Genomic DNA, 1,153,433 nt, shown 5'->3' on the forward strand with positions numbered 1-1,153,433 from the left:
CTGAGCTTTGAAGTTATAATTCAGTAATAGCATGATTATTTAAATATTGAACTAATGATACATCAAAACTGTAGTTAACTAAATTTGTAGTCTTGATTGCTTAGCTGTCACCTTGCTGTATGTCATTATTTACCTCAGAAATCTTGCATGACAACCGCCATTGTCATATTTATCGTGGGAGGAGAAAAACTCAAAAAGACCGTGCAAATATTTTGGGTAGACTATTCATAAAATTCGTTACATCAGAAAAATGTTGCAAGTGACAGTTCATTTAGCAGTTTCCCTTTTGCATTTACAACTATAGGATTTATGTAGTAATCATTATCATAGTGGCAATATGGTATTATATAAAAAGCAACAGTCAGTTTCTGTTCAAAGTTGAACTAACCTGCAAATGTGGTATAATCACAAAAAGGGCTAAAACAGATATAGCAATAAAATTATAGTGCTATAGATAGAATTATACCATAGCTGTTAAGTTACATCCAACTGATCTAGTTGGTCAAAGCATCAGTCACTGTAGTGTTAAGATGCCAGATCATGAGACAAAATAGCAAACTCTAATATTTTCAACTGTTATGGAACTTGTAATGGTGTAGTTCAGTGTCAGGTGTACAGAAAATGCCATATTATGGGATCAGTGGTCACAGGCTTGTGCTGTGATTCATCACAAAGTGAAATCTTTATCTTGAGCACAGAAAATGATATTTCTTGAGAATATTCTGCAAATGTTATGTTTCATGGAATTTACTTTTGTATTTGTATTTTATTTAGTGTAGATTGTTCAAGCCATGAATAATTTTGCATTTCAGTAAATGTCACAATCAACAAAAATATTAGTTGAATTATGTCAAAGAATCACAAGCTACTGGAAATGCTGAGCAGGTCAGGCAGCATCTGTGGAAAGAGAATCAAAGTTAACATTTCAGGTTGATGACTTTTCATCAGAACTGGAAAATGTTAGGGGTGTAACAGGCTTTGAGTAAGGGGTAGGTGGGACAAGGACAAATGAAGGTCAATTAGAAGTTGAAAAGTTGAATGCAGATGAATTCATCTTATAGGACCAAAGGGAATTGCGATGGGACAAGAAAACAACCAAAGAAACAAAATATATGCCTAGAGTAGTATGCTGCTGTCTGAAAGCAAAACGAGGAGAAAAACTGAAACATGCAAAGAAAGGAAATAAAATGAGTAGACAGAGTTTATGGTCTGAAATTGTTGAACTCACCATTGAGTTCAAAGGCTATGGCTGCGATTCTCCCATCCTGCTGGACTGGCTTTTTAGCGCAGCAAGCCTAGAGATTTAGGCGGTACCTAATCCACGAGACCCATGCTGCGTGTCCAGCCCCGAGCCCGTCTCCCAGTGCTAGATTTCTCGTGCGGAGTGTACAATTTATGCAGATGCTACTCTCAATATTATTTAAATGGCATTAGAGGGCAGCTAGCCTCCCATCCAACCCCATCCAACCCCACCCCACCCCACCCCTGCCACTAGGAGTATTTCAATCAAGCAGGGTTTACAGTAGCTCCTCACTTATGGGGAGCTGGTGGCACAATCCCGCTAGAGTGAAGGGGGGGGTCAATCGAGGCCCCCCATCCCGCCCACCCCCCGGAGGGTCGGGTGTTGAGTGGGTACTCTCAGCAGTGCCAACCCAAGGCAAAGTGCCAATGTCTGGGGAAGCTTGGCAATGCCAAGGGGGCAGGGCCTAATGGGGGCAGAGCCTAATAGGGGTCTAATGGGGGGCAGGGCTTAATAGGGGACAGGGCCTCTGAGAGGTAAAGTGGGGTTGGGCGGTCCCAATGTGAGATCAGTGGGGGAGGGATGGAGGCCAGCGTTTGGGCCTGCCCATTGCCCCAACATTGGGCCAGCCTGCCAGGGTTGGGTCAGAGCTGCAGGAGTGGAGCTGGCATTGTGGGGGGGATGGGAGATGGGCTGCAGTGGCAGGGTGTGTTGGCGATGTGATGGGGGGAGGGGTTGGGCTGCAGGTGGAAGGGAGATTGGCAGGATGCGGGGGTATGGCTGTTGAAGTTTGGGGTATCCAGGAGGTAGGGGGGTCAAGACTGGAACTGGACATGTCCAGGAGACCATCGATCAAGTCATGAGGGTATGAGAGGGCCAGCTGCGATTGAGCTGGCCAGCAATCAGGAGGCTGGCAGACAAGGACAATTGCGCAAGCACTGATCTTGGCACTGACTGTTTGGCACATGCGCATTGGCTCACTCAGCGCTATGCTGCCAGCCTCTCCCCTAATAGGCTCCGCCCTCCTGATTTTTTACGTGATTTACAATGGTGCACTCAGCAGTGCACAGAGTGTGGGAGGTTCTTCTCTGAACTCCCACTGAAAAAACTGGAGTGGTTTACTCCAGTTTTTACGCAAATTCAACACAATATTTTTTGGAAAAATTGTCCCTTGTAAAGTGCCTAATCAAAAGATGTTCCCCCAGCTTATACTGAGCTTCACTTGAACATTGCAGCAGACCAAGGTCAGAAATGTCAGTGTGAGGGCAAGATGGGGAACTAAAATGACAAACCACTGGAAGCTCAGGGTCACACTTGTGGACTGAAAGGAGAGTTTCTGTAAAGTGGTCACCTAATCTGCATTTGGTCTCCCAAAGAGGATACTATATGCTCGAAAGAGAAGATAGAAGATAGAATACTAAACTGAAATAGGTGCATTTATATCACTCTTCAACTAAGGGAGACTTTGGGGTCATGGATGGTGGAAAGAGGAGGTAAAAGGGCAGGTTTTACATCTTCTGCATTTGCATGGAAAGGTGGCAAGGGAGGGGAACAGGATGTTGGGAATGATTGAGGCGTGGAATTGTTTTCATCATCCTGACTAAGTAATTTAACTCAATCTGTAAAATAACTTCTTCAATGTATCGAACAGGCTGTGGATTAATATTTTATCCTACTTCTAATATAAAAGAATCACAAGGACATCAGGGTAACCTTTCATCTTCACTGCCTGGGAACTAAGCTGGTAACGTAGGTCACCTGCATATTGAATTAACTGGAACAAGCATCAGGCGGGTTAATGTAAAGCATACTCAAGGTTATCATGCCGATTTAAAAGATGAAAATCTATCCCATTATCTTGAACTCTTCACATAGTTAAAAGGGAGCATGATCATTTTATAGACTTAATATGTAAAAATCAATTAACTTTCACACTTGCGATACAAAGTACATTTTGGATCTAATTACCGAATTCCTATGTTCCCTTCACCTCCACTTTGTCCAAATTCTAATCCAAGTGCAGTTCTCATTCAATGGAAAAATAATTATAATGAAGTGCTACAGGGCCTACCTCAAATGTTAGAGCTGTTGGTGCATGTTTATTGCTAAGGCAACTTCTTCCAGTGCTGTATGCTGTATACATATATATATATATGACTAAAATAAAACCTGCCAGAACTGAATTCTAGCATTATATATAGGTATCTAAGCAGGATTAAAATAACCAAATACAAAGGAAGAAGAAAACAGCCTCTTTCAAGCAATGTAAAGAATCAAAGATGAAACAGCAAACATGGAGGCAAAGACAGATATCAGTGATGCCATTAACAAATTTTGGAATACATGATACTACTACACATCGTGACCAAAGGCAGTTTTGCCCAATATGAACTTACTGCAGATTTAGAAAGGATTTATTGTAACATTATCTACATATATTATTAAAGTCAGTATGTTTTGTCATCTTTTCATTGAAAAGTCCCATGATAACACCATGTGAGGTTTTCAGTGCCAGTTGTGTTCACATTAGTGACATGACTGTCACAGTTTAATGGAATTTAGTATTAATGTGAGCCCCATGGGATTAAAGGGGCAGAGGTAGCATGGATACAAAATTGGTTCAGAGATGGAAAGCAGAGATTAGTGGTGTATGATGGTTTTAGGCTTTAGGGGTGGGGGAGGGGGTGACGAATGTATACAATGAGCTCGCTGTGAGTCAGCATTAGGACCACTTCTCTTTTTGATACATATTAATGCTCTGGACTTGGGTATACAGAGCATAATTTCAAAGACTGCAGATGACACAGAACGCATGTAGTTAAGTGTGAGAAGGACAAGGACTGGTGAAATTATTTAATTTTGATTTGATTTATTATTGTCACATATATTAATATACAGTGAAAAGTATTGTTTCTTGCACGCTATACAGACAAAGCATACCGTACATAGAGAAGAAAAAGAGAGCTTGCAGAATGTAGTGTTACAGTCATGGCTAGGGTGTAGCGAAAGATCAACTTAGTATGAGGTAGGTCCATTTAAAAGTCTGATGCCAGTACGGAAGCTGTTCTTGATATGGTTGGTATGTGACGTCAGATTTTTGTATCTTTTTCCGACAGAAGAAAGTGGAGGAGAAAATGCCCGAGGCACGTGGCTGCTTTTTATACTGGCTGCTTTTCTGAGGTGGCGGGAAGTGTAGACAGAGTCAATGGATGGGAGGCTAGTTTGCGTAATGGATTGGGCTACATTGATTGACTCCAAGCCATATAAGATGGTATTATAGAAGTGAAACAAATATTTGGTTGAAGTGATAGTTTTAGGTGAGTACCTTAAAGGAAGAAAAGGAAACAAGAAGATAAAAGGTTTAATCAGAAGAAATGCATCAAAATGCAAAATTTCTTAATTTCTTCATTTGTGAGATCGGTGAGCAAATGTTATGATATCATTAAGTAAATGTCCTCCACAAAAGGCCTGACTTTTAGACCTCACTGGGACCAAGATCCAAGGTAGCCCTTCAGTCTCACTGAGGCCACTTAAGGCCAATTAAAGGGGAGCACTAGGATTTTTATACAACAAAAACTGAAAATACTGCAAAATCTCAGCAGGTTTGACAGCATCTGTGAAAAGCAAATAGGATGAACATTTTCAGGTCTGAAAATGTTCAGGTCTGACTGTTCTTCAGTCAGTTGGTACATGTCGTCAGATTTGTGTATCTCTTTCCTGATGGAAGAAGGTGGAAAAGAGTATGTATGGGGTACATGGAGTCCTTAATTATGCTGGCTGCTTTTCCAAGGTAGTGGGAAGTGTAGAGTCAATGGGTGAAAGGCTGATTTGAGTGATGGACTGGGCTTCACTCATGACCCCTTGTAGTTTCTTGTGGTCTTGGACAGAGCATGAGCCATACCAAGTTGTGGTACAACCAGAAAGAATGCTTTCGATGGTGCTGCTGCAAAACTTGCTGAGAGTTGCATTTCCTTAGTCATCTGAGAAATTAGAGGGCTTTCTTAACTATAGTGTCATCATAAAGGGACAAGGACAGGTTGTTAGTGCTTTGGACTCCTTAAAACCTGAAGCTCTCGACCATTTCTGTTTTGTCCCCATGTCCTCCACAATGCTTCCTGAAGTCAATGACTATTTCTTTTGCTTTGTTGACATTGAGGGAGAGATGATTGTTATCACATCAGTTTATCAGATTCTCTATCTCTTTCCTGTACTCCGTGTTGTCATTGTTTGAGATCTGACCCGCTAAGTGGTGTCATCAGCAAAATTAAAAATCATGTTGGAGGAGAAGTTGCCCATAGGAAATAAAGAGTTCAGTCAGGGGCTGAGGACAAAGCCTCGTGGGGCACCAGTGTTGAGGATGATTGTGGAGGAGATGTTGTTGCCTATCCTTACTGATTGCAGTCTGTGGGTTAGGAAGTTCAGGATCCAGTCACAGAGGGAGGAGCCGAGCCCCAGGCCTTAGAGTTTGGAGGTGAGCTTATAGGAATAACGGTGTTGAAGGCTGAGGAATAGTCGATAAATAGGTGCCTGATAAAAGTATCTGTGTTATCTAGGTGTTCAAGGGTTGAGTGTCTGGCCAGGGAGATGGTGTCAGAGAACAAAGAACAAAGAACAATACAGCACAGGAACAGGCCCTTCGGCCCACCAAGCCTGCTTCGCTCATGAGCCCAACTAGAGCATTCATTTGTATCCCTCTATTCCCAGTCTGTTCATGTGGCTATCTAGATAAATCTTAAACGATCCCAGCATGTCTACCTCAACCACCTTGCTTGGCAGTGCATTCCAGGCCCCCACCACCCTCTGTGTAAAATACATTCCCCTGACATCTGTGTTGAACCTTGCCCCCCTCACCTTGAACTTGTGACACCTTGTGTTCGTCACCCCCGACTTGGGAAAAAGCTTCCCACTGTTCACTCTATCTATGCCCTTCATAATTTTATATACCTCTATTACGTCACTCCTCATCCTCCTTCTTTCCAGGGGGAACAACCCCAGTTTACCCAATCTCTCCTCATAGCTAAGACCCTCCATACCAGGCAACATCCTGGTAAACCTTGTCTGTACTCTCTCCAAAGCCTCCATGTCCTTCTGGTAGTATGGCGACCAGAACTGAACGCAGTATTCCAAATGTGGCCTAACCAATGTTCTGTATCGCTGCAACATCATACGCCAACTTTTATGCTCTATGCGCCGTCCAATAAAGGCAAGCATGCCATATGCCTTCTTTACCACCCTCTCCACCTGTGCTGCCACCTTTAAGGATCTATGGACTTGCACCCCCAGGTCCCTCTGTGTGTCTATACTCCTGATGGTTCTGCCATTTATTGTATAGCTCCCCCTACATTAGATCTACCGAAATGCATCACTTCCGATTTATCTGGATTAAGTTCCATCTGCCATTTCTCCGCCCAATTTTCCAGCCTATCTATATCCTGCTGTATTCTCTGACAATGTTCATCACTATCTGCAACTCCAGCAATCTTTGTGTCATCCACAAAGTTACTGATCACACCAGCTACATCTTCTTCCAAATTATTTATATATATCACAAACAGCAGAGGTCCCAGTACAGAGCCTTGTGGAACACCACTAGTCACAGACCTCCAACCGGAAAAAGACCCCTCCACTGCTACCCTCTGTCTTCTATGGCCAAGCCAGTTCTCCACACATCTAGCTAGCTTTGTCAAAGCTTTGACAAAGGGTCATCTGGACTCTCAAAATTAGCTCTTTTCTCTCCTTACAGATGCTGCCTGACCTGCTGAGATTTTCCAGCATTTTCCCTTTTGGTTTCAGATTCCAGCATCCGCAGTAATTTGCTTTCATCCAGTGTTTAATTCACAGCCACTTCTCTTCAGCTTTGACAAAGGGTCATCTGGACTCGAAACATCAGCTCTTTTCTCTCCTTATAGACACTGCCAGACTTGCTGAGATTTTCCAGCATTTTCTCTTTTGGTTTCAGATTCCAACATCCGGAGTAATTTGCTTTTAACTAGTGTCTTTTTCTCATTGTTCTAGATTCTTTACAATACTGAATCCTACAGAAGTAGAGGATAATTCTCCAGAAAATGCATATGGTAAAACACTGAGCCCAGATCAGTGGAAGTGATGAGCTCCAGTTCCACTGAGCGGTAGTGGTGCTATAGGAGCTTTACATATTGTCCTCTGTCAGGCTGTTCCACATGTCTCTTCAACTAATATTCTATCAGAGAATTAGCCAGATGCTCTGGTAGCAGCCAGAAGGAAAAAACATAATAACTATGTATCTCCCTAACAGTACAGAAATGGCCATACATGGCACCTTAAAACTCCCTGTGAAAGTCAGCAACACCAGACTTCCAGCAGCTATTCAAAAGCCATTAAGGGAACATATCATAGGATGAGAATTAGAATATTTAAATATAATATGTTGGCAATTTTCCTGGAAATCTATACAGCACAACAGCACACTGATCCTTAATACCTATAGCTGAGTGACTTCAAATACTATGTCCAGTAGCTTTGATAGAACAATTGCGTGAGGTTTACTTGCCCGTTGGGATTTCCATGATTTTAACTTAAAGCCATGCTGGAGTCTGAAAAACGCCATTGGACCCTGATTTGAATTTATTCATGAGACCCTAACTCTGGCAGATGAATTGCAAATGAAGGAACGAGCTATACTGTGTTATGGATACTCAGTATCCAATCTGGGCCTGAAGTTCTGGAACAGAAAGAGGTGAAGCTTACAAAGGAAAATTAGGGTCTGATGTGAGGGTAGATTGATGAAAGATCATGTATGTATGTAATTGCTTGTATGTGTCTGTGGGTTTACCTGACAAAATGAATAAATCTTTCCAGTATTTTTTACTATTTCCAGAACCCAACGTTAGGCCGCTATTTCTTGCTATATCTTAGTCTGCAAGCCTACATCACTACAGTCCCTGAATGAAACTCAGACTTACAGCTTAGCTGTACTGAAGATAAAAGGTCATAAGATTCAAGGAGTGTAGTGGGGCTGTTTACATTAGATACAATTCAATTTATTACAGTTATACTCAAAGGCAGATGACCAAGATTATAGCTCTTTTAAAAGTACATTAATGATCAATTTTTGCAATTCCTAAATAACTGTACTTAAATAATCTTCATGTTCATGATTAAACAGATTTTTTTGGACATGAACAAGTAGATTTAATTTCAGGTTATAACGATATGAGAAATGATTATTAAAAGTATGCATAATTTGTAAGTTTGTCTTGCCATGTGGCTACCGATACACTGTCATTTTTCAGCAAATTTGTTCTCATCCTCAGATCATAGAGTAGGGACTTGTCATGGTTTGACCCTTCAGCAAAACTTAAGTGATTCAGTTCTGATTCACCTTCTGTGAGTTAATCAATCATTTCATGTTTGAGATAAACAAGGTCTAACTCAGTACTCAAATCAAATTTGCTCGCAAACCTTTTTCTTGCAATGAAGAGCCACCGTCAATTCTCTAACAGCTTGGGTACAAACTCAAACAGATTTTCACTCTTGTGTTTGATGTCGGGCTAAATTAATGATGCGGTGAATTCATTGCACACCTGTTCACACCAGCTGCCGAGGTAAATAAGTGGCAGGGCTCTGCTGCAGAATGAGCTCAGCACCCAATCTGTGCTCGGATGACAGAATAGAAATGGTAAAGAACCCTGGGACAGAAAGGGGTGGGGTTTACAAAGGAAAACCAGGGACACAGATGTGAGGGCAGCATGATAAAAGAAGACAACATCTGAGGGAATAAGTGCAAACAAAAAGCAAATGTCATCTCATTATTTTACATAAAATCGCAGCATTGGAAATATTTTACAATCATTGAACACAGAAATGAACTTTGGATTATAAGACTTGAAATTGGTTTCTGCTTATTTTACAAAAAGGTCAATAAGTTGGGCTTATTTATTGATAGTTTAAATTTTCATCAAGACTGAATCACATGGTGCTTTTCCCCCTCGCCTTCCATTTTTTCTGTTTTCTGTTACATCTCAATCAATGCAAGCCAATAAACAGGCAATGTTCTTCCATGTTTCAGTCCACACTATTCCACGGCCAGTTACTAAACGGTATTAAACAGCTGTTTAACAGGACATTCTCTATTTCTCTCTTTCACTGACATTTTGCAAAACATTTCACCTGAGATTAAGAGCTGTGTTTTTTCATCCTTTATACATCATAGTGGTAAAGCCAAGTGCTTTGTTAAGATTCATGCAATAGGTGCTGCTTCATTGTTTAAATTTAAAATTACCAACAATGTTCTTGCAAGAAAAACAGATGTTTTGTCTATTTCAAAGGCCAAATGGACCAACCATTCAATTCAGGATCAGGAGTCGTTTCCAAAAACTATTCGGCATTCATTAAGTGATGTCAGCTTTAACTGAATTTGTTCAATCAGCTTTTAAATTGGTGCAAACCGTTAAATTGCAAATGGCTGTGGACTGTTCTGAATATAGAATGTATTATTTCATTACATTGCTTTGCAATGTCTTTGTGATTGTTGGCTTTGCTTCTTTAAAAAAACTAAACCAGTAAAAGCCAGAAATACTCAACAGATAGCATCTGTGGATAGCAACAGTTAATAGGTAGAATTTAATGCCCTACTCCCAAGGCATGTTTGAAGAAGGAGGATATGTGGAGGGGGCATTTAATCGGGTAGAAGGGTGGAGAGTCCACTACCTTCCCGTCGCTTAATTAAGTTTATAGTGGGACGAGCTCATGGAAGGGCTTTCAAACATGCCACAAACTGAGGCCCATAATTGGCAGTTAATGTCCCCTTAAAGACCTCAACCTACCATTGCTGGCATTCATCCAGTTGCAGATGGGGAAATAGCAATAAGAATTTGTTTGTGAGCTTCCAGTACAGCCCCTAATTCAAAACTACTCTCTGCTTGATCAAGGGACCCAGTATCAGGAAATATGGTGGAGGTGGGGGAAGGCACTGAGAACCATCCTTTTTGTCCTTGTATCCAACACCCTCTCTATTCTTCCTCTGTGACCCACCTGTTATATCACCAGCTTTCTTTGAGCATGATCTTAACTAATGTTCATGTCACACTCTTGCTGCAGTGAGGTCAGAGAATTTGGCAGCCAGTCAAATCTCCATTCACTGCAGCGGGATGGGGAAATCCCGCCAGTGTGAACAGTGATGTTTCAAAATATTTTTCATATTTGTATTTCACTATATCAAACTGCACAGTATCGCATTTAAAGCCTCAATATTTTTCTTGTAGTGTGAAATTCAATACTACACATTGTATCACTCTAACAGAAGACTTAATAAAGTTCATGTACATTTATATTTATATATGTGTTCCTTTTATATTCTGTACCTTGAGATCAAATCTAGAATTCGGTTAGACTTTTTACAACGTTATCAACCTGGAATGAAGATTAATGTCCTGTACACTTGTACTCCTAAGTTCCTCTGGTCTTCCATAGCTCCAAGATTTTCAAATCTTGCTTGATTCTACAAGGATATCTAGCCCAGAGAGCTTGTTTGTGTGCTCAGTCTGCATTTCATGTGAAACTCTCTACCTGAATTATACAACTCAAGATGATTCTGTTCACCAAAGGTCGTGGGAAGTTTGAACTGAAGCACTCACTGTGTAGTTCTCAGGACTTTGAGTGTTTTATTCAAATAAAATGCTCTAATTACTGAAAACCAATGAACTCTATTATAAATCAATTTGCCCTCCAGAATAAAAAGAAAGAGCATCCATTAGGGCATTTGGAAATGTTCAAAGTATGCCTTCAGAAACATTGAAGCACAGTCCCTACTATTCTATAGGCAAGCCATATTTTGCAGAGCAAGTTCCCACAAATAGGATTCAACTATCTTTTAATAGTGCTAGCTAAAAGAAATTGTGCAAAAGGATCTTTAATTCCAATAATGGACTAGCAGGGTTTTTGTTAAATATCTTATTTGAAGCACATCAGATGAGATTTTCCCGCCTCATTCGCCCCAAAATCATAAAATCCTGCCTGAGGTCAATGGACCTTTCCAAGGTCCACCCCTCGCCTGCTCAGATTCCTGCGATGGGAGGGATGGTATAATTCACCCATCCCCTTCAATTGAAGCACATAATTTTGCAGAATTGCCTGGAATAAACCTAACAAATGTAAATAAGATTGTATTACCTTGTTACCATATAATTTACATCCCTATACAAAAGGATGATTTTTGCATTTTGAATACATTACCAAAATTTACTATGATCTGTTGGGAATGTTACAACATGCCATGTCATTTGATTTCTATTTCCATTGGATCAAAGATAGCGATATTGGACTGTATAATTGCATTCTGAGTAGGTCATGGGGGAAATAGCAGAATATTAGGAATCAAAATAACTGATATAAAAAAGGAGATTTCTAATAGAATCTGGTAGTACTTTGCAGTCATTCTCCATTTTGTCATCTCTATTATCTGAAGTGATTCACAGTCCATTATGTGAGCTCTTCGTATTAATAGACTGTCTATCTCTTGTAATACAGACACTTCATTTCTTTAACTGTGTTCTACAGTCTAGGGAAAATCTGTCATTCTGAATTTCAGCCAGAATCAATTTCTGGTTCTCCATGGGCTGTAATTTTTTCCTCGCAGTGCCTAAAATTACTGTAGATAATCTAGAGAGTTTTAAGACTCTGTCTGCACATCACTGTGTTTGGCTGTCCTGCTCAGGAGCAAAGCCCAGGCTGATGAGTGGATAATGGGTTTCACTTTTAGTTGTTGAATAAAGTCAGCATTTTTTATTATAAGAATGTTGGGAGATTTGTGATTATATATAGGATATCGTACTGGCAATGGTGCGTTACGGGAATCCTTTCATGAGTAAAAAAGACGCATAATTCACAAGCATTGCAGCTACTTGTAAGTTATGATGATCTTTCACACACAGATTAAAGAGGTTTTGTAATGCACTGTCAACAGTGTGCTATTCCATTTATGCCACATGTAAACTATATTTCCTTTCAAATATACTCTGCAAAATCTTGTAGTGATAACGGCTAAATGACAATCCTTGCAATTTAATTTTACTTCATTATTCTACGATTCTGATAATATGCAAAATGCTGAAAAAGCCAATCACAAAATAACATTGTATACAAATGATATCCTATTTTGTCATGATGTTATTGAATGATAGAGCAGGTTCAAAGGGCTGAACGGCCTATGCCTGCTCCTCCTTCTTTGTTCTTATGAGTTGCATTTATTATCTAAATATAGATATAAATGTAAATATAAATGCATTTATTATCTAACCTGCAAAGAAAGAATAGCAAGCCCAATGCATCATCGTAATTACTTCTAATCTGAAATAATGCAATTAAAATCATTTACTGCATTTCTTCCATTATCAGGGATATGAACAAATTAATAAATAACTCTATAATGATCTTGGCATGATTTTAATTATGCTTTGTGAAATGAAATACATATTTAAACAAGTCTTGTGAATGTTAAAATTATGACCTCTAAAAGATTGTTGTATTTTGGGACTGTGCCCCTTTAATTAGGATAAAAGGAAGGGGATCAAATGACCTGTGCTGTGTCTGACAGTAAGACTGGTTGACAAGGCTGTTAAACATTAATGAATGATCCAGATTGTTTACTGGGAAGAAGATGTAAGGTATCCATACTAGGAGACAATCGGGGGAATTCTCCCATTTCTTTGCGCAAACTTTTTAGATTGGGGCTGTGTGGGGGGGGGGGGCTGCTGGTGGTGGTGAGCCTGCGATCACACTGGCCAGCAATCAGGAGGTCGGCAGTGTGGACCCACGATGCACGCACCAATCCCAGTGCTGACAGATCAGCTCATATGCAGTGGCCCACTCAGCGCTGCATTGCCGGCTTCCCGGGCAGGGCTGGGCCCATTGAATTTCAACGTGATTCTTGCTAGTGCTTTCTGCGGTGCACAGAGTGTGAGAGATTCATTTCGAAACTCCCAATGAAAAAAGAACAGCATGATTTACTCCAGATTTCATGCAAATTCAACACTTAGGGGTGATTCTTCCATTCCAACCCACTAATTTTTTGGTGGGTTGGGTTGGGATACATGCACATGCACCGATTCATGTTATTCGCACATGCGTTACCATTGCATGCATGTCCCCCACCACTGGAGACCAGGCACGTTTGGGACCATACTGGAAACTGGTGGGAAGACCAATTAAGTGATTTTCATCTATTTTGAATGTAACTTAAATGTCATTATCGAACTCATACCTGAATTCTCTGGGTCTGATAGCGTCTCCCATCCCAGCAGGAGTATTTCACTCCGGCAGGGTTTAGTGTAGCTCCCCACTTTTGGGGAACTAGTGGGAAACCCCACTGGAGTGAAAGGGGGCAATTGGGGCCCCCCAGGGGTCAGGCAGCAGGGGTTGGTATCCCATAGCACCGCCCAAGAGGCAAAGTGCCCATACCCAGGAGGACCTTGGCATTACCATTGGACATGGTGCAGCACCAAGGGGGTGGGGCCTAGGGAGCAGTGCCAAGGGGCAGGGCCTCCTGGGATGGGATCTAAGAGATGACCGATGGGGTGGGGTCACACTGCCAATCTGCATGGACCAGCAGTCCATGGAGGGAGGGAGACCAGCAGTTGGGATGGGTGGTCTGGTGGGGGAGGGGGGGGGGTCTACCTCCCATGGAGGGGTTCTGCTGTGGTGGGAGGGATCGTCACTGCTGGGAGGATGCTGAAGATTGGGGCGCTCCAGGATGGGGAGGAGTCAGGGCTGGTTGGGAATGCTTCTGGGGGCCGCGATCAGGGCGTGGGAGAGCTAGTGGGGGGCATAATGTGAGCATCCTGGCTGGCCAGTGATCGAGCTGGCCAGCAAACTGGAGGCTGACAGATTGGTTCCACAGCCTTTGACATGAATAGACCCCACCCCCTGAGATCTTAATGATATTCAGGATTGTGACCTCTGAAGTGCACAGAGTGTGGGAGATTCAAGTCTGAACTCCAACTGAAAAGACAATTGTGAATTACACCATTTTTCCCACCAATTCAGCACTGAGAAATTTTTTGGGAGAATCGCCCCCTTGGAATTTTTTGGGATGAAATTCCACCCACTGTTAGTGATCAGATTTGAGTCTTCAAAGTCCCAGAAAGCCTCGAGGGGCAGCACAGTGGCATAGTGGTTAGCACTGCTGCCTCACAGTGCCATGGACCCAGGTTCAGTTCCAGGCTTGGATCATTGTCTGTATGGAATTTGCATGTTCTCCCCGTGTCTGAGTGCAAGTGCCATAAACAGAGTCCCATAGTTCCAACCTTTCTTTTTCTACCTTCCCTTCATGGCCCATCCACACTTCCCTGCTGGCCAAGAGCTAAATAGAACTTTGTGAGGCACTGATCACAATTCCTCCATCCTGTTTCAGCTGAGAAGACTATGCAAGCCATTAGTAAGGCCTCAGCAACACTTGGTTGCCTTGCCATGTACAAGGTGCTTTCCATGGGGGTAGACATCAGCACAAAGGCCAGAGAAATGGCACTCATGCTAGAGATGGACTCCCTTCACAATCTCTACAGTCGTATGCAATGCCTCTAGAAATGCTGCCAGCTGAACTGCCCCCTCTTCAAACTCTGTGAGAGGCCTCTGATGTGGGCACTACAACTCTTCCCTCCACACCCTCTTCCAATCTTCTACCGTTTTCGTTGGTTGTGCTTCATCTTTTCCAACTCAAAGGCAACAGAAAAGATGGATTTGAGAGGAATTATGTGTTGCATCCATTTGTCCATTGCAATTTGATATTCTATTCTCATTCTTTCAGTCTTAATGTGGTAATGTGTGGTAGGCCATAATTGCGCTTTGAATTGTTTAGAAGGATTGTGAGCCAGCTCCCTCCAGAATGCTGAGCCCGTCCACATGCAAAGAAAAGGCTCGGAAAGGTATCTGATTTGCAGACGTTCCTGTGTGCCTAAGCCTGTTAACCATATACCGTGATCGCTGTATGTGGAAGGGTGAACAAGGCACAGTTGTCACTTCATTACAGAGTAGTCGCTTTGCCACAGAGTGAATACACTGCAGTGTGGCCCTGAGGCCCACGTATCCTGACCTATTGGTTTTGTTGTGGTGAGTGTGAGCAGTTTAAACTTTACTTACCTTGGCTGGATGAATGATGTAATTCATCCCTTTGTGGCATGGTATTGCTGACCTGCTCTGGACAGTTACAATATTGGCCACCTGCACCTGTGCAGGGTTGGTTTTCTTCCTGGCCTCCTCCTCCCATTAGTAGGGTACAGTATGTTCCTTCAGAACTCGACATGATCCAGCACGAGGCACAGGGAGGCGTCACTAAACTTCAGTGCTGGATCTTTACCTCCTTTCCCAGACACCACCGTAGTTTGTATTGACAGTGAGAATGTCTGGACATCTGTTAAAAATGGCACCCAGATATGCTGACAGGACACTTGCCATCCAGCCTACTCCACCCACATGATGTCAGGAACCACCCAAATGCAGCATGAATGACATTCAGGCTTCTGAATACCACTAGATTTCCCACTGGTCTCCACGCTGGGAAATACTCCCGGCTCCCCATCCCGGATAGGAGAATTCTGCCCAAAGTCTTCCCTCCATGAATGATTAAAACCATCACAATGTCAAAGAAGTGCTCAGTAAAATGTGAGCTTTAATTATACTTGAGGCACCACATCCACTTCATTAGATATATGTTAAGCTGTTTGTTTTACCAGTTCTTCTGGGAAAAGAGAATGTGAAAGAAGCAGATCATATCTTCCCTTAAAAAATGTTGCAGGCCAGGAGGTGCATTTCTGGCCAAAAATACTGGGTGAGTAACACTGACAGTTGCTCACCTAGAGCAACCCAAAGTCACAGAGGGTATTAAAACATGCTCCAAAACCTCAATAGCAAACGCAAGATGAAACTATGTTTGTTGTTATTGTTGTGGATATTTGAAAATTGTGCATGGTCAAAAATGGCATCTGCTGTTTCCAAGGTATCATTTGGAGCGCAAAGCATACGTGTGAGAAATTGGTCATTTTTATCTTTCAACCGGAAAATTGGAGTAACTGGATAATCAATTTCAGTTTCTTTATTTAACCTTGCAGCAACTTATTTCTTTGCCAGTATAGAGTGAAATTACAGTGTGCAATTGTGAAGGCATGATTATTTGACTTTAACAAAGAGGTGAGTTGTTTATCGTGGCGAGGAAATGGAATTCAAAAGTGTGATTAATTTAGTGATTAGTTACACCAGAATGTTATATCAGCTTTATCCATAAGAATAACAGAATGAAGGAAGAAAAATGAATTTGCTGTAAAGTAGAACACCATACAAAACCTTTCTGCTATATTAACATTCCTGTTCAAATCCTTTATACAATATTAATGAATTATAGCTTAAACTACCTAAGCACCTTAACCATGTGGATAATAACCCTCATTGTCTTATGTAATTTATAATTAATTTTTTTAAAATTACTTGACTGCTTATGTAAAATGATTATACTTATTGCAAGATTTAATATATAATAAAAAATAAACAATAGCACAGGCCTTTATTTAAAACCAGAATTCTTGAAGGGTATTTTTTGTCTGGAATAATAAATCAGGCAACTTCAATCAGGAAACAATCAGGTCCAGTGTAAAACAAACTGTCAATTTACCATCATCTTACATTATTCACCTAACAATATGAGCTAAAATTACCTCTCTTTAGTGTTACATCAACACCATCTGCTGGTGCATTGTGGCACAACCTTTTTCTCATGTACTCACCATAACTAAAAGTGGCCTAGTTTATCTATGCATTAAAGCCACATTGACAAGAAACCAATAGTGTTACTACTGATGTAACACCAAATACTGAATGTTCTGCTTTAGTTACAGTAATAATGCTACTGGCATAAGTCAAGCCATTTATTTAAATCAAGCAAATGAATCTTCTTAAAAATCTAGAAATGAGTCAGTTAATCTTTCATGGTAAGTGGCCCCTTTTACTATTGACAGAAATGGCTCAAAAATGGCACGATGCAAAGCAACTGGCAAAGAATGCTTCAAGAAGATTGAAATAGAGGTATTCATTAAGGATGTATTGAAAAGGCAGTAAACTGTCTTTGGTCTGCAGAAACAGTACCCACATCTGTGGAACATTGTGCGGCATTTGAGAAAAACAAGACCATAATGTAAATGCAATCTTGCAAACTGTGATAGATTAAAATACCGCTGCCAGTATCTCAACAGCATTTAAAAAGATGAAGCACCTCTACAACAGGAAAGCAGAATGACTGACATAAATGAATCTTTCACCATTAAAAGTTACTTTTCAGCAGAAGAAGGAGCCTAACTCAATCTCTTTATCATGGAGAGAGAATAGCCAACTCTAATGAGCTCATGGGTTTTGTTAGGCTTATCACTTTGAGGCAAAGCCCAGGTTTAACACACACAGGCATCTCATTTAAGAATGGTTTGGTAAACGGAAACACAGACAAACTATCATATCCACTGTCAGACTCCAGCACTTGACATGAAAACTTCATAACAGTGATAATAGATATAAGCAGATCAATCCATACAATTCCAATTCTAAATTAGCAAGGGTAATTTGCTTTTGGAGCCTGGCTTTAGCCCAAAAAGTTGTCAATGTTTTTGGATGCTTTTTTACCATTCTGCAAAATGAATGCTGTGATGATCAAAGTAGGAAGTTACAAAGGGACATGGGCCAACTCAGTGAATGGGAAAAAAACAGGGCAGGTGGTGTTCAAAGGAAGAATGAAGTCTTCCACTAAGAAAGACAACTTGTTCTTATTAGTGAGAAACCAGTAACTGTGGAGCAGTAAAGGGATTTAGCAGTCCATTTCCTACACAAAGCATGTCTTTTAAATGTGGAAAAACATTGCATGGCATTTCACTGAGGTGAAATCAGATAGATGTGGAAGTTGAACCAAAGGAGATACTGGCAGGTGCATTTCAATTGGAGACATTGATGGACCAGGGGCCAAACACAGAAGTAATGGATATGAGACATCAGTGCAGGAAAGAATAGTTTTCAATAAGTTGAAATTAATGCAATGTGAAGGACATCCAGGACAGTATTGCTATAGTCTCGTCTATGTCCAGGTCACTATCTGGAATTGATGGTGAGATGGGCTTAGAGTCAACAGCCAACATGACAGGACAGGAAGAGAAGCTGTAACTGGAGATGCCTGGACTAGAATTGTAGAGATAAATGCAGAACAAAGTGAGATTAATTCCACAGTTGTGCAGTACAGGAGAGGAAACACAGGAGGATAGCACATTCAATAACATCAAAAGCAGCAGAGAGGACAAGAATAAGGGGAGGAGGATGTACTCTGCAGTCATGGCTGATGTTATCCGTGAGCTTCTTCAAGGTAGTTGTAGTGCTGTAGCAAATACAGAAACCTGACAGAAGAAGTGTTGGAATTGGAATGTTGGCCTTTATCGCAAGGGGGATAGAATATAAAAGCAGGGAGGTCTTGCTGCAACTGTACAGGATACTGGTGAGGCCACAACTGGTGTACTGTGTGCAGTTTTGGTCCCCTTATTTGCATAAGGATATATTGGCCTTGGAGGGAGTACAGAGAAGGTTCACCAGGCTGATGGCGGAGATGAGGGGGTTAGCTTATGAGGAGAGATTAAATAGACTGGGCCTGTACTCGTTGGAGCTTAGAAGGCTGAGGGGGGATCTTATAGAGACTTATAAGATAGTGAAGGGGCTAGATAGGGTAGAGGTAGAGAGATTCTTTCCACTTAGAAAGGAAAACAGAACCAGAGGGCACAGCCTCAAAATAAGGCGGGGGGGGGAGTTTAGAACGGAGTTGAGGAGGAACTTCTTCACTCAAAGGGTGGTGAATCTCTGAATTCTCTGCCCATTGAAGAGGTGGAGGCTACCTCATTGAATATATTTAAGTCACGGGTAGATAGATTTCTGATAGACAAGGGAATTAAGGGTTATGGGGAGAAAGCAGGAAAGTGGAACTGATCTACTTCAGATCAGCCATGATGTTGAATGGCGGGGCAGGCTCGAAGGGCTAGATGGCCTACTCCTGCTCCTATTTCTTATGTTCTTAAGAAGCTCAGATATGAAACTGGATTCCCTCAGAGTTGCTTCTACTTCAATGCCATAACTTCACTGCAAGTATGAGAGAGCTCCCATTTACATACATTAGCAAATTTCCTTCTGCACTTCCAGCAAAGTTATGGTAGCAAACTGAGAACAGCTTTAATAAGATTCCAGGCTTTGGAGTTGTGTTCAAGATGAGCACACAGATTTGACAGACAAGAGCAAGTGGAAGAACTTTAAGGGGAGTGATAGGTTGTAGATAGGGAAGTAATCTTCAAGGATTGAGGAGTGAAGGATGTTTTTTATTAGGAGAGAGTTGATGAGTTAATAGCATGAGTACACGGTGGGCACTGGTCAAATGATTTAGAACTGATTAAGCTAACTGACAATTGAGAAGCCAGGCGGTGAAAGGGGTGTTTTAACTTCATTGCTAGAAAAAAAAATTGATTGGACAGAGTTGTTTTCCCATAAAACATTATTAATCCTACGAGAATGTGGGAAACTATTTCACAATATTTCCTAACCTTTACTCGTTAACATAAGCAACATGTTTTCTTTTTTGGTCATAGGGCAAGCCTCCTTAATTATACTCGGATGTGTGGGCTACTCATTCTGTCAAACCTATTATTAAAGTTATTTCCTCTTATAAATGATTTACATTTGTTTTGCAACAGGTGTGGGAAGCCTATTGGCACAACTGGTAGGAGGATTACCTGTAAATTCCAGGACCACCTATCGATCCTTCCCATCTGCCACTGTCAGAAACAACTTTCATCTGTTTTTAGCTAAAGGCATCTCGTAAAAAGGCCTTGGTGTGCTGGTCCTTTGTGTTTTCATAAAACTACAGGCATAGATCACATTTACTTCTGCTTGATAGAAGATAGAATGGTACAGATGGTTCATGGAGAGATTTGAGTCCAACCTCCCTGGTTCAAATACTGGCTTACACAGAAAAAGAAATAAGAAATCAGAAATTAAAACAGCAGGGATCTCTTATTTTAAACAAATACAATAAATTACTTTTGGCGATATTATTATCACAAGAACACCAAATACGTTTGTACTAAATTCCTGTTAATGTTCCAGTAGTCATGTATTTTTTAGTGGATGAATGTGTTTCTATCAAAAAAGAGTGATTTGTTAAGAATGCATACATCATATCACCACCAACATTTAAATCTACATATGGTCCTTTGCACCATGCCATTGCGGAAGAAACTGAACACAGCCTGACACAATCTTCATTTGATTGCCACTAGAATGCTGAAGGATTATGAAGTCTTACTTTGATTACCTTATATTAGACTCAAAATGTGTTTAATGGTAGAGAAAACAGTTCAAATTCAGTAGTGTTTGCTTTGAATTGTATAAGCATGAAACAGAGTCCAAGGAAGGATGCAGCTGAGATCCAAAGGGCTTGGAATGTCATCACATGAAGAAGCCAATATAAAATAGAGCAAAGGGGTAACAGACAAGAAAGACCAGAAACAGAATAGAAATTTCCATGAAGGAAAGGGGACATAGCATTTGATCAGCAGAGACTTGCACTGAAAAAAAGTCATAACCATGATGTTTATAGCATGCTGAAGAGAAAATTGGATCAAATGTTACTGACAACAACAGATGCTGTCTTCATCTGCAACTAAAAATGATCACTGATTCAGTCTTGTGAAAGTCAAATATTGTATGATCTGAAAAATGTTAAATGCACACAAGAATGAGCTTAAAATCCAGAAAAAAACATTGAATGTCCGTAAACCACAAGATAATATTATACATGATAATACACGTTATGTAGGAGATTTTAAGCTTTTATGTCACCTAAAGGGTTTCCCAGTAATGGATATATTGAATTTTATTACGTTGTCTTCTTTAACAGTGCAAAGTATATTTTATTTTAAGAATATTTTTCAGTGCTAATAAAATCAAATGAATGAAAACAGTACCAACGTTTTAAGTTTTGAATAAGTTAAGACACCATGAATATTTGCATTTCTGCCTTGCGGCTACTTTGGTTGAACTCTACTTTAGTGGCATGATGCTTAATGTAATTTTGGAAATGTTGATAAAGATAAAAGCAAATGATTGGTATGGAAGACAAAGAACAAACACATAGTACTATATAATTTTCCTGTTTCCAAGTGCAAAGAACTTCCATAGAAGAGCACCATTTTATGTCAAAATGTAGTCTTAAAGTCTAGACCAAAATATTCTCATGATAATTTATACTCTGAATGTAACCTTATAATCTGTGATCAATTACTTTTATCTAGCATTATCTGGCATGACTTTCTTCCCTGTGGTTACAGCCTTTGGTAGATGCAGGTCCATTATCTTCCTGTAACAAAGTCCAGCTCTTGTCCCTCCAGGCGCAATCCTACTACTAGGAGGTTAGTACATCTGACTTGCATCGCTTATCTATATTTGCACTTTGCAATTATGTGACCGCACTGTAAAACGTACATATTATGATAGACTCCCGTATCAGACACAGAGCCCAAATGTCATTGATATTGAATCTCAGCATAAATTTCATTATCAAATCTTTTGAGTCAATTGTAACATAAATCCCACAATTTGTACCGTTTCTATAACAAAGAACACCATATTGAAAGAAATCACTATTGTTTCAGCACATGATAAAAGGTAATACACTCTTGTGCTCATTCCAAGTAACACATGATAGAGTCGAGGAAATGTTATTAAGTTGCTCACAATTTGACTTTCAGTTTGTAGTGTAATTTCAAAACCTTTGTTGCATTACTACCATAGAACACATTTCAAATTTGACTCACCCTATACCACCTATTAAAAAAAGTATTGGTAGCACATTTATCAAACATTTATCTTTTTCAAGAAGTGTTATGATTATAACACATACTTGTTGAACCCTTTCAACATCTATGAGAATCTTTTAATATTATCTCTTTTAGTAGTGAAACAAACATGTCGTTGAAGCACAAGACATTCAAATTATAAATCACTTGTTTTCAGCAAGTAAAGCAATGCGTATATATAAAGCTCAAAGGTCACTTTTAAGCAATTTCCTTGCGAGCTAGTATTGACATAACTGACACCTTAGAAACATTTGATTATTCAGCTAATAGGACAAAATATATTCAGAAATGGAACAATTATTTCAAGCTTAGCGTCTGTTTCAAGATTTATGATCAACAGAAATTGCCAATTTTGGTAAGTCCTGTGATTTAGACCCTGACGCTGTGAGGTGGTAGTGCTAACCACTGTGCCACCAAAATTAACAGGTAAATTGGCAATTTCTGTTGCCAATTTTGGTAAATCCTGTGATTGAGACCCTGACGCTGTGAGGTGGTAGTGCTAACCACTGTGCCACCAAAATTAACAGGTAAATTGGCAATTTCTGTTGATGCACCAGAGAGTCATTAAATAAAATTTAAATACTTCTTCACAGGCGTAAGAACAGTGATTTGTAAATAAATATTACATTATTTCTATGTACCAAAACATTCCCTGAATTAAATTATAAGTAACTTATTGCAAAGGAAAGCTCAGTCAGTGTGAATACAAAAACTGAAAGAAGCAATGTTGGTCTAACTTTGAACACTTGTTGAAGTTCTCAGTCTAAAATAATCTTGTGCAATTGATCCCATTAGTAAGATGCAACTCCAACAGACGGATTTGAAAAGCAATTACCTGCCAGACTACTATCAATGCTCTGATCTTAGATTTGTTTCTTCGATTAACTTTCTTCTGATTTATTATAATTCCGCACTGACAAGCATAACATCAACCCCCTGAGATTAGTACTCTGTTCAATGTGAAGGTTGAAACAAAGTGTGGATTTGTCACAGGTTGTGGCGTCAGGTCGACTGCACATTACACTCGGATCCATTTGATTTCAGCCTGCAAGTGATGAAATCCAGAGACATTAAGACAAGACAAAATACAAGGCTGGCAGGCTAAATCATCAGTTAAAACTGGTCACAAGGCCAGAGGATCTATCTATCGCTTACCTGTGCTCTATGCAAAAGGGAAGTTGGAGAGTGCTGAAAATTCAGGTGAAATGCAAAACCAACAGTTGCATAATCAACTACTGTAAACAAATAACTGCAGATGATCCAAGAGTTTTAAATTCTTATAGTTACAATTTTCCAGTAGTTGCTTAAGACTAGTAATTATACTAGAAATAACAACATAATATTTGCCCTTTTTTGTACAGAAAAAAATGTCACCTTCTGATAAATACATGCATTAGATAACTACGGGGCAATCACGACAATACTTTCTGTTGGTGTGCTTCACTGTTTTTTGAGGAATAAATCACAAATAGTCTTCACAACAATTTAAAGGTATCTGGATAAGCACTTGGCACATCATAACATTCAGGGCTATCAGCCAAGGGCTGGCAGATGGGATTAGGTGGGAGTTCAGGTATTTCTAATGTGTCAGCTTGGACTCAATGGGCCAAAGGTCTCTTCTGTGCTGTATGATTCTATGAGAGTTGTGCAGTGTCAGCCTCACTCTCTCTTCCTAATTCCCATCTGGATCCAGTGGCAAGACAAGAGTCAAGACGGCTGGAGACGGGGCTAGGCGCAGTGGATGACCAGGGCGTCTTCTGTATCTTGTCCTGCTCTTCGCATTCCATGATGCTTGCAGGACCGTTGGACCTTCCATTGATGGGAGAATTGGTGAGAGGTGGAGGTTAATGTAAAGTGATGTATGGGGGGAAAAAGATGAAGGACAAGGGAAGGCCCTGGGATTTCCTCTGGGGCACCCAGGAGCCTAACATTTTTGGACAAACAAAAAGTTGTTTAACATAATTGTTAAGTTTTACAATGCTTTTGGGAGAAGCTTGTTTGTAAGTGTTTTTAAACCTGCTGAACTTGCCAGGCTGAGAAGAAAGCAAACGCTAGCAAGAGGAGCCATGTAGCTAATATATGCCAGAGATACCAAAGGTACTAGAGCTTTGGTTTAAGAATCATAAAATGGTTACAACACAAAAGGAGGCCATTTGGCCCCTTGTGTCTGTGTTAGCTCTCTGCAGGAGCAATTTACCTAGTACCGCTGCCTAACCTGGACTTTTTTCTTGCCAGGCAAAAAAATTCTTCTGTTCAAATAATAATCCAATTCTCTTTCAAAACCAAGATTGAAGCTACCTCCACAACACTCTCAGGCAGTGCAGTCCAGATCCTAACCACTCGAACAATTTATCCTCATATTGCCATTGCTGCTTAGGTCAATCGCCTTAAATCGGTGTCCTTTATTCTTGATCCTTCCACCAAAACGAACTGATTTGATTTGATTTCTTATTGTCACATGTATTAGTATACAATGAAAAGTATTGTTTCTTGCACGCTATACAAACAAAGCATAGCGTTCATAGACAAGGAAAAGAGAGAATGCAGAATGTAGTGTTACAGTCATAGCGAGGGTGTAGAGAAAGATCAACTTAGTATGAGGTAGGTCTATTCCCTGAGGGCAGCAGGGAAGAAGCTGTTCTTGAGGCGGTTGGTACATAACCTCAGATTTTTGTATCTTTTTCCCCATGGAAGAAGGTGAAAGAGAGAATGTCCGGGGTGCATGGGGTGCTTAATTATGCTGGCTGCTTTCCTGAGGCAGCGGGAAGTGTAGAACAAGTCAATGGATGGGAGGCTGGTTTGCGTGATGGATTGGGCTACATTCATCACCTTTTGTAGTTTCTTGTGATCTTGGGCAGAACAGGAGCCATACCAAGCTGTGCTACAACAAGAAAGAATGTTTTCTATGGTACATCTGGAGACGTTGGTGAGAGTTGTAGCTGACATGCCAAATTTACTTAGTCTTCTGAGAAAGTAGAGGCATTAGTGGGCTTTCTTAACCATAGTGTCAGCATGGAAGGACCAAAATAGGTTGTTAGTGATTTGGACACCCAAAACCTTGAAGCTCTTGAACAATTCCTCACTCTCCACTTAGCCCAGATTCTTCATGATCTTGAACTTCTCTTTTAAATCTCTTCTTTGCCTCCTTTTCTCCAAGGAGAATGACCCCAGCTTCTCTAATATATCCACATAACTTAAATTCCTTAGCCTTGAAACCACTCTGGTGATATTTTCTGCACACTTTTGAATGCATTTACATATCCCATGATGTCAGAACTGGATGCAGTCCTCCAGTTGAGGCAAAATTAGTGTTTTATTTAGGCTCTTCATAGTTTCCTTTCTTTTGTACTCAATGTCTATATTTATAAAGACTAGAATTCTGTATGCATTATTAACAGTGCTCTCATTCTGTCCGGCCACCTTCAATTCTTTGCAAACCTACATCCCCAGGCTCCTCTGCTCCTGCAACCCTTTGTGGCTATCAGCATGTGCACCACATCAACTTTATTTACCACACTCTGTGCATTCATTTACATGTCCTGTAAACTTTACTACATTCCATCTTACCTTGACCGCACCTATTTCCTAGTCTAGTTCTAAATGTCTTTCCCAATTCTCTGTGCACCTTGATTTTTTTCTATAATATTACCTGCTTATTCCAACACCCCCAAGTAGTATTAACAAATCACCTCTCAAGGAAATTGGGCCCAAGTCTGTTCAGGTGCAATTCACATCTCTTTAACCTATTCTTAATGCTATCTTCACTTACATTGTCTGCACCTTTAAGACTTGATTAGGTGTAAAGACTCACAATCTAATCAGTATTCTGTAAACTGTGTGTGCCTTTATATGCCCTGTTTGTGATCAGAACTCCCCGCTCACCTGATGAAGGAGCAGCGCTCCGAAAGCTAGTGGCGTTTACTACGAAATAAACCTGCTGGACTTTAACCTGGTATTGTGAGACTTCTTACTGTGTTTACCCCAGTCCAACACCAGCATGTCCACATCAGGTGCAATTTATCCAGCCTGTTTAGGCCCATTCTCTCCAACAGACATAGGAGCTTAAAACAATCACAATCACTAAGGAAAAGAGACTGGGGGAACGATTAAAACTAGGAACTTCGATCCCAAGGATCTGATGGCTTGCAGCCTAGAGTTGTAAAAGTGAAGTGGCTACAGAGATTGTAGATGCATTGGTTTTGATTTTCCAGAGTTCCCCAGGTCTTGGAAAGGTTCCAGCGGATTGGAAAATTGCAAATGTAACTCCTCTATTCACCAAATGAAAGAGCCAGTAAACAGAAAATTGTAGGTCAGATAGGGGAAAAATTCTGGAATCTGTTATTAAAGGGGTAACAGCAATGCATTTAGAAAATCATAATACAATCTGGTCCATATGGTTTTATTAACGGGAAATCATGTTTAACTAATTTGTTAAAGTTCTTTGTAGAGTAACAAGCAAAATGGATAAAGTAGAACCTGCAGGTGTGGTGTACTTGGATCTCTAAAAGGTTTTCAAGAAGATGGTACATCAAAGGTTGCTGTATAAAATAAGAGCTCATGGCATGTTGTGTTAACATATTATTATGGACAGAGGATTCATTACCTAACAGGAAACAAACAGCAGATATAAATGGGTCATTTTCCGGTTGGCAAGCTGTAACTAATGGAATACAACAAGGGTCAACTCTTCACAATAGAATCATAGAATCCCTACAGTACAGAAGCAGGCCATTCAGCTCAGTGAGCCTCCCAGGCTCTATTCCTGAAACCCCACACATTTACCCTGCTAATCCCGTTGACACTAGGGTCAGTTTAGCACGGTCAATCAACATAACTCGCACATCTTTGGACTATGGGCAGAAACCGGAGCACTTGGAGGAAACCCACGCAGACACGTGGAGAACATGCAAACGCCACACAGACAGTGACCTGAGGCCAGAATTTACATCAATGCCTTGGATAAAGGGACTGAATGTCTAGTAGCTAAATTTTCAGCTGGGGAAACAGCCTGTCAGCGTCTATCATGTCAAATTTTCGAAGAATCTTATATATATTTAATTTGGATTAACTCCCATTCTTCTCAATCATATCTCATATTTAATTGTAGGTAGGATTTTCCATGCCCTTCACGGCGTGTTTCACTGCGGCAGAGGTGGCCCGCCATTGGCCAGGGGCCGGATATCTGGTTCTGCCACTGTCACTTGGGTTTACCCTTTATGCATCCACCGCCACCAGGAACCCCGCAGCAAGGGTTCACTGTCAGCAGGACTAGAAGATCCCACCAACAGGAATGGCCAGAAGATTCCTGCCATGGTCAGTGATATTTCCGATGTTGCATTCTATTAAACTGTTTTGTATCCTGCATATCTATGCAGTAAGAGGGGAAAGAAATCATCTGTAATTGGAACCAATTGGAAGAGCACAAACATAAAAATAATTAAAGGGAAGTATATGTTCAGTGTATATCTTGTAGAAATGGTTCTCGTATTAGTTTCATTGGACCTTATGCCAGTTTGTTCAATCTTTCCTCATAGGCATAACCTTTCAACTCGTCTTGTTACATTATAAATTTTTTTTTCATATTCTTCATGCCTCTATATCATCTTTGTAATGAAAAGTGTTTTACAAGCTTAACATTAATTCTCCGTTTTGGAATTTCATCCTTCTAGAAATGTACCTTTTTTTTACAACTTTAACTTGTATTGCTGCTTCTAGTGATTTGTGTATCTGTACCCCATGCCCTCCTTTTTGCTTCACCTCATTTAGATCCTTATTGAACTCTCAATTGCTCAGTGATAATAATTACATTTAACATGGTCTGTCCTTTCCATTGGTAATCTGTAAAAAAAAAACATGGAAAACACATTTTGGTAAATTTGTACTCTGACAAACAGCTAAATGATACAGATAGTACTTGAATTCAGTGACCTCTAGTGGCCACAGAAAGGAACAACTTTAGCATATACTTTGGCCCAAGTGATCCAAAGGAATATTCTACTCTTCATTGGAGAAACAAAACATGGACTGGGTGGCTGTTTTGCTAAACACCTTCAGTCCGTCCGCAAGCAGGATCCAGACCTTCCTGTTGCTTGCCACTACAATACACTAACCTGCTCTCCTGTCCACATGTCTATCCTTGGCCTTTTGTAATGTTCTAGTCAAACCCAACACAAACTGGAGGAACAGCATCTCATCTTCCACGTGTGGGCACTTCCAGACTGAACTCCACCTTCATCCCATTTCCATTTATTTTACTCTCATTTTGTTTCATCTCATTCATCCATTTTATCATTCTCCTTGCTCACTTCCATTTTCAACTTCTCCATTCCAGGTTTCCTACTTGTCTCCCACTCTCTCCCCCACCTTCCCTCCACCTCCACCCCTTTCAGGACAACTGCCATAATTCCCAGGCAGTCCCTTAACCATCTGTACTCTTTCTATCATTCACATATTCTGATCACTTAATGGACACTTCTATCACCTTTCTCAGCCTTCTGTACCCTCATTTACATTCCCTTTGTCCCGATCCATTCCCCCGCACACCCCCACGTCCCACCATGGGTGACATGGTGACACAGTGGTTAGCACTGTTGCCTCGCAGTGCCAGGGACTCGGGTTCAATTCTGGCCACGGGTCACTCTCTGTGTGGAGCTTACACATTCTCCCCACGTATGCAGGGGTTTCTTCCAGATACTCCAGTTTCCTTCCACAGTCCAAAGATGTGGGTTAGGTTGATTGACCATGCTAAATTGACCCTTAGTGCCAGGGACCAGGTTCAATTCCCGACTTGGGTCACTGTCTGTGCGGACTTTACACATCCTTCCTGTGTCTGCATGGGTTTCCTCTGGGTGCTCCAATTTCCTCCCACAGTCCAAAGATGTGCAGGTTAGGTGGATTCACCATGCCAAATTGCCCTTTAGTCTCAGCAGGATTAAGCAGAGTAAATGCCTGGGGTTATGGGGATAGGGCCTGGGTGGGATTGTGGTCAGTGCAGTCTCGATGGGCTGAATGGCCTCCTTCTGCACTGTAGGATTCTATAGACACTGCCACCCTAATATTGTCTTCTCAATCAAAAGCTCATTTAAAGAAGATCTTAATGAAGGAAAGGGACATGTAGAACCAAGAAAAAGGTTTAGAGTGCTGCTACCAACATTAGGGCAAAGAGATCAGAGACAGAAAAATGGAGAAATAAAGGCAACTGCAAAAGTGTGAAGCCAGAATTGGCTAAAGTAGACTGGGAAAGTGGCCAGGAAGTAGATAGGCAGTGGCAGACATTTGAGGAGGTATTTCATAATTCATTTCAAATATGAAACTAAACTGGCAAAAAATATAAAATTTGACAGCAAGATTTTTCACAAGTATATAAAATGAAATGAATTGCTCAAGTAAATATTGGTGGCCTACAGGATGAGATTACAGAATTAATAATAGGAAACAAAAAAATCACAGACTTCAAAAAAGTATTTTATGACTGTTTTCACAGCTGGAAAGGCGCTAAAAGCATCTTTACAATAGTAGAACATCAAGGGACAAAGGGGGAGGAACTTGAAACCATCATGGTCACTAAAGAAGACGTACCAGGGAAATTATTGGGACTAAAGGCTTGGACCTGATGGTCTGCATTCTATGGTCATACATATAGTGCCTGCAGAGACTGTAGAAGCATAAGTGGTAATCTTCCAAAATTCCTTAGATTCTGTAAATCACCAAGTGGATTAAAAAACAAAAAATGTAACACCCCTATTCAAGAAAGGAAGGAATCAGCATATCAGGTAGACAATATTGGCTGAGTTGCAAGAGTATGTACCATGTACCTGGTGGATGGTGTTCTCATGTGAGATGGTGGCATCCATGTCGTGGTCCCTGTTCTCCTGAAGGCTGGGTAGTTTGCTGCGGACAATGGTCTGTTTGAGGTTGTGCGGTTGTTTGAAGACAAGAAGTGGGGTGTGGGGATGGTCTTGGCGAGATTTTAGTCTTCACCATTGACATGTTGAAGGCTCCAGAGAAAATGTAGTAGCTTCTCCACTCCAGGGAAGTATTGAACTTCATTGTTCAATACTCTGGTCATACTCTGGGTACTCTGCCCACCATGTCCTGTGTTTGTCTTTTGAGGAGGTCAGTGCGGTTTCTCGCTGTGGCGCGTTGGAACTATCAATTGATGAATCAAACGCCATATCCTGTTCTTATGAGGGCATCTTTCAATGTCTGGAGGTATCTGTTGCAATCTTCTCATCTGAGCAGATCCTGTATATACGAAAGGCTTGTCCGTAGGGGATGGCTTTTTTAACGTATTTAGGGTGGAAACTGGAGAAATGGAGCGTCGTGTTATCCGTGGGCTTGCAGTACAGTGAAGTGCTGAGGTGACCATCCTTAATGGAGATGCATGTCTCCAAGAATGCAACCGATTCCAGAGAGTAGTCCATGGTGAGTCTGATGGTGGGATGAAACTTGTTGATGTCATCAAATAGTTGTTTCAGTGATTGTTCACCATGAGTCCAAAGGAAGAAAATGTTATCAATGTATCTAGAGTATAGCATCGGTTGAAGGTCCTGTTCGAACCTATGCATGAAGATGTCGGCATATTGAGGTGTGAATTTGGTCCCCCTGGCTGTTCCATGTGTCTGGATGAAGAACTGGTTGTTGAAGGTGAAGACGTTGTGGTCCAGGATGAAGTGGATGAGTTGTAAAATTGCATCTGGAAACTGGCAGTTGTTGGCGTTAAGTACTGAGGCAGTTGCTGGTGTAGAGTGCTGAATATTCCATTGTGACGAGGAATGCTCCTGGTTCAACTGCTCCATGTGTGCTGAGTTTCTGGAGGAAATCCATATTGTTGCAACAAAAGCTTTGTACAATCAGTTCTGCTCAGATGAGGAGGATCGCAACAGACACCTCCAGATGCTGAAAGATGCCCTCATAAGAACAGGATATGGCTCTCGACTCAGCGATCGACAGTTCCAATGTGCCACCTCCTCAGAAGACAAACACATGGTGGGCAGGGTACCAGAATTTAATCCAGATAAATGCGAAGTGATGCATTTCGGTGGATCTAATGTAGGGGGTAGCTATACAATAAATGGCAGAACCATCAGGAGTATAAACACACAAAGGGACCTGGGTGTGCAAATCCACAGATCCTTAAAGGCGGCAGCACAGGCAGAGAGGGTGGTGAAGAAGGCATATGGCATGCTTGCCTTTACTGGACAGGGCATAGAGTATAAAAGTTGGCATATGATGTTGCAGCTGTATAGAACATTGGTTAGGCCACATTTGGAATACTGCGTCCAGTTCTGGTCACCACACTACCAGAAGACTTTGGAGAGAGTACAGAACAGGTTTACCAGGATGTTGCCTGGTATGGAGGGTCTTAGCTATGAGAAGAGATTGGGTAAACTGTGGTTGTTTCCCCTGGAAAGACAGAGGATGAGGGGGCGACCTAATAGAGGTGTATAAAATTATGAAGGGCATAGATAGGGTGAACAGTGGGAAGCTTTTTCCCAGGTCGGAGGTGACGAACACAAGGGGTCGCAAATTCAAGGCAAGGGGGGCAAGGTTCAACACAGATGTCAGGGGGACGTATTTTACACAGAGAGTAGTGGGGGCTTGGAATGCTCTGCCAAGCAAGGTGGTTGAGGCGGACAGGCTGGGATTGTTTAAGACTTTTCTAGATAGCCACATGAACAGGATAGAGGGATACAAACGAATGGTCTAGTTGGGCGCATGAGCGGTGCAGGTTTGGAGGGCCAAAGGCCCTGTTCCTGTGCTGTACTGTTTTTTGTTCTTTGTACCCTTCGTCACCCAATACTTCCCCGAAGCAGAAAAGCTACGACATCTTCTCCGGAGCCTTCAATATGTCATTAATGAAGAGGAACATCTCGCCAAAGCCATCCCCACACCTCCACTTCTTGCCTTCAAACAACTGCACAGCCTCAAACAGACCATTGCCTGCAGCAAACTACCCAGCCTTCAGGAGAACAGTGACCACAACACCACACAACCCTGCCACAGCAACCTTTGCAAGACGTGCCGGATCGTTGACATGGATGCCACCATCTCACATGAGAACACCATCCATCAGGTACACGGTAATACTCTTGCAACTCTGCCAATGTTGTCTACCTGACGTGCTGCAGGGAAGGATGTCCCGAGGCATGGTACATTGGAGAGACCATGCAGACACTGCAACAATGGATGAATGAACACCTCTCGACAATCACCAGGCAAGAGTGTTCTCTTTCTCTTGTAGAACACTTCGGGGGCAGCAGGCCTCAAATCTTCGGATAAGCATTCTCCAAGGCAGCCTTCATGATACACGACAGCACAGAGTCGCTGAGCAGAGACTGATAGCCAAGTTTCGCACACATGAGGACGGCCTCAACCGGGATCTTGGGTTCATGTCACGCTATTTGTGACCCCCCCCACAACTTGCCTGGACTTGCAAAATCTCACTAACTGTCCTGTCTGGAGACAATACACATCTCTTTAACCCGTGCTTAACGCTCTCTCCACTCTCATGGTCTGTACCTTTAAGGCTTGATTACCTGTAAAGACTCGCATTCCAATTATTATTTTGTAAATTGAGTTTGTGTCTTTATATGGCCTGTTTGTGAATAGAACTCCCACTCACTTGACAAAGGGGCAGTGCTCCAAAATTTAGCGGCTTTTGCTACCAAATAAACCTGTTGGACTTTAACCTGGTGTTGTGAAACTTCTACTGTGCTATGTATGGGACATGGCAAATGAACTAAGCATCATGGCATTGTTCAAAAGTAATTTCACTAGATGTTCCAGCCATGTGATCAGTTTCTGGTGACACAGTTAGCTGGATGACAGAGAATCTTCTGGAGGCAAGTGGAGAATTATGGATAAAAGACATGAGTCTTTTGTTTTGGCAGCAATAACTCCAACAGAACAACCATCGCAACAAAGCTTATACTCTGAAGAATACTTCCAAGAGAAGAAGGTGGATTCTATACTTTGGATATTTCTTGGCCAAGGTTTTTCTAAACTCGGTACTATCTATTTTTCAGTTAAATAGTTAAAATTGATGTTCAGTTAGAGTTAAAGTGTAGTTGAAGAGTTAAAGTTCAGGTAAAGTTGATGTTCAGTTAATGTTGAAGTTTAGTAAAGAGTTAATGAGTTGCAGCTGTTTATGTTTGAGCTGGTACTCGAAATGTTAAATAAAGAAATAATTGAATGACTGTCCTTGTTTGTCTCATTAAACTGGAATGCATGGAAGGTGTTTAAATTGAAGCTGTATAACATCTCCAAATTAACTTCCCCTTCAGTAAGAACTTAGAATGATCAGTTTTATGATTAAGTCATGTACACCTGGCAAGATTCGCTTCAGCCATAACTTTGAGGTCAGTAGATGCTGCTTTCGCCTTCTTAGGGACGACGGAAAAGTTCATTCAAATCGAGTGCCCATAGCAAGGGCTGAGCAAAGGATGCATGGAATGGGTGAAAGAAGGATAAGGATGGAGCAGAGGCTGGTCAAGGAGGGCAGGAAAAGTGGTGAAGGTGGGGAGAGTGTGCCTCAGAAGGCAAGGTTGGCAGTGTCAACTGTGTGGTCTGGGGGGGTGGGGGTAAACTCAGGGTACTGGTGATAGAAAAGAACATCATATTCAGAGGGGGGAGTGTGATACAGTAGGGTGGTAAGTTCAAGGTGATAGATTGGCAGACAATCAGCCAAATATAATATTTTGCTGAACATTCCATATGATGGCTAGGAATTTTTAAGCTTCTGCTCCAAAATAATTCATGCTCTTTCTGCTTCCTTCCTTTTAAAGATGTGCAGGTTAAGTTGATTGGCCATGATCAATTGCCCCTTAGAGTAAGGAGCATTAGGAGGGTAAATATGCAGGGTTACAGGGATAGGGCCTGAGTAGGATTGTTGTCAATGGGCCAAATGGCCTCCCTCTGCACTGTAGATCCTATGTATCACTGTTTATACACATCTGTAGGAAGTTTCATCTGGTGTTGTTCAGAAAGAATTGAACAACATGCAACATTCATTGAAAGAGCAGATACAACTCATTCTTTGGGTGTCTTTACCCCAGTAGCAGCTGTTTCTATGAACACTAAATATCCTGCACAGGTTTGTCATATGCCTTTGCCTGTCAAATGACAATTTTATTGACAAGAAAACAAAACGTTCGCAAATATCAGCTGGAAGAGTTGCAGTGAAATCATTGAACTGCATAGGTTTATCAGTCAGAATGCTGCAACTAAACAAACAGGTATGTTTGCCTCTTATAGGGTTTTCTCTTATGTAGGACTCAAAAGATTAAGATTTGTTGGAAACTTACTCAACAATTTTAGATTTTAGACATTGATAACATAAAGCTGCATTGACATGTCCACTACGACTCTCACCAACTTTTGCAGATGCAGCAAAGGAAGCATTCTTCCTTGTTGTATCACAGGTTGGTACAGCTCCTGCTCTGTCCAAGACTGCAAGAAACAACGAAGACTCCTGAACAAAGCCCAGTCCATTATGCAAACCAGCCTCCCATCCATTGATTCTGTCTACACTTCCCGCTGCATTGGAAAAGCAGGCAGCATAATCAAGAACTCCATTCACCCCAGACATTCTCTCTTCCATCTTCTTCCATCAGGAAAAGGATACGAAAGTCTGAGGTCACATAAGAACCAACTCAAGAACAGCTTCTTCCTTGCTGCTATCAGACTTTTGAATGGACCTACCTCGTATTCAGTTAATCTTTCTCTACACCCTAGCTGTGACTATAGCACTACATCCTGCACCCTCTCCTTTCTTTCTCTATGTACATTATGCTTTGGCTGTATTACGCGCAAGAAACAATACTTTTCACTGTATACTAATACATGAGACAATAATAAATCAAATCAAATCAAGAAAAGATTTCTTTATCCAACTCATAGTTGCTAGGTGAACCATAACACTATGTTTGTACTGTTTAAAGAATTTTGTGTAAATCACACAGTGATGAGATTTTTCGAGCAACAATGCACCTGTGATGAGCATAATTTAAAGTGAATGTTCAATATCTTAGATTCAAACACAGGGGAAATGAAGGATTTTGAGCTTTGAAGGTGGAACAGAGAATGTCCGGGGTGAATGGAGTTCTTAATTATGCTGCCTGCTTTTCCAATACAGCGGGAAGTGTAGACAGAGCCTATGGATGGGAGGCTGGTTTGCAAGATGGTCAGAAACTCCTCAGTGTTTTATGAAGCCTACCTGGATGATAGGTTTTGCACCTTGAATTTGGCTAGGATAAGCATGATATGGTATGATTCAAATGATCTACTAGGGAGCTTTAATCAAACGAAGTTAATTTAAGAATATAGTTAACATGTACAGTAAGAAAATTAGCAATAACTGTTATCAATTACAAATTAAACAAAACAACCACAGTAATGTATAACCCTTAACAAATATATCAAAGATGTTCCAATCAAGCAAATCCCATAAACAAAGCCCTTCTACAGGTTTAACACAATGAAGACTAATGCTCATGTGATACTGAAACTCAGTCCTTTGGATGAATGTTGCAGTTCTTCTGATACACTCAGGACAGTTAGAAGTCAGAACAGCTTCCCAGAACACCAGTGAGAGACCCTGGTCAAGCCACCAACAGCAGATTGTGGGAAAGAAGAAGATTTGCTTTCAGCTAACCAGCAGAGCTTCTAACACCTAGGGAAGGAAAGAGAGAGAGAGAGAGAAAGAGACACTGCTTTCAGTCTGATGTCCACTCCCTTCAAAACTAAAACACTACTGCCAGCCAAAAACAGAAAATGAAACCTTGAATTCCCTAGGAAAGAAAGAAAACTGCCCAGAACCCATGACCTTCCTCCTAACAATGTAAGGCCATAAAATAACTCAGAGTAAAACAAACTCCATTTAAACCACTAAAGGAGCAATAAAAGGACTCCTATAGAGAACTCAGCAGCAATGAGAGCTGAGAGCTACAGAGAACATGATTTAAAGAAAAACTCTTAAAGATACACTAGCATCACATGAACAACTAGATTAAAATATTTTTCCTAAGTTTATTCTTATTTAGAACACAATTCTCACTGAGGTTGCTCTTACCCTGTCAGATAACAATGACTAGTATCTCATGTTCTCTTAACAGTGGATAAGGTCTAATCTTCAACCTTTGTAACTTTCTACTGATCCATCTCACAGTGCAGTTTAAACAGCAAGTAATGACTATTAGCATGACAAGATGGCACACCTGAAGACCAAGAAATACTATAAATCTGAATTCTAAGTATATTCCTTCTATCAGAAGAGGGTAATCTAGCTTGTAGAGCAGTTAATTCAATCATCAGGCAGTTCAATGTATGTTGTGAGTTCCGTTAACTTAGTAAGCCATTGTGACATTTCGAAACGTCAACTCTTTTCTCTCCTTACAGATGTTGCCAAACCTGCTGAGATTTTCCAGCATTTTCTCTTTGGGTTTTATCCATGTTGTGGCCTTGTTTCATCTATAGTAAAGACTCACCAACATTGCTGTGGTTCAACACATAATCACCAAGGACCTGCCTTTGGGCAGAGAACAGAAGAAGACATGCATGGCATTGCTAAACAAAAACAGGTATTTATTTCTTTGTTGATGATATGCATACATCCAGACAGAGGAGCAGAATACGTACATTAAAATGAGGGATTTATGAGATCCTCGCTACATGGGATGATCATGGTTTCATCAATCAGCAAAAGGCAGATTCTGCCATTTGATGGGGTTTAAAGAAAAAATTCAGCATCAACTCCGGGCAGACTCTCTCAGCATAAGTCTCACTGTGGCTGCTGCCAAGTATTATCCTATGCATGACAGGTGACCATAACCATTTCCAATCATTATTTTGTCAACTTCAATGCTCAGAGGCAGCTATCTCAGACCAATATCCAGCTCATCCATCCTGGTTTTCATCACTTTGGACAGCCCAGAAATACGGAAGTAAACTCAAACTCAACACACATATCAGAGCTCGGTCACAAGACAATGATCAGCCTTTAGTACTATTCATTGCCCTTGAAAGTGGATGTTCTGGTTAAACCTGGGAATCATTGTTGCCACAGAATAAAAATAATATTTGTAAATTGGTTTGATGCCAAGTTTTGGAAATTACTTGCGTGATTTAATTGAAACTATATAAAGTGAAGCATTAATGACTGTAATTGTGGCATGATTGTTTTCCATTTACAACTCCCTATTTCAAGGACTCCTATGAAAGCACCCTCGCCAACTTTTTAATACTGACATAACCATGTTTTGTGCTAATAAGACAAGCATGAACAAAGGGCATATTATAGCCTCAATAGGCTATAAGATGATTAGAGGTTCAGATAGGGCGGACAGTGATAGCCTTTTTCCTCGGATGGAGAAAGCTAGCACGAGGGGGCATAGCTTTAAATTAAGGGGTGGCAGTTATAGGACGGATGTCAGGGGTAGGTTCTCTACCCAGAGGGTGGTGAGGGATTGGAATGCCCTGCCTGCTGCAGTTGTAAACGCGCCTAGTTTGGGGGTGTTTAAGAGATCCGTGGATAGGTTTATGGATGGAAAGGGTTTGGTTTAGGTTAGAGGGTCATTGTTTTTTAACTGGTCGGTGCAACATCATGGGCCGAAGGGCCTGTTCTGCGCTGTAGTGTTCTATGTTCTATGTTCAATAAGCAGTTTCTATTAGCACACTGATCATTTTTCATACAATTCACCTGTGCAGGAAGTATTTGCACAATATTTTCTTTTCTCGCCTGGTAGCACCTCATTTCTGATAGATCTGGGATAATTTCTCTGGACGTAGTAAGTAAGGAGAAGGTCACTAACAGTGTGGGGTGCATTTAACAAACAAGCAGGACAGATCGCTGTAACTGCCAGTACTGGGTTATTTTTGCATTACTTTGTCAACTAAGGCCCCTGCTCGCAATACTCACAATTACAGTATTTTGCGTGGTCATCAGTATAAACTGCAGAAATTTTGTTCATGTCTTGATATTTGCAATTTTTTCCCCACATAGAATTGTTGATACTTGGAATGCTTTGCCTGATTTTATTGTCAATGCTGAAAATGTAGTGACTTTTAGAAGACTTGTCAGTGTGATTCCTGTATAGTGATTTCTGTTGTTGTTGCTGTTCTTGTTTCTAAAACTGTGCTGATGTGCTTTGCACTGTATGGCAATAAAGATAATTAAGTATTATTTTTCATATAAGTTATGCCACTTGTTTTGCTCTTGCATGCTAGAATGGCAAACATCGATGTAATTTTCCTTTGGTGTTCAGTAAATGCCAGGTTCTGTTCTCTTTCCTTGCCTGGGGAATTGTCTGATACCCAGCATTCTCTGGTTAAGCCTCAGGTTTATGAAAAAAAGTTTCATTTTTCAATCCAAACATTAAAATAGGAAAACATTAGTGTCACACTGCAAGCTGGTTTCATCCATTGTCCTTCAATCATTGTTGAATTTTCTTTCCTTCAATTCACATTCTGACAAGTTGGAGCTCTGTGTAGTCTTGCTACCAAAGAGGAAAAACAAGCTTCAACATAAACCCGAGAAAATAATTATTGTCTTCAAAAATCAGAAAAATTTGAAACAATATATTATTGTCAGCTATTTCCAAATACTTTATTAAATGCTCTTGTTTCTCCATCATAAAATTTGTAAATGATGTGAAGCATAACATATTGTACACTAATTTACAATCTCTCCTATTCTGTATTCTACAATGAAGCAGTCTGTATTCATATGAAGGCTTATGTTGCTTCGTGAAAATTAACATGGTCGTTCCCTTGCACTTATGTGGTGTCAGTGTTAATTGTCACTCAGTAAGTATGAATTTGACCACTTCTCCTTGCTATTCAATAGCATTGCCATCAACAAAATGCCCCAGCATCAACATCCTGGGGGCCACCGTTGAACAGAACCTTAACTAAACCAGCTACATGAATACTGTTGCTGCAAAAGCAGATGAGAGTCTGGGTATTTTGTAATGAGTGACTCCACATCTAAAGCATTGTCTATCATCTACATGATCTCAGCCAGGAATGTGATGGAATAATCTCCACCTGCCTAGGTGAGTGCAGCCCAAATGTCACTCAAGAAGCTTGACAGCATCCAGGACAAAACAGTTCCCTTGACTGGCACCCCACCCACCATCTTAAACATTCACTCCTTCTACCAGCCTTCCATCCATTGACTCTGTCTATACTTCCCACTGCCTCGTCAAAGCAGCCAGCATAATTAAAGTCCCCACACACCCCAGACATTCTCTCTTCCACCTTCCCTCAGGAAAAAGGTACAAAAGTCTGAGGTCATGTATCAAACGGCTCAAGAACAGTTTCTTCCTTGCTGCCATCAGAGCTTTGAATAGACCTACCTTGCATTAAGTTGATCTTTCTCTATACCCTAACTATGACAGTAACACTACATTCTGCAATCTCTTGTTTCCTTCTCTATGAACAGTATGCTTTGTCTGATTAGCTCACAAGAAATTATATTTTTCACTGTATGTATGTTAATACATGTGACAATAATAAATCAAATCAAATCAAATCAACTCAAATCAAATCACTGGCATAACATTACCATTCATATGATGCACTGCAGCAACTTGCCATGATTTCCACAACAGTATTCCAAACCCGCAACCTCTACCATCTGGAAGGATAAAGGCAGTGGGCACATGGGAACTCCACCACTTGTGACCTGCCTTCCAAGTTGTACAATATCGCGACTTGGAAAAATATAACTATTCCTTCCTCATAGTTGGGTCAAAAAATGGAAAATCTCCGTAACTGCTCTGTGGGTGCACCTACAGTACAAGGGCAGGACCAGTTCAAGAAGGCGACTCACAATCACCTTCTCAAGACCCACTGGGGATAGGCAATAAATGCTGGCTCTTCTAGCCACACCTACATCATAAAGATAAATAAAAATAGATTAATGACTAACCATGATATTTCTTGGAGATGAATTACTGTTATTGCTAAGATAATCAGCAAAACTTCAGCTGCTAAGCTTTTCCATTTAATGGGGTGAAAGAAATGTAAAAAGAAAGTAAATAATTGTAGCAAAAATTAAAGTAATAGATAAAATAAATACGGTTTTGTAAATATTTTTATTTTTCATAATCAAGTTTATAAGGTAGTTCAAGGTTTATTATCAGATAAGGCCTTTTGTTGTTACGATAATGATATTGGAAGAGAAAACATTTTGTTGGAATTGCATAGTTTTGCCCTATTGTAATACCCAGATGGTCATGATAACTCCATAACAAATTGGATAATTTGTGCAAGCAGGTGAGAAAATTAATATTCAACAGCTGGCAAGGCAAGTTATTGTTTTAAATATCTTCTTTAAAATAAATAATAGGCAGTAGTACTAATAATCACAAAACAATATGACAAGCATTCCTTGAAAACATTTAATTTCAAAGGTTTCTGTAAACAAGAATGTCCATATGATACCTTAAACAAAGTATGCTAACAATAATTCACTGCACTCTTTGATCCATGCGTAACATTGCAATGAGAATATATCAGCATCTTAAATTATAAAATTAACAATGTGGAGTTTGCTGAATTTCCGGGGGATTTTCCTGTTCATATTCCAAAACTTTGTTTTTGTCATTTTTGCAGTGTTGGAGTTCTTCCATTAGATCTACAGAGGATGAACAGGAAAACACCACGTGGTCTGTCTTTTCCAATTATTGTCTGCATAATATACTATGCCTCATATGCATCAGCTGTGTGATTTGCATATATTTTTAAGAAGAACTGAATGCAGTCTCTATCCCTTATCGCTCAGCCTGTAAGATCCTCATAACTCTGCCCTCAAGCACTTTTCCTCTCCAGGGTTTCAAATTGTCTGACACTCATGACAAATAACAAAACCGATTTCTTTAGCAGCATTTTGTCTCAGTGGGAAAATGTCAATCACTGCTACCCTGTCTCTGACACTCTAGGCATGAATTTTAATAATCCAAGATATACAAGGCACATGGTTAAAAACCTGATGAGATCACATTATTAGGACAGGATGGAATTGTAATCAAAAGCAATTTCTGATGAGATCAGTTTTTTTCTCATTTTGCATCATATCTCCACAACAACTGAGGGTCTCTTTTAAAGTATAATGAACAGAAGGTACAGTTTTACTTACCCTTTCCTGAGAAACAAACTTGTGTTATAGAGTCCACTGGTATCTTTTGTGTTGAATATTTTGTGACATCCAAAGATTCCTTCAAAGATGGAGTTGATTGACATTTCAGTCCAGTGCCGGGGCATAGTCTTTGATCCTGCGGGAAGTGGTACTCCCCATGCTGATTGAAATTGCTACCCATTCAGCTGCAAGTTTCCATCAATCACTGCACAAAGTTAGCACACAAAAACCTTTTTAACTGTTTACAGAAAATATCTACAAAATTACCTGAGGCAAAAGATTTTTTAAAGATCGAACGCCACTGCAATAAAATAACTATATTGTAGAACTCATTACATGAAATTTTGAACTAACTCACACTAACTCTTTAAATGGGCAAACAGAATGTACTTAAAGTCCAGTTCTGTGTTGCCCCTCAAACATTGAAGGGTACACAAGCCTGTGGTATAAACTAATCAGTGCCTGATCAATATTGAGCAGAAGATCGCCTCAATGAGAATCTGACCACTTAAAATTTAAGGTTGGGTAAGCCTGGATCATCCACTTGGCCAGCTTTTCATTTCTAGTGACCCAAATGTACCACTGAAATTTCTTTCCAACATCAGACATTCTACAACAGTCAGACAATGAGCAGATCTCTGCACACGGTATAATATGCATATATGTAGTTCTGCTGTCCCAGCAGGCCTGGCCAGCTCTGGATTCTTCAGCAGCTGGCAACTAAAATCAAGTTTTTATTAATACATATTCCAAAACCCTTCATGTACACCCAGGAGGAGCAGGTGTGCTCCCTAACACCAGTCAGAGTAACTGCCTCTATCCCCCTCAAACCACATTGCCCACTCCAAACCACCTCCCAGTACATACTTTTGGGCCGCTGTTCAAATGCACAAGTTTGCTAAGGAGGCATGACAGGTTATCATATAATATGCTAATGAGGGTTGAGGCTCAATGTTAAGCACCACAATGCCGCATAAACAGCACGTGCTGTCTTTGCAGCATTAAATCTGGGTTTGAGATAGGGCATATCAAAGAGTTCTGGAGTGTGGTTGGTGGGCGAGCTGGGGGGAGGGCAGAGTATGCAGAACGTGGTGCCCTAGTGGTTTTCAGCGATGGAGTGGGACAAAATAACAGAGCAATATTTAGGCATGAGAATGAGAATTTTTAAATTTAGGCATAGGACCGCTAAAAGATAATGTAGGTCATTGATAAAAGGGGTAACAGTGGAGGGGGGCTTCCAAGATTGCCCCTTCTGTGGCCTTGTGGAGTCTGTGGACCATGTCTACATTCTATGCTTTAGGTTGAACTCCTTTTTTGTTTTCCTGAAGAACCTTTTCTTGACGTTCTATTTACGCTTCAGTCCCACGCTCCTGATTTACAGACACCCAGTGTGGAGTGGGGAGGGTCAGGATGGCGACCTCCTTGTGAACTCACTCCTGGGCCTGGCAAACGCACCATTAATAGGTCCAGGCAGCGGGTGATCGAGGGAGTCATCCATCCTGTCTGCCTGCCCCTCTTCCGCTGCTACGTTCATGGCCGGGTGTCCCTGGAGAGGGAGCATGCGGTGTCCATGGATGCAGATGATGCCTTCTGTCCCCGTTGGGCACCGCAGGGGCTGAGGTGCATTATATACCCCAATAATCACATTTTGATTTGATGCTTGAAGTTTCCTTTGCACTTTGTTTCTGTTCAGGCTGTTCCCCCTCCTTTTGGGGAGTTGCCCTTTTTCCTTTGTCCTTAAGTCCGTCTGAGTTGGTTTATTTGGTTTACCTTAAAGATTTACAGTGGAGAAGGAAAAGGGGTGCAGGCAGCAGAATTTTTGATCAGCTTTTAAAAGAACAAATATTTAAAATTACAGTGAACAACACTGGAATAATTGCGGCTACAACCTTGCTCATCAGCCAATAAAATTCAGAATTGCATTTATTGCTGTAATGTTGGGTATGTTGCTGCCATTTGCATACTGCAAGTTTGCAGAACACCAATAAATAATCAGTTAGTTCCCTTTAGTGATGTCTTTTGAGAGATTAAAACTGACACTAAAACAAAACAGCTGCTCTTCTTTAATATAGGGCATACATCCCGAGAAGTCAGATTGAACCTTGATTTAAAGCCCCACCCAAATCCCGGCACCTTCAGACCCTGCAGCACTCCCTCAGTTCTAGGCTGTTGTGTCTGAAGTGGGACTTAGACCTGCATTTTGCTGCTGTAGATGGTCTTAATAGTAGACGGACGATTGTTATCGAAGTGAGAGTCGGCATTTCGTGTAACAGAAGGGAAATGGAGTTGCAAGTTCAATGTGGGATTGAATACGATGACAAGTTGTGACAATTCCTGTTTAGTCTGAAAAAGTGGCCAGATAAAGTCAATAGCAAGGATATACAGCTTGTGTCAGGAGGAGTTCAGTCTTCTCATTGGGTAGAAAAATTGCAACTTCGAAACACTGCACTGGTCTGCCAAAAATAGTGGTGGGAGTCAAAAAAAGTGATGGAGAGATAATATTGGGTGTTGTCAACAAACAGTAAAAGGCCAAGAGCCTATAATTCTGATTTACCATGTGCAATGTCATGGGAGACCATCCAGCAATATATTAGCAATTTTACATCTTCACACAGTTGATTTATTCTACATGACTTTCTGGTTTTCATATTTTTGCCACTATATAAACTTCCGGGCCCACATTTATTATGAGTTTTAATCACGTAACATCACCACTTTGTTGGACTCTAGATTGTGAGATCCAGCTACAAAGCTTCTGTCAAAATACTTCCTGAGCATTTTTAACTGTCTTGGTGGTGAGAGAGAGCTCATTAAACCCAATTTCCAAAAAAAAGTTGCATTTTGCAAGGTCAATGGTTTATATCCTGCGAGAAAAAGTTCTAGTTCAGACATTCACAATGTCGTTTCTTTATTTATTCTGATTTGTTTTAAAGTGTTATTGTTGAAGGTAGGTGAGACAGTGCAGGATAACAGCTCTATCACGGACGCTGCGCGCGCAGTCCTCCGTCACCTCTTCCCCCCCCGCCCCGGGCCCCACAGCCGTGCATGCGTGCGCAGCCCTCACAACCCACAACTCAGCCGCACATGCGCACTCAGCCCTCAGAACGGCTACCCCCGTTGCGCATGCGTACTCAGCCCGCACAGATCTTCCGCCGCCGCGCATGTGCGCGCAGCCCTCTCTCTCAGCCCCCCCCGGGAGGGAGAAGAAGACGGGCGGAGGTTAAAGGTTCACGTGACCTTCACTATCCCACAGTGCAACACGGTTGAGGTGGTCACGTGATGTGACGGGGAGTCATGGCGGCGGCTTCGGTTTTCCATCGGCTCCGAACGGGTTCGAAATTGGGGCCGCAGTTTGACCAGGAGGGCAATGTCATCGAGGTAACAGAGTTCCCCCATTCCCTCCCCTCCCTCCGGCGGATAAATTCTCCTCTTCTTCAACCGGAGGCTCTCCAGGAATCGGCTACCTGTTTCGTTTTAACTGAGGTCTTCTCCACCCCCCCCCCCCCCCCGGACCATGTTGTTGTCTCTGGGCTGCTGGGGGAATTAGGAATAAATCAGCTCGAAAAGGAAGGGCTGAGGCTGCTGTTAATTTTCAGCTTGTAGCTGCACTCATAAACCCCACATAACCAGGAAGAAGTGATGGTGGTGGTGATTGTTGTTGTGTCTGATACTTCCCCCACCAGGTAGTCAGCTGGCTGAAGCAGGGTTCCTGCTTGAGTTAGTGTCACAGAGGACAATGTGATGTTCCTCTGCGTTGAGTCTGCGGATCGCTTTTGCTCACAAAGTGGAGGAACTGTATAAATTAAGGTGGCCTCAAAACTAACCTAAACGTAAAGGCAAAATACTGCAGATGCTGGGAATCGGAAACGCGCAGAAATTCAGGCAGCATGTGTGGAGAGACAATTTAGAGTTCATTTTAAGGTGCGGGGGTGGGGCAGGACTTTCATCACAACAGTTTCGATGCATAATCAAAACTAACCCCACTGCCTTTTTGTTTTGCTTCATATATTCATTGGCTCTGCCTTTATTACTCAAAACATCCCAGATGTCACTCTTGCGATATTTATGCTTCTCTGTTGCACTTAGTGAAATTTCTTAATCAATTGTGTCTTGTCATGACAGTGGAATGTTTATCAGAACCCTACATCATTTTTTTTTTTCTAATAGCTCAAGACTTGAGTTTAGTTTTTCCATCACTGAGTATCATCCTGTTCTAAATGTTGTCTTTGGCGTTTGCTACCAAATAAACCTGTTGGACTTTAATCTGGTGTTGTGAGACTTCTTACTGTGTTTATCCTGATCCAACGCTGGTATCATGACTAAATGTTGTCTGTCAGCTGGTGGCACTAATGTACTTAGCACTTTGCTGAAGTTGCTAAAATTACAGACTACTGTGATGGGTGGCTTTGATTTATTTTTTTGAAAATGCTTTTGCTAGTCCCACTTTTGAACTTTTCACCTGGTGGGAGAACAGGGATTGGCAGCCACCAAGTGATTACTCTTTCAAATGCAGAGGAAAGTAAGTTTATGGTATAGACTTCGTAGATTTCTGTGCCTGGTTATAAGATTTACTTGACATTTGACAAATGTTACACCTTCTTTCAAAAAAAAGTGCAAGGATAAGCCAGACTAGATAAACGAGAACCAGACGGCACAACTTCAGGCTAAAGGGACGATCCTTTAGAACAGAGATGGAGGAATTTCTTCTGCCAGAGAGTAGTGAATGTATGAAACTCTTTGCCACAGAAGGCTGTGGAGACCAGACCATTGAGTGTTTTTAAGACAGAGATAGGTTCTTGATTGATAAAGGGATCAGGGGTTATGAGGGGAAAAAGCAGGAGAATGGAGTTGAGGAAAATATCAGCCATGATTGAATGGCAGAGCAGACTCAGACCACATGGCCTAATTCTGTTCCTATGTCTTATGGTCTAAACCCAATAACTACAGGCTAGTCAGTTTAACTCAGTGATGGGAGAGGATTTGTTAAAATTACTTTCAAAAGGCATTTGTTAAAGTGCCATACAACACACTTATGTAATAAAAGAGGAATAGCAGTAACATGGGTACAGAATTGCCAGGTGAAAGGAGATGGGGAATTGTTATGGATGACTGTCTTTCATCAATAAAAAAAAATAATGAAGTTCCTAGGGATCAGTGTTAGGATCCCTTATTTAGTAAACCTGGACTTTTATGTACAGGGGACAATTTATTTCAAAATTTGCGAATGAGACAAAGCTTGGAAATATTAAGTAGTATAATGAATATTGTAGAACTACCAAAGGACAGACAGGTCAGTTGAATGTGCAGTTAAGTGGTGAATTAAATTTGATGTAGGAAGTGGGAGGTGATGCATTTTACTTAGGATAACATGGAGAAACTAAATTTAAATAGGGTTGCTGGAGCAGAGGGACTAGGATAACTTATTGAAGGTGGCAGTGATGATTGAGGAGTGTGGTTAATAAAGCATATGTGATTATCGATGTGGGTGGCAGAGTGGTACAGTAGTTAGCATTGCTGCTTCACCAGGGACTTGGGTTCAATTCCTGGCTTGGGTCACTGTCTGGGGAGTTTGCATGTTCTCCCTGTGTCTGCATGGGTTTCCATCATGTGCTGTAGTTTCCTCCCACATTCTGAAAGACATGCTGGTTAGGAGCATTGACCTGAACAGGTGCCGGATTTGCTTGTGACTAATAAATTAAGTTTAACTTTATAAATAGGGACTTGGAGAACAAAAGCGAGGAAGTTTATAATAAACCTGTCTGTAATACTGGTTTGACTTCAACTGGAATATTGTGTCCAATTATGGGCAGCTCACTTTAGGAAATTTACAAAGACTTAGAGTGCAACTTAACCTTGGAATCATTCTCGAATCTATATGGGTAGTGTGGCGAAACTTGCGGAAGAGAAGGTAGGGAGGAGATTCAATAGAGGTATTCAAAATTGAGGGGTCTGGACACAGTAGGTAGAGCTAAACTTACAATTACTTGACAGATTGAGAACCAGGTTCAAAGTGATTGGCAAAAGAAACAACTGCAACATGAAGAAAAATGTTTTTTTTGCACAGCAAGTGGTTAGACCCGAGAATATGACGGAGGCAAATTCCATCAGAGCTTTCAAGAGAGAATTGAATCATTATCTGAAGAGGAAATTTTGCAGGACTTTGAAAAGGCAGAGGAGTGGGGTTAGATGAATTACTCTTGCAGAGAATAAGCACAGACATAATGAGCCAAATGGCTCCCTATGCTGTCACAATTTTGAATCATGATATTTTAATAAAAACAGAAAATACTGGAAAAACCCAGCAGGCCTGGCTGCATCGGTGGAGAGCAAAAATAGTTAATGTTTCAAGTCCGTTTGACTTCAGAGCTCGCGAGAGAAATGTGATGGATTATGTACTGCAAGAAGAGGTGGAGCAAAGTAAAAGTTCAGTGATTGTTGCAGTCTTGAGCTCCCATCAAAGGAGACAGGAAGCTGTAATGGCAGAAGGTGCTATTTGTTTTAGATTACAGCATTTGGAATATTTTGCATTTACTATTTATGATTTTAAATTGGTTAGTAACGCAAGCTACAATTTCAATTGAAACATTAGATCAGTTGAGTAATTGATTTATTATACAGAAATGAGATGCCTTACAGCTAACTTGCTGAATGAATCGTGTGTTGACTGACAAAAATTGACAGATTACTGGACACTATGTACCATCATTGGAAAATCTCTTTAAAGGCCCAGACCAAGCCTGGCAAAGGATTTTTTAAATTCATTTCTGGAGTGTGAGTATCACTGGCAAGGCCAACAGTCCATTCTTAATTGCCTTTTGAAAAAGTGGTAGTGAACTGCCACCTTGAACTGCTGCAATCTATCTGGTGCAGGTTCGCCCACAACACTGTTTGGAAGGGAGTTCCTGGTTTTGTATTCCGCTGGAGTATAAATACTGGAGTAATGACGCTGTGGTTCCAAGTTAGAATGGTGTGTTGCTTGGAGGGGCCTTGCAGCAGCTGGTTTTCCCAGGTGTTTTCTGCCCTTGTCCTTCTAAGTGTTGGAGATTGTGGCTTTGGAAGATGCTTTGAAGGATTGGATGTCTGCTGATATTTGAGGCCTTCTGTAACCTGTGGGTGCCACAGAGATTGGATGTTTTAAGTTTCCTGTATGGCATCATTTTAGTTGGTTGTACACGACTACATTTTGAGATTGGCAACCTAGTGTTGTCTTATTTAGAGAACACATTGACAACACCTTTTGATGTGGAAATCATATCTTCAGTATTCTGGGAAGTCGTGTTTTTTTTGGTCAGGTAGTCAACTATTCACTTGCACTCTTAGAATAGATAATGCATCAACACAAAAATATGAGTTGCTGAATGCAGAACAAATATTTATATAGTGGCTTTAATGTAATGCAACACCTGAAGGCACTTCACAGAAGCATTATAAAAGAATGGCATTCAGCCACATAAGGAAATATTAAATAACTGAAAGCATGGTTGGAGAGGGAAATGTTAGGTCAGATAACCAAAACCTTGATGAGACAGGTATGGTTAAAGTCAGCTATCAGAAAGATTCTTAGATCTAAGAGACCAACTGTTAAGTCAGTTGAGTAGCTCTTCAGTTTGCCAATTGAAAACTTTGAGGCAAGACTTAATTTGTTTCCTTTTCTGCTCTAAGTGCCACTGTACCTTTTAACTGCTCAGCTTCATTCTGGGACTTTTTTTAAAAAATGCTGCCTTTGTGTTTTTAGTGAAACAATTTTTTAAATGACTTTTTTCCTGTAAGCTCTGCTCCCAATATTTGATTTGACTTTGTCTAGTACTCAGCTTGGCAATTTTTTTCTCCTAATTTAGCTTTAATATCCCATTCCTTTTTTCTACTTGTTACTCATGCTTTTTAATAGCACATACAGCCTTTCAAAAAAAAGTCTGCAACCCTGAGCTCCCATCTGCCTGACACAAACTATAGTCACATTGTCCTTTTGGGTCAACTCATTCCGCTACAAATTCCATATTTCTGGCTTTTTCTTAGTTGTTTGTCATGTATCTGGATTTTGTTCTTTTTTCTCGCTATACAAACCTCGAGTTTAAACACCAAGTTAAATAAAAATTGCAACAACACCATTAAACTTGTCTAGTTGAATTTTTAATAGCTTTTTAATGCTCTCGTTAAAATAATATTTGAATATCTGTTCTCGACAAAAGTCTGAACATTGACAATTTATTTGTTCAAACTGACGGTTGTATATGGTTAATGTGACCTGTGGGTGTGCGCAATGTGCTTGATTACATCAGTGCTGTTCAGTCAGAGGCTGATTGCAGTTTTTGGTTGAAAGCTAGAAGATCTTTAAATATTTAAATGAACACATTTGGTCAGCATAGATGGCTTCTGGTCAGTACACTGAATAAGCTAAAGTTGAGGGCTTTTGGCAGGGACAAATTGTAGTATTCCTTTGCTCTTATGGATGACCAAGGAGTTTACTCAGGAGGTTTCTGAAAGCTCCTTTGTAAAACACATTGGCTTAGCTGGAGCTAGTTGGAAAGGTAAGAGAAACTGGATAATCATGATGGGGAAAGTTCTTAATAAAATGACACTTCCTTCATTAAAAAAATTGGACAACGTACAATTTAGTCATCCTATGTATTAGACCACTATGATATCAGGTGTAAAATTTGTAATGGCCATCTAGAGCAAATCAAGTATTCTAGCACTGGACAAAAGATGAACTACAATGATCAGGGGTTGTAAATGATACTTCACCAAATTGCCTCACATTTTTAACTGCATATTAAATTGATTACCACTCATTTGCTTAATGAAAATTTATTGAGGCTTATATGGCCAATTGTAGTTAATTTTGGATGTGCATTACTTGTGACAACTAAACTTCTGAATGCCTGTTTCCTGCCTTAAAATTGCTGACAAAAGTGATTAGATTGTTTACCCTTCAATTTTTTTAACTTTTATTGATCACATTAGTGATGATTTAAGAAAATTCCACTTCAAAGCCCCTCATTGCCTGTAATATAGCTGGGATTCATTGGTGCAATTCCTTATGGAAAGGGGAAGTCAATTAATTTTTTTTAAGTTGAAACTTGTTTACCCTGTTGCTCATTTACATGACTAATTTACATACACTTTAGTTCGCAAGAATGTTATACAAGAGTTGGAATCCTGAAACTGTTCCATCCATTGGTATCTTTGCCGTTGACTATATCAAAGCAAGGAGGTTAATCTACAGCCTCAAAGTCATTGATTGTTCATGCTTTGTTTCTTGCATTTTCCCAGTGATAGTTGAATACACCGGTCTAAATAGCCAGTAAGGAAAACAATGTTTTTCTGAAGTATGGGAGCAAATATTCAAGAACTGCAGAATTTCTGCATCATTCTGTGTGAAATTAGAATACTTGGTACATTGTGGCTGTGGCAGATAGAGTATTCCATAGCTTCATTAAAGGAAAACTTCCACTTTGGTATAAATAGATTTCCTAACAGTGCCAGAAATTTGAAGAGCAACATCCATTCAACCTTTCAGTTTTCTAACATAGGATTACTTCCAGTGGCTACAGAATCTGCAGACATGTATGCCAATATTTATATATGGATACCAAGGATATCTGATGCTATGCAACTTATCTGAACAATTTGACCAAGAGGACCAAAGCTGTTGAGGCTCTCAGTTGAATTTCCCTCAGACTTGAGAAATTTCTCTGGGTTTCCACAAAATACTTAACCAGTAAAGCTTTTCTTCACTTAGACTAGCCTGGCTATATGTTACGTTACTTGTGTGGCAGCCATGTATTCGAAGGTTTAGTTCGATTTATGGTCTCAGAACAGGTTGAGGCTCCCTGATCCTTTCGGAATTCTGTACAGAGGCTAAGCATTGCAAATGATTGTGAGTAATGTAGAATGCAAAATTGCTTTTTTTTTCCAACCAAAGCCCAAGGATCTTTGCAAAGATCAGAAAAGTATCCCCAATTTTATATACAGGACAATTGAGATTCAGGGTAGGGCATTTACAGTTTTATTTGGTGTTCTCATTTTGACACCTCTTCTGACACTTGTTAGATGTATTTTCTTCTGTTTACTTGGATAATATGCTTGATACAAATTGGCCTGATCTATAGATCAAAGAACAATTCTAATATGATAGTTAACCATGGTAAGAACATACTTGACAGACTATTGCTAACACAGATGCTATTTCCTGGCTCTCCCTCGCTGCTGCCAAAATTAGTTTTCCTCACCAATTTCTCCCTTCTGGTATGGTTAATTGATCCATCTTGTGATAAAGTTTCATGATCTCTGTCAATGCTATACCAGTGGCACACTTTAAAAGAATAGAAAGGGAATGGAAGAGGGTGGGAACCAAGATTTTGTCTTTGTGGAATATTTGTATTTGCGTATGTTGTGGGACAAAAATCCCCTCCAAGTGATCAGACAAAGAATTTCAGTTTTAAAATTGACCTTTATTTGAGCTACAGCAAGGGATCTGAAATGCCAGCTGGTATATCAGAGCCCTGAATAGAGCGTTATACAGATTGTTATATTTTCAGGTTTGGCTGAATTAGCATATCTCAGAAATTATTGATATCCAATCAAAGCTAACAGGATTACATAAGGATACAATTGTCCAGTCACAACTTGTGCACATCTACCTATTATAATGTTACCAAGCAAGTATTTCTTTCTAATTATCTACCAACTTCCAGGCACAAGTGTGATCACTGTCTAACCATTGGAATGTCAAACTCCCTTGTTCTATTGTATATTGTTAGAATGGACACTGATAAGCTATGTGTTGTTCACTGGAGGCCTTGTGTCTATGCCTTGTGACTGGGGCCTCCCTTGTAGTAGGGTGATAGTCCATATCTCTTACCTGGGCCTACTTTAATCAAGACCTGTGGTTTCTCCCAGCTTCCCTGTGTGACTGGATTTAGCAGCTTATGATCTTTAAACTGATGTGGTGGCTAAGCCTTGCAGTTAGTATGATTTAGTCTGGCTACTAGCGCCTTTGGCATATTACAGGCATGGTCGCTGAACATTTATTCAGGATATAGACCCCTCTTTTCACTGTCCAACCATTTGTACTTTCTGCTTCTCCGGTGTAATTAGCTGACTTGGCACCGACTGAGAATTAAACCTGGTTATTTGTGGTACAGCCAGTAGCACAATTGTGCTGGTCCATCAGGAAAATTTGAGCTTTTTTGTTGGCCTTCTAATTGCACATGCTATTGCATGATAGTTTTATCAATATTGTAGAAAATGTTTTATCTATTCCTGTAATTGACAGTTTATAGAGATCAAAGGGTTCAGAGAGCTTGGACAATTTAAATCTTAAATGTTACCTGGTTTAGAAACTGGTTGAGTGACTATGCACAAATGACAGACTTAATGTCAGATATCCCAAGACCATTGTGACCTAATATTAAATATTTGGCAAATACATTAATCACATTTGTAATTGATATTCCACCTTAAATAAGGGAATTAAATGCAGTGTTTGTGATAATATTCTTCTATTTAAAGGTTGAAACACGTGAAGATGAGGAACAAAGTATTAAATTGTCAGAAATTTTGGAGTTACTAGTTGCTGCTGGATACTTCAGAGCAAGAATTAAGGGATTATCGCCATTTGATAAGGTGAGAACCGCAAATCCAATTATTTTATAACACTTCAGATTAATAATTTGGTTATAGCAAATATTTTGTCATTAATATATACTATTGCTACTAATTATTTAAAAATATAAAAATATTAGAATGATGAAAGAATTGAACTTGATGTTTGTCCCACACAAGCACTTCATGGTCAATTGCATCTGAAATTTAGAGACCATTTAATTAATGAAGTGACAGCTTGTATGGGAGAAAAGTTGGAACCACAATTTTTTTTAAAAAGTGGAAAATTAGGTATCTGGTCACCAATTTCTATTCAGAATTGTAGTCACTGTATATTTTTGCATGATTAACAGAAGAATAAAATTGTTTCACATTAAATGAATAATGCTTATTAAATCTTTTTAAAGCAATAGTTTGCTATTGTTCATTTTAAAATTTTGATAAGAGACTTTCATTTTCTTCACAGGTAGTTGGTGGCATGACATGGTGTATTACAACATGCAACTTTGATATTGATGTTGATTTACTTTTCCAAGAAAATTCTACAATTGGTCAGAAAATGTAAGTTCCTTTGAAACTGCTTGAAATATTTAGATCTTCATGCTTGAATGGAATATAGTAGTTGATGTTTAGAATGTTATGACAATCTCTTGCCTTACTGTATCATCTTTAAATGTAAAATACCCCAAGAAGCTTTGCTCAGATGAGAATGCACCAAGCAATACTAAGAGTCAACAGTTGACAAAATACACTTGCTAATAAGGCTTTGAAGGTTCTTTTAAAGATAATGTTATAATTCAGGTCAGAAACACCAAAGTGTTTATGAAGTCCATCTGGAGCATAAATTTTGCAATTTGAATTTGGCTAGGGTAAGCATGAGATGTTTCACTTTAGGTATGATTCAAATGACATACTAGGGAGCATTTATCAAACCAAGTTTATTTAAGAATACAGTTAAAACGTATAGAAAGTTAGCAATAACCTTTATCATAAACAAGAAAAAAACCAACACTGCTATTGTACAAAGCTTAAACTAAATACCTTTCCAATCAAACAAATCCTGTAGACAAAATTCTTGCCAGAAGAAAATGAGTACTCGTGTGATGCTGGAACCTGGTCCTTCAGTTGGATGCTGCAGTTCTCTTGATACACAACAGACAAGCTTGAAGTCAGAACAGCTTCCCAAAACACCAAGGAGAAAGACTGTTTCTAGCTAGCAAACCACCAACAGCAGAGTTTCACTCAAAAGGCCAGGAGACCTGCTTCCAGCTAGCCAGCAGAATTTAGAAAGAGCCTGCTTACCACCTGGCAATCAGGACAGCTTCTGACTAAATCAAAATTGAAAATGGATTCTTGGATTATTCTGGGAGGAACCACCTGATTTTATTTGTCAATGAATCTTCCTCCTCACAATAGGTAATTTTTTAAAAAATTCCCAGAAAGTACCTGAGGCCCAGAGTTTTAAAAAAAAACAAACGTAATTTAAATCATTGAAGCAGCAATGAAAGGACTTCAAGCCAACAATTCGGCACCAATGAAACCAAAATGCCTGCATTGCAACTGCAGAGAACGTGATTTTAAAAAAAAAGACTTAAAGGTACACTTGTGTCGCAGCAGGAAAAAGTAAAAGGGATAAGTTAAGGAATTGACTTAGAAGGTAGGATCTGTCAACTAGCAAGAAATGCTGGAACAGGGTTGGTAATTTTAGGGGCCTGTGGGTGAGAATATAGGGCTCAAGGTAACATTACATTTTGGAAAATTGAAAGACTGCATGAGATATTTTAACATGAGTGGCTGTAATTCCTTTATGGCTTTTAATTTTGAGCAGTGCAATCGCCCTATAGCATGTACTCAGTGGATTTTCACTCTTATAGGAAGGATTTTTAAAGTTTTTAATAGCACTCAATAAAATGTCTTACAATATTTACCACTTCTATTCATTAGAGCATTGACAGAGAAAATTGTGTCAGTTTTGCCAATTATGAAGTGCCCTCATCGCTTAGAACCACATCAAATTCAAGGTCTGGATTTCATACACATCTTCCCTGTTGTACAAGTAAGGATTTTATTTCTGAGCAACTGTCAAATTATTTTTATTGCTATTGTATATCTCATGGTCTTAAACCATACATCAATTTTCTATCTATCTCAGCACTCTTGTTGTTTATCAATGCTTCAGAAAATGTGGTTTGCTTATGTCACTTAAAATGTTGAAATGTAACTATTACTAGCATTTCCTATATTTTGATTTTGAAGATTTACAACCTTTTTGAGGGAAATTTCAAGTGACTCTACATTTGACTCATGTTTAACAAGCATCAGATGGATATAACGTGATTAGCTCAAGTAATCTCAGATTTAAAGCACTTTTATGTACTAATCTGAGTGCAAAAGCTATCAATCAGTTAGCAGCCAGCATATAATGGAACACATGCTTTTTCTTTTCCAGAGCAATCAGTCACGTTTGAATCACTCAATTTTGTTTCAGTCTACATCATTGATCATGTTGTCTTGAGTCTCTACTGATGTACATTTGAAAATTATATTTTATTAAAAGATAAATCTTGAAAGTAAATCCAATTTATCTCATTTATTCTAGTTAATTTTGAGATAGTTTTTGTATTTGAAGCGGCTAGGTATAGTGCTTGAGGCAAATGGGATTAAAGGTAATGGGGAGAAAGCAGGATTAGGCTGTTTAGTTGGACAATCAGCCATGATCGTGATAAAATGGAGCAGACTGGAAGGACCAAGTGGCACCTCTATTTCTATTATCAAATTGAAGGGCTTTTCACAACCATCTTTCGCTTGCCTTAATGAGTTATTTTCTCATCCGAATAGTGAAGCTATTTCATTCTTTAGCACATCATTATAAAGGTGCACTTTCTCTTACGTGGAAATCTGTAATTGAATTCAATAGTCATGGCAAAACATTATTTTCCCTTCTTAATAACAAGCATTGGGCTAGGTATTTTTCTACTTTTGCCCCAATTACCCCACCCCACTGTAACAGAATTATTTTGAAGCCAGTCTTTGTATTTGAAACCTTTCAGATTGTTCTAAGTTTTCTTTTGTGACTTTTTTAAAGTAGATTTTAGGACAAACCAGAAATATTGATGCTTGTTGCCAAGTAATATTTCATCTCCATTATTTCTGATTTTTAAGTGGTTGGTAAAACGTGCAATTGAGACCAGAGAAGAGATGGGAGATTACATTCGATCATTTTCAGTATCTCAATTTCAGAAAACCCATAGTCTGCTTGAGGTGAGTTTCCCAATGTATTTAAATTACAGAAATGTTACTAATGTACTTGTCTACACGCAATTTATGAAGTTTGCAATTTAGTTTGGTACTTCCAATTCTAATTTCCGATACTTGACTAGGAAATTGGAATAGTAGAAATTGTGGGCGATGGGTCAAACTAATTTGAATTTTGGGATACTAATCTTTTAATAAATGTATTGAATTTTCATCAATTTTTAATTCTAGTTACAAGATTAGATTGATTTGTCTTACCTGACTAAAGCTAATTCTGGAGATTTTGAGCTTGTTTCTCAGTATAACTTTTGTCTCCAATTACTTTGACCAAGAATTAAATAATGCTGAATGCAACTTAATAGTTTCCTTAGTTTTAGGGACCAAATCAGAAACCCCAAGGTATATTATGAAATTAGACTAGACCCCAATTATCCTTATTTATTGTAGCATTAGTGTGCGAATAAGGTGTTTCACTCTTGGTGTGATTCTATTGATATGCTAGGAAGCTTTTATCAAAACATACTTAATTTTAACAATACAATTTAAATATAATTAGCTGAATTTTTACCAGTTGTAATACTTAAACATAAGATACAATTCTTAGCTGCTAACTGATTTCTATTCTAATTTAAGCAATATTTCTCAATTAAACTCCTCTTCAAAAGCAGTTAGCAAACAACACAAGCTTACCTGCTTTTACTTGTTAACAGTCCTAGAGCCTTTGAATACCCCTGGTGAGAAATAGAGATACACCCGTCTTCTCACATCCCCAAAACAGCAACCTCCAAAGAGGAAAAACTGCTTGCTTCTCTCAAACCAAGCAGAAATTACTTGCTTTTCCCTATAAGCATAGTTCTTGCCTCTTGTCAATCAATCCTGAAACACCAGAGGGAAAACCAAGAATGCGTTAGCTCTGGTTAAAACAAATACTTTGTTCATCTAGGATTAATTATTCTCTGCACCCTCAGCATGGAAATGGCTGGTATGTATACAGACTGGCACCAGGTAAACCAGAGCTAAATTTTAAACATACCCTCAAGAAACATGATATAAATACATTTCTTAAAGGCACAATATCGTCACAGCCTAGATCTCCAAAATGTAATTATGGGGTCCCAGTCTACCACCTACATTTTGTCCATATTAGAGACCACGCTATGACTGGATCCTTGTGAAATGCTATGATCTCGCTAGAGACCTACAACTTTTAATAGATTCAAACTTCAGTTAGTTGAAAGAATGACACAATAGAATGTTAAAACTTTTACTGTAACAAATGACTCAACATTCTTGACTAAATACTGTTTGAGTATTTTGAAAATGATGTGCTGTTGAAGCTTTTCATCTTGCATGCAGGAAGACAGACACAAAAATACCAAATTCAAAGGGAACAACAACTTGCACTGCCAACTAATCAGCTTTTTCTTATGCAATATAAATTGTTCCCTTTGAAATTTGACATTCTTGTCTGTCACGGTGAGTGCAACTCAAAAAGCTTCAATTGTGTCTTTTTTAGCAGTTTAGTGAACTTAAGGGAAATACATTCCCACTTTGAACTTGGCACATACGTCACACTCCTTGTGGAATTACAGTTCACGGTTGCTCCTGGCTTCTAATGGGTTCCCATATTCCCATTTCATCATGTAGTACCTCTGAACATATGCTGACACTTTGCTCAGTATCCACCATCAGCAATAAAGCCAGTTTCACTGGCTCCTCTTCCTCCTGTCCATGCCAGTACAAATCTTCTGAAATTTGTATGTTGGCACAGGATCCATTTCATAAACCTGAGACCTTCACCTTCTCTCATCTGACTGTGGTAGTCCACAAGCCAAAACAGCTTACTTCTATTGACCCTACAGAGCTGCTGTCTCTGATATCCATTTATTTGTAGGAAGGCTTAACCTGATCTCAAAATGACGTTTAGAGAAATATTTACTGAGCTTTGATGTGCTTGTGTCAGAAATAACTGGTGTACTTTTTAAATTTTAGAACTAGAATTGCTGTACTTTATAAAAATTAAAAATGTGCTTTCGATTTTGATTTCTAATAGGATGATGATTTCAAGCAACGGAAAGACAAAGCCATGAAAGCAGTTGTAGAAGTTTCTGTGAGTAAAGTTTGATAAGTTATTTCAGTACTGTGGAAAAATTATGCAGCCGACATAGTTAACACATTTCTCTTTTTGACCTTCAAAATTGCTTCCTCTTTCTTAAATTATACATGATTTTCACCCAAGCATTTTTTGTTTAAAATGTGAGCAGAATATTGCCTAACTGTGCTAGTATAAAACAAAATAATTGTGTACACGTCTATCTTTTTCCAATCACTTTGTGTCTGTTTGTCTTTTGCATGACTTGCATTCATATTTTAAAGTGATTGGTTAATCACTTGAGTCATGCTGAATCATGAACGTTATTCAGATCAGACATGATTATTTTTATTCAATTTCTGCGGGGGGGAATGAGATCACTTGTTACAGATAGGGTCCCAGTCCACCACTTACATTTTGTTAAGATTGATTTTTTTCATGGAGGGGGAGTTGGGCAATTTAGTTGGATCCTTTGTTGTGGATCAGGGAGAAGACAAATGAGCTAAAGTAGCTGAGCATTGGGTGATTTGTTAATGGCCTGTAACTTACAGGCTTCCCAGCATCGAATTTGAGATTGGTGGGGATGGGGATTCCCTCAAGTGCTCAGATGAGCGTTTATATGGTAATTGACTAGAATGCTCACTTCCCCAGGACAACTGTGCTGGAAACCATCCAACAGTGATTTCAAATTGCTAATCTCAGATGCTTCTGCCAGTGTTATACTAATATTGACTCTGAAAAGGTTAGCACAAGTGCAGAAGATCAGAAGCATGGGATCACCACCACCTGGAACCTCCCTCCAAGCCATTTGCAATTCTGACCTGGAAATATACTGTTTCTTCCACTGCCACTGGATCAAATTCCTAGAACTCCCTCCCTAATAGCACTGTAGGTGTACCTACACCACGTGGATGTCAGCAGTTCAAGAAGGCAACACACCACTTTATTGAGGGTAGTTTGGGGTGGGCAATAAATTCTGGTCTGGCCGACAAAGCCCACACACCTTGAATGAATTTTTTAAAGTCAGAAACAATTCATTCTGAAATAACCCAAAAACAACTGCAAATATTCAACTCGAGCTTAGTTGCGTAAGATTTAGTTGGACAAAGAAGAGGTAGTTTGGATGGTAGAGGAAGGGGGGGATTGATAGCAAATGCAGAGGAGGAGTAGAGAGTTGAAGATAGAAATAGATGTTTTTCTCCAAGATGTTCTATTTCTGGAATACTCAGTTGTCTGAAGAAGTAATCACATTTAGAGAGTTAACCATAATATTGAGTTGGTAAAAACTATGCTCTTTGCCCCCTGCTGCATGCTCTTGTTTCCCAGCTGTCACCTCTGTCCCTCTTACTGCCAAATGCTTTGAGGCTAAACCAGACTGTGTTTGCAATCTTAGTGTTGTATCTGACTCCAAGATGAACCTTTTGAGGACATCCGCATCATCACTTAGATTGTCTCTTTCCGCCTATGTAATATTGCCTTACTGTACCCTTGCCTCAGCCCATCTGTTGAATCCACACTCATACTTTTGTTATCTCTGGATTTGACAATTTCATCGCACTCCCGGCCTACCTCCCATCTTCCTCCAAATTTAATATTGTCCACTTCTTTGCTCATATCCTTAGTTGCACCCAAGTTCCATTGACTCTCGTATGAACAATATCTCGATTTTTAAAATTTGCGTCCTTCAGATCCTGCATCCTTTGACCAAATCCACCCTAATATCTTATACCTCTGCCTCAATTTTTTTGATAACACTCCCATGACATGCCTTGAGACACTTGACTGTGTGTAAGATATAGAATGTTGTCTTAAGGATTGACTGCATGTTCACTACAATGTTGAACTATTTTGCTTTCAAAGGATGTTTATAAACCACAACGCAAATACAAACGGTTGGTTGCAGCAGGAAAGTTACTGGATGAAGAATCCCGAGTCCATTCTACTCTTTTGGAATTTGGCCGGTATGTTGAAGAACACAAAAATATTCTAACTTGAGTGTTCATGGCAGGTTTGTGCACTGTTTAATTTTAGACTGTTTGACAGTTAATTTCTGCCCTACATATAAAACAGTTGGAACACCAGGTTACCCAAATTACATTGAGGGCCCAAAATGATAACTAATGTAACAATTTACTTTAGGCTTTTTTCAGGAAACCTAAAATGGTGCGATCAAGTTCAATGCATTTTTTGTTTTTATTCCAATTCAATCCAATCAAGTCCAATTCAGAGTCTCAACAAATTGAGACATTCTCGATCCAAGCTGACAAGGCAGGGCTGTCACCTCCTGTCTTGGGCTTGGCCCACACGATCCAAGCTGATTGAAATAGGCATAGCTCCTCCTCCAAGGCTTGATCTTGCATCCTAGCCAAAAGGCCGAAATGCCGCTTTAAAAAATTGCTTCAAATGAAGTTAAAATGCAACCCAGTGACCTCAACCAAGCACAGCATGTCGACACCACACCTGATCCCAGCCAAAAGGCTGAGAAGCGATATGGACAAAATGATGGATGTACCTGAGCTGTAACCAAGGGCAAAGGGAGGCCTTTGGAGAGGAAGTATTACTATTTTTTTAATGGAATCCTGTATCACAGTTGGGTCAAAGCACTCATGTAAGTGTGCAAATATTAAGTCATTGCTCTGTTTTTAGGAGGAAACATATGACCAAAATCCTATTACCTGTAGCTTTTCAGATTTGCAGCAGAGAAAATAATGGGCATCTGCTTCAGCAATAAGATAGTAGTGAGGTCAGTCTGTTACCAAACCTAGAAAATGACTTTTTTAAAAAACAAATTTTCACTTGTGTCACAACCTTAATGTTTTCAAGCTCTTCACAGACTAACTATTTTTAATTAACTGCAGCTGCTACTGTTTCAAAATTATGTACAGCAACCAATTTGCAAGTGCAATTCCACATACTACAAATATGCCTCTCGTTCCCATACAAAGCTGCATTTTTCAGAGCGCATTAATGAGCGATAAATCCAGCCTTAGGAGAGCATTGGATAGCATCATTCACATGGACACAGAAAACTTTGCCACCTTATACTGAACACCTTACTTTATTGGTTGGCCTGCTTCTTTGAGAAGTTAACAGTTACTCAGTTACGTGAGATGAAAGCCAAGCAAAATTATGCTTGCCTTGCAGACCATATTTTTCAGTTATAGCTTGAGATCGTTGCCTTGAAGGAGAAATCTGTACATTTATTTGCAATGACTAATACTGCATCTGAAATTGGAACCATCTAGTTAATAAACCTGTCATTGAAAGTATGATTGATCCTTTGGTTCCTGCAAGGAATCCGCTAAAGAGCTTTTTACAAAAAAAGACATTTGTTGGTACCATCTTCAGTATATTCTGGTGAATCTCCTAATACCATCAACTTCTGGTTTAAACCTAATTCCGTGTGGTTAATATTTCAGTTTGTCTTAGTCCTTTTGCAGTTGGATTGCTCAATCATCACCAGCTGTTCCAACGTCTACAAGTTATTTGGAAGTGTGTCCACTTCTTGTGTGGTACCACTTGAGCTCTTAAGGTTAACTTGCTACTGAAAAACTGCTTGTAACATTTGAATCTCTGGGCATTTTTATGGATCAGGTGGTATTATATTTGATATGGATAGGCTTTGGGTCTGTCATGGGGCTTTCATACCAAATCTCTCTCCTTTGATTTGGGTCAAAAAAGAACTCATTGTTTACTGCTATTCAAATCCAAAGCGGAACATAGTCCTAATTACCTATTTTGGATAGAGAAATTTAGGATGTCAAACAAGCATCACACTTCCATATAGTGCAAAACCATGTGTGGCAGTGGACAGCACAGTAGGTATTTGAAGATTAGGAGCAATGACATAGTAGTTACTTTAATGGATTAATAATCTAATTCTAGATTGATAGCTAAATCGTGAGTTCCTGTCACCTGCAAGCTGGGGAATTCAGTTATCTTTTAATAAATCTGGCAAAACTGCCTGGTTTGGTCATGTGTTTTTATAGGAAGAAATCCATTACCCCTAACCAGTCTGGTCCATGTGTAATTGCATGCTATATAGCAATATAGTTACCTCTTAACTGGCTTCTGAAATAGCATAGCAAACCACTTGAGTTGTCAGGAAGGTCACTCACCATCACCTTGAGCAATTGTGGATGAATAACTAAATACTGGATTTGCCAGCAGTCCTCATCCCGTAATAAAGAAACCCAGGATAAATGGTCAGAAAATTTAAATCACAGGCCTTTTAGAGGCAGGGATCGTGGAAAGTTGGTCAGTGGTGTGCCAAGTATGCTTCTATTATTTTCCCAGAGGTGGGCTCCTGTGGCAGCAGTTGCCTGCCCATCCCTGACAGAGCCATTTAAGGTAGATGAAAGGGTAGCTTGATCTTAACTGTGACAGCAATGCAGTCTTGAAGAATGTACTCTAGGCATGAGGTGCTGGGGTTATTGTCTATGCCACTATCTCAGAGCCACAAGGCTGAAACAGATAAAGCTGCAGCTAAAGCAGTGTGGAAGAGCTCTGCTTCCACACTGGCCTTGATAGCTCAGGTTCTTTTTTAATAAACCCTCAAACTATTAAACAGTATTTCCAATTTGACATCCTTTATGATTTCCTCTCTGCATCAGTATTACCCCCGCTCTGAGAGGTTGCTAATTGGGCTTCCCTTGTCTGTGTAGTACTTGCCATTGGATGGTGAATGAAGAGGTGACCTCTTAATCTGCTGCCTTCCATGAGATCTTAATGCTATAGGTGGCAGTATAACCAAAATGTCAGAGCTGCCTGCAAGATGAATCATTTGAGGGATGCAAAGCTACTTTGGTGAGACTTCACTAATGCAAAACGTGTTGCATACACCTGGAGAGCATAAATAGGAAGATGTTTCTCTGAAGATATGGGAAGGATACGTTTATAAGCACCCTCTACAGTTTTCAACATCTGCTGTGCCTTTGAGCCAGTTTGTTTAGTTGGTATTGTGAACCCATCCCATTACGTTAGCTGGAGTCTGCAATATCTTTTAGTTGTGAACTTACAATAGTTGGAGATTGCTTTCATCCCATTTGTTATGGCTTGTGTTTATATGCATGTCCCAGAGACATAAGCCTTCTCAATATAGTTTACCATCCATCTAATTACTATAGTTTTACCTAATTGTCTCATTTGATCTGTATTTGTTTTACTGTGTAGTAATAACAATTTGCTCCAAACAGAAATGTTACTAAAACCTAAATAACATGCTGGAAATACTCAGGCCAGACTGCATACAAAATAGGAGCAGAAGCAGCCATTTGGCCCCTCCAAGCTTGCTCCACTATTTGTGGCTGACCTGTTTGCTTTAAATTTCACATTCCCATCTAGCTTTGATAATGTTTGATTCCCTTGCCTAACAGGAATTAATTTACCTCTATCTTTTTAAAAAAAAATTCAATCAACCCCACTCTGCCACTTTTTGAGGCAGCATTCCCAAGACCCACAGCCCTGAGGGAAAAATTACTTTCCTCATCTGTTCTTAAAAAGGTGACCTAATTTTAAAACAGGTGCCCTGTTTCTAGGTTCACATACAAAAACTCCTATGTCCATCTTGTTGAGACCATTTAAGATCTTTTATATTTCAATCAAATAAAATTCCAATGGAAGCAAGCCCAATCTGACCATCCTTTCCTCATGAGACCACTTGTCATTCCAGGTATCAATCTAGTAAATCTCATCTGAGCTACCTCCAATGCATTTACATCCTTGAATAAGGGGACCAAAACTGCACCCAGTTGAAATGTGATCTCATAAATGCCCTCAGTAACTGAGGCATAGCATCCATATTTTTACATTCAATTCTCTCACAATAAAGCATTCCATTAGCCACCTTAAGTACTTACTGTACCTGCATGTTAACTTCTTGTGACCGTACAGTAGAACACAATTCCTTCTGTATCTCAATCTGCAGTTGTTCTCCATTTAAATAATAGTCTGTTTTTTATTCACCCTGCCAAAGTGAGCAACTTAACATTTTTCAACATTCTATCCATTTGCCAGAGATTCACTCTCCATCTCCATCCTCTTCACAACATACTTTCCAATCTAACTTTGTCATTTGCAAACTAGTGTCATGCTTTTGCTTCCCTCATCTAAGTCATTGATATAAATTGTAAAACGTTGAAGCCCCAGTATAGACTCTTGTAGAACTCCACTCATTGCATCCTGCCTGTCTGACAAATACCCATTTATGCATACTTTGTTTTCTGCCAGCAAGCCAGATTCCTGATGCATGCTCTATTTTACTTCCTAAAACATGTGACTTTATTTTCGGCATCAATCTTTGATGTGTCACATTAATCAAATGCCTTTTGGAAATCCCAAGTATAATACATTCAGAGTCCCCTTTAGCAACAGCACATGGTGACTTTCCAATTACTTTGTATTTTTTTAACTGCCCGGTTATAAACTCCTTAATTGTCGCTGCCCACATGACAAATGTCAAGCTAATTGGCCTATAGTTTCCTGTTTCCTGCATTCTAGAGGGGTTATGTTGGCTACATTCTAGACTGATGGCACCTTTGCAGAAACTAGCAAACTGAAAAATTAACACCAATGCATCAACCTCATTAGCTACCTTTAGGATGAAGCCCATCAAGCCTGCAGCTTCTGTCAGTTTGCTTAGTACTGTTCCCTAGTAATTATCACTTCACCTAGCTCCTCTCCTTTTCCATCTCTTGATTTACTCCATCTTTCATAATGAAGACAAGCAAAATATTTGTTCATTCCATCCACCATTTCCTCTTTAATAATTTCTCAATCTTGAGGGCCAACACTCACTTTTTTAAATTGTTGTAGAAACTTTGATATCTGTTCTTACATTTGTGGTGATTATCCCTTTAAGGACAACAGAGCAGAAGTGGGTCACCTGGCTTGAAGAACCAATTAGGACGGAGAGTTGTTAACTACCCCAGGGGGTGGAGTTCTATCTTGGGCAGAAGGCATGTAGAAGATGTAAGGACTGGGGCAGCTGGTGGGCTACCAGCCTCTACAGTTTTCCTAATAAATATATTTTGTGTTCCTGAGGAAGTCTGTGTGCTTCAGTACAATTTCTAAGTAGCTTCTTCTCCTGTGCTTTATATTCTGATCAATTGTCTGACCTGCCACTCAATCTTTGCACAGTTATGCGCTTTTTCCTTAATTTATTGCTTTCCTGCTTTAATTAACCATTCATAGTAGGTTATCACCTTTAAAATCAGTATATAATCACAGCTATCCAGGAGCTGCTACATACTGCAACCATGATGCACTGCCTGCTCTACCTGCCTCTGTTTCAATTAACTAAATTATTTTTTAATCTTGCCACAAATTCCCATACTGCTGTAAACCTCAGGGATAGAATAGATTTAACTAGTCATGCGATACTTGCAAACAGCTAGCTAGCTTCCTCTGTAATTGAGCAAGAACCATTTTCTACAGGGTGAAAAGGTTAGAAAAAGCAAATGAGCACCTCTTTGCCCAATTCCTAGCACTCCATTGTGGTCATACTTGAATTTGTGTTCTGAAACAAAGAGATTAGCTATACCTAAACCAGTTCAAGCTTTTTCACTTAATCTACTGACTGCTTACTGTGTATAGCCTCTATCTCCTTACTTAGGCCCCTGGATGAAACTTAACTGCAAGCCATGTATAAGCTAAGTGTTAAATTTGGTACAAACTACATTAGTTTTTGTAAAATGGTTTAAGATTCCCTAAACTCCCAGCACTCCATTGCAGTTGCTCCCCACTCTGAGAACAAAGAAATGAATGCTTCAGGGATAGACTGTTTAGCAAAATTGTTTTCTTGTTTGGGATGTACTATACAATTATCGATGCAATATACTTTGCACATTAATCATTGCCTATCTAAGAGAAGTTGCCCCACACAAAACACCCACATGGCATTTGATTTTAATTTATAAGTTAGGCAAATCTGAGGTTAATATTTCAGGTGACTGAATTTTAACAATCTAAATACTTTTTATTAAATTGAAGTGCATGTGAATTAATATTTAGTAAATCATATTTTAAGGAGGTTAAACTGATTTCAGCTGGGAAGCACAGTTCTGTTCACAATCTGAACATACCAGGCTATTGGGAATACCGGGTGAATGGAATTGCCACTTCTGTACCTGTTGTAAACTTTGAAATTTCAAAGATTGATTTAGTAAATTTTGATTTACTAAAATTTGGGATTCCAATGACCTGCATTTTTGCTGCCTCTGCAGCTTAATCAAAACATAAGGAGTTTAGCAAATCAGCAGAATCTCTTTTTATAAAAGTGGGTTTTTTTGCAAAGTCTAAAATAGTACATGTGATTGCACTGCAACTCCTCAATAACTGAGCAGAGAGATGTGATCCCTTACCTGCACCTAAACTTGACTAAATTGTGATGTTGCATAGTTTTAAAATGGCTAAAATAAGTCATTGCTAAATCATCTATTTTGAATGATTGTACAATTTATTTTATATTGTAATTTATCTCCACACGTTTAGCAGGTATTTTCTTTCCTTGCCTCTGCTTCTTTTGTATTTCAATACTAATTTTATGGCTATCAAATCTTTCAATTGCTTACAGTTTATCTTCCTGCTTTCTGTTAAAACTCTTTTCTTTTCTCACTTATTTTGTTGTTTTCTTGCGTTCTTCATTTTCACTAGCTTTCCTGATTCCCTCATGTGAGTATTTAGTCTTAATTTTCATTTCAAAGCTATCTTTTCACACAATTTTAAAAGCAAGAATGTGTTAAAACTCTGCACTTCATTGATACCTAAATTTAGGATTGTTGATTTTAGTTATTAAATCTAAATAGCTAACATGTAACACCTTTAACTTGTGGGGGAAATGTCTAGAGAAGTGCTTCATAGGAGTATAATTGAACAAAAATGACATGAGCTGAAGGAAATTTTGGAAATAAATATGAAAACTTGGTCAGAGTTGGGTTTTAAAGAGTATTTTTTAAAAAAGAAGCTGGAAGGAAATTCCTTGATTTGGGTTCTGGATGGTGAAAGGTATAGCTTCTAGTGGTAGAGTGGAGGATGCACAAGTGATTACAGTTGGAGGAATAGTTCTTAAGTGTCGCAGGGTTGGAAGAATTTACAGCAACAGGGAAGAAAGGAAGCCTAAGATTGAGGGATGGTCAGAACTTGGTTAGTTTATGAAATTAGCAAGAGGGTTTACAATGAGCTCCAACTTCAGGGTGAATGATGGGAGACTGGCTCAGAAAATATTTGAATAATTAAACTTGGATGGGGGAACCAGCAGTGAATAGAGTTGGGTGGTAGGGGGTCTGTATGATAAATGAGATGAGGTCAAAAGCTCAATTTGAAGCCCATCAGATGCCAATGTTGTGAACAAGCTAGTTCAGCTCAAATGTGACCAGAGAGCAGAATGGAGCTGGTAGCAAGAGGAAAAAAGTGTGGCCGACGTTGAAGACATTGGCTTTCTTATTCCCAATGTTTAATTGGATGTGATTGTGGCTCATCCGGACGTCGGCAAGCAGACTTGATGAAATGAGAGTTAGGTGCTGTCCGTATACATGTGGAACCTGAAGCCATGAATTTGGATGATGTATTTGGATGATGTCTTTGAATGGCAGCAAGTAAATGAGAAATAGGAGAGAAAGCAATAGATTTTGAATTTGAGACAACAGGGCCAGAACAGAATCCATTGCAGGTGATTCCTTGGCTGCCACTGGAAGGCTGAATGGAATCGGGCAGGGAGTCCTATTCCACTGTCATGGAAGAAAGCATTGAAGGAGATTGGCATGGCCTATCATGTCAAAGACTGCAAAAGAGGTTGTGAAGGGACAGTGTACCACTGTCACAGCCATTGAAGATGTTTTTTGTAACTTTTAATCAGGACCGTGTTGGGGATGAAAAATCTTTTCAGTTTGGAAACTGATTCAAAACAATGCAGTCAGATCACCAGTTACAAAGAAACATTAAATTCCAAAATAAATATTGTTATTAAAAACAATCTTATGTCTTTTCCAACAATATTGTAGGCTTCAGTAGATTTGGAGGTGTCATCAGGGGATGTAGAGAACGTATTTAAAGCTGAAACTTGTCATCTTGTAATTGGAAAAATAGATTTCCAACTCTGACACCAGTTAAAAGTTTCTAATTGAAATAATTTTATAAGCTAGTCTCAGCTAGTACTGTGGTGCATAGTAATTGACCTGGGTTATATTTGAGTATCGAATACTGCACTGTTGTCAATGAACTGCACTGAGATGTTTTACTGTAGAGTTCAACTTGGTGGCTAGTTAAAATGTAGTGTTTGTAATACATTAAATGCACTGAAAATTTGAGTTCACTGACCACTAGAGAACTTATTAGCCTTGATTGCAGCGGATCATGTCAAACTATAGCTGTTGTAAACACGAGTCGATAGTTTTGACTCTGTTGCACACTTATTCCATTGCTCTGTATCTGAAGTTGCTTTGGAAAGTCAGTAACAATGGAATGAGCTGTGGTTAATTTGCTGCAAATATTACAAATCTATCCTATTTATTGCAGCTTGAAATTAATCAAGCTTAGTTGTTTTCAAACAATAGTAGCTAGGCACTGTGTATAATGGTTTGAATGTTGAATATGACCCATTTTGGTTCCAAAGCTGATATCTTTAAATGATGCATCAAATTAATGAAGATACTTATGATCATTTGAAGAATGTCCTTATTCAGTATTGATTTTTTTCTTCTCCCTCTTTCTCCAGTAAATATGGTTTTAGTAAACAGTCAAAAACTGAAAAGGTAAGAATTAAACTTGAATAATCTCATTTATTCAAAAAATTTAATTTCATCTTCAGTTTGAGATTTTTCTCTTCTGTTTGCATTGCTCAGCATACAGTTAATTTGAGCTTGCATTGATTAAAACGTTTAGTTCAATAAATCATTCCTATAGTCAGAGATATTTAAAATATATTTTTATTTGCTGTTTCCCATTGCCACAGAACTTTGGGGTGGTGGTCAGGAGGATAATAGGAATTAAGAATGGTGTGTTTGTACAAAGTCTCAGGTAATTTCTGTGGTTTTTAGCTTGTAAAGGTTATATTTGGTAGCAGGAAAGGAGGACGCTAGAGAATTGGATATAATCTGAAAGAAAACTGCTTTCAAAAATTCGATTTTTAAGGGGGTAAGACATGACAGGAGAGCTCCAAATTGATCTGCTCTGCATGTTCTGTGGAAGGCCAGGAATGCTTTCAGTGCCCAGAGCCAGCATCTGTGCAGGAAGTATCTCCAGCTGCAACTCCTGGAAGCCTGCATTTGGAGCTGGAGCGGCAGATGGGGACACTGGAGAATCCATGAGGCAGAGTATTGTGGATAGCACGTATACAGAGATGATCACTGTCAGCTCAGACTCCACAGGCAGGAAGGGAATGGGCGCCTGCTAGGCAGGTGCTGCAGTAATCTCCTGTAGCTGTTTCCCCTGCAAAACAATATACTGTTGAGAATAGCCTTTAAGGGGAAAACAAACGGCCAAATTTATTGCATCACGGTTGGTTCCACTGCAGAAGGGAGCAGTAAAAATTACGGGAATGCAATAGTTATAGGGGATTCAATTGTAAGGGGAATAGTTAGCATCTCTGGCTGCAAACGAGACCCCAGGATGATATGTTGCCTCCCTGGTGCTAGGGTCAAGGATCTCGGAGGGCAGCAGGACTGTCTGAAAGGGGAGAGTGAACAGCCAGTGGCCGTAGTGTACATTGGTACAAACAACAGATTTTAAAAAAGGGATGGAAGTCCTAAAAGTGGAATATAGGAAGCAAGCTGAAAAGGAGGATCTCGAGTAGTGATCTCAGGATTGAAGTTTGTTTATTAGTCACAAGTAATGCTTACATTAACACTGCAGTAAAGTTACTGTGAAATTTCCCTAGTCGCCACAGTTGGGCGCCTGCTCAGGCCAATGCACCTAGGTTACTACCTGTGCCACATACTTTTCAGAGTAGAAACAGGCTGCATAGGATGAATATGTGGGTGAAAGAATGATGTGAAGAGAGGGTTTCAGATTCCCAGGGCATTAGAATTGGTCCTGAGGGAAGTGTGACCTGTACAAACAGAACAGGTTACACCTGGGCAGAATTGGGACTGATGTCCTTGGTTGGGGCACTTGCTAGAGTGGTTGGGGAGGGATTGAAGTAATATGGCGGGCGATGGAACCTTTGCAAGGACTCGGAGCAGGGGGAATTCAGAACAAGAGGAAAAGACAGGAGAATAAGGGAAGCGATAGAGAAATCAAAGGCCAGAATTTGGTAAGGTGTGAGTACAAAAATAATAGGAAAGGGAAAAGAAATGTTAAGCGCACATCTGAAGGTTTTGTACTTGAATGCTCAGAGCATTCAAAACAAAATGGATGGACTGGTTGCACGGATAGATGTAAAGGGGTCTGATGTCTTTGGCATTACGGAGACGTGGTTCCAAGGATGGGAACTGAACATTGAGGGCTATTCAGTGTTTAGAAAGGAAAAGGTGGTGGAATTGCATTGTTGATTAAAGATATTGATACAGGAAAAATATTAGCATAGATGATGTGAAATCTGTATGGGGCGAGTTGATAAACAACGAGGGCCAAAAAACATGGGAAGTTATGGTAATAGACCGCCAAACTGTAATGGTAATGTTGGGAAAAGCATTAGACTGGAAATCAGATGCATGTATTTAAAGAACATCTGTGATTATGGGAGACTAATCTGTATATAGATTGGGAGAGTCAAATTAGTCACAGTACAATAGAGGAGAATTTTCTGGAGTGCATGCAGGATGGTTTTCTGAAACAATACGTTGAGAAACTAACAAGGGAGCAGGCAGTATTGGACTGGGTATTGTGCAATGAGAGAGGATTAGTTGTCAGTCTAGTTGTGAAAGAACTCTTGGGGACAAGTGACCATAATATGGTAGAATTCTGTCACGGTGGATAGTGAAGTAGTTGATTCTGAGACCAGGGCCCTGAATCTCAAAGGTAACTGTGATGATATGAGGCATGAATTGGCCATGGTGGACTGGGCAACTCTACTGAAAGGAAAGACAGTGGACAGGCATTTAAAGAATAAATAGGTGAATTCAGGAAGTTTTGTTCCTGTTTGGCGTAAGAGTGTTAAGGGAATTGTAGCCAAACCATGGCTTAGAAGGGAAATTAGCGAGAGTATCAGATTCGAGGAAGAAGCATACAGATTGGCAAGAAGAAGACAGTAGTGTGCCTGAGAATTGGGAGCAGTTTAAAATTCAGCAAAGGCAGACCAATGGATTGATTAAGAAGGGAAAAATAGAGTATGACAGTAAGCTGGGGAGGAACATAAAAACCGACTGTAAAAGTTTCTATAGATATGTAAAGAAAAAGATTGACCAAAACAAACGTGGGGCCTTTACAGTCAAACAAGAGAATTCATATGAGCAATTAAATTTGTACTTGAATTCAGTTGTCACAAAGGAAGACATGAACAATGTGCTAGAGTGCTGAGGGAAACGTGTTAGTGAGGAGCTGAAGGAAATCAGCATTAGAGAAATGGTTTTGGGGAAATTGAAGGTAGATAAATTTCCAGGTCCTGATAATCTTTATCCCAGAGTACTTAATGAAGTGGCCCTAGAAGTAAATCCATTGGTGATTATTTATCAAAATTCTTTGGACTTTAATAGTTCTACAGATTGGAGTGTAGCTTATGTAAGCCGGCTAGTCAAAAAATGAAAAAGTGAAAATGGGCAACTTTTGATGAGAGCCTAACGTTTGTACTGAGGAAGTTGCGAGAGCCTTATCAAGGATTTCAAAACTCAGCAGTTGGAAGACAGTGGTATAATCAGACAGAGTCAGCATAGATTTACAAGACGGAAATCATGCTTGACAAATCTATTGGAATTTTTTTGAGGATGTAACTAGTAGAGTTGACCAAGGCAAACCAGTGTAATGTGGTTTAGACTTTCAAAAGATTTTCAACAAGGTGTCTCATAACAGAGTACTATGTAAAGTTAAAGCATGTGAGATTGCAGGTTGCCTTGAGAGGGATAAAAAGCTGGTTAGCAGATAGGAAGCAAAGATGTTAGAGGTAAGTTTTTCAGTCAGGGTGGTGAGTGGAATCAGCTGCTGTCGATGGTGGTAGAGGCGAACTCGCTGGGGTCTTTTAAAAGACTTCTGGATGAATACAAGGGATTTAATGGGATTGGGAGTTACAGATAGTTCTATGGCCTGGTAGGTATGGATGTGATCGGTGCAACTTGTGGGCCGAAGGGCCTGTTTGTGCTGTAGTGTTCTATGTTCTATAAATGGGTCTCTTCCTGGCAGTCAGTGACTAATGGGGTTCCGCAGGGATCTGTGCTAAGACACCAACTGTTCACATTATATATTAACCTGGAAGAGGGAATTGAATGTGTTATCTCCAGTTATGTAGTTGGTACAAAGTTGGGTGGAAGGGTGAGCTGTGAGGGTGCAGAGATGCTTCAGTTTGATTTGGACAGGCTATGTGGGCATCTGCATAGTAGATGCAATATCATATGGATAAATGTGAGGTTATCCACTTTCCTAGGAAGAAAGATTATAATTGAATGGATGTAAATTGAGAGAATTGGATATTCAATCAGACCATGGAGTCCTCATGAATTCAGTTGCTGAAAGTAAGGCATGCAGGCAGTAAAGAAGGCAAATGGTATGTTTGCCTTCATAGTGAGAGGATTTGAGTATAGGGATGTTTTGCTGCAATTGTACAGGGCATTAGTGAGGCCACATCTGTAATATTGTGTGCAGTTTTGGTGTCCTTACCTGAGGAAGGATATCCTTGCTATAAAGGGGGTACAGCAAAGTTTACCAGGCTGATTCCTGGGGTGGTAGGTCTGCCATTTGAGAGACTAAGTGGCTAGGATTATATTCACTGGAGTTTAAGAGCACGAGAAGGGCTGTTGTAGAAACTTATAATTCTAACAGGGTACATTCAGAATGACTGTTCCCAATGATGGTGGAGTCCAGAACTAAAGTTAATAGTTTGAGGATGACGGGTAAACCTTTTTGAACTGAAGTCAGGAGAAATTTCTTCACCCAGAGGGTGGTGAATGACTGGAATTCAATAGCACAGAATGTAGTTGAGGCCAAAGTGGTGGTGTGTGATTTCAAGAAGAATTAGATATTGCCGTTAGGGGCTTTATGGGCGGCATGGTAGCACAATGGTTAGCTCTGCTGCTTCACAGCTCCAGGGTCCTGGGTTCAGTTCCCGGCTCAGGTCACTGTGTGGAGGTTGCACATACTCATGTCTGCATGGGTTTCCTCCAGGTACTCCCGGTTTCCTCCCACAGTCCAAAGATGTGCAGGTTAGGTTGATTAACCATGCTAAGAAATTACCCCTTAGTATCCAGGGATGTGTAGGTTAGAGGGATTAGTGGGTATAATATGTAGGGATATCGGGGTAGGGCCTGGGTGGCATTGTTTAGTGCAAACTTGATGGGCTGAAGGGTCTCTTTCTGCACTGTAGGGTTCTATGATCTAAAGGGATTTGGGAGGGGGGAATTTGATTATCAAAATCAATGGTGGAGCCAAATGGCCTATCCTGCTTTTTGTTTGTGATAATTCCTTGATAGTTTTTGAAGTGTAGTCTGTTTTTTGTAAGTTGCCAACTCTTTATATCCTTAATGGTTTTGTCTTTTTCAGACTGCAATCAAACTTGCCATATAAGGATATTATCTGTCTTTTACTGTTACGACCAGATTCTAATATTTTCCAATATTGTCACTTGGAGATGTTGCATCATTGATTTGCATAATTTTGTTTTGTTTTTACAGAATGAAGACAAAACAGGGACCCTGGGAACAGGACTGGCAACTGGGATGACTGACGTATCTGAGGAAGAAGACTTGCAGGCTGTTGAAGAGGTACATTATTATCACACAATCTTTGTAATAAGAAATATCTTTGTTTGCTTTAGTATCTTTTCCTCATGACTAATTCAGTTTATAATTACCAAATTAAAAGCAAGGGATCACAATTTAAATACTATGTTTTTAATTTGCATGAATTCCAAATTGTGAATACTAGGTTTTATTTTAGAAAAAGTCCTTTTCAAACCCCTGGAACCGTGAAAATCAAATAGAATAAACCAGGAATTAAATACAAGTTCATTAGATGAAGTTGTCTGGACTCTGAGAACCAAATTACCTTAGAAAATTAGAATTCTGTTAATATTTTCCAGCTGATTAAAGTCTATTTTAATACCAGCAAATGAATGAACAGTTTGCAATGGGTAAATTACATTTGAATGTAAATGCTATGAGGACAAGTAGTAGTACTGAGATATTGCATTTGTCATACACCAAATTGACCGCTAACTTCATGACAGCCTAATGTCAATACAAAATAAAAGGAAAGTCTGGAATATTACTTCTGATTCTTAACTTTAATATGAGTGGAAGAAAAATAACTTAATGTTCTGAAAATCCTCCAATATACCCACTGATTCCTTTGAGAAAGTCCATCCAAACAGCAGGGAATAAAAGTTCAATCCAGGTTGACAACCCTATGGCTGCCCAGACCCAGGAAAACACCTCAGCCTCCATTGTTCTCATTTGCCAACTTTTGTTTTATTTTAAAAGTTTTTGCACAATTTTTTTTTGTTTGCAACAGGAGGATCAGGGGCAAGACAGACATTATTTATCCCCAGTTTTTCAACTTTGGTATAGAGTGGTTAGCTAAGCTACTTCAGGAATCAAGCACATTGGTATGGGAGTGGAATAAGAACATAACATAAGAACATAAGAAATAGGAGCAGGAGTAGACCATCTAGCCCTTCGAGCCTGCCCCGCCATTCAATAAGATCATGGCTGATCTGTTGTGGCTCAGTTCCACCTTCCCGCCCTCTCCCCATAACCCTTAATCCCCTCTCTTGTCAAAAACCCATCAACCCGCTTCTTAAAAATATTTAGCGAGGCAGCCTCCACCACCTCAACGGGCAGAGAATTCCAGAGATTCACCACCCTTTGAGTGAAGAAGTTCCTCCTCAACTCCGTTCTAAACCGCCCCCCCTTTATCTTGAGGCTGTGCCCCCTAGTCCTACTGTCTTTTTTGAGCGGGAAGAGTCTCTCCACCTCTATCCTATCCATCCCATTCATCATCTTATACGTCTCAATGAGATCTCCCCTCATTCTTCTAAACTCCAACGAGTACAAGCCTAGTTTATTCAGCCTCTCCTCATAGCTCAACCCCCTCAACTCTGGTATCAGCCTAGTAAACCTCCTCTGCACTCCCTCCAAGGCCAAAATATCTTTGCGCAGGTGCGGCGCCCAAAACTGCACACAGTACTCCAGCTGCGGCCTCACCAATGCCCTATACAGCTGCAGCAAGACCTTCCTACTTTTATATTCAATCCCCCTCGCTATGAAGGCCAGCATCCCATTCGCCTTCCTGACCACCTGCTGCACCTGCAAGCTGGGTTTTTGCGACTCATGCACAAGGACCCCGAGGTCCCTCTGCACCGTCGCCTGCTGCAGTTTTTCGCCCCGTAAGTAATAGTCCTTCCTACCATTCTTCCTACCAAAGTGGACCACCTCACACTTGCCAACATTAAATTCCATTTGCCATTTCCTGGCCCATTCGCCCAGCCTATCTAGATCCTTCTGCAGACTCTCCACACCCTCCGCACAATTTGCCGTTCCCCCAATCTTGGTGTCATCAGCAAATTTCGACACCCTACACTCGGTTCCCTCCTCCAGATCATCTATATAAATGGTAAAAAGCTGAGGCCCCAGCACCGACCCCTGGGGCACTCCACTAGTCACCATCCGCCAATCCGAATAGCACCCGTTGACCCCCACTCTCTGCCTCCTATTTGACAACCAATCCTCTATCCACGCTAACACCCTACCCCCAACTCCATGTCCCTCGACCTTCTGCAATAACCTCTTGTGAGGTACTTTGTTCAACGCCTTCTGAAAATCCAGAAAGATCACATCCACCGGCTCTCCTCTATCCACCGCCCTAGACACATCCTCGTAGAACTCCAGTAAATTTGTCAGACACGACTTCCCTTCAATGAAACCATCCTGTGTCCGCTCTATCAAGCAATTGCCTTCAAGATGCCTCGCAATTTCCTCCTTAATGACGGATTCTAACATTTTACCTACCACAGACGTTAAACTAACCGGCCTATAATTCCCCGCCTTTTGCCTGGCACCCTTCTTAAACAACGGCGTAACATTAGCCGTTTTCCAGTCTTCCGGCACTTCCCCGGAACCCAGCGACGTCTGGAAAATAACCACCAATAATCATCTGGAATAACCAGATGAAGATGCTGGGTGAACGATTTGGGAATAGTCAACAAATTGAACGATGTTCAAATGGAACAAATCTTATTGTTCAGAATACTATCAAATGAGAATTTCCAAATGAATCATTTGCTTTTAACTTGAGGGTGGAGTAGTTTAAGCTCAATTCATTAACATAAATGGAAACCATAATTTTTTAATCTTTAATTATTTGATTGCAGCTTCGCATTAAAAAACTGATGACTGGAATGGCTGTGATGGCGTCTGAGGAGGTAATTTTAAATGCTGAAATATACGAATAATTAACGTGAGGCTAAGTTCTATTTTAATTGATTCTAGTCTATAAAACTCTGCAAGTTGTCAGGTGAATTTTGTTCATAAGCTGTAAGAAGGAAACTAATTCCGTAGTGCATGGTGGCTGTGATTAGTACTGCTGCCTCAGCTCCAGGGACCTGGGTTTGATTCCTGGCTTGGGTGACTCGGGAGTTCGCACAGTCTCCACATGTCTGCATGGGTCTCCTCTGGCTGCTCCAGTTTCCCCCCACAGTCCAAAGATGTGCAGGAGTTAGGTCATTGGCTATGCTAAATTTCCCCTTAGTGTCCCAGGATGTGTAGGTTAGAGGGATTAGCTGAGTAAATATATTGGGTTATGGGGATAGGGCCCGAGTGGGATTGTTGGTGCAGATTCGAAGGGCAAATGGCTGCCTTCTGCACTGTAATTGATTAGGCAGGATTCGGATGTTGTTTGGGAGAGGCTGTTTGAGAGTAAAGCCACATAAGACGTGGGTGTCTTTTAATGAGCAATTGATCAGAGTGCAGAAGAGGCATATGCTTGTGAAAAGGAAGTATAGGAAAGGCAGGATTTGGGAACTGTGAATGACCAGACAAATTGAGAGTCTTTTTGAAAAGAGAAAGAATGCATACAGAAGGTCTGAGCAACTAAAAACAGATGAAGCACTTGAAGGATATAGGCAAAGTAGAAAAGAACTGAAACAGGGATTGGGTCACTAAATGTCCTCAGGCAGGATTAACGAGAATCCCAAAGCATTTTGTATATTTTTGGGATTAAGAGGTAGCTAGAGAAAGAGTTGGTCCACTCAAGGATGAAGAGGGAAATTATGTGAAGAACCAAAGGAACTAGGTGAGATCCTTAATGAGTACTTTGCATGGTGCTCACAAAAGAGAGGGACATGTTGGTTGGTGGTGCCTCGGAGGCGTATATAAACCCTCTAGAGCAGGTCATCATTATGATGGAGAGTGCGTTAGTATTAAAAAGCACTAAGGTATACAAATTCCGAGGGCCAGATGGCATCTATCGCAGATACTGAGAGAGACAAGAAATGAAATTGCTGGGCCTCTAACAGAAATCTTTGTTTCCTTGTAGGCCATGGGAGAAGTGAAGTCCTAGAGGATAGCCAATGTTGTCCCGTTTTTTAAGAAAGGTAGCAAGGATAACCTGGGTAGTTATGGGTCAGTGAGCTGGACGTCAGTGATAGTGAAATTGTTGGAGAAGATTCTTAGGATCTATACACATTTGAAACTGATTTTATTAGTGAAGGACAGCATGGTCCTGTATGAGTGAGGTTATGTCCCTCTAATTTAGTTGAATATTTTGAGGTGACAAAAATGATTGACAGAAGGACTGTGAATGTTGTCTGCAAGGATATTTGACAAGGCCCCTCATGTCGGGCTGGTGCAAAAAGTTAAATCGCGAGGTCAAGGATGAACTAGCTGGATGGATTTGTAACTAGCTTTGCCTTAGAAGACACAGCGTAGTGATGGAAGGCAGTTTTTCTGAATGGAGGTCTAACTAGTTGTGTTCCACAGGGATCGGTGCTGGGACCTCTGTTTGTAGTATATATAAATGACTTTGGAAGAAAACATAGCTGGTCAGGTTAGCAAGTTTGCGGATTATACTAAGATTGCTAGAGTTGCAGATAGTGATGAAGATTGTCAGAATACAGCAGGATTAGATAAGATGGAGGAATGGCAGATGAATTTAATCCAAACAAATGCGAGGTGATGCATTTTGATAGATTCAATTCAAGTGGGAGCTATAAAATAAATGGTAGAATCATCAGGAGCATAGACACACCTGGGAATACAGGTCCACGTATCTTGGCAGCACAGGTGGAAAAGATGGTGAATGAAGCACATGGTACACTTGCCTTCATCAGCCAGGACATCAAGTATAAAAGTTGGCAAATTGTTAGTTATGTAAAATGTTGGTTAGGCCACATTTGGAATACAGTGTCCAATTCTGGTCGCCATACTACCAGAAGGACGTTGAGGAATTGGCGAATGTAGATTGGGGGCGCAGATTGGGAGGTAGGTCTGCTGAGGAATAGTGGAGGATCTCAAAGGAGATCTTTCTTGGTGTTCAGCAGAAATTTATTCTGATGGTAAAGAAGGATCGTAGGAGCAGATAATCAGCCATGGGTAACGAAGGAGATAAAGGAGAGTAAATTAAAAGCTGATGCGTTTAGAGTGGCTAAAAGTAGTGGGCGAGAAGAGGATTGGGAGAGGTTTAAATATCAACAAAGAATGAAGTTGTTGATAAAGAAAGGAAGGATAGACTATGAATCTAGGCTAGCGCTAAATATAAAAAAGGATAGTAAGAGTTTTTATAAATATATAAAAAGGAGGAGGCTGGCTAGGGTGAATGTTGGATCTTTAAAGGATGAGAGGGGGGATTTAGTGGTGGGGGATGAGGAAATGGCTGAGGCCTTGAATAACTTTTTTGCTTCGGTCTTCATGGAGGAGGATGCAAATAGTTTGCCGGGTGTTAACGATGGAAAGATGGTAGGAGTGGAGGGCCTGAATGAGATCATTGTTACTAGAGAAGCAGTGCTCGACAGGCTAGAGGGACTGATGGTGGACAAGTCCACAGGACCAGATGGAATGCAGCCAAGGGTTCTGAAGGAAATGGCGGAGGTGATAGTGGATGCCTTGGTGATTATTTTCCAAACCTCGCTGGATTCCGGGGAAGTGTCGGAAGATTGGAAAACGGCTAATGTTACGCCGCTGTTTAAAAAGAGTAGCAAGCAAAAGGCAGGGAATTATAGGCCAGTTAGTTTAACGTCTGTTGTAGGAAAAATACTTAAATTCGTAATCAAAGAGAAAATAGCGGGGCATCTTGAGAAGAATTGTTTAATAGAGCAGACGCAGCACAGATTCGTTAAGGGGAAGTCGTGTCTGACGAATTTATTGGAATTCTGAGGATGTGTCTAGTGCGGTGGATAGAGGGGAACCGGTGGATTTGGTGTTTCTCGATTTTCAGAAGGCGTTTGATAAGGTGCCACACAAAAGGTTGTTACAAAAGGTTAGGGGGCATGGAGTTGGGGGTAAGGTGTTAGCGTGGATAGGGGATTGGCTATCAAATAGGAGGCAGAGAGTGGGCGTCAATGGGTGCTATTCGGATTGGCGGTTGGTGACTAGTGGAGTGCCCCAGGGATCGGTGCTGGGGCCTCAGCTATTTACCATTTATATAGATGATCTGGAGGAGGGAGCCAACTGTAAGGTGTCGAAATTTGCCGATGACACAAAGGTAAGCGGAACGGCAAATTGTGCGGAGGGTGTGGAAAGTCTGCAGAGGGATCTAGATAGGCTGAGCGAGTGGGCAAGGACCTGGCAGATGGAATACAATGTTGGCAAGTGTGAGGTTATCCACTTTGATAGGAATAATAGTAGGAAGGACTACTACTTGCAGGGCGAAAAGCTGCAGCATGCTACGGTGCAGAGGGACCTGGGGGTCCTTGTGCATGAGTCGCAAAAACCCAGCCTACAGGTGCAGCAGGTGGTCAGGAAGGCAAATGGGATGCTGGCCTTCATAGCAAGGGGGATTGAATATAAAAGTAGGGAGGTCTTGCTGCAACTGTACAGGGCACTGGTGAGGCCGCAGCTGGAGTACTATGTGCAGTTTTGGTCGTCGCACTTGCGCAAGAATATTTTGGCCTTGGAGGGAGTGCAGAGGAGGTTTACTAGGCTGATACCGGAGTTGAGGGGGTTGAGCTATGAGGAGAGGCTGAATAGACGGGGCTTGTACTCGTTAGAGTTTAGAAGAATGAGGGGAGATCTCATTGAGACGTATAAGATGATGAATGGGATGGATAGGATAGAGGTGGAAAGACTCTTCCCGCTCAAAAAAGACAATAGGACTAGGGGGCACAGCCTCAAGATAAAAGGGGGGCGGTTTAAAACGGAGTTGAGGAGGAACTTCTTCACTCAAAGGGTGGTGAATCTCTGGAATTCTCTGCCCGTTGAAGTGGTGGAGGCTGCCTCGCTAAATATATTAAAGATGTGCGTAGATAGGTTTTTGGTAGGCAAGGGAATTAAGGGTTATGGGGAGAAAGCGGGAAAGTGGAACTGAGCCACTTCAGATCAGCCATGATCTTATTGAATGGTGGGGCAGGCTCAAAGGGCTAGATGGCCTACTCCTCCTATTTCTTATGTTGAGACTTTGGAGGGAGTACAGAAAAAGTTTGCCAGGATGTTGTCTCGTATGGAGAGTATTAGCTATGAGGAGAGATTAAATAAACTGGGATTGTTCTTCCTGGAAAGATGGAGGCTGAGGGGCGAGCTGATAGAAGTTTATAAAATTGAGGGGTATAAGAGAGGGTGAACAGTTGAAAGCCTTTTCCCAGGACAGAAATGATAATTAAAAGGGGACACAAGTTTAAGATATGGGAACAAAGGTTCAGTAGAAGTGTGCAGGGGAAGTTGTTTTCCCTGGGGGCCTGGAATGCGCCACCAAGTAAGGTGTTGAGGCAGACATGTTAGTGACATTTAAGATTTATCTGGATAGACACATGAACAAGTGGGGAATAGAGGGATACAGACAGTTGGTCTAGCTAGGACAACATTATTGATGCAGGCTTGGTGGGTGGAAGGGCCTGTCCCTGTGCTGTACTGTTCTTAGTTCTTTGTAATTATTGCATTTATAAGGCTTGCATTGTTTCATCAAATTTTCTTAAGATGTAAGAAGAAAAGTAATTGCTGTGTTTGAGGCTTGAGTCACATGCAAGCCAGAGGTTTAGGAACTAGATAAATTTCTGTAATATATGCAGAATTAACAAAATTTAGAATTGTCCATATCCTTCCTTGACAGGGTGGAAGCAAAGAGAATGTTTTCCCCATTTGGGAAAGATTAGAATTAGGGACACTTTAAAAATAAGGGGTCTCCCATTTAAGACAGCAATGAGGAGAATTCTTTCTGTAGGCCCTGAGCCTTTGGAACTCTCTTCGCCAGAGTAGTGGAGACAGCGTCCTTAAACATTTTTAAGGCAGTGGTCAATAGGTTCTTGATTAACATCAGGGTTAGTGGAATGTGGAGTTGAGGCCATTATCGACATTGTCAAATACTGAAGTTTGAACTGATGTTACTGATCTAACATTTGAATTTTTGCAGCCATGGTTAGTTACTTGACATTTATTTCATATCTTTGACTTTCAGGGAAAACTGACTGCTAGTACAGTGGGTCACATTGTAGGATTACAGTCAGAAAAAATTAAGCAGATTGCATCAGAGTATGCTGAAAAGGTAAGGCACTTTGCATCAGATTTGGGTTCCAATGCATTTCTTCTTGTATCACATGGGTGTTCCAATGCATTTCTTGGCTCTTCAGTTATTGTTCTTGTAGAGGAAATTTGTGCTCAGGTGGGGTGCTATATAGGACAAATTTGGATAAGTGGAGTCTTTTTGGTGGTGGCATTGTTGGGTCAGGATAGTGGCAGAATACTGCATGTTAAAATCTTGCGATATTTATGTCTGTATACAAGCACATGGGGAAGCCATGGAATATTTGAAAACGCGTAGGAATTTAAAAATTAAGGTGGTGCTTAACCAGGAGCCAATGTAGGTTGAGTATAAGGAAGAAGGATGAAAAGTACTTGGTGCTGGTTACCATATCATGAATTGAATTGGGCAAAGTGAATGCTCAATTTACAGATGAAGTGTGGGATGCTAGCCAGGAGTGGGTTGAAATGGTTGAGTCTGTGGTGACAAAGACATGGATGGGGGCCGTGGTAACCAATGAATTGAGGTGGGCAAGTCGGTCCATAACATGAAGATGGAAATTGGCTGTCTTAGTGATGGCATGGAATTATGGATGAAAGCTGATCTCAGGGTCAAGAAAGGCACCAAGATGCAAAGTCCTGTTGAGTCTCAGGTAGTTGCCAATGAGAGAGATGGAGTTGGCAACTAGGTGAAGGAATTTGTGGTGGGGACTTCAGAATTCCCACTATTTAATTGGAGGACACTTCTACACGTGCCGTATTAAATATTGGGAAAGCAGTGTTAGTGTAGAGACCTCTGGAGTAATTGAGATGTGGTAGAGCTGGATGTCGTCCACAGAAGTGTGGAAACTCTCTTTGGATGTTGTTGCTAAGGGACAGCATGTACCTGAAAATAAGAGGGGGGCTAAGAATGGATCCTTAGAGGAGTGCACCAAGAAGAATGGTGTAGAAGCAGAAAGAAAAGCTATTCAGGGGATTAGGGTGCCTACTTTTTAGCTGACACTTTACTGGCTGATTTGGGTATAGGATTCACCAGGAGCGTGCACGCAGCAAGAACTTATTCAAACGCTACACAAGATTGTACTCAAAAGCTTGAATGTCTAGCAGATGAGCTAATTGTATAGGCAAATTAATTACATCAAGTAAGATCTTGGATGTTAACTGGGTAGTTTTTCTTACAATTAGTCAGTCATGTCATTTGGTGATTATTTCAGCACATTTGCAGCTCCTTTTTGATTCAGCAGCAAACTGTCGCTGTAAGTATCAAAGAAAAGTGACAATTTTAATAATTGCAGCAATCTGAGTTTTCAGCTGAGGATCGCCCTGAAAGACTTGGAGCCGCTCAGCAATATCGAAGACAAGTTGCATCCCTGAACAAGCAAATCTCGCAAAAGACGAAGCAGTTGGAAGAGGTAGGTTTCTGGACTGAAACTTATTTCTTCTGTTCACAATGCAATAGCTTGCTGTCTGAGCAAAACTGAAACAAGAACTCTTGAAGCAGATTTGGGTCATAAGTGTTTTCCTTTAAACTAAGCAAAGGTACATGCTTTGACCAGAGGATCATGTTGATTTTGCATTTCTCTCCATAAAATTTCTTGCATTGGTGATTGTTTTTTAAACTGACGCGCAATGGCAGGATATCGTAAGATTCAGCAACTTTCTTTTATGTAGCACCTTTTTCAGTAAAATGGCTTTACAATACACTTGGCATCAGACTTGAGCAGGAATAGCATGAAAATTTAGGCAACTAGTAAGCTCTGTTGGAATAGGTGTGCAAGTTGGGGCGGGGGTGGTTGTTCATGGTGGATGATGCAGGATATTTTAAAATAGAGTTAGGGAGAGTGTTTCCAGTTACTCTGTAATCAATCTTGGAATGAAGGAGAGAAGGACATGAACAAGAATGTTCCAGAAAGGAGGAGCAGGGCTGAAGAGGGATTTAAAATTGGGGTGAGGAATTTGAAGTCCCTAAAGTATGGGAAGATATTAGAAGTTGGGAAGCTGAGATGAATTGTCTTGAATAGGTTTCAGGTGAAAGAGATCTGAATTTTTTGAATTTTAAAAAGATGCACCTTAGGCCATTGGAATAGTTCAATCTGAATACATGAAGGTTTCAAAAACCCAAGTAGAAATAGTGAAGGAGCCATATTTTGGAGATGGAAGAAAACATCCTCCGTAATAGTATTTGATTTTACCGATTTGAATGTAATCACCAATTGAGGGTGCACAACATAAGATTGAGTTTGTGTAGACATTCAGAATTAGACTAGTGAAACAGAGATCAAGTGATGAAGTTTTGGTGAGGACCAAAAAATAATTTTTCATTTGCGATTGTTGATCTGCAATAGTTCTGGCACATCCTAGACTTGGTTTGAAATGGGCAGTACATTAGACAGTAGAATCTGTTTTGAATGTTGATAACCACCTAGAATTTCAAAATCCCTACTACAGACGTGCTGCACAAAAGCAAGACTCAGATGATTTTTGGTTGAATGTAAATAGTGATAACTAATAATAGATGCTCAGCATGGGAAGATGTTGGGGATGCGGTCCCTGTCCTAGACTCACCATATCTGGTAGTCAACCGTCTGAACAAAGGCATTGGGAATCTATGTGGCAAGGTTGTGAATAACAAATGGTAACTGGGTTATGAGGACCTTGGATGCAGAGGTGGAATAAATTGCTGAGAGATCTGGGTAAATGCAGTGAAAGGAATTGGCCAGTATCTGACAGAAATCAATGGACAACTGTAGCATGGTGCATTTTTAAGGGTACAGTTCCAGGCACAGTTGTATGATCAAGGCTGTTGAGTAGGAATAGGTAATGGGATTGTAATGCACAGGTCATTGAAGTTTTATGACCAGTGCATTAAGGGTTTTGGGGTGTGTTGCCGGAATAACGGAGTCTTTAAAATTATGATTTTATTTGATTTACTATTGTTACGTGTATTAGTATACTGTGAAAAGTATTGTTTCTTGCACACAATGCAGACAAAGCATAGCGTTCATAGAGAAGGAAACAGAGTACAGAATGTAGTGCTACAGTCATAGCTAGGGTGTAGAGAAAGATCATAATGCAAGGTAGGTCTCTTCAAAAGTCTAGCAGCAGGGAAAAGCTGTTCTTGAGCTGGTTGGTACATGTCAAACTTTTGTATCTTTTTCTCGAAAGAAGTTGGAAGAGAGCATGTCCGGAGTGCTTAATTATGCTGGCTGCTTTGCTGAGGAAACAGGAAGTGTAGACAGAGTCAATGGATGGGAGGCTGGTTTGCGTGATGGATTGGGTTACATTCATGACCTTTTGTAGTTTCTTGTGGTCTTGGGCAGAGCAGGAGCCATACCAAGCTATGATACAACCAGAAAAAATGCTTTCTATGGTGCATCTGTAAAAGTTGGTGAGAGTTGTAGCTGACATGCCAAATTTCCTTATGCTTCTGTGAAAGTAGAAGCATTGGTGGCCTGTCTTAACTATAGTGTTGGCATGGAGGGGAGGAGAACAGGACAGTCCATATGTGTAGACTATTTGGGCTATGTTGATTAGGATAAACACGAACGTTACTATAAGTCACTGCGTTGGATGTTAGATTTACAAGGGCTTTTGAACTCTAGAATAAGTTGTATATTTAGTAACCACAATAACCATATATATGACCAAGTGGATGCAATGAAATTATCATGAACTTTTTCATTTTTTTTTTAATAGCTTCAAGTTAAATATAGTGGAATTCAGACTACATGTGAGGAAGCAAAGAAGAAACTGGTGGAGGTGAGATTTACTTTTTCAGGTAACCTGCAAATCTAGCATTTGTATATTGCTTAAATCATTCATAAAATCACAAGGTAGTACAGTATGTACAGTAGTATAATAGCCATTCCCGTCTCTGTCTCCTTCAAAGGACAATCCAGTTAGTCCCACTTACTTGCTCTTTCCCCCTTATCCCACTATTGTTTTTCTTCAGATATTTACACAATAGCCTTCAAAAGATACTGTTTCCACTTTCAGACAGTGCAACTCATACCCAGTGTTTGTTCACCCTCATGTTCTTTCTGATTCTTTTGCCTATCATCTCAAATCTGTCCTCTTTTTAAGTCATTGAAAACCATTTACTTTTACTTCCTAATTTTAAGCGTACCAAACCACTACCTGGCCACTTTCACTCGCAAGGAAAGCAGCCTCAATTTTCCCAGTCTATATGCAAAAACTAATCCCTCATCCCTGAAACCATTCAGCAATTTTCTGTATCCTCTCCAAAGCCTTCATTTTCTTCCTAAAAATATGCACCTTAGAATTGGATGCACTATTTCAGCTGGGATGAAGTACTGTTTTATATTAGTTTAGGCTAACTGACTTTGTACACTCGCTTCCTTTTATTCATAAAGTCTGTATGCTTTATTAACACTGTTATCCTGTCCTGCCACTTTGCCAGATTTACCTTTTAGGTCTCTGTTCTTGGAGACCTTCTAAAATTGTGCTGTTTGCTTATATTGTGTTGCTTCATTCTTCCTATCAACATGTATTGTCTCTTGTGTATACTTAGGTAAACTATAAAGGTAATACTTTTTGTTCTGGGAACAACTATAATTGTGAAAGTGAGGGTTACCAGTAGACAGTATTCTTGAGGGAACCTGGTTAGTGAAGAGAGAGAAAGATTATGACTGGGTAATATGTTCACTTTATTAATATTTTCTGTTGGGCAAATGGAACTGTCAGCTGATCTGACGATATTAGCAAATGAATGTCATGAAACTAAAACTTGTTTATAATTTGCATGTCAGGTTTTTGACATTATTGAGTTCTTTGAGAAAGTGACCAAAGAGGTGGATAGGGGTAAGGCAGTTGACGTGGTATATATGGATTTTAGTAAGGCGTTTGATAAGGTTCACCATGGTGGGCTTCTGCAGAAAATGCAGATGTATGGGATTGGGGGTAATCTAGGTACTTGGATCAGGAATTGGCTGGCAGATAGGAGACAGAGGGTGGTGGTTGATGGTGAATATTCGTCATGGAGTTCGGTTACGAGCGGTGTGCCTCAGGGATCTGTTTTGGGGCCACTGCTGTTTGTAATTTTTATTAATGATCTGGATGAGGGTATAGTTGGGTGGATTAGTAAGTTTGCTGATGACACCAAAGTCGGTGGTGTGGTAGATTGTGAGGAAGGGTGTCATAGTTTGCAGGGTGACTTAGATAGGTTGCAGAGCTGGGCCGCGAGGTGGCGGATGGAGTTTAATGTGGAGAAGTGTGAGGTAATTCATTTCGGTAGGAGTAACAGATGTGTTGAGTATAGGGCTAACAGGAGGACTTTGAATAGTGTGGAGGAGCAGAGGGATCTAGGTGTATGTGTACATAGATCCCTGAAGGTTGGGAATCAAGTAGATAAGGTAGTTAAGAAGGCATATGGTGTCTTGGCGTTTATTGGTAGGGGGATTGAATTTAGGAGTCGCAGTGTCATGTTGCAACTGTACACAACTGGTGCAGCTGCACTTGGAGTATTGTGTGCAGTTCTGGTCCCCACATTACAGGAAGGACGTTGAGGCTTTGGAGAGGGTGCAGAGGAGGTTTACCAGGATGTTGCCTGGTATGGAGGGGAGGTCATATGAGGAGAGACTGAGGGATTTGGGGTTGTTTTCGCTGGAAAGAAGGAGGCTAAGAGGGGATCTTATTGAAACATATAAGATGATTAGAGGTTTAGATAGGGTGGATAGTGATAGCCTTTTTCCTCGGATGGAGAATGCTAGCACGAGGGGGCATGGCTTTAAATTAAGGGGTGGTAGTTATAGGACGGATGTCAGGGGTAGGTTCTTTACCCAGAGGGTGGTGAGGGATTGGAATGCCCTGCCTGCTGCGGTTGTAAATGCGCCTAGTTTGGGGGCGTTTAAGAGATCTATGGATAGGTTTATGGACGAAAAGGGATTGGTTTAGATTTGTGGGTCAGTGTTTTTTTTTAAAAAAAGCTGGTCGGCGCAACATCGTGGGCCGAAGGGCCTGTTCTGCGCTGTTATGTTCTATGTTCTATTTCAGAAGAATGTTAAATTTGACAATGGCAAGGTTTATTTAGTACAAGTAAGAATAATGCTGGAAGCACTCATACAGCATCTGTGCAAAACAAGATTTCAAGTCAATGAAGTATCTTGTTTTTCTCTCGCTACGTTGCTGCTTGACCTGAGTGTTTTCATCCACAGTATTTAGCTTTGTATCACAGCATCATTTAAGACTTTTATTTATAGATTGTGAATTATGGGCAGAAATTGGACAAAGAGCTGGCTACTGTTGAAACTGCAGAATCGCAAGCTGATTCCAGGTAGGTGATGGTCACATATTTTAAACCCATGTAGATTTTGCAGAGAAGCAGTTAAACCTTGCAATCACAGTTTTGAGTTCATGCAGCATGATAGAAGTGTGATGGTGTCTGCAAGTACAAATTGTTTTCCATTTACTAAATTTAAATGTAACTTCCGGGACAATGGAATTGCTAGCTAAATATTTTGAAATGTCAATGAGAATTGTTAAAGGTAAGAAAAGTGACTTGTCGATTGCAAGAGAAATTCAAGCTTTTGAGGTTATGTATATGATGCAAAACGGATAAGGCTGAATATGGTGGTTGCAGACAAGTGGAATTGAAACATAGATGGATAGAAAAATAGGACTATTTACAAGTAATGGCTAAAACAAAATCTGTCTCCAGTATCATCTAGTGCAATACACATGAACTTCATATTTTGCATTAAAAGGAAATGAAAATGGATGGGGCTTCTGGAGCAGGATCAGAATTGTAGAAATGATGGAATCGGCGCGACTAGCAATTTTAGGATTTCTTGTGCAACCAAGTTGTGCCTGAAAGCTGGAGGATAATGTTTAAAAGTGCAAAATAATGATTGCAGTTTCTAACTACTGAACATGTACAATGTGCTCTATTTTGAATTCTTCCCATAACATTTAATCATAAAAGATGGAGCCAAAAAAGGAAAAGGCTTTTCCTTTTGATGAATTAATTGAATATATTCTCTGGCTTTCTGTGCCATGTTGTTTCTGTGACTGGTTGTTTTCCAAAGTTAAGTTGGACAATATATCACAGGGTATAGGTCCACGGTTGTAGCAGTTCAAGAACTATTTGGTTCTACAGATCATTCAATTATCTGAAAAGCAAAATTGCTGGAAATATGCAGCTGCTCTAGCACCATGGAGAGAGAAGAATAGTTAATATTTCTAGGTGATGACCTTTCATCGGGTACCATAATTAGCTGTCATATTCTGTTGTCTGTCCATGGACATAATCATGTTCCTTAGCAGGCATGCATCTGTTTTTAAAAAAGATGTTCATAATCTGTGCATCTTGGATCATTTTATTATGTTGAGGGTACATAAATGAATGTTGTTAATACAGCATTCTAATGTTCCATCACCATCTACTTCATATGTGCACTTCTATCTGAAAAATATAAATGACTTCTAATCTGTCATAACTAATACTTAATTTCCTATTCCTATCTAGTATTGAATTTCTATTGAGTAGAGCACCCGTAAAGTAATTTAATTTGAATGAAGACCTTGATTGTATCATCACTTTTTCCTTTTAACAAACTCAGTTCTCCAATTGAATGTCTTTGAAATCACTCATGCAGTCTTACAACACAAGTGGGACATCAACCTAACCAAACCATACTGGCATTTGCAGTTTACATGAGCAAATTGCTGCCCACACTATTTCTGTACTGTTGCAAGCTATTCAATTTAGCTTTGAATGTTGAGAACTTCTGCCTCTCTCTGCCTCAAATGAAATTCACAGCCGCAGAATTCTGTGAAGGCACTCCTGGGCACTTCCAAGCCTCATTCTTGCATCTGTGCAAGCAATCTACATGTATCTAGCCTATTTCATCCTCATTACTTAAAAGTAATTCTGTCACTCCAAATCAAATGCCAGTTTTCAAGTCTCTCTTCAGATTTGTATTTGCATACATCAGGCAATATCTGAGCCATTGGAAATTGGCATAGGGCAAATAAGGTTAGAGAAATGAATGCATGGCCCAAAGATGACTTTTCCAGGAATGTGGGCTCCACTTGTTCGGCTAACATTCATTGCCCATCCCTAATTGCGCTCAAAGGCAGTGGTGAGCTATCTTCTGGAACCACTGCCGTCCATGTGGAGTATGTGCACCCACCATTCTGTTGGGGAGTGAGTCTCAGGATGCAAGGACACAACCCTGAGGAATTGAGATGATTGACCTCCAAGCACCACACTTGCCTTCATTTATATCAAATATGACTGAAAACAGAGAAAGCTTTCCCATTGAGCTTTGTCTGGATCCTTGATGTCACACCCTTGATATCAAGGGCAGTCACTCTTTGGAATTCAGCTCTTTCTCTGTTTTTGCCATAGGATATGTACTGAAAGGCATGGGGTGTGGTAAGTTTGGGAGTACTTCAGTGCTATTGTGGCATATTGTCAGGGCCCCATAGCCTTTGCAGTATCTACTGCCTTCAGCTGTTCATGTAGAATGAATGGAATTGGCTGGATATGCTTGGGCACTGGTGATGCCAGTTCATTGAGGGTGAGGATGTTTGGGGACATCCTCCTCCAGCACTCATGACAGGATGTGGCAGCAGTGTAAAGATTAGATCTGATTTGTTAGTTATAAAAATGCTGAGCTTTGTCTATTATCTTCATGAGAAAAATGTGGTGGAAATAGAGCAGAAGTTATGCTGGGCCTGGGCTATGAGGTTACTGATTTGTAATGAAATACAATTGTGCTGCTACTGATGGCCCACAGTCTTATGAATGTCCAGTATAGAGTTACTAGATCTGTTTGCAATCTATCCCATTTAGCACAGTGATAGTGCTGCGGTGGATCCAAAAGTCCCCAGAGCATTACTCTAGATTACTAGTCCAGCATCAGTATCACTACACAGCTTGCCTGTACGGGTTACAGACCTGCAAAATTAGTTCTGGCTCTCTCTCCATAGCTACTGTCTGACCTGCTGAATATTTCCAACATTTTCTGTTTTCACTATAGTATTTTATATTAGTGCAAAAATAAAACTCTGTTTCTAATTAGTATACTGGAGAAGTTGCGAGCATTGGTCACAATGAATGAAGGCCTAAAGGACCAGGAACAGCAATTTAGGAATCATTGCAGGGTAAGTGTTTCACATCCTGTTCTGTATGAATGTATAGTGTTAAGTTAGCACGCTACTGAAGTAACAGAAGCCTTAAACTTGTTTAGCTGGATGATATACCTCGGATCTTTAAAGAATTTCACCTGTCTCTTGTCCTTATCAGTCAGTCACTGACTGAGCGTATAGTTCAAATGACTTTAATTAATCATATTTTCTTGTAATGTGAAAATTGCTTACTTTTTTCGGACTGTGCGCCTGGGTCACTTAGTCTTATATGCAGAATATGCTAGAATAGAATCCCTACGGTGCAGGATGTGGCCATTCAGCCCATCAAGTCTGCACCAACCATAATCCCACCCAGGCCACATTTTTCCCCCACCTTCAGACTGTGGGAGGAAACCAGAGCATCCTGAGAGAACCTCAGGCATTAATGTGTTGTACATTTCTATTACAATTTGTGATGCCAAAAAGTCTGTGATTCAACATGAACTAATATGACACAAAGTACAACTTAGTAAATGAGAGAACTTCCAACTTTATTTCTGGCAATTTTCTTTCTGTGACTTTTGAGCTGTTTATTTACAGGAAGAAATGACCCGATTGCAGCAGGTTATCAAAAATCTTAAGGATGTAGCAGGGACTGAAGAAGCTGAAGAAAAGGTATGTGACACTGTAAATGACATCTTGATGAATAGCTTATCTGTACTAATCTGCATGGTATTGTTGAGATGAACATCAAATGGAGATATCCAATTTGTTTTATTTTCCCTTCCTATCTGAAATGAGTGCTGAAGTCAAGATGGCCTGGAGAAAGTTGCTGCACCTTTATTTGTCCTTTTAATGAATAGTATCCAAAAATCAGTTACTTCTACAGATTTAAAGAATTGGCATCACAGAAAATGGCTTATGAAGCCATTTATTTTCTGTTGTCTGTGCCGATCAGCCAGTGCTGCTAATTCATTTGGAACTATCTAAGCTAATCCTATTCATTTCCTTGCCTTCTCATCATATTTTATCTTCATGCTAACCCCATATCGCAGAAGTAAATGTTTTAGCTTGAATGCTTGTTCAAATTTTTTCCAGTTTGTTCAGTCTCGTGGCATAACCGGTAGTCTCCCATACCCAAAGTGTTCTTAAATATCATGTTCGGTATTTCCTTGCAAATTCATTCCAAATATTTTGCACCCAGTTCTTGAAGATCCAAAAAAGACCAAAGAAGATAAAATGGCTTCATTATTGCTCTTTTCCTTATTGTCAGTCATTACTCTAAATATACTGTAAATCATGTAGTGCTAAAGTTCTCCTGTGGTGTTTTAATGCAAGGCTCGATTAAAAAGTAGCCATGCCTCCTTATTTGCAGAAAGGTTTTCCAGCTGATTGGCATAGACAACAGAAAATAAGTTATTGTTATAATAGGGCCTTTCATGACCTAGAGACATCCCAAGCTTTTCAGAGCCAATGAAGGACTGCTGTTACATAGCAGACAGTCCTGGTAAGAGTAATGAGAAATTATAAATGGCTTGATCTATTTTCATGATTTTTGGAAAAAATGTATTCAGGACTCTGACCACTCTCTCTCTCTCTCTCTCTCTCTCTCTCTCTCCCCCTCGCCCCCCCCCCCCCAACCAACCAACCAATTCTTTCTATAAAATATAGTCCCTAGAATTGACCATAATATTCCGGCTGGGGTCTAACCAATAGTTAATAAAGACACAGCATAAGTTATGCTTTGGTCAGTAATATTCAATGTCTCCAGATTGGTCAGACGATGCATTAACCATACATGGATTTGACAATCTGAATACTGGACCAGTCATTCTCCATTAAAACCTGTGGTAAATATGATAACTTTTGATCTCCCCAGTTGTATCATAGAACCCTACAGTAAAGAAAAACACAATCTCACTCAAGCCTTCTCCCCATAACCCATGCATTTACCCTAGCGAGTCTCCCTGAGACTAAGGGGCTATTTAGCATGGCCAGTCCACTTAACCTGCATGTCTTTGAACTATCTATTATGGTAGATTTAACAGTTGGGGGCCACAACTACTTTCCTTGCGTGCATTACACTCGCAATGTCAATACAACATTAGTGAAGATCAAGTTATACCATGTAAAATTTTATTCTGAAAAGCAAATTTTTACATGGTATAGATTTGTCCCCCAGACACTACTGTCCCACAAAAATATTCAATAAATAAGATCTTGCTAATTTACCATTTCAAAATTGTCTGTATCTCCTATTTGCAAGTTGCTTTGAATTCTGGACACCTCACAATTTCTGAGATTCTAGTGCTAGTCAAGTCTTCCCTCTTTCCCAGTTAAATAATATTTCCTCTACAGTCGTATACTGGTCACAAACATTTCACCTGGCAGACTTTTCAGTAGATTAGCAGATGGAGAGAAAAATTCTCCAGGAGGGTGGAATCCAATTCCCAAACAAGGGTTCCTTAGGATTAATTCTGCACATAGCAAATCAGGGTGATTTATGCATCCTGAAAATGTGTAAATGGTTGCTACAGTAATTATCTTCAGTTAATGACACCAGTAGTCTCTTTGCTTCCAATGGTTTAATATTTTGAATTGCAAAGAACTTTTAGAAGAATCTGCAAGTGTTATATCAGGATAATGTGTACTAAAGTTTGTTTTAAACAATCTGTTTTGATTTTTAACTAGGAACACAATGCATTAATAGAGCAACAGTATAAAGGAGACAAAGAAAAACTACAGAAAATTCGACTGTTGTTGGTAAGTAACATTCATGTCACACTAGTACCAAGCAATATCATCTTCAATAGGGAAGAATCAAACCACCAACCCTTGATGCACAAGGCATTACTGTCACTGAATCCACCGCTGAATCCTAGATGTCTCATCAATTTTTTGTCATCCCAGGGTATGTTGTTACACTATTATATTCCTATTAGCATTTGACAGGAAAACTAACAATCTCTTTAACAAAGCAATTTTTTGTTATCCACTAATAAGATTTAAAGGTTCACCGCATCACCTATATGATTGAAATCATCTTTCATTTCTCATGTACTAATTGCAAAACAAAACATACACTGAGGAAGTAAAACAAAATATGGATTTTGAGTTCTGTGCATCAGTGAGTCACTTTATAATGCAGTGACCAGGTTAGTAAACACAGCGCCTATTTTTACATATCCCAGAAAATGCAACAAGATGAATGGTGATGGTTGCAAAAGATTGCACAAAACAAGTTCCTTGTATAAAAGCAAATGCTGGAAGTACTGAATGGATCAGGCAGCATCTTTGTAGAAAGAAACATAGTTATGTTGAAAGGTCCTCACTTAAAATTTAACTCACTCGCTATCTCCACAGCTGCTGGAAGAGCTGCTGAGTATTTCCAGCATTTTTTGTTTTTAAATTTCTAGCAATATTTGCTTTTCTAATGCTAATAATAAACTTGAATATTTAGAAGTTTGACTTCCAAGTGGGGTGTCCAAATTATTGATATAGATCAAAGAATTCAGGATACAAATTTTAGGAATTCAATAAAATAGACTGGATTACTTTTTAATTTCATTGTTTGAAATTTATACTGGTCATTGCAGGAATGAAACTACTGATTTAAACTATATACTTGTTTGGACAGAAATATACTGACTTGCTACATACACTATCTAGTTTTGATGTTGTGTAGACCAAGGTTAATTTGCAAATACTTTTTTAGGCCCGTCGAAATAGAGAAATTGCTGTTTTGCAACGAAAAATTGATGAAGTACCAAGCAGGGCTGAATTGAATCAATATCAGAAACGATTTATTGAGCTCTACAATCAAGGTATGCATTTAATCTAAACTTTTTGAATGGTGTGTGCATCCTTTCCTAATGACCTCCTCCTTGAAGTCCAGTAATGGACATAACAAATGACTACTAACTTCTAAGTGCTGAGAAGTACTTAGTAGTTGGTTGTGTGACCATTTGAATTGGGAGTAGGTCATTTGGCCCTTGAGCATAATCTGCCATTCAATAACATCCTGGCTGATCTGATTATGGCCTTGATGCCACTATCCTGCCAACTCTCAATACTCAAGATAATCTGTCTACTTCCATCTTTAAAATATTCAATGCCATGCCTCAGAATTCTGTGGAAGAGTTCCACAAATGTAGGACCCTCAAAAAGAAACTTTTTTTTTCTGTTTATAAATGGGAGACACTATTCTGAAACTGGGTCATTTTAGTTGTGACCTGTAGCACAAGGTGAAATATCCTTTCCAGCATCCATTTTGTCAAGTTTCCTTAAGTCCTTTTATTTCAATGAGATCATCTCTTATTTTTCTAAACTCCAATGGCTACAGGCCCAACCTATCCAACATTTCCTCCCAAGATAATTCCCTCATGCCAAGAATTAATTGAGTTTTGAAAAATTAGTCTCAAAAGTTTTTTGTATATAAATGTTTGCAATTATCTAATGTTATAATGTGCAAAAAGATGTCTTGGAGGACTTTGCATCTTTTTGCATGAGTGCTTTAGAAACGCAAATGATCGTAAAACATTTTTTTCAAGTCCCACTTAGTAGTGATGGCTTCAAAAAACAATCTTCAAAACATTAACTTTGAAACCAACTGAGCTAAAGCTGGACAAAGCAGAGAGATGTGTAGCCGAGATGCAACAGATCAGAAACCTGCAAGATGGAGTCAAGATGAGAACACTGGGGTAAATCATGGGGGAATCTTTCATGGAGAGATTTTGGAGGAAGAGAGTGGAATAGGAAAGGAACGGTGCTTACAATGTTGGACTGTCGAGGATGTTCAAAAAGGATGGACCAATGTTTGAAAACTGCCGAAGATTCCAGGAAAATGTATTATTGCTGCAGTCATGGAAGGATATTGCTAAATTTTACTTGTGTGCTATTTGTGCTACACAAGGGCAAATAGTTGATTTGAAAGGCCTAAAATAAAAATGAAGATGGAGGCAACACTTTGCAAAACTTGAGAGAAAGAAAGGTTGAAGATTACATGGTAGTTGGAGGTGATAAGTTGAGGGGACCTTGGAAATTTAAGTTTTGAAAGCAGGGTGGGAAATTTGACTGTTGCGGAGGTGATTATGGAAGAGGTATCTGAGGCTGATCTAACTATGGTCAGAAGCTGAAATGTTGGGAGAGAGTGGGGTACAAAGGGGTTAAGGGAGTAGTAGGTTTCATGGAATAAGTTTTAGATGGAAAGAGCAAGACTGTAAGCTGTATAGTTTTTTTTAATCCTCGTTCTGAGGGGGGAAAACATAAAACCTAAATTACTTCTGAAATGTTTCAGCTGGTTTAGGCAAGATTTAAAAACTGAGTGAATCAATGTTGCTAATGATTTTGTACTTTTGTAGCACTGAGTTGTCCCCTAACTCATGCCTACATTGCGTTCATTTTTGTGTTGCTTTACTTATCAAACATGATGGAAAGCATTTCTGTAACATTTTAATTAAGCCTCACTTGTAGATTACAGTTTATAAGAAATCTTTAATGCATTTCCTAAGTGTAGGATTTTCTCAATTAGTCCTGAAAACTGCTACTTTTGTTCTATTGCAGTTGCAGCAACACACAAGGAAACAAAACAGTTCTTTACACTTTATAATACACTTGACGATAAAAAAGTGTACTTGGAAAAAGAGGTAAGGAAATTTGGGACAACTTTTTGCTTTGTCTTAGCTTACTGTTTAGTACTTGAAATAATTGTGGCAAATGGACTCATCCAAAGTTTCTACACTATCAATTTTTTTAAAACTGCACATGCTTGACATTGGCTGGTTTAAAAGCAAAGCAAAGATAGAACTGCACAGAAAATCGGTCAAAATCTGTAAAAGGACATCATCGAAGTTTGCGCCTTTCAGAACTGAAAACAAAAATAAAATCAGGCATTTTAGTTAGTTTGAAGAGAAAGCGAGTTGGGGGAGTTGGATTTGCATCCTTCTAATCAGCATTGAATTTCATTATCTTAAACATTCATTCCCTCCTTTCTTACACTTAGCAAAAATTCTGGCTGTTTATTAATATCCCTCTTTGATTCAGTGGTATTAAGCTCAGTTTAGCACTATACTGTTCTGATCCCTTTCCAAGAACTGGCAACAAGTCTTGAGACCTTTGCTCAGAAAAACATAGTAATGCATTTAACCACTAAGCCTCCTGAAACTTAAATTACGGTGTTTGAAGACTTGTTTTATTTCTCTCCCTCTCCCTCTCCCTCTGCCCCCCCCCCCCCCCCCCCCCCCCACCTGAAATGTAGCTATAGCAGAAGTGATGGATTTGACTGTTAGTTCAATGATCCAAGGTGGCGTTCATAACTGAGCTTGAATCAGTTTGATTTAAGCTTTAATGGATTTGTCTTCATCAGTATATATTCAAAATAATATGAGGTTGGGAAATATATAGGGAGCAAGAGGCTGTTTCACCCAAAGCTGTCAAGGGATAGCAAATTAGTTTTCCAGGAATCTTTGTATCTGGAAAAGAAAATTCCTTCAAAGGATACGTATAACTGCCAAAAAAGTTGTCTCTCAATAAGTGTTAAATATTTTTGAAGTCCATAAAACTATTTTAATAAGAAGAATCTGGTGATGTACCATTTGAACGTGCACAAAGATATTTTGAGAAACTATTTCTCAAAAAGCCAGTTATTAATGAAGTTCCTTTTGTTTTCATAGATTTTGAATCCCATATTTGCATCAATTAGTGAAGAGTTAATTGTGCTAAATTGATTAGATTTACTTAAAACACCAATAAAATCAAAATAGAACATTAATCACCTAGCCAACAGTGTGCCTGACATAATTCTGTTCATAGAGAACCAAAAATGTAGACAGTAAAAATTCTCTAATGAGGAAAAGCTAATTTCAATGATTTCAAGAGATTTTATGCAGGTAGATTAGAAAATGCAATCCCAAAAGATGGGAGTAATTAAGAAATTGAAGGAGGAGAGGGTTTAGTACAAATTAGGCATACCTTATTCAAAGGTAGAGCATCCAAAGCTACCATGCCCTGGATAATGCAGTAAAAGTAAATCAACAAAAAAGGGAGGCTTATGACAAATGTCAGGAGCAAGTTTCAGTTAATAACTGGGGGACCGTGGACCAGGAGGCAAAGAGAAACTGAAGATTAGTGGGGAGCTTTGTTTGTAAAATGTTTTCCAGTTCTGTTTAAAAGTGTAGGTGTCTAGCTAGGGGAATAATTTTGCCAATTGATGACAAAAGCGAACTTTCATGTACAGGCAACGGCCCTTTTGAGGGTTTTAGTAAGCCTTGGCTATGCCTATGTTTTGACTTGTGTAAGCATGTTTAGTTATTGCAAGATATAAAGTTCAGTGCTTTATGAAGAACTAAAACTTCGGCAAAATGAGCGCTAGAAAAATTTTATCAATGCTTGTCTAAAGAACTGATCCAACTTCTCTTTTGTCAGGTTAACTTGTTGAATTCAATTCATGATAACTTTCAACAGTAAGTACCATGCTAATTATATAAATGTATGCTGAGATGGGGCAGAGTTTGCCACACTATTTTGTACCTTCGCAGAGGTTATAAGAGTTCATTTGTTAAACATGCTCCATAATTGGGGAACATTTTTTGAGTCAACAGGTTTGCTTGCAGTGTGATTCCTAAATACACACTATCTTCCAGTTTTAAGGAAAGCCCTTTAAACTAGCAAATTGCCCATATTAGTTTCTGACTTTAGTGAAGTGTTATGGGTTCTTGGATATCTTGCAGTTGTTTATCCTCAGTTAATGTCCTCAATATGCATTTTGGTAATTAAATCCCATGAGATCATCAAAAAATGAAGTAATCAATGTATTATTAGTGCAAGTAAAGTATACTGTAACTTTTATGTTAGAACTTTTATCAATTTTGAATCAAAGGGATTTGGTTGGATTATCCAATTAATCATCAGGCTATTAAATCCCCTTTGGCTGAGTAATACTTTTTTTTTCATTTAATTACCCGTTTCTCAAAAGTGGATTAGGCATTTTTGCAAGAACTTAGACTTGCAAACCTAGTCGTGCCTGTACAATAATCTCCCTTAATTTCCCTACTGTTCAGATATTCCTAGTCCCTTTCTTTGGCCCAATACTGTCATTAGATTTGTTTGTATGGTGGAACGGATGGGAAGGAAGTACTGGCTGCATTCTTAAGCATCTGTTTTTTGCCTCCCCTTTCAAATCTAAAATTTGAAATAATATTGTGCCTTCGGAATATTTCTGATCTAAGTAAACATGAAATATACCAAAAGCTCAAATAGCAGTATACCATTTGACCCCTCAAGCCTGCTATGCTATCCAATAAGGCAATGACTTTTCTGATTTTGACCTCTCCAATTTCCTAACTGAACACGATCCCTACAGCACTCCTCGGCTATCAAAACTGTCTCAGAACCTTGAATATATTATACATTGAATGACTAAGCCGCTACTGCTCACAGGAGAAGAGAATTCCAAAGATCAATGATTGTCTGAGAAAATAAATTGCACCTCATCTGTGTCTTAAATAGTGAGACTGTTATTTTTAAGCTATGCCCCCTAGTTCCAGTTCTAGTTTGTTTCCATTTTGTGCAGTGTTTTCGTAAACTTCCATTCTGAAATATTTTTCAGGGCAATGGCTGCAACTACTGCTCGAGATCAGTTCCTGCGACAGATGGAACAGATTGTGGAAGGCATTAAACAGAATCGCATGAAGGTAATCCAGTTTGTTTCAGCTATTCTATTTGGCACTGATGATATGAAACTATTGAAAGGATAAAGAGGTCCCAACATTCATATTGTACAATCGAAAATAACTGTAAGAATGTTAAATGTAGGGATGAAGGAAACCAGACATAATTTGAGTGCAGAACATAGTGACAATACTTCTGTAAAAAACAAATCTAAGGTTTTTTTAAACAAAATATCTGGACCAAATAAGATGCATCTTTGAATTCTTAGTCACTGTCATTGGCCTCCTGCGCTGAAATAACAATCAGTTTAGTGAGTTCATGCCAGCTTTCTGTAAAGCAATCTAATCAGTCCCTTTCCTCTACTGTATATCTGTGCTCCAAGTTTATTTTGCTCAAGTGCCCAGTCAGTTTCCTTTAGATTTTATTCATTGCCCCTGCTACCACCATCTTCATTCAAAGTGGGTTCCAGATCATTACCACTGTCTGCATTTAAGAAAAAGTGCTTCCTCTTCCCACCCCCAAAGCAAAAATTTAAGTGTGTTCCCTTAATCCTTGTACCATCAGCTAACAGGGACAGCTTTTCTTTATCTACCTTATCTGAATCTGTAGTTTTGTACTGCTTCAAATTGCTCCTGAATCTCCTTTGTCCCAAGGGGAATAACCCCAGCTTCTCTGTATGTAGGGAAAAACGGAAGATTTTGGCAAACCCTTCTGCTATCTGCTCTAAGCATAACCAGCCTTTACAGAACGTTCAGCCTCTTGCTTTTCACACTATCTATTACGTCTGGCAATTTCAGCGTCCTCTTCCATAGTAACACAGATACAAGGTACTCTTAGAGTGCAGGGCAAAACTAGAATACTAAGCATATCCAACCCCTCTTTATCACTAGTAGACTCCATCCAATTCTTATTACCTATTTATTTTCATGCTCCCATTTGTGAACTGAGATTCCATTCTTATTCCCTCTTCCTCCTCTTGTCCCCTGTTGTAGTTGACCTGGTTCTCACTTGAAGTATTTGCCTGACATGCATCATGCATGCTCCCTTTGCTTTTGTTTCATAATTTCTTATCCTCCTCATCATCCAAAAGCCTTGGCTTTGGTTCCTGTTATCCTTTTGCTTTGTTGGAATGTGCATAGCCTGGACATGAAGCATCTCCTTTTAATGTTCATGCATTGTTAATTTGAGTCTCTTCTGTTAGTCTTTGATTCTGTTTTACTCTGGCTAGATCCCCTCTTCCAATTGAGAATGAGCCTTTTCTAATTTAGGAGTTGGATTCTTCTTGCCTTTCTAATCTAAACCTTATGATTTGATCACTCAAGTGTTTCCCCCACTTACACTTTGTTTACTTGGCCCACTTCATTCCCCAGCACCAGATCCAGCAATACCTCCTCCCTACTTGGACTGAGAAAATACTGGTCATGGAATTGCTTCAGAACACATTTCAGAAACCAGAGTATGTGAAACTAGATTTCTCCATTCTATAAATGACCTGTCTGTTTTTGAAAACCTTGAAGCTTGATAATGGCAAGGAACGATGCTAAAAGTTATATGTGCATTGTTATCATTGTTTCAAATTGCTTGGCTAACAATTATTTACTTGTGAAGTGTCATCACTGTTGCTTTGTAATTTAGTGAAGCAACCAGTTCGCATCTGGCAAGATCCCACAAAAAATAAATGAGATGAAAACTGTTTTTGGCGATATTGGTTGATGCAGAGGTGTTGGCCATGAACTCGCTGCTCTCTAAATAGTATGATACGATCTTTATCCACTGTGCACACGGCCAGTATTTCATTTTAACATTCTGCCCAAGATGCACCACCTCCAGCAATCAAGAGTATAAGTTCTTCATTTTTAGAAATCTATTTTTACGTGATATGGAGCATCACTAGCTAAGCCACCATTTTATTGCCCATGAGAAGGTCATGGTGAGATGCTATCTTGAACTACTGCAATTAGTGCGCTGTGGGTACGATCATAGTGCTGTAAAGGGGGGATATGCAGGAACTTAACCCAGTGACAGTGAAGGACAGCAATATATTTCCAAGTCAGTATGGTAAGTGACCTGGAGGGGATTTCCATGTGATGTTCCTATGCATCTGCTGTTCTTGTCCTTCTAGATGGTAATAGTCATGGGTTTGGAAGATGCTGCTTAAGGAGCCGTGGTGAGCTCCTGCAGTGCATCTTGTAGATGGTACACCCTGTTACCCATGTTTGCCAGTGATGAAGGGAGTGAATGTTTGTGTGAGAGGTGTCAAATTAAGAGGATTGTGTTGTCCTGGATGGTGTCAAACTTCTTGAGTGGTGTTGGAGTTACATTCATCCAAGCATATGACGAGTATTCCATCAAACTCCTGACCTGTATCTTGCAGATGGTGGACATGTTTTTTGGTAGGTGAGTTACTCATCACAGGATTCCGCACCTCTGACCTGCGCGTGTTGCCATGGTATTTGTATAGCTAGTCTAGTATCTGATCAATGTTAACTCCCCGGGATGTCGATTGTGGGATTCTGTGATATTAATGCTGTTGAATGTCATAGTGATGGCTAGATTCTCTTGTTGAAGGTGGTCACTGCCTGGTGCTTGTGTGGCACAAATATTACTTGCTACTTTGTCGGCTAAGCTTTGATATTGTCCACATTTTGATGCATTTGGACATGGAGCAGATCAGTATCTGAGGATTTCTGAATGGTGCTGAACATTATCAGCAAACACATCCATAGTGTCCATATTTAATTGATTCTCTTGCAGTTGTAAATATAGTCCTCATTACAAGTCGATTGCTGATAATTTTAAAATTATTTTCTGTTTAATTGTTTTCTTTTTCTTTGCTGAATTCCTACCCTCCCAACCTAAGTTGGAGAAGAAAAAGCAAGAAAACAAAATGAGACGTGATCAGTTGAATGATGAGTACCTTGAACTGCTGGAGAAACAGCGTCTGTATTTCAAAACTGTCAAAGAATTTAAAGAGGTAATGTATCTTATCACTTTGAAGCACTCAGTTGTATAATTTTGGCAAATGTCTAAGCAGATTGTTTCACTCAAGTGGGTGACTGGCCAAAGGAACAACAGGATTATAGTATGGAAAAGAAAAATAAATTGTCAAATTTTGAGAATGTTGTTGCCTAACTAATACAATTAGAGGGAATAATTTCAGTAATTACATGAAACCAGAAGAGTGCCTCAATTTAAAAGTGCTAAGACCTTCAATCATAGCATTCAACACAGTCTTTAGAAAAATGTCTATTGCTAGTCAATTTGCTTCTTCATTTTCTCAATTTTTTGCTTCTGTATTTTCATTTTCTATTCCTTGCTCTTTTTATTTATTTTTGTTTCATTAATCTACATCCTGTAGCTTTCTCTCTCTCTGACCTTTCTCCCCCATACCTCTTTTCTTGTCACTGGAAGTGAGCGAACTTCATTACCAGGCGTGGGTTTACTGTTAGCTGGCATAGTGAGCTGAGATGGCGAGCAGGCTCCACATCTGAAAGTTAAAGGCAGCAGCATGGGCTGAAACATGGGAACCTAGGGCTTTAATTCAGTTTAGCTTGCACAGGAGCAAGGGATTTGATCCATGGTAATTGGAGAGCATTAGTGATTGTACGTTTAGCACAGGCCAATTTGATGTGCAAGTCACAATGGTCAGTCAAATTAAGTTATTCAAATTTAAGTAAACTTTCCAATTAACCAAATTGCAGTTGAATAACTTAAACATCACATTACATGTGTCTTAAATATATTGTCACCAAGAACAAAGTGATTGCAGTAGAAAACAATGCAGACAATTTAAGAACATAAGAACTAGGAGCTGGAGTAGGCCATCTGGCCCCTCAAGCCTGCTTTGCCATTCAGTAAGATCATGGCTGATCTTTTCGTGGACTCAGTTCCACTTACCCGCTCACTCACCATAGCCCTTAATTCCTTTACTGTTTAAAAAAAATTTCTATCCTTATAAATACTCAGAGGTACCTCAACTGTTTCACTGGGCAGGGAATTCCACAGATTCACAACCCTTTGGGTGTAGAAGTTCTTCCTCAACTCAGTCCTAAATCTGCTGCCCTTATTTTGAGGCCATGCTCCCTAATTCTAGTTTCACTTGCCAATAGAAACAACTTCCTTGCTTCTATCTTATCTATTCTCTTCATAATCTTATGTTTCTTTAAGATCTCCCCTCATTCTTCTGAATTCCAGAGAGTAGAGCCCCAGTCTACTCGGTCTCTCCTCATAAGTACAGAAAGTACCATTGAAGTGGTGGAGGCTGCCTCGCTAAATATTTTTAAGACGCGGGTTGATGGGTTTTTGATAGGAGAGGGGATTAAGGGTCATGGGGAGAGGGCGGGAAAGTGGAACTGAGCAGCGACAGATCAGCCATGATCTTATTGAATGGCGGGGCAGGCTCGAAGGGCTGGATGGCCTACTCCTGCTCCTATTTCTTATGTTCTTATAAGCCAACCCTCTCAACTCCAGAATCAACTAGTGAATCTCCTCTGCACCCCCTCAGTATATCCTTTCTCAAGTAAGGAGACCAAAACCATACACAGTACTCCAGGTGTGGTCCCACCAGCACCTTATACAGCTGCAACGTAATCTCACTGTTTTTTAAATTCCATCCCTCCAGCCATGAAGGACAAAATTCCATTTGCTGCCTTAATTACCTGCTGCATCTGCAAACCAATTTTTTGTGATTCATGCACAAGGACACCCAGCTCCATCTGCACAGCAGCATGCTGCAGTTTTTTTACAATTTAAATAGTCCATTTTGCTGTTATTTCTACCAAAATGGATGACCTTACATTTACCAGCATTGTACTCCATCTGCCAGCCCCTTCTCCATTCACTTAGATTATCTATATCCCTGTGCAGACTTCCAGCATCCTCTGCACACTTTCCACTCATCTTAATGTCATCTGCAAATTTTGACACACTACACTTTGTCTCCAACTCCAAATCATCTATGTAAATAGTAAATGATGGCGGTCCCAACACTGATCCGTGAGGCACACCACTAGTCACTGCAGACCAGAAAAACACTCATTTACCCCTACTCTTTGCATTCTGTTAGCCAATCCTCTATCCATGTTAGTACATTACCCGTAACACCGTGCATCTTCATCTTATGCAACAGCCTTTGGTGTGGCATCTTGTTAAATGCTTTCTGGAAATACAGATACGCCACATCCACAGGTTCCCCATTGTCCACTATGTAATGTTCTCAAAGAATTCCACCATGTCCTTGAATGTCATTTAAAAACCCACCATCAGATTCAAGATGGAGAAGCTAACTGCACGAGTTGACTATTTCAGGGCAAATCCAGTAACTGGGAAGGAAGTAATGAGGAGCCGAGTGAAAGAAAATAAAGGCAGTGAGAAATGATTAAAAAGCTTTGATTAATATAGGACGAGGAGGTATTGGGGGTGAAGGAGAAATAAGTTAAACCTTTTTCACAAGCTATTCTGTGCTTTCACTACCACAGTATTCCAAATAATGTTAAAAGCACATCACGATAATAAGCCTTACAGTAGAATCTTAGTAATTAGTGTCCATCATGGTAGTTTCTGACTAAATCAATTTCAGATAATCACTTTTACAAGCTGTCAAATAATTCCTGTGCTTATAAATAAATGTATTCTCTGCAGTAGTGAGCCTCTTTTTAATGTTTAATTTGCTCTAATCTGCAGGAATGTCGTAAAAATGAAGTGTTATTGACCAAAATGAGATCCAAAGGGGCTTCTTGAATGAATTCACCAGGGATCTAAAGTGGACTTGCTGTGTTCCTCCAGTTGATGACCTGAGTTCATTATTTAATAAAAGCTAAGGAATAGGAGATGGAACTGAATGCATTCCATGGCTTATTTTTGTTTGTGTAATTTACTCAGTGGGAACTTAACACATTTGTATGTCAGTACTCAAGAAGCTGATCCGAGCAAACCAGTTGTATTACTGTTGCAAAATGATCTGTGTAATAAATTGATTGCAAAATATATTTTCTGAACTTGAGCAAATTACAACATTCTTTGCAACTAAAGCTGAATTGACATTTGCAAGTCACCAGTGCTAATGCAAAAGCTTATACTATAGGGGCATATGTTTTTTCTTTGATATTTTGGAAGCAAAATTCTTGGTGTTACCTTAGCACTGCAAATTCTAATTGGATGATTTATTTCAAAAATGATTTATTGTGGCTCTAGCATTTTCTGTCCTTGGAATTTTTCTGTACATTACCTTTATTATGCTTGACATTTGGAATTCGGTAACCTGGCATTTCTGAAATGTCATGGGTAGAAAATGCCTATATATAAAGTATGACTTTTGAGAACACCTTGAACAGAAGTTGCCATCTAGTATTGGCTGGTTATAATTTATCTAGCATTCTGGAACTTCTCTTCATAGGTATGAAAGGATCAGGATTTGTGAATTTACTTGCCCATTTCCTGACTTTGATTATCCAATCACTGATGACTTAGTGTACCAGCGCTTCTCCGTCATAGCTCAGTGCTTCTCAGTCAGAAGATATGTTTAGAGACTTGGACTGTGGAGCCATCACAGACAGAATTAGAAAATTTGAAGGGCAGCCAAAATCTATTGACTTTGGCTGGACTAGAAAACCCTGCCTGTGAGCACATTCCCGCCTAGCTCAGTTGGCTGGATGGCTGGCTAATGATGCAGAGCCATGCCAACGGTGCAGATTCAATTCCTGTAGAACTGACGATATTCATGAAGGCCCTGCCTTCTCATCCTTTGTTCCCTGACTCTGGTGTGGTGATCCCCATGTTGTATTGTCATCAATCAGCTCTTCGCATTCTATGGTTACCTGGGGGCTAAGGTGACTTTAATCTAAGCAGATGCTTCACTGCAGTACTGACAAAATGCTGCATTGTCTAAGATACTTTTACATTTTTTATTTGATTCCTTCTGCCCTCAAATGCACACAAAATATTCCTTGGTATACTTGAAGGGCAGAGTGTTTGGTATCCTGGCCAATGTTTACTGTCTGAGTTTGCAACATAAAACATTACCTGGTTATTGACATTATTTTGAGGACTGTGTGAAAATTGGCTGTTGTATATTCATTGTTTCTATTAAATACTTAACTGGCTGTGAAGCATTTTGCGACATGTATAAATGCTAGTTCACCGGCTGCCATTGTTCCTAGACCATCACTGGTCAAACAACAGACTAACGTTCTGACCAAGGAGTATAAATTCAAATGAAGTGTTTGAATTGTTTCAGCTGTGAGCAGCCCTTGCTAGCTTCCCAACCCCAGCATTGTTCCATAAATATTTGGTGAATTTGAATTGTTAATCTGCTATAATACTTGGAAATGCTCTCTGTAGAGAATTATTTGTCATCAGCTGTTTGGTTAAGATCCTACTGATCACTCTCTTTTTGTCCACTTATTTCTGATTTTATGGTCATATCCAATACTGAGAACACTTGCCACCAGTACAGCTAACTCTGGGACCTGATGTGCCGCCTTTTGAAACATCAGTTTACCCTAATGCCTAATCTGTTGGAATTGAAAATGAGCTGCTTCATTTTTCTCAGTGTAAATGTTTGTTGTTGTTTTGCTTCAGTTTTAATTACCTCACATGGGATCATCCCAATACTATTGAAATCTGCTGCATCTAACTAAATTCAAAGTAGGATTGTGGAAATAACAGAATGAAGTAGCTACAGTATTTTGAATATGGTCCATAAATCAGCCCTTTGTGACCTAAGACAGATGGTGACGAATGGGATCACCTCATCTCCCAACGAGGTGCCACCTTTCACAATCGGGTATCTAACTGCATTTTGAATAAACAATCCTCTGCCTGTCAAACAAGATGGTTATAAAAATATGAAGTAAGGTTTTTGTGATATTTCTCCAATTTGTTCATCTTTAAGTGTCATAATAGGCAGATTCTTAGCATCTGTGGGACATTTCTCATCTTGCACAGTGAGCAAATGGCTTGTGGCCTGTTGAGGTTGTTGATGAGGCCAATCTTGGTGCAGAACTGTAGGAATCCCAACTCACTGGGGGTAGGTGGTAATAGAGAACCTATTGATGGATTTCAAATAGTACATTGAGGAAGGATTTGACTGCTCCGTTTCATTCTGTAAATGTGAACCTAGAGATGCACGCTCGAACTTCCTTGTACACCTTAATGGACTTCATCTTGTGCTCAGATTCACCTTTGAAATGCACAGATTGACCTGATGCAACCTATTAGAGGTTGCCAAAGTCATTTACTCACTCAGCAAATTCAATGCTAAACTAGGGTGCAACAAAACCATTGTGTAAGATAATGGCTACCCTGATCATATAGTCATTTGTATATTGTGTGCCATGTTTGCTTCTGAAAAGTCCCTAGGTTTATCTAATTATGCTGGAAACATGTCAGATTTGAGCAGCAGCTGAAATTTGGCTATTGCATGCTGTTATGCAATAGCAACATGAGTGGTTTCTCCACAGAATGCCAACATCCTCTGCTATAGTAATATTCTACCTATCATACAAATAAGCAATATAGTATATGAATTTTGTTGTCAGGTGTGTATATATGTATACATTAGTGTATTGTAATGAATGACATTCTCAGACAGCACTTGCTGTCAGCTGTTCATAATAGGCAAAATATTGACCAAACCCAAACAAGTCTGTGCTTTCAAAACTCAAAGCATAGTGCTGAATATTAGATGTGATTATATGCAGGAACAGCAAGTAATTAGGAAAGCTAATTCAATAAATCTTAAGGGGAATTGAATGGAAAAATAGAGGTTATGCTGCACTTGTACAGGGCACTATGGTACCACACTTGGGAGTACTGTGTACAGTAATTGTCACCTTATTTAAGGAAAGATTTAAATACCTCTGAAGCAGTTCAGCAGATGTTTACCAGACAAATACCTGGCCATGATTGGGTTGTTTCATGAGGAAAGGCTTGGTTATCTATCACTTTTTGCTCATCTGGATTAGGCAGAATGCAGGTTTGAGGTTACTATTACCTCAGCCCTGATCGTATTAAATGACAGAGCAGACTTGCCATCTTCTGTTCTTGTTTGCATGAATCCACAACTGGACAATACCTGCTTTTACAAATGATCCTGATCGGAATTATACTGAAAATCAATTTAAAATTGTCAGTTGGTCTTGTTCACTTGTGTATGCTATTCACACACAAGGAACGTGCACAATTTGCACCTCTCTAAAGAAGAAAAGCTTGAACAGTCATTCCTTGGTCCATTTTCCTGGGCAGTGCCTTTACCAATCTGCCCAGTTTGAATTTGAAGAAAGCTGGGCAGCTGTTCCATGCTGCATTCTCAATGGCAATGCCTCTGCCAAATTCAGAGTCTACTTGCTAACTAATCAGCACTCTTATGTAATATAAATTGTTTCCCAGATTATAGTTTGATCATTTCTTGCCAGCTATCCTTACGAATGGAAGCAAAAAGCTTGTCTTTGGCAATATAGTATTAAAAATCTATTATTAGAATAATTACAACATTTTTACAGGATCTATGCAATAGCAACCATTTGCAGGTGTTAAATCAGAACACTCATCATTTCTGCCTTGGTTGCCTCAAAATACAATAATGACTATGTTAAGGGATGCCCCAAAGCTTGGGGTAGCAACTGCATATGCTCAGTGGGGAAAGGTTGCTGTCTAAGACCATGTAGCCATATATACTGAGATGCTGGGAATTGTATAGAACTATTGGGTGTATGACTCACATTAAATGGATACGATGAATATTTAATGTATCACAATTGTACTTAAACACCTCAGGGTGCAACATGATCTATATAGGCAATCTAAAGACCAATGCATTTTTTTGTAATCACCATTTTGAAATGTCTGATGTTCTGATTGTATTGATACACTGCAGGGTGTAACAAGATCTGTCTTTTTTTAAAAAAAACCCTGAATATTATTGTATTTTCTGTAGTGGCCATTTTGAAGTGTCTGTAATGTTCTGTCAGATATTTTCTGAATAAATATATTTTTGCAACAAAAAGAAGAAAGTCCAGTAGTGGCACGAGATTCTGGACATGATGTCCTCGAAGAGCAATTATGCCAAATGTAGAAGTTGTATAAAGGCTGCTAAGGTGACCTGGCCAATTAGTATAAATACTCAGTATTGGATTCCCCAAAAATGCACGTATGGTGAGCTGCAACTTGGCAAATTTCTTATTGGTTTGAAAAATCTAAAGATCAATAATAAAAAAAGACATCCCAGCTGCCACACAGGATCATGATGTTAATGGCAGGAAAAAGTGACAAAAGTGATTCACAATGCTATAACAACTCAGAAGGAAGATATTACCAGCTGATTGAATAAAGGAGCCTAAAGGAAATCAATGCAAGATCGGCCCTGATTAAACTGAAAATTTGTATCCTATGTGGAACATAACTAGATTTTACTGCTATATATGAATCAACAATATTAATTGATTGTTGATGATAACCAATTATTTTTTCAAAGTTTGATAAGTTGTCAATATTGAGCTTAATGTCTTAAAAAATAATTCCGAGAGGGATTGCAGGTAGATGTGTTTCATAAAGGTAGTCAAAATAAGAAAAACAGAAAAAAAAATCACAAGTAGTATTCAGAAACACTGTGTTGTCATCAGAGATGGCAAAGTTATGCTTTGCTGGAAAAATAATTGATGAACTCATTTATATACCTTCTGTATTATGTAACCTTTGGGTACAACAGAAATCATAAGATAAGCAAGTAGAATTCTGTCTCAATTGTACTTATGAAAATTAAAGTTTGTTCCAAAAAAAATTTAACATTTATGGAGGAGGAAGGACATTATGCACTCATTATATGTATTCTCAGTTCTTTTGTTGTAAGTAGGTATGATCAAAGGATATCAAGATACAGTGGCACTTTGGTAATGTTGTTAGTTTCTGATGTTGCCCTAAACAAAGAATATCTCTGTAGGGGGCTCAATTTCCCTCATTGTTGCATTAACCACCTGAGCCACATTTTCATCTGTGTAGAATGCCAGCATTAAATTAAAAGCAATTATACTGCACTCCTCTGCACACCAGTTCTAATGGTATTTTATAACATGCTAGTTGATTCCCTATGGTGAATGGGTGCCATGTCCACCAGTATTATTAAGGTCAGTGTCTTATCTGAAGTGAGGGTGGACTTAGAACCATTGAGCAAGAGATTTACATTCTGCCTATATTATGATGAAGTCTCAGGGCATTGGAGCACACAAAAAAGATTCTCCAATGTTCCAGGGAAGCAGTGGAGAAACAGAGTCTTGAGAAATCCTGTCTACATAAAGAAGTTTGCAGACAGTATTTAAGTAATGAAGTAGTCCGGGAATCAGGAAGAAATTGTGTCTTAATGTTTATTAATATTTGAGATGGGCCTTGGGATCTGAGTAGTGTGAGGTGGGGTTGAGTACTAGGGCTGGCTGGCATCTGACAGCCAGAGAGGAGCAGGCGAAAGGGACCAAAAATCCTATCGCCTTTCTTTTGATCCGTTAGTTCTCTGCCATATTTCTCCCCTGGCTTGTCTCTAATACCTTCAGCGTATTAGTTTCCCAGCACCACTTTATCCATCGACTAAGCCAAATTTATAGAGGGTCGAAGACCAGTCTAACAGTTTTACAGCGCAAAGAGAGGCCAATCCAAATCTCATTTTCCAGCACTTGTATGCTATAGCTTTTCAGGTGTTAATCCAAATGTTTTTTAAAAGTTCTGAAGGTTCCCACCCTTTCAGGCAGTGAATTCCAGATTCCCACCACCCTTTGGGTAGTTTTTTTTCTCTCAAATCTCTTTTGTACGTATACCCCCGGTTATTGAGCCCTCCTTTGAAGGATAAGAACATAAGGAGTAGGAGCAGGAGTAGGCCATCTAGCCCTTCGAGCCTGCCCCGCCATTCAATAAGATCATGGCTGATCTGAAATGGATCGGCTCCACTTTCCCGCTTTCTTCCCATAACCCTTAATTCCCTTGTCTATCAAAAACCTATCTACCCGTGACTTAAATATATTTAGCGAGGTAGTCTCCACCACTTCAACGGGCAGAGAATTCCAGAGATTCACCAAAGACATCAACGTCACTCTTGAGGTGTGTAAGCATTCTAGTCACTAAAAGATCAGCAGAATTCAATTGACAGAACTTATTGGAAAATATTAGAACATAGAACATTACAGCGCAGTACAGACCCTTCAGCCCTCGATGTGGCGCCGACTAGTGGAACCAATCTAATGACCCTCTAACCTAAACTATTCCAATGTTATCCATATGCCTATCCACTGACCATTTGAACGCCCTTAAAGTTGGCGAGTCCACAACTGCTGCAGGCAGGGCATTCCATGCCCTGTTAGTGCTTTATAAAATAAACCTCTTGTTATAATATTCCCAAATTATTTAGGAACTATATTATCATGTAGGTATAAATGTATGTGCATCCATAGTGACACTTCACTCACTACAATCAGTGTGTCCAAAGCAACAATATGTTACTACCTAGCGCATGATGAGATCTGGAAAATTAGGCTTGCTGAGCACTCCGTTTTGTGTTTAAAAATGCAACAATTTCAAACTCCTCAGACGCACAAGATGCGGCACTTCTCTCAGAGGGCAGCATATAAGAGGTGGAGCTGCTTCCGAATTGTCAATCCAGTGGTAACGAAGACATGAATAATGGTTACAGCAGTAAGTGAGCTGAGACAGGGATGGAGTCAACAAAAAAGGAAGTAAAAAGTGTTGGTGACGTTACTGTTGTGGAACTAGGCAGTCTTAGAGATAATGTCGATATGTGGCCTTCAGTCTAACTCAGGGTCACGTATGACAACAAGTTTGCAAGCAAATCTGGTCCAACCTCAGGCAGTCGCTGGGTGATGGACGGAATTGATGGTTCGGCAGTGGAATGCTCACAGTACTGTACACTGACCTATGGCTCGCACCATTTAAACAATAAACTGGGAAAGACATTGAGTGTCAGCGCAGAGAGGCTGAAAACGATCAGGCAACGGGCTTCTTTTTTGTAATCTGTCCAAGTGTGCGGGTGAGCAGCTGGAAGAGCCTCCCCAGACACGCAAGCAACAGACAAAAATCTGCCTTTAATGTTCGGGAAAGAAAGGTTCGTGCTCCACCAGGAATCACTTTTCAAAAATCTGCTCAAACTCTGAAAGATTCGATTGAAGGTTGAAAGAGTAAAAAGAGATTTTTTTATTGTTGAGAAAGTGTGTGATTAATATTCATTGTTCTGTTCAATCAAGTTACACAACAGACTTCAAATTTCTGACAACTCCAGAGGAAATGCGAAGAAATCTTCTGTTTGTTGATCTTGATTCATTATGAAGTTAATGAATGTTTCTTTGTGCCAACTCAACTTCTTTCACTTGACCTTGTTCAGATCTTGCCCCTTTCAGGTGAATCATGCAGTGCTGTGTTTACATCAGTGTTAACATTAAAACATTTTATCGGTCGGGAATCTGAACAACCTCCCTCTCATTGATGTGGTCAGTTCATTGTTTGATGACTGTATCAGCCAATGGGAGTTGGCTCTAAGGAGTAGCAAGACTCCAAATCCACAGTTTCTTCTTACCTACTAAACCTACAGTTTCTTCTTACCTTCTAAAGTTTCTTCTTACCTACTCTATCAATGTCCCTCATAATTTTGTACACCTCAGTCAGGTTTCCCAGCAGCCTTCTCTGCTGTAAGGAAAACAACTCCAGCCTAATCAGCCTCTCTTCATGGCTGAAATGCTCCAGCCCAGGCAACATTCTGGTGATTCTCCTCTGCACCTTTCCTTGTACAATCACATCCTTTCTATAGTGAGGCATTTTAATCTCTTGTATTTCTGTTTGTAAGTAAAATGTAATCACGTGGTATGGATCAGGATGTGGAGCTCACCCTTAGTAGGAATGTAAATAACTAAATAGAAGCAGGAATAGGCCAGTCCGCCCTTTAAACCTACTCCATTTTGATCATGGCTGATCATTAAATTCAATACCCTGATCCCGCCTTCCCCCTATATCCCTTTAGACCCAAGAGCTGTATCTAATTCCTTCTCAAAATCACACAATGTTTTGGCCTTGACTTTTTTTTTGTTAATGAATTTCACAGATTAGTCACTCTCTGACCATGGAAGGCAGAAGACATCCAGATGAAGGGAGAAGAGTTCTGACCAAAGACATAATTGTTGGGGCTCAGATTGGGTTTTATTTTAAAATAGAGACAGGCATATCAGGACATGTCAACAAAGAACAACACAGCACGGGAAACAGGCCCTTCGGCCCAACGAGCCCACGCTGCCATTTCAACATTGTGAGTCCCCTCTCCACCCATGACCCTTGTCTATGCTTATGGAACTCCACATTGGAAACCAGATTGAGGGGAGACTAATTTAGGGAAAATTTGTTACACCAATCAGCCTAAGAGCACATCTTTGGGGTGTGGGAGGAAACCAGAGCACCCGGAGAAAACCCATGCAAGCATGGGGAGAATGCGCAAACTCCCACAGACACTGGCCCAAATCCATGTATCTGCACAGCAAACAGTGATAGTCACTGAGCTGTCGTGTTGCCCAGCATCTGGCCCAGTTTAAGCGTACACTAACGACGTGAAGCACTAGGCTACTCTCAAAACATCCAAGAGCAGCCTTTGCATGACCCACCGTGTGTATGCCCCTTATTGGACAACAAGGTGGACCAAAGCACCTGTGGATTAAAAGAGAAAAACATCAATAAATGCACATCTTATGCAAACATTCAAGGGAATCCCCAGAAGCTCAAAAGTAAAACAAGTGAGCCAGAAAATATGTTGGAAGGTCCATAGGTCCATCACCTCACATTTATCAGGATTAAATTCCATCTGCCATTTATCTGCCCAATATACCAGCCTATCTATATCCTGTTGTATTGCCTGACACTGCTCCTCAGTGTCTGCCAGTCCAGCCATCTTAGTGTCATCTGCAAACTTGCTGATCAAACCATGTACTCCCTCTTCCAAGTCATTTATGTATATTACAAATAGAAGAGGTCCCAGTACTGAGCCCTGAGGCACACCACTAGTGACAGACCTCCAGCTAGAAAAAGACCCTTCCACTATTACTCTCTGTTTCTTATTAACAAGCCAGTTATCAATCCATCTAGATAGCTGTCCTTGTATTCCATGAGCCTTAACTTTTTCAATCAACCTACCATGAGGGACTTTGTCAAATGCCTTATTGAAATCCATATAGACAACATCAACGGCTATTAAACTGGTGGCCCTGACTAAATTGCACCACCAGCTATTCTGTCCAACAACAACTCACACAGACAGTAGCCTCTCTGGATATACATAAATAGCTTTCTTCCTGTCTTATTGAGATGCAAATATTACAGTTTTGTTTGTATTTAAGTCACAAGTAAGGCTTACATTAACACTGCAATGAAGTTACTGCAGAAATCTCCTAGTGGGTACGCTCCAGCACCTGTTCGGGTACAATGAGGGAGAATTTAGCATGGCCAATGCACCTAACCAGCACATCTTCCGGGCTGTGGAAGGAAACCAGAGCACCAGGAGGAAATCCACGTAGAAGCAGGGGGAATTACCGGTATGCAGCAACGCTCAAGAAGTTCCCCCCTCCCTCTTAGAACAGGAAATGGCCATGTACAGGTGGTCTTGCCTGGTCATGTTGAGATTGATGAGGCACTGGATTTCAGAGGAGCAGAATCAGGAAGGGATTTGAAACCACAACCCGCAGTCCAGTCAGGGAAGCTTAGTAACCCCAGCACTCTATCCAATTCTCCAAACAAGGCGATGTGACGAGAGGCGAGACACACCTACCCGTTCCCTCCGCTACTGTTTCCCTTCCCTTCCGGTTGTATTCTTTAAATTCGTTTGTATTTAATAGATCGAATTGAAATTAGTTTTTTTTTCCAAAGACGAATTGAATTGGAGAGCAATCACTGAGTCACACAGTTAACAATTAACATCTGCCTTGCAAATGTAAATAACTGGCAAATTATCCTTCCTGGCAGCACAACATAGATAATTGTTATATTCGCTCGTGTATTTGATCATTTATATTTGTACCCATTCTTACGTTTAAGTTCTTTCTTTCACGCTCATTTTCTCTCCCTTGATTCCTCTTTGATATCCTCCAGTACTTTGCCCAATATTCATGCATGAAACATTATGGTTGCTCTTAGCCCCTTCACACCCACCTGCTCCCATTTTCCTGCAGTAACCTTTACAATACCATTGTCACTGAATTTATTTGTCTTTGCCCCCCAACAGATTGCGTGTACATTTAGCAATCTGACCTGATTGAAGTGATAGATCCGAGCTGTGTAAAATAAATACTCAGAACTGCTGTCAGGTCTCGCTTCGAAACAGAGCTGGCGGTAACCCCAGCGTTAATGAGAGATGATTGGGCTCCATATAGGTTCCTGAAAGGTTTGCTATCGCTCCCTATCTGGGTCACACGTATAAAGAATAGAAGAGGACTGGAATAGAAGGGCTAGCTGTGAAGCAATCACAGGAGCTAATATCTTCAGAAAGGTGAGACATGGAAAGAAAGAATCTTGGGAATAGATTTTAACTCGGGCCCCCTGGGGACGCAGAGACCAAAAAATGCTTTATACCAATTGACCCAAACCCTCCCTCTTCCCTCAGCCGTCCTCACTTCCCTTCCAGGGCACCCATCTCTTTCAGGCCCTGGTGTATAGTCTGAATGATGGAAACCGATAACCCTCATCGGATGTTATGTGTATTCCTGGTCGCATCTCTGCCGTGAGGACTCCACCCAGTTTGTCCGACATGGCAGAAGAGGTTCTGAAGGAGGAGCAGTGCTGCTCCAAGTTCAAGAAGAGTAATGTGAGCCACTGCTCCCCGCTGGGGTACACCTTGTTCCATTACCCGAGATCCAGCTGCCATCTGGGTTAGTCTTCAGACCACTTGCACAGATGTGGCCTGTTTGGTTCACCGGCAGCCCAGACCCGAAAATGGACCGAAATTCCTCCCCGGCAGAATCAGAGAACCCGACAGTTAAAATTCCCACTCCTCCGTTCACAACAGCATCAACTTGATACATCAAGCTACACGTATTCCTTTGATGCTCTTGCTGCTGGAGAAATTGGACTGTCCGTTAATTCAAAATTATTTTGTTGGCCTTTGGGTTGGATGTGAGCCTCGCTCCTCCTCCTTGAATTCGATTGCTAGTGGGCATGAACTTCTTTCCCCACATCTTCCGTAACTTTTCTGTTCTTTTATTTTCAAATTTTACCTTCCATTCACTCCTTTCTGAAACAACTCATGCAATAGCATTGGCCTGAGGACAAATAGGCTCAATTGATGGGTTGGTGTTTTGATTCTGAACTGTTTTTATATTGTAATCCTATATTAGCTTCCTGCACGTGCGTTTCTCCTAAATAGTTGCAAAGGTTGTGATTTCATAACAATGTGAAATCTCAATTTCTATTTAAGTGGTGTAATTACATTCGCCTTGGAACCACATGATCTAAGCAATGTGCCGCACCAATCTCGTAAAACAAAGTGAAAATCTTACAATGGGTATTAACTTCATTCTTAGGCTTCACCTTAATAACAGATTTAAGTTGAAGAGTGAGTGCTCGACCACAAATCTTCATCTGTTTCAAGGCCTGCAATCAATTGTGAGCTGAGCACTAAAATGTAATCTTGTATTAATTGTAGTTCCGTGTGTTATATTTTAAAAAATCAGAATTAACAGTCACGAGGGATTTAAGCAAATTTGAAATGGGCCATTGTATTGTCACCTCATGATATCATGTGTTATTTGCAATTGCTTTTGCTGCCAGTTGGATGGGTTTGTTTTTTTTTCTCTGTGCCTGTTTGAGATTTAATGAGTATAATATCAAAGGAGCAATTTTACGGACTTCTGAATTAGGATAATTACAGAGAGCTCTTTCATTTCAATCCAGACTATAGGTGGTGCTATGCTAATATTGACTGATCTATTAACAGTAAAACCATCATCAACAAATCGCAGTGCTAAAAAACAGAGGTTTAGATTTATTTCAGAGACTTTCAAAATATACCAGAAATTACAACAAATATATTTAATTCTAAGTATAATCATTTGTTATTTAACAATTAGTTTTTCTAAAGTCTTTCTAAATAAGAGGTTTCAGAACAGCAGCAAGACAGCTTGGAAAGAAAAATGGTAATCAGATCCACTTTAGTTGCAGAAACAAAACATTCAACAATATATGTGTCCCTGTTACCTTTGAACTGGTTACTGCCCAGGCTGTTGTTGATCGGTTTCATAATATTTTTTAACAGAACTATAAGGGAGATTATGTTGTGCCATCTTGTGTGGCAGAATTCCTCACTAATTTCTAACCAAGGCTTTACGAAAGAACATGCGAGATTGCTGTCTCTTATTTCTTCCCCAAAGAAAAAATAATGACCCCGTTGAACATTTGCGAGCCTGGATGCTCCTCATACTTTGAATAGCCTGTCTGATTTAAATTGCCTAGACTCTCCGGTAAAGAATGGCAACAGCAGCTTTACTTTAAGTTTTATTTAGGTTATTTTCAAGAGGGGAATTTCTAAGATGGATTCTTTCAATAGAGGTATAATAAATTGTAGGGGAAGAAAGCAAGAGAAGGGAATTAGTTAGATGGTCGTGGACAAAAAGAATGCAGCTTTTGGCCCAAGGTCCTGCCCCACACAGAATCCTACAGTGCGGAAGAGACCATTCGGTCCATTGAATCTGCACCAACCACAATCCCACCCACACCCTACCCCTACACATTCACCCACTAATCCATACATCCTGGGACACTAAGGGTAATCAACCTAGCCTGCACATCTTTGGACTGTGGGAGGAAACTGGAACCCATGCAGACACAGAATGTGCAAACTCCACACAGACAGCGACCCGAGCCGGATTTTCGAACCCGCATCCCTAGAGCTATGAAGCAGTAGTGCTGACTACAGTGCTATTGTGCCGCCCGCGCACGCAAAATATTCAATGTGACTAATAGGGTGTTCCATTTAATATAATGCTTTATGAGTTATGGAGAGCGTTGTGACATCGAGACAGTGCAAACAACTAATCTAAAAAGAATAGAGCAAGTTGCAAAGTTTGATTTGCAGTTTGCTCCATTTAATTTTGGAGGGCAAAGATTTTTTTGAAAAACATTACTTTAAGAAAAAGTAAAGTTGCATTTGCCATGTCTCTGGAGAACATCGCAGGGTACTTCACATAGTTCCGCACCCCCTCCGCCCATTTTGAACTACGATGTTCTTCTTTATGTCAGTAACAGACCAGACCAGACTACTGGAACCACCAGAAAATGGACCAGATCAGGGTTTGACATATTTTCCGAAGGTAACAATATTAACTGGATAAAATCATGCAATAGCATTGACTTGTTGACAAACGGGTTCAATGGTTGGTGTTATGCTTCAGAGCTGTTTTTATATTGTATGCCTTCATTCGCTTGCTGCATATGCATTTCTCTTGGGTAATAACAAACATTTCATAACATAGCAAATGTCAGCTATCTCACTTATTTCAAATCCTTATTCACATCTGTGGAGATTGTGAGAAATGGACACTTTTCAAATGAAATAATTTATAACTCTCCATCACAAACAAGATATTGTGCATTTATTTATTCAATAAATGACTAACAGAAAGTACACATCTCTTTGAATGATTGTGCCATATCTCTGGTGGTAGATTATCAATGGATTTATGTCCTTTGTACACCCAACATTTATCCTCCAACACAGTCGGAGATAAATATAATCAGTTTAAAATGATCCATAATTAAAATTTGTTCTTGTATGGAACATGGTGAGGTAAACAATAAAGTTAGTTAGGTTAGAATTGGATGTAACAGATTGGAAATGTCAGTGTAATGGCTGAATTTTAGACATGGTACAAATCCTACAAATGAACGCACTAAAGTTACATTGTACTTGTTTTGATATGACCATATCAAACGATTTAAAATATAATTACCATCGTGATTATCACTCATTTGCAGCATTTTTATTTCAAGACAATTAGCTGAAGTGCAGCAAACAATACACATTTGATAAGAAGGATATTTTCGTGAATTATCCAAAATTAGAAGTAAGAAGAATCGAGATGTGTTAAACTACGAGCACACTGCTATTTGTGTTAGTGTGCCGTTTCAGAAAAGGATTTCATTGCATCTAGTTCTTTATATCCTGCGGCCCTCGCCTGGGTAAAGTGATAATTGGTCAATAGGAGATGTCTAATTTCCTTATTAGCCACAACGAAAAACAATGAACGCATACCAGGGACAACAGCACAACTGTTATAGCTCCACAGAACTTAACAGATGCGGCAGATTGAACTTTATCATAGTTAAATCTTTGCCAATCTGAAGTTGAAGTAAAGCGGGAATCCACTCAAAGCTCCCGGGAGGCATTCCCTCCTGATAACTCCGACCCCAAATTCCTAATAAGTTTGGTGTTCCTCGATTCCTGGATCTCTGCACATTTGCCTTAATAATATGGCACGAGAGTCCTTGGATACCTAGACTTTTCGGCCGCGGTCGCCCTGAAATCCTGGAAAATCCCAACCCAAGGTCAACGGACCTTTCCATGGTTCCCTCCCACACCCCACCGTCGCGACTCCCCACCCGCTTTCCTCCAACAGATTTCAATACAGGATCTAAACATACCCTCTACACAAATCATTGCGAAACATAATGCAGAAAGTGGAAGAGACATTCTCCCTCTAACCACCTGTATAGACGCATCAGATTTTCGGATGGATAATCCTGCTTCTTGCCATGTAACAATGTCTGTTTCGGTATGGCAGCCTAGCTTTCATCAAAAGAAAGTGAGATCAGTTGATTTAAATGATCTAGTGGTTTTTTTTGAGGATGAAACTGCTTTGCTTTTTCTTCCCGTTGAGCCGCACATATCCTGACCTAATCTCACTGTTAGAATTTTCCTAACCCACGCGGCACATCACTTTGAATGTCGCAAAGAATGAAATGACAAAGAAATAACATATTAAATAACCTCCCAGATAAAATCTCCCCCCAAAAAATGCGAGTGGACGACGATAACCAAAGGAGCAATCAACACATGAGGGGAAAGTGAATCATCCGATAAAAGACAGTTTCCTAAGGAGCAGCGACACAAAGCACAAAGAACAATAAATTTAAAAGGCTGGGGATAAATCCAATACAGAGGCAACGGCTGCAAAGCGTTTCCATTTCTTACACAAGCAGAAAGTAGTTGGAAGGCATGATGGAAAAGGCAATAGAAGTGTTGATAGCTACTGCATGGAGGAGATTTGTTCTCACCGTGCAGAATCATAGAATCCTTATAGTGCCATTTAGCCCAGGTGGATAAGCAAAAGGCTTATTAACCCCACAGAACAGCCCACAATACAACAGAAATTTGAAGACGAAAGTAAGTTTTAAAACCCCGGAAAACCAGAGTTGCGCTATATAAACCTTTCAAGACTTTCAATATATTATATGTGAGTAGTAATGCACCACTGGTATTAGAATAAATACACTTCCTGGCAACTCTATACCAAACAGGTTACCATCAATATTTTTATAATTTTCCAGGCTATTTTTGTACTGTTCAATGCGCAGAGCAAGATGCCAATATTAAATAAACTCTGAACCGCAGGCCAATTATAAATTAATAATTGGTGTGACACAATGCTTAGATTATGGAGTTCCAAGGTGAATGTAATTACACAATTTAAATGGAACTTGAGATTTTACAGACAGCATTCAAACATTCTGCATTTACAAAACCCAAATGAAAATGCCTACTGTTAGGTATGATTCTGTCAACAAAGAACAAAGATCAAAGAACAACCCGGCACAGGAAACAGGCCCTTTGGCCCAACGAGCCCGCGCCGCCATTTTAAAGCATTTTCCTACACCTACCTTGCCCCGTGTGTATGCGAATGGTACCCCTATTGTAGCCAGTCATTGGGCCTCACTTGCAGAACATCCTGAGTGTGCTATAACTACACTGACAACTGACTTACGATAATCAGCCAAGCTCGTAACATGACTCATTTATGCTTGCTAGAAATTATATACATTCATACTCAGAGACATGTTCTCTGCTAATAAAAGGGCCACATTCAAGCCTTGCACCTGTTTTGAATTATCCAGGAGTTTGAAGAATCTATAATATTGCTTGCTTTAAGACAATCAAAATCAATTTTCCGACCAATCAGCAGCCTTTTCTCCTGTCATATAAAGTGTTTTCATTGTTTGAAATTTGACATTCTTGCATTTGTCCTGGTCAGTACAAGAGAAAAAAAACTTTGGAAACATATCCCTCTTCCCTGGAAAATTTAAGTGGAAACTATATAAAGGAGAAAATCTAAAGGGAAATTACAACTATTTTGAAGTGGTGAAAAGACAGGACTTTAAGCATCCTAATATCGACTTGGATGGGAATAGTGTAAAGTGCAGAGAGAGGGAAGAGTTTCTGAGGTGTGTTCAGAGAAATTTTCTTGATCAGCATATTTCCAGCCCAAAGAGGAAGAGGACATTGCTGGATCTGGTTTTGCAGAATAAGGTGGGCCAAGTAGATCAAGGGACAGTAAGAGAACATTAAGGGAAGCAGTTCCACTTCATTTACTCTATCAAACCACTTGAACATAGCTATTACATTTTAATGATTGACATATCAAGTCACTGATGTTGAAAGAAATTTAGGGATCTGGGAACTAGATACAAAAATAATCAAAACCCCAATGGAATTCTGGCCTTTATATTGAGAGTGCTAGAATATAAGGGGACAAAAGCCATGCTTTAGCTCTGAATTACCTACACTGGAGCACATGGAGCAGTTGCGAATGCCACATTTTTGGAAGCATATATTGGACTTGGAGAGAGTGCAGCATGCAATTACCACAATGTACTTGGACTCAAAGGGTTAGGTTGTATGGAGTCTTTTCACAAATAAGATTAGAAATTTTCAAAGAATCCCTACAGTATGGAAGGAGGCCATTCACTCAATCGAGTCTGCACCAACTCTGTGGCAGAGCATCTTACCCAGACCCCAACCCCGTAACTCTACATATTTACTTGACTAATTCCCCTCAGCTATACATCTTGGGACATTAAGGGGCAATTTAGCATGGTCAATCCACTTAATCTGCACATCTTTGGACTGTGGGGAGAAACCAGAGCACCCAGAGGAAACCCACACAGAAACTGGGAGAATGTGCAAACTCCACACAGACAGTATTTAGTAGGTTAAGGGGCAATTTGATTGGAAAGTTTCAAGATATTAATGGGAACAGGTAAAACTAGATATAAACTATTTTCACAGGTTGGGGAGACTAGAAACAGGAGATAAAGTCTACTGGTGGGATTTTACTCTTGTTCGCTGGTGGCAGGATTCTTTGGTCCTGCTGACAGTGCACTCCCTATCCATGGGTTTCCCAGCAGCATGGGGTGGCTTCAGTGGGAAATCTTATTGACAGCAGTAGGGCCAGTAGAATCCACTACCAGCAAATGGTGTGCTGCCTCCCACTATCAAGAAACATGCAGCTGGGAAGCTGGAGAATCCCACCCTAAAAATTTGAATTAGACCGTTAACAATTAATTAAGAGACATTTCGAAACAAAAAAGGTGGTAGAAGTTCAGAACTCTCTTTCACAAAGGATAGTTGATGTACGTTTATCAACCATAGGAATTAAGTGATATGGGTTAAAGGTAGACATGTAGGTCACAAATCAACCATGATCTCATTGAATGATGGATCAAATTTGACAGGAAGTCTCTCTTAGAGCTTGAGTATAAAATTTTAAATTAACGTTGTAGCAAATGATTGAAGTAATCTCAATCAATTAAAATAAATAGTGTGGGGACTAAATAGAGTGGAGAATTAAAACATAGAAGATAGAAGCAGGAGTAGATCATTTGGCCCTTCGAGCCTGCTCCGCCATTCATACTGATCATGGCTAATCACTGAATTCAATATCCTGAACTCCCCTTGCCCCCATGTCCCTTGATCCCTTTAGCCCCAAGAGCTATAACTACTTTACTCTTGAAATCAGACAATCAACTACATTCTGTGGTAGTGAATTCCACATATTCACCACCCTATGGGTGAAGACATTTCTCCTCACCCCTTATCCTCAAACTATGACCCCTAATTCTGGACACCCCCTTGCCTTTGAACAAATAAAATAATGTTCTGAAATCTGGTCGTATTTATTTGGTTTATTTTATAGTTTACAATCTACAATTCTATATTTTAAGATGTATTTCTTAACAGAAAAAAATCTGAAATACCGGCAAAAGAATATTTACTATGGTCTGCAAAATTACTTGATGGAGCCACAGAATAGGCAGCATTAGTGCATATTTTTTGTATGCATAGAAACACTAGACAGAAAACTCCAAAGCTGGAAACTTAAAATAAAAACAGAAGCAAGTCAATCAGCCTTCAAACCAAAGAATTGCAGAGAGGGATTCATTGAATTGAATGATCTGATGGCCAGTTCTTCAGTAATTTTGGCAGGCTGATGCCAAGCCATGTTGATGCAGCATCTGGAACATTACATACTTACCAACGTCAACAGCCAATATAGTGAATCTTACCAACTTCAACAGCCAATATAGTGAGTATTATGCTAGTTAACACTGCAAAACAAGCAGAATGTAGGCAGCAGTTCAAAGCAAACACTGTGAAAAATGGAGAGATGCTTTCCACCTTCGGCTCAATAAGCCGTCATCAAATTTCTGAAGCAAACTTGAATTTTCAGTCATTTGAACATAACTCTAAAGCTTTATATAAAAAAATTAAGATCAATCTCCACCAATAATTGCACAAATATTAACCATGAATATTAAGAATATTATTAATAATGATCATTATAAACTATCACAATTTTAATAGCAATGGTACCATTATTGGATGTATTAAAAGGGTTATCATTTTTGAACCCATGGGACTTAAACTCTCACACTAAAAGGAACTGGATGTGTGATTGTGGATATGATAACACTCAGTTCTTAGCTCCACACCCTCTAAGCATGGAAAAGCTTATGGATTCTGTCAAGTCACAAGCATGAATGGTCAATTGGGATCAAATTTCAGAGAGAAGACAGAGCTGATATTTCAGAAAATAATCAACAACTTCAGGAGTTAAGAATTGGTTGTGGGGAGTGGTGAGGGTGGAAGCCAACAGTATAACTCTGCTGGACTGCTCACTGACTCAGAACTGAAGAAAAGTCATACAGATTTGAAATGCTAATTCTATTTAAGAACATAAGAAATAGGAGCAGGAGTAGGCCATCTAGCCGTTTGAGCCTGCCCCGCCATTCAATAAGATCATGGCTGATCTGTTGTGGCTCAGTTCCACTTTCCCGCCCTCTTCCCATAACCCTTAATCCCCTCTCTTATCAAAAACCCATCAACCCGCGTCTTAAAAATATTTAGCGAGGCAGCCTCCACCACCTCAACAGGCAGAGAATTCCAGAGATTCACCACCCTTTGAGTGAAGAAGTTCCTCCTCAACTCTGTTCTAAACCGCCCCCCCTTTATCTTGAGGCTGTGCCCTCTAGTCCTACTGTCCTTTCTGAGCGGGAAGAGTCTCTCCACCTCTATCCTATCCATCCCATTCATCATCTTATATGTCTCAATGAGATCTCCCCTCATTCTTCTAAACTCTAACGAGTACAAGCCTAGTTTATTCAGCCTCTCCTCATATCTCAACCCCCTCAACTCTGGCATCAGCCTAGTAAACCTCCTCTGCACTCCCTCCAAGGCCAAAATATCCTTGCGTAAGTGTGGCGACCAAAACTGCACACAGTACTCCAGCTGCAGCCTCACCAATGCCCTACACAGCTGCAGCAAGACCTCCCTACTTTTATATTCAATCCCCCTCGCTATGAAGGCCAGCATCCCATTAGCCTCCCTGACCACCTGCTGCACCTGCAGGCTGGGTTTTTGTGACTCATGCACAAGGACCCCGAGGTCCCTCTGCACCGTCACCTGCTGCAGTTTTTCACCACGTTTCTCTCACCACAGATGCTGCCAGACCTACGGAGCTTTTCCAACATCTTATGTTTTTATTACAGATTCAATACCACTTCAGAACGACAAATTTACCAAACTGGGACCATAAACCAATGATATTATGAATAAAAAATGTGAGGGTTAGGTTGATTGACTATGCTAAATTGCCCCTTAGTGTCAGGGAACCTAGTGGGGTAAATACACGGTGTTACAGGGACAGGGTCTGGGTGGGATTGTTGTCAGTGCAGACTCAATGGCCTCCTTTTGCACTGAACGGATTCTATGAAAATGCTACTTATCAGATTATTTTCTCAGGGTACAATTACGTTCCGGGAGTATGAAACAAAAGCTTCACACATCAATGCTCAAAAAGGATTTATTGTTCACTCAAACTACAATTTAAAACTGCAATTATCCTACCACTTGTTAAAATAACAAATTCTTTAAAATGTAAGCTTAATTATCACCAATACCCTATATGTAATAACGTATTAATGTGTTTCATTTGAGATTATATGTGTATGCAGAGTTAGTTCTCATGATAAAGTTATATAAAATCGATAATTCTGTTTCAGTGAGGAAATTCCTTTCACTTTTAATAAGCATGTTTTAAAATAATAATCAGAACAAATATTGCAACAGCATACAGTGAGAAAGCTGGTTGAAGTTGATTTTTTTAGAATTCATATTGGAGATCTTTCTATCCCTTATAAACAGATGTGCCATTTTAATATAATTATTATTCAATGTAATTGATACTTAAATTAAGCATAAAGTATTTTTTAACCAGTTATAGAAATGGAATGTTATTTTTATTCAGTAATTTCAGGACACCATGAAGGACAGATTCATCCATTTACATGTAATCTTTTATCGCTGCTTTATGAATAAATATCTGAAGGCGTTGTTGTAATTTTTGTTGAAAGCTGTGTAGATGAGAGGATTGAAGAAGGAATTGGAATAACCAAGCCAGACAAATATACTCTTCCAGATAGGGGGGATGCTGCAAGAGCACAGAGGGCTGATGAGTTCGGTGATGAAGAAAGGGATCCAGCACAGGACAAAGACTCCGATCAAGATTCCCACCATCACCGCTGCCTTCTTTTCTTTCTGTTGGCGCCAAGCTTCTCCATCTGCCTGGAAGGTCAGGGCTGCATGGCGGACTGCACACTCCATCTGGGGTTGGTGACTGGCTTCCTTCACCTACAATAATATTCATAGGTTAAAAACATATGACCATATAAAGGGAGAACAAAAAATGTAGCACTTCTTCCACATTGAATATTGAAATCCCACTTAATACTGTCCCGGAATATAATTCTAATTTAAGCCATGCACTGGTAACATTCATTCATTGACCATTTCAGTCTTTCATGTGAAGTAGGTAGTCACTAGATACCAATTAGAAATCCACTTGTCTCTTTGTGTTTATGTAAGAATAATTCTCTTGTCCTTTTGGGGTTGGGGGGAGAGGATGGTGGAGGAGTAATGCCACAGGACCTATAATCCATAGTCTCTGGTGACACGGGTTCCAATCCCACCATGGCAGTTGATGGAGTTTAAATTCAATTAATTAGTCTGGAATTTAAAGCCAGTCTCAGTAATGGTGACCATGAAACAAACTATCACTGACTGTTGTAAAACTTCTTGTGGTTCACTGATGTCCTTTAGAGAAGGAGACATGCTGATCATACCTGGTCTAGCCTACCTGTGACTTCAGATCCACCGCTGCCCTCTGAAGTGAGCTGATAAACCATTCAGTTCAAGGGCAATTAGAGATGGACAACAAAAAAAAGCACAGGAATGAGGCAACTTCTTGCAACCTGTCCCCAGCATACTTTGTAATTTCATCTTTTACTCCTGTTCTACGTTTCTAAAACTGAATCCTAAATCTTTGAAACTGTCTAATAACGATCTTTCTCTTCACCTTACCTGTTTTTCCGTCAGTGTACCCGAACAGGCACCAGAATGTGGCATCTAGGTGATTTTCACAGTGACTTCATTGCAGTGTTAATGTCAGCCTACTTGTGACTAATAAATAAACTTTGCTTTTTTGTATCTGTACACCCTATCCTTTTCCTTCTCTCCTACGTACTTTATAAACGGTATGTTTCACCAGTATAGCGTGCAAGAAACAATACTGTTCACTGTATCCCAGTACCTAATCACAATAATCAATCAAATCAAGTTAATACTGAATTTGCCAGTGATGCCCACATCCTATTATTTTAAAAATAAATCCGTACTTCCAGCGATCAGTGAAACGGATATGACTTGGGGTTGGCAATTACTAAAAATGACTGAGATACACATTTGTTGTTCGTCTGTCCCTACATTATCGAGGTACTACATTTCAGAGAAATTTAAATCAATAAACTACATCGGATACAATGTATGCTGTCATGTGCGACCTATTAGACTTGTTCTAGACCAGAATTCAAACTAAATACACAGCATCTGAATTGCCGCTGTAGTATTTAGTACTAACATGCTGCTGATGTAGCTGTGTTACACTCCTACCATAACATGTTTTCCGACGTTTCTCTTGTTGCTGGCACCTTTCTCTGTCTTCTCATCATCCGGCCAGATTGCTCACCCTGTGACCCTGCTTTGCTTTCCGGCATGGGTGCAGTAGGGCTTTATTTATCCGGTTTCCACATTACCCCTTTCTCTAATTCCCCATCCACTGCCACAACCTCTCCCGTGCAAACCAAAATGAAATTGGGAGCTGGACTTCATTTTAAAGTCGATACCTAACCTCTGCTTTTTATCCTTGCTAGAATCTCCACAGAATCTTAACAGATAATGTTTCTACAATCCAAAGATGTGCGGGTTAGTTGGATTGGAAATGCTAAATTGCCCCTTAGCGTCAGGGGGACTGGCTAGGGTAAATACATTGGGTTATGGGGATAGGGCCTGGGTGGGATTGTGGTCGGTGTAGACTCGATGGGCGGAATGGTCTCCTTCTGCACTGTAGGATTCTGATATAGCTATGATAATAATGCATTTTAAAATGTAATCCGAAAATTAAACTTTAGAAGATAGAAATAAGAGCATGAATCATAAATACGGGGACGTGGAAAGGGGCTAAATTTGGCAGGTTAGTAATCGGCATTTTTTTGGCATAACAATCTTTCAAAATTGTACAGACATCGCACTTTGCAAGTAACGTGCAGTTGGTTTTGATTTTGCCCTCAAGGCTTGGTTTAAAATTCAGTTGCTGCTGATTATTGAACGGACTGTCCCAGCACCTTTCCTCAGGGTTCAGGGAAGTTACAAAAAGCATCACAAGCAGAAACATTACCAGCAATTCCCCCCGGACTCGCTCCGACCTCCCTCGGCCATTTACTGTAACTTTCGTCTAGTGAAAAAAAGGGTTACAGTTTCGCACCAACAATTCCCTTCGATGGGTTTTACTGACATGAAGTAACTCGGAGATGTATATTTTTTCGCATTAGATGAAATAATTTATCTATATATCTAATTATCGTTCTAATAATCTAATCCACTGAACCGGGACTTAGCATTTTGTCAAAGGGTAAATTGTTGTGTTTATAATGAAATTTAGTGTCTGATAGACTCATGACGAAATTTAGTGTCTGATATAAGTGCATCTTAAAATGTATTTATGGTCATTGGATATAATAGACTAGCAATCCCTATATGACAAATGTCTTGAAGAGCCTGGAGCAGAGACTCTGTTACCTGCAGTATTTCAGGCATGGGTACCACAACATTCCTCCTGTGGCTCCCGATCCTAAATTTGGCAGCCTTATAGATCTTAAAGTAAACGAACAGAACCACACAAAGTGGCAGGTAGAAGGCACCGCAGGTTGAGAAGATGGTGTAGGAGGGTTCCTGGCTGACCTGACAGTTTTCCTGGTCAGGGGAGTAAGCCTCACCCCAGCCAAAGAGGGGAGAGAAGGCGATGACAGCAGAAAGAGCCCAGGTCAGGCCTATCATGATGTTGGAAATCCTTTTGCGGGTCTTTAAGGTGTACTCCAGGTGCCGGGTGATGGACCAGAACCTGTCCAGGGCGATGGCAGTCACGTTCCAGATGCTGGCCGTGCAGCAGAGCACATCGAAAGAAATCCAGATGTGGCAGAGGAGCCTGCCTAGCCTCCAGCGGCGGCCCAGCAGCTCATTGACCAAGCTGAGAGGCATCACCAAGGCAGCCACCATCACATCGGACACAGCCATGGAGGCCACCAGGTTGTGTGGGACCCGGTGAAAGGTCTTCACTCTCAGGATGGTTACCAAGACCAGCAAGTTCCACACGAAGGTGGCGATGATAAGGAGGCTCAACAGAGACACGACCAGGATGCTAAAGGCAGCAAAAGACCCCTCCTTCAGTCTGCTGTCCTCCGAGCTTCCATTTAGGAGCAAGGATCCGTTGATGTACATGATTCCCAGCGTTGTCTGGCTAAACAAGCTTATGTTTGTTCCATAAAATAGCCGATCATTCGGAAATAATGCGCAATTTCCCGACAATTCCACAACGAATCATGGCCCAATATCTTTCACTGTTTGGTCAATGACTTTTCTTTCAGTCGATGCGTCAATATTAACCAAACATGGGGGAGAGAGAGCCAGCTTTTAAACATTACCATTTCAAAGCTTCCCCAAGAAGGTTTACACCCAATAAGCGGTGGACCGCCGCTCTATGCAAATTCCGCTCAAGTACTGAGCAATTTGTGACACAAAACCTCCTCTGTCACCATCATGTTGATGAGCCACTTAGAGAGATGCAAGAAACGCATTTCCAGAGGGGAACTGTCTCGATCTATGGCTCTTTACACACTGGTATGGTTTCCTTCTGCTCTAAACACTGCCGAGTGTTGCTCTCTGATTTATTATATACACTGAAAGCACAAGAATCATTTTAACATTAGTATTTAGATTCGTTAAACCTGCGGCGAAAGGAAAATGCCCATTTTTGATTTATGCTAAGTTCGGAGCTGCTTTCTCCTAGCGGGCAGCTCTGAAATTATCACTTTCCTCTAACATGCACTGACTTCCCATCATGGTCCTCTACCATTCTGAAAGCATTATGTGGCAACCAAAATATTGAATTTACCTTCCTCATCTTAAGAATCTAAATATTAAATCTTTTTGTGACCCTAATAGAGATAAAGAGACTGACACGCAGGAGACAGACAAATTGGACCTTGACTTAAGTGATAAAATCTAGATACAGCCAAAACATTTGAACGTAGTTGAGGCCAAAACGTTGTCTGATTTCAAGAAAAAAAATTAGATGTAGTTCTTAGAGCTAAAGGGATGGGGGGGAGGGGCAGTTGTGGGGGGTGGGTGGAGAATAAAGAACAACACAGCGCAGGAAACAGGCCCTTCCACCCAACAAGTCTATGCTGCCATTTTAACATTCAGTGCCTCATTCCAATCCTTCTTCTACCTATGACTTTTGCGTATGCCTCTTGGACTCCACAGTAAAGGTGTACAAATTTGGAGAAGTATATGTGTGCCAGATTGAGGGAGGTCTAATTTAGGGACAATTTGTTAACACCAATCAGCCTAAAAGCACATTTTTGGAGTATGGGAGGAAACTGGAACACCTGGAGAAAACCCATGCAAGCATGGGGAGCATGTGCAAACTCCCAGACACTGACCCAAGTCAGAGATCCAACCCAGGTCCATGTATCTGCACATCAGTGATAGTCACTGAGCTGTCGTGTTGCCCTTCAGCTGGTCCAGTTTAAGTGTACACTAATGACGTGAAGCACTAGGCAACTCTCAAAGCAACATCCAAGAGCAGCCCTCGCACGACCCACTGCATGTATGCCCCTTGCTGGCCAACAAGGCAGACCGAATCACCTGTGGATGTAAAAAAAAGACATCAATAAACATACACAGCTTATACAGAGAATCAGGATATTGAGTTCAATGATCAGCCATGATCAAAATGAATGGCGGAGCAGACTCAAAGGGCCGAATGGCCTACTCCTGCTTCTAGGTTCTGTTTCAAGGTGAATGAAATTAAAGGAACAAAAGCAGGAATTTATTCTACAAGGCTAGGTTAAAAAAACCGAGAGAAAATGCTAGAAAATCTCAGCAGGTCTGGCAGCATCTGTAAGGAGAGAAAAGAGTTGATGCTTCAAGGTCAGGTAACCCTTTATTAAAGCTAAAAGGCACAGAAAGTAGAAGATATTTATACCATAGGGTGAAGAAATGAAAGATAAATCATAGCCATAGAAACCAGGGGAGAAGACTAATAGTTATCCACAGAGAGAATAAAGGATGTGAATGGCCAAACAGCAGAGAGGCTGTAACAGGTGAAGATTGTGGGGTGGGGGGTGGGGGAGAGATGGAGGATGTTGGTGGTGGGTGGAAATGGGATAGAAGTAGAATGTAGAAAAGGGGAAGCGGGGGAGAAAAGGTAAGGGAAGGGGATTAAGTGGGGGGGAAAACTGGGTGGGGGGGCAGTGGAGGAGAAAAATGAAGAAAGACAATAAAGAAAGAAGGTAAAGAGCAGTAAAAAATTAAATAAAATAGAATGAAAACAAAGGAGGCCAAGGTGGAGCAGAGCACATCATCTGAAATTGTTGAATTTCATGTTGAGACTGAAGGCTGTAAACTGCCTAACTGGAAGATGAGATGCTGTTTCTCCAGTCTGCGTTGCAAATCACCTTAAGGTGCTGAATTTGATGTTGAGACAAGTTCTTTACCTTTTATTGTCTTCATTTTTCTTTCCCTCCCACTCTTTCCCCCTACTTCATTCCCCTTTCTCCCATTTCCCCTTTTCTACACTCTACCTTTGTCCCATCTCCCCCACCCCTCTTGCCCCAACATCTTCATCTGTCACAGCTTACACTTCTTTATTTGGCCATTCACACCCTCTGTTCTCTCTGTGGACAGCTATTAGCTGTCTTTTCCCCTGGTTTCTATGGCTATGACTCATCTTTCATTCCCTCACCCTGCAGTATAAATATCTCCCACTTTCTATGCCTTTTAACTTTGACAAAGGGTCACCTGGACTCGAAACATCAGATCTTTTCTCTCCTTACAGATGCTGCCAGACCTGCTGAGATTTTCAAGCATTTTCTCTTTTGGTTTCAGATTTCAGCATCTGCAGTAATTTGCTTTTATCAAGAGAGACGTGGGGCCTTATAATTCAACAAGGAATGTATGTGAGGATCGAACTGATGGATGATTTCTGTCTGCAGGGATAAACTGGATGGTCCAAAAGGGGAAAGAAGAGTGGAGAGTGGGGGGAGGTGCTAGATCTGGTACTGGGCTGCCAAGTATCTCCACCCATTATCTTTATGTCCATTGCACTGTACATAATTCTGGTTTTATTATTAAGAAGGCAGCGAAACAAAAATAATTAAGAACTGTCCAAGAGATAACTTTCAGGAAAACAAGCCAAATGCAAAACAAACTGAATTTTTTTTCAACGAGGCTGGAAAGTCATTATTACAACCAATCCTCAAATAGAAATGGCTTGAGCTGGTTCTAGTATTTTTGTAGACACGGTCCCACAATGAGATGGTTCCAAAAAGGCAAAACATCATTGAAATTTGGGGGAAATCATTGCCTTACATCTGGGTACATTAGTATCTCCATGAATGAAGACTAGTATGGTGATGAAGGATGTGGTAATGATCGTGAATTTCCAGTTGTCACTACATCAACACAAAATTACTATACTAACGCCATTTATGATTTTTTGTCACAACTTTAGATTTAATTGTTGATAACTTAGCAAGGCAATTGAAGTCACCTTAAATGCAGTCACGGCAAAGCTTATTTCTTTGATTTAAAACAATCAAATTTGGCTGGAAAGAAAATATGGCACCAAAATGATAGCCCACAATATTGCATGGTGCCAATTTAAACAGCTCTCAAACGAAACCAGCATCTCCCAGTGCTTTTGACCCAAAGCCTATTTCCTAGCTTCTCCTCCACCCATAAATGTTACACACTCTCTAATGGTCAACTTTAATTCCTCACCTTTGACCCAGGTGCATCTTGTCTCCCTACCTTTCACGAAATGTAAAAAAAACAAATCTAGTAAATCAACTCTGAAAGAAACGAGTGCAAAGCTTAGCTGAGGTGACATCAAGACCATAATATTTACACAGAGAAAAAAATTGAGCAAGTTGGAGAAATGTACAAGAACAGTGACAGCATGAGGACGAAGACAGAAGTGATCCATATATATAAGTTTTTTAAAGTTTAAGTTCATTTACTGGTGTCACAAGTAGGCTTACATTAACACTGCAATGAAACTAAAATAAACTTTAACTTTATAACTCTTCCTAATTCAGCGCAAGTTATCACATGGTCCAAGAACATTGTTATATGAAGTTTATTAGTGTCGTAAGTAGGCTTACATTAACACTGCAATGAAGTTACAGTGAAAATCCCCTGGTCACCACACTCTGGCACCTGTTTGGGTACACTGAGGGAGAATTTAACATGGCCAATACACCTAACCAGCACACCTTTTGGACTGTGGAAGGAAACCGGAGCACCTGGAGGAAACCTACGCAGATGAATGGAGAACATGCAAACTTCACACAGACAGTGATCCAAGCCAGGAATCAAACCCAGGTCCCTGGCGCTGTGAGGCAGCAGTGCTAACCACTCTGTCACCATGCTGCCCAAGTGATGTATGTAATTTTACAGTTGGGATGAATTTATGAGATTGAGAGCTTTTTCTGCATCCAGTGGGGAGCTTCCCAAACAGTGGTTTGCAACCCCCAGCGGATTCCCAAGGCAGGATTTTAGGATGGCAAGTACCAAGGCAGCAATGGAGCTCTGAGTCAATGCTAAAAGCTGTTACACCTCTTAAAACCCTTGCTTTTCTTTCTAGTGGTGTGTGTGGTCTAATGGACAGGTCTCAGCGGCCCAATTGGTGTTGCAAAAAACCCCCTGCGAAAGTAGTTTATTTTTGAAAACCCCTGTAGTTTAAACAATTCCCACCACTTTGAAGTTCTCCCCATGCCCCCACTGCTCAGGAACTAACCCCCCCCAGCGCCCCTTCCCACCACTCAGCAGCTGAAGCTTCCAAATCCACTTGGGGTCGCATACGGTACGAAGTATTAAATGGGACCATACCAGCAAACAGATTAGGAAGCACTGTTTAGTATATCTAATGTTGACACCAAATATTTACATGAAGTCTACGGTATTTTTAAACTGAAATTAAATTAACAGAACTTACCAAAATAGTTGAGGAAATCAAATGATTTTAGAATATTTACTGTTGAGAAGACAAAGTAACAAAAGTACATATTGCTGTAAATTGTGGCAAAAATGGGACTGCTAAACAAGAACAAAGCTTTATAGTCTCCAGGTGCCTGAAGACCACCAAATGGCATCAAACTCTTCAAAGTATCCTAATAGTTTTTTGTTCCTTGGATGACACCGTAACAATTTTTACATGTGGATTAAACAAAGATGGAATGGTTTATTATAGTCAGAAAAACAGACAGTTTTATAAACACCCCTAGTTACTTATTCAAAAAGACACAAAGCTATCAATGTTTTCTTTGAACAGTACATCAGCTGAACAGGAAACACTTTGTTAAACCAGAGTACAAGGTCTGTCAATGAGCTGTATGAATATGTATTCCAAAGCTGTCACAATTTAAAGATTCATTATTAACAGGGCTTTCATGTTCAAATTAAACCAACTTAAATAGTAAATTGTAGAAGGAGTAAATGTGTAAAAATAATAGCTTTACATGTATAAAACTGTGACTACGAGTCAGTTACTGATCGCTTTATCAGTGTAGGTTTGAAGAAAGTTGCCTAAATTGGTTAACCTGAAAGCACTTAATTCAGAGGAAAATCCCATTCCTGGTTGCTTCAAAAAAAGAAAACTGTGGTAGAGCAATCTAATGGGAAAACTGTCTGTGGTCTGATTTATTCTTGCCAATTTGCTTGAAGATCTTCGCTTTACGAACATTTTTGTCCTTTTGATATCCAAATCCACCTCCACCACCTCTCTTCTTCAGTTTCATTCCTTTGCTGGAATTTATATCTAAAGTATTCTGGTTAAGAAAAACTACAAATAGGAATAAAGTTTAAATTATTGCAGGAATGATCAGAAAGAAATAATCTCTGGCATAATTCTCAAAGTAATGGAATATTAAAAGTATACAACCAAAGACAGAATGTAAATTAAAAGTTGAATATACTAATATCAAGTCAAACTGATAAGGTGGAGACATGTTGGCCGTAACATCTGGTGGAATGGTAACTAAACTGGATTACCACAGTGCTTGTAATTATTTACCTTCAAATCTAGATGCTTCTCTCATTCAAATCCCAACTCAAAGATATGTGTAATGCAGCAGGCTCTCAAGGCTCATGATCGAGAGAGTTTAAAAGTCCAGCTATTGAGAAGCCAGGGAGAAGTAAAGGTAAGTGGGCAGGAGGCCAGATTTGCTGGGGGAAGGGGGTATGATGGCAAGTTTCAGTGTTCAGTGAGCAGCTGTAGTCACGTGTCTTGTAGAGGGTTGGGGAGATGAGTAAAATAGTTATCCAGAAGCTAGAAGTGGTTTTAATTCTTCTAATATTTTCTGGGTAACTACTGCTGTTGTTAATCATAAATGTGCAATTTAAATTGCAATTCTGGATGGTTCCCAATGCAGGGCAATTGCCCAAGAAGTATGAACTTCTTGGATAATTGCCATGTGTCTTTGTGTATATATATATTTATCAGAAATGTTTAAGCCTTGATTTATAGGCTATACCAAATCAGCCAATTAAACTCGAGGAAAACAAGTGGAGAGTGTGCAAAAGGGAAGTTGCAGAGGTGATTTGACTAGCATTAATGTTCTGAGCTGGGGTGGCAACTACCTCCCATATTTCCCTGAAATACATGGCTAAACACTTCAATCCTTCCAGCCATCCAGGGAGCCCATCTAAAATGTGGATTCATCAGCTGCTCCACAAGGAGCAGCTGAGGTGAATAGTCCTGGAACCATTTAAGAGAAAGCCAGATAATCATGAGTGAGAACACACTCTGATTGCCACTCTACTGAAAGGATGTTGATACATTGGAAAGGGCACAGAAGAGATTTACCAGGATGTTGCCTGGTTTGGAGGATATGGACTTTGAAGAAAGGTTGAACAAATTGGACTGTTTTCATTGGAGCGTCGGAGGATTTGGGGGGGCGGGGGGAGCGGTGTCATAATTGACCCTTTGACCCCGGGAAATGTGGACCCTGATTATCCACATTTTAAACAGGTATAGGATGAAAGTGAGGAGGGAAAGCTTAAAAGAGATGTAAGGGGAGAAAATAATTTGAGAAAAGAACAGAAAGGTATGCCATTAAGGCCAGATGAAAAGGAACGGAAAGAAACCTAATAAGGAGCATAAATGACAGGCTAGTTGGGTTAAATGGTCTGCTTTGGTATTGTAGTCACTATATAATTCTGTGCTGTCGGTGTCAAGCAGCTTGGTTCAGTAGCGATTGCACAATATCCAAGACTGCCGAGCATCAATCTAGAAATAGCTATTGGGCAAATTGAGGGCAGGTGTGAAATGAAGACTGTCATTATGTAATATCAACAACTAAATTAGTGACACACACACACTAATACTATATTTATGGTCACAATGAACGTTGTAGCTCCTTTTCAATTGGAACTTTTGATTTAATCATTCCCCGAGTCAATATTGCAGCACAAAACATGCTCCACTGTTTAGCAGTTATCCATTTTGGAACAGTTTTCTTGCTTATTTTGCATTATTTGAAAATCAATAACATATCTAATTCTATTTTACAGCAAGTGGTGACTTTGGTTTCTTAACCAGTTCATTTCAAAGTTCATAAACATTTCAAAATGCCTTTCACTTTGTTAGATTCGTTTCAAATTTAATATCTTCATTTGAAATGGCTTCTACCCTCTTAGAAAATGTTGATTCATTCTGAGATTGTCAAAAAAAAGAGATAAGAGTGAAATCTTTTTTGAAGGAAGGTAATGCTGTTACAGTTCTTTCTTACGTCTAAAAATGCACGATTGAAAAAGTGAAAACATGACCACTGCAAAAGGATACTGAGATCAACATATGGTGGTACTTTAAAGCCAAATGACAGGGCTACTTTGGGCAAGTCCAGAGTGTGGACACTGTAGATTTCTTTGAGAGAATGAGAACCATAGGAACGGATGTAAGACCTGTAGGCATCTTGTGCAGATTTATGCAAGTAGTAATTTTTCTCAATTAGTTTTTCAAGCTGCAAAAAAAAAACGTGTTTAGATCGGAGCTGATGAAAAATGAAAGATAATCACAGGGAATTTGTAGCCAACTAAAAGTTTATTATTAGTCACAAGTAAGGCTTGCATTAACCCTGCAGTGAAGTTACTCTGAAATTCCCCTAGTCGCCTCACTCCAGCACCTGTTTGGGTCAGTGCACCTAACCAACACATCTTTCAGACTGTGGGAGGAAACCACAGCATTGGAGGAAACCCATGCAGACACACGGAGAACATGCAAACACCACACAGACAGTGCCCCAAGCCAGGAATCAAACCTGGGTCCCTGGCACTGTGAGGCAGCAGTGCTAATCACTGTGCCACCCTAGAGTAATATCTAACCTCTGATTCAGCCCCTGTCACCCACCCCCAGATTTCTGCTTGACTGAGAACCCAAATAATTGTGTCCACGTTCTAATGTGTACAGATGAACATGAACAATGGGCAAAATCAGAGTCACTTCCTTGAATTTAATAGAATGAACACAAAAGATAGATTCATCTGGAGTAACAAATTAGAATAAAAATATGCATAGGAAAGAAAGGAGCTACTCATGGGGTTTTATTCAAGTAAATATTGGGGACATGGAGGGGTTTTGAGACTCCTTCTGCGCTATATAGTTCTATGAGATATAAAATAATCTGACGAACAAAAAGGCGCTCATTATCAAAATTACACGATTATGAACAGCAAGGGCAATTTAACTTTGAGTTTGCCAGGCAATGTCACTATTATATATGAAACATTGTGATTTAGGCTGAATATGTTTGCAAGTCAACTGTGTCTCACCATAGATCACTTTATTCTCCTATTATACTCAGAATCAGGCCATTCTTCTCACGTGGAATCTCCACATCCAGATCGCACTAAATGGCACTGTGGAATTTTGTTGCAGCAGCTATATGACAACCATTCCTCTCCATGAGCATGAAAAAGCAGTGTAATGGATAACCATAAAGATCCTCAAGTTCTGTTGCATGTTATTGCAAGCCAGTGCTTCAATATTCACTGTTATAACACCATATATACCAGAAAGTCTCAGTAAACAAATTTTCAAAAGCACACAATATTAAATGTGCAAAATGCTAATTCACATCTAATCTTAATTCAGGAGCAGTTTGCTTATTTGTACTTGAGATTTACAGATATTTTATTGAATTGCAGAATTGTTCACCAGTACAATATGAATAATCCTTCTCCAAATTCAGTCTTATTCAAAGGGCTTTGTCTTTCTCATTAATTTTTCTGATTCACTCTTGGCTTTTCACTCGAGAGCAAATTTAGTTCCAGATCTAAAGGACTAATTTTATTACTGTACATGGTAGTTTCATGAATAGAATTGACAAATTCCATGAGAATGTCTCACTCTTGAATCCAAAGTTTTGTTAAAAAAAGTTCAAAATATCATTACTTACAACATGGTTAGATGGCAATGTAACTTTACCTGAACTTGTATGTTTGCGATCTTGCTCCAGGAAAACTCAAACTCATTCAAAGGTACCTATCAAAATAATATTTAGCATTGTGAAGGTGGCACTACATATTTGTCAGAAACTGAAATGATAATTCAAAGTATCCGTAAATTTCTGCTTACTATAATACATGCAACATTCCCTACACTTCCAACAATACTGCCTTAGTTGTGACATGCTTTGCTATGTCGAGATTAGATAAGGCTCTATATAGACTGAGTTTTTTTTGTCTATTACAAAGTCAATTTGTTTTAGACAAACTCCACATTACACCAATAGACAAAGCAAAGATACAAATATTTCCAAGTTTCTATCATCAAACCTTTTCCCATTCTTCCCTTTGTCACCATTAAACCAGGGATAGGAACCTGAAAGATGAAACTACAGATTACAGATTTAGGAAATTTGTATTCTGGAGCCATTAATTTCTTAATTTTCCCTCAAACAATATGTGTTACTGAATACTTCAATGGGACTTAAAATTTGTGCTGGCTCAAGGATTATCAGACTGATCCCCCCCCTTTTAACCATTCAACATGGGAGTTAACCACATTGCTGTGGATCTGGTGTCACATCGGCAAACCAGTCAAGGACCACAGATTTCCTTTTCTGAAGGACACTGTGAATCAGATAGGTTTGACAATGATTTCATGGTCATCATTAGATTTTTAATTCCAAATTTTTATTGAATTTGAATCCATCTGTCATGGTGGAATTTGAACCCTGGTCCCCAGAGCATTACTCTGGGACTATGGAGTACTAGTCTAGCAACAGTACCATTACGCCACTCCCTCCCCATAGTCAAGACCTAGTCTTGAAAGAACTTCAACGTTTTGCATAACCATACAGACAACACTTTGGTCATTACGTTCATTATAAAATATATTCAAAAACAGAAGCCAAATTAGGAATTAGTTAACTACATCAACATTTCAAAAAGCTAAATGAACCTTGAATTAAATCTCACTAATATCCTGTGGGCAAAGTAAAAAAAAGACAATTACCCTGGCCTGCTTGAGATAGCGAAGAAAACCTAGCTCTTCTGCTCTCAGAATAAGTAATGCATGTCCTTCCGCATTAATTCCTCGTGCAGTCCTACCCACACGGTGGATATATTCCTAGTAGGATAATAAAATGTCAGTACATAATGAATTTTCATTTAATTTGGGTATAAATACAGTTTAAATCTTTCCAGTAAGAGCGGCATAACCATTTTTATCTCCACGCAAGTAATCACAATAAAAGACGTGAAGCTGTCAACATTCAAAACTCATAAATATTTGACTCGATTTAAAACAGTATTCCTTCAACTTTCCTTTGCTGTGTCCAAAGCAGCTTTAAAGAATCATATATTAGCCTCGTAAGGAAATATTAGGCAGAGATCGAAAACCATGATCAACAGGTTTTAAGCAGCACCTTAAAGGAGATTGGAAAGTTTTAGGGGTGGTTTTATAAGGCTTAAACTCAAATGGTGTCCAGGAATGGTGAAGAGACTAAAATCTGGAACGCATGGAGGCCAGAATTGGAGAGGCCTGCAGTGGTTGCAGGTTTGGGGAAGGGAGGCACAAAGCCATAGAGGAATTTGAAAACAAAGTTCAGAACTTTAAAATTGAGGCATTGTTGGACTTCAAGTCAGCAAGCACAAGGGTGATGACAGAACAAGGCTTGTGACAATTCTTCATATGTTCTGCAAGCAATTTTAGATAAGCTCAGATTTACAGCATTATAATGCAAATTGCCAGTTTAAAAATTTGTCATCCTATCGTTGTTTCTACTTCTTGTAAAGTGTCAACCTTTACAAGCCTGAGAATGGATCTTCAGGTAGTTGTCAGTCAATGGTCTGCTTATTTACATTTACTTCTGAATGGTCATAAAATGATTAAGAACAAGAAAATATTATAGTGATTATGTTACTGATCCTGAGAACAGGATTTTGAAAATAGTAGTCAGAGAATTTGAACTCTGTTTAGAAAATAATATGAAGTACCTTATCATAAAGTTGTTCAATTGCCATAGGATGCAACTAGTTCATTAAAGTCCTTCAGGAAATGCATTGTCCTTACCTGGTTTACCCTAGATGGATTTCAATTCCACACCAACAGTTAACTCAGCTGTAGGCTAAGGATTCAATAAAATAGTCAAAACAGCAAGATACTTGTAGGATATGCTGTTTTGTGTAAAATTTGCTTTAAAATGTTTATTTAAACACAATTGGCTACATTCAAATACAATTTACATTTGGAACAAACTAATGGGTTTGAGACTCTGATATTATGAATAAACCTGATGAGAGAGAGAGAGCAGCTAATAAGCTTCAGAATTAGTAAACTGACTTTAATGTTCACCTTATAACAGAAATATTATACCTTTGGATCATCAGGTGGGTCATATTGTACAATCCAATCTACTTCGGGAATATCCAGCCCTCTGGCAGCGACATCCGTACACAGCAGTATTCCACTATCTGCATTACAGAACTGGAAAAAGGTGGATGTACGTTTTGTCTGCTTCTGCTTTCCCTAAAAACATTGAAGAAGAAAATTCAGAGAAACTATTAAGTGATTTACATTATATATTAGAAACATTCCGCAAACTGAATTATGGAATATTTTTAGTAACCATTAATTACACAGGCTTTAAGCCCAAAATCTAGAACTTGGTTGTTTATTGAGACAGTGCTGCAAAAAAGCAGGTACTGTATTTCAGATGAGAAATGAAACCAAGGTCCCATCTCCCTCTTCATATTGATGTTAAAAATATCCTTTGGTGCCAACTTTGCCATGATTAAGTAGTACAAGGGCATTTGCTCGGCTAACAGTTAGGACATTTCAAACACAGCAAAGCGCACTGAAAGGCATTTCATAAGAGTTTTTTTTCCCAGAAAAGGAATCTACAACCCCAACTTTGGCCTACATCTAATTCCAATCCCATGTAATGTCTTGATAAATTAAAACCCATTAACTCCTTATCAGGACCATGCCAGACAATAATAAAATGTCACCTGCCAGCATCATCCACACATCTTAATTCTTAAAAAAATTCAGATGAAGCAGCATAGACAAGTTCATTTCTGAACAAACGAAAATTTTGCAGTCAACTGTACAAAGGATCATGTAGAAATTTAATTGTTTTTAACCATATTTTATAGAATATTTGTCCCTATTATCTTAAATAATGAGCTAGCATTCAGTACTACCATAAAGGAGATTATAAACAATTCCATATATTCAATTTCTAATACATAGAATATGAATGCCACTGCATTTTGTAAGGTACCTAAAGCAGTCAGGGCAGAGAGATTCTATCTTCTGAGGTTCGACAGGGTTATTCACCAATTAACTAAATCACACGGAATAAGAGAGGCTGAAGATCAAGTTAGTTGATCTCAGTGGGATTACAAGAAGTACGACAAATAGCTTTAAATGCTGAAGGATGACAGAAGAGATAATACACTAGAGTTCCAACGCTTGGTCATGATAGAATTAAATTTATTGAAATTTCTCTCAGTTTTAAATAGTCTATGCAACACTCATCACCATAGCTCATCTGTAAATAATGGCCAGTTGGATGGGACACAACTGGTACCTTCAAAATCATACTTCAGCAACATCAGATATGAAGGGAAGAATATTGTTTTTTAACTCACATGAATTGCCATAACAGGAAGGTCAATGTAGTTCAAGAGTTCATAATGATACTTCACAGACATGCACGAAGAAAAGAAAACCATGAGCTTCTTGTTGCGGTTCTTCTTCAGGAAAGTGAAGAGCAAGAGGAATCTTTTCTCAGATGGACAAACCACATAACCCTAAAGATAAATTAGTCAGTATAGAATTAAATATAACACATGACAGGACATCTTTTTACAAATAAAATATACTGACGTTTTGTATCCAGGTTAAAAAGGTTGCCAATTTGATCTTTGGTTCCACATGGCAGACTGGTTAGGCAATTAACAGCTCATGGATCCAAGGCAATCCAAAATTGGCTCATTAATAAGGAGCTGAAAGCCCGTTCTCCAGTGGGGTGTCACAGGGCTCAGTAATGGGTCCCTTGCTGTTTGTAATAGACATCAATGATTTAGACTTAAAAATGTAGGGGGTACTTAAGAATTTTGTAGACGATATGAAAATTGGTCATGTGGTTGATGACAAAGAAAGCTGTAACCTGTAGGAAGCCATCAATGGACTTGTCTGACAGGCAGAAAAGTCATGTGGGTATGCCGGCGTTGGACTGGCGTAAACACAATAAAAAGTCTGACAACACCAGGTTTTAGTCCAACCGATTTATTTGATAATAGACTCGCAAGCTTTTGGGGTTAGCCCCTTCGTCAGGTGAATGGAGAGTTCTGGCCTCAGACAACGGATGAATGAACATCGCTCGACAATCACCAGGCAAGACTGTTCCCTTCCTGTTGGCCAACACTTCAGTGGTCACGGGCATTCAGCCTCTGACCTTCGGGTAAGCATTCTCCAAGGCGGCCTTCACGACACACGACAGCGCAGAGTCGCTGAACAGAGACTGATAGCCAAGTTCCGCACACATGAGGACGGTCTCAACAGGGATCTTGGGTTCATGTCGCACTATCTGTAACCCCCGTGACTTGCCTGGGTTTGCAAAACCTCACCTACTGTACTGTCTGGAGACAATACACATCTCTGTAACCTGTGATCAGTGCTCCTTCCACTCACATTGTCAGCCCCTTCAGGTCTTGAACAGCAGGTTAGGTGTAAGGATTCGCATTCTAATCAGTAATCTCTAAACTGTCTGTGCTTTATATGCTCTGCCTGAGGCCAGAACTCTCCATTCACCTGACGAAGGGGCTAACCCCGAACGCTTGTGAGTCTACTATCAAATAAATCGGTTGGATTAAAACCTGGTGTTGTCAGACTTTTTACTAGGCAGAAAAGTGGCAGAATTCCACCCAGCAAATTTGACTTAATGCATTTTTTGGGGGGTGGGGGGGAAACAAACAAGGGAAGGGAATACACAATAAATGGTAGGACTCTGGGAAGTTTAGAGGAAGAGGGGGACCTTGAATTTTGTGCCCACAGATCCCCGAAGGTATGACAGGCAACAGGCCTTTGAAATACTTTTCTTTATTGTTTGAGGCTGAGAGTTCAAGAGCAAGAAAATATGCTGAAACTGTATAGAATACTGGTTAGATTTGAGCGAGAGTACTGCACGTATTTCCAGTCACTATATTAGAAAGGATGTGATCTCACTTGAGCAAGGACAAAGAGATTTGTGGGAATGTTACCAGGAATAAAGAATTTTACTCATGAGGAGGCAAAGGGGAGATTTGGCTGAGACTTAAAAAAAAGTGCCAAGAAAAAGTGAATTAAAAGGACGTTTTTCCATGAGTACCGAGGTCAATAACCAGAAGTATAGATTAATGTATTTGTTAGAGGAATTAGAGGGAGTCAAGGAGTAAATGTTCCACCAAGGGGATGGTGTGGGTCTGAAAGTCACTGCCTAAAAAGGTGGTAGAGGCAGAAACTCTCATCATATTTAAAAATAACTTGGAAATGCACTTGAGAGTTTGAAACTACATGGTTATAGATCAAGAACTGGAAAGTGGGATTAGATTGGATAATGTTTTTTCAGTCAGTATGAATACAGTGGGCTAAATGACTCCTTATCTGTCAATTTTTTTAAATGATTCTATAATGAAATAAGGCAAAGACATTGCATTGGGAGTGGAATACTTGCAGTAGGACAACAGCATAGAATGATGAATGCACTCATCACCAAATTCTCCATCTTTCATGCAAAAACATAACTCTTCAAAAAAAGACAATTCTTAAAATCATAATAAGCATGTGAAGTTTAAATAGGCACAATATAATCCAAAACATCCCAAAATAACAAGTGCTCTGCATGTTAAACAAAAACTGTTTCCAAAAATTTAACATCAATTTTGTAGAACAAAGTTACACAATTTAGAAATTTCTGACTGACCAGAGTAAACTTTTCAACTGAATTTTTAAAATTTTAGCATCAGAATATGGAGATCATTAGATAATACCGAAGGCTGGATCACTGAGGCAATTGTGAATTTTAAGAACGGGTTGCAATTCCATTATAAGCCTGCTGATGGCATTATTGGGCTTGGTTTTACACACAGTAATGTTGAAGCTCTTGTGTAACGGGGAAATTATTGAGCTACTTCACATGGTTGGATAAAATTGAGAGGAGACAAAGAACAACAAAGGTTGCAAACAGGTACGTCATCACAAACCAGTTAAGTAACGAGTTTTAATCATCTGTGAACAATTTCATCCTTTTGAAAAATCTAGAAAATGATGAGAAATAGCTGGGTGATAAACTATAAAGAAATTGAAGTATGAACGAAAACTAGCAAGAAACATAAAACAGATAATAAAAACTTCTACAAATAAAGAGAGTAGCTAAAGTATATGCAAGGGTGAGACTAGAGAATTAACGACAAACAATGAAATGACAGAAACAAGTAGAAGACACAGAAAGCATTCCAAGAATGGTAGAAAATCGTGAGGTTAAAAGAAGGGAGAAACTCAAAACAATCTCCCGAGAAAAGATACTTGAAAACGAATGGGACTAAGGCTAACAAGTCCCCTGGAGACCTGATATTCTACTGCCTATGATCTTAAAGGAAGTCACTACACAGTGGATACATTGACTGTAACCTTCTGAAATTAGCAAGATTCTGGAAAGGACTCAGGTAAATTGAAAAACGCAGGCAAAACACAATTATTTAAGAAAGGAGGGAGAGAGAAAGCACGAAACCACAGGTCAGTTAGTCTAACGTTTGCCGTAGGGGAAATACTAGAATGCATGATTAAGAATCAGGAAAAGTCAACACGATTTTGTGGAAGGAAAATAATATTGCATAAATTTGTACAACAGTAGGATGGATAAAAGGGAATCAGTAGACATAAAGTAATCACATTTCCAAAAGGCATTTGATAAGGTGCCATATAAAAAGTTACTGCTGAAGGACTCGTGGTCTCTAGGGGGGGGTGGTGAATATTGGCATGGATAGAGGATAGTCCTCTAACCAATAAGAAATAGATCGTTAGGATAAAAACAAGTAATTTTCAATTTGGCAAAACATAACTAGTGGAGTGCTGTAGGGATTAGTGCTGGGGCCTTAAATATTTGTGATCTATATTAAAGGCTTGAAGGGACAGACTATACTGCAGTCAAATTTGTTGTTAATACAAAGATAAGTGGGCAAGCGAGTTATGAGCGGGATATGAAGAGTCTGCAAAGGGATACAGATAGGTAAGTGAGGGGCAAAAATTTGACAGATGGATTGTAATATGGGAAAATACAAGATTGCCCATTTCAGCAGGATGAAACGCAAAGCAGAATACTGTTCAAATGGAAAGCACGGAATGCTTTGGTATAGAGGGATCTGGACATCCTTATATACGAATCACAAAAAGTTAGCATGTAGGAACAGCCAGAGTTGAGAAGACAAATGGAATGCTGGTCTTTATTGTAAGGTGTGTGAAGTAGAAAAGTAGGGAAGTCTTGCCACAGTTGTACAGAGCACTAGTGAGAATGCATTTGGAGTACAGTGTACAGTCCTGGTTCCTTACTTAGGGAGGGATATACATGCATTGGAAGCAGTTCAGTGAAAGTTCACTAGGCTGATTCCTGGGATGAAGGGACCGTCTTACTAGGAACAGATCGGGGCTACATTCATTAGCATTTAGAAGAGTGACAGGTGATCTTATTAGAACATGAGATTCTTAGTGGCTCGACAGACTAGTTACTGGGCGTTTCCTTTAAAAGGAGAATCTAGAACTTGGAGTCAGTTTAAAATGAAAGATCTCTATTTAAGACAGGTGTGAAATGGAATTCCTTTTCAAGTGGTCGTTAGTTTTTGGAATTCTCTTTTGCAGACAACAGTGGAGGTTGCGTTATTGAATATATTGAGTTAAACAGGATCTTAATTGACAAGGGAATTGAGTGTAATGGGGGACAGGCAGGAGGGTGGGGGTCAAGGCCACATCAGCTCAGCCATGTTTTTAACAAATGGTGGAGCAGGCTTATGGGACGGGTGTTACACTCCTAGTTCTTATGATTTTCTAGCTCTGACTAATGGTCTGTGGACACACAAATGGACAACTGTTGCAATGACTTCACTTGCCTTGGAAAATGTGACGTGGTGGTTGAAGCATATCATGAAAGAAATCGACTTTTTAGACAGTTATAGAGGGCTTTCACAGGAAGGGAAAGAAGTAGCAAGGCAAAAGGTATTGAAGAGAAGTTCCAAAGAGCAAGTGCATAGTTGGTCTCTGAAGACAGAGTACACAACGAGATTATGGGCAATAATCAAAAGCAGAGAATTAGCTTCACAGAGATAAAGTGGGATCATACACAGTTTGTATGAACAATTTCCTAAACAGCTAATCAATCTCTTTTCAGAAGATCACAAAACTAAAATTGTATAGTGCTGTGGGATCACAGTCCCAAGTATTTTTCTGTGACAAAACTGCTCACCATTTTCAACCATTCTGACAAGAAAAAAAGGATCTTTGAAAAACAACGCATTTTGAACTATTTGTAATACGTTAAACGTAACCCCAGCAATTTCTGAATCACTTGTGTATTTATTTGATCGATAATGCAAATGCAAGCAAAAATCTGAATAACAGGCACTCATCTCACCTGCTCAAGGCCATCTACAGTTGCAGTTTCTTTATCATCATCAACTCCAACGTACAGAGGCTCTTTCTTCAGTGAGATTTTAGCTAAATCTTCCACTTTACGAGTTTGTGTAGCAGAGAAAAGCATTGTCTGCCGCCGCCCTGTAAAGGTTATATACAAGCTACTTAGGATTAACTTCCTTTGGTTTGAAATAGCTCCACTTTCTAGTGAATTATTTTTCTCAATTGCTAAAATTAGCAAAAATTGAGGCGTATTTTGCTGCCCGTCAACCAAGAGAACCAACTTTTCATACCCGAAAAACATTAATGAAGGCCAGAGTTAAAGAACTTTGAAAGACAGTTTATGAAGTGTATCCATAAATTAAGGGGAGGATTGGGGAAAAAAGTCCTGATACTAGTGTCTCTTTATCACTCCATTTCTTTTCCTCTGTAGTGTACTTCCAACCTCAGTTTGCCGTAACTCTTGTAGGCCATGAAAGCAAATAGCAGCAAATGGGAAACAAAACCTCTACAAACTTGGGAAGAGATGGAGATGAAACTTTGTTTCTTCTGGGGACTCCAGCTAGTAAATACATGTCGCAATGTCAGTTGAAAGTGGAGACAAACTTGGTTTGAATACAGCTTGTGCAGGCTGTTTGCATTCAGCATCAAGCGAATAGGAACAAGGCAATGAAGAAAATAGCAAATACAGTGAATATTCAGGCAAGATCCAATGAAACAGACCCTGACAGGAAAAAATCTACACAATTAACTTAAAAGCACAGGCACTAAAGCTCCAGGCTAAAGTATAACTCACCACCATTTTTAAGGAAGCAGCCAACTACCACACCAAATTTAAAGACTGCTAATTTGTGCAGCATATTCAAAAGGGAAAGCAGCTAAGTACATGGCTACATATTTCTTTTTTTTAAATATTCAATAATATAAACAAGTTAACTTATTTTTGCTTAAACAGATTAGGGATTTTCATAATGAACCAGCTTGATGCTAATGTGATGGTAAATCATTTTGATGTGATTGCAAATGATCTGAAGCTACACAAACAATCTGTCTAAAATTGCAAATGAAACTGTGAATGACCAACTTTTAATTTATCCTGAGTGGTGAAAATCAATTTGAAATGGAAAACATTTATTGCCTCGTGTTTCTGGGATCTTGGAAAAAAGTTACCATGCTGAAGATGACGATTTTAGTACATTGCACTCATCTTTCCTGTAAAGTAAGAATAAAATGACTGCATTAACACACTTGGTAGAAGTCTGATTATCTGTTTCAACTCCTCTTCAAATCCCACTTCTAGGATGCGGTCTGCTTCATCTATTACCAGACACTGCAGGTTCTTGAACATAAATCCTGGTGTGTTCTGCCAAGGGAAGATTAGCAAAATAAGATCATACACTTAGTTTCGAGATGTCCAAGTGATTTGCACACAATCCCAATTTTCCGAATAGCTTTTCCCATCCTTTATGAATTTTTAAAAAATACACATGATTAGGCACTTGTGCACATATACAAAAATTAGGCTGATTAAAAAAAAGGCAAACACTATTATGTATGATGTTCATTATGTATGGTGTGAGGTTGAGAAGAAACATTCCGCTCACCAAAAACGGAATTGTGATCTGAAAACATTTAGATAGTAAGATCCGGATCTAGGCAAATGTTCCCAACCCAGAGGAAACAGCCAAGTAAAACAATCACCAGAAAGGAGTTTTAGGGAATATAGGACTTAGGAGCAGGAATAGACCATGATACAAAAACACGCACAAGGACAATAAGTCTAAAGTATTGCAACCCCCCCCCGCCGAAACATGGGGATGAAATATCTGGGCGGGGTGCCTAAAAACACACGCAAAAGACAGATCTGGAACGCTCCCAGTTCCATGCCCACCCAACACTTAGATTAAAAATGGTACAATACTGCCTATTAAAAGCTCAAGCTTAGACCCTAAATTCTTATCTCAAGAACCCCTGCTAATTGCAATACTCTAAAAAGGGAGATCACAGTGATATGAATTTAACATGGTTCAAAATGGAGAGCGTACACTTTATTCCCAGATCAGCGTATTCCCCTCAGCATTTCAATCTCAACAAACCATGTCCATAAAAGGTACCACGCAGACCAATTTGATGCTCAACAAAAACCCACAAGTACTTGTTGGAAACACTCAAATGAGCAGTTTAAATAATCAACCTGCCATGTTATTAATACTTCACAAAATCATAACTGTGTACTATTGAATTGTAGGCCAAATCCAAAATCATGAGATTATTGGGTTCGAATAGCCTCAATATTTCTCAAGCCCAAAATAATTCCAATAGTGAGCCAACAACCTGCACTGCTACAGTGCCTTTAATACAGCAAAGGGTTGCATGGGTGGTATAAAACAAAATTTGACAATAAGTTACACAAGAAGGACAGATGACCACAGGAACAGGATATTTTTAATTCTTTGAGCCTGTCATTCAACGAGTTCACAGCCACTCTGCAACCCAACTTCACATACTTGTCTTTGCCCTTTTGACAACGTTTAGTAACAAATTTTACATTTAAAAGGTCCCCCATGCAAGACTTATTGAGAAAGAGGGCATAGGAACCAAGGGGCTGTTGCCTTGTGGATCCAGAACTGGCTTGCCTGCAGAAGGCAGAGAGTGGTTGTGGATGTGTCTTTTTCTGCATGGAGGTCAGTCACCAATGGAGTGCCCCAGGGATCTGTTCTGGGAGCCTTGCTGTTTGTAATTTTCATAAATGACCTGGATGAGGAAGTGGAGGGATGGGTTGGTAAGTTTGCCGACGACACAAAGGTTGATGGTGTTGTGGATAGCCTGGAGGGATGTCAGAAGTTGAAGCGTGACATAGACAGGACACAAGACTGGGCGAAGAAATGGCAGATGGACCTCAACCCAGATAAATGTGTAGCGGTCCATTTTGGCAGGTCCAATGGGATGAAGGAGTACAATATCAAGGGCAAGACTCTTAGCAGTGTAGAGGATCAGAAGGACCTTGGGGTCCGGGTCCGTAGGACTCTTAAATCGGCCTCGCAGGTGGAGGACGTGGTCAAAAAAGCGTATGGTGTACTAGCCTTCATTAATCGAGGGATTGAGTTTAGGAGTCGGGAGATAATGCTGCAGCTTTATAAGACCCTAGTCAGACCCTGCTTGTGTGTGCAGTTCTGATCGCCTCATTACAAGAAAGATGTGGAAGCTATTGAAAGGGTGCAGAGGAGATTTACAAGGATGTTGCCTGGATTGGGTGGCATGCCTTATGAGGATAGGTTGGGGGAGCAAGGTCTTTTCTCCCTGGAGAGATGAAGGATAAGAGGTGACCTGATAGAGGTTTAAGATGTTGAGGGGTATAGAACAGGTGGATTCTCAGAGGCTATTTCCCAGGGCTGAAATGGTCGCTACAAGAGGACACAGGTATAAGGTGCTGGGGAGTAGGTACAGAGGAGATGTCAGGGGTAAGCTTTTCACTCAAGAGGGTGGTAGGTGTGTGGAATCGGTTGCTGTCAGTGGTGGTGGAGGCAAATTTGTTGGGGGCTTTTAAGAGACTTCTGGATGAGTACATGGGATTTAGGGTTATAGATATGCCTAGTAAGTAGGGATATGATCAGCACAACTTGTGGGCCAAAGGGCCTGTTTGTGCTGTAGTTTTCTACGTTCTACTAAGTCACCTACCATCAATTGCTGTTTATGGAAAAGAATTCAAAACTTTCACCACCTTGTGTGAAAAGGTGGTTCACAAGTTCACTCTCAAAATATCTGGTTCAAATTTTTAAACTTAAAATATAGATTTCTCGACCAGCAGAAATAATTTCTATCTATCTTTTCTGTTCTTGTTAATTTCTTGAAAGCTTCCAACCAAATAACCTTAACCATTTAAATTCCAGGGTATACAAACTAAGGTTTTATAATCTACCCTCATAATTTAACTGTTGTTTCTCCACCATTTTATATTTAGACATCTGTGGAACTCTCATACATTAAGAGGCAATATCTCCAGCAGAAAAAAAAACTTGTGCATAAAAGCATATACGAGTATTTGGGTACAAAGCGTAGGTAAAATGTTGGACTGTACTTTTTAAGTACCAGTTTTAATCAGTGGTTTACACCCACATTTAATTTAGAAGGTTGCGGGTTCTAGCCCCATTCAAGGATCTTGAGCGCATAATCTAGACTGACATGTTGAAGCAGGGCTGAGAAAACGCTGTCCTGTTGGATGAAACATTAGATCATGGCCTTATCTTCTGCTTAGGTGGTCATAAAGATTTCATGACACAACTAAAGAGGAGGTGAGTGTCTTCACTAAGTTACCTGTCAACCAACATCAATAAAACAGATTTGCCGATTCCCACTACTGCACTTTATAGTGCAATAAAAATGTATATAATGACTGCAATGTGTTTTGTGAAGTCCTGAAGTTATGAAGGGTACTTATCTGAATGCAAATTATTGCTAATATATGTTATTGGAGGATTCAAGTGAGAAATGCACAATACCTGCAAATGATCCAGCAGTCTGCCTGGAGTTGCTACTAAGATATTGATTCCATTTGCCAATTTTTGGGCTTCCGCACTTCTGTTGCTGCCTCCCATAAGTAAGCCATAAGTATGAACATGGTGTGCCATTAGTTCTGTCAGAACACCAAAGGTTTGCATGGCTAATTCTCGAGTTGGTGAAAGAACAAGGACACCTGTTCCTGAAGGAACAAGTTTATTTTCAGTTACAGACCATAATAGCATGAACAATGTATTTATTTATTTCTGTTTCAGAAAGAAAAATTACTCTACACTCACAACTTCCCTGCTGACAATTCCGGCCACTGATAAGCGCTTCCAGCATTTTGTTTTTATTGACAGCATTATTTGCTATTATCTAAATGCATGATCATATTGTTCCAAAGAGCGTTCAATTTGAATAAAACTAAAATTATAAATAAAATGGAATGTGTCCAATAGTGAATGGACATCTATCCAGCCTCAATCAATTAAAACAGTTGCAACTTGAGCCATTTGTTTACCGTTTCTGGGCATGAACTTAAGTTTGTAGATCAGTTCAATGGCTGGAATGAGAAAGGCCAGGGTTTTCCCACTGCCTGTCTTAGCAGCCGCCAAAATATCCCTAAAAGATACAGAAAGGAGAATTTAATTTTATAGCTTTGGCTTCCATCACACTTTTATTACCACCTCCATTGAGTAATTACATTATATGCAGGAAAATATGTCTTACAAATTTAAATTCATTGACAGGGAATGATTTTTATGAACAAAATACAGTGAACAAAGATGGCAGCTCCAAAGAAAGGATATCATTTACATTAAAAATGTTTTTAAAAGTAATAACTCTCTCAAAAGTTTTCTTTTGCATTTGCAAAATGGGATTAGAAATCATAGAAACCCTACAGTGCAGAAAGAGGCCATTAGGCCCATCGAGTCTGCACTGACCACAATCCCACCCAGGCCCTACCCAATCCCTCACAACGCTAAGGGGCATTTTTAGCATGGCCAATCAACCTAACCCGCACATCTTTGGACTGTGAGATGAAACCAGAGCACCTGGAGGAAACCCATGCAGATACAGGGAGAACATGCAGACTCCACACAGACAGTGATCCAAGCCGGGAATTGAACCCAGGGCCCAGGAGCTGTGAAGCAGCAGTGCTAACCACTGTGCTACCGTGCCGCCCAGGATTGCAGGTAATGTCTTGAGATGGACAGAAAGCTGGTTAGCAGGTAGGAAGCAAAGAGTTGGCATAAATGGGTCTTTTTCGGATTGACAGTCAGTGACTAACAGGGTTCCACAGGGATCTGTGATAGAGCTGTGCAAGTAAGTGATTGGCTGGTGACTGGTAGGAAGCTTTTTTTGCCTCTTTGCATTTTAGTTGTTGTTGTACACTACAATAGGGTTTTGTGTAATTTCTGTGGTTTATAGTTTGTAATGGTTATATTCAGTAATAACGAGGAGCAGGAAAGAAGGGCCCTAGGAAATTGAATATAATCTGAAACAAAACATCTTTCAAAAGTTTACTTTAAAGGAATAAGACATGACAAGAGAGCTCCAAGCTGTGGTTTGCTCTTCTTGCTGCATGTGGCAGGCTGGGGACAGTTCCAGTCCCCTGGGTCAGTATATGTACAGGAAGTGTCTCCAGCTACAGCTCCTGGAAGCTCAAGTTTCAGAGTTGGAGTAGCGGCTGGAGACACTGTGGAGCATCAGTGAGTCAGAGAGTATCGTGGATAGCACGCATAGAGAGGTGCTCACACCACAGGCAGCAAGGGAATGGGTAACCACCAGACAGAGCAAGAGAGATAGGCAGTAGTGCAGGAATCTCCTGTGGCCAGATGTACCACTTTGGACACTGAGGGGAATGACCTCTCTGAGGAAAGCTGCAGCAGCTAAACTCGTACTACAGATGGTTCTGCTGCAGAGGAGAGGGGTAAAGGTGTGCCAGTGCAATAATTATAGGGGATTCAGTTGTAAAGGGAATAGACAGGTATTTCTCTGGCCACAAATGAGATTCCAGGATGATATGTTGCCTCCTTGGTGCGAGGGACAAGGTTGTCTCAGAGCGGGTACAGGACATTCTGAAGGGGGTGAACAGCCAGTGGTCATGGTACATATCAGTACAAGCGACATAGGTTTACAAAAAAAAAGGATGAGGTCCTAAAAGCAGAACAGAGTGAGGTGGGAAGAAAGTTAAGAAATCGAGTCTCAAAGTAGTGATTTCAGAGAAAAATGTTGGGAACAAGGCAAACAATGTTAAAAAGGCAAGCTTAAAGGCTCTGTGCCTTAATGCGCAGAGCATTTGCAATGAAGTGGATCAATTAATCAAGCAGATAGATGTAAATGGGTAAGATAATGGGTAAGGAGACATGGCTGCAGGGTGACCGAGGTAGGAATTGAACGTCCTAGGGTATTCAATATTTAGGAAGGGCAGGTATAAAGGAAAAGGTGGTGGAGTGGCACTGCTGGTTAAAGAGGAAATTAACACAATAGTGAGAAAGGATATTAGCTCTGACAACACGGATAGAGTTGAGAAATACCAAGGGGCAAAAAACATTAGTTTGACCCCCAAACTGCACTGGTAATGTTGGGAATGGCATTAAACATGAAATTAGAGATTCATGTGATAAAAGAATATCGGTGATCATGGGTGATCTTAATCTGCACACAGATTAATCAAATTAGCCACAATGCCATAAAGGAGGAATTCCTGGAGAATATACGGGATGTTTTTCTTGACCAATATGTGCAGGAACCAACTACAGAGCAGGCCATCTTAGACTAGGTACTGTGTAATGAGACGGGAATCATTGCCAATCTAACTGTACGAGATCCCTTGGAATGAGCAACCATAACATGATAGAATTTTTTATCAAGGTGGGGAATAAAGTGGTTGATTCGGAGATTAAGAACATAAGAAATAGGAGCAGGAGTAGGCCATCTGGCCCTTCGAGCCTGCCCCGCCATTCAATAAGATCATGGCTGATCTGTCGTGGCTCAGTTCCACTTTCCCGCCCTCTCCCCATAACCCTTAATCCGCTCTCTTATCAAAAACCCATCAACCCGCTTCTTGAAAATATTTAGCAAGGCAGCCTCCACCACTTCAATGGGTAGAGAATTCCAGAGATTCACCACCCTTTGAGTGAAGAAGTTCCTCCTCAACTCCGTTCTAAAACGCACCCCCCTTTATCTTGAGGCTGTGCCCCCTAGTCCTACTGTCTTTTTTGAGCGGGAAGAGTCTCTCCACCTCTATCCTATCCATCCCATTCATCATCTTATACGTCTCAATGAGATCTCCCCTCATTCTTCTAAACTCCAACGAGTACAAGCCTAGTTTATTCAGCCTCTCCTCATAGCTCAACCCCCTCAACTCCGGTATCAGCCTAGTAAACCTCCTCTGCACTCCCTCCAAGGCCAAAATATCTTTGCGCAGGTGCGGCGCCCAAAACTGCACACAGTACTCCAGCTGCGGCCTCACCAATGCCCTATACAGCTGCAGCAAGACCTCCCTACTTTTATATTCAATCCCCTTCGCTATGAAGGCCAGCATCCCATTCGCCTTCCTGACCACCTGCTGCACCTGCAGGCTGGGTTTTTGCGACTCATGCACAAGGACCCCGAGGTCCCTCTGCACCGTCGCCTGCTGCAGTTTTTCGCCCCGTAAGTAATAGTCCTTCCTACCATTCTTCCTACCAAAGTGGACCACTTCACACTTGCCAACATTAAATTCCATTTGCCAGCTCCTGGCCCATTCGCCCAGCCTATCTAGATCCTTCTGCAGACTCTCCACACCCTCCGCACAATTTGCCATTCCCCCAATCTTGGTGTCATCCGCAAATTTCGACACCCTACACTTGTTCCCTCCTCCAGATCATCTATATAAATGGTAAAAAGCTGAGGCCCCAGCACCGACCCCTGGGGCACTCCACTAGTCACCATCCGCCAATCCGAATAGCACCCGTTGACCCCCACTCTCTGCCTCCTATTTGACAACCAGTCCTCTATCCACGCTAACACCCTACCCCCAACTCCAAGTCCCCTGACCTTCTGCAATAACCTCTTATGAGGTACTTTGTCAAACGCCTTCTGAAAATCCAGAAAGACCACATCCACCGGCTCTCCTCTATCGACCGCCCTAGACACATCCTCATAGAACTCCAGTAAATTTGTCAGACACGACTTCCCTTTAATGAAACCGTGCTGTGTCTGCTCTATCAAGCAATTGCCTTCAAGGTGCCTCGCAATTTCCTCCTTAATGACAGATTCTAACATTTTACCTACCACAGACGTTAAACTAACCGGCCTATAATTCCCTGCCTTTTGCCTGGCACCCTTCTTAAACAACGGCGTAACATCAGCCGTTTTCCAATCTTCCGGCACTTCCCCGGAATCCAGCAACGTCTGGAAAGTAACCACCAATGCATCCACTATAACCTCCGCCATTTCTTTCAGAACCCTCGGATGCATCCCATCCGGTCCTGGGGACTTGTCCACAATCAGCCCCTCCAGTCTGTCGAGCACCGCCTCTCTAGTAACGGTAATGTCATTAAGACCCTCCAGTCCTACCACCTTTCCATCGCTAACACCCGGCAAATTATTCACGTCCTCCTCCGTGAAGACAGAAACAAAGAAGTTATTCAATACCTTAGCCATATCCCCATCCCCTACCACTAGGTCCCCTTTCTCATCCTCTAAAGGACCAACGTTCACCCTAGCCAGCCTCTTCCTTTTTATATATTTATAAAAACTCTTGCTATCCTTTTTTATATTAAGCGCTAGCCCAGCTTCATAGTTTCTCCAGGGTGCTGAATTTTAATAAAAGAAACAATGAGGATATGAGGCATGAGTTGGCCTTGATAGACTGGGGAGAGTTACTTAAAGGGTTGACAGTGGATAGGCAATGGCAAACATTCAAGGAACACATGAGGGGACTGCAGCAGCAGTTTATTCCAGTTCGGCTCAAAAGCAAAATGGGTGAGACGGCCAATCCATGGCTTACAAAGGAAATTGGAAGATCCTATCCAAGGAAGAAACACACAGATCAGCCAAGAAAAGTAATAGTTTGGAGGATTGGGAGCAGTTTAGAATTCAGCAAAGAAGGACCAAGGGACTAATTAACAAGGGGAAAATACAGTATGAAAGTAAGCTTGCAGGGAACGTAAAGACTAACACTAAGAGTTTCTATAGATGCGTGAAGAGAAATAAGTTGAAGACAAACGTAGGTCCCATACAGACAGAAATGGGGGAATGTATAATAGGGGAAAAAGAAATGGCCGAGCAACTGAATAAGTACTTTGGTTCTGTCTTCACAAAAGTGGACACAAATCAGATGCCACAAATGTTGGAGAATGCCAGATTTATTGAGAGGGAAGAACTGAGGGAGATCAATATTAGTAGAGAAATGGTGCTGGGAAAAGGTGGGACAATCCTCAGGACCTGATCATCTACATCCCACAGTACTTAAGGAAGTGCCTCTGGAAATAGTGGGTGGTCATCCTCCAGGATTCTATAGACTCTGCTACAGTCCCTGCAGGTTGGAGGGTAGCTAATGCTACTCTAATATTCAAAAAGGGAGGTAGAGGGATAAAGGAATTATAGATCAGTAAGCTTAAAATTGATAGTGTGGAAAATTCTCAAATCCATTATCAAGGACTTTATAACAGAGCATTTAAAAAGCATTGGCAGGATCACACAATCAGCATGTATTTATGAAAAGGAAATCATGCTTGACAAGTCTTTTGGAATTCTTTGAAGATTTAACTAGTAGAGTTGACAAGGGGGAGCCAGTCAATGTGGTATATTTGGACTTTCTGAAAGCATTTGACAAAGTCCCGCATAAGAGATTATCATACAAGATGAAAGCGAATGGGATTGGGGCAAGTGGATTAAGAAGGCTATAAAACTGGTTGGCAGAGAGGAAACAAAGAATAGGAATTAATGGATGCTTTTCAGATTGGCAGGCTGTAACTAGTGGGATGCCACAGGGATCGGTGCTGGGACCCCAGCTATTCACAGTACATATTAACGATGTGGATGAGGAAACAAAATGTAACATCTCAAAGTTTGCAAGTGATACCAAGTTGGGTGGGAGGGTGAACTGTGACAAGAATGCAGAGATCCTTCAAAATGATCTGGACAGGTTGGGTGAGTGGGCAAATCAATGGCAAGTGCAATACAATTTGGACAAACGCGAGGCTATTCACTTCCAAAACAAAAACAAGGCGGCAGATTATTATCTGAATGGCTGTAAACTGGGAGCGGGGAGAGTGCAGCAAGACCTGGGTGTCCTTGTGCACCAGCCACTGAAGGCAAGCATGCAGGTGCAGCAGGCAGCAAAGGTGGCAAATGGCATGTTGGCCTTCAATGTGGGAGGTTGAGTACACTGCAGCGATGCGTTATTGCAATTATACAGGGCCTTGGTGAGGCCACACCTAGAGTATTGTGTTCAGTCTCCTTTTCTGAGGAAGGATGTTTTTGCTCTTGAGGGACACAGCAAAGGTTTACCAGGCTGATTCCGGGGATGGCAGGACTGATGTATAAGGAGACTAAGTTAGGATTGTTTTCGCTGGAGTTCAGACGAATGACGGGGAATCTCATAGAGACTTATAAAATTCTAACAAGACCAGAAACAGTAGATGCAGAGAGGATATTCTCAATGGTGGGGAGTCCAGGCCCAGGGGTCACAGTCTGAGGATTCAGGGTAGACCATTTAGGACGGAAACGAGGAGACATTTCTTCATCCAAAGTGTGGTGAGTCTGTGGAATTCATTACCACAGAAAGTTGTCGATGCCAAAACATCGAATGTATTCAAGAGGCGGCAAGCACTTTGGGTGAATGGGGTCAAAGGTTATGGAGAAAAAAAACGGGATCAGGCTATTGAGTTGGATGATCAGCCATGATCATAATAAATGGCGGAACAGGCCCAAATGGCCTCCTCCTGCTCCTATCTTCTATGTTTCTATAACCCTAACTGTTCACATTACATATTAATGATTTGCAACAGGGAACTGAATGTATTATCTCCAAATTTGCAGATGACACAAAGTTGGGTGGGAGGGTGAGCTGTGACAAGGATGCAGAGATGCTTCAGTGCGATTTGGACATGCTAAGTGTGTGGGCATCTGCATGGCAGATGCAGTATAATGTGGATTATCGTGAGGTTATCTACTTTGGTAGCAACAATGGGAAGACAGATTATTACTTGAATGGCTGTAGATTGAAAGAGGTGGATACACAATGAGACCTTGGAATCCTTCAGAACTTCAGCATCAGTCACTGAAAGTAAGAATGTAGGTATAGCAGGCAGTGAAAAGGCAAATGGCCTTCATAGTGAGAAGATTTGAGTATAGGCATAAGGATGTTTTGCTGCAATTGTATAGGGTGTTGGTAAGGCCACACACCTGGTGCATTATGTGCAGATTTGGTGTCCTTATCTGAGGAAGGACGTCCTTGCCGTAGAGTGAGTACAATGAAGGTTTACCAAGCTGATTGCTGGGATGGCAGCTTTGTCATATGAGGACAGACTAAGTTGGTTAGGATTATATTCATTGGAGATTAAAATAGTGTGAAGATCTCATAGAAAGTTATAAAATTTGAACAGGATTGGACAGAATAGATTCAGAAAGGATGTTCCCAATGGTGGGGGAGTCCAGAATTAGGGGTCATACTTTGAGGATAAAGAGTCAATGTTTTAGAACAAAGGTGAGGAGAAATTTCTTCATCCAGAGAGTGGTGAATGAATGGAATTCGCTACCACAGAATATAGTTGAGGCTAAAACGTTGTCTAATTTCAAGAAGAAATCAGATATAGGTCGTGGGTTTAAGGGATTAAGGGATATGGGAGGAAGCAGGGGGGAAAATCAGGATATTGAATGCGAAGATCAGCCATGATCAATATGAATGGTGGTACAGGCTCGAAGGGCCAAATGGCCTTCTCCTGTTTCTAGTTTCTATTTATGGAGCACTTTTAATGCAAATTATGCCCCAAAATGCTTCACAGAACCAAAGAATAGACACTAAGCCAAAGGAGATTTGGACAAGGATGAGCAAAAGCTCAGTGGTGGTTTTAAAAAGACTCTTAAAATATGCGTAGGGAGGTCAAGAGGCTGAGGAGTTTGAAAAAAGTCCAGAATATTGGCCACCATTGGTTGGGGCAAAAAGGATGGCAAATACAATAGGTCAGTGGAACAGTTTTGCAGAAGGTGCTTAGGGTTACAGAGATTTCAGAGATAAGCCAATGAAGTGGCTTAAAAGTACAAATATGAGAATTTTAACACTGATGCACTGCAAGATTGGAAGCCAATGTAGTTCAGTGAATGTGGGGATGAGCAAGCAAATCTTTTTGTGAGATAAGTGTAGGCAGCCAAGTTTTGATAACTGAAGCTTAGAGGCAGTGGAAGGAAGGCAGGCCAGTAGCACATAATCAAGGCAGATGTGACAAACATATGGATGAAAGTTTTCAACAGAAGAGATGAAGCAGAGCAGAGAAGGGGAATATGTAGAAAGTGAAGGAGATAGTTTTTGTGATGGTGAGAATTGTGGGGTTGGAAACTTAATTCAGAATCAAACAGGTTGTTGAGATTTCAAGATTGATTCAGTCTGGGACAGGGGACAAGTCGCCAGGACCGGATGGAATGCATCCAAGGGTTCTGAAAGAAATGGCGGAGGTGATAGTGGATGCCTGGATGGTTATTTTCCAGACGTCGCTGGATTCCGGGGAAGTGCTGGAAGACTGGAAAACGGCTAATGTTATGCCGTTGTTTAAGAAGGGTGCCAGGCAAAAGGCAGGGAATTATAGGCCAGTTAGTTTAACGTCTGTTGTAGGTAAAATGTTAGAATCCGTCATCAAGGAGGAAATAGCGAGGCATCTTGAGGGGAATTGCTTGATAGAGCAGACGCAGCACGGTTTCGTTAAGGGGAAGTCGTGCCTGACAAATTTACTGGAGTTCTATGAGGACGTGTCGAGGGCGGTGGATAGAGGAGAGCCGGTGGATGTGGTCTTTCTTGATTTTCAGAAGGCGTTTGACAAGGTACCTCACAAGAGGTTATTGCAGAAGGTCAGGGGACATGGAGTTGGGGGTAGGGTGTTAGTGTGGATAGAGGACTGGTTGTCAAATAGGAGGCAGAGAGTGGGGGTCAATGGGTGCTATTCGGATTGGCGGTTGGTGACTAGTGGAGTGCCTCAGGGGTCGGTGCTGGGGCCTCAGCTATTTACCATTTATATAGATGATCTGGAGGAGGGAACCGAGTGTATGGTGTCGAAATTTGCTGATGACACCAAGATTGGTGGAATGGCAAATTGCGCAGAGGGTGTGGAGAGTCTGCAGAAGGATCTAGATAGGCTGGGTGAATGGGCCAGGAACTGGCAAATGGAATTTAATGTTGGCAAGTGCGAGGTGGTCCACTTTGGTAGGAATAATGGTAGGAAGGATTATTACTTACGTGGAGAAAAACTGCAGCGGGCGACAGTGCAGAGGGACCTCGGGGTCCTTGTGCATGAGTCACAAAAACCCAGCTTGCAGGTACAGCAGGTGGTCAGGAAGGCGAATGGGATGCTGGCCTTCATAGCGAGGGGGATTGAATATAAAAGTAGGGAGGTCTTGCTGCGGCTGTATAGGGCATTGGTGAGACCGCAGCTGGAGTACTGTGTGCAGTTTTGGTCGCCGTACTTACGCAAGGATATTTGGCCTTGGAGGGAGTGCAGAGGAGGTTTACTAGGCTGATGCCGGAGTTGAGGGGGTTGAGCTATGAGGAGAGGCTGAATAAACTAGGCTTGTACTCGTTAGAGTTTAGAAGAATGAGGGGAGATCTCATTGAGACGTATAAGATGATGAATGGGATGGATAGGATAGAGGTGGAGAGGCTCTTCCCGCTCAGAAAGGACAGTAGGACTAGGGGGCACAGCCTCAAGATAAAGGGGGGGCGGTTTAGAATGGAGTTGAGGAGGAACTTCTTCACTCAAAGGGTGGTGAATCTCTGGAATTCTCTGCCTGTTGAGGTGGTGGAGGCTGCCTCGCTAAGTATTTTTAAGACGCGGGTTGATGGGTTTTTGATAAGAGAGGGGATTAAGGGTTATGGGGAGAGGGTGGGAATGTGGAACTGAGCCACGACAGATCAGCCATGATCTTATTGAATGGCGGGGCAGGCTCGAAGGGCCAGATGGCCTACTCCTGCTCCTATTTCTGATGTTTCTTATGTTATGTTTCTTATGTAAAGGAAGAGGACAGAATTTCTGGCTATAGTATTGAAATTGCAGCAGGAATCAGATATATTGTCTTCACTTTTTCCAGATGTTTAGATTTAGGAAATTATAGCTGAAAGCCTGGACGTTGGACAAACAATCTGATAAAAAGCAGTGGAGGAGTTAAGCATAGGGGAAAGACAGGGCTCGGTGGTATCAATAAATGGTTGAAATCATAGCTGTGGGTGATATCACAAAGAGGCAACAGACGAAAAAGAGGGTGTCATGGATGGATCCTCAGGGTCCTTCGAGGCACTGGTGCAAAAGCACCAGTTTTACATTTCCATTTGCTATGAAGAAGTCAAAAAGAGGTCTATCCTATGCTTCCTCTGGTACATTACCAGATTATGTTATCCAATATCATGGTAAAACAGCATTGTGCTAAAAGAAAACCAATATATTTTATAAAAATCACAAATAATATTGAGCACTTTTTAAATTTATAATCAATTCAACCTACCTGCCCTCCAGTAAAGGTCGGATACTTTTCTGTTGAATTTCTGTCATTTTAGTAAAGTTCATGTCAGCAATCCCTCTTAAGGTACTTTCACTAACCAGGTCAGCCAAAGAAGAAAAAGAAGCGTCTTCAAAAGCCCCTGAACACAAAGAACACAAGGTTAGTTAAAAATATCACCCTGAAGGGCCACATACTCATAACAAACATTAGTGGTACAGATCATATCTTTAATCAAATTGTGTTGAGAAATTTTACAAAGCATAATGACTTCGATACAACAGGGGTGATTTGTCAAGCCCACTGTGCTGCTTGAGCAGGCAGGAAGACTCACGTGGAGGCTGTGTAGCAGGCTTCCTGCTGGGCACCACGGCCTCCATGCCTCTGGATTTCCGGCATCGTGAGCTCTGTGCCGGAAGTTGGCAGAGCTAAATAAAATTTACATCTTATTAGCGGGCAGTGATCAATGGGGTGGAGGTGGGGATCATACAGCCAGAGATGCGGGGTTGTGGGACTGGCCAGCGATTGGGAGGCCGGCAATGTAAGGCTACTGCGCATGTGCCGATCTCCATGTGCGCAGTGGCCCACTCAGCAATATGCTGCCGGCCTCTCCAGCCGGAATAGGTCCCGCCAACAGCTTTTCAGCGCGATTCACACTAGGGTACGCTGTGGTGCACAATGTGGGAGGTTCACTTTGAGAATCTCGCTGAAAAAGCCAACAGGATTCACCCCAGTTTTTACACAAATTCGGCACTTAGAATTTTTTTGGGAGAATCCTATCCAATAAAATTCAAAAATGCTGTCAAAGTTACAAATGCAGACTATTTGACCCAACAAATCCATGAGTATTTTCTTTAAGTTTATTAGTGTCACAAGTAGGCTTACATTAACAGTGCAATAACATTACTGTGAAATTCCCCTATTCCTCTTCAGTCAACCTCATCAAAACACCCCTCCATTCCCTTCTCCCTCATATTCTGATCCAACCTGTTCTTGAATGCATTTATATCATTCACCACAACAACAGCACGGACCACATTCCAATCACTCTCTGGATAAAGCTATCAGCTACATGGTATTAAAACTGCAGCTTCCTGAAAATATCCTCAGGATTAACTGTGATTGCCAACATGGTGAGCCACCATCACATAAAAAAAAATTCCTTTATTATCAGGCTCATCTGCTTTCATTCACAATTGTTTGTTTTTCCCCAAATTATACTTTCTAAATGTAATACAGATTTTTGAAAACCAAAACTGCTCAACACCAATTTCGTTTCCTTACTCCAGTGCGCATTGTCATTTTGAAGGGTTCCTTCATGTCCCTTTCAAAATTACTGCCATCAATAAATCTACACTGGTCTCTTAAGTCCTTACAATCTACGACCCCATCTCCAATTTCCCTTTATTGAGACGTTGAACAGGTTGCCAGCTCCTGAATTAATGCCCATCTTTTTCACAAGTCCACATTTGTACCTCTTCAAAATCAGGTTTCCAAATGGCCACAGCACTACAACAGTCTTAATAAGACACAAATGAGTTTGCACACTCTCCTCATGTCTGGGCGGCATGGTAGCACAGTGGTTAGCACTGCTGCTTCACAGCTCCAGGGAGCTGGGTTCGATTCCTGGCTCAGGTCGCTGTCTGTGTGGAGTTTGCACATTCTCCTCGTGTCTGTGTGAGTTTCCTCCAGGTACTCAGGTTTCCTCCCACAGTCCAAAGATGTGCAGGTTAGGTTGACTGACCATGGTAAAAAAAATTGCCCCTTAGTTTCCTGAGATGTGTAGGTTATAGGGATTAGTGGGTAAAATATGTAGGGATATGGGGGTAGGGCCTGGGTGGGATTGTGTTCAGTGCAGACTCAATGGACCAAAGGGCCTCTTTCTGCACTCTAGGGTTCTATGATGCTATGTACGTCACCATCAGTATATAATGGTGATGGACCCTTCTGACTTCCCCAAAGCCTTTGACGTGGCTGACCATGCATCTCTCCTCTCTTGTCCAGTCAAGAGCTACTAACCTCAATCTGTCCCACTTACACCCATGTAATTTTAAGTAGACAATTTCTAACAGGTTCTCTCTCAGCTGTACCCCTGGAATCCCTGACAATCCACCTTTGGTCCTTTATTGTTCCCTCATCAACATGCTGCCCAGTGGCATCAACAACAAATCAGACACAGTGTCAGAGATGAATTGTGGTAAAACAGCCAGCGCTGCCTCAGTATCACCATCACTCCTGGCTGATCCACTGACACATGCTGTTTGCCTGTTCATCCAACATTCTGTCCTAAAGAGCTGCAATTTGAACATACCAATGAAATGCTTGTGACGGATGTACTCTGCTGTGAGATTGTGGCTGACATTCTATCTTGTTTTCACATACAGCCACAATGCAACAGCATTCAAAGGATTAAACCTCAGAAACAGATTACCTGTCAATCCCAAAGGCAAAACTGGCTCATCATGTTCAGATTTCTCTTCATTTTCATCGTCCTTTTGATCCTGTTTCACTTCCAAGTCATCAGCTTTGCTCACTTCCAGCTCACCATTCTCCTCCACTTCAGCAATCTTTGGCTTTTTGATTTCTATAGCAAAAGAATAAAACTAGGTTAGATGATGTCAGGCACGTTACCTAATATTGCCAGCCTTAAAACTAATTCTCCATTTCAATGCTGTAAACATCTAAATGGGTCATTACTGTCTCCATAAAATTGTAGTATTGCCTTTTAATTCCATCAAAACTGTTTTGCCTGTGCATTGATGCAAATGTGCAAGTCACAGTAATTAGCACTTCACATTGCTTGGGACCTGGGTTCAATTCCATACTCCCTGCAGACTGTGTGGAGTTTGCACGTTGATCCTCGGGATGCTCTGGTTTCCTCCCACACTCCAAAGATGGGCGGGTTAGGTTGATCCGCCCTTTAGTATCAGGGAGGACTTAGCAGGACAAACACGCAGGGTTATTCGATAATTTCTGTCTGCCTCTGTCTAGACTGCGCATGATTTTGAACATCTCGATCAGATTTCCTCACAACTTTGAAAGCTATCACTATCTGTCTCTCAGCTTAAGGTACTTCCAAGTCTTATGCAATTTACAAAGTTGTAAGTATATCAAGTCTAACACTAATATATAGAAAAGATTATACTGCAAAGCAAACATGCACAATGAGAATAGAATAAAGGATTAACTGAATTAGCGATCAATATCCAAAATATCATGACAGTGGTTGAATGGTCTCTTTCTATGCTGTAATCACTTTACGATTTTGAGTCTTTAGGTGAAACTTTATTGAAGAAACTATGCAGCTGTAATTTTTCCAAAAAATACGCAACTTATATCAAAAAATAATTTATGCATGTCAGTCACATATAGAACAAGGAACGTTAATTTTTGAAGCTAAGACTCAAATATGTAAATCAAAAATTCAGAAAAATGTTCTATTCAATTACTGTATTGCGTTTTTCAGTTCAGCAATGATCTTCCATTTGATACCAATATATAATGCTGCCATTTCACATTGAGCAGTCCCAGTAAAACTGTCCCTAATGTAATAAGTAAATCAGCTAACCAATCATATTACAGAAGCAAAATAAACTAGGGAAAATCTTATCTAATCTTGACTATTCAATTTTTTTTATCTGAAAAAGCTATCCCAATGCAAATGACAAAAACACTTTTGAATTATTCAGGGTCAACTACTTAAATGTTAAATGTGCTTATTCCCAGAATGTTCCACAATTAAATGTTGCAGTACTGTGGTTTTGATTAGTTTGAAATTCAATTTCTTGTTCAGTCTGTCATTACAATAACAAATTATTGCTTTTATGCGTTACTGAAGTACTGAAAGCAAAATTAACTTACCAGTTTCCTGGATGTGAGTTGTAAGCTTTCTTTTCTTTTTCTTTTTCTTTTTGATTTCTGATACAGGTTTCTGTTCAGTCTCATCTTTTGTACTTTTTTGTCCTTCCTTCAACACCTCTGGAGCATTTTCCTGATCATTCACTGCCTCTTGAAGCATTTCATTTTGTTTAATCACTGTTGACATAAAGTTTAAGTTTGTTTACATAGAGTCCAAATCCACTGAAGGTTCAAGTATTAGATGTTCAAACGGTCTTAGACTTGGTTACATGTTAAACTGTTATATGGTGGTGGTAGACTATAAATAAATCAGCTCCAAGAGCAATACAAAAAAAACTCGCATAGAGTCTTCCATGATCTGATGTAATTTAAAGATCTGTGTGATCAACAAAGCACTTTTTGTTTTTTGAAGTGCAGTCACTGTTGTAAGGTAGGAAGTTTAAAGCAGGGTCCCACATAAAGCCAGAGAATCAGTCATGGCTCAGTTGGTGACATTCCTGCCTGACTCAGTAGGTTATGGGTTCATGTCATTTGTAGGTTATGAGCTCAAAAGTCTAAGCTGACTCTCCAGTAATAAGTAAGTACTGCTCTGTTGGAGACCCAATGCAAGGCTATCTTTGCCCTCTTCGGTGGATCCCGTGGCACGATTTGTCTAAGATTTGACCCACACACTGAAAAGGGCACTGTGATAGCAGACTGAACTTGCTGAGTTAGGTCTTGATAGGGAATCAATGTTGGTCAATGAATGGCGACAGGTGGATAGGACTTGTTTTTTTTTAAGCATGCCTTCACACACACACACAACACACACTTCTTCCCCCTTTGGGGAAGAATTCCCAAGCTGATTATCAGCCCATTGCATTGTGTTGTGAATGTGCCTTCCACGACCAGCAAGTCCTGGTGTTGGACTCGAACCCAGAGCTTCTGGTCCAGAGGCAAGTACTCTACCACTGTGCCACAAGACCTTTTTTTTTTGAACAGGAGTAGTGAAATTATCCTTGGTGTCCAAGATAATAGCCATCGCTTATCACATTGCTGCTTCTGGGAGTTTACAATGTGCAAAACGACAGCCACATTTCCTACATTACAACAGCAACTCCACTTCAAAAGTGCTTTATTTACTGTAAAAACTTGGACATCTGATCGTGAAAGACATTACTGAAATGCTAAGTTACTCTTCAGATAATGTGTTAGCTAAAATAAAAATATCAGCCAGGACACTGGGGAAGAACTCTCCTGCTCTTCTTCAAAGTAGTGCCATGAGATATTCTATATTCACCTGAGGGCAGACTGGGGTTAAGCTCAATACTTCATTCAAAAGCCTGCACCTTCAGTAGTGCAGCACTTCCACAGTACTGCAATGAGGTAGCAATGCTCTCAAATCTCTGAAGATTGCAGCCAAAATGTTCTTTACAAAGTTTAAACGCTGTAACATGATGAAGTATACCAAAGATGAGGTTAAACCTTCATTACTGCACTTCATTACAAAAATGAACCTTAGAAAAACATAACATGCTGAAATATTCAGGTCAATTAAGATCTGTGGTGTTAACACACAAGTTAGAATTTCAGCTTTAGACTTTTCAACCGAGCTGAAGTTTCTCCTCTCCATGAAAGATAATTGGATAGCTATTTTTTGTTTTGAGAGTAGGGAGTAATACTCATATGGAAGTGTGTGGGGGGGGGGGGGGGGGGCGGTGGTGGGGGAGACAGTGAATGGACAGGAAGCAGTTGGGATAAATGGGGTATTTTCTAGTTTGCAGGTGAGAATCAGTGATAGGGTTAACTATTTATGAAGAATATTCACAAAGATGCTGCGACAGTGATGTATCCACCTTTGCTGATGATGCAAAGCTTGGTGGGGATGTAAACTGTGAGAGTGACGCAGAGATATAACAGCAGGCTAAACAGGAGCAGCATGGTGGCTAGCACTGCTATCTTACAACGCTAAGGACCAGGTTCAATACCGAGAAGTTTGCATGTTCCCTCCACCTCTGCGTGGGATTCCTCCACTGTCCTCCTACAGCCCAAAGGTGTGCGGGTTAGGTGGACTGTCCACGGTAAATTGTGAGGTGGAGATACCAGCATTGGACTGAGGCAGGCACACTAAGTAGTCTCACAACACCAGATTAGAGTCCAAAGGTTTATTTGGAATCACGAGCTTTTGGAGCACTGCTCCTTCATCATCTGATGAAATGCTCCGTAAGCCTGTGATTCCAAATAAAACCTGTTGGGTTTTAACCTGGTGTTATGAAACTTTTTACGACAAATTTCCCCTAGGTTGGGGGAGGGGGTTAGAAGAGTAAATGGGTAAGGTTGGGAGGCGGGGGAACAGGACCTGGGTAAAATACACTCGGGGCAGTCTAGATGAGCCGAATGGCCTACATCTGCGCTACAGGGGTTCGATGAAGCAGCCCCCCCAAAAAAAAATGCAACGTGAGATTATTTCCCCCTTGATGTTCAGAATAGAGAAACAGAATAAAAAGAGAGGTTTGTAAATGTTCACAGAGAGGAGTTGGGTGAAGCCGCACAGGGCAGCGCGTTGCTCAGGAAGGCAGACAGCCGGTAATCCAGGGACCGGACCGCCGACTGTTGAGAGTCTCGGGCGCCGCTCGCCCGGAATCCCTTCCCCCCCCCGCTCCGCTCACCGCTCTCGGCCGCTACCGCCGCATTGATGTGTCTGATTTTGGCGTTTTTCTTCTCTAATTTCTTGCGGATGACTTTCATCTGAGTAAACGTCGCCATCTTAGCGCTGCACGTGAAGGCCCAGGACCCCGGAAGGAGGTGACCAGGGGAATGCCCGCAAACACCGATTTAATCAACCGCGTTCAAACCGCCCGCTTCAACATGAAATAAACTCACACACACATCCCTGCTAGAATTAAAACACAATCTCCCCCTCAAGTTATATCGCGATTCGACTTTCCGGGCGACAGATTTAAACAGCTATGGAATGCGCAGCCGCAGTAGCGGAGCAGTCAGCCTGGAGTCTGAGCTGAGTTTCGGAATGTCAGGGACCCCAATGCGTTGCACAGTTTCACTCACTATCCTGGCTGGAAGACAGTTCACATCTCTTTAACCCGCTCTTCACTCACATTGTCTGTACCTTTAAGACGTGATTACCTGTAAGGACTCGCATTCCAACCATTATCTTGCAAATTGAGTTTGTGTCTGTATATGCCCTGTTTGTGAATACAACTGGGTGGCACAGTGGCACATGGTGGATAACACTGCTGCTTCACAGCGCCAGGGATCTGGGTTGGATTCCGGGCTTGTGTCACTGTGTGTGGAGTTTGCACATTCTCCTTGTGTCTACGTGGGTTTCCTCTGGGTGCTCCGATTTCCTCCCATTGTCCAAAGATGTGTGGGTTAGGTTGATTGGCTATGCTAAAATTGTCTGTTAGTGTCCTGAGATGCATAACTTAGAGGGATTAGCGGGTAAATTTGTAGGGACATGGGGCAGGGCCTGGGTGGGATTGTGCTGGGTGCAGACTCGATGGGCCAAATGGCCTCTTTCTGCACTATAGTGTTTCTATGTTACAACTCCTCACTCACCTGAAGAAGGAGCGATACTCCGAAAGTTTGTGCTACCAAATTAACCTGTTGGACTTTAACCTGATGTAAGAGCAGGAGTAGGCCATCTAGCCCTTCGAGCCTGCTCCACTATTCAATATGATCATGGCTGATCTGAAGTGGATCAGTTCCACTTTTCCGTTTTCTCCCCATAACCCTTAATTCCCTTGTCTATCAAAAACCTATCTACATGTGACTTAAATATATTTAGCGAATGACACTTGTTTTATCTATTCTGCTCCTTTTGTCTTCTCAGTGAAATTTCATCTCAATTGGCCCATAATTTAAGAACATAAGAAACATTAGAACATAAGAAATAGGAGCAGGAGTAGACCATCTAGCCCTTTGAGCCTGCCCTGCCATTCAATAAGATCATGGCTGATCTGTCGTGGCTCAGTTCCACTTTCCCGCCTTCTCCCCATAACCCTTAATCCCCTTGCCTATCAAAAACCTATCTACCTGCGTCTTAAATATATTTAGCGAGGCAGCCTCCACCACTTCAACGGGCAGAGAATTCCAGAGATTCACCACCCTTTGAGTGAAGAAGTTCCTCCTCAACTCCGTTCTAAACCGTCCCCCCTTTATCTTGAGGCTGTGCCCCTTAGTCCTACTGTCCTTTCTGAGCGGGAAGAGTCTCTCCACCTCTATCCTATCCATCCCATTCATCATCTTATACGTCTCAATGAGATCTCCCCTCATTCTTCTAAACTCTAACGAGTACAAGCCTAGTTTATTCAGCCTCTCCTCATAGCTCAACCCCCTCAACCCCGGTATCAGCCTAGTAAACCTCCTCTGCACTCCCTCCAAGGCCAAAATATCCTTGTGTAAGTGCGGCGACCAAAACTGCACACAGTACTCCAGCTGCGGCCTCACCAGTGCCCTATACAGTTGCAGCAAGACCTTCCTACTTTTATATTCAATCCCCCTCGCTATGAAGGCCAGCATCCCATTCGCCTTCCTGACCACCTGCTGCACCTGCAAGCTGGGTTTTTGCGACTCATGCACAAGGACCCCGAGGTCCCTCTGCACCGTTGCATGCTGCAGTTTATCACCATGCAAGTAATAGTCCTTCCTACCATTATTCCTACCAAGGTGGACAACTTCACACTTGCCAACATTAAATTCCATTTGCCAGTTCCTGGCCCATTCGCCCAGCCTATCTAGATTCCTCTGCAGACTTTCCACACCCTCCGCACAATTTGCCGTTCCACCAATCTTGGTGTCATCAGCAAATTTCGACACTATACATTCGGTTCCCTCCTCCAGATCATCTGTATAAATGGTAAAAAGCTGAGGCCCCAGCACCGATCCCTGGGGCACTCCACTAGTCACCAACCGCCAATCCGAATAGCACCCATTGACCCCCACTCTGCCTCCTATTTGACAGGCAATCCCCTATCCACGCTAATTTCCTAGCATTGCTTTGGAGAGGGGGCTACAGCTGGGTGGGTGGGGTGGACTGGGTAGGGGTGGAGTGGAGTAAGGTCTGTCCCAATGTTGTGCTGGAGAATCCCTCTTGAAATTCACATGTATAGGTTGACTCAGCAATTGTCCAGAAGCGCTGACGTCCTCTGGACAATTGTGCTGGGCTGGGAACCATACACCAAAGCCACTTAAAGCACTAACTTCAAATGGTTCTGTCAGTTTTACCCTCATATCGATCAGACTTGTTATCTGACTGAAAGGTTCTGGGGAGGAATTTTCCCATCCCGCCCGCTACGATGACGGGCACTGGGAGGACCATACTAAGGCTCATTGACCTTGGTCAGGATTTTCCAGTTTTAGGGCAAGTGCAGCTGGAAAATCCCTCCTTCTAAATTTCCTCTCTTGCCTCCCCCCCCCTCCTCTTTTATTCAGGCAACTTTAATTAAGAAAAAGGAAGCTGTACCCTATTTTGTTCAGTACCACACTACCCAAAAAGGATGTGAGTCCAAACTGCCGAGAATTCTCTGAAAACCCATTTTAATTTCCTGAGTTCATTGCAAATCAAGTTGTGATAGCTCTGGAAAAGGAAGGATTAGATTTTCAACAAGTGTCAGTTTTTTCAGCTTATAATTTTGGGATACCTCACATCGCATATACAATATTTTCTGGATAGAACCCAAAGTCTTTCACAACTGGTCCGTAGAACCATAGAATCCCTACAATGTAGAAGAAGGCCGTTTGGCCCATTGAGTTGGCACTGACCACAATCCCACCTAGGCCCTATCCCCATAACCCTACATATTTACCCCGTTAATCCCCCGACACTAGGGTCAATTTAGCATGGGCAATCCATCTATTCTGCACATCTTTGGACCTCGACAGTTGCACTGGGCTGGGCTGTTTGGCACATATTGTCACATACTTTAGAGGTTTAACGTGTCATCCCATACATGCTATCACACAAACAAAAATTAAATACAGTTGAAGGAAATAATAACAAATTACCATCTTCCAATGTGGAATTATTCCAGTCTCTTTCATAACAGCCATGGAGTTGTTTGGATGAATTGATACTTCAGCTGGAGTGGAGGACTTGGAAAAGCAGAGGATTCTCAGTAAACAGTGAGGCTTCTCATAGTTGAATTGCCAAGTGGTCGGCTCTCGGATAAAATTGAAGTTGGAACAGGTTGGGGATAGAGTCTTCACATTTTTGAGGCATAGCTTTACCTTGTAGCTGATTTGATGGCCTAAATGATGTTTAAATGATGTTTCTGATCAGAATACATTCTGTTATTTTTCAGAAGAGCAGGTAACAAACATGGCCCTCTTAATCATGTGACCATCAAATCCAAAGTCCTAAAAAGGCGCTGGGTTGGGCTGAAACACATCCTTTACACTTTATTGGTTTTGAGAAAACCAATGTTTTTGTAATTGAATGACTCATTCATTTGAAATTCCCCTCTTGAATATCTTTGCTGCTATGGTCCAGGATGAAGTAGAAAGTTGAGCCGGCTGTTATGTTGCCAATTAATTCTTAACAAAGATGTAGTTTATGTGGATTACAGTAAAGCCTTTGACAAGGTCCCACATGGGAGACTTGCAAAGAAGGTAAATTCACATGGGATACAGGGTCATTTGATAAAGTGGATTCAGAATTGGCTCAGTTGTAGGAGACAGAGGGTGTGACAGAAGGCTGCTTTAGTGACTGCATGCCACTGTTCAGTGGCATACCATGAGGATCTGTGTTGGGCCCCCTGTTTTTTGTCATTTATACATTGTGATGACTATTTGAGGGATAGGATTAGTAAGTTTACAGATGACGCAAAGATTGGATGGGTGATTAACAGTGAGGCAGTGTGTCTTGGGCCAGAAGAAGATATAGACGGAATGGTCAAATGGGCAGATAAGTGGCAGATGGAATTCAACCCTGAAATATGTGAGGTGATATATTTTGGAAGGAGTAATTTGACAAGAAAGTACTCAATAAATGGTAGGACACTAGGAAGATCTGTGGAACAAAGGGATCTTGGAGTGTTTGCCCACAGATCTCTGAAAGTGGAAGGACATGTTAGTAGAGTGGTGAAAAAAGGCATTTGGGACCTTGCCTTTATCAATCGAAGAATAGATTACAAAAGCAGGGAAGTCAGAGAAGCTAGAGTTGTATAGATTTTGTTGAGGCCGCAGTTAACAGTACAGTGTACAGCAGAGGAGATTCACCAGGTTGCTGCCTCGGATGGAGCAGTTAAATTATGAAAAAAGATTGCATAGGCTTGGATTGCTTTTGTTGGAGCAGAGAAGACTGACAGGCGACCTGATCAAGGTGTACAAGATTATGAAAGACATGGACAGAGGGGATAAGGAGCAATTATTCCCCTTATTTGAAGGGTCAGTCACGAGGGGACATAGGTTCAAGGTAAGGGGCAGGAAGTCTACAGGAGATGTGAGGAAAATCTTAATAACCCAGAGGGAATGCACTACCTGGGAAGGTAGTGGAGATGGGTTGCCTCAGATCCTTTAACAAGTATCTGGTTAAACAGTTGGCATGTCGTAACATTCAGGGCTATGGGCCAAGTGTTGGCAGATGGGATAAGGTGTGAGTTCAGGTGTTTCTGATGTGTTGGTGCAGACTCTTTGGGCCAAAGGGCTTCTTTGGTACTGTATTATTCTATGATTCTATGAAAAGGACTTGTGAATTTCACAACTTTATTTTATTTATTGGTCACATGTAAGCTTACATTGACACTGCAATGAAGTTTCTTCAAAAATCCCCTAGTCACCACACTCTGGCACCTGTTCAGGTGCACTGAGAGACAATTTAGCACGGCCAATGCATCTAACCAGCATGTCTTTGAGATTGTGCGAGGAAACCGGAGCACCCAGAAGAAGCCCATACAGACCCGAGGAAAACACGCAGACTCTGCATAGACAGTGACCCAAGTCGGGAATCGATCCCAGGTTCTCATGCTCTGAAGCAGCAGTGGTAACTGTTGTATCACCATTGCCACCCTGTGGTTCTGATTACTCATATTTTAATTAGGTATTTGCAAATAACAATCCTATCTCCTCCAAGAACAAATCATCACAACACCAAAAATAACATAAAAACAATTAACAAAACAGGAAAGAGCCTGCAGGATTGCACATTATTCAGTTTTGGCTCTGAAAACAGGATTTGAACTTAAAAATGATTGTTTAATCTTTCAGTAATTTTAAGTAATTATGGTGAATAATTGTTAAAAATGGAAAGTGCAATTTAGTTTAATCTTAAATTCTTTACTTTTTGATCTTTGTGATACTGTGTGCATGAGCTACTTTCTTAAACTTTGAAATTAGTCCTAATATGTATTAACTTTGATCCAAACATTGTATTTAGTATCTCAAATCAGGAAGGAATTGTAACGAAATTTTAATGTTTAAACTTGTGTCTAATTTGAAAGAAACAGATTACATTTAAAATCCTTATCTTGCTTTCTGCAGGTCATTTTAAGTTTATTTATTAGTTTCACAAGTAGGCTTACATTAACATAATGGTAGGAATAATGGTAGGAAGGTCTATTACTTACGGGGCGAAAAATTGCAGCAGGCGACGGTGCAGAGGGACCTCGGGGTCCTTGTGCATGAGTCGCAAAAACCCAGCTTGCAGGTGCAGCAGGTGGTCAGGAAGGCGAATGGGGTGCTGGCCTTCATAGCGAGGGGGATTGAATATAAAAGTAGGGAGGTCTTGCTGCAGCTGTATAGGGCATTGGTGAGGCCGCAGCTGGAGTACTGTGTGCAGTTTTGGGCGCCGCACCTGCGCAAAGATATTTTGGCCTTGGAGGGAGTGCAGAGGAGGTTTACTAGGCTGATACCGGAGTTGAGGGGGTTGAGCTATGAGGAGAGGCTGAATAAACTAGGCTTGTACTCGTTAGAGTTTAGAAGAATGAGGGGAGATCTCATTGAGACGTATAAGATGATGAATGGGATGGATAGGATAGAGGTGGAGAGACTCTTCCCGCTCAAAAAAGACAGTAGGACTAGGGGGCACAGCCTCAAGATAAAGGGGGGGCGGTTTAGAACGGAGTTGAGGAGGAACTTCTTCACTCAAAGGGTGGTGAATCTCTGGAATTCTCTGCCCGTTGAAGTGGTGGAGGCTGCCTCGCTAAATATTTTTAAGACGCGGGTTGATGGGTTTTTGATAAGAGAGGGGATTAAGGGTTATGGGGAGAGGGCGGGAAGGTGGAACTGAGCCGTGACAGATCAGCCATGATCTTATTGAATGGCGGGGCAGGCTCGAAGGGCTAGATGGCCTACTCCTGCTCCTATTTCTTATGTTCTTATGTTCTTATGTAACACTGCAATCAAGTAACTGTGAAAATACTGTGAATGGGAGGTACAGTAGCACAGTGGTTAGCACTGCTGCTTCACAGTTCCAGGGACCTGGGTTCAATTCCTGGCTTGGGTCACTGTCTGTGTGGAGTTTGTATGTTCTCCTCGTGTCTGTGTGGGTTTCCTCTGGGTGCTCTAGTTTCCTCCCACAGTCCAAAGATGTGTGGGTTAAGTTGATTGGCCATGTTAAAAATTGCCTTTAGAGTTTGGAGATGCATAGGCTAGAGGGTAAATATGTAGCGATATGGGGGTAGGGCCTGGGTGGGATTGTGGTTGGTGCAGACTCGATGGGCCGAATGGCCTTTTTCTGTACTGAAGGGTTTCTATGATTTCTATGAAAATCCTCTGGTCGCCACATTCCCATGTCTGTTTGGGTACACTGAGGGAGAATTTAGCATGGCCAAAATGGTTAGCACTGCATCCTCACAGCGCCAGGGGCCCGGGTTCAATTCTAGCCTTGGGTGACTGCGTGAAGTTTGCACATTCTCTCCATGTCTGCATGGGTTTCCTCCGGGTGTTCCACTTTCCTCCCACACTTCAGAGATGTGCAAGTTAGATGGATTGGCCATGGTAAATTGCCCCCTAGTATCCCATGATGTGTAGGTTAGGGGGATTAGCAGGGTAAATACTTGGGATTACAGGGAACAGGTTTGGGTGTGATTGCCCCCTAATGACAGAGGGATTGTGTGGGGTTACAAGGATAGAGCTTGGGTGGGATTGTTGTCAGTGCAGACTCGATGGGCAGAATGGATTGCACTGTAGGGATTCTATGGGTTTCTATTCTAATACACCTAACCAGCAAACTGTGAGAGGAAACTGGAACACCTGAAGAAAATCAATGCAGACAAGGGGAGAATATGCAAACTCTGCACAGATAGTGACCCAAGTGCAGCAGCAGTGCTAACCACTGTGCCATCATGCTGCCCCATATTTTGTTTTAATATAGATTTTAGTTCTTGAGAAAATCCTTTTAAAAAAAAAGTGCTTTGTTCGCAGTTGTAACTGGTAGAGTTGTCCTGGTTTCAATGAAACCACCAATGTGAAAGATAATGTGCCAGAAACGTGAAATGAACAATGCACGATTTATTGGACAAGTGTTAACAATATGACTGAAAAACCTTTCTATAGCACCCTCTAGTGACCAATTAAAATAATTACAACAGTTGGAGGTGATTTTGTTTCTAAATTCCTTGTGCAACTTTAATAATCAAACCCACATCCCTGACGCTGTGAGGCTGCAGCGCTAACCCCTGTGCCACCGTTTATGTGTTTTGTAGATAACATAAATAGTGCATGAAAACAAAATTCATAAAGTTTGAACACAACATAATACAAATATCTCAGCGTCAACGCAACCACCATCTTTATTAATACATCATTCGATTACAATTTTCCAACAGTTCACCTTAGGATGGCATGGTGGCACAGTGCTTAGCACTACTGCCTCACTGCACGAGGGACCTTGGTTCAATTCTAGCTTGGGTCACTTTCTGTGCAGAGTCTGCACGCTCTCCCTGTGTCTGCATGGGTTTCTTCCGGGTGCTCTGATTTCCTCCCACAGTTTGAAAGACGTGCTTGTTAGGTGCACTGACCATGCTAAATTCCCCTGAAGTGTAGCTGAACAGGCACCGGAGTGTGGCAACTAGGGGATTTGCATGGTAACAACATTGCAGTGTTCATGTGAGCCTACCTGTGACACTAATAAATAAACTAAAACTATTTCAACTGTCATCATTTTCAATCACTTTCAGTGTCATTAATGTTAATGTTGTTACTAATACTGTGTTAAAAACATAAAACATGTTTTCATATGTCGTTTGCAGTTTGCTTGTGTCAATGTACATCCAAATTTTAATGTTGTTCAAGGATTTTATGGATTATTACCTTGTGTAACAATGGCTGCAATACACAAAATTACATACAGTGTGACTGGGGCAGATATGTGATACACGTCCTTTAATAAGTGACATTTTATCATCTAGAACACAAAGGAATTCGCATTCATGACTGATTTTTGGGGGATTTCAATATTGTAGACTAATATTCACCAGAATATAAGTATTAACTATTAGCAATCATCCATAATAACTTGTAATAGTGTTGTACAGAACATTCTTGGGAGGAGTGCCAAGTAAAAACACTCAATTTTTTTCCCGGAAATTGTGACAATTACGGATTGCGCCTTCATGCCTGTTGTCGAGAGTTGATTTTATCAGCCATACAAGCCATACATAGGGTGGCATGGTGGAAAAACACTTTGCACTGCTGCCTCACATTGCCAGGGATCTGGGTTCAATTCTGACCTTGGGTAGCTGTCTGTATGGAGTTTGTCATTCTCTCTGTGTCTGCGTGGGTTTCCTCCATTTACTCCGGTTTCCTCCCACAGTCCAAAGGTGTGCAAGTAAGATTTCTAAGGTAAGTGAATGCGATGTGGGGGTGAGGGTTTAGACATTGGCAGGGTAACATCTGGTCACAGGGGCAGGATCTGAATCCTGGAGGGTAATGGGGAGTCCAGACATTAGGTGGGGGTGAGGGCAGGTCCATCTGGTCGTTTAAAATAATTACTCTGAAATTGGAATTACTCTTTTGTTACTTCTATTTCAGAGCAACTATGAGTGTAAAACTAACAGGTCCTTTTGAAGTTAGCAATTTAGATCACTTTGTTGCATGGTTCCCAGCCCAGTGCAATTGTTCAAGGGAAGTTAGCCCTTCTGGACAATTGCTGGGACAATTCCCCTTACGTGGGAATGTCTCACAGGGATTCCCCAGCACATTACTGGAGTATCCACAAATGATGCCAGAGAGCCAGAAAGTTATGGCCTATTCTCAAAGCATAACGGCTGGAGTAAACCTGCAACATCAGAATGCTCTAGCAAGCAATAAATATCGAGTAAATATCTAGAGGAAGAAATGTCATTTACCACAGGGGCTTCTGTTGAAATATGCGACTACTAGGCATACCCATCAATTCTGATTACGTACCTTCGACAACATGTCAGACAACATTAATTGCACAGTACTAGATTCAGGATTATCGTTGGCAAAAAATGCTAAGCACAGTACTTAGTAACAAATGGAAAAAAAATCATTAGTTTTTAGCCTTGAGGTCAAATCTATAAACGAAAGAGTTACTTCCACATGGTGTGGTTTGGGAAATCAAATTAGCTTTCATTGGATATGAAACAATGTTGTAATCATTACATTTTGATACAAGTCAAAACTTTGAAGGCTGACTTTCCAGTCAATCTGTCATGTTAAAACAAAGAACAAAGATAATTACAGCACAGGAGCAGGCCCTTCAGCCCTCCAAGCCTGCACCAACTATGCTGCCCGTCTGAACTAAAACCCCATACCCTTCCGGGGACCATATCCCTCCATTCCCATCATATCCTGTATTTGTCAAGGCACCCCTTAAAAGTCACTAGCGTATCTGTTTCCACTACCTCCCTGGCAGCGAGTTCCAGGCACCCACCACCACCCTCTGTGTGACAAACTTGCCTCATACATCTCCTTTAAACCTTGCCCCTCACACCTTAAATCTATGCCCCCTGGTAATTGACTCTTCCAACCTGGGAAAAAAAGCTTCTGACTATCCACTCTGTCCACGCCCCTCATAATCTTGTAGACTTCCATCAAGTCACCCCTCAACCTCCATCGTTCCAGTGAAAACAAACCAAGCATCTCCAATCTCCCCTCATACCTAATGCCCTCCACACCAGGCAACGTCCTGGTAAATCTTTTCTGCACCCTCTCCAAACCTCCATATCTTTATGGTAGTGTGGTGACCAGAATAGAACAGTCCATTTGAAGTGCCGCCTAATTCAGGTCCTATAAAGCTGGAACGTAACTTGCCAATTTTTAAACTCAGTGCCCTGGCCGATGAAGGCAAGCATGCCTTATGCCTTCTTGACTACATTCTTCACCTGCTTTGCCTCTTTCAGTGACCTGTGAACTTGTACACTCAGATCCCTCTGCCTATTAATATTGTTAGGGGTTCAGCCATTTACTGTATATTTTCCATCTATATTAGACCTTCCAAAATGCATTACCTCACATTTGTCTGGATTAAACTCCATCTATCATCTCTCTGCCCAAGTCTCCAAACAATCTATATCCTGTATCCTCTGATGGTCTTCATCACTATCTGCAATTCCACCAACCTTTGTTGTCATCTGCAAACTTACTAATCAAACCAGTTGCATTTTCATCCAAGTCATTTACCAATATTACAATTAACAAAGTCCTAGCACTGAGGAAGGCCACTAGTCACAGCCCTTCATTCAGAAATGCACCCTTTCACTGTTACCCTCTGTCTTCTATGACCAAGCTAGTTCTGTATCCATCTTGCCAGTTCACCACTGATCCTGCGTGACTTCAGCTTCTGTAGCAGTTTGCCATGAGGGACCTTAACAAGTGTTCATTATATATATTAACATTGTCAATGCAGATGTATTTAACTATTACAGCAAAATTGTAAGTGTTTTAGTGTGATTCTGGAAACAGTTGATATGATTTTCCCTTTCCCAATAGGAATTTATCCAGTCCTTTTTAAAACGTGTTATGGCTTCATGTTCAGCGACACCCATTGGTATTCTATCCCACAAATTTATCGCCCTTTTACTAAAAACTTATTGCTTAAAATTTTTACTTAATTAGTCCATTGATTAGTCATGGATCCCTGTGTCCAATACAATAATTTCCTGGAACAAATATTCTATATCCATTGAAATATATTTTTATTAGAAGCATAAATTCCCTTCTCTTGACTGATCACAAATTCTGCTGTTGATGAACAAAGCTCTGCCCTTACTCATGCCCAATGTCATGTGAATGAATGGACAATGCAGATTTCCTATGTTATTTTTACAGGAGTGTAAATTTACATTCCAAATTTTAGGAGCACAGAGATCCATATTCACTGGACAGCACCTTCAGGAAATATTGGTTGTCAGTTTGACCTCTGTCTTCATGTATTTTTTCCAGATCTGGTTCCCCAAGCCAGATTTATCATTTGATAAGGTCTGATTGTGGGTCTCATCTCCACTTTCCTGTTCTCCCCTTCCCCCTCCATAATCCTTGACTCCCTTGTCCACCAAAAATTTTTCTAACTCAACCTTGGTCAACTCAGGTGGCACAGAGTTAGCACTGCTGTCTCACTGCCCTAGGGACCTGGATTCAGTTCCAGCCTTGGGTAACTGTGTGGAGTTTGCACATTCTCCCCATGTCTGCATGGTTTCCCCCAGGTGCTCTAGTTTCCTCCCACAGCCCAAAGATGTGCGGGTTAGATCTCTAAGGCAAATGAATAAGATGTGGAGGTGGGGATTTAGACATTGGCAGTGCCAAGATGGAGGGGCCTGGTGGGGGTGGGGCCTGATAGGGGCAGGGCCTAGAAGGGTGGGATTGGCCACTGCCACTGCACTTTGGGATTGAGCAGAGGGAGGGAGGCCAGCGATCAGGTCTGGGGGTTGTGGAACGGAGTGATGGGGTGGGGGGATGGTGAGATCCTGCTGGGGGGGTTGAGACTGCAGGGAGGATTAAGGACTTTGGGAGGAGGCTTTGGAAATGCTGGGGGTTGGGGGGATTGGGAGGGGTTATTGGGCGATTAGATCAGGGGGTCGGGGTGTCATGGCTTGGGGGGCCAGCAATTGGGCCATGGGAGCAGATGAAGAGAGATGTGGGGGTCGTGGCGCTGGTCACCGATTGAGCTGGTCAGCAATTGGGAGGTCAGCAGTGCCGATCTCGGCACTGATGGATTGGTGCATGTGCAGTGACCTGCTCAGTGCAGTGCTGCTGGTCTCTCCAGGAGGAATAGGCCCAACCCCCTCATTGCCATTTGAATCATGCTAATGCTCCCAGTAGTGCACAGAATCTGGGAGATTCATTTTTAAACTCCCACTGAAAAAAAACTAGCATGATTTGATGCGAATTCAGCACTTAGAATTTTTTTGAGAGAATCCTGGCCCTAATCTTCCTGGTCTGCCTAAACCAATGAAGTGCATTTTTACACTGTCATTGTGAAAGCTGACAGGCCTCTGATGAAGCATGGTAGAAGATGTACAACTGATCTTCTTTTGCAACAAAATAAAATCTACATAATTTTAAAACCTTGGATAAGTTCAGTGATATACTGACTGCATTCAAGTAAAAACAGGAACTTTTACCCTTGACTATCAGAAAGGATGCGGCAAATGTTGATCTATCATTTATTTGGATCGCACTTCAAGTTTAATCTCTCCTGGGAACAGACCTCAGGGATGATTAAATGAATTTCAAGGCAAAGGAATCCCCTGTGAGATTGTTCGTTGCCTCCATTTTGTCCCCATGGAGACAGTTTGACAGATTATACCTGTAAACTGCCACAATTAGTGCAGATCTGAACAATCATGTGGAGGTCTCCCAAAGTCAGCATGTTTTGAGGAATGGTTCTGTTGTCTATTTTGTCAAGAATAACATTCTCAAGGGCAATTAAGACTGGAGAATAAGTGCTGGACTGTCCAGTGAAGCCCACATCCCTTGAATGAATGAAAAAAATGGCCTAATTTTATAATACTTTAAAAATATCATTAATTCTGTAGTTGCTGGCTTCCTTTCCAGTTTATATGAACATTCTTCTTACTAATTTTCACAGTATTAAATAGAAAGGGAGAAAATCATCACAATCACGGTGCAAATTTTTAATATCCATTTCCTTTGCAACATGATGCAGTGTTCTTTTCTGTTCATTATTAGAATCATAGAATCTCTACAGTGTTGGAGGAGGCCATTTAGCCCATCGAGCCTGCACTGACTCTCCGACAGAGCACCTCATCCAGGCTCACTCCTCACCCTATCCCACACACTTACCCTGCTAATGCTCCTAACCTATGCATCTTTGCAGAGTAAGGGGCAATTTACCATGGCCAATCCACCTAAACTTCGCATCTTTGGACTGTCGGAGGAAACCAGAGTGTCCGGAGGAAGCCTGCACAAACAGGGGCAGAATGTGCAAACTCCACACAGAGTCATCCAAGGCTGGCATTGAACACTGGTCTGTGAGGTAGCAGTGCTAACCCCCGTGTCACCGTGCTGCCCCGATATGTTGGAGAGGAAGCATTTCAGCACTTTCATTCTTCTGTCTTTGTCATAAATGCCACTACATCATAAACAACCATTGGATTTTAAAACAGAAAAAGCTGGAACTACTCAGGCCGAGAAAGAAACAGATCTGTGACCTTGCATTATCAGTTCAGTTGAAAGGTCATAGACCTCAAACATTGGGATGAGGTGGCATAAAACACAGCACAGCAAATGCCATATTTAAAGAGCTGCCAGTCCTCAATAATACAGGAGCTGCCAGGACATGTTTAGAGAGGAGGAAAGTAACAGCAGAGAAAATGGAGGAAAGAAATCTTCAAATGGCCCTGAGCAATTCAATGGGTTTAGTGCTGCCTTCCTGCAGGCTTTCTTCTTGGCTGCCAGAGCAAGGGAGGTGGTCTTATTTCCAGGGATGGGAGGACGAGACCAGCCCGGCTGATCAAGCAAGTCAAGGTGGAAATTGTAGAAGAGTTTGGCAGCCATGGGGGTCACAACATCACATTCATGTCACTGACCTTATTTGTTCTGCCCAGATGAGTCCTCCGTACTGCTTTTCCAATTGGACCTCACGTGTGGCAATGTGAGAGACTGAGTTTGCAAGAGAGGGAGTGACGATCCAGTCATTGGCAATGGGGTCGAGCAGCAGCATATCCTGCTAGGGACATGGTTACATCTCGGTGAGAGGTGTCTGTTTATGATTGCTGATTCCAGCAAAGTCACTTGACAGTGGCTGCAAACCAGGGGCATTTGCGTCTTGTACTTGTCTTGGACGACTAACAGTGTTTGTCTTTGTTCTGGCAGGAGAAGCTGCCCATAACCCAAAGGAACAGGCCAAGACCAGTGGATGAGTTCAATTCCTGGCTATCCTAACCCCATGGAAGAGGACATGTTGGAACTGGTAGGGCAGAATGGTGGATGCTTCTTTGCTGATGATGAAACAGGAATGCAGACTCGAGAGCGAGTCAATGAGTGAAGAGGCTCACATGACACATAGCTCTCATGTGTCCACCACAAGACACATGGAGCTCGATACTAGGCATAGTTGGAAGGATACAATGGGAAACCCATAACCCTTCAATCTCTCATACATGTTCTCCCAAGTAAGTCAGGCAGAAGAACAAAGGACTACAATGATGGGGGAGCACAACCACATATTCCTAAGGAGGAGGGATCTTCAGAAAGTGCAGCATTGCATCATGTTCCTTCACCCTCTGCCAACGCAGATACTCTCACATTGATGTTCTCAGTTAGATTTGGAGTCATGATTTGGTGAGAATGGCACAGATTCCACAGTAGCTAATGGAAGCTGTGACAGCTCAACTTCTGACAGTTGGCAGACTGTTGGAGGTTGGGAGATGTTGAGTGTCAGGCTGATGGTGTGTCTCTGAATTCATTGACTCAGTGAATACCAGACTGCAGCCTGTGGTAGTGGAACATTTGGTGCTGCTTCTAGAGCCTATGCACACCTCTGTGCAGATGATTCAGGGATCCAACCAGCTCATGATAGCTGCAACATCTCTGGCATGTGCTCAGTTGGGTTATCCATCGAGAGATTAGCAATCCTAATTGAGAGCCAGTTGCAGCACATTTGTATGTCTGTACCCTGTTCATGGACCTTGCAGCAGGCACATGGCGAGAGGCTTGGGATCTCCATCAGGTTCTCACACATCCCAGGTCAGTAGGGCGGTTGAAGGGAGGAAGCCTGATCTTCTGCATCCAGATATTCCTCTCAGGGTGGCCTACTGTCAACAATGACTCCTCAGTTACATAAGAAATAGGAGCAGGAGGAGGCCAACGAGCCCCTCGAGCCTGCCCCGCCATTCAATAAGATCATGGCTGATCTGTCTTGGCTCAGTTCCACATTCCCGCCCTCTCCCCATAACCCTTAATCCCCTCTCTTATCAAAAACCCATCAACCCGTGTCTTAAAAATATTTAGCGAGGTAGCCTCCACCACTTCAACGGGCAGAGAATTCCAGAGATTCACCACCCTTTGAGTGAAGAAGTTCCTCCTCAACTCCGTTCTAAACCGCCTCCCCTTTATCTTGAGGCTGTGCCCCCTAGTCCTACTATCCTTTCTGAGCGGGAAGAGTCTCTCCACCTCTATCCTATCCATCCCATTCATCATCTTATATGTCTCAATGAGATCTCCCCTCATTCTTCTAAACTCTAACGAGTACAAGCCTAATTTATTCAGCCTCTCCTCATAGCTCAACCCCCTCAACTCCGGCATCAGCCTAGTAAACCTCCTCTGCACTCCCTCCAAGGCCAAAATATCCTTGCGTAAGTACGGCGCCCAAAACTGCACACAGTACTGTGCCCTATACAGCTGCAGCAAGACCTCCCTACTTTTATATTCAATCCCCCTCGCGATGAAGGCCAGCATCCCATTCGCCTTCCTGACCACCTGCTGCACCTGCAAGCTGGGTTTTGCGACTCATGCACAAGGACCCCGAGGTCCCTCTGCACCGTTGCCTGCTGCAGTTTTTCTCCACGTAAGTAATAATCCTTCCTACCATTATTCCTACCGAAGTGGACCACCTCGCACTTGCCAACATTAAATTCCATTTGCCATTTCCTGGCCCATTCGCCCAGCCTATCTAGATCCTTCTGTAGACTCTCCCCACCCTCCGCACAATTTGCCTTTCCACCAATTTTGGTGTCATCAGCAAATTTCGACACCCTACACTCGGTTCCCTCCTCCAGATCATCTATATAAATGGTAAATAGCTGAGGCCCCAGCACCGACCCCTGGGGCACTACACTAGTCACCATCCGCCAATCGGAATAGCACCCATTGACCCCCACTCTCTGCCTCCTATTTGACAACCAGTCCTCTATCCACGCTAACACCCTACCCCCAACTCCATGTCCCCTCACCTTCTGCAATAACCTCTTGTGAGGTACTTTGTCAAACGCCTTCTGAAAATCAAGAAAGACCACATCCACCGGCTCTCCTCTATCCATCGCCCTAGACACATCCTCATAGAACTCCAGTAAATTTGTCAGACATGACTTCCCTTTAACAAAACCGTGCTGCGTCTGCTCTATCAAGCAGTTCCCCTCAAGATGCCTCGCTATTTCCTCCTTGATGACTGATTCTAACATTTTACCTACAACAGACGTTAAACTAACAGGCCTATAATTCCCCGCCTTTTGCCTGGCACCCTTCTTAAACAACGGCGTAACATTAGCCGTTTTCCAATCTTCCGGCACTTCCCCGGAATCCAGCGACGTCTGGAAAACGTTCCTCTGCAGTTCCTCTGCTGGTGACACCATCTCCAGTAACATGAGGATCCTGTACTTGTGCAGTAGCCCACCAGCATTCTGGAGCCCTCCAGGCCTCAGGCTGCTAAAGGACAGCCACAAAAATCTTCCCAAGCAATGGGGCAGCATGATCGGCAGCCTGCCTTCACTGCAAGTATAGGGGGAACAAGACACAGGACAATGTGCAAGAGATTTAAGAGGAGCACCTAGCTGCAGTTGCATCAAAGGTGAAGAGAGCGTCGAACTGTGAAGGCTCATGATTCTTGTTGCATTTAATGAAGGATTAACATCGGCACTACATTGTCTTCCATGTCTTCAGGCCCAATGGCATTTCTTATATACCCTGGTTCTCCAAAGGACTGCGTGTGAAGATCCATGCCACATGCCTCAAAACTTTGCCCTTGCTGCTCTGCAATGTAAAGTTGGCTGCAGTACAATATCATGCTAAATGAGGAAGGCGACAGTAAGGCTGCAGAGCTGTTAAACTTTATGGGTGTTGATCCAGCAGGTTGTGAGGATCATATGAAATGTCTTTGTATTAGCACCTCCCAAGGCTCACTTTCATGCATCTCATCGTGCCTTGCCTGTGTTTGCTGGGGTCCCTAATGAGAAAGGCAGGAGAGAAGGGAAGAAGAGAAACGGGAGAGAAAATTCCAGGAAAAAGAGAGAAAATTCCAGAAGAAAGATAGAGATTCTTGGAAAAAGAGACAATGAATTGAAAAGGAAAAGTTTGAGAAGGAATTACAAACATAAAATGAACAAGATAGTTAATTGGCTAGGGAAAAATTGTTGTTATATAGTTGAGAAGCAGTTGATAATTCAGATGATTCAATTCAGAGACAAACTTTTATTTGTTAAAGTATTCTCAGTTACTACTCAAATTTGAAGACAATGACATTGAAACCTTCTCCATAACCTTTGAGAAGCTTGCATGTAAGTCAAAGTGGCCTGATAAAGCATGGACTTTCCTAATACAGGGTCAGCTTACAAGCAAAGCCTATGAGATTTATTCCATATTGCCTGCAGAGATCTCTTCAAACTACAAACAAATGAAAAATGCTATCCTGAATGCTTATGAGTTAGTGCCAGAGAGTTGGAGTGTATAAACAGCCCACTATTACACCTCAATAACTTTCTCAGTCTATCAATTTCTTAACTTGTAACTCTACAATAAGTAAATAAATATTTCCATATATTGTAAATAGTTACAGTATGATGGTGAGTGCCCTCCCCCTCCCCTTCCCTCCCCCTCCCCAAGACATCATTGTAATCAAGTTTCGTAAAACTACAATGTCCATTTTCAGGAGTCAAATGGCAGCCGCAGCAATGCCACTAAAGTCATCCCACTTCTGTTGCCACATCTGTGACTGCTAATTGGTTGCCAAACTCATCTCCCTGTTACGATTAACATGTTGCCTCTGTGAAACTCATTTCTGCTTCCTCCCTGGGGGCAGTTTTTTGGGACAGGGAAACAGCCTCAATTTCTTTTTCCTGCCCAGACACTGAAAATCCAGCCCTATGATTCTGACATAACCTCACATTCAAGTTGTGATCCTGATCCCAATTCATATTCATATTCTAGTCATAATGAGCAAACCGTGCTGACTGTTACTTTTAAATAGAGCAGTCATAGGTAAAATTCCTCCAGATTGTCTACTGCTACAGCTTATCCATTACGTTTATTAGAGTAATGCTTTAGCTTGTAACCTCATTCATGATCTGAGAAAGCGATCTACCATTTTTCAAAGTCTAAGCAATTCCAAGGAGGCAAAATATGGGAGTAAGAATTTCTGTTTTAGCTCCTGGGAATATCAGATCGTGTGCATGTTAGGCCAAACTTCATTTTATAGATAGTAAGGGCTCACATGTAGTTGTCCTTGATTCTGTACATGAGACAGGAATTTGAGTGAAACCCTGAAAGTGAAAACATGATGTACTAAAGCTTGTGTGATTTCATTAAAAAAACTCAATTGTTCTTTGGAGGAACTGAGATTTTCCATTGGATCTAATATTAAGTCTGAGATTTATGAATTGCTATTTATGACCTATAAAGTTATTTTTTCCGTTACTCGTGAATTTGATTGATCAAATCTTAAGTCTTAAATTGTGAAAATCCATAATGTTTCAAACATTCAAATTCAACTTCCTTTTTTAAGTCTACGCACTCATATAGATAAATAATCATAAACTGGAACTAGGTTTAACAATAAAGCAATTTCTGCAAAGTTAGATCTTTCAGACATCTATATTATTAACTTAATTAAGTGTAAATGGAATTAAAACATTTTCTTTGACATAAATGCAAATTTTATTCTGAATTTTATTAGGTAATCTAGAGAATGGGTTTACACTGAGAAGGATCTGTGTGGTTATTAAATCATAGAAATCATAGCATCCCCACAGTTTAGAAGGAGGTCATTCGGCCCATTAAGACTACACCGACCACAATCTAATCCAGGCCTTATTTCCTTAACCCCACATATTTACCCTGCTATGCTCGTTGGGCCGAAGGGCCTGTTTCCCGTGCTGTGTTGTTCTTTGTTCTATCCCCCTGACACTAGGGTCAATTTAGCATGGCCAATCAACCTAACTCTCACATCTTTGGATTGTGGGAAGAACACAGAGCACCCAGAGAAACCCACACAGACATAAGGAGAATGTGTAAACTCTTCACAGAGGGGGTGATTTTACCATTGCATTGCGCCCATTTCTGGGCACGAAAACATGGTAAAGTTGGGCATGAGGCGAATAGCATGACCCATGCCTATGTCCATGCAGATTCCCACTTTACAAAGGCCCGAAAATGGCCACGATCGGAACTGTGCCCGAAATGGGCGCAACATCAATTTAAATGCATTTTGCATTTAAATTGATTTAATGTGCTGGACGCCCAGTCTTAACTGCATTTCCCCCTTCACCATTGCATTCGCGCATCCATATTCAGCGCAAAACAGACATGCTCAGCAAAGGTCTGTTTCAGGCGCTCCAGCTTCTGTAGAGGTAAGTTCAGAGCTTCCAGCGGCTCTCTGACACAGATCGGTGATGGTGGGGTGGGGTGTGGGGGGCAGAGTGGGCAGAGAGGCAGGCCACATCATTCTCTCGTGGGGAGAAGGGAGGAGGAGGTGGGTCAGATGTATCTCTGGTGATGGGATAGGGAGGAGAGAGCTCCGATCATTCTCCAGTGGGGGCGGGGCAGGGAGGAGGAGGGTCAGATCGCTGTCTGGTGTGGGGAGGGAGCTAGTTGGGAGGGAGGGGGGGAGAGGAGGAGGGTGGCCCGATCACTCTCTGGTGGGGGTGGAGGGAGGCCAGATGGTCCTCTGGTTGGGGAGGGAGCAGGGGGTCCGCTGCCACTCTGCGGGCGATGGGTGGGGGGAAGGGAAGCAGAGGGTTGCAATTGGTCTGGGTAGTGGGATGATTAGATGGATAAAGGGGACAGTTATGTACAGTTAAGTTGTGGGGGCGGGGTGATATCTTTGGGGCAATTGCTCCTGGGCTGCTTTATCTGCTTTTTGCGGCCCAGGAGCAATGTGACAGGGGAGCATTTTATAATTTTTTTTTACTACGCATACGCAGTTGAAAGCTCTGATCGGAGCAGCAGCGTTTTAGGTGCGATATGCCCTGCCCACAGCCCGATTCAAACTCGCGATTTTTTTCCAGGCTAAGTGCGCATGGGGGCGTTGGAGAACAGGGTCGACAAGTCGGATCTGAATTGCGCCCGGATTCAGCACTTAGAATCAAAATGGTAAAATCGCCCCCAGAGAGTGGCCTGAGGTCTGTCCCCGGTGCTGTGAGGCAGCAGTGCTAACCGCTGTGCCACCATGCCACCCCTGTTATGTTGGAGTGCCATCCAACCGCTGTGCCACCCCTGATACGTTGGAGTTGAAGCATGAGGGATGACACTGCTGAGAATAAAATTTTGAACTACTTTACTCTGACTGAAAGGAGCAAGCAGCCCTAGATGAAAAGATATTGGGAGTGATTCTCCAGCCTCCCAGCTATGTATTTGCCACCAGCGGGATGTGGCGGTTTGCTTGGTCCTGCTGCTGTCAATGGGAATTCCCATTGATGTCATCCCATACCAGCCCTTGCCTTTTAATCAAACCTGTTTCCTCATTGCCACCGTGTATCTTTAAACAGAGAAGACTAACTTCCATATCTGCTCCACAATACAAAACACAAATAAAGCATGGTCACAGCTCAAATACATTGGAAACTTTGTAGTGAGCTTGTATACTCTGGTGAACTGTATTTACAAAATAGATGGAACACTTCATAATGTTCAAACGCAATATTAACTTTGAAGTGAATTTATATTCACCTCCCTTGTTAGAGAAGTGGTGCCCTTCATTTGAGAGTGCAAGATAAGTCATAGTTCAAATAGAAACATACATACATAGAACAGTACAGCACAGTACAGGCCCTTCAGCCCTCGATGTTGTGCCGAGCTATGTGTGAATCCAAGGTCAAGCTATCTCACTCCCTATCATTCTGGTGTGCTCCATGTGCCTACCCAATAACAGCTTGAAAATTCCTAAAGTGTCCGACTCCACTATCACAACAGGCAGAGCATTTCACACCCCAACCACTCTCTGAGCAAAGAATCTACCTCGGATATCCCTCCTATATCTCCCACCATGAACCCTGTATTTATGTCCCCTAGTAACAGCTACATCCACCCAAGGAAATAGTCTCCAAATGTCCAATCTGTCTATCCCCTTCATCATCCTATAAACTTCTATCAAGTCGCCTCTCATCCTCCCCTGCTCCAAAGAGAAAAGCCTCAGCTCCCTCAACCTTTCCGCATAAGACCTACCCTCCAAACCAGGCAGCATCCTGGTAAATCAGAATTTAAATTTGGCAGTGTATTATGTATTCTTCTAGCATATGCTTGTGGTAGAGATAGTATGCGATTTGCATCTTTCATATTTCATTACATTTTAAATTCTGTAGAAACTTTCACATACAGTTGGTCTGAAGCGCAGGCACAACAGAACAGATACTTGAGCATTTATAACTTCTGCTGAATCCAATGTGCATGTGGTACATTAAATTTAATAGTAAATTTAATAATTAGACTTTAATAGATGTAGCATTGACCTTTGTACATTTACATAATTGTTGGAGAATGACGTAGTCCATAGTTCTACTTAACCAAAGATGACAAGTAAATGTGATTTTCAGTAGGTTAAATAATTGACCTTTACCTTATTAATCAAATTGAAGACCTTGACAGACATCTAACTTCCAGCACAGCTTTTGAATGCAGTTCAGCTGGAGATCTGAGGCAACTTTTTTCAGCTACATTACCCATACAGATTGCATGACATTCACTGATATACTTTGTTCTCTTTCTTGCAGGACAAGTTTGGTGCATAACTGAAGACAGAATGAGCTAAGTAGAGGTGGATAAATGTGCCTGCATGTTCTAATTCCCTTGGGAATTAGAATTCAGGAAGACATTCCTGAAGCCATGGTCAGCAACAGGGTTGAAACCGTTGAAGATGTTATCCTCATCCCTAGTTCTCCTTCTCACATCCCAATTCTCCTTATTCCAACACCTACTTCTAATTTACAAGCTGCTGATGTACCTCTTAATTATCACCTCTCCCCTCCATCCCACCAATCCCCACATATGCACAACACAAAGTTAGCCTTGCGCCTCCATCCTTTGAGATACCCAAGAAGTGCAATCTGACCAGGCAGTGGGGGGACAGCAAGAAGTCACTAAGGATGAGGACGCTTTGTTACTCAATTCTACACCTGCAGCCATTAGCTTAGGTACCAATGCTGTGTGTAATTTAGAGGATAGCATAGAGAGATCTTCACATGATGAGAGACCAACTGTGATGACTGGTGTCAGCTTGCTGGATGAACACAAATTCTGCTGCAGAGGACTAAGAAAATTATTTTGATGGAGCAGCCTAAAGAAAGATGCTGATGGGTATGAACAATAAAATGCATTAGGACCATCAAAAAGTCTGTGCTCAATGTCAAGGAGCATGGAGCACTTTGATACCAACTGAGCACAGGAATGGCACAGAGCCTGCAACCTTTCATTTGCAGTGTGCAAATGGTTGCCAGATCTATTTGCATATTTATGGGCTCAATCATAATGCAGCTCAGCTGATGTCACAGCCAGGATTTCTAGGCTTCAAACTGCTCATGGTCATCTAGCAAGGTCACCTGCAGTCTCCTCCACTAAGATAGTAGTGTTCCATCAACTACGCTACCTACACTCATTGGGTTCGAGTAGCATAGGGGCACTCAGAAGGGCAAAGGTATCTTGAACACTAAAAGGGAATGGCGCTTGTGGAATTTCGTATGCAATGTCCATTGCATTTATGATTTTGTTTATAAATTTTGTTTGGAATGTTTTGAAGTAGTAGATTTTATTTTTATACTGTGCAAATTAACTGATGGCTAGTGATACAGAGAAGGTAAAAGAGTGAATGGGATATTGCGATAGGGTTACTCATATCACACTAAGATGAGTTCTTTATGTTGTGATGTGGGTATGCCGGCGTTGGACTGGCGTAAACACAGTAAAAAGTCTGACAACACCAGGTTTTAGTCCAACCTATTTATTTGATAATATACTTATGTTGACCATAGGCAGAAATAGGGGCTGGAATTCTCCCACCCTGCCCACCACTGGAATTCTTTTGGGTGGGGACGGCGGACCAAGTAAAGGTCCATTGAAGTCGGGCGGGAATCTCTGGTTTTCAGGCAAGTGCAGCCAGAGACTCCCACCTGGGCTATCTAGGTTGATACCTCCCTTTCTTTTCATCGTCCTTCTCCTGTTCTTTCACTGCCTGACTCACAGCCAGTGGCAAGAGAAGTTCCCTAATAAAGGTACAGTTGTGGAGTGCAAAGTAACCTTCCATGATTCTTCACTTCCAATTCACGTTTACTGATGGAGATCAACCTTTTTTGCTTCTAGTTGCAACGATGATTTTGAAATAGGGAGGAACCTCTCTGGTGTAAGTTTATTAATGACTTTTATTTGATCATTTCTGTCACTGTATAGTAATAACAGATATGGCAACCAAGGCCAAGGGGAGAAATCATGGACCCTGGTTTTTCTCTTCATATTTATACAATGGCTGGGCCAGCATGTATTGCCCATACCTAATTACTCTTGAACTATGAGCATCTAAGAGTCACATGTAGGCCAGGCCAGGTAAGGATGGCATGATTCCTTCCCTGGTTCATGAGTGAACCAGGCGAGTTTTTGTGACAATCAATAATGGTTTTATAGTCACCTTTAGACTTTCAATTCCAGGTGTTTTATTGAACTTAAATGCCACCACCTGCCCTGGTTGGATTCAAACCTGGGTCCCCAGAGCATTATACTGTGTCTACGGATTACTAGTCTAGTGACAATTCAAAAAGGAAGATCTGGAATTAAGAATCTACTGATGACCACAAAACCATTGTTGATTGCCAGAAAAACCCACCTGGGTCACTGATATCCTTTAGGGAAGGAAATCTACCATCCTTATCTGGTCTGGCCTATGTGTGACTCCAGACCCACAGCAATGTGGTTGACTCTCAACTGTCCTCTGAAATGGCCTAGCAAGGCATTCAATTCAAGGGCAATTAGGGGTGGGCAATAAATGCTGGCCCAGCCAGTGATGCCATGTCTCACGAATGAATTAAAAAAAAGACAATACCACTACACCACTGCCCCTGTTCTCCGGGGCCCTTAACCCTCCCTCCATCCCTGCCACCTGACTCCCTCCCTCCTTCCCTCCCTCTGTCCCCGCCACCTGCCTCATTCCCTCCTTCCCTCCGTCCCCGCCAGTTGTCTCACTCCCTCCCTCCTTCCGTCCCTGCTGCCTGCCTGCCTTCCTTCCTTCCAATTTACTCTCCCACTCAATCATGCATGTTTTCCTCCTTTCAGGATTCATCAATCAATTTTCCAGTCACAGAAAGGTACTAGTAAAATGATGATGCCCATTGTTGACATCTAGTTACAAATATCGTCCAGTATAAATGCAGCATATGTCATTAACGTTAAGAGCAGCAAAAATGCCATACATTTATATGTGTCCAAAAGTGATCCTGTTGCAACTATTAGACAAACCAGAAAGTACAATTTTTACTTTATCATGCAATACTTCTAATTTGACAGAGAAATATTGCATTAATAATTTATGGGATAAATGTCCAGGTGATAACATTGATTTTGGTGACTGCATTGTCTGCACATTGCACCATGTGAACACTGTGACAGTCTATTCATAATTGGAGGAAGGATTCAATACTTGCAACCCAGATAAACTGCACAAGAACTTTTCCATTCAGTGGAAGAATTAGAAACCTCTCTCTTGCCTGAGTGCATATTATTCAATATGCTTATTTCATAAAACAACGTAATTGGATTCTATTTTATCAGTAATCTCAAAGTGTAGAAAGATCAAATAGCACCTAAGCAACAAAGTAGAATGACTAAACAACATGGGTCTTCACTGCCAGTGAGAAGCATTGGTATCCTTAGGTGTCTCTGGGTGAGACAGCTTTTAAGAGGCCAGAGGACAAAGACTGAATCGTTCATAGTTGTATTTGTCTTTTCCTGGACAGTCTGAAGAATCCACTGATTGTTGCTTCTCAATGCAATATATTTTCAATATCGATTATGGAACACAACTTTATCATGATATTTCAATATTTCAAAAAGAGTGGAATAACACATAGGTAGACGAAAGTACACAATTGCAGTTAATGGAAAAGGATTTTAAGAATTATATACAGTGTAAAACATTACTGATTCATTATGAATGAATTGCACACTCCTGTTCTGGCATTTTCACCCACAAAGCCTGCTCACATCCCTTACTAACAAAATAAACAAACCCCACGATGATGTTACCCTCAGTTCATAAGATAATTATGGTATGGATGGCAACAGCTATCTAACCCAGGCGATAAGATCCATCCAGAAGACATACAAACGTTTACATTAGGAACAGAAGGAAGCCCATCAACCTCTCAATCCTGCTGTGCCATTTGATAACATTTCTTACATTATACTAGTGATCACACCTTAAAAGTATCTGATTATAAATTGGTTGTAAAGAAATTTGAGACATCAATGTATGTTTTGTCTTTCATTACATTGGCATGCAGCAGGCAGAATTACCGTAGCAATGGTGAAATTGGAGGCCCAGTGTTGATTCTATAAGAATAATTAATCACAAAGCAATCATGATATTAGAAAAATGGCTACAAAAATACATTACATTTACACAACAGGTGGGACTTTTAATAAAAATCGGAATCACTAACCTGCCAAATCAGAAGGAGCAGTGCAGCAACTAGTGAAATTAACCTGATGAACCAGATTTATAAAAAATCATAACTCAACCTGTATGGTTCCAATTTTTTTATAGCTAGCCTTTCAGGTCTGGAACACTGCCTCTGGTTGCTCAGGTTGGGGGAACAACAAAAAACTTAATTTTTGAACTCGTGTGCTCGGCAGCATCTGCATTCCCTTCTCCCAAGCCCAGTCAGAAACAATGGGAGCTTCACATTGTCATTAGTGTTAGGACCAATGCATTGTCCGCATATTCATTGTTAGACGTGTGTAGCCATTTTGGAAAGCTGCTGCTGCTAATAGCTACTCTTATCAGGATATCTGCCGGCATGGTACACTGGCATGCTCACCTGTCTTGTACACCCAAAATCGTTACTTTGCAACTACTCTATGATGTCAGTCATCCAACTACACCTTGGTCTCTTTCTGCTGACCTGCACTTTTTCCTCAAGAAGAGATTTCTGCAGCTTTCCATTGCTGATCTAATGGCCAAAATGCAGACCTTCACTAGAACTCTACCAGCTTGCCCAGCACAGAATCTGAGCAGGCGAGGGCCCAACAATGGAAATCTCCATTGACTTCAGGCAGGAATATCTGATCTTGCTGGAGCAAGTCGTATGCCACTTTTTAAGAGTTCTTTTTATTCCTGCTATTTCATACAATTCTTCATTTGTCTTAAGCAACAATTTAGCATCCGTGTTTCAAAGGCCTCTATTTTCTTCCACAGATCTGTATTTATCGCCCAGGGTTCTGAGATATGTGGATAGAAGACAGCATTTTATGAGTTTTTTCTTCTTACTAGCTTGAGTTTTCTAACACATTCTTCATCTTCACAAAATTACTTCGGCTATTTTATCCTTATTCTAATTTTGGCATTGCGTCTGCCATTTCCTGTCATCAGATTTCCTAAATAGACAAACTGAGCCATTTATTCCAGTGTGACACCATCCATTTCATTCTTCACTCTTGTTTATTCTAATATATTTGTTCTAACTACCATTGCTTTTGTCTTTTTGGTGTTCACTCAATCCATATTCTAAAATTCCAGATTTTATTTGACCTACGATATTTTGTACAGCCTCGTCTGATTCTGCAGTAGTGCTATGTTGCATACCATAAGTTTGTAATGTTTTTGCTTCCAATTTATAACCCTATAAGTTCATTTAATTTTCTGAGTATTTGTGCACAAATTTAACAATTTTGGCAATAGTGCACAGCTTTATTGTACTCCTTTCTTTTGCAACATGATGGAAGTCAAATATTGCTAATTTCATTTTTGACTAGTAGATGAAAAATGAGTAAAAGACACTGTGATCAGCATTGAATCTCAATAATCATATATGTGTGACATTTGCATTTGTGTATTTTAACTATTTTGTGTACTTACTGACAAAATATCAAAGCAAAAAAGAATAGTGCATAAATGCTTTTTGAATTGTTTTGTGGGCTTTGTTTCCTTGGTTATTGCTTATTGGTTTTCTGCTAAAACGGTGTGTACTGCAGGTGAGAGTGCCTAACTTCGGCACCATGGAAACATCAGCAATATTGTATGGAATGGGAAGCTGACAAGGTCAGCTTAATATGGATTTGCTTTAATTGAATTAACCATTATTTCTAATTGTTTCAAAAACAAAGGACCTCTTGTGATTTTTTTTAAGTTGTTTTACTGGATGACTTGAATCTTTCCAAGTTAAAGACACTCCAACTTAATGGGTTCGCCCTGTAGTTCATCCAGTCTGCTTTTACAGAAAGTCTTTGATCTGAAGTATTATTTTCTATTTAATATTAAGCAGAACTATTTTGCCCACAAAGGGAATTACCAGGAACGCTAACTAACACTAATTTGCATTAAATGTTAATTCAATGCAAATATTAGCCTCGTTTTGACTGTGTTTTTGTGCCATATTGTTGGTGAAGGATCATGTTGTAAAGTGAGTTATATCTGGGGGCTGGCAGATGGAAGAATATCATCTCAGTAACCTTCTCTTAACAATCCATGAGAACAATAACTGTATTTGCTATTCTATTGTTACCATTCATGCATCTCCCTATAAGTATCTTACCATTCAACCAATTGTACTGTAAGTGCCTTCATATAACTAAAAATAGAATAGTGTCTAAAATTTTTTATAACAAAGCCACAGTATCAACAAAAATCACACCAAGTCATGATAGTATTTTATTTTTATATTACTCAATAATAACGAGCAAGGTAGCCTACTGAAGTCTTTGTTCCTCCAAATTATTAGACCAGGTAACTCAGTCATCTAAAAATCTCCAACAGCTATGTGTAAACTTTGTGTAATCTTTAGAATTTCAATATATGACCATGTTTGGGAAGGGCAGTAGAAAGGGAATAATGTAACATTAGCAATTGATTTGCTCTTTTCATCTACTATATTTGATTTGTTAAGAACAGAAAATAAAACACCTTTTCTTAAAAGCTTTTGTACAAACCATTTATATTCTACATATTTACAAATGTAAAACTGGCATTAGCAAAGATGTAAAGAACAGGCTTTATCATTAGAACGGGAAGTTTTGTTGTGTATCCACTGAAAGTTTCAAATGTTCTGCAGGATTCAAATCTCAGCCTTTGGCCACATGATGGCATACTTGCATCTGTTTGGGAGATGGAATATGGATGTCTCTTTGTTATCGTTGATTCCTTTTGGGTAAGGTCTTATCTTTAACTTGTGGATATATGGCTAGAAAATTAGAATTACTCTGCAAGACTCAAATACAGCATAAGAAAGTTCCTTCAGGAATTATTTCCATCCAGCTTTATACCAGGACAGAAGAGAAAATGCTAGGAAATCTCAGCAGGTCTGACAGCATCTGATTCTCAGGCAGCATTCTCAGAGGTTGCCAGACCTGCTGAGATTTTCCAGCATTTTCTCTTTTGGTTTCAGATTCCAGCATCAGCAGTAATTTTCTTTTATACCAGGGCATTCTGGCAAGGCCAAACTCTATAGTGATGATAATAGTGTAGTTTTTTTTTGAAGATATGTTTTAATGGCATTGATCCTTGCTGATTGTGTGCAGTTCCACGAGTGTGGATCTAATTGTTGCCCGCAGAATGAATGTGGAATGTGCATCAAGAATGGAATTTAAACCAGATATTAACCACAAGTTATTGAAATGTTATGCATCTGAATGTTGTTTTCCCTTTGGGGGAATCAAACTGAAGGAGGCCGCGAATGTATTATGATTTATTATTTTTTGCATTGTAAAACAGGATGTGGTAAATGTAACCCTGATTTATAACAACCTTGTTGCAGAGAAGGGACTCACTTGAGCCCAAATGTTATTTGAGGTTGTGGCAATTTGCCAATAAAAGACTTGTTATGTCCGAGCTTTTATTGCCTGCTGATGAATGCCTGATCTCTCCTAAATTGCGAATCATTATATTGTCAGCTAAATTAAAAAGGAAATATTGTAAAAGCAAGATTCTCTTATGTGATGTGGGGGAGTCAGGCACATGAGTAATACATGATAAACTGTGATAGACAATACAACAGATGTTTTGCAAACACGTTCTACCTTTGAAAAGACTTGTAAAAATTCTGTTTATTTAATGAATGTAATATAATGGGATGTCAGAGAAGCTGGATGGTTTTAAATTTGCAAACCACAGTGTTGAATTTCTGACATAAAGGATGCACATCATAATATATATATATGCCATCTTCTTTGTGCAAGTGACAATACAAAATTAAAAAGAAAATAAATGTGTGCACTTTAAATGTCTGTCACTACCTCAACAAGTATTAACATATATAGCAGTGGAGCCAAACAAAATACACATGCATAAAGCTGTCAGTGACATATGCACAATTGGAATTCTGTTTTTTTTTAAGTGTACTAACAGGTCAACGTACTCCCAAACAGTTTACTGTTCCTTTGAAAATAATCTTGGACCTGGCACATGAATTTCAAGTCCTTTTTGCCAGTCATCAGATTCATAATCTCTAATGTGCTGTTCCTGTAGATTTCTCAAAGCTGCCCTGGTATGTCTGTACTTCCACAACAGTGGTATTTAATGCTGGGTTCTGAGAGTTCTGGAGTATTAGCTTTGTCTTTATCAAGATAAGTTTTGAGTTTTCTTTCTTCCTGTCTTGTTATTTTAAATGTTTTCAATTCTATTCATCCTCTTCTGGTTCTTTCTGTAATATAGGCATTTCTTGCTTGAGACATCCTCTGAAAAAGTTGAGGATAGCACTGTACATGTGACGCTTGCTCTTTTCAGCTGTAATAAAATGGCCTTCATCTGGGTAAATCTGGCTCATAAAGAAAATAAAAGGTTAGTAAGACATGTGATGAAATACCACTTTATGTATATGTTAGCCAACTTCAGCCATAACAATATATTTGAACTGAACCAACATTTATGGGTATTATAATTACTGGTACTTATTTAGACAATAGTGTGTGAATTTAACACATTTTTGATGCATCATAATTACATAAATGACCATCAATGGTAACAGCGGTTATGGCTTTGATTAGGCATTATCATCAGCTAGAATTGTATTGCCGTTTAGAAATAATTCAATAGATACCATTTTGTGCTCTAAGTAAAGTGAGAATTGGAAATGCTGCTCTTCCAAAAGCTGGCTTATGCTATCAAATAAACCCATTGGACTTTAACCTGATGTTGTGAGACTTCTTTCTGCAGTCCCACAGGGTGTATTTATTGTTCGGAAATTGGGTGCTTCCCCTGCCCCGCCCTAATGTGATGGATGTCGAATTGTCAACGCAATGTTCTTGAAGATGTCACATTTATTCAAAATGTTTCTCTCCACAGATGCTGTCAAACCGCTTAGTTTATATCGTATCTTTTGTTTTAATTCAGATTCCAGCATCTGCAGTATTTTGCTTTTGTGTGAGTCCATCGTTTTAACGTTGCCTGTGGAATTTTCAGGCGCTAGATCTAAAAATGTTGTATGGCAGCTAGACTGAGGTAGCACAAGCATGGCACACAAGGCCTGGCATTACGACTACAGTTAAATATTCTGCTGAGGAAGTTGGCAGTGTCCGTATGTATGACTCTTGATGACGTCTGTAAAAACATACGTTGTGCCTTGAAAATGATTAATAAATTCTCATTCTGAGAGCAGGAGCACTGATCTACAAATTGCAAGCTTGGAAGGGAGCAAAGGGAAAGATTTTTAGTCAAGAAACAAGTTCTATGTAGCTGTAATTGGCCAGTTTCCACTGAGTAGCTGCTAATTTCTACAACGCGCTTCATTTGGTTTGTATGAAGGGCAGGGCCAGATTCAGCAGACTTCACAGTTCCTGGTTAGGAGTTTACATCCCATCACAACATATAAGATTCACCTCATCATTTTATTAAAATAGTACATCAAATAGACATTTATGAGTTTGTGTAGAGGCAAAGCAGAATTTCTTTGGCATTTAGTTCAATCAAAAAACAGAAGAGTGCTCCCTTCTGGCCCAGTTTAGTATTTCAGGCTTTTTGTACACTGCTCTGTTAGCAGGAAATAATGCGAGAGACTTTGTGCTCTGGTTTCTAACCATTGGAAACTAGATACAGGCTGTCGGATTCATAGAATCCCTATAGTACAAAATGAGGCCATTCAGCCCATCAAGCCTGTACCAATGACAATCCCATCCAGGCCCATTCCCAATAACCCCACGTATTTATGCCGCTAATCCCCTTGACACTGAGGTTCAATTTGGCACGGTCAATCAACCTAACCAGCACATTTCCGGAGTGTGGGAGGAAACTGTACTCAGTTCTGGTCATCTCATTACAGAAAGGATATGGAAGCCATAGAAAGGGTGCAGAGGAGATTTGCAAGGATGGTGCCTGGATTGGGTGGCATGCCTTATGAGGATAGGTTGAGAGTCTCCAAGGCCTTTTTTCCTTGGAGAACGAAGGATGAGGGGTGACCTGATAGAAGTGTATACGATGATGACAGGTATTGGTCGAGTGGATTCGCAGAGGCTTTTTCCCAGGGCTGAAATGGTTGCCACAAGAGAACACAGGTTTAGGGTGCTGGGGAGTAGGTACAGAGGAGATGTCAGGGGTAAGTTTTTCACTCAGAGGGTGGTGGGTGAGTGGAATCGGCTGCGGGTGGTGGTGGTGGAGGCGGATTCGATAGGGTCATTTGAATAAGTACATGGAACTTAGTAAAATAGACTTTTGGATAAGTACATGGAACTTAGTAAAATAGAGGGTTATAGGTAAGCCTAGTAGGTAGGGACATGTTCAGTGCAACTTGTGGGCCGAAGGGCCTGTTTGTGCTGTAATTTTTCGATGTTTCTATGAAACCAGAGCATCAGGAGGAAAACAAAGCAGACACAGGGAGAATGTGCAAACTCCACACAGACAGTCACCCGAGGCTGGAATTGAACCCAGGTCCCTGGCACTTTGTGAGGCAGCAGCACTAACGATTATGCTGCCACTGTTAGCATTTGTCAGACTTCACCATCATCATTCAAATATCACCAGGGTACAGGTACTGACTTGTTATATAATGAAGTTACATAATTGCTTTCAAGACATTGGCACAGTCAGCTAATTCAGGGATTAGTTCCTCTTCCTTTTGATACATTTTCATCAAGGGCTTCAATTACCTCCCTCCTGCCGCTCATTCACCCAAGGCCATTGACACTTTCTGAACTTGGTTAGATCCATTAATTGCTGCCTGGCACACAGTCACATGTAGTTTAATCTACTGTAGTTAATATTGTTGATCTTAAAATACAGGTAATTTTGATCTTACTCCAGAACTGAAACAAAATGAGTTGACAATATCACCATGGCATGAATGGATATCCAGCAATGTTCCATAAAGTGGAATTTGGAAGCAATGCTCAAAAGCATTAACTCATTCAGTTACCTCAACCTCTAGATTTGTCACACTGGAAATCCAAATATGCATTACTTATAAATTAAATACCTGTAAAGTGTAGTTTCTTTCAGCTTTCACCAGGTGTTGTATCAGCTCAGCTGTGTGCTGAAAATGTACATTTGCTGCAAAAAAAAACAGTTAAGTTGTTGATAACTGAAAATAAAAACTAGCTTTTATTAGATGTTCATCAAGGCTGATTGCATCAAATCAAATCAAATCAAATAAAATGCTTTTAAATTGTTCTTAATTAACTCTACATCTAATTGTTTCAAATTTATCATTATCAAGGTCAATCTGAGTTAGAGATAATTCGACTGGGCATAGATCATTTTGAGTTTCTGATAATTGGAATTCTTTACAGGAAAGCTGTTGGTGAGAAGCAAAATGGTTTTATTGTTATAGAATCATGGAGTCACAGAGGTTTACAGCATGGAAACAGGCCCTTTGGCCGACTTTTCCATGCCGCCCTTTTTTAACCCCTAACCTAGTCCCAATTGTCCGCATTTGGCCTATATCCCTCTATACCCATCTTACCCATGTAACTATCTAAAAAGCAGCTAGTTCCAGACAGTCACCACCCTCTGCGTGAAAAAATTGCCCCTCTGGACTTTTCTGTATCTCTCCCCTTTCACCTTAAACCTATGCTCTCTAGTTTTAGACTCTCCTACCCTTCGGAAAAGATAATGACTATCTAGCTGACGTATGCCCCTCATTATTTTATAGACCTCCACAAGATTACCCCAAGCCTCCTATGCTCCAGAGTAAAAAGTCCCAATCTATCCAACCTCTCCTGACAACCCAAGCCATCAAGTCTCAGTAGCAATCTAGTAAATCTTTTCTGTACTCTTTCTAGTTTAATTATATCCTTTTTATAATAGGGTGACCAGAACTGTTAACAGTATTCCAAGTGTGACCTTACCAATGTCTTGTACAACTTCAACATGATGTCCCAACTCCTGTATTCAATGTTTTAACCAATGAAACCAAGCATGTTGAATGCCTTCTTCACCACGCTGTCCACCTGTGACTCCACTTTCAAGGAGCTATGAACATGCATCCCTGGATCTCTATGTTCTAACTCTCTCCAATGCCCTACCATCAACTGAGTAAGTTCTGCCCTGGCTCGATCTCCCAAAATACATCACCTCGCATTTATCTAAGTTAAACTCCATCTGCCATTGGTGAGCCCACTGGCCCAATTATTCAAGATCCCATTGCAATCCTAGATAAATTTCTTCACTGTCCACAATACCACCAACCTTGATGTCATCTGTGAACTTAGTAACCATGCCTCCTATATTCTCATCCAAATCATTAATAGAAATGACAAATAGCAGTGGGCCCAGCACCAGACACAGCCTCCAGTTTGAAAAATAATTCTCGACAACCACCCTCTGTCTTCTGTCATCAAGCCAATTTTGTGTTCATTTGGTTACCCTCACCCTGGATCCCGTGAGATTTAACTTATGCAACAACCTACCATATGGTACCTTGTCAAAGTCCATGTAGTCAACACCAACTAAGCTCCTTTGGGTCTTGAGCTGAAATTGTTATCTGTTGTCTTAATGGCCACAATACATTAGGTGTTTTTTAAAAATAGTTTGAACAAGTATCTAAAAGCAGTCTGAATTCAGGATTACCCTGGGCGCAATCTTACCGGCAATTCATGCCATGCTCCCGCTGCAGCGAGGTCAGAGATTTTGGTGCCCAGCCAAAATCTCCATTCGTTGTAGCAGGATAGGAAAATCCTGCTGGCTTGAACAGCCAAAACATTTCAGCTGCTATGTTTAAATCAACCATACATTACTTTAATTGATCTGTACCAGGGAGAACTCTTCATTTTCTGATATCTATGGGGCTTAGGTTAAAACATGTTAGCAATAGACTGTGATTTTACTGATGGCTTTTCTGTACCTGGGGAGATGAGTCATTTGTTTGTAATAAGAAGTAATCCATGGAACAGGGGGGAAAGGATGAATACGTGCCTTTACTCTATATGCCTCCAGTTACAGAAATGGGATGACACAAAATTATTTTCATCAAATAGAAGGGGTGAATTTGGATCATTTTCAAAAAAGGAAGGAGGAATGAGAAGTTGGGGATAAAGATTGAGAAACCATTGTCTTTGATGGCACAGTAGAACTATAGCTTCTGGGACATGACTCCTCTAGGTACAATTCGTCTTCACTTCAAGGACAAAGGAGAGAAAGATATTGGCTTCACTGGCAACACCAAAAGTTTTTAGAATGTCATAGAAGGAAAACTTCTATGTTGTCTTCACTGCTTCTTGTTAAGTATATGTAAGATCTTGCTTAATAAATTCTACTTGATTCATAAATACTAGTTATTCATATACCATAGGTATGAGCTGGGGTGTGGGAGGAAAAAGTGAGCTGGGAGTATGGCTTGGAGGATGAGTCAGGGGTGCAGGCAGAATTAGGAAGACACTCCTCCTGATTCAAAAGGCTACTCCTATTCTGGAGCCATTTCTGGAGGAATCAAAAGCTTGGGGTTCCAGCAAAAGTTTGGGGTTCCAGCATAAGTGGGCTCCAGCAGATTTCCGATTTTACTGTGGATCGCAATAACAGGGAACATCTCAGCATTCGCCACTATTGGAACTGGAGGATCTGGGCCATTACTGTGAGATACATTTAGTAAATTTCATCACTGCAGACTGAACCCCCAAATCACTACAGAACCTACTTTGCAGAGAAAGTAATATGAGCTTACGGTAAAAATGTACAATAGCCCCAACATGCTATCCATTCAGGAATGTTTATTTGTAGATCCTACTGCAACATTTAGTAGCATAAATTATTTAAGGGTTGGGGGGGGGGTAGTTAGGGCAAATGGGTTGGAAGGGTTCTCCATCCTCTCCTAAATACATTAACATAACGCAGAGTAAGCTCCCAGTAGGTCTTTACTAGTTGGACAATTCTGATGTATATTGTACTTTTAAGTAGCAAATTGAAGGCACTTGCTATCCACTTTACATTCTAGTGCCACAGAAAATGTGGCAATTTGGATATGTATGCAGATCACAATCTCACTTTCAAACAGCAATTGCTACCAATTATTTTTCATACCAAACTTGCATTCCTATTTTCTCTCACCAGGGGCTGGATTTTATGTTCTCTCACTGTCAGGTTTAAAGGTGAGTGTTAAATTTCTTAGTACTGAGATGTCTTCTCAAGAACTACTTCACAGCCAGGCATCAGGGAACACAGATCTTTCTACAGCCTACGAGCTTCACACTCCAAATGTTGACTGCCCTCTCAGTGCTGTTCCCGGCCAGCTCACCTTGGGCCGCATGATCTGTTCCCTTAAAGGGGCTATGCCCGAACATATATAATAGTGAGGCCCATGTAAAATTGAGTGGGCAGTCTGCTGCCATTTACTCATCTTGATCTGCCCCAACTGTAATTTTATCAGTAGCAGGGTTGCACCAGTTGAGGTCCTTACTTCCCACCTAAGGGCCTTGTACCACTGCCAGGAGTTAAGTAGTGGCAGGAGAGTCCCATTCCTAACATCCAGCCTGGTGGGTAAACCTGCATGGCTTTGTGCCAGGTGGCTAGGGAGTCTCTCCTTAACAGGCACCCTGGAGCCCATTGGAGTGAGGATGCTACAAAAGTATAACCTCTCCTAGGTTTCCTTCTACTCTGGCATTTCCTCTCCAACGCCTCTAGCTGGACCCTGCCATTTTGGCACCCAGGAGGACCCCTGACTCAAATGCTGGGCTGCATCCAGCACAACTCGCTTCTCTTAGCCTTGTCGTAGTAATGGCAGCGGTTACCACTCCAGGTTAACTGGAGACCCTCTGGCCTCTGATGAGCTGGCAGCTCTCTAAAGGTAGAGATCCTGTTCCTGAGGATTCAAAGTCCTGCCTCGCTTCTGTAAACTGGCACCCAGGAAGGGTGGTGACAGGGATTCCTGCACCCAGTAAAATTTAGACCCATGTTTTTGTCTCACAGGTTTGCCTCTTGCAAAACCAGAGACTCACATTTACCTTTATGATATTCTCCTGCTTTATGTTCCCTATTATACACTTTACTTTTTTAACATAATTTGTTTACTTCCTCACTGTCTGCTTCACCATTAGTGAAGTATTGTCCAACCTCTAAACCCTTTTTGTCTGGAATTGTCGACCCTGTTCCCTCTACTTTGCTTTATCGCTCTCTGCTTTCAAAATACTCTTCAAATGCTCTTCCCGTTCAACTGTCCTTCCAGTTACGACAACCAACCTCTCAATTCCCCTCCCCCTTCCTGAAGCTCTGTTTTTGTTTTATCGCTTTCTTTCTTATTTAAAACACACTGAGATGCCTTCCTGCTGGAGAAGGGTAATATAAGTGCAAAATTTCTGTTACACATTAGTTACCTTGTTTAAAATGCACACACTATCAGTTAATGGAGGAGAAACCCAAGAAATCGTTTTTATTTTCAAGAACACCAACTGCACGTAGTTGAAATGTATGTAGAATTTACATTAATGCTTTCAAATCTTCAAAGACAATTATATCTCCTGAAATTAAATTGTCACATGCTTGGATTTTATCCAGCATGATAAAATATAAAGTAGCAACCACCTAAGAGATTACCACATAAGAACAGCCAAGATGAACAGTCTAACGGCAGAAGACATAGACCAGAAGCTCAGAGGCTCTAATTCCACGATTACTTTGCCTGACCATCCCTCTTTTGGTTAAGCTTTGTTTTTAGCCAAAGTGGTAAAATATAATGTGCAGCAAAGCAAACTGTTCATTAGACAGTGAATATAGGTAGGCTTTTCAACCATTGGAAATATCATAGTCGAGATCAATTCTGTCCTGACTACATCTCAACAGAATTTTTGATGTGGCTTAATGGAAAGAAACAGTTTGAATTTCCCCTCGGAAGCGCATTGGAGAGCGCGCGCGTGTGTGTGTGTGTGTGTGTGTATGCATGAGACATGTGTGTGTGTTTGTGCGTGTGTTAGTGACTGTGTGTTAGTGAGTGATTTGTGTGTGAAAGAGTGACAGTGTGTGAGCGAGTGTGTTGTAAGAGGTTATGAGCAAGGGACAGAGACGGTGTATGTGTGCTGTAAGAGATTGTAAGTGTTTTGTGAGCAAGGGAAAGAGAGGATATGTGTATAAGAGTGAGAGACAGTCCGGCTCAATCTCAGCCTCAGGGTTCACATTCGCCTCACACCCACAACATTCACACCAACTCACACAGTGGGTGAAGTTGAGTGAAAGAGTACCTGAGATTGAACTGGAAAAACACAATATGATACAATCTCACACTTAATGATCATCTTTATTAATTACTCACAATTTTAAATTATTGATTTACTGCTTTGATATCACTTCAGTTCTGCTCAGCAAGTTTTTTTAATTCTTCATACTTCAATGTTTTATTTAATTTATATTTAATGAACCATAGGTCTTATCTTTTGAAATTTGTTCACCAGCACCTTGAGTGAGAAAAAAAATGAAATGTGGCCCCTCTCACGGCCACACCTCCTACGCCTGTAGTTAGGCAGGTTTCAAAACTAGTCACATCACCTGCTTCTTTTTAGCCTAAATTATACTCACTGTCCCAAAATGTAACAACATTATATAAACTTAATATAAATATAAACTTATTATAAACACATATTCCATCAGCCAAAAGGAGGATCTTTTCTTTGCCTGCCTTATTCAAATCTACTATAATATTGTGCACCTCTCTCAAATCTTCCCTCAACCTCCTTTTGTCCCCAGAACAATATCTGTAAATGTTACTATTTATGCTGTGACAGAGTGGTAGAAAGTGATTAACTTCTGCTCAATTTAAGTGGACTCCCTAAGATAGCCAACAAGGTGGGAGAGAATAACAGAGAGACAAGCAGAGTAACAGAGAGATTGTGAGAGATAGAAACAGAGAGAGCAAAGGAGGGATACTTGTATCCATTCTGGAATTCAGGTGGACATGCTATGGATTTTGTTTTGGTCACAACTTCAACTTTATGCAAAAACTTGGATACAAAAATGACTATCACTCTTAACATTTTGAAACCACTATCTAAAATATTTTAAAATATTTCAGGGAGATAGCTAACAGCTGGAATGATGAGGTAGGGAAAAATAAATTGTACCATCAGCAGTCCCATGTACGATCAGAAAACTCTCATCGTTAATTTCATGAACATTTTGTAGCACACTGGATTCCTAAAAGCAATCAGAGATTGAGTTACTAACATGAATTTTAAATACAATATTATTTATTGGTTAGTTATTTTAAAATATAATTAGCACGTCTAAATGCACACAGCATAAAATTGGGACTAGAAGGAAATTAGTTGTGAAAAGTAAGTGTTAAGGGAAGAGTCTTCAGCATGACAGGTCTGCTCCTCTGTATCCACCGCTGCTCTGATTTATTTTTCTTGATCGAGGCTCATTGCATAACTACAGTGAGCTCCTGGCAAGACTTTCACCATCAAGAGGAAACCTGCCTGTGTGAGTGAAGAAATCTTGATGTTGGTGCAGCAATGATACAGCAAAGAGACAGTGAGCATCTGGGGTAGAATATAATGCAAAGAGGCAAGTTAATACTCTTTGCTTCCATATCAGAAGCTCTGGGCCTTCATCACTGCTTCATGGAATCTATTAGCATCTTCTAAGTGGCAGCATTGAGAGAGAGTGGTAACTGTGACAGAGAAGAAAGGGCTCTGCTGAGCCTATACCTCATGGCCATTTGTGTGCATAGGTGAGGATGAATTGGCCAGACCAATCTGGTAGAGATGGGATAGGGACATCCTGCTCAGCGAGACCGTGGTAGATTTTTTAGACATTCTCATCTACGATCCCTTCTGATTTTGGATGGGAACATGCTGAGCATTTCCATCCGAAATGTTAAGTTATTGAATTGGTACTTAGGCTTCTTGTGTTTTATTTAAGAACTCACTTGATAAATGTTGTCTTCACGTGATGGTAATCCAAGGTATCGCTCTGTGAATGCTGAAGCTGTATGAAGAAAAATCAATTTAATCTACATTTGCACACTGCCTTCATCCCTGTGAATGAACTAACGCTAAACAAGCAACAATGACTGACCCAAACCCTCAGCCTTTTTCGTGAAACTGAACAACATATGAAGCCATCAATCTCTTAGGTGCGAATACCAACTTTTCTCCTTAATAATTAATTTATGGCTAACAATATCACCAAATACGAAACTGAGGAGTGGTGTTAGACGGTCATCTTTGCCAGTGTTTGTCAAGGCAACTTAAATACAATTTGGGACACTCTCATTCTAATAGGGCAACAAGGCGATGACAGTGTAATCAAGGTTGCACTGAAAGATTCAATTATTGCTATTCTTGCGAACCATTTTAACTGCAGTATTAAGTATGGTATAGAACTTCAATTTTACTTCCCATCATTAATATAAACAAATACTAAAACTTCCAGCAAAATTTGGAGTGGATCATCATAACTTAGCTTTAAAATTTTAAAGATGGCACTGACTTTCCATTTAAATTCAAAATCTAGGTAATCCACATCTTAAGGAATTACCAGTAAGCAAATCAAGGGTTACGGGGAAGTGGAGTTGAGGATTATCACATCAGATCAATCATGATCTCATTGAATTGCAGAGAAGACTCAATGGGCCGAATTGTCTTATGGTCTTAAGAAAGGTGACAAGCTAGCCAAGTCTGGGAGAGAGCTTCTAATGTATTTCCTTCCCAATTTTGCTAATGGGGGGGGTTAATTCTCCCAGCCCGCTGCACTGCCAGCTCCATGCCAGAAATTGGCATAGAGCTGATTAAAATATTTAAATTCTAATTTGAATCTGATTGGCGGGCCCAGGCCTGAAGGCTCTGGGCCTGCTAGTTTCCCCCTCTACTGGTCAGGATCACTCCAGCGGGTTTTACGACTGCTTGCCACGATCAGGCAGCTGGTGGCCTGACCCTGCGGAAGTGAAGGGAGGACATGGGGGTCACCCAGGAGGTCATGGGTAAGGGGGTGCCCTCTGGACATTGCCATCCTGGCAGTGCCAGCCTGCCCCTTGACACTGCCCAACAGGCAAAGTGGCAATGTCCAGGGAGCACTTTGGAACTGTCCACTGGGCATCAGGCGGTACGAAGGGAGCGGAGCCAGAGATGGGGTGGGGCCTATAGAGGAGGGGCATCTGAGGTGATCGATGGGGATGGGGATGTCCCACTGCAACTCTGCACTTTGGATCAGTCACGGAGGAAGGAAAGGGCTGATCGGGGTGGTGGGTGGTTAAGGTGGTGTGGGTGTGTGTTGGCCTGTCAGGGGTTTTGGGGCTGTGGGCAGCAGGGTGTTGAATCTGCTGCAGGGTGCGGGGGGGGATCAAGACAGGCTGTGGGACGGGGTCGTGTTCAGGCTGGCCTGGACATGTGAAGGCAGCGATTGAACATAAGAACATAAGAAATAGGAGAAGGAGGAGGTCATCTCGCCCTTCGAGCCTGCCCTGCCATTCAATAAGATCATGGCTGATCTGTCGTGGCTCAGTTCCACTTTCCCGCCCTCTCCCCGTAACCCTTAATCCCCTTGCTTATCAAAAACCCATCAACCCGCGTCTTAAGGGTGTCGAAGTTTGCAGGGTGACTTGGACAGGTTGCAGAGCTGGGCCGCGAGGTGGCGGATGGAGTTTAATGCGGAGAAGTGTGAGGTAATCCATTTCGGTAGGAATAACAGATGTGTTGAGTATAGGGCTAACGGGAGGACTTTGAATAGAGTGGAGGAGCAGAGGGATCTAGGTGTATGTGTACATAGATCCCTGAAAGTTGGGAATCAAGTAGATAAGGTTGTTAAGAAGGCGTACAGTGTCTTGGCGTTTATTGGTAGGGGGATTGAATTTAGGAGTCGCAGCGTCATGTTGCAACTGTACACAACTCTGGTGCGGCCGCACTTGGAGTACTGTGTGCAGTTCTGGTCCCCACATTACAGGAAGGATGTGGAGGCTTTGGAGAGGGTGCAGAGGAGGTTTACCAGGATGTTGCCTGGTATGCAGGGGAGGTCCTATGAGGAGAGACTGAGGGATTTGGGGTTGTTTTCACTGGAAAGAAGGCGGCTAAGAGGGGATCTTATAGAAACATATAAGATGATTAGAGGTTTAGATAGGGTGGATGGTGATAGCCTGTTTCCTCGGATGGAGAAAGCTAGCACGAGGGGGCATGGCTTTAAATTAAGGGGGGGGTAGTTATAGGACGGATGTCAGGGGCAGGTTCTTTACCCAGAGGGTGGTGAGGGACTGGAATGCCCTGCCTGCTGCAGTTGTAAATGCGCCTAGTTTGGGGGCGTTTAAGAGATTGGTGGATAGGTTTATGGACGAAAAGGGATTGGTTTAGATTAGTGGGTCAATGTTTTTTTTTTAAAATAAGACTGGTCGGCGCAACATTGTGGGCCGAAGGGCCTGTTCCGCGCTGTAATGTTCTATGTTCTATGTTCTATTAAGTATATTTAGCAAGGCAGCCTCCACCACTTCAACGGGCAGAGAATTCTAGAGATTCACCACCCTTTGAGTGAAGAAGTTCCTCCTCAACTCCGTTCTAAACCGCCCCCCCTTTATCTTGAGGCTGTACCCTCTAGTCCTACTGTCCTTTCTGAGTGGGAAGAGCCTCTCCACCTCTATCCTATCCATCCCATTCATCATCTTATATGTCTCAATGAGATCTCCCCTCATTCTTCTAAACTAACGAGTACAAGCCTAGTTTATTCAGCCTCTCCTCACAGTTCAACTCCGGTATCAGCCTAGTAAACCTCCTCTGCACTCCCTCCAAGGCAAAAATATCCTTGCGTAAGTGCGGCAACCAAAACTGCACACAATACTCCAGCTGTGGCCTCACCAGTGCCCTGTACAGTTGCAGCAAGACCTCCCTACTTTTATATTCAATTCCCCTCGCTATGAAGGCCAGCATCCCATTCGCCTTCCTGACCACCTGCTGCACCTTCAGGCTGAGTTTTTGCGACTCATGCATAAGGACCCCAAAGTCCCTCTGCACCGTTGTATGCTGCAGTTTTTTGCCATGTAAGTAATAGTCCTTCCTACCATTATTCCTACCAAAGTGGACAACTTCACACTTGCCAACATTAAATTCCATTTGCCAGTTCCTGGCTCATTCGCCCAGCCTATCTAGATCCTTCTGCAGACTTTCCACACCCTCTGCACAATTTGCCGTTCCACCAATCTTGGTGTCATCAGCAAATTTCGACACCATACACTCAGTTCCCTCCTCCAGATCATCTATATAAATGGTAAATAGCTGAGGCCCCAGCACCGACCCCTGGGGCACTCCACTAGTCACCAACCACCAATCCGAATAGCACCCATTGACACCCACTCTCTGCCTCCTATTTGACAGGCAATCCCCTATCCACGCTAACACCCTACCCCCAACTCCATGCCCCCTAACCTTCTGTAATAGCCTCTTGTGCGGCACCTTATCAAACGCCTTCTGAAAATCAAGAAACACCACATCCACCGGCTCTCCTCTATCCACCGCCCTAGACACATCCTCATAGAACTCCAATAAATTTGTCAGACGTGACTTCCCCTTAACGAAACCATGCTGCGTCTGCTCTATCAAACAATTCTCCCCAAGATGCCTTGCTATTTTCTCCTTGATCACGGATTCTAACATTTTACCTACAACAGATGTTAAACTAACCGGCCTATAATTCCCTGCCTTTTGCCTGCCACCCTTCTTAAACAATGGCGTAACATTATCTGTTTTCCAATCTTCCGGCACTTCCCCGGAATCCAGCGACGTTTGGAAAATAACCACCAAGGCATCCACTATCACCTCCGCCATTTCTTTCAGAACCCTTGGATGCATTCCATCCGGTCCTGGGGACTTGTCCACAATCAGTCCCTCCAGTCTGTCGCGCACTGCCTCTCTAGTAACAATAATGTCATTCAGGCCCTCCACTCCCACCATCTTTCCATCGCTAACACCCGGCAAACTATTCACGTCCTCCTCCGTGAAGACTGAAACAAAAAAGTTATTCAAGGCCTCAGCCATTTCCCCATCCCCTACCACTAAGTCCCCCGTCTCATCCTCTAAGGGTCCAATGTTCACCCTAGTCAGCCTCTTCCTTTTTATATATTTATAAAAACTCTTGCTATCCTTTTTTATATTAAGCTCGAGCCCAGCTTCATAGTTTATCCTACCCTTCTTTATCAACTTCTTCGTCATTCTTTGTTGATATTTAAACCTCTCCCAATCCTCTTTTCACCCACTACTCTTAGCTACTCTAAACGCATCCGCTTTTAATTTAATACTTTCCTTTACCTCCTTTGTTATCCACGGCTGACTATCTCTCCTCCTACGATCCTTTTTAACCATCAGAATAAATTTCTGCTGAGCACCAAGAAAGGTCTCCTTAAAGATCCTCCACTGTTCCTCAGAAGACCTACCTTCCAATGTGCTCCCCCAATCAACATTCGCCAATTCCTCTCTCATCCTACCGTATTCCCCTCTGTTCAAACAAAGGACACAGGTCCGGGAACCCACTTTCTCCTCCTCCATCTGCATCAGAAACTCCACCATACAATGATCACCCTTCCCAAGAGGATCCTTCACCACGAGGTCCCTAATTCTACCTGCCTCATTACATAACACCAGATCCAAGATAGCTCGCTCCCTCGTCGGCTCCAACACACACTGTTCAAGGAAACTATCCCGGCAGCATTCCAAGAACTCTTCCTCAAGCCCACCGCGTCCAACATGGGTCGACCAATCAATATGAATGATTGGGGGGGGGGGGAGGGGGGTGGTGGGTGTCACACGGCCAGTGATGTGGGTTTGCAGGGCTGGCCAGCGATCAGACTGGCCAGAGATTGTGAGGCTGACAGTGCAGGTCTATCCGCATGCGCCAAATGTGGCGCTGACAAATCAGAGCATGCGCAGTGGCCTGCTCAGTGTTGTGCTGCTGGCATCTCCAACAGGAATAGGCCCGGCCCCTTGATATTTAATGAGATTCACACTTGGGCACTCTGTGATGCACAGACTTTGGGAGATTCATTATGAAAATCCCACTGAAAAATCTGTGGGATTTACTCCAGTTTATATGTGAATTCCACACTTAGAATTTTTGGGGAAAGAATTCCACCCAGACGCTTTGTTCGGATCAATAGGTGAGGTTTTAACTCATTTAAAACCCATCCGCTTGCACAGGGTTAAATGTGGCCCCTCCTGAGAGGTGTGGCAGACAGCAGCAGAGCCCTAGTTAATGTGACAAGATTAGAGTGATGAGTGTCTGGTTGAGAAATTAGCTGGTCATCGCTTCAATAAATAACTTGTGATTGAATCGACAGAGAAATGGTAAGCATGTCATCAATTGTAATGGCAGCTCAACAACTATTGTTCAGAAAGGAAGGTGTTGAACAGTCAATAGGAGAAGATAAATGACATTCACTCAGAATTTCTCCCATGAATATGCACTCTTCCTTGGAAATAGAAGCTATTGTACAAGGACAGATATTTGTCATTGTTGAGAAAATATGTTATTAGTGGCCAGTATAGCTTTTACAATCTCAAACTTGTCCTTTAATCCTTTGAGGTCTGGCTTCTCAACTTTAATTTAGTTGATTATCTCAATCCTGAAGACAGAAACACTGACAAATCGAGGAGTTTGGTAATTCTATATAAGGTCAACACACTGTCTGATTTTACAAATTGCACCTCCATAAAATCTCTCCATATCCCTTAATTCATGGAATCATAGAATCCCTTCAGCACAGAAGGAGGCCATTCAGCCCATTAAGTCTGTACTGATCACAATCTCACCCCACACCTTATTCCCGTAACCTCAAGTATTTACCTTGTTAGTCCCCCTGACACTAGAGTCTATTTAGCATTGCCAACAACCGAATCCGCACATCTTTGGATTGTGGGAGGAAACTGGAGCACCCAGAGGAAACTCACGCAGACACAGGGAGAACATGCAAACTCCACATAGACTGTAATTCGAGGCCAGAATCAAACCTGGGTCCCTGGTGCTGAGAGGCAGAAGTGCTAATTGTGTTGCCCAAATGTCCATACTTGTTTCCTCTTTGAACACTTGTTAAGAGTTAACAAATAAAAAGAAAACTGCTGCATTAAGGTGCAAACATCTGTGACTTTTTTTAGCATTGACTTTATTTTTTTTACAACAAGAATCAAAAATGTGAATAATCAGAAAGCCAAACTAATGTCTCTGTTGTATCATTAGATAATGTGAGGGACTGTTATTGTGGGGAGGTGGTGGTACAGTGGTATTGTTCCTGGACGAGTAATGCCCTGGGTTCAAATCCCATCATGGCTGATGTGAATTTAATAGTAAAACCTGGAATTTAAAATGCAGATGACCATGTCACTAAAATCTGCCATCCTTGCCATCTGGCTAAAATGTGACTCCAGATCCACAGCAATGTGGGCGACTGATCAATGCCCTCCAAAATGGCCTAGCAAACAATGGGCCGTATGGGCAGATGCCATGAATGAGTAAAAAACATCTCTCATGTAGAACATTGGTGAGAAAGTTGAAGACCCATGCTTCGCCTCAATTTTTTTTGTTCATTTATGGGATATGAGCACTGCTGGTTAGGCCAGCATTTATTGCTCGCTGCTAATTGCCCTTGAGAATCTGGTAGTGAGCTGCCTTCTTGAACCACTGCAGTTCATGGGGTGTAGGAACACCCTTAGTGCTGCCAGGGAGGGAATTCCAGGATTTTGATCCAGTTGCAGCAAATATATTCTCAAGTCATGAAAGTGTATGGTTTAGCAGCAATGTTCTCATGTGTATGCTGCCCTTGTTCTTCTAAAATTTAGGTGGTAGCGGTCATGGATTTGGATTCTTTCTAGGGAAGCTTGGTGAGTTCCTGCAGTGGATCTTGTAGTTGATACTCACTGCAGTCACTATGTGTTGGTAGTGGAGGTAGTGAATATTTGTGGATGGATTGCCAATCAAGTGGGCTGCTTTGTCCTAATGGTGTCAAGCTTCTTGAGTGTTGTTGGAGCTACACCCATCCAGGCAAGTCGGGAGTAATCTATCACACTCCTTCCTGACTCGTGCCTCATAAATGGTGAACAGGCTTTGGAGAGTCAGGAGGTGAATTATTTGACAGACGATTCCTAGCCTCGGCCTGATCTCACATCCACAGTATTTATGTTTAGTTTATCGATTTATTTATTAGGGCCACAAGTAAGCTTACACCAACACTGCAATGAGGTTACTGTGAAAATCCCCTACTTGCTGCACTCCGGTGCCTGTTCAGGTACACTGAGGGAGAATTGAGCATGGCCAATGCACCAAATCAGGACATCCTTCAGACTGTGGGAGGAAACCAGAGCATCCAGACACTCCACACAGACAGCGACCCAAGCTGTGAATTAAACCCAGGTTCCTGGCGCTGTAAGGCATCAATGCTAACCACAGTGTCATCATGCAGCTCCTTATATGGTAGTTCAGTTAAGTTTCTGGTCAATGGTAACCCCCAGAATGTTGATAGTGAAGGATTCAGCAATAATAACTGCACTGAATATCAAGAGGCAATGGTTAGATTTTCTCTTGTTGGAGATGGCCATGACCTGGTACTTGTGTGATGTAAATATTACTTGCCACTTGCCAGCCCAAGCCTGGATATTGTCCAGGTCTTACAGCATTTGGACAAGGACTGTTTCAATATCTGGGAAGTCATGACTGGTGGTGAACATTGTGCAATCATTAGTGAACATCTCCACTTTAGACCTTATGATGGAAGGAAGCCCATTGATGAAACAGCTGAAGATGATTGGGCCTAGGACACTATCCTGAGGAACTCCTGCAAGAGGTGTTCTGAAACAGAGATGATTGTCCTTAAACAATCACAACTATCTTTCACTGACTCCAGCAGCGGAGAGTTTCCCCCTGATTCCCATTGATTCCAGCTTTGCTAGAGTTTATTGATGTCACGCTTGGTCAAATGCTGCTTTAATGTCAGGGGCAGTCACTCTCACCTCACCTCTGGAGTTCAGCTTTTTTGTCCATCTTTGTACTCAGGCTGTAATGAGATCAGGAGCTGAGTGACCCTGGCTAAACTAAAACTGAACATCAACGAGCAGGTTATTGCTAAGTAAGTGCCACAGGATAGCACTGTTGATGACCATTTCCATCACTTTACTGATGATTGAGAGTAGTCTAATGGAATCGTAGCTGGCGGGTTGCATTTATGCTTTTCAGTTAAAGAACATATTGCACCTATAAAGTGAATAAAGAGTTAACCAACAAGGCCAAGGACAACAGATGATCATTTCATCATTAGACACTCAAGAGGTTGACACCTCTGTGTCATTGCACACCAGTCTAGTTGAACAAAATAGACACATATTTTGAATGAGATTACTTGGAAAAGACTACCCTTGCTATCTTCAATCCCGGCATCTAAATAAATGGTCCTGAGGCCCATGTGACATTTAAATTATTCCAGTTCTGCCAGTGAACAAAATAGGCATCAGACAGCTCACTGTGCAGTCAAGATGATTCAAAGATTCAGCTACTGTGATGTCAGTAACAGTCCTCAGATAAGTGGATAAAATTGGAAGTTTGACAATTGGGAAGAGGGGAGACCGGGAGCAGGAAGAAGTGTGGCTGAGTTGGAAGGGGATGTAGTCATAGTGGGAGGAAGTTTGTGGATTGGAAGAGAGTTTAGTGATCGACGGTGAGTGAAGGATGAAGCCAGGATAAAGAGGGAGCACTCCTGTCTCATTCAGCTCCAGATTCAACTGCATTCTTTATGTACATAAGGCACATTTACCTTGGTAATAACCCCCTTAAGACCCATCTGCTGGGCCACCAGGCAAACTGATCTAACACAGGCAGCCTCAAATAGCTTTCAGGCTCATTATTTGCAAGTGCAATGGAATTTTAACTAAGAATAAATGTTCAGTACAAATGGGGTCGAAATGTATATTGGGAGGGAGCGCAAAATGGATGGGAGTGCATCTGCCACTTCTTATATACCAAGGACACTAAAGAATGGATGGGTGTGTGATAGGTAACCAATGCGATTCTGTCCCTTTTGCACAATTGTTAAGTTGTACCCTCATATATTGTCTGCAATAGTAAAGTGCAAATACTAACTAGTGATATCCCTATTTTTGACACAGACTAAAAGGAAAACATTTAAACTCGCAGCATTGAACATGACGTGGCTTATGATTTTTACTGTTTACTTACCATACAATTTCCAGTCAGTAATTGGTGCTACTGCGACTCCACATTTGAAGATTTTGTCAGTGGAACTAAGAATCATAGATGTGACATAGCCTCCATACGCCTGTCAAAGTAAGATAAAATCATAACACTTTTTAAAAGTTCAGTTTTTAAAATGTTTTAAGATTAAATAACTAATTTTCAAATAACTTCTTTTTACTTTATTACTATTAAAACCTCACTTTATTCAGATCTAAAGTGTAGATTTATTTTTAAGTAATTGAAAAAAATCAAAAATATTAAGTAAATTGGGGAAATTTTCAACGTTAACTTTACACATAATATACAGAAGCAGGAGTAGGCCATTCGGCCCTCCAAGCCTGCCCTGCCATTCAGTACAATCATGGCAGATCAATGCTGGTCTCAGCTCCTTTTCTGTGCCATTTCCCCATAGCCCTCTACAGTGACTTAATGTCTGACCAATCTAATACTGTCAGTTTTCTGCTCTCTTTAGAAGTGCCTCCATAATGTGCACAACTGAATGTTTATACACACATTTTTCTTAGCCATTCAGAGAATGGAATTCAATTGTCATAGTGGGGGGCTTGTCCATTGGCTTGTGAGCCACTGGCATCCCCGCTACAGCTATATCTGGGAGACCTATTCAGATTAAATTTCAATCCGGGTGCTGAGAGATTTCCTAATCTCTCATTTCTGGGGTTGACAGTTTACAATCAGCTTTCCTGATGTGGAGTGAAGAGGTGGGAGGTTGCAGGGAGGGGGGGGATGTGGTGGGGGGGGGGTGGATATCCCACTCCAGAGACCTATTGGCCAGAGGATAGCAGTAAGGCATGGACAATTTAATGTGCTTGGAGACAAGCATCCAGGAAGGGCATGGGAAAAGCAGAGCAAAATTGAAATGACCAGATGGAGGTATAGAGAGCCTACTGGAAGGGAAAAAAAGTCTCAGGCCAACACTATTTATTTGTGCTGCCTGCAGAAAAGACTTGTACCTATGGATTGGTCTCTAAAGGCAAAACAGCTGATGTTCAATGCAGAAGTGACAGGCACCCTGGCTGCTGTCCATCATCTCCTGAGATGGATGATGCCAAAGTAAAAAGAAAAGTTAAGCACGTGAGATCCAAAGATGTGTGAATTAAGTTGATTGGCCATGGTGAATCACCGCTTTGTATCAGGGGAATTAACACGGTAAATACTTGAGGTTACAAGGATAGGGCCTGGGTGGGATTGTGGTCAGTGCAGACTTGATGGGCTGAATGACCACATTCTGCTCTGTAGGGTTCAATGATTCTGTTGATTGCATCTGATTGATTTAGTACATGATGATCACAGGGAACTGAAGCAGAAGCTGCGCAAATGATGAAAATTAATAATTATTAATCACAAAATAATGCGGCTCAATTAGTCAGGTAACCAGAAAAAGGCCTTTTGCACTTTATCTTGAATAAAATTGATTCCCTGCTTTGAGTCAAATGAAGAAATGGCTTGCGAGATTGCAATATATTGTAAGAATAAAATACTTTGCAGAATTATCATGAAATTCCAGTGTGCCAGGATGAAACTGCATTCAAATAGATTTAAATTAATAATTATTCTTTGCAGAAATACTCTTTTGCTCTGCCAAACAAAATGGACCAAACAATGCTGTAAATCGTAGAGCATTGGCATTCTGTGAAATTCATCTCACTGTGTTAAAACTTTTACCTTCCCATAAACACCTATTCTGTTTGCATCAATAAATGGTAATTTCAACAATGATCTGAAATAAAAAAAAGAAAAAAATTAATTAAAATACTTAAGTTAAAAGATTCTCTGTCTTAAATTTATAAATATTTAAGTTATCACAAATGCACCAAAGGCTGGTCTGTGATTATGGACCCCATTAAATTAACTATACAGAATGAGATCTGAATGGAACTGAAAATCTCCAGTACACCAAAAGCTTGTATTATGCACAATGTAGATAATTTCAGGTTGGGGAGGATTTTTACATCAAAAAGGACATCAAGTTTGGTACATGTTCCATGTTCCACTGCAAGCTTATTTGCTATGACTGGTACCACAAAGATAGTCTTTTAGATATCTTGCTCGTTAGTTACCAATTAGATGCCCTTCTTGGTGGAAAATTGGTGAATCTGTGTAGTCTGAACAACTTTCAGTCCACAGTAAATTCATGCTCTATCAGAACTCACGTTGACCTCCCTCCTTACAATTCATTTCCCTCTTCTCTTTCTCTAACTCCCTTCTCCGCATTCCAAGATTCATGGATCACACCTCATCTTTAACATCTGCTGTGACCCTACTAATTTCATTGTCTCAATCACAGGTGAGGTAATCTCAATTCCCACATTCCTCGAAGCCAGCATTATACTTTTGCAGCTCCTGAGCACAATCTTTCCTCCAAATTAATTAAAACTGCATCTTCAAATAAGCAAGTCACTAGAATGTGGTTCTCCATTTACTGTAGTTCAGCTATTCATTGATTCTTAGACTTCACGTTGTCCATTAGAACTAGTTCCTGTTCTTGTGAACGCCACTTTTTACCGACCGCAAATATTTCCTTCTCGATTCTCATGTAAGATGACATCGTAAATCATTTCTTTTTCGCAGGTAATGCCCAGCTTCCACTCCCCACCGCCCCCCACCCCCACTAAAATCTTCATCAATTAACAAACTGCTCATAAAATCTATTGTATCTATGACACAAAGACAAGTGGAAGGGCAGGTTGTGATGAGGATATTGTGATTGTGAAATGGGATATAGGCAGATTGGGTGACTAGTGAAAGCTTGGCAAATGGAGTTTAATGTGGAGAAATGTGAGGTCATGCACTTTTGAATGGCACTTTTGAATAGGAAAGCAAATGACATTTTGGCCTTTATTGCCAAGGGGTTAGAGTTTAAAAATAGGGAGGTTTTGCTGCAATTGTACAGAATTTTGGTGAGATCTCATCTGGAATACTGTGTCCAGTTTTAGTCCCCTTACCTTAAAAAGGACAATGGAGGCAGTGCAAAGGAGATTCCTGGAATAAGAGGGTTGTCCTAGAGTGACTACATCTTTTGGTTCTGTATTCTTTGGAATTTAGAAGAGAGTGGAGTGATCTTATTCAAACATCTAAGATCCTGAGGGGGCTTGACAGGGGAGATGGTGAGATGTTTTCACCAGTGCATGAATCTTGAACAAGGGCACACAGCTACAAGATAAAGAGTGGATCATTCAAAACTAAAGTGCATAAAAATTTCTTCTTGCAGGTGGTGGTGAATGTCTGGAATTCTCTGCCCCAGTAGGTAGTGGAAGCTGAGTCATTAGAAATATTTAAAGTGGAGGTGGATGAATATTTGATAAATCAGTGAATAGAGGGCTCTGGAGAACTGGCACAGCAAAGGAGCTGAGGGTGGCACAGATCAGTCATGATCATATCGAACGGCGGGGCAGGCGCTTGAAGTGGCCTACTCTTGCTTTTTTTTTGGTCTTGAATGTTGTGTTCTGTCCTTGCAAGCTACCATATCATCCTCTTCAAAGTCAAGGAGCACATTTACATTATACAACTGTAAACACACAGCTCCATCATTTCATCTCGGCAATCATCTCTGCCACAGCACTCAAATGGCCCAATCAAAGCTACAAATTATGTTCTTTGTGTCTCTGACCATGATGTGCTATCCCTCCCCAACCTTTCAGCTTTTGACATGCCTACTTATCTGTAATACATCTCCTCCATTGCCTAACTTGCTGGGAATGCCATTGTTTAGTTCTGCTCTTACTTCCAATTGAATTGAGTTCATCTAACAAAGTCTCCTCAACAGATTCCCAAGGATCCTTCCTCTTGTTTAAGTATACACTGTCCTTAGTGATCCCTGATCACTGCCATCAAACTGTTTGCAACCTTAACAATTTACTTACTCCTAAGCTGAATTTTGGAGCCCACAACCTCTCCAATTGTAAGGCTGGCTAATTCCATCTCCATAATATCACTCATCTCTGTCAGTGCATCCGCCCATCTAATTCCAAAACTCTCACAAATATCATTAGGGTAACTGATTCAAAGGGTATAAAAGTGAATTGTTGTTGTGAAAGGTGGTCACATTTGCCTGGTATATTGTATAATTCCAACAGCCAAGAAAAATGATGGTCATGGCCCCATAGTCAAAGTTCATTCATAAGATTCCTGGCAGTCACACGGCACCAGCGTTAGTAACATCATTAGCAAGTTATGCAACTCGAAATAGGAGCTTAACTTTGGACGCGAGGGGTTCGGTTTTGTAAAGAACCTAATTCTGTCTTTTAAAAAAAGCAAAACTGAAATCAACTTTCAGTTTCAGTAACAGAATTTGTTTCTTCCTTTAAGTGTAATTAAAAGTGATGATGGATAGATTCCAACATAAAACTTGTTGTTTTCACCAGCCCAATAACAGATCTGGCCTATTTCTGAAGCATGTGATGTCAAAGTTATATTTAGCGTCCTTGAGGATAAGTGTTGTCAGTGTCATGTTAATTGTAAGACTGGCAGCAAGAGAAAATTCTCTGCTTTGAGACTTCCTGACTTCTTATTCATGTTGGGATAACAATATGGGCTGGAAAAGTCAAAAGAGATCTTAGATATCGAATAACTTGGTTTCAAAATTAATAGCTCAAATTGCACTTCACTCAACATTGATAATGTACATTTTTTATAGACTTAAGCAACTTTCTTTCTGATAAGAAATCACAACCAATTACTGCTATAGTGGAAGTCAGTCTTTTGAAGCAAAAAACATTTCTGACAATGCATCCTGGTTGAAAGGAGCACTCAATTTATGATGAAGTGTAAATGAAAAAGAAATGCAGGCAATGCAATGATACCAAGTCACACATTGTCCCTTTGCATCATCAGAAGATCAAACAACATTCACTCCTTTTAAGTTTAATTATTAGTGCCACAAGTAGGCTCACATTAACACTGCAATGAAGTTACTGTGAAAATCCCCTAATCATCACACTTCGGCACCTGTTTGGGTCAATGTACCTAACTGGCACATCATTCAGAATCCAGGAGGAAACTGGAGCACCTGGAGGATACCCATGCAGACACGGGGAGAACATGCAAACTCCACATAGACAGTGACCCAAGCCGGGAATCGAACCCAGGTCCCTGGCACTGTGAAGCAGCAGTGCTAACCACTGCTACCGTGCCACGCCTTACACCCATTTGTTTCAACAGATAATGTGTGGTTATGTTTTAAAAATTAAAGACAGTGAAGCTTGATTGAAAGGCAGAAAAATAATCCATCAGATGTTTGAATACATACTGCACTGCTGTAATTTGGTCTTTGACTTCCACTGTCCCCAGCCTTCGATGGATGTCCTGAAGAATTTTAAGCCCCTGAAAACCACTCCCTCGGCCATCAAAGCGAGCAAGGATGACATTATCGGAGCTGACGAGTACTGATTCCCAGTCAATCCAAAACTTATCAGTAACCAACTGGCTCCCTGGGGCTCCATCACTGTAAATAGCAATACAGGAATGGTAATTATTATCGACAATCCTTCACTGTATTCAGCTTGTTATATAAAGCATTAAGGTTTAAAACCCAGCAAAGCTGCCATAACGAAACTGTATTATTGCTTTCTTATAAGCAACTTATATCAGCATGTAATTTTGGTTGTACAAAGCGCTGTGGTGATATTTTGATAGCCCAGTCAAGAATATTTCTATCTATCTTAATCACAAATGGTTCAGCATATGTCTTGGTGGAATAAACTACTTTCTACCTGAGATCACTGTTGGGGTCAAACTCCAATCTGTTTACATTAAATTTTGATTTGCCTGCAATTTAGGCCTCTTCTATAAATGCACTACAAAAATGGAGGGAAGATGTCAACTTTTATTAGTGTCAGCTATCTCCACATCTACCAGCCAAGAGAAAGTATTCCTAAAAAGGTAGGTCGATTTTTCTGAGGCCCACAAGATTCTCTGGGCTCCACAAGAATAATTTGCCCCTGGTTCCTCTGGTCTCCTCATTATGCCATCAATCAATCTCCCTCCTGCTGTCTTGACAGTCACCCCCATCCTTGTCACCCGGGAGTACCTTTCTCTTTTTTAAGAACATAAGAACATAAGAAATAGGAGGAGTAGGCCATCTAGCCCTTCGAGCCTGCCCCGCCATTCAATAAGATCATGGCTGATCTGTCTTGGCTCAGTTCCACATTCCCGCCCTCTCCCCATAACCCTTAATCCCCTCGCTTATCAAAAACCCATCAACCCGCGTCTTAAAAATATTTAGCGAGGCAGCCTCCACCACTTCAACGGGCAGAGAATTCCAGAGATTCACCACCCTTTGAGTGAAGAAGTTCCTCCTCAACTCCGGTCTAAACCGCCCCCCCATTATCTTGAGGCTGTGCCCCCTAGTCCTACTATCCTTTCTGAGCGGGAAGAGTCTCTCCACCTCTATCCTATCCATCCCATTCATCATCTTATACGTCTCAATGAGATCTCCCCTCATTCTTCTAAACTCTAACGAGTACAAGCCTAATTTATTCAGCCTCTCCTCATAGCTCAACTCCCTCAACTCTGGCATCAGCCTAGTAAACCTCCTCTGCACTCCCTCCAAGGCCAAAATATCCTTGCATAAGTACGGCGCCCAAAACTGCACACAGTACTCCAGCTGCGGCCTCACCAATGCCCTATACAGCCACAGCAAGACCTCCCTACTTTTATATTCAATCCCCCTCGCTATGAAGGCCAGCATCCCATTCGCCTTCCTGACCACCTGCTGCACCTGCAAGCTGGGTTTTTGCTACTCATGCATAAGGACCCCGAGGTCCCTCTGCACCGTCGCCTGCTGCAGTTTTTCGCCATGTAAGTATAGTCCTTCCTACCATTATTCCTACCAAAGTGGACCACCTCGCACTTGCCAACATTAAATTCCATTTGCCATTTCCTGGCCCATTCACCCAGCCTATCTAGATCCTTCTGCAGACTCTCCACACCCTCTGCACAATTTGCCGTTCCACCAATCTTGGTGTCATCAGCAAATTTCGACACCCAACACTCGGTTCCCTCCTCCAGGTCATCTATATAAATGGTAAATAGCTGAGGCCCCAGCACCGACCCCTGGGGCACTCCACTAGTCACCATCCGCCAATCCGAATAGCACCCATTGACCCCCACTCTCTGCCTCCTATTTGACAACCAATCCTCTATCCATGCTAACACCCTACCCCCAACTCCATGTCCCCTGACCTTCTGCAATAACCTCTTGTGAGGTACCTTGTCAAACGCCTTCTGAAAATCAAGAAAGACCACATCCACCGGCTCTCCTCTATCCACCGCCCTAGACACATCCTCATAGAACTCCAGTAAATTTGTCAGACACGACTTCCCTTTAACGAAACTGTGCTGCGTCTGCTCTATCAAGCACTTTCTCTCAAGATGCCTCGCTATTTCCTCCTTGATGACGGATTCTAACATTTTATCTACAACCGACGTTAAACCAACCGGCCTATAATTCCCTGCTTTTTGCCTGGCACCCTTCTTAAACAACGGCGTAACAGTAGCCGTTTTCCAATCTTCTGGCACTTCCCCGGAATCCAGCGACGTCTGGAAAATAACCACCAAGGCATCCACTATCACCTCCGCCATTTCTTTCAGAACCCTCGGATGCATTCCATCCGGTCCTGGCGACTTGTCCACAATCAGCCCCTCCAGTCTGTCGAGCACCGCCTTTCTAGTAACAGTAATGTCATTAAGACCCTCCAGTCCTACCACCTTTCCATCTCTAACACCTGGCAAATTATTCACGTCCTCCTCCGTGAAGACAGAAACAAAAAAGTTATTTAAGACCTCAGCCATATCCCCATCCCCTACCACTAAGTCCCCCTTCTCATCCTCTAAGGGACCAACGTTCACCCTAGCCAGCCTCTTCCTTTTTATATATTTATAAAAACTCTTGCTATCCTTTTTTATATTAAGCGCTAGCCCAGCTTCATAGTTTCTCCTACCTTTCTTTATCAAATTCTTTGTCAATCTTTGTTCACATTTAAACCTCTCCCAATCCTCTTCTTGCCCACTACTCTTAGCTACTCTAAACGCCTCCGCTTTTAATTTAACACTTTCCTTCACCTCCTTCGTTATCCACAGCTTATTACCTCTCCTCCTACGGTCCTTTTTGACCATCGGAATAAATTTCTGCTGAGCACCAAGAAAGATCTCCTTAAAGTTTTAAAGTTTATATTTATTAGTCACAAGGAAGGCTTGCATGAACACTGCAATGAAGTTACTGTGAAATTCCCCAAGTCGCCACATTTAGACTCCTGTTCGGGTTAATGCACCTAGCCAGCATGTTTTTCAGACCATGTGAGGGAACCAGAGTACTTGGAGGAAACCCACACAGACCCAGGGAGAATGTCCGAACTCCACACAGTGACCCAAGCCAGGATTCAAACCTGGGTCCCTGGCGCTGTGAGGCAGCAGTACTAATCACTGTGCTATTATGCCATTGTCCTAATGCTGCGCAGGTCTGAAGCCTGTTTGGGGATATGCAGCTCGTCTGTGAAGTATTCAGATAGCTTGACCCTCAGGACGGACAAGGTCATTTGCTGGAGGGATGGGGGGTTGTTGGGGGTGGCCAGCTGCCCGATACTAAAAGCTTTTCATCCCGGATTCAATTTTTAACTTTCTCCAGCTGGAGGAAAACTCATGGGTAATTTCAGCTGCGTCTCAGTGTAAGCACTCTCCTCAGAGTCAGAGGGGTGTGGCTTCAAATTCTATTCCAGGCTCTTAGAACACATAATCTAGGCTGACACTCCAATGCAGTACTGAGGGAGTGCTACACGGTTGTAGGGCTGTTTCTGGCAACTTTTCTAAAAAGTATTTATAATATTCTATCATGAACAGGGCAAGTAATGCTGTGTCTCCTTACTAAATAGAACCTTGTCAGACCCCACTTGGAGTACTGTGCGCAGTTCTGGTCGCCTCACTACAAGAAGGATGTGGAAGCTATTGAAAGGGTGCAGAGGAGATTTACAAGGATGTTGCCTGGATTGGGTGGCATGCCTTATGAGGATAGGTTGAGGGAGCTCGATCTTTTCTCCCTGGAGAGACGAAGGATGAGAGGTGACCTGATAGAGGTTTATAAGATGTTGAGAGGTATAGTTGGGTGGATTCTCAGAGGCTGAAATGGTCGCTACGAGAGGACACAGGTTTAAGGTGCTGGGGAGTAGGTACAGAGGAGATGTCAGCTGTAAGTTTTTCACTCAGAGGGTGGTGAGTGAGTGGAATCGGCTGCCATCGGTGGTGGCGGAGGCGAACTCGCTGGGGTCTTTTAAGAGACTTCTGGATGACTACATGGGATTTAATGGGATTAAGGGTTATAGATTGGCCTGGTAGGTAGGGATATGATCGGTGCAACATTTGGGCCGAAGGGCCTGTTTGTGCTGTAGTGTTCTACATTCTATGTTCTATGTTAAATCAGATTAGGCCTGGATTACGCAGTGCTAATCATGCACTGTCAGGGTGTCAGGTGGGCACTGCCAGATGGGCACTGCCCAGCCCTGTCCCTGACCACCCAGGGGCTCAATTGTGGATGATTGCAGTCCAGAGTGTGCCTGATGCACCGGTGTGGATTGTTCTGGTATTCTTGCCGTTATCCCACTTAGGGCTTTTGCGGGAAAATTCCACCCCAAGGAAGATGAGAAAGTGATGCTGAAGAGAGCGATAGACACATGTCAAAATGCCAAGGTTGTGAAATGTCAGCTGGATCACACATAGTAGTAGAGTAAACCAGGAGATACATTACGCTGAGGGGTTGTGCAGGTCAAAAGATCTGAGCAATCACAATGGGCAGGAGGCAAATACCATAGAGTGCAGCATGCATGGGAAAAGAAGGATTGTCTGGCATGGAGAAAACAGTGTTTTAACTGCCAGAAGCTGAATCATTTCATCCACAAATGCTTGGCGAGAAAAACAAAACAGGCTAATACAGATGGCCACTGGGAAGATGTCAGCCAATGAGTCTGATGAAAAACTATACATGATAAAGCAGGTTGGGTCAGTTAAGTCTGTAGCTGAGAAATGGTTTGTGACTGCTACCATGATGATCGCAGATGGAAAGTATCAAGTAAACAAGAAGTATCAGATAGATATGTGTCATGCAACAGATCTGTGTGAAGTAACTCAACATGGCGATCTGAAAATGAAGCCATCAAAAGTTAGATTGAGGTTACATAATGGCATGATATTCATATCAAGAGGACAAATTAATCTAACAGCTCAGTGCAACGGGAGATATAGGAAGATATAGATCACAACAGATGAGAAGCGAGTCTAGAGCTTGGATTGGTAACCCTGATTCTGCCAACAGCATTTTCACAACTTGTCATGGCACATAAAACCATTTACTGTTGAACAGATCCTAGAGGAGAACAGAGGTCTGTTTACAGGTTTGGCACGTCTACCTGGAGAATATCATCTCTCGAAGTAGATGAGAGTGTAAGACCATTCAACATTTGCTGAGATGAGTTCCAGCTGCCCTTAAACCAAGTTTAAGTAACAAGTCAGAAGAGCGGCAAAAGATGCGAGCAATCAAGAAATCCTATGGACTTGTTTAGCAGTATGGCAGCAGTGAAACAATCTGGAAAACTAAGAGTATGCTTACACCCTAAGAATCTAATTAAAGCACTGAAGAGATCTCACTATCTCATGCCAACCATTGAAGGAACATTGTCTCAACTTGCCTAGGCAAGGTTAATCACCACCCTAGCTGCGAAGGATGGTTAATGGCAAATGAAACTATCTAACAAATGTTATGGGCACTGTTTGGGAAATACAGAAGACTGTGCATGCCTTTTGGCATTTCCACAGTTCCAGGACAGTATCATCGCAGACAACATGAGGCAGTCAGTTATCTTCCCAGAGTGGAAACCATAGTGGATGATTCACTCGCCAGATCAATCTAAAGCTGAACAAAGAAAACACTGCAACTGAAGATATCTGAAATTAATTGCATGGGCCATGTTTGATAGAAAATGGTCTTCACCTGGATTCTGATAAGCTGACAGCTGAAGATGTGAAAGCAATGCAACAAATAGTTGGATTGACAAACTATCGAGCTAAACCTTTGCCTACTTTGTCATTGAATTGCAAATCATTACTTAAGCTCATGGCTAAGGATGTGCTGTAGTATTGAGGAACAGATCAAAACATGGCATTCGTTCAACTCAAATAACTAGCGATGAAAATGCTGCTGCTCAAGTATTATGGCATCAATGATGACGTCACCTTGCAGCAAGATGGATTGGGGAGCAACTCTGATGCAACAAGAACACCAGTCACATTTGTATCTTGGTTATTAACTCAGATGGAATGACGCTTTGCCCAGATTGAGAAAGATTGTTTTTGCTTGTGTGAATTTTCATCAGCACCTGCATGGGAGAGACAAAGTAACTGTGGAGTCCTATCACAAGCCCCTTCATAGCACTTTTCACAAAGCACTACTATCTGCTCCAAAGTGACTGCAAAGAACGTTACTTCATTTACAAAGGTATCATCTGGATGTGACATATAAGCAAGAGAAATAAATGTACATGTTATTTGAGAGAAGCGCTCCCCACCAAGAAAGTTGAGGGGCTACAACAGAATGTGATACCTTCCAGATTCAATGTGCAGCTTTACATGATCTGGAAGCCATTAGCCCAGCAAAGACATTGAATCTGATAGACAAGTGACTTACTCAAATCAAACAAACTATCCAACAAGACCTAACTCTACACACACTACAAGAAGCAGGCGTGAAAGAGTGGTCTGAGAGCAACAAGGCCACACCTATGATTGCAAGAGCATATTGGGCATACCAGGAAGCGTTGACAGCCCAAGATGGATAAGTTAATAGAGTCACATCCCTAAAGCAATGAGAAGAGATATGCTGAAGGATATCCATGGAACTGAATTGACTTTGAGAAGAATAGGAAATTTGCCAAACATGAACAACAAAATTAAGACCAATGTTGGTCAGTGTGGTGTGTGCAATGAGTACCAATTTAAACAAACTGGAAAGCCGTTGATGATGTGAGACATCCCAGGCACACCTTGGATGAAACAAGGGGTAGATCTATTTGATTTGGCAGGAACTGGTTATCTAGTCACTGTTAACTGCTAGTCCGATTACTAGACGTTAGGCCAGCTGACTTCAATGATGATGAAGTTTATTTATTTGTCACAAGTACATTAACACTGCAATGAAGTTACTGTGAAAATCCCCTAGTCACCACACTATAGCACCCATTAGGGTATACTGAGGGAAAATTTAGCATAGCCAATGCACCTAGCCAGCACTGTTGAACTGTGGGAGGAAACCAGAGCACCCAAAGGAAACCCATGCAGACACGGGGTGAACATGCAGAGAGTGACCCAAGCCGGGAATTGAACCCAGGTCCCTGGTGCTGTGAGGCAGTAGTGCTAACCACTGTGCTGCCGTGATGAGGGAAATAGTAGGATACCTGAAAGATCATTTCAGTTGCTACAACATTCCAGACATTGTGCTGAGTGACAATAGCCCTCAGTTCACAAGCAAAGAATTCAGGCAATTCATAGAGGATTGGGAAATTCAGCATTATACATAATCACTGCATTATCCTCTGGCAATTTTCAGTGCCACTTCAGCCTTTCCATTTGACCAAGAACTCATCAAGATATGGAGCAAATCTAATGTATACAAAGCAAACCTTGAGTGGAGAAACACACTTACTTAAGGCATGGAAAGTAGTCCTGTCTAGAGGCAGGTGCTACACAGCATGTAAACTACTTTCCAATAGCAAAAAAGCTACTGAAACTGGAACTTGTAAGAGGCGCGTGGGAAAAGATCAAGATGAAATGACAGAAAGCCAAATTTCAGTTTGACAAGTCTGCCAAACCATTACCAGAGCTCAACGTTAGAGAGCCAATCAGGATGCAAATTCTCAATGCTCTCAACAGAAGTCAGCCCATGTAGAACTTGGCACACATACAGAGAAACTGTCAACTAGATTGTATGCAGTGGAAGTGAGCAACCAAATATACTAGTGCAATCACAGGCTTTTCTGAAAAACAAGTGAAGCTGTTTCTTTGTAACAATCAGCTGGTTACAGAGAAGGTATCTCACCACCTGCAGTAAGTACAGAACTATTATCAACTCCAGCGATGCATGACTCCCCAACAACTGTAATGGAACAACAGCAGTTACCAAGACAACTAGGGTCATGGGAACAATACTCTCTGGACAAAGAGCATCACCCAGAGATATAGAATGTGTTCCATGAAGAGAGCTGCATGGTTTAAAGATTGTATGTGCAATGCATGTGCAGAGACTGATTAGTAGGCCAAGTAGTTGTTAGTGCATGAGAACAGTGGCTATAGAGTGGGTAATGGGATCTTGCGTGCAAATCTTTTGTTCGCTAAGAAAAAGAAGATGTTTGTATCTTTAGTCCAATATGAAAGGGGAATTTTGGGCTTTGAAATGTAATTAGCCTAATTAACACTCATGCCATAAGTCTGCCTCTGGAGGCAGACATCTTAGGATCAGTTAAATAAAAGCCTCTCACAGAAACATACGAACGAAGTGCAGTAGTCCTTCTCCTTGCAATTGCGAGCATGCTGCTCATGATATTTTTCAGGTCATCTCATGGGCAATCTCACTTTGGAGAAATAAAATCCACACCATAGTATTTAAGAGTGAAATAAGCATTGTGTGTCTATAACTTAGTGATGTATTTGTCAGCAGGGATTTTGAATTTTAAATTACAAAATTACTTACACAAACAGCAGAACTGGATATTGATTGTTCTCATCAAAGCCCTCAGGATACAACAACTGCAGAGTGAGTTCTGAGAACAAAAGGTAAAAGCAGTGTTCAGAGTTATTGTCTCAAAGGAAATTGTACATAGACATTGCACTTATGTTTGACTAATATTCATGCAATCCGAAACAGGTTTCTTTACAATACACATAGCTTAACAACTGTATACAAATACAGACGATGCGATGGCAGGAATTGGCAATGAAATTGAACATTGAGAAACAGGAACAAGGATTTATTGTAGAGGGACTGTAAGTGTTTCACAATTTTCTCATTTTTCAATGCTTACCATGGTGAGTGAAAATTAAAGAAGAGCCATCTGTTGCTAAGGCTACAGTCATGGATATGCAATTATTGGGGAAAATTGAGATACTTTTCCCTGTTGGGTTCAGGAAAAGGAATGCCTTCTTCCTATTATCTAAGGAACAACTATTTGTCGGCAAATGTGAATGTGGCTTAGATCTCTGGCTAATGTTTTGCACGTACTGGAGTGCCTGTAACATAAGGTCCAATATTCCATTTGGCTAAATGTCAAGTGTTATTTATGTTAATACAGCTATTATTTCAGCTGTCATTAGTCATTTTGGAAGTCTTCACCCCCACTACCAACTTCTCCTGCCCCCACCAACTGAGTAGTGTCAGTATGATACATTTTGCGAAGAGGAATGATATTTTAGATTTGACTTGTTGGTGATCACCCAACTCTGCATCTAACATTCCCCTTTTACCAAATTAAAGCTACATTGAGAAGTCCAAGACGTACCATAAATTCATTTAACATGGCTCGAAGGGCCAGATGGCCTACTCCTGCTCCTATTTCTTATGTTCTTATGTTCTTATGTAATATGTTTGCATGAGAAAATACATGCCAAATGGCCATTGAGCCTGCTCTGCCATTCAATGCAATGATGGTAGATCGTGGGCATCAACTCCATATTCCCACCTGCTCCCCATGTCCCTTATTTCCCTGAGAGAACAAAAATCTCAGTCTTAAATATGTTCAATGATGGATCATCCACAACCCTTTGGAATAGAGGATTCCAAAGATTCACAATTCTTTGAGTGAAATAATTTCTCATCTTAGTCCTAAATGACTTTTTTTTCAGTGTTTTAGGTCCCCTGACCTGTGGAATTGGTCTCTCTGCATCTAACCTATCAAGCCATTTCAGAATTTTGTAGACTGTATTCAGATTATCCTTCATTCTTCTGTACTCCAGAGAATATAAACCCAGTTTACCTAGGACATTCCTCCCAGTGAACCTTCCTTGTACCATCTCCAATATAAGTAAATGCTTTGTTAAATGTGGAGGCCAAAACTACACACTATGTTCCAGATGTGGTCTCACCAAAAACCTGTACAATTATTCTTGTACTCTAATCCCCTTGCAATAAAGGCCAATGTGTCTTTCTAATTGCTTGTTGCACCTCCATGCTGACTTTCTTCATTCCATAGAAACCATAGTATCCCTGCAGTACAAAAAGAGGCCCATCGAATTTATGAAAGAACATCACACCCAGGTGTCCTATCCCCATAACCCTGCACATTTACCAAGGCTAATCTATCTAACCTACACATCTTTGGGCACTAAGGGGCAATTTAGCATGGTCAATCCATCTAACCTGCACATCTTTGGACTGTGGGAGGAAACTAGAGCATCCGAAGGAAACACATGTAGATAAAGGGAGAATGTGCAAACTCCACACAGAATAACCCAAGACCGGAATTGAACCCAAATCCCTGATGCTGTGAGGTAGCGGTGGTAACCACTACGCCACCATGCTGCCAACGAGCAAACCCAAGTGTTGAATATCAACACTTACAAGTTTTACATCTTTGAAAGATATTGTGTTTTCCTATTCTTATTACTAAAATGAGTAACTTCACACTTCCCCATACTATACTTGTCTTCTTGTTGCCCACTTACCTAATTTGTCTATATCACTGTGGCCTCCCTACAGCTTAACATCCTATCTAGTTTGATATCATCAGCAAATCTTGATGCATTATTCTGTCTCTTCATCTAAGTCATCAATATAGATTGTAAACAGCTAAGGCCCCAGAACTAATTGTTGCAGAACATCCCTATTCACTGCATGCCAATTTGAAAATGCATCATTTATGCCCACTTTCTATTTTCTATCCATATACCAGTTCTACCTTCATGCTAATATATTACTCTGAATTCCATGAGCCCTTATTTAGCCAATTAATCTTTTGTGTGGCATTTTATCGAATGTCTTTTGTAAATTAAAATATGCTACGTCTACTGGTTCCCCATTATATGCTCAGCAGTTACATCCTCAGCAAACTCTAACAAATTGTCAAACAGGACTTTTCTTGAGCAAAACCATGTTGACTTGTTCCAATATTGCTATGTTTTTCCAAGTGCATTTTTAAGACTTCCTTAATAATAGATTCCAGCATTTTCCCAACAATTGACATCAGGCTAATAGGCCTGATGTTCCATTTCTTTCTCTCTCCCCTCTTTCTTGAAAAGTGACATAGGAAGCGATTTTCCCAACCCACTGCGCTGCTTTAGAAGCGCAGTGGACTGGGAGACTCAAACAGAGGCCATGTAGTGGACTCCACACTGGTCGCCACGGCCTCTGTGGGTCTCCGACTGTTGGATTTCTGGCGCTGTCAGCTCTGTGTCAGGAATTGGCATGGAGCTGTATAAATGATTCAAATCAGGATCTCCCTATTATTAGTGGGCCCGGAGACTTCAGACCCAGGCCCACAAGAGGCCTCGGCCCTGCTAAGACTGTTTCACTCCCGCGGGATTTACAATCATGCTCTGGTTTCTTCCCACACTCCAAAGGTGTGCAGGTTGAGTGGATTATTCTTTCAAATTTGCCCCTTAATGTCCCAGGATGTGCAGGTTAGGTGGATTAGCCTAATGTGCGAAGTTATGGTGATAGGGCATAGGAGATGGCCTATGTAAGATACTCTTGTCAGAGAGTTGGGGCAGACCTGATGGGCTGAATGGCCCCTTTCTGTACTGTAGAGATTCCATGATTCAAAATTTTCTTGACCATGTGCTATTTCTTGGACTTTGTCTCTTCAACAATTCACTGCATAATGATACTTTAAGTCACACCCAGACATTCCTGGGATTCATTCACCCTTCATTGTTTTCAGATTCTTTTTATTTGCTTATTCAGCCTGATCTGCTCCAGGTGTCTTCATCCTCATTCTGTCTTTAAGACTTGATGCCTGTATCTGGGGTATTTTACTAGCTGGAAATCACTGAGCCATCTACTCTTTGTATCATTGCAGAATGTCTCAATGACTCCATGAAGTCTGAAGGAAATTGTTGTTCCTCCAGGAATATTTTAAGACAGCAGGTATTTATTCCAACAGAGTTTCATTCTCCGAGAACCGAACATCAGTTAGAACCAGGCGCCTGTCCATATGAACAATGCATTAATTTAAATGCTTGTATGATTCCAATAAAGTTCAACTGAACTTTGTCAACCTTTTAAACAATCAGTTCAAGTTCATGATATATTCTTCCATGGAATCTGTTTTCTGAAATCTATCAAATTCCATGCTTCAAAGGCATTTGACACATCATTTTTTCTTGTACCTTTCATCCAGAAGCTCAAATCAAAGATCCAGACCTTCGTCACTGTCTAACTACATGGCATCCATTTCACAAAATGCTTTCTCTCTCCCTTCATGTAATATTCTCATTGTCCAAAGATTGCTAATCCTGACTCAATGATGTTATGATATCACAATGAGTCAAGTGGAAGAGACAGGCCCAATAGTTCAATCTGTATCTTCATTAAGCATCACATTCTAACCAACTGAGCTATTTGGCCTTACTCTTAAAATGCTTTTGTTCTGATTTTACTTGTTGTAAAAATTGACAGTGCCAAGACCATAACTTGTTTTATCTTTGGTAGCATCCTAACTCACGTTCACATACTCACTTCATTCTTTCACTGTCCATATGATTCAAACTTCAAGAACATTGGAGGGTAATCATGCCCCGTCACTTCTAAGCTTGCTTTCCACCATTTTGCTCAATCGCAATTGGAAGTTCAGAATTTTATTTGACATTTTTTCTCTTAGTTTTCACTCTTCACTTTTAGACAAATATTCTCAGCTACCATGTTCTAACCTATGAAGCCAAGCGCTGAAGGATAGAACTGGAGCCTAGTCTTTGCCCATTTACAGAGTGTTTATTTATAGACATGTATACACCACAAACTTGCAACTCCTAAATAAAACACCACAAGTTCAGCCTGTTTCTTTTTATAGGAGCACAAGTGAATCCCCAGTTAATGTCCACCATCTCCATCCAGTTAAACGTGCAATTCATATACAATGATATTCAAATGAAATATCCATCTATTTGAGGTGGGCAGATCATTTGTCAATGGTGCTGCTCAACATGGAATGCATTACAGTGAAGTGGGCAATTACCTTCTGAACTATTTGAGGTAAAATCTCTGGTTTTGCATTTTTGTGAGAAAATTTGAGATTTTAATCGGGTAATAGAAATTCATGCTGAATGTACTTTATCATGGTAGCTCATGGTCAGAATTTTCCAGTCATTCATGTCCCGCTGCCGCTGCAAGCGAGGGCGCTCATCCAAATTTCGGTTCACTGCAGCAGGACTGAAGAATCCCACTGGTGTGAACGACTGGAACATTCCGGCCAATATATGTTTACTGTCTGTGCTCTACAATATTAAGTTGTGGGATTTCTCTGTTTACGTGGAACTTATTAAATCTTCCTTGGGCATGTCTTAGAAGCCATGGGACACAATGGCCACCCACCATTCAAGCTAGATTGTGTAACCCCCACATTGCTACATAATTAAAGAAGATAAAACAAACACAATGAACGCACCGTAATCAGCAATATGAACCGTCCTGTATTCTGGTCTGTGGATCCTTTTTTCTTTGATACATTTGTGTAGGACAGCATTATTTTCTAATATGTAAGAGTCTACATTACAAAAGAAATAAATACATTTGTTTACACATCATAAAAAGCATGACAGTTTTTATATCAACCTCAAAGGGTACCAAACGCTCTAACACCAATACTAAGTGCATCACTTTTATTATACCACTCGGTACAGCACTTTTATGAGTGACAGTAAAATATCACAATTGAAAATCACTTCATAGACCCATGCAACTATAACCACAAGGTTAATAAAATTATGAGAACAACAGAATTGAATCTTTTATATTTTTTATTTACTAATGCATTATTTAGTGATGTAAATAAGTTGGTTTCACCTTACATTAATCTCATTTTATGAGCCAATCTTATGCACATTATGCAGGACAATACATTTCATTTCAAAATGACAAGAAAACCAGCCCAAATCACTTTTATCTGAGTGACAGTAATACTGCGGTAAGGTTATTGATTCTGAATTTAAAGATAATCATGAAGAGGCGTGAAATTAACAATGTTTCATCTAAAAGATGGCACCTCCAACAGGACTGCAGTCCCTCAGTACTGCACAGGAGTGCCAACCTAAATTGTGCGCTCGCTTTCTTGGTCTGTTGCTTAAAACTCCCACAGCGTCTGACACAAAATCAAATGTCCTACCAATTGAGTCAAGACAGGTACTTAAATTAAAAATAAAGATTTTAGTTTGCATTTTTGATGGTCATTTAACTTAAATATATTCTGAGGCTGGCAATGGAAAGCTAATACCATCATAAAGAACACTTTCATTTGAGTTTCTTTCTCTTCTGTTTTCCTCATGGCTTGAGGTGAAAAACTGCAATTTTAAATTTTAAAACAGGGAAAGGCCACACCTTTTCTGCCAATTCTGCAGTTTCCAACTGGTTACCTTCTTGATATCTAAAGGGATTATCTTTAATGACAAGCTGTTTTGCAAATCTTTTTTTCCGTTTGTTCCAAACACAGACGCGAATGATACAGATCCAAGCAAAAGCACATCTTCTGATCAGCCATACTGACATTCAAAGTTGAGGGACAAAGGAGTTGGCCTGATAACTTTTATGATGTAGTGGCATTTCTTCACTGCATACCAATAAGAGTTAACCATAACAATACGTCCTTCATCTCTGTTTTTACTACATAATAATTGGGCTTCATTTGGGATCCAGTGGCTTTATTTGCACTCAGAAGTGGGTTTATAGTCAAATGAGTAATGCAATAAATGCCCATTAGCAAGGGACTCTTAAATAGTCTCAAGTAAATGAATTTTATAGGTCTGGAATTATATACTTACTGTTTGGATTGCTTGCACTGTGGACAGAGACCATTGGTATATTTGGACCTACATGAAACATAAAATACAGGAAAATATTATTCTAAATTGGATTAATTTATTTATTGGGTTCTCTGCTGTGTAACATGGAAGTGATACTTTCAATTTCGTCCTCACGAAACATTTTATTGCCTCCTGATTGAAATTAACACCAAGAAGGCAAGAAAAATCATATCTATATAACTTCTGGGAGTGCATTTCATTTTACAATATTAACAGGCATAACCATATTATTATTATCCTTATGTTAATTTATAAGAATCATACAATTACATCATAGCATTCTCCTGTATATTGGAAACAAAGATAGGAACACAACTACTTTCAAACTTTATCTTTTTGCAGTTGATACCCTGGGGCAGTGGGGGTAGTAGTAGTGATGGTAGCTGGTGGAGTTAGAATTTTAATTAATAAATCTGGAATATAAAGCTAGTCTTACTAATGATGACCAAAAAAATGATCAGTTATAAAAAAAACCATCTGGGTCACTGACATCTTTCAGGGGAGGGAAGCTGCTGTCCTTACTTGGTCTGGCCTACCTGTAACTCCAGACACACAACAAATGGTTGACTCATAATTGCAATGGACTTAGCAAGCCACTCAGTTCAAGGGCAATTAGGGTTGGGCAACAAATGCTGGCTTCATCAGTGATATCCGCATCTCAAGAAAGGTTAAAGAAAGAAACATGTTGGTTGAAATTGGAAAAAAAAGCTCAAAACTAGTTCCAACCTAAAATGGCATTTGGAGTCCTGTACACATCATCTTAAAAAGGCTTACCAACTGAAGTTGGCAGGCACAATGGACTTCTGACAGTAGGCCATGTCAAAATAGACGTGCCCACAGAGTCAGGATTCAGGGAAAGTAAGAACACCGACCCCCATTTTGAATCATTGTTGCCTTATCAATGTCAGTCAGAGCAAGTGAAAATCACAGTTAAAATGTCACTATGGTTATAAGATAATTGACATAAATATTTTCTTGCATCCAAAATTGGGAGGGCCCCTGAACCTGATGGGTAAGTCTGATTTGGAGCTCAGTTTCAACATTGCAGGCAGCTCACTAAGGCCTTGAAGATTGGGCCTCTATGTAGCCACATCAGCCCTTAAAGGGGCTAAAAGACCTGGGTAAGCAGGAAGGGATATGTTTGGTAAATTGGGTCAACTAGAAGTGAGGGAGATGGTTGTTTAGGACAGGGAGCAACTGGGAGATAGAACATACTAGCAGGGGAATGGCCAGGGGAGCGGGGATGTCCAGAGAAGTGTTTTGGGGAGAGGACAAATTGGAGGGAGGGTTAGGATTAGGGTTAACTAACATGCCAGATCCTACACATGAAGAGTTAACTAAAGAATCAGCCTTGATGGGAGGAATTTTCTCATCCCATCCAATATGGGAATCCTAGCAGGTGGGTTGGGGGAGGATAGGCGGTGTGGCTGGTGGTGGACCATGTAAAGGTCCGTTGACCTTAGGCAGGATTTTGGGGTGAGCATGGCTGGAAAGTCTCCCCCAACATGATTTTGCTTTCTCCTCATCAATGTTCACCTTATTATGAACTGTTAATAATGGCCGCGATTCTCCCAAAAGCACTGAATTGGTGGGAAAACTGTTCTAGATCCCGACTGTTTTGTCAGTTCAACTTCAACCCAAGTCTCCCCACTGTGTGCACTGCAGAGGTCCCCATCATGAACCTCATTAAAAACTCTGGGGGGGCAGGGCCTATTCACGTCCGAATCTGACAGTTCCAGAACCCCGCACATGCGCAGTGGCTCCAATCTGTCAGACTCCCCATTTACTGGCCAGCTCAATTGCTGGCCAGCCTGGGACCCCTGCAGTGCTGGTCTTCCAGCAACCCCCGTGGCCTGAACATGACCCCCACAACAATTCCCAGGCCAGCCCTGACACCGCCTCCCCCCCCCACCCACCTCTGAGCATCCCAATGATCAGCCCACCCCAACAGCAGAGGAAATCCCCACCCCCCCCTCACCCAGCATCTCCCCCCCCCCCCCACAACTGACTCCCTCAGGATCAGACCCCCCAGGGAGGCAGGCCCCCTCCAGCCCAGCCCTCCGCAATCGCTGCCCTCCCTCCACCACAGACCGATTGCCATGCAGAGCGGCAGCGGGACCCCAACGTCCACTGATTGCCCATAGGCCCTGCTCACAATAAGCCCCAACCGCTTGGCACTACCTGATGCCCGGTGGGCAATGCCAAGGTGCCCCTTGGGCACGGGCACTTTGCCCCTTGGGCAGTGCCAGGGCCATAGATTGGCACTGCCAGGGTGCCCATGCCCAGGAGGCAACACCCTCCCAAAGCTCGACTCCCTGCAGGACCCTAATTACCCTCCATTCATTCTGGTGGGCTGACCCGCTAGTTCTCTGAATGTGGGGAGCTACTCTAAACCCGGCGGGGTGGAAGATTCATTTGGGACTGGTAAGTTCCCGATGATGAAATATAAAAGACATTTAAAACATCCTTAAAAAGATTCAAATTACTTATCTGCCTTCCCGCTGGTTTCCAGTGTGGTCTGGCCGGTGACTGTTCGCCGGCTCTGGGAGACGTGCATGCATTCCTGGTGCATGCGCAAATCCCAGAACAAGATCGGCATTGCACATCTCCTACCCCGACCCACCAGAAAAGTTGCAGGTTGTGATGGGAGAATTGAGGCCAATATTTCAATGTAATTCATTGGCACTCTTGGAGATGGTGTAGACACGATAAGGTGCCATGCAAGAAGGCAAGTTTTTTTTATGATGGTTTTCTCATCATTTTCAGCATCTATGGGTAAGACGTACCAACCGACTCAAGATTAGCTTCTTCCCTGTTGCTGCCAGACTTTTGAATGTTCTTACTTTGCACTAAATTATCTTGCTCTGCACCCTAGCTATGACTGTAACATTACATTCACCAGTCTCTCGTTTCATTCTCTACGAACAGTATGTTTTGTCTGTATAGCGTGCAAGAATCAATACTTTTCACTGTATGTTAATATATGAGACAATAATAAATCAAATCAAATGGTGAGTTGCTGGTCACTACAAGTTGTACAAGGGCTGGCATTGGGATAGCTGTCCCTCCTTATGTGGAGAGTGTTTACATTCCGATGATTAGATGAGATTGGAAACTTGTGAGGCTTTATATGTACTAATCAATATCTCTCTGTTTTATTGTATACAAACACAATCCCTAGTGTATTGTGCCACCCTGATGCTCTTGCACTTGGTACAATTTCAGAACTACATCTCATTCCATGGTCATATGTTTTAAAAGATAGAACCATTGAGACGATATTATCATGGGGAAAGCTACAGGTTGGAAATAGTTATATCTCATATTTTACATGGACATTGCATAGAACATCCAATTAATCTTGTCATGAATTAAACTTTTGGGGAGCAGTTCAGTTATAGGCTTCAATGATTTTCTCTGGGTTCTTAGAATCATAGAATCCTTACAGTGCAGAAGGAGGCCATTTGGCCCATTGAATCTGCAATGACAGAACATAAGGACATAAGAACATAAGAAATAGGAGCAGGAGTAGGTGATCTAGCCCTTCGAGCCTGCCCTGCCATTCAATAAGATCATGGCTGATCTGTCGTGGCTCAGTTCCACATTCCCGCCCTCTCCCCATAACCCTTAATCCCCTTGCCTATCAAAAACCTATCAACCCGCGTCTTAAAAATATTGAGCGAGGCAGCCTCTACCGCTTCAACGGGCAGAGAATTCCAGAGATTCACCACCCTTTGAGTGAAGAAGTTCCTCCTCAACTCCATTCTAAACCGCCCCCCCTTTATCTTGAGGCTGTGCCCTCTAATCCTACTGTCCCTTCTGAGCGGGAAGAGCCTCTCCACCTCTATCCTATCCATCCCATTCAACATCTTATACGTCTCAATGAGATCTCCCCTCATTCTTCTAAACTCTAATGAGTACAAGCCTAGTTTATTCAGCCTCTCCTCATAGTTCAATCCCCTCAACTCCGGAATCAGCCTAGTAAACCTCCTCTGCACTCCCTCCAAGGCCAAAATATCCTTGCGTAAGTGCAGCGACCAGAACTGCACACAGTACTCCAGCTGCGGCCTCACCAGTGCGCTATACAGCAAGCCCATCCAGACCCAATTCCCACAATCCCATGCATTTATCCTGCTAATGTTCCTGACACTAAGGAACAAATTACCATGTTGCATTAGAGACTACCAGAAGTAAATCCACTGTTACAATTCAGAAAGATTGGTCTCATAAAAGATCTAACATGAAATGGTTCCTGCTTTAATGTGAGACTGGGTTACTTTTCCTTCAGTTATTCTGAGAAGCAAAAGCAGAAAGCATTCTTGAATGTCAGCTGAACAGCTCACTGTCGACTCGGGGCTCTTACACATCTGGCACATAGAATCATAAAATCATGACAGTGCATAAAGAGGCCATTTGGCCCATCGGGTCTGCACCACCCAGGCCCTATCCCCATAACCCCATGTATTTACCCTGTTAGTTCCCCTGATACTAAGGGTCAATTTACCCTGACACCATGGACCAATTTACCATGACCAATCCACTTAACCTGCACACCTTTGGACATTGGGAGCAATCTGGAGCACCCGGAGGAAACCCACGCAGACAGGAGGAGAATGTGTAAAATCCATACAGGCACCCGAGGCTGGAACTGAACCTGGGTTCCTAGTGCTGTGAGACAGCAGTGCTAGCTGCTGTGCTACCATGTCGACCAACACTTTCAGCTGGTGTGATTCACACGGGAGCATTTTTTTCAGTTTTAAAGAGGTTGATTCCCACCTCAGTAGCCTTGACAGCATCACGAGGAAAAGCACCGACTTTCCCACTGGTGGCAGCACTTGGATTCCAATCGAGAGAATCGCAGCCAATGTTGTGGAATATCAGTGAAGGTTGTGGAAGATCAGTGAAAATTGTTTTTATGACATGATCTCTTCCACAATTGGAATTAACTTAAAACAAATTGGTTTATGGCTTTCTAAACAAAGCGGACAAAGGGAATTTACAGAACAAGTAGACATGTTCATTAAGACCAACGCATGACATGATTTCAATCCCCGCATTTTTCCATTAGTTTATCTTTTGTCTGAGCTGTAATATTTAAATTGATCCATATAACTGCTGTAAGATAGCATAAAAGTCAATCAAGCTTGCATGTGACAAATTACAAAGCCCTATTATAAAGCATGGATTTTAGTCTCTTACTTTGCAGTTAATGTGTTCAAATACTTCCCACCCTATAAAATCACTGAGAGAATATTGTATAGTTGATTCAAAAAGAAGCAACTAAAAATCAGAAGATTTATCCACACAACAAACTAGCTGTGGTACCTGATTTTCAGTCCTTCCTTTTTCAACTCAGAGGATGTGCGTCTCGGGACAGGGATAGGGATGTTTTGCTGCAATTATATAGGCCATTGGTGAGGCCACACCTGGAGTATTATGTGCCATTTTGGTATCCTTACCTGAGGAAAGATGTCCTTGCTATAGCGGGAGGACAGCAAAAGTTTACCAGGCTGATTCCTGGGATGGCAGGTCTGTCATATGAGGAGACACTAAATTGGTTAGGGTTATGTTCACTGGAGTTTAGAAGAGTGGGAGAGGATCTCACAGAAACTTATAAAATTCTAACAGGTTTAGACATGGTAGACTCAGAAGGAATGTTTCCAATGGCGGGGGAATCCAGAATTAGGGGTCATAGTTTGACAATAAGGTGTAAACCTTTTAGAACTGAGATGAAGAGAAATTTCTTCACCCTGAGGGTGGTGAATGAGTGGAATTCACTATCACAAAATATAGTTGAGGCTAAAACATTGTCTGATTTCAAGAAGAAATTAGATATAGCTCTTGGGGCTAAAGGGATCAAGGGATATGGTTGGGGGGAGCGGTGGTCGGTAGGGATCAGGATACTGATTTTGATGATCAGCCGTGATCAAAATGAATGGCGGAACAGGCCCGAAGGGCCTAATGGCCTACTCCTGCTTCTAGTTTCCAAACAAAATCAAAACCTTTTCACTGTGACTTTGTGCTAGGACAAGCGGGAAGATGCTACACAAGACCAGAAACTACCTCAACAAGTTTGGATCCGTCACGACCCAGATCAACAGTTCTCCTGTTGGAATGGAGGTCCATTTCACTGCCAGCTAAAGTAACTATACGGAGATCAGTGACCTGCTTTATTTGAGGTCACTTATAGCCTATTGGTTCAAAGGTACAAAGTAATTGTTTCTTTGTGTTGTAAGTTAATAATTCAATTTTCATTCTTATTCAGAAAGCAGGAATGGAACATAACTTTCCAAGACATGCAGTCACTTCATTCATTGGAAATCATTTGAGCATCCACTTTCCTAGTGAATATATTCATTATATTTCAGAAACTGACCAGTTAATTGGATCATCCATTTTGTAAATGTCTCAATTGGTCACAAGGAGACAAGTTGGAGTGACCTCCAAATCTTTTCCATTTTCCTCCTGTTCCTTTGTTGAAGTACCTTTTGCCACCCTCTCACAACAATATAACAAGAAGCTGAGCAGAACAAGAGGTGGATTCCACATCCACCCCTCTCCCCAACTCCAAACAGGACTGAGGTGATACACAAAATACTGAGATGCACCATTTGTAAATTTGCACAATGAAAACAAACCTGCAAATATATGGGTAAATTCAATGAGATCACAATTCCAATGGAATATAAACAGAGCACGGGTTGGAGAATCAGCACGAAGTGTAACAGCCTCATCTGTGATCTTCATTCCCGTGTGGTGAAGCTGTGTGCTGGAGTGTGATCTGATGAATTTACCCTCAGGTGTACACAGGTTTTTCAAGCAAGTCAGTGACTGATGACCAAGGTCATAGATTCTCTTCTGCTGCTTTACCTGACATTGTATCTGAACCACTAATATACATTGAGTTATAGGTTAAATTTGCTGTGCATTGTAAGGTCACTCACTAAATCTACCCTATCAAGTGTTGAGTTGTGCAGACAAACAGACATTATGAAGTGACTCAGAACGCATAATGGAAAGCATTCTTTGAAGGACAAGAAAATCTATAAAATATTTTTTGAAGTGCTCTACCAATTTATAAAATTCTCTATGTGTATGTGTGTTTTTTAAGAAACATCTATCATTTTATCTGAAGATAGCTTTTACAGGTGCACTACAGAAAGTATTCTTTCTGGATATAACACAGCTTGGTATGGCTCCTGTTCTGTCCAAAACCACAATAAACTCTAAAGGGTCATGAATGAAGCTCAGTCCACCACACAAAGCAGCCCCCTATCCACTGACGCTACCTACACTTCCTGCTGCCTCAGAAAAGCACCCAGCATAATTAAGGACCTCATGTATCCTGGACATTCACTCTTCCACTTTCTTCCTTCAGGAAAAAGATTCAGAAGTCTGAGTACATGGAACAACCGACTCAAGAACAACTTCTGCCCTGCTGCTGTCAGACTTTTGAATGGCCCTACTTTGCATTAAGTTGATTTTTCTTTACACCCTAGCTTTGATTGTAACACTACATTCTGCAATCATTCATCTCCTTCTCTACGTACAGTATGCTTTGTCTGTGTAGTGTGCAAGAAACAATACTTTCCACTGTATAATAATACATGTGACAATAATAAACCAAATCAAACAAAAACAGCAGGCTTTTTTCACCTGTCCATTATTGGGCCGTGTTGTTTCATGACCATTGGATGGCATTTGCATTGAAAGACAGGGGGGCATGGTTTCAGACTGGCTTGAGAACTGAATCAGGTGCACTCAACCCTATAATAAAACAGTAGTTGTTCGCTATATATGTATATATCTTCATTAATTCTGTGTGACCAGCAGCTCCAAACTGCAATGAAATATGGAAGTATCCAACTTGTTTGGTTACAGCTTACACTTGATGGGAGCAGAGATCAGAAAATTGTTCTTTCGGCAACCAGGCACGCTGATTTTGTAGTCCAAGTTGTATTGCTATTCTTTTTTGTGTTGCTTTGTTTTGTTTTTAACTGAGTTGTAAAGGGGATGATTTTCAAAGCTACAAGATGGGAAACATAATGCAAATAATTTAACTCAGAAACGTTTACAGTTGACAGGGAAGAGGAAACATTCCAATCACCGTCATTATAAAAGACTAGCGTTCCTCATTTCATAAGCAATCTAAATTATTCTGTTTAACATGATAAAAGAGTAAAGCGTAATTAGTATCACACAATACTTCAGCACGTTCTAGGATTTTAATAAAGAATCATTAGATGATTTAAAAATCCAGAGAACTTCTTCAGAAAAATTCATTTATTTTCAGTCAGTGAACACATTTTTAATAATAACAGAGGAAAAAATAATAACACTAGGGTGAAAAGATTTGGAAAAACATAATTTCTCCCTAAACAAATCATCAACCTGTTTGTAAAGAGGGCTGATAAAGCACTCAGAGACAATCTTATATCATGGATTTAAGTTCCAGTGTAATTTAACTTTACCATTTGAAACCTAGACATTCTCATAATAATCTGATAAAGTAAAAACAAAGAACAAAGAAAGGTACAGCACAGGAATAGACTCTTCGGTCCTCCAAGCCTTTGTCAATCATGGTGTCCTAACTAAACTAAAGAAAAACCTACTGTCCTTATTCAGACCATATCCTTCTTTTCCATCCCTGTTCATATGCCCGTCCAGATGCCTTTTAAATGTTGCTTCCACTACCTCCTCTGGCAGCACCTTCCAGACACCCACCACTCTTTGCATAGATTGCCATATGGCTAATTTATGTCAGAAAGCTCAACACTATAACACAAAAGCTGCCTACATTGACAGTAGTAAGAAGTCTCACAACACCAGGTTAAAGTCCAACAGGTTTATTTGGTAGCAAACGCCACTAGCTTTCGGAGCACTGCTCCTTCGTCAGGTGAGTGGGGAGTTCTGATCACAGACAGGGCACATAAAGATACACACAGTTTACAAAATACTGATTAGAATGTGAGTCTTTACAGCTAATCAAGTCTTAAAGGTGCAGACAATGTGAGTGGCGATAGCATTAAGCATATGTTAAACATATTAACCATATTAAGACACACCCTCAGTTTACAGAATATGATTAGAATGCAAGTCTTTAACCATTGGTTTATCTCTTTGAACAGTGTTTCAAACCTTGCCGCCAAATCTCAATGACGTGATATTGCCAGACATTTACATGTGACTACTGTGCACATCGGGGTGGTACAGTGGCACAGTGGTTAGCATTGCTTCCTCATAGCACCAGGGACCCAGATTCGATTTCTGGCTTGGGTCACTGTCAGTGTGGAACAAACAAAGAACAAAGAACAACCCAGCACGGGAAACAGGCCCTTCGGCCCAACAAGCCCGCGCCGCTGCATCACCCTACACCTATTCTACCCTGCGTATCTACAAATAGAACCCCTGACTTAGCCAGATTCAGGGGAGAATAGTGTCAATTTGGTAAAACCAATCAGCCTAAGAGCACATCTTTGGGGTGTGGGAGGAAATCGGAGCGCCCGGAGGAAACCCACGCAACCACAGGGAGAATGCGCAAACTCCCACAGACACGGGCCCAAATCCATGTATCTGCACAGCTAGCAGTGCTAGTCACCGAGCTGTTGCGGCGCCCGTCTACCGGTCCAGGATCAAGCACACACACCGACACGAAGTACTAGGCCACTCCCGGAACCTCCAGGAGCAGCCCACGCACGACCCACCGTGTGCATGCCCCTCGTTTGACAACGAGGTGGACCTCCACCTGCAGAGTGAAAAGACAAAAACGTTAATCACAAGCCTGCCTTTCCGGTGTCTCCTGAGGTTCTAACCCTTATTCAATAACCCCTACCATAACCCTCCATCCTCGTTTCACTCATGTGCCTATCTAACTGAACCTTAAACGAGTCCAACGTTCCCGCCTCCACCACCCCACTCGGTAGCGCGTTCCATACCCCCACTACTCTCTGCGTAAAGAACCTTCCTCTCATATCCAAATTATACCTCTCCCCCCTCACCCTTAAATCATGTCCTCTTGTATTCGTAACCAATCTAGGGAGCAGTCTCTCACTATTGACCCTGTCTATTCCCTTCAGTATCTTATATACCTCTATCATGTCACCCCTCAATCTCCGTCTTTCCAAAGAGAACAGTCCCAGTTTCTCCAACCTTTCCTCGTAACCCAACCCCTCCATGCCAGGCAACATCCTGGTAAACCTCCTCTGCACCCTTTACAGAGCCTCCACGTCCTTCCGGTAGTAAGGTGACCACAACTGGACGCAGTACTCCAAGTGCGGTCTAACCAACGTTCTATACAACTGAAGCATTAGAACATAAGAACATAAGAAATAGGAGCAGGAGTAGGCCATCTGGCCCTTCGAGCCTGCCCCGCCATTCAATAAGATCATGGCTGATCTGTCATGGCTCAGTTCCACTTTCCCGCCCTCTCCCCATAACCCTTAATCCCCTCTCTCATCAAAAAACCCATCAACCCGCTTCTTGAAAATATTTAGCGAGGCAGCCTCCACCACTTCAACGGGTAGAGAATTCCAGAGATTCACCACCCTTTGAGTGAAGAAGTTCCTCCTCAACTCCGTTCTAAACCGCCCCCCCTTTATCTTGAGGCTGTGCCCCCTAGTCCTAGTGTCTTTTTTGAGCGGGAAGAGTCTCTCCACCTCTATCCTATCCATCCCATTCATCATCTTATATGTCTCAATGAGATCTCCCCTCATTCTTCTAAACTCTAACGAGTACAAGCCCAGTTTATTCAGCCTCTCCTCATAGCTCAACCCCCTCAACTCCGGTATCAGCCTAGTAAACCTCCTCTGCACTCCCTCCAAGGCCAAAATATCTTTGCGCAGGTGCGGCGCCCAAAACTGCACACAGTACTCCAGCTGCGGTCTCACCAATGCCCTATACAGCTGCAGCAAGACCTCCCTACTTTTATATTCAATCTCCTTCGCTATGAAGGCCAGCATCCCATTTGCCTTCCTGACCACCTGCTGCACCTGCAAGCTGGGTTTTTGCGACTCATGCACAAGGACCCCGAGGTCCCTCTGCACCGTCGCCTGCTGCAGTTTTTCGCCCCGTAAGTAATAGTCCTTCCTACCATTCTTCCTACCAAAGTGGACCATCTCACACTTGCCAACATTAAATTCCATTTGCCATTTCCTGGCCCATTCGCCCAGCCTATCTAGATCCTTCTGCAGACTCTCCGCACCCTCCGCACAATTTGCCGTTCCCCCAATCTTGGTGTCATCCGCAAATTTCGACACCCTACACTCGGTTCCCTCCTCCAGATCATCTATATAAATGGTAAAAAGCTGAGGCCCCAGCACCGACCCCTGGGGCACTCCACTAGTCACCATCCGCCAATCCGAATAGCACCCGTTGACCCCCACTCTCTGCCTCCTATTTGACAACCAATCCTCTATCCACGCTAACACCCTACCCCCAACTCCAAGTCCCCTGACCTTCTGCAATAACCTCTTGTGAGGTACTTTGTCAAACGCCTTCTGAAAATCCAGAAAGACCACATCCACCGGCTCTAAGACGGCAGCTTTTAAACTCTATACCTCTTCCTATAAAGGCTAGCATTCCATAAGCCTTCCTGACAACATTCTCCACTTGTGTCACAACCTTCATGGATTTGTGAACCTGCACTCCCAGGTCCCTCTGTGTTTCTATACACCTAATTTGTCTACCTTTAATCACATAGCTCCTCTCTACATTATTCCTTCCAAAATGCATCACCTCGCATTTGTCAGGATTAAATTCCATCTGCCACCTATCTGCCCAATGCACCAACCTATCTATATCCTGTTGTATCACCTGACAATCCACTTCAGTACCCGCCAACCCTGCCATCTTGGTGTCATCAGCAAACTTGCTGATCACACCACCTACGCTCTCTTCCAAGTCATTTATGTAGACTACAAAGAGGAGAGGTCCCAGTACCGAGCCCTGCGGCACACCACTGGTCACTGGCCTCCAGCTGGACAAAGTCCCCTCCACAACTACTCTCTGTCTCCTATTGCCCAGCCAGTTCTCAATCCACCTAGCTACCTGACCCCGTATCCCATGCGCCTTAACCTTTTCTACCAGCCTACCATGAGGGACTTTGTCAAACGCTTTACTGAAATCCATATAGATGACATCAACGGCTTGCCCATCGTCAACCGTTTTTGTCACCTCCTCAAAGAATTCCACCAGATTCGTAAGGCAAGACTTCCCTCTAACAAAGCCATGTTGCGTATCCCCAATCAGACCGCAACGCTCCAAATGCTCATACATCCTACCCCTAAGTACTTTTTCCATTAATTTCCCTACCACCGATGTCAAACTCACCGGCCTATAATTCCCAGGGTTATCCCTACTACCTTTTTTGAACAGCGGTACCACATTTGCCACCCTCCAGTCTTCTGGGACCTCACCTGTGTCCAAAGAAGAGACAAAGATTTGCGCCAGAGGCCCAGCAATTTCATCTTTCACCTCCCTAAGCAGCCTGGGATAAATACCATCAGGCCCCGGAGCTTTATCCGTCCTTACGCTACCTAAAAGCCCTAGCACTTCCTCCCTCGTAATAGATATTTCCTGCAGCTGATCCTCAGCTCCCTCTAACAGGCTGCACGATTCCGAACCCCTCTCCTTTGTGAATACCGACGCAAAGTACTCATTCAGGTGCTCCCCCATTCCCTCCGACTCAATACATAACTCCCCGCTTTTGTCCCTAAGAGGACCAATTTTCCCTCTAACTACTCTCTTGCTCCTAATATAGGAATAAAATGCCTTTGGATTCTCCTTAATCCTACCAGCCAAAGCCATTTCATGCCCTCTCTTCTCCCTTCTAATTCCCCTTTTTAGCTCCCTCCTACTCTCTCTATATTCCTCCAGCGCACTCTCCGTACCCAGTCGTTTCGACCTAACATACGCCTCCCTCTTCTTCCTGACCAAGTCTTCGATACCCCCTGTAATCCACGGCTCTCTAATCCTACCTTTCCCATCCTTCCTCTTAACCGGAACATACCTCCCCTGCAACCATTTCATTTTGCCTTTAAAAACCTCCCACTTGCCAACCGTGGACTTGCCAGCTAACAGTCCTTCCCAATCAGTGTCCTGCAGCTCTCTCCTAATCCGGCTATAGCTCGCCTTTCCCCAGTTCAGCACACTCCTGTTCGGCCGGCACTCGTCCCTTTCCATTTTTATCCTAAAGTAGACGGACTTGTGGTCACTATTAGCCACATGTTCGCCTACCTCTACCTCTCCCACCTGCCCCGGCTCATTGCCCAACACTAAATCCAGTATAGCCCCTCCCCTAGTCGGGCTGGTTACATACTGCTCTAGAGACCCTTCCAAAACACATTTCACAAACTCCTCTCCCTCCATACCCCCAGCTCTAGGCCCCCTCCAATTCACTCCAGGAAGATTAAAGTCACCCACTACAACCACCCTATTCTTCCTGCACCTATCCAAAATGCCCCTGCAAATACCTTCCTCCACTGACCTCGGGCTGTTGGGTGGCCTATAGTACACCCCTAGCAATGTAATCTCTCCCTTTTTATTCCTCAACTCCACCCACAGTGACTCAATCCCTATCTCTTCCATATTGTCCTCCCTCTGCACTACTGTGATGTTTTCCTTTACCAACAGTGCCACCCCTCCACCTCTCTTCAACCCTCTTCGTCACACCTAAAACACTTGTACCCAGGAACATTCAGCTGCCAGTCCTGCCCTTCCCTTAACCACGTCTCTGTTACAGCCACCACATCTAACTGCCTCACACACATCAAGGCCCTAAGCTCATCCGTTTTCCCTGTCACACTCCTAGCATTGAAACAGACACAGTTCAACCCACAAGTGGAGTTTGCACATTCTGCCCGTGTCTGCATGGGTTTCCTCCCACACTTCAAAGATATGCAGATTAGATTGATTTGGCCATGCTAAATTGCCCCTTAGTGTCGGGGGACTCGCTAGGGTAAATGCATGAGGTTACGGGGATAGGGCCTGGGTGGAATTATGATTGGTACAGACTCGATGGGCCAAGTGGCCTCCTTTTGCACTGTCGGATGCTATGCTATATCAGGATGTCACTGATGGACACTGAAATAATCAATTCTAAGGTAAAGATGGTTAACATATTGACATGCTGCAATTTCTAGCCATATATTTTAATAAATTGCAAGGTTTACATGCAAGCTGTAAAATCACAAAATATTTGAATCTGTATATAGCAAGGCTTCTGAAACATCCCAGTCAAGGCACTGTTTTAACCTCTCCAGGGCATTAATGTATCTCCAAAGAAACATTCTTATTATGTTGAAGGGTTTGATTGTCTTTGGACAATAAGTGCAAACGTACCAAAATAAATTAATAAAAATCTTATCATCCTCTATACGTATACTTTGTAATTTAAATAGTTATCTCATTGAACAAATACTTACGTTTTACCTTTTTGTTGTTTTTACTGGGAGAAGTGATGCTACTTCTTTTGCTTACACATTCATTTAATATTAGAAGTATTGCTTGAACACTATGGTGGCACAGTGGTTAGCACTGCTGCCTGATAGTGACAGGGGCCCCTGTTTGATTTCTGGCTTGGGTCACTGTCTGTGTGGAGTTTACACATTCTCCCAATGCCTGGGTTTATTCCAGTTTCTTCCCACATTCTGAAAGGCATGCTGGTTAGGTGCATTGGCTGTACTAAATTCTCCCTCAGTGTACCCAAAAAAGTGCCAGAGTGTGGTGACTGGACAATTTTCACAATAACTTCACTGCAGTGTTAATGTATGCCGACTTGTGACTAATAAATAAACAAACAAAATAAATAAATTTAAACAAAACCACATGAACAAATAATGATACTCTAGCCATAACAAAAGAAGAAATAGCAATTTTTTGGGAAGAAGTTGCCCAAAGCATTGAAACGCAATCCACGCCATGAAGTATCAGTCAGACTGCGACTTTTACACTATCTCATATGATGACACTCTTAACCTGAAACTTATCTTCTTTCATCAATTGATATATTGGTCATCATATTCAATTATCTGAATGAAAACACCAGCCAGCCACTGATACCTTAGACTGAAGTGAGATAGAGCATTAAATAGAGTACTGCACTGAAATGGTAATTCTTGCAGTAAACATGACCAGAATAAATGCAGGAACACAAGCAGACAAGCCAGTAGGTCTTTCCAAATTTTAACATGAATGAATATCAGAACTTTATAAAAATGTAATGATATACATGTTATATATCCTTGCGCAATATTACAACTGAACTTAGTATAGAGAATTGTTTAGGTTTCATAGTCATGCTCCACAAGAACACTTCTGAGAGTTAATTGTGTTTTTTGCCCTTCACATTTGCATTTGTAGCCATAATTAGATACTTACCATCATCTCTGATTTACCAATGTAAAACAAATCAGAGAAGTACACAGCCCTTGTAGCTTAGCCCCACACCAAAGATCAGTCGGGTGCCATGAAATGATGACAGACTTCTCAGGTTTAGTCCCAACCTTGAAAAAGCAAACCTTAGGGGCACAGGCAGAATGATCGGTGTCTGTGTGGAATTGCTAATCGCATCAACAGCGAGTGGACAATTGGCAACAATTTAATAGATGCATGAATAAACGTTAAATCAATACACGTGAGACCTTACATTTGATCTGCAGCAAGTAGACTTGCCCTGGATAAACCGCAACTGGCTTTCCCTACTTACAGCAGCAGAATGTTTTAATTATGGACAAACAGCTAATCAATTGTATTTATGGTATCTCTCAAGTGATTCAGAGCCTACCTTCACAGTGCAGTATGAAGTGTTTGTTACTGGGGCTGAAGTGGGCACTGAAATAAGTGCAGTTCTCTCGATGGAAAGTACAGGAGAGACACTGGCGGTGAAATGATCCTGCAGTGTGTACACTGTTAAACAGAACAAGCATAAGGAAGCAGGTCAGAACACTGAACAGGGAATTTTCTACCACAATGTGTTGCTATATGCCAACGCAATTAAAATGCATGTATTGCCCAAAGACTAAAGCCAAGACTGTCAATGCTAGAAATCTGAAATAACAACAGAAGCTACTGAAAATGCTCAAAGTCAGGAGGCATCAGAGGAGGGAGAGTTAAAGTTTCAGATCAATAACTTTTCACTGGAACAAAGAGGTGTTACAGGTCAACAGTTTATAAGGAGGTGCAAAGTTAAAAGAAAAAGAAGGGACAGGGAGAATGGTCTGTGATTAGGTAGAGGACAGGAGGTGATTAAATGACATGAGTGATAACAGTGTAACAAAAGGAGACAAATTAGAGAAGTATGCATTGAAATAACTTGTTAATGGCTATAGGCCAGGAATATTTGGTTCAAACGGTCTGGGAATGTGGTGGGGGAGAAAACGCTGGTGACTATTCAGCGTGAAGTCCACTCTGCTCCTGCCTGCAATGCACTGTTTGGATATCACTTTGTTTTTTTCTGGCTCTACTCCTCCATGTAAACTATCGATCCATAACAGCCCCATTTTTTTCTACCCTAACTTTAAGGAAACTCATTTCTGAACCGGTGGCTTTAATAACTCAGGAAAAAACTAAGACTCCAATAGACTGTAAAGGATAAATTGTAAATATCTGCTTTTTTTCATTTCAACTTCAAATTTGTGCTACACAACTGATAGCAATTTAAAAGAATTACCCAACTCCATTCCTGCTGTGTTGGAGATAGACATCTACTTATCTCTGATGTGGAGTTTTACAGTTACTGAGTTGTTGTGTTACCCAGCTCTTGGTCACAGCTGGAGTTCTGACAACAAACTTTGTGCTTCATTACTTGTGGGTGAAGTAAGTGGCAGCTTAATCTCCAGTTGATCTGACCTTTTATGTAAACCAAATTTTCACTCACAAGGCAAACTCCTAGTCAAATTCCTGCATTGGATTTTAAAAAACAAACTTGCAGTCCACAAATACAATTTTGCATCACACCACAGGATGCAACATTTTATTCAAGATATAAAATATTTGCTAAAATAGTATTAATTTATTTGATATTATTCATAGAAATATACAACACAATGCTATATTTTTCGTCTGGTTAATTTGTAACAAGCCCATGCAGAAAGGCATCTCTTCTCCCCAAATCAAAAGTCTCTTGGATATTGCAAATATTTTAATGCATTTGTAAGGTGAGGCTTTAGGTCAGTTGTTAATTAATCCAACTTTGCAACAATTCACTCAATACAGATTGCAGATGCTATTTTTATCTTGGGTCTGGCTGTTTGGCAAATATCACCAATGAGAAAGAACAATACATTTTCCTATCAAAATTACTTTTCAGTCTTTCATGCTAATTGTGAAAGAAAAATAATTAACTTAGAAAGATAGAATCCTACAGTGCAGAAGGACGCCATTCGGCTGCACCGACCACGATCCCACCCAGATCCTAGCCTCATGACCCCATGTATTTACACTAGCTAGTCCCCCTTACACTAAGTGGCAATTTAGCATGGCCAATCCACCTAACTCTCACATCTTTGGGGTGTGGGAGGAAACCGGACCACCCAGAGGAAACCCACACAGACACAGGGAGAGCGTGCAAACTCCACATAGACAGTGACCCAAGCCAGGAATTGAACCCAGGTCCCTGGCACTGTGAGGCAGCAGTGCTACGGTGCCACCCAGTTCTATTGGTGTTCTTGATGTTCACATTAACATGCAGTAAAATGCCATGGTCTTAATTCTGGTCAGTATTGCACAGATCATGTATCACAATAGCATGTCCTACTATAAGCATAAATGAAGCAAATCAGATAAGGACAACTGCACATTGATTAGAATTGAAGCCCAGGCAGAATTTGTATTTCATTGGAAAATTCAGTGAGTGTGATGCCTTTGTTCCAGTTAAAATTAATATCCCTTCATACCCAGTTAATCACAATTCTTATTTTTAAACACATATGTTTTAACCTGCTTCTGCTTACCTGTACAAGTGTCTTCCTCTTGGTGAATCTTCTGTACTCAAAAAATATCTAATAAATGAGATTACATTGGCAAACCATTAGGTGACATTCTCATATGAAATTATGTTAATGAACCTAAATTGTGAAGTTGTTATTTATAGAGAATAATGTAATAATATTTTGTGATAAAAAATTGCCTGTGGTCAGGCAAGTTAAAATTATTTTAATGAATATGTATTACTACAATACATATTTTTTCAAGTTATTTCATGGGAATTGGGCTTTGCTGGCTAGGCATTTACTGTCCACTCTTAACTGCCCTTGAAAGGGTGGTAGTGAGCTGACTTCTTGAGCTGCTGTGGTCCATGTGGTGTAGGTACACCCACAATGCTGTTAGGAAAGAGTGCCAGGATCTTGACCCAGCGACAGTGAAGGAACAGGGATAAAGTTCCAAGTCAGGATGATGTGTGACTTGAAGAGGAGCCTGTAAGTGATAGTGTTCTCATGCATCTTGTGCCCTTGTCCACAAGGTGGTAGTGATTGTGGGCTTGGAAGGTGATTATTTTAAGTCTGATAAAGTAGGAACATGAATTTATATTGTGGTTTCCATGACCTCACATCCCAAATCACAACAAATTAATTACTTTTGAAATGTGGTCACATTTGTGACAATGAGTATGGCAAGATCCCATAAGTAATAATATTTCAAGCAGGCTGCTGGGTGGACAACCTCAATCCCACGCTTTCTTCCTTTACTCTTGAAACATAAGCGCCCAGTCATAGCTTACTCAAAGGTGAGATCAGGTGTTCAGCACAATGGAGGATTTGAACTTGTGTCACTGCAGCTGGGCAGCCAGTCAGTTTTTTGCTATCTGTCTAGTGTCCACAGGTTTCAGTCCCCAGTGCAGTCGCCATCTTGATGAATTTTGGATTGATTAGTCGGTAGTTACATTTTTTTGCAATCAGAAGAGATGAGGCAAAACAGCATCACATTGAACACAATTTCCAGTGCAGCTTCTTGTGAACCTATCGTGTAATAGCAGTGAGGGAGATGAAGAAGCAATGTAGACAACTACAATATCCATTGACACTGTATTGAATTTCACCTAGCTGGTATTCAGTCTCCTTAATCAATCCCAACCTTGCTTGAAAATCCTACAAGCAAGTTTGGGATTGACTAAAGGGACTGAATACCCAGCTAGGTACCATTTTAACAGTCTTTGTGGGGGGGGTGTCTTATTCCTAACCACTTTGTTCAGAACTGAAGCAAAGAACGGATTCTCTATTGCTATAGGTAAGACTGTGATATTAAAATGTATTTCAAAATAATTATTTTCTATGAATCCAGGCTAAACATTTATAATTATTAATTAGAATTTAAACAATAGTGACCACATGACTATTCAATAGAAAGAAAATCTCAGTACTTATTTCTGAATATTGTATAAAAAACAGACACAGGACAATATAACTTTATTCTGAGTTAATAAAATTAAGGTAATAGAATTGACACATTGGTAACTGTGTTATTATAACTGGTGTCATCATTCAAAGAGATAGCTTGACAGTGTAGAATTGACTCACATCTTCTGATGGACTTCATCATATCCAAGGATTTTGGTGACTTCCCAATTTCCTGATGTTAGGTGACGCACACTGCTCAGTTCACTTTTAGGCTGCAAATTTCAAATGGAGACATTAATAATCCAAAGGCCATGATTATGGGTCCAAAACCACAAATACATCAGTATAGCAGTCTAATCTCTGCTATCTTAGATGCTGTAGAATTGAAAGTAACACAGGCTTTAATTGTGAAATCATTTATCAAATTAGATGACTGCTTTACAATATTCTGTCTTCTAATCATGATGAGTATAACATAAATACTTTTGCTCCTTTTGTTTTATATTTCTGCTTATTAACTGAGTTGCCACCTTTGTGAGAGAATTTGTTCCCCCTTTGAACCTCAATGGCATTAATGTATCAAGTTCAAGTCCATAATATCATTTTTCAAAGCCATCTCGGTCTTTTGGTCAGGATAAAGTGTTAGATCAAGCCTGAGAGCGGGTGTAATGCCTTATCTTGTCAGCTTGGATCTTGTTTGATCAAGTCCAAGATAGGATGTATATCCTTATCATGTCAGTTCGGATCCGGTTTGTCCCTCATGTGGGAACTCTGGTTGGATTTGATTGGCTTTTTTGATTAGGTACAAAGTACCAAAAGGAAAAAAAAAATCATATATAGGAGTAGAGCAGCTCTATATAATTCAGCACAATGGAAAACAAAAAGCAAGAATTTGGCCATTCGGCTCACTGAATCTGCTCCACCATTCGATGATAGCTGATATGTTTCTTAATCCCGTTCTCCTGCCTTTTCCCTGTAACCATTGATCCCCTTCCCAATCGAGAACTGCCACATAGAACATAGAACACGACAGCACAAACAGGCCCTTCGGCCCACGAGTTGCGCCGATCACATCAATACCTACCAATCCATAGACCTATCTATAACCCCCAATCCCATTAAATCCCATATACTCATCCAGAAGTCTTTTAAAAGACCCCAGCGAGTTCGCCTCCACCACCACTGACAGCAGCCGATTCCATTCACTCACCACCCTCTGAGTGAAAAACTTACCCCTAACATCACTTCTGTACTTGCCTCCCCGCACCTTAAATCTGTGTCCTCTTGTAGCGACCATTTCAACCCGGGGAAATAGCCTCTGAGAATCCACCCTATCTATTCCTCTCACATACCACAAGACAAGAACTTCTTTCCAATATGCTGATCATGTGTCTAAACTTCAGATTTAAACTCTTGTACCATACTACAGGAGTATGAAATTTCTGCATGGTAAAATGTTAATGGTTATGTTAATGAGATAATGCCGTCGAATATGTAAGCATGGCGTCAAGATTTAGATGACCAAGAGGCTCAAAAACAGCAAGAGGCAGAACCGTCAGTGCTCTGAAAACCACATACTCATCAAGTACTATATCCTGACTATCTCAAGTCTCTCATAAAATAAGCGAAACCTCATCAACACATGGTAACACACCAAAACATGGTGACAGATCAAAACATTTTCCACTTCTTATTTTGCTTGAAAAGTATATCTAAACAATATTGCCACTTGTGTTTCATTTGGAGGTAAATTTATGACATAAACCCAAGTTTGCCAAAGCTTTCAATCAAGCTTTGTCAGACATAATTGTACAAACTTTCATTCCATCAAGGCTGTGTTCAAGTTCAGTTTTGGGAAGAAGTGAAGATGATGTAGCTGCAACAGGTTCTAAGGACTTGAAATGACTTCTGTTAATATGCATGTACATGTATTAAACTTACATATCCACACGCGCGCATCCAGCTGGCTGAATGTAACACTTCCCGATGATGAATTTCATGGCAGAGGTTCACATTCAATCCAATGGGTGGCCTGCCTACTGCCTACCCACCAATTATACCAACAGTGGGAGTGAGGTCAGGTTGCTCACCTCTCAGTGGGCCAACTGAGCCCCTTAAGTGGCCAACTAATGGTACCTTAAGAATCTCAGCACACCATTGCAACAATTAGTTAGTTGCAGGAGAGGCCCACATCAAGTGGTCAGCCCAGCAGGTTTCGCTGAGGTGGTGCGTTCCCTCCATTACCGGCCTCCTGGAACCATCAGAAGACCTCCTGCTCCCCCTGCCCAACCCAAGTTACCCTCCTCCCAAGGTCTTTCAAAGCCCAGCTACCATCCATCTTACAACCATTTTTACTGATCCCCACCCACTTGCAAAGTACCACTCTATCACAGGTCACCTCCTCATTGCAAACTGCAGTACCAGCAGTGGCCAGCACTCCCATTGGTGCTGCCTTAATCAAGAGCTGCTAGCCTCCAATGGACTGTCAGCTATTTGTGGAACTCCTGTACCTGAGGGATAGAAATCCAGCTTCCAGCCTATTCACAGCCTTAACTGACTAGGTGGGCAGCTGTTCCTCCTCCCTGAACTTTTAGAAAGAGGTTGAGATTTTCCAGCATTTTCTCTTTTGGTTTCAGAAAGAGGGGTGGGGACCATGTCTCCCCATTTAATTCAGCACAATGAAAAAGGAAAATCAAGAAACATATAAGACAGATGGTTGATTCACTAGGGTAAATTATTTACCCAGTGATAAAAGTTTAAATTACTTCACTCACACACAATAAATGCACTGATGATTTTTTGTATTCACTACCTGAATGACAATTTGACAGAGCGAATTGCAGCTTTGTCCAGCAATCCTTTATTTCTTTCGATTGGCTCTGGGGCTTCAGCAGCTGTTGTCTTCTTTATCCAAACAGATGCTTCCTCTTTTTTCCCTCCCAAAACAAAGCAGCTTACCAGCTAACAAACACAGTTTTCCAATGCTATAAACCACCACGTGACTGTTTTGTAAACATCCCCCAGGATCAAGAGGCTTCCAGCGTCTTTCAAGTTGCTTAATTAAATTTTCTGGCAAAGCGTGTTTTCTTTTCAGGAATAGCAAAAACTAGAGACCTTGTATTACTCCTTTAAGGTTTAGTGCCTTCTTTTAAAAAAGCACAAATTCTTCCAGAATGTTCTTTATCCTAGAAGATGAACCACTTTCTGCGATTGAAGCATTTTTGACAAAGAAACATAGAAATTAGAAGCAAGAGTAGCCCATTTGGCCCTTTTAAGCCTGGTCTGCCGTTCATTATTATCATGGCTGACTACAAAATGACACCCTGGCCAACTGGCGCACATTCGAAGATGCTAAAAACCAGGGAGGAAATTTTCAGGGTATTGACTTCAGACGTGAAAGATGTCAATTTGCTTCCAAAATGGTGTCACCTGGTATGAGCTACTCTGAACCACATTTTGAGGAGGAGAGTCATGCAATTGTAACAAGAATCCATTGGAAGTAGGCAGAGTGAGCAGATTATGATGTTATTCAGCTTGGTTCTAACATCTGTGCTGCCATTTTGATTTGATTTATTATTGTGACATGTATTGGTATGCGGTGAAAAGTATTGTTCCTTGCGTGCTATACAGACAAAGCGTACCATTCATAGAGAAAGAAACGAGAGAGTGCAGAGTGCAGTGTTATGGTCAGAGCTAGGGTGTAGAGAAAGATCAACTTAATTCAAAAGCTTGATGGCAGCAGGGAAGAAGCTGTTCTTGAGTTGTTTTGTATGTGACCTCAGATTTTTGTATCATTTTCCCGATGGGAGAAAATAAGAATGTGTGTCCTTAATTATACTGGCTGCTTTTTTGAGGCAGTGGGAAGTGTAGGCAGAGTCGATGGATGCGAGATTTGAGTAATGGACTGGGCTTCGTTCATGACCCTTTTTAGTTTCTTGCTTTTGGAATTCTGATCAATAAGAGAGTTAAGGGTTATGGGGAGAAAGCGGATAACTGATCCACTTCAGATCAGCCATGATTTTATTGAATGGCGGGGCAGGCTCAAGGAGCTAGATGGCCTACTCCTGATCCTATTTCTTATGTTCTTATGAGTTCAATGCCCTCTTTTAAACTTACACAGCTGGATATGTGTTCAGGAACAAAAAAGAACCAATACAATTCCCATGGGGAAGCTATAAACCAAAATAACTAAATTTATTGAATGATCAGCAAATGAAGAAATTATCAACAAGATTCCAAATTTGTAGCTTTTACTTGAACATGAATCCAAACCAGTACAAATTATACATAAATTAATAGCAGATGATAAAAAGGTAAACTTCACGTTAAATAGTCGATTTAAAGGCATATCTTACATAACCACAAATACCTGTATCATTCTGTTGTGATAAAATTGACCACACTCGAGTCTAAGGACTCAGGAAAGCATAAAATGTATTTCAAGCATATGCCAGGGAGAAGGCACCTTGGTCACTCAAGCAACCTCTGTCAATGCTACAAGTGTTACAACATATAATTATCTTCTGATTTATTGGGGCAAATTTTCCCATCCTGCCTGCCATGGGAATTCTAGCAGGTAAGGGGTGGACCATGGAAAGGTCTGTTGACCTCAGGTGGGATTTTTCTGGTGTCAGAGGGAACGTGGCCGTAAAATCCCGCCCATCTTTATAATGCTTCTTGACAGTCATTCATTTCTTAACTAACAATACTATTCAATGATCTCAACCCTCTGCCTTGGATATGACCTTTGATTTCCCCTTTATCCCCTTCTTCTGTATTACAATGAAAAGCTTGTTTATACAGGCTGTTAAGCCAATAATTGCTCATTACTAAGCCAGCATCCCTATAGCCACCTATGGTCAAGTATCCCATCGTGCCTAGGAAAGGAACCTAAGGAAACTTCTTAACTGCAGCACTTAGATTAGTAAAAACTAGTAAAGAATTACAATATTTACATGAATACTATAAGCCCCCGATTCCTAATTCAGACTAAATTGGCATCATGTGCAATCACACAATTTCTAACTCAGTTCTAGTACATCAGATCTCTCATTTTCCCACACTTGAGTTGTCTGTGTTAGATGTCTTTGCTTCACTAAGAAGGCTCTCAATTCCACTGGCCCCTTGCTGCTGCCAGATTGCAGGCTCATAAGGATGGCATTGCCTGTGGCTGTGAATTTGGACTCCTTTTAGGCTAAAACAGGTGATATTTACAAGATCTCCCAGTTTGCTGCTGATTTTTGCATTAGGTAGGTCAGTGAGACATTGAAGTCCAAAGGAATGTAACACATTTTATTCTCCCTAGCCAGAGAGAAGCAGGCAGACTGAGTAAAGACAGCATGGTGGCACAGCGGTTAGCTCTGCTGCATCTCAGCCCTAGTGATCCGGGTTCAGTGCAGACTTGGTGAGCTAAATGATTTCCTTCTGCACTGTATGTATGCTATGGTTCTACGAGGCCTTGTGAGAATTACAGAAGTCCCCTTTGGCATTGTGCCATTGACTGCTTGTACATCTCACCTGATGTATGTCAACTCTGAGATGTACCTTGGCTGAAAGAAATTCCATTCCCTCAATGCAAGCCCAGGCTGTCACCATCATAACTGTAGACACCAGTTTTGAAATGGGCTTTCAGGGTGTTATAGCTGTATAGCAATCTGACCTCCAAGGCAGCTTCCTGGGAGAGTGTGCGCGATTCCATGATGCATATATCTGCTGTCCTCTCAGAATGGCTGCATTTATCCTCCCAATTGTCAGCCAACCTGCCCAGGATGCTGCCATCCGGGCTGAGATGTAAAGGTGGACCTTCTAGGACCAGAGCTGCACAAGATAATCCTGCAAGGCCATCTGCATTCTCAGCTTCCGGACAATACTGCAGGAGTTCATCAGGGCAGTGTCCTAGGCCCAACCATCTTCAGCCACTTCATCAATGACCGTCTTTCTATCATAAGGTCAGAGAGGCAGATGTTCACTGATTATTGCACAATGTTTAGCACCATTTGCGATCGTCTTCAGATAATGCAGCAAGGCCTGAACAACATCCAGGCTTGGGCTGACAAGTAACATTCACGGCACACAACCTGTACCAGGGAGTTTGTCATTTTTCATAAGAACATTGTTTAATGTTTCAGCATTTTTAATGACAGCAAAATTATGCAAAAATTGACACAATTTTTAATGGAATATTCATTCAAGAGTTCTTAAGTTCAAAAGATGTTGCCTGCATTATACATAAATCTGGCTATCACCTTAGGAGCTGTGTTTACATGTAACTTTTTAAATCTGAATGATTAAATAGTGTTCATACGAAAAATGACAAACTCTCTGGTATAGAATGTTTCTTGAATAATAAGCATGACTGTTGCTACCAAAATACTTGTAATGTAAATGAAGATCATGCCTACATTTGTGCACAGATAATGGTTAGAAACTTTATTGACTGACAGCTAACAGGCTGACTGACAATAATACCTTGGAGTTTGCAGTCAGTGATGAAGGGACAGTGCTTGGATCTGACCTCGAAAAAAGCTGTGGTGTGGATGTCACTTCTCACAAAGTGAATTTTATTCTGGTGTCAGTTCAAGGGGATATCCGGTATCCAGAACCAGCGATGTCAGCAAGCAGGTTAACCAGCCAATCATATGGATGAATTTTGGTAGACACCAAATAATAACCACGGACTATCTATCACTTTTAATTGTATTACACTCCTGGCATTGATTTGGAGAAATGGAGCATCGTGAGATTATTTGTGGGCTTGCAATACAGTGAGGTGCTGAGGTGACCGTCCTTAATGGAGATGCGTGTCCAAGAATGCAACTAATTCCGGAGAATAGTCCATGATGAATCTGGTAGTGGGATGGAACTTGTTGATGTCATCATGTAGTTGTTTCAGCGATTGTTCACCATGAGTCCAAAGGAAGAAAATGTCATCGACGTATCTAGTGTATAGCATTGATTGAAGGTCCTGTGCAGTGAAGAAGTCTTGTCCGAGCCTGTACATGAAGATGTTGGCATATTGAAGTGCAAATTTGGTCCCCGTGGCTGTTCCGTGTATCTGATGAAGAACTGGTTGTTGAAGGTGAGACTTCTTACTGTATTTACTCCAGTCCAACGCTAACATTTCCATATCATGGGCACCAATGTCCAATGGCACTGCCCAAGATGCAAAGTGCCCATGCCCAGGGGGCATGTTGGCATTGCTCACCAGGCAGAGGAGCAGTGCCAAGAGGGCATGGCCTATTGGGGTGGGGCCTATGTGACGGGGTCTAGGACTGATCTGTGGGGATCCTCTCTGCCATCTGCAAAGGGATCAATGGGGTCAGGAGAGAGGCCAACAATCAGGGTGGGCTGGGCTGGGGTCTGCCAGGAAGGGGTCTGCGGGGGGATGGGAGGTGGGGGGGGGTGGGAAAGGTCAGCCGGGGGAGTGTCTGCCTCCCATGGGGGATGCACTTTGCGGGGAGGGGATCAGGGTGGGCTGAGGGGGGTATATGCCTGCTGGGGGGTTGGCACTGCCGTGGCGGGGTGGGGTGGGGTGGGGACTGGGACAGTCTGGGATGGGCAGGGTTGGGGCTGGGCCCGGGAATGGTCTGGGGGTCATGATCTGTGCTTTGACGCGTTGGGGGGCAGCACCGCAGGGGGACCCAGGCTGGCCACAAGTAGGAGCTAACAGTCAGCCTTCCAGGTGGGAATAGGCCTCACCCCCTAAAATCTAATAATATTCACCCTGGTGGCCTCTGCATTGCACAGAGTGTGGGAGATTCGGTCTAAATTCCTCACAGACAGTGACTCAAGCCAGGAACGAACCCAGGTTTCTGGCACTGAGAGGCAGCAGTGTTAACCACTGTGCCATCGTGCTGCCCTAGGTGCTTAGTTAAGGGCAATTAGGTGTGGCAGCAATACCCATATCACCTCAGCTCATAAAAAAATAAAGGGACAACTGCTAAAGAAATGTCAAATGTACTCATATGCATAAACTTTATTAAATATGACTTTGTTCAAAAGAGGGACAGAAGAATAATATTTCTCAAGAAAGATTTAGCACAATCCACTGAATAAACTGTGGCCTATCTCAATTTCTTATTTTGATGAAGGAATGTTACTTTTATCAACAGGTGACAAAAGAGAAATTGAAAGCACATTGAAGCAGGGTGTAACAACAATTTTCCAACATTCAGTCTTGTCACTGATTAATTGTGGTGTTGTGGCATCTCTCAATATTGATCTTGTTGTGAAGTTGTCCTTGTATTGTGCTATTTCTGTTTTGGTAATTCTGCTAAAATTGTTATGAAGTACATCTGTCATGAATGTTTTTTAATTTACAGGTTATTCTCCAGAAAGAAATGCCCAAAATCAAAGATCAATTTGGTAACATGAATGGAAATATTAATTCCACACTGAATGAAATTTGTTTGTGATTCCTTTGCAGGCGATGCCATTGAAAGGGTCACCTCTTGAGATGGAATAAAATACTCTAGCAGGAATGTTCTGCCATAATTTACATGGCTTATCAACTGGCAGCTAAAACAAGAGTTTACTTGACAAGTTGTATATGTATCCTCTCCTGGGATTCTATAACTACAGGCTATTTATGTTAGTTCTAGTGCTTCAGCTGCTATGTTATGTTGTGAGTTTTGAGCTCCTATGCTTTTGCAATGACTGACAATGCCAATCTTCGAAGGCTGCCTTAATTGTATATTCAATAAAGGGAAATTTGGTAAGGCTGCAGATTTTTAAAGGATTTCTTTCTGCAAGAAGATAAGAAGTAGAAAATGAATGCATTTGCTGGAGACAGTGCAGCTTCTATAAAGAGTTCTTGCTCTCACTGATGCAGAAAAAACTTTTTTATATCATTTCTGGTGTTACTGGCTAGTTGCCATCTCAAGTTACCCTAAGTAAAGCTATTTTCTTACAACTGAATGCTATGTTGGCTACTTTTGTGGACAAATGAGATACAACCAATAGAAAGTGATTTGGATACTTAATAATGGAAATGCAATATAATATGGGAAAATGTAAAATTATCCATTTTGGCAGGGAGAATACAAAAATAAGCATGTTTTCTAAATGGTGAGAGATTGCAGAACACTGAGGTGCAGAGGGTTTTGGGCATCTTACTACATGAATCACAAAATGCTAGGATGTAGGTGCTGCAAGTAATTAGGAAAACTAGTAGAATTATGCCATTTATTGCAAGGAGAACTGAACAGAAAAGTAGCGAGGTTATTCTTCAGTTATACAGAGCACCTGTGAGACCACATTAGGAGTATTTTGTAAAGTATTTGTCACCTTATTTAAGGGAGGATGTAAATGCTTTGGAAGAAGTTCAGTGAAGGCTTATTAGACTAATACCTGGGCAGGTTATCTTATGAGGAAAGTTTGGACAGGCTAGTCTTGTAACTGCTGGAATTTAGACGAATAAGAGGTGGCTTAATTGAAATATATAAGATCCTGAGAAATTATGATTGGATGGATGTGGAGAGGATGTTTCCCCTTGTCTCGACCTAAAGATCACCTAGCTTGGTATAGCTCCTGTTCTTCTCAAGAATGCAAGAAACTACAAAAGGGTTGTGAACAAAGTCCAGTCCATCACCAAACCACCCTCCCATCCATTGACTCTTTCAACACTTCCCACTGCCTCGGAAAGACAGCCAGCATAAATAAGGACACCATGCACCCAGACATTCTCTCTTCCACCTTCTTTTGTCGGGAAAGAGATACAAAAGTCTGAAGTCATGTATCAACCCTGCTACCATCAGACATTTGAACGGACCTATGTTGCATTGAGTTGATCTTTCTCTACACCTAGCTGTGACTGTAACACTACATTCTGCACCCTCTCCTTTCCTTCTCTATGTATAGCATGCTTTGTCTATGTCACACGCAAGAAACAATACTTTTCATTGTAATAATACATGTGACAATAATAAATCAAACCCATTTAAAATGGAGACAAGGCAAAACCCTTTATTTCAGGAGGTCCTGAGTCTCTGGAATTTTCTTCTTGAAAAGGTGGTGAAAATATAGTTTTTGACTTTAAAGGCAGTAGTGGATAGATTCTTGATTAACAAGGAAGTGATAGGTTATCAGGAGCAGGTTGGATGCAGATTTGAGGTTACTATCAGGTCAGTCATGATCATATTAAATGGCGGAGCAGGCTCGAGTGGCTAAATAGCCTCCTATGCTCCTTGTTCCTATGTTCATAATCACACGTACATTCTTTTCATAACTATAGGCCTTCCTTTCAGATACCTGGAGATCAATAAGGTTGAGTATAGATTGAAGTTACAGGATTGCCAGAGGTTCTATGCTGTGCTAATTAACCACCTAACACCTAACAAGTGCACTCTAACATTGAGTAGCTGAATCCAGTCTCATTGATGCGCTTGGATTGATGCCCTGTAGACTCATAGTTTGGACAGCTCACCATAAGTCAAACATGGCTTCAATTATTCTATCTAGATGTTTAAACCGCTATTTTAAATTATTACATTAATATTTGTACTTTAATTTTAATGGGCCCCTGCTACACTTTGCATTACTGTGAACTCAAAAGATGAAAAATAAAGTAACTTTGTCTGATGCCAGGTAGTTTCTTCCAATCTTTTTGGAATGCTGCCATCTGGAAACAGCAAAAATGCCTTAAATCATATTGTTTCACTGGCTGCATTGCCAATATTCTGCATTGTATAAAATGGGTTAAAAGATGTCTTTTCAAGGCACTCAACCTTTCACAATATACACCATGAAAAGACAGCTGGGAAGAATAATTCAAAATAATTGACTCGCAGCAAAATGTATTTCTTGTGATCAATGCACGAAACAAACTAAAACAGAAGTTACCCTTTAGGGCAGCCTTTACATGCTCTGTTACAACTGAACACTCGTGTCATCATTTAATCTTGATTTCTCCAATGACAATGACAATATGCTCATTTCTGGAAATCTGTTACCGTAGCCGAGAGCTTTGAGTCCTCAAATCACTCTGAACTCTATGCGATAAGCAATGCCCTGTGGAGTTAAATTGCCCCAAATTGCAGACATCGGCTGGGAATTTGCAACTGCATTAATGGCCAGGCTGTCAGCGTTTGTCATTGTGAAGTGGCAAATCTAACACCAGCTCCTAACATTTGCGCATGCATTGCGAAATCCTGAAATCTTCCTACCTCTCCATAGGGCATCTTGTTGCAGTTCTCACTAATGGAATCAACGCAGAGACTGTGAAATTCTGCTCAAAAAAGGGCAGAAACATCATCCACATAACTAACCCAGGCATGTTGCTTCCAATGCAGGCAGTATGTAAGTGGACCATTTCACTTAATTTCAACAAATGACTTCCAACCTCTTAGTTTTAGCAAAGATCTGTGCAGTTTCCTCTTTAGAAATATGACTGGTTGAGTTTCTGTCTGTATCTTAACTCAGTAAGAAGCCTGACAACACTAGGTTTAAGTCCAACCAATTTATTTGATAGTAAACTCACAAGCTTTCGGGTTTTGCCCCTTCCAACAAGGGGCAAACCCTGAAAGCTTGTGAGTTAACTATTAAATAAATTGGTTGGACTTAAACTTGGTGTTGTCGGATTTCTTATTGTGTTTACCCCAATCCAACGCTGGCATCTCCACATCATGTATCTTAACTCCCACTGTTCACAGCATAAAAAGGATTTACGATTTCCAAATACAATTAATAAAAAATATTCTACTAATGTGGAGACAGTCCAATAAATTTATTTACTGTTCATAAGGAAAGAACATCAAGCTAACATGTGGATGGCTAATTTACATGATATGTATATGCAGGAAGCGCTAAAGAGGTGGTGAACTCCACTCACACCTTTGAATCCAACAAGCCCCTGGTCCTAGATGATCAAAGGCTGCCTTCTCCTTTGAAGTGTGGTGACTAACGGTGATTTAACAAGGCAAGAGGCAAGGTTGAAAAAGTGTTCCTTCATGAATAACCTCAGCCAATATTAGAATTGAACGTATGCTCTTGGTGTCACTCTGCATCACAAACCAGTCATCCAGCCAGCTGAGCTAACCGACCCAATTCAGCGTCTGATGGCCAAAGTGCCAGCTGGGCAATCTAAGTCCAGAGTTGCTTGGAGTTGTCCTCCTTGGCCATCTGCAATCTCCCCCACCAAGTCAGCAGTGTCCCACCAGCTGTGCAGCAGCCACTGACTGGGATAGCCATTGCATAAAACACAAACAAAACTGCATGGAAGTCAGGTACAAAGGGAATGCACAAGGGTGAATGGTTATATGCAATATGGAATGATTTGATTTATTATTGTCATGTGCATTAGTATGCAGTGAGAAGTATTGTTTCTTCTGCGCTATACCTACAAAGCATACTGTAAATAGAGAAGGAAAGGAGAGGTGCAGAATATAGTGTTACAGTCATAGCTAGGGTTCAGAGAAAGATCATCCAAATGTGGATTGGACTTTGTGGTGGCTTTATTTTTACACTTGGCCAAGAGGGAAGGAAAGGTATCGGACTGTTGGTGAATAGGGAATTGGGGTATCCTCCCACAGTCCAAAAGATGTGTTGATTAGGTACATCGGCTATGCTAAATTCTCAGTCTACCAAAACAGGCGCCAGAGTGTGGCGACTAGGGGATTTTCACAGTAACTTAAAACTTAGTTTCCTATGCTCAGTTGAAGGTACTGATTAGAGACAGCCTGTCCAGAAAGGGACTAAATTAGTTTTCTAATTTCTTTCTGTCTCTCCTCCTCCTCTTCCTCTCCCAGTGCAGAGTGCAGTTCAGGGACAAAATGATCCCTGCAAAAGCAGGTGTGCAGCTTCCAGAGCTGCTGGTTCAGTGAAATCTGTTAGAAGACAAGCTGCTCTTGTCAAAAAAAAAGTCCTTGGAATAAAATGGTTTTGTTGCTTTGGTTCATGTGAAGAATTCTGCTGCCCTTTATATTTACTGATGGTGACTCCATTAACTACTGTGCCCCTTACTTTTACAATATCAGCCAGTATGTATAAATAAGAATCTCTCACGTATTTGATGATATAACTGCTCCAAGTCACCAGCAGGAAGCCACTCAGAGGAATCTGCACCTGCCCCCCTTTCTTGTGCTTGTATTTTAGTTAATAACTTAAATCTGTCACAGAGATTTTCTTGAGGTAAGAGGTGTCAGTGGCTTTCTACGTGGTCTGAGGTTTTTTTCCAATGCCCTATATTTACTTGTATGCTAGCTTACCTGGGGTGAGTGAGGGAGGGAGTGTGATACTTGGATTAGCGTCCATTCTGAAGTAGATATTCAGGACTTTCACCAGCACACTCGCTCACCTCTCCAATCTTTACAACAGCAGGCTTAAAAACATTGGGTTAAATGAGCTCTGATAGCAATTGTCACAGTTCTTGCTGAGGTGAATGTAGTTAACAACGTTAGGATCACACCCAATTAGCTCAATCACTTGTTCTTACATAATCAAACAAATTGAAGAGCACACCTCTTTTCTCTGTGTCAGCTAGTTATTTTACTTGTCTTCAACAAATGTCTTTTGACTTCTTAGTCTTAATGAATTTCACTTCTCTGCACCTTTCTCTTTATAAAATTCACTGATTGTCTTTGTGTCTTAAATTACAACGTTCACAGCAAGAAAATATTTAAAACACAGTGTGAGGTATTTTACAATTGCTGAGACAATTTTACAATTGCTGAGACAATGTGAAAAACTTATAATTTACAGCTCATAGGGAAAGAACATGATATGAGCTCATTAGCGTTTTAACTACTTACCATTTTGCTGTTAGGATCATAGAATTCCTACAGTTCAGAAGGAGGCCATTCAGCCCATTGAGTCTGCACCAACTCTCTGAGAGAGCATTTTACCGACTGCACTGCACTCCACCCCCCCCCCCAATATAATCCACCTAATTTACACATCTTTGGACAATAAGGGGCAATTTTGTGCGGCCAATCCACCTAACTTGCACATCTTTAGACTGTGGAAGGAAACTGGAGCACCTGGAGAAAACCCATGCAGACATGGAGAGAGCAATCAAACTGTGTGAAGACACAATGCTTTTAGAGCCCTGACATTAAAGGTAACTTCACCCCCAAATTCTTCCTGTGAACAAATGTTCAAATAGTCTGAAATGTTACAAATCTTACTGGGCGGAATTTTGAGAATGACGAGTGTTGAACTTCCACTGCCATTTAACACTGTCTTGAGCATTGATTGGTAGTAGGCTGGACTTCTGTCTGCCCTTGGAAGGATGCCTCAAGTGTGAGAGCTTTTGGCAGACTCTTCAACCCTGCCAGGTGCAGCGCTGCAGTGGTCCAAAGCAGAGAAGCGATACTGCAGTGCTGTGTCTGGGACTAAGTCCCAGGACTTTGGAGAAAGTAAGTCCTGTGGGTCCTGGGGTGGGAGGGCAGGGGATGCCTGGACGGGGAGGGAAGGTGGTTGGGAGGGAGCAATCATGATGCTGAGGTTGGGTGGGGGGGTGGTGAGGTGATGTGCCAGGAGGAGGAGAGGGGTCCCAGGGCTCCAATATCCTGGGGGAGAGGCAGCCCCAAATCTGAGGAGTCCTTAGAGCGAGACACCCCCACCCTTTCTGGCTTGAGATGGGGAAAAATTTAAATGCCACTTTCCCATTTTATTAATGTTGACTAAAAAAATCAGTATCACAGTAATATCTGAAATAAAATGCTCACTGCAGCTTATAAAATCCAATTACGCAAAGTGATAACAACATTTTGCAAAAGTTTGATGAATTGGAAAATGAGATCAATTCTAAATATACTTCTCTTCTAATCAAATGACTGGGCTTAACTGTTTTGGATTTTTCCTGTGCTGACCAGCAAGTGTAATTTTTCATCTTCCATCACTTACCCAATACCAATCAAAACCTTGGAGCAGTTAACAGTAACAAGTGTGAAAACCATTGGTATTTCAAGGCTGTAATATTTCTTGAAGTTAATTAATGAAGGTGAAATTGATTTGACAGAGAAACAGCAATACAATCTGGAGCCTCCTGATCTCCATTATGTTCCACAGAGCAGGTTGTAAGTATAAAGCACAATCACCAGTGTCTCACCTGAAGCGTGAACATAGCAATATGATGGAATTCTCCTCGGCCACCCTGCTTGACAGGCACAGTCATAAAAAACTTGCTGCCATCCTTTGAGAACACTGGTTCCTCATTCTAAAAAAAAGAAAAGTGCCACAATATTACTGAAACATTACGAACAAAATCCGATTTTTTTTCCTTTCTAAAACCAGGGCAGAATTTTACAGCCCTTCCCGCTGAAGGGATTTTCCAGTCCTGCTGACGTCAATGGACTTTTGGATGGCTTGCCACATTTTCCAGCCTGGCTCCTGCCACGATAGGGCCACAGAATTCCTTACCCCAACCACCTCACTAAGATACAATTCAATTCCCTGGAGCCATCACCTTGTGTGCTTTCTGTTCTCAGAGATTGGATTAATATGTTCTCGGTGTTAAATTTCTCAATAAAACACATGAAAGTTACTCGTTTCATTCCTTGGAATTATGCAGCACTGAATGAAGCCATTTTGTTGTTTATGCCTATGCCATCCCTTTGAAAACACTGTTTAATTAGTCTTAAAGCCCTGCAATATTTTTCCTTTTCCAATATATCAAAGGTTACTACTGTTTCTGCTTCATCACATTTTCAGACGGTACATTCTAGTTTGTAAGAACTCATTGCACAAAACAATTCTTCTCATCTTGCCCTGGTTTTCATTTTGGTGGCACAGTGGTTAGCACTACTGCCTCACAGCTCCAGGGACCTGGGTTCGATTCTGGCCTTGGGTGACTGTCTGTGTGGAGTCTGCACGTTCTCCTTGTGTCTGTGTGCATTTCCTCCGGGTGCTTTGGTTTCCCCCCTCCTTCCAAAGATGTGCAGGTTAGGTGGATTTGTCATGGACAATGTGTGGGATTATGGGGATAGGGCGGGGGACAGGGCCTGGGTAAGATACTCTGCCAGAGAGTTGCTGCAGACTTGATGGGCTGATCGGTCTCTTCTGCACTGTAGGGATTCTGTTCTATGATTATCTTAAATCTTTATCTTCTGAGCTATGAGGAGAGGCTGAATGAACTAGGCTTGTACTCGTTGGAGTTTAGAAGAATGAGGGGAGATCTCATTGAGATGTATAAGATGATGAATGGGATGGATAGGATAGAGGTGGAGAGACTCTTCCCGCTCAAAAAAGACAGTAGGACTAGGGGGCACAGCCTCAAGATAAAGGGGGGGCGTTTTAGAACGGAATTGAGGAGGAACTTCTTCACTCAAAGGGTGGTGAATCTCTGGAATTCTCTACCTGTTGAAGTGGTGGAGGCTGCCTCGCTAAATATTTTCAAGAAGCGGGTTGATGGGTTTTTGATAAGAGAAGGGATTAAGGGTTATGGGGAGAGGGCCGGAAAGTGGAACTGAGCCACGACAGATCAGCCATGATCTTATTGAATGGCGGGGCAGGCTCGAAGGGCCAGATGGCCTACTCCTGCTCCTATTTCTTATGTTCTTATGTTCTCCTGTCAGTGGAAACAGTTTCTTTCTATTTACTCTTCATCATTTTGAACAACTCTATTATTTAATCTTCACTGTTTTTAAGGAGATGGATCGTACTTTCCCCTTGGTCTTGTACATAACTGAAAGCCCTCATCTCTGGCATCGTTCTACTAAATCTCTTTCCAAGTTCTTCCTAATGTGCACAGCCAGAATTGGATACTTTACGCAGCTGGGGCCTAACCTGTGATTTATAGAGAAGGCTTGCCGTGACCTCCTTGCTGTGGCTCTGTTTATAAAGGAAACAATCCCATTTATTTTTAACAGCCTTATCGACCTGACCTGCGAGCTTCAAGATTTGTGCCTGTGAACTCCCAGGTTGCTCTGTTCTTGCAAATTGGACCATTTAATTTATCCTCATTTCTACCACCAAATTGTAACACTTTGCAGCTTAAATTTGTTATGGGGAAATGCAATGTGTCTGCCCATTTCACCAGCCCGTCTGTGGCCTTCTGAAGTCTGCCACTCTCCTCTTTATAAGATATTTGAATATCCTCTTTCTCTTCCAACAGACTTCAGTATTAGGCCGGGAGACTCTAGTGGAGGCCATTTTGTGGGCCCCACAGCCTATGCACATCTCTGGCAGTCAGGTTTCCAATGCCGTTTGCTTCATGCTGGAAGTTGGTGTAGAGCTGCACAATTTAATTAAATGATAATTTTGACATATTTGAATATCTTTGGAGTGCCCGGAGGCTTCAGTCTCCAGCCTCTCCCCACCCTGCAGCAGGATTTCACTCCAGCAGGGTTTATTACAGGAGCTAGCAGCCTGACCCTGCTGGAGAGAAAGGGGGAAATCAAGGCTCCTCAGAGGGTCAGGTGCTGGGGGGGATGCCCCCTGGACATTGCCACCTTGGCTGTGCCAGCCTGGGGCACCTTGGCACTGCCCATTAGGCATTGGGCAGTGCCAAGTGGGTGGGGCCTAATGGGGGGGCTGATGGAGACAGGGTCTCTGGTTCATGATTGGTAGGGGTGGGGGGAGTCCTGCTGCCACTCTGCACTTTGGGCTGAATGACAAGAGGGAGGGAGGCCAGTGATTGGGACAGGCAATAGGGATGGGTGGGCATGGAGGATCGGAGAGTTGGGGCTGCAGGTGGGGCGGGCTGGATCGGGTCGGGAGGGATCAAGAGATCAGGGCTGCGGAGAGGGAGGGTATCGATACTGGCCCAGGCATGTTTGGGGAGCCAACGATCGGACAGTGGGAGGGCTGGCAATGCAGGGATCGCCGGGCTGGCCAGCGATTGAAATGGCCAGCAATCTGGAGGCTGGCAGACAAGGGCTAATGTGCATGTGCCGATCTTGGTGCTGACAGATTGGTGCATGTGTAGTAACCCACTCAGCGATCTGCTGCTGGCCTCCCCAGCTTTTTGAACTGATTCACGTGCGTGCACTCAGCAAGGAATAAAGTGTGGGAGATTCATTTTGAAACTCCAGCTGAAAGAAGCAGCAGGATTTACTCCAGTTTTTATGCAAATTTGCCACTTAGAATTTTTGTGGGAGAATCGTCTCCATGTTTCAATAAACTTGTTAAAGTTTATTTTAAAAAAATTAAAGTTGTGAGCATTGATCATTTTCTCTACTCAAACAGGTGCAGACTGAACCGTAGAATTTGAAGTAGAAGAGAGTCAATGTGAGTTCAACTACCTGCAATTTGTTTGTATTTAAATTCAAAGGTTTTGTGTCTTATTAAAACAGGACCCCTCCATAAAGACGCTCAACACCATGCTAAAGAAAACACTTAACTTCAACATGCAACTCAACACAAAGGTGCAGTTTGAAAACAAATCTGAACTGATTTTACACAAGTTGCTCACTGGATTACAACTTTAAAATTTTTTAATTATTCCAGTCCTACGAGAGCTATGATCAATAATACAATTTTGGTTTGCTCAAACCTTTCTCAAGTATCTTTTGGGCATTATAAATGGGGTACAAATAATCAGAACGTATTCCCATCATCCAGGATCCCAAACACTACATTCAGGTGAAAAAAAGTTACTTGTGCTTCTTTTATTTAGGACGCTGTATTTGCTGCTCCCAATGTAATGTCCCCTAAACTGAAGAATCCAAACACCAACTGGGCAATCACTTCACTGAATACCTCTTTTCAGCTCACGAGTCTAACTTTGTGCTTCCAATTGCTTGCCTTTGTAATTCGTCGTCTCACTCCCACTTTGACCTGGATCCTTGGCATTTGACATTATTACTTGGTCATAGAGTCATTTACAGCACAGAAGGAGGCCACTCAACCCACCACTCAATGACAGCTCCCCATGGAGCATGTCAGTTAGTCCCACACTGCCCCCCCCACTCTGTCCCAGTAGCCCTGCCAATTTATTTCCTTCAAGTGCCCATCCTATTTCCTTTTGATTATTTCTGCATCCACCTCTTCTAATGAAATTCTTTGCAACCTTGAGGAACAACATCTTTCAATTAATATTATTTATAGAATCGAAACACTGTTCCTATGTTTTTGGACAACAGATACTGCCAAAAGTTCTGCTGTTGCCTCCAGACCCATCTCTTATTTTTTTCTTTGTCTCGTTATCACCCCATTTTCCCTTGCACTATCATTCATTTTACCTTTTCACAGTAACTTCATTGCAGTGTCAATATAAGCCTACTGGTGACAATAAATAAACTTTAATAACTTTAAACTCCTCCTTCCCAACACATCACAGATCTTCCCTTTTCTCCTTTTCCATTCCACCCCTCCAGCTGCTATTTTTGTCCCTGCTCTTGCTTAAAACCTGTGATACCTCTAACCTTTCCCAGTTCTGAAAAACAAACACCAACCTGAAATGTTAAGTTTGTTTTTCTCTCTCCTTAAATGCTGTTTACTTCCACCATTTTCTGTTTTGATTTCAAACATCCAGCATTCCAATAATTTGCTTTTGTTTTATGGTTCTTGAATCTTTTGAGTCTAGATTATATAAGTCGCTATATAAGCATTGCAAAGCCAAAATAAAGGAAGGACTTCTTATTAATCTATGATATTTTGTTATGTAAACAAATGCTTTCAATAAAAATCCTTTCAAGTTCTTTCCAGGGGAGGAATTGAACATGGATACGGTTATATCTAGAGGGCCACTTGGCTTGGGTCCTCTGAGGAAATTAGATCAATTAGTTAATTATAAAGTGCTAAATGGAACGTTCCTTTGTGTAATATTCCCTCCAGTTCAACTGTCTGGACAGTACACAATGTTTGATGCTGCTGTACCATGTTAGATATCAGCAGACTTTTATTTGTGTTTAAATAGTTTGGCTGCTTTGATTGAGAGTTTTGGCTGATGGATAATATTTTCTAAGATGGCAAGACTATTAAATGTGCTTGATTTTACTTCACACAGGAATCAAATATATATAGACAGTAAAGATTTGGCTGCTAATTTCCAATTCCCACGGGCACGGTACAAGAGCTCTGTAAACGTTTAACCATTTTGAAGAAATGGAGACAAATCAGGATCTTGTCACTTTATCCGTACCTGGGACTATAGTTGAAAGCAGATTTTGAATATTTCACAGATTGTTAGCTTTCTTCCAAAATGTGTAAAGTTGGAAGGTTGAAAGGGATAAACTACAAACTGGGGTTAACTACAAACTGTTGTAGAGCGGCACGGTGGCACAGTGGTTAGCACTTCTGCCTCACAGCGCCAGGGACCTCGGTTTGATTCCTGGCTTGAGTCACTGTCTGTGTCAAATTTGCATCTTCTCCTCGTGTCTCTGAGTTTCTTCTGGTTTCTCTAATTTCCTCCCACAGTCCAAAGATAGGCAGGCTAGGTGGGTTGATCATGCTAAATTCCCCTTCAGTGTACCTGAACAGGTGCCAGAGTGTGGTGACAAGGCAATTTTTACCGAAGCTTCATTGCAGTGATAATGCAAGCCTACTTGTGACACTAATAATTAAACTTACTTACTTATTTAGCCAGAAAGAAGGGAAGGACCTGGTTAATTTTAACTTTTATCACCGATGGAAAAGGGTTAACCATTGGAAATATTGCTTGAATTTGCTTTGCATTTAGTACAAGGAGAAGAAAACCAGTCGACTGACAGCTGATTGCCATTGCATATTTTTGCCCAGGAAATAAAAGTGCAAATTATTCCACATGGACTGCAGGGTGTTAGGGACCCAGCCTAGAATCTCACGTCAGACTGATGGAAAAAACGGTGCTACAGAAAACTGAATTGTATGCAAATGTCACTTTAAAAATAACTTTGTGGTTAGCTGTTCCCAGTATAGCAACAGTGCATGAAGATGACGGGCATTATTCGTTTTGCTTGGGAGTGGAGGAAGGATCAACGTTTAATGCGTGTGTTTGTGTGTCCGAGGGGATGGTGGCGTGTTACCTTTTTGGTTCTTAAACTGTCTTTGGAGTCACCTTCAATCTCTGTCCTCTTTGGAAAGATACAAACCCAAATACTGGCAATGAATGGGATTTGAAATAGTCATAGAATGAATTGAAAACTGGGCTACCACAGGTGGGAGTGGTGCTCATGCAGGGAGGATCAGATGCCATGGTAAACACTGTGGATGAAACGTCATGAAGGAATTCACAGAGCAAGGAGAAGAGCAGAGACAAGTAAAGTCACACTTTCAATATGGAAAGAAATACCACCCTGATGCATGTTAGTTTAAATCAGCTACTTGTAGGTGATGAGATTCAGCTGCTAGATTCATTTGCATATCGGTCTGTGACCATTTGATTTTGTTGAACTCCTGTCTGCCTGCTAGGCCAGCAAACAGGTCGTCGATCATTGGTAATGAATATTGATCTACACAGAGAACTAGATTGATAGTTGGCTTGAAATCCATGCAAAATACATACAGTGCGGTCCTATTTCATTACAGCCACTATTAGGGTTGCCCAATTATTGATAGTAACGGGTTCTAAAACTCCTGTGTTTACAAATCTCTTCAATTCTGATTCTGCCTTTGGATGTATAGCATAAGTACCATTCTGACTTGAGATACTTCAGTTGACTGTTTGGTTTAATCTTGACTGACATTTGAACTCTCTTCATTGATTCCAGTATATCTTTGAATACAGTATTGTATTTCTCTAAGACGCTTTGTAAATTTGTCTTAGAATCCATTAATCTGTTCAGATTCAGCTTTATCTTCTCTAGCTAGGAACAACCAAAAAAAGATGGGAAGTTTCTTTGGACAACATGGAGTGGCAACTCTGCTGTTTGCCCATTTTCCTCTGCTTTGATGGTGATGTATCCTCTGAGATGCATTATTTCTTCAGTGTACATCCATAGGATAATATCTATTGGCTTTAAGGGTCAATGCTTCAGATGTTGTTTGGAGGTGATCTCATGAAACCTCCATACTGATTATTTTCCCTTCTTTGGTAAATCTAGGTTTTATTTCGAAGCACTCTTCTGCAAAAGTTGCATTATTCTAGCAAGTCCTGGCTGTGTGACCAATCTTGCCACAATTTTTGCATTTGCTGTTCTTGCTCCAGCACTCAGCCTGTGAATGGACTGCTTTTGCACAGCAATGACAAACCTGTTGTTGGATAGACTTCTTCTGGGTGGCACTCATGTAATGGATCTTCATGCCTGCTCCTTGCTGAGGAGTCTCTTTTGCAGCAAGCTCCATTGAAACGGCCATCTCCAAGGCTGTTTTTAACCCTAAGTTCTATTCCATTAATAATCTTTGCCATATATCTTTATTTCTAAGACCACAAGTAAATCTGTCTCGGAAAGCATCATCCAAAGAGTCACCAAATACACCATGTTCGCAAGGCGCTTCAGGGTAGTGATGAACTGCATAATATTTTTCCCATCTCATTGATTACTTCTATGTAAACAAGAACACTCCACCATGATCAACATTCTTGGGGCATAATGATGTTCTAAAATTTTGGTTAGTTCTTCAAGGATTTTATACCAAGTTTCTTGGGTTGAACCAAGTAAACTAAGTGCTTAGGAAAACAGGGACTACGATCTACTCAGGTATTTTATTGGCTAGGATATGAGACTTCCAATTCTCAGATTCTACCTTGAATAGTCCAATATTCCCAAAATTTCCTACCATTTTTCACTAGTGCTGTAAACTGTGTAATAGCACCTTTAATGGAAAATGGTCCAGATTCTGCAGCAGTCTGAACCAACTACAGTGTCCCTTTTTCACCAAAGACTTCCTGCAGTGCAAAAATCTTTTGTCTCCCACTCTACCACTGTGCCTATTCTAAGCGTGGTATGGCTCTGCAGCCTGAACTCTGCAAGGTTTAAGTTTAAGTAGCTAGGGACCTTCTTTTCTGCCCACAATCTTACTGGTCCAATGTCAGGTGCCATTGCCTAACCTTCTGTTGATTTTTGTCCGATGTTGGGACTCCCTGTTGCCCTTCGATGGTAAGTGCTATTTTGATTTTTCTGGTCTTTTTTTCATTGAAGAACTGAAATCCGCTCCTCATTGCCAGTTTTCTTTTGATTCAGTTAGATTTGTAGAATAGAAAGTGATAGCACGTGGGTTTTGGGTGTAACAACGTAACAGGTTAATTAGGTAGCCGTTTAATCCCACCGGAGTTAGATCTAAACTGAATAAAGCCTGTGAAATAACCGAAGATGTCACAGACTGACCATGTGACCAAATCATTAAATACACAATAACTCAAATATATAACTGTTACGATCAGTTGAGGAGAGGTTGAATAGCTCCTCTCTTTTCCTGCTTCTCATTTGACTGCACCAGGTTCTTTTTTCAAAAGGATGTACATGCTAATTCAGTGAATGTAAACTGTTCACATATTGTGATTACAGAAGACACAACTGGACAGGTTTCAGTCTTAAAAACAAAAGAAAATAGTATTTATTTGTAGTTAACTTAGTCGAACAAAAATAATATAAATGCTTTGAACTATGCGCACACACTCACGCACACAAACTTGAAGTTCATTCAAACATAAGTAGATTACAGAGTGGCAGAAAGCTTAAGTCATTAAAAGCCCAGTAAAGGTAAAATGATAGATGGTTCTTGAAGGTTTGTGGCTAAACTCAGTGATCATTCTGGGTTGGTGTGAGATGGTTTTAGGTGTATATGGACAATTTATCTGTTCTTCTGAAGAAAGCAGCTGTGGGGTTGAGTTCTTTGTTAAAATCCCTGTCTGCGGCACATGTCAAATAAAACAGACAAGGTTTGAAACTTGGAAGCTATCTGGAGAGAGAGAGAGAGAGGGACCCTACAGGAATCTTACTACTTTAACATCTCATGTAATTAAACACACACAGCGTTAGCTTGCTTGTCATATGACCCTTGCTGTTCAACTGCCCAGTGATTCAAATACGGTTATGGCTAGTGTATTCCAGTTGTAACTTGATGAAGTTATAGCTGGGAATTCCTCTTTTAGGCCTTTGCCTGAAAAGATTAAGGCTAATGGTGGTTTGTCTCCACTCCACCGAACACCCAGGAGTCCCGTGAATGTGGACAGGAAATGTGGTTCATTCACATTCCCCGAAGGTAGTTGTTTGTGATGGGTTCTTACAGACTGGCTCTTTTTTAAAATTCATTTATGGAATGTGGGCTTCACTGACTAGGCCAGCATTCATTTCCCATCCTTAATTGTCCTGGAGAAGGTGGTGATGAGCTGCCTTTTTGAACTACTGAAGTCCAATAATGACTTTGGAATGCAGAAGATCCAGTGATACAAACATGAAGCCATCTTTGATTGTGATTTTAAATTGCGGGAATGTGGCTTTAGTCTTTCCAAAAAAAAGTTAGTGGTTTCCAGCCAGGAAATTTATAAAGTCCTTTTTTTCATATAAAGCATGGTTTACAACCAATATAAAAATTAATTGTGTAAATGTCTATGTGATTGAGGTATACATTGGCAGGGTTCACAAACTGAAAGCATTTTCTGGGAAGTCAGTGTTTGTTGGAAATTACACAGGCAGACAGAAGCATTATAGGGATAAAAGGTTTGAATATTCGATCCAAGGGAAATCAAGTTTTGCAAATATATTGTTCATGGATCATGTTAGTATTTCAGAGGAAATGTTTAGTACTGAGAAGATTATTGTTGTAAAGGTAAAATAATTAAAATGCTGAGCATTAGTGATTTCTAGATCACCTAAAGAAATGGTAGCACAGAATGTTACCCTTGTTTGTTCAATAGTGTCACAATAGATGAGATGAAGTTACAAAACAATCAATGGGTTCAGTTGGGGAAATTGTAAATGAGGGATAATTAACTTGGAGGTCAGCTTGAGGATAACCTGGATCAGGTTACATCATCATGTGAATGGATGGAGCTTAGGAAGGCCCTCTGTTTTCAATTTACCTGTATGTGTCCAAGGAGAGGTTTTTAGTTGCAGTTTGGACCTTGTGTGGTTTGCGCTTACTGAGAAATGTTAGCCAAAATTAATGGCAGTTAGACATACTTGCACTGCAGGGAGAATTAAAAAAAAATCATAATTGACCATGTGGAAGACAGGTGAGGCTTAATTTAAGATTGAATCTTGGAGTAACAGGAACTGGGGGATTGCCTGTGTGTTTTTCTTGCCCCATTTTGTATCTGTTGTAGATTAATTGATAAATGCATTGCTATTATTGGTCAGCAATTCCATTATCATGATATCATATGACTACAGGATGGACCTATAGTCATATGATATAAACTTGATGGACCTTGGTCTTTTGTTGTCTTGCAATTCCTGTCTTATAATTCCTGTGCTCTGAAAAGCAAAATATAACTATGCAAACTGCAAGTGACCCTGAACTTTCAATTGCCTGCCACTTTCATTCTACCCACACCACTCCCATTCTCTCTTCTTGGCCTCCTACACTTTTCCAATGAAGCTTGAGGAATAGCACCTCATCTTACAATCAGGCCTTCTGAACTCAACAATGAGTTCAACGTATTCAAATCATAATCTCTGCCCCCATGTTTTTGGATGGCAGCTATTTTTAATGATTCTGCCATTTTCCATTTATTCTTTCTCCAATATTTTGTTTCTTTATTTGTCTCATTAGCATCTCTAATATCACACATTTTGTCGTTTAATCTTTTCAGACTTTCACCCAAGTCCAAATTTTTCCTTTTTCTCTTCCCCACCTCCCGTTTTACACTGCCTCTGTACTTCCCTAAACAAAATTGCATCTCAAACTTTTTCAGTTCTAACAAAAAGATCATTGATCTCTGCACCTCTCTTCACAAATCTTTATGACCTGTTGATTATTTCCGAATCCTCTGTTTTAATTACAGCGATGTTACTGTCTTGTACCATATTGCTGGGCACATCACATATATGTATATTATTAATGTTAATTTAATGAATTCAGTCACATGATGAATTTATTTTTGTCAATTTTTTCTTACCTGTTTAGAAAGCCAAAGTTCAGACACTGTTTCATGTTTCTAAAATGATCAGAATAAAGAAATAAAATGAAAACGCATGCAAAACACAAACAATCATCAATTGAAAAGAATTTCTTTCCATATCAGTCACTGAGCCTTGTAAAATATTTAATATAAAATGTGCATATGTTTACACCTTTCTTTTAAGCAGTGAAGAAGGAATATTTGCCACTTACAACACAAGTAACCACACATAATTTTACAAGGCTATTTTATATTAACAGTTTGGATCAGGCTTGTTCGCTGCATCAAACACTTCAACATTGTCACACAGGCTTCTCAAGCAATTTAATGCCAGTCCAGGTCATGAATCCATTTTTAATATGATTGATGGTTCATGAGAATGTGGCAAATAAAAATGGAACAGCAAATAAAAGAACTGTTTTATGTAAAGATTTCTTGATCTGAGTCATATTGAATGGCGATTGCTGTGGCTGGCAGCATTGTGAAGGGATGAGGAGCTGAGCTTACTACTTGGCAGGTGAACATAAGTAGCATTGGCAGAGGTTTATTAGCAATCTCCACCCTCGAAGCTGCAGATTCTAGTTCAGGCAGAGAAAGGAAATGAGATAAAAATGCAATGAAGTAATAAAAGTGTTTGGCAGGAGGCAAGAATTCCATTTTGGCAGTGCTGGAGGATACAATTATGGTTCAGCATATTTGACCAATTAATACATTTTGCTAAACCTTATCTATTTGTTTTAGTTTCAAGTTGATTTTTGCTTAAGGCATTTTCCTCCCCATCTAATTTGGACCAATTCCTTTTCTGAATGAGTCATATATCAAGCCTGAGAAAACCAGATTTCCTACAGACAGCATGTAGCAATAATGCATTTATAATCTTCCACTTGTTTTAGTTTTTTTAGTGGATCTGTCACTATCACAATGTTCTTCTTAAGGGTAAGCACAATATTCCATTCTGTTCTGGATTCTTAAAGAAAGTCAAGTTAGTTGACTTCTTAACCAGAGAGAAAGCTGAACGTCCTCATATCAGTAGAATGAATAAATTAGGACCTCAGACTTAGTAGAGAAGATTTCCCCATACATTCCACCTGTTTCCCCCACCACTAAAACCCAATGATCTTAATGAAAATGCTGCCACTGAACAGGAAAAGCACATCCAAAGTGACAATTTTCAGTACCAGTCCTTTAACAAGGCCCAGGGTGGTCCAAGGAGAGGACCAATCCCTGGAGATCACTAGACAAATGCCAAAAACCTCTGTCCTTGCTTGTGTCTGGGATGTTTTGGTGCTGCTGAAAGTAAATGGAGTTTTATCTGGAACATTAAATTCTCTGTTCTCATTTGCAGTGGGGTAGGCAGGTACGAGATTGGAGAATCCCTCCCACGAAGTGGGTCCAATTTTAACTCTGGGTAAATTAATGGGTTTTGAATCAGTTTTAAAGTCCAGCCTAAAGATTTGATTGCATGCAGACAATAAGCTGGGCTGGGAAGGGTTAGATTTTGGCTATTTTGCTCATCCTAGTATCTATGGCCTGCCCACCTGGATCCTGCCAACCTATTGAGGGCATAACTATCTGGGAACCTCTGTGCTAGAGTACTAGGTGAGTAACCACCCAGGAATAGGAGGGTGGAATGCAATGATTGTGCTTGAACACTGTACTTATGCCAAATTTGGTGCAGATACAGAAGTAGCAAGATGGCACAGTGGTTAGCATTGCTGCCTCACAGCACCAGGGGCCTGGATTTGATTCTGGCCTTGGTGACTATGTGAAGTTTGCACATTCTCCCCATGTCTGTGTGGGTTTCTACTGGGTCCGCCAGTTTCCTCCCACAGTCCAAAGATGTATAGGTTAGATGAGTTGACAATGGTAAAAGTATAGATCGTATTATGGGATTGGGGGTGAGGAGGGGGGTTTACGGGATGCCGGGAGGGAGGTAGGTGGGTGGGTGATGGTTGGATAAGATGCTATTTCAGAGAGTTGGTGCAGGCTAGATGGACCTAATGGCCTCCATCTGCACTGCAGGGATTCTGTGAGATTTATTCCTTCTTCTATTGACCCTATTGAGAAATCCCAGAAACCTGGCACAAAGTAAATGAGGCAAGAGAAGCAGCAAACATTTTGTGACAGAGAAATGGATGTCTCCGGGAGTGATGGGAAGCAAAATGAACCCTATTAGTCTGTGTTGAATGAAGAACATTTACTCTCTAGTCAGCTTACATAGCTCATCAAACAGCAGATAAGAGAAAGAAAGGGGTATGCCTCCATGTTTAAATAATCATGTTGGTTTAGAATTCTAACTGAGTTGGAAATGTCTGGCTGCAGCAGGTAGCCAATTCTGTAATATTTTGTCAGTTTAAAGAGAAAAGCTTGGTAAAGATAAGGTGGAACTCAATTGATCTGTAGGATTAGAAATCATTTGTTGGCAGGTATGATCAACTTCAATTAGTCACAAATTTATGAGTTGATCAGAAGTCTTCTGGCAAATGATCTCTGCATTTAGCAGCATTCAATAGCATCGCAGCTCATAAGAGCAGAATGTCTTACCTTAGAACAAGCTCCAGTTGTAATTTCGCATGTAGTAAGAATGGAGACATTTTGCGGTCTGTTCAGCCAGTTTACCACAGTCTTCGTGCTGCTGACCCACTTTACCATTGTGATATAATATTCCCTTGTTGAAAAGAAATTCAATCTCAGAATTGATAAAGAAAAGTCGTTACTAAAACTACACGTTACTGTTGTTAAATGTGGTCCTATAAAACGCATCGAATAAATTGGATTCTCAAGTAACAAATAGCTGGAATCAAGCACAAATCTGCAATTGTCCTTCATCAGAAATAAACAATCATGCTTTATTTTTAGGTGCATTTCCTTCATACTGTTTTAAAACATGCTAACTTTCTCATTGTGAACACTGCTGTACATTGCTTTTTGGGTATAACTAATCACTAAAAACAGACGTTCAATTGATTTTTGGCTCAGGCACTGCTGACAGCTTGTGGGTATAAACTGGGTCTAGGCGACAAACTAGATCATTTCTCAATCAATAGTGCTAAATAGTGTTGAAACTAGAAATAATATTGTAGAAAGAAACATTCACAGTAGTGCTCACCAGCCTAAGGTTTTATTAAAATGAATGGGAAAAGTTGTAGGCTGCTGAGTACAGAGCGGTAAACTTTGTCGAGGTCGACTTATGGATAAGACATTAAGGAGCCTGGCATCAGTGCCACTCTAATTGTGAGCCTTGACAGTGAGGCCAGATGCAACTCAGCCATCAAAGGAAATCCTGATTTTCCTTTCATCCCCTCACAGTTCACACACGCGGCTGTCTAGTTCCCTGAAGCTGAGAAGCAGATTAATCTTGGCAGCTAAAACTTCTAGTCTGGCCTCACGATTGACTGACAAGTATCATTATATCAACTATGCTGGATGCAGTGATGGAAAGGATCAGCTACTCCACTGTATCTATCACTTGTCAAGGCTTGCCAGTTGTAAAGGTGCAACTTGTGTTAAGTTGCAATGTATAGTTGGAACTTATCATGCTTGCAGAAGAAAAATTGATCTTTGTTAATTTTCCCATCAACCAGAATGATGGAAGTTGTGGTGATGGTGGCTGATATCTTCAAAAACCTCTCTCAGACATTGTAGCCTGTTAGTGTGACTGCAGACTGCTGTACTGGTCCATTGCGCCACATAGGGCCAGAGTTGTCCTGGAGATTCCTCTCCATTTGTTTCCGTTTATCCCAGCTCAGTTACCAGAAAGATATGAGCTTCACTGGTACCAGGTACTTCCTTGCATTGTTGGGGAAGGGACTTCATGCATTAGCTTCATTTAAATTATTTTTATGAGCTGCCTAATGGCCAATCTCCAGTCACAGTGACAGAAATGAATTCACCATCTTGAATGGGAAATATGACTAAGAACAATAGAAAGCTGTCTCATTTAATGGTAGGTTCTGGGTTGGAGCCTAAAATTATTCTTCAGTTGTAATCAAGATGCCATAATATCTCTACAACTACCAGAACTTATTATTTCCAAATTGATCAAATGAGGGTGACTGTCTACCCAATCTTACTTGGACTTGAAGCTCTCTGGTGGCATCAGTTCAAGGGTATGAGTTGGTCCATAAAGGTTCACCACAAACAGCTTCACTATTGGATTAACTTGTCCTGCCTGATAAGAAATAAAATGATTAGTGAAGTCTGCTGAATGACACGTGGTACATAATAGGCTGGATTTCCATCCGCAAAGCGTATTGTGGGAGTTGGGAAAATTCCTGATTTTATTTGCCTATAGGAGAAGGTGCCCGCAAGGATAAGATTTTTACTTTGGCAGGGAGCAGGTGTGGGTGGCAGGAAGAATGGGGTTTGGTGTGGGATGCAATTGGGCTTGTCAACCCAGGGCCCAGGGACGATGGGGCTTGGAGGCAGGCTGTTTGTTTATATGCTGGTTTCAATATTATAGGACTTCATCCCAACTGTAATTAAAAAGAAGAAAGATCCACCAGCCCTGGCATCTTACCTCCCACACACGCTCCCCATGCTCTTACGTCAAAGCCACCCCTTATGGTCCCTCATGTTCCCATGCCAAAGGATGGCCCCCAAATAATCACTATGTTCCCTCATGCCCAGGTATCCACCCCCCTCCCCAATCAGTCCTATTGCCCCTCATGCCCATATGCTTAGATATCCTGAACAATGCAAATGGCTTCTTATATTCCTCCATGCTATGGTATGCCTACACAATCCATATGGCCTCCCATTTCCTCCATGCCAAGGTATAACTCCCTTAAGTTCTTATGACCCCACAGGCACCATGTCAAGGTAAGCACCTACTCACCCCATGGTCCATCATGTCCCCATGTCAAATTAAGCTCCCAAACAACCTGATGACCCCCATGCAAAATTCATGATCTTCCATGCCCATTCACCCATTTTAAACTATATAGAAACAATGAAGCTTATGGTGACAATAGGATGCCTAAATAAAACCTTGAAAGAACATTGATGGCTTTCCAGTTTCTTCAACAAAATCTCATTTTTACTACAGACCAATGAAAATGATAATAACACAGACCCTTTAAAAACACCAATAGCAGAAACTACAGACACTTGACCCTTCTTTATCTTGCATAAATAAATATTATGATGTTAGCAGTATTGTCTAGGCAGATGGAGCTGCCAATCAATCAATGTTTTCCTGGGGCTCAGGTGTTTTAGTACCCTAATGGATGTCTGTGCTTCCAAACAAGAATGTGTATTAGATTTTTGAAACATCTGATACCACAAGAAAATATTGTGTCATTGAGGGCTCTTGCTCTCTGATCTATGCTGTTCATTGTCGAGAGTAAGACAGAAAGCTGATTAATCTAACATCTGGTATTATTTAGGAGATAGTAGCAAGACATTTAGAAAATCAAAACACAATCAGGGCAGAAACAACATAGTTTTTGAAATGAAAATTGTGATTGACAAATTTATTAAAGTTATTTGAGGAAGAAACAAACAGGGTGGATAAAGGGAAATATCCAAGTATAGTGTAGTTAGATTCCTGAAAGGCATTCAATATGTTGAAACATAAAATGTTACTACACAAGATAGCATTGCATGGTGCTGGTTTAGTACTTCAGCATGGGTATAGGATTGGTTAAAAGGGAACAGAGTCAGGATCATTTTCAGGTTGGCAAACTGTAATTAGTGGAGTGCTGCAAAGATTTGTTACTGGGGCCTCAACTCTATATGATAACGACTTGGATTGTAGCTAAATCTTCTAATTATACAAATATAGGTCGATAAGCAAGTTGTGAGGACATAGAGTTTGAAAAAATAGACTAAGTGAGTGGGCAAGAAATTAACAGTTGGAGAATAATGTGAGGTTGTCTACTTAGGCCCAAAAAGGAAAACAGAATATTAAGTGAGTGGAGAGAGACTGCAGAGTTTTAGATGAGTTTGCTTATGAATCACAAAAAGTTAGCATGCAGGTATTGCAAGTAATTAGGCAGGATAATACAGTGTTGGTCTATATTGAAAGAGTGATGGAGTATAAAAATAGTGAGGCCATGCTTCAGCTATACAAGGCATTGTTGAGGCCACATGTGAAGTATTGTATTCAACCCTCCTCATTTAAGCAAGGAAGTTCTTTCTTGCATTGGAATCACTTCAGAGAAGGTTCAATTCCTGGGACAAAAGAGGAAAGTTTGAGCAAGTCGGGCCTACACTTCTTGGAATAATATTTTTGAGGAAAATGAGAGGTCATTTGATTGAAAAATATAAAATTCTGAGGGGGCTTGACAGGATTGACACTGAATGTTTTCCTTCATGGGGAATTGGAATTAGGGATATTTGTTTCAGAACAAGGGCTTGCTAATTTAAGATAGAGATGAGGAGGAATTCTGTTCCCACAAAGGAATGGAGGTTGGGTCATTGAATATAATCAAGGCAGAGTTAGACATGATGTGGAGTTGCTGGCATTGGACTGGGGTAGGCACAGTAAGTAGTCTCACAACACCAGGTTAAAGTCCAATAGGTTTATTTGGTAGCATGAGCTTTTGGAGCACCACTCCTTCATCAGGCGAGTGCCTGAGAGTTAGACAGATTTTGGAATTATTAAATGGCTGAGCAGCCTTGATGAGTTGAATGGTCTATTCTTGTTTCTATTTCTTATGATCCTGTGCAACTTTTCCAGGGTTTTTATTGAGAAGCTAAATGTGTTATGTATTTACAATGCACTGATTGCTTCATGGTTGCACTCCAGGACTTATGGCTACAGCACACACTCTGAACCTCCTTGCTCCTTTATCCTACTTAGACCCTTATTTTCAAAGTTCACTGTGGCTTAACTACTCTTCCTAATAAAATCTACCAACTCACACTGATTTATATTGATATTAGTTTGCAAAATACACATGCCTTTATTAATACATTCTTGCATTTTGTTGCACTCCCCAATTTTGTGCTATCAAATTTTGCAATTGTATTATTCATTTCAAATCTCCAAATTATTTATGTAAATGAGGAAAAAATGGCATCAACACTGATGATGTATAATAGGGGCTTCCATGATTTTTAGTTTGTAGACGTTTTCATTACATTTTTAAGAAAGAAACTACTATCTTTTCTACAACTGATGTTAAACTAATTAGCCGAAAACTTTTAGACTTGTTGCACCATCGTTTTTAAACATAGGAATCACATTAGCTCTCCTCCATTTCTCTGGCACTTTTCTGGTGGATTTTGATATACAACTACCTCTTGCCTAACATCTTGTAAAATGGAAGGATGGAATCCAGCCAGACTAGCAGTTTGTCCTATCCAAGTTTGATTAGTTTATTAAGTATCTCGCAGCTTTCTAAACGTCTTTGCTTTCTTTTTGAGCATTATATCCATCATGTTAATCTTCCTGATAAATGTCGAAACAAAAAATTAGGTAATAGTTCTGCCATTTTGCTGACGTGTGAGTTTATTGTTTGTGTCAGTCGGTGGCCGAATCCATGGCCGGAGTTCTTCGGCCGTTCATTTGGGCATGATTCTCCAGCCCTGCTGGCAGCATACCCTTGCTGCTGGGAGGCTGAAGTATCCAGCCCCACATCTTATTTTTTCCTTCTGTTGCCTGTGAAATGCTTTATTATTCTTTTTTTTAACATTCCTTGGCAATTTAACTTTTAGTTAGTTCCTCTTTGCCTTGCTAATGGTGACTTTTGTACATTTTCCTAATCTTTACACATTTCCCTTTTGCTTTTAATTAATTTTCTATGCATTTCTGTTGACAGAAATAACTTACGAGATGTTCTGGTGTAAGAAATCGGGAAAGAGCTTGATTGCTGAAGAGTAATGAACAGTTAAAGGAAAGCAAGGAGCCTGTGCTTATATAGCGCCATTTACATCCTCACGTTGTACCAAAGGATTTCACACTCAATAAATTACATTAGAAGTGTAGTCACTAATATTATGCGAGCAAACGTGGCAGCCAATTTGATGCACAGTATGTTCCATGAGCAGCACATGAGATGAATAATACATTAACCTGATTTTTGATAGTCTTGGCTGAGGGAGGCATATAGCTTAGAACTTGAAGAACTAATGCTTTTCCATGAATAGTGTCTTTCAAATTTATGAATTGGATGAAGGAGCTGTAGTTTATCAACACACCCACTAAATGAAAGAGAAAAATAGATCTTACAACATTGCATCAATAAATGAAATAATTGATGAATGAAGAAAAATCTGTACATTATTCTCCAAGATCCAAAAATGCATACATTATTCACCTATCCTGCCAGCTTTAAAACAGTGTATATTCGTGTTCAAGCCAACAGAGAAAATAACTCTTCAAATTGAATCTTGTTAGCAACTACTAATAAAACTGAATTTCAGTCCAATGTTCCCTAATTGCATTATATCCCCTTAAGATAAAGAGCCAATAATAATGTGCTAATATTATCGATCCAACTCTCTGCAAACAGCAGTGACTTCAGGAAATCTTTAGAGCTGTGTGATTCTCATAATTGTAGGCTATTTTACAGTGTAGCTTATCACTTGGACTTAATCTAGTCAAAGTAGTCAAAGGTGCAGGGCAGATACATGCCATCAATACTCCAACAAACAGAATTGAATTGGAAAAGAAGTATTGTTTATGTGATCTTTCTGCTTATCTGCAGCTCTTTACAAATGATTTATGCCATTTTCTTCATGTTTATTCACTTGTATTTAACAACACTTGTTGTTGCCAGTTTAAACCCTCATTCACAGACGATGCATTCAGTGATATTCAGCTGCATGAATGCTGTCCAAAATGAGCTGACACTCCTCACATTCATCACGTAGCATGGTGGCACAGTGGTTAGCACTGCTGCCTCACAATGTCGGGGACCCAGGTTTGATTCCCAGCTTGAGTTTATGAGGAGTCTGCATGTTCTCTCTGTGTCTATGTGGGTTTCCTCCCACAGTCTGAAAGACGTGCTGGTTAGGTGCATTCACCATGCTAAGCTTTCCCTCAGTGTACCCGAACAGGTGCCTGAGTGTGGTGGTTAACTTCATTGCAATGTTAATGTAAGCCTACCTATGACTCAAATAAATAACTTAATTATCAAGTGAGCAGCCAATTCTTGACAGGTTATTTAAAGTTGAAAACAATCTGTATAAAACAATGGATTACAAAATTTAATCCAGGGAAGGAAGTTCTGATGATTTCCAAATCACTCATTGGGAGGTTTGTAAAAATGACTCAAATACATCTCAGGAGTACACTCCAAGATGTGGCCTACATGACAAATGAGGTGCAACTATAACTCACTGATTTTGACATATTTCTCTAGTTAACGGTTCTAATAGGTACTCATATCCGCATTGTGGTTAATTTTACCACTCCATGCCTCCTGAGAAAAACTTCATGGCCAGCACTGTGCACTAATTAAAGTATCATTTTTATTCCGGACAAAAGTAATTCCAAGCTTTATATCCGGAGCCTTCATTTTTTAAGTTATCCATTTTGTAGGGAAAGGGAATAAAAAATTACAATAAAGAGTGATTGATAGCTTGCAGTAAATGCAATAAGGTGAAGCTTTATCTGTTTGCGGTACATGGAAGATCCCGTGGCATTTTTGGAAAAGGAGTAGAAAGTTTTGCTAATCACTGAATCAATATTCATCCCTCCTCCAAGTTTAGGGTAATTTGGTATCATTTCATTATTGTTTCTTAATTCAAGTATTGCTGGCTCCAGAATTTCCCCTTAGAACAACCATCGCTGAACTTGAAAAATCTGTATTGTGACTGGGAAAAAGCTTTGACATAATATAGTTAGATGCCATAGAAATACAAAGCTTTCTTTTGCAAATCTCTGTCTAGTTTCAGGTCATTTCAGGCTAATTTAAGAATATAGACCTCTAAGTTACACAGTGAGTTTTGGATTGGAGTCAGCCTTTTGGTAATTTTGTGGGCAGATTCTGGGATGCGATCCATTTCCATCATCTTTCTGCTGTGTTACGCTGTGCTAATGTTCATGCCCGACCTGAGGCCTTCCACATGTGTGGCTGTAATGCTGCAGGGAACTCATTATCTTGAAAGATTGCATTTATGCAGAACTTCTCGTGATCTTGGGATCACTTCACAGCCAACAAATTTCTTTTTGAAATCTAGTCATTTGTAATATAAATAAACGCAGCAGCTTGTGTGAGGCAAGAATTCACAAACAGCAATGAGATAATGAGCAGATAATCTGTTTTAATGACGCTGAGGGATAAACTTGGCCCAAGCACCAGAAAGAAGCTCCCTGTTCATCATCAAAATAGTTCCACGGGATCCGCCTGATAGGAAAACAACAGAATTGGAGGTCCGTGAACTGCATTCCCACAGCAACAAACATAACTTAGAACAAAATTAAAGAGCCAACACTGGAAAAATGCTTTATTTTGGAGCATTTAGACCAAGGAAACTTTCAAAACAGATTACTGGAGTTACAGGAGAGATTTCAAAGCCTTTCTTTTCCCCCATGCGCCTTATTTGAGCTGCACATGCCTTTGAACAAGAGACAACAGTGAAACCTTTGCCCTGGTTGACATTAAGAGGCTCTAAGTAGTAGAAACAGGTGGTTAACAATGTGCGTGTGCAGCAGTGTACATAGACTAATTGAATCTTCATGGGCAGAGTGTGCCATGTGCTTTTACCTGCGTGGCCCATGTAGGATTTCTCACAGATATAATTCAAGAAACCTGCTGCTTCTGCAATCAACCTGCCCCCAGGAAATCAGTGTAGTTTGATGATATGAGTGAATGCTTAGCCCAGAGTTCCTGATAAACATTTCCTCAGATGCAATTATAATAGAGAACAGGAGAAGTGTGGGTTAGAGAAAACAGGAATGAAGCAACATGTGATAGAGACTTGGGGCTTACTAGCCCCTCCACTCCTGACCCATGTAGATTCTATGAAAACTATTTGGATAGCTCTGTTCAAAGTGGCATGCTTCACCATAGAAGGCAGCTATTCCAACTACTACACAGAGATGTTGTGGTCATGGTCATCTGCCTGATAAGCTTTGTCCTTGCCTCTTATACCACAGGCTCACTTTAAGCAGCCTTGGGAACACTGTGCATTATCAACCAGGGAACAATCCAGATCTGTGTTGATAAAGAAACTGTCACATTTTTCCGAGGAGCTTGGGAATATATTCAGTTCAGTGCGACAGCAAGGCAGAGTTATAATAGGGTCTCCAGTTTTATCATGTTACTGGCACCCTCAAAATGAAGGGTACGAGATGTCAGCCATGTACTATTCTCAAGTCCAACTGTTAACACTTCCAAATTCTGAAAAGACTGTGTGTAATCAGTTGCAAAGAGCCCTTCATATGTATATTAGATTTTCTGCTAGTTGCCATAATCCCTTCAGCCTCAGGAATTCAGCAAACACTGGACTCTTTAAGGAAGACAATCAAGTGGAGGGATGGCTTGTAGGTAACAAAAACGCACCCTTTCTTTCACAGATAAAGATCCCCTCAAAGGTGCACGCTTAGTAGCTAAGCAACATTCTATTGAAAAGCATTTCTCTGTTACAGCTGTCATTAACAGAATCACTAGGACCTCAAAGAAGTGCTTTTTGCCTTAGTGAAAGAAAACAAGCATCCATACAATGTTGCCATCTAAAAAGACCTGGATATAGAGGGTGCTGGGTATACTGACACTAGCAGAAGAGCATTAAGCAAAGCAACAGGAAGTCTGCCATTTGGGGCCAGATGCAAGGGCATCAGAATCCCACTTATCAAAATGTGCTAGTCTTTTTCTGACTCCCTAAACTTTGTCCACCATCTACAAGGCACAAGTCAGAAGTATGATGGAATACTCTCCACTTGCCTGGATGAGTGCAGCTCCAACAATACTCCAAAAACTTGATATCATCCAAGACAGAGCAACCCAATTGATTGTTATCCCTTCCAAAAACACTTAATCCCTCTATTACCAATGAACTGTGGCAGCTGTATGTACCACCTACAAGATGCACTGCAAGATTTCTCCAAGGCTCCTCAGGCAACACCTTCCAAATGTACGACTGCTACCATTTAGAAAGACAAGGGCAGTAGCTACCTGGGAACATCACCCCCCCAAGTCGTCCACTATCACGATTTGGAAATATGTCACTGTTCCTACACTGTCACTGGACCAAAGTCCTGTAACTCCCTCTATAACTAGTGCATGGTGGCACAGTGGTTAGCACTACTGCCTCAGCGTGCTAGGGACCTGAGTTAGATTCTTAGCTTGGGTCACTGTCTGTGCAGAGTTTGCATGTTCTCCTCATGTCTGTGTGGGTTTCCTCCGGGTGCTCCAGTTTCATAAGAACATAAGAAATAGGAGCATGAGTAGACCATCTAGCCCTTCGAGCCTGCCCCGCCATTCAATAAGATCATGGCCGATCTGAAGTGGACCAGTTCCACTTTCCCGCTTTCTCCCCATAACCCTCAATTCCCCTGTCTATCAGAAACCTATCTACCCATGACTTAAATATATTTAGTGAGGTAGCCTCCACTACTTCAATAGGCAGAGAATTCCAGAGATTCACCACCCTTTGAGTGAAGAAGTTCCTCCTCAACTCTGATCTAAACTGCCCCCCCCATCTTGAGGCTGTGTCCTCTAGTCCTGCTATCCTTTCTAAGCGGGAAGAATCTCTCTACCTCTACCCTATCCATCCCCACTACCTTATACGTCTCTATAAGATCCCCCCTCATCCTTCTAAACTTTAACGTGTACAGACCCAGTCTATTTAGTCTCTCTTCATTGGCCAACCCCCTCATCTCCGTTATCAGCCTAGTGAACCTCCTCTGCACTCCCTCCAAGGCCAATATTTCCTTCCGCAAGTGCGGCAACCAAAACCGCACACAGTACTCCAGCTGCGGCCTCACCAGTACCATGTCCAGTTGCAGCAAGACCTCCCCACTTTTATATTCTATCCCCCTCGCTATAAAGGCTGACATTCCATTCGCCTTCTTGATCACCTGCTGCACCTGCAGACTGGGTTTTTGCGACTCGTGCACAAGGACCCCCAGGTCCCCCTGCACTGTAGCGTGCTGCAGCTTTTCACCTTTTAAGTAATAATCGCTCCTCCCTGAAAGATGTGCTGGTTAGGTGCATTGACCTGAACAGGCGCCGGAATGTGGCGACTAGGGGAATTTCACAGTAACTTCATTGCAGTGTTATTGCCTTATTTGTGACTAATACATTAACTTTACTGTGAGTGTAACAGTTCAAGAAGGCAGCTCAGCACCACCTTCTCAAGGGCAATTAGAGATGGACAACAAAAACTGGCCAGCTCGCACGTGCTGGTGTTTATACTCCATATGAATCTCCTCTATTCTAATAACCTCTTCCCACCTTGTCTCCACATTCCTCTATTACCTTTTTCCTCATGTATCCATCAAACCTTTACTTAAATGTATGAACTATTTCTGCTTCAGCACAGCACTAAGGAACAAGCTCCATATTTTCACCACTGTGTTGATGGAGAGGCCATGAGGGAAGAGAGTGCCCACAGGATGAGGCTTGCTGGAGCTGGGGAGCCCAATATGGAAAGCAGGCCCTTCAGGGAAGTGCACCTCTCTTCTCACTTAAGGCCTGAGCCAGGTTGACCTGCCCCTGAACCCCTCCCGCCAGCCTCAAAATTGAGTCCAGGTGAGGATGGGTCACTTAATAGTCTCATGGGTGGGCAGACTGCCCAAGGCCTCACCTTCTCCTTGTAAAATCGCAGTCAGATTGGGGTGTGGATGTGAGGGCCGTCCTGCAGAAGTGGCCTGTAAAATAATGCCATTGGGAAAAGCTCCAGTTAAGTGCTGGCTGCCTTGGAATGGCCTGTCAAAAAAGGCAATGTCTTCAAGAGAAAAGGCAAGAAAATGGGATTACACCCATGACACACAATGAACCAGATGGAAAGAACATTAAGGTTAATTGACAAAAGAGTTTCTCCAATCGTCCACTGTAACAGTGATGGGAATGTTGCTTAAATGCTGGAAAAGTGGTGGGAGTTGTGATTATGCTGATTTTCCAGCTTGAACAAATTTTCTGTCATTTACTGTGAAAACGCAGGAGAACCCATTCAGAGGATCACCTCCATTGTGCCGAGTGTAAGAGCCCTGTTAAACTTTGGCTGCAACTTTCAACTAATAACGCTGATTGGGTTGAGATCCAGTGAGTGAGCTGTCAGCTCCTGCTTTGTGTATCGCCCTCATGCGATTCAGCCATTTGTTCTCATGCTTGTATGACAAATGAAACAATGCAAGTAAAGCAGAAAAGCACACTGGTCTCACACATCTGACCTGCACTGTGCTTTTGGGAGATTAAATAATTTATTTTTTCAAATGCATTATATAATTCCTGAGTTGACAGACTGCATCCATTACATACATGAAACAATATAGAGATTGATGGATTCTTGAGAGTGAGTACAAAGAATTAATCAAATTGAAGAACCCATGGGACACTGTAACCAATCCCAGGAGCATGACTGCAGCTTGTAATGATTGCCTGAACCCTAAGTTTACTGCCTTGAAACCTTGCCAAGGTATCTGCTTTCATTATAGTCTGACTGTGAAGGGGGTGGATTTATTCATATTTTGTTTCAGCTTAACGTGCCACTGTTTTGTCTTGATTTCCCCATGCCCTTAACACTAGCTGTTTACAATGAAATTTAATGACACTGATATCATCAGTGTCATTGAGTTACTCTATCAGTGATTTGCAGTCAATCTAATAGTTGATGAGTATGCAAAGAAATTGGTGAATGCACCTTGATGACACGGAAATGGATGAAGTAGTCACATATTTCAAAGACACCTTGCACTTTTGAATGCCTGGACTAGAAATTTTAATTAAAGTTTGGTATTATTGCTCCAAAATAGCTCAATTTACTTCATTCCTTCCCAGGTATTACGTAATCATCAAAGTTCACCACTAGATGGCGAACGATGAATGGTTCACACATTTGTTTGCTAGTGTCATCATTTACAGTTTACTGCAGTTTAAATCTCACGTGCTAAACTTGCATTGACCTGGTAGTTGATGTACAATAATGTAATTTTAATAACAAGATCCACCTTGTGTTCACGAATAATAGATTGATTTACAAATCTAACCAGTTCAGTTCCGTTAAATGCAGTACAATCTGCCACTTGCCATAATTGTCGTTTGACCGATACGTTCAAACTACATTTTATAGCCACTACTCATTCATTCTTTTGTCAGATTCAAGAAATGCAGCGTGAATCAAATCTCTCTTGGGACCTGGTTACTTTGAGACAAAGGCCACCATTATTGTGAAAAGGTGCTGGAATGCAAGAGCCTCACACACTCAAATCACCCTGGAAACACCAAAGTTTGAAAGGGCTCAGTAAAGACACCATGGGGATGGATGTTGTGAAGAATTAGTAAAGCTGCAGAAAGAATGGATTTTCATTCAAATTACTGGCTGCTTTAAAGTTAACATTTGAAACATCCTTTGAATTGAGAGTGGCATGGTGACACAGTGGTTAGCACTGCTACCCCACAGCACCAAGAACCCAGGCTCTATTCTGGCCTTGGGTGACTATCTGTATGGAGTTTGCACGTTCTCCCCGTGTCTGCATGGGTTTCCTCCGGGTGCTCCGGTTCCCTCCCACACTCCAAAGATAGGTAGGTTAGGTGGATTAGCCATGTGAAATTGCCCGTTAGTGTCCCAAGATGTGTAGGTTAGTGGGATAAATATGTGGGGTTATGGGGATAATGTCTGTGTCTACGGTCTATTGGAGAGTCGGTACAAACACAATGGACCGAATGGCTTCCTTCTGTACTGTACAGTTTCTATGATTCAGTGCCTTCCAGAGTTACAAAAATCTTTAAAGGAAATTCCCTCAAATTCTTATCTTTTCAAGAAGTTTACAGGCGTCCCTTTAACAATTCTCATTTAGACCTCAACATGGGATCAATGGGACTGCCATGCAGGCCAGAATTTTACCAGAACTCCCGTCCTGATTCTGGGGGTGGGTGAGGCTCGAAGAATGGCATTCTCCGTTGGCCTCGGGCGAGACTGTACGAACCTCGGGAGGGTTTGCCAGTAAAAGTCTGCCCACAGTGTGCATGGTTCTTCTGTTCTTCTGTGAAAGCTGTGAAACTGGAGGTTCTTCAGCAGAAGTAGGATCCCGACTTGCACATCTAAATAGTCGAGAGTGTGAGATGCCCATTTAAAGAGCTGCTTGGAAATTGACTCAGATGAGCAAATGGATGTACAAGTTTTCAATGGTTGTTTCCCAACCCTTACATCCTTCCCCTTTCTGGTGAGAAACACATAGCCAGCTGTTGGAAGTCTCTCCTCATGGGGTTTTCATGCAGTGAAAATGCTGCATTACATATTCTTGAGCACTCGAGCCCCAGCTGAAAAAAAAGACGGGAGAGCATATGGGGAATCTAGGCCATGTTGCACTAAACAGAGGGTGATTATTTTTAAATGCAGGAGATGGTCCCACAGCACTGGTGATGCAAGCAGAAAATTAAAAATAGTTCCTTCAACATGTTGCTAGGTGCCTGCTCTAACTGTTCAACTTTCCTTTCAGTCTTTCTCACTGCTGCATTGTGAGACATTCATTCCCCTCTATTTTCTGAGTTTTGGTTGGAAAGTCGGAGAACATTAAGGGTTAGCTATGCTCTTGCATGTACAGAAGGAAGCTCTTGAAAGGAAACTTTTATTCAAGACAATTTTCAATAATGATAGGAGTTGCTTTTAAAGTGTCCCAACCATGGGCTTGCATGCTTGATTTCCTGCAAAGTGCACAATCTCATGCCAGAGAGATCAGCCATCACCACGACTAATCTATTTGTGCCCGCTATTATGCTGCAATTGAATCTGCAGGCTCTGGCACACATACCTGATAATGGCTGAATACAACTGCTCCTGTCGTCACCAGATCAGCAGGAGATGGTTTCAGGGAAATAGTAGTTGCTGCAAGAACACTTGCTGACAATTTGAATCACTGCCAATGGCAATCAGTCTTGAATCCTCCCCTAAGTCTCCCCGTTCCCTTTTGGTTAATGGGTACATTATCCACAATATGAGCCATTTTGCTGCCTATAGACGCAACAACCAAATAACCTATTGTTATGGTTCAGGTTAGAAACTCCAAAGTTTGATTTGATTTGATTTTGTTTGATTTATTATTGTCACATGTATTAACATACAGTGAAAAGTATTGTTTCTTGCGCACTATCCAGACAAAGCATACCATTCACGGAGAAGGAAACGAGAGAGTGCAGAATGTAATGTTACAGTCATAGCTAGGGTGTAGAGAAAGATCAACTTAATGCAAGGTAAGTCCATTCAAAAGTTTGACACAGCAAGGAAAAAGCTGTTCTTCAGTCGGTTGGTACGTGACCCTCAGACTTTTGTATCTTTTTCCCGAAGGAAGAAGATGGGAAGAGAGAATGTTTGGGGTACGTGGAGTCCTTAATCATGCTGGCTGCTATGCCGAGGCAGCGGTAAGTATAGACAGAGTCAATGGATGGGAGGCCATCTTGCATGATGGACTGGGCTATATTCATGACTTTTTGTGGTTTCTTGTGGTCTTAGGCAGATAGGAGCCTTACCAAACTGTGATACAACCAGAAAGAGTGCTTTCTATGGTGCACCTGTAAAAGTTGGTGAGAGCGTACTACCAAGTTATGACTAACATGTCTCCTGTTTCACCAGAGGCCCAAACATCCTAGACAACTGCTACACAAATATCAAAGATGCCTACTGCTGTATTGCCCACCCACACTTCGGCAAATCAGACCACAAGGCTGTGCTCCTACTCTCAGCTTACAACTAAAAACTGAAGCGGGAGAATCCATCAAAAAGAGTCATGTTTTATGTTCATAAAGTGTTTTATGAAACCCGTCTATCTCATATTGTATTTTGAATTTGACTAGGATAAGCCATGAGATGTTTCACTTCAGGTGTGATTCAAAAGACCCATTAGAGAGCTTTTATCAAACAAAGTTTAATTAAGAATATAGTTAATATGTATGGTAAGAAAATTAGCAAGAACTTCTATCAATTACAAACAAGAAACAAAACAACCTATTATAATGCATAATGCTTAATGAATACATAATGAATATATGTATATCTGTCCTAATCAATGAAAAACTCCCACAGACAAAAAACCCTTTTCACAGGTTTAACACGGCACAGACTAATGTTCACGTGACTAATGGAAATTTGAGTCTATTGGTTGAAGTCTGCAGTTCTTTGGATTCACTCCAAATAATTTAAAGACAAGACAGCTTCCCAAAGCACAGAGAGACTCTGGTCCAGACCCCAAGAACAACAGATTTTCATCCTTCAGGAAACCAACAGAATTTTCAAAACAACAGGGAGGGAGGGAAAACATTTCTTCTCAGCTTGCTGTCCCTTCTAATATTCAACTCCAACCTGCAGCTCCAAACTGAAACTGAAAATGAAATCCTTGTCACCTGAACACAGATGGTCACCCTCCCAACAATGAAACCATCTAAGGATGTCAGCATGAATAAAAAAAAACTTTTAAAGGTACACTAACATCACACTATGCATTGTTCAATAGGGCTGGCACTTATAGTTCTTCTGACCAGCAACAATCAAAAGGATGTCCAATTACTGCACAGAAAGTAGCAACCAGAAATATCATCCTCGTTTCTCTATTCCTCTGCTTATCTTTACCTTCCCACTGGTGACAATGCCATCAGCGCCTGGGTTTCACTTTCTGAAATTCCTTTCTGAAACACTTCTGCTTCTCTGCCTTTAAAATCTTCTGAAAAACTCAGCTGTTGGCCTAGTTTTAGTCAACCTGCCAAGTCTTTATTTTACCTCACTTGGTTTTCCATATGTTCATATCTCAGGACATTTTCACGTTAAAGACTTTAGATAAGTACAGATTCTATTGGACACAGTTTATATACATTGAAAATAATTCCATGGCATTAACGTGACTGGTCAGTGATTAATAATATCAGATGCTGAAGGTCGATGTCTTTTTCTCAGATAATGCTCACAATGTTTTTGTTCTCAGAATGGCTCCTTAGAGATTAAGTTACTCTCTTCAGTCCTGACTAACAATATATTTGTGGCAGGCACAGACAGAAATCTAGTGCAGATATAGCCCCCATATAACTTTGAGGATAACTATATTGCATTTCGTCCCAGATGCTTTGACAGATTGGGAGCATCCTACAGTACAACCCAACAAGGTCATCAAGATCATAATGTCATGGTGCATCTTCTTTAATTTGTCCACAAATAATCCTAAATGAAGAGGACAAAGGGGCAGCACAGCACTCCACAATCAATTGAACTATGTGACAAAGGGACTATTGCTATATTAATGCCCAACTTAAAACTAACAATGCTTATGAAGAGACATTTAACTTTTCTAACCCAAAACACATCAAAACATCGTAACTTACATCAATTCAACAATTGACGTTCATGCTTTATTATGCTAATAGTATATTCTGCAAGGTTGCAAAGAAAAGCCCTGGATTCAGTTAGTATAAAGAGCAAACAGTTCATTCTTCATTTGTGATAAGTTTATTGGTGGAAATTTCCCATGGCTCTGCTGGGGGGCTCAATGGCAGGTGGGGTGGGTGGGCGGAATTCAGTAGGGTTCCAAAAACTGGTTTTATGTTGGGACCTTCCACTGGAGCCCACCATAGCAGATTGGCAAACTCACTGAAGGCGAATGTGAAACTGATCTGCTTCCGGTTAATGGGATGCAGATGAATGGCTGACCGGAATCTTCCTCTCATGCCCATTTTTCTCTGATGCTGTGGGAAAACACGCCAGCCCGGAACATGTGTAGAAGTCAGACTCGCCTCAACAATGTCTGAGGCTGCCTCCAGAGTTTGGGATGAAGGCTGCCAGCGACGCTGGGGCCTGGAATGTCGCAGCACTGGGTGGGAGGAATATCCACAGTAAAAAGTCCGACAACACCAGGTTTAAGTCCAACCGATTTATTTGATAGTAAACACACTAGCTTTCGAGGTTTCCCTCTTCTTCAGGTGAATGGAGAGTTCTGGCCTCAGACAGAGCATATAAAGCACAGGCAGTTTACAGATTACTGATTAGAATGCGAATCTTTACACCTAACCTGCTGTTCAAGTCCTAAAGTGGAATATCTACAGGTGGATCTTCCAGAATAAATGGGTGCAATTCTCCCAAAAAAATTCAAAGTGCTGTCCCCAGCAGGAAAACTGGTGAGATTCCAGATCATAATCCGCCTACAATTAAACATTTTTTTTGAGTTTGGGAAGATTCCCAGCAGCAAAGTAATATGCGATACATAAAGATACCTGCAAGGCCAGTTCCTCGGAGATTGGAGTACCTTTTTGAATCCTACAAATTCCCTCTTCCTACTCACTGACAAGGACCATCTCTCCAGCTAGCTGGCATCAGGCTTGCCCCACATTGCTGCTACCAGTGCCCTAAACAAGCCTTAACAAGTAGTTGGAACTCTGGCAATGTCTCAGGACCATCTCATTGTTAAATCTGTATTGTTGTACCCTTTCCTGCACAACATAGTTGAATATTGTTCCTTTTGGTTGGGTCCTAGTTATTCAGACACAAAGAAAACATTCAAGTGCTGGGAGTGTTGTGGGAGAGGGCCTTGAGGCAGTTTCACATTATTAAATCACTGAGTGATAAGAAAATGTTTGAAAAATCACTTTCACAAGGAGGAAAATGAGAGTGGACTTAATATAAAATCTTGTGTGGAACACAAAATGTTAACCTTCAGCATTGTTTCAAGTAAAACCAATACACAGGACAGGGGGATGTTAATTTTTGCTCTAAAAGGCAACATTTGGACTAATATCAGGACAGACTTAACACAAAAGAGTGACCAATGCTTGGAATAGTCTTCCAGTTTGAGTATTGCTCAAGTCACAATTAAATGCTGTAATAGGGAAATCAGAATTCTACAGAAGAATAAGCAAATGGACAGAATATATTTTCCGCAAGAATTGTCAGAGCCTTCAAATTTGCCATTCAACATGCATTAGAAACTAAATGCTTTAGAACCACAAAAATCATTGCACCTTGACTATTATGCATCACTTGTAATTTTCTTTGCATTGTCATGTGGAAATGCAGGCAGCACGGTGGCTAGCACTGCTGTCTCACAGTGCCAGGGATTCAGGTTCAATTCCCGGTTTGGGTCACTGTCTGTGTGGAATTTGCACATTCTCCTCGTGTATGTGCGTGTTTCCTCCAGGTATTCTGGTTGGCTGCAAAGACGTGCAAGTTAGGTGGATTGGCCATGCTAAATTGTCCCTTAGTGTCAGAGGGACTAGTAAGGGTAAATGGGGTTATGGGAATAGGGCCAGGGTGGCATTGTGATTAGTGTGGACTCGATGGGCTGAATGGCCTACTTCTCCACTGTTGGGATTTCTATGATTCATGCAGGAAAACATGTATGTCACACATCAACTGTGCTTCTCTAATATAAAACTATCCTTGATAGAATTTGATGCAGGCCATCAACCATGATAGGCCTGGCAGGATCTGGACTGCTTATTCGACAATTGCTGACAACATTTTCACTGGGCAACAGGAACCACAATATGTAGGGAGGTACAAAGCATACTCCAATCCAATGGCTACATTAATGGGCTTTTAAAATATATTTTCTGCAAGAATTGTTCGAGCCTTCAAATTTGCCATTCAATATGCATCAGAAACTAAATGCTTTAGAACCACAAAAATCATTGCACCTTGACTATTATGCATCTGCCCATTTAAAAAAAATACTTTTATGAGAACACATAGTTTCCAGCTCTCTCTGCATTTCTTGGACTATTTGAAACATTTTTTGTTCCAGCCTCACTCAGGGTCCTTCCCTACCTCTTTTTTCCATTACTCTAATAATCGTTACCTGGTCTTGTGCTGAACTAGAAAATTTGAAGAATTTTGCTTCAATTTTTCACCCTCACATCACCTTCAGGTCGTCTACCTCTGACTCTTCCCTTCCTTTACTTGACTTTTCTGTCTCCATTTGCAGGAATAGGCTATCAACAATTCATCACTTTAGACTCTCAAAGCAATCTTGACTACAATTCCGCCCACCGAATTTCCCAATGGCTCTATTTTATTCTCCTGATTGCTCCATCTCTGTCACATCAGTTTTTATGATGGCATCTTCCGTACTTCTTCCTTTTTCTTCAATTGAGGTTTCTTCCACATCATGGTTGATAGGTTTCCCAATCGTGCCTGCTCCATTCTTGCACTTACCTCTTCCCCACTCTCTCAGAGCCATGATAGGTTTCTCCTTGTCCTCACCTTCCACATCACTAGCCTCCAAAATGATCATTCCCCACCATTTCCATTACCAGCACAATGCCATCACCAAAGACATAAGAACATAAGAAATAGGAGCAGGAGTAGGCCATCTAGCCCTTCGAGCCTGCCCCGCCATTCAATAAGATCATGGCTGATCTGTCGTGGCTCAGTTCCACTTTCCCGCCCTCTCCCCATAACCCTTAATCCCCTCTCTTATCAAGAACCCATCAACCTGCTTCTTAAAAATATTTAGCGAGGCAGCCTCCACCACTTCAACGGGCAGAGAATTCCAGAGATTCACCACCCTTTGAGTGAAGAAGTTCCTCCTCAACTCCGTTCTAAACCGCCTCCCCTTTATCTTGAGGCTGTGCCCCCTAGTCCTACTGTCTTTTTTGAGCGGGAAGAGTCTCTCCACCTCTATCCTATCCATCCCATTCATCATCTTATACGTCTCAATGAGATCTCCCCTCATTCTTCTAAACTCTAACGAGTACAAGCCTAGTTTATTCAGCCTCTCCTCATAGCTCAATCCCCTCAACTCCGGCATCAGCCTAGTAAACCTCCTCTGCACTCCCTCCAGGGCCAAAATATCCTTGCGCAGGTGCGGCGCCCAAAACTGCACACAGTACTCCAGCTGCGGCCTCACCAATGCCCTATACAGCTGCAGCAAGACCTCCCTACTTTTATATTCAATCCCCCTCGCTATGAAGGCCAGCATCCCATTCGCCTTCCTGACCACCTGCTGCACCTGCAAGCTGGGTTTTTGCGACTCATGCACAAGGACCTCGAGGTCCCTCTGCACCGTCGCCTGCTGCAGTTTTTCGCCACGTAAGTAATAGTCCTTCCTACCATTCTTCCTACCAAAGTGGACCACCTCACACTTGCCAACATTAAATTCCATTTGCCATTTCCTGGCCCATTCGCCCAGCCTATCTAGATCCTTCTGCAGACTCTCCACACCCTCCGCACAATATGCCTTTCCCCCAATCTTGGTGTCATCAGCAAATTTCGACACCCTGCACTCGGTTCCCTCCTCCAGATCATCTATATAAATGGTAAATAGCTGAGGCCCCAGCACCGACCCCGGGGGCACCCCACTAGTCTTCAACTCCATTCTTCTTTCAGCAATCCAAAGATACTGGGGGTGATTCTCCCAGCTTGTGGTGCTGTTTTAGCAGTACAGTGGGCTGGGAGACTCAAGTAGAGGCCATTTAGCGGGCTTCCAATTCTGCTCCACTGTTTCCACTAGTCTCCAGCCGCTAGATTTCCGGCACCATCAGCTCTGGGCCAGAAACTGGTGCAGAGCTGTATAATTTATTTAAATTAGGATTTCCATCTCATTAATGAGTCTAGGGCTAAAATCTCCAGGCCCGCTAGCCTCTCCTCCTCCCTCCCCCGCCAGGAGTCTTTCACTCCAGTGAGGTTTACAATAGCTCCTCCCCAGCGGGAGCTGGTGGCCCTGCCCTGCTGGAGTGAAGGGGAGGGGCCACTGAGGCTCCACAGGATGTTGGGAATAAGGCGTGGTGCCCCCTGGGCATTGCCAGCTTGGCAGTGCCAACCTGGCTCCCTGGCACTGTCCAAGGGGGAATGTGGCAATGCGCACGGGGGCACCATGGCAATGTGCAAGGGGGCACCGTGGCAATGCCCAAGGGGGCACCTTGGCACTGCCCACTGGGCATCTGTCAGTGCTAAGGTAGCAGAGCCTAATGGGAGGCAGGGCCTATTGATGGCGGAGCCTCTGTGAGGGTGCGATTCAGGAATGCTAACTCATCCTTCAGTTAGACTCTTTACTGCCGCCCAGACTCAACATTGAGTTCATCATTTCCAATCATAATCTTTACTCCCATTCTTCTTTTCTCGGAACAGTAGCTCCTGTTTTTCCCACTTACAGCTTCTCTAGACCTATCTTTATTTACTTGTCCTCTAGCCATCATCTTTGCCTTGCATCACCTTCCCTTTCGTTATTTAATCTCTCCTGCCCTCCACTCTATCACATATCTTTCCTTTCGTTGTTTCTCCCTTACTGATGCATGCCCACAGGCTTTGTTAGGAACATAAAAGATATTTATTAACAAGGAAAAACTGTACAGAGGCGAGGAGAATCCCTGGCTGCCTAAGTCCCCACATGTCTTCAGATTGTCTTCTCTTGAGAGAGATCTCCATCCTCTGGGGTGATTAACCAGACTCAGTCCCATTTGGTCTCCCAAGCCAAGTGATCGTCTTCAGCTGTGCTTTCCTTAAATGAGAATCACCACACTTCCCTGCCTATGTACCTAGTTCTAATAAAGGGTGTGATGATACCATGCCTTTAACAAATCATGTCTCTTTGCAGGTTTTTCAAGCAGCTCCTAGCCTTTTATTTTGGTACCATTTTGTCTGCAATTGGTGTCCTCTAATTGTTACTGAAGCCATATAATTGTATGTTAAACATAATGTTTATTTTTAATCTGGCCTAAATCAGTGTTCTGGGGCTTTTTTGATTCTTTTGGCATTGTTGAGTGGAGCATGATTGACAGCTCAGGTGATGCCTAGACAATTTTTCCCATAGTAAAGCCTAAGGTTTTAATTTCATTTTTCTCAGATGCTATTGGACTTGAGACAAAAAGCAGTATCCCTTGATTTCCCCTCTCTCTGGAATTGGAAATTTTCCTGTCTATGAGCTGCTGTTAGAAGAGACTCTCTCTCTCCCCCCCTCTCTCTCTCTCTCTCTCCAGAGGCTTTTTGGAAAGTTCCATGACTGGGAAACCATAGAGTTTTAATCTAACGTTCAAAGGATCAATTCACAGCAGGTGTTAAAAAGCTGTAAAATCTAGCATCACTTGAGCATACTTGCTTTATGTGCCAAGTCTAGAAAGGGATGTATGCATATAGGGTGTTGTTGACTTGGAACATCATTGATCGCTAGCTGTTTAGGTTTATACAATATCACATTTGATTCTTGTAATTGATAAAAGTTATGCTAAATATTTCTATTATATTTTAACTGTGTTCTTAAATAGACTTTGATTGATAAAAGCTTCCTAGTCAAATCATAGCTGAAGTGAAACACCTTATGCTCACTCATGCCAAATTCAAGTGTACACACTTAGGGTCCAGGCTAACTTCATAAAACATCTTGGAGTTTTTGGTCTGGGTCTTAACAATGTTCACTGACCTAAAATGTAACTCTCCTCTCCTCAGATGCTACCTGTCCTACCGAGTATTTCTAACATTCTCAGTTTCTATTCTAGATTTCCAGCATCTGCCGTATTTTGCTTTTGCAAATAAAAGTGTTTAACTTCAGACTGAAAAATTCATCGTTGTTTCCTTCCATAATATGGTTTGATGGGTTAAGACAGCTCTAAGCTGTCTCTATGGGGTGCTTTAAATATACAGGCAAGTGAAAATTGATCATCTGTCACAGTCTGCTTTTCTTTCTGTATTAAAATAAGCACGTTGTCGCCTTTCATACATGGGCCTGTATCATATGGAATGCAGCACTGACTCCAGTAATGTAAAAGACAGGTTCTCTATAACAGCATGTAATTTACAATTAATGACCTATAAAATATATCTCACAAAGACCTGGTGGGAATATTTGCTTTCTTTCGAGAGCTAGCTTAGTGAGAGACTATTTGAAGACTCTGACCTAATTCACTCCACCTGCTTGTCAAACCCATAGAAATGTGCTGCTTCTGCCAGATGCGGATAGCTAAAATATGTGTAAACAGATTCAAAGGGCAAGGTACATTTTCAATGCATACTCAGTTCACCTTTGCTCCTTTGGCACAACTGCAATATTCATCGAATATTTCAAAATGTAAAAGAAAGCAGCCATTTTGAACCATTTCTCAGAAAACTAAAATAACACAATTTTTTTTTCATTTTCAAGGCATACACCTCAATGTAATCAGATCCCCCTGGACTAAATTGTGTTGTTTGAGTTATAAGGAGAGGCTGGATAGATTGGGACTTTTTCCCCTGGAGCGTAGGAAACTTAGTGTTGATCTTATAGAGGTCTTTGAAATAATGAGGGGCATAGTTAGTGAACATCTTTTCCCAAAGGTAGGGGAGTCTAAAACTAGAGGGCATAGGTTTAAGGTGAGAGGGGACAGATACAAAAGGGTTCAGAGGGGAATTTTTTTTCACACAGAGGGTGGTGAGTGTCTGGAACAAGCTGCCAAAGGCAGTAGTCGAGGTGGGTACAATTTTGTCTTTTAAAAAGCATTTAGATAGTTACATGGGTAAGATGGGTATAGAGGGATATGGGCCAAATGTGGCCAATTGGGATTACTTTAGTGGTTAAAAAAATGGAGTTACATGGACAACTTGGACCAAAGGGCCTGTTTCCATGCTGTAAACCTCTATGACTCTATAAATTGCTTATGCGGCATACAACAGCAATTCAGATTACATAACTATTCATTGCGCAATCGGCTTTTTTTAACAGAAGATTTGAGTTACTGCTTCTTACCTTAGGATATGGGTATTGCTTCCCTTTTGGGTACAGGTTCCCAGTAAAACGTGGAATCGCCATATTTGGTACCAGAGTATCATTTATCATCAGAAATGCCAGTCGTTCTCCATTTGGGGACCACCAATGAGTAACGTGGGAATGCATCAGCTCTTCTGCAACCAAAGCATTTTTGTCAAAGTCAGGCAATCAATAAAAACAATTAACCCATCGAATGTAAGAGGTTCTGAAGCAATTTGCAGCTGAGCAGAAACCCATGACTGTTGGAAGGTTTAAATACAAAATGAAATATTAAACACTCAAATATATTTTATACATTGCTTTTGAGAAAAATAATGAAACTGGATGTAAGACAATAACCTTACTGTAATTTCTAAGTGAAAGGTACACACCACCAGTCAGATTGATTTCTGATGCAGTTTTGTCCCTTGTGCATTATTAATTGGTTTTTATGTAAGCGACTAATTCTGATATCAGGTACAATTGAACCCAATCTTTTGACTGTTTTAAAGTACAAACTGTTTCTTTTTAACATGTTCCTGAATTAAAATTAAGGCCGGAATTTGCTGATCTTGCTTGCCCTGCCACTGCTCTCAATGAGAACAGAGATTTGGTGCTCAGCCAAAACACCATTCACTGCAGCGGGACTGGAGAATCCCAGCTGCGGATGAGGTCAGAGAATTCCAACCAAAGATGCTGGTATATGCAGTCAATTTATCCCTGATGAGCTCCCAATTTCATTGCATTTATCACCCCTTCCCAAACACCCTGAGAGCATTAAGGGTTGACCCAACAGTGTAGGATTAAAGTCACAATGCATAAGAGATAGGAACAGACCAGGCCATATGCCCCCTTAAACCTTGATGTGGGAATGCCGGCGTTGGACTGGCGTAAACACAGTAAAAAGTCTGACAACACCAGGTTTTAGTCCAACCGATTTATTTGATAATACTCACAAGCTTTCGAGGGGACTGCCTCTTCGTCAGGTGAATGGAGAGTTCTGGCCTCAGACAGAGCATATAAAGCACAGACAGTTTAGAGATTACTGATTAGAATGCGAATCCTTACACCTAACCTGCTGTTCAAGACCTGAAGTGGCTGACAATGTGAGTGGAAGGAGCACTGATCACAGTTTAAAGAGATGTGTATTGTCTCCAGACAGCACAGTAAGTGAGGTTTTGCAAACCCAGGCAAGTCACGGGGGTTATAGATAGTGCGACATGAACCCAAGATCCCTGTTGAGACCGTCCTTATGTGTGCGGAACTTGGCTATCAGTCTCTGTTCAGCGACTCTGCGCTGTTGTGTGTCGTGAAGGCCGCCTTGGAGAATGCTTACCCGAAGGTCAGAGGCTGAATGCCCGTGACCACTGAAGTGTTCGCCAACAGGAAGGGAACAGTCTTGCCTGGTGATTGTCGAGCGATGTTCATTCATCCGTTGTCGTAGCATCTGCATGGTCTCCCCAATGTACCATGCTTCGGGACATCCTTTCTTGCAACGTATCAGGTAGACAATGTTGGCTGAGTTGCAAGAGTATTTACCATGTACCTGGTGGACGGTATTCTCACGTGTGATGATGGTATCCATGTCGATGATCCGGCATGTCTTGCAGAGGTTGCTGTGGCAGGGTTGTGTGGAATTGTGGTCACTGTTCTCCTGAAGGCTGGGTAGTTTGCTGCGAACAATGGTCTGTTTGAGGTTGAGTGGTTGTCTGAAGGCAAGAAGTGGGGGTGTGGGGATAGCCCTGGCGAGATGTTCGTCTTCGTCAATGATATGTTGAAGACTCCGGAGAAGATGTCGTAGCTTCTCCGCTCCGGGTAAGTACTGGACGACAAAGGGTACTCTGCCCACTGTGTCCCGTGTTTGCCTTCTGAGGAGATCGGTGCGGTTTTTCGCTGTGGCGCATCGGAACTGTCGATCTATTAGTCGAGCACCATATCCTGTTCTTATGAGGGCATCTTTCAGGGTCTGGAGGTGTCTGTCACGATCCTCCTCATCTGAGCAAATCCTGTGTATACGGAGGGCTTGTCCATAGGGAATGGCTTCTTTAACATGTTTAGGGTGGAAACCGGAGAAGTGGAGCATTGTGAGATTGTCTGTGGGCTTGCGGTACAGTGAGGTGCTGAGGTGACCGTCCTTAATGGAGATGCATGTGTCCAAGAATGCAACTGATTCTGGGGAATAGTCCATGGTGAGTCTGATGGTGGGGTGGAATTTGTTGATATCATCATATAGTTGTTTCAGTGATTCTTCACCATGAGGCCAAAGGAAGAAAATGTCATCGATGTATCTAGTGTATAGCATCGGTTGAAGATTCTGTGCAGTGAAGAAGTCTTGTTCGAACCTGTGCATGAAGATATTGGCATATTGAGGTGCAAATTTGGTCCCCATGGCTGTTCCATGTGTCTGGATGAAAAACTGGTTGTTGAAGGTGAAGACATTGTGGTCCAGGATAAAGCGGATGAGTTGTAAAATTGCATCTGGAAACTGGCAGTTGTCAGCATTGAGTACTGAGGCAGTCGCAGGCATTCAGCCTCTGACCTTCGGGTAAACATTCTCCAAGGCGGCCTTCACGACACACAACAGCGCAGAGTCGCTGAACAGAGACTGATAGCCAAGTTCCGCACACATGAGGACGGTCTCAACAGGGATCTTGGGTTCATGTCGCACTATCTGTAACCCCCGTGACTTGCCTGGGTTTGCAAAACCTCACTTACTGTGCTGTCTGGAGACAATACACATCTCTGTAACCTGTGATCAGTGCTCCTTCCACTCACATTGTCAGCCACTTCAGGTCTTGAACAGCAGGTTAGGTGTAAGCATTCGCATTCTAATCAGTAATCTTTAAACTGTCTGTGCTTTATATGCTCTGTCTGAGGCCAGAACTCTCCATTCACCTGACGAAGAGGCAGTCCCCTCGAAAGCCCTTAAACCTTATCAGTCATTCCAGATAATCATAGCTCATCATCAGCCTCTACTTTCCCACCTTGATTCCAGGAGACCAAAAATACATTCAACAATGGGGCATCCACAATACTCTGGGAAAAAGAATTCCAAAGATTCACAATTCTTTGAGAAAGAAATGTCTCCTCATCTCATTGCTGAACAATTGGCCCCTTATCCTGAGACGGTATCCCTTTGTTCTAGATTTGCCAGCAAGATTGGCATGGTAGCATAGTGGTTAGCACTGCTGCTTCACAGCTCCAGGGACCTGGGTTTGATTCCCAGCTTGGGTCACTGTCTATGTGAAGTTTGCACATTCTCCTTGTGTCTGCGTGGGTTTCCTCCGGGTGCTCCGGTTTCCTACCACAGTCCAAAGATGCGTGGGTTAGGTTGATTGGCCATGTTAAAATTGCCCCTTAGTGTCCTGAGATGCATAGGTTAGAGAGATTAGCAGGTAAAGTATGTAGGGATATGGGGTAGAGCCTGGGTGGGATTGTGGTCGGTGCAGACTTGATGGGCTGAATGGCCTCTTTCTGCACTGTAGGGTTTCTAACAGGAATGTCTCAGTGTCTGTACAATGAAGAAAGGAAATTTTGTCATCGAGTTCCTAAGGGCCAATGTGGGGAATGTTTCTCTTTCCAATATTGGAACCAATGTGAACCGTGAGGAGAGTAATGCAGAACTTCAAAAATATACACAAATTAGTGGAGAAGCCACAATTGAAATTCAATGCAGAGAATTGTAAAGTAATTCACTTTGGTAGAAAGAACACAGAGAAACAATATAACATAAAAGATGTGCAGGAGCAGAGGGACCTGGATATATGCGAGCATAAGTCATTAAAGGTGGTCGGACAGGTTGAGAGAGCGGTTGATAAAACATTGGGTATCCTTTATATAATAGGAGCTTGGAGTATAAAAGCAATGGTGTGACAACAATAATCTCTCCCTCAATGTCAACAAAACAAAAGAGATTGTCACCGACTTCAGGAAGTGTAACGGAGAACATGCCCCAAGCTACATCAACTGGGATGAAGTAGAAATGGTTGAAAGCTTCAAGTTTTCAGGAGTCCAGATCACTAATAACCTGTCCTCGTCCCCCACATGCCAACACTAAAGTTAAGAAAGCCCACCAATGCCTCTACTTTCTCAGAAGACTAAGGAAATTTGGCATATCATCTATGACTCTTACAAACTTCTACAGATGCACATAGAAAGCATTCTTTTTGGTTTGTATCATAGCTCGGTACGGCTCTTGCTCTGCCCAAAACCGGAAGAAACTACAAAAGGTTGTGAACGTAACCCAATCCATCATGCAAACCAGCCTCCCATCCATTGACTCTGTCTACACTTCCTGCTGCCTCGGCAAAGCAACCAGCCTAATTAAGGACTCTACGTACTCAGGACATTCTCTCTTCCACCTTCTTCCATCAGGAAAAAGATACAGAAGTCTGTGGTCATGTGCTTATCGACTCAAGAACAGCTTCTTCCCTGTTGCCATCAGACTTCTGAATGGACCTCCCCTGCATTAAGTTGATCTTTCTGCACACCCTACCTATGACTGCACTCTTTCATTTCCTTTTCTATGAACAATGTGCTTTGTCTGTATAGCGCGCAAGAAACAATACTTTTCACTGTAAACTAGTACACGTGACAATAATAAATCAAATGAAATCAACAAAGTTATGTTTGGAGAATATTGGTTCAGCTTCAACTGGAGTATTGCGTCTAGTTCAGGGGTCACACTTTGGAAAGGATGCAAAGGCAATAGAGAGGGTGCAGAATGGCTCGGGGGGATGAGGAACTTCAGTTGCGCAGATAGATTGGAGAATTTGGGACTGTTTTCCTTGGGGAAGAGAAGGATAAGAGGAGATTTGATAAAGATATTCAAAATTATGATAGAGCAGACAGGAACAAGTTGTTCCCATTTGTGGTGGGGTGGAGATCCAGGGGGCACAGTTTTAAGGCAATTAGCAAAAAGAGCAATGGTGACCTGAGGAAAAAGTTTTTCAGGCAGTGGGTGGTCAGGATGTGAAAATGCACTGCCTGAAAATGTGGTGAAGGCAGATTCAATTGAGGCAGTTATGAGAAAATTAGTTTATTATCCAAAGAGAAAGATTGTGCACAGCTATGGGGAGAAGGCGAGGTAGTGGCACTCAGTAAGTTGCTCCTATCGAGAGCTGGCACAGATACAGTGAGCTGAATGACTTCCTTCCGCGCTATAATAATGCTGTGATTCTGTTTAGATGTTTGTGCTTACTTGTTGCAGCAAGATTAGTTTTGTTGGCAGGGTGATTGTAGTAGAGGCACAATAGTGAAAAATTGCCTGAATAACTAAATGTTTAGTGAGGAGGATTACAGCTCAAATCAGAAAAGGAAATTGGCCACCCTCAAGATGCTAGCTGAATTAACTAAAACAAATTAATTCACCATGTAGCTGCATCTGGTAAAATTGTCTAAAACTGTCACATCATCATATGCACGCATTTCATGTTTGGTATACCTAGACTTATTCACTATTATATGGCACCTTACATTAACATACAGCTCATGTTGTGAATTTCGTGAAACGTTGCAAAATCTAGGTCTCCTAATGTCTTCACCAACAATAATCTATAAACTTCAGATTGTATAAGCAGGTTAAATTCTTTCTCACAGTTTAGAAAGGGTAGACAACTTCCACTAGTGATTTATTTCCCTTGCTATTCGTCCACCCAAAGCAAATCCACATCTGGGAGGTGGTTGGGGTAGGCGGGTAGTTGCAATTCTCCCAGCCCACTGCTCTGCTCAAGTGGAAACCGGTTAGTGGGCTCCCCATTGGGTGCCATAGCCTCCGTGAGTCTCCAGGCACCAGATTTCCAGCACTGTCAGCTCCGCATTGAATTAACGGGCCCAGGACTGACATGGTCCAAGAGGCAAAGTGGCAATGTTCACGGGGAATCTTGGCACTGCCCACTGGGCATCAGACAGTGCCAAGGGGGCAGTGCAAGGGGGGGGGCAGGACCTATACAGGCACACATCCTCTGGAGGAAAATCAGTGGATGGGGTGGGGGTCCCGTTGCCCACTCCGCACTTGGCAGTGACAAAGGGAGGGCGGACAGTGATTGAGGCTGGCCATCGGTTGGTGGGTTGGTAATCCTGACTGTGGATGCCACAGAAGTTATGACCCCATCCTTACCAGGTTAAGTTATAGCTTTACGAGTAAGTCAATTGCAAATGGAAAACGTGTGCCTTCAGATTCACAACCGGTTAAAAGTGGCCTGAGGCAGATGAGGTAGTGTTCTTGCTGTGTATGGAGTTTGTAGGAGTCCCTTTCTTGTCTTTGTTGGATCAGGGGAGAAGAAGCTGAGCTTTTGCATTGAACACAGGAAGAACAGGGCAAAGGGGCCTTGGAACGGAGCTCGGGTCGTGATTTCCCTAAACGGGAGGGAACTGGGTGGCAGAAAATGGTCAATCTGTGCTGAAAGAAACCCAAATATGAGAGAGTGGAGATCAAAGATGATCAAGAACAGGTCAATGGTGGGGTTTGGAGAATCGAGTGTGTGTTAAGATCATAGAGCGAGGATTGATGATGGTGTTTTGCATGTTTACGGTGTTGTTGACAGTGATGGGGACAGGTTCAAGTGTTGTGGGGCAGCTTGATGGTGACTGGGTAAACTCTAGGTTGACAGACAGTTAGTTAAGAGTAATGGCGGGTGGCTTAAGGATTGCTAGGATGATGATGGGAGGATCAGAGGTGACGGAGGGAAGATCAATGTTAAATAAGGGAGCCTGCAGAGTGATGGTGTACAGTTCCAGGGATCCGAATGCAGCAGGTGGGAAAGGGGTTGCTGTAGTTCAAGTTCAAAATTCTCCTATCAGACAGACGGAATGCTTCATTGGCTTTCAGAGAGTGAATGCCTGTCCAGGTGCTGTTTAACCACTCGGATTTTCAATCACTGAGATAATGCTGGGGTTGGCGACTTCCTGCCTGCTCCTGCCACACAACTGGCCAGGCTCTTTAACTGTGCATCGTCAATTAGCTGGTTGCCATGTGATTGTGAATGGCCAGCTATCCTGCCTCTGAGTGGGAGTCCCACTCACTTCAGGCCTTGCTATTGGGATGCTCAAAATTACAAAAGAGATTCCATCCATGTTCTTCACTATTTTTCTGATGGAAGAATAGGTACATTCACACTATTTAAGAGCTCTTCTTCAGCTTTCACCACTTTACCAAATTGGTCTTGGCTGTGGAAAGTAGAAGCTCATAATGGGTGAGAAATATAAACAATGAAGGCAGCCCATCCAATTTGATGCCATTAAACAAGTTTGAAGAAATGACCTTGCAATTTGGCAAAAGGATGTCAGGCTCTTTCATGCCAGCATCCACTATTGATCCTATCTGATCTTCCACATAATCAAGGTGATTTTTCTACTCATGAGCTACATGCTAGGAAATCATGTTTTGTTTTATCAGGAATGTTTAAAGTTTATTTATTAGTATCACAAGTAGACTTACATGAACACGACAAAGAAATTACTGTAAAAATCCCCTGTAAATGTGTTGTCCATTGTAAGGTTTTGATAATTCTACTATTTTTTAGAATCTGTAATATAGTTGGAATTTATTCCTTAACCACTTTTTATTGGACAATTAACTGTCAAGGTAATTTGAGAACAGGAAGGAAACAGTTGTGAGAAAAACATGTTTTTTTTTAACCACTAAGTTCCTTTGAGTCTTGAGTTGGAACAGCTGCCTTAATGTCCCACTATGCAAGTAGGTGTTTTTTTAAAATCAATTTGAAAGAATGGTTAAAGCAGTTTGAATTTCAGGTGACTTTATGTTTAAATAAACTGTACATTGATTTAACTGATTAACTATATGTGTAGGGCAGGAATCTGTAATGGGTGGGCAAGTTTATTTTCTGATATTATGCTAGGAAGTATTCTTAATTTCTGATCTTAATAGCTTTAGTTTGGGGCCTGGGTTAAGTATGTTGACAAGGGAATGTAGTTTATATATGACTGTTCCATATCAAAAAAAATGCATTATTTGTTTGCAATGGCATGTAAACTCGGAGGGGCCCACAGGAAATGGGATGAATATTTGTCTTTCACCTATATGGTTCTGGTTATAGAGGTGGGGTGACAAAATTATTTGCACCCTGTAGCCCACAGAAAAGGTGAACTTGGACTATCTCCAAAAAAGGAAATAGGAATGAGACATTGTGGGATAAAAGTTAAAAAGTCATAATCCTTGCTGGCACAGTGATACCATGGTTTCTTGGTAATGAATCCTCTGGACTCAGTTCAATATCACTTCAAAGATAGGAGAGAAAAACATCAACTGTTCTGGCGAGAACACCGAGGATCTTGTTTTCATTGCTTCTTGTTAAATATATGTAAAATCTTGCTTAACAAATTCTTCATGATTCATAAATACTAGTTATTCATACCCTGTAGGTCAGGCACAACTGAGGATTTTCATGTTAAAAATGAAGAATTTGGACCTTAGAGTTATTGTTAATTAAAAACCCTTCAACACATCTGTCTGAAGATGTTCTATTATAAAGTTTACTTCTCTTCTGTTCCTATCAATGTTGGCAAGGACCCAGCAGTGTGCTTCCCCTAAAGATGCAGAACCTATCATCTCACAATACACAGTGTACTCAATTCAATTGTATGCAGTACCGATACTTGTTCAAGGAGAAACAGATTTGGTTTTGTGGAGACAGTAATAATTGAAACAAAGGACATGAGGATGAGCAAAGTGGCGCAGAAGGGGAATTTTGACCTGATTTGGCCAGCTCTCAGATATGACTTCCAAGGTTGAGTCCATTCAGCGACAACATAGAAAATGATTATACTTTCCCACCCCCTCATGACAGCGTGAAAAATGCCTCCTTGATATTTTCAGGCAGAGCGTGGAAAAATCTGGAGAGAAAACTGGCCTGTCTCTCTGGACGTGCTCATTTTCTCACCAGAAACAACACTCTGCTATCTTTTGGTGAGATTTGGCCCAAAGCATTGAAAATCTGCAATTCTAAAACAAGTTGAAAATGTACTGTGAAATTCTAGGCAAATCTGCTTTTATCTCCTGTAGCTAAAAATAGGCAAAAAGAGTATAAATATTTTTAAAATTTTTGATGAGTTCACGTTGAGTCACCGCTGAGTGTCTGTGGTGGTGGCAACAACATTGGCCCAAAGCCTATATTCAATTGGAGTCATCCTGGTGCAACTTCCCAAACCCATGAATGGCCTCCTTCAGCTTCCTCTGAAAGTATAATTCACAGGATCACCAGGTCTCCAGAAATTATATTTTATGTACTTTATTATAAAGAATGAACTGAGAAATATGGGGAAATGAAAGCTCAGGTGAATTAACTGTGAAACATGGGAAGATGAAAGATGCTCAGACATATTGGGGTGAATTTTTCCATTCCACTCGCCATAGATATCAGAGCGGGTGAGGGGCAGACCATGGAAAGGTCCAATGACCTGGGGTTAAATTTTCCAGTTTCAGGATGGGCGTGACCAGAAAATCCCGCCCAATTAATGAGAAACACAAGAAGATGAAAGATGCCCATGACTGGCATGTGGGGAATGAATTAGCCAACCTGAACAATGGACAAAAGTTCAAGGACAACACGTGACTGGAATCCAGCATAAATCATTAGCATATACCCAGAACCAAGGTATTATCAAATAGGATCAGCACCAAATGACATGACTGTGCAACAAAACAGCTGCCAAATCAAAACAATGGCACAACAAGAATTACCAAGTAATCCTATTGCCAACAGAACTCCAGATGGAGCACAAACATTGGAACCTTAACCAACATTTTGCAGCCATTCAATAAACTCTAGCCAACATAATCCATAGTCCTGCACATTTACCCTGCTAATCCCAATAACACTAAGGGTCAATTTAGCATGGCCAATCAACCTAACCCACACAGCTTTGGACTATGGGAGGAAACCCACACAGACACAGGAAGAAAGTACAAACTCCGTACAGACAGTGGCTGGAATTGAACCCAGGTCCCTGGTACTGTGAGGCAGTGATGCTAACTGCTATGCCCTAGTGGCATGGTGATATGATGAAACTATATGGGATAACTACTGTGAAGGCAATATTCCCACCATCGAGTAAAATTAGCTGAAATTGAAACAAGATTTAGTGATTTAATAGATATAATGGACTGTGCTTGTAAGAAGATATAGTGAAGATTTGTGCATCACTGCGATGAATGTGCTTCAGAATATGTTACTTGTTCTAAACAAAATGGGGATTTACTAGTTAAAACCCTAACACTCTACCTGTGATCCATAAAATTCAAAATCATTTTGCTTCAGAAAAATTCAATCTTTGTTGAAGCACATGGCTAACCTGTAATGACATTGAGAGCTATTTAATTAAGTAAGAGTATATTCTCTAAATACCCCTATCTGCAGCCTGGTTTATTGGATTTTAGCAATTTCAAATGCAGAGAGAATGGAATGAATGATTCCTGAGATTGATTATGAGTTTTGTACTTCACTGGCCCATAAAAAAAACCTGCCTCGCCACAAAATGGAAGGTTTGAATATCATGAATAATGGAGAAGCATCATCTGGATTACCAGAATGGTTTAGGCTCTGCAATCGCAGACTATTGTATAAAAGGAGAAAATATGTCAGAATGTTCTGTATACTTGACAATCAAAATGAAGCTGAAATTCTGTTCTGTTCAGGAGAAATCGTGATCAATCTGCATTCATGTACACTTTAAAGAGATTGGTTATATATTGCTTTGAGCGTCCAATTAAGTAAACAGAAGTCATTTAATGGTAAGCTGGAACATGGAATTTATTTGCGAGGTTAACCCATTGAAAGTACCTGGAAGTGATCTTACAATCATAGAATAATACAGCGCAGAAGTGGTCCTTCAGCCCATCGAGTCTGAACTCCGACCTAATCCTTTCTGCCAGCAGTTGGCCCATAGCCCTGAATGTGCTAAATGCTCATCCTGATACTTTTTAAAGGATGTGAGGCAACCCACCTCCATCAACGTCCCAGGCAGTGCATTCCACACCATCACCACCCTCTGGATAAAAATGTTTTTCTCCACATTCCCCTAACCTTCCTTCCCCTCACCGTGAACTTATTTCCCTTTGTGACTGACCCTTCAACTGAGGGTAAATAGTTGCTCCTTGCCCGCTCTGTTGATGTCTCAAAATCTTGTACACCTCAATCAGATCACCCCTCAGTCTTCTCTGCTCCAGCGAAAACAACCCAAGCCTATCCAACCTCTCTTCATGACTTAAATGTTCCACCTCAGGCAGCATCCTGGTAAATCTCCTCTGCACCTCCTGCAGCGCAATCACATCCCTCCGATAAAGTGGCAACCAAAACTGCACACAGTACTCTAGCTGTGGCCTCCCCAAAGTTCTATACAATTTCAACATGACTTCCCTGCTTTTGTAATCTATGCCTTGATTGTTAAAGGCAAGTGTCCCATGTGCCTTTTCCCACCACCCTACTAACATGCCCTTCCACTTCCAGAGATCTGTGGACAAACACACCAAGTTCCCTTTGCTCACGAAACTTCCTAATGTCCTACCATTCATTGAATATTTTCTTGTCAAATTACTCCTTCCAACGTGTATCACCTCACATTTTTCAGGGTTAATTCCATCTGCCATTTATCTGCCCATTTGACCAACCCGTCTGTATCTTGTAGCTCAAGACACACTGATTTTTAACCGCTAGCCAATCTTTGTGTCACCTGTAAACTTACTAATCTCAGCCCCATATAGTTATCAATGTCATTTACATAAATTACAGATAATAGAGAGCCCAACACAGATCCCTGTGGTATGCCACTGGACACTGGCTTCCAATCACTAAAGCACCTGCTGCCATCACCCTCTGTCTCCTACAACTGAGCCAATTTTGAATCCACTTTATCAAATTACCCTGTATCCCATGTGAATTTACCTTCTTTACAAGTCTCCCATGTGGAACATTGTCAAAGGCTTTGCTGAAATCCATATAAACTACAATGGCTGCACTATCCCCATGTATACACCTGGTCATCTCCTCAAAAAATTCAATCAAATTTGTTAGGCATGACCTCTTTCTGATGAAGCCATGCTGACTTTCCCTATTAACTTTGCCTCTCCAAGTGGAGATAGATGGTCTCCTTCAGAGATTTCGCTAATAGTTTCCCTACCACTAACACGAGACACACTGGTCTGTAGATCCTGGTTTAATTCTTCTTAAATAGTGGAACCACATTAGCTGTTCTCTAGCAGTGTGACACTTCTCCCATGGCCAGAGAGGAATTGAAAATTTGGGTCAGAGCCTCTGCGATTTCCTCCCTAGCCTCCCATAGCAGCCGAGGGCTCAACTTATCTGGACCTAGAGATTTATCCACTTTTAAAGCTGCCAATACTTCCAATACCTTGTCCTCTCCTATTGTCAATTTGCTCAAGAACTTCACAGTCTTGCTACCTGAATTCCGTAGCATCATCCTCATTCTCTTGAGTGAAGACAGATGTGACGTATTCATTCGATATTCTACCAAACATCCTTTGGCTTCACCCACAGATTGCCCCCTTCATCCCTAATGGCCCTACTCTTTCCCTGGTTATCTTCTTCCCATTGATAAATTTATGGAATATCTTGGGATTTTTCTTACTTTTACCAGCAAGAGTTTTCTCATATCTCCTCTTTATATTCCTAATTGCTTTGCTAAGTCTCGCCGTGCATGGTGCGTCAATCCCAGAAAATAATATGTAGGCCTAAAAACTTCGCATCGTTCTGCTCCCTTTCTAATGGTGCAAACTGGATCATGTCCTTTTTGTGCGTGAAGCCTATTAGCATATTTAAAGTAGAATTTAAATACGTATTTGAATATGCATAGCCCATTTGACACTAGATTCTCCCTGCTCCCAGGATCTTCCAACTTTCAGGTGTGGCACGGGACAGGCGAGAATCACTAGTCAAGACCAGGCGCAATGTCAGTGCCAGGAGGGCTTGGAAGCTATTGAAGCCCCCAGTAGTCAGAGACAATTCCCACCTGGCACATTGGCAGTGCCCATCTGGTCATGGCCAGTGTGTCAGGCGCTGTGCCAAAGGGGTGGGGCCTGATTGAGGGTGTGGCTTGAATGGGGGCTGTGATGGAGGAAGGCTATGCAGGAGGGGCTGTGCAAGGGTTGAGCATGAAGGAGAGTTGTGAAGGGGTGGAGCAATGTGGGGGGGGCGGCATATCGGCGACTATGAAGGGTAGGCATGTCAGGGGCCATGAATGCAGATGAATTGGGATGTGCCCAGTGCCGGGATGTTGGCAACCCACGTTGGGGAGGGAGTGGGGAAACATGCCGCTGATAAATGTGGTTGGTCCTTCAAAATGTGCTAGTCTACTTTGCAGCCAGGCTCACTGGCATGTTTAGGCCCAACCTCCCAGAACGGGCATATAACTCACCATTCACTCAAAAAATGACTGAGTGTGCGACGATTGCAGTCAGGATCATGGTGGTCTGTGGTTTTCTTGCCTTTTTTAAGGGGGAAGTCATGGCCAACTTTCCTCATAAGTGTTGCATGCCTATACAATCCTTGCTCTGAATTTATCTGCTTATAAAACATTTTAATAGTACAATGAACTATTTTAAATGAATGTAACTTTACTTCATCACTTGTGCACTCATATAATTGTGTCAGTGCTATTGTGTAAACATAAATGGGCAACAACAATTCATTAGTTAGATTTTCTTTTGCATTGACTTTATAATCAAATATGGTTTTCCAATAAAGGAAACCCATTCAAATTATAGACAGGTCGGTCAGTCAGTAAGAGAAAGAAAGATGATAGGGATGATTTTCTGGCCTCACCCACTGCAGGGATTCTAACGGGCGGGACAGAAAATTTGGTGGACCATTTAAGGGTCTGTTGAGTTTGGACGGGAATTTCCTGCCTTGGGGCACACGTGGTTGGAAGATCCCACCCAGATCAGATCCTAACACATATCCTTCAATGTAAAGCAATGTGTCTTTCTTTTTCATAACATTTTCTTTCCATCATCTGAGATGCAGACTTTATAGCAGAGCACCCACTGAATGAAGTTGCTGGCATATGTGCAGCGACTGTGAAAAATGGAGCAGTGCAGATGTGGGTTCCAATCTACAGCTATCCGCCTTGTCTCCATTCAGCCTGTTGGGGATCAGCTTGAGACAGCCATTTCATAAACCCAAAACTTCAAAATCCCATTACTGTGTAATGATTTCTGTTTATGTAAATAGGTAGTTGTGAGAGGTAATGTCTAACAGCAAGAAAATAACAGGAATTTTGAAGAACTAAGATTTCCCTCTCTTACATTACCTAAACATTCTTGTCATCCTATTTAATAATCACAATATTAAATAATTACAATGTTGTTCCTAATCATACAGACTCAACCATCTATGAGCTCACTTGCAATGATACCTGGAATTGCAGCAATATTGTCTGATCCAGATCAAGTCAGTGTTGGGCCTTTTCCATCCCGGAAAGGAAATGTTAACAGCCAAAAAACACCAATTCCTCGTGTTACGCTGGGGTGGGGTTGTGCAATACTAGCACCTGATTTGGAAGTAGAAAGCTCAGGCCATATGCTTTCTTCAAAAGTAAGTTCTAAAGAAAAGTACAAGATGTGTCTGCACCCTAAACTGTAAATGGCAATAAAGGTTGTCTAGGCTTGATTGTCCGTTTTCTTTGGTATGAGGAACTTTCAAATAGTTGGTGTTGTGGGTGGACAGGTGTTGGGGGAAGGGGGTGATGGTGGTGGTGACTATAGGGGAATGACAACACCAGGTTAAAATCCAACAGGTTTATTTGGCAGCTTGAGCTTTCGGAGCACTGCTCCTTCATCAGGTGAGTAGGTTTATTTCACAAACGGCATATAAAGACATAAACTCAATTACACGATAATGGTTGGAATGCGAGTCTTAACTGATAATCAAATCTTTACAGGAGCAGACAATGAGACTGGAGAGAGGGATAAGTACAGGTTAACCAGTTGTGAATTGTCTCAAGCCAGACAGTTAGTAAGATTTTGCAAGCCCAGGCAAGTCGCAGGGGTTACACGTAATGAGACATGAACCTAAGGTCCTGGTTGAGGCCGTCCTCACGTGTTCAGAACTTGGCTATCAAATTCTGCTCAGCGATTCTCTGTTTTCGTGTGTCATGAAGGCTGCCTTGGAGAACGCTTACCCGAAGATTCCAGGCTGAATGACCTTAACTGCTGAAGTGTTCCCCAACAGGAAGGGAACACTCCTGCCTGGTGATTGTCAAGTGGTGTCTATTCATCCATTGTTGTAGCGTCTGCATGGTCACGCCAATGTACCATGCCTCAAGACATCCTTTCCTGCAGCGTATCAGGTTGAAAACATTGGCTGAGTCACAAGTGTATGCACTGTGTACCTGTTGGATGGTGTTCTCACGTGAGATGATGGCATCTGTGTCGATGATCTGGCACGTCTTGCAGAGGTTGCAGTGGCAGGGTTGTGTGGTGTCGTGATCACTGTTCTCCGAAAGGCTGGGTAGTTTGTTGCATACAATGGTCTGTTTGACTCATTGATCAAGCGTTCTGATGCGCCACTGCGAAAAACTGCCCCGACCTCCTCAGAAGACAAACACAGGACACGGCAGACAGAGTACCCTTTGTCATCCAATACTTCCCCAGAGTGTCATTGATGAAGATGAACATCTCGCCAAGCCTATTCCCACACCTCCATTACTTGCCTTCAAACAAGTATGCAACCTCAAATAGACCAGAAAGCAAGTCCCGAGGTACGGTACGTTAGGGAAACCATGCTGAGGCTATGACAACGGATGAATGAACGCTGCTCATGAGGCAGGAGTGTTCTCTTCCTGTTGGGGAACACTTCAGCAGTTAAGGTCATTCAGCCTCTGAGCTTTGGGTAAGCTTTCTCCAAGGCGGCTTTCACATCACATGGCAACGCAGAATCACTAAGCAGAAACTGATATCCAAGTTCTGACATATGAGGATGGCCTCAACTGAGATCTTGGGTTCATGTCACACTATCTGTAACCCCCATGACTTGCCTGGGCTTGCAACATTTCATTAACTATCCTCATTAATCTGTTTAACCTGTACTTAACCTTCTCTCCACTCGTAATGTCTGTACCTGTAAAGACGTGATTACCTGTTAAGACTCACATTCCAACCATTATCTTACAATTGAATCGTTGTCTCTATGTGCCCTGTTTGTGAACCCAACTCCCACTCACCTGATGAAGGAGCAGCGCTCTGAAAGCTCGTGCTACTAAATAAATCTGTTGGCCTTTAACCTGGTATTGTGGGACTTCTTAGCGTGCCTACCCCAGTCCAACACTGGCATCTCCATATCATTGTGGAATGATGCAGCTTCATTTATATTGATATATAAGCGGCCCATTGAGATCATGGGGGCTTAATCATACAGGCCCAGAAAATAGGGACATGAATGGCAAAAGGCAATTTGTCTGCATCTATTGATTGCAATTCAGGCAGCATGTCACCTCTGTGCTGCCCATTCATTTCAATAATTTGAAAGTCCAGCCAGTGCTAATGGGCTGTTAATTAGCCAGGCAGATCAACAAGGGCCAATTACATGATTGATAGCAGAACATAAAGCAAGCATTGTTTAAAGATAAGTGTTATTAAAGATAGCATTGCTCAAAGAGGAGTTGCACTTTGGATGGACAGGATGAAGAAAGTGACTCTGATCTTGGAAACATTGAGGGATAGCACAGCATGGATACTGTGGACCCCAGGGTTTGTGGACGGTCTGCTGGAGGCCATTGGTAGAATGGAAAAGAGAAGAGTGGCCTGCATCTGCAAGTACCCAGGAGGCCCTCTGGACACATGTGTAGCAGGCAATGAGGGCAGATAAGTGAGATCAATGACACGGGTCAAGTCCTTGGGATTTGCATGCAGTATCACAAGGAGATCAATATTCAAACAAGTGATTAAGGTCAATGAATACATCAAATACTGTGTACGTCACCAATGCATCAGACACTGCTTAATTCACCACATTAATTCAGATATCATATTCTGAGCAGTTAGATGCATTCTAATGAGTTTGGATATGAAATCTTGAACTTTTACAGGAGCCACATCAATGGAAGATTGGCTGGCATTCTTCCTTTGATCTTCCCCCTTTGCCTCCAGATCTTAATGAGGGGGTATTCTTATATGTCTACCTTAACTGGAGTGAATAAAATCCAAGATAAGCTTCATCCAGGCAAACAGTCACAGATAAAGGATGCAGAATAGGTTTAAATACATTTTGGCAAGGTTCCAGAAAATTCCTGAAATTCCTTACAAAGACAGAATGTGTTGGAAAATCTCAGCAGGTCTGACAGCATCTGTGGAGAGAGAATACAAGCAACTCATCGTGTTTAGGATGACCCTTTGTCAGAGCTGTTTCTGATTCCAGCATCCGCAGTATTTTGCCTTTAGCTGAAATTCCTCAGTGTGTCAAGACCAAAGTGACTGCTACAGTTCACTGAGATTTTCAGAAAGTCTTTGACAAGAATTTGCATCGGGATTCTTAATAAATATAAAAATGGCCATCCTTATTTGATGCATCCTTGCAGCCAAACTTATTATTTTCTGTTATCTCTGCAACTTTTCCTTTGATGGTGTGACATAACCCTTTAAGATCTACCGGTTTTCTGTATTTTATATTTTCAAGGTGAAACACACTGCAGAGTAAGTTCTTTAGGCAAGCTTTTCATATTCCAGTAACCTACTCAATTATATAGGAGGGAGTTGTCCATTTAGCTGTAGGGCACAAAGCCTGAGCCCTGAACTCATTCAACTATTCTCAAGTGTTTGTTTTTTGCGTGAAGATAAATAAAAAGTGGCCCAGTGAATAATTGCACATGTAAACCTCATAGAGCATTGCAGGCAATAATTCTTCCTTTCCTGATGTGCAGTTGGAAGTCCTTTTGTGAAAGATGATCCTAAGAAGAGCTGTCCTCTTTGGAACTTTGTGTTTGTTTAAGCAAGGAATGCAGCCAAGAGTTTAGATCTCCTGGCAATACAAAGTTTATTTCACCAGTACTTTTCAGGAATCCTTCTGCAAAATATCATAGAATTCCTACAATGCAGAAGAAGGCCTTTCGGCCCATCGTGTGTCCATCAACTTTCTCTGACAGAGTACCTTACCCAGACCCTTTCCCTCATCCTATCCCTATAACCTCACATTTACCATGGCTAATCCATCTAACCTACACATCATTGGGCATTAAGGGGCAATTCAGCATGGCCAGTCCCTCTAACCCATTCATCTTTGTGGGACTATGAGAGGAAACCGGAGCATCCGGGGAAAACCCATGCAGACACAAGGGGAATACGCAAAATCCATGCAGACAATTACCCAAGGCCAGAATTGAACCTGGGTCCCTGGTTCTGTGAGGCTGCCATGCTAACCATTGCGCCACCATGCCTGTAAGACAGCAAACGCATAGGAGTTGAATTCATCTGTGTACTTCTTGGATTGTTTGCCATAACTTGGTGGAGGATCCCTGTGGACTTAGAGGAAGCATGAGGCTTCATGCCTTTTTTCTGAGTACAGCAGGTGATCAGGAGAACTAATTATGGAAATTGAATTCCAGACTTTATTTTCCTAACCTATTAGTTTTCTTTTTGTTCAGCTAAGTACAAGCTAACTATAGCCTTGTGGGTCTGCATGCCTTTTACTCAGTTTGCTGCACTTTGCTAATGCATTCTAAATTACCGGTTCCTGCGTTCAAGCTGAGCTTCAACTGTAATCTTCTCTTTGAAGAAATGTAATCATTTTGCAACTTGCCAAGATACAAATTGTTAGGTACCATTAAGACAAAAACAGATTGAGTTTGATGAAAGAAGAGATGGACGTTGAACATAGCGCATAATCAATTCATCTTTATGGAACATCCTGTGTTAATTTATGTGAATAACATGGCAATTCAAAAGAAGCTGTGCTTTTTCAGGCTAACATCTATTTTCTGCAGTATCACAGAATATTGGAGCATATGACAAGGCCATTTGGCTTATTGCCTCTCAGTTGGTTCTTTGAGAGAACCATCCAGTTAGCCATACTCCCCTGTTCTTTCCCCATATCTCTTCAATTTGTTCTGCATTGAGCACTTATCCAATTTCCTTTTGAAGATAACTACTTGATCCATATCACCACCCCATTGGGCAGTACATTCCAATTTCTAAGTGCTCCTGGCTACTAATGATTTTTTTTGCGTGTCATGTCCAATTCTTTGCCAATCACCTTCAGTTTATCCCTTCTGGTTATCGATCCGTCACCTAATGATGCATTTTCTCTTTATTTACACTGAATACATTGTTCATGATTTTAAACAATGCCATCAATTCTTCTTCAGTAAATCACTTTTGTACCCCACAGTGACACAATGGTTAGTTAGCATTGTTGCCTCACAGCATGAGGGACCTGGGTTCAGTTGCTGGCTTGGGTCACTGTGTAGATTTTGCACGTTCTTCCCATGTCTATGTGGGTTTCCTCCAGGTGGTCCAGTTTCCTCCCACAGTCCAAAAGATGTGCTGGTTGGGTGCATTGGCCATGCTAAATTCTCTCTTAGTGTGCCCAACACTATTCACAAGTTTCACGTCTTCCTAAATTTTAGTGTGTTGAATTGCACACCATACTTGAGGTGGGGCTGAACTCGTGTTTTATATTGGCTTAGTATACTCGGCTTTTGTCTTCAAAGCCTCTACTTTAAAAAGCCCAGGATCCCATTCCCCACAAGGCTACTCCTTGAACCTTCACTTAAACACATTTAAAACTCATTTCACATTTTAGCCTGAGGCCAAATAGATGTGTAATTCTTCATGGATTACAAAATAGTATTTCTTTGGAGTGGGAGCAACGGAGGAATGGAGCTGTTATTAAAGTGTACGATGGGGACGAAGGAAAATTTTGTTGCCAATTTGCCATGCAACAGTAAGTTATTAAACATAAATGTAACAATAACAATAGTTACCTACTGCAGAGGTTATACAAGGAATCACTTGGCAGTGTTTTTTCCACTGAGGGTCTTTCAGATTGGAGATTGGTTTGCAATGCTGTAACTGAATCTCCAATCCACTTCCCGGGAATGTGATGTTGGTGCTACAATCTCATATATCCCACAGTTTATGAAGAGAAAAAGTACCTTTAATCTGTCATTTTGTGAAAACAGCTACTCCTATCTTTTTCAACAGATCGAATATTCAGTGTGGGTCATGGGAATGCTGTGCAGCAAATGTTTTCACAGAACAAGAAAAACAATCCAGTGCAGAATTAGAAGAAATGAGGAAGGAGAGTGTGAAGCAGAAAAAGAATAGATAAATAACACTCCAGGAATGAGACAGGGCGGGGAGTAGTCCTGATAGCTCATTTGGTGCGGGTCCTCCATAGTGCAGAACTGAACTCTAATGATTCTAAGAATTCCCAGCTTTGGTTCCAAAAATGTGTTTATTAAACTGACCTTGCACAGCACTGCAATATTTATACTGTAATTGATGTTAATGCCTAGGGAGTATAAAATCATTCCAAGAGGCTCTACTGAAATGTGCTTCAATGGGGTATTAAATGAAGGCAGGATGATAGCTCTGTATCAAAGAACACTCATTCCATTCCAAGCCCTAAGAATTTCCACATATGTGTGAATTTCTGGTGACCCTTAGAAACTTTGAAATAGAAACAATGACCCCTACTCTTATTTGTTAAGAATTCTTAGGGGTGATCTTGGAGCGTGATGACTGTGTGTCTACAAATATACTTGCGACCATTGTTAGACCTTCTGTCACAACTTCCACCCCCACTCTCCCCTCTTAGATTGGCCTGATCTCACTTTTAATGGCAATTTTTTTAGCTTCGTAAAATGTTGTGTCGTTGAATTTCCCAGTCTTCCAAACACTCCCAGTCAGCAAATTTCTTATCAGTGTTCGATTAGCACTGGCTTCTCGCTGCATTCATTTGAATGAGACCCAAACATGAAAATTGCTTGATCCCTGATGAGTCTCATCAAATAGGCATTGGGGTTAGTATGCCTGCTACCCACTTGAATGCACACCCCTCATTAGGTTCTCGGCTCCCCTGGAAGGAAAAAGTTTGCAGACTTTTAAAGGGGATACATGGGTTTTAGGAGAAGGCTGTTGCAGATTTTCTGAATGAAGGTGGGCACAGAATCGGTGAGTCATGGTTTTCCCAGGGTATCACCCTAGCCCCATCAGAGAATCAGTGGGGCAAAATGCCTTTGAGTTTGATAGGAAGGTGACAATGGCAGGGAGAATGGGGACTCAGCGGTCATGCATTGAATGGGGGCATCATCCCTTCTTGGCATTGCAGAAGCAGAAGAGCATGGGGTAAGCCTGCCAAGAACAACTGGATGGCCGTCTACAGCTTGGCAATGGAGGCACGCCTGTTAGATCTTGGGACCAGTGGTGATGAGGGGCAGCACCATTTGCAAGAAGGGTGGAATCCCCAGCAATAGGAGGGCACATGAAAGAGAAGAGGTGCAGGAAAGCCATATCCTGGGCAAAGATGGAGCTACCTGGAGATACCACGACCCATGTGTACAGCTCTCTAGGCAGATGATCACAGTCATCTGTGACCTTGTTGCTGTAGATCTTGCACCTCACTGCACTGTTTGCCATGCCTGCTGGTGGCTGTCCAAGTTATTGTGGGCTTATCTCTTCACTTTTGCTTTCTTGCCAGAGTCAGCTGCACAGCTTGGTGGAATCTCAAACTGCTACAATATCACTGCATTTCCCCACTCACTGATGCCCTTTTTTACAATGCTGGACAGTACATTAATTTCATGATGGTCACAGCCCTGCAGGAACAGGGGCATTGTGCTTTGCCAGTATTGCTGGAATCCCCTAGTTGCAGGGCATCATTAATGGCACCTATGTGGCCATCAAAACATCCAGCCACTGTCCACTCAGATTCACCAAGCAATCAGCTTCCACTTCATCTATGTTCAGCTGGTGCAGAGGGACCTCGGGGTCCTTGTGCATGAGTCGCAAAAACCCAGCCTGCAGGTGCAGCAGGTGGTCAGGAAGGCGAATGGGATGCTGGCCTTCATAGCGAGGGGGATTGAATATAAAAGTAGGGAGGTCTTGCTGCAGCTGTATAGGGCATTGGTGAGGCCGCAGCTGGAGTACTGTGTGCAGTTTTGGTCGCCACACTTACGCAAGGATATTTTGGCCTTGGAGGGAGTGCAGAGGAGGTTTACTAGGCTGATACTGGAGTTGAGGGGGTTGAGCTATGAGGAGAGGCTGAATAAACTAGGCTTGTACTCGTTAGAGTTTAGAAGAATGAGGGGAGATCTCATTGAGACATATAAGATGATGAATGGGATGGATAGGATAGAGGTGGAGAGACTCTTCCCACTCAGAAAGGTCAGTAGGACTAGAGGGCACAGCCTCAAGATAAAGGGGGGGGCGGTTTAGAACGGAGTTGAGGAGGAACTTCTTCACTCAAAGGGTGGTGAATCTCTGGAATTCTCTGCCCGTTGAAGTGGTGGAGGCTGCCTCGCTAAATATTTTTAAGACGCGGGTTGATGGGTTTTTGATAAGCAAGGGGTTTAAGGGTTATGGGGAGAGGGCGGGAATGTGGAACTGACCACGACAGATCAGCCATGATCTTATTGAATGGTGGGGCAGGCTCGAAGGGCTAGATGGCCTACTCCTGCTCCTATTTCTTATGTTCTTATGGTCTACAACGACAATAAGGGCTTCCGCCATATGTGTGCTTGTTCTGGTATAGTTACTATGACTCCTTTATTTTCTGTAGTCCAGGCTACTGCCGATCTTCACTCCAAACGCTGCTATGTAATGAATGGATTCTAGGGAACAAGGGTTATCTCTTGAAGAGTTGGTCATATAGCCTCAATGGGAACCTTTGATAGAGGTGCAAAGGCAGTACAACTAAAGCTACCTGCTTTGATCAATCATTGAGTAGGCCATTGGACATAACAAGTTGTGACGCAGATGTCTGGACTGTTCAGGTGCATATCCCACTACTCTCCAGTAAAGGTTTCGGTCATAATGCTGATCTGCTGTGCTCTCCACAACATGGCTCAGCAGAGAGATATGGACTTTGGGAGTGGTAAGACCCTGGAATGAGACAATGCATTGGGGAAAGATTAGGAGCAGCAGCTGAGAGAAGAGGAGGAAGTTGAAGGGGAGAAGAATGAAACCAAACAAAAAAATGTCCGTGCTGCACAATGATTTGGTTTCCTCCTAGCATCGTCCAGAAAAAAGAGCCATACTGAATTCAAAGTGTTAGGTCTGTTTCTCTCTCCACAGATGCTGCCAGACTGACTGAATTTTTCAGAATTTTCTATTTCATTTCAGATTTCCAACATCCACAGTGTTTTGCTAATATTTTAGAATTAATATTATGTTGGGTCCACAAACATATGTTATTTAAAGGCACTTTTCTCAAATAGATAAGGTCATCAAAATCTTCACAACACTGCAAAAAAAAACACTGAAAAATTACCAGTTTATTTTGTAATCATAGGACTGTATTTTTGTTGCAGGTTCAGGAACATAACACCTGGATAAATTTAGATATTGTAGATATTTTTAAATGCAAATAGCTTTATTAGCCAGGTGGTGAGTATGGCTGACAATTAGAGATGCTGAACATCTCCAGAAGGTGGGAATTCTCTGTTTAATGTCAGTGGTAAAGGCCAGTGGCAGCCATTTTGGGGACTGTGGCTACCTTGCCGATTAGAGCAGATTGTTCAGCGGAAGACCAGGAGGTTTAAAGTGCCCATGAATGGCAAGGCCTGGTACAATGCCTATGCCAGTGCCAGTTGACTCCTCAGATTTCATCTCAAAACAACTGCAGAGAAAATTACCTGGGCCCCAGGGCGAACCAACAGCTGTTCACTGAAGTAGAGTATTCCGTTTGGGCTCCCCTCACCACCACACCACAAAATTTCAAACCCAAACAGATAATAAGCTCAAGGGACTGTTAATTTGTTGCAACTCTGCTTTTCGCTCCTTCTGCCCCTTCCATATTGCTAGTCCTTTAAAAATGCAAAACAGTCCAGGTGGTGTGAGGATTCCAAGAAAACATCCAGGACAGTAACTTTTAATTCTCATCTTCTCTGGATTTGGACCTTGTGGCCCTTTGAAATTCTGACCCATAGGCTCAGAGTCATTATGGCACCAAAGCAGATGATTTGGCCCATCATGTATATGCTAGCTGTCTGTAAAGCAATCTAAACAATCCCATTCCTAAGCTCGGTCCTCAAAACCATGCATGTTTATTGAGTCAAGTAAGTTTATTGTGTGATTTATCTTGAAAATATTTCTGACAAGAAGACAACATTCTTTTCTTACTTCTTGTATTTTCTACTTATGGACATGTTGTAGTCAGGTTAATATTATTTCAAATATAAGCAATACTTTTGGTATTTAATCTGATGGTGGTATTTTCAGAACATCAGCTACTGATATCCATGTACAAATTAAAAGTGCATTTTCCACTACATGGAATGGGAAATATATTAACATATCTTCATTTCCTTTGAGTTTAACTTCAGACATTTTCTTGCAATAAAGTTGATGTCTCCTACCTTCATATAACCAGTCTGCAATTCCATTGTAGATTATCCCCTCTTTCCCCGATGAGGTAAGGCGCAGAGCACTACTCTTTACTTCAGTCTGGTAATAGATGTTATTTTCAAAAATATAGACCTTGGATTTAAAACAAAAGAACATATGCTTATTGAATGCTTTGAAATTTCAGAATTTACAGCATAACGACTGATGTCATAGAGACAGTGTTGTAACTCTACCCACTAAGCTTGTACTTGTAGTGCCCATTTTCTAAACATAGTTAAGATTTGTTTCTCTTTATAAAAGTTTAAAAGTTTATGAGTGCCACAAATTGGCCTACGTTAACACTGCAATGAAGTTACTGAAAAAATCCCCTGGCCGCCACACTTCAGCCTGTTCGGGTCACGGAGGGAGAATTTATCATGGCCAATGTACCTATCCAGCCCATCTTTCAGACTGTGGGAGGAAACCAGAGGAAACCCACACAAACGCAAGGAGACTCTACACAGACAGTGATCCAAGTTGGGAATTGAACCTGGTTCTTGGCATGGTGAGGCAGCAGTACTAACTACTGTGCCACAAAATGCTTCTAGGGTCCAATTAATCCAAAAGAAATGACAATGTATTGTCTGATCTTGCGTTCCCTGGAAACATGGCTCTCACGATTTATAATAATTAAAACAAATATATATTTGATTATTTTACTGCACAAGGCTGTAATATGAATGCAATTACTAATTTGGCAGAAAGTAACAGAAAATTTAACTTGTGATTACAGAAAACTTGAGACCCTGTTTCTCTGGACACAATAACTTTCTATACCATTCAATGTATCATTAATTATTATTCATCATTACTTTATAATATTTTATGATTGTTCTATTACATTTAAAGAATGTTCCTTGTGACAAGCGGAGTAATTGTAACTTTTACAACTGAATCATCCAATAGATCAATTATTTTGTGTTCTGTGCCACCATGCATCCGAATGATTAAAAAATCCTTTAAGACAGTGTGAAACATGCCCGCTTAAGTTTTTTTTAGGCAGAGTGTCCTAAGATCTGGAGAGAAAACCAGCTATTTTTCTCGCTGGAAACAACACTCTGAGCTTTTTTTGGTAAGATTTCACCCTGTAATATAAATAGGGCCTAGTTTTAAGGCTGATAAAATTGGATATCCTAAATTAAAAGAATTGGGCATATTAAAAATCAAACACAGTCAAACCTCGGGCAGGCCAATTGTACAACACACAAACATATCTGGGCCTGATTCATCAATCTCCCATCAAAGGTCATTGCACCCTACTGATACTTAGCAGGAGATCATTGCACCCCATTGAAATGCACCGGCCTATTGTTAGAAGCCCAGATTGGGCCAGATTTTCTGTTACCGAGAGTTTCTGCTGTTACCATATCTGATAACAGGTTACATGTAAGCAACAGCGTGGAGATGGACACGTGGGGGTGGACCCTGGTGTCCTGTCAGGCAGACATCAAGAAACCTACTGGGTATTGGAACCCCCTCCTGGGACCTCATTGGTCGGAAGCCAGAGAAGTTTCAGGAAAGGCAAGCAAGCAGGAGATAAAGGGACACATTTGCAGACACCAGGAGCAAAGACTCGATGAAGGAGGTGACCCTTGACCATTCGGAAGACTGACCAGAGAAGGAAGGGAGGAAGAAGCTGCCATCAAGACTCACCTTCATGACGACGGACCAGAGGGACTCAGAGAATTGAGCCTGCAGTTTTAACCATCCCATCTTTGTAGGTAGTATACTTGAATCTGGGGTATCCTCTTGTTTTATGTGGATAATTTAAGGGTTGGTAGTGTTAATATTAATGAACTTGTCAAACGTTCACTTGTGTTTGTCCTTTGTCCATCTTGCAAATAAGGGCACTGGCGTAAACCATTGGAGTGAGCAAACTGGTCAAAGGTATCTGAGATTTAAAATCACAACAACCCTACACTTCAATGTTGAAGCGTAGCGATGATCCAAGAATAACAATTCACCTCTGTTCACTACCAATGGGTTTGACATATTTAGCGCTGTTCCAGATAATTATAACAATTGAGTCAACAGTGTATAATGATGGTTGGAGTACTTAGGTCATATATAATGCATTATGAATTAATGGTATATAAAAGTGAATTTGCCTGGAATGAAAAATGCATAATTGTAAAAGTAATAATTGCAGATATTCCAAGTTATTCAATTTTAGTGTTTCCTTCAATAAAGATTAATGACATGCAAGGCCCAGAATGAAGAAATAATGTGCTTAGGACTGGCTTACAATTTAATGGGTGAATTATTTTATTAGACATGGAATAAAATTAAATTTTGTACATTTCATAATGTAATCTGCCCGTTTAGTTTTTTTCACATAACTAACAATGTTTGAAGCCAAGAAGAGTAATTAATATCTCTTTATATATTTAATATATAAATTTGCCTAAAATTTATAATACTAGCTCAGTGATAAATGTAGTGTAATTAATAACTATTTTATATATAATACATACGCTTTTATCTCTCTAACTATATCTCTATCAATACAGTGACAAATAGGTGGATAAATACATATATATTCATGTCTAGACTAATCTAAATGATAGCGAATTAATTAAAATAAAATTAAATGTTCAATGTTTTTTAAAATCATTTTTGGGGTGTGGGCCTTGCTGACTAGGACAGCACCTATTCTCCAGCCCTAGTTGCCCATGAGAAGATGATGGTGAGCTGCCTTTTTGAATTGCTGCAGTACCTTAAGCATAGGTACACAGTGATGCTAGGGGGGAGTTTCAGGAGTTTGACACAGTGACAGTGGAGGAACGGTGATATATTTCCAAGTCAGCCTGGTGAGTGACTTGGAGAGGAACTTCCAGACGGTGGTGTTCCCAGACATGTACTACTCTTGTCCTTCGAGGTGGTAGCAGTTGTGGGTTTGGAAGATGCTGCCGAAAGGAGCCTTGGTGAGTTTCTGCAGTGTACCTTGTAAATGGTACACATGGCTGACATTGTTTGTTGGTGGTGGAGGGAGAAAATGTTTGTGGAAGAGGTACTTATCAAGTTGGCTGCTTTGCCCTGGATGGTGTCAAGCTTCTTGAATGATGTTGGAGCTGCACTCATCCAGGCAAACAGAACATATTCCATCACACTTATGCCTTGTAGGTTGAGGACAGACTTTGGAAGTCAGGAGATGAGTTACTAGCCAAAGGATTCTACACAGTTATGTTCTGAGAAAGCAAAGACTTTTTCAATAAATGTTGAATGCAGGCTTACCTGAATAGGATTCTTAACAATATTTACGAAATTAAGTCCTGATAACTCTCAGGTATGATTTGAGAAACATTGCAATAAAAAGCTCAAAATCTCATATTGTCCGTCATAATTAAATTATATAAATTTTGGTGGCCTCACCAAATCCGACCTACATAGGGCGGGGTTTTCCGGCTACACTCAGTCCAAAACCAGAAAATCCTGCCCAAGGTCAATGAACCTTTGCATGGTCCTGGTCCCCCGCCCAATATGATTCTGTGGTGCGTGGAATGGGAAAATTCTGGTCATAATTTGAAAAGAAGAATGTTAAAAGTGTATAAAAAGTTGTTATGGATAGCATAGTTCAGCAAATGTTCATCTCCATGTGTAACTATGGAATATACAGGAAATCAAACTCTTTATTGATGCACTGAATGTTCCTTGAATGTTCTGGATCACAATTATACAGAAATTGCCCGGAATCCTTTTGCCGATTTCTGCACCAAACTTATCAAAAGGAATTTCAGCCCAAATTACCTGTTACGTTCATTTGCCAGTACTGGAATGTTAAAAAACTAGCATAAAACAACTGCTGATACCATTAACAGAGGTCATAGCGTGTGGACTGTCATAATGAAAGGTGATTCACTCCCAAAGCTTCTTTCTCTGCTACTCCCTTTCCTCTCCATCATCATGCACAACTGTGATGGTCATTCCAGCTGCATATTTCCTCTAAGCAAGGATCCAAAACATTTTAGTTGAAATTAAATTGAAGGCACTTGGGTAAAGTATGGAACAGGTCTCGGTAAGAAAAACGCCAAAAACAAATGCAAAAAAATCGCTAGCAAAATCTCACTTACATTGATATCAGCTGCTGAAAACAACAACAAACACAATCATTAATAAGGGTAATAGTGAGTGAGCTTTTGCCATGGTGCACCTAGATTTTTGGGTATAAACCGGTGTAAATTGAATTCTGACATTTGTATAAAGGGATCACATAACCTAAACCACTGTCTGTGTGGAGTTTGCACATTCTCCCCCGTGTCTGCGTGGGTTTCCTTCGGGTGCTCCAGTTTCTTCCCACACTCCAAAGATGTGTGGGTTAGGTGAATTGACCAGGCTAAATTGCCCTTTAGTGTTAGGGGGACTAGCTGGGGTAAATGCATGGGGACAGGGCCTAGGTGGGATTGTGGTCAGTGCAGACTTGATGGGCCAAATGGCCTCCTTCTGCACTGTAGGGATTCTATTACTAAATTAAGCTTTCAGTGTGGCAGAGCAATTAGTGAGGAAATCTGCATGGATAAATGTTTGAGCTTAAAACTGTAAACTTCCTTGTGGAAAATTTATCTTGAAGCATTGCAACAATTGTCTCTCCTTAGTTTGCCTCTCCTATGATCTTGAGGTACTCTCTGGATCTTACAATGCTGTGTCAACTTGGCTTCCTATAGGTTTCCTACAACAGTGACTACATTTCAAAAGTAAAATGCTCTGAGAAGTCTGTTGGCCAGGATATAAATGCAAATGTTTCTTTATAATTTCTAATCACAGTCCACACACTATCACAGCATTACTATCATATACAAAAAGCTTAGGAAAGTCAATAACATAATCTTTTGGCTTGAACCTATGATTTTGACAAAAGGTATATTGTTTCCTGGACAGGTATATATTGCTGTCTCCCTGTGGGTAATAGGCATCTCTTTGGTGTTTAAGTAAACATTGTTTCTGGTTTTTCTTATTCATTCAGCATTTGCTCAGTGTGATCAGTGGGCAATGAATGTTGGGCAGCTGGATTTCTCCTGCTTTAACCTGGACTGTTTTCTACATTGCCCAATAGATGCCAGTGTTGCAACTGTACTGGAATAAATTAGCTAACAGTGTGGCAAGTTCTGGAGCACAGGTCTTCAGAATGTGGTCCTATAGCTTTTGCAATAGCCGGTGCCTTCAGCCATTTCTTGATATCATGTGGAGTGAATTGAATTGGCTGAGGACTGACATCTATGGTGCTAGGGACCTCTGGAGGGGGCCAAGATGCATCATCCACTCAGCTCTTCTGGCTGAAGATTGTTGCAAATGTGCTGGTCTCCTCCATCCTTGAGGATGGGGATATTAATGGAGCCTCCTCTTCCTGTGAGTTGTTTAATTGACTACCATCATTTACAGCTGAACGTGGCAGGATTGCAGAGCTTAGATCTGATCTGTTGGTTATGGGATTATTTAGCTCTGTCTCTCATATACTGCTTACACTATTTGGCGTGCAAGTAGTCCTGTGTTGCAGCTTCACCAGGTTAACAACTGATGTTGCTCCTAGCCCTCCTGAGCTCTTCACTGAAGAAGTCAGGGTTGATCCCCTGATGTGGTGGTAATGGTAGAGTGGGAAATATGATGGTCCATGAGGTTATTGGGTACAATTCTCCTGCTGCTGATGGCTTACAGCACATAGTTGGCCAGTCTTGATCTGATCAAAATGTATTCCATTTAGTACAGTGGTAGTGCCAAACAACAGGATGGAGTGTATCTTCAATGTGAAACAGTAACAACTGAGGTATCTTCAATTGTCAAACAGTAACATATATAGGACTTGCTGACCAACATGTGATACCAATACCCTTGCTTCTGTTGTTCTTTCACCATTTCTGATTTTAATTTGGAGGGAAGGTCTTTCATGAAGCAGCTGAAGATTGTTGGGCCTTGGACACTACACTGAAGAACTCCTGCGGCAATACCCTGGGCTTTGATGATTGGTTTCTAAAAATTACAATTGTTTTCCTTTATGCTGTGCTGTCTGCTATGGTTAAAACACTAAAATACTGATAAGTGCATCACTGCTAAATTTTCCATCACCATAATTTTAGCTGCACTGTGCTGTATAACATTCAAAGAACAAAGAACAAAGAACAACCCAGCATGGGAAACAGGCCCTTCGGCCCAACAAGCCCGCGCCGCCGCATCACCCTACACCTATTCTACCCTGCGTATCTACAAATAGAACCCCTGACTTAGCCAGATTCAGGGGAGAATAGTGTCAATTTGGTAAAACCAATCAGCCTAAGAGCACATCTTTGGGGTGTGCTCTTTCAATATTCTTTGATATTTAGCTTCACTTCAGCATATTCACTATTTGCATGGTAACATTCTTTCAAACATTAGGAGTGCTATTGCGCTGATTTGTTTTTCCAAATGCTCCATACATCTGTCACCCACAGCATATAATCATTCCTATAATGGGACACTAAAGGAGAAAAATGAATTATGAGTAAACAGCAAATCACCTGAATCAGACAACAAAAATTTCATGATTGTTGGTTTGAATTATCTTCACAATTAATATTTTTGGAATCCGTGTATTTACCAACATTTCAAAAAGTAAGATTAATGCTGGATTTTTTCTCCATGTGATTAGGCTAATATGATTCACCTTCATTTCACTGTTAGTCTGAGATGCACAACCTGTTAGAGAGCGTGAACATTCTCCAGAACACACAAACAAGCACAGATAACATTTCTACATGTCACCATTTAGTACTAACAGGCGGAATATAGCCTGATTAGGCAGATTTATGGTGCAGCTAGTTCCAAGTTTCATAATCTTCATTTTTCACTGATATTGGGCTGCATTTCTTCTGATAAACCACCTGCCTTACAGCAACACGCTTGATTTATTACAACATCCCCACTCTTAAATCAAGGCTTTCTCTATTTCCGTTTCACTGCTGCACCTTTCAAGCCATAAGACTATAAGGCATAGGGGCAGAATTAGGCCACTCGGCCCATTGAGTCTGCTCTGCCATTCAATCATGGTTGATATTTTTCTCATCCCCATTCTCCTGCCTTTTCCCCATAACCCCTGATCCCCTTATTAATCAAGAACCTATCTACCTCTGTCTTAAAGACAGTCAATGATCTGGCCTCCACAGTCTTTTGTGGCAAAGAGTTCCACAGATTCATCACTTGCTGGCTGAAGAAATTCCTCTTCATTTCTGTCTTAAAGGATCGTTCCTGAGGTTATGCCCACTGGTTCTAGTTTTTCCTACTAGTGGAATCATCCTCTCCAAGTCCACTCTATTCAGGCCTTGCAGTATCCTGTAAGTTTCAATAATATCCCCCCTCATCCTTCTACACTCCAATGAGGACAGACCCAAAGTCCTCAACAGTTCCTCATACGACAAGCACTTCACTCCAGGGATCATTCTTGTGAACCTCCTCCGGACCCTTTCCAAGGCCAGCACATCCTTCCTTAGATATGGGACCCAAAACTGTTCACAATACTCCAAATGGGGTCTGACCAGAGCCTTATACAGCCTCAGAAGTAGATCCCTGCTGTTGTATTCTAGCCCTCTTGGCATTCATGCTAACATTGCATTTACCTTCCTAACTGCCAACTGAACCTGCACGTTAAACAAAGTAGGAATTTGACTGTTTACCCCGTGATTACCTCACTGCAGTTAAATGACAGTAAGCAACTGGTATCTGTTTTCCAGTAACCCAATGCACCAGCAAAACAGGGATTGTGATTCTAAATCTGCAGCAGCAGTAGAACACCAATGTCAGAGATGGAATGAAAGTCTCTGAACATGGCTATCTCTGTCTCTCTTCTTAATGTTCCAGTAGATATGGCTGTATTTCATTTTGTTTTAAGTTTATACATTCATGGAACATGAGCATTGCCAGATAGGCCAGCATTTATTGCCAATCCCTAATGTCCTTGACAAAGTGTTGGTGAGATGCTTTCTTGAACTGCCGAAGTCCATGTGGTATACATAACTCAAGGTGCTCTTTAAAGGTTATTTATTAATGTCACAAAAAGGCTTATATTAACATTGCAATGAAGTTACTTGAAAACTCCCTAGTTGCCATGCTCTGGCACCTGTTTAGATAAACTGAGGGTGAATTTAGCATGGCCAATGCACCTAACCAGCACGTCTTTTAGACTGTGGAGAAACTGGAGCACTCGGAGGAAACCCACACAGAAATGGGAAGAATGTGCAAATTCCACACGGACAATGAACTAGGCCAGGAATTGAACTCGAGTCCCTGGCACTGTGAGGCAGCAGTGCTAACCACAGTGCCACCATGCCACTCTTGGGTCAGAGGTTCCAGGATTTTGACCTAGTGACAGTGAAGGAACTATTAGAATACTGGATCAAAACCCCAAGGTATATTTTAAGCCAGAATAGACTCCAACAATGTTTCTATTTTGGCATTATTGTGAGGTTAGGATTCTTCATTTCAGGAGTAATTCCACTGAAAGAGAGGTTATGAATCACGAGTCCTTAAAAACCTGATCCAAACTCCATGAAGGCTATAGAGGAGTGGTTCATGCTCATCTCCACAATTAAGCCAGCAAGACTGGGAGTGCCGGTGTGGCTTTTCACAGGAACCACCCTGCACCTTTAAAAGCATTTCTGAAAATTAGACAGCATGAGAACGGGATCAGGAATCCCACAATCTGGATTCCCACACTATTTTAAAGGACTGATGAGTCAAGACTTCCCAATGAAAATCCTGGCCAATATGCTAGTCAACTTGGACTTTGGCATTCATTAATGCATTCTCAGAATTGCATGACCTTGAGGTGAAAAAGATGTATCCCTTAAAGCTGAGCAGTAATGTTGTTGCTTTACATGTTGGTCTGAGTTATTCTTTTGCCATCTCTCCTCCCTCGAAGTCCTTTCTGTAAATAATTTACCTTATGAATAGTTGGTCATGTTCTAATTTATGTGACTGAAAATCTCTGCAGAACATTGTGAGTTTAATCGAGGGATAGGTGATTAAATTCAACCTTGCCAACCCATCAAAATTGGTGATGATGGATTGGTCGCCCATTGTGCGACACAATTTTTTGAACCCCTGACAACAGGTTTTTAGGTGAGAATCCTGTAAAATTCACCAGGTGACCTTTTCACGATCTACCTTCCAGTCCTTGTGTCAGGAATTTGATGGGGGTCAGGTGGGGAAGACTGAGCATGCCTTGCTCATCCCTGCCCAAACCCAGGCCCATAAGTGGTCAGTTAGTGTCGTCTTAAGGGCCACTTATGCCTGGAAACAATTCCAGCAGGGTCTGTTGCCCCCAGATAGTCCCCCCACCCCACCCAACCTTTGCAATACCACCTTTACCTCCCCAGTGCCTCCCTTCCGTCTCTGTTATGAGCCTTCTGCACTTACCTTTGTCCTGGGTTCTAGGCACTTGGACACAGGACTGGGTGTAACCCCAGCAGTGGCAACCACTCACAATGGTGTGGCTGGGACTGGAGGGCTGTTGATTGATCTGATTGGCTGGAAACTGTCTAAGGCGGGATCTCCTCTTGAACAAAGGGTACGAATTTTGCCAGCAGCCAGTTACTCCTTAGATGAGTGTTCAATGGCTGTGGAACAGCCAATTTGGCGGGGATGCATTCTCTGCTGACCTTTCTGCTGGTAGAGCAGCAATCCCCACCCTCTGGAAAATCCTGCTCATGAAGTCAACAGGGAGAAAATTCAGGCAGGATTCATAAACAAGCTGCCAATCCACTTCTGCCTTTGCTATCATGACATTGATTTTTTTGGATCGCAAATACTCAGAAATGATACTAACGTGTATGGCAGCTTGTGTATTGAATTTGCTAATGGGGATTTACAGCACTCATCTTCCCATGTCGTAAAGTAAAAATCAGCCTGAAGAAGGGCAAGGTTGCATCAATTGGGGAAGTATGATTGCTGACTTCTGCCTTCTCACCAAAGAGTATCTGCTGCTTCTGTCCATCATTAATACATAGAATATGAATCATCCACAGAAAAACTCCTTTCTGTGAACTATTTGTTCTGAACATGAGGAAGGACGTGATTGTACTGGAGGGAGTGCAGAGGAGATTCATCAGGGTGCTACCTGGGGTGAAGCATTTAAATTATGAAGAGTGGTTGGGTAGGCTTGGATTGTTTTCGTTCAAGCAGAGAAAACCGAGATGTACAAAATTATGAGGGGCATGTTCAGAGTGGATAGAGAGGAACAGTTCCCCTTCATTGAAGGATCAGTCACGAGGGGATATAAGTTCAAGTTGAGGGGCAGGAGGTTCGGGGGGAATATGAGGAAAAGCTTTTTTACTCAGAGGGTGGTGATGATCTGGAATGTATTGCCTAGGAGAGAGGTAGAGGTGGGTTGCCTCACATCTTTTAAAAAGGATGAGCACTTGGCACATCATAACATTCAAGGCTATGGGCCAAGTGCTGCTAAATGGGATTAGGTGGGAGTTCAGGTCTTTCCCGTGCGCTGGTGCAGATAGGGGCTCTTCTGCACTGAATGATGCTATGATTTTATGTAGATAAGATGTGCAAGTATCAAAACATTTTGTACCCTGAGGCTGGTGACACTTTGGTTGAGTACCGTGAATCTTTTAGAAGTGGTAAAGAAAATTGCTATCAAGAACAGCATATTTTTCCAGCAATATCAGATGGTTTCTTAATATTTTGGTTTTAAATCTACACCAGTGCATTACATTCAAGAAACTCCCATGAACTGACCTTTGGCATGTGGGATGGGAATAACAAGAGAGGGTACCAACAAAATTAACTGTGAATTGTCACAAGAAAGCAATGCAACAGTACTCTTACACCATAGTTATACTGAGAAAGAGCGAGAAAATTCCAAATCTTCACCAGAATGCAATTATAAACTATTCAATAACCAAAGGTTTAATATTAAAACAAGATATGGGAATAAAATTCCAATGTAGTCCAGTGATTGGAATTCTGAGTTGTGGTAAAATAATTTCCCTTACTTTTGTTAATTAGTCTTCCCATTACTTTTTGTTAACATATTAGACAGTACAATATTTTATTCCACCATTTCTACTTTATTTGCTGTCCTGGTTATAAATTCCAAAATAGCTGATAGCATGCTCCCAATGTCTTCTTTGATCTTTTGACGGTGTGTCCAATCTCCAGGATCATTATAACGTAGAAAATAGGATCTTGGAGATAGTGACATATATTATTGCTGGAAAGGAACTGAAATGGAACTTTGACTGACAATTCCTGCTTCAGGTTTCCTTAAAGATTGAAATAGCAGCAAGGAATAAAGAGTTTTGAGTTTGCATTACATTCGTGAACAGCATAGCTTCCAAAACAATCACAGATGGGCCACCAATCTCTGCTTAAAAGACTGATCGCTCAACACTCAAGTTGACAATTTGGGCGGCATGGTGGCACAGTGGTTGGCACTGCTGCCTCACAATGCCAGGGATCTGATCACGGTCTGTGTGGAGTTTGCACATTCTCCCCATGTCTGCATGAGTTTCCTCCGGGTCCTCTGGTTTCCTCCCATAGTCCAAAGGTATATGGGTTAGGTGGATTGGCCATGCCAAATTGATCCCAGTGTCAGGGGAATTAACAGGGTTAATATGTGGGGTTATGGGAATAAGGCCTGGTTGAGATTGTGGTCGGTTCTGACTTGATGGGCCAAATGGCCTCCTTCTGCACTGTAGGACTTCTATGACAACAGCCTTTAATCAATAGTTTTATGCTCAGTACAAAAAAAGAGAGGCAGTGAACATAGAAAACAGGAGAGAATTTCATTTTTGCTTATGGAATTCTTTCCCCAAACAGAGGACGATAGGACATAGATATTGTGTGATCTGATTGTGAATAATGGAATGAAATGCTTTGCGGGTAGTGACCACAATAGGGTAAAATTTAAGATTCAACTAAAAAGACAAAATGTCAATGCAAAAGACTTGTGCTTCAGAACATGCAGCACCCTTAGCCAAGCTGTTCCAGTCTAGCTACAAACATGCATCTACCTGGCAAGGTAGAAAATTGCCCAGGAATGTCCTGCACACAAGAAAGAAGACAAATGCAACCCCATCAGCCTATTTGCGATCATCAGTATGGAAACTGTCATCAATAATGCAATCAAGTGGCACTGAATTAGCAATAACCTGCTCACTGATGCTCAGTTTGAGTTCCGCCAGGGTCAGTAAGCTTGTGATCACATTAAAGCCTTAGTTCAAATATCTACAAAGGTGCTGAATGTCAGAGGTGAAGTGAGAATGATTGTCCTTGATGTCAAGCCAGCATTTGAGTGAGTATGGCATCAAGGAGCCCTAACAAAAGTCAATGGAAATCAGGAAGAAAACTCTCCACTGGTTGGAGTCACTCCTGGCACAAAGGAAGATGGCTGTGGTGGTTGGAGGTCTATCATCTCAGCTCCAAGATATCGCTGCAGGAGTTCCTCAGGGTCGTGTCTGAGGCCCAAACAACTTCAACTGCTTCATCAATGACCTCCCTTCCATCATAAGGTCAGAGGTGGGGATGCTCGCAGATGACTGCCTAATGTTCAGCACCATTTGCGATTCCTCAGATACTAAAGCAGTCCATGTCCAAATGCAGAAAGGCCTGGACGATATCTAGGCTTGGACTAACAAGTAGCAAGTAACATTTGTGGAGCATGAGTTCCAGGCAATGACCATTTCCAACAAGAGAGGATCTAATTATGCTTGACATACAATGGCATTAGCATCACTGAATCTCCTGATATTAACATTCTGGGACTTACCATTAGCCAGAAACTGAACTGAAATCACCTTATAAATACTGTGGCACCAGAGCTGGTCAAAGGCTAGGGATCCTGTGGAGAGTAGCTCACTTCCTGATCCCAGGGTGCTGGGGGGGGAGGTACTTGCACTGAGGTGGAGTGGTGGGTGGGGGAGGATCAAAACATCTTGGGGAGTGGTGGGAGGGGATTGTTCTCTGAATGATGAGCATCCCCATTCTTTCTGTCTTTTCATAAAAAAAGGCTGTTCCACTCTCGCTTGCCTGCCACAGCCCAACAAGAAGCTTGAGGACTAAGTATTAATGCCCTGCCCTTGACTTTAGCTAACGAACAACATAAAAATGTCAGCAAAAATTACAAGCACCCATCTGACCACTGCCATGTGCAATCTTTGGTGAACTTAAGTAGCAACAACAAGTTCTGATAAAAGCAAAATACTGCAAATGCTGGAATTTGAAACCAAAACAGAAAATCTCAGCAGGTCTGATAGCATCTGTAGAAAGAGAATAGAGCTAATATTTCAAGTCTAGAAGATCCTTCAGCAGAGCTGACAAAGGGTCATCCAGACTTGAAACATTAGCTCTATTCTCTCTCCACAGATGCTGTCACCTGCTGAGACTTTCCAGTATTTTCTGTTTTTGAATAAGTTCTGATGTCAATTTGACTGAGTTGGTGATTAATATCTAATTACTGCCTGTTAGAAATCAACTCGACAATCGCTCTCTTCGAAGAGAACCAAATTATCCATGATCCTCACAGTCCAGAACTGGTGTACAAAATTATAAAGAATGTTGGCACTTCCGATCTCATGAATAAATACCACTATTGGGTTTCCTATCTTGTTTGCTATTTGCCAATATTCCATACTTGCAACACTCATGTCTATTTGCAGCTTTATTAAAATGATTAAATACTTAACTTACTGAAATAATAGCAGTGTCATAAGCTCAGAGTAAAAATACTGAAAATAGGCAGAGATTAAAATATATATAACTGCAAATAAATTATCTGAGGTATTGCAGAAATAACTGTTGTATTGATCTGACACGAACAATCATATTGAAACAGTTAGCAGAATAGCTCCTGAAATTACATTAACCTTTTGCGGAAGAGAGCTATATTATCCATCTTTCCCAGAAAGTAAACTAAAGAAAATCTAATTAATTAAATAATTAATTAATTAAGCACCCAAAGGGACTGTAAACTCAATTGATATGCTGCATGTAACATAAAATTGGTGGGGGGGGGGGGGTTGCAATTTAACCCCTCAAAAACAGATGAGCTAAAATCTTAAAAGTCCGAAATAGAAACCCAATCTGCTTTGAACATGCTCACGCTCTGTTTAGTGAAAATTGGACATGGGACATGTGAACAATCTGACGGTTGGTTGACCATTTAGTATCTCATCGAGCCTGCATGCCTTAATTTTAGCAGTGAAGTTTTTTTTTAAGAAAGCACAGTCAGCCTGGCTTTGGGAAACCGAAAATATGAAAGGGGGTCAGAAGGCTGAATAAATCAGGCAAATGCTTTTAAAGCACCGCTTGGGGGCCAAGAACTGTAGAGGTCTTTACTCTAAACTCGGTCAGCCAATAACCATCCAATCCGTCTCCCCTATGTGGAACAACACTGTGACTACCATTGTTCCTCATGACCAACAAGTACAACTCTCCCACTTCACAATTTGATTCCCCTCCCTGCAATCAGATCTCCCTCCCTTAAATGGATGAAATCCCTCCACCCCCAGTTGCAGCAATCAAACCTCCCAACCCAATAATTGGATCCAGCCCCTCTCCCATTGCAAATGGACAACCTCATCTCTGAAATCGGTTTCCCACCAATGTGATACACCATGTTCAATGATCATTTACTATGCTTAGTGCCCAGATTTCTCCTAACTCCCATCCCCTCTGGATTGACCACCCAACTTGGCTGGGGCATTGTATTCAATGCTTTCCCATTCCAATTAGCAGCCAGGCTGTTCATCAGACTGGCTGCAGGCAGGATACCCATAGAGAAAGAGAATTAAAGTTATCTGGCAGTTACAAAATTCAGGATCCTCAGGAAACCCATATTCCTAGATTTTAATACTTTGAAGGAGCAGAAAATCTTAATCAAAAACATGGTCTAACAAACCTAGAAATCTAGACTTTAGCAAGGCCTTTGAGAAGGCCCCTCATGGCAGGCTGATACAGAAGGTGAAGTAACATGCGATCCAGGGTGAGCTGGAAAGATGGCTACAGAACGGGCTTTGTTCTTTCCCTGCTCCATTTCCTCTCATCTGTAATTAAAACTGTTCCTCTCCAATATCTTTCAATTCTGAAGAAAAGCATTGATCCAAATGGTAACTTTTGGTGTGCAATCTTACAGCAACCATTCCAAGTCCCCCCCTCTCTCTGGCAATGAGGCAATGCTAACTGGAAGTGGGCCCATCACCTCTGGAAATGGTGGGGCAGCTGCCCCAAGGGGTGTTCAGAAGGCTGGGACTTTGTCCCAGTTGTAAAAAAAAGCAATAAACACCAAAAAAGCCCTCAATCCCTAACTGTCACACTCCCTCATCTCCCACACACTCCCCATGCCCCATCAATGATAACATATACCAACCACTTCATGTTTCCCACCCAATCCCCCAAGTTCCTTCTTACATATCATGGCACATCATGACCTCAACCCATTCCCAGGGCAACTTAGTGCCAACTTATGCAAAGCCATGATCCTGATTCATCCCAAGGTCCCTTATAACCCCGGTGATAATTCATGACACCACTAATTCCCCTGGATGATGTCCTATGTCAATTTAGTCCCAACTTGTGCAACCCATCATCCTCACCAACCATCCTTTTCCAAAACATTCTCTCTGCCAATTCACCCACCAGAAGACCACCTCAGGAGCTATGGTGAGGTGAAATAAAATAAAGTTGTACATATATTATAAGCTTCACTATATTAAAAAAACTCCCATAGATAAAAGTCCATTCAATGTGTCTAAGTCCATTTAAATATTGAATGTTTTATAACAATAAATATTTGTATTCGTAAACCCAAAGCAAAGACAACTAATACCGTTATAACCACTTGCAGCTGTCAATTAAATTATGAACTTAAGAGGCCCTCCACTCTGATAATAATCATGGAAGCTGTCAAGCAGCACTAATCCAATAATGACAACCTGCAGGCTGACGTCAACAATCACGTCATGCAATTGTAATCACAATTTCTTTTCAATTGTGGGATGATACGTTCTTTGCAAAATTTAAAAGGTCTAGGGATTTAAATAACTTGATAGTTCCATGTAGATTAATCACTTTTTATGTACATTCATACCTTCTCTTAACAATTCCAGTATGGTACGTGACCTCTCCCAAAAGGTATTTGATCTCTCACAAAGAGTGCCTCAACTCTCCAAAACAGTACCTTAGCTTTCTAAAAGTTTGCCTTTCCAAAAAACTCCAGTAGTTTCAGACTCATGTCATTCTTCTGAAACTTCGATGACCACAATTGCTTCGATTTGAAGGCTGTACTGCTAACTGTACTGCTGCCTCTAAAATGCGAATATTTTGATTTTTTTGATTTGATCTTGATTTGATTTACTATTGTCACATGTATTGCTAAACAGTGAAAAGTATTGCTACTGGCATGCCACACATACAAACCATACCATTTATAGAGCACATAAGTTGAAGGGAAGGAGGAGGTACAAAATATTGTGTTACAGACATGGTTAGGTGCAGAGAAGGATCAACTTAATATAAAGTAGATCCATTCAAAAGTCTCATGGCAGCTGGGAAGAAACTGTTCTTGAGTTGGTTGGTTTGTGATCTCAGTCTTTTGTATCACTTTCCTGATGGAAGAAGGTGGAAGAAAGTATGTCTAGGGTGCGGGAGGTCTTTGATCATGCTGACTGTTTTTCCGAGGCAGCATGAAGTGTAGCCGGAGTCACTGGATGGGTTTACGTGATGGACTGGGATACGTTCACAACCCTTTGTAGTTTCCTGCGGTCTTGGTCAGAGCAGGAGCCATACCAAGCCATAGCATCTGGAAAGATTGCTTCCTATGGTGCATCTATAAAATTTGGCGAAAGTCATAGTGGACATGCTGAATTTCTTTAGCCTCCTGAGAAAATAGAGGTGGACTTTCTTAACTATAGCGTTGGTGTGGAGGGACCAGGACAGGTTGTTGATGATCTGAACATCTAGGAACCTGAAGCTTTTGACCATTTCCACTTCATCCGCGTTGATGTAGAAAGGTGATGACTTAATGTCAAAAACGCCTTTCCCTCACACCTGCAAAAATGACGGGGGCCAGGTTTGGAGCAGGACTTCCAGGATCAGACCTCTGATGCCATTTTGACTGAGGCAGAAAGCCCTTCTGACTTCATGAGAGTTCAGGCCTAAGCATTCAACCTACTATCTGCCATTGGGCTTTTTAACAGTTGTGCTGTGCTCACTGGCACTTTAAACAGATGCAGAATAAACTGATGAAAAGTCAAATTGCTATTGAGCTGTATGTTTCACTGACCCACTTAGGAAATCAGTACAAAACATAGAAAGGTCAGGAGTGGCGGTGTGGCTGATATAATCAAAATGTTAATGCAACTTGGAAGCTTTCATTCAAACCAGGAAAGTAGACACTTCACACAATTTTAAAATATTATACTTTACCTTGTTGTTAATTTTAAAACCATGAATTTGATTGCATACAAAAACCATCGGTCTATCGAGAAGTCAGCCTTTAAAATTCAAAACAGCTGATTGAAAATCAGGCAGTATGACTTTGTTGCTCTGCTTAATCTTTTACAGTTCCTTGTTTGCAAGAGCTGAATTAATGTCCTGAGTATTTAATTGACAAAGTTAGTGGCTACGAAATCTTTTGATATGCATGGGATGGATATTATTGCAGACCAGTTCTGACTGGTCAGTTTTTTTGCTAGTCAGGCTAACAAAATCACGAAGGATGAACTTAGCTAGCACAAAGCTGAAGTAATAAACTCGGTGACAATATATACTGCAAATCTGAAACAAAAACAGAAAAACTCAGTAGATCTGACAGCATCTGTGGGGAGAGAATAGAGCCAATGTTCCGAGTCACGATGACACTTTGTCAGAGCTCAGGGCTTCATCACGGCACTGACAATGGGTCATGCTCACTCAAAACGTTATCTCTATTTCTCTCCATGGATACTGTCAAGCCTGCTGAGATTTTCCAGCATTTTCTGTTTTTGTTAAACTTATTTCACTTGGTTTCTAAAAAATCATAAAATATTCCCCACAGACTGCCTTAAACATTGTCGCTTTATGAAGATTTAGGGTGGGATTTTCCGGCCATGCTTGCCGTGAAACTGGAAAATCATGTCCAAAGTCAATGGACCGTTCCATGGGCCGCCCCTCGCACACTCCGATTCCCATGGCAGACGGAACAGGGAAATCTGTCCCATATTGTCTGGCAAGGAACATGGTGATACCATTGCACTGTTATTGTAAGACTTTTGCAATGAGACAAAACCTTTTCAAGACCAAAGACACGCCAAAACACTTCACAGCTAATTAAGTATTCCAAAATATCGGATTGAATCTTCTGGACCTACCAGTAGCCAGAGTGTGTTGGGCAGGGTCAATTTGGTAGGAGGCAAAAAGTCTGTTTTTTGGTGGGATAAACTGTGTGAAATTTGTTCTCTGGCCTTCTGAGGCAGATTTGTGCCGGGTCGCAAAAAACAAGATTGGGAGGGTAGCACGGTGTCTGGCACTGCTGTCTCACAGCACCAGGGACCTGAGTTTGATTCCAGTCTCAGGTCACTGTCTGTGTGTAGTTTGCACATTCTCCCCATATCTGCATGCTTTTCCTCTGAGTGCTCCAGTTTCCTCCCACAGTCCAAAGATGTGTGCATTGGCCATGCTAAATTCTCCCTCAGTGTGCCCAAACAGGCGTGGAGTGTGGCGACCAGGGGATTTTCACAATAATTTCATTGCAGTGTAAATGTAAGCCTACTTCTGACACTAATAAATAAACGTCAACTTAAAACTTAAACTTAAATCCAATTTGTATACATTAATATCTCATGCATCCTATGAAGGGTATAGATAGGGTGAATAGTGGGAAGCTTTTTCCCAGGTCGGAGGTGACGATCATGAGGGGTCTCGGGCTCAAGGTGAGAGGGGCGAGGTATAACTCCGATATCAGAGGGACGTTTTTTATGCAGAGGGTGGTGGGGGCCTGGAATGCGCTGCCAAGTAGGTTGGTGGAGGCAGACACACTGGCATAATTTAAGAATTACCTGGATAGTCACTTGAGCAGCCTGGGAATGGAGGGATACAAATGAATGATCTAGTTGGACCAATGCGTGGCCCAGGCTTGGAGGGCCGAAGGGCCTGTTTACTGTGCTGTACTGTTCTTTGTTCATTAAAAGGCCGTCTCATTGAAATTAGATTTGTTGTCGAAATTATATTCCTCACCAGCGAGAATTTAGAACATTCAGTTTTACAAGCAGGTACAAGCTATGTGCATCTGCCGAGCCTCATCACTTCTACAATGTTGAGATCAGTAGATGCTGCTTTTCCCTGTCTGGGGACCTCACTTAACTGCGCACACATTGAGTGCTGCAAGCAAACACTGCACCAAGGCTAGACACAAGAGGTAGACGAAAGCTGGAGTGGGAAATTAGGATGGAGTGAAGGCTGGATAGAGGAGGCAAAAAAAAAATGGGATGGGAGTGGGGGGAGAGAGTGTCCAGTAAATATGAAGGTGGTGAAGATGATCCAGGGAAGGGAGGGAAGAGTGTTCGGGGAAAGATGGAGGGGGGGGGTAATGACTGGGGAATGGGTGGTTGGGTAAAGAATGTCAGGAGAAAGGTGGGAAGGTGAGACAGATGGGTGAGATGGAAAGAATGTATGAGGAAGGTTGGGATGTGGGGATCTTGGGAAAGGTGCAGGTATGTGGGGGCTGACAGGAAAAGGAGGGGGTGAGGGGGAGTGTCTTGAAAAGGGGCAAGAATGGGGTAAGTGGGTAAACAGCGTCTTAGAGGTCAGGATTGGTGTTATCAATGGTCGAGTATTGGGAAGTGAATTCAGAGTAATGGTGATGGAATTGGAACAGCGTCATTCAGAGGGAGGAGTTGGATGCAGAAGGTTGGCAAGTCCAGAGTGAGAGTCTTGTAAGTGAAGGTCCCTTTTGGTGAGACATGACAGATGGTTCAGGTCATGAGAGAGGGCAGGGTAGGGGTGGGCATGGAAATGGTTGTGGGTGGCAGCTCTGAGAGGAGGTATGGCATGTGGAGAGGGCTGGTGCTAGGGTCCAGGGTAACTGGCTGAGGTTCAAGAGTGACAGAGGGGAGCAGAATGGTGATATTGAATGGGTCAAGGGTGATGGGGGAAGTTGGTGGGTGACAGCAGGGAAGTTGTAGATTGAGTCTGGAAGGTGACATGGATCATTTTTCAAATCTAATCTTCAGCATGTGGTTAGACAGTCAGTGATATTCCTCGCAGAGGGAGGAGGGTCTTTTTGGGTGGGTGGAGTCTAAGGTCAGCACAAGCAGTCGACTAAAGAGACATCTGAGTATTTCTGAGGCAACTGGATGTCAGTCATGCTCAGTTGCATTTTCTTCTCTACACCGAAATCCACACGGAGGCAGGTTCCTGGCTCATGTGTGTCTTAATGTTAAGATCCCCAGCAAGATATGGAGCTGCCATTCGTTCTGTGTCATGGGCTCAGACAAAAGGCAGGAAAGGAGGGAAAGAAAGGGCTGGATGCCTCCAAGCAGTTAGACTGGTGGAAGGCAGCCAAACCCTGATTCCAACGCTCCATTCTCCCAAGTGAATGGCTGATATGGGCTCATTTAGTTCATATTTCTATGCTGCTAAGGCAATAGTCCCTCGAAAGAATTTTGAGGCTACTGGAGACAAGCAGAATAGTATCACAGGGAGGCTTCTTGCAAATGGCACTCATCTCTGAGGTCAAAGAACAATGTCTCCATGCACAGTCATGTATGGACAGGAGAAACATCCGATTCGGGTCTTTGAGGATGTCCTTCACCTGGAAGAGGTTGGGGGAGATGTTCATGTCTAAATGGAGGACAGGTTAAGGGCTTAGCACTGGCCTGCTAGCTTTGAGATGGAGGGAAACCTGTAAAGGACATGCTCATGTAATGTATCACTTCAATTCATTCACAGATCCACAGAGGGTTGGCACAGGACCATGAGGAGCAAGGGCCTGAGCAGCAAGTGGAGGTGAGGTCTCTAGAATGTCAAGATGCTGGAGAATATGGTCCACTGCAATGGCAAGCATTGGCCTGACCACGGGTGTACCACAAGCAATGCCCTTATCTAGAGATGAGTGAAAGCCCCACAAGGCTGTGTCCTCAGCCCCTTACTATACTCCTTATTTACCTCTGACTGTGGGGCCAGATTCCCCTCCACCTCGATTTTCAAGTTTGCTGATGACACCACTGTAGTGGGTCAGAGCTCAAACAATGATGAGAAAGTACAAGAAAGAGACACAGAATCTGGTGAACTGGTGCGACAACAATGCCAACAAAATGAAGGAGATTGTCATCAACTTCAGGAAGCACGGTGGAGAACATGTCCCTGTCTACATCAATGGGAACAAAGTAGAAATGGTCGAGAGCTTCAAGTTTTTAGCCATCCAGATCACCAACAACCTGTTCTGCCTCCCCCCCACCCCCAACTCCCCCCCCCTCCATATTTAAGAAAGCCTACCAACACCTCTACTTTCTCAGAAGACTAAGAAAATTCAGCATGTCCACTATGACTCTCACCAACTTTTACAGATGCACCATAGAAAGCATTCTTTCTAGTTGTATCACAGCTTGGTATGGCTGCTGCTCTGCCTAAGACCATAATGAACTCCAAAGGGTCATGAACGAAGTCCAGTCCATCACTCAAACCAAAATCCCGTCTATTGACTCTGTCTACACTTACCACTGCCTTGGAAAAACAGCCAGTATAATCAAGGGCCCCATGCACCCCGATAAACCCTCTTCCACTTTCTTCAATCCGGAAAAAGATACAAAAGTCTGAGGACACGTACCAACTGATTCAAGAACTGCTTCTGCCCTGCTGCCATCAGACTTTTGAATGGGCCTACCTCCCATTAAGTTGATCTTTCTCTACTCCCTAGCTATGACCGTAACATTATATTCTGTACCCTCTCCTTTCTTTCCCTATGAACAATATGCTTTGTCTGTACAGCGCACAAGAAACAATACTTTTTACTGTATACTTATAAATGTGACAATAAATTAAGTCAAATCAGTATTGCCAGAGGTGCCCTCACAAATTCTGGGATGTGGTTTATCACATTTGCGAGCTTCCTTTTCTAAATTCTTTTAAGCATTTACAGGGTGTGGGCATCACGGTTTCTTAAACTGTTGAAGTCCCTGTGGTCTGGGCATAGGCACAGTGCTGTTAGGGAGGGAGTTCCAGGATTTTTGACCCAGCAATAGTGAAGGAACGGTGATATATTTCCAAGTCAGGATAGTGATATTACAAACAGCAAAGGTCCCAGCACTGATCCCTGAGGAACGCCACTTGTCACAGCTCTCCATTCAGAAACACACCCTTCTACTGCTACCCTTTGTCCTCTTTGACCGAGCTAGTTTTGTATCCACCTCGCCAACTCACCTCTGATCCCATGCAACTTCATCTTCTGCACCAGTCTGCCATGAGGGACCTTGTCAAAGGCCTTACTGAAGCCCATGTAGACTTGCACTAGCCTACCCTCATCAATCATCTTCATCACTTCCTCGAAAAGCCCAATCAAGTTTGTGAGACACGACCTCCCCTTCACAAAACCATAAGAACATAAGAAATAGGAGCAGAAATAGGCCATCTAGCTCTTCGAGCCTGCCCCACCATTCAATAAGATCATGGCTGATCTGCAGTGGATCAGTTCCACTTTCCTGCTTTCTCCCCATAACCCTTAATTCCTTTGTTGCCTCTCACTAAAGTCCACTTATTTCCAAGTGGGAATAAATCCTGTCTTGAAGAATCCTCTCCAATAATTTCCCTACCACTGATGTAAACCTCACTGGCCTGTAATTACCTGGATTATTCTTGCTACCCTTCTTAAATAAAGGAACAACATTGGATATTCTCCAATCCTCTGAGACCTCCCTTGTACCCAGTGAGGATATAAAGATTTCTCTCAATGCCCCAGCAATTTCCTCCCTTGCCTCTATCAGTATTCTGGGGTACATCTCATCAGGTCCTGGGGACTTGTCTACATTAATGTTTTTCAAAAACCCCAATACCTCCTCCTTTTTGATCTCAACATGACTCAAACTATCTACACATCCTTTCCCAGACTCGTTATCCGCCAAGTCCTTCTCTTTGGTGAATACTGACGCAAAGTACTCATTTAATACCTCGCCCATTTTCTCTGGCTCCACGCATAGATTCCCTTACCCGTCCTTGAGTGGGCCAACCCTGTCCCTGGCTACCCTCTTGCTCTTTATACGTGTATAAAATGCTTTGGGATTTTCCTTAATCCTGCTGGTCAATGCTTTTTTGGGACCCCTTTTAGCCATCCTTACTCCTTGCTTAAATTTCTCTCTACTTTCCTTGTATTCCACAATTGCTTCATGTGTTCCGAGCCTCCTTGCTTTGACAAATAATTCTCATTATTCAAGGTTCCCAAAACTTGCCACACTTATCCTTCATCCTCACAGGAATGTGCCAATCCTGAATTCCTATCAGCTTACACTTGAAAGCCTCCCACATGCTGGATGTTGATTTGTTCTCAACCATCTGCCCCCAATCTACAGTATTTGGTTCCTACCTGATATTGTTATAATTAGCCTTCCTCCAGTTTAGCACCTCAACTTGAGGACTACACTATCTTCAGTAACCTTTAAGGTACTGATGGATAAAGATAGTGTAGTCCTCAAGTTGAGGTGCTAAACTGGAGAAGGGGCCATACTGGATCTGGTATTGGGGAATGAGCCCAGCCAGGTGGTCAATGTTTCAGTAGGGAAGCATTTCGGGAACAGTGACCACAATTCAGTAACCTTTAAGGTACTGATGGACGTGGGCACTGCTGGCTGGCCAGCATTTATTGCTCATCCCCAATTGCCCTTGAGAAGGTGGTGGTGAGCTGCCTTCTTGAATCACTGCAGTCCATGTTCTGTGGGTTGACTCACAATGCCATTAACGAGGGAATTCCAGGATTTTGACCCAGTGACTGCGAAGAATGGTGATATATTTCCAAGTCAGGATGGTGAATGGCTTGGAGAGGAAACTGCAGGTGATGGTGTTCCAATGTATCTGCTGCCCTTGTTCTTCTAGATGGAAGTGGTCTTGGGTTTAGAAGATGCTGTCTCAGACTCTTTGGTGAATTGCTGCAGTGCATCTTGTAGATGGTACACACTGCTGCTACTGAGCATCAGTGGTGGAAGGATTGAATGTTTGTAGATGAAGCAGAACTCCTTGCCTGCCTTGAGTGAATAGCTGAATGCGTGCCTTTTAAATTTGGAGAAGGGCCTTTGGCCTCATGAGGTAGCCATGGTGCTGACAACTTCCTGCACACTGCACCACAAGATTCGCTGAGCTCCTTATGGATGCATAACTAATAGGGCAAACAGCAGAAGATTGCAGGTGCTCAGCCATCCTGCTGCCCAGTGGGGATCATACTGACTTTCCTGCCCACCACCCGACTCCAGAACAGAAGATGCTACCAGCGGTGTCTGTAATAAGGTAGGAAATGGGACAGCTAATTTGCTCACAAAAACAGAAAAATGGCAATGACCAGAGAATCTCTTCCATGCTGTTTATTCAGGATTCAATATTGGTCTGGTCACTGGGAATCTGTATGAAACAGTAGATGGCGCCTCTGTTTAATGTCTCATCCGATAGATGGCATTGTATGGAACTGTAATATTTTTGACTAACCTAATTGTACTTTAAGTGAAATTTGTGGTTGAGGTTTGCAAAAGCAATTCAGTACAAGAGGAGCATTGATTGTTTCAATGGAATACAGAATGCTGTTTGCTGTAGGCAGGCATTCAGATACTGACGGAACCTTACCAGCATACATTCCAAAGAGCAAAAGACTTTGCAGATTAAAATAGCTGATTAAAAATCGCAGACTGTTTCTTTTTTTACGGACAGACAAATTCAACATTTTGGAGATTGGGGAATGTTTAGCACGGGCATAAAGTCTGGAATTTTACCATCCTGTCTGCCACAGGAATCGGAGCGGGCAAGGGGCTGACCATGGAAATGTCCATCGACCTTGGATGGGATTTTATGGTTTTGGGATGAGCGAGGCCATAAAATCCCACCCCAACAGTTTGAAACCAATAAACAAAGCTATGTTTCACTTTGATGCCACATTAGAACTTGGATGAAAATTTTTTGAGTTAGATTTTCATCCCCAAGGAGGGCCCAGGGAATTGGGAAAATTTCAAGGTCTTGAAACAGTTCATCTATATGCAGCAAGACCTTGGTAAACATTTATGCTTGGGCTGATAAGTGGCAAATTAATATTGCATCACAGGTGCCAGGCAGTGACCTTCTCCAGCAAGAGACTATCTTAACTAGTTAAGATAGTTTAACTATCTCCCTGTGATATTTCACAGCATTACCATTGCTTAAACACCAGTAGCAACATCATGGGAGTTACTATTTACCCGAATCTTAACTGGACTAGCCATATAAACACAATGGCTCCAAGAGCAGTCAGAGGCTAGAAATTTTGTGGTGAGTAACTCAACTTCCAGCTGCCCAAAGCCTGTCCCTCACCTCAAGGCACAAGTTTGGAGTGTGATGGAATTTTCTTCACTTGCCTGGATGAGTGCAGCTCCAACAATCTTCAAGAATATTGACACCATCCAGGAGCAAGTAGTCCACTTGATTGGCACTCCTTCCACAAACATTCACTCTCTGCACCACAAATGAACAATAGCCATGTACACCATCTATAAGATGCGCAGTAGGAACTCACCAATGTTCCTTAGGTAAAACCTTCCAAACTCACAACCACTACCATCCAGAAGGATAAGGGCAGCAGATTTCTGGGAACACCACCACCTCGAAGTTCCTCTCCAAGTCACTCACCATTCTGGCCTTGAAGTATATCACTGTTCCTTCAATGATACTGGGTCAAAATCCTGGAACTCCTTGCCTTATAGCAGTGTGGCTGTACCTACACCTCAGGGACTGTGGCAGTTCACAAAGGCATTACCTTCTCAAGGGTAATTAGATATGGGCAACAAATACTGGTCTAGCCAGCAACACCCACATCCCACAAAGGAATAAAAAATTCAGGTTGTTTTGAAAGCAGCACAATTTGACATTGAGTAATGATGTCAAGGTTTGTCTTCTTTTGAAATACAAAGTGATTCAGCTCTATGTGTTTTTCTGTGCTTCCTGGTATTTTTTTAATTCACCAAGCAACAACATGTAAGAAGGCAGTAATTTGAGGGACCCTAATTATCATGGAAATTGCTGATAACATAAAGACATCTGCAGCATTCAACTGTGATGGAATTACTGAAGGAAGTTTAAAACAGATATATGGTGGACTCTAATGTGTATTTTGAACAAAGAATGAAGTGCTTTATAGGACAAACACAGCTTAAGATGAATTATGAGAGGACAGGACAGAGCTGTCAACAAAATATTCTGCCCACCTTGGGAAGAAAGGTCAATAAATCATTGTAATGAGTGATTTGGCAATGCAGCCAAGCATTCTAGTCAGTGCCAAAGAATATGATCAGCAGCAAGTGGCCATTCAAAGTGTGAGGACATGCATAACTCCTTGCAATGTATTTGTGACTAACAGGCATATTGCTAATTGTACTGTTAACTGCCATTCCTTCCAAAGCTAGTAAAGACATTAATGTTTAAGTTGGAGCTTGGCTGTTGCTTCATTAATTCTCAAAATTATCATATCAGAACAGAAAAGTAACCTGCCAAGGGTAGAAGGTTATGTCCTACATTGTCAAAGTCACCAAAACATCCCCTTGGTCTTGCACTGGAGTGTCAACCTTGATTTTTATGCTCAGGTCCTTGGCATTTTCCTATTCTCCAACTTCAGCACAGTAAAGAGGAAAATTCCCTCAAACCATTGGTAATGGCAGATTTTCAGACTTTTGCGTCTTGATGGTTTACTCAAACGCTATGAGATCTAGTAGTAATGAATTGCGGAGGCACAGTGGTTAGCACTGCTGCCTCACAGTGCCAGGGACCTGGCTTCAATTCCAGTCTCAGGTCGCTGCCTGTGTGGAGTTTGCACATTCTCCCCATGTCTGCATGGGTTTCCTCTGCTTGCTCCTGTTTCTTCCCACAGTCCAAAGATGAGTGGGTTGATTGATTGGCTAAGCTAAATTGACCCTAGTGTCAGGGAATTCGCAGGGTAAATATGTGGAGTTATGGCGATGGAGCCCAGTGGGATTGTGGTTGGAGCGGACTCGATGGGCTGAATGGCCTCCTTCTGCACTGTAGGGATTCTAAGTGCTGGCTAGAGGACACTATCCAAAAGCTGATGTGATGGTATAAATAGTGTTAAGTGAGCTAAAGAAAGCATGTGAAAAATGGATGTGACACACTTCTAAGGGCAAGTCTAAATTCAGCTTCTACCACCTTTGATTCCAAAGGTTTTAAACAGTTACATACAATACATTGATGTACAGCAGTTATGACAAGTTACCACTCTTGTCAACTCACTTTTTAATAAATGGAACAAATCCACTCCAGAGACTTGTGAAACATAACATTCATCTCACAGTTCAGCCAACTATTGTCTGGCAGCTGCAGAATAAGGAATCATTATTCAGCTGACCAATGTAATGTATGTGCAATCAAAAGCATCTAATCTGATTTTGTCAGCTTGAATTTATTTGGGTAGCAAGGCTGGACAATTAAATAGAACATAGTGAGTTCTAAATGTCTTGCCAACTCAAGGATAACTGATTGTCTGAAGTGTATTATTAATATGCATGACAACGTTTCATGGGTTAAAAATACCACAGCCAGAATTTTATGTTGCTTGGGTACGACATTGAAGCGTGTGAAACTGTGGGAGAAAACTGAGGGGTGGCACAGTGGTTAGCACTGATGCCTCACAGCAGCAGGATCCCAGGTTCAATTCCAGCCTCAGGTGGCTGTATGGAGTTTGCATGTCCCTCCCGTGTCTATGTGGGTTTTCTCTGGCATCCTCCCACAGTCCAAAGATGTGCAGGTTAGATTGACTGGCCATGCTAAATTGCCCATTAGTGTCCCAAGATGTGTAGGTTAGGGAGATTAGTAGGGTAAAAATATGGTGTTAAGGGTATAGGGCCTGGGTAAGATAATCTGTCAGTGAGTTGCTACAGATTTGATGGACCGACTGGCCTCCTTCTGCACTGTAGAGATTCCATCAGGCGTGTGTCGCGACATCATCAAGCACTCGCACAATATTTCAGTGGGCAAGCATACACCAGAGTCAGAGGTGTGGCCCCCAATAATCAAACAGGAAATTAAATCTGCTAAGGCACCCATTGAATGCAATTTTATATGGACTGTCTGCTTTTACATGTATTGGCTGGGCTCATAGGCCAGGCAGCCTTTATGTTTTAGCTGCAACCTTAATCTAAGGTGGAATCTCAGGGCTGAACTAAAATTATAAAAAAGGTGTGTGGGGACTGAGGTTAATGTTTGAATGTTCTGCCTAGACACCCTTTGCTAGGTTTTTCCATTGTAGTTTATTGTTTTACAGGTCTGCAGCTCCCTGAGACAGCTTCGCAGTGGCTTTCCCCAGAAGGGGGCAAATGAGAAGCGTCAACGTGTATCATCCCCTTTCTCAGTGCCCTCATTCTTCCCGTCCTCCCTGGTATCATTGAGCCTTTCCCAGTCTCTGTTTCCTGCAGGCTGCCCATTCATTAGCCAGCCAAGTGGGGCTGATTGTGTCCAGGAATACGTTTTGCACCTGCTCCCGGGTCTTTCAAGTACACCCGCGCAACATACAAGAAATTCAGGCCCACAATTTCTTTTCATAATGTAACAGTTTTGAACATATAAAATACCCACTCCTGAATGACTGTACAAGTAAAAGATTAGTAAATGACAAACATGGAGATTGAGTTGATTTTTGAAGAACTGATTTTTTATTCACTTTTTGTAATATCTTTTCCTATTCTTGCCACTCAGGAAGCATTAGGCACCAACAAAGAGAGCATGGATCAGGTATAAACTAAAGACCTCAAGGTCATCTCAGCATTATAGTTTCATACAAACCTCACGAGTTTACCCATGTTGTAGCAATGGGACTTTTCAATTTCCACAATGTCTCAATGAATTAAATTGGCAGATTAGTTTACAAGAGCCAATTTATTATCTCTTTTGATGAGTTATGATGGGATGTGTTAAGTCTGCTCAAACTAATTTCACATAAGAGCTCGGTGAGTGAGAAAACATTGTCATTTAATCAGTCTGGCCTTACTTTAGAGCCAGATCTTATCGGGGAACAGCATTCTCACTCTCAGGGTTTGCATGGGTTTACTCACAGACTCCAATAATGCTGTTTTGAAGTTAAGCACAATTTGCCTGTGCTGTTTGTAAATGAGAAAAGTCAGATAACCTGCAGTCTTTACCTCCACACTCCTGAAAAAAGACACAACTACACGCAAATATTAAAGTCGCACTTACCAGCTGCTGTCCTGCGATGCCCCACGCTGCATATTGTAATACAGAATTCGCCACCTCTGGGGGATTCAGTTCCCTCACTTCCCTTAAGTAAACAGAAAATTGAAAAAAAAATTAGTGGATTTTGCACAGCTTTTAAGAAAATGGAGTTGAATCAAATTCTGCCACCATCAACTAAAAATGCTGTTTCTGACAGGAAACCAGGAACTCAATAAAATTTGCATTCATTGCAAAATAATAGCGCATCAGTAAAATGTTATGAGCGTTTATCCTTTGAGGATAGAAAACAATTGTGCTTAGTAAGAATTTTGAATTACCTTTGCATTCAGATATAATATGAATATTGTGGAATGCAAACTCCCTGAAAGGAAAGTTTTTTTTTGATTCACCCAAGTTTGGTCTTAATAAGACTTCATAAAAAAACTCCCTTCATTCCTCAATGTTGTTCTACCATTTTGACAGAAATGATATTTTTCTCTATGCCAGCTTGGCTGGAGTAAATGGACAAGGTTGTTGTCTCTCAGACTGATGTTGCATTCAACCCATCAAAAATCTTGTCAAATGTTAAGAAATGCATTAGGAAGCGAGAGGGACCAGGCACTCACCACTGAATCAGTGGTATAGCCATTTCAAGATCTAGCACGTGGAAACATAGAAAATAGAAGCAGGAGTAGGCTATTCAGCCCTTTGAGCCTGCTCCACCATTCACTATGATCATGGATGATCATCAAATTCAATTTCCTGATTCCACCTTTCCCCTATATCTCTTGATCCCTTTAGCTCAAAGATCTATATTTAATTTATTCTTGAAATCACACAATGTTTTGACCTTGACTATTTTTTGTGGTAATGAATTCCACAGACTCACTACTCCCTGGGTGAAGAAATTTCTTCTCATCTCAGTCCTAAAAGGTTTACCCTTTATCTTCAAATTATGACCCCTGGTTCTGGACTCCCCCACCATTGGGAACATTCCTTCTGAATCTACCCTGTCTAATCCTGTTAGAATTTTATAAGTTTCTATGTGAAGTGGAAAACCACCTCAATCACAAGAGGGTCACACAAGCATGCTGTGTCATTCATTCCTTCCTCTGGAGAAATACCCAAAAGGATCATTAAAATAGATTCTGAAAGAAACACGATTGTCCATACGGGGAAGCACAACAGTAAAAAACATCGACCACACAACAACTAACAAATGCTTGGGGAAATAAATTTTGTTTCAAATTCCAGTGAAGATTTTCTAAAAGTTTATGTGGAATAATGTGAATGCAGATGCAAGGATAAGCTTTAATTGTAACTTAATTAGTGCAGTGGACAATATAGGCTATTTGCTACAAAGCTAGTTCACATATTGGCAAGTCTTTTTGTGAGATAAGGGCAACTATACAGGTAAATATCTGGCTCAGTATCTTTTTTGAAGCAACGTCATAAACACAAAGAACACAGAACAGTACAGCACAGCACAGGGCCTTCGCCCTTTGATGTTGCATGGAGCTATGTCCGCACCCAAGATCAAGTTATCCCACTCCCTATCATTCTGGTGTGTTCCATGTGCCTGTACAATATCCACTTGAAAGTTCTTAAAGTGCCCGACTCCATTATCACAGCAGGCAGTACATTCCACACCCCAACAGCTCCCTGAGTAAAGGATCTACCTCGGACATCCCTCCTATATCTCACACCATGAACCTTATAGTTATACCTCCTAATAACAGCTACATTCACCTGAGGAAATAGTCTCTGAACGTCCACTCTATCTATCCCCCTCATCATCTTATAAACTTCTACTAAGTCGCCTCTAAGTCCTCCTCCACTCTAAAGAGAAAAGCCCCAGCTCCCTCAGCCTTTCTTCATAAGTCCTACCCTCCAAACCAGGCAGCATCCTGGTAAATCTCCTCTGCACTCTCTCCAATGCTTCCACATCCTTCTTATAGTGAGGTGCTTAACAGCAGTATGGTCTTACCATACATGTTAGAGTCAGGCATTTTCAAATGGCAAAGTTGTGAAGCACACAGCAGGTAATAATTATTTTTCTGTCCCTTGTGGAACAGTAGTGTAGGTGTCCCTGAATGCTGTTTGTAGATACTCGTAACCTGTTCTACAATTATCCATAAAAATGCATGGCACCATTGAACCTAATGGGTGGCACACTGGCTCAGTGATGAGCGCTGTTGCCTCACAGTGCCAGGGATCTGGATTCAATTCTGTCCTCGGGTGATTATCTGTGTGGAGTTTGCACATTCTCCAGGTGTCTGCCTGGGTTTCCTCCAGGCACTCCGGATTTCTCCACAATCCAAAAATGTGCAGATTAGGTTGATTGGCCATGATAAATTGCACCCTTCATGTTGGGAATTAGGAAGGTAATTATATGGGTTATGGGGATGGAACTTGGGTGGAATTGTTGTCAGTGCAGGCTTGATGGGCCAAATGGTCTCCTTCTGCACTGTAGATTCTATAATTCTATGATAATTTCAGTTTTGTTCCAGGATCCATGGAACAGTCCTTTTCTATCCTGCCAATGTCTTTGAAGTTTGCTTTCTCTTTCAAATAATCCATGCAAAGAGGGTTGCCTGAAAATAAATGATTTGTAACTGTTGTCTGTAAGTAGGCAGCAATTTGCACGTTGCTGATCTTGGATCACCTGGATATTAGTTTTGTGCGCGCTCTTGCGGTCGTATGTCTCAGAATCCAGAACACCATTCTCGCACCATCAATAATGCTTTGGACTTTTAAGAATTGCATTGTCTTGGTCAGTCTGCTGTAATTTTTCCCTAAAATATTTGCCCTGGTGGGTACAATATCAGTGAGGTGCTGCACTTGGAGAGATCAAATGGCAAGACCCTGAACAGCATTGATGTATCTTGGGGTTTCAAATCCATAGCTCCCTGAAAGTGGCCACACAAGCAGACAGGATGGTAAAAAAGACATATGACATGCTTGCCTTTATTTGCTGGGGCATTGGTTACAAGGCTGAAGAAGTCATTACAGCTTTATAAATCTTCGGTTAGCTCGCATTTAAAGTGTTGCGTTCAATTCTGGTCCCCACATTACAGGAAGGATGTGGAGGCTTTGGAGAGGGTGCAGAAGAAGTTTACCAGGATGCTGTCTGGATTAGATTGTATCTGCTATAAGGAGAGGCTGGATAAACTAGGGTTGATTTCTCTGGAGCGGCAGAGGCTGAGGGGAGACCTAATAGAAGTATATAAAATCATAGGCATAGTTAGGGTTGTCAGTCAGAATCTTTATCCCAGAGTTGAAATATCTAATACTAGCAGGCACACACTTAAGGTAAGAGGGCAAAAGTTCAAAGGAGATGTGAGGGGCAAGTTTTTCACACTGAGAGTGGTAGGTGTCTGGAATGCACTGCTAGGGGTGGTGATGAAGGCATTTATGGGGTGTTTAGATAAGCAAGGAAAATGCAAGGAATAGAAGGATATGGACCAAGAGCAGGCAGAAGGAGATAACTTTAATTTGACATCCATGTTCAACACAATATTATGGGCTGAAGGACTGTTCCTGTTCTGAGTTGTCTTGTGTTCTGTGTTCTACTTGCATAATAGGTCTTTGCACTACTGATTTATTGAATCTGTTGTCACAACCCAGGGGGACCAGGACTGAGGCCAGTTATGACCTTGATTGCCACTAAAGCTATAGTGCTGTGTCTGAGGGATATTTGTGCAGTAGCTTGTAGCAGATGGCCCAACTCTATCACTGTCTCCACGATAATCCATAGTCCTCTTCTAACATATCATTGCTGCTTTCTGATGTGCAGGTTTGAAAAAAGTTTTGTGCAACTCCCCACGATGTACAGGAAGGCAGAAACAAAGACGTCCTACTGTTGCCCAGTTGGTGGGAAATTAAATTGCTGGGGCAGTTTTCCCACCAGAAACCTTACAAAACCCTCATCTCTTACTCTGTACACTCCCAATCATGCTCCATTGGAGTAATTTCATTACCAAATATTACATTTCAGTAATTTTATGTATAATAAAGGGATTCCATAAGTTAAATAGAGGGAAATGACTTGTTAAGTACAGGTCATAGAAATAAGATCATCCATAATAATGAAGAAAGAATTTAGCAGAATGTTTTGTGATGCAGAGGAATGGTAGGACATGGAATGGCTGTTTCATCAGAAACATTAGTAGCTGCAGCATCCATAAATGATTCTAAAAGAGACGCCAATATATATTTGAAAAATAAAATTTATAGGGACAGGAGATGTGGATAGATTTGTCAGGGAGCCTGCATAGGCTTCTGTGATTCATGATTCTCATTACAAAAGTACCACAGATTAGCCAGGTGTCTCACCACTATAAATCTAGCCATTGCCTGCCTATTAGATCCCGAAATTGGATGAATAATTCACTATCTTAAGGCTAACTTCCAAGATTAACTGCTTCTGAATAAGACGCCTCTGGATAGAATGGGATCCTTGTGAAGCAAATTAAAAAATAGACTTGCCATGTTTGCTTGACACCTATTACAATGGTGGAGAAATGCATTTTCTGTTGCGCAGAGTGACATTTTTTATCCCTTCGTGCATGGAGGTGCATGTGTGTTCTTAAAGGGCCAATCTGACCGAGTTGGACCAAAATTTATGGGTAAAGAAGCTATAATTAGTTCAGTTGTATTCACTGTCATTCAAACAAAATTTCTATTAAAACAAGAAGATCTTTGATGAAAGTCAGTTTATTCTTTATGACTTAGTGCAATATTATATTCCAAAATCAAGGGTGCAAGCAAGGCGGTCTATTTGTTACATGCCCCTTTACAAAGCTTTTTCACTGGCTTGCAGCACAGATTGATTAATACTTCACTCACTGATACTTTATCTTCTGTTAGAAGTAATAATGTAGCACAGCGATTAGCACTGCTGCCTCACAGAGCCAGTGACCCAGGTTTGATCCCTGGCTTGGGTCACCGTCAGTGTAGAGTCTGCATGTTTTCCCAATGTCTGCGTGGATTACCTCTGGGTGTTCCAGTTTTCTTCCACTGTCCAAAAGACATGTTGGGTAGATGCATTGGCCATGCCAAATTCTCCCACCCAAACAGACACCAGAGTGTGGCTACTAGTTTTAAGTTTATTTATTAGTGTCACAAGTAGGCTTACATTAACACTGCAATAAAGTTCCTGTGAAAATCTCCTAGTTGCCACACTCGATTGCCTGTTCTGGTTCACTGAGGAAAAATTTAGCATGGTCAATGCGCCTAACCATCACGTCTTTTGGACTGTGGGAGGAAGCTAGAGCTCCCTGAGGAAACCTACGCAGAAGTAAGGAGAACATGTAGACTCTGCACAGATAGTGACCCAAGCTGGGAATCAAACTTGATTCCCTGGCACAGTGCCTGCCGCTGTGACTAGGAGATTTTCACAGTAACTTCATTGCAGGGTTAATGTAAGCCCAGTTGTGACACTGATAAATAATCTTAAAAAAATCTAATGGTTCTTAATCTTCTTCCCAACAATTCTTGATTGGTGGAGGACAGGGTGGCGAACAGCAACAATAGAATAATGAAAGGTGAAGGGCAAATGGTCAGAAGGTTTGAAAAAAAATTGATGCCATACAGGAAATCTTAAAAGCATTCAATCTGTATTACCATCACAAAATTGAATTTTTGCCTGCATTTAAAATCCTCAATATCTGATTCAATTTCTACAAACCAGAGAGAAAATTGAAACCTTTTGAAATAACTTCACAACAAGATAACTCACTGACCTGGTATGTATGTCGTAAACAGCATATGATGCAGTGTAAGAATGATGATAGACCTGTAAAAGATTGAACAAAATCATTGCATTATGCAAAGTAATGGCCTCATTGGCTTTGTGTGCTTAATCTATACAGAATTATGTCCTCCGGAGCATTTGTTTTTTGCTGAATTGAGTCACATGGCAAAAAAAAAGAGAAATGCAGTAGCTATTAATTTTCTAAATTATTTATCGGTGTTGGTATTATTATGAAATGGAACAACTGGCCAAAATGCAACATGTTTTTCACTTTAATTCTGATGCATGTTATTGACACATGTAATTTTCATAAGTGTTCATATCATAATTCATACTGACACAACTAGAATTTTAGATATTAACAAGAGCAAAAGTATTTCAACTGCGAACAACCTTGATCAATTTTAAATATTGGGACAGATTTTAACTTGCACCATTGGATGCAAAAGGAACTGCAAGAGCCTGAAAATAGCTTACTGCTTGTTTATGTCAGCATTTCAGATATTTCCACCCTCGAAGGGACCTTCCTCTAGATCACCTGCCTGCTTCAGTTAGTAGCTCCTTTTAGTACTTAGGACTCAGATTGTCATTTTGCCAGTCAGCCAGGCAGAACATCTGCTGTGTTCATTCAGCCCAGCTTTTCAGAGCAATGCTGTAAATAGGGGCACCAAAAAGATATATTTCCAAATCTTTGTTGGGCCAGGTCTGGCTTCCTGACAGAGCTATATTCCTGCCAGTGTGGAGACCTTCTGGGCCACCCAATCTGAAACTGGTGAGCTGCAGCAGGCATCCATTTGGCTCCTGAAGCTTGCTGGCAACATGCCAACCAGGCCTGATGCTCACAATGAACTTAGCCTCCTGCCTGCATGATGGGATGTTGTATACTGGTCAAAAGCCCAATTATTAAAACTGTTCTCATTGAGTCTTCTCCTATCGATGTCTGTTGGTCTTGACAAATCACTTGACGGTCTTGATGAATCATTCAATGTATTCAAATCTTAAATTTCAGGAAGTAATTTCTTCCACTCAATAATGGGAGTCTCCTGAGTAAAGTGAGTGAATATATTACAGCCTGCCCTCAGACAGTGTAATTAAGCTCAAAGAGTTAACTCTAATGGGAATTCTACAATCTTTAGAAATAATTTTCTTACTGCTGTTCCTATAAATATTTCAGTTTGCTAACACAGTGAGATAATAGATAGTACCCTCGAAGTGGTTACAGTTGCCTTATTGTAATCAGATACTGCACAAAACATAATGGGTGGGATTTTATGGTCTCTCTCTGGCAAGACCGTAAATTCCAGCCTGATGTCAATGGAGATTTCCGTTGTCAGACCCTCACACGTGCTTATTCCGTGGCGGGCAAAGTGGTGGAGTTCCAGCCAATGTTGCCAAAGATCGTGCAAAATTAGATTAGGGAGCATCACAAATTGCAAGTCAAATATCTAGGGAGGTTAAAGTGTTGAAAAACCTCAAATTGCTACATATTGTAAATGAAAGATGTGAACCCATGATTTTCCATGAGAAGCCTCAGAAGGGAAAATATATAAGTTACTCTGCAAAGAAGTAAAAGTTCGCAACATGGCAGGAAGCTTTCCAGTCCAACATGTCCATGCAAGCTTTCTGCTGGTAACAATGTAAATTTCATCCTCCTGCCCAGCTTTCTCCTGATGATAGATCTTCTACTTCACATGTTTAATTAGATTTCCTTAAAAGATGCAATGGTTTCTGCTTCACCCTAATTGCTATGTGCGGAAATTGATCATCATTTCTCTATCCATACAAACTGACAATTTTAAACTGGCGATTGCTTGTTATTGGCTTCGTACCATAGGGACCGATGAAACAATAACTTGTGTTTTCTCTTTACAAATGCTAACCAACTTGTTGTGCAATAACAATGGTTTGTGTTTTTTTCTATAATAATTCCATCACAACCCTTCAAAAACTTTATTAAAAACTCCTCTGAACCATGCCTTATATTTGCTGACTTTAATGTACCAGCAACTGCTGACACATTCTCCCTCCCTCCAGTTCTGACGGTGAGTCAAAAGATTTGAAACGTTAACTCTTTCTCTCTCCTAACAGATGTTAACAGATTTGCTGAGTTTTTCGGGCATCCTCTGCTGTTGTATTTACAGCACTTTTAAAACAGTAAAACATCCCAAGGTGTTTCCCAGGTATGTTAATGAAACAAAATTTGACACTAAATTGCATTAGATGATGTTAAGGTTGATATCCAAAAAAATTGGTCATAGATGTAGGGACACTTCTCCCAGCCTGTTGCGCTGCTAGAGCAGTGTAGCTGGCTGGGAGATATCAGTGGGGGCCATCTTGCGGGCTTCTTGCTGGATGGCTAGGCCTCTGTGTACCTCTCAGCCGAAGATTTCCAATGTAATCAGCTCAGCACCGGAAATTGGCGCGGAGCTGAATACAAAATGGAAATCACGATTTCTATGTCATTAGTGGACCTGCTAGTGTTTCCTTTCTGCCAGGGAAGAGGTGGCCAACCCCACTGGAGTGAAGAGAGGCAGCCCCATTGCAGCACCCCCAGGAGGTTGTGGGAAGAGGGGTGCCCCTTGGGCAGTGCCAGCTTGGCAGTGCCAACCTGGCCTCCTGGGAATGCCCAAGCAGCAAACTGGCAATGACCAAGTGGCACCTTGGCACTGTCCATCGGGCACTGGGCGGCCTCAAGGGAATGGGGCCAAAGGGAGCGGGGTGCGGAGGGAAATTATCAACTAGCTAAAAGACAGAATACATAAGGTTCTGACAGCATTACCAGCAAAGACTTGATTCTTGAAACAAAGTTAACAAGCTCATGAAACAAATAGTTCATACATATGTGGATGCAATAATAGAATTAAATAAGTAATTATGATTTTAAAACATATATGCTGTTATTTTAAATGCATTTTAAGTATTAAGTGAACCATTCATTTCAGCCAAAGGCAAGTTATTGCAAGTATAATGGTAAAAGCGAAGAGTATAGAGCCAAAGGCCTGGGAACCCTGGTAGTTAGCAGAATTCATATCAGAAAGTTCCTGGTAAGAACATAATAATAAGAATATAAGAAATAGGAGCAGGAGTAGGCCATCCAGCCCTTCGAGCCTGCCCCGCCATTCAATAAGATCATGGCTGATCTGTCGTGGCTCAGTTCCACATTCCCGCCCTCTCCCCATAACCCTTAATCCCCTCTCTTATCAAAAACCCATCAACCCGCGTCTTAAAAATATTTAGCGAGGTAGCCTCCACCACTTCAACGGGCAGAGAATTCCAGAGATTCACCACCCTTTGAGTGAAGAAGTTCTTCCTCAACTCCGTTCTAAACCGCCCCCCCTTTATCTTGAGGCTGTGCCCCCTAGTCGTACTGTCCTTTCTGAGCGGGAAGAGTCTCTCCACCTCTATCCTATCCATCCCATTCATCATCTTATACGTCTCAATGAGATCTCCCCTCATTCTTCTAAACTCTAACGAGTAGAAGCCTAGTTTAATCAGCCTGTCCTCATAGCTCAACCCCCTCAACTCCGGTATCAGCCTAGTAAACCTCCTCTGCACTCCCTCCAAGGCCAAACACATTTTGCAACTATATGAATTGGGATATTCATTGTCTAGACATAGAATTGATATCATGAGTCTATCATGTGTCTATTACATGTCTTTCCAATTTGGCAATGAGTGGGTGGGAACTTTGACCTCTATGACGAACATCTTTAGTTATATAGCAACAGGGAAGTGAGTTCAGCCAAGATGGGAGTTAGTGTCTGGATTAAATGGACAAATGAAATATCATTATGCTGGATGGTAAAATGCAATTGGCTGAGGTGACTGTCAAAGATTGTTATTGATATATGTTTACTGAATGTAATTGATTTTAAATTAATAGGAGGCAGGAAAGATCATAAAAAAATTTATAATTGATCTGTTTTTGATTGTACATGTTAGATTCATCAGAGAGGATCTGTTTGCCTATCTCAGATTTTGGTGATCTCTGAGCAGCTGCTTGTTTTTTTTTTGTTTTAAATAAATATCACGTCTTTATACAGAGATATCTTCTTCATGAGTTTTATATTGGCTGTAGTTAAAGGGGGTACCGGCCATCTCAATTCACCCCTATTGAGGGCAGGGCCTTTGGGGGGGGGTGAATGGTAGGAGTTGGAGGTTTCTGCTGTCACTCTGCATTCAGGATTGTAGGCAGAGGAAGGGAGATTGGCGATTGTGGCTGGCCATCCGGGTTGGGAGGAGGTGTGGGAGGGGAGAGGGGGGAGGCGGGGGAGGGGGCGAGGAGGCTGAGGGAGATCGGGGCTTGCTAGTTCAGGGGGAGGGGAGCATCAGGGCTTGCTTGCCTGGGGAGGTCCGGGAGATAGTTAGCGAGCAGTGGGGGGCTCTGCAAGGCCAGCGATTGGGAGTTGGGGTGTTGGAAGGCCAGTGATGGGGATTTGCAGGGCTGGCCAATGATTGAACTGAGCAGTGATCGGGGGACCAGCAATGAGGGGTTGACAGTTTGATGCACGCGCAGTAGCTCGATTAGCACTATGCTGCCAGCCCCTCGAGCAAGAATAGACCCTGCCCCCTGATTTTTAGACTGAATCATGCTGAGGCACTCTGTGATGCACAGATTGTTAGAAATTTGTCTGGAAATCACGCTGAAGAAACCAGTGGGAGTTACTCCCATTTTCATGTGAATTGAGGACTTAGAATTTTTGGGGGAGAATCCTGACTGTATGCTTTAGGGAGAGTCGAAAAAGGAGCAAAATGTAATAGAGAGGGGCAGATGCTGAGGCATAGAATTTCAGGACTTAGAGCTTTGGCATGCGAAGAAAGGCAGCTAATAGTGGAGTGACTAAAATCAAGCTTGCTAAAGATGCCAGCACTGGACGCTGCAGAAACCTCAGAGGATTGTAGGGATGAACTTAATCACAGAGGGACTTGGAAATAAGGATGAGACTTTTAAAATTGAGATGCTTCTTCATCACAAGCTAATGTCTATTGTGAATATAGGGTGATGAAAGACCAGGTCTTCATACGAGGAAGGATATGGCAGCAGAACTTTTCAATGTCCTCAAGTTTACAGAGGGTTGAGTGTGGAAGGTATGGCTAGGAGTGTGTTGGGACAGTCAAGCCTACTTTTAACAAAAGCATAAAGTAAAATAAAGCAAAGTTTATTTATTAGCCACAAGTTGGCGAATAGTAACACTCCAATGAAATTACTGTGAAAATCCTTCAGTCGCCATACTCCAGCTCCAGTTTAGGTACAGTGAGGGAGAATTTAGCGTGGATGAGTGCTTTGGTAGGGGATGTGTTGAATCAGGGTTGAAGTTGGGCATTATTGCGAAGGTAGAAACAAGTGACCTTAGTCATGGGATGGGTATGTGTTTTGGAAGCTCTTCTCAGTGTCAGGTAGGGTAAGAAGGCTGCAAACAGTTTGGTTCAGCTTCACAGTTGCCAGGGAGAGGGATGGAGTCAGCTGCTAGCCAACAGAGTTTGTGGCAAGGACTGTAAAATGCAATGGCCAGAATGTTACGGGCTGTTCACGCTGGCGGGGTTTTTACATCCCACTACAGTGAATGGAGATTTGGCTGGCCGCCAAATTCTCCAATTTTGTTGCAGAGGGGATAAGATCGTGCCTACTATATTTTTAAACTTAAAAAATTGCAATTAAAGCAAGTAGTCCAAATTTGACAACAGGTGAAGAAAATTGCACCCAATTTGTTGCACTGTACCTGATCTTGAACAGTAAACCGAGCAAACTTAATTCTGTTTAATTCCAAATGAATTGAACAAATGTCAGATCAATAAAAAGTAAATTCCCAGTTACCTGGGTAAACATGGGAACAGAAAAGAAACTATAACTTCAGTTGAGCTGGAAGTGGATTTGTGTTCCGTCTCAAATTTGAACAACTTTGATTGATGCAACAACTAATTAAGCAACTCCTCCATTCAATCTTAATTTGGGATCACAGCAGATTAAGAATGTCAAAGGAAACATACTCTAACTACTGCCAGAGAGTAAACACAGCAAGTTCATTAAGATAAGAAAACAATTCTAATCTATGGAGAAATATATCACAGGGTTTTAATTAGTGGGCACACAGCTTAACTAAAACCCTATTACAGGAAGCAAGTGGAATGAAAATAGATCAGGTTGATCAACATCTATTTGCTCCATTGTGCTTTAATACTCCATTTACACAGGGAGGTAGCATCTCTTAATCAGTATATTGATGTGGCTATCATTGCCTTATGCCTCCCAATACATCAAGTATGTCAACAATATAAATAGCATCTGCAACATATATAATGGACTGCAGCATAAGTAAACATATCTTGTGTTGGTTCAAGCATTCATACTGTGTCATTTCCTTGACACCATTTATTGTGATCTTGTAGAACAGCTACACCTTTATTGGAATTGTGGTTGAGTTACAAGGCCACTTACTACTGGGGTTAATTTTCATTTGATCTGAACAAAGCACTGGTGTTAACAGCTACAAATCCAGTCACTCCACATAGATTATTAATAATGCCATTAGCTTTGCTTCTTCAGAAATGATGATAGTAATGACATTTCCAACATTGCTAACATCTTATCCCGTTGGCTCAGGATTAATGAGCTAGTCTGGTTTGAAACATTTCATTTCATTTGACCTGAGTGGAGATGGGTGGGTCAGATTTATACTGGGCTTTACAGCATAAGAACACACCATAGAAACCCTACAGTGCAGGAGGAGTACATTTGGCCCATTGAGTCTGCACCGACTCTTCAAAAAAACACGCTACCTCGGCCACTTTTCTTGCGTTATCCTCGTAACCCCGCTCATTGATCATGGCTGATCTGTCTAACTTGCACACCTTTGGACTGTGGGAAGAAACCAGAGCACCCAGAGGAAATCCACACAGACCTGGTGAGAACACATAAACTCCACACAAGTCATCCAAGGTTGGAATTGAACACAGGTCCCTGGTGCTGTGAGGCAGCAGTGCTCATCATTGTGCCACTGTGCCACTCAGTCCAACAAGTTTATAGAATCCCTACATTGTAGAAAGAGGCCATTTGGCCCATCAAGCCTGCACTGGCTCTCTGACAGAGCATCTTATTCAGGCCCACCCAATCCCTGTAACCCCATGTATTACACCACTAATCCCCCTAACCTACACTAATGGGCAATTTAGCATGGCCAATCCCATGCACACCTTTGGCCTGTGAGAGGAAACTGCAGCACCCAGGGGAAACCCATGCAGATATGGGGAGACATGCAAACTCCACACAAACAGTAACCCAAAGCCAGAATTTAACCCGTGCCCCTGACGCTGTGAGGCATCAGCGCTAACCATTGTGCCACCCTTGTTTCTTGCCATCGAGCAAAAGGCGAAGACTAACCTCCACCCTCAATCTCACCATCACTTTCACACCCCCATGCAACACCCTCACCCGCACTCCACACCCTCACACCCCCCACCCTGCACCCTGAGTCTTGTTCTACAATAGCCTGTGAACATAAATTTCGATTCACATCTTCTGCTCAAACTGTGGCCCAAGTTAAAAGAACAAATAGTTTGACTGTGGCATTGACCTGTGCATTGTCCACTCTTCAGCAGCTAAACGTCCTGTTAAATCTTAAAGGGATAGGTAGAAAGGGCCGACTTATAATGAGCCATTACTGTACCATTGCTAAAGACTGAAAAATAAGCCTTTAATTCCTTTGCACATTTTAAGTAAGGTCCAAAGCCTTTTTGAGTTTCCCACAGCAAGTTTGGTTTGCCCTGAAGCAGCCAGTGCTGGCACTAGATGCATTCTTGTAAACAGGTTTATATGCAACTTAACTGGGTCCTACTGGGTCCGGAATCAGAGCCAAGCAAGCTCAAAAATAGCACCACTGTCTGGCGTGCCAGTTCCCTGGCTTCATTCTGTGCCTCCCAGCCACAAGACAGATTGGTCTGGGGTTGAAGGCAGAAGGGTTATCTGCCCTCGTGCAGTGGGTAGCTGGTCAAAGTAATTAAAAACTACATCAGGCCAGGTAAAGAAGGCTGACTAAGATTTTTCAGTGGGCCTCCAGGTTCTCGAAGGCGGAGGAGGCTAGATTAACTGCTTGGAGGTGGCCTCCTGGAGAACCAGTGCTCCAGGGTGCATGGCTCAAGGCCCTCCCTGCCTAGTTGAGTGCATCAGGATCCTTTAGCCAGCTTGTGGAGGAGCATTCCCCTCTCATGGTGGTGGTCTATCTGCAAAAGCCATTTATAATTTAAACTTTGAAAAAGTAGGGAAGAAAGCAGATCTATTTTGAATTGTCCTCTCCCTCACTTACCAGTAAGTGTGAACTATGGAACCTTACAAGCGGGAAGGCCTCTGACTGATGCTCCAGTTTCAAGAGTCCACGCACCATCTGTAATTGGATGACAAATCCATTCCCTGACCATTAATTGGCCACTCTAAAAATTGTGTGATTGAGTGGGCAGCACAATGGCACAAAGAACAAAGAAATTACAGCACAGGAACAGGCCCTTCGGCCTTCCAAGCCTGCACTGACCATGCTGCCTGACTGAACTAAAACCCCCGACCCTTCTGGGGGGCTCATCCCTCTATTCCCATCCTACTCATGTATTTCCATCTGAATCATGTATTTAAGCACAGTGGTTAGCACTGCTGCCTCACAGCTCCGGTGACCTGGGTTCGATTCCTGGCTTGGGTCACTGCCTGTGTGGAGTCTGCATCTTCTCCTTGTGTCTGCGTAGGTTTCCTCTGGGTACTTTGGCTTCCTCCCACAGTCCAAAGATGTGCGGGTTAGATTGACTGGCCATGCTAAATTGGTATTTAGTATCCCGGATGCATTTGTTAGAGCAATTAATGGGGTAAATATGTGGAGTTACGGGAATAAGGGCTGGGTGGCATTGTTTCCAGTGCAGACTTGATGGGTCGAATGGCCTCCTTCTGCCCCGTAGGGTTTCTATGACATGATGATTTCTACGATTTCTTCCCCACACAGCGTGAGCCCCATTTCAGCCTGATAACCTGGTTTCGAAGCTCCCGGGAAAAGTCCTGCCCCCATGTCTCATCAAGTGGTCACACGAGCCAGGCAAGTGTTAAAACAGCAGATACTCAGCTGGAAGGATTGTGTCTGCTGGTTGGACTGACTGGTCAACTCTTTTGTTGGAAAAAGTGCAATTCAACTCAAGCAAATAAACTGTGGGATAAAGCAACAAAGGGCAGCCCCTGAAAGGGATACTGTCCTAAAGTCACAAATTAAAGCCACAAATTAAACTTAAAATGTTAAACCATAAGGCGATTAGAAGGATCAACAAGACGTCTCAGTTCCTGAAGTACCCAATGGGAAAGGAAGGCTTTGATGGGGCTGTGGACACCACATGGTTCCTCCCCAGGGCCACCCAGACATGAATATGGAGGGGCAAACTGTCAGGGTGGATGAACCCCCCCCCCCTTGATCACCCACTGCCGAGACCTATTAGTACCAAGTCTGGCCAGTTCCCGAGGAGGTTCTCCTCCTTCCCCGCACACCCCCACCCTCCCCCTCACTGCACCAGCTGTAAACTGACTCTTCAAGCACAGGGAAGAACTGGTTCGGTTAAAACATTCCTCAATGATTTGCTGTCGTTATTTTTTGACAGCTGCCAGCATTAGAGACGCTTGCTGTTATCCTGCATGTTGTTGACTGTTACTGCATTGTTACTTCTTCACCCCTAAGTAACTCTCAGAGTTGCCTCCTTAGTGGGACAACATTACAGAGCAAGCAACAAATCTAGAGACTCTTGAGGTTATTAATGAAGGGCTGCCCCTGGCGTATCCAGGATACTTAAACTTTGTTCTGACGTGGCAATTTTCAGAGTTCTGGTTAAAGTGCGACCCCAATAGCTGTTGATCATCTTATTTATGGCCAGGTTCCTGGCAGTTGTGAGTCACATGCTTAAAGTAATGCCCTGAGCAACCAAATGTTTTGGATGGAAGGGGCTGGGATTGAGGACTAGCACATGATAAAAAAAACATGAAGCTCCTCAATAATGCTGCTCTGAAGTACTTTGGGATTATTTATTTTGTTAAAAGCACTATAGAGATATAAATTGTTGTTGATGGAAATTGGGCACAGACACGCATAAAGTGCTACATGTCATCTCTCACCAATTTAAGGTTGACCGAATTGAAGCCCTCGCATCAAGGCTGTGCGAGTGCTGCCAATTGCATTCCACACCTCAAGTAAAGCCCAAAGTCTTCCAGCCCTGAAACCAGCAGGCATCGTTGTGGGGGCAGGATGGGAAAATTTGGAGTGCCTCCCTGAGCTATCTGCACCACCACACACAACTTAATGATCTATGTACATAGAACCCTAAATCTCTATGGGGCAGCACGGGAGCAGTGGTTAGCACTGCTGCTTCACAGGTCCTGGGTTTGATTCTCGGCTCAGGTCACCGTCTGTCTGGAGTTTGCACATTCTCCTCGTGTCTGCCTGGGTTTCCTCCAGGTACTCCGGTTTCCTTCCACAGTCCAAAGATGTGCAGGTTAGGTTGATTGGCCATGCTAAGAAATTGCCCCTTAGTGTCCAGGGATGCATAGGTTAGAGGGATTAGTGGGTATAATATGTACGGATATGCGTGTAGGGACTGGGTGGGATTGTGTTCAGTGCTGACTCGATGGGCCAAAGGGCCTCTTTCTGCACTGTAGGGTTCTATGATTCTTTGTACTTTTGTTGTTTACAGCACTTCAGAAATCACAATGCAGCCCCCTTCCCAACTGCTGCTGCTGTGAGGATTTGTAGAATGAATGAATCCAAGATGATTGATGGAAGAGTCCTTAATCAGGTACAGGACCTTAAATTACATATATTTATTAGGCTTTCAATGTTTACAGGCAAAGCATCAGTTAAGTGAGATATATGGGGGACTCTAAATTGAATATCTTCCCCATGGCTTCTTAAATTTTAAACCATGCGCTTTCTCTATCTTTTATTTACCATTTTCTCTGCAATCGTGATGGTTCTATTTTCTGCTGTGACTTCCACTATTTTCTATGCCCACTCTTTCTCAATCCTAGTTCAGCATCGATCAGAAACACAAAAGATATTTATTTTCTTTTTCCAATTTTTTCTTTGGTTTGTTTCATTCAATTATTTTTTCTATTTCATTGTCTTCATCTTTCCATATATTTATGTTTGACATGTCTCCCTGGTGTTTAAACTTTTGTCTTTACCAGACACATTTCTTATACGATTTTTATTTTACCTGCAGTTTTTATATCTTTTTTTTCGTTTGTGCTCACATAAGTATAACAATATTAGGATGCAGTATGGTAAGATGCAGAGGCACAATATCTATGTTAATTAGCTTAGTGCTAATCCATCAAATGAGACTATAGGGAGTGGTATTGCACCTGCGCTGATGATGACATGTACAATGTTCAGGGGATGTGTTATTTATGTTAGAACATCATGGAGAATATGGGTAGAAATCAGTAGAAAAATTAATCACAGTTGAGTCTGAATGCACGGTACATGTAAAGGATTTCCAAGACCATTTTATTTAGATCTGGTAAACTTCTGGCTGCTTCCATCTGAGTGACAGTCATACATTTCAGAGCGGTGTTTAATCTTTCACAATTTAAAACAATTTAAGTTTAATTTCCAGATAGAGAATCTAATTTGGCAATTTTGCAATTTTTGGAGTGTATGTGAAGATGTGATTTAACTGTGCTGACAAATGTACTTCAGGCCGTGGTAATGACTGATTTGAGCTATTCAAAAAATGGCAACTCTAAAGTTAAACAATGTACAAAACATTTCAGGTAATGTTGTTATAAGAAGGTTAGAATCCAAAAAGACTGATAAGTTAGAAGTCACAGGTCATTTTCATGCCATCGTGGACTATGAACCTTGTATTAATTCTTTAGCTTCACACACAAAGCTCCTGGTCTCAGATCTCATTTAATGTGATGACGCCAGTGCTGTTATAAGGCAAACAAAGTGGAATGAAATATTGCTATTATCTAAAAAAAATTGCTATTGATTTTTACAAGGTGCCAGCCAAAGGATCAACTCATAACTATTGGTTGTTATCTTTACAGTCCCCCACTGTCATAATGATTGAAAGGATGAGAGGTCCCAGTTTTCAATTTGAACATCAGTCCCTGCAGAATTATTTTTAAAAAATGTTATCATTGCGGTCATATTAAAAGTGCAAAATTTAGAAAAAAAACTTTTTATAACTTCACATGGGGGTCAATGTATTTCAACAAGTTTCAGACTTTAGGGGACCAGCACTGAAGGGAAAAACTGCTGAATGTCCAGTGCTGCTGCAAGATACTAAAGAAGGGGGGGAAGAGTCCACTACTGACTTGGGTGGGGCTTGCACACATGGAGTGGAACCTTGCAACCTCTCCTGTGACAAGTACGGTGACAGAGATGCATCTATTTGGGCTGGAGGCTGGTGAATGGGGATCCTGCCACCTTCCTGCTACCACCCCAGTTAAGCCAGTGGCAGGAAAGGTTATGGACACCCGTTCTGCCCTGCTGCCAATTAAGGCTCACTTAAAGACAAGCAATACACACTTAAAGGCCTTATTCCGCAGCCACTTGTATTAACTTAGTGGCAGATGGGAGGCTTGCTGTGTGGGGAGCACATAAGCAAACCCACGTGAGATGGCACAGTGGTTGACACTGCTGCCTTGCAGCACCAGAGACCTGGATTTTTCCCAGGTCAGAAATGACAAACACAAGGGGTCACAAGTTCAAGGTAATGGGGAGGGGACACAGTTCAATACAGATATGCAGGGGATGTTTTTTACATAGAGGATAATGGGGACCTGGAATGCACAACCAAGCAAGGTGGTTGAAGCAGACACACTAGAATCATTTAAGACTTATCTAGATAGCCACGTGATCAGACTGGAAATAGAGGGACAGAAACGGATGGTCTAGTTAGGAACACGTGATCGGTGCAGGCTTGGAGGGCTGAAGGGCCTGTTCCTGTGCTGTACTGTTCTTTGTTCTTTGATTTGATTCCAGCCTTGTATGACTGTCTGTGTGGAGTTTGCACATTCTCCCCATGTCTGCACGGATTTGCTCCAGGTGCACTGGTTTCCTCCCACAGTCCAAATATGTGCAGGTTAGGTTGTTTAGCCATGATAAATATGCGGGGTTATTGGGATAGGGTGGGGCGTTGAAGGGGGTGGTGGACCTGGGTAAGACATTCTTCGGAGTTGGCGCAGACTCCTTCTACAATGTCGGGATTATATTGTTCTAACTTATACATGAGCATACTTAACCTGAACTAAAACTGTCAGACTTTAAAAATTTTATGGGCACAGCTCTCATATTTGCAGTCCAAGTGACATCCTGGCAGTGACAGTGTGTGCTGGTGACTTTTACTCCAAAGGGGGCAGGGAGACAAATGTTGTGCCCATGTACCCCTCTACCTCCAGGCTGCAGAGGGAGGAACCCCAAGGGACTGCATTGGTGGGCTCGGACTGGGGTGCAGAGGAAACTTCATTTTGGAATTATCCTCTAAGATGAGGGTTTAGTGCCTGTACTTACCTTTGTTAACCTGACAAAGGTGTTGTCAAATTTCAGGATGGTAAATTCAGAGAGCATTCTAGGGTAGGGTATTCATTATTGTCTCTGTCTTCTAAAACCTTTGAAGTGCCCTGATCACTTTGATATCCTTGGACATCTGGAAGCTTTTTAAATCACCACAGCTCTCCAATCCATTGTAGCAATTGGCCCAGGTGTTGAAAGTCCTCTTTAAAATACTCTTATAGAAATGACCTGTAAGGATTACCTGGGAGATGACTTTGCTTTCTCTCATAACCCATAGTGGTGGTTAGAAAAAAGCAAGTTAAATCTCATAACACAACCAACTTATCAATTAAAGGTTAAACGTTAATGAACATTGTTGGATATATTATGAGGTACAACTTCCTCTTTCCTAACCACAATGTTTACAATGTACTCAAGATGTATTCAACCAAAATCATGCATTTTTCAAGTTAAAATTCCCCTTGCGATGTCACTGATAGCACATTGTCATCAAGTTCAACTCCTGAGACTAGAGCGCATCATGTGGGCCAACACCAAAACGCAGCACTGAAAAGTCCAGAAATACTGAAGGTGCCATCTTACAGATAAAGTGTTCAACTGAGTCCTCCCTCTCAGGAGGATGTGGAAAATACCATGGTGCCGATCGATGAAGGCGAGGGTCTTTTTCCTTGTGTTTTGGAAAACATTTACACCCAATCAACACTCACAAGCAATTCATCTGTTCAGTGAATTCATAATTGTTTTGGGACCTTGTTATTTACAAAGGACTTTATTTCCTCCATTTCAAAGCAGCAACTACACTTCAAAAGTATGTGAAATTGGGTGTAAAGAATTTTGGGATGTCTTGCGATTGTGAAAATGTCACAAAAACATATCAGGAAAATGTAATATTGCAATATGTTCTAGTTGTATTTTGTTACTGTTACTAAGATAGTTAAGACAAGGGGCAGAGTGACTGTATACATCTAAATTGTGCATTTGATGAGTTAATGAGCCTGCTAAACTGCATACAGATGTTTACCTAAGGCAATTTATGAAGAATGGGCACAGAACAAGAACAGGTCTGAATGGATTGTTTAGTTGCAAAGGACAAGATAAGTATGGTGTGAAATAAAGGTGTCATAGGGAAGGTGGATAAAATAAATTTTCTTCTACGTAAGAACATAAGAACTAGGAGCCATTCAATAAGATCATGGGACTCAGCTCCACTTACCCGCCCACTCACCATAATCCTTAATTCCTTTACTGTTCAAAACTTTATCTTTCCTTGCTTTAGAAATATTGAATGAGGTAGCCTCAACTGCTTCACTGGGCAGGGAATTCCACAGATTCACAACCTCTGTGTGAAGAAGTTCATCCTCAATTCAATCCTAAATCTGCTTCCCCTTACTTTGAGACAATGTCACCTAGTTCTAGTTTCACCCACCAGTGGAAACAACTTCCTTGCTTCTATCTTATCTATTCCATTCATAATCTTATATGTTTCTGTAAGATTTCCCCTCATTCTCTTTTAAACTGTAAAAGCAAATATGGAGTTTAGATTTGATTTATTATTGTCACATGTTTTGGTATATAATGAAAAGCACTGTTCATAAAAGAACATAAGAACATAAGAAATAGGAGCAGGAGTAGGCCATCTAGCCCTTCGAGCCTGCCCCACCATTCAATAAGATCATGGCTGATCTGTCGTGGCTCAGTTCCACATTCCCGCTCTCTCCCCATAACCCTTAATCCCCTCGCTTATCAAAAACCCATCAACCCGCGTCTTAAAAATATTTAGCGAGGCAGCCTCCACCACTTCAACGGGCAGAGAATTCCAGAGATTCACCACCCTTTGAGTGAAGAAGTTCCTCCTCAACTCCGTTCTAAACTGCCCCCCCTTTATCTTGAGGCTGTGACCTCTAGTCCTACTGACCTTTCTGAGCGGGAAGAGTCTCTCCACCTCTATCCTATCCATCCCATTCATCATCTTATACGTCTCAATGAGATCTCCCCTCATTCTTCTAAACTCTAACAAGTACAAGCCTAGTTTATTCAGCCTCTCCTCATAGCTCAACCCCCTCAACTCCGGTATTTGCTTAGTAAACCTCCTCTGCACTCCCTCCAAGGCCAAAATATCCTTGCGTAAGTGTGGCGCCCAAAACTGCACACAGTACTCCAGCTGCGGCCTCACCAATGCCCTATACAGCCGCAGCAAGACCTCCCTACTTTTATATTCAATCCCCCTCGCTATGAAGGCCAGCATCCCATTAGCCTTCCTGACCACCTGCTGCACCTGCAGGTTGGGTTTTTGCGACTCATGCACAAGGACCCCGAGGTCCCTCTGCACCGTCGCCTGCTGCAGTTTTTCGCCACTTAAGTAATAGTCCTTCCTACCATTATTCCTACCAAAGTGGACCACCTCACACTTGCCAACATTAAATTCCATTTGCCAGTTCCTGGCCCATTCGCCCAGCCTATCTAGATCCTTCTGCAGACTCTCCACACCCTCCGCGCAATTTGCCGTTCCACCAATCTTGGTGTCATCAGCAAATTTCGACACCATACACTCGGTTCCCTCCTCCAGATCATCTATATAAATGGTAAATAGCTGAGGCCCCAGCACCGACCCCTGGGGCACTCCACTAGTCACCAACCGCCAATCTGAATAGCACCCATTAACACCCACTCTCTGCCTCCTATTTGACAACCAATCCTCTATCCATGCTAACACCCTACCCCCAACTCCAGGCCCCCTTACCTTCTGCAATAACCTCTTGTGAGGTACCTTGTCAAACACCTTCTGAAAATCAAGAAAGACCACATCCACCGGCTCTCCTCTATCCACCGCCCTAGACACATCCTCATAGAACTCCAGTAAATTTGTCAGACACGACTTCCCCTTAACGAAACCATGCTGTGTCTGCTCTATCAAGCAATTCCCCTCAAGATGCCTCGCTAGTTCCTCCTTGATGACGGATTCTAACATTTTACCTACAACAGACATTAAACTAACCGGCCTATAATTCCCTGCCTTTTGCCTGCCACTCTTCTTAAACAATGGCGTAACATTAGCCGTTTTCCAATCTTCCGGCACTTCCCCGGAATCCAGCGACGTTTGGAAAATAACCACCAAGGCATCCACTATCACTTCCGCCATTTCTTTCAGAACCCTCGGATGCATTCCATCTGGTCCTGGGGACTTGTCCACAATCAGTCCCTCTAGTCTGTCGAGCACCACCTCTCTCGTAACAATAATGTCATTGAGACCCTCCAGTCCTACCACCTTTCCATCGCTAACACCCGGCAAATTATTCACGTCCTCCTCCGTGAAGACCGAAACAAAAAAGTTATTCAAGACCTCAGCCATTTCCCCATCCCCTACCACTAAGTCCCCCCCTCTCATCCTCTAAGGGTCCAACGTTCACCCTAGCCAGCCTCTTCCTTTTTATATATTTATAAAAACTCTTGCTATCCTTTTTTATATTAAGCGCTAGGCCAGCTTCATAGTTTCTCCTACCCTTTATCAACTTCTTTGTCAATCTTTGTTGACATTTAAACCTCTCCCAATCCTCTTCTCGCCCACTACTCTTAGCTACTCTAAACGCCTCCGCTTTTAATTTAACACTTTCCTTCACCTCCTTTGTTATCCACGGCTTATTACCTCTCCTCCTACTGTCCTTTTTGACCATCGGAATAAATTTCTGCTGAGCACCAAGAAAGATCTCCTTAAAGATCCTCCACTGCTCCTCAGCAGACCTACCTTCCAACGCGCTCCCCCAGTCCACATTCGCCAATTCTTCTCTCATCCTACCATACTCCCCTCTGTTCAAACAAAGGACGCGTGTCCAGGAACCCACTTTCTCCTCCTCCATCTGCACCAGAAACTCCACCATACAATGATCACTCTCCCCAAGAGGATCCTTCACCACAAGGTCCCTAATTCTACCCTCCTCATTACATAGCACCAGATCCAAGATAGCTCGCTTCCTCGTCGGCTCCAACACACACTGTTCAAGGAAACTATCCCGGCAGCATTCCAAGAACTCCTCCTTGAGCCCACCACGTCCAACATGGGTCGACCAATCAATATGTAGATTGAAATCCCCCACAATTATCGCCGTTCCATTCCTGCATGCCGCACTTATTTGCGCGTTAACAGCCCGCCCCACCTCCAGATCATTATTTGGGGGCCTATAGATGACACCCACCAGCGTCTTCCTCCCTTTGCTGTTCCTAATCTCCACCCACAACGATTCCACTTTCTGCTCTTTGGTTCCTATATCATCCCTTGCTACCATCCTGATGCTATCCTTAATCAGCAGAGCTACGCCCCCCCCCCCCTTTTTCCTCCCGCCTATCCTTCCTAAACACTTGATACCCCTGGACATTCAGCTCCCAGTCCCTGTCACCTTGCAGCCACGTCTCTGTAATGGCCACCAGATCATATCCATTTGTGCTGATCTGCGCCACCAGCTCATCCACTTTATTCCGAATGCTTCGTGCATTCAGATAACGTGCCTTCATCCCAGGCAAGTTCCTTGCCTGCTATACAGACAAAGCATATAGTTCAGAGAGTAGATAGGGGAGAAGGAAAGGAGAGGGTGCAAAATGTATCATTGCAGTCATAGCTACGGTGTAGAGAAAGATCAACTTAATATGAGATTGGTCCATACAAAAGTTTGATAGCAGCAGGGAGGAGCTGAAGTTAATTAAGTAAGGGAGAGTTCAAAGGGGAAAGCATATTTAAGGGGATACTGAACCCCATGAAGAGAACAGCTTTAGATCTCAGCCAGCAGCAGGACTGGCTGTTCATCTTGCAGCAAACATTGTGTGAAGGAAGCCAGATTTGAAAGGCATACACTCAAATAAAAGGAAGACACTGTGGATGCTGGAAATCTGAAATGAAAACAGAAAGTGCTGGATAAACTCAGCAGGTCTGGCAGCATCTATGGAGAGAGAAACACAGTTAATGTTTGAAATCCATATGACCCTTCCACAGGTTGTTTTTATTCGAAAGGCGACTGGTTGGTTCACTTCAGAAGGAACCCCAACATATGTGAAAATACCGTGTGGCAAAAGTTACTGGATTTTTATAGATCTACAAGGTGTCATGGAACAGAGTGGGGAGAATTATTCCTGAAGCTAGTTAAGTTTGGAAGTGTTTAAAGTAGTGACGTAGTGCAAAGCCATTTTCTTAGCTAAGTATATTTCTAGTTTAGTTTATTGTTTTTTTTCGATTCTTAATAAAACATTTACTTTGTTAAAATCAACAAAGCCGGGGACATCTTTTCTGGATTTCAAACCTCTCCTCATACTATACAGATTGCAACACAGTATTGAGGGTGGTTGTTTCCGATTTCCCTTCTGGGGTTTGAACAACTTGGCATTTACCATCAGTCATGCCCTCAAAAAAGGGCACTGTATAGATACGTATTATTTTCAACTTGCTGTAATGCCAGGAGCTGTGCTGGAATCATTCCATTGCTTTGGCAACACTCTGTGCTCACACTTAATTATAGAACTTCTCAAATGTAATCAATGTCAAAAAAAAACTGTTGCACCATAATAGAAAGTTATCAGGAAGGTAAAATCTCTAAATGAATCAGTTCCAGAAATAAATTCGCCGTGTGATGTCTGGATAACTTTATATCACATTCAGTCAAAATTATAACACAAATCCTTTACATCTACATGTTCTATAAAAGCAATTATTGGGTAATTTTCAGGAGGAATTATGAAAAATTATCTCAAAACACTCTCCTCAGCCAAGTGTGATTATCCAACAAAATTCATTTTCACGTATACTTTGTTTCATGTTATCACAACAGAAGTGCCTTGGACCTGGTCATATGAAGACCGTAAATGGAAATGGAAATCTACAGTTTTAGATAAATAATTTATCTATAGTTTGATTGCAAATGGATAAAGATGTAAGAATGCCAATAGCATTTTGGTTTATAAACAGAGACCTTGAATAAAAGAATACCAGAATTGGTGATAAAGATGTATGTCGCATCAATTAGATAGAAAATTCATTTCTAATGTGGCAGCACGGTGGCACAGTGGTTAGCATTGTGCTAGGGTCCCAGGTTCAATTCTGGCCATGGGTTACTGTCTATGTGGAGTTTGCATGTTCTCCCTGTGTCTACATGGGTTTCCTCCGCATGCTCCGGTTTCCTCCCACAGTCCAAAGGCGTGCGGCTTAGGTGGATTGGCTGTGCTAAATTGACCCTGGCGTCATGGAGATTAGCAGAGTAAATGCGTGGGGTTATGGGAATAGGCTTGGGTGGGATTGTGGTCAGTATAAACTCGATGGGCTGAATGGCCTCCTTTGGTGTTGTAGGGATTCTATAATTTTAGTATTTGGTTCTTCCATTATAGAATATAAATGAAAGGTAGAGATTGTGCTAAGTATTAATTTACCAGGTTGATGCCAGGGCTGGGGAACCATAATTGTGAGGAAATAAGTGAAATTCTGGCACAATTACCACTGGGGAAGAGAAGCTCAAGGAAAATGAAATGCAAGATTTTAAAATTATGTGGTTTCAACTGGTTAGGGAATCAGTGAATAGGGATTATCAATTAAATTATGTGTTGCCAAAAATGCATGGGGAAGGGATGAGAGATTTTTATTTTATTTAGGGACTCTTGGAGCATGGATATTTGCCAAAGGCCAAGGCAGAGACCACTTTTAAATAACAAATGGATAACAAGTTGAGCCCGGGAAATATGGCTGGCTTAGTTTCACATTACTCTGATGCAGAACCAGAACGACATAATCAGCTAAAAGATTAGCACTGTACACTAAATCTCTAAGGTTTCTGATACCATATTTCATGATTCCTGCACATACATTACATATGAAAATTGGAAAGACTAGAGTCTGGTTCAAAATACCCGTCACATAATTAATATCCTTATCATGGGATTGGGCATTGTCGGCCCTGCCAACATTTACTGTTCATCCCTAATTGCCCTTGAGAATATGGTGCTGAGTTGCCTTCTTGAACCATTGCAATCCATGTGGTGTAGGTGCATCCATGATATGGTTAGAGAGGGAGTTATTGAATTTTGACCCAGTGACAATGAAGGAATGGTGATGTATTTCCAAGTTAGGATGCTTTGTGAATTAGAGGGGTACTTCCAGGTGGTGGGCATAGGCAATTGCTGCATTTGTCCTGCTTAGATGCTAGTGTCATGTGTTTGGAAGGTGCTGTCTAAGGAACCTTAGTAATTTCTTGCAGTGCACCTTGTGGATGGGTCAGACCCCTGTACCATCAGTGCTGTGCCTCAGTGGTGGAGGGAGTGAATGTTTAGTAATGGGGTGCCCATTAAGCATGTTGATTTGTCCTGGATGGTGTTGAGATTCTTGGGTGTTGTTTGAGGTGCACTCATCCCGGCAAGGGGAGAATATTCCATTAAATTCCTGACTTGTGCCTTATAGATGGTGGACAGGCTTTATGGAATAAGAAGATGATTTCGTTGTCACAGGATTCCTAACCTCTGACCTGTGCTTGCAGCTGCCGTATTTATGTGGCAAGTCCAACTCAGTTCCTGGTCAATGGTAACCCCTCTAGGAGATGGTAATGCCATAGAAAATCAAGGGGCAATATATAGATTATCTCTTGGTGGCGGTAGTCACTTGTGTGGCATGAATATAACTTGCCATTTATCAAACCAACCCCTGATATTTGTCCAGGTTTTGTTGCATTTGGACATGTTCTGCTTCAGTATCTGAGGAGTTGCGAATGGTGCTGAATATTGTGTAATCTTTAATAGACATCCCATGTCTGATCTTACGATGGAATGAAGGTCATTGATGAAGCAGCTGAAGATGGTTGGGCCTAATACACTACCGTGGAGAACTCCTGCAATGATGCCCTGGAAGTGAAATGACTGATCTCTAACAACCACAACCATCTTCCTTTGGGCTAGTTATGATTCCCTACCTTGACTGCAGTTTTGCTAGGACTTCTTGATGCCATGCTTGGTCAAATGTTGCCTTGATGTTAAGGGTAGTCGCTCTTACCTCACCTTTGGAGCTCACCTCTTTTGTTCTATTTTTAATTAAGGCTGAAATATTGGCAAAACCGGAAATCAATGTCTAGTCTCCAAAAAACCCTAGTTTTCTCTTAAATAATTGCAATGGATGAAGTATAATGTTGTCTGATTTCAAGATGAAATTAGATGTAGTTCTTAGGGCTAAAGGGATCAAGGGATATGGGAGGAAGGGTGGGGGGATCAGGATATTGACTTCGATGATCAGCCATGATCAAAATGGTGGAGCAGGTTTGAAGCGCCAAATGGCCTACTCCTGCTTCTGGTTTTTAAGTTTCCATATTCGTGGAGTATTAGTGGAATAAATACAGGGGATGTCCCAGAGGATTGGAGAATAGTCAATGTTGTTCCTTTGTTTAAGAAGGGTAGCAAGAATAATGAAGGTAATTACAGGCCAGAGAGCCTTACATCAGTGGTAGGGAAATTATTGGAGAGGATTCTTCCAGACAGGAGTTATTCCCACTTGGAAATAAATGGACGTATTAGTGAGAGGCAACATGGTTTTGTGAAGGGGAGGTCGTGTCTCAAGAACTTGATTGAGTTTTTCAAGGAAGTGACGAAGATGAATGGTGAAGGTAGACAGTGGATATTGTCTATGTGGACTTCAGTAAGGCCTTTGACAAGGTCCCTCATAGCAGACTGGTGCAGAAGGTGAAGTTGCTTGGGATCATAGGTGAGCTGGCAAGGTGGATACTAAACTGGCTCGATCAAAGAAGACAGAGTTTAGCAGTGGAAGGGTGCATTTCTGAATGGAGGGCTGTGACAAGTGGTGCTGCTCAGGGATCAGTGCTGGGACATTTGCTGTTTGTAATATATATAAATGATTTGAAGGAAAATGCAACTGGATTAATTAGTGAGTTTGTGGACAAGGCAAAGGTTGGTGGATTTGTGGATAGCGATGAGGACCATTAGAAGATACAGCAGGATATAGATCAGTTGGAGACTTGGGCAGAGAGATGGCAGATGGAGTTTAATCCAGACAAATGTGAGGTAATGCATTTTGGAAGATCTAATACAGATAGGAAGTATACAGTAAATGGCAGATCCCTTAAGAGTATTGATAGGCAAAGGGATCTAGGTGTACAGGTACGCAGGTCACTGAAAGTGGTAATGCAGCTGGACAGGTGGTCAAGAAGGCATACGGCATGCTTGCCTTCATCAGCCAGGATATTGAGTTTAAAAATTGGTAAATCATGTTGCAGCTTTATTGTACCTTAGGCCGCACTTGGAATATAGTGTTCAGTTCTGGTCACCACACTACCAGAAGGATGTGGAGACTTTGGAGAGGATACAGAAAAAATTTACCAGGACATTGCCTGGTATGGAGGGTACTAGCTATGAGGAGAAGTTAGAGAAACTTGATTTGTTTTCACTGGAGTGATGGAGGTTGAGGGGAGACCTGATAGAAGTCTAAAAGATTATGAGAGGCATGAACAGAGTGGATAGTCAAAAACTTTTTCCCAGGGTGGAAGAGTCAATTACTAGGGGACACAGGTTTAAGGTGCAAGGGGTAAGGCTTAAAGGACATGTATGAGGCAGATTTTTTATACAGAGAGTGGTGAGTGCCTGGAACTTGTTGCTGGGGGAGGTAGTGGAAACGGATATGGTAGTGACTTTAAAGGGACGTCTTGACAAGTACATGAATAGGATGAGAATGGATGGATATGGTTCCTGGAAGGATAGGGCAGCATGGTCAGTGCAGGCTTGTAGGGCTGAAGGGCCTGTTCCTGTTGCTGTAATTTTCTTTGTTCTGGATGAAAACTGCATTAGAACATAGAACATAGAACATTACAGCGCAGAACAGGCCCTTCGGCCCACGATGTTGCGCCGATGTTGCATTAAGATTATCTATAGCCAGAATTCTCTGGTCTCTCACTCCCCACTACCGCTCAGCCAAATCGCCGTTCACAGCAGAAATCCCAATCATGGGCAAGGTCAGATAATTCTGGCCTGTATCTTCCAAAACTGATTAACAAACGTTTGCAAATATGAGAAGTGAAGCAAATTTTAACTCTTGAATCTGTATGAAGACCATTATTTGCAATAGAACGCAAAGAAAGGACGATCTAAAGTATAGTGCTTGGTTCATGACTTACAACTGTTTTAACCTGAGGCAGTGAATTTTCAGTCAGTTACCCGGGTAAGTCTGAAGGGCAATGCAGGAGAAAACCTATTTCATCTGGGAAACTGTGTCACGGCACCTGTCCCTTGCAGACTTGCAGTTAACATTACTATTAGATGCAGATCTAGGTCAATAAATAGCCTGCTCTTCAAACTGTATTGTGTTCAATTTATAATATTGTACACAGTGCAGTGGGACTAGTAATTTTTGACATTTATCTTCTGTTGTGTCCGTCAACATTGGTTATTTATTGATAGTGAAAAAATCCCTCAGAAAAGCCTATATTGAAATAAGAAATTGCACTGAAAGTGTAGTGCCAGAGAGACTTGCAATTTAATCTATAGGTATCTCCAGCATTATTTCATTTGTCTGGAAGGAAAAGAAGTTAATGAAAGGCTGAAGGGGAATAGAGATTTTGAAGGCATAGGATTTATTTTATAAGCTCATACGTGATTTTTCTCAACTTCAGAATGTGGTAGGATGAAGATTCTGCAAAACCACTGGTCTGGGTGCTCCAAGTGTTGATCCCTTTGTCAAACATAGTTGGTTGTCATATATGCTGAAGATATGCTTCCGTTCTCACCATTCTTCAATATCTTGCCCAAGTGTCCAATTTTTATAGAGTAGGATAAATTTCCCATGAAACTAATGGTCTTAAAGGAAATGGCATTGGAGGTAGTGGATCCATTGAATACAATATTCCAAAATTCCCTGGCTGTGGGAATGGTTCTGGTGGATTGGGAAAATGGTAATGTAATGTCCTTATTCAAAAAGGGAGGGAGGCAACATGTAGGAAATTATAGGCCAATCAGTTTAACGCATGTTGTTGGGAAATTGTTAGAATCCATTACAAGGGAAGTAATAATTGGACATTTAGAAAGTCAAAGTACAATCCATCAGAGTCAGCATGGTTTTATGAAGGGGAAATCATGTTTGATCAACTTGCTTGAAGTCAAAGAACAAAGAATAACACAGCACGGGAAACAAGCCCTTTGGCCCAACGAGCCCGCGCCGCCACTTCAATTCTTCGAGGATGTAATAAGCAAGGTATATAATGATGATCCAGTAGATATGGTACACCTGGACTTCCAGAAGGCATTTGATAAGATGCCAAACAAAAGGTTAATGCACAAGGTTAGTTCACATGGGATTAGGGGTAATTTATTAGCTTGGATAGAGCTAATTAGCAAAAACCAGAGTTGGGATAAATGAGTCTTTCTTGGGTTCACAAGATGTAACTAGTGGGGGTCTCACAGGGTTCAGTTCTCGGGCCCCAACTATTTACAATTGATATTAGTGACTTGCATGCAAGGGTGGTAGATACTATAGCCAGATGTGTAGATTACACCAAAATATGTGTGATATTAAATTGCGATAATGAAATAAGAAATTTACAAATAGATATGGATAGGTTAAGTGAATGGGGCAAAATTTGACAGGAGGAGTGTAAAATGGATAAGTGTGAAGTTATCCACTTTAGTCTGAAAAATGCAAAGGCAAATTATTATCTAAATGGAAAGAAACTTTGTAGTAATTTGATGCAGTGGGATCTGGGTGTTCTTTTGCATGAATTGCAGAAAACTAGTGTGCAGGTAATAAGGAAGGCATGGGGGTTGACAAAGTAGACCACAGGTAGGATGTTTCTTCTTGTAAGGCCATCTAGAACAAGAGGTCATAGTTTTCGGATAAGGGGTATCAGATTTAAAATGGAGATGAGCAGAAATTACTTCTCCCAAAGGGTCATGAGTCTGTGAAATTCACCTACAGCACACGGTGGATGCCAGGAGTTTGAGTAAGTTTAAGAGAGAGGTGGACAGATTTTTCATTAGTAAGGATTTGTAGACCGATGGCAAATGGGCAGGTAAGTGGAGTTGATGCCCGGATGAGTTCAGCCATTATCGTATTAAATTGCGGAACAGGCTCAAGGCGCTGAATTGCTTACTCTGACTCTTCGTTCTTACGATTCTTATGATTCTGCTTATCTGCTGGTAGCTTTGGCAGAATAGCCAGAAAAATCCTAGGAGAATGACATAAACAAAATATTTATGATCCTTTGCTGAAGTTACAGCAGACAAGTGAGTGGGTAAAGTCTGACAGAGATTCACTTTGGGTAGGCCAGCAGGCTACTAGATCACGGGAAGGAGGCATGAAAGCATGGGCACTTGTAATTTGTCATGGGAATCTTTCAGCCACTTATTTTTCACTTCCTTAACTTGGAGGTTCATAGGCCAAATGAGGCTCTGACTATTGCACTAGCTAAGGTCAGCTAATCAGCACAGAGTTAGAACTTAGAGCTCCTCAGTGCCTGTGTGACTCAGTTGATACCAAGAACACATTCATTATCTGCACTGCACTTAGCATATTTCTTACATGTTGTGAAATAGGGAAGAGATATTTTACTTTTAATGTTATGGTGATAAGAGTGGAAGGGATTTTGCAGTTATATACGTGCTGGAGAATGCAATTTTCACAGAGGAACATCCATTTTTCTAGGTTAGCCTCACCTTTTTGGAAGAAGCAATTAGTTTTCTACACTGCTATTTGAGTCTAAACATTTTCCTTCTCATGTCATTCAAAGCCCCTAATCTCGCAAAGAATTCAAAAACAGACACTTTACAGAAGCCTATCTACAATGAAGCAGACAGCTCCTTCATGATGATAATCTTTGTGAAGCCTGCTTCACAAATCCCTGAGTCTCATCAAATCAATATTAGAAATCATGAGGTGCAACTTACTGTGGATTTTAGGCATGATATAAAGAGTGCTTCTTATGAATAGATGTATCTTATCTCTACTAAAATCCACTGATGCATCAACTTTAAAAAAAGTACAATTTGTAATTGAAAACAAGTTGTGTCAGCAGGTCCTTGCATCCATCCATCCTCTGTCGCTTGAAGGTAGTCAAACTCCTACCAGGATGCAAGAGTACTGGCTCACACAATGGATCGGATAGTGAGTCTCTAATAACACAATAATACCTCATTTTATGACTGGTGGTACAATGATTTAGATAATGTCCTTTCACCTCTGGGACCTGGATTTAAATTCAACCCAGACAGATAGGATAAGTCTCTCTTAGTTAAGGTTTTTGGCGCAATTATTTTTATTCAGTTCTCAGCAGGCCCCTAATCAGAATACAAAGCTGCCCATAATTTGTAACTAATTGGACAGATTGACTCAGAAAGATCATGACTTGTTTGATGCAAGGAGCAGAATAGTCACGATGGAGGTAAGAGGGGGGTAAAACACTTCTGAGGTTCGGCAGGCCTATCAAAGTCAGGCAATGGGATTAAAAAATGGCAAAGCTTACAAAGATTCAATGCAGGAATAGATTTAATGTGCAGAGACACCCAAAATGGTTGACATTATAAGTAAGTGAGACTTGCCAGGCATTGAACTATTTGTGTACTAATGAAGTTTTAAACCGTCTCGCTTGTAGCAATTTAAAGGGAATCCAGAGTCTATAATGATTCATTCCTTTCCTCTCCACATTTCTGAAAACAATATTGTTTTTACGTAGAAGTTACTATGCAGGAGTAAATGACCCAATTAGTTTATTGCAGTGTTCATTCTCTACCTGACCCACCCTACTTCATTGAACCCTATCGCCATATCTTTCTAAATTTCTATAGTTTGGGTGAGTTATTGGCTTATGGAGCAGCATAATGGCACAGTGGTTAGCACTACTGCCTCAAAGTGCCAGGGTTTGATTCTGGCCTCGGGTCACTGTTGTGTGGCGTTTGCACTTTCTCCCTGTGCCCGAATAGGTTTCCTCCGAGTGCTCCAGTTTCCTCCCACAGTCCAAAGGTGTGCAGGTTAGCTTGATTGGCCATGCTAAATTGCCCCTTAGCATCGTGGGGACTAGTAGAGTGGCATGGTGGTGCAGTGGTTAGAACTGCTGCCTCACAGCACAAAGACCCAGGTTCAGTTCCTGGTTTGGGTCACTGTCTGTGTGGAGTTTGCATGTTCTCCCTGTGTCTGTGTGGGTTTCCTCCAGGTGCTCTGGTTTCCTCCCACAGTCTGAAAGATGTACTGGTTAGGTACATTGACCCAAATAGGAGCTGGATTGTGGCAACTTGGGGAATTTCACTATAATTTAATTGCAGTGTTTATGTAAGTCTTAGTTGTCATTAATAATAAATAAACAAAAACTAAACAGGGTAAATATGTGGGCTTATGGAGAAAGAGCCTGGGTGGAAATGTTGTCAGTGCAGGCGTGATGGGCCAAAGTGACTTCCTTGTGCACCGTAGGGATTCTATGATAAAAAAAATTAAATGTCTTACTCCTGTTTGAATTACAGAGCCGAGAGGTTTGTTCTTCGTGCTGTTGTCTCATTGATGGATAGTTCAAAAATCGGAATACCAAGATCTCTCCATGCTTGTGGCATTATATGGAGATTTTTTTGAAGCAGGATGAAAAACATTGCAAAATCCCAAATGGAAGCTTTAGTCTAATTAAGATCAGCTTGTGGTGTGTGCTTATTTAAATTTGAATTTACAATACAAATACCTTTGGTACATTGTCTATGTCTAAGTACAGCTGTCTGTAAATGACCTGTGAGCTTAGCGACTCGCTTTAAGTACCTCTGTACTTCATAAGTATCCAAGCAGCTGGCTGCTAATTGAGAGATATAAATTCACCAAACAGATTCATTTTTGCTGCTACATTATCTCTGTATCTGTCTATACTTGTATTTTTCTATTAATATATTATTTCATTATTCTTTTTGCTAACCTTAAACTCTACTTCTATTTTCTAGGTGCACTAATAGAGTAATAAATTACTACTTTCATGGTAGAAAATACAGTCTCCATTTTAAACATGCAATTTCCATTAAAGATACTTCGGAGCTGTCATAAGATTAACTGCAATTTGTGAGGAAAAGATGATCTTGGGTACTATATGACCTTACCGTGAATTACCCATTGGAATGCATGAAGCTTTTAAACTGTGCCCAGCAGCCACATGCTATTCCTAGTACAGTGCTTAGACAAAAATATGCAGCTCATAAATGCCTGGAAATGCCAAATGACAAAGCTGTGAATTTTGCTTGGGAGCTAGGCATCAGTGTGTTATCCTGCTTATTACTTATTTATTCTCTGCCCTGACTCTTGCCTCATATAGGCACAGAAGGCTTATGGCTGTCTAACATCATAAGCTATGTTATAAAATCCTTGCACCGAGAATTAAGTGATCCATTTATCTTAATATATTATCTCTACTAATTAAAACAGAGTTGTTTGCTATACCATGGTCTAGAATGATGTATGCTTGTTCATGAAATACGAACTATTGGATTAAGTGCTGTAGGCAACTATTGAGAGTGACATTATCACTTGGTATAATTCCAGGCACAAATATATACTTTTCTTCCAAATAAAAGCTATCAATTTTATCCACTATGAATACTGCACAAAAATATATTTGAAGCTTCATAGTCAAAAATGTAAATGTTCATGCCATTACAAATTTTTGTAAATTGGTCAAAAATTCCAATATTTTTGTAAAGAGTAATATTTATGACAATTGCAAGCAGTTTATTGTATCCTTGACACTTCCCAAATCAACTAAAACATGCCCTTAAAATGATTGATTCTGCTCTTAAAGCTGTTACCTAATGTTCTTGATATATAAATAGAAGCTCAAGAAGTCAACAGTTGAATCATTTCTTTTCTATTACTGTCCTATATGAAAATATCTAAAATTTTGCAGTGGAGGTCAGTTTTCTAATGTGACGGTTTATGTAGTTACACGATTGACCTTTTTTCCTTGCTCCAGGCTCTTGTCAATCACAGAGCCATAAACAATGGCCACATGTACAGTAGCTAAACTAAACATGCAGTTCTGCCCTGAAAATGATTACCTCTGAGAAAAGCTGAACGTCTATGAATGTTGTAATTGTAAACTTTGCTACCAATGCCAAAGGGGAATGTTTTATAGTTATCTATTGCCTAGAAATCATTGTTGGTGTCCCATTCAAGATGGATTGAACAAGAATAACTGTGTAATGGATGCTAGGCTAGTAATGTGCAGGAGAAGTTTACCAGGATGCTGCCTGGCTTAGAAGGTATGAGCTATAAGGAGAGGCTGGACAAACTAGGGATGATTTCTCTGGAGTGGCAGAGGCTCACTGGAGACCTGATAGAAGCCTATAAGAGTTTCAGAGACATAGATAGGGTTGGCAGTCAAAATCTTTTTTCCCCAGAGTTGAAAGGTCTAATACTTTGGTGCATGCACTTAAGATGAGAAAGGAAAATTTTAAAGGAGAAGTGAGGAGTAAATTTTTTACACAGAGATTGGTAGCTGTCTGGAACACGCTGCAGAGTTGGTGGGGGAGAAAGATATAACACAGGCATTTAATGAGCTTATAGATAAGCACATGAATATGCAAGGAATAGAGGGATAAGATCAATGGCGGGCAGAAGGGATGTGTTTAATTTGGCTTCATGCTCATCAGGAGGTGTTTTATGATGTTAACTTAGGACCTCAGTTTTACATTTGATTTTAGCATTGATATGCATAAGGTGTTCCACTCCAGGATTGATTCAAATGTCCCATAAGAAAGTTTTTATTGAACAAAGTTTATTTAAGAACACAGTCAAAGTATAACAAATAATATAGCATAACTTTTACCAGACTTAAACATAACACAGTTTAACTCCAAACAGCTAGCTATCTCTGTTATTCCAAGTTAAATGCCAACCCACAGATATACACCCATGGGCGGCATGGTAGCATAGTGGTTAGCACTGCTGCTTCACAGTGCCAGGGTTTGATTCCTGGCATGGGTCACTGTCAGTGTGGATTTTGCACATTCTCCCTGTGTCTCTGTGGGTATTCTCCCACATTCTGAAAGATGTGCTGGTTAGGTGCATTGACCCAAACAGCTGCCAGACTGTGGCAACTGGGGGAATTTCACAGTAACTTCATTGCAGTGTTAATTTAAGTCTTACTTGTGACTAATAAATAAACATTGACTTCTTCAAACTTGGCACAAAAAGCAAGTATGCTCATGTGATGCTGGATTTTTAGGTTTGTGACATCTATGGACAGAAATCTAGGCCAGGTGTTTCAGGGAAGGATTATGGCATCAAAACAACCAATAAACTGAGGTAAATTTAATCTATGATGGCATCCTGTCTTCAGAATTTTGAGAGGGGGAGAAAAAAACTTTTTTTCACAGCTTCATGCAGTTTCTGGAAACGAAACTGAAAACTGGTATGCTCTGTGGCTGTCCCTAGCCACATGTCATGACCTGTCAGTCACCCCCAATCAAGCTCCGCTCAGCAATCCCAAGGGACCATTAAACCATAGAACACTGCATCAATTCAGATTAAGGTCAACATATCAATTATACTGCCTCACTAACAATACAGACAACAAGGTGCTGACAAAATATCCTGCAGAAAAACATGATTAACAGACATTTGTTAAAGGCACAGTATCATCACACTATCTTATGTATCAGCGATAGAAAATGTGGATGACGACAACACCATCAGTCAGCCAACATATCCCTGCTGACTTCCAGTCAAGGCTCTTGCAAAACACAGCCCAAGGCAGTCTAGGTGTCCCAGTGCCCCACGTCATTATTAAATCCTTCAATCAGTCAGTAGGGTTATTCATTCGAGAAGACAAATCACTCAAGAGTATGAGGTCATATGAGAAACTTATGGTTAGCACTGCTGCCTCAGTTGCAGAGACCCGGGTTTGATCCCCATCTTGGGTCACTGTCTATGTGCAGTTGGCACATTCTCCCTGTGTCCGCGTGGCTTTCCTCAGGATGGTCTGGTTTCCTCCCACAGTCCGAAAGGTGTGCTGATTAGGTGTATTGGCCATGCTAAATTCTCTCTCACTGTATCTGAACAGGCGCCAGAATGTGATGACTAGGGAATTTTCACAGTAACCTCATTGCAGTGTTGATGTAAGCCCATTTGTGACAATAATAAATAAAACTTAAAAAAAAGTACAAGCAGTAAATCTGCCATCAATTAATTCAGACCTGAGTTGATATTTCAAAATATTGATAATATTCTTGACTAACACCTTCACTGCTTCTTTCCTTTGCTTCTGTTCAATGCAGGATTGGTGCCTGAGTGTTATGAGCCAAGGTAGCCTTGATTTCAGAATTGGGCTGATTCATATCAAGTAACATTCACACCAGACAAGTGCCAGGCAATGATCATCTCGATTAAGAGGGAATCTAACGATCTCTCCTTGACATTCAATGGCATTGCCATTGCTAAATCCTCCACTATCAATATTTTTGGTGTTAACTTTGTCCAGAAATTGAATTGGACCAGCCATATAAATACTGTGTCTACAAGAACAGGTCAGAGGCTGGGATTTCTACAGTTAATAAATCATCTCCTGACTCTCCAAAGTCTGCCCACCATCTGCAAAATACAAGTCAGGAGTGTGATGGAATATTCTCCACTTGCCTTGATGAATGTGACTCCAACAACACTCAAGAAGTTTGACATCATGCAAGACAAAGCAATCATTTGATGATCATACAATCCACCGTGTTAAAAATTTACTTGCTCCATCTGTGAAGTGACACGCAACAGAAGCAGAGCAGATCTTCAAGCTGGAAATGCTAACATTATGATAGTACTCTGGATGTTTATCTGCGTGTAAGTAAACCATTACAGTATGTTATACTAACTGGCAGTCACCAATTCCACACTGATAACGAGGGAAATCATAGCGACTCAGTTTGCAGTAAGGAATTCAAAGAGAATGTGCTCTGCAACTCATCAAGGCTGCTTCAACAGCACCTTAAAACAGTAAAAAGTCTGACAACACCAGGTTTTTACAGTTTTTACAGAGATGCAAGATGTTGTCAGACTTTTTACTGTGTTTACGCCAGTCCAACGCCGGCATACCCACATCATGTCAACAGCACCTTCCAAACCTGCAACCTCTACCATCTAGGAAGATAACTGCAACAGATACATTAGAGCGTCATCACCTGCTAATTCTGCTGCAAGTCACACACCATCTGACTTGGAACCATATCACCACTTCTTCACTGTTGCTGAGTCAAAATACATAGAAAACCTGCACAGAAAATATTGGTAGGAGTGGGCCATTCAATTTGATCATGGCTGATCACCAAATTCGATAATGTGAACTTGTTATCCCCCCCATATTCCTTCATCCATTCACCCCCAAGAGTAATATATAATTTCTGCTTGAAATCACACAACGTTTTGGCCTCAATTACTTTCTGTGCTAGTGAATTCCACAGATTTGCTACTCACTGGGTGAAAAAATTTCTCCTCACCTCAGTCCTAAAAGGTTTATCCCTTATCCTCAACCTATGATTCCTGGTTCTGGACTCCCCCATAATCAGAAACATCCTTTTTGAATCTACCTTGTCTACTCCTGTTCAAATTTTATAAATTTCTATGAGATTCCCTCTCACTCTTCTAAACTACTCTGAATATAATTCTAACTGACTTAGTCTCTCTTCATATGACAGTCCTGCCATCCCAGGAATCAACCTGGTAAACCTTTGCTGCACTGCCTCCATAGAAAGAACATCCTTCCTCAGATAAGGATACCAAAAATGCACGCATTACTCCAGGCCTCACCAACGCCCTTTACAATTGCAATAAATCATCTCTATTCCTCTACTCAAGTCCTGTCCCTGTGAAGGCCAATTAACCTTTTGCCTGCTGTATCTGCACGTTTACCTTCAGTGGTTGATGCATGAAGACCCCAAGGGTTTTGCTGAGTATCCAGTTCTCTCAATTTACACCCATTCAAATAATAATCTGCCTTCCTATTATTACTACCGAAGTGCATAGATTCATATTTATCCACATTACATTGCATCTGCCATGCATATGCCCACTTATTCAGCCTCTCCAAATCACACTGAAGCATCTCTGCATCCTCTTCACAGCTCACCCTTCCACCCAACTCTGCAAATCTGGAGACAATACATTTAGTTCCCTTTTCCAAATCATTAATATATTAAATGAACAGGTGGGGTCCTAGCATAGACTCCTGCAGTACCCCACAAGCCACTATCTGCCGATTGGAAAAAATACACATTTGATCTAACTCTTTGTTTCCTGTCTGCCACCCAGTTTTCTAGCCATCTCTAGACACTACCCACAATCCCATGCTCTTTAACTTTACATAATAATCTATGATATGAGACCTTGTTGAAAGACTTCTGAAAGTCTAAATAAACCACATTCATTGGTTCTCCCTGGTCAACTCTACTAATCCTCAAATAATTTCAGTAGATTTGGCAGGCATGATTTCCTTTTCATAAATCCATACTGACTTTTTCTGGTTATGCCATTGCTTTCCAAATGCTATGAAATCCTTGATAATAGATTCTAGCAACTTCCCTACTACCAAAGTTAGATTCACTAGTCTATAGTTTCCTGCTTTGTCTCTATCTCCCTTTTTGAATAGTGGACATACATTAGTTACCCTCCAATTCCAGAGTCGATTGAATTTTGAAAAATGACAACAAATAGGTCTACTATTTCTAGGGAGACTTCCTAAAGTGCCCTGGCATGAAGATTATTAGCCTTGGAGATTTATCTGTCTTCAATCCCATTAAGTTCCCTGAAAAACTTTTCTCTACTAGTACTGATTTCCTTCAGCCCCTCATTAAAACTTATGTTTCTCAGAACTTCCCATACATTTTTCATATCATCCTTTGTGAAGAGAGAAGCAAAGCGCGAATTTAGTTCCTCAGCCATTACTTAGTTCCCAAAATCCTGAAATGCCCATCCTGACAGCACTGTGGGTGTAGCTACACCACAAGGATCACAATGATTCAAATAGGTGGCTCACCACCACCTTCTCAAGGGAAAATAGGGATGAGCAATAAATGCTGGCCTAGCCAGTGACATCCACATCTTCTGAATGAATAAACAGTAACATTTCCAGCATCCTTGTATTTTGTTTTTAAAGAAGCGCGTGATTGAGTTAAAATGAAAGTATTAGGAGGACTTGTAGCTTTGACCTACGTAATTCTGATCTGCTGATTGTGCATTCTGTTCATATTGAATTTTAATAAATTCCTTACAATCCAGGTAACCACCAGATTGCGTGCTGGAGCTTGAATGGTAACTTTGGATACAGGGAAACATCTTTTGAAATCGTGGAACCAGCTGTTCTATAGAATTGTGCTGCTCTCTTATGTTGCTGCCGTTGGTGAGTGATGAAAGTGGTGAAGTCATTGGCCTGTTGAATAATACATCTGTGAGCTCTTTGATAATACTTTGGACAGAAAACTGACTGACGCTGCAAAGGTCCCCAGTGCAGGGCCAGAAGGAACCTGATGCATAAAAATTGAGCACTTCTTTGACCTTGGGTACTAGCAATGAATATAGTTGCTCCTAGGTACAGGTGACCTTCAATGGAGTGTATCATCAAGTCGGGTATAAAATGGGTGTCTTAGCTGACCCCATCCTATTGCCATCTGGTAAATTCAAGTAAAATTGGATCACGAGGTTCTGAGACTCCACAGCTAATAGTGGAATTCATCTTCTTTATTAACTTTAACTTGCCTTTACGGAGTGCAACAACTTATTCCTTCAAAAAGCACACATCACTTGTTTCACTCAGGGCACAACCGTGTTCCCGAATATTAATGTATTAACAAATAGACAAATGGAACACACTTATAGTTCATGAAAAACAATTTTAAAGATTTTCACTTTATTTGCCTTCTCATTTTCCAATAGTCAGACACATGTGTGGAAAGCTTCTGGGTAACACTGGAGCACGGGCTGGTTGATATTCGGTATAAATCAGTTTAAAATATATTTAAGCCCACATATATTTCTGTTACAAATATTTTAATATTGGAAAATATGTCAGTTGAAATGAATATCTGAATGTATTCATAGTTTGATGTGGTAATGCACTTCATAAAAGTCTGAATGAGTTGAAATATTTATCGGCAGTGGCCAATTCATGAAAATTGCAATATTCGGGGATGATTAAAATTCGACAGTTGTGTGTGTGCAATACAGAGTAGTAGGTTCCTCCAGTTACTTGATATCTGGGGCACTGAACATTTTATTGGAGATTACTCAAGAAATTCACTGTAACTTAGTCTGTCCTTTCTAAAAAATATAGTTGTTTCAACTTAAAATATTAAAGTTTCTGGAGGGAGTCTTTCCAAAAAGTGGCAGTGCTGTATCTGATGAGAAAAATGCCCTGTTCTTCTCCAGAGCAACAGGTGGTTTTTTCCCCAGATCTTGGGCATGTTTCATACTGTGGGGGGTGGGGGGGCTACACTGAGATCAGTGCACCATCTTTAAAGGGTGTCCCAATCAGAACCTGAATAAACATCTCCACAGCCCACCACAGACACCTCAGGAGTCTTGTCCCTATTCCCGACAGGGATTGGCACTTCTCACCCCCCATCCCCTCCCTTCCTTCCCCGCAATTATTGGGACCCTCGGGAGCCCCTACCACCAACAGTAAACACCAGCTTCACCTGTCTGGCCCACAACCAAATCTGAATGAATGCCTGCCTGCCTTTCTCTCATGTGGCTTCATTTGGGGCCTGCTGCTTGGCACAGCTTGGCATGATTCCAACAAGGACGTGCCAACCTGTGTCAAGGGGCAATGCCAAAGGGCATTGTCAGGTCACTGCCTGGCCATGTCCCTCTCACATGGGGTCTATACTCCTTTACACCACTGCTTCCCCCCACCCCACCCACTTCCCCTCCCGGTAGACCCCCCTGACAGGTTCACATCTGGGTGAACCTATTGTAAATAAATATCTGGTGAGGGGGAAATCTCAGAGCGAGTGCTCATTAATGCCACGTTAATGTATTAAAATGAGCTTCCTGCCTCCTGTGTTTCACACTACCCCGCCAGCGAGGGAGCTGGAAGATCGGAACTCGGAAACTCAACGGTGCAAATTGCTTTCTGAGTCTCTCTGGATTTTGAGCGTATGCTGCCATTCCTGCAAAAGGAGAATGCAGCCTCAAAAGTCACTGTCTCTGGAACGGTCCTCCATCTTGAATCCAGGTTTCCCATGCTCCCTCTGTCTTTATGTCTGCTCTTCCTGACACTATCTTTCTGATTGTTTGTTTTTATGTGGGTTTCACAAAATTTGTGTCATTACATCCGTGTCCCTTTGCATCAGAATATTTTTCTTGTTTTTCTCTTTTCCCCTTTCTGTTAGTCTGAGATTTCATCTATCTTTTTTATGCATGTCGCCTTCCCTGCTTATACACCTCTAACATGTTTTCTGTTTCCTTCCCTGAACCTCCCCCATTTCCTCAACTGTTTCACTTATTTACTGGGTCAGAACTTAGTGCTCCGTCCTGATTTGGTTATTGAAACAATGTTGGGCATAATTCTCCATGCTCTGCCACTAGATTCAATGATGGATGGGAGTGAGAATTTGGCAACGTCCAAAAGCCCAGCATGAATTTCCTGTGCGATTTTCTGTGAGTGCCCACCTTGGCAGATTGGGAAGCCCACTTGTGGCTGACATGAAACAGATTTATATCTCACTAATGGAATGCAGATGGAATCCCAACCAGAATCACCACCACCCCCCCCTGCCTTTCTGCACCCCCACCCTCACCCTACCATGCTTCATTCCCTGTGACACCAGGAAGAAAAGCACATCAGTCCAGAACACGCCTGGAACAACATGGTGTACAGAAGTGGGGACTCATCTGAACAATACCTGAGGCTGCCTCTGGAATTTGGGATGGAGGTTACCAGTGACACTAGACCCCAGAACACCACAGCAATGGGTAGGGGAGCAACCATCAGATAGATCTTCCTGCCCCAATGTCATCGACGAGGTTCGTCTTCCAGCCTCAGAGTGTTCCTGGTCCAGGTCCCTTCATGCCGACACTATAGTTAAGAAAACCCACCAATGCCTCTACTTTCTAAGAAGACTAAGGAAATTTGGCATGCCAGCTTGACTCTCTCCAACTTTTACAAATGCACCATTGAAAGCATTCTTTCTGGTTGTATCACAGCTTGGTATGTTTCCTGCTGTGCCCAAAACAGCAAGAAACTACAAAAGGTCGTGAATGTAGCCCAACCCATCACACAAACCAGCCTCCCATCCACTGACTTCTATCTACACTTCCTGCTGCCTTGGCAAAGCAGCCAGCATAATGAAGGACTTCACACGCACCATGGGCATTCTCTCTTTCACCTTCGTTTGTCAGGAAAGAGATACAAAAGCCTGAGGTCACAACCCAACCAACTCAAGAACAGCTTCTTCCCTGCTGCTTTCAGATTTTTGAATGGACCTACCTTGCATTAAGTTGATCTTTCTCTACACCCTAGCTATGAGTGTAACACTATATTCTGCACCGTCTTCTTTCCTTCTCTATGAACGGTATGCTTTGTTTGAATAGCACGCAAGAAACAATACTTTTCATTGTATGCTAATACATGTGACAATAATAAATCAAAGTTCCTGGAGATGCATCTTCTTTTGCATAATGTCCATCTATTTTCTTTAACGGTAGGTTAGTGATGTTGGTTGCCTTTTCAATATGGCACCCAGGTAAGGCAACAGGACACATGCAATCATGCCTGCTTTGCCACAGAATATGGAATTAAACTCCTGGGTGCATAATTAATAAGCTCAGACCCAGAAAATATGGCATGATTTCCCTTCGGCCTCTGCAACATGAAGCATTCCCTATCCTCGTTGTGGAGTTTTGTCCCAGATAGAAGAATTCTGCTCAATGTCTTTTCCAGAGTATGAAAGATCAAGATTGGAGTTGAGGATTGTAGGTAAAGACCTAGACCTGGGAGGAAGGGAGACTGAGGGTAGGATGGTTCTGGGGTCCATCACTTGAAACAGACCAGGATTTAGGAGGAGAAGTGAGAGAAGCATTCAAGTGACAACTGAGGTGTGGTGAGGGTGGGAGGCTTAGACTTGGAGTGAAATAGATTGAATGTGAAACAGCAGAGAGGGTTAACAGAAATTGAATACATCTCCTCAAAACTTGATGATCTTGATGTCACTGACACATCTTGAAGTTGCTATTGGAGGAATAGAACAATCTGAGCTCCAGGCTAAATGAAGAATAGGTCCTATGCAACGTTGAAAGAAAAGATGAGCCCCCAGGGTTTGAGGGGATGCAGGAAATAAAGACCTGGGAGGATTGGTAACTGGAGAATGCAAAGTTTCTCAGGCTGGCGTTCACCATAGAAAGGTTCAGAAACATCTTGGGCAGCTTTTGATGTTTCTCGGCAGGGTGACAGAGGTGGAATGGAAAGTGAGTGATCTGCTTGCACTATCCCACCCCTCCTACTCTCCAGCCCCAAACCCTGCCGCTGTCCACACTGTTTCAGAGCGTTGAATCGAGTATCGGAGCCCAGTTAGTGGCCACCTCACGGGAAAGTGGCCAATTAGAGGTATACAGAGGGTTTCCAGGCTAGGCCAGGAAATCATGCGGTAGAAGGGCTACGCTGCTAAGCAATCATGGCTACAAGTTTAAAGGTCCTGGTTCTCAGAATCTGCCTTTCATTTTTATTGCAGGCTTAGAAAGTTAGTAAAGGAACACAAAAATAAAACAGACCCTGTCGCCATCATCAGTGGAATCTGCCTCTATATCCAGCCATGGTCGTGGGGACAGGCTGTTTCTTCCACACTTGTGCTACCTTGCCAATTCCTGCCTTAATGCACTTCCAAATCTTTTCCTGCCCAATGCCTGAAAAAGATACCAGGCAACCAAAAATTGCACCCAAGTGGCTGTTTAATAAGCGCAATAGTTTGTTACTTGGTAATTTGAGAATAGTTGCCTTCCACTGGAATAACAGAGACTGGTTTGATAACATTGTATTGACAGCTGGATGCTGCCACTCAATGTTCACATGGAGGAGCGGTTGTGTTGGCGGGAGGGGCATGGGCGAAGGCGGGGGGGGGGGAGGGGGAGGTGTGTGTGGGCAGCCCACCTGATTTGTGGCTGCAAAATCCAACCTTTATTCTTACCTGTCTCCTCTGCCTTCAGCTGACACAAGTTATCTTCTTATCCTACAATCAGCCTGCACTCGATTCAGCAGCAAACAAATTGGTGAGATGAGATTGCAAAGATACGTGGCAAGTTCACATCCAGTGCTTTCAGTTCACCTGCACACAGTGTTGTAACTGGAGCTCCTAAACCAATTATGGTTGATTATTGTCAATGTAACCCAATGTTTACTGTAGTCAGTACCTTAATTCAGTATCTAATTTCAACGATACATTGTTTGAATTCAACAGTCGCTTAAGGTCTGATTTTTTTAAAACTTTATTTATTAGTGTCACAAGTAGGCTTACATTAACACAGCGATGAAGTTACTGTGAAAATCCCCCAGTCGCCACATTCCGATGCCTGTTTTGGGTACACTGAGGGAGAATTTAGGATGGCCAATGTACCTAATCAGCACATCTTTTGGACTTCTGGAACTGGGCGATCCCAGTGAGAAGCAACACCCCATATAATTCAAGAAATTGTGAAATTTATCATGATTTCCAACCCAATACATTACAGCAAACCCCATTCCTCACTGGCAATGTGCAATTATCAAGTCAGGCCAGTCTCAATACTTGCCCTGCACATCCCGCAGTGTTGGTGTAGGTTTTTGGGAGCTTTGTCACGTGTAAATTCCTTCTTGTTCACGAAGGAGACAAATCAAGTTCTGTGACTGAAATTTCCTGCTAAAATCTTCCTAGGTCCTGACCACTGCTGGTATGCCATCTTACAAAATACTACAATGTATTTGTAGCAAAGAATCAGGCCACACATGCTGGATTGGATTTCTGTGAGGTACAAGGGTATTAGCTGTTTTAGCTGTTAATAATAAGGGATTTTAAAGGTACAACCTTTTAGAGTTGGCTTCTTTGTCCAATCTTTTAATTTGTATTGTTATAATAGAATCATAGAATCCCTACGGTGCAGAAGGAGGCCATCGGGCTCACCAAGCCTGTACCGCCAACAATCCCATCCAGACCCTATCTCTTGAACTCTAAATATTTACTTCGTTAATCCTCCTGGTACTAGAGGTCAATTTAACATGGCCAGTCAACCTAACCTGCACACCTTTGGAGTGTGGGAAGAAACCTGAGCACTTGGAGGAAACCCATGCAGGCACGGGGAGAACGTGCACAGTCACCAGAGGCCGGGATTGAATTCAGCTAACCACTGTGCTACCCTGACTCAGCAAAGCAAATGACATAGGAGAGTGAGCAGTTCCTGTTTATATTTAGTAACCTTTATTTATCTGCAATCTAGAAGAGCCCATGAAATTTTACACAGGTGCAGAGGGCTGAAAGATCAGCAGACCTGAAAAATGCAAAAGAACCTGACCATGGCTGTTGATCGGGCCAATCGTCTCATTCTAACTGTTCATTATAGTCCACTGCCTAGTTCTCAGCGGACTTTTAGATACTTGGTTAATCAGTTGCATACCCTGTTCACATAATATAAGCATTTTAAGTATTAGCTGTTTTTTAATAATGGATTTTTTTTATGTTGGAATCTTTGAGAGTCAAATCTGCATTCTCATTGGAATGCTGCACAGCACCAACCAGCATTTTAAACAATTGAGTCACTCAATTACACATTAAGTCACTAGAGAGTGGGGGTCCTGTTGTAAAACAATGAAAACAGATATACATGTTATATCTATGCAATTACAAGAAGCGGTTATCATTCCAATTGAAATATCTTTCCAAGCTGGAACAATGATGCAACGTCTCCATAATTTGCTGCTTGTATTTTCTTTCATTTCCATTTATAAAATAAATTTAATTACTCAAAGTATTTGTAAAAGTAAATAATAATCAAAATATAATTTAATCAGTGAAAAGTTTGCATTTAACGGATGTTGTAATCTCTGACTAAGCTGTCCTTTGAATATAGAATCTTACATTGCTTTCAAGTGTACCGGACCAAAAAGGTTCATTTATTGCCTAGTCTGATACATTAAAATAATTCCCATTGCTATTGCTACTTGTAAAGTCTGATAATTCAATCGGTGCTCGGCCGATCACAGAGTGAGGGTCACAATTCTCTGAGACTTCTGTGTTTCTCTGATTTGAGGCTCTAGTGCATCCCTGATTTCATTTGGTCCACTATTGGTGGCAGTGGCAAAGCTCTGGAATTCCCTCCCTACACCTTTTCTGCCATTCTTCCTCGCTTTCCACATTTAAATGACTCCTTGAACCTAACTCTTTAACTAAGCTTTTGGTCATCTGACCTAATACCTCCTTATGTGGCTCAACATCATTATTGTTTTATAATGCACCCATGGAATGCCTTGGGGCTTTTTATTTTGTTGGCGCTATTTGAAGGCACTATATAAATTATTATTATGTTGATGTGCCCTGTTAAACAAGTGACCAGCTGTTTAAAAAGTTAAAGTTAAAACATTTCAGTGAGGGAAGGCAGTAGCGTAGTGGTATTGTCACTGGACTAGTAGTTCCAAGACCCAAGACAAGATCTGGGGAACCAGGTACAAATCCCACCATAGTGATGATGAATTTCAGATGGTGAAATTTGAATTCAATAAAAGTCTGGAATTAAGAGTCTAATCATGACCGATTATTGCCGATTGTTGTAAAAAGCCATCTAGTTCATTAGTGTCCTTTAGAGAAGGAAATCTGCTGTCCTTACTTGGTCTGGCCTACATGTGACTCCAAACCCACAGCAACGTGGTTGACTTTTGAGTGCCCTTTGAAACGGAAGGCAGTTAGGGATGGGCAATAAACCCTGGCACAGGCAGCAATGCCCACAACCCATATGTGAATTTAAAAAAAAAGATGGGAGGAGAGAAAGAGAGACAAAAGAATTTTCACTGAAGGTAGCTTTGAGAAACACTTTTAAATTCTCCACAGAGCTCAGAGTAGAACAGCTGCCTTTACTGGAGGGGAAACAGCGAACAGAATGGATACTGAGATGTTCAGTAAAGTGACTTGCTTTTCCTTCTATCAAAATATCGGAACGTCTTGGAGCAGAGATGAATAGCAAATTCCATAACTTTGCAACTAAAGCTCAATATTAAAAAATGATCAGTAATGGCAGCTGACTACAATGTTGCTCAGTCGACAGAATTTAGTTGATTTTTTGAAATGCAGCTGGAGCTGCTCAATGGCAATATGAATAACAATAAGGACAGAGGAGGTCCCTGAACAACCTAAAGCAGATGCTTGATAATTACCTAATACACTATAATTTATAAAGAAGATTAAGGGCAAATTAAACTATGAGAATCAAAGCTACTATGTTTGGAAAGTCTTCTTGTATCATTCTGAAAAATGCTTCTGTGTGAAAATTTTCAAGCAGCTTCTAAACTCAGTTTTCAACACTATTATTCCCACAAAACTCATCTCCAAATTCCATGGCCTGCACCTTGGCATCTCCCTCTGTGACTGGATCTTGAATTTCCTAACTCACAGACCACAACCAGTAAGGACAGGCAACAATACCTCCTCCACAATCATCCTCAACATGGGTGCCCGACAAGGCTGTGTTCTCAGCCCCCTATTAGACTCCTTATAAACCTATGACTGGGTGACCAAATTCTCCTCCAATTCGATTTTCAAGTTTGCTGACGACGCCACCGTAATGGGTTGGATCTCAAACAATGACGAGACAGAGTACAGGAATGAGATAGAGAATCTGGTGAACTGGTGTGGCAACAATAATCTCTCCCTCAATGTCAACAAAACAAAGGAGATTGTCATCAATTTCAGGGAGCGTAAAGGAGAACATATCCCTGTCTACATCAATGGGGATGAAGTGGAAAGGATCGAGAGCTTCAGGTTTTTAGGTACCTAGATCACCAACAACCTGTCCTGGTTCCCCCATGCTGATACTATAGTTAAGAAAGCCCACCAATGCCTCTACTTTCTCAGAAGGCTAGGGAAATTTGGCATGTCAGCTATGACTCTCAGCAATGTATACAGATGCACCATAGAAAGCATTCTTTCTGGTTGTATCACAGCTTGGTATGGCTCCTGCACTGCCTAAAACCGCAAGGAACTACAAAAAGTTGTGAATGTAGCCCAATCCACCATGCAGACCAGCCTCCCATCCATTGATACTGTCTACGCTTCCCACTGCCTCAACAAAGCAGTCAGCATTATTAAGGACCCCATGATTCCCAGACGTTCTCTCTTGCACATTCTTCCTTCGGGTAAAAGATACAAAAGTCTGAGGTCACATACCAACCGACTCAATAACAGCCTCTTCCCTGCTGCTGTCAGACTTTTGAATGGACTTACCTTGCATTAAATTGATCTTTCTTTACACCCTAGCTATGACTGTAACACTACATTCTGCACTCTCCCTTTTCCTTTTCTATGAACGTTATGTGTGCAAGAAAAAATACTTCTCATTGTATGTTAATACATGTGACAATAATAAATCAAATCAAATCAAATAAACAGTTTGATAGCAATGTTGAATGTGTCAGAAACAATTTCTATATGAGGGGCATTTCCTACCCTGTGCGCTCATGTGCAGATTGTGTTGGGGTTGCGTGAGGTCAGAGAATCATGGGGGAGAGATGTAGTGTGTTCAGCATGTGTGAAAATTCCTTTTAGGGTTCTACCAAGCCCCATGGCCTGACATAATCCAGTTCCCATCCAGCAATATGCTTAGTCAGCTTGAAGCCATTTTCTTCCTGTTCCCAGGATTCTCCAACCCTTAGGCCAAGCGATAACCGTACACAAATCATTACTAGTCTTCAACAACAGAGACCAGTCATGATGGGCGTATGGCCCGGAGGCCATTGAAGCTTTTGGGTGGATGAGGATTTAGCTGGGAATTGTCCTGGTGCTCCCTCCTGGCACTGCCAGGGTACCAGGGGCAGGGTATGAAGGGGCCTGGGCATGAAGGGAGGCCCATTGCAAGGGCCCCAATGACCTGTTGCTGGCTGCTTGGGGGCTGGGGGAGATCAGGCTGGTTATTTATGTTGGGGAGTGGGACACATACCATCAATGAGTGGGGGGTGGGGAGCAGATCCGGTATCCGTGGGGGTTGAGGTGGTCTTCAATTCCACTTTGTGATAGGTGCCCTGATATCTGTGAAGCCAGACTTGCTGGCATGTTTAGGCTCCACCTCCTCCCAAAAATGACCAAGTGCAGGAAGATCACAACCAGATGCTCGGGCATTCTGACGCAAATCACATCAACTTTCTCACCCGAAATCTTGGGAAAATTCTGCCCATTGATTACAATTCTTGATATTCCGAGGAATCCTGACTTATTTGGAAACAAAACCAAACTAAAAATCGCTAAAAGCATGATAATTTTTTGTTAAGATATCAAAGTACAAAGTATTAAAAACATCAAAGTACTAATGTAACGAGCAAAGTACAAAATGTGGAGCATCTGATTATACGATGCTGTGCACTGGAACAGGCAGTACATCTTGACTAAAGAAAGATCATAATCATAGTCCAGACATTGCCACTTGTTTCCTTCAAGGCTGACATTCTGCTGTTTAAGAATACTTGCACTCCATTCATACTTAAGACTCTAGACATTATGCAAGAATGAACACCTAGCTCAATTCTCAAAGATTTTTCTTAGATTTGTTCTTTTTTATTCAGTTTTCATAGAATTATAAAATAATGCTGAATAGGAGGCCATTCTGTCCATTGTTCCTGTACTATCTCTTTGAAGGAACTATCCAATTTGTCCAATTCCCAAGTCCTTATATCAAATGCTATGTAATTTATTTTTCCTTTTCAAGTATATATCCAATTCATCACCCTTTAAGGTTGTGTATTTCTGTTTATAACAACTCATTGCATAAAAATAATCCTTCTTGTTTCCACTGATCCGTTTTGACAATTATTTTTAATCCACGTACTCTGATTAGGCAGATTCACTGGCTCCGTTTGCAACTGGTGGAAATCCCAACATTTCGCTGAATGGGGTATTGGGGTTAGAACAGGATTCCAGAAGTACATTAATCCTGTTGCCATTCACCCTACTGGACCCACCATCCCCAGTCAGTTTCTCACCAAGTTCAAGCAGAAAACTTGATTACTCCAAACAGCTCATTCTAACGTAATCAGTGGGCTTGAAGCCGGATTTAAAGGCCTCCCATCAGTCACCCACCTCCCCAGCAGGTTCTGCACCGGGCAGGCTTTGGTGTTGCTCATGAGGATCATGAACCTGGTGTGTTAGATCTCGAGGTGAGTCAAGGAGGTACATGCAGTGCCCATGTGCTCCTCTGCATTTGTCATGCTGCAGAGGGAGGATTCCCCATGGGTCTTGGGGATCGGGTGGGCTCAGGCTTGGTGAAGGGGTTGACCCCAGCACTCTTTCCCAGAGTGGAGGTGGGGGGGTGTGTCGATAGACTAGACTGCCCCTTCTAGCCCTGGGAAACTTGTACGTCACTCCTGGTATGGTAATTTCAAGCATATCACTGATCAAAATCTTCTTTCCTGTCTGTTAACTGTGAAAACTTTTAGGTGGCCTGGTCACTTTAATCACCTGGCAGGCTTGCAAATCTTAGCAGCACGCCATTCAGCAGAAGGGATGCCTGTTTTTTTCTCAAAGAAGCTGCAGGTGAGAGAAGACATCTTTCAAGTCCTCTGACTGAGAGGTGAAGTCACTTTCACTGGGGGGTGGGGAAGGTTCCCTTCTCCATTGCTGCTCACTCAGCTCCATTCTTTAAACACAGCATTTATTTCAAACTAAGAGCCTTCATAGAAAACGCAATTCCTTCTGTAATCACTTCAAATCCTTTGAAAAGCCTTTTTTTCCCATTCAGTTAGAGTCCTGTCCTTTCAACTCTCGTTTGACAACTTCATGGTAGCCAGCTTTGTCTGCTGATCTTTCCCTTCATGGATGAACACATCTCAAGGACCTACACAACATCACCAACCCCCCCCAAATTGTTTCTAACTGCAACAGAAGGGTCTGAGAACTTAGTTGCTTTGAAGTTGCCTGTGGGAGCTAATTGAAGGGAGCTGAGTGTGGGGGCTAAGGGGATAAGGAGGTGACTTGGGTCATCCCCGTACATGTAAAATGGGAGGAGGGGTGAGGACACATTGGTGCGGAAGAGGATGGCCCTCTTTCCTGAGGGATTGGTGGCTTTCTTCTCAAGAGTAGTGGGCTACCATTTTCATGATGGTTGGTGGGGGGGGGGCAGGGGTGCTCTCTCTGAATGTGGAGATTGGGGCCAGCGTGCCTCCTGTTAAGCATATTTTTACACGCTGAAGATGGTTGAATCCCACCTGGGAGGTGCTGCCAGTGCCAACGGACACTCTCAGATTTTCCCGCTGGCGGCAGCACTTTGCTTTTTTCCCTGGAGAATTGTAGGCAATGGCTCTTCTGCCAATGGAAATGCAGGGCACGATTCTCTGACCGTTCACAACAGTGGGAATTTCTGATCCCGCTGCAATGAAGAGAGATTTTGCTGAATTCTCCATTCTCTCTAGCAGCGGCAGAGGGGCACAAACAGCTGGAGAATTCTGCCCACAATCTTTCTAATTATTCTATCTAAATCCTTCAAAATTTAAAATTCTTCTGTGCTCCAATTTGGATTTAGAGCAAGTCAATCTCAATGAATGAAAATAAACTTTTTAATCTAATACTGTTTGATTTGACCTTGTAAAAATATTTTTTGATTTCTTTAACAAATATTTACATGGGATATTTTGTGAGGAAAATTGTTTTGTCATTGTTATGTAGTATACATAAACGACTTGGAAGAGAGCGTACGTGGTATGATCAGCAAGTTTGCGGATGACACCAAGATGGCAGGATTGGCGGATACTGAGGTGGAATGTAAGGTGATACAGCAGGATATAGATAGGTTGGTACATTGGGCAGATAGGTGGCAGATGGAATTTAATCCTGACAAATGCGAGGTGATGCATTTTGGAAGGAATAATGCAGAGAGGAGCTACGTGATAAAAGGTAGACCGATTAGGAGTATAGAAATACAGAGGGACCTGGGAGTGCAGGTTCACAAGTCTAAGAAGGTTGCGGCACAAGTGGAGAAGATTGTGAGGAAAGCTTATGGAATGCTAGCCTTTATAGGAAGGGGTATAGAGTACAGGAGCTGCCGTCTGATGCTTCAGTTGTACAGAACGTTGGTTAGACCGCATTTGGAGTACTGCGTTCAGTTCTGGTCACCTTACTACCGGAAGGATGTGGAGACTCTGGAGAGGGTGCAGAGGAGGTTTACCAGGATGTTGCCTGGCATGGAAGGACTGAGTTATGAGGAAAGGTTGGAGAAACTGGGACTTTTCTCCTTGGAAAGACGGAGATTAAGGGGAGACATGATAGAGGTATATAAGATACTGAAGGGAATAGATAGAGTCAATAGTGAGAGGCTGCTCCCTAGATTGGGTACAATTACGAGAGGTCATGATCTAAGGGTGAGGGGGGAGAAGTATAATTTGGATGTAAGAGGAAGGTTCTTCACGCAGAGGGTCGTGGGGGTATGGAACGCGCTACCGAGTAGGGTGGTGGAGGCAGGCACGTTGGACTTGTTTGAGGTTTACTTAGATAGACACATGAGCGAAACAAGGATGGAGGGTTATAGTAGGGGGTATTAAATAGGGTCAGAGCCTCGGGACGACACCGGAAATGCAGACTTATATGTTAATGTTTTTGTCTTTTTATTCCGCAGGTGGAGGTCCACCTTGTTGTCAAACAAGGGGCATGCACACAGTGGGTCGTGCGTGGGCTGCTCTTGGAGGTTCTGGGAGTGGCCCAGTACTTCGTGTCGGTGTGTGTGCTTGATCCTGGACCGGTAGACGGGCGCCGCAACAGCTCAGTGACTAGCACTGCTAGCTGTGCAGATACATGGATTTGGGCCTGTGTCTGTGGGAGTTTGCGCATTCTCCCTGTGGTTGTGTGGGTTTCCTCCGGGCGCTCCGGTTTCCTCCCACACCCCAAAGATGTGCTCTTAGGCTGATGGGTTTACCAAATAGACACTATTCTCCCCTGAATCTGGCTAGGTTAGGGGTTCCACTCGCATACACGCAGGGCAGGGTAGGTGTAGGAGGATGCGGTGGCGCGGGCTCATTGGGCCGAAGGGCCTGTTTCCCGTGCTGGGTTGTTCTTTGTTCTTTGTTCTTGTTCTTTATTTCCTTATTATGACTTGCATTTGAAAGGGCTTCAAATCTGGAAGTCAATGGGTTTGAAACAAAACAAAAATGAATGAAAGTGTTTGGGGTATCAGCAAGCGGCATGATGGCACAATGGTTAGCACGGTTGCCTCACAGCGCCAGGGGCCTGGGTTCGATTCCCGGCTTGGGTCACTGTCTGTGTGGAGTTTGCACTTTTTCACCGTGTCTGCGTGGTTGCTTCCAGGTGCTCTAGTTTCCTTCCTCAGCCCAAAGATATGCGGGTTAGGTGGATTGGCCATGCTAAATTGTCCCTTAATGTCAGGGGGATGAACTAGGGTAAATGCATGGACATATGGGGATTGGGTGGGTTTGTAGTTGAGGCAGACTCAATGGGGCAAATGGTCTCTTTCTGCACTGTAGGATTCTATGATTACATAAACACGAGATCTAGAGTGTGATGCATCTACCTACCAATAAGTAGAACAACTGTTTCATCTTTTTCCGGATCAGCAGGGCCTTGCCAGTAAAGATACAAGCAACTAAGTTGAGGTATAGTGCAGGGAGTGTTTGACAAGGTGGTTACTGCTATCCACTCTTGTGCCAGTGACTCATTCAGTGAACACTGCAATACAAGCTAACATGCTTCTGGCACATGGATTGAATTGGAGAATGGTCCATCCAGTGCTTACACCAGCATCATGCCTGATACAATGATACAGCTGCCCTATGTCATCACAATGGTATAAGTGTAAGGATGCATTGATGGTTGTCATATTCCCATCTTAAAAGTCCATCCTTGTGCACACCACTGTAGGAACAGACTCTGAAAATGTATTGCTTGTGTGGTTCATGAAAGCTGGAAAAGTCGGCAGGTGTGAACAGTAATTTTAAAAGAAGCTAGCAAAGTATTTTGTGCTTAGCAATCCTGGGTCATTTACACGGCATTATTGGGTTGCTTGAACCACATCCTGTAATATAAACTTGCTTCCATTGCACCAATGTCTATATCCCATTGCTATTTCAAAGATGGCATGGTGGCACAGTGGGGCAGCACAGTGCCACAATGGGGTAGCATGGTGCACAGTAGGGTGGCATGGTGGCACAGTGGTAGCACTGCTGCTTCACAGCACCAGGAACCCGTGTTCAATTCCAGCCTCAGGATGACTGTCAGTGTGGAGTTTTCACATTCTCCCTGTGTCTGCATGGGTTTCCTCTGGGTGCTCCGGTTTTCTCTCACAATCCAAAGATGTGTAGGTTAGGTGGATTGGCTATGCTAAATTGCTCCTTAGTGTCAGGGAGATTAGCAGCTTATATATGTGGGGTCATGGGGATAGGGCCTGAGTGAGATTGTTATCAGTGCAGACTTGATGGGTTTTCTTTTGCACTGTAGGGATTCTATGAGATCACTATGCCCTCCACCTCCAGCAGGGCAATGATTCAAGGATTCTCAGTTTTGTTTTCATGGCTAGTAGTTACTATCTTTTGAAAAGTGTTGTCATGTCACATTATGCAGCGATGCCTATTGTCAGCCATCAACATTAGGTTGGATGTAGTTCCACTCTACCACATGTCCATAGAATCCATTTTGTGCCTTAGTGCTGGTTTTGTTTTGCCTCATCTTTAGTCTATCAATTTTTTTATTCCCTTACAAACTTTGGAAAGGTTTTAAAACTATTTTCAGGCTTTCTAAAGACTGGAAGAAATTCTATTCCACTCCCACATCAAAAAAACAGCACTTAGTTTAAATTAACTTTAATAACATATGATGACACTGTTCTTATTGCTGACTCGAAAGAGAAACTGTAAAGATTTTAGATTGAGTAGTGTGTGAAAGTGAGAAGAAAGGACTGAGCAGAAATTGTAAGAAAACAAAATGACTAGCTGCATCCAAAAGGAAAGTCATACCGAAATATAAGATGACAATGAGGAATGAAAAGATTAAAAAGCAGGCAATTTTTACCAACTGAGCTTTTTAGCATTGGACAAAAAGCGCAACAAAGAATAAAACAAAGGATTAGAATGGCCAAAAGTGCATTTCAAAAAATGAAAAAGATTATGTTCAACTCAAAATTAGCCATGAAAACCAAACTGAGAATCGTTGTGGTTTTTAAAAGGAATATTGAAGATATCTTGGAAAAGTCACACTGTGAAGAGGTGCTGGTGAAATCTAAGATCAGAAGAACTCTGCTGATCAAGATCAGGAAGGAACAGTTGGGATATCTTGGGTATGTAATAAGAAGTTATGATTTTTAAAAGTCTGATGCTGATGGGAAAGGTCAATGATAGAAGAAATCAAGAAAACAATTATATTTTTAAACATTATTTAAAATATTATCACAGGCTGGAAGAATGTACCACCAGTGAAGATGATTCATGCCCCCAGAGCAAGATTAACACAAAGGTCCCATGGTCACCAATGCCCTCTGAAGTATTTGAAGAGAGGGAGAGTTTTGAATTGTGAGAGATGTTCTGATTCCTCCACCCATGCTTTCTGATCATTCAAATGACTTCACTCCATGCTTAGATGGGGTGAGGGGAGCACATTAATGGAATGTGTTGCATGAGAAGAGCAGCAACTTCAGCAGCGCACTGCAGGGTCAGTTCCCTCAGTGACACAAATATATGAGGTGAAAGAGCATAAGCAGGGAGTAAGTTACTCGTAAGCTCATTTGTACTGCCAATTCAAGTTTTTGGCTCCCTATTAATGAATCGAATTACAAAAGTCTAGTGCACTACATTGCCATTGAAATTAAACTCTGCTGCTTGATGTGTCTAAGGGGAAAATACACCATAAAAATAAAACTAAAAAAATTTTAAAAACCCAAAATTTTTGAATCACCAACTATATAAAGAAAGTCAGTTAAATATTTGATGTGTGTTGTCAGTTCTCAGGTAAAATAGTTATCCTAATTATTTCCTTATGTTAGGTTCCCACAAAACTTTTGTGCATTCCAGCAATTTGTGATTTTATTTTCTTACCTTTTGATTATCCTGAACTTTGAAAGCTATCGAGAAATACTTGGGCCTGCGCTCATCTGTTATCACATTGCCACGACTCTCAGGCTTCAATGTAAACTTTCCAGAGTTGGACAGTGGTCAAGAGGGTGGTAAAGAAATAATGGGGAGTGCAGCTCTGACATACTATGCCCACGCCTGCTGCCATTTTAATGAGAGTCGATATCAGAGTATCTAAGTGTACTGACAGACAGTGCATATAATTACCATATTTAAAATTGGCTCCCACGATTCACTGGTGCTATCCGTGTTTCCCAAGGTTGGGGATAACTGGCAGCAGCTGTTCTTTCCAGAGAGTCAGTGCCTTTCTCAGCATTTCATACAAGCCGGGAGGAGTGGAAGTGCTCCCCTGGCTGCTACAGAAAGGTTGATAGGAACCTCTGCTCCCTGCTGCCAATCACCAAACTGCTCCCATCCTCACCGCCCAGCCCTGATGCTTTCTTTTTTTTCCCATGCTGTGTTTACCTCTCTCCTAACCCCAACCAAATCCTTTCCTTTTCCCCATTGCAGAAGGCCATCACCAAGTCTCCCCCCAGTCAGGTCTCCTGCCAATAGGTATTCCCCCTAGCCTGGCTGTCAATTTGGCTGGCTGCTTAGCCAAGCAAATGCGAATGAATTCCTGCCATTAAGTTTGGCAGGACCCTTGCACACTTGGCCTATCCAAATCCTTCACCATTTCTGGTCTTTCACAAACCTTCCCCTTCAGTATTAGAGCTTTTTTAAAATTAGTCATTCACTAATTTTGCACTATTTTAATGCATAGAAATAAAATATAATTAAAATTGTAATGTGCACATTAAATGTTTTAATGAGTTAATTAAAATAGCAAAAAAATCAATAAGTTGTTGATAGAATGGCAAGCACTCTTATTGTTAACCAAGGATTTTCAACATTCTCAAGAAACTCTGGACCAATTTGCACAACTATGAACAACCGCACGAACAGATCTAATTTCACTACAAAAAGGCTGCCTAAAATAATAATTCTTAGAAAACAGAAGAAATATTTTACAAAGATCAACACAGATCTGAATTCAGATTGAATGGGCTACAAATGCCAATGGAAGGTAAGGAAAATAATTCAGCTCATTGTATCCAGAAACACAAAGAGACGACAGTTTCAAAATGTGTGAGCTGAGTTTATTAAATAGATGGAGCAACTGATGTCAATGGAGAGGTGTACACTGAAACTATTTGTGTGCAGCTGAACAATGCAATGATTTCAATAATAGGATCATAATTAAGTGCAAAAATTTGAGTGTTATTGTTTCCTTTCCAAAATTGGCTGATCTAAATTCATCCTTCTACCTCAATAGAACATCTGGCACTGCTCTTCTTTCTTTATTGTGAAGCCTATATTTTCACATAGAATAAAAATACATGTTCCTTGAGAGCTGTAGCATTTTTCATGCAATGGGTGGATTCATGTTGAGGAATCGCTTGTCTTGACTGCTGCCTGGTAAGTCAGGGACAGACCCATGGTGTCTCATTCCGGGAAAACTTGTCGCGCCACAAGCCAATCAGACAGAGGCCAGGCCTGTGTGGGCCTTCTCCTGGAATCAAGGTCCTGGAGCTGGACATTTTACCTACCAAGAACTGTTGGCTAATTAAAAAAATCAGAAGCTCTTGGGCTCAGCAATGCCACTGCAGAGACTGTGGCTTCTGCCAGAAGGATAGGTACCAGAGATCATGAAGTGACTCAGCCACAGGTAAGTAATGTGGGAAGAAAGATTTTACTCAGCGAGGGTTGCGGGAAGAAGGGTATAGGAATGTCAGTATCAAGAGCAGGGAGCTTGCCTCTTAGCAAGCCTCCACACCTTTTCCTGATATCCAGTTTCTTGTTAGGCACTGTGTGCTTTCTATGGAAGGATCTCACCCCTTTCACTAGAGCTGACAAGTAGCTGCACAGGTTTACCAATCATGCACACTACTTGGCAACAGCTGCGTTACCAGCAGCGGCAGAATGAGACCTTTAAGTGCTCGTTAATTAAGGGAGAAAGCTTGTAAATAGGCTTTCCCATCAGGAACCTAATTTGGATATTTAGCTGGAAGGTGGGAGGGTTCTAATATACAACCTTCCAGCCTCCAAACTCACCACCATTGAGAGAATAATGTTCTACTCAATGTCTTTTCTCACTTACACAAAATTTGTTAGAAGGACACATGTTTGAATATGACATTTGGTTTAAATGATAGAATCAATAGGTATTTATGGCACAAAAGGAGCCCATTTTGCCCAGGTTATCCAACCTAGTCTCACTTTGCACACCTTGGTCCTTTGCCTTGACCGCTATGATATTTCAGCTGTATTTATAAGTATTTTTTGAATGTAATGTGGATTTCCACTTTTCAGATGATGTGTTCCAGATCCCAACTATTACGGTCCAAAAAATGTCTTCACGACATCACGCTAATCCTTTTACAACTCACTTAAAATCCATGCTCTCCAATTAAGGACCTATCTATTAAGAACATAAGAAACAGGAGCAGGAATAAGCCGTTCAACCCATGAGTCTATTTTGCCTTTCAGTAAGATTGTAGCTGATCTGATTATCCACTTTCCTTGACTCCCTTGTGAATCTAAATCAGTCTACCTCAGCCTTGAATATATTCAATGTCCCAGCCTCCTCTGCTCTCTATGGAAGTGAATTCCAAAGATCAACAATCTTCTGAGAGAAGAAATTCCTCCTTATCTTCCTGCCTTATGTGGAGTCTGCATGTTCTCCCCACATCTGTGTGGATTTTCTCTAGGTGTTCCATTTTATTTCCCACATTCCAAAGAGGTGCAGGCTAGGTGGCCATGCTAAGTTGCTCCATAGTGTCCCAAGGTGTATAGATTACAGAGACTAGCGAGGTAAATGCGTTGAGTTACAGTGATAGGGTGGGGTGGGATGTGGAGGGTGTTGGACTTGAGTAAGGTACTCTGCTGGAGAGTTTGTCCAGGTTTCATGGGCTGAATGGCCTCCTTCAGCACGATAGGAATTTTATGATTCTATGGTACTATCTCCATCCTTACATAGGAGACTCCTTATTGTTAAGCTGTGCCCCCTAGTTTTAGATTCCCCTACATGAGGAAACACCCTCTCGGTGTCTACCCATCAATACTCCTCAGAATCTTATTTGTTTCAGTAAGATCACCTCGCATTCTTCTAACGAACATTGTATCTCAGCTTGGGTACTATATCCATTGCAATAAGCCAACAAAGTCAAAATACCATTTTGTATAACACTGAGATAAGAAGCTATTTTGTATTCTGTAATCACTCATACATATTAATTAAGGATTACTACATAATTAGGAACCAGTCAGAAATGAATGATGGGGCCAGTGTACCTCAATTAAGGTATAATTGAAGAAATTGTTATTAATCAAGTAGTTGTGCTACAGCTAGATTTAAAAGTTTATTCATCCAAGCAGTTCTGTAAGATTGTGCTTTGGCCGACTATCAATTGAGTGTGCTGTGCTCAGCTCAGCAAAACCATGACCAAATGGACAATAGACAATTGTGCAAAGTTAGACCACAAAAGACACTACAAAAAGAAATATTGTCCTTTCAGGGGCCAAAGTACATAGTCAAACTCCAATTAAAACAAACCAATAACTAAATTAACCAATGAGGTCTTGATAATTTAAGGGATGAAAGTAAAGGCTTTGGACATCATTGCTGGCTGGTCACATACTGGATGATCCTGAGGGTGAATTTGAAAGAATTGCTGCCTATTAAAAACAGGAGGACAACTTTAATCTTCAGTAAATTGATCACTCGTTTGAAGTTGTAACTCTTTTTTGTGTTGTCTAGTATATATTTTTTCCCTTTCTCTTTCAACTTACTACTCAAGGCTCCATCTTACCTGATGATTATGTCTTGTTCAGACTTAGACATTTAATTGAATTTATTGGGTCAATCTGAAGTCAGATAATTGCATAATGAAGGATTAAGATAAATTAAAATAATCTATAGATATAAGACCTAATATAGGCTCAATTGCTCAACCTTTGCTCATAAGACAAATCCCTCACTGCAAGAATCAACCTTCTCTGAGCTGCTTCCAGTTGGTTGCACAGTGGTTAGCATCGCAGCCTCACAGCACCAGGGACCCGGGTTTGATTCCTGGCTCTGGTCACTGTCTATGTGGAGTTTGCGTGTTCTCCCTGTCTCTGCAAGGGTTTCCCCCAGGTGCTCCAGTTTCCTCCCACAATCCAAAAGATGTGCATTGGATGCATTGGCCATTCTAAATTCTCTAGCAGTGTACCTGAACAGGCACTGGGCTGTGGTGTCTAACGGATTTTCACAATAACTTCATGTAAACCTACTTGTGACACTAATAAATAAACTTCAAGTATGTCCCTCCTTGAGTAAAGCGATCAAAACTGTACACAGTACGTTGGTATGGAACTAAAAGGTAATACGTTTTCACTCAATCCATGGCTCTCAGATTCAAAAATAATCACAGCAATCTATTAAATTGTCTAATCAGCAGTGTACTTGTAATGATTGTTGAATAAATAGCAAATTGTTCTTTGTAATTCAACAAGAAATAATTTTTAAAATTCATTCTCAGGGGCCTCACTGGCTATGCCAGTATTTACATCCGCATTGTTATTCAACCAGTTTTGATGTAACTGAATAAGTCTGTCACTTCAGAGGTCAGTTCAGGAGTCATCTTGTTGGTGTGGGACTTGAGTCATATATAAACCACACCAGGCAAACTCCCTTCCCAAAAGGGTTTGAATTTTAATAGTTTCAGACTCATTTTCTTTTCTTGGTATCAGCTTTATACTTCCAGTCTTTTTTTTGACTGAATGCAAATTCAGAAACCGCCAGAGTGGAATTTAAACTCACAATACCAGCCTTAGCATTGCTCGTCCAGTAACATAACCATTGCATTACCATAATCTCATTACTTCACAACACTCAATTCAAAAAAGGTTGAGCAGAATCATCAATATGGTGTTAACCTTTTGATGAAAGGAATCAGTTTATTTCAGCAGATAAACTCCATCTCCAGTAGTGTTTTGCTTGGATGTACTGTCACTCCACCGAACAGCGCATAACACCACATAACAGTCTTTACCAATAACAATAGGATGCTTATTTTGCATCCTTAGTAAAATCTCCTGATGTGGTGCACAGACGAACCATACCAAGCGGGAAGATTTCAAATTCAGTCTATAGTAATTTCTGAGTTATCTAGGATAGTGGTAAGGTGAAGAAGGTGGAGAGGTGTGAGATCATATTTTTATTACTGGACTAGCAATCCAGAGACCATGGTAGTGCTCTGGGACTTGGGTTTGAATCCCACCATGGCAGATGGTGAAATGTGAATTCAATAAAAATACCCAGAAATAAAAGTCTAATGATGACAATGAAACCATTGTTGATTGTTGTAAAAACCCATCTAGTTCAGTAATGTCCTTGGGGAAGGAAATCTGCGGTCCTTAGCTATTCTGGCTTACATGTGACTCCAGAGCTGCAGCAATATGGCTGACTCTTAAATGCCCTGGAGGGTGATTAGGGATGGGCAATAAATGCTGGCCCAGGCAGCAATGCTCATATCCCATAAAAAAATGGTGGGCAGGTGGGGCACAGTGATGCTCAATCCTTGTTTGCAGTGTGGGTGAAAACTCTCAGCTACTCCTGATCATTGGTCAACTCTCTCTGATATGTGTACATGAACTGATGCTGGACCTGAGCAATATTAGAGTCAACTCTGATGTTCCTTGCAGCCAACTGCCCTGGCACAATAACTGCCAGTGTTCATACTTGTGACAGGTGCAGGAGTTTGACTGGCTTCATTCCTACTGTACCACAGCATTGAATGAACAATTTTAGTTGAGCGATGAAAGGAAAAAGAGATGAATGATTATAAATAAAGATTAGGAAAAGTATTCCATTATGGAGGCAATTATCCAATTGTAAGCTGCTGGAGCAGCCCTTTGAGTGCAGTGTAAATGAAAATCACCATCATAAATTCAGCTGCAAATGTAACTATCCGAAAAGCTTCATCTGTAAAACTCTTCAAAATAATAAAAGCAAAGTCTATAGATAAGTTAGATGGATGCCTTTTTAAAATGAAGCCGAAAATTTGAATTCCAGTATAGATTTACCCCAGCACAGCAGGGCTGTTTGCCATGAATCTTTCTTATTCCCATTATGTTTAAGGTTTGTTTTTCCTCAAACTACGCAAAGTGTGCTTTTGTCTATCTATTCCAGAAAATTATCAGCAAAATTATTTGAGTGTAACAATAGGAATAATATATATAGGAGGTGATTTAGAGCCAGTACTCTTTGGGCACGGGATTGCCAGCCCGGGCACAAAATCCGGAGAGAATCATGTTTCCGATTTTCACCATCCCTTGCCGGCGACGTCACGAGTTTTATGTCCATAAAAGATGGGAACTTCAGTTAAATAGATTTTAATTAAATCTACTAAAATAGATTTTAATACATATGATTAACAGACCAGTCCCCCACCACATAACCCTCCCTCACTAAATGTTCATACCTCGCCGATGTGACCTGACATTGGCGAGGTTCACAGCAAGTTGGGCCAAAAGACAAACAGCTGAGGGGATCCTTCTGGAGACACAGAGGAAAGCATAGCACCACCCCAGGGGAGAAGGACTTGGCCGGTCACTGCCCTGGCATTTCTGCCTGGCACAGTTTTGGCGCAGCCAAGTTGCTGGAGATGATTGGGGAGGGGTTGTTGGGGGGGGAGCGAGAGAACCCTGATACCTCCGTGGTGGGGGTAGGGGGGGAATTAACTTCATGTTGTGATTGAGGCGCCCTTTAAAACCGGTGACCCACTCTCAGTGGAATGTGTCTTGCCAGTTCTGTGAGGCCCTCCTTGCCGGAGTGATGGCATAAAACATGCCCACTCATTTTGTTTGACAAAGAGGCTGGCTTGAGGAGCTGGACAGCTTTGTGCCAGTTTTCTGCCTGAGCCTGACACCGTGAGAAATTCTGGTCAGTTTCCACCCCTCACTGATGATGCCACAAGGTTCATGTTCACAAAATGAGAAGTCTCACAACACCAAATTAAAGTCCAACAGGTTTATTTAGTATCAAAACCTGTCAGACTTTAACCTGGTGTTGTGAGACTTCTTACTGTGCTCACCCCAGTCCGATGCTGGCATCTTCTCTTCACACATGTTCACAAAGGGTGGGAACCTCATTTGAATAGATTTTAAATATTAAGAGCCCCACCTCCATCCTGCTGCATGATCCCTTTCAGTAATTATTCATATTTTGCTAATGTGAGACATGTCAGCGAGGTTCATAACAGGTTTGACCAAAAGAGAAACAATTGAGGAGATTTCTCTGGGGACACAGAGGGGAGGCGGGGTCATGACCGGTCACTGCTCTGACACTGCCCCCTGGGAGTGTGGACACTGAGGGGGAATGGGAGTGCTGGTGATGTTTAGGGGTAGGATTTGGGGGGGGTGGGGATGCAAGCCATGATTGTGAAGTGGGGGGGTATGCTGTGGGGTGAACCCCTCAAATCTCCAAGGTGGGGGAGAGGGAGGGGAAGGGGGTTAACTTTTTGTTCTGATTGGGGTTCCCTTTGGAAATGGCTGCCTGATCTCAATGGAATGGGTCTTGCTGGTCTTGCCAGAGTGACGGTGTAAACCATGTCTGCTCTTTTTCATTTGGCTAAGAGGCTCCAAATCTGGAGAAAAAGCTGGCTTGAGGGGCTGGAGAGCTTGATGACAATTTTCTGTCTGCGCCTGGTACTGTGAAAAATTCTGGTCAGGTTCCCCCATTGAATATATGTTGTAATATTGACACTGAGAATTAATAATGGAATTAATCTTTCGTTAGTGTCTTAATCCTGATAAATTACCAACATATTCCAAACTTCATGATTCACCATTGGTGATCAGAAACGGGATTAACCTGTCGCAAAGAAACAACGATCAAGAGTTTTATATGGAAGAATCACTTGTGATGGAGTCTTTTGATGCCAAGCAGTGTCACATTGATGAGGGTGAGTGATAGGTGCTGCCCAAACGAATATTTATTAAATGCCAACATGTACACTTGAAGTAATGGGCAACAGTGAAGAAATTGCTATAGCATGTCTTTTTAAGGTGTGCCCATTTGTCTGCTCAATAAGACTTGTCAATTTGAGGTTAGATACAACAGAGAGAGCAGCAACAACCATCAGTCAGAAATAGCAAAAAGTCACCACTTTCATCAGCTCATTGACAATGGTTCAATAACACATAGATTTGCAAGTGAGTGTAGTCAATGGGCCCAATCTTCCACTGAATGGCAACTACAATCGGATTGCCACTCCGTTCCTGCTTTTCTCTGTCACATCAGGGGTCCGTATTTCTGGATGGGGCTCCAATTCTGACCTTTCTGGAAAAGCAGAGCACATCTGAAATGGAATTGCTTCTTTGTAGTGCTGATTTGTTCGAGGACAACAAGTCACCTCCCTCTTTTTTTTAACAGCACTAGCAGCCATATTCTGTTGTGTATTGCGGAAGAAGAGTTTAAGACTGGAATACTGGGGCCATTCATGCCAACGGGATTTTCCAATCCCGCTGCAGTGAGCAGAGATTTGGCTGGGCGCCAAAATCTCTGACCACGCTGCAGCAGGAACGTGGCTTGAATGGCTGGTAAGATTGCACACTGAATGTCCCAAAGGTTCTCTGAAAGGCTATGAGGAGGAGGTTAAGTGTATAAAGCCGTAGGTGGGTAAGGTAAGAGGGTAAGGGGCAGGGTGGCAGATAGTAAGTGAAAAGCTGACAAATAGGTGAGGTGATGGGTGAGTTGGTAGGGTGGCAGCTGGATATGAGTTGGGATTCGAGCGGGAGTGGGGGTGGTCAGTGCGAGTGATTGGGAAGTCACCCAGGAGTTAGCCTAGATGTTTTCAATCTACTGTTTCCTGGCTACTATCTAACAGAGTAAACTGTCCCAAGTCTCCACCACAAACTCAGTGTTGGAGAAGTTTTCAGAGGGACCCATGGCGCAGGGGAATGGCAACCAGAAGTTTCTGATGGTGCTATTGCATAGGAACTTGAGGTGTCCTGCAGTGCATTGTCCAGCATATATCTGGTCTCCCTGTCTGGTTCCACACATTAGCCAACAATGCCAAAATGCTGTAACTGAATTTAAAACATTCCGGATTTGTTAATAGAATTTAAATTCCATCAGCTGCCGTGATAAAATTTGAATCCACGTTCCGAGAACATGTGCCTCTGGTTAGCTCAGTGACGTTAGCACCATGATACCACCGCCTCCTACCCCGACACTATCTCCTCTGGTCATTTGGGGTATCTGTCCCACTACTATATTGGGTTTCTCTCCAGGTCTAGAAGCAGGAATTCCTGGCTGAAGAAGCACTCACTTGCAGCCATTATTTGCTTTGTAGACCAGATGGAAGATTGGCCACATACAAAGAAACTTTAAAGCTACCCAAAATGATGAGCACCTTGAGCAACTGGTTCTCTTTCCTTAATTTGGGGTTTCCACTGGTCTCCCACTCGGTTTGAGATGCCAATGGAACCCTCACAGAATTCCATCCTCTAATTCTGAATAAACATCCCTGTAGGCACATACATTTTTCGTCAAATAACAGTTTGCTTAGTATTTCAAATTGTAGGACAAAAAATTTTTAGGTTAAGTACATGTGGTGGACAAGAAAAAAATACTGAGGATATTATATTGGTTAGGCTCTCGGGAAGTTAAGTGGTAGTCGGAGATGTTGTTAAATTTCACCTATCATTTGAGGACAGTATTTTGTTTGAGGGACATGAATTTTGGAGCAGAAGAACGGATGACAAATCAAATAAGAAAAAGGCCAGAGATGCAACAAAAAGATTTGTCTTGCATTGCGAAGATGCACAAGATTAATAATTCAGCTGCTTCCTCAGTTCTGCAATTGCAAACGTGCTGATCTAATGCACAGCAAGTTTATTTAATATTTTAGATGCCGAAATGGAAATAGAAACAATGGATTAAGCAAATGTGAATACGGCACCGTTAAATCTATTTGGGCACTTGTCTGCTACCACTCACACATCTTTCTCAGAGCGTCTTGACCCTGCTACTCCTCTTCACATCCATTAGAATGCAAAACTGTGATATATGCATTGGAAATACCATTCAAGCTACTTCTGCACAGGAGTATGGAACTCCAAAGGTGTGTGTGGATTAGGTGAATTGGCCACACTAAATTGACCCTTAGGCCAGAATCTCATCACCATTCACACTGGCAGGATTTTCCCACCCTGCCGCAGTGAACGGAGAATTGTCTAGTCGCCAAATTCTCTGACTTTGCTGCAGCGGAAGCATGACATGAATGGCAGGTAGAATTGGACGCTTAGTGTCGGGGGATTAGCAGAGTAAATAGATGTGGATACAGGGATAGACCCTGGGTGGGATTGTTGTCAGTGTAGACTCGATGGACCAATTGGCTTCAGTAAGAATTGTATAATTCTACATACGTCCAAAATAATTTGGGTGCAATGAGACAGACATTGGTTAAGAGTGATACACTCCTCAGTGAGAAAAAAAATCAACAATATCATCAAATAAAAAGGACTATCAAGTTCCAGAAACATTCAGAATATCAATATGAGATGACTTTGGGTCATGCTACATCTAGATTCTTATGCACAAATTTCTGCCAGTGATACTTTCCAGGAATCCCAGAAACTCACAAGAGGCATTTTATATTGCATGGAGTGGAGGGTAGAGCCACCCGCAATGAGTGTTTCAGTGGATCAATCCCAGAAGGGGCACAAATAATTGTAGCAATTTGTGTGTCATAATATTTCTAACATAAAACAGGAATTAATCTGGTACATGAGAGTGCCTCAGAAAGATGGCAGAAGTCTGCTCTTAGACTATAGTTGTGCCAAACCTCTTCATGAAATTTCAGGCTTTCAATATTTTCCTGTGCTTTGTACAGTAATTACATCAGTTGTCATACTGACTCTGGCTTGTTGCTTTTCGTATGGAATTTATATTTTAACTAGGGAAATCACCATCTGAATAGAAGCTATGTGACAAGTTAATTTAAGTTTGCAGACAGGACAAGATATTCTTTAAACACAATGTTAATAGATTTCAGGAAGTACATAAATTACAATACCAAATGCCTTTCCACTTTCCATTACCTATTAGTTTTCTCTTGTTCAGTAATGACCCACATAGTTTTGTGCTCTTGGGCATTTTACAGTAATTTTTCTTTAAATATTTATTGTTTTTGTGAGGTGTCAATGCAACTTGACCCTTAGAGTTATCTATGGCTATATTTCCCAAGGGCAGTGCGAAAGCAAATCTGAAATATCTCAGTATTTGAATGCATTAGCATTGGGGATGCTAAACTGCTCACCGTGCTGTTGAATAAAGTTAATTTTAGCACCATGATGCATTAGATTAGATCTAGTGAGGTGTCAATCTGGCCTGGTGGCAACATTCTCAAAACTGAGTCAAAAAATTGGTTTGCAGCCCGTCTCCGAAGAGACCTCAACGCAAAGTCCAGGCTGACACTTCAGTTTAGATGTGGATATGCCGGCGTTGGACTGGGGTAAACACAGTAAAACGTCTGACAACACCAGGTTTCAGTCCAACCGATTTATTTGATAGTAAATTTGAATTTACTATCAAATAAATCAGTTGGACTGAAACCTGGTGTTGTCAGACTTTTTACTTCAGTTTAGAACAGAGGGAGAGCTGCACTGTTGCAGGTACTTCCCTCAAATGAGGTGTTAAGCCATCAGTTCTCTCAGATGGGTGCAGCAGATATCCTGATACCAACTGAGAATGAGTTGGCAGTCCAGGTGGTGGCCTGTCCAATATTTATCTCTCATTCAACGTCATTCATTTACTTTCTGTTCAGAGGACATGACTGTATTTCTTCACGTGAAGAACTTTCAGATGTCCTGAGATGGAAAGCTTCAAGTTTTTAAGTGCCTAGGTCACCAACAATCTGTTTTGGTTCCTTCACACTGATGTTTTAGATAAGAAATCCCACCAATGCCTCCACTTTTGCAGAAGGCTAAGGAAATTTGCCATGTCTGCTCATCAATTTTTACAGATGCAGCACAGAAAGCATCCTTTCTGGATGTATCACAGCTTGGTTTGGCTCTAAACCACAAAGGGTTGTAAACAAAGCTTGGTCCATCACGCAAACCAGCTTCCCATCCATTGATTTTGTCTACACTTCCCATTGCCTTAGAAAAGCAGCCAGCATAATCAAGGACCCTAATGTACTGTGGACATACTCTCTTTCTTGACTGACTCTGTGATTCATTTCGGTAGGACAAATTTGAATGCAGATTATAGGGTCAACAGCTTGGTTCTGAGGAATTGGGAGGAATAGAGAGATCTTGGTGTTTATATCCACAGTTCTCTGAAGGTTGCCACTCAAGTGGATGGAGCCGTGAAGAAGACCTATAGGGTGTTGGCATTTATTAACAGGAGTTTGAGTGTAAAAGCCGTGGGGTTATGCTGCAACTATACAGGACCTTGGTGAGACCACATTTGGAATATTGTGTGCAGTCTGGTCACCTCACTATAAGAAGGATGTGGAAGCGTTGGAGAGGGTGCAGAGGAGATTTATCAGGATGCTGCCAGCTTTGGAGGGTAGGTCTAATGTGGAAAAGTTGAGGAAGCTAGGGCTTTTCTCTTCAGAGAGGAGGAGGATGAGAGGCGACTTAATACAGGTTTATAAGATGATGAGACGGATAGATAGAGTAGACATTCAAAGATTATTTCCTCGGGTGGATGTAGCTGTTGCCAGGGGGCATAACTGTAACTCGTGATGGGAGACATAGGAGGGATGTCCGAGGTAAGTTCTTTACTCAGAGAGCGGTTGGGGTGTGGAACGGACTGCCTGCTGTGATAGTGGAGTCGGACACTTTAGGAACTTTCAAGTGGTTGTTGGATACGCACATGGAGCACACCAGAATGATAGGGAGAGGGATAGCTTGATCTTGGTTTCGGACAAAGCTCAGCACAACATCGAGGGCTGAAGGGCTGGTACTGTTCTATCTATGTCTATGTACTCTCTTGACTCAAAAACAATTTCTTCCCTTCTGCCATCAGATCTTTGAATGGACCAACCATATATTAAGCTGATCTTTCTCTACATCCTACCTGTAACTGCAATGCTATATTTTGCACCATCTCCCTTTCTTCTCTATGTAGTCTATGAACAGTATGCTTTGTCTGTAGAGCATGCAGGGAAACAATATTTTTCACTGTATCTCAATACATGTGACAGTAATAAATCAAATCAAATGAAATCTCAAATCAAGTCATGAAAGGTGCTCTATAGTGCAAGTTCTTTCTTTTTAACTTTACTTTTATTGAAGTTACAAAGAAAACAGAACATTTCAGCTGCAGTTATGAAATTTCCTTATAAAAGCAGCAAAAATTATACCTCTCTTCAACAAAGCTGGGGCCTGCCTGCTTATATCATGGGGACTGGAGACAGAGACATTCTGAAGAAAACTTCAAATGCCAAAGCAAAATTTCCAGGAAATATAAAAGGACGACCACTTCAAGAACTGCCTCAGCCAAGAACAGAAGCAAAGGATTAATAATCAGTGACCCTTTCATTTGATCAAAAGTGAACTTCGTCTAGCTTGTGTTACAAGGCGGAGATAGCTTTTCCCTTTGTTCGATTTTGGAACCACTCAAAGGATATACCTCACCATGTAATCTTGTACATGAGTGTGTGAGGGAATAGGAAGTTATGGTTTTGGTAAATTAAAGCAGGATCTGATACTTTCTATCATGAACAATAAACAGAACTTTATTTTTTAAACTGGTGCCAGCCTTATTTAAACAATTAACAAACTGAATAAAATCCCAACAGAATGCTGATTGAATACTACAAGACTCATTCAGGAATAGTACAATAAATTATTACAGAATTTAGTCACTCTCAAGTAAAATACAAATAGGTGTCTCAAGAAATATCACCTTTCTTCAATGTTAAGAATATCTGGAACACTTTCTAGGGTGGCATCTCTCTCTTCTAGGGTTGTTTCATGAAGACATACACAAAACTGATGGATTTACATGAAAACCTCGCCTATTTTCCTTCTAAAACAAAAGGTGACAAGCATACTCTGCCGGTTACCCCCTCTTGCCTGGGTTTATAAACTTAGAATTACCTCACAGTATTCCTGTGATCTGAGTGGCTTGAGGCAGTCAACAATCCTCACATTTGAATTCCATTGGCTCTGTTTCTCTGTGTGCTGGCTTTTAATTCAAAAGTCTGTTTTGGTTAGGTTGGAACACTGATTGCCAGGCTCTGATACAATTGCTGCAAAGCTTCTGCAGGTCTCATAAAGATACTTTTTTTTAAAAGATATAGTGCTATATAATTTCTTCTTTTGGTTTTAGCATTTCCTTTCACTATTTACGTTTGTCAAACCCCACATTATTAACCTTATAAAAGCATGGTACAGTTGCCTTTTAAATATTTTAAATATCTTTTCCTGGGTGGGTTCTCAGCAAAATAAAATCTAACCCCTTACATGTTCAAACTCAAGAAAGCTTGTCTGACTGAGTCCTTTGCAATCTGATGCAAACAGTCAAGTACAGGAAATGAATTGGCAATAGTCTTGCAGCACAGTGGTAGCGTCCCTGTCTTTGGACAAGAAGCTCTGGGTTCAAGTTCAATGGTTCAACAAGCTGATAACCAGCTCGGGAATCCTTCCACCATGTTTCCACTATTGCCCAAAGGTGAAAAAGTGTGTGTGTGAAGATACGCTAAAAAAAAATTGATTTATTCATCCTTATGAATTTAAGAAAGTCCTATTATGATCAACCAAGAAGTAGGAGGGGCCCTTGTGCTCTTCCTCTTCCTAGTCATAACCGTCAGTGTGGTAGAGGAATTTGAAATCATGAAGGCTATTGATTATGTAAATAAGGAGAGACTGTTTGTGGTAGTGGAATGGTCAATAACCAAAGGACACAGATTCATGGTAACTGGTAAAAGAACCAGTGGGTAGTAGATCTACAATTCTTTGGATGGGTAAGGGAAAAATATAGGAGCATAAACACTGCACTACCTACAGCAAGTCCTGGGATCTACGCGACTGAACGTGTACACAAGTAATCTTAGTGGCCTGTCTACAAGTCCTGCCACCTCAATGGATGGATCCTAGCAAATTGTACAGTTTAAACAATGGTGTGCATTCTCCAAGGTGACTGAAAAATCAGAAATCCCAAGACAACTATGGCTCTGTCGTGGCATTCTAGCCTCTGAATCAGATGGTACTGAATTCAGGTCCTGCACCAGGACTTGAGGATGGAAATCATGTCTGATGTTCTAGGCAGTGCTGAGGGGTTTGCTGCATGCTGGAGATGTCATCTTTCAGATGAAGTCTAGATTTGAATACATGATTCGATCAGAACATCAAAGAGTATTTTGTCAGTCATGCAGGGACCTGCCTGACATTTTTGCTCTACTGCAATTTTCTGGCTTCATTTTGAACTTCATCTAACCTTCTCTGGCTGCAATTCACTTTTCCCTTAACCCCTGTAATCATAAAACTTAAGAAGATGTTCCTCATAAACTGCTTAACAGGATAGTGTTTCAAGCAGACTGGAGGTCCAGAAAATGCAAGAAATGAACAGAAAAGTACAATGCAAAAAAATGTTTAAACTTTACTGAATGAATCCAAGTTTTCAAATATCTACAAGGTGGCACAAAAAATCCTTGCTTTATTTGGTTTTGCGTCCGAGCAAACATTTTTCCTGCTGAACTACAAAAAATCTCACTACAGATCCCAGTTAACATATTTCCACAACAAGGATGACACTAGACTTTGATGCATTGTAAAGAGAGTGACAAACTGCCATGTTCACATTTAGCCAAGAGGTTGCAGAAAAGTGGGAGTAGCATCTGATTTAAATTTAATGCCTTACTATGATGGCATAATCATTCTAATATTAAATGTTTATTTGTACCAAAATGTATCTTCATTTTAATTGGTGATTTTTGAACATTTATGGCTGCCAACACCTGCTCCCACAACAACTATGGAAGAGCTGCGCAAGTGTTTGTTCCTACAATGTCTCAAATTGTTGAGTTCCTAATCATTGCACTGCAGTGTACTTGTTAGGTGATGGCTAAGAGTGTCTTTGGCAGATGCCAGGTTATGGATTACTCTTATAGCTGCAGCTTGACCTAAGAAGAAAAAGTGAGGAAAAAATAATTCGAAAATTAGGGCTACAGCTTCGTAAAAGGAATAAAAAGGACTCCAGTAAATTATAGGTTACAAAAAGACACAAAATTTCCAAAAAAATAGACGTCTTCACAGGTGCTCCACACAGATTGCATTAGACAGAATACATCATACTGTGAAATAAGAATGGTGAACAACACTTTACAATGACAGAGTGGATTACAACACAAGGAAATGTTTGCAAGCTACTAACATCAGCAATGAAACATAAATGGCCAACAAAACCAGGAACAAAAACAAAAATTAAATTTTACATGCAAACATGCCGACGTGAGAATGATCATTAATGTCAAAAGGAAAGCTACAGAAAGAAACCAGAGAGAAATCTTCAATCTGGATTACTGGTACTTAAAATCTGGAGATAAAATTGCAGGTTTAGTGGTACATAGATTCAATTGGCAGACTTCATTTGTTCCACAGGCATTTAGTGCCAGACCTCGACAGTCAATTCAAAATAGAAATTGTATCACATGCCGCAATGACTCTGCATCCAGCTGTTGTATTTTATAGCAAGCAGATAGAAAATAGGTGGTGCAAATGTTAGCTGGGAAAAGTCTAAAGCGTGCTGTTGCATCCCCAATATCCAGGAAAATGTAGTGAGCCCAGAAATTAAACAGAGAATTACTATCTTTCTACTCTGATTTAATGGTTTTGCCATTTGCTCTCACATGGTTTCAAATATATAGAACATTAAATAGATAAATGGCCAACCTAAATGGAAACAGTGGGTGGAATTTAATGCTACCCTGGGGATGGGCTAGAAGCCAGGGCAGTGGTGCCGTGTAATGGAACAGGAAGGTGAGGGGGGTGTCGACCCCTTGCCTTCCTGAATCCTTCCCCCACCCACCAATTATATCCTGATTCATTCTCGTGTGGAAAGGGTTGAGGATAGTCTTCCCACCTCGAGGCCAATTCAGGTCACTTGAAGGCCACAACTTACTACTGCTGGTATTCTACTAGCAGCAGGCAGGGGCCATGCCATGTGGCTACCCTGCCAGGTAAGCCCTGGTGAGCATGCCTGCAGCCTGGTGGGATAGGTCCTTTTGCAGCCTGTTCCCAGTGGATAGATCCAATGGCAATGTGAACCCATCTCGGCTACCTTTCCTCCTGGACTAAGGTGGCAATCCTCCGCCTTTGGTCCCTGCAGTATTGGCAGTGGCCATTGTCCCAGTGGTGCTGCCAGAATGAGAGAGCTGCAAGCCTCTGATTGTTAGCCATATGTCCTGAAGACACTGAGGACCACGTCACCAACCAGCAAAGTGCATGGTTGGCATTTCATAGAACCCTACAGTGCAGAAAGAGGCCCTTCAGCCCATCGAGGCTGCAGTGAACACAATCCCACCCAGGCCCTACCCCCATATCCCTACATATTATATCCACTAATCCCTCTAACCTACACTACGTATCCCCAGACACTAAGGGGTAATTTCTTAGCATGGCCAATCAACCTAACCAGCACATCTTTGGTCTGTGGGAGGAAACCGTAGCACCAGGAGGAAACCCACGCAGACACGAGGAGAATGTGCAAACTCCACACAGACAGTGACCCGAGCCAGGAATTGAACCCAGGACCCTGGAGCTGTGAAGCAGCAGTGTTAACCACTGTGCTACCGTGCCGCCCACTATTAAATCAATTTGGTTGGGGGGGGGGGGGGGGGGGGGGGCAGGGTGGCAGACTAGACATGGCGCAATTACCATTAGCTCTCCAAAACTGCTAAATTCATCCTCGTATATTTAAGGAAGTTATGAACTTTAGTATCCTGCTGTTAAAGTGAAGTTGTCCGAATTCAAAAGATTGAGAACCATTGCTGCAATGCCCGGATATGTAACACCAGGGCAGAGTCAGGCCACCACAGTTCGTGGATGCTAAGCTGGAAGCCCCCATCATGGAGGTGAAGAGAAGGAAGAAGGCAAAAGTTCCACAGGGTGACCCCAAGCAGAACCCTTCAAAGGAATGAGTGCAGGTTGTCAGTTTAGATCCAAGGACCTGCAAGTGGTGCTGCAAAATATTTAATGACTGCATGGGTTGTCAAGGTCAACAAATGCATTTACATATGACATCTCATATCTGCCATGGCACAACCCTCTTATGCTGCACCACACTTCCATTCCTCACATTGCAGAAGCCTATGGGACTCAAGACAACGTGTAACATTCAGATACTTCACCTCACCCTCCCACTGATCTCAGCCTTACACCCACTGCATTTTCTACATCGACGAACAATTGGCAGTATACCAAATCTATTGGTATAACTGGAGATAGATAAGCAGATGAACAATATTTTGTATGTATGATGTCTACTCTGTTTCTCTCCTGATAGATGCTGACAGACCTGCTGAGTTTTTCCAACATCTTCTGTTAGTATTTTTGTACTGTACCTCCTGCATTTGGGTTGCAGCCAAAACAAACATCAGGTTCTTTGTTAAAAACTGACTTTTTTTCGCAGTTACAGGAGCCTATCGGCTTAAGATATGAATGGTTAATGCCAGATTTTAGTTAAATGAAAAGAAACACATGTCAAAGGCAAACTACTGCAGATGCAGCTGACCTGAAATGAAAACAGAAAGTGCTGGGAATACTAAGCAGGTCAGGCAGCATCTGTAGAGAGAGAAACAAAGCTCAAGGGCTGAATATTGTAGTCAGCATTGAAACCACAGAGTTAGCATGGCCTTTCCCTTCCCTGATGTCAGTGTGAACCTGGTGCCATCTCAGGGTGAATGAAGCAGGGTAAACCACCTGTGACATTCTCACAGGCAGCAAACATAACAAAACCCCATTGAATTCCTTCTTTTTACAAATGCTTAATAACATGAAAAATACATGGAATTTTTTTTTATCATGATGGAGAAATTTGACATTCAACAGATATAAAATTACTCTTCTGGGGCCAACTTGCAGCAATAATTAATCAGGATGCAGTTAAAAGGCCTGTTGCACCTCGTTTGACAAGATGTAACTTTTTCAAAGGTTTTTACAGCAGGTTTGGGAGCATTAGGGTGGGTGTTCTCGTCAGTGCAATGATACCTAATTGATTGTTTTCTGGAGGACCTTAACCATGTAGAATCACTGACAGCGACTTCTGGAGCTCCACCGTTATCTGCAAACATCTGTGGGCTCCAGAAGATGCTGTCAGTTTCATCAGGGCAGTGACAGTGAATGCTGACAGTTTCAGCATCATTACGGCAGCTAAATCTGAGTCAGGTTTCAGCTTGATGATCTTCCATCAGAACTGGAAGAAGTTGGAGGCGCAACAGTTTCTAATCAAGTAGAGGTTATGCAGGAGGAAGGAAAGAACAAAGAGAAAGGCCTGTAATAAGGTAGGAGGCAGGAGTGATTAGATAACAAAAAGCATGATGGTGCAAGACAGAAAGTGATAACAGGACAAGTATAAAAAACCAAACTTGGATTGAGAGGCTGTCTAAGTGACAGCAACTGAAGCATTACTGGCATCTTTTGTCCAAAAAGATTGCTACAGTGGTTATGATATTACCTGCAAACAAACATGTACAAATTGTCAAGTACCAGCTAGTAAACCTGGCAGGATTAATGGTAAAGAAAAGGGATAAACATGAGTGTTTGAGCAAAGTCGAAGAAGACGAGTGCGGATGGATTGCTGAGGAACCTTTAGAAAGAGACAGAGTGATGGAATTATTTGTGGGTGGTCTAGGAAATATTCGGCAGGTACGCCTTGCACCGCGTAGGCAGTCGCTGACATGGAAGGAAATTTGAAAGTGGGAGAACAGATCCCAGGAAGATATTAAGCCCAGGTAGCAGAATTAAAAGCTTTAACTGAAGCATTAAAGCTGATTAAAGATTGGAGTTAATGTTTACAATGACAACAGGTACATGAGTACATAATAGCTTGGGCACACAGAGGATATGCTGCATAGTCTGGAGGATGCATACAGCATGAGGAGTAGATCAAGGACTTATTGGAGGCATTCAGGCTATCGAAGCAGGCAACAGTAATCAACATTATAGCCATCAGCAATGTGACTTCGGATATAATTGTCAATGGACAAATTTTGCCCCAGCCAACGATGAACCAGGTGATGACGGAAAACCTTACGATCAGGCGGATCTTGAACTGTTACGGTATGTTGCAGTTGAATTACCACCAATTCATAACTCAATGGCAGATTGGACACAAATTGTAAAAGAAGCTAATCCACCAATGGAATGAGCACACCAAAGAGGTTAAGACACATGTCGATAATGTTAATAAGGGCACTGCAAGAGCCAGGATTTTGGATTAAAGAATGGAGCTTAGGTCTTAATGCTCAAATCCACTCATGGATCCAAATTATATCTCATGCAATGATAATCTTGTTATTTGTTGTATTCATTTTACAAGTTATACTTCTCCGTGTAACCAGAAGGCAGTTTAGGAAGTGAAGGAGAGGAGAGAGAAGTTAACAGAACACATTGATCCCACCAAGAAGCAAGGATGAGGTGCCTTCATTCATTTTGGCTCCTTGGAATGGCTAAGGGCTATCAATGGGAATTGAAGATGGGTAAGGTAGATAAGAGAGCACCAAAATGAGAAAACACAAGGAAAGAAGTAGGATGCTGTGAAAAATCACACACATTACCAATAATGAGCCAGAATATGACAGAGAATCGTTGGCAGTGACCTAGGTCAAGGACTCTCTTTAGAGCTCCAGATAATCACATGGTATGACTATGACTCACAAGGAAAAATGTAAGGAACAGACAGCAGTTGGCGAGGACAGGAGACTTAAAATATTGCAAAAGCAGAAGTTCTGAAAGAAACACAAATGGCAGGACAAAATACAGAGACGAGATGCCCACAATGTGAGTTTGACTTAATTTGCAAAATGGAGAAAAGGGGAAAGATTGACATTTGATTGACACATGGTTTATTTTGAAGTAATAAACATTTTTCAGTTGTGACATAAAAATGTATAAACATAGTGCTTTGAGCTGTAAACAACAGAGTATCTCTGAGCTTGACGAGGAAGGCTTCTCCTGCACACGTGCTAAAAGCTTGAATAAATTCACCTTCTTATGCTCCACTTACATTTGAAAGCTTAGTCTTTGTTCAACCCTCATACAATGTTCAACTCAATGCAGAGTCTAGAAGGTTGCAAAGTGCTGAATAGAAAAAAATGAGATGCTGTTCTTTGTGTTTCATTGGAGAAGTGTCTGGGGCTGAGGACAGAGAGATCAGAGTGGGAGTGAGATGGAAAATTAAAATGGCAAACAACTGGAAGATCAAGGTCAGGCTTATATGATGAACAGAGGTATTGAGGAAAACTCCCAATCATTCTGTAATTGGTCTCCATCATATAGAGTGTAAGCATTAAACTAGAAAATGGTACATCATTGTGCCATTTGGAGGGAGGGTTTGGGCTGTGATGTTTCAGGACTTTATTACAGGAGTTCCTTAGTATCATACACTCATCCATCTTCAGCTGCTTTATCAATGACCTTCACTCCATCATAAGGTGAGAAGTGGGGATGTTCAATGATGATTGTACAAGTTTCTGCACCATTCGCATCTCCTCAGAGACTAAAGAAGTCTATGTCCAACAGTATCCAATACCCAGACCTGAACAATATCCAGACTTGAGCTGACAAACGACAAGTGATATTTATGCCACACAATTGCCAGGCAATGACCATCTCCAACGAGTAAGAATCAACCATCGTCCCTTGACATTCATTGGCAGTATCATTGTTGAAATCCCACGACCAACATGCTAGGAGTTACCAGTGAACAGAAACAGAACTGGATTAGCCATACAAATACTATGACTTTAAGAGCAGATAAAATGCTAGGAGTCCTGTGGCAAGTAACTCTCCTTCTGGCTCCCCAAACACTGTCTACCATCTGCAAGGCACAAGTCAGGAATGTGATGGAATATCTTCCACTTGGCTGGATGAGTGCAACTGCATCAAAGCACAAGAGTCTTGGCCCATCCAGGACAAAGCAGCCTATTTGATTAGAATCCTTCTACAAACATTCATCCCCTCCACTACTGACGCATAGTGGCAGCAATGTGTACCATTTATAAGGTGCACTACAAAAATTTACCAAGGTTGCTTAGGCAGCACTTTTCAAACCCTTAGCTGCTACCATCTAGAAAGACAAAGGCAGCAGAAACATGGGAACACCACCACCTGGAAGTTTCCCTCCAAGCCACTTATCATCTTGACTTGGAAATATATTGCCATTCCTTCACTCTTGTTGCGTCAGAATCCTGCAATTCCCTCCTTCCCTAATAGCATTGTGATGTACTCACACCACAGGGACTGCAGCACCATCTTCTCAAGCACAATTATGGATAGCTAATAAATGCTGGCTTAACTAGCAACACCCACATTTCATAATTTAATAAAAAAGGTGGAATCAGCCTGATTCATGAAGGATTCCTGTCTAATGCTCACAAGGTTGAAGTCCTTTTCTTGAGCAGAATGCTGCTTTGTAAAAATCATATATCGCCTTATATTGGATAGAAATGAAAAGAACAGAGTTCATAAACATAACAAAAGACTGACGCTTTGCTGGAAGGGAAGTATGTTTAGAAAGTCGGACAGTGCAGCACAGAAATGCTCCTAATGTGGAAATTTCAAACCTAGGGCACAGGAATTATTGCCAAGCTATGGTAGAAAGGTTGAAATTTTGAGGAGATTGCTGTATGTTCAAAAAGAGAAAGGATGTTTTCTTCCTCTGTGGACACGTAATTCATTTTGCTGTCACGTTAATATCCTGGTAACATTAAAGGTTTGTTTGGGGTTGTTTCAGAATTACTCCATTAGGCCAATTCTGTATCATCTGTGCCAGTCAGTAGCGTTCCTAAACTGATACCATTTTGCTGTGCTCTCTCTATAGCCGTGCACTCAAAATAGATGTTAATTTAATAAGGGACTAAAACATATCACCAAGGAGAAAGAAATTGATTTACAAATAAAACTTTCATGGTTGATAAAAGGCAAGATGATGTAAAATTAAGGAGTCAAAGAATAGTTTAAATCCAGGGATCCTGGGAAGGTATGAAAAGCATCTGAGTCACAAGTAAGCCCCTCTACACAGAAGAATCAATTTCCTTTCAATTTAACTCTCCCAACTTTATGCCTTCTTAAAAATTGTTGTCACTGCCCATATTCTTCACTCTACACAATTGCACAGAGTGGCAAGGTACTGATCCAATTTTCCTCTGGGGTGATCAGGTGGGGAGTCCTGTTGCAACATTGCAATGTGGGCACACACAACTCTTTTTGTTTTGAATGACACTGTTTCTGTGATTTGGAGGACCTTCTGGATAAAATGCTGAATGCCATTTCTATCCCATTCCACTTTTGGGCAGCACAGTTGTACTGAAGGTATTTCTTCCCCTATCTTAAAGAGATAGATCCTTACAGCGCAGAAAGAGGCCATTTGGCTAATCAAGTCTCTATTGACCCTATGAAAGAGCATTTCACCCAGACTCTCTGGTCTGCCCTGTTCCCGTAACCCCATAACAATTTAGCATGGCCAATCCACCTAACCTACATATCTGTAGGTTAGGTGGATCTGAGGCTGGAAAATCCCACTCAAGATCAATGGGCCTTCCCATTGTCCGCCCCTTGCCCACTCCGATTCCTGTAGTGGATGGGAGGTGGGGGTAAAATTCCAATGTAAGGGTTAATTTAGCATGGCCGATCCATTTAATCTGCACATCTTTGAACATGACATGGAATATTTCATCCTTGAATGTTGAATGTTCACAAATGCTTCATGATGGCACTAGCATGAATTAGAAGAATGAAAAACCCTGACAATATTCAGACCACAAACATGGCACTTAAAATTGATAGGACTCAGAAATTCTCATCAAGGAGAATATGAAAAATCGAATGTCAGATATAACAAAGACATTTCAAACTAGTTAGTGCCAAGTGAGTTGTGAAGAACATGATGTGTACATTTTTTATTTTTTTCATTGAAGTTAAACTTCTGAAACATTGACACGGCAGATTTGTTGTATATTTCTAACCTGTGATATCTATCTGCTATATTTGCAGAATAAATAATTTTATGCCAAGGAAGTCGTCCTAAGGGAGCCTGGAAAAAAAATGAAAAGTGTGCAGGAAAGGTTATGAGCACACATTCATATTCAAGGTTGTTAGAGTGCGGTCACTTACCTCTAATGATATTCTGAATATTGATTTTAAATGTAGTCAAAGCTGAATGGGTTGACGTTGTGAGAAATAGAATCAAGGTGGCAGAATAGCAGGGGAGGATGTATTATTGATTACTGTGCCAAACAGCCGCTTTATTTAGTAACCAATTTTGTTGAAGGTGAAGAAATCTTGATTGTACTTTAATGCTCATCAGGACAACTTATCTACCCCATAAATAATAACATCACATTTTAAAATGTGCCCACTATATTGTGAGCATAACACGAGGCAGGAATTATACTGCATTCAGTATTGAGACTAATTGATCCCCTTATTGCTCACAACAATTGCGCATGTTTCTGCTTCACACTGCCACTTGGAAAGCTAATTAGTTTTGTTGTTAATCTAAAAGCTACATGTATTCACCTTAAAAATAAATGTTCAGCATAGAAAATAGATGACCAATATTGAGATAGAAACATTAAAGACATTCTGTAGCTCAAGAAAACAGATGCTAATCATGCAGTATTTGATTTGTGTGCCTTTCTACCTTTTCAGCAGAGAGCCACAACTCATCTGCATTTTCCCTTGGCACACTGATCTATTCCATTAATACTGACTGCCTTCATCTGTCTTCATCCCCACTCCAACTATCGTCAACTGCGTTAAATGCCTACAAATGTCAGCTGCCTTTTCTTCAGTATCAATTATTTCTTCTTCAAAGCCGTCACATGTTCGGATCTCTCAAGCCTGATTCCCTGAGATATTTGCGATTCTGTTGATTTATTTAAGTGTTGCGTTGTTTATTGTTGGTTTGATCGCACATGCAGATAAAATATTCCATTCTGCGTAGATGGCAATATATCAACAAATAGAACATTTTTCCTTGTGACTTGTAAATAAATTGATAGATCGTCCTTTCACCAGCAGCAATGACATTCAAGCTCAAATGTAAAATTCTGACTGAGAAGCCAGTTAAAATTTCAGCATCCTTGAGTAACTGAACACTCTGTTTTCGTGCACTGACTTGTAAAAACAGACATGAACTAAATTAACGTACTTATTAACATATATGATCAATTGAAATTTCATGTCTGTGTGCAAGGCCTGTCAACTTGTTCCATTGTAAATTTTCAAACCACATTTAGAATGGAGACAGCCGATGGAAATGCATTATTTGGTAATTATACCCTCCTTCCAGCAGAGGTGCTGCAATGCAATGGCCTGCAGGAAGTTGTAATTACACCATGACAATTAGACACAACATTCTGCATGTGAACATAGGATCTTATAATGGAGATGTCAAAATAACAGCTGAAGGAATGATTGTCAACTGGTACTGAATTACATTGTGCATCTTAGTCCAATTATTTTCCTGCCCACAAATCCTACTTCAGGTCAGAGTCTCTTAAGTGCAATTGGATGTGAGATTGACTAATATAGCTGGAAGTCTTCCATCTGGTGTTGTGTCACATCTCGCCAAGTGCAATTTTTGAAAATATCACACCTATATAAGTGTTTAAAAGTATGCACAGTGTTTAGTGAAACAATAAAACATGTGAATTGGTCATCTTTGCATCTGTCGTTTTTGCAAATTCCTCTCAATATGCAACAGATTTTGGCAATGAGGTGGAATGACAGTGGAAAAATGATGGTAGCAAGCAGCTGTAGAGGTTCTGATTAGCTTGTTCCCAGACCAACTTACTTGGATGATGGAGATTTTGATTGGATTGTGCTGAACTGTTCCTTATATCATGTGGCCAACACTCAGCTGAATGGGCCACTCATAGAATTATAGAAACTCTACAGTGCAGAAAGAGGCCATTTGGCCCATCGAGTCTGCACCGATCACAAGCCCACACAGGCCCTAGCCCCATTTCCCTACATATTTACCCGCTAATCCCTCTAACCTACACATCTCAGGACACTAAGGGGGCAATTTTAGCATGGCCAATCAACCTAACCTGCACATCTTTGGACTGTGGGAGGAAACTGGAGCACCTGGTAGAAACCCATGCAGACATGAGGAGAATGTGCAAACTCCACACAGACAGTGACCCAAACCGGGAATCAAACCCAGGTCCCTGGAGCTGTGAAGCAGAGTGCTAACCACGGTGCTATCATGCCACCCTGCTGCAGGGTTCTGGTAGCTATTTGATTCAATTATTGACAAGGCTAGCTTTAGTGAGTTTGCTTTGACTAGGTGACTTAGAATCTATATCACAGTACTGGGTGACAGTTACATTTAGAATGGGACAATTAGGTTGTGTTCATGGCATATATAATATGTAAGAAATTGGAGCTGCAGTAGGCCATTTGGCACATTGAACCTCCTACATCATTCAATAAAATCATAGCTGATCTGATTATAGCTGGAAGTCAACTTTCCTGACTGGCCACCATAACCCTTGACTCGCTTGTAGATACAATGGAATGTTAGGTTTATATGAGAAAGCTTGAGAACAATTCAGTCATGCATTGAAAAAATGGATGTGTTATTTTAACAATATGAAACGAAAGTGAAATGGACCAGACTCAGAATACAGCAAACGAGCACAAGAACCTTAGCTAATGGAATTTGGCCCAAAAGTGTACGGTAAGTTAGCAAATCATCTTGCTCACGATAGTGAAAGAATGTGCCATTCAAAATAGTTATCCACAAGTTGGAGGAACATTGCAATTGCAAGCCAATGGAGAAAATGGAAAGATACAAACTTGGAGCCTGCAACTGGAAAACTGGCAAATTAGTTAGTGAGCAGATTGTAACAGCGAGAAATTTACCATTACATTACAACTTTGGCATAATCTTATGGTACAGGTGTGTGTGTGTTGCTGGATGAAAAAAATCTAGTCAAAGTTATTGAATGCACAAATCTTACATTTGAGTGAGCATGTGAGAATGCTTTTACTGTGAGAACACATCAAAGAATGCTTAGAGATTTTGTTCTAAATTTTGACATCCCAGGACTTGTATGTGAGATCCCAGCTATCCATGAAGTAAACTTTATCTTATGATCCTGCAAAGCTCAATCAAGACCAAGAGAGTCAACAACATCTCACAATACACACACAAATGTGACATAGACCTATACAAAGCTGCTGGGCATTTTGAGGTCTTCTCCAAAAATATTTCAATCTACAATGATTAAAATTTTGCAAGGATTGCTCAGTTTCCTGTATAATCAGAATAACATATTGATTGTGAAGACGGCAAAGGAGGAGAATGTTCGTGTTGGATGAAACATTAAAAAGGCTCAGTGATCACAATGTGAAATTGAAAAGGGGTAGTTGTGCTTTTGTAAAATCAGAGGTAGTGTACATTACCTGAAAATCAAGGAAAAGAAGCTATGATTAAAAGAGAAGGGAAATCTTCACAATAGTTGAAGGTGAATGCTTTCCAATCACAGCAACTGAAATTGCAGCTGGAATTCAGAGACTCAGTAAGAAGTCTGACAACACCAGGTTCAAGTCCAACCGATTTATTTGATAGTAAGCTCGCAAGCTTTTGGGGTTTCTCCATTCACCTGATGAAGGGGCAATCCCTGAAATCTTGCAAGTTTACTATCAAATAAATTGGTTGGACTTAAACCTGGTGTTGTCAGACTCCTTACTGTGTTTACCCCAGTCCAACGCCGGCATCTCCACACTCAGAGACTCACCATGTAAAAGAGCCCACAAACCAATATGGAAAGGAGGGGCAAAATTTGACCAGTGCGTAGAGGAGGAAATGAAACTGGTGTGCAATCATTGGAATAAGTAGTCATTTGAATAGGGCTGCATCAAGTGGGGTCACAGAGCGTCGATGCCTAGCTCTTTAAAAGATAGGATTTAGGTTGAACTCCAAACTGAACACACAGGAATAGTCAGTATGAAATCCATATTTATATGTTTGCTCCAGACAGTGATCTAGGATCAATGGTTAACAAATGTACTATCTGCCAAAGTTGTAAAACAAATCATCAAAAATTCCTTTGCATCCATGGTTAGGGTAGAGTGGTCCGTTTCAAAGTGTTCACGTTGAACTTTGTGTCAAGGAAACAAAAAAATACAACTGGAATTGAACCAAGAGAGGGAGGAAGACTTAAACAGCATGAACACTAATTATAAGCAGATAATTAATTTGTAACATTGAAAACACAGTCTGTTAATAACCTTGCTGAAATAAACCACAAAGATATTAAAATGGATCAAAAGAAAACAAATACAGCTGATATCCAAAAGAACAAAACAAGAACTTCTGTCAGTGCTGACATGAAGTCAAACAGTCCAAAACCTGACTCTGCACCAAAACCTGTAAAGAGATCAGGTGGACTTCTGATACCAGCGACTAATCTTGATTTGTAGATATTGGATGGGATTTTATGATCTCACTCGGGCGAGACCAGAAATTCCCATCTGAGGTCAATGGAGACTTCTGTTGTCAGACTCTCGCCCACTCTGATCCCACAGCAGGCAAGGTGCTAGAGTTCCGGAGTAAGTTATAATCGAGCCAAGTGTGCATATTTGAAAACATGTCTTTGCTTTTCATCAAGCTGTATAGTTAACTAAACATGAAATAGTTTAATAAAAAAATTTAAAAGTATTCTGGTATATTTTTAAAAAAAATTCCTTTATGGGATGTGGGTATTGTGGACTAGACCAACATCTATTTCCCAATGTAAGTAGAGGGTGTAAATGCTGGAGGTGGTGCATGGGTTACGATTTGAGTGGGCTGCTTTGACCTAGATGGTGTTATGTTTCTTGAAAGTTGTTGGAGCTGTACACATCCAGGCAAGCGGAGAGTGAGTATTCCATCACAATTTTAACTTGCATTTTGTAGTAGGTGGACAGGACTTGGGGCAACAGGAAGTGAGATACTCTGTGCAGAACTCCCAATCTCTGACTTGCTCTTGTAGCCACAGAATTTAATAGCTGGTTCAGTTCAGTTTCTGAACAATGGGTACCCTTAGGTGAGATGTTTGGATTTTCTCTTGTTGCGGACGGGCATTGCCTGACACTTGTGTGGTTCATTATTTGTTACTTAGAAGCCGAAGCCTCACTGTTGTTCAGATGTTGTTGCCTTTGAACATGGATTGCTTCAGTGTCTGAGGAGTTGTGGATAGAATTGGACATCTTGCACTCATCACTTCTGACTTTCTGAAAGAGGGAAAATTATAATGAAGTTGCTGAAGATGGTTGGGCTTCAGCCATTACCCTGATGAATGCCTGCATTGATGTCCTGGGACTGAGGTAATTGGCCTCAGATAACTACAAGCATCGTTTGTGCTAGATATGATTCCAACCATGGATATTTTCTCTTTGATTTCCATTGACTTTAATTTTCCAAGGGTTCCTTGATGCTGTGCTTGGTCAAATGCTGCTTTGATGCTTGACTATCAAGATCAGTCATTCTCATCTTCTCCCTTGAGTTCAGCTCTATTGTCCATGTTTGGCCCAAGGCTGTAATGAGGTCAGGAGCAGACTGGCCCTGGCGGAACCCAAACTGACCATCAGTGAGCGACTTATTGCTGTGTGCACACTGCTTGATCATACCTACGACAGCATCTCCTAACACTTTGAGAGGAGGCTGATGGGGCTGTAATTGGTCGGGTTGGATTTGTCCAGCTTTTTGTGAATAGCACAGACCTGGAAATTCTGCACATTGTTGAATAAATGTCAGGGTCATTTTCTTCTCTCACTCATTCAGGTCAAATGATGTCAATAGGTGGGCTAATTTAAATACAGCTCAAACTCAATAGCAGATCACTTTTCTCCAGGCTGTTACTTTATAGAAAGTCCTGCCTACATGTAACTGAATAATACATTGCATTTTTCATCACACTGTTGTCATTATAAAACAGTCTATTGTCTGCCTGCTGTGAAGGATGCCTTATGAGGCCCATTAGCTTTACATGAAAATTTTAGTACGCTTTCTTCCCCAACTCTTTTATATTTCACCTTCACATTAACATTTAGGTCTGCTATTGTCATGAAATTCTCCAAGTATCGAATAAAATTTTCATGTCTAGTGCATCTATTTATTTTCTAATGGTTTATTTATCTTTTTTTAAACCAATTTTAAAGCATATTTGTTTGAAGTTAATTTATAAGAACTCAATTTTAAATAATTACGAATCTATGAAACTCACAGGGCGGGACAATGGCACAATGATTAGCACTGCTGCCTCACAGCGCCATGGACTCGGGTTCAATTCTGGCCTTGGGTAGTTGTCTGCGTGGAATTTGCACATTCTCCCCATGCCTATGTGGGTTTCCTCTAGTTTCTTCCCACAGTCCAAAAGATGTGCAGGTTAGGTGGTCATGCTAAATTGCCCCTAGCGTATAGATTAGGCGGATGAGCTATGGCGGGAATGGGGCAGGGTAGGGTGAGCCTACGTGGTATTCTTTTTGGAACTTGGTGTAGACATGATGGGCTAAATGGCCCCCTTTTGCGCTGTAGGGATTCTATGATTCTAATCTTAAATTTCAAATTATGTCGGCTTTGGTGCCTAGTAATAATGAATCAGTGCCATGTGCATTGTAAACATCTGTGAAAATTAAATAGCTGTCTTGTTTTCTGGATGAATAATTAATCAAAACCAAACTTTAAAACAAAATACTTGGTAAATGAGGTGCTGAAATTCCACAAGGTCGGCTGTGGTGGCAGAAATGCGATGGAGCAGAATCCCTGTTCATACTTGGATCACAGTGATGCAAATTGCTGGGACGCAGTCATTCAAATATTTGGGTTATGCGGCATTGCTGTAAGGATCATCAGAGGTTCATCCCCCACTCCATTAGCAGGTGCTGGAGTGGTTCACTGTCAGAACAGATGCCCCCAAAGGATCAAAAGGAAGACAATGCATTGCATGGATGCTGCTAAGAAGTGCAAGGCCCTTGGCTGGAAAGGTAATTAATCTCCCCCATGATTAACTACCTTTGCATTTGTGACCTTTGCATCCATCCCAAGCATTTCAAGACTGCCTACCCCAGGTTTCAGCTTTATATTGTGCATCGTTCCTCCCAGCACAAGTTACACAGGGCACAAGCAGATTAAGTATGCTTTGTTCAGAATTGCCCTTTAGTTATTTTCCTACTCTCCAACCTTTTTGGCTCCGGGGCCTTTAAAGAAATCATGGTTATGGAGGAGTGCAGAGATTATCCGACAGAAAGTGTTTTAAAAGTGAAGCTGACGGTAAATTCATGAATGGATGGATAACCTGGAACTCCATGAAGCTAAAGAAACCCTTAGATAGAATCAAGGGATGTGGCATGTAAAAATAAGGGGCATTATACCGCAAATCAGTGCAAACTTCCAATTAATGCTGAATCTGTAGAGTAAAGATGGTGTAAAGTGTTTGGACCTGCACTGAGACTGCAGTGTAAATGCTATCTGGTATGAATTCACTAAGAATAAAAGTAAACATTAACAAAGGCTATGATTTTAACTCCTAGTAGGCTTTGGGCAGATGGGTGGCCAAGTAAATTCGAAACTCAATTAACTGCAGCAAACAATAGCTTTGGGCTACTTCAACTCCTGAGCTTTATTAACCTAACGCCAAATCCCCTTTCCCACAGAATGCCAAGGAGATTACAAGGAAAATTGCATTGTTTTGGAATTGATTCAGATATTTTTAAGCAATTTGGATAAGAAATAGTTGAAAGTTACATTATTCGGTCCCGTTACTTCAAAGCAAAGATACTCAAGCAGTGGAAAGACTCATCAGATGGAATTCTCCAAAGCCCTTGCCAGTGGGTTCAATGGCAGGCATGAGGGGAGAATATAATGGGAGGCCCAGAAATCAGTTTCATGCCAGTGCGAGTTCACAGTGGGATCTTCTGCTGCCCCCCAGTGGTGGGTCAGAAAACCCACCGGAGGCTGGGTTTACATCCTGTTAATGGGACGCAAACAAAGACCCGTTGGATGCTCCGTGATACCAGTGGGAAAACACGCCAGCGTGAAGCATGTTCGGAACTGTGTAGAGTGCAATTGTCAGCACGCATCCTGATCAATTCCTGAGGCTGTCTCCAGAGTTCAGGATGGAGGCCACCTGCAACCTTGGATCTGGAACACCACAGCAATGGGTGGGGTGGAGGGGGAGGTGGAATCTACAGTTGGATCTTCCAGATTTGGTGTTTCAGAAGGGGACATTCATCCAGTCTCTTGAGTGTTCCTGGAGATCCATCTTCTTTCTCAAGTGGTTCATCTTCCAGCCTCAGGATGTTCCCAGAGCTCCATCCTCATTTTCAGAAGGTCCGCCTTCTTTCTTCAATAGTGGGTCAGTGAGTTAGGGAGTTAAGACATTATGTATTAATTGGTACATATTAATTATGACATGTGAAATTGGAAAACATATTTTAACCTTGTAGAGCAGGCCTCCCCCATGATATACAACCCTTCTGACCCGGTGTGAATAATATTTACAAGGGCACTGAAGTTGGCAGATCTAAAAGAAAATTGCAGAAGTTTTGAAATCACCACTCCCAAAATAGAGTTTCTGGAGTTGGGGATGCTGTGTGTGAGATTGCTAGCTACACTATTAGCCTGCAGTCTTGAAAATAGCAGAGGATGAGAATGAGCTCAGCGATTCTGTAATTAGGTCCATGCTGCTTCCTTTTCCCCCTAGTTTTCGTGGGCAACATCTGGCCCGAGGAGTATTCAAGTATTTTTGGTTGGCTTGCTGGTATGTACTCAGCAGCTAGAATCATAAAACCCTACAGTGCAGAAAGAGGCCCTTTGGCCCATTGAGTCTGCACTGAACACAATCCCACCCAGGCCCTACCCCTATATCCCTACATATTTTACCCACTAATCCCTCTAACCTACACATCCCTGGACACTAAGGGTCAATTTCTTAGCATGGCCAATCAACCTAACTGGCACATCTTTGGATTGTGGGAGGAAACCAGAGTACCCGGAGGAAACCCACACAGACACTAGGAGAATGTACAAACTCCACACAGACAGTGACCTGAGCTGGGAATCGAACCCAGGACCCTGGAGCTGTGAAGCAGCAGTGCTAACCACTGTGCTACCGTGCTACAAGTAGGAAAAGGCTGAATGTAGAAGGTGTCAGAGACCTTCTTCAACCCAGCTTAACAAGCGAAGAAAGGAAACATTTAATTTGGTAACGTTTCATATGGGGAGGCAATGGTGTAGCAGTATTGTCTCTGGACTGGTAATCCAGAAACTCGGGTAATGCTCTGGAGACTGAGGTTCAAATCCTACCATGGGAGAGGGTGAAATTTGAAATCAATAAAAATCTGGAGTTAAAAGTCTAACAATGACTACAAAACCATTGTTGATTGTGTAAAAGCCCAACTTGTGTAGAAGTCCTTTCGTGAAGGAAATCTCATATCCTTACCTGGCCTACATGTGGCTCCAGATCCACAGCAATGTGATTGCCTCTTAACTGCCCTCAGGGATGGGCAATAAATGCTGGTCCAGCCAGCAATTCCCACAGCTCATGAATGAATAGAAACATGTTGCAGGCTGGGGGGTTGAACTGATTGCCCCATGATCTATTCAATTCCTTTAGCAGATTTAATATCTGCTGTTCAAAGAATAGAAATAAGGATTGAAGAGTTGTCTTTGGCACCCAGTGTTGCCAAGTGCAAATGGCTTGTCCCCATTAAACTTGTTTAACTATGAGAAGCCTACCCATAAATGATCAAATATTTCTTAAATTGCAATTTTCTGAATGATGAAACTTAACAGTTGAAAATACTGGTATGTCTGGGTGAGCAGAAAGTGGATCGCTAAAAATATTCTGAAGTGATTGTACCTGGGAGCCAGTGTGAGGCAAGTGGGAAATCTAGCCCTAAACCTTTCTTCTCAGTCTTCAAGATAAAGTGAAATACCAACAAACTTGCTTGAATATTTCTGTGCTGATTATTATAATGTCGCACCAAGGAAATACATAATTAAAAGCAATTTTTTCAACTTACAATATTTTTACATTTTTAACATGGTGCAGTAGTAACAGTGTTATCTTCAGCAAGGTAATGTTAGGATGATAGTTTGTCAAGCATATTCTAGAGATAGGGAAATGCTAAAAGGGAACTCAGAAGACTGCATTATTCTCAACAGATATATGGTACAATTCAGCTGGTGAAGGCATAAAATGTGATGACAAATGATCGGATGAAATCTGAAGTTATAAATAGTTAAGTGCCTAGGAGGTGATGACCATAATGGTCCTGGGATTGAGGCTGATAAAAGTTCTATTTGAAAGCTAATCTGTAAAAGAAGTAATGTGGTGTGGCATTTTGGATGACAGATAAAGATCCAGAATGAAGCTGGAAGAAAAGCAAAAATAGAGAAAAAAAATACTTGGACAAGAAATAGGAAGACAATCTGCCCTTCAAATTTAGGTCAGGGTGACAGCATAATGAATAGAATTGACATAGAGGCAAGGAAGGGTTTAAAGGAAATGAAACGTTTAGAATACTGAGTAAATATATCTCCTGGTGTTGCAATATTGAATGTGCTTAGTTGCGCACCTTAGAAAGTTAACCAGACTAACAATAAGAAAAAGATGATTGAATTGCTGTGTTCTGGGAACTTGATGCTGAGATAAAAGTAGCACTTTTGTAAAATGTGAAAGGAATATTTATGTCCTTTATTGACCAGAACTGTTGTATAATCAAAGTGTTATAATAATTAAAAATAGCAAAGATAACACTGTTGATTGTGGAAGAGAAGCTGTTGTATCAGATTAATAGATTGGTGGTGTTTTAAGCACTGAATAATTTAAAATAAAATACCTTAGGCCAGAAGAGCCAATATTAATGTTGTTACAATCCCCATAGAGAATGATAACTTTGTATTCCCAGTGACCAACGTAAAGGAATTGCAATGTAAAGGAATTGTAATAAAAAGCAACATTGGCTAAACATGCAACTAATACTCTAAACTACAGAAAAGATAACCCTTATTAATGCATTAACACAACTGATAACCCCATGCCACAAACAAATATATCACAGCACGCACTCCGCAGGATTACTGCCTCTTTAAAAAATATTCATAATCAGTCTCAGCTTCCAACAGGCGCTCAATTCCCTGTTTCGTTCAATTGAAAGGCTGATTTAACACTGACAGGCGCTTCCCTTAGTTGTTGGAGAATTTCCAAACTGACCACCAACATAAGGTCCACTGTATCATATTTTTCCATCTGACTTCACCAGGGCTAATCCTCTAATGTCTCTAGATTGCCATGCAATGTGTCTCTTGGGTCAGAGACTTTTCTCCCTCCCACATTGTACCTAACAGCTCGCAGAGACCTCATAGCTCTCTTCACACTGCTGACCACGCCAGAGGGTCTCTGCGAAACCTCTCTCGCTTTTTCAATTTACAATCTTTGAGGCCAAAAGTTTGTCCACAATTAGTCTGTCCACTTCTGACTTTGTTTTCAAGTGTGAACATTTTGTAACTTGCTGCCAGTAAATTTTAACCTTAGTCCTCTGTCCCCATGGTAACCAAACCATTCAGGGGAATTCAGAGCAGATCACATGATCCTCTTAATTCCTCCATCTTAGCTTGGGAGATCATGTTGCACCTATATACAACCTTGGTTAGGTCGCATTTGGATTATTGGGTGTAGTTCTGGAAGGCCAGAAGGACGTGGAAGCTTTAGAGATTGTAAAGAAGATTCACCAGGATGTTGCCTGGTCTCAAGAGTGTTGGCTATGAGGAGAGGTTGAATAAACTAGGATTGTTTTCACGGAGGCTGAGGGGAGACCTGATAGGGGTCTACAAAATTATGAGAGGCATTGACAGGGCAGATAGTCAGAGGCTTTTTCCCAAGGTGGAAGTGTCAATTACAAAGGGGCACAGGTTCAAGGTGAGAGGGTGAAAGTTTAAGGCAGGTGTGCGGGGAAGATTTTTCATCAGTGGTGGTCAAGAATGATGGGTGCCTGGAATGTGTTGCCAGAGGAGGTGGTGAAAGCAGGCACATTAGCAATATTTAAGAGGCATCTGGATGGGTACATGAATGGGGAGGGAATAGAGATATATGGTCTGAGTAAAGGCAGCAGGTTTTTTTTTTCAGTTTAGTTAGGGCATCATGATTGGAACAGGCTTGGAAGCCCAAAGGACCTGTTCCTGTGCTGTATTTTCTTTGTACTTTGTTCGTTGTTCTGAACAGACAGTCCAAAAACATAATTGCTGTATTGTATCTTGTGTTCGTAACAGTGTGCATTTAAGTTTCATGCTTTTGGAACAGAAGTTCGTCCCAAGAATTCAGAGAAAAAAATGTGATATTTTATAAATGCAAGTCTCGTTGTATTAGAATAAAGCTTATATATCCACACACTTTTTATTAAAACAATACATTATACGGTAGATAAGAAGGTTCTTAATTTGTGCAATAAGTACATTGTAATGTTAACATTCATGATTTAGTAGTCCAATATCCAACAACTTGAATTTTTACAGCACTTTTAATATGGTACAATGTACATGGGGTGCTTTCTCTGACTATTATTCATGAAAAATTGACAATAAGCTATGTGAGTAGGCATTAGGACTGATGATGAAAAGATTGGCGAAAGAGGTAGGCTTAAAGGAGCATCATTACCAAAAGGAGAATAGAGCAGTAGAGAAATGGAGAGAAACAAACACAAAAAATGCTGGAAAATAGGAGCAGGCCTGACAGCATCTACAGGGAGAGAATAGAGCCAATGTTTTGAGACTCTATGCTGTCAGACCTGCTGAGATTTTCCAGCATTTTCTGCTTTTGTTTTAGATTCCAGCATCCACAGTATTTTGCTTTTGTCTACAGAAAAGTGGAAAGGCTTGGGCAGGAAATTCTGGAGTTCGGAATCTCAGCATCTGAAGTCATGCCCATCAATGATGGTATGATTAAAATCAGAAATCTGCAAGAGGCTAGAATTTGAGGAGTGTAGAATCTTAGAGGACTGTCAGGCTGGAAGAGTTTATAGAGAGAATGAGGGGATCAGGTCCTAGGGGGATTTTAAAACAAGAATAAGAGTTTTAAAACCAAGGTATGGCTGAACCAGAAGCTAATTTAGGTCAGTGAGCAGGAGGATGATGGGTAAATTGAATTTGGTGTGATTTAGGAGATGGGCAGCAGTCTTTTGGATGAGTTCAGGCTTATGTTGGATGGAAGGTAGAACACCTACCAGGAAAACATTTGAACAGTCAAGTCTGGTGGTAGTAAAAATATGGTTGAGCTTTTGAGCAGATGACTTGCATGTTGGGTGATGTTATAAAGGTAGATTCAGGTTCTTCTCGTGAAGATGTGGATATGTGGTCAGAAGCTCACCTTGAGTTAGGGAGGTAGAGCTGAATTATATTCACGTCTTCAGATGATACACCATGAGGCAGGGTGATGGAAAATACAAGTGGGATAAGGATAGGTGCTACAGGAATTCAAGAGTGATGCTATTGAAGTTGGAAGAGAAGCTGATGCAGGTGATTCTGTTGACACAACTGGAAGTTTAAGAATAAAACCAGGTGAAGGGAGTCCCAATCAGATGAATGATGGAGGACAGAAGTTAGACACATTTTTAATCCACAAGGGAGTCGAGCGTTACGGAGGACAGGCAGGAATGTGGAGTTAGGGCCACAATCAGATCAGGCATGATCTTATTGAATGGCAGAACAGGCCAAATGGTCTACTTCTACTTTTCAAGTTCCTTTCTTGTATTAAAGGTTGCAGGCAGGTTGAGAAGGATGAGGAGGAATGCATTATCGTGCTCACACTCACATAGGATGCCATTTGTCACTTTGATGAGGAATATTTCAGTCCTCTGGAAGGAGCAGATGCAAATATGGAGCTGCAGGAAAGATAGGCCTGGATTTGGGAGACATCAGCATATTCAAAGATTTTGGAGAGGAAAGGAAGATTGGAGATGTGATAACAGTTTGCAAGAACACAGAAGTTGAGGGTGGACGTTTTTGAGGTGTGATGATGGCAGATTTGAATGGAAGGGGAGCAGTACTTGAGAAGAGCAAATTGTTGACAAGATCAACCAATGTAAGCACCAGGAAATGAAGCTGGATAGTTTGAGGTTCAAAGGAGACTCGTGGACAAGATGAGTTCAGAGAGGTCATGAGGGGAGATTAACATAGAACATAGAACATAGAACATTACAGCGCAGAACAGGCCCTTCGGCCCACGATGTTGCGCCGACCAGTTTTTTAAAAAAAAAACACTGACCCTCTAACCTAAACCAAACCCTTTCCATCCATAAACCTATCCACGGATCTCTTAAACGCCCCCAAACTAGGCGCATTTACAACCGCAGCAAGCAGGGCATTCCAATCCCTCACTACCCTCTGGGTAAAGAACCTACCCCTGACATCCGTCCATTGGAGAGAGGGTGAAGAAAGATGAGTTCACGGCTGAGTTAGCCTCGGGGAAGGTTTATTCTAGTGGGCTAGAGGAAAAGGAGAATCATGGCAAGAGCATCTGGACAGATAATCTCAATCTTAATGATAATGAAATTCATGACTCCTCACAATTGTTGGGGTAAAAGTGCAGAAAGAAGGCACCATGTTGGGGACATGCGAGGGGAGGTTGAGGAAGATATTTTTTAGAGGAGAAGAGAGTCTCACAGGATGATTCTAAAAAGTGAGTCATTCTGGAAATGGAGAGCTGGACCTGATGATGCTACACTTGCTTCAGCCAGTTCCTGTGATGAGTGGTTATACTAAATGTCCAGCATTAATTTGCAGATCTGCATGCCTTGAACTTAAGGTAGTAGAGTTGAGAAGCCGAACAGGGAGAATGACCAGGCTGAGAAAGAGTTACAGTTTTAATAGGGATGGGATATTAAATGTGGAGTTAAGAATGTGATAGGACAAATTGTTAGTTGCAGAAATGTTTTGGCAAATGAGGGCCAAAGGCTATACAGTTAGAAATCTGAAAGTACACTTGTAAGTGACTTGGGTGAGAATTTATTTTAGGGGCAGTAAGGGGACGGATCTGGGATTGGAAGGGAAACATGGGTGAAGAGTGATACAAGCAAGTGATCAGGGATGGCATGATCTGTGATTGGCACAATGGAAGGCCACTTGAAATGGGCAAGTCAAGGTGGTGGCCATAAATATGGGTAGAGGAGTTTACATGAGAAGTGAAATTAAGGGAGAATGGGAAGGCAATGCACTCAGACAGGAACGAAGTTGAAATATCTGCCGTTGTAAATGCAGAGGCTAAGCGAGGAAGAACAATTTGTAGCTACATTGATGAGAAATCTGCCATGTAATTAATTGGGTGGGTAGTACAGAATGGGGATTTTAAATAGGGAGATGGTGAGAGGATGGAAAAAGCTGAGAAGCTCTAAGAGGGAAGGTGCCAAAGGAGAAAGAGGATAGGCCAAAATGTGATTTGGTGATAAGAATAGCGTCATCACTGTTGCAGTTTGAGTGGGGCTAGTGATGGAAGTTATCATCAGGAAGTGAAGCTACGTTCAGATATCTGTTCTGGCCATGATACCCATGTAATCATGTAAGTTGATGGGTGTCAAGACCCTTGTTCACAAGTGAATGGACATTCTAAAGAAAGCTGCAGAGAATTAATTGTACTGGTTTATTTCGCATTTACAGAAATAAGGCCTAAATGTGTAAGAAAAACATTTCTTTGGTTATTTTTCTGCAAACTCAGTGGAATCTTTGGAAACCTATGGCTTTAAATGTGCAATTTGAGAGAATGTCTTTTTTAATAGCAAAGAACAACCAATGACAGGGCAACAACAATAAAGATCTGTACCTACTTAAGAAGCTAACAAGCTAGTAACTGCTGTAAATTTGGAACACTCAATAATCCAGCTGTTGAGTGTACAATTAGCAACTGAAATGTTTTTACCACCAGCAGAGAGAAGTCTGATTTATCACAATCAGGCACCTCACTTGTGGCAAACACAGTAATGGAGCAATACATCCTCAATTTAGGTACAACAGTGGAAAAGAACAGATCTTCATGGATGACTGCATTTATGAATCAGGATATCTGGAAGGAGGGTTTTGTTTGAATGTTCATGGAGGGCATGGTGGCACAGTGGTTAGCACTGCTTCCTCACAGTGCCAGGGACCCGAGTTCAATTCTGACCTTGAGTGACTGTCTGTATGGAGTTGGCACGTTTTTCCCACGTTTGCATGGGTTTCCTCTGGGTGCTTCGATTTCCTCCCACAGTCCAAAGATGTGCAGGTTAAGTACAATTGACCATACTACCCCATTTTAAGTTGCCTCTATATGCCCAATGATGTGTAGGGTAGGTGAATTAGCCAAGGTAAATGCGTCTGAGTAAGACGCTCATTTGGAGAGTCAGTCCGGACTCGGTGGGCTGAATGCCCCCCTACTGCACAATAGTGATTCTATAGTTCTATGGAACTTTTCAGACATCAGTAATATCATGGATCATCTGTCACTCCAAAATAATCCATTGCTGAACATGTGACAATATTGGAATTAGCTTTAGTCATTTGGTAGTACGGAACTTTAGGCTTGTGGACAAAAGAGACACTTTGTCAATCTTTTCATCTTGCATTCATCAGGATAATTCACAAGAGTACCAATGGAAGAGAAAACAACTAATTTACTCTGCATGAGAAGAGTGTGCTGATCCATTGGTAAGTGGGTTCTGGTTGGTAGAGGTTTCATCACGAAAAATGCACCTGTAGATGGTAACTGACAGTTGATGAAAAGCTTTGACAAACTGTCTCTTTCCTTGGCAGAACCTCTGAGTCACACATCTATGCATAAGTTACATGTGTGCAGCCTCTGGAAGCATTATGCACACATGGGGCTGTATTGTCAGAGACCCTGACGTGTCCATTAGAAATAATTGTAAATACGGACAATGACCCTCTGCATCCCCTGAAGCTTGAAAGGTGGCTTTGCAGTCCTCGACAAGTGACACTTCTTCAACTAAAGAAGTTTAGAACACCTGAGGGGACACACACATACATCAGAAGCACAGTCCAGCTTAATAAAATTCATTTTTAATACTCTTTGCACTGGTTTGCGAAAAGCCAAGGAGAAAAAGTATGTGCAGACTGCACAAAGGAAAAATGAAAGATGACTGACAACTTGCAATTCTGTGATTGTGAAAATAGCAATGACTAATAGAATCCATAGAATCCCTACAGTGCAGCAGGAATCCATTTATCCCATCAAGTTCGTACCAACTCTCCAACAGGGCATCTTACACAGGCCTACCCCCGTAACCCTGTACAATTAGCATGGCCAATCCATCTAATGTACACTGTTTTGGACAATAAGCAGCAGTTTAGCATGGCTAATCCACCTAACTTACACATCTTTGGATACTAAGCAGCAATATACCTTGGCCAATCCACCTAACCTACACATCTTTGGACTGCGGGAGGCAACTCAAGCACCTGCAGGAAACCCACACCGACATGGGAAGAATGTACAAACTACACACAGACAGTCACCAAAGACCAGAATCAAACCCAGATCTCCGGTGCTGCCAGGCAGCGATGCTAATCACTGTGCCACAAGATCAGGACAATAAGGCTCTCACACATTGGGCAGAATTTTCTTACCTTTGCCCTTGCCAAAACAATAGGATCATCAGGAGATTGGGAATACCATGAATGTTTCAATGGTCTTTTGCCAAGATTCTTTAACTTTGCCATTAACATCCTGCCTTGCGATTCTCCAGCCAATCAAGGGAAGATGGCTGCTATGATGCACTGATTCTGTCCAAGGAAGGGTTCCTAATTATTGAGATCTTGATACGAGTTAGAATGGCTCACCTGCACATTGAGTTTTTTGAGCCGCAGCAATCAGGGGAATGGAGAGGAGATCCAGAGAGGCTGTTCCTGGGTCTCTCACACTTACCTGGAGGTCCTGCTATGGGATTTGATGGACTGTGGTGAGTTGATCCTTTCCATGCACATGAGGAAGACAGCCTCACTAAACAGGAAAGTATGGATGAACATGACCAACAAAGTCAGCAGCAGAAGGGTGGTCCCTCCAAACTGGAGACAGTGCACCAAGGTGGAAAACAGAATGGCACAACAACTTCAGGTGCCAAGCCCCCCACACAGTCTAGCTTTCCTAACATTCTACTGCACAGCACTCCTCAGAACAACACACCTTGAAGTTACATGCATTCCACTCTCCCCTGGCATTTCACAGCCCCATTTGAGCAGTCGGAACACAGTTGATGTCCTTTTGCCCTCCTGTATCTGTCCCTCACATTTTGTGGCATTGTGAAGGATGCCACAAATGATATCTTTCCTTGCTGTCCACACATTGCCAACACTCATAAATTTCTGCTTTATCTCCTTTCAGGAGAAGAACACACAATCTGAGGGCGAGACAAAGACCTGGGGATTGACCCTCCAGTGATAAGCACCTTGACAGCCATTGTGGCACACTGAGAAAGGGTTTTTGTTGCAAGAGGCTGCAGATGTCAGCGATGATCCATAATGAAAATCTAAGCCTCCTCGGGCACCAATGTTCAGTCATGTGGAGAGAGATGGATCTCTTCCTGCAGATCCTATGTTGGGGTCTTGCCTCTCTGAGTTGGATCTGTGTCAGTCACTTCTGTGAAGGGGCACGTGGGTGAGGAGAAGCTGACTCATGTTGACGTTGCTGCCGCTACTCCTATTTTGCTGATCCTCTTGTACTTTATCAGAGGTATGAAGTGGAGCTGTTTAAGCTGCTTCCATGCTGTGGTGAAGGCTGACAATGGGAAAGTGTAATGTAGAATAGGTGAAGCACAATAGCGTTAAAGAAACTTCCTAGAAGTTGGAAATCGGTGGCAAATACTGAAAGCATTCTTTGTGAAGGAATGCTGTGGCCAAGGCTGTAGCTCTTCAGTTTCACTGATTAAAGGCTTCTTGTCCTGTCAGTTTCATTGAAATAGCATTCTCCACTGTGCAATAGCACTGCTGCCTCACAGTGCCAAGGACCTGGGTTTGATTCCCAGGTTGAGTCGCAGTTTGTGCGGAGTCTGCACGTTCTCTCCGTGTCTGAGTGGTTTCCTCTGGGTGCTCCAATTTCCTCCCACATCCTGAAAGATGTGCTGACTAGGTGCATTGGCCATGCTAAATTCTCCCTCAGTGTACCCGAACAAGTGCCGGAGTGTGGCAACTAGGGGATTTTCACAGTAACTACATTGCAGTGTTAGTGTAAGCCTACTTGTGACTAAACAATAAAATAAAAATTCTCGCTGATGAGTTCCACAGAGCTCAGAAAACAGGTCCAGGATCTTTGGTTAAAGCATAACTTAATTAGTTATTATATTAATTTGTTATATTGTGATTAATAATTATATATAAAAGCTTAATATAAATGTCTTACCAGACAACTACCTGGCGATACTTTCAAACCTGCCTGGGTGAAAAGCTGCAAGAGGGTGGGATGATGTCAAGTTTTTGACATGCCACTTTTAGGGGATTTAAGTCAATCCCCACCAAACCTGTGCCAAACCCTCCTCCGCACACACAGCCCAACCTTCCCTGGGAAAATTCAACCTATTTTCTCTGTGATATTGATCTACCATGGATTCTTGAGCGTGAGACAGGTCATTCCATAATTTAAGGCAGTAAACTCCTCTGTACGATAGTATTTTCTCACTGTGATTGTGAGGCTAGAATATACTTATTTGCATGACTATATTTTATATTCATCTGTGGGACATGGGCGCCACTGGATGGCCACCATTTATTGCCTATCCCCAGATGCCCTTACTGAGTAGCTTGTTAGGCCAGAGAGTCAAACATATAGTGTCACATGTCGGTCAGACCAGGTAAGGACGGCAGAATTCCTTCCCTGAAGGTCATTAGTGAGAAAGTGCCCATTTTTTAATTTGACTTGATAGGTGGGTAATGCCCAATGGACTTCTCAGTATTCACCCTAAAGCAATTAATTTTAAGTCAAGGCCCTGCCTCTTCTGCTCCTTTTCTGAATGGGACAAATACTATTGAGAAACATGGATATTGTGTTTGTTGAGGCTTTGGTGGATCAGAAAAGTAAAATGCAATCAAGTTTCTCCTATAAAGGGCTACAATCCACCCTTAATTTGAAAGTCAGAAGAAATTGTGGCTGGGATATTACTGTTTGCCTTTGTCTACTACCCAGTTGTGTTGGTGATGCTTAGGCAATGGTCAGGTGGCTCTGTTGTTGGTGAGGGTAATGGCCAATTATCACCTACACACCAGATTTATAGCTGCCAGGTAACTGGCCATCACTGTCATCAGAAAAATAATTAAAGCTTTTAAAAGAAATGAAGCAAATTTTAAAAAATCAAATAAAAATAAACTCCCTAAGAGTAAGAAAACGATTGATCAAATAGGAATACATTTTGGAAGGATATTTCAGTGCCAGATACCAAATGATGCAAGATAATTTTCGGTTTTTGTACAATGACCATAAAGTCTGCTTATAAGCATAAGGACCATAGCTTCCAGGCTGTCTGGGGGAGAGAAGAAATTCCTCCTTATCACAGTTAGCTGCACTGAAAAGCTGCGTTCTAACCTCTGCTAGCCAGAACAACTTGCGAGCTGCAGCAAGAAGAGTCCATCCAGCCACAGCGAGCTCAGGGAGGTCACATCCCCTCTTTTACTGCACCAGCTGCCAGAATGCAAATAGGTTTAAAGGGCCCCGTGAAGTTGGCGGGCTGGCAATAGGTAAATGAATAGAATTTGAGGTTTCCAGGTTCGGAGCCTGGTGGGTGGGAGGATGAATGGTGAGGTCCCGGAGATGGGAAGGGTAAGGTCTACTCAGGGGAAGCCTGGGCAGTATTGGGTCTGCACCAGGAAGAGGGTCGGGGTGGAAGATTGGGTCAGGAGTAGAGGGTAGAGATGGAAACACAGGTTTTTGGAGAGAGGGGAGGGTAGTCCTATGCAGTTGGGATCAGGGGGTAGGGGGAATCCTTTGTGGGAGGTAGGGAGGTCAGGAGGTATCTGGGGGTACCCTGGGGTTTGATTAGTCTGAGGGCTAGGCGGTCTAGAATGTGGGTTCAGTTTGGATTTTCAAAGCAGTTATGCAGAAGTGGTTTTATTTCTTATAACTCTTTCAGACTAACTCTTGGTATAACACTGGCAGAACCATCCAAAGTTAGCAACTTAAATTGCTTTGTCAGATCGTTCCCAGCGCAGCCCAATTGTCCAGGCGAAGTAACACTTTTGGACAATTGCTGTGTAAACTCTTACCTGAGAATTTGCAAAGGGAATTCCCCAGTGCATCCTTGAGTAACCCCAAATCCAATATTGAGGAGCCAGGGAGTTAGGAGCCAACATTTTGCTTTTCTGCTCTTCTAGGTGCCATTGTTAAGAAGGCATACGGTGTCTTGGCGTTTATTGGTAGGGGGATTGAATTTAGGAGTCGTAGCGTTATGTTGCAACTGTACACAACTCTGGTGCGGCCGCACTTGGAGTATTGTGTGCAGTTCTGGTCCCCACATTACAGGAAGGATGTGGAGGCTTTGGAGAGGGTGCAGAGGAGGTTTACCAGGATGTTGCCTGGTATGGAGGGGAGATCCTATGAGGAGAGGCTGAGGGATTTGGGGTTGTTTTCGCTGAAAAGAAGGCGGCTAAGAGGGGATCTTATTGAAACATATAAGATGATTAGAGGTTTAGATAGGGTGGATAGTGATAGCCTTTTTCCTCTGATGGAAAAATCTAGCACGAGGGGGCACGGCTTTAAACTAAGGGGGGTTTGTTATAGGACAGATGTCAGGGGTAGGTTCTTTACCCAGAGGGTGGTGAGGGATTGGAATGCCCTGCCTGCTGCAGTTGTAAATGCGCCTAGTTTGGGGGCGTTTAAGAGGTCTGTGGATAGGTTTATGGACGAAAAGGGATTGGTTTAGGTTAGTGGGTCATTGTTGTTGTTTTTTTTTAACTGGTCGGCGCAACATCGTGGGCCGAAGGGCCTGTTCTGCGCTGTAATGTTCTATGTTCTATTGTGGACAACCTCCTATTTACACACCTGCTAATTTTTGCCCCCTCATTTAACCTCTGTATGTCCCTTTGCAAATGCTTTGTATCCTTCTCACAACTTACTTTCCTATCCATCTCTGTATAGTGAGCAAATTTGATTAGAAAATAGTCAGTCCCTTCATCCATTAATTGGTATTGTAAATAGCTGAGGCCCCAGGACTGATCCCTATGGTATTCCACTAGCTATGTTTTGCCAACCTCAAAAGATCCACTTATCCCTATTCTTTCCTGCGAATGAGCCAATCCTTGGTCCATGCTAACATATCACCCACAAAACTGTGAGCTCTTATCTTGTGCAGTAACCTTTTATATAGCATCTTATCGAATGCCAATATCAACAGATTCCCCTTGCCCGTCACATCCTCGAAAACCTCTAATAGTTTTGTCAAACACAAATTTTGTCTTCCACAAAATTATGCTGATTCTATCTGATTGTATTGTGATTTTTCTAAAATGCCCTGCTACTACCTCATTAATGATGGATTCTAGCATTTCTCAAGGACAGATGTTAGGCTAATTGGCCTTTCTGATTTCTGTTTTTTGAAAAGTATGGATAGATTTGCAGTTTTGTAATCTGCAGGGACATTTCCAGGTCTGGGGAAGTTTGGAACATTACAACCAATGCATTCATGATCTCTGCAGCCACTTCAGTTAAGATCCTAGGGTGAAGACCATCAGGTCCAGGGAATCTGGAAACCTTTATTTTTCACAATACTTTTGCTCAAATGAATGTTTTGAGTTCCTCACCAATCTGTGGAAATGCATTTTGTTCAGAGGGAAATAATTTGTGTGCAACAGAGTTAGAATCATAGTATCCCTACAGTGCAGAAGGAGGCCCATAGAGTCTGTGCTGATTCTCTGACGGAGCATTATACCCAGACACTTTCCCCATAATGCCACATATTTGCCCCACAAACCTACACATCTTGGGACACTAAGGGGTAATTTGACATGACCAATCCACTTAACCAGCAGTCCCCAGGACCGGATGGAATGCATCCGAGGGTTCTGAAAGAAATGGCGGAGGTTATAGTGGATGCCTTGGTGGTTATTTTCCAGACGTCGCTGGATTCCGGGGAAGTGCCGGAAGATTGGAAAACGGCTAATGTTACGCCGTTGTTTAAGAAGGGTGCCAGGCAAAAGGCGGGGAATTATAGGCCGGTTAGTTTAACGTCTGTGGTAGGTAAAATGTTAGAATCCGTCATTAAGGAGGAAATTGCGAGGCATCTTGAAGGGAATTGCTTGATAGGGCGGACGCAACACGGTTTCATTAAAGGGAAGTCGTGTCTGACAAATTTACTGGAGTTCTATGAGGATGTGTCTAGGGCAGTGGATAGAGGAGAGCCGGTGGATGTGGTCTTTCTGGATTTTCAGAAGGCGTTTGACAAGGTACCTCACAAGAGGTTATTGCAGAAGGTCAGGGGACATGGAGTTGGGGGTAGGGTGTTAGCGTGGATAGAGGATTGGTTGTCAAATAGGAGGCAGAGAGTGGGGGTCAATGGGTGCTATTCGGATTGGCGGTTGGTGACTAGTGGGGTGCCCCAGGGGTCGGTGCTGGGGCCTCAGCTATTTACCATTTATATAGATGATCTGGAGGAGGGAACCGAGTGCAGGGTGTCGAAATTTGCTGATGACACCAAGATTGGGGGAAAGGCAAATTGTGCGGAGGGTGTGGAGAGTCTGCAGAAGGATCTAGATAGGCTGGGCGAATGGGCCAGGAAATGGCAAATGGAATTTAATGTTGGCAAGTGTGAGGTGGTCCACTTTGGTAGGAAGAATGGTAGGAAGGACTATTACTTACGTGGCGAAAAACTGCAGCAGGCGACGGTGCAGAGGGACCTCGGGGTCCTTGTGCATGAGTCGCAAAAACCCAGCTTGCAGGTGCAGCAGGTGGTCAGGAAGGCGAATGGGAAGCTGGCCTTCATAGCGAGGGGGATTGAATATAAAAGTAGGGAGGCCTTGCTGCAGCTGTATAGGGCATTGGTGAGGCCGCAGCTGGAGTACTGTGTGCAGTTTTGGGCGCCGCACCTGCGCAAGGATATTTTGGCCCTGGAGGGAGTGCAGAGGAGGTTTACTAGGCTGATACCGGAGTTGAGGGGATTGAGCTATGAGGAGAGGCTGAATAAACTAGGCTTGTACTCGTTAGAGTTTAGAAGAATGAGGGGAGATCTCATTGAGACGTATAAGATGATGAATGGGATGGATAGGATAGAGGTGGAGAGACTCTTCCCGCTCAAAAAAGACAGTAGGACTAGGGGGCACAGCCTCAAGATAAAGGGGAGGCGGTTTAGAACGGAGTTGAGGAGGAACTTCTTCACTCAAAGGGTGGTGAATCTCTGGAATTCTCTGCCCGTTGAAGTGGTGGAGGCTGCCTCGCTAAATATTTTTAAGAAGCGGGTTGATGGGTTCTTGATAAGAGAGGGGATTAAGGGTTATGGGGAGAGGGCGGGAAAGTGGAACTGAGCCACAACAGATCAGCCATGATCTTATTGAATGGCGGGGCAGGCTCGAAGGGCTAGATGGCCTACTCCTGCTCCTATTTCTTATGTTCTTATGTTCTTATGTTCTTATGTCTTTCAGACTGTGGGGTGAAACTGGAGCTCCTGAAGGAAACCCATGCGGACACAGAGAGAATGTGCAACCCCATATAGACAGTGATGCAAGGTCAGAATTATACTTGGGTCCCTGGCGTTGTGAGGCAGCACTGCTAACCACTGTGTCACCTGTTCTTGGACAAATTTACACAGGGGAATAATGGGAGTTCATTGTACAGAATAAAGGAAAATTGACTTCACATCCAGTTTCCTAATTGACCAGTGACTAAGGTTCAAAAGTAATTCATTGGCTGTAAAGTGCATTGGGACATCCTGTGGTCATGAAAAGTGATATACAAATGCTAGTTTTGCACATGACACAAAGTAATGTAAATATTTGTTAGATAAAGATTGAAGAATAAGCAGTATTTTTAAGTAATCTAATAGTGTCTTGTATCTCAATGCAGAAGACTCATTAACTGTGTATAATGAGAAAAGAAGAACTGCTTCCAGTTGGACTGCACTACTATATTCTCTAATCTACCTGCTGATAGAGGGCAAATGTATCAAAACCATGTAATTATGCCATTATGCTATTTTAGCATCAGCTCATTTATTGTAAGTAGATTAAATTCTTTGTTAATGGAGGAAGAACATCAGTTGAGTGTGATAATGGTTTGTATCTGAGTAAACATCATTGTAATTTCAAAGCTTATGTTTTTAGATTTTTTTTGTTAATCTTCTACTAGATGTGAGCATTGTTGACTAGATATGTGGTGGATTGACTTTGCGGAGTTAGGATGCAAGTTACTTGCCACAAAGTTCCCAGCTTCTGACCTGCTCTTATAGCTATGGTAATTGGATGGCTGGTGCAGTTCATTTTCTGGTCAATGGTAACTCCCAGAACGTTGACAGTGAAGGATTTAACAATAATAAAGCCACTGAACGTGAAGAGGTGATGGTTGCATTTATTTTTTTCGGAGATGGTCATTGCTTGGTGCCTGTGTGCTCTAAATGTTACTTCCCACTTATCAGCCCGAGCTTGAAACTTTTTAATATTTATCAATACAATATAAATCTCTTAAAACTGCCTTTACTCTCTAACACACGTCATTTTTGCTTCTTTTGAAAATCAATTTAAATCTCTGCCCTCATGTTCTTGATCCTTTTATGAATGGGAGCAACTTCTCCCTATCTACTCTGTCCAGCCCATCATGATTTTGAACATCTTTATTAAATCTCCTCCTAGCCTCCTCCTCTCCAAGGAGAACAATCCCAATCTATCTTCACTACTAACGTTTCTCATCTCAGAACCATTCTCCAATGCATTCACATCCTTCCGAAAGTATGGCGCCCAGAACTGTACATCATTCTTCAGATGAGGTATAATTAGTGTCTTGTATAAATTCAATATAATCTCCTTGCTCTTGGACTCTATGCTACTAATAATAATGCCCAGGATAGTGTATGCATTATTAACTGCTCTCTCCACCAGTCCTACCATCTTCAATGATCTATGCATATATATATCCAGATCGCTGTACTCTTAAGAATTGTCCCCCTTATTTTATGTCTGTGTTCTTCCTACCAAAATACATAACCTCACTTTCCTCTGGAGTAAACTTCATCTGTCACCTTTCTGCCCACTCCACCAACTTATCAATGTCATTGTGAAGTTGTACACTCTTCTCATCACAGTTTACAACTCTTCTAGGTTTCATGTCATCCTTTGAAATTGTCCCCTGCACACCAAGATCTAGGTCATTAATATGTATCAGGATAAGCAAGGGACTCCGGGAAACTCCACGACAAATCTTGCTTTAGCCGGAAAAAATCCATTGACCATTACTCTCTGCTTCCTAGTATTCAGCCAATTTTGTATCCACATTGCTGCTGTCCCTTTTGTTCCATAGGCGACACACGTCTGCTGTGTGGCACTGTATCAAATGCCTCATGAAAGTACATGTAGAGCACATCAACAGTACAACATATCGACCATCTCTGTTACCTCTTCAAAAAACTCCAGCAAATTAGGTAAACATGATTTTCCATTTGGAAATCCATGCTGGTTCTTCCTAAGAAAACCCATATCTTTCAATGCGATTGTTAATTCTATTTGAAATAATGATTCACCTGACGAAGGGGCAAACCCCGAAAGCTTGTGGGTTTACTATCAAATAAACTGGTTGGACTTTAACCTGGTGTTGTGAGACTTCTTGCAGTCCTCTGAGTCTACAGAAGACTGGAAGATTATGGCGAGTGACTCTACAATTTCCACTCTCACTTCCTTCAATTTCCTCAATGACTTGTCAGCTTCAAGGACTGATAGTCAATCTATCCAACACTGCACCTTATTCATTTTGAACTCTTCTAGTGACAGAGTTTCTTCCTCTGTCACCATGGCTTAAATGGCATCTACCTCCTTGGTAAAGACAGATGCAAAATATTCATTTAATGTCCCAATCATGTCCCTTTCCTCCATGTGTAAATTTCCTTCTTCGGTCCCTAATCATTTGAACTTCTTTTACCAGGCTTTGACTATTTATCTGCCTATGGACTGTGGGGTTTCTCTTTATGTTGGCCATCAGTCTTTTCAAAGAACAAAACAAAGAACAAAGAAAATTACAGCACAGGAACTAGCCCTTTGGCCCTCCAAGCCTACACCAAATGTGCTGCCCAAATGAATTAAAACCCCTTACTCTTCCAGGGACCATATCCTTCTATTCTCATCCTATTCATGTATTTGTCAAGATGCCCCTTAAAAGTCAATATCATATCTACTTCCACTAACTCCCCCAGCAGCAAGCTCCAGGCACCCACCATCCTCTGTGTAAAAAACATGCCTCATACATCTCCTTTAAATGTTGCCCCTTGTACCTTTAACCGATGCCACCTTGTAATTGACTCTTCCAATCAGGGAAAAAGTTTCTGACTATCCACTTTGTCCATGCCCCTCATAATCTTATAGATTTCTATCAGGTTGCCCCTCAGCCTCCGTTGTTCCAGTGAGAACAAACCAAGTTTTCCCAACCTCTCCTCATAGCTATTGCCCTCCGTACCAGGCAACATCCTGGTAAATCATTTCTGAATCGTCTCCAAAGCCTCCACATCTTTCTGATGGTGTGACGACCAGAATTGAACACTATATTCTAAGTGCTGCCTAACTAAGGTTCTATAAAGCTGCATCATGACTTGCCAATTTTTAAACTTAAAGCCTCTGCCGATGATGGCAAGTATACCGTATGCCTTCTTGATAACCTTCTCTGCCTGCATTGCCACTTTCAGTGACCAGTGTACCTATACACCCAGATTCCTTTGCCTATCAATACCCTTAAGGGTTCTGCCATTTACTGTATATTTCCTATCTGTATTAGACCTTCCAAAATGTACTACCTCACAGTTATCCAGATTAAATTCCTTCTGCCATCTCTCCGCCCACCTCCAACCAACCTACAGCCTGCTGTATCCTCATTGCTATCTGCAAATCCACCAACCTTTGTGTCGCCTGCAAACTTACTAATCCAGCCAGTTACATTTTCCTCCAATTATTTATATATATTACAAATAGCAAAGGTCCCAGCACTGATCCCTGAGAAACGTCACTTGTCACAGCTCTCCATTCAGAACGGACCTTTCTACTGCTACCCTCTGTCTTCTATGACTGAGCCAGTTCTGTATCCACCTTGCCAGCTCATCTCTAATCCCATGTGATTTCAGCTTCTGCACCAGTCTGCCAGGAGGGACCTTGTCAAAGGCCTTACTGAAGTCCATGTGGACAACATCCACTGCCCCACCCTCATCAATCATCTTCGTCACTTCCTCGAAAAACTCAATCAAGTTAGTGAGACATGACCTTCCCTTCACCAAACCACGTTGTGTCTCGCTAATACGTCCACTTATTTCCAAGTGGGAGTAAATCCTGTCTTGAAGAATCCTCTCCGACAATTTCCCTACCACTGATGTAAGGCTCACCGGCTTGTAATTAACTAGGTTATTCTTGCTACCCTTCTTAAACACAGGAACAACATTGGCTATTCTCCAATCCTCTGGAACCTCCCCTGTAGCCAGTGAGGATACAAAGATTTCTTTTAAGGCTCCAACAATTTCCTCTCTTGCCTCTCTCACTATTCTGGGGTATATCCCATCAGGCCCTTTCATAATTCCATTGATTCCCATTGACTTAAATTTCACTCGGGCTCCTTGATGGCAAGCTCAGTGAAGTGCTGTCTGAAGGACAGTCACTTTCACCTCAACTCTTGAGTTCAGCTCTTTTGCCCATGTTTGGATTGAGACTGTATTGAGGTCAGAAGCTCTGTGGCCTTGGTGGAATCTAAACTGAGCTTCAGTGAGTAGGTTATTTCTGATTAAGTAGCACTGGTGACATCCCTTTCCAAGGCATTGTTGATGATCAGATGTAAAATGATGGGATAGCCCTTGGCTGGATTGGATTTGGCTCGCTTTTTGTGAATAGGAAAGACCTGAGAAATTTTCCACATTTCAGGATAGATGCCATTATTGTAGTTCTACTGAAATAGCTTGGCAAGGTGTGTGGCTAGTTCTGGAGCACAAATCTTCAATATATTGATGGAAAGTTGTCAGGGCCTAAAGTTTTTCATGTAAACTGAATCATATTGGCTAAAGACTGGCATCTGGGATGCTGGGAATCTCAGGGGGGAGGCTGAGATGAATCATCCACTCATCACTTCTGGCTAAAGGTAGTTGCAAATGCTTCAGGCTTGTCATTTGCATTGATGTGCTGGATAGCTGTATCTATAAATTATAAAAATAGCAGTCCTTAAGAGAGATTTGTGGAGAATGAATTCAGCCTGAAAAACCTTCCAAAGCTTCCCCCAGCCAACATTCTGTCGTCCACTCTTATCAAATAGTCAGAAATGTTTCAGAAAATTAACTTCTTTGTAAATTAACTTATTTTTCACTTGCATAATTATATCCCAGGGGGCTTGCACTGCATTACACAAGATAACTAAGGAAATTAATGAATGACTATTTATAAATTAACTGTGCTGCTAACAAAATTTCACTGCAGGGGTATTTGTAAAACATTAACAATAGACAAAAGCAATTGATGTTGTAATTTACTTGAATAATGTCGCAGGCTGATTATTTTTCCACCCTGAAAAAGTTTATACTATTGTAAGGACACTTTCAAGGAAGTAAACTAATAGAAGTCTAATCTGTGATGGAGAGAAGCGATCAGTCTTTCATGAGCATGCATGACACATCATTTGTACAAATCAAACAATTGCTGAAACTTATTGAGTCCATGGACAAAATTAATGCACGCATATATTTACTGCTTGATTCCTGAAATTTAATTCTGTCATTTAAGAAAATGTAATTCAATCTCTATTTACTATGCTAATAGGTAGTGGAACTGCCTAAAGTAATTTGAAATGACAACAATACGTCCAGTGATTAACTTTTCCTGATTATCTATAGGCATTTTATGTTGTAAAGACAAAGGTTTTTTTTAAAACAATAATTATCGAGGGAAAAGAAATAGACTTTTAAAATCTTGCACCTTTTTCTTGGAAAAGTTCTTATTATTTCTATCCCTCCTCTTTTTTCCTGTGCCCTCCACCCTGACATGTCCAATAGGAGCTATGAAGCATTAAGAGACCATGATAGATAAGTGCATGAAATATGGTTACAGGCAGGAAGACGTATATGGATACTAAATTCAGTCACATGTCATTTTTGAAACAAAAAGCATAACCTAAAGTACGCTGTGCATGAAACAGAGTTTTACTTGACCCACGTTGCTTTTTTAACTATGCATATTAAACATTGCTTTAAGAGACAGACTATATGTCCCATCCATCTTATCTCCAGTTTAGTGCCCAGACCCAATCTGGGCACACTGAGTGATAATAACGTTCCTCTTGTTTCAATAAATCATTTGAGTTTTCTTTATATATATTCAGTACTTGATAATGAATATGTAGATTCCATGATTTTGAACAGGATAAAGAAGTAGGCAGTGTGAGTGTGGGTGGAAGTCCCACTCTGTGGTAGATCTAGGCTCCCAAAGACTCTGCAATGATTTTTTGCTCCCCAGCTTTCATTATAAAGCCAAAGGTTCCTTAGTCATAGTTTCAAATCTATAATCCTTTACTGAGGACTGAGTTTTCCCTTTCTTATCAACTTTTAGAGCTAAAAGCAAGATAGGTTCGATTATATTTCAGTTCAAATTACTTCCAGGCAACACAGTCCAAAGGGTTCAGATCATAAATTGACATTCTCTAAAATAATCTCAAAATGCATTCATGAGTTTCAGTATCTCCAGAAAGCTCAGAGAAGAACTGGATATCCTGAAGGATTACTGTAACAGTAAAATGTTTTTAAAAAAAATCCTTGCTGGATAAATCTGATCTCAGGAAAATCAAAATAACAGAAAAAAGAAAGACAGAGCATTTGCACTCTTGGAGGGATGGCAGCCCCTTTGGCAGTGGTGGGCATTGGCGCTACAGAAGAAGTTTGTACTCAAAAAAAAACTATTCACAGTTGCCAGCTAAAATCCAACCAAATCCAGCAACTTCCGAGGACGGGGAAGGGGAGCAAAAAGATGCCTTGTGAACCCACAGCAGGCCAGCAACTGGCTATGGTGGGGAGCTGTAGGCCGCCCAGAGTATTCTGGTAGCATCCCCAATCTGGCACCAAGTGGGCGTTGGAGTATGTAGATTGGTGACCCACCCCTGCTGCATAGGTACCCATTGATGTCTTCACCCCACTGGAGATGGGAATGTGCCATCCACCAACCTGATACCTTTCTAACCTGGTCAATAAAGTTGTCTCAGCAGGAGCTGCAATATTCCGTCCAATGATTCATGTGCTATGAAGTCAAGATAATACTGGCTGGAACATAGCAAAGAATTGAAGAGTGGGGATTAAGGACAAATTAATATGCTGTAGTTGGGTTTGATTACATTAGAAATCAAGGAAATTTCTGCATAATTTACTCAAAAGTAAAAGAATAAACTTGCATTTATTTAATCATAGAATCCCTGCAGTGCAGAAGGAAAGAAGTCAGCCCATTGAGTCTGCACTGACTCTTCGACAGAACACCTTACCCAGGCCCACCCACTGCCCTATCCCAATAACCCTATGTAATTACCCAACTGACCCCCCTAACCTACATATCTTGGGACATTCAGAATAAAACTGGTAAAATTGCAATCCTAAGTACGGGGTGGACTTGAAATTGGGAGTTCATGTCTGACTTTTAGGCTCATTTTTAGTTTCCTCCCCCTCCCCCCATTTGCACTGTGCCTGCAAAATTCTGAGCGCATCAGAGTCATGGTGCAGAAGCCGGTGGGTGGAGCTTAATACGCCCGAAAGCTCGCAGAGGGAGGTAGTCCGCATGTGCAGGCCTCTGATGGTGCACATGTGCATTAGCATTCACAGGTGTCTCACAGACAAGAGACAGCTGTCAGGCCCCTGCTACTGCAGGCTGTGTGAAGCAGCCCTCCCCCTGCAATTGCGGGGACTCGTGGCTCGGGATGCAACCCTGCTGACCCCCTCTCCGCCGCCCAGACCAATTGTGCACCCCACTCACCCCACCGATCATGGACCCCACGCCCGTTTCAATAAATTTAAATATACAAACCTGCTTCTCACCCACCTCCGGCACCCATTTCTGGTGAGAGGCTGACCACACCAGACATCTGGTGTCTTAAATTGCCCCTGCTGCAAAAGCTGGGGCCCATCATGCTCAGCACTTTGTGGCCCACTTTACCATCACGCTGCACCGGAAAATGGGCGCAATGCAATGTTAAAAGGGATAATTTAGCATGGCCAAGTCTGCACATCTTTGGAATGTGGGAGAAAACCGGAGCACCCACGCAGACAGTTAGCCACAGCTGGAATTGAACCTGGTGCTGTGATGCAGCAGTGCTAACACTGTGCCACCGTGCTGCCTCTAATGCTTCTCCGATCTCAGTCTGTCAAAATTCCCACAGATCCTCACTATCAACTAATTACTTTTGAAGTGCAGTAATTACTCCTATACATCAGTCAATATCTACAAAATGAAGTACCAAATTAAATAAATGATCATTTAATCTGTCTTGGTGTGCTGGTTAAAGGATAAATGACCATTGGGACACTACGAAAATTACCCTATTCACTTTTAAAAACGTGCATGCAATTCTTCTACATTTACAAGAATGCGGGCCGGGATTATCCCAAAGAGGTTCTACATGCCAAATTTGTGTAAAAACAGGGGTAAATCCCACTAGTTTTTTTAAGTGGGGTTTTCAAAATGAATCCCCCACAGTCTGAGTATTGCAGAGTGCCCAAGCGAGGTTCACGTTTAAAAACTGTGGGCCAGGCCCATTTCTGCTTAAGAGGCTGGCAGTATAGCCACTGCGCATGCACCAATCAGTCAGCACTGAGATTGGCAAATGCACAGTGGCACCACACAGCTGACCTCCTAATTGCTGGCCAGTAATCGAGCTGGCCCTCCCCCAGGCCCTCCAAAGTCTCACTCCCTACCCACCACCTGGTCCATCCCACCTTGATTATCATGCATGAAACAGGCATGACAGTCATTTAAATGCATTTGCATGCATTCAAATTGACTTCATTGGCTGCACGCCCAACGTTACCGGCACTTCTGCCTTTATCACCATGTTGGCCCTTCCAGAATTGGTGCGAAACAGGTATGCTCCACAAAAGTCCGATATGGACTCTCTAGTTAGTGATTAGTGAGGAGGCAGGTGCCGACTGTCCGGATGCTGTCTACTTGAGATTAGTCAGGAGGGGTTCTATTGTCACTCTGCCTGAGATCAATCTGGATGGCGGAGGGGGTGGGGTATAAGGGGTTCAGTAAAGTTGGGGGGTTGGGGCAATGTCTAGGGGGACCGGGGGAGCCATTATCTGACCTGGGAGCGATGTGACAGTGGAGCTGCATTCTATCATTATTTTTTCTGCACATGCGCAGTTGGAGGTGCTGATCGGAGCTGTAGGTGTTTGCATGTGTTAATCCCTGTCCATAGGATTCTGCAGTGCAATTCAGAATTGTTGATATTCTTACAGGCAGAGGAAGTACCTCTTCTGGCCACTGCAATGCTATGCCTAGGAGGCTAGAGAGCTGTTGGCTAATCTGATTGGTAGACAGCTCTCTGAGCCAGGACTTCCTTCCAAGTGTGGATGGAAATCCCGCCTACTGCCAATCAGCTCCCATTTGAAATCACTAGTTTTTTAAGTGGGGTTTTCAAAATGAATCCCCCACAGTCTGAGTATTGCAGAGTGCCCAAGCGAGGTTCACGTTTAAAAACTGTGGGCCAGGCCCATTTCTGCTTAAGAGGCTGGCAGTATAGCCACTGCGCATGCACCAATCAGTCAGCACTGAGATTGGCAAATGCACAGTGGCACCACACAGCTGACCTCCTAATTGCTGGCCAGTAATTGAGCTGGCCCTCCCCCAGGCCCTCCAAGGTCTCACTCCCTACCCACCGCCTGGTCCATCCCACCTTGATTATCATGCATGAAACAGGCATGACAGTCATTTAAATGCATTTGCATGCATTCAAATTGACTTCATTGGCTGCACACCCAACGTTACCGGCACTTCTGCCTTTATCACCATGTTGGCCCTTCCAGAATTGGTGCGAAACAGGTATGCTCCACAGAAGTCCGATATGGACTCTCTAGTTAGTGATTAGTGAGGAGGCAGGTGCCGACTGTCCGGATGCTGTCTACTTGAGATTAGTCAGGAGGGGTTCTATTGTCACGCTGCCTGAGATCAATCTGGATGGCGGAGGGGGTGGGGTATAAGGGGTTCAGTAAAGTTGGGGGGTTGGGGCAATGTCTAGGGGGACCGGGGGAGCCATTATCTGACCTGGGAGTGATGTGACAGTGGAGCTGCATTCTATCATTATTTTTTCTGCACATGCGCAGTTGGAGGTGCTGATCGGAGCTGTAAGTGTTTGCGTGTGTTAATCCCTGTCCATAGGATTCTGCAGTGCGATTCAGAATTGTTGATATTCTTACAGGCAGAGGAAGTACCTCTTCTGGCCACTGCAATGCTATGCCTAGGAGGCTAGAGAGCTGTTGGCTAATCTGATTGGTAGACAGCTCTCTGAGCCAGGACTTCCTTCCAAGTGTGGATGGAAATCCCGCCTACTGCCAATCAGCTCCCATTTGAAATTGTAGCCAACCTGTTGGGAATCAGCAGAAATGAGTCCCTTGTTGGCTTTTAGGATTACAGGCACCAAATTCTTACCATCTTAAAAATGCAGGCCCTGGTTAAGCGGTTGGAATAGTATCCAGGACTGAATCTATGGAAACTGCAGGGTTGCTACAATGAAAGGCTTTTACTTGTTCACTACTATGTTATGTTCTATTGCATTATTCTTACGTTTGATCGTCTAGATTGCCACAATGCGCAAAGACAAATAGAAGAAATCTAATTGTTTTTCTCTGTCGTGTTATGTGAATGTCAAATGAGCATTCTTCCTATTTATGATCACAGAATCACTACAGTGCAGAAGGAGGCCATTTAGTCCATCGAGTCTGCACCAACAACAATCTCACCCAAGCCCTATTTCCGTAATCCCACATCTTTACCCTGCTAATCCCCTGACACTAGGGCCAATTTAGCATGGCCAATCAACCTAATATGTAGATCTGTGGGAGAAAACTGGAGCATCAGGACGAGACCCACGCAGACACAGGGAGAATATGTAAGCTCCACACAGACAGTGACCCGAGGCTGGAATTGGACCCAGGTCCCTGGCACTGTGAGGCAGCAGTGTTAACCACTGTGCCATCGTGCCACCACTGTGCCACCGTGCCGCTGTGTATGATACAATATTGCATCAGACATAGTCATATATGGATGTGTGCGAAGAAGGTGCTTAATTTATATGATACATGTTTGGCTAGGTAATAATCTTTGTGATAACCAAAGTTGTATTGAAGAAATCAAGGTTGATCTGCTCCAATTTGTCAAAGTGTTGGATTAAACAAAAGAATTAAATGTACAGCCCTGAACAAATACTTCTGATTAAATATAAATTGGGCTGACTGGGTTAGCAACAAATTGCTATTGATGTCATAGAATTAGCTATTTGATTAGCAAAAGCTGCTTTCTGTATGGTAACCTTTTCAGTATTCACCTCTTGTAGATGTTCAGTTGACAAACATACCTCACAACTGGCCATGCAGTCAGCTGGCATTTAAGAATGTGAAATCTCAGAATTTTCAGAGACATTTAAATAATTTCAATAGGTCCTTTTCAAGTGCATTTATGTAAAGAGGATAAAAAAAAACAAAACAACTTGGAACAGACAAACTGAAAAGAGAAAACAAGAAAGTGGAAGGATTCAAAAGACTAAATAGAAAAGGCAGGAAAATATTGGCAGGAAGATTGCACAATAAAAGTGGCCTATTGACTGGCGTATTATATCTCATGGGGCAACATTCTTAACAACATGCCATAGCAACGGCATACTTTTCAATACAGATACTGCTTTGCATCTGTGGCAGCCACTATTCCACACTTCATCTAAATTCCCTTCCCTGAAATTTATTAGGAATAAACTCTTAAATACATTGACTGTTCTGAGACCACTCAGCATTTTAACTACATGAAAAGGATAGCTGATACTTTTTCTTCATTCCTTCATTCTTTGAACTGGAGGCTATAGAGCTATTGAAGAGATACTGTTGGCAAAACTATATTTCGGCAAATGTGCACAATGATCAAGACCAAAGTGGCAGGTTTTAAACCGTGCTCAGTTTACTCTCTATTTGATCTCAATGGAGGGACAATCAGGTATGGGTTCAAATGTTATCACTCGTTTTGCATTTTGAAACATCAATTTTAGCACCAATGATCAATGAGTAGGAGCCTAGAAATCAGATGCACTCTGAATAATTGTTTTGCTCCATGATTGGCTTCACTTCTTTTACTTATACAGACGTTGTGGCTGATTTTAACTGTAGGGTAGTAACACACCTTACAGAATGACCATGCAGCATTGATGGGGATGCCCGACCAAGTTTAGCAGCTGACCCTGAGTAGCTCAGACTGCTGGCTAAGATCTTGACCATGATGGACAAGAAAATTGGAGGCAAGCAGTTGCCCGACAGTTAAAATCAAGCAGACAATCACTATTATGGACCAGCAAAACTGCTCCTTCGGTACTACAGTTGTTGCTAAAGCAGGGGAAGGTGGCCTGGAAGTCAGGTTTTCTGGGTAGACCCAAAGATGCACTCCTGCTCTTCCTGGTCCACAAAAGGATTATAAAACTTTTAAACAAATCTGTCTTGCCTTATTTTACGTAGCATTTGCCCTTCTGACCTTAATATTGCAGTCAGTTCCTAACAGTATTATTGGGATCCAGGCTGCATATTTAAACAAACGTGCTGCTAACATTGATTAGGTTTCTTTTTGGCACTTGTTATTTAAAGCTGCAGTCGGCTGAATTGGAGAGGCCAGTGGGTAGATCTTATGCTCTATTTTAACGCCTGGCATCATGCTTTCACCAAGTGGCAATGAGGGGTGGTGAAAACTCCCTCCTCAACCCTATTATCTTTGCTATATTTTTGAATAAAACCTAACTTGCTCCAAACTATCATAAATACTTCCTTATGTGGTGGTCTGACTCACTGACCTTGCTGTGCAGTACATTAGCACATTACTTTGTGCCTTGTGCACAATTACACAATGACAGTTATCAGATATAATGAATAGGAAATGATTCAATGGAATTCCACATAATGAAACTTAGAGAATAATATTCTGTATTAAGCACAAGACCTGTATGAAAGTGTCATGAATAATTATAAGTCAAAATTAATAGAATCTGTACATGACAGGTCTTAAGTGTGGCACAGAATAAATTACATTGCATTCTTCTATGCCTAATGTACGAATGGGCTTTAATTTAAACTTCACCACCACTTCATTACAATTTATGGACAATGTCTTCATTGTATGTAATATTTAGTATTTAGGCTTCAAGTACACTCTTGAACATGTAGGAATTTCTAGCGACAACAAAATGGCCAATATTATCATCTAGGACTGAGTTAAATGCCCTAGATGATAAAAGCCCAAAACCCTTTCTAAGATATGTCAATTGGCAGGCAAGATGATAAAAGGTCAATATAATCCCATAATTTTAAGACACCAATGAAGCATTGCTTTCTAAAAAAATTTCCCCTTTTCCTAGCTACTACACATTACAGTCTTCTGTTTTGTCACATATTATTAAACGCAATAATGGCACATTTAAAATGTCAAGGTCACACTTAATCAAATTTGTCCTTTGACTTTTTATCAAAACATTTTGCTGGTGCTGAACTGTATTCCAATCAACGCGTACAGCTAGGAGAGTGTTTATAATGAAATTGTGTAAAAATAATAAACAGTCAGCTGCAAAGCACAGCTTATTTTTGGAAATTGAGAAAGCAATTAATTCACACTTCTATTCTCCATTTATGTTTTCCCTCCACGAGTTTTTCTTTTGCTGATTTGAAAGTTAGAATGTGCAGATCTCAATATAATAATTTATTGATACTTTTCATCAGATGCACCATTTAATCATGTAAAACTGCATCACGCTCGGAAATTTCTTTCTGAACTAGTGTCCTGGGATGTTTTAATATGCTGAAGGCACTGTATAAATGCAAGCTGCTACTCTGCTGCAGCTAATGTTGTGCAGTTCCATAGCCTATCAAAGAGTAAAACTATAACAACTGATTTATCAAAGAATTCAAAAACAGAGTTGCAGTAACACTTACCTGGGCAAAACATTCATGAGTGAAAACATACGATAAACTCTACTGATGTCATGAATTAGACTAAAACTTTCAACGGGTTGGAAAATGAGAGTAGGGACTAAAATATGATCCTATTAGAATGGCCACATTAAATGGAGCAATGAAGATAAACTCTTGAACAAAAATCATTAAATTTAAAGTTGGCACAGATGAGTGAGGCCAAAATTAAAGGCCTTTTTGTAGCTTGGATAGAAAGTGTATAAGGACAGAGAATGGGGCAACACAGTGGCACATTAGCATAGTTGCCTCACAGCACCAGGAACCTGGGTTCAATTCTGGCCTTAGATGACAGTTGAGTTTGTATGTTCTCCCTGTGTCTGTAGGTGTTTCCTGCAAGTGCTCTGATTTCCTCCCACAGCCCAAAGATGTGCATGTTAGGTGGATTAGCTGTGGTAATTGTGTGGGGGGAGTTAGGCTGGGGAAAGAGCCTCGGTAAAATACTCTGTCAGAAAGTCAGTGCAGACCTGATGGACCAAATGCCTCCTTCTGCACTGTAGAGATTCTATATTTCAATAATGATCCTATGACCCTTTTATCAAAGGAGGTTTTGCAGAAATCATGAAAGATAGCTTTAGTAATAGACCAGAAAGATTGCCTGCTGGAGGGGCAGGAATACTGTTTTATACATCTCTTCAATAAAGTTCCATTGTTCATATCATCAGATTTGCAAAAGGTACAAGAGATAAATTTGGTTTAAAATGCATTAGGTTGATTTAAGTTGCTGGGTTCAAGAAACGATGGCTGGATTTCTCTGGCTGTTCACACCCTGTTGCCGCTGCCAGTGAGAAAGGAGAATTTGGCACTCAGCCAAATCTTCGTTTACTGCAGTGGAACCAGAAGATTCCAGCCACGGGTGAGGTCAGAGAATCCGGCCAAACATCTTTGCAAAACATATAACAATCGGCATGACTGAGCCAAAGTATAACATCACACTGATTAAAAAAGAGTGAGATAAAAAAAAACTTTGATGTTGGATACAAGAACACCAACTGCTTCATTAGCATAAATCGATGGGTTAGAAGAATATAAGCAGAATGTAGATCAATGAAAGGCAGCAAAGCATGTTCAGACTTCATCCAGCTGTCTGATTTATGTGGCAATTTTATGAGTTCGTGGGCGTCTCATTTGCTGGCAACAGATAAGTTCAGGCAGCAGTAACAACAATTTTCCAACCATTTGGCACCGTAGGGGTAATAAAATTCTTCCTTTAACAAGGCCGGACAGTTACATAATGTTCTCAGTTGTAGGGATCACACAAGAGGCAGAAGTGAGACAGTGATCAGAAACATTCTCGGATGAAGAAGTTTGAAGCTAAGGAAGAGGGCTACAAGACCAGTTTAATTGAGGACTGGCTGGTAGGTTGATTGAGCCTTCAATTCAACAAATCTTCCAGGTCATTAAGCATGTCTGATACCCGCCTGATCAGTTGAACATATTAAGCTGAGATAAAACTTAGATTTCAGTGAAAAAAAAATCAAGGGTGGGACAACTAGTGACGCAAACTGTCAGAATCAGTAATAAGTTGCCATAAGTATTATAGAAATATATATTATAGAAATATATGCTAGAACAAGCAGCAGCAAAGGATGTGTCGTAAAAAATATCATTATATCCAATAGGAAATAAATGTTAATATAAATATCATGTGGTTCACCTGAATGGTCTCCTGCTGTTATCCATGATGTCCATCACAAATCATTTCTAACCACTGCACTTTAACATCATTGGTTGAAAAAGAAGGGAAAAGGAAACTGAATTGAAACCATTGAATCCCTGTAGTGCAGAAGGAGGCAATTCGGCCCACTGAACCTGCACTGACAACAATCCTACCTAGGCCCTATTCCCAGAACCTGCTCATTCCCTGACACTAAGGGGCAATTTAGCATGGCCAATCAACCTAACCCGCACATCTTTGGAGTGTGAGAGAAAACCAGAGCATTCGGAGGAAACCCATGCAGACACAGGAAGAACATGCAAACTCCATGCAGACAGTTACCCAAGGCCAGAATTGAACCTGGGTCCCTGGCACTTTGAGGTGGCAGTGCTAACCACAATGACACCATGCCACCCTGTGGAATGTATTAGTTTACTTTGGATATACTGGAGAAAAGGGACATTTACTTTCAAACAGGACAGCTATAGTAGACTAAGACAATATTCATGAAATAATGATTTTTCAAAATGCACTATTGGTTTTAAAAAAAACTTGTTGCCATAAATCAGTCAGTGCAGTCACTGATCTCTATAAGCGAGAGCATGTTCTTGAAAATCACTAAGAGAAAATACCTAAACTTAATATGAAAGATATATTATTTCACTGTTTAATTTTTTATGCTTGAACTGAGATATATTATTGATTGATTTCAGTATCAATATAGCTGATCAATTTAGTCCTTGAATGACTCTCCTGTTTGAAAGAAGAACAGTATTCTCATGAATACTGAATCTGAAGTAATTTCAACCTCTGATGGACATGTACTGAAAGTTTAAGTTTATTTATTGGTGTCACAAGTAGGCCTACATTAAGACTGCAATAAACCTACTGTAAAAAGCCCCTAGTTGCCACACTCCGACGCCTGTTTGGGTACACTGAGGGAGAATTTAACATGGCCAATGCACCTAACCACAACGTCTTTTGGACTGTGGGAGGAAACCGGAGCACCCAGAGGAAACCCACGCAGACACAGAAAGAATGTGCAGACTCCAGACAGACAGCGATCCAAGCTGTGAATTGAACCCAGATCCCTGGCGCTGTTAGTTAGCAGTGCTAACCACTGTGCCACCTGTTACGTGAAGAATGCTATCATTCATAAGAAAAGATCTGTGTATTTGCAGGTCTGTATACATCTCAGTACTCTGCATGAGATTGTATCTCCAGCTACCAGATAGCAGTCTCTTAGTCATGTGATATTACAAAATAGCCACATCTGTCATTACATCAGCATCAGGTGCACCTAATGTTAACCTTTTACTCTATGTCTCCCCCAAGTTTTCAATTCTATACATCCTCCTACATCTCCCCACAAAGTCCCAAACTTCACAGGGTGTGGTGCCTTTAATTTGATCCAGCTCAAACCAAGCGAGTAGGCAAATAACATTGGTCAGCGAAAATACTCATTGGCGAACTGACCTCCATCTTAACTTGTTTGCCTGAGCAGACAAGAAGGATGCTGAAGCTGGACAGTATTGATGACAGCAAAAGAGTTGGTATTCATTGTTATTACTCCTTTGAAACTGACAGCAACTTCCGGAGTTTGAACATGAATAATTAGAACTGAACAGTGGGAAGTCACTGCCAGTGATTCTATACATCTCCTGTGAACAGCTGAAATCTCCCCAGACTGCCATTAATTAGTACACGGTGAAATGACCAGAGCACACTATTTTTATACTATGTTATGGCTGTTAAGATCCCCTCAAAAAGGTCATGCTTGTTAATAAGATGTAACTCAATTTTTAATGGCTCAGTCACAGCTACTGCTTAAAAAGCTTTTGAGCCCTAAAAACTAATTTTATATTTGGATAATTTCCTTTTTTCCATTCTGTTAACATGTTTTTCATGCTTTTTTTCAAACAGTATTTGATATTTCAGCTTCTAGAATATATCCCAATCATTTATTTAGCCTCTGTAACATTTATGTAAAGTGACAAATGACTTATGCATTTTTACTTTCTGTCATTTTTGATTTGATTGGCTACTTACTCTGCCTTTTTTAAATTTGCTCATGACAAGTGCATGTTTTTGGCAAGGTCGACATTTTCTACTTGCCTTTGAGAAGATGGTGATGAGTCATGATCTTGAAACACTATAGTCCATGTGGAACAGGTATGCCCACAGAGCTGTTGGTGGGGAGAGGAGATGGGGTGGGGGGGGGTGGTGTGGGTGGTGGCAGTTCCAGGATTTTGACCTAGCGACAGTGAGAGAATTATGAATTCCAAGTCAGGATGTGTTTTGGATAGAAAATTGCAGCTGGGGATTTCCTCCTGTGTCTGCTGACCTTGTCCTTCTAGGTGGTAGAGACTATGGGTTTGAAAGTTGTTGCCGAGGGAGCCTTGGCAAATTGCTGCAATGCATCTTGTAGATGGCATATTTTGCTACAACACTGTGGCAATGATGGAGGGACTGAAAGTTTGTGGTGGTGGATGGGATGCCAAGTGGTGAAAGTCATCGTATGTACGAACATACTTATAAATTAGGAGCAGGAGTAGGCCATTTAGCCCCTTGAGCCAGGTCCACCACTCAATGTGATAATAACTGATCTGATTGTAGTCTTGACTTCACATTCTCACTTACCCCGATAACCTTTCACCTTCTTGCTTATTAAGAATCTATTGAGCTCTGCCTTAAGACTATTTAAAGACTCTGCTTTCACTATCTTTTGAAGAAAGGAGTGCCAAAGATTCACAATCCTGAGAAAAATAAATATCCTCATCACTGTCTTAAATAAGTGACCCCTCATTTTTAAATACAATCATTTACATTCAATGGGTTCCTCTACCATTGCTACAGGGGACAATAGAGCACATAAAGATTTATTTTCTGTATTGTCTGCTTCTGAAACTGCCACTTGATCAGCTTCATCCCACTTTTCAATAAAAGCATATCCTTTGATTCTGATACTTATCTTGCAATACAACAGCATATTACACATGCTAATGATCATTATTTATGTGATAAGTTAACATAAAAGAAAACACAACATTCATGCACCGACTTGCAAATAGTAAAAAGGTAGTAAAGGCAGGGTGGGACCTCCCAGGGCAATGGAAAGTGATAATTGCTGAGAAGCCCAGGGTAATATTAGAATACTTATTAAGCACCTTGTATTGGTAATCACTGAGGAAGAGGATGTTGACAAAATATTGATGGAAAAGGAAATGTTAGAGGTAATAAATAAGTGAAAATTGATAAGAATGATATACTGGAAAGGCCAGCTGGTTCAGAGTGGATAATGTGTGTGGTCCAGATGGCTTGTATCCCAGTCTGCAAAAGAAATTAAGAGTGATAATGGTGGGAGGATTTTCCATAATCTTTCAATTGTCCCTGAATACAGGGGAGGTGCCCAAGGATTGACAAGTGGCAAATGTGACATTTTTGCCCAAGAAAAGATGTAAGGACATTCTTAGGAATTCTAAGCCAGTCAGTTTAACATCAGTTGTAGGTTAGGTTTCAGCAGCAATCAACAGACACTTGGACAGGTTCAAGTTAATTAGGGATAGTCAGCACCGATTTTGTTCTTGACTAATCTAATTGAAGTAACAGCGCAGGCTGTTGAAGGGAAAGCAATTATGTTGTCAGCGTGGATTATAACAAAGCATTTGACAAAATATCGCTAAACCTCGACCTTTTTGTTAAGATCAAGCGTCAGATCAAGCCCAAGATCAGGTGCAATGCCTTTTCTTGTCAGATTGGATCTTTTACGTCGCTCTCGTGGAGACCAAGAACTGGATTCAATTTGAATTTGAATTGTTGTTTGTTGTCTGGACACTGGCTTTGTAACTTTAAGAGTGTAGTATTTGTTTTAAATAACTGGTTATCAAAATTGAGGCTCATGGAATGAAGGGTCGGTGTCAACTTGGATTAAAGAAAAGCTTAAGAACAAAAAGAGATAATTCTTTCAGATAAGAGGATAACTTATAGTTATGTTCCTTCAGGTTCATGGGACCACTGTTTATTAATATGACTTTGATATTGGAGTAAAAATTATTTTTTCATAATTTGCAGATGATATCAAATTTGGAGGTGTGGCAAACATTGAGAGTAATGGAAAATTTATTGCAAAAAGACACCTGAATGTATGAATTAGAAGCAGGAGTCAGCCACTTGGCCGACCAAGAGGCCTACTCTGTCATTCAATAAGATCATAATTGATGTTTGTAACTTCAACCCCACATTCCTGCCTATCAATAAGCATTCACCCCTTTGTGAATCAGAATCTATCTAGTTCTGCCTTAAAAGAATTCAAAGACTCCACTTTGATTGTCTTTTGAGGCAAGGATGTGCAAAAGGATAGGCCAACATAATAGGCAGGCAAGTGGCAGATCAAATTTATAGCAGAGAAGTGTGAGGTGACTCATTTAGACAGAAGGGAGAGGAATCCAAAGACTAAGTAACAGAGTTCTAACGTATGTACAGGGAAGACATATTGAGAGAGAAAGTAGTCAGTACAGAAAATGGGATCTTGGGATTCGTAAATAGACTTACTGAATGTAAAAGCAAAGACGTTATGATGAACCTTTCATGAAGCTCTGATTAGGCCACAACTAGAGAATTTCATCCAATTTTTGTCAGCATGCTTTAGAAAGGATTATTGCAAGAGTGCAGAGGACATTGACAGATAGTATCCAGAGTTAAGGGATTTTAGTTGCAAGGTAAGGTAGCAGAAACTGGAGATAATCTCATTGTACCAAAAGAGATTGAGGGGAGGTTTGATAGAGATGTACAAGATCATGAGAAGTTTATTTAAGGTAGATGTGGTAAATGACCCTTAAAGCGAAACAAAGCAGAGGGTGTTGAGCCCACAGCCTTGAGGGTGGAATCACCCCATAGTGTGAGGCATTTGCTAGGCAAAGACATGTTGGGAACTAATTACAGCCAATGTGAGTGTTTAATAAATAACTATCTTTGTGTTCAGTAGTAGAGTCTGTAAAAGTGCATCTTTGCAGTAGACAAAGAAGAACTGTTCCCAATTGTTAGTGACAGAGACTTCAGATTTGGACTAGAGACACAAGAGGATGTGAGAAAGGACAATTTTACACAGCAGGTTGTAATAATGTGGAAATCACTGCCAAGAAGGGGTGGAAGCAGGAATGATTGATGATTTCTAGAGAAAATTGTAAGGTCACTTGAGGGAAGTAAACTTGCTGGGCTATAAGGATAGAGCAGGGGAAATGGGATTCCTTTATAGAGAACCAACATTGATTTAATGGGCTAAATGGTCTCCTGCTCTGCCATAATGACCATGACTCTAAGTCAGCATCAGATATGTCTACTTGAATGTCAGCTGAGATTCAGCTGTGGGACGCTTGCTTGAGTTGGAAGGTTGCAGGCTCAAGTCCCTCTCTAGGACGTGAGGAGAAAAATCAAGACTGACACTCCAGTCGAGTAATGAAGGGTTTCTGCGCTGCAGGAGGTGCTGTCTTTCAGATGAGACATCAAACTGAGGCCTCTGCCTGCTTTCTCATGAGGACATAAAAGATCCCACAACTCTATTCTGAATAAGGGCAGGGGAGTTAAGCCAACATTATTGTCACGTTGCTCTTTGAGGGAGTTTGCTGTGCTCATATTAGTTGGCATGTTTCTCACTATGCAGTAGTGGCTACACTTCAAAAGTACGCAAATGGCTGTGAAGAGCTTTGAATTGTCTGGTGGTCATGAAAGATACTATATATAAATGAAAGCATTTCTTTCTTTCTTTCTTTGAGGTATGATTGTTCCCTTCATGAATAACAAAGCACTATGTCAAGGCACAGTGAGCACACGCCAACCTATTCTTTCTTAACATCCGCTACCCTTGGGTGTCTACATGTGACTTTCTTTCACCTATTTCAATGCTTCTTTTAAATGTAACCTAAGAGCTGGAAGGTACCTCACTGTTCAAACCCTATCAAAGGGTAAACAAACCTTTTATCACAATGGCAAGGAGCTGCTGCTTGATCAGCAGTTTGAACAGATTGCCTCACTCCATGGAATTATTCATATATTAGCTGATGGAAGCTTGCATTCAGATTCAAAACTATAACCCTGAATTTAACTTGAAATGGGATTTAGACACATGGGGGAGTGAAGTGAAGGCCAACCCACTTCATCCTCTGCAAAATAAGGCTCTGGGACAATTTTAACTCCTGAGTTTCCTTTGCAAGCAGTCAGCTGCTCAGGTAGCAGGATGAAGTCTCACAACACCAGGTTAAAGTTCAACAGTTTTATTTGGCAGTAAACGCCACTAGCTTTTGTAATGCTATTCCTTCGTCAGGTGTTTGAAGAGTTCTGATCCCAAACAGAGCATCCCTGTTTAGGATCAGAACTCCCCACTCACCTGATGAAGGAACAACATTCCGAAAGCTAGTGGCGTTTACTACCAAATAAACCTGCTGGACTTTAACCTGGTGTCGTGAGACTTCTTACTGTGTTTACCCCAGTCCAACGCCAGCATCTCCACATCAGGTAGCAAGAAGCAGTTGGTCAAAGGAACATTCAGTGGCAAGAAGGTAAGTTCAGTGAGAAGGTTCCAGGAGGAAAGAGAGAGCAGGCTTCTCTTCCTGGGTTTGGAGGGGCAATCCTGCTCCTCATGGCCCTTCAATTAATGTTAAAGAAAATGTCTGGCCTTTTCCAGTCATAGACAGTTCACACACATGCCTTCATTAGGTGGGAAGGACACATGCTGGATTTTCCAAGAGAATCCCTGCAGCATAGAAGGAGGCCATTTGGCCCATTGAGTCTGCATTGAATCTTTGAAAGACATTCCACTCAGGTCCATCACTCCATCCCCTTGACCCCGCATATCTACGATAGCCAATCCACCTAATTTGCGCATCTTTGGACTGTGGTAGGAAACTGGAGGGCCAAGAGGAAACCCACACATACATGGGATGAATGTGCACACTCCATCAAATCACCTAAGGCTGGAATCAAACTCTGGTGCCTGGCACTGTGAGGTAGCAGTGCTAACTTCTATGCTGCCTGTTTTAAGTTATCAAATTAAGTCAGAGACTCCTTTCAAGCAAAGTAAAAGTTCTGTTCTTCTTAAATTGTGTAATTGAAAAGAGCACAGAATCAGGAATATTCTGCAAAATCCATTGCAACATGGCTAAAATATTTGGTTAAATGTCTAATTGTTCTGTTAACAACCATCCTGTTGAAGCATGTGCCTCATTGTATTACTGCTCTCACACAATACTGACCGCTCTTACTGAACCATTTTCTGTTAGAGAATGGTAAGCTTTGCCACTCAGATGCCTGCCATTGATATGATTTTTTTTTCTTAAAAAAATCTGGGGCAGTAAACATAAAGCACAGAGACATGATGACATTTTGCAACATGTCAGGCATTGACACGGAGGATCTCTGAACACTTTCACACATAATCTGAGCAAAGAAGTGGAAGTCCCCATTATTGGGGCATTTGACAGGATTTTATGTGTGAGTAGACAAAATAATGTGTGTGTCAAAAATTGCATCTTGAACCTTGGGGAATCCAACAACTCTGTAAAACAGGATAGCCCTATTTCATTGCTTTCTTGTTGCCAGAGGTAGCTGGTGTTCTGTAAAGAGACTCAATGACACACTAATTAAGTGCCCATACTAATGCCTGGCTGATATTGCACAATTCATCCATGGGTGCTTGAAATGATCCTGTGCTAAAAGGTAGGAATCACTTTCATAATGACAATGGAAGCACTGTGGACCAATGAGTATGACTGCACAGCCTCCCGCAGTAAGAGAGCAGATTCTTCGTATGTACAGAATATTTTCAGAATTTATTCATATGTCTTGTTCATGAGTAATATTTCATTATGTGCATCCTCTCTAAATACTGGCTCCTGGTCTTTTCCTCCACCCTGTGTCATTTCTCCTTATCAGCAACTCATAGGAAGTTCTGGAACTACTCAAGAGGAGTCCTTGGAATGACTGAGGGAGAGCAGAGGAAATCTGCCCCATATTTCCTTAATGTAGTGTGATGTTAATGTATCTTTAAGGAAGTTTTTTTTTAAAGCATGATCTCTGAAGCTCTCACAGCTTCAGTGTTTCTCATTGCTGCTGAGCTGTCTACCAGATGTCCTTTTATAGCTCCTTAAGCTGCTTAAACAGAGATTTGTTAATTTTTACTGTGGGATCTTTTATTGCTCTGAATTGTTAGGAGAAAAACTGGTTGGCAGGTTAGGTGACAGGAGCTATTTGATTTTCAATTTGAGCTGCTGTTTAGTTTGATTTTAGAAGGGACACTAATCTGAAAGAAGTCTCCTTCTCTCTCCCTGGTTTTAGAAATTCTGCAGGTTTCCTGAAAACAAAGTCTTGCCTTTCTGAAGAGGAGAATCTGCTGTTGGTGGTTTGACTAGGGTTTTTCCCTGGGGTTCTGAGAAGCTGTTCTGACTTCAAACTGTTCTGAGTCTACCAAGAGAACTATAGAATTCATCCAAAGGACTCAAGTCCAATATTATGTGAGCATTATGTTAAACATGTGAAAAGGGCTTTTTGTCCATGGGATTGGCTTGGTTAGAATACATTAGATATATTTGTTAAAGATTATAGTGGTTGTTTTGTTTCTTGTTTGTAATTGTTAAAAGTTCTCGCTAATTTTCTTACTTTACGTGTTAAATATATTCCTCAATAAACTTTGTTTGCTAAAAGCTCCCTAGTGGGCCATTTGAATTATACCCAAAGTGAAACATATCATGCTCATCCTCGCCATACTCAAGATGCAAAACTTAAGATCCAGGTGGAAATAACGCTTTGGAGTTTCTGACCAGAACCGTAACAGAAGCAGGTAAAAGACACAGTATGTGCTCTTGATAAAAAAAAACCCTAATGTACTGACTGAGTTTCCTCTCCTGCAATCTCATGTTGCATTCGTCCCAATTCTTCTCCACCTAATTTGACATTAATTCCATAACTGCTATTCTTTTCCTGGGCTCCTAATCTTTTAGTATAATCATCTTCATAATTGATACTGTACTTATCACATTCCATGGAATAGATCTATTGAACACATAGAAAGTATTTGTCAAACTTAATCACACATATTAAATAGCAGGATTTGTAGTAGATTATTGAACTGCAGAAATTATGTTGTTGAATCTATTTCCTCCTTTCTTTAAAATCCACTTCTAGTCTGCATTCGGAGGAACAAAGACTATGGATTACAGAAATTGAATTATTAATTAAAAACATTTTTTTTTCAAAGTAGGAAGTGTTAAACCAATAATTCAAAATACCACTGAGAGCATCAGAGGAAGAATCTCAATGGAAAAGCAGAAAGAAAACATTTGGACAAAGATTGATGGCTCTCCTTCAAAAAAAACCCATCATGTTTCATCTTCAATCAACCTTGAACTGCCTTTAACAGCAAAGAACAAAATCAATATCTTTGTTGAAAGGGCCTACTAAATATGCACAATGCTTTAACAAACAAATGTTGGTCCAAACTGGAACATTTTATTACATTGAGTGCAATGCAGATTTTCCAAGGTGAGAAGGCACAAGTGACACATGCTTTAACTGTAAGAGTCAGCATACAGTATGTGAACAGGAATTGTGAGGTTGGATTCTTCCACTGATGGGTTTGAAGGCAGAAGTGGGCATGTTAAAGCCTGTTTGCCCCTGCCCTCAACACAATTATATCAGTGCAGGGGTGGTATCATAAGGCTTACCCACCAGTGTAATAAGGCTTACCCATAAGGCTTACTCATAAGGCTTACCCACCACTGAGCCACGACAGATCAGCCATGATCTTATTGAATGGCGGGGCAGGCTCGAAGGGCTAGATGGCCTACTCCTGCTCCTATTTCTTATGTTCTTATGTAATAATAGAGACCCATAATTGGGCAATTTAATGGCAGCAGAAGAGACGCACACCCACAAGGTAGCCTGGCAAGTTTAAAGTTAAGGTTTATTTATTAGTGTCACAAGTAGGCTTACAATAACAATGAAGTTACTATGAAAATCTCTTAGTCGCCACACTTTTAACATTTGTTTGGTTACTCTGAGGGAGAATTTAGCATGGCCAATGCAGCTAACTTCTACATCTTTGAACTGAAACCAGGGTAGAAGATGGTCCCTCCTTATTAAGCCCATCATAAGGATATCCAAAGTGTAACCAACCCCCTCCCCACTACTCTGCCCAGGTTACCCTGCCCCATGGCTGACATTTTAACTGCAGAAGGCAGGGACCTTGGCACCCCATGTAATTCAGACCATGGTTACTATCTCTGCCATTATTTTGAATAAATATTGAATTTTGAATAAAACTCATAAAATAATCTGGAGAATTGTGCTTTCAAATGCTCTACAATAAACATTTCACGTTTGGTCAGACTTTGATATTTTTCTACTTTAATTAGCTAAGAGGCAGAAAACTTGAATTTATTACATATATTTAACAGTTTTCCTGAATAATTCAAAATTTGGTTAAAAAAATTGAAAAACAGGATAATTTTCAAAGCACAATATACCCACATTGTAATCTGTTGCTCTGGGAGACTGCCAAAACCATCTTATAGCAAAGTACTTAATACTCAGATACTGATTGATCTGCAATATCAGAAGTCTCTGTTAAACTTAAAGGATTGGATTTTCCTTATCATTTCATTTCCTGCCAGAAGTGTATTAGAATTACTCTTAATGCTAATAATATACCATTCAAATCTATCAAATTTTCCTCAATGCACCTCAGATGATGATAGATTTACAGTTATTAACAATATTAAGTGTGGGAAAATGGTATTGTGGTAGAGGATCAGCTATGATCCAGTTAAATGATGGGACAGATTCAAGGGATCAAATGGCCTACTTCAGCTCCTATTTGCTATGTTTTCTTGTTCCTTTGTTATATACTCATGGTGGACTCTTGGCATTATTACCTGATGTGGGCAGTCCACTTCGATGTGTGAGAAGGAAAAGTCAGTAGCTATCTAGTGCCTGTGACCAATGGTTCAATCCAATAGTTATACTGTTAGTACACCAAAGATTTACATTTAACTCTTCAATTAGGAGTTACTGTCTGCAATCCAACAAAAAAAATCCTAGTGAAAGCATTGTTACTTCTTAGCGTCAGGGACCCGGGTTCAATAACGGCCTTCGGTCACTGACTGTGTGGAGTTTGCATGTTCTCCCCGTGTCTGCATGGGTTTCCTCCGGTTTCTTCCCACAGTCCATAGATGTGTAGGTTAGGTGGATTGGCCATGCTAAGTTGTCTCTTAATGTGAAGGGGATTATCAGGGTAAATAAATGGGTTTACAGGGATAGGGCCTGGGAGAGATTGTTGTAGGTGCAGGCTTGATGGCCTCCTTCTGCACTATAGAGATTCTATGAGATTAAATGGCATCATCCTAGCCTATTAAATAGGTGGCATTGCCATTCATCTCATTCGTCACAAGGAATGTCTTTTGAGACCTCCTTTTGCTTAAAGGAGTAATGGCCCACAAGCAAAGACACTAGGCACCACATCATTGCCCCAGGAGATATGCAGTCAACTCACTCAGAAACTCCAATCACCGGAGAAGGAGGAGGCTATAATTAAATGGGATACACAAGACAAGATATCGAGGGAAACTGGAACAATCTTAAACAGGAAGAGGGTTGTCAGGTTTGTGCAGTGAAATAATTTTTAATCATTGGTAAGTTATTGCTAGAGTTATTTGGTGGAAAGTTTGGGTATATTTCCTTAAAAGAGAAAACTCGGGCAAACAAATCCAGAGCTCCCTGGATGAAAAAGCCAATAGAATGTAAGATAAGGAAGAAAATATGCCCTTATGACAGAAAATACAGCTGTGAACCAAGAAGGATACAGGAGGTTCAGCAGGGAGGTAAAAAAGCACAGTAGAGAATCGAAGAAGGATTATGACTGGCCGCCAACATTAAGAAGAATTGTAAAGTCTTCTACAGGCATATAAGTAGTTAAAGGCAGAGTAAGGCTGATTAGGGATCTGGAAGATAATTTACACAAGGAGGTGGTCATGGCTAAGGTAATAAATGAATGCTTTGCATCTGTCTTTACTAAGGAAGTAGATATTACCTACAACATGGTAGCAGAAGAGGAAATTCTGTTCCAAGAGGGATTCAAAATTGATAAGGAAGAAGTATTGATGAGACAGTTGGTACTGAAAGTTGACAAATCACTCGGACCAGATGAAATGCGTCAAAGGATATTGAAGGAAATGAGAATGGAAATTACAGGGGAGCTGGCCAGAATCTTTCACTCTTTTCTACACTGAGGTGAGGAGCTAGAAGATTGGAGAATTGTAAATGTTGTACCCTTGTTCAAAAAGATTGTGAGGATAGCTCTAGCAATCACAGGACTGTCCGTTTAATATCAGTGGTGAGCAATAGATTTGTGAGAAAAGTTATTGCTCGTGGAACAAAAGGGACAATAGCAACATGGATACAAAATTGGCTGAATAATAGGAAGAGGAGAGTAATGGTCAATAAATATCTTTTTGGGTTGGAGGAAGATATGTAGTGATGTTTCCCAGGCATCAGTATTGGAACCCTTGTTTTTCTTGATTTATAGTAATCTTGTAGACTGCAATGTGCAGGAAACAATTTTCAAGTTTGTGGATGATACAAAACTTGGAAGTATGTAAACCGTGAAGAGGACAGTGTAGAACTTCAAAAGGACATTGGCAAGTTGGTGGAACAGACAGGTAGTTGCAGATGAAGTTCAAGTGTGATGCATTTTGGTAGGGTGAAATTGGAGAAACTGTACAACATAAAGGGTAAAATTCTTAGGAGGGTGCAGGAGTGGAGGGACCTGGGTGTATATGTGCATAGATCATTGATGGTGGCAGGACAGTGAGAGAGCAGTTAAAAAACATATAATATTCTATGCTTTATTAATAGGGGCACAGAGTACAAGAGAAAGGAGGTTTTGCTGAACTTATACAAGATAATAATTAGACCTCAGCTGGAATATTGTGTGTAGTTCTGGTGCCACACTTTAGGAAGGATGTGAATGCATTGCAGAGAATGCAAAAAAATTTACAAGAATGGTTCCAGGGATGAGAAACTTTAGTTATTAAAATAGAATAGAGAGGTTAGAGCCATTTTCCTTGGAGAAAAGAAGGCTGAAAAGAAATTTGAGATATTCAAAATCATGAGGGACAGGACAGAGTAGTTAAAGATAAACTGTTCCCTTTCATAAAAGGATCAAGAACAAAAGAGCACAGGTTTAAAGTGGTTTAATGTGAAAAGAAAAGCATTTTCACAGAGTGAATGGTTCGGATCTGGAATGCAGTGCCTGGAAAGATGATGTGGAGATACTGAAGTTGGATTGGAGTAGGCACAGTAAGAAGTTTCACAACACCAGGTTACAGTCCAACAGGTTTATTTGGAAATGTGGTGGAGGCAAGTTCAGCTGAAGCATTCAAGAGGGCATTAGATGATTATTTGAATAGAAACAATATACAGGGTTATGGGGAAAGGATAAGGGGATGACAAACTATGATCCTCATTTGGAAAGTTGGTGCAAACATGATGGACCAAATAGCCTCTTTCTGCACTGTGATGATTCTATGATTCTGTGAAAAGGTTGCATGAAGGAATGCCAACCTCCAAATAGGGGCGTTGTCAATTGTGGAGAAAGATCATCACATGCTGAGATGTAATTGCCAAGAAGGAACCATGATGACAGGATTCATTTCATTGTGGCATTGAAAGCTAGCTGGCTAAAAGCTTCCAATTATAGCCATGCTATGATTAATAAACAGTTGCTGTTTCACAGGAAGAGCACAGCCATTGCCAAGTGTCACTGTGAAGAAGTCTGGTTTCACCCACAATCAGGAGATGTTAGTCCAGGTTTCTAGGCCCAAAGGTTATCTATTTCCCTTGTTTTTCTTGGTATCCCTACAATTGGCTTCTTCATTCTCTTCCATGTGTAGTACTCTCTGCACTGTCATAGCAATCAACCATTTTGACATCTGTGAATGCACCTTCATCACAAAGTAGAGATAATAAAAACGAATCCATAAAAGGTTATGGCCTGGATTTTGTGGTTGTAATGACAGCAAACTGGCAGTGTTCACTTTTATCATCCTGTGAAACTAACAGCGATTTCTGGTACCTGTACATGCACAGTTAAACTTGGAAATCCACTAGTTGCTGTCAATAATAGCCTGCCCCTCCACAGGGTGCTTTGAACAAACAAAGAACAAAGAACAGTGCAGCACTCCAACAGGCCCTTTAGCTCACCAAGTCTGTGCCGATCACGTTGTCTCACCTGGACCACCCACCTGTATCCCACTTATACCCCGCCTGTTCATGTGCCTATCCAAATAAGTCTGCTGAAGTCCCCACTAACAACAGTCCTAAGGAATCACTAAACTGTTGAGAATATCCCCGTTATGCTTTAATATTGCTGTTTAAACACCTCTAAATTGAATATATATGGTGTTAATGAGCAACAAGAGCTGAACAACCTCTGTGGCTGTGAAAAATTAATTTTATATTTGTGGGATATCAACATTTCCCATAATGATTAAAATTTCATTCTTCAATATTGCTCTACAGATCTTGTTTTGTTTGTTTATGATACTTCTAGTGTGCACGTCCCAATTTTTATACAATATGTCAGTAGAATAAATAGTAACAGATGAAGCACAATCAGTACATTTTCCTTTTTGGTTTGTTGTCTGAGAATTTGGCAATGTGTTTGTTTGCTTATCCTGCTTGATCACATCACTATTGCTCAATGCTTGGAAATTCCTTTGACTTGGTGCCAGGCTCTAAGGTCAGCAAAGGTGAAATCTGAATCACTGACAGTTCATATTCTTGAGGGATTGAAAATAGATAAGTCCCCTGGTCCGGATGGGATTTACCCTAGGATTCTCTGGGAGGCAAGAGAAGTGATTGCAGAGCCTCTGGCTCTGATCTTCAGGTCGTCGTTGGCCTCTGGTATAGTACCGGAAGATTGGAGGTTAGCGAATGTTGTCCCATTGTTTAAGAAGGGGAACAGAGACTTCCCCGGGAATTATAGACCGGTGAGTCTCACTTCTGTTGTGGGCAAGGTTTTAGAAAAAATTATTAGGGATAGGATTTATAGTTATTTGGAGAGTAATGAATTGATTGGAGATAGTCAGCATGGTTTTGTAGCGGGTAGGTCGTGCCTTACTAACCTTATTGAGCTTTTTGAGAAAGTGACCAAAGAGGTGGATGGGGGTAAGGCAGTTGACGTGGTATATATGGATTTTAGTAAGGCGTTTGATAAGGTTCACCATGGTAGGCTTCTGCAGAAAATGCAGATGCATGGGATTGAGGGTAATCTAGGAAATTGGATCATGAATTGGCTAGCAGATAGGAGACAGAGGGTGGTGGTTGATGGTAAATATTCGTCATGGAGTTCGGTTACGAGTGGATAGGTTTATGGACGAAAAGGGATTGGTTTAGGTTAGTGGGTCATTGTTTTTTAACTGGTCGGCGCAACATCGTGGGCCGAAGGGCCTGTTCTGCGCTGTAATGTTCTATGTTCTATGAGCTTTCAGAGCGCTGCTCCTGCATCAGATGAGTGGACTTTAACCCAGTGTTGTGAGACTTCTTACTATGCCCAGTCCAGACCAATATTGGCATTTCCACATCATGGCTACCATCAATGCTATAATTCAGATGAGGGACAATTGAAATTATCAGGAAGATTCTGCCGATAAAGGCAGGCAGGAATGGAGTGAAAGGCAGGGAATTCCTATGTTAGGAGATTCCATTGCTACACCTTAATCAGTACCCACCTTCTGTGTGGTGAGAGAACTGCCAAGTATGTGTTGGCACATACATCTGTGCAAGGAATCCTGACAGGCAAGACTGTAGATCTTCTAACACTCAAGAGTGTTTTCAAATGTAGCCGGATTGGCCTAACCAACTTCACCGAGCAATCTCCCAACATGGATGAACAATTCCAAAAACGTACGGCCATCAGAGATGCCCTCATTTACATGCTTCTAGGGCTTTCTGTGAAGCATCTAATTCCAGGGCAGTTGTCTCCTCAGGGTTATAAAATTGCAAAATAGTGGGAACAAGGGGTCAAATTTGGGAAAGCAAGGAAAATCAAAGATTAGAGACAAAGCAAGAGAGAAAGGTATTAATATGGGAAATGATAAGCAGACCAGGACAGGAAGGGATCACAGAATCCCTATAGTGCAGAAGGAGGCTATTCAGCCCATTGAGCCTGCACTGACAATAATCACACCCAGGCCCTATCCCATATATTTACCCTGCCAATCTCATTAACACAAAGGGTCAATTTAGCATGGCATGGGGTATGGAATGCTCTGCCAAGTAAGGTGGTGGAGGCAAACACGCTAGAGTCATTTAAGAGTAACTTAGGCAGGCACATGACTGGGTTGGAGATGGGTGGATATAGGAGATTGTTTTAAATAAGGGTCGTTAGCATTGGGGCGTCCCTGGTAAGGTAAATAGATATGGTACAATAATAATGCTTTTTTTCCCTTTTCATTCACAGGCTATAAGTCGGTCCGCCTCATGTCCAACAAGGGCCATACACGCGATGGGTCGTACGGGGGCTCCTCTTGGTTGTTCGAGATTGGCCTAGTGCTTCATGTCGTTAGTGTGTGCCTAAATTGGACCAGATACTGGGCAAGACGACAGCTTAGTGACTATCACTGATTGCTGTGCAGACACATGGATTTGGGCCGGTGTCTGTGGGAGTTTGTGCATTCTCCCCGTGCTTGCGTGGGTTTTCTCTGGGTGCTCCGGTTTCCTCCCACACCCCAAAGATGTGCTGTTAGGCTGATTGACAGGAATAAATTGACCCTAAATCAATTTCCCTCAATCTGGATGGCCATAAAACATTAGACAGGGGTCATGGGTGGAAAGGGGGACTGGTGGTGTTGAGATGGCGGCGCGGGCTTGTTGGGCCAAAGGGCCTGTTTCCCGGGCTGATTTTGTTCTTTGTTCTTTGTATGGCGAATCAACCTAGCCTGCACATTTTTGGACTTGGGAGGAAACCGGAGGAAACCCACGCAGACACAAGGAGAATATGCAAACTCCATACAGACAGTGATGCAAGGCCGGAATTGAACCTGAGGCCCTGGTGCTGTAAGTGCTAACCACTGTGTCGCCCACAAGATAAAGAGGACAAACCCAAGAGTAAATCAGCAGATAAATCTAGAGATTACAAAAAATGAGAGAAAACTAAATGCTCTGTAAGTAGCATTTGGAATAAAGCAGATGAATTGACAGCAATTTCAAAAGTTGCTAAGTGTTCTCAGGTCCTCCTTTGTATAAACATAGAAGTTGGGAACGATGAGATGCGTTCAACCATGAAGGGAAAGATTAACACACAAAGCTGACGGCATGTTGTCTGAAAACCATTAGTCTGTCAACCAAAGGTGAGTTAAAGGACGGGACTGAAATTGAATGGAAACAAATGCTTTCAAAGGGTGAACTTCCTATGAAGGCCATTGAAATAATTGCTGCGTTAAAAGGTTGGGGCTGAGTAAGCAGCTGTCGAGAAGGGAATTTTTCCACCCTAGTGAAAGTGACTAACTTCTGTCAGAGGATTTGAAAGGGGTCTTTTCACACCTGCAGGTTCAAGAGAGAAAGAGGAAATTCCTTCTACAGAATGGGGTGCTGCTGGGATTTGACAGCCTGCCAAGTGTTCAGGGGGCATGGAGATTAACAGGACCAGCCCACAGTCCAGAGTGAAGCTTTTGATCAATGAGATGCCTGAACTCTCCCAGCTAAGAGTGATGTTCAGGTTTCCCAAGACTAGAAGGATAGTCTAGCCAAAAGACGCCCATCCCAGAGAAGTAGTGCTGAGGTAAACCCCTAGTATCCACGCTGTGCCCACCCAACCCTCCAGGACCCTTGGGGACCCCCCTGCCCTCTGCATCTGGTATCATTAGAAGGGGCACATGGGCAGCTGCACTTACCTTGATACCTCTCAGGATCCACTGCGCCAGATCCACGATACTCATCGTGCACCAAAGCCCACGTGGTGTTAATCTGGGAGGCTTGTGAATGGGGGAAGGCTTTGAATCGGGCTTTGAGCCCAGTAGTGATATTACAATGAGTGGTTTTCCACAATCAAAAACTTCATGCCTGGTCTGGGCAGAAATCTGATCATGACTGTTGGGCCAGGCCGAGTGAATGACAATGTGTTTGACGCCCATCAGGAATCCCATTTTAGCTGTGATACCCCATTTAGTGGGATGTCAGGATTCCCACTAATGGTGATCACATTCGGTCAATTCCATCCCATAAGATACTGAGAGTCTTGATAGAGGTGATACAGAAAATAGGAAGGGATGTTCCTTTTTGTGGCAGAATCTAGAACAAAGGGTCACTGTTTCAAAGTACAGCACTGCCCATTTAAGAAAAAGAGAACAAGATTTTTTTTTCCCTGGAGGGTAATTAGTCTTTGGAACTTTCTTCCTCAAAGGGCAGGAGAAGCAGAATCTTTGAATGTTCTGAAGGCAAAATTTTATAGATCCTTGATAAGCAAGAAGGTGAAAGGTTATCAGGGAAAGGTAAGAATATGGAGTCAAGGTTACAACCAGATCAGTCTTGACCTTAATGAATGGCACAGCAGGCTCAAGGGATTGAGTGGCCTTCTCCTGCTGCTAATTCTTGTATTTGTATTTTTGTATGTTCATTCATCTGCTCACATTGATGTCGCATTTCAGACGCTGAACACTAACCCTTCATCCGTACCACTTACATCTGCACTTACTAAGTGCAGATTATGGTCATGTTCTTACGTTGCTCTTCCACATCAATTATGTCATCTGTGATACAGGTGTGTACCAGTGCAGTGCATATAATGAGGTAGTAAACTCACAAGCTTTCAAGGTTCCCCTCTTCGTCAGGTGATTCAGCTTGTGCGTTTACTGTCAAATAAATCGATTGGACTTAAATCTGGTGTTGTCAGACTTCTTATTGTGTTTACCCCAGTCTAACGCCGGCATCTCCACATCATATAATGAGGCCCATGTGACCTTGAAGAAGATCCTGGCTGATAGATAGCTTGAAAGGAAGTCATTGAAAATCACATAATCTAACTGGGGCAATGAAATGTAATAAGTTCTTAGGGCTTCTCCATGAGTTGTATTGACCAGTAATTATGCATGGCATCAAGTTACTAAATGGTTGTTGCAACTGCAAAATTCCAATTAAATTCTCCTGATGGGGATACTTTGTAAGGACAATGGCTGGAATTCTCAGCCAAATCTCCAGAGAATCCCTTTGGCGTGAATGGCTGGAGAATCCCATCCAATGTTTCAAAGTTGTGTTCAAATGTCTTGAATTGGGTCACACACGCAATGATTTGCTCTTTTTTATGACATGTCATTGAGCTGCACCGATCTGCGTGCTCTTCTAATGATTCAATTTTTCACCATTTTGTCTAGTTCACACTTAAAATTTTCTTGCAAGTGAATGGTGCACTTATTTGCTTGATAAATTGATGGACTTGCATTCTCTTGCATGTGTAATTTTGCAGCTGCTTTGAAACTGCCAATTTAAACGGTCTGCACATTTTGATGTTAGATCATGAACTGAGGCAATTGGAGTAGTTTCTGGGCTTGATCTGCTCTATGATGTCAGACTGATTCCATGGATTATTACCAGTATAGTTCACAACATGCCAGTAGACCTGCAGCTGTGGGGCCTTTAGTTTCTACATGTACAATATCTACAATGGACATTCAAGAAAATTGATTGTTCTTGCAAACCAGAACTATGGAATCTGCCTACGAAATGAATGGTCCATTGTATACAATAACTTTCACGGCAGTAATTTTTGCCATGGCCTTCCGCATCTATGGATGCCAGACTTATATAATTTGCAGGGCTAGTATGCTGGAACATTCTCCTCTGCCAACCTTGGCTAATAACGAATAGTTATTCTTGGGACAGATAATTCGAATCATATTAAACATTTTGGAAAGTGTGATGGCACCTATGTTTTCCAAGAGACAGACAATGGAAAACATGTGCTCACTGAACTTCATCTCGCCATGCACATCATCATCATTTTCTGGTTTGTCAATCACCTTGGATAAATTTTTGTCGGGATAAAGGTTGTTTTTTTTATTGCTTTAAGATACTCATTATATTTAGTTTGCAGCTGCATTAGCCTCTGTTCTAGAACTTCTTCGCTGCCATATGCCTTGCAGATTTGATGAAAAACTGGGCATTTCCTTGCTGCATGTGGAAGGCCATACCTTCAATGTCTTGCTAGACTTGTGCATTCTAGTGAATATATCAGCAGTTGGTCCTCATGATGTGTTGTCCCACTCAGGGAACTGTCAAGCTATGCACTACAATTGAACCACGAAGCATTTCCCTGCACACCAGTCCTTTTCTTGAGCTCTAGTTTGGTGTTGTGCCTACAAAGCTTTTTGTCACAGTCAACACTCTCTGACACCGTGGTGTGACCAAAATGCCAAGGGTCTTCTTGTGCCATGTAGCAAAATCTAAGGCTGTTCACCATGTCATTCCTATACTTAATCTTGCTGCCAGCTATCTTACTAACCCTGTTGTGTTATTACATGTTGTGTTATTTTCATGATATAAACCTTGGGTTTATTTTACATGAAGTAAGGCACCAATCACTCATAAGGGATTGAGTAAATACTTTGTGTGTTCATTTATTAAGACTAGGTACATGAGATCAATCATACATGGATATAACGCTTAAAAACACCAGAGCTGTGTGTAGGTGCTCTGCTTAAAGCAAAACTGAAACTAAGATTGGATCACATGACACATTTCTCTTTTTGTGATGTTGATATCACTTAAAGGCATATTACAATAATGTACTCAATCTAGTGTTCGTAACTACTTGTCCATACAAGTGAGGTCTCCTGCCACTAATCCTATAAACTCAGATGGGCCCAACACTGGAGGACATCACTGGACATCATTCCAGCATAACTTCTGCAACCACAACCCAAAGAATTCTAGGCCCCAAACTTGGCTTTCTCAACCCATTAAGTGAAAAATTCTCACGCTGATTTACAAAATATCAATGTTCAGTTCATCTACTGAAAGGAAGTGTGTTACCATTCTTTGTTCCTTAATACGTTGCTTGGGTGATGACTATTTCCCAATGACCGTCAAAAAGTTAACAAGTTTTGAAACATTATAGGGGTGATATGGAGCTGTCTGTTAAAACTCCTTTCACTCAGATGGGACAATTATAAGAATAGCAAGGGTCAAGGAGGATGTTTTGGGTGTTACTTTGAAACCAAAAATCATCCAATAGCTATGAATGAAATTGCATTTCCTAAAGTTAAACTTCAAACAGGGTATTAAGTAATAGAAGTGGATGCAAAAAGTGCAAGTTTGAATTTGTGACATGGTCATTCTATAAAGCACTGGTGGGACCAGATTAAATTATTGCATTCAATTCAAGCCATGAACCTATGAAAAGATAAGAGGATATTGAAAATGGTCAAAAATGGCAATAAGGATGATTTCTGGTCTTGGTTTGTTGAATTGTAAGTAAAGGTTTATGGAGTTCAATTCAATTACTGAAAAATGATTGAAGAAGGAATTTCATTTAAATGAATAAATCATGTTGGGCATTGATAAGGTGGAGTGGAAAAGTATTTTAGATAGAACCAGAAGGAAAAAAGGAAGGCAACATGATTTTAAGTTTAGGATATTGTGGGTTTAAAGTATCTTAAGGTGCAACTTTTTCAAACTTAAGAGTTGTGGGGTGCGATCTTACTTCCCATTCATGCCATACTCCCGCTGCAACAAAGACGGAGAATTTGGTGATGGGCTAAAACTCCTTTCACTGCAGTGGGAGGGAAATTCCCACTAGCCTAAATGGTCAGAAAATTTTGGCCGTGAACTTGTGGAGTGAATTGTGCTGCTATCTCAATACTCAATGTTATCTCAATACTTGGGACTGAAAAAAAAATACATTCACCGTATTTATTTTCAAATGGTTCTCAGTCAAGGTGACATTGGGAAACCTCCATAACTGTTTCCAAGTTAATTTACCAGAAAAGGCATTGTCTTATGGGTCAGTTTCCTCTTCACTGTCTGGGGTATAATAGCATAGTGGTAATGTTACTGAACCAGTAATTCAGTAGACCTGGACTAAAGATCTGAAGTCATGAGTTCAAATCCTACCTGGCAGCCAGCTATTAACTAAGTTAACAAATGTTAATAAATGTTTATAAGACTGTGCATTAATGTCATGGTGATTGTGGCAATGGAATTACAACATTGTTCTCAAAACAAAGCAGGGATCGTCTTTGAATATTTTAAAACATTTTCTTGAGTAATATGTCCTGAAAATGGGAGCAAATGGGAAGTATTTTTAGTCCAAATATGGGACATGTGTGTTGCTGCATGGCCATCCCTTTGATGGCAGTTGAGAGTCCATAAGATATAGGAGCAGAATTAGGCCATTCGACCCATCAGGTGTGCATAGCAGTCAACCACATTGCTATGGCTCTGGAATCACAGTAGGCCAGACCAAGTAAGGACGGCAGATTTCCTTCCCTAAAGGACATTAGTAAACCAGACGGGTTTTTCTGACAATAGACAATGACTTCATGATCATCAGTAGATTCTTAATTCCAGATATTTTTTATTAAATTCAAATCTGCCATGGTGAGATTTGAACCTGGGTCCCTAGAACATTAGCTGAGTTTCTGGATTAATAGTCCAGTGACAATACCACTAGTCCATCAAACACCTCCCCACTATGCATGAAGATGTTAGGTCGCATTCTTGGTGTCATCACACCAGTCTGGACAATATGGCTAGTGGGTAGACCTGGAAATCAGTATTCAGATTGAAGGTAATAAATAGGCATGTTCATTCAAAAGGCAATGTCATAATACTTGCAGAATGGAGTAGAACATTTTTAGGGTGGAGTTCACACAAACTGTATTTCCTACTTTTCAACAGACAAGTTATGGTGACAGGTTGTGGCAGAGTTAAATCTGGCTGTTGTGTATTTTTGGTTGCTGGAAGTGCATTGTGGAAGAAAAAGATATATACTGACTTAAATTCATGATTTAAAAACCTGTGTTGCATGAAGAGAGGTCCATTTCTGTATTATATTGCTAAAGAAGTCAAAATGACCCCTTAAATTATGGGCTCACGGCTGATGAGCTCCAATAGTGGATAAGAAAAATAGAAAAATAAATATTAGAAGCAGGAGTAGACCATTCAGCCCTTCTAGCCTACTTTCCGTTCAATATGATCATGAATGTTCCTCTACCTCAACGGCATGCTTGTAATTTCTCCCCATACCCCTTGTCACCTTTGGAGTTTAGAAATCTATTTAAATATATTTGGTGACTTGGCCTCCGTAACCTTTGCCAACCTCTGAGTGAAGAAGTTTCTCCTGGTCTCAGATTTAAATGGTCTACTCTTTATCCTGAGATTGTAACCACTTGTTCTAGACCACCCAGCCAGAGGAAACAACATCTGTGCATCCAGTCTATCCAGACCTGGAAAAACTTTACACATTTCAATTAGATCCCCTCTCATTCTTCTAAATTCGAGTCAATACAGGTCCAGTCGACCCAACCTTTCTTCATAATAAAACACTGCCATCTCAGGAATCAGTCTGGTGAACTTCTGCCGCACTCCCTCTACGGAATATTTTTCTTTTTTAGTAGGGGGACTTAAACTGCACAGAATCCTCCAAGTATAGTCTCACCATGGCCCTGTGCAGCTTAGTAAGATATACTTGCTCCTGTACACAAGGCCTCTTGCAATGAAGGCCAACATACTATTTGCCTTCCTAAAACATTGCTGTATCTCTGCACTTGCTTTCAGTGACTGGTGTACTAGGTCACCCAGCTCCCTCTGTATGTCAGCATAAGAACATAAGAACATAAGAAATAGGAGCAGGAGTAGGCCATCTAGCCCCTCGAGTCTGCGCCGCCATTCGATAAGATAATGGCTGATCTGTCGTGTCTCAGTTCCACATTCCTGCCCTCTCCCCATAACCCTTAATCCCCTTGCCTATCAAAAACCTATCAACCCGCGTCTTAAATATATTTAGCGAGGCATCCTCCACCACTTCAATGGGCAGAGAATTCCAGAGATTCACCACCCTTTGAGTGAAGAAGTTCCTCCTCAACTCCATTCTAAACCACCCCCCCTTTATCTTGAGGCTGTGCCCTCTAGTCCTACTGTCCTTTCTGAGCGGGAAGAGCCTCTCCACCTCTATCCTATCCATCCCATTCATCATCTTATATGTCTCAATGAGATCTCCCCTCATTCTTCTAAACTCTAACGAGTACAAGCCTAGTTTATTCAGCCTCTCCTCATAGTTCAACCCCCTCAACTCCGGTATCAGCCTAGTAAACCTCCTCTGCACTCCCTCCAAGGCCAAAATATCCTTGCGTAAGTGCGGCGACCAAAACTGCACACAGTACTCCAGCTGTGGCCTCACCAGTGCCCTGTACAGTTGCAGCATGACCTCCCTACTTTTATATTCAATCCCCCTCGCTATGAAGGCCAGCATCCCATTCGCCTTCCTGACCACCTGCTGCACCTGCAGGCTGGGTTTTTGTGACTCATGCACAAGGACCCCGAGGTCCCGCTGCACCGTCGCATGCTGCAGTTTTTCACCATGTAAGTCATAGTCCTTCCTACCATTATTCCTACCAAAGTAGACAACTTCACACTTGCCAACATTAAATTCCATTTGCCAGTTCCTGGCCCATTCACCCAGCCTATCTAGATCCTTCTGCAGACTCTCCACACCCTCTGCACAATTTGCCGTTCCACCAATTTTGGTGTTATCAGCAAATTTCGACACCATACACTCGGCTCCCTTCTCCAGATCATCTATATAAATGGTAAATAGCTGAGGCCCCAGCACCGATGCCTGGGGCACTCCACTAGTCACCAACCACCAATCCGAATAGCACCCATTGACCCCAATTCTCTGCCTCCTATTTGACAGCCAATCCCCTATCCACGCTAACACCCTACCCCCAACTCCATGCCCCCTGACCTTCTGTAATAACCTCTTGTGAGGCACCTTATCAAACGTCTTCTGAAAATCAAGAAATTCCACATCCACCGGCTCTCCTCTATCCACCGCCCTAGACACATCCTCATAGAACTCCAATAAATTCGTCAGACATGACTTCCCCTTAACGAAACCGTGCTGCGTCTGCTCTATCAAACAATTCTCCTCAAGATGCCTCGCTATTTTCTCCTTGATCACGGACTCTAACATTTTACCTACAACAGAAGTTAAACTAACCGGCCTATTATTCCCCGCCTTTTGCCTGCCACCCTTCTTAAACAACGGCGTAACATTAGCCGTTTTCCAATCTTCCGGCACTTCCTCGGAATCCAGCGACATTTGGAAAATAATCACCAAGGCATTTCCAAACTTATCAGCATTTAGATAATATACTGCCATTCTGTTTCTCCATCCAAAGTGGATAGCTTCACATTTATCTACATTATCCTGCAACTGCCATTTGTCTACTCACTCAACTTCATTAAGTCCGCTTGAAGCCTCTTAACATGCTCCTCACCACTCACTTTCCTGTCAAGCTTTGCGTTGGCAGCAAACTTGAAAATATTGCATTTCGTTCCCTCATCCAAATCACTGATGTGTATTTTAAAAAGCATTGATCCCTGTGGGACTTCACAAGTCACTCCTTGCCATTTTGAAAATGACCCACTTATTCCTACTCTCTACATTTTGCCTGCTAACCAATTTTCAATGCATGCCAATATATAATACCCAATCCCATGTACTTTAATTTTGCACACCAATCTCTTATGAGGAATTTTATCAAAAGCATTCTTAAAATCCAAATATACCACATCCACTGGTTCACCTTATTTATTCTATTCATTACAGCCTCAAAAATCTTTAGTGGTTTTGTCAAGAATGATTTTGCTTTCATAAATCCATGCTGATTTTGTTTAATCCCATTGACATTTCCTATGTGTCCTGTTATCACATCCATTATAATAGACTCGAACATATTCCCTGCTACTGATGTCAGGCAAACCAGCCTAGAATTCCTTCTTTTCTCCCTCCCTTCTTTTTCAAATAGCAGTTTTACATTTGCCACCCTCCATTCTGGAAGGACTGTTCCAGAATCTACAGAATTTGAAAGATGATAACCAGTGCATCCATTATTTCCATGGCCACCAGCTTTATTATTCTGGGATGTAGATTATTGGACCCTGGGGATTTATCTATTGCACTTTCTTTCGTAATACTAATTTCCTTCCACTCTTCCCTCTCGTTAGACCCTTGGTTTCTTAGCATTTCTGGGAAGTTATTTATATCTTCCTTCATGAGGACAGAACTAAAATAGTTGTTTAATTGCTCTGCCATTTACTTGTTCTTTATTTTTTTTTCCTTTTTCAGATTGTATGGGACCTAATTTTATTTCTTTTATACAATTATAGAAGCTTTTACAGTCCAGCTTTATGTTACAGGCAAGTTTACTCTCACGATTAAGGCCAGAATTTACCAGCCATTTACGCCAATGGGATTCCCTGGTTCTGCTGATGGTGCACCCCTGCCACAAGTTTCTTGGCGGCATGGATGGCTTCAATTGGAGTTCCCAATGACAGCGATGGGACCAAAAGATCCTGCTGCTGGCAAACAGTACAGTGCCTCCTGCCACTCAGAAAAACACTGAGGCTAAGCCAAAGAATCTTGCCCTAAATTTAAGCATTCTCTCATACCATACCTACAGGATATTTCAATATCTTCTTTGGAAAAGCAGAAATATTTGGTACAGATTTGAATGCAACATTATTTATTTTTAGGGAAAATCAGTTATCACATTGGAGAATGTGATAGTTCTGCATATTTAATAACACTACATGGGCGGAATTTTACTGGCACGTCAGCCCAAGATTTGTATGATCCCACCTGAGGCTAACAGAGAATGCCATTCTTCGAGCCTCGCCTGCCCCTGGAATCCGGGTGGGTGTGCCAGTAAAATTCCGGGCTCATATGTACAAAAAAGATGCCAGCTGATGCAGATTTCAAATTCTCTGAAAAAAATACATAAAAGGCTGCTCATAAATTTTGAGTGCAGCGGCATAACCAGGGCTGCATTTTTTTTTCAAAATAGCTCATACTTACAAATTGTACTGAAAACACCACTGAGAATCTAAGATTAATTTGAAAAGTTTACATTTTCAAAATATTGTGAGTGCCATTTGTTCAATTTTCTGAAATCACATTTTTTGATATTTTGCAGATTGATTTTCTGACATTATTTCTCAATTGCTGCTGCATGCACAGATTTCAGCATGAAAAATAAGCAAGGCATGCATCCATATAAGAACAGACTTACTAACAAATTCTCAAGTGATTCTGGTCCTAAAAGAGGTTTATTATTTGGAGTCTTTTTTTTACAGAGCAATCATAGGTGTGTGAATAGTCTTGCATTTTTTGGTGTTGTTAACCTTGAAAAATGGCTGCCTCCAATTTATTTCTACTTAAATGTTCTATTGCTCACCCTTACTTTAAACAGGAGTGAAAGCAAGGTGGGTACAAAGATTCTGAACAGCTTACACTATGACTGATATTTTCTGTGTTTGCAGTTGGTATAAAGGAAGAAAAGGTTGAGGACACAAAAGGACAACAGACAGGATAGAATCCTTAAACCCCAGCATCGAGTACCCATAGGAACTGGCCACACAATGCTCATGGTTCCCAGACAGGTGGTTCCTAAATTGCACCCGGCAATGATTTGGCAAGAATAAACCATTCCTTAGGGGATTGTGGCACCTAAAATGACATTGAATCTTTGCTAAGGCCTGAACACCTTGCTGCATGCTTGAGCATTGAGCTGCAGCAAGAAAAATCCTCTGTACTATTAAAAGGAATAATTGGACCACCATATCCTTTAGGGCACTACACTTCAGGGAAATGGTGGCGTAAAATCAATGTCAGTGGACTAATAATCCGAAGACTCAGGCTAATACCAAGGAGACTTAGGTTGAAATCCCACCACGGCAGCTGGTGGAATCTAAATTCAATTAATAAAAATAAATCTGGAATTGCAATCTAACCATTTGGTAATGGTTAAAAGTTTAAAGTTTCGAAAGTTTACACTTATTTATTAGTGTCACAAGTAGGCTTACATTAGCACTGCGGTGAAGTTACAGTTTGGGTACACTGAGGGAGAATTTAGTATGGCCAATGCACCTAACCAGCACATCTTTTGAACTGTGGGAGAAAAGGGGAGTACCTTGAGGAAAGACATGCAGACAGGGGAAGAACATGTGGGCTCCACACAGTCAGTGACCCAAGCCAGGAATCGAACCTGGTTCCCTGGCGTTCTGAGGCAGCAGTGACCCACCTGGTTCACTAATATCCTTTAAGGAAGGAAATCTACTGTCCTTACCCAGTCTGGTCTACATGTGACTCCAGACTCATAGGAATGTGATTCTATGAAGTGGCCTAGCCAGCCACTCAGCTCAAGGATAATTAGGGATGGACAACAATTACTCTGTGGAGAGACAATTGAGCTGACATGTTGAGTCTGGATGACACTTTGTCAGACCTGCTGAGAAATGCCTTGTTTCAGATACCAGCATCTGCTGTAATTTACTTTTAAATTACTGGCCTTGCCAGTGATGCTCACATACTATGAATGAATAAGAAAATCAGGCTACGTAGAAAAGGATATTACTCAGTCAGTATACTTGTGATTGTATCTGCTTCCAATCTGGGCATCCTTCACATTTATGACAAATATCTCCTGAAATTGCCACAAGTCCAAGATCCTGGAACATTCTAAGATCTGGTGAAGGTACTTGCAGGCTAAAGTTCTTGTTTTGGGGATACTTGATTATTGTCTTCAGCCTTGCATGTTGACATCAATCACAATGTCACGTAATAAGGCTGAAGAATGCTACAAGGAGGTACATACTCAAACCAGGATGCTCCCGGTTTTGGAGTTTTGAGACAAGATTTCTTTAGCCTGGACATATGGATGAAGCGGAGCACTCAGGCAGGCTGCACAGGAGATACATCAAAAATGTGTTCAAAGTAGTGATTGCATGCTGCTTGCTTCATCACAAAGCATTTGAGAGAGGTTTGGTTTTCGTGCAGAAGACCAGTGAACTTTTGGAGAGTGAGCAATTAGACAACAGAATTGAGATTCACCTAATGTGGATTAATATCAGGCAGTCAATGGCATCATAGAATCCTACAGTGCAGAAGGAAGCCATTCGTACCATCAAGTCTGCGCCAACCACAATCCCACCCAGACCTTACTCATTCAACCTCATGCATTTACCCGTGCTAGTCCCCCTGACACTAAGGGGAAATTTAGCATGGCCAATCCACCTAACCCGCACATCTTTGGATCATGGGAGGAAACTGGAGCACCCAGAGGAAAGCCACACAGACAGAGGGAGAACATGCAAACTCCACGCTGACAAGGACCAAAGCCAGGAATTGTACCAGGTCCCTAGCGCTGAGAGGCAGCAGTGCTAATCGTTGTGCCATCATGTTGCCCATCTGTTATCAGCAGATGACAATTGCATTTTTTAGCAAAGATGCCACATTCTACTGTTGTTGATATGTAGTGTGAACAATGTTGATATACCTTACCTTGAAGCTTAAGCTGAGGTATGATCCCATTTTGGAACTAATACCTATTAATCTCTGTGGAGTGTGCTCCTTTTGTGCTGTTTTTCCTCCAGCTCTACCTCTGAAAGAGGCTGCCAAATTTGAACATGCAAAGACTGAACGGCAAAAAGAAATGTCCAGCTTTGTCTGTCCACAAACAACACTGACAATCCAACACTGGATCCAACACAAGTGTAGGATGTTGTTGCTGCCACCATCATTCCCCATCCGCCTTTCAAGGATTTGTGCAAACTGCATCGTTACTCAGGGCTCAATGACTGGACAGGAGACTTCTAAGTAAGAGCATCAGGGGTAACAATTTCTACTAAACTGCAGAGCAGGGGCCGAGTCAGTTCATGGAAGCAGATCAGTTGACAATCCTGTGGTCCATACTTTCTGCAGAAATTCAAAGCCAGCATTTACAATTTCTTGCACTCTGGCAATTAATACATCCATCAAAATACCTTCCGAATTTCCTTATAAACTGCATCCATATACATTCCCCCAGTCTACTACTTTGAATACTTAATCAGAAATACAATGATATTGTTCGGACATGATACTCCATACAGAGCTATGTTATTCTCCTTTTGTCAACTCAAATTTCTCCAAGTTACACTTGCTGCACACTGGCACAAATTCAGCTCAGGTTTACAGAGTGTGTTTGATGGTCAATACTCTAGCAGGTATATTTGATTGATGTTGGGTATGGGCGAAGGAGCAGCCCCTGTTTGTCCTTGCTTTGACTCCACCTACACTGCTGCCTCACAGCGGCAGGGACATGGGTTTGATTACTGACTCATGTCACTGTCTGTGTGGAGTCTTCACGTTCTCCTTGTTTCTTTGTTGGTGTGCTCTAGTTTCCTCCCATAGTCCAAAAGACATGCTGGTTAGGTGCATTTGCCATGCTAAATTCTCCCTCAGCATTCCGAACAGGCACCGGAGTGTGACAGCTAGGGGATTTTCAAAGTAACCTCGTTGCAGTATTAATGTAAGTTTACTTGTGACACTAGTAAATAAACTTAAACTGCTGTGTAATTTGAGCAAATGAGGAAAATCCCACTGTAACCAGGTTTCCACCTCAAGTTCATGACTCTCCACTGTCCACTTCCCCCAAATCTATGGAATAGAAATCAGGCTTTTGTGCTTTCACCAAGCCCAAGAACTTTCAAATTGTTATTTTCAGCCTCACTAGAATCACTTGCCTGTTTAATTAAGCTGGAGAACAGTGGGGAGTGGGGAATGGGGTGATGAATGGTAAAAGAAGGAAAGGCAATCTCTGAAAATCAACTTGATTTGCAGTGTAAAGCAGAAATACCTTATATCTCCATTGACCCTTGTAAGAGTGATAACCTTCTCTTGTTCCTATCTCTCTGCCGACTTCAGTCGATGTAACAAATGTAACACAATTACTAGAACCGTTGTTGTACTTAATAGCACTACGTACTGATAATTAAATTTTACGGCTAATTGGAGCAGCTCAGAAAGTTTTCACACTAATGTCTTAGAGTTGCTTTATTAGCAGCATTACTACAAAAAAAATTGGAAGAGTTATTCATCATAAAGCTGGTGTGATTTGAATAGTGCAAAAACTTTTGATGCTTAGTGGGCACAACATAAAATGTTTTCCTGTTTCAGCCAAAAACTCATGTAGCATAGGAAAAGCGTTTGATGACGCCAACTTCATTACACGTTACCACAATGTCAATTTTTTTCTCAGCAGGATAGTTACCAGGTTGATTAATTGATAATAGTGTTGATATTTTCTCCAATTACCTATGTTTCTATAAAAGGGGTGAAAGAGTAATGGTTAATTAATGACCAATGACTCCTATTTTAAAATGTGTTAATTATTTAATGCATGCAGGATATTAGATGAAAGGTGATTACATGGTTGAGAGGTTAGCAATATAGATGATATTTTGTCATTATAAAATTGAATACGAATTGTTATGAAAATAATTAAGAACAACTTGCACTGCCAATGTGGGCACCTGAATTAATTTCCAATTAATCCTTACAACATTAGTCAAACAAATTTTATTTTAACTGTGTAAAATCCATTATTTGGTTGGGCAAGAAGTATTAATCATATTCAAGTTGGTGTTATTTCAGTAAAGTGACACTGACATGAGAGGAAAAACAACATCCCTAGAATAATTAACACATTGAGAACAATTATTATTGAAGCTCCAGAAGTCCTGATGAAATAGTGGACTGTCACACCAGCAGGCTTGCTTCTCTCCATCAGTCAACAAACGCAACAAAATCTTAACTTTTAAAGTCTTTGCTGAACATGTTACATTAGAGTTGAAATTGTATTCGCAGTAGGTTACTGATAGCTATCTGAAAAAGGTCATATTGAAAGAATGGTTACGATTTTGACTACTGTCATTCTTGGCTGAGGAGAAAAAGGCCTGTGGCCCAATTCATTTAAGTTGGTTACCAACATTGCTCCTGATTGTTCCAGCTGGGATCAAAACTTTACATCAGGATGTAACTTGCAAAATTACATTGTACAATGTTGTTTTGCAGCCAATGTGCTTTCATATTCACAAAAAATGTCAACCTACTCATTACATTGAAGCACACTTTTTGCCAAAATACTGTGGACAATATAATAGAATTTGTTTTAGAATAAGTATTGCAAACAATTTCATAAGCAGAAGTTTGCAGTTGTATTTCATAAAGACAAGGAGTGAAAGACTGGGATCTAACACCCAAACACATGTTTGGGTGTTACCGAGTGTCCTTGGAACTCCAAAATGGTGGATCTAATTCTCCAAAAAAATGGCTGACAGCTCTGGTGGGAAATATGATGCGCTTCCACTGGGTCAGTCGATGTGATCCTGATTGTAATCATCCCCCACATTATCATTTTTTTAAGCGGGGGGGGGGGGAAAGGGTGGGAATTCTTTGCAACATGAATGAGAGGGATGGAGCTAAAGATGCCAGCAAAGCCTGTCCCTCAGAGATCAGAGTGCTGTTTTTACAGAGTGTTCTGATCTCAGATTAACCTTTAAGGACCTCCTTCCCCAATTACCAGCATCAGTTCTCCCTACCATCCTCCTTCACTTAATTGTCAGCATCATCCATCTCCCTCCACCCCTCCCCCACTCCCCCCAATTGCTGGCATCAAATGCCCCCCTTAATTACCAGCATAATTGAGAAACCACCACCCCCCCCATTTTTGGAATCAAAGGTGCCCCCCCCAGTGTGCCTATAGACCTCATGTCTTCTGCCCCACTCCTTCCACCCCAGCCCATTCAGGCTACCCGCTCAGAATGAGGTCTTCCTGGCACAAATCACGTTATGGTGCCTCTTGAGAGAGTCTCCTGCCATAACATGATCTGTGCCTGCATAAGAGGAGCCAGCGAATTGCCCCCAATGTCTCTGGCACGGATGTGAACTGCACTGGACATCATATTTGTGCAAGCATTAGTGTGCATGGCTGATTTTTTTTTGCCCGGCTGTTATTTCAATTCTACAAGTGTTCGCTGTTTTCTAAACTATTCAAGTTGCAAAAGACTATAGGGAGTGAAGGAATTTATGGTGACTTTACATTTTCTGCACAAAACATTTTCTCCCAGGTTCACAATAAGGTGTCCTCCTTGGAAATTACATGACTTAGAGAATGAACAGAGGCCATCCAGAGCACGGCAAGTTACTGGAACACAGGGTTTTAAGGAAGCAATTATCCTCCTGAGCCTGATTAGGAATTCTGTTCTTCAGCATGAGTATCCTCACTGAAATCTGCACCTACTACAGTCACAATTGTAACCTTACAGTCGGATAAAGAAAACATTGCCAGCATCTGTAAAGGTGGCTGCAGCAACGTACTTTTATGCATCTTGTATATTCCAGGCCAGAGTTGGAGGTACATGCAATATCACGTAGTTTACCACCCACTGTTACATAAAGGAGATTACTAAGGCTCTCTGTTCAAAGAGATCAGCTTCCATTTAATCTGCTCATGCCAGAGGCAAGCAGATATAGTGAACATATAGCCTTGCGAAGACTATACACTTCCCATGGCGAGCAGTGCCAGGGGTTGCACATATGTCACCTCTGCCCTTCAATGAAAAAACTTTCAACCTCTCAACATCCAGTGGTGTGTAACCATAGGCAAAAAATCCGGGCAGCAGTTAATTCACTGTCATTGTGTGTGCAGCCTACTGTACTAGAAACATTTTTGAGGTGGTCATTGCTAGATGTTTGTGTGGTCTGAATGTTACTTCCCAATTACTATTGTAAGCTTGAATACTGCCAAGGTCTTGCAGTATGCAGTTAGAGATTACTTCATTATAAACTGAACATCATGAATGCATTGGCCAACTTGACCTTATGAAGGAGGAATGGTGTTTCATGAAGCAGATGAAGTTGCTTGGGTTTAAGGCATTGCTGTAAGGATTCCTGCAGCAGTAATGAGCTTGAAGTGATTGGCTGCCAGCAACACAGCCATCTTCATTTGTGCCACGTGTGATGCCAGACAGTGGAGTGTGTTCCCTCTAATTTGCATTGATCTTAATTTTACTGGGAACTCCTTGTTGCCTTACTTGGTCAAACACTGTCTTGATGTCAAAGATAGTCACTTATCCCACCTCAAAAGTTCAACTCTTTTGTTCATGCTTAGACCAAGTAATGGTCCAATGTAATGCAGTCTGAAGTCAAGTGGCTCTGGGGAAACCAAACTGCGTGTTGGTGAGCAGATTATTGCTGAGTAAATGACATGCAATGGCTTCCATCATTTTGCTAATGAGAATAGGCTGATAACACAGTCATTGGTCATTTTGGATTTGTCCGATTTTTTGTGGACAGGAAATGTTTAGGCAATTTTCAGCTTTGAAAAGTAAATGTCACTGTTGCTATATCTGTTCTGAATCTATCTCATTTAGAATGGTGGTGGTACCATGCAATACTATGGAAGGTATCCTCTGTGTGAAGTGGGACTTCGCACAGATTTGTGTGGTGGTCACTGCTATCAATACTACGATGGGCAGATATGTAGGAGGATTGGCAAGGATGAGGTCAAGCAGGTTTTTCTCTCACGGTGGCTCGCTTACCACTTAATCACAAGTCCAGCCTAATAGAAATATCCCCCTGATCTGGCTAGTTTGGTCTATAGTGGTGATGGTCCCCAGCCAGAGTACACTCTGTGCCCCTGCTGCACTCAGCGATTCCTCCGTGTAGTGCTCAAAATGGAGGAGAAATGTTTTCTTAACTGCAGACGGCCTTATGTAGCAATCAGCAGAATATTTCCTTGCCCTTGCTACTACGATTGATAAGGCGAATAATATTATTATTTCACTTGGAGCTAGGCAACAGGGATTTTCTGATATTTATTCAAGTAATAAAATCAGCATTCAGAAATTGAAATAATGCTAAATCTCATCCACCTTAGTCATGGCTCTCAATTTCCACAAAGGGGAAATTGTTTTACCTTCTCCTTCTCTGAAGCAATTTTTTGGAAGTGTGGCGTTTTTCAATGAAAATCCTTCTTCCAAAGTGAGTGGCAGTGTGGCACAGTGGTTAGCACTGCTGCCTCAGACCGCGAGGAATTTGGGTTCGATTCCTGGCTTGGGTCACTGTCTGAGCGGAGTCTGCATATTCTCCCTGTATCTGCATGGATTTCTTCTGGGTGTTCCGATTTCCTCCCACAGTCCAAAGATGTGCTGATTAGGGTGCATTGGCCATGCTAAATTCTCCTTCAGTGTATCCGAACAGACACTGGAGTGTGGTGACTAGAGAATTTTCACAGTAACTTCATTGCAGTGTTGATAGAAGCCTACTTGTGACATCAATAAATTTAAAAAAACTTCTCTTTAATTGCTGATTACTTTTTTAAATATTAAAAGCCTAAGGAGTTGGCTTAAAATAAGTTTCATCCTGAGCTTTACCAACATAAATTTTGTGTTATGTGTCTGCCACATCCAATGTTTGGCCATTTTCTGTCACCTTGGAAACTGAGCAGTTCACTTGTTTAGAGGACTGCACCTCTTCCTCTGGGGAACAGCTATCAATTTGGTCATAACAGATGAGATGAATGCCTCTTCTCTCTTTTAGTTGTATTTTTTCTAAGTGAAATGTGCTTGGAAAGTCTCAAGTAAATCTCGAGGGAATATTGTCCAGAAAAAGGCCTGGAACAGGCTGATACAATTTGCAAGGGTCATTGAGGTTAGTGGTAAAGTACATTTCTGGGGCTGGAGTAGAAGTAGATTTGCTCCCCTTTTGGCCCATACAATCCATAACTTGGGAACGTTTGATACTCAAATTAAATGAAAAAGTGGAAACTCTTGGAGTCTTAAATTGCTATCACTTGCCTTGATGACAGGGACGATCATCAGAGATTTCAAATGATGCAGGAAGGAATTAAATGGCAGAAAATGTTCATTTGGATTTTCAATAAAACTAGCAGCAGTTAATTATCAGTCTTGGAACAGTTACATATTTTTCTAACACTTAAGATTCCATTAATTAGAGCCTACACAGGAAGCACACAGAATCTTTGGATAGCTCTAGATATTCGATTACAAGTGGGACACATATATTCCCATGTTTACTATTTTTAGCAATAGCAAGCACATGTACATACTTGTTAGAAATACTGTTGAGAGAACATTTTCCTGCTATATTTATGATATTATTAGTACATAGCAACTCGAAGAAATTTTCACGCCAAATTTATTAAAAGACTGTTCATTATTTGTTAGGTGTTTGTGGTAGCATGAGCCCTTTAAGGGGGCGATCCCTGAGGGCCACGTGATTGGGCCGGACCCTGTGGAGTGTCAAGGTGGGAAGCTGAGCCAATTGAGTCCAAAGATGTGTAGGTTAAGGGGATTAGCCATGGAAAATTTCCGGGATTACAGGGATAGGAAGGAGTAGATGGCCTGGGTAAAATGCTGTGACAGAAAGTCAATGCAGACTTGATGGGCTGAATGACCTCTTCTGTACTGTAGGGATTCTATGAATCAAATGCAAGGTGGACAAGAGCAAATATTCTCTGATGCCATGGCTACGTGACTATTTTTTATGTCATGAGCAGCAAAACCAGGATAACAGCAGTTCAAGAAGATGAACTTTTCGCAAGAGAACTCGAGGTGGCACTTTGATTGTCACGTTACTTGACTAATTGGTAACAGTGGGACAACACTTACCATTATGGGAGGATTTGAAGCTTTACCCTAATTATCCCTATGTACTCCTGTCTTAAAAGATTCATGATTTTGGACTCCTGCCAACAATGAAAAACAGTTCCGTTTGATAGCCACTAATTCAATCTGAGATTAACTTTAGCTCAACAAGTGCATGCGCCTGAGTAAATTGTGAATTTTATTTTTAGCAAAGTTTTCCAAATGAGAAGTAATAGAAGAATGACATGAGCCAAACATTTAACCATAGCCCACAGTGGAAAGGCTGGTCAGAAGCATTAAACATTGAAGAGTCCATCGTACAAACCAAAGCAACTGCCAAGTGACTTTCAAGCTGCAGTGAGTGGTCATTACAGAGAAATGCCCCCAGACAACTGCAGAGCTAGTGAAAAAGGTCTTTATGGAGAAGAGATTTCGCCCCTACAATTAGTCTAAATTCCCCTCAATATTCCTGGAATTTGAAAAAAAAACACCAGGAATCCCCACCCCTGTCCTTCCTAGCGCCTGCCATACAAATCACAAATTCCTCAACAAATAGATGGATTGCCTCCTCTCACAACTGACCATTCCATACGGAGGCACACAGCAAAGTAAATCTCCCCATAATAGTGGCTTATCAACTAATAGACATAACCACTGAGCAGTATTTCTCAGTCAACAGTGCCTATCAACCCAAAGCTCTCCTTCTTCCAACTGATCAGCAAGGTCATGTTTACAGATCAAACTACCAATCAACCTGAATCTCTCTCATCTGAGGAGAAATGCAGGATTGCATATCAGTGAAAAAAAGCTCTTAACACCACCCCCCGCCCCCTGCCCCATAATAATTCTCGACTCAAGATATTGATCTATCTTTGGTCCCCTGGTATTTCCATATCTCTCACAAAACGGAAGCAGTCACATTGAATCAGCAAACTTGCTTCTCATTGAACTCCAGCTCAGACAGTGAGCCACCAGCCAACATTTAACATTTCCCCCTCCACCCCACCCCCAGCCAGCTGAGCAGAGATTACAGTATCTGACAGCAAGCAATCCACCCACTCCCCTGGCATTGATACATTTAGTCAGTGAGGGAGGAGTATGAACGACTCCGAATGTGGAAGATGGTTAGTGAGATGGGAGTTCATAAGGCGGTGGAACTAATGTTCAGTGAGAGAGATTCTGATAATGCCCAATGGGGAAGTGAGAAAGGTGAAATAGTGGTTGTCTGCTGTTGTGGGGTGAGTGTTAACTCTGTGGCAGTCTAGAGAGGGGACAATTGAGGAGCAGGGTGTTGTTGGTCAAATGTTGGTCAGCTCCGAGAAAGGGTTTAGTCGTTGTTCTCCATGGCAGCGCTTCGGCAGACATTCAGGGTTACAAACTCTCATTACTTTGTTTTCTTTGCTTTTATTTGGGATCACTTCCTTTACTGGCTGACCTCTCTACTTTGCTGCATGGCTGCTGGAGTTAACAGCGGCATGGAGACATCGATGTCAGGGATATGAGAGTTTCAGCCATGATGGTGGAGTGGCAGGGGAATTGCAAGTTCCTTAGATACACCACCAATTGTTTACTGCAGAGCTACAATAAGGCTCTGAGAAACCACTTAATATTAGACCATGGAAAGCTTTACCTTGCCACTAGCTCTCCTGACTCTTTTACTGTTAGTACGCTTTCAGACTCTTTGTCTGTCATCCAGTTATTGATGAGCAAAAATCTCCTGTATTGTTAAGTACTGAGAAGACCAAAGCCATTGCATTCAGTTCCCATGACAAACTCCATTCCCGAGCTACCACCTTAACTTGTTTCCTTGGCAATTGCGGAACTAGACCATTTGTAAATTTGGGGTCTGTCATTTTTAATCTTGAGATGAATTTGAGCCAATTATCTGAGCCATCACTAAGATCAGCTATTACCACCTCCATAACATCAGCTCTGCTCTTGCCTCAGCTCATCTGCTGCTCAAATCCTCATTACCCTTTGTTACCTTTTGACTTGGGCTACACCAATCTAGCCTCGGCTGGTCTTCCACATTTTACCCCTCCTAATCTTGAGGTCATCCAAAACTCTGTTGCCTGCATCCTTACTTGTACTAAATCAGGATCATCAATCACCCTGTGCTCGCTGTCATAAATTGGCTCCTGGACAAGTAATGATTTTTTATTCAAGCCCGTCATACCGCCTTACCTTTCCTACCTGGGCAATCTCCAGTTCCACAATCCTCTGACCTATTTGCAAGTCTTTTGAGCATCCCTGATTTCCTTTGCCCCACCCATAGCTGCTGCACTTTCAGCTCTTGAATTCCCTCTTTAAACTTCCCCATGTCTCCTCTCTCCCTCTTTTCAATCTAATCTCCTTGATCCAAATGTTGGTCAGCTGCCCTAGTATCTATTTATATCGCTTAATGTTGCATCTTATTTTACACTGGTCCTGTGAAGCACCTTGGGGTATTTTATTACTTAAAAGGTGCCAAATGAATAAAGTTCTTGTTGTAAGCGTGGATGACTGAGATGGGAAGGCCCACACTTGATTTCTTAAAAAATGTTTTAAATGAGTGTCAAAAAAAAATGCAGTTGCACAAATCATAGAATCCTACAGTGCAGAAGGAGACCATTTGGCCCATCACATCAGTGCCCAACCACAATCTCACTCAGGTCCTATCCCCATAACCTCATGCATTGATCCTAGATAGTCCCCCTGACACTAAGGGGCAATTTAGCATGGCCAATCCACCTAATTTAACAAATACAACAGGAAGAGTGAAGGAAGCTTACACAAGGTGAGAAGAAAATGGTGAAATTTTGGAGAGGGTTCACAAACTTGGGCTGAAATTCAACAAGTGGCCATTATGTGAAAATGCAGCTTGACAAGTTTGCATGGGCAAAATCAATCATAAATGGAAACATGATTAAAATAAAATGGAAGCAGAAAGGAACACGGTTCTATATCAATCAAATTTTCATTTCTTTATCATTAAATGAAATGCCCTTTGGACTCCTTAGTCTCAAGTTTCACAAATCATGTTCAATAAAATCTCAATGGTTAAGAATGCTGATACTTAGAACATAGAACATAGAACACTACAGCACAAACAGGCCCTTCGGCCCACAAGTTGCGCCGACCACATCACCTACCAACCTACAGGCCTATCTATAACCCTCAATCTCATTAAACCCCATATACTCATCCAGAAGTCTTTTAAAAGACCCCAGCGAGTTCGCCTCCACCACCACTGACGGCAGCCGATTCCATTCACTCACCACCCTCTGAGTGAAAAACTTACCCCTAACATCACTTCTGAACCTCCCTCCCCGCACCTTAAATCTGTGTCCTCTCGTAGCGACCATTTCAAACCGGGGAAATAGCCTCTGAGAGTCCACCCTATCTATTCCTCTCAACATTTTGTAAACTTCTATCAGGTCGCCTCTCAACCTTCGTCTCTCCAGGGAAAAGAGTCCCAGCTCCCTCAACCTAACTTCATAAGGCATGCCTCCCAGTCCAGGCAACATCCTTGTAAATCTCCTCTGCACCCTTTCAATAGCTTCTACATCTTTCCTATAGTGAGGCGACCAGAACTGCGCACAATACTCCAAATGAGGCCTGACAAGGGTCTTATAAAGTTCCAGCATTACCTCCCGACTCCTAAACTCAATCCCTCGATTAATGAAGGCCAGTACACCAAACGCCTTCTTGACCACCTCCTCCACCTGCGAGGCCGATTTAAGAGTCCTGTGGACCCGGACCCCAAGATCCTTCTGCTCCTCAACACTACTCAGACTTCTGCCCTTAATAGTGTACTCGTTCATCCCGTTGGTTCTGCCAAAATGGACGACAACACATTTATCCGCGTTGAAGTCCATCTGCCACTTCTCCGCCCAGTCCTGCATCCTATCTATGTCCTGCTGCAACTTTTGCCATCCTTCCAGATCATCCACAACACCACCGACCTTCGTGTCATCAGCGAACTTACTTACCCATCCCTCCACTTCCTCATCCAGGTCATTTATGAACATGACAAACAACAAGGGTCCCAGAACAGATCCTTGAGGCACTCCGCTGGTGACTGACCTCCATTCAGAAAAAGCCCCATCCACAACCACTCTCTGCCTTCTGCAGGCAAGCCAGTTCTGGATCCACAAGGCCAAAGGCCCTTGGATCCCATGCCCTCTCACCTTCTCAAGAAGTCTTGCATGGGGGACCTTAGCAAACGCCTTGCTGAAGTCCATGTACACTACGTCCACGGCACTTCCTTCGTCAATGTGTTCAGTCACATTATCGAAGAACTCAACTAGGCTTGTAAGGCACGACCTGCCTTTGACAAATCCATGCTGACTATTCCTGATCATGTCAAACCTCTCCAAATGTTCGTAAATCTTGTCCCTCAGAAGCCTCTCCATCAGCTTACCAACCACTGAGGTCAGACTCACCGGTCGGTAATTTCCCGGGCTATCTCTGTTCCCTTTCTTAAAAATAGGAACTACATCCGCAATCCTCCAATCCTCTGGAACCTCTCCCGTCTCCATTGACGACGCAAAGATCATCGCCAGGGGTTCTGCAATCTCTTCCCTCGCCTCCCACAGTATCCTGGGGTACATCCCATCTGGTCCCGGCGACTTATCTACCTTGATAGAATTCAAAAGTTCCAACACATCCTCCTCCTTAATATTCACGTACTCAATCCTTTCCATCTGCTGCAAATCCATAACAAAATCTCCCAGATCGGCTTCCACCGTGAATACTGAGGCGAAGTACTCGTTAAGCACCTCCGCCATTTCTTCTGGTTCCACACAAACCTTTCCCCCCTCACCTTTTATCGGTCCTATCCCTTCTCTTCTTATCCTTTTACCTTTCACATATTTATAGAAGGCCTTGGGATTCTCCTTAATCTTACTCGCCAAGGTCTTCTCATGACCCCTTCTGGCTCTCCTAATTTCCCTTTTAAGTTCCCTCCTACAGTCCTTATACTCCTCAAGATCTTTAACATCTCCTAATTCCCTGAACCTCTTGTACACCTTCCTTTTCTTCCTGACTAGGTTCAACACATCCTTTGTGCACCACGGTTCCCTCGACCCACCAAAACCCCCTCGTCTCATCGGAACGTTGTCATTCAGAGCTCCAGACACACATTCCTTGAATATCTGCCACCTTCCTTCGGTACTTTTCCCTAAGAACGCCTCCTTCCAGTTTATTTGTCCAGGTAACTTCCTGACTTCTTCGTATCTCCCCTTACCCCAGACAAACACCTTCCTAGCCTGCCTGATCCTATCTCGTTCCAACGCAATTGTGAAGGAGATAGAATTATGGTCACCATATCCAAGATGCTCTCCTACCGAAAGATCCGTCACCTGCCCTGGTTCATTCGCCAGTACCAGGTCAAGTACAGCCTCTCCCCTCGTAGGCTTGTCCACATACTGCGTCAGGAAACCCTCCTGAACACACCTAACAAACTCCTCCCCATCTATACCCCTTACCCTAGGGATATTCCAGTCGATGTTTGGGAAATTGAAGTCTCCCATCACGACAACTCTGTTATTAAAACATCTCTCCAGAATCTGTTTCCCTATTTGCACTTCAACTTCCCTGTCACTATTGGGCGGCCTATAGATTACACCCAGCAAAGTTTTTGACCCTTTGCTGTTCCTAACTTCCACCCACAGAGATTCTGTAGACAATCCCTCCACGACATCCTCTTTCTCTGTAGCCATGACACTATCCCTGATCAACAGTGCCACGCCACCACCCCTTCTGCCACCCTCCCTGTCCTTCCTGAAGCACCTGAAGCCTGGCACCTGAAGTACCCAGTCCTGTCCCTGAGACATCCAAGTCTCCGTAATGGCCACCACATCACAATCCCAAACAGCTATCCACGCCCTAAGCTCATCTACCTTATTCACTATACTCCTTGCATTAAAATATATACACTTCAGCCCCTCAGTCTGGGCATTTCCCATCTCCACCACCTGTCTAACCTCCCTCGCATACTGCCTGCGGTCCTCCCCTACCTGGGAGCGAACCTCCTCCGTCCCAGTTTCCCCAACACAGTTCCCTCCCCCCATCCTTTCTAGTTTAAAGTCCCCCCGGTAGCCTTAGCCAGTCTTCCCGCCAAGATACTAGTCCCCCTGGTATTTAAGTGCCACCCGTCCCTACTATAGAGGTCCCACCTACCCCTAAAGAGGTCCCAGTGATCTAGGAACCGAAATCCCTGCCCTCTACACCAGTCCCTCAGCCACGCATTCACCCTCCACCTCATTTCATTTCTTCCCTTATTCTCCCTTGGCACAGGCAGCAATCCTGAGATTACTACCTTCGCTTTTCTCTTCCTCAGCTGCCTACCCAGTTCCCTATAGTCCTTTTTCACAAGTGCCTCCCTCTTCTTACCTACATCAGTAGTACCTATATGTACTACTACCTCCGGTTCCTCACCCTCCCCTTTCAGGATGTCTGGGACCCGCCCAGAGACATCCTGGATCCCAGCCCCAGGGAGACAAACCACCATCCGCGACTCCCTTCTACGTCCACAAAAACGCCTGTCTGCGCCCCTCACTGTGGAGTCCCCTATTAATACTACCTTTCTGCTTCCCTTTTTGATTTTTTGGCTCACTGGCTCAGCTCCAGAGAGCTGGCCATCGCTTCCTCCCTCAGATGAGCTGTCCCCCCCAGTAGTACTCAGGCCAGAGTACTTATTTTGAAGGGGGACATCCACCGGAGTGCTCCCCATCACCCGTGTTTTCCCCTTCCTAATGGTAACCCAAGTGCCCTCATCCCGTTGCCCTGGTGTGACTACCTGCTGGTAGCTCCTTTCTATAACGTCCTCACTCTCCCTAACTAGCCGAAGGTCCTCGAGCTGCATTTGCAGCTCCTTAACCTGGTTTCGTAGGGCCTGCAACTCCACACACCGAGCACAGGTGTGGATGTCTGGCAGGCCAGGAGCCTCCAAGACCTCCCACATGTTGCATTGGCAACAACATACAGGTCTCACACTCATATTTACCCCTTATAGCAACCCAAAGGAAAAAAGGAAAAAAAAACTTACAACTTACCTTATCTCTTTGGCCCTGTGAGCCAAAGCACTTACAGCACACACAAATACAAAAGCAGTCTTACCAGCTCTCAGACAGAGCCCCTCTCTCTCTCTCTCTTTTTTTTTAGGTTAGGGGAGGGGGGAGGGCTGGGATACTCTACCCGTGTAGAGTATCGGGAAACCCCTCCGGTCTAATTTATAGTCGGGTGAAAAAAAAACGCGACCCGAGTGCCCTCGCAACTACTTCCGGGGTCAAACCGGGGTCAAACTTAAAAAAAAAAAATCAAAAAAAACCCACTAAAAAATAAAGTTAGTTTCTAAAAGAAAAAGTCACTTTTACTCACCCACAGCTCTCCACTCTCAAATCGCAGCCTCTCTTCAATGCTCCCACGGAACAATGAGGAAAGTTTCACACAACATTTACGAGTTCTTTAATTTTAAAATATTGCACTGATTGTTTGGGAAAATGACATTCAGACATCTGGTAAATTTTAATAATCCATATATTTGACATCAAGTCAGTGCAAACAACTTAAGGATCCTCTTTGTACTTCTGTGCAATATTAATAACTTGTACATTCTCTTTATTCTTACATAACATGACTTGTTAAATTATATTCTTCCCCATGTACATAGAGTGATTCTTGCAATCCTGACATGAAAGGTTGACAAGGACTCAGATCTGATCTGGTTATGCTGTCATGGAAACAAGATAACCTTTCAATGTCATGCAGAAGGTACAGAAATGTGATCTTGATTAATCAAGAAGCTATGTTGTGCAGATTTAGAATTGCCCTTGAATTAAGGTGAGAGTATTAGACAGAAGAGAAGAGCCATATAATTAACTTAAGTTAACACTGTCTGCTGGTTTAGTAACCCACATATTTTAGGAATTTCTCTTAATTTCAAAGGGAATGGAGAGTGTCTTTGACCCGGAGAGAGAATTTTAAAATGACTATTCAGGATTGTATCCTTTTTTTAACCTCTTAATTGACTATAATCTACTACTAGCAATATGCTGAAATTAAAGTTGTTGTTCTATCTTATTTCACTAATGATTTAGTGAAAAGATATAACAGCAGCTATAATTAAATAATTCTATTGCCAATTATGAAAATGTGCTCTAGTCATAGCAGCAACATTCCAAATAAGCAACTGATGCTATCGAGCCATTGAATGACAGTGGAGGTTCTTTGCTCTCAGTCCTGATTGTCAGCACCTTTTTGTCTCTAACTGTAATAAACAAAGTCTAATTTTACAATGTGAGTTTTAAATTTTTGGTCCAAGAAGAGTTCAGTCTCTTTAGTCAGATCATACAGGGGGACACATAACGTCGTAAAGTCAGGAATGAAGTATTACTGGAGGTGATGAATCATAAATGAGGTGTACAGAATGGTTAAAGTGAAGTTGAAGTAAATTTCAAAACCAAGAGAATGGTAAGTATCAAAATCAGAGCATTTCATGAGATGCTGTAAAACACCGAGAAGAGGAATGCTGGTAGATGCATAAAGAGGCAAATATTCAAATTAATGAGAAGGTATCTCGTGGATTGTAATAAAAAAGTTATCAGCATCATAAAATTTGTGCATTACGATTATTGTGAAAATAAATCTGAATAAGTGGCATGGAATGGCAAAATTAGTGCAGAAAATCAATAAATCTAGTTTTTATCTTCAGTTTTAAATTTCTGATTGGATGTTGAGCAGAACTGAGACAATTTCTCTGACAGAATGATAGAATGGGATGGAATTCAGTTCTGCTGCGACTCTAGTTTTCTGATTAGGTGGCAATAGGAAGCGCTTCCATATTATGTCAATGGGGGCTTGTTTCAGGGCGTTAGTCCAGGAATTCTGCTTTTTAGGTGCCCATGAGCCTCAGTGAAACTAATATCAGCTGAAAGTTGATGTAAAATCCATAGAAGCTAGTAAAAAGGTCCCAAAACATTTACCAATGAAGATTATCAAAGCTAAAAAAGTTCAAGATTGTTACCTGTGTGTATTGCAATAAAGTATTTGAATTTAAATACTCCAAGCTCACCTCAGAATTCATAACAATGAGAAACCTTACAAATGTTCGCAATGTTACTAAGCCAATCCAATCAAGGCCAGCTTTATTACCTTCTCCAGATTACCTTCTCCAGAAGGGTCATATGCACTTTGAGAACAGAATAACCAAAAAAACTCATTCTTCACGTCCTAATTCAGCCTCCAGTCCAGCAAGGCATTCTGGGGAGGGGCTGCTGAGTGTGGATGGCAGTGGGTGTGGGACAGACAGAACTGGCATGATGTCACAACTTACAAACAATTCATTAGGCTAGGCCGAGCTAATGCCAAGGTCCCTTTTTTCTGCTCTTGTGTTGACAGAATGAACCCCAGAAACCTCATTCTGTAGATCTTATCTCAAAGATTGTTTGGCAGCTTTTTTTATTTGTAAGTATATATGCACTCAAGGGTTCTGATGTTCTCATGAGAAGCAGCATATGTAAGCAATTGTTGACCAGGATCTCACAGTCTGCAGCACTTTATTTTCTGCACAATAGTAAGTAAATAACAATTCATTTCACCTCTTATTCATAATTTAAGAGATATTTCAATGATCGCAGCCATTTGGAAAAGGAGACAGAAAAGCATGCAAACAAAACACAAGGTCACTTTTTATTATTATATATTAGCATTTTAATGCTCATTACATTTGTACTCCTTAGTACCATATCTTAAAGCCACCACTCACCTGTTTATTTTTTACATGCATTAATGTTTCAGGTCAATAGTATAACACTGATTTATTGAAATTGAGAATTGAAATTTTGAGTTTAATATTGCAAACTTGGCACAATTCTTTTTAATGTATGTGCAGTAACCTAAACTTAACTCTTTGCCTTCAACACATTTATTACTGGACCAATACTGAGCTTCACCATCATCTATAATTCTAGTTAATGTTTAATTATTACAAAACCAGATTACTAGAGAAGTCTTCATTAAAATCTATATCTTACGTTAAGTAAATATTTTAATCTCTAATCTGTGGCACGGTGGCACAGTTGTTAGCACTGCTGCCTCACAGCACCTGGGACACGGGTTCAATTCTGTTCTCAGGTTACTATCTGTGTGGCATTTGTACATTCTCCCTGCGTGTTTTTTCCTCCGGATACTCCTGTTTCCTCCCACAGTCTAAAGATGTGCAGGTTAGTTTGGGATTGGCCACGCTAAATTGCCCCTTAGTTTCCCAGGATAGGTTAAGGGAATTGGTGGGGTAAATAACAATGTGGGGTTACACGGATAGAGCCTGTGTAAGATGGTCTGTCAGAGAGCTGACTCTATGGGCCAAATGGCCTCCTTCTGCACTGTAGGGAATCAAATAATTTTGTTTAGTAAGTATTTTTTTCATTTTATGACTATTTCATTTTTCCACTTATTAGTTATGTTTAGCTTGAGTTTCATCTGGTCATCATTTTGCTTGACTTCACCCTTTTCATTTCAATTTTAAAAGCATAGTTGGCTTTTACTCTTTCTTGCTATTGCCGATTACATGTTTGCCATTGGCATGTCACTTCTCTTTCCTTCATCTTTCATGCCATGTATCTTTCTTATGATGTTTCTCATGTTCAAAATGTCTGAAAGTTTCTCCAGTCTGCCCCCCCTCCACTGCACCAACATTTACAAACTTGTATTACTGACGGCTCCATCGATTCTAAATCTGAGGATTGTGAATTCAAGACCCAACCCACAATTAGAGCACAAAAATCAAGGCTGCCACTCTAGTACAGCACTGAAGGAATATGCTGCACTGTCAGAAGTGCTGCCTTTTTAAAATTTATTCGTATCACAAGCAGGCTTGGATGGACTAAGTCCTTCTTTCAGGTGGATGTAAAATGATCTCATGGCAGTGTGTGAAAAGCAGGGGAATTATCTCTGTCGTCTTGGCTAATATTTTTTCCAGGCTATATTAAACACATAGATTGACGGTTTTATATTAGTACTAGTATAGGCAATACTTCAATTTACTAGGCTGTCACCAATTTAAGAAAGCATTTTTGTATGTGGTGGCAAGGAGGCAAAGAACCAATTACATTGAAGTATTCACATAATTTAATATTATAAGAACTTAATATCCATTATCTGTTTATTTAAATTTTCAGGTAGTGAAATAAGACTATTTTTTTCTGCTCTTCTTATTTACTCTCTGTTGTGTTTCCCATTGCTACAATTTTACAATATACGTTGGTGGTGAAAACCCAGGAAATTCAGGATTTCACGTCTTTAATTTGGCTCTTCTCTGTCTCTTTTTTCTCTATTTTGGCTTCTGTCATAATCCAATAAAAAATGCATCATTTTCTTTTTCAAAATATTTGTTAAGTACATGGGGTTTTTTTACATTATGAAGAAAATGGACAATTTACAAACATAAAATAGCTTTTCAGAGTCAATGAGAGTGTTTAGTAATAATTCTGAAGTTAGTACCATTAAAAAAACTGTTATACCTCATTTAAGAAAGGTGCAACTTTTTGCAAGGTGTTTTTTTTTAAAGTGAGATTAAGAGTGTAGAAATTGAAGTTTTGGCTAAGCCATGATTGCAATGGAGTCTGCAACCTTTGGAGAACTCTACAGTGCACCCTAGGGAGTAGCATAGATTTACTGGCACTAACTTCATGATTTCCACATTCCTTTGTGAGTATGCTGATTCCTGAAGCTGCTGTCAGCTTTAGTGGAATTATGATAGAAAACACAGACAGTTTTCTTGTTATTACAATAACAAGCAACAAGATTCAGCAAGATGCATTCCAAATCAGAGCTGCATGTGCTGTTAAAACATGAATTCTTTTATATTCCTTGTAGACTTCTTCTACTGATGTATGTATTTGGTAGCTTTAAACAGACAAAACGCCCAATGCAATTTTCAATAAATTACATTCCTCATATTCTTAGTAAGTAAGAAGCGTAGCATGAACAGTCAACTTCACCGGTATTACATATTTTAGCTTTTCGATTAATAATTCACTCAGCCATGTAGAATGCGATGTTCACCAACTAAAAGTAATTCACTTTGTAACATAACCACTTCAATAAGCTGGGCATCTTCTCATGAAAAGGATATCATCTGACATCAGTTGTGGTTTCATTTAACTCCTGTTCTTTGTTTGAGATGTTGATATATAAATTTAATTCAATGCTCATGAATAGTTTTTAGTGCTTTGAAGAATGACATGTTCCATGTAATGGTTTGCAAACCACGCTCAGCAATGACCATTGATCATTTTATGTGAGTCACAACAAATGGCTGGATGTCATAAGAGGTTGTTTGCTTTCCGACATGACCACCATGTTTCACAAGTGTGTTATTCCCTGGCTTTAGTGGTATAACTTTGAATTTCATATTTTGCTCTTTCTTTTGATCCTTCATTCTGGATTGTGTCGCTGAGTAGAGGCTGATTGCCAAGTTCTGCACATGAGGACGGCCTCAACTGGGATCTTGGGTTTATGTCACACTATCTGTAGTCCCCACGACTTGCCTGAACTTGCAAAATCTCAATAACTGTCCTGGCTGGAGACAAACCACATCTCTTTAATTTGTGCTTAACCCTTTCAGCACTCACATTGTCTGTACCTTTAAGACTTGATTACCTGTAAAGACTCGCATTCCAACCATTATTTTTTAAATTAAGTTTGTGTCTTTATATGCCCTGTTTGTTAATAGAACTCCTACTTACCTTATAAAGGGGCAGCACTCTAAAAGCTAGTGGCTTTTGCTACCAAATAAACCTGTTGCACTTTAACCTGGTGTTGTGAGACTTCGTACGGTGAGTGATAAACAGTGTTCAATGAGTTGAACTTGGAATATGGTAGTTACTTGTTGGCAGCCTCAACTTCAGTAGCTTTGGACAGTAAATGTGATAACAGTCTTGCTAACTCCAGCAGCTCTGACAACTTTATCTTTATTGAGTGCTTTGCAGTGTAGTTAACTAGAGAGACAACCTTTGATTGCGTGTTGTGATTCTTGCTTAACATTACCAAAGACACAGTTGATTGCTAGTTGCCTCAGTCCTGTGCAATATTTATCAATTGCCCTGTTTGCTTTTTGCTTAATTTGTCAGACAATAATTGTTCTGGTATATTGAATTTTCTTGGGTGTGTGATAGGTTATAAGAACATTTTTCACAGAGTCATAGTCATTTTCATCTTGCACAGGCATGGGTGTCTCAAGGATATCTTTAAATTCTTCACCTTAATAGCGCTGAAGTAATTCCTTTTATCTTTTGTTATCTGTGGTGGTAAAACCTCTCATTATGCCTTTGAAACATCGCAGCCACTTTTTCTAATGTGGAAATACATGATGATGGCTCCAAATGCACATCAAAACATGGTAGATTGGATATAAACAAAATGACCTTCATCAGCAGTGCAATGATAGTGCATAATCGAAGATCATGATCAAGGATCCAAGACTGCACTCCTTTCAAAGAATAACTTCTCTGTAATGATGAAAAATGATGTTTTTTCTTTGGATGATTACTTCGGCAAGGCCAGCTTGTGTGTGTACACTGCAAAGCTGTCTTGTTGCTAATTCTAAGCTGGAGTGCTTTTTGTGTGTCTAACAACGGGCTACAACTTCAAGTTGTTCTCTAAATCTCTAACTCAAAATGCTGCTGACAGAAAGTAGGCAAATTCCTTCCAAAGGTTTCATATCTGAAAGCAAGGTTTCTTATTTTTCATCCTTTTTGTCACCACTGGAAAGAAACAGTAAAATTCAGCAAAATGCATTCAGAATCAGAACTGCATATGCTGTCACATGGATTATTTTATCCTCCTTCTAGATTCTCTACTGATATATGTGTAAGGCAGCCTTAAATGAATAAAATGCGCAATGCAACATGTGGGAGGTCTTGGAGGCTCCTGGTCTGCCAGACATCCACACCTGTGCTCGGTGTGTGGAGCTGCAGGCCCTACGAAACCAGGTTAAGGAGCTGCAATTGCAGCTTGAGGACCTTCGGCTCATTCGGGAGAGTGAGGAGGTTATAGATAGGAGCTACCAGCAAGTAGTCACACCAGGGCAACGGGATGAGGGCACTTGGGTAAATATTAGGAAGGGGAAACCACGGGTGATGGAGAGCACGCCGGTGGATGTCCCCCTTCAAAATAAGTACTCCGGCCTGAGTACTACTAGGGGGGACAGCTCATCTGAGGGAGGAAGCGGTGGCCAGGTCTCTGGAGCTGAGCCAGTGAGTCAAAAAATCAAAAAAGAGAGCAGAAAGGTAGTGTTAATAGGGGACTCCACAGTGAGGGGGGTGGACAGGCGTTTTTGTGGACGTAGACGGGAGTCGCGGATGGTGGTTTGTCTCCCTGGGGCTGGGATTCGGGATGTCTCTGGGCGTGTCCCAGACATCCTGAAAGGAGAGGGTGAGGAACCAGAGGTTGTAGTACATATAGGTACTACTGACATAGGCAAGAAGAGGGAGGCACTCGTGAAAAGGGACTATAGAGAACTGGGTAGACAACTGAGGAAGAGAAAAGCGAAGGTAGTAATCTCAGGATTGCTGCCTGTGCCACGGGAGAATGAGGGAAGAAATGAAATGAGGTGGAGGCTGAATGCGTGGCTGAGGGACTGGTGTAGAGGGCAGGGATTTTGGTTCCTAGATCACTGGGACCTCTTTAGGGGTAGGTGGGACCTGTACAGCAAGGATGGGTGGCACTTAAATCCCAGGGGGACTAATATCTTGGCGGGAAGACTGGCTAAGGCTACCGGGGGGACTTTAAACTAGAAAGGATGGGGGGAGGGAATTGCGATGGGGAAACTGGGACGGAGGAGGTTAGCTCCCAGGTAGGGGAGGACCGCAGGCAGTATGGGAGGGAGGTTAGACAGGGGGTGGAGAAGGGAAATGCCCAGACTGAGGGGCTGAAGTGTATATATTTTAATGCAAGGAGTGTAGTGAATAAGGTAGATGAGCTTAGGGCGTGGATTGCTGCTTGGGATTGTGATGTGGTGGCCATTACGGAGACTTGGATGTCTCAGGGACAGGACTGGGTACTTCAGGTGCCAGGTTTCAGATGCTTCAGGAAGGACAGGGAGGATGGCAGAAGAGGTGGTGGAGTGGCACTGTTGATCAGGGACAGTGTCATGGCTGCAGAGAAAGAGGATGCCGTGGAGGGACTATCTACAGAGTCTCTGTGGGTGGAAGTTACAAACAGCAAAGGGTCGAAAACTTTGCTGGGTGTATTCTATAGGCCGCCCAATAGTGACAGGGAAGTTGAAGTGCAGATAGGGAAACAGATTCTGGAGAGATGTATTAATAACAGCGTTGTCGTGATGGGAGATTTCAATTTCCCAAACATCGACTGGAATATCCCTAGGGTAAGGGGTTTGGATGGGGAGGAGTTTGTTAGGTGTGTTCAGGAAGGTTTCCTGACACAGTATGTGGATAAGCCTACGAGGGGAGAGGCTGTACTTGACCTGGTACTGGCGAATGAACCAGGGCAGGTGATGGATCTCTCGGTAGGAGAGCATCTTGGGAATGGTGACCATAATTCTATCTCCTTCACAATTGCATTGGAACGAGATAGGTTCAGGCAGGCTAGGAAGGTGTTTGTCTGGAGTAAGGGAAGATACGAAGAAGTCAGGAAGTTACTTGGACAAATAAACTGGAAGGAGGCGTTCTTAGGGAAAAGTACCGAAGGAAGGTGACGGATATTCAAGGAATGTGTGTCTGGAGCTCTGATTGCCAACGTTCCGATGAGACAAGGGGGTTTTGGTAGGTCGCGGGAACCGTGGTGCACAAAGGCTGTGTTGAACCTAGTCAGGAGGAAAGGGAAGGTGTACAAAAGGTTCAGGGAACTAGGAGATGTTAAGGATCTTGAGGAGTATAAGGACTGTAGAAAGGAGCTTAAAAGGGAAATTAGGAGAGCCAGAAGGGGTCATGAGAAGACCTTGGCGGGTAAGATTAAGGAGAATCCCAAGGCCTTCTATAAATATGTGAAAGGTAAAAGGATGAGAAGAGAAGGGATAGGACCTATAAAAGGTGAAGGGGGAAAGGTCTGTGTGGAATCGGAAGAAATGGCAGAGGTGCTCAATGAGTACTTTGCCTCAGTATTCACGGTGGAAGCTGATCTGGGAGATTTTGCTACGGATTTGCAGCAGATGGAAAAGATTGAGTTTGTGGATATTAAGGTGGAGGATGTGTTAGAACTTTTGAATTCTATCAAGATAGATAAGTTGCCGGGACCAGATGGGATATACCCCAGGATACTGTGGGAGGCGAGGGAAGTGATTGCAGAGCCCCTGGCGATGATCTTTGCGTCGTCAATGGAGACGGGAGAGGTTCCGGAAGATTGGAGGATTGCGGATGTAGTCCCTATTTTCAAGAAAGGGAACAGAGATAGCCCGGGAACTTACCGACCGGTGAGTCTGACCTCAGTGGTTGGTAAGCTGATGGAGAGGCTTCTGAGGGACAAGATCTACAAGCATTTGGAGAGGTCTGACATGATCAGGAATAGTCAGCATGGATTTGTCAAGGGCAGGTCGTGCCTTACAAGCCTAGTTGAGTTCTTCGATAATGTGACTGAACACATTGACGAAGGAAGTGCCGTGGACGTGGTGTACATGGACTTCAGCAAGGCGTTTGATAAGGCCCCCCATGCAAGACTTCTTGAGAAGGTGAGAGGGCATGGGATCCAAGGGCCTTTGGCCCTGTGGATCCAGAACTGGCTTGCCTGCAGAAGGCAGAGAGTGGTTGTGGATGGGTCTTTTTCTGAATGGAGGTCAGTCACCAGTGGAGTGCCCCAGGGATCTGTTCTAGGACCCTTGCTGTTTGTCATTTTCATAAATGACCTGGATGAGGAAGTGGAGGGATGGGTAAGTAAGTTCGCTGATGACACGAAGGTCGGTGGTGTTGTGGATGGTCTGGAAGGATGTCAGAAGTTGCAGCAGGACATAAATAGGATGCAGGACTGGGCGGAGAAGTGGCAGATGGACTTCAACGCGGATAAATGCGTAGTCGTCCATTTTGGCAGAACCAACGGGATGAACGAGTACACTATCAAGGGCAGGAGTCTTAGTAGTGTTGAAGACCAGAAGGATCTTGGGGTCCGGGTCCACAGGACTCTTAAATCGGCCTCGCAGGTGGAAGAGGTGGTCAAGAAGGCGTATGGTGTACTGGCCTTCATTAATCAAGGGATTGAGCTTAGGAGTCGGGAGGTAATGCTGCAACTTTATAAGACCCTTGTCAGGCCTCATTTGGAGTACTGTGCGCAGTTCTGGTCGCCTCACTATAGGAAAGACGTAGAAGCTATTGAAAGGGTACAGAGGAGATTTACAAGGATGTTGCCTGGACTGGGAGGCATGCCTTATGAAGTTAGGTTGAGGGAGCTGGGTCTCTTTTCCCTGGAGAGATGAAGGTTGAGAGGTGACCTGATAGAGGTTTATAAAATGTTGAGAGGAATGGATAGGGTGGATTCTCAGAGGCTATTTCCCCGGGTTGAAATGGTCGCTACGAGAGGACACAGGTTTAAGGTGCGGGGAGGAAAGTACAGAAGTGATGTTAGGGGTAAGTTTTTCACTCAGAGGGTGGTGAGTGAGTGGAATCGGCTGCCATCAGTGGTGGTGGCGGCGAACTCGCTGGGGTCTTTTAAAAGACTTCTGGATGAGTATATGGGGTTTTGTGGGATTGGGGGTTATAGATAGGTGTTGATGTGATCGGCGCAACTCGTGGGCCGAAGGGCCTGTTTGTGCTGTAGTGTTCTATGTACAACTTTCAATACACTACAATTAATACAGTAACATTCAGGCCAAAGAGAATACATCACAGCAAGCAGAGTTATCAGAGAGAAGCAGCATGACCAGTGGTAAATGCTGTTGTTCGGTTAGGACTAACAGGTTCATGCAGGGATAGTAATACCTCGCTGTTAGTTATCCCCATATTGAACAGTGAATACATTTCTTGCACATTTTTAAAAATCATTTTCTGTTGCGATAAGAGTGCCTTCTCCAGGCTTTCTGTTTTCTTTGACATTATTGGAAAATTAGGTTCCACTCAGTGGGTAATGATAGGGCAGACAAATTCAAATTAAATGTTCAGAACTCATATTGTGCAAACATCAAGGAAATTGATGGATTGCGGAAGCTAAGAAAAATATCCCACATGTTCATTTTCCCAAGGTTTCTTTTCTTTTGCAGTCATTTACTCTAATATTTTTGAATTATTTTCTAACTAAACAGTGTTTGAGGGGTTAGTTATATTTAGTATTTTATTTTTATGCAACCATAAGCCAACCATCAAAGCAAAAGAAAGTTTTGAGGGTGATTTTTAATGCAGACATTTTCCCGAGTGGGAGGTTCTGTGCATTTTTAATGTTTTAGTTTTTCCTGTTGCCAAACCAACATTACTATTCCATACTGATACAATATACTGTGCCTTTAAGAAATGTACTTTAATCATGTTTCTCTGCAGGATGCAGGCCCTTGAATTTGTCGGCACCATGTTGTCTGCAGTGAGTGTATTTTATTGTTATTGAAGCAGTATAACTGACGTGATGTTTATTTTTAATCTGGACAAATGCAGTATTCTATGGTTTTAAGTGACCCTGAGTTTGCTGAGTGGAGTTTACAGCTATGTTTCGCAGAGAAGTCCAGTTTTTAGTTTTGACTCTCATTTGCAGCAAGGAGCTCTGTATCTCTCTTTCTCTTTCACCAGAGGCTTTCTAAAAGTTCCAAGTCTAGGGACCCTCCTAGATTTGATCCAACATTCAAAGGACCAATTCCCAGAAGGTGTTAAAGAGCTGAAGATCCAGCATCACGGGAGCATACTTGCTTTTTGTGCTAAGTCTAAATAAGAGTGTATGTATGTAGGGTGGTGTTTAACTTGGAACAGCAGAGATAGCTAGCTCTTAGGAGTTATGCTGCGTCATGTTTAAATCTTTTAATTGGTAAAAGTTGTGCTAATTCTTTTTTGTTATATTTTAACTGCGTTCTTAAATAAACTTTGTTTGACAAAGGCTTCTTCGTGGGTCACTTGAACCATAGGTGGAGTGAAACACTTTATGCTAAATTCAAATGTAAAACTTAGGGTTTAGGCTAACTTTGTAAAACACTTTGGAATTTCTATCCTGGGTCTCAACAGTGACTATAAATGATTAACTTAGATCATGACCCAAAACATTCAGAATATACTGATATAGATTTCTCCCTCAAAATGTTCAGAAGGATTTCAAACAGAGAAGAAAAGGGAATTATTGCATTTGCATGTCTCATCAGTTAGCCAGGATCTAAGCATGTGAAGATCCCCAAATGGTTTACCTTTAGTTTATTTAAATATTGATGGCAATATCAGTTCATTTAAACAACTTAGAATATTCAATGACCAAAATTAGATGTGTTTGCATGGATTTGTATGAAAATGACAGAGGATAGAAGCCTACAAACACTATTATTGACAATATAACAATAATGGACATCAAAGTAGACATCTGTAATTACCGTTGTCACTGAGTAGGGGAGGAGAGGCAGACATTGACTGTTTTGGTGAGCATCTTGAAGAAGCATTACAAAAGTTTGAGGAAATTGTAAAGAATAAGTAATGCCATATGCCATACACATTAATTTTCCTGATATTACTGCATCAGAATAATTGTATACACTCTGGTAAGGATGTTACATATCGTGTGTGTCCCTGGCAGATGTGGCGAGCCAATTAAATCTCATTCATTTCAGTGGGTGGGAATGGCTGTAAAATCTCAGGCCCACTTATGCACTCACTTTTCCAATTGTCACCAGGATTATGTTGTTAGACATCTAAGCTTAGTAGATATCATTTGACATTGGCACTTGCTTCAAGAACTGTACATCAAATATTTATCTTATATTGTAATAATAGCACTCTGTCTTTCATTATTAATACTGCCTACACCACACTTCTCTCCAATCAATGCACAAGTGAAGTTTCTGCAAACATTCAAAGAAACATGGGTAGATTTTTGAACACTAAGTTTCCATAGAAATAATAGGACAATTAATGCTTTTTAATAACAGAAACCTAAAGGAAACTCACTTAAACATGTGTTTATAAAGAAAGAATACAGTGCGACTTATTAATGAGTGTGCTGGGTGAATTGTTAGGTGGAATTCTTCCATTTTCAGATTAAGTGATGTGGCAAGGGCAGGAACATTGGATGTTTCCCATTGTGGAGGCATGTGGAAAAAAACACCAAATCTTCCAGCTGTGAGCTCATTGATTATGCATGTGGGTGTTGTGCATCCTTTTCAGTGGCATGCTAGGCCTGGATGGTGGGTATTTTGCCATCACGTCTAGGTGCCATATTGAAAAGGTGCCAAACATCACTGACCTATATTGAAGAAAGAAGGCGGAGCACCTGAAAATGACGATGGGCGTCCTGGGAACATTGATGGAACTCCTGGGACATTCTGAAATGGGGATATGCACCCGCTTCAGGACACCTAATCTGGGAGGTTCATCTGAAGGTGCTCCTTTGATCCACTGTTGTAGTATTCCAGTGTCTAGGGTTGTGAGTGGCCCCCTTCCTGAAATCCGGAGATAGCCCCAGGCATTGTTCAGGTTTTCAGCACACCACATTATTCCAAACTTGTTTCACGTTGGTATGCTTTCTTGCTGGCATCACGGAGAATCTGGTGTTGGGGGTGGATGAGGAGGGGGGCAGGTTTTCATCTGCATCCTATTAACAGGATGCAAATGAGGTTCACACTATCCTCTGATCCTCCATGGTGGGTACCAGCAAAAGATCCTGCTGCAAATTCACACCAGTATGAAACCTATTTCTGGGCATCTTGCCATATTCCACCACCACCACCCCCACCCCCACCACACACACACACACACACACACACACACATTTACCATTGAACCTGCCATCAGGGGCTTCGGAGAGTTCGATCCTCTGATTATCCTCAGGTAAAGGCTGTTGTTATCTAATATATAAATATTTATCTAAAGCTTCAGTGTAACAGCTCGTAGAAAATGAAATGTTTAATAATGAGCCAATTCTCCCTGTGCTCAATTTATTCCCTTTAAGACGTGGAAGCGATTGCTTGAGCACTCTGAATGTTGATGGGTATAAGCTTGGGTCTAACCTATCTAGTACTGAGAACAATGTATGCTTATACAGCTTATCAGAATTGTCTTACACAGTTTTCATCTGACTATTATATTCCAGGATATCCACCATACAATGATTATTAGCCTTACGAACATTAATTGGAAAATGACAATGAAGGAGACTATTATGTTAAAGCTCAAAATAGGTTATCACATTCTTCCAATGTTGAACAACGTAAAGATGACAGAATTAGCAAAATTATAGTTGTTAAAACCATTTAGTTGCTCTGAGAATTTCTGAAAAGAAGACAATGAGTTGAATTTTGCTGCTCGGGTGCCAAGCCCAATTTGTGGGTTGAGAACCCAGATGTTCATGAGATGAGACATCTGGCGTGATCCTCTCAGAAGGGGCCAATTAACAAAGCCATCTCTGGAAGTACTGTCCAATTAGGGATGGCAGCTGCCCTATGGATGTGGGAGGACAAATGTGCTTGAAGTGAAGGGCATCCAGCAATCTACTGTGAATGCTGTTAAGATGCTATGGGAATGGGAGAGGGAGAAGGTGGCATTACATGAAGTGGCATATTGCTGATGGGACCATAGCAATTTCCTCATACCCAGTACTATCTGGAGGATCTGTCTGCAGCTGACAAGCAAACAACTGCAAGTATTTGCCTGTCTCCTAAGGATCATCAATTTTGTCCTTTCGCGACCATTGCATATCTCATGTCATTCTGACCTCCTGCTCTATTTTTTCCTTGTGAACAGATAAGCTGCAGGCACAGTATGATGCCTTGCATTGTCAGAGAAAAAAATTCTATGGCCTCATATAAATGTCTTCCAAGTGCCTCTATAATTGCCTTAATTGGCCTCCCACTGCTAATGAGCAGGTTATCTTCATCACATTGAAGGCATCTTTGGTCAAAGTGCAGAGGAGGCAGAAACACACTAGGGAGCTGACCTGATGTATTTTTTTTCATTTTCTCAGCGCTGCCAAACTCACCCACTATTTCAGGAAAATGTTTCAATGTTAAGACTTTGTAGCCACAAATCCAGCAAACAGGAAAGTAATCAAATCTTTTCACATCTTCATTATCAATTCAATAAAAACCAGTATCACATTCTGTAACCGTCTTATTAATAAATCAACAGAAAGGAAAATCCCAAGTCCTATTTACCCTGATAAAAAGAAAATATGTTTTTGAAATGTAGCTTACTTTTTAACTTAAAACAATTTGACATTTTGATTTGACTCTGGAATTTTGAAGATACCAGGCAAGTGAGTATACAACAATGTGTAATTAAAATACTTTCTTGAAAAAAAACATTTGGATGGAATAACACAAAGATTATAATTTATTTACAGAACAGTGTAGATTTTTGCCAAATTTATGGTGAGTGATCAGGAGAACCACAGCAGAAATTTAACCCTCTGGTGTCAGCTAAATAGCTGAAGAAATAAACTATAGCTGTGTTGGACCATTGATTGTAATTATTAAAGCATTACTTTGTTAAATTCTTTGTTAGAACATTCAGAAGTCCAGTGAAAATACACTTTAGAAATTAGACTGCAGGCTGTCCAGAATACCTTATAATTCTTTCTTTTACTCTCATTCTATGCTTCTAAAACTTCACTCTAACTCTCCCTACATCCTAACTATAACACTACATTCTGCACTCTCATTTCCTTCTCTACGAACGGTATGCTTTGTTTGTATAGCACACAAATAACAATACTTTTCAATGTATGCTAATATATGTGACAATAATAAATCAAATCAAATCAATGCGGCTTCAACCATTCAGCTCTTGTATTTGGCTGATGGCACAATCCTTTTGGCTGCAGTTTACAAGGAAAACATCTCCAGTGTACCTCATAAAGTTAGAGGCAGATCAGACTGGGCTGGTAGACCTCAGGCAGACCTTCAAACCCACCAGCCAGCAACTGTAAAGCTCTACCCCAGGTTTCCAAAATGTCTTTCTGTTCTTGTCCTCATTGCTTTTTCTGCCTCATTTTAGTAATGTTACACCAGAGTTCTCATCATGGAAAGTGGTCAGAAGCCTGGGACAACATTCAGGCTGGGACGGATGAGTGACAAATAACATATATGTCACCCAAGTGCCAGGCAATGATCACCTCCGTCAAGAGAGAATCTAACCATCTTCCCTTGACATTCAATGGCAATGGTAAATCTCCCACTACCAACATCTTGTAAAGTCCAAATACATCACATCCACTGATTCCCCTTTATCTATTTGACTAGTTACATCCTCAAATTACTCCAGTAGATTTGTTAAACATGATTTGCCTTTCATAAATCCATGTTGGCATTGTTCAATCCCATTAATGCTACAAAAATGTTTTGTTATCATGTCTTTTACTAGTACTCTTCTTATCTTTAATGGTACCATTAACATCCCCTTTTGCCTGATGTCCATGACACCTTGTCAATCTCTCCTTCGCTTTGACCTATCCCTGTCCCTCCACCGTGGCCCACCTTCTCCACCCACCTCTCCAACTATATAATTCTTAACGTTTTATTGCTCCAGTTTTGTGGAAGGGTCACGTGGACATGAAACACTGGGCAGGATTTTACAGCCTCGCTCACCCTGAAACTGTAAAATCCCACCGAGGTCAATGGACCTTGTCATGGCCTGCCCTTCGCCCACTCTGATTCCTGTGGTGGATGGGGCAATAGAATTCTGGCCATTAGCTTTGTTTCTTGCTCCACGGATACTGCCAGACATGCTGAGTTTATCCTGCATTTTCTATTTTTATTGGGTAATAAACACTGGCCTAGCCAAAGATGCCTACATGCTGTGATCGAATAAAAAAAGTCAACATGGCATTAGTTATGAATTTTATTGAAGATATTTGGCAATGTGATTTGGCCCAAAACACAAACTAAAATCCCAACTCAGAGGCAGTTTACTTTCCTTAGAAACATAGAATCATAGAAATCCTACAGTGCAGAAACAGGCCATTCAGCCCATCGAGTCTGAACCGACCACAATCCCACCCACGCCCTACCCCCATATCCCTACATATTATACTCACTAATCCCTCTAACCTACGCATCTCAGGCCACTAAAGGGCAACTTTAGCATGGCCAATCAATCTAACCCGCACGTCTTTGGACTGTGGGAGGAAACCAGAGCACCCGGATGAAGCCCATACAGACACGAGGAGAATGTGCAAACTCCACCCAGATAGTGACCTGAGACGGGAATCGAGCCCAGGTCCTGGAGCTGTGAAGCAGCAGTGCTAACTACTGTGCTACCGTGCCATCCACAATGAATCCATGGGTTGTGCGAAATCATGATGAGTGCTTGTAAATACACTGTATAAAAAAGTTGACTGCATTGGGGTACCTTTGAACTTGAATCATGTTTGAAATGACACTTGAAACTTGTACACCTGGTGTGCTAAGTGTAATCATACAAGATGTATAATTACACTCAGCACTTACAAGGTGTTAATAAACTAATGTATTTCTCGCCCTGTAATAAATATATGCATTATGTGTAGTTTATCATGGGGTATTATGATATTATGTAAAGGTGTAGATTTAAATATAAGTGGTGCCTACCACCACATGGAGATCATGCAATTGTGTCAAATCATTGCAGAACAGCCATAGGTTTCTGAAAAACTAAAAGCCTGAAAACCATCATTATCAATTCAACCCAATCCCCTGGATGCAGTTTGATATGGTCGCCTGAGATACCAAAGTAATCATTCCCTGGTGACTGGAAGGAGCTCTTGGCATGATAAAAATTCACAGCTGCTGTTAACTTCATAGCCACAGGTGATAGAGGGCTATCAAAGAGGACTATTCAAGGTCAGCATTTAACAAATAACATGCATCAGTAACTTCATCTCTGTTGAGCCAAAAACAAATGCTTCCACCACTCATGGTTTAAATGCTAAACAGTGAGATTGTGAACTGTAAATTTTCTGGGAAGGTCAATTTGTCCTCTGTGGCATTTCCTTTATGTCCTCCTGCTCGTTTAAAAACCAACATCTAAAGCATATTCCGATGCTTATATGTGTCATTGACAATGTTAACCAACTTCAATTTGAATGCATCAAGCAAAAAAGAGTAGGAAAGAATTCCATTTAGAAAATTGCAGATGACTATCATTTAGTTGAGCCCACCTTAATAATTGCTTTGACTGATATTTCATTGGTATTGCATTTATCATTGCATTCACAGAAGATACAAACTATTATAACCAGTACACATGGAGGGCAGGATTTTGGGGTTGGCGTAGCAAACTGTTGACATTGGCTCGCAAACAGATGACATTGATTTTGCCTCAGTTGGCCAACTAGTGGTGGGTAGCTGCCCTCATTGTCCAACTAAGGACGGCAGGCAGACTCCCAAAACTGGAGTGGCGATAGGATACTCTCCAGTATGGAAGTTGTTGCAGCCTTCTGAAACAGATAAAGTAGAGGGAGGATGCATTCATCTTAAAGGGATCTCTCAGCACTTTTAAAATTTTTGAAGTGGAGAAGAAAAACCCATAGCTGGTAAATTAACATGGAGGAGATGTTGGGAGGTGGGGGGTGGGGACAGGGTAGGGGATAGGGGTGGGGAGGGGCCATGTACCCGAGTGCTGCCTGTTAGTGGATGTGGCCAGGTTGGTGAGGAAAGAGGTCAAAGTCTTATTTGAGCACTGGACCCTTAGTCTGGGGTCTGCCAGAAAGCCACTTCAGACTAGCTGCCATATTTCTAATAATGCAGGGGATCCACAGCCAACTATAAGATTGCAATTAGCATCTGATCAAATGGCCTTAATTGGCCTTTTAATACCCTTAAAAAAGTATCCACTATTTCCAGCCATTCCAACCCTCATCTAGCCTCTTGGAAAATAGTAAAATAGTTCAAGGATAGGATGATGTTGGCAAACAATCACACTGGTGGGCAGTGTGAAATTACACCCCTCCCCATCCTCCCAGACTCAGTTTCCAACCCATATCAAAATGAAAACCCTGCCTTTAGTTACATTATGCAAATAAGATACATCTAGCATGTTACTGCACGCATCAGTGACTTGACAATAACTTATATTTAAGTGGTTCTTCCTTAAGAGTGTAAATAATTGTCCTACAATAACATTTGATTCCAAATAATTTTTTCACTCAATGTTGTACTATTGTGTTCAATAGTTATATTGCATTAACAATATAATCATAGCATGAGATGGACTGTTTCCTGTGACTGGAGGAAAAACCTTTTTTAAAAAACCCCACAGCAAGTGGCTAGGAACTGGAATGCACTGTATGAGAGTATGGTTTTGTTTACATCTTGGGAGAAATTCTGAGCCCACACAATCCATCCATGGGAATAATAACATGTGCCCAAAATCCAACTCAGAGACAGTTTACTTTCCTTAGAAACATAGAATCATAGAATCCTACAGTGCAGAAAGAGGCCATTCAGCCCATCGAGTCTGCACCGACCACAATCCCACCCACGCCCTACCCCCATATCCCTACATATTTTATCCGCTCACCTCTCTAACCTGCATCTCATTAAGACCATTATTTGAGACAATAAAAATGATTCTGCACCAGCGAGTTTTGATTTCCGATCTGATAGCCCCCTCGCTGGCGGAGTTTGTGAAACACACCACAAAACCACTGAAAGCCCATTTTAATACATTAGCATGTCATTAGCAAGTACTCTCTCCAGAACTTTCTCTGGGGAGGCAGCACGGTGGTTAGCACTGCTTCCTCAGAGCTCCAGGGACTTTGGTTCAATTCTGGCCTCGGGTCACTGTCTGTGTGAAGTTTGCACGTTCTCCCCCTGTCTGCGTGGGTTTCCTCCAGTTTCCTCCCACAGTCCAGAGACACACGGGTTAGGTGTATTGGCCATGTTAAATTGTTGCTTAGTGTCGGGGGACTAGCAGGTTAAATACATGGGGTTATGTGGCTAGGGTCTGAGGTGGGATTGTTGTCAGTGCAGGCTTGATGGGCCGAACAGTCTCCTTCTGCACTGTAGGGATTCTGTGACTTCCCCCCTCACTGGATTTTCAGCAGGCGCTGGTGTGATGTCACACTGGTGGCTTTTACAGCAGCTCCACATAAACGTGAATCTGGTGTTTCACCTCTGAGGGGGATTTTGGAGTTGAGCACTGCTCAGAGGGCACAGGAGAAGACCTGATGGACTTAGGTGAGTTCAACTCAGGGCTGAGTATGGGAGTACCAGAATCGCCATTTTGGAAAGAGGGGTGGGGAGGGGGGTCACTGGCAGGCCTCACTTTCCCTTCATGTCGGCTGTGCCAGCCATTCCTCAAGTCTCACCGCCCACGCTCAAAAGTTTGACTTCAGAGACAGGTAGTATGTTACCCAGGCTGGCACTCCTGAGCAACACTGAGGACCAGTGCAATAGTGAGGAAGCGCAGCACTATTGGAGGTGCAGGCTTTCAGATGGAATTTTAATTCACGTCTCTGCCTTTCCCTCAGGCAAGCATAAAGAAGTCCTTAAGTAAACAAGATATTGTGGATGCCGGAATCTGAAACAAGAACTGAGGATGCTGGAAAAACTCAGCAAGTCTGGAAGCATCTAATAAGAGAAAAATAGAGTTAACGTTTCGAGTCTTTTGATTCTTTGTCACAACTGAAAGGAGGGCGAATACATTAGAACAGTAGAAACTGTAGCAGAAAGTAGAAATTTAACAGCAAAAGACAGATATCCTGGCGTGGGCGGTGGAGGGGAGGGTTTTTACATTGAGGCACTGCATGTATGAGATGTAAGATGGAGGAGAAAGGTCAAAATCTAAACTTGTTGAACTCAATGTTGAGCTCCAAGGGCTGTAACGTGAAAGGTTAAATGCTGCTCTTTATTCTATCAACTAAACAAATGCAAATAAAAAGCCTTGTATAAGTGGCCAGTGGGTTGACCGTGGATATATACAGAAGCACTAATGCATATACTGAAGCTGAGTGAAAGTAGAAGGGCAGAGAATCTGCATTATTGAGTTTCATGGGCCGTAACTTCCTGGGAGTTGCAATTAGCAACAGATTGCCACTCCAAGACCAATTGCTAAGCAAGATTTTTTCCCGTGCTTGTCTCACACCAGCTTTAGCTCAGGCCTGAGAGGTCCAAGCAGCTCGGGTCTGAGAGGTCCAAGTGGGTTGAAGGCAGATCAGGCCAGCAGTTGGGTTTGGGATGCGTGTGGGGGTTTGGTCAGGTCAGGGGTGAGAGTTGTGTCCATGGTTGGGGGTTGCAATCCCATGGGTGATCAGAGGGATGGGGGCACTGCATGGGGATAGGAGTCAGGTGTCTGATCTGTATCTAACAGTTACCATGAAGTTAAAAGAGGTTTTAATAACTCAATTTTTTTTTGAGTAATTATTAATGCAACTGTGGGAACCATCCAAAGTTTGACCCCTTTGTGAACCATCTCAATCTCCCTGAGATATTATATGTGTTTGACTTTGAATAAAAGCGCATTAAAGTTGAAGGTTTTATTATTAGTGTCACATGTAGGCTTACAGTAACATTGCAATGAAGTTACTGTGAAAATCCCCTAGTCGCCCCACTCTGGTACCTGTTCAGGTACACTGAGGGAAAACTTAGCATGGCAAATGCATCTGACTAGCATGTCTTTCAGACTATGGGAGGAAACTGGAGCACCTGAAGGAAACCCATGCAGACATGGAAGAACGTGCGGACTCCACACAGACAGTGACTCATGCAGGGAATCAGACCCCGTTCCCTGGTGCTGTGAGGCAGCAGTGCTAACCACTGTGCCACCATGCTGTCCGCCATGCTTAGCATTAGTACTATCCAGATTAATCAGGCACTTCAACAGTCGTACAAGGACTTTTATATTCCGAAATATAGCAAATGTTGCTTTATAAGAACATAAGAACATAAGAAATAGGAGCAGGAGTAGGCCATCTAGCCCTTCGAGCCTGCCCCGCCATTCAATAAGATCATGGCTGATCTGTCGTGGCTCAGTTCCACATTCCCGCCTTCTCCCCATAACCCTTAATCCCCTCTCTTATCAAAAACCCATCAACCCGCGTCTTAAAAATATTTAGCGAGGTAGCCTCCACCACTTCAACGGGCAGAGTATTAAAATAACTTTGTACATCAAATGGCTTCCAGATAAACTAAATGACAGCTGTCAACAGAATTGTGCACAAAATCACACATTTATGAAAAGAAGCACATCTTGTGAACAGGCATGACGTTTATGATATAAGAAACGAAGGAATTTGTAATTCGTCCGTAAACAATGGTAAACATAATTGACCTTTTTGATGACATTTTGTCACTTTAAAATTGGGCATACAGGGGTCAGAGACTATTTTGAAATCTGCTGCTTATTTTCATGGGTCTTCAAGCAAGATATTGATTTCCCCTCCAGTTCAATTTAAATCTTATTCTGATCAGCAGGACTTAATGGACACACCAACACCCAAAATGATAATGCATGCACAAATGAGTGATCACAAATAATGTGTGAAAAATACAATTCAGATTTTATATTCACAGGATGTGCATTTACTGTCTCAAATGTTAGCCTTCTTAATGTGTTGCAAACTGATGATACCATATATATATAGACTCATAAGAGCAAGCTGGTTTACATCATTAAGTCACAAAATTAAATTAGAGAACCTTCAAACAAAGCTGCAGGGATCAGTTAACAACAACAAGGTGTGTTTATGTAGAACGTTTAACATGAAAAACAATACTTCACAAGAACGTTACAAATCAAAGTTTGACACCCAGCCTCATAAACAGCTATGAGAGTAGATTAACGTAAGTCTGGTCAAAAAGGTAGGGCTTTATGAATATGTTAAAAGGAGGAATGTGAGGTCAAGAACAATGTTCATTCTAAGCTGTTTGATTGTGTGGTGTGATTGAATTTATAGTTTCAAACCTTGCAGTTTTTGAGACAGACCTTAATTGAAAAGGGAAACTGACAAGGAAATCAAGACTGAAACTGAGGTTGGAAACCAAAACCTCTGGTTGAAGCTATATGAAAGGGACAGAGCCACCAGAGCACGATCAGGCTGCTTCGCATGCTGTTGGTGGTCATCAGGTTCATGCACACAAATATAATGCCCAGTGCACTTCCTACTGGGACAGTGCACCATTTTCATACTTTAAAAGTCCTCGTAATACCTAAATACTGGGCGATGGAAAGTCCTTTTTTTTCATATTACAACCTATATTGTTGCCACAAGGTAAAATGGAGTTAAATATAATCAAAATTAATTTATTTAAGGAAGACTTCTGTACTGAGGTTTAACAACCTGTATTAAATTTGAACAAAGGAAATGATAGAGGTTACGAGGAGCAAATTAGCTGAGGTAGACTGGGAAGATACATTTAAAAAATATGATGATACACAGGCAATGGTAAAAGCCAAAATGAAAAGTCAATCAATCGTGGATAACAAAGGAAGTTAGGGATTGTATAAAGTTAAAAGGAAAGGCTTATAAAGTTGTAGGCATTAGTGTTAAATCTGAGGGTTGGGAGAATGTTAGAATACAGCAAAGGAGGACCAAGAAACTGATAAAGAACAAGAGAATAGGATGTGATGTAAATGAATAAAATGTGGTTGACTCTCAACTGTCCTCGGGCAACTAGGGTTGAGCAATAAATGCTGGCCAGCCAATGATACCCACATCTCACAAATGAATAATAAAAAACACAAAAAGAGAATGCAAAAACTTCCACAAGTATGTAAAAAGGAAATATTTGGCTTGGACAAATGAGGGTCCATTATAGGCAGAGTTGGGAGAATTTATAATGGGAAATAAAGAAGTGGCTGAGAAGCAAAATGATTACAAGGGAGAATGAGGAATTGTAGCAAATTAGTAGGAAGGTTGTATTGGAGAAGTGAATGGAACTGAAAGTTGGTAAGTCCATGGGTTCCTGATATTCAACATCCCAGAGTGTTGAATGAGAAAATTATGGAGATAATGGATGCATTGGTGATTATCTTCTAAAATTATATTGATTCTAGAACAGTTCCTGCAAACTGGAAGGTAGCCAATGTCATCCCAATATTGAAGAAGGCAGGGAGAGAGAAAACAGGGGATGACAGACCCGTCAAGTCTTAGATCAGTAGCAGGGAAAATAAGAACATAAGAACATAAGAAATAGGAGCAGGAGTAGGCCATCTAGCCCTTCGAGCCTGCCCCGCCATTCAATAAGATCATGGCTGATCTGTCGTGGCTCAGTTCCACTTTCCCGCCCTCTCCCCATAACCCTTAATCCCCTCTCTTATCAAAAACCCATCAACCCGCTTCTTAAAAATATTTAGCGAGGCAGCCTCCACCACTTCAACGGGCAGAGAATTCCAGAGATTCACCACCCTTTGAGTGAAGAAGTTCCTCCTCAACTCCGTTCTGAACCGCCCCCCCTTTATCTTGAGGCTGTGCCCCCTAGTCCTACTGTCTTTTTTGAGCGGGAAGAGTCTTTCCACCTCTATCCTATCCATCCCATTCATCATCTTATACGTCTCAATGAGATCTCCCCTCATTCTTCTAAACTCTAACGAGTACAAGCCTAGTTTATTCAGCCTCTCCTCATAGCTCAACCCCCTCAACTCCGGTATCAGCCTAGTAAACCTCCTCTGCACTCCCTCCAGGGCCAAAATATCCTTGCGCAGGTGCGGCGCCCAAAACTGCACACAGTACTCCAGCTGCGGCCTCACCAATGCCCTATACAGCTGCAGCAAGACCTCCCTACTTTTATATTCAATCCCCCTCGCTATGAAGGCCAGCATCCCATTCGCCTTCCTGACCACCTGCTGCACTTGCAGGCTGGGTTTTTGCGACTCATGCACAAGGACCCCGAGGTCCCTCTGCACCGTCGCCTGCTGCAGTTTTTCGCCACGTAAGTAATAGTCCTTCCTACCATTCTTCCTACCAAAGTGGACCACCTCACACTTGCCAACATTAAATTCCATTTGCCATTTCCTGGCCCATTCGCCCAGCCTATCTAGATCCTTCTGCAGACTCTCCACACCCTCCGCACAATTTGCCTTTGCTGGAATCTGTTATAAAAGACATAATAATTGGACACTTAGATAATAATTATCTGATTGGGCATAATGGACAGAATCAACATGGATTTATGAAAAGGAAATTATGTTTGACAAACCCATTGGAGTAATTTTGAGGATGCTACTAACTAACTAAACTTTTAAACTTTTTAAACTAACAGAATTGACAAAGGGGCGGACAGAATATACTTGGATTTTCAGCAGGCTCCCTATAATGTCCAGTCCCAGGAGGTTGGTTAGCAAAATTAAAGCACAGGGTATAGGAGGTAATATATGGACACGGATTAAGGATTGGCTGACAGGCAGAAAACAGAGAGTAAGAATAAATGGGTCCTTCTTTCACTGGCAAGCTGTGACCATTGGAATGCCGCACGGATCAGCACTTGGGCCCCAACTATCCACAGCATATATCAATGATGTAATATTTCCAAATCTGTCAATGACATAATGCTGGGTGGGAATACGTGTTGTGAGGAAGAAGCAAAACAGCATCAAAAGGATTTGGACAGATTTAGAACTGGGGAAGAACATGGCAGATGGAATTGAGTTTATCCACTTTAGCAGGAGGAACAGATGTGTAGAGCATTTCTTAAATGGTAAGAATTTAGACAGTGTTGAGAATATAAAGGGACCTAGATGTCCTCATTAGTAAGTCCACTGAATGCTAACATGCCAAGTGCAGCGAGCAATTAGGAAAGCTAATGGTGTGTTATCCTTAATCTAAATGGATTTGAACATAGGACTGTCAATATCTTTCCCTTTTGAATAGAACCTTGGAGCACAGCTAGAGTACTCTGTGCAGTTTTGGTTCCCTTACCTTAGGAAGGATATAATTGCAATGGAGGGAATGCAACAAAGGTTGATCTGGCTTACTCCCAGGATGGCAGAAAAAGATTGGGAAACTGGGCCCGGATTCCCTCGAGTTTTGAAGAATGAGAGGTGATCTCATTGAAACCTACAAGATACTCAAAGGGATAACGAGGGTAGATGCAGGTGAGATGGTTCCCCTAATTGAGTAATGTAGAACCAAGGGACATAAATTCATAATAAGGGGCAAGAACATTGCAGAAGGGGGCAAGGACTGAAGTGAGAAGACTTTTTTTTTTACTCAGCGGGTTGTGAATCTTTAGAATTCTCTACCCCAGAGGACTTTGGAAGTTTCGTTGTTGAGTCTGTTTGAAGCATAGATTGACAGAGTTTTAAATATCAATGACACAAAGGAGTGTGGGGGTAGTATGGGAAAAAGGCATTGAAGTGGGTGATCAACCATGATCTTATTGAACATGAAGTGGGCTTGATGGTCTGAATAGCTTACTGTTGTTCCTTTGATGCTATGTTCTTACGCTTCAGTAGTTATGTCACAAGGATAACATGCAAAATCTAAATCGTAACGGGAATTGTAGCACGAAGTGTACTTGCTGAATATGCATTCATTATTACTGGTACTCTGCTTGTATTACTGGATTGTCAAATACATCACAAATCTCTGTTTAGTGCAAACAATCTTATTAACTGAATTACTGTAATTGGTATCAACATATTCAATGCGAAGGAAGTTTTATTCCTGTCAGTTAAGATGTATTAGTGGTTCCTTGCTCAGTAGATTTTATATTGTTCCTTGGTGCTTTGTTCCCACATTAGGAATCAATACTAAATCAGTCATTTTTCTGACCAGACATATTCTTTTTGAGTGTGACTTCATCGCAGGCTAGCTTAAATGCTTCAATTTATCTAATCACTCCTCATCTCGTCCCCCAGGCTAATTCAGCTTTATTAAGTACTCTGGATCAATGAATGAAACTGTTCTAACTAATGCAGTGAATGCGCGCCTGTGCATGTGTCATGCCATGCATGACAATAGTTATTGCTTCAGGAAACACATCAAACTTAGAAACTGAACACCACTGAGAGACCCATTTCAGAAATTACTTCTTCCGTTTCTTACATTCACACTGTGCTCAAATAATTTGATTGGAATACAATTTGTCACGGTGAAAATTACAACCAACATGATGGTTACTGCAGTCGACACCATTTACAGGCACATAAAGGGCAACACTTTGAACTGATCGTTTCCAAGCAACCCCGTCGTTAGGGCTAGCAGGTCAGGGTGGAAGACTGATGGGCTAAGTGGAAAAGCCAGCAGTACACAAGAAATTAGTCCAGGAGCTCAGTAATAACAGAAGCAAGACGGGAGAAATCACACGTGATTATGAACTACTGCTATTTGCCATGGTTTTGGTCACCTGTTTTACGACAATAGTATTAAATGAAGGCCAGAGTATGCCTGGCCATGCTCATTACATAAATGATACAATAATTATTGTAAGTCTCAAATTCTACATCATCCTCAATAAAATTCTTCAGTATTTAATGCATATATACTGATGGGTCATTTTAACTTAATTTCCCCAGTGGGAAACTGATGGAATCAGATGCAGATATCCACTTTGCATCTCACCCATTTCACTTTCCATTGACTTCAATCCCACAACCTAATACATAAATTGTATATCTGTATATAAATTGAATTACAAATAAAGAAAAATGAATAAAGACGGGAAACTAATAGGAGGCATCGTGGCACAGTGGTTAGCGTTGCTGCCTCACAGCACCAGTGAACTGGGTTCAATTCCGGCCTTGGGTGACTGTCAATTTTGCACATTCTCTCCATGTCTGCGGGGTTTCCTCCAGGATCTCCAATTTCTCCCACAGACCAAAGATGTGCAGGTTAGGTGGGTTGGCTATGGTAAAAAAAAATGCCCCTTTGTGTCCCAAGATGTGTAACTTAGATGGATTTGCCATAATAAATGTGTGGGGTTAGGACGGGGAGAGAGCTTGGGTAAGATACTCTGTCAAAGAGTCGGTGTAGGGCTCGATAGGCTGAATGGCCTCCTTCCGTACTGTAGGGATTCTATGAAATGAAATCTCAAAAGAGATGCTCTGCATATTTTAATTAAACTGAGTGTAACATGGATGGAAACCATTGCAGAAATGGGCAAGTAAAGGAAATGTGGGGTAAAAGAAAATGTGTGGCTGATGGGATGCCTCATCGATCGGCAGCAAATAGGTAAACTGTTGCAATGAGCTGCCCATGTCTAAATTTCTGATTGAGCTTCTGGTGAAAGAAACATCTCTCTGGCACCTTAGGCTCATAAATTTACTTCTGCTGTCCAAATTCAAAGTGGAAAAAACTGCCAATGTATATGGGATAATAATCAATCAGGACTGTTGTGCAACTGAGCGTAGAATACAACCATCAAAAGGAGATGAAAATCATTGCATCATGAGCACTGTTGCCATGTAAAAGGCATTCTAATAATGGCTTAGTCCCTGGGTGATTTTTACTCTTGTGTGGTACATGTACCTTTGAATCAACAAATACAAGCAGACAACCTACATTTCTGTCAGTACCAGTTTTATTTATTTGGATCATTTCCTACCACTTGAATGCAGTGCATTTTGTTCGTGTATATGAGCCGTTCCCACTGTCAGAGAAGATAGGGGGCTGGATTTTAATTTGCATTTATGCTGGGAGTGGTTATTCCAGAAACCTTGATGAGTGCTCCCAGAGGCAGAGAATTTAAGCTTGATTAATTGTTACATTTGGAACAAAAAGATGGGCTCAATAATGACCATGAAACTATTGGATAGTCATAAAATCCCATCTGGTGTCCTGATGTCCTTCAAAGGAGGAAGTTTGACACCCTTTATTGTTTGGGTGTGAACAATGCTGGCAAGGCCAGCATCCCTATTTGCAGGTGGCAGTTTCATCGCTTTCTTCCTTTAAGACACATCTTATAACCACTGTCTTTGACCAAGTTTTTGGTTATCTGATGTATTATCTCCCTACGTGGCTCAATGTAATAATTTGTTTCATTATGCTTCTGTGACATGCCTCACAAATATAAGTTTTGCTGTTACTGTTTTTAGCAGAGGCCGTGGTTTGCAAGATGCTATCAAAGAAGTCTTGTTGAGTTGCTGCAGTGCATCACATGGATGACATTGACTGGACCCATGATGAGCAGTGGTGGAGTGAGTGAATGTTTAATGTGGTTTTGATTGCTGCTCTATTCAAACCTTGCTTTCACTGGCAAGTTCCTGGAAGCCTTGGACATTCATTCAGCACGCTTGATTTCATTGGTCAGAACATTGAATAAAGGAGTTGGGACACCTTGTTGAAGTTGTACAAGACATTGGTTAAGGCCACACTTGAAATACTATGTATAGTTCTGGTCACCCTATTATAGAAACAATATTAATAAACTAGAAAGAGTGCAGGAAAGATTTACTAGGATGCTACTGGGACTTGATGGTTTGAGGAGAGGCTTGATAGACTGGAACTTTTTTCTCTGGACCGTAGAAGGCTGAGGGGTGATCTTATAAAGGTCTATAAAATAATGGAGGGCACAGATCAGCTTGATAGTCAATGTCTTTTCCCAAAGGTAGAGGAGTCTAAAACTAGAGGGCATAGGTTTGAGGTGAGAGATACAAAAGTGTCCAGAGGGGCAATTTTTTCACGCAAAGGGTGGTGAATGTCTGGAGTAAGTTGCCAGAGGTAATAATAGAGGTGGGTGCAATTTTGTCTTTTAAAAAGCATTTAGACAGTTACATGAGTAAGATGGGTATAGAGGGATATGGGCTAAATGCAGGCAACTGGGGCTAACTTAGGGGTTTAGGGTGCCATGGACAAGTTGGGCCAAAGAGCCTGTCGCCATGCTGTACCAAGCAGAGGCCAAGAAAGATGCAGATATTAATGTCAAAGTCAACAAGACAAACAGTAATATAACCTGAGCAGCTTCCACAGAGCTGGGGGATGCGATTGTGCCAAAAAAATTCGAAGTGTTGAATTTGCTTGAAAACTGGAGTAAATCCTGCCGGTTTTTCAGTGGGAGTTCTGAAGTGAATCTCCCACACTCTGTGCACTGCAGAGTGGACTAGCATGATTGTACAAATAATTAGCCTGCGGGGGCTATTCCCACTGGAGAGGCCGGCAGTATAGCGCTGAGTGGGCCACTGCACATGCTCCTTTGTTTGCCTAATGCAGCTCCACACCTATTTCCAGTACCATCAGCTCTGCACTGGGAGTAGTGCTGGGAGACACGCTCAGGGCCAGATGCCCAGCATGGATCACGTTAATCTGGCCCTGCTGAAATCTCCTGGCCCACTGTGCTAATCGTTTAGTGCAGGGGGACGGGAGAATAACCCACCTTGGGTTTTTGAATATGAGAATTCTCTGACCCAACATTCTGAAAGATGGCACTGTGAATCCATCTGAATCATGGAATCTACAGTGCAGAAGGAGGCCATTTGGCCCATCGAGCCTGTACTGACAACAATCTCACCCAGGTCCTATCCCCATAACCCCACATTTTTACCCTCCTAATCTCCCGAACACTAAGGGACAATTCATCATGGCCAATCAACCTAACTTGTGCATCTTGGAGGTGGGAGAAAACCGGAGCACCCGGAGGAAACGCACGCAGATATGGGGAGACTGTGCAAACTCCACACAGTTAGTCCCCAAGGCTGGAGTTGAACCTAGTTCTCTGAAGCTGTGAGGCAGCAGTGCTAACCACTGTGCTGCCTCTTGAAGATTATGTCTGCAAAACTGACCAAATGCTAATGAAAAAAAGTAAAGGTTTTAATTTTAAATGGTAGATTGTTTGCAAACTAACATGTCAATGCAGTGTCTGTGGTACAGCACTGAACAGAGAGTCATGAGCAGGGTATGACTGCTGTACTCTGAGGTACACTGCAACTCCACATTTCTTACATAGTAACAACAAAGAAAAATAAAATGAAATGTGTAAGAGGTGCTCACCTCCTAATTCCCCAAAGCTTGCCAACCATTTACAAAACAGTCTAACATCAAAGGTGAAAGTTGTTGGGTTGGAGATGGTTGGGTACCAGTTGATAAAATTAAACATTCAAAATTAGAAATGTTCCTTAAATTCAGGAAAAATATATACATGTAAATGGAAAGCATTTGCAGTCTCAGTTTTGAAAGATTGCATTTTGTCTTATTTGAGTAAATTTTCTATACCAAACCAAATTCTCAACAACATTGATTATATAAAGGGAAATATGTTTTGTGTGAAATGTAACTGATTTAATCATGTTTCTTATTTCAATTATTTTCCTGTGGGTCCTAATTGCAAAATGTTAGGTACATCTGTACAGACTTCCAATAGCCAGACTCTGTGTGCAGTTCTGGTCGCCTCACTATAGGAAGGACGTGGAAGCTATTGAAAGGGTGCAGAGGAGATTTACAAGGATGTTGCCTGGATTGGGAGACATGCCTTATGAAGATAGGTTGAGGGAGCTGGGATTCTTCTCCCTGGAGAGACGAAGGTTGAGAGGTGACCTGATAGGGGTTTATAAGATGTTGAGAGGAATAGATAGGGTGGATTCTCAGAGGCTATTTCCCCGGGCTGAAATGGTCGCTACGAGAGGACACAGATTTAAGGTGCAGGGAAGCAAGTACAGAGGAGATGTTAGGGCTAATTTTTTCACTCAGAGGGTGGTGAGTGAATGGAATCGGCTGCCGTCGGTGGTGGTGGAGGCAAACTCGCTGGTGTCTTTTAAAAGACTTCTGGATGAGTATATGGGATCTAATGGGATTGGGGGTTATAGATAGGTCTATGGCTTAGTAGGTATAGAAGTGATCGGCGCAACTTGTGGGCCAAGGGCCTGTTTGTGCTGTAGTGTTCTATGTTCATGATTTCTGGAAAGTAGAAATGCATTCATAATTTCATTTTAAAAGCTTAGTGTCAAGGATGACACTCTAGCTTTGAGGCAGATGGTCAAATCTTCAAGGTCCGCTCCAGAGGTGCCCTTTCAGACATGCCAGCTTTTGGCATCCTCAAAGGGATGTGCACAAAGGATGGGATTTTCAAGCCATGCCCATTGCTGGGATCATTCGGTTCTGCGAAAATCAATGGACTTTTGGCTGGGTTGACAAATATCCCGTGATGGATCCTGCCACAAGTTGGTTGGATAATCCAAGCCCTAGTACAATTCAAAAAAGAGCAGGTCAAATCTTCCAGTGACCTCGATTAACATTTAATCTCTCAAACAATGTCACAGAAAAATAAATTGCTTGGTGATTTATATCATTGCTGCTTGTGGGACCCTTGCTGTGCACATATTTACCTATTGCAGCAAAGAACACACTTCTAGATAATTATTTACCTGTTATTGCTTTAAAAAGTTCCAAGTTCATTCAAAATACCATGGGTGTAATTCTCCCAGCCCACTGCGCCAGCAGCGCAATGGGCCAGGAGACATCAGCTGAGGCCATTTAGTGGGCTCCCCACTGGGCGCCATGGCCTCTGTGTGTCTCCAGCTCTGCCAGGGTGGGGTGAGGGGGATTCAGGGAGATCGGGGCTGGAGAAGGTGTATGGGAGGATGGGGACACATTGGGGCTTACCTGGAAGAGTCCGGGAGGCCAGCGATCGGCAGATTGTGGGGGCCAGAAGGGTGGGAAGACAGAATCACAAGCCTGGCCAATGACTGAACTGGCCAACAATTGGGATGCTGGCAATATGGGATCACTGCGCATGCGCCAATCTCTGCTCTGACCGATTAGCGCAGTAAGAAGTCTGACAACACCAGGTTTAGCGCAGTTGCAGTAGCTGGCTCAGCGTTATGCTGCCAGTCTCTTTAACGGGAATAGGCCCTTCCCACTAATTTTCAGTGTGAATCTCAGTAGGGCACTCTACAGTGCTCAGAGTTTGGGAGGTTCATTCTGAAAATCCTGCTAAAAAGAAAAATCGGCAGGATTTATTCCAGTTTTCACGCAAACTGGAGACTTGGGGCCAGTGGTGTGCCTCAGAGATAGGTTCTGGGTCCACTGTTATTTGTTATTCATACACAAGAACATAAGAAATAGGAGCAGGAGTAGGCCATCTGGCCCTTTGAGCCTGCCCCGCCATTCAATAAGATCATGGCTGATCTGAAGTGGCTCAGTTCCACATTCCCGCCCTCTCCCCATAACCCTTAATCCCCTCTCTCATCAAAAACCCATCAACCCGCGTCTTAAAAATATTTAGCGAGGCAGCCTCCACCACTTCAACGGGCAGAGAATTCCAGAGATTCACCACCCTTTGAGTGAAGAAGTTCTTCCTCAACTCCGTTCTAAACCGCCCCCCCTTTATCTTGAGGCTGTGCCCCCTAGTCCTACTATCCTTTCTGAGCGGGAAGAGTCTCTCCACCTCTATCCTATCCATCCTATTCATCATCTTATACGTCTCAATGAGATCTCCCCTCATTCTTCTAAACTCTAACGAGTACAAGCCTAATCTATTCAGCCTCTCCTCATAGCTCAACCCCCTCAACTCCGGCATCAGCCTAGTAAACCTCCTCTGCACTCCCTCCAAGGCTAAAATATCCTTGCGTAAGTACGGCGCCCAAAACTGCACACAGTACTCCAGCTGCGGCCTCACCAATGCCCTATACAGCTGCAGCAAGACATTAATGATTTGGATGAGAATTTAGTAGGAATGGTTAATAACTTTGTAGATGGTACCAAGATCTGAGCACTGCAGAGTGCCCTAGCAAGATTAACACTGAAAATCGGTGGGAAGGGCCTATTCCCACTGGAGAGGCCAGCAGCATAGTGCTGAGCCAGCCACTGCAACTGTGTCAATCAGTCAGAGGAGAGACTAGTGTGCATGTGCACTGACCCCATATTGCCAGACTCCCGGTTGTTGGCCAGTTCAATCGCTGGCCAGGCTTGTGATTCTGACTTACTGCCCTTCTGGCCCCCACCATCCACCGATTGCTGGCCCCCCTGGACCCTTCTAGGTAAGCCCCAATGTGTCCTCATCCTCCCATACCCCTTCTCCAGCCCCGATCTCCCTGAGTCCCCACCTCACCCCACCCCGGCAGAGCTGGAGACACACACAGGCCATGGCGCCCAGTGGGGACCCCACTAAATGGCCTCAGCTGATATCTCCTGGTCCATTGTACTGCTGGGAGAATTACACCCATGGTGTTTTCGATGTACTTGGAACTTTTTAAAGCAATAACAGGTAAATAATTATCTAGAAGTGTGCTGCAATAGGTAGATATGTGCACAGCAAGGGTCCCACAAGCAGCAATGATATAAATCACCAAGCAATTTATTTTTCCGTGACATTGATGAGAGATTAAATGCTGATCGAGGTCAATGGAAGATTTGCCCTGCTCTTTTTTGAATTGGACTAGGGCTTGGATTATCTAACCAAATTGTGGTATGATCTGTCACAGGAGGAATGGATTGCAATGGGATCTTGATCAATTGGGTCGGTGGGCTGATGTGCCTTGGTGGTTATTTTCCAGACGTCGCTGGATTCCGGGGAAGTGCCGGAAGATTGGAAAACGGCTAATGTTACGCCGTTGTTTAAGAAGGGTGCCAGGCAAAAGGCGGGGAATTATAGGCCGGTTAGTTTAACGTCTGTTGTAGGTAAAATGTTAGAATCCGTCATCAAGGAGGAAATAGCGAGGCATCTTGAGGGGAATTGCTTGATAGAGCAGACGCAGCACGGTTTCGTTAAGGGGAAGTTGTAGCTGACGAATTTATGAACGTGGAGTTCTATGAGGACGTGTCTAGGGCGGTGGATAGAGGAGAGCCGGTGGATTTGGTCTTTCTTGATTTTCAGAAGGCGTTTGACAAGGTACCTCACAAGAGGTTATTGCAGAAGGTCAGGGGACATGGAGTTGGGGGTAGGGTGTTAGCGTGGATAGAGGATTGGTTGTCAAATAGGAGGCAGAGAGTGGGGGTTAATGGGTGCTATTCGGATTGGCGGTTGGTGACTAGTGGAGTGCCCCAGGGGTTGGTGCTGGGGCCTCAGCTATTTACCATTTATATAGATGATCTGAAGGAGGGAACCGAGTGTATGGTGTCAAAATTTGCTGATGACACCAAGATTGGGGGAACGGCAAATTGTGCAGAGGGTGTAGAGAGTCTGCAGAAGGATCTAGATAGGCTGGGCAAATGGGCCAGGAAATGGCAAATGGAATTTAATGTTGGCAAGTGCGAGGTGGTCCACTTTGGTAGGAATAATGGTAGGAAGGATTATTACTTACGTGGCGAAAAACTGCAGCAGGTGACGGTGCAGAGGGACCTCGGGGTCCTTGTGCATGAGTCGCAAAAACCCAGCTTGCAGGTGCAGCAGGTGGTCAGGAAGGCGAATGGGATGCTGGCCTTCATAGCGAGGGAGATTGAATATAAAAGTAGGGAGGGTCTTGCTGCAGCTGTATAGGGCATTGGTGAGGCCGCAGCTGGAGTACTGTGTGCAGTTTTGGGCACCGTACTTACGCAAGGATATTTTGGCCTTGGAGGGAGTGCAGAGGAGGTTTACTAGGCTGATGCCGGAGTTGAGGGGGTTGAGCTATGAGGAGAGGCTGAATAAACTAGGCTTGTATTCGTTAGAGTTTAGAAGAATGAGGGGAGATCTCATTGAGACGTATAAGATGATGAATGGGATGGATAGGATAGAGGTGGAGAGACTCTTCCCGCTCAGAAAGGACAGTAGGACTAGGGGGCACAGCCTCAAGATAAAGGGGGGGGTGGTTTAGAACGGAGTTGAGGAAGAATTTCTTCACTCAAAGGGTGGTGAATCTCTGGAATTCTCTGCCCGTTGAAGTGGCGGAGGCTACCTCGCTAAATATTTTTAAGAAGCGGGTTGATGGGTTTTTGATAAGAGAGGGGATTAAGGGTTATGGGGAGAGGGCGGGAATGTGGAACTGAGCCACGACAGATCAGCCATGATCTTATTGAATGGCGGGGCAGGCTCGAAGGGTTAGATGGCCTACTCCTGCTCCTATTTATGTTCTTATGAATGGCAGATGGAGTTTAATTTAGGTAAATGTGAGGTGATGCATCTTGGTAGATTGAACCAAGGCAAGTTCTGCTCAGTTAATGGTAGGGCGTTAGGGAGCGTTATAGAACAAAGACATCTAGGAATGCAGGTTCATTGTTTATTGAAAGTGGAGTCACAGGTGAATAGGATGGTGAAGAAGGCATTCAGCATGCTTGATTTCATGGTCAGAACATTGAACACAAGAGTTGGGATGTCTTGTTAAAGTTGTACAAGACACCGGTAAGGCCAGTCTTGGAATACTGTGCACAGTTCTGATCACCCAGTTATAGAAAGAAAATTAGTAAGCTAGAAAGAGTGCAGAAAAGATTTACTAGGACACTACCGGGACTTGATGGTTTGGTTAGAAGAGGCTGAATAGACTGGGATTTTTCTCCCTGGAGCGTAGGAGGCATATGGGTGATCTTATGAATGTCTGTAAAATAATGATGGGCATACTTCAGCTAGATAGTCAACATCTTTTTCCAAAGGTAGGGCAGTCTAAAACTAGAGAACATTGGCTTAAGGTGAGAGGGGAGAGATACAAAAGGGTCCAGAGGGGCAATTGTTTCACTCAGAGGGTGGTGAGTGTCTGGAACGAGCTGCCAGAAGTAGTAGAAAAAGTGGGTACAATTTTGTCTTTTTAAAAGCATTTAGACAGTTGTATGGGTAAGATGGGTATAGAGGGATATGGGCCAAATGCGGGCAGTAACTAGCTGAGTGACTAAAAACTGGGCAGCATGAACAGGTTGGATCCTGTTTCCATGCTGTAAGCCTCTATAACTCGACTCTAATTCAGCACTTGGGAATTTTTTGGGAGAATCGCACCCCATATATTCGTGCAAACTTGTCCTTACTTTACTTCTTTGTGACAATGCTCATCAATATTTAATTTCAATAACCGATACATTTATAATACAATTTTTGGAAGCATAATTATATAATACATGGTTTAAGACAAATAATCCTACTTGTCGCCTTCCTGCCCTCAATGTATTTATAATTCAATGCGGAAAAAAAAACGAAGTATTGGATGAGCAGTGACACTGACATGTGCATTTTACAATAACACTGTTAATCACAGGTTAATGTAATGCTTGTCATATTTGGTTTAATTGCTGCATCAAGATTTTGAAAACTATATTCTAATTCTTTCCACCAATGCATTTAGAAGTAATTATGTAGTAATTATGCAAATAAAATTGTCTAAGAGACTGTTACAGTGTGCTATGGCGAGATTTACGTTATTGAAAAAGCTTTGCAATTCTTCTTTAACCAACGTGCTTGATTTTAGATTTTACATTTTTAGAATCCTGTCCAGTGACCAATGGTGAGCTACGGGGCATTGGGGTAAGGTTGGGAGAGGGGGGGCGCGTGAATGGTTGGAAAATCTCATCCTGTAAAATTGAAATATCCCAAAGCCAATATCCAATATGTGGGCTGATCATCTTTGCATGTGAAAATGTATAGAAAATGTAAAAACACTGACTATTTCTGAAAGTGATTACAGAGCAGACTTTAATTGGAAATATTCTTACAAATATCCCTTCAAATCGTCATTTGGTATTACGGAATTTGGGTATTGGTCAAAAAAAAATCTTCAACGAAATGTCTCTTTTTATTCAGTGATTCTCAAATATCCCTTTGTCAACTGAACAATTTGTGCAACTTTTATTCTGAATCTTGTGTAAGCTATAGTATCAAAACTGAGTGCAGAATCGTTAAATTTCACTTTGATAGGAAAATGGAATCAGAAACTGATACATCTGTCCATGCAGTTAAGCAAACAGCAAAATAATTAATCAACAATCTGAAGTCTAATAATGGGGCAGTAAAATGGCACAGTGGTTAGCTCTACAGGCTCACAGCACCAGGGACCCGGGTTTGATCCCTGCTTGGCTTCCTATCTATGTGGAGTTCTCCCTGTGCCTGCATGGGTTTCCTCCGGGTGCTCTAGTTTCCTCTTACAATCCAAAGACGTGCTGGTTAAGTGCATTGGCTATGCTAAATTCTCCCTCAGTGTACCGGAACAGGCACCAGAATTTAGTATTAGGGGATTTTCACAGTAACTTCATTTCAGTGTGAATGTAAGCTTACTTGTGACTAATAAATAAACTTTTGCTTTACTTTAATAAAATATGTACTGCAATCAATCAAATTTCATCTAGTCTTTATTGAAATTGGTTCAATTTTCCACTGATAAAATCGTACAGTGTTATTGGGCGTCTTGTGGTACAATGAGTAGCGTCCCTGCCTCCGAGCCAGAAGCCCCAGGTTCAAGTCCCACCCCAGGATTTGATGGCCAAAGAAGGTTGAGTGTCAACCTGCAAACCCTTCTAACATGCAAATGGCTGGTGGAAAGAGTGAGAGAGACTGCTGGTCAGCTGTGCTTGATGTGGAGTGGTGTCCTTCAAGCTATAAGACTCTGGCAACAGGCTAGTGACCTGTTCCAGGGATAACTAGCTATGGAAACAGATGAAAGTCTGCCTTAGTGCATCACTAGGGTGTGCCGAGAACATTGGAATGGAAAAGCAATATTAGTAATATGAGCTCATGTAACATTTTAAGATTCTTAGGTGACAGGTATATTCTTATTTAATTTGAGCTGGCTGTTTGTAAATCCTTCAAATAGACATCCTCAGAAGGTTGCAATCATGAAATTCAATTTGGAAAAATTGGCTGGGGCTTTTCTGACTACTTCCTACGGAATGCTTTGGTTCAATATCTTCATGCAGGCACCAATCATAGCAAGTTCCTCCTCTCCTCATTTTAGTTCCAAAATATAGTTATACTCTAAAGTATTAAAACTGAAAAACTATACAGCTGATTGAAGTGAATATTTTATTTGCAAAATATCAAATCATAAGAGGAAAAAAATTAAAACCACGTATTTCTATAAGTTTCTCTGATCTTAATAACAAAGCCCCTCTCCGATGGGCGAAGCAAAGGTGCACAAACATCTGCCAATCTAAAGGTTTTGCTCATCAGCAGTAATTAGCTAGTAATTAACTTGATTATATGCTGACTTCAAACACATCCCCACTTTACAGCCTTAAGAGGACAATCAAAGTTAAACAGCATTAGCAGCTGCCAGCATCCATTCAAAACAGACTTAAAGTAAATGAGCATTCATCCGATTAATATGTAGAAATGCATTGCAGGTAATTTTAATTCCCTGAGCCTGGTTGAACAAGGCAGCAACTGAATTACCCTGGAGTTGATACTGCCTTGTTTATTTCCTGCTTGCCACTTCTTGTGGTCTTCACCTCGCGACAGATTCCATCCCACTCCCCGAGGCAGAATGTGACTGTTCATGGCTATGTTGTGAAATTTGACTCAGATGAGTTTGCAAACACATATCCCAGCGTTGCTAAGGCTGATACCGGAGATGAGGGGGTTGGACTGTGAAGAGAGACTAAATAGACTGGGTCTGTACTCGTTGGAGTTTAGAAGGATGAGGGGGGATCCTATAGAGATGTATAAGATAATGAAAGGGATGGATAGGGTAGAGGTAGAGAGATTCTTCCCGCTCAGAAAGAAAAGCAGGACTAGAGGGCACAGCCTCAAGATAAGGGCGGTGGGGGGGGAGCAGTTTAGATCAGAGTTGAGGAGGAACTTCTTCACTCAAAGGGTGGTGAATCTCTGGAATTCTCTGCCCGTTGAAGTGGTGGAGGCTACCTCACTAAATATATTTAAGTCATGGGTAGATAGGTTTTTGATAGACAAGGGAATTAAGGGTTATGGGGAGAAAGCGGGAAAGTGGAACTGAGCCACTTCAGATCAGCCATGATCTTATTGAATGGCGGGGCAGGCTCGAAGGGCTAGATGGCCTACTCCTGCTCCTATTTCTTATGTTCTTATGTTCTCTGTTTCTTGCTCTATTACATTGCCAACTCCTTTCTTACCTCAGTTCATCTGCTTCTGAAGCCTTCATCAATGCATTTGTTAACTTGTCACTTAATTATTCCAATAAATGCCAGCCAGTCTGCCACTTTGGGCCGAATAGTCTCCTTCTGCACTGTAGAGATTGTATGGGATTGTAGGGGACTCTACCTGCTTTAATTTAAAGATCATTCAAGGCTTTGCTGCTCATGCCCTATCTTACATGCATTCCTGTTCACTCAGCACCCTGTGCTCGCTGGCCAACCTTTGTCTCCTAGTTAAGCAATACCTCTATTTTAAAATTCTTGTTTTCAGATCCCTCAATAGAACATAGAACATAGAACACTACAGCACAAACAGGCCCTTCGGCCCACAAGTTGCGCCAATCATATCCATACCTACCAGGCCAAAGAACTATCTGTAACTCCCAATCCCATTAAATCCCATGTACTCATCCAGAAGTCTTTTAAAAGACCCCAGCGAGTTCGCCTCTACCACCACTGATGGCAGCCGATTCCACTCACTCACCACCCTCTGAGTGAAAAACTTACCCCTGACATCTCCTCTGTACCTGCTCCCCAGCACCTTAAATCTGTGTCCTCTCGTAGCGACCATTTCAGCCCTGGGAAATATCCTCTGAGAATCCACCCTATCTATTCCTCTCAACATTTTATAACCTCTATCAGGTCGCCTCTCAACCTTCGTCTCTCCAGGGAGAAGAGACCTAGCTCCGTCAACCTATCTTCATAAGGCATGCCTCCCAATCCATGCAACATCCTTGTAAATCTCCTCTGCACCCTCTCAATAGCTTCCACATCTTTCCTGCAGTGAGGCGACCAGAACTGCGCACAGTACTCCAAGTGGGGTCTGACAAGGGTCTAATAAAGTTGCAGCATTACCTCTCCACTCCTAAACTCAATTAAGGTCAGTACACCATACGCCTTCTTGACCACATCCTCCACCTGTGAGGCCAATTTAAGCGTCCTATGGAATAGCCTCAGCAATCCTTGCTTTGTAATTTCCTCCAGCTCCCCGCAATATTTGCCCTCTTCCAATTGTAACCTCTTAAGTATCCACAATTTTAATCACGTCACCATTGTCAAGGTGCATGCACCTCTTCATCACTGATGGGGAAGTAATCATTTTGTTACTGGATGGTCTTTAAGTACCAAACTTTTGATGAAAGTTTGGGGCGTAAGGGAGGAACAGTACCTCTCACAGACAGGCTCGCTGCATTCTTTGGAGTGGCTGATGCTATATTGGTCGTCACCTTCACCCAGCTCTCACCTATGGCTCCAAGTAGTTAGTATGTGACAGCAGCCATCCTAGTGAGCCACCTAGATGGGTGGACCCAACCAACTGAGCATAACCAATAGGTGCATTAAGCTTAGCAACTTAGGGATATGTGCTCCATGGCATGCAGAAACTTATTCCTGTGACCTGGATGGATGAGACCAATCTAAAGTCCAACGGTCTTGAATGCAGGTCAGCACTGTGCTGGGGGTTGCACTGAGCTCACCAAAACACAGAAGCTGTCCTGGTTACTGACTGCATCCGGATCTATCTGCAGTTGTCTGGATCCCTCTTACCACTGGATCAAGATATGTCACAAGCTACTAGCTTGGAGGGTTTGGTAAGATGGTAGGGCCATTGGTCAGGACTCCACAACAAGAATTGGCTACAGCTGTGCCAAGCACCTCCCTCATTACAATTCAAACTTTCATTTCCTCACCTACCTTTTGCCCAACCAGGTCTGGCTTGGGCCACACAATATTGCAATAGTGTAGACGCCAGTTCAATAGTCAGAGTTGACTGCCTATTTGTTAGTGAAAACATGCTCTTGAAATGAACCAGGCCTGCCATAGGTACTATCGAGCAACTGATAGTTAAAAATGACTCAACTGTGTCTTTGATGGCTTTGTTCTCACATCATTATAGGAAAACAGTTTCTTGGATCTTTTGTTAGCAATGCCATGGGTGAACAGCTAGCATGCTGAAAAAAATAGTAACCAGTTCAGAAATGTAAGAAACCACAACAATCTTTGTCATTAAAATGCCTCAAGCTAAATGGGTTAGTTGATTTCAATTCTACAGTCTAGAATGTACATTTCACAGTTTCCATTGTGTTGGATCAAATGAAGTAACTTTTACCCGCATCACTTGACTGCTTAATCAGTGAAGCACATCATCCACTCATTATAAATCTTAACCGATTTACATTTCACTTTAGCAATTTTTATAATCGGCTCAGTTAAAAAAGAAAACCCCTGCTGGGAACTAATGTTGATCTGCAGGTGAAAGTTACTTCATTTGATCCAACACAATGGAAATTGTCTGCATTGATTAGCAATACACAGGATACAAAACAAATAATAGTAACAAATAAAAAATCAGTATATCGGCAAAGATATAAGTACTTTGTTGTACAGGAACATTGCTTCTACCTCCTGAAAACCCACGTTAGTCACCCTGCAAACCAGTTCCTTTCTTGTATGACAAGTGTGTATAAATAACAAACAACTGTTTAGCATTCAATAGAGTTACTTTTTAAACAGAAAGTTTGCTTCTTGAAAGGCGCTTTACAGTCTGTCTCACAACATCAAGTTAAAGTCCAACAGGTTTATTTGGTAGCACAAGCTTTTGGAGTGCTGCTCTTTCATCAGGTGAGTGGAGAGTTGGGTGCACAAACAGGGCATATATAGACACAGATTCAATTGCAAGATAATGGTTGGAATGTGAGTCTTAACAGGTAATCAAATCTTTACAGGTACAGACAATGTGAGTGGAGAGAGAGTTAAGCACAGATTAAAGAAGTATGAATTGTCCTAAGCCAGGACAGATAGTAGGATTTTGCAAGCCCAGGCGAACACTTCAACAGTCACGGGCATTCAGCCTCTGATCTTCGGGAAAGCATTCTCCAAGGCAGCCTTCATGACACACGGCAACACAGAATCGCTGATCAGAAACTGAAAGCCAAGTTCTTCATGCATGAGGGTGGCTTCAACTGGGATCTTGGGTTCATATCACATTACGTGTAACCCCCACCATTTGGTCTGGGCTTGCAAAATTGCACTAACTGTACTGGCTTGAGACAATACGCACATCTTTAATTGTGCTTAATCCTCTCGCCACTCACATTTTTTGTACCTGTGAAGACTTGATTACCTGTTAAGACTCATATTTCAACCATTATCTTGTAAATTGAGTCTGTGTCTGTATATGCCCTGTTTGTGAACCCAACTCCCAATCACCTGATGAAGGTGCAGTGCTCCGAAAACTCGTGCTACCAAATAAACCTGTTGGCCTTTAACCCAACGTTGTGAGGCTTCTTACAGTGCCCACCCCAGTCCAATACCAGCATCTCCACATCAATCTAAGGAAGGACAGATTATTCTTCGAATCATGTTCAAAGACTCCAATTGTTTCAAAGTTATGGAAACCTGCATAGGCAAACACTGCTGTGAATGTTCGACCCATCTATTGATAGCTAATTAACACTTCAGAACTTTGAACTCTTCATCCATTGACATATGTGTGCTGGCTAAGTCAATAAAATGTCATATTTCTCTGGGAATTAATTCCTTGCATATTGAACTTAATCTATAGCAATCTCATGACTTGCATGTAAAAACCTTTATGGGCCACAATGTGAAAATGAAATAGTGTTACACAAACATGATAATAATAATTTTTTACAACTTAATTGATGATGTATGAGTTGCAGAAGCCAATAGAATTTATAATAGCACAAGACCATTTCTACTCCATTTTCAAATCATAAATACGTCCCTTTTTGAAATTGTAGAGATCTCTTGCCTTTGGAATTTTATGTTCACAGATCAAGCATATGAACAACACAACTATTCTGTTGAGAATTTTGTGAATTCACTGCAGCAGAACATGTTGACAAAGGTTATTTTATACCAAGGAACTTATGAATTTAAATAAGGTACTTTTCAGATTAAAGTTTTTTTTTGAAGATATTGTGTTAGTCTTTGGAAATGCTATGTGTGTGTGCCTGTGTGTTTGTGGCTAATATAATTATTTTGGAACTGAATGCCTGTATTCTTGAGAACATCAGAGGTAAGTGTAAATGCAAGCATTTCAAGTGGAGATGATGAAAGTTAGATGATTGCAAGTAAATACAACACAGATAGACATTTGCATTAGGAGATAAGTGAGGATTTGGATTTTTTGCTATTAACCATCAAAAGGAACTAAAAGAACAAGAATTAAATGATTTTGGAGTGGCATGGTGGCACAGTGGCTAGCACTGCTGCCACACACCTCCAGGGACATGGGTTCAATTCCTGGCTCACGTCGCTGTCTGTGTGGAGTTTGCACATTCTCCCCTTGTCTGCATGGGTTTCCTCTGGGTCCTCCGGTGTCCTCTCAGTCCAAAGATGAGTGGGTTAGGTGCAGTGGCCGTACTAAATTGCCTCTTAGTTTGTTGGAATGCATAGCTCAGATTGATTAGCAGGATAAATACTTGGGGTTACAGGAATATGGCCTAATTGGGATTGTTGTCGGTGGAGACTTGATGGGTCAAATGGCCTCCTTCTGCACTGTTATTTCTATGATTTTACAACTTAAGGAAAGCTCACAATTAAACTTCGAAGGGTCATTTCATTTTATATGACCTAAGAAAAGGGACAATGGAGAACATGAAAGATCATTTTAATAGTTAAGTTCAGACAGATATTAAAGTAATAAGAACATAAGAAATAGGAGCAGGAGTAGGCCATCTAGCCCTTCGAGCCTGCCCCACCATTCAATAAGATCATGGCTGATCTGTCATGGCTCAGTTCCACTTTCCCGCCCTCTCCCCATAACCCATAATCCCCTCTCTTATCAAAAACCCATCAACCAGCTTCTTAAAAATATTTAGCGAGGCAGCCTCCACCACTTCAACGGGCAGAGAATTCCAGAGATTCACCACCCTTTGAGTGAAGAAGTTCCTCCTCAACTCCGTTCTAAACCGCCTCCCCTTTATCTTGAGGCTGTGCCCCCTAGTCCTACTGTCCTTTCTGAGCGGGAAGAGTCTCTCCACCTCTATCCTATCCATTCCATTCATCATCTTATACGTCTCAATGAGATCTCCCCTCATTCTTCTAAACTCTAACGAGTACAAGCCTAGTTTATTCAGCCTCTCCTCATAGCTCAACCCCCTCAACTCCGGCATCAGCCTAGTAAACCTCCTCTGCACTCCCTCCAAGGCCAAAATATCCTTGCGTAAGTACGGTGCCCAAAACTGCACACAGTACTCCAGCTGCGGCCTCACCAATGCCCTATACAGCTGTAGCAAGACCTCCCTACTTTTATATTCAATCCCCCTTGCTATGAAGGCCAGCATCCCATTCGCCTTCCTGACCACCTGCTGCACCTGCAAGCTGGGTTTTTGTGACTCATGCACAAGGACCCTGAGGTCAAGATGAAAGAGAAACAAAACAATATGTGAAGAGAGATTGATAGCCCTGCTGTGGCTATTTATGATCCAAAAGATAATGCTGTGCTGGCACAGAATTGTATAACAAGAAAGTCAAGTAATCTTCAGCCATCTTCAAAAAAATAGCAGTTTGTTCTGAAAAGCAGGGTTACTTTGAAACCTGGCATTTCTACAGTGAAATGTGAGTGAGAGAAGAGTCCTGTGAAATACCTTCCCTTTGGCAACAGAGAGTTGTGCCTTGTGGAAGGTTACTGGAATTTTATAGGTTAAATATAAGGACTGTTGCCAAAATAGAGTGGTTATTTGTGAATGTATCCAAATAAGAATCTGTTGGTGGAATGTTTGTAAAACTAATTTTAGCTGTGCAATTGTAATCTTGAGTGTTTAAGTTTTCATTTCTTTTGTTAATAAATATTTTCACTAACTATTTAAAATCTCCAGAATTATTTTTGCTGTTCTTGACTCCTGACTTCACACACATAACCTCTTGTAATAAAATATAAATTGATAACTTTTGTTTTGGGATTTGTTTGGCATCATACATACCATCTGCAACACCACGACATTGGTGACTTATGGTGTTCCACAGGGGTCAGTGTTGGGACCACAACTTTTCACTATATATATAAATGATCTGGAAGTTGGAACTGAGGGCATGGCTGCTAAATTTGCGGATGATACATTTGCAAAAGGGGGACAGGTAGCATTGAAGAAGTGGGGAGGCTGCAGAATGACTTGGACAGGCAAGGAGATTGGCAAAGAAGTGGCAGATGGAATACAATGTGGGAAAGTGTGAGGTTATGTATTTTGGTGGAAGAATAGAGGCATAGACTATTTTCTAAATGGGGAAAGGCTTCAGAAATCTGAAGTACAAAGGGACTAGGGAGTCCTGGTTCAGGACTGTCTTAAGGTTAACATGCAGGTTCAGTGGCAGTTAGGAAGGCAGATTTAATGTTAGCATTCATTTCTAGAGGGCTAGAATACAAGAGCAGGGATGTACTGTTGAGACTATATAAGGCTTTGGTCAGACCCCATTTGGAATATTGTGAGCAGTTTTGGGTCCCCTATATATAAGGAAGGATGTGCTGGCTTCGGAGGGGTTCAGAGGAGTTTGACAAGAATGATCCCAGGAATGAAGGATTTTTCAAATGAGAAATGGTTGAGGACTCTGGGTCTAAACCCAATAGAGTTTAGAAGCATGAGGGGGAGATCTAATTGAAATTTACAGAATACTGAGAAGCCTACATAGAGTGGATGTGGAGAGGATGTTTCCACTTGTGGCAGAGGCTAGATCCCAACGACACAACCTCAGAGTGAAAGGACACGTCTAAAACTGAGATGAGGAGAAATACCTTCAGGTAGATGGTGGTGAATCAATGGAACTCATTGCTGTAGAGAGCTGTGGAGGCCAGGTCATTGACTGTCTTTAGGACAGAAATAGAAAGGTTTTTGATCAATAAGGGGTTCAAGGGTGTCAGGAGAAGGCAGGAGAATAGGGGTGAAAATCATATCAACCATGATTGAATAGTAGAGCAAAATCAATGGCAAGCTAGCCTAATTCTGCTCTTATATCTTATGGTCTTACAACACTCCTTAAACTAAAAATTATCATCCACAATAGTACAAATTAGAGACTGGATTTTAGACTTGACTGCAGTGCTTGCCCCACTGCAAATGTTGTGGGCATTCAAGTGACTTGTTACAGAACAATTTAACAAATGATTAATTGGTCCTCCCTGCCCCCGCCCCCAATAAGCCTTTCCCCCTGATATCCTCACCCTCTCCTCCGCCACCTTGGCACTCTCCAGTCACCAGTGGGTAGTGCCAAGGTGCCAGGACCCTGTCATATCACCAACAGTCAAGCATGGAGATGCTCCACATTCCATTGGTTTCGCCAACTGAAAGTGCAAAGATTCAGCAGCAGTTGCTACTCTCTTGGTGGACCAGTCCTGCTAGATGCTAAACTCAACCTCTATGCATATGTGTTATTTCATCCAGTCACCTAGCAAATGTAAATCTTTTGGGGAAGCTATTTTTGTTTTTATTCATTAGCTGTGGGCATATTTGCTAGGCCAGTATTTATTGTCTATCTCTCATTGTCCTTGAGAAGATGGTGGTGAGCTGCCTCCTTAAACCAGTGCAGTCTATGAGGTATAAGTACATTCATAATGCTGTTCGCGAGGCAGTTCCAAGATTTGATCCAGCAGCATTGAAAGAATGGCAACATATTTTCAAATAAGAATGATGTATGGCATGAAGAAAAACTTCCAGGTGATGGTGTCCCCATGTATCTACTGTCCCTGACCTTCTAGATAGTAGTGGTCATGGGTTTGGAAGGTGCTGCCTAAGGAGTGTATGTGAGTTTGTTCAGTGCGTCCTGTAGATGGTACACACTGCTGCCACTGCATGTTGGTGAAGAAAGTGAAATTTTTTTTGGATGGAATGTCAATCAAGCAGACTGCTTTTTTCTGCATGGCATCAAGTTTCTTAAATATTGTTGGAGTCGCACTCATCAAGGCAAGTAGAGAGTATGGAATTACACTCTTGACCTGTGCCTTGTAGATGGTGAGAGTCAGGAGATGAGTCAGTCACCACAGGATTCCTAGCCTCTGACCTACTCTTGTAGCCACAGTATTGATATGGCTAATCCAGTTCAATTTCTGGTCAGCATAGCTTCTAGGATGTTGATAGTGGGGATTTCAGCAATTGAATGTCAAGGGGCAATGGTTAGATCTTCTTTTGTTGAAGGTGTAATTGCCTGGCACTTGTTTGGCATGAATGTCACTTGCCACTTGTCAGCCCAAGCCAGGAAATTGTCCATGTTTTGCTGCATTTGCACGAGGAATGCTTCCAATTTAACTTTCAATTGGCAGATTAATAGAAACTGTTTGGATTGATTTATTTACTGCAAGGTGTCTCCACACTATAGAAATATATTTCCCATGAGGAGGAGATTGATGGGAATCCTAAGGGTTCACTCTCAGTTTTCTCCTCAATACAGAGTGTCTTAAGTATCCTTTCAGTGGTAATGTTTTTAATAACATTGAATGAATAGTGATAAACAATGAGTTGGATGCAGTGGTGAAAATTTGAACAGTGTCAGCTGAAATGTGGAAAAAAACTCACTGATAACAAAGTAATGGACGGTATCTTGAGCCCATGTTTGCTACCTGTGAGGTTGCGGTGGGGCTCAAGATACAGAAGTCGTTTTCTCCCGGCAAGAACACAGCTTCAGATATTCCCTAACCCTCGTTGGTGACATCACGTCAGCAGGGGCTACAACAGATTCACACAGATATGAACCTGCCGTGGAGGTCTCCTCAAGGGCATAAATGTGAGTGTTGCCCCCACAGGACAAGGGACATGGCCAAGCAGTGCCCTGGCAATGTCCACTGGCACTGGCAGGTTGGCACCATGCCACTCTAGAAATGCCAACCAGTGGCCCCCAATGGGAGCCTCATGGGGGTGTGTCGAGGATTCATGCAGATATGGTTGTGAGCTGGGAGCAGTCCGATGAGCAGGGGATGCCATTGATGGTTATTTGGTTGTTGGAGGGGGGAGATGAGGATTGGTGAGAGAGAAGCAGCTGACAATTGCAGGAAGAAGAGAAAATGCCGATGAGTCCGGGGGACGGGGCATGCTGGGGTTGGTGGGGGGAAGAGAAGGGCCAATGATTGCAGGTTTATTGCAGTTCTGCTCAGGACACCATTGAAGATGGCACTCTGATCTCTCACCAACCGGGTTTTGCCAACATGTTTAGGCACCGCCCTCCTGTATGATGGCATGAATTATACCCCCTTAACACTTTTTGGTAGAGTGTCATAGAATCTGAGAGAAAACCAATCAGTTTCTTTGGAGAGAAACACACGAGAAACACACCAATTTTCTCACCAAAAACAACCCTGCCATTTTATGGTAAGATTTCACCCAATGTTCTTTGGAATAGCATTTTCACTGTTTATCCAGTATCCCTTGAATTTTCCCAATCATCTGTTGTCGACACTGAAATATTGGAGAAATCTTGCATAAATTTTCCAAGGCGTTCTCCTGTAATTTTCTATTATTTAAACACACAGCCAGGGTTCTCTGGCTGTTCACACCGGTGGGATCTTCCGGCCCTGCTGATGGCGCACCCGCCCATGTGTTGAAGAGCATAAGGAGCAGAATTAGGCCACTCGGCCCATCAAGTCTGCTTCATCATTCCATCATGGGTGATATTTTTCACATTCCCATTCTCTTGCCTTTTCCCCATAACCTCTGCTCCCCTTATTAATCAAGAACCTATCTACCTCTGTCTTAAAGACACTCAATGACCTGACCTCCACAGCCTTCTGCGGCAAAGAGTTTCCCAGTGGCACGAGGCGTTCTGTCTCTCATCATGAGAAACATGTCATTGGGAGTCCAGAAATCCCTCACAACAGTATTACAGATTATACTATCTATGGTATAGGTTCAGATCTGGATTGCTTGATTGTAGTTCAATTGATTTTTGATATGCACCAGGACTTTGTACAACCCTAGCCTTTACTCTTTTATCAACACCTCACAGTGGGCACCAAATAAAACTCAATCAAAGTCTAAAACAGAAAAAAATGTAGAATCAGAACATTATTTGAGAGAAAATCTTCAATCACTTCTAAAGCACTGGAGAAAGGATCTGTCATCAACATAAGCACATGCATTTACACTAGAGTATGAAATTCATGTCTGTTAATAATTTCCATTTTCCCTATTTCAATCATATTTGTTTTTTCCAGTACTACTATTTATAGAGTTTGAAAAACCTAACAAATGAATTTGGAACTGGAGCAAGCACTCCATTTACTGGAGCAGCAGGGGATAAATTAGGTTTGCACCAAAGAAAGTATCCAACATACAGTCAAATTCAGGTCCTTACTTTTAGGATCACAGCCAAAACAATCAAACTAGAATCTGGAAATATTCCGATAAGTATACTGGTATCGAGATATTATAAAATGCACTTGCAACATCCACAGGTAAAACATTTCTCTCATATTAAAAGCACATATATATATAGTGTGTAACTGTTGGTGTACCTGTTTGACATCATATGCAAGAAGAACAAATCTCAGATCCGGAGAGACAGAGTATTTTGTTGCTTTAAAAGTCACCTAGGAAATGAAACAGCAGAAGATAAATTTAAGAGTGTTAACAGAGGAATACACTTAAAAAAAAACTCCATAATTTTATCCTTGCAGCATTCATTCATCTGATAGGTTGTTTAAAAGATGGGCTTCATTTTTTGCTTGGAGCTGGAGTAAAACAATGGTGGCTCATCTTCAACCATTTGCAGACCACTGCAAGTCGCTAAACAGAAGCTTGAAGATTGGTCACCCAAGGTGCAACTTTGAGAATTACAGCTACTTGAACTGTCTTATGAAATGACAAAATATTTTTTTTTTCATTCTCTGCCTCTTGCACACAATCCTGGCTAGATAGTAATTTGCGAATCTTACCATCCATCATTTGAACCCTTGCTTTTGAGTTGTTGATGCCATGTAGGTCACCTGAATTTATTTTGTCAATATATTTGATTGTATCCTTACTCATTCCACTGAGAAAGAGGCTAAAAAAAACCACTAAAACACCCGACACTGCAGTGAAATTAAACACCTATGGGAATCATAGTCTGAACAATAACGTTTTTACATCAGTAGCTCTGAACTGTGTGTATGAACATTTTACTTTTTTTTCATTATTTTCAATACCTACTTTCTCTCAGTGGTGAGAAACTTCAAATCCATGGGGTTATTCATGAGTAATGAATGTCTCAGCTGTCAAACACTATGCCTCATCTAACATTCTTGAGAATGTGTAGGTATCTATTTATATCAGGTATTCTCAGTGGCATAGCAAAAGCATAAAAATGCATTTCAATGCATCTCAATGGAAAATTAAATTGCTTCAGAAAGTGTTGTTCTTTTAAGGCAGATGGACAACAAAGAAAACTTTCTGATAACAGGGTTAGATTTTATTTTTTAAATATAAAGAAATATAGAACAATAGCTCTTTCAACATTAGGGCATTGCAAAGGGTAAAGAAATATAGGCAGGAATTCTCCCCCAAAAAATTTTAAGTGTTGAATTCATGTGAAAACTGGAATAATTCACGTCGATTTTTTCAGTGCGATTTCAGAGAAGAATCTCCCATTATTTGGGCACTGCAGAGGCCACCAGCACGAAGATCATTAAATTTGAGGGCGTGGGGTCTATTCTCAGAATAAGCAGAAATCAGCACGCTGGGCAGGCCACTGTGTATGTGCCAATCTGTCCATGCCCAGATGCATGCACAGTGGCCCTGTACTGATGGCCTCCCGATTGCTGGCCAGTCCGAACACTAGCCAACCCCACGATTCTTACAATGCTGACCATCCACCCCCTGCCATGGTCCAATTACTGGTCCCCCTGACCATTCTCGGGCCAGCCTCAAGCCCCCCTGGACCTGCTGCGATCTCCATTGCACCCCCCCCCCACCGAATTCTCCCCCACCCTGACTGTAACCCCTCACCCCACAGTCCCCAACCCCGCAACAGGCTGACTGTCACCCCTGGCTGACTCCGTCCTCCCCAACCCGCTTAGATCACTGCCCTCCCTCCTTCCTCTACTGATCCCTATTCAGATCCCCACCGCTCACCCCCTAGGCCCCTCCTCTACAGTCCCTGCTCCATCAGACTCCCATCTCCCCATATGCCCCTCCGCCTTGGCATTGCCCAATGCCCGGCATTGGCACTTTGCCCATTGGCAGTGCCAAGGGGCACAGGCTGGGACTTCTCCGCTGCAATGCCCGGGGAGCAACTTCCCCCTGCTGCCGGACCTCCTGGGGAGCCCCCAAATGCCCATTCACTCCAGCGGGATTGGGCCACTAGTTCCCTGAAGGCTCCTCTAAACCCCGCTGTAGTGAAATACTTCTGGTGGGGAGCGAGATGCTAGCGGACCTGGAGACTTCTGTCCCGGGCCTGCTAATCGCATGTAAATGATATTAAAATAAGTGTTTAAATATTTACCTGCCTCCCCGCTAATTTCCAGCATGGAGCAGAAGCCGGCAGAAATCTGGTGCTGGGAGATGCTGTCACAGTAGGAATGCATGTGCGAATCACGCGCATCACCCGCTGTGGGATTCTCCTGGCCCGCTGCACTAAAGAATTAGCACAGCAGGATGGGAGAATCACCCCAATAAAGTGATTTTCTCCCCCCTGAGCGGGGGCTGCAAGATATGTTTGTGTTTAGAAGAATGGTGGACAATCATTTTCCCTGTCCTATTCTGCACCAAAGCTTATGTTGTACAAGTAGCAGATATTCTTGGGGTAGGGTGGGGGGGATGGTGGGAGAGTCAGTAGGGGCAGCAGGGGGTGAGTTATCTTTTGGTGCCAGTAGGAAATAACCTGGCACGCATTTTTACATTTTTCAGTTTTGTTTTTTAAGGTCAGTTAGGTATGGGCAACAAACATCAGTCTAGCCATATCACATGAATGAACGAAAATTAGCTTTGAAAACTCATTACATGAGGAATAACATTGCAAACCTGCCACCTAACTGTCCAACTTGTTGGTAAACCAAGATGTTGCTCCGCCGGCTTCCTGGAATTAGTTTCTTTTCTATTAGTCCCCATCACTTCCCGGAATTAATATCACCGACACAAAATCCCTGACTCTAATAACCACAAACGCCCTGACACAAATTAAGCTGTGCTTCTTCTTAAATGGATTAGCACATTTATTCCCACTATCTACCTTTCAGAATTTGATTTGGCCGGCACAGTGATTCTTGGCAAAGTAGTGAACTTCATCTTCCATCAGTTCTGCATGTTTCATCATCTTTTGCCCTTTTTCAGACAGGATAACACAACATTTCCCAGTTGAGCTGTTGTTGTGTGATACTTGCTGCAGTTACAGGGTGGTAATGATGGAGGGCTGGCACACTGAGCTCAGTGCAGGGCACCACTGAAGTGAATTCCTCTGTGTAGATCTACATGTTGAGATTCTTGTATTGTGACATAGCTGCACGGAACCAAGTGGATGGTGAGTATCACACCACACCTTGACATGAGGTTTAGCAGTTTTAAGGGATCAGATGTATAGTTACTCTACCCCAGAGTTGCCATTGATAGTCCTGATCAGCCTTTGGTCAATATTGAAGATATTGATGGCTGGGGCCTTGCTAATAATGATGATGTTGAAGATTGAAGGGAGATGGTTAAGCTTTCTCGTGCTTGACATGGTCATTCTGTGGAATGTATGTAGCAAAAATGTTGCCAATTGATTATCAGCCAAACCAGGAGCCATCCAAGTCTTGTTCCATATGTCAACTGCTGCTTCACTATGGGAGGATTTGTGAAGAGGGTTTTTAACACTGGAATCATCAGCAAACATTTCCACTCCTGACTTTATCATAAAGGGGAGGTCCTGATGAGGCAGTTGAAGATGTTTGGAGCCAAGCATGCTTTCTTGGGGAACTCTTGCAGTGATGTCTTGGGGCTGAGATGACTTACTGTTTTTTATTGTGCCAATTGCAACTCCCTTTAACCACTATTGACTTCAGTTTTACTGGTGGCATTCAATCAAATGCTGAATTAATGTCACGGGCAACTACTCCACCTTTCTTCTGGATCAAGGCTGTGAAAGAGTGGAGACGAATGATACTGAATACTGGTGACAAGGGTATTGGTAAATAGGTGGCACTTGATTGTGAGGGGCCAATAATGATGCATGGCTAGCGTCCTGTGGTGTTTTTAGCACATTTGCTGATTCTCCTGCTCCAACATTTTTGTTCTATTTTTCCTAATATAATGTTATTAGTCTTCAGTTATGATAAAAGGTTATACATCCCAAATACTTATCTTTTCAATTTACAGAAACTGACTGATCTTTAGTGTGCCCCTAGCTTTTCTGTATTTAGTTCATGTCAGCTGTTCCTGATAAAATGTATGACAATGAAGCCATTTTAACCAAAATCTATTCCCACACTGTGCACAGTTGTGACTGAAAGCTTTCATTCTTCCTCTTATTTCCATTAGCTCAAAAATACTGTGCAAAATCATGTTTTATAACATAAAACTACATTTATTGAGTGGGCTGAAACCATTGGATAATTTTAAAATGACTGAACAAAACATTTTAAGTGACTTAAATAGCAGCTCCTACAAATTGTAAAGCCATCAGGAAGGAGCTGGGCTATCTCGCAGTACACCACCAAAGCCTTATTCAACTTAGAGACATGTGAATGAGTCAGCTCCTGAACCATTCAGAAAACATCCAGACATAGCCAACCTGGGTGTGGAACAAAGTATGGGACTCAATCACTTTGGATGATGGATCCCAGGTGAGGCTGGAACTCCATGGGCCATGATCTAATCATTTTTAAACAATGGACTTAGAACAAACCTATTGTGACCATATTTGGGTAACTGGCCAGTTTGTGATAAGAGATCATGAGTAGAGACACTCATAACTGGGCCTCTTTGTGCTTAAGAAGTTGCTTTATTTTTATAGGCCAGTCAGATTGAAACTGGAAAGATCCCCAGTGTGCAGTCTCTCCAGTCATCTTGCAAGCGTGCACCTAGCCACACATTGCAGACAACATCTTAAACATCTACACAGCAGCTGCTGACTCCTGAAGAAAATCAGAAATCATCTGTCAACATCTTTAAATCATCTCGACTTTGTATTTGGGAAGACCATTGAACCCAGACTGAAACCATTTAAGTCATCAGTGTATGGTATCCATTCAATTGACTTTTTTGTACTCCTAAGTAATTTAAGCTATCCTTCCACTTTGTAACTTACTTCTGCATGTGTGTGTGTCTGTATATGTGAGAGCACTTGAATGCATGTGTAAATGTGACTGGGAACATTTTTATTTATATCATTTTTATTTATATTATTTATTTATATTATATTTATATAAGTAGAACAAGTACTACTCCCCTTTCTTTTAAAACTTACAAGATAACATGTCTCTGTGCATCTTTTACAGTTACAGCATTTCAACAGTTAAATACACTGAATTGGCAAGTGACAATTAAAATAAGACACAGTTGCCATCACTTGATGGGTAGAAAGAGAGGGGAACAATTTTATCAATTTTGTGCTGATTGGACCAGCACTTTGAGACTGACAGCTGTGTTTATACCTAAATTTCTTGCTCCAGTGTCTTTAGCTTTTTGTGACGAGATCTTTCTTTCTTGATGAATATCAGTTGTCCCATTGTATCATATTCCTCAATTCTTAGCCTTACAATCATGTAACATTACTGCTTCTCCTCAGAGAACCTTCTCCTGCATGTAGTATCACGTGCACTTTCCTCTAATTGAAGATTTGCAACAATTCTACACATAATAAATTAGATTACGCTGAACAATAGTTTAAAAAAAAGCTTACACAGTTCCAAAGAAAACAGAAAACCAAATAAATACCTTGATTCTAAGCACATGATATAAGAATGCATGTAATTACATAAGCTTGTAGTCTGAACTGCAAATGTATCTATCATGGCTTTGCTTGCATCAAGGAAACATGTTCTGCGCATTTTTGAATATTCCAGAATAATCAAAATTTGGATACACGGAAAGCAATAGGTGATCTTGAGAATCTGGTGATATGATGAAGGAAACATAGAAAACCTCTACGAAGTTTAAATTTGCCAAATTTCTAATGAGACATTTTATAGCTGATGGTTTTTTTCAGGGATAATCTTAATCTAACACACTTGCCATAAATGGGACAGGTTTTAAGTCAGACTGCCATTTTTCACTGCTCTCAGTACAATATTTATCAAGGTGAGTTTAATTCATATTCACCACCATCAAATCACTGAGCTGTTCTCCAAATCCCCGAGTTCACGATGAGATACTGTCTCCGTTCTTGCTAGATGATATTGGCATGGTTCTTTCCTATCACCCCAAAGCATCCTTTCTACTTCTTTATTCTTCTATCAATCTCTTTTCCCTCCTCGCCACCACCCCCACCCCTCTCTCTCTCTCTATCTCTGTGCACATCCCCCCCCACCCCACTTCTCATCATTGCCCCAATGAAAAGGAGTCTTTCTGGCACCTCTCCTCCCGAAGACCCAACCATAACTTCTCCCACATTAGTTCTGCTCCCAAAAAGTGCCACTTTCAGCTTCTTCCCTCCCAGAACCATCGAACCTATCCTCTCCTCTTTTTCCCTGTCTTTATCTCCCTTTTTCTTGTCCTTTTCCTCACCTCACCATGATAGAAGTAACCACAATCACTGCATGCAATGCTGTTCCTATTTTCATAATTATCTATTACACACAATCCTGAGGAACACTGTTAGTAGCAATAGAACTTTGGGGAGGAGATACATTAAACTACGAGGAGTCTGCGAAGGTAACTTTCTTCTTGGTGTTTGCTGCAAAGGTTGAACATGCTTACTCTGCCCATTTTTCCAGCTAGCTCATGCTTTGTGAATCATTTGCTGTTACATTCTTACTGACACTATCTAATATCCCATGTGAAAGCATCTGAACATGTGCATAGAAGTCGGCTGCATTTTGGGCAGTGAAACATTTGACACTTCCAGTCTCATCTCCATTTATAGAATCATAAATCCCTACAGTGCAGAAGGAGGCAATTCGGCTCATCGAGTCGGCACCGACCACAGTCCCATCCAGTCCCTATTCCCATATCCCCACATATACATCCTGCTAATCCCCTGACACGGTAAGAAGTCTCACAATACCAAGTAAAAGTCCAACAGGTTTATTTGGTAGCAAACACCACTAGCTTTTGGACCACTGCGCCTTCAATTCCCCCGACACCAGGGTCAATTTAGCATGGCCAATTAACCTAATCTGCACATCTTTGGACTGTGGGAGGAAAGCGGAGCACCTGGAGGAAACCTACACAGACATGGGGAGAATGTGCAAACTCCATGCAGACAGTGACCCAAAGTCAATTGAACACAGGTCCTTGACGCTGTGAGACAGCAGTGCTAACCATTGTGCCACAGTTCTACTCACATAGCATAAGGAGCAATTTTTTCTGTGGTTTCCTCCAAAAGTCTATTTGCTTTCACTGTTGAGTTATGATATTGTGTAATTTGCTCTCCAGGTTGGTATTTGAGACAGAAATTATGTCAACATTCAAGCTAAGATTGGATAGATGGATGAAGCAGAGTTTGTCGATGGGATATTGGAACAGGGCAAGTCAAAATGAATAAGACTATTGTTCATGTGGAAGCTAAATACAAAGACAAATTGATGACATCCTATGGTCGGTTTAAGTGTTGTTACTCCTATCTATGTATTTCCACCAGTGCTGAATCATCACAAATTCACAAAGAAGCAGTCCTTGGCACCTCTTGCAATCGGCAATCTCTTTTTCCTCAGTGATCTCAACTCCAGTAAATGAAACATCAGACATCAGCTAGTCACCAAACTGGAAATCAACTTAATCTGATAGCAGCACACTTTCCATCTTCTGTCAAGCCAGACACATTAATGGTCATTAGACCTTGCTCCACTTCACACCATATTCCCAAATCTTTTTGTGATCTGACAAAATAAGAGGTACATTACACTTTCTAGCAAGGTTCTTATCTTTTAGAATTGGATTATATCCCTAGGGATATCAAAACAGATAGTTAAGTTCAAATGTCTATTGCAGCAGCGATATACACTGAGGGCCTGAACAGAGATACATGCTCTGTTACCTGATTAAATGCACTCTAATAATAAAGGAAATCTTTGTGCAACGTGTTTAATCATTTTCCAAATGCAATTTCTAGTTTTGATTATTAAACCACACATATTCTTTTATTTCCTAGGAGAAATCAGACTCCAAGTATCCACATAAATTATTCAAGCTGGCCTGACAATAGGTATCTGTAAAGGTTCACCAGTAGAACTGTGCTGTGAGGCAGGCGGAGGGAGTTCAAGCCCCGCTCCAGACTGAGCCCATAATGCAGGCTGACAATCCCAAGCAGTTTTGATGGAGTGTTGCATTAACAGAGGTGTCACTGTTTGATGAGATGTTAAACTGCAGCCCTTTCTTCACTCCCCACTGGATGTAAAACATCTCATGGCACTTTTCAAAGAATAGCAGAGGTGTTCTGCACATGTTCTCATAATTTTTCAACATAATTAGAACATATTATCCAGCCAGTTATCTGATTGCTGTTTATGAGTCCTTGCTGTGTGCAAATTGGTTAGTTATGGTCCCCAGACACATTTACAGTTATTACATAGGTTGTGGATGTAATAAAGACTCAAAGGGTGCTATTTTTATTGTAAGATGTTTCTTTTTGACATGAATCCAACAGAATTTAAAATATTGAACGTTAATTCTAGGCAAAACAAGTAGAATGTATAGTGATTGCCACAGGTATAGAGTGGCATGAAGACTTACTAAAATGTGAATCAGAATCTATTCTTGTTCACTTAGAAGTATTATTTTGACTTTTCCAAAGCCTGTACTCAATATGAAATTTCTTATGTTGCTTGACAAATTTTTGAAAGGAAAGGAATATATGTTTCCTTTACTAAATAACCACTATGAATCAAATAAAGTTTCAGTTCTTTTTTGTTACAAGCATGGTGCAGTTCTTGTGTATGGTTCACAATTTGGGACATATGCTAGATACAACAGACCTACATCAGTTTCGACTTGGGTTTGGAGTCTGGGTGGGGTTATTTTTAGGGTTTTTAAAGTTTATTTATCATTGTCACAAGTAGGCTTACATTAACACTGCAATGAAGTTACTGTGAAAATCCTCTAGTCGCCACATTCCGGTGCCTTTTTGGGTACACAGAGGGAGAATTTAGCAGGGCCAATGCACCCTAACCAGCAAATCTTTAGGAGTGTGGAAGGGAACTGGAGCACTCAGAGAATGCACGGGGAGAACGTGCAGACTCCGCACAGACAGTGACCCAAGCTGAGAACTGAACTCGGATCCCTGGCAAGGTGAGGCAGCAGTGCTAACCGCTGTGCCACCATGCCACTGTTACCGAAGAATGCTACCACTCATAAGAAACATTGCTTATTTGCAGATCTATATACATCTCAGTACTCTACATGAGGCTGTACTTCTCCTTGCTACCAGATAGCATTCTCTAAGCCATGTGTCATTACAACATATTTACATCAGTATCAGGTGCTCCTGTTGTTAACTATTTACTCAATGTCCACCCCAAGTCTTTATCTCAATTCTATACAACCTCCTACATCTCTCTACAAAGTCTCCAACTTCACAGGATTAGTCTGTGTGGTGCCTTGACTAATCTCCCTGATCTAGTCCTGATTTCATTTTGAGATCGAGGATAAACTGTACTTTTTCATCATTTGATTGGAATGTCTTCCACCTGGGTAGTTGTAGAGTTTCTACTTGTTTCTGATGTTCCTTGTCTCTGATCAGATTTACATAGTATGTCCAAGGTACCATCAATTTCCTTCCAGTGATATCAAGGCTATTTACTTCCTTTAGAAATGTTTTTGCTAGGCTTTAATTCATTAAGATCTTGGTTATAGAGCTCTTTCTATTTCAATGTCTCATTCCTGTTGGTCTTGCATCTACACTCTCTCCATGGGCTGTAGCATTTTCAAGCGTCGACATTGTTCTGTGTCTGAAGTTGAAATTATCAGCTTGATTGTCTCTTTTTTGCTCCTCATGTTTCCTAATTTCCTCACGACCAACTGAGGAAATGTAGGGTTGTGATGTTTATTGTAGAGCTGGCAGCTGTATTTACAACCATTTTCCCATCAATAGTTCTGATGACAAGAACTTTTTTTTTATTGGAGAAGTTCTATAGTGAAGAAGGGCTAAGTTCATGGGTGTGATTTTCCTGACTCACTGCATGCTCGAGTAGCACAGCTCAGTTGGGATTAGGCCCCACTCCTCCCTTACCAGCATGATTCCCCCCACAGACTCTGTGGAGCACAGAGTGCCATAAATCCATTCCACTAGGTGTGCCTCAGTTTTTTGTGGGAAAATTGACCCCAATACCTTTGTTCTTTTCAATCAATTCCATGATTGCTTGACTTTCACTTTCTGCTCCTCTGTGTGACTGAACATATCTAGGCAAATTAGTCACTTGCACAAAACCATACCTACATGCACAAAGTTGTGGAACAGCTCATTAAAAAACTGGAGACTGTTGTCTGACACCAGAACATGTGTAGTGAAGATTTACTTTAGTGATGAAATGACTGTTTCCAACGTGATACTGTGCATTCTACTCACTTCAAATCATCTGTAGTAGTAGTCAATGATGCTGGTGAAATCTTTGCCTTTAAATACAAAGAAATCCAAAACTAGGTACTGCCATGGCCTCAAAGAGGAAAACTGGAGGTACCAGTGGTTCACTCTGCTGTTGCCTATTCATTGCATACATAAGGAAATTCATCATTAACTCTTCAATGGAGTGACCTGATGCCAGGCCACCAGACTGACTGCTGGATTCTTGCTCGACCTTTCACTGTCCTCCAGTGAACTTCATGGATTTGTTGTAGACTATCGAATTTAAGAGCTTTAGTGTGTTGTTAAAAGCTAAGAAACCATCAATAATTATGAGATGTTTTCTCTGTTTGAAGAATTGGCAAAGAATTGTGTTGTTAGGAATACAATATGGCCATCTATTCTGGCAATACTTTCTTATTTGATACACTCAGAACCCTGTTGTTGTGCTTGTTTAATTTTCTATAATTTCCTCTCAATGGCTTGTTTTCTCACTGAAGTTTAAATCTTCCATCTTGATTTCTTCCACTAGTACTCTTACTAATGCATCCACTCTTGTCTAGTACTTCTGTTAAACATACTCAGTAATTGAATCGTATCTCACAAGTCTCCAATAAAAATGCTCAATCCAAGTGGCATTTTTGCTATTTCTCTAAGATTAAGATGAATAACCAAAGGCTTGTGATCAGTTTCAATTTTAAACCTTAATTCCATGGCATAATCAGAGAGTGTATCATGTGGCTGCTAATGCTTCTTTCTCAATGGTTGCATAGCTCTTCTCTGTATTCATGAGACATGTGGAGGTGTAATGAATGAATTGTTTTTGTCCATCTTTTTGAACTAGAAATAACACTGTATTCAAGCCTATAGATAATGTGGCTACTGCTACAATTGTTGGTCACTCTGGATTATGGAGTGTTAGAATTTCAGGTGAAATTAGATGTTTGATCTTGTCAAAAGCATTTAGCTGGTTCACATTACAGCATCATTGTTGACCCTGTCCCAATAGCTGTCAAAGTTGATCTCTGATTTTTGCCAAGAACTTGATTGACCACCCCTAGGAATGTTTGTAATTTTTCAGATGTTTCTAGGCTTTGGGAACTCTCAAAGAACCTTGGGTTTATTTGGGTCAGCCATAATTCCTGAAGCTTGCACGATGTGGGTTTTATAATGCCTCAGGCACATTTTATAATGGGCTTTGCCAATTCACATTTGTTGCTTAACGTCAAATCGGTTTATAGGACTTTGAAAATTGTTCCCACTTGACAGTCGTGCCTTCCCTTGATAAACTGTGTGCGGCAATGTCGTCCACATGGAATGTTTTTAAAAAATCATTTATGAAATGCGGACATCGCTGAGAAGGTCAACATTTGTTGTCCATCCCTAATTGCCCTTAAACTGAATGGATTGTGAGGCCATTTTAGAGGCGAGTTCAGAGACAATCATATCACTGTGGGTCTAGAGCCTCATGTAGGCCAGGCCAGCAGAGTTCCTTACCTGAAGTGAACCAGATGAGGTTTTTTTGGACAATCAACAATGGCTTCATGGTCATCATTAGACTTTTAATTCCAGATATTTAATGTGTTCAAATTCCACTATCTGTCACGGTGGAATTTAAACCCACACTTCCAGAGCATTAGCCTGGGCTCCTGGATTATTAGTCTGATGAAAATATCCCAGTCACTGCCTCCCCTTATTACTACTCCTTCCATGCATTCCTACATCTGAGACATTGGGCAGAATTCTCCCAAAGCCCCACCAATGGGTTCATTAGCAGGTGTTGGTGAAGAATATGGTGGCAGACCCAGAACTTGGTTTTGTGTCATTGTGAATTTACAGTGAGATCATCCACTGGTGCTACCATGGCAGGCTGAAAAACATGCCAGAATGTGTGAAAGTAATTAGCATCCTGTTAATAGCATACAGATAAAGGCCCATCTCCCACACCAGGTTCTCTGTGATATTGGCACAAAACACATATGGTATAACATATGCGTTTAGGGGCGGCACGGTAGCACTGTGGTTAGCACTGCTGCTTCACAGCTCCAGGGTCCTGGGTTCGATTCCCGGCTCGGGTCACTGTCTGTGTGAAGTTTGCACATTTTCCTCGTGTCTGCGTGGGTTTCCTCCGGGTACTCCATTTCCCTCCCACAGTCCAAAGATGTGCGGGTTAAGTTGATTGGCCATGTTAAGAAATTGCCCCTTAGTGTCCAGGGATGTGTAGGTTAGAGAGATTAGTGGGTATAATATGTAGGGTTATGGGGGTAGGACCTGGGTGGGATTGTGTTCGATGCAGACTCAATGGGCCGAAGGGCCTCTTTCTGCACTGTAGGGTTCTATAACATGATGTGCAGATGTTGAGATTCACTTGACCAATGCCAGAGGCTACCTCAGGAGACAAGAATGGAGGCCACTATCAACCCTGGATCCCAGAATACCACAGTAATGGTTGGGGGGAGCAGGAGAACCATCCAACTTTAGTATCCTAGAGGGAGATCATTTTTCCAGCTTCTGAACGTTTCTAGAAGTCCATTTTCAATTCAGGAGATACATATTCTTTCTTCAACAGTGGTCTATGATATTGAGTATCTTTTCAATATGGCGTTCATTTATGATGAGAGATATGTACCATTAGGCCTGCCCCACCACGGAATATGGTGCATAACACCCAAGTACATCATTAATTAGGTCGTCGCTGGAAGACTTGACATGTTCTCTCACCAATCTCTGCAATGGGATCCATCAAACCCACACATGTTGGGAAACTAAGGGGCAATTGATCATGACCTATCCAGCTAACCTGCACACCTTTGGATTGTGGGAGGAAACTGGAGCACCCAGCGGAAACCCACACAGACACAGAGAAAATGTGCAAACTCTATGCAGACAATCACCCAAGGCAGGAATTGAACTCGGGTCCCTGGTGCTTTGATGCACCAGTGCTAACCATTGTCCACCATGCTGCCTTGAATAGTTTCAAGAGACATTATTTTTCCCATAAACAACCACTCAGTTTAGCTTTCTAAGCTTGGCCTGACATGCTATTTGTACAACCTTTCTGGTAATTAAATCTTCCTCCATTTGCGAGGATCCCAGAGTCACAATTCTCCACAAATCTGTACACATCATTTATAAAGGAGGTCATAGCTTCGCCTGGTTTTTGACTCCTCTTGCTAAATCTTGCTTGTTCAATGGTCAAGATTTTTGAACACTGAATTATGAATCAAATTCCAGGCTGAATTTCTCACACAAGCCCGAAGCCTCACTGATGCCCAGTCATTCAATAGCAATGTTGTTTATGGTCCCTACTGCATAATTTGATTTGATTTGATTTATTATTGTCACATGTATTGGTACACAGTAAAAAGTATTGTTTGTTGTGCACTTCCCAGACAAAACATAGTGTTCACAAAGTACACAGGGGAGGGTGAAAGGAGGGGGTGCAGAATATAATGTTACAGTCTTAGCTAGGGTGTAGAGAAAAATCAGCCTAAAAAATGGTAAGACCGTTCAATCATCTGATGGCAGCAGGGAAGAAACTGTCCTTGTGTTGGTTGCTATGTGATCTCAGACTTTTATATCTTTTTCTCATGCAAACCTGAAGTTGATCTCTTTGTGGAGAACCTTTTGCTCCAATTGTCCCAGTGTTGAGAATGTTATAATCCTCCAGCACTTCAGGGTGGTTCTGGCAGTGGCAATCTAAACTCCACATTTACCTTCAGCTTTTATTTACATTGCTACTTCAGTAGTTTGTTTGTCAGATTGTGATCTCTAGTCATTGGTGTCCGGACTCTCGGGTGGGATTTTCCAGCTCACCCCAAGGCTGGAGATTCCCAACTGAGGTCAGGACTTTTGCATGGTTCGCCCTCGCCCATTACGATTCCTGTGGTGAGTGGGATGGGAAATTGCGCCCCAGGTCTGTGTGTCTGTTTATATCTGGAGCATGCATGGTGCTCCGTTCTCGGGCGAGTCTTCAATCTTTTTATCTTGCCCTTTTCCCAAGGGTTTCTACGTTTTTCAAGTCTGCAGTCTTTTCTTGGAGTTTTTCTGGGTCTTTAAAATTTACTAAATCCCTGGGACCTGATGAAATGAATCCCAGGACATTGTGGGAGGTTAGGGAGGAAATTGTGGGTCCCCTCGCAGAGATATTTGAATCATCGACAGTCACATGTGAGGTACCTGAAGATTGGAGGTTGGCAAATGTTGTGCCTTTGTTTAAGAAGGGCTGCAAGAAAATGTCTGGAAACTACAGGTCAGTGAACCTGACATCTGTACTGGGTAAATTGTTAGAAGGTATTCTGAGAGATAGGATCTACAGGCATTTAGAGAAACAAGAACTGATTAGGCACAGTCAGCATGGCTTTGTGATAGAAAATCATGTCTCATGAATTTGATTAAGTTTTTTTCAAGGGATAACCACAAAGGTAGATGAGGGCAGTGCAGTTGACATTGTCTACATGGACTTCAGCAAAGGCCTTTGACAAGGTACTGTATGGTAGGTTGCTGCATAAGGTTAAATCTCACAGTGTCCAGAGTGAAGTTAGCCAATTAGAAACAAAATTGGCTTGTTGACAGAAGACAGAGGGTGGTTGCAGAGGGTTGTTTTTCAAACTGGAGGCCTGTGTCCAGCAGTGTGCCTCAGAAATCGGTCCACTGTTATTTGTTATTTATTTATTAATGATTTGTATGAGAATATAAGAGGCATGTTAGTAAGTTTGGAGATTACATTTAGATTGGTAGCATAGTGGACAGTGAAGAAGGTTATCTAGGATTGCAACGGGCTCTTGATCAATTGGGCTACTGGGCCAATGACTGGCAGATAATGTAATTTAGATAGATGTGAGGTGATGCATTTTGGTAGATCAAATCGGGCAGGATATACTCAACTAATGATAGGGATTTGGGGAGAGTTAGAGAACACAGAGATCTTGAGGTACAGGTTCATAGCTCCTTGAAAATGGAATCACAGATGGACAGAGCGGTGAAGAAGGTATTTGGGATGCTTGATTTTATTGGTCAGAACATTGAATACAGGAGTTGGGACATCCTGTTGAAATTGTACAAGACATTAGTAAGGCCATACTTGGAATACTGTGAACAGTTCTGGCCATTCTATTATAGAAAGGATATTAATAAATAGAAAGAGGGCAAATAAGATTTAGTAGGATACTAGCAGGACTTGATAATTTGAGTTATAAGGATAGACTGGATAGGCTATGCCTTTCTTCCCTGGAGCATAGGAGGTTTAGGGGTTGGTGGGATCTTATAGAGGTCTATAAAATAATGAGGGGCATAATTAAGGTAAATAGTCAATTCCCAAAGGTAAGGGAGTCTAAAACTGCAGGGTAAAGGTTTAAGGTGAGAGTGGAGAGATACAAATGGGTCCAGAGAGGCCATTTTTTCACACACAGGGTGGTGACTGTCTGGAATGAGCTGCCAGATGCAGTAGTAGAGGCGGGTACTATTTTGTCTTGGACAAAAGTGCTTGGGCAGTTACATGGGTAAGATGGATATATCGGGATATGGGCCAAATGCAGGCAATTGGGGCTAGCTTAGTGGTTAAAAACTGGGTGGCATGGACAAATTGGGCCAAAGGGCCTGTTTCCATGCTGTAAACCTCTATGACTACTCTCTATATGCTGTCACAATGTTTTGTCTTGGGTTCAGGGTCCAGATGGGGTTTCTTTACTGTTTGCCCAAGAGCGTTACTTAGTACCATTTTTCATTAAAAAAAACATTCTTGTTTATTTACAGATCTATACACATCTCAGTACTCAACACAGGGTTGTACAGTTGCTTCCCCTCAGATCTTAGTCTCTTATTCATGTGATATGTGATCATTCTTATATCAGTACCAGGTGCTCCTGATGTTAACCCATTACTCTGCATCATCCATTTTAACTGCTGGTAACTGGGTTGCTGATAAAATGTGTTATCCTCAAAGCGGTGAATATATGGAAATAACAGGTTAATGATGGGGAAATTCTATCATTTATACCAAAGTTGCTCCTGAGTTAATTTTAAAAAAAGAATGGTAGTTTTACCTGCATAACTTAGAGTTAGAATGCAGATTAAACATAATCTCACGAACTGACCAAAAAAGGCTCAAGGGGCTGAATGGCCTATTCCTTGTTCCTATGTTCCCTTAGACTCCAAAAGCAAAGAATAGACTTACTTTAGAAATCTGGATTAAATGTTGAGAAATAGTTTTGTTATCCACATATATGTTAGCAGAAAATGTTTCTCAGTATTCTTGCACCTATCTAATATGTTCTCTTATATAAAAGTAAATTACTGCAGATATTGGAATCTGAAACAAAAACAGAAAATGCTGGAAAATCTCAGCAGGTCTAACAGCTTCTATGGAGAGAGAATAGAGCCAATGTTTTCAGCCTCTTCTTCAGCACAGTATTCTCAATCATTTCTGACCCATCTCCAGTGCCTCTGCTCTCACCTCTTTTCCTCTCTCTCAAAACCAGGATAAGGTGCCCATTGTCCTCACTTTTCACCCCACCAGCATCCACATTCCTCTGACATTTCTGTGAACTCCAGTGCTATCTCTTTCTGCTTTTGAAGCTTCTGAAGGTCCTACTCAAGGGTGAAGAGTGCCAGGGTGCTTTAGTTAGGCTGTCATTTTGTGGATCTGTTGGTGTCATTGTGGGTCTTGTTTCAGGTTTTCTTCATCCAAGGAAGACTCACATTACAGAAACTGGGGTAGCTTGATCTGATATCCTGACACTAACTGAACGGCCAACTAAGAGGATTGGCAAGAAAGCTTATATGTACTGTTACTAAGAAAGGAGATAACACTATAAAGGAAGGTTCAAGTTTCACAGCTTATATTGGGGTCACATCTCTCTATCCATTCACTAACATGAGGGTTGTCCTGATGTTCCGATTAGATTATGCATACCCTCGGAGATGTCATAATCTATTTTTCCCCTCGGAGATGTCATCATCTTTTTCAAATGCTGCCCCAAGTTACGTCATGGTCAAAGCATCTTCTTTGGGGTACTTGGAGTCCAGATCATTACAGATCATTAAACTGTCACAATTGGGCACAAAAAAAACAAGAAGGCCAATGAAATACTGACCTTTAGATTAGAGGACAATGAAACAGAGTAAAAATCATGTTTCAACTATTAAAAACCATGGTTTGATCCACTCCCCATTTGACTTGACACATTGTCAAAAAAAGTGAAATTTCTGACCAGTGGAAATGTTTCTCGTTCTGCGTGCCTGGATTTCCTTTGGGTGCTCTGGTGTCCTCCCATAGTTCAAAGATGTACAGCTTAGATGGATTGGCCCTGATAACTTGCCCCTTAGTATCCAAAGATGTGTAGGGTAGATGGACTAGCCATGGTAAATATTTGGGGTTACACGGCTAGAGTGGAGGGAAAAGCCTGAATTAGATCTTGTCAGTGAGTCGATGCAGACTCGATGGGCTGCATGGTGTCCTAGAATCTTCTATCTCATGTGGGAAATGTGAACAGTTTTATACTTTTTGTATTTTCCCATTACAAAATGGAATAACGAGATCAAAGTATGTCAGCAATATGAACCCCAGTTGCAGAAGATGAAAAGAGACAGTGAAAAATGTCTCAGTGCACAAATTTCAAGACATAGGGATTAACAAGAAGAGTGGAGTCATGAGCTGTTTGTGGTACGAGAGGTCAGTGGGGAGCACGAATTAACATAAAACATAAACATAGAACCCCTACACTGCAGAAGGAGGCCATTTGGCCCATCAGGACTGCACCACAATGATCCCACCCAGGCCCTATCCCTGTAACCCCATATATTTACCCTGCTAATCCTCCTGACACCTAATGAACAATTTATCATAGCCAATCCACCTAACTCACACATCTTTGTACTGTGGGAGGAAACCAGAACACCTGGAGGAAACCCACATAATCACAGGGAGAATGTGCAAACTCCACACAGACAGTGACCTGAGCCGGGAATCGAACCTAGGTCCCTGGTGCTGTGAGCCAGCGGTGCGAACAACTGTACCACCGTGCCTCCCAATTGTTAAATGGATCCAAGTAAATGGTGAAGTGTGGAACAAAACACAATCCTTTTCGTGGTGCTAGGTTTATTCTCAGGATGCAGCATTACAGATCTCTGCCTCCCAACTGTCAACTCTGTGCCTCAGCAGGACTTTTTTATATGTGCTAATAGTCCTTAATCACACCTTGCCAATCATTTGTATTTTTAACAACATAATCACCAACTATTAACAGATTTCCTTTTCTTTCTTTAAACAAAATTTTTAGAATATATTTAAATAATTACAAAGCAAACAAAGAGAAAGAATGGTTTTCCGAATTTCTTACAATTCATCAGAGCACTCAGCATACCTCTTTCAGGACGTCAAACAATTTCTTGAAAAAGCATTCCTGTTTGTAAAATGGTTTGATAATGGGTGCCTTGCATCATCCCATCTTATTTTAGTCATCTTTTTTGTTTTCCACATTTCCTTTATACTAGCAAAGTCAATCCGCAAACTTTTGTCAATGACACTCTAAATAAACAGAATGGTTATCTGCATGGCTTTCAATGGACGAACCACTCTCAGAATGGTCCTTGCATAGGATTTCCTTCAGAATGTTGGAGAAGGACAATACCATATCCATCACTTCTGCCATCACCAGTGTTTCTACAGCAAGGGTGCTTTTTAGCCACCCTTTTTATTTTCTTGGCTTCCCAGGCCTAGGGGCAACACTTGCCACATTTCCCCTTCCAAGATTATGATTAACCCAGCTCTATTCAAATCTTCACTCAGACGACTGGCATGGGATGCATCACCTAAAAAAAAGACCAACTTTGTATCATTTGGATCACCTAAGGCTGGAAACTCGAATGCACATTTCTTCAAACTTAATTTATTTAATATTTTATTTGCCCTCAAAAACCTCTTCAACTGTAGAATGTTTCATCATAGTACTGAGTCTTAATATGTCATAACTGGTAATGATCAAATAAGTGAATGGCCAATTTAACTGTCCAACTAACTGCTCTGTTCCTTCTTTGAGCGCAAGGTCATCTTTCTCTGAGAACCAGGCCCAATTTATGAGGATACAAATAACACTTTCCGGATATGATTGTTGATTCAAGGTTATTCCTGACCTTGTCTGACTGATGCCTAACACTGTGGCTGGAATTCTCCAGCCATTCATGCCAACAGTATTCTCCAGTCCTGCTGGCAGCGCATCCTGCCCATGGGTTTCCCACTGGCATTGGGTGACGTACATAGGAATTCCCATCGATGGCGGTGGGACCAGAGAATCCTGCCACTAGCAAACAACATGCCACTTCTTACCAGCAGGATACTTGCGGCTGGGGGCTGGAGAATCTCGCCCTATATATATTTAAAGCAAACTTGACTTCCAATTTTACATGGATTTGGGCCAGTGTCTGTGGGAGTTTGTGCATTCTCCCTGTGGTTGTGTGGGTTTCCTCTGGGTGCTCCGGTTTCCTCCCACACCCCAAAGATGTGCTTTTAGGCTGATTGGTGTAACAAATTGTCCCTAAATTATTCTCCCCTTAATCTGGTTTCCAATGGGGGTACCATAAGCATAGACATGGGTCAAGGGTGGAGGAGGAAAAGCACATTGTTAAGATGGCAGCACAGGCTCTTTGGGCCGAAGGGCCTGTTTCCCGTGCTGTGTTGTTCTTTGTTCAAATTTCTCTTTTATCATATCTATAACAAATGGCTCAAATTCTGCAGAACCTTATGGTTGGAAATCATTAAAATGCATCATAAAGATGCTTATGGGTTTCCCTTTGCGATATCAGCAGTATATTCCTGGGCCTGTGAACAGATAAATATAACCTACTTTCAGCAAGACACACCTAAATGAGAAATATCACACCCTCAATGCATCATTCAATACATAAACATATTTGTTCAATTTCTAAAGCTTCCCCTCTACATCACTTGCTTTTTTGACAGAAACACTACTCTGAAACTTTGTTACCTACAGGGTGCAACTTTTATTGATCGACCTATATTTCCATGAATGTGGGTCAAAGACATATAGAGAATCTTTTTGTTCACTTTTCCTAGGATGGGATATGGTAAGGATAGGCAACAACACCTCCTCCATGATCATTCTCAACACCAGTGTCCCACAAGACTATGTTCTCAGCTCCCTACTATAATCCTTATATTCCTATAATTGGGTGGCCAAATTCCCCTCCAACTCGATTTTCAAGTTTGCCGATGACACCATTGTAGTGGGTCGGATCTCAGTCAATGATGTGACAGAGTACAGAAATAAGATAGAGAATCTGGTGAACTGGTACAGCAACAATAATCTTGCCCTCAATGTCAACAAAACAAAGGAGATCGTCATCGACTTCAGGAAGCGTACAGAAGAACATGTCTCTGTCTACACCAATGCGGACGAAGAGGAAAGGGTCAAGAGCTTCAAGCTTTTAGGATCATCAACAACCTGTCCTGGTCCCCCCATGCCGAAACTGTTGTTAAGAAAGACCACCAACGCCTCTACTTTCTCAGAAGACTAAGGAAATTTGGCATGTCAGCTACATTTCTCACCAACTTTTACAGATGCACCATAGAAAGCATTCTTTCTGGTTGTATCACAGCTTGGTATGTCTCCTGCTCTACCTAAGACTTCAAGGAACCACAAAGAGTTGTGAATATAACCTAATCCATCATGCAAACCAGCCTTCCATCCATTGACTCTGTCTACAATTCACGCTGCCTCGGCAAAGCAGCCAGCATAATTAAGGACCGCACACACCCTGGACATTTTCTCTTCCACCTTCTTCCACTGAGAAAAAGATACAAAAACCTGAGGTCACAAACCAACCGACTCAAGAACAGTTCCTTCCTTGCTGCCATCAGACTTTTGAATGAACCTACCTTGCAATAAGTTGATTTTTCCCTATACCCTAGCTATGACTGTAACACTACATTCGGCACTCTCTCATTTCCTTCTCTATGAATGGTATGCTTTGACTGTATAGTGTGCAAGAAATAATACTTTTCACTGTATGCTAAGACATTATAAAGCATAATAATATAATGCCATAATAAAGCAAATCAAATCAATGGTGTGGAGGAGTCCACTATGGCTTCCTGATCATCATTCTCTTTTTGAAATCATGAGCCACTGATCTCCCTTTGGCTTTATATCTCCCATCACATGTTATATGTTCCATGCTACCTATGTACCCACCTATGTGATAAGGCTAGCTGTCCCCCATCTGGCATGTTAGAGTATCCTCCAAATTCTTTGCAACTCCTTTTGTTTTTCCTCACTCACCAATGTACCTTCTAATTTGCTTGTTGCCATCAAAATCCCTGATCACAAGGGCTTCTACTTCTAGTGGAGATTCTGGATTGATCAGTAGTCCTCGTTCAAGTCAAGCCATAACCTCTACCTGCCCTTCTATCTCTTTCTGGACTTCTGCTAAATGTTTGTTCCCTCCCGCTATCTGAGGTTCTGTTGTTAATCTGTGATTGTTAGACATTTTCAGATCTGTTTTTGGAACTCACACTGTGTTTTCCAGCATTCCACAGTTTCATCTCACTTTGCCACTTCATAGATTTTACCTCTTGCACATCATGATTATAGAATAGGATCACAGAATCCCTACAGTGCAGAAGCAAGCCATTCAACTCATTGAGTCTGCATCAACTTTTCAACAAATCATTTTACCCAGGCCCTATCCCTGTATTTGTCCTGCTAATTGCCCTAACCTACATATCTGGGGACACTAAGGACAATTTTGGCACGGCCAATCCACCTAACCTACACATCTTTCTTATCAATTTTATCCACATATTTTGACGTACTATCAAAACCTTCCTCAATGTCCAGTTGACAAGAATTTAGCTTAAAAAATCTTTGTAAATGTTTCTGTTTTTGTCAGGAAGCAACTGTGCCAAGATTTTTCCTTTGGCAGTAAATTAACCTATATCCGCATACCTATTCATTTTGCCATTGGAGGGTAAACATACAATGTGGGGGCAATCTTGAACCCATGCTTGCCATCCGCAGGAATGGTGAGGGGAGCTTAAGGTTCAGCAAAATTCCTGATGTCTCGGATCTCAGTTGCGAGATTGTGACTTCTGATTTTCGCTACCCATAGCCAATGATATAATTAGGTTCATACCCATTCATCTTAATGTATTTACAATCTCCCCCCTCCCTGCCATATTTTCAAACTGCACCAATGTTGGCCCAGTTTACAACAAGTTCACCCAGACATGACCCTGTTGTGTGCTTCTTCAGAAGGATCTCTTCAAATGTAGACAAAAATATAACAAGACATATTCCAACTTATAAATCAAAGAAAGTATTTAATAAAGAAACTTCATTACTCCAAACTTGGGGTCTCGCCCTGGGCCAATCCAAGTTCCCCACAATTCCCAACAGGTTCTTATTTATAGTGAATCAGCTGACCGTCACATCATTCTAAATTGATTCCATGGTTTACTGGGTCAGCCGACTCTTACAGCTTGTTACCATTGGTCACATTACTTCCGATACAAAGTTGTCACTGGTTACATTCTAACATTGTGGAGATCCCCCATGGGGGTATAAAGGTTTCAGTTTATGTTCAGTGCAAATTAAGTCTCTGCCATCCTTTGTGCTGGTTTACAAACCATGCTGATTCTGTCTACAAAACTGAGCATGTCCTTAAAATGGATCAGTCTCCTTTGGGGGTTACCACTCATTGCATTTGCTTGCAGGCTTTTGAAGTGGACCTAAAAATTAAACTGCTTCCTTTCCTTCACATGGACACCAATAGGTTTTAAGGCTTTTGAATGCATTTTTTAAGAAAAAGATTACTGTGCTCCGATAAAGTTAACACTATAAAGCTCCTATATATTTTTTAAAATATCATTTTCAGTTATTTAAAATTGAGTTACTCAAAGATGGTTAAATGATATTGATTAAAGTGATTTTTTTTGTCTCAATTTCAACTGCGTTAATTCAAAGTTCACCCGGTTTTCACTCTTGAAGCAGAATTTTTTTCAAAGCAGAATTAAAATTCTGCAAAATTAAATTGTTCAATTGCCCTGGTGTGTCACAGATTTTGCATGCAGCAATACACAAATTAGCTTCAGCAGAATCTTAAAAAATCTTCTCAAAACTATCACTAGCAAATTTGTGTCTAGCTTGCTCCCAAAGTGGAAACAATATCCCACTACAATTGATCATAGACAGGCTTGTTGAGTGAACATATGGGTAGAAAAAACTGCTGAATCCCTTCATGGCTCTAAAATTCAGAATTATTTTATTATGGCTCCTTTTATTTGATTTTGAACACTGCTTTGAAAACTCACTTTAATTTGATGAAATACTTCTGGGATATATTCTCCTTTCTTTGCCATAAAAAGTTAATTCCCCTGTTATTGCAAATTAAAATTGCAGGTGTCAGCAATTGTTCTGCGAATGAGTTTATTACAAAACCCATTACCAGGAATGGATGTAAACTGGCCGATATAGGTGCACCTGCTATAACCCACTTTTCACAGTTTTAAAGTAGTAAAATTGTCAGTTAGTCAGATTCACCATTTCCACTGGTTATGAAGTGCATTAATTTTTTTCAATAATGGCAGTACAAAGATTTTCAGAAGCATGTTAAACTGGCTGGGGCATGCAAGTGCTGATTGACAGTGTGCTTGAAAAATGTGCTGCACAAGCTATTAACTGCACTCAGAGCAATATAAGCTCGATGGACAATAGAAGGCACTAATATGAAAGAACGTGGAAGAAAATTATTAAGGTCTGAAAATGGGCACATGATATACCATGTGCAACTAACTTGTGCCTGTTCCTTCCTTGATTTATTATTGTCCCATGTATTGGTACACAATGAAAAGTATTGTGCGGGGAATGTTTTACACGTAGAGAGTGGTGGGTGCCTGGAATGTGCTGACAGAGGAGATGGTGGAAGCAGGCACATTAGCAACATGTAAGAGGCATCCGGATGGATACATGAATAGGGAGGAAAAAGGAGGATTTGTACTGAGTAAGGGCAGAAGCTTTTTTTTAAGTTTAGTCAAGGGCATCATGATCGGCACAGCCTTGGAGGGCCGAAAGGCCTATTCCTGTGCTGTACTTTCCTTTGTTCTATCCTATCAATAGCCAATGGTGAGCCGCATCCATCACCGGAAATCAAAGATTCCACCCATAATCTATTTCTCGCCTCTTTTTTAATCACATTTTCTAAAAGGTTTCTAATATGTTCCTAATCTCCTGGCCTACCACTAATCTGGGCATTATTGTACGACATTCCTTTCAATGAGATATCATTCTTAACTACCTTAGTTAGCCACGAATGGTTTACAATTCTTCAAGAGGATTTCTTTCTCGGTGGAATATAACTTTCTTAATAGTTAAGAAATATATCCTCTAACTTCCGCTGCTGTTTCTCTATATTCTTATCTTTTACCTATCTTTCTGAAATACTTTAGGTAACTCAGTATTCATACCCTTGTAGTTACCTTTGTATTTAACTTAAAGACTTAGGACAATTTTGCATGGCCAATCAACCTAACCCACACATCTTTGGAGTGTGGGAGGGAACCAGAGCACTAAAGGAAAAACACACAGACACGGGGAGTACATGCAAACTCCACACAGACAGTGACCCAAGGCCAGAATTGAACCCAGGTCCCTGGCACTGTAAGGCAGCAGTGTGAACCACTGCGCCATCATGCCTTATCTTTTTGGTTGGAGGCATATAGTTCTAGCAGAACTTAGTGTTTATTCCAGAATGGGCATAACATTCACATCAATATTTCTGAGACACGAATACCCTGTTTTTATTCCTTAAAGAGTCCAAAATAGATAATGATGCTGGATAACTAGCTCACTGATATTTATCCACAAAAACTGTTACATGAACCTTCTCCTTGATAATACTTTTATTTCTGAAGCCTGTAAAGTCGTATCTGAAATGTAATGAAAACTCTTATGTATAAGCAAATCTAAAATACAAGTGAAAAGATAAATACAAATATGCAAGTCAATTTACTTACGAATGTGCTGTTTTCCAGTAATACGGTTGTTTCATTTGTTACTATGTTCAGTTTGATCACATGCCCATCCCTGGTCCGATATACCAGCTCTGTATCTGTCAAGAGAAAGTGAAGCAACTCAGATATCTTTTTCTAACAATCCGTCTTAATTACAACTTGAAAGGGAGCATCAGATTTGGATGGGAAGAGAATTACAAACAGCATGCTGCAAATGCATAGTAGGTAAGTGGTGGGCAGTCTACGGCTGAGGGGCCACTCGCAGCCCAATTGGATTCTGAGTGTGGCCCACAAGAAATTTTGTGGACTATTGCCCATGTGTAGGGCTGCCACGTTCTGCTGATTACTATCCACGTAGTTTTTTTCCTCCAGTGTGACTAAAGTGATACGCACATAAAGTTAGGGCAAGTTAAGTGAAGTGAGCAGATTGCACTCAGTATTGACTGTGAGAGCAGTGCACTACCTCTGTGTCCAAAGTATCCAAAATATTTATTTTGTTCTTATCTTTTGAACTTGATGATAATTCCATTAATATATAAATGATTAACATTTTCTATAACATTATTAAAGGTTCGGCATGTATTAAATTCGTTTAATCTTCTTCATGATGTCACAGTTAGTGAACAAGTCTGATATTAATCCTGTGATGATGTGGTATGCTCTGTCTGAGGCCAGAACTCTCCATTCACCTGACGAAGGGGCTAACCCCGAAAGCTTGTGAGTATATTATCAAATAAATAGGTTGGACTAAAACCTGGTGTTGTCAGACTTTTCACTGTGTTAATCCTGTGACCCATGGATATGATGGAAGGCCACACATGCAGCCCACTCACTACCTTAGGTTGCCCATCACTGCAATAGATTATTAGCTCCTGAAAAGGGAATAAACAGAAGAGCATTCAAACTGCAGCCCTTTCATCAGGATGACAAATGATTTCCACTCAAAGCGTCAACTCACCTTTACTCTTGGCAGATGTTGATTAGATCAGCAGCACTTAAACAGCATATCCTGCTTTTAATGATCAATGTTAGATTGGGATGAATCAACTCAACGCTTAAGAGTTCTTGAAAAAGAGTTTAAACAATAGAGCGGCTATGCACTATCTTTAATCCATCTATAAATAATATATAACTTGCATAATAAAGTCTATGCAACTAATTTGATCTCTTAGAAGATGAATAACCAACCGATGATAAGTTAAAAATTTTGTGAGACATTACTTTGTCTGCTGCCACAATACATCAATTTAACACCACAACCTATGTTATTCAGCGCTGATCAACTGGTGCAACGGTTTCATCCATGTTCTCTCTGTACTTTTAATTGATTTTAAATAGATATTTATATGTTTCTTTTCAAAAGAATTGATTACCATTTGGTAGTAATCTGTCCGACAAATCTACAATTCTGTGTACAAAGTAAAAACAACTAAGTTCCTTATGCTCAATATCTTCCATGTTTCCAACAGATACACAATAAATCTGAAACAAAACATTATATGAAGTAATAATGTTGCTCAGATGCCATTATTAATTTTGTTTGTATAATATTAAGCTGATATTACTAAAATATATTAAGAATCTAAGAACTTGCATTTATATTCCTGTTTTGCATGACTACAGACATACCATAAAGTTTTCTAATTAGCTCAGCATTCCTTTTAAAAAAGCAACTAATTACATATTTGTGAAATAATTTCCTTACATTTCTGATTGTTTCAATGGTTCTATTGTATAAAACAGGCAAATGGACACAAGGGGAAAGAGGTCCACTGCTGCTGCTGTAACTTCCATTGATGCATGAGGAAACACCAAACATCTTCTGCAGTTGGACAATTTTTTCCCCCAGAGTCATAGCATTTTCCAAGTTCTATCGCCATGAACAATGCCTTTAGTTGTGACTTGCACTCCCTTCACTTTCTGCACCTGGGATCTACAATGGGATTTGCTGTTTATTTGATTCTCACCCCTCACTTTCTTTTGGATACACTTTTCTGCTTGTTTCTGGGCTTTACATTTGTTGGATACAAATAATACCAGAGGGTGTGTTCTGTATTAAAACGTAATGTTCTCTGTTCCTTCATTATTTGTTCTTTTTTTCTACATTAAATTCTACTGACTTGAGTTGGGGTGGAGTTACACAATTGCTGGCAGCACAATTTGACATTAGGGGCAACATATTTGTCCTATTCTGTTCACACACAGCATCCATATTTCAACACTTTCCAATAAAAATTTATTTATTAGTCACAAGTAAGGCTTACATTAACATTGCAATGAAGTGACTGTGAAATTCCCCTAGTTGCTATATTTTGATTCCTGTTCTGTTAAATGCACATAACCATCACATCTTTCAGACTGTGGGAGGAACCTGGAGCACCCGGAAGAAACCCATGCAGACATGAGGAGAACATGCAAACTCCACACAGGCAGCGATCCAAGCCAGGAACTGAACCCAGGTCCCTGGCACTTTGAGACTGCAGTGCTAACCACTATGCCACCATACCATCTGTTGGAGTAATAGGAATTCATTAATAAGAAATCAGGAGCAAGGTCCTTGGTTGACATTTTCCTCCAACACCCATAAATGCGGCGGTGCTCTGAATGCTGTACTCACTGAGATTGGTCATCTAAGTCAATGATTCCTATTAATGAGCACAACAGCCAGTTAGGGTAATCAGCCTTACTGAAAATTAGGAAATAAAATATTAATCATTTTAGTGGGAATTAAGAAATGTGTTCATTCACATTGGGGGCAGAAACAAAAGTCTTGAAACACCAAGTAACATAAATTGATGAGAATATTTAGGTCAAATTTAGGTCAAACACAATGATGCTAAATTATGCGTGAATCTCAATATGTTAGCGTGCAGATGCAACATGCAGATAGTGGTTAGCACTGCAGCCACAAAGCACCAGGGACCTGGGTTCAGTTCCTAGCTTGGGTCACTGCCTGTGTGGAGTTTGCATGTTCTCCTCATGTCCACATGGGTTTCCTCCGGGTGCTCCAGGCTCCTCCCACAGTTTGAAAGATGTGTTTGTTATGTGCATTTAACCGAACAGGAGTCGGAGTGTGGCGACTAGGGCAATTTCACAATATTTGGGAAGGTGAATTGAATGTTAACCTTTATTGTAAGGGGAATGGAGCGTTAATAGGAAATCTTGTTACAACTCTACAGGGCATTGGTGAGATTCCAGGTAGATAGGACAATTCTCCAATCCTGCTGTGCTGATTTTTTAGCAGAACGGGATGGAGATTTCAGCAGAGCCAGATTAGCATGATCCATATTGGGTGTCCAGCCTTGAGCACGTCTCCCAGTGCGCAATTTCCAGCGCCATCGGTTCTGCACCAGAAATAGGTGCGGAGCTGTATTATATATGCAGATTCTAATTTTATTATTTAAATGGTTTTAATGGGCCCCAGACTGAAACCTCCAGGCCTGCTACCATCTCCACTGTTCCCCACCCCACTCCCGCGCCAGGAATATTTCACTCCAGCGAGGTTTGCAGTAACTCCCCACTTTCAGTGATCTGGCATCCTACCCTGCTGGAGTGAAGGGGGGGAAATTGGGGCCCCCAGAGGGGGGTGCCCCATGGGCATTGGCATCAGGGCAGTACCAGCCTGTGCTCCCTGGCACTGCCCAAGGAGTAAAGCGCCAATGTCCTTGGCACTGCCTGATGCCACTGGGGCCTAATAGGGGCAGGGCCTGGTGGGATGATTGGTGGTATGGTGAGGAGTCCCGCTGCCACTCTGCAAGCAGGATTAGTGGGGGAGGGAGGCCACCAATCGGGGTTGGTCATTACGGTGAGGAGGGGTGGGATCAGCCTGCTGCAGACGGGGTCGGGGCTGCTGAAGTGGGGGGGTGGGTTGACACTATAGGGAGGGCTAACTGTTGGGGGGGGGGGCGGGGATTTTGAGGGGGAGCCGCTGGATATCGGGAGGCCAGCAGTTGGGGGGCCATTGCACATGCGCCGAACTTGACAGTGACAGTTTGGCAGATGCACACAGTGGCCCATTCAGCACCATGCTACTGGCTTCTCCCGCAGGAATAGGACCTGGCTGTTTGTTTTCAGCACGAGTTATGAGAGTGACCTCTGCAGTGCACAGTGTGGGAAATTCATTTTGGAACTCCTGTTGAAAAACCAACGTGTTTAATTCCATTTTACAGGTGAATTTGACGGCGGAATTTTCTTGGGAGAATCCCGGCCAGAGTACTTGCACAGTTTTGGCCTCCTTACTTAAAGAGAGGCATAAAGGCATTCGATGTACTTCAAACAACATTGACTCTTATGGTGAAAGGGTTGTCTTCTGAGATTGAACAGTTGGAATTTAGAAGAATGAGAGGTTACCCTACTGAAATATATAATTTTGAGAGAGTTTGACAGGGTAAATGAGAAAATGTTTCCCCTCTGAGGGAAATCAAAAGAAGTCTAGCATTAGGAAAGTTAGGGGTCTCCCAATTAAGACAGAGATTAGGAGTAACTCCTTCTGTCAGAGGATTGTGATTTTTTTTGTGTTATCTTCCCAGAGAGTGTGTGGCTGAGTAATTGAGTGTCATAGAATCCCTACAGTACAGAAGGAGGCCATTTGGTCCATTAAGCCTGCACCTATCACAATCCCTATTCCCCGTAACCCTCATTTACCCTGCTAATTCCCATGACATTAGGGTCAATTTAGCATGGCCAGTCAACCTAACCCACACATTTTTGGACTGTGGGGGGAAACCGGAGCGCCCGGAGGAAACCCACACAAAGACAAGGAGAAAGTGCAAACTCCACACAGACCATCACCCAAGGCTGGAATTGAACCCAGGTCCCTGGAGCGGTGAGGCAGCAGTGTTAACCACTGCTATATTCTGCAATATATTCAAGGCTGAGTTAGGTCGAGTTTGATCTACTCAAAGGGAGTCAAAGTGGAGTGGGAATGGTGGAACAAAGAGTGCAGGCAGGCAAGTGAGGCTAAGGTCATAATATGGCCAGTCATCATCTTACAGAATGTCCGAGTAGGTTCGAGGAACCAAATAGCTTACTCTTATTTTCATTTCCTACAATCTTAAAATGCAAATTTAACTATTTGTTTGAGCAAATTTTGTCTTTTGGAGCTCAAAAGCATTTGAATGTTTTTATCTCTTTTAGGAGATCTTGTAAAATTTAAATGAGTGTTTCATTTCCTGGTATCATAAAAACATAATGGGAATTACTGGGACATAATGCTGGTTTTGAATTAGTAATTTTACTTTGCAGATTGATATAAATGCAAGCAAGACTACTGATAATGATGTGTGTGCTAATACATGGAAGTGGAATGGATAATCATATTTCACTGCTATTTTCACAACAGGAATACAACAGAATGATAAAAGCAAAGATAAACTCCATTAATACAATATTTCCAATAAAGAGAGATTAAAATGATTAATTTTATATTTTCATGGAACTAGTTATTTCTAGCCTGTAAAATATATTTAAATATCTGTTCAACAGTGATATAATGATTGCACATCTTGTTTAATGGAGGAAGTTATTGTTTAATAAGTGGCACAGATATTTCTATTTTCACCTGATAGTTTTCCAATTTAAATGCTGAAATACTTAATAGCATAAAGCAATTGTGTTCATACTAATAAATGTTTCATCTCTCCTGTGCTGTTTGCATTTTCACAAAATCCATTATGAAACTGACAACTAAATCCTTGATCTTTTTCTTCAGCACATTTAACATAATTTCAAAATGTTATTCCACATAACTGAACACCTTGAGAACTAAAGACATTCAAATCATTTGTTACATTCTTCGCAGTCTTCTGGAATGCTTGCTCAAGAGAAAATTAACATAATTATTGCTGAAGAATGAAGGGCCTGCAAGTTTGGTCAGATTGGATTTGTTTCCTTGGGGCACATCTTTTACTGTGGAGATTTCTTCAGGTGTTCAGCCTTTTCTCCTCAAGTAAGCAATGTTGTTCACCTATATGTTAACAATTCAAAATGCCCCTGATTGAGAAATTAGAACAGGTTGTCCCCAAAGTGAAAATTGAAGGGTAGTATATTGAAAGGCTACACGACTTCTTTGTAGCAAATGAGATAATGGAAGAAAAGTGCAAGGTTGGTGGTCCGCAGACTTGCAGCTTGTTAAGAAATTTAACACTGCCTGATATTCCAGACACATCTTTTGACCAGATTGTTGAGTTAGTTAAAATCATTTCAGCCCTTGGCCTTCATTCATTATTTTGAGGTACAAATTTCACTCAGCAGTCTGGGAGTCAGGGGAAAAGCCTTGGGCTTCATGGCCAGGCTGAGAGAATTGGCAGAGCATTGCAAATTCAACACAGCTTTTGGAGAAATGTTAAGAGGCTCTTTGGTCTTTGGCATAAACAGCCTAATTATACAAAATGAGTTACTGGCTAAGACTAAGATTTCTGTAGAAAAAGCTGTGGAACTGACCCAGGCAACTGCAGGACAGAATGCAAGCATGTTGCAAGGCATGCCAAATGAGGTAAATCACTTGTGATGGGAAAATGTTGTCAGAAGGGCAACTTGAACATGGGTACTGAAGAATCCAATAAAAGAGGTACAGCATTGAGGGCATGGTGCATGGCGATGTGGGGAATTGTGTGCTTCAGGTGCAACAAAAAGAGTAATTATAAGCTGGGTGCAGAGTGAAGCTGTCACGACAGAATGTGCGAAAAAAACCCCACATCAGCCAGTTTAACTCCTTTGAAGAAACGAGTTGAGGAGTCTAGCAAGGGCCCAAATCATTAACCCTTAACCAGGTCCAACTGAGTAAAGTGCCCCCTATATAAATATAGTCTTGATGGTAAATGGCAAAACTCTTAAAATGTTTGACAACACAGGGGCTGCAGCTCCAGTCTTAGGGGATCAGGCATTTTGCAATCTTCAAAAAGGTCTCTGACCATTGAGAGCGGAGGAGTCAGGAACGATCTTATTTAGCAATACCGGAGAAACATTGCAGACTTTAGAGGCAGAAACAGTGACAGGGGGTGATCTTACAAAAAAGATTCTAAATGCCAAACAAGCATGAAATGAGAGAGAATTGTGCCCATCTTTCGGGCGAGCTCTCAGACATGATCTTATGCCACTGAGAGAATAAAAGAGGTAAGCGTGATTCACGCCAGTAGGGGAAGTGAATGGAGTCTATTCTCATGGGAATCTGGTGGCAGACTGCAAGGAGCACTATGGCACATGCTCCTTGATCTCTCAGTTTTTTGTGTACAAGTGTACACGTACTATTGAGAGACCTGTACCCTTCCCTTTTTATGCAATTGTGTTCTACTTGGCAGGCCCAAATTAGTTCTTGGAAGGCGAAGCATGAGTGTATGTGGAGATCTGGGGGAAGGGAGTGTCAGTAGGTGAGGCTGAAATCCTGGAGGTGGATCATTGTTGAAGCCAGCCCAGCTTGGAGAGAAGTCCAAAGTGAATTCGTCAAACATGGGGATAGGAAATCCTCATGAGAAAGACAGAGTTTCAAGGAGACCTGTTGGCTCATGGTGTGACAAGTGTCTGGGTGTTGTTCCAAAATACATTAAATCTGTTTTGATCACATTTGTCATTTTCTTTGGCACACAACATGTCTGATCACATTTCACCAGTTGAAATATATGTATTGCATATACTTACCTCAACATATGATAGATATGGTAAATTGTTTTATCTTCTGAATTTGCATGTGTCCGTAAAGATATGGCTGGGGTGAAGGAATAGTGAATACTGGAATTATTTTTTGTGTTTGCATCAAAATTTCCCAACATTTTTGTCTGGTGTAATGCAGTTAATTTTTCTTGTTTAATAAATGTGTTAATCTTTGTGTTAAAAGTTCATCAGCAGATCCCTGTAAATTTATTCAGTAACTTCCCTCCATGGTTTCAAAAGAGATGTACCAAGCCTGTTTCCCCTCTGGAATCTGGCTTGTCCAGTAGTAACCAGATTATAACCAGTTAAAGTGGTAAAGTCATAGTTTGCCTAATGTAATTTAAGCTAAGGAAATGGAAACTCAACCAACTACCAGTCCCTCATCATGATTCAAAAATGCTTGTTGGGTTGCTTTTAGTCAGCTATTTGATAACACAGTTGTCGAATAGCTGACTAAAACTCACTGTCCATTCACAGATGTAAGGTAAGGCATTGAAGAGGAAATCCCAGCAATGAAATTACACCACTATATGAATCATCTCCTTCACGAAAGGAAGAATAAAGAAGAAACTTATGGGGGGAAATTACACTTGCATGTTTACAATAGAATAAAATTCATCTTAATGATTGGCTTTATATATTTTACAGCAGAGAAAAACAATCAAAATATCTCTGTGCCACAACTTCATTACTACTATGCCATATCATTGATAATATGAATTTGAGTATTTTTCCACGCAATTGTGATAAATTTCAATTCATTCACGATAGAAGACAGGGAGCACTGGTGTTCTGAATAAGATATTTTTAACTCTAAATAGGAATATAACAAATTATAAGTGGTTCCAGACTGATAATATTTTGTATTTAAAAAGCACTTAAGCTGCATTCCAATGGTTAGCTATCATATTTATGACTTCTCAGTGAAGATTGCTCAATTATCTTCTTTTTATAGACTTCCATCAGTGTAGGGTGGCAGAGAGGAACCCAATATGCATTCAATCATCAATAGCAATTGAGTCATCATTTATCTGTTGTCTTACATGGGTATGAAAAACAAATAAATTCAATGAAAAATTACGTTAGAGTAGTCCCAGGAGATTCTTATAAACTATCACTTTTATTGGATATTCCCCTCAAGAGGAAGTTAGCTTAATAAAATACATCCCTGCCTCTCATCACTGGAAGCAAGCACTCCCAGTTCAAGAATATATTTATTCCATGCTGGTACAGAACTGTGAAGAATATTGTGAACACTTTGGCAAATACTTCCATGAGGAACCCATCTAGAAGATTTTTACTGCTGACATGACTGAAGATTAATCACGATTTTCATTGGTTTTGGAGACATACTAAGGTCATCAAACTAGGACATAGAACATGGAACAGAACAGCACGGGAACAGGCCCTTTGGCCCACACTGTTGTGTCAAACTTGGCACCAAATTAAACTAATCCCTTCTGCCTGTCCTTAGTCCATTCATGTACTTATCTAAAAGTCCCTTAAATGCCCCCATCTTATCTGCCTCCACCACTACTTCTGGCAGTATGTTCCAGACACCTACTCCCACTCTGTGCACAAAAACTTGCCCCTTTGAACTTTTCCCTCTCACTTTAAGTGCATGCCTCCTAGTATTAGACATTTCAACTCTGAGAGAAAAGAGGATGGAAGCCTTCCATTTGAATAGCAAGGGAAGTGTTGTTCATTGATATTATATTGAACTGCATTAAACTTTTTATGTGAAAATTATCAAGTGTTACAATATCCAGTGTCAATAACAAACTGGACACCATTATAAACTCCCACTAAAATCATTAAAATAAGTTCAATAAAATAATCAATAAAAAAATGTCAAAACTAGGAAATATTTGCACCAATTCATAAAATTATACGCCGTAACCCTGTATTGTCATTGTTAAATATTCCTCTGATTAAACTCATAACACAGTATCTAAAAAGATCTTCAGTACACATTTACAACATGCTTTGCAGTTGGCCTACCGATGTTCAAGGGAATGTAAATCACCAGAGTAATAAAGATGGACTATTTTGGGTCAATTTTCATCTTCAGGCCTAAGGCTGTTCTCATTTGATTAGGGCCTTTTTAAGATGTAGTTGAGTCCCAAGGGTAAATTGCACTCGATTTTCAGGCCTAACCTTGAATAATTATTCAGAACTTCAGGTGGATTTAGGGATAACAACACTAGAAAGAGGGAAATGTAAGGAAAGTGTCACAAAGAGGTGGAGAAAAAGAAAGAAGCCTCCTGAAGAGAATTAAAAGACATTTCAATACACAAGAAGCCTTTACTGAGGTTGAAGAACAGCGTATTCAGAAGTAACAAGGCAAAGATATAAGTCTGCAGTAGCCCCCTGGAATGTAACTAAAACTAAGGGCTGCAGGCTTACTCAATACCACCTTCCCATAGGATTTAAGGGGACATATTTGGGCCTTGACACCCTTTATGCCTTCAGGTTAAAAAATGGCACAGCCTTTAAAGTTACTCCCGTGCAGAGACTTCCTAACCTTACCCCAGGCCAGCAGAGGAATCAGGGGCATTGAACCAGTAGGAAACTAATGGAGCTCATCTTATTAGTGCTTCAAATTTAATATTGATTTTAAAAATCTGGATAAAGAGCAAATAGCATTTTTTTATGAAGGACAATTGTGCATTACACAGCTCTAGAATTCTCTGAGAAAATATATAATAAGCATGGTAGATGAGAGGAAAGCAGTGGACATAAACACCAGGAAAGGCTTGAACAGATTAGTATATGGGAAATGGCTGCAGGATCTCATCACCTTCCTCAGACCAGCATGCTGTTGGTCTCCAGCAGACCTCTGGCTGGGCAGTCCCTGCCTCCACTATCTGCTCCTGTAAGCATGATGCACCCTCACTACTTTGCACTATCATCTCATCCAACACAGTAATGGCCACTGCTGTGCCAGTATCTGCACTAATGCTCAATGCTGAGAGGTAGTATGCAGTGAGTGCATCTTGTGAGGTTTTCTGCTCCAATGCCAATGGCGGGGGGCATTGGACTCCTGTCTAGCTCTGGTATTGGTGCATCTAAGGGATCAAAACAATCTATTGAGCTATTAGTCATATCACACAGAGTTAATGTCTACAACATGCTGCCCAGTGTGCGATTGGTCTCAGCCACATTGAAGTGTTTCAATGATTAGTGCATCACTTGATGTCATTCTGAGGAATGAGGCATCCATATCATTTTCACCCTCATCCTTTCATGAATCAGCTCACTGGAATCTTACCTTCCCCCAAGACATTGGCCTCTCTGTGAACTGATGACCTCCCTCCCCACTCAAGCTTCAGGGCTCCCAGTTTGTGGCTGGTAAGGGTCACCAGGTTAGACACCCCAGCACCAGTGGCAGATCTCTCAGTGTTTTTATGACTACATTTCTCCTGAAAATGACTGCAAAACTGCATTGAGTACCCAACCCTCCACCTCCAGCACCATATCATGCTGTCCCCCAACTCAGATTGCCCCCAAGGGGCTGGAGAATGCTACCATTCATTTGGACACCTGACTCTTTGATGTACCTAGGGCTTCAGATTCTGCTCTCCATCCTTGAGATGAATGGGCATGTGTGTGCTCTGAGAATTATTGAAACCCACATGCATGTTTGCAACTCTGGACAACTTCCTCTGCCACCTACACTGGACATTGTCCATTCAGAACTCACCCATTCCAAGTGCAGGAAGTTATTGAACCATTTCCAGCATAGGATCTACGTTTCCCGGACCAGGTCATGCCACTGACCTCATCAGCCACCTCTGCCCAGGCATTCTTTGTTTGGTGGGGTGACCTTCTCCTTCCATCCCTGGGCATTAGGATGTCCCTCCTGGGTGTCATTACTTCCAACAGGGCTTGCAGACAATCATCGGAGAAACAAGGGGCTTGCTGGCTGCCTGAGCTCCCTTCCCGCCTGGTGTGTCTTCCAGTTAACAACATTTTGCATCTTTAGTGACCTCAGTATGCCACTTGAAAACCTCACAACCCATTGGACATGGTGCCCACCCTGCCAACTCTGATCGCCCAATGCTGCTGCGATTCATGTTGTCACGCATGAAATTCTACTCAGTTTGCAGTCCAATGCCTGCCTGTACTTAAAACATGATGTAATTTTTAAAGTGACACTTTATTTTCTGCTTTCATCTCTATAACTGCTTTCAAAGTGTTGCAAATGGCAGCAAGATGTTATCTGGAAACCAGCATGAACAGAGAGGTTGGCCCCAATTTCTTGATACTTCAACTTTAACTGAACAACCAAGGGAAAGGATGGAGCAACTCTTTCACAGAAGATATGAGTGCCTGAAAAGTCACCATGAATGAGCCATGGACAGAAATAGCTGCAAGGGTCAAAATCTGGTTTCAGTTGTGGAGAAGTTCCATAACCATAGCAGGAAGAGTGAAATAAGCACCATATTCTCAAATCTCTCTGCTTCATAGTAAGTTTCTTGTGATTTGTTGTTCCAGCAAATATATGTTTCATCCATTTAATTGCTTTTGTATCTTTCTTATAGTATAGGAGAACATGCCCCTGTGTACATCAATGGGAATGAAGTAGAAAGGATTGAGAGCTTCAAGTTTTTAGGTGTCCAGATCACCAACAACCTGTCCTGGTTTCCCCATGCCAACACTATAGTTAAGAAAGCTCACCAACACCCCTACTTTCTCAGAAGACTAAGGAAATTTGGCATGTCAGCTACGTTTCTCACCAACTTTTACAGATACACCATAGAAAGCATTCTTTCTGGTTGTATCACAGCTTGGTATGGCTCCTGCTCTGCCCAAGATTGCAAGGAACTACACATGGCCGTAAATGTAGCCCAAAACATTGCACAAACCAGCCTCCCATCCATTGACTCTGTCTACACTTCCTGCTGCCTCGGCAAAACAACTAGCATAATTAAGGACCTCATGCACACCGGACATTCTCCCTTCCACCTTCTTCCTTTGGGAAAAAGATACAGAAGTCTGAGGTCACGTACCAACTGACCCAAGAATAGCTTTTTCTCTGCCGCTGTCAGACTTTTGCATGGACTTATCTTGCATTAAGTTGATCTTTCTCTACACCCTAGCTATGACTGTAATAGTACATTCTGCAGTCTCTCGTTTCCTTCTCTATGAACGGTATGCTTCGTCTTTATAGCATGCAAGAAACAATACTTTTCTCAGTATGTTAATACATGTGACAATAATAAATCAAATCAAATCATAGGGTGCCCAAAAATGTACATCTATTCTGAACTATGTTCTGTACAAGTTCAGCATTACTTCCATACAAAAGGAATCATTCCATGTTCTATTCTTTTCATCACCTTATTTACCAGCATTACCATCTTGAATTATCTCTGTATCAGTACACCAAGATCCCTTTACTTCTCTACTTAGTTATTCATTACTGAAATTTCACGAAGTCCTTATTTATTAAATCTAAATTTCAAGCCGAGAATGTAGAATGCAGGATTGTTACTTTCCTCTTACTCTAACATTCTCTAACAATATAATTACCATCGAATGTAATTAAGTTTCTATAACAATTAACACATCAGTAATTAAACTGCCAATTTTAGTAATGTTATTCTTGCACCTTAACTTTTCTAGGATTAGAATGACATAACACAGTGTTCAAAGAACATACATTTCTTAAATAATTTTTTTGCTCTACAATAGCAAAGTTATACCACAGTATTCACAATATTATAATACCTTGTGCTATTGGTAAGTAACAGTGCATATATGCCCCCCAATTGCACTTCCATCTAATATATAGAGAAAATGGATATTTATGGATAGAAGAATGGCTGACTGGAAGAAGACAGACAGTAGAGATAAAAGACTCCTTTTCAGGATGGCAGATGGTGGCTAGTGGAGTTCCATAAGGGTCAGTGTTGATACCACAACTTTTCACTTTATGCATCAATGGTCTAGATGAAGGAACTGAGGCCATTGCAACAGGGCTGATACAAAGATAGGTGGAGAGATAGTTAATATCAAGAAGGCGGGGAGGCTATAAAATGACTTGGACAGGTTAGGAGAGTGGGCAAAGAAGTGGGTAGATGGAATATAATGTGAGATTGTATGAGGTTATGCACTTTGGTAGGAAGAATAGAGGCGCAGACTATTTTCTAAATGGAAAAGAAAATTCAGAAATCAGAAGTGCAAAGGGTCTTGAAAGTCCTAGTTCAGGATTCTCTTCAGGTTAACTTGCAGGTTGACTTTTAGTTAGGAAGGCAAATGCAATGTTAGCATCATTTCAAGAGGACTAGAATACAAAAGCAGGGATTGTACTGCTGAAGCTTCATAAGGCTTTGGTCAGTCCACATTTTGAGTATTGTGAGCAATTCTGGGGCCCGTATCTAAGGAAGGATGTGCGGGCCCTGGAGTATGTGCAGAAGATTTCATGAGAATGATCCCTGGAATGAAGAGCTTGATGTATGAGGAGCATTTGAGGACTTTGGCTCTGCATCCAATGGAATTGAGAAGGATGAGGGGTGATCTCATTGAAACTTACAGAATACTGAAGGGCCTGGATAGAGTGGACTTGGGGAATACTTTTCCATCAGGTACGGCCTGAGAATAAAGGGATGACTCTTTAGAACTGAGATGTGGAGGAATTTCTTCAGTCAGAGGGTGGTAAATCTATGGAATTCATCGTCACAGAAGGCTGTGGAGACCAGGTCATTGAGATAGATAGATTCTTGATTGGTAAGGAGATCAGAGATTATGGGAAAAGGTGGCAGAATGGGGTCAGGAAACTTACCATGATTGAATGGTGGTGCAGACTCAATGGCCAAATGGCCTACTTCTGCTCCTATATCTTATCATCTTATATAAATTTTTAACTTCAGTATTCAACTATAACTGTATATTGAGATAGTCGATGGAGGCTTGAACAGTTTCACACCTGTTTTTTAGATAATTTTAATGCTTATGGTAATTTGCTGGAGATGAGCTGTAGTGAGGAAAACTGAGAAGAAAACCTTGTTTGACCTCAGTCTTCACTGAGATAGAGAACATGGTGATTCTGTTGGTGAAGATCACATCTTGCATGTCATCATGGAGTAGGTGGATGTTAGTGATAAATTTCTGAGGGCAGCTAAACTTGAGGTGGATATTCCATACGGTTTTGTAGTTGACAGGTTCAAAAGCTTTCATGGGATGAAAAAGGCCATGTACAGTGGTTAGTGCTGTTCCTTGCATTTCTCTTTGCCAGGCAATGAAGATCATATTCATGATGCCTCTCAATGGGCAAACACTGCACTGTGAGTCAGAAGGAGCTCCGCGGCCACTGGAAGGAGGTTGTAGAGGAGCATACTGCAACAGACAGCAGGAGGACTCCACTATAGTCACTGCAATCCAACTTGTCTTGCTTCTTGAATATATCCACAATCCCCTGGCATTCAGATGAGGGATACGAAGGTGCAAAGTTGTGCCAGGAGTGTATCCCCACTGTATTTCAAATTTTCATGATGTGGGTATTTAATTTTCAGCAGAGTTTTCACAGAAGACTTGTTGTTTTTCAGCTATTGAGTGGGATAGTGTGAAGACTAAACAGGACAGGGTATTGAGGAATAGAGCTGAAGATGTTCAAGTCGAAGGCAGCTCAGTTGAGCAGTTTGCCAAAAAATTCTTGCTCACAGGCATTGACTGCTTCCTTGTCCTTGATGAGTTACACTGCATCTACTTGAGCGAGTCTTTTATTTCTTGGGCCATAGATTGTCTTGAAAGCACAGAAGAAACCATCATGTTGTTGGTGTCCACGACTTGCTGGTTCTTCTGCGTTTTTTCTACCATTATTTGTTCCTTGTATTGTGAGTTTTATGCTGGACTGCTGACTTTAGCTGCCTGTGGAAATCAATCTTTTTCTTGAGATGTGAAGAAGCTTCCAGTTTTTGCTCCATTAGGAGCTACATCACTTGGCCCTTTGCATCAAACCAGTCTTGGAAGAGAGACCAAGGACCAAACAGGCACTTGTTAGACTTGTTAAGTGGAAATTGCTCCAACCACAGTATTGTAATGCAGGAACTGAGCTCCAGATCATTCTCAACTCCTTTCCCAAAGCATATGAGAAAATGGACCTTTTGTTACATACATGGAAAGCTAAGGACTGCAATTTAGTGGCCTTGCGAGCCATGGTCTCAAATCCCATAATATCAGTTAAATCTCAAGAAAGGCAAAAAAGGTTTTGCTCTGAAGAGTGTTTGGTTTGGGATATTCCCTGGCCCTCTCAGATGACAAAGCCAAGTTCATGCTCAGGGAGGACGTGAGCCTGATTTTCATACATTATATAAATAAATAGCAGACTTGATGCTGCTACTTCCACCGTCAACAGAATTTCCTACTCAGGCAGTGCCAGAGCGCAGTGTAAAGATGACAGTGCCAGGGGTGGGTGTTGTGGGGATCTCATTGAGGAGGTGTTCCCCTTGTTTTAGGTGGGGGAGTGTGCCACCATGCTCAATTTTTGACAAGGATAGAAAGTAGGGTTCTAATTTTTGGAAATGAAATTTATAATTGTATATAAAGTTAAACATTGATGCAATATTATTCATCTTTTTATGGCAACCTTGCCAAATGCAACATTTTAGCAACAGTGGCACAGTGGTTAGCACTGTTGCCTCACAGCGCCAGGGAGCGCGGTTCAATTCCAGTCTCGGGTCACTGTGTGAAGTTTGCACGTTCTCCCTGCGAATGCATGGGTTTCTCCAGGTGCTCCAGTTTCCTCCCAAGATGTGCAGGTTAGGTTGAATGATCATGCTAAATTGCTCCTTGTGTCAGGGGACTAGCAGGGTAAATATGTGAGGTTATGGGGATGGTGCCTGAGTGGGATTGTGTTCGGTGTAGACTCGAGGTGCTGAATGGCCTCCTTCTGCATCGTAAGGCTTCTATGGTTCTATGGATTCTATGAATATTTCAAAGGCAGGCACCAACTATAATCTTAAAACGGTAATGTTAAAAAGCATTGTGCTGCAATATGGACCTACCAAAGTTGTTTTCATTTTTCCAGTTCAGTCCAAATTGCACATCTCCAATGTACCTCTGAAACGTGTGTTTTCCATCAATTCCAATAAATAAAATCTTGAAATCAATGTTGTTTTGAGGAGGATAACAAGCCAGCAGTACATGTATCTTTCATCACACTACATCATTTTACTTTTGTAAGGAACTGGCCAAACGGAAATAGGAGATAGTAGTAACATGATTGGAGTATATCCTGTGATAAATGATAAGCTACACGAGGTCACCGTCAATAGTCTTCAGGGCACATCACTGTCATCAGTAACAGGATCTGAATGTCAGGGGAACTGAAATAACATTCCACTATGCTTTATCTGAGAACAATAATATTAAATGAAAAAGCAGAATTTGATATTGAATACAATGCATTACGGTGTCTACAAGTACCTTAAATGTTGTTGAGTAATGAGAGTTGCCAGCCTTCGATGACCCAGTGAGGAATACAAAGAAATAGTGAATACGAATTCAAAAGTTATCTCTTTAACCACCAGAGTGTTCTGAATTGGCTGTCTAGATATACAGATCTATTGTACACATGCAAAACTTACTTCCTGCCAATTTCCCAAAGATGTTGGTTTCTTGCAAGGATGTACACCATGGAAATTGATTATTTCAGGGTAAAGATTATCCAGATCTGTCGGTAAGTATCAGTAGATTATTAAATTGTACAAAGATAAGGGAGCTGGACATCCTCCTGCAATGCTCACACAGCCACACTTTCGATAGGGACGACCGATAAGTGGTCAAGAATGAGAACCCCATCTCATACTTCTCCCCTTAATCTGGTGTGGTGAGAGCAGCGAGGAACATTGATGATTTGACATGGCTGAGATCAGTTATCTCAGCACAGAGCAGCATTTAAATGCGCCACTTTCCTGCTTTGTATGGCTCAGCTGTTTTGTTGATAGACTTATTAAGCTGCCAAAGAAATACTTTCACGTTTTTCAGGGATAGCTTAAACTCAGGTGAAGTTAACAATTTTACTTCTCCACCAGCATTACCAGTGCATATTTTCTTACAGTTTTAAAGTTTATTTATTAGTGTCACAAGTAGGCTTGCACTGCAATAAAGTCACAATGAAAATCTTCTATTAAATTTTGTCTCTTGTTTACTTTCGCTTTATTGAGTCAGGTTTTCCATTACATTCTCTCTAATATTTTGTGTGCAGATTTCTCCTTCCACCACCTGTTTTCATACCAATCTTGTTTGTTCTCTGCTACCTCCTGCCTTCTATCTTTTGGTTTCTTAATATATTAATTCATGTGCACAGTAGGTCTGAAACATCTTGGATAAACAGGTTCTTTCCCTGCGGATTTCACATACTGTGCAATCTCTTCAAACCACAATCATTTACTTAGAGTGCAATTTCAACTATTATTATTCTGATTAGGCTCATAGAAGACCACAGAGAGACACCAGCAAGACTATTGTGAAAGAACCCAGTCTGACTAACTCCGTGCTGGCCAGGATTGAGGTGTTCTGTCAGCTGTAGTCCGAAGTTTTTAAATGTGCAAACAATTAGAGTTTTAGGCGATCAGGATATTATCAAATTTGAGGGAGGAGCACTGTATTTGCATGACAGCCACTGTCTGTGGTAATAATAACACACCATAAATCTTAAGCTTCCTCTTGCCTCCCCCAATGTTAATCTCTAAATTAGATTGTCTACTGTAGTACAACTTGGGTTTTGTTTTATCAAATTTTAGCAGTCAGTTGTGACTAACACCAGTAAGAAAGCAATCAAAGCCTCTGTTGTGCTGAAGAAGATGTACTAACCATGACCAACCTAATAAGCGAAAGAACTTAATAAGATTGAGTAACTGCCTAGCTTACCTACCTCCAGCTTGGGTGATGTCAAAAGAGATAGATTCTCTTGTTTGCTTTTATTGTATCATTAATCATATTCTTTTGTAGATATTGAGGTTTTTATGTTGCATTTATCCTGATTTCAGCCAGAGTACTTCCTACTGATATTGGCCCTTTCAGCTGAAACTTTAATTCTTCGATGTATGCATAGCTGATGCGTATACAGGCAGCCACATAAACAGATAAATGCTCTGGTTAAGAAATTGATCTCTATGTAAAGTTGGAATGCAAGGGTCACAAGTTTTAACTTGGCCAAGTTTTCAAATATGAACAGAGAAATGGGTCTAATTTTAGTATTTGTTTAAGGAGGAAGACTTTCACACATCACAGAAGGCAACTTGCAATTTTGCCCATACATTAAGTGACCCCAGAACCATCTGGAATGAACTATTTATGTGAATCACCTGTGTGAGGGTGGCTGTCAACTTGCAATCTGGTTGATTAGCTAAAATTTTATACTGCATTTCATAGATGATTGCAAGATTCCTTTCAGAAGTCCATTACTGAAGAGGTTCTTTGCTGGAGAATTCATGACTATGATATATGTATTTTCACACGTGTCTCTGAACCCATCATTTATAATGGTGGGGAATTTGCCACTGAGAAACTTTGTTGGTGTCCCAGATACACCTAGGAAGGATGTGGAAGCATTGGAAAGGGTGCAGAGGAGATTTACCATGATGTTGCCTGGTATGGTGGGAAGGTCTTATGAGGAAAGGCTGAGGGACTTGAGGCTGTTTTCATTAGAGAGAAGAAGGTTAAGAGGTGACTTAATGGAGACATACAAGATGAACAGAGGATTAGATAGGGTGGACAGTGAGAGCTTTTTTCCTCGGATGGAGATGGCAAGCAGGAGGGGACATAGCTTTAAATTGACGGGTGATAGACATAAGACAGATGTCAGAAGTAGGTCCTTTAAGAGAGTAGTAAGAGCATGGAATGCCCTGCCTGCAACAGTAGTGGACTCGCCAACATTAAGAGTATTTAAGTGGTTATTGGATAAACATATGGATGATATTGGAATAGTGTAAGTTAGATGGGCTTTAGATTGATTTCACAGGTTGGTGCAACATTGGGGCAAAGGGCTGTACTGCGCTATAATGTAATGTTCTAGAAGATACAGTTTTATCCAATTTTTCATGAATTTGTCTACAAGTTTTGTTTTAAGTCTTATTGTCTTGGCATGTTTCAGCAGCAACAGAGATGGTCCGCCATTAGCCGGTGGTGGGATCTACCGGATCCACCATGGTCAATGGGCTTTCCCATTGTTTGCACTGTCTGGCACCAGGAAACGTGTGGCACGGTTGCCATCGGCAGGACCTGAAAATCCCTCCGGTGGGAATAGCTGGAAATTCCTGCCTTGAGTCTGCTCAATTATGTCTTCAAAATGAAGGACAAAAAATATTTTGTTGTCCCATCCCTTCAGATCCTTCATTAGTTCACTAAAGTCACATGTCAACGGAACATTTACAATATCTTGTACAGCTTTCACGCTTCTCACAAATCTCAATTGACTACGATTTTAAATCTTTGACAAGTAGGATGAGCAAATTGTCCATTTTCTTTTCTCTCATCAACTTATCCCATTAATACTTGTTTAATGAGCCGACTGAAAAACATCAGGTTTTATTAAATGGATATGATAATAATCTGACTAGGTTAACTGTAGATCATCTCACTTTGCTAAAGTAATTGCCTTATCGTGTTCCTTATCATTTCACTTCCACCTTTTTATGAGCAACTTTACATAACAGTATAGGTATCGATCTAGAGATTACATTAGTACTTATAAAATGGCTTTTGCCAGCAATTTTAAATAGAATTACAACTCTCTTTCGTGACCTTAATGATTTGTCATTCCCAAAATTGAAGTGGTCAGTACTTCTATACTTTTAATCATGCATTGATTCTTACTATTTACTGAATCAAGATAACATTTTGGCCAATCTATCCTGTGTACTGTGGTAGTATAGGCAACATCTAGTGGTGCACAGTTATAGAAGTCTGTGATTAACCTGTTTATTACAGGACTAAAACGCCTTCTGACCCGTAGAATTTGTTCAGAATATGTCCATCTCCTCCCTCAAAATTCATTTCATTGTGTGTGATTTTGAGAACCTTGTCTCTTTGCTTTGAGCATAATGGTATGTCTGAAACTTCTAGGAGGCAACTTTACCGACTCGTCACAGTGGTTAATTGGCCTGGTGATCTGATAAGGTTGCATGAGAGGCGAAAAATCAGGTTCACACCTGGTTTTTTGCCTCTCACAATCTTAACAGGCACGATCTGCTGGGGTAATCAGCCTTGTTCCCGGAAAGGGCGCAAGGCTGACTTAAATATTTATTATTTAATTTTAATATTATTAGTAAGCCAACTAATAGGGTCTTGACGTGATTTGCTGTTGGGGCCAGAGACCATTGAAGCCCTTGGATGGTCAAGGACATGGACAGGCAGTGCCCCTTGGGCAGCGCCAGCTTGGTAGCCTGGCACTATCCACTGGGTTGGAACACTTCCAACCAGGCACCAAGGCAGTGCCGGGGGATGGGGGGGGGTCCAAAGGGAGTGATAGGGCCTGAAGGGGAGGCAGAGCATGGGAACAGCATACTCTGCATTGGGGATCACAAAGGCAGTGATCGGGGTGGGGGAGAGTGGGGAGTTGGGATCAGAGATGGTGATTGGTCAGAGATGATCAGGGGCAGTGATTGGCGAGGGAAGGGCGACAATCAGGGGTGGTGACCAAGTGAGGGGGCAATCAGGTGGGTGGGGTGTGATGTCCAGGGATAAGTGGGGGAGTGATAATCTCCCAGTGCACTGTGCACTCTTGACACTGTGCACTGGGAGATCAAGGCACATGCGCTATTGCACTTCTAGCCAACAAGCATAGGCCCCACCCCTCCCTCTGCTTGCAGGAATCAGATTGTTGCACCTTTTTGAGTTAAGTATCATAAGAATTGACTTTTTCCCTCACCAAAAAAAAGCCACCACCCCCACCCCTCCCAACTCCCCAATTTGATTCTTGGATTATGCTGAGATTCTATTGTAAGGATATCGGAAGAAGCGGGACTAGGCTATTGAGTTGGCTGATCTCCAATTATCATAATGAATGGTGAAGCAGGCTCAAGGGGCCAGGTGGCCTCCTCATTCTCCTATTTTCTATGTAATATCCAGGTCTTTGAAAGCTGCTTGCATCTTCATTCCACTGGTCTTTAATTAATTCACCATTTTGATGGCTTTGTCTGGTACCTGGTCAGTTTTGTAATCTGAAAATGATTGAGTCTTCCACTTTGTATCATCATGGCATGTCCCATTTGTTCCATGGTAACTGGGCTAAATAATTTATTCCAATTAATAGTCTACAACACACTATGATGGTTGTCATGGTCATGAAGAATGGATCTGTGATGGTCAGGGGAAGCAGTTCAATTGAAAATGGATTTGAGAAGACATTCTCTGACAGCACATCAAGGCCAAAGGACCTGGATCCCTAATTTCCTCCTCCTCCTCCCCCATCCCTTTTTCACCTCCAAAGTTGCATCCACAATCCTGGAGGCAATAGCTGTGCCCTCATTGCAGGATGATATGCAGGATAGAGTAGGCTTTTGCAAACTTCAAAACCTACTCTGGTGTGTACTGGAAGGTTTTCCCAATTGATCAAGACAGTGGAATCATTGCTTAAGCAAGCCAATTGTCTGCTCCATGATGTTTCTTGTGCCTCTCAATATAACATCTTCTGCCCTTTTGTGGTCAGGTGGTGAAAGCAGGGTGTGTTGGTGGAGGTCATCTATTTAGTGTACCACTGCCAGCTTACGTCTATGCAAACCCAAAGATGGGAGGCAGGGCGATTGGAGCAGGATGAATGCATTATTGCTGGAGCGAGGAGAGTGGGCCTTCCTCGACATGATGTTGTTGGTTTGTGAACATACTAACTTCCCGTTCATGGAATGGTAGCCTTTGTTGTTACTGTGCCTCTTCCTGCTGTACAGCGGCCAGCAGAGCCAGATGTATGAAACTAATGGCACCCTGACCCATCAGGAATCCTGCTATCCTGGCAAAGCCGAGTGTGCTCTCATGCTGCTCAATTATGCTGGGAAGATGATGATTTTTCAGGAACAGACAGCCTCCATAATGTCCCAGATAGTTTTAAAGATGATTTGTTGGAAAATGTCCAAGATAATACTCAAACTTACCTGAAAGTAACACGGGCACGTGACCATTCAATGCCCCCGTGACATTTATGGTCACTTCACCCTGTTGTGAGGTCATAGGTCAGGTTGTAAGAAGTGATACAATTCAGTGACCACATCCTTGTTAAACCTGAAAGAAGTGCTCCCAAAAATTCCTTGATGGGTGGCGCCTTCTGTAGAAAGCCCTTCCACTCTCTCTTCACAGAGCTTCCCCTCTCCGCAGCCTCCATTCCATATCATGATCATGTGGCAGACCATAAGATATTGCCAGCACAGCCTCCATACCTACATCACCAAATCATGTATCCTCCCTGCCTTAAACACCAGCTTTCTAATAGACGTGCATCTCTGGAGCAAGGACATCCACAAACTCTATCTCAGCAGAGGAATATCAAAAACACCTCACCTGCAAATTGGACAGCCTGTACTTTAAATATCAGGGTGGATGGAAGGTGATAGAAGGTGTTGTTAACAGTGTTATAAAGTGACTCTTACTCAGCAATAACCGGCTCACAAATGCTCAGTTTGGGTTCTGCCAGACTCACTCAGCTCCTGACCTCATTACAGTCTTGATCCAAACAAGAACAAAACAGTTAAATTCCAGAGAGGAGCTGAGAGGAACTGCCCTTGGTATCAAGGCAGCAAATGACCAAGTGTGGTATCTATTCTCTCTCCACAGACGCTGTCAGACCTGCTGAGGTTTTTCAACACTTTCTGGTTTTGTTTCAGATTCCAGCATCGGCAGTATTTTGCTTTTATTATAATCCTAACCAACTTGGTCTTTCCTCATATGACAAACCTGCCATCCCGGAAATCAACCTGAACTTCCTCCATAGAAAGGGCATCTTTCCTCAGATACCAACACCAAAACTTCACCTATCCTTTTCTCTTTACATATCTATGGAAGATTTACAGTCAGCTTTTAATGTTCCCTAAAAGCTTACTGCAGTGGGGGGTATTGTTTAGTCCTGTCCAGGCCAAGTCCCTGAAACTAATGTCAATGCAGCTGGAATGACTGTTTGACATTGTGACCAGTCCTGCTGCTTCCGATGCTCAGTAAGAAGTCTCACAATAACAGGTTAAAATCCAACAGGATTAATTGGTAGCACAAGCTTTCGGACTGTTGCTCTTTCTTCAGCTGTTGCACTGCTTACCCCAGTCCAACACCAGCATCTCCACATCGTGGCTTCCAATGCATGCATGTCATGCTAGAGTGAACTTCCCAGCATGCAGTCATCTGGGTTGCACTGGGAGTGGTCAGAGGTGTGGAAAGCACCATTTTCTTGTCTTAGGGTTTCCACAGTGGTAGGTACCTGGTAGGTACCAAGGACCCCAAATTCGTGCCTCAACCATGACTGATTCCACGCTCTAAATAATTAATTTAAATGTGGGCCAGTTTTAGAACATGTCCAGGGTGCCTAAGGAAGATAAAAACAGCTTCACACTCATGGTGAGGTTTCAAAATAAATACAGGTAATCTAGAATTGAAGCTTGTCCTAAAATGATAATGCCAGGCAATATAAAATCATAACTCAAATAAGAGGTCAATTACACATCTTTTACTTTAATGACAATCATCAATTAATATCAGCTAGTGCTAACTGAGGAAACAAAACATAGTTTTGATAGGTGTCACAACTAATGTTACACCTCAATGAATACCTCATATTATAACGTGCACAGTTAGGTAGTAAGAATTACCAAGCAGCATAATATCATTAAGCATCGCCTCAGTAAAGTCTACATGCATTCATTCAAATGACATTTTTTAAATTGGATAATCTAATGGATCTAACAGAATATTATTAAGCATTTAAAGAAGCCAATTTGAAGGGTTTGCTCTATATGGCAAGTTATTCCATAACAAGAATATCCTTCCTCAGATAAAGAGACCAAAACTGTGCACAAAATTCCAGGTGTAGTCTCACCAAGACCCTATACAACTGCAGCAAGGCATCCCTACTCCTGTACTTGAATCCTCTCGCAATGAAGAACCTGGAGATTTATCGGCCTTTGATCCCATCAATTTCCCCAACACCATTTTCTGACTAGTATTGATTTCCTTCAGCTCCTCCTCCTCACTAAATCCCATGTTCCCCAACAGTTTTGCTACATTATTTGTATCCGACTTTGTGGCCACAGAAATAAAGTATGTTTTTAGTTGGTCAGTCGTTCCTTTGTTCCCCATTATAAATTCCCCTGTTTCTGACTGTAAGGGATCTACATTTGTCTTCACCAATGCTTTTCTCTTCACATATCCATAGAAGCACTTACAGTCACTTGTTATGTTCCCTACAAGCTTTCTAGCATACTAGCCAAAGTCATGGGTTCGATCACTGTAATGACCAAATTGAATCCACAATCTTTCAGCAACTCTCTTCATCCACGTTGCAGCCATGATTTTTGATCTGGCAGGTTGGGTGAATGGGCAAATCAATGGCAAATGCAATATAATTTGGATAAATATGAGGTTATACAGTTTGGAAGAACAAGAAGGCAATTACTACGTGAATGACTGTAAATTGGGTGAGGGGAATGTGCAGCGGGACCTGGTTGTCCTTGTGTACCAGTCGCTGAATGTAAGCATGCAGGTGCAGCAGGCGATGAAGACAAATGGTATGTTGGCCTTCATTACGTGAGGTTTCGAATACAGGAGCAGGGATGTGTTGTTGCAATTATACAGAGCCTTGGTGAGGCCATATCTAGAACATTGTATGCAGTTTTGGTCTCCTTTTCTGAGGAAGGATGTTCTTGCTCTCGAGGGAATGCAACAAAGATTTACCAGGCTGATTCTGGGGATGGTGGGACCGGTGTATGCAGAAAGATTGACTAGGTTAGGATTGTTTTTGCTGGAGTTCAGGTGAATGAGGTTGGGGGGGGGGGGGGGGGGGGTGGCGGATCTCATAGAGATTTATAAAATTCTAACAGGCCTAGACAGGGTAGATGCAGGAAGGATATTCCCAATGGTGGGGGTGTCCAGAATCAAGAGTTACAGTCTGAGGATTTGGGGTAGACCATTTAGGACAGAGGTGAGGAGACATTTCTTCACCCAAAGAGTGGTGTAGAATTCATTACTACAGGAAGTCATTGATGCCAAAACATTGAATTTATTCAAGAGGCGACTAGAAAAATATAGCAGTTGGGGCAAATGGGATCAAATGTTATGGGGAGAAAGCAGGACTAGGGTATTGAGTTGGATGATTACCCCTGATCGTAATGAATGGCAGAGCAGGCTCAAAGGACCAAATGGCTTTCTTGTGCTCCTATCTTCTCTGTGTTGCCATACTCTATTGTCCTTTTCTTAATCAGTCCCCTTGCCCATCATTGCTGAATTTTAAACTATTCCCAATACTCAGATCTGTTTTTCGTTTCAGGCCAATTTATATGCTTCTTCCTTGGATCTAATACGCTCTCTAATTTCCCTTGTAAGCCATGATTTGGCCACCTTTCACATTTTAGTTTCATGCCAGACAGGAATGAACAATTGCTGTGGTTCACCCATGTGCTTTTTGAATGTTTGCCATTGTCTATTCACCATCAGTATTCCCCAATCCATCATAGTAAACTTGTACCTCACACCATTGTAGCTTCCTTTATTTAGGTTAAGACTCTAGTCTCAGAATCAACTACATCACTCTCCATGTTGATAAAGAATTTTATTTAATGTGAACTACTATGCTCTTCTGAATAAAACATCAGAACTAGAAGAAATGAGGATTTGCTGCTGGTTTCAGTGGATTGTGCTCCTTTACAAGGCATCTGTGACATTGAATAAAACTGACTTATTTAAACCACAAGGATCACTTCATGCCCTAGAGACATTTTGCCAGGTGAGCCAGCGCTTTTTTGTACAGCAATAGCTTAAGGGTATTTTGGACTTTGGTTGAAAACTGATGGTTATGGATTGTCTGCCAATGATAGATGGCCTTTCCATTGGTTTCAGAATGCAGATGTTTTATAATTTGGATACATGCAGTGTCGTACACAACTCTCTGATGTATATGACAAGTACTAAGAAACTACAACTAAAGGAATTAGAGAACCTGGATGCATGGCAAGAACAATTTAGTACAAATATAAAAGAACTATAGTGCCCTTGTACAAGGCCCTGATTAGGGATTATCTGCTATTTTGTGCCCAATTTTGATTCTCTTACAATATGGAAGGTCTGGACAAGGTTCAATGGAGACTATCTTGAATGATCCCTAATTTAAACCCATTAATTCTTATAAAAACCACAAGGGACTTTTGCTCTAGAAAAGTGTAGCCTTTTGAGATTTATTTCAAGTATTTAAAATAATGAATGGTCTAGACTCTGTCGGGATACACTAGCTATGAAATTAAATTATCAAGGAACATAAAACAAAATAATAAAATATTTTACGGGCATCAATAAAAAAAAAGAATGGTTGTGATAGAAATAGGGCCATTAAGGGATAGATTGGATAATACCCACAGTTATCAATAAAGAGATGGCAGATATATTAAATAAGTATTTTGCTTCTGTATTTTCCAGGGAGATAGAACAGGAAAGACAGGATATTGAAAGCTGAGATGAGCAATGGGATGTGTGCATTTAAAATTAAGAAATGGGATATAGTGAATAAACTAAACAAACTAATGGAGGATATCACTCATGGTCCAGTTGGGTTGGATCCACATACTTTAGCAGAACTGAGAACAGACATACCGAAGGCATTACTACTCATAATTAACGTGCTGTTAGAAAAAAAGGTGTAGTGTCAGAGGACTGGTGGATCGTTAATGTAATTCCTATATTTAAGAAGGGAAACAGAACATGTCCATGGAATTATAGACCAGTCAGCTTAACATGTGGTTTGGAAAGTAATGAAATCCTTACTAAAGGTGAGGATAGAAGAGCATAGAAAAATCACAAGTGTAACATTAAATAGTCAGTATGAATGTCAAAAGGAAAATCTTGTTTGGCCAAATTTATTGAATATTTGAAGCAGTGGCGGGGAGAATAGACAATGGTAATGGAGTAGGTGTAATTTGTCTGGATTATCAAAAGATCTTTGATAAGATGCCCCATATTAAACTAGTAAATAAATTCAGAGAATATGGAATCAGAGGACAAGTAGCAGAATGGATAGTTAGCTGACTTGAAGACAAAAAGCAGAAAGTGGGAATGTAGGCGAATTATTCATGATGGTAAAAGATAGGAAGTGGAGTGCCATGAGGATTCTAATTAGGGACACTGCTGATCACAATTTATATTAATGATTTGGTCTTTGGACACAAGATTCCTAAATTTATGGCTGGCACCCAATTGGGCATGGATAATCAAAACTGAGGAGGATTGCTACAAATTACAGGAAGCCATGCAGAATGGATAAATATTTGGCAAATGAAGTTGAACACAGATAAATCTGAGGGAGCACATTTTGCTCAGAAGAATAAGAAGGTCACATGTTACTTGGAAGGTGCAAGTTTATGTGGGTAGAGTTACAAAGGGATCAATCATTAAACATTGCACCATACGTGAGGAAGGTCAGAAAAAAGAAATCCAAACACGCATCACAGTGGCACAATGGTTAGTATTGCTGCCGTACAGAGCTGAAGACAGGGGATCAATTCCGGCCTGGGCTCCTATCTGTGTGGAGTTTGCACATTCTGCGTGTGTCTGTGTGGGTTTCCTCTGGTGTTCTGCTTTCCTCCCACGGTCCAGAGATGTGCAGGTTAGATGGATTAGCCATGCTAAATTGCCCCTTACTGTCAGGGAAATTAGCAAAGTAAATAAATACATGGGATTATATGGTTGTGACCTGAGTGGAATTGTTGATGGTGCAGGCTGAACGGGTCTAATGGCCTCTTTCTGCACTACAGGGATTCTGTGATTCCGTGATTCCATAAAACTAGGCTTTATTTCTAGAGGGATAGAATTGAAAAGGAGGTAAGTTATGATAAACTTATATTGAATCTTGGTTAGACCACAATTAGAGAACTGTGAGCAGTTCTAATCACTGTATTATAGAAAGCAAACAGGATATTTACTGCACTCCCTAAAAAATGATGTGGGAATGCCTGCGTTGGACTGGCGTAAACACAGTAAAAAGCCTGACAACACCAGGTTTTACTCCAACTGATTTATTTGATAATACTCACAAGCTTTCGAGGGGACTGCCTCTTCGTCAGGTGAATGGAGAGTTCTGGCCTCAGACAGAGCATATAAAGCACAGACAGTTTAGAGATTACTGATTAAAATGCGAATCCTTACACCTAACCTGCTGTTCAAGACCTGAAGTGGCTGACAATGTGAGTGGAAGGAGCACTGATCACAGGTTACAGGTATGTGTATTGTCTCCAGACAGTACAGTAAGTGAGGTTTTGCAAACCCAGGCAAGTCACGGGGGTTACAGATAGTGCGACATGAACCCAAGATCCCTGTTGAGACCGTCCTCATGTATGCGGAACTTGGCTAAGTTCCGAAGAGGCAGTCCCCTCGAAAGCTTGTGAGTATTATCAAATAAATCGGTTGGACTAAAACCTGGTGTTGTCAGACTTTTTACTGTGTTTACTCCCTAAAAAACCCAGAGTAATTGTATGTGAACTCCACGTGAACTCCATCATGCTATCAGTCTGATGAGTCACATTAATAAGATCCTTATTTGAGCACTGATGAACAGGGCCAGGGGCAAGATAAAGCCAGAAATTTCAGCACTTGAGTGTGGATTTGTGGAAGATAGAGGAACCAGATGTTTTATCTTTATGGTATGAGCTAACAGAAAGAGTCACAGGGATGAAAAAAGATGTGTTCATGCGTTTTATTGATTCTAGCGAGTCATTTGATCAGGTGAAACATGAAGTGATGAGCATGAGAGTGTCTTGACCTTGATGGCAAGGATCTGAAATGATAAGGAATCTTGATTGGCAATAAACTGCAGTAGCAAAATTTGAGAACGATGCAAGCAATTTAGTGAATATTCACAGAAGGTAAGACAGTGTTGTGTTTTCTCTCTCGTTCTATCCCATTTCCATAGTGAAAATATTCTAAGAGTGATTGAAGATCTCCCTGGATTATTAGTTGGATGTACAGTTTTGGTAAGATGAGATGCACCACTGACAGTATCCTTAGAGGTTTACAGCATGGAAACAGGCCCTTTGGCCCAACTTGTCCATGCCACTTATTTTTTTAGAAATCCCAAGCCAAAACCCAATTGCCCACATTTGGCCCATATCCCTCTATATCCATTGTAACTATGTAACTACCTAAATGCTTTTTAAAAGACAAAATTGTACCCTCATTTCCCACTACATCTGGCAGCTTGTTCTAGGCCCTCTGTGTGAAAAAAATTGCCCATCTGGACACTTTTGTATCTTTCCTCTCTCATCTTAAACCAATGCCCTCTAGTTTTAGACTCCCCTACCTTTGGGAAAAGATTCTGACTATGTAGTTGGTCTGTTCCCCTCATTATTTTATAGACCTCTATAAGGTCACCTCTCAGCCTCCTACGTTCCTGAGAAAAAAGTCCCAGTCTCTCCTTATAACTCAATCTATCAAATCCTGGTAGCATCCTAGTAAATCTTTTCTGCACTCTTTCTAGTTTAATAGTATCCTTTTGAATATAGGGTGACCAGAATTGCACACAGTATTCCAAGTGTGGCTGAATCAACATCAACAAGACATTCCAACTTCTGTGTTCAGTGTTCTGACCAATAAAACAAAAATGCCAAATGCCTTTTTCACCACTCTGTCCACCTGTGACTCCACTTTCAAGGAGCTATGAACACGTACACCTAAATCTCTTTGTTTTGTAACTCTCCCCAGTGCCCTCCCACTAACTGAATAAGTCCTGCTTTGGTTCAATCTACCAAAATGTATCACCTCACATTTGTCTAAATTAAACTCCATCTGCCATTCATCAACCCACTGGCTCAATTGATCAACATCCCGTTGCAACTGGAGATAACTTTCTTCACTGTAGACTATACCACCAATCTTAGTGTCATCTGCAAATGTACTAACCATGCCTCCTATATTCTCATCCAAGCCATTAATACAAATGACAAATAATTCTTACTGCTGACTCTGAAGAGAAGCTGCAAAAGGATTTGGAAGGAATAGCGAATGAATGTGAAAAGAAAGAGCTAAGCAGAAATGGTAAGAAAACAAAACTTCCAGCAGTGTCCAAAAAGAAAGTCAGAGTGAAAGGTCACAGTGAATGGTTCTAGGGGTGAGGAATTTCAGATATGAAGATGAATTGGAGAAGTTGGAATTCATTTCTTTGCAGAAAAGAAAGCAGTGGGGAGATTTGATAGAGGTTTTCAAAATCACAGAGGCCTTGCACAGAGTAGTTGGGAAGAAACTGTTCTCATTGTGAAAGGATTGAGAACAAGAGGATGCAGATTTAAATAATTGGCAAAAGAAGCATGACAAAAACATTTTTCATGCGAGTGGTTAAGATTTGGAATGCAGAGTCTAAGAGTGCGCTGCAATCAAGTTCGACTGCAGCATTCAAAGAGAATTATACTGTTATGTGAGAAGGAAGAATCTACAGAGATACAGGAAGAAGGCAGGGAGTGACACTAGGTGAAGTGCTCATTTGGAGAACTGGTGCAGACATGATGGGCTGAATGACCTCCTGCTTTGTAACAATTTTGTGATCCTATGAATATATTGAAGTGCATGATACATAAAATGCATATATAATGTTTACGATAATTGTATCGATCAACATTCACACATTTATTGTGTGTTTGATAAAAATAGCATACAATGTGGATAGATGCAATGAAAAATACTGATAGAATTTTATATTTTTGCAAATGTCAGTTTGTTTACTGGGGGCGGTTTCATTGAGGAGTGAATACCTGACAATGTTTTTGAGGAAGTAAGCTGTGGCACATAGATTTTCAAACGGTCAACTGTTTTCAGGAGTTGGGTTTCAGTTAATAATGGCAATGTGAAGCTGGATAAGTGAGGGAAGGCAGCTAAGACTCATGTAATGGCAAAGCACAGAAAGAAAAAGAGGTGTATTGCTGTTGATATGTTATTGATGGTGAATGGGAAAGCAACTAATGATACCAAAGAGGATTGGAGTTAGGTCAGTTGAGTGCTAAGCTGCAAAAGGCTGGGAGGCAAAATGGGAGGGAAATTAGGGGTTGTAGAGAGTTTAGCTGTGAGCATAAAAAAGGTTGATTGGAGTGAGGCATGATTTAGGATGGAAAAGGAGAAAATGGGGTGGGAACTGACAAACTGGTAGGTATCATTTTTCCTTAAACATCGTCATCAATTTGTATCTGTTACTTTTTTATCTCATGACACACCGCCATCTGGTTGGAAATAGCTGCCTGAGGTCAGGGGTGAAAGGAGTACAAAGTTCATAAGGTTCATAGTTTGGACTTAGCCATTGCTAAGAAGCAGGAGCCGCTGCTTCAGAGACTATGAAACTGGGTCAAAGCTTGCTCATAATCATTTCAGGGCAAGGTCCTGAAATGTAGCAGTTTGGTGATGATAGGGTTTTAGGGGTGGGGCAAGAGCCACGCTGCAATTTAGAAGCATTAACAGAAGTAGCAGGAATGGTGCTGTCTTAAAGTTTGCCAGCCAGTGATGATGCAGTTTATGGTCTTTGGAAGTGCTTGGAGTATCGTCCTAAATTTATAACAGCAAATTGAGGAAGGAGGAAATGAAATTGGATATCATTAAAAGCAGGGTCTGGTGCTTGGCATCTCTTCATGTGGCCACTTCTGATGTAGTTTAGCAGATAGTCAGAATGCATAGCTCACTTTAGAGCATTTTGGAGCTATCATCTTATCTTCAGTGGAACTGGTGGTTGGAGGGTTGAGAGAGAGATGAAATGGGGAGGTTTGATTCACATGGTGGTTTCTGGGATTCACCATCATTGAATGGGGAGATTTCTGGGTTTTAAGCAGCACAATGGCTAACACTGCTGCCTCACAGCACCAGGGACCTGGGTTACTCCTGACTTGGGGTCACTGTCTGTGTGGAATTTGCACATTCTCCCCGTGTCTGCGTGGGTTTTCCTCTGGGTGCTCCAATTTCCTCCCATAATCCACAGATGTGTGGGTTAGGTTGATCAGCTGTGTGAAATTGCCCCTTGTCAACGGGACAAGCAGGGTAAATAGGTGGAATTATGGGAATAGGACCTGGGTGAGATTGTTGGCAGTGCAGGCTTGATGTGTGGGTTAGGTGGATTGGCTGTCTCAATTGCTGTTTAGTGTTGGGGGAACTAGCTGGGTAAATGTATGGGTTTATGGAAATAAGGCCTGGGTGGGATTGTGGTCAGTGCAGATTTGATGACAGAATGGCCTCCTTCTGTACTGTAGGATTCTATGATATTCTATGACAAGCAGAGAGGTGTAGCATCTGTACTATCACAGCCCTGTGGAGTAGAATCTGAGGAAGTGGAATCTGTGTAAGCGCTTTTTGAGGACTAAAGGGGAAGAAGGATCCTGGATTCTGGCAGAATTGAGAATGTAAAACCCTGCAGCATGAAGAAGGTAAGTCTGACCAGCACACGTAACCCTGCAAGGAAAATTATGTAGGCTCAGTTACAGACATGTGATCTTCCCTGGCCACTTCTTCCTCTCTGTAGTCCACTCAGATGATACAGGAAAGACAAATATACTCTATAAATATAATGAATGAACACAAACTCCAATTTATGTAGTAGTGCTGCAGCTGCTACTCTGGATAGAAAGCAACAAGAATCAGGGTGTCCAGAAACTTCAAATGCAGCTGAAACTTCTTTAGCTGCTCTTCCTGGCAGCTTCGAATTGACAGCTATTTACAGATGTCATGCAAATAGAGTGTTAAACTGCAAACACTTTAGTGAGGTCTGAGCAATTCAATCATCTATTCCTTTTCATATGCCTATAACAGCATGTGAAACATTACATACCAAATTCACTCACAGGGAGAACAAGTGTGTGTTCAAGATGTTTTTGACGTCCTTGCGATAGGGTCACAGTTAAAACTAAAGAACAAAATATGCGCTTCAGATAATCTCAGGTGATTTCCAACCCAGTAAGTGCTTTCTGAAATGTGGCTACTGTTGTAGAGAACGCAGGGATCAAATTTGTACAGAGCAAGGTCCCACAAAAAGCAATGAGGGACATAACCCGATAATCTGTTTTAGTGATGTTGGTTGAAAGATAAATATAGGCCAGGACACCAAAATATCTTTCCTGCTCTTCAAGGGATTTTTTTTTAAGGGACTCCCTGCTATGACAGACAGGGCATAGTTTAATGTTTCACCTGAAAGACAACTCAGTTGACATTGCAGTATTACCTCAGTATCACACTCAGCTGGATTATGTGTTCATTTCTTGGGCATGGAACTTGAACTCCTAGGCTTTGGCTCAAAGGCAAGTGTTACTGCTGCAGCGGCGCTGAAGGAATATGAGAATGAAATTTCATAAAGCTACAGCATATGGTCTAAAATGAACATTTTAAAACATCATCTTCACAGACAGGCAGGTGACATGAAATGTGCAAGAATTGCAAAAGAAAATCAAAGCCTGATAGCATACCAGGTCATGGAGAATTGACAGCACTTAGCTGATGATTGATACATAAGTATACTCTAAGATATAGGACTGAATATTCTGGGGTGTATTTTCCTGCTCCATCTGCCACGGGAATTGTAGTGGGCGAGGGATGGAGCATGGAAAGGTCCGTTGACCTTGAGATGGATACTCCGGTTTCGTGGCAAGAGTGATCAGAAAATCCCCCTCCTATGTTTGTATGGGATATGGGGGCTGGGGGTGGAGGGGGATGAGGGGGAGGGGTGGTGCGGAGGAGGTGATCAGGATATTGAATTTGATGATCAGCCATGATCATAATGAATGGCAGAGCAGGCTCAAAGGGCCAAATGGCCTACTCCTACTTCTAGTTTCTATATTTCTATATGTTTCTATGTCTAGAACATATGCAGGGCAAGCAGCAAGCCAAAAATGTGGAGTGAATGAGTCGGGAGAAGAATTTCCTTGCCAGGCTTGAGTTAGCCATTTTAACATGGAAGTATCCAGAGTGTGCAAAGTACTAATACCTGAACCCATAATTCATCTTGTTCCATCAGAGAGTGTGCCTGGTGGAAAGTTAGAACTGACATGATGAATCCTTTTCATCAACAGGAAGACTTCAAATAACTGAAACAATTTCACAAGCAGTGATAAAGCATATGATCCACCAAATCCACCCACCATTGTGGATTATCAGGAAAAGTATTAGATAATGGATCACAGTTCTCAACAGAAGATTTTATAAAGTTTCACCAAAAATACAAGTTTGCTCACCTTACAAATATTTCTAAACATCCACAGAGTGATAGATAAGTAGAGACAAGCATTAAAAACATAAAAGATTCTACTGAAGAAATCAATACTTGACATTGTTAGCATGGAATGCAATGCCACAGGCAAAGAGGTGCAACACAGCAGGATTATTAATGGAGAGACCTTGCTGGTATTGGTGGAAAAACCCATTCCTCAATGACTCTACTTAGTCAGCCTCCAAGAGGGGAGGGTTGGGGGGTGGAGGGGTCCCAAGAATTATTATTTCAGACACAGGTTTGGCCTGTCCAAATTTTATAGAAGGTAACCAAGTCTGAGTGAAAGATTCAAAGAAGAGGAGAATAACGCAGCAAATCCAAAGATATGCGGTTTAGGTTGATAGACCATGTTAGTCCGCCTTAGAATCTGGGGGACTAGCAGGGTAAATACGTGAGGTTATGGGGTATTGGCCATGGGTGGGACTGTTGTGGGTGCAGGTATGATGGGCCAAAAAGCCTCCTTCTACATTGTAGGGATTCTACGATTCTACGCTATGATCCTAAGTAGCCTCAATACTTTGATCTAGTTAATGCAAAGACCAAATGGTTCTATAAAAAGAAACATGCCAACAGGATAGGAAAAAACATTCACAGGCAAATTTAATCTAGCAATGTTGAGAACAGGAATAACCATAAGAAAAAATAAGAGGTGCATTCCTTTATGATCTTGAGGAATAGGAATAAGATTCAGGAACCTCTCCAAAATGACTAAATTTATTGCAGTATTTCGAGGAAACAGAACATGTATGCAACGACTGATGCTTGAATTAGTTTAAGAGAACTATACATACGCAAATTAATCCAAAAGTTTGTTAATTACTCTGAGTTCATTGTAGAAAAAATAACATTGTCATCAATTCTTTTTCAGAAAGGTTGAGGTTTAGGTGTAATGTAAATGAAGACCAGCAGAGGGAGAACAAAGTTACAATAGAGATACAGGAATAGGTGTAAAGAGGACATGGACCAGTAATAAATGCAGAGTTTCTAAGGTTTAGCTGGAAGCTAGAATGCTTCTGAAAAACATGTAAATCAAATTAAGCTTAGGAAGCCATCTGCTTCAGAGACAATTTCTGGGAGAATTCATTGTACACTAAAGTGAAGTGCCCATTGGGCATTATGAATTGAAGCAGTGTTGAATAGGTCTGATTGGTGCTATGTTGTAGGGTTATATTATTTGCATTCTTTTTGGATGGAACTTAAATGAGTACAGTGCATAACCTGCATTCAGATCCTTAATAACTTGGTGCAATACTAAATGACAAATCCAGTGAGCACTCAGCCAACATCTGCACCCAATTATGAGGCAGCAAAACCATCGAAAAATCACAGCAATGGTCCCTTATATCATTAATTCAGTTCAGTGGCTTTAATTTATATTGAAGTTTCGTGGAGTGAAACAAAAATTACTTCATCCAGTTAGTGTATTCTCTTTAGGGGGCACCCATCTATAAAAGCATACTTCTTCCAGCCATTTTATGTACCAAACAGAATGGGGGCAATTCTCCCAAAAAAAATTCTAAGTGCAGGAAAAATGGTGTAAATCACAATTGTTTTTCCAATGGGAGTTCACACTTGTATTTGTACAATGCAGAGGTCACAACTGTGAATATCATTAAAAGCTTGGGGGGGGGGCAGGGCCTATACATGCCAGAGTCTGACAATTATGGGACTCTGCACATGCGCAATGGTCCCAATCTGTCAGCTTCCCGTTTATTGGGAGCTTGTTCACTGGCCAGCCTGGGATCCCCGCAGTGCTGCCCTTACATTCCCCACCCAATGGCCTGATCACAGCTCCCATGGCCCGATCGCAGCCCACACAAGCATTCCTGGGCCAGTCCTGACTGCCCCTCCCTCCCCCATTCCGGAGCTCCCCAAACTCCAGCAGCTTCCCCCTCCACACTGGAAGCAGATCTGCCCCCCCCATCCCCCGCTAGCAGATCCCCCCAACCCAACTGACCTGCCCCCAAAGAATGCCCTGATTGCTAGCCTTCCTCTAGCCCCAGATGATCCAAATGGCAGAGTGGCAGCAGAACCCCCACTCCAACAATCACCCCCTAGGCCCCACCCATGGGCACTGCTCCATGCCTGGTGGGCAGTGCCAATGTGCCCCCTGGGCATGGTCACTTTGTCCCTTGGGCAGTGCCAGGGGCACAGGCTGGCGCTACTAGGGTGGCCATGCCCAGAAGATACCACTATGTATCATAGGTAATGGTGAAAAAAAACACATTATTGAGTTGTAAACTGGGGATCCTATTGAGAGACCTCAGGCGCTGGAGATATAAATTTTGAATAGCCAGTTAATTTTGTCTCATCAGCACTTTTTTTAAGTCCGTATATTTAATGCATTTGGCTGCATGGGACATACACAGGAATATTGAAACAGGAGTAGGCCATTCAGCCCATCAAGCTAGCACCATCACTTTGTCAGTCAGTATCTTTTGGATTTTCAGTTCAATTCTTTTTCTCATTATTTACATTAAAAAACATGTGAGAGGCACAGATAGCATCGACAGTCAGAATTTTTTTCCCAGAGTTGAAATGTCTAATACTAGGGGGCATACATTTAAAGTGACAGGGGGAAAGTTAAAAGGAGGTGTGAGGGGCATGTTTTTAAAACAAGAGCGATAGGTGTCTGGAAATCGCTGTCAGGGGTGGTGGTGAAGGTAGATATGATAGGGGTATTTAAGGGTCTTTTAGATAAGCACATGAATATACAAGGAATAGAGAGATATGGACCAAGGGTAGGCAGGGGGGATCAGTTTAATTTGACGTCATGTTTGGCACAACATCATGGGTTGAAGGGCTGTACCGTTCTATGTCCTGTGTACATAGTTCTCAATTAACTGAGGGAGTATCCTAAGAAAATGGCTAGTCCTTCAGGTGAGAGTTTAGGGTGCGCCAGAAAGTTAATTTCCTATTCTGTGTTTCACAACAGAGACTAATCCAGTCCTCATTCGTGCCTGCACTCACACACCCTTCAGCAGGCGTCATTAGAAGGAAAAACTGTGCTTAATATAATTCCTTTCTCCGGCTCAGGGGTTATTTCCCCCAGGCTGTTCTGCTGAAATAAGCAGGAAAGTAAAATTAGCAATCATACTTTGAACAATACTGTTCTGTACAGCTCAGTACTGTAACAAATGGTGACTTACCAACTGAGCTGTCAGGTTGCCAAAAATAAACAGTTTAACCAGTCTTTAACTTTTTTTGGGATCATTACTGAAAGTATTTAAAACAAAAAAAACAGGAAAGGCTGAAAATAAACAGTCGCTCCAGATGAAGAGAAAAAATGAGTTACTGTTTCGGTATAAATTTTTGCCAGAATTCAGATATATTCATGCATTCACAGAATGCAGAAGGTGGCCATTCGGCCCACTGCGTCTGCACCGACCACAATCCCATCCAGGCTCTATGCTCATAACCCTCCTCCTTCACCCTACTGATTCCCCTGACACTAAAGGCCAATTTAGCATGGCCAATCAACTTAATCATACATTTTTGGACTATGGGAGGAAAGCGGAGCACCCGGAGGAAACCTACACAGCCACGGAGGGGCTGTGCAAACTCCACACAGACAGTGACCCAAGCCAGGAATCGAATATGGGTCCGTGGCACTGTGAGGCTGCAGTGCTAACCACTGTGCCACCCAATATTGGTAGTGATAACAGCCAAGCTGTCAGCACTTAGTTATTGCTGTGAAAAACTGAGAACAACTTCAGGTGCTTGCTTCTGCACAGTTAAAAATGGAGATTCAGGAGCTATTTTCAGAGGTTCTCTGCTCCCTCACAGGGTGCACTGTTGCAGGCTTTGCAAATGGAATCATTTAAAAACACTAATTTGTTGCGAATGTACACACTGGCTGGAATTTTCTGACTCTTTTTGCCAGCAGGGATCTCCTGGTCCTGCTGATGGTGAAACACATTGCAGGTTTCCAGTGGCATAGAATGGGAAGCCCCACTGACAGCAGTGGGATCAGAAGATCCTGCCTCTGCCACTGTTAAACATGCAGCTGGGAGGCGGGGGAGGGGGGGGGGTGGTTTGGGGGGGGAGTGGGTGGGTGGGGGAGGTAGTGGAGGGGGGGGGGGCAGGGGGTGGCTGGTGGTGGTGGAAAAAGCCTGCCCTCTGTTCTTGCTGCAAGGACCAATGATAAACTCCAGCTTTCTTCAAAAATGGGTAACTAAAGGTTTAATACTTGGGGGTTCAGTGGCATTATGGTAATGTCATTGGACTAGTAATCCAGAGCTCCAGACTAGTGCTCTGGGGACAGGGGTTTAGACTTCACCATGGCAGATCAGTCAACAAATCGGTAACATAAAGTTAGTCTTAGGATGGTGATCATATTGTTGTTAAAATCCATCTGGGAAATCTGCCGTCCTTATAAAAGCAAATCACTGCAGATGCTGGAATCTGAAACCAAAGGAGGAAATGCTGGAAAATCTCAGCAGATCTGGCAGCATCAGTAAGCATCCTTAAAGGGGCTGCCATACCTGCTGAGGTTTTTCAGCATCTTCTGTTTTGGTTTCAATCTACCATCTTTACCTAGTATGGCCTACATGTGACTCCAATACCATAACAACGTGGGAGAGAACCTGGATAAGAAACACTGTCGGTGTTGGTGCAGACTCGATGGGCTGAATGGCCTTGTCTGCACTGTGGGAATTCTATGATTCTTTGGCTCCTAATCTCCTCTGGAATGGCTGAGCAAACCACACAGTTCATGGGCAATTGGGGATAGGCTCCAAAAAAGCTACTTTTATAAGTGTGGAGTTTCATTCTCTCAGAAGGAAATGTTTTAAATTATTTTTAAATCTTTTTTACTGATATTTACATTTTCCACAGTTTCATCTGTCCCAATCTATATTTTGCTTTTGATATAAAGATTTAAATGCAGTTTTTATTCCCCACTTTTTACTTACTGATTTGTTGTCCATGAGAATTCTTAAATCTAATTATACAATTAGCCTGCCCGCTGCCGGATGCCACAGATCCCCTGTAGGACGTGCCAGATTGGAACTGACAAGGGAAAAGATAAATTTACATTTAATAGCCAGTACAATCCTAATGGACAGCTTTTTTTTCCCCCAAGGTCAGTGGCAAACACTGTACCATCATTGCTGACCTCAAAAGCCAGGCTATTAAGAGAGTTTTTATTTTTTCAGAGTCCGGTGCATATGCTGAAGATTTTCAGTACTATTTGTTTATAATTCAGTTTGCAGCATTTTCAGCTTTCTTTTAAATTCACATTCCAACAAACCTTGAAACTGTGATAAGACGAACAATAGCTGAAATTGGGACAACATACAGACTGATTTGTATCCTCCTTGGCTCTTTACCAAACAAGAAAACGCATCTAAAAATTGGGAGAAAAATAGGACCCATCTTCAGGATCAGGCTTCACTATATACAGTTCCTATCAATGAACTTGAATAATTATCCTTAGGACAGTATTAATGGTTATTATACTTTAGGTACCAGTATATCGGAAAGCTTGGTGCACCACCGGCATTATAATGGCAGCATCCGATACAGTCTGTCTTCAGTATAGCAAAAGAATTTCCCTCATGGAGCAATCCCATAATGTTCAGTGAAGAAAGTGGCTGCATCTTAAAAACTGTAGAAATTATAGTGCAATGTTGAAAACAAAAATTCTTGTTCCCAAGATTACATGTGTCACTTTGAGATATATCCACACTGTCTCAATCAGAGATGCGCAACTTTCCCTTGTTATTGGTAATTGGGCCTGAGGTTTGGCTTTCGCTTCCACAATCTCAACATCTCCCGCTATATTCTACTGGCTTCACCATTACCCTCTCATTTCTACTTTGCAGCTCTATTTGGATTTAGGGGGAAATTTTAACCTAATCTGTGTAATGGGAAATGGGAAAGTTTGGATTAAGCTATTGAGTTTACAACGCCTAACTTTATCCTCCATTGAGGTCACTAGAGACTAAAATTGGGTACATGTAAAAGGAATCCTGAGCAATGTTCTTCACTGAAGAGTCAGGTTAGAATTGCTTGCATTGTTTTTGTTATGTATAGATGCCTGAAGACAAGAGTACTGCATAAATATTATATTTGCATTCTTACTTTCATTATTTTCATTCGTATGTAGAGGAATCTTTACTTTAAAACCAAGGCCTGAATTTTTAGGATGGCAAGGGCCAGACAGTCAATTGCAACACATCCCCAGTGATTCCGATGTGCCTGCTGCCATTTCATGCTCTTATCAAGCGTTGATTGACAGAAGGCTGAACCTCTGTTCTCAGTTGGGTGTAAGTGCCGCCTTGCAGAGCAGCTGGCAGCTCTCCAGATCCTCAGGGAAAAGTGTTGCAGTGTCCAAAATGTGCATTGCAGTAATGCGTCTGGAACTAAGTGTGGGAAGCTGGAGTAAAGGAAGGTAGCAGGGGCCTCAAGAAGGGGAGAGTGGGGCTGTCTTCCAGGGGGGGTGGTGGTGGTGGTCACCAGTGGGGTGCTTAGGGCCCTAGGAATTGATCATGATGGGGGGACGGGTGGTCTGGAGGTCTCTGGGCTTTGAGGGGAGAGATGCCTTCAATAAGAAGGGAGCTTCTGAAGGAGGTGCACCACCATGTAGGTTTAGTCATTTTCTGACTTGACTTCCTGACCTGTCATTTGCCCACCAGCCTAAGACTGCGCAGCAAAAGGCCCTTAAGTTCAGAGTTTGCTTCATAATACCCCTTTGAAGGATCTTGAGACATTTTATTGCATTAAAGGCTATATTAAATGTGAGTTATTGCTCTTGTTTTGACCACTGAACTCTACCAAAAGAGGGCAAAGACCAGGAGCTCACTGAGGATGGAGACAGATTACACACAGATTGCAGATCTGTGCACAGATAAGTAGACTGCAGATTGTGATGGGAGGATGGAAAACTGAACAGGAGAGGATTGGAATAATCATCTCCAAAGGTGACAGAGACATGGATTAAGGTTTCAGTGGCAGATTGAGACAGGAGTGGAGGTGGTCAATGTCGTAGAATTAGTTTGTCCCTTTGATGGCAAACAATAGAGGTTCAAGGAGCTAAACTTGACTTTGAAGATGCCAGCTTTCCAAACAGTCTGTTCTGGCTTGAATCAACACCCTGAGAAGCAGATTGAGTTAGTGATAAGGGTTTGGAGTTTGTGGCAATAGTGCCTTCTCTCTTCCCAGCATTAGTTGGAGGATAAGTTGACATCAAAGGCAGCAGGTGGTTCAAGATTGGTGGCTAAGAGATAGAGTTGGGAATTATTAGTATACACTTGGCAGCCATTGCTAGAAACAGGCTGACTATGATTGGATAGATAATAGCCATTGATAATAACCAAATCAACATCAGTCCGATATCATGGAAATGGAGGAAATTGGAAGTGAACCGTATAGTCAACTGTGTTAAAGACTGGAATTTGTGGGTAACATGCACTCAAGTGAAAGGGAATGTTAAATGGTGCTTTGGGAGGGCAGATTTCAGGCTGGATTCTAGGGTCTAAAGGAAAAATGGGCAAGAAGCTAGGGGCAAGGTTTTACAGTCCATCCCATCAGCGGAATCTTCCCATCCTGCTGAAGTCAACTCCTGCCATGTGTTCCCCAGCAGGGGCGGGGGGAGGCGGGTGAGTCATACAAATTGCCTTTGACTTTAACAAGACTTGGTTCAAGAGGAGAGCACAAATGAACTTGAAGGGAAGAAGGAAAGAGGTAGGAGACAATGAATTCAGAATCAGAGTAGGGCACTGGCTGGGATAAATCTTGTTTGTTAAGCTGGAGAGAAGTAGCAGAGGTAACAAAGCGAGTGGCTTCTATTTTGTGGATAGATAAATTCACAAACATCACACACACATTATGCCCTCCATAATGATACTTGCATTTGGTTTTGACAGGGAAAAGTGAAGGGAAGTCAAGCTTCATATGTTTGGACACATTTACATGCTCAGGTTTTCACCCCTTGGACCCACAGAAGATTATCATGGGGAGAGGTCCCTGAAAAGATACACTCTTCCATGTTTACATGTCATAAGAGTAGATAAAAGGAAAGGTTTGTCCATTTCCAGATGATGGTCAAGATTAACAAATGCTCAGCTAAGGCATTATGTGAGAATAGTATGCATGCCACAAAAGGTTTTCTGTCAACATGGAAGGAACATTTTGCCTGAGGCCAAAAATACTCAGACAACCTTTCCAATCTTTCATACATTCAGATGCAGATCCAGATTATATGGCTAGCACTGAAGTATGCAACTACTGCTACACTATAAAATCTTTAACACTACACCCACAAACACTGCTTCCAGTGAAAAGTACATATGATGCAGAAATGCACTGCAATTGTAGAGTGAGCACCTAAGTAATAAGAACATAAGAACATAAGAAATAGGAGCAGGAGTAGGCCATCTAGCCCTTGGAGCCTGCCCCGCCATTCAATAAGATCGTGGCTGACCTGAAGTGGATCAGTTCCACTTTCCCGCTTTTTCCCCATAACCCTTAATTCCCCTGTCCATCAAAAACCTATCTACCCATGACTTAAATATATTCAGTGAGGTAGCCTCCACCACTTCAACGGGCAGAGAATTCCAAAGATTCACCACCCTTTGAGTGAAGAAGTTCCTCCTCAACTCTGATCTAAACTGTACCCCCCCCCCCACTTATCTTGAGGCTGTGCCCTCTAGTCCTGCTATCCTTTCTAAGCAGGAAGAATCTCTCTACCTCTACCCTATCCATTCCCTTCATTATTTTATACATCTCTATAAGATCCCCCCTCATCCTTCTAAACTCCAACGAGTACAGACCCAGTCTATTTAGTCTCTCTTCATAGTCCAACCCCCTCATCTCTGGTATCAGCCTAGTGAACCTCCTCTGCACTTCCTCCAAGGCCAATATATCCTTGCGCAAGTGTGGCAACCAAAACTGCACACAGTACTCCAGCTGCAGCCTCACCAGTACCCTGTACAGTTGCAGCAAGACCTCCCTGCTTTTATAGTCTATCCCCCTCGCTACTAAGGCCAACATTCCATTCGCCTTCTTGATCACCTGCTGCACCTGCAGACTGGGATTTTGCGACTCGTGCACAAGGACCCCCAGGTCCCTCTGCACCGTATCATGATGCAGCTTTTCGCCTTTTAAATAATAATAATCCCTTTTAATCGCCTTTTAAATAATAAAATTGAACTTTCAATAAATCAACATATTTATAATTGCTTTTCAGGACAAGGTTATTCAAAACCGGAGGATGGAGTGTCAGGAATTGAGGACATTTGCAGGTTTGAGGAGCTCTGCATTTTATGGTGTGCTATTTCCCCTTTCCCATCATGGTAAATGCAACATTAAAACTGGTAATTACTAGCTGATACTTTCTCAAGTTGTAGGTAAAGTATATTATAGTTTGATATCCCAAAGACATTAATGTAAGCTTGTCGTTTGTTTCTATTGAAAAAAAATGAGGTTTAATGCAAATTTATCTGTAAGATTATCCACTTTGGTGGCAAAAACAAGAAGGAAGATTATTATCTGAATAGTGGCAGTTCAGGAAAAGAGGAAGTGAACGTGATCTGGTTGTCATGGTGGAATGGTTGCTGAAAGTTGTCATGCAGATACAGCAGGTGGTGAGGAAAGATGGATAAAATATTAAACTGTGAACAGAACTATGGAGATTGCAAAAGGGTGTGGATAGATTAACTGAATGGACAAAGACATGGCAAGCGGAGTATAACTTGGGAAAATGTGACATTATCGATTTTGGCTGGAAAAATAAAAACAAGGCATATTATCTAAATGGTGAGAGATTGTAGAGCTCTGAGATGCAGAGGAATCTAGTGGTCCTAATGCACTAAGCACAAAAGGTTGGCATGCAGGTATAGCAGATAATTCAGAAAGCTAGTAATGTTATCACCTATTGCAGGCAGAATTGAACACAAAAGTAGGGAGGTTATGCTTCAGTTTTACATGACATTAGTGAGACCACATCTGGAGTACTGTTAAGAGTATTAGGCTCCTTATTTAAAGAAGGATGTATATGCCTTGGAAACAGTTCAGAGAAGGTTTAGTAGAGGATTGGGTGGGTTGCCTTATGAGAAAACTTTGGACAGGCTATATTTGTATTTGCTGGAGTTTAGAAGAATAAGAAGCAACTTGACTAAAACATACAAGATCCTAAGGGGTCATGACAGGGTCAATGTGAACTGAATGTTTGCTCTTGTGGAAAAACCTAGGAATTACAGTTTAAAAATAAGGGATTGCACTTTACAGCTAGAGATGAGGAGATTTTTTTCCTCTCAGAAAGTTATAAGTCTTTGGAACTCTCAGCTTCAAAAGGCAATAGAAAGCAGAGGTAGATAGAATATTGCTTAGAAAGGAGGTGAAGGTTATCGGGACTAGGCAGCAATGTGGAGTTGAGGTTACAATCAGATCAGCGATGATCTTGCTGAACGGCAGAGCAGGATCAAAAGGGCTGAGTGGCCTACTCCTTGCTCCTAATTTGTATGTTCTTATCTATATATGTTCGTATTAGGGTTGTGAAGCTGATAAGAGGTCTTACAGGGATACTTGATTGTAGTACTTCAACAGGAAGCGGGTGACCTAGTTTCAGAATTACTTTTATAATAAGAGTACAGGAGAAGCATGTTTACTTCAATATTTTGAGAATGATGGCTAAGTTTGTATTCTGTGATGTGAAATAAGAGCACTGGATTCTTCTTAGCAGATTCTGGGAGAAACTCTTTTCTGCTGGATTTTATCTTCTCAAAGCTCCATGTGGGACCTTACATGTTTACTTTTGCTGACATTGTTGGAAGCATGTCAGCATATTTCACAAGGTAGAGAGTTTGAATACCCAAATCACATGCTTATATTCCCAATGGACCAGTGGGAATAGAAAATAAAATAAAGGAGGTTCACCTGCTAGCTTCATGTCAACAGAACTGCTCTACTTTGGAATACACAGCCTAAAGATGTTTTTAATAGAAATTGCCAGGACTATACATAATCATAGAATCCCTACAGTGTAAAAGGAGAGCATTCAGCCCATCAGGTCTGCACCAACTTTCTGACAGCATCTTACCAAGGGCCTTTTCCCCACTCTATCCCCAGAACCCCACACATTTACCATGGCTAATACACCTAACCTATACATCTTGGGACACAAAGGAGCAATTTAACATGGCCAATCCACCTAACCTGCACACCTTTGGACTATGGGAGGAAACCAGAGCACCCAGATGAAACCCACACAAACACAGGGAGAATGTGCAAACTCCACAAAGACAGTGACCCATAGGCGGATTTGAACCCGGATGCTTGGCGCTGTGAGGCAGCAGTGCTAACCATTGTATTATCATGTCGATAATCCCCAGTCTCTGTTATAATACCAAACATTCTTTATAAAGGCTGAATTCCCAAATTCCCAGTTCCCAGTTCCTCTAATGCTCCAATATTATGTGAAAATTGAGCCACTGAGCTGAAAGTTTAGAAGGGGTCAACTGAGTATTTTAATCAACAGAAATCTGACATCTGAAACACAATAATGATATTAAAAAAATCTTATGAATTTTTTTGGGAGGAGGGATTGCTGTCACTAATAGTAATGGATATTTATAGTTAGATGTTTCATGTTCCAAAAGTGTATTTAAATAGCTTTTAGGCAAAATCACAGTTTGACAGTCCAGTATTCCACCATTTTATTTGAACTACAGAGACTCTTTTAACGTCTGCGTTTTACTTAATTTACTTCAATAGTTAAACACAGAATTATTCAGGATGAGAAAGGATGTTTTAGGAATTGGCCATTGGTAGTGAACACACATAAAATATCAAATATAAAACCTCCAAAGTATAACAACATTACTCATGAAATCATGCACCACAGAAAGAGCACAGAGGTTGCTTTCAAGTTCTGTGTGAAGAAATATTGCTGCCTCATACACTGCCCTTTTGTTGCAAATAAAAGTGGCTGTACATTATCTCACTCTTATCTGGAGAGTTCACTTCTAAAAGCTGGAGTACGGTAGCAGCAAATATAGACACCTATGGAAGTATGGTGGCAGCCTACAATGAATATAATACTTACTGAGCCACTGCATTGTGCGCAGGACTGTTCTGCATTAGATAGCCAACTAAATGCCAATTAGACCTTGGCACGTTTTCTTCCTGGCTGGAATTGGGACCTTAGTGGTTAGGCCTTTACCCTTAGTATCAGTGCAGCTGGTCCTCACTGTAACAAAACAGCCATCATCGAAATAAAGTGTGATTTCATTACAAACAAATTTATAAAATTTAGGTTGCTTTACCTTCTAATTCTAGGCCGAGATGTGGTAAAAAGAATTACTTCTAGTATATGTCAATGGAGGAAAAATATCTCATACATAATCTGCAAGTGAAAACTTGGAACATCTTTCTGATTGATCTAGATCCAGGGTTGCTGCATAATCTGTAATGTGATTAAAACAAAAGACTAAAGTTGATTATAAATGGCATTTGAACACCAGTGGTATAGACCAAGTCACTGACTGTTAGTGTTATATAACGAGAACTGGTTCTGACTGAAGCTGTCGCATAGCGAGGGTGACACTGCTAAGTCTTGCAGTGTAAAAAGATTAAAGTAATTGAGGAAAAAGAATCAAAATTGCTTCATTTATTAGTTTTCAATCAAAACTGAATAATGTAGCTTTGAGATGATAGCATTTTAGAAACTACTAAAGAAGCAAACTGCAACAAAGGGAACTATATTAATTCTTGGCATATCAAATAATATCTTGACAGCACATTTGATATTCACGTAGTGTCACAAAGTATGTCATAAAAATGATTTTATTTTCACAATCAAACCAGTCCTTTATAAAAATTGAAAATCTAATGTATATTTTGACGCAGTTTTAACTTCCTGGGCTTGCAGTGATGTTTAACCCATTCTTTTTGTGCTATTTAGTCTGTTGGTTGTGTTCAGAGTCATTAAAAACAATTATTAGACCTTGAAATTTGAAAGCTATATTAATGGTTTGATTATGTCTTACCTGTCTGCTAAAAGCCTTTCATTATAATGTCTTGTTGGAATTTATCAGATCCACATTCGCAGTAGCTCCTTGCTATAAACTTCTTAACTTTTATTAGACTTGCTTCCACTCACTTATTTGAGAAGCTATATTCAACTTACTTATTCTTTATCAAGTTAAAAATAACACCTCCTGCAAACACAAGGAATAATTTTCTTTATTGGAACCAGTAGCAGAGGCATGAAGAGCACCAGCCTTATCAACAATCATTGAAAGGAACTACATTCCCAAGTTTAGATGGTGTTATATACAATGGGCAGCAGTAAGTATGAACCTACTCTGAGATTAATGGGTTTGAGCAGCAAGTTTTGTGCTGCTACAGATCCAATAGTCTTGTGCTGCTGGGAAGACTATAGATGTGTAAAAGTACATTTTTGGCCAATGTTTGCCAAGACAGAATTATGAGCATGTGTGTGTGTGTGCGTGTGTGCATGCGGGGTCAGATAATGGTGTGCCTTCTTTTTCTGAGGATGTATTTGTAGTAAATCTATTAGGACAAGTGTGGCCAAGGAGAAGTCCTCTCCCTGCAATGGCCCTGCTCTCACAACAAAATCAGTACAATGCCTAACAGGAGACAGTGGATCCTGTGGATGTTTGCAATATTGTCTTGAGCTCCTGGCTGCAGTAGCAGAAAACAATGATGCACTCATCATGTATGCCAAGGCCAAGGTTGGAAACATCTGCCTTGATAATTATGGGTGATGGAGGACCTCAGAAATGTTGGCAAGTGGAGATCCTATGCCATTAATAGTAGGATGTCAGTATCAAATTCTGACTCTGGCCCCTACCTCACAGGTGAGTGATTGATTGACTGATGTTGGGTGGGAACAACAGCGGTCGTAAACTAGAAATTTGTAATCTGGGAATATTTAGGATGGTAGGGAAAGATCCGGGGATTGATGGCAGCTGACTGACTGAGGAACTTTAGGAGGGATCACAGGGCAGAAGGAGAGGATGGGAGTGAGTCACATAACAATTGGAAGGAAAGGATACCAGCATAGATCTTGGGGCAGAAGAGTGGCTGGGGGTTAGACAGGTAACGGGGTAGCAGGGATGTGATAAAATGGCGCTTTAACTTTCCCAATGGCCATGTGATCGGTCTGGATCTTACGGATTGTCAAGGTCAGAAGCTGTGCAAATCAGCAGGAGGACCTGTACCATGATGCAGCACAGTGGTTAACACTGCAGCCTCACAGCACCAGGGATCTGGGTTCGATTCCTGGCTTGAGTCACTGTCTGCGCGGAGTCTGCACATTCTCCCCATGTCTGTGTGGATTTCCTCCGGTTTCCTCCCACAGTCCAAAAGATGTGTTAGTTATGTGCATTGGCTATGCTAAATTCCCCCTCAGTGTGCCGGAGTGTAGACCAGGGGATTTTCAGAGTATCTTCATTGCAGTATTAATCTAAGCCTACTTGTGACACTAATGAGTAAACTCAATCACATGTCAAGTAGGGACTCGCAGTTGAGGCCAGGGAATCAAGTAGACCAGTCGCATTGTAATTTACTCTGACTTTGTTGTACATATTATTCTTTATTTGGCAATAAAGCCTTAGTTGATTTAAGCCATATTGAACCCCCCACACACAATTTTGATCTATTACAAGGGGCAATCGGGAAAGATTGTGGGGCACAAGACTCAGGATGACGAGCATGGAGAGGAGGCCAGGCTGATCATGATACAAGGTTTGTATTAGCAACTCAGGAGTGCCCCTGCTCCTCTGGGTGCCCAAGGAGTACTATTAAAAACACTTACCTGCTTAATTTGGTTTCTCCTATTCTCATTTAGCTGCCTGCTTTCCTGTTTCCAGGGAAACCCAACTGGCCAGTTCGAAATTTAAATTATGATCCCGACTGTACTGAAGGAACCTGATTAAAAATTATAATCAGGTATTCTGTATGTGAGAGCAGGTCACACGTACACTAAGCAACCCATTATAAAATTTGCAGCAGGCACCTGATGCATTTTAGAAAAAAACTTAACCCCCCCCACCCTAACGCTTTCTGACTGATTGTGGGAGATTTCATCCCATTGTGTTAATGCAATTTTGCATCTCTGAAGAGCATCCATATAGTCTGACAATGTCTTGAAAGCTTTTCACATTTACCATGTAACGCATTTGTTACTAATCTCCTCTGCACTAATACACTGAATCATGACCCTCTCAAATGCCCTTTTTCCTAATAGCTTCTTCCATCTCCTAGAACAGCATTATATTTGTTCCTACAATCATAATAACCACAAGCAACAAGCTAATTCATGGACACACTGACACATGTTCCAGCCAATATCAATACCTCTGCTCTTCTGGTGGTGTTGCGACAGGAAAGGAAGGAACTGGCTGGCTAAAGGGTCAGCATATATCCATTCTCTGTGCGGGGAACATGAGTGAAGATCCCAGGGGCCCGGGTTCTATAAACATGTATCCTGAGAGCAAAGGATCCCTATCTATGAGCTATCTATGCAGCAGTTCATGTGGATAAGATCAGAACCTGCATGTGTGATGTTTTGAAGTGCAGGATACAAACTCCTCAGTCCAGCATGGAACACACGACTAAGGCATTGCGAACAGAGTCCAACATGCCAAGCCTTATAGCACCATCCAGGAACACTAACAGAACAGGTCTTAGGCTCTCCTGCCTCCACCTCCTTGAATAGGCTAGAGGTTTTTACTGAAAAAATCCACTGATAATGGATTTAGTAATCTCAACGTTAATACTGAATATGCTGTCACACAGATATATGATGAGTAAAGACAATGCCTCATGGTACAGAATCAGCGTGGATGATAAATGTTCCTGTTTTTTTTAAAACATAAAAGCACAAACACATCACTCCACAACCATTGCTTCATGACTGCAACTGGGCCAGAAGCTGTGAAGAGCCAGCATTCTCTAATTATTGCCAAAGTGTTAGAGTATACAACTGGGCCATCTTACTATGTCGGTCATGGATGTTAAGAACCACAGTCATCTCAAAAACCTTTAACAGCTGTAGACCGAGGTGGTCAGGTGTGGCTACAAAAAGGATCACATGCTAGAAGCATGGGAGTTCTCCCTGGAGCGTGAGCAGAATACGCAGTAGCCGAATAAACTAGTTTGTTACAAGTGCCTGCTGTTGGTGTTTGGAAACCCGCCACTTTAAGATGGTGTCAGGAGCTGGGAGTATGGCACAAGGACTTTTCCACATCGACCCACTCACCTTTGATAATAAAATTGCTGATATTTGGGAAAAGTTAGAAACGGAGTGGTGTATTTACTACAGTATTGCATGATCTGACAAGTCAAAAAAGGAAAAAGCTTACACTTTACTAAACTTAGTGGGTCCCAAGTCATCAAAAAATTCAAGTTGTTTGTTTTCTAAGTGGAGGAGGAGAAAGAAGGCCCCAAAATAATCCTAAAAAAGTTTGAAATTATATGAATTCTGGTAAAAAAAAGTATAATCCTTATCAGTCACGCATTTAATTAAACAAACCCAAGAGCAGACGAATCAATACAATCTTATATAGCGACCTTGAAAATCTTAGCAAAGAAATGTGCATTTGCCACCCTGACTGATGAACTGGTCAGGGATCATAGAATCTGTGGGGTCCACAGCGAACCAGTCCACAAGCAGCTGCTGCGAGAGAATGATTTAACATTACAAACAGCCAGAACTATGTGCACGTTAAATGAAATATCAGAAAAATGAAGAAAAGATTATGAGCAGGAAATAAAAGTATTTGCAGTACGGGTGCACTCTGCTCCAACTGTAGTGACCATCACCCTCACAACCCATGTTTTGTGTATGGTGAGTGATGCAACAAGTGTAGAAAGTAGGATCATTTTGCTAAATGTTGCAGATCAAAACAACAGCAATCTTCCTCTGCCATCAGCAGCATGGTACCTGGTCAATCCTCTAAGGATCAGAGGGTCAGCAAGGTGAATGAACTGGAGCTCAACCAAAGCAATGAAACAACAGAATCTCCAACAACGTTCTATTGTAAGACTGTCAACACCAACACAGAAAAGCATGAGATCCTCACCAGCCTCAACATGATTTGCAACATGGCAAGAATGAAGGTAAAGACCGACGCTGGAGGAAAGTGTAGCATACTGTCCAGCTGAATATTTTGGGAACTAGATCCATATACGGCACTGGACCCCAGTACCCAGATGGACCTTGAGACTTATGGCAGACAAACCATCCACAACCAAATGTGTCGCCACTCTCCACTCCATGCAAGACAGTTTCAAGTTTCATATAGTTGACAGGAATTTAAGGTCATTACTAGGTAATTATTAGGACAGCATTATGCTGGGGCTTATTCAACTTGGTCCAGAGGTGCATACTGTACAATACCAAACACAAGGTTCCAGGATTATGTTACCACCTGGTCTAGAACTGGCCTTTGAATTTCTTCTTTACACAATGAAAAGGGAGGGTGGGGTGGTGTGGTGGGAAGAAGACACGATGGGCTATTCACCAACCTCACCATATGTATTGTTAGCCTGATAAATGTGTCTGTTACAAAATGGTTTGTGCACAGTTTCTGTCAAGTACACTATTACATCTCGTACCACCAGCTGTCCCAAATAACCAGTGAAGATGTAGGCTGGAAATTTTCGGCTGTTCGTGCCAGTGGGATTTTTCCATCCTATTCCAATGAATGGAGATTTGGCTTGTCACCAAATTTCCCTCTATGCTGCAGCAGGAGCATGGCATGAGCGGGCAGTAAGATCATGCCCATAGACTTGAGTGGTCACATAATGACGTGATGATCCAACTATAAAAATTTCCTTGAGTTGAGAGTACAGGAGTACTTCCTGTAGTGTGGGTTGAGTATAAGCGTGGAGTAGCTACTAAGCTATTGATTAAACTATTGTTTATTGCAAGTCTTTGTCCTCAGTGTTTGGAAACCCACTACCTCTACAACAACTGAGCACTAGAAGTAACACTCGATTAGGTAACAGAGCATATCTGAAGCTGCTACAAAGGAAACACTGGGGCAGTGACAGTACAAAGAGACACACACTGGGACAGTACATTTGGTGGCACATCTTTCTAATGTACACACAAAATGTTCATGCCATATTATCAAACATTATATAGTAAATGATAGAAGTGGAATACATTCAAGTGGAGAAGTTTTTGCAAAATCTGTGGGCTTTTGTTGAAGAAATCGTGAAGGTGTAAACAGGATAGTTCTGTAGACAGAGTAAACAAACAAAATTTGATTAATGTATTCTCCAGATTTTTACAATTTACAATGCTCTTTCTCTGTGCATTTCTGGGATGTGATGGATACTAAAATCAGCTTTTGACATTGTGCAACTGCACAATCAAGGTTTTTTTTTGCTATTAATTATCATAATTGCTTTCTTAAAAATAATAAAGCAAGATTTAATTTTGAAAACCAATAGTAACATGTGTTCTTACGACTTCCTGAAGACCAGTTTAAAATAAAAGTTTCAGCAGAGAAAAAGGAGAATGAAGAGAAAGAAATGTTCTTCTTTGATCAACAGCTTCAGTAGTTTGGATTCGGCTTCAAATGGACTTGATTGTTGCTCTAATTTAAGGACAGATCGTACTTCTGGCAAACATCACAGCATGAATTGATACCTGACGTGACTGCAGCTGTATTGAGCTTATTGCTGGTTGCTCAATAAAGTTAACGCTACTAAATGTCAATGGAACAGTTTCATACTGCAATTCAAAACATGCTGCATAATGAACAAATTCATTTGCATTCTTCTGCATTGTTGTAAAAATTGAAGGCTAACCCATATAAGTTGCTATGCCGCTCATATCACTTCACTGATTGTAACTACCCATTCACTTACACCTGAAGATGAACTCTAAATTCTATATTCACACAATCAAATTCAATGTCAGCCAAGCCATCTCAACATGATCTTGCTTGTCAATTGGAGGGAGATTAGAATTGCATAGCATTCTATAAATGAAAGAAGAAACAGTCCTTTGAGACTCTGCTTGTTCGCTTTCTCCATGCTTCTCATTCTATTTCTAATGATTTCTTTCTCTCTCATTCTCCCCTCATATTCCCTTTGTTTGCTTCTCTCTAATATTGTCTCGTTGAAGTTCTGATTCAGTCCCTGACTCGCTCTTACGGAGGAATCCCTCCTGAGCTTTTTGAGAAACTGAATTTGGCAATGTGTCAAGATCTGACTGAAAACTGATGGGTTTCCCTCCAGAGGGATAGACCAGATTATCTGACCCTGTCAGACCAAAAAAACTGGTGAATGTGTTTCACGCTGCCATGTTGAGGGGTAGGGCCTACACGCTCCAGTAAAGCTTGGCTGCACCTCGCTAGGAGGATTAAATATTCCACTCCCTGTAATGACTTTAATCAGGCAATTGAGGTCGGCCTGTTAGAATATGAACTCTCTGATTAAGGGTCAAATTGATGAGCCAATCAGGGTGCTTCTTGCTTTGTACTTAACCAGGCATGTCAGTTCCTCTAGGACTCCTAGTGTAGACTGTAAACTGAAAGCACTCTGTATGCTGTTGTCAGACTTGTAAATAAACGGATTTTGCTGAAGGGGGTTCTGCCTCTGAGGACAGATTACACTCTCTAAACCCCACCACAGGGACTTCCCCCATGACTGGAGCTGGCAAGGCTTGCCTGCCCATGTGCCAAATGAGGCCCATGGCCACTAAAGGGAGTTAACCAATTGCAGGACAAGCCCACACTAAGTTTTCAGCCTGGCAGGTTTTGTTGTGTGTGTTGATGATAGCTGCGGGAGGGTACCTGATTAACTGGGTCAGTGATGGTTTACCTACAAGGTTTCTTTTTCTCTAACAGGAGGTGGGTATCGCTGGCTTACTTAGTCCTTGAGAAACTAGTGGTGAGCTGCTTTCTTGAACCGCTGCAGTCTATGTGGTGTCAATACACCCACTTTGCTGTTATTAATGGAGCTCCAGGACTTTGACCTAGCAATTGCCTTCCCCCTTATTCTGTCTGCCCCAACTTAGCCCAGCACCAGCGCCTGCCAGCCTGGCCCAAGCTAAACTCCCACCTATCTTGAACTGCAGTTCCATGGCTCCTCACTGTTAGATCAAAATGCAGTCCCAACAGTGGCCACCACTCCCAGTGGCACTGCTGAGACCAGTCTTGTCACCCATTTGATTGGATGGCAGCTGTCAGAAGTGAGACAACTCCACCAGATGGGAGTGGAAGTCCTGCCTTAAAACAATTAATAGTCTGATGGCTGTTAATCCACCACAGAACAAAGCGACAGAGTGCATAGGCATGCCCCTCTCTTTGCCAGGAAGCTGAATAAAATCAGATGACAGAAATTGACCAAGAGGACCATCAAGGAAGTAATGTCATTAATGCACCTCTGGCACCTACAAGGAAACCTTCCTCCTCTGTCACCTTGGGCTATCCTCCCTTTCCCCCACCCAAGGTCACATTCAGCCTAAACTAATCAGTTATGTGACTTCTGGTGATTGGTAGTCACTGGTCTTCACTGGTGTCTTCCTATGACGTTCTGACTGGCCAGCATCCATGTTATTCCCATCACTTTGGGTGAAGTACTGGCTTGGAAGACGAAAATGAGTAACAAGCATTAAAATTGCCATGGCTTCATTCAAATGAGATGTGGTGAGCTCCATGCTTGACTTTCTACACTGTTCCAATGAAACTCAGCAGGAACTCAAGGAGCAGCACCTTGGGATTACACGCAGGATACCACACTCCAGAAAACTGAGGAAAATTAATAATAATGGAAACTAAACAGAGTGATGGAAGTTATAATTCAGTTTAATAGAGGCAAAGCAGATATGTCAATGATTTATAAATCAGCTAGTTTTGCTTTGATATTGGAGACTTCTGGATTCAACATTGGCCAAAACCTCTCCTCTCATTTTTTTTTTGACACAAGGTAATGAATCTGCTGTTCGTCAAATCACACTTGCCTTCCATCATATAATAAAACAACCTATTTTGTTCCTTCCTTCTACCACCCACGGTGGCGTAGTGGTTTGCTACGTCTCAGTGCCAGGGACCTGGGTTCGCTTCCCAGCTTGGGTTACTATCTACGTGGAGATTGTACTGTGTCTGCATGGATTTCCTCGGGGTGCTCCGGTTTCCTCCCACATTCCAAAGATATGCACATTTGGTGTATTGGCCGTGCTAAGTTCTCCCTTGGTGTACCGGAACAGGTGCCAGAGTGTGGCGACTAGGGGATTTCCCAGAGAGGATACAGGCAACCGAATAAAATCAGGCAACGGAAATTGCAGTGTTAATATAAGTCTACTTGTGACTAATAAATAAACTTTACTTTCCCCACTTCCACAGATGCTTCAAAGCTGTTACAGCTGTAACATTTTGCAATTCGAATGAAAGATCATGGCCCTGAGGCAGTATCTCTTCCTTTCTCTCTACAGATGCTGCTTGGCCTATTGAATATTTTCAATATTTTCTGATCAAGTTATCACGGATGAGCATGCAGTAAACTTGCACTGGTTCCTCTGCTACATCAGCTGTGTCTTCTGCTGCACATTGATCCAGAATAGAGTGCCTGTAATGAAATTGGCACCATCACTTTCAGTTTACTCCTCTGTTGCGATGAGCCTGTGGGCTGCTAAACAAAGAGCAATGTTTCCATTACAAAAGCGCTGAATGCAGCTCCAAAAGGCACCAGCTGCAAAGCTCCACTTCTCTGAGCCTATGAAAGTTTCCCCATTTTAGACTGTACCTCCATTCACTTTGCTAAATGTATTGTGTGTTTGTCTGTGGTGGACAACATTTACCACTAACACCACTCTCCTCATTATCTGCCACATTTTCTTCACATCTGTGTGTGTCCTCTAAATTGATAAAATCAGAAAAAAAGATATTAATTAGAATAAAATCCCTACAGAGCAGAAGGAGACCATTCAGTCCATTGAGTCTGCACCAACTCTCCAAAAGAGCATCTGAGCCATGCCCTAACTCAGTAATCCCATGTATTTATCCCACTAGACCCCTTAATCTTGAGACGATAAGGGACAGTTTAACATGGCCAATCCACCTAACCTGCACATCTTTGGACTGTGGGAGGAAACTGGAGCGCCCAGAAGAAATCCAAGCAGAGATGGGGAGAACATTCAAACTCCCACACAGACGGTCACCCAAGGTTGGAATTGAACCCGGGTCCCTGGCGCTGTGAGACAGCAGTGCTAGCCACTGTGCCACCCTACTTTTATGAGTATCTCGAAACAATTTATGGATTTGGAGAACAGGGAAGATTCCAGTACTTTGCCCAAAATTAACAAGATCTACCTCTGACTAATTCACTTATTCCTATCTTCAACATTTTATCCATCAGCCGTTTTGTCTTCTCATATCATGGATCTTAATGTTCAAAACCGTCGCATGTGAATGTGAAAGTCAAAACATAACATAATCTATGTTTTTCCTTACTGCCTCAAAAATATTCAAGTTAATTAACTAAGCACGGCCATGCCGTTTAGAAACCCACGCTGACACTTACTTATTCATCCATTCCTTTCACTGGCAATGATTTTCGTGGAGGTATCCAGCAGCTTCTCTAATACCAAAATGAGACTAACTGATTTATAAATAACTGACATATCTGCTCTGCCTTTATCGAACAGAGTTGTAATTTTCATTGTTCTCCAGGTTTTAGAATACTCTGGTCAGTTCACATCACTATTAATCTCCCTCAGTTCTCTGGACTGTTGACACCTTGGGCCTGCTGATTGATTAACTCCTTTAGCCCTGTTTCCTTTTCAATATTCATGTTAACTGCTATTTACTTAAAAAACATAAGAACATAAGAAATAGGAGGAGGAGTAGGCCATCTAACCCTTCGAGCCTGCCCCGCCATTCAATAAGATCATGGCTGATCTGAAGTGGCTCAGTTCCACTTTCCCGCCCTCTCCCCATAACCCTTAATCCCCTCGCCTACCAAAAACCTATCTACCCGCATCTTAAATATATTTAGCGAGGTAGCCTCCACCACTTCAACGGGCAGAGAATTCCAGAGATTCACCACCCTTTGAGTGAAGAAGTTCCTCCTCAACTCTGTTCTAAACTGCTCCCCCCCTTATCTTGAGGCTGTGCCCTCTAGTCCTACTGTCCTTTCTGAGCGGGAAGAACCTCTCCACCTCTACCCTATCCATCCCTTTCATCATCTTATATATCTCAATAAGATCCCCCCTCATCCTTCTAAACTCTAACGAGTACAAGCCCAGTCTATTCAGCCTCTCTTCATAGCTCAACCCCCTCAACTCCGGTATCAGCCTAGTGAACCCCCTCTGCACTCCCTCCAAGGCCATAATAACCTTGCGCAAGTGCGGCGACCAAAACTGCATACAGTACTCAAGCTGCAGCCTCACCAGTGCCCTGTACAGTTGCAGCAAGACCTCCCTACTTTTATATTCAATCCCCCTCACTATGAAGGCCAGCATCCCATTTGCCTTCCTGATCACCTGCTGCACCTGTACGCTGGGTTTTTGCGACTCAGGTCCCTCTGCACCGTAGCATGCTGCAGCTTTTCACCCTGTAAGTAGTAGTCCTTCCTACTATTATTCCTGCCAAAATGGATAACCTCACACTTGCCAACATTGTATTCCATCTGCCAGGTCCTCGCCCACTCACTCAGCCGATCTAGATCCCTCTGCAGACTTTCTACACCCTCCGCACAATTTGCTGTTCCACTTATCTTTGTGTCATCAGCAAATTTCGACACCTCACACTCAGCTCCACTCAAACGTGATACCCTCCACTCATACTCCTGCAGCCCTTCCATTCACCTTTCTTTGTAGATGCAACCGAATGGTTTAGCAGATCTTGAAACTACTGCTGGCATATTACTAACACAGGTAAACTTGCACACATTTGTTTTTAGTTCTATATCATAAGATTGTGCTCTAAAGTTCATTATCTGTCCTTTCCCAACTTTAGCTATTGTCTTGGCTTAGATACCACTTGTACAAGCAGGAATTCAGGAGGCTGAATTTAATGTTTTTAAAAGCTGAGGAACTAAAGAAGTTATACTGATGAATCATAGAATCCCGACTCTGCAGAAGGAGACCATTTGGCCCGTCAAGACTGCACCGACAACAGTCCCATCCAGGTCCTACTCCCAAAACCCCTGCTAATTCCTCTAACACTGAGGGGCAATTTAGCATGGCCAATCCGCCTAACCCACACACCTTTGAGCTGTGGGAGGAAACCGGAGCACCTGGAAGAAACCCATGTAGGCACAGGAAGAATGTGCAAACTCCACAAAGAGTGAGACGGAAGCTGGAATTAAACCTGGGTCCCTGGTACTGTGATGCAGCACTGCTAACCACTGTGTCACCACTGGACGGTTAAGACATCCTTTTTTTTTAAACAATGAAGTTCTGAAGCTGGAAATTATAAACCACTTAATCTTATATCGTTGCTGAAAATGGGTAATAGCATTGTATGGAATGCATTTTGGCGTTGATCATTAAGGCTATAAAGGACAGCCAATATGGATTTAGAGTAGTTGTATCTCACAAGCCTATTGGAATCCGTTGAGAAAGCAACCAAGTTTAGCTTAGGTGTACATGATGATAAGGGAGATTGACAAAGCAGAATGAAGAGGATGTTTGCTCTTTTAGGGCAATGTAGAACAAGAGGTCATTGTTGTAGGATAAGGGATAGCAGATTTAAAACAGAGATAAAAATAAATTACTTCTATCAAAGGGCCATGAGTCTGTAGATTTCATTACCCCAGAGCATGGTGGCAGCTAGGACCTTGAGTAAAGGAAGAGGTGAACAGATTTTTAACTAGTAAGGGTTTGAAGGGCTACGGTGAATGGGCAGAAAGATGGAGTTGAGGCCGAGATGAGATCAGCCATGGTGGTATTAAATGGTGGAACAAGTTTGAGGGGCTGAATTACCTACTCCTGCTCCTAGTTCTTATAATTATGATTCTTACCGTAGATAAAGTTAATTGGGCAATACTCAAAATGTTTAGACACCTGATGATATTTCATATGCAAATACTTTTGATGATTTCCTTTTATTGAATACATACATTTATAAGGTGTGAAACCTAAAATCGTGGGAAATTTGCAGCACAAAAGGTGGCTAGTTTGGTCCAACCCATCTGTACAGGAAAAAAAAGGCTTTCCAGCTTAATCCCAATTTCCAGCTCTCGGTACATAATCTTGTAGGTTATGACACATTACGGTAACACTTACTGCCCTACCCACCACAGGAATCAGAGCGGGTGAGGGGTAGTCATGGAAAGGTCAGTTGATCTCGGGCAGGATTTTACAGTTTTGGAATGAGCGAGGCTGTAAAATCTCGCCCATAGAGTCATAGAGATATGCAGCATGGAAACAGGCCCTTCGGCCCACCTGGTCTATGCTGACCTGGTTTTCTAAACTGAACTAGTCCCATTTGCCTGCATTTGGCCCATATCTCTCTAAACAGTGCCTATCCATATACCTGTGCAAGCGTCTTTTAAATGTTGTAATAGGCATATGAGAAAAATCTTCAGAAAATTAAACTTGTTATCATTGAGTTAAGGAAGTTCATGGAGTATGTGATCTAAGTCTTTAAATTCTGAGCAGAGTGGATCATAGAGATCCAATTAGGTTACTTAATTTAAACTAGTAGCCAGAACTCATTGGAGTAGACTTCCTAAAAGCAGGTAGCACTTTGCAGCTTAACTCTTTTAAAAGCATTGAAAATCTAGTTTGGAACAGAATTGCTGTAATACTGATTTGAATAATTACATTGTTCAAATGCCCTACGGAAGATTATGACTTCAGTCCTACTGAGACTTGGGAAATGTCATGGGAATGTCATCTGTGGAAATAACCAATCTGGGCTGAATAGATTATTGCTTTAGATTGCTGTCTTGGCATTCTCACTTGATTACATTCAGGGGTCAGAGATTTTTTAATGTTTATCCATAGTTATTCACCACCCTCAAGATATTAAATAAATTGAGGAGAGTCCATTACAAAGCAGACTATAGTAGGCCTTTGTGAACAGAGTGAGTCTTTCTTTTCTCCATTTTCCTCACATAATTTGAGGGCATTTTTTGTACAGTTGTGGATAATTTCAAACATTTTTTTTTCCTCGGAAGATGCTTTGTTAGGTTTGCAATGAGCTTCGTATGCTGAGTAACATTGGAAACCTAATAGGCTTACTTTCTTCTTTCAGATTAGCGAGGCCATTTTCAAGGTCACATAACATTTAACTAACTGTCTGTGCTGAACCAATGGACCCGAAACTGCCATTTGCTTCTTCCAATGTAATTATCCCAATGTATAACTTAATAATGCTACTGTATTGTGTGAATTCTTTCAGCTATGATACTTATAATAAATCATTCAAAATACAGCCACAGTAGTTACAGTAATTATTGACAAGCCTGTCATGCAAAGCTTAAAAATTATCCCATGCTAGTCCTTTACAAAGGACAATTTTTGCACCGATTAACCAGCTCCTCTTCTGGTGCAGCCTTTTAACAGAAATAGGCTCAAAATTATTCATTGGACAAAATCTTTCAAAAGATTCCCTGGGCTATTTCACACCTCATTTCTGTTAAGAACTGATCTGTAACAAAGAACTTCAAAGATACACTACTTCAATGGCTAAGTACCGATCATATTAAATATCCCATTGCGCCTTTTGGATAGCGCAAACTGAGCAAAAAAAGACAAACGGTATCTTGTAGGGCATTTATCAACTTTATCAAAGTTACAGATCCAAGTAGTTTTCTTTGCAAATATAATATTTCGGTATAGCCTTAAATCATTCATCTTCACCTCTGCAGAACCGCTCTAATTCTAACTCCGAGATAAATACCACAAAATTACTTTTCACTGCTTATTGTTTTGGGCAACGGCTGAAGTATATGGAGATCTCTGTCTAATCCCATTGCACGTAGAAACACAGCGCATGATAACTTCAACTTCAACTGCATTACGCTACAAAAAATCATAGGCCGTTGGTTTTCGTGCCTACATTTTACATGCAGTGATCTTGAAGCCATTTGAAAAACTCAATTAGTTCACTGCTGTATTTTCGGGGAGGAAAACTACAGTCTTTACCCAGCACGTCCCATATCTGACTCCAGGCTCACAGCAATGATGGCTGACTGTCACTCACCCTTGCAGTTTTGTTGATAGAAAAGGTTGCATTCTACCTACTGAAAACCTGTGAAACTAAAAAGAGAATGGAAGCACACAAACTTGTTCACATGCTAATGAAGCGAGAAACTGCCAAGGTATTATTGCAATGCTAAGTGGCAGGAAGGCTCATTGAGAAGGTGGGTTTAGACTCACTCACATGCAACTATGTGCACAGTCTGAAATTTAGTGATGAGTCTTGCTTGCAGGCTGACAGATTCCCTACCTTTTAAAGTTTGCAGCACAAAGGCTGGCCTCTGTTCTGTTTCTGGAAGTCAGCTATGCTGAGGATATGAGTTTCCTACATTCATCTTTGACATCAGGTGAAGGAGAAAAGAGAGGAGAAAATTGCTGGACAGTCCAAAGATGTGCAGCTCAAGTTGATTGGCCATACAAATTGCCCCTTAGTGTCAGGGGGATTAGTAGGGTAAAAACATTGGGTTACAGGAATAGGACCTGGGTGAGATTGTGGTCAGTGCAGGCTCAATGGGTCAAATGGCCTCCTTCTGCACTGTAGGGATTCTATGATTCTGTGTGGTGACAACTGGGACATTAGTCTGCTGGTGGATACAATGGTATAGTGGGATATCAGTCTGTGGGTGGGTTCACTGGAGCATTGTTACATCATCCTGTGTGGGTGGGCTTGCAGGAAGAGTGGGACGTAACTTCACTGGTGTTTACACAGTTGCTGTCAGAGCGGATTATGGTGGTGGCCTGTCAGCAAGGGATTTGGAAGAATATTGCCACTAATTAAATGAGCAGTAACATGGAGAGATTCCAAAGGCAATTTGACTCAAAGGGCAGTGCATGAGAGAGGGAGAGATAATGGCTATGGGTCTCATACATCAGTCTTCTTAGACCATCTATGGAGGAGAAGGGATGCAAGACCAGGTGCCAGAAGCACTGATGCAATAACAAGGCCAGCATCTGGCTGGGTAAGATGCAGGAGACTGTTAGCAGATGACTGCACCAAGAACGATTCAACCAAAAATGTACTGGTCTCACCTCAACTACCTACAAATGTCCAAACAATAGAATCTGCAAAGGTAGCCATTCTCAAAGGAGGTGTTCACTAACTTAGGTGTCATAATGCACCTCAGTGGACACCCGATGCCTTTGGTTCCAAAGATTATATAGCAAGGTCTGGACAGTGGGTTTTAATTGCAGGCTCAGGTATACAAGCCCAGCATTTACCTCCTTGGGGCTGGCTGACAACAGACAAAAGCCTGTACCTTGATAATGTTCACAATGACACTGAGAACTGCTCTGCCGTTGTACATTTCATCAGGTCAAACTCTACTCGCAACGACTGAACTACTTCATTCATGATTTTCTTCACCTCCTCAGCACTGTCGCCTGAACAGGATGCATGACTGCTTGCAGAGACCTGTTGTTGAATTTTTATTCATTTGTCTTTTTCCAGAGATCCATTGGAGACACATGTGGGGTCTCACAAACAGCAGCTGCATCAAAGAGATGACTAAATGGGTTTCAAGGGCTGGTGAAAAATGTGCTATCTGAGCCACACTGACAGCCAGGTAGACAGCTGCATCAGCCTTAGGGCCATTGCTGGATTCTCCCAGATCCAGGATATTATTAGTTAATAAGTAATAGACAGAGCTAAGTGATCCCACAACCAACAAAACACATCTAAGTACTGCAGCCCTGTTACATCGAGCCAAGAATGATGGTGGACAATTAACCAACTTGCTGGAGGAGGAGGCTCCCCAAATATCCCCATCCTTAATTATGGAGAAGCCCAGCTTTTAAATGCATAAGTATTCACAACAATCTTCAGCCAGAAGTGTCGAGTACATGGTCCATCTTGGTCTCCTCTGGAGGTCCCCAACGTTACAGATATCAGTCTTCAGCCAATTCAATTCACCCTGTGTGATATCAAGAAATGGCTGAAGGCACTTGGTACTGCAAAGACTTTGAGCCCTAACAATAGCCCAACAATAACCCTGAAGACTTGTGCTCCAGAACTTGCCGTGCCACTAGCTAAGCTGTTCCATGTGACTTCCTTATCATACAGAGTGTGGAAGCTTCTTGTCTGAAATGGCACTGAATAATAACAGTGTGATTTACACCAGTTTTCTCATGAATTTGACACTTTGACCTCTTCTGTGAGACTCGCAGCATGTAGCTTGGTCATATTCTCTGATTTATTTATTGCAGTCTATGACCTGGTTTACCTGAAGATGACTGTTTTGTCAGTCTTTTCGATCTTTCCAAATATGTAATAGTAGCAGTTTGACTGAATGCTGTCTTTCATTATAATCATTCTGATTCAAATTCTGATTCTATGGTAAATGGGTGCGGAATTGATCGTGTGCGTGCGTGTTGCGTGTGTGTGCACGTGTGCATTGTACTTAACATAGCTCACAATCACAGAAAAGAGTTGATTAAGCTGGCTAACAGGATCTAACTGAAGTCTCAACTCCTTACAAAGTCCCAATTTTGAATTAATGCACCACATTTTATTAGAATATTATAGATGTATTTAAAGGGTTAATATTAAATTCAGGGTTAGGATAAGGGTTAACTTAACAGCAAGGGTGTCCCATTATTTTGCCATGAAGGCCTCCACAACATGATAAATGTGAGTATATGGGAGGTACAGGCCTGTGTGCGCGCGCTGGTTCTGTGCATTGGCTTAGTAGGGTCAATGTAGGATAAATGAACAAAGAAATTCATATAGAAGCAGCTGGTTTCATTTCACACCAATAATGGGGAAGAATACATCACCAACAAAGCGCATGTCAGCATCACTTTCGATACACAGAGAAACTAAATGAATGAATAAATGCATTTACTGGCACAAAGCTGTTGCTTGAGAAGCAGAATTGTAAAACAGCTGGTTAATTTAGTGTATAGCTGTGCTGTACTTACAAATAACGTTATGTCTCAGTGGTTTTTTTAGGCCCGACAGCACCTTGTGAAATACTAATTTACACAAACAAGCTTGAAGCTTACCATTCATGATTGCTCAACTGCAAATAACTCATTCCTACTCCATCAGCCATGTTAGCATTAAATTTGAACATTTACATAAACAGTTTCTGATTTTCTCTTTCAGATTTAAAATTCTGTGAGAGGCCTTTGGTGGTAGCGGGGTTTGCATTTACTGTGCAGTGTTTCTTAATTTCATTTGATTTAAATTATACTTCCATATGCCCCTAATAATTTGACAAATTGTGAACTTCACTTTGACGCAAAATTGGAAGGCAAACCGGATTGAAATGAAGCCTAACAGAAAGAGGGATTATATCGGTCAAAATTCTCCTTACACTGTTCAAACATTTATTTTCCAGATTGTTAAACTCTTCTGAAATAACTCATCTACTTAATACATATGAGTTAATTAAGATGCCCTTAATGCAAATGAATACATTCTGCTCATGGAAATGTCTCTGTGGTGCACATAAGTCAGCGAGCATAATGATAGCATTTAAGCATTTGCAAGTGTCTTCAGTATTCACTCCATCAACACCTCCGCCGCCACTGAAGTGTAGCTACAGGATGCAGGACCTACAGGATGCACTGCAGCAACTCATGAAAGTCATTTTGACAGCATTTCCCTCCTCTGTCTGTTAGAAGGACAACAGTGGCACTGTTGTGATGCGCAATCCTGACATGAACATGAATCACCGTTCCCTCATTGTCACTGGATCAATATTCCAGTACGCCCTCTGTAACACTATTGAGGAGACCTCATCATCACAAGTGCTGCAGTGGTACAAGCAGAAAGACAGTTACTCCCTTCGCAGGGCAACCAGGAGTAGGCAACAAAATGTGGCTTGCTTTCTGATAACAGATTTAAAGAACAAACACACACAGCAGTTTTATAACTTTGAGAGTCTGGTGACTTAAAAAAGTGATATATTCACAATACAATTAAATAAACAAAAAAAAGAGAGGTGGAGAGGAATTTAGGGATGTAATTATAAAGTGTGGGATCAAGGTAGATAATGGTACGACTGCAAATGATTGAGAAAGAATTGGGGAATGCACAACAAAGCCAGAGTAAGAGAAGAGCAGAGTTTGAAAGGGTGGGGTAGGGATGGCATCCCAACGTGTTGTCCAAACTTATAGAGATAGAGAGGGACTAGATTATGGAAGTTGTACGTATGTGAATAAGTATTTAAAATTTGGGACATTTGAGGAACTAGGGTTCAGTGTTAGTTATGGGCACTTAGATTTCTTCTCCCCTTTTTGCCTGATATGAATTTACATGGATTTCATAGTATTTTGTCCTGGAGACTCTTATATTATGGTGGCCAGTTGTCAGATGTGTTAGCCATTCAGCTGGCCAGGAAAAAAAAACTGGTTGACCTAAATGTTAAGGATTTTCAAAAATCCCATAAATGTTTTATTTTTCCAGGTTGTATTTTGGAATGGGAGCAGGCATGGAAGATGACATCTTTACTGTTGGCCCCAATGGTAGGTTTTTATGCTGAATTGTTTGCTTTGAACCTCATTAATTGTGCACCCATGGGAAACATGCCAGATCATGGGTGGGCAACCTCAGATTCACTCCTCCCACTGTGACCTCACCGCTCCCTTACTCTAGGTGCCATTTTTAAATAGCAGCAGAACATAGCATTTTCAATGCTTGCCATCCAGGAATGCTTCACTGAAGACATGGCTCCAAATCTAAGAAGATGGCAGCCCCCAAGTTCAGTTACCCCTCCCTTGAACTCCTGTTGGACATCATGGAGACTCAGCGTGATGCCCTGTACACTCGCTCTGGCCACCGGAGGTCCGTCAACCCGGCCGCTCCAGCTTGGGAGGTGGTGGCAACGGTGGGCGTTACTAATGCTGCCCAAAGAGGTCAGCCAACACAGTGAGAAAGAGGATGAATTATCTCACCCATGCCACCAGGGGAAGTCAACCAACTCAGTTGACTTTCAACTCACACACTCAAAAGCCTAGCAGAGAATCACAAGTTTCTCACTCACTGCCGGCTTAAGGGACATCACCACTCACGCTCACACATACCTTCACATTTCCATCTGGCGTCATCTCCTCTAAATCTTGTGTCCTTATCCCATCCATGGGATGGGATGAGGACACCCACCCATGTCAGGCCTCCTTATCATCTGCTCTTGCATGTGTCTGCCTCAAATGCTTTCTGTCAGGCATTGGAGTAAAAGAAAGAGTAAAAAATTGCATGAAATAAAAAATTAAAAATAAAATGTGGATAAAATTAAGCAAAGAATAATATTGATAAGAGTGCATCAGTTTTAAAGGTTTTTTGATATGCAAATTTGTTTAGCAGCAGGAAAACAAGTGTTTGCGTAAGTGACTAGGGTACTGAATAATGATATATTACAAAAGTTGTTATAACTGTAGTTAAAGTGAGTTCAAAGTGGAGAGAAAAGAACATGATTCACAGCTATCTGCTAAATGCTTTTGTGGGCAGGGAGAGGGGGATCTGATGATTGAAGGATGTGCAGGGGGGAATCATGAAAGCAGTCTTGATGGGGAGCATGTTGGGTGTTTTGATCGGGGGCTTATTGAGGTCACCCATTGTAAGGGCCTCTTTGCCCCAATGCCAGCAACCTAGATCAGGGAGGAATTGGAAGGAACACGTTGCCGGTGACAGGACAGGTCTGATGTCCAAGGAAGAAGGAATGGAGTTTCCCAGTGCACTGAGAGATTGGGGAGTCCTTGCGCAATGACACCTGAGTGCTCTGAAGCTGGGCTCACTAGTGGATTGAGGTCTCACCCTCCCCTCAGTATCTGTGGGAAACTCCCAACTGTCTAAAAAAGTGGGAGGATTGAAGTGCAGAGCACTCCTGAAAAAAAAAATGGCCCGGATCACTCCTGTTTTCTCACTATTATGGATAGAATTTTCCTGATCTGCCCACCACAGGAATCGTAGTAGGCTGGGGCGGACCATGCAAAGGTCTACTGACTTTGGCAGGAATTTCTGAGCTTGGAGTGAGTTTGGATAGAAAATCCCAGTCTAAGACTTTGTTTTTTTGGAGAATTCCGCCCCATATCAACCATGATCTTTTTAGTTTTGGCAGGTGCTTTCACCTGCCAAAACCTTCCCCTCCCTGCTGCCAATCCTCCCCATTTATCTGGGCTGGGATCCAGCACCACTATACACTGGCCTGTCTGCACCAGTGACTGATTCTCTTGTCACAAACAAGTCCTGGAGTGGGACTTGAACCTGCGGCCTTCTGGCTACAAAGCAAGCGTGCTACCAATTGAACCACTCCATCTTCTGTTTCATGAAACAAAGAAATTAATTCGTACAATTAAATGACCTATTATAGGACTACTGTTAGCTTAGCAAGGGGTTGAGCTGTCAGTAAAGGGAAAACACTTCCAAGCTGATCAGAAATATTAAGATGAGGTTCTCGCATGAACTTATGCTGTTGTCACGTTGACCTCTCATTGTGTGTGGACCTTGTACAAAACTCACCACACAGTTAATTTATTCCCAACACCTTTAAGAAAGGTGTAGGAAAGAACATTAATAAAATTAAACCTGTTCTGAGGAAGATACTGATTGGCTTGTGAATGAAGGCAGGTACTCGGGCCTGGATTTTACAGCCTCGCTCATCCTAAAACGTAAAATCCCATATGAAGTCAACGGATTTTTCCACTGTCCATCCCTCTCCTGCTTCGATTCCCATGGCGGTTGGGTGGTAAAATTACAGCCTCTGTTTAACTTGACCCAATATTTTGATATTGGACACGAGGTAAACATTCTGGAACTCCCTTCCTAACAGCACTGTGGGTGTTCCTAGACTTCAACCGTTCAACAAGGCAGATCACTACCATCTTCTCAAGGACAATTTGCAATAGGCAATAAATGCTGGCCTAGCTAGTGATGCCCACATCCATGATTGAATAAAAAAAAGGAATGAGTGTTGTATATTTTATATTTCAGAGCTATGCAGAGATGACATTGGATTCTATGTATGTAACAAATTTTATTCACAATGCTTTAAAATGGCTCTTCCCTACTTCTAGCTCCAATTCACAGCTCTTGATACTGTTTGTTTACTTTTCTCTGATGTCTTCACCAATCAAGCACAGTGAGCATCAATAGAAAACGTGCTCGCATAATCAAATGTGGAACAATTGAACACTACAATGAGTAATGTGAAATAAAAGTCAGAAAATAGCCACATGAATGGGGCAAAAACTCTTCTCTAATGTTACAGTATGATTTAAGTATTTATAATGAAAGGGTTAATAGAATTTTCTTTTCTTTAGTCTAGCATATCACATTTTAATTGTGCTCATGAATCCAATTAGTGATAAATACTAAAATATTGATGCACTCGTGTCCATGTGCCAAACCAAGAGTAGGACTATAAAGTTAGGATACTATCCCTCAAGATCAATGGATGGAAGGTAGGAAGGTAGCGGCGTTTTCATATTATCTATCACTGGACTAGTAATTCAGACATTCAGCATTATGCTCTGGGGATGCTTGTTCAAATCTGACCATAGCAGATGACGAAATTTGAATTCAATAAAAATCTGGAATTAAAAGTCTTATGATGACTATTAAACCATTGTCAATTATCATTAAAAACCCATCTGGTTCACTAATGCCCTTTAGGGAATGAAACCTACCATTTTTACCTGGTCTGCCCCCAAACTCTAGATCCACAGCAATGTGGTTGACTCTTAAATGCCCTCTGAAAAGAGCCCAAACCACAAAGTTCAAGGGCAATAAATCCTGGCCCAGCCAGAGATGCCCACATCCCATGAATGATTTTTAAAAAATGATTTAGGAAACTGTATTCCATTTCTAGCACATTAGGCTGAATTTATCACAGCATATGAATGGCTGTCTCTTCCCTGTGATGTCTATAAAGCATTTTAATTCAATGTATTTGGGCATTTTCAACATAGTTTCCAATAGACATAAATTCAGAGTACAAAACTACCTATAATTTGACACTAATTGGACAGGTTTACTTGAAGACACCATAAGGATTTCAGATGTAAATGACAAATGAAGCACTAGTACAACAAGGAGTATTCTTCTGAGAATGTAATTAAAGCAGATTAAGATAGTGTACAAAAAGTCATACATTGCATATAACTTGACAAAGTCAAACACTAGCTCAGAACTGGAAGAAAATTCATTCACACGGATGATTTTCTTTCACCCTAACAAACACATGGACTTTGATACAATAGTGTGATGGGCAAGGTATACAAAAGCGTCCCCTGCTCCACTCCCACCCATTATTGTGGAGAGGAGGGGGGCCAGGGTAGGTGACAGAAGGAGTTTCTATTGATGTTATATCAATGGAGTGAAGAATGTTATCTAGGATTGTAACGTGATCTTGATGCATTGGGCCAGTCAGCTGATCATCTCACGTAAGAACACCATCCACCAGGTACACGATGCATACTCTTGCAACTCAGCCAACATTGTCTACATGATATGCCTCAGGAAAGGATGTCCTGAGGCATGGTACATTGGGGAGACCATGCAGACACTATGACAATAAATGAATGAACACTGCTCGACAATCACCAGGCACGAGTGTTCTCTTCCTGTTGGGAAACACTTCAGCGGTCACGGGCATTTGGCTTGTGACCTTCAGGTAAGCATTCTCCAAGGCAGCCTTCACGACACACAACGCAGAGTTGTTGAGCAGAGACTGATAGCCAAGTTCCGCACATGAGGACAGCCTCAACCTGGATCTCGGGTTCATGTCACATTATCTGGAACCCCCATGGCTTGCCTGGGCTTGCAAAATCTCACTAACTGTCCTGTCTGGGGACAATACATATCTCTTTAACCTGTGCTTAACGCTGTCTCCACTCACATTGTCTGTACCTTTAAGACTCGATTACCCATTAAGATTCACATTCCGACCATTATTTTGTAAATTGAGTTTGTGTCTTTATATGCACTGTTTGTGAACAGAACTCCCAGTTACCTGACAAAGGAGCAGCACTCCAAAAGCTAGTAGATTTTGCTACCAAATAAACTTGTTGGACTTTAACCTGGTGTTGTGAGACTTCTTACTGTATAAAAGATAGGACAGACTGAATTGCCAAGGAAACATACCCAGACATGTTGGGGGATAAATAGAGTAACCATGAAAATGGGCTTGAGAATCACGCTCTGTGATTAACATATATTCATTCACTTCAAATTAGGCAGCATTCTGCTCTAAATGGTTTTTGGTGAGATGGGCAGTTCATTGACTGCACATATTAGCTGGGTGCCTGATATTGCGAGTGGATAGTACTATTTAAGTGCAGCCTGCATCTCCAAAAATGGGCAGTGTGTTTTACTATCAGTGGCCCCATCCTCAAAGAACAAAGAACAAAGAAAATTACAGCACTGGAACAGGTCCTTCGGCCCTCCAAGCCTGCTCCGACCACACTGCCCAACTGAACTACCCTTCCGGGGACCATATCCCTCTATTTCCATCCTATTCATGTATTTGTCAAGACGCCCCTTAAAAGTCACTATCATATCTGCTTCCATTATTTCCCCTAGCAGCGAGTTCCAGGCACCCACCACCTTCTATGTAAAAAAATTGCCTCATAAATTTCCTTTAAACCTTGCCCCTCGCACCTTAAACCTATGGTCCTTAGTAATTGGCTCTTCCATCATGGGAAAAAGCTTCTGACTATCCACTCTATCCATGCCCCTCGTAATCTTGTCGACTTCTATCAGGTCGCTCCTCAACCTCTGTCGTTCCAGTGAGAACAAATCACATTTCTCCAACCTCTCCTCATAGCTAATGCCCTCCATACCAGGCAACATCTTGGTAAATCTTTTCTGTACTCTCTCCAAAGCCTCCTTCTGGTAGTGTGGCGACCAGAATTGAAGACTATATTCCAAGTGTGGACTAACTAAGGTTCTATAAAGTTGCAACATGACTTGGCAATTCTTAAATCAAAGCCCCAGCTGATGAAGACAAGAATGCCTTATGCCTTCTTGACTACCTACTACACCTGCGTTGCCACTTTTAGTGACCTGCGTACCTGTACACCCAGGTCTTTCTGCCTATCAATACTCTTAAGGGTTCTGCCATTTACTGTATATTTCCTATCTGCATTAGACCTTCCAAAATGCATTACCTCACATTTGTCTGGATTAAAGTCCACCTGCCATTTCTCCGCCCGAGTCTCCAACTGATCTATGTCCTGCTGTATCCTTTGATGAACCACATTGCTATCCGCAATTCCACCAACCTTTGTGTTATCCGCAAACTTGCTAATCAAACCAGTTACATTTTCCTCCAAATCATTTATATATATTACAAACAGCTGACACTACAACACTATTTATATGCCTGTAAAATGCTTTCCCACCAGCCAAGAGCTGTTGGCTAATCAGAAGCTGGTAGCTTCTTATTGCCATCAATGTCACTGGGACTGGTGGCCAGGAATCTAACAATCAGAACCCCAGGATTACCAAAGGACCTGAGGCTTAATGTGATTAAGGATGGACTGGGGATCACAGAGTTGGGGGGTCATCATGGGAGAGGAGGGCAGGGTTTGCATGTAAGGACAGGAGGATTTCAGTGGCCTTTCTCCTTCTTGATGATAAGTCCCTCAATTAGGCAGAGTGCTTGGTAACAAAGGTTCTCCCTGGGAGGCTGCTGGCAAGCCTGATAAAGTTTGCTGAGTGGCCTTCAGCAGGCACAAGGACGCCATGGAACTCCCATTTAATTCCAGAGTCACCAGTGAATTACGGTGGCTTCAGGGACGATTGATGTCAATTGGTTCATTAATGAACCTAACTGATAGCCAACCGGAAGCTGTCAAGAATCCCTTCTGCATCTACCCCTTTTGTCCTCCAACTGAATTGCAGTAGGTTTTGCTGCTTTTGTGAGACTGACTCTCCCAAGATGAAACTGTCTGGCCACCATAGTTCCCACCACAAAGGGCTGTGTTAAATCCAACCTACTGTCATTGGGAGCAATACAAAAAGCACTTTGTTATAATTAGAAGTTGCTTTCTTTACAAATAAACAATAAACTGAACTTACACCTTAAATATTGCTTATACAATGCATTTTAAGTGCTTCACTTTTACTCAGAGCTCCCTATTGTTGATGTGGCTAATAAGCAGAGTTCATCAGACTGGGAACCTTACTGGGGAATCCATCCTTTCATTCTGTACTGTGTATTGGTTCATTATCACAAAAAAGCATCATCCACCTCTCAGACCAGTACATCGTTCATTCTTGAAAAACATATTGCTGGCCAATTTTTTTCCCATTAAGGGATTGTCCCTTAGGACAAGACAATGCTCAATACAAATCTATACTTTCCAATATTTCTTGCCAACTGCAATCACTGCCAAACTGATTCTGTGTAGATGGCCTAATTTATTTAAAAATAAAGTGATAATAAAAATAAAACTCAGATGAAAGAATGAAAAGGATCACTGATTGTAGCTGTTTCAAAGTCTGGCAGCTCTGGGGAGAAGGTAGAAAAATATGTTTGTGAAGATGAATATAAATACTTGGAGTAAAACAAAGCTCAATAGATCTCAGAGATAGAAACATAGAAGATAGGAGCAGGAAGAGGCCATTTGGCTCTTTGAGCCTGTTCCACCATTCATTACGATCATGGCTGATCATCCAATTTAATAGCTTAATCCTGCTTTCTCCTCATAACCTTTGATTCCATTCACCCCAAGTGCTATATTTAGCCACCTCTTGAATATATTCAATATTTTGGCATCAATTACTTCCTGTGGTAATGAATTCCACAGGCTCACCATTCTTTGGGTGAAGAAATGTCTCCTCACCTCCACCCTAAATGGTCAACCTTGAATCCTCAGATTGTAACCCCTGGTTCTGGACTCGCCCACCATCGGGAACATCTTGCCTGTAACTATCCTGTCTAGTCTTGTTAGAATCTTGTAAGTCTCAGTGAGATCCCTCGTCATTCATTTGAACTCCAGTGAAAACAATCCTAACCTAGTCAATCTCTCCTCACGCATCAGTCCCGCCATCCCCAGAATCAGCCTAGTAAACCTTCGCTGCACGTCCTTTCTCAGAAATGGTGATGAAAACTGCACAGGGTTCAGAATGAAACTAATAACTTTTAATATATGCATCAAAACTCATCAAGGCTATTAAAAATCATTTGGCAAATCAGCAATTCACTCAATGCTGCAAATCTAAATCTATATTGAACAAATTTTATATCAGATAATGTTAATTCATTTTGATTTATATGCTATTTTTAATTATCAATGGCATCTTACAGTGGAATATCATAGAACTTATTCAATTTAAATAAAACCTGATAAGATTAGAACAGAAGTGTTTACCTAGGAAATAAAATATTCCAATAGAATTAAAATGACATGAATATAGTGACAGTTTCTGCACATTGACCATGTAATTAAAGCATGACAAACTGACTATAAATTGACTAGATTTAAATGACTAGCTCTGATACCAAAAGACAAAGAATTCAGATAAAAGTAAAAAAAGCTGCAGATGCTGGAATCTAAAACAAAAACAGAAAATGCTGGAAAATCTCAGCAAGTTTGACAGCAAACTGTGGAGAGAGAATAGAGCCCACGTTTCGAGTATAGATGACCCTTCGTCAGAGTGATGAAGGGGCATCTAGTCTTCAGAGATACTATCACATCTGCTGAGATTTTCCAGCATTTTCTGTTTTTATCTGTGATAACAAATTCAGGATTATTACAATGTCCATAGTGGCAGATAACTTTGAAAAACAAATCTGAACTTGCAGTTCTTGGCTAAAAGCACGACATATCAAGATTTCACATTTTGATACTTTTACTGCAATATATGACTAAAGGCACTGTTAACAAAATACCATTTTCTTTTTGGAGGCAGCTTATGCTTTTAACTAGAGAGAACATTCCTCATTTCTATTTAACACACATCACATTCTCCACGAAACTGTAGTACATTTAGCAAACAGTCTGTGTTGCTTCCAATTTCGCCAAATGATAACTTCAAGTGATCATCCCCAAGCATCTTCTCAGTTTTTAAAGCATTTCTTAAACACACCACGAGCAGTAACAACCGTTCAGATGATTCCTCTTCTCCCGGCCCTGTCATCACAAATCTTCCGGAATCCAAAGGGGGCTAGAGGATGCTACTGTTCGATGGAAGGCTATCTTTCTCACACATGTAGCTGTCATGCAGCCTTTTTTTCCTTCTATGATATTCATTGATTTGTAAGGCATCCAGAAACCTTTTTCTAAAAAATGGTTTTCTTTACCCTCTTCCCAATGTGAAGCACATTAACCATGTTTCTAAAAATACTAATTAGCTATTCTTGGCCCCAACTTGCTTTGATTTTAGAAGTCAATTGAGAGCTTTCAACACAACCCAATAACAGCAAATCCTTTCTGGGTCTTTGGGAGACTAGGAAAGGGATGTTTCCATTTTGCCTGTCACAGGAATCATCGAGGGCTCGACATGGACCATACAAAGGTCTGTTGACCTTTGATGGGATTTTCCAGTCTTGGGACGAATGTGGCTGGAAAATCCCACCCCTGGAGTCTATTCCCAATAAAGTTAGAGACTGCTGTCATTGTCTCCAAGTATGAATACCTTGCACATTCATCTGAATACAACAATCCAAGACACCCTTTGATCTCTAACAATCAAACCACTGAGGATTACTGCCAGCCAGACTACAGAACAGGTCCCTCAGTGCCAAGTTCAAATTAACTCAAGTCTGACTGTTTTAGAGGTCTTATCTCTCAGTGTAGGAATCATGAATTTATGGAATAGATTCAATGTTATTGAAGGCAGTAAGGTCTGTTTAACTATGATTATCTAAACTTATTTAAACCTTCAGCCCTTTAAAATGAAATAGAAAAAGACTGCATATATCAGTAAGGGTTAAAAGAACTCTGCTGTACTGCTTCGAGTGACAGGCCAGGCACTGTAACATCTCTTTGAACAGTTATAATAGTTGTTTGTTGACATTTCACTTAAGGGTTTTTAATGAATTCTTGGTTGATTTGCAAAAGCTACGATTATTGTTACAGGGTGGATTCTGGTTTCATAGTTTAATTGACTGATTAAAAATAGTCTATTAAATTATTAACTGTATTTGATTTGGAAAATGAATACTGATTTGTTTGTTTCGCTAAGACTAAGCACTGAAAATTATAAAAAAAAGTTGAATGGGCTATCACAAATGTCAGTTTTTTTTAACTAACTAGAGTGAGAGCTGTACTAGATTCTTCGAACTTTATTTTATTTCATCTCCACATGATTCCTGAGGTCTGTCTGAGGGTGGATATTTGGTGGGTTGGCATGAATTGGGGTTTTAAAGGCCATGGTAAGTATAAGGAGCCATATAATGAGTATATGGGGGTGGGGGGGCATAAATTATGAATTAGCATGAAGGACATAAGAAAACATGGAGGGTAAGTAGGGCATGAGAAGGAGTGATACCAGAGGGCTAGAGGGTCTAAAATCTTACAAGTCCCAGAGAATTGAGGTGGGTCTTCTAACCAGTCTGCCTCACCACTCAGCTGTCTCTGTGGCCATGTATGGTCTGCTTCCTGGCTTGATGGGCCCAGTGCTAACCTGCATCTAACCACCTGAAACATTGGGAGGTCTTTTTTCCAAGGTGCGTCAGATGAGTCAGAAAATTTCCTGTCTCAATTACCAACCTTGGTAGCAAAAAGCCATTGGCAAAATACTCGTAAAAAATATCCATAATTTCCTTATTTTCATTATGTCTGCTTTAGTCTTTAAGTTATCCACATTTCTCTTTGTCATTGTTCTCCTCTGAATATATTTCCAAAAAAATGATTTAGTATCCCTTGCAATTTCTTCAATAGCCCTTGTTGAATTTTTGAAATTTTTTGTATCCATGTGTTACTTATCTCTTCTAGTCTGTTTAGTTGCATTTGTCTGTTTGCATTTGTGTAAGCCTTTTCTTTTAGTTGATACCATCTCATTTGTTGATTCGTGGTTGCTTAATCATACTAATGGGGTATTATCTTTTAGGGGAATATACTGGTATTATATCATAGACAGCTGTCATTTTTCAGATTTCTGTACAATGTCATAATGCTATCAGATGCCAAGCAGACAGCTGCCCATTGTGTTTTAAGTCACAGGGACAATGTTAATTTTATTGCTTGATCCATGGAGGGGAAGGGTTATGAGCTCAAATAGGTAGCTGATGTTTAACTTCAATGAGTTCGAAGATGCCTTTGATTAACAACAGCTTTTTAATGGATATGCTTGTGTGTCTCTGACAGTACAGTTCTACAACATTTAGTCTCATCAGGTATGTGTCAGACAATGTACTGGTAGCTGAACTGACACCCGAGTTGCGATGACAGAGTGACAGAGATGAAAACTGGATTGGCTAACAACAGGATTAGCTGTGAACTTGCTCTTTTAGACTTAAGTGAATGCAAGAAGCTCTTCTGGCAACAGTGGACTCGTCATCTACTGAGACATACAGTTTCACCTCTCATCTTAGATGGATTTATAAATACAGATTGGTCAAACTAGTGTCTAGGTGAGCATTGAGCAAGTCAAACAGAGGGGGGTAATGATGATGCTTCTAATTAATTATGAATAATATTCAACTAGATGGCAGGTGATATCAACATCTGCCTTGCAGGCTTCCAGTGGTCTTATCTTTTGTGCTGGTCTGTTTAACTTTCTGAATTTCAGGAATAAGACTTAAGAAGCAATGCCTTAACACTGCTGACATTTAAACTAGCTACATTTTACATAGCTGGCAGCAATACCAGCCATCACCCAATTGATATTCAGATTAGGTCACAACTATGGCCCTTGCTTGTCAGAAGTGCACATCAGGGGAGTGCACCTGTCATCTTCTGATTTCAACTCCGAGACTCCACACTTTGAAAATTAGCCCACGTAGATTTTGAAATTAATGAAGCGTAAGCTTATATTTTAGATTGAATCCTTTAGCCTTGAAATACGTTGGAATAAAAAGGACAGTTGTGACTGCAGAGTCCATCAAGTGCTTTTGACATATCTCAAAATGCACCACAATGCATTAACAATATTTATGAAGCCAGAGGATAAAAACTGTAACCAGCCAAGATACAGCAGAAAGAAATCCTGTGTGGATCAAAAATTGAGTGGCTAAGCAGCACAGCTCCAAACCCTTCCCAACATTTCCTGATTACATCTGTAGGGCTAGTAGTGCTACCAGAGGTGACTGCCGTGAGTATAGCTCTATTTAGCAATCAAGGACTTGAACAGCTTCTTCCCTGCTGCCATCAGACTTTTGAATGGATCTATCATGTATTAAGCTGACCTTTCTCTACACCCTAGCTATGGCTGTAACACTCTCCATTCCTTCTCCCCTATATTCTCTATGAATGGTATGGTTTGGCTGTGCAGCTCAAAAGAAATAATACTTTGCGCTGTATCCCAATATATGTGACAATAATAAATCAGGTTAAATCAAATCACGGTCCTATCGGTTGCAGATATGAGGCCGCAGCTATACGTTTCCATCAAGCCAGGCCAATTTAATAGAATTTCTTGGTGAAGTAACTACAGGGGCCTATAGGGATCATTACATTTATAGGGTTTCTGTGAGTTTTTAGTAAAATGGTTGCTAAGATGTGTAATGGAAAACCAGTTGCGTGCAAGGGGATAGTATCGGTGGCAGAATGTATGAAAAACAAATAGCTGGGTGATAGGAACCAAAGCCCACATAAATAATAAGAATTCTGGATGAAGGGCTGGATTTTAATCTTTGCTGCAAAGCAGGAGCAGGGAAAACCCTGCCCACCCATATCAAAGGAAATGATTTTAATTGCTGGGGTGGGTGAGTAGCAGTGGGGAGTGTGTGTGTACAGCATTAGGCCAGGTGGTCTGGGAAAAGTTCAAAGACAACCACAAGGGCTGCCAGTGCCAGTTGAAGGGGTGGACTATTTAAATGGCCTACCTCGGTGCTATGGGACTTTATCACGGTATCATAAAGCACGGTAGCACAGTGGTTAGCACTGTTGCTTCACAGCTCCAGTGACCTGGGTCTGATTCCCAGCTCGGGTCACTGTCTGTGTGGAGCTTGCACATTGTCCTCGTGTCTGCATGGGTTTCCTCCAGGTAGTCCGGTTTCCTCCCACAGTCCAAAGATGTGTGGGTTAGGTGGATTGGACAAGATAAATTGCCCCTTAGTGCCCCGGGTTGCGTAGCTTAGAGGAATTAGTAGGTAAAAATGCAGGGATATGGGGCTAGAGCCTGGGTGGGATTGTTGTCAGTGCAGACTCAATGGGCTGAAAGACCTCTTTCTGCACTGTAGGGTTTCTATGTTCTATAGTATAAACAGAAAGGTCCTCTAGCCTTGTGACCTAATATCTCTTCATCACTTACAAACTCCTCATGCTCCATCCCTGCCAGATCATTCCTCCCACCAATCCCCTAAAGCCTCTCATCTCCCCTATGCTAAGGTATGCCCCACCAAACAACACTTATCGGATTATACAGCATGGAGGCTGGATTTTCTAACACTTCACCACAGCAAGATTTTTCAGTCGCACCAATGTGAATGGAGATTTCAATGGCTCGCTAGAATTCTGGCCAGAAAGTCTGTGGACTGTGGGAAGAAACCAGAGCACCCTGAGGAAACCCATGCAGACATGGGGAGAATGTACAAACTCCACACAGACGGTGACCCAAGCTGGGAATCAAACACGAGTCCCTGGTGATGAGAGGCAGCAGTGCTAACCACTGTGCCACATTGATATGGTTTATTGTAGGCAAGCGTAAAGTTGTGCAGTAGAAGTACTGAATCAGCAGGTGAATTAAACAGTTAGTTCAAAAATACTGACAAAAACCAATGAACAAAAAGGTTTTTGGGCACTATATTGGCCCAGTTCCACAAGAAATCACTCTAATGTCTGGGATGATGTCAAAAAGCAAACAAAATGTGAGGATACATAAAAATAGAATTGGATAGCACATTGAGGTAAGTTACATTTCTGTGTAGAGTATTGATTAATCCAAAATATTGTCAAAATCATTGGATAGGGTGAAGTGAACTCATTAAGTTCAAGTGATTTGGAACTCATTATATGGGAATAAGTGGAGCTCACTTTGTAGAAGGTGGGCAAATGATTAGCTGTCAATCTTCTGCCAAGGCTGCTCTGTTTCTGTGCCCTTTGGTGCCTCTGAGCAACCTAAGTTAACTATGAGGTATTTCTCACTCTTCATGGAGATAGTGCTTTGCATCCTGCAAATGATTTGCTTACAATCAAGAACTCATTGTCAAGAGAATCAGTAACAAAGATGCTGTATCCTATTATACGGTAGTACAACACTTTGGTGCATTAATAAGTTATACTTAGAGACACAGCGTTCAATTAATCACCAGATTCATCCCTTGACTTAATTCAAACAGAAGCAGTGTGACCACATTCTTCCATGCAGATCTACTTAGTTTTCCAGCTTTTTTTAATTCATCTGTGGTACATGGGAGTCGCTGGCTGTCATGATGTGCCAGCGTTGGACTGGGCTAAACACAGTAAGAAGTCTTACAACACCAGGTTGAAGTCCAACAGGTTTATTTGATAGTAAACGCCACAAGCTTTCGGAACGCTGTTCTTTCGTCAGGTGGAGAACTCTTCACCTGACGAAGGAACAGCGTTCCAAAAGCTTGTGGCATTTACTATCAAATAAACCTGTTGGACTTTAACCTGGTGTTGTGAGACTTCTTACTGTCACTGGTTGGCCAGCACTTATTACCCATCCCTAATTGCCTGAGGGCAGTTGAGACTCAACCACATTGCGATGGCTCTGGAGTCGCATGTAGGCCAGACTAGGTAAGGATGGCAGATTTTCTTCTCTAAAGGGCATAGTGAATCAGATGGGTTTTTCTGACAAGTGCCAATGGTTTCATGGTCATCAGTATATTCTTATTTCCCGACTTTTTAAACTGAATTCAAATTCTACCATCAGCTGTGGCGTGATTCGAACCCAGGATCCCTGAACATTAGCTGAGTTTCTGGATTAATAGTTGGATATATTAATTACATATTTACTATAAAAGGAATTTTAAAAATGTCACATATAAAAATAAAACAATTACAGAAATAAATACATTTCAAATGGCAAATATTTTGAAACATAATTAAAACATGAATTTATTATTCAGAAATTTAAAATGCACTTAACATAAAATTACATGATCTAGACTTAAAGTTTTAAAGTTTATTTATGAAGGTCACAAGTAGGCTTACATTAACACTGCAATGAAGTTACAGTGAAAATCCCCTACTCGCCACACTCTGGTGCCTGTTTGGGTACACTGAGGGAGAATTTAGCATGGCAGAGGATTGACAGCTAATCATTTGCCCATCTTTTTGCACAGCTGCCTCACCGCACATGGGACCTACGTTCGATTCCTAGCTTGAGTGACTGTTTCTGTGGAGTTTGCACATTTGCCTTGTGTTTACGTGGGTTTCCTCCAGGTGCTCTGGTTTCCTCTCACAGTCTGAAAGACGTGCTGGTTAGGTGTATTGGCTATGCTAAATTCCCCCTCACTGTACCTGAACAGATGCTGGAGTATTGGGACTAGGGGATTTTCACAGTAACTTCATTGCAGTGTTAACGTAAGCCTACTTGTTAGTAAGAAATAAGCTTTAATTTTTTCCCATATAGTGAGTTCCAAATTGCTCCAACTTAATGAGTTCACCTCACCCTATCCAATGATTTTTTTCAATACTTTGAATTACTCAATACTCTACACAGAAACCGAACCAACGCACCTATCAAACTGTGGGAGGCAACCGGAGCACTGAGTGGAAACCCACACAGCCATGGGGAGAACATGCAGACTCCACACATACAGTGACCCAAGCAGGGAATGGAATCCGTGTCACTGGTGCTGCGAGGCAGCAGTGTTAACCACTGTGCCACCATGCTGCCCTAGCTCTTAGTGCTTCAGGATAAAAGTTGTATTAAATGTGAATTATGGTTGATAATTCCTGATTTGTAAACCAAAGAATTACACGTGTAAATAATGACTGATTACCCCCGTCACCTTCGTCCAGGAGGCCAGACAGCCTGGCAGGCCACTGGCAAACCTGACAGAAGGCAAGTAAGGCCTTCATGTACTGCTCAATCCCTGAGCCATCCTGATGGGCTCTGTGATTAGTGAATTTAAGCACTTCCTTAACAAGCCTGATTGCCCTCCTGCCACAAGTGAGTGACTTGCCAGCATCAGCCTCTTCCCACTGCACACTTAATGCAGGACAGTTTTCTCACCAACAGAAGTTGTGCTTGAAACCTCCCATTCAATTACATAACATAGGATCAGGAGTAGGCCATCTAGCCCTTCGAGCCTGTCCCGCCATTCAATAAGATCATGGCTGATCTGAAGTGGATCAGTTCCACTTCCCCGCTTTCTCCCTATAGCCCTTAATTCCCTTGTCTATCAGAAACCTATCTACCCGTGACTTAAATATATTCAGCGAGGTAGCCTCCACCACGTCAACAGGCAGAGAATTCCAGAGATTCACCACCTTTTGAGTGAAGAAGTTCCTCCTCAACTCTGATCTAAACTGCCCCCCCACCTTCATTTTGAGGCTGTGCCCTCTAGTCCTGCTATCCTTTCTAAGCAGGAAGAATCTCTCTACCTCTACCCTATCTATCCCCTTCATTATCTTATATGCCTCTACAAGATCCCCTGGGCCTACCTGCCATATTACCCATTCCAACAGGTTCCACTAAATTTTGCCCATAGTCTCGAGTAGCATCTTGCAGACACCAGCTTCTGACATTGAGGTGTCAAATAATAGAGGTTGCATTTGGCATTGATACAATATTAACTCCAGGTTATACACCAGATATAGCTGGCACACTGACTGAAAATTTCAGCAGCATTCTCTCTCTGAGGGCCCTTGTTCAGAAGTTATGTGGCAAGGTGGCACAGTGGTTAGCACTGTTGCCTCACAGTGTCAGGGACCTGGGTTCAATTCCGGCCTCGGGTCACTGTCTGTGTGGAGTTTGCACATTCTCCTCGTGTCTGCGTGGGTTTCCTCTGGGTGCTCTGGTTTCCTTGCAAAGATGTGCGGGTTAGGTTGATTGGCCATAATGAATTGCCCCTTAACGATAGGGATATTGGTGGGGTAAATGGGTGGATTTATGGGGATAGGACCTGGGTGGGATTGTGGTTGATGCAGACTGGATGGGCCAAATGTCCTCCTTCTGCATTGTAGGGGTTCTATGATATCCTTGAATTTGTCATTTCTGAAACTAGTTACTTGTAAAATTATGTATCACAAGATCTATGAGTATGGTTAGCTTTCTATTATCAAAGTTGTCAATTACGTGAACGATCTTTAAGTGCCTCTCATATAATGCCAGTGACTTTAGTTGAACAATGCTGGAGCTGCTCTGACGAACCACCCTGTTAGTAAATTGTGTCTCCATGAGCAACACTGTGAAGGTGACCGTCAGTGTTAATGAGGCATCTCACCTAAACTTTCACAGGCTACAGATGGTAGCAAAGATGCTGTTGTTGAAAGCTTGTAGGAAAAGGGCAATGCTCAGAGAAGGAAAAAAAAAAGCCCATTTGGTTCCTTGGGAATAATTTGTCTTTCCTTTCAGATTGAATATGTTGCATCATTCATCAGAGGCATGCAATAGTTAGTTCAATTAGGGCTAGATTCATCCCTATTAGTCATCTAACTCCCCTCTCCTGCACTTGACAAAATAGGTTAGAGAAAAGATCTGACCTTCATGTCACAATATCAGAAAACTACCATTTCAAAAAAAATTAGAGAAAAAGCAGCAAAAAAATTAATGGAACCTACAATTGCCATGCAGTGTCCAATAACAATTAAATTTTGTGTTGATAATGCACTTTTGAGCATTAAAAGCTTAAATCTCACGAGAGATGAATGAGACATAGCTGAAAGTCTGTGGAAAGAAACAACACATCTAATGAAGGCAGCTGGCTGGCTCCCCAGAAGGGATCAAAACCCATAATGTTTATCATTTTCTGTAGTTAAAAATGTCATTTTGTAGTGGCTGATTCTTTGCTCTGAATCTTTCTTAATCACTCAACCTTCAGAGTACCATAAATTATGCACACAGAACAGGATATTGCCAAATCTAAAGAGACCTGAACCTCCCAGTGATAAAATTCATCCCCATCCATTTGCTAACTTGCACTACAACTGGGAAATACAAGATGAAGGCATTTCCTGATGCATGTTTGGTCGAACAGAATACAGAAATAATGACAAAGACACAATGGGGTAAATAGGTTTTCCTGAAAAATGCATTAAAATGTTTATTTATTAGCCAAAAGTAGGCTTACATTCGCACTGCAATGAAATTACTGTGAAAATCAGCATTGAACAATTCGCACATACTGCAATACTTTGTGTTAAAGTTGCTGCTAACTCCTATTTTCCTCGACTAACAGCAAGCTGTGCAGTAGGGAGGAGGTGTCATTGGCCTAGTAACTGAGAGATCCAGCGTAATGCTCAGGGGATCCGGGTTTGAATCCCACCATGGCAAATGGTGAAATTTGAATTCAATAAAAACCTGGAATCAAGTTTAATCATGACCATGGTATTACTGTCAATTCTGGCTTTAAAAAATTCATTCTGGTTCACTAATATCCTTTAGGGAACAAAGTCTGCTGCTCTTAACTGGTCTGGCCTACATGACCCACAGCAATGTCACTCAGTTCAAGGGCAATTAGAGATAGACAACAAATGATGCCCACATCCCATGAAACAAAAAAGGGGAAAAAAAAGGATAGTTTCCAAGAGAGATAATGGATTCTGAAACTTATATGGCAGAGTGACTGTCTTTGGGCAGAGATTGTCTCCTTTCAAATCTGGTTGTAGTATTTCACATGCATAAACAACCTGTTTTCTCTGCTGACCTGACAGAAACTCAGAAATGTGGAGGGAAACCTGTAACTTGATCACAAAAATGGCTTCCTTCGTCCTCTTCTCCATAGCAACATGCAACACATTAGCATTTCTACTTAGCTACAAGATTAATCAGCTGTCATTGAAACTTACTCCCGTTCAGCTTAGAAGTAAATGGACGGTTTAAAACAGTTTACAACCTGATACAAACGAGACCTTTCTGGGGCATTGGGAGACTTGGGGAGAGGGGGGGGGTGCGTTGGTGGTTGGGCGGTGGTGTGATCTTCCCATTGCGCCCTGCCAGCTAATGGGTTGGGGGGGTGGTGAGGGGGAGGCGATAAGATAGCAAGAGAGCTGTGAAATCAGGTTTGTGCCCGATTTCTCACGTCTCATGATCTTACCAGCACCAGATATCTAACGCAGTCAGTCTTATGTCCATTTCCAGCACGAAGCTGAATAGATTACTTAAATCAAATTTAAATCTCATTTTTTAAGTTAATGTTTATTTATTAGTGTCACAAGTAGGCTTACATTAATATTGCAATGAAGTTACTGTGAAAATCCCTTGGTCACTAGCGCCTGTTTGGGTACGCTGAGGGAAAATTTAGCATGGCCAATGCATCTAACCAGCATGTCTTTGACCATAGGAGACTGGAGCACTGGAGGAAACCCATGCTGACACGGGGAGAATGTCTGTCAAAGAGCCAGCAGAGGCATGGTCGGCTGATTGGCCTCCTTCTGTGCTGCACAGACAGTGAAGCAAACAAAGAATTAAACCCGGGTCCCTGGTTCTGTGAGGCAGTAGTGCTAACCACTGTGCCACTGGAAACATCTGGGCTCACTTGCCTATGTGGCTGCACAGGTGAGGCTTTCTCTGGCACAAATGGTAACTGGTTCATACCAATGGGGACCAGACATGATGGCTTCGCTGTAGAACCAGATGCCATTGAAGCCCCATGGGAGGTGAGAGGCAAGTGGGTGCACCTTAGGCAATGCCACCAGGCATTGCCAAGTGGGCGGGGCCTGAAGGGGGCTAATGTGGGGATGGGTTCAGACTGTGAGAAGGCTGATTGATTGTAGGGGGGGGGTGGGAGACCACTGTGCACTTAGCATTAGAGATTGGTGGGGAGGAGGGTGGGGACCTCCTGCCACTTCAATGGTGATTGGTGGTGGGAGAGAGGAGGGGTCAGTCTTGGCAGAAGGAGTCACAGGGGAGGCATGGGGAGGGGTCAATCTTTCTGGGTGGGGATGGTTTGTAATAGGCTTCAGGACCCTCTGGTAGCTCTGGTGGACAGGCCTGCTGTAAGTAGCAGAGGCCTATGCACAAAGGCAATTGTGAACTCTGCTGCTATCAGCTGGCTTTCGGGTAATTTAAGCCCCTGTCCCTAATGGCAAGAAAGAAATTTTTGTTTTTTTCCCGTTCGAATTGCACAAGATGCCAGATTTGGACTGGCTGAAAAAAATGGATCAGAAACTTTCCCATTTTCACGTTAATTTTAAGAACATAAGAAATAGGAGCAGGAGTAGGCCATCTAGCCCTTCGAGCCTGCCCCGCCATTCAATAAGATCATGGCTGATCTGTTGTGGCTCAGTTCCACTTTCCCGCCCTCTCCCCATAACCCTTAATCCCCTCTCTTATCAAGAACCCATCAACCCGCTTCTTAAAAATATTTAGCGAGGCAGCCTCCACCACTTCAACGGGCAGAGAATTCCAGAGATTCACCACCCTTTGAGTGAAGAAGTTCCTCCTCAACTCCGTTCTAAACCGCCTCCCCTTTATCTTGAGGCTGTGCCCCCTAGTCCTACTGTCTTTTTTGACTTAGAATTTTGGACTTAGAATTTTTAAGATCATCCCCTTACAGTCTATTCAGTGTAAACTCAGAAATGACTACAATTGTCTTCAATAACAAACAGCTTGCATCTTCTCAGTAAAACAATCTGAGGCTTCATTTGATCTTTAACAAACAAACCATGCCCCAATGAGCCTCTAATCGTTCTACCATTCCTTTTTGTTTATGAATTTCAAAGAACACACATTACTACAATGGGTGGTAGAAGCAGATTCAGTAGTGACATTCCAAAAAGAATGAGATAAAAACCTGAGGAAAAATATAGAGCACAATGGAGAAAGAACAAGTAAATGGGATTGATTGGATGGGTCTGTCAAAGAGCCAGCAGATGTATGGTAGGATGATTGACCTCCTTCTGTGCTGCAACAAATCATGATTCTAATATATTGTGAAAGGACGCAGCATGGTGGCATAATAGTTAGCACTGCTGAGTCACAGTGCCAGGGGTCCAGGTTCAATTCCCAGCTCGGGTTACTGTCTGTGTGAAGTTGGCACATTCTCCGTCTACATGGGTTTCCTCCTACAGTCCGAAAGACGTACTGGTTAGATGCCTTGGGCATGCTAAATTCTCCCTCAGTGTTGCCAAACAGGCACCAGAGCATGGTGACTAGGGGATTTTCACAGTAACTTCATTGCAGTGTTCATGTGAACCTACTTGTGACACTAATAAATAAATAAACTTTAATAAATAAATGAAACACTGACATGACTGCACATTTTCTAATACAAGTGTACATGTTTATTTTTTGATTTCCAGGTTTGGGATGATCCGAGCTTTCATGGATGGGTGGATTTGTCTGCATCAATGGCAATGGAAGATTATGCAGCTACAGCTCAGTGTTATTTTGTCTGAATTTCATTAATACAGGATTGTTATTGAGAACAGTTTTCAATTGCTGCACTACATTGACATTTGGAACCTGAGAGAATCAACATGTTGTCGCCTATTAAATGTGAATCCAAGTGTTGTCATCAGCAAAAGCTTCTTCAGCTATGAATTACAAATTTAATTAACATACGGTCAAAAAAACACACATAAAATCCAAGACTTTGGAGAAAAACAATTGCTTGGCTCTGACACAGCAAACTGTTTTTAATGCTAATAGCTCTGTGTTGAATGTGCCATATGTAAAAGGATGAGTTCCAATGTAGAAACTGGCAAGAGAGAAAATGATAATTTCCTTGCAGTGTGAATTTGACATTTCAAATTGATTAGAATCATGAAATTGGAAAGCATGTTTTAAGTCAACAGGTTTAGGTGCTTTGTACCAAATGCACTTATAATAAACAGTGACATTCTGAATTTTGTTGACACTTCAAAAACAAATAATACTAATAACAATAATAATGGATTTAATAGTGCTTGTAGTTTTTAAATCTACATACTTTCTATAAATGGAAAAATATAAAGTACGAAATTGAGTTGTTGCGCATAGTAGCTAGCTATACTTTATCTCATTTTGCAAGCCCTCCCCCGGAATAATCTTTGCTGGGGTGCTTGATTTTCTAGGCTGGCAGCACAGCATGGATGTTGGGCAGGACTCCATCCAGGTGATGGTGACCCTTCCCAGCAGCTTGTCGAGTTCCTCGTCATTGCGGATGGCAAGCTACAGGTGGCAGGGGATGGTACGAATCTTCTTATTTTCAGTCATGTTGCCAGCCAGCTTGAGGATCTCGGCAGTCAGGTAGACAGGAGCCCTGGCATAGTAGCCTTTGCACAGAAGTGATGGGTATGGCTGGTGGGGAACTGGAGACTGGCTCTGAAGCAATGGCTCGGGCGTGCCCTTTGCCTCCGGTTTTGTCCCGATCAGACATCTCTCAAGGTTGGTTCCAAAATACATAATTCACTTTCCAGAGCAAAAGCACGGAGATTAAAGAAAATTATATGGTTCTGGGTTTTGTCCTTTGTCCCCCTCAACTAGTTATTTTATTCATTTATGGGATGTGGGTGCCACTAGCTTTATCTGAACTTATTGTCCACCCAAAGTTGCCCTTGTAAAGGTAATGGTGAGCTGAGCTCTTCTGTCCATGCTTGAACCAAGGGTGTAATGCAGTCTGAGTGACCCTGGCAGAATCCAAACTGGGTGTCCATTCTCAGATTATTGTTGAGTAAGTGCCACTTGATAGTGCTGTTGATGACCCCTTTCATCACCTGGTTAATGATCGAGATTATGGGGCAGTAATTGGCTGTGTTGGATTTGTCCTTCTTTCTGAGCAATTTTCCACATTGCTGGTTGGATGCCAATGTATGGAACAGCTTGGCTAGGGGCACGGCAAGCTCTGGAGTACAAGTCTTCTGTATTATTGCTGGAACATCATCAGATTCTACAGTATGCAATGCATTCAGTTGTTTGTTGATGTCACATGGAGTGAATCGAATTGGCTGAGGATTCACTCTGATGATGTCTGGAGGAAGTCAAGATGACTAAACTCAAGTTTCAAGCTTGATCTTTAGTTTATACAGTTAGCTGGGGTTAAATTTTCAGAATAGGGTCCAGAACCCTAAGACTGTACCAGTTCTGGTCCTGGCCCCATACAGTGTGTTCCTGAAGTACCCATCTGGAGTTTTAAAGGGCCAAGCCAATAAATAGCAGGGAGCCCTTCCCACACTGACAAGTCAGCAGTTCCAGGCACCAAGCTGGAAGCTGCTGATTTATGATGGAAAGAGAAAGAAGATACGGAAGATGGCGGTGTCCTTAGAAGCTGAGTATGTCTTCGACAGGATGGCCTGTGGCTGCAAATGCAGCCTGATGGTCATGACCAGTGGTGATAGGTGAAGGTTAAGTGCATTATTTGAAGGAATAAGATGTGCTGTGGATAAAAGGGAGCTTGTAAACATGCTGTACTGCAAGATTTCCAGAAAGTATTTGACAAGTTGCCACATAAAATGTTATTGTGCAAAATAGGAGCTCATGATGTTGGATGCAACATTTTAGCTTGAATAGAAGATTGGCTGGCTGACAATGAACAGAGAGAATGCATAAATGAGCTTTGGATTGACTAGCAGGATGTTCACAGAATCCCTACAGTACTGAAGGAGGCCATTTGGCCCCTTCAGTATTGTAATTTGCACCGACAACAATCGCACCCTATCCCCGTAACCCCACATACTTACCCTGCTAATCCCCCTGAAACTGGGGGCAATTTTAGCATGGCCAATCAACCTAACCCACATATCTTTGGAGTCTGGGAGGAAACCCACACAGATACGGGGAGAATGTGCAAACTCCACACAGCGACCCAAGCCGGGAATCGAACACGGGTCCCTGACGCTCCGAGGCAGCAGTGCTTGTGGCGAGTTAAATCCTGCAGAAATCTGTGCTTGATCCTCAGCTTTTTACAATTTATATAATTGACTTAGATGAGGGGAATGAGGACATGGCAACCAATTTTGCTGTTGATACAAAGCTGGAGAGAGAAGTATGTTGTGAAGAGGAGACAAGGAGGTTGCATATAGACATGATAGGTTGAGTGAGTGGGAAAAAAAATTGGCAAATGGAATATAATGTAGGAAAGTGTGAAGCTGTTCACTTTAGCAGGAACATTGTAAAAGCAGGATATTACTTAAAAAGAGAACAATTGCAGAATTCTGAGTTGAGGAGAAATCTGAATGATTCAGTACATGAAACACGAGATGTTAGTATGCAGGAACTAAAAAAAATTATGAAGGCTAATGGACTGCTTTCCTTTATTATGAATAAATAAAAGTAAGGATGTTATGCTTCAGCTGTATGGGGCATTGGTGAGGCCTGGGGTACAATTTTTCAAAATGTTTTAACTAAAATTGCACAATGCTGGATCAGACAAGAAAAGCTGTGTAAAACTCGTTGGTTTCACACCTGATTCAACAGCATGTTGTGCAATCTCAAAGTGCTGGAGAGGATCACACAGCCAGCAGGAGGGATGAGGATTAAACATGCCAGCAATGCTGGGATTCTGAGATCGAGGCATCTTTTTTAAAGGGTGCGCAATATCAAAGTTAAAGCTCTCTTGTCCTACAAACAGACATTGGGACCACCCCCATTGACACTGGAATATTCCCCCTCCCCAGGTACTGACACCTTCCCCCAACAGACATCAGGATGAAAGAGGAACACTCCCTGAATTCCTTTAAGTAGAAGGGGAACCATCCCAAAGAAAGGGATAATGTCCCTTCCAGAGCCCCCTTCATGTGCCCCCTGGGAGTACCCCATTTGCAGTGCCCTCTTCAAGGTGTCCCCTTGACCATACCCCAGTGCCAGGGAATACTGCCAATATGCCAGGGTGCAATGTCAAGTCATGTCTCTCAATCCTCAGGCACCACAGACATCTAGTTTTTGCTTTTGAAAACCAGTAGTCATTTGCGCAGGCATTATGTCAAGCTGCTGGGAGGGGGAAGATGCATCATGATCAGATGTTATGGCATCAAGCCCTTTAATAACATATTAATATATTATAATCTATGGAAATCACTGTCGGCATGACCCTGATCTGGGGTTGGGGGACAGTGAAGATCTCAAACTGAGTTTTCCTCAAATGCAAATCCATTTCTTTGCTTGCTCATGAGATTTAGCAGCCATTACGGGATTTGCATCCATGGAAAATGTAGCCGTTACATCGCAGCCCATATCTTAAACACTATGTGCAGTTTTGATTTGATTGTCACTTGTATTGCTATCCAGTGAAAAGTATTGTTTCCTGCATGATCTGCAGACAAAGCATACCGTATATAGGGGGTGCAGAATGTAGTGTTACAGTCATAGCTAGGGTGTAGAGAAAGATCAAATAGTATAAGGTAGGTCCATTCAAAAGTCTGATGGCAGCAGGGAAGAAGCTGTTCTTGAGTCAATTGGTACGTAACCTCAGAATTTTGTATCTTTCTCCTGATGGAAGAAGGTGGAAGAGAGAATGTCTGGAGTATGTGGTGTCCTGAATTATGCTGGCTGCTTTTCTGTGACCGCAGAATGTATAGACAGAGTCAATGGATGAAAGGCTGGTTTGCATGATGGACTCCTTGCGTGAATAGGCTCCTGGAGGATAGCAAATGTTGTCCCCTTGTTCAGGAAGCAGGGTAGAGACCATCCTGGGAATTATAGGCCAGTGAGCCTTACTTCTGTTGTGGGCAAAGTTTTGGAAAGAATTATAAGGGATAGGATTTATAATCATCTAGAGGGAAATAAATTAATTAGGGATAGTCAACACAGTTTTGTGAAGGGTAGGTCGTGCCTCACAAACCTTAGAGTTTTTTGAAAAGGTGACCAAAGAGGTGGATAAGGGTAAGGCAGTTGACGTGGTGTATATGGATTTTAGCAAAGCGTTTGATAAGGTTCCCCTTGGTAGGTTATTGCAGAAAATGCAGATGCATGGGATTGAGGGTGATTTAGGACTTTGGATCAGGAATTGGCTAGCTGATAGAAGACAGAGGGTGGTAGTTGATGGGAAATATTCAACCTGGAGTTCAGTTACAAGTGGTGTACCTCAAGGATCTGTTTTGGGGCCACTGCTGTTTGTCATTTTTATAAATGACCTTGATGAGGGTGTAGAAGGATGGATTAGTAAATTTGCTGACGACACCAAAGTTGGAGGAGTTGTAGACAGTGAGGATGGATGTTACAGTTTGCAGAGGGACATAGCTAAGCTGCAGAGCTGGGCCAAGAGGTGGCAGATGGAGTTTAATATGGAAAAGTGTGAGGTGATTCACTTTGGTAAGAATAACAGGAGTACAGAATATAGGGCTAATGGAAGGACTCTTAGTAGTGTTGACGAGCAGAGAGATCTCGGGGTACATGTGCATAGCTCCCTGAAAGTTGGCACCCAGGTTGATAAGGTTATTAAGAAGGCGTACGGTGTGTTAGCTTTAATTGGTAGAGGGATTGAATTTTGGAGCGAATTTCCGTCATGTTACAACTGTACAAAACTCTGGTATGGCCGCACTTGGAGTATTGCGTACAGTTCTGGTCGCCACATTATAAGAAAGATGTGGATGCATTGGAAAGGGCGCAGAGGAGGTTTACCAGGATGTTGCCTGGTATGGTGAGAAAGTCTTATGAGGAAAGGCTGAGGGACTTGAGGTTATTTTCATTGGAGAGAAGGTGGTTACGAGGTGACCTGATTGAAGCATACAAGATGATCAAAGGATTGGATAGGGTGGACAGTGAGAGCCTTTTATCTCGGATGGTGATGGCTAACACACGGGGACATAGCTTTAAATTAAGGGATGGTAATTATAGGACGGATGTCAGAGGTAGGTTCTTTACTCAGAGGGTAGTAAGGTCATGGAATGCCCTGCCTGCAGCAGTTGTGGACTCGCCAACTTTAAGGGCATTCAAATGGTCAGTGGATAGGCATATGGATAACATTGGAATAGTTTAGGTTAGAGGGTCATTAGATTGGTTCCACTGGTCGGCGCAACATCGAGGGCCAAAGGGCCTGTACTGCGCTGTAATGCTCTATGTTATTTGAGAAATTAAGTAAATGTTGGCAGTTCAGAGGAAGTTTAATGGATAAATACCTGGAATGAGCAAGTGGACTTTTGGGGAAAGCTTGGACAGACAGGGTTTGTTTCCATTGGGTTTATTAGAGTAAGGGGTGACTTGATCGAAGTTTATAAGGTCTTGCATCATCTTGACAAGGTGGATGTGGAAAGAATGTTTCCTTCTGTGAGTGAGTCCAGAACTGGAAGGCACCGTTTTAAGATTAGGGCCCAGTCTTTTAGAGAGATAAGGATGATTTTTTCTCTCAGGGTTTTGTGACTTTAGAGTTCTCTACCTCGGAAGCTAGTGAAGGTGGGTTCTCTGAATATTTTTAAGGTGGAGTTTGATAAATTTTTGTTAGGCAAAAGAATCAAAAGTTATTGGGGTAGTTGGGAATGGAGAATATGAAACACAAACAGAACAGCCATGATCTTATTAAATGGCTGAGTAGACTACATTCTGCACCCCCTATTTTCCTTCTCTATATACTGTATGCTTTGTCTGATGAGGGCCTATTTCTGCCTTTAATTCTTATGTTCTTGCCTGCATTGCCAACTGCCGCTGATTACGGTGAAACAATATGTTATACCTTATTCAGTCACTAATCACCTAAAATTAGAATTTATATGAGACTAAAATCAAAATTCCTGTTAATATGGATGAGTCTTTTTGAATTTTTGTGTGAAATAAATGGAAAATGTAGTGCATAAATATTTAAACGTATGCCTTCAAGTTATTTCTTTCATTTAAAAACAGAGGGGGATAATTTTAACTTTTATCATCTAACATAAAATGGGCTCTTTTTTTAAACCATGAAGTATTTTATTTTCCATTGTATTTGAACCTGATTGAAAAGAAATTCCCACTGATTATAAAAAGTAGCAATTTGTAGTCATTTTATGTGTCCCATGATAAAAGCTAAAATTACACCCATTATTTTTGAAATTCGCTTTGGGTAGGAAAGTGTTAAGTGTAACAAGTTAAGTGTAATACTGAAGTTTATAGTCTAGCCATTGTAGACCAACTGTTGTTGGTCTGTAGAGATCGCGCAAGAACACTTCAATTACTTGCAAATGGTTAACCACAGTTTAAAAAATATTTTATGATCAAGAGATATACAAAAAAATGTAGTGAGAAACAAAGCTTTGTGACCGAGGTCTAAGCGGTTTTCAGTGTAGTCACATTCAGGTCAAATGTCAAAAATCTGCTTCCGAAAGCCATTGGATTTGATAAAACTGGGGATTTGACATTAATGTCCTTAGTCACAAACATGATGAAGTAGGAACCATGTAAAGCACCATTTTGTTCAGCCTATTCTTTAAAACTATGGGATGACAAATTAAATTTTCCATATAGATTAATTGTAAAATACCCTTACAATGACTGAATAGGAACAAAAATTGTCTCTTTGTGGCAAAGCTGTTTAAAATCAATCTGTGCTGGAAATAATCTCCTCTGAGTACCATAATAAAGACTGGGTAGCTAGAACATAAAACACTGCTCAACATTTTCATGTATTAGAAGAAAACATTAAATGTAATCATCTGCGGCTTTGTTTAGACATATTGGCTGCAAAATTCGATAAGAAGCAAAAACCGGCAAGGGGATTATGATCCACAAAAAACCTGTGCCCATTGCATTTGACGCAAGCAGCACTTAACTTTCTGCTGCCTGCTTACTTAAATGATCTTGGCATGTGCAATCAGTGCCACGTGTGACTACACGCCTCAGCAGAGGTGTAAATTCATTAGTGACTAACACCACTTTGGAGCAGGTGATAGAACTGTTTGTAAAAGAAAGTGATAGTCATACACTGAATAACTATATGACATGGCAGAAAGTGAGCACCAAGATATTCCAACACTGCACAGGAGGTCTTGCTCAAAGAGGTATTGTGTTAAGGAGATGTCATTTATCTGAATGGGACTAAGAAGCCTTTCAGAGAAGCCCTCAGCTGGTAATGAGAACAACTGTTAAGTAGGAGGCATAGATGTAAGTTAAAAGGCAGGAGGTTTATAGGAGATGTGAGGAAAGACATTTTCACCCAGAGGGTGGTGGGAATCTGGAACTCACTACAGGAAAGGGTGGTTGAGGTGAGAGCCCTCGCAACATTCAAAATGTATTTAGATGAGCACTTAAGATGCCACTGCAGACAAGGCCAAGAGTGGAAAATAAGATTACGTAAATGCTTGATGGCCAGCGCATAAATTATGGGCCAAAGGGCCTCTTTCTGTAACTCTGTGAGATATCTATGATGGTCAATAGCAGGTACTTGGTCCTGAGGACCTAGATGCAATGCCAAACAAAGTTCAATTTATAACTCATATCAATAGTCAAATTCAATAACTGCATCTTCAAATGTCATTTCCTACCAACTGTTCCACCAGACTCACATCACCATCACTCAGCTACCAACAATCTGAATCAATAATGACTCAGACTTAACATTCAACTATCTGAGTTCACCTTTACAAACTCCGTATTGCTGCAATACTCACACCCACATCTCACAGCATGCACACCACCAGCTTATTTAATCATAACGTTTACAACACCTTACCAAATTGCATGACACACGGATACATTTCTCTTCACTTGCAGAAGAAAGTGGAGCATAACTGGAGGCAGCAGGAGGTAGGCAGTGGGGAACAGCTGTATCTTCATGTCCTTATGAAGGTGGAGGGGCATTAATCAAGGTCATGACTAGAGGGGCTCTGGAAACATTGAAGGTGATGATATATTCACATTTAAACCTCTTCTTCCCAAGACTAATTGCTGTCTCCTCCACTCAAGTCAGCAATCTTCCAATAGCCATGGTACAGCGATGAATAAAAACACTAGAACAGGCAAGGCAAAAACCAAGAGATGGTTCAAGGATACATCATTGATTTCTGAAAAATAGAATGCTATGTGTTTCAACCGGTAAAGTTGTTTTGAAATGTTTGGTTTTTTGTTAGCTTTTAATTCAGCATTGTGTTCTGGAAGACACAGTGAGGAACAATAAGTGTCGTGCAATTGGTAATAAGTCAATTGTGGGAAACTTCACCAGGAAGAGGATGTATTTGTTGCCTCCCCATCGGCTTTTCCACCTCTTTTGCTCGTTTTCCCTCAACTTCTCATCATATTAAAAGATGGCAAGGGGTGTGTCCTGATTGCGGAGGTTGTTCAGGATGCACAAGTCATGACAAGAGCACCCTGTGGAGTACTGCAGGGCACAATGAAGGCAATGTATGTAGTGAAATCAATACTTAAGCATCCCAGTGTTCCATTCAATGACATTTTGTGTGGCAGCATGACTTTTACCTTTCTGGTTACAAATATATGTGTTGCACATGGATGTCATGAGCCACCTGGCTAGTGAATAGCCCTCATCACCCAATAACTACCCTCTGCTTTAGCATTATGACTCAGATGCATAGAAGCTAGAAGGAGGAGTAGGCCATTCAGCCCTCTGAGCCTGCTTCACTATTCATTTTGATCATGGCTGATCATCAAATTCAATACCATGATCTGCCTTTCCTCCCATATCCATAGAACCATAGAACATTACAGCACAGAAACAGGCTTTTTGGCCCTTCTTGGCTGTGCCAAATCATTTTTCTGCCTAGTCCCACTGATCTTCATCCTCCACACCCCTCTCATCCATGTTCCTGTCCAAGTTTTTCTTAAATGTTAAAACTGAGCCCGCATTTACCACTCCATCTGGCAGCTCATTCCACTCTCTCACCACTCTCTGTGTGAAGAAGCGCCCCCGCCCCCGCAATATTCCCTTTAAACTTCTCCCTCTTCACCCTTAACTGATATCCTCCAGTTTTTTTCTCCCCTAGCCTCAATAGAAAAAGCCTGCTTGCATTCACTCTATCTATACCCATCATAATTTTATACATCTGTCAAATCTCCCCTCATTCTTCTATGCTCCAGGGGATAAAGTCCTAACCTACTCAACCTTTCTCTGTAACTCAGATTCTCAAGTCCCGGCAACATCCTTGTAAACCTTTTCTGCACTCGTTCAACCTTATTAATATCCTTCCCATAATTAGGTGACCAAAACTGCACACAATACTCTAAATTTGGCCTCACCAATGTCTTATACAACCTCACCATAACATTCCTACTCTTATACTCAATATTTTGATTTATAAAGGCCAATGTACTAAAAACACTCTTTACGACCCTATCAGTGACACCACTTTTAGAGAATTATGAACCTGTATTCCCAGAACCCTCTGTTCTACTGCAGTCTTCAGTGTTCTACTATTTACCTTGTATGTTCTACCTTGGTTTGTCCTTCCAAAGTGCAATAACTCACACTTGTCTGCATTAATCTCCATCTGCCATTTTTCAGCCTATTTTTCTAGCTGGTCCAAATCCCTCTGCAAACTTTGAAAACCTTCCTCGCCGTCCACTATACCTCCAATCTTTATATCATCAGCAAATTTGCTGACCCAATTTATCACATTATCATCCAGGTCATTGATATGGATCACAAACAACAATGGACCCAGCATGATCCCTGTGGCACACCACTAGGCACCAGGCCTCCACTCAGAGAAACAATCCTCCACTACCACTCTATGGTTCCTTCCATTGAGCGAATGCCTAAACCAATTTACTACCTCTCCACATATACCCAGCAACTGAACCTTCCTAACTAACCTCCCATGTGGGACCTTGTCAAAGGCCTTACTGAAATCCATGGAGACAACATCCACTGCCTTTCCTTCATCCACTTTCCTGGTAACTTCCTCGAAAAACTCTAATAGGTTAGTTAAACACGCACAAAGCCATGTTGATTCTACCTAATAAGTTCCTGTCTATCCAAGTATTTGTAAATCCTATCTCTTGGTACTCTTTCCAAAATTTAACTACTACTGACATCAAACTTACTGGCCTATAATTTCCCAGATTACTTTTTGAGCCTTTTTTAAACAACAAAACAACATGAGCTATTCTCCAATAATCTGGCACCTCACCTGTGGGTACCATCATTTTAAATATATCTGCCAGGGTCCCTGCAATTTCAACACTAGTCTCCTTCAAGGTCTGAGGGAATACCCTGTCCGGTCCTGGGGATTTATCTACTCTGATTTGCCTCAAGACAGCAAGCACCTCCTCCCCTTTAATCTGTATAGGTTCCATGACCTCCGTACTTGTTTGCCTTATTTCCATACTCTCCATGCCAGTTTTCTTAGTAAATACGGATGCAAAAAACCCTTTTAATATCTCCCCCATTTCTTTTGGTTCTATACATAGCCGACCACTCTGATCTTCAAGAGGACCAACTTTATCCCTTACTATCCTCTTGCTCTTAATATACCTGTAGAAGCTCTTAGGATTATCCTTCACCTTGACTGCCAAAGCAACCTCATGTCTTCTTTTAGCCCTCCTGATTTCTTTCTTACGTAGTTTCTTGCACTTTTTATACTTGTCAAGCATCTTATTTGCTCCCTGTTGCCTATACATGCCATTCATCTCTCTCTCCTTTTTTAACAGAGTTCCAATATCCTTTGAGAACCAAGGTTCCTCATTCTTATTCACTTTGCCTTTAATCCTGACAGGAACATACAAACTCTGCATTCTCAAAATTTCTCCTTTGAAGGCCACCCACTTACCAGTCACATCCTTGCCAGATAGCAGCCTGTCCCAATCCATGCTTTTTAGATCCTTTCTCATTTCTTCAAATTTGGCCTTTTTCCAGTTTAGAACCTCAACCCGAGGACCAGATCTATCTTTATCCATGATCAAGTTGAAACTAATGGCATTATGATCACCGGAACCAAAGTGTTCCCCTACACACACTTCCGTCACTTGTCCTAACTCATTTCCTTATAGGAGACCTAATAGTGCATCCAATTTAGCTGGCACCTCTATATATTGATTTAGAAAATTTTGCTGAACACATTTTACAAACTCCAACCCATCTAGTTCTTTAACAGTATGGGAGTCCCAAACTACATGTGGAAAATTAAAATCCCTTACTACGACAACTTTGTGTTGCCTGAGCACTGCTGCAACAGTATCTCTGACTAGCAATGCCACCACCACCACCACCACTAACCCCCCCCTCCTCCCCCCATCCCCCCTTCATCCCTCTGCCTCTATCATGTCTGAAACATCAGAATCCAGGAACATTGAGCTGCCAGTCCTGCCCCTCCTGTAGCCAAGTTTCACTAATGGTTATAATGTCATAATTCCATGTGTCAATCCACGTCCTCAACTCGTCTGCCTTTCCCACAATATTGCTGGCATTGAAATAGACACACCTCAGAAGATTATTACCAACACACACAATCCTTCTAGTTGTGATTTTGCATGAACTATTAACATCATTTATTTTCACCCCCGCTCCACTATCTGCTCTGGCAGTCTGGTTCCCATCCCCCTGCAAATCTAGTTTAAACCCTCCCCAGTAATAGTAGCAAACCTCCCTGCAAGTGTATTGGTCCCCTTTTGGTTCAGGTGTAACCCGTCTCTCTTGTACAGGTCCCACCTGCCCCAGAAGAGGTCCCAATGATCTAGAAATCTGAAACCCTGCCCCCTACACCAGTTCCTCAGCTACGTGTTCATCCCCGCCAGAATCCTACTCTTTCCCTCGTGGCACAGGTAGCAATCCTGAGATTGCTACCGTCGGGGTCCTTCTTTGTAACTTCCTATCAAGCTCTCTATACTCACTCTTCAGGACCTCCTCACTCTTCCTTCCTACATCATTAGTAGTGATGTGTACCATGACATCTGGCTGATCACCCTCCCACTTCAGAATGCTGTGCACACGATCAGAGACATCCCTGACCCTGGCACCAGGAGGCAACAAACCATCCGAGAGTCTCTGTCACGACCACAGAATCTCCTGTCTGTACCTCTGACTATCGAGTTCCCTATCACTACCAGTCTCCTCTTTTCCCCCCTCCCTTCTGTGCTGCAGTACCAGACTCAGTGCCAGAGATCCAGCTGCTGCAGCTTGTCCCAGGTAAAGCATCCTCCACAAGAGAATCTAAATCTATATACCTGTTGTGGAGGGGAATGGCCACAGGGGGAGCCCTGCTCTGCCTGCCCTTTCCCCTTCCCACACCTGACAGTAACCCAATTACCTGTGCTCTGTACCTTTGGCGTAACTACCACCCTGAAGCTACTATCTATAAATTCCTCACTCTCCCGAATGACCTGGAGGTCATGCAGCTCCTGCTCCAGTTCCCTAACTGATCCCTTGATCCCTTTACCCCATATTATAATTTCTTCTTGAAATCAGACAACATTCTGGCTTCGATTATGTTCTGTGGTAATGAATTCCACGCATTTACCACTATCTGGGTGAAGAATTTTCTCCTCACTTTAGTACTAAAAGATTCACCCCTTATCCTCAAACTATGGCCCCTAGTTCTGGACTCACCCCCATTGGAAACGTTCTTTCTGAAATGCAATTGACAGAGGTGCAGGATGACTGCAGCCAGGACACTGACCTGCATAATGATTTGAGTATATTTGCACAGCAGCTAGACAGTGAAGGCTGTGGTATAACTCTGAATTTACAGGCATCATCTGCAAAGTGAGATGTGTACAGTCAATGGCACTCGACATCAGAGGAAAGTTTGCATTGCTGGCAAAACCATATGCTTGTTGTGTCTTCTTGTCTCTGCTAAAATAGAATGACACATAACCAGCTATCTTAGCATAAAGAGATTCCCTTATGTAACAGATCCCAAACTGGGACACATTACAAATACCATTGGTTCCAATCTGGAAAGAGACCAACTAATAAAAGTTCATGTCCACAGTTATTTTCACAGCCATTGACAATGTCTTGTTCTGAGGTTTCAATTTACCCTACAAAAGTGGCAGATTTCAATGAGTCGTTCCTTGGTGAAGTGGAAGCATTTAATGCACTATCCTTCTGAGTGGTTGTGATAAAATAATTGCTCCCTGAAGACCCTGTTACATATGAACTCCTCCTTAAGGTCCTTCTCCCCACCTTCTCTTTTTTTCTGGTAGCTTTGTGTTGTTTCTGCCAATTTCTCTTGTCATGCTGCAAGCCAAGGGGTTTAGAAATGATTGCACCCATAGCAAGGAGCAACATAGCCTGTGCAGCACTCTCTGCTCAGGACCAAGATCCTCACCAGGTGCCAAATCACTCCCTGTAGAATTCAGCAACATTAAAAAGCAGAACAAACCACCAGACTTTCTCTAACTCAGCAGCAGCCAGTAGAAATCAATCAGCAACTAACTGGAAAGTGGTTAACCATCCCTTTAAATAGCACTGGTGGGAGGTCTTCTTTATTGTTGCAGGCATGTTCAACAACTGTGCAAAGCTATTGAGCCCTGGAGTAGAGGGGCAAATAGCACCATTGGAATTAGATCAGCATTACATGCTGACTGATATAATTCTCTGCAGGCTTCTGGCACATGCCCTTTACACCCATGCTAATGCCATTGCAATGGAATCCAGTGAGACCAATAGCAGAAACATGTGCACAAGGAGTGGATGTCATTTGGGGCCAAAAGGCACTTGTAGCACCAAAAGTACGGGCATTCACAGAATCAGGGAACCCTACAGTGCAGAAGGAGGCCATTTGGCCCATCAAGTCTGCACCCAATTACAATCCCACCCATATTCCCATGCATTTACCCCAGCTAGACCCCCTGACACTAAGGGGCAATTTAACATGGCCAATCTACCTAACACATCTTTGGGCTGAGGAGACTTTGGAGATCCACACAGATAAGGGGAGAACATGCAAACACAGACAGTTACCCAAGCTGGGAATTGAACATGGGTCGCTGGTGCTGTGAGGCAGTGGAGCTAACCACTGTGCCACCATGTCACCCCATACAACTGAATTTTGCAGCCTTTAAAATAAACACTAAATTCCCTGCTAGAAAAACTGCTACAATAAACGGATTGTGTGTCAAACTTTGTTTTGTGCAAGCGTTTGAACCAGGATCAAGCAAAAAGGTTTCATGTTCATTATATTTTTGCAGGAAAACCATCCACATAACCTCAATTACTCCAGTACTGGATGCCAACAGGTTACTCTGTGAAGAAACATTTTTCTTATCAGTAAATCTGAAAATGAACTACGTTTCTTCTTCCTTCAGGTATAGTTCAGAAGAATCAGAAAGCGAAGAGGTAGCCCTTTCATATGGTCATTCTCAGCATTAGGGACACTATAGAACATCGACAGAATGAAAACCTACAGTCCAAATGGAAAAGAAAAACCATATTAAGCAATATTGTTTATATTTAGTTGTGGATGAACTCAAAACCAAAATTTGATCAACAACTACAAGCACTTCTGTACAGATTCAAATATTAATGTTGTAAGACTGAGAAACACTTGGACTTCATAGAATCCTTACAGTGCAGAAGGAGGCCATTCAGTCCATCGACCTGCACTGACAACAAACCCACCCACCTCCTATCACCGTAACCCCATGTATTTACCCTTTTAGTCCCCCTGACACTAAAGGGAAATTTAGCATGGCCAATCAATCCAACCTACACATTTTTGGACTCTGGGAGGAAACAGGGGCACCCGGAGGAAACCCATGCAAACAGGGGGAGAATGTGCATACATCACGCAGTCAACCAAGGCTGCAATTGAACCCAGGTCCTTGGTGCTATGAGGCAGCAATGCTTACCAGTGTGCCACAGGGATGAGGGATGAGGAGTGGGGGGGAACACATACAAAATTAAACATTTTGATGTTTTACATGGAAAAACATCCAAGGAAATATCCTTCAAGGAGAACTTCAAAGAAGATTGAAGTGTAGATTCAGAGGGTATTTCAAGGTAATTAATTGATTTTAGGGAATCAAATGCAAGACAAGTAATCATACGATCTAATGAGGAGAAAACATAGAGTATGGGGGCACTTGTATCATTGGAGGGCGTTACAGAGATTTGAAGGTTGATGAAGAATTTGAATACAAGGTTAAAAGCATTACATTCAAAATATTCAGGAATCAGGAACCTAAATAGACCAATGAAGATAGGAATGATGACTGGTGCAGTTTTGGACAGGTTCAGATATTAGTTGTAGGGTTTGAATGAATTGTGGTTCATGAAAGTTGAAACATGCATCCTGCTTGGAGAGTATTGGAGTAACTGAATCTGAAGCTGACAAAGACACGTACAAGGGCAGATAGAGGGTAACGTTTTGGAAGTGAACCAGGCCATCTTTGCGACAGAGAGTACCTGAGTCAGAGGTCCAACTCATAATCAGACGAAAATGCTGAGGTTGCAAACTCTGCTTAAACATGAAAAATGGACAAAAATAGAGATCAAATTGTTGGCATGGTCTGTAGATATTAATTTTGTCTTCCCATCATTTAGCTAGAAGAAGTTACAGCTCATCTAAGATGGAACATCACACAAGTAGTCTGCCCATACAAGAATGAGTTGAGGGATGCTGAAGAGGTGTAATTGTTGTAATTCACATACACGTTTGATGTGTTGTCAGCCTGCATATAAAAGACTCAGAAGGGGCAAGGATTGATTTTTTTGGGAGATGGGATGAGAAACCATTTCTAGGAATGCTTCAGTTAGGAATGGATAAAAGAATAATTGAAAGAAGTGAGGACAGTCATATTGAGCCTGGCAGTGGAGGAAAGTCTCCGGAAAAAATCAGTGTGGTCAATGGTGCTGAAAGCTGCAGAAGAGATGAGAAGTAATAATCCCTTACGGTCGGCCACAGCCGCAGAGAATGTCATTTGTCACTTTAGTTAGGGTTATTTCAGTGTCGAGACTGAAGAGGTTCGAAGAGGGAGTAATGGGAGAGGGAGCCAAAAGCTCTGGGAGGCAGTCACATGTCCAAAGACTTTGAAGGCTATTAGGAGGCTTCAAGGAGGATATAAGTGAACAAAGATAGAGGAGGTACAGGTGGGGAATTTAATGGAGAGTGGTGATGCCAGTGGCATTGAAGGGAAATGGGACAATACATGAGGACAGGGAACCATTTACAATATTAGCTGGCATGAAATCCAAAGAAATAATTGAATTATTTTCTGATAGAATTAATCACTAGTCAAATCACACATGCTTTATTTCAGCAATATTCCAGAGAAATAAAAGCATCAAGACAAGCTCCAAGTTGTCATTAGCTGAGCTTTGATTAAGATGTTTTATTTTCTTTACAAGTTGATTTTTCTCCTCATCAGGATGAGTGATATAATTCTGACAAATAAAGATGATTTCCATCTTCTGCAGCCAGTGTTAATGACGAGGAGCTGACTTTCATCCCAAGTGGATTTTAGCTGAGCAAAGTGCAGGGCAAGGGTGGAAAATCCTCAGATCAAAGCTTCCAGCCAGGAATATTTTAAATCCTAGAGTGTGCTGAAAAATAGCCCAAATTCTACATGGAATGGGTTATTCAATGGCGGGATATTCTGCAATGGGACCTTGCAAAAAATCAGGTTGCAGTTTAAGTCAGCCCCTGTGAAGCATTGTGTACTTAGTTCATTGAGATGGCAAAGAAAACATAAATTTAGGTTACTGGTGGAAAATGTTGACACATGGATTTAAAAGCCAGCCCTTGCACCCAGTGTTTTGAGTTCACAAGTTATGAGAAACATATCAGAGGATATCTGGACAATCATATTATTAGCATCCCATCATCCGTACATAGTCAGGTGCACCATAAAGCATTGGTGAGGCTGCACCTGGAGTATTGTGCACAGATTTGTCCCCTTATTTGAGGAAAGATGTAATGATATTGGAGACAGTTCAGAGAAGGTTCACTAGATTGGTTCCAAAAATGAGGGGTTTGTCGTATGAAGAGAAATTGAATAGCTTAGGCCAATACTTTCTGAAATTTAGAAGAATGAGGGGAGATCAAATTGAGGACACCAGATGATAAAAGGTATGGGTAAAGTAGACGTGGAGTGGATGCTTCCTCTTATGGGGCATTCTAGGACGAGAGGTCGTAGGGCCCAATTTTACCATTCTCATTCTAAGTGCCAAATCTGGGTGTAATACATATCTGACTTAGAAATCCATTTTCAGGTGTCCCCATAGGTTCTCAGCCATCTCCAGTCCGATTCGTACTATGGATGGGGCTGAGTGCTGCTGGAACGATCGGAGCTCTGAGCATGCACAGTTAGAAAAAAATTGGAAAAAGTGCACCTGTGTCCGATCACTCCTGGACTGCAGAAAGTGGAGAAAGCAGCCCGGGAGTGAAAAGCAGGAGTGAGGAGGTATCTCCAGTTGTGGGGGGGCGGTGGTGTGGTGGTGGTGGGAATGCAAGTAAGATGCATCTCGGTGAGGGGTAGCAGAGGGATCTCTGGGGGAGGACAGATGGATCTCTGGTGGGGGGACAGGGGGGTCCACTGCTACTCTGTGGGTGATCAGTGTGGGGGGAGGGGGCAGAGGTGGTGATCAGTCTGGATAGTGGGGGGGGGGGTTGCTGGGTGCTGGGTAAGTGTTGTGTGTGGGTATTGGGGGAGTGAATAAGGGGGACACACACACATGGACCCACCAGCGATCCATCTGACCAGCATCCCTCCTCCCACCATCTCCAAGACAACAAATCTGGCCTCACTATCCCCTGATAATGAACTTGCCTCACTCCCCCCCCGCCTCCACGAGAATGGTCTGGCCTCACTCTCTACCCCCTCCAGAAGATCATCTGACCCGCCTCCCCCCCACCACCAGACAATAATCAGCCCTTCCCTCCAGCATGGTGAGGGAGGGAGAGAGATATAGGAGCCAGGCCCCAAGGGCTCTGTGTACCCTCCCCCTTGGGAGTTTACCATTGAATCTAAAACCTTTCCTCAATGGCTTAACTGGCAAAGTGGTGATGATGAAATTAAAATGGAGAATGGAATACAAGGGCTACTTGGTAGCAATCGATGGATATATGATCATGCAATTGGCAAACACCAGAAGAATATATTGTTGGCGCTTTAGCGAGTCACCTTGGCGAAGTTTTAATAAAGTGTAACAATGTCCTGTACATCAGAGGAATTGAGGAAGAGGAAGAAGATGGGGAAATGAGAGAGTAACATTCCCTTTTATTTGAAGAATAACAATGTGTAGAATTTTTGAGTATTTTTTTTATATTTAACCATTCGAATATGCTGTATTTGGATTTGCACTGGCTAGGTCAGGGATTTGTGCATTTAACTTTTGCACAGTTCATTCTGCTTTTCTCTTTGGCACTAATTTGGATTAATTTTTCTCAACCTAATTCAACATTTATTTTGTCCATAATGTTTGTGTTTCATCAAACACCTGCCTTGACCATGTCATGTCTTGCGGTTCTCACAAGTCTGAAATAAACACACTTAAAAAAAATTACTAGAGCTTCCATTGAGTGTACTTTTTACATCTTATCATGTGGAGCAGAACAACATATTATTGCTTTGGTACACTGACTGTGGTGCAGTAGTATGCATCCTGGATATACATGTATACATAGTTCCAAATTCATTTTGGAATAACACAACATAACTGGTAGTTTACATGTGACTAATCCAACACAATTATTTTGAGATCACTGATGAAATGGATATGGAAATACCTCTGGAAGTTGTTAATAGAAACTTTCAAAGAGTATGTTCACAAGGTTTTATTATCTATGAGATCTGATATAGAGACTAATAAAAGACCACAAGGTAAGTAGAAGTAAACTACTGGAACTGTTCATTGACCATTTATTGTCTAGCAAAGTCAGCACCAGATTGGCTAGGCAAGTTCCGAGTCCTGGGTCACCTGATCTGTTCTCTTAAAGGTGCATGCCCCAACATACATAATAGGTTCCACACAACAGACGGTTGTCATAATCGAAAGCATATTGAATGAGGGGAATTTGTATTGTAAATTGATAATTGGTTGGGAGATAGAAGACAAACTGTAGTGAAGAAAAGGTTCTCAGGCTGGCAATATGCGACTAAAAGTGTTAATTCTTATGAATATCAAAAAAATCCCGTGAACAACAGGCATTTGGTGATAGTTGGACATTTTAACAAAGTTATAATTCATACCCATGTCTCATAAAATCAACGATATCCCTGAAAGATCCTGGAATTCCTCTAGTGGCCATTGCTGCTTTTCAAATTATTGACTAGTAGCACTAATAGTTAGGGCCATGAAGAGAGGGCATTTTCTCCATTCTCCAGGCTAACTATGCCATCAGGAATCAAATGTCTGATAAGTAGGAATTTGTGGGATATTCATGAAGAGGTGATTGTGGGAGGAGTCAGAGATCTTGGAGGTTCTGAGCAGTTGGAAATCTTACAGCCTGGGAAGACATTAGCTCAAGGGACTGAGTGAAACACTGCTGCTCCTCATGGAGCACAAGCAATGCCAAAAATACACTTATCTTTATTTAAGCATTAAACTGGCTGCCTTCAGATCACATTCCAATGTCTGTGCATGACTTTTAGTACCCTAATCATTCTCCTGGCTTATCAGTCCCCAGACCCAATGGATGTGATCATTCTTGCTTCCTTGCACTTGCTGGGATTCCTGAGATGGGAGAAACCCGGTCTTTAAGAATTAGAAATTTAAAAAAATAAAATGGAGACACCCAGGCTCTTTAAAAGATTTTACTGACCCAACAGACTTCTTGAGACAGACAAAAGCAGAAGTAGGCAAATTGAGGTCTGGCTTCAGAACTTTGAAATATTTAATTCTCTTTGTACCAGTATTAAAAACACACTCATTTGCCAAGAAAATAAGTTTATAACACAATTAACCCATTAAAATATCGTTATTAACTAAATCATAATAGTAAACATGCCTACTTTGTTTTAGAAATTGTGCCAACTTTACATTGCATCAACCATGTCCCCTGTCTCCTCAACTTGATCTTGCTCCCTTCATGTATCCTATGCTACAAGATTCCCAATAAGATTACAGTGCACACTTGTGACTTCCTGCTAATATTTCCCAGGCTCTGAGCGTGTTCCACATCAGTTTATAATCTATGCTAATTAGAAGGCTGTTGTTTTTCTAACCAGCAAATTCCAACTCACTGCTTTCGCATTAAATAAAGTTAGGAATCTGTTCGATCCAAATGTATTTACTTCAATGCCCAGAGGGATAAAATCAGATTGAACTGTTGCTAAGTGCATTAGAGGCAGTGTTTAGCCTACTAATATGGCTGCTGCTTAGGGGTTCTTTGAAATATAATGGGTAATAGCTACAAGTCTTTGGAAGCTTGTCTGTGACTGCAATATGAATAGCAAGGATGTTTTTCTCTCTTCTCTTGTGAATTATAGCACTTGCTTTCAACTTAATAGTCGCCAGAAGGAGAACTGGAACAAGAATATAGCCCCATCTTTTATTTGAGGAACAAACTGGTTGCTTTTACATCATATTCCAATGCCTTGGCTCTTGACTTTTAGGATTCTACTCATCTTCCTAATCTATCAATCCCCAAATCTAAGTAACTGAAATAGATCAAAACTCGTAAAAAATGACACACACAGGAATTAAAATCACCATAGTTTGAGATAGCCATAGGCTGCTCACCCCTTTAATGGGAGAGTGCTAACTTAACCTGAAGATCACCACAGCTCAGGTGGGTAGGTGGGGTGGGGTGGGGCAAGGTCAAGAAGGAATGCCTTCATGAGCATCCCCAGCCAGTAGGGGAATTGAACCCATGATGTCAGCATTGCACTGCAACATAAACCAGCTGTCCAGCCAGTTGAGCTAAACCAACCCAGAGACATAAGAACGTAGGAGGATTGCATTAAACATTTGTGAGCTTGAGCAATTGGAAGTTTGGCCCCAGCCTGTCTCCAAGACTAGGTTGCCGAAGATGTGACCGAAAAGCATAGCGCAGCAAAAGATTTGTGCTTGTAAGCTGAGACTGAGAATAAGAACAAAATAATAAATTAATTATGAAGGTACCTTAAAAAAAATCAAATCAAATGTAATTTCTGCCCACATTTTGTTGAAGATTATTTAGCAGGTGAGGTGGGGACTTTTTTTTATTCAGAAGAAGTATGTGCTAATTAAGTGTGAACAAAATGACTCACCCATTTATCATTGTATCCAATTTTCATTAATCATACGTAGAGCCTGAGGTGTAAAAATTCTATGTACAATAGCTTAGCTTTTTTTTAATCTGTGTCTGTTCTTCCCCCCAAAAAAACCTAAGGCCATTAATTCATATTAAAACAATTTTACAGCTGATGTGAATGATTTCATTTAGAGACAAAGTACATTTGCCTAGTTAAGAAATCAATCTTCAGTTATATCTGTTGAAATCCAAAGAATAGTGCGAAGAGGTGTCATGATGTATTTTTGAAAAACAAAGTGAGGCATAACCCTGGTCAATCAAATCCCTGGCAAATGTGACATTATTCGTTTATTTTTAGTGTTTAAAAAAAGCGTCAAGCTTCATGGATCCAATTAAACTGATCAAAATGCTCTCACCTTGTAATAAATTTCAATCATAATGCATTCCGTAGGCTGATGATTAGAAAATTTGTTGACATAATTGTTGAAAATATAAACGTTTGCAAAGAACTGCTTTTCTCAATTTATACATGAGCTTGAAATTTGAAATGAAAATTCCCTTAGAAGGTAAGATCCTGGATTAGGAGTGGACAAATTCAATCCCTTGAACCTGCTCCACCACTTGATATGATCATGGCTTATCTCATCTCAGCCTCAACTCCACTTTTCTGCCCATTCTTCATAACCCTTCAACCCATTATTAATTAAAAATCTATCTCCTCCTTAAATTTACTCAATGTCCTGGCATCCACCACACTCTGGGGTAGTGAATTCCACAGATTCACGACCCTTTGAGAGAAGTAGCTTCTCCTCATTTCTTTTAAATCTGCTACCCCTAATCCTAAAACCATGACCTCTTGTTCTAAATTCCCCCACAAGACGAAGCATCTGCTCGACTTCTACCTTGTCAATACTTTTTGATCATCTTATTTACCTCAATTAGATCTCCCTAAACTGTACTTCTAAACTTAAGCCTAAACTACTCAATCTTTCTTCCCTCCCCACATCTCTGGAATTAATCTAGCAAACCTCCCCTGAACTGCCCCTAGCACCACTACCTTAGTTAATGGTTTATTTTAGTTTGTTTCCTCTGGAATTAAAATTTAAAAAAATCTTTTTAATTCTTGATCAGATGGGTTTCTAACTTTCTCTGGAGTAGAAGTGGCTAAGTGTTGAGTCCATTTATTGGGTTTAAACTCAGCACAAAGCAAACTAATGTAGCTGTACAATGATTTTCTTATACATTTGTGTGGTGGGCATCACTAGCTGGGCCACCATTTGTTGCCCATTCCTAATTGCCCTTGAATTGAGTGACCTACAGGGCAGTTAAGTGTCAACCACATTACTGTGGATCTGGAGTCACATATAGGCCAGACCTGATAAGGATGGCAAATTTCCTTTCCTAAAGAACATTAGTGAACAAGATGGGTTTTTAAGGCAATCGACAATGGTTTCATGGTTAACATTAGATTTTTAATTCCAGTTTTTTAAAAAAAATTGTATTTCACTATCTGCTATCGTGGGATTTGAACCCCTTGGAAATCAATCTGTATAGGTGTTGGTTTCACTATAAAAACTGTGGAGCCCTCTCATGTATGTATGACTCAAAGCAAATATTAGACTTCAAATGTACATATTTAAGGAGCTGTTGAAGAAACTAATTAAGAAGCGCGTCATTAATGAGTGGTTCAGACTTTGAGCCTGCCTTGTTCAAGTTCCTCTATACTATGGGCCTCTGAATCAGCAGTGTTCAGCAGGCATGGCTGAGTATCTAACTAAGTGACTGGAAGGCAAATTTGAACCCACTTGGTAATCCAGGGATAATGATCATCAGAAAGAGAGGCTGAAACCCTGGAGGTGGATCCTTGTTGAAGATGTCCAAGAGAAAGTATCATTTGAGAGAAGATTCCCAAGGTGAGATTATTGAGAGTAGAGATTGGAAACATTTGTGTGAAAAACAGAATTGGATCAGTCAGTTCACAGTGTGATAACCATCTGGGGGAGAGTTGATTAGAGATCATTAAAAAATCTGGAATTAAAAATCTAATGTTAACCATGAACTATGATGGCATCTATCACTTGGTTTCAGAATGCCATGTGTCTAACCACAGGTCACTTATTGGGTGACATGGACTATGTACTTACTCTGAACATTAGAGTCTACGATTGCTTTTGTAGCACCTCATCCTTATGAATCTGGATATATTTGAAAAGGTATTGTTATGGGTGAAGGGATATTGTGATATAATTCATATTTACTTGTTTCATTTTTGTTGAAAGTTCATCAGCTGGTTCTGAAGCTCTGTTCAGTAGCCACATTTCTAACAAAAAAATAAACATTAGGATCTATCAAGCCAGGTTCAGCAGTAACATCATTTGGGATCAAAACAACAGTTTACAAATAAGGGATCTAGCATTTAAGATAGAGATGAGGAATTCCTGGTCTCAGAAGGTAATTTGTCTTTGCAACTCTCTTCTGTAGAGAGCAATGGAGGCAGGGTCGCTGGATATATTCAAGTCTGAGTTAGACAGATTTGTAATCTACAGATGAGTCAAAGGTCATCGGGGACAAGCAGGAAAGTGGAATTAGGGCCACAATCAGATCAGCTATGATCTTATTAAATGGTAGAGCATACTTGATGACTGTATAGTTCACTCCTGCCTCTAAATCTAATGATTTTACAATCTCATTATATTCTAGTGCACATAGACATGAAATCAATGACATTTAGAACTCTAATTCCAATTTGACTTCTAAACTAGCTAAATAGAAGCAGTGGCATCTCTACATGGGGTTCTAATACAGATACTACATCTTGTACATTCAGTACTGAATTCTTTTAATAGCAAGAAGAAGCAGATGTTGCAACCAGCTGTCTTTTAAAATTAAGGAAAAAATAGTCCTTGTGTGAGTGAGACAGTTATGCACAGTGCTGATGCACAGTGACCAGATTTTGTGGACACAGTTGGCTAGAATATTCATTACAAGTCAAGATATAACACCAGGCTCGCTGGCTAAATTTTATAGTGCTTGACAACCTGAGTTTAGCATTGCTGGTTCCTCAGTTCAGAATGAACAATTATTCATGTGTAATGACTAACAACTTCCATAATGTTTTATTCTTGAAAGTCTGCTCAACACCTCAGTTAATTCATTGCTATCACTGCTATCATTAGGTAGAGATGGCAAAGCACACACATGATACAGAGTGTACAGAACTCGGGTATCTACAGTTATTCAATGAAAATTCAAGTATAAATGGATTGAAAATAGAATTTACAGCAGGGACCAGATAGCCCAATTGGTCTATATTTGTGGTTATGTTGCATATAAGCCTTACCCTAACCCTAATTCAGTCCACTCTTCTGTTACTTTCTCCTTCATGTACTTATCTAATATGAACTCAATTGTTTGTTACATGAATAATAAGAGTTGGGAAATCCTGTAACTCCATTCAGAATGCTAGCACTGACAGTGTTACACTTAACACTCAAAATTTCACTTGAAATCTTGGTTTGTGAATAGCTCAATAACAACAATCACAGAAAGAGATTTAGGAATTGGTCATCTCACTTTGATGTGGAGATTATCGTGTATTATGATCCCCACTGGAACCATTAACTTTAAATTCAAACACCCAATCATTCACCAAAAAAAATGAAAACACAAAATTCCACAGTTTAAAACAAAATTAATTTTACTATATAGTGCAAACACTACTGAATAAATATAATCTTAGATAATTACTTAGTATTTCAAAATAAAACAAAGCACAATTACCGTCTGTAGATAAAAATTTAAACTAAACCTCCTTCTTTTCATTATGACTTCTCCTACAAAGTATTTAATTACATATCAGCTTACACTTTCTTGGTACCAATTTACAAACATTTTCACAGCTGTTTTTAAAGATCTGGACTGTTCAGCTCAACCCTAGAACATAGAACATAACAGCGCAGTACAGGCCCTTGCGCTGATCTGTGAAACCAATCTAAAGCCCATCTCATCTACACTATTCCAAAATCATCCATATGTTTATCCAATGACCATTTAAATGCCCTTAATGTTGGTGAGTCCATTACTGTTGCAGGCAGGGCATTCCACGCTGTTACTACTCTGAGTAAAGAACATACCTCTGACATCTGTCCTATATCTATGTCTATACCTTCTTCTCTCTAACGAAAACAGCCTCAAGTCCCTCAGCTTTTCCTCATAAAGACCTTCCAGGAACTTCCTGGTAAATCTCTCTGCATCCTTTCTAATGCTTCCATATCCTTCCTGCAATGTGGCGACCAGAACTGTACGCAATACTCCAAGTGCGACTACACCAGATTTTTGTACAGCTGCAACATGACCTCATGGCTCCAAAACTCCATCCCTTTACCAATAAAAGCTAACACATCATATGCGTTCTTAACAATCCTATCAACCTGGGTGCCAACTTTCAGGGGTCTATGCACATGGACACTGAGGTCTCTCTGCTCATCCACACTACCAAGTAACTTACCATTAGCCCAGTACTCTGTATTCCTGTTACTCCTTCCAAAGTGAATCACTTCACACTTTTCTGCAGTAAACTCCATTTGCCACCTCTCAGCCCAGCTCTGCAGCTTATCTATGCCCCTCTGTAACCTGCAACATCCTTCTGTACTGTCCACAACTACACCAACTTTAGTGTCATCCGCAAATTTACTAACCCATCCTCCTAAGCCCTCATCCAGGTCATTTATAAAATTGACAAACAGCAGTGGCCCCAAAACAGATCCTTGCGGTACACCACTAGTGACTGAACTCCAGGATGAACATTTCCCATCGACCACCACCCTGTCTTCTTACAGCTAGTCAATTTCTGATCCAAACCACTAAATCACCCTCAATCCCATGCCTCCTTATCTTCTGCAATAGCTTACCGTGGGGAACCTTATCAAAAGCTTTACTGAAATCCATATACACCACATCAACTGCTTTACCCTCATCCACCTCTTGGGTCACCTTCTCAAAGAACTCAATAAGGTTTGTGAGGCATGACCTACCCTTCACAAAACCATGTTGACTATTGCTAATCAAATTATTCCTTTCTAGATGTTTATAAATCCTATCGCTTATAATTCTTCCCAAAACTTTGCCCACAACAGAAGTAAGGCTCACTGGTCTATAATTACCAGGGTTGTCTCTGCTCCCCTTCTTGAACAAGGGGACAACATTTGCTATCCTCCAGTCTTCTGGCACTATTCCTGTAGACAATGACAACCTAAGGATCAAAGCCAAAGGCTCTGCAATCTCTTCCGTAGCCTCCCAGAGAATCCTAGGATAAATCCCATCCTATACTTTTCAGAATTGCTAACATCTCCTCCTTATGAACCATAATCCCATCTAGTCTAATAGCCTGTATCTCAGTACTTTCCTCGACAACATTGTCTTTTTCCTGTGTGAATACTGACAAAAATTATTCATTTACAGCCTCTCCTATCTCTTTGGGCTCCACGCACAACTTCCCATACTGTCCTTGACTGGCCCTAATCTTACCCTAGTCATTCTTTTATTCCTGACACACCTATAGAAAGCTTTAGGGTTTTCCTTGACCCTACCTGCCAAAGGCTTCTCATGTCCCCTCTTGGCTCTTCTTAGCTCTCTCTTTAGGTCCTTCCTGGCTAACTTGTAATTCTCAAGTGCCCTAACTGAGCCTTCATGTTTCATCTTAACATAAGTCTCCTTCTTCCTCTTCAGAAGAAATTCAACTTCTTTAGTAAATCATGGTTCCCTAGCTTGACCACTTCCTCCCTGCCTGACAGGTACATACTTATCAAGGACATAGAGTACCTGTTCCTTGAACAAGCTCCGCATTTCAATTGTGCCCATCCCCAGCAGTTTCCTTTCACATCCTATGCATCCTAAATCTCGCCTAATTGCATCATAATTTCCTTTCCCCCAGCTATAACTCTTGCCCCGCAGTATATACCTATCTCTTTCCATTGCTAATGCAAATGTAACCGAATTGTGGTCGCTATCACCAAAGTGTTCACCTACCTCCAAATCTAATACCTGGCCTGGTTCATTACCTAGTACTAAATTCAATGTAGTCTCACCTCTTGTTGGCCTATGTACATACTCTGTCAGGAAACCCTCCTGCACACATTGGACAAAAACTGACCCATCTAAAGTACTCAAACTATATCTTTTCCAGTCAATATTTGTAAAGTTAAAGTCCCCCATAACAACTACCCTGTTACATTTGCTCCTATCCAGAATCATCTTTGCAATCCTTTCCTCGACATTTCTAGAACTTTCTGGAAACCTACAGAAAACTCCCAACGGGGTGACCTCTCCTTCCTTTTCTTAACCTCAACCCATACTACCTCAGTGGACAAGTCCTCATCAAACGTCCTTTCTGCCACCGTAATACTATCCCTGACTAACAATGCCGCACCTCCCCCTCTTCTACCACCTTCCCTGATCTTACTGAAACATCTGAACCCCGGAACCTGCAACAACCATTCCTGTCCCTGCTCTGTTCATGTCTCCAAAATGGCCACAACATCGAAGTCCCAGGTTAACCTGAATTTCATTCACAATTCCTGTGCAGTGACTTTGATGGAAATTTAGTTTCTAATAGCTTCTGTAGTCCTTATCCTGGCTTTAGAATGACATAGATTGCTCTCTTCCTGTCTGCTTCCGGACTAACTGCCTTTTGCTATTAATGCTGCTGTAGATTTCTTCCTCTAGCTACAACTATAACTAGGGAAATCTTCCAGCCTCCTTTCCTTTCACAAATTCTGTCTCCAAACTGAGCATGAGTTCCGATGCACTTTCAGAAATATGAGCAATAAAGTTAGTACTTCGTCTGCTTAAGATGCAGGCTTGGCTAACATTTATATATTTTGCTCCCTTGACTCACTGAGTTGCAAACTACACAAGACTGCAACTGTCTTGGTCTATGAAATCTCTGGGCTTATAGGAAAGCATGTAACTTTGAGTCATAGAAATATACAGCAAAAAAAAAGGCCCTTCAGCCCAACTCATCCATGCTGAGTTCCATTTGCCTGCATTTGGCCCATATCCCTTGAAACCTTTGCCATCCATGTACCTGTCCAAATGTCTTTTAAATGTTGTAACTATACACTCCTGTACCACCTCCACTGGCAACTCATTCTATATACACACCACCCTGTGTGAAAAAGTTGCCCCTCATGTTCCTTTTAAAATCTTTCCCCTCTCATCTTAAACCTATGCACTCTAGCTTTGGACTTCCCTTACCCATGAAAACACTTTGGCTATTCACCTTATCTATGTCCTTCATGATTTTATAAAATTCTATGAGGTCACCCCTCATCCTCCTATGATCCAGGGAAAAGCCCCAGCCTATCCATTCTCTCTTTATAATTCAAATCTTCAGTCCTGGTAACAACCTTGTAAATCCTTTTTGCATTTTATTCAGTTTAACAACATTCTTCCTATTGCAGAGTGACCAGAATTGTGTGCAGTTCACCAAATGTGGTCTTACCATTGCCTTGTACAGTTGTAGCATAACATCCCAACTCCTACGCAAAATGTTATGACTGATACAGGCAAGTACGCCAAATGCTTTTTTCACCATCCTGTCTACCTGTGATGACACTTTCAAGGAACTATGCACTTGCACGCTGAGGTCTCTGTTCGACAATACCCCCCAGGACCTTACAATTAACTGAGCAAGTCCTGCTCTAGTTGTCTTTCCAAAATGCAACACATTGCATTTATTTGAAAAAACCCCACCTGCCGTTCCTTGGCTCAAGATCCCATTGTAGTCTTAGATAACCTTCTTTGTTGTCTACTACACCACTGAATTTGGTGTTATTCATAAACTTATTAACCATGCCTCCTATATTTTCATCCAAATCATTGAGATAGATCAGAAACAATAGTGGACCCAGCACCAATCCCTGTGGCACATTATTGACTACAGGCCTTCAATGTGAAAAATGACCTTCTAACACAACCCTTTGTCTCCTACTGGCATCCAGTTGGCTAGCTCTCTCTGGATTCCATGTGATCTTACCTTACTGACCAGTCTACCAGTACCTTGTCAAAGGCTTTGCTAAAGTCCACATACACAACATCTACCGCATTGCCCTCATTTACTTTCTTGGTCACTTTTTCAAAAAACTTTCAAATTTGTAAGACATGATTCCCCACACACGAAGCTATGTTGACTACACCTAATCAGTCCTTGATCCTACAGATTGGCTTCCCCTACTCTCTTCCATAGCAACAAGAAACAACTTAGCCCAGTTTTGAAATAGAAATGTTGATTAGCTGCCTTTGACCACAGAAGCCTTTCACCTTAAGAGTAAAGGGACAGGATTCAGGACAATCTTATACGAGCAACATCTTTACGAGTTTCAGAAGACATTAATGTCTGAATTTTTTGCATAGGCAGCAAGGCCTAAATCCAGAATTCCTGGCACTCCACTCAGGGACAGGAATGGGGGTAGGTGATAACTCGCACATCTGAGGTTTATGGAGGCAGCTACCCCTAGAAATCAGCAGCTGCTTCCACTCATGTGATTTTGATGAGGTAGGTGTCTCAAATCTGAAGTGTGCTGAGTATACTTGGTAGGAGCAGGTGAATTGATTTGGACAGCCAGGGTATTCTTTTGGAGAAGCGACCCCTTTTGATTTGTTCCTGAGACCCCTTTGGAAGAGGTAAGGCAAACTTTGGGGTAGGTGAGATCTCCTTTGAAATTATTAAAGGTAGATATAACTGTGCCTAAGAAGTGCACAAAGTCATTGGAACTGTCAAGCTGTCAAGGAACTGTAAAAGGTATGAGAGAACTGTTAAAATTCAATTTTGGATTGTCAAAACTCATTGAAACTGCAAAACTGTCAAAGGATTTAACTCTACCAGAGTTTAAATTTTATGTCATATGTGAAGTTTAAAAAAAAATCAGTGCCTGCCATTTCAACTTGTCTGTTAACATAAGCCTGAAGGCTATATTACTAATTTTACAACCTAGCATCATCACAGTAGGGTGCCTGTTAAGTGAGCAGTTTTATTGACAGCTCCAAATGGTTATAGAATAGAAATGTTTGTTTTCTTAAGAAAATAAATACTTAACGGAAACATTTGTTTTCGTAAGTGATTAATTTAGAATTTCAATGTATTGAATTTTTTTTAATCAATGAGGGGTTTTTTTTAAATAGTAACATCATCAATAGACATGTAACTTTATCAGCATGGCTTCTAAAGTTTACTCATGATTGATACTAGGTGCATGGTATGGAGGGGAAAGGACAAAGGTGGTGAATGGCGGGCACTAATTGGCCACGTAATGGATCATGGGGATGAGTTGCAGAAATGAGTTGGCATGGGTGCATGAGGGACAATCAAGGTATGTAGAGGGACATAGTGTGGCATGAGGTTATAAGGGGTCATGGGGATAAGTAGACAGTCATAGGATTGCATAAGAATATGAGATGCCATGGAGTGAATAGAGGGGTATAGGGTGATGTAAAAGGGAATAAGGTGACACAGGTCGACATGGATGGAGCACGGTGAATGTGTCGGCGTTGAAAAGGTGAAGGGTGTGGAATGAAGGGCTTTTTTTTGTTTTAATCATTTTCAAGGTAAACTCAACAAAATACCAGAACACACAGCAGGCTTTTCACTCAACCGGTTTCTGACCTGTCTGCCCCTGCATTTGTTAGAGTGGCAAGCCCGACTTCTAATTCAGCCCATCCGCTGGATGAAAATCTGTCTTTCTGGGCCTTATTTTCTCAAGTTGGGTTAGCAGAACTGGGAAATGTTTCATCTTCGTGCTCCTGACTTGGGAGCGAAAGTCCGGGTGCAAGTCTTTCGATTGTGGACACAGCCACAGCTGTGGCTGTCTTCAAATGTAAAATATCGGCCAATTTCCTTTCAGTAACATGGTTGGAATATTTCCTGTGATTCTTATTAATAACCAACCAGCTTTCACAGTAAGACAGACTCTGGTACAGATCACATTCCCCCTCCCACACCTCCCCAAGCCCCCTGCCAACTTACCCTAAATTTGCTGTTCCAAAATATTAAGCTCTCATAAATCAAAAGATATGGTCCTAAAGCATATAAATTATGTAATCAAATATTCACAACACATTACCTTATCCCCTGGTTATTTATTAAAACGCCAACAATATCAATATAACGCATGATTTCTTATGCATCCCCTACTTGAAGATATTAGAGGATGTCACGAATTCAATTAAAACAAAATGTGAGCACAGAAAACATATCTGTTTACTTCTAATTGTTTTTCTCTATTATAGAGCCCAGTTTATTTTTAGATTTTGCCAACATAATGTAATTTATTAATTTGTAAGTTTTAATATTCTCACGCAGTTAATGATGAACTTTTCTATTCAGCAGCACAAAGATCTTGAAGTTCTGTGCTGCAGTATCCATATCATTTCAAATGGATTATTTAAGCAACTAATTCATATATAATAGGCAAGCACATCTCACAGTGTCTTTTCAAGGCTACAGTTACAGATAAAATGCATACATAAAATAAAGCCATCAACTCAACTCTTGAATAAGCGCATATGAATGAAGGCTGATGGTAGCCAACAGAGATTGAGTGAGACACTATGATCAGGGAGGGGTCCAGCTCCAACCTCCGCTGACTTCACAATATCAAGACCATACAATTGAATGTGGAGCGAATGTTCAGCTGAATGCTCAGCTGCAAGAGACTACGGTGGCAAAAACATTCAAGCTCAGGAAAATCCAACAGCACTGGAGACTTTGGCGGCAAATTCAATGAAAGATCAAACTCCTGCCATCTTGAGTATCTAGCATCACCTCTGGCTTACAAAGCCTGAAGAAGAGTCCAGCTGGAATATTTGAAAGCCTCCAGCACAACTACACTCTCTTTGCACAAGAAGGCTTAGTTTCTTAACATTTGACCAAGGGAAGAGGCACTTGCTATCCCCTTAGGATGAGAACATGTCTGATTTTCCACAAAAACATTCGGCCGCTGCCCCTGTAGGTGCCAGACAGCCAGCTGGGCCACTTCACCCAACTAAGGAAGTGATGTTCCAGGCTCATACTAATACCAATTTAATGAATGGATCCCAATTCCTGTGTTATATCCATAGTTTCATATGTAAATGATGCTCTCACATGTTGTAAGTAAGTGCCAATGGTAATCTACAGAGTGCCCAGACCTACAGGACATTGGGCCCGATTTTACCATTGCATCGCAGCCAAAAACAGGCACGAAAACTTGGTAAAGTCGGGTGTGAGGCATTTGCGTGCATTTAAATTTAATTAATGGGCTACCTGCCCAACTTTACCAGCACTTCCCCCTTTACCATCACGTTCATCTGTCCAGATCCGCTGTGAAAGAGACATGCTTGGCAAAGGTCTGTTCTGGGGGCTCCAGCTTCTGAAGAGGTAAGTTCAGAGCTTCCAATGGCTCTCTGACTCAGATTGGGGGGTGGGGGGGGGGCGCAGATCATTCTCTGGTGAGGGAGAGGGATGAGGGAGGCCCAAACACTCTTTGGTTGTGGGGGGGTGGGGGGAGGGAGAAGGGAGGCAGGTCAGATGTATCCCTGGTGGTGGAGGGAGGAGGGGGGGCCCAAGCATTCTCTGTTGGGGCAGGGGAGAGAGAGGCCCGAGCATTCTCTGGTTGAAGTGGGGGGATGGTGGGAGGAGGGAGGCCAGATCGCTCTCTGGTGGGTGGGGGATGGTATGGAGGCCTGATCATTCTCTGGTAGGGAGGGAGGGAAGTCCAATCATTCTCTGGTGGTGGTGGGAGAGGGAGAACATAAGAACATAAGAAATAGGAGCAGGAGTAGCCCTTCGAGCCTGCCCCGCCATTCAATAAGATCATGGCTGATCTGAGGTGGCTCAGTTCCACATTTCCGCTTTCTCCCCATAACCCTTAATTCCCTTGCCTATCAAAAACCCATCTACCCATGTCTTAAATATATTTAGCGAGGTAGCCTCCACCACTTCAACGGGCAGAGAATTCCAGAGATTCACCACCCTTTGAGTGAAGAAGTTGCTCCTCAACTCCGTTCTAAACCGCCCCCCCCTTTATCTTGAGGCTGTGCCCTCTAGTCCTGCTGTTCTTTCTGAGCGGGAAGAATCTCTCTACCTCTACCCTATCCATCCCCTTCATTGTGTTATACGTCTCTATAAGATCCCCCCTCATCCTTCTAAACTCCAACGAGTTCAGACCCAGTCTATTCAGCCTCTCTTCATAGTCCAACCCCCTCATCTCCGGTATCAGCCTAGTAAACCTCCTCTGCACTCCCTCCAAGGCCAAAGTATCCTTGTGCAAGTGCGGCAACCAAAACTGCACACAGTACTCCAGCTGCAGCCTCACCAGTGCCCTGTACAGTTGCAGCAAGACCTCCCTGCTTTTATATTCTATCCCCCTTGCTATAAAGGCCAGCATCCCATTTGCCTTCTTGATCACCTGCTACACCTGCAGATTGGGTTTTTGCAACTCATGCACAAGGACCACCAGGTCCCTCTGCACTGTAGCATGCTGCAGCTTTTCGCCCTTTAAATAGTAATCCCTCCTACTATTATTCCTGCCAAAGTGGATAACCTCACACTTGCTAACATTGTACTCCATCTGCCAGGTCCTTGCCCACTCGCTCAGCCTATCTAGATCCCTCTGCAGACTTTCCACACCCTCCGCACAATTTGCTTTTCCACTTATCTTCGTGTCATCAGCAAATTTCGACACCCTACACTCAGCCCCCACCTCCAGATCGTCTATATAAATGGTAAATAGCTCAGGCCCCAGCACCGATCCCTGCGGCACTCCACTAGTCACCAACTGCCAATCAGAATAGCACCCATTGATACCAACTCTGTCTCCTATTAGACAACCAATCCTCTATCCACGCTAACACCTTACCCCCAACTCCATGCCCCCTAACCTTCCGAAGCAACCTTTTGTGCGGCACCTTATCAAACGCCTTTTGAAAAATCGAGAAACACCACATCCACAGGTTCCACTCTGTCTGCCGCACTAATCACATCCTCATAGAAATCCAATAAATTTGTCAAACACGACTTCCCCTTAACAAATCTGTGCTGTGTCTGCTCTATCAAACAATTCTTCTCAAGGTGCCTCGCTATTTCTTCTTTGATGACGGATTCAAGCACTTTTCCAACAACGATTGGAGGCCCAATCATTCTCTGGTACGGGGAGGGGGGGGAGGGGGGGAGGGGGGGGGGGGGCGGGGGAAGGAGGCCAAATTGTTCTCTAGTGGGGTGGGGGGGAGGAAGACTCAATCATTCTCTGATGGTGGAGAGAGGGAAGCCCGATCATTCTCAGGGGTTGGGGGGGCGGGGAGGGAGAGAGGCAAAATGGATCTCTGGTGGGGGGGGTGGGAGGGGCAGTGTGGAAGGTCAGGGGAGACTGCTGCCATTCTGCAGGCAATCATGGGGGGGTGGTGGGGGACAGAGCTTGGGGCTGAGAGTCACGATCGGGCTGGGTAGTGAGAGGGGGGTGGTGAATAAGAGGGACAGTTATGTTGTGGGGGGTGGGGTGATGTCTGTGGAAGCTTTTTGCTCCCGTGCCACTTTATCCACTTTTTGTGGCTCGGGAATAATGTGACAGGGGCACGTTTTTCATTTTTTTTCACTGCGCATGCGCAGTTGAAAGCTCCGATCAGAGCAGCAGGGTTTCGGATGCGATAAGTCCCGCCCACAGTGCAATTCGGACTCTTGTTTTTTTTTGTTCGGGCTAAGTGCGTATGGGGATGCCTGAGAACAGGTTTTCAAGTCAGATCTGAATTACGCCCAGTTTCAGCACTTAGAATCAAAATGTTAAAATCAGGCCCATTGTGTTCATTTCTTTCTGGTGTGGATAATGGAACCATTTGACTGGAATTTCACATTCCCATTCATAGCCTAAAGGTATGTGACAGGTATCTCCATTTGTGCATCGCATTTGTCAAAGAGCAGGCACATACATCTGAACAAAAGTACTTGTCCTTTCCCATTAACAAGCCTCCGGTATTTATCAGATTTAGCTGCAGACATGCTTTCACTCATCTGTTCTCACACTTTGAATTTCTTCTAGATGAAATTGGTGACTTGTGACCAGGCACATTTCCATTGGGATTGAAATGGCCAATTATCCTGGACACATTCATCCTTACAAGTAGCTGGTTATACAACAATCTGGCACAAGATCATGAGGCTGGTTTCCTTTCCTTTTCTTCTGACTAGGTTTGTGGCAGCTGCCTTCCTTTCTGCTCATGTTCATGACTTGTTGATTAGTGAAATGCTGCCAATATAGTTAGCACTATTCCCTTTCTGTGCTTTATAAAGGAACACCTGGGCTTGGCCCCCACCATCTGAAGAGTCGGTGGGGAACACATTCCTCGACTTCAGCAGGCCCGATGCCAGGACATGCTCCAACTATCATTGATTGAAATAAGATGGGACTTATGTCCATCATTAGGAAGAAATCCTATTTTAGAGAGCTGTCAGCTGATCAGATTGGCCATCTGCTCTCTAGTTTCTCTGGGAACAGCATTGCAGTGGCTGGGCAAGGTACTACAGGTATTTGCCTGGAGCTGGAAGAGGGGTAAACGGCAGGGGTCCCAGTAAGGGGAGAGTGGGGAAAATCTGTGAAGTCACCAGTAGTGCATTCATGGCTCTGGTTGTAAGATATGGGGTGGAGATGCCAAGGGAGGTCCAGATGACACTGAACCTCAAGGAGATGTCACCCCCAGTCAGAAGGAGTCAGTTTGAATGCTGTTCATTTTTGGGCCTTTTCTCCATGACATGTCATCCTAAAAATCGGTGCTTGGTAGGAAAAGGCCATAAGCAGCCAGTAATCGGGGCAAGGGTTGACTTCCTACCTGAGGCTCTGTCCGACCCAGTATAAAGCTGCGACCAGATGGAATCCCATCCATGCTACTCCCACCTCAGAACCCACCCAAGCGGAGTGTTTAATTATGATCTCAGAGGGGATTGATTCAGCAGAACGAAAGTTCTCTACTAAAGTTGTACCACCTCTAATTTTAATTTTCTGTTTCATTGTTCCATGAGAGATTGTTGTAGCCCTCATCAAAGTAATATTCTTTCCTTCTGCAAAGAGTGGTAAGCACTGGCACTAATAACACCCTATAGCCAAATGGTCCAGGAAAGGATACAAATTCACATGAGTAGACTTAAACCATTTGTCTTAATTATTACAGTCTAAATTTAGCTCCCAGGACATGTTCAGATTACAATGTATATAAAAAAAGAGTAAGCAATAATTTTGGCAAAATTTTGACCATTCACGTTAACCCTATTTCTCCAAACACCACAGAGAATAATTGGCTGATAACACGTTCCCAGTTATTTTTCATTCCTTCATGAGATGTTGGCGTTCTGGCAAATCCAGCATTTAATGGCCATCCGAATTGTCCTTGAGAAATCAGAATTGAGCTACCTTCTTGAGGGATTTTAATTCAGTGATAATGAAAGAATGGCAACATATTTCCAAGTTTGGATGATGTATGACCTGCAAGAGAATTCGCAGATGGTAATATTCCTGTGCACCTGCTGTTGTCCTTCTAGGCAGCAGAGGTGACAGATTGAGAGTTGCTTTGGAAGAATACTTGGCAAGTTGCTGCAGTGCATCTTGCAAATTATTTTTATTCATTCATGGATGTGGGCATCTCTGGCAAGGCTGGCATTTATTACTAATCCTTAATTGCTCTTGAGAGGGTGGTGATATTCTTGAGCTGTTGCAGTCCATGTGATATGGATATATTCACAATGCTATTATAGGAAGGGGCAAGTTCCAGAAATTTGACACAATGACAGTGAAGGAACGTTGATATATTTCCAAGTGTGTGATTTCTACTGGAGTTTGCAGATGCTGGCGTTTCCATGTCTGTATTGTCTTTGTACTTGGTGATAGTGGTCATGAATTTGGAAGGGTGCAGTTGATGAAGCCTTCATTCAAACATGTAAATGTCCATATGATAATACCTCACCTTGTCTTTTTGAGGCTATGGTTATAAATAATGCAGACAGAGTCAAAAACTCCAAATGTTAAACTCTTGAAAAAAGCACTTGAATGAAAAACATTTTGAATGAAGGCTGAGTAATCTACAGAGGCTGTCTGAGAGACCATCAATCTTAATGATCAGGGAGAGGCCCAGCTCCAACTTTTATAATCTTCAGAGCATCCAAATGTGGAGTGAAAGCTTAAGTCAAGGCACTTTGCAGGAGTACCCATGGTGCTGGAGATAATGGTGGCAAAATAAAATGAAAGTTCACTCACCTTCCATCTTGGGATTCTGGTATCATCTTTGGTTTACAAAGCCTGAAGAGGAGTCCGGACAGGGGCTTTGTGAGCCTACATCACATCTGGGCTCTGTTTTCATGCTGAGGCTTAGTTTCTTGATATAAGGCCAATGGGAGAGGCAGTTTCTACCCCCTTGGGATCAGAACGTTTGATTTTCCACTCACCTTTCAATGATTGCCTCTATTGGTTCTAGACAGCCATCTGGACCACTTCATCCAACTAAGGAAGTAATGTTCCAGGCTCACATTAATACAAACTTAACAAATAGGCCCCAATTCCTATGTTGGATCCACATTTTTCATATGTAGCTGATATGCTTACATGTTGTAAGTAACTGCCATGATAATCTACAGAGTGAGAAGTCTCACAACACCAGGTTAAAATCCAACAGTTTTATTTGGTAGCAAATGCCACTAGCTTTTGGAACGCTGCTCCTTCTTCAGATGAGTGGGGAGTGCAACTTGGCGAAGGAGTAGCAGTCCGAAAGCTAGTGGCGTTTGCTACCAAATAAACCTGCTGGATTTTTAACCTGGTGCTGTGAGACTTCTTACTGTGTTTACCCCAGTCCAACGCCGGCATCTCCACATCAGAGTGCTCAGGCCTACAGGACATTATGTGTACTTCTTTCTGGTGTGGATAATGGAACCGTTTGACTGTAGTTTCACATTCTCATTTCATAGCCTAAATGTATGTGACAGGTATCTCCATTTGTGCATCGCATTTGTCAAAGATTAGACACATATATCTGCACAAAAGTACTTGTCCTTTCCCATTAACAAGCCTCCGGTATTTATCGGATTTAGCTGCATACATGCTTTCACTCATCAGTTCCCACACTTTGAATTTCTTCCAGCTGAAATTGGTGACTTGTGACCAGGCACATTTCCATTGGGATTGAAATGGTCAATTATCCTGGACTCATTCTTCCTCACAAGTAGTTGGTTATACAGCAATCTGGCACAAGACCATGAGGCTGGTTTCCTTCTCTTTTCTTCTGACTATATTTATGGTGTCTGCCTTCCTTTTTGCATATACTCATGACTCGTTGGTTAGTGGAATGCTGTCAATGTATTTGGCACTATTATTCTCCACTTTTATAAAGGAAAACCAAGAAAATAGTAAGAGGGTTAGTGGAACAATCACAGGAGAAAATAAAGTTTTTTTTACTGAAGTTGTAGCATTTGCAATTTTTATTTTCCCTTTCACTGCACCATGGGAGATTGTGGTAGCCCTCATCTAAATAATATTATTTCCTGATCCATTTGGAAGGAAATAAACAAAGTGAAATATGCAGACTTGAACTATTTTCTCTAGTTACTTCAGAGAAAATGTTTGCCCCCAGGATATGTTCAGATTCCATCTGTACATAATAAAGCTAGCAATCATTACATATAAAATAGAAAACATGAAGTTTTGGCAAATTTTAATCATTTCTGGAAAATATCAGAGGGCAATGATGGCAGATGGTACATTCTGAGTACTACAGTTTTTTTTTCATTCCTTCGAGGGATATTGGTGTTGCATTTATTGCTGATGCCCTTGTTAAGGTAGTGGTGAGCCACCTTCTTGAACCATTGTAATCCATGTGATATAGATACACTTACTGTTAGACAGGGGAAGATTCCAGGGTTTTGACACAGCAACAGTGACAGAACGTTGATATGTTTCCAAGTCAAGTATGACTTATAGGATAATTTGGTAATACTGTTGTTCCCATGCATGTGTTGGCCTTGTCCTTCTTGGTGGTAAAGGCCATAGGTTTGGAAGGTGCTGTTGCAGAAACCTTAGTGAGTTGCTGCAATGCATCTTGTATGTCCTGTGCACCAGTGGTGGAGGGAATGAACTAGGCTGAGTTGGATGGACAGGGTTTCAATCAAGCTGGCAGCTTTATCCAAGGTGTTATCAAGTTTCATGTATTGATAGACCTTTGCAGCACATTCCATTGCATTCCTATCTCCTGCTTTGTACATGGTGAACAGTTTCAAAGGAGTCAGGAGCTGAGTTACTCATCACATAATTCCCAGCCTTTAAACTGCTCTTATAACATAGTATTTATATGGCTCACCCAGTCAAATTTCAGGTCAATGGTAATTCCCAGAATATTGAGTGTGTGGGATTCAACAATTGTAATGGCTTCAAATTATTTTCTATCCTATGAAATGTCAAGGAGAGATAGTTAGATTCTCTCTTGTTGGAGGTGATCACTGCCTGGCACTTGTTACGTGCCACTTATCAGACCAAGCTGAATGTTGTCCAGATCTTGCTGCATGTAGGCATGGGCTGCTTCAGGATACTACACGGTTCAGTCATGGTTTGCCAATGAAGTAGCGAGTGAATGTTTATGATGGTGGAATCAAGCAGACTTGTTTATTTTTGATGATGTTGAAACATCCAAGGGCTGTTGGAACCTCACTTTTCCACCGGTTTGGAGAATATTCCATCATTATACTTTAGACATGTAGCTTGAAGATGGTGGTAGGATCGGTCCCACCACTCGACAAAGTAGATGGTTGCCTAGGGTGCAAAATTTGGTGGGGGGGGAGGGCAAGATTGGGGCAGGTGGGGGGCTGGTGGGGAAAAAAAACTGCAGGTTTTATTAAAAAGCAGCCCCGCAAGCCAGCTGGAAACTCAGAAAGCTGCCTGAAGATGAGAAGTAGCTATTCCCACTCAGTCAGTTTCTGAAAGCAGGGTAGGATGTAGAGCAGGATTTTCCTCCCTCTCTGTGGCAGGAGATGGCACAATGCTTGCTGGCAGTGGGATCTTATGGTCCTGCTGTTGTTGACAGGGTTTCCCAGTGAATGCATCCCTTTCCATCGGGAAACCCGGAAGATCCCAGCTTGAAAGGCAACAAGATTTTGGTGGTAAAGAGGTGATTGGGGGAGCTGCTATTCCTTGGCTGTACAAGAAAGAATGAGTGACAGACTCAACTCATCTGTGGAAAAGGGTTTGACTCTGTGTGGTTCAACTCGGTTGAACCTGTGGGCAAAACCTGCTGGAGAGAGAAAGAAGCTTCATAGTGTCCAAAGCTGGTATTTAGTTCTTATTTACCAGTTTTATAACAACAGTGTGCTTGTCTATGCCATTCCGTGCAGAATCAAAGGTCACGTTGTTAAAAACATAGAAACCCCTTGCAATGTCTGCATAGCAGAAGGAAGAAGGCATTGGGAATGCTAACATGTGCACTCTTTCAAATCAGCAAGGAGACTGGATGTCATTCATGCACAAAAAATGGGGATATTCCATCTTAACGTTAAGACCTATGTTGTAATTCCCTACCGCTTCAGAGAGCATTCAGCAACTAAATTAAATGTAAGATGGCATGATTTCCACACTGTGCAGTCTTGCGAAAATAACATGCTTAAAATTGCAATTTCATTTGATTTCTCAGCATCTTCTGCTTTACACCTTATCCGGTTTAAGTGTTGTCCAGAAAGTTTCCCATTCACATTGATTTCCTGCAGCATTGCCTCTGGCTAGCATGATACTGAATACACAATATTGTTCAGAGGCATTTACTGCATGCTGTACAAGTATAATGCAGTATACCAATCTGCACTTAATTCATTTGATTCCTTTTTATCAAAGTAACTCATTTTTAAATTTTCACTGTTTAACCTGAAGAATAATAAAGTGGTCTGGACTTCTGTGGCTACATTAATTCTGCAAATTTATGAGGGAAATATAAATTTAAGCCGATAAACCTGATGCAATTTTTTTTTGTAGACTAATCTCATTAAGTGGCAATTACATCAACAACACTTTTGTCTCTATTACGTCATAATTACAAATTGTTGAAAAAATACATACACTGGACTGCGATTGTGTACCAGAATAATACAGTCCATTTCCTCCATCATATCACAGCTTAGTCTCTTCAATCTATCTACCTCAATCAAAGTTGCTTTGAAATGACAGTTTTGTTACAGGTATATAGACACCAAAGAAATAAAATATTGCCTAAGAGTATTATTTTGGAGCAAACAAAAACACTTTTCTATTAGGGATTTATCATTGAAATCTGTCATGGCTATTGAAAAAACTGCTGGGAATAAATTGTTGTGCCATTATTTATGGAAATGTTCACTTGCACTTTGAATGTTCTACGAACAAATTAGAAAGTACTAATGACTATTTGTGTTAAATGGTGCTCATATATTTTTCTGGAAGCAAAAGCCCAAGTGATAGCTGTATCATTGTAGGAATATATGGCAGGATTTTATGGTCTCGCTCATCCTGAAACCATAAAATTCCGCTTGCAGTCACCAGACCTTTCCATGTCCCACCTCTCGCCCACTCTGATCCCTGTGGTGGGTGGGGCAGTAATATTCTGGCCATAAAGTGCAGATATGATGGGCCAAATGACCACATTCTGCACCATATCAATTCTGTGATTTTGCTTGAAAGTTTCACACTAAAATAGCCTTTTAAAATTGCCATTACAGGAAGGACAACCTAGTTGGTTTGTCTGCATTGCTTTATCAAGATATCTCCCATTGAAGCAGGAGAGGTAAATACTACATATATATTTGCATGAACAAAACATTCTTGTATTAATATAAGGAGGTGGATGCCAGACTGTGTAACTGTCAATGTGAAGGTGATGAGCTTGGTGTAGTTATCAGCTGTTTGCAACTGAAACTGGCTCAAAGGGAGGAGTAGTCCCAAGGTTTGGAACATTGCCAGCCAGAAGAGACTATAATTAAAGAGAACCAAAGAATAAACACCAATGTCCAGATTTGAAAATCTGTTGTCAGGTCCTCTTGGGAAACTGATTCAATGTACATTATGTAATCTAAGTGGTGATGTTCATAAGTGCCAGTTCTGTATTTTCAACCAATCATAGAATCCCTATTGTGCAAAAGGACAACATTCAGCCCATCAAACCTACCAGGCTCTATTCCCAGTAACTCCATGTATTTACCTTGCTAATTCCCCTGACACCAAGGGGCAATTTATCATGGCCAATCAACCTAACTTGTTGATTGGCCATGATAACCAGAGCACCCAGTGGAAACCCATGCAGACACAGGGAGAACGTGTAAACTTCACACAGACGGGCTAAATTGAACCCAGGTGACTGGCACTGTTTGGCAGCAGTGCTAATATGCAGTAACATCCAATCAGAAAGCTCCTGGTTGATCTTATGATGATACAAATATTGCTGTCTCAAGGGTGGAGTGCAGGAATTTAGGGAATGTGCTGTAGAAAAGTGGGAGGCTGAGACTGCGTGTATGCATGTGCATGTGTGTGTGTGTATGTTAGTGTGTGCCCATGTTAGTGTGTACATGTGCGTGCGTTGTGGAGGAGAGATGGGGGAAGGTTCAAGGTTCACCAAGGGTGGCATGACACATACCTTTCATCGGTCCTGGATGATGGATAGGCTTTGGGAAGTCAGAAGGGAGTCACATGCTGAAGAATATGCCGTCTTTGACATGTTTTTGGACCCATATTTTTATGTGACTGGTCTATTTAAGCTTTTGCTAAATGGTAACTCCCCAAGTGTGGCAGGGGTTTGGCAATAGTAATGAATGTCAAGCAGTGGGTGGTGAGATTCTCTGTCTTGTTTCTGTGATGATTTCTTGGCACTTGTATGGCACCAGTGTTAATTGCCACTAATCAGCCCATGCCTGAGCATTACCTGATTGTGCTGCATGCAGGCATGAATTCCTTCATCAGTTTAGGAGCTGTGAATGGAACAGAGCACTGTGAAATCATCAATCAGCATCTTCACTTCTGATCTTCTGACAGGTGCAAGATTAGGAAGCAGATGAAGAAAGTTACACCTAGGACATTGTACCAACTCTCCAAAGAGAATCCTGGCCTGGTCCATATCCCTTGCCCTATCTCCAGCACATCCATCATAGTTAATCCACCTAAACTATACACTAGGGGCAACTTAGCATGACCAATCCACCTAATCTGCACATTTTTGGACTGTAAGAGGAAATCAGAGTACCCAGAGGAAACCCACACAGACTATGTGCAAACTCCACATAGTCACCCAAGGCCAGAATTGAACCTGGATCCCTGGTGCTGTGAGGCAGCAGTGCTAATCACTGTGCCCTGCCTTGAGAAACCCCTGCAACAATGTCCTGAGTGTAAGATGATAAATCTCCAACAATCAAAACTGTATCTTCTTATGCCCTGCATGACCCCAGTTTGTGCTGAATTTACCTTCCGATTTGCGTTTAATTTATTAGGGCTCCTTAATGCCACAGTTGGTCAAATCTACTGAATATCAAGGGTGTTAAGACTCAGGCCAGAAACTCCAAGGTGTTTCAAAAAGTTAGCCTAAACCCTAAGTTTTACATTTGATTTTGGCATGTGTGAGAGAAGGTGTTTCACTCCAGGTACGATTTAAATGACCCACTAGGAAGCTCTTGACAAACAAAGTTTATTTAAGAACACATTTAAAATATAACAAAAGATAATTAGCATAACTTTTACCAATTACATAGTTTAAACATGATACAGTATAACTCCTTACAGCTAGCTACCTCTGTTGTTCCAAGTTAAACACCATCCCACAGACATACACTTTACTTCTGACTGGGCATACAAACAAGTATGCTTGTGTGATGCTGGATTTGCAGCTTTTTAATACCTGCTGTGAATTGGTCCTGTGAATGTCAGATTAAATCTCTGAGGCTTCCCAGTCCAGGTACTTTCTAAAAGCCTCTAGAAAGAAAGAGACAGACTGCCTTCTTCCGCCAACTTCTGGCAGCAACTAAAGCCAAACTAAAATTTTGTAGTTTTGCAGGTTAACCACAATGTGCACTTTTCATTAGTGCTCATTGGATTATAATCAGGCATTGAGATCATATGGAGTGCTCTCACTATTCATTCAGCTATGATCATCTTAATTTGTACAGAACAGAGACTGGTTTGGGTTGCAAATCTCAGTGCTAGCAACCTGGTACATTTATCCCCTAGGGATATTACAAATATCTTTGTATTGCTGAAAAGAGAGACAAGTTGTCAAAGCTAAATTTCAAACGATCACGATAATTTGTATTACAGGAGAAAAGGGAACTAATTGGTTGGCAAGTCAACACTGATTGGCTGAGGTGTTGCCATGGAGAAAGCAACAAGGAATATAAGCTCCCTAAACTTGCAGGTAATTCAGAACAGGCACAAGGCTTGAGCTGATTCTTTCAACATGCAGAGAACGGGTCACTGGGTATGAATGTATGTCACTTATAACAGCAGCAATGAGCCACAATATGGGTTTGACTTGTTATCTTAAATTGACTGTTAAAGTAGTTATTAGCTCAGTCAGGATTGTTCAGCAAGTGCTTTCCAAACACAGAATCACATATAGCAGCAGCCATTTTATTTTGGGTTTTACAAGCACAGTTTGCTTAAGTGAAGTCTGTATTGTGTCTATTACAAACAATTGAGGGAACAAACTGTTTGATTTGATCAGCCAATCATGGGCAGGTACAGCCTATATACCAGGCATTGCACCGTTACTGAAATGCATTTATGTCACTGCTCAGTTGTATGGGAGGCAGGATGTCTTTCTGAATGGATGTCAACATCCTGTTAATGGAAAATACCACTTGCGTAGCCACTGCATAGTAGAAGTGTGAAATGGCTTGCTTAAGCTGTTGTTCAAATTTTTGAGGTGCTTTGTATTCCTATGACAATTTTGAGTTAGACCAAGCACTTTATAGATCTTAAAGTGGTAGCCCTTTCTGTGATTCACAGTGAATGGTGATCAGATCAGAATAGCCATTGTCCAGGACTGTTTTGATGCATTATATTTCTGCATCAATATTGTAAGGTGTGCAAATGGCTGCAATTGTTTTTACAAGATTGCTGGTAAGGCTAATCTCATCATAAATGAATTCCAACATATATATGGCCGGTGAAGATAAGCTTGTCAGAGGCATTAGTGGAGAACCCATTAGCTATTCCAGTTCAAGAACAATACTGGCAAAGTAGAAAATAGTCCACATATGTATTATACTCAAAAAACTGGACAAACCCAACATTGTCAATTACTGCCCCATCAATCTATTCTCAGTCATCAGCAAATTGATGTAAATTGTCATTCACAGTACTAAACTTACTAATAACCAGTGCAATGCTGTTCAGTTTTCAGTTCCACAAAGACAAATTGGTACTAGACCTCATGACAGCCTTGGTCCAAATATGGCCAAAACATCTAAAACCAAGAAGTGAGATGAGAGTGACTGCCCTTGTGATGACACTGCACCTTTAAGAAACATATTTCAATCATGTTTCTCTGCAGGATTTTGTTGGCATCATGTTATCTGTGGCCAGTGTCCTTTATTGTTGACCGAGGCAGGATAATTGAAGCAATGTTTATTTTTAATCTGGACTAATGCAATGTTCTTGGGTTTTAATGATCTTTTGGAGATTGCTGAGTGGAGCTTGATTTGAGGATAATTGACAGGTCGGGAGATATGCCCTGGGGACACTTTTTTACAGTAGAAAATATCACTACGCAAGTGGTATTTTCCATTAACAGGATGTTGACATCCGTTCAGAAAGACATCCTGCCTCCCACACAACTGAGCAGTGACATAAATACATTTCAGTAACGGTGCAATGCCTGGTATACAGGCTGTACCTGCCCACGATTGGCTGATCAAGTCAAACAGTTTGTTCCCTCAGTTGTTTGTAATAAACAAAATACAGACTGCACTTAAGCAAACTGTGCTTGTAAAACCCAAAATAAAATGGCTGCTGCTACATGTGGTTCCGTCTTTGGAAAACACTTGCTGAACAACCCTGACTGTGTTAATAACTACTTTAACAGCCAATTTAAGATAACAAGTCAAACCCATATTGTGGCTCATTGCTGCTGTTATAAGTGACATACATTCATACCCAGTGACCGTTCTCTGCAAGTTGAAAGAATCAGCTCAAGCCTTGTGTCTGTTTTGAATTACCTGCAAGTTTAGGGAGCTAATATTCCTTGTTGCTTTCTCCATGGCAACACCTCAGCCAATCAGTGTTGACTTGCCAATTAGTTCCCTTTTCTCCTGTAATACAAATTATCGTGATCGTTTGAAATTTAGCTTTGACAACTTGTCTCTCTTTTCAGCAATACAAAGATATTTGTAATATCTCAAGGGTATAAATGTACCAGGTTGCTAGCACTGAGATTTGCAACCCAAACCAGTCTCTGTTCTGTACGAATTAAGATGATCATAGCTGAATGAATAGTGAGAGCACTCCATTTGATCTCAATGCCTGATCCAATGACCACTAATGAAAAGTGTACATTGTGGCTAACCTGTATGTTCAGCTATGATGAACTACAATAAGCAATAACTTACCATGTTTTGGCTCACTGTCCAAGTTCATAATGAACTATGATCACTTTGCTGAAATTCTAAAAGTATTGTTAATATTCATAGAACCTGCCACAGAAATGACATCTTCAACAGAAGGAGGAAAGATTAAAACCAAAGATAGTATCCATAAGCCAGTATGGATCAGATTAAAAGGACGAAATAAGATTGTTCAAGTGCTCTGACCAAGTGCTCTAAATGACAACGCTATTCTAGCATACACTCCACAGGGCATTCAGCTGCTCATTGACTGCTTTTCCCAAGCCACAAAACATTTCAATCTTAAAGACAGAGATTTCATAGCAATCTGCTCCTGACTACAAACTCCAACACCTCATAATCACACTCAAAAATATTCCTGCCAACAGTTCAGAGGTTCTGCTACTTTGGGAGAATGTTCTGGATGATGGGATCACCCATCACTTGGTAAAAGCGGACTCTGCATTTGGCAATCTCACCCAGAGCCTTTGAAGAAAGTGTAAATTTATCTCAAAACAAGGGTGAAAGTCTGCCAGACAGTGGTTCTCACATCACTTCTCTGTGGCTGGGAGGAATGGACAACCTATCAGCACTGCATACAGAAATTAGGTGCATTCCATCTATGCTACTTAAGGTCTATATGCAACACTAAATGGCAGAACAAGATCCCTAGTACCAAGAGCCTTGTAAGGTGCCCCAGACGTGGTATCGAAAGTACCCTCAACTTTGTTGCATCAGCCATGTGATTTACATGGAGAATTCCCATATACCAAAGGCAGTATTTTACGGCTAATCGAGCACAGGAACCTGCACCATAGGACATCCCAAATTTAGAAATAAAGACATCCCAGAGCCTGTAAATTGGAGCCTACTGAAAGGGAGAAAATACAATCCTGGACCAATCCAAATGGAGAAGTCTCTGCCTTCAACTAATCTCAACATCTGAGGAGAACAGAGTTAGGCCCTACAGAACATGTGAGCATGTCGCAAAGCTAGTGCTTTCACTCATCCCTCTGACAGTGACTTCATATGCAATAGTGCAATTGGATCTGCAAATCAATACTTGGTTTAACATTTTCAGCCTGTGCTCGCCCCAAAATTGGAAAATCCCACCCCAGGTCAATGGACTTCCCACGGTCTGCCCCTCGCTCGCTATGATTCCCATGGCAGACAGAGAGGGAAAATTTGCCCCCACATGTGAGATGATAGCAACCTAAACAGTGGGCAATTAGTCTCCTTGCTGAACATTCATTCATCAAAGCAAAAGTGTAATCCACCGTGAATGAACTCTGTAATAATCACACCTTATCTGCTGAAACATTTCAATTCAACAGGAGCCAGATGAAGAAACATTACTGAGAGGATGAAAAAGGACAACACTCAAAACTGAAGCTAACAGCTCAATATAACCTTTCAGAATACCAATTCAAAAAAAAATGCAGAATTTCCAGGGCAGAAATATAATGGTGCCACTATGGTGTAAGTCCCTGCTGTTCCTTTGGCCATATTACCACTTCAAGCCAAATCTTGGGCTGGGTTTTATTGACCCCTTATTTGGGGTATGTATCCCAGGCTATATTGATATATGTGTCTACTCAGAAGAGTAAGTGGAATGCCAGAGAGAATCGCACCAACTGCTTTAGGCGCAGTAACACATTTTTGGCCCTATATGGATGACCCTGAATTACATACTAACTGATCCCTCTGTGATTTTTTTTCAATCAATTAGTTCTTCTTTTTCTTGGAAGGGTGATTACATCTCTTTATTTTAGGCACTGGGACCAATTATGCTTGGCATGTCTGCTGATGCTCCTGGGTTAATGTGACACACCATCAAACTACATTCAGTGAAAGCAACACATTGAGCAGAAAAGGCATCTCTTCCTTGTGATTTATAAGTTCATAGGTTTATAAGATATAGGAGCAGAATTTGGTCATTCAGCCCATCGAGTCCACGCCACCATTTGATCATGGCTGATATGCTTCTCACCCCCGTTTTCCTGCCTTCTCCCCATAACCCTTCAACCCATTACCAACCAAAAATCTGTCTAACACTTCCATAAATTCACTGTTCCAGCATCTACCGCACTTTGGGGTAACGAATTCCACAGGTTCACAACCCTTTGGGAGAAGTATTTTCCCCTCAATTCTGTTTTAAATTTGCTACCCCTTATCCTGAGGCCTCTCATCCTAGAATGCCCCACAAGAGGAAGCATGTACTCCACGTCTACTTTATCCATACCTTTTATCATCTTGTATGCCTCAATTCGATCTTCCCTCATTCTTCTAAATTCCGGAGACTATAGGCCTAAACTGTCCAGTCTCTCTTCATACGACAAACCCCTCATCTCTGGAATCCAACTGCCTCCAACGCCATTACATCTCTCCTTAAATAAGGGAACCGAAACTGTGCATAATACTCCAGGTGCGGCCTCACCAATGCCTCATATAGTTGCAACAAAATTCTTCCTTACCTTTATATTCTACTTAACTATAAATGTCAACATTCCTTTGCTTTCTTTATTACCTGCCTGCATATCATCTGTAGTTTTCTATGATTCATGAACAAACATCTCACATGGTAGAAAGCCTGTGGTGGCACAATGTCCAGAATTTGGCTCTAAGATGGAGCAGAATTTCTATCCTTATGTTGTATTGTATTCTATATTACATTTTAGCGCAGAACTATACCTAAACTGAACACATGCTCAATAAAAACAACAGTTGAACTTCTGAAAGCATCCTCATTGAAGAAGAAGCTATAATGCAAATCCACATTCATAGACATAGACTGCATCAGAATCACAGATCAGACTTACGTTATTCTGCACCATTACACAAATAAAATGATCGGATTAGAAAGCAATATGTGAAAATCTTCAAAGAAATCTCAAACGCCGGGGTCAAATCCGCTTCACAGTGCAGACAGTATCTAACCAAGGTCAGCCGTCTCACCTCCCAGCTGGAGAACTGGTGTGAACCTACGTCTGCTGAAATGAAGCATCAAACAGCAGATTTTCCCCAGGATCAGGCTGGGAAAATCCCACATCCCAAAAGATACCAGTCAGAAGTCAGCAGTTTGCCACAGCAGGAGTGCCAGTAAGAACAAAGACAGCCACTTGCATTTCACCCAGGGAAAGGCTTAGGATCACCAAGGAACTGAGATGAGAAGTGAGTCAGGGTGTGTTGGTATCATGAGATGGGGAGGGGTTGGGTCTCACTAAGCCCCCACTGTATCTTTCCAATGTTGGGACACTTCCTCAGGTACTGAATGCCCTTTAATGAGGATCACCCCTTTACAACCTGCAAGCATATGAATTAAGAGCAGGAATAGGCCACTCAGCCCCTCGACTCTGCTACGCCATTCATAGCTAGTCTACTTGTAACTTTAACCCCACATTCCTGCCTACCAGCCCCCGAGTTAATCAAAATCTATTTAACTTTGCCCTAAAAATATTCCAACACTGCTTCTACTACATGTTGTGGAAGAGTTCCAGAGACTCACGACCTGACAGAAAATAATTTTCCTCATCTCTATTTTAATGAGTGACCCCTTATTTTTAAAAAGTGACTCCTATTTCTAGATTCTCTGACAAGAGGAAACATCCTCTCCACAACCATTCTGTCAACACTCCTTAGGGTCTCAAAGGTTTAGATCAAATCACTTCTCACTCATCTAAACTCCAGTTACTACAAACCTAGCCTCTTCAACCTTTCCTTGTAAGATAACCTATCCATTCCTGTATTATTCTAGTAATCTACTTATTCTAGTTTTCTGCATTGCTTCTAATGCTTTTGCATCTTTCCTTAAATAAGGGGACCAAAACTGTACAATCACATCAAAGTTGAATTCCAGTGGTGGTGGGAAGAAGCCCTCAAAAATGGCATTTATTCCCAAATTGGGAAGGCCATTCATGAACATTCCTGTCTCAGACTGAATTGGAACTGAGGCAGAAAGGCCAGAGCGTCCCCACCTATTACCCTCTCATCTGATTAAAACACTCACCCACATCCAAACCCATGTTAGGACGTTTAATTGCGTCCTACAAATGCAGCATTTGCACATGCAAGGAAACATAACTGTTAATTTGGATGTTTGCCTCAGAACATTGGATTCCACCTGACAGTCTGAGCACATGAATGTCAGAGTGTTTAGGTTGAGTTTGTCGTCTATGGTCATTTTCTTCTTCCTTGTTGGTTAAATGTTTTTGTTTTCTCCTTAGAGACACTCAAGGAACTCAACACCATCCTGAACAAAGTAGTCTGCTTGATTGGCATCACATCCACTGCCTTGAACATTCACTCCCTTCATTATCACCACACAGTGGCAGCAGTGTCCACCATCTGTAAGATGTTCTCCAGTAATTCACCAAACCTCCTTCAATTGTACCTTCCAAACCTGTGCCCTCTGCTTCTGAGAAGGATAGATGGAAGAAGTCTGGTCAGGTGTAAATCCCCTCTAAACCACAAAAGCTTCTGATTTCTCCTTCTGCTCAAACTTTATTACTGTTCCTTCACTATCATTGGTTCAAAAAGTTGATGCTTCTTTCTTAATAACACTGTGAGTGTACTGTCATTCCCCAACTACCTACAGGCAGATTAAACTTTTAACAAAAACCTGTGGTTTTTTTTTACAGAAGGAAATAAAGGCACTGACCAAAAGAGGCTAATTTCTTTGATTAATTCATGGGACATGGGTGTCGCTGGCTGGCCAGCATTTCTTGCTCATCCCTAGTTGCCCTTGAACTGAATGGTTTGTTAGGCATTTCAGAAGGCAATTCAGAGTCAACCACTTTGTTGTGGCTCTGGACTCACATGTAGGCCAGACCAGGTAAGGACTGCAGATTTCCTTCCTTAAAAGGACATTAACGAATCAAATAGGTCTTTTTTCCCAACATTTGACAATGGTTTCATGGTCAGCAATAGATTTTTGATTCTAGAATTTTTTTCATGCCATGGTGGGATTTGAATCCGGATCTCCAGAACATTAGCTGCAATCTGGATTGATAGTCCAGTGATAATACCACTAGGCTATTGCCTCCCTTAATACTGCAAATGACCACTTTCTAGAAAATTCTATTGTGGTCTTTACTGCCAGACCTTCCTGGCAGGGTATGGAACTGTGCACTAGAAGGGGGGGGGTAAAGGCCCACTTCAAACATAGACACTTGAAAGAATATATGAATTAGGAGCAGGAGTAGGCCACTCAGCCCCTCAAGCCGTTTTGGAATGTAAGTTCAGTACATTCATTGATTCTCCTTTATCCCCAGCACATGACTCCTTCAAAGAACTCGAATAAATTTGTTAAACTTGAGTTCCCTTTCCCAAACTGTCTGATTGCCTCGAAATTTTCTGAATGTCATGCTATAGCATTTTAATAAAATCTTCTATCATTTTCCTTCTGACAGATGTCCATGACAGAAGGATCTTTATCAGGCTTCACGGAGAAGCCACAAACTGATTTATATACTCTTGTAAAAATTTAATTTGGGTTCTTAACTGAATGAAAACATTTAGATTTGGCAAAGGTTGCCACAGGGAAATGATTTTAAAGAAACTTGTGTTGCAGTCTACCAAGGAGGTTGGAAAAGAGGGGAGGCAATTTATTTCTCCTCACCTTGGTCTTAACAGGACTTACACCAGATGGACTACCCCATTCAAGAAGACAGTTCACCATCACTCTCTGTAGGGCAATTAAGTATGGGCAACAAATGCTGGCTTTGTCAACAATGCTCCCATCCCATGAAGAATGAAAAACAAAGTGTTATAATTCTATCCTGCAACAACATTAACTTAAGCATAATATTTTCACCAGGGAGTAGTATTTTTAATAGTTCGGATAAAAAGAGACAAGAAGTAGAAAAAAAACTAAATTAGGTGATACCACTGAAGCTATATCATTGGGACTTCAAGCCACAGTACTTTAAATATTAACACGAGATTCATTATTTATCAAGAGAAGAATTGCCTTAGGTAGGTAATGGATAAAAATTTACCTTAAGAACAAATGCTGCACAGGTTCCTCACTGATTAAAAATCTTGAAAGATTACAAGAGCTGGTTTTCCTAATGCATATACCTACAAAGCATGCAGGTAGCAAAACTGTAAGTGTGCTGACCATTATTTTCACCACATATACTGTACCCGGTACAACATTTAAACATTAACAAAGTGATGGAATTATATTACAGTTGACTTTAATGGATAGAAGGTCAGGAGGATGTTATTTCTTAACACTTGATAAATGCTCCCAGTGGTCACATGTAGAAAATTAGTCCAACAGTCACTGTAGCTTGATGCTCCCAACTATTGGACTTCACAATTTACAACCACGTATGTCATGATTATGGAGGGCTTGTGGTGCAATGGTTAACATCCATGTTTGTAAGCCGAAAGTTCCAGGCTTGAGTCCTACCAAATGACTTGACGACTTAGGAGGGTGCGTCCATTATTGTGATCAAACAGGTTGAATATCAGCCTGCAAATCCTTCCAGCACACACTAATGACAGGTGACAAGAGTGGGAGAGATTCCTGATTAACTACGTGATAGTTGGAACCTCTACCATCACTATCCATAGTTCCAGATAAGCATGTGAAGATGTGTGTTGCCACAGTAACTCGGACACCCGAGTGAATTGGAACACATCATTGCCAAATTAATGATCGCATTTCATTATGAAGGCGATGATGTATTTGTAACAGAATGTGGGTAACAAGTTGTAACTTGTACAGACACCTTCCAAATAATAGCCTGTCCAAATGACCTGCAAAGGAATTGGCAAAGAGCAACTGGAATGAAAGCATTTTGGTGTCTTTTGATTAACTTTAGAATACGTTTTCTTTATCACGTAGGGGGGAAAATCTAACTTATATTTATGACCACTAATTCAGATTCTGCACATTTTGAAACATTTTCTCTATGTCTACTCTATCAAACCCTTTATTATTTAAAGCTTTTTATTAGGTCACCCTTCAGCCTTCTTTTTCATAGAAAAGAGCCCCAATTTGTTCAGTTTTCCTTGAACTTTCTTCAGAATTCCCATATCCTTTTATATAACATGAAAAACAGAACTGTTCAAGACACTCTAAGCGTGGTCTAACCAAGATTCAGCGTAAGTCTAACTTTAAACTCATGCATGGTGTATTGTAAAGTTTCAGTTAATATTTTTAAAAACTGTCACAAATAAGCAGTTAAAATGGCTGCCACAAGTCATGTGACCTATGGCATTTGAGCTACACACAGTACCAAATCTCAAGTAAATATCTAATTAAATATGGGCATTCATAACTATCTGGTGAATTCATACATTTCTTTGTTTAAGGCTGGGTCAACACAAAGTATTATAGAATATCCAATCATAAGCCAAAGACTGAGGTGACTACAATTAATAAAAGTGCATGATCTTTATCTGTACGCAATCTTTGAGCATGTGAGTGCATATGAGAACAAATGTGTTTATTCCAGTGTAATTGTGTGAGATTAAATAACCTTCTTTATTTAAACTCACAAAATGCTAGCTGCTGAATTATTCAATGGGGATGCACATTCAAACAGGTTAATAAAAGACACACCTGTTCCCATAAAAAAATGTCAGTGATCATACGAAGTAACAGAGTACATGCATTTTTGCCCATGACTCTCAATGTTACTTTGAATTTAAAACAGCCCATAATCTTCTGAAAACCAATGTCTGCACCTGTTGTAATAAATCATTTGAATCAATCGTTCAATGAGAAATCCTTGGTTTTACCATTCAATTTATACTTGTCATTGTGGTCACCCTTGCTCATAAAGAATGAACTGAATCCAAGTTATAATACATATAAACCAAGCTGATTATTTTCTTTAATCATTCAGGGGCAATTCTGCTGCATTAAAACGTCAAAATCTGCGTGATTTGTCTTCACCTGGGTAAGTACTGAAAATGACATGACTTGCATGTCTGACTGTGCCCCATGAGAAATGAAAGTACAAGCAGATGGCAGCACACGATGAAATCACCCCATGATTGATCTGCCTTTGGCAAATTGAGCCCAGCATGATGCTTCCTTTCAAAATAAATGTAATACTTGAAAAAATAAGGCTTTTGCCCAAAAATGATTGTTTGTAACATAGCTTTCAATTTAAAACTGAAAAATCATCCTCAACATAAAATTGCTCATTCAATAAAGTGGCTCTACTTCACCTATGGAGAGATTAATTTGCACACATAAAGACCTGGGCCAAAGAACTGGGGCTGAATATGCCTCTAAACTCAGAAAAATCCACCCTACACACTTGTGTCTCAGAAATTATTGTGTGTGACTTCACGTGCCATTTTAGTCTTTTTTACACCAGGTTTGCATTCACAGTACAATTTCCAAGCCATGCTGGAGTGCATGAGAACTGTGGTTGCAGAGGTGGGCCAATTAAATGGCCCTCGTTACTTTACAGCACTGCATTCCTGCTCCCAACAGGAAGCCTCCTAAACCTCGCCTCTCTCTATGTAATCACTGTTTCCATATCATTAATTCTGAGAACAAAAATGCTGTGTGGAATAACCATTGTGATACTTGCAATCCTATTAGCTTGTAAGCAAACCAGGGTCCAAATCCCTTGATCAGTGTCAGCACTGCTGCATCTGATGCTATCAGTTAGAAAGTTGCAGACTTACTTGGTGGGATAGTTGTATCGGAATTGGTGGTTGGGGAAGAACGGGGGTGTAGCCAGGTCAGGGGAAGTCAGGTTGGGGGATAGTCAGGTGGTCACAAATGGATTCAGGATGGGCAGGGGATAGTTGAGTAGAAAAGGATTGCTGAGTCAATTTGGTGGGGGTACTTGGAGAGATTGGGGAATCAGTAGTTACCCAGATGTTAGCCTAGGTTTTAATTCGTCTAACATTTCTTAAGTAAGCATCAAGGATCTCTCCCATGTCCGCGATTCTGGATCAGGGTTGAAGACATTTGAAGGCAGGGAAGTTGCCCATTGAAAGATTCTCTACCTATTCCTATCACCTATCCACCTCATCTATTTGTCCCTTACCAAGCTCTCCCATTTACACCCTCAACCCACCTCACCTACTTACGCTCTTCCCAGTTACTCCCCTACCCCATTTAATAACGCTACCCACCTCACTGACTTTGCCCCACACCATCTCAATCATTTATCCCTACCCCACCATTTCTCCACTTTACCCATATACCCACCCTGCCCCCTCCTCAGTCACCTATTCTACCAGGCATTTCCCACATAGGTTTGGACCGGGACTTCACAGGTCCTGGTGAGGATAATCAGTTGTAGGCCTGATCAACAGTCCAAAGAGTAAATTGCCCAGTTATTTCCTGTGCACAAAAAGCAGGACAAATCCAACCTGGCCAATTACTGCCCAGTCTACTCTCGATCATTAGTAGAGTGACAGTCATCGACAGTGCTATCAAGCAGCACTTGCTCAGCAATAACCTGCTCAGTGACGCCCAGTTTAGGTTTCGCCAGGATCATTTCTTCCCATGAACTCATTATAGCCTTGGATCAAACATAGACAAATGAGCTGAATTCCAGAGGTGAGGTGGAAGTGACAGCCCTTGACATCAAGGCTGCATTTGACCAAGCGTGGCATCAAGGAGCTCTGACAAAACTGGAATCAATGGGTATCGGGGGGCAAACTCTCTGCTTGTTGGAATTATACCTTGTACATAGGAGGATGGTTGTGGCTGTCAGTCATCTCAGTTCCACGATATCACTGCAGGAGTTCCTCAGGGTAGTGTCCTTGGCCCAACCATCTTCAGCTGCTTCAGCAGTGACCTTCCCTCCATCATAAAGTCAGAAGCAGTCTTGCTCGCCGATGATTGCACAATGTTCAGCACCTCCTCAGATACTGAAGCAATCCATATTCAAATGCAACAAGATCTGGACAATATCCAGGCTTGGGCTGACAAGTGGTAAACTACATTTGTGCCGCACAAATGCCAGGCACTGACCATCATTAATAAGAGACACTTTAACCACAGCCCTTTGACATTCACTGGTGTAACCATCACTGAATCCCTGACTGTCAACATCCTTGGGGTTATCTTGGACAAGAAACTCAACTGGACTCACTACATAAACACAGTGGCTACAAGAGCAGGTCGAAGGTTAGGAATACTGTGGTGAGTTACTCACCTCCTGACTCCCCAAAGCCTATCCACCATCTACAAGGCACACGGCAGGAGTGTGATAGAATACCTCCCACTTGCCTGGATGGGTGCAGTTCCAATAACACTCAATAAGCTTGACACCATCCAGTACAAGGCAGCCCACTTGATTGGTGTCACAACCACAAACGTCCACTTCCTCCACCATCGACACTCAGTAGCAGCAATGTGTATTATCGATAAGATGCACTGCAACAATTCACTAAAAATCCTTAAACAATACTTTCCAAACCCACAACCACTTCCATCTAGAAGGACAAGAGCAGCAGATACTGAGAACACCACCACCTATAGATTCCCCTCCAAGTCACTCACCATCCTCACTTGGAAATACATTGTCATTCCTTTGTAGCCGCTTGGGCAAATTGCTGGAATTCCCTCCCAGCATTGTGGGTCAACCCACAGCATGTGGACTGTAATGGTTCAAAAGGCAGCTCACCACCATCTTCTCAACAGCAACTAAGGATGGGCAATAAATGCTGGTCAACTAACGACACCAATGTTCCACAAAAGAATGAATTAAAAAAAATTAGCCCCAGAAATCACAAGTTACAATATGTTATTACAACTCCTTGAAACTGTCATTCATTCTCAGTTAAATGGAATATCTACTGTGATGAAATCCATTAGCACTTGAACATCAGTCAAACACTGGTAATGTTCACAGCTATTCAAATAATAAATTACACTCTGAGAAGGAAAGAACATATTTCAATTTCAAAGCAGAGTATTTGTCCATCAATATAAATGAGCAGGTGGTTGCAATTTCATCAAGTGTCAAAACTAGCATTTGTTCATCAATTAGAGCTATTTAAATCACAGTAGAAGAGTTGACGTGATGGTATTTTGTACTTTGGAAAAGAATTGTAATTGTTGTGCACAAATACACATGGCTAGTCACGGTTAAAATGAATTTAATTTTCATAGAATCCCTATAGTGCAGAAGGAGGCCATTCAGCCCATCGTGCCTACACCAATAACAATCTGATCCTGGCTCCATCACCGTAACCCCACATATTTATACTGCCAGTACCTGTAACACAAAGGAGCAATTAAGCACGGCCGGTCAACCTAACCTGCACATTTTTGGGCTATGGGAAGAAACTGGCGCATGTGGAGGAAACCCAATAGACATGGGGAAAATATGCAAACTCTACACAGACAGTCACCTCAAGCCGGGCATGACAACCGGGCCCCTGGCACTGTGAGGCAACAGTGTTAATCACCTCGCCACCATGCCACCTTTTAAAGGACAAATCTCTCCAATGAATCAGTACAATAAAAATACATCTCTTGCAATGCAACACCTAATAGTGACATTTGAAGGTGTGAAAACACTTAATATTTACAACATTAAAACTGGCTGGCTGCTGAAAACAAAGGAATTAAAAGGAAACATAAAAAGCAATGTCATGAAAAATGCAATATTCATAATACTGTCAAAAACTAAGCTGAGTGCAGAAAATATTGAGAAAATCTAAAAAATGGGAAGAGAAGAAAAAAGAAAGAATGAAAGATTAATATTTAACATAAATATTATGTAAGCACATAAATAGTAAAAGGGTACTCAAAGCAAAGGTGGGGCTCGGTAAGAGCGAAATGTAAATCTTCTTGTGAAAGCAGATAGCTTGGCTGAAGTGTTAAACGGTTGTTTTTGCATCTGTCTCACTGCAGACAAGGATGCTGCCAATGTTTCAGTGAAGTTTATGTTGTGGTAATAATGGATAGGATAGAAGGAAAGAGGAGCTACTTAGAAGGTCGACACCACTGAAAAGTAGAAATGTTACCTGTTTGTTTGGATGTCCCCTGGAGCTCAGTGAGAAAAATATGGGTGGAAAGTGCAAGTGGTGTGGCCTCAATCTTTCACTTTCAAGAGACATGGCTGGAGGTTGCAAATGTTACATCCCTGTTCAAACAAAAGGGAGAACTAAACCTGACAATTTCAGGCCCAGTCACCAAACACTGGTGGTGGGGATGCTTTTAGAGACAGATATCTGGGACAAACATAATTGTCACCAGGAAAAGCATAGAGTATTAAATGAATCAGCACATCATTTGTTAAGCATAATTCTGTTTGACTAACTTGACACTCCTGAATTAATAGAAAGGGTTAATGAATTTGTTTGATGACACTATCAAAGACATTAGACAACTCATGAGTAAATAGACTTGCTATTAAAATTAAAGTTCATGAAGTTAAAGGGACGGAGAAAAGATGGACACATAGTTGGCAAAAAGGAAGAACACAGTAAGAAGTCTGACAACACCAGGTTTAAGTCCAACCGATTTATTTGATAGTAAACTCACAAACTTTCGAGGTTCCGCTCTTCGTCAGGATTCACCCGAAGGGAACCTTGAAAGCTTGTGAGTTTAATATCATATAAATCGGTTGGACTTAAACCGGGTGTCGTCAGACTCCTTACTGTGTTTACCCGAGTCCAATGCCAGCATCTCCACAAAAAGGAAGAAAGCAGAGTTTTGGTGAACAGTTATTTTTTTAAACTGGAGGAAGGCATACAGTGGTGCTCCCTCAATTATTTATATACTCTTTATAGTCAAGTAAGGTCAAATTTTGAAGATTACTTTGTTATGCGAAGATGGGGTCTTTTCTTCTCTGGTAACGTTTCTGAAAGGTTGACATGTATGTTTGATTTAGGCCCAAGTGAAATCCAAAAAAAACCATCATATTGAAATAAAGTTGAAGACAATAAAGCTCAGTAATTAATAATCCCACCATGGTTTGTCATTAATTATCAGATCATTTTTAATAATTTGAATAGATTTTAAAAAATTTAAAGATTTAAATGTTTAATTTTTTTTTACTATTTTTCATTAGTATCTGCACATTTACAATGGAATCGAATCATTAACATCTTCAGGATTACACTTTGGCTCTGACATTTTTGAGATTTAATCTCTGAAAAACAAAGAGTGACTTTTCGATGAGATATATGAAAAGTTACGATTTTGGGCCAAAAAAATCACTGGGTTGACTTATACATGAACATCACTTTTACACAAGAATATCCGATATTTTAATACCCTAGCGGGTGACCCTTTGCAGAACATCATCTCTCCACCCACAAGCATGACCACAACATTCTGGTCACTTGCCATTTCAACTCAGCATCTTGCTTTTTGTTATTTGTTTCCCTTGACTTGTCCCAACACAACATTACCTCTTCTCTCAAATTGTTGTTCATTTTTGCTCCTACTGAGCACTGATTTTTATTCTCCAATTAACACACTCTGCTATCCTACTTTTGCCACTATTAACTCTCTTCAGTCCCCAACGGCATCATTAACAGCCCCTTTGTCTTACGTCCATAACATATTTGTCAACCTCTCCTAAGCTCCGACCTATCAATGACCTCACCCTCTCCCCAAATATATTGTTCTTCACACTTCCATCCCTCTTCAGTTCTGTAGAAGGGTTGTATGGATTAGAAATGTGTTTCTCCCCCACAGATGATGCCAGAACTGCTGAGTTCATCCAGCATTTTCTGTCTTTATCTTACATTATTAAAAACTAGACTTGGGTACAAAAGGCACAGTTTCAAAACTTGCAGATGATATGCAACTCAGAAATGCAGTGAACAATGAGGATATTGAAAGACTTTGGGAGGATACGGACAGGCTGATGAAATTAACAGGCACATGGCAGATGAAATTTAACACAATGAAAAATAAATGATATGTTTTGGGATGAAGAATGAGGAAAGACAGTATAAATGTAATAGTACATTTTCAAAGGAAATGCAGGGAAGAGATACACGTAGTTTATGTGGACAGACCTTGAAGGTTGCAGAAGAAGTTGAGAAGGCTGTTCTAAAAGCATATTAAATACTTGTTCTCATTAAAAATAGAGGCATAGGGTACAAAAGCTAGGAACTTATCCCATATCTTTACACAGTGTATGTTGGTCTAAGTTGGAGTAATGTGTTCAATTCTGGACACCAACTTCAGGCCAAATGTCAAGGCTTTGGAGACGGTGCAGAATAGATTGACTTTTTGATACCAGAGATGAGGGAATTCTGTAATATGGAGAGACTGGGTAGAACTGGAATTGTTCTCCTCCAGGGAGAGAAAGAGGAGATGTGATATAGGTGTTCAAAATCATGAACAATTCTATCAAGTAAATAGGCAGAAACTTTTTCTAGTCAGAACAAGAGGGCACATTTTTAATACAGAAAAGCAGCCACAACATAAGGAAACTGTTCTTTTTAAACAGTAAATTGTGATCTGAAATGGACTGCCTCAAACAGTCATACAATAAGATTAAATAACTTTCAAAAGTATATTGGACTTGAAAGGGAAGCAAAAAGACATGAGGCTGAATTCTCCCATCTGGGGCTATCAGGTGGTGGGGACAGGGATGGGAGCAGGGACTGTTTCCTGCTGCAGAGTTCGATGGAAAACCATGCCATATCTTCCGGCTCTGATCTTATTTGTTATGCATTTGGGGCTTTAGGTGGGGTGGGCTTGATGGCATGTGTCCCATTGTCATATCCGAGCGCTATATTGAAAAGTGAATCAGAATTATTACTGTCAGTGCTTACTGTTGAGAGGAGATGTCAGGACAGGGATGTGAAGTTCTGGCACCCAAAGTAAGTGATGCCTCCCTGTGCATCCTCCTTGTTTAGGTCAGAACAGATGTACTCTATCCAGCTGGAGATAGCACAAGGCCCAACATGGCAACCAATGTGGCATGGCTGACCAATGATAATAAGTGCTCAGGGGTCGGACAGGAGGTTGGTAACCCAGTGCCGCAAGAGGATGAATGACCATATTTGCTTTGCCTGGGTAATTCTCATCTGTATTTGCTTAATCCAAAAAGACCCCAAAAGGTCAGGGTTCGAGGACCAGTGGCAATGGCATGTCCTATCTCACAGCCACACTTTACTTCACTGACAACTTGGTGGAGAGACCACTGTGCCCCCCTCAATCTTCAGCAGAATGGGACACGGTGGGTGGGGAACCTGGTGTAGGCACAGAGGGAATGAGCAGCCACCACATACATGCACATATGAGTCTTTCCTTTGCATGTGGATGTGCTCAAGTCCTCTGGAGGAAGCTGGTCCACAACCTCTGCCCAATTCACACCAGTGACAGCCTGCCACACAGAAGTGGGTGACCTTACAAACAGAGGAATGAGGAATGATCCACAACCCAATTCTTCAACCAATGATATACGCAATCCCCTTCCTCTTTGAGCAGGAGAAGTTTCTGCACAATTGAGCAGAATGGGAGAAGACTGGAGGGAGTCAGCCACATCGACAAGCTCTAACCAAGTTTGAGGAGAGAGTTTACAACTTGCAGGAGTTGAGCATGGCCTTGGACATCCACCTAGTGAGGATTCTGCTGCCATTCAGTGAAAGCCTTAGGACCAAGTAAGCCTGAATCTTGGTGGCAGCGGCTGCTGTCACTTGAACTTTTCTTTCTCACTTGCAGATACCTCCCGGAAAAGACTAAGATCAGAGGAGGAGAAGGCCGATGAAGACCCCTTTTCCAGCCCAGACACAGCCTACAAAGGAGCCAAGGGGGATCAGTAAGAGTGCGCTCCATGGCATTTGAGAAATCACTTTCACCCTCTTCCAGTTTGGTACACACACAACTTGGTGGATATTCAGGAGGGGTCACATAAATCCGTGGTCACCACACGGACATGAAATCACAGCAAGAGGGAGCTAGTTCAGCTGAGCTCCCCAGCTCTCAGAGGACTGCTGGGGAAGAGGTATGTGTGAAGTCCCATTCCAGTGGTAAGCCTCTCGAATCAGCCTTCCAACTCATGGTTTTGAGATGTAAGAGGCAGGGCAGCATCAGGTACAGCTGTTGGGTGCCCTCAGCAAAATGGAAGAGTCCATCTGCCTGTCCATGATGAAGTGGTGCCCACATTTTTGTTCATGGTGGTCTCCATGGGGAGTATGGTACGAGACATGGAGACCTTAGTCCAACAGAACACAGAGATGCACATGGACCTGCACTTCACTGGCGTTCCTAGGGGTAAGTTCAAGGGCAATGCAAGGAGCAAACAGGGGATCCTGATGTCCATTCAGGTGCCCCTTCTCAAGACATCAGGCTTGGGCTTTTGGTCACCCAAAGGGAGGAGGAGCAGCAGTCAGACACCCCGGATCGGCGCCGTACTTACGCAAGGATATTTTGGCCTTGGAGGGAGTGCAGAGGAGGTTTAGTAGGCTGATGCCGGAGTTGAGGGGGTTGAGCTATGAGGAGAGGCTGAATAAACTAGGCTTGTACTTGTTAGAGTTTAGAAGAATGAGGGGAGATCTCATTGAGACGTATAAGATGATGAATGGGATGGATAGGATAGAGGTGGAGAGACTCTTCCCGCTCAGAAAGGACAGTAGGACTAGGAGGCACAGCCTCAAGATAAAGGAGGGGCGGTTTAGAACAGAGTTGAGGAGGAACTTCTTCACTCAAAGGGTGGTGAATCTCTGGAATTCTCTGCCTGTTGAAGTGGTGGAGGCTGCCTCGCTAAATATTTTTAAGACGCGGGTTGATGGGTTTTTGATGAGAGAGGGGATTAAGGGTTATGGGGAGAGGGCGGGAATGTGGAACTGAGCCATGACAGATAAGCCATGATCTTATTGAATGGCGGGGCAGGCTCGAAGGGCTAGATGGCCTACTCCTGCTCCTATTTCTTATGTTCTTATGTTATCCCCTCAGGAGTCACAGAGATTGTCCACTCCCTCTGAATCCCCTCAGCCAGTGACCCCTTCAACCTTGTCTTCTGTCACCACAGAGGGAGCATCTGGCCCATCAGTGGAAACCAAAGTAACCCAGGGTACTCCAGGCCTTGGCTCACCACAGAATTGCCACTCAAGGCAACAGAGATGACAATTCCACAAGCTACCTCCACCCTTGCTACAGATGTCTTGATATCACTTAGATATATCAGGAGGGCACGACAAACAAAGAAGTTTTAAGCACGTGGTTGCATAGGTGTATGTTGTCACTCTATTATATGTAAATATATTCACTAATGCTTGGTATTATCTTTCTGATTCACTATATTGACCTCATGCAGCCTCCCCCTCTCCCCACATCATTCCCAGTTCAGCTGCACCATGAGTGGTACTAGAGAGAGAAATATCTGGCAGGGCCTGTCATAGACTCATGCAAGCATTTTCCCACACACTCAGATCCTCCAGTGATGGCTTTCCTCTTCTTGTCCTGTGCTTTGGCAATGCTATCTGCCGTGGCTCTATTTCCATTGTCCAGCTGATCTGACCAGTGTCTCTGGCCACCACTCCCATGAACTCCCATGAACACCAAGGTTCACCATGGTAGGCTTCTGCAGAAAATGCAGATGTATGGGATTGGGGGTGATCTAGGGAATTGGATCAGGAATTGGCTCGCGGATAGGAGACAGAGGGTGGTGGTTGATGGTAAATATTCATCATGGAGTTCGGTTACGAGTGGTGTGCCTCAGGGATCTGTTTTGGGGCCACTGCTGTTTGTAATTTTTATTAATGATCTGGATGAGGGTATAGTTGGGTGGATTAGTAAATTTGCTGATGACACCAAAGTCGGAGGTGTGGTAGATAGTGAGGAAGGGTGTCATAGTTTGCAGGAAGACTTAGACAGGTTGCAGAGCTGGGCCGAGAGGTGGCGGATGGAGTTTAATGCGGAGAAGTGTGAGGTAATTCACTTTGGTAGGAATAACAGATGTGTCGAGTATAGGGCTAACGGGAGGACTTTGAATAGTGTGGATGAGCAGAGGGATCTAGGTGTATGTGTACATAGATCCCTGAAAGTTGGGAATCAAGTAGATAAGGTTGTTAAGAAGGCATACGGTGTCTTGGCGTTTATTGGTAGGGGGATTGAATTTAGGAGTCGCAGCGTTATGTTGCAACTGTACACAACTCTGGTGCGGCCGCACTTGGAGTACTGTGTGCAGTTCTGGTCCCCACATTACAGGAAGGATGTGGAGGCTTTGGAGAGGGTGCAGAGGAGGTTTACCAGGATGTTGCCTGGTATGGAGGGGAGGTCCTATGAGGAGTGGCTGAGGGATTTGGGGTTGTTTTCGCTGGAAAGAAGGCGGCTAAGAGGGGATCTTATTGAAACATATAAGATGATTAGAGGTTTAGATAGGGTGGATAGTGATAGCCTTTTTCCTCTGATGGAGAAATCTAGCACGAGGGGGCATGGCTTTAAATTAAGGGGGGGGGTAGTTATAGGACGGATGTCAGGGGTAGGTTCTTTACCCAGAGGGTGGTGAGGGATTGGAATGCCCTGCCTGCTGCAGTTGTAAATGCACCTAGTTTGGGGGCGTTTAAGAGATCCGCGGATAGGTTTATGGACGAAAAGGGATTGGTTTAGGTTAGTGGGTCATTGTTTTGTAACTGGTTGGCACAACATCGTGGGCCGAAGGGCCTGTTCTGCGCTGTAATGTTCTATGTTCTATGTCCATCCAGTACAAAACTCCACTCACTTCCAAGATGCAACAATGGTGATTGTTCGCTTTTCCATCAGCTTCTCCCTCATTTCCCCTCCCCCATTCCCTCTCCCACATCACTATAACATCCCTGGCATCCCCTCCTACTTCCCCTCTGTGACCCTTCAGCCCAACTGTTCGCCTTCAACAAGTCCATGTGAACATACGTGTTCCCTACCTCCCTGAATCCCCATCCGCGTTGACCTCCATGACCTTTTCCTTTCCACTCCCAGGGTCTGCTTCCCAGTCCCCACCAATTACTTCACTGCCCCCTCGAGCACGATTGATGCATCCTCACCCTCCCACTCACCCACTCCCTCTTCCTTCTCTCTCACTCGCCATTCCTTTCTTCCACTCCCATCCTCAGTTCATTCTCCAGGCTGCAAACCCCTTCCTTGTACATTCACACTGACATTTCCCCTCCCCTCATATTCCTCCCTCACCCCCAACTCCTTCACTGCTCCTTACTCATAGAACTATAAAATCATCAAATCCTTACAGTGTGGATTGGCCCATCAAGTCTGCACCAATCACAATCCCACCTAGGATCTATCCCCATAACCCCACATATTTACCCTACTAATCTGCCTGGCATTCGGGTCAATTTAGCATGGCCAATCAACCTAACCTGCACATCTTTGAACTGTGAGAGGAAAATGGAGCACCTGGAGGAAACCCACACAGACTTGAGGAGAATGTTCAAGCTCCAACAGACAGTGACCCGAGGCCAGAATTGAACTCGGGTCCCTGGCACTATGAGACAGCAGTGCTAACCACAGTGCCACCATGCTTCCCTTCCCTTCCGCCTTTCTTTCCCTCTACTCCTTTATCCAACTTTACTCCTTCCTCCTGCCGTAAATGCTCCTACATCTCCCCTAGTCCTTCACCCTTCCTCATTCCTTCATTTTGTCCTACTCCTTCAACGTTCCTTACTCCTTCCTTCCCTCCCTGCCACTCCCACTCCTTTAGCTCTTCTTACTCCTTCCCTTTTACCTTGCTCACCCCCATCACCTTCACCCCTCTGAACTCCCTCCACAATTCCTTCTTCCCCATTGACACTTACCTCCACCCTAACTCCTTCACCGCTCCAAACTCCCTCTCTTACACTTCTCCCACAATTGTATCCTTCTCCCCCACTACCCCTTCCTCTCTCTAGACATCTTCACCCCTCTGAAATCCCTTGCCCCCATCTTTATTCCCCCTGAACATGCTTATCGCTGCCCTTCAAACTTCACCCCTCCAGCATTGTCATCATCCCAACTCCCAGCTTCACTCCCCAAACACCTTCACAGCACCCTCCCACCCCACCCACCACCGGCTTCACCTCTCCTCCCTCAGATCATCCTCCCCCACCCATTCATAACCTTCCTCCCCCAACCTCTTTGCTGCAACCATATCAGCACTCGGCAAAGATCCTGAAGTTCTGAAGCAAATCGAAGAAGATATTGAGGACCATGGAAAATGCTACTCACACTCAGTGACGTTCTGAAGCAATTCTGATATCAGTGAAGTCAAAGTTGCTGCGTGGAGACATCTAACATTCTGAGGGAAGCTATAGAAAGGAGAATCTACCCATCTTTCCACATGACAGCTTCCCAGGGTCTGATAGCTTCAGGACTCTCATCCTCTCCCTGAATGCCTGTGTGTGAGCAAAGCCTTAAAAATGAGCCCCGACTTCTGCATGCCATATTCGTCCAGATCTATTCTGGACCAGTGTGTTTTCCTGCTGGCATCATAGAGAATTGGGCAATGGGGGCAGAGGAAGTTGCCGGTTGGGCCTTCATCTCCATCCCATTAGTAGGTTGCAAATCAGTTTACATCAGCCTCCAGTGGGGTTCCTGATCCGCCATGGTGGGCACCAGCAGAAGATCTGTGGGAAATTCACATCGGCAGGAAACTGATTTTTGGGCCTCCTGCCGAATTCCGCCTGCACTTCCCACCACTGATCTGAGTGGGAACATGGGAGAATTCCACTATGATTTTGGTGAAAGAGTAGAACTAAATAGATAGGTTTGTGAACTAAGGAGCTAGGACCAGTGTGATAAGTTGAATGGTTTTCCTTCCAGAATCATAGACTCCTTACAGCGCATTCGAGAATGCACCAACAACAATCTCACCCAGGACATATCCCCATAACCCCATATATTTATTTTGCTAGTCCCCCAGCACAAAGAGGCAATTGAGCATGGCCAATCCACCTAACACCCACATCTTTGAACTGTGGGATGAAACCGGAGCACCTAAAGGAAACCCACACAGACGCAGGGAGAACCTGCAAGCTCCACACAGACAGTCAGCTGAGGCAGAATTGGACCCAGGTCCCTGGCAATGTAAGGCAGCAGTGCTCACCACAGTGCTGCCCTTCTGTGCTGCATTAATCAGTGATTCTACGATATAAGATGCTCCAATGCTTATGGGAGTGACAAGCGTAGCTGAAGCTATAATATGGGCTAAGTCACGTTGTTGGGGGATCTGGATGCAGTTTGATAGCTGTGAGTGCTAAACTTGCTCTGAGATGTTTAATGGTCAAATACTCTACCTTCAGTTCAAATATCCTTCACTTTGGTGATTGTGAAACTCTGTCAAAATGTATTTTTTAAAAAGTTACTGTCTCATGAGACAAAACACATGTTCGAACAAAGCCTACTACAGTGGGATTTGCCCTCATGCAAAAAATTACTTTTAATAATGACTAGAACTGTAATATATTGTCAATGTTCAAACATTGCACTGGTCAACAACTTCTCATTAGTGAATTGGTTATTTGCTATGATTGGTTGGCTGACAATTTGTGTATTAATGTGATAAAATACTGCATTCCTAACATAAATTTAGGAAATTAAAAGGAATGTTATTTAAACTTGTACACAATCACCACTGATTCATATTTACCTTTGTTCCATTTACTAAATAATTGCAGCATGTCTGTGTACTTAAAAGGGAACTTCTACTTTATAAGGCATTTGGCTATGCTAAATTGTGATCATCTTTGTCATCTATTTCAATATAAATATGCTGGAACATTCATTATAACTATATTAAACCACAGCCAATCGGGACCATATCAGATAATAGTTACATCTGATTAAGTCAAACTTAATATTCATTACTGATTAATGACTTGTTCAAGAGAAAGAAATCAGTTAGAGAGCTCAGAGATACACATTTGAATTTACTCAAGATGAACTAAATCCTATGTAAGATGAAAATGAATGAACCATTACAGTTCAAAGCAAAATAATTCTCATAGTGAAGGTGGATGCATAAACTCAGACCAGCTTAGGGCTTTTTTTATCTCTAACCTTCTCAAATCTCATAGAAATAGAAGTCATAAAAATCATAGAAACCCTACAGTGCAGAAAGAGGCCATTGGGCTCATCAAGTCTGCACCGACCACAATCCCACCCAGGCCTTACCCCACATATCCCTGGATGCTGGCCTTCATAGCGAGGGGGATTGAATATAAAAGTAGGGAGGTCTTGCTGCAGCTGTATAGGGCATTGGTGAGGCCGCAGCTGGAGTACTGTGTGCAGTTTTGGTCGCCGCACTTACGCAAGGATATTTTGGCCTTGGAGGGAGTGCAGAGGAGGTTTACTAGGCTGATACCGGAGTTGAGGGGGTTGAGCTATGAGGAGAGGCTGAATAAACTAGACTTGTACTCGTTAGAGTTTAGAAGAATGAGGGGAGATCTCATTGAGACGTATAAGATGATGAATGGGATGGATAGGATAGAGGTGGAGAGACTCTTCCAGCTCAAAAAAGACAGTAGGACTAGGGGGCACAGCCTCAAGATAAAGGGGGGGCGGTTTAGAACAGAGTTGAGGAGGAAATTCTTCACTCAAAGGGTGGTGAATCTCTGGAATTCTCTGCCTGTTGAGGTGGTGGAGGCCGCCTCGCTAAATATTTTTAAGACGCGGGTTGATGGGTTTTTGATAAGCGAGGGGATTAAGGGTTATGGGGAGAGGGCGGGAATGTGAAACTGAGCCACGACAGATCAGCCATGATCTTATTGAATGGCGGGGCAGGCTCGAAGGGCTGGATGGCCTACTCTTGCTCCTATTTCTTATGTTCTAATTCCTCTAACCTATGCGTCTCAGGACACTAAGGGGCAATTTTAGTATGGCCAATCAACCTAACCTGCACATCTTTGGACACCCAACTCTTTTACCATCCATCTTCATCAATTTGTGTAACTAATATTTTTCAATGGAAAAGTCAAGACTTTGGATGGGATTTTCCGGTCATTCCTGCTAGTGGGATTGCCCCGTCCCTCCAATAGCAAGCCCTGACCATGGTGTGGAGGACGGGAAACCTTGTTGACAGCAGTGCAACCTGGAGATCCAGCAGCTGGCCAATGGCAAGCTGTCTCAGCTGCTACAAAACATGCTGCTGGTTGGAAAATCTGCCCTCGGACATTTAGAACATTTATTAATTTTTGGTGGTGAAATGCGTAGGATTTGGCTATTTTCCTACTTAGACTCAACACAGTGAATCAGTTCCCAAAATATTTATGCAGAGTAAAGTGCGCCTCCCACTCTCCTTACAAAATGTCTTGCTGACAACCTCAGAGCAGCAGGATCTACCTTCAAATTTTCTATTCTTGCCTTCCCAGTCTGAAAATTTGAGGCATTATTGCTCATGTTGAAAAGTTCAGAATTATATAATCACAGGTTTACAGCACAGAAGGAGGCTATTCTGCCCAATGTGTCCACTGACAAGAAGCCATTTACTCTTCGCCAGATCATAGTCTGCTTCCTTTTAACTTGTAGCATTTCAAGTGCAAGCACTTTTTAAGTGTTGAGAGCGCTTCTTCCTCTTCCAGCCAGTGCATTCCAAATGCTCAGGATGAAACAATTTTCCCTTGAATCCCCTCCAAATCAATGTCCCCTGATTATGGACTCCCTGAAACAAGTTGAGTAGAACCTTCCTATCCATGTTATTGAATCAGGTCTCTCTGTTCCTCTACGCCTCTCAGTATCCTACTATTTGTTGAGCATTCCCTTTCTTTGCATCAACCACTCAGCCAATGTTAGATTATAGATCATAGAACCCTACAGTGCAGAAAGAGGCCCTTCAGCCCATCGAGTCTGCACCGAACACAATCCCACCCAGGCCTTACCCCCATATCCCTACATATTATACCCACCAATCCCTCTAACCTCTGCTACCCTGGACACTAAGGGGCAATTTCTTAGCATCTTTGGACTGTGGGAGGAAACCGGAGTGCCCAGAGGAAACCCACGCAGACACAAGGAGAATGTGCAAACTCCACACAGACAGTGACCCGAGCCGAGAATCAAACCCAGGACCCTGGAGCTGTGAAGCAGCAGTGCTAACCACTGTGCAACTGTGCCACCAATATTAATATGGTCTGCAGATTACTTAATCATGTATCCTATAGTCAAGCCCAAATCATTGATATATACATTGCAAAATCAGTGGACCTAGTGCTTGAAGCATTGCTGAACACCATTGGTGACAGCCTTCCTATCACATGCTGGTTAACTAACTCACCATGGACCAGCAATCACGGATCAAACTGGGTAGATATATGGGCTCCCCTACGTTTATGATACTGTGCAGAATTAGCAACAAGGATAACCATTCTAAAGAAAATGACAAGGAACTACTTTAATACATTAAGAAGCAATAATAAATAATACATATCAAGGATAAATGTGCAACTAGATATATATAAAAAAAATCACACTCCAAATCTAAACGAACATTCATATTCAGATTCCTCAGGAAAGAACAACTCATTGAAACATGTGGAATTGTCCTTAAGCCACAGTTTTGGCACAGAACAAAGGGAACTTTACTCTCAATTCGAACCATTGTATATGTAACTTGAGCATGTTTGATGCAATTCCAAACAATAAACATAGGAATATATAGGACCAGAAAAGGTCATCTACTAAACCTCAGGAGTTCAAAAATAAAATAAACAGTGCACTACCCATATCCCTCAACTGATTTCTTTTGTATTGTATTTGTAATTGTATTGTAATTGTATTTCCAAATTAAATGACTTATGCCATCAACCTCTAGCTCAGTATTCCAATATTCATCATTTTAGGTTCAAAACAATAAACCCCAATCTATCCATTCACCACTTTTCTGAGCTTTATGCTATGCACCATTAGTGTTATCCTCAGGAATACAATAAACTTTCTCTGGGTTCGACTGTTTTTAAAAATTTATTCAGGAGATGTGGGTGTCACTGTCAAGGCCAACATTTATTGCCCATTCCTAACTTTTCAATATTCTGAAAAGTCTTGGCTATCATAGTCAGCTAACTTGTCTTTCTGTTCATTGGGTAAACAGATTCTCTAAGCTTTCCTTATAGCTTAGGAATCTGATAGATCCTTTCCGGATGGCACAATATTCCTCTTGTAATAGGGTGACCAAGAGTACTCTACATCATAATGAACCAAATTCTTTTGCAGGATCTGTGGCACATCTATGATCAATTCCAGGTGTCAAACTTCCCAAGAGCCTATTTATCATAGACTATTTTAATGTTCTGTCCATTGATAACCGCACATTATTTTACTGTGCTCTATCTTTGAGATTATCATTTAATTTATAGTTTCAATGTTTATTCTCCTTCCCTAGTGTTATTCCGTTGTACTTGTAATCATTTAATTTCAATTCATTTCTTCAAGCCACTTTCCTCATGTACCTAAATCCTTCTACATCTGATTAACATGCCCTTGATATTTTGATGCTGTTACTTCAAAACTACTTTGCATCACTTTGGCGTCATTGATAAATTTTGTGTTATATCTATCCCCACTCTAATACAACTCCATTCTTTTTCATCTGAAGCAGTCAAATTCAATAATTTCCCTATGATTCAATGTTCTTCTGTCTTATAGATTAATCTCCTGTGAGATTTTGGCATTGCAGATGAACAATGTTCACATTTCTCCCTTTATCAATACGTTTCAATATCTCCTCAAAGATTGATACAGATTTATCAAACATGATGGGCTAGATTTTCAGCACGTGTCCCCATCCTTTCTAACAAAAAATGAACTCTCACCATCGTCCTGCTTCTTTGTAAACACCAAACAATGTCCTTATTTTCCTACTTTTCAAAATCAACTGTTATTTTTTGTGAGATATTGTGTAAGAGTGTGAAAGTAGTCACCTGACGTTTCAATAGGTTTATGTTTGAGGTTCTTCTCCCCATGGCAACCAGATCCCATGGACTGTCCACAGATGCAGAATAGAGGTGTCCAGAAGGCCTGCCTCAATTCTCTGGGACTTTGTCCCAGTAGTTTGTTCAATTTGGCTCTGCTAGCCCCCATCCCTCACAGTTCTTCAACTTTCCACCCACTTCTCAAGCACCATTCATGCCAACTCATGTCTCCACTTGCCCCTATGTCCCCTCATACTGCCCATGAAAATCATCCCCCCATGGCCACTTATGGCCCACATGCCATTTTAATGGCAATATATGCTAACTCAAATTCCCCACCCACCACCTTTGCCCTTACTACCTCCATACCAATTCACCTAGGATTCACACTGTATGGACATCAGGTACCACGTTGCTATGAAATCGAGTAAAGATTTAAATATCTATTACAGTCTTCACTGTAGTAAAATAATCCCATTTATCAAAGCCCATTCAAAACTTTCAAAAATACTTATGTACTTAATCCCACACCAAGATTTGTATTCATAATCTCACATCAAATTCTTTAATCCCACAGCTAATTCTTTAATAACCTTTTTGATCTGTCAATCAAGCTGCAAATTTATATCAGCCTACCGGGATAATCAGAAGCTGTGGAAAGCAATCATCCAACAATGATAGGACTTAGGGAAATGTTAAGAAATAGCCATTACAACTATAGATTTGTTTCACCTGTCACTGGCATAGACAAGCAGACTGATTCTTTAAAAACATAATGGCTGGGAGTTAAAAACTTGACATCTTGGTGGTTCTATAGGCCTAACCAACCCTTCAAGAGCATTCACTACTACTCTAAAAATTCATAACACCCCCTACTGTAGGTTAAGACTCCAGTGAAAATTCAGCACCAAGTACAAAGGGTACTTGTCATTGAGTTCAAAAAGAGGTCCTAGGGTCCAGCTGAGTTCAGGTTTCCCTCATGTGTGAGTCATGTCCCATTCCCTTTTCCCTACCGGCAAAAGTTGAATCTGTCTGAAATGAGGACAGGAAGTCTGGATTCAGGTCTCACTCTTCAACTTTAAAGGCCCACGGAATCCCCACAACTCTGTACAAATCCAGGCTGAAGAATTTAGAGATTAAACAAGTTTTAAAGCAGAATAGAAGCAGGGAAGTGGGTGGGAGGTTGTAGGTGGAGGAGGTGTGGGGATGGTGAGCAAAAGACAAGGTTTGAATTAAGACAGAAGAGATTGAATGGCAAAAGTGATGATACTGTAAGGGTGTTGCAATGGGAATGTTTGAAAAAAAAAGGCTCGAGAGGAAATGCAAACAATAATTCTGATTGGAAATACTTAGATTCAAGATTGGAACTGGACTTGACCCAGTTTCATTGATCAATTTCTTAAGTACCCTTTGTGTTTAGGCGATCCTGACCTACAGTCTTATCCTCTCTCTGTGTCTTCAATATTTCCATCACTTTCTTATCACTGTTACCCTGGTCTTTAAAATTTCCATTTGACCTCCCAGAAAATCAACCCTCTTTTACAAAAGCCAGCAGCTTCTTCCTTGAAAACCAATTCAAATAAATCAATATTTGCCAAACACTATTCACACAAAATATATAAATATAAATTTAAAAAAAACTCATGTTGTCTTCACAGATTGAAATACTTTCTTTTTATCTGGTGAAACAACACCACTGTGAATATTTCAAATAGCTTTCATTGATTTCTTTGTACCTGTGATAGCAGATTTAAACCAACTTCATGACATTTTCCTGATTTATAACCCTTTAGTAGATAAAACTTTAAAGTTGCTGTCATTGGCTCCTAGATTTAAAATAATGGATAGGATTCACTAAATGAAAAAGGTAGAGAAAGCTACATGCTGCCTATGAAGAAGTGAAGGGTGAGAAATTGCCTTGTGTAGCAGTACTAAAGTGGCACAGTGCCACTCTACTGGTGTTCCCGCAGGTCTGACCGCTTCCTCTGTGACTCACAAAGCTTTCTGCCAGATATGGGCATACACAGGTTAATTTGTTATATATGTCGGGAGGCTCTGCTTTGGTGGCCTCCTGGGGAGACACAGCCCAACGCTGCTCCGAGGTCCTAGGGTACAGACTCCAGAAGATCATCATCTTCACCACCTGCTCCCTCTATCTTCTGAGAATGGTCCTTGAGCACCCGACACCAAGCCGCATCAGTCATTAAGGATCCTGCTGTTTTCCCAGTTGTTCATTTTCTAATTTACACTGTTATAATGTTTTTGTGCATTTTCCATTTTAGGCTGGCTGCACTGTGTGTTCTCCAACTACACGGCCATCCAGGTGAGCGCAGGGGGCATGAGCAGAGATCAGGAGTAGAAAGTAGCTCGGGAATTTCTTGGGTCAGTATACTGAGAGACCTAGATGGAGAGGATGTGGAGAGGACGTTTCCACTAGTGGGAGAGACTGGAACTCGAGGGCGCATCCTCAGAATGAAGGGACGCTCCTTTAAAACTGACATGAGGAAGAATTCCTTCAGCCAGAGGGTGGCAAATCTGTTGGAACTCATTGCCATAAAGGGTTGTGGAGGCCAGGTCATGACATGTCTTTAAGACAGAGAAAGATAGGTTGTTGATCAATAAGGGGATCAATGGTTACGGGAAGAGGGCAGGAGAATGGGGATGAGAATCATATCAGACGTGGTTGGAGTGGAGCAGACTCGATGGGCCAAATGGCCTAATTTTGCTCCTATATCTTATGGTTAAATGTGCATTTGTCTAGCTGAGCCTGCCCACCTTGATCTGCACAGGCACTTTGAAAATCATAATCCCCTGTACGCAAAAAACTAGGCTAAACAATCTGAGACTTAAATATTTTCCTTTTAGCAGCAATCAGAATGAATGATTGTATGGTCTTTTAGTACAATCAACAAGCTACTTTTTGGCTGGAGATATTTATGCTTTGAAGTGGAATTCAGTGCATTAGTCAGCTGAAATGAAATATGATATGTTCCACTGAAATAAGTAAGTGATAAGTAAATATATGTGTTCCTCTTGTATTTTAACAGTCAAGAAATAATATTTGCTTTTAAATTAAGATTTACTTTTTCTTCATTGCATATTTTACAACTAGCTCTTGCAAAGTGTACCTTGGGTTAGTCACCACTGTAATTGATTGCTTTTTCTTGATGGTTGCCCAAAGATATATTGCTTCAAGCAGCATTTCAAGCTGACTGCACATCATGTTAACTTTCTGAAGCTATGACAAAATTCATCGGGGTGGGGGGTGGGGGGGGGGGGGGGGCGGGGTGGAGGTGGTTGTAGCTAGATGGCTTCAGTCACACTATTCTGCTTCCTCTTCCTGGGGAGAGTTTTCCCATCCCACCCACCCGCCCGCAATGGAAATCATAGCGAGCAGGGGATGGACCATTCACAGGTCCATTGACCTCACGCGAGATTTTCTGGTTTTGGGGCGCGCGCTGCTGGAAAATCCCGCACCATCAGTCTGAGAGTTACAATTTAACTTAACTAACTCCACTCATGGGCGGCATGGTGGTCAGCACTGCTGCCTCACGCGTCAGGGACCTGGGTTAAATTCTTTCCTCAGGCCACCGCCTGTGTGGAGTTTGCACATTCTCCCGTGTCTGCTTGGGTTTCCTCCGGCAGCTCTGGTTTCCTCCCATAGTCCAAAGATGTGTCGGTTAAGTTGATTGGCCGTGCTAAATTGACCCTAATGTCAGGGGGATTAGCAGGGTAAACGTGTGGGGTTATGGGAATAAGGCCTGGGTGGGATTGTGGTCGGTGCAGACTCAATGGGCTGAATGGCCTCCTTCTGCACTGTAGGAATTCTATGTGAAAATCCACTGGCCAGAATGTTATGGCCATTCAAGCCAGTGGGATGCTGCCGTGAACCAAAATTCTCTGGGCATCAAATTTTCCGTCCTCGCTACAGTGGGAAGGTGGCATGATCAGCCAGTAAGATTGCTCCCAGTGACTGAGTTAAAATAGAAAATCCCAAGCTATTTTTTTCTGCAATGATGGCACCAGTGTTAGTTGTACGAAATAGGCTATTTTTTTTTCCGCTTGCAGCAAGGTGAGGGTAGAGGGGAGGGGGAGGCTACAACAGGCAGGAACTCTTCCATCAAGCAAGCATCTGTGACATTGGCGTGCTGCTGTTTTGGGATTTCCCAACCAATCACAGAATGCAGACGTGAGGATGGTCCACAGCTGTCCATGGAGGAACCTTGATTAAAGGTGTAATGTAACCACAAATTATGCTAATGATGTGAAGAAGACAATAACCAAACACCCTAATGGTGTAATTTCTTGAACTAACTGCACTTTATAGCCATTCATTTTGCTAGTGCCACATGATACGTTACAGAACATGACAAAGAGGGATGTGATTAAAGTCTGTAAATATAGAGAGCAAACAGTAGCAAGGGTTGCAGTGAAAATGAGCCAGCTCCCACTGACACTCCTGCTCGGACGGCAAAGATTTAAGTTGGATTGTTCAAAGCCTGAGTTTGGAACTGTTTCCTCGGTGATTGGGATGCTGCAGGGTTCTAGTGTGCATCGGATTACAAACATTCATCTGGATAAACAGGACATTCCAGTCACTGACTAGATTAGTTTTAGGTATCACTGTTACAGACAGACGCAGGGAAGTTTTACTGAGTCACCGTGAATTTGAATTCACACCAGACCCGATGCAAAAATTGGAAGGAGAGAACGGTTCCTTATTCTCACAAAACCCAGGTTGCAGGAGAAATGAAAACACCAAAGATAAATGTTACGTTAATAGAAATGGAGAGCAGCGGTTGGGAGTACCCTTGTGCTTAAGTCAGACAAAACCATAATACGATGAGGGAACCCAAAAATTACAATCAAGTGGGAAGTGATGGCAATACCTTTACCGACCTCTCAAGATTTGAATGCAGCATTAGCAGGATCCAAGCCATTCACAATGTTGGAATTATCTCGTGCTTCTGCACAGCTCACTGTGGATAGAGATAGCAGTATCTCTATACTAGAAACACACAAAAAACTGCCCTCTGGTGTGAAGTCTTCTCAAAAAATCTTTCACATTCTCCTATATAGGGATTTGAAAGGAGTGTCACATTGTCTGTGCAATCAGAATGATGTGTTGATTGTGTCTGCAATTCTGGAAGAGATTCTTCAATCATTGATGAAGTGTTAGAAAGATTGTACGGTCACATGAAGTTAAAAAGGGGTTAGAAATCACCTGTAAAGCACCGAAAGCACACACTCAGAATAATTCCTCAGAATAAATCAAACAGTAAATGCACATCTGGTTAATTAATATCCATAATAGAAAAAGTGGCAAATGTTATGGTTGAGATCTTTCACAATTGTGTTTTATTTATATCCGGCTGTGTTCTCTCCAGTTTGAAACAATCTTCCACTTTTCATCTCCCCTTTATATTTCAAATCTCCATATGTCTTTGCTTAAAGTGACCTTTGTACAGAATATGCCATTTACACTCTTATAATTTATTGATACTTAATCTATGATGACCCCTAATGGGTGTACTTTCTTGAGCAGTAAGCTAACCAATTGTTAATTGATAACAGCATTTCAGAATTTTGGTGGATGCCAATTTAGACACTTCCTCAGGGCAAATTGGGAAGGAAAATAATATGAATTATTTTAGCTCCTCTTTACAGACAGCAAAATGCCAGTGCAAGTTAAGTTTAATTGTGGTATTTGAAATGTTTTCAAGGAGCATTCCTTCAGATTTTAGAGCTCATAGTCACGCCATAGAAAGCATGATATCCAACAGTCTGTGAGGTGAATTTAATGGTGAAAGGAAGAGAGGGTTCTGATCTTGAACTTAGAGGTTTACAACATGGAATCCTTGGGAAAGTCTTGCGGTGGGCAAAGCCCCTGAACATTCAATCAATTGATTAATTAATAAGTGCACATCGTAATCAGCATTAAACTTGAAAACCTAAAACACCAAAGTGATGAGTAGCCTTGCATATGCAATTTGCCTTCACAAAAGGCAGATTCCCACTCAATAGAAGCTCATTGGCTCCAGGATAACAATGTGGTGATGAGAGAATGACCTTATATATATACACATATATATGGGAAAAGAGCTAACGGATGAAGTCATCGGATCTAACATCACTGTGGTGGGAGTCATATCTTCAGACTTGACTTGATGGTGTCGATGGGTGCAGGAGTGGCGAGGGATCTGTTTGAGGAGGATAATTGGGCATTGCAGGGGATGGATAGTCGAGGTGAACCATTCATCACAAGACAGGGTTTGGACATTGTCATTGTAGGGGCTGGAGAATCCGATCCAGTGTCAGAGTTGTAGCTCAGCCAATCACGAGTCCAATCATGTAGATAAGCTTGTTGGGCCCATGGGAAGTACTCCTACTCCTCCTGGGATACAAAAACTCCTACTGGGATACTTCTCCCACTGTGATTCCTGAGGCACAGACTCCATTAATTAGATATAAAAATTGTGTTAAAATTGGAGCCATATTGTTTTCTCAGTGGTCAATCACTTCCCAACCCATCTTTGTTTAAACCTGAACTTGGTGAGTTGGAAAGACATTGGACTTTGGTTTGAGAATTTAAAATATTCTTCCAATCTAGTCTCCCTTCTGTGATGTTAGTAAACCTTTAAGAAATATATTTTTTTAAAATCATGTTCTCTGCTGTTGCAAGTAGACCTTTCCAGTTTTTTCCCCCATTGTTGCCAGGCCGTCAACCAGGAGTCCTATTATTGTTACTTCAATGGCCTAAATTGAGTTTTGTTTATTTTACGCCGGGATTTATTATGATTTTGCATTGTGAGGGGGAATATTGATTGATAAGTTAAAAGTCAGGTGGTTCCTCTCCAGAAAAAATTAAGGATTCATTTTCAGGTTTAGTTTAGAAGTGGATCACCATCAGACTGGAAAACAATGTTTCTCTCTCTCTCCCTGGTTTTGGAAATTCTGCTGTTAGTTGGAAGGTTTCTGGCCTTCCTGGAGTAGAAAGTCTGCTATTCGCAGTTGGGTTGACTTGAGCCTCTCTTCCTGGTGTTTTGAGAAGCTATTCTGATTTCAAGCTTGTTTGTGTGCACCGCAGAATTCAACCAAAGGACTAAATTCCAGTATCACGTGAGCATTAGTTTTTGCTGTGCAAACCTGTGGAAAGGGTTTTATTTATGGGATTGGTTTGATTAGGGCATTTCCTATATTCATTAAAGATTATACAACATCAGGACTTTTTTTCTTGCATGTAATTGGTAAAAGTTGTTGCTAATTTTCTTTCTATACTGTATACTTAAATAACTAACTGTATACTTAAATAAACTTTGTTTGATAAAAGCTCTCTAGTGGGTCAGTTGAGTCATACATGAAGCAAAATATCTTGTGCTCATCCTAGCCAAATTCAAAGTGCAAAACTTATGATCCAGGGGAAGTTTATAAAACACTTTGGAGTTTCTGACCTGAATTCTAACACTTTAGTTATATAGTTCCACCCCACACCCCCTGCCCCACCCCCTGCATTGCAACTAATCCATTGTGATATGTTTGAATAATATGTGCCCCCTATCTTGCTACTGATGAATGCTCACCTTGCCTGGTGGAACAGAACTGCTATTGAGAGCTGGAACTCTTTTCAAATGGATCTAAATAACCCTAAAGTTAAAGCAACCCATTTCTCAGATGGCTCTGACCAGAAAACAGGAATAATCTTACCAATTCCCCACACATTCTTGGTTTGTTGGTTGTTAATTTTAAAGTGAAGTTTATTTATTAGTGTCACAAGTAGGCTTACATTAACACTGCAATGAAGTTACAGTGAAAATCCCTCAGTCACCACAGTCCAGCACCTGTTTAGGTACACTGAGGGAGAATTTAGCATGGCCAATGCACCTAACCAGCACAGCTTTTGGACTGTGAAAGGAAACTGGAGTACCCAGAGGAAAGCCATTCAGACATGGGGAGAGAGTGTGCAGACTCCGCACTGGTAGTGACCCAAGCCGGGAATTGAACCAGCTAATCATCAGTAATGACCTTGGATCCATTTGAACACCTGTTGCCTCTTTGCTGACCTGTAGCCAATCTTTGGGCTTAAGTGGGTATATTACATCCGGATAGGAGAAATTGTGTTGTCTATAACAAAAAAATGGCAACTTCATTATGTGGACTCCTCAGTTTGTTCGGTTTGGGAACTTTGAAATATGAAAATAGTTTTCCACTCTGACCAGTATAAAACTGTCTTTCCCTGAAAGGAACTTCTGATGTGAATGCTTAGCTTATAGTCTGCCTTCTCCCCTCGCTGCTTTTTCATTTCATGGACACTTCCTTAACTGCCCACTGGCAGTCTCAATAATGGGGTTTCACTAAAAATTAGCATTAACGTGAATAATGATAGTAATATTTTTCATTCTGTCTTTTGTGGAGTTCCAGCAACTGCTTCTTTTCAGATATCCAGACTTCTTGACTTGCATGTTACCTGCATTAAGTGGTTTGACTTATTCTTGTCTTCTGCATTGTGTGACACAGTGAAAAGTCTGCAATTGAATATCCAAGAATCAATTTCCACGAACGATTGAGTAAATCTCCATGGAAACTGGTCCACACACCCTGAAACCCAATGGAGTAAAAGCTAAGCAAACTGGAAACTACAGAAGTCAGCCTTCATTTGTTTCTTCTTTTAGGCATACAATATGTTCATTCCAACCTAAAATTCTCGATGATTATTTGACTAGTTACGTGTGGATCTTTTTTGCAAACATTCTATTACAAACCATGAGTGAATTCTGAAAGAGCAAGAAGCCAGAAGGTGGTTCCGAAAGAAAGAATTATGATACTGACAATTCCGTATGAAGTACAGCAATTGTCTCATTGCAAGCGTCCTATTTAGCTATGCAGCATAATCTTTGAAAGCTTTAAGATGTTTAGAAAGAACAGTACTGTACCAAAATTTAATTTAATCTATTAATATATTGTATTCAAAGATTACAGATTGAAATTGATCGGTTTAGATGTTTTGGGTTGAAAGGATACAGTGCTCTCTAATAGGTATCAGAATGAGTGTATTAAAGGTATTCCGTGTATTGAATTAGGATGTAATTTTGTGTAATTTTCATCGTAATAAGCTAGCCTTTTTTTTTTGAACATTTCCATGTTTGTTCTCAATGCTTTTGTATCCAACAATTGTGAATATTGCTTATGATGTTGAGATGCCAGCATTGGACTGGGGTGGCATGGTAAAAAGTCTCAATACCAGGCTAAAATCCAACAGGTTTATTTGGTATCATGGGCTGCCGCTGCATCAGGGTGAGTGGAAATTTGGGTTCACAACCAGTGTATATATAGACACAGACTCGATTGCAAGATAATGGTTGGAGTGTGAGTCTTTATAGGTAACTTGATTACTGTAAAGACTTGCATTCCAACCGTTATCTTGCAATTGAGTCTGTATTTGTATATGTCCTGTTTGTGAACCCAGCTCCCCATTTACCTGGCGAAGGAGCAGTGCTCCAAAAGCTAGTGATACCAAATAGACTTGTTGGACTTTAACCTGGTGTTACGAGACCTCTTACAATACTATTTTCTGAATTCATGCACTCAGGGGCATGGATATAGTGGATGTGCGGAGTTTGGCTTCTCTATCTATTTAAATTAATTGATGGAAATTTCTGAGGAACATGCCCATGATTTCCTGCGCTGGGAGACTGATGGCAGAGGCATCCTAATATCAACGGAAACTCAGACATTCAGTTCCTTTGTCGAGGCGCAAAGATCATTGTTTAAGGGACAGGTTCACATTTAAATTGGGAGAAGCAATGGAAATTCTTGAATACGGGGAAAGAAAAAGACTATGTAGTTTATTGTTAACTCTGTTGGTTAGTAGGATTGGCTACCTGTGGGTAGCATGGTTTGAGGAGCAGAAGGAAATAAGCTCTAATACCAAATAAAGGTCATTGAGATGATGCCTCAACTACCCAGTCATTTTTTCTGTAAATCAAAGATTTTACTATCAACGGCTATTCACCTTGACCTATAGTGATTCATCAATTCTGCATCTTTAAAGCAACTGACCCACAAATGAGTAATGAATATGCGTGGCTGATGTATCATATCTTATGCGTCATATGAATTAGCAGCTCACTGGAAAGTAATGTACAGAAATACCAAAATGAACATAATGGCTAAAAATAGAGAGAAGATATTAAGACATAATAGAAGATCTCAGACAAAGGACTAGGTTCTAAATTTCACAACTGGACTCAGAACCGTTGGTGGTAGATTGGCCACCCACACACCCTATCTGGTTTAACTTTTCTAATGGATGGTCAGCCGATTCATGATCACTGGGTTCCCACCTGAGAAAGTTAAAATCTATAAGGGTCGGGATTTTCCACCACCGTTGTGGTGGGACCCATTGTGAGGGATACAGTGAGCCAGCTGAAAGTCCACTGACTTTGGTGTCAGCGGATGATCCCAGTGGTGGGCAGGGCAGGGTAGGAAAATCCCACTCAATGTGATTAAAAATCATGTTACTTTACCCAAATTAGGTTGATATTCCAAAATTTAGGGCAAAATCTTACCCAAACAATGGCAATATTGTTTCTCGCAAGAAAGAAACACAGCAGTTTTCTCTCCAGATCTTATCACACCCTGCCTAAAAAAGTCAAGGGGGCATCTTTCATGCCATCACGTGGGGGAAGCAGGGGGCCAGGGCCTCAATACACTGACAAAACCTGATTGAACTGAGACTGTTGCACCATGTTTAAAGGGCTACTCGATCATAACCTGAGTAAACCTTCCCCATAGCTGACCATGAAGGTCTCAGGGGCTCCCCTTCTCAGCCCTGGCTGGAGTCAGCACTTCTCTCTCCCTCCTTCCCCTCGATCATTTCCCCCTTCCCTCTCCCTTTGATCATTGGCCCCTTCCCCCTGATCATTGGCCCCTTTCCCTCCCCCAACTGATCAGTGACCCCTTCCTGACCTCAATCATCAACCACCCCCCCCCTCCACTAATCACCTGCCTTAGACCTACACAGACATTGCTGGTAATCCCCTCCTCTCTCCTTCCCAACACTCCCAGCATCCTTCACTGCTCTGTCTACTCACAGCCTACAACCAAATCTAAATGAATTCCTGCTTCACGAGGTTTCCAGTGGGACTTATTCCTTAGCACAGGTTGGCACTGCCAGGTCAGTATGTGGCCAACCTGCATCAGAGGGCATTGCCAAGCAGCTGCATAAAGGTAAGCATGACCCTGGGGAGGCCCCCATGAGAGGTTCACATCTAGGTTAATCTGCTGTAAACCATGTCAACAGTATATCATGACAGCGCAGCATCAACATACGGCGACTGTTCAATATCCGGTGAGGGAGAGGTTCAATGGCATTAATAAGTATTCAAATTTATGTACAGCAGGTTCATGGTCATTATGGGCTTGAACTTGATGACGTCATTTGAGAGGGATGGGGAAGGTCCGAGATTGTGATCCTGCCAGTGAGATGTGTGACTTCTGAATCTCGAGACCCACACCAGCATTCGCACTGATGGCGAGCGAGGGTTCAAGATTGCTCTCATTGCTTATTTTGCATTGATCAGAAATAGTTCAGCTTTCCCTTTAGCACAAAATGTATAGCATGTTTCAAATATGTATCTGCAGCATACAAGTGTCAAAACACTTTTGAGATAGTTTTACATCTCAAATATGACTGAGGCAATGAGGAAATATCATGGACAGCAATGCTTTGCATGGCTTATTAACCATTTTTAAAAACACCTTTGTATAACGCATGCCTATTTAAACTAAGCTCTTGAAAGTCAATGATATCTCTAAAATTAGAATTAAGACATTTCATTATCATTTCAGGACAACAAAACTAGAAATTGTTCTCTTTGGAACAGAGAAGGCTAAGGGAGGTTCAAAGTGATCAGAATTATGATGGGTTATGCCATGTTCTTATTGAATGGCGGGGCAGGCTCGAGGGGCTAGATGGCCTATTCCTGCTCCTATTTCTTATGTTCTTATTATGCCAGAGTAGCTCTTGAGAAATTGGCAGCAATGATTTGGGGATGGGATCAGTAACAAAGGAAGGCAGCTTTAAGGCAATTGGTAAAAGAATCAGAGGAGAGATGAGTACACATATATTTATGCAGTGAGCTGACATGATCTGGTTTGCACTGTTTAAATGGTGATAGAAACGGATTCAACATTCCTACCATCATTTGTATTCAACAATGCTCAGCTGTACTCATTTGACATCAGTTAGGCTCAAAAACAGTTAGCCATCATTTGATATCAAATGTACTCAAAAGCAATTGTTTGGCTAATATTTGCCATTTACTGTGCTTAAAAGCAATCTTTTAGCATCATTTATCATTGCAAATAATGTAACTGACATCAAAGTCACCCACTGCCCCAAACTGGAAAACTCAAATATTTGCATTTAGCAACATTGTTTAAGCATTTGGACACCAAAAATAATCAGAGTTTATTTTCCACATTTCTGAATTTTCTTATTTTCAGGAGTCCTAAAATTGAACCCCAAGATTTGGGAAAGGTTTCATAGATTGCAACTCTTTTATCCAAAATGAGTGCAAAGCACAAAAGCTAACTGATCTGCAGTTTCCTGTTAACATCTCTAATGGAGAAAATGTTAGAAGCTATTCTAAAACATGTTACAGAGTGCACTTAGGTAAATCCAAGGGAATCAAATAGAGTAACAAGTATTGTGAGGCTTCTGAATCATATTTAACCAATTTATTGGAGTTCTTTGAAAAAATAACATGCTGTGAATAAAGGGGAAATGGTGAATACTTAGATTTCAATACAACATTTGATATAGTGTCACATCAAAAGTTATCGTGTAAAATAAAATCTAATGGTGTAGGGGTATTATATTGGCATGGATAGAAGATAGTCTAGCTAACAGGAAACAGAGCATAGGGTTGAAGAGGCCATTTCCTAGTTGGCATGATGTAATGTGCGGTGTGCCACAGGAAACAGTGCTGGGGCCGCAACTTTTTACAGTTTATATAAATGATTTTGATGAAAGGATTGAAGGCATGGTTGCTAAATTTGTGGATGACACAAAGATAGGTAGAAAAGAAAGTTGTGATGAAGGCGTATGGAGGCTTCAGAAGGATATAGATGGTTTAAGTGAGTTGGCAAAGATTGGACAAATTAAGTATAATGTGGGGAAGTGGCAAATCCTCCATTTTGGCAGTAAGAATAGAAAATAATCTTATTATCTAAATGGTGAGAGATTGCAGAAGTCTGAGATACAAAAGGACTTGTGCATTAATTCCAAAATGGTCTGTACAATCCCAGCTGATTTCACTACTTAACACTCAGGCCACGGAATGAAATCCTAGCTCCTCAGGTTGTACCTTTGTTTTTTATTTGGAGACATGGATTAACAGAGTCACAGGATTGCCAACTAACTTAAACTGAATAATAAAACATTCATCAAACAAGAAAAGATAACCTTTATACCTTTATAGGTTTATAAGGATTGCACAAGTTACAAAATATATTAGACACTAATGTTGTCTGTAAATACGCAATTCATGCAAACCAATAGATCAGGTGTGGTCAGACACCCTGTACGAAATCAAATGACAGGTGCCATCCAATATAACTTCAGTGGATTTCTCATCATATCTGCTCTCCTCCCCAACCCGCCTCCCCAGATGCTCATCACACTGTGACTTAACTGGTCTCACTGGAACTTTGATACCAACACAAGGGTTTCCAATGTCAAAGAACACATTTTGAAAGCTTCTCCCATGCAAGGCTCTCTCTTGGATGCCTTCACCAAGGATCCTCATCCAGGATTTCAATCTCTCCATCTGGTTTTCCACTGCCGTTGATTGCCACTTGCAATCTAGCTTTCACACAATCTCTCAGGTGCCCAGCCATGCTAACAGGACACATTGATTCACAGGCTGTGTTAAGATGTCACCAACCTTAAGATTACTTCAGATTTCTGTCTTCTCACCAGCTGACTTCACCAGGTTCATGCCTTGCAGTACTGTGTTTAAGGGGAACCCCTCTCTCTGATGCGTTTTCTAATGTCAGTGGTCAGTACCTAGTTCATATTCCAGTTCTTTGACTTCTGTCTACCTAGGACTTCTGTTTTCATCCTTTGGTTTCTAGAGCTTTGTTCTTTAGCTTCTGGGACTTGTCCCTAACTCCATTGACCTGCCTATGCTGGCAATCTTTGTGACAGCTGCTTTCTTCTTAGATACCTGTTGCAACTGAATTCTAAATGCTCCTGTTCTTCAATATGGATCTCTGATTGTTAGGCAACATCCTGGAAACCCCAGTCCCCTACTCACACACTTGAAACCCCCTGTAATGGCTTTCATATCATAAAACCTAAATTACAATGCAGCCAAGCTTGAAGTGAAACTAAAACCCATAGACAAACTGGCATCTTTGTTTAATATGAAAATAAAGTTTTAACCCTTTATCAGCACACATGTACAGAAATGCAAATTAAGCTTAAATGTATGCCTTATTCCTAATACCCTCAATACAACTATAAAATACTTAAGATAGGTTTAACAAATAATTAGCAAAGCTAATATAATTATTGTTGATTGTGAGGAGAATTAGGGAGATTATGGTTCGGTTACACAGAGCACTGGTGAGACCATACCTAGAGTATTGGTCCCCTTATTTAAGAAAATATATCAACGCGTTGGAGACAGTTCAGAAAAGGTTTACTAGACGATTACCTGGAATGCGTAGGATATATAATGAGGAAAAGTTGCACAGGCTATTGAAACACATAAGCTTCTGAAGGATCTTGACAGGATGCATGTGGGAAAGGTGTTTTCCCTTTTGGGAGAACCTGGAACTAGGTTCGCTGTTTAAAAGAATAGAGTCACCTGCTTGGGACAGAGATTAGGAAAAATTGTTCTCTTGAAGATTTGTGAGTCTTTGGAACTCTCTTCCTCAATGGTGGTAGAAGAATATTTGAATATTTTGAAGGCAGAGCTAGATAGATTCTTCATAAATGAAAAGGGGTGAAAAGTTATTGGGAGTAAGCAAGAATGAGGGCCGGAATTCATTGGCTGTTCATTTTCTGCCACAGTTGCCAGCAAGGATGGAGAATTTGGCACTCAGCAGGCATGAAGGCCTAAAGAATCCTGCCCAGGAAACTCAGGTTACAAGCTGATCAGCCATGATCTTATTGAATGGCGGACCAGGCTCAAGTAGCTGAGTGGTCTATTCCAGTTCCTAATTTATAGGCTTGTATGTATGTTTGTATAACTGAGCAAACTTTCAAAAAAAGCAGATCCTGTTTTAACATGTATTTTGGTAAGCCAGTTTTATGTTTTTCCCATATTCTATAACTTGGGCATTACAGCCCTCCACTCCCCTAACAACCCTCCCACAACAAGTACTACAACCCCCAGCCATCTCCCCCACTACCTCCCCCCTCACCCCAATCCCTCCCCCAGACAGTTGTTTTCCCCCAGTGATCTCACTGTGGGCTAATTTTCTTCTGCCCTCCATGTCCCCTCCACTCCACCCCACCCCCTCCCCTGCCTCCAAATTTCGGAAGTGCTTGCCCTCTCTCTCTTCATCCTTTCTATCTTTTTGTCATTCCCCCACGCTAGTATCTCCTCTTCCCTCAGCCAAACCCACATCAAATATGCAGGGCTGGCAGAAACTAGAAGCGAGTTTGAGACCGTCCCGCATGCAGCTAATGTGGGGACAGCAACGGCACCAGGAACGAAGCAAGAATGGATGTGGGGCGGTAGAAAGAATCAAAGAGAGCCTGGGATTAACGGGGAAGAGGCTTGGAGACTGAGGAGAGAGGGAGAGGGGAGGGTGGGGAGAGAATTTGGAGACATGATGAAAGGAAGAAGAGAGTTCTCTGGGGAATGGGAGGGGATGATGCTCCCAACTATGTATTGCACAGCAAAATATTAGTTTTAGATTAAGTGAAAAATATCGGAATTTGTTCAAAGCAATTGATTTCCTTGTATTTTTCAAATCAGATTCCTGAGTCTATTTGATAGTTTTGATAGTTTTGAGTACATTTGACAGCTTTGATCATGCTGCATATCTTTGGACCCGTTTGATAGCTTTCAGCATGCTGGATAGCTTTGACTGCATTAGAAAGTTTAGAGCATGCTTTGAGAATGCTGGATATAGGTTTTGAGTGCTCTGGATAGCACGGGGGCGTAGTATCAAATTTGATGTCAAATACATTCCAAGCTGAAACTTTTGATGTCAAATTGTAATCGAGTGCACAAAGCGCAGTTGAATGCAAAAATGATGCTGAAATTCTTGGGGACATTTGATCAAGATTGATTTTCTTTTCATGATTTGAAAAAAAGCTATTGATTTGTGATCACACACATACTAAATAAAAACATTTGATGTTGAATGATCGCTGATATTTTTGAGCAGTCAACACAAAAATGACACTAACATTTTCCGGTTGGGGCTCAAATAAGCATTAGATGTGCAAAAGAAAGGAAAAAGGGTTGCAAAGCTTTGGGGAAAGAGCAACAATGTGGAATTTATTGCACACCAAAGAGCTGGCATTGGCATTATGTATCAAATAGTGTCCTCCTTTGCTCGATGATTCCATGTCATCTCAAATTAGTCAACCATCCTTCCAGACATTCCCTTTCATAGTAGTTAAGGAATGTATTATGTCAGGCCAATCTGAAGCCACCATTTTATAGAAATGATTGCCGTTGTATTATTTTGCAGTAGACATTTCATTTTGACACAGTAGGTTGGAGTAAGGCCTGACTATGCTGCAAGTATAAAATTCCAGCAGAATATTGGCAAAAAATTGTGTTCACAATTTTGTGGCATTTCTGCTAATCTTTCATTCAAGCAGGGAAGAACAGAGAAAGTCAAGGATATATCCTCGAGGAATTCAGAGGTCATTTTACAGGCTGGGGAAGAAAGACACTGCTGGGAATTCTCTGACTTTAGATTAAACAGATAAGTGTGACAGATAAGGGCAGTCCTACAAAGTTGGAGAATAGAAGAGAAACTTAGAGGAAGCTGGCACCATCAGTATTGTCAGAGGCAGCAGAAAGATTAAGGACTGAGGTGGAAGAAATCCAGATAATGCCATTTGCAATGTTGAGTAGGGTGGCAAAATGCCTAAAAAACTTGATTCGAGACACTTGTCCTTATCTAAATGCTGAAGACATGAGGCACAGGTTTGACCGAAGGGAAAAACTGACACAATCAGATGGGCTTCCTCCTCTCATGCTGCTGAATATCACTTGCAACTGACTTTAGCTCAGGGTCCATTATACCTTCAGATGTTTTTTCTACATTGAAAATATTTGTGATGATACTGTGCTTTTAAGAAATGTATTTATATCATGTTTCTTGTGAAAGGTATGCTTAAAATTGAACTCTCGTTTATGGTGCCAATCTCTCTGCTCCAGGCAGCCCACATGCTGAAGATACAGGAGAGAAATTGAGTCTAGATCTTGGGGTGTTTGTTTTAATTTGAGCTAACCCAATTCTGTTTATTTCTGGGTTGTCCATTGGGGTTTCAGAATAGGGTTTGATTAGATTGATTAACAAAGCCTTAGATTAGGTTAATTAATTGGAAGGAACTAACTTATAATGACAAGCAGGCAAGCAAAAAGTTTTTTTCTCTTTCTCACTCCTGGACACTGCAGTTTGGGTCATGCTAGAAAATAGGTACATCTCTCTAGAGCTGTTCTGGAGGCTTGAGGACTAGCAGCCCACATACCAGCACGAAAGCCTGTGGTTTGCTAACTGAATTTAAAGAGTTTATGCCTATGAGAAATATTGCTTAAATTGGAATTAATAGAGACAGGCTTAAGAATTGTATCTCGTCATTCTTAAATATTTCAATTGGTAAAAGTTATGCTAGTTTATTTTGTTATAGTTGAAGTGCATTATTAATTAAGTTTCTTATAATAAAAGCTTTCTCATGGGTCAATAGAATCACACCTGGGGTGAAACACCTTATCCTCACACTAATGCCAAAATCAAAAATAGCTGGGGTCTAATCTAACTTCCTTTGAATTTCTGATCTGAGCCTGAGCACTTTATAAAATGTTTATTGTTTCTATTGTGTTTTAGTACAGATAATGGTAGAAATGATGGTGAGAGATCAAAATAAACCCACAGAAATTTCAAGTGATATTTTTTCAGCCTTCAGTTTCATTTTTAAAAAATGACGTGCAAAATAATTCCTTCTCTCCAAAGAAAAATAACAGACTTTTCAACTTATTGAGTGGCTTCATATAAATGCTCCACTCTTCTGAATCACTCTTCTGATGGTTATTGTGCTGTTAAGCACCAAAAATGATACATAATCAAACTTGCTAAACTATTACTGCTACAAACCTGTTCTGAAATGCATTGTCCATTTTAAAAGCACAGATTCCTGAGGTGTGAAATAATGGTTGCTGGAAGCACAATGTAGAAATGATATTCAAAAGTAATACAATTTGAAGCTGTTAAACACATTAAGTGGAAATGTTGTTATTTCATCGATGGCACAAAATCAGCCAAATTATTCCAAACAAAATAGTACCTATAGGATTTTTTTGCAAGCATCAGAATTTAGCTTTGTGTTAGTCAAACTGAAACATAAGTGGGCATTTTCATGAACTATTGCATGGTCAAGGTTTGTGACCAAGCAGGACAAATAGCTAGCTGGATGCCCAGTATTTGATAAAATGTACTTTCCATTTAGCTTCAAAAATGGAGACTAGCAGGGGTCAGAGTGTTGCTTCCAGGACTCAGGATATGGCCATTTTTTTTCCTCAAATAAATCTCATTTATAACCACAAAAACATGATTCTTATCTGTACATGCTGTGAATTTGATTGGTATATTTAGATTGCCCATGGAGAAGCTAAAAGCTTGCTGTGACGTGCTAATTCAGGAAGCGCTCTGATATCTGAACAGAGTGGAGGAATATCCCATCATTCTCAAAAGGGAGGCGATGGCATTATTGCTAGACTATTAATCCAGAAACACTACTTATGTGCTGGGGACCCGGGTTCGAATCCCACCACAGCAGATGGTGGAATTTGAACTCAATTAAAAAAGTCTAGAATTAAGAATTTAATGATGATCATGAAACCAATGCCGATTGTTGGAAAAACTCATCTGGTTCACTCATTTCCTTTAGGGAAGGAATTCTGCTGTCCTTACCTGGTCTCCATTTTATCAAATACTGGGCATCCAGCTAGCTATTTGTCCTACTTGGTCACAAACCTTGACCATGCAATCGTTATGCCCACTTACGTTTCAATTTGGCTAACACAAAGCTGAATTCTGACTCTTGCAAAAAATCCTATGGGCGCTGTTGTGATATTTTGTTTAGTATAATTCAGCTGATTTTGTGCCATTGATGAAATAACAACATTTCCACTTAATGTGTTTAACAACTTCGAATTGTGTGATTCCAAAACCACGGCAATGTGACTGACTCTCAACTACCCTCAGGCAATTAGGGATGGGCAATAAATGCTGGCCAGTCAGTGACACCCATGGCCCACAAATGAATAAAAAGGATTATGGGAGCCATTCATGGTCCCATTACCTCTTAAACAAAGCAGCTCCCCAGTGATTCACTGGACAAATGCAACTCATAATTTAACACTGCATCCTAGCAGTAAAAATAATGTGTACATTCTCTGTTTCTGTTGACTTAGCTCATCTGTGCTCGTGTATCAGAAGATAATACAAATCCTCAAGCTAGTGCAGAGGGATTAAAGTTATTCTTGACCATTATCTGGTGACATTTAGTGAACAGCATATCAGGATGGATATCATCCTGGGATTTAAGACACAGCTACAGAAATCTCTAGGAGCTGAGATTGGTGACACTATTGCTCTTGAAACTTCACCTAGGATCATTGTTGGTATCTTGAATTCAGGTGAGTGAGGGGGGTGGGGGTCACAGGAAAGGAGAGAGTAAGGGAATTGGAGACACAGCTTGCAAGTGTCTTGCAGTGGAACCCTCCCCTTCCTTTCCTGATGCCAGAAATTTGGTTTAGCTGGTGTGATTCCAATTCTCTGTTTAACTTATGCTCACTCACCAAAGTGAATGAATGTTCCCATACTTCTTCACAGCAATCTTCTGGCAAAATGTCCCATAGAGGTGGTGGCAGCGTTGGTGGTGAGGATGTGGGGTGTCAATGGAAGTGGCTAATGCTGTTGCTTAGTGCCTGCAGCAATGAAGCAGGAATCAATGGGTGGGATTTTCCAGCCGTGCTTGCCCCAAAATCAGAAAATCCCACGCAAGGCAATGGATCTTTCCATGGTACTACCCCTTCCACCAGTACCCCTAAAGAGTCTTTGGAAACTGAAAATGAGGAGCCAAATAGACATGAGGCAAAATTTAATCCAACTCATTATAGCAGAAAAGGAGAGGCCATGCATCAATATCTTGGTGTGGGAGAACTTATGATTAAGCTGCAGGCATGAAGGAGTCCATGTGGGAAATCTATCCAACCATGGCAGGAATTCAATTTAGTTCCCTCATGGTCAAATGCAGTTATTATCCCCAAAACCTTTTGGAATTTAATTTTAGTTCAGGAAATAAATAGGAGTTGCACAGCTTCCCAAACACTTCAATCAAATGTTACCAGGGTTATTGCCAATGGCCTTCCAAGGGACAGGCCTCATTGTCAGGTACTCAGTGTCCAATCGAAGGGACCGATCATGGGAAATGGATGGGGATTACCACTGAAAGACATCCCCTCCCTGTGCCTCTGATCCTTCTGCCCACCCATCCTCTGATTCCTACCCCAAAAACTCCATCCCACCCACTGTCACCTGAATTTAGAAATCCCTGGACAACTAGCAGCGCCAGTAACTGATCCTGGGAATTTTTATTCTCGAGTCCTAAATCCCAGCTGTCATTTTCCTGCATATCATGGACATTGAAAGAGAACATTTTCAAATGCAGCAAGACCTGGGCAACATTCAGGTTTGGGCTGTTAAGTGACATTTGTGTCATACAAGTGCCAGGCAATGATTATCTCCAGTAAAAAAAAACTGACCATCTCTCCTTGACATTCAATTGCATTACAATTACTGAAATCTGTCAATACCCAAGGGGCTACCATTGACTAGAAACTGAACAGGACCTGCCATAGAAAAGCTATGGCCAGAAGAATGGGTCAGAGGCTGGAAATTCTGCAGTAAGTAACTCACCTCCTGATTTTTCCAAAGCTTGTCCACCATCTACAAGGCACAAGTCCAGAATGCAATGTTGTACTCCACACTAACCAGTGCAGTTCCAATAACACTCAAGAAGTTCAACACCATCCAAGACAAAGCAGTATGCTTGATTGGGACACCATTTAACATCTTCAACATCCACTCTTTCCATTACTGGTGTGCTGTGGCAGCAGTGTTATACCATTTATAAGGTGTACTGCAACAACTCACCAAGGCTCCTTCAACAGCACCTTCCAAATCCATACTCTCTACCACCTAAAGGACAGGGGAAGTAGATACATGGGAATACCATTGCCTGCAGATTCCCCTCTAAGCCACAACCATCCCAAAATGGCTGAGATGAAGCTTTTTGTGGAACTGCATAATCTGCATTTCTAAAGTGGATGGAGGCTTGGAAGACTCAGCTAGAAATTCATAGCAGAGTTGGGGCACAGAAAAGTACGAGTCAAGTGGCAATCCGATGATGGCTGCTGCTTCACAGAAGATCCAGTCCAATGAATTTACTGCAACATATGTGTGGGTGTGTGATCTGTGACCAACAATGACATTTCTGTATTAGCAGTTGCATTCACAGTGGATGATATATTAAGTATGCCCATAAGTCTCATTTATTTAATGAGGAAAACAGTAAGGTGAAAACAATGCAGGTGGCTGAAAATTCATCAAGGGATTGCCTAGCCTGCGACATATAAATAATCATTAGTCAAAATCATTAAGAATAACACAGAACACAGAATTAAGGAGAATTATCTCATTAATCATTCAACTAATGATTCATTAATCATGTAACGTTCAAGCGGTCAGTCCATTTGTAAAATTTGCATTGACAATATAGCTGTAAATATGCAGTGTGCACATAGTTGTGCTGTTACAATTTTTTTTCATTCTTAATCAGTTTGAACTGTAGGGGTGCTTTTATAATTAATGTAGTAGTAAAATTATTGCAGCAAGTTTTACTGTGATCAAGGTGCCAGTAGCAACATTATGATAGGGTGTGATCTCCATGTCCCTGCTTTGCATAGCACTCACACGTTTAATAATTTACCTCACAAGATGCTCTCCTTCTGTTTGTTTACATCAGCTCAGTCAACAATTATTTTGACTGTATTTCATATGTAATGGTATTAATGCAAAATATTCAAGAGTGATGTGTACCCAAATTGTTCTGGTTATCTAAAAGATTTTACGTGAATTTTTGAAAATAATTATCCAAACTGTGATCATTGCATCAAGCCTTCAACTATGATAATATAATTCAAAAGAAAGGTGTCAAAAAATGCCATTATTCTATATTAAGGAAAGCAAAAACCTGATATTTTAGTTAGGAAAATGAACCAGATAAAATGTATTTTAAATGTAAAAGCAAAATTACTACAGATGCTGAAGCTCTAAAGCAAAAGCAGAAAACCAAGGAGATACACAAAACGTCCTGGCATATTTCTGAAGATAGAAGCATTAACATTTCAGACCAGTGATCTTTTATCAGAGGTGGAAACAGTTGGAGGTATAACAGGTTTATTGCTGGAAAAAGAGACATGTCGGGCCCACTTGTCTTGCACTTATTTGAACACTTCTCAATAATACCACTATAAAGTGAAAAAAACTACTTATACTGTATGAGAAGAGAATGCTGATTGGTAGTGGTGCCACTGACCAACCGATCAGTTCTGATGAGTGCAAGACCGCAAGCTTCAACATCTCGCTTTTTTTAAAGCAATATTCAAGGAAGGGAATAGAGTGAATTTGAGCAAAATCAGGTACGGGAGAGAAAAAAAGTAAAATATATTGCATGAAGAAGAGGTGAAAAATGACAGCAAAGAAAAATATGAACTTAAATATGAAAAATTTAAAATTTAAAAATTTCCATGAAGTATTCACTAAATTGCAAAGCTTCAATTGTTCCAAACAAGGGAAAATTACATTATGGATTTGTACTGTTAAGTATTAGCTCTAACATTCTTCAGCGAGTTTACTTTGTAATTAACAACTGTAAAAATTAGGAAGTTGACAGTGAGTTGTGAGTTCTATAACATCCAGTAATCTGTGTTGATTCCCACCTCAAGGTCTTGCTCACCTCAAATTGCTGGGGGATTTAGATTGTAATAATGGTATGTCCTTAAACTCACTATTATTTTGCTTGTAAATTTTGACCAAATGTTTAGATAGAGAGATAATTTATGGTGCATCTGTAGACACGTTGACACGTAAGTGCTATATAAAGCCAGAGAAAAAAATGTTTTCACTGTTCAGATGATGGATTATAAGAAATCTTTTGATGTGATCAGCATAAAATTTAAAGCTTTTTAATGACAGTGAGGTAGACTTTCAAACTGCAGAACCATTTTGACCTCCCAAGAGGACTAAAGGAACCTTTTGAGGAATATTATTATATAGAATAATTAAACCACAAAAATGATTTATATTCCACAACAGGTTAAAAACATACGAAAACAAATTGAGAGGATGTTTCTATGTCTTACATGTATATATTTATAATAATAAATAAGTTCTGTTATTCAACAAACACTTCCAAATCTTACCTCCATTTTGTTATTTTTAATGGGAGCACCCACTCACTCACTTTCTCTCACCCTCATTCAGCCTCACCCTTTTGCTCTTACCCAATCTCACCCACTTTTACCACTTACCCACACTCGCCCTCATCCGACCTCCCCCCAAGTCCCGCACTTCAGCTAGGGCCCTGTCAAACCCAGTTTGGGAATCCCTAATGATAATCTATCATTAAACTTCTTCGACGGCTGTTATCTCCCCGACTGTCCGAAGAATTACTTTAAGAGAAATCAGAGACTTTGATTATCGCTACAGATAATACTCAACGTCCGCAATCTAGAGGATGCACTGACACAAATCCCCTAATGATCGCTAAATCTCACGAGAGAGCAAAAACAGGATTTCTGCTGACAAGATCTTGATACGAGATCTCCCCTCCCCGAAACTTCTTTCCATACATCTTATTGGCTTTGATACTGTATTGTCTCCCATGCCTTCTCCCACCCAGTTGGTGTGATATCACCCTGGTGCGGGTCACTACTAGTTTTAAAAATGAGAGTTAGTCATGACAGCTATACTGGAGTTGTGGCAGTAAGTGTAACTCCTGGGTGACGAGGGACATGGTTGGGCAGTGTCCGGCACTGTCCCCTGGCTCCCTAACATTCCTCATTGCCAGATTGCAAATATCATGGCTGGCCCTTTCGGAAGTCCTCTGGTTTCCTTCTCTATGGTTGCTGGGGTGAGGGGACTGTCCCAATGCCTGTGATCAGGAGGAGCCCCAATGCCTGCAGGAGGTTGGGAGGGAGCAGTGGGTGAGCCCTAATGCCAGCGAGTGCGAGGCAGGAGTGCGGTAGTGATGTTATGGGTGTAGTCTAGGCAGAGTGCCCCAATGTTGGCATTGTGCTCGGATGCATCCCAATGCTTGGTGGGGTGGTTGTTCCCAATTTCCCGGGGGGAGGGTGGACCTTTATTTAAGTCAGAGATCTGGGTGCCCTTTAAAAATGGTGCCCATATTTGTGCGGAGGGTGTGGAGAGTCTACAGAAGGATCTATATAGGCTGGGCGGATGGGCCAGGAAATGGCAAATGGAATTTAATGTTGGCAGGTGCGAGGTGGTCCACTTTGGTAGGAATAATGGTAGGAAGGATTATTACTTATGTGGCGAAAAACTGCAGCAGGCGACGGTGCAGAGGGACCTCGGGGTCCTTGTGCATGAGTCGCAAAAACCCAGCTTGCAGGTGCAGCAGGTGGTCAGGAAGGCGAATGGGATGCTGGCCTTCATAGCGAGGGGGATTGAATATAAAAGTAGGGAGGTCTTGCTGCGGCTGTATAGGGCATTGGTGAGGCCGCAGCTGGAGTACTGTGTGCAGTTTTGGGCGCCGTACTTACGCAAGGATATTTTGGCCTTGGAGGGAGTGCAGAGGAGGTTTACTAGGCTGATGCCGGAGTTGAGGGGGTTGAGCTATGAGGAGAGGCTGAATAAACTAGGCTTGTACTCGTCAGAGTTTAGAAGAATGAGGGGAGATCTCATTGAGACGTATAAGATGATGAATGGGATGGATAGGATAGAGGTGGAGAGACTCTTCCCGCTCAGAAAGGATAGTAGGACTAGGGGGCACAGCCTCAAGATAAAGGGAGGGTGGTTTAGAACGGAGTTGAGGAAGAATTTCTTCACTCAAAGGGTGGTGAAACTCTGGAATTCTCTGCCCGTTGAAGTGGTGGAGGCTACCTCGCTAAATATTTTTAAGAAGCGGGTTGATGGGTTTTTGATAAGCGAGGGGATTAAGGGTTATGGGGAGAGGGCGGGAATGTGGAACTGAGCCACGACAGATCAGCCATGACCTTATTAAATGGAGGGGCAGGCTCAAAGGGCTAGATGGCCTACTCCTGCTCCAATTTCTTATGTTCTTATGTTCTTATATTCTTATATTTCAGGATTCCTGGCTTTGCAGGCATTTTTAAACTCCGTCCTGCTTGCTGAAAGTGTGAATCTCGTTTCTGTTTTAAACTGTAGAGTGTTACACAGTATGGTGAGAAAACCCAGTTGTGAAAGCTGTGGTCCTCACACTGTTACCTCACCTGAGCAAACACTGTACATTTTTGGGAAGATTCCACTCATTGCTTGTGACTGCTGATCTATGGTAAACAACTGAATTGCCTGGGTAACTCTGGTTATCCACTTTAAGCAACTCTATTCATTGATTTTTGATTTGATTTATTATTGTCACATGTATTAACATAGTGAAAAGTATTGTTTCTTGCGTGCTGTATAGACAAAGCATACTGTTCATAGAGAAGGAAACAAAAGAATGCAGAATGTAGTGTTACAGTCTTAGCTAGGGTGCAGAGAAAGATCAAATTAATGCAAGGTAAGTCCATTCTGACAGCAGTAGAGAAGAAGCTGTTCTTGAGTCAGTTGGCACGTGACCTCAGACTTTTATATCTTTCCCGAAGGAAGAAGGTGGAAGAGAGCATGTTCAGTGCATGGGGTCCTTAATTATACTGGCTGCTTTGCCGAAGCAGCGGGAAGTGTAGACAGACTTAATGATGGGAGGCTGGCCATTTCCTATTCAATCCAGTAGACAACTTTGACTAAATTTATACATATCTATAATTTTTATGCACTCAACTTTAATGTGAAGTTGTGATTTTATTACCAATAAATACTAATTAGAGGGTGATCAATTATTTATACTGTTTTTAATGATTTGGCAAGAAAGAATTAATTCATCAGCATGTGGGTATCCTAACTGAGGGTTGAAACTAAAACAGAAGTTGAATTTGAATTGTTTGATATAAGCACAGTTCATTGAAACAATTCAGGCCTCACTCATCCTTGAACCCAAACCTGATAAGTCCCCAGGGCCTGATGCTTCAAATCCCAGAGTACTTAAGGAAGTGGCCATGGAAATAGTGGACACTTTGGCGATCATTTTCCAGCATACTATAGACTCTGGAAAAGTTCCAACGGATTGGAGGGTAATTAATGTAACCCCACTTATTAAAAAAAGAGGGAGAGAAAACAAGAAATTATAGATCAGTTAGCCTGACATCGGTGATGGGGAAAATGCTGGAGTCAATTATTAAGGATGCAATAAAAGCAAATGACTGCAGATGCTGGAATCTGAAACCAAAAGAGAAAATGCTGGAAAATCTCAGCAGGTCTGACAGCATCTGTAAGGAGAGAAAAGAGCTGAGGGTTCAAGTCCATGATCCTTTGTCAAAGCTAAAAGGCATAGAAAGTAAGAGATATTTATACTGCAGGACGAGGGAATGAAAGATGAGTCATAGCCATAGAAACCAGAGGAAATGCTGCTAATGGCTGTCCATAGAGAGAATAAAAGTGTGAATGGCCAAACGGTAGAGAAGCTGAAAACTGAGGATAAGCTCAGATGAAGATGTGGGGGGAAGGTGGGAGAGGGGTGATGGATGGGAGAGAGGTAATGTGGGGAAAAAGGGGAAGCAAGAGTAAGGAAAGGAGGGATAAAATTGGGGGTAAGAATAATGAAGAAAAACAATAAAGTAGTAAAAAGTGGAGAATAGTTAAAAATTAAATGAAATTGAAACAAACGGTTCGAGGTGGGGCAGAGGTAATTATCTGAAGTTGTTGAATTTAATGTTGAGACTGGAGGGCTGTAGTGTACAGCCAGAGGTTCTGTTCCTCCAGTTTGCATTGAGTTTCACTGGAACATTGCAGCAAACCAAGGACAGACATGTGGGCATGGGAGCAGGATCGTGTGTTAAAATGGCAAGCAACAGGAAGGTCAGGGTCCTGATTGCGAACAGACCAAAGGTGCTCAGCAAAGCAATCACAATCTATGTTTGGTTTCTCTGATATAGTGGAGACCACTTTGGGAGCAGTGAATGCAGTAGACCAAATTGAAAGAGGTGCAAGTGAAACACTGCTTAACCTAGAGTGAGTGTTTTGGAGCTTGGATGGTGAGCATGGAAGAAGTAAAGGGGCAGGTGTTACACCTTCTACGATTGCATGGAAAAGTACCATGGGTGATGGGAGAAGTCTTGGGTTTAATGGAGGAATGGACTAGGTTATCCCAGAGGGAACGGTCTCTGCAGACTACTGACAGAGTGAGCAAAAGGAAAATGTGTTTGGGGGTGGTATCACACTGGAGTTGGCAAAATTGGCAGGGAATTATGCTTTGTATGTTGAGACTGGTGGGGTGAAATGTGAGAACAAGGGGGACGCCCTCTTTGTTCTAGGAAGGAGGGGAGTGGCATGGGAGATGGGCTGTACACTGTTGAGGGTTCTGTCGATGACTGTAGGTAGGAAAGCACGGTTGAGGAAGAAGGAGCACATAGGAAAGTGGCACAAATGCAATGGAGGTGAAGGAGCTGAGAGAAAGGGATGGCTTCCTTATAGGATGTAGAGTGTGAAGAGCTGTAGTCCAGATAGCTGTGGGAGTCAGTGGGCTTGTAATGGATATTACTAGATAGTCTATTGCCAGAAATGGGGACAGAAAGGCCAAGGAAGGCAAGGGAAGTGTCAGAGATGGACCAGGTGAAGGAGGGGTGGAAATTGGAAGTGAAGTTGATGACTTTTTTCAGGTCTGGACAACAGCATGAAGTGACACCAAAATAGTCATCGATGTACCGGTCAAGGAATTGTGGGTGAGGACCCAGGTAGGCCTAGAACAAGGAGTGTTCCACATGCCCCATAAAAACATAAGCATAGCTAGGGCCATGTGGTTACCTCATTGCTACACCTTTGATTTGGAAAAAATGGGATGAGTTAAAGGAGAAGTTATTGAGAGTGAGAACGAGTTCAGCCAGGTGGAGGAGAGTGGTGGTGGATGAAAATGGTTCAGGCCTCTTTTCAAGAAAGAAGCAAAGAGCTCTCAGGCCATCCTGGTGTGGGATGGAGGTGCATGTCCATGAAATATGTCCATAGGAGGCGGTTAGGGCCTGCAAACTGGAAGCTGTCAATATGACACAGGACTTCCAAGGAATCCTGGATGTAGGTGGGGAGGGAGTGGACCAGAGGAGTGAGGATAGACAAGGTAAGAGAAGAGAAAATATAAGTCTGGTGGGGCAAGGGCATGCTGACACCTGGATTGTCCTTTTTGTGGATTTTGGGCAGTAGGTCAAAGCAGGCTGTCCAGAGTTGGGGAGACTACGAGGTTGGAAGCTGTGGAAGGATGTAATAACTGAGCATTTGAAAAGCCGTGACAGGATCAGTCCAAGTCAGCATGAATTCATTAAAGGGAAATCGTGTTTAACAAAATTTTTTGAGGAGGTGACCATTAGAGTGGACGAGGGTGCACCAGTGGATGTTGTGTATATGGACTTCCAAAAGGCTTTTGACAAAGTTCCACACATGAGATTAGTGAGCAAAATTAAAGCTCATTGTATTGGGGGTGATGTATTGATGTGGATAAAGTTTTGGTTGGCAGTCAGGATGCAGAGAATGGGAATAAATGGGTCTTTTTCAGAGTGGCAGGCAGGAACTAGTGGGATTCTGCAGGGTTCAGTGCTGGGACCCCAGGTATTCATAACATACATTAATGATTTAGACAAAGGAAAGGAAAGGAGAATGTGCAGAATGCAGTGTTGTAATCATAGCTGGGGTGTAGAGAAAGATCAACTTAATATAAGGTAGGTACATTCAAAGTCTGATGGAAGCAGGGAAGAAGCTACAAAGAACAACCCAGCACAGGAAACAGGCCCTTCGGCCCAACAAGCCCACGCCGTCCCTTCAACAAAGCATTTTCCTACACCTACCCTGCCCTGTGTGTATGTGAATGGAACCCCTAATGTAGCCAGATTCAGGGGAGAATACTGTCAATTTGGTAAACCAATCAGCCTAAGAGCACATCTTTGGGGTGTGGGAGGAAACCGGAGCACCCGGAGGAAACCCACGCAACCACAGGGAGAATGCGCAAACTCCCACATACACAGGCCCAAATCCATGTGTCTGCACAGCTAGCAGTGATAGTCACTGAGCTGTTGTGGTGCCCGTTTGCTGGTCCAGGATTAAGCATACACAATGACACGAAGTACTAGGCCACTCTCGAAACCTCCAAGAGCAGCCCACGCACGACCCACCGTGTGCATGCCCCTCATTTGACAACAAGGTGGACCGACACCTGTGGATTAAAAGAAACTGTTCTTGAGTCGGGTTGTTACGTGACCTCAGACTTTTGTATATTTTTCCTGACAGAAGAAAATGGAAGAAAGTATGCCTGGAGTGCATGGGGTCCATGATTATGCTGGCTGCTTTTCTAAGGTAGAGGGAAATGTAAATAGAGTCAACGGATGGAAAGCTGGTTCATGTGATGGACTAGGCTTCATTCATGACTGTTCGTAGTTTCTTGCAGTCTTGGACAGAGCAGGAGCCATACCAAGCGGTGATACTACCTTAAAGGAGACTTTCTATGGTGCATCTGTAAAGGTTTTTGAGAGTCGTAGTGGACATGCCAAATTTCCTTCGCCTCCTGTGAAAGTAGAGATGTTGGTGGGGCTGTCTTAACTATAGCATTAGCATGGAGGGACCAGGACATTTTGTTGGTGATCTGGACATCTAGAAACTTGAAGCTCTCAACCATTTCCACTTCAGTCCCTGTAGATAGGGGCATGTTCTCCACTATGCGTCCTGAAATTGATGACTATCTCTTTCATTTTACAGGCATGGAGGGAGTGATTATTGTCACTGTCCCAGTTGACCAGATTCTCTATCTCTTTCATGTACTCCATCTCATCATTGTTTGAGATCCAATCCACTACAGTGCTATCATCAGAAAACTTGAAAATCAACGTGGACAGGAATTTGGCCACAGAGTAGTATAATGATCCTTATACACTAACAGTCATTAGTATGTAAGGATCATTATACTATTCTGTGGTCTGAAATATTTTTTGAGAGCCATATCAAACGTAGACGTCACTTTCATTCCACCTTTGCCATTTTGTTGGATATCATTTCAGTCTTATATATTTCAGAGTAATGCTGAGATGACATTAGTTCTAACGCCATTGCAGGTTTATTACAGTACTTTAAAACATCTCAACAATTAGAGGATTTCTACCCACATGCTCTCAGCCCAGATTCTGGAACCTCCTGTAATGTATCAGTTACTTCACTCTCTATTTCACCTGCAGCTTTAGGACTTAAGCACATTGAACATAGGCTCAGTGAATAGGCTGACACAAAAAACACAGATCAATTCAACAGTTAAACACTATAGACAAAACCATGAAACAAGATGATAGGAGTCAAAATTCACAAATGAAATTTTCCACACTTTGATGCAAGTTGATGCAATGTATATAAAGAATTTCACAATTCATTAATATAAAAGTCATGTTAGAAAAATTAAAAGAGAAAACTGAGAATGTGAAAGAATATTTGAAAAGCTGGAATTGTATATCATCACCCCACCAACTGAAAATTCTGATTAAGACAAACAAAACTTTTCCTTAACTTTTCTCTTTCAGATCTTTGTTTTTCACCCAAAAGATTATACACATCAATTGCCCAAAGGCAGATATCAATTACTACCAGTACGTGATTGGCTGTAACAGTTCTCAATACATTGTAGGTTGTTTTAACTTTCAGCAGTGCTGTAAAATGGGGAACCTCATCCAATATTCACTAAATGTTATAAAGATAAATTCTGGATAGTTGTTTAATCTGTGGCCAATCCTGTAATGTCAGTCTTGGACAAATAGAAAATTTGCATTAGATGCATGCCATGGCCATGCTAAATTACCGCTTACTGTCGGGGGATTAGCAGAGTGAGTGGGATTGTTGTTGGAGCAGGCTTGTTGGGCCAAATAGCCTCCTTCTGCACTGCAGAGATTATATGATTCTCTGAGATCCCATCAGATTTTATGCAAGAAATGCAAAGGTTATTTTGTTACTGAATAAAAGATTGACAAATTTTTGAAGTGGAATAAAGGAGAGTTAAAAAAAAGCTTCACTTAGCTTTGTTAGGGATTATTATAGATACAAAATGCATCCTATTACTCATTGCACCAAATGAGTTGTCATTTGATACTGGTTGCCTTGCCACTATCCCTGTAATACCCTTGACATGGCTAAACGGAAACTTGTGGGACTGTTTCAGTTGTAAACTATTATTTCCACAAACAATTGGGGAAGCTTTCTATAAACAAAGATCAATGTCTTGATTTAAACTTTAATAAAAAGCTTAATCTATTCATGGATCTTGGCATAACATAGCAATTAGAAAGTAAAAATTGTTTGGCAGTAGAACAGCTCATGAGCAAATTGATATTATCTGGATCTAAAGCTGATAAGGTTACTGTAGCAATAAGACAAAGAGGAAGTAGCTCTAGTCACAATGTTGTCAAATTCACAGAAATCTCCTTATCCTTTGATGCGTGATGATGAGTCTAAAATGGGCTTGCAATATTCAATGAGCTTACTGTGGAGGCTGAGTTTTCAACCATTAAGCTGAAATGTTTTGGATGGGAAGCAATCAATACACTATTACAGATGGTTTGCATTAAATTGTCATTTATCTTCAGGTTTAAAATTTGGAGAAGCTTATAAAAATAAAGCAGTCAAGTGCACTTGATCAAAAGGGATTGCTCGCTGCATGGGGAGCCATCATTGCATACTGGAAAATGACAATCACAATACATGTACCTGATGCGAAAACCTGCGAGCATTGAGAACTGCCCTTCTAATAATACCACAGCCTTTAGATCAAGTCTGTCAATCTCTTTCTTTCTAGTGAAAATTTGAACAGCAGATGCAGTTACACATTCCAATGTGTGGATATATAATGGGGATTCCTATGTGCCAGTCTTGGGTTTTCAGGATCATAGAATTCCTATAGTGCAGAAGAGGCCATTTGGTCCATTGACTTTCTGACAGAGTATCTTACACAAGTTCTTTCCCTACCCCAGCCCTGTAACCCCACACATTTGCCATGGCTAATCCATCTAAGACACACATTTTGGGACACTAAAGGGCAATTTAGCATGTCCGACCCTCCTAACTTGCACATCTTTGGACTGTGGAAGGAGACTAGAGCACCCGGAGGAAACCCATGCAGACACAAGGAGAACATGTAAATTCCACACAGACAGTCACCCAAGGATGGAACCCTGGAGTTGTGAGGCAGCAATTCTAACTATTGTGTTACCATGCTGCCCATAATCAAATAAAAAAACAGAAGGAACTTACATCATGTGGGAATGTTGGCAATCTCAAGAAATTCTAATGCTCACAACCAATGAGGTACTTTTGAAATGTCACATGTTGATGTTGAGAAACATGGGATCCAATTTTCACACATACAACAAGATTCTGCAAATAGCATATGACCAGATAACTATTTTAGTGATATTTATTAAGACGTAAAGCTCAGTCATCATGGGAAATCTGCACTCCCATGAATAGTACCATAGTCTCCTATATGCCCACTTGAGAGGTAAACGGGCTCTCATAGAACATTACAGCATAGTACAGGCCCTTCGGCTCTCAATGTTGTGCCGAGCTACATCCAATCCCAAGGTCAAGCTATCCCACTCCCTATCATTCTGGTGTGCTCCATGTGCGGATCCAATAACCACTTGAAAGTTCCTAAAGTGTCTGATTCCACTATCACAGCAGGCAGTCTATTCCACACCCCAACCACTCTCTGAGTGAAGAATCTACCTCCAACATCTCTCCTATATCTCCTATACCTTATAGTTATGCCCCCTAGTAACAGCTACATCCACCCGAGGAAATAATTTCTGCACGTCCACTCTATCTATCCTTCTCATCATCTTATAAACCTCTATTAAGTCACCTCTCGTCCTCCTCTGCTTCAAAGAGAAAAGCCCCAGGTCCCTCAACCTTTCCTCATAAGACTTACCCTCCAAACCTGGCAGCATCCTGCGCTCTCTCCAATGCTTCCACACCCTTCTTATAATGAGATGACCAGAACTGAACACAATATTCCAAATGTGGTCTCACCAACGTCCGGTACAGTTGCAGCATAACCCCACGGCTCTTAAACTCAAATCCCCTGTTAATAAACATTAACGCACTACAAGCCTTCTTCACGCTCAATCCACTTGAGTGGCAACCTTCAGAAATCTGTGGATATGAACCCCAAGATCTCTCTGTTCCTCCACATTCCTTAGAACCCTGCTGTTGACTCTGTAATCTGCATTCAAGTTTGTCCTACCAAATGAATCACGTCACACTTATCAGGGTTAAACTCCATCTGCCAGTTTTCGGCCCAGCTCTGCAGCGTATCAATATCTCTTTGCAGCCTACAAGGGCCCTCCACCTCATCCACTACTCCACCAATCTTGGTGCCATCAGCAAATTTACTAACCCACTCTTCAGCTCCCTCTTACAAGTCATTGATAAAAATCACAAATAGCGGAGGACCCAGCACTGATCCCTGTGGTACACTGCTGGTAACTGGCCTCCAGTCTGAAAATTTTCCATCCACTACCACCTTCTATGATACAGCCAGTTACTTATCCAAATGGCTAAATTTCCTTCTATCCCACACATCCTTATCTTCTTCATGAGCCTACCATGGGGAACCTTATCAAACACTTACTAAAATCCACATATACAACATCAGCAGCTCTACCTTCGTCCACACACTTAGTTTCCTCCTCAAAGAATTCAATCAAATTTGTGAGGCAGGACTTACCCCTCACAAAACCGTGCTGACTATCCCAGATTAAACTGAATCTTTCCAAATGGTCATAAATCCTATCTCTCAGGACCCTTTCCAGTAACTTACCAACCACCGAAGTAGGACTAACTGGCCTATAATTACCAGGGTCATTCCCATTTCCTTGAAAAGAGGAACAATATTTGCCACTTTCCAGTCCTCTGGCACTATCCCCATGGACAGTGAGGACCCAAAAATCAAAGCTAAAGGCTCCACAATCTCATCCCTTGTCTCCCAAAGTATTCTAGGATGTATTCCATCTGGCCCAGGGAACTTATCCATCCTCAGGTTTTTCAAAATTGCTAATACATCTTCCCTCAGAACATATACCTCCTCCATCCTATCAGCCTGTATCACGCACTCATCCTTAAAAACATGGCCCCTCTCCTTAGTGAGCACTGAAGAAAAGTATTCATTCAACACCTCACCTAGCTCTTCTGACTCCATGCATAAGTTCCCACTGCTATCCTTGACCAGCCCTAACCTCACCCTGGTCATTCTTTTATTTCTCACATAAGAGCAAAAAGCCCTGGGGTTTTCTTTTATCCGACCCACCAAGGACTTCCCATGCCCCCTCCTAAATCTCCTAAGCCCTTTCTTTAACTCATTCCTAGCTATCTTATAACACTCAAGCGACCCAACTGAACCTTGCTTTTTTCATCCTTACATACTTTTTCCTCTTGACAAGACGTTCAACCTCCTTTGTGAACCATAGTTCCCTCACTTGGCCATTTCCTCCCTGCCTGCCAGGGACATACCTATCAAGGACATGGAAGACTTGTTCCTTGAACAAGCTCCACTTTTCATTTGTGCCCATACCTGACAGTTTCAGATCCCATCTTATTCTCCCTAATTCTTGTCTAATCGCATCATAATTACCCCTGCCCCAGTTATAAACCTTGCCCTGTCCTGTGACCCTATCCCTCTCCATTGCAATAATGAAGGACACCGAATTGTGGTCACTATCTCCAAAGTGCTCCCCCACAAACAAATCTAACACTTGGCTCGGTTCATTACCCAGTACCAAGTCCAGTGTGGCCCCACCTCTTGTCGGCTTATCCACATATTGTGTCAGGAAACTCTCCTGCACATGCTGTACAAAAAGTGTCCCATCCGAACTATTTGACCTATAAAGGTTCCAATCAATATTTGGAAAGTTAAAGTCACCCATGATAACTACCCTGTGACCTCCACACCTATCCATAACCTGCTTTGCCATTTCCTCCTTCACATCTCTATTACTATTTGGGGGCCTATAGAAAACTCCTAACAACGTGACCGATCCTCTCATTCAGCAATTTACCTGAACGATGACACCACACTGCATTCTCACAATACCAAGCTTAAAGAGTCAGCTAGATGAGGTGCTGAAATCTCTGAAGTAGGATTTGAACCTTTTGATTTAGAGGCAAGAGCAGAAATGCTAAAATAAAGGTAATAATTGCCAATGGCTGCACAAATATCAATCTCGATTATAGATTAGTTCCCTGATCCCCAGCAATATAAAAATATTCAGATATTCTTATTTTAAATAATTGTACAACAATATAACCTGCATATAAAATACTTTAACATTCTTCTTTCAGATTGCTGCATGTACAAATTGGATACTGGTGTAGAGCTTTGTTCTGTTAGGAACCAAATCTCATGTTTCCATTTCCACAATCTAGTCTTAAACAAATGTCATGCAGGTTGATGGATATTTATTTCATAAACAGGGTTAGCTATCTGCAGTTCATTGCATGGATTTTTAGCAGTTCAAATTTACGAGTTATGGCTTTAACACATACCTTTGATCCATTTTACTTCTGGGTCATGTATAGTGAACTCTATTCTGAACAGGTCATCCAGAGATAGTCGAGCATCTGCAGTTTTTGAAGTATCATCTGAAGTAAAATAAATTTCATGAACAGCAGGTTAAATTTCTATATATAACAGAGGACTGACCAAGAAAACAAAAGGTGCAGTTTTGAGATTTATCTTTTGAAGCTTCGTAATTTTCACCTGGAATAAATTCTACACTATCTACAATATTTTATGTGAAATGAAAGTGAAAACTGAAATGAAACATAGAAATTAGAAGCAGGAGTACACCATTCAGTCCTTCAAGCCTGCTCCGCCATTAATTTTGATGATGGCTGATCATCAAATTCAATATCCTGATCCCCCCCGTTTCCCCCATATCCTTTGATCTCTTTAGTCCAAGAGCTGTATCTAATTTTTAAATAGTAGGTATGTATCACATTTTACCTGCAAGTTTCGTCAAATTATTCCAAAGGACCTAAGTTATTAAAGTGGCATGATATTCTTGAAAACAAATTCTTCCATCACATAGACAGTAATTACAAGGAAGCTAGAAATACCGAAGTGAGATGTGTAATTAGTTCATAGATTTGACCTTCAATCATTAGGATGTTACCCTGGTGTGTTTAAAAGAGTGTGGCCCACAGAGATAACACTCCTGCAGAAGACTGCAATTTTTATGTCGTCCTTCAAATATACAATGTTCCATTTAATTCTCACAGAACATCCTCCTTTATGCTTTGGAGATTGTAAACAAATTTGGTGACAGTTTCTTAAAACTGTTTGGCAAAATATGTAAACCCTAACCACCCTGTGCCTGACTTATCACTTAAGCTTTCACTCCTATTCTGACTTTTAAACTTTTTGCTAAAGGAAGACTTGCACTATGCTTAGAGATAGGGAGTGGTATAGTGGTTCACACTGCTGCCTCACAACTCTACGGACCCGGGTTCAATTCCTGGCTGGGATCACTGTCTGTGTGGAGTTTGCACATTCTCCCTGTGTCTGCATGGGTTTCCTCTGGGTGTTCCAGTTTTCTCTTACATTCCAAAGATGGGCAGGCTAGGTTGATTGGCTATGCTAAGTTGCCCCTTAGTGTCCCCGGGTGTGTAGGGTGGAGGGATTAGCAGGGTAAATATGTAGGGTGATGGGGATAGAACCTGGGTGGGATCATTGTTGGTGCAGATTCAATGGGCTGAATGGCTTCCTTCTGTACAGTAGAGATTCTAGGATTCTAGCATCCCAACCAATAGGCAGGCCCCGTGCTGGCCAGTGTCTGTGGGCAGTTCTTGGGCACATATCAGGGCCTGATTGATAACTTTGCATTTGCTGACGGATGTATTTACATTTGTTGACCCTTCAGCAGGCAACGTAGAGCGACATCAGACTCTGGTTGAGAAAACACTAATCTGAAGTTGTTGAGGTGACTCAAAAGTACAGAGGTGACAGTCAAGGTAAAGATCTTCTCCTTTGTTTTTGCAAAATAAGTTGTAGATTTCCCCATATTGATAGTCAGGCAGCCTGAGCCAGCAGCAAGGTGAGCCAGTCATCGCCATGGTGAGGTGTGAGATGCTGGTCGTCCAGGGAGCAGCAGAGTGACTCGGCCCGCAGGCCAGGGCTGAAGGGGGATGCGCAGGTCATTGCACGGCAGCCTGAGCCAGCAGCAAGCTGAGATTATTGAAGTGAGGTGCAAGGTGCCAGTCATCCAGGGGAGCATCAGACCTGCTAAACATCTCAGAGGCCTAAAAATACCATTTGAATCCAATTATACTATCTACTTCAACAGCTTCCCATGATTAATTATTTCCCAAGACTAATATCCTTCGGCTAAACAATTTAGCAATCTGGAGAGCCTGATGTTTCCAGCCGGTCCAATGTGTTGTATTATGAACTGAAAAGCATCAGCCTGAATGGTTTCCAGCTCATTCAGATTAGGTTTCTCAGCTGTATATACCTAAGTAGCACAATTAATAAATGAAGTATACAGCTCACTGGTCATATATTGGGTGTTGCAGCAATATTGCCAGTCTAAGATTGAACAGAGTCCAAGGTTTCTATGTTGGTCATTGAGGGGGAGGGTAAGACATCATTTGGGGCTGGCGGGGGGCGGTGAGGTCAAGGCAGGGGCATGATGTCCCTGGGGGTTCTTCATTATAGAAGACTGAAGTGTGATCAGATCAAAGTGTTCAAGATGATTAAACCACTTTGACAGGGTTCATACTGAGAAAATAATTCTTCTGGTTGGGGAACGAGGAACTCAAGAATGTGATCTTAAAGTCAGAGCTAGGCCTTTGGAGTGCAAAACCAAGCATCGTGTTTCACTCAGAAGGAACCTGAAACTTGGAATTCTCTCCACCAAAGAGTGTGGATGTCGAGACAATTTCAGGACTAAGTTTGATAGATTTTTATTAGGTAGGGGAATCAATGGATACAAGGGGAAATGGAATTGAGGTGGTTATCTACCCTGCCCTATTTGAAGAGTGGGTCAGTGTTTAGAGGCTGAATGGTCTATTCCTGTTCCCAATATTGTCATGTTGCTCTGAAACCAACAGACCGAAGATTAGAGAGTCATGAAACGGTATATGGTATCCACTGGAGTGTCATTTTCGGCAGATAAATCAACTTGCCCTCATCATAACTGTAATTTGAAATTAGATAATCAAGTCCCACTTCCAGGCCGCTTTTAAATTGTGATTTTCTTTAACAATACCACCGTGCAGTTTGGAACAGTGTAAATCAGGACAGCAGTAAAGTGCCTCACCACGATAATCTGCCCAAAAAAAAGGTGCGGGATCTGATTCATAAAATCTCTACAGTGCAGGAGGAGGCCATTTGGCCATCAAGTTTACACCAACAACAATCCCACCCAGGCCCTATCCCCATAAACCCACATATTTACCCTAGCTAGTCCTCTGGCACTAGGGGGCAATTTAGCATGGCCAATCCACCTAACCTGCACATCTTTGGATTGTGGGAGGAAACCTGAGGACCCGGAGGAAACCCATGCTTACGTGGGGAGAATGTGCGTACTCCACACAGACAATGATTCAAGCCAGGAATCGAACCCCGAGTCCCTGGCATTGTGAGGCAGCAATGCTAACCACTGTGCCACCGTGCCAATTAGAATTGTAGCCCATCTATAAGAGAGGAGGGTGACATAATTCTGGAACTATATCCATGCTAGTTATTTTGCAGTACACTGTGTACACAAGGCATAATGGTGCGTGCATGATTTTAAAAATAAGATTAAATGCTTTTTTTCCCTTGCACTTAACATATAGTATAAATTCAATATGGGACATATTTTAATACATCCCAAAGCATTAATTAAAGATGTTTTCAACTAACAGATTGCTGGATGGCTTAACGTGCTGTTAGTAATTAGTTAAGAAACAGTGAGTTGGAAAATTGAGTTTTTCACTTCAGTGATATTTGCTGCCTGAAGAGTTTTAATAACCTCTTCCTGCAAGTAGGGTATTTAATTCCTTTAAATTTTCTGGTTAATCTTTTAGTGATCAGTGGTGATGTTAATGCATCTGTTATTAACTTTTATTTTATCATAGCATTTTGATCCCCTTCTCCTTTCTTGTATCTATTTGTATTGCACCCCGTTGGCAGATTTATTTCCCCCTGATTAACTCATGTAATGAAGGTGCCATGTTAAACGTTTCTTTCATCTTCATGCAGTTGAAGGATGGTTTCTTTGGGATATTTTCTGCACATTTATTAACTGCAGAAAAATCCAGCACTCAAGAGTGCATGGGGACCTTTGTATGCATCTCACTGTGTAATCACAGTCCTGAGGGCTGCAAATTAATCTTTTGACTGAAAAGTGAAGTTTTCTCTCAGTTGACAGATTAATGTTATTAAATATGCAACAATAAAAGTATCTATCAACAAACAGGTAAAGCTGGGTCAAGATTAGTTATGGGCAGTTGAAGCTTCGCTGAAAACAACTAATATGGGTAGATAAAATTGCTTTATCTTCTCATTGCAGTTTAGTATGATGCTTTATGCAGATTGTATATACAATTAGACACTGAAACTTTGAGTAGCAGCATATTGGCACAGTGATTAGCACTGGTGCCTCACAAAACCAGAGACTGAGTTCGATTCCTGGCTTAGGTCATTGTCTGTGCGTAGTCTGCACATTCTCCCCATGTCTGTGTCGCTTTCCTCCAGGTGCTCCAGTGTCCTCACGCTGTCCGAAAGACGTGCAGGTTAGGCGCACTGGCTATGCTAACTTCTCCCTCAATGTACCCGAGCAGGTGCCAGAGTGTGGCGATGAGGGAATTTTCACTGTGTAAGCCTACTAGTGTTAATTATTCTCTAAATGGCACTGTCAGTTAGTCATTGATGATATATTCAACCATCTCCCCAAAGGGGAATAATAATCAACTTAAACAGAACTAGACATTTAGGGTTTCAAATTTTTTTTGTTTCTTCCATTTTTATGTGACATTTCCTTTAATGACAAAGCCACAGTGATGAAACAGACGTATTAACCTCTGACACACCTATTGGTATATGATACAGAGCCTAACAATTGTTAGGTATAAATGTGTACCATTCATCAGTGCTTCAATGCAATTTGAAATTGCATTTCTTAAGGTTTCCATTGCAGATGCGGCAGAGAATGATGGGTGAACTGGAAAGAATCAAGTCATCTTATCAGGAATATAATCTAATTGGGCAATTAAGTGGATGCTCCATTCATAGTTATGGGTAAAAGAAATAAAGACAGCTCCTTCCATCATGGATACTTTCTGCAGCAATATTCACAAAAATAGCTGGAGGAGCCACTTTCAAATATCCAATTGAAAACGTGAGGGAACAAATTAGTACGATGAAAATTGGTCTAATATTTGATCCATGGGCATGAACAATATATTTTATCTTGCATTGACTGTTCAAAAGTGAATTTTGAAGTTGCATTTTAGTTTAGATCAAAGATATACATGTTCATGATAAGAAATTGCCTACGTCAAAATATTTGCGAGTAGTTGTGATGATGATATTGAGTTCATATACTTTCTCTGCGCTACAGCCACTTAACAGTGGATAAATAGTCTGTAATAATCACTGGTGAAGACCAAAAATGGTAGTGTATCAGTTCGAACAAAAACTTGTCAGTGAGCCAATCAGTTTTTGGGCTGATTTCTATAATTAGGGCAGGTAATGTGCTACAGTAAGTGACTTATTACTGAGCTCCATTCAGAAACTAGCATTCCCAGTGGACCAGAACAGTTTTTTTTTAACCTTAAATGTGGTCATTAGATAGCAAATAATATTATAAATGTGTGGTGCAGGACTTCACAAAAAAAATGTCATAGTGTGTCAAATCAGTTTTCGTACTTTAACTGTTGCTGGAAGTATGGCTACATCACGTTGGATATGGTCAGAAGTTGATAGAGTAGAGAGGATTAGGTTTATGGTACAGGTCAATGCAACCATAGATGACTTCCAAATGTCAGTATCCGGAGACTGATGATTGGTTTGAGATTTGAGTTTATATTTGTCCCATATCGTGTTCTGTCAGTGTACTAAATACAAGAAGCTAGTGTATTTATTTTCCTGAAGTAATTCTTCTGGGAACCCGAAGGATTATAATGCGACATAAATGTCAGCTTTTGTGACAAAGGTCACAGTTTTGAGATCTTTGCTTTAATGATATTGCAATAGCAATGACAAGTAGCAGCTATTATGAACTACAACTTTACTAAAATCATATTATTTTTGATGCTGTTATTGTCACCTAATAAGACCGTAAGATACAGAAACATAATTAGGCCATTCGCCCCATTGAGTCTGGTCTACCATTTGATCATTATTTCTCAATCCCATTCTCCTGCCTTTTCCATTACCAATCAGGAACCTATATATCTCTGTTTTAAATACACTCAATGACCTGGCTGCCACAGCTTTCTGTGGCAATGAATTCCACAGATTTACCACCTTATGGGCAGCACAGTAGCACAGTGGTTAGCACTGCTGCTTCACAGCTCCAGGGTCCTGGGTTCGATTCCTGGCTCGGGTCACTGTCTGTGTGGAGTTTGCACGTTCTCCTTGTGTCTGTGTGGGTTTCCTCCGGGTACTCCGGTTTCCTCCCATAGTCCAAAGATGTGCGGGTTAGGTTGATTGGTCATGCTAAGAAATTGCCCCTTAGTGTCCAGGGATGCATAGGTTAGAGGGATTAGTGGGTATAATATGTAGGGATATGGGGGATATTGTGTTCAGTGCCGACTCGATGGGCTGAAGGGCCTCTTTCTACACTGTAGGGTTCTATGATTCTATGGCTGAAGAAATTTCTCCTCATCTTAGTTCTAAAGGGTCATTCCTTTATTCTGAGGCTGTGCCCTTGGATCCTAGCCTCTCCTACTAATAGAAACGTCTTCTCCATGTCCACTCTATCCAGATTTTCAAAATTCAGTAAGTTTCAATGAAATCACCCCCCTCCTCCTTCTAAACTCCATTGAATACAGACCTATAGAACTCATGTCCCAGCTTTAACTATACATTGCTATTCTTATATCATCTTCAAAACTCTGCCATTGATAATAAACTAATATTCATAATAATGTTCATTCTCCTGGCAGGTTAGACCCATGAGAGGTGGAGGCACAATATTATACAGCTAGGTTGGGGGTGTTGATCTTGGAGCCCTCAATATTGAACACAGGTCCCAGTCTCAGTTTCTGGTTGAGCAAGATCAACGAAACCTGGCAGATCACCACCCACTCAGCTTCCACATGTATGTTCCTCAAAGTTGAATATCATTTGGAAGAAGCTTTCAAGGGATAAAAAGGCTCCCTGCTCCAGGCATTGAGATTCAATGTTTACCACTAAGAATGATGCAGAGGCATTATCACTAATCAAGTTGGTAAAATCCTCAAAGACAAGACTGTCAGACTGCATCTGCATCAGATGGTGAGGAAAACGTATGAGGAGGTAACTTGCATGACCATGTCTTCGTAATCAACCTGCCACAAGAATATATCTTCACAATAGCATTGGCATAAATGGCCACTGCACAGTTTTTGTGCACTACAAAAACTTATCTTTCCCATGAAAACTCTATAGGTTTCATGAAAACACAGGCTTGACCCCTCTAAGGCATTCTTCATCCTGTCGTATGGCACAGACTAAGGGTACGTAGAGCAGCTGAATACTAGGCTTTCATGAGGCTCTGGGCCATAAACAGCAAGAAAGTTGCATGTGTCACCACAAAGTGCAAATCTACTGCCAAGCGTATGCCTCACACTTTGATTGCTATCAACAGAGGAGCCAATTGCCCTGACTCAATGTAGCCTGTAGAAAGGTCTGTCAAGAACATGCATAATGACAAACAGGCTTAACAAAACTGTTGGACTACTATCCTTTTGCTTTAGCATGAGGAACAACAGGCTATCTAGCAAGTTAAGCAGTCCTATAATCAATGGATCAGAAATGGGTTTTGCAAACTTATTATATTCAATCAAGTCTGGTGGTATATGATAATGTAACAACAGGACATGGCTAATCCAAACTTGTCAGAAACTTTACAGGAGAGGTGGGGAAGAGGAGAGGTCAGCAGGTTAGCCTGGTCAGGTCTCGGCTAGGAAGGGGGAATCCTCCACCACTGGTCTCCTTTCCCATTCAGGGTTCCCCAAGTTCTTACCACTCCAGAGATCTGCTCCACACCACCCTGCCCCAGTATTTCCAACATGATCCCCATCTCCCTCACCTACCCCACCTCCCCTCTGACACTGCCAACACTCCTACAATTGGGGCCTCCTATCCTGTCCCTGGCGTGAGACCCCACCACACTTACTTGGTCCTGGGCTCCAGGCAGTCAGAATTGAGAAATTCCCTGTAGTCTTAGCAATGGCCACTACTCATGATGGTGCTGCTGAGCTTACAGAGCTATCAGCTAATCAGGGTGGCCAGCAATTCTCAAAGTCAGGTGTCCCTCCTGAATCAGGGACAAATACGAACTGAAACCAATCAGTAATCCCCCAGATTCTGGCATTTGGAATCGTGCCTCTAATCAAAGCTCTGAGAGGCCATCATTGGCGAGGATGCATTCCTCACTGACATTTTCAGTGCTGGGACAGGAAACTCCAGTATTTGAAAAATTCAGTGTATTGAACCAAGACAAATGCTAAGTCTATCTGCAAGACTGTACGGCATCAAGTGGCAAAAAGATAAGCATTGAACAGTTTTCTTTCAAGCCATTATAGTGTGTGCAGATGCTGCTCCTTAACTGGATTTTTATCTGGTTATCCCTACCTCGCAATCGACAATTGCTATTTTATATCAGCATGCATTTTGGGAGGTAGACCACAGACGCTGAGGGAGGAAATTTGAATGTTTTAGATCACAGAGGCATTGCATGATGAGAGCCAGGAAAGAGCAAATGCAGCTGATGCATCTCCAACACTCCTGCAGGAGGGTAGTGCAGATTTAGTACTGGTGGGAAGTCTGTGATGCAATGCTACGTCCTGGTTCAGCAAACCAAATCAAATATTAAACAATCAATAAAAAAGGAAGTATAATTTACACCTTCCCAGATTGCACAGAAACTCCATTTGTTTGAAGAATAATTTAAACAATCTCTCTTATTGCAATCACTGCATTTATGTTTAGGTTGAAGAACATAAATAAAGTGAATATTTGCCGCTTATCAAAAGCAACATGTAAGATTTGCATTCCACACAATTGGTATGGTACCAAACTTTGTTAACGCTTGCTAATGATATGTCACATTTTGGACAATCCACTGGAGAATATTCATCCAATAATGACTCCAATTTTCTTGCACAGCAACCAGGTTCATGTTGGGCAGGACATCCCATAGGTACTATTTAATTACTCTTTCAGAAATAGTCATTTTCCTTTGTGCTTTCATGAATTAATTTGTCCTGTTTACATTTAATGCCAAAAGTCACTTTTGGAAGGTGTGTCTTTTGTATTGGAAACTCTGGAACAGTGATTAAGCACTGCTGATCAGAGCACCAGGGAACTGGGTTCAGTTCCTGGCTTAGGTCACTGCCTGTGCGGAGTCTGCACCTTCTATGTGTGTCTGCATGGGTTTCCTCCAGGTGCTCTGGTTTCTTCTCTCACTCCGAAAGACATGCTGGTTGGGTGCATTGGCCATGCTAAATTTTCCCTCAGTGTACCCAACACGCACTGGGGTGTGTCAATTAGGGGATTTTCACAGTAACTTCATTGCCGTGTTAATGTAAGCCTATTTGTAACTAATAAATAAACTTTAAGCTTAATATTGCAGCATTATTTGTATTTGGAGTCCACTTAGCTTCTTAGCCCCTTTTGTCCTACCATAAATAAACTGAATGATAAAGATAAACCATCTCTTGGTATAAAGAGCATTATAAACAATGTTCTGATTCAGTTCCTTGAAGATGTTGCTTTTATTAACTCTTTGGCAATTGTGTTGATCACTGCACCTTGTTGTTGCATCTTTTGGTTACTGTCACTGCTTCCATGTATAATATTTTTAAGACAAAATAAAGTTTTAGTTTTCCTCACATTTTATCAGAGATTATTCCTCTTAAACTTCCACGTATCATCAGACTTCAAAAGCAGCATTATTTTGTTACAGTAGACACTTATTTTTGCATTTTGTAAGATCTTGTTCATGTGGTTTCTAATCTGCTGCACATTATGCAGGGAAATGTCCAAATTAAATAACGTACTTATAAAGATTTTAATGCAACTTAGTGTAATAAACTGAGGGTGATTCAATGTGCCTCAAAGTAACAAGGACATTATTGCCAACAGTAACTAAATATTTATAATAAAAGGGTCCATCAGAATAACTGTAACACACTCCTCCAACTCTGAAGCCGCCCTACCCTTTCACTCAATTGGCTCAGCTCCCTCTTTTGCCACTGCGGGAATCTTTAAAAATAAAGAAGATGCCCTTTATAAAAGCTGCCCCAATCTATGAACAACAGGACTGACCAGTGTGGTTTGAGGGATGCATAAATTTGCATCCATCAGGTCATAGAATCCTACAGTTCAGAAAGAGGCCATTTAGTCCATTGAATCTGCACTGACCACAATCCCACAGAGGCCCTATCCTTGCAACATTATGCATTTATGCTAGTCCCCCTGACACTAAGCAACAATTTAGCATGGCCAATCTACCTAACCCACACATCTTTGGACTGTGGGAGGAAACCCACGCAGACACAGGAAGAATGTGCAAACTTCACACAGGCAGTGACCCAAGCCAGGAATCAAACCCGGGTCCCTGGTGCTGTGAGGCAGCAGTGCTAATCATTGTGCCACCATGCTTCCCTAGTGGGCGAATCTCACATTGCCAATGCTAATGGGAAATACTCTGCTTTTCCAGCCAGTGTAGGCATTTAGTCCTGATTCGGGAGAATCGCACTTGGGATATCTCATTGGTTGCACTCCAAGTGCCAGGAATCCCATAGCAGTAGTGTGTCATTGGTAAGACCAGAAGATCCTGCTGGTATGAGCAGCTGGAAAATTCTGGCCAAAATATACTCAGCTTTGTTGCAAATTTTTTTTTAAGATCTTTGACTTGCACAAATGATGCAATTTGTTCAATTTATCTGAAATTCATCTTTCTATCCCCACAAAATTGCTAAAAATAAAAATCTTGCTGTTTGTTAGAAATGTGATTCAGAGGAAATTAATTTCTACTCTGTTATATTAGATTAAGTTTTACCTTTCGGCTGATGAATTATTTATGACAGTACAGTGCTTTATTTCTGGAGAAATCCCTAGGTTACATTAATATGCTGTTACAAATATCTTTTTAAACTTAGGCATTGCCCTGCATGAAGTGCAGCTCATCAAGACCACACCAACATCCGTGTCCAGTAAACAATGTGGTATCCATTTGACCCACTTCACTGCGAGCTTTTCATGCAGCCTTGTTGGAACCCAGTTTCCCTCCCCTCTGCCTTGCATTGTTCATTTTATTCATCCACTTTCGTGCCCCTTTCCTGCCATTGTGAGCTTCACCCTACCCACCTCCCACCTTCTTGCACAGCTCTCTTTCCACATTGCCCCTTCATCAGCCCACGCTTTCCGCCATCCCTCCCCACCTTGCACTTCACCCCATCGCCCCCAGCCAAACTTCAAACGTTTGTTGTGATGGCTGCATGAGTCCCACAGCACAGTGCTACTCATAAAGAAACAGTTGTGCAGCACTCATGGGGAAGGAGACCCCTATACTCCCTAACACTAGGTGTAGTACTGAACTGAGGTGGTGACACAGGTGGCTCCATGGGTCCAGTACACAGTGCTGTCTATGAAGACCAGGTCAGCATAGAGTGGATAGCAGGAACCAGTCTGCCTTGGCAGAGTGATGTACAGCCCATCAAAAGAAATGCAGCATTACGGCAAATAGGCTTTATTGCACTCACCCTGGAGTTGCTTGCCAGCTGAAGACCATCTTGTTTATGCCACACTTAAGCAATTGGGTTTGATGCCAACATAACTTCCCACTAGTGTGACGCAATATTGGATGGGCTGATGGGATGCCAGTCAGCATTTTTTAAATGAGCATTCATGAGATGCAAATGAATGCAAATGACATTTGCACCACCTGCCAGCAGGATGAATGACCTGCCATTGGAGAATTGTGACATAATTTTACACTGGCGGGTTTCCAACTTTTTGGCTCGCACCTGATATACCACACCCACCTGACACCTAACTCATCATAGGCAGGTTGAAAGAATACCACCCTATTTTGTTGGGTGGGGAAGTACAGAACAAGGAAATATAACCTAATATTAGAACTTGAGCATTCAGAGGTGATGTCAGAAATCTGAAACTCTACTTGGTGAGTTTGGAGACCTTTATGATAGTTTACCACTTGATGAGTAAAGTGATTTGGAGCTGTTGGAGCTGGTAATTTTAGTGGTGGAAAGCACATGTCCAGTCATGAACAATTTGGTCATGGATAGATGTTCAAACTCCTGATGGATTGGTGCCCTACCATCAACTCTTGGCAATAACATTTTGTCTCGTTTTATAACATTCAAATTTGAGCATAAACTAGAATGCAACTTCTAATTCCACATTTATCCTTGCATTATCTTTATACTCAACTATTGCGTACATTAGATGAACGATGTATTCAGATTATTTCTAATAGCCATAATAAAATGCTAATATCAAGCATGGATACAAAGCAAGAGTTTTAATGGAACTGTATGAGGCAGTAATATGACATTGTACTTGGAAGATTTTGTTCCACTACGTCATGTACAAAATTAGTTTTTGTTCATGCCATGCCACTGGTTAATAGCATGAGTTGCACAGACACGTTCTTAATTATGATCCCATTTCACTCCACTGGTTGACAGTTCCAAAGGGTTTTGACATCTCAGCAGTATGTGCATGAAAAAATACATCTAAGTGGCATCCTAAGTAGCATCAGTGTGGTTATAGAAATGTTTTTTTAGTGGAGTACGTGTTGGTCTGTGGCCTGTACTGAAGAAAGTTTAGGACAAGATAGTGAATAATCTACAAGGGAAATCTCATTAAATTTAAACCTTCAGGATTCCAGCCAAATCATAATGGCATCCTGAAAGCTTGCCAGTAACATATTTAAATGTTGCACTGAATATTTATTGGACATTGTTAGCCTCTACCCACCACTCCATAAAATTGTCTTAAATATAGAAAATACAATTGAATATATGTAAGCCTGATCATCAGCTTGAGTAGCAACATGGATTGCAAAGGGAAATTATACCTAACCTACTCTATAAATTATACCAGACTCAAATATTACAGTTTACTCATTATTAGTTACGTCTTTTGTGGTATATTCGTTCTGATTAATTAATATTCCGTGGGGTTTGGTTTAATACAACAATAATCCAAACCAGTTGGAATACTTTTTCATTCATTGTAGGGATGTGGGCATGGCTGACGTGGCCCAACTTTATTGCCCATATCAAAACGGCATCAAGAAGATGGTAATAAGCTGGCTTGGGGGCATCACGGTGGCACAGTGGTTAGCATTGCAGCCTCACAGGTCCAGGGACTTGGGTTCAATTCCCGGCTTGGTTCACTGTCTGTGTGGAGTTTGAACATTCTTTCCATGTCTGTGTGGGTTTCCTCCGGATACTCTGGTTTCCTCCCACACGCAAGGACGTGTGGGTAAGGTGGATTGGCCATGCTAAATTGCCCCTTAGTATCAGGGAGACTAGCTAAGATAAATGGGGTTACGGGGCAGGGTGTGGATGGTGCAGACTCGATGGACCGAATGGCCTCCTTCTGCATTGTAGGATTCTATGATTCTTGAACCACTGCAGTTCAAAGGTGCACCCATAACACTCTTCAAGCTTCATATCCAGGAGCCAACAACAATGAAGGAATGGCAAAATCTTTCCAAATTATGATGGTACGTAATGTGCAGGGAAACATGCTTCTGATTTACCGCTGTGCACCAACCATCCTTGACCTTCTAGATAGCAAATATTTGTGAGATGTTGTTGAAGAAGCCTTGGTAAGTTGCTACAATGCGTCTCATACTGGCAGTGGTGCAGGGGGCGAATGAGCCTCGAGTATTGGTACAGCTACAAGTATCAAAGCCAGTGGAGAGTATTCCATCACATTCCTGACTTGTGGTGGAAAAACTTCAGAGAATCTGGAGGTGTGTCATTCATCACAGAATGCTCAACCTCTGAATTGAGATGGGAGGTGCAAGTGCAACATGTTGGATGTAGGGGGAATAACTTGGCACTGAGTTGACCTAGGTACTACAAAGGTCCATTGGGATGGATAAGGATGATGAGTTAGCATAGTGACTCCCAAAGGCCCTGGGGGGGTGGATGGGGACTAGGATTGGCATAGAGTACATGAGGAGACATTGGGAGTAAGTGGAGAGCATAGATCAGCATGGGCGGTAAGTGAGGCAATTGAGAACATAGAACATAACAGCGCAGAACAGGCCCTTCGGCCCATGATGTTGCGCCGACCAGTTACAAAACGATGAGCCACTAACCTAAACCAATCCCTTTTCATCCATAAACCTATCCACGGATCTCTTAAACGCCCCCAAACTAGGCGCATTTACAACTGCAGCAGGCAGGGCATTCCAATCCCTCACCACCCTCTGGGTAAAGAACCTACCCCTGACATCCGTCCTATAACTACCCCCCCTTAATTTAAAGCCATGCCCCCTCGTGCTAGATTTCTCCATCAGAGGAAAAAGGCTATCACTATCCACCCTATCTAAACCTCTAATCATCTTATATGTTTCAATAAGATCCCCTCTTAGCCGCCTTCTTTCCAGCGAAAACAACCCCAAATCCCTCAGCCTCTCCTCATAGGACCTCCCCTCCATACCAGGCAACATCCTGGTAAACCTCCTCTGCACCCTCTCCAAAGCCTCCACATCCTTCCTGTAATGTGGGGACCAGAACTGCACACAGTACTCCAAGTGCGGCCGCACCAGAGTTGTGTACAGTTGCAACATAACGCTGCGACTCCTAAATTCAATCCCCCTACCAATAAACGCCAAGACACCGTATGCCTTCTTAACAACCTTATCTACTTGATTCCCAACTTTCAGGGATCTATGTACACATACACCTAGATCCCTCTGCTCATCCACACTATTCAAAGTCCTCCCGTTAGCCCTATACTCGAACAGGGGGTCTAGTTTGGTATGAGTTGACATGCGTGGATATAGGAAGTAGGTGTGAGGGAGTATCTGAGTGATGAGGGATGGAGGGCCTAATGTTTAAGCAAACAACTGGGATGAGGTTTCAGCAAACTGAGATGGGTCTTTTAAACAGCTGTCCACAGCACCGGTAGCTCCTGTGGTCACTTCCAGTTTGTATCTGGGGGCACTGGACCAGATTCCATCCAGCAGCCATGCCCGCAGAATGAAAATCCCGACACTCAGTGCACTTTTTCCACTGAGGTAAATGTGGCAAGGCTGGAAATTTCTCAATTCGTGCCACCCAACCTGGAGCAAAAATCTTGTCCTAAGACTCATCCATATTGCTGTTGGCTTGGAGTCACATATAGACCAAACCAGATGAAGACAGTAAATTTCTTGCATTAAAGGACATCACTGAACAAGATGGGTTTTTAACAACAATCCTGTAGTTTCATGGTTATGATTATGATACTCATTTTTTTTCTACTTAGACTTATATTTAATGAACAGAATTTAACTTCCCAAGCTGCTGCTATGGGATGTAAGTTCAGGTGTGGCTTTTTCTTTATTCATTCTTGGGACTTAGGCATCGCTGGCTGGCCAGTATTTATTGCCATCCCTATTTGCCCTTGAGAAGGAGGTTGTGAGCTGCCTTCTTGAGTCACTGCAGTCCACATGCTGTGGCTTGACCCACAATGCCATTAGGGAGGGAACTCCAGGCTTTTGACCTAGCAATGGCGAAGGAATAACAGTATATTTCCAAATCAGGATGGTGAGTGGCTTAGAGGGGAACTTGCAGGTGGTGGTGTTCCCATGTACCTGCTGCCCTTGTCCTTCCAGAGGGAAGTGGTTGCGGGCTTAGAAGGTGTGATCTAAGGATCTTTGGTGAATTGTGATCATTAATCGAGGCCCCTGGAATACTTTCCCAGTAACAAACACTATGCTATCATATAGTAGACAGAATGTTGGCGTGGATTGTTTTCTTGGAACTTGGATGGCTAGCCAATGGTCCATGGCAATGGGGCACCTGATAAACTTGTAGTGAAGCCCAGTACATGTGAATGGCTGGGCCCTATTGCAACTGGAGGTTAAGCACCTGGACACAAGCCTACTAGAGGAAATACTGACCAGTGCAGGTGGCATCCAGCCTGCAAGAAGGTGGTAAGAAGTGAGGCGAGGGGAGCAGGGGGCAAGGGGTGATGGCAGATCCTTTTGCCTTGATTGGAAAAAAGAAAGGAACTTGATTAGTGAAGGTAGAGAACTTGTTATGTCTGCACAGAAGTGAGGAGGAAGGTGTATGAATGCTGTATGAATGACGTATGACGTGACCTGTGACATGCTTTGACCAGTTTGGTCTCAAAGTGGCATTGGGGTTCCATGTGTTATCGGCCCTCGGCAAACATTTTGAATGGGCCTGCTGCCTGACTGAGGCAAGTACAGACAGTTGTGGGGTCCTTTGTTAAGATCACAGAGTGATGGCAACAACAATTTCTGCCTACCATTTTTAGGGTGCTGTCTCTCTGTTTTTGCTGGGAGGGGAGGCCTGAAAAATTCAGTCTTTTACTTCAACAACTGACATCTGTAGTTAAAGCTGCATTAAGTTTAGAAATGCATAGCTTATGCTGATAATAACACAGTCTCTAAAGCCATTAAGTGAAGCTGTTAACAAACAGGATAATGACTAACAAAAGGTGAGCACAGGTTGTCTAATTCAGCTTGATCAAGAGAAAACTCCATTTTCCTTCCAGCAGCCAGGGCTATTGATCAATGATCTGGATACACTAAATTTGATGGAACAACTTTTATTTCATTGAAGAGGTTTTTTTTTTATATCCATATATATAAAACTGAAAAACAGTAAAATACAGCACATCATAGAATTTGTATCTGCTCTGGTAAAGCAAATTGTATTTCCACAGCTGATTGCACTACCACCAGGAAGGCCACATACTAAAACTGGCAAGACTTATTTGTATGAGATGCTGAGGAAGAATGTTAGCTTGTTGGAGAAATAGTGACAATGCTGAGAAAGGATTCTGTGAGTGATACGGCAGAGCTAATGGTGTGCCCTCAGGGGACTGCATCAAGTGTAATGTGGAACAGTATCAAAGCAACTGCACTGCAAAAGCCCCACTGTAAGGTCCCTACTGTGAAACGTTGCAGATATAGGTGATGTGTACAGTGTACATAGAGTACATGAAGAAAGTGCCTTTCAGTTATTCATTAGGTGTACAGCCCAATATTCACTCTACTGAAGCCAACTATTACAATGTACACTGAGAAATAACCAGGAACTTTATTCCGACCCTCCCAAAGGATTCTTAATTATTACTAGTAGAAATAAATGGAACACAATATCTATTCATTACATTCAGTTGGCAATGACATATGTTTGGAAATGTTGCTTACCTGGTGTTAAGAGGATGACCGAGATGGTGATGAGAGAGCACACAGCAAGGATCACCAGCAGAGCAATAGCAATTCCCTTCCAGTTTCTTTGGGGAGGGCTTCCACCTCCTATTTCCTACATAAGGCAAAAATATTTGGTGGTATCACTGAAATTTCCTAATCATAACATATTATCCATAATGCGAAAAACACAAATGTTAAGAACTCATTGCAGAGTTGATCATAATGACTTTCATACTTCATTTAATTATTCAAGTTTGCACAGACTTTAGGGCAAGCTAATATTGAGATGTCTTCTTGCTTTTCACAACTGTTTAATTTCTTTAAGCACTGAATTTATAACAATGGTTAGATTTTGCTTGCCTTAAAGCTATTTGTGTTTATTACAGGCGATGAATCCAATCTAACAGAAGCAAGGCTGTGTAAAAAAAGAAACAGCCCTTTATATTGTAAGTGAACACCTCAGGTTATACAGTTTGGAAAGCTCTCAGAAAAGGGGCTCCTTATCAATATCTTAATAGATGTTGAGGATTAATACACCCTACTCATCTCCAACCCCCTGCAGAGTCAGCCAGTGTACAGGGATGGAGTTGAGGAATCCGCATTTATAGACCACCACAATCCTGACTGGACAGAAAAATTCCGTGGAACGTAGCAACAAGTCAAAGAAAGGAGGCAGCAAGAAAAACAGAGCAAAAGATCAATATAAAAACTCAAGAGCAGTTTTAGGGATGTTTCCCTCAATATAATTTGACTCACACTTTCATGAACTAAAGTTTAAAATTTATTTATTAGTGTCACACGTAGTCTTATATTAACACTGCAGTGAAGTTACTGTGACTATCCCTTAGTCACCACACTCTGGCAACTGTTCGGCTACACCGAGGGAAAGTTTCGCATGGCTAATGCACCTAACCAGCACATCTTTGGACTGTGGGAGGAAACCAGAGCACCCGAAGGAAACCCACACAGTCATAGGGAACGTGCAGACTCCGCACAGATAGTGACCCAAGCCGAGAGAATCAAATCCAGGTCCCTGGCACTGAGGCAGCAGTGCCAACCACTGTGCCATTACAAATAGTGTCTACTACTGGTTCTGAATAATTTTGTTCATCACAAGCAGGGGTATGTTGCGGTTTTTTTGTAGTCTTAGATATTTCCTGTTGATTATGGATGACATCTTACCAAAAAATGGCAGTGTTGCTTCAGGTGAGAAAATCAATTTGTTTTTCTCCAGAGAAACAGGTCAGTTTTCTCTACAGATCTTATCACACTCTGCCAAAAGTAATCAAGAGAGCGTGTTTCATGCCATTATGCAGGATTTGGGGAGGGTGAGCGTTCTTCGACATGCCAAAGTCCGGCTGTACAGATATCATGGTGCCATGTTCAAAGGTGCTCCGGTCAGAACAATGAAAGCTTCTCCCCCTCCACCGCCACCCTGCCACCCACTTCCCCAGCTACGGAGGTCACAGGGGCTCTCTCCAATCACTTAATGTGTCAGTCAGTGCCGACAACCAAACCAGCCCCCCTTCCTGCCAATCATTAATCCCTTCCTGCCTCCTGTGTCTCTCTCCCTCGGGGGAGATATTTACTTTTATGCCTCCCCCACCCCCCACACATGGAAATTCCTACGATGGGTTCATGTCTATGAACCTGTTGTAACTTAAGCCAACCGACGTGACAACACATCGGGGTGCTTGCATACCCTAGGCGGAGGGGGTGGTTAATTGTATTTAAATTTATTTAGATCCATGTGAATCAGGTCCGTGCCTGTTATAGGCATGAACCTAATAACAACTTCCGGATCTTAAGCCTCCACTGGCATTCCCGCAGACAGTGAGAATGGGCTCAAGATGTGCCCCAACATGTTTTATCAATTGGCATATCTGCTTTGAAGCAACAGCATTATAATAACTGGGGAGAAACAAACTAACATCTAAAATTTAGATTTCTAAACAAAATGCATTTCTATGGCACCTTTATCATCGTAAAACAGCCCAAGGTGCTTAGAATCACAGAATCCCCACAGTGCAAAAGGAGGCCAATTGGCCCATTAAGCCCACACTGACAACAACCCCACCCAGGCCCTATCCCCATAACCCCATGTGTTTACGCTGCTAATCCCCCTAACCTACACATCTTGAGACACTAAGGGGCAACTTAGCTTGGCCAATTAACCTAACCTGCACATCTTTAGACCATGGGAGGGAACCAGAGCACCCAGAGGAAACCCACACAGGCACAGGAAGAATGTGCAAACTCCACACAGACAGTTACCTGAGGCAGGTATTGAACTTGGGTCCCTGGCGCTGTGAGGCAGCAATGCTAATCACTGTGCAACTGTGCCACCCGGTTAGAGTATAGGGAATATGTGGACCAGGTCACACAATTCAATCACGCAATTCAATCAGTATTTTAAAATAATGCATTTTGTATTCAATATTATATTCCAGATATACTCCTATGCTTCACAAGGGTGCTATAAAACAAAATCTGATATAAACATCTATGTGTCGTAAAACTGCCCAGATGTACTCAGGTCACCTCTATCCATAAAGCTGTAGTCACTCTTAATTTATTTATCTGCTTTGATACCAATTTAAAACAATAAATTACACATATAGGAATATATTTGTCATCTATGACTATTCAGTTGGTAAATATTATAGCTTGTGCCCCTACAGATTTATGAAAGGGATCAATACCACTGGAACATGTGACCTTATCACACTGCAGAGAGTGCAGAGAAACATTTTTCTTTTGGTCAGCTGTGTACCTTACATACATCAAAATCGTATTTAACAAACTCCAAACTAAGCTACTGAGAAATTCACAGGTAGACATACAATCAATACAGAATTGACACCCAACTCAATTACTTAAGTTGATGGCACAAAAATAAACTGAAATTGATGAGTTAACTACCATGGATGACTATGCAAGTACAACACTACACACAATACAATGGAGTCACACATGGGGAGCTTGGATCCAATGCAGGTGACAAGAATTGAAGTTAGAGTATAGGGAACACGTGGACCAGGTCATGCACGCGTAATTCAATCAAAGTTTTAAAATAATGCATTTTAGACTCAATATTATATTGCAGATCTACTCCTGTGTCCACGTCCACTGTGACATTGTATTTATAGCCTCCTGCTGTACTGCCTCACTGGTGGAAAGATATAATTACAGCATGACAAGTGCACATTAACAATTACTGTTTTGAATGTGGAACGAGAAATTAATAAGACAAAAAGTTTGTAGGAAGATTTTTAATATAATAATGTCAGATTAAGTAATTTGGTACAGCACAGCATCATGTGAAATTTCCCGTGAATTCCTCCAATTATTGCAAATAATGTGATTTGCTATCAGAGTAGAATTTGGCATAAACAGTTCCAGATAAATTAAATTAAATGCAAGCTATGGAGAATAGACAGTGGGTGGGATTAAGTGGATAACTTTTTCAAAGAGCTGGTACATTGGGTTGAAATACCTCCTTCTGGAGATTTGATTCAAAAACTGACCGAGTGGATCTGATTGATTAAAAAAAACATTTGCCTCAGTTATTTTATTCCACATTAAGGTTCTTTCTTTTGTAAACTTACTTGGAAGAAGATGTCCAAAATGCAAACATCCATAACGTACATTATACAAGTCAACTCTAATAACTGTGCTATCTTCCACATCGCTTGAACTAATTGCATTACGCATCATTAAATCCATCTTCTCAATTGATTGTTATCCAGCGCTCTTCACTGACTTTGTTCTAAAGAAGAAGTTATGACAACCAGCGATGACGCATATTCCAAATTATAGTTACATCGTTATAAAGTGCTTAGATTTATTTTTCTAAATCCTTAAGGTGAAAAAAGATAATAACTTAAAAAAAATTGTGGACGGGATCCTGAGCCCACTCTGTCTGTGGACATGGTGGCATGGAGAGTTCAGAAAAATGAGATTCTCCCCAGCGAGATTGTATTTTCTGACTTTGAACAAATCTTGCTGGTGGGATGAGATGGAACATGCTGGGGAAGGGACTGAACCTGATTTGAATGCAGCAGCATCAGCATATCATTAATGAATGCTCATGCTGGATATTGAGGCTGCACTGAATATTCAGTTGGTGCCGGATGGTGTTATGTTGGTGCCATTTATATCAGGTGTACATGAGTGAAGCCTGGTGCCGTCACCTCCAAGGGAGTTACTGCTGGTGAGCGCTCAGGCAGCTGTTACTTCTTGGGTAGTCCAACAGGGAGAATAGTGAAGAAGTGAAGCTCGGGGCCAGAGGTGAGGGTCACTGTCATCATTGTTGGGGTGGGGGGTGGTATTGGCAGTAGGTGTTGTTAGGATGTGAGAGTGGTTACTGAGAGCCCTTACATTCCTTTCAAATTGGGTCACCCCTTGCTCCACGGGGAGTTGCACTCTTCACAATGTAGCGTACAGAAGGGAGACAATCTAGATCTGGAGGACAGAAGAAAAAATGCTGGTCAATAGAATCATTGGGCAATGATCCCAAATTGCCTCTCATTTCGCGGATGAATGGCAGGAGCAGATGGTGAGATCTCCCACAATGGGTGTGAGGTTAAACCAATGATGTACTGCCAGCATTATCTAACTGTTTGGTTGCACATTTTCAATGGCAGGGGGCTGCAGCTATCAACCTGACTCTGCAGGAGCATGATGAGGACTTGCATCGAGAACAAGGTGATGCTTCTCTCATCCTCAGAGATATGTGTGGCTCCTGTCTAACAGAGAGCTGCATGATGCCCTGCCAATAAATGGGCACACCATGGGCTTCATCAAAGCTGGAATAATAATCTCAGGAACTGCAGGCCCCTCTAAGCATTTGGCCAGGTTTTCACTTTCATCGTAGACCCGAGGTGGGCAGACAATCAGCGTCCTAGCCTCTCCCGCTCAGGTGAAGAGGTGCAAAATTGAACTGCTCCATTAGGGCAGAACTAGTGAGTTTCAGGTGCAGAACAATCTGCAGCTAAGTGTCTCCAAAGAGCTCAGAAGACTGAGAGGCAATCAGGATGGAGGCTGAGCCATGGTCATCAATACAAAGGACATTTTAAAAACCTGAAACTTATGTTTTGGGTGGCAGTCACTGCCAAGCACTTAATCATCCATTAACAGACATGCAAACATGTAAATATCCAGAGCATGAATTGCAAATCTGTGTTCTGAACAGACCATCCCAATCCAATGTAACAGTGGCTCAATTCCGGTGAATGATAAGCATGGAGACTGTAAATATTAAATATTCATATCTGTGAAATGAGTGCACTATGATTCAATTTCAAACCACTCTTACTCTTTCCTGTTCTCCATTATTGAAAACCACTTAGTCACGTTCACAAGTGAATTTAATGTGTTCCTCCTTCCTTCTCAGACCATTTTTTTTCTGTTTGAGTGAAATGGAATTATGTCATCAAGATGTGGTGTAAAATGAAACACATTTTCCATTCTGCGGCTGTATAAAACACTCAAACTCAGGAATTGCGCGCACAAGGCTTTCAAAATGAGATTTTCAATTGATGACAAATTGTGGGTAGTTTTGTGTGATGACCTTCTATTGATAGAGCTTAGTTTGGACAATTCTTCCAAGTATGGAGAAGGGGGCAAGGGGATTGGCAGTGAATAGAGATTTTCCCAGGTAAGGGGGTCAGGTTTGGGTGTATGCAGGGAGTTAAATCCCTGAAGGGATGTCATGCTATGATCCCAACCTCAGCTCGACTTCGTCTAGCTTCAACCTGGGCAGTTTTAAAGGCTCAAGCTGGTTAAATATAAGCAATTACATCCTGCTTTAACCAAAGCTTCTGCATTTGACAGACAGGGATCTCTCCAGCAATACTAAGATGAGTTATTTTTATTCATTCATGGGATGTGAGCAATTCTGGTTCAGCTATCATTTATCGTCCATCCCTAGTCATCCTTGAACTGAATGGCTTGCCAAACAATTTCAGAGGGCGTTTAGCAGTCAACTACATTGCTATGGATCTGGAGTCACATATAGGCCAGACCAGGTAAGGTTGGAAGATTTCCTTCCCTAAAGGACATTAGTGAACCAGGCAGGTTTTTACAACAATTAATGCCTCATGGTCATCATGAGACTTTACAATACCAGATTTTTATGGTATCCAAATGTCACCATCTGCCATGCAGGGATTCTAACCCAGGTCCCCTGGGTCTCTGAATTACTAGTGAAAATATCATTAACCACAACCTCCCTGCAATGGATAGTGAAACTGAAGGGCTGCATCCATGGCCAGATGAGATGCTGCTACTGTCAACACTGATCAGAGAGTGCCTTCACAGTTTGAATGGTAACTGCAATCTTCTTGGAAGTCACTTCACTTGTCTAGCACTTCACACCTTCAGCTGCATTTCCCTGCTGCCGGCCATTACCAAAGCACGAGAGCAGCGTAACTACCATGCATCCTGACAAAGAACAAGAGGAACAGCAGTACAGAAACAAAGCACTACCGCCAGCAGAAGCAACATTAGGCAAAGAGGATGGACACAGAGGTCCAGTCCATAGGAGGGAAGACTCAACACAAGGGCTACAGGCTGAGAGAGGATCATCTCTCTCAACATAACTGAACACCCAATGCCTCAGGAACATCAGGTTTGTGCAACAACTCATTGCTGACATTTGCAGCTTCCTGAAACAAGACTTCCTTCCCAATGGGCCAGGTGGACACACATTATCAGTGGCTATCAAGTTTCCTGACAATGGAACAACACTCCCTAGTCTCCACCTCTCCCTAAGGTTAAGTACTCTCCTGTCTTTCTAGGAGAGAAAGCAGAAGGTTCTGAGTGCTAGCATTAGCTTGTGTGGGTGACAGAGAAAGACAATAGTTGTGGATGGTCACTATGAAGCCATGGATACAAGAGCGGAACAGGATGAGAGTAGATTTGTTGCTGGCTGCTCAGATAGAAATGGGAAGTGAACAGAGAGAGACGAATGGATAGAGTGTTACTGTGCTGGAGATTACTGGGAAAGTCAGGGTATATGGAGCATGGCACTGGAAAGTATGCCACCCACCTTGCCCACTCTCCTGACATCCTGAATCCTCATGGTGCACTCCTCCAGGTCAGAAGAATCACACTTCTGCTGATGACTCCTTCAGCCACTTCCAGCCATGGATGGTTGGTTGAAGAGGTTATCCTCTTCCTCCATTGCTCGGGGAAGCTAATTTGACAGAAGTCTCCTGGATCCCACAGTGAGGCATCCAGCTAACTTCAGGATAGTATGTTGTCTCCTTGCTGTTCGGGTCAAAGATGTCTTGGAGCGGTTACAGCACATTCTGAAAGGGGATGGTGAACAGCCAATGGTTGTGGTATACATTGGTGTAAATGACAGATTAAAAAAAAGGGATGAGGTCCTAATAACAAATTTTGGGAGTTAGAAAATAAGTTGAAAAGTATGACCTCAAAGGTAGTGATCTCAGGATGACTACCAGTTCCATGTGGGGTTACATTAGTCAGAGTAGAATAGCAGGGTACACTGGAAGAATACATAGCAGAAGAGGTGGTCTGAGGGGGAGGGTTTCAGATTCCTGGGACAGTGCGACTGATTCTGGGGAAGGTGGAGCCTGTACAAACTGGACAGGTTACATCTGGGCAAGACCAGTACTGATGTCTAGCATTAGCTAGGTGGGTAGGGTTTAAACATTGGGGGATGGGAACCTCTGCAAGGAGTCAGAGGAGAGGGAATCAAGGATAAGAACAAAAGGCATTAAGGGGTAAAAAGAAAAGTGATACCGAAACCAAGGGCCAGAATCAAACAGTGAAAAATAATGGGAATGGAACAAGTAATGTTAAAAAGACAAGTCTTAACCCTTCGTGCCTTAATGCATGGAGCTTTTGCAACGTGAATGAATTATTTGCACAAATAGATGTAAACTGATATGATGCAGTCAAGATTACAGAGATATGATTGCAGTGTGACCAAGGATGGGAACTGAGCATCCAGGGGTAAGCAATATTCAGGAAGGACAGACAAAAAGGAAAAGGCAATGGAGTTGCTTTGCTGGCCAAAGATGAAAATAACAACAGTGAGGAAAGATATTGGATGAGATTCTCTGGCCCCCCCCAGCTGCAGGCTTCCCTGCAGTGGGAGGCAGCATGCTGTTTGCTAGCGACAGGATTCTTTAATCCCACTACTGTCTGTGGGCTTTCCCATTGTTGTCACCACATGCTGCCGTGTAACCTATGGGCAGGGTTGTGTAACCAGTGGGATTGAAAAATTCCACTGGCTTGAATGGCTGGAGAATTCTGACCATTTGCTTTGACAATGTGGAATCTGTATGGGCAGTTCTGAGAAACACTAAGGGGCAAAAAATGTTAGGGTGGGGGGTGTATATGACCCCAAAACTGTAGCGGTGATGTTGATAATGGCTTTAAACTAGAAATTAGAGATGTATGCGTTATAAGAACATCTGTAATTATGGGGGACTTTGACCTGCATATAAATTGGGCAAATCAAATTAGTAACAATACCATGGAGGAGGAATTCCTGGAGTGTATATGGGATGGTTTCTGGACCAATACATTGAGGAACCCACTGTAGAATAGGCCATCCTAGACAGGGTATTGTGTAATGAGAAAGGAATAATTGACAATCTGGTTGTGCGAGACCCCTTGAGGAGCAACCATAACATGATAGAATTCTTCATCAAGACGGTGTGACGTAGTTGATTCTGAGACAAGGGTCCTGAATCTTAATAAAGGAAACTATGATAGTATGAAGCATGAGTTGGCTATGATGGATTGGGGAATGTTACTTAAAAGGATGTCAATGGCCAACATTCAAAGAGTGCACAGGTGAACTGCTACAATTATTTATTCCTGTCTGGCGCCAAGTAGAAAAGGTAGCCTAACCATGGCTTACAAGGGAAATTAGAGATACTATTAAATCCAAAGAAGAGGCATACAAATTGGTCAGAAAAAAAAACAACTGCTCTTAGGATTGGGAAAAATTTAGAATTCAGCAAAGGAGGACCAAGGGACTGATTAAGAAGGAGAAAAAAAAATATGAGAATAAGCTTGCGGCAAACATAAAATCTGACTGTACAAGCTTATATGTGAAGTATGTGAATTATAGAATCCCACAGTGCAGAAGGCGTCCATTTGGCCCATTAAGTCTGCACCAACCACAACCACACCAACACGATATCCCCATAACGCCATGCATTTAGCCAAACTAGTCCCCCTGATATTATGGGACAATTTAGCATGGCCAATCCAGCTTGTCTGCACATCTTTGGACTGTTGGAGGAAACCAGAGTACCAGGAGGAAACCAATGCAGACACAGGGAGAATGTGTAGACTCCATACAGACAGTGACCCAAGCTGGAAATCAAACCCACATCCCTGCTGCTGTGAAGAAGCAGTGCTAACCATTGTGCCACCATGCTGCTGCAAGAAGATAAAAAGATAGGTGATGACCAGTCAGAAACAGAGGAATTTATAAATGGGAAAGAACAAAATGGCAGAACAACTAAATATTGATTCTGTTTTCATAAAGGAGGACACAAATAACATACAAGGAATGTTGGGAAACAGAGGATTAAATGAGAGGGATGAAATGAAGGAAATCAGTAGTAGAGAAGGGGGAAATTGATGGAATTGAAGGTCAATAAATGTCCAGGGCCTGATAACCTACATCCCAGATCACTCAGGGAAGTGATCCTCAAATAATGGCTGCATTGATGGTCATCTTTCAAGATTCTATAGAATCTGGAACAGTTCCTACAGATTAGAGGATAGCTCACGTTACCCCACTATTTAAAAAAAGAGGGAAAACAGGGAATCATAGATCAGTCAGCCTCCTATTTCTTATGTTCTTATGTTCTTATGTCAGTAGTGGGGAAAACTCTGGAGCCCTTTATCAAGGGTTGCCCAATGGACAGAACCAAGGTGCCAGCCTGGCACTGCCCAAGGGGCATTCCCCCGGCCTGATCTCCTGGAGGTTCTCAAAGGCCTCCGGTGATCACGATAGGTCCCCGTTGATGGGGAACATACATGATCCTAGCCAGTCAGGACTTTCACCAGCAAAAGTGCAAAGGTGAGTGACCTGGACGATTCCATCTTGGGTTCTCTGGTAATATTTAAATTCTACTTAACATAGAATTTAAATATTGGGATTCGCCTTGCACCCTTTTCAAACTTGATATTTTTGCCTCTCCCGCAATCTTACCGGCCCACCTCACCCATCGACCAGCAGGACAAGAAGGTAAGATCACCTCCTGTATGTTTTCAAGGAGGAGTTAGATATAGTTCTTGGGGCTCAAGGGAACAAAGCGTACGGGGTGGGATCAGGCTATTGAATTGCAGGATGAGCCATGATCATACTGAATGGTGGAGCAGGCTTGAAGGGCCAAATGACCTATTCTTGCTCCTATTTTTTATGTTTCTACAAAAGATTGAGGGGCCAGGGAGAACAGCCTTCCCAGGTCTCCTCTCCATTACAGCAATTGCTGCAGATTTAAATAATCCATGCGAAGGTGAGCCACTTTAACCTATACCAGGACCCCTTTAATTAGAAACGCTTCCTATGACAGAATCAACATATCACTGTTTGCCCTCCTGGATTGGCTGAGGAACAAGGAGCTAGGATGCTAATGCTTAGCGTACCTAAAGAGCCTCTGCAAGGCTTTTGATTAGTTTCCCAACCCATGAATGCTCTCAACAATTCAGAGGGATGTAGATGAGATAAATTCTCCCAGGTCTCAAAGATATAAACGGGCACCACAGGTACCAATGGAAATGCATTTCGATTTAATTTCTCTAAGTTGGTTTATGTTTTGTTTTACTTTTCACATTAGCATAATCTCTCCTTCCCAGCTGTCTAATGATCTTCCAATTTTCTCTATATTCTGATTACTAGTCTACCTCCGTGATATTTTCCCAAACTGCAGTGACACTGGCTTGAATCTTAAGTACTGCAGAGATCACACAGCCTCAGAGGCCCCTCTGCATACTAAACAAATAGTCCACAAAAATGTTTAAAGCATCTTAAATCCTTTCACTATAACTAGGACAACTTTGATACAAAATAACTATTTATACTGTGAATATATAATGGTGTTACTACACCCGTCAACCACCAGAAATATAACATTGTTACTCGCATTAGCTATTTTCTTTCCTTATAGAGTAGACTGTTGCTGTAACTGAATTCTTGAAATACAAAACATTTGTCAATCACCATCAGAAAAACTTGCAAATCATTTGAGCATTCATTTCTGTGCTGTTTGTCTTGAGCTATACACAAATTCAATAACTTTGCTTACGGAAACAGGGACTATACTTCAAATCTAATACTTGAAAATCCTTCAAGATATTCTGAGCTCATGACAAAGTGCTAGTAATGAGAAAAAAAACTCTTCAGTGGTGTCCATTTCGATTTGTCAACCCTTAGACTGGAATTCTCTGGCCATTCACGCTGAGAGAGCCACAACTGCAGGAGAGGATGGAGAATTTGGTGCTCAGCCAAACCTCCGTTCACTGCAGCAGGACTGGAGAATCTGCTGGCGTGAACAGCCAGAGAATCCCACCCACAGTTTGGTAGGTTTCCAAACATCAAGCGCAGTGTTTATTAGAGGGTGAATCTGCTGAATTCAAATTCAGCCATACAATGAGTAGAGGTTTATAGTTAAAACTATTTAGTTAAAGTGAATCTCACAGTCTAAGAAGTATTTTGAAAATGGGAAGCCTGGTGGCACAGTGGTTAGCACTGCTGTCTCACTGCCCCAAGGTTTGATTCCTCGCTTGGATCACTGTCTGTGTGGAGTTTGCACATTCTCCATGTGTCTGCGTGGGTTTCCTCCCACAAAGATGTGCGGGTTAGGTTGATTTGCCGTGATAAATTGGCTCTAGTGTCAGGGGATTTGCAGGGTAAATGAGGGTTGCGGATTAGGGCCTGGGTGGGATTGTAGTTAGTGTGCACTCGACGGGCTGACTGGCCTCCTTCTAGATTGTGCGGATTCTATCATGAGTCCCTATTTTTAAGATTCTTTTGTTGTTTTCTTCCTTGAGATTCTTTGTTCCAAAAATAATTTTCAACCACTGCAAATAACCTGTTCCCAGACCTCCATTAGAAAGGCTGTAAATTACATTGCAGTTTAAAGCTTATGCATTTGAAAACTATGCTCATCTCCATCCTAGCATAGATTTTATAGAATCTATACATTATCATTTTTAAAATCTGGATGAAGAATTTAAAATGATTGAAGCCGTGGCTAGCTCTGACTCAAATAAATGAACCTTCTTGCATTCAATGGAGTCTAACACCACATTTTCTTTGAAGATATGCAAACGACCTGATGAACTGCAAAAGACCAACTTCCAGGGGAATTATACAAAGGTTATTTACATTCCTTAAGTCAGGCCTGGCCAATGGAGTTTACAAGTCTGCTTGACAAAGGACTTTGCAAGCTCCTTTCAAGTTCTTCCTGGTTGGCCATTCACCAACTCAAGAATCCAGACAAAGGAATATGCATTCGTTGTCAAAGCCAAAATGGAGAAGTGAGAGTCCTATCACATGATCTCACTGAAAGAATGTATCATTGCACTTGTGATACTGGACTCCTGTGAAACATTAACTCTTATCTTCTTTGTGGCCTTTTCCCTGTACTTTATTTTCTTTATCCCTACATTTAAGAAATAAATGGTGGTTGCAGGAGGGTGGGTGGGGGGTGTTGTGAACTCCCTTCCTGCGTTTTCAGTGCATGTAAAATTAACTAACCCTCTAAATTTACCCCATCTCGCATTTGCTGTGGAGTTATTAATAAAAATTGGGTCACACCAAAATTGAAGGGTTGGGAAAATATGCCACTACTCATGAAGGGACAAATTAAAATCCAAACACATTTCTGTTCACGGACAGGTAATGACAGGAGAAATCAAGGCTGTTTAAATTAAACTCCCTCCTGTCCATAATGTATGTCCTTCCTGCAAATTGCATCATATAGGCTTCTTCCTATCATTCTTTTCTTAATTGTTTTCTTAATCATTGGAAATAACTTCAAAACCTCTTGTAACTTAAGTTCCACATCATCCCACTTTCATCTGGATGATGTCACAAGTAAATAATTAACGATACATTGCAGTGCGTGACTTAAATCATTGCATCATGTGCTTGTAAATCAGCCACCATGTTTCACTAGCATTCCTTCATTGGGACAATGCTGCTTTGATGCCTGAATCATTATTCCAGCAGCCATTCTCAAATTCCACAGAAATAGATCTGTCTCTTCTCCAGTTGTGTAATAACCTGGCAGAAATTAATGAGAATCAAGCAGAATCAAGGTTCTGTAAAGGAAAGGTGACCTGCTCCACTGAAGCAGTGAAGATGAAAATCGACCCCTTTATTTGACTTAATGTAATTGTAACCAAAATGTTCAAATATGTTTTAAAGTTGATGCTGTACATTTATTGACAGCATTTAGTAATTGCTGTTTTTTTTTAAACCATATTTTTACTTGCTTTCCATGATTTGGGCAGGACTTATGGAGAACCAATCCCTCCACACACCAGCTAAAAAGGCTGGGCGCATCAGAAGAAGGGCTGGGGATGATGGGGGATTGGGGGAGGTGCCTGTCTACCCTATCACAATTTAACACTAGGATCAGCATTAAGTTAGAAGGTAAAAATCCCACCTCTTGTTCTCTGGATGAAGATCTTGCCTCAGAACAACTGGCCAATCTGACTGGCTGGCAGCTCTGTCGCCCCACCAGCTCCTGTAGGAGCATTGGCAATTGTTATGACTACATGCAGTCAATCTGGAACAGCCCAGGTAGGTCTGGGCTCAAGGTTCTTGGCAAGGAAGATGTAAGAGGTCGGAGAACAAATTCAATTGGCAAGGGTAAAGATAAAGGGGTGGGGGATGACTTCTGGGGGAAATGTCTTTGATGAGTCCGGGGGGGGGTGGGGGGAGCGCAAAAAGGAGCTCCCCCGCCTCTTGCCCAATAGCAGCCCACACAACTAAAGTGGTCAGGCTTTCTGCATGCTTCCCGCAGCTATTAATTGGCCGCTTAAGGCTCACAATATGCCCAGGGGTTGGGGAGCCACCCAATACTCCTCCAAGCACTGTACAATTTCTGATAAGCTGGGGGTGGGTGTGTAGACCACCTGGTAGATTTTACGTGTCCTATTGTCTTCTAACCCAACCTTTTCAAAACAAAATTAAATCTACTAATTAATCATATAACAGCACTCCATGAACATAACATTTTCTTTTCAGTGCTTGTCTTGCTGTTCATCAAATTTTATTAATCACACTGCCATTAAAAATAATGTTGCACCTGACTGAACATGGTGTAACTTCTAATGGAGTTTCTAATGCAGTGTGTGAGTTGGAAAGTTGAAGTCCTTCTGAATATCAATGATCACCAACTCTGGGGACAGAGCAGAGTTGCAGCTTATGCTGGAACACTGAGTGTGAGAGACAACTCCGCTAGGATTTCCACGCTAATCTGCGTAAGCCTGACATCCTAAAATGGCAGAGGTACCCTGACAGGTTTCTGTCAGTTCCCATTCCTATGAGCACACACACGCACAAACACACACACATAACCTCCCACATGCACGTGCCCACACACAAGCAAAAACGCACACACATACACATGTGCATTTACAAATACACATGCACACACACTCATCCACGCTAATCCACACCCTAGTATCTTGTCAGGTGCCAGTATGCCAGGGAGCAGTGCACAGGTGTAAGGGGCAGTGCTAGGGTTTGCCAGGGCACAGCCTGGGCATGTCCCCCTAGCCCCGGAGGCTACACTTATTTTTGTATCCCCATGGATTCCCTTCACCTTGTTCTCATTTTTTTTTAATCAGTTGTGAACCTTGATGACATGGCGTATTGTCAGCAAGGAGGCAATTTCAAATGTAGGGGGAAAGGACACATTGGGGAAGCCCACTAATTGCAGTTAAGTGTATTGAAATTAGACTGCTGACCTTCCTGGGTGGGAACCTTGTTATGTCACCAGCGGGTAGCAGGGAGAATCAGAAGCCGAGATCTTGCCAGTGAGATTCTCGTTTTTCGAGTCAGGCAATATTTTGTGCCAAGGTCGCTATCTGTGCTTGTGGTGAACACGGGCGTGAAATCACAGCAAATGTTTTTGCTATATTCATTGCAAATATGTAGATATCTGTAGATTCCCTCTTCTCCCTGAATTATCATACAGCCCATTCTATTCAAGGTTTGCTAAAAAATGAAATACTAAAATTATCCATATTATAAATTATTCATGGCTGTTTGATCTTTTACCATTTTGTCAAGCCTTCTGTATCTTCACAGCTTGATCTTCCGTCTTGTCATTGGTAATAAAATGATAAACTTTAGGCATTGGTTGTTTAGTGAAGGCTGGTGAGAGAAAATGACAGCACCTACTAAAAGCATTGATTGATATCCAAGTGTAACATGCTTCTGCAGCGATAACTGAACCACTATCACTGAAAGCGTTGTCCTTCTGCATACAGAATAACTTTTGACCTCAACAAGATTGCAATCTTGAAGTGATCTATGATGATCTCATAGTAAATTGGAGTTTATTCCATGAACTGTGCAGCATGGGGCCATTCTGCTTAACTTGCTTAATACACACAGCGGAACCGTGGCAAGATTGATCTATAACATTCATGGCAGAACCATATTTAATATTCAGGGCATTACTTGACTGACCACATAATAAAAGTAAACTGCTTGTACCATGCTACACATACTGAGCATGTAACCATCCAAATATCTTCATATCAATTACACCCTAAAAATAACAAGAGAGTAAGTTTTCAGGTCAGGAGGAACATAGGATCATCAATAATTAAATAATATCTGGATATCTTGTTCACCTATCACAGCTTTTTCTGGACTCATAAATCTCAAAGACAGCGTTAGTGATTGAGAAGCTTGGTTTGCACTCCCATGTCAAAGATATTGGTAGTTTAAGTGATAACCTGAGCCCAAAAGCTATGATATTTCTAACCTTCCTTAGTTCTGATGAAAGGGAACTGATCTGAAAAGGTTAATTCTATTTGGGGCTTAAATCTCCAGGTCAGGTTTCCTGAGCTGGGGGGCTTCCCACCTTGGCAAACCCGACTTTTAAAAACGTCTACTCATAGGTTGGCGTGCCGGTCAGCAGGGAGGGTAGTGGAGGAATTGGGACAGGTCACCCTCGAATAAGCGTGCAGGCTGCAAGGTGCATAGAGAAAAGGTTTACAGTAGTTAATTGAAAATCACTTTGTTTTATCCAAGTTTTTCCACAGTAAATACTTATTGAGAATTGCCCCAGGGAGGGGTTTAGATTTGTGATGCAAGGCGACCGATTTTGGAGAAGATGGGACATGTATAAGCTGGATAGGTTGCACCCCAGCAAGACCAGGGCCAACATCCTCGCAGGGGCATTTGCTAATGTTGTTAGAGAGGGTTTAAATTAGAGCAGCAGAAGGGATGGAAACCTGAGCAAGGAGGCTCAAGAGTTAGAAACAAAGATAGAAATGAGAGTCAGAAAAGCTGAAAGCAAAAAAGAGGAAGGCAGAGGAAACAAGAGCTAGCAGAAAATAGGCCAGATTACAAAAAAGGTGTAAGCAGTTTAAAAAACATGCCTGATGACATCGTTGTGAATGCTCCATGCATTCAGAAACAAAGTCGACAAATTAACAAGGAGTTAATTAATAAGCTTGTGCAGAGTCATTTAGAGAACAGTGATCATAACATCAGGAAATCCTGGAAAGTGAAGTAGTTCAGTCCAAAACTAGGGTCCTAAATCTAAATAAAAGAAACATAAATAGGTATGAGGCACGAGTTGACTATGATAGATTGGGGAACTTTATCAAATGATGATGGAAAGGCAATGGCTAATACTTAAGGAATGAACATTTGCACAGCAATAGTTGTTATACATTCCTTTCTGATGCAAAAACACAACTGAAAAAAATGGCTCAACCATAGCTAACGAAAGAAATCAAAGATAGTAGTGGATCCAAAGTAGAATCATTAAGAGTTGCTCGAAAAAGTAGCAAGTCTGAGGCTCATTAGCAGTTTAGAGGTCAACAAGAGAGAACTGAGAAGTTGATTAAACAGGGTAAAATAAAGTGGACGGTAAACTTATAAGGAACATAAAAAAGTGGACTACAAAAAGGTTTGATGTTAGAAGAAAACATCAGTAAAGTCAAAGGTGGGTCCCTACATTTGGAAATGGGAGAATATATAATAGAGAATAAGGAAATGGCAGAGCAATTAAACAATACTTTAGTTGTCTTTATGGAGGAAGACACAAATAACTTCCTGAAACCAAGGTTTAATGAGAAGGAGGAATTGAAAGAAATTAGTATTACATATAAAAAGCAATACTTTGGAAATTAATGGACTGAAAGCCAATGAGAGCCATTGCAATTTGCAATTGGAGCTATTAGGCCTGGAGAAATACCATCACCATCCACCCCCCACCACCACCACCAAACCAATATTTTTATTAGTACATCAAATTCTTAAGAATTTGAAGAACCAAAGTTGACTGGAATACTTTAATTAAAACTTAAATGTTACAAAACAGTGCCAAATAATATGTACAGAAAAATGCATTCAATTTTGAGAAATACAGATTCATTTTTCACACTGAATATATCACAGAATACCTACAGTGCATGAGACCATTTGGCCCATTGAGCCTGTACCAACAACAGTGCCACCCAGACCTATCCCCATAACCCCATGTATTTATTCTGCTAGTTGCCCTGACACTAAGGGACAATTTAGAGTGGCCAATAAACCTAACCTATACATCTTTGGAGTGTGGGAGGAAACCAGAGTACCTGTAGGAAACCCACACAGACATGGGGAGAATATGAAAACACCACCTGAGGCCGGAATTGAACCCGAGCATTTTGAGGCAACAATACAAGCAACTGTTTAAATCTGTTCATGACCAATTGCCCTTTTTATCTTTACAGTATTCTTGAGTCCCAACAACTGCTTTTCTCCAAATGATCCTTGATCCTTCAGTTGAATTGACTTATTCATCCTTACTCCTTTCAGCTCACTTTTGTATCCATGCCTTTAGCCATCTAGGGATAGTGGAAGCGCTTCCACAAATCTCTCTGGCTCTTCACTTCCTTCTCTCTCTCTCAAGAAACATAAGGGGTGATGTCCCTTGCCGGAATTCTTCGGTTACCCATGCTTCCGCTACGGCTGCTAGTGACAGAGAATGTGGTGTTCAGCCAAATCTCCATTTACAGCAGCAGGACTGGACAATCCCAGCCGCAGGCAAGGTCAAAAGAATTCTAGCCAAGAACATAGGAATGTAGGAACAGGAGTGGGCCATGCAGCTTGCCAAGGCTGCTCTGCCATTCATTACGATCATGGCTAGTCAGGCACTTCAATGTCTTTTACACACACCATCACCATAACCCACCTTGTTAACCAAGCTTTTCATCATACATGCTATTATCTCTCTCTCTGGCTTGACACTAATTTTATTCTGATTCCGTGAAATGTTATGTTAGTGGTATATGAATGCAAGTTGTTTGTATTTGCTTTATGAATTAATCATTTTGAGTGGCTCCATCAAATCACCTGTAATTTCTAAGGAGAAAATAATTACCTTTTCATTGTGGTGTAAGGTAAATGTAGCTAAATGCTTTGAACCCCAATGCTTTGATGCTTAGGATAAAGCACGAACAAACAAAAAGTAAAATTAGTAGAATAGAAAATAGTAAATGAATCTTTTGAATACATTGTTGTTCACTTCAGTGACATCCTTTCAACTATTAATTTCCTATTGATGGAAATTATTCTCGACGTAAATTCACCATTTATAAGAATTGCAAGTTATTGAATGCATGTTATTTTGCTGACAATGACCAAAAGTGAGAAATTGTGGTAATAAATAAATAAAATGAAACATTGTACTTTTGACATACTTGAATAACGTGCTGATGTTTTTCATGTTACTCATTTTTTGTTAACATTGAAAATATCTTGAAGGCAAATTGAAGTAAGCAAAAAACACAAACACATCAATGTGCGTAGACAGTGAATGAGTATAATATATGAGGGCATTACCACCTACTACCTAATGTTTTACCTTAATCTGATTTCAGTCTGGCTAAATTCATAATTAAAACAACTGAATTTATGCCATTCATATTATATCACTGAATTAGTGGAATAAATCAATAAAACATTCAGTTGCATAAGGAGATTTGCTGCAGTATATGGTATTCATCCATTTCACAGGAGTGTGAGGTGAGTAAGATGCAACAAGTTTATTATTCTCGTTTTGAACATCTCAGACAAAAGCCTTGACCACTCCATACATCACAATTAGACCTTGTTTTTCCAATGGGTGACTTCTTTGATGATCAAGGTTCAAGCCTCTAAGCTGCTTTCAGCTGATTTAATCATCATGTCTATCGATGCACATAAGCCAATTGAACAAAGCCCCTAAACTAAACTCATGTTATTGGAAAACAATGCAAACGGCCAACAAGTACAGCATGAATAAGAGCCACAACAGTGTGAACAATGATTTTTGCTGCTATTATTTCGACATGGGTAGAACATTTAATGTTCTAACTTTTAAGTAGAATGAAAAAAGATTTGAGAGCACTCTTCAGAAATGTAACATTCTACAAATTGTTCTTTTTGATTTGATTTACTATTGCCACCTGTATTAGTATACAGTGAGAAGTATTGTTTCTCCCGTGTTATACAGACAAAGCATACCATACATGTCTTGTCAAGAGGAAAAAGGAAGCATATGTAAGGATGAAAAAACAAGGTTCAGTTGGGTCGCTTGAGTGTTACAAGGTAGCTAGAAATGAGTCAAAGAAAGGGCTTAAGGAGAGCTAGGAGGGGGCATGAGAAGTCCTTGGCGGGTTGGATAAAAGAAAACCCCAAGACTTTTTACTCTTATGTGAGAAATAAAAGAATGACCAGGGTGAGGTTCGGGCCAGTCAAGGATAGTAGTGGGAACTTGTGCAATGGAGTCAGAAGAGATAGGCGAGGCATTGAATGAATACTTTTCTTCAGTGTTCACTAAGGAGAGGGGCCATGTTTTTGAGGATGAGTGCATAATACAGGCTGATAGGATGGAGGAGGTAGATGTTGAGGGATGATGTATTAGCAATTTTGAAAAACCTGAGGGTGGATAAGTCCCCTGGGCCAGATGGGATACATCCTAAGATACTTTGGGAGGCAAGGGATGAGATTGTGGAGCCTTTAGCTTTGATCTTTGGGTCCTCACTGCCCACAGGGATAGTGCCAGAGGAGTGGAGAGTGGCAAATATTGTTCCTCTTTTCAAGAAAGGAAATAGGAATGACCCTGGTAATTATAGGCCAGTGAGTCTTATACTTCAGGGTTGTAAGTTAATGGAAAGGGTCCTGAGATTTAGGATTTGTGACCATTTGGAAAGATTCAGTTTAATCTGGGATAGTCAGCATGGTTTTGTGAGGGGCAACTCCTGCCTCACAAATGTGATTGAATTCTTTGAAGAGGTAACTAAGCATATGAACGAAGGTAGAGCTGTTGATGTCGTATACATGGATTTTAGTAAGCGTTTGATAAGGTTCCCCATGGTAGGCTCATGAAGATGATAAGGAGGTGTGGGATAGAAGGAAATTTGGCCAATTGGATAAGTAACTGGCTGTACCGTAGAAGATAGATGGTGGTGGTGGAGGGAAAATTTTCAGACTGGAGGCCAGTTACCAGCAGTGTATCATAGGGGCCAGTGCTGGGTCCTCTGCTATTTGTCATTTTTATCAATGACTTGGAAGAAGGGTCTGAAGGGTGGGTTAGTAAATTTGTTGCCGACACCAATATTGGTGGAGTAGCGAATGAAGCGGAGGGCTTTTGCAGGCTGCAAAGAGACATTGATAGGATGCAGAGTTGGGCCGAAAAGTGGCAGATGGAGTTTAACCCTGATAAGTGTGTGAGGTGATTCATTTTGGTAGGACAAACTTGAATGCGGATTACAGGGTCAACGGCAGGGTTCTAAGGAATGTGGAGGAACAGAGAGATCTTGGGGTTCCTGTCCACAGATCTCTGAAGGTTGCCACTCAAGTGGATAGAGCCATGAAGAAGGCCTATAGCATGTTAGCGTTTACTAACAGGGGGTTTGAGTTTAAGAGCCATGGGGTTATGCTGCAACTATACTGGATGTTGGTGAGACCACATTTGGAATATTGTGTTCAGTTCTGGTGACCTCATTATGAGAAGGATGTGGAAGCATTTTAGAGAGTGCAGAGGAGATTTACCAGGATGCTGCCTGGTTTGGAGGGTAGGTCTTATGGGGAAAAGTTGAGGGAGCTAGGGTTTTTCTCTTTGGAGCAGAGGAGGATGAGAGGCGACTTAAGAGGTTTGTAAGATGATGAGAGGGATTGATAGAGTGAACATGCAGAGACTGTTTCCTCAGGTGGATGTAGCTGTTACGGGGGGCATAACTATAAAAGGTTCAAGGTGGGAGATATAGGAGGGATGTCTGAGGTAGATTCTTCACTCAGAGTGGTTGGGGTGTGGAATAAACAGCCTGCTGTGATAGTGGAATTGGATACTTTAGGAACTTCCAAGCGGTTATTGGATTGGATGGAGCATTACAGAATTATAGGGAGGGGATAGCTTTGTCTTGGGATTGGACATAACTCGGCATAACATTGAGGGCCGAAGGGCCTGTACTGTACTGTAATGTTCTATATTTCTATGCTTCTAATTAGCGGCTAATCTGTGGATTGATTTGTTTTGGCTTTGAATGCAAACAAGAGGAAACCTGGCAGAGAGACTGATTACTGGATCACTATGGCTTTGTATTGACTTGAGATTTCCTTGCATTCCAAGATGATGTGCTCAGGAAAATTTCTGTACATAAGCTTTCTAAGAAACTGGGTGCGGTATTTCCCATTTTTGTTCAAAGTGTTGTTTCAGGCAAGAAAAGTGGGCTAAGTTCACGACCTATATTGGCAGCTTTTCCCATGATATTTTTAAATACTGGGGGGGAGAAAAAGGAGCCTCGCTGAACGTTAAAAGAGAGGTGATGAGGCAGATGCTGAAGATAGAAAAATAATGACTTCAACAGGGCTCATAAGGTTGGCCTTCTGGAATAGGAGCTCCCTGTTTGAAGTAATGATTGTGTGTCCCTTGTTAATTTGAATTAGTTTACTTGGTTTGCCTGCCCAGTGAGTCTCACTTGGATATATAGTGAGGAGTATCAGGGCTACAGACACTCCAGATTCTGACTTTGTACCTGAAGCTCTCTTAGGAGTGGAATTGAGTTTGTAAATAAAAAAGAAATCTGGTGAAGAGACAGTGGCCTCTAAGGAGTTATTTCAGTAGCCAATGTGGAAAAGCATGTCTGGACTGAGCCAAGGTGGGCAGAGCCACATTGTAATGAACAAGATGTGGATGCAGTGCAAAAAACACTTGATTAATCTCTTGAAGCTTTGCAAAGTGAGTACACTGGAATTCTGAACTAGCAGCCATGGTTATCTCACTTCCACAGTTGTCCTCAGCGCAGAAAACCCCCAAGAATTGCTACTTGCAGCGACACAGAGAATTGTCTCATAAGATCCCTGTGTTAATCTTCATATACACAGATAACATTCACGCTCAACCCTAAAATAATGCATACCCAATTCCTCAATGTGGTCCATCAAATGTCAGATCATCTTATGATCCACATGCTGCACTGTTCATACTCCTAACAGGCTTGCTCTGATTGCAAGAGATGAGAGAACATAACTCCTGGAAGAGATGTCAAAGCTGGGATAGAGTACCCTTACTGACACACTCAATGTTAATAGGGAGGAAAGATTGTCAGAATGGCAACATGACCAGGCCATCTCTGAAGGAGAGGTGAGGGTGTAGCAGAGATTGGGTGCAAAAATTATACATTTATCATGTAATTGAATCTGAGCAGTTTCTTCACTTGCGTTGCATATCCATGAGAATGTGTTTCAAACTCAGCACCATGTGATGGTGTGAAACCACTACTACCTGGATGCTATGCCAACTCAGATTTTACCTCTTCCTAAGGAGCAATGCCCAAAGTTCAGCAGGAGTGGCATGTAGAGGCAGTGCAGAGTACATAGGAAGGTTAGCAATCTGAAGGAGCAGACTTACATGTGTCATGTGTATCCTCTGTCCATGTGGACTCACCTTGGGCAGGGAAATATAGAATGGATAACACAAGGTGGGGACTACTTCACATGTGAGCAGGAACAGCTGATGGAGGCAGTGACAGCTTTATAGAGCTTCCATTTGAGAATGGATAACAACTATGGCCATGCTCAGCTCAACATACATGCTGAACTTCACGGTTCATTCACAAAGATGTATGAGCAGCAAGTGGAGATCTGTGATCACCTGTTGGAGTTTTCGGAGGCACTGTGGACTCTTGCACAGGAAATGGAGGAGTCCATCAGAGTGACATGATTTTTATGAGCGCATGAACTCCTCCAATAAAAGTGAGATCATCCACATGAAGAGTGAAGAGTGTGAATGGATGCAAGGACCAACATCATGACCTCCACATTATGTAGAAAACCTTGAGTAACACTACTGGCTCAGAACTGTTTGGAAATGCAGCCAGGCACCTTCCCACTCTTGATTAGCAATGAAATGCAGGTAGACCTTGAAAGGAGCTGGAGATGATAGCAATAGGGTCTCTAATCAAGGCACAGCCGTCTCTCCCCAACCTTCCCACTCTTTAGCTTGTACCTCTGACTAAGCCACAAGCTCGGTGTCTTACTCCCATGACCAAGATTGCAGATGAAGCAGTCTCTAGTAAAGCCCTCCTGGGTATGCACGATGGGCATCTCATTCATTGGAGCAGAGAAACAAGCAGGATGCCGCCCCATTAACACCAGCCATGCAGCTAGCTCCATATAGAAGTCCATGGAAGAGATGAGCTGAGCTGTAGAATCAGATTTACTTGAATATCTTTGTCACTGTCATGAGGAAGGACTTTATTGCATTCAGCCCAATTGCCTTGGCCACCTGTTAAATACCTTTTGATTCTTACTGTCCCATTGCATATTTGAAGCTGAACCGATGCAAACTTAGTGTAATTGGTCACAGAAGGAGAATTAATGGTGTAGGTTTCCTTGAAACAAGAACTATAAGTTGCTCTTGATTGTTGCCACAATGGTGTCAAAAAGACCCAGGTGCCAAGAGTGCGGTGCTGCACACTCCTCATTCGGATGTTTCCTTTCTTGATGAAAGCACTGTGGGACTGTCTGGCATTCAGCTCAATGGGCACAGGCACCAGGGACGATCGGATAGGGAAGCTCCACAAGCTGACTGACAAACTTCTCTTCCTCTGAGGATTTTAAGCAGTCCCCTGACACATGTTCCCCTCCACCAGATTGTGCATTTGGAGTACAGTATCCATGTAGAACCATATTGGAGGTCCCCCAGAGCGACTGAGACATTGGAACCATTTTTAAGCAAGTCCATGACCTGTATAATATTTGTCAAATGATCTATCATCTGCCTTTGTGGTGGTGTTCCACACCAGCGTGTCATCAGCTCTGTCACCAATGCATACTCCTGGTCACCCAGGAACTGGCTGTCGCCTTCAGTGGGCTTAAGTGAGACACTTGAGCCTGCCTCAACACAAATCGCCTCATGGCAATTACTTGGGAAGTTTTCACGCGCTTGTAAGGATCATTTTCAAATTATCACAAATCAGCTGCATGTTGAATGAATGGAATCCTTTCCTATTTACAAATACATCTGGCTGGTCTGATGGTGCATCGCTGGTCACATGGATATAGTTGATCAGTGCTGATACCAGAGGGAATCCTAGCAAGGAGGGTAAGATGACAGTCCTCTGGTTTTAACTGGTTGCATCAGTTTTGAAATTGATGTGGTCCTTTATGCTTGCAGACAAGGCATCCTTCACCTGTGTAATGACGTTCCTGGTAGCTGATTGCACAATTCTGCAGGTGTCAACAGCTGATTCTGGAATAATCAGGATACAAAAATATTTCGTATCACACTCACTTCCGTTGCCTCAGCAATTGATATCTGTACAATCCTTCTGATGTCAGATCCTCCTCAAAAATGGCTGAGAGCCCCCACCTCCAGAGGCACTTCTGCTCAGAGTGGCAAAAAAGCTGACCCTTGGCCTGTAAACCCTGTGCTGAGCATAATGCTTTCTTCTCTCTCCGTGTCAGGATTGAGCATACATTGGATTGTGAAATTATGCTGCAGGGACCATGAGTAATTTCTTCACCTTTAAATGTAAATGCTATGGTAGACTTTTAAATGACTAAGGTTATGTTTTCTGTATACATTCCTAGAGGGGAAATGATTTAATTTATCATGGCATTCAGATTTCATCCAAGTTTGTTCTGACAAAGCTAGCAACTCAGACAAGTCCTTACTACCGGAAGGACATGGAGTCTCTGGAAAGGGTGCAGAGGAGGTTTACCAGGATGTTGCCTGGCATGGGGGGACTGGGTTACGAGGAGAGATTGAAGAAACTGGGGCTATTCTCCTTGGAAAGACAGAGATTGAGAGGGGACATGATAGAAGTATATAAGATACTGAAGGGAATAGATAGAGTTAATAGTGAGAGACTGCTCCCTAGACTGGGTACGAACACGAGAGGTCATCATTTAAGGGTGAGGGGGGGGGGGGAAGGTATAATTTGGAGGTGAGAAGAAGGTTCTTTACGCAGAGAGTTGTGGGGGTCTGGAATGCGCTACCGAGTAGGGTGGTGGAGGCAGGAACGTTGGACTCGTTTAAGATGCAGTTAGATAAGCACATGAGTGAAACGAGAATGGAGGGATATGGTAGGGGCTATTAAATAGGGTTAAACCTCGGGAGACACCGGAAGGGCAGGCTGTATGATTAATATTTTTTGTCTTTATTCCACAGGTGGAGGTCCACCTCGTGTCAAGCGAGGGGCATGCACACGGCGGGTCGTGCGTGGGCTGCTCTTGGAAGTCCAGGAGTGGCCTAGTACTTCATGTCGGTGTGTGTGCTTGATCCTGGACCGATAGACGGGCTCCACAACAGCTCAGTGACTAGCACTGCTGGCTGTGCAGACACATGGGTTTGGGCCTGTGTCTGTGGGAGTTTGCGCATTCTCCCTGTGGTTGCGTGGGTTTCCTCCGGGCGCTCCGGTTTCCTCCCACACCCCAAAGATGTGCTCTTAGGCTAATCGGTTTTTACCAAATTGACACTATTTCTTCCCTGAATCTGACTGAGTAGGGTCCCATTCGTAGACGTGCAGGGTAGAATAGGTGTAGGGTGATGCGGCGGCGCGGGCTCGTTGGGCCAAAGGGCCTGTTTCCCGTGCTGGGTTGTTCTTTGTTCCCCAAATAGATAATCTTGTTATCAATATCTCAAATTCTTGTAAATGAACCACCTTATTTTTGTGTCAAACAATCACTTACGTGTGGATGGTGCCTTCATGTTTATTGACCATAAGTAAGTCCAAGGAGAAGAAACACAGCAAACACCATCAGTAACAGTAGCCTCAATGAGCTACTCCTGTAATGGCAAACCTCTGCCAATAGCTCACCTCAGGTTTGTCGCTGTTCCCCTTCCGTAGTTCTAAGTTCATGACAATTTCATGCCTGCTGAGCATGTACCTCCCCTTAAGTTGGCAATTCCCAGATGTTGCATGTGACCCGTGTGCGACTGATAGAGCCACTGCCATGGAACAAATTACTTTTAATTATCTCCTTAAATACTTCAATTAATTCCCTGCCATTGCTATGTGGGTTGCTAATTACAAATAATAGGCCCCCAGGACAACAGATGGTGGTGGGAAGACCTTGGGATGCCAGTTGGATTTCCTTTTTCCTCAAATATTCCCAGCTCTGTCACCCTCCAACCCCACCACCTCCAACAGCCTGAGAAAATTCCCCTTCACCCCCACCCTCCAAGTGTCTCTTGCAAGGCAAGATACTGTGTATGAATTCAGTTTAGAAACAATGGATGGTGACTAGTTACAAGATGGTTTTCCTGCAAAGAAAGTTAAAGGTTCACTACAACTGGAATTTCAACTTATTGTTGAAAATAGGGGGTGACATTGTGACACAGTGGTTATCACTGCTGCCTCACAGCACCAGGGACCCTGGGTTCAATTCTGGCCGAGGGTGACTGTGTGGAGTTTGCACATTCTCCCTGTGTCTGCGTGGGCTTTCTCCGGGTGCTCCAGTTTCTTCCCACAGTCCAAAGATGTGCAGTTAGGTTGACTGCCCCTTAATGTCAGTGGATTAGGAAGGTAACTATGTGGGATTGTTGTTGGTACAGGCTCGATGGGTCAAATACCTCCTTCTGCACTGTAGATTCTATAATAGTTGTTGTTGTTTCTCTTCCCATTCCTAATGGTGCAAAAGGCAGACTCTCCTCTCCTCCCAGAGCAAGATTTTACCTGGAACAGGTCACTAGCCTGTCGCCAGAGGCTTATAGCTGGAGTGATATCACTCCACATCAACTATGGCTAACCAGGAAACTCTTCTACTCTTGCTGCCTGCCATTGGTGTGTTGGAAGGATTTTGCCGGTTGATACACAATCTTTGACCATGTAATGAATACACCTTCCTTGGCTATAACATCCTCAGGTGAGGCTCGGACATGGAGCTTTTGGCTCAGAGATAGAGACACTACCCACTGTGCCACAAAAAGTCTTGTTATAGTCACCATCATTTAATATTTAATCAATCAGCAATTTTTCTGATGCACTTGCTGAACAAATTTAATCATTAATCCAAAAGTTAAATTAGCCACAGTCCACAGAGGCTTTGGGTGACCCTCTCCATTAGAGATAATCAATTGGTTATGCAGCTCAAGGGACATCAGTCTACATAAAGTGTGGGGCAAGGAAAGGAGAGAGGGCTCCATGAGCTACCACAGCCAGCACAGGGATTGAACCCACATGTATCTGCATCATTCTGTGCCACACCCTGGCCAACTAACTGGCTTCCAACCATTATTATACAACTGAATTATTTAAATGTGTCTGGCTTTGTTTTTAAGCTTTTCCCACGGTGCATTGGGGTTGGTGACCCTTGACCATCAGTCAATCATCAGCAATCGGAAATTAATTGCAAGTCATTAAGTGGCTGAAGTATTAAACCTAATCCAGTCTTGAATTTCACCAGAGAAATAACCTCCTCGATATCAGACTCCAACAAACCTCACAACCTGCTGTGAACCTTTTGCTTTACAAGAATCAAACGTCAACTTTAAATCACCAAATCTATTGAGGAAACTACATTGGAAATTGTAAATGAGACTCTGAAATAACTATAATCTGTAAAAGTGCACAATCTTTATTTCTATTCAACTGTATTATTGTGTGTGTAACATTGTATTAATTCAAGGATAGGTTTTTAAGAGTAAATAACATTCTTTATGAAAGCTTGCTGTTGAATTGTTTAATTAGGATACAGACTCCTAAGGTAAGAAAAGACATACCTGCTTCATAGAAAACATGCTGTTTACAGTGATTAGAGCAATATAAGTGCAAATACACTCTATCACTGACAGGTGTAACCATAAAATCCATGTCACTGCTTTTACCGTGAATACCTTCAAACAAATTTCAATAATAAAACCATTCATGAATTTATCCATAACGTGTAGCTGCAACATATACAAATCTAGGTTTGTTCTCCAGCTCCCTCTTCCATTTACCATTTACCCCAGGCTGGGAAATCCAGAAATGGAGAGTTAAGCTAGATCTGGCTTGAACTTTATCATTACTTTAGTAACCCTTGTGACAGATCTAAGGAGATTTCCCACTTGTTTTTGTTCCTCCTTTACAGAAGCCGAGGATGGAGGGAAGATGCCTTAATCTGACCTTACATGTGTTTTGGGGGATTGCAAAACCCACTTTCTTATGCCTGTTTCAATGAAGTAATTTTGATATTTTAAAATCAACCAGTCTTTAAACTGATGAACTGATTCATGAATAGGGACTGTCAGTAAATGGATTAGTACAATAAAATATTTATGAGCTTTTTTTTTCAAAAAGGCAGAAATAATTAGAGAAGTCACAGAAGGGCAATCTAATTGGAACTGATACAGATTTTCAATGTAATCCTGCAAAATATCCAGGAAAATGAATACTACAAACCCTTAATAGGAAACAGATATTTGATTAGACAAACAAATTAAAGATTAACCTCCAAGATCTAACACATCCTTTACCTGAGTAATAACGCATGCTATCCCAAAAGCTCACTAGCTAAACAGCTAATCTGCATTTATTCCTGAACCTGTGTTAAACACATGAAAATCACATGCCAAAACATCTTCATCTTGCTTACATGATGACGAATATGATTGATAATTCATTTGGATGTTCTCTCTCCCCCCAGCATCTCCTTGAATTCTATATGTTAAAGTTTAGCTCCCTAATATGGAATAATAAAAAGTGGAAACATCTTAACAGCAATTGTATGCTACAAAAGATACCATCACCCCATTTGATGACAAAGAACAAACCTAGATTTGTAAATGTTGCAGTTAGATATTATGGACAAATTAATGAATGGTCCTATTATTGAAACTTGCCTGAGGGTATTCACGATACTTGTGGTCACAAGGGTTTTATGGTTACACCTGTCAGTGACAGAATGAATTCGCCCTTACACTAGTATAATCAACATGTTTTATATGAAGCAGGTATGTTTTTTCTAACCTTCAGTTTTTTAAATGCTGTACATGAGTCAGTTTTTTTTAAACTCCTCCAACAAGATTATGTCCCCTAATCCATCATAGGTAATCAATTTTTAGGACTTGCATCCACTGATCAGATGCTTACTGTATACTTCTTTCAAATTTGAGAAAAGTTTGCGTGTGCTATTTACAAAAGTTCTGGAATTGATGGCGGTAAATTCATAAGCATAAAAGATAGCAGCCTATGTCTGTTCATAAATTGCAGAACTACTGACAGGTAACAAAGAATAGACCTCACAGGCTCTCCTCTTCATGTGACCTTGCATCGGAAGAGTCCAGGTTTCTTATAGTCATTTCAATCTGCCAGCAAGATTTTCAAATGAAATGAAGAATGTTTCAGTATCATCCTCATCAAATGTCAATACTAACAGAATATTTAAAAAAAATTCAAAGCTTGTCAATGAAGGCTCATTCAAGTTATGAGAGATTCCTCCACTGCATAAAGACTATCTTTCCTTAGCCAATCCAGTTTGCCTTCACTCGCTTTCCTTCTAGGCCTGAAATTCCTTCTCTAACTTTTCCAGCTGGAAATTCCACTCTAATTCCTCTCTTTTTCTGTCTCTCCCTCACTTTTCTGTATCTCCTTCTCTGCCTTTCATTCCACTCCCCCATTCTCTTTTCCCTAGCATTTTACTTCTAGCCTCCGTTCTTCTAAGTGAGGTTACATCAAAGTAACCTGATCTAATTTCTAGATTGTCTGCATATTTTCATTCTGGGGTGAGAGGAAAACATTCAACCAGTGCTTTCAACATCAAATGATGTTGATCATAAGTTCCAGCTGCTTTGTGATGGCATGCAGCTATTTAATGTTTAGGGACGCTAATGTATCCCAATATAAGTCCATCTTGGAGGACAGTGCATTGTTGGTGGATCTCCATGGCTTTCCTGATCTTTCTTGTAGAGTTGGAACATTTGAGATGGTGATTTTTATGCTATACTAGTAATTACTATGAATTGCTGGATAGTTCACAGGCTAAACGTTTTTATACATGAACTGAAAAACAATAGTATATTGTACTAATAGGACTACACAAATGGATTTGTTGCTAACAATGATTTCATCCAACTAAACATTAAAAAAATTTAAATTAAAAAAAAGTATAAATCTGCATGTCCTTCACCTTTGTTTTCCAATTATTTTTCAGATACTTAAATTTTTCTATTTTCTACAAAATGTATTCCTTATCTCTTTAAGTATGCACTAATTTTCTTTCTGCATATTTTTCTTGTTAGGTTAGTCTCAGGATGCAAGTGATGATGGTAGAGTCATATTTATTGCCTTGGCTTCCAGTCTAATTGCTTTTCCAACTGATTAAATTGTTAGGTCTTGGGATATTAGCGTGGATGGAGGATAGGTTGTCAAATAGGAGGCAGAGAGTGGGGGTCAATGGGTGCTATTCGGATTGGCGGGTGGTGACTAGTGGAGTGCCCCAGGGGTTGGTGCTGGGGCCTCAGCTATTTACCATTTATATAGATGATCTGGAGGAGGGAACCGAGTGTAGGGTGTCAAAATTTGCTGATGACACCAAGATTGGTGGAACGGCAAATTGTGCGGAGGGTGTGGAGAGTCTACAGAAGGATCTAGATAGGCTGGGCGAATGGGCCAGGAAATGGCAAATGGAATTTAATGTTGGCAAGTGCGAGGTGGTCCACTTTGGTAGGAATAATGGTAGGGAGGACTATTACTTAAGTTGGGAAAAACTGCAGCAGGTGACGGTGCAGAGGGACCTCGGGGTCCTTGTGCATGAGTCGCAAAAACCCAGCTTGCAGGTGCAGCAGGTGGTCAGGAAGGCGAATGGGATGCTGGCCTTCATAGCAAGGGGGATTGAATATAAAAGTAGGGAGGTCTTGCTGCAGCTGTATAGGGCATTGGTGAGGCCGCAGCTGGAGTAGTGTGTGCAGTTTTGGGCGCCGTACTTACGCAAGGATACTTTGGCCTTGGAGGGAGTGCAGAGGAGGTTTACTAGGCTGATGCCGGAGTTGAGGGGGTTGAGCTATGAGGAGAGGCTGAATAAATTAGGCTTGTACTTGTTAGAGTTTAGAAGAATGAGGGGAGATCTCATTGAGATGTATAAGATGATGAATGGGATGGATAGGATAGAGGTGGAGAGACTCTTCCCGCTCAGAAAGGATAGTAGGACTAGGGGGCACAGCCTCAAGATAAAGGGGGGGGGGTGGGGGCGGTTTAGAACGGAGTTGAGGAGGAACTTCTTCACTCAAAGGGTGGTGAATCTCTGGAATTCTCTGCCCGTTGAAGTGGTGGAGGCTGCCTCGCTAAATATTTTTAAGACGCGGGTTGATGGGTTTTTGATAAGAGAGGGGATTAAGGGTTATGGGGAGAGGGCGGGAATGTGGAACTGAGCCACGACAGATCAGCCATGATCTTATTGAATGGCGGGGCAGGCTCGAAGGGCTAGATGGTCTACTCCTGCTCCTATTTCTTATGTTCTTATATTACGAACTAAGCACATAATATTGGGCTGAAGTGGCACAGGACTATTGGACTGCTCTCTGAAGGATATTAGTGAACCAGTTGTATTGTCATTAAAAATCTAATAACTTTACCATCACTTTTTTTTCTTGTCACTGCCCACAGATCCCAATTTCTTAAAATTTAATTTCCTAACTTTCCATGCTGCCATTTGAATTTGTGCCCACTTGGCTACTGGCCTGGAAGAAAAACCAAAAGGAATAATTGTGTCACAATAGCTTTCTGTGGTATGGAGCATCTATCCAAATATCTCTTTCTTTTGCTATTTGGCATAATTATTCTTCTGTGAAGCACCGTGGGACAGTTCATCACATTAAAGTCACTGTACAAATGCTAGTTGTTGAGATTTGAGCAGTTGAAAGGAAGAGCTTTTGAAGTTGTTTTTTGCCAATTAACAGCTAGAAGACTGGCTGCATCAATCTCTATTGTGTGAACATGTCAAAATGTTAAGTAGCACATACTTCAATGATCAGAGAAAAAAACTCATCCTACCCCAAACATTGAATGTATTAAACAAGGTATTTTGTTGTGCAGTAATATAGTCCTCTCATAAATAACGCAGAGTACAACTCAGGAACAATAACATACACAGAAGTTCTATAAGAATTGATAATGCAGAGTGGTGGAAATTCTTTGCTGGTGGTTCTAGGCAGACTGAGTCAATTCCCCAGAGTGGGCCAGGCAGCCGGCCATGCAGATAGCAGCCTGCAGCATTGCCTGTCCCTGCAGAATTGACATACGTCTGCACAATGCTGTTTGAAGTGATGCTGTGCAAACAAATTGTTCTCCCAAAGTTGCTACCCAACAAAGCAAGTACCATTTGCATCAAAACAAGAAAAGTACAAATAGGGTGGGGGTATTAATACTGCAAAAAGCTGCGAAGATCGTGTGTATGCTGCGGCTGTGGTAAGTGCAGCTGATACTAATTGGGGAAAGCTGAGGGCATGTATCGAAGAACCAGCTTCCACCTGTGTGGGGGGCTCTGTGGAAACAATAACTGGTTTATACTTAAGTTATGCAGGTTGAGGATCATTATCTGAAAGCCTTGGGGTTGATTTCTCTTCATATTTCAGATCATTTTGGTTTTTGAATGCTGCAGATAAAACTTGCATTGCCTCAGCCTAAGCCAAGGTTAACCATTGTCTAAAGTAAAGAAAATGATGAGTGAAGTAAGATATATCACTGAATAACACATACAGGTACCTGTAATTAGTTCCTTTTGACATATTTAAGTTTTAAGTTTATTCATTAGTGTCACTAGTTAGCTTACTGCAATGAAGTTATCGTGATAATCTCCCTCGTCATCACACTCCAGCACCGGTTTGGGGTATACTAAGGGGGAGTTTAGCATGGCCAATGCACCTAACCAGTACATCTTTCAGACTGTGGAAGGAAGCTGGAGAACAAGAAGGAAACACACGCAGACACGGGGAGAATCTGCAGACTCCATACAGATAGTAACTGAAGGAGGAATTAAATCTGGGTCCCTGGCACTCCGAGGCGGCAGTGCTAACCACCGTGCCACCATGCTGCTGCTTGTGCAAGATCTGTTTTAGCAGTTTGTTTAATTATCAGAGCCACCTTGTCTGCATCCAGCAGTTGTTGCTGAGGCTTTGGGTGACTGTCTGTGTAGAATTTGCACATTTTCCTTGTGTCAGTGTGGGTTTCCTCTGGGAGCTCCGGTTTCCTCCCATAGTCCGAAGATATGTAGGTTAGCTTGATTGCCACACTGAATTGACCCTTGGTGTAAGGGGTCAATACATGGGGTTACCACAGATGGGGCCTGGGTGAGATTGTTGTTGGTGCAGCTCAGGTGGGTCAAATGGCCTCCATCTGGACTGTAGAGATTCTATGTTCAACGTTAAAAATGCAAGATAAACAGTGCAGACAAAGCACTGGACTTCCCACACTATAGATTGATGAGGATAAAAAAAAAGTGCAGTTTTTGCTGCTTTCAGTTTTTAGGTATACAGATGAAGGATACTCAAACTGAGTTTCATGAACAAAGTTATGTTGAAGACAGGCTGGCTCCAGTTTCCATCAGACAGATGTTTACCAAAATAACACAGGCAATTAATTAAATCAGGAAACACACAATCTAATCTAGTTTAGGGATTGTGACAATACTGTGCCTTTTAGAAATGTATTTGGATAATGTTTCTTGTGCAGGATCTGTTTTAGCTGTTTGTTTAATTATTAGTGCCATCTTGTATGTATCCAGCAGCTCTAATGTTGCTGCAACAGCATAATTGTTCCTAATTGCTAGAATGTTTGTTTTAAAATGAACTAATGCTGTTCTATTATTTTAGTGTTTCCTGGGGGTTTTGTGAAACAGAATTTGATTAGGTTGGTTGACAAAAAAAGTCATGTGACTGGATGGAGCTAGGCTTACAGAGATATCAACTCAGAAGCTGCTTGGAATTGTTACAGGGCAATGCCTATCTTTCTGTCCCTGGATTTGGAGACTGCAATCTGACTGGAAATAAGTCTCATTCTCTGAGATTCTGCTGTTTGAAGGTAGATCTGTCTTTGAAAACTGCTGTAGGGGTGTCAAAGCCCAGAAGTTCAGAAAGTCAGAAAGGAAGTCTTTCTGTATCTGTCCAGAGGAGTTAAAAGGATGAAAACATAGCGCCCACATGATCATATCTGTTTTGTGGTGATTTGTAGAGGGATTTGTGTCTGTGGGATACTGGTTACTTTTTAAAACTTAATTTGTAGGACATGGGTATTGCTGGCTGGCCAGCTATCCATCCCTTGTTGCCCTTCAACTGACTGGCTTGCTAGGCCATTTTGGAGGGCAGTTGAGAGTCAACCACATTGCTATGGCTCTGGGCTTACATGTAGGCCAGACTGGGTAAGGACAGCAGATTTCCTTCCCTTAAGGATATTAGTGAATCCGATTGTTTTTCCGACAATCAACAATAGTTTTATAGTTATCATCGGAATTTTAATTCAAGTTCCACCATCTGCCATGGCAGCATTTGAACTCGGGGCCCCAGAATATTTGGATTTCTGGGTCAATATTCTTGCGATAATACCTTGAGGTCATCCTCTAAACACTGGGGCTAAAGAGATAGCCAGCTGTTAAGAATTGTACCTCGTCATGCTTAAATATTTCCAATTGGTAAAAGTTATGCAAATACTTTTTGTTACATTTTAACTGTGTTGTTAAAAATGAAGTTTATTTTAATAAAAGCTTCCTAGTGGGTCAATTGAATCATACCTGGAGCAAAACACCTTATACTCACCCTAATGCCAAAATCAAAAAACATCGGACTCTAGACTAACTTCACTGTATACTTTGGAGTTTCTGACCTGGTCCCTATAACAGGACACAGTCACCAATTTTTACTTACAAATAATAATTGATCCCAACATTATGGGAAGACAATCAAGCTGAAAAGTTTGAGGGAAAATGAGCAAGCTATGTTTTTCCTCGGGCAGTGTTGGTTACTTTTGCTCTGGCCGAGTTACCATTTGCTTCTAAAATCTTTATAAGGGCAAAGTTATGTTGATCAGATGCAAATTGTACTGACTGAATCGCTACTTAATGTTCTGAAATAGCAGATATCAAAAGGTCAGGGATATCAAAGAAAGGATAAAATATGGCCTGCAAAGCTGCTTTGCTTCCAATCATTTTTGAAGTTTTCTCTTTAAAATGACTGTTGAACATGTTGACATGAACATTGAAGCTTTGACATACTGTTAATCTGCCTGGCCACTCTGAAGACATTCAGAGAGCGGCAATAAACTAACATCAGGAAATGATTGCTCTCCTAAGGAAAAATCTATGTTTAAACTTATAATTTAGTACTCGTTTTCAAAGCCCGTTTATTTTCAATTTAGCGCTTTGGAAACCTTACGAAACACTGAGCCTTAAGTGGTTTAAGATTCATTACAATTCAAAAATTAAATGTAGCTTCAACATGCCACATCCCTAATCTGAAGTAAATTTGTGATGTGTCCCAGAGCACCAGATTAAGAATGCACTTACGATATTAACTGGCAGTGAGCTTCATTTGGTTTCCATGGGATGCATTCAAAATCAGATTTTATTTTAATGTATACAGAGAGAGAGAGAGAAGGGAAAGAAATAAAAATGTGCTGACTCTGTCACTTATCTCTTACTGACAGGAAAACATCATTACTTTACCACATTCTGTTTCGGCCAAATGACCCTTAAAACATCAGCAGAGTTCATATTCAAGGCTATTTATTGTGATTTGATGCTTAGTAAAGCACAAGCTGCTATATAGACAACGGAGGAAGGTTAGATGAAAGGGAACAGGCCATGATGGATTTTCTGCGCAAACCTGACTTATTTGGAACAGAGAAGTGCTAAGCATCGTAATTGTTGGTATGTCGGAATCTCAGAAGTTATGGGATCTTTGATTCCAGTCATTTATTATGGGGTAAAGTCATCAGCAACCATCTGTGTGCCATTTAAGGGATTAAACAAATTCAGCACAAGACAAAGTACATGCAGGATTCGGCACGTACTGCTGGAGACTCAAAGGTATCAGAGCCTCATTTGACAAGGATCAGCAGCTCAGTTAAATGCTTATGAAAGAATTCTGCAGTGTTTGCAACCATTCGAATTATAATTGGGCCATATACCAGTTTGTCAAATTTACTTAACTTTCAATGCTGAAGCTATTTAAATTGATTCCTTACTGTTATACTATACGTTTTGCAAATTGGTTTGTCCTGTATCATTTAACTGATTTAGAAAAAACATTATGTGCAGCCTTGCCTAGTCTGACATTAGGAGTTGAACTCAACGCAGTAAATTTCAAATTTGTGGATAGAATTTCCCTCCATGAATGATATAGGCAATGCCGAGTTCTTGCAAAGAAACAAAATATACATTTAAATTTGTTTTTGCAGAAAGACTGGAAAGTCTTTCCTGCATGACAAATGTAACCAGTGTCATATAAAATGTGTCAGTTTTGTTTACAGTTTCTGTGACGGGACTAAGATTTTTCAATTAGCTGCTGTGCAAGGTGTAAAGACATTACAATGTCAAATGTATTTGCAAAGTTTTAAAAGATTTTCCAGCTCTTGCTTTCTACTGTACTGCTTTCCAAATTGAGGTTTTTTTTTCTGGCCAATATTTGTACCTTTGAAAAAAAATGATGATTTAGTCATAAGGCGGTTACTTTAACACCCACCCTGGCCCCCCAAACACAAAATGGATAGATTTGATTAGATAAGAAATTAAAAATTTTAAAATGGCAATTGATCTCAGCCTCACCTCTCTTTGATTTAAATGGAGAGGCACGTGGAAGTGTCAGATCAATTTGCTCTCAGGCAAGTCAGCTGGTAATATTTTACAAAGATATGATGTGCCTCCATTTCTTCAGGCTTTCTATTTTTAAAATGTTACCTGCAAGTTTCCCAGGCCTCAGGAAACCTAATAGGTAAAAGGGAGAAATAAACTTACTTGCTTTTAGCTTCACTGTATTTATATATGACTTCAGGCTTAGCATTGGAAGGTAGATTATACTGAACAACTGTTTTTTTAGCCTGCACATAAATCGTGATTTGAATGCCTTCCTTCTGTGCTGTAAATTGTTCTATGTTTGTCAAGGAATGATCCATAAAATACACATGTGCAGCACTGCTTGTGGGTCAGGAAAAGTAGGAGTGGTTCTCCAAGCCAAACAAACGTTCTGCTTCCAGATCCACTATTGTCAACTCCCTGCAATTTCCATTCAGCTCTATTCTTCTCCCTCCATGTGATGTCTCCCCACAACCACCGTTTTTCCCACCCATCCCCAGCCACAGATTCCATCCCCTTGTTATCTCTAACCTCCAACACTGAATGCAAACACTCCCTGCCTCTCTACTACCTTCCTGCCCTTGAGCCTTGGGCCACAGGTTGTCAAACAGAAAAAAGGTAAAAAAACATCTTACAGTTGGTATCTTGTCTTTCTACATTGCGCAAAATTCCTCCTCCACGTCAACTAAACATTATTCAGTTGGCAATGAATACAGAACCAGAGGTTTCCTCTCCAGATCTTACAGCACTCTGTATAAAAAACTCAAGGGGGCATGTTTCATGCCATCTTGAGGGGGAAGACAGCTGCACAGAGATCGGGGCACCATCATAACAAGAATCAATTGCACCCTCAGCCCACCACAGAGGTCTCAGGGACTCCCCTCCCTACCCCCAATCGGAGTCAGCACTTCTCTTCTCCCTTCACCCCTTCTCCCCTCTCCCCAAAACATTGGCCCTTCTCCAACACATTCTCTTCCCAACAGTCAGAGCCAACATCCAACTCACTCAGTGTCCATCATCATCCTCAGCAACTCCGGCCACCACCACATCTAAATGAATCAACCCCCTTCCCATGAGGCTCCCACTGGAGTCCGGACCTTGGCACAGGTTGGCAGTGCAAGGTTGACATGGGCATGGAACCATTAAGGATGAAGGGTGACTTTATAGAGGTTAATAAAATCATGGGGGGCATAGATAGGGTGAATAGCCACGGTCCTTTCTCTGGGATAGGGGAGTCTAAAACTAAGGGGCATAGGTTTAAAGTGAGAGGGGAAAATTTAAAGGGGACGTGAGTGGCAACTGTTTTCACATAGCAGGTGGTGTATATATGGAATAGATGCTAGAGGTGGATACAATTACAACATTTAAAAGACATTTGGACAGGTGTATCAATGAGATCTATCTGTGCCAGGACCCCAACTATTTACATTATATATTCATGATTTGGAAGAGGGAACTGAATAGGTTATCTCCAAATTTGCAGATGACACAAAGTTGGGTAGGAGTGTGAGCTGTGAGGAGGATGTAGAGATGCTTCTGTGTGATTTGGACAGGCTGAGTGTGTGGGCATCTGCATGGCAGATGCAGTATAATGTGGATAAATATGAGGTTATCCACTTTGGTAGGAATAATAGGAAGATAGATCATTACTTGAAAGGATGTAAATTGAGAAATTTGGATACTCAGCAAGACTTTGGTGTCCTTGTGCATCATTTACTGAAAATAAGTGCTCAGATACAGCAGGGAGTAAAGGAGGCAAATGGTGTGTTGGCCTTTATAGCGAGAGGATTTAAGTATAAGGATGTTTTATTTATTATTATATCTTAAGTATAAAGATGTCTTAACTGCAATGGTATAGGGCATTGATAAGACCACACTTGTAATACTCTGTGCACTTCTGAGGAAGGATGTCCTTGCAATAGAGGGAGTGCAGCAAAGTTTTACCAGGCTGATTCGTGGGATGGCAGGTCTGTCACATGAGGAGACACTTAATCAGTTAGAAGAATGGAAAGGATTTCATAGAAACATATAAAATTCTGACAGGGTAGATTCAGGAAGAATGATTCCAATGGTGGGGGAGTCCAGAATTAGGGGTCATAGCTTGAGGATAAAGGGTAAACCTTTTAGAACTGAAGTGAGGAGAAATTTCTTCACCGAGAGGGTGGCGAATGTGTGGAATTCACCACCACAAAATAAAGTTGAGGCCAAAACATTGCATGATTTCAAGAAGAAATGAGATACAGCTCTAGGGGCTAAAGGAATCAAGGGATATGAGAGAGGGGGGAAAACCAGGATATTGAATTAGATGATCAGCTATCAAAATTAATGGCAGAGCAGGTTTGAAGGGCCGAATGGTCTACTCCTGCATTTAGTTTCTGTGTGTGAGGGATATAGGCCAAGTGCAGGCAAATGAGAGGGGAAACCTGGTCAGTATGGACGAGTTGGGCCGAAGGGCCTGTTTCCATGCTGTATATCTCTGACTCTGTGGTTCTTTCCACAGATGATGCCAGATGTCCTGAGGTTTTCCTGCATTTGTTGATTTTATTTATTATCACCAAAAGCTGATTAGCTGATTGTGGATTGCTGCAGTTTCTTATCTGATTGTACTGAAAAGCTATGAAGCGCCTACAGTGCTTGTGAGACCTACTAGATAATTGCCAATTCTTTCATTCTTTGATTCTGACAATATGATATAAAATATTAAAATATGAGACGAACGATGAAAATAACATTGTCCAAATTAGTTTGAACTGTATTTCTGAAAGGTTATTTTATTATTATTATAACACAAAAATTGGGTGAACTGAATTCCTCCATTTATTGTCCAAAAAAGAAACTAGAATCTGCAAATACCAAACACTCAGTTTAATCAGAGTTGACATTGATTTGCCCACTCCAAGCTGGTAACAAATGTTATGTTGTAGATTTTGGCCAATGATCCCATTACACACAGAGACAATAAATTGTATTGCACCTGCCCTCACCTTCCTCCTGTTCTTAGTCAAATCTGCTTGGCTGTATTCTTTCTTTTTTCCAAACCACAAAAGCATAAGCTTTTCGCTCCCTTGTGTATCGCTGGTGCTGAATAATTCATGACATCCAGGCCTCCGCCGTATAAATTTTTCATTAGCTATTTGGCAGCAGATACATTCTGCAATCCATCAGGCTGTGACTCTGGGCAGCACAGGGCTCCCCTATGGGTTCAGGGATAGTAACGTCACAATAAAACAAGGCCAAAGACTTTTGTTTCTTTGGCAGCAAATTGATAACTTCAACTCATTCATTTTGGAGGTAAACAGTGAATATATATATTTATGTCCTGATAAACATGAGATGCGAGTTCATCAGTCGTAAAAAAATAAAATATTTGTAGCATCTTTATTAGCCCATTAAAACTACTTGGTGTAATAATAATGTTGCAGTGGTCCAAGAGACAGAACGGAAAATCAAAGTTGTTATTATAGTCACGTGCTAAAGTGACAATTACTGTTAAGTCTAGCATATAATCAGTGCGCCAAGTTTTTTCTTTAAATGTATTCTTACAATAAGCTACCATCAATGCAACATCACAATGTTAAACTTTTGAGTTCATGGCCAATAAACAGTCGTGATTAGGGAGAATGAAAACATCATGGTTTATAATATATAAGAAAGGCTGGTCGAGAATTGGTAACCAATAGGTTGTGTGAGTCTGTCACACCAGGATTAAAAGTCCCATGCCCTATCCCCATAACTCCACACGTTTACCCTGCTAATCCCTCTAACCTACACATCTCAGGACACTGAAGAGGCAATTTAGTATGGCTAATCCACATAACCCGCATCTTTTGGACATTTACTTGTACTGTGAATGTTCCATCACAATATACCAGGTATTGAGTTGGCTATTCAGCTGTTCTTAAGAGATTGTTGGAGGTTATTTAACAGAGGGCTCCCAAAAATGGCAGCTTCAATGTTAATGGGCCGACAAAAAACAGGAATAACCCTCCATGGTGCAAAAGAAAACTCTGGGCAGCTGCCGGTGCATCATGATTCCTCCTCTCCACTGGAATTATCGATCCCGACCTTAAGTCTGACCTACCAACCGACTGACTTGCACATTGAATTTTGACTCCGATATCCCTCTTCTAATAAGTACAATAGTTCCTTCCAAATACAACCTGTGAAATCTTGCTGTAGTTGATAATATTCTTGCAAAAAATATTATTTCTATATCATAAATCAATGCTGACAGGTGGCATGGCAAGGCAACATCTTGCCAACTTCTTGAACAAAATGCTTTCACAAGCAATAGATTCTCTTTAAGACCAAATGCTGTCACATCAGAACTTTGATGATGTTTGGAATGATGGTGCCCAAAGGCAATTAAACATATTTCAGAACAAATCCTAAAAAGTAGATTATAAACTTGCCATCCTGACCAGAGATCCAAGTAGGCTGAAAAATCATATAAATGTAGCAGTAAGAAGATTAAGAGAGCCAAAAGTTGCTGACTACAGTCAGTTCTTTTGTAAAGGCATGAAAAATGTATTGGGTACTTTAATTGTTTTACTAAGAATGGAAAGTAGTGAATGTATAAAAAAAGTAGCTAATTGCATATGAAAAATGAGCAAAGCTTTTTCAAAGTATTGCATTGAACTTCTTCACTGGCACTATAATAACTTGGTTACACAAATGTTGTAATTGCACAATATCAGAATTTATATATATTGTTATCTAAGCATCAATGATTCATGTCAATTTGGGTACATAATATAGAATCATGTACATTCTAATAGAAACATTGCCAAAAAGAGAGACACGTTCCTGAAGCTTTGTCAAATGCAAGAATGTCAAATTTCTTAATAAAAGCAAATTACTGTGGATGCTGGAATCTGAAAGCAAAAGAGAAAATGCTGGAAAATCTCAGCAGGTCTGGCAGCATCTGTAAGGAGTGAAAAGAGCTGACATTTTGAATCCAGATGACCCTTTGTCAAAGCTAAAAGGCATCGAAAGTGGGAGGTATTTATACTGCAGGGTGAGGGAATGAAAAATGACTCATAGCCATAGAAACCAGGGGATAAAGCTGATGGCTGTCCACAGAGAGAATAAAGGGTGCGAATGGCCAAACAGCAGAGAAGATGTAAGCTGTGACAGATGCAGTGGGTGTTGGGGGTGGAAAAGATGGGACAGGTAGAATGTAGAGAAGAGGAAGCAGGGGGAAGAAAAGGTAAGGGAAGGGGAATAGAGTAGGGGGAAAAGAGTGGTGGGGTGGGGGGCGGGGGGATGGTGGGGAAAGACAAATGAAGAATGACCATAAAGAAATAAAAAAAAGTTAGAGAAGAGTAAAATATTAAATAAAATCAAATGAAAATAAAGGGGGCCAAGGTGGGGGAGAGAAAATCATCAGAAGAAAAGATGCCAAATTGTTAAAGCTTTCAAACCAAGAACGAGGCTGAATATAGAAGGTTCAAAGGGGAAGTGAAAAAGCAAGTAAGAGAAGCTAAGATGAAGTATGAAAACAGACTGCTAGTAAACACAAAACTGAATCCCTGAGTCTTTTCTTTACATTTCAATAGAAAAAAAGGTAGTAAAAGGAGGAGTGGGGCTGTCTGGGGCCAAGAAGGAGATTTATTCATGAAGGTATCACACAGATAGTTTGCCTTTTTTTAAATGTTTATCTATTAGTCACGAGTAAGGCTTACATTAACACTGCAATGAAGTTACTGTGAAATTCCATTAATCACCACAGGCTGGCACCTGTTCGGGTCAATGCAGCTAACCAGCACATCTTTCAGGTAGTGGGAGGAAACTGGAGCACCCGGAGGAAACCCACACAGACACGGGGAGAACGTGCAAACTCCAAGCAGACAGTGAACCCAAGCCAGGAATCAAACTCAGGCCCCTGGTGCCGTGAAGCAACAGTACTAACCACTATGCAACTGTGTTTTGCCAAAGAGGAAGATGACGCCCAGCCATGGTAAAACAAGAAGTCATTCAGACATTGGAGAGATTAAAAATCGATAAGGAGGCAGTATTGGATCACACTTAAAATGGATACAGCACCAGGACTAGATGAGATGCAACCAAGTATATGTAGGAAAATGAGAGTGGAAACTACGGCAGCACAGGCCATCGTCTTCCAGTCTTCGTTAGACGCAGGAATGGTGCCAAAGAATTGGACATTGCAAATGTTACATCCTTGCTTGAAAAAGCATGTGAAGGTAAACCCAGCAACTTTAGTGATAGGGAAGCTTTGAGAAACAATAATTTGTGACAGCCAGAATGGATTTTTTAGGGAAAATTATGTTTAACTGATTTGCTGAAGCTTTTTGAGGAGGTAACCAAGGCGAATGATGAGGGTAATATGGTTGATGTGGTGTACGTGGATTTTCAAAAGGCACTCCAATACCACACAATAGACTTGCGAGCAAAGCCATAGATTATGCAATGAAAGGGACAGTAACAACAAGAATACAGAATCCTGAATGACAGGAAACAGAGCAATGGTTAATAGCTGTTTCTTGGGCTGGGGAAGGTTTGTAGCAACTTTCCACAGGGATTAGTGTTGGGACCCTTGCTCTTCCTAATAATATTTTAATGGCCTACACCTTAGCGTACTATGAAACTTGGAAGCATTGCAAACCACGAGGAGGATAATTCAGAACTTCCAAAGGAAATAGACAAGTTGGTGGAATGGGTGGATAAGCGACAGATGAAAATCAATGTATAGAAATGTGCGCCAGAATTCTAGCTGCCCACCAAGGGGATCGGAGCAGGCAAGGGGCGGACAATGGGAAGGCTCGTTGTCCTCAGGTGGGATTTTCCAATCTTGGGTTGAGCGAGGCCATAAAATTGTGCCTGTGAAGTGATTGATTTTGTTCAGAAGAACACGGAGAGGCAATAGAAAACAATGGATACAAATCAAAAGGAGGGTGCAGGAGGAGAGGGATCTGTGTGTATACATGTATAAGTCATTGAAGATGGAAGGTTGAGAGAGCAGTAAATGAAGTATACCATTTGAAGACTTTATTAATAAGCTACAAGAGCATGGAAGTTATGTTAAACTTCTATAACACATTGGTTGGAATTATCCAATCTCGCCTATGGCTGGGTTTATCTGGTCCTGCTGCTGCAAGTGGAGACTTTGCTGAGCGCTATATTTTCTGTTCTTGCTGGCAGTGGTAGTGGATTGTGTGAGCCGAAGAAGTCAGCCTCAACTGGAGTACTGCATCCAGTTCTGTGTGTCACTGTCTAGCAAAGGCATGAAGGCAGTAGACAGGGTGCAGAAAAGATTTGAGAGAATGCCTCCGAGGAGGAGGGATTTCAGACACATGGACAAGATTGGAGAACACTGTTTTCCTTGGAGAAGGGAAGGTTGAAAGAAGATTTGATAAAGCTATCCAAAATCATAAGGAGTCTGGACAGAGTAGATATGGAGGAACTATTTTTACTTTTGGCAAGAGACACAAATTTAAGGTAACTGGCAAAAAAAAACACGTAGACATGAGGAAGCATTTTCTTCATGCAGTGATTGGGCAAGATCTGGTTATGCTACTTGAGACCATGGCGGAGATAGGTTCCATTGAGGCATTTAAGAGGGAATGAAATTATTATTTGAAAAGGGAGGAAGTGCAGGGTTACAGAGAGGAGAGTGAGGAATGGAACCAGTTGCATTGTTTACTTGGAGAGCTGCTGCAGACACAATAGTAAAAAGTCTGACAACACCAGGTTTTAGTCCAACCTATTTATTTGATAATATTCTCACTAGCTTTCGAGGGGACAGCCTCTTCGTCAGGTGACGAAGACACAATATATCGACGCAGACACAATAGCCAGAATTTTACCACTCCACCCATCATGCAGATGAGGGACAGACAATGGAAAGGTCCGCTGACCTTGGGTGGCTTTATATGGTTTCAGGATGAGCAAAGCCATAAAATCCCGCTCAATAGGTCAAAAGGCCTCCTTGTGTACTACAACAATTGTGTTATGTTCTGACCATAAAACAAAATGGCCATGGTAGATGTGTGCTTGTTTTCATTTTACTCTATAAATAGGAAATACATGGCACTGGACTAGGACATGGAGGTTAAGGCTCAGTCAAGATCACACCATGTGTGCAATGCATATGTGTGTGTGTGGTAAAATCCAACTCATTATGTTGCCTGTGAACGCACAAGTTTCTAATTCATGGAGATTTGATCTTCAACGAAGACGAGACTTTAAAGGAGAATCTCCAACAAAATTGCTGTCTAAACATCCAACCTCAACCACTTTACACAAAGAGATAATTGCATGGCATATTAATAAGAAATTATTTATACATCATGTGGTTTCCATGCAGCAAGAACTAACACAATGTGAATTTTGAATATCTCCTACACTGAAACCCTCTATTTGATTAATTTTCAAATCAAATAATCAGACCCATTCTTTTTCTTGAATTTTGACAAGATAAGGCAATTTTCATTTTAATCTTGGTCATTTTGCTAAATCCTGTATGGAATAAACACAAAAATGTTTCTCATTTGTTAGAGGGCAAGAGCTCCGAGTTCATCACAGAAGACTGTGTCCACACAGGGAGATGATTCTACTCCACGTTGGGCAAATAAAAGGACTGGAATGTGGCAATCTCTAGTAGTATTGTTTGGAGCTTCTTAACTGATGGGTTTCCATGCGTATCAGACAACTGTTTGACCGAAAGAAAAATCAATGTCTGTCAATGTTCCAATTAGCAAACAGTTTGAAACAGATTGCTACAGGCAGGATGGGAGGATAGAATTCTATTAGCAGAGACTGAAATGCTGCTGTATATAAAATTATTCTGAACCTGAATGAAGTTATGCTTTTTCATCAAAGGACCCCAAGGTAAGTTCTCCCAGTGCCATTTTTGTGATTTATTATTCGTTCGTGGGATGTGGGTATCACTGGGTGGGCGAGCATTTATCATCTATCCCTGTATAGGACGTAACCAAACCATAGCAGAAACAAAATGGTTTAAATTAGGGCCAATGTTTTATCCAAGTGCGATCTTCAATGGTTTGAAAAATGGGAAGGCTCAGAATGCTGCTTCTATCCACTTTTTAAAAATATGTATCACCTTCTATAAGCTAAGATCATCCTAAACTGCTTCACATGCATTACATAGAGGCCAACAAAGCAGCCAATTTATTGCACTGCAAGGCCTCAAAAACTGCAGTAACCAGTTACCCAGTTTTAGTGAGACAAGTGTTGGTCAGGCTGCTTGAAAAGCTGGCTTGCTCTTTGGTGAATGTTATAAGAGCAGTTATGTTCACTGAAACAAGCAGGGAACACTTCCAACAATGCACCTCCTCCTCGAATTTTATGCTCAAATCCTGGAATGGGACTTAAATCCACAACTTTCTGACTCAATCTGTGGAATTATCTCATCCCACCTGCTACAATTCCTGTGGTGGTCGGAACACGCACCATGCGAAGGTCCGTTGACCTCGGACAGGTTTTTCCAGCCGCGCTTGACCAAAACCAGAAAATCCCGCCCTATAAGTGAAAGTCTCACCATTAAACCAAATGAAGACCATTATGCCTTGTGAGGCATGTTTGGGTAAGGAGTATCTCCAACTGACACATTTAGCACTGGTATGATGTGACCTCAAGGCTTATTTAAAGAATTGTTCAAAATTCAGCATTTATGTTCAAAATACTAGAATTTTGAGTCCTCTAAACCTAACTTCAAAACATATGTTAACTTTATTGTAAATCCGACATATTCCAGTGAAGGTTTTTGGTGCAGTTTGATAAGCGTCTCTGCAGCCAAAGTGAAATGAAAGCAGGTTGATTCATTGCATGATCATGTATAGATTGGCCAATATCTTCAATTTCCAGATGGTTGGAACCCAGCGATACCTGAAAGTTGCACTGAGGGACCAATGTCCACTTCTGTTGGCCAATTACTCTGCCCCTGGACCCCACAGGACCACCGATTGAAAGTTGGAGACTTCAGATGGTTCTGACTTGCTTAGCAGAATAGTTATTCAGGAAAAGTCCCAATTCCTGGGAAGTATATACTGTCAACACTGCCATTACTGGACCCCTCCCTTCCACAATCAGTAGACTAGCCCCTGACCTACCTGAATATCCTCCCCACCCAACCCTCCAAATACCACCTCCACCATCACTTTCCCCCTCATCCCTGACTATCCTCCCATACAGTAAAAAGTCTGACAACACCAGGTTTTGGTCCAACCGATTTATTTGATAGTAAACGCACAAGCTTTCGAGGTTTCCCTCTTTGTCAGGTGAATGGAGAGACGATCCTCCCATACACCAGCCTAAACCCATGCCAGCCCCAAAAGTAATAGAAATGGCAATCTGACAGTGATCACCACTCAATGGAAGATTACGCCGATTGTGCTCACAATCTCAGACAAGGCTGGCACAGGGAAGTGCTTAAAGAGGGAGGCAAGGAAGGAAAAGAAAACATTGGTGATACTCTATTAATCCAAAAACGTGCGGGTTAGGTTGATTGGCCATGCTAAATTGACTCTAATGTCAGGGGGATTAGCAAGGTATATGCGTGGGGTTATGGGAATAGGGCCTGAGTGGGATTGTGTTCAGTACTGACTCAATGGGTCAAATGGCCCACTTTTGAAGAGATTCTATAATTCTATGATTACAAGGCTGGAGAGCAGCATATGCAGAAAATCCCAGAGGAGATCACCTGAACACTCTTATAGTGAGTGAATGGTATGAATGGTCATCAGCATGAAAGATTAAAATTTGTCTCTGCTGCCAGACCTATTACACCTTCCCAATGCTTCCTGTTTTTATTCCATAGTTGCAGCATCTGCAGAATTTTGCCTTTGGAAAGGAAGATGTGTTTTCTTTGGCAAAATAATTTCCTGCCAATCCGAACTGTCAGATCAATGTTCAAGTGCCCCGATCTAGAGGGTTTAGTCGCAGCCTTATTATTTTTGTGGCGCACATTCAAATCCAAGTGGGAGATGAATTCACCTTCAAATCAAATGCATTACGATTTGCATCTTTCTTTGGAAATATTTATTAAAACTATACAGCAAAGTCCCAAAGGCACAAAACAGAATAAATCACAATGCACTCACTCGTGAAGAGCATCAAAGTGACCACAGGCTACAAGGAAACCTGAATGCCAAATTAGCATCAGTGGGAGATACATCCATGTGGATCAATAGGTGCCTGCAAAAACTCCCCCTCAACAGCAAGGTAATTTGTTTGTTACCCTTTTTTAATTGGCACTGCTTCAACATTGCCTTCTGAGTAAATTGTGTTGAAATATTTCAGCTAAACTTACAGATGGTAGTGTGCATTGCTGCCGAAAGGAGAGATTATTCAATACACACAATCAACTTTTCATATACTCAAAATGTTTTTTTTTAAGAAAAGGAAATTAAATTGAACATGCCTTTTCTACAATGTTATATGTTTTGACAACATTTTGAAAAGTCACTTTTTTCACAAAAGAAGCCCTTATTTGGCTCCAATTATGTCAGAACAGAAACACTGGCTTTCAGCCTAAGCCTGTGTGGAAAAGTCATGTGGCTTTCTCACCAGACTAACCTGGCAAGGATCAGCTGCACCCAGAAGAGACATGGAAAAGTAGGTTCATTTTACATTTGGAGGGTGAGCAGGAAAGATTTCCTTGTGGGTGCACAGGAGGAGGGATGCTCCTCTACCTCCACAAGGAATCCTTGGACACCTTCTACCCCAGTATTGCTCCTCTTCCCCTGACTGCAATGTCTTCCTGATTCCTTCTTAATCAATTAAGACAACTTGTATTTATACAGCATCTTTAACATAATGCTTTTAAGATGTAGTATGAACTAAAATATCTATATACAAATGCAGAAAGATCTGGATAACATACAGGCTTGAGCTGACAAGTGGCAAGTAACATTCACACCACACAAGTGCCAGACAATGACCATCTCCATCAAGAGAGGATTAAATGTTGCCCCTTGGCATACAATGGCATCATCAATTCCCCCGTTATCAACATCCTGGGGGTTATCACTGACCATAAACTGAACTGGACTAGCCACAGAAACACTGTGGCTACCAGAACAGGTCAACGATTAGGAATCCTGCAGAGAGTAACACACTTCCTGACTCCCAAAAGCCTGTCCACCATCTACAAGGCACAAGTCAAGAGTGTAATCGAATACTCTCCACTGGATGAGTGCAGCTCCAACAACACTCAAAAAGCTTATCACCATCCAGGACAAAGCAGCCCACTTAGTTGCTATCCTTTCCATAACCTTTCACTCCCTCCACCACTAACGAACAGCGACAATTGTGTGCACCATCTAGAAGATGCACTGCAGGAACTTACCAAGGTTCCTTAGGCAGCATCTTCCAAACCCATGACCACTACCAACTAGAAGGACAACAGCAGTAGCTACCTGGGAATACCACCATCTGGTGGTTCATATTCAAGACAATCTCCAACCTGATTTGGAAATATACTCAGTTCCTTCACTATCATGGAGTCAAAATCCTAGAACCCCTCCCTAACAGCACTTTAGTTGTACCTACACTTCAGACTGCAGCAGTTCAAGAAGGCAGCCCATCACCACCTTCTCAAGGGCAACTAGGGATGGGCAATAAATGCTAGTCTAGCCAGTGATGCTCATGTCCCACAAAATAATTTTAAAAAAATATCAGCACCGGGCCACATAAAGGGATATTAAGCGTATGATTAAAAACTTGTTTAAAGAAGCATCTTCAAGGAGGAGTAAGATGCAAAAAGGATTAGGGAGGATATTCCAGAGTTCAGCCCTTGGTAGCTTATGGCATGCCAGCCAAACAGAGTAATTAAAAATTAGGGAGTCTCAAGAGGCCAGAATTGAAGGAACACAGCTATCTGGGACAGTTGCAGAAATAGAGGGTAACACAAAAGAAAGGAGATAATGCAGTTCTGGAAGGATTTATAAACAAGTTTGAAAATTTTAACATCAAGGCATCGCTTAACCAAATGTCCTGGTCATGTCAGGGAGCACAGAGGTGATGGGTGACAGAAATTTGATGCCACAAGGATTATTCCATTGGGTCCTTTGTGGGTACCTCTTGACATGCAAAATCTTCCATCTGCTGGCTTGTCAGCTAACTTGGCTTTTGCAGATGATGTCCAAAAGTTAAAATCTCGTCAGCATCATGCTCGCGAAGGGTGGACAGTTTGCCATCCTCCTCAGCCTCTGCCCACACAGGATTACAACTGGAGCCTATCTTTGCAATTATTTTCAAAATTGAGTTGTACTTTTTTTTTGCCACCACCAATTTTACTTCATGAACTTTAATTCTGCATGGGGTTAAGGGGATAGGGTGATGGGTGGGCCTGGTAAGAGGTGCAAGATCAGAGTGTAAAATGTCATCAAGATGAGTGCAGACTCGATGGGCCAAATGGCCTTCTTCTGCACTGTGGGGATTCTATGATTCTTTGGGGACTGGCTGTAGTCCAAGCAGTGGCCATTGCTTAAAGCTGGTGTTGCCAGGACAACAGAGCTCCCGGCCAATGTGATTGCCCAGCAGCTCACTAAAGTGGGACAGCTTCCCCAGATGGGGGCAGAATTCTCACCCTGAGACAACTTAACGCCAAGTATAAAATGGTTCCAGGGAAGACATCTTTTTGGTGAACAGGCTGACATTTTAGTCGGGGTTTGTGTTGGTCGTGTCGGGCAGTGAGCAGGGAATATGGCAGCCTATAAAATCCAGATCCTTGTGGTGAATGTTTCCCTCCTGCCTGCCGCGGGAATCGTGCGGGAAGAGGGTGGGCAGGGAGGGGCAGACAATGGAAAAGTTTGTTGAGCTCTGGTGGGATTTTCAGGTTTGGGAGTGAACGCGACAGGAAAATCCTGCCCCTTTCACTTTCTACCGAGGCAGTATTAAATAATACTTGCTGTCATTCTAATTGCAAACCCAGAGCTGATATCTATCGTTTGAGCTGTGATTATAAGAAGGAAAGAAAGTAATATAAGGTATTGTAATGTGATGTAATGTAAGGTATTTGATTCATGATAATTTGTATCCAATTCCCTGTTGATTTGGTGCTGTGTTTTTGTCTATGATTCCTATTCGTATTGCTGGGAAAGCTTTATGTGCTCTCTTCCAGTTTACTGTGGGTCATAAGTCCGCCTCTGGCAATTTTGGCTCCAGTCTGGCCTTGCCATGACCTTTGTTTTACAAACCAAAGCCAGCAGCAAACATGCAACTCTGTTTGAGAAATAATTAAAGCAATCTCCCAGAAACCCTGCGGATTGATGGCAATGTATGAGGGCAGGAATCCCCAGCTTCTGTTGAAATACGAGAGATATGAATAAATACATTGCTGGGTCGGTTGTCAGCAACGCATCCTGCGAGAAGTGTGAGTCAATCTGTGAAAAGCAGCCAAGGAGAGAATCAGTCTGGGAAGTCTGTGGAACATTTCAAACTGAAACATTATTAGCATGACATATATAGGCCAATTGTTTGCAGAGTAGGCCATGGCATCAGGAACATAATAACTGATGATAATCCATTGATCGTATTCTAAAAATGAACCTGCCCCAATCTGTCTCTGGAGACAAAGTTGTAAGCTGAACGTGAGTGGTAACAATTGTTCAAACACTTTAATGCATATTTCATGCATGGCCACTTTTTATGTTGAAAATTACAAGTATGATAATTTTTTCGTGACACTGTCTAATGTGACCCAGCGGCAGAGGACTTTGCGTCATCTTATGTGTGAATGACAGGAATTTAGTCTCTTGGGAATATCGCTAACATTGCAGGATAGTATGCAGTGTTACAGGTAGTGTAATAGGACTGGTGATTTCATAGCAAACAGCTATATTTTATATGGTCGCTCAGCCAGAAGGAATAGATTCCAATTCTGGGGTCAAGTTGCCACAAGTTGGGCACAAATAGAGGTGGAATTTTGTCAAAAATTGTGCAGTTTTTGAGAAACGTTTTTCTCTTTAGAATCCTACAGTGCAGAAGGAGGCTGTTAAGTCCTCGAGTCTGCACCAATCACAATCCCACCCAGGCCCTATCCCCCTAATCCCATGCATTTACCCTCGCTAGTTCCCCCAACACTAAGGGGCAATTTGGAATGGCCAATCCATCTAATCCGCACATCTTTGGATTGGGAGAAGAAACTGGAGCACCCGGAGGAAACCCATGCAGACTCAGGGAGAACATGCAAACTCTACACAGACAGTGACCTGAGCCAGGAATCAAACCCGGGTCCCTGGCACTGTGAGACAGCAGTGTTAACTGCTGTGCCACTGTGCCGGATTCTCACTCAACTTTATCTGCATGTTGTTGAATAGGAAACATACAAGATCCTGAAAGGGCTTTACAGAATAAACACTAAAAGGTTGTTCCCCCTGGCTAGGGAGTCTAGAACACGGGGACACAGTCCAAAGATAAGGACTCAATTATTCAGAACAGATATGAGGAGAAATGTCCTCACTCAAAGCACTGTGAATCTTTGGAACTCTCTACCCCGAAGTTTTGTTGATGCTCCACCATTATATATTTAGAGCTGAGATAGATTTTTTTTGTCTTGCAGCTGAAATAAAAAGAAGTGGGAAAGCCATGTTGAGGTTAAAGATCAGTCAAGATGATATTAAGTAACTGAGAACATTTACCTTTGTTCCTATTTCTTATGTTCTGCTGTAATCAAGTACAATTGGGTCGTGTTTTAGAACAAACAAAAATCTTGCTTTAACGATTATCCTGTGATCTGCTAAAGAATGCTGAAGTGATGCAGTTTGATTGACAATGTTCAAAATATGTTCATCGCAAAAACTATTATTAATCATAATGTCAAAGCAACACGGATGTGTAAACAAATTTTAACTAACTATAAATGGTTCTTTAACTATGCAGAACCATTCGCTAGTTATACTGATGTAGTCAGTTTCATAACAAACTAAATAAAGCACATGAACAAATGAATTAGGAGTAGGAGTAGGTCACTCAGCCCCTTGCTCCACCATTTCAATAAGATCATGGCTAATTTGATTATAACCTCAGCCCTACATTCTTTCCTATCCCAGATAACCTTTCAACCCCCTATTGATCAAGAATCCATCTAGCTCTGCCTTAAAAATAGTCAACTGCCTTTTTTGGAAGAGAGTTCTAGATACTCAACTCAGAAAACAATTCTCCGCATCTCCTTCATAAATGAATGACCTCCCCACATCCACGCTATCAGTCTCCCTCAGGATCTTAAAAGTTTCGATCAAGTCCCCGCTTACTCTTTTAAATTCTAGTGGATACAAATATAACCTCTCCAACCTTTCCTCATGAGGCAACCTGCCCATTCCTGATATCAGACCAGTAAACATTTTTTACACTGCTTCTAACACATTTACATCTTTCCTTAAATAAGGAGACCAGATGTGGTCTCATTAATGCCCTGGATAAGCGAAGCATAACCTCACTACTGTTGTATTCAATTCCCCTCACAACAAACAAAAGCACCGTGTGAGCTTTCCTAATTACTTGTTGTGCTGGCAAACATTCTGGATCACAGCTAAGAGCACTACCACTGGCCTTGTTGCCCCAATATTTACCATCAAAAACATTGGTGGCTGTGTAATGATCAGTATCAAACACAATCAGGGTGGGAAAAGCTATTCTTTGTATCAAACTCTTAATTCAAAGCCAAGAACTAATGTAAAGCAATTGATTTTCAAAGTTAACAAAGCAAACAAATAAAACCTCAGAAAGAACATTAGGTTGGTATTCTTCCACATCTCTAGATGCCTTTATTCACTCCAAGCTTTGATGAAAACATTTTTGGCAAGCAACAAGTTCTTCTAAGACTTAAGGATAAAAATGTCGCTGGGCATTTGACACAATTTCCGTGTTAAATAAGCCACCTCTTTCCTCAGTAAATGTATTGTCAATTGCTTCCTATGCTTGGAAGAAAAGGACTGTGTTCCCTTCTCTTACCAGTTCATGTTTTTTGTCCTAATTCTCATGAGCTGAGATGTTCAAGAAAATTAAAAGTAAATAGCAGCTGCTTTTCGTGACACTGGTTCCAGTTTGTTGGATTCCAACATATGTATACTTAGTTGTTTACTGAATTTTTTTGAATGCCACAGGGATCAGTTTAATCAAAACCATTATCCTTACGTAAATATGAATAGACAGGCCTTGTGACTATCACTATGGCTACATCTCTGCAGGACTTAATCTCCTTTCAGCAAAGTGCATCCAAATTGCTTTTCTCCTTTTCGATCAGAAACAACAGTGAAGTATAAATAGAGTTTTGAACCTTATAGAAAAAAATTTAATTTAACTCCATAAATTGCCAACATACTCTCTATCACTTCATAGATAAACTTTGTTTAAATACCAAAAAAAAAGAAATTCTTTATTCCACCACTATAAATGGTTAAAAGATAACCTTATTTAATAGTGTTGCGTTGCAGCTAATATATGAGTTATATCCATTAGGAATTGTCAAGGACAACAGTGCTCTATCAGGATGACTCTTTCAAGCCGCAGGATCAGATTGAAGCTTGTGGCTTTAAGCAGTATGGTATCACTGCATCTGAGACGCACAAAATCATTCAGACTCATAAGAGTACGGTTAAGGTCTGACTGTTCTTCCCTTAATCATAACATAAGTCAAAGATGACTTTATCTCTGGAATGATTTCAGGACACTCAACCACATTTCAAACCAGTTTATTAAAATATAACAATTATTAAAAACCTATGACAGGTAAGTATATTTAAAGATAATGCGATTGTCAACAGCTGCCTTTGCCTTAAGAAGGACGACTGATATTTCAAAGGGAACAAAAATAAGATTGCAAGAGCTAAAACATGTTAAATTGTTTATGCCCACAGCAAGCTGATCTTTTCAGAGATGATGGGCTGGATAACGTGTTCCCAGATTAGGAGCAATTCCCACAGTGCTGAAAGAGATATCGGGCATGATGATGTCAGGCAGTGTTTCTGATGTCATCATGTTAATTTAGAATATACATTTATAGAGGCCTAAAAGTCAGAAACTTGCCCATGTTATTTAAAATGTTAATTAAACATATGATTAAGGTCGTAAAGGACCTATTTGAGAGCCACAATGCGCTCCGATTGCAATAATGTGTCTTCAGGATGAGAATCACCTCATGTGGGGAATTCATTCTTTCCCTCCCTTTGGCAGGATGGCCCATAACAGAAAACAACAGCAACCAACTGGCAGAGACAGGCATGGCTGCATGTGCTCATCCCATAATGCTGGGAATAATACTGTCTGAGACTATTGTGAATACTCAGACTGAGTTTAGGAAACCATACTGCCTGAGACTGCTGCCATCATGGTAGGCATGATGTGGAGATGCCAACATTGGACTGGGGTAAAAACAGAAAGAAGTCTCACAACACCAGCTTAAAGTCCAACATGGGACTTTAAGCTGATGTTGTGAGACTTCTTTCTATCATGGTAGTGCTCAAAGGGGCTTGCAGATTCTCACACAAATATAGAATCTGTCCTCCAGCACATTACTAGGATTGTTGAAGGGCCACCCCAGGTAGTGTCTGTGGCCAAGTTCAGCCCAAACCTCCTGTCTTTTCTCAGAATGATGGCATTCGTGCTCCCACCACTGGCACTCTGCTGTTGCCCAGCAAGAGGTCTCACAACACCAAGTTAAAGTCCAACAGGTATATTTGATAGTAAACGCCACAAGCTTTTGGAATGCTGTTCCTTCATCAGGTGAACAGCGTTCCGAAAGCTTGTGGCGTTTAGTATCAAATAAACCTGTCGGACTTTAACCTGGTGTTGTGAGACTTCTTACTGTGTTTACCCCAGTCCAACGCCAGCATCTCCACATCATCGTTGCCCAGCAAGGTCAGATTGTAGATGGACATTCATGCCAAGGCTCTGCAGTACAAAATTGAGCCTTCTAGCCCCAGAGCTACTCGAGGTCAGGCTCTAAAGCCATCGGCAGTCTTAACCACTGAGCATCAGCAATCTTCTAGCAGTTACTCTGCAGCAACTGGTGTACAATAGACCAGGCAAAGGAACCTGCAAGATATAGGCTAAGGGAATGGGGAAGCCACTTATCCTCACAAAGCAAAATGCATGCTGCCCCTACATCAGAGAGAAGGTAATGAAGACCCCTCTCCTGATATAAAAGGGCCTTTGTCACTTCTGGGATTCAGCGATGGATCTTGAATTGTGAGACATTTGCTATGCCACCTCTTCTAGTCAGGACAGATACCATCACAAAAAAATCAGGACCTCATCTCCTTAATGACCACTATCAATGCAATTCTTGCCCTGCCCTAAGTTTGTAGGCCTGTTTCCATGAGATGGTAGTGTATGATCACCTTCCTGATGAAATTGCAGTCTCCAAACACCCTACTCCTGACTTAAGTGCTGCAGGAGAGGTGCCCTCTGAACTTCCTAGGTGGGTCAGGTCTCCTTTCAGCAGCCTTTCTCCTCCTCTTCCCCACACTGTGAGCATCTTTTCTTATTTGCTGTCTCTGCTCCACCTCACTCCAAGGAGTGCAGCTATTTTCCCTCTGACTGGGAACACTCAGGGCCCTTGCAATAGAACTTGCCACTGCCTAAATACTTTACCAATATATAAAATTTCCTCCAAACACTCAGTACTTCAGCAACAGCTAATAGAAAATAATAAGCAACTGCAAGTTGAATGAGGGAGCAGTCCGGGCTTTGCTAAGAGAGGACATTAACTAGAGTAGCAAGTTTGAAAATATTTGATCAGACATAAGTCAGTGCCAGGCACTGTCAGGACCTGCCTAGTTTTCATACTTCTAGTGCACACACATGGTGCCTGCGTTAACACCCTCAACAAAATGGTGTTTGATGGGAGCCTTATTGGAAATGAACGACATGTCATGAATGTCATTTTTCAACTCCCTGGCACTTTTTTTTTTAACTCATTCATGGGACGTGTGCATCGATGGATGGCCAGCATTTATTGCCCATCCCTAGTTACACTCGGAGGGCAGTTGAGGGTCAACCACATTGATATGGCTCTGGAGTCACATGTAGACCAGACCAGGTAAAGACATCAGATTTCTTTCCATAAAGGATATTAGTGAACCAGCTGGCTTTTCCTAATAATCGACAATGGTTTCATGCTCATCAAAAGATCCTAAATTCCAGATTCATTTTTATTGATTTCAAATTCCATCATCTGCTGTGGTGGATTTGAACCCAGGTCCCCAAAATATTTAGCTGAGTTTCTGGATTAACAGTCTAGTGATAATACCACTGGGCCATTGCCTCCCCTGTCTCACCAGAACCACTGAATCAAAGTTTGTGAGACAAGGCAATTTATAATGACACAGAACACTTCATTATAACCACAAAGAAATGTAAACTTTTAAAAAAATTAGCAGATTGTAATTATGTATAATTATGACCAAGGTACACATTAATGCAGAGAGATAGCTTAAAATTAGAAAGGGCCACTGCAGTTACTGATTTGCTTTCTTTGCATCAGAATTTAGTTGAACCACAGCCTCCGAAATGGGTTGTGACACAGATTTTCTGATGAGCTACTTCACGTGCCTTTTACAGAACTCCTTATTAAGTGCGACAATGATCATCGAACTGGTTATATTCATCAGAATTCAGCTTCAGTAAAACTACCAGTCTGAACACTATGCAGTTTTCACTGTGAAGTGCTGTGAAGCTGCTGGTTTTACATTATTCACTCTCTTGTGTACAATATTTTTGTTCCATAACAGCTGACCTACAGTGCATGACACTGTAACACAATCCTCGAGAGTTTCAACAACTGTGTAAATATTTTATGCTATCAGAATTTCTCTTTTTTTATATACTCATATAGCACACACCCGGTCAGCTATCATCCATAGGAAATTGGTATTGGAATAGAAGATTTTCTCTGAGACAGTATCATATTTCCAGTGTTTTATTGATATGAATGACTATTTTGCTCATTGCCAAACTCCGCCCAATCATTGAAAAAAGTGTGCAATAAATAAATTTGGTTAAAAAGGTATTGCATGAAAAGAAGCAGGTTCTGGGAGGGCTCAAGCATGAATTAAACTTAATAAAACATTCAAAATGATCTAAACTATAATAAGAGCCTTTGAGAAATGTAAAAAATAAATCCTATTCAAACTGCAGGAACGGATGGTAATGTTTTTATAGCATACACTAGATTTATTAAAAACTCCAAATAGTAATTTCAGCCATCTTTCTTCATTTTTAAAGGCTGGAGATTTAAGAAAAAAAAAGTCAGATCATGATAATGATCATGATAGGATATTATTAAACTAGAAAAAAAAGAGTGCAGAAAAGATTTACTAGGATGCTACCAGGCCTTGATGGTTTGTGTTATAAGAAGAGGCTGGATAGACTGGGACTTTTTTCTCTGGAGCATAGAAGGCTGAGAGGTAAACTCAAAGAACAAAGAACAACACAGCACGGGAAACAGGCCCTTTGGCCCAATGAGCCTGTGCCGCCATTATAACATTATGAGTGCCCTCCTCATAGAGGTCTATAAAATAACGAGAGGCACAGATCAGCTAGTTGTTAATATCTTTTCCCAAAAGGTAGGGGAGTCTAAAACTAGAGGGCACAGATTTAAGGTGAGAGGGGAGAGATACAAAAGTGGCCAGAGGGGCAGTTTTTTCACACACAGAGTGGTGAATGTCTAGAACAAGTTACCAGAGGTAGTAATAGAGGTGAATACAATTTTGTTTTTTTTTTAAAGCATTTAAACATGGGTAAGATCGGTATAGAGGGATACGGGCCAAATGGGGCAATTGGGATTAGCTTAAGGATTAAAAAAAAAGGGCAACATAGACAAGTTGGGCCAAAGGGCTTGTTTCCATGCTGTAAAACTCTATGATTCCATGAATTAAATGACCCTTACTTGTTCTTCACAAGTGTTTATGTCTACTCAATAGATTTCTGATTTCTACACTGTAGGTTAAGACTCTTGGAAAAAGGTAAAAAAGGGATCTGGTACAGATTGCACTGTGGTATCGTAGGGTCAGCGAATCACAAATAAGGGGCCTTGCACATTCAGCGCTGGCAATGAAGCCCCATTGACATTCTCCTAGCCATTATGCCTAGACGCAATGTGGTTAGCATATTAAATAAGGCAGATTGAAGGAAGTCATTAGCGAGGACCCATTGAGGGGGCCCCAATGCCAGCAGCAATCTATGTTGTGGAGGCGGTGCAGATACATGCCTTCAAATGTGGGGGTGGGTTTCCCTGATGTCCATGGGGGAAGGCAGAGGGTTCTTCAACTTCACTTTGAGATTGAGGCATCCTTTAAAAATGGTACCTGATTTCTGTGAGGCTGAGCTTAACAAAACACTTAGGCCTTACTCCTCTCAGAACCATGCAAAACTCACCCCTTTTCCATAAAGTGACCGAGTGTGGGATGACTGCAATTTGATTCGTTTTGGCATCACACTGGTTTTGTTGTCCAAAATGATATAGTTACTTATTGAGAAAATTCTACCCAGAATGTCAGAAATGGGGTTGGACTTTTGATTCTGTGTCCCGCCGACCATTTTGAAAGGTTTCTGGAGTCAGCCCAACTCTGCCAACCTCTGGCCTAAGTGTGGTTTCAAGAATTGAAGCCTATACTCTAGCTGAGGCTAACCAGTGCCCTAAGAAAGTTTAGCATAATTTTGCTGCATTTGTTATCTATCCTCCCATTAATAAAGCCAATGATGCCATGTGCCTTTTGAATAGACATATCATCTTATTCTGCCACTTTCAAAGATTGTGTACATATACTGCCAGGATCCTGCTCCTTTTAAATTACATCATATTGCCTCTCCTCGTTCTTTATACCAAATTGTATCCTTTCCACACTTCTCCATATTAAATTACATCAGCCATATCCCTTCCCATTTCACCATTCTGTCATCCTGAAGTCTGTTGCTACGCTCTTCTGTGTTTACTACTTTTCTGTATTTTGCATTGACAAACTTTAAAATTATGCCCTGTACACTCAGGTCCAAGTCATTTATATACATGAAAAAGAGCAGCAGTCCAAATTCCAAACGCTGGGGAACTCAACTGCATTCTCCTGAGTCTGAAAAACAAGTGTTAACCATCATTCTCCACTGTTTATCCTTCACCCAATGCTGCCACTACCCCTTTCATCCCATTAAGCTTTTATTTCTCTCTGAAGTCTATTGTGTGGCATTCTGTTAACAGAGGAACTAATGGGAATATAAAATTCCTTTGAACGAAAACAAAATATGTGCAGATTTGAGGGCCAAAAAGTGAAAGTGGATAAAGAGGAAATGTGTTTGCACGTTAACCAAATACCTTGGATCCACTTGGAGAAGTAATGCACCAAGAATTTATAGGGATGAATTTAACTAATAGGCTGGCCAGAAGATAGGGTGGGACGCAGGCAGTAGAACTGTGAGGAGTTGGATTAGACTGGCTCTCGTTGGTGCAGTTTACCAAGAGTGGGACCATCATTAAAGAAACAATTATGACCATTTTATGGTGGTCTTAGCATTTTGCCAATAATGGACCAATCCCACAGATCCCTGCCCTCCCCTTTATCCTGCAGCATGAAGAGGCCACCAGCTAAATGAGGGCAGCTTCCCAGTGGCAGCACATGGAGAAAGGTTTTATGCAGCAAAGAGAGCTGAGGGCAGGGAAAGCATTGCCCACTGCACTAATGATCTCCCCGAGGAGGTTTCCCCACCAGCAGTTGGCCCTGTCTTCATTTCAAGACTTGTCTTCACCTGGCTGCTGTGGGCACGTCAGGTCTCCTGCCTGCCTCAGCAGCAGCCATTGTTCTGATGGTGTTGGTAAGATGCTGGCCCTCTGATTGACCAGCAGACCTGGAGGCAGCAAGTTAATTGGCATCTGCCTGTAAAATTCAGGGGTATGTCCAACTGCCCACCCATGTGGAATGGACAAATTAATGTAATCCCAATGTTGGGTCCTCTGTTCAAATAGTAAACTCCTGGCCATAACATCAGCAACAGGACAGAGGTTGAGAAAATATCTTCACCTTAAAAGCAAAGTAATGTAACGTAGTGGAATTGGAACGAACATCAGAAATGTCACAGCACATCATTGACGGCCCATGAAAAATGCGAAGAACATTTTTTTATTCATACGTGGGATGTGGGTGCATTGGCATTTATTGCCCATCCCCCCAGGGCATTTAAAGGTCAACCACATTGCTGTGGATCTGAAGTCAGAATTGGGCCAGACCAGGTGAGGAAGGCAGATTTCCTTTCCTAGAGGATATTAGAGAACCAGGCAGGTTTTAACAACAATGGCTTCATAACTTTTAAGCAGCCGCCATGACTTTTAATTCCAGATTCTGTTTTGTTGAAAAATTTCACTAAGTGGCATGCGTGGGAATCAAACCAGGAAACCCAGGGTCTACAGATTACTAGTCCAGTGAAAATACACTGCACCACTACCTTATAGGATGCTGATGGTTACCCTGCCTCGCCCAACCCCGGCTCCCCAAACACCACTACTCCCACTCAGCCCAGGCCTGCAGAAAGGAGACAACTGGTACTTGTAGAATTTTTACTTGGCAGGGGACCCTCCCACGAGCAGGGATACTTTGGGAGGCATCCTGCCATGGATCCCAAACCTTCCAGCATGGGGCTGAGAAAATGCCATCCATTATCTTTTCAACAAAAATCTCAATTAGAATTTACATGGTTCGGACTTGAGGACAATGTGCCAGATTTTCCCATTCTGATACACAGCTGAAATCTGCCAATGTTTGAAATGGTGAACTGGGCATGAATGTGAGATCCCTCCCCCCATTCCTGACTCAAGCTCATCCAAAACCCCCACACGATGTCCAACATCCCCACCTGATATCTGATACTGCCCCCCCCACCCCGGATGCTCAATCACCCCATACGATGCCCAACCACCACCAGCCACATCCTAGTGCACCCCCAAACTCCAAACCCCCATGCTCCAGCAGTTTCCCTTTGAATGCAGCCCTGACCACAGTGAAACATGTAGCAGGAATGTGCCATCAGTGGGATGGGAAGATCACTGCATGAGTGGCTGGAAAGTTCCACCAAACCTCACTCCCGATGAACATTCCAGAACTCTTGAAAAATTGGGCGGAGTTTTCCAACCGTTCACGCCGGCGGGATTTTCTGGTCCTGTTGCAGTGAACGGAAATTTGGTTGAGTGCTAAGTTCTCCGTCCTCACTTGCGGTGGGGCGTGAACAACTGGAAAACACTGGCCGTCATTTTACAAGAATATTCAGTAGGAATTTGTGTTTGAATCACCATTCTATTGCAAACTGTTGTGACAATTTGTCTTTTGTTTTACTCTGAAGTTTTATGGAATAGAAGTGTCTTTCCACTGGGAATGTATTTGACACACAGCTTGTTAGAAACAAGACCTGTACTTCTCCTGCTGCTATCAATTTGAACACATGAACGGAACACTACTGGATGTTTGCTTATGTTGTCAGACCATGCTTTATATCAAATCATGATTTCTGAATTTACTGGCCGGAAAGATCTAATTGAATTGAAATAAAAGACTAACGCCACAATCTATTTGTGTGTGACTTCACAGTCTGTTAAAGATAGCTGCATATTTGCATTACAGTATCTTTTACATTCCAAAACCACTGATTTAGAGACAGCTGGAATCTTATCACCCTTCATGTAGGTGGGTTGTTCCCATCCCGCTGCAGTGAATGGAGATTTGGCTGACTGCTAAATTCTCCGACTTTGCTGCAACAGGAACATGGCATAAACAGCAGAAATAAGCACCCCCAACATGTCCATAAAGCCACAGCAGGAGTAATGGCCTTTCAGGGGTATGAGTGGAATGTGTGGTGCTGTTGTATACCAAAATAGTCAGTTCACTCTAATAGCAATATAAAAGAATGAAAAGGTTGCCACATAATGGGTTACTTAACTAATTTGTGGAGCTTTACTGGATAGGTATTACTGGCTTGTAGCCCGGGATAGGAGAGGGAAAATCTCCCAAATGCCTATGATGTTACCATGTAATTACGTGACCCACTACGCAGAAATACATTGGCTAATAATACACAACAGATACAGATGTCATTTGTCACTTGTCAACCCAAGACTGATAGATGTCCAGATCTTGCTGCAAATGTTCTCCTATCTCATTAGGTAAAGAGTTTGGGTACTTAGGTAGGTACAGGGAAACCATGACATACAATGACTTGGAGAATGGGACCCTGGCTGAAAGAAGATTTCTATGTCTTGTCATGATCTAATCAAGTTACAACTGGAATATACTGTCATGACCTTATCAGGGTCACTGGGAAGTTGGAAAGCAAAATTCACATGATAAACCAATGCTTTGAGTGTTTAATCACTCGATTTCTCTGAAGAACAAAGTTGGAGGATAGCTAAGGTAATTTAATTTCCAGTAAAGTTAAAGGGATATATTAGGCAGATGTGCAAAACAGGAGCTTCTCTTGCAGATTTTAAAGGGAGGTAATGGTAATTTACAGCACTCTGTTCAATACGGAGGCCATAAGCAATCGAGATACTGAAGGAGCAAGACCCTGAGTGGCTTCCTTCCAGCTCTCTCCTCACTCATCTTGCAAGTTTAAAACTTTGTCAGCAATTATTTGACTTTCCATGTGTTACAGGCAGAAAATTTGTGTAGGCCAGATGCGGGCAGGGCCTGAGGGATCAGGACCATGATGTCAGAAAGCTCGGGGAGATCCGTAGCGGGTTGGGAAGGGCAGACGGTTGACTGGCCGAATAGCAACCAGGAGCAGGAGTGGCAATCTGTCAGGGCCGTAACTGGGGCGGGGCGGGGAGTCAATCAGCCAGGGTGGTGATCGGCCAGAGGTGGAGAATGTCTTTGGCAGAGGTGGTGACAGATGTCCCAATATAATGTGTGCACACGGTATACAAAAGATTGTGGCTCCTGTGCAATGGTGCCCCTAAAACTCAGCTGCCAGCGTCACGGGCGAGCTGAGTCTCCACCCCCTGCCCCTATTCACATTATGGCCTCTACATTGCACAGAGTGCTGTAAATTACCATTTGCTACATTTAAAACCTGCAAGAGAATCCCCTCTTTTGCACATCCACCTAATATATCCCTTTAACTTTACGGGAAAATAAATTACCTTATCTACCCTCCAACTTTGACATCTTTATATATGAACTTTGAGTGTGCACTTGTGTGAAAGTGGGAATTTTTAAATTATTTTTTGTAGCCTGCGTTAAGTACCATAAAAACAATTTTCTATTCAAAAATAACCCGTTTGTGTGTTTTTATTGCCACAACATGCAAAATGTTAAATACTCATTGAATTGGCAAACATATTCTTTAAAAAAAAATCTTTTTGTTATATATGTAGTGGGAAAAGATGAGAGCCATTCTGCCCCTGTGTCTGCTAGCAACAGCCTACCAGAGTTTATCAGACAAAAATGAAAAAAAGAGAGACCTGCGTTCTAGAACAGGATTGAGAGTGGAGTTCTTTTGACATCAGTGCAGCATTTGGCAAAGAGTGGCATCAAGGAACCCTAACAAAAATAAATCAAAGGGAATCAGGGCTGGAGACATACCACCACAAAATAAGATAGCTGCAATGGCCGGAACTAAGTAAACTCTGCCCCAGGACTTTGCTACAGGAGGTAGCGTACTCACCCAGCCATCTGCAGTTGGCTCATCAATTACCTACCCTGTATCAGAAGTGGGGATATTTTCTGTTTATTGCACAGTGTTCAGCTCCATTCACAACTTCCCAGATAATGAAACAATCTGCGACTATATGCAGCAAGGCCTGAACAGCAATCAGTCTTCAGCTGACAATTGGCAAGTAATATTTGCACCACACAAGTGTCAGGCAATTAATATTTCCAGCAAGAGAATATTTAACCATCTCTACTTGCCAGTCAATGCCATTACATTGCTGAATCCCTCACAATTGACCAAATACTGGCCTGGACCAACCATATAAATACTACACAGATCATAGTTTGGGAAACCTGTGACAAGTATCTTTCCTCCTGACTCTCCAAAGCTCATTTACAAGGCACAACTGAGGAATGTGATGAAGTACCCTCCACTTACCTGGATGAGTACATTTCCAGCTAGACACAAGCAGCACAATACCAGCCTGTTCAATGCAAACAACCACTTTTGAAACTCTCGCTTTCTACCATTGGCACTTTGTTTTTGGAAGATGCAGCACAGCAGCTCACCCAATTCTCTTCAAAAACACTTCCCAAAATCACAACCTCTATCATTTAGCAGGACAAAGGCAGAAAGTAACATGACAAATCCATCATCTGCAAATTCCCCCCATGCCACACACAGTCCTGACTTGTAAGATTGCTGCCATTTCTTTATCATCAAAAATGGGTCAAAATCTTGGAACTTCCTACCCAGCTGCTGTAGGAATGCCTAGAATACACAGACAGCAGTAAATCTCACCAGCACCTTCTGAAAGGCAATTAGGGATCGGCATCCAGAATGTAAAGCTTCGAGTGCAGGAACTTAAAAAATCTAGGTAAAATCTATTATAAAAAAAGGGGGCATTAGAAAAACAAATACATATAAATAATGTGAATTGAAAATAAACCTTGTACAAAAAGAGTGCAGCTCAGGGTATAAAAATAGGATAATTAAAACAGCAGTCAGCAGAAGATCTTTAAGAAAGGAGTCACTGTAAAAGGAGAAGCTATCAAATCATTACATTGATAATTAGAATTGACTTCCTCATATTAGATTAACAGTAATCAGGGGTATAATAGAGAGAAAATTGGAAATGTCAGAAATTAGGATGGACAGCCTTGTAATTCCTTTGAGACAGGAAGAGGCGGATTCACTTCTCACTTAATGATTTTAGTGAGGAAGAGGGAGAAAGTACTCCTGCCTGATCAGCTAGATAGAAGTTCTTGCGCTGATGTATTTAAAAATTGCTGATGCGGCATTTGTGGTTTTCTGTCTGTACGCTCACTGCAGGCTTACTAAAGATGAGAATTTGGCAAAATCAAGCTTCATTTGTACCCTTATGGGAGATGAGTTTCCAATGATGAAAGTATTTTTCATGATCTCACCTCAGTTTGGCAAGCTTGTAAAACAAATGTGACACATGAATGCATGATATTTTTGGTTGCAAGAAAGGAAATAAATTATGAAATATGCCTCAATTGAAGTGGATTAACAAAATTGTTGATGTGAATAAACAAGAGAAATGGGTGCAGTAATTTGAAAGTCAGTAACATGATACTGTCCCAATATTACCTTACATGGAAACTGGAGGGATAAGAATACATCTGGTCAGGACAAGAATGCAAACTGGTCAAGGTTAGTGAGGGCTGTATATATATTGAAACTAGACAATACAACTACAGAACCTTGATGCCTTGCAAAACCCTGTTTGCAAACGTGACCTCACATTGAAGAATCTCGAAACCCAGTTGTGGGCACATTGCCAATCGCTTTCTGTATGACCGAGGCAGCATCCACTTTCTCCCGACACAGGCCCAAATTACTTACCAAAGTCCAGAAAGCCTAGGTACAAATTGGCAAGACTAAGACTTGGGGTTGTTCATGGAAACTCTTGGAGTTTTACTAGTGAAACTGCACAAATGAACAATACCAGATTTCCCACACTCAGTATTTTACCTTTGTGTTACCAGTACAGAACATTGGTTAGAATCATAGAATTTGTTTTGGCCAATCAAGCTAACCTGCACACCTTTGGAGTGTGGGAGGAAACCAGAGCACCCTGAGGAAAAGCATGCAGACACATTGCGAGTGTGCAAGCTCCACACAGTCACCCGAGGCTGGGATTGAACACGGGCCCCTGGCACTGTGAGTCAGCAGTGCTAACCACTGTGCCACTCTGTCGCCCTAAACCTAGCTTTTTCTTCAACTGATAGCATTCTGTTAGATATTAACTTACAACGTTACTTGAAACAACAGCAACATGCACTTAAATAGTGCCTTCAATGCGGAAAAATGTCCAATGGCACATCACAAGAAATATAAGTTCTGCCAATGGAGTGACCAAGATTAGAGTACAAGCAATCCAAGCCATAGGATACAGTTTATTTCCCAAGTCCTCTTAATGACTCCAGCTAGTTAACCAATAATCAATAATGTCCTGAGAACTGTGCACCTGCCTAGTTGAACTGTATGATTATCTAAACTGTTAGTCAATTAACTGGGTTCTAAAATTCCATTCACATCTATCTCATCTTGGAATCATCTCTAACTCATGGGTCTTTATTATCTTTTTCCTTCCGGTGCAAACAATCACTTCTTGGTAGACAAATAGATGTGTGAATCCATGCTTGGTCAACAATAGGCACCTGGGAGCTCTAATTGATGGTTTGCTGAGCAATACAATTGATCACAATACATGTGAGTGAGTTTCTAGCAGTTTTCTGATCTTAGTTAGGAAATACCCCTTATCCCATTGAATGATGGCTCTGTCTGTTGGAGACATGGAACAAATCAATGTTTACTTGCGAATTCTTGTAACTGGCTTCCACATTAGTCCTACAGCCACGAACTCAAGCTTCAGATTTTCCATCAACTGTATGTCCATCCGATGAAGTTGCCTAGTTTCATCTCAGTCACCTTGGTGCTCTAGATACCTAAATCCAATACCATTTATTAGGATTACTGATCACTACATGCTTAATGCAAGTCTTTATATGAGGTATAGTACGTAGAGACATGTTTGCCATCAGGCTGATTCAACCTCTATTATGCTCAGTCATACATCAGGTGAATTCAATGTGAGAAAACATGAGGTTGTTCATTTTGGAAGAAAGAATGAGAAGGTGGGTTATTTCAATGGAGAAAGACTGCAGAAAGCTGGAGCACAAATGGACTTGTGGTTCCTAGTCCATGAAACCCAGATACCTTGCACACAGGTGCAGAAGATAATATGGAAAGCTGGCATTTATTTCAAGAGGGTGAAGTGTAATTGTAAAATGGTGTTTCTGTAATTGTACCAGGTACAAGTGAGGCTACATTTAAAACATGTGTACATTTTTGGTCCCCTTTATTCAAGGAAAGATATACTATTGGATGCAATACAGAGGAGTTTTACAAGTATGATCCCAGGTATGGAAGGACTGCCACATGACGAACAATTAAACAGGTTGAATCTGTACTCCTCAAGTCTAGGAAGAATGAGAGGTGATATGATTAATATTCTTCGGGGGTTAGAGAGGATAAATGTTGGAAGAATGTTTCCACTCATGGGAAAGAGTAGGACAGAAGGCATAGTCACAGAATAAGGGGTGTTCATTTAAGATGAATCTTAGGAAGAATTTCTTCTCTCAAAGAGTGGTGAATCTTTGGAATTCTTTAACCCAGGACGCTGTGGAGGCTGAATCCTTGAACATATACAAGGCTGAGATTGATAGGTTTTTAATTAGTAGCAGAATTAAAGGTTATGGAGATAAGATAGGAAAGTGGACTTAGTGAGTGTTAGACCAGTTTTGATTGTATTAAATGATGGAGCAGACTCTAAGAGCTGAATGGCCTATGCCTGATCATATTTCTTAGGTATTCCAGAGCTTACCTTAAAGCTCCAACCCCCTTTTATTGTAAATCCTTCTGACAGCTTGGTCTTTTGAGTGCATTTTCCTACCGATGCATATTTAGGAGTTCAATGAAGGAGGACAAAACTCCATGAACTTAACCTGCCTTGCAACCTTGCTGCCAGTGAGTTAACAAGTCAAAACAAAATACCTTTTGTCATTTCTCAATCTGTATCAAGATTAAATTTGGCATCAACTAGGGCCGAAAGCCAATCAAGACTTGTCCCTTACTTTTCTCAACCAACACCATACAATTCCATCTGAATAGCGAAAACCACATTAGAACATATAGCAGCAATCTTGTCTCACTGGGCTGGCTATTCCTTGGCTTGATATGGCAGGTTGAGCATGAGCCAGTCATTCCTGAAGTTTTCTCCAGCTATGGAAAGGGTAATATTATTGTTTCATCTCTCAAGGAGAGTGTGTCAACAACAACAGTATTATCTGTGAAAAACATTTTCATTGCAGCACAACAACAGCAAATTGCATCTGTCTTGTGTCTTGATATCTATGCATGCACATGGAGTTAGAAGCTAACACGTTGTAATAAACAGATTAGGACAGGTGAACAATAAAACCTGGTCAAATGCTGTAAGGAATAAAGGAGATTGAGAAAGTAGGCCCCAGTTGACAGAGCTTTGTCTCAAAAAATGGAAGAAACAGGGTGATGGTGGGGGGAGATAGAAAGGGGATGCTCAAAAAGACAGAACAACAGAGTGTGAGGAAGAGAATTACAGTTCTGGAGAGGATTACAGAGATAGTGCGAGATGAGAATTAATTTGGGAACAGGCGCCCATTGTCTTTTACCTGTGAAGTTCCTGTTAAAGGACACCTGAAAGAAATTCTTGTAATTTTGTCCAAGGTCCACTTGGGTTCACTACATACAAATCAGACCAAAGTTAATTTTTAGAAGGAAGGGTAAAATTTGCAACTCCTCCACCTCTGAGAAGGACAAAGACAGCAGGTGAATGGGGGCAACTAGGGCCAAAAGCCAACTTCCCCTCACGATCCTGATTTATACCTCTGTTCCTACATTACCACTGGGTCAAAGTCTTGGAACTCCATGTCTAACATCACTATGGCAATGCCTTCTCAAGGACTGTGAGTGGGATTTTATGGCCCGGGGTGGGGGGACACCGGAAATTCTTGCCCGAGGTCAACGGAAATTTCCATTGTTTGATCCTCAGCCATGCCGATTCCATGGCAGGCAAGGTGGTAGCATTCTGGCCTGTAGGTCTTAAGAACAAGACTTCTCAAGGGCAATTAGGAATAAGCAATAAATACTGGCCTTGCCAGTCCTGCCCACATCTATGAATGAATAAAATATAACTTAGATATATTTCAGCAGGGACCCGTAACACAGGCAGCAATAGTTTGTTCGGCACTTTATCTGTTTTATTTCTGCCTCAGAACTGTGTGTATTCTCCTTGGTCTACTTTTCTAAAAATTATACTTCCTTTTCCATGAATAAATGCATGACAGGCTACAAGATATATTATACGCAAATAATTTGATTTAGTGAATAAGTGCATGTGGTGTAAGCCTTGAAGGTATTTTAAAGTTCCTTTGCTGATTTGTGAACTATTATGTATGAGCTGTCTGTATGCCCTGCTCCTATGGGATCTCATAGCTCAGTGAATAACAGTAGTGGTTGACTCTTCAGCTAGCGAGTGAACTAACTGGGATTCAGAAGGCCAGCTGTATGCCTGTATGATTGCAACCATCTCCAATCCATCTGCAACATTTCAGGAGTGCCCAGAGTTGTTGAAGCTATAGGCTTATTAGACTAATTAGGCAATCTTTCAATACTGACCTTAAATTCTGAAGTTTTTAACTAACGTACAACAGCTCCCACGCTTCTGCAAGTATCACAAAGATATGAGCCAAATACTCCTTCAGACCTAATGATTGGTGTTAGTATAAAACGTTGATTCCAATAAGGTCCTCAAGTCCCTCTCTAATGGAGGCCCTTGAGTCAAGGGTGGTCTTAATTACTTCTTGAAACTTGGGCACCAAAATATCTATGACAGTATTTGATAAAGAAGCTTCTTAGCTGTCCATGGCCTGTCAAATTATTGTACCATTTGAGTTCTCACAAGCAATACTCAAGGTCAAATTGCATAGTAATATAATTATCTTACTGCATCCTTTGCAATGTCATTAATGTGCGAACAAGTACCTGCTCAACAATATGCACAATTACTGAAGGTAATTGACAAAGCACATTGAGCACATAACATCTTCAAGCCTTTACTTGTTGCTCCTAGTCAGACAATCATTTTCTTTACCATCCCTTCATCAGGCAATGTGTCGTATTATAATAGTTGTGCAATTTGCGTATACGGGTTATTGATTCCTTGATACGTTGATAACACTGGGCTCTGTTCTGAATACTCTTATCCAATTGCTGTGAAAAGGGCAATCAGGATATACATACTGCTCTCGTACATGAATCCTGATGAAACATTCACTGTTTTTACTTGTGACTACTTATGAACAATCTGATTGGAAGTGTTGATTCAACATCTGGCGCAAATCATACAAAATGTGATTGATATGATGCATGCCAGGTGGCTTTGTAACCCTCGTGCCTTCTGAGAATTCGAGCTGTCCAATATGTCCCTTCCAATGAATTGCCTTGTGCAGTGTAAAAGGCTTCTCCAGGGATATAACACAACCTGTTTCCACTTTTGCCCTTTGTAACTTTGGCTTTTAAACCTGGCATTCTCTGCTGTAAGCTATTGTCAAAGCCTCCTTCATGAATGATTGTAAACTAGGCAATAAATACTTATTGAAAAAACAGAATATTCAAGGAGGCAAGCAGGAGCAATTGGATTAGATTAAGCGGTTCATGAGGAGGATCAGCACAAAGCATTGCTGGGTAAAACTATTAATCTTGCTGCTTTAATGATCTATGCTTCAAACGGAGCAGGTTACAATTAGTAGGACAGTTTCTTGATCACTGATGTGTTAGGGGCAATTTTATTGCTTTGTACTCCCAGTGTGGAGGTTCAGTGGCAGGAACACACCTGGAGCATCATGGGCCCAAAGAATTTTCCTCATTTGAATTACTGTAGATCACATTGACTACTGTGCCCAGGTTCCCGATACAGCAGATGGAGCTCTGCCCTGAGGGCATAAATTTGTAACATTTACCCTCCCTTGCATTAACCTGAGTGCTCAGAGACTAGAGTTCTCTTCTTTACCTCTTTAAATAAATGTCAAAGGCCAAAATATCATCAATTCATTCTCTTGAAATCCATCTTAAGACAGGATGTGCAGGACAGAATTCACCAAACTCAGTTTGGATTTCTCCCAGATAATTGCAATGATTATCCCCTGGTTGGTCTGATCCTTGGTATTTTACTAAACTGTTAAATCCCATTTTCAGGTTAATGAGTCTTTTACATGGCTCATTTTGCAAGAATATTATAAATCCAAAAGACGTATACAGGCCAAAGACGTATACAGGCCAAAGACGTATACAGGCCAAAGACGTATACAGGCCAAAGATGTATACAGGCCAAAGATGTATACAGGCCAAAGATGTGCGGGTTAGGTTGATTGGCCATGTTAAGAAATAGCCCCTTAGGTGTCCAAGGATTAGTAGGTTAAAGGGATTATGGGTATAATATGTAAGGATAAGGGGGTAGGGCCTGGGTGGGATTGTGTTCGATGCAGACTCAATGGGCCGAAGGGCCTCTTTCTGCACAGTAGGGTTCTATGATTAAATCAAGGCACCAAAATCTCAGACATGGTTTGTGAGCTTTTTGTTCCATTTTGTCAAAGCTACGTATACCTTTAACTGGCAAGTCTCTTGCTCCAGATTTGTAAAAGCAGCATTATTACAGATGAAATCTTTAGAAACAAAATCAATATGGCCACCAACTTGAACCTGATTCAATATTTAATTTTGTTTCATGGAGAGAGAAAACAGCAGCAGCAGAGGGTTTTTAAATCTTTTGCGTATGGAAGAAAGAGTCAAATAATTTGGATTTCTTTTAATCTGGAACATCCAACACCATGGCTGAGAGTCTGCTCTTCAAAATAAAGATTTGACTGCAGTGCTAAAAGAGACGGTGAGAGAAAATAAAGGGGCAAAAAGCTCCTGAAAACTACATTAGGCCTGAAAGACTGGGTCCAGACTGAAGCCTTCACAGTGACTCATAGGAACCCTACAGTGCAGAGGGAGGCCATTTGGCCCATCGAGCCTGCACTGTCCACCATCCTACCCAGGCCCTATCCCCACAACCCTACTTCTTAACTTTGCTAACCCTCTGACACTAAGAGGCAATTGATCGTGGCCAATCAACCTAACCTGCACATCTTTGGAGCGTGGGAGGAAACTGGAGCATCCGGAGGAAACCCACATACCTCACAGGGAGAATGTGCAAACTCCACACAGACAGTGACCCAACCAGGAATTGAACCTGGGTCACTGGGACAGCAGTGTTAACTACTGTACCACCGAGTTGCTGTTAAGTGCTGGGTTTGAGTTAGAATTGGAGAAGATCCACTGTGGCTCTCAGTTTAAGGTTTAAAGTTTAAAGTTTATTTATTAATGTCACATGTAGGCTTACGTTAATATTACAATGAAGTTACTGTGAAAATCCTCTCATTGCCACGCTCTGGCACCTGTTCGGATACACTGAAGGAGAATTTAGCATGGCCGGGGTATTTATTCCTATATTAACCAATATGTCATACATTGCAACAGTCTACTTTTTAAAAATACAATGCCTTCAAAACTTTAGGTTCACCTTGAGGTCACAAACAGCATAATATTAATGCAAGTTTTATTATTGCTGCATCTTGAACCTACCACAACTTTCAACCTGTTGGCAACAGCAGTAAGTGGAAGGACAAGCTCCACCACTGTTTGGATACGGTCAGCAAATGTCCTGGTGGTAGAAGTGGGTGTGGGGAATGTTGGGGAGTGGTGGAAGGGAGGGGAATACAGGAGTGAATACAGTTCAAGAACATGATGGGACAGTGTAACCTGCAGATATTTCACGCAGGGTCACAGAACAGTCAAGACCCCAGCTTTCAAAATTCCATCCCATATTGCTGTTGCCAACAGGAATGGAAATTTGTGGAAATATATTTCCAACCTGATATACATTTGTCAGGTTTTTCAGAAGATCCATGCAGATTATAAGACTATACTCACATAGGAATTGTAGAAATTTATCATCTAAATAAATATATTGGGTGGGATTCTCTGGCCTCCCAGTCATGTGTTTCTCAGCAGTGGGAGGCACCAAGCTTTTTGGAGATGGTGGGATTCTCTGGTCCCGCTATTGTCAATGGGACTTCACACTGAAGCCATCCCTCGCCATCGACAAACCTGTGGGCAAGGGTGCACTGCTGGCAGGACCAGAGAATCCCACAGATGTGAATGGCTGGAGAATTCCATCCATTATGGTCAACTTAGACATTCATCAAAAAGCTGGGCTGTATAAAATTTCAGGATTTGAGTTTAAATTAAAGAACTCTGAAAGCAATTTGATATACAGAATGTGCTGTTAGCTCAGTGAAACTTGGCAATAGATGAAGTGAATTTACTTTTAATAACTAGATAATTGAAGAATAGTCGATGCTCTGTTCAAAATGCATAGGAAGAGTCAATGCAAAGTGACATAACTAGGTACGTTGGAATTATGTACTCAAACCAGAGGTTTATTGACATCTATTTGTATGGAATTGTCTGCTTCTATAGCTTGCTATGGCTACTGCCCATTTAATTGGCATCATTCTGAGCTAACCTAGTCATAAAATTGATAATATATTTTCCTGTTACAGGGCCAATTCACAGTTATCAGAATTGAAATGTGTCATTGTGGGATGAATGGATGATTATGCTCTGGAAATTTTAGAGTTGATGTGACTGCTACAGGTAATTGTATCAATGCCATGAAAGATCTGGATGCAAGTGGCTATACATATGAGAAAATACAGCACTTTACATATCGGCCTGAATTAGAGAACACAGACCTGTTGACTCCTGCAGGTCCAATGGTATTTCTCTAACGAATGCTGATTGGCAAAAGGTGGGACTTCCGTCTCTCATTCAGAGGAAGTCATGTACTGGAGAGCTAATGGCTAATCAGACTGGCAGGCAGCTCTCTAATTCCTCCAAGTGCAGCAGGGAGCTCTTGGGAACTTAGTCCCGGGACCCAGACGACAGTTAAATGGCAGGGTCCATCTGGATGTCATGAGGGTGACTACTGGGGTCTTGTGGGACACGTCAGGGAGGGAGGGGAAGTCCAGAACTCATCCAGAGATTAAGTTTCACTGAATAGCTGTGATTAAAACTTAGGTATTGCAAGAGCTGCGCAGAGTGAGTCTTCACATCTTTTTCTAATTTGTGAAATAGCTCTTTTGATTTTCTATTCACATCTTCAATATTCTGAATTTGACATATCTCGCTGGTTCCTTCTAAATCTGATACAAAGCTGGTTTTCAGTCATGTCACTCATTCTTCTAATTATTAATGGTAGTACGTGTGGTGAAAGGAATTCAGTTGACCAAACTGATGGAATATATAATAGACGTGGCACTGAAATAGAGTCATTGCTTTTCAATGATACAAGCTTTGAATTAGAAATTTGCACATAAGACGTCAATGGATGGCGAGATACTGACGTTGTCTATATTGCAATAGATCCAAGCTTTGAAATTTCTGAAAATATGTACTTGTAAGACAATCTTCAATATTATTAACACAGTTCTATTTATGATAACACTTAGGATTAGCTTTCTTGGCGACAATCCCATATATTCAAGAGCTAAGCATAAATTGGATTTGTTTCCCTCAGGTAATATGCTCTACCCTGGAGCAAATATCTAACTAATAATTGCCCTGGGAAAATACTCGAGAACTGGAAATAATCAGGCAACATACAATATTTACAGTAAATATATTCTTTTCCATTTTGTCTCCCATTTAAAGTTGAAGTGCCTCTCAACCTGCTTCTCATGTATTTTTTTTTAAATTTTACAGTGAGAGAATCTGCTCAATGTATTAAATATTGGGCCAGATCTTTCAATCAGAATCAGTTACTCTGAATGAATTCTTACCAAAAAATTGTGGGTGTATTGGTTCTGGAGGGGGGGGGCGCAATCTTATCAGCCATTCATGCCACACATCCCCTGCACTGAGGTCGGAGAATTTGGCGCCCAGCCAAATTGCTGTTCACCGCAGTGAGATGGGGAAATCCTGCTGGAGTAAACAGACAAAACATTCTAGCCAATGTGCTTCTCTCCAGATCTTACCATACTTTGCCACAAAAAAGCAGGTGGGTGTATTTCATGCTATCATGTAGAGGGGCAGGACCTCAACATGCCGGCAAAGCTTGGCTGCACTCAGATCAGGGATGCCATGTTTAAAGGATCAGTCCAAAAGTAAGCTCCACCCCACCCCACCACAGAGGTCTCAGGTCCTTCCCTTCACACATGTGATTAGGAGCATGGTGGCAATGATACATATTTTATCACTGTATAAGAAATGTACTGCATACATGCTTTCCAATTCATTTTGCATAAGAAACATGAGTGTTTTTGATGTAGATGAACAGTGTCAATTTGAATAACTAAGTTGCCAGGTGTTACTGGTGGAAGTCAAAATGTTATTACTCATTCATGAAAATTACTACTTTAAAAAGAGATTTGTACATAGGGCCTTAGACAACCTCAGGATGTCTCACAACTCATTTCAGTCACTGAAGAACTATTCTTTGTAGTACAATCACTGTTTAGAAATGTGGCAAATGATTCACACACAAAAAAGTGTAATTATGACTGGAAAAATACTGCTTTTTCAATGTTAGTTCAGGGTTCGATACTGTCCAGGATATCAAGAAAAACAGCTCTTCTTTGAAATGGTGCCATTCACCTTAGAACCAGTGGAAGATTGTTAATTTCAAATCTACATCCCAGAGCATTACGCTTGATCTCTGAGTTACTAGTCCAGCTACAATACCACTATGACACTGTCTCCCTGCGTAATTATCCATTGTGAAATATACTGCTGACATTTGACCTGGAATTTTCAAAGAATAGATACCAAGCAAGACTTCACCTTAATCATGTGGCTGGATATCATGGAGTATCATGTTCCCCACTCCCCTGACTGAAAAGTCGGTCGACAGCCTGTCCACCCAAAAGCTACAGGTTTAGTCCCACACACCACCACCCCCCCTCACCTCCCGACCCTCAACCTGTGAGGAAGACCTGCCCTTGTTAGCCAACAGTCAATCAGATTGCTCTGTCTTCCCAGCAACACCATAGGCAAGCAATGCTGGGACAACAAGTAGTTCCCAGGAAGTAGTAGTAATAATGCAGGCCGGACTTGAAGGCAAGTATAAGGTTTTGGATGGGCCTGGCTAGCAGATTCAAGTAAGGGAGATGATGGGATGGGTTTGAGAGGTCAGCGGAGGAGGGTTTGAGGGAGGGCATAATTTTGGGGTAATGTCTTTGATGGGCACAGGGGACCCCCAAAAAAAGGAGGTGCCCCCGACTTCTTGCCTGACAGCAACCCACGCAGTAAAAGCTATTGGGTTACCCACCTGGTCTCTGCCTTGTCCTGCTACATGTGAAATGGCAGCAAGGATGGAAAGTGATCCTTAAGTGATTGGGGTGGAAGGGGGTGGGCGGTAGGCGTGGAGGTGAGCTGCCTACTGCCTTCCCAGCCCACTGTTACATGAGAGACAGATTAAGGCTGGGCAGGAAAGTAATGGGAACACCATGCACTTTATTTTACAAGCATCCCGCCTTCAAATATGCCTGCAGAGGGTTGTAAATCTACTCCATAATGTCCATAAGTTTCAATTGAACTACCTAATTTCATCGTTCCATCATGTTCTATTGATCAAATGTGTTTGGCAAATGTTTTCTCCACTGTATAAACAATAAATAAAACCGAAATGTGGGCGGGGGGGGGGGGGTCTTTCGGGTAAAACGGAAACGTGGGAGCCCATTATAATGGGAATGCACCAGAAGAGATAAGGAATTTCACATATTTGCAAGGGTTATTTTGTTTATCAAGTTACAAAGACATTGTAGCTTCTCAAGATACTTGACACTCCAAATCTCAATTCCCACCATATTTCAGGCTGAGCTGTAATAATCACAATGTTTTTGTCTTTGAATGGTATTGTGCAAAATATTCCAATTATTGTAAAAGACTTTTCTCATTTGGAGCTGTAAAGCTGCCAAAAGAAGAGGCACACAGCAAAACATCTATAAAGAGCTCACGACACAATCTTTAAAAATGTAACAAACTAGGTTTTAAAATGGTAAAGAATTCTTCACCGATAGCACAAGATTTTACCAGAATTTCTAAATATTTTCCTGGAACTTGGAGAGTCCTCCAAAAACTGCACTTACTGTTATTTTCTTCAGCCAAGTGCCTGGATCATAGATGTGTCAGCGGTGCAACTAAAATATATGTGATATGAAGGCAATAACACAAATCATTTTCCATACTAATAAAAGTGCTGGCTTTCCCAAACACTGACAACCAGGGCTTGTAACAAAAGTTATTCTATATTCACTAGCCGAGCGGCTGCCTCATGCTTGTACTCTGCCCATGCTACCTGGGGAGAACATATGTGCTTGAGACACATGATCCTTTTTGTAGCCACGTCATCAAGTGTATCACGTGACCACCTGATCTTCCTTAATTAGTTGGAACAACTGGTGGTATGAGATGTAGCAGTGTGTGTGAATGGAAACTGTGTACAATACATTGTGTAACGTGCAGATTGACGAGGCTAACAATACATAACAATTTACATATGGGAAGGCATGGATTAAGCTGTTGCACCTGGTGCAGAGCCCATTGCGTCTCCAGGCCCCTTTCCCTCACCGTTTTTTTCAGTGTGTAAAGATGAGATGCAATGGCCAATTACAGACTAGGTGGTAACATAGTCTTGAAATCTCAGGCAGAATTTCCCTATCCCACCCCTCCCCCTCCACAGTGGGTGGGACACAGACCATGCAAAAGGTCCGTTAAAATTATGTCTCATAAATTTGAGTTTTTTGAAGCGGTAACCAAGAAAGTAAGATGAGGGCAGTGCAGTTGATGTTGTTTACATGGACTTTAGCAAGGCCTTTGACAAGGTACCGCATGGTAGGTTGTTGCATAAGGTTAAATCTCACAGGAACCAGGGTGAGGTAGCTAAATGGATAAAAAAAACTGGATTGATGACAAAAGCCAGGCAGTGGTTGTAAAGGGTTGTTTTTCAAACCTGAGACCTGTGATCAGTGGCGTGTCTCAGGGATCAGTGCTGGGTCCACTGTTACTTGTCATTTATACTAATGATCTGGATGAAAATATAGGACGCACGGTTAGTAAGTTTTTAGGTGACACCAAGATTGGTGGCATAGTGGACAGTGAAGAAGGTCATCTCGGATACAACGGGACCTTGATCAATTGGACCTGTGGACTGATGAATGGCAGATGGAGTTTAATTTAGATAAATGTGAGGTGATGCATTTTGGTAGATTGAATCAGGGCGGGACTTACTCAGTTAATGGTAGGTTTTTGGAAAGAGTTGCAGAACAAAGAGGTCTCAGGGTACAGGTTCATAGCTCCTTGCAAGTGCAGTCACAGGTGGACAGAGGGGTGAAAAAGGCAGTCACAGCATGCTTGGTTTCATTGGTTAGAACACTGAATACAGGAGTTGGGACATCTTGTTGAAGTTGTACAAGACATTGATAAAGCCACACTTGGAATACTGTGTACAGTTCTGGTCATCCTATTGTAGAAAGCATATTACTAAACTAGAAAGAGTGCAGAAGTGATTTATTAGGATAGTTTGTGTTATGAGGAGAGGCTTGATAGACTGGGACTTTTTTCTCTGAGCATAGATGGCTGAGGGGTGATCTTATAGAGGTCTATAAAATAATGAGGGGCATAGATCAATGAGAAAGTCAATATCTTTTCCAAAAGGTGGGGGAGTCCAGAGCTAGAGTGCATAGGTTTAAGGTGAGAGGGGAGAGATACAAAAAAGTGTCCAAAGGGGCAATTTTTTCACACAGAGGGTGGTGAGCGTCTGGAACAAGCTGCCAGAGATAATAGTAGAGGCAGGTACAATTTTGTCTTTTAAAAAGCGTTTAGACAGTTACATGGGTAAAATGGGTATAGAGGGATATGGGCCAAATGCAAGCAATTAGGACTAGCTTAGGGGTTCAAACAAAAAGGACGGCATGGACATGTTGGGCCAAAGGACCTGTTTCCATGCTGTAAACCTCTATGACCTTGGGTGGAATTTTCTGGTCTTGGGGTGGGCACAGTCAGAAAATCCCATCACTCATGTTTGGTGAGATGCCAGAGAATATGGTTATGCTGGTTGGTGGTGTTATAGACTTCCTCAGGCCAGTGTCCTCAGCGTGGACAACCTGGGCCATTCCCTCAATGTACATGGTGGGTACAAGGTTTGCAGTGTAGACCTCTGGAAGAGTTTGCATGTCCACTGGTTGAAGGAGCCTGTTTTGTAGGCCAGAGGTCTGGAGTGCAGTGACATCAGTTGATGCTGGTTCCAACACCTGTAGCAGCTGATGGTAGTTGTGTATTTATTGATTGCAGTTTGAGGCTACCATGTAACTGTTCAGTTTTGGGGAATGGCTGAGCATCACTGCTAACTGCTTATGGCCACATGCAGTCTGAATTGTGACCATTTAACCAGGTGTTAGAGGGCCGAGTCTGTTGCATTTCAATCATAGTGCATTTTGCTTCTCAATCTGCATTGCATGAGGGCATCATGCTATCATTGTGCTGCCAAAGGCAGGTCTAATTATGTCAGGTTTCACAGGATGAGAAGGACAGCACAATCATCCATGCAATCTCGAGCACATTTCACCAGAAGATACTTAGCTGAGCATACCGTCCATTCCACTTGGCTCTTTGACTATGGGTATGAGGGACTGCTTGTGATATATTCAAAGTGCCATGTGATGGACATGTGACTTTTTTTTGTAGCTGCATTATTGCAGAGCCTTCAGTCCACAATACCATTAGCAGTGATAGTGAACAGGTTTGTCATGGCTGGAATAGAGCCACTCAAGTTCGGAATCTGGGACAGGCCACTTTTTATTCAAGGTAGTTCCACAGATCTTCTTGCCCTTTGAAAGGGGGTGCAGAAATGCAATTAAATTTTAAACTAGTTAAACATATTTTTCTGATAGACTGAGTAATACATTACTCAGTCTATGTAGAGTTGATACATACATGGTCTTCTGAGAAACATTAGGACATATATACAAATTTTTAGTTTCTGTATCTTCAATACAAGAAAAGCTGATTGAGAAAGGATTAGTTGGCGATGATCCACTTGAAAAAAAGAAAGAAAAAAGAAAAAAGAAAAAAGCTGATGATGATCCTAACTGTACTGTGATGGACAGAAATCAAATGAATGCTTCAGACTTCAGCAAAGGAAGGCTGTGATGAATTGAAAAGCCAGTCTTACTGCGATACCCTTCACTTATTGTCCAACTGGAATGGAATTGGCAGAGATTTGGCAGCAGATCTTTGGGCATCACTTCAACCATGAAAAGATGTGTAATCCACGAAGAATAAAAAAAAACACTCCAAACTGATTATAAAGCCAGAACTTCATAGCAAGTCCAAAATATTTTTAAGACGCGGGTTGATGGGTTTTTGATAAGCGAGGGGATTAAGGGTTATAGGGAGAGGGCGGGAATGTGGAACTGAGCCACGACAGATCAGCCATGATCTTATTGAATGGTGGGGCAGGCTCGAAGGGCTGGATGGCCTACTCTTGCTCCTATTTCTTATGTTATGTTCAAAAGTGCTACAAAGCTCTTTTGACCCTAAAATGACACATTTATAGTGTAGCATGCAAGATGAAAAGTGTACAACTAACAAGAACTTAAAGATAACACAACACCATAAATCTCCACAATAAAAGTAAGTTCTGTGCTACATCTAAAAAACCTTCTCTCTTCAATCTATAACAACTTGTAAAGAGCGTCTGACTTTTTATGCAGGTAAATAATGGAGACAGCACTTGAATTCTTGAAATCATTTTACTGGGAACACTGTGGCATTTTTTTTCCTGCTTCTTCTTTCATGGAATGTGGGTGTCAATGACTAGGCAGGCATTTGTCATCCATCACTAATGGTCCACAAGAAGTTGGTAGTGAGCTGCTTTCTTGAAGGCTGCAGTCAATGTGGTGGATGTACAGCCACAGTGCTGTTAGAAGGGAGAGCTCCAGGCATTAGACTCAATGACAGTGATGGAGTGGTGATATCGTTCCAAATCAGTGGCTTGAAGGGGAACTTGCAGGTGGTGGTGTTCCCGTGTGTCTAAAACATTAGCGACTGCAGTTTTAGAAGCGCTTGTGAGGGAGGGTTGACAGGTTGTTGCAGTGAATCATGTAGTGGGAAAAGTGTGTACCATCTACATGTTGGTGATGGCAGGACCAAATGTTTAAGGTGTTGAATGGGGTGTCAAATAAATGGGTTGATTGGTCCTGGCTGATGCTGAACTTCAAGTGTGTTTAGAGATACAGTCATCCAGGCTAGTGGAGAGTATTCCAATATGCCCTTGACTTGTACCTTGTTGATGGCAGACAGACTTTGGGAAGTCAGGACATGAGTTAGTTGTTGCAGAATTCCCAGCCTCTGACCTGCTCTTGTAGCTACAATACTTATATGGCTAGTCCAGTTCAGTTTCTGATCAATAATAACACTCACCCCCACCCTCTCCAGGATTTTAAAATTGGGGATTCAGCAATGGTAATGCCATTGAAAGTCAAGGGGAGATGGTTGGATTCTCTCTTGTTAGAGATGGTCATTGCCTGGCACTTGTGTGGCACAAATGTTGCTTACCATTCATCAGCCCAAGCCTGAATATTGCCCAGGTCTTGCTGTATTTGGACATGGTGACGGCCATCAGTGTCTGATAAGCATGGATTTGTACTGACCATTGTGCACTTATCGGCGATCATCCCCACTTCTAACTCTAAGATAGAAAGGTCATTGATAAAGCAGCTGAAGATGATTGGGTCTACGGCATTACGTGGACTTCACAACACATGACAGCACAGAGTCGCTGCGCAGAGACTGATAGCCAAGTTCCGCAAACATGAGGACGGCCTCAACTGGGGTCTTGGATTTAATGGAAAGTATTAGAGTGCAGACAGTATGATCAAAGGAAATAAAACTAATTTCAAATTAGATACTGGAGGAGGAGTTTCAGTCCTTTCAGACACAGAAAACAAGAATCCTTCCAGTGACTGATAATACGACTCCACAATCCAGGAGGCATTCAGCTGAAGGTGAAAAGTTTATTTATTTATTAATTAGTATCACAAGTAGACTGACATTAACACTGCAATGATGTTACTGTGAAAATCCCCTAGTTGCCACACTCCAGCACCTGTTTGGATACTCTGAAGGAGAATTTAGCATGGCCAACGCACCTAACCAGCACATCTTTTGGACTGTGAAAGGAAACTGGAGCACCCAAAAGAACTCCTGCAGACATGGGGAGAACATGTAGGCTCCGCACAGAAAGTGACCCAAACTGGGAATTGAACCCAGGTCCCTGATGCTGTGAGGCAGCAGTGCTAACCACTGTGCTGCCCCAGATGCCAAGATACATTACAAAGGAAGATGTGTCAGACAAATTTTGTGTGTGACCAAAGATCAAGAATGTTCACTGCCAAGTTGGAAAGCTTGTACTGATCTACAATTCATCTATGAGGTAGACTAATTGGAAAGCCAAAATATGCTGAAAGAGTTCAGGACAGAATCTCTGAGGTTATTCAGAGGTTTCCAAAATATTGAAACAAATACTCTGAAGTAGGAGAACCAAAGCCTGTTAGGAGTATCCGTAAACTTTTAGAATATCAGGTAGAAGATTTCCCACGAATAGCAGCTGACACTCCCCAAAAAGGATGTTTGCCAGTAAGGTTGGCTTCACAAGGGCCTGAAAGATTGTGATGGCAAAAGTCAGTTTCAGAACAATAGCAGAACTATTGAATGTGTTCCTTCATGATATGAAGTCTGCAAAGGAGGAACACTATGTTGGCAGTACATACGTAATATTTATGTACTCATCAGAATTACTGGACCAATTACATAATTGTAATTTATAAATGAAAACAACAACAACTAACAATCAAAAGTCTGGTAAACATTTTAATTTTTAACTTCTTAGATTATTAGAAATAGAGCCAAATTAGGAAATTTATCATTAATACGTTCAGTTCATGGCATATTAATGCTTTAAAATCAATTAACCTTTTCAATATCTGGAGATATTAAAATTCTATTATATTGAAATTATGCTCTAGATAAAATGTCATATGTGACTAACTATGCACTTTCAATCGGGACCAACTGGGCTGCGCATATTTCGGCGATTTAACATTGTTACACATATCCTAACTCTGTGCTGCAATGAAAATCCTGCCATGATGAATTGCATTAAGAACTCACTTTATGTAGAGGTTAATCAGCAAAATCCAACCAACAATGCAGCATTCTCATCACATAATGCATCAAGTGTCACAACACTGGTTCAAACCTTCTAATTAAGAAAGGCATATAAAAAAAAATGTTGGCCTGAACTACCCTCCTTCCTTTTCTACACTCTACATGATCTCCCTGAGGCCTGCTGCCAGCAGAAAATCCTGCCCGAAGACTATGCAGCACAACATCCAAAGTTAACAGGTATTTGAACATAACCCAACATCATGACACACCATAATTACTTGGTGCCTTTCAAGGCCTGATAAATGTCCCAAAGCACTTCACAGCAGATAAAATGCTTCTGAAGTGTAGTCACTGTTGCAAAAAACACAACAGCCATTTTGCACACAAAAAGCTCCCTCAAACAGTAATGTGATAACAACTAGCCAAACTAATTTTTTTGGTGATGATGTGTGAGGGATAATATTCTTGTTCTCCTTCAAAACAGTACCACAGATTCTTGGATGTCCAAAGGGGCATGCAGCATCTCATCCAAAAGATAGCACGTCTGATGTACAGCACTCCCTCCATACAACAAAGCATGTCATCCTTGAATTCCATGCTCCATTGGGAATTGAACCTATAACCTTCTGACTCAGAGGTGAGAGGGTTACCAGCTGAGCTACATCTGACACCAGCAAGAACTGTAAAACTTTCCTCCAATCTTTAATAACACATCCTGAATGTATTTGGTGCTTAACCTGGAAAGAACTGAAGGTAGCATTTGGATTATTAAGACCACGGCGTTTTTTTTTGACCATCAATTAGCATCAGATCCACACTAAACAGATTCTAGCTGTCTAAGAGAGAGTACTACAAACAAGATAAACAATATAGGAAATTCACTACTAACATTAAGGATGAATATTTCAGAAAGATTAACGTGCACCTACTCAGATCTTGTATTTGTGGTAGAAATGTGCGCTTAATTACATGAGCACCTCTTGTGATACCGGTCTCAATTATCAGGAAAGTGACCATTTGCTTTGGACTAATTCGTATACATTTGTTTTTTGGGCGAACATTCTGAATGCTTTCACTTTATCAATGGAAACAAAAGCCTTGCAGGTTTTCAAAAATAAATATCATCAATTTGAATTTGATGACTGCCAATAAAAAATAATTTGAACGAATATTGCAGCTTTTATGTCCTTGGGCTGTCCCACAGTGCTTCACATTCAATACAATAATTTTGATTGCAGTAAACGTAGTCATGAAAGCAAAAGTCAGTTTTCACACAGCAGGCCCCACACGTAATCTTCCTTTTGGTGATGTTCCACAAATGTTAGGGGACCTTTCCTCAGCTTTTTCAAATATTGCCATGAGATCTTTTGCATCTACTGAAGTAGGCAGAAAAGGCCTCAATTTAACTTCTCATCCAACAATTCAATACTCAGTTCTGCAATGAAATGTCAGTCAAGATTATGTGTTCAAATCTCTAGAGTGAGTCCTTGCTCTTGACCTTCTGACTGATCAAAGCTGTTAAAATGGTATCATTCCAAGGCCCCCCCAAGCCAACTGTCATGATTAAGACAAAGAAACAGCAGCTTTGTACGTCAGACAGTATTCAATGTTGTGATCATTTAGTTTACAGTATAATAAAAATGGTATTATTGAGATGAAACCATTTAAATATGAATTATTTGATTTCTAGGACCAAATACATTGAATAGCAGTGATGGAGAAAATACCTACAAGATTCAGCTGATCAGACATGAAAATTTTAAAAAGGTTAGCTGACTAAAATATGTGCTGGTAACATGTGAAGAAATTCTTATTTGATTACTTTTTCTCATTGCAAATTTTGGATCAATCTTGAATTGTTTTATACCGTAGTGAGCCTGCAACAACTGACAGCATCTCCTTTCATTTGCAAATTTGTCTCATTACTTTATACAGGTTTACTTAATCCAAAAGAGAGAATGACTGATGTTTAATTTCCTGCCTTTTGAACCAACAGTATCCTATAAACTTGCAAAGGTCTGTTGATTTGGGGCGGGATTTTCTAGTTTTGGGACCAGTGCAACCAGGAAATCATATCCATTGTGTCTCCAATTATTGTATTCTTTTAAAACCTGTATCAATTTTCTGTGGGAAACAAGTCTTAAATCTGGAATGTTATCAGAGTACAAGTAAGGGTGCCACTTTGACTTTGGTGCATAGTATATGCAAATAGAAAAACTAAACAAGTCAGGTTACTTCTTCAACAAGCCACGTATAATTTACTCAGCCATAGTTTTAAACTAAAAATAAAAAACTGCAGATGCTGGAGATCTGAAATAAAAAATAGGAAGTGCTGAAGAAAGTCTAGCATATAATGTCTAACAGCATCTGTGGAAGCCATGATGTGGAGATGCCGGTTTGGACTGGGGGAAGCATAGTAAGAAGTCTCACAACACCAGGTTAAAGTCCAACAGGTTTATTTGGTAGCACAAGCTTTAGAAGTGTCACTCCTTCTTCGCCTGAAGAAGGAGTGACACTCCGAAAGCTTGTGTTAGCAAATAAACCTGTTGGACTTTAACCTGGTGTTGTGAGACTTCTTACTGAGCATCTGTGGAGACAGACTTAATAGTCAAATATGATTCAAAGAAGAGTCATATTGGACTCGAAAGATTAACTCTGTTTGCTTTCCAGAGCATTAGTTGTGAAGAATGTAAGATAAGTCAATAACAAAAAATAGCAGTGACAAAATAAAACAAAGTAATTGTTCCTTTCCAACATTCCATAACAAAGCACCAAAAGCATCTCAATATTAACCTGTTACAACCTTCATAATATAAAACTTTGGCCAGATACGTGTTCCTGAAAATGCAGTAATGAGCATATTGTACAGAGTGCTTCACTCTTTTACCTATTATTCTCACTCTAAACCAGGTATATTCAGCGCCCTTTTAAAAAAAAGTTAATTAGAAATCGTTGACTGATTTTGAAGAGAGGCTAATTCTACATAACAACTGATGACAGTGGAGGAGAGATGGATTCATAGCAACGTAGAAACATAGACAATAGGAGGCGTAGGCCATTTGGCCCTTTGAGCCTGCTCCACCATTCAACATGATCATGGTTAATCCTCTTACCTAAATGCCAAATTCCGGCATTCTGCCCATACCCCTTGACAGTTTTAAAGTGTAGAAATTTATCGATTTCCTTCTTCAATCTTTAATATATTCAGTGATTTGGTCTTCACAACTTTGTGGTTATTTCTCAACAGCTGTGGAATTCAACAGATTCACCATCCTGTGAATGAAGAAGTTTCTCCTCATCTCAGTCCTAACTGACCTATCCAATATCCCAAGACTTGTTCCAGAACATCCAGCCACAGGAAACAACATTCCTACCAGCCCTGTCAGAATTGTTTCAATGAGATCCCCTCTCATTCTTCTAAATCCCAATGAATACAAGCCCAATCTCTCCTCATACGACAACCCTGCATCCCAGGAATCAGTCTGGTGAACCTTTGTGGCATTCCCTGTTTGGAAAATATATCCCTTCTTAGATAAGGTGACCAAAACTGCACACAATTCTCCATACGCGGTCTCACCAAGGCACTGTAAGACACCCTTGCTTCTGTTCTCATGCTCTCTTGTAATGAAGACCAATGTACAACCTACCTGCTTGCTGTACCTGTATGCTTGCTCTCAGTAATTGGTGTATCAGGACACCCAGTTCCCTTTGGACATCAACATTTCCCAAACAAACACTATTTAATTCAATTATATTTAAGAGTTACCATCTCAGCCAATGTTATTACTGGACTGTCATGTCCCGAACGGAACCCTGACTCAATAGACCATAACTTTGCTTTTGTTCAGAGACATGGTTTGGCAAAGTAACGTGAATACCAATTAAAGTTTAACAAAAGAATAAAACATTTATTAGACATGAAAAAATTGACTAACATAATACTGCTTCACCCCACTTACATATTTATAGATATAAACACATTTTTAAGGATAACACAATTTACAAAATACATCTTACACTATTATGTTCTCAGTAAATACACAGTCCATGTAAAGCAATAAGCCAACTATGTAAGACACACCATACTCTGAAACCAAGTGATAAATGCCACTTGATACAACTTATGTAGCTCTTTCATCAAATGCCCCCAGAAGCTTCCCTCACTGGAACTCTAACTTCCACAAGTTTCATTTCAGAACTCCACTCTCAGAAAAACACGCTTTGGAATCTTCCCCCAAGCAATGCTTTCTCTCCGATGTCTTTACCAAGGATTCACTTCCAGGATTTCAACCTCTCCTTTCAGTAATCCTCTCCCTTGGATTAATGTGTGCATTCAAGAATCTACACAATTTTCCAAGGACTGTCATGCCAACAGGACGTCACTGCTTTATAAGCTGTTTTAAGATGTCACCAACCTCGTGATTTATCTTTGATACCTGGTTCCCAACTTTAAGTCTGGTCACTGCAGCTGTTTTTAAAACTCAGTATTTTTGTTGTTTGTTGTTTCATTCCACCTCTTGTTCACCATCTTATTCTTTGTTCGTTTAATTTAGCTGTCATCCTGGAGGTATTTTTGTATCAACTCCCTGGTTTCTTTGGATCATTGGGAAATTTGGTTTTTGCAGTGCTCTTGTCCTTTCCAATGTTTTCTGGGTCCAACTTAAAACTAAAACTCAGAAGTGTTTTTCTAACCAAAAGGTGGCCCCTGGTTGCTAAGCAATAGCCTAATCTTTCTTTAACCTCATTTACTTTCATTTCACAAATCCTTTAATCACAACACAGGCACATTGAGCGTGAAAACAAAATCCATAAATATGCAGGAACTTTTGTTTAACAGGAGCTAACTGAGGTTATAACTCTTCCAGAGAAACACAAAATTAAATTTGCTTAAAGTGATAACTTATTTCCAACACTCACAAATACAAATATAGATTGCTTAAAACTACCCTCTGTTTCCTGACATGATGCTTATGTTGTATCCCTAAATCCTGTTTCAAATTACATTAACAATTTAAATTACTTACTTTGACCCACATGAACTGTATCCCTCAAGTATTCTAGGAATTTGTTCTCCAGCAAAAACAATTAATAACTCTTTGCCATTTAAAGCTTTGGTCCCAGAAGAACGTGCAACACTCTTCTCTGAAATATTTGTGAATAATAGTATTATCTGCACCAATGAGTAATGCAGGGTTAAGAAAACTGATCATGATTTACGTCCCCAAGATTACTCTCATTAATTGATTCGTCTTGCTGTTAATCGTTTTACATTGACTGGATACTTCCAGTGGGCGGTTGATAATCAGCCCCAAAACCTTTCCCATTCTTTGTAATGGATGGCCATTAAAAGGAGTGCATTTCATATTTCCTGTACCAATGTACATTATCTTACATTCATTCACATTAAAATCCATCTGGCATTTCATAGCCCATCCACTTAATTGATCCAAATCCTTCTAAATGCAATAAATCTCCCTTAAACTAGTCACCTGGTCACAAAGTTTGATGCCATCTGCAAATTTTATAATACTTTAATAATTATATTACGAAATTACCCATTATATTGCTCATGGGTGACAGTGAGCCAGAGGATTCAAGGTTAGGTTCCGGGATAAAAAAACAGAACATTTTTAATTATATGAGCTGAACCTGCCAGCTGCAGAATAGGCTCTTTACTGTACAGTGAACTATGCACAATACATACAGATATTCAACAGAAATAGCCTGAAAAGCAATACAACTGTTATGAAATTGGTAACTTTCACTCCTTGATATCAGAAATTAGGAAATTCTTTCTTCAAAAAAGTCTAGGCACTTGTGTTGAATAAGTATTGCTTTATAAATGCTAAGGTCAGAGTTTTACTAGCATTTTATGGCCGACTAGCTGTTGCACACTGCTGCAATGCACGAATAACATTAGAGGTATTTTCCATTAACAAAATGCTGCTGTCAAGCCAAAACTGAGATAGATATGTGACCTGTACATCCCAAAGACTGGTGGATTGCATCAAACAGCATGTTCCTTCTGCTGTTCACAACAAACAAGGTACAGACCATAGCAGACCAAATATACACCATGGGTGGCATGGTGGCAGTGGTTAGCACTGCTGCCTCACGGCACTAGGGACCTAAGTTCGATTCCAGGCTCAGGTGACTGTGTGGAGTTTGCATGTTCTCCCCTTGTTGGTTTTGGTTTCCTCTGTGTGCTCCAGTTTCCTCCCACAGTCCAAAGGTCTGCGAGTTTGATTAATTGGCCATGCTAAGTTGATCTTTAGAGTCAGGAGATTAACAGCGTAAATACATGGTGTAACAGGGATAGTGCCTGGGTAGGATTGTTGTAGATGCAGGTTCTCCTTCTGCTAGGAGGGCTTTTATGATCCTATATCATGGTTGCAAGACTTAAAACGCAGTGCACAACATTAGTTGTACTTGCATGATTGGACAACATTTACTAAATAATCCTTGGTGTGAAACGTAGAAACCCTACAGTGCAGAAGGCCCATCATGTCTGCAACAACAACAATCCCACCCAGACAGTATCCCTGTAATCCCACATAATTACCCCGCTAATCCCTTTAACCTACTCATCCCGGAACACTAAGGGACAATTTAGTATGGCCAGTGCACTTAGCCACTAAATCTTTGGATGGTGGGAGGAAACCAGAGCACCCAGAGGAAACCCATGCAGACACAGGGAGAATGTGCGAACTCCACATAAATGGTGACCCAAGCCAGATATTGAGCCCAGACCCCTGGAGCTGTGAGGCAGCAGTGCTAATCACTGTGCCCACATGCTAAGCATTACATTGATAATCAATTTAAGATAGTCAGTCAGGCTGGCTATGTGGCACATTTACATGCACTGGATGCTACATATATCAATAGACAGGATTCTGTTGTTTGCAGACAGAAAGAACATGTATACACATTTATTCTTATTTCAGCAAAGCAAAGTAATGACAGCCATTCTGTTTCATTCCTCAAAGTAATACCTGGGCCAATATTTCAAACAATGCTTGGCTGTTAACTGTCAGTCACCATCAATTGGTGTATTCCCCATGGCAACGTCTCTACCAGAGTTTATTTGCCAACCAATTCGCACTCTCTTCTCATCCAGTATGTTTGTTGTTCCCCCTATTCTTGTGACTTGTCCTGATGAATTCAAGACAAAAAACTTCAACAATATTCAAGTTCTGTACTACCAAATAATAAAGTAGAATATTGTAGATACTGGAAATCTGAAATAACAACAGGAAAATCCTGGGAATACACAGCAGGTCACTGACCAGAACATTTACTCCGTTTTTCTCTCCACCAACACTGTCGGACTTGCTGAGTATTTCCAGAAGTTTTTCTTTTAGATTTGCAAATATGATATTTCCTGTTTAAAGCAAGGTCCATCTGTGTAAAAACCAACTGAGGAAATTTTACACAGACAAAAGAGATTTTCTGTGGTGTTTCTTACAGGTACATGACCTAGAGGGTGCAACCCAGATGTGAAATCTCAAATTCCTAAACATATTAGAAAATGCCCCAACATTGAACGGCAGTAATCAGTGTAAATTATTGGTTCTGAAGGCAAGTGCTGAACTCACGATCTATACTCAGAGTGGTTAGGGTGTGGAATGGACTGCCTGCTGTGATACAGCGGAGTCGGACACTTTAGGAACTTTCAAGCGATTATTGGATAGGCACATGGAGGACACCAGAATGATAGGGAGTGGGATAGCTTGATCTTAGTTTTGGACAAAGCTCGGCACAATATTGAGGGCTGAAGGACCTGTCCTGCGCTGTACTGTTCTCTGCTCTATATTTTCATTCTCAAAGAGGACATGCATATTTTAACTCATTTCACTGTCATCCATGCACTTACAGTATAGTGTGTTTAGGAGCTGCAATCAGGAAAGTTTTGCAATATATAACGTGACTCATGAATACCATAAAAATGCATGAACAAAGGAATGGAATATACAGAATCATTCAACAAAAAAACTTTGAAAATTAACTTTGGAAGCATGAGCAGCTTTGTATGTGAAGGTTAGTTTGTGTGGAGCATTAGCTGGATAGCCACGGAAGATCGAGGCAACTTGGGCATATTGTAATTACTTACCCCAAAATTCTGCGGTCTTTTGAGTCACTCAGTTGGCTTATACAAGGATTATGCAATGTCTTTTGGCACAGATGTAGAGGAAATTCCAGGTCCGTGCATCATTGGAATCCACATGACAAAATGCAGATATCTAATTCAGGACTAGTGAATTAGATAATGACATGCTATTAAATGCATAACTATTTTGTGTAGACCAGTATTTCCAAACAACAGGGGACTGTGGCAATGACTCCTGGATCGGTCATGTGTTAGAGACATTGGAATAAAATGAACAGGTTGATTTAAGATTAACCAACCGAAATCAAGCCTTTTTTCTATCTCATGCCAAGGTTTCTCCCTTGCTATCACTTAGAAAATGCTGACTATTGCTGGTGTACACATCCACAGACCCAAGGTTCCCTTTAATACCTGTGCAGATTTCTGACGTTGAATGATGTAAATTATTCTATATCATTGCTGAACCCCTACTACCTTCCCAGTAGCAGTCATCTGCATCAACACAGGCATTTGGTGTGGGATCAAATTTGGCGTCTTCCTACTTGTGCAACTAAGTTATTTGCTGGGTATACTAGCTGAGCCATTAAAATATTATGTCCATTTCTGAACACTGAGGGAGGATATAGATTCATTGGACTGGACATAGATTTACTAGAGTGGTTCCAGAAAGAAGGGATAATCTGGGATAACTTGAGAAGGCTAAGATTTAATTTAGCTATTCAAAATCATGAAGATTTAGGAAAGTAAATACCGAGGCAGTGCTTCCAAAGTTTGAAGGATTGATAATGAGAGGATACAGAGTTAGGGATGATAATCAATGCAGGCAATGAGGGCCTTGCCTGCTAGTTGAAGAGCCAGTGAGAGTCCCACATTGCCTATTTTAGGGAAGACTGACCAAATTATGTGCAAGTCAGACACTCAGAGGGACAGAGACCGGCCTTCCCCAGGATCAAGAACCCAGAGAGCAGATGTCCCACCTTCTGAAAGCTGCTAACTAATCAAAAGTTGGCAGCTCTATTAAAAGCCAATGCTGCCAGGAAAGTGGTGGGTACAACTGTTACAATACCCACCTGAGTTATACTATAATCACTGGATTCCAAATCATTGGTGAGTGATATCAGAATAGGGGAGGGTGTGATCTCCACAGGCCACCCACCACCCTCTCCACTCCTGATGCAAGTCCCTTGATTAGGCAGAGTGCCTTTGAACAAGGCCAGCAACCTTACCACTCAGCCACCCGTCCCCTCCCCCACCACCAGGGAGCCACGGAGTTCACAAGCAAGCCCCACAAGCTCCCCACCCAGAGATGGGTCAGTTAGCAGCTGGGCAGGAAGATTGCCCTTGGACCTTCTTCTCATCAGAAGACAGTAGGATCACCACCTGCCACGAACACAAATGTTTAAATGCCACAGGGAAGGGCATAAAGTTTAGCTCATGAGGTGATTAGAAAAAGAATCAGAGTTAATGTGTAGACAAACTTGTTTCTGTAACAAGTGGTTAGGATTTAGACTGGACTGCCCGATAGGATGCCAAGAGCACCGTTAAAACCAGAATTGGATAAATGATTGAAGTAGAGGCAAAAGAAAAATCCCAGGATGATGGGGAAAGAGTAGGGGAGAGGACTAACTGAAGGGAGCCACACAGACTAGACTCCATCTGTGCTGCATTTTTCAGTGGTTTCACAAGTGCCCACGTTTCTCTCAGGCAGTCTGGCCAGCAACGCTCCATGTCAAAATACACACGGCGCACTAAATTAATAACGAGAAGCCAGCAGATTCACATCATGTGAAGGGTGTCTATAAGGAATTACATTGAACATGATGGATGTTATTTCACTTCCACTCTGAATAAACATGAGGAGAGATCTTTATAACAGCTGTTTTTCCAAGTCAGATTCTAGATGCTATAACTTAACATTTTGCTGAACGTATATGCCAGAAAATCGAGTTCATAGTCAACATCTTGTTTTCTCCAATGAAACATTTCCCATGTATCAAAAAATAGATTTTGATAGCAAGATCTCGGCAAAATAGAGAAAGAAAAATCACATCTACAAACGTGACCAGGGATTTTGAATTTCATACAAATCTGTAAATCCTATAAGCATCTTACTACAACTATCAAATCTTTGATCAATTTATTTTGTATTCATTGTACAATAATATACAAATCCCTAATAATCTGTCTCTATTATATTCCAGTAAAATTAAAGTGGTCCAAATAAAATTCAGTTTAAAACAACGATTTGTCTTTTTCTGACTCAATTATTAACTCTTACTGGATTTTAAGACATTTGATCAGAACTCTCTCGGCCTGAGAATATCATAGAATCCTTACAGTGCAGGAAGAGACTATTTAGCCCAGCAAGCCTGCACTGACAATAATCCGGCCCAGGCCCTTTCCCTATAACCCCATGTATTTATCTCGCCAATACCCTTGACGCCAAGGGCAATTTAGCATGGCCAATCCACCTAACCTGCACATCTTTGGATTGTGGGAGGAAACTGGAGCACCTAGAGGAAATCTATGTAGACATGTGGAGAACAAGGAGACTCCACACAGACAGTTACCCCAGGCTGGAATTGAACCTGGGTCCCTGGCACTGTAAAGTAGCAGTGCTAACCACAGTACGACCATGCCACCCATATCTTTCTAATGGTCTGATTAGATCTCTGGTACCCATTCAAAGGTTTGGTCTAAGCACTCAATAACACGCTCCAAAATATACTTCTACTGTTTTATTAGATCTTGCTGTGAAGGCTGGTAAGAACTGGTTTTATTCCAACAGATCAGAAACTAATGAAAAATAAACCAATGCATCCAAGACATGATATTAATAAAACAGACCAGGTAGCAACTCAAATGGAGAGAGCAGAGCCTTTCATACTGGTCATGTACTGTGGTGAGGCTGGCAATGTGAAATGGTGACAGCAATACAATGAAAAAAATAAAGATTTTTACAAAGCAAGCTCCATGTCCTTAAAGAATATAAACAAAAGAAAATGTTTTCAGAGCAACATGATCTGATATAAACAGCATTATTTTGATACCAATTTATTTGGTCACTTTGCCATCCAGGTAACTTCTAAATATGGACATTATAATGAGTGGTTTGAAGAGATATTTTGATCCCAAATTTCGATCCAATGTCACATATCAGTGAAATGCAGCGTTTGAATTCTGACTTTTAGCTACTCCTTCACATTGCTTCTGAGTTAGGAAAAATCTCTATGATAACCAAAGTCAACTGTCAAATTTTCGAAGGAGGAGACAAGTGTAATCCCAAATATAGCCAACCCCACATATATTACAATTTATTTAGCTCTGTCCCTTTGAGCCTGGCTGGACCTTGGAAATTGAAATATATCCAGAAAAATCAACACTTGATAAATTACTACTGATGAAATCAGGAAGTAGTTTGCAAATTTTGCTTATTAGTAACAGTCATCAACCACTAATTTCAACAACGTTATAGCACTTGTACACAGAGGTCAAGCACTGCCCACCTTCCCACATGCACATGCCAGACACATGCACACACACGCATACATGTAAGAAATGTAGTGGTATTTCAGTTTTCCAAAATTTAAGAAAAGCTTGAGGTTTGCACACAGCAGACACTGGGCAGCATAATGGCACAGTGGTTAGCACTGCTACCTCACAGCACCAGGGACCCAAGTTTGATTCCCGGCGTACGTGACTGTGTGAAGTTTGCACATTCTCCCCCTATCTGTGTGGGTTTTCTCCGAGTGCTTTGATTTCCTTCCACAGTCCAAAAACGTGTAGGTTAGGTGCATTGGCCATGTTAAGTTCTCTCAGTGCACCCGCACAGGTGCTGGAGTGTGGCAACTAGGGGATTTTCACAGTAACTTCATTGAATTGTGAATGAAAGTCTACTTGCGACTAATAAATAAACTTTACTTTAGGAATGGTGGGATGCAAATTTAATCTCTCTTCCATACTGAGGGTGGAATTTTCCCACAGGATGGGTTTTGGTGCAGGCAAAGAATGGAATCACCTTAAAAAGTGATCCCATTGCTCACAACCCACTTCCGGTTACCCAGAATAGGTTCCATGACTAGTGGGGAACTCTCTTGAATTCTGCTGGGAAACCAATTAAGAGCTTCTCAAATGCTGCATTCTGACTTTCCCAGCCAGTACCTGTGCTCCGTGCTGTTTCTACACCTTGTCAGTTTGGATGAGGGAAATGCAAAGTGGGAAGTCACTGCAGACTAAAGGCTGAAAGCGACAAGCCTGTGATGCATCACAGTGAAAGTCAAGTGCTGGCAGGAGTCGTTCTTTCAGACAGAATCTTGTTTTCTTTGCTACGGATTTCAACCCCCACTTTTTGACTTTGAGCTTTGCTGTGGTCCCTTCATCTCAAAATCCTTCATTGCTTTTCTAGGCTTGTCAGCCTGCCCATACTTGCTGATTGGCTATGACATTTGGGGCCTGATTTTACCACTTTGATTCTGAATGCTGAATCTGGGCGCAATTCAGATCGGACTTGGAAACCTGTTCGCAGGCACCCCCATACACACTTAGCTTGAAAAAAAACTTGAGTCTGAATTGCACTGTGGGCAGGGCTTAATCGCACCCGAAATACTACAGTTCCGATTGAAGCTTTGAACTGCGCATGTGCAGTGAGAAAAAAAATTGAAAAAATATGCTGGCCATCGCTTCCGGTCCGCTTTATCCACTTTTTGCAGCTTGGGAGCAACGGCCCCCACAGACATCGCCCCATCCCACAACATAAACATTCCCCTTAACCACCCACACCCCCGCCCGCTACCCAGACTGATCGCAACTCTCTGCCCCACTTCTCCCCCACCGATTGCCCGCAGAATGGCAGCAGCCCCACCCCCGTCCCTCCCCCGTCCATCAGAGATCCATCTGGCCTCCGTCCTCCTTCTCCACACCCACCTGAGAGCAATCGGGCCTCCCCCACCCACCCCCCTGCCAGAGAGAGATCTGGCTCTCCTCTTTCCCCCCCAGTTACAGAATGATCGGACTTTCCCCCCCACCCCACCCCCCACCAGAGAATAATCAGGCCTCTCCTCTCCCCAACCAGGGAACGATCGGGCCTCCCCTCCACCCCAAACCAAAGAACGATTCCATCCGCCACGAGAGAGTGATCAGGCCTCCAACAACCCTGCCCCAACCAGAGAATGATTGGTCCTCCCTCCCCCCCTGCCAGAGAATGATCTGGCCCGCCTCTCTCCTCCCCACCATTGACCCGAGTTGGAGAGCTGTTGGAAGCTCTGAACTTATCTCTTCAGAAGCTAGACCACCTAAAACAGGCCTTTGCCAAGCAGGTCTGTTTTGCGCCAGATCTGAATGGGCAAATGCGATGGTAAAGGGGGAAATGCTGGTAAGGTTGGGCATGCAGCCCATTAATTCAATTTAAATGGATGCAAATGCATTTAAATTGCCATTGCACCCATTTCAGACGCAGTTTGGATTGTGGCCGTTTTCAGGCCTTGGTAAAGTGGGCATCTGTGCAGGTGCGGATCACACTAATTGCCTCATGGCTGACTTCACCAAGTTTTCGCGTCCGCAATGGTGAAATCAGGCCCTTGGAAGCAGGCTGACTTGACTCTGGCAAAGACCCATAAAGCTCACCAATTGGCAAACAGTACCTAAACAGCAAATGATCCTGTTGCCCTGACAGGGACTAATCCCAGGGAATTCTGCCCTGAACATCAATGCCACTGCACCAATCAAAGGCCAAGCACTTCTCGTAGAGGAAGCTGTCTACCTTTTTCATCCGTTTTTCAATCCTAAGATCTTAGAATGTTCCATAGCATTGATTAAGGTCTGTGACTGTTAAGCCTTGTCCTAGGAAGAGTAAGAGGAGACAAGGCAGAGTTTCTCTATCATAAAACATTATTGTCTTAAATAAATGATATGCATCATTCCAAGTTAAGCATTAGTTTCATGTAGGTCTTACAATTCTGTGACTTGTTATCTATGACTTGTCTTGAGGTTTATTCCATTTTTAAGAACAATTTCTCAAGCAGGGCAACTAAGGATCATAAGCCCCAGCGGAGTCACAGGATGAGATTTTAAGGTTGCAAGCTCTTACTGAATTTTAAAAGCTGCAAGGTCCCTTTAAATCCTCAGTATTAGGTCACAGCCTAAAAGACAAATGTCTAAAGCCCAATGGTGCTCCAAAAAAAAAACACTGAAAAGGTAAGTTTTTATAAATTAGTGAAGGTAACAAAATCTCATCCCACTCACCTGATGAAGGAGCAGTGCTCCAAAAGCTCACGTTTTCAGATAAACCCATTGGACTTTAACTTGGTGTTGTGAGACTTCTTACTGTGCCCATCCCAGTCCAACGCTGGTGTCTCCACATTATCTTACTCATGTAACTGTCTAAATGCTTTTTAAAAGATTAAATTGCACCCACCTTTACTACTGCCTCTGGCAGCTTGTAACCGACACTCAACATTCTCAGTGAAAAAAGATCCCCTGCCATAATGAACAATCAATATCACCCTGAATACCAAGATGCTAAAATATTCAAACCTAGTTTCCTATTGGATTCAGTCTGGTTGACACTGATTTTACAATATAGAATCCTTACAAAGCAGAAGGAGGCCAATCAGCCCATTGAGTCTGCACCGACTTCTGACAGAGCATTCTGCCCAGGTCCCATCCCCATAAACCCACATATTTAGCCCACTATTCCCCCTATACAAATTTTGGGGAAACTAAGGGGCAATTAAGCATGGCCAATCAAACTAACCTTCACATCTTAAGTGATTTTTTTCTGAACTTAAATGCTAATAAATCCGATGTCCTCATCCAGTCTTGTCTGACTCCACTCCCACAATGTGATTCACTAATAACTGTCATTAGAAATGGCACTGCAAGACAACATGGACTTGAGTGGTTCAAGGAGGTCCACCACCTCCTTCTCAGGGCAACAAGGAATGAGCAATACATATTTTGTACATAGTCCTGTTTCAGAAATCCACTTATGTATCTTAGGATTTTATAGATAGCAGTGAGCTCCACAAATTAATCATAGATCAGTTGAACCAACTACAAAGAGAAGAAAATGGCTTCTTTAGTTATCAGGTAAATTTGGTTCTTCCTGTCCTTTTGCTGAATGAGCAAGAGAAGTTTATGAATGAACATGAGAACATAAGAAATAGGAGCAGGAGTAGGCCATCTAGCCCTTCGAGCCTGCCCCGCCATTCAATAAGATCATGGCTGATCTGTCGTGGCTCAGTTCCACTTTTCCGCCCTCTCCCCATAACCCTTAATCCCCTCTCTTATCAAAAACCCATCAACCCGCGTCTTAAAAATATTTAGCGAGGCAGCCTCCACCACTTCAACGGGCAGAGAATTCCAGAGATTCACCACCCTTTGAGTGAAGAAGTTCCTCCTCAACTCCGTTCTAAACCGTCCCCCCTTTATCTTGAGGCTGTGCCCCCTAGTCCTACTGTCTTTTTTGAGCAGGAAGAGTCTCTCCACCTCTATCCTATCCATCCCATTCATCATCTTATATGTCTCAATGAGATCTCCCCTCATTCTTCTAAACTCTAACGAGTATAAGCCTAGTTTATTCAGCCTCTCCTCATAGCTCAACCCCCTCAACTCTGGTATCAGCCTAGTAAACCTCCTCTGCACTCCCTCCAAGGCCAAAATATCTTTGCACAGGTGCGGCGCCCAAAACTGCACACAGTACTCCAGCTGCGGCCTCACCAATGCCCTATACAGCTGCAGCAAGACCTCCCTACTTTTATATTCAATCCCCCTCGCTATGAAGGCCAGCATCCCATTCGCCTTCCTGACCACCTGCTGCACCTGCAAGCTGGGTTTTTGCGACTCATGCACAAGGACCCCGAGGTCCTTGAAAAGCAATCTGCATTATCAATGGCCTTCCTTTAATCATAAGGTCTGAAGCGGGGATGTTCACTGGTGAATACACAATGGTAAGCAACATCTCAAATACTGAAGCCATCCATACCCAAATACAGCAAGACTGCAACAATAGCCAGGCTTGGGCAGACAAGTGACAAGAATCATTTGTGCCACACAGGTGCCAGGCAGTGACCATCTCCAGCAGGAGGGGATCTAACCAGCACCTCTCGACACTCAATCGTATTACCATCACTGAATTCCTCACAAACAACATTCTGAGGGCTACAATTCACCAGAAACTGAACTGAATGTGCCATATAAATACTATAGCTACAAGAGCAAACCAGAAGCGAGAAATCCTGCAGTGGTTAACTCATCTCTTGATTCCCCAAAGCCTGCCCACCATCTACAAGGCACAAGTCAGGAGTGTGATGGAATATTTTCTTTCCTGGAGGTGTACAGCTCTTTCATTACCCAAGAAACTCTATTGCATCCAGAAGAAACCAGTCCACTTGTTTGGCACCTCATCCATAAACATTCACTGCCATCACCACTGGCAGTAGTGTGTACCATCCATAGGATTCACTGAAGAAAGTCAAAATTATTGAAGGCTCAACAAGTACAGTGTGTCTGAAAGTTTCCTTAGACAGCACCTTTCAAATATTCAACTACTACCAAATAGAAGAACAAGAGCTGGTACTGGGATAACTCTCCCTTTGTGTTTGGAGAGTGTTTGCCTTCCAATGATTAAATGAGATTGGAAACTCATGAGACTTTATAATTTATATCTCTCTGCTTTATTGTGTATGAGCACAAGACCCGAGTGTACTGTGTCAGCCTGATGTTCCTGCCCTCAGTACAATTTCAGAACTACATTTCATTCCACGGTCATGTGTGTGAAAGAGACACCCATTGAGATGTTGTTGTCATGGGGAAAACTATACGTTTGAATCAGTTACATCACTATTTTACATGGATTTTGTGTGGAGCATCTAATTAGCCTCGTTGTGATCTAAATTTTTGAAGATCACTTCAGTTATAGGCTTCAATGATTTTCTTTGGGTTCTTGCCGCACTAGAGACTGTCAGAGGTAAATCCACAGTTATAACTCAGAAAGATTGGTCTCATAAAAGATCTAACATGAAATGCTTCCTGCATTAATGTGAGACTGGGTTATTCGTGCTTCAGCTATTCTGGGAGAAGGAAAAGCAGGAAGTGTCCTTGAATGTCAGCTGATTGCTGATTCAGGAGTCTCAGACGCTCGGCATGTTCCGCTGGTATGATTCAGTTGGGGGAATTTTTTTTTTGAGTTTTAAGGCAGTTGAATCTCACCTCAGTAGTGACACCAATGCCAGAGAAACACACCAATTTTCTTGCTGAGAGTAGCATTTTCATTTCATTCAGGAGCTTTACGGCCTCTGTTACTGGGGTGACTCATGCTATTCCATCACAAAGCCTGGGTATTCATCCATGGTTGGGCTGTGAAGTGGCGCGTAACATTTGCATCACGTAAGTGACCATCTCCAACAAATGAAGGTCCAGCCACCTCCTCTTGGCCTTCAACCACACTATGGTTTTTGAGTCATTCAATAACTTTGAGAGTCACCGCTGGCCAGAAATGAAGTCAACTAGCCACATCCACACCATGGCTATTCTAGTAGGCTAGAACAGTAGACGAGGTAGTCCATGGCAAATGTCTCAGCTCCTGTGCCTCAATGTCACTACAGCCTCAAACAACAGTATGTTAACCTAAAACTACATGCAAGGAGCACAATGCTGGTCAGGAAAAAAACAACTTGCTACTCAGTCCTTGTCGTATTGATTACAATCTCTACCTTAAACATCAATAAAGGTCTAATTCAAATGGATATATTTACAAGTGGAAGATGACAAAAGTTCAAAAACTGATAGGTTCAAATAATTTATTTAATTAATTCCAATTATCTTAGATTTTAGTTTCCATCAGCCCAAAGACAAATTGATTTCTGAACTCAAAGAATAAATCACAATATGTAACTTTCATGTTGAAAAAAAGATATTTATAAATGTCAGATCTTCTTGGGACGAAGGTCTTTTGTTCCTTATACAAGGTCAAGGGAAGATGAAATGAGGTAGAGATTGTGGTTGTAATATATACTGACCACAAGTTGCATTTCAGCAACCCAACAACTTTACATATGGGCGGGATTTTCTGATTGACCTCGCCCGAGGTCAACAGACCTTTGCATCGTCTGTGTCCAGCCCACTATGATTCCTGTGGCAGGCAGGATGGGAAAATTCCACCCGCAACCTCCTTCCACAAGAAGAACAAGAGGAACAATTATCATTGGAACGCCATTACCCGCAAGTTCTTCTCCATGCCTAATTTGCATAGCTCTCTCAATGAGCCGTTACAAATATGACGGGACAAATGGCCACCTTCTGTGCTGAAAGATTCTATGAAAGTCAAACACCCTCCTGATTTGAGCATGTACTCATGCTTACCATCTCTAGATCAAAATTGCATTGTTACCACCAATTGTGGATCACCACAAGGACTGTAGCATCTAAGAAAAGATCCATCACAATTTCTGAGAGAAACTGAGGCACCCATTTCTTGAGAATAACTTTGACAAAGTCAGCAGCATTACGGAAATAAAGGAGAAATTACTCCATGTGGGACTGAAGGAAGACAGAAAAAAATTTAATTTATGAGAACTATATAAAATTTTCAGGTCTTCCCTCTGGGTTAAACAAATTCAATATTCCACAGATTCCTACTGAGAATTCTTAACACAGCTCACCCTTAATTCAAACAGGTCACTGAATGGCAGCTTCAATTTTCCAGCAAAGATGACACATCATGACATTAAATTAACAATTAAGATTGCATAATAAATTGCTGCTTGAGCACTTAGAGTTTTGATGATTTCATAGTTTAGCCTCTGTTGCATTCTTCAATTTTTGGCCAGTACAGTGGCTCAGTGATTAGCACTGCTGCCGCAGAGCAGCAGGGGCCTGGATTCAATTCCAGGTTGTTGGTCACTGTCTGCACTTTCTCCCCCATGGCTGCATAGGTTGAGGTTTCCTCTAGTCTCCTCCCAAGATGCATGGGTTAGGTTGATTGGCCATGTGAAATTGACCCCTAGCTTTTTTTTGGGGGGAGGGTGTGGGATTAGCAGGGTAAACATACTGGGATAGAGTGGGATTGTTGTTGGTGCAGCTTTGATGGGCCAAATGGCCTCCTTCTGTATTGTAGAAATTTTATGATTCTTCAAATAATTCCTATGCACTTTTTTTTTTAATATACTTTTTGACTGGGACATCTTATTGACTTTAATTTTTGTTTTATCGTGTTTTCCTTCTCTGCTTTGTTTAACTCAAATCATGACCTAGATCCTTCGATCGGATAATAAAGTTTTATTGTTTGAAGGGTAACTGCAGCAGCAGACTGACCAACAGGATGCTTTGACAATGGTGCAGTCCCAGGCCAGCTGGTATTTAATGAGAGGTCTGAATCTGTGTCAAAGCTGTCTATCTGAGGACGCGACTTGCCTGAATGCCATATGGTTCATTCTCATCCCATCCAGTATCACTTTCAATCTGCACTCTTAGGGCAAACTATAATGCTGTTGGTCAGGTTACACGATTACCTCCCTCTGATCGAGCTCAGCAAAAATGAGAATTGATCGTTCCCATTGAATTTAATTTTTTTTACCCTAAAACAAATTTGATTTCTGATTCACTGTTAATGTTCTTTAAAGCAGAAGTTATCGCGCTGCAATGGCATTTTCACAACAGCATTTTTCATTCGATTTAAATCTGGAAAACCTGTCTGCTTTCATGAATTTGCCAGAGATATTATAAAATACTGTAATGATTATGAGACTCGCAATATCTCCTGTGCTCCAGTTTAATGGCCAGACATCTGACTTGATAAATGCTGCAGTGCATTTCAAAATGCTGATGTCACTATAATTGTAGTTATACATCCATCCTAAAATTCAAGAGTGCAATTATTGCCGGACACTTTTATTATGGTCCAACAATAATGCCTAGATAGAAGTAAAGAATTCTGATATATTTCCACATCCATTGCAAGAGGCTACACAATCCCAGAGGCCTTGTGAGACTTAATTACTCCAATTCCCATTTCACTTTTCTTTTGTGCCACTATTGTTCATCAGATTAAACATACATATGTCAAACATAATATTAGATAACAACCCACTAAGTTCTCATACTGACAGTATGTTTCAGTTTCTTTTGTGTGGCGAACAAAGCAAAAAAATATTCTTCACCATAATTTGTTAATTTGTTTTATTTTTATTGTGGTTCTGTTAGGGAAGTATTGAGAATGAGTTCAAATATTTAACCACTCTTGCTGTGAAAACTGCAATTAAAATTCCTGAGTGAAAGAGTGAATAAAGATTAAGCATTAGATGCTGCTAGCTTACACTGCTCCGTGGAATGTGATGAGTTTCAGATCTTGAATAGGCCAATAGATGGCACAGCATTTAGCATTGCTGACTCGCAGTACCAGGGATCCAGATTCAACTCCGGCCTTGGGCGATTATCTGGAGTTTGTACATTCTTCCCATGTCTGTATGGGTTTCCTCCAGGAGCTCCAGTCTCCTCTCATATTCTAATTATGTGCGGGTTAGGTGGATTGGCATGGTAAATTGATCTTTATGTTGGGAGGGTGGAGGGGGAGGTGGTTAGCAGGGTAAATATTTGGGTTTGTGAGGATAGAGCCTAGGTGGGGTTGTTGTCAGTGCAGGTTTGATGGGTCAAATGACCTCCATCTGCACTGTCGGGATTCTATGGAGAGGGAAAATGTCAAGTGGAGGCTAGATTTTTATTCACATAAGGCTTGGAATTTCAAAGGCCAATTCACCCAGGCGAAGTTCATATGTTTTTCTTCGCAGTCAGTTAAAGCGCCACAGAGCTTGGGACTAAGTTGTTGCCTGCTTGCACTCAACTTAGAGAGTAATATGGAGATCATAAACAGGGATCAATATTTTAAATGGGAAATGGCGATAACAAAGATCTAATTCAAATGGAAATATGTAAAATCCCAGAAGTGAAAGAGGACAAAATTGCAAAAGTTCAAAATTGATAGATTCAAACAATTCCCCTCTGGTTAAACTTAATATTTTTGGGACAAAAAAAAACACTATTTCAAAAAAAGCTATAAAAGCTGCTGATGTTTACAATGCTGAGAAATTAGAAATGATTACTTCAATTAATTCCAATTATAGACTTCAGCTTCCATCAGCCCAAAGACAAATTAGTTTCTGAACACTTAAAAATAGATCACAATATACAATATCCATGTCTAAAAGCTAGATATTTAAAAATATGTCAGAACTTTGTGGGACAATGATCTGGGGTGGGAGGGAGGGTGGAGAGGGTCATTCTTTGGAGTTTGCATGTTCTCTCCATGTCTGTATGTATTTCCTCCAGTTTCCTCCCAAGGTTCAAAGATATGTGGGTTAGATGGATTGGCCACGCTAAATTGCTCCATAGTGTCCAAAGACGTGCATGTTAGGACGATTAGCAAGATAAATAGGTGGGGTTACGGGGATAGGGCCTGGGTAAAATAGTCCGTTTAAGTCAATGTAGGCTCGATGGGCTGGGTGACCTCCTTCTGCACTGTAGAGATTTTATGAATTTATGGTATGTCATGATTGTCAAATAGATCCTTGTGAAATTATAATTATGCTTTTAAACTAATGGCGAGTTCCGCACATTCCTTGAAAAATAAAAGGTGGCTCAGAGACAATGCATGTCAATCAGATACTGACTGAAACCAAAAAGATTGTTCAAAAGAAGGTTTGCTTCAGCAACATAATATAATAGTTGTTAAGGATATATTTGAGTTGGTGATGTCACGATAGTGTCAGTGGACTTGTAATCCAGAGGCCCAGGCTTCATGATCTGGGGACGTGGATTCAAATCGTGGTGGTGTTTAAAAGCAATTAAAATAAACCTGGAATTAAAAGCTAATGATGGCTACAAAACTGATTGCTGAAATTAATTGTCTTCAAGACTCGTGTCATTCACTAGCGCCCCTAAAGGAAATCCACCATCTTTACCTGGTCTGATCTACATACGATTCCAGATCCACATTAATGTGCTCGACTCTTAACTATCCCCTGAAACTTAGTTCAAGGGCAATTAGGGCGAGGCAACAAATGTTAGCCTTCCGAATGACACCCACATCCCATGAAAGAATAAAAGGAAAAAAATACCCACTGCAATGGAGAGGGTATTTGGGAGGATAAGAACTGCTGCAATGGATAAATATAGGTCTTAGGGTACAGCATATGTCAAAGGTTAACAGTGGGTGAATTTTCCCATTCTACCCCCAGTCCGCCCCTCGTCTGCTGCGATTCAAGTGAGGGGCAGACAAGATTTTCCAATTTCGGGCTAGCACAGCTGAAAAATCCTACCTAGTATGTTTACTCATACTGATGAGCACCTTCAGCATTTTATAAAGTGAGCTCTGTGACTTTATATGCTGAGCATGACATTGCTTTTCAGGGCTCCTCCACAATGCTCTAATTTTATTATTTAGTTACTGTGATTGAAGTGGTTTATAATACTTCTCGATGTTTGCAAACTAAATATTTTGTTTTGTTGATTCTCCCAACAGGAACAAAAAGAAAAAAAAAAATGGAATTTCTGCAGGTAGATCTCAGTCATAGAGATGACACAGCCCCATTAAGATGCCAATATATCATTGAAACAAAAACAAGTACGGCTTTAAAAGATAGATGTACCAAAGTCTGGAGGAAAACAGCACAATGCAATTCCTATTGATTTTTGTTTTAAATTCATATTTTTGGTGGATTATTTTGCGCTTGTCAAGGTGAGGGATGTTCGCGGCGGGGACTGAATAACTTTCCCATTTTTGGCTTCCAGTGGCAGTACCAAGAACTCTCATATGTCAGCAGCCTTATGATACATTTACAGGAGATAGATTTATTTACTGTGTCCAAACTGCTTGCTAAAAAAAATTAGCTTCAAAAAAGCAATCCCTACATTTCCAACATCCCATCACAGCCATCCTTGTGGTGTCTGCATACGACTGCTAATTAGTCCAAAATTATGCCTCCTATTGTATTATGGAATTATTTGGGATTTATATCCCTAAACTCAATTTAAGTCGGACTGTTGAAGCTAATCGCAAGAGAATGAGACTTGTAACCCATAAATCTGTATTGGATTCAATTTTCAAATTTCAAATTCACATTATCCCATCCCCTCATTTTTGATTTGGATTATTTTTAAAAATTCAAATCAGAATTATGTTAGCGGTTTTGCCTCATTTTTCATTGCTGAAAGATCTTCAGCTCCATCATTGTTTTTCTATCAAGTATTTATCTAATTCCCTTTTGAAAGTAACTATTAAATCTCTTTCCACCTTTCTTTCAGCTAGTGCCACATCACAACTCATGGTATATTAAATTGTTTGCTAACGCCGTCTTTGGTTCTTTCGCTAATCACTTTAAATGTGTCTTCTATGGTTACCAAGCCTCCTGCCATCCCTTATTTCTTCTATTAAAATTGGATAGGGTTTTGAACACCTCTATCAAATCACATCTTAACTTTTCTGCTTCATGAAGTCTCACAACACCAGGTTAAAGTCTAGCAGGTTTATTTGGTAGCACAAGCATTTGGAGAACTGCTCCTTCATCAGATGAGTGAAGAGTTGTGTTCACAAACAGGGCATACATTGACACAGACTCAATTTACAAGATAATGGTTGGAATGCCAGTCTTTCCAGGTACAGACAATGTGAGTGGAGAGAGGGTTAAGCACAGGTTAAAGAGGTGTGAATTGCGTCAAGTCCAGGACAGTTAGCGAGATTTTGCAAGCCCGAGCAAGTCATGGGAGTTACAGCTGGTGTGACATGAATCGAAGATCCCAGTTGAGGCCGTCCTCATGTGTGCGGAAGTCGGCTATCAGTTTTTGCTCGGTGATTCTGCGCTGTTGTGTGTTGTGAAGGCTGACTTGGACAACGCTTACCCGAAGATCAGAGGCTGAATGCCTGTGACTGTTGAAGTCACAGAATAGGAAGAGAACACTCCTGCCTGGTGATTTCAAGCGGTGTTCCATCAATAATATGAATTTAAAACAAGCTTGAGAACACCATCCACCAGGTACACGGTACATACTCTTGAAATTCGGCCAACATTGTATACCTGATACAGTGCAGGAAAGGATGTCCCGAGGCATGGCACATTGGTGAGACCATGCAGATGCTACACAATGGGTGAACGAACACCGCTCGACAATCATCAGACAGGAGCGTTCTCTTTCTGTCGGGGAACACTTCAGCAGTCACGGGCATTCAGCCTCTGATCTTCGGGTAAACATTCTCCAAGGCGGTCTTCATGATACACAACAGCACAGAATCGCTGAGCAAAAACTGATAGCCAAGTTCTGCACGCATGAGGACAGCCTCAACTGGGATCTTCGGTTCATGTCACACTACCTGTAACTCCCATGACTTGCCTGGGCTTGCAAAATCTCTAACTACCCTGGCTTGACACAATTCACATCTCTTTAACCTGCACTTAACCCTCTCTCCACTCACATTATCTGTATATTTAAGACTTGATTACCTGTAAAGACTTGCATTCCAACCATTATCTTATAAATTGAGTCTGTGTCGATGCATGCCCTATTCGTGAACACAACTTTTCACTCACCTGAAAAAAAAGCAACACTCTGAAAGCTTGTGCTACCAAATAAACCTGTTGGACTTTAATCTGGTGTTGAGAGACTTCTTACTGTGCCCACCCCAGTCCAACGCCAGCATCTCCACGCCATGGAAATCAACCCTAGCTTCTCTCGGCTACCTCCACAAAAAAGTTTGAGGTCCCTCATCTCTGATACCATTGTGCTAAGTTATTTCTAATGCCTTAGATCCTTCTTAAAATGTGGTGCCCAAATAGAACAAATATTCTAGTAGCGGCCTAACAATTGTTTTATAAATGTGTGACACCACTTCTGTGCTCTTGTATTCCATCCTTCTGTTAAAAAAGCCAAAAATTCCATGTGCTTCCTTAAACAATTTGTCCTACCACACCTATAGATTTGTGTACACACACTCAGGTTTCCATGTGCATGCATCCCCTTTAAAATTTTGCCATTGAGATTATATCATCCTTCCTCGTTCTTACTAACAAAAGTAATCATTTCCACTTCTCTGCCAGATATCTGTCCATTTCTCCAGTCTACCTTTGTTACATTGAAGTCTGTTATATCCCCCTCATAAATCCATTCTTGAGTATCGTGTTAGCTACACGTATGAACTAATGCCACATGTACCAAAACTCAGGTCACTGACATATCTCAAAAAAGAATGTTGTGCTAATTTTAAGGTCTGGATCACCATTATATACATCTATCTAATGTCAAAAACAGATATTTACCACTACTGTCTGCTTTCTGTGCCTTACTGTTATAATTCAGGTCAGAGCTCCAAAGTGTTTTGTGAAGCCTGCCAGGATCATAAATTTTGCACCTTAAATTTGGCTGGGATAAGCATGATATGTTTCACTTCTGGTAGGAATCAAATGTCTCACTAGGGAGACATTGTTTTATTAAACAAGGTTTATTTAAAGAATTTAGTTCACATCTAAAGCAAAAAAAAAGCAATAACTTTTATCAATTATAAACAAACACAATAAGTATAACCCTTAACAAATATACATCTAAAATATTCTAATCAAACAAAACTTTCCATAGACAAAAAGCCCTTTCCATAGGTTTAACACAGGAAAGGCTGATGCTCATGTAATTCTAGAATTGAGTTCTTTGGTTGCAGAATTGAAAGTCCTGACTTTTCAACCTTGTACCTTCTAGCAGCCCTCTGGACACACTCAGAACAGATTGAAGTCTGAACAGCTTCCCAGAACACTAGAGGGAAACTCTGGTCAAGCCACCAACAGCAGATGTTCTATTCCAGGAAGGCAAGAAGCCTCGTTTTCAGTGAATCAGCAGAATTTCCAAAACCAGGGAGAGAGAGAGAGAGAGAGAGAGAAAAACACTTCTTTTCAGCTTGATGTCCCTTCTAAAACTAAAAACTTAGCCAGCTAAAACAGAAAATGAAACCTTAAATAAACTGTCCAAAACACATGACCTTCCTCCTAACAATGCAGGGTCATAAAACATCCCAGAATAAAAATAAACCAAACCCATTTAAACCACTGCTATAAAAGGACTTCTGGTAGACAACTCAGCAACAATGATACAAGCTAGGCTGGGAGAGCTGCAGAGAAAATGATTTTTTAAAACATTTCTTAAAAGGTACACTAACATCACATATACCTGTGTGACTTCTGTCCCTTTAATCCTGTGGCTGCAGTAACTTTGTGAATGAGATTATTCAGTAGAAGATCCTTTTGAAAGTCCATAAGCATAACACTGACTGCCCGTAACGTCCTGATCAACCCTTCCTGTAACTTCAAAATAATTCATCTCAGCTAGGCAAATACAATTGTCTTTAACAAATCTGTGCTGATTTTAGCCCAAGCACCAATTAATTTTGTCTTGCATTATCATCTCAAAATCTGCCCATCACTGACATTTGGCTGACTGGTGTTGATTGCTCTGTTCATCACTTGCCCCTTTTTTCAATTCTTCAGTCCTTTGCTGTCATCCTCAAAACTAAGTCATGCTGGAAGAATGTGTCCAGAGCCCTTGCAATTTCCACCCTTAATTTTCTCAGTAAACTAAAAATGCACTGCATCCAAACTTTGACAACCAACAGCCTTTTAAGTATCTCCCCTTTATCTTTATCCTATCCAATGTCAGTCCTGCCTCATCCTTTACAGAACTATTGGCAGCATCCACTTGTCTAACAAAGAATGATGCAAAATGATAATTTAGTACCTCCGGCTTGCCTTTTACCTTCACAGGAAAATCAGGTTTTTGGTCCTTAATTTGCTCCTCTCTTTCTATAAATATCCCTTTACTAATTATATGACTACAAAAGTCTGTTGTGGTCATTTTATGTTAGCTGGTAATTTATTCTTATATGTCCTTTGTCCTTCTTATTCTCCTTTTTTGATCTTCCTAAATCCCTTCAGATCTTTTTGTCAGTTCTCAGCTGAAGTTAAAGCCTGTGGAGCCAAAGGCAAATTATTGACCTGGTTGGGGAATTGATTGAACAGTCAGAAACAGAGTAGGAATAATGGCCTTGTATTCTAATCGACAGGATGTGAGCACAGCCAACCCACAAGAATCCGTTTTGGGGCCTCAACTGCTCACTATTTATTCATGACTTAAATGATAGGATAGGATAGGAAGGTGCTTATCCAACTGTATCAATAACGCAAAAATAGGAACCACTGAGAGCAGAATGGATGGAAGCATAAAATTACAAACGATAATAGGGGCAATTTTACGGCCACATTTGCAAAATTTCTCAAGTCAGAAAACAAGATTCTCGCTGGCAAGATCTCATTTCCTGATTATCCCGTTCCTTCGCCAGTGATGTAAAATGGATGGGAGCCTTCTTTAAATATATTTCAATGAATTTTAATAATATTCTTGGCCATGTTTCCCTCTCACTGAATATTGAAACTTCAGCAAAGTTCACAACAGCTTTCTGAAAATGGGAAACAGTTGAGGGGATCCTGGCAGGGACACCAAGGTAAGTATAGCCACCTGGAGAGAGAGGGACAAGCCTGGGCATTATCCTGGCACTGCCTGCTGGCACAAGGTTGGTGGTGGAGGGGTTAAACCAACCCACTCTCTGCCACCAGCTGCAACTGTTACTGTGGATTTAGGCAGGTTCCTGGATGGATGGCACTCTGGTCCACACCACTCATTCTCCTGGATTGCAGCCTGGAAGCTGCCTCCATTGCTTGAAAATTCCATCTATTATGTGGAAAGTGGCCAAAAAGGTCATTTAATTGGCCAAAAAGCCAATACTGCTCTGATCATTCCAGAACAAGGAGGTGGAATCATGGCGTGACAGGAAATCATTCATAAACAGCATTCAAAAAATTAAAAAGACACCAAGTTGTTAATTTGTGGAAAAAATGCATTATTTACTCAAAGACAAGTAATCCTTTAGTAACCCCTTAAAACCGCCAGAATATAAAAAAGAGAGCCCCAAGTGAGATAAGTCTTTTTCAGATTTTGGAATTCAGCCATGTATTCATAAATGCTACCGATATCAAAAAAATCCTGAGAAATGCGAACACTGGTGCACATTTAAATTAAAAACCAGATGGCTGTTTTCCTCCAAGCCTTATCAGATCTACTGTCAATCAAAGCAGTCAGAAAGTGAAAGCTGCTAAATGATGTTATTTCAGTTTAAGAGGGCCTCTGGCATTGATTTCACTAGAAATACAAAGCAGTGATTTCTTTAATTTTGAATGCATAAGAGCGCTTTACCTAATTGGAAAAGTATTCCAATGCATGGCAGCAATTACACTATGTTTGTCAGTTTAATAGTCAATGTATCTTATCAGGGCAGAGTCCCATGTTGCATCATTTCTGTTAAACACACCTACATTACAATGCAGTTTCTAACAGTGACATTTAATACTTAACAATCAGATTGTTTCTGGCTTTTCAGGAGGCTTTACACCGATGTAATGAACTCGCTAACGAAGTGTGTTGTTTTAGGAATTCCAAAATATGCACTGGATACGAAAATAGTGAGGCAAGGAAATTTGTCTAAACTATTGGGCCCAAAATGATGACCTCAACCTCAAAAGAGGCAAGTACGGAGTTGTAATCCAAGGCCTTCCCAACTCAAAAAAAGGCCACAGAAAAATAGCATGCAGGGTTGGAAATGCACCGCAAATCTGAAATTGGTGCAAAAAATTCAATTTTTTGTATTCGTGACCTCATTCTCAACTTCATCACCAAACAAATTTCTGACCTAACCAGACGAAATGCCAATTTTGTTTTCCCTCTGCAGATGCTGCCTGACCTGCTTAGTATTTCACAGATTTTCTGTTTTTGTTTCAGATTTCCTGCATTTTTGGTATTTGGGATCTGACTTTAATAGGCCATGCTGTTGGTAACCATACTGTATTGCCAGGGAATAGTCCATCATGCAAACCAGCCTCCCATTTATTGACTGTGTCTACGCTTTCCGTCACCTCAGGAAAGCAGGCAGCATAATTAAAGACCCCATGTGCTCCGGACATTCTCTCTTTCACCCTCTTCTGTTGGGAAATAGATAAAAATCTGAAAACATGAGCAACTGACTCAAAATCAGCTTTTCCCCTGCTGACTCCCTATCAGGCTTTTGAATGATCATAACACATATTGAGCAGGTCTTTTTCTTTTCCTTATCAATAACTAACACTATATTCTGCATCCTATCCTTGCCTTCTCCCATATATACTCTATGAATGTATGTTTTGTCTGTGTAGTTGGCAAGAAACAATACATTTCACTGTGTCCCAATATGTGACAATAATAAATCAATTCAGATCAGTGGCAACTTCATTTGGGAGCATCTAATCCCCAAACAAAATTGCAAGTTTTAAGTTTTGAACAAATCAATGGACCATTCATTTTTCTTTTGATTAGTTTTCTCTGGCCTGGCTAAATGAAGGGCCTTGTTTGTGTACATCCTGCTACATTCACATTGTATTCTGAGTGCAAAGGGGTCACTTTGGAAGTTATACTAATTTATTAAAAACATTGAAATTGAGTGAGTCACTGAGACCAAACATTGGAAACATTTCAGCACACAAAAATACTTTGACATCTTTGTCTTTCTTATATCTGATCCAAATACGAACAGTATAAAATTAATTAATAGTTATTTGGTAGTACAGAACTTGAGCATTGGCAAAAAACATGCTGTTGAAGGTGTTCATCTTGCACTCATCAGGATAGTTATAAGGGATAAACCACCATGAAGGAAACAACAATTTATACTGTACAAGAAGAACGCTGACTGACTATCAAGTGAACTCTGATTGGAGAATATATCAGGGAACAGTTTATTGTTTAAGATCAAGCTTTGGTTTCAAATTCAATCCAGGCAGGCTGACTCTGACTGGATAAAGCATTGTCATGGGGAATGAATTGGGTCACCTAAACTTTTGTTTAGGTAGAAAAGGCATAATAAGTGTATATGTTCCTTCTGTCTGCAAAGGAAACTGCCCTGTGTGCGAATACACCCGGCTTCAAGCATCCCACTACAATTCCACCTGATAATCTTCAATTGGTTTTCAATATAATTCATGGCACAATTAGGATTGTTTAGTAAGTGTTGCTCAATTCTAGACTCAACATCTGGCAGTGGTGGGTGTGAGCAATGGGAAACCCCATTCACAGCAACGGGACTGAATGATCTTGCCTGAAACCAATGGTTGGCCACCTCCATCTCCGCAAAGCTTGTTGTGGGGTGGTGGGAGAGAGAGCAGAAAAGCCCACCCTATGTTTTGAGTTTTGCAGGTTGGGTACAGTCAGTATTTGGCACGTTACAAACAGCCAAAAGGACTTGTTATTTGAGATGGTCTGCTGCTGGTTGGGGCACAAGTCTAACACACTAGCATCACACTGGAGCTGAAATTCATGTACCACTTAACTCATTTGTGTGATAGGCAGAACGTTTTGTGGGCTTGATAGAAGCATTCTATTGGTGAAGAATACCGCTCGTGTTGCTTTTGTATTGTAACAGCACACAATGGCTAGTTTCATCTGTTTTGCAGAAACTTTCCAGGCTGAGATAGGCTAGGCAATTTTCAAAGCCAAAAGGGATGGCTTTAGGCCCAGTTACAAATGTTCCTGCTGTACAGTGAACAATGATCTGACCTGCCATTATTCCATAGGATGGTTTTGGTGCACCCTATTTAGCATCAAGCTTGCATAATGAGATAATGGCTGAGACCCTGTTTACGAGGTTGCGATGAAGCCAATCTTACAGAGCATAGAACTGTAGTGGTGTGTTCAAAGATGTTTTACTCATGGAAACTGTCAAGGATGTTTGCGAGAGCTGGGCCGATGGATGGTCCCCTATGGGTGGTCGCATGGCAACACTGCCTATTAGGGTAAACCTTGTGTCATTAAAGTTGAACTCAACTGCATGGGTTGCTGAGTTCACAAGATCAATAAATACAGATTCAGATATTGGTAATGTATCTAGCTTTCATGATATAGTGATGTGGTGCAAGTGCCTATGTCTTCCTTGAGTGATACTTTGGGTGAACAGGCTAGCAATGTCAAATGAGCGCTTGGACACTGTAGTGCTATCGATATGCAAGTCCTGCATAATGTTCGCAAAGGTGAGGTAATCCTTCACAGTGCATGAGGGAAGCCTGCTCAGAACTGGTTGTAGCAACTCAGCCAACCCTTTTCATGTCACACAGAATCATTCATAGGTTAGCTAGGGCATAAAGGGATATTACTTTTGAATGTCTTGAACAGTTCATGTATACATGGATGCAGTGAGCCTCAAGGATGAATCATATCATATGTATCAGCTGGCAGCTCATTACTCTTGCACAAGTCCAGCAATGTTTTTGTAACTTGCTTTTGAAGAGCGTTCTCTGGTCACGTTTAGCAGCAGATCCAAAGAATTCAAAATAGGAACTATCATTAAGAATGCATGAATTTTGTAGATATAGTCACACTTGTTGAGAATTACTGTTCCGGTCCCTTTCCTTGGGGTTATGGATGTAGAGGTCTGGGTTGTTACTGAGGCCTTCTAACACTACCAGCCATCCACATAGCATGTGAAATTCTGTCAAGTCATTTTTAATCCCACAATATGTGTGCATTAGATTAGCTAGGCATGTTATCAAGGATTCAGCATCTTTAGTAGATGCTGATTTGTGGAGGGATAGTTAGAAGTAGAGGAGTTCAAACTCAGCAAATACCACTTCCTGTTTGATGTGTGACAAAGTTGAAGCCATGCACAAGAAAACCTCTTCGCTTTCGGAGAGTTCATGGTCAGAGAGATTTTCTACATGTGTGGCGGCATCTTAAATTGCACTGCTAAACCTCTTCCACTCCAGTGAGTGGGCATGTTTCAAACAGCTATTGCTTATGGTGCAATCATCTATTGAGGTTATATAGCTGAACAAGCAGATCAAATCGGATGCATCAAAGCCATCCTCTGGGGTAATGGCGATCCTTGTTTTATATCGTGTAAACTTATGAATGGGTCTAAGGTTTTCACGTTCAGCCCTGCAATATGCCCAATATACCCCCGATTACCTCAGTGGATAATACAAAATACATTTGAACAACGGATGAAGCTAGCCATTGCATGCTGCCTCTATTTATTTAATAATATCACAAGTAGACTTACATTAACATTGCAATGAAGTTACTGTGAAAACCCCTTAGTTGTCAAACTCTGGCATCTGTTTGAGTACACGGGAGGGAGAATTTAGCATGGTCAATACACCTAACCATCACTTTCATGGGGGGGGCGGGGTGGTGGTGGTGGTTTGTAGGAACACCCAGAGGAAATCCATGCGGATACAGGGAGAACATGCAAACTTCACACAATGTCCCAAGCCAGGGATTGAACCCAGGTCCCTGGCACTGAGGCAGTAGGGCTAACAACTGTGCCACTACCCAGCAGCAATTCATCTGGCACTCACTATTAACAGGTTGCTGCTATCAAGCCAAAAAGATGTTCTGCCTATCATACAAATGAGCAGTATGGTGTATGAATTTCAGTGCCAATATCTTGCAAAGTAAGTAGGTCATACATCCCAATGACTGGCAGGCAAATCATGTGAAACAGTATATCCTATCAGCTGTTCACAACACGCAAAGTCCTGACTGTACCCAAACAGCCTATGCTTGCAAAACTGCAGATTCCTTGGTGGGGCAGGGTGCGAACAAGGGGAAACCTCTTTGACAGTGACGGCATTGTAAGATCCCATCGTCAGCCAATGGCAGGCTGTCTGCGCCACCACAAAATATGTCATGGGGGGGAGGGGGTGGAAAACTCTACCCAAAGTGTCCAACAATTGATGTAACTGTGTGATTTTTACAACTCTTGCTGAACAATCCTGATTGTGCTAAGATTATAAAAAGTCTGACAACACCAGGTTTAAGTCCAACTGATTTATTTGATAGTACACTCACTAGCTTTCGGGTTAGTCCCTTCGTCAGGTGAATGGAGAGTTCTGAGGCCACGAAGGGACTAACCCGAAAGCTAGTGAGTGTACTATCAAATAAATCGGTTGGACTTAAACCTGGTGTTGTCAGACTTTTTACTGTGTTTACCCCAGTCCAACGCCGGCATATCCACATCATGTGCTAAGATTGACATTGAAAACCAATTTAAAGTTATTCGTCAGGTTCAAAGAGTGATTCACTTATGCATGCCAAAAGCCACATATATTGACACACATGAACCTTTACACCTTTTCCAACTGATCAATAGCTTTGGGGAGGGGGCTATTCCCTGGTTCATTCTCCATTTTATACCTTGACAAGAGTCTGATTTGAATTTGACCATTAACAGTTGATTGTTCCTTGCTGTATTGTCCATGGCAACACGTCTACCAGAGTTCACATGACAATCAATCAGCACTCTCCTCTCATGCAGTATAAATTGTTGGTTTAACACAAATAGCTGTCCTGCTGACTGCAAGATGAAAAGTTTCGATAGCATGTCTCTTTTATCAGCAATACTCAAGTACTAGATTACTTCTGCCTTAGCAAACAGGTAAAACAAAATCAGTTATGCTTCTGGGGATTTTTGATTTTTTTTGACAACCGTGTATATTACATTTTATTATCAGGGAAAGAAAATATTTGTGAAACAAGAAATTATTCAAATCTGGTTACAGTTTGAAGGTCATAGCTTTAAACTTCCAGTTGCATCAGAAAATTATGGATTAACTATGTAAAGTTTGACAGACACAAACAAATTTTGCAATAGTGTGACCTTTCTATTTATTAATCTACATTAGTGATTACCTCTCATGTTGTAAAGGTTTGGCAACAGGGGATTTGTAGGCTTAACAGCAACAGGCCTGAGGCCAGCTTACAGTCACATTACAAAAGTAAAATACTTTGGATGCTGAAAATGGAATTGGAAACATTAAATGCTGGAAAATCTCAGCGACTCTGGCAGCATCTGTTACAGAATCATAGAAATCCTACCGTGTAGAAAGAGGCCATGTGGCCCATCGAGTCTGCACCAACAATTCCACCCCAGGTCTATCCCCATTACCCCACACATTTACTCTGCTAATCACTCTAACCTACACACCCCGGGCAATTTAGCATGGTCAATCAACCTAACCTGCTCATCCATTGAGAAAGACACTAAGCTATTTCAGCTTGATGACCTTCCATCAGATCTCCAATGAAAGATCAGCGACCTGAAATGTTGGGCCTCCCCTCTGCATTTTTCCTCAGCAGTCGGAGGCGGCACACCACCGTTCATAGAATCATACTGTGCAGAAGAGGTTCTTTGGTCCATCGAGTCTGCACTGACACATGTGAAACACCTGACTCCCACCTAATCCCATTTACTAGCACTTGGCCTATAGCCTTGAATGTTATGATGCGCCAAGTGCTCATCCAGTTATTTTTTTAAAGGATGTGAGACAACTCACATTTACCACCCTCCCAGATAACACATTCCAGAGCGTCACCACTCTTGGGTAAAATTTCTTTTCCTCACATCTACCTAAACCTCCTACCCTCGTGACTGACCCTTCAACTGATGTGAATAGCTGCTCCTTATCTACTCTGTCCATGTCTCTCAATCTTGTACACCTCAATCAGGTCAAACCTCAGTCTTCTCTGCTTCAACGAAAACAACCCAAGGCTATCCAACCTCTCTTCATAACTTAATGTTCCATCCCAGGCAGCTTCCTAGTGAAGCTCTTCTGCACCTCCCCTCCCCCCTTATGGAACAATCATACCCTTCCCATAATGTGGCAACCAGAACTGCACACAGTAATCTAGCTGTGGCCTCGCTAAGTTCTATATGACTCCACAATTTGATAGCAGCAAAGTAGCTTCTGGATTTGCTGCCTAGAGGGGATCCTGTTTGGCTGCTTAATCCCTACACCCCCTAAACCCCTCATCAACAGAGCTTTCCTTTATTCATTCTTTCCCTCTCTTCCTCCCAACCCTGGACTACCCCCCCCACCTCCCACACCAACGCCCCCCGCCCCCGAACTTCCTCTCTACCCTCTCCCCTGACCCATGACCTGTGTTGCTCCTCACCTCACCCTTCAAGGGTCACCATTATACCACATCTGTGTGATGGGCCTGGGTTGGCAGTGCCAGCAGGTCTCATTGCAAGGCAGGAAGGTGATGGCAACTTACTGTGAGGAAAGCTGCGGTTCTCCTCAATGTCACGAAATATCTGGCTCCTGACTTTTTCATGACATCTCATTAACCTCCCCAGCTCATTCCTGAGTGCAATGGGGGTACTTTCATCTGGACAACTGGCTAGCTAGTGAGGGAAATGAGAGGAACTTTGACCGATTGTAATTTAGTTGTCAGGCAGAATATGTAACTCACAAAGCTTCCTGCATGAGGGAGGACTGTAGGGTCAGTGAGAATATGAGGTTGGAGCTGGAGGCAGGAGAGAGGGCCACCCCCATCCCACACTGATAATGCCAATCACAAAGTGACAGACTCCTCGGGCTAAGAGTGCGATAGGTTTAAATGGCAGATTTGAACATTTACTGGAGTTAGTGCTTGAAGGCTCAAAGTGCTGATTGTTAGATGGCGACGGTTGGAATGACACTGTGGGAGGGTAGGTGGGTACTTACCCTTGCAGCTTGAAGGAGGTTATTCAGCTTCCTCCAGCACGCACAGCATTCCTCCTGGTCATGCTGTTGCTGCTGACTTTCCTCAGCCACTGTCTCCCAGGCTGCTACAACACCATTGACAGGAGGTCTCCTGCCTACTCTGGGGAACAGGGTGGGCCTTCACTTCACTGTGGTATCCAGCATGGAGTCCACATCAGCATCCAGAAATCTTGGGGCTGCTCTTCCTCCTGCTGCAGTGAATGTGCACTGTTCATGGGGTGAAATATGGTGTTCCCACTTGTTAGTCCTGGGAGTGATTCCCAACTTCAGTGAATCAGCCACCTCTGGAGTTGGGGGGTCCATTTGGGGGGTGGGGGTGGGGGGAGAACACTTAAGAATCAAAACACGAGAATTCCACCCATTATTTTCTCTAAATCTATAGCCAATCTCCTTCTTATTTCATCCAATGAGACCCGCAAAAGGACCATTCATATCAGTTAAATAAGACATTCAAATAATTCTGCCATGGAATATAAGGCAAGGATGCCGAATCTTGTCTGTCTGAACATTGACCTATTTGGTGTTTCAGAAGTTTTTACAAGTCTTTGCTGTGGCTACCTTCGGATTTCAAATTGACCTTATAGTCATGACGATACCATACTTCACAAACATGGCAGATACTACTTGTGAAAACTGTTAATTAAAGCACAGCTTTATAAAAACCTTTCCCACATTATTTTGCTTTCTTCTCATCAATGTTTGCCTTCTTATGAACTATTAACATTCCAACGTATTTCATTGGCACTCTGGGATAAGCTGTGGGCATGGTAAGGTGCTATGCAGCAAGGTAAGGTGCTGTGCTTCTTATAGTTTTCTCATGATTTTCTGCATCTATGGGTGAGATGGTGGGCACTTGGTCACAAGAAGATATGCAAAGATTGTTACTGGGATAACTCTCCCTCCTTTGTGGGGAATGCTTGCCTTCCAATGAGATTGGAAACACGTGACGCTTTATATGTGCTAATTTATGTCTCGCTGCTTTACTGTATACAAACTCCATACCCTAGTGTTCTGTACCACTCTGATGCTCCTGCACTCAGTACAATTTCAGAACTACACTTCATTCTATTATCATGGGTGCATGGAAAAGATAGAATGATTGAGGTGTTGTCATGGGGAAAACAACACATTTGAATGAGTTACATCATATATTTGACACGGGCACTGTGTAGAACATCTCATTAGTCTGGTGATCAACTAAATTTTTGGGGAGCAGTTCAGTCACAGGCTTCAATGATTTTCTCTGGGTTCTTGCTACATTAGAGACTGTCAGAAGTAAATCCACAGTTATAACTCAGAAAGATTAGTCTCATAAAAGACCTAACATGAAATACTTCCTGCATTAATATGAGACTGGCTTATTCCTCCTTCAGTAATTCTGAAAGGAAAAAGCAGGAAGCGTTCTTGAATGTCAGCTGAACAGCTGATTACCGATTCGGAAGCCTCACACACCTGGAATGTTTGGCGTGGCATGATTCAGATGAGGACCTTTTTTTTCAGTTTTAAAGTCAGTGGATGGAATATTACCACTGTTCATACCAGCAGGATTTTCCCATCCCACTGCAATGAATAGAGATTTAGCAGGGCGCCAAATTCTCTGACCTCACTGCAGCGGAAGCATGACGTAAATGGCTGGTACGGTCGTGCCTGTTGAATCCCACCTCAATAGCGCTTTTAGAGCCAAAGGGAAACACACCGATTTTCCCGCTGGCGGAAGCACTTAGATTTCAAATCGGAAGAACTGTCACCCATGTTTATGTGCATTTTGGTAGAAAATTGCAGTCACATATTCCTTAGATAATGAGATGGAAGAGAAAATAGGAACTTAGATCTGGAAGACACAGATGCATGAATCACTACAAATGGTGAAATTGCTTAATAAGATGATGAGTAGGAGAGGGGAGTGTGTAGCATTGTTGGGAGATTGGGATGCCCTTTGTTGGTATCTTCAGGCCTCCACTCCAAAAATAAACCTAAATGTGGGAGAATTCAGTGAGAATCTCCCAGGCACCAAAAAGTAATTGGTGCAAATTTTGAACAAATCCAACTGAAAAAGGTAATCTTGCTCATGAATCCATACAGTATATTCAGGACATTTTCTTCGAGCAATACATAGTCAAAATAGCTTGCTCTCTGCACAATGTTAATATAATGAAACAGGATTAATTAGTGATCTCAGAGCAAAGCATCTTCTGGGGAAGAATGATCATAACATGATGGAATTTGAAGGTGAAAAGTTTGGATCTGAAACCAGTATGTTAAAATTCAATAAAGACAAGTACAAGGGTATGAAGAAAGAGCTGGCTAAAGCAGCTCCAGAAAATATGTTAAAGCTAAGACAATCGATAATCAGTAATAGATATTTCAGGCGGCAGTTGCGTTGGCGACATTTAGGTCTTATCTGGATAGACAGGAATAGACAGAGAATAGAGGATACAAGCAGTTAGTCTAGATAGGGCAATGGAGGATTAAAGGACTGGCTCCTGTGCTGAACTGTCCTTTGTGATATACCGTAACTCTCAACAAAACAGATATTCCAATGAGAAAGAAATTTTCTACAAGAAATATGAATTGTCCATGGCTAATTGAGGAAAGGAATGATGGTAATGAAATTAAAAGAACAGGCATATAATGTTGCACAAATTACCGATAGGTCAGAATATTGGGAACATTTTAGAAACCAAAAAATGGCTAAAACAAATAAATGGGGAGGAAGTGGAGTATGACAACAAACTAGCGAGATATATATAACCGCCAGTAAAAGATTCAACAGGTACGTAAAAAAGGAAGAGAGAAGTTAAAGTAAATTTTGGTTCTTTAAGGATGACACTGAGGAGTTAACAATGGGGAATAAAGAAATGGTGGAGCCTTTGAACAAGAGTCTTGTGTCACTTTCCACAGTAGAACACATTAAAAGTATTAAAACCAAGAATGGTGTAAATTCAAGAGGCAAAGGGGAGATAAGAACTTAAAATAATCAGTAACACTAGAGAAAAAAAGACTGGGAAAATTAATGAGATGAAAGGTTGACAAGTCCCCCTACAGTCTTAGAGGAAGCAGCTTCAGAGATAATGGATGCACAAATTATAATATTGTAAAATTTTTCACATTCTGGAAAGGTCTTACATGTTGGAAATTTGCAAATGTAACACCTTTGTTCAAGGAGGAAGGGAGAAAAAAAAAGTAGTAAACTATAGGCCAGTTAGCTTAACATTTGTCATTGGGAAACTGCTAGAATCCATTGTTACAGAACATTTGAAAAGTCATGATACAACCAAGCAGAATCAACAAGGCTTTGTGGAAGGGAAACCATGTTTGACAAATATATTAGAATCCTTTGAGGATGGAGAAAGCAGGGTAGATAAATGGGGCCAGTAGATGCAGTGTATTTCAATTTCCAAAAAAGGTGCCACATAAAAGATTACACAAGTTAAGAGCTCATGGTATTGGGCTTAAAATATTGGCATGGATGGAGAATTGGCTAACGGACAAGAGAAAAGGAACCGCGATAAATGAGGTTATTTTCAGGGTTGACAAACTGTAACTAGTGGAGTGGCACAGGGATCAGTGCTGGGTCCTCAGCTACTTTCAATCTACATTAGTAACTTAGATGAAGGTACAGAGTGTATTTTGCCAAATTTGCTGATGATACAAAGAAAAGTGGGAAAACGAGTTACAAGGAGCATAAAATATCTATAAATGGACATAGATAGGTTAAAATAATGAGGCTAAAATTTGGCAGCTGGACTATAAATGGAAAAATATGAACCTTGATAGGAAGAATAGAAAAGCAGAATATTCTTTCAAGAGAGACTAGAAAATACTGCAGGACAGAGAGATGTCAGTGTCCTTGTATCTGAATCATGAAAAGCTGGCATGGAGGTACATCAAGTAAATTGGAAGGCAAATGGAATGTTGGCCTTATTTCTTTAAATTCATTCATGGGATCTGGTGTCTTTGCATTTTAGACATTCCCTAAACGTCCTTGAGAAGGTGGTGGTGAGTTTTGGAAGGCAGATGGAGGATAAAAGTGGAGGAGTCTTGCTTCAACTTCAAAAGAGTGTTGCTGAGGCCATACCTAGAGTACTGCATGTAGTTAATGTCTCTTTATTTAAGAATGGATATACCTGAATTGGAGGCAATTCGGAGAAAGGTCATTGAGTTGATCTCTGGTTGAGCAGGTTAGACTCATTAGATTTCAGAATAATGAAACAAGTGAAGATTCAAGGTTGGGTAGACCAGGTGAATGGCGAGAGGAAGTTTCCCCTTTGAAGGGAAGCTAGAATTAGGAGGCAAGGTTTCAGAATAAGGGAACTCCCATTTCATATAGTGCTGAGGAGAACTTTCTTCTCTCAGATGGAATCTTCTACAATTGAAATGTTGCATTTATTGCAAGGGGAATGGCATATAAACGTAGGGAAGTCTTGCTATAATTTGTATTGGGCATCAGTGAGATAACATCTGGAATACTGTGTACCGCTTTTGAGAAAGGATAAATTGCAATAGGAGTAGTACAGAGAAGTTCACTCAACTGATTCCGGGCATAAGGCGGTTATCTTAGGGAGAAAATTGAGTCTGTATCCTTTGAAATTTGGAAGAATGAGGGGTAATCTCATTGAAACATATGAGAAAAACCCTGAGGGGAACTGCCAGTGTGAATGCTGAGAGGATCTGCCAGTGTGAATGCTGAGAGGATGTTTCCTCTTCTGGGAGAGACAAGTAATAGGGGACATGGTTTAAAAATAAGAGGACTTTCATTTAAGGCAGTGATGAGATTTTCTTTTCCTTACAGAGGATTGTTGGTCAGTGAAATCCTCTTCCCTAGAGAGCTATAGAGGCAGGATTATTGAATATTTATAAAGCTGAGTCAGATACTGGACTGATAGGGAGTCACAGGATGGGATTTTCTGGCCACGCTCGCCCCAAGCTCAGAAAATCCTACCCAAAGTCGACAGATCTTTGCATGGTCTATGTGTCACTTGCTACAATTCCCATGGCGGGTGCGACAGGGAAATTCCTGTGTGGAAGCTAAATAGGAAAGTAGAGTTTAGTTCACAATCAGATCGACCACAAAGCAGGCTCAAAGGCTAAAAGGCCTGCTCCTGCTCCTAATTAATGTGCTCATGTCAAAGTCTCTACCTTCATAGTGAGGGGGATTGAATATAAAAGTAGGGAGGGCTTGCTGCAGCTGTATAGGGCATTGGTGAGGCCGCAGCTGGAGTACTGTGTGCAGTTTTGGTCGCCACACTTACGCGAGGATATTTTGGCCTTGGAGGGAGTGCAGAGGAGGTTTACTAGGCTGATACCGGAGTTGAGGGGGTTGAGCTATGAGGAGAGGCTGAATAAACTAGGCTTGTACTTGTTAGAGTTTAGAAGAATGAGGGGAGATCTCATCGAGACGTATAAAATGATAAATGGGATGGATAGGATAGAGGTGGAGAGACTCTTCTCACTCAGAAAGGACAGTAGGACTAGGGGGCACAGCCTCAAGATAAAGGGGGGGCGGTTTAGAACGGAGTTGAGGAGGAACTTCTTCACTCAAAGGGTGGTGAATCTCTGGAATTCTCTGCCCGTTGAAGTGGTGGAGGCTGCCTCGCTAAATATTTTTAAGACGCGGGTTGATGGGTTTTTGATAAGCGAGGGGATTAAGGGTTATGGGGAGAGGGCGGGAATGTGGAACTGAGCCACGACAGATCAGCCATGATCTTATTGAATGGCGGGGCAGGCTTGAAGGCCTACTCCTGCTCCTGTTTCTTATGTTCTTATGAAAGAGCAGTGGAGGCTGGGTCTTTAACATATTCACAGCTGAGTTAGGCAGATTTTTGATCCTCAAAAGTCATGGCTTATGTGTGGAGGATGGGGACAGGCAGGTAAGTGGAGCTGAGGCCGAATTCAGTTCAGCAGTGACCTGACTGAATATAGGAGGCAGCCTAATGGCCTACTTTTCTTCAGAGTTCTTCTGTTGTTAATTCATTCATTGTAAAGTAACATCAACAAGTTTCTGTCATACTTCCAACACATTTACAATGCTTTGAGTGGGAACAGTTCTGAAGGTGTGTCAATGTAATTTTTTTAGATGCAGGATTTGTATTGCAAATATTTACATTTCATTCTAAATGTTAACATGGAATCATAGAGTCCCTACAATGCAGAAGGAGGACATTCAGCCCAGAGAGTTTACAACGACCACAATCCCACCCAGGCCCTATTCCCATAACCCCTCATATTTACCCCGCTAATCCACCTGACATTAGGATTAATTTAGCATGGCCAATCAACCCAACCCGCGTGTGCTTAGCCTGTGGGAGGAAACTGGAGCACCTGGAGAAAACTAATGGATGCATGGGGAAAATGTGCAAATTCCGCACTAAAAGTGACCTGAGGCTGAAATTGAACCTGTGTCCCTGGAGCTTCATATGGGGTTACAGGAAGTAAGACTTTATTGACTGGAAGTTAGTGTCAGATGCAAGATCTTTTCTAACAAAGGTGTAGAACCTTTATTAGCCAATTAAAAACTTTTTAAAACATAAAGCAATGTACTTTTAACATTATAAGTAATGAAAGAATACAAGCAGCACTCTTTGCATGCACCCAAATAGAAGCTCTTCAGATATGAAAATATAAGACTGATAGTTACTGCACTTTTTTCCATTATTGCCTCTAGCAATTCTATACAAATGTTTCTCTGCTAGATTACCATAGCAACTCTTTTTTTCTAAATATAACAGATCTTTGCATCTACTTAACGTCCAAACATCGAGTTTTTGTTTTCCTGTTTTACTTCAGCGGCTGGAATAAAAAGCATTACCAGGAAATGGATCGAACAGTGTGTTTAACAAGACCATGTGGCTACACCGTAGCATTGTAGGTGTGGATGGGACAAGAAACACTATTAATATGGCAAGATAAGTGTTGTTGATATAAGTGTAAATGTTCCCATTACCTTAAAGACACATTCATGCATGCTTTTCCTCCTCCTCGTCACCAAAATACATGTGCTGTACTGCATCAAGAGCAGTAGAAATTGGTATGCATTGTGTTGGCCTTTTCAGATGTAAAGCAGGCACAAAAAGCACACAAATTTCACTGTGGAAATACTTGCCTCCCATCCCACCTTCCCAAACTGCCCAGACTGTCGTTAGATTACTGTGGAGAAGTGTTTTGATCGGGATCCCAGATGGATGTTTGAAACAGGTGCTCGGCATATTAAATGTGTAAATTATGTAAATTAGCGGTCTAACACCTGTTGCAGGGTGGTTCAGGAAATTTGTTCTCCACTCAGGATTCTTTGATGGCTTCCAATTCAAGGTAACTGATTACTTTTTTAAAAAAAAGTGAAGTCCTTGGAGCTGAAGGCACAACAAAATTTATGATCGCCCCATTCCCCTTTGCCTTATACCTTACATCATTCGTCAACACTCCCTCCCTGGTACTTATGTCAGAGTCACTGCCAACTCATCTGTTTGCTTGGACAAGCCAATAGCAGAGATGCACTCAGTGATCATGGCTCCTGTGTTATACAGAATCATAGAATCCCTACAGTGCACACGGAGGCCATTCAGCCCATCGAGCTTGCACCAACCATAATCCCACCCAGGCCCTATCACCGTAGCCCCATTTATTTACCCTGCTAATCCCCCTGACACTAAGGGACAATTTAGCATGGGCAGTCCAGCTAGCTTGCACATCTCTGGAGTGTGGGAGAAAACCGGATCACCTGAAGGGAACTTATGCAGACACGGCGAGAATGTGCAAAGTCCACACAGACAGACAGTCACCCCAAGCTGGAATTGAACTTGTGTCCCTGGTGCTGTGAGGAAGCAGTGCTAATCACTCTGCAACTGTGCCATCCCCAATGTTCATGAGGCCCAAGAAACATGTTCCATCAATCCTCTGGCCACCCAGTTGGGATGTACACTGCTTGTGTAACACTATGACTGAGCCTGAAAACTGGTCCACACTAAATTCTCTCCAACTGTCCAGTGAGTAGAGCAGTCTGCTGCACAGTATTTATGTATATTCAAAATACAAACGTGCGAGTTAGGAACAGAAGGCCATTCATCCCCTTGAGCCTGCTCTACCATTTGATAAGATCATAGCTGATCTGATTGCAGCCTCAATCCTGCTTTCCTCTCTTCCCTCTCACCCTTTGACTCCCTTATTTGAACTTCATTACACAAAATTAATGTGCAAAATTGGTAGTCTTTCTAAAAATAATAGACATACCTTTGCATAATGGAAATGACTGAGGCACTCAGAGCATTAGCAGCATCTTAAAACTGACATGGTAGGCCACCCACTTACCAGATACTGATTTTAAAGGAGAGGTAACTCACATGAGGTAACACAAGCTCTCCTTTCCTTCTCCCCCTAACTACTCTATAAACGGTATATTTTTCAGTATTGCATATAAGCAGCAATACTTTTCACTGTGTCACAAAGGTCAAGGGGAGTGAGTGTGTGAGAGAGAATGTTTGGGCAAGAGTGATCATTGTAGCATACTATTGGATTAGTAATGGAGAAGAGCTTCCCTTGGCACAGTGGTTAGCACTCCTGTCTCCCAGTGCCAGGGACTCAGATTCAGTTCTCGGCTTGAGTCACTGTCTGGGTGAAATTTGCATGATCTCCCTGTGTCTGTGTGGGTTTCCTCTGGGTGTTTTGATTAGGTGATTGGCCATGCTAAATTCTTCCACAGCAGGCACTGGGGACTAGGGGACTAGCGACTAGGGGATTCTCACAGTAATTTCATTAGCGTTAATGTAAGTCTACTTGCGGCACCAATAAATGAACTCATCCATTGACTCTATCTACACTTCCTGCTGCCACAGGAAAGCAGCAGCATAATCAAGGATCCCACACACCCTGGACATAATCTCTTCCACCTTCTTCTGTTGGGAAAAAGATACAAAAATATGAGGACATATGCCAACTGACTCAAGAACAGCTTCTTCCCTGCTGTCATCAGACTTTTGAATGGACCTACCTTATATTAAGTTGATCTTTCTCTACACACTAGCTATGACTGTAACACTACATTCTGCACTCTCTCCTTTCCTTCTCCCCTATGTACTCCATGAATGGTATGTTTTGTCTGTATAGCACACAAGAAACAATACTTTTCACTATGTCAATACACGTGACAATAAATAATACATCATAAATAATAAGTCAAATCAAAACAGGCAGTCATCCAACATTGCCATAGTTGAAAGTTACTTCCTGTGAGTCTAGCTACACATGACCTGGATGTTTGCATGCACAATGAATCTCAAAAGATTTCAATTTTGCATCCGTGATAACTTGCAGCTTTAGGAGTGTGAAAATTCATAATCTAAAATATATTTGAAAAACAAACCGTGCAAAGACACAACAATCATAATGTTTTAAGGCAACTGTGAATGAGAGGCAAATGGTACCCAAACTCACCAGACGGGAAACTTAAACCCAGCTTGCAGGTGCAGCAGGTGGTCAGGAAGGCGAATGGGATGCTGGCCTTCATAGCGAGGGGGATTGAATATAAAAGTAGGGAGGTCTTGCTGCAGCTGTATAGGGCATTGGTGAGGCCGCAGCTGGAGTACTGTGTGCAGTTTTGGGCGCCGCACCTGCGCAAGGATATTTTGGCCTTGGAGGGAGTGCAGAGGAGGTTTACTAGGCTGATACCGGAGTTGAGGGGGTTGAGCTATGAGGAGAGGCTGAATAAACTAGGCTTGTACTCGTTAGAGTTTAGAAGAATGAGGGGAGATCTCATTGAGACGTATAAGATGATGAATGGGATGGATAGGATAGAGGTGGAGAGACTCTTCCTGCTCAAAAAAGACAGTAGGACTAGGGGGCACAGCCTCAAGATAAAGGGGAGGCGGTTTAGAACGGAGTTGAGGAGGAACTTCTTCACTCAAAGGGTGGTGAATCTCTGGAATTCTCTGCCCGTTGAAGTGGTGGAGGCTGCCTCGCTAAATATTTTTAAGAAGCGGGTTGATGGGTTCTTGATAAGAGAGGGGATTAAAGGTTATGGGGAGAGGGCGGGAAAGTGGAACTGAGCCACGACAGATCAGCCATGATCTTATTGAATGGCGGGGCAGGCTCGCAGGGCTAGATGGCCTACTCCTGCTCCTATTTCTTATGTTCTTATGTTCTTACTACTATGGCCAAAGCTCCTTGGAAATGATTTCAGCAAAAACCCAACTACAGCTCAACATAAAGTAACTTCCACTTTCACATTAGAATCTAATATTCAGCTTTGATGCCTCATTAAGAATGGACTGAGTTACATTCTCTAATAAGAGACCTCACACCTCATTAAAGTACTTTGCTCAGTTGTTGGCACTCTTACCAGGTTCTGGGGACAAATCCCACTTCAGGACCTAAAAGCAAAAATCAAACTTGGCAATCAAGTAGAGTATTGTGGAAGTGCTGCACTGTTGTGGGTATCAGTTTTTAGGTGAAATGACCTCTCAGAAAGATGTAAAAGATTCTATGGCACTATTTTGGATAAGAACAGGCGAGTTATAAATGGCGTCTTGGCCAATATATTTTCCTCAATCAACATCACACTAACAGTTATTACCACATTGCTGTTTATAGGAAGTAGCTGTGCATAATCTGGTTGCCACACTTTTCAATATCACAACTTTGACTACTCTTCAAAAAGTAATTGACTGTCTGTACAATGTTTTCGGACATCTGGGGCGGGGTTTTCTGGCTGCGCTCTGCCTCTGGACCAGAAAATCCCACCTGAGGTCAACGGACCCTTGTATGGTCTGCTCTTGCCCGATTCCCATGGCGGGCGGGATGGGAAAATTACCCCCCCCCCCCCCCCCACCTTATGTCTTTTTCACAGCATACTTTTCCTTTTTTTGTGTCATGTTCAAATTTAGTTACTTTGTCTTCAGTCCCTTCATCTAAGCCATAGATGTAAATTGTAAAAAATGTTGAGGTCCCGGCACAGACTTCACTCACCACATCCTGACAATCCAACAAAGGCCCACTCATGCTTAATCTCTGTTTTCTGTTAGCTAGCCAATCTTCTATCCAGGCGAATACGTTACCCCCGACACCATGAGCTTTTATTTTCCCCAATAACCTTTGATGTGGCACCTTATCAAATCCTCCCTGGAAATCCAAGTACACTACGAGACACCGCAGAACAATCCAAGTCTTCCTTGCAATTTGATCTTGCGTTTTATATTATTCTATCTCCCTTCTAATAGAACATTACAGCGCAGAACAGGCCCTTCGGCCCACGATGTTGCGCCGACCAGTTAAAAAGCAATGACCCTCTAACCTAAACCAATCCCTTTCCATCCATAAACCTATCCACGGATCTCTTAAACGCCCCCAAAATGTCGAGTTATGAATTATATTGCTTTGCTTTGAAAGCATAGGAGAATTTCATTAGCTGAATCTTTATCAATTCCAAAAATTGCATTGTTCTGTAATAGCTTTTGAGAGTTACGTCGATTATAATTGGCTGCTGCCATTATTTCCGGTATTTGGAACAGTCATCAAGATACGGCAGGAGAAAGAACTATTTTTAACAGCTTCTGCCAAGATTGATAATAATTAGTTTGGTGTTCCTCTTGCCAATATTTAGATCTATTTGAAAACAAGATAGAAAGGTCACAAATACAGCTTAAGGAGAAAGAAAGGAATGACTTTAAGCTATAATCCTGTGACAATGGTGCCCACTTATGATCAAATTATTATAAATAGTATTCTGACCATAATATTCCAAATCATCAAGCATAATCCTATTCCTTTCTGCATACCAGACCATAGCAATTATCCTGTTAGGTCCCATGACATATTAAATTTTCTTTTTCTGTACTGAAGCACCTCAGGTAAAGTTAAGACTGCTTTTGCTGTGCAAAGACATCTAAACTTAATTAAACTTCGTCTATAGCAGAGTCAAGATAGCAATTATACTGCAATATTGATATGAGGCTGGCAGCAATGAATACAAATTACAGTTACAAAGATCAGAGTTATACTGCAGGCTATAACTGTCACATGTACTGAGCTTTCCTGTTCCACCGGCTACTTTGTAGTGCTAGGGATCTGCACATGATGGCACCTGTTGTCTCATGACATTGAAAAGGTTTAGTGTTAAATGTATTGTTGGGTTCCTGTGATAGTACAGTTCCTTTTCATATCTTACTGGTACTTTCCAAAATGGATTTTCTGCTGAATGAAGAGAAACAATGGCTGCTACAAGTCACATGGCCACCATTCTGCGAGCTCCCATTTGGAGTTGCAAGGAAAAATTAATTCCTTGCTCAGCCTGTAGAATACCACATCTCATTGTACAGACCCATTGTATTCAAGGAAAGCAGAGAAAGTGCAGAAAAACTGGCTTCCCAACCAGAACTATCACAAGAGAGAGAGACACACAGATTAAAGCACAGTCTACTGGATGACATATGAATAACCACCTTGTCTTTCTCTTAAGGATCAGCAATGGACTTCTGGCAAGAAGCACAGAAACTGATTGTTAAGCTGCGATTAACTGAGTATTTTAATGGGTGTGCGGTCCCTTATTAGCAACCATGTCACATGACCCAAGCCTCTAGCCTTGTTGGATAGTTATAACATTATACCTTTAGCCTCACCAGCACTCGGCTGTTTAACACCCATCTGGTGAATCACCACAATGCAGACCTCCAGGCAAAACAATAGTCTGCTCCTTGAAGCCTGTCTCTGCTGAAGATTTCTGACCATTACCTGCAGGACTGACCCAGCCTACTTCATCTGGCACCATCAGCATACATGGTGGGGCAAATTCTATAGCTTTGGTCTTCAGCCAGTTGAGTTCAAAATTCTGTGTGAAAGAATTCCTCATTGGACCCTGACACTTCACAGGAAAACATTGATCTCTGCGTCCCTGTGGACATTGTGACATTTTAAAGGTACAGCACATTTCAATGCTGTTACTGTGGTTACTGCCCAGTAACAAAGTTGGAATCTGCTGTGAATGTTTTGATATCTTCCCCATGTCAGTTGAAGGGTCAGTGAACAGCAGTTCAAGGGTCAGTCAATTTTAGTCAGTTAGTTATTCATGAGCAGGTGTATAAAAAGTTCATGCAGCTGGAATGCAGATCTTGGCCCTGGGAGCTAACTCTGTGTTGGCGGGTAGCTCTGGTAGGTGGGGCTCAGATGAAGCCCCTGTCACCATCTGTTTGTTCCATGTTGCTGAGAGAATTTAGCTTCAGAGAAGCTGGGATAGTATGGTGGCAGTGGTTAACACTGCCTCACAATGCCAGGCATCCAGGTTCAATTCTGGCCTTGGGTGACTATATGGAGTTTGCCCATTCTCCATGTGTCTATGTGGGTTCCCTCTGGATGTCCTGGCTTCTTCTCGATGTTCTAGTTTCCTCTCACCGTCCAAAATGTTTAGGATAGGTCAATTGACCATGCTAAGTTGCCCCTAAATGTCCCAAATTATATAGGTTAGAGAAAATAGTGGGGTAAATACTTAGAATTACAGGATACTTCTGGGTATGAGTAAGTGCAAAAGTACAAACTGCACGGATTCTACAAGTCTAAGAAGCAACTTTGTGAGCCATTTGTCAGTCGATGCAGCCAAGAGTTCAGGTATCCTGCATGACTTGGTGTGTGTTCAGAAGCAGGTAAAAGAGGCTTCAGGCAGTAGAGGTGTTGTGGCAAGCAATCTCCCAAACAGCCAGGGCTCAGGAGAAGTCCTGAGGAGTAAACACTGGAAGACAGTGGTTGTTAAGGCAGTCCATTTGGGAGTGGCTTAGAAGGAGTTCCAATGCTAGATTTTTGAAAGGACAGAATTGGAATCCCTTATGAGAAAGACAGATATCATCTGAAGAGTTCATTTAACTCTCAGTAAATACTAACATCTGGGTGGGTTCTTGAGAATTCTGATGGTTGCATCTGTTATTTACTCAGTAGTGTGGAGTGTTTAACCCACAGTTTGTCTGTTAATTTATGCATACTTCACGTTAATTCTGAATGTTACAGTACTTGTATACAGCGCATGTGTGCGCCCCTCAGGTATAACTCAACCTTGCTTCAAGTTATTCGTAAATTGGATCACACAAATCAAGGGCCTGGGAAAACAGACTGCCTCATACTTTAAAAATAATTAAAGTACTTTCTTCTCATGGGCAGTAAGAGGGAATAAGTGCCTTTTGCCTGTCTATAAAGTATATTGTTGCCTGAAAATTCAATGGTAAACCCAATTTCAGATCAGGCTGACGTTGTATTGTTCTTTGCGTGCAGTATAAATTAGATGGGTTGTCAGGTTGGGCCCATTTGTACTGCTACTTTTTCATGATGCTCACTGACTACCACTTCATGTGGAAACAATTGTTGTATCATAATTACAAAATAAGTTTCTATCAGACTGCTTAATGCACGAACATGCGGAAATCCCTCACCACTGAACTACCCTTGATAAAGTCCAACAAGGCTTAAAATCGTACCAAGTTAATTGTTTAATGGAAATTCGCCAACCTCAAACATTACAATTCGGTCTGATTTTAACTCTGCAAGCAGATGAGTTTTGGGTAAGTTAAATTCAACTCGGAACACTGGGTGGGATTCTCTGGCTTCTGAGCCATGTGTTTCTCGGCAGCAGGAGGCAGTGTGCTGTTCACTGGTAATTGCACTCTCTGATCCCACCACTGTCAATGGCATTTCAGATTGGTGTCACCCCACGCTGGCAGGAAACCTGCAGGAGACGGTGAGTTGCAGGGGGGACTGGGGAATTCCGTTGCCATGAATAACCAGAGAATTAAAGGCCTTTGACCCTGATTCTCTCTTCATAGATGCTGTCTGGTCTACAAAGTATTTTCAACATGTTCTGTTACTGTTCATAATTTATTACATTGGCAAAATGAGAAAAGGACTATGGGCTTGATCTTATCGACCTTTCATGTCATGCTCCCACTGCAGTAATGTCGGAGAATTTGGCTCCCAGTCAATATATGTTCACTGCAGCGGGATGGGAAAATCCCTGGCATGAGCAACCATGGGTTTCATCTAGATAACATGAACAAAATGGGGTAGCTGAAAAACAAGGCATTCTCTTCATCAGGAAATGACACACAGAAACGTAGCATAGCTCAGAACTACAGAAGCTGCAATTACTAACGTTGTAAGATCACATTTGACAGAGTGATGTCCCCAAGAAACATCAGCGAGGCTCAAGGGCTTCCCATTGTAAAACAGTGAAGGTGGCTTAGGTAGGCAATTCATTAATATGCAGTTGTATTCACATGTGACAATGCCTCACGACAGACTGAAACAGTTGTAATGGATTATCTCCAAATTAAGACACAGGAAGATCTCGAGGGGGGTTCAAGGATAATGGAATTCGGTGCATCTCTGCTTTAATGCAGGAATGCCACAAATCCCTTATGATCTTGCAGCCACTGCAGAACCTGTGCCTCAGATGAAAATATGTAGCATCACTGATTTGCAAGATATTTGTGGGTCCCAAATGGTCATGCAGCATCACGAAGAAAATGCTCTCTTAATCAGATCACAAAGAATAAACAGTTCTACAGCAATATGTTTCTCACTTCCTTAACTTACCTTGTTACAAAAATGTTTTTTTTCTATATTCTTTGATTTCCTTATTATGTTATTTCAGCCCCACTTCCACTATATCATTTTCAATATGCATTAAAAAATTGACATCCTGGCTAACTTCATTAATTTAGATGACTGATTGGATGTAATAACAAAAGGAGTGCTGTCAATAGAAAATATTTGAATACCTTGGTCTATAAATAACTATATTATTACTTCAACCTACTTGGATAGTCAAATAATTGGGGCAAAGCACTGCTTGGTCACCATAGTACTGTAAATTGGTCTAATCTTAGAAGATTATTAAAATAGAAAATGCAATGGACTATAAGTAATAACAAGATGAGAGATCAAAACATGCTATTGATTAGTGCACTACTTTATTACACTAATTACAATAAGCCAGAATTGGAGAAATTAGGAGGGCATCTTTGCATTTCAACCTTGACAAAATTCAATAAAATCTTGTTTTAAACCTCTACTGTTTTAATAATCTCATGGCGTATGATAGTGCATTATAAATACAAATGTTTAGCACAGTCATACCTCGAGCAGTCTTTTTTTTCAAGGAATGGGAGTTTTAAGATGAAAAATGAATTGCTCCAGTAAGCAACATGACAAGAACAATAAAACAACACCAAGCTATGCAGCCTTTAATGTTGGTATAAATCATGTGCCGATTAACATCCCAGTGATGAGATCTGAGCTAGCTGGAAAACTTTATTCTATCCCAGCTAAAATAATGGCATTTGATTTAGCTATCAACTAATGAATAATGATACGTTGGAGGTGAATAATTCCAATGGTGAACTTTGTACAGTCGTTTCATGTGCTATCACTTGTGAGCCACTATGCCCCATTTTCACTGTTAACAATGTTTTCTTAATATTAAAAATACATAAACTTACATTCTTGTCTGAATTCTAATTCAGAAACAACAAGGGCACAGGATGTTAATAAAAATGCATCTCGCCTTTGGGCAGGATGAATTTTACATCCACACTTACGTGCATATTGGTGTTTGTGGCAAAATAAAGCAGGCTGGAGCTCTTTGCTGCCACCGTTTTCAAATAGGACATACCATGATTGTTCATACGTTCAAATTTCAGAGTAAAACTTAACCTATTTTACTCTGTACACAAAATAATAATCTTACGTTATGCATTGTTTTGTACTCTTATAGATTATGAACTGAAGTGAGGAGAAACTTCTTCACCCAAAAGGTGGTGAATGTGTGGAATTTACTACCACAGCAAGTAGTTGAGGTCAGAACGTTGTCTGATTTCAAGAAGAAATTAGATCTAGCTCTTGGGGGCTAAAGGGATCAAGGTGGGGAAATCGCGATATTGAATTCGACGATCAGCAATGATCAAAATGAATGGTGGAGCAGGCTTGAAGGGCTGAACGGCCCACTCCTGCTTCTGGTTTCTATGAAAAGAATCTTATTATGCTCATTATTAACCCCAGATTTGCTTCAGTCTCAAAATTGAACAGTGTTAGTTTTTATCTATAGCAATCTGGCTTCTGAAAAAAAATCATTTACAGCAATACAGGATTTGCCTGATTTAATAAGTTGTATAGAAAGTTCAGTATTCATTAGATGAAGGTTTTTAGTACCTAATAATGTAGAGTGCGTCTTTACATATGGCAGAATGGACAAAACCAAACAAAGTAAATGCTTTGAATCAAAAGCTGCTGGATGCTAACATTTCAAAAGAACAATCATTGAAATGGTAATGATTGTGCTAGAAATGCTTGTCACATACATACTAATGGGCAAGTACTGGTGTAATCTATTATTAAAAAATGACCACTGTGGGGCAGAGTAGCTTTAAACATCTCCAAAATAAATCATTTTACAGGATTTGGCCTCAAAGAACATGAGCTGCAGATATTAATATTTTAACATTCTTTCCATCAGAGCTTGTTTTAATAACTGAATATCATGTCACATAACCCATTTAATTACTGTACAGAGATTGTGCCATCTAATCCTCTATTCCCTAAAATAACTGAATATCATGTCACATAACCAATTTAATTACTGTGCAGAGATTGTACCATCTAATCCTTTATTCCTTAAAATCCCCAGATGTAGTGTATCATTTTACCATTGCAATGCCATGGCTTTTACCAATACCCTCGATACAATGCCTAGTTCAGTTCCCTAAGCTCTCTGTGCACTACTGTACAACCCTCTGCTAGTTTATAGCTAGCACTGCAGTGCAGACATCCTGGAGAACTTGTACAGAAATGAGGCAAATGCTCAAGAGTGGTGCTGGAGATGAAGAGGGAAATAACTGAGAATAACAAGCTGCTCTTTAGGTATTAAAAGGAATCCCTTCAAATTCTTAATGCAATAATATTAATGCAGCTCTGTGTTCTACTAGAGAGTCAGTGAATCAAACACTAAATAATACAATTGTAAAATAATTGGATTATTTTAACTCTTACAGTACTGAATGTTACTCTGCACAATACTGCATTTCTTCAGATACTATCAGTTAATGAACCTATACTGTGGCTGTTACAAAATGGATTGAGAGAAAACAAACTTTACCTTGTTTATGAAATAAACATATGTAAATGTTCAGTGATTAATGCATTAATGAATTACTAAAAGTGCTATCAAAACGGAAAATAACATAAAAGTCCCAGAGTGAAGCTGGCATTTTTTTTTTACAACTTGGGAAAATGAATAAATATTACTTAGGCTTCTAATATATCTAACAGAGTGCAAAGTGGCTTAATTGTCAGCATTTGTTTCATTTACTAGAGCTACCTCAAGTGAAACACACCACCTAGCTAAACCTAATTCAATGACTGTTATGAAGTAAAAGCAACAAGAGAAGTGCTCCGATAAAAAACTTGCACATCAACACTGAAATATTAACATAGCAAATCAACATTGAATATCAATGAAATTCTGAGAGTCTGGGACTGATTAAGTGCACTTGATTACATATTTTTAAAAAGAGCACTAAAAAGTCTCAAAGTCCAGTGAGGAATTAACCTGAGGATCACCACACCTCATGTGATGGGGCAAGGTTAAGAAGGTGGGGCCTTCACAAATAACCTCAGCCAGCACAGGAATTGAACACATGCTGTTGCCATTGCTCTACATCATGAACCAATCATTCAGCCAACTGAGCTAACTGGCCAGCTTTTTAAAAATAAGAGTAATAAGAAACAGCTTTCTTGATGATCCTATCAAATCCCACTCCCACACCAAAAAAAAGCCAAGTTACACACAGTGACTACGGTTTATCAGCAGAGCACAGATGCTTGGCACACCTGTGTGAACCAGTACAGAAAAGAACACATTTATAGAAACCTGCTTTTGTAATATTTTACTAATGTTGCAAAAATCTCTTCTAATAAACTTTTCAATTTCTCAGTAACATTTTAGTTTTATGATAAAAGATATATTGCACCTCTAGAATAGTACTTTTTATTATTGTTTACAACAACATTTTGCCACAATTTACTATCAAAAAGGTGCAAATTTTGTAACATGATTTGGTACTGAAAATTGAAAAGGACAAAAATTTAAAATATATTTATACTGATTGCCATAACTTGTAAAACTAGAACCTATTAGACTTTGAAATAAAAATGTTGTACATAACAAAACAATCAGATAATACCTCTCATTGTGTTAATTGGACATTAAGATACTGAGTGGCACTTTGGAATAAAGAAAAGTGAATCATTCAATGAAGTCTGTTCTGCTTATGTTAAAATAATGTTATGATGTTAAATAATGTTGAAATAATGAAGATTCATGTTAAAATAGGCAGAAAAAGTGAAGTGTTTGTTGAAGTTTGTCAATCCCAATAAAGCGCAATTTATTAAAAGAACACAATGAAAATCTACTTGTTATTCTCTGATCTACATGTTGGACTTTCCTTCTTTAATAACGAGCATGCTGCAAAAGGTTTATTCTACGGCTTCTATTTCAGCAGCGTGGGAAACAGAATGTGTTTTGATTAAAGTATTAATCCTTTTATCAACATAAATCTGCATTTAGATTGCAACAAAATGCACTTGGTAGAGCATTAACTTATATTTCTTCCAGCACTGCTACATTAACTTTTTACTTGAACAACACACCATAAACATGCAACATGATATGAACAGATTAAACACCATTTACTGAAGTATTCAACAAAATAATGTTGCTGTGTTCAGCAGATAGAAGTAACATTTTGAGGTTACTTTAAGAAAACTGGAAATTCATGTTGTTCTGGTATCTTTGAATTGGATGTGAATTATTCTCGTTCATCTCTACATACTTATTCTCACTTTAGGGTACCTCATTTTTTTAAGCATAATGTAACCAAATTCGGATTTATGATGAATATATTGTTCTGAGTGTGGTTACGACCCAGAACCATTCTCTAAATATAGTCACCTCAACCGATTACTGCATATTTGTTAACATCAAGTGACTGTGAAATGCCAATCTTATTGCAGTTTAGTCCATAGGAGTACAATGTTGGCAGCAGAATGATTTATATGGCAAGAAGTTAGTTTCCCCATCCTCAACCATTAGAAATCATATAGCTCTGGTGAAGCATTCTGTAATCTCAACCAATCCACTTCTAGGTTGTGGTAAATCCCATGATAAACTGAATGACAAGAAATGAATTACAGCATAACATACGCTGAATACAGAGCATTTCTACAGCAGGGACACTCTATCCTCTTTCCGGTTTCACGAGTTACACAATGACCAGTGAGTTGACAGTGTATATTTACAATCACTAATCGTAGCAACGTTACTGGATACTAATTCAGGGAATGATTCTATCCTATTCATATAAGTAGCTTTTTCAAATATGTGGCATACTCCAATGTAACCTTGACAAGCAAGCAAATAAAGGAAGGTTCTTACACTGTAGCTCTGTCTGCTGCAGTTTATGCCTCAGCTGACAGTTGCTGAAAGCACAGTCTCAGGATCGTAAATAACCAGTTTCATCTCACAAAGCAATTCAGAAAAAAAGGTATGGAAGAAGATAATGCTGAACCTCAGAGGTAAGCAAGTAGCTTCACTCTCAGCTTTGAATAAAAAAACTGTTAGGAAACTTGGATAGTTAAACCTGTTTATACTGAACTCCAAATAAAAATATAACATGGAACCAATAATATTGTTAACAAATTAGCCTTTAGTTTGCTCACATTTTCAAAGAAAGATGCTTTCACATTTCTATGATGCAAGAAAAGATGACCGGAATTCTGCTGTGATATATATATTTAAAAAACTTACTGTAAAATATCAGCTTATGTGGATCATCACATTTACAATCATTCTGTTACAACTGAATGTGGAAAATTAAAAAAAAACATGTCTTAAGAGACCAATACCTGGTCTTGCTGCTGTTGGCTTCCCCTCCCCATGTTAGGCTGCTCCTTCATGGCTGTCATTGTAGATTTTGGGCACACTTACTCACTCGCAGTTCAGTATTAGGCTCCTAACTTGGCAGCTGATGCATGACAGGTCTCTTTCTTGAAAGCCTGGAAACTGCAGCTGAAGATAACAGCAAAGCAGCAGCCCCTGAAGTTCCCACTGCCTGGCCTGCCAACCTGCTGCAAGTCCCCTTAATCAGGGCCAGTGCTAAAATGAAACAGCAAATGTGAAGAGACGGATAAAAATTAAACTGTCAAAACACCAGGCACTAAGGCAGTCCGGGTGACAAGGTGCCAACACACCTGTGTGCTGTAATTCACATTCTCAAGGAACTTGGGAACAAAAAGACAAGGCCAAGGGCAAACCTCAAAGCTCAACTGCGAGCATTTAAAACCTTACTGTCATGTCTGTAAATGACAGAGTCTGACAGGTAAGCTCTCTCTGCTCTCTGCTCTTCTCTTCTGCAGTGTTCACTGCCACTGATTAGCACATCTGGAGGAAAATCAAATGTCAAATTCAGTTTCCCTCCCTCAGCTGGGAGAAACCATTTCTAATGAAAAAAGGAGGGGGGGAATTATCCTGTGAGCAGCGATGATCAAACAGCAGCAATAAGCAGGCCACTTAGTGATTAGTCAGGTCCTTCCTAGCAACCTCATCTGTTAGTGAGGATGCAAGTGCTGCCTCATGCAAATTAGCAGTGTTAATAAATAGTGTCCACCATACTGCAACGTGTATTCTTTAATTATGCCGGCTTGCGAGAAATAATGAAACCTTAAAGCAGTGAGTGCATAGTGATAGCTTGCTGCATTAAAATATCAATTAACTCATCTCCATGGAAATACATGAGAGTTGTTAGTGCAGCCTTAGAGGGCAGTCAATATGCTGTGACTAAAGACAAATCAAACCAGGTCTGTTGTATTTTTTTAAAACAAACCTGCATTAAAAGTGGATGAATATTACAATAATTAATTGCATGCCAATATCTTTGAAGTGCTTGGTGAGGCAATACTTTAAAGACGTTTTGCTTGTTTTGGAAAATAACTGATAATCACAAATCTGCCAATACGTTAAAATCAAATTGACTGTATTTAAGATTGTGAAAATGTAGATTTCAACTGATGCAAATGTGACACTAATGTGATATTAAATGTGATGCAAATGTGATATTCATGTCTGCATAAATACGATTCATTTTCAAAACCAGTTTCTAAAATCAGTTGTACAAAATGCAAATAAAGTTCATGGAACATTCAATTCATATTTATGTAATTAATTCAAATGAGCTTAATAGAGTATCAGTTTATTTCTGCAGTGCCAGTTTCTCAGTTGTGAATAATTGATAAGGCAGAAGGGATATTATTTCTCCTGTGCTGCAGTATTAACTAATCTTTTAAAATGAATTCTTTCCTTTTTAAAAATATGGGACCTTATGTTTGTCAGCCCCACAAAAGAAACAACTTGTCCAGTCGTGCTGTTCAATTCATTATTTGATTGTGAACAATTTCAGTGATTCTCTTGGCAGTTTGGAAGGAGACAAATTTAAGCTGGATAGTTATGCTAGTTTTTGGGAATGGGATACCAGATTTTGGCCCTGATTTTATCCTCCATTTCCAATAATTGCAAGTAATGTACAATGCAAACTAGTCCTGAGGAAAGCTTTCTTAAAGCTAGCTTTATATTTTGGATAGGATATTGTCTCTGTGTCAAGAACCCACCTCTAGTGGGAATCTGACTGAAGTACAAATTGACTGAAGTACAAAGGCATGAAGCCTTGATTGACAATAGCTGGAATTCTCCATTTGTTCACGCCAGAAGGATTCCGTGATCCCACTACAGTGACCTGAGATTTGGCCGAGCGCCAAATTTTCCGGCCTCACTTGCAGCAGTGTCGGGGCCTGAACAGCCAGGAGAATTCCAGCCAACGGCCCAAATCATCTCGGAACAGCAATCGTTGTTGGATTCTCACTCCGTTCAAACTTCTCAACTCCTCGGTGATGTTCCACGTTTCTTGCTGAGTTTTCCAAGCCCGACTTCTGCAGAGAACAGCTTTCCTTGGAGAAATCCATTGCATGGCCGTAGCACTGGGGAGGGGGCGTTGAGGGTGGATTGAGCACACCCCATTTAGCCATATGGCAATTTAAAGTCCAGTATGAATGTTGGTTCACTGGGGAGTGAGTTTGGGGAATTGATACTGAAAAACAAGGAAGTGATGGCAGCGTTGAACAGCCATTTTGTGTCTGTAGAATATTTAGAAAACTTCCCAAAAGTACTTAACAGTTAAGAGGTGAGAGAGAGGGAGGAATATAAAACAATCACCAGTTAAACCTTGCTGGGAAACTATTTGACCTTAAGGCTGACAAGTTCCCAGGACCTGATGGTCTGCAGTCCTACATTCTAGAGTCTTAAAAAAGTAGCTTCAGAGAAAATAGAGACATTGGTTACAGTCTTCCAAAATCCATTTGATTCTGGAAGGGTCACTGTGAACTCAATAACAAATACAAAATCTTTATTCAAGGAAGGAGGGAGGCAGAATGCAGAAAATAATAGGCCAGTAATTCTAACATCTGTCAGAGGGAAATTGTTAGAATTCATTATGAAGGAGATTCTTGCAGGGTACATAGAAAAGCCGAATGGGATCAGACAGAATCAACGTATTTTTGTAAAAGGGAAATTGTGGTCAAAACATTAGGCCTTGGATTAGGTGCTCAGAGTCGGGATAATTCCTGGTACTGTGAGAATGACCTTTGAAAATGGCTGTCCGTAGTTCTGAATTTCATTCAAGGAAGGTAGTGGGGTAAGAAGCTGGGCCTGCCATCCCCAGAATGAGTGCTGAGGCTGCTGGGTGCAAGGATGGGCTAGGTAGAACTTCTGAATCTGTACTCCATGACTTTGTTGAATGTCATAATAAAAAAGATTAAAACAAGAAAGCATCCCCCCAGCCCTCACTCGTCATCGCACCTACTCCACACACTCCCTATGCTCCATTCATGGAACCTATGCCACCTCACACGCCTCAACCTATTGCTTTGTATTTACTCTATTTTCTAGTATGAGCACAGTGTGAAATTTGTATGTTTCTCCCGCGTCTGCAAGGATTTCCTCTGTGATTTCCTTCCACAGTCCAACAATGTGCAGGTTAAATGGATTAGCTATGCTAAATTGCTCCTTAGTGTCCAATGATCTGCAGGTTTGGTGGATTGGCCGTGGTAAATGCATGAGATTACGAGGATAGGACAGGGGTGGGGAAGTGGTAGGCCTGCATAGGAGTGTTGGTGCAGCCTTAATGGGCCTCCTTCTGCACTGTAGGGATTCTGTGGGATTCTATAGATTCAAATGTAATCACTATGTATGTATGTATGTATATACATACATAAAACCTAAGTTTTATTTCACTGTAACAATATCTAAAGGGATATCTCAACTCTCCAAAGGGGTGGCCTAGTTATTCAAATAAATCTGCTAAGTTCAGACCAGCTCTTGCTTGGTCAAGTCAGCTTTCACACCTGGCAGGCCAAATTTCCACTTCATTGAGAGGAACCGATGATGTAAATGGCCAGCTGCCTCCATAAACCACATATGAGTGAACCCCAACCCAATTCTGTTCTACCCCTGTAAAAATAGGAGGTGCCATCAGATGTGGAACTTGGGTTTCCGAGCTCAACTGCCATTTTTGCCTCCTTCATGACAAAAATTCTGTCCTGTGTTTAACTAATTTGTTAGAGTTCTTTGTGGAAGTAATAAACAAGGTGAATAAAGGGGAACTTGTAGAGGTGGTGGATTTCTAAAAGTTACTTGATAAGGTGGAGCATTGAAGGTGGAGCACAACATGGAAGCACATAGTGTGGGGCAACACATTAGCGCTGATAAAGGATTTGTTATCTAACAGGTAACAGAAAGTAGGAATAAATAGGTTATTTTTCCAGGTTGGCAAACTGTAAGTACTGAAGTGATACAGGGATCAGTGCTGGGGCCTCAACTATTTACAATAGACATCAATAACTTGGAAGGAGGAACTGAATGTATACTAGCTAAATTTGATGATAGTACTAAGATAGGTAGGAAGGTAAATTGTCAAACTATGTAGGTAGATAAAGTGAGTGAGCAAAAAATTGCCAGTTGGAGTATAACGTAGTAAAATATGAACTTGTCCAATCTGGGAGGAAGAACAGAAAATAGAGAGAGGGCTCAGAAACTTGTGGTATCCAAGGGATCTAGATGTCTTGTACATGAATCTCAAAATTAAAAATGTAGATACAGCAAATGATTAGGAAGGCAAACGGAATGGAATGTTGGAATTTTTTGCAAAGGGAACGGAATAGGAAAGTTTTACTACAGCTCTACAGGGCCTTGGTGAAACCAAGTCTGAAGTGCTTTGATCTGTTTATTTAAAAATGGATGTAACTGCATTAGAAGCAGTTCTGAAATGGTTCACTGACTCCTCAGATAAGGGGCTTATTTTATGAAAGAAGGTTGAACAGCATTGAAGTTTAGAAGAATGAGAGGTGACCGTATTGAAATATGCAAAATCCTGAGGGGACTTGACAAGAATCCCCTTGTGAGAGAGAATAGAACTAGGGGACGCAGTTCAATAATGAGGTTACCTTTTTTTAAGATGGAGATTTGAAGAATTTTTTACCCTGAGAGGGTCATTAATCTATAGAATTCTTTTTCCCAGAAAGCAGTGGAGGCAAGGTCATCAAATTTATTCAAGATTGAGTTAGGTACGTTTTTGATAGACAGAGCATCAAAGGTTATGCCTTCAGCATTTTTAACAATGTCTTAACAATCTTGATTGGCCTCAACAAGACAACAAGTGATTTTCCAGGCCTGTGTCCTTTCCAACTCACCTTCACAAAGATTTCAGGCAACCAGAATGTCGTCAACATTTGTTCTGGCCACCTGACTCCTTTCAAACCTGATTTCAGTCATGAAAATCCTGCCCCTTGTCTCTTAACAGTAGTCCCAGAAAAGTTCACTTTTCTTTAAGGCATTGACGTGGATATTTTAAATGTTATTCCTTGAAATTACAAAGCCAATGCCCAGAGTGGGCAGGGCAAGCCCTTAATCCATCTCCTTCCTTGCTCTAATTCAAATTCAAATTGAATCCAGTTCATGGCCCCCACAAGAGAGGCAGAGGAGATCCAAGCTGACAAGGAGAAGCATTGCTTCTTATCTCATGCTTGATCCTAACCAAAAAAGCTAACTCCCCCACACCCTATGGGCTGACTGACATTGCCTACTTAACACCAATTTATTGGCAGCTTTGCTCTTCAGACATATGCCCAGTAGACTGAGATTTCTGTAACTCCATGCAGGACTCTTACTAGCATCATTGTGGAAAAACTTTATTCTAGCTTGGATTTGAATTGAAATTCCAAAGATAAATGAACAGCTTAGAAAGCTAACTTTTCACAATTTTTAGCTACTGGGATCATCATTGTTATTTTTTCCTGCAATGCATTTCAGGAAATACACTATTACTGAGACCACCATGTGTCAAGCAGCTGTACTACATTCAAAGCTTTGATCCACACAAGCTAAAAATAATTATGTGCTTTGAATAAATTATTGATATTTATAAAGGGTGAATAGTTGTTGGTTCTTTAGAGCATCCTTTAGCCCTTTGGCCTAGGATAGTGTGCACGATCAAAGCACTTATATAATTGCTTATTCATTATGTTTGATATCAGCATACAGTGGCATACATCAAAAATAATTTGGAAAGACAAAACAACATATACAACAAGTTGGAACATTAATGTACAGGATACACCGGTCAACATGAGTAAAGAAACATATAATAAACATCAGAGAAAAAGGAGAAAATTGAATAAAGAAAGGACATCATAGAGTTTAATTTTAATTAATGTAAATATTAATTGATCTAGCAATTAGTCAACAGTGATAGAATAGGGGCAATGGTTTTAACATGCTTATTGTCTGAATATTTTGAGGGATGCTTTGTTGACAAATTGCAACCGCCGTATTTAATTTAATACAGGTAAGGGTCATTCTAGGCCCGTCAGCCACAATAATACATTCAACTAACAAAACTATTTTAGTCATGTTCATCCATTCGGAAACAGATTAGAGAGATTGGTGGTGAAAGAATTCAGTACGTGTTAGATTCTCATCATAGGTAGCCGAACTCCATATGACCTCATTCAGTATATAACCTTGTCTGAGTTTAATCCATTGAAGAACAGTAGTAGCACAGTATGCTAACAGAATTGTTCTTTCATTTCTGAAAACTAGGCTCAACATCAGTGTAGATGGATGGAAAAGAATGGAAAGTTGGCTTTCTGTCCCAGACTTTGAATCAGATTGAGTTTTAGGTCTCAAATTAAATGAATATAGATGACACAAGTAAGCATAAGTGTGTGTGTGTGTGTGTGTATTGTGTGTGTGTGTGTGTGTGTGTGTGTGTGTGTGTGTGTGTGTGTGTCCATACTGCTCGCACCCCTCCAGAATACACATATACACACACACATACACGCATGCACAGACCATACATACACACGCATTCACCACATTCATACACACACACACAAAACATATGCATACAAGTTGAACCCACAGCCACTGACATCACACAGGCCATAATGTGCACAGGGCGGCCTTAAAGAGGTGAAGATCAGGCCTCCACTTCTCACTGGGAGGAAGTTCTGGCATTGAGAGCTGCCAGCCAATCAACAGAACTAGAAATGAGTATCCAGCATAACAGGGATTAAAAGCAGGACATGGCTGCTGGAGGCAGATAAGTATAGAGTTTTGGATGAGGAGGGAAGAAGAGGAGGGTTGGTGTAGTAGGTTTGGAGGATCAGGCAGGAAAATAAGAAGTGGGGTGAAGATCAAATCATAGGGGTGCTTCCAACACATTCTGGGCATGCCTCCCCCCCACCCCAATATTCTGGGGACCGGATTGCAGGTGGGTGGGAAGGTGCTGGGCAAGCCAGCCAAGATATTTTATGTACCCTGTGCTGCAGAAAATACACCCAACCAGCAGTGGGGAGGCGGGAATGGAGGAAGCAGTAAAATCCATCAATATTGACTTTCTGCATTCTGTATAAGAATTTAAAGATCAAATATCACTTCCTCCATAGGTAAATTATTCTTCAGAAAGGCATGACACAAAAGAAGCTGCAAAGTATGACTAATTTTTTTTTGATCTTTAGTACTTGGAGGTATGGTGACACAGCACATCATTCCAACGATCAGATATGGGGTTCTGCTTACAATGTTTTGATCCCATTTTGGGAACGTGATGAGTATAAGTGAGGTACTTCCACATAAAAAAATCAAAATGACACTATCAAGGCATGTTCTAGTGAAGAAGGAGGCCATTCAGTCCCTTTTCTCTGTGATAGAGATATTCAATTAATCACAGTCTCCTATTCTTTTCCCATTGCCGTGTGAAACTTTTTCATTCAAACCTTTATCAAATGACACATCAAAGGTTACTTTTGAATTTGCTGGATTTGATGCAGGTGATGCTAGATCGAGTCATGGGGAATGAAATGGACAGTAAAATAACAGTAAGAGAACATTTAGAAAACAACAACCATTATTAGATGTAATATACCAGAAATGAAAAGAAGACAAATGAAGATACTCAACTGGGAAAACAAAGCAAAACCAGATTGGAGAGAAAAGGGAGCTAGCTGGTGAAATCTCTCCACTGAAGCGGGTGTTCCTTCACCAAATCCAGAGTAATTTACAAGTGCTGGTAATACTCAGACAGATTCTTCACAATACAGAGCATATACCTTGAATACACTCCACCTGAAATACCTCTGCAGGGGTCCCAGATTAGACAGCTATAATTGCCTCAATCAGGGAGCCCATATTCTAACGGGTACATCTAGTGGATCTTATTAAAGTCATTCCAACTGGAAGGATAACAGCAGCAGCACTGGGTGAATCAGAGCAGGACAAGGAGGCAAACCTTCCACAGTGTTTTCCAAAAGAAGCAATATCCATTGAATTTAATAAGTACAAAGACTGTCAAAAGTAATGGGTGCAAGGGGTGTCTGACCGTCCAGCTGGAGAACTGGTTGGAACACTTTGCCGCTATCCTCCAGGAGAGCTTACACAATTACTGGTAAACAAATATTACCTGGATTATATCAAGATGGCTTCCTGTGAGCTACCCTCCTTCCCATGCTGCAACTCATCCCCCACCTCCGACCTTCCCCTAACATGGTAAGCCAATGGCAAACCTGATGGTGTTTAATTGGTGGCGTCCATGGATGGCAAGACTCCTGCCTGATGCTGGCTAAAAACCAGCAGCTAGTCAAGGGCCTCAGTTGGCCTCAGGCAATAAGGCCGCCCTCCACTCTTCCTGAACAGGTCTTGATTGGAAACAGTCCAGAAGCTGGTGGGGTCCCCACCCTGTGCTCTCATGCCTGATAAAATACCCTCACCTGACTCCTCTCATCACCAAACTCAGCAGGATGGGGGACATAGTGATGAACATAAAATGCTGTCCAATGAGTGATGTCTGTGGCTAACAAGTAAGTAATTAGTTGGTGAGTTTTAAGGCTTGTTTTTTCTCTCTAATCTGGGGCAATGGTTGAACCTTATGATAAAGAACTGTATTAAATTTACAGTTTAGTCTAATTAATTAAGTATAACAGTAAGTGAATTAACAAGAGTGTTGGCACAGAGCATGTCTACAGGTATTAATTAAAATTAATAGTTTAAACAAGATAGTAAGTAGATTTGATGAAGAGAGGGAATAGGGATTTTTTTGATTGTGGATAGGCAGCTGAGATCCATTGCATGCAATTCTTGCACAGTGTTGGAATTTCAGGACAAATAGGTCTTGAGGGATCACATGTGCAGAAAGTGCTCCAGTGGCTTGAGTTCAAACTCAGGATTTCTGAGCTTGCCAGATAGTTGGGAACACTGTGGATTATCAGTGAAGATGAGAGGTTCCTGGATCATACATTTCAGGAGGTGGTCACCCCCCCAAGGTGGTGATTGTTCAGGATTGTAGAGGGGTGGCCATTCTCACAGTTAAAGAGGAGGTGGGAGATGCAGGAGTATTCAGGGTGTGTGCCACTCTCAAACAGATAGTTCACATCGGAGACTGCTGGGAGCAACAACACCTTAAAGGTGTGCTGTCTAATGCACAGCCTTAGTGGGGTTAACAGACCGTACATAAGGGAGCAGCAAAGCTTAAAAATGTGTTTGTTATAGGAGATTCCATAGTTAGGTAACGCACAGACATTTCTGTGACTGTTTTCTTTAGTCCCAGATAACGTGTTGCCTGTCTGATGCATGGTAAGGGTGCAGAATATTCTGCACAGGAAAGGGAATGCACCAGAAGCTGTGGTACGCATTGGAACAAATGACATAGTGAGAGCAGATATTGAGATCCTACAGTCAATTTTCAGGAATTAAGGAGGAAATTGAAAAGTAAGACCTCAAAGGTAATAGCCTCTGGACTACTCCTAATGCCATATGCTAGCTAGAAATGGGAAGCTAATGTCATTTTAGTGAGACATGAAAGAGGTTATCAACTGTTTAAACTAAAGCTTACTTTCTGCTTAGTTATGAAGAATATGATGAAGCAAAAAAAAGGCTGCATGATGCACGTCGAGCATATTCTTCAAGCTAGGAAAATAAAACAAATGAAGAGAAAATATGAAAATAGAATGACAACATAAAAGGGTGGCACAGTGGCACATTGGTTAGCACTGCTGCCTCACAGCACCAGAGACCCGAGTTCAATTCTGACCTTGGGTGATTCTGTGTGGAGTTTGCACGTTGGTCCACATGGGTTTCCTCCAGGTGCTCCTGTTCCCCACCCCTCCAACTCCAAAGATGTGCGGGTTTGGTTTATTGGCTGTGCTCATTTGCCTCCTAGTGTCAGGGGAATTAGTAAGGTAAGTACATGAGATTACATGGATAGGGTCGGGATGGGTTTGTTGTCAGTGCAGGCTCGATGGGCCGAATGGGGCACAGTGTAAACGAGGAAGTACTGGGGGCTTGCAAGAAAGTATAACTGTAATCATGGGTGATTTTAATATGCACATATATTGGAAGAATCAAATTGGCAACTCTGCCTGGAGGCAGAGTTCATTGAATGTATTTGAGACTGTTTCTTAGAACAGTATGCTGTGGAACCAACCAGCGAGCAGGCTATTCTGGATTTGGGATTGTGTAATGAGGAGGGATTAATTGATGACCTCATAGTTAGGGATCCTCTAGGGAGTAGATAGTATGATAGAATTCAAAATTCAGCTTGGGGGTGAGAAAGTGGAGTCCTATACGAGGGTCCTGGAATTAAACAAAGGAAGTTACATAGGCATGAGGACAGATTTGGCTCCAGTAGATTGGGCAGGAAGGCTCAAAGGTAGGACAGAGGATGAGCAGTGGTAATTGTTTAAGGAGATACTCAAGTCCTCGTAATTCAAATATATCCCAGTAAAGAAGAAAGATGGTAAGGAGGGGGGAGGGGTGGGGGGTAAAAAACATGCATGGCTAAACAAAGAGATCAAGGACAATATAAAGACAAAATCTGAGGTATACCATATTGCAAAGGCCAGTGGCAGGCTGGAAGATTGGGAAATTTTCAAACATAAGTAAAGGGATACTCACTAAAAAAGTAATAAGAAGAGCTAAGGTAAATTACAAAAGAAAACTAGTGCAAAATATCAAGAAGGGCAACGAAAGCTTCTATAAAAGGGAAGAGAGTCACTGGGGAGAATGTTGGACCCTTGGAAGGTAAAACCAGAGAGTTAATAGTGGGGAACATCGAAATGACAGAGGTGCTAAATCAATACTTTGCCTCAGTTTTCACAGTGGAGGACACTAGCACCATTCCTATAGGAGCGGACAAGTCAGAGGTAACAGAAACGATAGAACTTAGAACAATCAACATCGATAGGGAAAAGGTACCCTGCAAACTATTGGGATTGAGGGCAGAGAAGTCCCGTGGGCCCGTTGGCCTACATCCTAGGATATTACAAGAAGTGGCGATGGAGATAGTGGATCCATCGGTTATGATATTCCAAAATTCCTTGGACACAGGAAAAGTTCCAATGGATTGGGAAAAATGCTAATATAATGCCCTTATTCGAAAAAGGAGGGAGGCAAAATGTGGGAAATTGCAGACCAGTTAGCTTAACCTCTGTTGTTGGGAAAGTGTAAGAAGCAATTATCAAAGAAGAAATATCAGGACATTTGGAAAGTCAAAACACTATCCATCAGAGTCAGCATGGTTTTATGAAAGGCAAATCATATTTGACTAATTTGCTAGAGTTCTTTGAGGATGTAACAAGCAGAGTGGATATTGGGGATCCTGTAGATGTAGTATACCTGGACTTCCGGAAGGTGTTTGATAAGGTACCACACAAGGTAATTCACAAGGTTAGATCACATTGGATTAGGAGTAATTTATTAGTTTGGATAGATGACTGACTGATGGGCAGAAGGTAGAGATTTGGGATTAATTTTTTTTTCTGGATGGCAAGAAGTAACTAGTGGGTGCCATAGGGTTCGGTCCTTGAGTCTCGGCTATTTACAATCTATACTAAGGACTTGGATACAGGAATAGAAGGCTCCATAGCCAAATTTGCAGATGACACAAAAATAGATGGGACACTAAGTTGCAATGAGGAAATAAAAACCTCGCAAATGGATATAGATAAGTTAGGCGAATGGGCCAAAATGTGACAGATGGAGTTTAACATGGATAAGTGTGAGGTCATGCATTTTAGTCGCAAAAATTAGAAAGTGACTGATTATCTAAACATAGGAAGACTTGAGAATGCTCCAGTGCAGAGGGATCTGGGTGTCCTTGTTCATGAGTCACTGAAAACAAGCATGCAGGTACAGCAGATAATAAAGAAAGCAAATGGAATGTTGACATTTAAGCTAAAGGAATAGACTATAAAGCTAAGGAAGTATTGCTGCAACTATGTAAGGCATTAGTGAGACCACACCCGGAGTGTTGTGTACAGTTTTGGTCCCCTTATTTGAGGAAGAATATAATGGCATTGGAGACAGTTCAGAGGAAGTTCACTAGATTGATTCCAGGGATGAGTGGTTTGTCGTATGAAGAGAGATTGAATAGATTAGGTCTACATGCTCTGGAATTTAGAAGAATGAGGAAAGATCAAATTGAAGTATTCAAGATGATGAAAGGTATGGATAAAGTAGACATGGAACAGATGCCTCCTCTTGTGGGGCATTCTAGGATGAGAGTCTTAGGATAAAGGGTAGCAAATTTAAAATGGAGTTGAGGAGAAACTATTTCTCCCAAAGGGTTGTGAATCCATGGAATTTGCTACCCCAAAGTGTGGTGGATGCTGGGACAGTGAATAAATTTAAGCAGGAGTTGGACAGATTTTTAATTGGTAATGGGTTGAAAGGTTATGGGGAGAAGACAGGAAAATGGGGGTGAGGAGCATATGAACCATAACCGAATGGCAGAGTGGATCTGATGGGCCGAATGGCCCGATTCTGCTCCTATATCTTATGAATGGCCTCTTTCTGCACTGTGTGGATTTTTTGATTCTATAAAAGGGAACCCCAAAGTTTTATATGGACATATAAATAGTAGATGGATTGTAAGCGGCAGGAAAGGTCTATTTGGGGAAAAAGAGTGACATGTGCTTAGGTGCAAATGGCAAAGCTGCATTACTCATTTTTTATTTGTGTTTACCAAGAAAAAGGATGCTAATAAAATATTGGTTGAGGTGGAATTAGAGATAATAATTGGGGTAAAGACTAATAGGGAGGATGTACTGGAAAGGTTGGCAACACCTATAGTAGATAAATTGCATGGTCCAGATGACTTGCATCCCAGATTAATAGAGAAAGTGGGGATAGAGACCATCCTCCAACTCTCCCTCAATATGTGGCAGGTGACAAGAGGATTTGAAAGTGGTAACTGTGACATCCTTATTCAAGAAAGTGTGCATGGATATTCCTAGTAACTATAGCCCAGTTAGTTTAATATTGTGGTGGGTAAGGTTTTAGAAAGAGTAAGGTAAAATGACAAGGGAGAAACATCAATAAGCACTGCAGAGGTTTGATTTAATTCCAGAAAGTCAACATGGATTTGTATAAGACAGATTGTGTTTGACTAATCTTGGGTAAAACAAAATGACTGAAGGACAGAAAGCAGAAAATGGTGGGACATGATTGCTTTTCAGAGCGGCAGATGATAGAGAGTCAGGTTCACTTTGGTTTAGTGTATGACAAGGATATTGGATTAGAGTGTAACATTTCAAAAATTGACAATATACAAAATTTGCAGGTGAGGCAGTGTGGATTATAAGAATTGACAGCAATAGGTGAGTGAACTGTGCAGAGAATTAGCAAATGGAATTTAATAGAGAAATGTGATATGATGCATTTTGGCACACCGGATAGAAGAGTCTATGTAGATAATGCACAATTCTGAAGTGTGTACTGGACAGAGGCACATAGGGGCTTAGGTCTTCTAAGGTGGCAGGCTATTGAGAGAGATAACAAACCATGCGGGGTCTTGGGCTTCGTCAATAGAGATGTGGGGCTGGTTGTGTCTCCTTGTGGAAGCAGTGATTATCTCACAAAACACAAAACAGCTTTTTTTTCGAGAAGAACAATTTCCCAACACTTTCCTGATCCCATGTCATTTTCAGGTGGCCCTTTCGCTGGTCAGGTGGTCCTAGGGTGCAAAATGCACAAGCATCAGGTTGCTGGGATCATTGCCAGGCAGTGTACCTTGGGCAGTGCCAGCCTGACAGTGAGCAGTGCCCACCATGCATGGGCAATGTCAAGGGGGCCTAAAGGAGAGGATGGGTTTTATAGGGGGCAGGCCTAAAGAGGGTGGGTCCAAGATAGGGGACCATGATTGGGAGGCAGCCGGGGGAGGGGAAGCTTCACTGGTGGGGTACTCTGCATTGGGGATCAGCTGGGGTGGTGATCGGCCGGGGGGGTGGTGTGGGGGAGATGGGGGGAAGGGGCAATAATATACAGATTGGGGTGGATCAGGGACTGCGATTGGTTGAGGGTGGTATCTGGGCAGGGAGGGGGTGATTAGGGGGCGTATGATGTCCATGGGCTGGGAGGTGAGGGGAAGCACTGACAGATGTCCCAGTGTACTGTGTACACATTGTACAAAGTGTACTGGGAGATTGGAATGCCAGCACAATGGTGTCCCCAGAACTCAGCAGCCAACTTTCCAGTGTGAATAGGCTCTGCTTTCACCCATACTGGTGAGACTCACACTTTGCCTCTTTTTTTTCTAGTATCATACAATTGCATTTGGGAGCTTGTTCAGAAAATGGCACTGAGAATTGTTTTGGTAAGGTTTCTGTCCCTACCCCTTCACCCCCAATGTTTCCAAAAATATAGAAAAATGTGTTGGTAATCCCTACTTGCTATGTTTGATAATGGAATGCAAATTACAGGCAGTTCTGACATAGGGAAAGCAATATCCCACTTTTGAAAATTAAAAAAGAATCTTAGCACCTGCTCTCTTCCATTGACAGACAATCTGTGTTAAAATGGAGGAGACCATCTTTATTCCTTTAATTTCATTGTCTTGCAGCTGTCATTATTTGTTTTCATTAATGTTGGTGAATGTTTGGCTGAGTTCCAAAAGCTTCTGGAGTCCTCAGTGCAATCTGTTGATACAGCTGTTCAAGGAATGAGTTACAGTATTACGAGCTGTAGTAACATACTCTGCCTTTGATGTATATGGTTGTTATTTTGACTGAGCTTAATGACCAGTTAAGGAGTGACTGTTTTCTCTATGTAAACATTTGTGTCACTATCCATGACAGACCTTTGAATAAGAGTTTTGTTAAATTGTCAATTTCTTTACATTTACATATAAAATAATTCCCATTCCTATTGCATGGTTCCAGACGGCCAAATATAATTGATGCTTGGGAAGTGGCTATGAAGGATTTGTGCGGAGGGTGTGGAGAGTCTGCAGAAGGATCTAGATAGGCTGGGCGAATGGGCCAGGAAATGGCAAATGGAATTTAATGTTGGCAAGTGTGAGGTGGTCCACTTTGGTAGGAAGAATGGTAGGAAGGACTATTACTTACGTGGCGAAAAACTGCAACAGGCGACGGTGCAGAGGGACCTCGGGGTCTTTGTGCATGAGTCGCAAAAACCCAGCTTGCAGGTGCAGCAGGTGGTCAGGAAGGCGAATGGGATGCTGGCCTTCATAGCGAGGGGGATTGAATATAAAAGTAGGGAGGTCTTGCTGCAGCTGTATAGGGCATTGGTGAGGCCGCAGCTGGAGTACTGTGTGCAGTTTTGGGCGCCGCACCTGTGCAAGGATATTTTGGCCCTGGAGGGAGTGCAGAGGAGGTTTACTAGGCTGATACCGGAGTTGAGGGGGTTGAGCTATGAGGAGAGGCTGAATAAACTAGGCTTGTACTCGCTAGAGTTTAGAAGAATGAGGGGAGATCTCATTGAGACGTATAAGATGATGAATGGGATGGATAGGATAGAGGTGGAGAGACTCTTCCCGCTCAAAAAAGACAGTAGGACTAGGGGGCACAGCCTCAAGATAAAGGGGAGGCGGTTTAGAACGGAGTTGAGGAGGAACTTCTTCACTCAAAGGGTGGTGAATCTCTGGAATTCTCTGCCCGTTGAAGTGGTGGAGGCTGCCTCGCTAAATATTTTTAAGAAGCGGGTTGATGGGTTTTTGATAAGAGAGGGGATTAAGGGTTATGGGGAGAGGGCGGGAAAGTGGAACTGAGCCACAACAGATCAGCCATGATCTTATTGAATGGCGGGGCAGGCTCGAAGGGCTAGATGGCCTACTCCTGCTCCTATTTCTTATGTTCTTATATGGGGAATGGAGCGCACGTGGAGGTGGCTTGGGTTATTTGAAGGGACAGGGCAGATCTGAGGGGATATGGGGCAGCATATAAGAAGCTAAGATGGCATGGATGCTATGGAATGGATGGGAAGGTGAAGATGAGGAGAGTGAAGGTGAAGACTAGTGGCGGGGGGGGAGGGGGGCGTAATTTAAATGATTTTGGGAGCTGATCTATTATCTCTGTAACCCAAGATTAATCAATCTGCCTCTGCAACTGTACTCCTCACATATTTTGTCACAGCTAGCAAATTGCCCGCAAAGAGGCATAAGAAACTAAATCCCAGGTAAAGCCATAGATGAGTTGAGTGCGTGTTTCAGAAGCAGCAAGGGTGCTCAACTCATGTTTACCTAACCATACAGCAAAATTCAGGTCATTAGTTATAAAAGCAGGGAGGTTATGTGAACCTTTGGAAAGCTCTGGTTATGTCCCCACTGAATATTAATCACACATGGGAAAGGAAATGAAGGTCATTGAGAAGGCTCATAAGAAATTTACCAGAATAATCTCAGGGATGAGGTGTTTTAGTTACAAGATTAGGTTGAAGAAACTGGGCTTGTTCTCCCAACAGCAAAGAATATTGAGAGGTAATTTGATAGATGTGGACAAGATTGTGAGAGGCTTAGTGGGATAACTTGTATATTAAAAAAAGGTTTCCATTAGCTGACGGTACAAGGGATAGGGCTGAGAGGTTTTCGGCAAGAAATGCAGGGCATTAATCAAGTGAACAGTAATTATCTGGAACTTGAGGATGGTGGAAGTGGAGGTGACGAATGATTTGAAAAGGAACTTGGATGGGACATTTGAGGGAAATAAACTTGCAGGGCTATGTGGATAGAGAAAGGAAGAGGATGGATTGGATTGTTCCACAAAGAGCCAGCACAGATTCAATGGACTGAATGGCCTCTGTCTGTGTTCTAATGACTCTATCATAGTTTTCATTTTAAAGGGGAACTTCCAGGTAGAAGATGTTTAGGGAAAATTCAGACATGTTTATACACAAGATACAAATAATGCAGCAAATCTGAAAAAATTTGGTCAGTATTTAAAAACTCTGCGACCAACCTGAACGAGTGCACCACTATAATAACTGACTTCATTAGTAAGTGTGTAAATGACTGTGTGCCAAAGATGCAAATCCGTGTGTTCCCCAACCGGAAACCATGGATGAACAGGCCTATCCACTGCTTGCTGAAGTCCATGACAGGCGTTCAAATCAGGCGACACTGATTTGAACGCCTGTCCAAAGAGAAAGCCAGATGCGATTTAAGGAGATCCATCAAAGATGCCAAAAGACAATACCAGACCAAGCTGGAGTCTCAGGCTAACCACACCAACACCCGCCAACTATGGCAAGGTCTGCAAGACATAACAGGCTACAAGATGAAGGCATGTAAAATCGTTGGCTCTAACACACCGCTTCCTGATGAGCTCAATGCATTTTACGCCTGCTTTGAGCAAGAGCATGCCCTCCACCCTGGAAGCCCTGGATGAACATGTATCTGGGGGTCACCATTGCAGATATCAGAGCAGCTTTCTTGAAGGTCAACCATGGAAAGCATGGATGGGGTACCTAGACGTGTACTCAGATCCTGCGTGGATCAACTGGCGGGGGTGTTCACAGACATCTTCACCCTCTCTTTGCAACAATCTGCGATCCCTATCTGCTTCAAGAGAGTAACTATCATCCAAGAAAAGCCAAGCAGCGTGTCTTAATAACTATTGGCCGGTGACTCTGACATCCATCATTATGAAGTGCTTTGAAAGGTTAGTCATGGCACAAATCAATTGCAGCCTCCCGGACTACTTGGATCCACTCCAGTTTGCCTACCACTACAACAGGTCCACAGCAGACACCATTTCCCTAGCCCTACACTCATCTCTGGAACACCTAGATAACAAGGATACCCATGTCAGGTTCCTTTTTATTGACTACAGCTCAGCCTTCAACACCATTATTCCCACGAAACCCATCTCCAAACTCTGTGGACTGGGGCTCGGCACCTTCCTCTGCAACTGGATCCTGAACTTCTGAACTCACAGACCACAATCAGTAAGGATAGGCAACAATACCTCCTCCACGATCATCCTCAACACCAATGCCCCCTATTATACTCCTTATATACCTATGACTGGTAGCCAAATTCTCCTCCAATTTGCTTTTCAAGTTTGCTGATGACACCACCGTAGTGGGTCGGGTCTCAAACAATGACAAGACAGAGTACAGGAATGAGATGAAGAATCTGGTGAACTGGTGCAGCAAAGTAATCTTTCCCTCAATGTCAAAAAATGAAGGAGATTGTCATTGACTTCAGGAAGCGTAAAGGAGAACATGCCTCTGTCTACGTCAATGGGGTAAAAAGTCTGACAACACCAGGTTTTAGTTCAACCAATTTATTTGATAATAGACTCACAAGCTTTCGGGGTTAGTCCCTTCGTCAGGTGAATGGAGAGTTCTGGCCTCAGACAGAGCATATAAAGCTTTATATGTGCTTTATATGCTCTGTCTGAGGCCAGAACTCTCCATTCACCTGACGAAGGGACTAACCCCGAAAGCTTGTGAGTCTATTATCAAATAAATCGGTTGGACTAAAACCTGGTGTTGTCAGACTTTTTACTGTGTTTACGCCAGTCCAACGCCGGCATACCCACATTACGTCAATGGGGGCAAAGTAGAAAGGGTCGAGAGCTTCAAGTTTTTAGGTGTCCAGATCACTAACAACCTGTCCTGGTCCTCCCATGCCAACACCATAATTAAGAAAGCCCACCAATACCTCTACTTTCTCAGAGGATTAAGGAAATTTGGCATGTCAGCTATGACTCTTACCAACTTTTACAGATGCACCATAGAAAGCATTCTTCCTGGTTGTATCACAGCTTGGTATGGTTCCTGCCGTGCCCAAGACCTCAAGGAGCTACAAAAGGTTGTGACTGTAGTCCAATCCATCATGCAAACCAGCCTCCCATCCGTTGACTCTGTCTACACTTCCCACTGCCTTGGCAAAGCATAATTAAGGAACCCCCCCACGCTTCCAACATTCTCACTACCACCTTCTTCTTGCAGGAAAAAGATACAAACGTCTGAGGTCACGTACCAACCGACTCAAGAACAGCCTCTTCCCTGCTGCTGTCAGACTTTTGAATGGACTTACCTAGCATTAAATTGATCTTTCTTTACGCTCCAGCTATGAGTGTAACACTACCTTCTGCATTCTCTCGTTTCTTTCAGTCTGAATGGTCTGCTTTGACTGTATAGCACGCTAGAAACAATATTTTTCACTATTTATTAATATATGTGACAATAATAAATCAAATCAAATGAAATCAAATTTTCGGAATGACTAGAAAAATTCCAAATATATTTAGACTTTACAAAGAGCCACAGAACAAATCTACATTGAATGGTTTTTAAAGAAGTGCTACAACATTACATTGCAAACTTTTCTGGCCTGGGCACAATTACCACATCCTTTGATTTTTAAACATTTAGTCAAAGACCCTGATAGGTCCTCACTGACTTCCAAAAGTAATCAAGAATGCAGAACATAACAGAGCATGAGGGTCAATCATTTTTAAGCAGAGGGTTATGGTGGTGGAAGGGGACAGAATCTAGAGAAAGAAAACATTCATAGTGTCTACTAGAGTCAAATAGTGAAAGAAAGGCCAGTTAAAGTGCAGAAACTGAACATCATGTGCTAAGGTGTCAGGAACATCAGGGAACATCAGGTGCTAAGGTGTGGGAGATTTTCATAGAACCCCAACAGTGCAGAAGGAGGCCATTCAATCATTTAGTCTTCACCAACCACAATCCTATCCAGGCTGTATTGCCATAATCCCACATATTTACTCTGTTAATTCCCTGACATATAAGGTCAATTTAGCATGGCCATTCAACCTAACCCGCACATATTTGGACTGTGGGAGGAAACCAGAGCAGTTGGAGAAAACCCACAGAGATACGGGGAGAAGATGCGAACTCCACACAGTGACCCGAGGCTGGAATTGGACCTGGGTCCCTGGGTCTGTGAAACTGCAGTCACTGTGCCACCGCCCCTTCAAGATCCTTGAGGAAAGTTTGGGCTTGATGTGCAAAGGGTAGCTGAATCAATAGTGCCAAAGAAATCATTAAACCTCTCAGTTGAGGTTGTTATGATCATGGAGATGGGTTTAAAGTCATGATTGGAGAATCTTTGGTCACCAGTATACACTTCATCAGAGGACCCTTTGATGTGGTCCTGTCCTAAAACAGTGGTGCACACTTAGGGAACATGATAGAGAGATGATAAGGAACTTGTACATACTCGACAATTTTAATGTCATAAAACATGCCAAAGTATTTTGCAGTTGTGTTGTAATAGAAATTTGAATACCAAGCCACAAAAGGAAATATTAGGGAAGACAAGTGAAAGCTTGGTCAAAGAGGTGGATTTTAAGGAATGTTTAAAGCAGGAAATAGACAGTAATTATTTTAAAGGGGCTGATGGAATCAAAAACAGAGATTAGGGTATGACCGAATGGATAAGTAGCTGGATAAGTGGATAAGTAATGTTAGGCTGAATGAGGGACAGATTAAATTCTGAAATTCGAGTTGTAAATGAATTGAGATGCATTTATTTTCCAGGGAATTCAATGGGGATGAAGTAGAAAGGGTTCAGAGCCTCAAGTTTTTAGGTGTCCAAATCACCAACAACCTGTCCTGGTCCCCCCTTGCTGACACTATAGTTTAGAAAGCTCACCAGGGCTTCTACTTTCTCAGAAGACGCAGGAAATTTGGCATGTCAGCTACGATTCTTATCAACTTTTACAGATGCACCATAGAAAGCATTCTTTCTGGTTGTATCTGGTTTGGCTTCTGCTCTGCCCAAAACCACAAGGAACTGCAAAAGGTTGTGAATGTAGCCCAATCCATCACACAAATCAGCCTCCCATCCATTGGCTCTGTCTATAGTTCCCACTGCCTCGGCAAAGCAGCCAGCATAATTAAAGACCCCACGCACCACGGATGTTCTCTCTTCCATCTTCTTCCATCGAGAAAACGATATAAAAGTCTGAGGTCACATACCAACCAACACAAGAACAACTTCTTCCCTGCTGCCATCAGACTTTTGAATGGACCTACCCTGCTTTAGATTGATCTTTCTCCACATCCTAGCCATGACTGTAACATTACGTTCTGCACTGTCTTATTTCCTTTTCTATGAACAGCATGCTTTGTCTATACAGCATGCAAGAAACGATACTATTCACTGTATGTTAATACATGTGACAATAATAAATCAAACCAAATCAAAAAATGGCAGAAGAGTTGGAATGGGAAAGGGGATGGTGTGGGTGGAGATCGATACAGGAAAGTGTTCAGAGTTGGTCCTATTTATAGTGCACCCAATGGGAGTAACAACACCAAGTGACATGTGGATCAAGGAGCTGAGAGGGAGTTAGAGATCATCACTGCTGCCGCAGAGGGAGGAAAACAGTAAAGATATCTGGTTGAGAAAAAAAAAATGATGGTACTTGCGTGGCCAGTAAACAATGAAGAGGTGAGGAGTTCGAATAAGGGACAAAAGAAAATGGTAAAACTTTAGGTTTAGCAGAACAGCACAAAGACCTGAAAGATTAGATTCACTATGGTTTAAAATTGGAAACAGTCACTAAGAAGAAAATGGGACAGCAGATTTAATACTTAGCACACAGTGCAAATGCAATTAATAGTTAGGCTGCAGTTAGAATCATGTGCCCTTGCATTATGAAAAATGTGAAGGCTATGCAGACATTCAGGTGATTCAGAGGTTGAGAGTTTTTAATTATGAAGAAATCAATTGAGGCTCGTTTTACGAGAATAAAGGAAAACAAGGGATGATAGAGAGAAGTGTTTACAGCTATGAAGACTTTTGATTAATTAAATGAGAAAATAATATTTTGGCAGGCCAATACGTCAGCAACCAAAAGACTATCAACATCACAAACGAACTTCCAAAGTGGTTGGGGGGAAGTTTTTACATGAATGGTGATGAAGATACAGAACGCCCTAATCAGTAATGGAAGGAGAATCCATAACATGGCTTTTAGAATGGGAAGTGGATAAATACTTCAAAGAAATATTTAAAAGGATATCTAAAAAGGCAGAGGAATAAGACTAAGTGGAAAAACTCCTACAGTGAACCAGCTAAGCAGGATGAGCTTAATAGCTTCTTTCTGCACTGTGCAATTTTATGATTTGATAATTCTAAATCCACCTTGACATAATTACAGTAAAAAATTAAAATGAACCTAATAGATTAAGTTCTAAATCAAGTCCTCGCAAAATGAATAAAATTCATTTTTGTGGAAGCCATCAAAGGTTCTTACAAAAGCCATTAATTAACATTTCAACCTAGGAAAAGCATCCTCTAAATTTAGATTCTGAATCATTAAATACTTTAGCATTCAAGATCTACTGTTGAGAAGCTACAGTTCTATGCAGGATTATGTTGCAGAATCCATAATTGACATAAAGGAAGTTAGGAACTGGAATAGGCCACTCTGCCCTTTGAGCATGATATCCCATTTGTCCCTCAATTCATTGCTGCCTTCACTCCACATTTGTCTCCATGATTTTCCTCCCTGGTGGCATCGTTATAAAGGTGCAGATTATCGTCCTTGACTCAGGTTCGTGGGAGATTTCCTGCCTTATTGAATCAATTTTTAAACTGGCTGGCAGTAGGTCATCTTTTCAGCTGGGGATTGAGGGAGAGGAGTGGTGGATCGAATTAGGAGTCGGGGCAGGAGAACTCAGAATTGGTGTGAAGGGTATGGCAGGAATGTTGGATGCAAGCCCTGCCTCTGCGTTCTTGCACTATTTACATTTTTAAAAAGCAATAATATCAAAAACATCCCACCATCCCTCACCACTCTCACTCCTACACACTCCTTATTCCTCATCCATGCCAACCTACGTCAACACATACCATCCACTCCTATATCCCCTCATAGCCCCTATGTCAACACATGCACCACCATCCACATCACCGCACCACCCCCCCACTCATGGCCTTTCATAAATCTGATGCCAGCCTAGGTTCCTTTACCCGCTCTCCATGGTTCCTTATACCACCTAACCCCAGTCTAGACATCTCTACTCATACCCCATGCCCCCTATGGTAGTCCATGCCTGTCAATCCTACCCCCATAGGATTAACATTACATTACATTACTTACATTATTTTATGACAACTTAGGGCCAATTCATGCCACCCCATACCCCTCCACCCACATTTGCCCTTACCCCATCCATGTCGACTCACTAGTACCCTTTGAGACTTTCCTGACAGCTTGAGGCTTCCAGTGAACTTGTTCATTTAAAAAATGCATCATGTTTAAGTCTAACAATCCTAAGAGTGCCTAACCTCTCCCAAAGAGCGCCTTTTCTATCCTAAAGATGCCCCAGAACCATATCCAAAAGATTACCTTACTTCTCCAAAGGGATACCCTAGCTATCTAAAGGATCTGTCAAATTCAGTTCTCCCCTTGCCTCCTCTCACATTTCTGCAGCCTGGTATAAATCTGGTAATTTACATTCAACCCCATCTAGAACTTATCCATCTTTTCTGTACTTTAGTGCTAAAACTGGAAGCATGTTTCCAGATGAAGAATGACTAAGACTCTGTACAACTAAAACATCACTGTCCATTTTTGTTTTCCAATCCTCTTGAGAAATAATTTATCACGCCTTTTTGTTTTTTTTAAATTACTTTTTGTACCAGGTACATTGCTTTTAGTGATTTGTCTTCTTGGAAGCCTCAGTGCCTTTGCTCTTCCACAGTTCCGAATATCTCCTCATTAAGAAAACTCTCTGATTTGTTTACTGATATCCAATGTGGATATTATGCAAAATGTTGAAAGTAACATCCATCAGTATTGATTTCAGTTGCTCACTGATACTCTGGATATGATAATATCAATGTCTGGTCCTGGTCTTCTCTATGCACTCCAGGATTTATGTAGCAAGTGTTCAAAAATCCCACTTTAGTGGAGATAGCTGGCAGTTTAATTGGCTAGCTCCATAACTCGCAGATGCACGAATCCTGGCCCAATTCCAGTTCCACTCCCACAAAGATGAAAAATGCAGGGTTCAGGGATGGGACTTCAAAATTCTGTCCATTCCCAGCACTTAGGAGAGGTTGTCTGTTGTGGCGAAAATCCAGGACGGCACGTTGGCACCGTGGTTAGCTCTGCTGCCTCACAGCTCCAGGGATCTGAATTCGATTCCCGGCTTGGGTCACTGTGTGTGGAGTTTGCACATTCTCCCTGTGACTGTGTGGGTTTTCTCCGGATGCTTTGGCTTCCTCCCACAGTCCAAAGATGTGTGGGTTGGGTGCATTGGCCATGCTAAATTTCCCCTTAGTGTGTCCCGGGATGTGCAGTTTAGTGTGATTAGTGGGGTAAATACGTGGGATTATAGGGATAGGCCCTAGCTGGGATTGTTGTCGGTGAAGACCCGATGGGCCAAATGGCCTCCTCTGCACTGTAGGATTTCTATAACTGCCTCTGTTTTGGATGCCTCCATCAGAAGAAACATTTTCTCTCTATCTACCCCATAAAATCCCTTTATCATGGAAATTTGGATAATTGTAGGTAGCAGTAAATGAATGCTCATCAATATGGAAGAACGGGAGGAGGCCATTTAACCCCTCACGCCTGTTCCACTACGAATGTGATCAGAGCTTTTATGTGACCTAACTCCACATATCTGCCTTTGACCCCTATTCCTAAATATCTTTGGTCACGAAAGGTCCGTCAATCTTAGATTTAAAATTAGCAGTTTAAAATCATTATCATTTTACAAACCGTGATTAGATTATCTCTCAACCTTTTAAATTTGAGGTAATATAGATCACATTTATGCGGCCTGGTATAAATCTGGACAATTTACATTCGACTCCATCTAAAGCTAATCTATCTTTTCTGTACTTTAGTGCCCAAATCTGAAAGCAGGTCTCCAGATGAGGTATGACCAAGACTCTATACAACTAAAGCATCACGATTCATGTTTGTTTTCCAACCCTCTTGAGATAAAGTTTATCATGCCTTTTTGTGTTTTTTTAAATTACTTTTTGTACCAGGTACACTAGGTTTTAGTGATTTGTCTTCATGGAAAGCTAAATCCCTTTGCTCTTCCACAGATCGTAATATCTCATCGTTAAGAAAACTGTCTGATTTGTTTACCAAGATCCAACTTGGATATTGTGCAAAATGTTGACAGTAACAACCATTAGTATTGATTTCAGTTACTCACTGATACTCTGGGTATGATAATGTCAACCACAATAAATTGTACCAGAACCATCTGATTACTTCTGTTGCTAACTTTGCGGTTAAGTTGCGTTTTTACTATATTGGGCAAAAGATTATTCTTTTGATTGCTGATGCCAGCACAGTATCTGGCTATAATATGCACCCCGATAAACGTGATTACGTATCTGGATGTGCACTGCTAAGGTAAGTCGATCGTTACACTGACCAATACATTGTTCGTATATTAACATGCATTACCTGGAGGCATCAAGGGGACATGGGGTTCTGTGGTGTTAAAATGAGCAGGTATGGGAGCTATGGGAGCATGGAATGGATACAGAGTGTATGAGGGATCATGGGGGTGGGATTGAGGAATTTGAGAAAAGAGTGATCTTGGGAGCTGAACTGTTGTCCCTGAGAAAGAAGCCTTCTAAACAGCCTGCCTCTGCAATCACACTCCTCCCACGCTCCTCCTGCACTGCACTGAGGCTGGCACACTGTACATGGAACCTTTGAAAATATGTGAATCCTAGGCAAAGTCAGTCATGACTCAGGTGTGCATTTGCGAGGTGGCGAGAAGCACAATTTACATTTTGCGAGAAGAAATCAGGGCCCAAATGTTTTATTAAATCATATCCACAAGATGGCAAGATATAATTCTTTCAAATTGAATGTCTACTGCTGCTGTGGTTTGATTCTTTATTTCTGTATTGGTTACTCAGAAAAGTTTAAAAACAATCCGTGTCAGTTCTGTATTCCTCTCCTGCACAGGATAAAGCAACCTCTTGTAAAGAGATAAGTGAGGAAAATCAAGGACTGTCACCATCGTCAGTGTTTGCAAACATACGGTAAATAAACTTTAGTGATAGTGTTTAGCAGCTTGTTATGTCCCATACAAATTGAACAAATTGAATTAAATGACTTATTTGATTTCAGGGCAAAGCTTATATGAAATTAATATTTTGCTAATGTCAGGAAAGGCGATGTGTGGCCTGCCAACCAGGTGTCCAAATGAAACATTTAAAGAGAGCGTTTAAGGGCTTCACCCCACCTCTGCTGGCATCTTACCAGTAGTGTGTGGGTCCCAGCTTCTACGACACTGTTTGGTACAATGAACGGACCTAATCCCCGCAGCTCCTGCAACATCAGTGTTATAATGTAACCAAAGGTAACATTGGAATCTGTAACAATGTAACCAATGGTAACATGCTGTGAGAGTCAGCTGACCCAGTAGACAATGTAACCACTGGCAAAATGATGTGGTGGTCAACTGATCAGCTGATCCGGTGTAAATAGAAAGCATATGGGGATTGTCAGGAGCTTGTGTGGCCCAGGGTGTGGCCCGAATGTTGTGTCATGAAGTTTCTTTATTAAACCTTTGCCTATGATTTACTTTGTGAAGTTAGTTCTTTTATTACTTGCAACTGAAGTATCCTTACTGCCGGATAAGCATCAGTGCCACCTGTGGCATAAAGAATTAACAGATAGGATCTACTGATGAATGACAGAGATGATGATATATCATTGACACCAGTCAGTCATGTGTTAGACTTGAGAGAGAAAGAAAGCGAGAAAGAGATGTTGGACTCATACCGAGGAGCTATATGCCTATTTTCCAGTACAAATGACCAAGGGTTAAACTGATACCAGAGTATGGGCAAGATCTAATGGCCATGTTTGCCATGGCCCAAATCCCATCATGGCTACTAAATCTCACAAATGGGAGTTTGTGCTGGCGAAATCTTGGTTGGAAATCTTCCTCACCTCCCAGTAGTGATGGTTTATGCCCAGAAAGGGCCTGAACCTGATTTCCATTAATTTGAATAGATTTAAATGTACTTAAATAGATTTATGTCATAGCACGCACCCATAATGGATCCTCACCCTGATGGCATGAGGTCAACACAGTAAGACGTCTCACAACAGGTTAAAGTCCATCAGGTTTATTTGATAGTAAACCCACAAGCTTTCGGGGTTTGCCCCTTTGTCAGGTGAGTGGAGAGTTCTGGCATGAGGTCATGCCAGTGCTAATCACTACTAGTTTTCAAAAACTAAGATTAGTCGTGACGACCAAAGCAGGTGCATGAAGGTACCTGCAGGCCTTGGGAGTTCAGGGCCAAGACTGGGCATTGCCCCTTTGCACCCTAGCAGTGCCAAGTGGGGTGGGGGGGGTTCACCACAAAGCTCATGAATGCGGCCCTCCATGTCTTTGCGAGAGGTTTAAGGGAACTATTTTAAATGCAGATCAGGGCAACTATGAAAGGTGGCTTGAGAGAGAGAGATGTTACAAAGAGTAAGCCAAAATGCAGTAATGGCTATTTTCTGTTCAACCTCTGGACTCATTACTCATTTTCTACTGTTGGTCTCATCAAAGTAAGCAAGACCTTACCTTGCTGAGTACCAAACCTGAGCAAAATATGAAGGAAAGGCACCAAACAAATAACATTAGACTTTGTAGCAATCTGTTCAGTTTATCTCCTTCAGCATCCAGAATACTTGAAGTATACACGTGAGGTCCAAATGTTGTGTGATTTCAAGAAAAAATTTGATACAGCTCTTGGGGCTAAGGGGATCAAGGGATAGGGGTGAAAGCAGGATCAGGATATTGAATCTGATGATCAACCATAATCAAAATGAATGATGGAGCAGGCTCGAAGGGCTAAAAGGCCTACTCCTGCTTCTAGCTTCTATGTTTCTCTATCAGGTCTGAAAATTCTTTTTCTCCAGGATAAACAATCTTGGGATCTTTAGCCTCTCCTATTAGGCTGGATGTGTTAAGCTATTAATCCTGTTGCCCTACTATTACATTGCCTCCAATGTTTGGGTATCATTAGTGCAGTATACCAGCCAGCATTGTACACGCCAGTTCCATTTCTTTGCCTCCTAAGACATGTGCTCTTTTCCTTAGTTATATATTTCATGGACTGTTTCACTGCCTTTAGTTGAGCCATACACTGTGATTGTGGTTTCAATGAACTATCACCAAAATCTCACAAGGATAAAGGCAAAATACTGCATATACTGGAATCGGAAACAAAAACATAAAGTGTTGGAAAAACATTGGCTCTATTCTCTCTCCACACATAGACCTGCTGAGTTTTACCAGTATTTTCTGATTTTGACGAAAATCTCACCCCATTGGCTGTGTAAAGTTGTTTCACACTGTCTGGGTTATAGTTCTACTTACTATATCTTGCTTAATGCCTTGCAAGTGTCCACATAAATGTCATCTTCTACCTCCCCAAACTATATAGGTGGTTGCTTTGTGTTTGGTTCATCTAGTCCCTATAACTTAAAGGCATTTTTTCTCAGTTTCCTGTCATATGTAAATGGAGTTTTGAAGTTGTTGCTGTTTACAGTGTGTATACCCAGGCCTTTTCTCAATAAATGAGTGTATTCAGAAGCGACGTGAAAGAAGCTTCATAGAATTGTGAAGGGATTAAATAGGTTAGACGTGTTTATCATTGTGAGGAAGTCTAAAATTAGAGGCCTAGAATCTAATAATAATAGTCATCAATAAATCAAACAAAGGATTCAGGAGAACCTACTTTACTTTGAGTGGTGAGAATGTGGAACTCACTGCCACACAGAGTGGCTGAGGTGAGTAGTTCAGGTGTACTTAAGGAGTACATGAGGGAGAAAATAATAAAAGGATGTGTGAGTAAGTGGGGTGAATTAAATGGAATGAGGAAGCTCAAGTGGAACATAGAGGTGCAATCTCATCACTTACCTACCTACCCCCTTCCAGTATATCATTTGATTGGGTGGGGGCAGAACTTTGGAGATGGGAAAATCCCTAGGTCATACCAACAATGACAGAATCCCTACAGTGCAGAAGGAGGCCATTCAGTGCATTGAAGCTGCACTGACAACAATCCCACCCAGACCCGTCCCCTTAACTCCACATTCCCCTGACAGTAATTTGACATGGCCAGTCAGCCTAACCCACACATCTTTGAACTGTGGGAGGAAACCAGAGCACCCAGAGGAAACCCACACAGACATAGGGAGAAAGTGCAAACTCCAGACAGACAGTTACCCAAGGCTGGAATTGAACGCTGATCCCTGCTGCTGTGATAACCACTGTGCCACCATGGTGTGTGTGTGTATGTGTGTGTGTGTGTGTAGTGTTGGGAGGGGGGAGGGGGTGGAAATGTGGTGCAGTAGGCATTGGTGGGTAAGGGGTCTTGCAGCCCACCTGCCTTTAAGTCTTTTCAGATCAATAAATGGACAATTAACTGTCACTTAAGGGCCTCATTCTGCCTCCACCACAATTTTTCAGTCCGCAGGGGTTAGCAGGGCATGGCAAACAGTCCAGCACCTTTCACTACGTGGGTTGCTGCTGGATAGGAATGGGAAAACATCTGCTGTGGTGTTCCCTGTGCCCATTGGGAACATGCCATCTCCCTTCTCCCAAGACGTTACCCCTCCTTGACCTGCCTTCACTTCTCTAACTCACTAACCTTTTCCTGCACCCCTTCTCCCATATGTCCCCGCATTGCAGGGGACCCCTGCCATACCTGCTCAAAATCCCCAAACTTATTTAAAGCCCAACATCCATCTCTACTTCTTTCTTGGGACTGGGACTACTTGAAGTCCCAGGACTGGCCATGATTCTTTTCTGGCGCTGCTGAGACTACGCCACTGCAGGCCAGATTGGCCGGCAGCTCTTGAGTAGAGTACTTCCTGTCACTGATGGCTAGAAGTCCCACTGTTATCCATTTAAGGCCTTCCCCTGCATACTACAGCCGTAGGGAAGAGAGATCCATCTTGTTAGCAGATACCAACTGGCTTTTGGTTCAGAGTAAACCACCTCCCCTAAAAAGCAGTTAGACCAAAAGACCTGCTTCTGTGCTGCAATTTATATCCAAATGATTTGGAGCGCATATGGGGGGTTGGGGGAACTTTGTGTTACCCTGTGAACAATCTCTTGCTGTGTCAATGCAGCTCTGTTCATAATCACATACTAGTTGCTGTAGGTTAACCGATTTTGAGTTAATCTCAGGTGCTTATGGGCTTTTCCATGCCTTGCTAACTTGTGAAGTAATCACTTGTACAACAAATTATCAAAGCCTTGCTGACACTTAACACCATCTAGGGCAAAGCAGCCCATTTGATCAGCTTCCCCTCTATCACCTTAATCATTTACTCTCTCATCCACCAATGCACAGTTGCGGTAGGAACATAGGAAATAGAAGCAGGGGTACGTCATTCCACCTTTCAAGTCTGCTCCACCATTCAGTTTGATTATGGCTGATCATCAATTTAATATTCTGATCCCGCCTTTCCTTTATATCCTTTGATCTCTTTAGCTCCAAGAGATTTATCTAATTTCTTCTTAAAATCACGCAATGTTGTGGCCTCAACTATTTACTGTAGTAGTAAATTCCACAGGTTCACCACTCTAGGTGAAGACATTTCTCCTCAACTCAATCCTAAAAATCCCTTAGCCTCAGACTATGACCCCTAAGTCTGGACTTCCCCACTATCAGGAATATACTTTCTGAATTTACCCTGTCTAATCATTTTAGAATTTAGAACATAGGGCATAAAACAGTACAGTATAGTACAGGCCCTTTGGCCCTCAATGTTGTGCTGAGCTATGTCCAAACCCAGGATCAAGCTATCCCACTCCCTATAATTCTGGTGTGCTCCATGTGCTATCCAATAACTGCTTGAAAGTTCCTAAAGTGTCCGACTCCACTATCATAGCAGGCAGTGTATTCTACACCCCAACCACTCTCTGAGGGGAGAATCTACCTCGGACATCCCTCTTATAGCTCCCACCATGATCCCTATAGTTATGCCCCCTAGTAACAACTACATCCACCCGAGGAAATAATCTCTGCACATCCACTCTATCTATTCCCCTCATCATCTTATAAACCTCTAGTAAGTCGCCTCTCATCCTCCTCTGCTCTAAAATGAAAAGCCCCAGCTCCCTCAACCTTTCCTCATAAGAACTACCCTCCAAACCAGGCAGCATCCTAGTAAATCTCCTCTGCACTCTTTCCAATGCTTTCACATCCATTTTAAAATGTTATAAGTTTCTATAAGGTCACCTCTCAGTCTTCTAAATTCCAATGTCTTTTAAAAGCTGTTTAGACAGTTACATGGGTAAGATGGGTATAGAGGGATATGGGCCAAATGCAGGCAATTGGAACTAGCTTAGGGGTTTAAAAAAGGGGGCGGCATGGACAAGATGGGCTGAAGGGCTTGTTTCCATGCTGTAAACCTCTATGAATGTATAACTCTGTATCAAATTATCAAATACATAGTTACCCAATTTCAAACTTTGTTATTTCTACAAAGAATCCTTCATTTTACAGGACACATCTACCTTCCTCAAATCAATGCCGACTCCCTCTTACCATACCATATCTCTCTACATGTTTCGTATCTGCTCTTTAAAGATAAATGCAAAGAAAAATGTCAGGTTCACTGGTCTACATTTCCTGGGTTCTCACTGTGCCTCCTTTTAAAGATTGCAATTATTTTGACTACTTTCTAATCTGCTGACATCACTCCTGATTCCAATGATTCTCTAAAATTGATTCTCTAGAATTGATGACATTGATGAAACTGATTTCACTTCTTTAAAATATCCTTGTATGAAGTCTATTCAGACATATTTGTCTTGCCTGCCTTTAGCTTCCTCAGCCTATCACTGATCGGCCTATTCAAAATATCTATTCATTTTACTATTTATTCCAACCCTTCTCCCTGGAAATTCAATTTCCTGGATGGGCAGATTACTCATGACCTTCTCTGTTAATAAAGAAAAAGGATTTGTTTGGTGTATGTTTCAGTGCATTAGATAATATTTATTGCCTCGAAGCAAACCATTCAACCCTAAGTTCCATGATAGTGTTCATGCTTCACTTAAACATCCTCCACCATCACTCATCTGATTTGTTGTTGTAATAATTCATTGATTTCTGATGAGTTGAGTCACCCTCATACCTGTGTGATTTTGGCGGGGGGTGGAGAGACAGGTGGTGACCTGTTATTTGAGTGGTGTGGGAAGGAAGCCCCATCTTTGCTGTTGAGTTATATGCTTCATCCCTGATCAGTGAGGGTTTCCCGAGATGTGCACCTTTATGATGTGCTCATTTGCACCTTGTTACTCCCATCTGACAGACTCTGCCAGTGCCAACAGGAAACAGTCTTGTTTTCCCGCTGGTGTGGGCACTTAGCCTGAAAAGGGGTGAACTCCACCTGTAGTCAAGTATCTCACTTTTATCTCCGTAATCTTGAATGAGTAATCTTAAAGTCTAATTACTCACATTCTGAATTGGCTTGAGATTTATCACACACTCCACTGTGTCTCTCAGAGTCAAATGAGTGGCGGACTCAGAGTATGGCAGATTTTCCCCACATACTTTAGTTTGCTAGATCTTAGCCAGACATTTTATTGGCACCTAAGAATTATGAATCATTATGACAAATATCAATCAGATTAAAGGACCAGCATTTTCATCTGCATTTTAACATAATTGTAAATGTTGCCAAAAAGCAGAATTCTTATAACCAGAAGAATTTTGCAATTCTCCCTCATTTTACTCATTAGAAATTGTCATTTGTATCTTGAATGTCTTCTGTCAGGTGGAATTTGATGTCCTTCTTCCTGGAGATTTGGGGGCTAGGGGCTGGCAGTGTATATCCCACTGCCTTCCTGCTGCAATCCTAATTAAATCTGAGACATTTCTCCTCCACTATCAATTGAGACCCTAAGTAGGCACTTAATTAAGTTTTAATTAAGAGCTTCAAGTTCTTTCGAGTCCAGATCTCCAACAATCTGTCCTGGTCTCTATAAGCGGATGATATAGTTAAGAAAGACAACCAACACCTCTACTTTCTCAGGAGGCTAAGGAAAATTGGCATGTCCACTACAATTCACACCAATTTCTACAGGTACACCATAGAAAGCTTTCACTCTGGTTGTTTCACAGCTTGGTATGGCTCCTGCTCTGTCCAAGATGCAATAAATTACAAAGTGTCATGGTCAAACCCCAGTCCATCACTCAAACCAGCCTCTCATCTATTGACACTATCTACACCTCCTGCTGCCTCAGAAAAGCAGCCAGCATGATCAAGGACCTCACACACTCCATACATACTCCCTTCCACCTTCTTCCATTGGGAAAAAGATACAAAAGTCTGAGGACATGTATCAACCAACTCAAAAACAACTTCTTCCCTGCTGTCATCAGACTTTTGAATGGACCTACCTCACATTAAGTTGATCTTTCTTGACACCCTATCTATGTCTGTAACATACAGTCTGCACTCTCGCCTTTCGTTCCTAATGTATGATATGCTTTGCGTGTATAGCGCACAAGAAACAATACTTTTCACTGTAAACTAATACACGTGACAATACATCAAACCAAATCAAGAAACTAAGCATCAGGGTCGGTGACTGTGTTTGAATAATTATCCATTATCTGCAGTACTTTGAGCTTCATTAAATAAGATGATGCTATACAATTGCAAATGTGCCTTTTTTAAATTAATAAACTGCAGCATATTACAGCAATTTCTCACAGAACTTTAAACAGCAACTTCACCCTGAGATATACACAAGTTGCAAGTTTCCTAAAGCTCAGTGCGAAGCATTTCAATGCATGAAAATGTTTCACCACCGAGCCAAAGACAGATCAATTATAAATCCCAGATTCATTAGTGCTGAGTAAATTGATCTGAGGCAATCTGACAATCAGTCTCAGAAGGGGTGAAATTTAATATCAGTCACAGTGCAGAAATGGGCAGTAGGAAGATGGGTGTAAGTTCCACCCTCTGCAGGATGGCACGGTGGCACAGTGGTTCGCACATCAGCAGGAACCTGGATTCAATTCCCAGCTTGGGTCAGTATCTGTGCGGAGGTTGTATGTTCTCCCTATTTCTGCATGGGTTTCCTCTGTGTGCTCCAGTTTCATCCCACAGTCTGAAAGATTTTGTGACTTGGCAGATCCACTTCTGTTTAAAGTGTTCCATTAGATCCAACATTCGCTCTAGGGACTGCAGGATAGAATTGCTTCTGACACACTGTGCCCCAAGGCAGATTGTCGGCAACAAAGGATTGGAAAGTGCTTAGGTTAGCTGGTTCTCTGGGGTACACCCAATTGTTTTAGAAGCCATTCGGCCTTCTGGCCCTCACCCTTCACATTGTATCATTTGAAATTCAGCCAAACATTCATATGGCATAATACCCACTGAAATTTTTCAGCAAAAAAGTAAACTGAAACTGCCCAAATGTTTCCTCACCTATATCAGAGGATCTGTCAATCAAAGCAGTCCAGCAGATGGTGTTTATTTCAATGACAGCTTAGCTTGTCTTTCAAGTTTAAAGAGAAGAATTTTAAAAAAGCCTTTAAATCAGGACACTTAAACTGCCATTACTCACCCTTGAAGAGTCTGTATGTCTATTCCATCCATTTGTGACTCCCACACTGCATGCTAAGACAGCTAAAATATGGTCTGTTTGAATTCAACACTAAGTTCAAATGGTTCCGTTTGGTTTAGGCTTCCTGTCTGCTTCAATCATACCCTATCCACTTACCCTGCCAGAAAAAAAGTAGAACTGTCAAAAATGGGTGTGGGATTTCTGCTTTGGGATCCAACCTACTATTTTTAAAGATCTGTGGAGTCTTCCCAACTCTTCAACGATATGGCCCCAAATGTCTTCAGTAACAAGCAAAAGAAACGTTTGTCACATAATTGCACTGAATCGAAAAGGTGCTTTTCTATACTGGCTTGTATCGTTAGTTAATGACAAATTTAAACAGATACAGGCAATCCTTCTTAAAAACCCACAAGTTCAAGACAACATTGTTAGGAACAAATAGAAATTAGAGTTCATTAATTGGCTAAGTATGAATATGGGTTGCAAATTTGTATTCAAGATACTGCTAAACTCGATAAGTCTAGCTAATTAATTGGCCCTGTGAGGTTTGTTTAATGTCTGTCTCGTATCCTATCAGCCATGTTTCAGCTGTTCACCACAGCTCACCCGAACCAGAATTTTACATGTGTAAATCTTTGACCGTTCTGCTGCAACAACCAAGATATCCATTTCAAAGCTGTGGTGAATTGTACCTTTTCAGTGTCACAGGTAAAACTAGTGGTTATATTGAAAGAATGTCACTATCATATTGCTTTTTTTTTAAAAAGTTACATTAGCAATTGCTGTCAGAGCAAATAAATGTCAGTTTATGTAAAATTTGCATGTACTATATATAATACACCAAAGTGTATAAGCCTGCAATACGGGGCTGTGGAGTGAAAGGCCAATTTTTATGGAAGTAAATAGCAGGGTTTAGAAATGGCAAAACTAAAATGAAGCAGTACTTAGTAAAGGGAGATTAGCTTGTCAGAAGTCAGATGTTATCATGCAACTTCTGCCAGATGCAGAACTTAAAGTGTTTTACAAAAGGCCTCTCTGAGGCAGCACTCAATTTCTTTCATGCATGGTGAAAACTTTTAAACCATTGGTCAAAGTTTGCACCAATGTTTTTTTTTCCCCCCAGTGACATAGTAATTACTACTTGCAAAACAGAGATATGCCAAAGCTCCAGCCATTATTTTCCACCCTGAATATCAGAGTTTTCTAAAATTAGATGAACTGAGAAAAACAAAAAAAAAAGTAGCTTGAGGCTGATCCACTTAATGCACTAATCAGTGATTAGAAGGTCAGTTTAGAAGGGGAGGTTGTGGTGTAGTCACTGATCTAATGGTTCAGAGGTCCATGCACATGATCCTGCATTCAAATCCCACCACACCAGATGGTAGAATTCAAATTCAATTAATCAGAAAATCTGGAATTGAAAGCTAGTCAGTAATGGTGTCCATGAAACTGTCAATTGTCATCAAAAACACATCTATTAATGTCCTTTATAGAATAGAATCCCTACTGGACAAAAGGAGGCCATTAGGTCCATCAAGTCTACACTGACCGCAGTCCCACCCAGGCCCAATTCCGATAACCCCACACATTTACCCTGCTAACCCCCCGACACCAAGGGTCAATTCACATGGTCAATCAACCTAAGCCGCACATCTTTGGACCGTGGGAAGAAACCAGAGCACCCGAAGGAAACCCATGTAGACACGGGGGGTATATGCAAACTCCACACAGACAGTGACCTAGGCTGGAATTGAACCTGGGTCCCTCATGCAGTGAGGCAGCAGTGCTAACCACTGTGCCACCTTCTTTAGGGAAAGAAATCTGCCATCCTTACCGAGTCTGGCCTACATGTGACTCCAGACCCACAGCAGTATGGTTAACTTTTAACTGCCCTCTGCAATAGCCCAATGAACCACTCAGATCAAGGGCATTGGAAAGGTCACTGTGTAAGCCAATGTATACCTAGGGGCCAGTAACTGGGTAAAATCCCTCGCACAGTGTATATATTCTAACTGTGTGTAGCTCTATTGAAGTAGCACAGAGTGCAACATGACCTATGTGCAATAGTTTGTAATGAATTTTGAACTCTGTAATGAAAATATTGGAAGACATGTGCTGTTCTGAACTGAACTCCGTGCATTTTAATCTCAGAAAAAAATGTAAATATTGTCAAACTTTACTACTGTAATAATTGGAAATGTGTTTTTCAGATTTGAAATGAATAAAGTATATTTTTGCAAAAATAAAATTAAGGATGGAAACCACTTGGACTTTTCACTGAAATCAAACATTGGATCAAGCCCAAGATGAGATACAATGCCTTATATTGTCAACTTGGATCTTTGTTCAGGGGACGATGAATTGGATTCAGTTGGATTTTGTGTTTGGTTTTTGGAGAAAGCAAGAAATGGATTTGCGTTTGATGGGTCCATTCTGAGCAATGGCTTAGTAACTTCAAGAATGGAGTAAAAAGAAATTAGGGATAGTTAATAAATGTAGCCATATCCACATCATGTGAAAGAATTTTTAAAAAATCGGTTTAATTGGTGGGCAATTCTTATTGAAAGTAACTTTTATAGATGTGATTTTCTATGTTCATAGAATCATAGAAATCCTACAGTGCAGAAAGAGGCCATTTGGCCCACCAAGTCTGCACTAACAACAATCCCACCCAGGACCTATCCTCATAAACCCACATATCTACCCTACTAATCTATGCATCCTGGGACACTAAGGGGCAATTTATTATGGCCATTGCACCTAATCCGCACATCTTTGGACTGTAGGAGGAACACAGAGCACCTGAAGGAAACCCATGCAGACACGGGGAGAATGTACAGACTCCATACAGACAGTGATCTAAGCCGGGAATCAAACCCAGGTCCCTGGAGCTGTGAGGCAGCAGTGCTAACCACTGTGCCATTATGCCGCCTGTTCATTTGCATTGGGAAGATGATGGAAAATATTGCGGGAAATCTAACGTTGTGTTTCACAATGACGTGAAGACGTGATGTGATTATCCCCTCCCCGCAACAGTGATGGGCCACTTTTCCCCTGTACAATGTCGGAAACCTCATTTGAATAACTTAGATGGGGGAATTTTCCTGTCCCACTGGCCACCAGGATTGTAGTGGGTTGGGGAGAGGGAGATGGACCATGTATATTTCCGTTGACCTCGGGTGGGATTTTCCAGTTTTGGGGTGAGCGTGGCTGCAAAATCATAGTAAAAAGTTTGACAACACCAGGTTTTAGTCCAACCGATTTATTTGATAGTAAACTCACAAGCTTTTGAGGGGACTCCCTCTTCGTCAGGTGAATGGAGAGCTCTGGCCTCGGACAGAGCATATAAAGCACAGACAGTTTAGAGATTACTGATTAGAATGCAAATCTTTACACCTAACCTGCTGTTCAAGTCCTAAAGTGGCTGACAATGTGTGTGGAAGGAGCACTGATCACAGGTTAAAGAGATGTGTATTGTCTCCAGACAGCACAGTGAGTGAGGTTTTGCAATCCCAGGCAAGTCACGGGGGTTACAGATAGTGCGACATGAACCCAAGATCCCTGTTGAGACCGTCCTCATGTGTGTGGAACTTGGCTATCAGTCTCTGCTGATAGCCCCAGTCCAACGCCGGCACATCCACATTATGCAAAATCACCCAGCATCTCACTATTAGGCCCATGCACTGGAATCATACCCTCATGTCAAATAGAAACATAGAAAATAGGAGCACAAGGGGGCTATTCAGCCCATCAAGCCTGCTCCACCATTCATTATGATCACGGCTGATCATCTAACTCAATTGTCTGATTCCACCTTCCCCTCATATCACTTGATCCCCTTTACCTCAAGTGCTATATCTACCTGTCTCTTAAAAAATATTCACTACTTTATGAATTCCATAGGCTGACTACTTTCTGGGTGAAGGAATTTCTTCTAATCCCAGTCCTAAACAGTGTACTCTGTATTCTCAGACTGTGGCCCTTGGTTTGGACACCCCCACCATTGGAAACATCTTTCTTGTACTTACCCTGTTTAGTCCTCTTAGAATATCATAGGTTTCTATGAGATTCCCCCTCATTCTTCTGAACTCCAGCAAATACAATTCTAATTGAGTCAATCTCTCCTCAAAATGCAATCATGGCTGTGTGATGTCAGAATGGCGTGAAGCATGACAGGTCCCAGAAGACGTGCATCAGGTGAACTGTGTTTCCACGGGAGCTTGGAGATGAATGCAGCACTTAGTGGGGGATGGTGAAGAGGCTCATGTCAGGGTGATACTGAGGGATGCCAGGGTGCCAGGGTAATGCCAGAAACCAGAACTTGAGGGCACAGCCTCAAAACAAGGGTGGGGGGGGAGCAGTTTAGAACAGAGTTGAGGAGGAACTTCTCAGAGGGTGGTGAATCTCTGGAATTCTCTGCCCGTTGAAGTGGTGGAGGCCACCTCATTGAATATGTTTAAGTCACGGGTAGATAGATTTCTGATCAATAAGGGAATTAAGGGTTATGGAGAGCAGGCGGGCAAGTGGAACTGATCCACTTCAGATCAGCCATGATCTTATTGAATGGTGGGGCAGGCTCAAAGGGCTAGATGGCCTACTCCTGCTCCTATTTCTTATGTTCTTGGGTGCCAGTTTGTTGCCAGTTTAATGCGAGGTTGGTGAGGAGATGTACTTGGATGAAAGTTTCTCTGCTTTTGTTCGCAGTGCAATGGGGTAGCCTTTCGAAATAGTGTCTGGATCACTGAGTTGTTGAGTTGATGGGGAGGTGGGTGAATCAGAGACTACTTGCCAGTGACATGGTGTGCAACCTCTTCCTGCCTTCTTTCTTCTTCAAAGTCCCACACCATTTGATGGAAAAAGCTGGCATTGACATTAGTGACCTCAATGCTGCTTTTCCCACCCAACATTGGTCTTCGCCAATATCGGAGGAAATCTCACCCATCATTTTTGAAATGTAGTGATGGTATAGACAGAATCCCCTGCCTCAGATACACGTGATCATGTAGCGGCAAGCTCACCAATGGTAAGGCTATGACGGTAGCTTGTCAGGAAGAGAAACCATGAAATACTTTTCTAAAACCCATCTTTGTGAGCAGATATCATTCTCTTGCGGCTATGAAATCCTTGTCTAATTATTGCTGGAATTAAATTTAATATCTTCAAAGTCCAAATGTGAAGATTGACATCAAAATTATTCAGAATATTTTCAAAAAAACAAATGTTCACAGAGAGGGAAGAGACGAGCGAAAAACAACTGGAGTTCTTGATAAGGGTGTAACAGCTGGCAAGCTGGAAGGGTATAATGCCATTGGTTACACTTACTTACCATGCAACAGGAAATGGAAATATTTACAAAACATGGCCTGACTAATTGTAATTAATGGTTATCGGAACTTAAGGATTGGGCTGGTTTTACCTCCACCTTCATTTTCTCTCATTAGATTGAATGCGTTATATTACCCTCACTTTTACTTTGACTCTACAGATGGCTAACTGAATACGTTTTTAAAAACATATTGAGATACGGGGCAGAATTCTTCCAATTTGAGACTACACGCAATGGCTCCAGTGGCCCTTCTCCTGTCCACTATAATAGCGGGATCCCGCATCAAATTCTGTGCTTAGAATTTTATTATCTATGCAAAAGCGGGCAAGAAGCTCATTTATTCACCAACTCTCAGCTAACTAGTTCAAATGTCCTGGGGCCATGTTTAAACACCAGTCCATCACACTCATCACTCTTTTCAGCTCACGGTACACTAGCACAGTGGTTAGCACTGCTGCTTCACAGCTCCAGGGACCTGGGTTCGATTCCTGGATTAGGTCACTGGCTGTGTGGATTTCCTCCAGGTTCTCTGGTTTCCTCCCACAGGCCAAAGATATACAGGTTAGGTTGATTGGTCATGCTAAAATTGCCCCTAAGAGTTCTGACATACATAGGTTAGAGGGATTAGCAGGTAAATATGTAGGGATATGGGGGTAGGGCCTGGGTGGGATTATGTTTGGTGCAGACTCGATGGGCCAGATGGCCTCTTTCTGCAACTGTAGGGTTTCTATGATTCTACAATCTGTCTTCACCAGACTGTGCAGGAGTTCAGAAACCCAGAAGAAAAAGGCTAGCAGACTCAAGAAGAAGTCAGTTCCTTGATTTAGCCCACCCACCTCCCCTGAGCTCACACCTGCAAGATGTCCATACTCCACTTGGGCATCTACCCACAGCATCTGGAGGCTTCATACATCCCCTTCCAGTAAAAAATGTGGTATCAGTTTAACCCCCTTGCCAGTGAGTTTGTCATGCAGCCTCATCAGGGTCCAACTTCCCTCCCCTCATTCTTTCCTCTGTCTTCCATTGTTCACCTTCGTCTTCTGTCTCCTTCTGCCCGAAAGCGTGAGCCCTCACCCTTCCCCCACACCCTCCTTGCACAGCTCTCCTTCCACATCGTCCCCTTGTCTTCATTAGACCGCGCCTCCTCAGACCCCAGCCTCACCGTGCACTCCATCCCGGTCTAACCTTGGATCTTTGTTATGGTGGCTGCATGAGTCCCACAGCACTGTGCAGTCCAGGTAGATACTGGTGTGTGCACCTGAAGGAAGAAGACCCCTGTACTCTCCAATCCTAAGCACAGTACTGATCTTACACAGTGATACAGGAGGGTCCATGGGTCAAGAAGCATGGTGCCGTCTATGAAGACCAGCTCAGCACGGAGATGGAGGGCAGGAACTGGTCAGAGTGATGAACAACACATCAGGAGCAACACAGCACAATGGCAGAGAGTTGTTGCACACACCTCAATGTCCCTGATGAACTGAAGACTTCCTTGTTTCTGTCACACATTATCAATTGGGTTTAATGCCAATGTAGTTTCCCGTTGGCGTGACACAAGTTTGGAAGTCCTGATAGGATGGTTGTGAGTAGCTATTTTAATTAATGAGCATCGTGAAATGCAAATACATGCAAGTGGTTCAGAGAATTCCGCCCATTATCTCTGATTTCAGTACTTCACCAAAATCTATAATCTAAAATTAATCATCATTCTATCCAAAACAAATGTTAGGAATTTTCTAATCACTCATTATTCTAGGAGTTACTGTTGACTAAAAGCTTAATTGGAACAACCAGATCAAGATGGCTACAAGAAAATCAATGCTTTGAACAAAATCTCTCCATCTATTGCCTCAATTACACTCTACTGGCTAGAAGTTTGTAGTTAGGGATATAATTGGGCACTCACTCTTTATCTAGGTGGGTGAAGCTGAAACTCAAAGAATCAAACAGCTTTCAGGTCAGGGCAGCCCAATTGATTAGTAACCTCGAATATCTACTCCTTCCACTGTTTCACTACCATTGTAACATGTGTTATCTACAGGGGGCAATGCAGCAATTCATCAAAGATATTTCAAAAGTACTTCTCAGACTTGAGATCACTGCCATGAATAAAAACAAGGTCATAGTGAATATGGAGCTTCAAGGCCTCTAGGTTTCCCCACAAGTTACATACTACCATAGCTTGAACATAAAACATCACTCCTTCACCATTTCCATGTCAGAATCTTAGAATTCCATAGCTAACGGCATAAAATAAAACTGTGATATGAAAAAAAAATCTATGAGATCCACTACCACCTTCTGAGGAAAACTAGGAATGGGCAATAAATGCATCTTGTCAACATCAATAGGACCAAAAAACATTCTTATGCATTTGTTACAAATCCAACTTAAAAATATATAAAAATGATAAACAAATATAAACAAGACACAGCATAGAAATGTTATTTGTAAATGATTTAAACAAGTTAAGTTTTTTTTGTCTTGTGATTAAGTTGATTGGCCAAGCTAAATTCACCCTTAGGCCAGAATTTTACCAGCATGCCTCTGAGAATGGCACTCTCTGTTGGCCTCAGGCGGGATCATACAAACCCCAGGCGGACATGCCAGTAAAATTCCATCCTTAATGTCAAGGCGATTAGTGGGATAAAAGCCTGTGTTGATGAGGATAGGGCCTGGGTGGGATTGTTGTCAGTGCAGGCTCAATGACCTCCTTCTGCACTATAGAAATTCTAGGAGTTGCATTCTGGTAATTGTGGCCTAACAAATCTAAAATACATACTTTATCTTTGTCAGTATTTTTTGTGTATTAGGAAGAGAAGAATTGTTCCTCCAAGCCTAGCAAGGAGTCCTCGAGCAGTACTAGTTCCATCTCCTTGTCTCTCCCACCACTAGCAACTCTTTGAAGACCTGGTTCCCAGCACTAACCTTAGACTCAGGGTTACTCCTTCCAATTCTGTCAGCCAGTTGACCAATCCAGTGGTGATACCTTTAAACAAGGCCTTGGATTAAGAATTGACAAGAAATTCTTGGGAAAGTTCTAATTGCCTCACACTCTGCCTTGCCCCGGTAAAGATCATATGTGCAAAATGACAAGTACAACTGAAAATCTGGCTAAAATTCAATGTGGTGCTTTACTTTGTGAGTCAGACATGGGATTCTCGAAAAACACGTCATCTGTTATGATGTAGGTCTGGATAGGTCAGGGTACCTTCGGAATCTAGGATTTGATCCAGCCCTGAGTGAAAGGATGGAAATCTGTTCTGAGGCTATTAACTGAAATTGGGCTCAACCAGATTTCTAGAAAGCAGAACAGCACAAGAAATAGAATCCCGAGAATTTGGCATTCAGTGACAAAATTGACTACATTGGCAGTCTCACAGAGCACATAGGCTGATGTGTGAAATTGAAATCGCATGAAGGCACAATATGTGTTCCTCTGTTGGGGATGATTTAAACATTGCAGAGGTAGATTCATTTTTCACATGACCTGCACAGTACCTGACACTGAGAGTACTTAATACCGAGCAAAAATTAAAACACCGTCCAGCAATTGGATTTTCAACTTCTCTATAATTCTGTGTTGTTTTAGATTTTTAATTCTTTATGGATAGGGGTTCCCACTACAGATCACACAAATCTGAGTCAGTTCCTGATTTCCTAACACGTATTGATGTACAGAAGTGTCAAATGAGTTTGAATGCAAGAAGGATGCATAATATCTGAATAGCTGTTACACACATTTTAGTGAGTAGTTTTTGGACGTGTTGGTGTGAGTTTGTGGGGCCAGATACCATCAAAATCTTAGGACCATAGAATCCCTGCAGCGCAGAGGGAGGCCATTTGCATCGACTCTTTGATAGAGGATTCCACCCACGTCCTTTCCTGTAACCCCTTGTATTTACCCCACTGGAGAAGCAGACCCACCTTGTAGAAGCAGACCGTGGCCGTTATTTTACGACCTCTCTCAGGTGAGGCTCATAAAATCCTGCCCGAGGCCAACGGTGAGCTCCATTCTGCAAGCCACCCTGATTTCAGAGCGGGCTTGGTGGTAAAATTCCAGCAAGTGTCTTCCATGCATGCTTGTGAATAAAGGGCAGGAATTTCCCGCTCTGCCCACCACGGGAATCGTAGCGAGTGGGACAGAAAATTCGGTGGACCAGGTCCATTGAGCGCGACTGGAAAATCGCTCCCCTGCCCCCCAAAGCCTCTGTTACTGTGATTTACAGGTTTGAGTGGTTTCAATCTTTTACCACAACAATAGAAAAGGTAGAAACTGTCTATTCAGGAAGGAGTATAGTGGAATGTTTTTGGGACATGTTCAATCTCGTGAAAACGTGTAAATATTTCATTTTCAGGATGAAGACATTTCCAGAAAGATCAAAGATTTTTCTCTGTTTAATAAGCAAAAATTCATTTATTGACTTTTTCTGTTCTTCTCAGTGTAGCTGGCAACTTCCAACACTCAAAGAACAAAGAATAATACAGCACAGGATGAGGCTCTTCGGCCCTCCAAGCCTGTGCCGATCACCTTGTCCTATTTTGACCAACTGCCTGTATTTCTCTTTTCCCTATCTCTTCATTGTCAATCCAGATAAGTCTTAAATGTCGCTAATGTGCCTGCCTCAACCATTTCACTTGGCAATGCATTCCAGGCCCCCACCACTCTCTGTGTAAAAAACTTCCCCTGCACATCTCCACTGAACCTTCCCCCCCACCGCCGTCTTGAACTGCCCTGGGGAAAATGCTTTCAACTGTTCACCCTCTCTATACCCCTTATAATTTTATAAACTTCTATCAGGTCACCCATCAGTCTCCGTCTTTCCACGGAGAACAGTTTATGTAATCTCTCCTCATAGCTAGTACCCTCCATGTGATATGTATATGTAATATTACCCTCCTACAGACAGCTATGTAAATACCCTCCATACCAGGCAACATCCTGGTAAACCTTTTCTGTACTCTCCCTAAAGCCTCCACATCCTTCTGGTTGTGTGGCAAATGGAATTGGACACGTTAGTATTCCAAATGTGGCCTGACCAACGTTTTATATCAGAATAATATACTCAGAATAAAGCTAGTCCATGAATCGCTAAATTAGCATAATGGGTTTCTAGTGCATCTTTCTATTAATATTTGGAATACCCATGATGCACTTCACAGAGGTATATTTTGTGCAAAAGCTTAAAACTTGAATGAACACTTTTTTTATAAAGGGATATAACAACTGTTTGCAGCTAGGGGATAGCATCTATAATGAGAATAGATGTTGTACTGATTTGGCGAGGAGCACAGCAAGAACTGGAGAAACTATAGTAGGATGTTAAAGATCAAGCTGAAGATTTCCTGAGGCTTATTGCACACTCCATCAGCGCTACTTCAGCAGGTGATGAATAATTCTGCATTGGAGCTTTTGCATACAGAGGAACAGAGCTCCAGGTTACAAAACTCGAGCAGAGATTTCTCCAGAAGAGAGAAGCTTCTGCCGAAATTAATGTCCAAGTCAAAGACACTCTACATTGAAAGACAAAATGGGTGACATGTGTAACGTAAGCACGGTCTAATGCTAGCTAAGGGGTTATCTGGGAGACATTTCAGGCATTATGAGGCTTAGACAGCAAGTGTGGAGCAACATTAAAGAATGTCAGGATGCTGCTTTATATTGCTAAATCTGTAAAATATAAGCCAGGGAACTGAATGCTAAAACCACAATGCTCTAGTCAGACCAAACACTGAGCACCAAATCCAGCTTTGCTCACTGACATGGAAAAGATGATATTTAAAATGGTACAAGGAGTAACAAGGTAGACATCTTGGGCAGAATGATCCCAAAATTGCACAGAGTGTTGAATGAAGCGAGGAAAGCTGTGTCAAACTTGGCAGCTTCACAGCTGCCTTTTCTCACCTGAATGAATAGTCCTCCTACAGATAGCTATAACCCTCCGTGCAACGTCAGGGTGCTGGTAAGGGTCACACAGCCAGTTGAACGGGCAGCACCTAAACACATTGGTAACACATGGAATCTGAGATTGGGGTATCGTTTTTAAAGGGCAACCCCATCTCAAAGTTTAATTAAAGGATGCCCCCTGCCATGGACATCAGGATGCTCCCTCCCCCAGGTAGATAAGAGGACCACAAGTAGAACCCACCTCACCCTCCAGCATGCAAAAGGAGAACTCCCTCCCAACTGATGGAGGAGGATAACTCAACCTGCCACTGCCCCTTGGCATTTTTAAAATTCATTTACAAGATGTGAGCATGAATGAAGGGAATAACAGGATTTTGACCCAATAACAGTGAAGGATACATTTCCAAATCAGGATGGTGAGTGGCTTATGAGGGAACCTCAGGTGGTGATGTTCCCTGGTATCTGCTGCTCTTGTCCTTCTAGGTGGTAGTGGTCATGTGTTTGGAAGGTGCTACCTAAGACATCTTGGTGAATTCCAGTAGTGCATCTTGTAGGTGGCGCACATGCTACCACTTTCTTCGATGGTAGAGGGATTGAAGGTTTCTGAAATGGATAGCAATCAAGCGGGCTGCTTTGTCCTGGATAGTATTGAGCTTCTTGAGTTTGTTGGAGCTGCACTCATCCAGACAAGTGGAGAGTATTCGATCACACTCCTGTCTTGCGCCTTTAGGTGGCGGACAGGCTTTGTGGGGGGAGAGGGGTCAGGGGGTGAGTTATCGGCTGCAGGGTTCCTAACCCCCTACCAGCAGTGGTATAGTGGTTAGCACTGCTGCCTCACAATGCCTGGGACCCTGGTTCGATTCCCGGTTTGGGTCCCTGCCTGTTCGGAGTCTGCATGTTCTCTTTGTGTCAGTGTGAGTTTCATCTGGATGCTCCAGTTTCTCCCACAGTCCGAAAGATGTGCTGGTTAGGTGCACTGGCCATGCTAAATTGTCCCCCAGTGTACCCAAACAGGCACCAGAGTATGGTGACTAGGGGACTTTCACAGTAACCTTGTAGCACTGTTAATTTAAGCTTACTTGTGACACTAATAAGTAAAAGTAAACTAAAAAAGTGATCCCCTTGCATTGTCTCTGCCAGTGCACCATGACAATGACAGGGGCACTTCCATGGGGTACTGCCAGGATGCCAGAGTGCTGGGGGCATGTCCTTCAACCCCTGAGGGCATCTCCATGCCCCCCAGCGTAGTCACCACAACTGCTTTTCATTTTGGAAGACAAGGAGTGATTCGCGCCAGTATGATATTACAGTGCTAGGTGTGGTGGGGGGATGGGGGAAACAATTGTGTATCTATCTTGGGTGGACATTATGATGTCAAGTCCAGTAATTATATTTAATACATTAAAATATATGGAAATCAGGTTCATATTCTTTCTGAGTGTGAACCTTATTTCATCACCAGTGAAGGGTGGTGAAAATTCAAACTGAGATCTCAAGACACAAAGCCCATTTTTGGTTGCTCTCATGATTTAAGGCCAATTACGGGATTCGTACCCAAGCTCAATGGAGCCGAATGATTCTGCACCTTGTGTCAAAGACTAAATAGATTGGAAAGACCGAAGAAACTTAAACTGTTTAGTCTGAAAGGAGATGGCTGAGAAGCTTCTTCAGAAGGTTAAATTCAAAGCATTATTACAGAAAATGCCATGAAAGCCTGGCTTTAAAAGGAATTGAGTTAAAAGGGAAAGGTAACACAAAAATGACAAGGGCGTTGAAACAGAAATACAAGGGAATGCAGCCATAAGCTTGGCAAGCTCTAATAAAAAATAAGATGGCTACTTATACGTGGTGTATATGGATTTTAGCAAAGCGTTTGATAAGGTTCCCCATGGTAGGCTATTGCAGAAAATGCAGATGCATGGGATTGAGGGTGATTTAGCAGTTTGGATCAGGAATTGGCTAGCTGATAGAAGACAGAGGGTGGTGGTTGATGGGAAATATTTAACCTGGAGTTCAGTTACAAGTGGTGTACCTCAAGGATCTGTTTTGGGGCCACTGCTGTTTGTCATTTTTATAAATGACCTAGATGAGAGTGTAGAAGGATGGATTAGTAAATTTGCTGACGACACCAAAGTTGGAGGAGTTGTAGACAGTGAGGATGGATGTTACAGTTTGCAGAGGGACATAGATACGCTGCAGAGCTGGGCCGAGACGTGGCAGATGGAGTTTAATATGGAAAAGTGTGAGGTGATTCACTTTGCTAAGAATAACAGGAGGACAGAATATAGGGCTAATGGAAGGACTCTTAGTAGTGTTGACGAGCAGAGAGATCTCAGGGTACATGTGCATAGCTCCCTGAAAGTTGGCACCCAGGTTGATAAGGTTATTAAGAAGGCGTATGGTGTGTTAGCTTTTATTGGTAGAGGGATTGAATTTCGGAGCCATGAGGTCATGTTACAACTGTACAAAACTCTGGTGCGGCCGCACTTGGAGTATTGCGTACAGTTCTGGTCGTTGCATTATAAGAAAGATGTGGAGGCATTGGACAGGGTGCAGAGGAGGTTTACCAGGATGTTGCCTGGTATGGTGGGAAGGTCTTATGGGGAAAGGCTGAGAGACTTGAGATTATTTTCATTGGAGAAAAGGAGGTTACGAGGTGACCTGATTGAGGCATACAAGATGATCAAGGGATTGGATAGGGTGGACAGTGAAAGCCTTTTACTTCAGATGGTGATGGCTAACACACGGGGACATAGCTTTAAATTAAGGGGTGGTAATTATAGGACGGATGTCAGGGGTAGGTTCTTTATTCAGAGGGTAGTAAGGTCGTGGAATGCCCTGCCTGCAGCAGTTGTGGACATGCCAACTTTAAGGGCGTTCAAATGGTCAGTGGATAGGTATATAGATAACATTGGAATAGTTTAGGTTAGAGGGTCATTAGATTGGTTCCACAGGTCGGCGCAACATCAAGGGCCCAAGGGCCTGTACTGCGCTGTAATGTTCTATGTACTTTTAAATTGAAAACATTTCTGCTGGGGGAGAACTTAACCAATCAAAAACTAACACCAATAAACACGGAATAGCTAAAAAGCAGAACCAAGCAGATAAAACTTATAAAAAGTAATGCACAGGGATTTGAAGTACTGAAGCTGCTGTCTGAGCATTTGAGTGTCATTCCACAGCTGCAACAGATGGGGAAACACATTCAGAATCAAACCAGGTTAGCAGTCTACTTGCAGCATGTGGGGATTCAATCGCAGGGCACTAGCACTCCACATTACATCACAGTTTGTCTGGTTATCAAACTCATTGTACAGTCCCTGCAACCCAGCAGGGTTATGCAAAATGCAGCACACAGAAAAAACTGCAGAGATTCTCTAAAGGGTCCATTGTAGATTCCCCTAAAAAGGCTTACAATAAAGACTTGAAACCCATGCTTCCAACTGGGCAGGAAGTGGCTGTGACAATCAAGGTGACCCTAGCCACTCATATTGTTTGTTTTGTGCTTATCCCAGGTTGAAGGAGGTGACATCAATCATTTAAGTCAGCTTTTTTCCCCAAGCCTACATCAATGTGCTCTTTTCCAGGCTACCAATTGCATTACATTTCCAATGGATGCCAGCAGTCAGCAGGAGAAGTTGGTGGGTTTTCTGTCATAACCAGCTTTTGCAGCCAACAGACCTTTTGGGGGAATGTAGCCTCCTGATGCACTGATCCTTGGAAAACTGTAGTTAAGTGACTCTGAACTTATAAATACCAAGAGCTCTGAAAAAGTACATGTGAAGATAACTCAAGAATAGTCTGCTGAAAATCCGTTTGCATTTACTTGTGGTTCCTTGCCCTGCTGCTGTTCTTATTAATCCTCTTCTCCCCCCCACTCTACCCCAACAATAAGTTAAAATTAAAATGTCGCTCGTGTATGAACTCCTGGTAAACTTCACAGTGCAGAAGAGTCCCTTCGGCCCATTGAGTCTGCACGATGCATGAAAGGCCCTGACCTGCCCAGCTAATCCCACTTGCCAGCACTTGGACCATAGCCTTGAATGTTATGGCACAGCGAGTACTCATCCGGGTACTTTGTAAAGGATGTGAAGCATTTTTTATGCTATTTTGGCCAAAACATAAAATTATACTCAAAGGCTTCTCAAATACTTCTCCTAGGATAAAGGAGCAGGAATGTTAAGCAGATTTTTTTTAAATGTTAGCACCCATGTTGTAATTCCAAGTCCTTTGAAATGGGTTCAGAAAGCAGTGCAAAAATAAATCCTGGGGAAGTTTGACGCAATAAAGCATAGTCTACTAATTTGATATTATCCTCCTTAAAATACGCCATTGATTCCACTCATAACAACTTAGGGGTTGCACGGTGGCACAGTAGTTAGCACTGCTGCCTCACAGCGCCAGGCATCCGGGTTTGATTCCCGGCTTGGGTCACTGTCTGTGCGAAGTCTGCATGTTCTCCCCGTGTCTGCGTGGGTTTCCTCTGGGGGCTCTAGTTTCCTCCCACAGTCAGTAGCCTCTCAACACCAGGTTAAAGTCCAACAGGTTTATTTGTTAGCACGAGCTTTTAGATGCTCGTGCTACCAAATAAACCTGTTGGACTTTAACCTGGTGTTGTGAGACCACTTATTATGTCTACCACAGTCCAACACGGCAACTCCACGTCCTGGCTCCCACAGTCCAAAAGACATGTTGGTTAGGTGCATTGGCCATGCTAAATTCTTCCTCAGTGTACCCAAGCAGGCGCTGGAGTGTGGCAACTACGGGATTTTCACTGTAGCTTCATTGTAATTTAATGTAAGCCTTACTTGTAGCACTATTAAATAAACTTTAAAGATGATTTCAGCCATGGTGGGGTGTTTGAAGCCTTTACAGCAGTCCTGTATTCACAGAGAAAATGTTTTTTGAGTCCAAGCAATACTGCAGTTTCTATTAATAGAAATAACTATATTGAGAAAATTGTTCTCCATTCCACAAGGGGGACATGCCAAAACCTGACAAGCACGCATAAATAATCATAATTAAGGAGTTAAGGTAAAGACTTGTGGGGCTCATCTGTCATTAATGGTCAATTAGGATTATGCCTGTCAAATGGTGGAGGTTTGAGATTGAGAAATTACGTAAATGCACAGCCTCTTCCCATACCACTCAATCGAGCTTCAAAAGAAAGTTGAGCAATGGTATTTGATTAACTTTACACTGTTGCTAATGGTGAAGCGTAGCCCTGTGCCTGCACCACTTGTCTTTACTTCTGCTAATTCATTAAACCACGCGATGACACTTAAAAACATTTCATCATATAATTATGCCTCGGTTACTATGAGAGGCTGCGTTTATACATTTTGTAGCAAGTTAAAATATAATATATTTATTGAAAAGCAACTGATTAACCTTTATTTCTCTTTTTAGAACCCTGCACAGATTTGAGGGGTTATTAGTTTTTACCAAAGAGAAGTCATTAACTGTTTGAAAGAAATAGACAGTACATCCTGATTACTACAATTCTGAGGGTGGATCCTGTGTTAATTACCAAGAGCAGTTTAGTATTTACAGATATTTAAATTTATCCCTCATTTTAAGCCTCCGTAGCCACAAGATGGAAAAATATTTACGCAGTTTGATTAGTCACAGCCATAAGATTGACATATTCCGACGGGAGGAAGCACCATTGATTTCAATTAGACATTACTGTTTGTGTTATTAGCATCTGAATGCATCATGTTTGGATGTCATTCCTTTGTCCGTGAATTTAACTAAGGCCTTAACCTTATTAAAATAAATATGCTAATACTATCATTAAAATAACAAGCACATATGACAAAACGAAATGAAGGATTCCCATGGTAATGCAACAAAGAACAATTTCTACATAATGATTCTCCTACAGCTTAATAAATATCACAGTATTCTGAGCACCTCCAAACAAATATCAGGGCGTGTGTCTCAGATGCTATATTAAGCAATGAATGTTAAATTGAGAGATTGTGTATCTATCTGGTTTCTCCTCCCTTCCTTCTTAATTAATTGAGCGTCTTTTGGAATATTGCAGTCCAAAGCCCAATTCCTGAATCCAAAGAGCTAATTTTAATTCATTTTATTTTAATACTGTAACTGCTTGGCTCCCAATGTTAGTCTATCTCAAGTCCCATTGTTTTCTCATCTGCCTTTTTTTTACTTGCACTAAATTCTTCCCTTTGATGTATTTGAACCACTGCTATTTTATCTCCTTCTCCCACTGTGAAAACAGGTGAAAAGTGTTTATTTAACAACTCTGTCATTTACATATTATCCATTGTACTATATTGTCAATTGAACCCATTTTTAATTTACCACTCTTTTCTTTAAACACATTTATTTTTGCTGTTGGATTCAAAAGCTCTTATAACGTTATTCTACCTCTTATTAATTTCTTAATATCCTTCCCCATTTAACAGCATGTACAGGTTTTGGTTCATACCAAATAGTTCTTCTTATTTGTCTCTAGTTTACCCATTGACAGTTTAACCCAATTTACTGCGGCTAATTTATTTTGCATGCATTTGAAGTTTTTTTTTAACTTGGATATGATTTGGAAACTGCCTATCAAGTCAAATATCAAATTGAAGGATACTTGCAATCTTTTTTAAGTGTATCTTCACACACATATGCTTTATTCCTTTGGGAATAGTGGGGAAGTGTTGGGCTAATTATCAGCCCATTGAACTGAGTCATGAATGCTCCTCTGTGACCAATATAAGACTGAAACCCAGACCTTCTAGCACAGAGGTACGGACACTGCAATTATGCTACAAGCCCCCATTATTTGTCATGAATGTGATATGTGCATATGTAGGCTTCCCGGGCAAAGTTTCATAAAGGAATAATATTTACACTTAAACGAGAGCTGACTCCATAAATCTCATCACCTAGAAGAAAAATGAAACTAGTACTTGGGAATAGCAAAAGAATCCTCGTGTTATTACGATATTCAAATTTGTTTCAGATACTCTTTTGGATTAAATGGTACTAGCCACTTCCATAAGTGGCCCCTGTACCTTAACGTCAGGAATGTATCCATAATGTTGAATATCTAATCATACAATAACATCACCTAGAGGTCAGACAATAGCACCATTTTTATCAAACTGGATAATGCATTTCATGCATAATCTTATATTCACGCATTTCACTTCACCAACTCTTTGCTGCAATCAGATTGAAAACATATCATTGAGACAATGCACAACAATTCATCATGCATTCTTGGCTGACAACCCAGACATCCATTAGTTTGTTGAAACAGATAACTGATTTTTTTTCTTATATCTATTTTGTCAATTGCTCAAGGATTATTTATACAAGATAAAGAGCTGTCTAGTGCTTATAATTTCTGCTATTCATACTTTGATAGTCTGGCTGATTGACAGTTTTATAGGGTTATAGTAACAGCAGGAATTTAAAGAAAGTTCCTATTTTTAATCTATTACACACATGCAATTGCTATAATAGAGTTCATTGGTTCTGTATCTACAGCATCTTTTTGAGACTTTCTGAGCACCATAATCATTGCAAGCTCAAAGATTGCTGTTATTCTATCTGGCATAAATACCTGACATCATCTTACCAGTAAAACAATCCTAATCCTTATTTTGATCTCTAATATTCAAACCAACAATGTAGCACAGTGGCTAGTACTACTACTTCATAGTGCCAGGGACCCAGATTCAATTCCAGCCATGGGTAGTTGCGTATGTGGAGTTTGCACATTTGTTTTGCGTCACGTGTGTTTCTTCCGGGTGCTTCGGTATCCTCCCACAGTCCAAAGATGTACATGTCGGGTGGATTAGTCACGGTAAGTGTGCAGCATTATGCAGCTAGGGAAGAGGATGTGGGCCTGGGTAAGATGCTCTTTCGAACAGTCGATGCAGAATCAATAGGCCAAATAACCTCCTTTTATACTATAGGGATTCAATGGTTCCATGGTTTACTGCAAGGTAGACTTGAAAAGAGGTCACATGATTCCCTTCATTTACCCTAAATTTAAAACTACCATCCAAAATTTAATAATCTTATAAACCCACAATCGTAACAAGTGATAGTTACAATCAGACCTCACCTACTTCATTTAACTTCAGACAGCTTCCCTTGACTAAGGAAAATGATAAACCTGTTTGAGTTAATTAACACTAAATCAGAACAATAACAGCTTGTAATGGTATACAATACATAAGACAGAAAGATGTCCCAAGGCAATCCAAAAAATCATAATCAGACAAACGTTGTTACTAATCCAAAACATATATACTGCTATTTCCTTAGAAAGCTAGAACAGCAGATCTGCTCAGTTATGTGAATGCCTGAATAGTCATTACATTAGATGCTATCTAGAAAATACTCCAAACTCCATATGTCAAAGTTTCAGAAGTACTGCATGAAAGAAGGCAATCCAGAATGTTCAAAAGGCAGTTTTGCTTGATTGGCTACATCGAGTAAGATACGATCAAACCTTTCTGTAGGCTTTGGCACAGCTACCTGGCAATGACCATTAGGAACTCTCTTGCCAGGGTTTGGGACAGCAGAAACACAGACTCAGAGTTGTACCATCTGTTGCACGGACATCAGCTACCACGCAGCATATGGATAACACATGCGGTGACTGTAGTCATTAGCAGTGGCTTAAAACTTGGCTGCAACTTCTTCCGCAGCCAAAAAACTGGGAGTTGTGTGTGGGCCATGCTGTCATTCACTTGCAGCCTGACACCTACATCTTGGATTCACATATTGGATTTTCTTTTCCTGCATTTTTGCCTGTTGTTAATCCCAGATTTTCTAGCTTGGTACAGGCTGGCAATGGGTCGAGATAATTTTTTTTAAAAATTTGTCCAAAGCCTTATAGAAAGTCTGGCCTATTGTTGTGATGCTCACCTGGAAAGGCCAGTACCATCTCGATTTGACTTGCAGCCAATCTTTCGCTCCTATTTGCATCTAACAAAGAAAACCTGTCAAAAGTGGGAGGTATGCCAAAAGAGGAAAATCTATGCATGAATGTTTGAGAGACAGAAAGTTGTGAATGATTAAGTTGTACATTTGTATTGTTTATGATGTTAGCAGAGAGATGAAAAGATGAAAGATAAAGGTTCTCACCAGGGAGAAAGTTAGTTGATATACGATGAGATAGTCTTTTATTGCTACACTTGCTTCCAGTAAACTATGTCATTCAGTATTGAAATGTCTTTTTGATCTATTGATATTTTTACTTACGCTAAATATAATCCAGAACAAAAATAATTCACCATATTTCACATTATCAGGTAAGAATATTTTAATTTTTGCATTAATTGTAAAAATGAATGGAATTTTGAAATGGCTGTGGTGGATCAGGAGCTCATTTTCTTTTATTCATTCATGGGACATGGACATTATTGGCTGGCCAGCATTTATTGCCCATCCAAAATTGCCTGACGACAGTTGAGACTCAACCACATTGCTGTGGCTCTGGAGTCATGTGTCGGCTAGACCAGGTAAGCTCAGCAGGTTTCCTTCCCTGAAGGACATTAGTGAACCAGATGAGTGTTTCCAACAATCAACAATGGTTTCTTGGTCACAGTAGATTCTTAATTCCAGGTTTGTCGTTTTAACTGAATTCAAATTTCACCATCTGCTGTGCAGAAATTCAAACCTGGGTCGCAGAACATTAGCTGAGTTTCTGGATTGATAGTCTAGCGATAATACCACCAGGTCATCACCTCGTTTTTGTTAAAGGAGCAGGTTTTTTTAACTCAACCATCACACTAGTGCCCTTCTTCTCAGTTTTCTCACCAATTCAAGAGGAGGTTGAGGATGATGGTGTGCCAAATCTGTCAGTGAAGGCTCTTTACTTAAAGGAACCTATGTAGAGCTGAATGGCTGTAAGGAATCTTACTGATAAAATATTCATTATGGAGGAGAACGGAAAGAAGACAAAGTAAGGCTGTTCCATGGTTCTCAGTGTTTGCTGGAGGCAATGCTGGAGGTTCTAAAGGCCAGGAGAGAAGTCTTCGTCCCTGCGGACAGACGAACAAGGCCAGTAGGCCTAATGAAGTAGGTATGAGTGGTGGTAGCAGAGGCTGTCAGCAGTGGGTGCCATGGACAAGAATTGAGTGTCGGAAAACGTTTTAATGACCTCATTAGCTCCTCTCAGTTACACTTCTCAAATGTTCTTATTCTATTCTCAATAGACATTCCACTTCTCAAATTCTTAACTCTTTGTGTTCTCTTGCTGCAGAAGAGAGTGCGCAACTCCAGGGAAAGGCAAAGAATGGGGGTTGGAGCTGCAGTCATTGACACAATGGACCATTATGGGAAATTAGGAGATAAACATACACACTGGTGTTGGTGATGGGGAGAAGAGGTGGTTCAGAGACTTGCTGACAGCATTGAATGATCCATCACCACTTGGCACTTAGTTGTCACTCATGTTGAATTGATGTCAGCACTTAGTAAACAATCGTAGTTTGTAACCATTCTCAAGTTTAGCGCTAACTCATGCTTTTCATCTCTCACCCGTCCTTAACAGGTGACAGAGGTGAGGGAGTAAGCGAGTGAATCTCCATAGGAGGACGAACAGATTAAGGCTGCACCTTCACACCTGCACATCTCCTCCCAGTGCAGATAACCACATTTCAGTGGGTAAAAAGGTAAAGTTGCCATAGTCCCAGATGACCATATATTGTGATTGGTGATGATTTAACCTGGGGATCACCACATCTCAGGCAAGGGGTAATGTTGAGAAGGTGGGACCTTCAACTAATATGGGAATTCAACCCAAGCTTTTGGCATCACTAACCAGCTGTCTAGCCAATTAAGCTAAACTGACTCCCCATCTCAGTAGGTATTGGAGTGGTAGTTAGGTTGGCACATGGTGAGGAGAACACACATGAGCAAGTGCAGATGTTGAAGACTACGACAACTGTGGTGAGTCCCCATGGGAGAGGATACTCCAAGATCTGGTTAGCTGGACCTCAAAGAACAATTGGGAAGGGGGTCATGCATGAAGCAGGAATCTATGGAACATCAATGGGGAGTTTATGTGCTGCTGCCAACATTTGCAGAGGATGTGCAAATTCTTGGTCATGGGATGGATTAGTCCATCCCCAGCATGAGGGCAATAATGTGTCAGACACCTGCGCTGATATCCACTGCCATGGGAAGGTGGCCACCTTCAGGGAGAATCAGACACTGCAACAATTGAGTATATGCTGGCCTAGACCAATGGCATACTCTACTCAATGGATCAATCAAAGTCTTGCCTTGGTGACTGTGCTCCTCACTGATGTGTGGCTGTTCTCTTCCATTCCACACTAACAGGGAAATGCAGGTAGACCCTGAGAAAGATGGAGAAAGTGCACATGACAGTGGCAACTCTCCTCAAGCCACCCTCTTTCTCAGCCATTTCCCCCCACCTGCAGGTAGAGTCGCACAAAACTGTCCCTTTCTCCTTTTTGGTATCAACCACACAGGTTCCAAAATCCAGAGGATGTCTGCCGCAAGCTTTTCACCTGTCAGAGCAGGGGAACTAACATCCTGCCTCCAGCTCTGCTGATGCCACAGTGGTAGCGTCACATAGAAGTAAGAGGAAGCAGATGAGAAACATATTTTAGTTGCAATGATAACTTATTTTAATATTAATGTACAAAATAAAGCTCAGATCTTCCAAACAGAGCAATGATCATTAAGAATTCCCCCGACTTGATGCTGCTGCATATATCTATCGAGACCAGAGAACTATGCAACAATGTCATTCAGGGAAGTCCATCAGAGTGATTCAGAATTGGGAGAACATAAGAACATAAGAACATAAGAAATAGGAGCAGGAGTAGGCCATCTAGCCCTTCGAGCCTGCCCCGCCATTCAATAAGATCATGGCTGATCTGTTGTGGCTCAGTTCCACTTTCCCGCCCTCTCCCCATAACCCTTAATCCCCTCTCTTATCAAGAACCCATCAACCCGCTTCTTAAAAATATTTAGCGAGGCAGCCTCCACCACTTCAACGGGCAGAGAATTCCAGAGATTCACCACCCTTTGAGTGAAGAAGTTCCTCCTCAACTCCGTTCTAAACCGCCTCCCCTTTATCTTGAGGCTGTGCCCCCTAGTCCTACTGTCTTTTTTGAGCGGGAAGAGTCTCTCCACCTCTATCCTATCCATCCCATTCATCATCTTATACGTCTCAATGAGATCTCCCCTCATTCTTCTAAACTCTAACGAGTACAAGCCCAGTTTATTCAGCCTCTCCTCATAGCTCAATCCCCTCAACTCCGGTATCAGCCTAGTAAACCTCCTCTGCACTCCCTCCAGGGCCAAAATATCCTTGCGCAGGTGCGGCGCCCAAAACTGCACACAGTACAGTAGGAAATGCAGTGTGTGGTACGTTTTGTCCAGTTTGAATATTAGCGAATGGGTAAAAGGGTGAGCAAGGTGATAGGTGGATAAGATGGCAGGTGGGTAACAGTGTCAGTGGACAGCTGAGTGAGTGGGCAAATGGATAAATGGGTAAGATCAGTCGGTGGACAAGTGGGTAGATGATAAGTGGGTCAGGAGATAATTAGGTCTGGTCAGAGGGCCAGACTGATAGCCAGCAGTATTTGAGTCTGGTCAAGGGATGGTCAGATCAGATTGGGTCAGAGGGCTAATTATGTGGTTGTGGGTTAACTGCATTGGTTCTGAAGGGTAGTTGAGTAGTAAGTGTGAGGGTGGGGGGCGGTGAGGGAGATGGTATTTGGGGCAGGTCACTCATCAGGTCTGGTTTGGTTAGATTGTGGGGGATGGGTGCTGTGGGGGGAGGCAGTCCAATCAAGTCAGTGGGGTAGTCAGGAGGTGATTATGTGTGTGTTACTGGCTGTATAATTACCCGGGTGTTAGACTAAGTTTTAATCTGGGTAACTATTCAGCTAAGTGCATCAGAACTGTCCCAAGTCTTCATCTCTCCTCAGAGTCAGGAACAGTGGCAGACCGTCCCAGGATACAGGGGAATTGTCCATTGAGTGTAGATTTCCAGATATTAAAGATATTAAGGGATATAGGAATAAGGCAAGAAAATGTTGTGGAGGTACAAGGTCGACCATAAGCTAGCTAAATGGTGGAGCAGACTTGATGAGATGAATGATCTATTATGTCTCCAATTTTCTACCCTACTATGCATTTAGTACTGGATTCTGACAAGGAGACACAAATTAGAATTCTGAGGGTAAGTTGCAAAAAGGCGAGGTGCAATTAGGCAGGAGTTCTTTTATGTAGCATCCAAGTGTGCTGTCCAGTGAATTAACCCAGTTGTGGCAGTGATTGTGACTACTAAGTGCTACAGAACCCTGTCCCACTAAGTGGAACAACACAGACCTGGGTGTGAGGGGAAGAAGGATTGTATTGCACAATACTTGGATTTTAACTGGAAAGAAACATTGCATATAAACAGCAAATCTAATCAAATTAATTAATTGTGTAAAACTATGACGTGCTTTCTGCCGAAAAATGGGCTTAACATGCTGCCTAATTCAAATGCGTTCTAAATGCTTCTTTTTTTTCAGATTTATGTGATTAACTTATTTAATGAGGTAGAAAGAAGGAATAATACATTCTGTTTAGTCACACGACACAGTCCTGAATAAACAAGAATTGCCCATATATCTTTCTGACTTCTCAATATACGGTAGTAATAGAAGCAAATTAATGTCTTTTCATCCCCTCCCTGTCATTAAGTTTTGTCACCCCTAACTAATTGTGTGTTGTGTTCAGATACAAAATATGGCTTCTAATTACTATGCTGGTTTCTTCAGCAAAATGACTGTTATTAAAAGTATTTCCCACTATTTATGTCTGCAGTACGTAAGGAACAAAGGAACAACTGCATTAGCTATTTTAAAAGCTCAAAGATTTAAGAGTAAGCCATTAGTTTGTTGAATGCTTAATGGAAACTACTGCATTACCATGTATCCAGTCTTTTTCTAAATTATTTATTTGCCCCTTGTATGCATTCAATCATTCTATGAAGCTTGAAGTGGAGATGCTAGCGTTGGATTGAGGTGGACAAGATGAGAGGTCAGACGACATCAAGTTATAGTCCAACAGGTTTATCTGAAATCACAAGCTTTCGGAGTGCTGCTCCTTACTCAGCTGAAGTAGTTTGCCATTTGACTTAATGAAGGATCAGCGCTCTGAAAGGTTGTGATTTCAAATAAACCTGTTGGTCATTTATCTGGTGTTATGCGATCTTCCATCTGTATGAAGCTTATCATATTACACTACAAATTTATTTGTTAAAAGTGGCCCTTAAACCACTTTACATATCTTGAAAGATCTACATTAAATGTCGTCAGAAACTCAAATTCCTTTCTTGAATATATTTGACATTAAAGTTATTTAGATTTTCTGCAATTCATGAATTTGCATTCCTTACAGTTTTGAGCCCAGATGGATCATAAGCCTCTGGGTCCTGGCTACATGAACCACAAACTCAGAGGTCATGTTGGTTTAAATGTGTGACTTCAAAATATGGGAGAAAAGTACAATGTTTTGAAAGTAAAATATACTTTTGAATACAGTAATGAAAGCCATTGTAGCTTGATATTGTAGCTTGGGCGACACAGTGGCACAATGGTTAGCATTGCTGCCTCACAGCGCCAGGGACACGAGTTCAATTCCCGACTTTGGTCACTGTCAATGTGGAGTTTGCATGTTCTCCCCATGTCTGTGTGGGTTTCCTCTGGGTGCTCTGGTTTCCTCCCACAGTCCAATGGCTCTGAGTAGATGGATTGGCTGTGCTAAATTGTCTATTAGTGTCAGGGGCTGGGTAGGGTAAATATATCTGGTAACAAGGATGAGGCCTGGGTGAGATCATTGTCAGTGCTGGCTCGATGGGCCAAATGGCCTCCTTCTGCACTTCAGGGATTCTATGATTCTATGATATATTTACTGTAGGACTCACTCAAAAAAAACCTTTGGAGAATAGGAATTCCAGTAACAGAATCAAATTTACCTGGTTAGTGAATGAAAGAAAGAGTGAAAGAGATGTGGAGATGAGGATTATCACATCAGATCAGTCATGATCTCATTGAATGGCAGAGCAGACTCGATGGCCAAATGACTTACTTTTGCTCCTAGGTCTTATGGTCTTATAAAAGGAAGGAGAGAAGATGAGAAAGGACAGCAAGATTGGAAAACGATACCAAGTTTGCGAGGACTCAACAACATAATTAAATGAATAGCTATTGCAAACAAACCCAGGAGAACCCAGATTCCATTCCGGGTGTCCTGAGTTTGCTTACCTCAACTGAGATGGCAATAGGGTTGGATTTCGGATGCCAAGTCAGATAACTGCCTGTACCCAGTAGATTTGCAGTGACCCTGTGTTGGAAAGTGCATGTTGTGTTCTGAAAATATAAGGTCCAGCTCTGATGCCTCTCACAAGTAAAGAACTTGCCGGCCATTCACTGGCAATGCTCGAAGGTAAATAATGACCAACTCACTCAAGGTGACAGTAAATGAATTTCAGGAAAGTGCATAGGCTGAATTTCTGTTAGGGGCATTCAGTGGCACATTTCAGTGTGCGAGTGGCAGCACTTCAGTGTTTTTAGAGGAAATGCAAATTTTCCCCACTATTCCAACCCATTTTCCACAGGCCTTTTATGCACGTTGTGAACATCTAGTCTACGAAATACACACCCACCTCCTTCTGAGCTCATGTTCCTCATTTTAAATGGGGAATGAAAATCAAATTTCCTCATGCACACTATTTTCATCTGACAGTGTGGGATTTTAGTGCGCCAGGTTTGAGAGTTTGTGAAGAAAATGGAAAGCCTGCTGAGGAGTCTAGAACATTCTGTGAGGAAATTGCAAAGTGTTTCCACAAGTTCAAATATTACTATTATGTTGTGATCCAATGTGGATGTGTTTACAATGTAATAATTCTTCAGAAGGATCTGTCCTTCAGGAATACATTCACCCTTCCATTGACCAGCCTTATGTATTTCTTCATAAGAAATTATAACAACAGATTGTGCCTTTGATGTGGTTTCTGATTTGTTAACATAAGCTAATAGAATTGCAACTACTTCGAGTACTCTTCACATATCAGGATGCATTCTTTGTCCCTCACTATCAATGATATAGAGGTGAGGGCTTTCTTTTTCCCCTGCGAGGAGTGTAAAATATTTTCCATTGATTTTGTGTGGAATTGGAGGACACGAGGTACATACTAGGTGAGTGGCTATGGAGGATGCATGGGGGGGGTGGTGAGGAGGCATTGAGTGGCAGCAGCGATTGAGGGAGCATGGCCTGCCATGGGAGTGGATAATAGATAATGTGGTGAGGGGGAGGGAGAACAAAGAACAAAAATCAGCCCGGGAAACAGGCCCTTGGGCCCAACGAGCCCGCGCCGCCATCTCAACACCACCAGTCCACCTCTCTACCCACGACCCCTGTCTAATGTTTTATGGCCATCCAGATTGAGGGAAACTGATTTAGGGACAATTTATTCCTGCCAATCAGCCTAACACCACATCTTTGGGGTGTGGGAGGAAACCGGAGCACCCGGAGAAAACCCACGCAAGCACGGGGAGAATGCGCAAACTCCCACAGACACCGGCCCAAATCCACGTGTCTGCACAGCAATCAGCGATAGTCACTGAGCTGTCGTCTTGCCCAGTATCTCGTCCAGTTTAGGCACACACTAATGACATGAAGCACTAGGCCAATCTTGAACAACCAAGAGCAGCCCCAGTACGACCCATCGCGTGTATGCCCCTCGTTGGACACAAGGTGGACCAACTTAACACCTGTGAATGAAAAGAGAAAAAACATTATTATCATACTATACCCATTTACGTTACCAGGGACGCCCCAATGCTAATGACCCTTATTTAAAAAGATCTCCTATATCCACCCATTTCCAACTCAGTCATGTGCCTGTCTAAGTTGCTCTTAAAGGACTCTAGCGTGTTTGCCTCCACCACCTTACTTGGCAGAGCATTCCATACCCCCACTACCCTCTGTGTGAAAAACCTCCCTCTCATATCTGTGTTGTATCTCTCCCCCCTCACCTTAAGTCCATGGCCCCTTGTCCTACGTGTCTCTATCATAGGAAATAGCTTACCTCTGTTTACTCTATCTATACCCTTCATAATCTTATATACCTCTATTAGATCCCCCCTCAGTCGGCATCTTCCAAGGGAAAAGAGCCCCAATTTCTTCAATCTTTCCTCATACCCCAGTCCTTCCATACCAGGCAACATCCTGGTAAACCTCCTCTGCACTCTCTCCAGAGTCTCCACGTCCTTCCGGTAGTAAGGCGACCAGAACTGGACGCAGTACTCCAAATGCGGCCTAACCAACGTTCTGTACAACTGCAACATTAGACTCCAGCTCTTACATTCTATACCCCTTCCTATAAAGGCTAACATACCATAGGCTTTCTTCATACACTCTCCACTTGCACTGCCACCTTCAAAGACTTGTGCACTTGTACCCCTAGGTCTCGCTGCGATTCTATACTCCTTACGGGCTTACCCTTTATCATATATCTTCTCCCTACATTATTCCGGCCAAAATGCATCACCTCACATTTATCCGGATTAAACTCCATTTGCCATGTATCTGCCCAATCAACCAGCCTATCAATATCCCTTTGTATTGCCAGACACTGCTCCTCACTGCCCGCCAATCCAGCCATCTTGGTGTCATCAGCAAATTTGCTGATCACACCACCTACTCCCTCTTCCAAATCATTTATATACACTACAAAGAGAAGAGGTCCCAGTACTGAGTACTGCGGCACACCACTAGTAACAGACCTCCAGCTAGAAAAAGACCCCTCCACTACTACTCTCTGACTCCTCTTTGCAAGCCAGTTCTCTACCCATCTAGATACCTGACCACATATCCCATGAGCTTCAATCTTCTGTACCAACCTACCATGAGGGACTTTGTCAAACGCCTTACTGAAATCCATATAGACGACATCAACGGCTCATTCTTCATCAACCGTTTTTGTCACCTCCTCAAAGAATTCTACCAGATTCGTAAGGCAAGACTTCCCCTTGACAAAGCCATGCTGCGTATCCTTAATCAGATCGCAACGCTCCAAGTGCGCATACATCCTATCCCTAAGAATCCTCTCCATCAACTTACCTACCACTGACGTTAAGCTCACCGGCCTATAGTTACCCGGGCTATCCCTCCGACCCTTTTTAAACAATGGTACCACGTTCGCTATCTTCCAGTCCTCTGGGACCTCACCTGTGTCCAAAGAAGAGACAAAGATTCGCGTCAGAGGCCCAGCAATCTCGTCCCTCGCCTCTCTAAGCAGCCTAGGATAAATGCAATCGGGCCCCGGAGATTTATCGGTTTTAATGCCATCTAAATAAAACTTTCAATTGGTCTACTGCTCCCTCAATGACCGTACTAGACATCAAGCCCCTCTCCTTCGTGAATACCGATGCAAAGTATTCATTCATTCAGGATCTCCCCCATTCCCTCTGCCTCTAAGCACAATTCCTCACGCCTGTCCCTGAGAGGACCGATTTTACCCCTAGCCACCCCTAGCCTTTATACACTTTTGGAAGCTGGGATACTGTGTTGAAGAAGCAACATGAGGATTCGAACCATCCCGTCTCCACATCAACAGTCCTCCCGCACTTCAGTGCAGGTCGTAAATTTCGTTGTAAACCCAATCCCGATGTGAAAAGATAAAAATGGCAGGTGAAGTCACATATGGGTCACGTGTGCAGTTTGTGAACAATGAAAGTGCATGGATTGCATTTTTCCCCTGAGTTCAGTTGAAGCTTTAGTTCAACATTTCAGGTTGATGACTTTTCACCATTTCCCTTTGATTCCTTCTTTTACTTTTTATCCCTTTTTTGTTGATTTTAGATTTCTGCAGTATTTCGCTTTTGTGCTTACTTTGGCTGCCTGACAAACAATATTTTTAGACCTTCTATCACCGCAATACTTGTAGCTGCCGGATGATCATAATCCATGCATTATTTAGCTGCAAGTATACATCGTTTCCTTTGATTCTGCTATTTCAATACACAAAGACTGGATTTGATGGAAAAGTGGAGAGATGCTTAATTAACAAAATAGAAGGGCAACAGCACAAGGGCAAATCATTCTTGCTTCTGAATGATGAGCTGTGCAGCTTGTTTGCCTTGTGAGAATATATCAGTTAATATAATGGGAACTGCAATGGCAATTGTGTTTAAAGTTTGGCAATAAATTTGACTCATTAACTTGGTGTTTAACTAGTGTTGTCAAAAATCTCATTTGTAACTTTATGTGCTGTTCTGAAGAATCGTTTTTTTTTGGCCATCATTACTTGACTAACTCCTTGATAGCTATAGAGTCTCATTTTTCTGTTATGCAAAGATTAAAAAGAGATCAGTCGATATGAAAATAATTCTATGATTTGTCAGCATCAAAATAATAAGCTATTGGGCACATAGGGGGCTTTGTGCTGCAGATTTACACTTTCAGAAGGATTTAATGTATTCTTAATGTCACAGGTGGCTTCAGGCAATTCATAACCATGTTCTGTTCTTTAGTCAAACCTTTATGTTTGCTAAAATATTTATTGATTTCCTAATCTTTTAGTGCTCTTTACGTTTAGAACAATGAAATATTTTATGAATACAAATAGATGCTGCATTAAAAATTGTTTTTTTTTGTGGTCTAGCGATGCTTCAGATAGAAACTAATTTTTCCTGAGCTTGCCTCAATTCTTCCAACTTTAACTTTTTAAAATATCTATGTGTTTACTGGATGTATGTGTTACTGGCCATATATTGGCCGTTATGAACGTCCTAGAGAGGGATATGGTGAGCTGCCTTCTTGAACGGCTACTGTCCATGAGATGCAGGTACACCTACAGTGCTATTGGGGAGGAAGTTCCAGGATTCTGACCCAACAACACTGAAGGAATGGCAATAATATATTTCCAAATCAGGATGTGTGTGGCTTTGAGGGAAATCTGCACCTGGTGCATCTGCTGCCCTTTGTCCCTCCAAGTGGTCCAGGTTGCAGGTTTGGAAGGTACTGTCAAAGCAGCCATCGTTAGTTGCTGCAGTGCACCTTATAGATGGTACACATGGCTGTCAATGTGGGTTGGTAGTGGAAGGAGTATTGGAGGTGATAGCTAGGGTGCCAGTCAAATAGATTTGTTTTGTCCTTGATGGTGTTGAGCTTCTGGAGAGATGTTGGGGCTGCACTCATCTAAGGAACTGGAAATTATCCTAACACACTCCTAATTGTACTGTATAGATGGTGGGCAGGCTTTGATGAATTACTTGCTGCAGGATTCCCAGCATCTCCCCTGCTTTTGTAGCAATAGTATTTACATGCCTGATTCAGGTGAGATTCCAGTCACTGATAAGCCCATGATGTTGATAGTGGGGGATTCAGCAATGGTAATGCCTTTGCCATGGGGAGGTGATAGGATTGTCTCTTGTTGGAGATGATCATTTCTTAGCACATGTTTGGTATGAATATTCCTCACTGATTATCAGCCCAAGCCTGAATGATGTCCACATTTGGATGCACATGGGCACGGACTGCTTCAGTATCTGAGGAGTTGTGAATGGTGCTAAAAATCATCAACAAACATCCCTATTTCAGACCTTATGATGGAGGGAAGGCCCTTGCTACATTACCTGAAGATGGTTGTGTTTAGGACACTACCCCGAGGAACTCCTGCTATGATATGCTGGGACTGAGATGATTGATCTCCAACTACTACAACCATCTTCCTTTGCGTTAAGTACAACTCACTCCAGCGGAGAGATCGTCCCCGATTCCCATTGATTCCAGTTATGCTACAGCTCTTTGACATCGCACTCAGTCAAACGCTGTCTTAATATCAAAGAGCAGTCATTCCCATCTCGCCCCCGGAGTTCAGCTCTTTTGTCTATGTTTGGTATACTCTAGATTTATCCCAATTTTTGTAACTGAAATAATATGTGAAAGACAAACGAAACACCCAGTGTGCGAGTTCCTGTCATGAAAGGAAAGATTTGCAAAATTACCTTTCTTCTCAAGCCAGGTTCAAATACATTTGGGGATTTGCTGATTTAATTGTCTAAATTGAGGCTCCTACCAATTTCCACAGGGCATCTTAACCAATAAACTACAATGAGTTAAAATGATGGGCAGCAGGATTTCACAGAGAACAGATGAATGCTCCATTTTGAAGGCACAAACAACACCCGATTCCACATAGAAGGAGTGATTTAAAATGTAAGTTAGCAACAAAAATTGACTAAATGGGTGCAATCTCTCCAGTCCACTACATCAATGGACTGGCACAGCAAGCCAGGAAGATAGAGCGGGAGGCTTAAACCGGTCTTGCGATGAAAGCCAACTTCCTGGGTTGTGTTTTGCTGGCATGATCGGCTTTGTGCTCGCCTATTTAAATATTACTGATATGCTTTGCACCAAGCACCCTGGCAGTGTCCACCAGGTACCATAACTGCGCTGGGGGCAGTGCCGAGGACCCGGGGCCTGAGTGGGTGTGGAGCAATGACAAGGGGGATGCAAGCGGGTGCTCCTCACTAAGGAGAAGGAACTCTGTAAGGGGAGAGTGGGAAAGGAGGTGTGTAAGCGGGGAAGTGAGTGGGAGCGAGATGAACCCTGCAGACAGGGTGTGACAGGCAGATGGGGGGTAGGTGTGGGGTAACCAGTACAGGCAGCAATCGGCAGGGATAGTGGGGGGTGGTGGCAAGAGGTCTCCCAGTTCACTGAGAGATTTGGGCACCTGCACAATGGCGCCCAAGTAGTCTGCAGCTGGCTTCACCCAAAATCTTAGGCTCTGTCCATCCCCTTACTCATGAGAATCATACTTCTGTTCAAAAAAATGATAGAGTGGCATAAGATTGCATTTTCAAAGTTGCCCAAAAAACAGATCTGAAACTGTCCCTCATTCGTTCAGCAATCAGAATTCTTTTGGGAAGATCTTGCCCAGTATCTTAGATATTGAGCATTAAATTTTGATTATTCTAGAATTTTCAATCACCTCATTGTTGGCCTGGCCTATTGCGGCATATCTAATAAGCTATTGAAATGGTTTGATGATTTTGCTGGGGGGCACAGAGTCGTCCATGAAAAAATCGAGATCTCATATCTTTTTCGGAATAACTATGCGAGAGTGCTGAAAGCAAGGATGCCTGCGTCCCTCGTGCGTTTTCATCTTTGGTGATCTTATAGACGCAGAGATGAGAAAGTTCTTCTTGCAAGGACCCCTTTATATATATACAGCCTCAGATCAGGAGGAGTGGGCTAAATTGACACTGAGGTAGGCTTCCTGAATTTGCTATTACACAGCGCACAGGATTGGTTGGATAGCTAAGCACCTTAGCAAGCAAGCAGCGGCTATTTCAAATGAATGGACTTGGAAAGCTGCCTAAGGCAATGTCCTTCATATTTGCACATAGCTGAACGTTTTAGGATTTTAATTAACCTTGCAGAAAAGTCTCGTTGAACTATCATTCATTGATAATGGATTATTTGGGAATGCTAGAGTAAACCTTCTGAAATAAAATCAGTAGCTGTTTCGCTGTTTAGTAATTCATTCAATTGACTTTTCAACTATTTCCTTTTTTACTGCAACATTTTACCAACAACCATCCCAATTTGAATTGAATTGCTTTGTGATTTAATATTTAGTTTGATCAGTTTAGAAGCATACATAGAAACAGAGAATCCTACAGTGCAGAAGGAGGCTATTTGGCCCATCGAGTCTGCACCAATCACAGTCCCACCCAGGCCCTATCTCCATGTATTTACCATAGATACTCCCCCTGACACTAAGGGGCAATTTAGCATGGCCAATCCACCTAACCCGCACAGCTTTGAAGAGCGGGAGGAAACTGGAGCACCTAGAGGAAACCCACACAGACACTGGGAGAATGTGCAAACTCCACACAGACAAATGACCCAAGCCAGGAATCAAACCCAGGTCTCTGGCACTGTGAGGCAACAGTGCTAACCATTGTGCCACCATGTTGGCCTCGTTTCCTGAAGGCACTGAGCTGAATCTTCCTCTGGGGTCAGGGAAATTCAGCCTGCTCATTCTCTCAGCTTACAATTTGCACGGCTCACCAGCAGGAATACATACAGGTCCAGAACATGTCTGGAACAATGTGGTGTGTAGAATTTGGGACAATGTCTGGGGTGGCCTTTGGAGTTCAGCATAGAGGCTGCCAGCAATGCTGGACCCTGGAATACTTTGGGTGGGGAGTATCCTTCAGGTGGTTCTTCAAGCTTCAGTATCATCAAGAAGGTAAAACCTCCAGCCTCACAGTGTTTCTGAAGATCCATTTTCTTTTTTCAGGATGTCCATTCTCTTTCATAAGAACATAAGAAATAGGAGCAGGAGTAGGCCATCTAGCCCTTCGAGCCTGCCCCGCCATTCAATAAGATCATGGCTGATCTGTTGTGGCTCAGTTCCACTTTCCCGCCCTCTCCCCATAACCCTTAATCCCCTCTCTTATCAAAAACATCAATGATGGATCAATGATGTTAGGCATCTTTTACCTATGGCACCTAAATATGATGGCAGGACATATGCCATCATGCCTGTTCTGACATAGAATATGGCACTAAGATCCCAGGTGCACAGTTTATGAAATTTCCAGCTGGAAGATATGGCATGATTTCCCACAGTTCTCCACAGTGGGTAACACTCCCCGTCTCCACCACAGAGCCTAGTCCCAGATGGGAGACTTCCATCCACTAACATTAATATTAGGAAAAAATGCATTCTGCCACATGAATTTTTTGAAATTGTCATTCATCCTGATTTGAACATCAACACGCTGAAATCCATTAGCACTTGAAAATCAGTCAAGCATTGATAATGGCCGCAGCTGGGAAGAAAAGAACAACAGGGGTTCATTTCAGCTTCAATTTTAATCAATTTCAAGAAGCAGATGGTTAGTTGTTTTCAAGTGTCAGAATCAAGCTTTTTTTTAAAAGAATCAGGCTAAGCCATTTAAATCACAGTAGAAAATATGACAGCACAACCTGACAGACATTTTGATCTATTTTTCACTGCATTACAGTGCTTTTTCCATTGTTCCAGATTCTGCACAAGTTTTCCATTTTCTTCAGGAGCTGTCAAGCCTGGCGTGATATTAAAGGATTTCCAAATCCCTGAACCACCATATTAAGTTGGAGTGAAGGAGGAAATGCAATATTTGTCCCTCATTTAAAATGTGCAAATTTGACCTCAGCACAGGCAGGTATGTATTTTGCACACTTGGCATTCCCAGCCACATGTAGGCCTGAGGTAAAATGGCACAAGTCTGGGGATGCAGAGAGAAATCAAATTTCTTTCAAAAAAACAGACAGTATTTGATGGAATGTGACGGGTGGGTGACTAAATTAGACAGAAGTTGAAATTTCAATTTCTTGATAGTGGGTTGAGTTGTAGAGGTTACTTCAGGCCCTGTTTTGTCATGATGGGTCTCATGCCATTCTGTAGCAGATCCCCACTTGTAATAAATTTGCACAGTAAGAATACTCATTAATGTAAAACTCTTCTTAATTAATCATACCCTCAAGTTAAAGTCAGTGGTGCATGTGAATCTCTTGGCACATGGTTCACTTTCACCTAATTTGGCACGCAATGGTTGGTTTTGTGTAGCTGTGTCTGGCGTCAGTTTTCCTTGTTGAACTCAATGGCACAAGAGCAGGAGAAGAGAAGTGTGCTCGGAGGCTCAAGCATGGCAAGAGTGAGTCAATATGAGGGGTGTTGTCAAGTGTGAATAGGGGTACGGAGAAATGAAAGAAGGCATTCAAAGGAGGACAGAATGGGGTCAGGAGCATGCAAGAAAGGAAGGGGGAAAAGGCCTGGTATCCTGAGTATGGTGGAAAAAATCAGTCAAGATAACAAAATAACGGGTTCAAAGGGTAAATTCAGGACTGCCCACAAATGTCTCCATCTCAATGTGTTTTCTGGCAGAGTCCTTACAAGATTTTGAGATCAGCTGCAACATTTCAATTATCCTCACTAAGCATGATCTTGGACAATGGCATTTACAATGCATAGAAGGGAGTCCGCTAACTCTGTCAGATCAGGCATGTCGCACATGGAGTTAAATGCAACAACAGATGCCAACATGAACATTCAATAAAGACTGAATGTTAAAACACATCAGCTGGGATTTGCTGCTGCTGTTTTTCTTAGGCAGGCTTGGCAACGGGAAAATCTCATGAGAGGCCCAAATTGCTGATGCAAAAGTGTGACGGGATTGTCCCCATCCCCACCCAGCCTGGACTCCAGGGGTTTAATTATGAGGAGCGATTATTTAGAAGGTTAAGGTGTGATGTGATCGAAGCCTTCAAGATATTAACAGAAAAAGACAGGGTAGATAATAAAGATAAGTTATTTCCACTGGTTGGAGATTCTAGAACTAGGGAGCATAGTCTAAAAATTAGGGCAGGCTGTTCAGAAAGCACTTCTGCACACAAAGGCTGGTAGGGGTTTGAAACACTCCTCCATTAAACTTTTTTCTTAAATTAAGGATTTAAGGGATATGGGCCAAAGACAGGTTCATGGAGTTAGGCGACAGATGAGCAATTATCTCCTTAAATGGCACAACAGGCTCGATAGGTTGAATGGCCTACTCCTGTTACTGCATTCGCCGTCAATGACATAACAGGATTCTTGACATTTAACATCAGGAAACATCATCTCTTGACATTAATATCTCATTACCAGGCCTCTATGCCTGAATCATTCCACCGCCCCTACCCCAGAAAAGTTTGTTTGCATTAGCAAGAGGACAGACCACCATGAATCATGACTGGTCTCCAAAGTTGTGCACCTGGCAAGCAGACCTCCAAGAGGGGTTCAGTTGAGTGCATTACCCAGGCATTACTGGGGCACTTCCTGGGCACTGCCCAGTTGCTCACCGAGCACTGCCTGAACACTATCCCTGGTGCTGCAGTGCCGGAGTGTCCAGGCAGTGCTGGGGGGAGGGAGTGCTCCTGGTTAACTGTGGTGGCCTTTAAAATGTGCACCAACCTCTGTGTCAGTATATTTAGTTGATTATGCTAGTATCAACAAATGGCAAAGATGCACACATGAAGAAAGAGTGAGAAGAATGTAATGTGAAATATTTACAAGTTAAATTTTAAAAAATCCATGCCACCTTTATTGCTCTCAATATGGATTTCATAATTCCCTTGAATGAATACATTCTAATGAAGAGTTATAAGCTTTTTAATAAGGTGTATGTAAATACCATGCATTGTTGCAACCTGCCATTGCTGTACTAATTTGATTATTCAACAAACATTTACATTCTCAAGAACACAGAGCTTTTATTCAATATTCGCCCAAAGAATATATAGCAAAGTTATATACCATGCCAAAATTTAAATTCACATACTTCTAGATCTTCTTCAGTAGTCTCCTCGTTATATTCAGATTTCTAGTTATTATATTTCACAAGCCACACAAGAGACAGAGGTTATAGTCACTCATTTTATCCACAGTTAGGAGCTGCAAGGATGTAACGATAAATTCTGTGTTTTTGACTGCAGTTTAGAAAAGTGATCTGCAAGTGTTTCAGTTTAACCTAACATTCTCTCTACGCTGTAAAGTAGCAATAATTTGAGTAAAGGTTTCTAAGTATTCTGCGTGATTAGTCTCTTTCTTTTTGCAGCATTCCCCTCTCAGTCGTGCTGCTAGGAGACTTCAGAACAAAGCATTTTCAGATCGTCAATTGGTGTTAATGCGAGTAGAGACTACTTAACTTCCCATCTTTTCTGCACTGCCAATTATAGACAGAATAGACATTAGACTGAACATTACAACTAAAACCTGAGGGGAAATTCTCCCAAAAGTGCTGAATTGGTGGGAAAACTGGCCTAGATCACAACTGTGTTTTCAGTGCAACTTCAGACTCTGTGCAATGCAGAGGTCATACTCGTGAACCTCATCAAAAACCAGGGAGGGAGGTGGTGGGTGGGGGGGCTATTCATACTGGAACCTGGCTCTTCTGGAACTCTGTGCATGCACAGTGGCCCCGGTCTGTCAGTTTCCCCATTTGCTGGCCAGCTCAAACGCTGGGCAGTCCTTACTCCCCACCTTCCTGGAGCGCCCCGATATCCAACCCACTGCCCCCAGCAGTAGTGATCCCCCACCTCCCACAGTGACCACCCCAGGGTTAGACCCTTCCCCGCCCCCCCGGGAGGCAGACCCCCTCCCCACTGCTGGCCCCTCCCGGTGTCGGACCTCCCCTGCAGACCATTAGTCCCCCCCCAGCCCATCCCAATCGCTCGCCTCTATCCAGCCCAGACTGATCCCCAATGCAGAGTGGCAGTTGACCCCCCCACCCACACCGATTGCCCCCTACACCCTGGCCACAATAGGCCCCACTCCCTTGGCACTACCCGTGCCTGATGGGTGGTGCCAATGTGCCCCCTGGGCATAGACACTTTGCCCCCTGGGCAGTACCAAGGTTCACAAGCTGTCACTGCCAGGTTGCCCATGTCCAGTGGGTACTACCCCCCTGCTGCCTGACTCCCTGGGGAGCCTTGATTGCCCCTCCATCACTCCAATGGGGTCTCCTGCTAGTTCCCCAAACGTGGGGAGTTACTCTAAAGCCTGCCGGACTGAAGTACTCCTGCTGGGGCGGGAGACTCTATCAGGCCTGGCAAGTTCAGTGCTGGGCCTGATAATCGCATGTAATCTACATTTAAAATACGTTAAAAACAGATTAAAATCACTTACCTATCTTACCACCGATTTCCAGCACGATCCCAATTGCGACTGTTCTCCGACTCTGGGAGACATGCATGCATCGGAAACACATGCGCGAATCCCACAAAATGGTCGACACACGATTCACCTGACCTGACCCGCCAGAAAATGTGCGGATTGCAATGGGAGAATCGCCCCCACCCCCTCTTATTTCTTAAAACTGTTGTCACAGAAAATTTATCCTTTTCTAAGTCATTATATCTAGAATATCCAAATAAACCAATTGGACTTTAACCTGGTGATGTGAGACTTTTTCTGTGCTTGCCCTTGTCCAACACTGGCATCTCCACATCATTAGATCCAGAAGTAGTGACCGCACGTCCATGGATGAAGCTAGGATTATGCCCACTGCTGCCAACTAGCATTAACCCGATTACAGCAGGTTTTGAATAAACAAGATTCAGTCATGGGGATCACTCCATGGGTGCAAAGGCAAGTATAACACCCAAGAGAGGGGTACATGGCCAGGTAATTCTCTGGCACTGCCACCTAACACTACCCCATGGCATAGGTTGGGAGCAGGCAGTAAAGGGGAACTTGCAGCCACAGTGTTGGGCGGGGAGAATGCCCAGGTCCTGAGAGGGGGGAAGAACGCTGGTGATACTTTCCTCAGTGGTGGTAGAGAAGAGGGAGCCCTGATAGTTGTCTGGGGAGAGTAAGAGCCCAATATATCTGTGGTAGGGATGTGGGCAAGGGATGACGGTGGGGGGAGTTAAACTTCAGTTCTGATCAGGATACCCTTTAAAGATGGCACCCTGATCTCTGTGGAGCCACCCTTGCTGGAATAGTGAGTTGCATATTAAATTTAAAGATGACATACTCTAATCACGAACCTCAAAACTGAAGAAAGTCAGTTCAGAGGGATAAGGAGAGAGCTAGTTAAAATTAATTGGTTAAATGGACTATAATGTAATTAAATAATTTGAAAACAGTTAAAGAAACAATTAAAAATGTTCAAACACAAGTAGGATCCTATGGCTTATTTAGGAGGTTCAGAATAGTATTAGATTAAACGGAGCTTATAATGCTTCAAAGAATAATTGTAAGCCTGAGGATTGAGAGTGCTTTAGAAACCAGCCAAGAGTCACAAAAAAGTTGATTAGAAGGGAAAAAATAGAATTGGAGAATAGCCTAGCCAAGAATACATAAACAGGTTGTAAGAGCTTTTACAGATATATAAAAGGAAAAGTGATGAAAAAAAACTTTGGTTCCTTAGAAGCTGAGGCCAAAGAAATGATTTACTCTGTCCACTCTGTCCAGACCCCTCATGATTTTGAATACCTCTATCAAATCTTCTCTTAGACTTCTTTTCTCCATGGAGAACAGTTCCAACCATCCCAATCTCACATCTTAACTGAAGATTCTCATCCTTGGAACCAATCTTGTAAACCCCTTCTGCACTCTCTCAGTGCATTCATATCCTTTCTATGGAGTGGCCTACACAACTGCATGCAATATTCCAGCTGAGGTATAACTGGTATCTTGCATAAGTTTAGGATCACTTCCTTGCTCTTGTACTCTATGCCCCTATTAACAAATCCCAGGATACTATCTGTATTGTTAATTGCTCTTTCTAACTGTGCTGATCTATGCACACGTACATCCAGGTCCCTCTATTCCTGCATCCCTTTAGGAATTTTACATCTTACATTGTCTCTCTATATTCTTCCTACTAAAATGCATCACCTCACACTTCACTGCATTGAACTTCATCTGCCACTATCTGCCCACCCCACCAACTTTTCTATGTCTTTTTAAAGCCCTGCACTGCCTTTTCACAATTTACAATACTTCCATAGTATTTCCAAAAAAAATTTAAATTACGTGCCATACAAAAGAGACTTGATGGAGGTAGTCAAGATCTCGAGGGGTATGGACAGGATAAATACTGAGAAACCTCCCACCCAAGAAGAGCATCAAGAACTGGAGGGCACAGTTTCAAAAGATCTGGCAAGAGTACTAAAAGTGATTTGAGGAAAAATATTTTCATCCAGAGGGTGCTTGTAATTGGGACCATATTCCCTGAGACGGTGGTAGAGGCAGGTTTGGTAGAGGTGTTCAAAAGGTTAATGCATTGGACAAACAAAAGAATTGTGCCAGAAATCGGCAAAGTCCAATATTGGGTGGGGAGTCGGCATGTGACCCACCAATGAAAATGGTGCCATTTTCTGCCATATCACATGCCACTTGATTTAAAAATTGAGAGGCATGAGTTTTATGTCAGATTGCTGATAAGGCAATCTTTGATTCCCCATCGTGACATCAGGTCTTCAGTAAATCGGGTGCCATATTGAAAGTCCACCCCCTTTAAGGGATGGGAAGCGACTGAGAACTGATGGCTGCCAAAGGGAGGAAACAGGCTGCCCCCAAATTTAGTGGTTCCTCCCTCAAACCCCTACATTGGAGGGCCAGCGTGATGAGCACTACCCTTGCTCTGTGTGAAGATTTTCATCCAAGGTAACAAATCTAGCATGGCATGTAGCGGCAGAGCAGTTAGTGTCAAGGACCTCCAAAAAAGGACAGCCACCCAGTGCCAAAAGAGGATGAATGATCTCTTCCATTCTGCCAGGATAAATCACTCTTCTCATTGTTCTCCAGTCACACACGCATCACACATCCACAGGGAGCTCACTCATTGCCAGCTCAAGCATCACTGCCATTCCTTCTCTCACACATACCTTCACCTGCCCTGCAGATTGTGTCCTCATCTGGTTCATGGCACCACTCAACATCCACGCATGTTAGGCATCCTTCTCACAAAGCCTGGCAGGCATCCTGCTCACATACTTTCCATCTGTGTTCAGGCAGAACAACCTGGCACAAAAAAAATGCCTAGGTTGTAGACTGGTGGAGTTCTGTTTAACAGCCGGGAAGCAGAGAGTGGAGATAAATCGGGCATTTTCAAGTTGGCAGGCAGTGAATAGTGGAACGTAGCACAGGTCAATGCTGAGCTGTCATCTATTTAGTATCTGTATTAGTGGCTTGCACAATGAAAGAAAGAGTCATTTATCTAATTGCGCTGGTTATGCAAAGCTAAGTGGGAATGTAAGCTGTGAGGAAGATACAAAGTGTCTGCAAAAAGATATAAATAGATTAAATAAATAGGCAACAAGATAGAGCACAATGTGGTTAGGTGTGGGGTTATTCAGTTTGGCTATAATAGAAAAGCAGAACATTTCTTAAATGACATGTAACTTGTAAATATTGATGGTCAAAGAGGTTTGGGTATATTCAAGCAAGGAATACAAAATATAAGTATGCAGGTACAGCAAGCAATTAGGAAAGCAAATGGCATTTTAGCCCTTATTGTAAGGAGATATGAATACAAAAATAGAGAAGACTTGCTAAAGAAGTCTGTGTAGGATTTGGTGAGACTACACCAGAATACTGTGTGCAATTTTGATCTTTTTAAAGAAGAACATACATGCTTTGGATGCAATACCGCAAGGTTCACTAAATTGACCCTTGGGATCAAAGGTTGTGCTATGATGAGAAGCTGTTTAAAACATATCTATATGTTCTGAAGAATGGAAAGTGATCTCATTGAAATATTCAAGATCTGAAGGAGCTTGACAGTTTAGGAACTGAAATGTTGTTTTCCCTAAGGAATTTATGGGGCAAAGTTTCAAGACAAGGGGCTGATCATTAAGGTCAGAGATGATGACAGCTTTCTTCATTCAAAGAGTTTCAAATCTTTGGAATTCCCAGAGGGTTGCAAAGAAAAAAGAGGATTGTTTGTTCTTTCCTGCTGTGCATAACCTTGGTTTGAAATATCTTGGAGTGTTGCAGCCTATACTCAGCTGGTATTGCATCTGAAAGAGTCCCTTACTGCAGGCAGTTTTCTGCACTATCAGCTAGCTGTAATTGCAGCAGTTAATTTCCTGCAGACTGTTCAAATTCCTTCCATAGTTCAGGGCCATAAACTCTCCTCAAGACTTATAATTCTTGACTTCTTACTTACCAACATCAACAAAATCTAATTCCTTGGTTTAAAATGTTACATCTTTTTGTTTCTACCCCAGGCACCAGAGTCTTAACTTTTTTTCATTGACTTCCTTCACATCTCACAGCCCTAAGGCCCTCTCCTTTCCCTTTTCCCTGTTGACCACCTGATTTTCACGTGTTTTGACCCAACTCCAATTTCCAGACTTTTTCCACCTTGCCTGGCCCCAAACCTGACTCCAATTGTTGGGAAAATTCTGTCCAATGACTTTTGGAGGAAATAATTTTTCCTCTCAGACTGAATGCTAAACAAACAGCAACACTGAGAGAAAGAAAATACTGGTCAGTGAGTCAAATATGTTTTATTTAAATTATATCATAATGTTTTAAAAATCCACATTAGTTTCAGTTTAAAACATCATCCAATCTGTTTAAATTTATTCATGCCATCTTTCAATTGCTACTCTAGTGAGAATAGAATCTACTTAGTTCTAAAGTGCTTCATTGGAAAATAACAATTAGTCCCCCATGCATTAACACTTGGAGTTCTTTCTTGTTTGTTAATCACACATACAGGCAAGAAGACACCTTTAATCTAAAAGCTAATTCCATCTGTTCAGACCTGCTATACATTTCCATCATTTTCTGTTTTCATTGCAATATTTGGGTGATAATTTGGCACAGTGCAGCTCCAACCATTGCAGAACCCATCGCCCCCAGTGTTGGTGAAAGTCAGACGGATTCTACAACAGGCAGTGGATCTGATCTGCCAGATTACTGCTGAGGCAGTTCAGGTAAAAATGATCCTCTAGATTATTGTAAATTTAAGACAAAAGCAGCACCATAATCTAAGTTTCTAATGGTGTTCCAAATATGATGGGGATCATTTCTCTAGTAATACCCGGGGAAATGGAAGTGTGCGCTTGCATATTTGGAAATGCCTTTAAAATGTGAGAATGTATGCATCATTTCACATGATGTTGTTTTTGCCCCTCAGAGGAGCGAATGAGTATTCACCAGCTTGTGTGTAGAAATATCAGCAGAGATAACATTTGCAGGTGACTTTGAGTCTACCCACTGAGGAAAGATTGAGTGGGCAGGCAACTAAAATGTCTCAAGTGATTTGCCATCATTTTTCAGATAATTCTGGGTTCACCTTGTTATTCTGAACAGGAGGCAAAGGCAGATTTGGGCCAATGATTTACTCAGGCCGAAACTGTAAGTTTAATTTAGGCTGGAGTGGGGAAGCCTCGGTGATTTTCCAGAGCAGATGGGAAGAGGATTGGGGAAGTGAATTGGTCCTATATCTAAAATTTTAAACTTTCATTTGTAGGACAAAAGTGTTCCTTAGGGCCTATTGTAAGGACAGTATCATTTTTCTCCAATAGCATTTCCCCTTGCCTTAACACGAGACCTTCCCTTAATTCCTTTCTCTATTCTCTAGGTAGCCATGGCCATATGGTGTCATGAGGCAGATTCCAACCGGGAATCAATACCAAGAATTTATTATGTCAAGCTTCAGTGTTTGTTTCAATAATTTTTTGTCCTACAGCACTTCTGAAAATATTGAAACATTCATTTTTGAAGAGTTTTTTTTTCATTCTTTCATGGAGTCATGAGCATCACTAGTAAGGCCAGCATTTATTGCTCACCCTGAACTGCTTAAGTCCATCTGATGCAGGTACACTCACAGTGCTGTTAGGAGGGAAGTTCCAGAATTGACCCAGTTGCAATGAAGGAATGATGACATACTTCCAAGTCAAGGTGATGTGTGATTCGGAAGAGAACTTAAAGGTTTGGGTCTTCTTCCAAGAGGCATAGGTCATAAGTTTGGAAAGTGCTGATGAAGAAGCCTCGATGAGTTGCTACAATGCATCCTGTACATGGTACACACTGCTGTCACAGTATGCAGGTGTGGGAGTGACTGAATGTTTAAGATTGTTAGGGTGCCAATCAAACAGACTACTTTACCCTGGATGATTTCAAACTCCTCGAATGTTGTTGGAGCTGCACTTATCCATGTGAGTGAAGAGTATTCCATCACACCTCACATGATTTCACATTGCTGACAGAATTATATCAGAATGAGTGCATTCTATTTGACATCTTGAACAATGAAGCTGACCAGAGAGATGAGTTTGTGTCTATACCCAATGCGATATTATAGCATTAAATAACTCCAGAGGGAAACTCAAAAGTACAGATTGGAAGATCTGAGAGCACCCTGTTATCATAGCCTGGGTGGATAGAAATTCCAATGTACACAGAGCTCTTGTTGAGAAGGGTAAGGGTAAGGCACGGGTTAGAAACTCTGTCAGAGTGCAGACTCAATGGGTCAAATGGCCACCTTCTGCACTGTAGGGATTCTATTCTATTCTATGACCAATTTTCTCATTGATAACAAGTTGCTAAGTAGATTATGTTTGTGGCATATATGACAATTATATTAATTATCCTTCATTTTCCAGAGTAGACTTGGTACAGTAGAATTTGTTTAACTCCCTTCTTGAGATCCAGAACCAAGCTGAGAGATAAATTTTAATGCAAAAAAATGAAACTGCTTTAACAGAGTTGGGGGTGGGGGTGTGTTGAGTGTCATGATGATGGTGGGTAAGTGGGGAGCTCTAACAAACTCTTATCTGTAACCTTGAATCCTTGGGAAGAAAGCAATCTCACCACTTTGCTTAAAGGCCCTCACATGAGGATCTGGAACAAGCAGTTGGTAATTATAATGCCTGATCCATGGCCAAGGACCTTGCTATCGAGAGCCATATGTTCCCAGGTAAGGAACTCTTCCCTTACAACAGCTTTAAAAGATGGGAGGTAGTCAAAGGGGATCCACCAGGGTGCTAAGGTAGGTACAGCCCTGGCGGGGTGGGACAGTGGTTAGCACTGCCGTCTCACAGAGCCAGGGACCCAGACAAGCCCTGCCTCGGTCGTCTGTGTGGAGTTTGCACATTCTCTCTGTGTCAGCGTGGGTTTCCTCTGGGTGCTCCGATTTCCACCCACAGAGCAAAGATGTGCAGGTTAAGTTGATTGGCCATGCTAAATTGCCCCTTAGTATCAGCAGGATTAGCAGGATAAATATGTGGTGTTATGGAGACAGGGTCTGGGTGGCATTGTTTTCGGTGCGGGCCCGATGGACAGAATGGCCTACTTCTGCTCTGTAGGGATTCTATGACTCTATGACTGCATGAAGGATATGACCAGGTAGTGCCAGGCCAGAATGGCACTGCCAGGGAGGAGTGCTGGGACAGTCTTCTGGGGACTCCCATTGGAAGGATTCCCTTTATACGTGTGGAGCAGGGGGTGGGGGTGGAATGGTGTTGGGCTGTCCCGCTGCTTAATGGGTCCTGCCCCAGTTCTTGGCAGAGAGTGGGGTGGGGTGTAATGGGAAGATTTTCAGCACTGATCAAGGCCTTTCACTGTTCATTGCCAGCTTCATCAGGACCCGCCCCACCAACTTGACAATGAAAAGCACACCCCAGGTTTCCTGTGCAGAGTGACAGAGAATCTGGAGAGAAAACTTGGCTGTGCAGCTGGAGAGCTACGCTTTAGTTTTCTTACCCCAGATAGCAGTCTGTTCACAGAATGCAAATTTCCACCCTTGATCACGAAGAACAGGTTACCCGATCATTATCACATTGCTGTTTGTGGGAGTTAGCTGTGTGAAAATTAGCTGCCATATTTTCTTCCTGAATGTGAGTAAATTTCTTTTTAAGTACTTGTGGTTGTTAAGTTCTTTGGGATATATTTGGTGGACATGAAAAACACTAAATAGAATCCCTACAGTGCAGGTGGAACCTATTCAGCCCATTGAGTCAATCCCGTACTAACAATAGTCCCAAACAGGCCCTATCCCCCAACCCCAAGTATTTTACTCACTAATACCCCTGACATTAAGGGGCAATTTAACATGGTCAATCAACCTAGCCCACACATCTTTTGAAGTGTGGGAGGAAACCCGAGCACCCGAAGAAAACTCACGCAGACACGGGGAGAACGTGCAAACTCCACACGGACACTGAACCAAGCTTTGAATTGAACCCAGGTCCCTGGCACTGTGAGGCGATAGTGCTAACACCTGTGCCATCATGCCGCTCATAAATAAATGCAAGGTTTGTTTTCATTTATGAAGAGAAGCTCGTACCTACTGCACTATTAGGCTCAAAACTGCAATTTCCTTCCAGACAGTGTGTAAGGGGGTGGAGCTTGAATTATTCAACTTCAAAGATTTCAAGTTTAGCTTCTTGGCCAAATCAGAGGCGGCGTGACCTTTCCACATCTAAAATTTAGCTACTCAACCGAGCTGAGATAATTATTATGCTTCGTGACTCCCAATACATATGCAATGTATTTGTTTGACTCTGTCATTAATTATTATCTCCTATCTGTTAATCTGTCTGTAGTTACAGTCATTGCTGGAAAACAATCAATTGAAATGGTTAATTGAATGTCAGACCTAAGAAAGGGCATATATAGCACTCAATTTGTATCCTTGCTTCACTGTCGTGCCTTACAGTCTTGATAAATAGACTAACAAAGCTGAAGATTTCAAACTTAGAAAATAATCATCAGTTTTCACTGTATCAATCCAATTTAAGCTCCTTAGATGAAAATGACTTTGTGTGGAATATAAACGTATTTATTTTATATATATGTAAATATATTTGCAATAAACAGATCAAAATGAAAATGATGGGGCATTTTAAGAACCCCCAATGGTGCCACAGTGTGGAAGGGCCAAACATCTGCAAAAATACTGTTTTTTTTGTTGTTGTTGAATTATTAAGCAAGTTTCAGTTAAAATATTATAAGCTGAGAAAATTTAAGTTAGATAAGACACCAGGCCTAAATGGAATTTGTATAAGGATTCTTGAAGTGGCTAGACAAATTGATTATATCCTTTCCACCATTTATCTTTACTGAATTGCTAGAAATGGGCACAGTACCCAACGATTGGAAAGTAACCAACACAGGACCAACTTCCAGAGGGATCACTATGCTTAACATCTGCTATCGATATGAAAAACCATCCTGAAAGAAGGGGTGATGATATGGGAAAGATTATTGTGTATAGGTTTCTCAAGGTTCAAGTCCCACTCCAGGATTTGAGCACAAAAACCTAGGCTACCACTCTAGCGAAGTACTAAGGAATCATTGTATTTTTGGAACTGCTAACCTTTGATTGATGTGTTAAATTGAAGCCCTATCTGCTTGTTTGAATGGATCTAAAAGATCCTGTTTTGCAGAATATCAATTTTTGGGGTTCTGGCCAGTATTTATCCCTCAATCAACGTCATAAAAACAGATTATCTGGTTACTATCGCATTAGGAATTTGCTGCATGCAAATTAGCTGCCACCTTTCTACCTTACAACAGTAAATACACTTTATTTGCTGGAAAGTGCTTGGAGACATCTGGCAATTGTGGAAAGCAATAGAAGGAGCTCTTGCATCTATCTATCTAACACACATGACGAAGAAATGAAGGACTCTGGTAAAATTCTGTGCACGTGACATTGAAATTTCAACAAAACCTTCAAAACTCTGCCTCAGCAGTAGAAAAATGCCGTAGGAATTTGAAACCTTTCATTCTGCAATGTCTCAAGCCACACTTGTCTTTACTTCCCAGTGACCAGCACAGGAATTAATCCTGAAATTACTGTCTTTTGCTGTTTTCCTTTTTAGCCTTAACCCTAGTCTTAGCCCTCAGTCAACATTCCTTAGGAAGTTTGAGAATGTCCCCTGCATCTTTTGGCTAAGTAATTAAGTAATTCTTGAGTTTGCTTAAAAGAAGAAAACATTATCAGGTGCGTTAGCCCTGAATTGTGAATTATTCAACCATGGAACCTGACGATAACTCACCAGGATCAAGGAGGCAAGTTCAAAGTAGGAAGAACTTCTTCAATGAAACTGACAAGCTGAAATGGCTTTGATCAATTCCACCGAAGAGATCCAGCCATGGTCATAGAGAAACTGCTCTTCAAATCACTTTTCTCAATGAGCGCTTTTACTACTTGACAGATGATTGCTAACTTCTCAGAAAACACTTCAATTGTCCAGCACTTCACTTCTATTTCCAGCCTTCCTCAGGCATAGAGGCACTTGGGCAGCTCCAATGTCCTCCTCTTCTAAGGGCCAAGAACAGAGGCCACAATATTGCCAACTACTCCAGCAGCAACATCAGCAGTAGCACTATCTGATTCCCCCTCAGTGTCATGCCCTTATATAGAGCATATGGTATGGAAAACAATACCCATTTGGAAGGAGGTTACACCCCAAACACAAGATCCATCATTCTCTTGACAAGTCTGAAAACTTGATCTCCTTCCTAGTGGGCCAGATAGGCATGGATTGCCAATGGCCAATAGGGTGTCCAGCACTAGAGAGCTCTCCCCTAGTTTCTGCCTCTCACCAAGTTTTATGCTCTCTTGCATGGAGACAAAGCAGATAGGTGCATGTTCTCATAATGACTTACATTGCAGAACAGGGGAAACACCACTTGTAAATGGTAAACATAAGGAATGGCTATGAAAGGGCAATAGACTGAGAGTGTGAGTGTAGCCTTCTCAATTAATATGTAATGTTCATGCGAGATGAACAAGTAGAATGGTAAAATGTGTTGTTCTGAGGAGTTCTGTGCAGGGCAATGCTGGGCAGATCAGAGCACCTGAAAGCTATCACGTGCTCCTGAAGGTCTAGAGGCTCAGTGTGCTGTCTCTAGATTGGAGGGGCAAACGTTTGTCACTTACATTCACACCTACTTGGTTGGAGAGGTTGGTGTCTTGATCCCCTCTTTCACTGCAGTTCCCCAATTTCCTCAGCAGGGTCTCCAGGCAAGGCTGATAACCTCCAATTAGGTGGGACTTTCCAAGTCTCCTCTCCACCCCTGCGCCGTTAGGAAAAATTCACATCCTGATGAACTTCACTGACACATGGTGTGGTTTCTTTAATTTGAAAGTCTCCCTTTGACAGGATGGACACATCATCCTGCCATCCATCCCTAACTGGTTGGGGATATCAATTGGTTAAGAGCAACAGTCAGACATGCTTTGTAGAGTTGGGTTCTGTAAGCTGATTTACATTTGGCCAATATTGTGGCCTCTGTTCTTACATATTTACATACTGTTTTAGATTTGAATTTAGTAGGATTTAGTGTGCTTGCTTAACTCAGCCATTTTATACCCACTTGTGAACAGAAGCCATTTTGATATTGTTAACCTTTTACAACAAAAACAGTATTATAAATTATTAACTGAGTAGCAACAGATGATTTCATTAGAAGGAAGTACCTCAATTACTCTGGTAATGTAATTAATAATCAGTTATTAATTTAAAGTTGCTTTATGTTATTTCTGCACTTCTTTGTTAACATTTCTTAGGAGACAACTGAAGTGCTGTAACGGCTGGGAAAGAAATTGCGCAAGACTTAGACTCCTTTTCTCTCTAGAACACATGCTGCCCTTGACTGCTGTGTCTGTCTTAATGAATGGGACTCCTATAAAGACATTAAGATAAGCGAGATAGCCTAAAGGAAGTCATTGTTCTAAGTTTCAGACAACATAAACAATCAGCTAGAGCCAATGGAGTTAACCCTTGTGACATTGTCGCCAATAATATGGCTAAGGTGTACTTACATGGGCAGGATTTTCCTACCTTTCTCACTGGTGGGATCTTCCAGTCCAACCAATGGCGCAGTCCCGCCGTGGGTTTCCCAGCGGTCACCTTCCATTCCCGGAAAACATATTGCGGGGCAGGGGGGTGAGGAGAGAGATACCAGTAAAATTCCACCAGTGTGAAGCAAGTTAAAGTTCCAGCCTATATCTTTTTCTGCAGCTTCCTTATGTCCTCTTCACAACTTACCTTCTTGTTTAACTTTGTATCATTATCAAATTTGGCAACCATCTCTTCAATCTCTTTACCCAAGTCATTTATTTCAATTGTAAACAGTTGTTTGATTTGGTTTATTGTCACATGTACAAGTATACAGTGAAAAGTATTGTTTCTTGTGCGCTATGTGGAGAAAGCATGCCATACATAAAGAAATAAAGGAGACGGTGCAGAATGTAATATTACAGTCATAGCTAGGGTGCAGAGAAAGATCAGCTTAATGCAAGTAGGTCCATTCAAAAGTCTGATGGCAGCAGGGAAGAAGCTGTTCTTGAGTCGGTTGGTACGTGTCCTCAGACTTTTTTTTTCCAGATGGAAGAAGGCGGAAGAGATTATGTCCAGAATCCATGAGGCCCTTGATTAAGCTGGCTGCTTTTCCGAAGTAGTGGGAAATGTAGACGGAGTCAATGGATGAGAGTTTGGTTTGCGCGATGGACTGAACTTTGTTCATGTCCCTTTGTAGTTTTTTTGCAGTCTTGGACAGAGCAGGGGCATGCCAAGTGTGATACAGCAAAAAATGATGCTTTCTATGGTGCATCTGTAACAGTTAGTGAAAGTCATAGCGGGTATGCCAGATTTCCTTAGCCTCCTGAGAAAATAGAGGCGTTGGTGGGCTTTCTTAACTATAGCATTGGCAAGGAGGGACCAGGATAACTTTGGTAATCTGGACATCTTGAAATTTGAAGCTCTTGATTATTTCCACTTCTGATCCCAGCACTAATCCCTTGATATCCCACTTGTTATATCTTGCCAATCTGAAAACACCCATTTATGCATATTCTCTGCTTCATGTTAGCAAGCCAATCTTTTACCCAAATCAATATGTTACCCCTATAATTTGAACTTTTATTTTCCACAATTGCCTCTGATGTGACACAATATCAAATGCCTTCTGGAGATCTAAGTACAGTACATCCACTGGGTTCCCCTTAATCTACAGCAGTTGAGTAGAAGACTCATCTACGAAGATGAATGGAAAAGCCAATTGCGTGGAGGGTGTGGAAAGTCTGCAGAGAGATCTGAATAGGCTGAGTGAGTGGGCAAGGACCTGGCAGATGGAATATAACGTTAGCAAATGTGAGGTTATCCACTTTGGTAGAAATAATAGTAGGAGGGATTATTATTTCAAGGGCAAAGAGCTGCAGCATGCTACAGTGCACAGGGACCTGGGGGTCCTTGTGCATGAATTGTAAAAACCCAGTCTGCAGGTGCAGCAGGTGATCAAGAAGGTGAATGGAATGTTGGCCTTTATAGCGAGGGGGATAAAATATAAAAGCAGGGAGGTCTTGCTGCAACTGTACAGGGCACTGGTGAGGCCGCAACTGGAGTACTGTATGCAGTTTTGGTCCCCTTATTTACGAAAGGATATATTGGCCTTGGAGGGAATACAAAGAAGGTTCACCAGGCTGTTACCGGAGATGAGGGGGCTAGCTTATGAAGAGAGATTGAATAGACTGGGCCTGTACTCGTTGGAGTTTAGAAGGTTGAGGGGGGATCTTATAGAGACATGTAAGATAATGAAGGGGCTAGATAGGGTAGAGGTAGAAAGGAAAACAGAACTAGAGGGCACAGTCTCAAAATAAGGTGGGGAGCAGTTTAAAATGGAGTTGAGGAGGAACTTCTTCACTCAAAGGGAGGTGAATCTCTGGAATTCTCTACCCACTGAAGTGGTGGAGGCTACCTCGTTGAATATATTTAAGTCAAGGGTAGATAGATTTCTGATACAATTAAGGGTTATGGGGAGAAAGCGGGAAAGTGGAACTAATCCACTTCAGATCACCCATGATCTTATTGAATGGCGGGTCAGGCTCGAAGGGCTAGATGGCCTACTCCTGCTCCTATTTCTTATGTTCTTATGTTCTTACAGCACATGACCTCGGGGTCCTTGTGCATGAGTCGCAAAAACCCAGCCTGCAGGTGCAGCAGGTGGTCAGGAAGGCGAATGGGATGCTGGCCTTCATAGCGAGGGGGATTGAATATAAAAGTAGGGAGGTCTTGCTGCGGCTGTATAGGGCATTGGTGAGGCCGCAGCTGGAGTACTGTGTGCAGTTTTGGGCGCCGCACCTGCGCAAGGATATTTTGGCCTTGGAGGGAGTGCAGAGGAGGTTTACTAGGCTGATACCGGAGTTGAGGGGGTTGAGCTATGAGGAGAGGCTGAATAAACTAGGCTTGTACTCGTTAGAGTTTAGAAGAATGAGGGGAGATCTCATTGAGACGTATAAGATGATGAATGGGATGGATAGGATAGAGGTGGAAAGACTCTTCCCGCTCAAAAAAGACAGTAGGACTAGGGGGCACAGCCTCAAGATAAAGGGGGGGCAGTTCAGAACGGAGTTGAGGAGGAACTTCTTCACTCAAAGGGTGGTGAATCTCTGGAATTCTCTGCCCGTTGAAGTGGTGGAGGCTGCCTCGCTAAATATTTTTAAGAAGCGGGTTGATGGGTTTTTGATAAGAGAGGGGATTAAGGGTTATGGGGAGAGGGCGGGAAAGTGGAACTGAGCCACGACAGATCAGCCATGATCTTATTGAATGGCGGGGCAGGCTCGAAGGGCCAGATGGCCTACTCCTGCTCCTATTTCTTATGTTCTTATGTTCTTATGATACTTCCTCAAACATCTCAAATTAGTTGGTTAAACATGATTTCCCTTTTACAAAACCATGGTGACTCTGCTGATTACCTTGAGCCTATCTAAGTGCCCTGCTATAACTTATTTGATAATACCATCTAACGTTTTCTGTACGACAGCTATTAAGCTAACTGCCCTGTAGCTTCACACTTTCTGTCTCCCTCCCTTTATGAACAAAGGAGTTAATTTTCAATGTTCCAATCTAAAGGAACCATCCCTGAATCCAGGGAGTTTTGAAAAATTAATATCAATACATCAATTATCTCACTGGACACTTCTTTCATATTCTTTTTCTCCCCTTCTTATTAATTTAATCATCTTTTGTTGTTCCTTATGTTCTGTCCAATCTTCTGACCTGCCACCTGCCTTTGCACAATTATAAGTGCTAAGTTTGATACTATCTTTAACTTCCCAGGTTAACCACTCCACTCCTGCAGCTGTGCCTTCCATTGTCTGGAACCTTAACGTGGACTTTCTCTCCCTAACTCACCATTTTGTTTCTTCTCCTGGAGAGCACTCTTTAAAGCCTATCTCTTTGACCAAGCTGTCCTTCTATGCCTCAGCATCAAGTTTTGCTTGACAACTGTCCTGTAAAGCACATTGGAGGTTTTATGACATTCATATTCTCATGAAAATGGAAATTATTGCTGTTTTTATAATAATAAAGGTCAAGAAGAATGTTTTTCATTCTGAAGTCAGACTTAGCTCAATGGTTGTATTCTTGTGTGGTCATAGGTTCGAGCCCTCTCAGGCTTGAGCATGTATCCAGTCTGGAACTTTTGTACAATAGTAAAGAAGTGCTGCATTTCAAGGCTTCTTTTTTTTTAGATAAAACATTAATCTGAAACCCCATTAGCGAACATAAAAAAATCCATAATTTTACTCATCACAAAGCAGGAGAGCTCTTGAAGGTGAAATGTGCCAGATGATATATAATGAGCATCCTGAATCAGCCTACGATAAAAAACAAAACTGATTTCAGTAACAAATGGAACAGAATGGAATAGGTAAATCAAGCAGATAACCAAAATTTGAAGCTTCTGAAGCCAAAGTTCAGTCCATTGATTTGCAGAATTCCAAAAGGAGGAGTAATATTCTATACAGAATTGACTTGAAGTAGAGTTGGCGACTAAAGATGGGAAGATAATAGTGGGAAGTGTGGTTTAATTTCTTTTCCATCGCTTCACATAACTAGAAGGTTAAATGTCCACAACTTCTCTCTGTTTATGTATGCAAGTCAGTACTATGCTTACAGAGAGAAGAAAGATGCTTAACAAAACGGTCACTCCATCTATCTGATTGCTCAAATATTCTTGAGGGGACTGCACAAAAAGCCGCCAATGCTGTATATTACGTACCATAGAGGGGGCTGCTTTTTCCTAGGCATGTTGCCATATCTGGTGGAGTGGGTTGGCACGAGAAAGAAGATTTAGGCATGTTTAAAACAGTTCCCAGTGGTTATGCATTCACAGTATAACACTATCCCTAACTTGGCACAAGAAAGGATGGAGAAGAAAAGAGCAAAAAGTCAGATTGGTGCAGTCAAAGAAAGTCTTCTAAAATTGAGGCAAAGTAAAGGGAAGTTGACTCTGGAAATGGCTCTGTGCCTGTAAACTTCCAAACACTCGATGCTGAGATTAAGTCACAAAATTGGTAGGTGATGATATCCAGAGCCTTGTTCGTGAAATGTCAGCATTGCTTTAGCCTATGAGTACAGCCAGTTTTTGATTTGAATCGTCGAACATGTACGCCTTAAAAACATTTTGTGCAGTGCTTCATTACAATGCACAGTATTACTGGGCTTGATTAAAAATGTGAACCATTATTGCTAGATCAAGATGTGGATTATTTATCATTTATTTTCAGCAAGTGACATGCATTAAGTATGGCATGATAACTGTTAGGCTTGTGCTTAATAACTTAAAAACTTATTGAAAACGACATTTAAATACACAACTTATTATTGAAGCTGATGGTTTTTTGAAATAATTATTCAAAGATATTCTGTGCTGCCATTGCCAATGTCAGACAGATAGCTCAAAGAAATGGTTGGAACAGGACCACCTGCTCTCCTGGCACACTTTCAATGATAGCGAGAAAGAATTCAGAAGTTATTCTTGACATATTTAACAATGGAGAACTGCATTTTTCTCCTGCATCTTAATATGGAAAGAAAAAGAGATGGACAATATCATATCAGGAGGCAAATACATATTGAATTCCCTGGGTCTGGATTTTCCCCATAGGATTCAGGACCCCATTGTTATGGAGGTCAGGTGATCACATTTTGAGGAGAACAGTTGTGATTTTCCCCGAGTTAGCCAATTTATGATCAGGGGATGGGTTCACTGTCCAATTAGCTAGTGGAAGAAGCTGGAGGAGCATAAGAACAAAGATTCTTTTGATCTTGTGCAAAAGAAGCAGGTTGCATTTTTGGTAAGTGAGAGAGAGTGCACCCAAGGTGGAGGTGCTTTCTCTCCAACGTTTTATCTTTAAAATAAGTAATAGCTGGGTCAATGTTGATGTACAAGACATTGGTTAGCTAAGCAGCACCAAAGCAGGTGTGGGATCTGCACGTTCTCCGCGTGTCTGCGTAGGTTTCCTCTGGGTGCTCCGGTTTCTTCCCACAGTCCAAAAGACGTGCTGGTTAGGTGCATTGGCCTGCTGAATTCTCCCTCAGTGTACCCAAACAGGTGCCAGAGTGCGGCGACTAGTGAATTTTCACAGTAACTTCGGTGCACTGTTAATGTAAGCTTACTTGTGACAATAATAAATATACTTTTAAACCTAACTTTATCATCATTAGCAGACTTCCCCGCTTTATTTTTCAACCACATCAGGATATCCTCTCCCCACATCGTGTCAACAGGGTTTACAACACCCTTTGACAAATGGGGACCTGGTGAAGAGAACTTGCCAGGGCAGTGCAACTTTGAGGGGAAAGAGTCATGTCCAGGCAGTACCCCGGCACTTCCAGGGAGCAATGCTGCAGAGGGGCACTTCTGATGAGGAGGTCTGTGGAAGGATTTCCCATGACCATGGGCGAGGACGAGTGGAATTCCTTGGGGGCGGGCAATGTACATATGGGATTCCCTGGGGAGTCATGTGCATATAGAAAGGAAGGTACATTCTCCCATTAATGAGGGGAAACCTTTTTCTAATCTTTATTATTTTTAGCTCAGGGTGCCAAGAAGGAGGCGATCCATCAGGGTGACATTGTGGAACCTGTTTTCAGGATTATTTTTGACTACGTTTCATAAAATATGGCGGGAAAAGCCAGCAGTGGAGCTAGTACGCTCCACATCACTTTTCCCAGCTGAGTTGACACTCATTCAAAAAGAAATCAGAAAATTCCATCCGCAAAACAAGGTCAGCAGGATCATCGCTCCCACGGTCCTGATCTTGGAGAAAGGAATGCCACTGGCCTGCCAATTGCCTGACTGGCACTCACTACTGTCAGTTCTACCTAGAATGATACAAAATCAGATCTGGCTGAAAAGCTGGTGGCTGAGACTCCCATCGCGAGCGCAAGATGCTACCCTATTTTTTCAAATCATTGACCCCTGAATCGATAATTTTGTGACTCAGAGAGAAGTGTGCTAGCTAAGGATGACGCCTAAATAAGAATTGCCAAAAATGTTATTTTAAACAGTTGGATGTGATTTAAAATGTGACAGTATGAAAGATAATAATTTACCTGAGGCAATGCTGCCTCTGTTACAGGACTGGTAAATCTTTTTATTGGCTAACACTGTATTAATAAAAATGTCCACAAGTATTTGAAACCTGAGAAGACTTGGAATTCAGGTTGAATGGTATCTCATGCTTTTGTGTGCAAATAACACCTTTATAAACTAATTCCACTTGTGGAGGGAGCTCATTATTCACGACGTAAATCACAGCTACCACTAAATTAGAATCACCTCACCAGGAAATGTGCTTTTTTTGGCTTTTCAAAGATGCTGTTTGACAGTTTACGTAGTTTGAATCTGAGCCACGTGTAACAAAATCAAAACTCGTAGACGCCTATTATTTTGTGTGCTGTTTAGAATAGATAGCCAAAGTTAAGAATATCTGCATAGGGAATCAATCTGCATCACCCTTATTCCTCTGAGAACCAGCAGCTGGAAAGGTTAAAGCAAGCGATTTTACTATCATCTAAAGCCGCTCCCAAACAGTGTCTCTTCTCAGGGTTTTCCTTCACTCAACTGGATACATATTTTCAGACATTCTTGCTTGTCTTCTGATAATCAAAACTTCGATGGTGCATTTCATTATTACATTTGATGAGTAGTGTTCCAATGACATTTCTCATTGTTAATATGAGCTCTTGTGTGTTTCAAAAGCTTTGCATGGACTATCAGTTGAAAAAAAAAATTACTGCAACAACAAATATATTAAAGTAACATATGACAGGATCACAGCAAAAAAAAAGCTACTTAGAATCATCTTATTCTCACCTGGATAATTTACAAGAATGCCAAATTGTAAAGAGAATACCAATTAGTGATAAGCTTTGACAGCACGGGGAGGGATTTTTTGTGTCCTCATTTTCAGATGGAGGGAGTGAGAGCAGGGGAAGAGTGTCTTGCCCGAGCACTGTCCCAGGCACTGGATTGTTGAAGGGGAGATGTTTGTAGATAGTAGGGGGTGGGTGGGGTGGGGTGGGGGGAGGGGGGGGGGTGGCGGGCGGGGGTGGTGGAGAGGTGGGTGAGGGGGAAGGTATTTTTTTTACAACTGAAGTTGCTGTCGGGGCAATTGAGCCTGCTCTGTGATATCTTGGGACCCTCCCCTTCATCTTCTTTAGTTATGTGCTGGGCAAGGAAAACCACCTTTTGGGCTGGCAGCTTCCTTGTCATTTTTCTTGCCCTTGGTGCCACTCTGCCTATTTCAGAGAAAATTCCGCCCCATGTTTCTTTTCTCGGCCATATTCAAGTTCGTTAACTACCAAATGATTATTAATATTTGTACTACAGCAAATCAATAATTAGATCAATATCCCAAAATCCCCAAATTACATTATTATTGTGGCATTGTCAATGCAAAGACAGCAGCAGTTCAAGGTGAGCCACCTTCTAGGGAGGAATGATAATTGTAGCCTTGCCAGCATCACACCGATTCCAAGACTGAAAAAAAATCATGCCAAACTCGCATTCCTTTCAGGTAAATTTCTTTGATCTTGCCTCTCTAAAGCCTCTCATTCTCAGTTGCTCACATTATGGATCTCTACCTAACTCTATCAGATTGTATGGGCAAAGTCAACTCTGGATAATCAGTTGGAGGTATACACTCTTCTGAAGGAACTGACCCAATTCCGTCAATTTGAACTAATGCATGAAATATCGAGCAGGCTCCCTTATGAATGTCTGTTCCCATCCACCTGATTTTCTTGTATTCACTATGATCAACAAGCAAATCCTACCTGGACCACAAAGGCTTAGTTCTCCCATTCATCCCTCAATGCATTTATGGCATTTAAGACGCAAGCACTTTTTGTCGCTATTTTTGTTTCAGTTATATACTTTGTTTGAAATGCATTTTGCTTTAACCTTCTCTAAAGCTAACTTGTAGTTCTTCATTGGAGAACTACAACAGGTTACAAGCCGATGGTCATTCACTTTGCTCAGTGCTTGACTAGGTGACATGCAGCCACTGCCTGCAATTACCAACTCAGAGACTCATAAATATCCTCTGCAACTTGAATTCAATCATTAATATTTGTATTTGATATATTAAATCTTTGTGGGAGATGGTGAGGGAAGTGAAATTTCTAATTTTTCTTTTCTTCCACTTGAGCATTTTCTGTCTACTTTTCATGTTTATGGGTTTAATTGTTCACTGTGGCTATTGTCAATTTTAACCTCCTGTAGAACTACGACTTACGTTATTCCTCTTGTCTTAAACAGAACTTTTTAAAAAATGAAATCCACAGCATCACAGGTCCAAAGGACATTTAGAAGTCTAAGAAATGTCAGTCTAAATCCAGGATATTGATGGTCTATTTCCTATAGGTTAAGCTCTGGTTTTCTTCCCACAGCCCAAAGATATGTGGGTTAGGTTCATTGACCATGCTAAATTCTCCCTCAGTGTACCCAAACAGGCACTGGAGTGTGGTGATTATGGGATTTTCACAGTAACCTCATTGCAGTGTTAATGTAAACATTGTGACAATAATAAATAAACTTCCTTTCGTTAGTTACCTCATCTCATTTTAGGGACTCTGTTTATTGGTTATGCCTACAAAACAGCATTTCAAAGTAATTCATTTCATGTCAACTGCTTTGAGTTGATGCTTGGAGATGTGGCAAAGCAATATATAAAGGTAAGACTTTAATTGAGCTAATCATTATAGTTTAACTTATTTTCACTCTGGACTCCCCACAGATCTGTATAGATCTCATTTATGCGTTAGCAACATTTTTTCAAGACAGGGTTGTCTTTGGAGTCAACGCATTAAATTAAGTATCACAAACAGAATAGATACTACTTAGCCTTGCATTTACTGCATTCTGCTATCAATATAATGACTAACCTACAGTAAAAAACTCACAGTAGAAACACATACTTGTTCTATCTGGTTTTTAGCAAGTAAGAAATTGTATTCATTGCAAATAACAGATTAATTTTAAACAATGTCCATGTGTATGCCCACAACGTTGTTGACACTGCTTCAGGATTAGCATATGACTAAACATTTATGCTAATTTTCCATCAAAGCACAGCATGCGTCATCTAACACAGGGAACTGACTGAATCCTTAGCCACAGGAAGCAGCTAAAAAAGTAGAACACTAATTTGCTACCTGAAAAATATATTTTTTGATACTCAAGAATGTTTGGTTCTTTAAATCATTGTCTTATTAGAACTGCTGAGGAGAATGGTACTATGGTGGCATAATGGATATATTACTGGAATATTATTCCAAGGGCTTGGGTGAATGATCTGGACACAAGTTGGACATGAGTTCAAAACCACAGTGGCGGGGGAATTTAACTAAATTAACTGGGAATACAAAGTAAGTACCAGTAATGATGAAACTACTGCACTGTTGTAAAAACTCATCTGGTTCACTCATATTCTTTAGAGGACGAAATATGCCATTTCTACCCAGTCTAGCATATGCATGATTCCAGAACCACGGCAATACATGGCTATTGACCGCTCCCTGAAATAATCTAGTCAGTCAAATGAAACAAACTTCAGCAAAAAGCGATCTTAGCGCCAGTTTCAGACACGAAAAAAGCACACCCAACAGAGTTGAGCTGGCAAAGTCAGCCCCCATCAACATCCAGGTACTTGTTCCAAAACTGGAAGAGAAATCCTGCAAATCCATCAAGCAATCAGCTGAAATAGTCATACTCACACCATCATACCTTTCTGAGGTACCTCGACAGAAATCCCACTCAGGTCCTAAGCCTGAAACCCCACATACTTACTCTGCTAATCCCTCTAGCAAACACATCCTGGGACACCAAAGGGCAATTTAGCCTAACATGTACATCTTTGAACTGTGGGAGGAAACCGGAGCACCCAAAGGAAACCCACGCAGATTTGGGGAGAATGGGGAAACTCCAGACAGACAATGACCCAAGGTGGGAATAGAACTTAGGTCCCTGGAGCTGTGAAACAGCAGTGCTAACCACTGTGCCACCGTGCTGCCCAGAGTTAATGGTGCTGACTAACCTATTGACTACTTTTCGTGTTGATCTTGTTTTAGGAGTGTTCTCATATGGGGCGGGGGGAAGAATATTATATATTTGTTCCCTTTGGCTCATTGTATAACCATGCTGTCATAACGTATGCAAGAGGTATAAGAACATAAGAAATAGGAGCAGGAGTAGACCATCTAGCCCCTCGAGCCTGCCCCGCCATTCAATAAGATCATGGCTGATCTGAAGTGGCTCAGTTCCACTTTCCCGCTTTCTCCCCATAATCCTTAATCCCCTTGCCTACCAAAAACCTATCTACCCGCGTCTTAAATATATTTAGCGAGGTAGCCTCCACCACTTCAACGGGCAGAGAATTCCAGAGATTCACCACCCTTTGAGTGAAGAAGTTCCTCCTCAACTCTGTTCTAAACTGCACCCCCCCCTATCTTGAGGCTGTGCCCTCTAGTCCTGCTGTCCTTTCTGAGCGGGAAGAACCTGTCCACCTCTATCCTATCCATCCCCTTCATCATCTTATATGTCTCAATAAGATCCCCCCTCATCCTTCTAAACTCCAATGAGTACAAGCCCAGTCTATTCAGCCTCTCTTCATAGCTCAACCCCTCAACTCTGCTATCAGCCTAGTGAACCTCCTCTGCACTCCCTCCAAGGCCAAAATATCCTTGTGTAAGTGCGGTGACCAAAACTGCACACAGTACTCCAGCTGCGGCCTCACCAGTGCCCTGTACAGTTGCAGCAAGACCTCCCTACTTTTATATTCAATCCCCCTCGCTATGAAGGCCAGCATCCCATTTGCCTTCCTGACCACCTGCTGCACCTGCAGGCTGGGTTTTTGCGACTCATGCACAAGGACCCCGAGGTCCCTCTGCACCGTAGCATTCTGCAGCTTTTCGCCCTGCAAGTAGTAGTCCTTCCTACTATTATTCCTGCCAAAGTGGATAACCTCACACTTGCCAACATTGTACTCCATCTGCCAGGTCCTCGCCCACTCGCTCAGCCTATTTAGATCCCTCTGCAAACTTTCTACACCCTCCGCACAATTTGCTTTTCCACTTATCTTTGTGTCATCAGCAAATTTCAACACCTTACACTCAGCTCCCTCCTCCAGATCATCTATATAAATGGTAAATAGCTGAGGCCCCAGCAATATTATGTAAAGTAGACAAAAGCAAAGAAGTGGATATGAGAGAGAACACACCACAATAAAGCTATGTTCATTTATGAAGTGTTCCTGAATGTAATTCTCCAAATACACAATAGCAACAAGAGTATTCAAAGATGGGAATCCTGTGGTAAGCCTCCTAATTTCCTAAAGCCAGTCCGCCATCTACAAAGCACAAAAGGTTAGGAGTGTGTTGGAAAATCTTCTCTTGGCTGGATGAGTGTAGCTCCAAAAGAATTCAGGAATCTCAAAAGCATCCAGAAAAGTATATTCAGCTCAACATCCACTACTTTACACTTTCACTCCCTCTACCATTCACACATTGGCAGTGGTGTGTTCCATCTACAAGATGCAGTACAGAAACTCACCATGCAATCTTGCATAGCACCTTCCAAAACAACAACCTCTTACACATACAACAACAAAGGCAAGGAACACATGGGAACACTATCACCTGCAAGTTACTCTTCCATGTCACACACCAATCTGATCTAGGAATATATTATTATTACTCTGTGTTCATTGGGTTGAAATCCTAGAAGTTGCCTCTTACAAGCACAGTGAGAGTAACTTCACCACTCAAGCTTCAGTGGTCTCAGGAAGCAGCTCACTGCCATCCCCCTGCCCTCCTGCATGGCCTTAATGGCTTCTGGTCCCACCAGCAGGGTCATTACACCTGGCCCCTATACTTTCCCCGCTGGTGTGGACTTCCACTGGTGAGGCAGAAACTTAAGAGAGTCTGGACGATTGTGTGTCTCAGGCTCAGTAAAGAATCTGTATTTCCATATTGTAATCAGCCTTGTGCTGTTCCCTAGTGTGAGATTCATTACATCCAATAAAAATGGCCCTGGAAGATCGCGACTGATGTCCGGCTGGTCACGAATGCTATCTTTTTCCCTCCCGCTGACATTTTCCAGCCCGCTGCGCTGCACGAATAGCATAGCTGGCCAGGAAAATTGCACCTGTTATCTTTATCTTGCAGTGAGATAATATATTTTTACTTCGTGTCACTATTACAATTGTCTGTATTTCATTTGAACATTCCTAAATTTTTATTCCAAAATTGTACTCAAAATATGAACAGATATACCATCATGCAACAACACTCCGACTTGGCATTGTAATTTTTTTAAATCGGTAGTTAAGGTAACTTTAAAAAATAAAATATGCTGAATTCACAAATGTTACAAGCTTAACATTATTCTAATTTTAATTTTCAACTGAAATATTAAAGCTAGATTTTTTTTTAAATTTCCAAAGTTATTTTTAATGACACTATGCATTAAAACAAGACTTGGTTAATGATGTGTAGAAATAATAAGCAATGGGAAAAGAGGAAATTAAACCTTTCACCCGGTAATTATTATGGTCATTCAAATTTTTTTATTCTTTCACGGGGTGTGGACATTGCTAGCTAGACCAGCATTATTCTCTATTCATAATTGTCCTTGAGAAGGTGGTGATGAATCATTTTCTTGAATAGCTGTAGTCCATGTGATCTAAGTACGTCTACAGTTCTGTTAGGGAGTTCCAAGATCTTAACCCAGCGACAGTGAAGGAATGGAGATGTGCTTCCAAGTCAGGATAGTGTGTGACTTGGAGGGCACCTTGCAGGTGGTGGTGTTCCACGCATCTGCTGCTCTTATCCTTCTTGGTGGTAGAGATCGTGGGTTTGGACAGTGCTGTCAAAAGTGCTTTCCTAGTTGCTGCAACGCATCCTGTAGATGGTACACGTTGCCACAGTGCATCGATGGTGCTGAATGTTAAAGATGGTGGTTAGAGTGCCAATTTAACAGATAGTTTGTCCTGGATGGTTTTGAGTTTCTTGAATGTTGTTGGAGCTGCACGCATCCAGTCAAAAGGAAGAGTATCCCAAAACATCTTTGACTTGTGCCTTATAGATGGTGCACAGACTTAGGGGAGTCACCAGGTGAATTACCATCTGTAGAATTCCCAGCCTCTTGTAGCCATAATATTTATATGGCGGGTCCCGTTCAGTTTCTGGGTCAATAATAATCCCCGGCAGGTTGCTAATGAGGAATTAAGTGATAAAAATGGCATTTATTGTCAAGGGCAGATGGCAATGTTCAACAAGTGAAAAATCAGCCTTGGCACTTATGTAAGACAACTATTATTTGCCACTTGCCAGCACAAGCCTGAATACAAGTCAGGTCTTGCTGCAGATGGACATTGACTGCTTCAGTATCCAGAGTCATGAATGGTGTTGCACATTGTGAAATCAACCTCAAAAATTCAGTGAGCATCTCCATTCCTGACTTTATGGTGGAGGAAATGTCATTGATGAAACAGCTGAAGATGATTAGGCCTAGAACATTATCCTGATGAACTCTTGCAATGATGTTCTGGAACTGACCTTCAAAATCCATAATCATCTGGTCTTGTGCTAAGCATGACTCCCGACCAGTAAAGGCGTTTGCCCTCAATTCCCATTGATTCTAGTTTTATTGGTGCTCCATGATGCCATACTTAGTCAAATGTTGCCTTGTTGTCAAGAAGAGTCATTCCCATCTCACATCTTCAGTTCAACTCCTTTGTCCATGATGGAATCAATGTTGAAATGAGATCAGAAGCTGAATGGCCCTGACAGAACCAAAACTGAGCAGTGAGCTCAGTAAGCAGGTTATTGCTGAGTAAATGCTGCTCCAGTTTGGCACTGCCAGGAGTGGGGCTTCCAGGGATCCCCATTGGGGTTCACAATATGTGGGGAGCAGCAGCGATGGTGGAGGAGGGAGATACCTGCATGGGGTGGTAGGGGTGGGGGAGACTCCATGCATTGCGGGGAGGGGAGTCTGATGATGGTAATGATGGTGGAGGGAGGTCATTAAGTTCAATTTGAGATCTGGGTGCCCTTTAAAAGGGCGTCTTGATCTCTGTGCAGCTGGCCTTGCTGGCGTCTTTAGGCATTGCCCTCAGGAATGAGGACAACAGACACATTCCCTTGCTTTTTTTTTGACAAAGCATCCAAAGATCTTGAAATAAAACAGAATGCAGGCACAATGGTTAGAACTGCTGTCTTACAGCACCAGGGACCTGGATTCAATTCTGACATCAGGTGATTGTGTGGAGCTTGCACCTTTTCCCAGTGTGTGTGGTACGCTTCCTCCAGGTGATCCAGTTTCCTCCTACAGTGCAAAAATATGCAGATTAGGTGAATTGGCCATGGAAAGTTGTCCCTTAGTTTCCAAAAATGTGTAGGTTAGGTGGATTAGCCATGGTAAATGCAAGGAATTACAGGGATAGGGCAGGGTTGGGTGGGCCTGTGTGGGAAGCAGTTTCGCAGAGTTGGCACAGACTTGATGGGCCAAATGGCCTCCTTCTGCACTGTAGGGATCATGTAGAAAATCTGTTGGTTTCTCTGGGGAGAAACAAATAAAACCAGTTTTGACAAAAGGTCATCTGGACTCGTAACGTCAGCTCTTTTTTCTCCTTCCACATGCTGCCAGACCTACTGAGATTTTCCAGCACTTTCTCTTTTGGTTTTAGATTCCAGCATCCACAGTAATTTGTAACTGATGTTTGTAATATATATAAATGACTTGGAAGAAAATGTAGCTGGTCTGATTAGCAAGTTTGTGGATGATATTAAGATTGCTGGAGTTGTGGAAACTGATGAAGATTGTCAGAGGAAATAGGTAGACTGGAAAATTGGAGGAAGAAACGGCAGATGGAATTTAATCCGGACAAATGCGAGGTGATGCATTTTGGTTGATCCAATTCAGGTGGGAGATATAAAATAAATAGCAGAACCATCAGGAGCACAGACGCACAGAGAGATCTGAGAGTACAGGTCCACAGTTCATTATAAGAAGCACCACAGGTGGAAAAGCTGGTGAAGAAAGCATATGGTCATCATCAGCCAGGGCATCAAATATAAAAGTTGGCAAATTATGTGACAGTTTTATAAAGCGTTAGGTCACATTTGGAATACTGGGTCCAATTCTGGTTGCCACACTACCAGAAGGATGTGGAGGCTTTGGAGGGAGTACAGAAAAGGTTTACCAGGATGCTGCTGGTATGGAGGATATTACTGATGAGGAGAGACTGAATAAACTGGGATTGTTCTCCCCGGAAAGACAGAGACTGAAGGGTGACCTGATAGAAGTTTATTAAATTATGAAGGGCATGGATAAGGTGAACAATTGGAAGCTTTTTCCCAGGGCAGAAATGAGGGGACACATGTTCAAGGTAAGGGGGTGGAGAGGGGGAACATTCAACAGAGATGAGTAGGGGAAGTTATTTTTTATATAGAGGATGGTGGGAGCCTGGAATGCACTGCCAAATGAGATGGTTCAGGCAGACACATTAGCAACATTGAACACTTCTCTGAATAGACACATGAACAGTTGGAAATAGAGGGATACAGGCGGTTGGTCTAGATAGGACAATGTGATCGGTACGGATTTGGTGGGCTGAAGGGCCTGTTCCTGTGCTGTATTATTTTTTGTTCTTTGTTTGTAATACAATGTGAACTTAAAGAAATTAAAGAAAATAACTGGCAAAGGGTCTACTCTCCAATCCAATGCTTCCTCTGTGCTCACTACACATGTAATCCCATAAACATTGCCATAAACATTACACTGGATTTATAGAGCATCTTGTGCATGACCACCAGATATTTTAAAGCACTTCAAACCAAACATATGTTTATTTTGGACATGTAATTACTGTGAGAACGAAGGAAATGCAGCAATCAGTATGCACATAGCAAATTCCCACAAATAACATTGTGACCAGAATTCTGCAGCTATTCGTGCTGGTGGGATCTTCTGGTCCCACTGATGGCACACACCCATTACAAGTTTCTCAGCGGCATGGGGTGGAATTAATGGGAATCACCTTGACAGTAGCAGGATCAGGAAATCTCTCCACCGGCTAGTGGCATGCCACCAGGAAACACGTAGCTGGGGCACCAGAGAATCTTGCCTTGTCCATTTTCTTGTGATGTTGATTGAGAGATAAACATTGGTCAAGATATCTGCCATATTCTTCTTAGAAATAATACCCTGCAATCTGTTACGTACACCCGAGGAGGTAGGTGGGGCCTTGGTTTAACATCTCATCATAAGACAGTAGTTCCAACAGCACAGTTCTCCCTCAGTATTGCACTGGAACATCAGCCTTGACTTCTGTATTCAAGGTCTGAACCCGAATTTGAATGTAAAAACCTGTAATTCAGAACCCAGGTTTTTCAATCAAAATAACAATGAAACCAGCAGGGCTCATCATTATTAAGCAACAAATGTCGGCAATGACATGTACAATTAAAAGCAGAAATCTGCAATTTTCTCTCTAAGTTACCTTGCTCCTTCACAAGCTTCACTACATTGCTGAAAGATTCAGAATTCACAAATATGAAGGACAAGAAGTTGCTAAACTTATCCACGAAATTCATCAGAACAAAGCGCATCACAGTAGATAAATCCCCGGGATCTGATGAAGCGTATCCCAGGACAATGTGGGAGGCTAGGCAGGAAATTATGGGTCCCATAGCCAAGATGTTTGAATCATCGATAGTCACGGGTGAGGTGCCTGAAGATTGGGGAGTGGCAAATGTTGTGCCTTTGTTTAAAAAGGGCTGCAGGGAAAAGCCTGGGAACTGTAGGCCAGTGAGCCTCAAATCTGTGGTGGATAAATTGTTGGAAGGTATTTTGAGAGACAGAATCTACGGGCATTTAGAAACACAAGGACTGATTAGGGACAGTCAGCATGGCTTTGTGAGTAGAAAATCATGTCTCACAAATTTGATTGAGTTTTTTGAAGGGGTAACCAAGAAGGTAGATGAGGGCAATGCAGTTGATGTTGTCTACATGGACTTTAGCAGGGCCTTTGACAAGGTACCGCATGGTAGGTTGTTGCATAAAGTTAAATCTCACTGGATGAATGAGGTATCTAAATGGAGACTAAATTGGCTTCTTGACAGAAGCTAGAAGGTGGTTGTAAAGAATTGTTTCTCAAACTGGAGGCCTGTGACCAGCGGTGTGCCTCAGGTATCAGGGCTGGATCCACTGTTATTTATCATTTATATTAATGATTTGGATGGGAATTAGGAGGCATGGTTAGTAAGTTTGCAGATGACACTAAGATTGGTGGCATAATGGACAGTGAAGAAAGTTATCTCCAATTGCAATGGGATTTTGATCAATTGGGCCAGTGGACTGACAATAGCAGATGGAGTTTAATTTAGACAAATGCGAGGTGATGCAGTTTGATAGATTGAACCAGGGCAAGGCTTACTCAGTTAATGATAGGGTGTGGGGAGAGTTACAGAACAAGGAGATCTAGTGGTACATTTTCGTAGCTCCTTGAAAGTGGAGTCACAGGTGGACAGAGTGGTGAAGAAGGCATTCGCCATGTTTGGCTCTGATATCCATCATTATGAAGTGCCTCGAAAAGTTAGTCACGGCACAAATCAATTCCAGTCTCCTGGACTGCCTGGATCCATTACAGTTTGCTACCACTGCAACAGGTCCATAGCAGATACCATCTCCCTGGCCCTGTACTCAACTCTGGAACACCTAGATAACAAAGACACTTGTATTAAACTCCCATTTATTAAAAATAGTTCAGCCTTCAACACCATTATTCCTACAAAACTAATTTCCAAACTCCGTGGCCTGCGCCTCAGCTCCTCCCTCTGTGACTGAATCCTGAACTTCCTAACCCACAGACCCACAATCAGTAAGGCTAGGCAACAACACCTTCTCCACAATCTTCTTCAACACCAGTACCCTACAAGGCTGTGTTCTCAGCCCCTTATTATACTCCTTATACACTTATAACTTTGTGGCCAAATTCCCCTCCAACTCGATTTTCAAGTTTGCTGACAATGCTACCATAGTGGGTTGGATTTCAAATAATGATGAGACAGAGTACAGGAATGAGATAGAGAATCTGGTGAACTGGTACAGCAACAATAATCTCTCCCTGAATGTCAACAAAACAATGGAGATTGTCATCGACTTCAGGGAGCTAGAGGAGGACATGCCCTTGTCTACATCAACGAGGACGAAGTAGAAAGGGTTGAGAAGTTCAGGTTTTTCCATCAACCTGTCCTGGTCCCCCCATGCCAATATTATAGTTAAGAAAACCTACCAATGCCTCAGGAGAGTAAGGAAACTTTTACAGATGCATCATAGATAACATTTTTTCTGGTAGTATCACAGCTTGGTATGGCTCCTGCTGTGCCAGAAACTACAGAAGGTTGTGAATGTGGCCCAATCCATCACGCAAACCAGCTTCCTGCCCATTGACTCTGCCTGCACCTCCTGCTGCCTCGGAAAAGCAGCCAGCATAATTAAGGACCCCCCCGGACCCTGGACATTCTCTCTTCCACCTTCTTCCGTCGGGAAAAAGATACAAAAATCTGAAGTCACATACCAACCGACTCAAGAACGGCTTTGTCCCTGTTGCTGTCAGACTTTTGAATGGACCTACCCTGCATTAAGTTGACCTTTCTTCACACCCTAGTTATAATTCTAACAATACATTCCCTCACATACATGCATACATGCACTCTTGTCTTTCCTCCTCCATGAACAGGTTGCTTTGTCTGTATAGAGCACAAGAAACAATACTTTTCACTGTGTACTAATACTTGTGACAACAATAAATCAAAAAATAAATGTAAAAAAAAGTTTCCCTCTATGTAGTCTTTCTAAACCCTGCACAGGTTTAAACACCTCTATCATGTCTCCCCTTAGCCTTCTCTACTTTAAGGAAGATAACACCACCTTCTCCAATCTCTTCTCATCCCTGGAACCGTTCCAGCAAAATGCATCACCATCTTCTCCAAAGCCTTCAGTGTGGTTTTCAGAATCAGACACAATACTCCAGTCGGGATTGAAAGAATGTTTTACAGTGTTGTAGCATGACCCCTTGACTTTTCTTTCCTTTGTCCCAGTTTAGGGAATCCAGGATTGAAGTGAACTGACTTCTGAACAGCATGGTAAGTGCCAAACAACTGCTCTGATTCTGAAAATTAACCATGTGAGGTCTTGCTCATTCGAAATGTAATTATTGGTTCTGTTGCTTCTGTGCTTCACTCTTAACCCCATTTGTCTTTACCTCACAATTTGACTTGCGTATCTGATCAGTTATTAAATTCAATATTCTAACTTACATTTTCTGGTTTCGAGTTTGCTCCGCTCATTCACAATTCTTCAGGTTGTTGGTGAGTGAGATACATAATTGTTTTCCAGATTCACACAGGGCCCGATCCCCTGAAGACGACTACATGTCTTTTTTTTGTTTCTGGGGCCGGATTTTATGTGCGAGTTTGGAATCAGGCAATTGTTCCCACTCCACTTCCCGTTCCTATCTCTGTCGAGACTACCATGAGATATGATTTTCCAGGATTCCAGGTTCTAAGTGGCCCAGAGACAGGCCTGCTGCTGGTAACAACAAGAGGCATAAATGGAGGCAGGCAAAGTTCAAAGTGGGCAATTTTAAAGGCCCCTCTCTATTCCAAAAAAAATTGCATTGATGCTTTTGGTGCGGTCAATGGCTCAGCTATGTATAGTTGCACATTCTGGTCACTTTAACAAAACCTGACCCTTCATCCCCTCACCCTCAGCCACACACTCATCAATCTCCTCTCCCCGTCATCCATTGTCCACTTTATGAACAGATCTCTCATGCAATATAACAGATAGAACCTGTTGAATAGTCCATAAAACTCCCCAAATAAACATCATAATTAAAAAGTAGAACCGACAAGGTGGTTATCTCTGGACTACTGCCTGAACCGAGTGCAGATGGGCGTAGGGTTGATAAGATTAAGGAAGTGAATGGGTGGCTCAGGGATTGGTGTGGGAGGAATGGGTTTGAATTTATGGGGCACTGGCACCAGTATTGGGGTAGGTGGGACCTGTTCAGGTGGGATGGGGTTGGTCTGAACCGTGCTGGGACCAGAGTCCTGGCGAATCGTGTAAATAGGACTGTAGATACGGCTTTAAACTAATTAGGTGGGGGGGAGGGTGCGAGGGTAGGTGACATTACGGGGTCTAAAGTAAAGGAGAGGGTACAGGTAAGGGAAGAGGCCAAGGATGTCCCAATAATAAAGGGAGTAGGGGGCGTGAGTATGGTTGGTGGCGTTCTGGCAAATAGGGTCCAGGTGAAGGCTGGGATGAAGGCACTTTATCTGAATGCACGAAGCATTCGGAATAAAGTGGATGAGCTGGTGGCGCAGATCAGCACAAATGGATATGATCTGGTGGCCATTACAGAGACGTGGCTGCAAGGAGACAGGGACTGGGAGCTGAATGTCCAGGGTTATCAAGTGTTTAGGAAGGATAGGCGGGAGGAAAAAGAGGGGGGGGGGGCGTAGCTCTGCTGATTAAGGATAGCATCAGGGTGGTAGCAAGGGATGATATAGGAACCAAAGAGGAGAAAGTGGAATCGTTGTGGGTAGAGATTAGGAACAGCAAAGGGAGGAAGACGCTGGTGGGTGTCGTTTATAGGCCCCCAAATAATGATCTGGAGGTGGGGCGGGCTGTTAACGCGCAAATAAATGTGGCGTGCAGGAATGGGACGGCGATAATTATGGGGGATTTCAATCTACATATTGATTGGTCGACCCACGTTGGACGCGGTGGGCTCGAGGAGGAGTTCTTGGAATGCTGCCGGGATAGTTTCCTTGAACAGTGTGTGTTGGAGCCGACGAGGGAGCGAGCTATCTTGGATCTGGTGCTATGTAATGAGGCAGGTAGAATTAGGGACCTTGCGGTGAAGGATCCTCTTGGGGAGAGTGATCATTGTATGGTGGAGTTTCTAATGCAGGTGGAGGAGGAGAAAGTGGGTTCCCGGACATGTGTCCTTTGTTTGAACAGAGGGGAGTACGGTAGGATGAGAGGAGAATTGGCGAATGTGGACTGGGGGAGCGCGTTGGATGGTAGGTCTGCTGAGGAACAGTGGAGGATCTTTAAGGAGATCTTTCGTGGTGCTCAGCAGAAATTTATTCCAATGGTTAAAAAGGATCGTAGGAGGAGAGATAATCAGCTGTGGATAACGAAGGAGGTAAAGGAAAGTGTTAAATTAAAAGTGGATGCGTTTAGAGTAGTTAAGAGTAGTGGGCGAGAAGAGGATTGGGAGACGTTTAAAGGTCGACAAAGAATGACAAAGAAGTTGATAAAGAAGGGTAGGATAAACTATGAAGCTGGGCTAGAGCTTAATATAAAAAAGGATAGCAAGAGTTTTTATAAATATATAAAAAGGAAGAGGCTGGCTAGGGTGAACGTTGGACCCTTAGAGGATGAGAGGGGGGACTTAGTGGTAGGGGATGGGGAAATGGCTGAGGCCTTGAATAACTTTTTTGTTTCGGTCTTCACGGAGGAGGACATAAATAATTTGCCGGGTGTTAGCGATGGAAAGATGGTAGGACTGGAGGGTCTGAATGACATTATTGTTACTAGAGAGGCAGTGCGCGACAGACTGGAGGGACTGATTGTGGACAAGTCCCCAGGACCGGATGGAATGCATCCAAGGGTTCTGAAAGAAATGGCGGAGGTGACAGTGGATGCCTTGGTGATTATTTTCCAAATGTCGCTGGATTCCGGGGAAGTGCCAGAAGATTGGAAAACGGCTAATGTTATGCCGTTGTTTAAGAAGGGTGGCAGGCAAAAGGCAGGGAATTATAGGCCGGTTAGTTTAACGTCTGTTATAGGTAAAATGTTAGAATCCGTGATCAAGGAGAAAATAGCGAGGCATCTTGAGGAGAATTGTTTGATAGAGCAGATGCAGCACGGCTTCATTAAGGGGCAGTCGTGTCTGACAAATTTATTGGAGCTCTATGAGGATGTGTCTAGGGCAGTGGATAGAGGAGAGCCGGTGGATGTGGTGTTTCTTGATTTTCAGAAGGCGTTTGACAAGGTGCCTCACAAGAGGTTATTACAGAAGGTCAGGGGGCATGGAGTTGGGGGTAGGGTGTTAGCGTGGATAGAGGATTGGCTGTCAAATAGGAGGCAGACAGTGGGGGTCAATGGGTGCTATTCGGATTGGCGGTTGGTGACGAGTGGAGTGCCTCAGTGTTCGGTGCTGGGGCCTCAGCTATTTACCATTTATATAGATGATCTGGAGGAGGGAACCGAGTGTATGGTGTCGAAATTTGCTGATGACACCAAGGTTGGTGGAACGGCAAATTGTGCGGAGGGTGTGGAGAGGCTGCAGAAGGATCTAGATAGGCTGGGCGAATGGGCCAGGAAATGGCAAATGGAATTTAATGTTGGCAAATGTGAGGTTGTACACTTTGGTAGGAATAATGGTAGGGAGGACTATTACTTACATAACGAAAAACTGCAGCATGCGACGGTGCAGAGGGACCTCGGGGTCCTTGTGCATGAGTCGCAAAAACCCAGCCTACAGGTGCAGCAGGTGGTCAGGAAGGCAAATGGGATGCTGGCCTTCATAGTGAGGGGGATTGAATATAAAAGTAGGGAGGTCTTGCTGCAGCTGTATAGGCACTGGTGAGGCCGCAGCTGGAGTACTGTGTGCAGTTTTGGTCGCCGCACTTACGCAAGGATATTTTGGCCTTGGAGGGAGTACAGAGGAGGTTTACTAGGCTGATACCGGAGTTGAGGGTGTTGAACTATGAGGAGAGGCTGAATAAACTAGGCTTGTACTCGTTAGAGTTTAGAAGAATGAGGGGAAATCTCATTGAGACGTATAAGATGATGAATGGGATGGATAGGATGGATGTGGAGAGGCTCTTCCCGCTCAGAAAGGACAGTAGGACTAGAGGGCACAGCCTCAAGATAAAGGGGGGGCGGTTTAGAACAGAGTTGAGGAGGAACTTCTTCACTCAAAGGGTGGTGAATCTCTGGAATTCTCTGCCCGTTGAAGTGGTGGAGGCTGCCTTGCTAAATATTTTTAAGACGCGGGTTGATAGGTTTTTGATAGGCAAGGGGATTAAGGGTTATGGGGAGAGGGCGGGAATGTGGAACTGAGACACGACAGATCAGCCATGATCTTATTGAATGGCGGGGCAGGGTGGAGGGGCTAGATGGCCTACTCCTGCTCCTATTTCTTATGTTCTTATGTTCTTATTTCTTATAATTTGTTGTTTAAACAAAATTGAGCGCTTGTAAAATGATTAGTTCATTAGATTTTAGCCAAGAGCCCATGAAATATCCTAAGTAAACAAACAGACTTCAGAAATATTATCTGAGTGGATATCTAGGCTAACACATAAAATCAAGGGGGAAAGACTTTAAAAAAAACTACACATTGTTGTCATATGAAACTACCCTATCCATGTATAAAATATGTTCTGCCTTTTACTCCATCAGATGCTTCTTTTTTAACTCATCTAAAGACTTTTCCACATTTACTGTACTGATCTTTTACTTGACCGCTTGCCAGTTGGCAGAGGTAACATGCTGGCAAACAAATTATTTAACTAGGTACATCTTCCAATTACAGCACTATCATGGCTCACTTTAATGAATAAAGATACACCTCATGCTGCATCATTTAAATGATGAATTATAAAGGAGGCCAAACCATTTTACTTACCTTTTAAACTCTTCCTGACTTCAATCCATAGTTAATGCCTCCATCCAGCTGGTTAGAGTATAACAGCTGCTAAAGTCCAGCTGCTCCATGAGAAATGAAAATAAAAATACAACATTCTGGAGGTGGCTCTGGATGAGAGCGTAAAACTGTCAATTGTCTTCTTAATAGGAGGTGGTGGCTTCCTCCCTCCAACTTGTAAAAATGGCCAAATGGGAGATGGAGCTGGGACTTCTGAGTGCACTGTTCAATGGCTGTTCCACCACCGCTCCCCCCGCCCCCGCCTACACCTCCCCCGTCCCCGGCCCCGACCCTGGCCCTGGTACGCCTCTTTTGGTCTCAGCAGGATTGGGAAAATCAGACCCCTAACAACCCCAATTTCCAGTGCAAAAGCCTATAGCAGTCTGTGGGCAAGTCTAACTGAAATCGAGAGCTGGCATCCTTGTTCGCTGCTGATTGAAAAATTGGGGCCAAGTATGTCCAGATGGTACATTAACAAAAATAATATTCTTAAGCACTTTACTTCAACACTAAAGGCACAGGTATAATTTAAACATAGGGTTGGTGGGTGGATGAGTGATTCAGAATTAGAAACAAGAAAAATCATTATGAAGAAGCTGTAACAAGTTTTGCCAGGCAGTGAGAGTGTTGTCTTGCTCTGACTAGTATTTATAGAATTGGCAACACGTGACAATAATGCAAGACACGAAAAGGGATTATGATGATACGTTGTAACTAAATATTTAAAGTGTGTTAGAGGCATTTATCCAAGCCTGACCAGTACTTTAGATTATTGCTCTATAAACAATAGATAACTGCAGTATGGCGATCACATAAATTGAACATCAATATTATGGATTTTCTAGATCATTAATTGAAAATCTTTGCAGACCATTCTTAACGTAATTATATCTATAGCAATGTTTTACATCTCAGGGCCAATGAAAGCTTCTTTATTTTGGACATAACCTGAACCTGATGAATTGCAAAAATCACAATTTAGTTCAGGATAAGGAAAGTCATGGATTATTATCATTAGATGATTCTGAGACTGTTTGCCCTTGCTGCACGGGGTAAAAATCACATTAGACTGGATCTTACACTTTCAGCGAGATGAAGGAGGTGGAACAGAAAGTTAGTGAATGGAAATGGAATAGTCCACTTGTTCCTGCTCTTAACATCACAGCATGTGAATCAGGCGTTTGGGAAAAACATTTGGGAGTATCTTACAACACCCATAAGGAAGAAGCACCGGTATGGAAATAATAAAGGCCTGCCACTGGTTTTAGCTGCTGTGCACACTACATGGTGGCAGCCTTACTCACCAAGGATTAATAGCAGCAGTGGCAGGATGCAGCCCTTAAGTGATCATTAATTAGCCACGTAAGGACCTCAATGGGGATGGAAGGTTGACCACAGGCCTTCCTACTCAGAACTTAATTTGGGCAGAGGTGGGAAGGTGGTGGGATTCTGGTATGCTATCACTATGCCAAAGTACTTGCATTTCCCATCCCCAAGCTCGCCATGAGTGAGAGCACAATGAGAGCACTCTCACATGAGTGAGAGTGAGTGTTATCTCACTTTCCTTATTCTTGCTCCGGTATCTAGCAGCCAGGGTGTTAGAGAGGATGAGTAATTGTTCTTGGGGCAAATTAAATGTAATTTCAGTGACTAAGAAGGCCTGTTTTTCAAACATCTGACCAATCGCGAAAATTAAGAACTCAAAATTTCTTTTATCAAATGTATTTTAAATATGACAAGTGAATAGCTGTAAAAATCTACCATTAAAGTTAATGGTTCTAAACATGTCACAATGTAGGAAAATAAATGTTCTGCATATATACTCCATTGTTGAACGGCATCACTGTGACAAAGCTACAAAACTGCGGTTTTATTAACCACTTTTTAATCATCACTCTACGTGGGCAGAAGTCTTGCCTTTATAAATGTTTGTTGAGACCTTGCTGGGGGAGGCACGGTGGCACAGTGGTTATCGCTGCTGCCTCATGGCATCAGGGACCCAGTTTCAATTCGTGGTTTGGGTCACTGTATGTGCAGAGTCTGCACTTTGTCCATGTGGGTTTCCTTTGGGTGCTCCGGTTTCTTCCCACAGCCCAAGAGATGTGTTGGGTAGGTGTTTTGGCCATGCTAACCTCTCCCTCAGTGTACCTGGTTAGGCGCCTGAGTGTGGCAACTGAGGGATTTTCACAGTAATGTCATTGAAGTGTTAATGTAAGCCTACTTATGGCACTAATAAATTAGCTAAACTGGTTTGTTTCTGTTCAATGTTCTTTTGTCACTGAGATTACTTTAAATACACTTCAATTCACTTTTCCTGAGAGCAGCAAGTTAATTTACTGGAATTTGGAATTTGAGAGAGTACATATTAAAGGCTATGTGGCCCTGAGGAGAAAAACAATAACGGTTTGGATCTTGCTGTAAGAATACCAGTGAAGATATCAATGTCTGTTGTTATTACAGGGTAATTTGGATGGTAACATCTTTCCTTTAGCACATATATTGTTAACTAAAGAATGCTGGAACTTACAGTTAATTATACCATGCTCTTTCCCAAGGTGTGTGATTGCAACCCTTAGCTCTGAAGTGATTAGTGGCATTAGTTCTCTTGACTTGCATACTCATTCTCTGCAAAGGTGAGCTGAGAGGTCATTGCTGCATTCTGGAGTAAGTGAGGTTTTAGTGGTGTGATACATGTTGATTACAGCTGAACAATGACTGGAATCTTAGTGGCAGACCATGGCCTCTAACAACGAGGCCAAAAGTGGTCTGTGGACAGACAGCAGGATTGGGGAAATAGTGAGGGTAATTTTATTGGCAGTGACCAATTAAGAAATCTGGAAATGCTATGAGTGCAATCAGGGGACCAATAGTCCTATAGCCTTAGCTGCACTGCTGACAGAGATGGTTGTCATGTTCCCTCAATGTTGAGGCACGCTCAAAGAGCCAGTAAGGGAATCATGGATGTTTCGGGGCCAGATAGGCAGGTCCTAGTGATATGGAGGGATGAACTCTCAGCAGCACTTTTGGAGATGTGAGGGTGGTCAGGGATCCCTCTTTGCAACATGGACCCTCTGAAAAGGAAAACTCCTCCCCTCAAAATTGCTGCGAGGCTGCTTTGAGGGCCATTCTGGAAAGCTCAGGCAGTCTTGTAAAATGGCCATAAACAAGACAATTAATTGATCACTCACTCCTTGTCAGCGGGTGGACAACTATAGTTCCTGGCCTTCCCTTCTAGCGCTTTCCACTCATCCTGCCTCCCACACCATCTCCAAAGCATAGGGAAAATTCCACTTAACTGCTTGGGCAGTGAACATTTTATTTTACAAATGGTCCCGCCAGAAAGAGTTAATGTTAGTCATTTAAAACAGAAGTCTTTTTCCCTCGGTTTTCCTTTCATCTCCCTTCTAATCACACTCTTATCTCTCTTAATCCCATTTTATTTCATGTTCTCTATATAATTTAAATCTGTTTCATATTTCTTGCTTGTAACTTTCTAGTTTTGGCCTCTGTGTGACTCAGTGGAGGATTTTTCAATCTAATTGACTGAAACCTAATTGATTGCTTCTTGACCTGCTCCCAGATCTTCTGTTGAGGGTGTTGAGCTGGAACAGGGACTCGAAGAATCTACTCTAAAGCTGGTCAAATCTGTGTGGGAAAACTGTCAACAGAATGAATGGCAAATGCTGCTCCTTCGTTGCTGACTGCAAGATCTGGATTGATGAAATACAATTAATTTTCTGTGAAATGATTAAACAAATGCAAGTGTGACAAACAACAAAATAGACAAGATTGTGTAAGAATTTCCTTAGCTTTAAAATTCATTTCAGCCACTAAAAGCTAAACTGCTTTCAAAATGAGAATAAACAGGTTTTTCCACAATTGCACATTTATTTCATTGTTGAGTATGAGTGGACTAAAAAGGCCATGATACTAATTTCACATGCAACCATAACCCTTTCGTGTCATGAAGAATAGAGTCAAGTCAAGATATGCCTCCAATAATCATAGAACCACAGAATCCTGACAGTGCAGAAGGAGGCCATTTAGCCCATTAAGCCTGCGCTGATAGCAATCCCACCCAGGCCCTATCCCCATAATCCTATGCATTTATCCTGCTAATCCCCCTGACACTAAGAGGCAATTTATCTTGGCCAATCAACCTAACCTGCACGTTTGGACTGTGGGAGGAAGCATCCGGAGGAAACCCATGCAGACACGGAGAGAGTGTACAAACTAAAGACAGACATACAGTGATTCAGGGGTTGGAATTGAGCCCAGGTCCCTGACGCTGTGAGACAGCAGTGCTAACCACTGTGCCACCCCTTTGTTCAGCTGATAAATCATATATATGCTGGAAATTCATTCATCCAATAGTGGAATGTACATTGAACTATGCAATATCTTGACATCAGCTGGGAACATCTTACTTTAGAACTACTTTGCAAGTCCCTGTAGGACTAACAAAACTCATTATTTAAATATTCAATCATTTGCATAATACAGTGGCCGCTCCCATATAACTCTTCCACCCAAACTTAAAATACAACATGTCATGACAATCACTATTGCCCAGGACAAATGCACTATTAAAATAAAATGTTCCATTTGCCCTCTGAACAGATCAAGCCCTGCAGCTAAAACTGAACAACAGTTTTTATCAAAGGAATCTGTCACCAGCAATAATAAATGCTTAGGAAGAAAATCACCATCAGATTTTGCAAATCAGCAAAAGGTGTTAAGTAGAATACTGACAATGAAGTTGGCATGCCAGCAGAAGAGTGATCCATTTTAATAGAATTGAGGGTTATAAGTAAGCCCAGTAGGTATGGATATCATCGGCGCAACTTGTGGGCCGAAGGGCCTGTTTGTGCTGTAGTTTTTCTATGTTCTACGTTCTATTTTCAGTTTCAGGCTCCAACATATTCCAAGCGTCTCTTGAACAATATAAAACTATATTGACCAATGGATCAATACACTTCACTCATAGTTATTCTGGGGAGCTCAAGTATCCTATTTTCTTAAACTATTTTACCATGTTTGATTAACCAACACGTTTTGCAGTACACCATACAGTGTGATATACAAATCATTGTTAGTAATTGGCCTCATATAACCCCTGCATTACCAGATTATGCATCAGAGCACCTTCTCATCTTTGCACTGGAGATGTGACCACTGCTCCCCTGTTAAAAATACGGAAGCTGGGATTTTCTGATTTCACTCGTGGCTGGAATTCTCCGGTCCTGCTGCATGGAATGGAAATTTGGCTGAGCACCAAATTCTCCATTTTTGATGGCAGCTGTAATGGGCAGTATGACTTCAGAGAAGTTCAGCCAAAGTTTACAAGATTGTGATGTCTTCAGCACTGTTTCAGCACCCACAGGGCAGATTTGACCCAGTTCCATATGTTTAAAACTTAGTGTTCTCCATGGGAATTGTAACTTCCCATTTGTCTGACAAGTGATTCATCTGCACTATCTGCCTCTTGCGATGATGCTTTTGAATTTTTCCATTTGTCAAGTGCGCTACCATTAGGTCAGTCTCTTGGTAAAATAATCACTTCATTATTGGCTTGAGCAGCTTCAGAATTTTCCCCAGGATTCTCATTACTGACCTTAAAAAGGCTTCAGAAGCAAAACTTGGCTTTCTCTTTCTGATTTTTGATTGCAGTCACTAATTATCACAGTTACCAATTTGAAATCGATTGACTTTTAAGTAGTATAATTGTATTTGCAGACAGCACTGAATACTCAGAAAGCAAATGAAGCAGTTATCTATTTATTGGCATATTCTGAGCTTGTGTGTAGTAATGAGACCTCATCACAAACTGCAATCTGGTCAGAATTCAGTGACATCTGAAAGATAACATGTGCACAGCAATTGTAATGATTGTAAAATGGTCCCATGTTGTTTGTACTCAAAGAGAATGCATCAAAGCAGGCAGAATTGCAATGGATTGTCTGCTGTCCCAAACGGGAACTGCATCAATGGTTTTTGCTGGTGTTAATTAATCACATAAATTATATATAAAATCCACTATTACTTTGAAAGGTGGATCAAAAACCTGGAACTCCCTTCCTAATATAATGTGGGTGTAATGATGACACATGGACTGCAGTGGTTTAAAGAGGTCACAGCCTTCTCAAGGACAACCGGGATGGTCGACTGTTACAATCCCCACAGAGACCAGTAACTTTAGAAGATATACATTTCCGTCCAGTGACTTTTTTTATTCGTTTATGGGATGTGGATGTTGCTGGCTAGGCCCATCCATAATGGCCCTTGAGAAGGTGCTAGTGAGTTGACTACATGAATCGCTGCACTTTGTGTGGTGTAGGTAAACCCACGGTGCTGTTAGGGAGGAAGTTTCAGGATTTTGACCCAGTGACAATGAAGGAATGGCAGTAAGTTGTTCCAAGTCAGGATAGTGAGTGTCTTGGAGGAGAACTTCCAGGTGATGGTGCTCCCATGCGTCTTCTGCCCACCTTCTTCTATATGGTAGCAGTCATGCGTTTGGAAGGTGCTGCCAAAGGAGCCTTGGTGAGTTCCTGCTGTGCACCTTACAAATGGTTCACACTGCTGGCACTGTCAGTGGTGGAGGGAGCGAATGTTCGTAGATGGGATGCCAATCAGGCAGGCTGCTCTGTCCTGAACGCTGTCAAGTTGAGTGTTGCTGGAGTTGCACCTATCCAGGCAAGTGAAGAGTATTCCATTGCATTCCAGATTTGTGCCTTGTCAATGGTGGATAGGCTTTGGGGAGACAGGAAGGGAGTTATTCACTGCAGGATTCCTAGCCTCTGACCTGTTCTTGTTACCATAATGTTGAAATGGCTAGTCCATTTTGTTTTTTTTTGTCAATGGTAACTCTCAAGATGGTGATAGTGAGGGATTCAGCAATGGTAATGACATTGAATCTCAAGTGGCAGTTAGATTCTGTCTTGTTGGAAATGACCATTGCCCTGCTGAAACAAATAATCATATGATAGGATTTCACATTTTGACATCTACCGGAACAAACTAAAATTCACATGACAGAACATAAAGAACAGAAAAAGGATTCCCTATTAACAAGGTAAAACCCAGAGCCTTACGCCATGTTTATACATGACATTTCACTCTTAATCAAAATGTAGTCTTGTGTTTAAAATGTTTAACTGGATACTTCTTCCCTCCCCCACCAGGATGGATCTTCCAGTGTCCTTTCAAACCAGTCCCCTTGCTAGATCTTCTGAGCATGCTCAAACACACTTCCAGTAAAAAAGGCAGCTACTGGCTCTCCACAAGCTTCATTTCTTTGAACATGGGATGCATTTACACCAGTATGCTGCTTGGTGATTAGTCTCAAAACTGTTCTTTTATCCTCCTTGTCACATCAACACCTGCTGTGGGTCTTCTACCCTAGATCTCTCTGGCTGATTTTGAAAGTCTGAGCATTGATATGCAGCAAAACCAGCTGCTTCTTCTGTTGTGTCCTTGTGTTAAAACATTTACATTACTTTCAATAAGTTTTAACCAGGGTCCCAACCCCATTATATGCAAATCACATCAGCAGATTTAGGATGCGGTCACATGGGCTTGTCTCGAGGCAGATTGCATAGGAAGTCACACTGCCCTCTCTACCTTGAATTAAAGGAGACAATTTAAAGCATAATCATCTCATAAAGTCCTGCATTTGTATCCCAACAAACATTATCCTTGTCAGCGATACTCTTGCCCTGTGAATGAATACAAAATAAGTGATTGTTGTGAAATGATGCTGCAAAATGTAATAGCTAATTGAATAATATATTGTGCAGCCACTCAACCTGGAAAGTACCACTTAATTGATCCATTGCACCTGCTATGACTTGGCTATTGCAGCAGTTCCATCCATCTACTCTCGCTCTCATTTTAAAACCAGTGAAAATGATGAAAACGTTCATCAGGTGAGACTGTACATGTGACAGAAAAGAAGGATTAATATTTCAGGTCATCAGAACTGGAAGATGTTAAAGATTCACAGTGTTCAACCAATTACACAGCCAGGGTAAAGAAGAAAAATGTAGGATCAGATCATTTTACTATATTAGGTGAGCTACATGAATAAAACTTGTTCTGTATGTTAAGAATTGTCCTGCAAATCAGTGAAAGTTGTTTGAAGAAAATGTTGTTATCTAAATGTGGGGCCACAGGCAGCTGTATAATGTGTTTAGTCAAATCCGACAGGTGCATTGAAATATAATCATTCCAGCCTAACACCAAAGAAATCTGGGCATAGGAATGAATTCAGGCTGTTTTCTCCACTGACTGATGCCAAACACAAAGGAAAACAGCTTTGGTTACTGAGGGCCAAAGATTTTTGGCCCAAGATATCATTGCAGGAGTTCCTATACGCTTCTTCCCTGCTGCCGTCAGATTTTTGAATGGACCTACCTTATATTAAATTGATCTTTCTCTACACCCTAGCTATAACTGTAACACTACATTCTGCACTCTCTCGTTTCCTTCTCTGTGAATGATATGCTGTGTCTGTATAGTGTACAATAGACAATACTTTTCATTGTGTACTAATACATGTGACAACAATAAATCAAATCAAACCCTAGGCCCAAGCATCTTCAGCTGCTTCATCAATGATCTTCCTTCCAAAATACACAGTCAGCAGTGGGGATATTTGCTTATTCTATATTGTTTAGTTCCATTTACAGCTCATCAGATACTGAAGCAGTCTGTGTCCATATGTAGCAAGTGATAAGTGACAAGGAGCAATTTCATCACACAAGTGCCAGAAAATGATCATCTTCAACAAAAGAGAATGCCATCTCATCATTGCCAAATCTTTGATTATGAACATCCTGGTGGATCATCATTGAACAGAAACTTAACTAGAGTGGGCACATGAATATTGACAAGTGGTCAGAGGCTGAAAATTACTCTCTGGATTGTGAGAAGCCTTTCTACTGTCTGCAAGGCATGGGTCAAGAGAGGGTGATTAATCACTTGCATTGGTAAGTTTTACTCCAATATCACTCTAGAGGTCCAGGAGCACTAGGGTAAAAGCATCCTCTCCTCCGCCACCTTTAACATTCACTCCCTCCACCATATCTGCGATACATGTAATCCACAATGCAGCAAATCCACGGCTGCTATCAACTAGAAAAACCAAGGCAATGGGCACGTGGGATTACCAATGCTGCAAGTTACTCCAAATCAACACAGCATCCTGACTTGGAAAACCATCATCATTCCTGGGCAAACACTTGGGAGTCACTCTGTAAAAACACCGGGGGAGTAGCTTCACCCCAACAAGTGCCGCTGTCAGAAAAAAATGTTCACTGCTAAGGGCAATAAATGCTGCTGGCAATGCTAACCTCTGAGTGATAAATTATCAACGGTGAAAATGAGTGTCGTAAGCAAAAGCATGACTAAAAGAATTAGTGGATTCTAGAGTAGGATTTTGAGTTGTCTTCATTCTCAGCGATGATCCTCGAATAGTAGAAAGACTTTGGCATCAGAAAGGTAGTCAAGAAAGTGGAAATGCATATTGCAAAGCATTAAATATAGCAGGTTCCATTTTTCACAAGAAAATGGGAGAGCCAGTAATCAATAAGGGTCAGAAAAGAGAAAAAAGATCAGAAATGGTGGACACTTACATGGGGTAAAATGGCTGAAGGAGCATGAAGATAAGCCAACAAAGGATTTGAGGACAAGAGTGCCACATGCAGGATGAGATTGAATGTGTCATTATGTAAGGTGTCCTAAATATGCAGGAGTTGCTGCTTGTGAGTTAGGTTTCAGTCAGACTCAGGCACTTAGTGTGCTCATTCAGGGGAATGAGGTTGTGATAGAAATAATAGACACTTGTAGGGTTATATCAAATAATGGACAGTTAGGTTCCATTTGCAAGGTTTTATTCAATGGAGTTAAACATGCATTTGGATAGTGCCTTATCATGTCAATCCAAAGGATTTCAGAACACCACAACCATTTTCCAAGCATAAAAATCTAACAAATAGAAATGGCATGAATGATCAATTAGTCTTGCTTGGATGAGATATGTTGGCGATGGCATCAAGAGAACATTCCTGCTATTCCTTCAGTAGTGCAGGGGATCTTTCACAACAACTTAAACTGCAGGAGCAGGCAGTAGGAGAGGTGGGATCTTGATTCAACATTTCATCTGAAACATAACATTGAAGTATTAAGAAGAGAGCGACACAGTGCCTAGCGCTGCTGCCTGACAGTGCCTAAGCGCTACTGGGTCATAGCGCCAGGGGCCTGTGTTCAATTCCAGTCTCAGGTGATAGCTTTGTGAAGTTTACACATCTGCGTGGGTTTCCTCCAGGTGCTATGGTTTCCTCCCACAAAGATATGTGGGTTAGGTTGAATGGCCATGCTGAATTGACTCTTAATATTAGGGGGATTAGCATGGTAAATACATGGGGTTATCAGGATAGGGTCTGGGTGGGATTGTTGTTTGTGCAAGCTCGGTGGGCTGAATGGCCTCCTTCTGCACTGTAGGGATTCAATAATTCTACTTTATTCTCTGAGAGAGGGCTTGAAGCGAGATACGTGAACGAGATTTGAAATCTGGGACTTGTTCCCAGTTGTCTTTAATTGTTACTGGTTAAGTAATCAGAAGATGTCTCAGTGGGGTGTAAATAATTTTGTGTCCATGCTTGCTGTGAGGAAACAGTTGACTTCTATTGAGCATCACCCCAGATGCTTTAAGCTTAAGCATAATTGAGATATGACTCATTAAAATTCACTAAAAAAACAAATGTACTATAATTGAAGACTAGGAGCCGGTTTTGTGAGAAGGCAACTTTCAACATGGGCTGGGGAAGCAGGGAAAGTAACAAAAGATTATAAATGGGGTGAAGTACAAGGATTAGATGAATTAATTTGTGATCGGCTTTAAATTTTAAGGAAATTCACCACAAATTAAGTGTCATTTGACAAGGTAAATATTCCAGACATAAATTTGTAAATATATTAGTTGATCAAGATTCCACCCCATTGGATTCTCTCAGGTCAATATTTTTGTCAGTACTAATCAGTAAAAATTGAGAAATTACAAAAAAATTAGGACCACGAACATTAATTTATCTAAGTCAATAAATATGAAATTTAGGCATCTTCAGCCTCCAGAGAATATGTTGCATTCGATAAAAGTTTACAGAACTAAAAACTTACACTGAAGGAATTTAAATTGACTTTGTGTTAGAGGATGCAAGCATTTTGGTGGAAATCAATGCCGTTTTCTATGTAATTTTCAAGCCAGTCACTACTGTAGAAAAATGATTAAATATTGATTATCTTATAATACTTTTCTTTCACTCACCAAAAAGACCATGAAACCATGAAGGACATCGTGTCAGAAATGCTTTTCAGTGACCACAAAAATCTATCACTTTAAAGGCAACTATTATATGGCTATGGTGACAATAAGTTGCTTCACAAAGTATTTCTGGGCCAATTCTTTTGAACAGCCTGTATTTCTGAGCTAGCTCTGCTCAGGAATGCAGAATTCTCATAAGGGCAAGCTGTAGCACAGCGGCAATGTCGCTGGGCTAGTAATCCAGAGGCTCAGACCAGCACTCTGGGGACACAGATTCATGCGTTGCAATGGCAGCTGTAACTCCCACATCTCAAAGAATAAAAGGGAAAAAAAATGATACAGGAACATTGGGAGAAGTCAAAACATGCCCCTTTTTTATTGCACTAGTTGTTATGTTCTGTTAAGCTTAATGTAGTCAGAGCCACTTTGAGGAGCGATAGAAAGAAGTTTATATGTCAATGGATGAGGGAGCAAGATGGCATTTAAATGGGTGATGGAGTAGAACCATAGAATCCCTGCAGCACAGGACAGTCCATCCAGCCCATTGAGTCTGTACTGAACTCCAAAAGGTCATCCCACTCAAGCCCTTCCTTCTGCCCTTTTCCTGTAAACCCATGGATTTCCCATGGCTAATCCACCTAACATATACATCTTTGGTTTATGAGAGAAAAGTAGAGCACCTGGAGGAAACCCATGCAGACATGGGGAGAACATGCAAACTCCAATGTGGGGTGGTCAGGAATCAATAGTATGGGGAGTTAGAACTGACTTAATCCTTCTGACATTTCCTGGTAATTATTCAGGTAAGTGAGTCAGAACCATTTGAAGCTCTGACTTTAACTCAGACTCTTAGACATTTCCAAACCCAAGAGAATTATCCACTGGATGTCCAAACTTCCCAGACCATTCCTTATGGGGACTCATGACCATCATCTCCTGTGCACTTTCCAGGGTACAAGCATCTGGAAGTGGCAAGTTCTGGGCATTGATCAAACGCAGTTTTCTCTCTGATCAGAACTATCAAACGGGGCGGCATGGTGGCACAGTGGTTAGCATTGCCACCTCATAGTGACAGGGACCGGGTTCAATTCTGGCCTTGGGTCATTGTTTGTGTGGAGTTTACACATTCTCCCCATGCCTGCATGGATTTCCTCTAGATGCTCCGGTTTGTTACCACAGTCCAAAGATGTGCGGGTTTGGTTGATTACCATGTCATGGGGATTAGTGGAGTATATTTGTGGGATTACAGGGATAGAGCCTGGGTGGGATTGTGGTTGATGCAGACTCGATGGGCTGAATGGCTCCTGACAGTCTGGAATGTACTGCCTTGGAGGGTGGTGGAGGCAGGATGCCTCACGTCCTTTAAAAAGTACCTGGATGAGTACTTGGCATGTCATAACATTCAAGGCTATGGGCCCAGTGCTGGCAAGTTGGATTACATGTGCAGGTCAGGGCCTTTCATGCATAAGTGTAAACTCGATGGGCCAAAGGGCCTCTTCTGCACTTTGGTATTCCATGACTCTGTGAACATTGCATAAATTGCCTTTACATTAACAGGCAAGCAATTCAACAATACTGTCTGCTTCAAAACAGGAATAGTTTTATCGATAATTCATCTAAGCTAGAGAGTATAAATAATCATTCTCATTTTTGTACATGTTTGTAGGGTTTTTTTCTAGTTCAGGTTTTAACTTCAATGCATACAGCAGAGGATCTAAAATTCCATCCAGTTTTGCAAAGAAACTAAATATTTGCTCCAGTTAGACAGAAATTTCACAGGCAAGTGATCTCTGTGCTGTTTCACTTCTATCATTTAGAACTTCCAAGTTGTCACTCCTCACCTTTGGAACATTTTTTTCCATGATTCTTGCAGAAATCCTTTTGTTACTTTCAGATTTTGTAGGATGAAAGTCAATACTGTTTTGGCAAGTATTGAAGAGATGTATGGTAAGAGACAGTTACAGTCAAAAGTTACAAAACAGCATGATATTTTAAACGTGTTGACTCTAGATAGTAGTGCCAAACACATGAAAGCTTACAGTTACACTGACACTCTTTTGTCAATGTGGTTTTTGGTGCATTTAAATGTGCAACAAATGTGAAAGTAAGTGTTCCTGATCCGATTGCTAAGCATACTGAATCTAGTACTTTCAAGAAACATTAGCCGGAGAAGACTATATAATCCAGTGAGTTTGCTCCATTATTCAATACCTTGAGTTGATGTCTTCTTGTCCACTCATTCCTCATATCCCTGCAAAACCAAAAATCTGTTAGTTCCAGCCTGAAATGTATCCAATTGTCACAATCGTCTGGGGCAGAGAATTCCAAAGATCCACAACCCTTTGAGTGAAACAATTTCTCCTCATCTCAGTCTTGAAAGGTCATTTCCTCATCCTGGGATTCTTAGGTTCTTAGGCCTCGTGTCTTAGGTTCCTTGTCCAGCAGAAACAATTTCTCAATGTCCACCTGCTGCGTGTGTAGTGTCACCATTATAATGTCAAGGTACATGAGTTAACATGGGATTGTGGGGGTCAAACTGCCCCACAGTATGATGTATAGAGTAGCATGATAATAGACTCAGAGAACATTCTAGGATGGAGCAGCACCATACTTGGCAGTAACTGGGATCTATGCATAGTCAAAGACCACCAATAAAGTGACCATGCTTATGGAGGTCCCAAGGACTCATCAGTGAGATATTAATTGAACACAGAACAGAAAATTACCCTATCAAGCCCATTCACTTAATTCAGAGATATAATGAGTAACCTTAACTTTGCAGAAGGTAGAATACAAACCTGCTCTGGTAATAAGAAACATTTTAACAGTGCTCCAGTGGGGTATCTTATATCTGTCTTCGTACAAGTTTAAATTAATTAAGCTGTTCTAGGAATTGGAACTTCACGCATGCATTTTGTTTAAGAGAGAAATGCTCATTAAGAATAATGGGCAATAATAACTATCTTGAGGTAGATAAAGATTCATTTATTGAATGTGGTCAAAGTGGGGATTGATTGCTATAATGCATCCAAAGGCTGCTTCCTATCCTAGTAAATTTCTGATCTAACCAAGGGAAGAAGCCAAACAAATAAAGGATAATAAGGACTGGAGTATAACCATGATAGATTGGGAAAAGGAAAATTTCAATGAGATAAAAGATTTTACTGACATTAACCTAGACAACTTAACAAATAGGATGATGAATTAGCAGTGAGAAATGTTCAAAAAGGAGATGAAAAGAGTACAAAATAGATATATTTCTAATAAGAAGACAAAAAACAGAATGTTCAGCATGGAGATTAGAGCCTGGAATTCCAATCTCCAGAAGGGGAGGGGAAGAGTTTGGTCCACCTGCCTTGAGAGAAAGTGTCCACAAAGTGAGATTTTCATTGCTGTGGACTGGGTGTAAGCTGGAGTTGGGCTAGCCGAGCTGGGATAAAGTGCAAAGGCAACCACAGGGGCTGTCGGATATGGCGGTGCCCTATTTAAATACCTGCCTTTGTATCATGAGGCTTGCCTGGTGAAAAGGAAAACACAAAGGATCTCCAACTCATCCTTCAAATACCCAAGAACTCGTCATACCACCTCACACCACCCCCAAGCCCAACTTCTACCTCCCATCATGCTAACATGAATGCTCTTCCCTCTATCCAACTGCTCAGGCCCTCATTCCCCAAAACCCCTGCACTTTCTGCCCATTGACTAATTGTACACTTTCTAGAATCAGTGAACACCATAGTGTATAGTTGTACATGTAAACAAAAGTTATGAAAAAAAATCATTACGAACATTTTCATAGCATAAAAATATCTGGACCAAACTAATTTAAAAAAATCATCCAGGCCCTATAAGTTTGAAAAACCATAAATCCTTGAAACCACTGAACTCATATCAACAAATATTGTGAAATTCATTGCAGAGATCAGAGAGCCTGAGCTCGCAAATAAACAGTTATTTCTCTTGTGAACAGTTGTTCTGATATTTTAATAGCTGTTTAGGCACTCAAAGTCTCATAATGCATGCTTGGCTGAGGGGTGAAACTTCTGACCTTACCTCATGCACACTAGGATTCATAACCCCTCTGAAGACTCTGACCCATGACCTTTTCAATTCCTGCTCTGTTCAATCAAAATTGTGGAGGAGTAGGACATGTCTAAGACCACCTATCCCTGCAATAGAGATTGCCAGGCCAGGAGTGCTAGATGTGAGCTTCTGACAGGAACTAGCCCACACCCTTTAAAAGCACTTCTGAAAATCAGACAATTTGTGAATGTGTTCGGGAACGCTGGGATCAGGACCCATTCACCATTTTTAAAGGGCTTCCAAGTGAACCTGACACAATCAAAGTCCATATCGAAGGCTAAAAAGATCCTGGTGACTGCATCCTGGTCTAAATGATAGGATGTAATAATTGGAGGCTTACAAAGTTGAACTTGATATGCTTCTCTGGTTCAGGAAAAGGTTCTCTCATCGGCATCCTAATAAACCAACATGCAGCCAATCCTTGATAGTCAGATTGGGTCAGAATTAAAAATTAAAAGCCTCCATGTGCACAAAGACCCAGATTATTGGAGGGCTGAATTTAAAAGTCTTTGCCAAACTGGTTGGGCCTCAATTTAAAGTACATTTCCAATTTTACAATGATCATTAAGTCACTGAGTTGTTAGCTCAGATTCTATGCCAAAATTATGAGTCAACTAGCTGCATGTTCAAGACCCCAAAGGGAGATTGCTCCAGTGAGTCAAAGCTAACAACTAGAATTTCAAATGTATTCTGAAAGTAAGGATATAAGTATGCTAAAGAAAGATGTGGAGTAAATATAAAAATTACTGAAAAAGTGGAGTCAATTCTGGAGGGGAAAACAGCATAACACAAGATGGGTGGCACGGTAGCACAGTGATTAGCACTGCTGCTTCACAGCATCAGAGACCTGGGTTCAATTCTGGCTTTGGGTGACTGCGGGAGATGCAAGTATGGAGCTTGCATCTTCTCCCCATGTCTGCCTGGGTTTCCTCTGGATGCTCCAGTTTCCTCCCACAGTCCAAAGATGTGCCATGCTAAATTGCCCCTTAGTGTCAGAAGGATTAGCAGGTTAAATATGCGGGATAATGGAATAGGCCTCGGTGGGATTGTAGTCAGCACAGGCTTGATAGGCTGAATGGCCTCTTTCTGTAGTGTAAGGATTCTGTGGGGAAGTCACCTAAGAGCTTGGATCCTAGGCTGCTGCAGGAACCAGAGAGGGAGTAGTCAAGGTCCTGATCAGTTCATCAGTCCTCTTTGAATAAACAAATTATGCATTATGGGTTGAAAAATACACAACACCTCTGTGCAAGAATGGAAGGGGGGACAATTAGACTAACCATTTTGACTAATGCCAATTGAGGGCACACTCGTATAATTCAAGATCAAATTAACATGGACTGAGCATTCATACAAAAGTTAGGGTTTAGCAAGAATGCAGTTCGGCAGATTGTCGAAGACATAAAAGGTGGGCATACAGAGCCGTTAAATTGGCAAATGATGGATGAAATAAAGTGGAGAAACGTAAAGTAATGCATTTTGAGAGGATTAAACAGTGGACAGGAGGATAAACTCAAATGATTTAAGTGAATGGAATTGGACGAAGAGAAATCCAAGGGGCAAACGCATCATTTCTTGGAAGGATAAACCCAGGTAAGATTAAGATAAAAGTGACTAAAACTAGGCCACAACATTTCACGTTCGGGAACTGAGGGCATAAAGGAAAGTCAAAGACGTCATTATGAATCTATGGAAGGTGAGTGCTTGGATCACAGAAAACATTTGGGCACCCAATCAGAGTAAACTCATCAGAGGTATAGAAAGTATACATCGAGTCATACAATCAGAAAAAAGGTACTTCAGCCTATCAAGTCTGCACCGACAATATCGATCACTAAAGGAGCACTAATCCCATTTTCCTGCACTTGTTTAAATCCACTTTAATGAGCTACAAAGCAAGACTCAACATGGTAGGACTAATTATACTGGAACGGAGAATAGATTAAAAGGAGATTTAATAATGTTCATAAAATTATAAAGGAATGGATAATTTTAAAACAGTTTTTGGGATACGATTGATGCTGACAAAGCAATTTCAAATTCTTATCTCCAGTTAGCATGAAATAATATGGTGGGCTTTGCCTTCAAATTGCTGGATTCCTGATGATGATGTGAGATATCTGTGCTCCTCTAATTGTGGCGCAATTATAACTGCTCCGTCATTGCTGATTGGGCCTTAGTAACTCTACCTTACTTCCTTCCTGTAAGATACTTGTTGAAACCTACCTTAACGCACAAGCTGATCTAAAATCTCCTTACACAACTCAGTGTCATACTTTGTTCTATCATGTTCCTGTGCAGTGCCTTAGGACATTTCATGTTAAATGCATTATATACACTGTTGCTTTGTTGTACCCACCATGGAGTCACTAGAAAATTTCAGATTTTGACCCAGTGACAACAAATAGCAAATTAAAATGGCATGTGACTTGCAAGAAAAAATAAATGGACATACAGGTGTACTTTATATCTTTCTGCTCTTGTCCATCTTAGAGGTGGATAGCACAGAGCAGAACCTGAGCATATGGTCAACAATTAGCACTGGATCATCTGGGCAAGGAACTCAATCATGTGGATCTCAACTTTCAGATTTACAACATTGTCTCCAGAAAATTGAGATACGTGCAAATGATCTTTGATACATTAGAAATACAAACAATGGACTACATTGCAGTGCAGCCTATGTTGGTGCTAAAAATGTCTATGAACATAACCAATTTTACATTGATCATCAGTAGTGAAATGACAGCTGATGTGCACTGATTATTGGATAGTTCTCTGTTCTATCTGCAAGTTCTCAGATACTGACATGGTGTCTGTTTGCAGAAGATTGAGGTCTGTCATATTTTTCAAAAATATATTTATTTGCAACTTTATTCCATAGCAAAAGAAAGCAGCAAGTACTGGACAACATTCTGGCATACACTGAAAAGTAACAAGTAATATTTGTCTTTCACAGTTACTAAGCAATGACCACCTCTACAAGAAGTATTCAAAGCCATCGCTATCATTGAAGCACCCACCATCAACATCTGATCATAGGGAGGGGGTGTTTGGGTATGGTGGGAGAGGGGAGTGTGGAATGCGTCGCTATTGACAGAAACTTAACTGGACTTCTCATGTCTACAAAGGCAGATCAGAGGCCAGGTTTTCTACAGCAAGTGATTCATCCCTTGACTCCACAAAGACTTTCCACCCTCTACTTGGCACATCAAAAGTATGGATGAGAATATTTATCATCTACGAGCAGCATTCACCATCCAGAATAAAGAAGCCCACCCAATTGGCAATACATCCATCACCTTAAACATTTGCTTTCCCAATCACCTTCTCAAAATTGGTTGCAGTGTGCCTCAATCACAAGATGTATTTTCTAAAACTTTATTCTTTCATGGGATGTGTGCTTTGCTGGATAGGGGCAATTGTTGTCTATCCCTAACGGGGAAGATGGTCATATAGTGTTAATGTCACCAGACTAGTAATCCAGACTCCCAGGCTAATGCTTTGGGTATATAGGGTCAAAGTCCCTCACAGCAGCTGGTGGAACTAAAATTCAGTTAATACATCTGGACTATAAAGTCAATCTCAGTAATGGTGACCATGACAATAACTAACAATTGCCATAAAAACTCATCTAGTCCATAAATGTCATTTAGGGAAGGAACTTTGCCATCTTCACTTGTTCTGGCTTTCATATGCTTCCAGACTCATAAGCAATGTGGTTGCCTCTTAATTGCCCTCTGAAATGGCCTAGCAAACCATTCAGTTGAAAGCCAAAAAGGGCAACAAACGTTGGAGTTGCCAGTGTGATAATTATAGGGCAATTAATCTACCATGCTCACTGTCCGTAGGAATGGCTGTGGGGGCTCAGAGCATGGCAAAACTCCAGAAATGGTGAATCCCGCAATCGAGATTGCAACTTCCGATTTTTACCACCCCTTGTAAGTGACATAATCAGGTTCTGAGCCTGATTGAAATACATTTCAATAGATGTAAATATAATTAACCCACCCCCAAATATTGACCCTTCTGCCTTATATTCGAACCATGACAATCTGAAGTCATGTTGGCGCTGTTCCAATAGGTTCACCCAGATCTGAACTTGTTATGCCAATTCCACACCCCCCCCCCAGAGTAAAAATAAATCCAATTTAAATAAATGGTCAGGCACTGCCCTCGGCACATGTTGGCACTGCACCCTTGCCAACCTGGCAGTGCCAGGGGTGGACCTGATTGGGGGCCTCGGGGGGAGGGGTAAGAAATGGGCGCCGCACCTGCGCAAAGATATTTTGGCCTTGGAGGGAGTGCAGAGGAGGTTTACTAGGCTGATACCGGAGTTGAGGGGGTTGAGCTATGAGGAGAGGCTGAATAAACTAGGCTTGTACTCATTAGAGTTTAGAAGAATGAGGGGAGATCTCATTGAGACGTATAAGATGATGAATGGGATGGATAGGATAGAGGTGGAGAGGCTCTTCCCGCTCAAAAAAGACAGTAGGACTAGGGGGCACAGCCTCAAGATAAAGTGGGGGCGGTTTAGAACGGAGTTGAGGAGGAACTTCTTCACTCAAAGGGTGGTGAATCTCTGGAATTCTCTGCCCGTTGAAGTGGTGGAGGCTGCCTCGCTAAATATTTTTAAGAAGCGGGTTGATGGGTTTTTGATAGGAGAGGGGATTAAGGGTTATGGGGAGAGGGCGGGAAAGTGGAACTGAGCAGCGACAGATCAGCCATGATCTTATTGAATGGCGGGGCAGGCTCGAAGGGCTAGATGGCCTACTTCTGCTCCTATTTCTTATGTTCTTATGTTCTTAAATTAATTCTTATGTGGTGGTGGCCAGGAGCGGACATGCGACTTACAGGTGCCAGCAATGGCCATTTGTTGAGGGGGGGGGGGGATGCTGGCACTGACTGTTTGGGGGCGTGGGCGTGGTGGGTGAAAGAGATGCTGGCTCCAACTCCAAACGGGGGGTGGGGAGGGTGAGAAAACAGAGAAATGAGAATTCATTAGTGCATCACTTTCAGATAGAGGAGACATGACACAGATCAGTTTGATGTGCTGGATGGTGCTGTATTGGGATTCATTTGGTTTACTGCTGCGCTCCTTACCATCGGCACAGGAGCTGATGAGTTCCATCCTGGCCAGCTGTCTCTTTGAACTCAGTGAGCATTTTAAACGTGGGCATCCCTCCACCCGTCTGGGATCTGTTGTTTTTATTATATGACAGCTTGTCCTGCATGAGGACAGATGGCGAGTGCAAGCAGAACGCCTGCCAGGGCAGATGGCTGGCATGTGAGGATGGTGAGTGGGAGCAGTGCGATGATGTGGATATGCCCCACAGGGAAGATGAAAATGTGTGTGGGAGGGCAGGTGGTGGTTTCCCCTCGAGCTGTCAGTGATCTCTCCGTAGATGCGTAATGAGTGCGCGCGTGTGTGAATTGAGAGCGATGACAGGAGTGACTTACCCTGGGAGAGCGGAGGAGCTCATTCATCCTTTTCCCGCACTGGATGCCTGTTTTCCTTTGTAAGGACTTGGCGCTGACCAGTGCTACCACTGCCTCTCATTGTGGGTTGGAATCCCTGCTAACTGGTCTGCATGGGCACAGAGTGTCATGACATGCTTCCACAGCATTGAGCTGGTGAGGGAGGCCTCTGAGAGTCTATGCTGACTTCCTTGCAACCATCCTCGACCTTGGACTAAGAAAAAGTGGCTGGGGCCTTTATTTGGAGCATTTCACTGTTTAAAGCATTCAACTGATGGTGGGGCAAGCCATCAGTGTTTACCACTGAGGTGGCATGAAAACCGCTGCAAAAATTTTCATTTTTAAATCCTTAAAAATATGATAAGAAGACCCATCATCACCGCTTGTGGCCCATCTTCCAGCCATCATTGTGCTCTGCCAAACTTAGGGAAAATTTCACCCAAAGTATTCTTGGTGAGGATAGAACGGATTCGAAGCGTCCATAAAATGTGTGATTAATAGAATGTTACATTAGTGGGTCTAGATCCAGACAGTGATTTATTTGGCATGATAAAGATGACTGATCAGGGTCAGACAACGTTAAGTGTTTCATGATTTCAATAGAAGCGAATTGTACAATGAAAGTTAGTCAAAAAAAATATGAAGAGCTCAAAAGAAATTCAAGGCTGTCAGTGGCAGCGAGCCAGGGAAGCTTCAAGATGCTGGAGAATATAGAATGATGGCAGGTGAGAAAGCCAACAAGAAGCTGTGCAGCAAATGAGCCAGCTCATGACAGCCAGGCAAATTAGAACAAAGTATGCACCTGTAATTGCTTTGCCACTCACAGTAAATATGAGGCAGCAGGGGACAATCGGGTGCAATTCCTACAAATATGCAACAGCTGAAAAAGGGAAAGAGTGGGTAGGTCATAAAGAGAGTATTGAATATTGAGACCTGAAAGCCACAGTTTTCATCCAATTATGACAACTGGACATCCACCAGGGGTTTGTTACAACAGGGTTTGACTGCACTAAGTGAAAGAATGTATGGGCCGAATCTAGCTAAAAAAAAGCACGCTGATGATGTGCACCCTTATTAAGCCAGCAGGATGGCACAGTGCTTAGCACTGCTGCCTTACAATGTCAGGGACCCAGGTTCTATCCTGACTCGGGTCACTGTCTGCGTGGAGTTTGCACATTGTCTGCGTGTGTTTCCTCTGTGTGCTCCAGTTCTCTCCCATATTCCAAAGATATGCAGGTTAGGTTGATTGACTGTGTTCAATTGCCCCTTAATGTTAGGGGGATTAGCAGTCTGATTTTAAAAATCAGACCATGTTTGGTGCCCTTCAATAGTAAACTTCCAGAGGTTTATGGTTGGATGAACAACGATATTTGTGCTAATTCCCAAAGCATGTCCTTTCTGTAGAATAATTTCCTTTTAGACCTTCAGCTGTCTGTAGAACTTTTAAAAGTCATTTGGCCATATGAGCAGTAACACGGAGTTTCTTTTCCAAACTTCATGGACAAGCATAGTGAATAATGCAGTAAAATTTGGAAGTCAGGCGTGCAAAAGTCTACAAACAATATATGCAGTCTTAGTAATATTCCTGACAGTGTATTGACAGACAGACCATATATAATAGAGCTGGATGTAACATTATACTCCCTATGTGAGAATTTTGTTTATCTCAGCCTATTGAGAATCGCCAGAGGGTGCAAACTAGCCATGAATAGCACCGCTGTGAAGTTCTTGCAACCCTCTTTGTGTGAATGACCAACATTTCCATATGCTGCACCATAGAGGTCCTCTTCTCAGCCTCCTGCAGCTGTATTCATTCGCCACCACATCCTGGCGAGATGGTGAATCAATCACCTTTTTATCCTTAGCCTGACTGCAGCCCACTCACACCCAGTGACTCAGAGTCATAGAATCTTCCAGCACTGAAAGAAGCCCTTCGGCCCATTGTGTCTGTGCCAGCCATCAAACACCTATCTATTCTCATTCCATTTTCAAGCACCTGGTCTGTACCTTGTATGCTATCGCCATGTGCTGATCCAAATTCTACACTATCATGCAAGACAAGTAGTGTCAGAACTGGTGGCTGCAAGAGATCAAGTATCGAGAATTCTTCATTAATAGTGTGGTGTTGCTTTCTTTCCTCATCCTGAGATTGCCAATTCTAGGAAAATGAGTGTATTGTGTGCTCCAAAGCAGGAACTCAAAAGGCAAAGGTTGGTATGAGGAAAAAAGGCTAGGAAGCAAGTGGTCCCTTGTCACACCATCAGCAACGTTTGCATCATGCCAGATAGTAGATTCAGAGTGATTTGGGAGTAGAGAAGGGCCAAAGGTAGGAACTTGCTGCCACTCCCAATATTCTCAGCAATGAGGATGCCATGGGCCCATGACATACATATCCATCCCCTCTGTAGGTTTCAGGAGCAGCAGATGTCCATGTCCCCCAACCATTCTGCTCTTCTCCCTTCTATTGTATTTCTCTTTGTCCTGCAAGAGAGGCAATGATTGTGTTGCACTGAGTTTGTAGACATGCCTATCCTCAATGACAGCTGGAAGTATGTAGTCAGAGGTGTGTGTAAGGTTGAGTTGAAGTATCTGCAACTGAGTTGAAGTGTGTACCCTGAACACTAAGGTGTGTTGCTGCTGAGTGAGTGATGTGGTGGCATTGAGCAGTGTGAGATGCTGGTGGTGTGGTGCGTAGAAAAAGTCTGGTGAAAATATGTTCACTGACACTGACCACCCACATAAAGTCATTGGACTTCCTGTGACATTGCTGCCAGGTGCTCAGGTCCAGATCTGAGATTTTCTATGCATATAGTCTCACTTCCTTCTGAGCGTGATCCTTGAGGTAATACTCGTCCCCATTTGAACCTAGCTGTCTCTCCTTTGACCATCTCCACTGCCTCTGCTTTTAGCTACTGCATAGGCTGTGTCTCTATACAGAGAATAGAATCCCTGCAGTGCAGAAAGAGGCCATTCAGCCCTTTGAGTCTGCACCAGGTCTCTGAATGAGAATCTGACCTCTGCCCGATCAGCATAACACAACGCATTTATCATGGTTAATCCACCTAACCTACACATCTTTGGATACTAAGGAACAATTTCACATGACCACCATGCCTAACCTGAATATCTTTGGTTTGTGGGAGGAAACCAAAGCACCCGGGGGAAACTCAGATGGACACAGGGAGAACATGTAAATTCCACACTGACAGTCACCCAAGGTCAGAGTCGAAACTTGGCACTGTGAGGCAGTAGTGCTAACCAATGTGCCACTGTCTCTGTCCTAGTGTTCATATTGCAACAGTTTACATAAAGCAGCAATTATGTTGAGCACAGGTGCTGCCTTTCAGAGTGTAAGTTAAATGTATCTGTTAACAACCCTGTCAGTGTCTTTTGCGATGTGCAGACAATGAAGGCAAGGTTCCAAAGCAGATCGCATTGCACGAGTTGTTTCAGGCCAATGTTACCATTGTACAGATGATTTGCCTACACCAATTATCATTTTGCCCATCGCGATCTGAACTTCTGCACCCAAAAAAATGAAAGATCCGCATTCTGGTGCATAACCTTTCATCCAGGTACTGTAAAAGATTAGATTTTGTGATTGGCCTGTATGCTTGAGTAGGTTTCTCCACCTTTTGGCTTCAGAATTCCTCTTCTGATGTTATAAAAAATTTAACAGATCTTTGTAACACAAAACAGCATTTAAAAAAAAATTGTTAAAATTATCTACAAATGAATGCACATCAAGATCCCAAAACAATAATCAGATAGGTCAGCATATATGGATGTTCCCCCAAGCTCCAGACTCATTTTCCAATATAAAAAAGATCAATTTTCTTGATCACCTGCATCTTATGTGAATAATCAGTGTTCAATATGTTTCTGATGCTCCTGGGGCTCAGCTTAGGGAAGGAAGCTACCTGCAGCTATGGAAGCAGACAGTCTGATCTGTACTGCACTCAGCTCAGTAACCAGCTGCCATGGACAAGCAGCAGTCAACCCTAGCAAGAGCAAAAGATGACATTCACTGAATATTCGGAGATGCCCTTTGGCATATTTTTGTCTCATTATCCCACAGAACAGATATTTCACTGACTTGTTGCTCTGCTTACCCGATTTAAAGGTGATGGGTAGTAGAGGGTCAGTCAAATGATCTACGAGGAAATAAACCCTTTGACAACTGTTATGAATCTGGGGGAGGCAGGGGCTCACCTTCTCCAGCATCAGCAGTGGCATCATATCAGCCCAACTATGCAAATGAAAATTAAACTCCTTTTTTTTTGAGGTGAATATTCCAAGGTCTTACTTTTAGTCATGAATTTTAATTCATTTGTGGGACATGGGCATCACTGGCTGGCCAGCATTTAGTGCCCATCCCCAGTCGCCCTTGAGAAGATAATGGTGAGCTGTCTTATTGAATCGCTGCAGTCCATATTCTGTAGGTTGACTCTTTAGGAAGGGAATTCCAGATTTTGACCCAGTGACTGCAAAGGAACAGCGATATATTTCCAAATCATGATGGTGAGTGGCTTGGTGGGGAACTTGCAAGCGATGGTGTTCCTATATACCTGCAGCCCGTCTAGACGGAAGTGGCTATGGGTTTGGAAGGTCACACTGATATTGATCATAGTCAGTCTCAGTTTATTGATTAACCCTACAATTGATCCTTGTATATTCTTGCTTTGGTGAAGCTTTTGAAACCTTCTCATTAACCCTGAGGAAGCAGTAATCCCCAGGCTGAAAAATATTAAGTGTATTGTCCTCCTATTTCCTTCTAGTAACAGACTCCTTATGACACAGGGTGTGTTTGAACATATGCATTTAAGCTGGAAAACTCATTTTATTGCATCTGTAAATGCATTCAGCTGATATCTCATGTAACTTCATACATCGTGTTTTGCTTTCACACAGAGCTGTCATTAACACTTACTCTGTACTAAAGAAAGAAGGCATTGATCCAATTATTTTCATTCCCTGTGCCTCTTGTTCCATGAACGTGGGATTAAAATGAACAGCTGCTTTCTTTATTCTCCCTTTTGGCTGGTGTAGACACAATGGGCTGAATGGCCTCTTTCTGCACCGTAACTTTTCTATGGTTATTATATTGCTATACCACTCTATCTACTGACATCTGTATTGTCAATTTTATCCCAACACGACCATTGGAAACTATCCCTCTAAGCTGTTGAAAAGTTCCGAGTTTGTTGAGCCGCTGGAATCTCCTGAGATCCCTCTAACTGTAACCTGCTAGTAGCTAAATCTAGATGTACATGTGAAAAGTACTCATGAGGTAAAAAAAGTCACGGCAGTATCTTTTTCAGTTATTCTATGCATTCGAAAGGAACACTTTAACCTGATGTTGTGAGGCTTCTTACTGTTCCAAAAGAAGGACAATTAAGACCTTGTGCTGCTGGCCATGTCATCACTCTTCAGTCATGCAGACTTAAGCAGTTGGCTTCATAGCTCAGTGGATAGAGCACTGACCTTATGAACCAGCGATTGCGAGTTCAAGTCTTGCTGGAGCTTTTGGTTAAAATTTAGGGTGACACAATGGTTAACACTGCTCCCTCACAGAGTCAGGGACCTGGGTTTGATTCTTGGATTGGGCATTGAACAGAATCTGCACATTCTCCCCATGTCTGCATGGGTTTGCTCCAGGTACTCTGATTTTCTCCCACAATCCAAAAGACATGCAGGTTAGGTGCGTTGGTTATGCTAAATTCTCCCTCAGTGTACTGGAGTGTGGCGACAGGGGGATTTTCACAGTAACGTCATCGTAGTGTTAATGTAAGCCTACTTTGTGACACTAATAAATAAACTTTTCAAAAAAATTTATACATACTGGGGAATTTAGAAATCAAATTGGAAGGAAGCTCTTGGGTTGAAGAACCTGCTTTCTGGAGAACTGACTACCTCACTTCCCCTGGACATTTGGGAAATCCTGTCTCTTCGTAAAATGAAACAGCTATCTCTTGTAGCTGCTGATTGTTTGAACAAATCAAACATTACTCATTTGCTGATAGACTGTAATGGGTGATGTCTTCACTGGCAGCTTAAAATGTAATGGCAGTTCTTACCTTGACAGCCACAAACAGTTGTGTTTCTAGAGATATTTGGTTTGGGTTATGTGACCTAACTCTAACACCATCCTTTATAAATCAGTAAGTTCATACTGAGGTTGTATGTGGTAAATAAATGGTGGCATGGCGGCGCAGTGTTAATACTGTTGCCTCACACCGCAAGGGACCTAGGTTTGATTCCCAGCTTGGGTCATTGTCTGTGTGGAGTTTGCATGTTCTCCCCATGTCTACATGGGTTTTCTCCGGGTGCTCTGGTTTCCTCCCACAGCCAAAAGATGTGTGGGTTAGGTTGATTGACTACACTAAATTGACCCTATTGTCAGGGAGATTAGCAGGGTAAATGTGAGGGGATATGGGGAAAGACTCTGGGTGGGATTGCGATCGGTGCAGACTCGATGGATCGAATACTGCACTATAGGGTTTCTATGATTTCTATGAAAAGATGCTTCTGGCCTTACACTTCTATTTTCCAGTCATGAATTTACACTTAGATCCTCCTCAGTTTGGAGAGAGGTGAATGGACCATTATCATCAAAAATGTATTTCCAGTATTGGCCCTTCTGCATCTTTGGATTGTGGGCCTTTTCACTGCTGCTAATGAGCAGCAGCCAAACACCCTGGAACCTGGTAGCCAAGCCCTCTCAGGCCTAAAGCTGTACTCTTCCTTCTGTCTCTGTTTTCTGAAGCAAGGGCCATGATGAGGAAGAACTGCTTTGGGGGAGAGGGGCTTGGCACTGTGTCATATTAAAAGATTTTATAAAACAAGATTGACTGCAGCTTTGTTTGAGCAGCTGCAGTGCAGTTTGAAGGAGCTGTACCTGTCCAGAGGCAGGGCAGAGAGAGATCACAAATATCAGCTTTGTAATCCCTTCTAGATAGCTCAAAGGTAATGAAATATCATGGAGTTTTCAGGATTTTCCTGAGGATTGTGATCTTTGAACAATGTGAAACCTAGCATCAGAATCACACAATAAAAGGAATTGAGAGAAACTTGTGCTATGTATTTAACGAGGCACATCTTATATTAAAACTACAATTTTCATTAATTCCTGATCTGCAGCTGATATATTGTTACCATGTTGACCTGGTAATTACTTGCTTAACCTTTATGAAATATGAAAAATATACTTATGGAGGTGATTCAGTATTACATTTTTTTTAAAAAAAATCACAATAGCATTGTCACCATCAGCCCAGGCTTCAATGTACTTAATATTTTACCTTTAGCAACTTAATTTAATTTTATCTGCCATGGCTGTGTGGTTGAAACAGAATATGTGATGAGGATTGTGGAATGTAAATTAGGCCCCATTTATAACATGCAAGCAGGAGTCACTTGTGAATTAAGAAGTCAGACCAATCGCAGAATATAAATTATAACCCACGGCAGATTGTCATGGATTCTTCATTTCAGTTCTTAATGTAGAGTAAACATTCCTGCTTTCTGAATGCTTGTTTTAAGCTGGCTGTGAATCAATGAGATTCAGACCAGACTGAAGTAAACAGCCTAGTTCAAATTCATGGTTACTCTCTGCCTGAAGGAAAACCACAACACATGTATCAGCTTGGTAATCCAATAACAGCCAACAAATGAACAGGGTAAACATGATCTGAAGTGAATGTAATCTCTTCCAATGTACAAAAGGGTTTCAAGCTATCTGGCTGCTGCCATCACCTTGCCTGAATATCCTACCCATGACCTCCAACACAGTCTAATAATCTCTGTAAACTATCGCATTAGTATAGATTTCACTTCCAGGACCTAATGACCTCAGGTGCTGCAGACTCATGTATAAGAATAGTTAATCACTACCAATAACTGAAATCACTAAACAGAAACTTTGTTTTGCAAAAGAAAATCTCCAGCTTATAAATATGCCATTTGCCAGAGATGTTCTAATATATATGCATTGTATCTGCCAAAGCTAAGCAAATTAATTTTTCAATAATCATCACACACCAAATGTCACCTCAACATTTGACAACTATAATTGAAATAACATCATTGTTATTTTTTTCCCCCAGTTTCCTCCATTTTGCATCTTTCCCAATGGTGTGAACTCTCGCTGGGGTAATGAAAACCTTCCAGCATCACCTCAGCATTTTTTTATAGATTGTGCAGTGTTAATGTTAATAAATTATTTGCTGCTGGGGCTAAGATGACTCAGTCCAATAACATTGCACCAGACATCTATGTATGCATAATTTCCACCTGTCATCACTATATTATAATCAGAAATGGAAATAGGCATCTAATTGTAATTGTGGTACATTAACTACGTGACACTGAACAGCTAACTGAGCGCCGACCAGTGATCAACCTGGGATTTTCATTCTGTTATAGATTAGTACAAAATAGAGTGAGGTTTTTACTTACAAGGTTAATGTGGCAGTTACAGAATCTTATGAGAAAATTACACAGTTTGTTCTATTAAGATGACAATTAATTAAATTGGCTGGAATTTTACCATTCTGTCCATCACAGGAATCGAGTGAGGGGTGGACCATGGAAAGATCTGCTGATCTCGGGTGTGATTTTAAGGTCTCAGGATGAACGAGGCCGTAAAATGCTCACTGTGCCCAGGTTGCTTTCCGGGCTATCAACACCTTCCTTCATAATGGAGGCATAATATGCAAAATAGGTCGCCTGATATATTTAGGATCTTGCCATGAGTGAGGCCTCTGCAGTCTGAGAGGCTTACTATTCTCTTCAATATGTAAAAACTGCTGACCTCTCCAGTTTCCAGGACACTCACAAGCAAATGGCTACCACCCATTTTACCTCATGATTTCTTGTTTTTGTTCTCTGGCACTGCTAGGCATTTTCACCTGCAGCAAGCAGAATGACAGCAATACCCCAGTAAGTGCATGTTGAGCTTAGGATATATTTAGCAACATGTGCTGTTCACCTTGACTATTACTCAACTACTTGCATAACACTTTTTACAAATACACATGTGTCTTAAAGCTAGTGGTTCTTCATCAATTTCAACATTGTTCTCCCATTTTTTAAAAATTTCCTCTTGGGATGTCACGAGCTAGGCCAACCTTTATTGCCAATCCTGAATTTCCCTTAAACCGGTGATGAGCTGTCTTCTTGATCCACTGCAGTCCATGTAGTGCAGGTATATCCACAGGGTGAAATTTTACCAGCACGTCCACCCAAGGCTCATACAATCCCGCCCGAGGCCAATGGAGAATGATATTCCCTGAGCCTCGCCTGCCTCCAGAATCAGGGCAGGCATGCCACTAAGATTCCGGCTACAGTGCCTGTTCAGAAGGAAGTTTTAGGATTTTAACCCAATGACGGTACAGTAACAGAACAGCTCATTCCCAGTGGCCAGAGTGTATTTGTCAGCTTTGGATGTAATGCTGTAACAGTGCAGGGCACATTTTACATTGCCATCCCTTATTTTGCTGCTTTATTGATGCCACCAAATTTTCATCTTTGATGTGGTTTCCATTTTCCAATACAGCAATACTATGTCACCTCTTCCAATATACAAACTCAGCATGCCTTAGTGGTTGTTTATCCACTGAGTAAGTGGTTAATGTTGGCAAGTCAGCACTTCATCCATAAATGCAAATGCAGCATAGTAACTCACATTCCTACAATGGATAGCAGCTGTCCCAGTCTCATTCCCAGTCTCAGTAGCCAGCTGCTTTTGTTTCCAATTATTAGGGCTGTTAAATCGTGTAACGGGCATCTAACAATCCCTCTGCTTGTTAGTGTTTTCTGTATCTAACCTAACCACAGGGAGGATGTTGGTTGCATCTATGTTGTGCCTTTGGTTATTAATTAATTGCCTTGTTGGTGGAATTTACTGGGAACAGTTGGATTTAGAAAGCTTACTTACAAATTATCCTATTTTATTAGAAGTAAATCTTTTCACTTAACAAAGTAGATTTCAGCAGTCACACTCATGCTTTTAGACGCTCAGCTTTGCTCGTCAGAATTTACCTATACCTCATGCAGACCTAGATACTGATTTATTCTTGTTCTGTACTCAATGACATTGATCTTGGTTTCTGTCAAGTAACAAACCCATTTTTGAATTTGACAACCAAATTGTCTTGCCATTTTTGAAGATTACTATTGTTATCTTTTTACATTCCTGAACCAATGCCAGGTGTTTACTGTATCGCCTGGTGCTCCACCAGAAAATGCGAATAAACCATCATATCCCATTGACAAAATATATTCTACACAAGTTAAATCCCCAATTCTAGACATCTGTCTATGTCAAACGTCTCTCTATCACATAACTTTCCTCTCTTGGAATGGATTTTTACAATACTGTGACTTCTCAATTTGTTTAATCTCTGACTGCCTGAGAATGTAACAAATTATACATTATTCTGAAGGTTTTCACTGCAGACCATATTTAAATAATCTTATTTATTTGTTGCAGGTACCTAACAGCCTACCTTATATTTTTCTTTGCTGTCTGTTTCTCTTCATCTCCCTTCTTTCACCTTGGGCCATTCTCAATTCAGTACTAGAAACATAAAGGGAAATGGTGGAAAATATTCTTTTTCCACACAAATGACTTAAGAACATGAGATACATTAGAAGTATTGAAACTTGAATTGAATAAATATTTGAAGAGGAAAATTAAAAAAGGAAGGTATAGGTGATGGATTTGATGAGGAAATTAGCACTGAGTCTCTTTTGACACTTGTTACTTGCCTTTGCAAATAGGACACTATTATTCGCAAAGCTTCTAAAGATAGCACAAGATCAGAGTCTTCCTGAATCTAAAGCAATCCTATTAATAGACAAGTCCACAGCTTTTACTGTTGAATGCACAACAACTACAAAAATAACATTTGACAGTTCTAAGGTACTTAGATCCTAACTGCATACAAATTTAATTGAACACTGCACATTCTGTGGAAATGGGCATTGAGGATTCCAACACTGCACGCAGCATGCATCCGCCCAGTATATGATCTAAGTAAATTGCATACCACATTGGCTGTAGTTATCCGGGATATTTGCCCATTGTCTAGACAAATCAAGGTATAGACTTTGCTGCATCAGGATTTGAGTAAGTGCAGAAAGGAGCTCTATACATCTACATCTATATTCATTAATGTATGAATATGAAGTCAGGAGAAGTACTCCCACAATGTTTATTTCCATTGAACTCAATGGGAAAGACATAAGCAGGCTGTTGATTCTTTAAATTATTTCATTTGACTTGGCAATGCTGGCTAGGCTGCAGTTATTGCCCATCCCTAATTGCCCTTGAGAAGGCAGTGTTGAACCACCCTCCTGAACTACTGCAAACTATAGAATCAAAGAATCCTGCAACTCTTGACTTCCCAAAGCCTGTCCACTATAAGGCACAAGTCAGGAATGTGATGGAATAATCTTCACCTACCTTGATGAATGAAGAACCAATAAAACATAAGAAACTTCACATCATACAGAACAAAGCAGCCCACTTGATTGGCACCCTATGTACCACTTTCAACATTTACTTTCTCCACCACTGACACATTGTGGCACCAGTTTGGACCACCTGCACTGTAACAATGCATCAGAGCTCCTCTAAAGGAAACCATTCGGTCCATTGAGTCTGCACCACCTCTCCGAAAGAACATCTTACCCAGGTCCTTCACTCCACCCCACTCCCATAACCCTACACATTTAACCTACCTAATCTACACATTTTTGGATACGAAGGGGCTATCTAGCATGGCCATTCCACCTAATCTTCACATTGTTAGACTGTGGGGGGGAAACTGAAGCACCCAGAAGAAACCCACGCATGCACAGTGAGAATGTGCAAACTCCACACAGACAGTCACCCAAGGCCAAGATTGAATCCCGGGTTCTGGAGGTGTGAGGCAGCAGTGCTAACCATTGTGCTTCTGTGCCACTGTCATAGTGTAGGTACACCCACGTTGCTATTAAGGAAGGAGATCCTGCATTTCGACTATGTGATGGTGAAGGAATAGCAATATATTTTCAAGTCAGGATAGTATGTAGCTTGCATGTGGTGGTATTCTCATGCATCTGCTACCTTGTCTTTTTAGGTGGTAGAGGTTTTGGTGTTGGAAGGTGTAGTCGAAGGAGCATTGGTGCATTGTTGCAGTGTATCTTATAAATGGTGCAAACCATTTATAAGATACATCAGTGATGGAGAAAGCAAATGTTGAAGGTGGTACATGGGATGCCGATCAAGCAGGGTGTTTGTCCTGGGTGATGAGAAGTTTGGGCGCTTTTGGAGCTGCATTCATCCACACAAGTGAAGGTTATTCCATCACATTCCTGACTTGTGCCTTATAGCGGACAGGCTTTGGGGATTTAAGAGTTGAGTTACTTGCTGCAGAATTTCCAGCCTCTGACCTGATCTTCCAGACATAGTATTGGCGTGGCTCTTTCAGTTCTGTTTCTGGTTAATAATAATGTGAGGATGTTGATCTATTTTAAATCAAAATCAAAAATGAATGCAACATTTCAGCCCACAACAACTAGATTTATTAGAACAATAGTCTTGATCGTTTTTCTTTTTGAATCATTTTAAGGTCATTTAACTGAAATTAAATCAATTCTTTATGATGTTTGAACCATTAACCTTGTGATGGGGGAGAACTTGGATATGATCTGCAACATATGTCCAAGGGATCACTGTGTGTGGTTAGCTGGTGCCCTTTCTTTGCTGCCTGCTATTTTAATTCATTGCTGCATGCAGACAGCTGTGCATTGGTGACACACATCAAGCAGGTGGCTTGCACTATTGAAAAGCAGCCTATCCCTCCAAAAGGGAAGATGTATTACTGCTGTGGGCAATGGTGGCTGTCCTTTTTGAGCTGAAGCTGTGCTATCGCAGATTGGAGAATGGCAGAACATAGTCAGGAGCATTCACCAAGGTTTTCTGACAATGTATTAGAAGCCTTGGTAGACGGCATGAACTGGGGGAAAGATATCCGTTATCTACTAAGATATCTACTAAGGCTCTCCAGTGATAATGTTCAGGAGGCTGTAGGAAAAAATTACGGCAGATGTCAATGCCAGAAGTGTTTCTTGTTGATCATGGATGCAGATCAGGAAGTGTATTAATGATCCTACATGAGTTTTCAAGGTAAATAACTTCTTATTGAAAGGTATTTCCAACCAACTCACTGATTAACAATAGCTTTCAAGCAGATTCAATCCTGAAATTCATATGTTTTACCTCACTGCCACATGCTTAACATGTTGAAAGCCTCATATCTGCAACTCACAGCTTACACACACAGGCAACTATTCAACCATGACAACTACATCACCCAAACAGATTATTCGATGCTCACCTGACATACTTCCTTACAGAGGTAATATGTTGTAATATTTTTGACTAAGTTAAACATACTTTAAGTAAAATTTGTGGTTGAGATGTGTGAAAGCTATTCAATGCAGAGGTAGGTGGAAGGGGGGAGCATTGATAGCTTCAGTGAAATATAGAACACAATTTACAATTGTTCAGACAAGAATAATCTGTTAAAAACCGAAAGCTGCCTTTCGTTTTACAGATAAACTGAGTTACTAGTTGTGATTTTTAAAACATATTCAGGTCATAGAATGTTTGGGGATGTTGAATCATTGAATCCCTACAGTTCAGATGGAGACTATTTGGTCCATCGAGTTTGTACCAACCATAATCCCATCCAGGCCCTATTCCCATAACCCCACATATATACACTGCTAACCTCCCTGAGGGTCAACTTAGCATGGCCAATCCACCTAACCCCCATATCACTGGACTATGGAAGGAAACCGGAGCATCTGGAGGAAACCCATGCAGACATGGGAAGAATGTGCGAACTCCACACAGCCAGCGACCCAAACCAGAAATTGAAGCTGGGTCCCTGGCGTTGTGAGGCAGCAGTGCTAACCACCGTGCCACTGTGCCATCAAACAAACTGAAATGAAGAAACAGGCACACTTGGAGATATGGGGCCAGATCTTTGAGATGGAAATTGGGAATTGCAAGATTTCCCAATGTTGTGATCCAGTTTCCAATCGGGTAGCATTCTCTGATGCTGTTGTCATGATGAAGAGGTAAGAACTGGCTGCAGTTGGGCCTGCCACTTCCTGTAACAGGCCTGAGGTGGAATTGATGAGAGGCTGATGGAAGGTGGTCAGGTTAATAAGTCTGCCTCTGTTTGTTGGGACTTCAGCCCCAATGTGGAGTTGAGTGTGAAGCCCCTTGATCTTCGCCCCCAGATTCCTGTCCCTACCTCTCCCCTCAACCCCCATATTCTCCATTCACCCTCACCACTAAATCTCTCCCATACCCTTAACCTCACCATTCCCCGAGTTATTCATTTAGAATCCACTATAAACAAAATTCACAATCCTTGTAATAACATTTAGACATCGTTACTCATAGTCCTTTCAAAATAAATAGCTTTAATCACCTTTTAAAAACATTATCCTCTTAACAACTCATAAATCTGTCAAAATAACAAGCATCACTTGACTATCTATTTAAACAATGATTGTCCTCTTAGAAACTCATAAAGTTGTCACAATAAACAAGTTCACATTACCTTGACAACCATGTTAACAATCCTTGTTCAACAGAATCCATCAGTGAGTATAGAAATCAGTCACACATTCATAATGAGATTCTTCTGAACAACTGTGTCAGCAAACCTCTTGAGCAGAATCTATTAAAGCCTTTGAAAGACAGTCAAAAGCTCATTTTACCCTGTGGATAATGTACTGTAATGAATCTGAAGACTTTTCCATTTCACAGTGCTGTTCATTTCCTTGACAGCTTGCCTGTTGTACAAAATAAGAACCTGGCAATCACATTATTTAATAGTTACTTACCTTTTTAAAATCAAAATCTTATCATCATTCACTATTATAAAATACAAATTAGGTTATGGCTTTCTGCTTTGTACTTTTGCACTAGCCGTTTATGTTGTTTCCATATCCAAACCACAGCTCCCTCATGAGTCATGATACTTCTGTGCTGTTGTGATTTATGTTGCCTATCAAAAATGATCTGACACCAAGGCCAGAATTTTAAGTTTTCCCATGGGTAGGTTTCAAGGCAGGAGTGTAGCGGAAGCATAAAATTAGCTAGGTGCAATTCCTTCTGGGACTCTGCCTGTCCAGATACAGACACAATTTCAATGTGAGGTGAACAGAGTCTCAGACAGGAAACCCATCCACACCCCTATTTAGGCCTTTAATAGCTATTAAGGGCTTTTTCCCAACCAGTCATAATTTTTAAGCTGGTGAGTGCTAACTTAATTAGGGCACAGAATAGAAAAAGTGAACTGTCCCAATCTTGGGTGGAAAGAGATTGTTGTGACTTAATCTGAAGGCCTCTTTGTAACCCCTGAGGGGCATCTCCTATCCTTCCTTCCCTGTGAAACCTGGTATTTACCTAAAGTGTAGGCCTGGGATTGCAGCTCTGACACTTCACTGCAGTACCATTTCTGGCCACTGGAGGGGCTGGAGAGCTGTTGGCCAATCTGCTTGACCACAGCTCTCCAAGGCTGGACTTCCATCCAAGGGCAGGCAGAAGCCCTGCCTCCTGCCAATCGGTGCCCAATCGTCCTTTAACTCAGCTCATCAAAAGTGCAGAATGCCTAATTTCTCTATTTCCACAATGGTGCTGGAAACGTTGGGACATCAACGTCTGGCCTCCTGACATGTGCCTTATCCAATGCCAGTGAAAATTGCTGGCATCAAGAATGGGGGTGAGAATCCCACATCCAGGCCCTGCCCACCATTCTTAAAACACAGCAGACACACTTTGGCCCTGTATCAGGCTGGAAGAACCCAACCTGTGATGTCTGGTTTTATAAGTTGCAAAACACAACGGCAAATGTAAAACATTGGTACGACTGAGCATGTTTAAAAATGCTCATTCACTTGGCTTCAATGATTCTGGAAGCTGCAAAAAACTGACATTGATGGATAATGTTAGAGTTTGTCTCTCCTTACAAGTAGAGAAACTAACCCACAAAAAGCTATACTTTTTCAATTTACTTCATGAAGTACACATTGGACGTGTTTTTTGGCCTCACTCACCCCAAGGCTGGAAAATCCCGCTCGAGGTCAGTGGACCTTTGCAGGTTCCTTCTTCCACCTGCTATGATTCCCATGGCAAGGTGGGATGAGAAAATTCCACCCATTATCTTTAATTCACCAAGTAACAAAATGTAAGAAGCCAGTAACTTGAGAGATCCCCATTGTTAAATTGGCTTAGAAGCAACTTTTATATGTGTTGACAATAATCTGAATGCATCGAAAGCACCGAAAAGGAATGGAAAATTATAGAATGAAGTTTAAATCAGATGAACAGCATCAGGGTGGACTCTAATATTGTGGTTTGAATAAAGAATTACATGCCTCATCAGACAATTGTAGCCCAAGGTGGACTTTGATAGGACATTATGAAGCTGTCAATGGAATATCCTGTCCAACTTGGAAAGAAATGTATAACAATTATTGTAAAGAGTAAATTAAAAATTTACTTGGTTTGTGAAGAACACCAGCTAATAATATAATACACCTCTCAGTAATATATCCATTAGCAATATACTTGTTAGCCACAAATGCATTACAAGGAATTATGCATACAATCAATTGGTCACCTCCTGTTGAAAGCAACTGGCAAAATTGTCCAGCACAGCACTGGCCACTTGCTGGGTGATTGTATGTATAACTCCTTGTAATGCATTTGTGACTAACAAATATATTGTTAATAGGGGTATTGCCAACAGATGGATTATATTGTCTGCTGGTATATTGACCAAAACAAGTATAGACATTAATTTTTAATTTTGACTTAGAGGGTTGTCTCACTAATTCTCATATCTGAACAATAGGGTAATATGTCAAGGATAAAAGACCATGTATTACACAGGAGAGGTGATGCATAACAGCAAGAAGCAACAAAGACCTGGAGGAAAATAGGAACAGCTGCCTGTTCTAACTTTCATGGAGGAAACAATATTGGTTTTCATAGGAAAGGACATTGCCTGATCCATGGCCGCTGGTGATGTTGAAATGTTGGATGATGAGGATATTAGCATACCTAAACTCCTTTCATCCTTTCTCCCTCATCCCTCAATCTCACCAACCTGAATGGATGTAAGAATGCTCTGCTTACTTTCTCCTCTCTTCTCGCCACAAACTCATTACTTGTACATTTCAAGAACTGGTACCTGTCCAGGCAGTGGGGAGGAAATGATGACTCTTCAGTATCGCTGTTTTCTACCATCACTCAATTGTATACGCGCAGCCACCAGCTCAAATACTGTAAACCTTTTCAAGGCCAGAATTGAGTCGCGATCTGTTCAGGTTGGGACACATTGCTCAAGAGTTAAGACTGAGGAAAAGGTAGTGCCGGTGCCAGCTTGTCAGAGGGAGAGATCAAACACGTGTTCTGCTGCAGAGGATTTGAATGAGAACTTTGACATGTCAGGTTAAAGAAGAAAGTTGTTGGGTGTACACACCCAAACACCTAGCATACTGGAAGGTTTCGCAGTAAGCTTACACCCAATGTCTTGAATTCAACAAAAGCGTGGGGGATAATCGTTTCCTGGTGAATTCTCCGTGGCAATATTTTGACTAGAATCAACTTGCCAACGAATCAGCACTCTTCCCAAGCAACATAAATTGTTGTTCCCATTGAAATTTGGCATTCTTGCATTTGTCCTGATGAGTGCAAGACAGCATGTCTCTTTTCTCAACAGTATTTATAAAATATTTGAGTTTCTGCCAGCATGACAGCAAAAGGCAATGTGGTCCATGTCCTGCTTTAAATTTGTAACTACTGGCTGCAGCAAATGGTTGATTTCCATCACAGTTTCTTTACTGAAGCTGGAACATTTCATACATTGATCCTCACTATTGTTCAGGCAAGAGGATTATTCTCCAAAGACCCTGGGTGAATATGGGCTCTTGATGAGAGCCTTTCACCTTCTTCTCCTCCTCCCATTTTGTAGAATTGTGTTCTGCTCCATTTGCCCTCTCTTCATTGTCCTGGTCATGCAGAATCAGGCTTACCAGGCCATCGATTACTGGAAGCAACTTGTTTTAGTATAGACCTTTAAACTACCAAAAAAAACACTTCACCATCAATTAGGCCTTTCCCTATAGGCATTGAAAATTTAGACAATTATAAGAAATTTTGAAAAACACGAAGTATCATACCGCCAACTCAAAAACATAACGCAGCAAATAACCAACAAGTAGTTCTGGATCCCTTTAAGTTACACTGGATAGGGTTGTGGGGAGACATGTAGGCCTTCAAGTGAAAAGATCAAGAATTTTTAAAAATAAATTTGAACATCCAGTTAGTAGCTGAAAGGATGACGCAACAAAATTTCACATCTTATGAAGTTTACTATAACAAAAGACAATAAACTCTACTGACTAAATAGTGTCCTTGTAGACAACCTATCCTTTAAACTGCAGTAAAGAATACCACCTTTTTATTTTAACACAACTGGAAGAACACACTTTACAACTTTACATTACACTGTCCTTAAAGTAAAAATTCAATTCTCCTGCGATCAGTCCAAAATCATTCTGAATCTTGAATGTTTTACTTCTGTTCTTTTATTTTCTCAACCTAGGAACTGCTAGCTCCAGAACTAGGTTTATGACTGGAGAACCTCATTCTAGCCCAAGATATGTGAATCTTCTGGCTTTGTTTTAATCCTAAAAAAAATTGATCTTTTCAATCTGAGTGTAAGCTTCCATTACAATCTGACATGGTGAACAATAAGGGCCTCTAACTCTTCTCTTTTCTAGTCCCTGGCAGACAAACATGTCCATGTTATTCAGTAATATTCTATGGAATCCTATAACCCGACATCACAATATTTATTTCTGTAACCTTCCCATCTCAAAGTTTCTCACTATTATAATATGTAGTCCACAGACCTCATATCCAGGTAGGGATGCTGATTAGCCATCCTTAAGAGCCCAAATCGCTTTCATCTTGGAAATATATGCACATTTTAATGATGTTATAATCTGACATTCTCAACACTTTTCTAGGAGATGTGAGACTCACAGTCTCTCTACTGTTAGCAATTGCCATTGTCTCCATGCCTGAGCATGTTGCACCTTCTTCCCAGTCAAACAACCTGAACTTCCTTCAACATTTCCCAACAAATCACCCAGGCTTGTTTCAGATAGACTTCAGCACAAGTCACATGAGCCCCTTCATTTTACCTTTTATTTAAAGGCATATTCCCAAAACATTCTAATCTTACACCATGTAGTCAGCTGTTTGTGGTTAAGGGAAAGCAAAGGCTGAAGAATGATATTTGAAAACAGCAACTGGCATCAAATTAATATTACACATCAATTGATATCATAATCCATCTGCTCTGATGCTGCCAGAAATCATTAGGGTTGTGCAGGCAAACTACTGTATCAAGGTGGCATCCTGCCCACTTACCCCTCAGAAGTCTGTACGTGCATCTGGGATCTGGTGTTTGAGGTGGATAGTGTCTAAAAATGGATGCTACAGAACGAAAATTCTGTCCATGATTTACATGCTCTGCACTGTAAAAACCGTAGTTCATCGGGTGACATTTCAGGCATGCCCATTTGTGGCGCTTACCCTAGTGAGGTTCTTCAAAATTAAATTAAAGGTGGCAAGTTGCTTGCCCCTTGGGCTTTTCAGCTGTCAGTTAAACTCAGGCAATTCCTTGCCACCGAGCAATTAAAATGTAATCGCACATAACTCCCAACCAGCCCACAGTCTCCATCATGATTTAAAGCTGTGACTACTGAGATGAATGCTCACCACCAAGCAATTAAAACATCACTGGATGGCTGCACTATAGCCCAAATCGCTTCTGCGATTTAAACCCGTGAATTCAGAAATCTGAATTATTATACCTCTGAGCTACAGAGAAGCTAACATTGTCAGCCAGAAACTCAAAAGGAAAATACTTAATTAAACAATGACCAAGGTTTAACCCCAGATGTTGAACTTATTTCTGATAATTGAAAGCATATCGTTTGCCATTTATATTCAAAATTAAGAATGCTTATCTGGATTAATACAGCAATTTTGAATGTTAAGGACCATATTGCAACCATTATGCTGACAAGGTTGATTTTATTAATTGATCTTGCAAATCAAGTTAATATCAACCTGCTGTCCATGTCATTCTCCAACTGAAATCCCTGAGCCTGGCTTTTGCTAGCTGATTGTACACTGAAACTGAAATCAATGGTACTTCCAGCACCTGTTTTATATTCAGTGCATTGGACCTAAAGATATTCCTAGGACAGTCTTATTATGATAATTTTGTAAGTCACTGACATCGAAATGAACTGTGCTCGGGAGCTCACCTGATAGTGGGCAGAAAGTCTCTTGCAGTTGCAAAATTTGAAGGGCTATATCAACTTGTAAGCGAACACCATAAGCAGAAAAATAATTTATTTGATATCATTAGCAAGCAATGCAAAAAGGGAGAAAATGGCATATTGCACCTGGTGGGAGTCAGAAAAGTTATCACGCAGAGAATCGAGTGGAAGAATGGACATTCTTCAGCAATCAACATTATTATAGCTTCAAGAAGAGTAAGGCAACAAGAATGGGAGGGAGTGACAATTCACGTGGCTGTTACCTCCATCAATTCACACGCATTGGACAGGCATGACCAGAAGGTTAATCATCTTTCCAAACTCTTCCGACAAAACTGACATGTAGCTCGCCAGCAATGCCACTTCCCCAGAGATCGGTCCCCTTTTTAAGGGGCGTCCCAATCACCAAAGAAACTCCCCCTCGACAAAAATGGAATTCCTCCCAACACACAATCAAGGGCACCACCGCCTAATGGAAAAGGGAAACCCCCCCCCCCCCCCCCGCCCCGCCCCGCCGCCGCCGCCGCCCCACACACACACACACACACAGATAAAGGGAACACGCCTCCTCCCCCTACCCCGTGGAGCTCCCCAGACTGTCCACCCCTGGCACTCCCAGGGTACCGGTCGACAGTGCCAGGGCACTGCTTAGGCATGTCCCTTTCCCCCAAAAGGCTATCTTTGTGCCCCTTCACATTTTTAAAAGCCTGTTGTAAACCTCACCAGCAGGAATCTTGTTTTAAGATTCTCACGAGATTTCTGCCCACCCCTCCATTTGCACTCACAGCAAATGCGGGCATAAAATCCCATTGTATCCCAAACCATTATTTTCTGAAATAAATCTTTCCAATTTGCATCAAATGAGCAAAAACTAAATGCTTGCACCACCTCTTTTAGATTGATTGTTTATTTGATTATTGGCTCTGAAGAATAAAAGGGATCAAGATTTGTGAGTTCCAGCTCTTCCTCACCGTATTTCTGTAATTTTAAAGACAACAACTCATGGAATCAATCAATCTCCCACTACAAACATTCTGGGTGGGCTGCCTGCTTTAGCCCATGCCCACCCCTCCCATCTTTTAATATTGGGGCCATTGTTTCAGCAGACTTGGTTTGAATTAACACCCACCCTCCCTTTTGTAGTACAGGTCATGTATTCTGATTCTATTCTTTGAGACAAGATGAAACAACTGGGCACTGCCTCTGACATCAAGTATCTTTAAAATAGTCAATGGACGGGATTTTCCAGCCACGCTCTCCCTGAAACCTGAAAATGCTGCCCGAGGTCAACTGACCTTTCCATGGTCCGCCTCCCACCCACTACGATTCCAGTGGTGGGCAGAACGAGAAAATTCACCCCAATATTTTAATTATTGGAGGAAATGACTGATTACTATTAAGGGTCATTAGTGTTACTGAATTATTGATAGTTACTGTATATAAATCATATTTGCTATGTTCTACATAAGATTGAGACAACATTTCTGTTTACTTGATAGTGTGCATCAAATAAAAAAAATCTTCAGGTATTTTCTGAATATTGGACAATAATTGCTCTACATGAGATTCAAAATTGCTGAGTTAGGATTTTTATTAAGCTGGCAGATTTTATTCATTTCTGCAATGAACACACTTCCATTAAGCCATGAGTGCCCAATTGTTGTCAGTTATCAGGTATTGATGTACTGCCAGAGCTAGTTACAACCTCCGTACTCATCAGGTCTCTCATTTTAATGAAAATTAAGGCAAGCATTAAGATGGAACCCTTCCTTCAATGCTCATACAAGCACAGCACACTGAAGCTTGAGTTATAAATGTTCTTCAGCTGAAATGCACGCCCAAAGCATATTGCACACAAAGCTAGCTTGGACTTGTGACTGCAGCTGGCATTTACAACTCACTTCCTCATGTGGAAATGTGCATTGTATAAACAGGAACAACAATCGGCTGGAGCATGGAATAAAAGCTGAAAGTCAAAGAAAAAGAAGACAGCTAGAATGAAAATGGGAACTTCAATTCCTGTCAACCATGTGGAAATCTGAGTTAAATATACATATTTATGCAGTTGCAATTGTTAATTTTACAAGTTCAATAATTTCCATTTAATATTTAGTCCACTTTCAGGCAACGTGCTCCTCTGGAAAAGCTTTGACTTTTATTTTAGATGTAACTAATACTTTCTGGCTTTCTATGTCTTAAGATGTTTAATTCCATTTTGTGATGGTTTTAAAAGATAGGCTGCAGGTCTTGAAGGTTCAAACAAAGGGAAAACCTTATTGAAAGGATGTTAACACTACAGGCTGCGAATGTAGTCTGCCTGTTTATTTATGGTATTCCTGGTACCTTTACAGATTTTTTTCAGGCAAAGGTACTTTGCAAAGTTGTTTCCTCCACAATCTTTAATTTTTTTTCAGTTCCTCCGGTGACTGCGCCTGATGTTTGGCAGTCCTCCATTGCCAGCTTTTATATAGCAATGATTTCAATTACTTATTCTCCTGTCGGGTGACTAAAATGCTGTCAAAACTTTCCCACTTGTTTTTTCTTTCATAATAGCTGCAAGTGTAGTCCGACTACCTCGTCGCCGCACGGTGGCACAGGGTGGCATAGTGGCACAGTGGTTAGCACTGCTGCCTCTCAGTGCAGGGACCCATGTTTGATTCCCGGCTTAGGTCACTGTCCGTGCAGAGCTTGTACATTCTCCCCATGTTTGTGTGGGCTTCCTCTGGGTGCTCTGGCTTCCCCCCACAGTCCAAAAGACGTGCTGGTTGGGTGCATTGAGCATGCTAAATTTTCCCTCAGTGTACCCGAACAGGCGCCAGTGTGTGGTGACTAGGGGATTTTCACAGTAACTTCATTGCAGTGTTAATGTAAGCCTACTTGTGACAATAATTAATAAATAAATAAAATGGTGCCAGTTTTCTATATGCTGGTTTTAAATGATTCACTGCAGGCCTCAAATGTTCAAACAAATGGAGAGCTTTATTGAAAAGACGTTAACACTATAGGTTGCTACGATAGACTGCCCATTTGGCCCATGCAGGTGGCTCCATGATCAGTCTCTTAAAGTGCCCTTGTTCCACCACAAAGTCCCAGTGAGGAAACACTAGATGAATACACAACACGTTTTAGGAGGTTACTGAACATCGTCGCTTCACTTTGTTATCGACCTGTAGTTGAGGGGAATGATCTTGGAAATGCCAGCCTGCTCCAAATCCAATTTATGCTGCAGAAGAGAAGTAATTCAATTCTCTTAGGGTAATCCTCTGAACCTCGCTTTTATTTGCAAACCCTGTTGATATAAGATCTGACTTTTGCAACATCACACATAATAAAAAAAACAGCAAAATCAATTGAGTAATGCGAACCTGATTAAAGTGTTCCATTTGGATCCTGAATTATTGCCATTCCTGACTCGCTGCAGATCATGAAGCAATATGTTGTACTTCAGCTAATGTTTGAAAATGAATTATCTTTTGTGTGGGGTTTTTCATTAAGGGAGGTACTTTTGGTTTCTACTTTCCAGGGGCAGGAACGACAGGAGGTGACGGAGAATCAAGCAAGAGTCATGATATGGCCAGTCGGATTTCTTTAATCGATTGTACAGTGCCCTTGATGATGATGTAACCGGAATCCCAATTTTAAAAGTTGCATCTTTTTAATTATGCATATCAGGACAATGTGAGTGATAGTCCTCCTCGTGTCAAATCGTCCATTCACATTGGCATGCTTTCATGCCAATATGAATCACAACAGGTCCCCCACATGTGTAACTGGTGATTAGGAACTGCTGGAGGTCCACTAGTGAGTACAGCCCTGAGGGGAGGGGGACATACTCAAGCATTGGCCCCTAGGCAGAACATTGCCGGGGGCATGCCAGGACATTGGCTGAGAACAATGTCAGGGGGTTCTGCAGGAAAGATGATGAGGGGCCTCCGTGGTGGGAAGAGGAGTTCCATGGTGGACAGGGTAGGTGTGGGGTGTTCCCATGGCGTGAAGGGGAAGGTTGTTCCATGAGAGGGAGTTCCAGCTTCATTTTATACATTGGGGCACCCTTGTGATCTTTTAAAAGCCAGAGTTGCTGGTTGGATGTATATATTCAGAGTCTGCTCTGTCAATGCGATGTCCTGGGACCTGTGCCTTGGATTTTTTTTGTTGAAGGAAAAGCCGGCAGTGCAGCCGACGGGTTACCCCTATTTTTCCCTTCTGAGTTGACACTTCCACCCTCAGATTCAGTCAACATACAAACCAGGTCAACATGCTCTTGTTCTTTTTCGAAGAAAAATACCATTTCAAATGATGAATTGATTTCATTTAATGTGATCTGCACTTCTGTGTCCAACCTCATATCTTCACAAAGTAATGGATGGAAAAACTCTGTGAGGAGGTGGACACTACAATGCATTTTTGAAAATCCTTGTGAGGGCGAACTCAGATCCATTTGTGTCTGTCAGTGTAGGTGTGAAAAATTAATGGAGCAATGGTTGATTTTAACCCAGCTTGTGTAGATACAAATAAATAAACAGCATGATATTGAAAATTAAAGTTGCATTATCTCTATCACTAAGCCCAGCCACAATGTCATGGGATCTATTTTCTCAAGACTAGATTTTCTCCATACTAAACATATCATGAGTATGTATGGAAGGAGTGTTTCCTTTTCCAACTGGTTAATTTTCACTTTGTCCCAATGGATAGACTACACAAAGTTGGCATATCAGGAATGGATTCCATTCCTGATATGCCAACTATTCCTCTAAGGAATGGAAGGGTGCTGCTACAATGATCTATACAAACTGTGGATCACTGCCATTCTCAAGAACATGGGTGATATATATTCTGTTGATGTGTATCAGATACAGATGGGGAACCTATTGAAAGAGTAGGAAAATCACATCAAGCTATTCAACGGCCTATTCACTCCACTGTGCCCTTTTACACATCTGCTGTACAATTATGGATTGCACTTAATTCCTGATCTTCAAATTGTCTGTCAGAAAGGAATCATTTTTAATTCTTTGTCATTTCAAAGCAGGAGGGGACACAATCACTTATGTCCTTCATGCAGTAATAGTAAAGTTTTGCCATTCTGTATTTGATGAATGCAACAGAGATACACAAACTTAATACAGGGTGACCTTTGAACTCAGAAAAAAAGCCTTAGGCTTGATAAGCGATATTGTTGATGGAAACTCTAATGGAGAAAAGTACATTACAAAAGCAGTGAAAATTCTGATTAAAAGCAGCAGCTGTCAGTAGCAAGTACTTAATGTAATTTGGTATTATGTTAATTCAAGCCAGAATGTTAAAACTCTACTATATTTTTGATAACTGGCAGTATTTAGTCAGGATTTTTCCTAAACTGTTTAATCAACTTTGTAAAAGCAAAGATGAATAATGTATTCACTGTTTGGTAAAATATTTCCTTATACGCTACCACTTAGAACATAGAACATAGAACATAGAACATTACAGCACGGAACAGGCCCTTCGGCCCACAATGTTGCGCCGACCAGTCTTATTTTTGAAAAAAAACATTGACCCACTAATCTAAACCAATCCCTTTTCGTCCATAAACCTATCCACCAATCTCTTAAACGCCCCCAAACTAGGCACATTTACAACTGCAGCAGGCAGGGCATTCCAGTCCCTCACCACCCTCTGGGTAAAGAACCTGCCCCTGACATCCGTCCTATAACTACCCCTTCATGGTAGAACTTCATGGTATTTTCTGCTAACATTATGAAAGTATTGAGAAAGTTTTAAAATTAAAGTTGTGAGTTTGTTCTTTAAAAAAGTATTGTTTAAACATTAATTATGGTTAATAGATTTTCAAAGGTTTATTGGGAAAGTGCATTTGGATTTTGTAAGGAAATAGCTCTGTAACTACAGTTTATCATCACGTTAGTTGGAAAAACGTACTTACTAAAAAATACCGTGTACTGCAGTCAAATATACATCAAGGATCACTCAGCCAAAGAGATCTTGTTTCATCAGGATGAGATAACCGATAATAGGAATTTATTAGGACATTTATATGTTTCTGCTCAAAGTCTATTAAATTGTTTTATGAGGCCAGGGCATCAGACCATTGAGCATGTAATGGACTAAAATTTACCAGCATGTAGGGGATAGGCTGGGAAGTGGGAGGAGGATGACCTAAATGGAAAGGTAAGGTCGGGGGTGGGGCGGGGTGTGGGGGGGGCGGGTGGAGGGGGGGCTTATGGAGTGTCCATTGGATTCCTGCTGTCGTTCAATTTTCCCAGTACAGGGAAGGTGGTGGACAGTCCATTGGTCCAGAGGCTTTTTAAGTGAAACAATTCAGGGCTTCTTCCTGTCATCACTGTCATTTTACCAGCGGTGGGTGGGTCCTCTATCACACAGGATGGCCGTCAATTAAACCTGGCTGCCCTAGTAGCAACCCAGGTGGGAAATAAGCACGTGCATAGGTGCATAGATTTATCAACTTGTGCCTGGGGACAATGTCAGAGACGGACCCTTGAAGGAGCTTCATGGGGGGGGGGGTTCATTTATATATGGTGGAGGCCGGGAATGAACGTGGGAGCTGGGGATGCCAGCAATGCCAGTTTGGAAAGGGTGGGGAGTGCTGGAGTTGACTGTCTGGTTGGTGGTGAGGGGACGGGTCCGATGTTCAGTGTGGGAGGGGAGGTGCTGTCACTGACTACTGGGGAGAGGGGTGGAGAAGAGGTGCCATTTTCAATGCGGGGGGTGGGAGAGAATGCCCACTTTGATCAGGATAGGCAGGAACCCCTGGGACTGGTGGTGGGCTGGGGACCAGGATCATTCATGTTCTAAATGGGGCACCCTTTAAACATGGGGCCCCAATATCAGTGCAGCCGGGCTTTGCCAGGTTGGCTGGACCCCTCTCCTCTGCATGATGGTGTGAAACTGGAGAGGAAAACATTGGTTTTCTTGCCGGAATCAATACACTTCCAAATTCTGGTAGGCTTGCCCCCACTGAAAACAATATAAAAATGTTAATTGAATCATTCAATAGTCAGAATTAGTCAGATTCTTGGGCTGGGATTTTATAGCTCCATCTGCTGTGGGGCTAAAAATCTCCAGTCCCATTGAAGGTCAACTTTTGGTTGGAGTGCTGCATCCCATGAGGCAAGTCGTGTTGCAGCAGAGCTGGAAAATCACAGCCTTAGTAAATTAAATCAATTTGATATCTGGAAGCCTTTTCAATGTGTAATATGGGCATCCCGTCTAAACATTAAAAGCTCAAAGCCCTTACAATATTACATTGTCGATCCCAAGAGAAAATCCAACCTGACCCAAAATTTTAACAGTGCATATCCTGAATTTATTATATCCTGAATTTAGCTGCTACATTCTGAAGTTTTATCCTTGGTTTAGAAAATGTCTGGTCATTTGAAATTATTATTGATCAATGTTATCAGATGATCAGCAAGTCAATAAAATCCATAAAATTTGTTGTTTTCACCATGTAATTGGAACTAAAATCTATGGGACACATAGGGCTCTGTAGCTATCCATTCAATCTCCTTCTTCCCTCAAGTTCAGTTACCTTTTCCAAGAATTTTAGCAAGCTCAATGCTTTAAACTCCATGTCAAGTATTCCTTATAGCATCTGTGTTCTTTAATGAGAGTCAATAAAGTCTTGCAAAATGTTTTCAACTATTTTCCTCATTACACATCTGTAATTTGCAGATTTATATCTCTGTCTATTTTAATAATCAGGTTAACAATTGTTATGCTACATTCCCCAGTTACCATTCCATTATTTATGGAGTTCCTAAAATATTCACCAAAGCCTTACTTATTTCTTCCCTCATTTCTTTTTTTAGATTTGAAGGAAGATCCCTGTTGGCTGCTTTTTTTATTTCCACAGGATATATCACCAGCTTGACAGGTGATACATCCTCGCCTACAAGTACAGCTATCCATTGCCTCGTTTTACAGATCTCTCTTTGCAAAATGTTCCATCTCTCAGCTTCATCCCATGTTCAGCTTCTGCTGATGGGTATATTTCTACAAGTGTACTTTCAGCACTCATGACGTTGGTATAAAATATTTAAGAGTAAGTTCAACACATTTCTTTCACTGGCTGATAGTTATGTTATTTCAGTTGCTTTGGTTACACTCTTTGCCCAGAGCACAGCCATCGTAATCAACTATCCTTTTTGCCTAGCTCTGTTTACCAAAGTATTTTCCCCTCCTCCTGTTCCTTCTGTACAAGGTCCATCTATGAAAAAAAATTCTTCTATTTCCTTCAAATTTTTATAGGATTTATAGTTATTTGGAGAGTAATGAATTGATTAGAGACAGTCAGCATGGTTTTGTAGTGGGTAGGTCGTGCCTTACTAACCTTATCGAGTTCTTTGAGAAAGTGACCAAAGAGGTGGATAGGGGTAAGGCAGTTGACGTGGTGTATATGGATTTTAGTAAGGCGTTTGATAAGGTTCACCATGGTAGGCTTCTGCAGAAAATGCAGATGTATGGGATTGGGGGTGATCTAGGTAATTGGATCAGGAATTGGCTAGCAGATAGGAGACAGAGGGTGGTGGTTGATGGTAAATATTCATCATGGAGTTCGGTTACGAGTGGTGTGCCTCAGGGATCTGTTTTGGGGCCACTGCTCTTTGTAATTTTTATTAATGATCTGGATGAGGGTATAGTTGGGTGGATTAGTAAGTTTGCTGATGACACCAAAGTCGGAGGTGTGGTAGATTGTGAGGAAGGGTGTCATAGTTTGCAGGGTGACTTAGAAAGGTTGCAGAGCTGGGCCGAGAGGTGGCGGATGGAGTTTAATGTGGAGAAGTGTGAGGTAATTCATTTCGGTAGGAATAACAGATGTGTTGAGTATAGGGCTAACGGGAGGACTTTGAATAGTGTGGATGAACAGAGGGATCTAGGTGTATGTGTACATAGATCCCTGAAAGTTGGGAATCAAGTAGATAAGGTTGTTAAGAAGGCATACGGTGTCTTGGCATTTATTGGTAGGGGGATTGAATTTAGGAGTCGCAGCTTCATGATACAACTGTACACAACTCTGGTGCGGCCGCACTTGGAGTATTGTGTGCAGTTCTGGTCCCCACATTACAGGAAGGATGTAGAGGCTTTGGAGAGGGTGCAGAGGAGGTTTACCAGGATGTTGCCTGGTATGGAGGGGAGATCCTATGAGGAGAGACTGAGAGATTTGGGGTTGTTTTCGCTGGAAAGAAGGCGGCTAAGAGGGGATCTTATTGAAACATATAAGATGATTAGAGGTTTAGACAGGGTGGATAGTGATAGCCTTTTTCCTAGGATGGAGAAAGCTAGCACGAGGGGGCACGACTTTAAATTAAGGGGGGGTAGTTATAGGACTGATGTCAGGGGTAGGTTCTTTACCCAGAGGGTGGTGAGGGACTGGAATGCCCTGCCAGCTGCAGTTGTAAATGCGCCTAGTTTGGGGGCGTTTAAGAGATCTGTGGATAGGTTTATGGATGAAATGGGATTGGTTTAGATTAGTGGGTTAGTGTTGTTTTTTTTTAAAAAGCTGGTCGGCGCAACATCGTGGGCCGAAGGGCCTGTTCTGCGCTGTAATGTTCTATGTTCTATGTTCTATGTTCTATGTTAACCACATGGAAAGTGTTCCTCAATGACAGTGAGCTGGTTATCCAGACTAGTCCCAAGATGGCCTCCACTATGATGCTAAATCTAGAGAAAATTTGCCTGTTTACAATTTAATATTGCATTAGACATGTCTGTGAGAACATGCCTGAGAAATATTTTCCTACTTCCAATAATTAAGCAAGAGGCAGATCCCTCCAAATTAAAGAATGGATCTATTTCTTTTTTTTCATGTGTGGAACATGAGCATCCCTGGCTGGCCAGCATTTATCATGGTGGAGATGTCGATGTTGGCCTGGGGTAAGCACAGTAAGAAGTCTCACAACACCAGGTTAAAGTCCAACAGGTTTATTTGGTAGCAAAGCTACAAGCTTTCGGAGCACTGCCCCTTCATCAGGTAGGTGGGACTTGTGTTCACGAACAGGGCATATATAGACACAAACTCAATTTACAAGATAATGGTTGGAATGCGAGTCTTTCCAGATAATCAAGTCTTAAAGGTACAGACAATGTGAGTGGAGAGAGGGTTAAGCACAGATGGGGGGCACAGTAGCACAATGGTTTGCACTGCTGCTTCACAGCTCCAGGGACCTGGGTTCGATTCCCGGCTCGGGTCACTGTCTATGTGGAGTTTGCACGTTCTCCTCATGCCTGCGTGGGTTTCCTCTGGGTGCTCCGGTTTCCTCCCACAGTCCAAAGATGTGTAGGTTAGCCATAGCCATTGGCCATGTTAAAAATTGCCTCTTAGTGTCCCGGGATGCATACGTTAGAGGAATTAGTGGGTAAAATATGTAAGGATATGGGGATAGGTCCTGGGTGGGAATGTGGTCGGTGTAGACTCGATGAGCCAAAGGGCCTCTTTCTGCCCTGTAGGGTTCTATGATTCTATGAAAGAAACGTGTATTGTCTCCAGCCAGGACAGTTAGTGAAATTTTGCAAGCCCAGGCAAGTTGTGGTGTCATAGATAGTGTGACATGAACCCAAGATCCCGGTTGGGGCTGTCCTCAAGTGTGCGGAACTTGGCTATCAGTTTCTGCTCAGCGATTCTGCGTTGTCGTGTGTCGTGAAGGCCATCTTGGAGAATGCTTACCTGAAGATCAGAGACTGAATGCCTGTGACTGCCTGATTACCTGTAAAGATTTGCATTCCAACCATTATCTTGTAAATTGAGTTTGTGTCTATATATGCCCTGTTTGTGAATACAACTCCTTCTCACCTGATGAAGGGGCAGTGGTCCGAAAGCTTGTGGCTTTGCTACCAAATAAACCTGTTGGACTTTAATTTGGTGTTGTGAGATTTCTTACAGCATTTATCACCCATCCCTAGTGACTTGCCAGGTTATTTCAGAGGGCAGTTGAGACTCAACCACATTGCTGTGGCTCTGGAGTCATATGTAGGCCATACCAGGACAGTAGATTTTCTGCCCTAAAGGATATTAATGAACTAGATGGGTTTCATGGTCATCAATATATTCTTAATTCCAGATACTTGCTATTGATTCCAAATTCTACCACCTGCCATGGTGTGATTTGAACTTGCGTCTCCAGAACAATAGCTGAGTTTCTGAATTTAATAGTCTAGTAACTATACCAGTAGGCCATAACTTTTTTCAGAGGTGCAAAATAGGTGGACTATGGATTAATTTCTGGACCAATGAGCTGTACTCCAATTCTGCATCAGTCCATGCTTCAGACATCCCTGATGACTAATATTACATACGTGAAAAAGAGGTCTTTCACTAATTTGAGATAGCTTTTTGGAAATTGGATGGCAATGAGTGAAGAAAACATTGGGCAAATCCCTCTCCAGACGGCAGCTTGATAGTAATCTATTTGAAATGGATCCACTGTGGGGGCTAAATATTATAGCAATGAGTTACATTTTCTTACTGACTTACAGCAGAAGCAATTTGAAAGCAGAGAAATCCTAATTGATATTTGATGTACAAGTTTGGTGCATTTAGGATTGACGTGGATAATTTGTCCCCAGATGCAAGTTTCTGCATCGAATTGAACTCACTGATTGATAGGATCAACACCAGGAGGCTGCTGTTTGGCCCATGATGCCTTCACCAACCCTTCGAAAGAGCAATCCGATTTGCTTTTCTTTCAGATTTCCAGCATGCACTGTATTTTGTTTTTAATCCAATTAATCCTACTCTCTCACTCTTTCCCCAAGGCCTTGCTAATCTTTCCCCTTTAAGTGGTCACTCAATAGTATTGAATCTGCTTCCATCGCCTATACAGATGGTGCATCACCGATCATAATAAATTTATGCGCAATTTATCTTCTCCTTCATATTGATCACAGTCTTTTAGCCAATTTAATTACATCTCTGTCCTTTGGGTACTGACTATTCCGCCATTGTAAACAGTTTTTCCTTATTTTTATTTCTTTCTTAGGAGTGTGGGAATACAAGCATCATTGCCCGTTGCTAATTGAATGACTAACTGGACATTTCAAAGAGCAGTTAAGGGTCATTGCTGTAGAGTCACATGAGGGCCAGACCAGGTAAGGATGGCAGATTTCCTTCCCTAAAAGGGAATTATAGTGAACCGGATGGCTCTTTCTGACAATCGATTTCTAGTCACCATGACTGAAAGTGGTTTTTAATTCTAGATATTTTTTAAAAATGAGTATAATTTCCACCAGTTATCATGTTGGGATTCCATCCCATGTCCACATGGTTTGTGGATTGTTGGCCCAGTGACATTGCCATCGCACCACCATCTCCCCTAAATTCTGCAATCTTATTGTATGAAAATTCTTCAAGGTTTTGAAACAAAGACCAAAGAACAGTACAACACAGGAATAGACCCTTTGGTCCACCAAGTCTGTGCTGACACAGAGGCCTTTCTAATCTAACATTTTCATGCTTCTATGCGGTCAATATCCCTCTATTCCCTGCCTATTCACATATCCATCCAGGTGCTTCTTGAATGTTATTATAGAATCCGCCTACACCACATCTTCCAGCAGTGTGGTCCAAACATTCACAACCCTCTGTGTGAAAAACTTGCCCCTTACATCTCTTTTGAATTTTTCCCCTCTCACTCTCAACCTAAGCCCAAGAGTAATTGACCCTTCGACACTGGGAAAAAGAATCTAACTATCCACTCTATCCAATCCAATCTTGTAAACTTCTATCAGGTCCCCTCTCATCCTCTGACGCTCCAATGCAAAAAAAAATCCAAATTTGTTCACCTTTCTTCATTGGCTATATCCTCCAAACCAGGCAACATCCTGACAAATCTCTTCTGCACACTTTACAACGCATCAACATCCTTCCAGTACTGCAGCAACTAGAATTGTATAGAATTCTCCAACTGGGGCCTAACCAAAGTCTTATACAGCTGCAGTATAATTTTCCAATTCCTACACTCAATGTGCCAATCAATGAAGGCCAGCATGCTATATGCCTTCTTGACTATCTTGAACCCTGAGTTGCCACGTTCAGGGAACTGGATCTGCATGCCTAGATCCCTCTGTATGCTAATATTTCACAAGGCTGTGCCATTTACTGTATACTTTCCTTCTGCAGTAGACCTTCCAAATCAAAGACCTCACATTTGTCTGGGTTAGATTCCATCTGCCATCTTTCAGCCCAAGTTTCAAGCTGATTTATATCCTGATGTATACTTTGACAATCCTCCTCACTGCCTGCTACTACCCTAATTTTTGTATCATCTGCAAATTTACTAATAAGATCACCAACATTTTCCTCCAAATCATTTATATATATTACAAGCAATTGATCTTTGTGGAACCCTCCAGCAAATCTCTTCTAACCTTCCTGTTCCCTGCTTCTCATGTCACATAATTGAGTTTGGAATCTTGGGTACCATTCTAATAAATCTCCTCTGAAATCTTTCAGAGGCATTGACATCTTTCTTGAAGTGTGGTACCCAGAACTGAGCACAATATTTCATCCTGAGTCTAAATAGTACTTTATAATTTTAGAAATTTAGATTTATAAATATAATTTTAACATTTTAAAAAATTGTTTATGCAGTGAGAGTATTGCTGGCAAAGCGAACATTTGTTGCCCATCAGTAATTGACCTTGAGAGGATGGTGGTGAGCCACTTTCTCGAACTACTATAGTCAGGTACATACAGAATGCTGTTAGAAAGAGAATTCCAAGTTTTTGACCAGGCAACAGTGAATGAATGATCCATCTAGGGATTAGATGTGATGGGTTTTGAAGATGCTGTTGAAGATGGTTTGACAAGCTATTACATTGCATCTTGTAGACAGTACACTCTGCTGCCACTGAGTGCCAATGGTGGAGGATGTTAATGTTTAAGGTGATGGATGAGATGTCAATCAAGCAGTCTGTTTCGAGTATTGTTAGAGCTACACCCATCCAGGCTCCTGAAGAGTATTTCATCACAAACCTAACTTGTGCCATGTAGATGGTTGGCAACCTTTGGGAACTCAGAAGATAAGTTACTCTTTCCAGACTTCCCAGTCTATGACCTACTCTTGTAGACACAGTATTTATATGGCTGGTCCAGCACAGTTTCTAATTAATGATAACCCTCAGAATATTGACAATAGGAGATTTGATCATGGTAATGCCATTGAATGTCAAAGGGAGATGGTTAGATTCTCTCTTGTTGGAAATCATCATTTTGTTGTACATGTATGATGAGAATATTACTTACCACTTATCAAACTAAACCTGAATGTTGTTCAGGTCCTGTTGCATGCAGACACTGACTTCTTCAATATCTGAGGAATCACAAATAATACTGAATATAATAATTAGCAAACCCCACTTCTGACCTGAAGATGGAGGGAAGGTCCTTGCTTTTATACACTTAAGGGGATATTTTAAACAGCAAAAATGTTGGGCAGGGGTGAGGGAGTGGGAATGGGGATTGTGTTGGGAAGGAAGTTAAAAGTTCAAAATGTGAAAAAGGAAGCCTATCCATTTAAACCACCTGTTTATGGTTTTAACGCAAGTGGGATGGGAATGAATTGCAATTAGTTCTCAGGTGAGTTGGTCACTGAAATATATAAAGTACATAAGATGTCAGTGGTTAGCACCACTGCTTCACAGCACCAGGAACCCAGGTTCAATTCCTGGTTTGGGTCACTGTCTGTGTGGAGTTTACACATTCTCCCCGTGTCTGCATGGTTTTCCTCTGGGTGATCTGCCTTCCTCCCATACTCCAAAGGCATGCAGGTTAGGTTGATTGGCCTTGTCAAATTGCCCCTTAGTGTCAGGGGGACTAGTAGGGTTATGGGAATAAGGCCTGGGTGGGATTGTGTCAGTGCAAGCTCAAGGGGCTGAACGGCCTCCTTCTGTGTTGTAGGGATTCTATCATGTTTTATTTTAACAGCGATTTTGTTTTTAATCCGTGCTGACTGGATACCCTGGACCTTACCCATCAGTTAAAAGAAGACAAGAAGGGCTGAATCCACTCGGTAAGTGCTTTTACAGCACTGCTTGTGGTCTGGCAGCAGGCGTGGAGGGGGCGGGGACTGTGGTAAGAGTGTTTAGCCTCATCCTAAAAGCTACCCTATGATCTGTTTGCTTCTTCAACTGCAATCAGTTGCCCTGACTACCATTTACATCCAACCATGATCTCCTTAATCACCATGCTTATCCCTCTACCATTTCCCTTTCTCATGCAGACTTTCCCATTCTAAAGTCAGTTAGAGTCAGAATTGCATGTATAAATCTTTCCCCCTTCCTCAGAGGTCTAAACATGTAGCGTCAACAATGTTAGGTTTCATGGCTCTGTTAATGAAGATACCAATCCTGATTGCTTTTAGAATGGACATCTCAACTTGCCCTGCCAACTTCAAAGATTTTGTATGTGCAATCTCAAACTTCTCTGCATCCTCTTTAAAGTCATACAATTTAGTTTCTCCTCATCCTTCCTACAAATGAATAGCTTCAAATTTACCCTGAGTAAATTTTGCCTGCCACTTACTTGCCTGTCCATTTTACCAATACACCTGCATCCTTCTGAAGTTGGTTACTTCTGATGACTCACAATCCCATGTTATCTGCAAACTTCCAAGTTACCCTCAAGTCCAAGTCACAAACATATATCAAAAATACCTGTCCTAATACCGACTCCTGGGGCTTTCATTGTGCATTTCTCTCCAATCTGAAAAATAACCATTCCCCACTGCTCCGCTCTCTGTCTTATAGACAGTTTTGTATCCCATGGGTTTTATCTGTGACCCATTTAGGTATACTGTTAAACTGCCTTCCTTTTGACAAACATTTGTATTATGCCATGCAGCTTTGTCTTTTCCTCTTATCTGGCATTTTAGTAAGTATTAATTTTTTCACCTTGTGCCTATGTACAAAGATTGTCATAGTCCCCCATCATCCCTGCACCCAATCTGTTGAGACCAGGAGCCACTTGTAGAGTCAATCCTAATGTGTCTCAATTGCATGGCATTGAATTTAGTAATTACATTAAAGAGTGAAATGTCCTTAATGAATCACCACAAAGGTATGACGTTAGAAGTATGATGAACACCAGGCCTTAGAACTGTCGGTTTTTATACAACCTTGCAGCTTACAAAGATATACTGAACAGTACATCAATGGAGTCTGTAGTTTCCATTAGGTTATAGTGTTTTCTCAAGCATAATTCATCCTAACTCAGTGCACAGGATGGCAGAATCTCAATCTTAAAGTCTACATTGATGTGACATTGGAACCACACAGGTAGGGAATCTATTAATGAATAAGTGCCATATTAAAAGGTACATTGTTGGGTCGTGGTTAAGAGTCGCAACACAGACAGATGGAAAATAATCTTGGGAACATTTAATCCCCACCATGGCATTTTGAATTCAGTTCACAAAAGAATCTGGAAAGAAAGACTAGCGTCGGTGAAACTAACTATGACGCTGTCAGATTTCTGTAGAAATAAGTCTCTTGTCTTTATCCAGTGTGTCTAATATGAGTCAGCTTTACACCAATTTCGTTCAGGCAAACTGCTTTCAGTCATAACTTAGTAAGCCACCCACTTCAAGTGTGGCCAATTATGTGTCGGTAACAAACTCCAAAATTTACCTTGAGTTTACATTGGGGTTTGTGGTTTGGGAACAGCAGGCCTCGGAGCTTCTACGCAGGTGCTGGCTGGGAACTGGCCACTCATGCACAATTCAAGTCTTTTCTCATGGGTCTTGTGCACATGAGATAGCTGCTCATGCACAGTTTATTATTTTCATGAATGTGTCAGCTAGACAAACTATCCCTCGTGTGCAATTAATGGGGGCGATTCTCACTGCGCTAAAAGATTTTGCGGCAGGCGACGTATAGGGTTCATGTATGCGTTCCTGCCACGATATCCCAGCATTGAATTTCCGGTAGCGTCTGCTCCGTGTTGGAAATTGGCGGGGAGACATGAAAATAACTTCATTAATCATTTCCATATAACTTAGATGAGATTAGTGGACCCGATCTGAAGTCTCCGGGCCTGCTATCCTCCCCCATCCCGCCAGAGCGTTTCACTCCAGTCAGGATTACACAAACTCCCCACTTAAGGGGAAGTAGTGGCCCAGCCCCACTGGAGAGAAGGGGGGCAAGTGGAGCCTCCCAGGGGATCAGGCGATGGGGGAGGAGGTGGTGCCCCTGTGCATGGACATCTTGACAGTGCCAGTCTGTGCCCCCTGGCACTGCCCATGGGGCAAAGTGCCAAAGCCCATGAGGCACCTTGGCACAGCCCCTTGGGCATGGGACAGAGCCAAGGGGGGTGGGACCTATGGGGAGCAGGGCCTGGAGAATGGGCCTTTTGGGGCAGGACCTGGGACTGATCAATGGGGGTGTGCAGTCCCCCTGCAACTCTGCATAGGAATCGGTTGGGGAAGGCGGGAGACTGGGAAACAGGGTGGGGTGGGGAGAGGGTGAGTGGTCAGCTGTGGGATAGGGTCAGCCTTTTGGGGGGCGGGGGAGGTTCTGCACTGTGGGTAGTGGGTCAGTACTGTTGGGTGGGGCGGTTTACTATTGGGGGGAGGGATCAGAGTGGGCCAGGGCAGTGTGGATCAGGCTGGGCCCGAGAATGGTTGGGGGGCCAACGATTGGGTCATGGGGTGGGGCAGAGAGCCAGCAATGCGGTGGTTGCAGAACAGGCCAGCAACCAGTGAAGCTGTCAGTGTGGGGCTATTGCGCATGTGCTGATCTCAGCACTGACAGATTGTCGCATGCACGGTGGCTTGCTCTGCATGCTGACTTCAGCCTCTCCAGTGGGAATCGGTCATGCCCCTGAAATCTAATGATATTCACACTGGTGGCCTCTGCGGTGCATAGAGTGTGGGAGACTCTTCTCTGAACTCCCACTGAAAAAATCAACAGGAATTACTCCAATTTTTATACAATTCAGACATTTAGAATTTGTTAGGGAGAATTCTGCCCAATACCTTCTCATTCTTTAGATCAGGAATTGCCCATCCGCACAAGAAAAGAAACGGAAAAACTGTGTGAAAAGCAGGTCAGGGGACGTAAGATAGAGCACCATTGCAGAGGGCTTGTTCCAGGGTGCAGGGCACAGGAGGGGGAAGGGAGAAGGTCCCAAACGAGGGGGTGGGATAGAAACAGGTCCCAGAAAAGAGTCCCAGGTAATGGGCAAAGATAGAGATCAGAAACAGATTCTGTTTCGTTAAGTTGGAAGTTAAGCAGAAAAATAGCCCCCAAGCTAAAGGGAGATTAGTGAGGAGCAGGCTTGAAGCAAAGTGAGCTTGAGAGAAGGCCTAAAGATCCAAAAGGGCAGCTGAATGTTGGTGACACTGTGCTGCAGGTCAACAGCACAAAGCCACTCTTTGGAGCAATAGTATCCTGTTTGGCATGGCTGAAGATCTGAAATTTGCTTGCAAGGTGAAGCTTGAGTACACATAGAGATCCAGAAGAAAGGAATCACAGAAGGCAACATTAAAACTCTGGAAGTGAATCATTGTTGAAGCCAGCTGAGTGGGAGTGACCTTTGCAGAGAATTCCATGGTGAGCTCTTAAAATGTGGAGATTGGAAAGACTTTTGACAAAGGCAGAGTTTCAGTGAGGCCAGTTGGCTCACAGTGTGACAGCATCTGTCTGGGTTGCTGAGAAATTCATAGAATCTGCTCTGGTTGCATTCATCCTTTCCTTTGGGTGTGTCTGTCCACATGTTGCCAGTTAGTTCACATTTTGATGCTTACCCAGCATATTTGAGTAAAGGATAGATATGGTAAATTAATTTTAACATTATGAATTTGTACATGTAAGTAAAGATATATCTGGGATAAAGTGAATAATTATTTTTTGTGTGTTTTAGGGTGATTTTTCCTACCTTTTTGCCTGGTGTAATATGACTCATTTTTCTTGTTTAGAAATTGAATTATTGTGTATATGAAATCTTTATCAATAGATTCCTGTGAATTTGTTCAGTAACCTCCCCCCATACTTTAAAAAAAAAGTTAGGATCTGTTAAGCCAACTTTCACTCTGGAATTTGACTAGTTTAGTATCAACATCAGCTGGGATCGTAACAGTTGCCATGTCCTGAGAGTGTTTCATTTTTTAAATAATGGAAATAAGTATCTGCTATTTGACTTTAGTATGTACAGCACAATAAACAGGCCAAGATTTTCCATGTAACCCAACATCTCTGCAGCTCGCCATTGGCTGGCAACGGGATCTTCCAGTCCCACTGATGCTAATGGCCGTTTGCGTTGCTTGCCAGACTTGCGCTGCTAGAGAACTTGCCATAGGATGGAGACGGGGTGTTGGAGGTCACCTTTGGTGGGACCAGGAGTTCCAACAGTGAGAAGGGCCAGACAACTCCAACCTACTGTTTCGAATTCAGCTCATGTATTTAAAGCAATAAGTCTCTAATTGATTTAAAAACCACAACTTAACAACTTAAGTTCCCTAGCAGCGCAAGTCTGGCAAGCAACACAAATGGCCATTGACATCAGTGGGACTGGAAGATCCTGCTGCCAGCCAATGGCAAGCTGCGGAGATGTTGGGTTACGTGGAAAATCTTGGCCTATGTATTATTCTGTACATACTAAGGTCAAACAGCAGATATTACGCATGGTATAATGCTGCTGTTTTTATGAAGCAGAATATTCCCCAGCATGGCCAAGGGAGCTCCAGTGAAATAAAATCATTGTGTCACATTTTGGTCCATCAAATTCCTCACATTTTTCAGATTGACTTTAATATCTTTTGATACAGCGCAGCAATATCTCAGGAAATCCAAAAGCATTTTGAAATTGTTAATAGAATTAGAAGTCTATAAAATATATTTCTGATGTTGTTATTCTTCAGCCGTCTTGACACATTCTGTGTTTCCGGAAATATAATGATGTACGGTCACATCTTAACATATGGCTACAGGGTGAAAACACAGCAATATATTTACACTGACAGTTCTATATAGCACAATGTTACACAGATTCTGGCAATACTGAAGTTTGACCCTGACTGGATTCTTTGAATTTTTGATTCCGGAATTAGCGTTAGATGTGGAAGAAACTGGAATCAAACCAACAGAAATAATGGTAATTTCTGGGGTAGTATTATTTTAAGGCTAAATTGTACTTTATTTCCGTGTGTCAAAAGATTGTGCAATATAATTATCAACTAATAATACCCTGTACTAAACATTATCTCTGATTAAGGTTAAAAAAATAAAGCAATTTTCCTCTACATTATTGAATACTTGGTCCTAATTGTCCTCTCTCTCTCTTTTGTGTCCGTTGTTTAAGTGGTTGGTTATTGTTTAGACTGTCAGATTTTAAGCTTATTATCATTATCCAGTCCTATTTGGTAAAACAATAGCTGGATGATTAAAAATGCAAAATTGATAGGGTAGCCAGCATGCAATAAATGGCCAGTCACTCAGCCTTCATTTTTATAATTGCAATGATTTTGAATAATTTCAGTGAGGCAGCAGATCACATGAACAAATAAAATCAGAACATGCTGGAGATACTCAGCGGACAATGGCAGCATCTACGGAGAGGATCGGAGTTAACATTTCAGCTCCATGACCTTTCATCAGAAACTGTGAAAAGCTAGAGAAGCAATAGGTTTTGAACAAGGGATGGGTAGGAAAGGGACAACAGGAAGGTTTGTGGTAGGGTGAAAGTTGAGGGAGATTGAAAGACAAAAGAGGGCCAAAGGGATTGGAGAAGGGGCAAGGAAAGAAACAAAAGATGTGCCTTGAGCAGTCTGTTGGCTGTAAACAAAACAGCACGAGCAAAGAAAAGGAATCGACAATGGAGCAGAAATTATGGGCTGAAATAGTTGAACTCAGTAGTGAGTCTGGAAGGCTACCAAGTGCCTAATTGAAAGATGAGTTGCTGTTCCTCAAGCTGGAATAGTGCAGTAGGATTCTTCTTTTACACTGACAGTCCTGTCTGGGGTGGCAGTTCTGTACCACCTAAGGAGAATTTCCCATCCAGCCTCAATTTTGTGAAATTCATTCACAAGCTATCAAGTTTGGGGTGGCATGGTGGCACAGTAGTTAGCACTGCTGCCTCACAGCGCCAGGGAACCAGATTCAATTTCTGACTTGGGTCACTGTCTGTGTGGAATTTGCACATTCTCCCCATGTCTGCATGGGTTTCTTTGAGTGCTCCAGTTTTCTCCCACAGTCCAAAGATGTGCAGGTTAGGCGGATTGACCATGCTAAATACCCCTTAGTATCAAGGGGACTAGATAGGGTCAATGTGTGGGGTCACGGGGATAAGGCCTGGATGGGATTGTAGTCGGTGCAGTCTCGATGGGCCGAATGGTATCCTGCGCTGTAGGGATCCTATGATAAGTTTCTGCAATCTTTTTGTACTGGTTTAGAAAAGACTGTGCTGGAAAACAAAACTGCTGACTCTCCTGAGCAAATGAACTACCATGGTGAGCCTTCATGAATTGAGAACATTCGATGGGTCTTCAAGGTGATTAAGGGTTTTTTTTTCAGGTACAAAGGCATTATAGGCACCTTTTAAAAGCTTTCCTAATTTATTGGGAAAATGTCCATTATATGATGGAACTGATAAGTTGTGCACATAGTTTTTTTAAAGACATTTTTAATTACTTCAAACTGGATTACTGAAAGATGGTGAAGAAGATATTCTGATTAAAGATTTCTTTTATGATAAATTAATTTTCTGCGCTATTAGTAAAACAACACAAGATTACTTATCACTCTGAAATGCAGCAAGGTATATCTACCTTGAAATACAGCAAGGGCGGCACGATGGCACAGTAGTTAGCACTGGGGACCAGGATTCAATTCCATTCAAGTGGCTAATAGTGGAAACTATTAACTTATGGCCGAGATGATGCATTTCTGTTCACATTGGGCATAAACGGCAAATGGGAGAACAAAATCTCGCAAGAGGCCCAAAATGGATTGTGCATCGATGGGAAGTTCTGCTGGGATTGTCTCCCCTGTGTGGATGAAATCTTAGCAACTTAGTTTTTGATGGCATGCTGAGGCCATTTTCAGATTAGACCATGGACAGAAGAAAGCTTTCCAATTTCTCTTTGCCCTTGGTATGTGATCAGTCAAGAGCTCATCTGCGGGCTCTCCAATCAATTTGGGAAAACAAATGGGATAATGTGGCCATTTTACCAGAGGCTTTCTTCTTAAAAGGGACCAAACATATTGCAGAGAGGTTCAAGTTGGATTGTCCAGGCTGCAGCACCAACACATGTGGTGAGAAAAGCTGGGATGGCTTCCCCCTGGGCCTCCCATTCTAACCTGGAGGTCCAGCAGAGCAAGTTGAGGGCCTGCAGCAAAGTGAGTTTCTCTAAAGACCAAAAGAAATAGACAACCTCCTTGACCTGGCATTGATAGAAGTAGCTAAGGAATCGGGCAGCAACAATGTGCTTCCATCTAACCTGGAGAAAGTTCACCAAGTGGATCCCAAAACTCAGGGAAGATGGTGGCATAATAGTAATGTCACTGGTTAGTGATCCAAAGATCCAGGCTAATGTTCTGGGGACTTGAGTTCAAATCCTGCCATGGCAGATGGAGGAATTGAAATTCAAGTAATCTGGAATTGAATATTAGTCTTAGTAATGGCAACCATGAAGCAATCGTTGATTATTGTAAAACCCAGCTGGTTCACTAATGCCCCAGTGGTTCTTTAATGTCCTTTTAGGAAGGAAATCTGCCATCCTTACCTGGTCTGGCCTTTATAGAACTCCAGATCCACAAAAATCTGGTTGACTCTTAACTGCCTTGAAATAGCCAAGCAAGCCATTCAGTTGAAGAGTAATTAGAGACTGACAATACCAGTGGTGCCCATATCCATCCTCTTGCGCAACTTAGAGCTCCATTCATTCCTCACCACGTAGGCATTTCACATTTCCATCTGTAGACACACACTACGCTCTGTCTATTGCACTTCTGTGCCCAGGGCTCTTTTGCTCCTCTGCATAAAAACCATTATGAGCACTCACACTTCTCTGCTCTCTCACCTTATTAGGAAAGGCAGCACACGCCTGGGTAAGAGTCAGAGATGAAGGGTTGTGGGTTGCACCTGGAGGACATAGGGACAGATTTTCAGTAACAGGTACTTTTGCTCATTGGCAATCCATGCCCACTTTGCCCAATAAGAAAAGAGTCATCAAGACACAAAGATACAGCTATTTACGATGAACTGCCATCAGAGCCTTGATTTCACCCATGTCAGGATAAATGGTTCTCTGCCCTCAGATCTCTATTGGGGGACTTGCCTCCTTCTAGCTCTATCTCTGTGACGTCTTCTCTGTGGAAGGACATATGACTGTGGAGAAGGCAACTTGTGCTGCTGCTGGTATTGCTCCTTGTGCAGTTGTTGTGTCTCCCAGAAGAAAACCTCAGGTGGGAATCACCGGTCCCTGGGACAGTGAGACCCAAAAATGTCTCCCATGAATTATAATATCCCAGCTTTCCAACAATATCATGTCATTTTTTAAGATTTATTAATGTCGTAAGTAGGCTTCCATTAATGCTGCAATGAAGTTACTGTGAAAATCCCCTAGTCACCACACTTGTGCCTGTTAGGGTACACTGAGGGAGAACTTAGCACGGCCAATGCACCTAACCAGCACATCCTTCAGACTGTGGGAGGAAACCGGAACACCCGGAGGAAATGCGTGCAGACACATGGAGAACGTGCAGGCTCTGCAAAGACAATGACCCACCCCATGCTTTTGGTGCTGTGAGACAGCAGTGCTAACCACTGTGTCACCATACTGCCCATCAACTAAACGTTACTTTAGAGCTCCAGTACTAAGCTTCCATTTTGAAACAGTAAACAATTTCTGAACATGTTCTATTTTTTTTCTCTTGAAACAATGGCATTATGTTATTGAGCTTTAAGTTCGGAGTGCTGTTTTATTAATTATGCATAACCTACTACAGTCACCAGTGGAAAGTTACCTTATTAGTCTTGGATCACATTCAACTGCAGATCTCCAGAGGTGAAATGGAGTACACAGATCATAATAAATAATTTGCTTCGAAGCAACCTTGTGTGGGACTATACAGACATTTAATTAGAAAGGATGTGGTTTAAGTTGGCTCAGGTCACTCCTTGGCATACTCAAAAGTGTCTGCACTCTATGACCTTGCACTGAAAGAAGTCAATGAGCTTCCCAGATTGCCAATAGAAGTGACATGAATCGAACTGAAGAAGGAAAACTCATTTTTGTGACAGGAGAATGGGCTCGACTACACAAAACTATCGAATATAATGTAACGTGTGCTCCCCCCAAATGTACCATAAAATATAAAAGACATGTTTCATAACATTTACTTTTACCGACGCAGAGGGCTGCAGATCGCATAAGACCCATTCTATTCTTTTTGCAAACTATACAGTTATCACTTTTTGAATTAGATTCAAGAGCTGTCCACATTGTGAGTATCTAGCCTGATTAACTCATATCAACCAGACAATGCGGTGATTAAAATTTTTCACTTCACCGTCAAATATTGGTTTATCATTAACTAGTTCAAGGTTTCAAAGGTCAAACATCTGGTTCCACTGATTAAACAGTGACTTACCCATCCTCTGTACCATTCCCTGTATAATGGAGGCTGGATTGGGAGAAGGCAGTGGGCTACCTATTTTACCTGCCTCACTATTGAAAACACATCAGTACAAGGAGGCTGTAAAATTCCATCCCTATGCCTCTTTTCTCAGTCAACTTTTAATTAGAATATTCTGTACATGTAGATGAGCAGGTAGTGGAAAAAACATATCAATTTTCAACAGTCCATTACTCATACCCGTACCTTCATCCCATGTAAACATCAAATTAGCTGTAAAATACCAAGTTGCGTTATATTGAAATAAGACTCATGTCATATTATGAATTTAACAGGTAAAGTATATTGAAACAGAAGTATATAAATTGCATTTCCTTTCCCAGGTACACGGAGATAATTGGAAAGGTTACAGCTTGTATGTTCCAAACAATACTCATTCATAAATGCAAGAGCTCGGATTTAGTGATATTTTTTTCATTGTCTGGTATCAATGCAAATGGATTCAGCTGTCGGTTCTGCGAACTGTGAAATCATTGATCTACTTCACTGTGAGCAATACTGAGCCTTGGAAAAATTGAAAGGTTTCCTAAATACACACTCTTCAGTATCTTATAGTGCCTTGGCAATGTCAGTCATCCTGCTGAAAATGGCCATTCAGCAGTAGAAAACAAAGAACACAAGCTGATTAAGAAACAGTTTGCAAAGTTAATCAATGGCAATGTCTAAGAGCTAAACCTTGCTTTAGGTAATAATTCCAGTGCCTATACATTCAATTGCGTCCAAAAATGAGCCTGTAATAGTTGTGTTGTGTACTGGCTATACCTACTAGTGTTGCTCCAGGCAACATACAATATCCATGATTATGGAAGGCATAGAATCTCTCCAGTGTAGAAGGTAGCAATTCAGTCCATCAAGGCTGCACGGACAACAATCCCACCCAGGCACCTTCCTCGTTACCCCATGTATTTAGCCTGACATTAAGAGGCAATTTAGCATGACCAATCAACCTAATCCACACACCTATGGACTATGGGAGGAAACTGGAGCACCCAGAGAAAAATCACACAGACACAGTCAGAACATGCAAACTGTGAGGCAGTAGTGTTAACCATCGTGCCACTGTGCCGCCTTTTATTGTGATTAAGATATGGAGCCAACGAGCCCCACTCTGATTGTTGGTTATACCCTGTTTCGGCGGCATGAGTTATCACGCATCTCTGAGGCTGCACAAAGACAACCAGCACTCTGGCTGTGAACATATGGGTAAGTTTATGAAATGTGAAATGGCTGCACACCTTTCAAACCAGACCTCAGTTTCCCAATACCATCTTGAAGGCTCTGAGGCAGGCAACAGGCAGGAGGAATGAGAACTCCTCACCCCTTGAGGAACAGAAAATCTTTCAGGCACAATATCATCAGAAAGAGAAAGAGCTTGTTGAATAAGTCACATTCCTAATTTATATTGAAGTAGTGTTTTTCTTTTATCACTGCTGTGCGGCAAGGTTACTTCCACAATGCTTCAGGTAGGAAGTGTAAGCTTTCAACCTACCAATGATGAAGGCATGATTATATGTGTCCAAGTCATCATGTGTGATTTGGTGGGGAACTTGGAGATGATGATGTGTCCTTACACCTCCTGCATTTCTTCTTCCAAGTAGTGCAGGTCAGCGCTTTGGCTGTGTTGCAGAAGAAACCTTGCTGAGTTATGGCATTGGAATTTGTAGATCATACTGCAGCAACAGTATGCCCCTAATAGAGGGTATGGATGTGAGGCTAATAGATGACATCCTGATCAAATAGATGACTTTGTCCAGGATTATGTTGAGCTGTTTAGAATATTGTTGGAATGGCTTCTATCCTGGCATGTGAACATATTTCATGATGTTCCGTAGTAGTGCCTTGCAGCTCTTGGAAGGGTTTGGGAAGTCAGGTGATGAGCTACATGTCGAAGAATATCCAGCTCCCAACATGCTCCAGTATTTTGGTGGCAATGATGTGGCTGATCCGGTGGGGTTTCTGTTCAAGGACTTTGAATGTAATGGAATTGATGATGAGAATATCACTGAATGTCAGGGAAGGGGGTAGTTAGGCCCTCTCTTGTTCAAGGTGGCCAATGCCCAATACTTATTCAATGCAGTGCCTGGGTTAAGCCTGCACTGATTGTCCCTTTAAGAATCAATCTGCAGAGTAAGGGTCGCATGATGCAGGAAACAAATCAGGGAGGAGGGTGTGGGCTACCCTGTTAAGCACGGGGGCTTCTAAACTCAGAATCGTCTCAGGAGCCGATTTAAGCTATAGGGCTGCAAGCATCTGTACAGTTTTAGCTTCTAAATAAATGAATTGTATTTGCCCTAAACTGGCAAACGAACATCCTTACAGAGCCTAAAACATTAAGCCTTTAATATTTCAGCTCTATAAATCTTTAATACTTCTGTCAGTTGGTGAAAATCTCATAACCTAACAATGATATAATGCAGCAGTGTTATTGGTGCATGAGATGTTAATATTTCACTTGGATATAGTTTAATTTACTGTTATTGTTGAAGAGACAACAATATTTGCATTCACATGTGAGTAGAAAGTGCACATCAGGGGTTCAACAAGACTGAATTTTCAAGAAATAGGGGTTGCCATTTTACAGGCACCTTGGGAAGATGCGGCAGACAAACCTTTTGCATGTGGAAATGAGAGTCCTATATTGGGTTTTAAAATTGATTTTCTAATTTAATTTTTCTGGATGTGGATGAAATTTATCCACCGAGAACATAAAAGTAATTATTTTACTTAATGGTGACGTGGAGCCAGGGGATGCAAGACTGATGCATTCACCAACACAGCGTTCTGACTGTCCATCGGTTAACTACAATTATCCACTTCCTGCTGTCCTCCCAGCCTACTCCACCACCTTACATTAGGCTTATCTGAGGCCTGTTCCAGGGAGGTAAGCAACATACATTTGAACCCTTTGCCATGGCAATTCATCTTTGGTGCTTGAAAGGTGGTTTAATTTATTGGCCACACAGTTGCCATTTATTCCTGTTCAATTTTAGTTCTGACTTCGGGAAGCCATTCATTGCTGTCTCCAGATGTGTATTATGCCCTGTATCTGATTCTCGTCTCCAGGAGATCAGATGTGTTGCACTGAAATACTTCAGCCTGCAGCTGACAGAATTCCAAATGGGACTCATCAGAAACAAAACTGACCAAGGGAGATAATGAAAATTGTCAGCAGGGCATTTTGTGGATTCAGTGCTATCTGCCAAAACCCAGATGAAGTAACCAATGAGGAAAATAAATGCTTCCATCAGTTTGGGAGTCAGTACCCATCAATGTACAAAAAACTAATCTTTCCCACTTTTCAGCCTCATTCAAGCACTGAGGCTCCACAGAGATCCAAATTTAGGCTTTAACAAAAAAAATGTACTATTGCTTATGCTATTCTATAGATTCAGTTTATTCTTCAGTGTGTTATCTTTTTAAAGTCTTTTAATTTTTACACTTCAGATTCTCAACATGACCAGGTATATACATCCCAGTTAATCTCTGCTCCCTGCACTGAACACAACTTGTATGCTGGCTGTTGGGCTTGCAGATCATTAACATTTGAAACTGATCATAAAAATTCAACACTTGTACTTTCTTCCCTGGTATGCTGTGTGCACCATAAATTGTCCCTTTCAATCTAATATCCCTCCTGGATTTTGCAGTATTAAATCTGATTGCTCTAACTGGAGCACTGTGGTAGACGTGCTGTGGTATAGCGGTAATGGCGGCATCAATATTAATCATGAAATTTACGATATCCGCCATCTATCTTCAGATTTACCTGCCATGATTTGTCTATGTCATTATGCATAACTGACTCAAAAAGACAATGACTCCTTATCATCTGATTTATAACTGGTCGTCACTGCTTTAACAATGGTGTAAAAAAAACTATTTCAAAATGACCCAGATGATTACATTTCCTATGCCTCTGATTACATCCTGGACAGTTAGATTTTTTGACTGTGCCTTCTGATTACCGTTAGACAGAACTGCTGCTTTCTGACTTGATAGGGCACTTTGTGTGAGAATTATCCAATTCTTTTCCATCTTTCTCCAGGTCTAAATGATGACATCTGTACAACCATGCTGAAGAATAGGCTATTCCTTCTGAGGTGAGGAAATGGATTTTGGAAACTGTTTCCCGGTCCCAATCCCACTCCCTGGGGGAAGCAGTCACTGGGCAGGATTTTCTGGCCGAACTTGCCCCAGGGCCAGAAATTTCTGCCCGAGGTCAACAGATCTTTGTACGGTCCGTGTCCTGGTTGCTACGATTTCCCTGGTGAGCAGGACGGGAAAATTCCATCCATAGTCTCCTGATTAGTAGACCGCTAATTGACTGAAGGACAGGTTGTGCGGCCAATGAGCTGTCATGTGTGTGGGGACAGAGATAGGGCTGTGCAAGTGCTGCCTAATTTAAACAGACCCTTGCAGTTATTTCTTTGTATTACCGACAATCAGAAAGAGGCAGAGGCCTTGAACTTGGAGCCCTCGATTCACAGATAGATATTGACAACCTCCTCATACCATGGAGGGTGGAGGGGAACTGCTCTGGATGGTGGCAGTGGAAAGCTGCCCTCCAGGACAAAGCAAGAATGGATGGAAGTGATTGACATAGTCAGCAGACAGTGTGTGGCATGCAAAAACTGGATCCAGTGTAGGAAGGGGTTCAGTGACCCATTTAAGTCTAGTGATACCAAAACATCAGGACAGGCAGCTGGTTGTTCACCAGCCAGCAGACACACCAGCTGAGGAGCCTGACTGAACATGCTGCTTTTTGTTTTAATATCCCTCTAAGGGGTTATAGCAGGCCATCACTTTAAAGGAGGTCTGTCACATGAAACAGTCTCAGTTTCACTTTGACCTAGAGCAGAACACAGGTACACAGCTCTGCAGCTTGGATGTTTTCAAGCTTCCTGTCCATGTATATATGTTCACACATGTCTAGATTAGTTAAATGAAGCCACAACGTGTTTCTCCCAGCACTGGATTAACCCAGTTGGGAAAGAGATATGGTCAGCTTGATAGCAAACAGGGGAGAGTCAAATAAAACAAACAAAAAATCAGACCAGCAAACGTTCTCCCGGGTGGAGTTTCAGAAAAGCATGCAAACAGCTCCAGTGACACTCATCTCAGGTACGACAGAGAGCGGAAGGTCAAAGGGATATTGATACTCTGAAAGAAAAGAGAAAATTCCACCTGAGATATTCAGTGGTCATGAAAAGTCTCCCTTTTTTATTCAATTCCACACCCCCCCCCCCCACCGCCTTTTAATTTTGTGGAGGCAAAGCAATGGTATCAATCTTTGGTTGAGGATAATAAGTGGAGAGATGAAGAAACAGGAGAAGGCAATTCAAAGTTTTGCAGCAAAGATACAACCATAGAAAAGTTACCACACAGAAAGAAGCTTTTCAGCCCATTTTGTCTATGCCAGTTTGAGGACACTAGGAGCCCTTTCTAATTCCACCTTTCTGCACCCGGCCCATATGTGAGAGGGTTTCATTGTTCAGTGATTCCAGAGATTCATTCATTCCCTGCACTGACAATTTGCAAAAGAGCCCTCTGTGTTAACACCCATTATTATATCCTTTACCACTCCCTTAATCCTGCATTCAAGGACATTGGAAATGTTTAATCTAGCATCTCTATCAATGGCATGCTGATCACACAGACTCAGAAGCTGCTAGCAAGTTATACTGGAGAGCAACGTGTCCAGTGTGATCGGGGTGATGAATTGTTGTTGATTCCAAACATAATAATTCCCTCCCATTCATTTCATATCCAAGTGTCAAATATGGATTTGTAGCTTTACTGGTTTTTACAAACTGCTCTCCTGGTACTCTCAGCAAAGCTGGCAGAAGGCTGAAATTTCTCATGTTGTGACCTTTGAGATTTTCATGGCCGCTAATTCTTCTGGATATTCTGGCATGTGGCAGTCTAGAAGTGGCTTGGCATTGCTGGCTTGTTGGCACTACATTAGCTATTAGTTGAGGAGCTGGCAAAAGAACAGATATGCTGACATCTGAGAGAAGGATTTCAGAGAATCGCATAGAATTACTGAGCGCAGTTACAGGCCATTCAACCCAATAGATCCATTCCAGCCATTGTGACCTATCTCACTCCATCTCAGCTCTTTAAACTGTCCTTTTATTCCTTTCCTTCCTCATGTACTTATCTAGCTTCCCTTTAAATGCATATATGTTATTCACTTCAACCATTCACTTTAACTGTTGTTTAAGAAGGGTGGCAGGCAAAAGGCAGGGAATTATAGGCCGGTTAGTTTAACGTCTGTTGTAGGTAAAATGTTAGAATCCGTCATCAAGGAGGAAATAGCAAGGCATCTTGAGGGGAATTGCTTGATAGAGCAGACGCAGCACGGTTTCGTTAAGGGGAAGTCGTGTCTGACCAATTTATTGGAGTTCTATGAGGATGTGTCTAGGGCGGTGGATAGAGGAGAGCCGGTGGATGTGGTCTTTCTTGATTTTCAGAAGGCGTTTGACAAGGTACCTCACAAGAGGTTGTTGCAGCAGGTAAGGGGGCATGGAGTTGTGGGTAGGGTGTTAGCGTGGATAGAGGATTGGTTGTCAAATAGGAGGCAGAGAGTGGGGGTTAATGGGTACTATTCGGATTGGCGGTTGGTGACTAGTGGAGTGCCCCAGGGGTTGGTGCTGGGGCCTCAGCTATTTACCATTTATATAGATGACCTGGAGGAGGGAACCGAGTGTAGGGTGTCGAAATTTGCTGATGACACCAAGAATTGGGGGAACGGCAAATTGCGCGGAGGGTGTGGAGAGTCTACAGAAGGATCTAGATAGGCTGGGCGAATGGGCCAGGAAATGGCAAATGGAATTTAATGTTGGCAAGTGCGAGGTGGTCCACTTTGGTAGGAATAATGGTAGGAAGGACTATTTCTTACGTGGCGAAAAACAGCAGCAGGCGACGGTGCAGAGGGACCTCGGGGTCCTTGTGCATGAGTCGCAAAAACCCAGCCTGCAGGTGCAGCAGGTGGTCAGGAAGGCTAATGGGATGCTGGCCTTCGTAGCGAGGGGGTTTGAATATAAAAGTAGGGAGGTCTTGCTGTGGCTGTATAGGGCATTGGTGAGGCCGCAGCTGGAGTACTGTGTGCAGTTTTGGGCGCCGTACTTACGCAAGGATATTTTGGCCTTGGAGGGAGTGCAGAGGAGGTTTACTAGGCTGATGCCAGAGTTGAGGGGGTTGAGCTATGAGGAGAGGCTGAATAAACTAGGCTTGTACTCGTTAGAGTTTAGAAGAATGAGGGGAGATCTCATTGAGATGTATAAGATGATGAATGGGATGGATAGGATAGAGGTGGAGAGACTCTTCCCGCTCAGAAAGGACAGTAGGACTAGGGGGCACAGCCTCAAGATAAAGGGGGGGGCAGTTTAGAATGGAGTTGAGGAGGAACTTCTTCACTCAAAGGGTGGTGAATCTCTGGAATTCTCTGCCTGTTGAGGTGGTGGAGGCTGCCTCGCTAAATATTTTTAAGACGCGGGTTGATGGGTTTTTGATAAGCGAGGGGATTAAGGGTTATGGGGAGAGGGCGGGAATGTGGAACTGAGCCACGACAGATCAGCCATGATCTTATTGAATGGCGGGGCAAGCTCGAAGGGCTAGATGGCCTACTCCGGCTCCTATTTCTTATGTTCTTATGTTCTTTTGTTCTTATTCCATATTATAATCAGTTCCACATGCTCACCAATCTTTGAGTAAAGAAATTTCTCCTGAGTTACTCATTGGATTTATTTGTAACTATCTTACATTCATGGCCTTTAGAAGGTAGGGTCTGCTTCTGAGCTGTAATGACTCTGACACTCTATCCACTGCTGTCATTGGCCCCCTGATTCTCTTGCCGGGTGGTGGTACATCTTGCTCACCAATTTGTAGAGCAACAGTCTGCAGAAGATAAGTGACCCTTTAGAAGTCTTCTTTGATCTAATAGTCTCTCCATTGTGGAGCTGTACAGTGGCACAGTGGTTAGCACTGCTACCTCGTGGTGTCAAAGACCAGAGTTCAATTCTAGCCTCGAGTGGAGTTTGCACGTTCTCCCTGTGTCTGCAGGGATTTCTTCCAGGTGCTCAGGTTTCCTCCCACAGTCCAAAGATATCCAAGTTATTTGGACTGGCCATGCTAAGTTGTTCCTTAGCATCGAATGATGTGCAGGTTAGGTGGATTAGCCATGATAAATGTGTAGGGTTACAGAGATAGGGCAGGAGGGTGGGCCAGCGTAAGATGTTCTTTCAGAGAGTCGGTGCAGACTTGATGGGTTGAATGGTCCTTTGGCACTGTAAGGGCTCTATGGAACTGCCTCTCCTAACTGGAGCCCACAAGGTTTATGACAACATCACCTCAAAGGCAAGTTATTCATGTGCAACATAGTCACTTTGTAAAAATGTATGAGTTATATTACAAATAGCATTGGTTAGTTTCAGAAAAGAAAGATTGATTGAATCATCTTATAAGTACTGGGTCAGTGCCTGCTACGCTTGAAAATATAACAATGCAGGTCTGGCACCGCATAATATTACTGTAATAATGATTCAAAATGCATCTTGTATGAATCTCTGGATATTATACTGAAATCTTTGGGCCATGAATTTAAGTCTAAGTGGATAGATTAAGATTTAAGCATGAAACTACTATCGTGACCACAGTGATAGTTTTTTAATTGAATCGCATATCTAATTGTGCTTATTCTATTGTTTTCATTATAGCCTCTACATTAACAAATATTTTCCATCACAAGAAACAATTATTCACTGCAGTTACACTACAAGTTTATCCTTCCAAGATAATGTACAATTAAAAAAAGGTTCAAACATAAAATTACCTTTCATTCAATCACTGAAATGGTGGTTGAGAACATAGAGAACTGTTGTATGCCCCTGCGGAACATAATTTGGTACATGCCGAAGAACAGGATATGATGGTCACTTTATATGGACAACCATTATGTTTACTTGTGACTTGGATTGTCAGTAAATCCAGTTTTCTCAAGCTACTTCTTGGCTTGCTTGCCTTTCCAGCCCTTATGCTGTCTTGACATATTTAACTGTATTGTTCTGCTGCCAGTTTGAGATCCTTTCAATCGAGGCTTGACCAATTTCAATGGTTCTGATCTGTTTTCATTTGCACCAATGACTCCCACGTAGTCCTAGTTAGAAATGTGTTAAGGATTTGCATATTTTAATCATTGCTAAGCTCATTGCCAAGCTAGAAAGCTTTTAAAATAAATGAATCACATTCTTCCATTCTCCCATTCTGATCACTTAATGGACACTCTTAGCACCTTCTCAGCCATCTGCATCCTTATTTACATTCCTTTTATCTGAATCCACATCCCCTCCGCCCACCACAATAACATATATCTCTGCTGATTCCTTTTGCTTTTAGCTCTGACAGAGGGTCATCTGGACTCGAAACGTTGGCTCTCTCCTCTCCCAGTAAGAAGTCTGACAACACCAGGTTTAAATCCAACTGATAAACCCCAAAAGCTTGCGAGAATACTATCAAATAAATCGATTGGACTTAAACCTGGTGTTGTCAGACTTCTTACTGTGTTTACCCCAGTCCACATCATCTCTTTTCTCCCCAAAGATGTTGTCAGACCTGCTGAGATTTTCCAGCATTTTCTGTTTTTGTTTAAAATAGATGGGATGACAGCCTTCTTAATTGGTGCCTTGTGCCTTGATTCTGTAGCCTGTTCAATGATATGAACATACACAATAGGAGCAGAAGTAGCAGATTGCTCAGCTTTCATGCCCACATAGTTGCCCTTATTGGGTGCAATCTTAGCAGCCATTCACGCCATGCTCCCATTGCAGCAAGGTCAGGCAAGTTGATGGCCAGCCAAATCTCCATTCACTGCAGAGAAAATCCCACCAGCGTGAACAATGGTACCATTCCGGCTATTAAGTTTAAAACACTAGCCCTGGACCCACTCTTTTCCCTTTCCAGCTGGATGTAACATTTAGTCATTTTGTGGTTGCTGCTACCTCAGGATGCCTTTACTCTGATGTCATTATTTAACTTTGTTAGTTACTTTTATTATTTTAATGCTGCATATTCATACATTTTACAATTGGTCTGTATACAATTAAATTCCAGTTGAAAACTTAACATGGAAGAAAAGGAAATAGATAGTTACAATGGCAGATTTCAATGAGGAAAGATGCAATCAAGCTCGAGTGGGGTGGCATGGTGGCAATGGTTAGCAATGCTGCCTCATAGTGCAAAGGACCTGGGTTCAAATCCAGCCTTGTGTGACTGTCTGTGGGGAGTCTCCACATTCTGCTTGTGTCTGCATGGGTTGCTTCCAGATGCTCTGGTTTCTTCTTACATTCCAAAGATGGATTGATTGTCCATGCTCAATTGCCCATTCATTTCAGGGGACTAGCAGGGTAAATACATGGTTTACAGGGATAGGGTCTTGGTGGAGTTGTTGTTGGTGCAGGTTTGATGGGCCGAATGGCCTCCTCCTGCACTATGGTGATTCTATGACCTGTATTTTATGACGTTGCTCAGGTGAGGCTCGTAAAATTCTGTCCGAGGCCAATGGAGAATTCTACTCTGTGAGTTGCGTCCGTCCCAATTCCAGAGCGGGTGTGGCAGTTAAATTCCAGCATTTGATAAACACTGGCACAGACTGGTCGGGCTGATTGGCCCGTTTTGGTGCTATATACTCTGTTTAATCCTACATAAACCTATTCAGTCCAATTGGATGCAATATGAGACATCTGCTTAGATTGAACAAGAGTCTTGGGAGTGAAGCAAGACTCCAGTGCAGTGTCAAAACTGTTTTAGAGTGTGTTCAGGATATCCCTTGGAGAGTTATTTTAATGTTTCAAGAGTATGGCTGCTGCCATCTACACATTTAATATATTTCCATTTTACAGGTTCAGGCTTACAGATTCAGATAATCCAGTTCACAGCCAAAGGTTCTGCCAAGAAAATTATTTCTCCAGCTCCCATTAACTTTGAGAACACAGAAACTTATTTATCCGCCTAAGCAATTAATGTTCTGAGTCATAACAATGAGAAATCGACTGGTCCTTATGAACGAGAAAGCTTGCATTTACATAACACCAACACTTTAAATCAATGAGCTGGTGAGTGTAAACATTGGAATCATTGAACCGCCCTCTGGATCTTTTACAATAAACCGGTTAAAGATAATTATCAACCCATCGGCATTACAATGCATTGCTTTATATTAGTCAAAAAATCAGAGTTGTCTGAAAATCAAACCTTTTTTCAATGTCCCACGTATTAATTTTCATTGAATGCAATAAAACTTACCTAGACAATTCAGCTAGGCACCACATTGGCACATTGTGGCACCTAATTACTTATCCCTTTCGTCACTTGCGCACTTGTGTTATGATCCCAGCTGATGGTACTACTGGCCAGTCAAGCTATACCACCAGAGCAGAATCTTGGCTCGATAGATGGTAATTTTTATTTGTGATTTCGAGACACGGATCAATACAGTTGCAGGACTACTGACTAACATTTAACAAAAGAATAAACAAGAAAAGATTAACTGTAGCACACGACTCCTTCACCCCAACTATACATTTACCAATATATTCAGATTTGTAAGGATAACACAAGTTATAATTTTGGCTGAAATTTCCCTGCTCTCCTGCCATTGGATCTTCAGGTCCCACTAATGGCAACCCTTCCCCCCATCTCTCCCACAATGGCACAATCCCCAGCGGCATTGGGTAGTTGGCATGCAAAACCCTATAGACATCAGTGTGAACGGCAGATCCCACTGGTGGCCGATGGCCAGAAAATATGCTGCAGGGGGACTGGAAAATTAGGTCAAAATGTTATACTAATGTTCTCAGTAAATACAAGGTCCATTTAAAATAATAGGTGAAATGTGGTCAGACACATCACATTCTGAACCCAAGTGATAGGTGCCACTCAAAACGTTTATGGATTTCTCATCAAATCCCCCCAGATGTTTGTTGTGAGCCAACTGCTTTCACAGGAACTTTGACTTCCAGACAAGAGTTTCAAAGCTCTGCTTTTAAAAAACATGCTTGGAATTTTGTCCCAAACAACACTTTCAATTGGATGCCTTCACCAACTATCCACATCCAGGATTTTGACTTCTCCTTTCAGTATCTCTCTGCCCGGGAACACCATGCGCATTCAAGTTTCCACACAATCTCTCAGGTATCAAGCTATACCACCAGAACATCACTGCTTTACAGACTGTATTAAAGTGTCACCAATCCTTTCACCTTGAACATCCGGCTTCTTGCTAGCTGAATTCTCCAGGTCTGTACGTTGCCTTTTAATGGGAGCCTCTCTCTGCTCTTTTCTTTAACTACAATGAACAGCACCTTGTTCAGATTCTGGTTCTTTGTCCCTTTGACTTCAGTCATGCTGGGACTTACCTCTTTTTCATTCTCTGATTTCATGGACTTTTTGTTCTCTAGTTTTTGCTTTAGTTTTACATCCCTCTGTTTTGTCCTGCCTGCATTGGCAGTTCTGTGGAAAGCTTCTTGCTTATTGGTTACTTGGTTCCAACTGAAATTCTTCTACTTTTCACTGTGGACTCCTGGTTGCTAAACAACAGCTTAGTTTTTTTTTAAGCCTGCAATTGCTTTTAAATCATAAAACTCTAATTACAATGCAGGCAAAGTTTAAAGTGAAACAAAACTATAGACTTGTATGCAGCTATGTTTAACATGAAGCTAGGCTGAAATTTTAACCCTTTCTTAGCATACAAATACAAAACACAAATGACCTTAAACTGAATTGTATACTTTATCCCTAATGCCCACAAATAAGTATATAAATTATTTAAATTATTTCTATTTCCTAACAGCTGGTTGATTCTAGTGCTCTGAGCAATCCTTGACTCCACTGGAAGCAGGTTGACCAGATTTCCAATGGCCCAGACTGCCTGACCTGAAAACCAGCAAGATCTAAAATCCAGCATGGTCTTGATCCTAAGATTGCTAGTTTTATTGAGATGCATAAGAACATAAGAAATAGGAGCAGGAGTAGGCCATCTAGCCCCTTGAGCCTGCCCCACCATTCAATAAGATCATGGCTGATCTGAAGTGGATCAATTCCACTTACCCGCTTGCTCCCCATAACCCTTAATTCCCTTGTTGATCAGGGATCTTATTATACCTTACTACCTTACTTACTATACCTTACTATATATTACTTATTCACATCTTAGATTGCTTAGATTAACAATGGTCTAAAAAATTGATGACTTATGACCATTTCTCTTTATTATAACAGGGTACATTAAATTTTAGGCTGATATTTATCATATTGTATCACAATGTATCACACTTTTGTATCACACTGGAAGGGAGGTAGAGCTCTTATCCTTGCCTATCTATCTGTCTCAGATACATCCATCAATGACTATATTAATATGAGTGACCACCACACAGTCCTCATGGAGACAAAGTCCCACCTTTCCGCTGAGAACACATTCCATGGCGTTATGTGCCACTGCCATTGTGAAGATGTTTGATAGATTCAGAACAGATCTAGCAACTTAATGCTGTGTATCCATGAAGAATTGTGAGCCATCCCTAACAGCAGTATTGTACGCAACCGCAATCTCATGGTCTGGCATGTCCCTCACTCTATCATTACCATCAAGCCATAAGACTAATTCTGGTTCAATGAAAAGTGCAGAAGAGTCTGTAAGACGCAGCATCAGGCATAACTAAAAATAATATTACCAACCTGATGAAGCTCCTGCTCAGGGCCACATGCATACTAAGCAGAAGGTGCAGAGCTAAACAATCCCACAACCAAAAGATCAAATCCCAAATTTGTAGTACTCAGTAGTTAATGTTTGTGGAGAGTTAAGCAATTAGCTAGAGGAGGCACTGAAAGCATCCCCATCCTTAATAATGGGGCATTCAAGCACACAATTGCAAAAGATAAAGCTGCAGCAATTGCAACCATCTTCAGACAGAAACAATGAAATGATGTATCATCTTGGCATACTCCAGGGGCCATACAGATGCCAATTTTCAGACCATTTGATTCGCACTACATGAGAGAACGAAAGGGCTGATATAAGCAAAGTTATGAGCCCTGAAAACATGCTGGCTATACTGCTGAAGAATTGTGTTTTAGGACTAGTTATGTCCTCAGACAAGCTGTTTGAGAGCAACTATAAAATTACATCATCCAATAATGTGGAAAACTGCCCACAGAAGACAGCATGGGGGAATTTTCCACTCAGGAGACTAAAAGTTATGGCAAGTGGCAACATGATGCCTTTTGACCAGTGGGGTGTGCTCTCACACCTGATCATCCACTTTTCAGCTTATTATGCATGCATAAACAAGCAGCTCACTGAATCTTGTGACTGGACAGACTCAGATTCATCCATGCTACCATTACCTCATCAGGTCGAAGCTCTCGTCGCCATACTTAAATGGCACCGAACAAATATTCATTCTTTCCAGGCCAGGACTTGTGGTTAGTGATGGCCCGCAAAAGGAAATCTGCTGTTACCCATCTCACACCAAGCCCCATTTACATAGCACCCCTTTGTTTGCTGACATACACTGGTTCCCACTCAAGCAACACCTTGATTTTAAGTTTTTCATCTTTGTTTTCAAAGCTTTCCACAGCCTCATGCCTCCCAATCTCTAGAACCTCCTCCTGTCCATAGCCCTCTGACATAACTGAACTCAGCTTGACTGGCCAAACTTTAATTGTTCCAGCATTGGTAACCATGCCCCCAGCAGCCTTAGCCCTACATTCTACAATTCCCTCCCTAAACTGTTCAACTTCTCTACCCCACTTTTCTCCTTTAAGACACTCCTTAAAACCTATGTCTTTGACCAAGCTTCTGACCTTAAATCTCTTTATGTGGCTCAGTGTTATATTTTGTTTGATAATGCACCCGGGAGGTTTAATTACATTGAAGGCATTGATATATAAATTACAGTTATCATGGGTACAAATGAGACAATTATCCTCCAGTGGTGAGAAATGGGAATTAAAATGAAATTTTACAATGGATCTGTGCAGATCACATGAATACTGTTGTTAGATGGGTTGGCATTTTGGAAAGCAAGTGTTTCATCATTGCAAGTGACTGATGCCTACATATAGTATTCAGGTTAATGTTTTCCATTATAATCTGAAACAGGATAGAACGTATCACTTTTCTAAGTAGTTTTAGAGGGGGACGCATGTTGTAGATTCCTGATGTGTGGTCTCACGCAGCTGGCAGCTTCCCCAGGGGGATTCTCTGCTAAAGTCCAGTTACCAGCGGAAAAAAAATTAATCTTCCCAGCAGCTGTCCCCGGTGAATGTTACGAGTCCTGACAGGAGCCTCAGACCTGCGCACCCTTGTAATCTCAGTACAAAACAGCTGCAAACAAAAATAAAAGCAGGTCATTGAAATCTGAAGAAATGAAAAAGGAATTATAAATATTTATCAGGTCAGGCAACATCTGGAGAAATTAGAGACACGTATTAATAGTTGAGGTGTGGAGCCTTCCTCAGAATGTGGAACTTGTCGATAATCTTCATATAAAAGGAATAGGACAAAGGAAAGGGAAGAGGGGAGAAGATAGACACAAGAGAAGAAATAGAATGATCAGTAAAGCACTTCAGTGGAAAATAGGAAATAAGATTTACAATGACCTGTAATGTGTTTAAGCCTATCTCAAACATATTCCCATTCTTCACAAAATCCATATCAAAAGTCCTACTCCTAAATATCATAATCTTACCTTTCCCTTTCTTTAGTGAATTTCTCTACTCTCTGATGGATCTCACCAAACCAGCCTCCTGTCCATTGACTCTCTACACTTGCCGCTGCCTTGGCATAATTAAGGACCCCATACACCCTGGATGTTTTCTCTTCCACCTTCTTTGTTCGGGAAAAAGATACTAAAGTCTGAGGTCACAGTACCAACCAACTCAAGAACAGCTTCTTCCCTGCTGCTGTCAGATTTTTGAATGGACCTACCTTGCATTAAATTGATCTTTCTCTACACCCCAGCCATGACTATAACACTACATTCTGCACTCTCTCAAGTCCTTCTCTATGAATGGTATGCTTTTTTCTGTATAGCGCTCAAGAAACAATACTTTTCACTGTATGTTAATACATGTGACAATAATAAATCAACTTAATTGCTGGGCCTCTGACGCAAATCTTTGTCTCTTCTTTGGACACAGGTGAGGTGCCAGAGGATTGGCGCATTGCAAATGTAGTACCGTTATTTAAGAAGGGTCAGAGGGATAACCCAGGGAATTATAGGCCGGTGAGCTTGACTTCAGTTATAGGCAAGCTAATGGAGAGGATCCTCAAGGATAGGATGTATGAACATCTGGAGCGCTGCAATCTGATCAGGGATACGCAGCATGGCTTCGTTACAGGGAGGTCGTGCCTTACGAATCTATTGGAATTTTTTGAAGAGGTGACAAAAACGGTTGACGAAGGACAAACCGTTGATGTCGTCTATATGGATTTCAGTAAGGCGTTTGACAAGGTCCCTCATGGTAGGCTGATAGAAAAGGTGAAGGCTCATGGGATACAAGGCCAGGTATGTAGATGGGTGGAGAACTGGCTTGGGAGGAGGAGACAGCGAGTAGTAGTGGAAGGCTCCTTTTCCAATTGGAGGCCTGTCACCAGTGGTGTGCCGCAGGGCTCGGTACTTGGACCTCTTCTATTTGTGGTATATATTAATGACTTGGAAGAGGGGGTAGGTGGTGT

At 41.6% G+C, this 1,153,433-nt stretch overlaps 4 protein-coding genes and 1 pseudogene across 5 annotated transcripts; 2 read left to right on the forward strand and 3 right to left on the reverse strand.

Moving 5' to 3' along the window:
* Positions 1-44,502: 44,502 nt before the first annotated feature.
* ccdc93 (CCC complex scaffolding subunit CCDC93) lies at positions 44,503-105,708 on the forward strand. Of its 2 annotated transcripts, XM_080199299.1 has the most exons (24): positions 44,503-44,647; positions 52,784-52,897; positions 53,343-53,437; positions 54,821-54,932; positions 56,039-56,137; positions 58,185-58,241; positions 60,084-60,184; positions 66,876-66,893; positions 68,935-68,971; positions 73,976-74,065; positions 76,672-76,722; positions 81,903-81,989; positions 83,260-83,376; positions 85,661-85,723; positions 88,183-88,256; positions 91,009-91,090; positions 91,655-91,729; positions 93,746-93,817; positions 94,770-94,878; positions 96,617-96,699; positions 98,477-98,514; positions 99,660-99,744; positions 102,582-102,695; positions 105,404-105,708. In XM_080199299.1, the coding sequence occupies exons 1-24, from the start codon at positions 44,564-44,566 to the stop codon at positions 105,458-105,460; spliced, it is 1,914 nt and encodes a 637-aa protein (XP_080055425.1). In that variant the 5' UTR covers positions 44,503-44,563; the 3' UTR covers positions 105,461-105,708. The 2 variants fall into 2 exon arrangements, with proteins under 2 accessions (XP_080055425.1, XP_080055426.1); XM_080199300.1 differs by lacking the exon at positions 66,876-66,893 and having other exon boundaries at positions 44,505-44,647.
* Positions 105,709-126,521: 20,813 nt separating this feature from the next.
* On the reverse strand, positions 126,522-130,121 carry LOC145349736 (5-hydroxytryptamine receptor 5A-like). The gene is made up of 2 exons (XM_080198271.1): positions 129,423-130,121; positions 126,522-126,920 (listed from the first exon to the last, which is right to left on the reverse strand). Exons 1-2 carry the CDS (start codon positions 130,119-130,121, stop codon positions 126,588-126,590), a joined length of 1,032 nt encoding a protein of 343 aa, XP_080054397.1. The 3' UTR covers positions 126,522-126,587.
* Positions 130,122-134,923: 4,802 nt separating this feature from the next.
* ddx18 (DEAD (Asp-Glu-Ala-Asp) box polypeptide 18) lies at positions 134,924-169,895 on the reverse strand. Its single transcript, XM_080199301.1, has 14 exons — positions 169,779-169,895; positions 167,134-167,307; positions 165,704-165,856; positions 163,279-163,414; positions 153,098-153,198; positions 152,577-152,776; positions 149,326-149,440; positions 148,079-148,218; positions 143,064-143,225; positions 141,784-141,936; positions 140,422-140,535; positions 139,390-139,446; positions 137,749-137,926; positions 134,924-135,723 (listed from the first exon to the last, which is right to left on the reverse strand). The coding sequence occupies exons 1-14, from the start codon at positions 169,873-169,875 to the stop codon at positions 135,578-135,580; spliced, it is 1,926 nt and encodes a 641-aa protein (XP_080055427.1). The 5' UTR covers positions 169,876-169,895; the 3' UTR covers positions 134,924-135,577.
* Positions 169,896-198,310: 28,415 nt separating this feature from the next.
* On the reverse strand, positions 198,311-961,862 carry dpp10 (dipeptidyl peptidase like 10). Its single transcript, XM_080199302.1, has 26 exons — positions 961,346-961,862; positions 820,171-820,285; positions 803,087-803,182; positions 606,218-606,312; positions 581,036-581,110; positions 370,887-370,939; positions 365,167-365,248; positions 335,769-335,889; positions 311,226-311,380; positions 288,556-288,653; positions 287,027-287,150; positions 284,480-284,518; positions 273,668-273,775; positions 258,802-258,893; positions 257,239-257,286; positions 255,072-255,193; positions 239,249-239,296; positions 237,880-237,978; positions 232,977-233,046; positions 224,499-224,693; positions 220,916-220,970; positions 219,215-219,314; positions 209,952-210,010; positions 209,143-209,215; positions 203,079-203,152; positions 198,311-200,429 (listed from the first exon to the last, which is right to left on the reverse strand). Exons 1-26 carry the CDS (start codon positions 961,403-961,405, stop codon positions 200,292-200,294), a joined length of 2,394 nt encoding a protein of 797 aa, XP_080055428.1. The 5' UTR covers positions 961,406-961,862; the 3' UTR covers positions 198,311-200,291.
* Positions 712,249-712,621, forward strand: LOC145349743 (small nuclear ribonucleoprotein F pseudogene; annotated as a pseudogene).
* Positions 961,863-1,153,433: the final 191,571 nt, after the last annotated feature.

This window comes from Carcharhinus amblyrhynchos, chromosome 11 (genome assembly GCF_965287045.1).
Source record: "Carcharhinus amblyrhynchos chromosome 11, sCarAmb.v2.hapA, whole genome shotgun sequence".
In the NCBI taxonomy this organism is placed as follows: domain Eukaryota; kingdom Metazoa; phylum Chordata; class Chondrichthyes; order Carcharhiniformes; family Carcharhinidae; genus Carcharhinus; species Carcharhinus amblyrhynchos.

Excerpts from the sequence above, each read along its gene's own strand:
- ccdc93 (XM_080199299.1), top strand. The coding sequence starts at position 44,564 with ATGGCGGCGGCTTCGGTTTTCCATCGGCTCCGAACGGGTTCGAAATTG. Across the intron at positions 96,700-98,476 it reads AAGTGTACTTGGAAAAAGAG|GTTAACTTGTTGAATTCAAT; the intron begins GTAAGGAAATTT and ends CTCTTTTGTCAG. Across the intron at positions 98,515-99,659 it reads ATTCATGATAACTTTCAACA|GGCAATGGCTGCAACTACTG; the intron begins GTAAGTACCATG and ends AATATTTTTCAG.
- LOC145349736 (XM_080198271.1), bottom strand. The coding sequence starts at position 130,121 with ATGTACATCAACGGATCCTTGCTCCTAAATGGAAGCTCGGAGGACAGC. Across the intron at positions 126,921-129,422 it reads CCATGCCTGAAATACTGCAG|GTGAAGGAAGCCAGTCACCA; the intron begins GTAACAGAGTCT and ends ATATTATTGTAG.
- dpp10 (XM_080199302.1), bottom strand. The coding sequence starts at position 961,405 with ATGACAGCCATGAAGGAGCAGCCTAACATGGGGAGGGGAAGCCAACAG. Across the intron at positions 803,183-820,170 it reads GGTCATCCTCTTAACACCAG|ATGATACTTCAAAAACTGCA; the intron begins GTAAGCAACATT and ends ATTTTACTTCAG. Across the intron at positions 210,011-219,214 it reads TACTGACTGGAAATTGTATG|CTTCAGCATTCACAGAGCGA; the intron begins GTAAGTAAACAG and ends TTCTTCATACAG.
- ddx18 (XM_080199301.1), bottom strand. The coding sequence starts at position 169,875 with ATGGCGACGTTTACTCAGATGAAAGTCATCCGCAAGAAATTAGAGAAG. Across the intron at positions 153,199-163,278 it reads CGACCTTTACTGGAGGGCAG|GGATATTTTGGCGGCTGCTA; the intron begins GTAGGTTGAATT and ends TGTATCTTTTAG. Across the intron at positions 148,219-149,325 it reads GATAATCAGACTTCTACCAA|GGCGGCGGCAGACAATGCTT; the intron begins GTGTGTTAATGC and ends TAACCTTTACAG.